This window comes from Carettochelys insculpta, chromosome 8 (genome assembly GCF_033958435.1).
Source record: "Carettochelys insculpta isolate YL-2023 chromosome 8, ASM3395843v1, whole genome shotgun sequence".
NCBI classification, from domain to species: domain Eukaryota; kingdom Metazoa; phylum Chordata; order Testudines; family Carettochelyidae; genus Carettochelys; species Carettochelys insculpta.
The window spans coordinates 3,245,968-4,390,490 of record NC_134144.1 but is presented as its reverse complement, the minus strand read 5'-3'; the positions used below and the strand labels follow the sequence as shown (position 1 = coordinate 4,390,490).

Genomic DNA, 1,144,523 nt, shown 5'->3' with positions numbered 1-1,144,523 from the left:
GCAGGGAGTTCCTGAAATGAACTGGTCAGGGGAAGGGAATTTAAGCAAATGATCTCACTGCCTCTGTGCAGCTCTTGGCTGTTGGGATAGCACATCTCTTCACTCATCACACGCAACCCACAGAGGCATGGCAAACTTAGGGCAGTGGGAACACCCTGTGATACACCCACTGAGGAGATGGATGAACTGCTGCCCAACTGTTCTCTGGCTGAGATCAAATTTTTTTGAGAGAGCTGACTGTTCCTCACCGCTAATTTCCAAGGAAGATTTATTTTCCATATGGGTGGCAGTCTTGCAACATTGTTTGTGTCAAGGGCTGAGGAAGTCATCCCAGCACCACCACTGAACTCTCAGCCTGCTTTCGGTGATAGCTCCTTCACATTTCTTCCCGGGCTGAAATGGAGAGAAACTGTCTGTGGAGAGAAACTTGCTCCCACATAAGACAGTTGAGGATGAACAGGACAACTGAATCTCACAATTGTCATTCCTGTGTGGTACCTGAGCTAGATATAGTCTAGCACCAAAAGCATGTAATGTTAGTCAATGACTCTTCCCCCCTTGTGTAGGCTGACCTCACAGCAATAACAGCCAGCTATTTAAATATGTCAATATGTTAATTAACATGGCTGTTTATGTAAAAAACAAAATGGAGGAGGTATGAACAAACTGGCGTGAACATATCATGTTAACTCCAAGCAAAGAGGAGGGGGATCGCCTCAGAGTGGTAAACTAGAATCAGCTCTAACCAGAATTTCCCACATCGTGTGCTAGCTCCTGAGAATCACCTCAGGAGTTTATATCCCTTGCTGCTGTCTTCTGAGTGGCAGTGTTTGCTGGGGGTCACCAGCTTGGAAGAGGACATCCCATCCTGTCTGTCATCTGCCTGCAGTCCTCTCCAGGGTTCCAGCGCCATCAAAATGGGACTCCACAGCATTTCTCCCTGCCAATCCGCCCAAAGGCAGAAGGTCCTGAGCAACGTCCCTACAACCCCGCCAACTCCAGCCCAAGATGTGGTGATGTAACCGTAATTTGGGGTTATAACTTACCAGTTTATTTTCACGTGTAAATCCAGTTGGGAATTTTAAGAGTTTGTACTGTTCACTTCCACTGATTAGTTAAGAGTCATTAGTTTGCAATGGGTTTTCCCCTCACATTTCCATTTTATTGTACCAAATTCCTTAACACAATTTACCTTGTTTTCAGCTCAATCTGAGTCTGTCGTCTTTCCCTTTTGGGCCTAATTCATGGGTGATAGATACCGAGGGAGGGTTCAGAATTGTGCTTCTGACTGGGGGGGTTACACGCACCTTGTTATCCTAGCCCCAGAGGTAACACTTGAAACATAAACCAGCTTCTTTCACCCCACAGCCTGTGAAGATCACTGACCCAATTAGAGAGAGCTGCCAGGGGCACTCAGTCCTGCTAGACAGAGCCAGAAAAAACAGGGGCAAAAAAGGATATAGACTGTTGGACATAGGGCCAGGTACTAGGAGAGGTGGGTCCATCCTGGAGGCCAGGCATGGAGGATAGATAAGGGTTGGGTCAGGTCAGTCCCATCCCCATGTGAGAGAGGCGGGTGGGTATGTGTGTGTGCCACACTCCATCTAATTAGAGTTTCCTTTCAACAAGGGCTCAGTCAGCTAGATGTTAATTTGAACACTGGCACTGTGTAGTTCTGAATGATTGCCACTGAACTCACTCGAATATGAGTGAATACATATTCAGCATTGGGGAATACAGTCACCCTAGTTAGGTCTGAAGGGTTCACAACTAGCCATCTAACCGTCTGGAATGTCCAGAACATTTTGTTACCTCTTCTCCCACTGTAATTCCTTAGGACAGTAGAGCCCAGATGTTCCACTTGTGTTTGGTAACTCAGATGCCTTCACTTCAATGGAGCTCCTGCTGGATCATACCAACTGAGCACCTGGGCCTATTTGTCTGTGAAAATGCTTTTGAGATCCTTGTATTTTGGGTACATATTGAAGGCCAGATCTTCAGCTGGTGCAAATTGGTGTAATTCATTGACATCAACAGCTGAGGAAAATAGAGAATAACAATGAAGATCCTGGGGTGGAAGAGACTGTCTTTTGTTTTACTGACAAATGAAATGTATCCGGTGTCCAGCTGTTTTCCAGAAAGGACAGTACATCTGGGAGGCTTGGATGGTATCCCTGGCACTGATTAGAACGACATAGGTCAGCAGTTACCTTGCCAAAGTTTCAACGTAATGAGTCCAGTTGCTTTTCCTTTTAGTGTTTGTTTGTCATGCATCACTTCTGACTCATAGGTGTGCGCTAGCTTTTGGCTTGATCCAATGATCCTGGAAGCCTACGGCTGTCTTCTATTTTCGGTTTTAGCTCCAGGTGTAAAATTTAGGGATGATCAGATCCCCGCTGATGTTTGTTGCAACAATTGGAGGCAAATTTCCCCGCTGTTTGGGGATGTCTGTATCTGGGGGGTTGCTTAGACCCTTCCCCAGCTTTAATGGTTGGGGTTTATGTAGGATGAAGGTGAGAATATGCCCTCTATTAACTCTGCATGCTGAGTGTAGGAGTTATATGGGCCCTCTGTGACCTGCCAGGGAAGCCTGAGAGGTCAGGTTGCTCCATTCCAAGATTTTGTGTAGCAGACGTGGCCTAAAGGAATGGCAGAGGAGGTACTCGCTGACAGGAATGGTGCCAGGATGCTGGTGACTCTCTGGGAAAATCCACACTACTGTTTCTTTACGGGCTTGGGATCAGAAACCTTCTATTGCAAGACGAGACTAGGGTGCTTGTTCACACCACTGCCCAAAACGAATTGGGAATAAGGGACTTTCGAAGTCTGGGGCTTATTTTGAAGTTCCTGCATCTACGGGCCCAGTTTGCATTTTGAAAGCAGCACTTTCAAAGCACGGCTGACTGCCATTATGCTTATGAGTCCCTGAATATTCATATCAGCACCTCATTAAACAGTTCCAATCCGTGTCATTTACGTGCCCCTTCCGAAAGGGAGGGCCATGCGTAGACATGGCCAAACTGCATTTCAAAACATCGCTGAGCTATTTCAAAATATAGTGTCTACACACTTAGGCCTCATCTGTGCTATAGCCATCTTTTGAAAGATAATGCTTCAGAGGATCTCTTCCAGAAGATCTCCTTTCAAAAGAGCGCGTTCACACACAAAGAAGTGAATTGAAAGATTCATCCACTCTTTCCACAGAAAGCGTCCACACAGCCTATGATCTTTTGAAAGAATGGGGCAGGGATCAAAAATTCCAGTGCCATTAGGACTGCTCTCAAAAAAAAGGGCCCACAGAGCATCTACACATGCTTTTTTTTTTTTTTTTTCAAAAGAAGCTTTTGAAAGGAGGCGCTCATCCTGATCTGGGAGCGGAAGAGGGCTTCTGGAGAATGAGCCATATCCTTTCGATGTTGGATCGAAAGAGCTCATTTTGTGTGTGGATGCTTCTTGTGTTTTTCAAAAAAAGCCTGGTTTTCCAAAAGATCTTACTATTATAGATGTGGCCATAGAGCCTATTTTGAAACAGAGACATGAGACACACTATGGCTTATTTTGAAATAGGCTCTTTTCCCTGTCTACACAGCCCCTATTTTGAAATAGATATTCCAAAATAGGTCAAAATAGGCACTATTCGTCTTGGAATGAGGTTTACCTATTTCAAAATAAGCCAAATACTATTTTGAAATTATTTCAAAATAGCAGTTGCTCTGGGTAGATGCTAGCAAAGCTATTTTGAAATCAGGGCTGTTATTTCAAAATAATTTTGCTGTGTAGACATACCCAAAATCAAAAGCCAAGCTCCCATTGACTTGAATGGATCCAGGATTTCATCTCTGATCCATAATGCTTGTCAGGCACTTTTAGATAAGATGTAGAAATATTTTATATGATAATTCTATTCCTATTAAGAGCTGAGATAGTCACCATGTGAGAATCTTACAAACTCATTTATGCCATACATGTATTACATTTGATTATAAGAACAGAAATGAAATTTACCACTGCACTAGTGAACAAAGAAGGCATCCAGCTTTTTGTTTTCCAAGTCATATCAAACCATTGTTCTTGGGAAAGATTCGTGGGGCGTGGGGACGGAAGGTGCTCTGATTTAGTATGCTGTCCAGGATTTTAATTTATTTTCCAGAAAGCTGATTACAAAAAGTTTCTCACTTTCCACTCTTTCATAAGGGAATGAAAATCAACTACACAGAGGAATAAAGATTTTGTTCCACGATAACGGTGGGGAAGTTAACATAAAAATTAAACAGATTGTTGATTTTAAGCCAAGGTTAAATCGTACCCCTCCCTGCCCTATCTCCTTGCTATCCTGGTTTATATTTGTTGTGTCTGTGTCTGTGTCTCAAGGGTTGAACTACATAATTTCCTTCCACAACATCAAAGCTTGTTTTACATAAGCCACGGTAATCAAAGTGGAACAATGCCCATTTTTTTTATTGCTTGTATACAACAGAAACAAAATGATGTGAATCTAACATGTATGTAGCACAAGCAAAACAAAGAAAAACAACTGTCTTCCTGCCTATCCTTTCCCAAGGGTTTGAAGTAAGCTGTGGAATGTAACGGGTTTCCTTTGCCAGTACTGTTGTGATATTACACAAAAATCTAAAGTTCATCAGTCAACCTCTCGATGTTCAAATCGACATGACTTGGGCCTGGGATTCAGCAGTGTACTTAACTATGAGACTAACATAGCAAGCATGTGAGTTCTCCAATTTACTACACTATAAAGTGACTCCTGTGCTTAAAATTAAGCACATGCTCAGTATCTTGTCTGCCCTTATATCTGCCCTATAGAAACACACGAGAGACTTAGAAATTTGAGATGAGCAGTAGCTTATCTGTTGTGAAAAATGAATGTTTTTTTCCATGGAAATATTTCTCTGGATTTTTTTTTCTTTTTTTTTTTTTTTTTTTTAAATAAAGCCACAAACCAGAACTTTAGTTTGATACTTTTTCCAATAAAAAACCCAAACATTTTCAACAGGTAAAAATTTTCCCCAGGAAACACACCCCTCGGTTTTGTCAAAGTTTGCTGCAACTGAAAAAAGCCCTTGGCTGTACACTTTGAACAGCTCTGTGAGGCCGTGAGGGAAAGCCTGGCTGTGCAGAGGCTAACAAGGCTGTTTTGCCCTATTAGCCCCACCTCTTTGCACCTGCAGCCAATGCCAGGCCTGGAGAGAGAATAAAAGGCAGGAACCTGACTCATTTAGGGGCTGACCAGTGAAGGGGTAGGAGTTGGTTCTGCTGTCTGTAGGATGTGAGCCAGAGCTGTCTGCTGAGTTGGTTGCAGGAAGATGCAACCTCCAAACCCTCTTCCAGGTGCCAAGGGGGAGAACTCCAAATAAAATCTTACTAAGGAGGTGGGAATTGGACTCTTGGGGCTGTGCCCCAAGCTGAAGGAACAGATTTTTGGTAAGTGGCTGGAAGTCTCACCCCTGCTTTCCTGGCCCTTCAGCTAACACTGGGACCTAACTACTAGGCCACCCTGCTGCCTGGGGGACCCAGCTACAAGCTCTTCTGAAAAATGTGTTTGAAACACAGTGGATTGTATTGTAAAAGTAATGGGCATTCAGATAGTGCTGTTCAGTAAGGGTCCGAAAGCCCTGTACAGCTATGCTGCAGACTGCTGCTTTTTCTGGGCACTGCGGGGCCTTCTGCTGCCAGCAAAGAAGCAGGGCTCGGCAGGCTGGAAAGGCACAGCAGAGTACCGCATGGTGAGTATTTGAGGGCAGGGGAATTAAAGAGGCTGGAGAGAGGCAACCCTCTGGGGCTGCTGCTGTCTGCTGTCCGCTCCCTACCCCAGGTAATCCCTGCCCGAGGAGGGGCCAGGGTGTGGGCTGAGCAGGAAAGAGGTGGGGCATATGATGGGGGGGAGGAGAGTTTGCCCCAGGCCCTGCCACACTTCTTGCGACAGCCCTGGGGAGGGGTTATGTGTTTGGATAGGAAGAAAAGTAGAACCCAAGGGAGAGCCCCTGTTAAGGCTGCAGTGAAGACAGATCTTAGCAGAATTTGGCAATCAGTTCAGCTGTGCAGATGAGCCAAAATGGCTGTCACTATTGAACCTGTAAGAGATGCTGTCCATCTGCTTTCATTCCCTGGAGGCAGGTAGATAGGCCCTGAACGGAGCAGGTGGCTGAGACTGCGTCTCTGTCAGCACCTGGCTGGGCGTAATCCTCCTCTCACTTGGTTCAACAGACTGCATCCTGGGATAGCCCTGGCTTCAGCCTGCGTCTGTCTCTGTGCTAGCCAGCCCCTACTGCAGCCCATGTCTGCTCCAGCCTCAGGCGCTGCCCACTGTCTCTGCCCAGTCCTCTCTTCCTGTGACCTTGGATGAGTTACTTCACCTCCCATGGCCCTGTGTTCTTCCAACCCATCTTTTGTCTTGCCCTAGAACATTAGCTCTTTGGAGGCACAGGCTTCTCTCTACATATCTGTACATCACACTGCACAATGGACTTCCAAGTACAGCTGGGCTCCGTAGGTGCTACTGTCCTATCAATAAAGGTAATAGGGCTATCGGCCCAAGCACTGCAAAAGAAGGAGCAGCTTATTTGTCCCAAAGTGGAAGGTCTTCATGAAGAAGCTTCTTTTCCCAGGCAGGAACATACCAGTCCCTAACAGGCGTATCATACATAGCCCATGTCTAGGGACTCATTTTAAAATCTGTTTAGCTAGTGTAATTACATGCATGTTATAAACACCTGTCCAGCCAACCGAGCCACAAGAAAATGATGTGCATAGGTGATTGTAACACTTGATGGAATCAGAAAGCCATGGTTCGCTCCACAGATGTGAAGAGACTCGGCCAGCTGCATGTAAACCTCTCATACACGTTTAAACGTAAAAACACCCTCGGGTAACATCAGAACAGTGAAGACTTTATATTTGTATCATCTTGATACAGAATTCTCTGCCATCGCCTCCTGTCGGCCACATAGCTGGCACTGTCTTGAGTTACTAGTAACTGTCGCATCACTACCACTGGTGTGGGAGAGTTGCATTTCACACCTCTGACACTTTCTGACTGCTGTTTGGCTTTATTCTCAATTACTTGACATCTTGGGAGCAATGGCTCCTTTGTCCTTGCACTTTCTCCTGCAGACAGCTGGCTTTTCCATTCAGCTTTGTTTCGGAAAAGCAGCTCTTTGCTTTTTCAGGTGGTGTGCTGTACGGAAGACACTATTTCCTTCTAGGGACGGGATAATCCAGGGCCTATGATAAAGAAGAACTTGCTCAAAGAAACAGGAGCCGGAGTCTTACCTGGTGTACATAGCTGCAGGCCTCTTCATTTGTACTGTGGTAGCAGCAAGGGATCTCAGCGACACAAAAAGTGCAGTCCAGGCCCTTCTGAATAGGGCCCTACTAAACTGATCATCCATTCTGGTCAATTTCACAGTCATAAGATTTTTCAAAATTGTAAATTTCATGATCTCAGTTATTTAAATCTGCTGTTTCATGTGTTGTGATTATAGAGCACCTGACCCAAAGAGGAGCTGAGGGAGGGGCAGGGGTAGCCAGGTGACTATAATGGGAGGTAGTGCCACTACCAGAAACAGCACAGAATTAGGGACGACCTGGTCTTGTACTGTCACTGTTACTTCTGCATGGCAGCCTGCAGAGCTGCGCTCTCCCTCAGCACCCACTACTCTCCATCTGCCCAGCTCTGAAGGCAGCAGAGCAGAGGTAAGGATGGTGCTGTGTAGGGTATTGCCACCCTTCCTTCTGTGCTGCTGCTGGCAGGGCAGCCTCTTCAAAGCTGGATGCCTAGCCAACAGCTGCTGCGCTCTAGCTGCCTTGCTCTGAAGACACCACAGAAGTGAGGAGGGTAAGACTGACACCTCTGCCCCCGAAATAAACTTGGGTCCCTCCCTGTGAATCCCTTTATGGATCAGGACTTCCAGTCCGAGCCACGCCAGTCTCCACCTTGAAATGTCTCTTGCTGAAAGCACGCAAAGGACCAGATTTCACAGTCTGTGATGTGCTTTGAATGGCCCTGAATTTGGTGGGATCCCACTTACAAATGCACAGTCTAGAATACAAGTACCCCAGTGAAGGACCTGGCCCTTGGATGTTCTAAAACTCAGGCCTCTTTATACCAAGCTGAGTTGTGTGTTCTATTTGCAAATAGAAGGAAACGTTTTCAGTGAGCTCAAAGCCCCATGGGCATTCTTTTTTTTAAGTTAGTGATTTCGCCACTCACTGAGGTTGGGCCTGACTGTCCCCATCAAAACCAGGCTAAACCTGAATGCATAGGGCTGTGACCTGGCACGTGGCCCTTGCAACTTGGACCATAACCGCTGAGCAGAAGATGCCATGCTCCTCAGAAGGTCTGATAAGCCACCTCCCCAAGGGGGTATCTCTCTCCTTCCTCGCTGGAGAAGCTCTGTTCTAAGGGAGGCTGGAGCAGCGCTGTCACACAGAAGCTGTGCCAAGTGCAACAGATTGTCTTGAGGGGCCTCTACATCAACCAATCATTGCAGGCTAATGAAAGCAGCTGTACCCAATGTTCACTTGAGTCAATGAGTCCGTCCATCCACTTCTGTAGGCACGGATCAAATGAGGGCAAGAAGGCGCCCTTGGCTGTTTCGTACAATCAGCAATTGATGCCTCTGTCCAAGCTCTCATGAGTTTTCACCCCTTCCTGTAATCCCTGTGTTCATTAAAGCACCACTGCATTCCTTCCCTGTGTAGAGGCAGGCACTTCTAAATAAGTCCCAGACTTTGGAATTCCCTTATTCCCAATTTTTTTGGGCAGTGGTTTGAATTAGCTTCATGTGTGAGTGGGATCACATCCTGACAGCTGCAGGGCCTGCGTGCTCAGCCCCGGCACGGAGAGCAGGACCTGCCATGGGTCTGGAACACTCTCTCCATTCAAAGGAAGACTGGAGCTTGGGGGAGAGTCTGGGTATGTCTAAACCACGCGGAAGATCAACCCAATCAGGATCGATCTTCCAGGGTTTGATTACATGTGCCTGTAGGAGATGTGCAAAACTGAATGATCTGTGGTGGACGGTTGACCCCTGTACTCCTCAATATCATGAGGAATACGGAAGGTCAATGGGAGAGTTTCCTTTGTTAACCTTCCTCTGTGAGGAAGGCCACATAAGTCAATTCTAGCTACGCAGTCGCGATAGCTATAACTGTGCATCTACAATTGATTTACCTCCCTAGTGTCGACTTGCCCTCTGAGGGCAATCACTGCTTTACAATGCAGGTGTTTCAGGGAGGCTCAGTGCTAGTCAGATGTATTGACAGAGGGGGGAAGGAGGAAAGGATATCTAAGGAGCCTCCCCGCTCCTCCCCTTCTCCTTCAGACATCTGTTGTTATGGAATTAGGCAGCTTTTAGCTAGTTCAAAGAACAGTACTTGAAAGGCGCCTGTCTTCTCTGAATCACAAAACTAGCCAAGTCATAACTTCAGTGGTGGTGGCCAGTTTTTGTCATGTCAGTTCAGAGCTGTGTGCAGAGTCTAATGACATGTGAGGTAAATATTTGGACTAACTTCTGGCCTGAGATCATGTGCTTCCTTCCTTGGCTGTCCACCAGGGGCTGAGGGCAGCTTAGAACCCATGGCAGTGGAAACGAGCTGAAACAAAGAAAATAGGAAACATGAAGAAAGCCCTGAACTCTGATCATGGGGGAAAAGGGGAGATCCTGCTTATGGCGGTAGATTGTGGCAGATGGAGCCATGACAACTTCCTTGGCATTGATTTCAATGGGGCTCTGACAATTCACACCAGTTGAAGATCTGCTCATGTCATTAGAGACCAGCCACTGAAGTTCCTCCATAATTATTTATTATTTGTGTTGCCTACAGGCCCCATTCAAGGATCAAGGCCCCACTACAATAGCTGCTATACACAGGGTACAGCTACGCCACAGGGAAGATCAACGCTACCGGGTTCGGTCTTTGGGAGATTTGGTGCCCCTAGTGGGGATGTACTAAATTGAATTACAGGCACCCCTGTCGACTGCGGTACTTCTACTGTTCCGTTAGGAGTAACGGAAGTCAACCTCCCTTAGTGGAGACGGTGCAGAAGCCCGAATTAAGATATGTCAGTTTTAGCTATGTAATTAAAGTAGCTGAAATTGCATACCTTAATTTAATCTTCCCCTGTAGCATAGACCTGCCCTCCCATGTTGTCGGACTAACAGTTCACATGCTAATCTGTTAATTAAACATAGTGGATTGCTAGGGAGAACCTGAGTCTCCAGCTAGAACTCAAATTAAATGAGACAAGGGTCTAGCTGGAGGCTCATATGTTTGGCTAACATTAAAATATTCACACCCCTTTTTGCTTTCTGGTATTTAACGAGCAGTGGAAGAACAAAAATATCCCATGATATGTCTGTTTGTGTCTAGGAAGCCTTGCAGTCTTCTGTGAAGCTCTTCTGATTGGAGCAAATGTCTAGGCAAGAGTTTATGGACAGCCACAATACCAGTTCAACTTGTGATACAGGTTGAACCTCTCTAATCTGGAACTCTCTCATCTGGCAACTTCCATAATCCAGCATGATTTTCGTGAGCCAGATGACCACTAATGTGGACAAGTTTCTTGTGGCCCTATAAAGTTTGTTTCCAGCCACTAGTCCTGGCTCTGTGTTCTGTGCTGTTAACTGTAATTTACCCACAAATGTCATCCAGGAACCTAATCAACAGTGGAAGTGTTGGTAATGTGCTAGAAAATATTGACCTACCATGGTCAGACAAATTCTCTCCTCCAGTACCACTCAGGACCTGAGGATACCGGACGAGAGGTGTTCAACCTGTACATGTTCTTGGTGGGCATTGAAGTCTCTGGGCCAGAGCATCAGCAGGTGTAAATTAACAAAGCTCTATTGATTGTGGGTCTACAGAGATGAGGACTTGATCTGCTGTGTTTTGTGAACTTGGCAGAAGTTTGTTCATGTAGCACCAGATGGCTGGATGGCCAATCTCCCCACCCACTGATGGCCATCCTTTGATTTTTTTTCCCCTCTGCTGCCTCCTGAAGCCAGGCCAGATTAAGGAAGGGGCTTTAAGGGCTGTAGCCTGGGGTCATGGGCTGCCGTCAGTAAAGCCACTGCATTCTGGCTCTGCCTGGCAAGGACGCGGTAAGTAGCTCTGTGCCATTCCTCCACCTCCCAGTCCAAGCCATGAGCACTGGAAAGCTCTTTCCACACTGCGCCCCCCTCCCACCTGCAGGCTCTGCCCCCATTGCTCCCATTGGCTGCAAATCACAGCCCATGGGAGCTGTGGGGTGGGCAGTGCCTGCAGGCAAGTGAAGGGCTGCACCGAGCCACGTGTTGGCAGCTGTTGGGGGAGCAGTGGTGGGACCCCAGCGTTGCTGACTGGGCTACACTGAGGGTGGACCACCCTCGGCTCTGCCCCTCCCACTCTTGGCCCCGCCTCTTCTGGGACAAAGAGCTAGAGTCCCCTTCCCCCTTGCGCCAGGGCCTGTGGCAATTGTTGGCTCCACTGTGTACAGCCTGTGCCCCACGTAACTTGCGCTCTTGGCCTATGACAAGGAGGAACAGGGAGAGGGAACAAAGAGCAAGAAGTATAGGCCCCTCTGTCTGTAGGAGCCTTTGACTTTTTCTGGGAGGATTTTTTCGTGCTGCAATCTGCTGCCAGAGACTACAACTGCCATGATGCCTTGGGAAGAAAAAGGAAAGGTGGCTTTTTGGCCAGGCTGGGGAAGAAGATGGTGGTCTCATTGTTTTGGGGAGTTAGGGCTGCTGCAGCTGTGATCAAACAGAGCACTACAGGGCAGATGCGGAGCTTTTTAACCAGCCAAGGAACTGCTTTGGGAAGCTAGAACCTGCTGATAACGGACTGTAATGATCAGTGCTTGTTAGTGCCAGTGGGGGACAGCTCCAGTGTCAAGGGGGACAGGTCAGCTTGCTGCCGTGCCTGGGCGGACACACAAACACCACTGAGCTGTAATCCAGTGGAACACCTGTTCGCGCACCAATGCAAGCGAGTATCTGCTGCTCTGGTAACGCAGGAGTGTGTACGCTCTGGGGCGGTGTAACTGAGGCCAGTGTGCGTACTAGTTAAGTTTAATTTATCTCTGTGTACGTCATTAATTGACTTTGTTCATGTTTAGTCTGTAACCGTGGTTCCTTACGTTGTTAAGCAAAGGTGTGTGTTAATTCTAATTGGATCCATTAGATACTATTTATAATTGCTGTTTGGGAGTAAAACCCAGATTATAACGGGAGTAAATAGTGCTGGAGGTTCCCAAGACACAGCATGAAGTGTGCACAGGGGCTAGCCAGGTGGAGGCACAGCCATTTTAAAGAGCTTTAGAAATAAGGGACTGCAGCAAAGAAGGGGTATTTCTGACCATCCACGATCACCACGGGGACACCCAGGATCTCCTTTAATATTAACCCCGTCAGGCATCAAGCACGTGAGTGAGTGTTACCTGCTCTTGAGTAATCCAGGGAGCAAAGAAAGGGGGGTTACATAAGTGCTGGTGTTTGGATGTCACTTGTCGTCTCTGCCAACTGTTCTACCAGAGAGGAGTTGGGCAAGGATTCTACTCTGGATTTACACCTGTGCAAATGACAGCAGGACTTAGGCCTATGTAAGGGTCCTGCATGCTTTACCCACACCTCTTCAGCCCCATTTTGGCCCCTTTGCGACACTGACTGATTCTGGGGGACCAGCACGCTCAGAAGGATATGCATCACCCCATGTAGATGTCTCCACACACAGACTGCTGTTTGTGACTGCTGCTTCCTGGTAACTCAGTCCAACCTCATTCCTGAGGCCAGGTTTTTGATCAGGTCCAGAAGGAACATGCATCTAAAAAGCAGCGTCTGTACCTCCGTGTAAACAGTGCTGCTTTTCACTCGTGAAGTTTGGTTCCATAAACTTGGAACAGCTTGTCTGGAACAGCTGTGTATTGGAGCAGGTAGAAGTGGGAGAGCCAAAGCCCTTGAGATTACTTTGTAGAGGAAAATCTTGTTTTGTTGGGGCCAGGGAAAATAAGCAATGGGTCCTTTCCATCTCTGATTTCCATGGGTCATGGAGACAGGGCTCTGAAAGGAAGCATCATTTTTAAAATAGCTTCTGGTCTCTTGCTTCATAGTCTTCCTGAGTGTTAGAATAAAGTGTGTCTGAAAAGGAAGCAAGATGGTCATGAAACAAGAGAAACTTCCATAGAGAAACTTCACCCAGCCAAGCAAACCACATGGAATAAATATTCCAGACAGAAGTCGGACACCACCCATCACGTTCTATTAAATATCCCTGATAACTGGTCAGCCTTTACCTCCTATTTCTTGATCATTTCCTGTGTTAAGACATAGGAGGTCCCACGCACACTCTTCCCATCATAATCAGGACTTGGCCTGGGCCACCAGGACTTCATAGGTTGACCATCGGTGAAATATTGACTCCTCCAAAGACAGAGGATTCAAAGTTCAGAGGAAACACCTTACAGCAGCTGGCTCAGGGTCAATTTTCCACTGAGAAGCAGGATTTTAAAAACCCTGACATTGCATATCCCTTAGGGAAGCCCGCCTTTCAGAGCAGGGTTAAAGCAACAGGCAGCCTGATTCCCTGCACTTTGCATGGTCAATTTCACTCCTGCAAAAGAGATGCAACACTCGATGAATATTCGAGCGGTGGAGTCTCACATCTCCTTTGCACAGCTGTCAGTGACTGTAGAAAGCGCAGGGCTGTGAAGAATCAAGCCCGTGACATTTAGAACAGCAAGAGGCCACTGCAACTTGATGATTTTTTAATCTCGCTGAACTTTCATAATGGTAAATCCAGGTAAACAAACCCACAGGAAGCCAATGCAGAGTTTTATTGTTTGTTAATACAATTGAAATGCTTTCCCTTAGGTACAGTTCATTTTCCCCCCTGGGGCTGATTGAGCTGTCGTCTGCTTAGCCATGCAAAAGCTTTCCACGCCACTGTGTGCAATTTCTTTTCTTAGCTTGTTTGCAACATGCCGGATCCCACATCCAGAATTTAAAAAAAGCCATGTCTGAGCCTCAGACTTTACCCACAAATAGGAAAATGTGCAAGGTCTCAAAAGTCCCATGCTGATGGTGAGGATATAATGACTGAGCTGTCTGCTGGCCTCTTTGGCTGTAAGGTACAGCTGAGCACAAGAGGACTCGATAGTGAGCCTTGGTTCTATTCCTGCCTTACCGTGACCACAAAAAAGTCACAACCCCCCTCTGTCTCATTTCTCTTTGTTTGTTGATAGCGGTAATGGGTGGAGCAGGGTCAAACTTTTTTGTCAGAAAACACTTGTCAATGGATTTTTTTAGTCTATTTTTTAATTGAAAAAGTAAGGATTTTTGTTCTGGGGTCATTCTTTGTACTCTCCATCATGGAAAAAGTGAGGAAGTCACTTGGTTGCGGTGTGCTCCTGTGACAGCAGACGATGCTCCTCAGAGGGGTTTAGCTGTGGAACGTGAAATCCTGTTGTTTAAAAGGAGTCTGTAAAAGACCCAGAGCTGGGAAAAGGGCACTATTTCCAGGAGGCTGTTGTGAGCAGAGCTGGTTGGAAATATAGGTGAAAGAAAAGAAAATCATTGGCAGTGGAAAATTTTGAATTTTCATTGAAAAAGTTGTTAGCTTTTTGGAAAAAAAAATCATTTTTTTTTCCAGGAAAAGAGAGACTTTCTACAAAATTCACTTAGACTACCCAATTTTCCATCAAACCCAAGAAATAATTAAATTGGAAAATTTTTAACCAGCTATTTGGTGCTGGAGCTGCCCCAGAAGGTCACAGGTGAGGAGCACAGACACTCTCAAGTTGTCTGTCCTTCTCCCTCTGTCCTCTTTGAGATTGAGCTTCCCTTCACTGCCTCTTTTGCTCTTTGAATCTGTATATTGTTAAAAAAACTTTCTGTGGAACAGTGAGAAATTAATAAGGGCTCCACCTGTTCAATGAAATGTCCCGCTTTATTCCTTTTAAATATACTTTGCTTTATTCTCCCGCTAATCTTCCATGCGAGCAGTGGATCTAGACACTCAACTGAAAGGACTATTCTGGCACTTCTTACATGCAACACAATCTTCTTTCTCCTTTCTTCTGGGAGACTTCTCCTGGGAGGATTAGGCCAGCTAGCTCCTCCTATCCAGGGTGCTGGATAAGATCATAGAATCATAGAACACTAGAACTGGAAGGGACCTCGAGAGGTCATCAGATCCAGTCCCCTGCCCTCAAGGCAGGACCAAGCGCCATCTATACCATTCTTAATAGAGATCACTCTAACTTGCTCTTAAATATTTCCAGTGATGGAGATTCCACAGCCTCTCGTCGAAATTTATTCCAGTGTTAAACCACCCTGACAGGAAGTTTTTTCCTAATGTCCATGCTAAACTTCCTTTGCTGCCGTTTAAGCCCATTGCTTCTTGTCCTATCCTCAGAGGCCAAGGAGAGCAATTTTTCTCTCTCCTGCTTGTAGCACTCTTTGAGGTTCTTGTAAACTGCTACCAGCTCCCCTCTCCATTTTCTCTTTTCTAAACTAAACAAGCCCAGTTCTTTCAGTCTTCCCTCATAGCTCATGTTCTCTGGACCTTTAATCATTCTTGTTGCTCTTCTCTGGGGCTCTTCCAATTTCTCCATCTTTTTCTTGAAATGTGGTGCCTAAACCTCCACACAATACTCCAGTTGAGGCCTTATCAGCACAGAGTAGATCAGAAGAATGACTTCTTGTGTCTTGCTCGCAACATGCCTGTTAATGCATCCCAGAATCATGTTTGTTTGTTTGTTTTTTTTTTTTGAAACAGCATCACACTGACTCTGTGTAAAGGAGAATTCTATCGAGCAGATTCCAGTTTAGACCTTGTACTGAATGCCCTCAACTGCCACAGGAATCTGGCATTTTAAAACCATCTTCAAATTGACTTGGAAATGTGGTACAGAGATTCACCCTTGGAAAATATCCCTAACCTATTTTGCCTCAAATTTGTGAGTCTTTACTCATGGATTTGTGCTTCAGAGCCCTAGTGAGCGGGTCTGGTTAGATCAGTGAGTCGGGAGACACTGAGGAGTGTTGGAGAGAAGTCTCAGCTGGCCCCAGAGTTCATTTCTCTTGTAAGGTATACAAGGTCTGGCATCCTCACTTCTAGAGGTGAGAGGAGGCCAGCTAAATGAATCCACTGTGATGCTCAGCCAGCACAGATTAGATTAGATTAGAGTTTAAATACCAAGATAACTAACCTCTTAGAAATACCATAGAAATGTAAATGTCACAGAATAAAGGCCTAATTCCATATTTAGACAAAAGCCTGGCTTTTTCACAGCTACTGAGCACCCACAATTCCCACTGAAATCTGTCGATTCTCTCCACCTGTACAATGGTGTACATGGGAACTAAATCTAACAACATATTTGCAGGTATTTATTGCACATGAGCAGGTTCTATCTATTTAAGAGTCTCAAATTTGGCCTTAAAAGGACCAGACACTTTCTGGTTCTTTATTTTATATGTGACCAAGCTATTGAATGCACGAAACTGAGGAAAAAGCAAATACAGGAAGAATGGCAGAGAGACCCATAAGTTTTTACAAGCCTTCAGGATAGTTTCCCGGTTTAGCCATTTGGAATCCGCCAGTGTAGAAAACAATAGCGTGTATGAAGTAAGAAACAGTTCCTCACTGTCCAGCGTTGGCCAGATGACCTAATAGGTCCTTTTAATCTATATGATATAGCAGGTCACATAAACTGTAGCATGAGAACCAGCCAAAATAACGGAGTAGGTCTGACTCCTGCAGATAGATAAGCAGCTATTCCTGGGAGGAAATGTTTGCAGAATTGGGGCCATATTAAACAGGTTTCATGATAAAGGCTGGGAAGCCAGGAATCCAAAGCGAGCTAACTCTTAAATTTCTGTATTGGTTTTATAAACTTTGGCTTGGCATCTTGCGAGTCCATCACTCTGTGCTAATTATTATTCCAGCTACAGCTGTTCACGGAGTTAATTATTGTTTCCCTGAGATAATGAAATACTAGCATGGCAAGGTGTTGCAGCCAAAACAATTATTCACAATAGAGTAACTATCCCTCTGAGAAGATATTACTGCCTTGGACTGGGTGAAGCAAAGGACAAGCATGATGACAGCCAGTATCAGGGATAGAAGGCCTTGTCGACACTGGAAAGAATTTGCTGACATAGCTATAAGCAATGTAGCCTCTGACCTCACATTGGCTACGTGAATTCTGGTTGCAAGATTTTTCTTGATTTAATACTACTCACTGGTTTACTACTCTTGAATATACTATGGGAGCTGGTAGACAAGAATATAGAAAGAAGGTTTGGTTTTGTTTAATTTAACATTTTTGGGACGGGGAAAAAACAGATCTTAAGCTACCTCTTTGCTTTTCATCTCTGATGGGAGGACATAGCTTAGCTTATTTGGTAAACTCTCCTAGTAGATGTAGCTTATATCGGCAAGAGTTTCCTGAGCAAAATAAGCTACACTGCCAGTATAACTGGGTTTGTTAGGGATTCTGCCAGCCCAGCTATGCCGGTGAGGTAGCTGGCTATGACCACAGGGAACAAATGTTCTCTAAATGTGATCCTTAAAATTCTTTGGGGCTCCCCACATCCCCCATCTGCACACAAATCAGGCAGATAACTCACTACTTCATTTACTTCTGTAAATCCTTTTTTTTCCCCCCACCCCCATGTCCAAGTCATTGTATTAGGAAACTGAGGATATAAAAGCCACTGAGTCACTGGGGAAACGTTGGTTTTCAACAGCTCAAAATGTGACCCCATAGAAACAGGCAATAGTGGCTGAGATTTAACCCTGACAAAATTCTCAGCAACCAATCATATACTGTGGCACACATGGATATTATTTTTCATCTCTGAACATATAAGTACAGGTGGAACCTCTGTAGTCTGGCACTCTTATTTGGCAACATGCATAATCTGGCATGACTGGGTGCAGCCAACTTTTCCAGGGTCCCATAAAGTTTGTTTACAACCATCAGTCCTGGCTCTGTGTTCTGTGCTGTTATTTAGCTCTAATTTACCCCTAAATGTCTAAGAGCCCAGTAAGCAGTGGAAGTGTTGATAATACTGCTAGACAATACTGACCTCCTGTGGTCTGGCAAATTCTCTTGTCTGGCACCAGTCAGGTCCTGAGGGTGCCAGATGAGAGAGGTTCAACCTGTACAAGCCTCTGTGACTGTTTAGATTAGGAGCCTCATGGGTTGTTTCTGGAGCTGATGTCAGACAGGCAAATTTGGGCGGTGTAAAGCCTTTATAGGTTTTGACAGCTGTGCATTTAAAATGACTTATGTGTTTTATTTAGTCCATGTACTATTCCTGTAAGAACCTGTTCCTTTCACAGCGGTTTATTTATGGGGACTGAGCTACTCCCATAAACATGCATACTCATAAACATGGAAGGAAGGTAATTATAATGGAGCTTAGTGCACTGTGAAGTCCAAGATGCACTACCTGCAGCTCAAGGGCCTATAAAGAGATTGGCGCATCTGATGAACTAGTGCTATAGTTAAGGCTATGACGACACTTCTGTTATAACTCACTCTTTGTGGATTCTCCCCGCTCCCGCCCATAAAAGTTCACTCTTGGATGGAACTTGGCCCAAGAGGGAATAGTCTGGGAGCAAGTTGGAGCTTTTCCTGTTAAGTGCACAAACGAAAACATGTTTATTAGACGTAATGGGTTTTGTGTGTGCGTTAACACAGCATTGTTTCATGAAGGAGGTTTCACAAGCCATTAGTTTTCAACTGAACTAGGTCTCTCTGTATCCATAAATCAATCCAGGCGGCTCCTTTTAAAAAGTAGCTGCGGAACCTTCTCCCCTTGGGAGCTCAATCTTCACTACAGATCATAGGTAGGTAGAACCTCTCAGGAACACAGATGGTTTGTAATGCTGAACAAAACAATAGCTGTTCTTAAGCTTGCAGCTGAACGCTGCCTTAATACAGCTTTGAAGCTCTACCATGCAGAAGGAAAATGCTGCTTTCCCTTCATTTTTAGTAGTTTGTTTAGCACAGTGCTGTTCTGTATTTGCACTTTTTGGTGTGTCTGACTCAATGCCGGGAAACTCAACAGACTCACCAGGCCCCTGGGCAAATGGTGTGTGTGGGAGGGAAAGGGGGTCTGGCTCCAGGCTCCTGGAAGGGGAGGGGCCTGAGGTGGAAGGGGTGGGGCCAGGGCCTGACATGCACCCACTGCCAGCCCTCAGCCCTACCCAGAGCATACCGCCGAGGACTCTTGAGGAAATTTAAAGGACCAGCTGCGGTCTGTTGCAGTAGAAGCAGCTGGGAGCCCTGGGCCCTTTTGACTTGTCAGGCCCTGGGCCAGTCGCCTCTTTTGGCCCCTCCCTCACTCCACTGGCAGTCCCGCCAATCGCTGCCTCCTCTTTGTGGCGTTACAAGCAAAGTGCTGCTTTAACCCATTCTGGCTGCTTTCTACATTTCCAGAGCTGTAGCTCTGGTGCTCCATTCTTCCACCCAGCTTTTTTAGTTTGCCCTCCTCCCCAGTACCCATTCAGTGCAGCGGGACCGTTCAGCATCTAGGCATTGGTGTTTGCTAAAGCTCTGCTGCACTGGAGTTCTCCTTCCAAGTGACTGTGCGTAATAACTCCGGTGTCCTACCCAGACTCTGACCGGGAAGCGCAGCCCTTAAAGACACAATCCACAATAACCACACTCTGTGATCCCCGACCGCAGCTACGCAGGCTATTTGATGGGCACTGAACTAGTTCTCATGAGACCTGAGTTCTTTTACTGGCCTTTGTTGGCTATATTCATCTTGGCCAACTCACACCCCCACCCGGTGCCTCAGTTTCCCCCCATAGAATGGCAGCAACGATGCTTAGTCTCTTTTGTACAGTGCTTTCAGATCTGTAGATGAGACATTGTTGTCAGAGCAGGGAGTTGCCCACACTGAGCCTTCAGCTGGAAACGTTCTCTCTACTGAGGGCTCATGTTTTACCCCATTTCCAAACAACTCTGTTTTGCATCTAATGAGGAAAAGAGTTAGACTTAATAATTGCAGTGAAAGATTCATTTGTTGGTGTGGCACCATTTACAGACCTTAGGGAATCCTGAAATACAAAGCAGCTGGTTACAATAGGAAATAATAAAAAACAATAGGGTTTTCACTGCTTTGCGTGCTTTTATAGCCTGTCCAAGGATTTTAAAATCTGGATTTAAAAAAAAGAGGAAAATTCCAAACCACAAACTCCATTCACTCTTGCATACCGATAACAACAACATTTAGTACAACAGGGACAGGGAAGTTAATGAAATTCCTGCCTGAATGAGACTTTTATTGTGCTGCCTGTAAAACGTCCAACACCCTATAGAAAAGACACTGTTCGTGCTATCAAAACATGTCTCATGTAGATTAAAGTAAGGATCAGGAGCAGGAAGAGTGGCATTTTAAAAACATAAATAACTGAAAGAGGTAAAAATGTCTTGTTTAAACATCTCATTATTGCGTTATTGGAGGACATGAATTTTCAAACTTCAAGGGATTAACCCTGGATGCATTACAAAATAATAGAAATGGGCTCAGGATCAAAACCTCATGCCTAGTGCCACTGACATTTGCTGTGCTCAGAATGCGCGTTTTACAGCTTGATTTAGTCTCGACAAAAATGTCTGATTTTTAACTTTTAGGTTACAGTTAGAGGGGATTGGAAAAAAACTGTTGGCATTTTTCCAGAGAGATTTCAAAAGATCAAAATGAAACTTCTAGATGGTGCTTGGCCCTGCTGTGAGGGCAGGGGACTGGATTTGATGACCCCTCGAGGGCCCGTGCAGCTGTAGTGTTCTAAGGTCTGTTTGGTAAAGCAGTTTGCAGTAAAAATTTGGTTTTAAAAACCAAAAAATGGAAGAGGCTTACCCAAACTTTAGAGACTGGGGTGAGCGGACGCGGTAGATGGCTAATATTTTTTTTTATCAGGGCCAACTTCTATTGTTGGGAGAGATGAACTTTCAGGTCTTGTGTAGTTCTTCAGATCTGGGAAAAGTACTCCCAGAGTCACAGCAAAATGCAAGGTAGATTGGTTAGCACAATATTATAAGGGGTCTATTCAAGGAGAGGACAGTAGCTCATTACAGTTGCTGTACTCATTAAACCTGACTTACTGTACTAAGTGCTTTTGAAAATTCTGTATCTTTTACCAGCTGTGTTTACTGCCGCTTCTCCACTTCCAAACAGTCTTTCGAGAGGAGAGGTGGGGTAAACACCCTAACTGGTTTTAAACTGGAGCTCGATAAGTTTGTGAAATCAGTTATATGATGGTGTTGCAAGTGCTGGCAGGAAACTGGATTCAAGCCAGAAATTTCCTTCTAGCCTTAATACTTGTTTAATGGAAGACATGCACCATGTATTTCTAATTTTCTTGTGACTCAGGCAAGTTTGAGGCTGAGAGAGCAGGAAGTATAAATTTTTAGGTTCAGGTATTTCCACTCTCCTCACATCATTCACTTTCTAATGCTTTAAAGCCTTTATTTGGGATTTATTTTAAGTTCGTTTGCAAACTTAATGCATTTCCTGCGCAGTGACTGTGAATCAGGCTCTTTTTTTGTGGTGTGGATGGAAGAACAGGCTTTGTTTGTGTGGGTTTTTTTAACAGGTTTGCAACTTAGACATGAAAGACAACAGGCTGAAGCCTGTAGCGGCATTAGTGGCGCTGCCCCAGTTTAAGTGAGGTGTGGGCTGATTGCACACACGATTGACTGTGAGAGCTGTGTGCTCCTTCCACATCCAGCTGAAGTGTGGCTATAATTCAGTCGGCACACCCCGTAAAGTGTAGGCACCCACGTGCAGTGAGCAAAACTGCCCTGTCCAGGGAGACCATTTTGACTATGACAATCTTGTAGTCCCCTGAGATGAAGTGGGGGCCACTCAAATGGCCCATTCGCTAGCCTAGGCTGCCCATTGCTTGGTTAAGCAACTTGCCCAAGGTCTGGTTAGACCAAGAGTAGAGCCTAGACTCCTTGACACCTGCTGCTATGGCTGAGCTACTACACCAGTGTCCTCCAACAGAGTCAAAGGTGGCCTTTTTATACCCCCTAGATAGTGCTGTAGAGCTCATGGCAACCTCCCAAAGAATCTCTGCTGTATTGTGCTGCACGAGTGCATTGCATGCCCTGTTGAAGTCTTAGTCAAACCAGACCTTGAGCAAATCACTTAACCCAGTGAGAAAACAAAAAACCAGTCCAGTAGCACTTTAACAAAATAATTTTAGGTGATCAGCTTTCGTGGGACAGACCCACCTCTTCAGCCCATAGCTACACCAGAACAGACTCAATATTTAAGGCACAGAGAACCAAAAATAGTAATCAAGGTTGACAAATCAGAAAAAATATTACCAAGGTGAGCAAATCAGAGTAGAGGGGCAGAAGGCGGGGGTGGAGTCAAGCATTAGATCAAGCTTTTGCATACTTGGCTTAATCTAATTCTTGACTCTTCCTGCCCCCGCCCCCCCCCCCCCCGGCCTTCTGCCCCTACTCTCTGATTTGCTCACCTTGGTAATATTTTTTCTGATTTGTCAACCTTGATTACTATTTTTGGTCCTCTGTGCCTTAAATATTGAGTCTGTTCTGGTCTGGCTACGGTCTGAAGAAGTGGGTCTGTCCCACGAAAGCTCATCACCTAAGAAATTATTGTGTTAGTCTTTAAAGTGCTACTGGACCGCTTTTTTTGTTTTGATAGTCTATAGATTAGCACAGCTTTTGCTCTGTTAACCCAGTGACGGGCAGCCTAGGTGAGTGGCTCATTTGGTGTGCATTGCATGTTCTGTTATAGCAGGGTGAACCCTTATTACATCTTGAAAAATGAGGTCTTGGGGCCCAGACACAGAGTACCAACAGGCAGCTGATCAGTAAACTCCCTTAGCACGTCTCCAGGAGGGATTCTGGCATTTGCATGGAGGACTCTGCTTTGGAGACAGCCACAGGAACTAACATGTAGAGGGGCAGTGCCGTGGAAGTGGGGAAATGTGGTCTGTCTAAGGCAATGTAGTTGTCATCTCTTTGGAAATACTACAGCAAGCACAGGAACGCTAGTCACAGGTGTCTCTGCAACACCTCATATTTCTTCCTGCTGGCTGCTTAAACTGCTGGGAAGACTTTCCCAGACTTCTCTGTCACCTCTCAAACTACCTGCGTGTGAGCCTGAGCAGCACTCTTTATTAACGAGCCGCAGTCCCTTCGCATCAGAGGAAGGTTCCTCCTGACGATTGGCACGTTTGCGCAACAAAAAGGACAGGCCTACACATCTTCTATTGTCTCATCAATAGCCCCATCAGCCTCTATCCTTAGCTCTTCCAAACTTTACCACATGACTTGGTGAAGGAGTTGTAAGGAAAAGAAATGGGCAGCTCTGTCCACAAAGTGCAGGGTTCATACCTTGGGAGAACAGACCCTTGTATTCTGGGACAGGACTTGCTGTGATCAGGTGAGATTCCAACTCTTGTAAGGATGCAACAAACCTGCGCCTCAGTGAGGACATGTGACAGTGACAGGTGGGACTCCTGAGGTCCATTCTTAGCTCAGTCACGTCTGTCCAGCATGGCCTCCGCCAAGGTGTTTCAGCCTAAACTTGCAATGATGGACACTGAAAGTTGTGTGCCCAAAATTTAACTTCTTGCCTCAGACTAGTATTCCTCAACCTTTTTAATAAAGTACCCCTTTATAGAGACCAGCCTTCTCTGCACACCCCCAAGGGCACGTGTACCCCTTGTTGAGAAGGGTCCTAAAGTAATCTGAAGTCTTTAAACAAGTGACACTCAACCTTTCCAGATTACTGTACCCTCTTCAGGAGTCAGATGGGTTTTGCATACCACCAAGTTACACCTCACTTCAAAACTACTTACTGACACAAACATGCAAAAATACCTCAGAAGACTATTACTGAAAACTTTTGACTTTCTACCATCTTACTATCAAATAAATGAACTGTAAGAAAAATACTGTACTCAGCATTTCAGTGCAAGGCATATGAAGCAGCAGAGATAAGTGCCTGAATGAACTTTCAGCTTGTACTGACCTTACTAGTGTTTTTATATAGCCTGTTATAAGCCTAAGCACATATCTAGTTGAGTTGATGTACCCCCTAAGGGTATTTATATCCCTGGTTGAGAAACACTGCCTTAGACCTTTTATGCCTCAGACATTCAGCTGGTATAGTAGCAGTTCTTGTGTGGGAGAGTTAATGAATATGTGTAAACCCCTTGAGTCCTTGGTAAAAGCAGCTGAAGATGTACGAAATATTGTGGTGGTGTTAGCATATTTTATGTCGGTCCGGAATCTCCAAGAGGCTGGGGGTAAGGGAGAGGAGGGAAGGCGTTTTAAATGAAGCTGGTTTTCATTCTGTTTCTCCTTATTGGTCTGAATTATCCATGTCTTTCCTACTACCTCACATCAAGTCCAAATCATGACAGGAATGCTTCTGCTTGCACTGGCCAGAGGATGTTCGGATACTGATGTCAGCCCAGTTCTGCTGGCAGGAATCAGTGGCGTCTCCAGTGTAAACACAGAATTCTTCTTTGCCGCCAAGCTGATGTGCATTTTTGTTAACTGGAAATGGAGCAGCAAAACAAAGGCCTAATTCTCCACCTTTGCAGGTGACAGAACTGTTTATAAGTGAGGATTATCCTGACTGACGCTGATGGCCTTAAACCAGCTGCCACTGGAACTGGCCAGGATCTCTGCCCAAAGCATGTTCTTCATCTTAACAATGGAGCCCTGTCATTACTAAAAAAAAGTTTTGACAGGACAGCCAACGTGAATTTTCTTGTCAGATTTGAACCTGGCACCTTTCTAGTCAAGTTGAGTCTGCATATAAATTCCAGTGGGGCATACTTAAAATGGCAGCCGCCACTTGTTGCTTTCACAGAAAGACTGATTTCCAAATTTCCTCTGCTCTTTCCATTTTTTGTTTCCTTTTGCCCGTGGCACATGGATTTGCAATTTGTGTCCTAGTCACTGTAAGCTCCCCAAATCTGTGCTAGTGCCACAGACCTACGGCTAAATGTTTGCTATCCCACACACATGAAGAATTATTCATTTTGTCATGCAGTGGAAGTCACAACGGCTTTATTCTGCATGTTGCTGTCATGAATTTCAGTGAGGCCAAGCTATGGTGTCCCTCCCCCGTGACCATATGTGCACAATTTTTTGGCAACAGGAGCAGCATACCTTCTGTTCCATTTTTTAGGGACTTCTGATGCAGGTCCGCTGTGGTTGCAGCTGGAACACAACTCTGAAATTGGGTCTCGATAGAATAACACCAGAGGAACTTTCTACTTTAAAAATGTAAGTGGCACTGTAACTTTGTCCACATAACGTGTCCATGAGCCACTCCGCCTGCTGACAGCATATGGATTCAAGGGAAGGGGTCCAATCTTCAGCATCTCCTAGCATCTCTACCCTTAGTAACTAGCTGACAGCAATATGGGTCTAGAGGAGCCTGGGACACCTATAAACGAGGTGACCATGCCTCCAAAGAGCCCTTGAATGTGGTAGCCAGGCCTCCAGCATGCTTCACAGAGCATGCTAAGGAATGTTAAACCCATGGCTTTTTTTCCCGCCCCCAGTACACGTGTGTTTAGGCAAGGCAGAGAGAACTGGTACTTCCTTGTCCCCACAGGTACGTGTGTCCTTTCTTGTTTCTGATGACGCTGCTGAACTCTGTGGGAGTGGTTCCAATATAAGTGAAAGGTCTGAGAGCGTCCTGTCCCCCAACCTGTGTGTTCTTCACATCACAGTGACCATGAGACGGGTCCAGTGTGGATCAAATTGCAGAAGGCAGGCCCTGGAGGTGAGGGACCATTCAGAGAAGAGCTGAACTTATTTCTTCCACATGACTGAAGCTGCAGAATGGTTTTTCTTTGCTAACCGGCAACTGTCCCAAAGTTATTGAAGGCTCACTGACGGCTGTGTTCCTATGAGGTTTTTAAATAACAATCATGAGAAAGTACACAGTCACTTCACTCTGGCTTCTGAAATTCGTGGGATATCTGATCTCATTCCCTAGGCTTGGTGAACCAGTAGCCTTCCCTTGTCTAGCACAGAGTTACATGAGGACTAACAGTGGTGCCTGATTTTAACACCTCAAAGGCCTCCTCGAACAGCTGCCCCTCCTTCTGGTCACCTTGTCTTTCCCCAGGGAAGGGCTGGGGCTTAAAAAGCATTAGGGTCACTGACTCAATCACACTAACACCTCCTGGAAAATTCATTCTAGGAAATTTCTGCAGTGGCACTTGAATCCCCGGCATCTGAATGCACAGGCCACCAGAGCACAATCTTACCTCAGGCTCGTACAAACGTAACTCAATTCCAACAAGCTGCGCTAAGTCTGAGGAAACGACTTCCCCTCTGTTACTCTTCCAATAAAACGATTTACAGTAAAGTGAGCCCATGACAAAGCTCAGTCCAGCTTTTCTTACAAGGGTTGGTGTCTGTGCCTATTTCCACTCCAGAGGCTCCAGCAATACCCATAATCCGGCATGATTTTAGCTAGCCAGATGACCATTTATCCTGGATGTGGCCAAGTTTCCTGTGATCCTATAAAATTTGTTTCCAGCCACCAGGCCTGGCTGTCAGTGTTCTGTGCTGTTATTTAGCTGTAATTTACCCCTAAATGTCTTCTAAGAGCCCAGTAAGCCGTGGCAGTGCTGGTCCTGTGCTAGAATATATTGACCTCCTATCGTCTGGCAAAGTCTCTCGTCCGGCACCAGTCACGTCCCGAGAGAGGTTCAACATTTATGATAGTCCACCATAGGACCTCTGTCCCAGGTAAGAACTGTTACCTAATTAAAGTATCTTAAAGTGGAGGCTTCCACCTCTGCCTTCAGTGGATGGGTATCATTGAAGACAGTGATAGCTGCATCAAAGTTTGAGACATGTTAGTGCTGCAGTAATAAGGGCGAGTTGCGTTCTTCACTTTAAAGCTGGGATGCACCATCTTGGTGTGAAGTCAAACAGCAGGACTTCCCCCAAAGTACAGGACAGTGAATTTTCTGCAGATTTTTCAACTACATTGCTTACTTCACTGGGTTGAAATTCAATTAAAAACCAGGCCCCTGTATTTCCTTTTCTGGACTCCTTTTGTTCACAGTTGTTTTCGTATTATTCAAACTGAACAGTTAATGACACTCTCATCCATGTGTTCACATGAACCTCTTAGCCTGTGTTGACACACAGACACAGGCCATTTGCTGAGGTTGTGATTTAAGTTCTGGACCCATTATGCTGTAAGAGAAATTAACATAATGTTCCTTCTCAATTTCCTTATCACTTGGGAGCAGAAGGAAATTCTCTGAAGATTTTGATTTATTTTTTTTCCAGGCAGAATGGTACTGCATGGTCTTTGTGGTACAGTTCAGAAGAGGCTCATAATTTGGCATTTCCTTGCTCTTAAGGGTCTGTGATTGGTGAATGCTGTAAACTCTTTCATATCTGGCAGCCCCGGGATGGGGAGGTTGCCACATATTCAAATAACCTGGGTAATAGAGAGGTATACCTAGCAATGCATAACACTAATCTTGTTTTTCTTTAGATGTTAAGAAACCAATAAAAATATATGCAGAGTACTTTATTTAACAACAGTAATATTGGACACTGTAAACTTATTTGCTGTATTTATTTGTATTGACTTTCACTGCATTGTACTCATGGAAAATTTAACTTAAATTGACTTGTGGTTAAAATGCCAGTTACTAGAGCTTTCCAGATGAAGAGTGCTGGATATGAAAAAGTTCACTGTATTATACTTTAATCCCTCTCAAAGCAAGGCATCGTCGTGGAATTAAATATAACCCTTAAAGAAACCACCCATAGACACCTAACCATGACCCTCCACTTACAGGTCTGGTTTTGTTAGTTAAAATTATACCCAAGGTTTTATGTAATGTAAAATGGCAGTAATCTGATGTGGGGTCACAATCCCTCACTGGCCAATCATCTGCCTTTGTGGTACAGCCTATTTGATCATATGTAGCATTCCCGTAGCCATGTCTGGTGCAACCTCATGGACTTCAGTGGAGTCACACCAGAAATGAATTTGGGTCCTCACCTTTAGAGCATGCAGCCCTATGGGAATCGTGGAGCAGGCCTTCCATTCACTTCACTTTACTGAGGGGAAAATAGCGGATGGGACTACAGCAGGTTGAAAAGTGAGCATATGATGATATTACTGGCAAAACCTCATACAAAGGCCTTTCCATGTTCACCTTTACTGCATGTAGAGAGCAGGGCAAAGTATTTAGGGTGAATAATTTTGTCTCCAAAATATGGATTTTGAGGCGAACGAAAACTCTATAAATTCAACTCAAATTTCTCAAGTAGTTTTGGTCCAAAATCTTGACACAAATTTGCCAAGCAGGTTCACCCAAACATTTTGGGGGGCTATTTTCCTAAGAGGATTTAGGCATTTTGCCAAAAACAGCTGTAGGAGGAGGTACTAGTGTGGGCCATTGTAATAAAATAGGTATATTTCTCCAATAAAAATAAGTAGCTGACAAAAGAAACTCACCATTTTTTTGATAAAATATATTTGCTGATATCCCTTTGGCAACTTCCCTTCTTAGGAAGCCTTTAGATGCCAGCTAACAATTAACACAACAAGAGACTGCAGGTGCGAATTTAAGGTTGTGGGGTGATATAGCTTTCTTCATATTTAATAAGGATAGCAAATGAATAGCGTGGACCAACTAAACTGAGCGGCAAACTTCCCAAAGCTGGATTGACCCAAGGGGAAGATTTATATTGCTGTTAACTATTCAGTTCCTCACTTTTAAGTTCTTGAGCCTGGGACTAAGACTGGGTGGTGGTGTCACTTAGCAACCTTGGCAAGGGATAAGTGACCCTTCTTCCATTTCCACTGTGGCTTTCCTCCAGAACATTTCTTTGCATGACAATATGTCCTGTCAGCTTTTAGCACTGTAAGATGGCCACATGTCAGTTTGCTAGGGAACTATGTCTTCCGGGATATTTATCTGAGCAAAATCTATTCCCCTTACATTTGGAAGGGAGGGGCGGCACTATGGAGGAACTTGCAAAGACTACAACAACTGAGTTTAAATGCAAGAGAGAGCCAATACCTGGGGCCACGTGGAAATATTTGCACATATGTGAAACAATTTGCACAGACATGAATCACACTCTTGGCTAAATGCTGCTGTAAGAAAAGCAGAGAAGAGATGTAAATTATTCTGAAGACTCTCCTGTGGTGCAGAATTTGCAGACTCACCCCCCACAAAGGATGTCTTACGGTTGTGCAGGAAAAGGGGCATAAGCTGTTGCATGTTGGGGTGAAAGCACTGGTGGGCAGGTCTTAGCCCCGTAAGCCCCCCAATGTCTCTATTAGTGCAATCCTCATGTAATCAGCTGCAAGCAGCCTTGTCTGCTCCTGACAAGCAGAGCCCTAAATGGACACAAAATGTGTATCTGCATCAACATCCGTTTCCACAGATGCAGACACCTGGGGCCTTAAAGCAGATAGCTGCAGATTTGCAGGGCTCTACTGAAAACCACAGACTGGATGTTGAGGAGACCCAGCGATTACTTCTTTGGGCACTTTGCCCCTCTGTCCTTTCGTCTCCTGTTTCCACACATCCTGGGGGTCTCTGATCTTAATTCTCCATACCACACAAAGACAAACAGGCTGTGATCTGTATGGTCCAAATGCTGGGCAGTAATGGTGTGTAAAAGGGCCACACAAGATGGGGAACATAAAAAGGGACTTACAAGGGGACTTTTACAAAGCCCAGACGTGCAGATGGGCACGGGCAGACGGGGTTACTAAGTGGGACCCCAGTACAATAGTTTTGCATAGATGAGTAAAGCAACTTCAGGGTTACGCTGGGTCACATGAGTCACCAACTTTGCCAAGCTGGAGAGCAAGCATAGCGTAAACTGCCAGCAGCTAGGCCTCTTTACACAGAAAACACTAATAAGGGAGGTCAGGAACTGAACATGAGAGCTTGGGAGGGAATGAATTTCCCCTCCCAGGAAAATATTTGGGATTTGGGATTTGGAATAAGTTATTCTGTCCTTAATGAGGATGAAAAGTTGAAATCTCCAAAATGTTCACAAAGCCGAGAAGAAAAGAAAACCAGTTCAAGCCAATGGAAACATTTTGTTTTAATTTTTGCCATTTTTGTTGTATTAAATTTTAATGCTAGTTGGCTTAAAATTCAAAAAGGAAAGTCACTTTGAACCCCCAAACTGGAATTTTCCATGTAAAAAATGTTAAAACAGGCTGTGTGCACAACTTAAACTTTTTTCCAACTTTTTTTCACGCTGAGAAAGTAGTCCAAACACCCTGGTTTCCCCCACAACTTTTGGTTTTGAAGACCTGACAGTCTTTGACCAAATGCAGTTTTATCAACAATTTCTCTGTCCGTTCTACTACAGACAAAAGACAGCTCATACCTCTGTAACCAGAATTCTGCTGGGGTAGCTTTAAAGGGGGTTCAAAAGGCAGCATATTTAGTGTATTTATTAGGTAATGAGCTTCAGTAGGTGAGACCTGTGAAAGCTCATTACCTCATAAATAAATTATTTAGTCTGTTTTGTGCAGCTGCAGACTCTCACAGTTACCCCTCTGAGACGATATACTCAGCGTAGTATATTCCCGAGTATCAATTAGTGCATGGAATCTGGGAGTGAGCTTCAGGAATTTGAGCTTCATGAGCCTTCCTCTGCTTTGCAGTGTGACCCTGTGCAAGTTCTTCCCCCTACCCCATAAAATGTCGATCCTGATCTCAGCTTCTGCCGAGATTTGTGGGTGAAATGACTGACGTAATGGTTTAACTGAATCCATTTGAAACTATACTTCAACAGGTGTAACTCCCAGTTGGCCCTTCCCCTGAGTTCAGAACCTGTCTCCAAAAGTGAATGTAGGGAAGATATGAATAAATTCATTTAAGCAAAATTAAATTAAAGCACCATGTATGAGTAAATCCCTGGCAGGGATGAATTTACCTTTTGAATGTGTCTTTCCCCTCGTGTCTCCTTTCTGGCTTTATTTTAATGTGACATCAATTAAGACCTTTTGAAAATTGAATGGAAACCATTTGGAAGAGGACTAGATTAGATTTTCTCTCATTAACACTGCAGGCTATTTTTCCAGCTGTTAACAGACAGCTGCCTTGCACGTGTAGTGTCAAAACTAGGCTACCCTTTTATAGATGATTTTAACTAGTTTTGCCTAGTGGTACAGGCAAAGGAACGCAGGCAGGTCAAATCCTCAGTTAGTATAAATCAATATTGACTTAGATAGAGAGAGGCAGATTCAAACCAGCTGAGGATCTGGCCCACTTCAAATTTGGAAACTCATTCAGCACCTGTTTAGTTCTTCTGGCTCAGATAGCATAGCATCCTTTTAACGAACAGGCTGGCCAGACCCATTGAGAGTTTGTGCATCCTAAAGGGGGATTCCCAGACAATAAAAGAATTATTGTAGCTTGGATGTCTAACAAATTGCAGCTCCTTGGTCAGGGGCTGGCCAAATCTCTACCCCAGTACTACAGCCAGCAGATAAAGTTTGTTTCAAATTTATGTTATTGTTGGCTGTCTGTGATGCCGTTTCAGGGAGTTTTATTTCAGTGATTGTGTTAATTGTGGCAGCCCCAATCTGCTGGCTGTTGGTAATTGGAATTTCCCAGCTTGGCCTCAGCTGTGACAAGACTGACCTCTGCCTGAAGAGAACAAAGGAGTCAGCAACAGGCAGGGAGTGGGTAGGTGGATTTTGCTGCTCGGAGGCTGACTTGGCAAAGGTACTGCTGTCTCTCCAGTTCTGGAATGAATGAGCTGTTATCTGACTGGCAGCAGGAGAGCCGGCGAGATGGGACTGGGATTTATTGGTGTTGTCCGCACAAAACCAAAAATCTGTTTTCCTTGGATCATAGGCATTGGAGTAAGTGGAGGGGGACGAGTGACTGATAAAGTGGAGATGAGTAGAGGCAGGTTGTGAGATAGGACACAAGTTACTCAATGTGTGTAGGTCCCGATTCAGGAAGAACACTGCAGCTCAAATGTAGATTTAAGTCTCAGAGGGGTAGCCGTGTTAGTCTGTAGTTTCGCCAACAACAAGCAGTCCTGTAGCCACCTTAAAGACTAACGCACTTATCTATTAGGTAAGGAGCTCTTGTGGGTAAGGCTCACTTCTGCAGGTTTTCCGCTGCTACAGAGCTACTTGGTTTAGATTTAAGTGTAAGTGGTATCCAAGGCTTTCCTGAATTAAGGCCGCAGTTCCCTGTAAACTGAGCACTTGGGTGGCCATCCAGGAGAGATCCAGGTGCTTCCCAGCTGATCAGCAGAGGGTCTGCAGCATGTGTTTCTGCTGGTGGTGCACAGCCAAACATGGCTTGGTGCACATAAAATTTATTCCACCCATGGATGGCAAAAATTAGAGGCATCCCGGATCCAGACCATGATGCTTTTCATCTTAAAGGATCCCAAAGCACCTCTAAATGGTATACAAGTAGCGCTGCTGAGAGGCAGCCTCCCCTGAGATGGGAAGTGCACACCAGAAGCATGCCTGCAAGCACAGCACTGGAGTGCAGGCAGGGTAATGTGTTTGCGGAGACTGATACTCCAAGTCTAAGCCTATAGCTTCCAAGGGAAGGAGCTCTCTGCTATTGGTGAACTGGAATTAAAAAACAAGCAGCCAGACTTTTATTTGCATGTTTGTTACTCACCATGCCAGTATGATCATTTGGAAGCTTTGTTACAAAATCTCTTAAGCTTTGGGTGTGAGGGGAGTGAAATGCTTGTTGTCTGTGTTGTGTGACTCCTGGCTAACAGAGAACGGTACTGAATATGCCTTCAGGGGTCACCCCAAACGAGGTGCTGTTGGGTAATGGAGGTTGGTCATGGCTCAGGAGAGCTTCTCGTAAGGGGGATACGCAGGATTTTTATGTGCTGTTTACAGGTCTCTGCTAATGATTCTGTGAAGAAAAACTGACAGGGGAACAACAGAACTGAGTGAACTCTGGGGGAAGCTATCCTGGCCCTCGCAGAGCTGAAATCACTTTATCTTCATCAGGGGGCAGAGCCTCAGGATTGGGCCTGGAGCCTCAGGGGTGGTATCGTGAGAAGATACCGTGCAACAGAGATTTTGCCATCAGGCAGTGTCAAGAACTCTGGTCTGGCTTCTTCTCCCCAGCACCAGCGAAGCTGAAATCACTACAGCTAGGATGGATGCAAGGGCCTCCACGCCACACCAGACCGATGTCCTCTCAAGCTGGAGATGGACCTGCCCGAATGCACTCGCAGGCCTGAGGAGCTGCTAGCTACTGACAGCAAACTGTGAGTGGGGCTCTGGGGAACAGGGTTGTGGAAAGTAAGGGGATAAATGGACACTTGATCATCAGATGTTCACCATGGTAGGTTGAGAACAGCGGTGAGGACACTGCTGGAGATCCTGGGGGGCGGAAGTGTTACCGATAGTGTGAATGAACACATCGGTGCTATGCTCTTCCAAGCTGATGTTTTGTTCCTTGTTCCATTGTTTCATATACTGTGATGGGGTTCTGGGGTCCCCAGTGCTCTGCACCCTGTCTGCAGGCAGGAGAGTCTCTCACTCAGCAGGAAAACAGCGGGTTTATTAGCCGACAGGACACAGCATCGTTCAGAGGAGTCAGTACAGCAGGCAGAGACAGCCAGTCCAATCCATGTTGGGGAGATGAGGCCCCACGGGGCCCCCAGAGCTGGGGCCTGGCCCCCTCCTTTGTCTATCTCTCCCAGCCCAGACTAACTGCTTCCAACTCCCAGTTCCAATTCAAACCCCTCAGGCTCCACCTCCTCCTTTGTCTGCAGTACAAAGGTGTTACCTGGTCATCAAGGTTACCCTCAGCAGGAGCCCCACACCCTCTGTGAGCCACTCACACACACACAGGTATCCCCCACTCCATCACATCTACAAACTCTGTGCTAGCACCAGAGGAGGCATTGTCCGGTAAGGGCGCAATGGAAAGGCAACTTCTGGGGCTTGAGCTGTTGGGTTTGCTACTTGACGTGTCACTTGCCTTGCCTCGACTCTCGAGTTTTAACCATGATTTGCTGAGCCAGTGCTTTGTGTGGATTTCCTATAATTTTGAATAAGCTTTTTGTATTGTGGTTTCACACTGTAAATGTCTTTTTGTCTGACGTAATGGATGGCATCTCTTCATGTGGATGCGGCAATGTACTGTCTGAGAAATAGTTAAGCAATTTCATCATTTGTTGTTAAGTAATTTAGGGAAAAAAAGGAGCCGGGTAAGGTCTGGAATGTGCAGCAGGCAACTGAGAACCTATCCTGCTCACACCATGCTGTGCAAAAATATTAGAGCTTTGGGGCCCAATTGCAGAACCCTCTAAGCAGTACTAGTTGAACTCAATGAACCTGTTCAAAAGCTCCTGGAAACCAGTGGAACGATTTGTACTGACTTTAATGAGCTTTGGATCAGGCTCAGAGAGAATGCTTGTCTCAGTAAAGATCTCACATGTGAGTAAGATTATAGGATCAGGTGTTCAAACTATGCGTTTCTGTGTGTTTGCAGCATTGTCTTGGATACCCAATATTTTAAGGAGACTGTCATCCAAAGTGACCTATAAGCTTATGAGAGCTATTCCTTAGCCATGAGTGAGCAATGCAGCTACAACAGTGTGTCCGAACTGAGCTCTGAGACGTATTAGAACGCGTGGTTCTACCTTGGAGAATTTGTACAGAAATCAGTTTTTGCAGATACTTTGACTATTAGTTGGTCTTCATATAAACTCGCCTCATCATCTGTCACTGGCTAGGAAAAGGCCTCTCGATCAGGCAGGCTGGCTTGGCTCGGCTCCCATCACTGAACAAACACACGTATTGAAACTATGAAGCTACTTCATCACAGCAATTGTTGAGTCACTCCATAGCATCGGTTGTTTTTTTTTTTAAAAAGCCATTTGGTTTTAGAGAGAGAGGTTAGTTCACAGCCACCTACAGAAACATCATCCAGAGAACTGAAGTTGCCCAAAGAATCTAGAGATCTTCCATTCTTGGAGTTCCTGAGAAGTTGTCTCAGCCCACGGCCTGGACAGGAGCATAGTCCCACTGGTGTCCTGGGATCCACTGAACTGCATTTATGCAAAATTGCAGCCTCTGTCCTGACAGAGCTGGTCATACACCTTTGGCTGCCTGACCTGCACTCTAATACAGCTCAGGGTTACACCCCAGAGCCCCACCTGTGGGCTTATTCTGACATTCTACATGCAAGGTATCTTTCAGACAGTGGCAACCTAATAAGAAAATCTCCTAGAGAAATGTTTCTTTCTCTGCTCCCCAATTATCACGTCCCACCTACCAGCCCCAAATGACTCTTGCTCAGAGCCCAGGTAGAACAAGGCTCCGTCCCGCACCGCTGTCTGGTCTGAGGAGTGGCAAAGTGAAAAACAAGTATCACAGAGGTAACCGTGTTAGTCTGTATCTTCCAGAACAAGAAGAAGTCCTGTGGCACCTTAGAGACTAACAGATACCTTGGAGCAAAATATCTGTTAGTCTATAAAGTTAAAAACAGGTACTCTGATAGGTGAGCTCTTGTAAAATTAGAGGTATTTGATTTTAAACAGTTTATATTGTGACACTTGGATAGGAAAAGATTCTAGGTCATTTTTAGAGGATTCTAAAGTGTATTGATTATCTCTTTCCCTGCTTTTGGAGGCTTGTACAGGAGGATGCTTGGTAACTAAGGCATCAGACTTTACAATAAGATGGATTTTTAAAGAGAGATTGTGACACTTTTTTTTGTTAGTCTAAGCTACCGAGGTTTTCAGTAAAATATACGGCATCTGAAGAATTACATGATAACAGGCTGTGGTGTAAAGGTTTTATTGGCACGTGCTTGGACTGGTTTGCATAAATCAATGCTGCCAAGCTGATTATATTTTATAATCTTGGGCTACGTCTACTCTAGGCAAATTAAGTCGACCACAGATACACAATTTTTGCTATGGCAATTGCATAGCTAAAAATTGATGTATCTGCACTCGGCCAACTTGGCTGTCTACGCTGGGGAAGGGTGACTGGAGAGTTTCTCCCATTGACCTCCTTTATGCCTCATATCTCATGAGTAGTATGGGGGTTGACTGTGACCCCTGAGAGGTTGATTTCGCATGTCCATACTAAACAAAGGAAATCGAACCCCAAAAGGTTGAGCCAGAGCAGGTCAATCTTCCAGGTAGTGTAGACATAGCCTTGGTTTGAGTTGCCTGAGAGCAGTTCCTTGCCTTTGTCATTGCTACTTCCATATGTTGTGTAACCCCTCCTGTCCACTAGCCCAGTGTGACCCAAGGACCAGTGCATTTTAGCCCCAGTCCTGGGAACTACAGTTGTTTACAGCAAAGCGTTTTGGGTAAACACTAACAGTACTTTTTTTAATCAGATAGGTGAGGTCACGTCATTTATTCGAGCCGCTGCTGAGGGCGGAATGTACAAGCTTTCCAGCTCCATTGATGTTGTTCAGGTCTGGGGGAGAAAACAAAAAAAAATCACTCGTCCTTCCTACTAAGAGAAGTTGGTGCAATACAAGATACTATGTCACTCTTGTTTCCTCTCTCCTATTCCCCTGCAAACAATCTTCACGTAAAACTTTTACAGGAGAAAGCGTGTTCTGCACTAGCTGGGACAGCAGATTAGACTTAACACATCTCAATTTATGGGCTGCTGTGCTGGGTTTATATTGAATCCCTGACTAAGGCATTCTTCTGCACCTGATTCAGCCTGGGGACAGGGGCCAGATGTATAGATCTCTCTGATGTGTTACCCATCTGCTCAGATAGATTAATTGTCAGCAAGAAGGTGCTCCCTTGGAGCTCATGCATGCCAGGCCTAATTATTCCACTTATTAAAGCTATGCCAGAGCGTGACAAAGTGTGCTTTGAGTTTGAATCCCTTCCAGGCATTCTCTGTACTGCTCCCAGCTCATGGCGTAAAGGCGTGGCTCAGTTTAATCAGGAGGAACTGTGGTGCAGTGGAAAAACTCATCATTATTTCCTGCTCTTAATCAGACTGGGAAAAGCCCAAGAGCAGTTTTTCTTCCAGTACACTGACAGTTTCACCGCTCAGCTGGCCAAGGAAGAGCACAGATAAAATCAGTAACAGAAGAAACAGGGAGAGGGCTTTATGAAAGCGTAAGCAATGCATGGATCATACTGGGTTACAGAGTGGATGGAAGACCTGGATCGGCTTGTTATATGACTCAGCTCCCACATTTCTAACTTTTGCCCCATATTGGATCAGAGCCCATTTGTACCATTCTTCAGGATAAGCAGGAATAACCTTCTCCCATGTAATCAAAACAAAAAGGTAGTCAAGTTGCACTTTAAAGACTAACAAAATAATTTAATTTATTAGGCAATGAGCTTTCGTGGACGGACCCGCTTCTTCAGATGCCAGCCATCCCAGAACAGACTCGATATTTAAGGCACAGAGACCAAAAATAGTAATCAAGGTTGACTGTGCCTTAAATATTGAGTCTGTTCTGGGATGGCTGGCATCTGAAGAAGCGGGTCTGCCCCATGAAAGCTCATCACCGAATAAAATATTTTGTTAGTCTTCAAAGTGCTACTGGACTGCCTTTTTTGTTTTGATAGTGTATAGACTAGCACGGCCATCTCTCTGTTACTTTTCCCATGTAGTGTTTGCTCCGTATCACAAGGAAAGTATTCTTGGGTGGGCATTGGCAGTAATGCACTGCAGGTTCATGGTCTAGTCGGTGAAGCAGAGAGGAAGTGGGTTCTATTCCCACTTGACCTGCTGAGACCTTGCACAAGAAGTCAGTTTGCCTCTTTTAGGCTCCCATCCTAGCCTTTGCGGTTTGCCGATGCCAATGCTTTAGAGCAGTGGCCGTGTTTACATTGTACAGTCCTTGCACAAACAGGGCACAGCCTGGGTTGCACCATAAGATAAATAACAGGCTTGGAATTGCCATCCAATGGGAACTTCCAGGATTTTAATGTTTGGTTTAGTCTCAGAAGGGAACAAGAAGCTGAAATCTCAGAGTGTTGTCACAAAAGGACGTATTTTTGTTTCGACCTAACCTGAAATATTTCCACTACTAAAATCTAGAACATGCCCAAGTCAAAATGTACCATTTGTGACCTTATGGAAATGAAATGTTTTGATCCTTTCCAGTCAAAATGTTTGCCTTAATGGATTGGTTTCTGTGAAATATGTTTGTTTTGGTTGCGCGGGCATTTTCCAAGGGCAAACCATCGTAACTGGGTGTGATGAATAATACCAGTTAGGGTTGTGTTTAGACTGTGCAGTCAGGTAAGTACAAGGTAGCTGTGCTACACAGGCTATGAATTACTGCCCGAATCATCTGGAAAACCCATCCCAGTAAGAAGAGGAGAGAAAGAAGCATACAGAGCAATGAAGACAGAGATGTGCTCACTCTGCACAAAATCCCTGCCATGAGCATTCCCTGACTGACAGACTGTACTTTATCATCTTCTGTTCTCCAAGGAATACGTGTATCACATTGACAACATGCAGATACAGCTGGGTAATCCCATCCACCAGCTGCAGATGTCTGCGTAAGACCCATCCGTCTCTGCCAAAGAGCAAGCACTGGCTGGTAAATGCTCCTGAGTCATCTGAAGGGTCGATCCTCCCAACAGGACAATACCTCCGGAGTGCCTGACTGAGGTCAGCCCCAGTGAGGTTCTTAACCCTGTGTGGGGCATGATAGGCTGTCAAGGAAGCTAGACTGACCTCCAGGATGTGTGAAATTAGCCAGAGACCCCTTCCTGAATTCCCCTGAGTGAGATATCTCCCAGTCATCACTGAATGGGGCTGATCTTTGAGTGTGTCTGCTCTGGAATTTTTCATCAGTGGATCTTAAAACACTTCCCAAGGGAGGTCAGTATCATTCTTGTTCATCTGCAGATGAGGAAACTGAGGCACAGAGAGGGAAGTATCTTGCCTAATCTGACCAGTGGCAGAGCCAGGAACAGAGCCTCCATCCCCTCAGTGACAGTAATGCCTCATCCACTGGGTCACAGTGCCTCTCTTTAAGTTTCTATGGTCACATTACTACATCTTTGCCTTCTCTAGTCTAGTAGTAATAGCTAGCTCTTTTACAGCACTAACCTACTTCTGGTCCCTTTTACTCCATCTGAGTAGTACCTTATCCTACAAGTACAGAAGTCACTGGCACTACTCAAGGAGTATAATACTATTGAATGTGGATATGGGTATGAAAATGTGTATTTTCTTCCCTGGTGCTGGCTTCACCAGGAACTATATTCAGGGCGGTTCTTCACTTCCCACCAAAGCTAACAGCCAAAACAATATGATTTCTTTCTGGCTTTGATCCTGGCCTATTATAGAATTGATGACTTCTTCTTAGAGAAGTTGCGCACATACCAAGACATCCCATCCTCCTGAATCCCCCAAAGACAGAGGGAAAAGAAATTCTTCTTCAAGAACATTATCTGCTGCATCTCAACTAGCTATATCTAGATTTAGGGAAAATGTCTCTCACTGGGTACATCTTCCACAGGGACAGAGAGTGCTCTTAACTTAGGTTACCAACTGTATGGTAATGAACATGAGGTAAAGACAAGGGAGCTTGTTGTTTTAACATGAATTAGCATGACAAGGAGAAAATATGTGGTAGTTGAAGGTTTACCAGCTCAGAACATTTCCCCTCCCCAAATCTAAATTTCTAATTAAATGCATCTTTTGGATTTTATTGTTTTATTTTTGGTCAATCCAAATTTTAATGAAACATTTCTGATCTTGACTTTTTAAAAGTTCTAGCACCATAGTATCTGAATACATTATTACAATGGTAACATAAATACATTTCAAAAAGACTTTGGTCTAAAAAAAAAATCAAAATGCTTTTCAATTTATTTCTAAATCAGTTTTTTTTTTCGAAATCAACACATTGCTGTGGGAAGTTGCCAGTGGAAAACACACCTTTGGAAAAATTTCACTCTCCTCTATTTGTAAACTGTTGAGCTTTTCAGTTTAGGGATTGTTATGGCTACGCATGAGAAATTATATGTAATTTAAGGTAAATGTTCCTATCAAACCAGACCAGGAAAGTGTGACGGTTGGTCATCATCCGAGGGCATTTCTCTTTTGCAAGTCATTGGGGTGAAATACAACAAGATGAGAGGAGGGCTATTGCTCAGTCTGGTAGTGTTGATGAAACCAAACAGCGATGGATTACTGTCCAATGGAACACAATTAAAGGAATTTGCTAAACAGACAATGTGAAAGGGAGGAAGAGGCAGCTTATGTATGAGAGATTGCTGAGAAAAACTGAGGCAGCATAGATGAGGCCTCCAAATGCGCAGCTGTAACAGGGGAGTCCCTGTTAAGCAGAAGACAGTAACAAGTAGGTTGTTACCCATTTCTGCTTTTCCTGCCATCCTACCATTTCCTCTAGAGTTGCTTTCAGTGACTAGACAGAATGTGGACTTGGGTAAAGATCCGGGACATGTGCAGAAGCAACCGGAAGGTAGGACAGCGGTGGCTTGTTTGTGCTCTTGCCTGGCCTTCTCAGAGACCCAGAGAGGCCCAGCCATTTCCAGCTTTTGAGGCCCTGGGCATAATAAAAATAAAAAATGATGACACGCAAAAACAAAATAAGGCACCAACAAAAGAGTGAGACAACATTTGAATATTTTTTTATTTAATTTTTCGAGCTTTTTCCTGCACAACTGCACTAACTACTGAGGGATGCACTAAAAATGAGTTGCAAAACTTCTCAAATACCAAAAAATTAACAAGTGTCTAAATTTGAGGCTTCCTTTGAGCTCAAGACCAACACTTGTCATAACAACCAGCTGCATTCCAGTACTACATTAGTAATATGACTAACATCTGCCATATAGAGTTCATTCACTTTTATCCCCTCTTCTGAGGGAAAATTGTACATGCCGAATGGCATTTTATTCTGGTAGATTCCTTTTTTGCCCCTCTGTGTGTAATCTGCTCTGTATTTTATATTGAAGTAGTCTAGTCAGGGAAGTGCACTTTCTTCTGGGAGCAGAAGATGCTGAGATTTCTGATGGTCTTCATTTTTTTTGAGGTGCTCTTTCCACAGTCTGAAACCAGCTTCCAAGAAAGCTGCACACAAGCTTGTAGACAATTCCGTTGAGCTTGAGATGTGGCATCATCAACCATGAGTATTATCATGGAGTTTTGGCAGATTTTTTTTTCCAAGGTCATTGAGCCCTAGGTAGATAAGCTTGAGACCTTACATTTAATTTAATATTTTATGGGAAGCTAGGAGTTATAGATCATAGAATCATAGGACTGGAAGGAGCCCTGAGAGGTCATGTTGTCCATTTCCCTGCACTCATGGTAGAATTAAAGTATCTGAAGGCTAGGGCAGAAGTGATGTTATTAAGGTAACAATGGATCCCTACATATTTTTATACTGAGGACTTCAGAAAAGGCAAGCTTTGTAAGGAACATGGGTGGCATTGGCTCTGTTAGGTATGAAATGTATGAGTATAAGTTACAGGGTGAGTGGCTGGAACTTGTCAAGCAAGGGCAATAAGTAGAAAACCCTTGTAACTATAACGGCACATCTACATTGGACTGAAAGTCAATACTAGATATGCGAATCCAGCTATGAGAATTGTGTAGCTGGGATCAGCTTATCTAGAGGATCAACTTATCTGGCCGTCCTCACTGAGAAGAGTTGATGGGAGAAATGCATCCGCTGACCTCCCTTATTCGTTGTGATAATGAGGAATACAGGGGCTGACTATCAAACCCTGATAGTTACATTTTGTGTGTCCCCACTAGATGCCCACAATCAGACCCTGAAAGTTTGATCCTAACCATTTCAATGTCCCAGTAAGTGTAGATGTATGCTAAGAATTTTTGCATGGTTCTATGATTGGATTTTCAGAATCTCTCAGCATTGGCCTTGGTTTGTTCCTTTTGAGCTCTGTGACAGTTTTACTACTGTCTTTGTTGAACACTTACGAAAATCTTAACTCATTTTTTATTTTTCTGGCTTCGGTCTGCATGTATAGCCTACTGCATCTGGATAAGTGTATTGTTTTCTAGCAAAGTGTGGAGGATTTCTCACAGGTCTAATATACTCTATTCTGCAGCAGATCACAAAAGTGTCAATGAAACATTACCAAACTTGCTGACCTGTTGAACTCAAATTGTTCCTGGAGACATGACAAAATGCAGGAGGACTCAGCCAAGCAGAAATCTACCTGGTTTCCTGCTAATTTTGCTGCCAAGCTACCTCACTGAGAATTTGGAAATTTGTGGATGGATGAATGAAACCACATTTTCAGGTGTCAAAATCTTCTGCACATCAAAATCACTGTTCTCTGCAGAGTTTTAGTTAATCATTTTTCCAAGGAACCCTGAAACACAGAGGACTCAGATTAGCCTCCACTCACGGTTGCAGTCCTCAGTCTTACAATGTTAGGCCCAGCCCCTAATTCAGGAAAGAATCCTATTCATAAAGATTCCTGTTCATGACATCATTTAAATTAACAGATAAAATCCCAAATGAAGCCAGTAAGATTTAAATATATGCTTAAGTGCTTTCTTGAATCAGGGCTTGAAACTGATAAATGCCATATGAGAGATTGTTCAAGGCCTGTCTTCAGACAATGCCAAGATTTGACATAAAAAATTAAAAAAAAAATTGTCAGAGCTGCAAATTTTTAACTCAATGGTATAGCAATGGAAGGGGGACATTAATTGCCAATAAATGTCTCTAATTCTGTAATATTAGCAAGATTAAGTGGCCCAATGATTATTATATTTTTCCCCAAAGAAATCTTTAAGAAAATGTAAAGGTGGGAATTATAAACACCACCTTCTAAAATGTGAGTCGACTGAGCCAGCTGCTACACAATGTAGTTCTTAGAAATATGATTAATTTACAAAGCGGGGTTAGAAATGCTTCAGATCCATTATTTAAACCATCTTTGCTCAACAGTCTCTTCTATCAATGCTGCTTGTAAATCAGACTGAACAAATTGGACTTTGCCAAAGGACTGCAATCTTTTGTGAGTGATATCTTTCATTTTTGTCCTGGAGTCTCCAGAAATTAAAGAGTAATTTTTAATTAAAGATTATATCAGGTGATGAAACCTCCAGGATTATATGCAACCCAAAACTGGCAACCCTACACTCACATGGGCAAGTGTTCAGTAATTTATCCTGCTTTGATTGAAACCTGATGATACGCATCCCACGGCTTTTCGTGGTAGAGGGCCAATCACAATGCAAATTCAAAGCACCATGCAGGGTAAGGAGGCAAAGGAGCTTAATCATTGTTCATTTTGGATGTCAACTCTTTGTAATAAATAGGTCCAACAAGAAGCATGTGTCTGTACTGAGTCCAGCTCTGGAATACTGAGAAAAATATATGGCTTCAATGTGAAAGGGGAGCTAACTGGCGTTATGATATTGGTTTCATGACAGCCCAATTCCCCTGAGACTGTTCCCATTGAAAAAAATGTGTCACATCAAAACATTCTGCTTGGCCCAGTCTGCATTTCTGATTTTTTGGGCTCATAAAAATGTTCAAGGCTGACTTTTTGTCCTGCTTTACCCTGGGAATTTTGGGGGTTGTTTAAAAAAAAAAATCTGAAGAACGCTCATAGGACAAGAAACCCACATTCAGCACAGCTCTAGTGTTGTGTGAAGTCTGCTTCAATTGCAGGCTCTGACAAAGGAGTTGTCCTGCTTGCCTGCAAAATCTTTGTTCTCTTGAGCAAAGCCAAACATTTTTTGGTTTGTTGGTGCTTCTGTTGTGTCCCAGAATGCCCCTGTTCCCTTCCCAGGTAAGGCAGCAAAATGAATCCACATGGGTTTCGATATGCAACCTTGGGCCTGAAGTCTTCCTGCTAGTCACCAGGAGCTGCAGGAATGTACCATGTGTTCAGGTCAGTAAGGTGCTGGGTGCCCTCAGCTCCTACCAGCTCCACTGGAGGTTGAGAGCTGTCATTCCTATGCTGTGCCATCACCCATGGGCCAGGCCTCTGAAGCCTGCTCCGACTGGGGATAGGTGGCCAAGCCTGGGCCCAGTCCTATGGGGCCCTACTGGGAGCACAGAAGGAGTCATACCTGCGCTGATGAAGTGGGCCTTTGCCCAGAAAAACTTACAATCCAAAATATCTGTTAGCCTATAAGGTGCCACAGGACTTTTTGTTACACCTGCTCTGTGTGATCCTTTGGGAGCAGCTCCTAGCAATGACAGTAAACCACGTCCCTGCTGTGCTGTCATTGGCTACAGGCCCGTCCCAGTGCTCTGTCGCCCCTCCACTGTCATGAATGAGAAAGCTTCCTGATTCCCACTGTAGGTGCCGATAGGTCAATGGAACAATTCTTCTGTTGAACCCAAGCTGCAGCAAGTTGGAGAGGTGGCTGAAAATTATTGATTGGAAAAACCTTTTCCAGCACTTACAGGAAACCTGTGCACGACAGTGAGTCAACATGAGGGTCATCACTGTCCTGTAGCTCTCCTTTGGGAAAACATTCAAAGTTCATTACTTAATAAACAAAATTGCTAATCTTTAAGGCACTACAGAGCGTCACATGTAAGGCATTTCACCATTGGCAAATAAACAGGCCTGCATTGCACCCAGCTGTCAGTCAACTTGTGAGCCTCCCCCTCCCTTAAAGTAACAAAGGTCTAAGAGGGCAGTTACCACAGGGCCTGGCAATTTAAAAGGTCTCCAAGCCACCGTCACTGCTACTGCAGCATCAGGTCCTTTACATCCCTAACGGAGCCTTGCACAGCACAATCCATGTGGTGCTGTGAGCTGCATGGAGGAGGCTAGACACCCCCCCAGCCCCGCCCCTTTCAGCCAAGGCCACACCCCTTCTGGTGCGAGGGGCCCAGAGCCGAGCCATCCAGATGGTGTGTAGGACCTGAAAGTCTGTCACCAGCCCTGAAATAACATGATCGCAGCAAACAAAACAAAGCTTCCATGGGAAAATTCAGAAACAATGGAAGAAAACTTCCAGGACTTCTATCTCTGAGGAATAATCATGAGCCTGAATTTGCCCACCAGACATAACATGGCCCAGAGCCCTCTTATAGTAGATCACCATGGTCAGTAATCTGAGGAATTTTCCTGGCAACAGCAGCCCAGAGTTGTAAAGAAAAACTTTAAAATTTGCTTCATTAACAGGCTCATTTTTCTCTCGCTTGTTCTTTTTAAAAAAAACAAGAAAAACTCTAAGGAAAGGGAAACCAAGGGGGCCAGCTCCTGACTAAATTGCTCCTTCATGCCAAAATCCTCCAGAGACATGAGTTCACCCCTGTCACGAAACAGAAAAAATATTTACCTCAGCTGTGGCCAATAAAAGATTTGTGGCCTCTGTGTCGCATAAATGGATCTTTGGAAGGACTGACACCAAACATGGTGACTCAGAACCAGGATCTAGCGTATGCTGTTGTAACTCATTAATATAGTCTATATCCATAGAGAAGGCAGTGGTCGATCTGTGTGAGTTACAGACTGTATGGTCTGACCCTAGCACAGATTCCCAGCACAAACTAGTTCAAATAGGTCACAGAGAGAAGAATTAATCTGAAATATAATCAAAAGCAACAAATGTGCATCTCTAGGAAGTCTCCCCTCACCCCCAATCATGTGTTCAGCTGAAAATGCCCCTATTTCTTCCTCAAAAGGACTTTGAGAAACAAATATACTGTGCCCCCTCTGACAAGCCTAAGTGATCTTTCCCCTGAAAACTGCAAACAAGAAGAAATGGGCCAATAGTCCTCTAGCTTCTTCACTGTGTTGACACCTTCTGAAGGTGGGATTCTTTGATGGACATTTCACCTTCCTACCAATTTCCTGCCTTCCCTGCAGGGCCTCTAGTGCTCAGCTGGTTTAATGATATACTAAAATGAAGACACTATTAAAGAGCCAAAAGATAATCTTGGAAATATGACCACTGTTGGGTGATCTCTCACCACTTTGATCTGTGCTGCTCATATCTTCCTGGGTTTATAGAAAGTACATTTATCAGTAGCTGAGCCTCTGCTGCCTTAAGTTCTCTAATTTCTCCATTGCAGTTTGGTTCTGTCCTCTTGAGTGTTTGCCACCTGTTCTATTGGTTTGAATTCAGTTGTTACTACAAAGACTCGCCCAAGAACAACAAATCATGAAGCAGCCATGCATACAGGCACTTTTAAAACAATCCATTTAAAATAATTTCTAAAAACCTTAAATATAATTCTGGAGATAGGCTACAAATAGCAGGAAGCTTCATAGCTCCAGGACTGGCAGATATCACTACTGGGATATTCACAGATTTATGGATTCGGAAGTACCCCACAAACCAGCAGTGGTTTATGGGCCACAGACTGAGAAGTATAGAAACAGACCCAAACCATTCTAGGAAAGAGATGGTAGCATTCATATCCAAATGGCTTCCACAAAAGCTATTCTCACTCCCAGTCACATCTCAAATGCTGTCTTGTTTCTGATGTTCTCTGTACGAGGATCTACGTTGCCCTTATTTGTTTCCTATGACAGTGGGACTTCAGCATGTGCTTAGACACATGCTCAAATGTTTGTTGGGACAGGTCTGGACCGCTGAAGGAAACAGATCCATGAGACTCAAACAGGAAAGATTCATTAAGAACAAAATCATACCAAACAGGCCAGTTTGATATTTGAACAGTATTATGAAACTGATCAATAAAGGGAACACAAGATGTAATGCACAAGAGCTCCTTGCACAGTAACCGAGAGAAAGCCGTGCTAGTCTATATACTATCAAAATAAAAAATCAGTCAAGTCTTTAAGGATCTCCTTGGTCATTCATATCAACCATAGGAAGTCCTTGCAAACTGTTAACAACTGTATATCAACAATTAAGCAAAGCTATAAGAACAAAAAAGCAGGGATAATGCATTGCCAACATACTTTCCTCATTGTAGGTTGTGGTTTAGTTTATGACACTTTTTCAGATCAACATAGTGAAATCTTAGTAAGATGAGACACTATAAAGTTCTGCTAGTAATCGTAATCTGCTTGAAATCATAACAAGGTGTCCGCTGGGAAGACATCCGCTTCGGTGGGATGTACAAGAGCTTGCCCACTTTTTTCCAGTGGAATAGTTTTCCATCCAAAACCACCGATTTATCAAAATCAAAATGTTCTGGTAGCACATGTCAATTTTCATAGAGTGTCTCTTCAGTTTCTTCAGTTTTTCATTTGCAGCCTTTGTGTTATATCATGCCTTCAATAACACCTTAAAGTTGAAATTAAAAAAACTATTTTGCTTGACCTGAAAGGATTGCCGGGGAGGCAGGGGGGTGTCACAATTTTTATATACAGGACATTTTGAAATGTGATCTTTTGTTCAGAATTGGAATTAAAGTAAACTCTCAATTGTAGAATTTCCCCGAAAAATGGAAATTCAGGCTTCTGAAGAGCTGTAGTTTCCACTGGTTTAAAACGATTGTTAAGAGATGCTCTGTCAAAGGCTTTGCAACCTTAATTTCAGTTTCCTTGGACATGAACAATGCAAAGTAGTCTGAAAACTAGGGGACTAAGCAAAAAGTCCTGCTAGTCAATGGACTACTGAATTGTTAGAGCTGATATGCTCCACTTGGAGGTCAGTGTTAGGTCAAGTTTTAATGTCTACATTAATGATATGAACATGCAACTTGGGTGTGGCAGCTAGAAAGAGACCAATGCCTTGAGTCTGGGCAGAGAAGCAAGAGTCCCATGATACAGTTTTGAGACGGTGCCATAAATAGTGAGTCCACCTCTGGTCATGTAAGCACCCTAAAGCAGCAGAATGTTAGAGAAGAGCAACAAAAATGAGGGAGATGGAGGAGCTGAAGTAAAGGGTAGAAAGGGCAGTAGTCTCCATTTAAAAAATTCGTAGAGTAATAGAACATTAGACCTGGAAGGGACCTCAAGAGAGGTCATCAAGTCCAGTCACCTGCCCTCACGGCAGGACCAAGCACCACCTAGACCATCCCAAATAGACGTGTCTATGACCTGCTCTTAAATAGCTGGAGATTCTATAACCTCCCTAGGCAATTTATTCCAGTATTTAACCACCCTGATAGGAAGCTTTTCCTAAGGTCCAACCTAAACCTTCCCTGCTGCAGTTTAAGCCCATTGCTTCCCCTCAGAGTCCAAGGAGAGCAATTTTTCTACCTCCTCCCTGTAACACTTTTGATAAACATCAAGGGTGTATCCTGGCCCTATTTAAATCAATGGCAAGACTTTCAGTGACATTAGTGGACCCCAGCATTTAACCTCAGGAGGAAAAGGAGTCATTTAAAGGTGTTTTGGAGCAATGGGATGAAGTTAAAGAAAGCAAAAAGTAGGCTAAATAGCCAAGAAAACTAAGCTCGAGAGTTGAGGCTTGTTTAAAGGCAGTGAGCAAAGAGATGCCAAAGAGAGACCACTGCCCTGTGTGACTCTTTAATTAAAACAGGGATAAATAAAACTACGATGAAAACTGCAGCTCTGAAGAGAGAACAAAATTGTCAGCTAACAGCAGCTTTGCTAAACCCCCTGCAGCCAAACTCCCAACTGTAGCAAGAAACAGATTCTCTCCAGATAAAGCACAGATGGTTTGATACGGAAAATGTAAATAAGACGTCACCATCTGTTTAATAAACTGGCAGCTAGCTGGATTTGGCTACATGTCCCCAGATGTTTAAAAATAGGCTCTATGTAACTAGGATTTAAAAACTTGATCTCTTTCCCACTGAAGTCCACAGAAAGTCTCCCACTGACTTCAAAAGGCCATGAAATGTGTTATGTGCCTACCTTATAGAACAAATATGTGTACGTTCAACCACATTTCATTCAAGCTCCATCCTCTGTGTGCAGAAATAGAACCTGATTTTACTGAGAGGTCACACTTTCCTCCATCTTTGCAAAAGCTTGGGGGGAGTGATGACAGGAGGATGGAACTGGCTCCTGAAATCTTTAGAGCGTGTTAGTAGTGGCTTTGTCTAATAAGCGAGTGGACCCTGATCCTGAAGTGATCTGGTGTTTTGCAGTCCATTAGTCTGTCTGGGTGAGAAGGTGATGAATAGGTTAGACACTAGAGATGAAAGATGGACAAGAATGTCAATAAGACAAATAGAAGCACACCATGGGTTACCTCCAATGCCCTTGAAAGTCAGTGGAAAGGCTTGCATTGACTTGAACAGCAGTTGGATCCAACACAGTGCAGCCAAGCATATATGGTCTTTTTTTTTAACGTCAGAATTTCCTAGACTTTAAGGCCAGCAGGTTCTGTCTCTCCCAACCAAGTCCATAACACAGGCCATCATACCGTGTTAAGAGATGGTTTCTGTGCCTAGTCCAATACTTGTGGTTGAACTACCTCTTCGAGATATTTAAACTTGATTTAAAGGCTCTAAGTGAAAGAGAAATAGAACCTAGGTTGCCAAACTCTGGCCAGTCCGGGGCACTAGCCATTAGACTATGCTACCGGAGTGAATCTTGCAGACAGAATAAGCAAAACACAGCCGGGATGAGGAAAAGTGAGCTGATGTTACTTTTATTTTCCATCTGTAGGTTGCTTAGTTGAAAAATCTTATTCTCCGACTAGATCTGTATGTTCACAAGAGTCATGCACCATTATGTATGCTGGTTTGGTAATCTTTTCGTTTGCAGTGATTGGCAAAGGGGTTAAACAGTAGCAGCTCCTTTTATCCACACAGCTCAATGGACTTTTGCAAGCATCATCAGTCCTGTTTCACAGGTGGAGAGACTGAGGTGCAAAGAGGGACATGATTTGCCCAAGGCCAGCCAACAGTTCACCAGCAGAGCCAAGATTAAGATCGAGGTCTCCTGACCATGGGAACAGGATCTGTTTGCATAAGATGGAGTCACTTGTTAGATAACTGTGGGGACAAGGTTGGGGGAGGTAATATCCTTGATTGGCCTGACTTCTCTTGGTGAGACAGAAGTTTTGGAGCTCCTCTTCAAGTCTGAGAAAGACACTTGGGTGTCACAGCCAAATACAAGATGGACCAGATAGCATAAGCAGTTAGCGCATATTCTAAGGCAGGGGTAAGTAAGCTTTCTCGGCCAGGGCCCCATATTTTGTCCCTGCAAGTAGGAGCCTCCGCAAATCCAGAAGTCCCCTGGAAGTGGCATGCCATGTTCTGTCAGCAGTTGCTGTGGTGGCGGCCACGGGAGCAGGATGGGAGGTGGCAGAGGCCACGGAGGGGGGAGGCCAATCACGCTACATCTCCCCTTATGAAATTTCAGCCCCCCCCCCCAAACGGGTGGCATCTCCCACTTTGCTGCCATTCGAAGGCACCCTTCAGAGCAAGTAACACCCACTATGACCAAGACCTCAGTGTAGCTGACAAGCTTGTCTCTCTGGCCAACAGAAGTTGGGCCAATAAAAGATATTACATCCCCCACCTAGTCTGGTTAATATCCTGGGACTGGCATGGGTACAATGCTGCAGATAACCAAGGAGAGAGAGATTGATCAGGAGGAAAATATACCAAGCCTAGACATTTTCCATATTTGTGAAGCAGAAGGGATTGTTCCTCAAGCAGAAGCTCATTTTTGTTGCTACTGTATTTAGATTAGCCATATTTTAATAGCACACAATCATTCATGCAGCAGCTGCCATTAGCTGCAGACATAACAAGGTCCAAAACAGGTGTCAGAGCCCTCATCAACTAAATGTTTAGAGTTCTTTTGTGCAGAACTTGGAGAGCTCCTCTTATTCCCTGAATTAGGACACGCCCCCTTTTCCCACAATAGGTTCAGTATTTGGTGTTGAATTCACTCCCTGCTTTAGAAATTTTATGTAGACCATCAGAATTCCAGAAGTACATCCAGAATTAATCCATCCTACCCAATAGGCTGGTCATGGTTAGGAAAACAAAGCATAGAATGAAGAGATAACAGTTGGATAATTGGTAATGAAACCAAAGAACAAAACCAAGAAGTTGAGAAGAAGATAAAGACAAGGAAAGAACAAAATAGCACCCAACGTTATGTCGTGAGGTACTCAATAAGGTACTTAACCATGTGCCTAAATTTAAGAAGATGACTTATCCTGTGGAAGTGACCAGGACTACTCTCATGCTTAAAGGTGCATGATACAATATCTGGCAGAATCGGGGCTTTAGAGATGGTTGAAAATGGTTGCAAAACCATTGATTTGCTGAATTTGGGCTTTTGTACCATCTGCAAGTTGACCATGACTTAACTAATTGGACTGTTTTCTTTTTTGTTTGTTTTAAGAATAGCTGCCATTTTTAAACGGTCTGCTTGTTTCTGCAAACCTCATTTCGAACACACAAAACCAGGGTGTATGCACACGTGTTGGCTGGGTGACCCGCTCCCAAACAAACACACCTTTAGAGCCAGACAGCAAGTGTACAGCATGACTTGCTCTCTCAGGAGACCCTAGCTTGTGAACAGGGATGGGCCTCTCCATCAGTGTGCTGACTGGGTGTTGGCATGGAATTAACACAAAGGCCTTCTGAACAGAGATGGGCAAGGGCTGTTGAGTGACCAACCTGCCCCCAGTGACTGGTACTCTGGGAGAACTGTGGCCAGTGCCCTCTGCCTTCCGCCTTCTGTCACCACAGTGGCTCTTTGTACAAGGTGCTGGGCTTACACAGTGATATGCCTGTCCTGGAAACACCAGCATTTCCTGTAAGCTGGGCCTTGGATGGCCACCCAGGAGAGATTCAGGTGCCGCTTAGCTGATTAGCAGAGCACCCACAGCAGGCAGCAGGTGTTTCTATGGTGGTGCACATCCATGCATGTTTCAGTGCACGAAACAAAATTTATTCTGCCCAGGAATGGAAGAAATTAGAGGGAGCCCTAAGCAAGACCATCCTCCCCTGGTAGTTTTGCCTGTATGGGTGCTGCATGAGTGACATCAAAACTGATCCTACATTCACTTGCCTGTGACTCTGTACAGCCGGAAAGCGGGCCTCAGCCGAGTGAGCCTTTTGTAATGTGCGATAAATGCAGTGTGAGCGAGCCGAGTGCGGCATTGGGTGTCTTCAATCTAAATTTTTTGGCTAAATTCAAAACCAACCCCCAAGTGTTGTTTTAAGATAATTTCTTGTGTCTAGCTATTTATAAAATGCTGCTTTTAAATGCCCTTTTCTCAAAAAATCTACTTATTGGAAAATATCTCGTAACCTCTCCTACCTTTAGGAACCTCTGCTAACTGTGCAAAACGGTCTTGCTTGCTGCCATATCCCCCACGCTGTCTCCCTGTGTGGGGAATGGATTTATTTATTTCAGTAGTGGCTAACAGGGAAGTAACATAAGGCTATCGGGGTGTCAAGATTTAGGTGGAGGGGTTGGAAACATTTCAGAGGTTTATGCTTGTTCCAGGCACATCGGGCGAGGTCCCACTCACTGAGGTAAATGGGAGCAGTCTCACAGAGCAAAATTACTTCAGTGGGGTTGCATCATGGGTGGTGATTTGGCTCTCATAAGCTTATAAACCACATTGGAATGCAAAAATTGCTGCCTCCCAGCAAAATTCGAGAGACAGCCATTAATGTAACTCGGTTTCCACAGCCAAGGTATTAGGCACCTGCTTTGAATATGACTGTCAAAAAGTCTGTCTGATCTGTTACGCGCAAAATCATGTGCAGTCACATGGAGACGCGGTCAGAATATTTTTGACCAACACTATTTTAAAGAAAAATGACTTTCTGACCAATAGAAAAGTTGCTTTTTAATTGAAAATTATCACTGTTTGGATGGAAAACCAAAAAGTGCTTGGTTTTGCTTTATGTCCCCTCCCTTATTTTCCCTGCTCTTCGCCCAGCTTTTTGGTAATCGTTGGAGATGGAGATGGAGAAATTAGGACCTAAAATACAGGTTGAACCTCTCTAATCTGGAACTCTCATCTGGCAACATCCATAATCCAGCATGATTTTAGCTAGACGAATAACCTCTTACCATGCATGTGGCCAAGTTTCCCATAGTCTCATAAAGTTTTGTTTTTAGCTACCAGTCCTGGCTCTGTATTCTGTGCTGTTATTTAGCTGTAATTTACCCTAAGTGTCTTCTAAGAGCCCAGTAAGCAGTGGCAGTCTTGGTAATGCTGCTAGACAATTGTAACCTCCTGTGGTTTCATTTAATTAAAATCAGCAAAAATAATTCAACCTAAATGAAAATGAGTAGAAGAAAATGTTTTGACTAGCTCTAATCACATCTGCCTAGAGTGGTGTTTGGGGTGGTGTTGTACCAATTTCTGCCTGTCTGCATTTATTAACCTATTTGCAGTTAATATAATTTAGTTGCCTGTGCAGCAGGAGTCCTAGTCATCATAATGCTTTTGAAGATGTCTTGAGAGAATGACTTCCTGAAAACAGTCCTAAAATATTTTTTACAGATGGGGACAAATACAAATTAGGTATGTTGTGGTGGGAAAAGAAACACTGACCACCCATGTAGCTTCATGGTCAGGAAGGGATATGGTAGAGTGTCTTTCTACCACACATTGCCTTTTCTTGGGACTTCTCTCTGCTACAGCTGGGATCCATGCTGTGGCCCTTGATCCGCCGAGGCTTGATTTCGTGGATCTAGTTAAGACTCACTAAATCAACCACCAATCACTCACATATCGACTCCAGCATTCCACCAAAAAGATACGAGTAAGGGGAGTTGATGGGAGAGTTTCTACCATTGACCTAGCATTGTGTGGTCAATCCAGATCTAATCTAATCTATTTCCCGTGGTAAATAGGTTTAATCTATGTTGACTTGAGTTGCACTACAAGTTGAACCTCTCTCGTCCAGCAACATCTGTAATCTGGCATGATTTTAGTTAGCCAGATGTCCACTTATCGTGGGTGAGGCCAAGTTTCCTGCAGTCCCATAAAGTTTGTTTACTGCTACCAGTCCTGGTTTTCGGTGTTCTGTGCTGCAATTTACCGTACGTGCCTTCTAAGAGCCCAGTAAGCAGTAAAAGTGTTTGTAATGTGCTAGGCAATGTTGATCATCTGTGGTTCAGTGAATTCTCTCATTTGACACCAGCCAGGCCCCAAAGATGCTGGCCTAAAGAGGTTCAACCTGTACTTATGTAACTCAAATCACACTGCTTAGATCAACTTGAACCCGTAGTGTCAACCTGCTCTTATTATCACTTTGCCCGGCCTAACCAAAAAGCAGAGTGTCTTACATAACATGACTCCAAAAGCTGGGACTTTAATAAGATCACAACTGATATGGCAAGACTCTCACTGAAACTGCAGCAGAAGGTAGAACTGCATTTCAGAAGAATGGGTGAAAATCCAGCTCCAAATGTTTGTGGGCTTTAGGTAAGGGGAGATTGCTCTCATTAGGCTGTGCTGGTCATGTTTTAGTGCACTGAAAAAGGCTGTTCATTTCATTGCTCCCTCTGGAGAACAGGTAGAGGAGAAGCTCCTGGGTTCCCGGCGGGGTGGGGGCAGCCTGTGGGAACCCAGGAATCTGTGGGGATCCAGTCTCTTAACAGAGAGCTGCCAGTGGACCTGGGAGATCAGGCTTTCAGCTCCCACATGGCCCCTTTAAGTCAGTGGAAACACCCCTGCTGAGGACACGCACCACCGACAGAAGGTGGGCAGTGTGGGCCTGAGTCACTGGAGTAGTTACTGTGGTGGCTATAAGTCAACTTGATACAGATTGATTTAGGTTTGTAGTGTAGACGTGCCCTAAGGAAGCTGAGGAGGAGGAAGAAACTCCCATGGGTAGAGGGAGTTGGCCTGTAAAGAGAGAAGACGTTGGTGCAGGTTCATCATTTTTTCGATGGGGATGGGGAAGGCTTTCCCGGAGGGTGCAGATGCAGGGCTGTGCACTGGGGTACAGTATGTGGTGGGTGTTTGTGGGGTGCTGGGCTCTTGGGACCGGGCTCTGGGGTTATGGCAAGAGGAGGAGTATTGGGGTTCTGGACTCACAGGGGGCTGGGCTCTGAGGCACACTGTGTGAGGAGCAGTGTTGGGGCATGCTGGGATCATAGAGGTTCACGTTTGGAGTGGGTATAAGAAGTCAAAACGTTCCTCTGTCTTACAGTGGCCTCACTAGCCCGTAAACTCATTTGCCGTAACCCCGACAGCAACTGAACAATGCCTCTCTCCAGTCACACAGGGATCCTTTGGCAGCGGGAAAGGACTGGGTCACCATGTGCCCCGTGGACTGTTTCCTGGCCGGGATGTTCGGGGGAAGGATTTAAGGGCGGATCCCAGTCTAGAGGGGATGGAGACAGACGCGGAGTGTGACAAACTTCTGGGAGGGGGCAGGCGGGGAAGCGCGCGCTGCTTCTCCAACCACTGTCCTAAAAGGAAAAGGCCTGGCTGGGAGCGACACAAAATCACGGGGAGGCCCTTTGTCACACGAGCACCTTCCCTCCATTTCTGGGAGCCTTTTGTCAGAGCTTGGTAACCCTGTGCTCTTAAATGGCTGTACTCTCCTTGCAGACAATGGTGTGCGTGCCCCGTCTTGCTTGGAGCTTCCCGCAAGGAGCGGAGTCACAGGGGTTCAGAAACCAAGTGCTGGGGGGGTTGTTTTTTTAAGAGACCCCTCAAGTGAGGAACAGGCATCAGGCCCCCACTGATCCCTCTGGGCTGGCACTGCTTCATCAGCAAGGGGCTTGGCAAGGTTGGATGTCTTGGAGCCAGCGGCCTCCACAGCACCTGTTGCTGATTCTCTGTGATTCAAGCCCTCTTTATGCCATCAACGTAGTTAGTGCTTGTTCCCATCCTGGCTTTGCTCTTGGCACCTGAATGGTCCATGTAACTGGTCTGCCCTGACCTTGTGTTTTTGTTTCCAGAGCCCTAAGGTCACTCCTGAGGCTACTGAATCTCCCTTCATACTTGGCGCATGTCTCCAGGTGGCCCCCAGTCCTTCACACACTTACCGGATGGTCCCATTTAAATCCACAGGATTACCCACCTGAGTGAAACGAAGCCCATGTGTAAATGTTGGTCAGACTGGGGACTTAGGCTGCTATGCTCTGCATTTCCCCAACAATCGTCAGGACATCCTTTGTCTCTCTTGATGCCTGAGTGGTAGCCTGTCATTCATGTTGCCTTTGATGGCCCTGCCTATCTTCTGCTCTATTGAGTCCTAAATTGAAGTCACTTTTCTCCTCTCCTTGTTGAGAGCTTTCTTTTCAACACTTGCATCAGACTCTTGCTTAGCTAATGCTTCCTCTCGTTCTTGTCGCCTTACAACTTCTCAAGGCCCAAATATCTACTGTCTGTGTCTTTCTTGACTTTGTACAAAAATGTACATGTGATGAAAAACAGCACCCTGACTCTTTTTTTTTTAAAAAAGGTCATGTTAGTAAAAGTCTAATTCAATGAATATCTGTAGACTTTGGACCCTTTTGATCCTAAAAGATCTGGTTAGCAAATCCCAAGATAGAGCTGTCAGTCTTCCCTCAATCATCTCATTCATTATACATGAATGTTGAGTGACTCATGTTGAAGTGTTCCTGGATTAGAATGACCTACTTTTTTTTGGCTGCAGTATAGTTCGTTATGAATTCCTAATGATTTCATTGCAGCGTTAAACTAAGATTGTCTCAAAAACTTCAGAACAAGTTGGACATGAGATGAATATATCTGGCCTCTGATTTCTGCTTTTGTAGGACAAACAGGAAACATTGATGAAGAGCTGTTAGTGTATTTGATGTTGTGACAACTTAGTCATTTGTTTATAATCAGCCAGTTCCAGGACCAAGTGAGCAGTTGATTGGGAAACACATGAACCCTGAGTGGCATGAATAATGTCTCTGAAGTCGATGTGCTTAGGTCTGCATAACATGGCATCTTCACAGCAGTGAGAAGACAGCTGACTCTCCAGTCAATGCCACTTACTCGCTCATTTTGGTGGCATACTGGAGTCAATGGAAGAGCACTCAGTGGTTGATTTATCATGTCTACACTAGACATAATAAATTGACACCTATTGGATAGATCACTGCCCACGAGTTCAGCCCATAGTGAAGACATGCCCTGAGAGATGGTACTTGGTTCTGCCAAGAGGGTAGTGGACTTGACTCGATGACCTTCTGAGGTCTCTTCCAGCTCTGTAAGATGTGAGAGTGGAGAAGGAATCTGAGAGAAACAACATTTCATACATGTTATTCAAGATAGGAAAAAGGTATGGCACAGTTGCAGATAGATGTAGTGAGAAGTTCACAGGTTTAGCCCAAATAATGGTACACCTGCAATGGGAGGCCTCCAAAGTTCCCACCCTTGGTCTACCACAGGTTTTGCATCACCTGTTCAGTATTCTATAACAAGGCAGTAAGAAGATCTGTCAATATATAGCTACGACCAATGGAGCCAGTACTAATGTAAAAAGGCCTCCCTGAATGTATGAGAGAAACTAGGCCCAGAATTTCAAAGGTATTTGGGCACCTAGCTCCCCAGGTTAACAGACTTGTCCCTGAATCACCAAGGTAAGGAAGAACAGACTAATTTGAAGGCCTACTCATCTCACTTTTAGCTTCTTGATCACAAAATTGTTCTATCTGGGATGTGGTGTAGGCCCAGTGTGATGAGTTTTGTGTTTCCTTTGCAGTCTCCTCTCTCTTTTTCCTAGCCTATAAGAACTCCTTTGACTTTGGTAATGAAGAGATGAATTTGCAGTTACCCACCCCCAGGATGAAAATCACTGAATGACTCTTATAGGCCAAATAAATCTAGTGTTGTAAAGAATTCCTGTGTTAAAAGGGCTTATATATGCCCTAAAAATTCAGAACCCTGTGACCATTCAGTGGTCAGACATGTCTGTGAACCAAGACTTTGGCAGCAATGGGAAAAGGTCTGATGATTCTCATGTGATCGTCTCCCAAGCATAGCTTGAAACTCATTAGTGATAATCAGTACACCTATACATGCGCGCTAAATAGTCAAAAAGCATGGCCTTTCAGGACAAACTAGTCCAGTTACCTGGGCAAAGATGCAGACACTGAGTCTTCCATTCAGTGGGAAAGAGAACTAAAGAAGTAGGTAAGACTGTGAACAAAACAGAAACTGACTAAATTCCTCTGAGGCTGTAAAAGCATTTAGGAATTTTAGCAAGAAATTATCACTGGCACCCCTGACAGTTCAGCAGTACCAAGAGCAACACTGGTGGGTCCCAACGTAGACAAGGCTGGGCGCATCTTAGTGCTACAGGTGCCAATCTGAATTAATCCAGCCCTAGACAATAGTTAAAAGAGCTGCAGAAGGTCCACAGCACTGCTCGCAGCCTTGGTAGCACTGGTGCTAATGCAATTGTAGGAGAAGTCCCTAAAAATGTCAGTGTGATTGAGGCATAGGAGAGAAGGTTGGGAGTGGAGGCCTGTCTCCTTTTCAACCAATGCAGAAGTCTACTTGTCCATATGTTGAATAGTAACAGAGAGGAAGCCGTGCTAGTCTATACACTACCAAAACAAAAAGCAGTCAAGTAGCACTTTAAAGACCTAGCAAAATAGTTTATTAGGTGAGCTTTCGTGGGACAGACCCACTTCTTCAGACCATAGCCAGACCAGAACAGACTAGAATACTGAGTCTTTTTAAAGCTGTCTAGCCAGCAGAGCAGGACCTTTTTTCAAATCACATCATCGCTTTCCCTTTCTCTTGTGCGCTGGAGGACATTGCCCAAGGTTAGATAGCAGCCAGTGGTGCAGCAGGTTGTTAACCCTGGGTGTGGCTGTGCTCTTTGGCGCTCCTTGCCAAGTCAGGGGTGCCTTTCTGTCTGTCTTCCTTTTGTGTGTTTTCCCCTGTGTGGAAAAGCTTCTTCTGTCCTTTGCCAGCTGGGAAAAGTTAGATTACAAGTATGCACAGATCTAGGAACGGCAAAAGAGAAGTGTGAAAGGAATGTTGGCTCCCATTTGAGAAAAGCAAATATTGTTTTGCATTGTGGATGGTCACACCAGACGTACCGGAATCTAAAAGGTGGCCAAAGGTCCCTTGACAATTGCTTTGGATAAACTCCTCTGCGGTTGGTCTTGATGAAGCAAATTGCAGGGAGCTGGAACAGCATAGTCCTGACTGATCATCACAGAGAAATTACCAGCTGCAGAAATTCGGGGTGCCCCTCTTCCCTCACTGATCTTTCCCACGGATGCTTCCGTTATAGAAGATCAATGGGGAAATCTGATCCCTAGTTGGATGGGCCTACACCATCTGCTGCAGGAAAACAAATTGTTTTGGTTTGAATTCTGCTAAGTGGCCCTCCAGGTCAAGTCCCAGGTTAGTATGACAGTGGTCTCAAAAATGCAAGAAATTAGCAGGTTTATGGCTGGCGTATTTGGTTGGCTAGTGTGCACAGGATAAAGCAGGAGGAATTCCCTCAGGGGGATGTGGGGCTCAGGGGGATTAGGCAGTGTAACTTTTCCTATGCTGCATATCAAACACATCATTCCTTGGGACCTTCTGGTCCCCCAGTAAGTGGGTGGGACTTCCTCTTTCCAAGCGTGCAAGGCAACCTGACCGGATCAACAGACCCAATCACATCACCTCCTCTGCTGACTTCGGCTAACTCCTGAACAGCCCCTGGATGATAAGGACGGGAGTCTTGCTCTCACCTGCACCATTTGCCTTCTTGTCCCACCCCAGCGCGTTTCTCCTCTTTGCTCTCTGTCCAGCTGCAATCTGGAAGAGCCAGCCAAGAACCGCCGTGAGCCTGTGATGGGAAAAGGCAAGGCCTTATACTCCTCCATGTGATTCTGAGTGTGCTGGGTCTCCAAGCAGTTCATAAGACCATATGCTGGGTCTGGTTTTCTCCAGCAATTCAGGATGCACATGACAATGCTTCACAGAGGAGCTCGATCTCATTATGCCCCTTTAACAGAGGGGAAAACTGAGACTCAGAGCAGGGACCTACATTGTCCAAGGACATCCAGCAGGGCAAAGAGAAATGAGCGCAAACCTCCTGAGTCCCAGACATGCTCTTTCCAATGACGTTGTATATTTGCTGCTCTGTTCCACTGGCATACGCGTACTTCTCTTGTTTTATCTTAACGGAAGCAAAATTTGACCTCAGTAACCCCTTGAGTTCTCTTCCCCCTCCGCCCCCCAAAACAGAGTACCATCTTTAAAACCAGCATCTGTTGAACAAGGGGACTTCCTCACAGAAACTCCACACTTAAAATGAAAAAGGGACATGGTTAAAATGAAAGCTTCACTTAACACTTCACATTTCAAATGCTTCAAGTGTTCCCTTTTTCTGTATCTTTAGTAGGAGGTTTAAAAGCTTTTTCTAATGGTGGTTGTCACCATTAACACAAGTCAGTGATCGCTCACCACAAAGACCTAGACCAGACTTAATGGTTTAATTTTCTAAGTGGGAATGAGTTGGTTGAACCGCTCATCCCTCCTTGGGCCTAGCCACCCTCTCTTCAACACAACAGCATGTGTGGACAGCTGATGCCATTTCAGCTTGGAAACTAAAATAGCACCTGTGTGATATGGTCCGTGTTGCAGGTGCAAGTGCGGCAGAGGTTGATGTTTGTTTGTCATAATGTTGGTGGCTAATAGGGATGTGTAAGCACGGTTTTCAGTGTTTATGGATTTAAATGTTCACAGCTGTGGGAAGCTGGGGGGGGCAGTTGTCAGGTAGTAATTACAGTAGACATTGACATTCAAACATGAACACTTCATACAGCAGCTGTTTTGCAGCGTTCATTACAACACATTTCACACACGTTAAGTTCTCAAGCAGCACTTTTCTTACTTTGCCTGACGGTACACATCAGTTATTCTTGCTGGGTATATTTTGTAAGGCTCAGGGGAGGTAAGGGGTGAAATCAGCATTTATCAATATTAGATTATTTTTAACCCCTCTGAAGCCTACGTGTGCCACCTCTGGTTGGAAGAGATGGATTCAGGACACAGCTGTTGGGCAGGCACCCTGTGAAAACTTTATGTAATCAGGCTTTGAGGGGTGACTTATTTTTGCACCATCATGTAACCAAAGAGAATTGCAATTGGAATGAAAGTACAGGCCAGTCTTTTGAGATCTTCTCTGTCTGAATGTAGCCAGGTGGGTTCATGTGAAACTTTTTGATTTTGGCATCAGAAACAGTGGCTCAGAAATCTCTTCCCACTGTAGCAACAGCCTTCTTAAGTGGTCTTGGCCAAATCCATTTCTCCCTCTATTTCGGTTCCTCAACTGTCAAGGGTGGCATTCTGCTCCCCTCTACCCCAGAACTCAGGGGGAGGGAGGGCCGTCCTTACCCAGACACAGAATATGCAGCAGTGTAGGATACCCCAAAATCTTGGGAACCACCAGGTCTTAATGGCCACCCACCTGACTCATTCTGTCCTAGTTCTGTGGCTGCTGCTGCCTGGGAATCCCTCCTCTGGGAAGAGTCTAGTTAAATTAAAAGTGGAAAGAGACTGCCAGACCTACCAGCAGAATACTGAATTTGTGACAGAGACATTCAAGTGATAATAGAAGCCTTTTAACAGGTGTATGCTCTGTTTCTGAATTCACTGTTAGTCTACAGGACCTTAGTTTAAAATTTGTTTTAACATATTTCATTACCGCATTGCTGACCATTATAAAATTGCATCTCTCAGACTGTCATCCCCTCTTCCCCGGCCTCCCTCCTCCAAGCTACCATTGGGCATAGGATCAGCAAGAGAGGTGAAAAAGTGCCCAAAAGGTTACTTGAGTAAAAATGCAGCTGCTTTGGGCAGAATGTACTTACGTACAAGTCACAGGTGTCCCTCTGGAAAACTACTTGAGGAAAAAGCACACACACACACAAAATCATGTCTAGATTGCCCTCAAGTAGCAGAAGTGAACGCAGCTGCGCATTTACTCAAGTAATTCTTTGGGTACTTTTTTCTTTTCCCACCTCTGGTCACCGGTTTAATAGTACTGCATAGGGCCCCATAATTGCTACAGATGGCCCTGACCAAAGAGATTTCCAAAGGATAGATTTATTAGTATTTGTGAGGGGCTATCAACTAGTACAATGATTGGGGTCAGAGAAAAAAATTGTAAGTATTGCGAAAGAACATAGCTATGGCATGAGTTGAACCTAAGGTCTTCATAAATGATAGCCTGGCCCTCTAACTCCTAAAGAAACTTCAGCCTAACTCCTACCTCTTTCCCTCCCTTTTTAGGGTTCCATTCTAATTTACTAAAGTAATGATTTGAGGTACTTCCCCTTTAATTGAGTATAGTCTTCTCCATCCACTTGCATAACAGTAGCCCTATGAATTACACAGCTGGCTATATGTGCCCAATTTAAACCTGTGCAAAACAAATTGGAGTAAGAGAGGCAGCAATGAAAATGTAATGAAGGAAACCCATTAGTAATGCAACAGCTTGTTGCAAGACCCATCGTGGTTTCAGGTCTTCTCCTGTGCTTTGATCGTCTCACAAGAAATATCCTTTGAGTCTCTGACAGAATCTGGTTTTGAAAAACGAGGTAAGAGAATGAAAAACTGCATCCTCGCACGCTCGTTCTCTGGAGCTCAGAGGCAGAAAGGCACTTTCATGTGTTTGGAGTAGTTAAACGAGGAGATGAAAGGACTTCTCATGGCTGGATCCTTTCAACAGTGGCTGGACTTTTTCCCTGTTTGTTCTATTCTTTCATCAAGTTCCTGCAAGTATGCAGGCAAGCTGGCGTGGCTGATGGTACATGTGATTGGCTGGCACGTGCAAGTAAACACACAGATTCTGAATGGTCTGCTGTGCTTGTACACATGTAAGAGGTGTTATGAAGCAGCAAAGTTCCCTAATTAGTGTGTGCAGAGTCTTTGTCATACTGGGGCCGCAGAAAGCTAGGAGTGAATGACGCATACTGGGGTTGCTACTGTTGTGTTCTTAAAATATATTGAGAGCCTGGGCGATATATTCAAAGGCATGGGACGACTTGCCCACCATCCCTCGAGTGGATAAGATGTTCTTGGTCGTTATAATAGCTATAAATCCCCGTGTGATGGTGTGTATGTACAAACCCTCACGCTGGAAAGAAAAGGGTTAAAGAGTTGCTCTGGGCCCAGCCCTCTGCACCTGCAAAGCACACACAGACTGTGGAAGGAGCTTGTGACAGAGAGGGGGGGTTTCTGTAAATACTTTGCATTACTACTGTGTGCCTCAGTTTCCCTTATACTGCACTGCCACCTAGGGGGTGGGAAAAGGCTCTTTATTCTCAGACGGGTTACCACACTGGTGTGGACAGCACCTTGTAGGTAACACTTTGGGGCCCAGATCCCTAGAGAGACCATGAAAAAGCCAACCCCAGGGACACTTCCTACCAAAAACTAATCAATTTGGCGTCCCCCTCTGCAAGAAGCCAGCTGTTTGACCTGCAGAACAAAAAAGGGCTGAAGAGGTCCCAGGTGGGACTGACCTGGTTAACAGTAGGGGCCACGTGAGGGATCCCACTTGACTGAGACTCTGAGATGACCAGAAGGGACTCTGCTGTAACTTTCTCTTCTCTGGGCAGACCCAGGACTTTCTGCATGGTGCTCCAGAGTCCACTGCTGTCACAGCCCTAGCGGGTAGTCACAGCAGATGCTCAAGGCTGGTTCCCTGGGGATGAACAAGTCTGTCACAGGTGGACACGCTCATGGAGTGAAGTAGGGGCTGAAGGCTCCCCAAGGAGCTGGGAAAGCTGAGTGGCTTTCCCTAGTGCCAGAGCAAACTGGCGCCCTGAAGGGCTCCTCTCAGTGGCTGCTCCAGAGCACCGATCTTGAAGGGCTGAGGCAGAGCTGAGTATTGCAGGGGCAGGCGGCCAGGGGAGCTGAGCTGCCCTCTACCCTGAACTCCTGGGAAGGAGCACCTCAGGAGCAATTCTTGTTCAGAAGGGGTCCAGGCAGGCAGCCCCACTGCACCCCAAGTGCTGGACTTAAGTGCCTGCCACTGGGCCCTAAACAGGAGAGTGGAGGAGAGGGTTGGTCTCCTATCAACTCATACAGAGGGACAAATACCTAAGTCTAGTCCCTGGTTGGGAGTCTAGCTGGGAGGAGACACCCTAAAGATCAAGAATCTGGACCAACGTTCCCTCTAATCTTTTCCAGCCTTTTTCCAGTTTTTTTTTCCACCCATGTGCGGAATAATTGTATCTGTGTGCACGGAGGCATGTGTAAATGTGTACCACCAAACCTAGCAGTGGGCACTTGCTAATCAGCTGGGCAGCCGCTGAATTTCTCCTGAGCGGCTGCACAAGTTCCCAGCTTCCAGGGACCACTGGTCTGGCCCACAAGCCCCTCTGCCAGGGAGGAAGCCCTGAGTCCTTTGCTTAAGCCCAAAGGCATCCCCGTTGTTGGACTCTGTCTGTACCTGGAAAGCGGTGCCTTTGAGCACATGAGCTTGCCCGAGGGCTGAGCCACTGAAAAGACGGACCACTGCAGAATGGAGTAATAATACAGAAGGGGAATATGTTGGAGCAGAACAACCTGCTACGCCCCAGTCTGTCCATTGGGCATTGGTGGTGAGTGTCCCCCTTTCTACCATAAAATACCTGCTTTGTATTGATCCCCACCGGTGCTGTTTTCTTTGTAAAGCTGTATTAGGACAGTTTCCAGCACCCGTTCTCTCCAGACCTCTTCAAAAGCATTATAACTCTGTCCCCGCTGATCACTAAATTGTATTGACGACAAATAGATTTTAAACAGGTTGTTTGTTTGTTTTTTTTTTAAAAAGTTTCTTCCTCTAGTTATCTTTGTAATCCATAGGAACGGCAGATCCGGTCTGGATAAATGTATGCCCTTTCCATTCTGCGCAACCCTCCTTGCAAGACACAAGCTGTCTGATGACGCAAGGTGTGGGCTGAGGTTTAACCCTGTTCAGTTAATTGGCTGGAGAGAATCATTTCCCTTTCCCATGCAGACAGCTTTGTTGCCTTCTTCCAGCTGCTGCCAGCTGTAGAAGGGTCATGTCATATCTCGAGAAAGGCCACTAGCCATCTCCTGTGTTTCCCAGTGTTGTAGCCACAGGGAGACCGAATACAAACTTTGGGTACTTCTGTAAATGACACAACCTCCCGGCCTGTTGCACACTTTTCAACTAAATTTGATCCTGTTGTGGATGTGGGGACCATAATATGCCACCGATTATTATTATTATTGTTATTATTATTATTTGAATTGCCCAGTGTGTCCCATGGGGATTTAAATTGGATGGAATGAGCAGGCTTAGTATTTCTGGGAAATGCACATCAACCAAAGAGCAGCTACAGCAACCCTGTAACATAGCACATTGGTAAGTGTCCACTCCTGTGCAGAGCTCCAATGAATCAGCTTGCTCAGAGCCTGTGCACTAAATGTGACCCAGCACACAGGACGGGTAGAGACCTCATCAGTCACAGAGTGCAGTGTCCCACGATGGTGTGACATAAGGGCCATAAACAGGGTTCTTACTAATTTTTCCCATCCATGGGAAGAATAAATTTTGTTATGTGCACCACGGCATGTGCATCACCAATAGAAACACACGCTGGTGGCTGTGGGTGCTCTGATAATCAGCTGGGTGGCACCTGGTCCTGGGTAGCTGCGCAAGCACTCATCTAACAGGGAACCCTGGTCATGAACCCCAAGTAAGGACCCTGCAAGTCATAAATGGAAGCACTGGAGAACCCAAAGTGTCCTTGGATTTAGGTTTGGTAAACAATGTCCTACAGAATATAATAGGAGTTTGTTCTCCAACCAGTCTGCATGCCTAGTTCCCAATAACCCTGATAGAAGTTACACATCTGCAGGCATCAGCCAAATCCCAGACCTCTGAGTGCACATATTCCGAGCACAATATCTCTGTTATTTTTGGTTGGGAGCTTGGCCATCACTTCATAAATAAACACCCTGCTATCTTGTTTGTTGTGCAGCTGGACAGTTTCATTTGAAACTATACAGTACCAGAGACCAGAGCTTCCTCTCGTTATCTTAGTGCACAGTTCATGTCAAAACCTTGTTTCGGCTCCTTAAAGTTATTATCTCTCTAAGATAGCTTGTCCAGAACTGAAGCAGCCCTGTTCAGATCTTTGAAAGTTAGTTAAAAACAGTACCTTAAAAAAAAAAAGAGGTGCCGATACTCAGCTGGCTCCCTGCCCCCATGGCAGGGGCTGTTGAGGTGCCAGTACTCAGTACCTGCAAGCACCAGCACAAAAAAAAAAGCACTGGTTACAAATATAGTCTACTTTTAGCCTCCAGTATAACGGGAGCTTAAAAAAAGCTTTTAAGCATACTTCCTGGTATCCGAAGTGCTAGAGCTTGAAAAAACAGATGCAAGTACATAACTTTAAGTGTATGTATAGTCCCACCAACTTACTTACGTGCTAAATACATTCCACTCCCAATAAATTGCCAAGGGAGGTTGTGGAATCACCATTGTTGGAGATTTTTTTTTCAGAGCAGGTTAGACAGACATCTGTCAGAAATGATGTACAGATCAGTGTTTGTTAAACTTTTTGAGACTCTCTTTTTTAATGTGGAACGCCTATGAAAATTTTCTTGGAAAAAAAAAATTGTGGTCAGACACAAAAGCAAGCAGCCAACATATACAGCAAAACCAAATGAAGTCATTTAATCAGGTATCATAGCAACGAAGTATAATTGTATCTGGTTTTAATATCAGAAAATATACACTAGCGGTGTGTTTTTTTCCCAAATGCTGGTGGCACACCTGGGGGTCGTTCATGCAACAGCAGTGTTCCGTGGAGCGTAGTTTAAGGAACATTGATCTAGGTCGTGCTTGGGCTTTCTGTGTGGGCCAGGAGCGGACTTGAACTCTCAAGGTTTAGGTCTAGTGTGCTATGATTAAAGTTAAGCACATCCGTCACGTTCTGCAGTTGAGGTGCTAGTCTGTTACCACTTCATTGTTTAGCTGGAAGTTGGATAGCAACAGAACTTCCCTCATATCTGAACTTCTCAAATGTTTCAGCTACTCATTTGCATTCCCGGCAAATTTCTCTCAAGAACCAATTATAACATGGCCTCTTTTTAAGCAGAGAATGTTAATTTCATGTTCTGCAGAAAGCCGGTGCTCTTCAGGGGGCAGAAAATCTTCTGACAATTTTGCCATGACTTTTTCTTGTCCCTGGGCAGAAAGTAAAGATCAGGTGGTTTAATCCCATACTGATTAGCAAAGAAGAAGTAAGAAAATATAAAAGGAAAACTATTCCTTTTAAGAGCCAATGTACTGATGATGAATGAGAGAAGCAATCCTTAAGAAGTGGAAAATAGATGTGATAGTCAAATGGAGGCCAAACAAATTCAGTATGATCCATGTTGCTACAATGACTCCACGCTGCAGATCTTTACAACTGTCCTGTCATGCTCCTTCCCTTGAGGTTTGAGAGCCAGCATTGCTGTTAACAGACTTCTATGTGAAAAAGGCCCCCGCATAAGATTTCTGTTGCTTTTCATTGGAATGCTGCCATTGGGAGACTGGAATATTTTACTTACAGTGCAGCTGGGTTAGTAGCAAAGAGAGATAAAACTTGACAAATTAACATAACATGTGCCAAACAAAAAAGGTGACCTTTGGACTTCCATCTTGCAAATGGACTGTGCACCGCCCAGAATTTAATTCATAGCATTGCTCTGGCCTTTTATTCCACATAGCCTCACATTGTTCAGAGCAACAGGTAGGCCAGAGAGCATTAAATGCAATCTCCATTCTCACACACACTCAGTGCTGTGGAAAAGGCATTTTACAACATGAGCAGGTCTACTTCCTAGTGTAACTCCCAGACTTGCATACAGAGCTGGCGGGGGAGGAATTGTGTCTCTTGACAGAAGTCTTTCCCTCTGTTTTACTGAGAAATTCTATTGACGTATGAAACCAGCGCTATCCACTTTCCAAGTACAGGTTGAACCTCTCCAAGTCTGCACCCTGTCTAGTGCTGAACCAGAGAATTTGCCAGACCATGGGAGGCCAATATGGTCTAACAGCATTACAAACACTGCCATTGCTTACTGGGCTTTTGGATGACATTTAGGGGTAAATTGCAGCTAAATAACACAGAACACAGAGAGCAAGGACTGGTGGCTGGAAACAAACTTTCTGGGACCATGGGAATCCTGGCCACACCCATGATAAGTAGCTGTCCAGCTAATAAAAATCATGCTGGGTTACAGATGTTGCTGAACAAAAGTGTGTCGGACTAGAGACGCTCAAACTGTACTATTTTCCCCTGTGCTTTGGGTTCTCCTGTTGCCTCTTTCATCCATCCTAGAGATATCGGGAAGTCACCTAACCTTCCTCCTTCTGAGAACATAAGAATGGCTGCACTGGGCCAGGCCAAAGGTCCTTCTACCCCAGTAGCCTGTTTTCCGACAGAGGCCAATGCCAGATGTCCTAGAGGGAGTGAACAGAACAGGAAATTACCCAAGCCATCGCTCTCCTGACATCTATTTCCAACCTCTGACAAACAGAGGTGAGGGACACCATTCCTACCCATCCTGGCTAATAGCCACTGATGGACCCAACCTCTGTGAATTTATCTAGTTCTTTTCTGAACCCTATTAAAGTACTAGCCCTCACAATCTGCTCTGGCAAGGAGCTCCACAGGCCTACTATGTGCTGAGGAGTAGTAGATTTCTTCCCTTACTGAATGCAGTGAATATTTTTCCTGAGGGAAGGACAACAGGGTTGTGTTTAAGTGTTGCGGCATCTGTGGGCAGCAGAGAAACAAAACTTGATGGCAGTTAATATCAACAATAACCACTCTGGCAAAAACTTCTGAAGTGGCGTTTCTATCTCTAGAGCACAGAATGGTTCAAGGTGGCTATTTTGGCATAAAGGCATCCCATGGCTTGTTCAACTAGCAAAGCCAGCGCACTGGAGTGTATGGCAGCCAGCCGCATGGCCATCGAGATGCAGATGGGTGATGTGCACGTATTGGGAAATTAACTGAAGCCATCTTCTTCCTGGAGATAGTACAAGAAAAAGACAGTTTCTCTTCCTCCTATGGAAATGCTAATCAAGTTCTTTCAAACAGAAACCAACAGGGCAAGCTTTGTATGCTGCATTCATAAAAATGGAATCTGCCTTTAACTGGCACTGTAAACAAACAAAACGTGAGTCAAATGATTCACAAGTCTTAATTTGAGTTAATTTTGGAATATTTCAGTCGATTTATAATCAGTTGCTCTTTTGCCCCCCCTTTTTCCCCACCCTCAATCATTTCCTTGAAATAAATTGCTTTAGACTCCAACCAAAATTCTAGATTCAAATTTTGTGGTCCAAACTTAGTGGCAGGCCCCACCTCAGTCAGGACAGACACTCCCTCAACCCGATATCTGAAGACCAGCAAATTCTGAAGAAGTTTAGATCGGTAGCAAATTTCAAGGCCAGCCCAAGTGGCAAAATCAACATTTCTATTTTCCATGGTTTGTTAGTATGAGTTTCATGAGGGTAATTCCCTTTACAGGGAGATCTTTTTTTAAGGAGTTCAACTGGAATATTTAGCTTGGTTTCTAGACAGTAAAAATTAAATAAGATTGGGACCCTACTGCGGTGGTGGTGGGTGTTAAATAGATTGCTCATGGCTACTTAGAGACAGTGGTGACTGATTGACTTGGATTTCTCCTGTCAAATATGTCAAAGGGCATGTTAGAAGAATGAGTATCCTGGTTAATTACTGGTGCTAAGTTTGTTCAGGTTGGTCCCATTAACTAACACAAGATAAGAAGAGGTTAGTATTGCAAACAGTTAGAGAAAAAGCAGATGTGCCCCACAAACTGTTTTGTACATATATTCCCAGGTATCCCTGGGAATCTTGACATGAGATATCTAATGTCACGCAATAGAGCTAAGGACACTTAATTTTCCTGGCAAGTCTATGGACTTTCCCCTCTATTCTGTATGTGTAATGATTCTACAGCCTGCTAAGAGAAGACCCCCATTATGTGTCTGGGGAATCTGAAATGCACCCACCTGCTGTTTGCTTGCCAGTTAGAGCTGGGGAAAGAGCTCTCCTCCAGACAGGTGGATCTCCTTGGCAGTCCTTTGCATGGGTGCCATAAAGATGCAGTGTTATGAAATGGGAGAACAGGACGTGTCTGAGGTGTGCTAAGACCAGAGCAACCTGTTGAATAAAGTAGAAGCAATGTTGCTGCACCTTTTATTTCAGTGAAGTACGCTTCCCAACTCCTTCCCTCTTCTAGCGCAGCTGGAGAGCTGAATTCTTGCCAGGGCAGGGCTGGGGTTGAATTTGCTGCTGTGCAAAAGCCAAGCCAAAAGCTTCTACACTGCACAAATCCACAACATAGGGGGCTGAACTAGCAGAAAGACCTTTTGCGGACTTCTTAGGTGGGGCAGATTTCACCCCTAAGTTGCCTAGCACCACGCCCCCTCTGTCATAAACTAGACAAGTGACTACATTTGCCAACAATTCAGTTACAAGACAGTCTTGTATTGTTTGTGCCATGGGCTGCGAGAGGCTATGAAGGAAGTGCAGGAGAGGGCAGACACAATGGAAGCCTCCTCCCAGGGTAGCTGCATAAAAGCTCTGAACATCTCTGGTGCTATTAACTCTAAAAATAGAACAAACTGCAGGCGCCTCTTTCAATGCTCCTTTTGTTGTGATTCTTCTTTTCACAAGCCATAAATAAACAGGAAGCGATGGCCACACAGCAGGGATCTGAAAACGTTCGTAGCCCAAGCCACCGATTATCTTCTAAGGTGTGCTGATAAAAAAATACCAAGCCATATTGACAGCCTTTGTTTAGTCCATGCTTTGTGAACCCTGGCTTATCCTGCAAAGTTTGGACAGTGTCTTGGTCTGTTTTTGTTTGTTTTTTTAAAAGTTCAAGTTCATTTGATAGCTTGTTTGTCTTCCACTGAGCATTGTCATTTCAGGGTTGTTTAAGAATTAAGTGAAGACCCTTCTTTCCTCCTCAGCAACTGCTGGTTTTAAAGAAAAGCTTTCCTAAAAACATTTCAAATGACAGTGGAACTTCTATCACGTTGCAAAATGCAGCCACAGGAATAGTAGTGGAATGTATTCGGGGGGTGAATTTATAAGTCAGCCCTGTGGAGATGGGACCTTCCCTGGGTTCAGAGGCAGATGTTTGCAATAGCGTTTTCCTTATGAAATATTAGGAACATAATGTGGGAGTCATTACGGTCCAATTTTTGCATTTACCTTGCATTTCTATCAATGGGACTCCGTGGGACTCTGATATCACTGTGTGGCACTTAATAATCACAGTTCTCTCCTCAATATGGTACAGTGTATATGTCCTAATGGCATATCATTTCAGAGAAATAATCCCATTCCAATTTTGTGACCCTGAACCCTTTCAAAAATAGGGTCTGCTCCTGACTATTTGGGCAGTAATGATACTGCCAATGAAGCCACAAGGAAATAACACCATGTGATTCAGTTGGGTCACATTAATCTTGACTGACCTCAGTGCAGTTATCCCAGGGACAGAAAGAAGAAATGATAAACTTGATCAGAACCATAGTCTTAGTCTAGTATTTTTTCTCCACTGGTGGTCTATACCAGCTGCTTCAGAAGAAGTAGTAAGAACCCCTGCAGTAGGTATTTATGGGACGACTGGACCCCTGGGAAAGTTTCCTCCTGACCTTCATTGTCTAGAATTGGTTTATGTTCAGAAGCATGAGGGTTCCTCTGTATTATAAGACTTTTTCGTCTGTTGTTTTAGTGTATGGGTAGCAAGAATATCCACGAATAGTAACAGAGAGGTAGCTGTGTTAGTCTGTACTACAGCAAAACAAAGCAGCAGAAATGTAGCACTTTTAAAAACTAACAAAATGATTTATTCGGTGATGAGTTTTCATGGGACAGACCCGTTTCATCAGATCAATATCCAGTGTTACCATAAATAACTGACCAATCAATTTTTTTAAATCCTTGCAAAAGTCTTGTCCTCAACAGTATCGTATAACAATTAGTTATGTGGAAATTATCTTGTGCAAAATAGTCTGGGGGTGATCTTGGCTTGTGGTTTTTCTCTAAAATCTCTCCCTTGTCATTTGTTCAAACCATGAATTAATCTCAGCGGAATGAGGTGCTGAGAGTTTAAAAGTTTCTTTCCATTTTCTTAACTCCAATGTATGTGAGATAGAAAACTTGATCTAATTTATCAACAATGATTGGTATTTTCTTTCCTCCAATCACATCTGTTCATAACATTTTCCTTTCCAAACACACTGTAGCACCAGAATTTAGATTTTTAGTCATAGCTTCATTCTATTGTTCTCATTTCTAGTGCTGAAGCCTTCCTACCATCCTATTTTTGATGCAACATCCTTTTGTGCGCTATGAATCCCCTCAAGAAAGCCCCTTTCAGCACTTTTTCAGTTTTATGGGGTTCTTTCAGGCCCCACAATAGGTCACAGGATTCTGCTAGCTACTTTCATTCCTTCTTTCACATGCTATTTGGCTTGAAGAAGAAGAAATACCATGTGTGACAGCCAAAGCTTCACTAAGGCTATTGAAAATCACTTGAGCCAGACCCTAGTGGGGCGAATTGTCATTGTCCCATTGTCATAGCTTCAGTAACTTCAATGGAGCTAGGGAGTGTACACCAGCTAAAAATCTGTCCCCTTGTTACCACTGCATTAGGCTAACATTTATTCTGCACCAACCCTGCAATATAGGCTGGTTTTGATGTTGAGCAGTCTCTCTCTAATGGGAGTCTTTATTAAACACACCACAAGGGTGATTTCCCCCTGCCCCCTCTTTTTGCTGCAGTTTGGCTGCAAATGTCCTTTATAATCTGCCATGGCTTTACTCATGCCCACTTTCAACAGTAAGGTAGCTCAGCTCTGATTTCCCACACACATACCTTCTCTGGGAAAGACTGGGGCAACAGGTCAGTTGTTCTTCATTAGTAGACTGTTGCCCTGGACTTTAAAGGGACTCTGCAAACACAGAAATCCACTTTACAGAACAAATTGCAGGATCAAGGCCAGGGTCTGTCACAGGTTAGCCCAAAGGCTAAGAACTTGGAGACAAATTAACCCAGAACATTTGGTGATACACACTGAACCTCTCTCATGCGGCACACTTGTGACCTGACCATTGCCTGATGAGAGAATTTTCCGGACTACAGGAGGTCAATATTGTCTAGCAGCATTACCAACACTTCCACTACTTACTGGACTCTTAGAAGACACTTAGGGATAAATCACAGCTAAATAACAGCACAGAACACAGAGAGTCAGAACTGTTGACAGTAAACAAACCTTATGGGACCATAGGAAATTGACCACACCCATGATAAGTGGCTGTCTAGCTACCTAAAATAATCCTGTATTACAGATGTTGCCAGATGAGAGTGTTCCAGATTAGAGAGGTTCAACCTGTAGCTGTTTTTGTTTTGAATTGGTGTTCAGGCAGTCTGGGACAAGGACATTTTTGATACCAATGACTATGTTCTGTTCTTGAGACAGTTTGGTATTCAGAACCCTTTGGCCTTTGTGGGCTTTGAAAAATTCAACCCAAGGTAATATAAAGAAAAGCTCACCAGAGCCTGCCTGCCAGAAGAATATTTTCTCAATCAATAAAGTTAATGCAGATTCTAACTCCAGCCAGGGATGGAGCAGCCTCCTTCAAATTCTGCATGACAATTAGACATGCAAAAATATTTCTGGTGGTCAAACAAATAAAAGTTGTCAACAGTGGCCTTGCTAGGCATATTCTATAAGGAAACTGGGCCTGGAGAGATGTCCTTAAAAGGTGCTGGCATAGATATGTCCTGGTTTTTATTTTCATTGCTTGTTGTGGTACTGGCAAGATTTACTTTGCTGATGCCGAGAAATTCCAAGGCTGTCCCCAGCCCCCTGGCGTCACCCACTGTAAAGAGGATTCTAACAAACTCATGACATACACTTGAAATAGACTTGCCCAACTATGGTTTTATCATCCCCGGATAGAAGTTGTGTTATTACAGAGCAGAAGTTCATCTTGCCCAATATTGGCCTGTGGGATCCAAATGGAATTTTTTCCTCTTTCTCAGCCAGGTGGGAAAACACTTGCTGTTGTTTATACTGGAGGAATTCTACATTTCAGTGTTTTATATTTAGACTTTTTTTTTCTCCCTCTCTCTCTCTGCCCAGATAACTCAAAAAAGGGTGCTTGCAACCTTCGTTTTGTTTATCCCTTTAAGAGTTTCTGTTCTTTTCCTCAGTTTTATTTTTCTATGCCCTTCAAATTTAGGCTTTCTTTTTGTCTCCCTCCCTAGGAACCAATATGCTTCGTGCAGAATTCCTAATCTCACCCTGTCTCCACACATGAACCAGGGGCTCCAAAGCCAGTTGAGTGACAGCAGCGTGAAGCAAATTTAAATCACAGCATGGCTCAACTTCTTCTCCCCCCACCACACCCAGCATGGGCTGGGAGAGAATCACTGAACTTTATTCACAGCATCCTTGATGGTGGGAAAACCAAACAACCCCATTGGCAATCAGAGCTGAACGAACTTGCAGCAAACCATTTTTGAACCAGGCTATGTCTACACTAGCCCAGAAGATGGACCTGCTCAGGGTCGGTTGTCTGGGGTTCAATTTCGTGCATCAAAATCAACACAACATCAACCTCTAAGGGGTTGCAGTTGACCTCTGTAGTTTTCATGAGATGCAAGGAATAAGGGAGGTTGACTGGAGAAACTCGGTATGGACAGTCAAGTAAGCTGAGCACAAATAGGTCAGTTGTAGCTACACAATTGCCATAGCTAGAGTTGCGTATCTGCAGCCAATAATAACAAGTAGTCCTGTGGCACCTTGTAGACTAACAGATATTTTGGAGCATAAGCTTTCCTGGGAAAAGACTTATGTATCTGACGAAGCGGGTCTTTGCCCAGGAAAGCTTATGCTCCAAAATATCTGTTAGTCTATAAGATGCCACAGGACTTCTTGTTCTCGAAGATACAGACTAACTCTGCTACCTTGCTGATACATATCTGCAGTCGACTTACTTTGCCTAATGTAGACAGAGAGAGAGTGGAATATGGTCACATAAAGCATTAGTGGAAGTACCTCAATGTTGAGCAGATTGATGACCTCTTCAGTCACAATTAGAGTCTGGGAGTTAGGGGACTTATTAAACCTTGAACTAAAACTTCTTTCTATCCAGCAATCACCCTAGTAAGCCGAGAGTCTCTTTTTGAGCATTGTACTTCTGATCTAGCAGCCTGAGGTAAATACATGCTTTGAGGCGCTGTTTATGGGTCTTCTTACTTTGCCCCTGCCCAGTGCCAGATAGAGCTAATGATATCTGTTCTTTCTATTAAGAGACACAGCTTGGTACTAGTGCAGTGAATGGGAGATAGTTCCTAATGTGAAACTGCTCTGATTTATTCTCTTGTGCAAGGAGAGTTTGACCTCCAGTGTCTGGCTCCAAGTCCATTAGAGCTGAGGGTTTTCTCATGCCCTGTTATCAGTTGTCTGGTGGGACTGATTCTGGGCCCTGTCCTCTCAATAGGGTGCCTATCTATATTCACTATAAAGGGAGCTACAGGTGGGTGGGGGTAATCTCTTAACTTCATGGGCAGCATTGGTTTTGTGCACTGCTGTTTGCCCATCCAGGTCTTAATTTGTTTGTTAGCACCATGGGCTCCGACCTGGCATGTGAGTATCTCACTGACATCCAGTTAAGCATGCACATGCTCACCTTGAGGTCAGTGAATGTACTTACAGGCTTACATTTGAGCATGTGCAGGACCAGGGCTCTAAAAAAGGAATTTTACTGCAGTCCTGCCTCCCCTTCCCAGAACGCTTTGCTAAAAGAAGATTTGGTATGCTTTCTGTTCTCTACTCTTTCAGTAGTGAAGCCTGATATGAATGTAAGAGCTGTCAGACCCTGGTCCGTATTGCCCACAATCCTGTCTCCAACGCCTACCAGAGCTTTCAGGGGAGCATACAAAACTCAGTAATTATATACTCCTGGTTTCTGATAGTCAGAGACATGGGTTGTCCTGACCATGAAGTTGCATCCCTGACCATCTTGGCCAACAGCCGTAGCTAGACCTATCCTATGTACGTATCTAGTTTGTTTTTCTTTTAACACACTTTTAGTTTTGACCATGGAAATAGCCCAGAGCAATGAGTTCCATGGGTTAATTGTGCATTGTGTGGAAAAAGTATTTCCTCCTGTTGATATTTTGGTGCCAATTAATTTTATTATGTGAGTCCCAATATTTGAATTGCATGAAGGGTAAATACAGATCTCCATTCACTTTTCCAAACTATTCATGATTTTATAGACTTCTATCATGTCCCCCTCCCCCTTAGTCACAGCTCTGATTGGTTTTCTCCTCTTTTGGTAGCTATGGCATACTCTTGATCATCTTTATTGCCCTCCTTTAATTTTTCTGTTCTGATGTATCTCCTTTCCTCTCCATGGTTTGACGAGAACTAGCCACACTGTACAAGCATGGGTAACCCATGGATTTATATAGCATTATGATACTTTACTGTCTTGTTATACAGCACTTGTATAGTAGTTGCTAACATGTTAGCCTTTTTGACTACCACTATTCATTGAGCAGAAGTTTTCAGAGTTTTCAGGAACTCAGCAAACATGTGGATAAAGTGATTCACACCATACCATGTACTTGGATTTTCAGAAAGCCTTTGACAAGGTCCCTCAGCAAAAGCTCTTAAGGAAATCAAGTAGCTGGGGGCAAGAGAGAAGGCCAATCACTGAGGGGTAGGAATAAATGATCAGTTTTCACAATGGAGAGGGGTGAACAGTGGGGTGCTAGGATCTTTACAGGGACCTGTGCTGTTCAACATGCTCATTAAAGATCTGGAAGAGAAAGTGAATGGAGAAGTGGAAAAGTCTACAGATGACACAATATTAGTCAACATAATTACATCCAAAGCAGTCTGCAAGGAGTTATAACATGATCTCACAGGAGTAGGCCACAAAAATGGCATATGAAATTGGTAAATGCAAAGTGTCCACATGTTTGCTGAGTTCCTGAAAAACTCCCACAGCTCTCTTACAAAACTGATATGGACTCCTCCCCCAACCAATGATGCTGACCATGTCTCTGATAATGTTGCTCTTTACTGGAATATTGTTTTTCCCCACTTGCCCATATGGAAGTTACATTCACTGGCCTGCAATGGCTAGGATCCCCTCAGGAACCATTTTAAAAATTAGAGTTACATTAGCTACTTTCTCGTCACCTGGTACAGAGGCTGGTTTCAAAAAAATTACATTCTACGCTTAGTAGTTCTGTGATTCCATAAGTGAGTTTCTTCAGAACTCTTGGGTGAATGCCAGCACCTTAGGGCTGTCCTACAGGTAAGTCTTGTCTACACTTCCAGGAACATTGACTTGGTCAGGGTCAATCTTCCATAGTTTGACTTCATGCATGTGGTAAACATGCATGAAATCAATCTGTCTGGAGTTGGCAGTCATCCCCTGTACTCGCTATCATGAGGTAAGGGAGGTCAATGAGAGGTATGCTTCCGTTGACCTTCCTTCGTGAAGACAGTCACAAGTCGATTTCCAATACATCGATTTTAGCTACGCACTTGCTGTAGCTAGAATTGTGTGTCTGAAACTGACTTTCAGGTCTACTGTAGACCTGGCCTCACTTGTGGGTCTGTTTTTCAAGAGCTACCTGGATATAAGGAGAGGTTAGATCCCACCTTTGTCCCAGAGTTCCAGCTCTGGATCTGTAACAAACAAAAGGAAGGCGTGAATCCAGCTTACTAAAAAAACCCACTTTTTTTAAATCTTCCCAAAGGATCCTTCTGAGTGGCAGCTCATTTGGTCAAAGATGCAAATACAACAGCAGAGGAGAATCTAAAACAAAAGGCACCCACTGGTGAATAAATGGAATTGTCTTGGTAAAGACTGTCAGATTGTCTCCAGCCATGATGTAATTCTTACATTAGAATTACCTGCGAACATAGACTCCAAATTACTTTTCCAGGGTGTGGCTTACATTTCTGGAAGTTTGGAGGCAGCCAAGTTTCACTAACTCTGAAAGCCAAATTCTTTCACACCACTAAATTGCCCCCCACCCACCCAAAGACCAGAATGACCCAGAATGTATTGTGAAATCATATGTCTGTGTTTGGTTAGGATGTATTCTTGATCACTGGAACCAGGCCAGCAATGTTAGAGGTTTCAGCTGTCAGATGCAAAGATTAATGCCTTTCTGAGCCTGAGGAACAACTACTTGGAATGATGTGCACTTTCCACATCTCTTGGCTTGAATCAGAGTTCCTGTGTTGCTACAGGTGTGCTTTAACCTTGAGCAGCCCTGCTTGATCTGAACCTTCCTTTCCTATGGTCAGTGAAGCTGTTTAAATTTGATCACTTAGATTCTTGTGGGTTTATTTAGGGCAGAATTTGCTAACACTGGAGAAGGTGCAGTAAATAGGATCTTGAAAAGCATGTAACCTTCTGAAAATCTGCTTTGTGGAAGAATTTGTGATGGGCTTCGATCTGAGCAAATAGGTCAAAAAACTACTTATGAACACTCACTTGGATTTGTAAGTGCATCGAGTATATTTGAGTCCCTTTTGCTATCATTTTCCATGGATCTCCTAGTAAATCAGGTCAATCACAGGAATTTTTACCAAAAAGTGAAGTTTAAGGAAATATTGCAAGTATTCAAAGAAAATAAACCTTAAATCCACATTTGCACTGGAAACCTACACTACCTGGAAGATCAACCTGGTCAGGGTCAATTTCCAAGGTTCAATTTTGCACTCCTAGTGGAGACATGCAAAACCAACTATCAGGCATCAACAGTCAACCCCGTACTCCTCAATCTGTTGAGGAGCAAGGGAGGTCACAGGAAAGTTTCTCCCGTCGACTTTTCTTGGTGAGGATGGCCAGCTAAGTCGATCATAGATAAGTCAATTCCAGATACACAATTGTCATAGATGGAATTGTGAATCTACAATCAACTTTAGGTTCCAGTGTAGACCTGGCCTATGAGTTCATCTAAAGCAATCAGGGAGCCGTAGTATACCAAGTGACATGTATGTAGTCGAAACAGTTCAAATTTCCGCCTGCAAATACTGACTAGTACGCTGTATAGTTTAGGAATAAGCTTGATTTCTAAATATGTTTTGCCACATCATATCTGTGTGTAGTTTTCCCTCCATTCTACAACAACGTTAGTAATAAGTCTTCTTTCAAGCTCACTTTTAAGTGAGTTAAGAGCACACATCTCATTGATTTTAATTAATTATCTATTGCGAGAGCTTGTCCGGCATGATTCTGGCTTAGGTGTGTTAGATAGAGAACATGTAGGCTGGAGGTACAGCTAGAAAGGTGGGAAAGGCCAGTGATGTAACACTTCCTCCTCCCTTCTCCCAATCTCATAGAATTCTGTTTGCGAAGGCTGGGTGGAGATTAAGCTTTGTGTACAGGAAGGGACAGGGAACAGGGCAGGGACATCTACTCTCTTCAGCTCCAGGGAGATTCCCGTGTAACATCATCTTATGCTGATTCCCACACTCAAAGCAAGTCCCTTTTCATGCCTAACAAAGGGGGTTTGTTGCTGGCATTTGTGGGAAGCAGCATCCTTGTTCACTCATTTGCAGAGGAAGGCCAAAATTACAGTTGGTCAAGAGGGTGGTGATAAAATGTCAGTTCTGATAAAGTTTTGAACTTGAAAATATGATAGAAAAGTTTAAACTTGTCAGGGGTTCATATTGACGTGTTCCAAAAGAAACATTCCAGGGTTTGGTTCAAAATGGTTCTTTTATTTTAGAACTGAAGCTCATTGGGGGTTTTAACCTTTTTTCTTGTTAAACAGTCACCATTGAAACAAAATATTGTGATATTATTGAAGTGAAAAATTTGAGCTGAGTCAAAAATGAACTTACATTTTTAGAGTTTTCATTTCCTGGAAAATGTTGAGATTTTTGACTTTTTTTCACCTTGGCTCAGGTTGGGAACCCTCTGAGGTTTCAAATGCTTCTGGGCTGCTCTCTGCCCAATTCTAGGGAAAACATCATCTATTCATTGCTGCCCCTCAACCGAGAAGGTCTGTGAATTGAAGTTCTGATGTTTCTTCTCCCACCTCCATGTTAGACGTCTGAGGTCCAGAAAGGGATGGTTCCATTAGCTTTGCCCTGGGGGATTGGACATTTTCAATATGTATTTTTTTTCAAACCAAGGAAGTCAGACACACACTGGGCAACGCACAGGAGCAGGCCAGTACCTGGCTGAGCCCCCTCTTCTTCAGGAAGGTTCTGAGTTCTGTGCCGTTCTCAGCTCCTTTTGTCACTACTCCCACTGTATCCTACTGTCATCCAGATGGGCACCATGGCCTATGTGCGGCACAACTAAAGCTCACCTGACTGTGTGAACCAGGGACGTGAAGATGAAACCATCCTGCCTGATAGCCAAGAGACAGGAAAATATGGAGGGATCCTTTCCTCTGTCTGCTCCACTCCGAAAGTTCACCTAATAAATTGTTAGTCTTTAAAGTGCTACTTTACTGCTTTTTTATTTTGATAGTGTATAGACTAGCCCGGCTTTCTCTGTTACTGATCAACACGCAAGGCACTACATTTAGCCGTTTGGGGTGGAGATCCATCAACTACATGAAACAACTCACCCAGCTCCAGACACACATCATCTTCCTCTCCTACTAGTGTTCATTGTGGCCTTTTAATACTACTAGGCTCTACCTACCCAAGGCAACCTCTCAGGCCCGGCCTTAGAGCAAGGCAGTTGCCTTGGGCCCTGTGTCTTTAGGGTACCACATTCCAATTGACTGTAGCATCCACCACTCACCAGCTGGGCCCTCCGGTCAATGTGCAGCGCTGGGCCCCAGTCACCAGCTGGGCCCCGCTGTCAGCATGCCACCTTGGGCCTGACTGCAAGGGCTGGTTTATGTTCAGACTGAAAGAATTAAATCTGTTTCAGTTCTCCCCTTTTGTTATTTCGGTCACGTGACGTACTAGAAATGGTTGGAATACAAAGTGACAGCTGTAATATTACGCGGTCTCCTGCTCTGCATTACTTGTGGAGTCTGTGTGATCTGATGTGTGTTTGCAACAGGCCAGCCTGAAACCAGATGGGTGGAGTAGCAGGTATGCCATGAACATGAGAGCTAGAAGTGCATCTTACTTTAGAATAACAGTGTCCTGTTTCAGTCTAGCATAAGTCACTAGCAAAACTGAAACAAATCACTTCTCTTCTGAAGAGACACTGAACACAGACCTGCACCAAAATACTGAGAGGTGTGGAAGAAAAACTGTTGCTCCTTTAGTGCAAATTTGTGTATAAACAAGGAGACACAGTCCTTGCACTGATGTGAACCCTGATCTACAACTCTAAATTATACCAAAATAACCATCTAACAGGGAATGATTTTTGTTTTGTCAGTATTATTAGCCTGGTATAATTAATTCCATCTTTATATCAACACAACTTGATCCACATTTTAACTCTCCCTATGATAAAATAGGACAATTATCTAGTGTAGCCAAGTCTTAGTTCCTTAGTTAGGAGATTCCTATTTTTTTTAAACCCCACTTGGTTCCAAAGTAATTCTTCACATACAATGTACAAAACAAGTTCATTGGCCATTTAATCCCACTTATTCCTTGCCATCAATTCTGACTTCACTGCCAAAATAAGCAAACTGCCTAGCATTGCATTATGTTTCATTTCTACCTTTCTGGTTGTCCCTAATCACCCTTACCAGCACTACAGTCCAAAGTGACTGAATACAAATAAATCAGCCTTTGCCACTTGGTGAGCTTTTAATCAAAGGATTTGCCAGGCTGCTACAGTACAGGACACCTTACTAATAAGCTCTCACCTTCAGAAAAGGTGTCACCCTTTTAATCATAGCTTCGCTTAATGTCAACAGATTGTCTGCTGCCCCCAGAGCTGGGGTGCACCTTTCTGAGACAAGTTTTATTTTAGTGGGAACAAAAAAGTGTAACTTGACTTGAAAGGGTTTAGAAATCCGCAGGAGGAGATTTGTCAAAGAAGGAACTGCCTATTGGAGATTAGAGCCTAATTAAATTTGTCTGTGTGTGTGTGTGTGTGAGAGAGAGTGAGTGAGTGAGTGAGTGAGTGTCTTTCTTGCTCTTTGTAAAAAGGCAAGCTTATTAAAATTCAGGGAGAGCCCAACACAAAGGACGTGTCTTAGGGTCCAAAGACTTGCGTATTAATGCAGATGGTTTTGATTCAAATGGTGCAGAGCGTGTCACTTTCAGAAGATTTTCTTTATTGTTTGGGGGAAAAGAGACATGCGGATCACTTTCTTTTTCCAGTTTTAATCACAGCAGCTGAAGCAAGCAGGTGCCAGGATACAGAACCACTCCCAAAATTGGTTGGGCAATGGAACAAGGGAAACGCCCCCAGCAAAGGCTTGTCGCCTGACAGATATTATCATTTGGGGCCACCAAACTGTAACACAATAGTCATCAATGTGCACATGGCAGTCAACCTGGAAGCTTGAAACAAATCCAAGAGGGCCACACTATCACAACAAGGTTTAATTTCACACACGCTGCAAGACAATTACAGTGGTATAACCAGAGTGGACACCGATGCGTGGCCAGTAAGTTTAACAAGGGGCCGTGACAAATACTTTCTATCACATATGTGACGTAATCCAGCTCCCTCTGTTGAAGGGAGGGGGAAATCTGACAGAATGAAATGGAAAGACTGGGCAATACGGTTTGTCTTTCTCATTTATAGAAGGGGTCTGCTAACCAATAACCACCCTGACCAAGGTGGTTGATGGATTGTGTCATCTGATCATTATGACAGAAGGTAGAAATATAAAATGTGGTAACAGATTTGCTGATGAAGATCTTGCAACTGTTCAGCATTTGTGATTGAACCAGGACAGAATAGATTTTTTAAAAACTATGTACCAACAAAATACCTTTCTTTGCCCAGAGAGAGAGCACAGTTTTTGAGCACAATTTGTCTCCATCACTGCTGACCAGCCCATCCACGTTAGGCCTAGAGCTGAGAAGGAAATGATTTTTGCACGTGAAATCTTGAGGCTTTGTTAAAATGGACAAAAGGAAATACATTTTTCACAATCCATGGTTAGTCTGTGGCACTGATTTTCTAGAGATATCATTGGTGCCAAGAGAAAAAGGTAGGCCACATATATGGATGTGATCATCTAGAACAGGGGTCAGCAAACTTGCCAAAGCAGAGTGCTGAAGTTTGACCTTTTGACCTGTCTGTACCGTCCTAGTGCTGGGGATACTTTTTAAAGTCCCTGATAGTCCTACGTACAACAGCTTCATTCATAAATAAATGAAGATACAGAGCTTTGCCGTTTAGGTGACAGTTGTAGCATTAGCTGGTCTTTTGTTAATCCACAGGTGGTCTGGCATTGAGCAAGCTCCCACTGCATAGAGTAGGAGGGGCTGAGCTTCTGTCTCACATGCTGATGCAAATCGGCTCACGTACCACTCTCGTCGCCCATTCCGGGGGTTGCCAACACCTGATCTAGAGTGAGATGCATTACAAACCAGTATCTAGTGACGAGGAGGAAGGAAGACGTTTTATTTCACCACTGTCCATTTGAGAATTACAAGCAACTCGGTCAGCTAGGGCTGGCTGCTGTTGGGGAGAAAAGTCAGTGGCCTAGGGGGACCACAGGTCTAAGCTAGCATGGCAGGTCCCATCTCCCTACCACATTGGCAGCCCAGACACACGAAAAATATCATTGACTCTCAAAGATGAAGTCCAATGCTAGATATTCCTACGGGCCAGCAGATGGTGCTCCCTGTATTAACTAACAGTCTGCATACACGGCCTATATTGCTTTGGTATTGACATTTTGAAAGAGGTGGGATTTCTGGACTTGTTGTGAATAGGTGTAGGTCCTTGTGTTTCCAGAATCCTCCTTTCTGGGTATCCATTGCTGTGGAAATAAGTTGTGCTTTACTCCTTATTAAAACTGGGAAAAGATTTGGGACATGGAGGGCTCTAGTGGGGATGGAGAGAGGCTGTTCTCCGAAGTGATGAATGGCAGAACAAGGAGCAATGGTCTCAGGTTACAATGGGGGAGGTCTAGGTGGAATATTAGGAAAAAGTTTCACTAGGAGAGTGGTGAAGCACTGGAATGTGTTACCTAGAGAGATGGTGGAACCTCCATCCTTTAGAGGTTTTTAAGTCCTGGCTTCACAAAGCCCTGGCTGGAATGATTTAGTTGAGGTTGGTCGGGCTGGACTTGATGACCTCCTGAGGTCCCTTCCAGCTCCAGGAGTCTATGATTCTATGTAAAATAAAATAGCCTGTAGCCTGGCAGTTGTGACATGTTGGCTGACTGTCAAAAGAGGCTTGTGCTGTTTTTAATAGACCTCCATAAGACATGAGAATGACGGAATCAGAGAAATGGCAGGCTGGGAAGGACCACAAAGCATCCTGGGTGCCAAGGCAAGATCAAGTAACCCTAGACCATCCCTGCTCCAGGTGTTCATCTCATAGCCCATACTTTAAACGCTCCAGTGCAGCAACTCCTTAACCTTCCCTTGGCCGCCTGTTCAAGTGCTTAAGTCCCCTTTATCATGGGAAAGTATTTTCCAGTATCTAACCTGATATCCCTTGCTGAAAACTCAGCTGCTTATTTCTCGTTCCACCCTGAGGGGACAATTGATCAGCATCCTCTTTATAACCAGTCTTTATATGTTTGAAGACTGCTGTCAGATCCCCCATAAGCCTTCTCTTTTCTGGGCTAAACATGTCCAGTTCTTTCAGTATTTGCTCACAGAGGTTACTAAGGCTTTTTCTGTGTTGTCGGTTTCATGCTCTCTCTCCCCAGTTTGTACATATCACTATATATTCTATTGCTAGGCTTGGTGTAGTACTTGATTTTTTTTTTTAAATTTTGTTAATTATTTGTACAGAGGCTGAGACTTAAAGGAAGGAGAAGGACTGGGGTTAGGTAGGACTGATGTTGAGGTGGCAGGCGATGCCTAGCACTGACAGAGGGACCCAAGGCATCAGGGTGTCAGGTGTAGGTGAGGCTGTGGTCCTGGCCCAGTGAAGCAACGAGCCTTAGCCAGGACTGTGAGGCAGGGTGGAGCTCCAAGCCACAAGGGTGGTGACTCCTGGCTCTGGCAGGATGTGAGGGAGCAGTTCTATGCCAGCGGAGCTGCTGGGTGCTCCTAGTTCTCTGGCAGGGCGGGCGACTCCCACTCCCTGCATGTGCACAGTGCCAGGAGGTCTGCAAACCTGCCAGTCCTTACTGATCAACGTCCTTTTCGTCAATTTTGGCTTGTCGGCTGAAGTCAACACTGACCAACGTTTACTGAATTAAATCCAGTCCTACCAAGTCTATTTCCTAGAATTCAAGCCCGGATCTCAAACCACTAGACAGCAAACCCTGTGCCTGTCGGTTTTCGTGGTTGGGTATTTGTCCTTCCAGGCGAAGGAGAAGCGGCAGGCGTAGCATAAACAGCATCACGAGAGGTGTAACTTCCTTCTCCAGGACACATACCGTTCCAAGCTCAGCATCCATTACCCCCTCCACTTGCATCTCCAGGACTGCCCTGTTTACATTCTGACCAAGACAGTTTTCTTCTAACACATAATTCTGAATTATGCAATCAGCTTGCGGTTTGCATTCCCAGTGTCAGAAAGTTAACAGAAGCTTTGCCAAAGGAGTGTGACCAAACCAGTCTTGCTGTTTTGAGATCACTGCTTGCTTTGTTTCAGCAGCATGCAGACAATATTTACACACAGCCGAGTCTTCTTTCATTTAAACTGGTGTAAATCAGGAGCTGAGCCACTGGAGATAATAGGGTTAAATCCAAGTAAAACTAGCATAAGTGAGAGGAGACTCTGTTGCAACAGATTTACCTTGACTCTAAGACATTTGCATTTGTGAGAAGGAACTCGCCTGGTTTGCCACTGTGTCTGGTTTACCATAGTTTTTGCTGGTTACACATAAGGAAAAAGCCCCTTTTGTTAGAGTCAATGAGTCGCAATTCACCCCAATGCTTGCACCTGCTTTTCGCATTGCCATCTCTTCTGTCTAACCCTCCCTCTGAGTACAGGGTTGCCAACTTTCTAATTTTTGAAAACTAGACACCCGGGCCTCCACTATTCCATGCATGGGCTCACCTCTGCTCTGCCTCTTCTGTTGAGATCCCACCCTCACTTCCTTTCCCCTCCCCTACACACACACACACACACACACACACACACACACACACACACTTTGGAGGCAGGTGCAAGCTGAGTTTTGTGACTCTTTTTCTCCCATGCAGGAATGGAGTACCTGTTTGTCAGCAGCTGGGAATGGATGACAGGGGATGGATGGCTTGTTCTTTTCATTCCCTCTGGGCATCTGGCCTAGGCCACTGTCAGAAGACTGGACACCGGGCTAGATGGACCTTTGGTCCAACCCCGTATGGCTGTTCTTCTGTTCATGCTGTTTGCCAGGTTCCCCTGCTGGCAGGTGAGAGGTTCTGCGGACACAGGCTGAGGAAGAGGTCTGTGCAGCTCTGAAGTTTCTTTACTTCTCCTGCTGAAGCTGGTCCAAAAATACCTTCTCGGAATTGCTCTGAGTTTAGAAAGAGTGATTTGCTCTGCTCAAGCTTGGATTTCTTCCCTGGGTTTAGCATGGCTGTGGCTGGAAAGCAACAGAGGATGAACATTATAAACTCATTGGGCTTCTCTCTTTTGGGATTTGCAACAGCCATGGGCCCAGCAGTCCAAGATCAGGCACTCAGCAGTGTTATTGCAGCTTTCACAGAGGTTCCTGCCAAGGGAGAGATGCATGGGGCCTAGGGTGGGGGTTCTCAAACTTATGTGGTCACCCCCCCCACACACACTTTTTTTTGTCTGTACTCATTTGTACCTATCCCCCACCATACGTCAAGATACCAATTTAACAAAATCAACATGCAACTCTGCCTAACTGTTAAAAACAGTAGAGTATTGATTCAGACAGAGCCCTTTAAGCATACAGAAATGGGCATTTTAAGTGAGGCGGTGCTGATCGACATCACGCTGTCGTTACTAACGGGAGCAGTGCACCTGGTTTTTGGAACAGAGCAATTCCATGAACTGCATAAATGCATCAGATTCCTTGTGAGAGGAGCAACGGCAGAATTTGAGTTGTCAATGCTCACCATGAAACGTGCAAGCCGCATCGCCGCAAACCAATTCTCGTGCAGATGGCAATGACTGGGATTAACATTGGGTTGGCAGAACAGAAATTTGTCAAAGTGCACAGCACCATCTAGAGTCGAATGCACAGTGCCGTCTGAGTGAGGAGCTGACTTGTCTGGAGGAATCGGCATTATTGTAGGTAGTATGTGCACCCTAAGGGTGAGAACTCTGGACTAAGGGCCAGAGCCGTATGAAAAGAATGTGTACAGCTAACATATTGCCTACTGTGCTTCATTTGATAACAACGAGCCCATTGTTGCACACTCACTGTCCCTGTTCAATGATGGTTGTAAGAGCAGGTCCACCTTCAGCAGACTATGGTACACTACTTCAACTACATGAATACCATAGCTGGAGTTGATGAACATGAGGCTGAGCTGCCACAGGGCCTCCATTGCAGAAGTCAATGGGAGAAACTCTCCCATCCACTTCCCTTAAACTTCTTGTTCTGGTGGAGTCCCAGAAGTGATCAGTGGTCAATTTAGTATGTCTTCACTAGATCCACTAAATCAACCCCTGATGAATTGATTGCCACAGTGCCAGGCTCACAGTAAGTATAGCTATCCCCTAAGAGAAAACAGAAATAAAGTTGGTGGCTTACGTACAACTGCTGCTTCTGGTGAGATTGTCCTGCAGCAAGTGTGGAAGATACTTCCCTGGTGGCTGAGCCTCAGTGCAGTTCTTCTTCTGAATTAGTAAGGCTGTATAGCCTCAGAGCACAGCCACAGACTTTTGCTGGATAGGTGCCTGCTGAAATGCAGCGGAGACGCCAGGGGAAGTTTGCAAGGGATGCTGAGATTTAGTGGCATGTTTATGTTTCAGAATGTTGCACATTGTTTAAAAAGAATGCATTGATGTCAATAACAGTCCTGATGGTGCTACAGGCTTGTGCATGGTCTTCCCATCTGCTGTTGTCTTTTGTCATAGATTGCAAGCTCTTTTTGTGGCGATTCAAAGCAGACTTTCATTTTGCACTGCTTCTAGGGCAGGACAACAATGCCTTGACTCAGGACTGTGGAACTGGACAAATCTGCTTTTTAGTTCTTAATTTGCCCAACCCATTATGCTTTGAGCATCTGTAATCCAGCTACAGCTCTCCCCAGGGTCAAACATTTCATCCATCCAATCTTCTGACTTCTTAAGGGACCCGCCCTGACGGTTAGCATCCATAAACACAAGCTTGAACAGAACCGGCTGTTCCAGTAAAGACACTCACAACGATTTCATCACTTTGCAATGCTGAGGTTCATTCATTCTTTGTATTTTGGAATGTAAATGAACCTGGAAGGGGTTATGGGGCTTCTCATGGTAGCTTTCAGCTCCCTGGAACTCAGCCATGTAAGAACGAGAGTCACGTTTTCCGGGGTTGTAAAATAGTGGAGCTGCACTGACTTTATGTAAGTTGAGCCAGTTTCCATGAACAGAGTATTTGGCCCTGAGACCCAGAGAGGGAGTTGATCAGACCCCAAACCTGTGTGAGCTGCCACAGAGCATTGAAGTGACATACAGATACGACAGACTCAGGTCAGCTAGACCTGGTGCTAAAGCCAGAACTGGAGAGATGGTTTCTTGCACCGTACAAACAGGTGGTGGAGCAGCCAAATTTTGTAAGTCAGACTCTCAGTCCTGTTGGCAGCTAAGCCTGCTGCGTGACATGGGCAAGCTGAAACACAGGCTCTTGAGTCAAGCAGGTGAAACCTAAGGGCCCAGAGCCATTCTCCATATCAACAGAAACATGTTAACTGACTCCGGTGTTGCCACATCAGCGTGTAAGAGTGGAGGCTTAGCCCCTGACCCATCTCAGAGGGGGAGCTATGTTAGTCTGTAACTTCACACCCAAAAACCCAAGCAGCCCTGTAGCACCTTGCAGACTAACAGTTTTATTGATTAGGTAATGAGCTTCCATGGGACAGACCCACTTCCTCAGATTTGGAAGGAAAAATGAGAATACAGGCGGGAGAGAGGGCAAGAGATGTCACCAATCGCTACTAAGACCCATGGAAAGAGTCAGTCTGAGTTAAGTGGATGGGTGCCATTGCTGAGAGTATCAAAGTGGGGAATCGTCCTTCTAATATCAGAGATCTCAATTATCCTACACGTTACAAGGACACTTAATTTTCTCTTTCCACAGGTGCTATTAATCACTGGTGACTTCCCCCCACCCTCCCTGCTACACACATACTCTGTGTTCTCATTTTTGCTCCAGAAGCTGGGGAGAGAGTCCCACTCGCAAGAGCTCATTGCCTAATAAATAAAATGGTTAGTCTTTAAGATGCTATAGGGCTGCTTGTTTTTTTCCCTGAACAGTGTTCCCTGAAGGGCTTGGGTGGCCACGCAGGAGAGATTCAGGCAGAGAGCAGCAGGCAGAGTGTGTTTCTGTTGGTGGTGCACATCCTGACATGCCTTGGTGCACATAACAAAATTTATTCTGCCCACGGATGGAAAAAATTAGAGGGAACCCTAGGTTCTGCTACCGGAGGTGTGTCGTCATCTCCTCCCCATCCCCCAGTCCAGCACCCTGCCTCGGACACAGGCCAGCAGAGCTGATGTTTATGGCAATGCACAGGGGAGCAGGAGGTGAGGAAGACTTCCTCCCACTCTCCTCATGCAGGCCTGATGCCCGGGAGTGCCTCTGGGTGCAGTCCTGTGCTTGGACTGCCTGTGGGCTGGGAGACAAGACTCCACCCTCCCTTGCACAGACTTTACCCTGGAACAGGGTAACTCCGCTGGGCTGTGCCGAGTGCACGCAATTTACTCGTGGGGGAGGTGGTTTTTCCAAAGGACTAGATGCCTCTGAAAAATCCCACCCTGGGATGCTGCTTAGTAGCAGTGATAGGTGCCCGCTCAATGTAAGCCAAAATCACTGGAAAGGAAGCGGGGTGGTGGGGGGAGTCATTGAGAGCCCATGAACTCAAGCAGGTACCTTGATAACCCCTTGCTCATCAAACCTGAAGTTCTCCATCCCTGCAGGAAGAGGGCTGCAGCCACTGTTTGAGATCACAGTAGCAGCTTTGTATGTCAATGGGGTCGGGTCTGGATCTTACCTTTCCAATCTGGCTGTAGTCAACCCCCAAACACCTGATACCTCTTGGCTGAGGTGAATTTCATCCTATGTGGGTGACTCAGGCCACGTGTATACCAGCGAGCTTCCAGTCACACAGCTCTGCCAATGCAGTTGCACTGCTGGAAGATTGCTCTGTAATCAGTCTATGCCTATGGGTGGGAGATCTCCCATCAACAGAACTAAACCACCCCAATGAGCAGCAGTAGCTACATCAGTGGGAGAAATTCTCCTGCCAGCGAAACATGTACATAAGGGGGGAGAGAGAGAGAGAGACAGAGAGAGAGAGAGTGTGTGTGTGTGTGTGTGTTTCCATACCCCTCAGCAACATAGGTTTTGTCAACAATAGCAATAGGGGAGAGATGGTCTAATTTAGCTCCAGTTAAAATTAACAAATGCCGGGTTAACCTAAGATTAGTGACTCTTGAGGTTGCAATAATTGTCTCTGTTCCTGAGGACGGACACACGCACGCACGCGCACACACACACACACACACACACACACACACACAAAAAATTGGCTGGATAGCTGGTGCAAGCACGCACTGCACCCATTAATGTCTGGCCATGCTCAGCGAGAGCTGGGAGTGTTGGCTGCTCTCTGACAATCAAGTCGTTAATCTACAGTAAAGGTCGTCTTGTCTTGCCCCGAGCTCCCTCCAGGCCTGAGCCTGTTTTTGAACACGTTAAATCCAATGTGCTGCTTAAATTTGATTTAAACCCCCGTGAGAAATGAGGTGGTACGTCTGTGTTCCAGCCGAGAGCGTGATTTACAGCGTGCATAGACACACCCCTGCTGGCTTCGCTCTCTCTTGGTGTTGCCCAACCCGTGTGCCGTCAGGCCCAGCCAGGTGTGCGGTGGAATTTTTTGAAAAACTACATGTGAGAACAAAAGCCCCTTCCTGTGTACTGTAATTAGTGTCAGTGCTGGATCACAGCCTGTGGTTTTGCTCTGGGGGATGAGGCCCCCTTCAGATGCTATGCATGTGTCACATTCCATTCACCACAGAGAGGTTAAGATGGTAAAACGTGTCCAGAAGGGTGGGTTCAGGCAAGCTCGGGTGGACGAGGTCACCATCCGCTTCTTGTCTGTCTTGTTGTCCCACCTCCTCCAGGGCACAGCAACCAATCAGAGCTCAGTCCCCCTCTCTTCCCCACTCCCACCCTGTGAACAGCGGATCGTCCCCTTCCCTCCCGCAAGCGCTAGCCTGGGGGTGGTGGGAAGAGATCCTGGAGCCACCCCTCAGCTTGGAAGGGGAATGGGGACCCCCTGTTGCAGGCCTTTGGGGAGGAACTGAAGAAGAAGCGGAAGTGAGGTTGGGGGGTGCTGAATTAGGGAGTGAGGGCTGACTGTGGAGGTGGAGAGACAGAAGTCCTGGAGGTGGAGGGGCCGAGCTGGTGTGAGGTGGGGTTGGGAGAGCTGAGGAGCAGGTGGGGCAGAATTGGGGTGAGGTGGGGGCTGAACTGGTGGAGGGTGAGCACAGAACTGATGGGGGCTGGGAGGCAGAACTAATCTGGAGACTTGGGCACATTTGCCACTGATATCTCATAAGCTCTTAAGCTCACTTCCAGTGTCATTTTGGCACTTCGATCCTTCAGGCACCTTTAACCATCCCAATTTCTACCCCTGCCGTAGGCTTGTATATTGGGCCTTCTTTGCACATGAACTATTGAGTGGGTCACCTCTAGCCACGATGAGAAAGAAAGAGGAGCATGGAGCTATTAAACCAAAAGCTAGGACATCTGTTGCTGCTTTAAGAAGTCCTTTTCAATGCATGCACCTTATTATTGCCAGTGCTCATTTAGCCATTTATAGCATTGGAACAAACCACTCAAGGATTCCTTTTAAGCCCAGATGGACAGCTGGCCCCTGTGTCTAAAGCCACACTTTTAAAAAAAGTGTAGGCGGAGGAGAAGCCATCAGACCCACTGGATGGTCGCATCTGGATCCCATGTGGAAGTCCATGTTCATGGAAAGCTTTCTGACAAAGACAAGCTGAACAATATGGTTCCAGGCAAGTTTTTAAATTTAACTGAATCAGCCTTCAATTTGTTTTTTCTTAGCATTGATGCAATATACACACCATATGCAGAAGATTAAGGAGATGCCGCTATATTTTTATAATAATGGCGGGATTTCTTTGTGTAGTCATTAGATGGTAAAGGTTGCTATGAGATTCCACCAGAGGAGCTAACCTCTGAATAGCTCCAGGCTGCTGGGGCCAAGGCTCCGCATCCAGAGTTCAGATGTGACTGTTTTAACTTGCTCAACATTTTTTTAATGCTGGGTGCAGACTAATTTTATAAACAAATCCCCATCGCCAGAGGTGCGACAAGTACCCCAAAAGTTACCTGAGTAAAAGTGACACTGCTTTCACTTCTGGGTACTGGAGTGCAATCGAGATGTGGTGTGTGCACTTTTACTCATGTAGTTTTCCTGAGGGGATACCAGTGACTTGTACTTAGGTATATTTCCCCCTGCCCTCAAAGCAGCGGCACTTTTACTCAAGTAGCTTTTTGGGTACTTTTTCCACCTCTCCCCATGGCAGTTCTGGCCAGTCTCCTGCCATGGCTATCTGCTTGGACTGGTGGTAGCCAGTCAACTGAATGCATTAACACTGACCTAAACTGTGCTCTATAAGATGGAGGCACCTTCTCAAAGAACGCATAAAACCCAGTTCAAATACTCCTTTGCTAAACATAAGATTCTTTCTTTACCACTCAATCTGTGTTAATTAATACACTCTTAACTGCAGTAGGGGGTAGAGATTAATCCTGGTGCTGTTAAGTAAACCTTGTTCCATACCTCCAGCTGGCATTCACTGGGGAAAATCCCTCTTCCATAACTTCAGTGCAGCTCTGTTTTATCAACACCTGCCTCCTTAATCTACTGTCTGTAGCTCCTACAGACTTCCTGAGGGACCTTCTGGTTTACTGTTCTCAGCCAGGGCTAAGACTCATCTCACAGTGACATCACTCCCTGAGGTCCTGAATTCCTGCAGAGCTGCTACAAATACTTGGGAGAGCAAGAACGTTCAGAATTTTGGTTTTGGATTTTGGTTAGGGTATCGAGGCACAAGAAGTGTTATCGCTAACTCGTTCCTACCCCAGGGCAGGGCCATGGAAATGGGAAGGGAATGGGTGGAGACCTGGTCTCACTCATCTCCCCTTCCCAGGCCAGAGTAGCCCAAGCAGTGCAAAATGGCTTGTAATCCGGAGAATTAGTAAATCTCCCTTCTGAGGTAGGGACCGGCTTTTGTTCTGTGTTTGTGTCATGCTTGCAATAAGGTCACCATCCACACCCAGTATCCATGACAACACCAAGAGAATGGTGAAGTTGAATCCTGTCCTTCCCAGAAGCCTTTGCACAACTAACAAGTGGACAAGAGGACAACCACTTTTCATCTTGCCAAACCCACCAGCTTTTTTTTTTTTTTTTGATGGCAGCATTAGCAAAACTGGTGCCATTATTTGTTTAAAAAAATCCAGCCTGCTCTGCTCCATATAAGAGGAAATTACCTGATAAGTCTTTGATTACCACTAAATATACCAGCACTAGCTTCTGCCTATATTTCTTTAAACTATTGCTTTTCACTCTTGTAACTTTCATGGAGTTTTTTTTCACTCACTCTAACACAGCTTGCAAATATGTAAGAGGCAGGAAATTTAATCTTCCCATCTCTTTTCTTAGACTGCATTATCTTTCTTAGATCAAAAGCTCTTTTTTTGTTAATTCTTTAGGGCAGAAATCATATCTTCTTTTCCTAACACAGTATCACAGTTGAAATAAATACCTCAGACAGTGCTATTTTGACTAATGACAAGATTTTTGGGAGCTTGATCTGAGATACTGTAATGGGGCTTTATTTGCAAAAAGCGTTAAGCCCAAATGCTATGGGGCTATGACAAGGTGTCTCAAATTGGGCACCAAAGTCAGTTGTTTCTGAACGTTTTTATTATTAAAAATAAAAATGTGTTAAAGTGCCTGGACGTTCCCAAAGCTTTTGAGTAAATCTCCAATATGTTCCTATAACATGCACAAAGCATTTCATTTAAACTTTAACAAGTCATTTCCTTCACAAAGTAAAATATGGTTTCATGCGTTTTTGTGGGATCTATTCAGATTTAATATATGCTGTTTAAATAAACCCAGTCCTGCTTGTAACTGTGCAACATATATTAATCATTGCAGACTCTTTTCTGGGACAAGAGACATGATGCCATATAAGCTAGCACAAAAGCATTTAATTAATCATTCTGAGTATTTGCACTTTTATAATACAAAATATGAAATATATTTTAAAAATCTGTTATTGATAAGTTACAGAAGTATGACCTTTTCCTTTCTTTAGGTCACAATGTAACTAATAAAAGGAAGAAATTTCTGTGACTAATAACAACAATTGAAACCAGGCCTGGATCAAGGGTACTCATGTTCTTCTTATGTATGTTTGCAGCAGTCTCCGAGCAATCTGCTCAAGAATTAGATACATGCATTGCCAGCTGGTGGGAGGAGACAAGTTTGCAGGAGATAGGACTTAATTTGCAGGCTGCTTGCTTGTATTTGTAAGAACACATTCGTCTTTGTCTACATTTGGCTGGTGGTAAATTTGACCCAGCTGAAAGCTGGATGAATTGGTCTATGCAAAACATATAACTGTTTAGAAGATTTAATTCATTTTCTCTTTTTACTGCTATCCATGTTTCTAAAGATCTAAGTTTTCCAAGGCAGAAAGATGTCTGGTGAGAGTGCAACGTGAAAACCATTTTCTTATTACTGATGGACCACAACCTGAACTGCAAATCCAAGCTCTTCTAATATTTTGAGCTGGGGACTTGGATTTAAGTCTCTACATCTGAATCATTTCCTACTGTTTCACTTCCAAATTGGTCTAAATCCAGAGTGTTGGTTTTTTTTTTCTAGTTTCAGTTTAAGTGTGGTTGAAATCTTAGGAGAACAACAGACCTCAAGATATTTCCACCATGTGAGATAGCACAAATTCCATTACGAACTAAAAGCCCATGAGTACTACTAGCAAACTCTGGCACTGTTGTATCTAAATAACATTTAAGTCTGATACAGCCATGAACCCACACCCTTGCTGACATCTAACCTGTATCCAAACCTCACCATGTTCTTGTAAGTGTCTTCCTTTTATGGCTGCATCAAACATAACACCTATGGGTTGTTTTGGAAGAGTGATAGTTTGAGACAATGCATTTTCTTTTATTTCCTATTATTTTCCAAACTATCACGAGAAATTAAAATTAACAGAAGTTATAGTAAATAGACAAATGGTTCCATCTGGCAATTTGAGTCACTCTGATGCACTTTGCTTAGTTGGATGCAAATTTCTTCCTTAAAGGAAGATGCAGCTACATTAATGCTCAGATTGCAGTTGTTCCAAATCCATTCACATGGGTGTCACAATCATTTTAATAAGGAGTTGAGTTATGCTGATTGGACTGCTCCTCCCTTCAATTTGCCTATAGAACTTAGATTGGGTCGGGGCAAAAATTCCCACTGAAATATCTGAGGGAAAAAAAATCCAATAGTTCTAGATTTTGTCAAACAAAATTGCAACTTTTGGAGAGGTTTAATCAATGTTAACCCTGTAAGCTGAGTGCGTGGGCAGCTGCCCAGGAGAAACTCAAATGATGCCCAGCTGATAAGCAGAGTACCCACAGCGGGCAGCGTGTGTTTCTATTGGTGGTACACATCCACACGTGCCTTGCAGCACATAATAAAATTTATTCTGTCCATGAACAGAAAAATGTTAACAAGAACACTCAGCAAGGCCAGAAGGTGGGGGTGGGGCAGGCTTTGTGACCTTGGAAGGGGTGGAGCCAAGGGTGAAAGGGGCAGGGCCTAGCACCCCTATGCACCTGCCCTCTTCCCCTAACTCTCCCGTCAGTGTGCCTGGGAACACAGGTGTTAATAGAAAAACTTGAAAACTACACATATATTTTTTAAAATTCAAACCAACAGATCTCAGTTTGGTTGGGCTTTTGTTTGCATGGTTTGTGTTTGAACCAACTTCCTTCTCCATAAGATCTTAAAGAAAATTGGCATTTTGGTCACAGCAACTGTTTTCTTCTCAAGAAAACTTGACGTTTCAGTTGTATATTAGTCATCCAGTTCTAACTCAGATTTCAAGTAGATATGTCGGGACTTTCAAGGCTGCTAAGGCCACAGGTTTAAAGATATTTAGGCACTTTAGATGCAGAGGGGCAACTATATGCCTGCAAACATCCCTCTTAGTTGCTGAACTCCCATTGATTTCAACAGGAGTTAAGTGTCTAAGTGCTTTTAAAACTGCCTCTGGTGTCTATCTGCTTCTTAATCAATTAAGCACCTTAAAAATCTGGCCCGTACTGCCCGAAGGTAATGATGTTCGCCCGTTGTCTATAGTGGCTTTTCCTCAGTGGAGCTCAAAGTGCTTTACAAAAGTGGACAGTATCATTATCTTCATGTTACATATGGGGAAACTGAGGCACAAAGCAGTGACAAGACTTGGCCAAGGATATCAACAGATCAGTAGCAAAGCCAAGAATAAAACCCTGGCCTCCTGAGCCCTACTCTGTTGTAGTGTTATGGTGGGTGTCAAAACTAGAGCTCAATGCATTTTTCCCCTCTCTTGCTTTTTTGACGAGTATGAGACAAATTCTTCTACATCTATTAGGCTGTGTCTGCACTAGAAGCATCTGTCTACAGAAGTTACTGTCAGAAGAGATGTTCCGACAAAACTTCTGTCGACAGACTGCATCTACACATGAAAGTGGATCGATCTTTTGATCCCCTCTGTCGACAAAAGGGTCTCTGGGAATGTCTACGCAGCTTTTGTGTCAACAATTTCTGTTGGCAAAACATGTTTCGTGCGTAAAAGCTCTGTGAGTTTTGTTGACAAACTGTACAAAACTCTCAAGTGTAGACATAGCCTAATTTCTGATGTCTGGCACCAAACTCTGCCCACACAGGCACCCTCATAGGACTAAATTCAATATATTTATGATTTCAGGGGGAGTGAAGGGGGCACAAGTATGGCTTTAATAGGGAGAAATTATCCACATTCCCTTCGATTTTTTGGTATGAATTGATACTCCTGGCAGGATTATGTTTAATATTATGAGCTGTGATTTCTTTATTAAGTATAATAGCGGCCATGGGACATACATTCCCTTACAGCAGTTAAAATCCATCTGACCAGCAAAGTACAGAAGGTTAAGTGGCTGAAATGTGCTAAATACAGTAGCTTGGAACAAACAGTTCCTTCTTATCTGCCGTGTTCCCTGAGTTGAGCCAAACTGCCAGAGAATGTAAAACCAAAATGAAAGATGGGAATTGATTTAAAAGTGCCTTTTGCTGTAAAGAAACACTTGGGAAATATTTGGAAGGGACACTCGTTCCTTTACAGTGATGAAAACTGGCCTCAGCCTAATCTGCTGCAGGGCAAAGAGAAATCCCAGCCTGATATCTGTGGAAATTTGTGAAGCAGAACTCTTGGGAGAAATAAACTGTGTGTCAGCATTTTCTTTCAGTGACTGTTTGATCAGGTGATGAAGGACACGAATTAAGCAGAGTCTTAGCTAAACTGCATTCTCTCTCCAGTTCTGAATGCTCGCAAACACACAGTGTGCATGAAGCTCTGGTACGGCTCTCCAAATTGCTGGGCTGATTTTTGTTAACAAATAAAAAGTTTCTGTTAGCTCGGTTTTGGATACAACACAAAATCGTTAGCAGCAAATGGGGTGGCAGCTGCGCAATTTTGTAAAGGATGGGGCTGGCGTCAAATAGAATTATTTACTACTTTCATTAGATTAAATGAACTCCTGGAAAGTAGACCTAGGTGGATGGCTTGGGGATAGCAAAGGTGTATTATTTAGTAGTATGCATGTTGTACACGCTATTGTTATTGTAACTCAGTCGCCATTGTCATGGATAGTCTGGTCACCTCTGTGTTCTATATCTCAAAGTTTTTTTGTACTAGTATGGTATTTAGACTTCTAGCTATGCTGACCAGATAGCAAGGGTGAAAAATTGGGACTTTTCTTGGGGCAAGCTATATTTGCATATATAAGACAAAGCCCCTAATATTGGGACATCTGGTCACCCTACTTCTAGCATGTGTACATTTGGCATTACACAGTCTGCCTTCATGTGACATGATTGAATGGGATTCCTTTACACGTCATTATTTCTTTGTAGTTTCTACCTGTACTTTATCAGCCTCTATCCTCTGTTCTTTACTAGGATATGGGCTCTCCCCTTTCATAAATCCTCCTGTAAGAGATGGTGTCATCTGTGCACCTCTGTCTCCCTTAGCTCCTCCAGTTCAGCCGCTCTGTCTCAAGAGCACCACACACAGTCCCCCACCACACCACACTATAAATTTCAATTGAGCAGGTACACAGCAGACAAGCAACCCTCAAATACAAAGGGCACACCTGCACTACTCAGTAGATCAACCTGGTCAGGGTCAATCTTCCGGGGTTTGATTTCACATGCCTAGTGGAGAGGTGTGACATCGAATTACCTAGGGTTGACAGTCGACCCTTGTACTCTGTCTCACGAGGAGTAAGGGAGAGTTGCTCCCGGGGACCTCACTCAGTGAGGACAGTCAGATAAGTCAATCATAGATATGTCAATTCCAGCTACTCGGTTGCCCTTGCTGGAAATGCATATCTACGATTGACTTTAAGGTCTAGTACAGACCTGGTTTAAGTGCACACATGTGCCACCTGCCCACAAAAGAGGTAATCAGACATGCTCCTTTGACTGCAGTGAACTGGATAGCCTCCTCCCACACACACACTCTCGGTTGCTGGACATCTGCCCACATTCTTTGTACTTCTGCAGGCTGTGTGTGTGTGTGTGTGTGTGTGTGTGTGTGTTGGGTTTTTAAGGGGTAGGAGCAAGACATTTTAATGACCTCAGTTTTGAGTATGTTTTTTGGTATACCTGGTTCCCATGTTCCCTTGCCAAACTCATTGATTTGCTAGCTCCATTAACCACTTAGGAGTTGGCTTTCTCACCCCATTGTTCTCCCTGAGGTAGCCTGGCCCTCTGGCCAAGGAACACTAATGGAATTAGGGTTGAATGGCCAAAAGGCTGAAACCTCATTAGGAAGCACTAAGAGTTGCCTAGGAAGCTGCTAGCCTCTGTACACAGTCCCCCAAACAGATCACACTATAAATTTCAGTCAAGCAGGCACACGGCAAGCAAGCAGGCAACCAACTCACCCCAAGAGTCATGTGGCTGCTTCTCCTCCAGCTGCTGCACTTCCTTGCAAAACTCCCCTGGCTGTTGCACAAAAGGAAAAATCCCATCTGATAACATGAAGGAAGCAGCACATGGCATCGTAGTACTTGGCTTTGTAAGAAGAAGAATGCCAGGTGAGGTGCATGTATCAGCATTGGTCCTGATTACAACTGCAGTGAAGGCAAGTGAAGGTACAGGTTGAACTTCTCTTGTCCAGCTTCCTTGGGACCTGACTGATGCTGAATCTGAGAATTTGCCAAACCACTGGAGGTCAGTATGGTCTACCAGCATTACCAACACTGCCACTGCTCACTGGGCCCTCAGATAGACATTTAGGGGTAAATTACAGCTAAACAACAGCACAGAACCCTGAGAGCCAGGACTGGTGGCTGGAAACAAACTTTATGGGACCGCAGGAAAATTGGCCACACCCATGATTGGTGGACATCCAGCTAACTAAAATTATGCTGGATTATGGATGTTGCCAGACCAGTGAGTGCTGGACTAGAGAGGTTCAACCTGGACGACAATAGTGGTAATGCAGACGTGAGGAGGAGCTCACGGTGTAGCATTAGGGCCAATATGCACTAGTACTGCATTTGATTTTACAGTAACGGTTAGCATAGTGCAGTTGTGCTTCAGTCTGTGTTGACTAACCGTACCCAGTGATCAAAGGAATTCTTCCCTTTGGCCCCTCTTGAGAAGAGGCTAGGTACTGTGTCTGCACATTAAACCCTCTCAGGAGGAGAATGGATGAAATGAGGATGAAAAGTCAGTTTACAAGCCTCTAGAGGGCCCTGGGAAGAGATTCCTCCAGGGAATAATCACTGTACATTAAAGTGAATTTGACAAAGGGTTAAGGGAGCATTATTTAGTCCAGAGAATGCTATTAGTGACATGGTTGTAAAGCCAGAGAGGTTTTAACACCCATTCACCAGGCAGACATGTAAATATTAACCCTATTTATCAGTTGTTTGTCTGTTCAGTGGGAGCAACAGAAAAGCTATAAAACGAGTTAAAGTGTTTTACAAGTTACCTGTATCTCCTTTTGAGAGGACGCTGCTAGAATTTAAGCTGTTCATAATTAGCTATGCAGACACGATTAAACTTGCATTTTAGCATCTGGGATTTTCTGATTTGTTTTGTTTTAAGACAGTGGTGCTAGATTTGAAAATAATTGGGTGAGCTTTAGTGTTACTGCACCTTTCTCCTTCAGGATAAGGACTTACATTACAGGTGCTCAGAACCTCAGCCTTAGCTCCCAGCAGTAACACATCTAATAAATAGGTGTCAGTTCAAACATCCCATATCTGGGTAATAAAGGTGCTCAGGTCTGTGCTGTCTGAGAAATGTTTCATTGTAAAAGAAACAACAGAACAAAATAAGATGAAGCACAAGCAGGTTTATATCCCTTCCTGTCTACTGTAACTGTAGATGATGGTGTTAAATAATACCTAGCTGTTCTCTTGAACTTTTCATCCAAGCATTTTAACTGGTCTTTTTGGTGATCTTGAGCCAGACACTTCCCTGCCCCATGCCTCTGTTTCTCCATCTATTCAATGGGTCATTAAGTTCTTTTGCAAAGCACTTTAAGATTTAAAGATAAAAAGTACCAGCAAAAAGCTAGGTATTATGTACAAAACATGCCCTTTCATGTACTAAGTCAGGGATCAGCAACCAGTTTTTAATGGCATGCAAAGCAGGAGCCCACCTCTGCCCCTCTTCTCCCTTGCAGCCAGATGCTTGCTCAAAACCGTGCTGCCTGTGGATTAACAAAAGACCAGCTAACGCTACCAACCACCACCTGCATGGTAAAGCTCTGCATCATCATTTATTTATGGATGAAGCTGTTGTAAGTAGGCCTATTAGTGACTTTAAAAAGTATCACTGGCACCCAGCCCATACATAGAGATCAAAAAGTCAAATTTTGGCACTCTGACTTGGTAAGGTCACAGACCCCTATACTAAGGGCTTGACTTCCATAACTTCTGCAGTGGTGAAAGTGTTTACAAAGCTCTTGAGTGTATTGGACAAGAATTTCCTGTTACTCGTTGCAAGTATGTCCCCATTCAGTATCACTGGCATATGGTAGAATCTATGAACAGGTCAGTAGGCATGGGTTGAGTGACCTTCTCTGTACCAGTCACTATTTTGTGTACTTCCATCCTGTCACCTCCTAGTCATTTCCTCTCCAAATCAAACAGCTGTAATCCTTTTAATCACTCCTCCTATGGAAATCCTTCCAGACACCTAATCATTTTAGTTGCCCTTTTCTGGCCCTCTTCTGTTTCTTCTCGGGCCATTTTAAGATGGGCTGAACAGAAACATGTTGAGTGTATGTAAGGTGAGGACATTCCATAAGTTTATAGCATGATATAATATTCTCACATTGTTCTCTCTCCCTTTCCTAGAACAGATGACCATCTTTGTTCCTTTTGCCCTCTTCCGTACATTTTGCCCACACTGGCTGTAGAAGCATTTTAACACATTTTACAAAGGTTTCCTTCAAAGAGAGTGCAAGCTCGGTTTGCTTCATCTGTAAAATCAGCCTAGGGTATTTTAAAACCCATCTACCTACCAGCACTCTCAGGGTATGTCCTGCTCTTTGATTTTGGAGACTGGAAGCATGTGTAGCCTAGCCTCGTTTGTAAAGTTCTGGTACTTGGAAGAGTTCTATCTTTATTTTTCATGTAACCGTATCTGACTTTTATGCCTTGATACTTGTACTCAATATCTCTTCGTACTTAAATCGTCCTTTTTTTAATCAAAATCAATCCGGCATTGTGAGCTGTGTGGGTAACTCCAGTTAAGGTGTCAAGGTATTATATATTACTGCCTCACAGGGACAAAAGACCTAAAACTCTCCACGAGAGAGCTGGAGAACACTGAACGCACATTGGTTTTGGGAGGGAAAACAGGACTGGGAGTGTGTTGGGATAGTGTCCAAGTCCAGTAGGAGCCAGAGTGTGGTAGTGTTAGCTGACACGCTTCTGGGGCAAGGCTGTGTCTACACACAGCTACTCCGGGCATGACCTGCATGCTGTTTGACTGTTTGCAAGCCCCAGCAGCAAAGCATTAGGAGGCAATCCATGTTGCAGGTTAGGCAGCAACACAGCTATTCCTTAGTCAGGATTGAGCCCCAGCATGTTGCAAAACTGCCCAGCCCATGGGCCCCGATGAAGTCTGAACTTTCAGGCACTGTTCTAAGCTGGATTACAGCTGGTTTGTGTTAAACAGCTGGAAGCTAGGGTGGTGGGGGGGAGAGGATTTACCATCCTTCAGAAGGGACCTGATGCCTCTAGGGCTGGATACTGTGATGGTGAGAGTGACGTTCGTTACCATCTGACAGCTGGTCAGTGGTCTGTGGGACTGAGTGAGTGGTTTCAGGCCAATCAGTAGTGGGCAAACATCCACATTGCAAAATCAGCTGCCACAAACTGACAGCTGTTGTTAAGACTTCCAGGAATGGGCATGGAGCCTGAACCCCAGAAGGATGCCCTCTGGGACAAAGCTGAACCACAGTGGTGGGGTGGCATGCAGAGACCGTGCACTGCCAATATCTGGGATGATCTGTAAGTAAACAGCAGCAGTCTTTGACACAGATGTCCCAGCCAGCCACATACGCAATTCCGTATCTTTAATTGGTAATGTACATCCTTAAGAAAGTAAGCCAAGTGAATGACAGAGTGATTCCAAGCCCACACCCGATCCAAATACTCTTGTTTAAATCCTAACGTCACATCCATTCAGGCACAAGCTTAGACGTGGAAGCAGCAGAAGAGCAAGTTAACACGCCACATGACAGTTTGGTGTGCCAGGATGTACTGTCATATAGAACAACATCTCCGCTGATGCAGACCATTTACAGCCAAGTTGAATTTCTAGTGGCAGATAGCCACTAAGTCCATAGGAAAACAGATCACGTACTCTTCAGTGGTCAAGCATGGCAGCTCACTGGCTAATGGCTGGAAATTTCTTACAGCTGTTCCAGTGGTTTCTTGGTCTACAGGGAATTACACGACACTGGATGTACTGAAATTTTGTTTGAGCAGTTTTTGAAATTACATGTATTGTTAATTGCCGTACTAGCTGATTTGCTGGAGAAATGAAACAATGACGTATCATCACCACTTACTTCCTTAATAGGATGTTGGGAAACTTAGTCAGTTGTTTGTAAAGCACTTTGAGCACTGGGCAAAAGTATCGGTGTCTTCCTGAACATAATTTTCAACCCATTTATCTCTAGACCAGAACTTCATGAATTATTTCACAATGTGGTATATCGTGAATTTGTATGCCAGCATTATGATGTTTACTCTTATAATTAATGGTTCCTAACATTCTGTTAGTTTTTTGATGGCCACCTCCGACTGAGCAGATGTTTTCAGAGAACTAACCTCAGTGTCCTCAAGATCTCTTTCTTGAGTGGTAAGAGCTAAGGGAGAGCCCATCTTTTTATAAGAATTATTGGGCTTATATTTTGCAATGGGCATTGCTTTGAATTTTATCAACATTAAATTTCATCTGCCTCTTTGTGGGACAGTCACTCAAGTCTGTGAAATCCCTTTGTAACTCTTCACACTCAGCTTTGGACTTAACTGCCTTGAGTCATTTTGAACTTTGCCACTTTAATGTTTAACGCCTTTTCTAGCTCATTTATGAATACACTGAGCAGCACTCGTTCCAGTAGAGATTCCTGGGCAGCACCACTATTTACCCCTCTCTACTGTGCTGAAATGGAATATTTATTCCTACCCCTTAATCTGGGACAGTTCATCAGTTTTGCTACCTAAAACAAATGGATCAGGCATGGCAAGCTCCTTCACAACCTCTGGGTGAAGACCAATGCAAAGAATCCGTTTAACTTCTCCACAATGGTCTTGTGATCTCTGAGCTCTTCTTTAGCAACTCAATCATCTACCGGCCTCACCTAGGTCAAGTCTACACTAGGAAAATAAGTTGTTTTCAGATACACAATTCTAGCTACGACAATTGCGAAGCTCGTATCGACTTATCTGAAATCGACTGACTTGGCAGTCCTCACTGAAGAAGAGTTTCTCCAGTTGATCTCCCTTACTCCTCATGATAATGAGGAGTACAGGGGTCAACTGCTGACCCTGATAGATCAATTTTTGCATGTTTCTACCAGCCTCGCAAAATCGAACCTCAGAAGATTGACCCAGAGCAGGTTGATCTTCTGGGTAATGTAGACTTGGCCTGAGTGTTTGATAGCTCTTCTGTTTCTGATATACTTTTTTGTTGTGTTTGTTTTGAGTCTTTTGCTGGTTGCTGTTCAGATTCTTTTTTGGCCTGCCTGATTATACTTTTGCACTTCACTTGCCTGACTTTATTCTCCTTTCTGTTTTTCTCAGTAGGATTTGACTTTGTTTTGAAAAGATGCCCTTTTGCCCACCTCTTTGCTGCTTAGCCATGGCAGCATTTTGGTCCTGTTGCTATTTTCATATGTGCTGTGCATTTCATTTGAGCTTCTATAATGATGCTTTTTAAAAGCTTCCGAGCAGCTTGCAGGCATTTTCTCTTGTAATTCTTTTAATTTCCATATAATTAGCTCTCTCATTTTTGTTCCCTTTTTTTAAAGTTACGTGGCACTGTGTCCAAGTTTTTTGGTATTCCTCCACCCATTCCCCTCCTCCACAAGAAGGATGTTAAATTTAATTACATTGTGCTTGCTGTTACTGAGAGGGTTAGCTATATCTACCTTTTGTACTAGCTCCTGTGCTCCACTTAGGACTAAATCAAGAATCTCCTCTCCTATTGTTCATTCCAAGACTGACGCAGTCATTTTTGGTATAAAGAAAAATCATCTCATCCCATCCACAGTAATGTGTGCCCAGTCAGTGTGAGGATAGTTGAAAACCCCTATTATTACTGAGTTTGCTATTTTTATAGTCTATCTAATCTCCCTGAGTATTTTACAATCCTCTTGAGAAGCACCATCCTTGTCAAGCAGTCAGAAGTATATTCCTTTTGCTAGACGCTTATTATTTAAGCATAGAATTTCTATCCAGTTAGCACTATAATTGGTACAGAATATGAAAGCAGTGTTTTGTAAAGGAAAATTGAATGCTTCCTCCAATTGCAGGTGAAAATATTTTGTGTAATAAAACCATGGAATGTCCCACAGACATTGAAGGAGTTCCCAGTGGAGATTAAATACCTTCAGACATGAAAAATGGATCACCAATTGTATGTTCGATGCTGCTTCCAATGATTGCGACATAGATTTTAAGGCCAAAAAGGACCACTAGATGTTCTGTTCTGACATCCTGTCTAGCATAGGCCACCAAGCCTTCCCAGTACCTGCATGCCAAACCCAACATCTGAAATGAAACCAGAGTACAACAGCCCACGGGAGACTAGAAAATATGTGCCACAGGCAGAGAATAGCAGAGATCACGGTGCACCAGTGCCTGAGGTCATAGTGTAGGAAACTGGTCTGAAGGGCCCGTTTTGTTATTTCCAGCGGTGCTGGCTGTATCAGAAGTAATACTTCAAGAATGACAGCATTGAGCGTGTCTGGACAGCTGAAGACAATGGCTATCAAGACATCATCTCTAGTTCACCTCCTATGAATCATTTGAGAAAAATGTTGCATGGCCTTGCATTGTCCATGATCTCCATCTCTAAGTAGCATCCAAGAAATTAGATTGCCTCATGTTTTCACTTGTACCCCTATCCCAGTTCTCCCCAGGCAGTTTACAATTGTATAGGGTGTCTTTCAGACCACCCAGTTTGATCCATAAAACATTCACAGATGGATTAAAAACAACAGTTGTGTCTTAGAGGCTGAATCCCAGGCCAAAAGATTAGTGCTGAGAAAATACTTTCCTAATAAGCTTTGTACTCAAACCGGGCTCTTAGAGTTCATGACCACCAGAATATCCTTATTTACATAAAAACCCTATGTATAAAAACAGAAGAACTATAGGTATTACAACTTCCATGAAATCTTGGCTTTATCCTCATTACTAAAGAGGGTTTGCAGTTAAAGCCGGTGATCCTAGCATGGTCTGAGTCAAACAGCGGAGAGATTAATATATCAAAGTGCTCATGGTAGCTCCTGGTTGCAACAGAGGAGGGAACAAATCTCTTCCTAGTTGCAGCATGGATTTCTATTGTACCTTCTTAACTCAGGGCATTGTCTACACTTTTTCCTTCAGAAAACCCCCTTTTTCTGGAAACCTCCCTTGCATCCACTCCGCAAAGCTTGTTGTTTTGGAATAATGGGGCATTTAACTCGAAATCGTAACTGCACCAAAACGAATGATTTTCACCAATCCCCTCTCTTGCAATTGACTCTGTGTATACTAAGCAGAGGTAATAAGGGTTTAACTGGCCTCCAGGGAGGCATCTCATCATTGCTCTTATTTCGAAATTGGGCTCTGTAGCATGAAATGCTCCATTTCAAAATGCTCTTGCCGTGCGAACGCTCTTTTTCAGACATAACTTATTGTAACGTTAGAACGTCACAATAAGTTGTTTCTGAAAAACCCTTTAGTGTAGATATAGCATCAGTGTCTCATTGAATTCAGAGACAGTTCCATGCCTGTTGTAAACGTGGAGTGTTTAATGGAGACCCACAGACTGCCTTGGAGCCCTGCACAATGGGTTAGTTAGGATTTTTTTTTTTTTTTCCCTTATGGGCTACGTCTACACGTGAAGCCTACATCGAAGTAGCCTATTTCGATGTGGCGACATCGAAATAGGCTATTTCGATGAATAGCATCTACACGCCCTCCAGGGCTGGCAACGTCGATGTTCAACTTCGACGTTGCGCAGCCCAACATCGAAATAGGCGCAGCGAGGGAATGTCTACACGCCAAAGTAGCACACATCGAAATAGGGATGCCAGGCACAGGTGCAGATAGGGTCAACGGGCGGACTAGCGCTTCCGGGGCAACAGCTAGCCGCTCCCTTAAAGGGCCCCTCCCAGATACACTCAGCCTGCACAGCACGCGGTCTGAGGAGCCATAGGCACACAGACCCCGGGCGCCGCAGTCATGGACCCCCAGCAGCAGCAGCAGCAGCAGCAGCAGCAGCTAGAGGTCCACCCAGCCCTCCCGGCAGGAGCAGGGCTTGCCCTGCTCCGTGCCATGCGGGAGGCAGCTGAGCACCTCCTTGCCCCAGAGGAGGAGATGCCCCCAGGGCAGCAGGGCTCAACCCCTACCCCTGCAGCACCCCGCCTCACACGCCGGCGGCTGTGGAGCTACCCCACCAGCACCGACTGGTGGGAGCGGCTGGTGCTTGGGGAGTGGGACGACGACCGCTGGCTCAGGAACTTCAGGATGAGCCGGCAGACATTCCTGGAGCTGTGCCAGTGGCTCACCCCCGCACTCAGGCACCAGGACACCGCCATGCGGCGTGCCCTCACAGTACAGAAACGGGTCGGCATCGCTGTGTGGAAGCTGGCCACTCCGGACAGCTACCGATCCGTGGGGCAGCAGTTTGGTGTCGGCAAGGCCACCGTCGGGGCTGTCTTCATGGAGGTAAGCGAACCCACGCGGGGAGGGCAGGGCAGGGGGGCCAGAGCAGGGCGGCCAGGGCAGGGCAGGGGGGCCAGGGCAGGGCCGGGCAGAGCAGGGCAGGGCCACGCACACCCTGCTCACCCCTCATTGGTGCTGTCCCATGTGCTTTCCCTGCAGGTCGTGCGTGCCATCAACGCCATGCTCCTGCACAGGCTCGTGAGGCTGGGGGACCCAGATGCCACCATAGCCGCCTTTGCCACCCTGGGCTTCCCCAACTGCTTCGGGGCTCTGGATGGGACTCACATCCCCATCCGCGCCCCGCATCACAGTGGAGGATGATACCTCAATCGAAAGGGCTACCATTCTGTCGTCCTCCAGGCCTTGGTGGACAGCCGGGGACGTTTCCAGGACATTTACGTGGGCTGGCCTGGCAGCACCCACGACGCCCGGGTTTTCTGGAACTCGGGCCTGTGCCACCGGCTGGAGGCGGGGACCTACATCCCCCAGCGGGAGATCCCTCTGGGGGACACCACCATGCCCTTCTGCGTTATCGCAGATGCGGCGTACCCCCTCCGGCCGTGGCTCATGCAACCCTACACGGGCCACCTCTCCGCTAGCCAGGAGCGCTTCAACGAGCGCCTGAACCACGCGCGCCAGGTGGTGGAGCGTTCATTTGGCCGCCTGAAGGGACGCTGGAGATGTCTCCTCACCCGCCTGGATGCGGGCCCCAACAACATCCCCCAGATTGTGGATGCCTGCTGCGCCCTGCACAATTTGGTCGAGAGCAAGGGGGAGACCTTTTTCCAGGGCTGGGCTGCGGAGGCCGCCAGGGCACACGTCCAGCCACCTGCTGCCCCCAGTCGGCAGGTGGACCCAGAGGGGACCCGGGTCCGGGAGGCCCTGCGGGCCCACTTCGACGAACAGGCCGCGGGGTGAACTCTGCCCAGGCCCCCTACTGCCCGCCCCTTCCTCCCCCACACTCCTGCCCCAACGCCCACACCATGGAGCACCCCACCGCCCGCCCTCCCACTTGTCCTGGACAAATGACAGCACGCACTTGTGGCTGAACGTAAACTTTTTTTTGTCTTTCAGAACCTTTTTTTTTGTTTATGTAAATAAATATGTGAAACACAAACCAAAAAGTAGGGACAAACGTTCAACAAAAGCAATATGTACAAAAATAAAACAATACAACAAAAGAAACAACAGTGCGCCATAAAAAAAAGAAAACCAGGGAGGATAAAGGGGAGAACTATGTACATGGGGGGGACGGGGCAAACGGGGGGCCGAAAAAAACAGGGTCCAACTATATACAAGGGGGGGGGGGCTCGTCCCGGGCCCCTCGCCCCTATAGCCCGGCACTGGGTGTGGCCGGCCGGGAGCCCCACCGCGGTCGCAGCCTGGTCCGTGGCTGGGTGGGAGCGGGCTGGACCGGAAGGTATGGTGGCCGGCGAGTGTCAGGTGGCTCCAGGGGTCCCTCGGCGCGCCGGCCCTCGCCGGTGGGTGGTGGGGCGACGGCGGACAGGACGGCGACGGGCGGAGCAGCTGGTGCTGGGGCTGCAGGAGCAGGCAGGGCGGGCGGTGTTGCGGCCGGCGCAGCATGGGGGGCCAGGTAGTCCACCAGACGGTTAAATGTGTCCATGAAGGCCCCCCATGCCTCCTGTCGCCAGGCCAGCGCCCGCTCCTGCAGCTGGAGGTCGCGGAGCAGCACCTCCAGCTGCCGACGGTGGATGGCCAGCAGCTGGGGGTCTGTCGCCGTCGGCGGTTGGAGGCGCGGGGTCCGCCGTCTAGCCCGCCGTGGGGCCGGTCGGTCCTCGGCCGAGGGGCTGCCCTGGAGCGATGGTCCCGGAGGGCTCTCCGGGACGACTGACGCCTCGCCGGCGCTCTCTTCCGGTCCTTCTGATGGTGCAGGTGCAGGACACAGGAGAGGAGGGGGGAAGAAGAATGGAGACAGGCGTTAGTGTGGGCCCCGAGCCGTGGCCTTTGTCCCCCCAGCCCTGTGCTGCAGGTTGCCCATCCCCGTCCCCGGGAGATGCTGCTGTGATGGATGGGGTTCGGGGTCCCCCTGCCCTGCACCCCGTCCCCTGGTGGAAGCGACTCTCACTTCACCCTGCAGGGTCTGAGAGCAGGAGAGGTTTCTTAGGCCACAGATGCCCAGTTTCTGCCAGGAGTGACAGCACCAGCTGTCAGAAGAGACAGTCCTTCCAACCCGTCGTGGGGAGAAGACCCCAAGGGGTGCCCCTCGGGGATGCAGCTTTCCCCCCTCCTCAGGCTGGCTGCCTTCCAGCTCTCCCTTCCCCTAGCCTCTAGCTGTGGGCCCCGCCCTCGCCCCCCAATTCCAAGCCAGCTCGGCTCCTCCCTCCTGTTTGTTCAGGGCAGAGGTGTCACCTGCCAGCTGTAGCCCCAGGATCCTCCTTTGCCCCTGGGAGCTATTCGGCTCTGGTTGCTCATATGTAGCCTGAGTCTCCCTTTGGCACTCCCCCCACTCCATCACATGCTGCTGCTGCGGGGTGTCCCACACCCTCCTCCCGGGGGCCCCTCGAGGTTCCACTCCCCTCTGGCCCGGGGATGGGGCATGGCACCGTCATGCGGGGTGGGCGGGGGCAGGGGCTGATGGATGCAGTGCTGTGGTGAGGGCCATGGCCCTGGTGTCCTTGGGGCCATGGCCATGTGAGCATGTGGGGGGCCCTGGACACATATCTCTTACCCCCGCCCCTCAAGCCCAGGGGTGACCACCAGAGGGGGGTACCTACCTGTCGGTCCGCTCCCACGGTCTGGAGATCCCCGGGGGGCGGAGGCCCTGCTGCTGCTCCGGGATGGCAGGAGGAGGATCTGTAGGCTGGATTCTGCGGAGGAGGAGCCCCCCTCCTCCTCCTCCTCCTGCCGCGATGTCCCGGGGGTGGCCTCCAGGGGGGGCCTCCGGGGCGGACTCCGTCTGCAGGGCCTGCTGGGGCTCGTCGGCCGAAGTGTCAAGGGTGGCCGGAGGGGAGGAGGTGTGCCGGGAGCCCAGGATGTCCCTGAGCTCCCTGTAAAAGGGGCAAGTGACGGGGGCGGCCCCAGATCGGCTGGCCGCATCCCGGGCCCGGGGGTAACCCTGCCGCAGCTCCTTGACCTTACTCCTGACGTGGTCAGGAGTGCGGGCAGGGTGACCCCGGGCAGCCAGCCGAGCGAACGCATCTGCGTTCCGCCTCTTGCTCCCCATTACCTGGAGCACCTCCTCCTCGCTCCAGAGCCCCAGCAGGTCCCGCAGCTCGGCCTCCGTCCAGGAGGGGCCCCGCTGCCACTTCCCAGCCTGGCTGCCCTTCTGGCTGGGCTGGCTGCCCTGGCTCTCCTTGGGGGGGGTCCCCTGGGGGCACTGGGGGGGCTGCCGGGCAGCCATCGCAGCTCTGTGGGGCTGAGGGTGGTGCAGGCTGGCCGCGTGTGCAGGCTGCAGCCTGCACGTTCCCTCAGCTTCCTGCAGAGGAGGGGAGGGGGAGGGGACCTTTAAGGGGCCGCTCCACGCGGCCACCAGTGAGCTGAGGGGCTGGAGAGAGCATCTCTCAACCCCCCAGCTGATGGCCGCCATGGAGGACCCGGCAATTTCGACATTGCGGGACGCGGATCATCTACATGGTCCCTACTTCGACGTTGAACGTCGAAGTAGGGCGCTATTCCGATCCCCTCATGAGGTTAGTGACTTCGATGTCTCTCTGCCTAACGTCGAAGTTAACTTCAAAATAGCGCCCGATGCGTGTAGCCGCGACGGGCGCTATTTCGAAGTTAGTGCCGCTACTTCGAAGTAGCGTGCACGTGTAGACACAGCTATGGTGAGAAATGAAGGAGTTTCACGTTTGTCATTTCTTCTTTCCTCAAACCTTCACCGGAACATCCGGGAGGCAGAGATGGCAGTGGGATTTTGAAATGATTTCTTTGACAGGAGTTTGCCACCACAAGATTCCACTGGCAAGCTTGGAGTGTGTGCTAAATTTGCTTTCTCTGCTCTTCAGAAGAAAAAGAATCCAGCTTCCAATGAAAACAATGGAAGGGCTGCCACGGGTTTCAGTGGAGGCTGGATCAGTCCCAACAGTGAGCCTGTTAGGACAGGTTAAAGCTTTTGGTCTCTATGATAGGATAAAACTGGTCCCAAATAAATCATAGAACACTAGGGACCTCGAGAGGTCATTGAGTCCAGTCTCCTGCCCTCATGACAGGACCAAGTAGCATCTAGACCATCCCTGATAGATGTCAATCTTACCTGATTTTAAATATCTCCAGTGATGGAGATTCCCCAACCTCCAGAGGCAATTTATTCCAGTGTTTAGCCACCCTGACAGGAAGTTTTCCCTAATGTCCGAGCTAAACCTTCCTAGCTGCAGTTTAAACCCATTGATTCTTGTCCTATCCTCAGAAGCTCAGAAAAGCAATTTTTCTCCCTCCTCTTTGCAACACTCTTTTAGGTACTTGTAAACCACTATCATGTCCCCTCTGTCTTGTCTTTTCCAGTCTTTCCTCATAGCTCATGGTCTACAGACTTTTAATCATTCTTGTTGCTCTTCTCTCAACCTTCTCCAATGTCTCCACATCCCTCTTGAAATGTGGTGCCCAAAACTGGACACAAAACTCCAACTGAGCCCTAATTAGCACAGAGCAGAGTGGAAGAATGACTTCTCAGGTCTTGTTCTCAAAACTCCTGTTAATGCATCCCAGAATCATGTTTCGTTTTTTTATGGGTTGATGGACTACACTTGCAGTTCATCGTGGAAAGTGCTCAAGACCAAATGAACTGTATAAAGAAAAAAGAGTACAATTTAAAAAAGGAGCTATCCATAGTCCTTCTAAGAAGCAATTCTTATCCTGAGGCATATTCCCAGAAGGTGTGCTCCAGCCATACACCTGCAAATCTAGACCCATGTGATTGGAAAGGATCGCAAGGGTCATTTAATATGACTTCTGCCAAGTTGCTGGATTCATGGCTGTGTACAAGTATCAAGGCACTTCTTCTATCACCCAAGATCACCCACCAGCTCATTGTTCTGCGTCTTTCCTTATCTCGGTTTTGGATAACCCATTCTAAGCCACTTGAGCAGATGCAGCCCAGCCTGTGCTAAACCTCAACATTCACGTACCTTGGCTTTTACAGGCTTCATGTTTTCTAATGCCAAAGCTGACCGCAGTTGTGCAACGTGTTGTGTGATACTTGAGGTGAATGAATAGAACAGTGGGAAAGCCATAGCTTGGTCCCTTATCATAATTTCCCAGCACTTATGAACATGGTGTTCATATAATCTATCTTCTATAATACATATTCATATGATCGATACGGTATTGAATACATATGTGGGCTGACGTTTGCCTGTGACTCCTTTAAATCAGTTTGGGGTTTATAGGTTTGTATATGCAGAGGCAGATGCCCCAAATGGCCTTTTGCCCATTCAGCTTCAACTAGTTGTAATCACCCTCACTTGTATCACTTTAGGCTTAGTTTCGTTGAGGGCTTTTCACACTGATTTAGCTCAGCAAAGATCTGCGTGTAGACAGGCCCATGGAAATGCTTTTTTTGTCTGTGTGGTGAATTACACTGGCCAGAGATGGGGAAAGGGAAGTGATTTTTCTTCCGCCTCCCAAAGTAAGTAGAAACTCTGGTTTAGTGGCTCTGGTAAAGTCATGTGAAAGCTGATGCTGCGGTTTGTAAGAATTCCTGAGTCTTACACTTAAACCTGCCAAGTCTGTGATATTCACCAGCATGCTTTTTCATATTTAATGGGTTTTGTGACTCTATAAATGTCCCCAACAACAACTGTAGACCCATATTCAATACAGTTTGGGCTTTAATTTAACAAAGAGAAATTATGCTGGAAAAAAAAAACCTCCATAGTAATCTATATTGTTGTTGATAGTCCAGTGGTACCCAATTAAGAATCAGGGCTCCTTGTGGACATAAAAAAAGCCACACTGGGTCAGACCATAGGCCCCTCAAGCCCAGTATCCTGTCTAAGAAAAAACAGTACAATTTAAAAAAGGAGATATACATAGTCCTTCCAAGAAGACAAAAAGCATTTCCATGGGCCTGTCTACAGGCAGAGCTTTTCTGAGCTAAATCAGTGTGAAAGGCTCTCAACCAAAATAAGCCTGAAGTGATACAAGTGAGGGTGATTCCAACGAGTTGAAGCTGAATGGGTAAAAGCCACTCAAAGCAAAATAAGACTCCATAGGGATTGGCATTGATGGGAATTTGGGAGCAGACAAATGTCTTTGACTAAAGAACATCCCAAGTTTCTTTCCAAAAAAAGAAAAAAAGACCCTAGAGCTTCAGCCTGAGGATTCTGTCTGACACTTTTATGATATAAATATGTTACTTATATGACACTTTTATAATATAAGTATTTTACTTATATGATACTTTTATGATATAAGTATGTTACTTCTCACAGAATTTTTATCACCTGGCATGTACCATGAATGAATGGGGCTGTCATACTGTAGACATTCGACTTCCTCTGGATTTTGCATTTGAGATTTGCAGCTTGTGCCTCCCAGTGACCAGATGTTTGCAGGTTTTGACACAGAAATGCCACTTTTTTAACTGGAAGCTGTGGGAAAGGACCCCTTTGGAATATCAAGGGTGTGTAGTGAGAGGTGTATGCCTTCCCTCTTTAAAAAACCTATCCCGTACAATTCTGTCCTCGCAGAGGATTATATCCGTGTGTAGAACTTATCGATTTCAGAGGAGCTACTCCTGCATTATACCAAACTAAGTGAGAGGAGTGGGGGGTTGAGGGGGAACTAGGTTGCCCATCTAGTCACTGAATCCCATTTAAAGCATTAGAACACACAGATATCACAGTATTTAGACTGTGAGCAGTAGACGTGCTTCAATAGCCACGAAAGCAAAACCAGAATTCCACAATGAGGGCTGTACACAGGCTAGTCCATTCAGTTCTACACACAGGTTCCCTCACATGGCCTTTGAATGTCTTGATTTTTGCAGGTTTGCCCGGATCTGCATTGTTAAACCAGTTTCATGTATTTAATTTTCTTTATTACAATAACATGGCTACATCCGGGGGACTTTTACACTCCCGCTAATGAAGCTACTCTCTCACTGAGAATTCCCTGCTACCTTTCATTCCCTTATCTGGCTTTTCCATTAATTCACACTTTTAGCCGTCCCTTGGGAACCAATCAAGACAGATTCCTGAGCTATATTTCCTAGTGCAATAATATCTCTGCCTCTATCCCCCCTTTTTCCCCTGCTGCCAAACACTACCACCGAAACGTGACTTGCAGCATCTACCATGCTATACACAAGGGCTAAACATGGGTCCTTACTGAACAGTCTTCAGCTGGTGCTTTTGTTGCCTTACATATAACTGTAGCTATTTGAGTCAAACATATAATGGAGCAGGAGAAGAAGGATTTATTCATATGTGTACAGAGCAGAATTATGAAAAGGTTGAGCAATCAAGCCAGAAGAGGGATGGAATAGCCTGGGATGCTTCCATGCACAACTTTGGACCCAGACTACTGTGGATATCATCATGTGAGACCAACAGAGAGTGGATGCAGCAGGGGATCTGGGCCACTGCGTGTTTCTGACATACCAAAGGTACGAGCCAGAATATGAGTAGCTGTGTCCCCTGGTCCTCCAACTTGGGGTGCCCTTTATGCTGCTTTTCTGCTGGAGCCTCTGTCTGGACTGTGGCACCTTGTAGACTAACAGGATTTTTTGAGCATAAACATCTGATGAAGCAGATCTTTGCCCACAAAAGCTTATGCTCTGAATACTTCTGCTTGTCTATAAGGTGCCACAGGACTTCTTGTTGTCTTTGCGGATACAGACTAACACAGCCACCACCCTGATACTTGTTTGGACTGCTTAGAAGTAGCCTTCCCTAGGCAAGTGCCTCCAAGCTATGTCTGTGTGCTGCAGCCAGCCAGCCAGACCTGGGCTCTTACCAGCCTTAGCTATACTGTAAGTGACCAAAATACACACCCCATCTTCGATTTTCCTCCCCCACAAATGTCTGCACTGCACTGCCCAGCCCACTCTTGAACACAAATTGACAGTCTGTTATTGCTCTAAGAGAAACAATATCCACTTAATTTGGCACCAAAATGGAGCATCCCATGCACTTCAGTTCAAACACATTGGAAGTTTATCAACTACAGAGAGAGAGAGATGTTGAGAGCAAGTCATGAGCCGTAGCAGCCAGAAATGGTTACAAGAAAAATAAAGGTTAAATTTTAATGGTGCCTAACTTACCAGACTATGTTACACTCAAAGCAAGGTTTTCTTACCACACGCTTCCAGCTGTCTTACTGACTGAACTTCTCGGTTCAGGAGCCCTTCTCCAGCTCAGTGGTTGCTTCCTTTGTCCCTTCTGGTGCAGCATATTGATAGGCACAGAGAGAAAGAAGAGGGATGGCTTGGGGTTTCTGCATCTTCTTTTTATAGTCCTGTCCCCGCTTCCAGAAGCATTTCTAGCTGTCAGCAAGGCAACAGGTTGCTGCGTAGAGGAGAACTCCATGTAATTTCTTTGCGAGGCTGGAGATTTTTGCCCTGTCCCCTTTTCTGCAAAAGAATGGCCAATGAACTGGTAATGGTCCCTCAACCTTGTTTGTGTAGCTGAGGCATCAGCTCAGTTTTTGTGTCTGAGGAACTGGTTTGACCACTTCACAGATTGTTCTGGAAAGTGTATAACTTCTCAGATAAGGCTGCTAGTGCATTAGTGATCAGCAAATTATGGCATACTAGAACTAGAAGGGATCTTGAGAGGTCATCAAGTCCAGTCCCCTGCCCGCATGGCAAAACTAAGCACTATCTCTGTCATCCCTGTTAAATATTTATCTAACTTGTTCTTAAATACCTCTAATGGTGGAGATTCTACAACCACTTAAGGCTATTTATTCCATTATTTAACCACCCTGTCAGGAAATTTTTTTCCTAATGTCCTAATTTCCTAATCTCCAATCCTTGTATGATTATGACAGTGTGTAGAGTGTGAACACAGTGGTACATTCTACAACAGCACAAAAGCTGGTTGGAAAACTAGAACATCTCGTGGGAAAACTTGAGACAATTCAGTTTTGACTGGTGTATATTTTGGCCGAAAGCAGGCCCGCATAAAAAGCATCAACTGGAATTTTGTTGAGGTGAGTGTAGAAACTAATGGACCAGAGATCTCAATTGGCATTTTGTTTTGTTCATGGCCTGCAGATAAGCATTTGAGTATTTTATGGTTTTCTCTTTCTGGAAGTCCGCATGTTAGCACTGTTGTTTTATAAAATCCAGAACCCTACCCACACAAGAACCAAAACCAGAGAGGAAAAGAAGCAGATTCTTTCCTTAAGATGAGAGGCACAACTCACTCCACCTGGAGCTTTACCGATTAGTTGCAGAAGAACCAGCTAGCATGATTCCCTATGTAGCCTGCAAAGAGGATAGGAAACCCCTTAAAATTTATAGTGAGAGCTTGTGATTTTAAACAGTTTTCAATACCCCATTCATTTTACAACCACTTTGCACAGAGGCACTTTACGATGCAGAATGCAAGGCAAAAAAAAAAAAATCAAGCCCTCAGGGACTGACTGTACATGAGTAACTTTACCAAATACATCAGTACTCACATTGAAGTTAAAGGGGCTACTCTTCTGAATAAAATTACTTGCCCAAGATCAGGCCCTTACTCAGGAAACTGCCTTAAAAATGAGGCTTTGTCCTCTGTCGTGCTCACAGCTACCACTCCTGAACCTGTTAACAATTTCCTGGTTTCCTGTTTCCTGGAACTAGTGAAGGATTCAATCTTTTTGATGACTATCCAAGGAAATCCTAAAACCTTGTACAACTCAATACCGAAAGATTTTTTTTTTGCAGTCAGTTTTTCCTGCCAGACACTCGAAACTCGTCTGGAATGGCTAGTCAGTTCCGCTTTTACTGAGCCAACGGATTTCAAGTTCCGGATGCTTTTGTTCTCAATGACAGAGAGACTCACTATTAAGGATAAGAAGTCCTTTGGCAACTTATAGTCTAACAGATCGTTTGGAGCATAAGCCCACGAAAGCTTATGCTCCAAATGATCTGTTAGTCTATACGGTGCCAGAGGGCTTCTTGTTCTCGAAGATACAGACTGACACAGCTACCTCTCTGATACTTGTCGTCATGAATCACCCCTGAGACAAGTGGGGTAGGGCTCATGCCCCCCAAAAGCCATAAGCAAGAGGGGCAAAGCCAGCCAGCCGGCAGCTAGTGGGGCCAGAGCCTCTGTGCATCTGGAGTGATTAGTGGAGGGGGGCCTGGCACCTGCAGCATGGGTCCAGCCTCCCTGCATTCACCACCAGCAGCAGGAGAAGCAGAACCAAATGGCACCCTCACAGTCAGGAAGTTGAACAACACAGCTGAGGGAGCAGAGCTAGCTGGGGCTGCCTGGCTGTGCTTCCCCCCACTGCTGCTGGTGGGGGAAGGGGCTGGACCCCCAACCCTGTTTCTTCCCCAGGCCACAATTCTCGTGGGAGGCAGTCGGGGAAGAGGTGGGTGCAGGAACAGGGAGAGACAGGGCCTGGGGCAGAGAGGGGGTGTCCCAGCCCTTCCCTGGGCTGGGGGGTGGTCATGTGGCCAGTGTCACCTGTCGCTAGTTGCCTCTCTTCCGCCTGCTCTCAGTAAGTAGCCAATGAGCTTTCAAAACAAGCCGTGGGATATCAGAACAATGTGTTCACAGTGACATCTGCAGGGGTGCTAAAAAAACATAGACTGTACCTCCCACCTTGAGAGGGGGTTTCCGTTTGGGTGGAAATTATTGCATAACTATGGCTGCTCTCACTTTTCCAGTTATTTATCACTTAGACGTTTGCACAATTAGTAGCTGTTCCTTGTTTATATTCCACTGGTACCTGGAAGCATTGGGTAGGGATCAGGGCCTCATTACACTAGAAACTGACTTTAAACACAGACAGATACAGTTCCTGAAGAATTTGAAATCCAAGTAGACAAAAGGCGGCAGAAAGGAAATATTGTTCCCAGTTCACGGGTGGGTACTGAGGCACAGAGAGATTAAAAGACTTGTCCGAGATATCACAGGCAGTCTGTGGCTGAGCTGGAAATGATTCTGTCTCAGTCACCAGGTCAGGACTCTTTCAGAGCATCTGACGAGGTGGATCTTTGCCCACGAAAGCTTATGCTCCAAAACATCTGTTAGTCTATAAGCTGCCACAGGAGTTCTTGTTGTTTTTGAAGATACAGACTAACTTGGCTACCCCCTGATACTTTTCAGAGTGTGGTTGTTCATCCTTTTCCTGTCTGCAGCAGAATACTCACTACTTTGTCCGTCTTGCTTAGGTACCCATGTATGGCCTGAGAACCCTACATTGTACACACCCATATTTGAGCATCTCAGCCATAAGTTGGTGTATTCCATTTCTACCATTGGAGAGCAGTCAACAGCACTCAGACTTACAGCACTACAGTTTCTTCTCCTCAGGGCTGACTGCCACACTGCACAGTGGCAAAAGATTGCTATTAAACCTCTTTCCCAGCTGTGAGCTATCCCTGCATGAAGACATTACTGAGCCACAAGGAACTGTATTGTTCTGTTGTGTCTAACCATGCCTGACACTCACCAGTGCAGCTAGGACTGTTGATGGTTCTCTGTGGGCTCATGAACCTATGAATTCTACCTAGGAAACTGTAAAATGGCTGCCATTTACAAGCCTTTATTGGCCCTGCATACAGCAGAAAACACACAGATTCGTTCAAGCTACTTTCCCTGCAGCGCACACCCAGCCTTTCTGCTCTCTCAACCCAGAAGTTACTCATTTAGCACGTATTTTTTGCCAGACATTATCCCATGCAAAGGCCCCAGTGTACCATTCCAGGAGTATGAAGGAAACTGAAAGCACAGCTACAGTACCTTGCCCAAGTCAATTATGTTACTGTAAATCTCCTGTATGTATTTATTTACTGTAACTCTCTATTATTCAGATACGATGCCACCATTACAACACTTGGCAAACATAAGAGAAATAAAGAGAAACAGAACTATTGGGTGGCCTGTGTCTCTGGTGGCTGAGAGGCAGGGTTCCCTATAAATTGTGCTCTTGGACAGCTGCCCAAGAGAGAGTCAAATGCTGGCTGGTTGATTAGCAGAGCACCCACAGCTAGTTTTGTCTTTCTGTGGTGGTGGTGCACATTTGCACGTGCCTTGGTGGATGTAAAAAAAATATTCTGCACATTAATGGCAAGAAATTAGCCCACGGCTGGGAAAGATTAGAGGGAACATTGATCAGAGGTTGGATTTTCAAAAGCCCCATTTCTTGACCAGCTTGAGCTGAAGTGTAGTTTGTCCATCTAGGGACACTCCCACAGCTGATCAAGGTGAACAGTACCAAGACAGTATGCTGTAAAGTTTCTAAGGCTATGTCTACACTACCCTGGAAGATTGACCCACTTAGGGCTGTTCTGCCAGGTTTGGATTTTGCACGTCTGGTAGGGATGTGCGAAATTGACCTCTCAGCGGTCAGCAGTCACCCACTATACTCCTTGTGTCTTGCGAGGACTAAGGGAGGTCAAGGGGACAAACTCTCCCAGCAACCTTCTTCAGTGAGGATGGCCAGGTAAGCCTAGGGCAGATATGTTGAGTGTAGCTACACAGTTGCTGTCGATAGAAATGTGTGCCTGCATCCAACTTATTTTCCCTAGTGTAGACATAGCCTAAATCTAAACCCAGCTTCACTTTCAAGAGAAATAAGAACTAAATGAGTGGGGAGAGAGGAGGTGATTTCTTTTTAACAGGGCAGGTGATCAATCAAGGGCACAAGCTGTGAAGGCAAATGGTGGATTCTTCCTCCCTTGATGCCTTCAAATGAAGACCGGATGTCTTTCCAGAGGCTGTGCTTTAGTCAAGCACAACTTATTGTGCTTGGTGTCAGGGTAATAGATGAAATTCTCTGGCCTGTTAAGACCAGATGATCCATGGTCCCTTCCAATGGGTCCAACGGACACTGTGTGCCTCAGCGCAAGGTGGGAAGGGAGCTGGCTCCACTCCCTAGAAGGAGTGGGGGCAAGGGTGGAAGGGGTGGGGCTTAGGGCAATTAACCTTACAGCTTCTCAGACCATGGTGCTGGTCTCCTCCCTGCTTTGTTCCTCAGACCAGTCATGGTAGCCGCGGAGACAGCCAGAGTAATCGAGTTCCTTCCAAAGGCCAGGCCCCAGGTAACGGCCCCCTGTTTTGCTCCACCTTCTGGTCCCTTCTGATCTTGCAATCCATGAAAAAATTACAAGAGTCATAGATAAAGAGAAGAGAATAGGAGGAAAAAAAGAGAAGGGGTGGTTGTTTTCCTGTGATAATGTATTGATAGCATGAGTCATGTAACTTTGAGGTACAACAGGTGATTTAAGGTTCACGTGATTTAAGGTCTTTTTGGTATATAGATCTGAGAACCTCTACCGTTCAAGTTCATGTGTGACATACAACTTCATTATACTTTTAATTTTAAAATTCCAATGCTTTACTTTAACAGGACAGTCTTTTTTCCAAACAACCCAACCCAAAGTTGGCCTACCATAGGTTTACATTTGAACTTGTAATCATGTGAGTTCACCCAATGCTAATATATGGCTACAAGTTCTAGTGTTGACATGACTGAAGCATTAATTTCCTGTCCCTAGTAAAGTTTACAACCACGTTACTCAACACAAAGAAGTCAAATGTCAGTCTGTCCATAATTAATACGGGCTATGATGTTCCTTTTCATCACAGCCAAGAGCCACTCATAACTGTCAGTATTAAAGTGGTGGGTTGGGGTGGGGGAGGTTAACCAGGCAGGGGTTGGGGATGGGGGTTGTTTTAACTGATCGTTGGTGAAGAATTGAGCGAGTAACCACAAGAGCCGTGTGTGTTTTATTAGTCAATGGGATGGAAAATTGTTCCTCTTGTAATGAATACGTTTGCATACACACACTTGGCGTGGAGCTACAAAACAAAACGTGCATATTCTTTGTAGCTGGCAGCCTGCTGTAGAACCCCCTTGAAAGGAGATATTTCAGAATGCACAAGCGCCAAAAGCTGCTGTGTATTTGCACAAAGGCACCCTACCGAAGTACCAAGCCACAGTTCCATGGACCAGGACTCAGCACTAATTTAACTCCCTTGAAGACTAGGGCATGAGGTCAACGATGAATGTGGTTCAGCTAATTTGGGTCACTTCTACAGCAAGTGACCTGTTGACCTGATTTGGTAAGTGCTCCCATTAGAGCCAAAGGAAATTTGGCTCTTGATTCTGAAGGGGTAAGTTTGATGGCAAGGGATCTCTTCATCTAGGCAGCCATCACTGTAGCATAGCTGATGGAGAACTGGGAATCAAGAGAGCTGATGTAATACCGACAGGCGGAACTGAACCTATCCATCATGGAGAAGCCACCGAAACCTCTGGTAAATTGTTCCAGTGGCTAGTTACTCTCATGGTAAGAATTTGTGCTATAGGCCTAGTCTCAATTTATCTGGTTGGAACTTCCAGCCATTGGATCGTGTTGTACCTTTCTGCTCTGTACTGCAAAGCTCATTGCTCCCACGTAGATGTTCACAGACGATAGTCAAGAAGGCCTTCTAGGTTTGTTAGTAAGCACAGTGATTTGGAACTTGCTGATGGGGGTGGGGGAGCACAGTTGCCCAGGGCCTCACCACTCAGGCAGTTTAAAAGGGCCTGGGGACCCCAGCCACCATGGCCAGCTGCACAGTGGGGCTAAGTCAGGCTCCCTGCCTGGCGCACACATGATTCACAGCACTCCAGCAGTGGCAGGCACTATATTCCTCTAGCTCCAGGGAGTATCTGTGCACTGCCCCCACCATGAATGCCGACTCTGCAGCTCTCATTGGCCAGGAACTGCAGGCTGTGGGAGTGTTGTCTGTGGGCAGCAGTGCTTGGATAACCCTAACCCCACAGCCTAGGAGCTACTGCGAGAGGGATGTACCCAAGGTAAGCACGGGGGTCCTCAGTCCCCCCCACAACCTGCCCGCAGGCCCTGCCCCAGCCCAAGGCCTGCACCCCCTCCTACACCCTAAACCTCTGTTCCAGGCCCTTAGCCCTGCCCCTTCCACCTGAGGCTCCACACCTTCTGGGTGTGTGGAGCCAGGACCTGCACACACACGCCTTGCCCCCAGGCAAGAGGTAGCTGTCAGCCCCACTGCCTACGTTCTTCATATATTGGTGTGGGTTAAATTTAAAGGTCTCCCAGAGAAGCACTATATCTTTTAGCTTATTTGTAAAGATCCGTGTATAGCCATGGTGCTCTATAATACCATTTTATTGCTATTTATTTAATATTAAAAACACCTTACAACAGTTCTCTCAGGCACCAGATATTTTTCTTTTGTTTATAATCTAAACGCTTTCTCCTATGATTCTGATTGTTTATGTCTGGAGGGAACCATAAAACGGTCATTGTTATTGGCAGAAGGCAATAACTTTTAAAACTCTTGCTGTGGCTAAGAAGCTACCCAGACAACAGCTCATTTATTGTTTATTTTCTAGTTTAAGTCTGTAAGAAATCTTGATGTTAAGTGGCCCATTGTGAGTCAGTCAATTGTTTCCACAATGCTTATGGAAGCGCATTCAATATGTAAAGCTGGTGGACCCGAGTCATTTGTAGAAGGGAATGAACATGCGACCTGAGGGGCTTTACCCCATGGGCTAAAAGCCAGCTGGCTCAGCCAAGGCTGTAGAACAGAGACTTCACTCTACCTTCTCAGTGGGCTCTGGGTTTACAAATAGATCATCAGTTTTTCTAATAGGAACAATATGGCTTCCCCTGTGATTCTGGCATGGAGGGGTTAACAGTGCTGGCATAATACAGGTCAGGGCAGACAGGTGCCATGCATCCTTTCCTTCGGCAGCAAGTTTGACTGCTAAGCTGATGGTGCATTTGCTAGTCTTAGGGTTTGTCTGCAGAACAGTCCGAAGTCTGATTGTGGCATAGTCCCGAGCTGGCTTTGATCTTCTCCGTTGAACAGCACCAGCAGTGAAGCGGCAGCAGCATGGGTGGCTTGTGACCTTTGCTGCACAGTTGAGCATCTTGTCCCCTGGTATGCAACCACTTCTGAAGCAGTAGCCGCCCTAATGGCTGTTGCTATAGCAAATAAACCACGTTACTCTGAAAATGTAAATAGTGTTGTGAGACTCTCTGAGCATACCAATTCTTATCTCTTAATCCCAACAGAACACGTTAACATGGGCTTTAATCAACAGAAATCATCACATGTCGTAGAAATTCAATCAGTGGGATGCTAGCCAATATTTTAAAGAACATAAGAATGTAAGAATGGCCACAGTGGGTCAGACCAAAGGTCCATCTAGCCCAGTGGCCTGTCTTCCCACCATGGCCAGTGCCGGGTGCCCCAGAGGGAGTGAACAGAACAGGTGATTACCTCTCCTGTCATCTATTTCCAGCCTCTGACAAACAGAGGCTAGGGACACCATTCCCACCCATCCTGGCTAGTATCCACTGATGGAGCTAGCCTCCATGAATTTATCTAGCTCTTTTTAGAATCCTGCTAAAGTCCTGGACTTCACAACCTCCTCTAGCAAGGAGTTCCACAGGCCCCCCATGTGCTGTGTGGAGAAAGACTTCCTTTTGTTAGTTTTAAACCCGCTGCCCACTAATTTCATCTGGTGCCCCCTAGTTCTTTTGTTATGGGAACAAGTAAACAATGTTTCCTTACTCACTTTTTCCAAACCAGTCATGAGTTTGTATACCTCTGTCATAGCCCCACTGAGCCTCCCTTTTTCTGCCGAACCTCTGAAGTCAGGCAAAAACTTTTCACTGACAGCATACCTCAACTGAGCCTCCATATTTTCGTCCAGTAATCATGACCGATACTTTGACTGGATGTAGGTCATGACAGAAAATGATGCTTCACACAGCTGCGTTGAACCAAACATGAAAAAAATGTATAGCACCTGCCATTTTCAAAACAGCAAACTGATTGTCGTAAAAATGCAGCCCACAGGGTCAAAACCGATGCACTTTTTGACTGATGGAGCTGGGTTTGAAGTGTGAGCATATTGAAGCTATTCCATGAACTGGCTGAAGTCTGCTTCCAACAGATGGGTCAAATTAACAGAAAGTGGCTTTAGAATTCAGAAAGTTTTTGTGGACTTTTTTTGCTTTAATTCACTGGAAATTTTTCGTGTTTTTCAAGAAACTCTCCACTGGTCCAAATAGTCATGTTGTGGCTACTGTGTTGGACACACGAGTCTATCCCATGCTGTTGCAGCTGTGCTGGCTTGCTCTATCTGTCTGAGCTGGGCTGCAGTCACAGCTCTGCGCCTTTAGAGTGAAATTCTGCCCTTGGAGGTGTTTGCACAGCTCTCACTAGGAACTCGGCACACAGAGGACAGATGCGAACATTGACCCTTTGCAGAGAGTTAATAAATAAGCTTTCCCCTAAGGAGACGTGTAATGGGGTGGCCGTGCTCCATCTTGGCCACACCCCATAAGTACAATTTCTTTGTGTTCTCATCGGAAGGTTTTAACATCATCCATTTGAATGTCAAGCCAAGCACCCAGGAGAAAGGTGGAAAGCTTCACCCATGTTGGAGCGATCTGACGGAGAATTCAAGAAAATTGGCTGAAATGGGAAATTACCATACAAAAAAAATTATGCTGATCTCAGGGCTGAGCGTTCGCAAAAGCTGCCTATGGTCTGGGCTTCTCTGCATTTTGTGTCACTGCTGAAGACACGGGCATGGCGCATGTTCCCTGAAATTAATCTGAATTATGGCACAAAACAGATGTGCTCCCTGGTGCACAAACAACTTTCTTGTTTTAATTTCAAAGCAGCTGCCGCCGCATCAGATCCAATCCCATTAATAAACACAGTGTTGGCTGACATGACATAATGAGTTAAGACACGATCATATATCATCCAGGGTCACGGTAGTAACTCTAATCAAGTTAGGAAGCACAATACCGCTGCTCTACCCAGGAGCAGGCTTGATGGGGAATTAGGGATATTGTCTTGACAATACAAAGCGTTCTTTAAGGGTGAGATTCCCTCCCAGCACAGAGGGCCAGCAGGAGGCCGAGGCACCACTTAAGACCTGGAAATTAAGAGGTGCACAGGAAGGGGAGTGGAATTAATCGGTGCACAGCGAGGAATTTTCCCTTTGGGACAGATTCCCAGCTTGGATAAAACAGCGTGGATTTATTCATAGAGTCTGAAGCCAGAGGGGACCATTGTGGTGGTCAACTTGTCTGGCTTCCTATGTAACACAAGCTGTAGATTTCACCCACTAATTCCTGCATCAAATCCAATAACTTGTGGTCTAGTTCAATGACATCTTTTACAGTCAGAAGTCGAATCTTGATGTAGAGGCCCCCAGCTTACCACATCCCCTGGTTATCCGTTCCAATGGTTTGTCTGTTCAAAATTTGCACATGAAATCCATTTGAATTTTTTTCTGACAAACTTTTCACCATCAGCAGTTGTCATGCCCTTTTCTGCTAGCTTAAAGAGCCTCTTTGATCAACTCCTTTCTCCCTGGGTCAGTATTTATAGACTGATCGACATCACAGATGACCTTTCTTTCAAGTTAAGGGGGCATCTACATAGGCAAATGTTTCCATGAAAGAGTCAGCTTTCTACATGAGAGGGAAGGTCTTCTGGAGTTTGATTTTGCACATGATCCTGTTGACCTTCCTTAGTGGAGAAGGCGCGGAAGCCTGAATTAAGGTACGTCGATTTTAGAGAAGTAATTAAGGTAGGGGAAATTGTGCTCTTAATTCAGCCTTTCCCTGTAGCATAGACCTGACCTAAGCTAGCACAAATAGAGCTCCGACAGTGTTCTCATAAGCTGTGCCATCCAAATATGAACCATTCGTACACTTCTCTCTGAGCCCTTCTCAATTTTGAGAGACCCTTTTAGAAATGCAAATACCAGACCTGAGCACAGTCTTCCAATACTGGCTTCACCTGTGCTGCACATGAATATTAATATTAGCTCCCTCCCAGATCCATCCTGAGGATTTATGGGCCCCTGCGCAGTAGTATTAAACTGGTGCCCCTAGGCCTGATGGCAGCAGGGTGGGGAGGGAATGATGATTTTTTTAGAGATGTGATTTTTTTTTTTTTTAAATTTTCAGCCACACTAATGAAATATTTTTCAAGCAAATTTTCAACTAGGGTCCTGTTGACTAACACGGTAAATTCAGAAACGGACAAGGGCTGGCAAATGCCTTTTAGACGGCGTAATTGCCACTTGACCAGCTCTTTCACAGGTTCAGTGTTCTGCTAATAGGTGTGTCAGGCTTTTTTTCACTTTCAAATAAGCTAGATCCTCCCCGAAGGAAGCAGAGCCACTGAAGAGGGATTGGAAGAGGCAGGTGGGTGGACGTTAAGATGCAGCGGTGCCCCAAACTTTCAGGTGCCCTACAGGCTTTATTACCTCCTGGCACACTTCAGCACTCATTATAAGTTCACAGCGCATCCAATATATATAGCACAAATCCCTCCCTCGCACCCCAATCCGGGCAACCTCAGGTCCCCACTCTAACCCAATCTTCCATCCCTCCCCCAGAGCCCACCACCTGCTCTAACTCAATGCTGGCGACTCACCAAATCCATTCACACCACTGCTGCCATGCACTTCTCCCACCAAGTAGTGAGGCACGAGTGCAGAGTGGCGGACAGCATTCGTGGTGTGTGGCTCTGAAGCGTACCAAGTGCCACTTTGTGGCATACCAGTGTCACAGCGCACAGATTGAGGAGCACTGCCCTACAAGTTACATATTCTGCATACGGGTAAGGACAGCCCTGCTCCCTCCCTATTCCTCTCCCAAGCTACTCTGATTTTACCCTCGCTGAATATCTGCTTTTTTATAGTGTTGCACTGGGGTACTCATTGTGTCATATACCCCCCAAAAAAACTTTTTATGGGAGCCCTAATTATGGGGAAACAGTTTGACCATATAGTAAAAACTTTTTATTTAAGACAAAATATATAATAGATTAAATCATGAAACTAGTGTCATGAAAAGTTTTCATCCCCACCCTCCATGGAACAGACTTAGCGTGTAGTACCTCTTATATCCGTTTGTTTGTTTCTCTTTTCCTTGCATTCAGAAGTTCTCTCTTCCTTTCTAGGAAATTGTGTTGATGTCTAGCATAAAGTTTTTATTAGTTTATTAAAGCAGGTAGAATTAAACCTGGTATCTTTACTGGCAAAAATATTCACAAATTGTTGTGTTTTCCCCCCGTTTACTATGAATGTCAAGTTCTCATTACTTATTGTTTGACTGTTCAGCCAGGCTTCTGTTCAGCTACGCATGAATCGCAGAAGTTCCATGAATTTTAATGCAGATCATTATTCAGGTGAAATATTGTATTTGAAGTGCCTTTTCTGTCCGTTTATAATGTTTTACCCAGGCAAGGCACAGAAAAAGCCATATGAATTAGCAGATTAACCCTACAATATGACTAACGAACATCAACAACTGACGAAAATGATGTTAGCTTTTCAGATGAAGTATTTGGCAAATGTTTACAAGTACTGAAGGCAGTAAAGGAAAATCAGGATGGGCAGAATGAATAATTAATATTAGTCCTGAGCAGATAAGGCAGCCCCCGATAATTGATTATTGGAGGGATCTAGGCACAATCAACATAAACATACAGAAGACAGAAAGTCTCAGAGAAGTAGCTGTGTTAGTTTGCAACTTTAAAAATAATAAGCAGTCTCACGGCACCTTAGAGACTATCAAATTTATTAGGCATGAATGGTTAAAACCCACTTTATCAGATGAGTTGGAGTGCAAAGTATAGAATCCAGGGTATATATTGCAGCAAAATACAAAAGAAGTTACCTGTCATTAGCAGGGCCACTTGTTAATGAAGCAAATTAGGTCTGGCTGGATGCATCTCATTCATAGCATGTGATGTAGAGATGCAAATATCAAAGGCAGGAAATTGCCTTTGTAATGCGTTAACCAGTTACAAGCTTTATTCAGCCCTAAGTCGGTGTCAAATTTGCTTGTGAATTCCCTCTGTAAACTGGAAAAAATCCAGCATAACACCCTGCCGACAAAGTGGTGACTTCACCGGCAGAACCACATTTACACGGCATTCTTTTGTGCCGCCAGCAGCGTCTGCCAGTGAGCAAATATGCAAATAAGCATCCATTTGCCTTTTTGAGACTGCTCATTTACATACTGCTGTTATCGGTTTGGGTCAGTGTAACGATTGCCTTAGTGTACACCAATAAAGAAACATGAATGACAAAACCAGAACTGAGCCAGGTTCTTGGGAACTGAGGTGCAACAATCTCCAGAGAAAATCCCAATACTGGAACTTGGACATCTAACAATTACAGTGCACCAGTGAGTCTTGGGCATGACGGGTCACCTTGCAAGCTTAGAACCAGCAGGCAACATTGTCAAAGGCACTTGCTACATAGGTGGGATTTTCCAAAATTGGCTTCCACCAAAGTCCATGGCAATTATCTTTCATTTCAGTGGAAGCAGCACTGGGCCCGCCTTGAGCAGTTGTGAGCACTATTGACAGTCCTAGCCTGTACTTCCACATTGAGGGCAAATCACACTCAGGTTTTGAAAAGAAAGAAAGAAAGAGAAACTCACCAACAGTATCTTCTGTCCTTTCTTCCTCTCCCTTAAATATACTCTATATTCCCCACAATTTAACTAGCTTGATCATTCACAAATGTTCTACAGCCAATGAAAATAGTTCAGCTGCTTTGGTTACGAGAGCCAAAATTTTATATGGCATTGTGTGTGCTTCACATTACATTTTGTGGAATGGTGGTTTCTGGAGTCACTTAGCATTTCATTTCCTTTATAGGAAATATTAAGAACAATACAGACCCCACCTCTTTTGGAAAAGCGAATGTTGCAAAAGTGGTCTCAAACCAGCACAGTCCAATGCACTTCTTCTATTAATGCTTCAATATAATCAATCAATCAATCAATCAATCACCCTGCCTAGAGCAAAACATGAAGGTTGTCGTCTCAATTGTGCCCTTATATATTGTGTTGGCTAAGCCAATGAAAATTAGCATATCATCTCCATGTAGCAATTTGATGGCTGGGTGATCTTATCCACACCTCACAGGCCTGTAACTCAGTACATTTCCTAGAAACTGTGCAGATTAAAAGGCTGGTAGAAAAGCATGAAGCAGGGGCATGTAACACAAACTCATGTGGCTTAGGTGCATTTGATTTGGCTCAGCATTTTCAGCCAGTGGCTGCACACAGAGATATAAAAACTGGATTGTTTCACCAACATCATAAGTGGGTTTACTTGCAGGAAGCCCCCTTCTGAATCTATTTCTCAGTCCATCTGCTTGCTCATAGACAGCGTTACCAAGAGAAATGTACGCATTAATGCTTTTAATGGGCGAGCCAGGAAAATCAGCTGGGAGCTCATTTCAAAGAAACGTCCAATTATCCCCTAAAAGCATTTTAATTTGCAGCCATTTTTTGTTCGTCAGTACCTGGCGTCTAATTTAGGGGGGAATGTTTCTTTAAGATGGCCATTAAAGAAACAATTTAAGGTTAAGAAGGTTAGGCATTACAGCCTGATTAGTATTATCAGATGACCTGAAGCAGAGGTTACATTAAAAAATGCCTTCATTAAAACAGGTCAGAACCAGTCTAAACTTTCAACCCCCAGTGCTGTTCACTAATTGGAAGGCTGATGCATGCCAGAAGAGACAGATGATTTTTATCTGTATCATAACATCACATGAAGAGTTGTTACTTTGTCAGCACTGCTGCTAATGCTGTGCCTGAGGAATGAGCATATGTCACTCAAGATTTCACTCTTGTCATCCATGTTTTAAGCCACCTCTAGTTATTCTAAAAAATATTAACAGCCTGTAGGGCATTAAAAAGAGCCTATATTCTTCCATGCTAATCCAAATTCTTCTGTCCCTGGCTGGCTCTGTGTTGTGAGGGTCGCAAAAAATGTTAGACACACCAAAGCCAAAGATTTGTCCTGAACTTGATCCAGTATGCTAGGAAGGAATGAACCTATCTCTCTGAAGCCAGTTTAATTGTCTTCTGCATTTCTGTTGAGTCTGTGTAGCTTGGATTCAGTTTGGTCTTCCAAAGGCTCTTCCAATTTACAGGCTCAGTCCAGCATGGCACTCAACTGCGAGTTTTAACTTTCAGCAAGTGCAGAATTCCATCGCCTTGGAGAGATCAGACGTGCTTCCAGTGTGGCACTGTGGCCAAATGGGCTCGTGCGACTCTGGGATGAGTACAGGGGGAAATGCTGAGCAGGAGTAGAGCGATTAGGTTATCTCTGCATTTGGCAGGGGTGTGACTGAGCCTGGAATGCTGCCTGTCATCCTGGCGCTCACAAGAGACAATGGACTTAAACTGCAGCAAGGGAGGTTTAGGCTGGACATTAGGAAAAAGTTCCTAACTGTCCGGGTGGCCAAACAGTGGAATAAATTGCCAAGGGAGGTTGTGGAATCTCCATCACTGGAGAGATTTGGGATGGTCTAGACAGTACTTGATCCTGCCATTGTGGCAGGGGGCTGGACTCGACGGCCTCTCGAGGTCCCTTCCAGTCCTGGTATTCTATGATTAAATGGTGACGAGACTGAGGAGGGTCCAGCAAAGAGCCATGATGAAAAGACGGGAAAACCTGCCTTTCCATGACAGAATTGAGGCACTCGATCTTCTTCATTTAACCATGCGATGGCTGAGAGGTGACTTGCCTGCAGTGTAGAAGTATCTGACTGGGGATACAGATGTAATAATGAGCCCTTCAGTCTAGAAGAGGAAGGTCTCACATGACACAGTGGCTGGAAGGTGGAGCTAGACAACTTCTGCACGGAAGTAAGGTGCAAGCTCTGCACAGGGAGAGTAATTAACCATTGCAACAACCAGGGCTGCAGGGGGTGGGGAGGCAGAAGGTGCAGCTGCCCCAGCGCTTGGTGATTCCATGGGAGGAAGACTTGTGCCACTCAGGCGAGGGCCTTTTCTTGCAAAACAGTTTACCAGACTGTTCTGTTCTGCAAACGGCATGAGCTGGGCTGTGGGTCATTCAGTGCCACAACAACCGGTCACAAAAGCAATCGATGTGTATTAGTTCCATTGTTCGCCATCCCCACATTTCTTAATTAAACAGCAGTAACGCTACCGTCGTGTTTCGTAACATCAGGAGAACGTGGCTCTTCCCTACTAAGCTTCTGACTTCCACCTCTCCTGAGTGCCCAGCACTGCAGTCACCTTGCAGAGCTGAAATAGAGGCTGAAGAAGAAAGCTGGAGGATCCCTTAGCAAAGACTAAGTCCATGTTAGCAGCAGGGGGGTGCCTATGTCTTCCCTTTAATCTCCCTTTGTAAAGGTTGCTGTGTCCAGGGGGATTCCAATGCCTCAGTGTAAAAGCTGTCAGCCAGTACATCCCTCTCCTGCCCTGCAACCCCTCTGGACGAGTAGCCGGGAGAGATGCTCCTCCCTCTGGTCATTCCTTTGTGCTTGAGTGTGGTCAAGGCAGTTCTGGGCACCACATTTTAGGAAAGATGTGGAGAAATTGGAGAAGAGCAACTAGAATGATTAAAGGTCTGGAAAATAGGACCTATGAGAGGAGGTTAAAGGAATTGGGCTTGTTTAGTTTAGAAAAGAGAATTTGAGAGAGGACTGGATAGCAACTTTCAGGTACCTAAAAGGATGTTACAAGGAGGAAGGAGAAAAATTGTTCTCCTTCACCTCTGAGGATAGAACAAAGAGCAATGGGCTTAAATTGCCGCAAGAGAGGTTTAGGTTGGACACTAAGAAACATTTCCTAACCGTCAGGGTGGTTAAGAACTGGAATAAATTGGCTGTAGAATCTCTGTCACTGGAGATATTTAAGAACAGGTTGCTTGGTCCTGCCATGAGGGCAGGGGCCTGGACTTGATAACCTCTTGAGGTCCCTTCCAGTTCTAGTACTCTAGCATTCTAGTATCCAGTTCAGCAGGGGCTCTCAGGCACTATTGTAACATACCGTGTACCATATGAGAATGAAATCCTTCCCTAATCCCCAATTTCTGAGGCAGAAATCTCAAGTCTATCCAAGGACATTACACATGTAAGTGTCCACCACACAGTAAGCTGAGAATACACCACTGGCAAGACAGCCCCTTTACTAATGTGCATACAACAGTCATTAAATGCTTCATTTGCTGAGAGCCTGTCAAGGCAATAACATCTTTTTGCAAGGATGTCTGTGGAAGTAAAACCTTTCAAGGAGTTTCCAAGAAAAATATTTATAGGCAAATCTTTTAAAATACCATTTGTGCAGATGTTCAGTTCATTTTCCATTTAAAGGGTGGCACGCAAAGGCATAAAAGAGAGAGCGGCACATGCATTCCTCTGCTAGATTTATTAGTAGACAGCAGCCCTCTTGGCAAGCCCGAGGGATTTCTGTTCCCGCCACCATCTCCAAGCTGCCTGTTTTCACACATTGTGTAAATCCACACCCATGGCAACAAGACGAAAGCATCAGGGTATTAGAGGAATTAGAGATCCTCTGACACTCAGTCTGAGCAACCCCCATTAATCTGTGTACCAGGGCAGACTCCAGCCCTTAGGGCACAGGTTTCATTCATAGAGGTGTCAAATACAGATAACCCTGTGGATCTGATCTTCAGGAGGTGTAAATCCATATAGCTCCTTTGAAGACAATGGGAGCAGTTACATTTGCCCCAGCTGAGATCTTTGAGTCTGATCTGACAAGGATTATCCACATTTAACACAGAGTAGGCACAAGCCACCTTAAAACTGAGCGCGTGTAACAGATGGGTGCAATTCAAGTGGTAAGAAGGAACTCGGGCAGGACTCAGCGGTAACTGCAGAAGGAAATGAGCCTTAACAACTGCAGAGAAATCCCACCTGCCCTTGACTTTTGTTTGAGCAAATGCTGATACTCTGGAGGACAGCATGGCAGCCACAAGAAAGTAAATCAGAGACAACATAAGCAAAGATGTTCAGGCTCAGGAGGGGTCTTCCACAGAGAATGTTGATGTGTGGTGATAATTCAGCTACTAAAAGGAGATGATTTGGAAATGCTGGTTAGTGCATCATGGAATTTCCATTCTCCTATGCAGAGCAGGCTGTCCTACAGGGAAGCAATTCATCATGGGAGATGTAGTTCAGCCAGGGCTCCCAGTCCATACAGAAGAGTGGGGACCTGTTAAGTGAAGCTACAATGCCCATGCAGCACAGCAGCAGCCTATCCAATTTGAAGTATTTCTGGTTTCAGCCAAAGGTTGTTGGGGGTTTTTATCTTATCAAAATCTTTTTTTTTCCTTTTTGCAGAAACCAGACACCGTTCATGAAATAGCTTTGATGGAAAAAAATCTGGAGATGTCCTGGACACAAACAAAGCCAACTCAATCTCAGAGCAAAATAGCTCCAGCAATTGGATACACAGAAAAGAAGTAGACTTATGTTTTGGAGCCTTGAGTTTGATCTCGTCACAGATAATCTGTCGTTTGATCCCCTAGACTTTCATCTTAATTTAGAATTTCCCAGTTTTCACATATACATCTCATTAATTGCCACAATCTAAACGTTTGTTCTGATAAATCTATCTGGTGCATCAGATATGAATACTTAAGTAGAAAGAAAAACCTCAAATACTTTGCTTCCAGAGGCCTCAGTCCACCAACATCTTTAGCGGGCGCTTATCTTTAAGCATGTGAACAAGTTCCACTGAGGTCAATGGAACTACTCATATGCTTACAGTTAAGCACATGCTTAAAGTGCTTGGTTGGATCAGGATCTCTCACAAAAGAAACCATCCCCATGAGAAAACAGTCAACCTTTCTGCAAGCCAACTTGACTCTGAAAAGGTAATAGTGTCAGAGACTTGAAGGGCTCCTCCGCCGAAGGTTGAACTATTGATTTTCTGTGGTTGGTGCCCGGATACTAAAGTGATAGGAAAGCAGTAAAATATCCTAAGGTATGTATCATGCTGCACAAAATTTGCATAAAACTGAAAAGCACTGATTTGCAGAAGTACACCACCACTCATTATCCAAACTCTCATACCTACCACACCTTTCCGACAGCTCACCATCTCTCTTAGAAAGTAATCCTCCAGACAAGACTACCCAGGATGACTTTCACATAAAGGTTTAGTCCAGACAGAGTTAGAAGAGGATTGAAATTAGTCTTATAGAGGAAAGCTGGCTACAGCATAAACTATGAGTTCAGTACAGCTGCTCACAAAATTTGGAGACACTAGAGAGTTTCAAACTTTGCAATGCTTCTCAGTTTCCCAAATAGAATAAGTGACACTAAAAATAGTCCAACGTAACAGCTCAGTCCATGATCTAATGTACAAGAATTTCTTAGACTCAGTGCTAAGCCAATCTTTTTCTAAAATATCTTCAGACCCCCTAAATGCCCCAACATTTCCAGCTCAGAACCTGAAGTAGATGTGGTGAAACTGGGCAACTTTGTGCAACTGAAAACAAACAGTCTGTAGCACCTTAAAGACTAACCATTTTATTTATTGGATACAGGTTGAACCTCTCTAATCCACAACTCTCTTGTCTGGCAAACTCTGTAATCCAGTATGATTTCAGTTAGCCGGACGACCACTTACCATGGGTGGGGCCAAGTTTCCTGTGGTCCCAAAAAGTTTGTTTCCAGCCACCAGTCCTGGCTCTCAGTGTTCTGTGCTGTTATTTAGCTGTAATTTATCCCTAAATGTCTTGTAAGAGCCCAGTAAGCAGTGGGAGTGTTGGTAATGCTGCTAGACAATATTGGCCTCCCATCTACTGGAAAATTCTCTTGTTTGGCACCAGTCAGGTGCCAAGGGTGCCAGATGAGAGAGGTTCAACCTGTAATGAGCTTTTATGGGTAAAGATCCACTTTAAGGTGCTATAGGACTGCTTGTTTTTGGTGAAGCTATAGACTAACAGCACTACCCCTCTGAAACTATGTGTGGAACTAAGAAAACATTTATTCTGGTGTTACTGGAGTGCAAAAATTTGTTTCAAAACCCATTAGTGAGAATGGGAGTCTTTCCACAGACTTTCATTCATTTCTGGATTATGTCCTAAATATTTATTTACAAAGCCTGTGACAAGGCAAAATAAAGTCACCTTTTGCCTGATGCACTCTTGCAAATCTTCTGGTCAGAAAAGCAAAATAAAACTCATGTGTCACAGCTGTGGGGGAGCCTATGAAGAGGTGAAAGGCTAAATTCCATTTGCTGCTGTGTGTTTTCATCATCTGCATCTTCCTGTATTGAAGGGAAACACTGAAAGAGATCAGTTCAATCCTCAGAATTTGATTCTAAAAAATGCAAAGGTCCCCCCAAAGTATCAGAATCTTTGGGGGTTTTTACCTACAGTGCTGAAAGTTTCAGAGATGCAGATGCTGGTGTGTCTTGCTCCATCTTGCTGTGATACAGTACAAGTGCACCTGGTGTCAGAAGCTAGACAAAATCGCTTCTTTTCTTAGAGTCTCTAATGTCACTGGTTAGACCCCCAAAGTGGGGAAGATAGGAAGGGAAATAATAAACATGTTACTGCTTTTAGAACCTGCTCAGCTGAGGTTTCTCTAAAATTCTGGGTTTGAGGTTTAGCCGGTTTATCCAGCCCCGAGTTTTCTCGTCTGTGGTGAGTCCATCAGGTGTACTGGGGGTACCACAGGTGGCTTCTCTCTCCCACAGCAAAAACTTGCATCGTAAGCTGTGGGGTGAGGAGCACAAGGCCCCGAGTCCCTCTGCACTCAGTATTCCTTGGGTTAGAACTCAGTATCCTGGAAGTCACATTGTTTTTTCCTGAGAAGTGGGTAGGTTTTTCGCCCTTAATCGGGGGCTGCTTCACAATTCTTGTCTTCCAAAACATCCCTACTATGGCGTTATATCACTCATGGGGACGCAGCATCCTATAACAGATCTCTGCCCTCTTGCCCCTTGGTGGAGAGCACACAGCAGGGACCCTCATCATTGCGACGGTCTTGGACTGCTGTCAGAGGCAAGCCAGGACTCTGGGTTAGCGTGCCTCCTCTTTCTCATCAGGGCAAGAAGCTCACGCAATCTTGACCTTCCTGGATCTGATCTCAATGCATGCAGCATCCCTTTCTACACTGGGCACTCCCCACAGTGAGTTTGCCTGGATGGGATTCCAAGGTGGGTTTATTTAGTCAACAGATCTTGTTAGCATAGAAAACAGGAACAGTCAGTAAAATCCATCTGAGGGGAGGAAGCCCAGAGCCTTGGCCTTCCCTGGCTGCTCCAAGCCAGCCGAGACTGACCCACTTCCAGCTGCCTCATCCCTGACAGGCACATTGCCTCTCCTTTGGCCTTTTTCTCACTTCACAGGCCGAATCACCTGGCCACATCCCCTTCCTGGGGTTCAGGGTGTGAAAGGCTGGCGACCGAATACATACAAGCAGCTGGAGCAGCCTGTACAAAGCACACCTTTATTCCCACTATTAGCCATTGGTGCAGTGCACAGGGAAACTGAGGCACATACCGTATTCATTCAAATCAGTAAGACTCTCATGGAAAATCCCACTTTGTCACACATGCAGTTAAACAGCCTGTCATTCTCCCATTAAAAAGCACAGGCTAATTCCTCGTCGAGCTGCAGATGGAAAGCTTGCTGAATATAGCTGAAAGTTCACTGCTCTTGCATAATGCTGTGGAGTGACTCAGCTTGGCAGTTGCAACAACTAATATCTTGGAATGTTCCTATTAAAAACAGTTAGCAGCACAAAGCAGCGGTAGCACAATGCGAGCAAATGGGAGGATTAATCTGAACTCGTTCCAGCACATACCTCATGAGTCCTGCACAATGGCGTTTTATTGAAACAGAAAAGGAACAGACTCCAAAGAATACCCATACTTAAAATGCACCTAAGCTAGCTTTCTAAAACCCTGATACCTTTTGTCAGTCAGATAAAGGAACACAGTGTATTACTAAAGGAAATAACCTAACAACAATTCTGTTTGTTGCTCTGGGGAATAAACTCTAGTGCAGGTTGAACCTCTCTCATCCGGCATCCTCGGGACCTGACTGCTGCCAGATGAGAGAATTTACCAATATTGTCTAGCACATTACCAAAACTTCCACTGCTTTTTGGGCTCTTAGAAGACATTTAGGGGTAAATTACAGCTAAAGAACAGCACAGAACGCTAAAAGCCAGGACTGGTGGCTAAAGACAAAATATACAGGACTGCAGGAAACTTGGTCACACCCATGATAATCAGTCATCTGGCTAATTAAAATCATGTTGGATTATGGAGTTTGCCAGATGAGAGAGTTCCTGATTAGAGAGGTTCACCCTGTATTTGAAAAATAGGCTTTTCAATCAGACTGTGCTAAGCCATTGGCTAGTCCAGTAGGTCTTTCTAGCAGAATTATTTTGGTGAAAGATGGGCCACCTTGAACCTTCTAAATGTTTCTGGATGGGAGATTATGCAATAGCCTGGACTTTATTTCCCATATTTAATCTGGGTAACCTAGTGGGCAGCCCGACGCATAGAATGTCAGTGTGGTCTGGCAGTGGGCTACAGGTGTTTCAGATTCAGAGCCTCTCAAATATTCCTATCCTGATTGAGCTCTGAAGGCTAAATCTTGTCAAAACTTGACAGACAACTCAAAGCGCCATTGTGCTCTGATTGGTGTTCTCCCCAACAGGCATTCCTTACCAGTGCTTTTGGATGCAGGGCTATTAAAACTCAACCATTTCACATGAAGGGAAGCAAAATTAGTCTGAGACATTTTGCTGAGTATCATTTTTCCACAGGAAAGGCATGAAGAATGCTCATTGATGTAGGTGCCTGGGTGACTGATCTTATAAACAGCATTCCTGTCACTAGATACAGCCACTTTGTACTCACCTTTCCACTAGACGTCAACCTCTGTAGCTTTTCATGCTGCCTCCTTACATTGAATGATCTATGTCAGAGATTGACCTCGAAGTATATTACTTTGTAGCCCTTCATATTTTATCCCAGGATGGGGAACTGGGCTCAGACAGGCTCACCAGTGGGTGGGGGAGGGAAAGGGACAACTGCATAGGGGCCTGGCGTTTCAAAGGGGCACAGAAATCCAGGCCCCTTTGAAACACCGTGGGAGCATCATTTTGCGCAGTTTCTGAAGGCTGGAGAGGACTCAGTGCCATACTCTGGACAGCGCTAAGGGCTGTCTGCACTTGGCCCTGCCCCTTCCTCTCAAGGCTTCACCCGTTCCAAGGCTTCCCAGCTTTTTTCCCTGGGACGCTGGTGGCTGGTGGCCCTGCTGGGTTCAGATCTTCAAAGATATTTGGGCTCCTAGCATGGGGCCAATTGACTTGCTGGCCTGTGGGCAAGGCGGGATGGTGGGGGTGGCTTCATGCTCCCAGAAGGTGTGGGGCCATGGGTGGAAGTGGCACAGCTTGGGAGCTAACCTCCCCCGGGCAGCCCTCAGCACTACCTAGGACTCCAGTGGTTCTTTAAAGGGCCCTGGGCTCTGCCTGCCTCCATTGCTGTAGTAGCAGCAGCGGTGGCTGGGTGGGGGAGAGGAAATGATTCGGAATCACCAGGTCAGTTGCCCCCTTTGCTCTCCTTTCCCTCCTCCCTCAGCCGCTTTCGTAGATTTCAATTTCCCCTCCCAGCCTTGGTTGGTTTTGACTTCTTTGGAAGTTCAGAGCCTAAACCCCTTGGTCCTTATGACAGCTAAAGCCAAGCCAAGTATGAGAGAACCAACAATACAATTTAAGACCTTGATACTGCAAAGCCCTCATAGCGTGGAACTCCCATTAAGAGGATAGCATCAACATGACAGCCAATCAGGAGGGAGTTTCAGATTCTAGCCTGACCCCGCTAATGATTTTCATAGTTTTACAATCACCTTGTCCGGCTTTTAAAAGAGATTTCTTGGCTGCTTCTGGGGGAAAAAAAGCCATGAATAAAGAACTGAGACTAGATACAGGGAAATTTGAAACAACCTACAACCAATATGCTGTCTTATGCTATCAACAAAGTAAGCAAGAGAGAGAAGAACGCTTCGTTGAAATTGTTTAATTTTAGGAGTCTTATATATTGTGACTTGTCAGCAGATTAAAATTAAAAAAAAAAAAAATTCAGAAAGGCAGCCCAGTCCAGTATCCAGGATTTCTGGGGTTCCTGGTTTAGCCACAAACCTACCAGGTAACTTATTGCCAGTCTTGTTCCTTTAGATTGTAAACTCTTTGGGGGCGAGGACTGCCTTAGTGGGTTTGTACAGCACAGAGCATGCTGGGATGCTAATTTCAGCCCAGGGCTTTTAAAACTTTGTAATATATACAACCATCACTAAGTAGCAATGAGGTTTTTAAAGGAATGATTTCCACAAGCAGAGAATGTGCAGAATTGGCCACTTTAACTGTAAGCTCCTTCAGCTAAGGACTTGTCTTCCAAGGTGTTTTCAACAGCAGTGAAGGCACTTAAACAACATACATAATAAATGACCAGATCATTTTTCTCCCCTAGGGTCTCATCTGCTCCCATCCACAGGTGTTCACAAAAGCATAAAGAGCTTCTGACAGGTCTGTAGGAAGAAGAAGGATTACATTATTAGGAAACGTTTCAAAGCAGTGTGTCTAGATTTAGTCACACTTCTGGTAATGACAGCTGTCTGACAAATCCTCACACTTCAAGATTTTTTCTGAGTGCAGAGGCCTGTAAGTAGGACAGAGCTCCCTAAGTATTTTTCCTTCTGAGTTGCCTCCGTGAGAGTGGAACACACTAACAGAAGTTTATGTTTGCACTGAGAGGAGACCAGGGACCATTTAATTGTTGCAGAGGACGACAAATAAGTTCAGGAGAAACAATGAGGAGAGCATCATTTCGTCAAGTTAAAAGCATAATTGGTCATTTTTTTCAGATGTTACGTTCGTTTGCTGGTGATACAATCTTATGCACAAATATAAAAACCTGACATTGACCCAAATTCTCTGTTCAGTTCTTTTACATCACTTGGGTAATAAGAACAGTGCCACAGAAGTCCTGGTTGGAACCACTGAGACCATTACAACCCCTCTGAGAAAAGCTCTAACATACGTAGCCTATTGTCGCACTTCACCCATTCTCTTTTACCACGGCAAGGCACAGTGACTTGACTTACACCCTTGTACTCCAGGTGGAGCATAGGTCATCTACAAGTGTCCTCCACTTCACTCTGTCTGGTGACAAAATTTCTAGCTGACTGCAGGAGCACCCCAGTTGCTGTTCTTTGATCTCAGTAGACCTTCTCCATGTTGTCCAAAGTCTTCCCCTTTTGCATTTTCTTTGAGGTTTCCATGTGAGACCTTGACGGACTCTGCTGGATGATGCTTTTCTGAGAGTGTGGCCCAGCCATCCCCACTTTCTGCTCTTGATTTGAAGATCAAGTGGTTCTTGTTCTGCTCTGTTCCAAAGCTCCTCTTTTGTGACCAAGTCTTGTCATTTGATGTGAAGGATGTTCTTCAAGCTACTTTTTATCTGTGGCTGGTGACTTGAAGACTTTTTAGTATGCCAAGTCTTGCATCCATACAAGAGCACACTTTTTACATTTGTGTTGAAGATCCGCACTTTCATCTTCACAGATACTATTTGCGATCTCTATGTGGGACGAATAGTCTTGAATGCAGCGGTTGCTTTGATTTCTGGCATTGATATCTTTGTCTGTTCCTCTGTCTCTGCCCATAATACTCCCCAAGTAGGTGAACTGCTCCACAAGGTATACTACACACTTATTAATTCTTTGACCAGGCCAGGAACATAGAACAGCTGCTCAACATTTCTCCTTTTGTAAAAATTTCCCTTAAGCAATTTTCCTGACCAGACCAGACCAAAAGAAGGAACCCAGATGACATTACCATCTCTACTGGCTGTAGCTGAATCCCAGCTACCACCTGAGATGAAACTGGGTCAGACTTTAACAAAAGCAGTAACAGCTCCCATGCGTCTCAACTGACTTCTTCTCTTTTCCCTAAAAAGGAACTTATTGGCTATCTTCAGTACCATGTAAGAGACTGTCAAATGAGGGATTTTTACTTCTAAAAATGTTCTCCATCTAAAGAGAAAAGGAAAAAAGGGTTTTACAGTTCAAATCTTGCTCCATCCTTGCATTGCAAATACACTATCTTTAAAGAGAGGTGGCAAGGATTTTTGATGGTTGGTTTGTTATGCTACTAAGCAGGCTGAGGTTTCTGTCTGCAAACCCTGGACCTTGTTTAAAATGGTTTAATGTTGGACAGCGGCTGGATTATGTTAACAGCTTTAGCCCACAGGCTCCATCTGGCTCAATACACTGGCTAGTTCATTGGCGCTACATCTGCACTAGGCAAAGTAAGTCGACCACTGATACACAATTCTAGCTACAGCAACTGTGTAGCTAGAATTGATGTTTCTACGCTCAGCTAACTTGGCTGTCTCTACTTGAGTATGATGTTGGGAGAGTTTCTCCTGGCAACATCCCTTACTCCTCGTATCTTGTGAGGAGTCCTGGGGTCATCTGCATCCCCTGAGAGATCAATTTCCCACATCCATAATAGACACAAGAAATTGAACACTGGAAGATCGACCCCGAGTGGGTCAATCTTCTGGGATAGTGTAGACACAGCCTTAGGCTTTCCAAAGCTTTCACTTGAGAAAGTAATCCTATTTTGAGAGGCACAGCACAATCTGCCACAAACCGGCTAAGAGACAAAGAGGGGGAATAGAACGTATATTCAAGACTCAAAAATATTTTAAATACACAGTGTATAATTAGTTTGAGGAACTCATTACTGCAAGATATTGAACCAGGCACTTTAAAAGGGATGATACAGAGAAGAAGACTATCCTTCGAAAGTAAATGTTTTAAAAAATAGAGCTTTTTTTTTCATGGACATAAACCCCCAAAATTCAAGGTTTAAGTCAATCTCTCTACTTACTGGGAATTGGAAGGACTCTTTTGTTGGTGGAAAAAACTTGTCCCACAACTGCGAAGAGCAGTTAATATTTCCATGTTGTGTCACAGGTAGATTGTTTTACCATTGCTTCGTAGGAGGCGTCTCTGCATGTGCTTAAACTGAAAGTGCATTAAGTGGCCCTGACTCACTGAGAGGTCACGGCTTCCCCACAAAATACGAAGATGGAAATCACAGTGCTACGAAAGAGCAAAGCAATACAGTGTCACTTCCCCCATTCAAGTATTGCTGAAGCTTTTGGCTTCTGGCAGGAATCCTGGGGTCAGGGTGGTGAACTTTACAATGAGTGCAGCACAGGGGGGAGTTATTTATATTTTAAAAGCCAAGTGACTCTCCAGCTGTGATTGAGACTGAAGGCCTAGCCTAAACAGAGCTGGTGGGGGAAAGGGCATAAGATACCAAAACAGATAGCTAGGTTTCCGATATCAGCTGATGTTTGTTAAAACACAGGCCTCACCCTGGAGACATTTTACTGGATGACTGGTCCACACTGGTAGAGAGCATAAGGAAAAATTGCTGTTAAGGGGCCTGCTTCCCAGCTGATGTAGCACCAGCATAGCTCTGTGTAAGTCTACACTAGCTGAGGAACTAGGCCTTGATGGTCACACATTTTGTAGCATTGTCAGTGTTCTAGGCCCTCTAAGGTAACTTGAATCTTGGCAAAGAGTCTTGCTCCTATTTAGGTAGAACATTCAGGCTACATCTGCATTCCAGAGTTATTTCAAAATAAGATATCTCAAAGCAGCTATTTTGAAATATCTTATTTTGAAATAACACAGCGACAATGAAAAATGTATTTCAAAATAGCATGTCCAGATGCATAGTGCCTGTTTGGAAATAGTGCCACTGGACTCCAGAATGGCTTATTTCAAAACAGTGCTATTCCATGTCTTAACAGCGCCTAGTTCGACCTATTTCAAAATAGGTGCTGTTCCTCCTGACATGAGGTTTACCAATTTTGAAATAACGTGCCCACTATTTCAAATTTATTTCAAAATATCGTGTGTTTAGCGTAGGTACTCGCAAAGTTATGTCAAAATAACTCTGTAGTGTAGACATAGCCTCAGATGTGAGTTTCCATCTCCATTTGATAAAGGATTAAATGCGTCCATCGGGACTCGTAGCAAATGCCCCTTTGGAATCTCTGCTTGGGCTGAATGGTGTGTTTTTCTTGGAGCAGAGGAAACGCAGAGGTTGAAAGGAATATTTAAACAAAGCATTGGTTTTCTTTTTGGAATCTGCTGTGAGTAATACAGAAGATTGTCTAAATTCTTCTATATGTCCCTTGGACAAGAACCAAGGCCTGTCAATACAGCCTCATGTCTGTGGTTGAAATTAAAGCCATGCGCTGCTGCAGGGGTGTGGGTAGTCTCCACTCAGCCTTGCGCAACTTGTTAGCTTCATTTTGAACAACTAGGGCAGATCCTCAGCTGCTGTAAGTCAGCCTAGCAGCCTCTTGAAGGTTTGCCCCATTTCCTCTGCATCCCCATCCTGCCAAAAAAAGCTCCTGCCAGCCTGATAACAGTGTATTTAACAAGGAATTTTCATCACAGAAAAGCCTTGACTTCAATAAATCCAACTGGTGCATGAATCCATTTACACTTCATATGGTTTTTTTTCCATTAGTTCTGCATGCAATAATTTCCAGAGTTATTTGCACAGCCTGCTCCACTTAATGGCATTGCATTTAATCAGGACAGGCCCTTTACTGGGATGTCTCTCTGGGAACACATTTAGACAGATGATAGCGAGTGGTAATTTCGGCTGCTTCATTTGGGTAGAGTTAGCATATAGTCTTCCTTTTAAATAGTCTGCTGAACAGGAATACCATGTTGCAGATGCCAAGAGGTTTCATGGCCTTTAGACAGGTTTTCATAGGAATTAAATTTTAAGCTTCAGTCTCTTGATACAGATGTTACCCTACCTGCTAATGAATGAGAGACAAGGTGAGCCGAAGGGTATATCTACACTGCCTGGTAGATCAGCCTCGTCAGGTTTGATCTTCCAGGGTTCAATTTCATGCACCGAGTGGGGATGCACAAAATCAAACTATCTGGGCTTGACGGTCGACACCTGTACTCCTCAATCATGTGAGGAGTAAGGGAGGTCAATGGAAGAGTTTCTCCCATCGATTTCCCTCCATGAGGACAGACAGGTAAGTCGATCACAGATAACTCGATTCCAGCTATGCAATTGCCATAGAAGAATTCAGCCCCCAGTCCTACAGTAGGGGACCACAACATGTTTTCAGGCTAAGTCAGTCTAACTCCATTGACTTTAGAGGAGTGGCGTGAATTTACAGCAGCTGGAGATCTCCATTGTAGCATATCATTGCTATTGTGCAGCCATTGGGTGATTTCCATTCACCTCTTTGAGCAGCCTCTTGCAGGAGGGGTGGTGCTACCACCTTTTCAGTTCTCAGCTCCCCTGCAGGCTGTCAACTTATCTCTTCGGCTTTTCTGTAGCCTCTGCCTCAGTCATGGCCCCAAACCCGTTCTCAGGAGCAGCAAGCTCCAAGTGGAAGGAGCTCTTTGCCCTTTGGGGCTAGTCAACAAAACAGTTGTTTAGCTTATTAGACTATATGCCCTCTCCAGGTCTGGGTGAGCAGGGTTCTTCATGAACTCCTGCCACTAATTATGGCCAGCAATGGGCCCAGCCTAGTTCGTTTAGCTGTAGCATCCCTCCTTGCATGTCTGGATCCAGCCAAGGACCACTGTGGTGACAGCAGGCATCTCCTTTTATTTCAGCCTGCCAGACCTTGACAGCTTGTTGTTGGTCCTAGCCCTTCTGCACACTGGCTGACCTGATCTCATTGGTTCCCAAATTGGCTGCCCCACTGAGAACTGTCTCCTCAGGAGTGGTGCAGCAGAGCCTTCAGCGAGGAATGGAGGAAAAGATGACAGCCCAGTTTCCAGAAATCACTAACTAAAATTGCTCCCAAGTATCCATTTCCTCAAAGAGCAAAAAGTCTTGAAGCCCAAACTGGGCAGCTAAAATATCAGCCACGTGTCTGACTTGCAGCACTCAGTCTGAGGTTTGGGCAAGACTTCAAGACCTTCCCATAGGAGTTCGTTCAAATCCTTCTCGCTTCTGAGGTGGAGTAATTTGGAAGAGTCTTTTATGCTTCTGTCTGGGATAAGCCAAGAACTATTGTAAATAAATCTGCGGCCAGTCAGACTCAGAGGCACACGGATGCACACGTGTAAATAACCAAAGGCATTTCTCTGTTAGTTTTATTTTTTAAGAAAAACAAATAATGGGATTTTAATATTCAAACAGAATAAGTAACTGAGCTGGTTAAAAAAAAAACAAGCAAACAGGAAATTGGGTGTCCATGACTTTTCAAAGTTTGTGGAAAGAGTTAGACGCTGCAGCCTCTTCTAATAAGTTGTATTCTAGAAAAATGGGAGAAATTCCTTCTACAGGGCCACAGCAGATTAATGGATAGACATGTGACTGTGGCTTTGGTTCTTGGAGTTACGCAATCACACAATTCCTGTTTTCATTAAAAGGTAAGCTGGGCTGGTAGCCTGTATCGTTGAAAAGAAACATGTGTCTATGTTTGCAGAGTCTGAAGCTACAGCCAAGGGATGTTACTTGCCCCATTCATCTTCATGGAGTGTGAATTCTGTAGCCACCACTGTGCTGAGCTTTCCTGCCAACACTACTGCAGCAGGGGATTGTGGGGCAGAGCCCTCGCTGCTGCCCTGACATCATTCCTTTGCTTGGGTGGTGTTGGTAGGAGTTCCTGCTCTCTGCTCAGGTTAATGGTAGGGGCCGACTGCCAATTGCCTGAAGAGACCGATGATCTGGGGCAAAGGAGTAGCTCAGTCCGCCCAGAAGAGGGCTAGTGGGACTCCACCAGCCTGGCGGATGGGTAGCCTCTGCTATCCTGGGATGGGCACAATTTGGGGGTAGGCCTGTGTTATGGGGTAGGGCCTGTGCATGGAGTTCTGCAAGCATGGCTCTTCCCTTGCTACTTTGCCTACCTCAAAGGTCCTGTTTGCCAGCCTGACCTAGACAAGCCAGCAAAGTGTCTGTTGGAGCTGGTGGGCAATTGACCTGCTGAAGGAACACAGACCCTCACTACAGGGAAAAGGTCCCACTCCTTGCTGGCTAGGCCTTCTCAGCTCCTACTCCCACAAGTGGGCAGTTGCTGTCAGCATAGCTAAGCCTCCCTATCCTGTCATGGAGATACACACATCTTGTGGAGCTGGAAGGGACCTTGAGAGGTCATTGAGTCCAGTCACCTGCCCTCACAGCTGGACCTATCACCATCCTTGGCAGATTTTTCTAATCTGCCCCTGACCCTTGGAAGGCCCCCAAAAGGCTCGAACTCACAACCCTGGGGTTAATAGGGCAGTGCTCTAACCACTACACTATCCCTCCCTGTCCACCTGCTGCTGCTGCTTCGCCCAGGAAGGGGTGGAGCTACCATGCTTCTTAATACCTGCAGCAAACAGCTAACTAAACCCCCTCACACTTGCCATCCATTTCTGTGTCTAGGCTCCACACCGAGGTGCCACGTTGGCACCTTCTGCTCAGCACTGTCTTGATTAGAGAACTGATGCAAAGTCTGGGGAAGCTCCTGGAAAAATTCACTGACTTTAACGGGGTGCAGATGAGGCACTATAGGAAATTCTTTCCTTTCCCCCTGTGTGTTGTGGGGCTGAGAGAACAATGCTATTAGTCGTAGTACTGAGTGGTGCTCAGAGGAGGCAGCCAGGCCCCATTTTGCTGGGTATTATGTAGATGTGGGGTGGAGTCCCCAGAGCAAATTGACGTTCTACCTTAAGGGGAGATGCTAGAGTGTGACAAATGAGCAGAGGCAGGGTAAGGTTGACAGTGTTAGGAACATGGACTTACACAGACTCGTTATGGGCGCAAATTAAGAGGCCATAAGAATGGCCGCACTGCATCAGACCAAAGGTCCATCTAGCCCAGTCTCCTGTCTGCTGAGAGTGGCCAATGCCAAGTGCAGCAGAGGGAATGACCAGACCAGGGCAATTTATTGATCAATCGATTCCCTGTCCTCCCGGCCCCGCTTCTGGCAGTCAGGATCACCCAGAACATAGTGCCACGTCCCTGCCCATCCTAGCTAGTAGCTGTGATTGGACCTATCCTCCATGGACTCACCTAATTCTTTTGTGAACCCAGCTATGCATTTGGCCTTCACAACAACACCTGGCAAGTTTATTTAAGAGCTAAAGAAGCATCCATTGGCCCTGCTCCCGGGACACCCTCCACAACCCTGCCAGCACGGACCTCACCTTACAAGCCTCCTCTGGCCATCAGTACTACAGGCTCGTAGCCTATTCAGTAATCTCCAGAAAGCTATTTGGTTGAGGTGTGAGGCTTAGAGGTGAAAGAAGAGGTAGGACGTGCCCAAGACACGGGGCAAAGTGGAGAACTGCAGAGCCATGTAGCTCTCTTCTCTCTTGGCACTCACTTGATGAATAGGATGTCTTCATGTTGCCGCTCCCCAGTTTGTGAGTCCGTTGATGGCCGACCAGCCCGATTCTGGAGCCACAGGTCGTATCTCAGAAGGGGCAGGTGTTGGTAGCTGCTGGAGGGGAGTAGGGCAGTTTTTCCTGCTCTTTTCTCATTCTCTGCCTCTCCTTATCTGCACTGTGGAGGGACCTCTCAAATTCCACCACCCCCTCATGAATTACCACTTTCAACTGGGGATGGTCTGGGCCAGGTTCTCCCAAGTGTCAGCAATGATGCTGCTCTTTTCTGTGAGTGCCTTCAGCACATTCAGCAAGAACAGAGAGAGCCCCCTTCAGTGGGGACTATATCTAGACCTCAGAGTCCAAAAGCATTAGAGCAGACAATCACTGTACTTGGAGGTTCCAGAGTAATAGAATTTGAACTCTCTTTATGGTCCATCCGCCACAGGGTGATGAATGAACCACTCTGGTATCCAGGTAGGTTACGGGTCATTTGATACAAGTTGTACTCAGCTATGAGATGTATGAGCAGCAGTATGACCCTCTCTGCGTGTTTAGTGGTGGGAAACCTCTCCAGTATGCTAAATAGTTCTGGCATCTTGAGAGGTCTTCAGCAGCAGCAGGAGGTAGCATCTTGAGCCATATACCCAGTTTTATCCAGGATGAAGTCAGTATTGAGAAAACCCTCCTAACTGGTGTCTCTGGGACAGGGAGGTGCCAGAATAGTTTTGTCTTGGTGACTTTAATTACTAGCTAACCCTAGTCAAAGTTCCAGCTCCTGATTTTGGAACAGCTGAGAAGCCAGTAGTGTATAGTCATGAGGTTTTTGTTTCAGTTGTACTTTGCATAGTTTGCAGAGCTGTTTATAATGCACATGCTCTCGGGGGGGGGAACCGGTCAGGACAGGGCATGGACACCCAAGAACTACAGCCTTTAAATGATGATTTTCAGAGTGATGTGACAGCTGCTGTAGACAAAGAGAGCGCAAACCTAAAAGAGAAGCTGATGTATATCCAGCAGGTTAAGGAGAAGCAACTGGAGGTAATTACTTCAGCACATTGTATCAGGTTTCCTAATGCAAGTAAAATGTGTGTGTTTTGGGGAGGTGTGAGAATTAATGACAAAATCTCTGATTTTGAGATTGGAAACACTTGTAACGTACAAAGAGCCTATTGAACCATTATCACTTACCAAGGAAAGATAGGGCTCTCATTCAAGGCTCATAAAAGATGGATAAACTTTACAATGATTTACCCAATCCCCATTTTAGGATTAAAAAGGGAAAGAGACTTAGCTCAGGGCTCATGGTTTCTTTCTAGTTGGCAAAGCTGCCCCAAAACAACCTCATGGACTGGAACAAATTAAGGATATTTATTTTCTTGAGGATAACCAAGATTTTCCATAGCTTTGGCACTTCATAGGCAAAGGTATTTTGTGATACAGACACCCCGCGAAAAGCAAGATTGCATCAGGGTTCATGCATATTAGAGGTCAAAGAATTCCACAGAGTTCAGCAACATCATGTTATAATCAGCTATGACCATTATAATCAAAGGTCACACACACTATAAAAAAACCACAGCTAGCTCAGTCCTGTTGGTGGCTTGACTGTGATGAAAAGAACTGTGGCAACAATTTCGTATGCGATCTGTAGTACTTAATTATGTCATCAGCACAGTGTACGTGTCAGAGCATGGTGCTACAGACGTACACTTCAGTAGATCAAAGCAGCTCTTCATTAGGCTGGCCCGCCAAACCTCCTCTAAACCAGGACATCATAGAATCAGAGTCCTAGGGCTGGAAGAGACCTGAGGAAGTCATCGAGTTCAGCCCCCTAACACTGTGTTGTGAGAATGCTAGCAAACACTTTGACACCACACTTCTTGTCTTAGCTGAAGCAGGTTAGCTCGCCACACTTCCTTAAAACACCCAAGTTCAGTCCCACAAAGCAGGAATTCACTGTGGGCTAATGGCGTCACAGTCCCACAACCTCTTTGGCTAACAGGCTCCAAAGAAAGTCCTATTCCACCCTTCTTAAGAAGGGCACTTCAGAACAGTAAGACCCACCTCAGCTGATTGTCAATTTGTTCAGTACCCAGTAGTTACCAGAATAGCAATTTATAATTGACTCTAGAGCTGAGGCTGGGAGATGCAGAGTGATGCTGTTTTGATCCCCAGGGCCTGCAATGAGAGAGCCCAATTTTGATTTCGTCCTCAATTTTTTGGATCAAAATACAGAAGATGCTTGGATTAGGGGTCCGCGGATCTTTCTGAAACCAAACCCATGTGGAACAAATATGCTAGGAACACTGGTAGATGACTCAGAGCAGGCCTATACTTACAGAAAGAGCAACACTCCGAAGGTCGATCTTCTTGGGTTCGATTTAGCACGTTTAGTAGGGACTCGTTAAATCGAACATTCAGGGCATTCCTGTTGACCCCAGGACTATGAAGAGTAAGGGAAGTTGACAGGAGAGTTTTTCCCACTGTGGATGCAGCAGGGAAAGTTGACCTAAGGTCATATTCATGAAATTCTCATAGCTTGTGTTGCATATGTTACGCTGACTTTCTCCCCTGGTATAGACCTGCCCTCAGTTCTCAACTTGTTTACAGACTTCAGAGTTATCTGGTATAGCAGCAACAACTTAGTTTGGGTCTTGGAAGACCAGGGGTCCAATTCCCTGCTCTACCACAGACTTTCTGTATGCCTTGAGCAAGTCACTTAGTCATGCTTCAGTTCACCATTGAAAAGCTGGAGATTATAGCACTTCTCTGCCTCACAGGGCTGTTGTGGGACTGACTCTGCTGAAAGGTTGTGGGGCGTCATACAAGGACCTGAGACACTCATAGATATGGCACATTATTTTTGTGTATAGTTATACTAGTCCAGAGATGTGGAAAATCAAACCCAACATCTCAAAGAAAGATAATAGAAGAGAATAACAGCAGGTTACTTTCCTTGCTACCCTGCACTGGCCAATGCATTTGGGCAAATATAATGAGACTCTTTATAAGTCTCATTCTCAATTCTTCAATGGATTCTGAGAGCTCATTCTCTGCCAATACCCAATAGTGACCTTTACTAACATTCCATATTAGCTGCTGTGATGCCAGTCGATGGATAGGTTAGAAGAATCACCCCTGCCAGGGTTTAAGGTTTATAGGATTACGGAAGGTCAAAGTGACTCATAAGAAGGCAGGAACTAGCCCATTGGGGAACCTGACAAGGAACACACTTTGGATGGATCTGAGAAAGGGATATTTTTGTGTCTGAATCTGTCAGTCTGTTTGATATCCTCAACTCAGAGGAGAAATGCTTTAATGGTGCTGGCAAAAAATAACATCCTTGACCTTTCCAGAAACAGGCTAATTGAATGTGTCATCACCTTAGGAAAGCTGGTCCAGGGGGAACACTCCCTGTAGCTATTCTCCTTTTATTTTAGGGCTGCAATAGCAAGCTGCGTAGGAGAGTCATAATGTGATATTGGTGCGTCCGTCGCAGGTGATATAGTGGGAGCCCATACAGACAACTGGCTCTGGAGTCTAACAAGAAACTTGTCAAGGTGGAACACAGTGGTTCTTTACAAATTAGATGGAGATGTGATTGGAAATACTGATCTTTGGCAATAATCTCATAACTGATTACAACGAATAAGATGATTACTTATATGTATTCTTTATGAGCTATTTAAAGGCAATCAAGCTTAAAGGCAAGTCCTTCTATGACGTTACTTCCCAGACTCACTGCAACAAAGATGGTGATTGTATTGTTCCTATGGTGAAAAGAGAAGAAAAACTGAAGATCACAGCTGTTTTCCAAGAGAATGAGCTGTGGAATATGGTGTGTTATCTTAGAACCTGACTGAAAATTGGAGTTTCCATGCTGCTGAAAATATCTATATATCAACAATTGGTTTTGTCTTGCTTTGAGACTTCCATGATGCAATGCAGCAGTTCAGTCAGAAAGGACTCTGCAGTGCATCCTGGGGCATGTTGTCCAGGCAGTCCACAGAGCCTATAGAAGAAATTGGGACACGTTCCTATGGGGTACTGTGGCAGCTGATAAAAGTAAAAATGAGACAAAGAAAAACACTGTGATTCAGTACAACAAACCCAGATGTGTCAGTTTGGGATGCCACAAAACAATATCAATTTTCAGTTGATTTTTCGGGATGGAAAACCTGAAAAGTTTGGTTTTGTGAAAGCCATATTTTCTGTCAAAGACGTTAACAGAAAATTCTTCACTAGCTCAAGCTGTTTTTAATCCATTCACTAGAGGTCCACTTCAGACCTTCTTAAAGCCAATGAAAAGGGTCTGATTCTGCTTGACCTTAAGTTAATAGGAGTTTTTTCCTTTAACTTCAAGAGGCTTGGGCTCTGAACACCATTGGCCATCTGAAGATTTTGAGTCCTGACCTTACTGCCAGCTCCTATGGGAAAAAGTGGAGGAAATTCTGCACGTACAAAGTTATCTCAAACTCCCAGGTTGGCAAAAATCTGCAGAAAGAGAAGCACTTGGTCTAGCAATATGAAAATAGAATGCACCCGTGTCAGTATCTCATGACATATTGTTCAGTGCCAGTCCTTAGTTGCGAAGTAAAACTGGCATCCTCTGAACCAAGAAGCCAGAGCCATGGTCAAAATCATTTTACCCAGATACACTCTGAAAAGAAGATCTTCAGTTTTGTCATGGAGGGTACATTCCTTCCACTTCCAGATGGGAACACTATCACATGAGGAGACTGCAATGCTGATTTATCCTGCTAAACATATGGATCGAAAATCTCAGCCTAGGTTCTTTAGAGATGAAGCATCCGATTGAAGTGGTATTTGCTCACAAAAGCTTATGCCCAAATAAATCTCTAAGCCTTTAAGGTATGTCAGGTCTCCTCATTGTTTCTTCAGGACAGGTTACCTCAAGGGAATGAATTTACATGGGACTTCCAAGTGGAGTGAGGAGAGCTGGATTTAGCCTTTAAGTCATATGAGAAACAAACATGCTATAGTGATTGTTCAGCTCGGTATGTGCTACAGCCAAATCAAGGGATGGTCCTGCTCCCATGGAAATCCCCAAGAGCCCCACACGTGGTGCTAGCAACAGGGGACAGTTCAAGCAAGGGAGCAGTCTCTCAACTCCTCCAAGCCAAGATCTGTGTCAAGGGTCTGTTTCCCATATGAGCTTCAGCGGGACAATCTGGCACAGGATTGGAGCAAGATTCTGCAGCCCATGCGTGTTAGCTCTACCGACGCCTCAGAGTCTTAGAACTCTAACGAGTGAGGGTTTGAAGGATCAGTCTTTAAATGGAGGGGGAAAAGAGCTCACCTAAAAAGAGACCAGGTGTCCAGGCAGCTCTCTGTTCCCTTTGCTTGTATTGGACCAGCTCTATTCCATGGAATGAACGCTAATAATAAGCAATGATGTAGCAACAAGGGACTCAGTCACTAGCAGTGAAAGTGAATGCCTTGAATACCACAAAGCTGCACTATTCTTCAGAATGCTGCTTCACCAAATACAGTGAGGTCAGCTCACGGCGCCCTCCGGCTCAGCAGTCTGACCCTTCAGCGTCGATAAGAGTTGTCAGACACTCGCTGCTTTTGTCAGACGTTCAGCTCATCCCTCAGGGACTCCTTGACTTCCTGCAAATCCGGCAAAACAAGTCCGACTGCACGTAGATCTGTATGGAAACGCGTCAAGTTCTTTCGCCTGTCACAGATTCACACAAAAGATTCCAGTTCACAAGCATGTAGAATACATTCTGAATGAAGAGTCACAAAATGAAATCCATTCTTTGCTGGAGGCGCTTACCACAGGAGGTTGAGCTGGGTCTAAGTTGTAGAATTATATAGGAATGCAAACAAATTCAGTGTTACCAACTCTTGCAGTACCTGGTGTTTTTCCTTAAAGCCACAGTTCCTGAAACTGTGCAAGAATATGAGAGTCTACGCTGATGAGTCTCTATCCTCAAGTTTGCAGAAAAGCCGTTCTTGAAGATGGCCTGACACCTAAAGGTTCAAAAACTAGAAGACAGAAAATAAAAGAAATAAAACCACATGACTTTTAGCCAGAGTCAAGATTTTGAATGCTTGGGATCCCTAATACAGGTTTAAACCTCTCAGATCTGGAAGGTTCTCATCTGGCAACATCCATAATCCAGCATGATTTTAGTTAGCCAGACAACCATTTATCTTGGGTGTGGCCACGTTTCCCGTGATCCCATAACATTTGTTTATGGCCACCAGTCCTGGCTCTCAGTGTTTGGTGCTGTTATTTGCTGTAATTTACCCCTAAAGGTCTTGAAAGAGCCCAGTACATAGTGGAAGTGTTGGTAATGCTTCTAGACAATATTGACCTCCCGTGGTCTGGCAAATTCTCTCGTCCAGCACCGATTAGGTTCTGAGGGTGCTGGAGTAGAGAGCTTCAACCTCTATTGACAATTTAATGAAAGGAGATACGGCTCCCTTTTTGCTGTCCAGATCTTAGTCTTATACGTCTGAGTAAGAACTGGTACACTGTCACTGTGCCAATGAATAAAGAAGTCTAGAGAGGGCTCACTTTGAGTTTATGGGTTAGCTGAGTTCTTACAAAGATTAATCCCACATTCCCATTTAAAAGTGATACCTCAAGCAGGCTATGTCACCTCTCAGAAGAGCCCTGGGACCTTACGCTAGCTAGAAAGCGTCTCATGATGATCAATGAGATCAATTCAATGCTTAGACTGAAGGCGCATCACCCAAGATGTGGAAAAATTATACAAGTGTACAAAGAGACACCAAAGATCTCCGTACTGATGATGCGTGACTAGAAGAACAGCAATGGAAGAAGAAGGATAATAGGAGAAATAAATCTTAATACACTTGCCATAGTTTAATGAGGTAGAGGGGCAAGAATGTGGCAAGTTAATTGACCTGTCTCATTTACACTGTGGCATCAGATTTCTGTGGTGGGTAGGATACAGCAGGACTGTTATACAAAGGTTTACATTTAAGAAGGCTGTTTAAGATCTCTAGCTTTTATTGCATATTAGTGGCAAACATTTGCATTTTTCAAGTATGATGGAAGCAAGTGATGTGACAGTTCAGGATGGATAACAGGCTGAGAAGCCTTTTGCCCTTAGGAAGCTTGTTTGTTCAAATCTGGCCCAGGTTCAATGAGGACTGGAAATGGGTGTTACCTCACTGCTGTTTTTAACTCTTTGACATTTTAAAGCCAAAAAGCCTAAACATTTCATATTGACTTAAAGCCAGTTTGCTTCTATATCAAAACACCTAAACCGACCGTGCAAGTGGTTTTAATAAGTATACTTACTTGCATATTTAGGTCCTCGTCCTGCAAACTGTTAAGCACATGCTTTAAGTGTGTAGCGTTGGGGCAGTACAATTCTCTCTCAACATATTCCATCTGTCTTCTTCCTTGTAAGGTAAATGGATGAAATATATACCCCAAGCAAGCAAACTAGGTGCCACAGTCAAAGGGAGTGCTAACTAGGAAAGAATTACAGGATACAAAGATTTAAGGCCAAGGCTTTTGGTCTGGAAATTGTCCTTCTACAGATTTTCCATAAAATATTGTTCTCCTGTACTCGTTCTTTGCACAAATTTTTACTGGCTGGGCCCTTCACAGCTCCCTCTAGTTCTCTTGTTGACTTTTCACAGTGCCTTTTCACAGAGCCGGTGCCATCTGGACCTTCAGAACCACTTGAAGTATGTGGACTCTCACTCACTCTCTCTCTCTCTCTCTGTCCTATTAGGCATTTCTATCGCTCCTAGTGCAATGAGGTCCTGATCTCTGTTGGAGCTTCTAAGCCCGTCAAGGCTGTGATGGAAATGTGAACTGCCCCACTCCAGACTTTCCAGCCCCTGCTCTTAATACCCTTAACCAATGTATTTTCTTACTGCTAAAATCCACAGGGCTTTTTTAGAAGTCCAGCTATGTGACTGAAGTAGCACACAAGTGTCTGTCAAACAGTAAACAAAGCAAGGAAAGAAGGCAGAAACAGTGAGTTGTAGACCACCATTTGTGGGTCCTTGAATAGAAGCTCTGTGCTTGACTCAGCTGTAACTTTGAACAAAACTGGAGTCATACAGCTATTTGTCAAGTGTAAAAATGCACAAAAGTTGTGAGAACATGGCCCTTCTGTATAAATGTGTCAAGGACTTTCTGTGGGGCTGAGCTGAGACCCCCTGATAGATTGTTGTACTATGAGTGCGCCATTGTCCAAGGCAATAAAGAGACATCTGGTCAGTTCTCTTTCTGAAAGAATATTCTGGCTCAAGTAGAATCACATGATCCTTTCCATGTATTCTGCACAGGCTAGACAGCCTTTATGTCCCCAGGATTTCCAGTCGTGATCTGTTATTCACTGGTTGTAACTTAGAGCTACCGTTCTTTCCAACTCCAATGTGCCCTCAAAGCATTTTTATTCAGACATTCGGTTTAATAATACTTCAATACCCGCAACATTCAGCCAGTACTGTCGGTTGCCCCACTGATTTTTTTTTTTTTATTGTGGGTTTCTTAAAGACAGTAGTTTCCCTTTTTAAAAGAGTGTTTGTATTTTTACAGCACACATACTGCCTTGTTGGGAGAAGAGGTCATAGACTAAGGTCAGATACTTGTGCGTAAGACGCTTCCCCAGATTAAGTGCATAACAGCTAACCAAGCCGTTCAGAGAAACAGCCGAAAAGTGATAAAAACATTGCAAAAGCTGAAGGATTGGGCTGCTGGAGAAGTCTGTTAACCATTTCAGGACTGAATTTTTTGCTACCACACGCAGAGTTCGGCAGCCTGGGTTTATGAGTAGAACATGGAGGAAGCCATGTATTTGTAAGGTGGAGGGGCAGTATGGGAACAATTTCTCTCTTCAGTCTTTATATGGTCTCCATTGCTAGAGCTTCTGCATGTTTCAAACTCTGAAGGATTTAGCCACGCAATGCCCCCCATGGACTCAAGAAATGCCCTTAGTTCCATTTGACAGACGGGGCACTGAGCACTGATTGAAATTAGTGCAATTAGTAGGGCACAGGTTTAAAACACACAGGAGGAAGCATTTCTTCACACTATGCACAATGAACCTGTGGAATTCCTTGCCAGAGGATACTTGGAGTACTTGGAGACCAGGACTTTAACAAGGTACAAAAATAACTAGATAAGTTCATGGAGGGTAGGTCCCTGAATGACAGGGATCACTTTGATGATTCTGTTCTGTTCACAACTTCTGCAGCATCTGGCATTGGTCACTTTTGGAAGACAGGATACTGGGCTAGATGGACCTTTCCTATGGCCATTCTTATGTTCTTATATGGTGCAGCAGGGTCTTATACCCAGGCCTCTGGCTAGTGGACTAGTTACTGGTTACACATACTAGTGGACTAGTTACATGTCTAATTCAGCCTGAAATTATGATTTAGGTGCCTTACAGTCAAGAACGTAAAATAATTCTAATTTATAACAGCTCATTGACAGGAGCAAGGAATATTTGTTATAGCAGATTTTGACCTGTAAACCATCTGAAGAAATCACGGGCTTGGCCCTCCAGATGGTGTCCTACACCAGGAACAGCCCATGTTCACGGCTTCAGCTTCATGTTCAAAGCTGGCAGAAGCTAGAATTGTTGCCCCACTCAGGGGTGGGAAGTGCAGTTCTCCGAGCTTTAGTTACTTCTGTTTCTGACTCTAGGATTGTACATATGAGCTCATGTCTCTGCCAGGCACCTGTTCTAACCCTCCTGAGTTAGGGACAGCATCATGGATTTGGGGTCACAGTATTCAGGGAACATCCCTGAGGAGGGGAAAGGGGTAGGACAGGAAAAGCTGTATGAGCATTTTAGCCAGCTGCTATATTCCGCAATGGCCAGTAAAACAAGCAGCTCTTTGCAAGCTATCCACCTTCCCGCCCTGTGAAGAGCAGAGGACTGGCTGAGGCATCCAGCCTCCCTAGTACTTACTTTGCTGTCAGAGCAATGAGCTCAGCTGTAAAGGCGCAAGCAGCCTGCACTCTAGAGCCATTTCATGGACCTTCCATGGTATTCCCAGGGAGGAGAGCAAGAGGGGAGGGGAGGCCATCGGTGGAGTAGGGGATGGGGAAGCAAACAAAACAGAAGGAGCAAAAAATACCAATAAAATTAAAAATTACATAGAAGACAAAATTAGTAAATAGAGGAAGAATAGATAGGGGATAAAATACACTGGGGATTGCCAAAAATGCCCATTTTTTGTGGAAAATGTTTTTAAAAATTGAAAGTTTCCAGAATTTCCAGTGAAAAGTTAGTTTTTGGTAAATGTTGTGTCTTTCTATTTTATTACTGAAGTCCCCACCCTCGTGTAATATACTTGTCAGCTCTGGGCTTCCAGCTCTGACAAGTTGTCAAATTGCATCATTCTGTTGGCGGTCCCATGAGGCGTAGAGTAATTAAGAGGCGATACAAGCTGTACGTCAGTTGCCTGTTTGAACCTCTCCTTTTCTGTTTCTTTTATGGAAGGTTACTTAAGAGAAAATCAGAATCCCCCTCTTCCACATGAAGATTTTTCCTAAAAAGGTTTAAACCAGAAAATGATGTTCTGTGTGTATTTCTTTGGATCAAAAAGATATTTTTACTTAAATTCTTGCAAAAGATTTTTCAAACTACTCTAAATCAGACACCATGTGCCACAAGATGGCATGGGAGGTTAAGGGTAAGAAATTGTCCATCCACTAATACACAGGCTCTGTCTACACTAGGGAAAGTAAGTCAATTGCAAATATATAATTCTGGCTATGGCACAGAATCACGTAACTAGAATTGACTTATCTGCAATCAACTTACCTGGCTGTCCTCTGTCCTCACTGAAGGTCGACAGGAGAGTTTCGCCTGTCAACCTCCCTTATTCCTCACATCTCGCAAGGAGTACAGGGGTCGATGCTGAACCCTGATAGGTCGATTTTGCATGTCTTTACCAGACATGCAAAATCGAACCTTGGAAGTTCGGTCCACAGTGGGTCAGTCTTCTGGGCTAGTGTAGACATAGCCACAGGTCTGCTCTACTTTGGGGGGAGTTTTCTGGCCTGTGTTTATAGATGATCACAGTGGTCTCTTCTGGGCTTGAATCTGTGGAAACAGTAAATTAGAAGGGCTACAAGGTAGTGTGCAAACAACAGAGGTAAGGGAAAGACAAGAAAATTATTGCAATCCCCAATGCTCCAGGGGCTGCCCTGAGCAAGCAGGGAAAGTGTTTTAGCCACTAATCACTGTTCAAAAGACTCTCCTGTGCAGGGAGCCATCTGTCATACTGAAGTTGGCAAGGCAAGGTGGGTGAGATATTTTACTGGATAAACATCTGTTGGTGAAATACACCAGCTTTCAAGCTGCACAGAGCTCTTCTTCAGGTCTGGGAACATAGTCCCAGCTCCGTGCAACATGGAACAGATGGTTTAACATAAGGAGTTAACACATGTTCTAAGGGACCATTCAAGGTGCAGGGGCCCATTAACACCTCTGTGGTCACAAGACAAAAAAGAGCGCTAGTGGATAATAGACTGTTATAATAAGCTATAAATCCAGTGTCTTTGTTCAGCCCATAGTTTTCAGTGTCTTGCAGAGTTGTGAATTTAAACTCCCAGGCTCCTCTTTGGGAAGAGATGTGCACTCTTCTTTGGAGAACAACAAGAAGTCCTGTGACACCTTATAGACTAACAGATATTTTGGAGCATAAGCTTTCCTGGGCAAAGACCTTCTATGGAGTGAGCACTTTTGAAAAGAGTTCACCTGCGGGTGAGAGAGTGCTTTTGTCTTTTATCATTTTCCTGCTTGAGTTTGTTCAAGAGTGCATTGTCTGGTCCCATCAACATGGTTGTTTTTGGAGTCTTTAGTGCACCAGACAAGGCACACTTGTTTTACTGCTCATAGGTATGTGTAGGATCCCTGGATCTTGAATGGCGCATTGTGGAGGCGACTGGTTATTCATTATTGCAGCAATGGAGATATGTCTCCAAGATTTTGCATCTCTTCTGGCAGGTTCTGGTGCTGCTTTGAGTTGGTGTGTCTCGGCCTGTGAGGAGCTTGCATCTAATGATGAACTTTGAGAGGCTGGGGAGTTGTTTGAAGGGCCAGAAGTGGGGATTTAGGAAGAATTAGGGGTTCTAGTTATGTGAAGGCACCCTGTACGGATTTGGGGCAGTAGGTAGCAACTAGGAGTGTGTGATTGGAGGGGGCTTTCTGTATTGAAGCTGGTTCTCTCAGGATATCTGAGTGTCCCATTCCATGATCCGCTTCTCTTGTAGCACGTCCTTGTTTGGTGAAGGCGATTTTGGGCATGTTATACCCTGTGCTTTCTCCTGGGAGCATAGTCTGTGGTATTCAGATAATGAGATTTCCTGTTGGATTTTGGGTGGTTACTGAATATCAGGTTTCCTGGCATTCAGACAGGAGCTTTCCTGGTGTATTTTGGGTGGTCGCTAGGTCTATAAAATTAGGTGTGGTGGTCTGTGGGATTTTTGTACATGGTTATTTATGGGGTTCCATTATTGAAGCCAATTGTGGTGTCTAGGAAATTGATGTTAGTGTGGGAGCATGCCAGAAAGAATTTAATGGTGGTTGTTGAAGCTGTGGTGGAAATCACTGAGGGAGTTTAAGCTGTCTACCTGAGGGATGAAAATATCGTCTATTAATCTCACATATATCATTGGGTTTCTGGTGCATTTGTCAAGAAAATCTTCAACAGTAGCCCACAAAGAAGCTGCCGTAAGGGGGACCCATCTGAGTACCCACAGCTGTCCCCTTAGCAGGGGGAAAGCTTTTGTCCTTGAGTGTAAAACTGTTAAAGCTCAGGATGAAGTGAGTGAGTTTGCCCCATGGATTTGGGTTGGTATCTCAGGTTTGAACATTGACTGGTAAATATTTTAGCTGGGCAGCTCTGCCTTTCTTGTGAGAGAGGTGTTGGTGTGCGGGGAAGTGACATCCATGGTGGCCAGGATAGTGTTCTGAGGGAGGTTGCTGATGCTGCAAAGTCTGGGGAGGAAGTCAGTTGTGTGGTGGAGGGGCTCTTGTGTTTGACAGTGAACAGATGTTTCTGATACTTGTGTTACATGAATTCCAGGGGAATTTCCCAAGGGCTTTTTCCTTCAGTGTATGGGAGCCTGTAATGATTTCCTGTTTGAGGTGGGACCATGGGCAGCAGGTACGGTAGGCAGGGGAAAGGCAATGTCTTCCCAAACTGGCTCCCCGGCCCTGATCATGCAGTGTCAGACACCGGGGTGGGCAGGCTGGGGGGTTGTACTGTGCCCCCTGTCCCCTTGGCACTGGGACCAATGGCGTGGCTGTGGGGGTGGGAGGTGTGTTCCTGATCTGGACAGCAGACATGGCCCAAGGAAGCTGGGACCATGTTCCTGCCTCTTCTGTCTAGCACATCAGGGCCAGCTGGGGCAGGATGCAGTTGTACCACCCCGGCTCCTCTCTGGAGCTGGGACAGACTCACTGGGGCCAGGATGGGTTGCAGACAATCCATCCCTCTGGCTCTCTGGGGCTCCAGGGTCAGCTGGGGCAAGCTATGGCTGTACCACCTGCTGGGTTTCTGGAGTCCTGAGGGCTGGGGCTGCACTATCCCTGGCCGGGGGCATGATTCTGGGGCAAAAGGCAAGGTGGGGGGCTGAGCAGGGACCAGCAGTGGCCCCAGATGTGGGGGGCTGGGCTCTGGTGGGCAAGAAGGGAAGGAGCTTTGGCCAGAAGGGCAGGGTTGGTGGAACTTGCTTCCCCAAGCCATGGGGTCACCCACTACTCTTTGGTGGGAAATTCTGCGAGGCCCAGTAAATGGTCCCTCAGTCCTCTGAGGTCAATGTACTGAGCCATATGTCACATTTACGGTTACACGTAGTGGTCAGAGTTCCATATCGTGGTCGACAAAAGAGCTGTGTGGCTGCGCCAGGGGGCCCTCTGTTAACAGACAAGCCTTTCGGCTCAGCAGGCAGCCAAGTCTGCTGTGCTTCCAGTTGGCCATTCTGTCAAGAGAGCGGCTGCGCAGCCCAGCTGCGATCTGTCAGCAGAGCAGCTCGCTTTTTCGACCCCTTGGCTGTCTGACTGCAATCTACAGCGCCACGGCTGGGGGTGTCCTGGAATACGAAGATAGTGACAGATAACCTGGGACTATGTTTAGTCTGCAATCTTCTGTTGGGAGCCTGGAGGTCTCTTGACACAAGTCTGCCACCCCTCTGCCAACATCCCGGTCCTCCTCGTTCCACAGGGAAGAAGGGATGTGTCAGAAAAGGGGGTTTTCTTGACATTTGGCCCTATGCAGACTTCCCAATGAAATGTCGGGAAAGCCCCTTGTGACAGAGCTGTCGGTAGGAGATATGCAAACGTATTGAGCCAATTTGCATGTATTTTGCCAACAGTTCTCGGCAGTTCAGACCCAGCCTGGGTGTTTTAATGTTGACGGCAAGAAGGATCCATCCCACGTCAGGTCATGTCAGCACCCTGGGAACATCTGAATTTGAAAGGGAACTGTCGTCCCCTCCCCGCCCCGACAGAGCAAGTCGAGGAGGTGATAGCTTCTGTTGCTGAGCACTGAATAAGTTAGTAGCTATCTGAGACTCCACTGTCATCGCTTTGCTGTACACCACGGCTGAAGCCTCACAACCTCAAGGAGGCCCGAACTTGAACCTTCCTGTGGTGGAGCCTGAGGGAGTGGGAGGGGCAGAGTAAAGGACATATGCACATTCTAGATAGCTGAAGCAGGCAGATAACAGCTGGGGACGCTCCTAGAACCAGTGAGCAGAGGGGGTTTGTGCAGAGCTGATTGGCACCTAGCTCTGCAAACCTCCCCCGCTCTCCTCAGACCTTTCCTAAGGGGGCCTTTGGTGGCAACTGCTGAGACTGCAGCTACCGTAGGAATGGAGAGCTTTCTTTGCAGCTGCCAGGCTTATTGGTGGGATCTTTCAGAATGACGCACAGAGTTATGGTGGTGATTTAAAGGGCCCGGGACGCCTGCCCCTCTGCCCACTGCCCTGGTTGGCAGCCCTGAGCGCTTCTTTCCCCCTTCACTCCTACACCTTCCCATCAATTTTAAAGAGTTCCAGTGTTCTCCTTTCATTGCACACATCTGGTTCCAGGCAGCACAATGCCAGTGACGCAACTGTAGCGCAGGAGCAAGCGGGCCAGGCCCAATTCTGCATCACCTCACACCTTGTGTAATCCCTGTCCCAGGGCAAAGTCAGTGGGAGACGGGTGCCGCTCTGATGGGCCAGGTTTCTGCACGGATAAAGGCATGGAGCAGTTCCCCAGCTCTCAGCTTCTTTGGAGGAGATTTCTGTGTTAGTCCTGTCAGTTCCTCCCTTTCATTTTCACAGTCATTCCTTCCAATGCTTACATCTTTTTCTTCTCAGGCCGGTCCCACTCAGTCCCTTCCCCAGGGCCCCAGTGCTGAAATCCCCCACAGGCCTGTGCTAGCAGTTGCACTGGCCTCACCAGTGGGAATGAATTTGCTTTCTGTCCCCTGGAGGAAGGAAAACTATCATAGACTTCTCAGGAATCTTCAGGAAGCTCTTTTCCTTCTACCCTACTGCCTGGGCCACACCAGGACAGGAAGGCTCTGTGAGCTTCCACCTCCACACTGGGTCGGTCTGAGCATTTGCTGCCCCCTTCGCACACTGACAGGATCCCCTATCTGTTAGGTGTAAATGTCCCATCGGTGAGAGATTGGTGCATGCATTGGAGAGCATGGACTTCAGGCTGGACATTGGACCTGTCCTGAGGGCACTGTGCTGCAAACTGACCCACCCACCCCTGGTCCAATAACTTACACCCTACAGACCTCCAGCCACCCAGAACACCTGGAGCAGAAGTTCTCGGGGGGCGAGGAGGTAAGAAATAGAGCTGGTCTGAGGATGCCCACCCCAATTTCACTTCAACTTGGGAATCTTTTGAAATTGTTTTTGTTCCTCATTGAAACAAAGCCAGCTGCTTTCCAAAATGTTAGTGACGCAGAGTTATGTCAACCTGGGTCCGTGCCTGGATCTGGACCAGAACTCCTCAGCACAGGAAGGCTAGTGTGTGTATGTATTGCTGATTCAAACACAGCCCTGGGAGGTGGCAGCCTCAGGTTCAAACCCCTGCTCTGCCAGATTCAGAGCAGAATTCCTCCTTTCAGATCAGACTCAAACCTGAGCCTCATGCTCCAGGGCTCAAACTAATTCAGTGTTGCTTTGTAGGATGTAAGGATCTGGAAAATGTCCTGGTGGTTACCAGGGCCAGTGACCCACATCCTTTTAATCATATTAGGTAGGAAACTGGCCCCAGTATGATGAGCTAAAGTTACAGTTTCACTGGACCGAGCCTGTGACTTAGAGTGTAATAAAACAAACCCCAAAGAGAAGCTGGCTTGCTGTCATTAAAGTGAATGGTAGCAGAGGCTACCCTTCACCCCAGGCATGGCTCCTCCCTCCCACTCTGGAAACATCCTCCCAGGGCTCACAGATGGCATTTCATAAACACAGCAGCAGCTCAGCAACCTCCTTGCAATGTAAAATGCAGTAGGGCCCCGTTGTAAGGTTCAGGGCTTCTATAACTCTACTAGAGCTCAAAGAAAGCGGCTACAGAAAGGCACTTAGACAAAGGCAAGGGGAAGTCATCAGCTGCTGTTTGTTCTAAGCTCTAAGGGCAGACAAGAATAGAGGTGCACCAAGCCACAGATTTGGATCAGATTTGGATCCAGATTTCCAGCATCCCAGAGTTAAGATCGCAAGTTCTGCTTTGGGCTTACCCCAATCATTAGAGACAAACATGTTCCTTGCATAAACTATCCATATACAGGAAGCAACAGACTCCATCAGAAGGCACTTGTGGGACTCACAGCTGAGTGGATTGTCTCCCCACAACCAGAGTTTTCCCCTAGTAGGGTAAGAAAAAATTTCAAGCCATGGAGGATGACAGCCACCAGCCAGCCCCGAAAGCCTCACTGTACAGACCAGTGCAGTAGCTGTGCCTTGCCAAACGCTACTGCCAGCCACAGCAGAGAGGCAGGATGAAGGAGCAGAATACAGAGGAACTGAGATGAAGCTGCTCTATTTAAAAAATAGGTTAGTTATTATTTCTGTAGACACGGGACTGCTCATAACTAGCTCCCACAAAGTACCCGGTAATCACACCCCTAAAGCCAGTCTACTTACAGCTAGAGTTTCCTTCCTACCAGAGTGCCCCCTTTCAGGACTTGCTGCTTAGCATTTTCCCCAGCACAGCACCCATCCTGTCCTACCTCAGCAACATCTCGCCTGTCAGTGACAGGAGATGTGGGCCTGCCTTATAAAGAGCCCCAGGCTCCTCCCGTTCTCATCATGCTTTGCTAAAGAAGGTAGACAACTACCATCTCTCCCTTGGCTCTTTCCCTGGGCTGTCGCCACACCCTGAGTCTACTTCCAGAGGCTGATCAACGTCCCAGCACCTAGCTTTAGCCTGAGACCAAACAGTCCCAGTCTGGCAAGGCTGGGGCCTAAAGGGTGCCCTGACACTGCATCTCAGAGGGCTCCATGTCTGGGGCTCTGAAACAAACAAACGCCTTTTTCCTCAGCCTTGCTAATCTCTCCACCATCACAGGCTACCACACTAGCTTGCCTTCCAAACAGCCTGCTCTAGCTCAGTGTCTTCATTAAAATTTGCCCTCCGACACACTTCATGGTACCACAGTGGAACCAGGCTAAGCAGCTGCTGACAGTTTCCCTTGGGTGTTTGTTTATTTGGGGCTAAGGCTGGTGCTGTCACCTCCAGCTCCTACCCGTGGGGCCTCATGGAACCCATGCAGAGACCCATCCATTAAATCCATGTCTGATTGCAGAGCCATCTGACAGCATTTGGCTGAAGGTGACCACTGGAAGTAACGTGCACGGCATTATGGGTCACAAACCAGTAGCATGGTAAAACCACTCATATTTCCCTTTCAGTAATAAAGTCTGCACATAGTACAGCTAAAACTAGCCCTGTTACATTTACTGGTGTGTTTCAGTTCCAGAGTGGCACGCTATTGCGTAAACCAAGTTCACTAGGAGAATGAGGTCTGAGCCACGTGCAGGCAAGATGAAAAACGCCTCCAGCATGCTTTCAGACATTACCACACGGCGACCACAAACAGTGCAGTAATTCATCCCCGTCTGCCGCACAACCTCTGGGCACACTGTGCATTTTACACCATGTTTATTTTTCAGTGCTGGATAATTCAGTGTAAGGGGATCTGGCAGTTCTGGCGAGTAAACAAGAAGGAAAGACGGGCTGAGTGGAGTTGACGCACACAGGAGGTATTCCTGGGGATAGCTCGTTGAAATATTGTCTATTTCAGTTCTCTTTCATCATGCTCACAAGCTGGGCTCTGCTTGGGGAGCGATGACATTATGCTGCCATCTTTCAAGAAAGCAGGGGGAAAAAAACCTGAAGGAAGGAAAAAAGATGAGTTCCTGAATAATGAAGCATTAGTTTACTGAACTGTAACTTGTTTCATGGCCTTCTGAAAGCCCTTGAGCCAGTACTGGTACTCAGCAAATACTAACTTCAGCGGGTTTCTTTATTATTCTGTTTTTTTCTGGAGGGTGGACACTGAGCCTCTAGAGCTCCTGCTCCCTTGGCTTCTGGAGCCCATCCAGTCTGCATGCTCCCAAACCCTGTCTCTGCCACATAATGGTTGACCCTGGAATTTGCCACATCCAGGCAAACAGGGAAGTTAGAGCTGTGGACTGGGGGTCGGGAGACCTTGGCTCATTCCCTAGTGTTACGACAGGCACAGCAATCCATCTCTCCTGTGCCTTCTCTCTGGCCATCCTCTCTCTGGCCTAACTATTTAAATTGTAAGTTCTTTGGAGCACCGTGTTCTTGTACTTTGTATTTGTACGGCAGCCAGACTATGGAGCCCTGATTGCAACAATAAATGGGCTAAAACAAGGGCGACTTCCAGCAGATTTAATTTTTTTCAGCCTCTCCCTTTCCTATTACCCATTCTGCATGCCTGCTGCCCTTGCCTGTTTCCACAGGACCCAGCAAGGCTTTCTGCCACGTTAGAACACCTCTGTCATTGTGTAGCCTTCTAACGTTATCTGGTAGCAAAGGTACATCAAGGTCACAATGTCTTTATGAGTAACACATTACTCCTTCTTGGTCCAACTCTTGGAAGCTGTCTAGAAGATCAGAGGTTTCTCTAATGACCTAAGGAATCATAATGAATCAGCACAAAGTTCAGATCACTTTTTGCAGAACGTGAACGTGGAACTCACCAAGGTCTGCACCCTGAGTCAGACTGGATTGACATTGTGGTTTTCATCATGTCAGACTGCATGTAAATATGACATGAAAGCTAATTGCCGTCAATAATAGCTGAACAGAGCTCACAACCAGGCTGGATGGATTTTTGATTTTATCTCTGTGAGACTTCTGATTTTCCTCTAGGTACCAATACAATCCAATTACCACAGCACCTCACAATCTTCAGTAGATGTATTCTCATCACACCCTTTATTATCCCCATTTTACAGATGGAGAACTGAGGCACAGAACCCTAAGCTGTTCGCCCAAGGTGAGACAAAGTCTGTGAGGAAGCAAGGCATTGAATGCAGATCTCTAGCTAGTGACCTAACCACCAGACCATCCGTCCTCTATGGGGCGCTGCTTCTACCATAGAGACAGAATTGAGTCCTGGTTGGAAAAAGCAGACTGTCTTGCAGGGAAAGGGGGAGCCAGGAAGAAGGGGTGGCAGAAGGAAAACCCCCAACTGTACAATTTTCAGTTTTCATTAGAAGAACATCAGAAAAAATCATCCAAAACTTGAAGCACAGAATACCATTTTCCAGCCAGCTTCAGTGACAACCCTCTATCTCGTTGTCTAGGCAGGCATACTCTTCAGCCATCACTTTGCTCTAATCATTGCTGTTATTTAGATCATACTTTGAACAGGTTTGGAGGAATGTCACCTCCACTTCTCTGCTGTGCATTTGAGAGCTGATGACTGTGCTGTTTGAAACAATCTGTCAGGTTTTGCAGCAGACCAAACGCCTGGCACTGGTCTGAGGGAGATCAGTGATATGAACTGTTGCCTTTCATGAAGCTATCCTCGCAAACACCATAGCCAATAAATAACTTGGAGACTGAGGCCTAGCCATATTCTAATACATCCTCACGCTCTAAAATGGAGTTTTGCTCTTTGACTGGCTAACCCAACAAGTTGAAATATCATCATTCTACCAAATCAGCAAGAGCCAAATGCTTTTGTGCAAAATGAATGCCAAAGCTTCTCTTGGTCCCCCTAATCAGTTTGCAAAACCATAACAAGGTAACAAAGTTAACAATCACATAAGAATGCCAAGGGCAGATCTCAAATCCTGCTATGCAGATTTCCCATCTGGTATTTATTAGAAATTAATTGTACTAAGGCATAAGGGTTAGGAAAGGACATAGCCACTGGAGGCATGAAGGGATTAAAATACCTGCTACCTGTATCCACCATCAGGAGACTGCCATTCTAGAATGGAACATAGCTGCACCAGAAGAGCCATATGGCAGGAGAGGAAAGATCATTCACATGTCTGCTAGAAATACTACTTTACAAACTGCCTTTGCAAATACAGAGGAGTTTTCAAATTTCAAGTTGCAGATAGAGAGCAGCCTTCAACCTCCCTGGAAATGTTTGCTTCTCAGCAGCAGATTCCTAACCCATCCTTTCACGCTCACTGAAAACGCCTCCATTTTGCTGCAAATTGCAAGGTACCAAGTTCACTCTGCATATGTCTCCACTGAAGTTGGTGGAGTTAGCCCCAGGGAGACATTTGCCTTGAGATGTTTGGTTTTCAAGGTACTTGGGTCTCCTGGTAATTGCCTTCGCGCTAATAGTAAAGAAGTCAAGCTTGCTGACACCATGAAGGTTTCCCAAATTTTCTGGAGGGAATACAGCATACAAATGTAAGGGCATTTGGCTTGCGTTTTGTACCATTATCATTTCCAGCTGCTAATGTTCTCACACAATGTCCATGGGGAAATCAGCTTTAGTTTTCTTAATTAAACTCAGTAATCTAAACTGTCGTAGTGATGCTCAGATCTTTTTGAGATCTCTCTAGCGATAGCCTAGAGTCTGGTGGAAAAGATGGGACTTCATTTCCATGTCCCAATTAATTGGTACCACATTTACCACATGAAGTGTGTGTGTCTGTGTCTGTGTGTGTGTGTGTGTGTGGTCACATGAGAACTCAGTGGTTTTGTTTCATGTACGGGGTGCTGACCTGGCAAGGTGGGAGAGAGGCTCTGTGCCTCAGAAGGGACGGGCCAAGGGCAAAAGGGCAGGGCCAAGGGCAGACAGCTTTCATTGCCATCCAGACCACAGCACTGGGTCCCCCACCACACACACTCCCTCACAGCCATGCGCAGCTGGAGCCATGCTCTTGGGGCACTTCAAAGGGGCCCACAGCTCCACCCGCCACTGCTGCAGCTTTGAAACATGCGGCCCAGGGCAACTGTCCCCTTACCTGTGCTCCCTCCAGCTGGCCCGTTCATATATGTATTGGGCATTCAAGTGGTTTCGTTCCTCTCACCCCTCTGAAAAGGAGCAGATAGGCCGCCTGACTGCATCCCCTGTCAGCTCTTTGCTAAGATCAGTGATGGTCACAAGGGGACGGATGGAGCAAAACAAAAAATAAAACAAAACCAGAAAGGAGCCCATGAGCAAAAATCCAAGCGGCCTTTGCAAACCACTCAGTGAAACTGTTGGTAACTCTCCGCTAAGCGGCAAACTCCAAGGACAGGGTTTCAGTCGTGAATGCTGTATGAGTGGATGACACACATTAAGGCTGAGAGGGAAAACGTGTAAGGATGGCCACGGAAGTCTTGGGGCAAGTAAATTACTGTTAATTGTGAAATCTTTGATTGTAAGAGGGCCCAGGTGACCAGCCATACGGTTCTGATTATAAAATTAAACACAATGAATAAAAGCAGCATTTACCCAGCATTCTCCCAGCACCAGCTCAGAAACACTGTCTTAACACCTTACGGGGCTACATTACAGTTTCAGTTTGATGAGCTATTCCCTCCTTCTCTATACTGCCTGGGACAAATGCTGTGCTGACTGACACCCTGCATGTCGATGGGTGGAACAATTTTCAACCAAGGGGAGACTGAAAAGCTTAGAATAAGAGAAGATCATTACAGAGAGACCACTTCAAAGGGATACAAATAATGCATGCAAAAGACAAGGGTTTTCCTATTTCATATCTTACTCCCTAGAAAAAGGGAATTATTTACTGAAATTAAAAGGCAGCTATCTGCAAACTGGCACAGGAAAATATTTTTATAAATCCATTATTAACTCTTGGAACTCACTGCCACATGATGACACTGAGAGCAAGTGTTTGACAGGATTTTAAAAAGGACTCCTCCTCCTCCCCGAGGTGGTGCTATTTCCCCACTTGGTGATATATTTATTAATTAATAATGACTGCAGTTCAAAAGGACACTGTACAGTAGGGAGGTAGAAATACCAAGTTTCTAGAGAAGTGAGCTGGGCCTGAAGACACCTGGATATTATTTTGGCTCTGCCCTGGCCTGCTAAGCAGTGTGCGCTCTAATTTTTTCCATGCATGGACAGAATAAATTTTGTTATGTGCATGTGTGGATATGCACCACCAATAGATGCACACGGTGCCGGCTGTGAGCACTCTGCTAATCAGCTGGGCAGCTCCTGAACTGCTCCTGGGTGGCCAGTGGCCACCCAAGCACTCAGCTTACTGGGAACGCTGCTGCAGAGTGACCTTAGAAAACTCACTTCCTAGCTCTGCACCTAAGGGACTTTGTGTGCCGAAGGGGGGCCCTGACACTGTTCTCCTGGGACAAGTGCTTTCAAGAGCCCCCACTAAAAAAGAGCTGAGGGAGTTTGGTCCTTCTTTGTATGAAGTAAACGTCTAATTTTAAACCCGTCAGTGGTGTCATGGAGTTCAGTGCTGCAATTGAGGCGTGTGCGGCTGTATGTTGCAGGACAAGGTTCTAAGGAGCTTTCTGAATGAAAAGCACCAGGGGCAGAGGGTGACCCCATGGCATATGGAAGCAAGACTCCCCACCAGCCATGCCCTTTCTGCCCCCCCACCACAGCCCAATCTCCTCCCCTGACACACACCCAGGCTGGGGCTGCTGGCCCTCCACCCACACAGCTCTGGGGAACTGGCGGGCAGCACGGCTATCCGGCCTGCAGGCCTGTTTGCCTCGGCCTCTGCCACCCACAAGAGCAAGCTGGGGAAGGGAGCCTGGGAGTCTCCAGTACAGCATGGGTGGTACCAGGTGAGGCGGTTTGGTGAGGCCTTGCCTTCCCCCACCTCCGATACCCTCCCCCCATGAAAAGCACATCTACAAATACATGTCAGTCCTTTTAAACTGTGCTCCTTCCATGATTCTTTACATGTATGGTCGTCTGTCCTTCGTAGCTGAAGTAGTATTTCAGGTTATATTATCGCTCATGGGGGGGTTGCCAGTCACCACAAGCACACCGATGTTACCCTTACACAACGTTCAGTTTGTGCTGTCAAGCGTGCTGCATCCTTCGAAGCCGATCGCCCCTTCCAGCCCCTAGGTAGACAGCACTGCTTGGCCTCACAGGATGAGCACCCACAAACATTCAGCTCTTGGGGTCTGTTCCTGTAGGGTGCTGAGCACCCTCCTCGTCAGTTGGCTCGTCACTGTTGCTAGACTGGGCCTGTGGCTCCCACCTACAAGAGTTCTGCGCCTGTGGAATTGGCTCAGAGTGGGAGTCCTGCCTCTTTTTAAGGAGTGCAGGGTTGAGCCAAATAATTGTAGGGCTTTTATGTTCAGTATTCAGCTGCTACTTCATGTTTTACCTGCCGGCTGGAGTGCAGTCAGACCGACTCCACTGGGGGCCCTGCTGTGATCATAGGCACATACACATTATCAGATCATAACACAGAGCTGAAACTAGACACTTGTCTAGTTCCAAGTCTGTCTCGTGCAGATTACTCAGTTATTTAAAGCCGATGAATTATAAATTGACAATAAATACCTATTATGCTACCATAATTCCCACAGCACGGGCTTTCAACTGCGTTCTGAATGTATCAATAACTATCCCACTGCAGCCTGCCTTTCTTATTGTACCTGGCCAGAGCTGGCAGTTGCAAACAATGGACCAGATCTGCTGGTCATGTAAACTAGAGTAGTCGTTTTGTTTTAGCCTTCAATGTCTTTGCTTGCTGGATTCGTTTAGACTGATAAATACCTTGGTCTTCCGCCGGAGTGTCTCCTCATTGGCCTGTGTCCCAAATCACGGGGTTTCCTGGCTTGTTTTTTAATATTTATTGGCAGCAGAGTGACCTAGGGTAGAAGCCAGAGCTAGAAATGGGAGCTGAGAGGCGGTAAGAATGGGGGTAGGGTAAAGGAAAACAGAGACGAAAGGAAAGGATCTGTTCCCATTAACGAGCACTCCTTTGCAGAGATTGGAGTTAAACCCAGATTCCTGAGTTCCAACGTTCCTCTGTTGGCAGCACATAACTGTGATGCCCATTAGCAAAGTATCATCTGTCTGCAGGTCCTTCACCTGTGGGTTAACAGCTTGCTACTGCTACCTGCCCCTCTGTTACCTCAGCTGATGGAAGGCTGCATTACAGATCTGAAGGTTTTAACCCTTCTGCTGATGGAGGTTAGCATGTGTTAGATTTGTTTTTCAATTTACTTTTTTTTTTTTTAAATTTAGGAAATTACATCCAATGTGAAACAACTGTTGAAGTTGCAAAGTCAAGCGATACAAAAGTAGGAACGCCCAGAATTAACATTGCTCGCTCAACCTTCACTGTGACTCCTTGTGAGTATTCCATATGATAGCGGCTTCAACAACATGACAGCACCCTAATTTTTCTCCACAGGGACCCTGCCTCCAAACACAGCACTCTAACAGAGCCTGATTCTCCTTTCACGTTGATTTTATTACTCATTTAGCTTCACCAGACTGGCTCTGGATTTACACTGGCATGAACAAAGAAGCTGCCCCTGGAATAGCTAACACCGTGACTTCCAACATCCATTCCTTTTATCTTCAGGATCAGGGAGCTGACAGACTCCTGGGTCCCTGGACAAGGGGTATGGGTGGGAGGCATTGGCACTGTGCTCCCAGAAAGGGTGTAGCCTCTTGCAAAAGAGGCAGGGCTAAAGGCAGCAACCCTCAGCACTGCCTGGACCCGCTCCATGTTCCCCAGTCCCAGGCCTCAGTGCTGTCCGAAGCATGCAGCACAGGGGTCTAGAGTCTACTGAGAGCTCTAGCATTGATTTGCTGTGTGTCAAGCTATTCAGCACCCCTGCAGCTCAGTTGTCTCCCCTGTAAAATGGGGATAAAGTAACACCCACTCCCGGGACATGTGGTGAAGCAGGTTTCACTCCTCCTTGTAACGTTCTTTGTGATCATCCAGTAAAAAGCATTATTATTGCTACCAGCAGCAACGAGTCTTTGTGAGCAGGGGTGCAAAATTCTTATGGCAGCCTCTGAGCTGAATAGCATGACTTACAGTGGTTGGGGTGAGTTGCTCAACTAGGGCCCACTTGAGTTAGTGTGAGCTTTTCCTTTGGTTTCAAAGGGTCACACCTCAGCCTCAGTAGAGCAGCCATCCGAAGTGGAGGATCCACCCTAGCGTCGTAGTCTAGCTGCTCACCAGCGTTCTGGAGACCAGCTTTCAGCAGACTGACATGCATCAAATGCCTTCTGTCGTGTTTTGCAGAGTTACCCGGAAAACAGCTCTCAGGAGGACATGGAAGGAGGCTGAGCTCAGCCCCTTCATCACTGACCCCCCATCTCTCTGTGGGCAGCGACTGGCAGAGGAAGGATTTTCTGCCACCCCCAACCAACTGGAATGAGAGCCCACCTCATGGGCAGAGAGGAAGAGAGGAAAGATTATCCAGAGTTTCTGGTCCTAATTTTTATCTCTCTTTTTCCTCTTTGAGAATCATTTCCAGCTGGGATTCAGCAGACAGCAAGTCTGGGAGATGTGAACTTCCAGCTGTTTCTTTTGCGACTTGTAAATTTCTCACTCAGACACTTTTTCCTGCCAAAGAATGGTGACTGTTCAATTTCCAGGTCTGAAGCAATTTCCCTTGATTTAGAACATGTCTTATAGTGTAGGATTTTACAACATCACAGACACTGTTGCCACACAGATTTTACCAGGATGTGATGTTCCTCATATTATGAGTTTTCCAGTGGTATCTCATGAGGCATACTTTGCACAGAATTTACCACAGTCTTGTAAAAATGGTGAACATAATAGTACAGACTGCACAGCCAATATCTAAACTAATGGTTCAGATACTCTCAGAGGGCCTTTGTGGCTATATCTATACTACAGAGATCCTTCAAAAGAAGTTCTTCCGAAAGATCTCTTCTGAAAAAAATTATTTTGAAAGAGTGCATCCACAGACAAAAAAATGGATCGAAAGACCAATTCGCTCTTTTGATAGGGAATGGCCACACAGCCCCCACCAATTTTAAAAGGATAGGCCAGGGATCAAAAAATCCAGCACCATGTGGAGTACTCTTTTGAAAAAAGGCCCCTAGGATGTCTACACATTTTTTTTTCCTGAAAGAATCTTTTGGAAAAAGGTGCTCTGCCCCATCTGGAAGGAAAAACGTGGTCTTTCAGTTTCAGATCGAAAAAGCACATTTTGTGTGTAGACGCTCTGCAGGTTTTTTCCAAAAAGGCCTGGCTTTTCCGAAAAAACTGGCTAGTGTAGACATGGCCTGTGTAAATATACGTTGTGCTTTAAAGGAATACACACATTAGGTGGAGCTCCGGCCCTCAAAAGCAGCCACATTATGCGCATGGACAAGTTGAGTGTTGAGGATTTTGCACTCAATTATTTCCTCTCTACCATACAGACTTATGGAGCAAGACCCTTAGATAGAGCACAGCCCCACTGACTTACATGATGTTATGCCAAATGGGGGACAAAGGCTATGATATATAAGCAAAAGAGTTAAGAAGAAGAAAAAAAAATGCTTTTAAAGCATGATTTATCTGTGCAGGATATTCCACTATCCGTCCAGATGTTTCCAAAAGTCAGACACTGAAGCAAAACCTGTAATTTTATCCGAATGATATATTGCTAACCTACTTTGAATTTGCATGGTTTCAACCACAGCTGCAGTAGACAGAACAAAAATTTAAAGACCTGTGAGTTATGTATTAAAACAGGAGAGACGTGGACCATCTCTGGTACACCTCCAGGGAGATGAACAAAGAAGAGGGCTTTGCAGTGTTGGACACAAGGATATATGTATTGTGGCTAGGAGGTCCTATGCAGCCACGGTTTTTGGCCACATTATTTTGAAGCTGTATAGCTAAAGGTCCTTTATAGCCGGCAGAGGAGGCCCTACATGTCTTTTTTGTAACCGGCTAAGGAACGACACCCTAAATATGCACTCCAGTACCCAAGATATACAATCCTTCCTCAGTCATCTTCCACTGATGCTGGTTTGAGTCTTGTCCATGCATGGGTTAGGGTCTGTTTGAACATAGGGTTATTACTGGATGGCACTGTGAGTTTAATCGTACATAGCAGCAGGTTGTGACACCTGGCATGGCTATCCCATCGGGGAGAAACGTTGATCTGAGATGTCCTGTTTTATCAAACGTCACCTTCATGAGATGTCAGTGCAACAAAAATCAGAGCTTATGTTCATTGAAGCCTTTATAATATAGTCTATTTGGAAACTATTGGGTATGAGCTAATATGAGGAATGCTTTCAAAGTTGGGCCACAAACTTAATCCAAACTCCCACTGAAGTCAATGGGGTTTGCATCAAGCCCTTTTCACATAATGACAGCGATATCCTACAGTGTTAGGGAGTTTGTTAACAAAAGGTTATTGTTACTATTTTACCCTCATCCTTTGACTACATGCAATGCACTGAGTAGGAAACTGAGTTAGCTTGAAACACGTGTAGCTCTTGTTGCTCCTTTTTCAAGCTAACAAACTGCTTGTTCCAAGGCTAACCATTGGTGTCACTTGTGCATTTGCTCAGACAAGCACAGAACTGACTCTTTACAAACAGGTAATGGTGTGACCCAGAAGCAGTGGCTGTGAATACAATTCCCTAATAAAGGAACCTATTGCTCGGGGTGGGGGAAGGAAGGAGCTGCCTCTATCAAGTTTCTTCAAAATGCAGCCATGTTTCTTCCAGGCTGATTTTTCTTCCGTAGTTAAGGGTTTCCCCTGTGGATCAGGAAATGAAATTCTCTGATTCCAGCCAGAGAACATCGTTAACGACAGAACTTTCAAGCGGCGACTGAGGTTACACAGATGAGAGTAACCAGGAACCATGACTCTGCTTCTCCTTCACCTAAGGCGGAAGCCAGCCAGTCTCACACAGTGACCTGTAATTCAGCATAATTTAACCTCCTACCACCCTGGCCAACTACTTCAGGCGGAGGCTCCACGCTTAAAACCAATTGGCTCTACCTTTCTCTGAGTCATGCACTTCAACAACAGCAGAAAATGGTTTCACATTAAATGAGCGCCTGAGGGCACTTAGTACAAAAGATGGCCGGGGACCAGGTCACTGAGTGCTGGGGTGGTACAAATCAAAGGCAATAATAATGGAAATCCGCATGCTTTTCATTCCCTTGTTTTCAGCTCACTGCCAGGCGCACTGCACACCAGAGGGCAATGTGGTCCTTGTACTGAGTGGGGCGGGAGGGGGATCAACTTCCTGAACCCTGGTGGACCATCTAGCCCCGCCCCCTCACCTGGCCAGAGGGCAGGGGGCGGGACTACCTGTATAATAGCCCAGTCGGCACCCAGCTGCTGGAGGAGCTGGATGTCAATTCTGAGCTCCCAGACCCCATTCTACCCAAACCCAGAAGAATATGGCCAGCGACAGAGCCAAGTATGAGCCAGAGGGGGAGGATGTCTGGAAGTGGCCCAGGGAGAGCTGGGTCAGCGTGTTGCGGTGTGGATCGCTGCTAACCCTAGAGCAGACAGGGCCCTGGGCTGGGGCACAGTGGAGCGGATGGGCCTGCACCCCCACGTCACCCCAAATTTGTGGGTGGCAGCCTCCCCCACTCACCGTTCTGGGCACAGGCCTGGGTCCTGCAGCCCTCTGCCTGGTGAGGACCTTGCACTAAACAATTGCTGGTTGCCTCGCCCAGAACCAGGGCGCGGACCTAGTGATGCCCGAGAACTGTCCTGTGCTTCAGGACTAAGCCTGGTGGCTGACAATTCTCCAGAGAGACTAGCTGCTTAACCAGGATGGGACTAAGTGGGCAGCTAAAGACAGTGACCCGTTTCTCCCTTGACTACTTGGTGTAAATCAAGTCACTGGCGTAACTCAGAAAACAAAGGCATTGTTCTGAGGTAAGCAAGCGGCCAGTCAGGCCCTGCGTCCTCCAAGGGCTGGCATTGAGAGGAGAAGGTGGAAATAAATGCGGCGTGGCACTGAGCCACGCAGACGGAGAGTTAAACCAGAGGCTGTGGCTGAGCTGAAATAAACCTGGGCACGGCTGGTAATCGGCGGCTGTGAGCGCGTGTGAGTAGAAAACATGAGAAAACAGCCGCATTTTAACGCCGCGTTTTAGCACCAGCCGGAACACAAACCCTTTGTCTAGCAAGCTGAAGTCACAGCTCAGCTGTCTCACGGCAGGGGCTGACAGATGCGGTTGGCAGGTAGCACAGGCAGGGGTTCCCAGGCTGTCTGCTGAGGTCTGCCCAGCTTCTGTCCTAATGACCCCCTCCTGACGGCTCCCACGGGCAGGGGCAGGCAGGTGGACCCGGGGGGCACTGTGCACCTCAGGCTGTGCTGCCAGCTCAGTGCTGGGGCTGGGGGAGCTTCAGCAGGTACCAGAGGCAGCTGGAGACGCTCTGCCCATCCACTGTCCAGCACTCTGGGACTGGAACAGTCAGGGAAGGGGTCTGAGGGGGTCAGGGCCAGCTCCCACAATGGGGAAGGGGCTGGGGACACAAGAATAGTGGCCATAATGGGGGATCTAGGGACTCAAGGGCCAGAAGCCACAATGGGACGGGCTGGGGTGGGATTAGGCAGAAGGGGCACAGCAGGGGGCTAGCCAGAGCCTGCCTCCCCAAGCTGGGGTTCACCCATCACCCGTGTTGATAGAGTCCCTTTAAAGTCATTGGGAGCAGGACTAGGCCCTTAGGGTACATCTACGTGGCACTCAGACAGCTGCAGCTGGCCCATACCAGCTGACTCAGGCTCCAAAGGCTCAGCCCGTGGGGCTAATTCAGGTGTGAAGGTTTGGGGTCAGGCCGCAGCCAGCTCTGGGACCCTCCTACTTCACAGGGTCGCAGAGCCTGAGCTTCAGCTCCCGTCACAATGTCCATGCCGCAGTTAAACAGCCCCACACCGCAAGCTCTGGGAGGTGGGTCAGCTGGTGCAGGCCAGCTGCAGGCGTCTAATTGCGGTGTAGACAGGCCCTTTGTAAAGAGAATTGTTATTTATGGGCAGGTCCCTCTGACACCCGTAAAGGGCCTTGTTACACATAAACACCATCTGTGTGAATTACCATGGCAGAGGTGGCACTCAGTGGCTGACTAATTTGTTGTTGTTGCTCTTATTTATCACATTCTCCGTCCTTTTTCTAGCAGACCCTTCATTAGCTTAGTGACTAGTTTTTGTCAGTCAGAGGCCAGCTGGCTTTCCCCAGTTTAGATTGGTAACATTGCCTCTGGAAGGGGGATTTTTAAATCACGTTGGCAAAACCCACCTTTGGCATGCACTAATGTAACTGGAGTTTCATAACGGGCAGCTCACTGCCAGTTCCTTCTGTGTTGTAAATGATGCGCATCAGCCAATGCCTCATAAAACGTTAGGGCTTAGGTTCACCTGAGGAAGGTAGAAGTGCTTTGTTACCAGCCATGTCGCACTTCCTGTGCTTTATGTGTGAGACGGTTGTTTCCTTCCGCCATGATAGCACTGCCTTGTTATTCTTCTAATAACAAACAATCTGCCTGTATCTGCGGCTCCTTCTTGTTGTTCTTCGCATATTGCTTGTAAGAGCCCTCGTCATGGGCCATTGTTCTAGGACCGTACTGCATGAACACAGGACAAAAAGGCACCCCCCCCCATCTCCCACTGTCAGAATCCTACTCCTCCTTGTGTCCAGGCACCACGGTATGTTAAAAGCTGGAGGGAAACCAGGATTTTTTTTCATATTCTGGGGACTGCAGAATTTGTGTCAATGGGACTACTCACATAAATGAGGACTGGGCATGTAAGCAGCATTACCTGTAAGCTGAGCACTTGGGCAGCCCCCCAGTAGAGAGTCAGGTGCTGCCCAGCTGATTTGGAGAGTGCCCACATCCAGCAGTGTGTGTTAGTATTGGTGGTGCACGTATGCACATGCATATAACAAAATTTATTCCACCCCAGCTGGAAAAAATTCGAGGGAGGGCTGCATGTAGGGTGTGCATGATAGGGCCATAACATGCATATTCACAGCTAGAGGTCACACACATGCACTGAGAGGATAACGCACCTCTTAGCAGTCAACAAGTTGAGCTGTAAAAAGCTAGTAAGTGAATGGTGGAAGGTTCAAACATGCAGCCAATTGGCCTAATTCCGCTCCCGGCAGTAAACCTTCACCCCCGCACAAATTCAACAGGAACAAAGTCTGGCGAAATGCTGAGAGTGAAATAAGGTGCTCCTCAGCATATGTAGCTGGCTAAGGATGATGGATATCATCATGCGTCGTCATGCAGCTGTGGGTCCCTCCCTTCTACTACTTAGTTAGCAGCAAAATTCCCTCTATGAAGTCTCTTAAATGCCCCAAATGACAGTTCTCCCAGTGGCAGAGGGAATGAAAGCCAGAGGGCTGGCTTTTCTGAACTTTAAGTCAATCCCTAAGGCCATGTTTGCCACGCTCTGGCCCACAGAGTGAATTAGGAGAGATGTGAGGCTGCTCTAAATTCTGCCATCTTGTCATGGTTCCCTTGAGGCCATCACACCAGCAACGACTGCCAGATGATGACATGCCCCTGATGACAGAGTGGGTGACATGGAACTGGCTATATCAGCTCGCAGGGAATTTCCCTACTTCTGGGGTTTCCCCATTGGCCTGTTTAGGGCAGTATATGAGGCCGGAGCTGTGGGCAGGGCTGGAGCCACAGTCAGGGTCGGTACCCACAGTATGGGGACCACAACGAGAACTCATGACTGCGGGACCAGAGCCATGGCCAGGGCTGGGGCTGGAGCCTGGAGCCAATGGCAGCAAGACTGTGGCCACAGGGCCGGATTAGCAGCTGGGACGAGAGACTGCAATAGCCAGGCCAGGGCTGGCACTGGTGGGGCTAGACGGGGCTGGAATTGAAGCAGCAGCAGGCTTGGGAGCTGGTAGCAGGGAACCTCCCCTATTCCAGCAAATCATCTCCTTCAGGACCAATTGGGTCCAAAAGATGCTGGACCAGGGAGGTCCAACCTCTAGCAAGGGAGGAACTCTTGACTGTATGGATCACAATGGCTGAATCACATTCAGAAATCACAGACCATCACAGACCAAGCATGTTCAGCTATGCCCACACATTAGCAGCATTAACTTAAATTGAGCTACTTAAGCCAGAGACTCTGTTAGTGTAAATTAGCACCGTGCTACTGACATCAACAGAGTTACAATGGTTTACACCAGTACAGGACCAGGACCAGGGTTCCCTGTAAGTTGAGCGCTTGGGTAGCCACCCAGCAGAGATTCAGGTGCCCCCCCCCACCAGCTGATTAGCAGAGTACCAGCTGGCCAGCCGCATGTGTTTCTCCTTGTGGTGGATATCCATGCATGTCCTGGGACACACAACAAAATTTATTCCACCCACAAACATAAAAAAAAAAGATGGACCACTAATCAGGGCCCTGGAGCATGAAGGGCTAGCGGGATCTGGCATGCATGTTTCATCCCCAGGTGGGCAGACTGACTGAGATAAAACAAGAGTCTTCTCCCAGGCTCCAAGAGAGTTGGTCTGAAATTCCACTTTGATCGTGGAAAGGAACCTTTCTCGAAGTCTGCTTTTATTCTTCATTAATCATTCTCCCAGGCCTCTTCACTTCTGGATTTCAATTGGACATGAAGCAGCAAGGATCAGCAGCCTCACAAGATGTCCTGCCTCATTTCAAAGCCCCCGAGGGTTTTACATCACCTCCGAGCTTTCTGATGATGAGACAGACTCCCAGGTGTTCACAGCCTTTCGGAGATTGCAGCCAGAAATGCAGGGGAATGCAAATAAATGGTAACAAGGGAATTTCATCCATTTACACCCATTTACACCCCACAAGTCTGGAGAGAAGGTTACACTTTGCCCAGTTCAAGGCATGTAAATGGGAGCAGACGCTGGCATGTGGCCTTGAGAGCAAGTTTTTTTTAAACAATGATTTCTCCTTCTGTAACATCTTCTTACAAAATGTTCTCTTCTTATACGCGCTTTTCAAGCTTGGGACATTCGTTTCCCAGGAATCTCCTCTGGATCTCTGCATCCATCTCTGTAAGTTGTACGAATAGTGACTGGCATTTGGGTTCACAATGGAAAATAATTATCGTGCAAGTTTGAGACAGTAACACACAGAGCCCAGAGTCAAAGACTGTTGAGACCTGCAATGCTGAAGAAGCCTTTCTTAGCCCAGCAATAGACAGTGAGTTAAAAAAGAGTCTAGCTAATATTTTACTATACAAATGTACAATGAGGAGCATTCTCTTCTGGAACAAGGAATCTGAAACATTTCCCTATTAATGTCAGAGCAAGAGGTATAAATTCTAATATTCCAAACAATCTGCTCATTAAAGCAAAATCTTCAGGCTCATGACGAACCAGTCAAGTTGAAAGGCAGCAGCAGACAGTGATCCTGAAAGTTTGCAGAATCAACATTTCCAAGTGACTGCCTTCCCAGCTGTGCAGAACTTTGCAACCCTAAATGTCACATTCACCAGGCTAGAGAGGCGGAGTTAGAGGAGAGGAAATTTCTTCCCTCCTGCTCTTTCTATGCCAAACTGGGAACAGCCTTGGACTTCAAGGCATTGTTCAACACATCCCAAGAGGGCCAGATTGTGAAAGAGTTCAGGGCCCAGTTTCCAGTGGCTCAGCAGCTATAACTGGGGCCAGAGTGTCACACTTTTCATCTCTTTTGTAGTTTTGTACCCTGCATTTTTTGTTCAGCTTTAAAAGCACACTCACGGCAAAGAGTCAGTCCTGGCCCCAAAGAGTGGACCAGCCAGGACTGCTGGTTATCGTGATCCTGTCAAACACAGCAGTATTGTGGGCTAAGTTTTTTGGCTCTTTCAATAGACATCTTTCACATACAGCAGGGAAGGGAAATGAAACACTCACCAGCCCGACGTAATTGTCTGGCCCTCACAGACATCTCGGAAGGGTGACCGTGTAAGTCTGTAGCTTCACAAATAATAAGCAGGCCTGTGGCACCTTAGAGACTAACACATTTATTAGGTTATGAGCTTTTGTGGGAAGGGCGGGAAGGAAGGAAACCAGCCAACCAACCAGGCATGATTTGAAATTTACGCAAGTTGAGTGGGGGCAGGGCCACCAGCTCAGCCCCAGCTGCCATCGTCACAGCGGGGAGCAGGCGAGCCCCCTGTTAAAGGGCTGGTAACCAGCTCAGCCCCATCTCCCCCTATAGAGTGCTTTGCTCTGCCCTCTTACTGGCCCTTTAATGGGGGGGATCTCCCTTAACAGGGGGATCTCCTCCCCCTGCCATGGCAGCGGCGGCTGGGGCTGAGCTGGCAAAGCTCCTTGTTCCTCCTGCTTACCAGCCCTTTAACAGGGGGATGCCCTCCTGCCCCCCTGGCAGCGGCTCCTGGGCCCTGGACCTTCTGCTGGGGTCCCCCTCTACTCGCGCTAACACGAGATACGCGCGGGTCGAATGCGCATATCTCGGGGGTCTACTGCACTTGTTTTGTAAGCTCTTTGCGGCAGGAACTGTTTCTTACAATGTGACTATACTGTATGTTGCACAGCAAGGCTCTGATCTTGGTGAAATTATCTTTGTGTTACTGCAATACAAATGAAGAAGTAATAGTATCTGAGAGGAGGGCAGAAGGATGCCTCCTCAATGAAAAGCCAAATTCTCTGCTGGGGGAAACTCTTATTAAGTTAATGGAGCTGTATCGACTTAACCCAGCAGCCTCCACAAGCTGCATAGAGTACGCCCTTTGGGGAAAAAACTTAAGCTGGTGTGCCTGAGAAGAGGCTGGTGGAGCAGAATTACTAATCACCCTTAGCCAAAGACACAGACCTGTCACTCACTGGTGCACCAAATGAGCAGCACTACATAAACATGGAACACAGGCCAGATCCTTGCAGGTGGGTGTAAATGGGAGCGTCTCAATTAATTTATTTTGATTCACACCAGGTGAGGATTGGGGTCATTATCTAGACAGATTTCCTGCTGCACCAGCCATCAACGTGCCTGTAGGAGGTCCCAAAAATGCTGACTTGGAAAAGGTCTGAATGCAGCCTCTGTGACCCTTTTGCAGAATTTGCAACTTTTTTGTTTGTGTTTGTTTCCTGGGATTTACTTTTTCTCTTTGTAAGTGATGCCTGCTTTTCATGCATTTGGAGGCCTTTCAGTTTGAAATTCAAAACCCTTGTCAGTCACGTCAATCCTTCCCCACATAATGTAGCCGCCAGTTGGATGAGTAAAAAACAAAACAAACAAACAAACAAAGAAAAACCCCAGCTTTGATCAAGCTTTGACTTGAGAAGAAGCAAAATAGAAAGATCTGAGTTTTCATACTTCGCAGTGGAACTAAATTGATTAAGGTCATTGCCTAGGTAGGTTTGAAATCCTCTATAGTAATTTTTTAAAAGAGAAAAGAAAAACCCCTCCGCAAAAAAGAAAGAAAAAATCATTGCTGCAAAAGCATTACATCTGCTTGGATAACTCAGAATATATGTTGGCAAGGCAACATATCACAGCTTGAACAGTAATATGTCAGTGGCTCTGGTATGTATGAAAGAAACTTGGGTTTCAATATATCACACTGAATTTGCTTCTTTTCGGTCTTTCATGGTAAAGTATTTGATGTTAATCCTTTTGCTGCTGCAATCGATAAGGTGACCTTACTCATAAGTTCCCTGACCTTTGCTGTTGTCAGGATTGTGCAGTTAGAAAAGCAATTTAATTCTTTTGCTGTATTCTGGATATAGTACAGTACATGAGGTTAGTGTTTTCTTTTCCTACCTTGAAAGGTAAAGGTAAAAATCATCGTCAGCTTTGAAGGACTGGGTAAGAGAGCCAATGTGATAGAGAACATTACAGAGAGGATTTTCAGCTCATGTGAACAAGTTTAGTTCTGTGGATTTCACGCTTTGCAAAGGCACTATGCTTATTTACATCGCCGAACGAGCTAACCCATTGGTTGGTTTTCTATTTATATATTAATAAGGTGATAACCCTAAAAGGCCTGATCCTGGGTCCCTTACGCAGATTGAACAGCATCTTCCAACAGGTCCACATCCCAACCATGGAAGCGTCCAAGTTAAGCTTCAGCAGTGGATCAATGGGTAAAATGGAATGAGCGGGTGCTGAGGCTGAATGACTAAAATTCCAAACAAAAGGAATTAATGGTAATCATTGAAAGAGGAGTCCATAAAAATGAGGCAGGCAGGCAGGCAGGCACCCATTGCCAAAGATAAAGATTCTTTTTTTCCTTTTCTTGTATGTGTATTTTTGTGATTATTTTTGTAGGTTAAAGCAAATTGTGACCTCTCCTTATTCCAGTCTACCCATCTGGCCCCGGGGGAGGGCAAAGGGGGCAGTTGCCCCAATGCTTGGCATTTCAAAGGGGCTTGGAGGTCTGGCCGCCGTCACTTATACTTTGGCTCTGCACTGCTGTGAGGGTAGTTCAGGTAGTGTTGAGGGCTGACTATCCTAAGCCCCACCCTTTCTGCTCTTAGCCCTACCCCTTCCAGGGCATGGAGCTGACCCCCCCATCTCACCTTGCCCAGGGACCCGTGGGGGCTGTCAGCCCCTCTGCTGCCTATAGACACACTATCCACTCAATGCAGAGTGTTAGCCAAGCGAGAAATCGCCCTTCAGCCCTTAGTCACGGAACTGACTCCCAGAAATAGTTTCACTATTGGCCATACGTGTAAGAGAGACTAATGTGAGTAATGTTTGCAGGAACTGGCTCTTAAGTGAGGACTTCAGGGTCTGTTCCTGCTGCAGCTGACCAGCACGTGTATGTTTGGTAACCCTTGGAAATGTAAAACCCTTTTGAACATAAGCTAGCAGAAAACAAAAACAGGCTTCCTCACCAAACAGCAAATGCTGAAAGGAAGAGAGAGAGGCTCGCCACAGCTCTAATGATCACAGTGGGAAGCAATATGTACTATAAAGATTACTCATACAGCTGAGCTATTCCATGACAAATATTTTAAAACATTCTGCAACCCTGGGACACACACATAGAACTTTAGTTTGCAAAAGCCAAACTCTCAAACAAATGCAGACACCAGCCCTTCAGAATCAGTCCCAGGAGTGCAGAAGTTAACACTGTTCTGTAAGATCAGTGGCGATCCCAGATAAGCTCCCATAAAATCAGGGAAGTGACTCCTGATGTACTTTAGCGGGCAACGGAGAGCAGATCCTTGTACGTATCACGCCACCTCTGCACTCCCACCCACACAAGCCAACCCATCTGCCCATACCAAACCACACAGCTGTCACAGAGGCTCCCTGAAGGTAGAGAATCTCTCCGCAAGGTCCAAGTAGTAATATGCCATTACACACCCCAACAAGTAGCTCTTATACATGGATTAAGCATTGCCTCTCGCAGAACAGCCATGGACCCAGGCATAAAACTTCCTTCACAGTTGTGTCATTTCTTACTGCAAAGGAACTTTAAATGGGTTTTATGCCCAGTGACTTCATCCCAGATGGGAGCCTAAAGTCAGCATCATGAAGCCAAAGGAGAAACGGGCAGTTACTCAGGCCCCTTCCTACAACCTTGCTGGAAGGCTGCCAGAGGAGCTGCTTTAAAATCACTGTGCTACACCTGAACATCAGCCATGGCTCATTTAAAAAAAAAAAATCTGTGTTTGAATAATAATAAAACAGGCCTGCATGCAAAAGAAAAATCTTTTCTCATCCAGCAGCTGGTTTTATTTGGTGAGTCCCTGCCTTAAAGGCATGTAGGTTCCTGCTGCGCTGGAATTCTTTTGGCCGCAAAGGAAACCAGCGAAGCAGAACCACAGGTTCCAAACGGAGGCTGACAGGTCCTGTTGGAGTTTTATATGTTTCACCAGTCCGAGCTTTTGTACGTGAGTCCAGGGATGGACCACATGCACCTCTCAGGGAAGCCAGCAGGACACCTGGGTGCTCTGCACATCCAGGAAGCTGGGCATGAGTAACCTGTTTCCTCATCCGAGGTGGGCCCCCTCCAACTCCCCTTTGTGGACTGGTGGTGATGTGGCTTGGCTCACTGGCCAGGCCACTAAACAAATGTAACCCTTCCTAGGATAATGAGAGTCCAGCTGAGAGTCCAAACAGTTTCTCTGCTCCTTTTCAGCCTGCTTTCTGGGCTCCATTCTCAGCCACATGAAGGTCTATCCCTGCCCTGTTAGGGAGCACTGCCCCTGGAGTCGGTTTCTTAGTCTGGCAGTCCCCTGCTCTTCACCCCACCTCCCCGGCCCTGTGGAGTGCTTCCTTGATTTCCTTAGCAGAGTGCTGCCTCCTAGGACTTGCTCCATGGAGAGCCTAGTGGGTTCCCTTTCAGAAACTGGTCTCACACAGGCTCCTAAACTGCGCTCAGACATTTCTAGGAGGTCCATCTGTCTTACACCCAACCTCATTAGGCCAGTCTGGGAGGCAACTAATTATGACATTGGCAGGCCTGGCCCCTTTTCCCCTTCAAAGGGTCAGTCCAAGAGAGGTGGTGTTGCCATGCTGGAGTCCATCATGGGGAAGGCTGCGTAGGGAACTGTAGTTGAATTTCTCTTGATTGGGTGGCAGGGAGGAATCAATGTAAGGGTACCAGCAGCACAATGGAGGATAGCCCTCATCTTTAGGGCACGGCAGCAGCCTGTACCACTCCTGGAGCACATCTGTTACCACTAGCCATCACCTGCCCGTGAGCAGAGCTGAGCTACTGATCGCCAAAAAATAGAGTCATGTGACATGCAAAGAAACCAACCTGCTCTACGGCAGCAACACTGAATTATGACAGTGTCCCAGGCCGGCCCTGGGGCTACCCACCTGAGCTGGTGCAGATACTGTAACCTTGTCAACAGAGGAAAAGTTAAGCTACGGTGTAAACTTCTGCTGATACGGTAACACGTGTATAAAACCGCAGGGGGCGGGGGGCGTCTTTTATTCCGGGCTAACACTGCTTTTTTGCAGTTCCTTTTGTATTTTTGGCAGCCTTTTAGTCTAAATCATTAAAAGCCATTCTTATGCTGGAGTAAGAGTGCATCCCCATGAGACGTTACATATTGTTTACTATTGGTATAACTATACTGATCTATGGGTAAAACATTCACAAGTACATAAGTCCTTATGTAAGAGAGTCTAGTAAATTAAAGAGGCTTATATTTAATCACCTGGTTACTCTTTTGTGTTTTTCTTACAAAGGGAAAAGAAGGCCATGTTTTCACTACGAAGTCTTACCGGTTTCAAAATTATGACCAGCTCAGTCATCATTGCGAGAGAGAGAGAGAGAGAGAGAGAGGCATGGTTGGATTGCTCCTGGAGGACTGTTCCAATCAATAATGGTAAGAGAGTGTCCAATATGGCATGGTGTTGATGAAAGAGAGGCAGTAGAGGATGTCTGTACTTTGCAGAGGAGATTTAGTTTGGACAAACGATCAAGGGTTTTGAGGACTCACTTCTGAGAGCGGGTGGATGCAAAGAGGAGCCAAAATTGGGTTTGGAATGGAAGCTCATCAGCCACCTTGACTGGGAAATAACTGCTAGAACCCTGCAACCAAAGAGGCATGCAAAACCAACTAAAGTAACGTGGTCTGAAGAGAAAGAGGCTACTCACATGATCAGGTATTACCTGCAACGGAGTAAAGAAACTTTGTAGTACCATGAGCTTCAGTAGCTCTCTTTGGCTGGCTGAATTTGGCACAATGATACTTAAATTAGAAGCTGCTTGGGGCAGGGAGCACCCTTATGTGCTGTGTATGTACAGCCCCTTGCACAATGAGGTACTGTTCCACACCTAGGGTTCCTTCTGGCTATGGTGATACAAATAAAGGAAGCCATAAAGTGAGTTGAAAAATAGTTGGACAGGAAGCTTGCGAACCTTTGAATTGCAGACCAATGAAATAGCAAGGAACAAAGCTTGTTTATGTCAGATCCTAGTGTTTTATTACACTTCTCCAAGTTTGGCTGTGCGTGTCTATTTATGTTCAAGAGCTTGTCTCAAAGAAAGCAAAAGGGTTAGTTTAAAAAAAACGGTAGATAGAAGAAGAAGTTAAACCACTGTTGTGTATTTTTCAAAGATCTTTATTTAAAAAAATAACTTACAAATAGAGAAGTTTCTTGGAAATAAGGTCATACCTTTTGTGCATAAGGATATTGCTTGGTGAAACATGGAAACAGGCATTAACCCTTCTCTTATATTAATGTTAATTTTAATATGATGTCAAGCTATACCACAAGACAGACAGTTTACTTCCATCCAAACATACAGATTTAAATCACAGCATAAAGCTATTGTAAATAAAATGTGCCTGCCAACACACACACACATATAGAATACATAATCTCCATACAGCTATTAATGTTATCCTTTTTCATTCATTTTGACTATAAGTGGACTATCTAGCACTCTGGATACAATTGTCAGCAATATACTTCAAATACATGATAAAAATATATTTAAACTTTCAAATACATTTGCATAAGGTACACCAACAGCCAAAAAATAGTCTTGGATTTTTAAATACAACACACACACACACACACACACAGAGTTATCTGTGTAACACACATACAATGAAACCAAGAGAGGATCTCCTTTACACATGGGAAAAAAATACATATCTTCAGGATAGGAATATCCAGGGTACACCAATGGCTTTGTTTGGTACAAATTCTCTACCATTTGCATAGAATTTGCACTCTGGTCTTGATCCAGAAAGTCAGATTAGCTAGCAGTAGATTAAAAACAAAAACACATTAAAATAAATGCATGATTTTGGTAATAACTTCCCATTTTGCTCCAAATTTCAGATTTAAATGACGGTTCTTTACTTCTCTTCCAAAGAATGAATTCATGCCCCCATCACAGACAAGTACAAAAAGGTCCAAGAGGAATCTTTATGCAGTGACAATCATTTGGCATTTTGCTCCAGAGCAGAGTACTCAGCTTCCGATACTCTGGAAGCATCAATCAGTTTAGTGAGGCCTGTTTTGGCCGAATACTTGAAAATAAAGGCTTTCATGAGTTCATATCTGTAATTTCGGTTGATGAAGCTGTAGAGTATGGGGTTGACACAGCAATGGATGAGGGAGAAACACTGGGTGACGTGAAGGGCCGCATAGAGAAAGTTTTCCATTTGACAGCTGAAGGGTATAAAATGAAGGACCGAGAAGATGTCAAGCAAGACGACTGCATGGTAAGGCAGCCAGCAGACAAGAAACACAACAACGTAGGAGAAAATTATCTTCCCATTGCTCTTCCTTTCTTGGTCACTGGAGGCAGAGATGGTCCTTGCAAGGAGAAAGTAAAAAAGAGCAATGACAGGAAAAGGAATGGCAAAGCCCAGCACAACGGAGATGAGCTCCATGCCAACCAGCCATTCTTTGAAGCTCTCCTCTGGGTAGAGAGGGCGGCAATAAGTTTCATTGTTTGAAGAGACGGTCTTCAGGTAATAGGTGTCTGGGAGAGAGACACAGAAGGCAAGAAGCCACACAAAGATGCAGATGACGCGTCGGATGATCTTCTTCTTGCGGTTACTGGAGTTGGTGAAGTAGGCAACCGAGAGGTAGCGATCCACACTCATACATGCCAGGAAGAAGATGCTCCCGTACAAATTGATGGAAAATATGAGGTGAGTGATCTTGCATGTGATTTCTCCCATGTGCCATTGGTTATGCTGGACAAGGGAGACTACCCAGACTGGAAGGGTGATGACAACACACAGGTCAGCGATGGCTAAATTGAAGATGTAGAGGTGGGTTTCATAGCCAGTCGTTTTGGCCTGAAGATTGACCCAGACCACCACTGAGTTGGCTACCAGCCCTATCACAAAGATAAAGATGTAGAAGATAGAGAGGGTGTACAGTAAGACACTTTTATGAAGTGTGCTAGGGCATGAGATTGTGTCCACAATGATGCAGTCACCATTATTGCACGTCCAGTTGCTATCAGAGAGATTCCCCACTTCCAGAAGATCAAGGATGGAAGGCAAGTCAATTGCACTCATGGCCGTTCAGCTTGGAATCCAAAACCAGTGCCACCTACAAACATAATAAGAGAATACTTTGGTTAGTAAGGGAAGGAGTTCTCTGCTACTATCCTTGTATCGAAACACTTGCACTGCCACCCTGTGAACATTTTGTCCACAGGATGCTTTGTTTAAATGGTATCGTGTCTTCACAAAGTTCTTTGAGTTAAAATGGAGAGGCGAGAAAACTGGGAGTGAGGAACACAAAACAAACTCATCTGGTCTGTAAAACAGAAACAACATTAGCTTTTGTGTGCTTTTTTATTAGTCTGCGTATGACATCATCAGGTTGGCTGAAGTCCCTGGGTGTGAAATCCACAAAGTGCCTCAGGGCCAAACAACTGTCACACGACTGACATCTTCTACCACGTACAAGATGATGCTATTGCTTTCAGCGGGGAAATCTTGAAGCCATTTTATCTGCACTCCCTCAAGCAGAGGGGAGTTGATTTGGCTGATCGAGTGCTGTAAGACATTTACCATAGGGTCTGTTAAGCATCAAATCAAGTACAGACCCAGATGCATTCAAGACACCTAAGACCTTTGTACTTGCCTCCTCATTGCAAATTTCAGTCCAGGTTCTTGAGCTTCCCCCTCAATTGTATGTAGTGGAACATCCCTGTGTGTTTGACAATCATGATGCAGCATTGAGGGAACGGGTGCCTGGCTGCTGTGTAGCTTCGAGCTGCAGGACTCATTTTTCTTTTCTGGGGAAGATTTTTGATTTAAGAATACGCCCTCACCTCAGCTGCTTACGTGCTGCCTCTCTCAGCTGCAAACACCTTCTATTTACGTCATTATTATCGGTGCCTCTACAGAGAACGGATAGAGAGCTGAGCTCCTTGTTACCTGAGCAGCCAGCAGAAGGATGAGCTATCAGAATATCTTAGCCTCCTACAAAATCCATTGCATATTGCCATGCATTGGGAGCGCCCAGCACCTATCCCAGCCCTGTAGAAGGTACACAACCATCCATCACAGCAAGTCAGCCTTTCTTAGAGCTTGTCTTTGTGACAGCAGCCAACTTGGCTGACAATATCAGGAACCAAACCAGGGATCTCAGAAGCTAAAAGTACAAGTATCTATAGAGCATGGGCTAAAGGGCCAGGCACTGAAGTTGGGGACTGATTCACAGCCATTGTGGGTCAGGCAAAGACATGTGAAATGACACTGATCTATATGTTACATCTACACTACACTAAGGACAGGTCTACACTAGACCTGAAAGTCAACCCTAGATACACAATTCCAGTTAAGATCATTGCATAAATCAATTTATCTGGGATTGATTTATCTGGCCAACCTCACTGAGGGAGGTCAATGGCATCGAACTCCCTTGCTCCTTGCAATAACGAGGAGTACAGGGGTCAGCTGTCCACCCATGACAGTCTGAATTTGTTCCTCCCCAACAGGCACACAATCGAATCCTGGAAGATCGACGCTACTCGGGTTCCCAGTAAGTATAAATGTTCCCTGTGATTTAGCCCCAGCTTCAGTCAGGTACCAGTTTTACTGCACCAGTACAAACCCTGAGTGCAGACAGTCAAAGCCATAAATTCCACCACAACCCCTAATGCTGTTACAGGGAGTAAATCTACTTGTAACTCTCCAATTCTCCACTAGGGGTCTGCACTGGCACACGAGTACCAAGAGCAGAAACTGGGGCTAATTCCAAGGATGGAGAAGGCCTTTGTGAGGCTGATTTAGCCATACATCACTATCCAGGAAGGACATCAATGTGCAGCCAGGGAATGAGTAGGGAAGAGTCGCACAAGGAGAAGTGAATAGGGTTGTAATGAGACACCTGACATATTTTACGAGCCCGACTGCATAGGCTCGCCTTCCTCCACCGTTGTGCACATGCAGTCACAGGAGAAGACGACTGCAGGACAAGCTCCTTGGAAGCAGAGGCTGATGCGGTACAATTCTGAGCGCTTCAAAGTGATTACAGATTCTTGCCCTGAGCTCTAGTTTTTATTCGGGGCTATCAAAACACAACCGTTCCAGTTCATTGCAGTGAGTGTGACGCCAAGACCAGGAGCAGCAGCTGTTCCTGGGATCAGCCAAAAGGACTGAGGGATTAAGGGCTCCGACTCCCCTCTCACTCACTGTACCCCCACTGGGCCTGCCTCCCCATTGTCTGCAGTTGTTTATAGCAAGACAAAACTAGCACTGGTGAGAGCGAGCGAGTCCTAGAGGGGAACATCATATATGCACTTAGCACCAACGTTCCCTTTATTATTTTCGATCTGTGTGCAGGATAAATTTTGTGATGTGTGCTGAGGCATGCGCAGACAGGCATCACTAATAGAAATGCAGGCTGCTGGCTCTGGAGGCTCTGCTAATCAGCTGGGCGGCTGCCCAAGAACTCAACTTAGAGGGTATACTGCTTAGCACCCTGGTAAATGGCAATGCAAGGCGCAGGGGGGTGGAGGATGAGGCCGTATGGCTGCAGTGGAGTTAGCCCTCCTTTATAAACTGGTGTAAGAGAACAGAACATGTGTATTCTGCCCACTGTGCCAGGCTGTACAGACAGGAGAGGCCGTCGCAAGAGTCAGCTGGACCAGGAATTCCTCAGTCTTTACTTCACTTCATGGTTTTATGTGTTTCCCTTTCCTCTCCCCACCCTTAGGTTCTGACATTTAGACAGCTTGGATTGCTGCCAAGCCCAAGGAAATTTTTTAAACACATACACAGGCCAGCCTGTTAAAAGACAAGGGTGTAACTATCATCCATTCCTGCTTTCTGCGGCTGCATATGGGACAACGTTAACTTGATTTAATAAACTGTTAACGCCAAAGAAAAATGTATGTGGCAGCTTGTATTTCTGAACAGCCCTAACTTCTCTCTCTCCACATTGAAGCATCTTGGTGTCACAAACGACACTCCAGTGGGGTTTGCACAGCTAGCTGCATCGCAAGCGCTAACAAGGAAAGTCAGCTACACATGAGAGCACATTAGGCTGCTCAAAATGCTACTCTGCCAGGGCATGAAATTGCAAGGAGTACATGATGACCTCCTGGCTGTGCAGCGAGGCAGTTGCTTACGTAGAAAGCACTGTTGAAGTGGCATGCTCCATCTTACACAATAGTCCTGTCCATGCCCAATCCCAGGTACTGCTGTTGATAAGGCCTCCAGGAACTAGGGGCCCCCAGAAGAAATCAATAGGCAGCAGGTTTAAAACCAAAAAAGGACGTTGTTCTTCATGCAATGCACAGCCAACCTGCGGAACTCCTCGCCACAGGATGCTGAGAAGGCCAGGACTTTAACAGGGTTCAAAAAAGAACTAGGTAAGTTCATGGAGGTTAGGTCCATCAATGGCTACGAGCCAGGATGGGTGGGAATGGTGTCCCTTGCCTCTGTTTGTTAAAAGCTGGAAATGAATAACGGGATGGATCACAATGATTCCCTGTTCCATTCACGCGCTCTGGGGCATCTGGCATTGGCCACTGTTGGAAGACAGGACCCTGGTTGAGATGGAACTTTGGTCTGACCCCGTCTGGCCGTTCCGACAAGATGAGGGATTGAGGATTGGTGATAAGGGGAATCAGTAGCAGGACACCAGGGTCCATTTTCCCTTGGCTGGACATGGAGTGGCAATAACAACAGGAGTGGCACACACGTCAAGGAGAGATTAGACCTCTTACGGGTGAACAGCCGTCCTGAGATGTGACTTTTTGATCATCGCTTTACATGCACTTAGACCATCGTCCTGCTGAATGCACTGCATGGGGAGCAGAGTGGGCATTGTTGAATAAAACAGTAACCCGTTGTTTTAATAAGGACAACCTTGGTGCAGTAAAACAAAGCTGCCCAGCGTAGGAGGAGCAGCTCTCGCGGCTAGTTACAGAAAGGAGGGTCTTATCTGAAGAGCTGTATTCCTTGCTGTTATGGTAACACCTAACCACTTAACCTAAATGGATGAGGTTTACCAGTTGCAGTTAAGCAGTAGGGGCTAGTGCAGCCCCCGCCTGGCATAGGGGTGCAGCCAGAGGCGCCCCCATGTGAGGCAGCCTGGGGGAGTAGGGCAGTGCAGAGGAACCCTCCCCAGCCCAGCCAGGTTGGTGCAGCCCCACAGACAGGGGCTGTCTGGACAGGCTGATGCGTCCTCCACCCATACCACACCCAGGACCACTGCACTAGAAGCATAGTGGTCCGTGTGCACCCAGAACCACCGTGGACCAGGGCTGTCCAGTCAGGCTGGCACGTCCCACCTGTGGCACTGCTGGACCAGGCCGATGAGGTTGGGAGCTGCTCCGGCTGTACTGAAGCGCCCCCCACCCACAGCCTCTGCAGTCTCCTGCCCACACCCATTTCACGGTTAACCGGTTAAACCGAACATTTAACTGGTTAACTCCTCAAATGAGAATTACATCTACGGCACTAGGAAAACCTGCCCGCTGTGGAAATCAGCTGGCTCAGGTACCCCTGCAGCATCACAGAGTATGAAGACAAGTTAGCGCACGTCAGAGAATCATACTCCATTGGTTAGGCATTAGGGTGGCTTTGATCCCCTGCATTGCCTCTGATTGCCAGTGTGTCAGGGGCAAGTCTCCCAAGGCCTCAGTTCCCCATCTGTACAATGGGGAGAATAGGCCTCCCCGACCTCAGAGCAGTGTTCTGGGGATAAATGCACTGAATACTGCGAGGCGCTGTGATGTGGGGAGAGGCACAGATAAGTACCCTAGACGTGAGTTTGAGTAATCCCAGGTGCTGGGTATTGTAGCTTCAGCGGGCTGTTCGGCTGCTCAGCAAATCTCAGAACAAGCCACCGGAGTTTTGTAATCAGCACTGCTCCTGGGGCAAGGGACAAGCAGAGAGTGAGTTCATGCTGACCTCTTGATTTATTCAGACATGGAAGTCAGAGGACACAAGACAGAGCTTTCCCTGCACTTTTGCTGTTAGGACATCTCAGGAGACACTAGACTCGGCTGGAATACATCAATCATTCTGACCCTCATCTGCCTCCGAGATTTTGCTGAGGAATTCTCATCCACATCTGCCAAAACAATCCACCTGCCTGCTGTGTGTTTAGGTGCCAGCTGTCAAGAATGGGCCAAAACCCTCTCTGGTGTTAGGCGGTCGAGATCAGAGGAGTTACAACAGCAATGAGTTTGGTCAACGGAGACGAGAAAATTTAAAACACAGGGCTTGAAGGTGTGTGCCCTAGTGTGTCCTATGTGAGTGAAAAAAAAAAATCAGCCTCTCTATTAGTAGGTTTATATGCTATTTTGTCATCAGCAGAGGGCTGTGAATGGCATTAGGTTTGCTTAGGAAATAAAGTCACCAACAATATCTTAGCCAAGGAACATCTTGGGAAAGGGCTATAAATAAAAAAGCCATTTGCCTTCTCCTCTCCAGCCTTTCAAGTTAAAATCTTAAAGAACGACTGTCTACTTTCCTTTTATTTATTCTAAAAAATAAAAAAGGCCTCGAAGTTGTAGAGAAAAGTTTGAAAAAGTAACCCCTGTGTGCCCTCACAACTCCAAACCCCAAAAGCAAACAGCACCCTGACTTTTATTTATTGAAAAAAAAAACAAAACCTCACGATTGCTAAGCCAGTCATGTCATTGGGGAGGTGGCTTACTCGTTAGTTTTGAAGAGTTAGGATTGGCAATACTGCCCCAATTCAAAAGTATTTGCCTTTGGGCCTACACATTTACCCCTTTTGTAAAACTAACCCTCTCCCTCTTTCTGCATCCCCACCCTTTGGACGTCTACCATGATGCTAATGCAAATCAAAAAGGCGTGATCTAGCCTTACAGCGAAGGAACCATTGGTTCCAAAAACAAAGACAGTGATCCAAGTTAACTCTCCAGGTGAAGACATTTATCCTTGTACCAGGAAGGCTCTAATGTGACTTGTGAGCAAATGTAATGGAAGACAACCCAAGGCAATGCATGGCGTTGGGTCATCGGGGTCACAAAGAACACACAGCTTAGCTACCTCCTAGTGAAATGCATGTAAAAAATGGGAGCATAATATCCCTTGCCAGCAAAGAGCTTAAGATCTCAGATCTATGGCCACCTGCCTGTGCTAAGCCTAGAATAGGGAGGCAGTCTGGTAAGCCAGATAAGCCAAAAACAATGCTCTCTTGACCACTCATTAATTAATGACTCTCGTGATCTAACTGCATGCAAATTAGGGCTGCCCTGTACATCTGGGGCATTTTAGCAGGCCACTGTCCCAGAGACAGGGAGTGTGTGTATGCACACATGCTCACACTTAGCAATCCAAGAGCTCCATCCAGAAAGCTGATATGGCCCACTGTGCTCAACTCCCCAGCTGGGGAGGAGCTGCTGGAATTGAAGACCCTGATAGTTACATTCAGGGATTACACCAGGCAAAGGACGGTCTGTCTGTAGTTGGCTGTGTAACCAGAGCTCAGATTCTCACCCAGATTAGTTTCTGGGAAGGGCAGGAGGTGTATGTGCAAACCTATCAGCCCCAGTCTGTGAGGTTCAGCTCTGGGTGGAGACAGAATGGTAATGCAGCCTGATAAAAGGAACAATCTCTTTTAAATTAGGCAGGTTGGCTCAGGACAGGAGCAGCTTCCGGACTCACAAATATACCTCAGACCCCAGCAAAGAAAAGCAGCAAGATTTCACCCAGCTGGCTCTGGTCTGCAACTCTGCCATCATTCCCACTATCTCCATCTCAGCCAACCAATCCTGCACCACGCTGCGCTCAGCTCCCTGGCCTCCCCACTTCTTTCCCTTCTTCCTTTGGGCTGATAAGAACAAAAACCACTTAGGAAAGGTAACTACTTCTTGCCACCCCTCTTGATAGGGCAATCTCTCACTGGGTGTTATTTGGACAGTGAGCTCCATTGGTACTGAAAATCCTCCACCAGTTACTGTTTGTGTGTAATAGAATTGCGTTAATCCTTCTTGTGGCTTCCCAGGATCTTTTCTGATTTGATTAGAGCCCCACTCTGGGCACACTGACTGAGTCTGAAGAACTACTGGATTGTTGAGAGAGATGCTGGGGCACGTACGAGAATCTTAGCTATCCTTACACTGCTCGCTTTGCCTGTTCGCCTCTACTAAAGCCTCTTTCTGCGTTCTGTGCGGTTTAACTCAAGCGACAACCTCATTCCCTCTATAGAAGAAAACAGCTGGACTTTATTTATGCCCCAAACAACTCTACAAAAAGTTACTGTTCACCATTCAAAGGCATTTCAAATCCAGAAAGTTGCTGGTGGCCCATTAGGAGATATTTATAGACCCACTGAGGGTTGGGGTAATGGGGCTGCTCTCTCTGGACCCTGTGAAAGGTTTCATAGACCAAGTCATTTATCTTTGGGCATGATCAGTCTGATGGCGGGGGGGATTGTTTTTCATCCCAGAGGATTTTTTTAGGGGCTCCCTCACACAAACACAGGGGAAGGGAGGGATGAGTTTGCCAATAGCATTTTAAAATTGTGCATCCTCTGGCTGGTGGCTGTATAACTCACACACCACTGTGTGGTTAATGGTCCCATGCAGTGGTAGCTAGACCACACCACAGACACAGAATTAGTGTCCTTGATAGCCTGAGCTAAGGAGCACCTGGCCTTTAGCTCAGGCTGTAGCGGCGCCTGCCTGGTGCTCCACAAGTCCTAGGTTTGAGTCCCCCTGTGGGCAGTGACAGCTGCATGACCCCAAAACGGTGTTTAACATCCCCCAAGAGCAGAGCAGAGCCAACCTGAGGCGTAAGCCTGGGGGATGATTCCGCCGCCCCGTGCCTCGACTGCGAAAAAGACTTTCTGAGCTCCCGGGGAAGCTTTGCCCGCGCAGGTGAACGGGAGGTGACCCCCCCCCCCCAGGGGTGCCGGCCAGGGGGGGTTCTCTTGGCAACTCCCCGCAAAGCGCCCCCCGGCCCGGGCTGCGCGCAGGGCCCGGGCTCACGGGGCGGCAGAGTTCACGGGCTCGCTCGGCGCCGGTGGCCCTCGCCCGGGGGGAGAGGGGCGGAGACCCGGCGGGGAGATCTGCAGCGCGCCGCGCCCAGCCCGCCAGGCCAGAGGTTGGCCCCCGTCCGGCGGCCAAGCGGTGCCGAGCCCGTGGCGGAGGAGGACCGGGCTGGAGGAAGGCGCCCAACGGAGCCGCTCGCCGGGGGGGTCCAGCCGCGCAGCCGGGCTAGCGGAGGGCGGCAGCGGCCCCTGCGTCCTCCCCCGCTCCAAACAAAGGCGCTGGGGGGTTGTCTCCTCCTGGGCGCCGGGTCCGGGGCCAGCCGCTGCTGGCAGCGCCTTTGCAAGGCCGCTCTCCCGTGCCCCTGGCCGGGCTCGGCGGCTTTCCCACGCCGGGCCGGCGCGCGTGGGGCGCCGCTTTCCCACGCTGGGCAGCGACCCGTTCCTTACCTCGCGGCTGGGCTCCCCCCGCTGCTGCCGCCAGAGCCGGAGCGCAGACTGAGTGCGCCGGGGCAGCGGCCTCGCTGTTATATACAGCGCAGGAAAGCTCCTCTAGGTGGCAGCTTTGTAAGCAGGTTCCTGTCCAAACTCCTGGGGCGGGGAGGTGGAAAGTTGTGGCTGGGCTGCTGTTTCCTTCCTGCCGGGGCAGTGCGTGCAGGGTGACTTCCCTGGGAGAGACGAGGCGGCTGAGCCTCTCTAGCACCTGCCTCCTGCGAAAAGCGCCGCAGCCAACCTTCTGCCCTGGCTCCTTCGGTTATCGAATATTGATCCTGTCCCGGCTGGCTGCAGAGCCCTGGTCCCTTCGGCAAACAGGTGCCCACAAAGTGTGTTTCCTGGACTTTGATCTGCAGGCCAGTTTCTCGACAATCCCGAAAGCCCACTGGGATGTGGGGCTTTTCAATGGCTTTTTTTTGGGTTGTTGGGTTCACATGTTTGGCAGAAGAAGTGATCACTGCTTTTGTAAGGTCCAAAGCACATTTACAATTTCAATACAGCTCCAAACATCCCTGACAACATCTGAAAGACATTGTGTATTCTCTCCTCTGTGAAAAAGCCCACATTTTAATGTCTAATTCTGACTCGTAATACTCATGTTCTTTCCCCTGGCTGGGCTAAGATAAAGACTTCTCTGATTGTTGGTGTATTTGTTTTTTTTTTCTTATCCAGAAAATGTTTGTGTCACAGATTATTCCAAGATTCTACAACTTTAAAAAAAAACACCTTTTCTTTTGTAGGAGGCAACAAATTTGGGGACTGGAGTCATAATTTCAAGAACAGGTTCCAAAAAGTCATTTTTTTTTTGTACTTCCAATTTTGAATGCCCAGTTGGAGATAGCTGATTTTCTGAAGATATTCAGCACCCATCCTATGAAATTCAGGCCCCTCTGTGATATCCCCAGTTTGGCAACAAAAATAATTAGTCACTTAAAAATCTGTAATTTAGCATTTAAAAAAAAAAGAACAGGCCCTGGATCTTTTCAGAAAAAATTAATTTTTTTCTACTGAAAGTAAAAATAAAAGCCAAAGCAGTCATTACCGAGATAACACACAGGGCTTTTCTAAGATAAACTGCCATCCAATTCTATTTTGGATCCTAAAAGAAAACACGCAGCACACACATGCGCGCGTGCCAAAAAGTTATTTTTCCTCATGCAATAAAATTAACAGACCCTTAGCGCTTTAAAGACTAACAAATTATTTTGTTAGTCTTTAAAGTGATACTGGACTGCTTTTTTGTTTTGATACTAAATAAAATTGACAGCAGAGGTTGCAAGATGAAGGTGTTAGGTGACTAGAGAGCCTCCGACCAGAGGTGCTGGGACAAACTGGAGGAGCTGACAACAAATTGTAAGTCCTTTTACATGATAGATACCACTCTAAGCCAGGGGTGCGGGGGTATCTTTAGTTCCTGCATCTGTGCCTCTGATGTCAGAAAGCAGCAAGGTAGAGGGGAAAAAAATGTTTTGGCAGAAAAAAAAATTATCTTGACAGCAGAAAATTATGAACTGAAAATAGGCGCCAGTCAACACCAACCCATTCTGCTCCCCCGCCCCCACCCCGTAAGAAAAGATAACGCCAGAGTATGATGACAAAATATAAGGCTTGCCAAGTAAAGACATCTCATCACTCTGTCGGTTACTAACCTGAAACCACATAACGAAAATATTCCATCAGGCGCCAAAGGCTGCAGTTTGCAGTCTCCAAGCACACTATAAAAAGACCTCCATAGGGGTGAGTTCAGCAAGTGAAGTTGAAAACACTGCACCACAGCTGGCTGTTTTTCCTTCCTGGGGATAGATGCTAGGGCTAGACTGTAATCTACCTGCCCACACAACAGTAATTCCCTTGAGCGGAAATACAAATGGTGCTGTGTGAGTCTACAGAACTGCTGAAGCTTGAAAATAGCAGGGCAGGCTAAATGCGGTGTGACTTAGGTATTCACACAGGGTAGTCCTAAAATAGTCATAGAAAATTATGTACAGGCTGGCCTCAAAATAAGTCATAGAATCATAGAAATTAGAACTGGATGGGACTGTGAGAGGTCATTGAGTCCAGTCCTGTGCCCTCAGAACGGGACCAAGCAGAGGAAAAGGAGCGGGAACGGCTCGATGATTTGAGCGTTGGCCTGCTAAGTCCACAGGTTGGGAGCCCAATCCTTAAGGGGGTTGCTTAGGAGGGGGAGGTGTGGTGCTTGGCCTTGTTAAGAGGGTAGGGTACTGGCTTCAAGATTCCCTTCCAGCTTTGTGAGAGGTACGTATCTCCATTTTATATATATGTGTGATCTGCTCTAAAATATTGCCAGTGCTAGTTACGCTGATCTACAGCAAAACTGTGAGGAACCTGACTTAAAAACTCCTCATACTTAAGTCATTCTGTCATTTAGAAAATAGAACGTGACTGTACCCTACCAGCAGCTGCTGTGATTTCACACAAGCTAAAAATGGTATAAAAAGATAGTTTGGATTAGGCTCATTTCTTTACACGTGTGGATGGTAATGACAAGTACAACCATTGCACATGGGCTAAAGCTGGTTTAACAATGCACTTTGGGTTAGGGGCCTTTCTTTACATGCTGCTTTAAATGTTGGCTACGGTCAGTAAGTGGTACATTAGGGTTTAAATGGTCACATAGGCAAAATTTGCCCTCTCATCGTCCTTGTCCCCTGCTGCTTATGTTACTTCTTTTGGGAGGAAATTCCTCTTTCTCCATCTTTTGTGTTGTCACAATGTTATGGTCCCTCTCCCCAACATATATTGAGGCTCCTCTGTATTTGTAACCCCCCCGCCCAAAAAAAGCACCACACAGAAGTGAGGAAAGAGCAGTAAAGTTCAAAAATTCAGGGCCAGCTTCTCCTCTGTTTTTCCAGTGGTTCTGACCTTGAGGCCTCATCTAGGATAGCGAAAAAGGGTCACTAACACTTTGCAGTTTTTTGAAAAGGTTTTTCCACAGATTGTTCCTACTTCACTAAACGCTAAGGTGCCCTCCCCCCCGCCTCCCCGCCAGCAAGTGTAGCTTGAGAACATTAGTGATTAAAGAACATAAACTAACAAGCTGTTTGGTCTCAGCAGCTTAAAATCCAGACACCATTTTGCTGCTTGGGAAACAGCCTAAATGACGCCCTCTGCCTTAAGAGTGTCTCTGGGGCTAGCAGCTACTCCTTCAGTTTACACCAAGTGAGAAAGGGCCTCTGTTAAGTTCTCATGGCAGAGAGAGCTTTTAAGAAGGGTTCCCTAAACAAAAGTCCATGGGAAAGAAAGTATGTTTACTGGTTTATATACAGGGCCTCGGGTTAAAAACACGCCTAGTAACCACCAGGACATCTTCATTCACCTTAAAAAGCCTTTCTAGGATTGGTACTGCCTCGTTCTTTCCCAGCAATCAGGCAAGCACAGGGTCATATTGCCCTCTCAGCAAGCAGAGTTACTCCAACTTTATTGCAACAAGTGTGACAATTTCCCCCCCACCCCCAACGACCCGTGCAATTAACCCCCCCACCACACACACACACGCTGCTTAGTGGTTAGGGTGGTCAGTGCATGTGGTGCTGGGGTGCAGCCATAGGAAGCAATGCTAACCACACAGCGGCCTTGTAAGGGCTGCCAGGTCTCAACCTGCAGCAAACAGAACTGATGGCTCCAGCCTGGCACCCACTTCTGCATCCCAGCCCCTCCTCTCCCCCGCCCCCCCCCCCCCCGCCCTGCCCCAGGCAGAGCTCTGGCCTCCTCCTGCAGAGTCAACCCCCACCCGCCCATCTTTGAGACCTGCCCAACACATGCCACACCCACCTTCCCTTGCCCCCGCCCCCAATTGCTCATTTTCACTGGGCTGGAACAGGGCTTTGGGGTACAGAGGGGTGAAGGCGCCATTCACAGCTGTGGGTGCTGGGTTCGGGGGGGGGTTTAGGGTTGCAGGATGGAGCTCTGGTCTGGGGCCGGATATGGGGGTTTGGGGTGCAGGATGGAGCTCTGGGTTGGAGATGGGATTTTGGGTGCAGGATGGAGCTCTGGGCTATGGCCAGAGATGGGGTTTGGGGTGCAGGATGGAGCTCTGGGTTGGAGATGGGATTTTGGGTGCAGGATGGAGCTCTGGGCTGTGGCCAGAGATGGGGTTTGGGGTGCAGGATGGAGCTCTGGGTTGGAGATGGGATTTTGGGTGCAGGATGGAGCTCTGGGCTGTGGCCAGAAATGGGGTTTGGGGTGAAGGATGGAGCTCTGGGTTGGAGATGGGATTTTGGGTGCAGGATGGAGCTCTGGGCTATGGCCAGAGATGGGGTTTGGGGTGCAGGATGGAGCTCTGGGTTGGAGATGGGATTTTGGGTGCAGGATGGAGCTCTGGGCTGTGGCCAGAAATGGGGTTTGGGGTGAAGGATGGAGCTCTGGGTTGGAGAAGGGGATTTTGGGTGCAGGATGGAGCTCTGGGCTGGGGGTGGCGGGTGGGACATGGCCAGGGAGTCATAGTGCACACTCCAGACTCTGCTGCCCTCATGTGGCTCCCAGGATGCGGTGCCATGGCCCTCCAACTCCCAGGTGGGTTTTGGCCGTGTTTCTCCGCATTGTGCCCCCCCCACCCCCAGGTGCCATTCTGCAGGTCCCATTTCCTGAGAGTCCCAGCCAATGGGAACTGCAGAGCCGGCAGCCGGGTGTCACCTGTGGCCAGAGGTTGCACTTGGAGCTGCCTAGTCCCCCGCTTCAGCCGAGCTGCCCACAATGCCATTGCTGCTTCCCCGAAGCCCCAAGGCGCTGGACGGGGCGCATGCCTGACGCACCATCGCCTGTGTGTAAATGGGATGATGCAGTGACCGGTGCTGTAGTCCTGGAAGTCGCTCTCACGCTGGCCGTTTACGTGCACCCGCCAGACCCTGCCTGTGGGGTGTCGCCCAGGCCCAGTGCTGTGCGGGGAACCAGCCCCCATTTGGCAGGCTCCTCTCGCCAGCGCCCGACAGGCTCCTTCCTCCTGCCACTGCCATGGGGAGGGCTCATGCCCCAGGAGAGCCCCGGCCCCTCCCACCCACCACATGTCCAGTCTCTGCGATTGTGGCAAAGCCCCACCTATGGCGTGAGGCAGCCGCTCTGCCCTCGGCTAAGTGCTGGCGTGACGGTGCAGAAAGGACATCACTACCAACCTGGCCACAACCTGTACCTGCAGGTTTCACAGCAGTGCCCGCCCCGCCCCCCACATTTCCAGTCAGGGTAAAACAACAAAGTGCTTTCAGAAATAGCTCCTGCTTCTCAGCCACTGTAAACCAACACAGCTCCACTGAAGTCAATGGAGCTAGAGCATTTCCAGAAGCTGAGAATGGCGTTCTTAATGCTCTGTGTGTGTCTTACTGACAGTATAATTCAAGCATATGGGTGCATTTCAGTCCAGCGAAAGGGTGCTGGGCCTGTGTGGGGGTCTGGGCTACCGCTTGAATCAGCAGAACTCATCACACAATTGGTGGCTTTCTGCAATATTTGCTAAACCCTAAGAGTATCAGTTTTTTTAAATAAAGGCCCTAATTCCAGACTCAGGATGTGCACCCACAGTGTGTGCACAAGAAAGTCCTCCTAATGTCAATGAAAGTAGTTGCAAAAATAAAATCGCCCACATGCAGAAGGGATTATCAGATTGGAACTTTTCCTTGCTAATCGCCTCATCGGCCACGTCAGTCCTCACAGCAAACAATCCTCCCTTTAGCCCAATTAGGAGTGAAATTCAATCTCAGTAATCACTATCATTTATTAAATGCAGATTTTGTTAAACAAGAGGTTAACTGCACAAAATGTGTCTGTCGTGCACAGCCAAAATAACAAAAGCAACAAATGCAAAGTTCATGCAGCAAAATGAAGTCAGTCCCACTGCACATCTTGCATATGAGGCTATGTTCTTATCTGAAATATATTTAGCTGTACATTTAACAAGAAAAAATAGCAGTAGAAAAAAGCCCACAGGGACCAGATTCTCAGCTGATGTACATTCTCAGAGCTCCAAAGCTGTGACAGTTTATCCAGGCTGGTTTATGCACAACAAAACCAAGTAAATTGTTTCTGCATTCCAACTTCTTGACTCTGCTGTGTTAACTGGGCAGCTTTTAATGGTTTTGTACTTTTTTGGCATTTAATAAAAAACACACCCAATCTTTTTACACCAAAGAGAGAGCTGCCCATGTTTTAGAAGTTTTGTCGTCCAGAATAAATTCACAAAGCTAAAAATTTTGTGATGTCTGGGTTCTTATTCTGTGAGGTGGTATTGGTGCCTCATGATACAACCTCACTCCATAATCTCATTGTGTGAGACAGGCAGTATCACCAGGATTTCCCAGTTTTCTCCGTTTTAAAAAAAAAGAGCATGCCAATAAAGATCATGTCAGTTGCTTTAAGCACTTACATAGAGACTCATAAATTGGTCACACTAGAGCTCAGTCTAATATTTTCTAGATACACTAAACTTTTTCATATCCAGCATTTTATCATCCAGAACTCTCAAATAACCGGCATTTTACCCATAAGTAAATTTTAGTTATGCTTTCCATAAGTAGTGAAAGTAAATACAAATAAATACAGCAAATACGGTACAAGTTTAGAAGGTTCAATACTACTGTTGTTGGTAAATAAAGTACTCTGGCTACATTTTTGTTTGTTTTTTAATATCTCATCTTGTTTTTCTTTAGTGTTATGCATTCCTCGATATACCTCTCTATTACCCAGAATATTTGAATATCCAGCAACCTCCTGCTCCCGGGGCTGACGGTTATGAAAGAGTTTATTGTACATATGCAGGAAGAAACCATCAGCCTCTTCACTTTAGACAGCAAAATACAAGGAATGCGACTGATGATGCCTTTATATGAAAACAAGTCACTGGGAGGTACAGGAACCTGTCCTTGAGTTTCCCCAAGTGAGAGGGTCCTGCCACAGAAGCAAAGGAAGCCCTGTTCAATTCACCAGGGACTCCATCTTAACTGAACTGAATCCAGGAGCTCATTATAGCTGTCATTCTGCGTCAAACCCAATATCCTGTGGGGAATCTTTGAGGAATGTGATTTAGTTCGGCCTTGGGTTGAGGAGAGTTGACCCAACCGTCAACCAAGTCGAGGCAATCTCAACTGACAGCCTACACACTAGTGTTTGTACTACCAGAAAGTAAGGGGTCTAGCTTAGTTACACCCAGTAATAGCACACAAGCAAGAAGGGCCACAAGAGTATTCAAACACTACACGACAACGAGGACATTCCTCGTTACCAAAGAGTTCAGCAAAAGGCACTTGATAAGTAGCATTCTCAGCATGCCATGTGGTAAAACGTCAACATCAACATCCTGTTTAATCCCACTGATGGCAATACGAGGTATGGGCTTGTATAGGTTCGTGAAGGCTTTTTGTGACAGGTGCTGGACAGAGTTCCTTTGTTTGCCTACTGGGCGGCCTTCATGAGAGGTATTTTATATGGATTATTTTTATCAGTGGAAAACTCTCGGAGGACATGCCGTAGATGCTGTTCTGCCTGTGAAAGCAATCACTCTCCAAGCACTATTTGTGGTTATGGTTAAGGGACGTGCAAGTTTCACTACTGGTAATTGCAGGATGAAATCCTGCCTGTGCTGAAGTGAATGGGAGTTGTACTGTCATCAGTGGAGCCAGGGTTTCCCCTCCTTTATGGTACTTTTGCTTTTGCTGGATAAAGTAAGTTGTAAATTATCCCACCCTAATTAGAGCCACGTTGCAGAGGAGGAAGGGGATGCATGCAGAGACATAATGAAACATTAAGAAATAGGATTTTTTCCCTCCTTCATTTGCAAGACCTCAGAAAAGCGATGTCTCAGAGCCCCATTTTTTGCCTTCTGTCTGCTGGGCGGGATGTTTGAGCTCACTGCAAGGTCTCACCTTCTATGCATGTGACAGAATTCTAAGGAGTCATTTAGCTCATGATCCAAAACAGCATGATATAAAAACTTTTTCTTACATGGGTGTAAGTCAGGAGACAAACTGCTGAGTCAGTAACATTACACTGGTGCAAAACTGTCATAAATTGTAAAAGACTCACGCCACAGATGTACAAGGAAAAACTGCCAAGATTCCTGAGGGTATGTCTTCACAGCAGCATTAATGTGGGTTCTTATCAGGATGTTGCACCTACTCCATCTCTACCCCACCACCATCAAAGTACATCATCTTCTCATTGGACTTTAGTAGCACTTTCAACATGGCCTGGTGACTCAGGGTACAGCCTCACTACCTGGCAGATCGACTCGATCAGGGTCAATCTTTTGGGGTTCAATTTTGTGCACCTACTGGGGACATGCAAAATTGAACTATCAGGGTCAACAGTTAACCCCTGTAATCCTCAGCATCATAAGGTGTAAGGGAGATTGATGGGAGAGTTACTCCCTCTGATCTTTTTCAATGAGGCCAGCCAGATAAGTCGATTGCAGATACGTTGACTCCAGCTATGCAATTGCCATAACTGGAATTGCATATCTACAGTAGACTTTAAGGTCTACAGTAGACCTGCCCTAAGGAAGACTGCATCTACGGTAGCCTATCCTTGGGAATCTGCCACCAATGCACTACTACTGCTGTAGCTGCATCAGTGCGAATGCAAATGGGGCCCAAATGTTTTCATTGCTGTCTCATCTAACTCTCCTCAAGGTAGAATTGATTATTCCACTGTTTTCCCCCACTGTAGTCCATTACATGATTTCTAGTAATACAGATCAGTGCTTGATCCTGAAATCTATAAAGTAAGCTGAACATTGAGTTGAGCGTTAAGTCAGATTTTACTTGTGAAAAGCGAAAAAGTGGCATTGCCTAAGTAATATCTCACAGACTCTTGGAATCTTGCAGGTGAGAAAACATTTACAAGGGATGCAATATTAAAACTCAGCATTTCACAGGTCTGCATATTTTAAGCAGTTGATAACTTCGCTCCTGAATCTAGCTAAAACTCAGTTAATTAGGATTCTTTTACTATCACTGGGGAAACTGTGTGAGAATTGACACATTAAGGTGCAATTAACAGAGTTATGCGGTTTATACTTCCTTCCAGATGTACACTGTACATGCATATTCACAGCCAACAGTGCACTTTAACAAAAGCTTCTCAGTCAAGAAATTCACAAAACAAATCTGTCCCCTGGGACTGGAGGGAGGCTACTACCATCCTTCCTACAGCCTCACGAGGCGTTCAATGGGCATTATTTATTTATAGGGAAGTTTGGTGCAAAAAGTTATTTTAGACCCCACACTAGAACTCTGGTTAGCTAGAGCTGAGCTCTGTCTGTCACACCAGGCTCACAAGGAATTGCCAGCTCAGCTCAGACCTATAATCTATCTAGGTTGGGATCTGGTCTCTGGCAGTATCCATTTCCAGTTGCTTCATGGGAAGGTGCAAGAAACCTGCAGGAGGCAATTACAGGCTAACTTGCCCTGAGGGAATGTTATTTCCCCAGCTTTCATGAGCTAGAGGGTTACTTTATCCCTTGAAGTTACAGCTACATCACAGGCATCTTTTTCGGGGTCAGTGATAGGGGGACAAAACTTGGGTGGGGGAGCTGCTCTGTGTATAGTTTGCAGGGATGTTCTTCCAAAATTAAAATCTGCAGTAATTCCAGCCAAGTCTAGGAAGTTACAACCATGTGCATCAGGATCAGGCCCATTTAAGATATTTGCTCAAAAGTTAAAGCCAGCTATTTGTGCTTTGGATAATGTTGGAAAGGAGCTAGCCATATTTTAAACAATGGAAGGTAAGGTCAAAATTATGGAGTTGCAAGGTTAATTTAAGAGCGCTCTTTTCAAATAAATTCTTCACTGATTAGGTGTCCAAAATGAAATCACAAAGCAGTTTATTAACTCCTATTTTGGTCAGTCAAACAAACATAGATAGGTAAAAGCAGCTACTAACAGCTCTGGAAATGCCTCCTCACTTTGCAGCGAATTTTACAGGCAAGAATCAGTGTGTGAAGTTCTAGGAGTTTTTTTGCTTGGCTGGTTCACAAAATAACTTTACACAGCTAAATGAAAACTCCATGGCCCAGAAAATAGAACATGCTTGGGAATTTTCCAGCAAAACATTTCTTCAGCAAAAAAATGCTGTTTCTCAACATCAAAATTTACCATGGGAAAATGTTGATTTTACTGAAATGTTTTTATTTTGCCTCAAGCAAATCACAGTCTGCCCTCTGGCTGAGCTGCCACAGCACACCATGGGAAATGAAGTGCAGCTGAGGAAAGTGCTTGAGAAGGGCAGCAGAAAGCACCAGAACTACAACTCCCAGAAGGCATTGCAGCAGCTCCAGTAGATGCCAAATGGACTTGAAATGAAATGTTCGTGGCAATGGAACTCTTTGCTATGAAAGATCAGACTGAGCTCAAGCCTCAGAGAGTTCAGCTCATAGCATGAAACACAACTCTTCAACTGGTACCCAGTGAGTGGGATTGCTTGGTAAGCTGGCCCCCAAGCAGTCAATATGAGTTTTAATACAATCTGCTGGAAAGCCGTACATCCAGGAACAAGGGGTGGAGGCCATGTTTAGAGGATGAGGGATTCTACCTTGGGAAGCTATGACTCATTTGTGGGTTATGAAGGAGAAGCAGCTGAACATGAGGTCCCAGTGAAACTCTGTATTATCTTTGTATTTGGCACTGATGTGACCACTACTGGAATATGGTGTCCTGTTTTGGTGTCCACAGCTCAAGAGGGATGTTGATAAGCTAGGGAGGGTTCAGGATTGATGGGTTGGAATACATACCTTAAAGTAGTTGAGCTTTTTGAATCTGTTTGGTTTAGCAAAGAGAAGGTTAAGGGTGATGATCTCTCAGTACCTATATGGGGAACAGAAAGATGCTAGCTGAGGGCTTTTCAGCCTAGCATACAAAGTTATAACAAGCTCCACTGAGCAGAAGGTAGACAAGCACAGACTAACCATAAGGAGCATATTTTTTAACCATAAAGGCAATTAACCACTGGAACAGTCTACCCACTTTTTAAATCAGGTCTCTAGGTATTCCTGAAAGATCTGCTCTGGTTGAAATGGGAAATGAATTCAGGGAAGTCCTACGGCCTGTGTTTTACAGGTGGTCAGGCTAGAGGATCACAGTTGTCGGGGGGTTGGCTTTATAATCGCTGAGTAAAGCCATCCCTAACACACCGTTACACTCCTCTGCCCAGGAGAAATGAAAAGAAAACCACAACGGCACCTGCACCGACCTTTCGTATTCCCCTGTTTAGTTACTGCAGGGATAGATGCTACATCAAAACAACTCTTCTAAGCAGAGGGATGGCACAGGCTTCTACTGCTCTCCCAAATTCAGTGAAGCTCTTGGAAAGCCCCAGATTCTGGAGTCATCACTGTGGAGTCCTGGTACCTCCATACTAGTTAGATGTCTGCTCACTACCACCCCACCCCACACGCAGCCCCATTGCACCTTCAAAGCCATTATTCCCTAGTACCCCACCAGCCATCAGCTCTCCCATTTTAGGAGAGGGTGGAAGGTTCCTTATTTAGCAAGAGAACCAAGCTGGCCCAGCACAGAATAAATTTACCTGGATATTCTCTGTTGGACTAAGGGTGGGAATGGTGTTGCAGACAGTGGGTGGCTTTTCTCATGGTCCTGCCCCAACTGATACTAGGCTGCTCGATCTAAGGAGCCCAAAGCCAGTGCAGTACCCATGGACTATCTTGTACAGGTTGAACCTCTCTAGTCCAGCAGTCTTTCGTCCGGCAACAACCATGACCCAGCATGATTTAAGTTAGCTGCACAACTGCTTATCATGGGTGTGGCCAAGTTTCCCGTGGTCCCGTGACGGTTGTTCATAGCCACCACTCCTGGGTTTCAGTGTCCTGGGCTGTTATTTAGCCGTAATTTACCTCTAAGTGTCTTCTAAGGACCCAGTACACAGCAGACGTGTTAGCAGTGCTGCCAGACAGTATCAGGTCAGGTGCAGACTAGAGAGGTTCAACCTGTACAAGGCAAACGTATGCCATGACTGGTACCTTCTCCCCATAGCTCTGCCTTGATCTGATGCTCTTTGTTTATAGAAGCAGAGGGAGCACTAAGTTCTCTGGCCAAATGCACAAGCACAGAGTTTATAAGCAGACTGCAAAGCCCTAAAGACAGGGGTTTATAACATTGCAATGCTGACATTAATTGTAGTGGTGGAACTGGCATACACCCACAGAAAGTTCCCCAAGCCATCTGGGCTTAGTTATCAATGTTTACATAAAACTGAGGGACATCAAAGCTGCAAGCACTAGCAGTGGAATATACAATAAGGCCAACTGTCACTTAGGCTGTTTATCCTAAAGCACTGTTGTGCCCCATTAGGATTCTGCATCACACAATTAAGGGCCAGATGGATGAGTTCCAGGGCAAAAGTCAAATCCAAGTGGACTGAAAGAGATCCACTGAGTAATTAAGGGACCACTACAGAGCTTTGCCCCTCAACTATTATTTACAACTGTTAAACAAGCGGGGGAAATGCTTTTTTAAAATGAGGAGTATTTTTTACATTTTTTAATTCTTTGAGGTCTGTGAACAAAACTGTTTGCTGCCACTGACTTGTGTTTGGCTTACAGCAGCAGTCTTCCCCAGACAAGAATTAGCCATGGTTGGATAAGCATCTGGAGCCAATGGCCAGTCATTTCACTACAACCTGTTCTACCAGTTAAGCCCACTTGGGGACATCAGAAACAAAACCAGAGGGAATTTAGGGCGGTGAAAGGGACAAACCCTGTAATTATTATTGAAAGTGTGAGCCGTGTGTTTATACAGAATCAAGGTACCACTTATTGGGTTTGTGCTGTATCATGAAAAATCAGCTAAACTATCAATAATGCATTTCGATTTACTGCAAGTTCAGGGCAGGTCAATGTGCCATGAGCAATTCTTACGTGAAGAAGATTAATGTTCCTCCGTGGCTGGTATTTGCTTTGTGCCACGAGCAATATAACCTCTGCCAATTCTACATGACCTAACATAAGCAGACGGTGGTATGCTGAGGATATCGCAATCCCAAAAGATCCGTGTTGTCAAAAGACCATCAGGCCATGCATTGCTACAAAAAAATTCTTGGCATTCAGCACGTGCATCTGAAGGAGAAATTAACTCGAAGTCCCAGTGCCAAGTAAGAGGAAAAAAAATGCCACGGACATGCAGCAATTCCTGGGCCTTGCCCTTCAGAAAAACAGTGTGCTCATACGAAATCACTATAGATTGCTGATCCCTGTAAGCTGAGCATATTTGAAGCCTCTTGGGAGAAATTCAAATGCTGTCCAGCTGCTTAGCTGGGCGCCCACTGCTAGGTTTTGTGTTTTTATGAGCGGTGCACATTCACATGTGCCTTCATGCATGCAAAAAATTATTCCACACATGATTGGAAAGTATCAGCATGTAAATGGAAAAGATTAGAGGGAATGTTGACACAAACTGCTCCACATTTCTAAAGAGGGGAGTCAGCCAGATGAAGCAGTCACAAGGCCTCTACAGGCCACCATGGTTCGAACCGTCTAATAGGGATTGTGAACAGGAGAGAGGGAAGAGTTGCATCTTACAAGCCTAGAGCTGGATATGAAACAGTGTGTTATATGCCAGCTTCCCTTAGGGTACGTGGTATCAATAATTTATGGAATATTTACCCAGGAATCTTCCATACTAGGGTCACACAAGTTCCCATTTATTTCAAGTAAATTTCACATTTCTGGTCAATTAATCAGGGCGTGCATTTGGTACATACTGGAGCGCTCAGCCAGGCATTCTAAAAGAGGAAAGGGAACCAAGCAGCAGTAAAGCCCCTGACTTGACATGAATGCTGATGGTAGATCTCACCTTGAGAGCTCTGGACAATGGAGTCCTTTAGTTAGTCATAGAACTGGTACCGTATGGGCAGCATTGGTATGTGCATCTCCACACCCACAAATGTGCATCAGGTGTGCTGTGGAGGGACACAGATTGTGCCCTCACCATGTACATTTGGTCTCGGACCTCTTTGTCGAGCTTGCCTGAAAAACGTATTAGTTGGACTAACCATTTCAGTGATGCATCAGCATGTTCACACGAAACTGAACTGAGACCATGAGCTCACATCAAATACTCCCCCGGATGCTGTTTAGTAAACAATGTGTGTGATGTTATTGGGAATCACCAGCTGGAGGTTGTTACAGCTAGTGACACAAGGTCTGTGTATCTGAATGTATAGGAATTAGATCTCGGCAAAATGCTTATGGATAGTCATAAGGCAAATCTTTTTTGAGGACACTGGGTGTATCGCCTCAGTGCCGTATGGTCTCCTGGCTGAACCTACTCTGCCCTCAATGGCTTCATCAACTCGTCCGACTAGTGGCAGGTCAATTTTTTTTTCCTTTTCCTTTCCCTCATCCCTCCCCTGCTATTTAAAACCTGGATTCTATTTTTAACTACTCACGTCATCTGAGGAAGTGGGTCTTACTAAATGTGTTCGTCTCTATGTTGCTACATGACTGCTTGTTATTTGTGAAGTTACAGACTAACCCGATAACCTACAGACTAACCCTCTGAGCCTGTTCTCCTCTTGTCTTCCTTCCTCTTGTGAAACCATTCTTCCATGCAGCACATGCCTAGCGATTGTAAGCAGACAACTAAACGCCACATTTACATGCTGGTGGTGGCAAAAGTTCATAACTGCTTCGGGCCTCTGGCTACCTCCCTGAGTAACTAGAAGAGGAGTTAATCGCTAAGGCTACCGAACTATCCCAAAATAGGAACTCCATGTCTATGATATGCACCAGGTATTTCGAAATATTTTTCGACCTAGCGGGCATGCTATTTTGGCATCCCTCTACGCCGCATTGCAGGTGGTGTAAGGGATGCCACAAAAGAGCGCAGTATTACGTCACGCAGCGCCAAATTCCAAAATAGCCTATTTTGAAATTAACTCAAAATAGGATACACATTTTCTGTAGTGCAAATTGAGTATCTTGTTTTGAGTTAAGGGCACAGTGTAAACATAGCCTAATGTACCCACAGAGGGTAAGCCTTCTATCTTGGTCTGCCACCAGAGTCCCCCGAGAAAGGAAGCACTAGCATTGTGGGAGGGTCCTTTCCACAGTGCTATCTGGCCTCTCTCTCTTGTCTTCCTGCGGGCGCTGTGTTGTCAGCGGCTTCTCTTCCCAAAGTGCGCGGCCTCCCCCTGACTGGGGAGGATGGACACACACAAAGGATACTGATCTGCCTCAAGAATATTAGCTCATACATGGCTATCTCCGTGGCTAGCCATTGGATTGCCAGGGAATCATACCACACAGCAGCAGAGTCATGACCCCAGGCTACTGAGGTCCCATGCAGCAAAATCATTACCCCTGCCTCCATTTTAACCTGCGTTAACTCCACATTGCTGGAATGGTCTCACCACTGCTAGCCTGTCCCCTAGTTCCTGGAAGCATTTCAGATGAGCCCTGCGGGTGTCAATGACATCTTTAGGGACCCACACCTGGATATTTACCAATGTTTTAGTGCCCTGTTAAAACAAGAGAAGCAGTAAATTATGAACTGTCCTAAGCCACTGTGCATTCCCACGATGCACTTAAGGCATTTATGAGAATAATTTACGACTCTATTAACAAATCCCTTGTACCTTTAAAAGAATTACTACCTCTGCAGAGGAATAGAAGAACATGTAAATCAATGCAAGAGAGCTGTTTCAGAGCTGCTGGCACCTTGGGTTGATGAGTAGGTTATGATCATCAGTCAAACCCCTGGGGCACACCGTATCAACTGGAATGCATTCTTCAGTTCCGCTGGCTTTATGTTGTCATGTCAAATACAGAAAACAGCCTGCAAAGGGAGAAACCAGAGCCTGAGAATGTGTACAGACTCCCACACACACTCCTCAACTTCCATGGAAGGAACAGGAAGCTTTGAAGAGAGCCTCCCAACTTCTGATGACACTGAGGTCTTGGCACCAGCCAAAAGTTTTTATCCCAGCTCATCCTTTAAGGCTAAAGGTTTCTGAAGTGGAAGTCAATAGCCACCACACTCAAAGTCCAGCACGGGGGCTCATGGCATTACTGTCATGAATAAGTGAAGAACATGGGGACATTTTTGCAGGCACAGGTGGTGTGTTTATCACTGATGTACAGGAAGATGCATACGCAGGACATGTGGTGATAGGTTTATTCCTAATTATCAGAAGAAAGGAAAGGGAGCTGAAGGGAACTGGCAATGCAATAGAGAGGTTTTTACTTGTAGGAAGATGTTTCAGCCTGCCCCTTCCCTCCACCACCAGAGAGGCCAAGAGTGCTCATGGAGACTGGTGGTCCCTCCACTATAGAAACGAGATGGACTAGTGTAGCTGAGAGAGCTATCCTTGCTGATGGATTTGTGTGGACCAGCAGTTGACGTGTCTGGTCAGTCCAATACCTTTTGCAAGCACTAAACTCTCTTCAAAAATTAGTCAAGAAACATACCTTGTAGTGATGATGTTTAACAACACAGCCCCAGCAAGCTTCTAGAGAAATGTACCCCCCTAAGGAAACTGTTTTAATACTGATTGAGCTGCGAAGTCCATGCTGGACAACAGTGCAAAACCACTGAGAACTATAACTATGCCTGGTAACATTCCTCCGCTATTAACAACCTCCAGAAACCACTCTCTATTGCTCCCTGACTCTAGACAAGACAATACCACGGTCTGCTGAGCTGCACCACTGGCTACTGGAGACTGGAGGACCCGGACCTGTCTCAAGTGCTCTTTTTTCTTGCAGCCTCTATCATCATCGCAGGAGACCTGGCAATACACACGTCTCCCCCCATCGAAAAGCAGGCATGATCCTTGCTGAGTCTGCTTCAGCAAGGATACCAACGCTTTTGTCTTCAGTGAGAAAGAGTGTGTTTTTTTACACTGAGGCAGCCAACTCAAGAGAGCTTGTTCAATGTAAAATCCTACTCTATGTCTAGACTAGAGGGTTTTGGCAACAAAACCGCGGAGTATCCAGGTTCCCAAGGCATTCTGTCAACAGTAAGTTGACAGACCACAGCACTTTGTCAACAGCTGTATCCTTCTCCTCATGAGGCAGAATGCCTCTGTCGGCAGAGATCTGTCAACAGAAAACCAGTCTGGACACTTTGTGTGGGGCCTCTGTCAACAGACAGGGCTTCCGGGACAGCAGGCAGTCATGTCTGCTGTGCTTCTGGTCAGCCGTTTTGAGATCTGCTGGCAGTCTGGCTGCAATCTGTCGACAGTTTTGTTGGAAGATATCTTCCAACAAAAACTTCTGTTGACAAATCCCTGTAATCTAGACATAGCCCTAGTGAGGACAAGACCCTAAAATTTTGGAGGGCTGTTCTGGAGGTTTTTTTAACCTCAGTGGCATGAGTCAAAGTAAACGCTAGTGGGTAATATAGGAATTAACCTTAATGTAGCTAGTCAAGGACTACCAGTCCCTTGTCCCCGCACCCCACAACTCAAAAGTCAGCTCTCTCATGTTAGTGATTCAGTGTAAAAAACACCTTTTTTCACAGTGAAAATAAAGACACTAACACTTGTAGTGCTGCCATTTATAATCAACACAGAGAAACGTAACAGCCTTTTCCAACTCAGCACACTCACTTGGTACAATCCGCCCCATCCCAGCTGAAACATATAGAGCGTTGGTTACATAGATACAGGTAAGAATATAAGAATAGCTATCCAAGGTCGGGCCAAGGATCCATCTAGCCCAGTATCCTGTCTTCTGACAGTGGCCAATGCCAGATGGCCCAGAGCGAGTGAACAGAACAGGTAGTCATCAAGAGATCCCTTCCCTGTCATCCATTTCCAGCCTCTGACAAACAGGCTAGGGACACCATTCCTACCCATCCTGACTAATAAGAATCAATAGACCTATCATCCATGTATTTACCTAGGGTTTTTTGGGCGGGGGGGCTGGGAGGGGAGGGTTGACTCTGTTAAAGTCCTGGTCTTTGCAACATCCTCTGGCAAGGAGTTCCACAGGTTGACTGTGTGTTGCATTGAGAAATACTTCCTTATGTTGGTTTTAAATGTGCTACTTATTGATTTCATTTGGTGACCCCTGGTTCTTGTGTTGTGGGAACAAGTAAATAACTTCTTCTTATTTACTTTCTCAACACCTATCATGATTTTACAGACTTCTATCATATTCCCTTCTTAGTCTCCTCTTTCACAGGATGAAAAGTCCCAGTGTTTTAACCTCTCTTCATATGGCATGTGTTCCAAACCCCTAATCATCTTTGTTGCACTTTTCTGAGCCCTTTCCAATGCCAAAATATCTTTGAGATGAGACAATCACATCTGTACACAGTATTCAAAACGTGGGCTAGCTAAACAATCTTGATTTGGACTAGATGGCATTTCTGTAATCATGTGATCTGATTATCCATACAACAGAGTGCATAAGACTTCCCTAAATTAACCCCAATTTAAACTACAGCTTTTCTGTGATTCCTGGCACAAGGAAAGAATTTTTTTTAAATGTTAATTGCAAACTATAGGTGAGGCATGTGCTCTTCCTGCATTTAAGGTTCAGTTTATAACTTCTGATTTCACATTATGTGGACAAAATGTGGACAAGATAACATTTGTATGAAATGCCTGTTTTTCCTGCATGCATTTAGACCAGCTGCACAAGCAGCTGGAGAAGGAGAAGACCCTTTGATGGAGCACAGCTCTGCACTACCAGGGCAGGATGTCCACTGGAGAAGGGAGGAGGGATACCAGAAGAATGCATTTGAATGGGGCTGTGGAATCTGGACGCTTCTCTTTTTCCAGGCTTATTTCATGTCTGAATGCTGTGACCCATGGGGTACCCAGCTGACCTCCTCTCAGCGCTGTTTGTGGCTGATCCAAGACTACAGCCATAAAAAAAGGGAGCCGTGCTCCAGTTGGTGCTTCACTCTACAGAGACCCAAGTTAGTGCTTTGGCAAGGTCTGGTGTCTGACTCCAGATGCATTCATTTAACGGCTGGTGTCTTTTCCATAGCTAGCATTTAAAACCAGGAACATTAACAGAAAGAGATGGCAGATCAGCCTGCAACAAATGACACCACTTACCCCCATCTTCTCCCACAGGCCTGCCACATTGCCAAAGCAGTGCAATGGGTCTTGACAGATTTGTACAGTTGAGTGTATAGACCCAGATCTTCAATGGGAAAGCAAACGGACTAGTTTAGTCTGGGCGAAATCATGATGAGCCAGTAGGGGCTTTGGAGGTAGAGGTTATTACATTTCTTTGTGTGGTTGACCACAAACTCAGTGGTTTGAGCATTGGCCTGCTAAACCCAGGGTTGTGAGCTCAACCCCTGAGGAGGCCATTTAGGGATCTGGGGCAAATAGACTCAAAAAAGGGATGGTGTTTGGTCCTGCCAAGAAGGCAGGGGACTGGACTCAATGACCTCCCCAGGTCTCTTCCAGCTCTATGAGATGTGTATCTCCATTTATTATTACACACAAACTATAGTAAAATGATATCCCCATCAGGCGGGACAGCAGCATGTATTTTATTTCTTTTGGTGGTAACTCTTTATATTATTTTCCTGTGGCAGCGTGTCATTCATATGTCTTGCAATGGGGAATGCAGTGCTGGAATAAATGGACATTGTACATGGCAGTGAAAATATAAAGGTCTTAATAAATCACTTTGCTGTTGCAGAGAAATAGTGCCTCTGACCTGCAAGCCGGATGCATGTGGAACCCCCATTTAAACTATATGGGTCTAGTTCATTATATGGAATCAACTGCAGTTGCTAATATAGGTCCAAACCTTAGTGGGACTGATCACCCTCAATTCCCAGTGAAGTCAACAGAAGTAAAGAGTTTCTTCCAGATGGATGCCTGACGGATGACACATGAACTTCTCTGTCCAAGTTGGTGCACAGCATCACCAAGCAACAGGCTGCAGCTGCATTCTGTGAGCAGTATTATGTTGGATCCAATGGGAGCTTTGCCTAAGGGCTCCCGGTGATGGCTTGGACATACATATAAAAAGCATCAACACCTGCAAATAATCCAAATGTTTCTAGCGAAGGATAAAGTTCAAGAAGCTTTAAGATTGAGCCTGTGCTCCTTAGTCAGGAAAACTACCCCTGAATTCAAAGGGAATGGGAATTGGGCCTCAACAAGGATTACAATTGTAAACCCCTTGTCAGGTTAAGAGTTCAGTGGCTGATTCTTCACCCTATTTTCACGTGGTGCACACCAATTAATTTCAGTGGCGCCACTCCTGACTTACACTGGAGTGAATGAAAAGAATCAGATTCCATCACTGAATTCACAGCCCCACTGAAATCAATAGCAAAATTCCCAATTACTTCAGCGAGGCCAGGACTTTATTTCCTGGGTGTATCCAAAGCTTCACTGAAAGATCTAAACATCTTCTCCAGGCAAAACTGCCATGAAAAATTTGCAATAGGTTTTTCCTAAAACATTTCTGGATCGATCGATCCTGGATATCCCTGGCAAACATGCCTGTGGAGGCTTCAGTGTTGCCACTTCTGGGCCTAACAGGAAGCAAAAGGTGCAAAGACAGGTTTTTTTTTTTTAAATTAACTATACTGTTGTAAGTGTCTGAGCAAGTCTGGTTTACTTGAAAGCAAAGGTGTTCATTGCAGAGTGTTCGGTTAACCCAAGCAGTATAAAATCCTGTCCTTAACTACCAGCTTTTCTGTTCTGTTGTAGTTTTAGTTCTGTATTTTCCAAGATTTCAGATTTTGATAGGCAAGTTTTCAGGTTTAGAAATGGTTTGGTCAGCTCCAGTCTCTGCCATTTTGGTGTCATTATACAGCGGGAAAAATCAGGACACAAGATGGACAATGAGAGATTGCTTAAGAGGGAGAAAACTGCTTTCCCCTTTTCTACCGCATGTGTTGTTCTCTGTTCCTTGGCAAGTGCTGGTGACGGGGACAGATGTTCACATGTGTTGGGGCAGAGGGCATTTTGAGGTTTTTGGAAGTGGGTGGTCGCAGTTATTTGCTGCGGAAAAAAGAGCAGACTAGATTCCATTGATTCCACCAGGACCATAGTCTCCTAGTGATCCATGCTGCAAGATTTACTGTGTTGTACTACAAATTGACTCTATCACAGGAACACTGGTCACACAACTGATCACAATCACAGAACTAGAAAATGTAGAGCCAGAAGCTGCTAATATTCCTGGAAAACAGGAAGCTGCGATATCCGTCAGACCCAAGTCAGAGCTTGATTCTTCAAGGTGCTGAGCACTTTGGCCTTGATCCAGCAAAACTCATAAACAAGTGCTTATAGCTTTAATCCCAGATCTAGTCCCATTAAAGTCAAACATTGCTTTAAATGCTTTGCTGGATCAGGACCAGCCCATGTCAGGATCAAGCTCTCCATGACTATTCATCCCTGAAACTGCAGAAGGGCGTACAAAAGCCTATAACTGAACCGTCTGGCGATAATGCTCAGGACTCCAGAAAAATTTCTTGGTAATTGTTTATGGAGATATAAGTGATATGTGGACCCTCCACCACTGCAGAAGGAAGAAAGAAAGAAAGAAAGGAAGACGCAAGCATTGGAAGTTAAATCATGTATGACCTTGTGTATAGATGGAGAGAGAAACTCTGGTATTGGTTCCATCAGCTGATAATAAGTGTAAGGTTAGAAACTATAGTGCTGGAGACTGCTAATATTTGTGGCAAATGGGAAGCCTGTGATCTCTGCCGGACCCAGATTTGGGCTTGAACCAAATCCCTGGCCTGACAGCCAGTGGAACACACCTACCCTAGCTCAGTTTCCCCGCTCCAAGTCCCACACTGGGAACATCTCCCAAATCAGAACTTTCAAAAGGAACCCCAGTAAGCTGCCCAATGGCTCTTTCCACACTCCCTGCTGTCGGAAACCCGCCTCAGGGCAGATTCAAGGCTTTTAAGACCCCTTTCGCAGCACACTGCACCTCTGAACTGGTGGAAAGGGCCAACGGGAGTGAGGATTTCACTGCTGAATCTTAAACTCTTGAATTCTGAGGGACTAAGAGCTGGATTTGGATTCTTATTTTATAGCCTAGGCCATGCATTACTTGTTAAAGAAACTGTACTAAAATATTGCATTGGAAGCACAAAAACCACATTTCTGCCATTGCTGCAGATGTGCTTATTTTTAACTTTAATGTCTGACTTGGAAGCAGCCAAAGACATCTGGAATGCAAATTAATGAGAAGGACATGGGAATGATTAAGCATAAACAAACAATTAAAAGCTGTAGCTCTTAGCTTTAGACAACTAATAAATGGCATGCCCCTTTTAATTTTTATACACGAAAACGCAGCAGATTGCAAAAAATGCTCCTATGTTATTCGTTATTTCTTTCCAATACATTAAAATAATGCTGTACTCCATCTTCACGAAACACTGAATTAAGAAAGGTCAGTGAAATCCCTTTACTTAAGCGAACACCAGATTTAAATGTCCTGTTGACACGCTAAAGGCCTCCTCTGGAACGCAGTGCTTGTTTAGTACCCTAGTAAGCAGTTCCAGAGTTTGCCATGTTGGTTTTGTCTGATAGAACATGACTCTTTAATCTAGCAGAAAAAACAGAATAAGATCCAATTGATCTAAAGCTACGTAGATTCAGGCTAGAAATAAGGTGGACATTACTAACAGTGAGGGTAATTAACCATTCAAACAATTTACCCAAAGATGCAGAGGATTTCCTATCATGTCAATCCTTTAAATCGAGACTGGCCACTTTCTAAAGGATATGCTAAAAGAAGGTACGGGCTTGAAGGAAAAATCACAGGAGAGGGTCAGTCTAGGTCAGGAGTCAGCAACCTTCCCAAGGTGGAGTGCCAAAATTTAACCTGTTGACCATAGTGTATGGTCCGAGTACCGGTGGTACCTTTTAAAGGCATTAATAGTCCTACTTAACAACAGCTTCACTAATAAATGAATGCAGATGCAGAGCTTTGCCGATTAGGTGGTGTTTGGTAGCATTATCTGGTCTTCTGTTAATCCACAGGTGGCCTGGCTTTGAGCAAGCTCTCAACTGCATTGGCGAGTAGGGGTGGGGCTGAATTCCCATCTCATGTGCCAATGAAAATCAGCTCATCTGCCACTGTTGGCACCCGGGCCAGGGGCTCCTGACCCCTGATCTAGATCATCTGAATGTTGCCTTCCAGCACTACTGGCTATGCATCAAGGTGTATTGGGCGCAACTTGCACCTGGAAGTTTTACCCACACAAGTGAAAATGCTCTGATCCAGGCTTAATATGATTTAAGACCCTCCAAACACACAGCTGTACTTGTTCAACAAAACCATTATAAAAATCAGCCCTTTGATTAAACCACTGCAATTCCATGTAGACGAGGCCTGAGAATGAAGCAGCAGTAAAGAGTGGCCACACCCAGACCCTCAGCTGATGGAAACTGATGTAAAAACACTGACAACAAAAGAGCTACACTGAGGCAGTTTTAACCTGAGCTGCAAAAATGTTTGATTGCACAGTTCACACCTTGGCAGCAAATAACCTGAATACATTGGCATAGCTGATGTATGAGAGCATCTCTAAAGAAGTAATTCTAACTTAAGATGGCTATCTGATATGTAAAATGGTCAAGGAGACGTGCTTAGCACCAACAAGTTCTCAAATATTACTGATAAGCGTATGAGGAAAGAACTGCACAGCGTCAACGAGTTGTTGCCAAAGAGCTCAGACATACGTCAAGGTTTGGTGCCAAGACAGAATGCTGCAAGGAGTGGGGAATTCAAGTTTCCATTTAAATGTACCTAGCAACAAGTCCAACCATCAGAATCATTACAAACCAAAGAGGATTAAAAAAATGAATTGCATCCATTGATGATGATAATAGCCTTGCAGCGCCTATGATGACAGAAGTCACTCTCATGGCTCTGAACGCGGCGCATGCTGTCGCCTCTTACTGGCATGGCTTAGCGCAGGCTGTATGTCACTACCTTTTCATTTGTGCCGTTCTTTCATGAAAACTGATCGCTTTCTTTCCAAAATTTAGTGATTCAATTTGTGAAAAACCAGGCTTAGTCAGATTTCACTCAGCTAACGTCCAGTCACACCCTATGAAACTTTCTCATTCCAGTGAGGCACATTAGGTAGGCTTGAGTTAGGAAGGAAATGAACATTTCCTATAACAAGAGAAGGGGCCAGAGGGAAGGGGCATTCAGGAGTCCACTCAACAGCTAGCAACAGCTGGTTCCAAATGTAAGGTAGTTTAAACAAATGCAGGACTGGGTTCTTGATGTTTTTACTCGGAGTGGGAAGCAACGTATGTCCTGATTCTGCAAACACTTCAGCATGAGAGCAATGCCCATTGAGCTTTCAGAAATAAAGTCACTCATGACTTTTCACACAGTTTTCAAGTATCTAAACTGGTGTCACAAAGAGAAGGGAGAAAAATTGGTCTCCTTGGCCTCTGGAGATACGACAAGAAGAAGTTGACTTAAACTGCGGCAAGGGAGGTTTAGACTGGCCATTAGGAAAAACTTCCTAACTGTCAGGGTAGTTAAACACTGGAATAAATTGCCTAGGGAGGTTGTGGAATCTCCATCACTGAAGATATTTAAGAGCAGGTTAGACAGACATCTATCGGGGATGGTCTAGACAGTGCCTGGTCTTGCCATGAGGGCAGGGGACTCGACTCAATAACCTCTCAAGGTGCCTTCCAGTCCTAGTGTTCAATGGTTCTACGTGCGTAAATTAGTGTCAGGCCAATCTGTTAATCTCCCCCTAGAAAGATGATGAGGTTTGATATTCCAAGGTTCTGCAATCTTTCTATCCACTCCAGAGAGCTGAGTCCAGCTCCACAGGAACTGAACTGGGTTTTGTATCATAGTTATTCAGAGAAGCCCAAAGATGGTAGCCAACCTGGTATTAACAACATGCCTGTGATCAGAACAGACCAACATGAAAAATTGGCCCAGAATTGCACAGGCCAGTTTTGAAAGTGGATTCTTAAGATAAATGGAAGAAGTCAAGTAAGACAATTGGGCAAGAGTTAGTCCTGGTGTAACTGATGCCATTTCAATGCTGGTTGCATTGGTGTGCCACATGGTTGAATGTGGTCCTGTGTCTCTCTCCCCACTTCTTCAAAAAGAGTGAGATTTGGGTTTAACATTTGAGATTCTAATAACAGTGTAACGCATTATAGCTGGTCAGAAAATGACAAATAATGTTAAAAAATGCAAAGGCAATTGGTTTACGTTAATATTTGTTTTATTTTTTCATAGGAATTTTCTTTTGTTTAGTTAAAAAGTGCTGAAAACTGCTTGGTTTGATTCTTCAAGAAAAAGGGAAACATTTTGGAACTAAGATTTTTGAAAAAATGTTTTTACTTCCTAAAACAAAGATGTTTTTCATTCCTTCCTAAACATAAATAAAAATAAGAAGAAGTTCTGTAGTACTATGTAAGACAGTTTTACCAGTCTCATACAAACAGTAGCAAGTGGGCGGGAGGGGGGGAACAAGTCATTTTTATTTTTTCATAAAAAATGGCCTCTTGTTCCTTTACCCCATGGTCTCAGAGCACTTTGCAAAGGTGGATGGAATGCTGCTATGCCCATTTTACAGCTTGGCAAACTGAGCCACAGAACAGTTTCTCTGATTTGCCACTGCAGGACAACGATCCCAGGTGTAGCTTATGTTACTATATTCCAAATTAATCTAGCCAGAGGAAATCATGGTTCATTGCAATGGAAGCTTTTGGGGGGAAGTAGCATTTATTATTTGTATGTACAGCACCTGGTTGCGTGGGGTGGTACTACAACATAAATATTTAAAAGCCATCATGATCATTTAACTATTTTTCATTGGTATCATTATTTAATTTTGTAATTAATATTATTAAAAACTAGTCACCACAGTACATGCAGTGATGACCACTTGGATAGAATACACTGATTGAACTATACGATTGAAACACAGAGACCAATAAATAAGGGATGCTTGACCAGTGTCAGTGCAGTTTCATGCATGACCACGACCAATCCAGTACCTGAAAGCCAAACAGTCACCCTTGTTCTACTGAAAAACCAGTATGAACAGGAATTTAAGTGAGGGAATTTCTCTCCCCAATACAATATTGTTTGCCCTCCTCAAGCAGGACAGAAGAGGGCTCTCTGAAGCTAAGGACATTTCTACAAATTTGTGGTGAGTTCTTCACACTTATTTTAGGATTTGTCTTTCAGGCCCCATCCTGCTGCCATTCAGTGCCTATTAAATATTTGCCCTTATTTTTGCTGAGTATTTTTCATAAACACTGTATCCCAAATTGTTCCACAGAGCTAAATTATTATATTAAACCATGAGAAAAAATGATATTCAACTAGCGTCAAAGGTCGGACTTAAGGCCACATGAGTCAGGAAATTCAGAATTAAGGCTGAAAAAAATCAATCCTAACTCAATATATTGGATCAAATTCAACCCTGGTATGAGCCCACGTAAACAGCTACTTGTTCCAGGGATGGTTTTGACTCATTTTTGGCCAGGTATTGAAGCCCTTATCACATATAAGGTCACCCATTGTTTGAACACTCCAAAAATTAACCTTATTTTAAGGTGGAGAAAGAATAGCGTATCAGACTTACCTTGGAATTTCCTGGCTTGATGGGATTTTGTGAGACTCTTTAGTATTATTTTAATGTCATTTTCTGAGGTTTAATTTCTTAAGCTTTCTTTAAACCCATCTTTTAAAGGAAAAAGAAAAACAAAATATGAATAAAATTTAGGCCTATTTCACTCCACCGTACTCGCCTATTAAGCTACCAGAATGAGGAGAATTGGACCAACAGAAGGCATGTATACTTTGGTTTATTTGCCTTTCTTTGAAACAAAGGGGCGCCCTCAGAGTAAAAAACAATAGTATTGAAAGTTTCAGGGGAATCAAATAGAGAAGCCAACTCAGTTTCTTGTTGAAGGAGGGGAGACGGGATTTGCAGTTTTCTGGGGCAACTCTGTGATAACAGAGATACATCCTTCATGCTACCGAAAGACAACTCTTTCCTGAAGAAGGTTACAATGAGGAATGGAAGAGTTTAGATTTGGGCTCTGAGCTGCCTGATTATTTGAAAAGCCCAAATCCTGGCATGGTTTCAGCAGGTGCTGTTAGGACAAACTAGTGATGCTTTTCTGCTGCTCCAGTGCGAGGGTCTCTGTACCGCCACGTGGAACGTGGCTGTTAGCTTTATGTGAGTAATCCATAGGAGAATTTGATGATCGTGCAGAGGTCTTGCCCACAAACATTGGAAGTGCAGAGATGAGCTGGGGCGGGGGACCAGTCAACGGAACACTCATTAAGTCTCCAGATTAAACCACAATACCAGCAGTTGGCTGCATTCACATTAGCCATCATAAGCAATTAAGCAGCTCTGGCCTCATTCTGACCACCGTGTTGTGGCTGGAGTTCCATTGCACTTGCAGTTTCACGAGAGCATCCGCCCTTTTACCTTGGCCCTGCTCGCTTTTTCAGACTTGGGCCTGGTCCTGCCATCCCATCTGCTACCCATGAGTAGCAATACAACCCGGTTCCCCCTCTGCTGAGCCGGCTGGTGCAACCACAGCACGCTCCCTTTTGCAGAGGCACGCTGCTGTGTCTGAGTGAGCTGAAAGCTGGCAGACTATAACTTAAACAAATCAGAGCCAATTGGCCTTCTTAGAAGAATCTGCAGAGCTGAGCCAGCTCAGAAACAGCACAAATAGATATCCGGCGATCGGGAAGGAGGGCCACTACTTTGGAAGAGATCCTGTTCCAGATGGATTCCAGCCCTGAGAAAACATTAAGATGTTATCATGGACCCTTGTTTATACACTATTATTTTCCTTCTTCCACAGGCTCGTCTGTATGTCATCACTGCCTGTATTTTACTTCTGGAAGAAAAAAAACTCCAGACTGTGGCCTCCATTCTGGCTGCTCTGTGCTGGGCTGGAAGTGCAAAGTAGCCACAAAACCACCTGAGCTGGATCCCTGAGAACTCCCCACCAGGGTCATAGCCCCCCTGGAAAATGTGAGTGTAACCCACACACCTATGTGTGGTTAACCGTCCCATGTAGTGGTACCTAGACCACTTCACAGAGAGAAAGAATAAGTGTCCTCCACAGCTTAAGCTAGGTGCCAACTGGCCTTTAGCTCAAGCTGTAGGGGCACCTGCCCTACACTCCAGAGGTTCCAGGTTCAAGCTTACCAGCTTCAAGCCAAGTTTAGAGGACCACCGCTAGAAGGCAATGATGGCTAGGGACAGGAAAGGTTTAACATTGTTGTTTAGCACGTTTGAGAGCAGATTCTTATTTTGTTAGAGAAGAAGGTAAGAGGCCACCGTGACCTTCACCAGAGCTTTGCAATGCAAAGATGCATGGGTGGCTTTAAAAGCTTCATAATAATCAAGCTGCTGTTTCAGTCCTTGTTCTCACCACCAGGGACCAGGCACATCCTCAGCTCTGAGCAGCTGCTGGTTCTCTGCCACTTAATGGAAGCCTTCTTCGGTATGGGAGAACGGGTGGGAGCTGCGACCTCTGGTGAGCAGTTAATGAAAACCTCCTGTGATCTGGAGAGCAACTCCATTTCTAACTTTCCGTAACTGGTCAGAAGAGGCCAACATCCACTAGCTTGTGGCTGTGCGGGAACAGACGTGTATGTTCTTATTGCAACTTCATTTGGCTATTGAGCAGCTTTTTGTTAGGCTCCAAATCTAAGATAAGTCAGTTTCATGTCATGGTTCATTCTCACAAAGGCAACTGTACCCTCTCTGCTCTGCTCCTGATTTATAGCTAGGCATGTAGTCCAGATGGGGGAGGAAAGTGGGGGGTGAGGAGCCAGTCATGTTGGTGGTGGACGTCAGCCTCACAGAGGAAGTCACTTACCACCTCTTCACAGTAAGAGAGGATGATGCAGCAGCCTGCTCACACTGTGTGACTCACCTTCCCATTGCGTACGTGCTTGAAAAGGAGTTCAGGAAACAGCCTCCAGAGGAAGAGTGCTAGGTTAAGTTAGTAAACACATGAATACTGAATTTCCTAAAGCTTGTCTTTATTGTATCATCACCCTGGGTTAGTCACTGCAGCTGCTGAAGCCTCAATCTCCTCTCACGTGAGCTGAAATTTAACATATACTAGATTAGCAGCCAATGCACCACCAATGTCAAGCAGTTTGTAAAAGATGGGGACAGTGGCCCCGCCAGCCGCCAGGGGCCCCAGGAGAAGACAGAGGGGTGTGGCTCCACACCCAGAAGGGGAGGGGCCAAGGACAGAAGTGGGGATTGGACAGTGAGCTCTGTCTTCCCTCCTCCTGCTCCCTCAGAGCCACCCATGGAGTGACGGCATAGTACTCTGTGACATTTCAAAGGGCCCCGGGGGAGGGGGCAACTGCCACCTTTCCCCCACCCCCATTGGTGGACCTGGATGGGGTGTGTGGCAGTGGCACACCTCACACGTAACTGCCCAATGCAGCATCAGACTGGGTCTTCTCAGGTCTTGCTTCTTTTCTCGTGACTTGAAAGCTAAAAGGCCTCTCCCTGCTCCAGGACGATACAAAACCTGCCAGGGTGCGTGGACCCTCTCTGCCAGGAAGGGCAGTGCCCCAGCACGTCTGGCTAGGACACATGATAGAGACATGGCATTTCTACCGGTGAATCGATTTAATGAGACCATCTGTCCATTAATATGTAAGGTAGGTAGAATTGCAATTCTTTTCAACACAGGAGCCCAGAAGAGGAGGCCAATGCCAAACTAAACAAACATGTCCCCTTTAAGGAGGTCTCCAAACTGAATCCCTAGCTTCCTTAATGTTCTAAGAGGTAAGCTGTCTCCTTTCCCCTTAGGCAACAGGCTGGGGGGAGTGGATGCTTGACCCAGTTCATAAGGCCCTTCCTACTTGAGAGCACCCAAACTTACTCAGATAAAGTCCGGAGGGCCTCAGTCAGGCTATTGGCCAGGAACCTGCAACCATAGCAATCTCTTTCACGCCTCCAACCTTTATACGACCCACCCGAGTGTAGGGCATGTCTTCTTAATTGTACCAGGCTTTCGTAAGCTTCAAATTGTCCCTGCCACACACAGGAAGAGATTCTATTTCTTAGTGCAGTGGTAATCTAAGCAACTACTTTTTCCCTAACAGAGAATGTTGCCAACCTTGCAGGGCTGTCCTGGAGTCTCCAGGAATTAAAGATTATGTCATGTGATGAAAGCTCCAGGAACACATCCAACCAAACCTGGCAACCCCACTAACAAGAACTAGTCTGAGAATAGTCCCAAGGAAAGAAATGCTAGACGCTTGGGTGCAATGGGTGAGAACAGTTCATAGGGCATGAGTGACGAATGCAGTGGCATTTTAACGTAACGGATGCATGTTTCTTTGCACAGATCCCATTAAATAGAATTTCTGTGAGTGCCACCTGTGCAGCACATTGACAATTCAACCCACAGCACCCAGTTTTCTACAGCTAATGTGTGCACAAGGAAGGAAGGAACATTAAATGGCATTTCTGCCTGTTTCGAGGCTCCATTACGCTGCCAGAGAAGTAGTAAGTCATGTAAGTATGTAAAGTAAGTAAGGAGTGTAAAGGGCCCATCGTATAAACCAGGCCTGTGGGCTTTTTTTTTTTTTTTTAAAGAACAAACCATGGGACACAATAGGGCTGATCGTCAAAGTGACAAATCAGACCCAGCTTTGCAATGTGGGTAGAATACAAATCCTGCACAAACCACGCTACCCCACAATTTCCATCAGTCCTCCAAAGGCCCTTTCCCTCACTGCTTCCAAACGTTTCCCCCTTTGTCTGCCCTTGCAGGTGCTCCTCAATAGCCTCCAAGCAGCTACTACTTCGGTTGTGCTAAATTGATTTACATATCCCCAAAGGCCCATCATTAGCCCAGGGCAGCCAAGCAAGTTACATTCAATAATATCACTCAACAACTAACTATTCGTAACATTCCGCACTGACAGATCTGAAAGCACAGACAAGAGTTCATGAGGAGTGGGGGGTGCTAAACAAAAGGAATCCATTCAGGGTATAATTAGGACAAGAGAAGCAAGAGTCAGAAAAGACCAATCTCCCCTCTTGCCAATACAGGATCCCTGGGCACAGTCCACCCTTAATTAGTCAGCAACAGTGAACTATATAAGTGATTCTTTCCTGCAATAAATAGTGGAGAAAATACAATGAATAAACATGCAGCTGTCTGAGCCCGGGTGTGAGTGGCCTACAATGCAACATGGAGGATAGGCTGATGGTCCAGTGTTTAAGAAGTAATTGTCAAGAACCAGGCTGGGTGGAAATACCAGGACATTGGAATCAAGAGACAAACCAAAGGGACGCAGCTACCGGGACGCAGCTACCAATACCCAGCCCTATTCAGGATACTATAAGGCCAAGATCAGTGAACAGGGCCAGATAAGCATCAGACCAGGAGTCCGGGGACGGTTGAAGCTCAGATATACAACTTTCTGTTTCCTATTCTGGCTTAAATAGGGGCCATGGAGCTTGCCTAATCACAGCATGGGCAGGGCTTGTCCCCAAGCTGGGCTTCATGGACTCCAGCCCCAGGGGCTTCCTGTGAGCTGTTTGGTGAAGGATTGGAGTGTGATGGTTCACAGGAGCCCCATGTACCTGGTTTCAAGACCTTGCAGGGCCTGGCAGCAGCAGAGAGAAAAGAGAAGAGAAATAACATACAATCAGTTTGGCCCCGATTCAGGAAAGCATTTCAGTACATGCTTAGGCCCCCTGCTTTCCTGAATCCAGACCCTAATGAAGAAAAGATTGCTAAAGCAGTTAAAATTGTATTCCTCCCCAGCTACTCACCAGAGTCCTGAGGCTATGTCTACACCACAGAATTCACACTCACGTAGTCCCCTAGCGTAAAAGGAGTTTTTCTACCAGTGTAGACACAGCACTTCCTCAAACAATACAGCCTAAGGCTTTGTCTGTACTAGGCACGTAAGTCCATTGCACATACTCAATTCTAACTTCTGAAATTGCATTGCTAGAATCAACTTATCTGCAATTGACTTACCTGGTTGTCCTCACAGAGACGTACCAGATACGCAAAACTGAACTGTGGAAGTTCAGCCCTGAACAGCTCGATCTCCCCCCTAGTGTAGACAAGCCCTCAGCCAACTGAAGCACTCCATGCTAAGAGATTTGCCCACCTATCTATGCCAGTCGTGGACGTGTTTTCACTCCCCTGTTCAAAATAGTTGTAGGCTTTAAGTGTAGACCTGCTCTTCATGCATATTACTATAAAACAGCTGAGAATTTGGTTATGTGAAATTAAACTGGCACACTCACAGGTGGGCATTTATTCGTGTGAGTAGCCCCAATGAAATCATGTGAATCAATGCTTGCCAGTGGGAATGATGGTTTACACTGTGGCCCACAATGAACATTGTGTAGGCTGGTGACACGTTTCCAATTGAAAAAGGCTCATGGAAAAGAAGAGCTCAAATTTTGGAACATGACCATGAAAAGACCAGGGTGGAGCATCCAGGGATCGATGACACGTTTGCGATTTATCCTCCAGACCTAGATCTGCCTCCGATGTCTTTCTCAGGTCTCAGAGCACAGATGGTCTTTTTTGCATTGAGTTGGTGCAGCACCTGGCCCAGAGACTGGTCATCACAAGCACCACCTCAGCACAAACACCGAACAATAACTGAGGTCCAGGGCAGCTTGCCATGGTCTTCGAGGGCCTTTGGATAAGACCTCACTCCAGGAGGCATCAGAAACCTAGGTAAGGAATGGAACTTGATGCTGAATGGTGCTTTTAGGTCACATAGTTACAATGCTATTTAAGCTCCTTGTTGAAGTTCCTGCACAGGCCTAAATCCCAGACCGAAAAAGAGAGAACAGCAGTAAAGAGCTCATTTTAAAGCAGCGGACACTGAGTAATTCCCAGGTTTAATTATTCTAGTGGAGGTGAAGACCCCAATGAGCATTTCAAAAAGCATGGGTGCAGTCATGCTTGTTCTGTGCAGCGCCCTGGAGATCCCTTCGCAAGAATCCACCATTTCCCCTGGAAGGATGCAGGCAGGCCCCGGCCAGCAGGTTGCATAGAAGCAGGTCTGAGAGGTCTCCCTCTTAGCACAGTCGTATATTACATAAATTACTCTCACTAGACTTCTGTAGCTCCAGGGCAAGTCCTGCCAAACCAAGAACCATACTCCAAATGTTTTCCCTGCAGGCCCAGGCCTATTTCTGAATCATTTGTGCAAAAAAATGACTCCTCTACTGTTAGGTTTTCAGTTCCTCTCTTTGCAGCTTCATGAAAGAAAGGAGTCATTAGCAGTGGTATCACTCTTTTGGAGAAAAGGTTAATTACTTGCAAAACTTAACTTGGAAACATGAGAGTGTTTTCCATTTAATAAACACCAAAATGTTTTAAAATAGCCCTACCTCTTCTTGGTTTCTTTCCATATTTAACCCTCAGAATTAGCTTAGCGGTTTTACATGTTGCCTTGTTGATAGACAGATGGACAGCAGTGCTCTAACTGAAAACAGCCTTCTGTTCACAAGACAAGCATTTCAGCAAGGCAGCAATGTCTTTAACAGGCTACAATCAGAAAAGTATGAAATCCAGATTAATCGCTTCTAATTTATAACCCAAACCAGCGACTTTGTTCTATTTTATCATCAAGTGCCATTACCCAGGACCATCCTGTGGCGGGGGATGGTGCCAGGGCAGTACTGTCCCCCATGCCGCAGGTACCGTCCCTCCCCTGCTCAGCAAAACACACACACACACACACACACACACACACACACTGCTGCTGCTGCCATCATCACACACTATCCCCAGACCCAGGTAACCACTCCATCCAGCCCCCAACCCCAAGTAATCAACCCCACCCTCCCATCCTGGGGTGCCCACCAGTACCAGACCTGAAGAAGAGCTCTGCGTAGCTCACACGTTTGTCTTTCACCAACAGACAGTGGCCCAATAAAGGATATTACTTCATCCAGCTTGTGTCTCTAATTACCAGCGCCAGCATTTTATTGTGTGCTTGTACGGTACCCCAGAGAGGCAAGGGTGTTTCTGTCTAGTGTAGGTTGCAGAGAGTTTCCATTAAGACACATTTTCCAAAGAGTGCTGTGTCAGATTTCTGTGCACCTGGCACCAGATTTCTAAAAGATCTCAAATTTTATTTAGAGCCCTAAATCACGGTCAGATTTTTGAAAAGAGCTTATTGCCCAGACTCTTGAATTGTGCTACCTTTGTCTAGATTGTTCAACCACTCAGCATATGCTATAGGAATCACTCTGTAAATAGTTTGTGGGCCCTCTAGTGGCACTTGCTGTGTTCCAGGTTTTAGAAGCAGAGCATTCGCACATCCGCATTGCTACACTTCAATATAAACTTTGTGGCACCAAGCATCAGAGCCCAGGTGCAACGACGTGGGCTTGGAGGGCTCAGGCTGTGGGGCTAGCAGGGTGTTGAGGTCTAGCTAGCAGGGGCTGCAGAGCCCATGGCAGAGCCTGTGGGGCCAGCAGGTAATGAGGTCTTGAGGGCCAACGGGACCTTGGGGGACCAGTAAAGCCTATGGAGGCAGGCTCCATGACTGAAGGAGCCGGCAGCGGGGTCATCCCCAGGCATGGGAAAGCCAGGTTCAAACCTGGGTATGCTGCAGCGCGCGCGCGCCACACACACACACACACACACACACACACACGCTACACCTATGTGTCTCTGTGTATTCAGTAAAATCCTATGATGTGGACCTAACTGGGCCAGTGTCACTTTTTCACATTAGTTTTGTTATGTACAGAGCAAACGAAACACCATGCAGCAAACTGACTTTTTTGGAAATTAATTTAACTGCTTGCTAGCAACCTCCGCTTTGCTCTCCTTCACTGACAGAGCCAGAAATGGAATAAAATCATAGCATCATAGAACACTAGAACTGGAAGGGACCTCAAGAGGTCATCAAATCCAGTTCCCTGCCCTCATGGCATGGCCAAGCACTGTCTAGACCATCCCTGATGGATGTCTACTTAACCTGCTCTTAAATATCTCCAGTGGTGGAGATTCCACAACCTCCCCAGGCAACTTAATCCATTGTTTGACCACCCTGACAGTTAGGAACTTTTTCCTAATGTCCAGCCTAAACCTCCCTTGCTGCAGTTTAAGGCCATTGCTTCTTGTTCTATCCTCAGAGGCCAAGGAGAACAATTGCCCTCCCTTGTAGCCCTCTTTTAGGTACTTGAAAACTGCTGTCATGTCCCGTCAGTCTTCTCTTTTCTAAACTAAACAAGCCCAGTTCTTTCAGTCTTCCTTCATAGTCCATGTTCTCTAGACCTTTAACCATTTCAGGCAAAATCTTTAGGGCCAAAACACTTTCAGCCCAATCACACATTTTAAGGCCAGTGCTCATTCAGACTTCAGGTGAGTGCAGCAAAATACTGATTTTTTTAAGTGTGGGAAAAAGGAACAGAAACAAGACGACAGAAGGTCATATAACATGGTTCCCTCATTTGATTTAGTCCAACTCAGAATCCTTTGAGGCAAATCACATCACAATTAGGCAAAAAGGGCTCAGATTGCCCTAACTGTCCATCAATCAAGTAAAATAGCTTCAGATTCTCAGCTGATGTAAACTGGCACAGCTCTGAAGACTTCAGTGGAGCTGGGCAGCACACACAACCTCCCGGTGGGTCTGAGAGTGACCACACTGACAGGCAGAATCAAACCTGCGACCACTGGAGCTTAGAGCATAAGCCACTACCAGATGTGCTGAAAAACCAAGTGGTTATTAACTAAGGCTATAGAGTAGACTCTCTAGTCTGTCTGTATGTGGTCTCACTGTGGGACACTATGCCACACTCAGAAGGTATGTGGGTTACACACTGCTTGGAATTCTGGTACAGGCTGAACCTCTCTAATCTGGCCCTCTCAGGACTTGACCAGTGTTGCACAAGAGAATTTGCTGGATTACGGGAGGGCAATGGTGTCTAGCAAATTACCAAAACTTCCACTGCTTACTTGTCTCTATGTAGGGGTAAATTAGAGCTACCTAACAGCACAGAACACTGGGAGCCAGGACTAGTGGCAGGAAACAAACTTCATGGGACCACACCCATGATAAATGGTCATCCAGCTAACTAAAATCATGTTGGATTACAGATGTTGCCAGATGAGAGAGTTCCAGACTAGAAAGGTTCAACCTGTAGGAGTGCAAGAATTGCAATTGTACCTGGCTGCCCTATGCAAGGGACAACAGCTGCTTGGACCTGCTCCTCAGTTACACTCTCATCTGTACCGCAGATGCACTGGTACAAATGCCAAATGTAGACAAGGAAAGCTGTGATTTACACAGGTTGAACTAACTCCTGCAGAGGAAAGCACTGCTGCTCAGATGGGTATATTTGTGGTATGCGCTGCAATAGTTACACTAGTTATCCACTGCCAGTTGCTGAATCCCAAGAACAGACAAAACTTTGGCCACTTACACAGAGTTGCAAGTAATGTGGATCATTATTAAACAGGGATTCTCAGTTTCCGTGTCTATTTTTACTGGGTTTTGGTGTTTATTTGTGACTGTTTTAATAGTTACTAAAAATCAGTTTGTATTTGAGCTGTAATTGCATTCAGTTAAGCAGAAATTAGCTTAATTAGCAGCATACTAAATAAAGATTATTTTTAAAACTTTTCATTTTTTGTTTGCCTGCTAATGTCCCACACGGCTTATAATCACATAGAGAACGGCTAGCTGTGCCCATGAATTGAGCCAGTGAGAGCAGGAACAGGAAGTAAAACACGTTGTAATTTATAGCAAGAACTCGAACAAGACGCCAGTTCTGCTAAGAATCCCTTGAAAGAAAATTTGCTTTTTTTCTGGTGTTTATTTTTCTAAGCAGTTCTTGGACAACAACAGTCCAAATGGAATTTTAACAGACACTTAATTTCTAGAATCATGGATATAGAGTATAAAAGGCAATGCAACTCCTCAAGATCATATTAGATACTCTGTGAATATACTCAGCCACTTAAGCCACCTCCCAGAAATAATCTATAGCTTTTAAGGAACAAACAGAACACAGCCAGTGCACATGCCTCATAATCTATGTAGAAGATGATATAAATTGCATCTGGCTAAAAAGAGCTGAAGAGAGCATTTGCCTCCTGTATCAGGCAAACATCTCAGACCTAGCCCATTGTTATTGCTGTTAGTTCTTAAATTACTCTCATGGAGCTGAAATCACTTGGGGCTGGCTTGTGCTTCTGACCAGCGTTAAGATCACTAGGCCACATCTACATCAGCAAGTCCTTTCAGAAAATCAGACCCTCTTCCGAAAGAACAAGTGGCACGTCCACACACAAAATGCGCTCTTTCAAATTCCTGTCAGAAGAATGTGGCGCTTCTTCCAGGGGCCAAATGAGGGAAAGCACCTTTTTCCAAAAGGTTCTTTCAGAAAAAAAACATGTGTAGATGCTCCGAGGACCGCTTGTTCGAAAGCACGGTCCTTATGGCACCGGATTTTTCCATCTCTGGCCTGTTCTTTCGAAAGAGCGGGGGCTGTGTGGATGCTCTCTTTCAAAAGAGCAGATTACTCGTTTGATTCCCTTTTTTTGTCATGTGGATGTGCTTTTGTGAAACAAGATCTTCGTGAAGAGATTCTCCAGAAGACCATCTTTCAGAAGATCCCTGTAGTGTAGACATGGCCTAAGGGTATGGCTACACTACAGAGTTATTCTGGCATAGCTTCTTCCAGAGTTGTTATTCCAAAATAAGCTATTCTGGAATAACACATCTACACTACAGAGAAGCCCTGGAAAAAGCTAAACTTATTCTGAAATAGTGTGCCCACGGACAGTGGAGCCTATTTCGGATTACAGCCTCTGGAAGCACTGCATCTAGGGGCTCTAATCTGAAATACTGTCTGTACAGCAGTGTTATTTCAGAATAAACTATTCCAGAATAGTTTATTTCAAAATAGCCCCCTCTTTCCTGTCTACACAGCCCCAATTACAAAAATATCTATTTTGGAATAGGCGCTATTCCTCATAGTGGCTATTTCGAAGTTTCCGCTACCCCTCATATGAAATAGTGCAGCTAATTCAAGCGCGGTGTTTGGCCACAGAATTGCTTTTTTGGGATACATTTGTAGCCATAGCCTAAGAGGCTGCCTGGTAGGGGGTGGCTGATGGGGGTGTGTTGTGCGGGCCCGCAGGCAGGTGGCAGCAGAGAGGTACAGCCAAGCAAGGCGGTGGTGGAAAGGCATGGTGAGCAGGCAGGAGGGCAAGTAAGAGGGCTTTTTACCTCTCCACGAACTCTGGGTCTGCACTGGGGCAGCAACTGAGTGGGGTGCAGAAAAAGGCTGGATATGTGAAGGGGACTTTTGAGTTGCTGGACTTGAGAACCTGAGAAGACAATGACATGGCCCAACTTCCTTAGGACTTTTCCACACAGTTAATACCATGTTTGCCTCCCTTTTATTAAAAGTTTCTTTTTCACACACAGACTCTGTGCTTGCGAGGGGGGAAAGCATTGCCCCTCAGAGGCGCTCAGGGGGTGGGATGTGAATTGACAATGTTAGCAAGGCTGTCCCTGAGGCAGTTGCAATGAAGTAAACTATTAGCCCATTTTTACACCAGTGGGGGTATCACTTGAGGGGAGAATTTTGTAAAATATTTAAAATGCATTTATCACACCACTGGAAATCAAATTTTCATTTTGTCTCAGCAACAGGGCCAGGCCTGGAAAAAAAAAACTGCAAGTGGTGGCTTCATTCATAAAGTTGGCTGAAACCTTGCCTTGTAAATACAGCAATTGCTTTTATTTCTCACAGTTTACCACCTTGAAGCCTTGAAAGTATTGTTTGGCTAACTATTGTGAGAACAAGGGAAGACCAAAATAGGTTTCCCTTTTCCCTCCCAGCACCCTGAAGAAAAGTGGGCGGATGTTAGTTTCTTAAGGGTTTTATCAAATTATCCATGATAGCTCCGTCTGTATTGTAGGTTTCTGCATCAGAATTTTATCAATGGTTTATGGAAATCAGGTCCATTTGAAAGGACAGCAGGTGTTAAAACAATGAGCAGCAGCCTCCTTCGCATCTGGGCTACAAAAGCTGTCTCACAGTGTTTACAAGAAACAGGATAATCAAAAAAACATCCTGTCAGTGGCAAATAGAAAGCCCAGTTCCTTGGTATTCTTTTTTTTCTCACACTGAACAGTTTTATTTATAGAACATAAAGTTAAACCAGGAGGAAGAAAAAAATTCATACTCACTTCCAAGTGGAAGTGACGCACATGCAAGGTACAGGGGGCCATTTCATTGGGTGGTTAGTTTGTATTGTTTTTCCAGCTCTAGTTAAGTTGTTAACCCTTTTGCTTGTTATTTGAAATATTTAACAAGTCGAGCGTTGGGCTTTTTCATCATTGCCACCCAAAGAAATCTCACTTCCTTTAACCAGTGTTCCCTGTAAAAGCCGAGTATTTGTGTGGCCATCCTGCAGGGATTCAGGCGCTGTCCAGCTGACTACCAGAGTGCCCACAGCTGGCAGTGTGTATTTCTGTAGGTGGTGCACATCCACACATGCCTTGGTGCACACAACAAAATTTATTACTCCCAATGATGGGGGAAAAAAACATAGGGAACCCTGTGCAAAACCATCCTTGTGCCTGCAGTTGCTGTCTCTGCAGTTCCCATTGGTTGCAGTTTCTGGCCAATGAGAGCTGCAGAGCCAGCAATTGAAAGGGGGACAGCCTACAGCACCTCCCTGCTCCTCGAGGTGGCAGTGACCTGGCAGCTGCTTCCAGGCGCCACTTCTCATGCTCCCCACAGCGAAGCATTCACGTTGAGTACAATGGGAGCTGCACACACATCTAAGGACAGAAATAGGTTATTTGCATGCAACACCTCACAGGGCATTTGAACAGCTTCAAGGAATGGCAGACTATGCAGCCCACAGAGCTCCCGAATCTGGATCTCACCTCAGGCAACTCACAGCATGCACCCTCCAAACTGGAAAAATTGACTTTTATTGGCAGCAATGCTTTTGTAAGGTTGCTTCTCATCCTCTGCTAATGTGAAATATATTGGCCCAAGTACTACTGCCAGTAACACCAGAGCAACTGGAGACAATGGAGTTACACTAGGCAGCCTTTCGCTCATTGAGTCTTGTTTCAACTTTCACAAATCCCAACACAATGTAAATAACTTTCCTTCCTTTACTCACACCTCGCCCCCTCAGAAAAAATGGAAATAATATTTGCAAAAATCCAGAAAACAATTAATGTGAGCTAGTAACCCAAAAAGAGCAGGACTTTAAAACAATTTTTCCAAGGAGCAAGATTATAACGTGACATATGTTGAAATTTCAAATGATATTTTAGCTGATAATAAATCTCTCTTTAGAGCAGTTCTTAATAAATACCATCAAACCGTACTTTTTGTAATCCCTAGTTTAAGAACAGCATGCACACAATGATTTTATTGCTGGAGGTTCATAATCTTTTTACGTATTCTATTTCCTCACACTTTCTGGGTGTGTTTGTACCACTGTCTTCCTGACTTTCACTACTGCACCTTCTCTCTCTCTCTGGAGGACGGCAGGGGGGAGTTATCCAATGCTTTGCAATCACATATCATTTGCTGTTTAGATATTAGTTCACTGTTGGGCTTTTAGATGTTCACCATTTATCAAAAATAATCAGCAGGAGGTTTTTTTTTGTGGGTCTTTTTTTTTTTTAAACTTTTCAATTATAGTGTCAGGAACCACAAAGAAGTCTTTAAACAGCCGCATGCAGCTCCAGACCCCTGTGCCAGGAGAATCTGAAGTGCCTCCTGTCCTCAGCTCCCTACACTCCAAAGCCCTGCCCTGCCTCCTGCAACCATCCCCCACCCCCACCTCTGCAAGCCCCCTGCCCCAAAGGACCCAGCCAATGCCAGGTAAGTCTTGGCATGAACACTGGGGGGGAGCTATGAACATTGCAGGGGAGCTGAAATGGCCTTCTGGTACCATGACTTCCATGGACGTGTGTATACCCACACAGACCTCTCTTCACTTCTCTCGCAGTTTGCGATACCTGCAAGTGCTGTGATTGTTCTAGCTCACAAAAGGTAACGTGGAAATTTGCTGGAAGTTTGTGGCATTTGTTATTGAAAAGTGCAAAACCAGAATCAGAAACACCTGCCATTGAAAGAAGGTACCAACCATGCCATACATTTGCCTTGTACAGGTTAAACCTCTCTGTTCCGCACCTGACCTGACATTGTCTGGCAGCACTGCTAACACTTCTACTGTGTACTGGGCCCTTAGAAGACATACAGGGAATTAGAGCTAAATAACAGCACACAACACTCTGAGAGCCAGGACTGCTGGCTGGAAACAAACTTTATGGGACCATGGGAAACTTTGCCACACCCATGACAAGTGGACATCCAGCTAACTAAAATCATACCAGACTGCAGATGTTGCTGGATGAGGCAGGTTCAATCTGTAGTTTCTATTAACGTGAAAAGGACAGTTTCTGAAAGTGCTATTTCATGGATTGTATGAAATAAATCTTTTGCACTGTCCATATTGCGCTACTGTGATTTAGTTTCTGATTCTCTGATATTTCTTTTCCACTATACTAAGAAATGCCCTTTGGCCTCCTAATTGATTAAGCCCTGACACATACTGGTGTTGATTTATTATGAATTGACTGGTTGAAGCTAAATGTTAAAACCCAACAGTTTTCTAAAACCTCATCTAACAGATTACTTGGATAATAGCCAGAAGCCTGGAATCAGCCCCTCATTCTATTTATTTCTCACTGAAAACATCTGGTACATGTTAATCACAATCTGTATTGACTGTAGAATTTAGGACTTAACTATCTTTCAAAGCAGTGTCGTAGATGATGAAATAAATGAATACTGATAAGTAATGGTCCATACTGAATAAAAATGAACAGATCTTCCACTACCCACTGTTCCTAATGATAGGGAACAGACCATATATAGATAATGAACGACAGCTTTTAGACTCTTTAATTTTATTGAGCAAATTATTTCAGAAGGGGGTTTAGTTTTTTTTAACAAAAAGTAGTAGAGTGTAGGCTGGTATTTAATATGTAGCTGAGATATAAAACTCACACTCCTTGTGAAGCGTGACATTTTATACTGGAAGCCACAGGAAGAGTTTCCTACATTTAAGTGAAGAGGAAAATTCTTCAAATTAAATTTGAACTTTATACCTTTTAACTCTCCTCCAATCCTCCTCCTCCATGTACTGGGTCTGACGAACATGCTGGTACTGTATCAAAGGCAAATAGACCTGGCTACTGCCCTGCATTTAGCCTTGAACTAAGCATCAATCCTACTGCAGATGACAGAAGCTCATGCTCACCAGCAGCCAGTCCCTCTCATAGACAACTGGCTGAGGACAAAATAAGCTGGTCATGACAGCTTCTCTGGCAGCAAGATTGTGCCTGGATTTAAGTAAACAGACACACCAATACCTGAACTCTAAGACAGCTGATAATGCTTAGAAGTTAATCGTCCAATGAACACCTACCCAGAGCTCAATCACTGACCCCTTAGGGACTACCTACATAAGTGTGTTTGGGGCATGGGCGGATCTGTCTGCAGGGAGCCCATTACAGGATGGAGGCCATAGGGATAAACTGTGCTGCTAATAGGTGGTGTCATTCCAATAAGCTGTTCTAGAAAAGTCCCCCTGCCCGGAGTCCATCCCTTGTGTTCTGCTCAACACACCCAGTGCGGTTCTTTACAATGCAATGTAGCTGTTCTGTTTGGCCATGGCTGCTATTCAAGGACCTGATTCTGCCACTATGGCACCTGCTGCCTAGTAATTTACACCATGAGTTGGCTTGTTGATTTCCATAGGGATACCTGCTAAGGTATTATATAGCATGAGTAAGGGTAGAAGAATCAGACCTAATCTAAATCATTACATTGGGCGAGATTTTGACTCGGACTGGCATTATGGTAGGTAGAAAAGATCCTTCTTCACCATCCTGCATGAACTGGCACACTTTAGGTCCAGGCTCACAAGAATAAAGCTGCTTACTTCCCTTGTGTGAAGTAAGGCCATACTAATATTGCCAGATAGGGAATGAAGACACAGAGACTCAGGCTCAGATCTTTAAAGTACTTTGGGGTTGCTCTGCTAAGCATTGCGTCGCCTAAACTCTAGGTGCCCTGCTATCCAGGAATTTTCAGCCTGAAGTTAGGTGGCCACGCTCCCATGCAGTGAATGAAGAGTTAGACGTTTATGGAAAAAATTTTCAAAAGCCAGCCATCTGACCAGGTGCACTTCGCTAACATGCCAGGGACAGATGTCTCTTCTCGTTCATGATCCTCCGCTATGAGCTCTGTCCTGTAACAAGGCTTCATCACTTTCATATTCAGTGTCCCCACTTCGATGTCTTACAGGATCTGAGCCAAATTTTATATCACAGGAAGTCTGCGGCAGAGCAAAGAAATTGAACCTACCAGTCTCATAAGTCCCAGGCTAGTATCCTAATTGCTGGAGGGCACATGCAGGAAGGGAGAGAAAGGTCTCAGAGGCACACCAGCTTGTAGGATTCCCCTGGGATGGTACAATTTACAAATCACCCCTTGCTTAGGGCTGGGCTTAAAGGCAAAATCCAGACTTTCAAAAATTATTTGAAATCTGAGCTCCAACAGCACAGTTATTTCTGTGATATTCCTTGCTTTACCTTCAGCACCTTTACTCCCCACGCCACTGCTTTTAGGACCGGTGCACTGAGCTGCTTGCCAGATGTTTGAATTCAGAGGGACAAGCCCCTCTATTTTCATAAGCAATCCCCTTGCAAGATTTCCAGGAGCCTATTCATCTTCCAACAAAGACCAATTTGAAAAGGGCGGCAACTAGTTTTACAGCCACAATTTTTAAACTTTTTCTTGCAAGAACCTAATGAATGACATACACCCGAAGCAGTGCCTTTGCTGTTTAAAAAAAGAAAAAAAAAAAGAGGAGCCACTACCATGGTAGTATGTAGCAACTTCATGTCCCCTTGTGCTAGCCTTTACATACATGGGCCCTGATCCTAGATAGACTTACACACATGCTTAACTTTACACGTTATGAGAAGCTGACGTCCAATAAAATTATGTACACGGGTCTATCTAAGAACAAGACCACAGAATATAAATTACTCCTTCCACCAAAGGGTTTACAGTCTAAATAAATATAGCAGAAAAAAGGTGGGGAGAAAGGGGCTAGAATCAGAGCTTTCCCATCTATAGGATGAGGTGGAGTGGCCACCCCACACATGTGGGGGGGTCTCAGAGTGGCCACCCCACACATGTGGGGAGGTCTCACAGTGGCCACCCCAGCCATCCTATGGATGGGAGTGAGGAGAGTTACCTGGGGAAGGGTGGGGGTGGTTGGGGCAGGGGGCAGCCCCCATCCTTCTCCAGGTAACTGAGCCCAGCTTCTCTGCAGACTGGGAGGGCATGGTGGAGTGCTCCATGGTGAGTGCAGGAGGGGGTGGGAAGTGCAGGAGGAGGTGACCTCCTGCTATGCCAGCTTCTTTCCACTGCCTGTCCCTTGTCCAAGGTAAACACCAGCAAGGCTGGTCAAGGAGGGGGCCAGGGGTTAGGGTGAGGATGGAGTCAACATGTAGAATTCTGTGCCAGAAGATGCTGTAAAGTCCAAGACTACAACAGTGTTCTAGAAAGAGCTAGATAAATTCATGGAGGATGAGCCCATCAAGTCCTATTAGCCAACACTGTGTCCCCAGCCTCTGTTTGTCAGAAGCTGGGAATGGGTGACCAGGGATGAATCACTCGGTGATTACCCATTCTGTGCATTCCCTCCGGGCACCTGGCATTGGCTACTGTCAGCAGTCAGGATATCAGGCTAGATGGACCTTTGGTCTTTTCTCATGTCTAAAAGAGTTGGAGGTTTAAGAAAACTACCAAATATTATGAGACTCATGATAAAATTGCCAGAGTTGTCAATGCTGCCCCAGCCTTCTATTTAGCCGTTCATCTTTTCTACTCCAAGAGAGGTCTGGAAATCTATTTTTTTCCAGAATGATGTTTCATAACCCTTCCTCAGTATTGGAAAGAAAGTTCATTCTTTTAATGTACTTTCCCTTTCTGTTTCCCTGCCATGTCCTCCTTAATTACTGATTGAGATGCTTAAAAATGTGTGAAGATCAGTATGAATGACTGATGGGTAAGTGTAGCACTGTTAGAATTAAAGGCAGGAAAATGTCTCCGAATTCTAACCAGACTTCCTGACCACTCTGAAACGAATCAATTATAAGTATACTTAAGTAGGAATGATGCTGGAAAAATATATGAAAATGCCTTTTGCTTCATGTTGAAAAAAGTTTAATTTTCTGTACAAGAATTGAACAGAAAACTGCCAAAAACATTTGTCTGGATATTTGTTCTGGCACTGATGCAGAAAAAAAATTGGACACAAATAAAATAGCTCCCTTCAAATAACCTTCCTTCCCTGTACTGCAACCGTTTAGCAATTACTCTAATTGCTCTGCCAGTATAGAGACATATGCACATACCATACACTCCTACCAGCCACATCAAACACACAGAATGCCTTCTGGGCATTCCCTCCCCGCAACACACAGCAAAACCACACACACCTTACAAAAAGTCCCTCCAACTCTTCCTCTCTCCTTACACATATCTCCTGTCTCACACACAAACTCCCCCCCCTTTCCTTTCTCACACACCCCAGCTTGCTCACAAACACACACACTTCACTGACCATGACCACACACTGTTACACACTTCCTTTCTTTGCATGCTTCGTCCGCATCTCTCTCCACACACATACCTCCCAGCTGCCTGCCTCAGGGACAAAGATCCAGGCTAGCCAGAGGACAAGGCTGTAGTGCAGAAGGGTTGCCACCAATCCTATATTACAGGAGACATCCTTTATTTAAATGGAAAATTGCCATACTAAATCAGTATGGGACGCCTTTTCTCCTGTATTTCAGCATATTGGAAAGATGATCCCTATAAAAAGCCAGTCCATTTTCCTTCCCACGATCTAAAGTCTGTAAAATTAGACAGCACAGTTATGCAGAATAGGTCCCACTGTTACTGAACTGATGTAACTACAGCTCAGAGGTTCCCCAGCTATGGGGCAAGCTCGCTAAGGTTATCAGAGGGGTAAGAAAGGCTGGAGTCAGAAGCGGGCTTCGCCCAGCTGGGAACGCAGACAGAACTTTATGCAGGTGGTCTAAGCTTCCAGGACCAGCTCCCTTTCCACCTTGCTCCCCATGGCCACAGCAGCCTCCAGCCAGCAATTATGCCCCTCCGTTGGCAGTGCAGAGTGGCTGCCCTCCCCCCCCCCACACGAGTACTCACCCCACTGCCAGACAGAGACCCTTCCTGGCCCTGACTCTTTAGCACAGCTCCAGGGCACGCAACTCAAGGGCTGGACTCAGTGGGAGGCCTCATCCAGCAGGCCACAAGTGCATCTTTCCATGCCCCCCAGCTGAGCGTGCCTGACTGCTGCAGGGAGGGAAAGCATTGTCCAGCTACGGCCTGGTTAGCACCCTTACAAGGTTGAGCAGCCCATGCCTGGCCTCCAGTGACACACGACCCCCATAGAAACCCCCCGTATTTTGGAAACGCAATGCTGGCGACTCTGATCTGCGGCACCAGGGCAACACACAGCTCAGGCAGCAGCAGCAGCAGCAGGCCCAGCGGCTTCCATAGCAACGGGGAGCGGGGGAGGAGCCGGGAGCCTTGGCGTCCAGTTGCTACGGGAGCCTGACAACCGCTGTAACTAGGTGTGCTGGGCACAACAAGCAGGCCTGGGCCGAGCCAAGCTGACCTGCAAGGAGCGAAACAAAAAGCCGCAGTTGTGGGTGCGAGGATGGGCCTCGGCCACAACCTCAGGCTGGCCCGATAGCGCAGGGTCAGTCTGCCCCACGAAGGGGCTCAACATCATGGTGGTTTGGGCCTCCCAATTGACTTCTGATCAGGGCCACTCGAGAGGGGTCGCCGCACCAGCTTTTGTATTTTTTACTAAGGGGTAGGCAGCCTCTTCAGCCCCCCCAGGTACCCGTCTCCAGCCATTAGCCCAGCAGCGGTGTTTTGGATGGGAAAGCAGTGAGGGGACAACAAAGAGGCAAAGCCAAAAAGGATGTCGCATAGGTAAGGAAACATCTCACCTGGGGATTTGGGGACCTGGCAGGGGATGGCTTGTTTGAAAGGCAGATTTGGAAAGAACCAGGCTTGGATAGTTTAGTGCTGTGGAAGAAAACTGGATGCCCTGTTTGTGTTTGTGTGAATTAACCCACTGGAAAAAACCTGGCTGTGTTGTGTGTGTGTCTAAATTAACCCATTTGCACTTCCTGTTATGCACAGATCCAGGAAGATGTTTGTGCCCTCTTTCTAGGTTTCCTTTATGTCTACCTTGCAGTATTGCCAATATGATGTGCTAGCGAGGACATTTGCTGCACTGAAGTAACGTAATGCTGCTGATTTGCAAATCAGACTCAGGTCTTGTTTAAAAAGCATATCACTGCTAAAAGTAACTCCTACAATTACCCTGAGAGGAGTTAGAAGGGAAAAAGAACTCTCTCTGAAGTTCTCTCCTCCCCATTTGTTTACTTGGTTCACTTTGTGTATGGTCAGTTTGACTGTTTGTCTTCTGTTCGTCACTTTCCCCTCCTGTTCGTGTGAGCTGTCAACCAGCAAGAGAGAAGAGAAAATCGTTTTTAAGAATATAAACCCAGAAAATGAGACTCACAAAGGACTAGCTTTCACACTGGTGCACCTCTTTAAAGGAAAATATTGTGTAGCATTTTGTAAAAGCACCACGGCTAATGTGTTACATAGTATGGGCTGAATTTCCAAGCATGGTTGGTGATTTACAACGTATGCCCAGCCTTGAAACTTGGGGTGTTGATTGCCAGCTCCAGGAGATATAGTTGCTTTAGCTCCACTGGCACTAGCATGCTAATAATAAGAGCAGCAGTTCTCAAAATGTGGACTGAGAACCCAAAGTGGACCACAACCCAGTTTTAATGGGGCCGCCAGGGCCGATGTTAGACTTGCTGGGGCCTGGAACTGAAGCTGGAGTTCCTCTGCCCATGGCTGAAGCTGAAACCCCTCCACTGTCTGTGGCAGGATTCAGGTTACCAGCCCCCTATATAGGGCTGAAGCCCTTGGGCTTCATATGTGGTCCCCCAGCTGGAGCAGTGGATCTTGGGCAGCCTCAGGCTTTGATCCCGTCTCTTGGGGTCATGAAGTAATTTTTGTGGTTGGAAGGGAGTCATGCAATGAAGTTTGAGAACTGCAGTAAGAGAGCGTAGCCGTGACAGCACAAGCTGCAGAAGGGGTAGCCCCAGAGTACTGTTTAACATCTGTGACAGACAGCTAACCCCTCCTGCCTGTGTTGCCACAGCTACCTTCTACTTTTAGCTCTGTGGGTCTCCCTAAAAGTTTCCAGGTTGTAACTTTTAAAATAATTAACAGCCATAGTAAAGAACTATATTAAAACCCTTTTAAGAAGTAATCTTAAGACTCACCTTTGCAGCAGTTAATTTGAAATTTCACACAAACATTGCATCTAACACAAATCCCTTCAACCCACAGAAACCATCAAACTTGGGGCGAGGGTGCTTTACCTGCCATTTAAAAAAAAAAGTTTCAAGTCCTGGTGGCTGCAGAGCAAATGTGATTCCTAAATCCTCCAACACTAGGAAATAAATAGAAAGAACTTTTTAAAAGTTTGTTTAAAAATAGAAAAAAGCTTTTAAAGCTTACGCTTTTAAAGCCAGTCTTATCATTTTTCATTACTCATGTTTGGCAAAACTGGTAAATTTACATAATGTACAATCCCTTTGTACACTGTCTAAGCATTTTGGTGACATCTCTATAGCGCTTTTCTGGCTGTGCATGATTGCAGAAGTCATTGGATGTGAGCATGCTTTACCTTTGCCCTAGGTTTAGAAGTTTGGCACCACATATCTGAACTGATTCTCAGTGGCTCAGTGTGGATGCTCTGATATGGTTCAGGAAATGGATGGAACTTAATGTAGTCATATAGGCCATGTCTACATTACAGGGTTTTTGTCGACAAAACTCAGGCAGCACCTACACACAAAGGCGTTTTGTCAACAGAGTCACAACAAAACAGAGCAGTTTGCCTGACAGTGTTATCCCTCTCTGCACTGAGGAAAACACTTCTGTCGAAAGAGTTCAGTCAACAAAAGAGCAGTGTAGAAGCTTCAGGACCCTTCTGTCGACTGGCAGGGCTTCTGGTTCACCTTTGTTGAGAGAAGGCCAGGCAGTCTGGCTGCTCTCTGTCACAGAGTGGACTGTTTGTTCAATCTGCTTTTGTGTGTACACGCAATTGTCGCAAGCAGTTTTGCTAGTAGATCTCATCCAAGAGCAACTTCTGTTGACAGATTGCTATAGTGTAGACGTTGCCGTAGGGTAAACCATGTTGAAGTTAAAATCATTTCAAAATGAGCTTGACCTTGGTACTTGTATTGTGAAAAGGGTCTTAAATGTTAAAGAACCAGTGTCACTATCTGAAGGCAGTTGAGGGGCCATTTAGTTAATTAAAAGGGTGCCCCTCCTGGATAGCATAGACTATCATTGAAAGAGATCAAATTTATTTGCGGGGAGCAGCACAGGGAGCATGTCAGATTATATTGGTTGTCCCTACTATAGGGGGATATTTGGCCTCTGTAGACATGTCCTAGGGATTGTGGGCCCAATCCTGAGAAGTGCTGAACCCATTCTGAGAGATTCTGACCATCCTCGGTACTGGCTGATTTCAACAGAGGCCTGATCCAAAGCCCACTACAGCTGATTATTTCACTGATTTCAGTTGGGTGCTGCAAGCTGAGGGTGCCTTCTGTAGACTTTCACTACTTTGCCAGTTCCAACCATTTTCTTCTAATGGGAAACAGAGATGGCATGTCTGGATAGTTTTGACAACTGACACACTCTATAAAGAGTGCCAGGTGTTGTTTCACACAGGTTCAAACAAGACGTCTGGAAACTGTCTGCAAATATTAGCCTGTAGAACAGTTTAGAAAATGTGATACCTTGAGTATTTCTTAAGCAGTGCTAGATGAGTACAACACCATGCACCCTTCATAGAGTATCCCAATTACGATCATCCTTGAAAACTTCAAAACTTTCCAGACATGCCATCTCTGTTTCCCATTAGAAGAAAATGGCCAGAACTGGCAAGGTAATAAATGCCTACAGAGTGCACCCTCAGCCCACAGGACCTGATTGAAATCAATGAAATAATCAACATCAGTGGTTCCCAACCTGTGCTCTGCAGACTCCTGTGGGTCTGTGAAGATATTGCAGGGGGTCCATGAAAAAAAGAGAGAAAAAATAAAAATGATCATAGAGAATACGTTTTAAATAAACTGCAAAGTTACAGTCAATAATTATTTTTAAATTAACTATCTATCACTAATGTTATTAATGGCAGTCCAAAAATCTATGCTGTGGTTTCTTTTTCATTTAATGAAGCATACAAAGCAGCTAGAATTGGCTTTGCAGCGGGTTGGTGAACAGTTTGGTGGGGTGATTGAACGTCCGCCCTATCAAAAAGGGTGGGAACCACTGGCTTAGTATAAACTGATGATAGTTGTCTTGAGTTTTCATGCTGCTTATTTCTTCATGCTTAGTCTTTGCGCTTGCCACATATAATGCACATTAAGACGAAATGAGGAACTGAATTAGTGAGGTCACATTCTAGCTGCTAAAGCTACAGCTGGCTGAGTGATTAGATTGTTTTATAACTACACATGTTCCTTGAGCACTTGTAGCAAATGACTTTTTAGTCAAGGCTATTTCTTTCAAGAAAGATCAAGTGTACCTTATCAGATAAAATACTGTCACGCTGCAGTTCATTCTGTTATCATGGAAACCATTTTATTGCCATCCTTCATGGATTCTAAGCCTATCCTGCATAACTATTAGACCTCCAGAGTTTGGTACAGTTTGTAGGTTCCATTTATGAGAGGGTGACTGGGTGGGTGAAGGGCCATGGTCTTTTGCTTTGGAAGAAAAAATACAGGGAGGAGACTGTCTGGAAAGGAGTTACTTCTGTAATAAGTCTTATCGCCGCACACAGTACAGTTGTGAGACCTCCTGGAGCTCGAGCATTTAGTGGAGAACAGCTGCTCCCTTGCTCTGGACTCTTTCAGGCTAGCCATATCCCATCCATCCCCTAACAGGTATAATGCAACACATGACTGGGAGTAGCTATGGGTAGTTATGTGCTGGGGATGCAATACCACTGTCATACTGCTGGGCTGTCTTTACACACTTCTCCAGCCAGAGCCAATATAGGAATATTCTGATTTTGCCAGGGAAAGCATGTGTTTGCTCTCCTCCTTGTCTCAAAGCAGAGGGCATCATATTGTCCTTAAGCTGGATAAGATTTAGTGGTTAGATAAAAGGCTGCTCCTTGGACCATGGTAAAATAAAAAATTCAGCATATGGTAATCTCTTCCCGCACCTAAATTACTTGAGTTTCTATTCTGTTGTATTAAAATTCACCACCATAATACCCCTCTTTGACCAAAAAAGGTATCTTTTCAATTCAGCCTTCTGAGTTTGGGCAAGAGCAGGTGCTTGAAAATTACTGAGGTGCAGAGTTACAGCTGGTGTTTACTGAAGCAGGCTTCCTTGCCTTTGCTGTGGTTTCCCATTACGTTTGTGCCACACACTCTTTTATCCTGTATTCGCTCTCTGTTACACTATTGAAGAATGACATTGCAGAAGGTAGACATGCAAGGCTGTTCATGTTAACAGTGCCACTGCCCATGTGCAGTATTTACTTGTTCCAATAACTAGAATCTGTTGAGCATTAGCCTCCTTGATTTTGTCTCTTTGCCATTGAATCTACAGAAAGTCATGGGCTGGCCTAGAAAGAGTAAAGCACATAGTACCACTGTACATGCCCTCATCCAGGAATAGTAGGGGAAGAATTTTAAAACCAACCTTAATTTTAGGGATACAGTGAGTACGTTTGACCCAAAATGTTGTCCAAAACGGGAATTGAAAGTTTTAAACAGAACAGGTTTGGATTTTTTTTTTTTGGAAGTCAGCTAACCTTTTACCTCTTGTGAGCCTCACAAATTAGTAGTTCTTTCTGGGATCAAAAGCAAAAATATCACAAGAAACAGATTAGCATCTTTAAGGTATTCCTATGAAAGGCGCAGCCATGTTAGTCGGTATCCGCAAAAACAGTAAGCCCTGTAGCTCCTTTTAGATTAACAGATATTTTAGGCCATAAGCTTTCTTGGGCAAAGACCTGCTTCATCAAAGCAGATCTTTGCCCATGAGAGCTTATGTCCCAAAATATCTGTTAATCTAAAAGGTGCCACAGGACTTCTCATTTTTAAGGTATTTCTAGGTCATTCAGTACCTGTGCATCCAGCCCTGTGCAGACATTCAAAGTGAAGTTAGCATGCTCAGGGGCGCTTTTCTCCCTTCACCCTGAGATAGAAGTCGCCACACTTTTGTCAGAATGCACCAACCAGCTGAAGGCCACTGCACAGGGTGTGAATGGCATTTGCTCCCTACAGTGGAGTAACAACCTGGCTGTTGCAGTTTGCACTCCTCTCTGCCAGCCAAAGCATCGTCTCTGACTTCCGCCAGAGCGTAGCTCCTCCGACCTCCCCATCCTCACAGAAGGGGTTGCAGCTTCCCATGAACGTCAGGAATTTTCACACTACTTTGGAAAGAGAGGCTACTGAACTCTCTTTTACATTCAAATTCGACACATTAACACATGGTTTGAACCGGGATGCGAATTTTCTGGGTCATTATAGGGGCTCTTTTGCAAACTTGACTTAATCTAATTCTTGACTCCCCCTCCGCCCACCCCTCTACTCTCTAATTTGCTCACCTTGATAATTTTTTTTCTGATTTGTCAACCTTGATTACTATTTTTGGTTCTCTGTGCCTTAAATATTGAGTCTGTTCTGGTATGGGTATGATCTGAAGAAGTGGGTCTGTCCCACGAAAGCTCATGGCCTAATAAATTATTTTGTGAGTCTTTAAAGTGCTACTTTGCTGCTTTTTTGTTCTGTGAACCACAGTGTGGCCCAAAGTATTTTGAGCTCCCTCTGCTGGTTCTGCCGCAGAAATTAAATAATTGCTGCTGCAAAACCAACCAGCAGTCCTGCGGCATCTTAGGCTCTGTCTACAGTTTGTTTCTATTTCGGGATACAAATGTGTCCCGAAACAGCAACTCTGCGGCTACTCACGGCTGCACTATTCTGAGTGCAGTATTCCATGTCTGCTATCCTTTGTCGTGAGAGAGGCAGTGGAAACCTCAAAATAGCATCTTATTTTGAACTTCGGCGCCATTTGGATGGCACCAAGTTCGAAATAAGTTAACTCGAAATAATTTACACAATGTGCACAATGCAAATTGCACAAATTATTTTGAGTTACAGCTACAGTCTAGGTGTAGCCTTAGAGACTGAAAAAAGTATTAGGTCATCAGCTTTCAGGGGTCAAACCACTTAATCATTCATTGTTGCTGGTTCACAAAAATTTGTTGACATAAGTCACTAAGACCCCAGTCCTGTAATAGAAAAACTCACATGCTTAATGTTAATTCAGTAACACTTTGGCATAAACGTGGAATTGATGCAGCAAAAATAACCAGATTAATTTCAAGTCTGTTGAATACATAAGTTATTTTTTCCAAATTGAAGAAGAAATGTCTGCCAGAAACGTTTTGTCAGGCTTCAGAGGCTATAGTAATATTAAAGATGGGTAAGTAATAAGTTGACAGTGTTTAAAACAATTCTGCTGTCAGCTTAACCATAAAAAAATGTATCTTTATGCTTCACTTTTAAATGAGTAGGTGTAATTTAATTCTGAGTAATAAAAGTGAAGCTTAATTGAGAAAAAAACTATACCATGACATAAAGACACGACAATTAGTAAAGTATTCTTGACTGACTACTAGCATCCGGACTTTGCTTACACTCTCCAGGAGCACAGAGCAGCAATGGGCAACCAAGGCTAGTGAGTGGGCCGCATGAACGGTCCTCCATCTCCATGGACCGTGAGAGCGTTGTAACCAAGATGGTCCCTCGAGATAGGGCAGTTTTGCTCACTGCACTTGCATATCTAGAAGGTGCAGGGTGTGCTGACTGAACTGTAGCAGCGTATTGAGTGGCTGCAGAGGGAGTGCACAGCTCTCACACCCAATGCTGTGTGCAGTCACACACCCCTGCTTTACCTGCATCTTACTTGAGCAATACAGTAGTAAAAAACTACATGGGTGGAATCTGGCAACCCTGCACATGGGCAACAGTAAACAAAATGTCTCATGGGCCACACGTAGCACCCCCATGAGACGCATATGACCACTGGTCACAGGTTGCCCACCACTGGCATAGAAAGTTGGAGGATTCTGAAAGGAATCAGAGAGACAGGACTGTCTTTTACCCCAAAGCTATTAGAGCTGCCAGAATGCATGTTCGGGCCTCTGGAATTAAGTGAATGTATGTCTTTCTCATCCTATTGCTCAGCATTGCTTATTTTTGCCCAAAACATTCCCTGCACTTGAAATGTTCCAGCAATGTGCAGTACTGCTTATATCCCGTGTGCATAGTGTACAGCAGCGCACAGGCAGAGGTAAAGTTTAAAAACCTGGGCTCTTGCCCTGTCCAGAACTTCATCCTCTAATGTTCAAAGTATGAAAATTACACTCAGTTGCATTAGTTCCCCCACACTTAATGTAGCACAGGTTACGCCTTGAAATACTCATCCTTCCTGCATCTCCTCATCTCTTGAATCACCCTTACAGGATTTGAATGCAGTCATTTACAGGCTTTATAGTTAACAGAAACTGCTACTGTTCCTGTTGCTGATTCCTACCACCACAGAGTACGCATGTTGGATGCTACAGGTACAATCATAGACCCTCATTCTGAGAAGACTCATGTACCTATTTAATTTTACTACCACGCATAGCCCTATTGGATTCAGTGGGACTCCCCGTGATAGTGTGAAGCATATGCATGAGTATTAGCAAGATCAGGGTCATAATTATGATCTTCAACCAAATGAGTTAAATCCACTTTGGATGCAACTTCACACACAAGCGCATATGACCCTAGTGACCACTCTCACATAACGAGGGAAAGAGAGATCATCTTCATGTCTTGATGACAGCGTCTCATGTACATCACAACAAGCAGAGATTTTCCTTTAAGATTAAAAGAGAAGTCAGGAGTCATGATTTTGTTTTACTCTTTCCTTGGTGGCTGGAAGCTGGTTTTGTTCACAGGTCTTTCTTCCTACAAAACACAGGGGTGAGGTGCCCTTTCAAGCTTGTGGAAGGAAAACTCCTTTTTCCCTTTTGCCCATTTGCCAGGTTAAGCGCCATTAGTGGCTTGGGTAGTAGGCTGGGGAGAGCGCAAGGGCCTCCCTCCTCTCCAATGGTCCCTGGGCTGTGGCCAGGTACTCTCCCCACAGAGATTGCTCCCTTTAGCACACAAGGAGCATTAGCCTCTCTGACAGAGGAACAGAGACTGCAGAAACTAAGGGGGACTGCACTGGGTGTGTTCTATTTGTGCCCCCATGAGCTCAGGAGGATACTGTGTCTCCTGATGCACAATTGCTCCCAAAGTTGCCCTTGTGGTGTAGCAGCCCACTCAGGGTTACACATTCAGGCACATCTGAGCACTTACTGTATGTATGGACCAGGCTGGCCTTAGTCACTGAATAGTTATGTGAGAATTTGCACAGCTATCACCAGGTCTGACATCATCTGGCTGCGTGTTTACTTGTTAGCTTTATCAGACTAATATGAGACACTCAATCCACACATCCTCCATCATGACGCGAACAACTAGTGCCCACCTGGTTATGGGGCAGCTGGCTCTCTATTTTAAGCACTGGGGGCTAGACCCTTAACTAGTATATGCTGTCTTACACCATTTGAACATCTGTCCCTAATGTCTCTTTTCCCCTCCTTTTTCTCTTCCTTAGCGGTTTATGTTTTCCTCCTTTTATTTAGATTTTGTGTTAATGCTACAAAAACCGACAAACGCATCATGACCGCCACAGACATGAAACTGATCCCTAACAATGTGCTTGCAGGAATTAATGAGTCTCTCACACTTATCTGATATTTAATGCTTTACAGTTTATATATTTTCCAGCATGTTTTGCCTAACATTAACACGTTTTAAAAATTATTCAAAAATATGAAAAGAAACTGTGAATATTAGCTGGAGCAGTGGGAATACACTTGGCATTCTCCCCAGACTGAAGACAGAAAAGCAAATTATTGTAAAATAGACTGGGCAGTTATAAGGGTAGCTTTGGTTGCATTAATTCCTATTGTCAGCTCTGAAACAACCTGCATTTGAAATATTGTAGTCTGAGGATACCCACTGTTCATAAATCAAGCCTGTAGTTGGGGTACAGCCTACAGGGCAGACATCCTCAAAGATTTATACCCTCCCCACTGCAGAATTGGTTCTGGATGCACACCACTAGGAAAGTACAATGGTTTATTGTGTTGGTCTGTGCTGGAGTACCCCCTGAGCCTCTTTGGTTTCCGTTCGGAGTCCCCCAGTCTAAGAAAATGCACAAACTCCCATTGATCGATTGGCTGAGCTGTCGGGGCACAGCTAATGGTGTTCTTGTTTGTGCCAGTCTTTCCCACTCCAGCGGTTTTATTTTGTTTATCTCTTGCACCTGGGTTAATTGCTCTAATCTACTGCATCAGTTAGTGCAATGGGATGTAAATGAAATAGGAAGAAAGAGGAAAGGTCTGGGTGGGCTGTAAATACATTAAGAAGAGCAGGACCAGCTGCATCCTGCTGAAAAGTATAGTATATACTTCATAAAAAACAAAGAATGTAAATTCAATAGCAGGTTCAGATTGTTAATATTTTTTCTGAGTATCGCCATCAATATCCTGAAGACATAAACAAATACAGAAAGCTCAAACCACTATGTCCAAGCTGAGAAACCTTAATGCAATATGATCCTGTCATTTCCATAGCCTCCTTACAGTACCTCATTCAATACAATAAAAAGCTTAGGCAGAAGGGAACAAGGTGATTGGCTTACAAAGGTTCCAGTCCATACGCCACTGGATGACAGTCTTGCAGCTGGAGGCTGATTTACCTTTTGCTATCACAATAGAAAATTAATGCACAACTGTATTCTCAGTCTCAGTGAGACCAGCAAGATAACTATTCAAAGATGGCTCTATAAAAGGTAACAGACATAATTCAAGGGTATCCCTGTCCTGCTTCTTTACTCTTGCATATGGTGGCGTAATCTTTCTGCCAGGTGTCAGTGACATCAACAGGGACCAGTTCAAGTATATAAAGGTTGTGATCTAAGATAAACAGATTATGGCTAAAACCTCACCCAGAGCAGTACTCTTATTTCTAGCTCTTGGAAATAAAAATAAAGCTTTGCTCTTCACTGAGACGAACTTTTTTCACCCATTCACAAGCACTCCAAAGTCATTCAGAAATATCTAATCCTTAATGTGGGGAGAGAGACAAACATAACTACCAGAAATATGAAGCAAACCAATTATGTATATTTACATTTGAGAAACAGAAAACCCCAACTTAATACACGAAGAGTTTGGTCATCTCCCAGTCTAGCTCATAGAGCTCCAGAACCCTGTGTCACCAGGTTTACTGCCCCCAACTGAGCAGGCTATAATGCTGTGAAGTCAGCTCACCATTACCATCACTGTTCTGGTCAGGTCTTACTGCAGAGCCAACTCCGTTCCTTTGCAGACAATGAGGCCCTATTACTTTGTTGCGGCCAAGCTTTGTTACCAAACAAAGTCAGTTTCTTGTTCAGTCAGAGTGATTTCTCACCCAGGGCATCTCTTGCACTGTTCTACGTCCTTGCAACTGCACAGGACTGGCAACAATGTATTATCACCTTTGTGCATTGAAACAAACAGTTTCAACCCAAAAAACAAAAACAACAGGTGGAATTATGGGTGAACAACAAAACAATGTATGCAAATGAAGTTAGCCAGAGCTGGGTTTATTGCTTCTTCCAAACAGAGGGAGCAGAGAGCTGTGCCCCTCTAGGTTTTCTAGCCAGGGTACTATGGTAACAACTATATTTTGTGATGAACTCCAATGATTTCTAACTTTATGTTATTAAAGCACAATTTTAAAACTATTTCTAAAACTTCTTTATTAATTTGGACAATGCAAAAGAGCTCTGGTTTAATAAACTCTGCTAAAATACATAAACTCTGCCTTAAAATTCATGTTGGCTCAGTTTTTTAAATCTTTTTCTTGCATGGTGACAAGCATCAGAGGGGTAGCAGTGTTAGTGTGCAGCTGATGAAGTGGGCCTTGGCGCACGAAAGCTTATGCTCCAATAAGTCTGTTAGTCTATAAAGTGCCACAGGACTTCATGTTGTTTTTATTCTTTTTGGAATTAAAATGCACGTCAGTGCTTGTGTTTGTGAAACAGCCACACTTCCGGAGTTCTGGCAACCTCATTAATTGTGTGTCCAATCATGTGCTAATCAATGCTTATATCTTTAACTAACATATTCTTTTGTCCTTTCAATTAGCACTTATAATAAGATGTGGGCAGAAGCCCAAGAAGCCCTCAACAGTCTGCTCCAGAGGGAGACACAAGATACGCCTGTAAAGCCACAGAAAGATCGTATAATTGTGTTCCAGACTTTAGCCACCTTCTACATCAAATATGTGCAGATTTTCCGTAACTTGGAGACTGCTTACGACCAAATCGTTCACCCACAAAAACGGTTAGTGATTCGGCAAGTGCTGGAGGGAGTGATGGGCCGTATCCTGGAACTGAAGAATGAAATGGTGATGCTGGACAACTCCGAGTTTCATTACTTTGATGATATTCTGCAAGATCTCAAGCTTTCTCCTGTAGGTATACTTTTATCATAAGTTAGGAAAATATTCTGTATAGTCTATAGTCTCATATAAATTAGATGAGGTCAATGAAGGTGTGCTGATTTACACTATTCAAGGATCTAGCCTAGTATGTGCAGGGCTGCCAACAGAATTGCTGGGGTCCTGGGCAAGGTGAAGGAGTGGCTTTGAGTTCCCAGAGGCATTGGGCTGGGGGCTAGCCTCCACCCTCATCAGCAGCATTGAGTATGCACCAGAAACTGCTCCACTTTACATCAGCAGAGAACTTGGCCTGCTATATGCTCAGCTGTTTACTGCACAGTCACTATTTATGGTATTGCTGTTAAAAATAAATATACAGCACTAGCACATTTACCTGGCATGCTTGGGTCCCTAACTAAATTAAATGTGTACACTTTTTCCGTGCTCTCTGACAGTGATGAAGGGAAACTGACCACAACATCCCCATATGAAGCCCCCTTCCCCTGCCCTTCCTCAAAGGTGGGAATCTCAGGACTGAAGTGGTAGGGCACCCCCTGCCCCAGCCTTTCACCTTCCTGGTGATTGTCTCTTTTGTATATGGTTTTATGAGACACAATCCTATTTGAGGCACATTCTGTTTTCCAGGCACAACCAAAAACTTACGTTGCTTTAACTTATGATGAGAGGAAGGGGTACACCAAATTTGGTGGCTTGAGCTCTTACCGTTTAGGAGGAATTCTTGAACACACAGACTAGCAAACAGACAGACAGACAAACTTTCTAAACTATTTAGTAGATATATTCACTTTACAGTGAGCTTTTCACAGGGGAGCAAGCTTTTTTTGAAAAAATGAGGGGTGAAACTGAGATAGCTACTCAGATCTGGTAAAATGTTGATGTACATGAACTGTTTCCTTCAGTACTCGAGTCTTCCATCACACTCCCCAGTTTGGAATTTAGAAAGCACAGAAGCATGAGGTATATCCCAGAGTCTTTAACTGGACATTGGTACTGTTTTTGTCCTCATCCACTAACTGCCCAGGCACCATACTCTTGTCCATCTCTGAAGTGATAGCCAGGGTTCTGCAGAAATAAAAGCAAAAGTTCATTTGCTTGAGTAAATCTTTTAGCTCTTTTCTTTAATAAAATCTTTATGAATGGCACCATTATGTTCCAGGTCAATCAGGAAACCAAAGTAGAGACAATTGTCATGTGTTTTCATGTTTGAAATGGCATAGTTAGTAGTTGTAGTTAGTCCCAGGATATTAGAGGGACGGTATGGATGTGGTCTCATCTTTTATTGGACCAACTTCTGCTGATGAAAGATAGGCTTTCAAACTTACACAGAGCTCTTCTTCAGTGGTGTGTAAGCTTGAAACTCTGTCTCTGCACCAAAAGCAGTTGGTCCAATGAAAGATATTATCTCACCCACCTTGTCTTTCTAATGCCTTTTCGTTAAATTTGTACTTGCCATTAAGAACGGCTAGCGATCACATACATTTTCTCTGCATGTCTCTAAAAAAGCCCTCTTGTTTGACTTCTTAGCATCAGTGAGTAATGGTGTAGGAAAACAATCAATAAAAATGTGAGACAGTTCTAATGTGTATGATACAAGTAAGTACAGGCAGACTCTTGGGCAGGTCTTTCCATTCATTCTTGATTGGAAATACCGCAGGAATAAGACACCTTAGAAATCATGAAGGGTTAGATAATTAATCAGATATTAATTCCTTGTAATAAAAACAATGTGCACATCTGATTTGTTTTTCAATATGTTAATTAAATAATGAGGGAGGATCTTGCTAATGAGTTTATTAAATTCAGTGGAAGTCACTATCTCTACATTTTTAAATACCTACCAGCACACCCTAAAATGTTCAAAATAGTTGCTAAAAAGTAACTGAACAATTTTAAAAAATGCTGTGGAAACCTGTATGAAACTGGGTTTTCCTGATTCAGAAACTGGATGACTATGTTATTGTTGAACTAGGCCTTGAACAATTGCAAAGTAGTAGCACAACAGCTGTTACATAGGTCAAGTCACACAATACTCCTAGAAATTCAAGAATCTTTAGGGCAACTTAATAAGTCTGTGAAGGAAAGATGTTAAAGTAATAAGCAACATGGTTTTTAAACCCAGCTCTAACAGTGTCCCATGAATATTTCTCTCCCCTAGGAACACATAGAGATCCCTATCCCAAGGTATTTTATTAAGGAGAAGTTGAAGGTGCTCAGAGAAAGGGAAAAAATCCTGGCTCAGATTTTAATGAATGCTGGATTACAAGACATCAAACCGGTTAGTACACGATGGGGACTGTATTTATCCATTCATCTGCCTACCCTTTTCCTTTGTGACTGAACATGTTTTCAAACATACAAGTGAAGTAGCCATATTTCCTCCATAACCTATTCATAATAAATCACTGCTGTGAGAAATATCTTTGTATTATATATTTAATTAAAGTGCATTACTAGGTAAATCACAACTGGAAAGAAACATAACATGCATTTCATTCCACCACCAGGAAAGAATGCCCTCCATCTGAGAAATATTAACAATCTGCAAAATAATGTGGCTAAGTTTTATGCTGGGAAGGTAATAGAAGAGCAGCTCTTTAGCCCCAGTTCATCAAGCATGGGCTATCTTTTACTGCATGAGTAGTCCACCAGCTTAGGTACAAACTTCAGTATTATCTGAGCCAGGGCTCATAACCAGCACAGGAATCACAGTTAAGGCTGCATAACTATTAGTATCTTAGCCTTCCGTTTTCAATTGTTTAAAACATTCTGAAAAATTCCTGTGATCTTCTCCTGCAATACCTAGGAGAAAAGAACTGAAATGTGACAACATGATAATCCTTGGAGAGGAGAAGTGTCTTTGAACAATCCGGTGAAAACGGTTTTTGATCTGATGAAGTTAAGACTCTTTGAAAACAGAGTGGTGCATGTGAGCAGTACTCTTTGGAAGCTTTCTTCTCCTCTAACTCCTAAAGCGCACAGCTGTGCATGCATGTCTGGCTAAGACTTTATAGCCAGAAGAGAACACTATGACACTGTAACTTGACTTCCTCCAACACACAGGCCATAGCATTTCACCCACAAATTCCAGCAGTGAAGGGGATTAATCTTCCCTACTATATACATGAGACTATCAGCACCAACAACTTGTGGCTGAAGTAATCTGGTCAGTGAAAATAAAGAGTTGAGGGCTTCTGCAAATTTCATAATGAGCTAGCAAAAATGTTCCTATGACAATCCCTAGTCTCAATCCCTGCCCTCCTTCAAGTGTGTTTGCCTACTTACACTCTTCCTGCCTGCCTCACCAGGAGTGACCTATTAAGGATGAACCTGCCTGGTGTGGATTACATGCAAGTGAGGAGTTAATACATGTACTCTAGTGTGACTGTAGGGCAGTACTCTCTTGACATGCCACCATGCCGAGACATGTAAAGCTGAATAAAATAACCTTTATTCGCACAGTTTGTATGTACTGCTATGTGCACTACTTCATATTAATTCTGTCCACTGATTTCCTATGCTCAAATACTACCATCGAAATTAATGTTGAGTATTCTGTACTTTCGTTTGCCGTATAGTGAATCAGGAACTTCTGGCAGTCTGCTTACATTCATATGCTTATATGACTTCATTAAAGCTATTACGGAATCTGCGTTAAAAATTAAACAGTTTAGCAGGGGACATTTATGATTTAATTTTTATGTATTCATGGAGCATATATATTTTTCCATGTAGGAAAAACCAAGTTTCACATTCAATGCAATGAATGCAACTCATTATTTGTATACAGAATTGTATCCAATAGAGGGTGCCAATAACATGAGAGGAAAAATAGTCTGCCTGTCTGGCAAGTGACATCTAGGCCTTGGAGGCATATTCAGAAACCCTTATCTTCAGATTTTTGTAGAAAAGTAACAGGAAGTCAATATACAGACAGAGAGGACTATTAGTTTAATAGAATTTAACCATACTGATACTTAGGCTTATTTCTCAAAACAAACTAAAAGCTATAAGTGTTTTGTTACAGTGACAATGATTTTACTTGGTACCCCTATGATAGCAGGAAATCCCTGCCCCTCTAAAACCCTACCTTACCAAAGAGTATGATGGTTAGAGAAGTGATATGTCTGGTACACTTACTCCTTACATGCTTCTCTGGTTAAAACTAAGATCCTGGAATAATTATCAAGATGCCAAACTGTCAGAACTAAAATTAAATGGTCCCGAGGTATAGGTTTCAACCCCCACTGTACTGAGCTACTTAGTCTGGGATGGATTTCAGTAAGCTATCATTAGCTATTCAATTTGCCAACTAAAGTAGAATTAGCAAAAGACATGTCTGATTTTTCAAAAGGATTCGAGAAAATGACTTAGCATCTACATGGTCTGGTAACAGGCCTATCTGTTTTTCACTGTGCCATAGACGAAATATGTAAAGCCCTTGCCTCTTGAAGAAGTCATTAGGGTAATCCAGATTTCAGAGAGGGCTCGTCAAGGTCGCCTACGGGCTAAATTCATGAAGCAAATCTACCTGGAAGAAAAGAGAGAAAGACAAGCCAGGCTTCAGGGAGGAAAAGCTTCAAATCAGGAGTCTGCTGCCCTTCGTATTCAAAAGGTGAGTCTTGGTTCTGTCAGGAAAACACTGGCAGAACTGACAGTGGGTTTTTATTCTCAAGAGAAGCAAAGAGAGAAACTAAGCTCATGACACTAAATGCTCTGAAATGGCACCCACCTAATTGTGTAGCTGGTTGGAACCCCATCATGTGGGCCATTCCAAGTAAAAACTGAACAAAGAAATAGAAATGACACAGAAAAGAACCATCCTGCAGTGGTGAGGGGCTCAACTAGGTGATAAAATCAGCCTTTCATCTCTGATTTCTGTGGCTCAGACTGTCCTCTCTGAGCCTTACACCAAAATCCAAATTATGGTAGGTGATTCATTTATTAGAGGCATAACACTTGCTACTCTCTCTCTGGGGAAAAAGTGAGTTTTTCCCAAAACAGAAAGAAGCAAGGTGTAGTCAGTGCACAGTTGAGAGGAAGGCAGGTCCACATGGTGAATCCTCACAATGTGTTTGCAGGATCGCAGAGCACACTGAGAGCAGGACTGGACTCTAGCTCTAAACAGGCTTTCAACGGTTATGCTTTTAACATGCCAGGAGGAGGGGGAAGAGCAAACTTCAGAATGTGTTTAAAATAATACTGCAGATGGCAACCTGTTCAGGAGTAATTGCTTCAATTGTATATTCTGTTTTTCCTTCCTCTATTTGTTTTTTCCTGTGCCTGCTGCAGTACAGGAAGCTGTAACAAGGCCCATTTATCTCATTAGAGTTGTGTTTACAATGCAGGTTTGGCGGGGATTTACCCAGTGGAAGAAAACAGTGAAAATGAGAGAAGACGAAATGATATTTCTGGGGATGGTAAGTGTTGCTTCCCAAAGAACATACCATATGTTCAAGATTGTCTTCTGTCTTCCCTTTGGATATCTGTAGCCCTTAACTCTAGCAAGATGAATGGGAAATTCCTTTCTTATGGAGTCTCTTCTAACATTTCTCCTGTGTAGTCCCAAAGCACACTCACTGTGGAAGATGAGGGATGAGCACTGAGTTTGTCTTCTGTTGAAATTAATGAGAAAACTCCCCTAGACTTCAGCAGGTGCAGGACTAAAATGCCTGCAGGTTGGGATTTAGTGACCATAAATGTTTTAGCATTTGCACCTTTCAGAAACCACAGGATGATTCACTGTTAAATTCGATATTGACTATTTTAAAGTCTCAGGCCATGTCTACACTCCAGCCAACTTTTGAAAGGTCTGATCCAGAAGATCTTCTTTTGAAAGAGGATGTCCACACACAAAAGAGTGCATCAGAAGATTGATCTGCTCTTTCGATAGAGAGCATCCACACAGCCCCTGCTCTTTCAAAAGAACAGGCCAGGGATTGAACAATCTGGTGCCATGAGGACTGCTCTTTCAGAAAAAGGTCTCACAGAGCATCTACAGATTATGTTTTTTCCAAAAGAAACTTTCGAAAGGAGGCACTCTTCCTGATTCGGGAACAGAAGAGGGCTTCCAGAAGAAGAGCCACATTCTTTCTAGTTTGGATTGCAAAAATGCATTTTCTGTGTGGACGCTCCATGTGTTCTTTCGAAGAAGGGCCTGTTTTTCCGAAAAAACTTGATAGTTTAGACGCAGTCTTAGAGAGGACTCTAATCTCTAGAAGATGAACAGAGGTAATTGGATATACAGCTACATCCTCTTTCCACTATCACCTACACACTGCTAATGGATTGTGAGCCGGGTTACAGACACAGGGGCTAGTAATTCAAAAACATCCAGGAGCAGCAGTGGTTAGAGCCCTGAGCCCTTTAAATTGCCACCCAAGTGCTGTGCTTTGTACTCTTTGCTAGGGGCTGGTCTGAAGGATGGCAAGGTCGGGGAGGGGTCTCTGCAGCGCACTCCAGGCGGCACTGAGGGCTGGCTGCCCCAGCCACACCTTTTCTACCAAGACCCTGCCCCTTCTGAGGTTGCACAGCTGCCCCCCACTGCACCTTGCCCAGAGGCCTGGCAAGTCTGTCGACACCCCTGGGTGTGAGGACAGCCATGTCTTGTACCCTATGGGAAAAACCTGCCCCTGTGGGGATAAGACAGCTTACAACCTAACACAACATCCAGTTTCCTCACTTTCTGATGAGTTTGAGGAGAAATAAAGTTAATGTTGGCAATTCTGTGCTCAGCAGAGCTGTTAATTGATATCAAATATCTAATTGAAGGCTATGGGGAAAATAACAAGCACTTTGTCTTCCAACACTCTAACTCACCCAATTTGGTTTTTTTCCTTTATTTTTAATGACACGTTCTCATCTATGGCCTCTAAAAGAAACAAGGGGCAAACAGGAAGCAATTCACACTGATGGATCAGCAGAGACCTCCAAGGTCAAGCCCTTTGATGTATGAGCATGCCAGCTCTCTAAAAATGATCACAGCTTTTCATCTGTAAACACATTGAACTTGCTTTTCTAATACTTTAAGATTTAGTTAAATTGGAAGACATGGCTACTCATTATTTTAAGATCGTCACAAGTGTGTCAGAACTTGTACTGCAAGAAATACAAATTCGCTTTAAATTATTTTAAATTCTAAAGAAGTATAATTTAAATGGGACTTTGAAGAAGTAGAAACACTTTAAATTATGAATGATGACTTATTGAGCCATTCAGCTATATGAACCTAACAAGAATGTATGCAAAGAGAGTGACCTCTGAATTAACAGTGCTCATACAATTTTGCTTTCAGTGCTTAGGGCGCCTCCCTGAAAAATACTTTCTGTCCATTTTCTGGTGGTGAAGTTTATTTCTTATTTTATCTGATGACAGAGTAGAAGTCTGTATTGTAGAGATTTGTTTTACCATAGTAGAAACTCTCATTATTATTTATTAGAGCCTATTTAAAGAAACAATATGATTTCCTCAGCTCATTTTTCTAATCTTAGATAAATCATGATCTGGAAAAAAAAAACACAACTGACAAGGAACACATATATCTTTATAACTGTCTCCTGACCTGCTTCCCGGTCTTCCTCAGATTCTTGCTCCACAACTGGTTCAGTAGTCAACGTTCCATTCCACATTTGGTATTTAACCCACTTTGACTCTGGCATGACAAACATGACAGACTATCCTGAGAATGTGAGTGCCCTGTGCAGAAGAAACTGGTTTTTTTTCTTTTTTTTTTACTCCAAACATGATAAAGTTATAGGCCAGCCATATGATGTTTCTGGTTTTTTTAAAGCTAGTATCTAACTTCTCTTGTTCACCTATAACTCAAGAATAGCTTAGTGCTAAGACTTGAGACATCAGAGGACAGGTTCACCAGTGTGCCATAGTTGGTTTGTGTTGGTCTAGTGATCCAAAGCAGCTGTAAACCAAGCTTAGCTGGCTGGCTAACCCCTGTTTATAGCTGCTTTGCTTCAGTGAAGTGGTGGAAAGCAGCTGGAGCTCAATTCCTTTGGTAACACAGGTGCACCTTTCATTTGAAATCAATGGGAGGGGTGCTCAGAATAGATCCCAATCCTGTGAAGCTCTACATGCCTCTTAAAGTCATTGACAGTTGAGGGTCTACATCTGTGGAGATTCTCAGCATTTAACAGGACTGGTCTGTAAGTGAGGACATATTGGGCTCCCACTGTGCTTAACAGTCTCAAAACACAGGTTAGCTTAGAGGAAAATCTGTTAACATAGTAAATTCTTAAAGATTATTTGTAAATTGACTGATTCTACATAAATCTATTCCATGGGAACAGAGGAGAAGTCAGAAAAGGAGAAAGCAGGAAGGAAAGTCAAAGTACTTCACACCCTGGAAACTCAACAAACTTCCATTCTGTGAATTTGATCTGTTCTTGGTACAGGTTGAACCTCTCTAGTCTGGCACTTTCGCATCCAGCAATATCCATAATCGGCATGATTTTAATCAGCCAGACCATCACTTATCATGGGTGTGCCCAAATTTCCTGAGATCCCATAAAGTTTGTTTACAGCCTCCAGTCCTGGCTCTCAATGTTCTGTGCTGTTATTTAGCTATAGTTTACTCCCAAGCATCTTCTAAGAGCCCAGTAAGCAGTGGAAGTGTTGTTAATGTGCTACAAAATATTGACCTCCCATGGTGCAGCTCAGCCTACAGCAGCAACTGGTGCTCAATGGCCTCTGCATCTTGCCAGTAGCGAATATAAGTGAGGAGAAGCTGTAAAGGCACCCAGTGACTTTTGAAACTAGTGATGATGTGTGGGTTTCATTTTGGTTTGCAAGAGGTGCCAGGCTCAATCCAGCAGACTGCTGAATGTGCTGGCCCCGATCTGGCAAAACTCTTCAACACATTTTTAGCTTTAAATATGAGAAGGCCGACCCTTGAAGTTAAACACTTCACATGCTCAAGTGATTTACACACTGAGGCCTTTTTTGTTGGACATGTACACATTGATATATATTGTTGTGTGCACTGCTAGGCAACTTTTACACTATGTTTTTATACAGTGATTTATGGTCCTACCTAGAGAGAGTCTACAGCAAAATATAAGCTAATACACAACTTTGCATATAGTTTGAGAGGCTTTTCCTCCTTTTCATGTGGATTTTCAAGTGAAAGACATCATGTGCTCTTAAATAACTATGTTCTCGCCTCCTTACCTCTTCTGTACACACCCTAATTTAGGCATGTTGGCTTGGGCAAGAGTTGTAGTCCTATCTGAGGAAACAGTCTGGATTTGCCAAACTTTTTTTGTACTCTTTGAATTCCTAATAAATGTATTACATTTCAGCCAGTCAAACAAAATCAGCATTCCTCAGAACAGCCTTCCAAGTAAACATTGGAGGTTGTCGCTAAATAAATAATTAGATTGGATATAACAAACTGCAAGTTCTATAAATAAGTAGAGCATAAAATAAGTCTATGGCTCATGAAGTGGATAAACAGAATAGCTGAAGGGTGCCCCAAAGTCTGTTTTTATTAAACATAAATCTAAAATGCTATTTTGGCTTAATTTATAGCCCATGTTATGTTTGAGAAGTCAGCACAAAGGGGGTTTTGTATTATTTCCTCAGAGGTACATGTTTGCAAAATCTGAATAGTGTTATCCTACATTTAATGAAAATTTTAAATGTGTTTAGTATCAAACTTGTAAGATACTAGAAGACAACACAGACACATTTCAGTTATTTTCTGCAATTGCACATTCCTGCTTGTGTAAATGTGTTGATATTTAAACAACTGGATTTTATAATCAAAGCCATGAATTACTATTTTAGTAAAAAGTCTGGCAGCATGCCCAGGATTAATAGCTAAAATAAATTCAACCATGATTATACAAAATAATGTCATTATGAATGATTTTTTTAAATTCCACACCAAATATAATATTTCTTTTATCTTTTTAATAAATACTATAAGTTTCATAAGGATATAAACTGAGCAATTTTCAGTATTTTTCTATCAAGGCCTCCTACTACAAATAAATGCCATTATTTGAATGCATGTGACAATGACTTTAATTGGCAAAGCTATTGGAGTGAATCATATAGTGTGTAGCTTTAATGAATGTAATACATTTCGCTTTGCGATTCTGTGTTGTACCTAATTTGGGACTTCAGTCATATAAATTCATATGCTGCTTCAAGGCTACCACTATTTGTGTTGTATTAAAGTGAAAGATATATGAATAAATACTAAGTAAAATAAGAGACTTGGTTTAAAATCTATTCTTAATTCCTGCAAACAAAATATATTGAGAAATACAGAAAAGCTCAAAATAATAAATGTCTCTAAGTTTGTTAAAAGAATGTCCAGACCAGGGGTCTGCAACCAAAATAGCAAGAAGAGCCATTTTTTAAAAATTCAATTACAAAAATCAATACTGCGAGAGCCACAATGCATGTGAATACGAGACGGTTCTTAATAAATGTTGTCAAACTGTACGTTTTGTAACCCCTATTTTAAGAACAGTGCACAACAATGATTTGTACCAGTTAGAAAGTTTAAGTTACTTTCACCCCTGGATTAGATAGCAAATGAGGACAAGGAAAACGCTGCAGCAGGGGATACAGGAAGGAGCAATGTTCACATCAACCCTCCATGTCTCCTGCATTCCCAGGCTCTACCCCATCAGCCCCCAAACCCGCCACCCATCACCAGGCTTTACCTGCCTCAGTCCCCAAATCTGCCCCCTATTGCCAAGCTTCAACGCATCCCACAAACACACCTGCCCCCACATCTCCAGGCTTAACCTGTCCCAGACCCAAACCAGCCCCCCAGACTAATCCATCTGTGGTGCTGGCTGGGGAGCCTACATCAAGCAGCCATGTACACCCAGCAGAAGAAAGGCTGGGATGGAGATGTCCCCTTGGCAGGGGTGAGCTGAGCCACAACCACCGGAGGGGTGTGGACACTTGGATAGGGAGGAAAGTGAGGGGCTCGCTGCAGCCCCCTGCTCTGCCACCGCTGAAATAATGGAACTAAATGCAGTTGTTTTAATGGCCAGATCCCTCCCGACACTATATTTTGCTGAGAAATATGTCTTCTGCAATAGAGGTGTATTATCAAACACATGAAACAGACTTACTAGTTTAATGGATATTTGTTGTACACAGCTCTGTTTAGAGAACAAAATTTGGGGGAAAATTATCCAAAAGAGAATCTCCACAGTAGAAATCGCACGAAAAGGTGGGATTTGGGTTGAAGGTCTGCAAAATGAGTTCAAGATACTCTATCCAAAGTAAAATACCTGATAATAAAAACATGGTAAATTTACCATTCAGGCACCAGAGTTCTGAAATACGAAATAAAATAGAATGTACTTATTTACTGAAATTAAGGCTATTTCGCCCTTAAATGTAATCTTAATGGAACAATTGAAGAGCACTTAGTTCCACAGCATGGGGCATCCTCTATGCAGAACTATAGCCTTAAGCATGTCTAGCCCGCCCGCACACCTCTGATGCTTTATAATGAACAATAAAGCACACTATGTTGGTGAGAGCTGTTGAGCTGACTAAGCATAAAGAGTGAGACTTTTCCACCTTGAGAGGGTGGTCTGTACAAACAAGTTCCTAAGCAAAAACCATAACACGGGTGAGCTTTCATCATGTGAGCTTACCTTGAAAAATGCAGGGACCTTCTACCGCCAGGTCTTTTTTCATTTCACAGAACCTAAATTCTCTTTTCAAAAACACAAAACACAACAGCAAGCAGTTCTCTCAGTGTACTTGTGACTGATGAGTTGGAAAAACATTCTTTTGGACAAATGTCCATTTTGCCTTATTAATTTAAACAAGGATTTTAAAGACAAAGCCCATCAAACATTAGATAAGCATTTTAAGTTAATGGGCCGTGCAGTCCTATTTTCCCACAAACTCAAGAAGCTCCATATTATGTCCTATTTTTACAACAACATCCATTATTAATATGTATACTTTTGCTGACAGAGGACCTTGCTAAAAATGTGAGTTTCGTTATCCAGTTCTGGGTCATTAACTATGGAAAGCTTGTAAATATAATGGTTTATTCACATGGGAAGCCTTCATTAAGATGCATTACTCTATAGCTGATGTGGCTATAGTGCATTATTGAGTTCACTGTCTCCATCTAATATTTGTAATTTGTTTTTAAATGAGTTGCTGTTTATAAGGCGAGTTAACAAATTTGAATTTTGCCTGACCAGAGAAATTTCTTTAAGAGGAAAAATGCTTCTGCCCCAAGGAAAAGCTATTTATTAGTGTCTGACTGCAGAGTGCCGCCCTAGGAGTCAAATGCAGCCACATTAAAAGCATTCAGGAAAACAACATAGCAAAGACTTTTGTTTTTAACATGTGCATAAAGTGTACAGATGATAACTCTGAAAACTTTAAGGATTCTGGGAACCGTCCATGGAATATTGATTGGGAATATTTTGTGGGGGTATTCAAAGACTTGTCATCTGGATGCTGTAGTAGCTGGGGTTATTTGAAACTATGTTGTCATGGGGACAGTCACCATGAGAGAGAGGAAACCCCTCCACTAGGTTAGCATTTCCTTTTCTCCGCATCCTTGGATACTCTAGCTGCGTAAGTCATACCTCGTGTCTCTTTTATAGGCCGCTGAACACCTCTCTCTTTGAAAGGAGCATGTGAAGAAAACACACCATGTTGGGTTCTGTGCTGTGGCATCTCTGAGGTCATGGAGGCCTTTAGGGTAGTATTTAGGAACCTTATATAGGCCCCAAAGTTTGAAACCGGGTTTCTTGATACTACCTCAAACAGGTGACCTAAAAAATGAAACTTTGAATACAAAGAGAACAGCCTGAAGTCCACAGAAACAGAGCTCCAGTAATGTATGGTGTAATTGGAGTTGTTCCTTTGTAAAGCAAGAGAACAGAAAAATAATTCTCTGATTCACAACTGTACTATCCTTGGCAATGTCCAACCCATTTTTCCTTACATTTACTTTCAAGTTGGGAATGCTGGAGATCCTATTACTAGAGTAGATTACATTTTCTGTAACTAACATATAAAACAACATGCTTTGAACACCCTGTATGTTGTTTCTGTGTATACTCTGTCATTTTCCTTGGTTAGGCTATGCCTACACTGGGCAAAGTAAGTCAACCACATGTATGCGATTCTTGCTACGGCAATTGCATAGCTAGAACTGACATATCTACGCTTGGCTAACTTGGCCATTTCTACTGAGGAAAGTCAACAGGAGAGTTTCTCTTGTCAACCACCCTTACTCCTTACGTCTCATGAAGAGTACAGGGGTTGGCTACGACCCCTTGAGAGGCTGATTTCACATGTCCGTACTAGAAGCACAAAATCGACCCCTGGAAGATTGACCCTGAGTCAATCTGCTCACACTGGGGTAGTGTAGACATAGCCTTAATTGCCTCAGTCAAGGTGAACATAATAAGAAGCTCTTTCCACCCCTTTCCTTATATGTCAGTTCCTTACCCTGCCAGTCCTTGACCTCAGTAGTTATAGTGTTCTGTCTGAATATTGTTTGTTTTCCATATTTAAACTATTTTATTTTTTCATTTTGAAAAATCCTGAGACATACCACTGGCCTAATTCACCATTTCCTTTCCCACGCTGCCCTTTGTTTTTGTCAGCATGATTCCATTGGTTTCAACAGGAGTAACCAAATGGTTATGCAGGTCTGTTTTATACATGTAACATTTCACTAAACGCCAAATACACGTTACGTGATTTTTAAAATGCAGTTCATCACTCTCCTAATTGTCTTAGAAAACAGAAGTCAGCTTATATTTGTTACATGTGCATACCTCGTGGTCTTCAACTCACATGCGGATTTGTAACACGTTCCACATCAGAGTGCCACTTATCATAGCCATTCGTGCCCCTGATTTCAGAATCATTCTCCCACTCCTCTTCTGTAATTCTTCCTCATTGGACCTTTCATATTTGAGTTAGCTCCATCTTCTCCAGGGTGGAGACAATTAAATACCAACATTTCATAGCAGCAGCTGCCTCTTCCCCATTCAAATGTACCATTTCCACATGAGTAACTTCTGTAATCTAATTTAGAAAATGTGAAGAAAGAAAAGAATCTGGATGGATGAGCAGAGTATATCATAAATTCCAAACAACGTAAATGTTATCATTTTCCCCTTTTCTTTTTCACTTGTTATTAAGACATTCAGAGGGTGCTCACATTCTCCATGGTATAAGTGGCACATATAAAATAGTACCCTAATAATTAACAAAAGATAACACAGAACAGTTCCTGCAACTAGCAGCCAGAATAAATCTCCCTGCCACTGGTTGCCCTTTGTATTAGTGAAATAGGAGATTTCCCACTGCCCTCCACCTCTTGCTCCTATTCCAGTTAATGGGCTAATTTGGTGACTGGGGCTACACAAGTTCTGGCCAGCTGATGTAAACTATCCGCTAACACACATTCCTACACTGAATTGCCCCGGTCAGAAAAAATGCATGTGTGGTGGTCGTGCTTGTCCTCTCTCTCCGCCCTCCCTATTTCTTTTGCTCAGAAGGATCAGAGGAGCACTCCTCTCAGCTCATTGGGAAACATCCAGCTCTTGCCCCAGATCCTTCCATTCAAGGGGTTCCCAGCCCCACATCTTTTCTGCTTAGATTCACAGTTCCCTCTTCGTCCACCTTCCTTCTCATCACTCATGGATGGAGAGGATTTTGAGGAATAAGAAATGATGCCAAATACAATTACCTGTAGTGAAGATCCAACCAGATTTCCTTTTCAAAAGGCACTCTCCACGGTGTGTACCACAGCAGTACCTGTAAGCAGTCTAGTCACAGAAAAAAATATGGTAATATATAAAAGCAGAGTGCAGGGGGGTAAGAGTTTTGCAGGCATATCTACACAACCCAAGGCCTCATGTAATTTCTTTGACCAATACCTCTACTCAAGTCAGTTTTCTTTGAGAGCAGCATAGGGAACTGATCTGACGGGAGCATCTAAGAAAGAATCTCTTCATAGATGTCTTTGAATTCAAGCAGAGAGAAAAATTCTGACACTGTTTAAGAGGGAATGGTGTCTATGTCAGAGGAAGAGTGGAGCAATAGGACTTCTGGTTTCTCCTTTTGGTCCTGTAAGTAGGCCAGTACTGAGAAAGTGGCAAAATACTTTCTGTAAAGGGGTACTCTCGTGTTTAATGTCTGTGAGGGCATGGAGATTCTTAAATAAAAAGATACCTGTGTAAATAATTATTGGCATTGATATTTATTGCAGAGCATTTTAGGAGACTTGCTGAATGTACAAAAGGAAGGGTTTGGCTTCTATGGAAACTCTGAGGATTAACCCAAGGCAATATCTCCTGGTAACACTGTCAGACAAAATATATAGAACTTTACCCCAGAAGACATGGCTGCTCTGGTTTTCTTGTATTTGCTCTATGACTGATTTTGTCTATTTAATTTGTGTATCACTTTGTTGTAAGTCACTTGAGTTTTGTTCAGATACAAAAAAAAGGTTAACTGCTATCCTGAATCAGAGCCTGATGAGGATGACATCTCTAATATAGCATAAAGCCCATTTTATATATGCTGAAACTGAAGTTTACTTAGTACTTGCTGGACATCTTTTCTGTCTACATGTGTTAGGAAGCACTGGAATCAGGTCCAAATCTGAAGAGAAACATCTAAAAGAAACTAAACAGAAGCTGGCCAGTGCTTGGGTAGAGGCCTTGCTCTTTTTTTCTCGTAGATACTCTCTGGGACTGGGACTTTCTGTGACATCATATACAGTGGTAGACCAAACAGAACATACAGCCTGATGCTAAATCTCCTCTATGTCACTGGAAAAGATTCCCATTCATTTCAGGTCACATTGGGATAGAGTGGCCATCCGTCCTATATTGAGCGGGATAGCCCGAACTTATTTTTTAAAAGGGATGAATTGTCCCATATTTGGGCTCCCCTTTTCCACCAGCAGCTGCACAGGCACAGCTGCTGGCAGGAGTCACTTCCCTGAGCCTCCAGGAAGCATGGGTAAGCATGGGGCTCCAGGGGAGGACTGGCAGCTGCCGCTTCCCTGGGGTTCCAGAGGAAGGCCGGCAGCTGCCACCTCCTTCCCTGCTCCCCGGTGCTTGGAGGAGACACCCCTCATATTTGGGACAGGGAGATATGGTCGCCCTCCTTTGGGAGAGATGCTGCGGGGTTTTCACCTTCCTCTGCAGGGTTTGAACAAGAGAAAATGGTGGATTCTCTGTGACTCAAGGCTTTAGATCATGATTAGAGGACATCAGTAACTCTGCCAGCACTAATGTACCTGTTACAGGAGGGAGTGGATGAGGTTCTGTGGCCTGTGATGTGCAGGAGGTCAGGCTGGATGATCATGATGGCCCTTTTGACCTTAAAGTCTATGAGTCAATGGCCTTTGGCTCCGGCCATTGAAGAAAGTCTGGAGTTGGGAAGGAGTTGGATATAGTTACAAATTATGTCAGGGGAAAGTATATGATTTGTATTTTACTCTGCATGATATAGTCACAGAGCTAGCTGTCCATATGCTTTGCATAAGGCAGCCACCTTAACTTGGGAGATACAATTTCTTGTGTCCCAATAAATGATCTAACCTTCCTTTCCACCATACCGTACCCCCAGTTTGCATTTATTCTTCTCTTCATCCTTGGCACACGGTGTGCTAAATACCTCAAAAAATGTGACAAACTCACAATTTTTGTTTAAATTAGAAGATAAATGTAATTAATTCAATGAATCCATTCTAAATCTATTATTTTTACTCTCGGCCTTGGAAAATACTTACTGACCTAGGAGGAACACATTTTAAGTTTATAAATGATCACCAAATGGAGAATACAGCCTAGTAAAGACCTAACTCAACTCCATAGCTGATGTTTTTCATACTTCTTTGAGTGAACAAATGAAAGTCTTTCATTTGTCTATATCCTAAAAGGTATACATAAAATCAGAGAGCTGAACTTATTAATTTTTGTAATACTTTATTCTGCACTCTATGTACTTAAAGTTCTTCTTGGCAGGGCTATCCAATCATGGGAAATTTGGGGAGCTTCTTTTTTATTTACAGCATTTGGATTTGTATGTATTAATTTATGTCTCACTCAAGGGAAGTGCATTTCCTAAAGGATTTTTACCAGCTGCCACAGAATACCAGGAAGCAACTGGTCAAACAGCACATATAAAAAATTTAACTCAACAAATTAAAAACAATGCTGTCTAATTAAAAAGAACCACTAGGAAATCCAAACATTTGAGAATTCAATTAAAAAATATCTGGCACCCTCCTGACATGGATAAAGTTGGCATTTGGTGCACAGCAGTCTTCTCACCTGTCTCATTGAGATCCCAGGATCCCACGCTGGAAGGACTGTTTTTGTACATAGCAATTTTATTAATTAAGATTGAAGCACTAACAATAGGCCATTGTGTGCATCCAGGCACTTTTTACGATGAGGAGTTCCCCCCTCTATTTTTTGTTTTTAATTTTTCACTCATAAAACAGGGCTTAGAGAACATGAATATCAGCCCAACACTTCCAACGCACATTAAGTTTCTTCAGTTTCTAGCTTCTATTTTGAACCTCATTTTCGCTCTCCACTTTCAGAACCCACCTCCTCAATTCCACAGGATTAGTGCTTCAGTAGCACGTGCCCAGAATGTGGAAGCCAAGAGGTGTGAGCTCCAGGGGAAGCACGAGACTGAGTATGAGAAAGCGCTAGTGTCCATCAAGACCTACCTGAGAGAAATGGAAGGTCCTGACATCAAGGAAAGTCTTCAGGAGCAGATCCGCCAGTGGTTCATTGAGTGTCGGTAAGAAGAAAGAAAATGCTTGCACTGCAGAAACTGCATTTGCATTAGAAGGCCTAATTCTGTCAACATTATTCTGAGTAGCGCTTTACTTCCACCTGGACTAGTATGGTGGGTTAGCAGTGGTTCCTTCCCCTTCTTGGTCAGTGGGAGGTCACTCTGCCTCACTATATCACTAGGTTTTGCCCATATTCTGGGAATTAGCAACAAACAGCCTGTGGCTCTAGACAGTCATCCAGTCAGAATGGTAGTCAGTTGGGGTCTCTGGCCTGCAACCAGAGACAGGCACAAAGAGTTATGGGTTCAGGCCCACAGCCAGGGTGGGGTAGTAAGAAATCTGTGGCCCAGGCTTGCACTCAGGGCTGAGTAGCAAACACACACTTATTATGCCAACCCATTGGCCAAGGCAGGGCAGTAGAGAGGCTGTGGTCAAGCCCGTATTCAGGACCAAGCAGCAAAAGGGTTGGGGATCCTAGGTCTGGCAGATGGCTGACAATGCAGGTGCACTGGCCTAGAGAGGGGGGACTGCCACCCCTGGAGTAGGATGGCAGAAGTGTGGGGACATAGGCCTTCCTGTCTTCACCGTGTCCCTGCTGAGGTCCGTAACAGTGGCCAAGTATTCTACCACTCGGTCAGTGGGGGTTCCAGCCACAACACACTGATCAGGTCTCCAGCAGCAACATAGCCAGACTCTGGTCAGCTGCCCCTGGGCCACTTCCTATCTTCCCCTTGGGTTGCCCCCGGATAAATAAGGGATCACCAGTTCATCTGGGTAGAAGGCCACCGGCAGATCCACCACCTCTTTGATGCCTTTGTCAGCAACTGGCTCCAGCAGCTCTGGCCAGTCCTCAGCTCAGTGGGAGTCCGTTACATTCTCCCAATTCAGGAGCAGGCAGTAGGCGTCTGTCTCCTGTAGTGGATAAGCTCCACCCTTTACACTTCCTGCTGTGTCCCCTTGGAGGAGCAAGCACTCCCTGGCTCCAACCACCAGGGTTCACAGAACGATCCCTCACCTTCTGACTCAGTGGGAGGCCATCCCACCTCACTACAACCACTCAGAGAAGAATGACTATTTGGATGAGTAAGGATCACAGAACCAGGCAAAGAGATTAAAATTCAGGGTGTGTTTATACTACACTTCAGCTTGTGTCCTCACTTTGTGTTTACATCTGAATGCTTACAAGCCGAGAGGTAATGCTTCCTGTATAATGGAGAGAGTTTGAAAGGAATTGTCAAGCTTCCCATCAGACAAAGGAACATGGATTTGCCAGAGTGAGTCAAATAACTGGTATTTAGGCTGCTTTTCCTGATACTGGCAGCATCCAGCAGCAAGTGTGAAAATCCCACCCAGGACCTGGTCCCCCAAACACTTAGGCATGTATAAAAGTTTACTGTGTGTACTGCTATTGACTTCAGTGGAACTTAGCGCACAAGTAAAGTTAAGCATCCTCGAAAGTGTGTGCAAGCTCAGATCACTGTTTCCTATGGCAAGCACTCTTTATTTCATGAAATTCTAGATGTTCAGTTCTAACATAGTATTATTGTTGTGAAGTAGCAAAATAAGGAATTAAAGATTGCTTGCAAAATACTTCTCATCTCCTGTACCAATCTGTGAGATCTGCTAACTAACCACCTTTGGTACCTTCAACAAGGAGGCCTTTGGTACCTTAAAGGCCAATAAATGTTTTAGGTCACAAGTTTTTCAGGGCTGAAATTCACTTTGTCAGATACCCAAATAAATGTGTTAGTCTTTAAGTGCTGCGGGATTTCTTGTTGTTTCACTGACACAAACTGACGTGGCCACCTGTCAAGATGTGTCTACACTAGCCCCCTTCTTTGAAGGGGGCATGGTAATCAGCCCAAGTGGGGAATGGCAACAAGGTGCTACAATGAATATGCAGCACTTCATTAAGCTAAGTCTTGCTGTGGCCACTTCAAAGTTAGCAACTTTGAAGTGCCGGCAAGCCAAGTAGCCGGAGGCCCTTTGAAGTGCCCTTACTCCCAAACTTTTTTAGCAAGGTGAACACATGCAGTGACCTACAAACATTTTATAAATTCTAAACAAAGAGATCATATTACTCCATCTTTTTTAACAGAATACATAGGCAAGCCAGAGTGGTGAACTTTTTGGGAGTAAGGGAACTTTGAAGTTGTACGGGTACTTTGAAGTGGCCGTGGCTACACAGCATGCCAGTGCTTCGAAGTTGCTAACTTCAAAGTTCCTGCGACGAGAATTAGGCTAATGAGGTGCTGCATAATGGCCCACTGGGGCTCATTACCATGGCCCCTTCAAAGGAGGAGGCTATTGTAGACACAGCCTAAAACAAAATTGAGGTAGAGACAACAAATCCAGGGATTTATTGGTCAAGTTTTGATTGCTTTGCACATCTGTCCATGATTACTGTGTGTTTTATTGTTTTGACCATTAACATGACAGATGATAGTTTGACTTCAGGAACAGTGTCGCCTACATTCATTCTTCAAGTTGGTTGTACCTCCCTACAGTGTGCCTCTGTGTACTCCTTACATATATATTGACCTCCCCAATGAGTCTTAATGTGTTTCTAAGACACACATTCTAATTAATCCTGCTCTGTTTGTGTCTCCATGTTCCATGACTTCTTTTAGGTGCTATTTGGCACATACCAGTAAGTGTGCATATGAACTGTTGAAAGCTGGAAGTTGTAAATAACCAATGTCAATGATCATTGCATTATGGAGTTGAGCAATTCTGCCACTCTTAACTCACAGTGAGTAGTACCTTTGAGAACAGTGAGGTTGCTGGTGCATTACTCACTGGCAGCAAGAATGGCAGAGTCTGCTCATAAGAATGTGCAAAAGTGAAGGCAACAAAATTCAAATGACAGTATTCAAAAAGGCAGACCTAAAAAACTTGAGGAAGAGGATATGTAGAATATGAGAAGTGAAACTAAATGGAAAGCCTGGAAGAGCTTAAAGGTTAAAGGATCGTTATCTCAACAAAACAAAGTGAAAAGAGCCTGGTGTAAAGCCCGTTGTGGCTATGGTGAGATTGTACTTTGACTTCAGTGGGCACTGAAGCAGGCCCTGAAACACCTGTGTATGTGTGTGTACCTGCTGCATTTTACAGTTCTGAAAACGAAAAGGGAATAACATTAAATATAAGAAATTATAGGAGTCATTAAGTGGTTCCATCACCACACCAGGCTTGAGATGCACAAATGCTCAAAAAATCAGACTCTGTAGATGCAATGGGTGACATCCTGGCCCCATTCAATCAAATAAGAATTTTGCCATAGATGTCAATGGGATCAGAATGTCACCCAATATTTTAGTTAATGTCAACCTGGTTTGGTGATATGGGTAGTGACTGTGACGCTGGCCCCTGAGCCTCATTGAACACTTACAAAGACATAGGTGGGGACCACTCTGGCTTGTCTATATGTTTGTAGTCTTAAAACAGAGAGAGTTACACACTCTCTTTGTTTAGAATTTATAAAATGTTTGTAGGTCTCTGCATGTATTCACCTTGGTAATGTCTGCACCTCAGGTTACAAGGCAGGGGTGGCCAAAAGTGCACCTTGCAGAGTCCCCCACCCCATCCCTCACCCCTTCACTCCATTCTCCATATACCAGACAGTGAGAAGGGGGGCTCATGGCTTCTGCCCTCCAGCAGGGTGGCAGAGCAGGGGCTTCTGCCCTGTGGGGAGAGAGAGCTGGGAGGAGGCCTTCAGTGCTACAGAAAGAGAATAAAATCCATTTTTAAGGCAAATCATATCCTTATGCTGCTTGAAGTTTGAAGGGCAAAGACTTCTAAATGTAGGCAAGAGCTCCCTAACTGTTTAGTTTGGGTTAGCCCTAAAGCAGCATATTTCAACCCATGGGTCATGACCCCAAAGTGAATGTGTCATAACTGCCTGTGCCCTGCCATCCGGGACTGAACCTGAAGTCCTGTCACTTGGGACTAAAGTAACACAAGTCATGCAAAAGCATGGACTCCCTGACTTCCATGACCCATTCAACGTGTTACTGATCCACCCATTGAATGCAATATGCGTAAAGTTAAGAGGACAGAGTGTGTTCTGTAAAACTTTGAGTGACGAGTTTGTGTATTGATCACAAAGTGAAACTTTAATTGGTGAAATGGATATATTTTTAAACTCTCCTGTTACAACTGCAAGTACTAGTGAAGGTAGGAATTTGTGACAACCTAAGAAGAAAAGGTGGCATAGGTATGATGCTGCTTATGTGAAGTTTGGGTTTTCATTTGGTGAAGACTGAAATGGTGAACACAAGTCACAGTATACGATTTGCAATGAAAGCCTAAAACCATCAAAGGAAAATAGGCATTTGGCGACAAAGCACTCTGGTTAAAAAGACAAGGTTCTTGATTTTAAACAACAAAAGCTTTGGAATCATAAATAATACTTTGATGCATATCTATTGCCCAGCAGCAAGGGTTGCACGCCTCTTGTCTTGCATACCGCATTGCAAAATGTTAAAAAGCTCACGCCAGCACTACAGAGTTAATTTTACTTTCTGCACTGAAGAGTTGGGTGACTCAGCTGCAAAAAAATTAAAATGATCCCTCTTTCCAATGATATAAGATAGAGAAGAATTTGTGAAACTGTAGAAGACAAACAGCAAATAACTGATCCTTTCTCAGTAAGCAGCTGTTTAGTTTGACAATTAAATGAATCTACAAATATATCAGACTGTGCTTTCCTGGTGGTTTTTGTGAGGCATGTATGGGAAAGCGATGTTCAAGAACAGTACTTGTTTAGTGTGCATTTTCCTGTATCTATTACAGCTGCTGATATATTTGTTATAAAAGATAATTACTTAGAGTCAGTGGGAGAGAGCTGGTGATCAGTGTTACAACTGATGCTTCAGTGACAGGGAAACATTCAGAAGCCATTCAAAGAATTCTCTTGAAAGCATCCGTTACAACTTGGAATCGCTGTTTCCTGCACAGAAAAGCATGAGCTACTAAAGACAGTATCTGTGTCTCCGGCCTCTTAAAGATGTTGTCAAAATTCTGAATTACATCAGCCATAATACCAAGAATACATGATGCTTGCAAGTTTTGGGTCAGGAAATGGGCAGTGCTCCTGAACATCTGCTTTTCCATACTGAGGATCATTGGCTGTTCTGTGGAAAAGTGTTGTTTCATGTATACCAACTTAAACCTGAGTTGGCAGCTTTTCTTGAAGAAACAAAGCCTCCCCTACGAGAGCACTTCAATAACAACATATTACTCTCTCATACTGCATGCCTGGAAGAGACATTCTATCAGCAAAATTGTCTGAATCTTTCTTTCCGTACAAGGCTGAGGTCACAATTGCGTTGAGCAAATTGCTACATAATAATTTTAAAAAAAAAATCTTATCTGTGGAACAAACATGCTTCAAATGATAAGATGGATACATTTCTTAATATGTCTCTAAAAACAATAAAATAGGAAATATTCCACTACCCAGTTAACTCAGTTGCCCCCAAGATTTCGTGACTGCTATCCAGGTGAACTGCTGAAGGGTGCAGAAAGGATACAGGATGCGTTTGGAGTTGTGCTGGAAAACATGAGTCTACCTGTGGAACAAGAATCTCAGTTGTTTGAGTTATCTTGCAATCACAGTCTACAGAAAAATAAAATACACTGAAATGAGCCTTCCCCAATTTTGCTGCAGTTCTGCTGGAGAATATTCTTCTCTTACTATTAGAATCATTTGTCCTTTCAGTACAACATACTTCTGTGAAACTGCCTTGAGTCCCCTGAAGAATAAAAAAAGGAACATCCTGGACGTGGAATACAACCTTCACATTGTGCTGACTACAATTACACCAAACATGGATAAACTCATCAAAGAGAAATGAGCTCAGGCATCTCATGCTGTAAAGTGGAACCTAGGATTTATTATACTGTTAATGTGTTCCTTTTGATGTCAAGTTCTGCTTTTAATTGGCTGACTATTGAGCTGCTTTAGCTTTATTATTATTAATCCTACTGTATGTAGTGGGTAATAAGAATTTTGGGGCCGAAGTACTTGTGTGTTTTCTACATAACTTATTTAATGAGTCAGGACTAGCCATCACTGTTTATAAAGCGGTCCTGATCAGTATTCCCTTAAGATGTACATGGGGGCAGCTGCTCAGGAGAAGTTCAGGTGCTGCCCAGCTCATAAGCAGAATGCCCATAGCTAGGTTTTTTGTTTGTACTAGTGGTGTACATCTGCATATGCCTCAGTGCACATAAAATATTTATTCTGCACATGGATGGAAAAGATTAGAGGGAATATTGGTCTTGGTCCAAAAAAGATTGGGAACCAGTGCCCTAAAAATATATATAAAGTTTGCATATTATAGCGGCTACCATTAACTTTTTGAACCAAAGACTGTATCTCATTTGTGTGTGTGTTGACCTGCTTTAACCTTGTGAATAAGTCTCATTTCTTTTTCACAGTTAATACACTTTGAGTTAGTTTACTATAGGATTGGCTACAAGTATTTGGTGAGATCTAGGGAGCACTTGAGCTGGGGTGAGTGATGGTCCTTTGGGACTGGGAATAAGCTAAGTATTGATATGATTTATGGTGCACAGTTTGCCTGGGTGGGAAGGTAGACCCAACGAGACACTCTGTGACTCCATGTTAATGCTGTTCTAGAACTTGAAGAGTTCACACTTGATGATTGCTTAATGAAATCTTAGTATAGAATATACAACCAGTTTGGGGATCGTGACTTGTTTCATGACATTTGCTCTGAGAACCACTACAATGGCTTGACAGTGACATAAGTTATAGCAAGTTAGCTGCCCTCCTTTTTGCTCTCTGTGGAGGCTTCCATGCAACTGACGAAAACAAGATTCTCAAACATATTTATTTCCATCTGAAAAGGAAAGAAGAGAAGCTGCAGATTTCTAAACATGGCAGGGATGTATAACATGTAGAGTAAACTGTCAACATGATGCATAAGGAACCATCTTATTTTTGGAAGACATTCTGTGTCCTGTTCCTTGCATGCATCACTGAACAGAGGCTGAAAAAACTAAGTGTCAAGATTTACATTTCTTATTATATGCCAAGATGTATTTTAATTACCTTAAAACTAAGAAACCAGATAAACTTAAATATTGCATATATATTGTCCTTTAACTAGCACTTTTAATTAATAAACAATGGAAGGTCAAAAATCAAATAACTCAAAGTTTACAAAGATCCTTTTCTTTCTGATAGATTATGTTATGTATATTAAGAAAAATAAAACCAAAGGTTATTCATTCCTCCCGTTCCTTATAATCAAATGAAAACGGGTGTGACAGCAAATACAATTAACAGGTGCTGTCTTTCAAGGCAGCTGTTATGGCATTACAAAAACAATGGGCAGATATTGAATTTCCCAACTTGTAAAAGGCAGTACTGCTATAAATATTTACTCCCTTTCTTGGCAGAAATGACTGAGCATAACATTAGTCATTCTATAATCCAAGAGTGTTTTTATGGAGATAGAGGCCCTCAAAAACTTTCCCAAGAGAATAAATTAAATGAAAAGGTCTATTCTGTTGTAGCACGACCACTGGAGTCCTACTGGAGAATTCTCAATTTTTCATAATTTCTTCCCTTTTATGATCCTGATTACAGCTCTGTTATGCAACGTCTGCTTACCTATCTGTGTTGCTTATTTCCCTGAATCTTTATCTATCTGCCTGGTGAATCGTTTACCTGAAAATCTCCAAGCTTCTGTTTTTTGTAATTCGTTGGGTAACTGTTGAAAGCTTAAAATCATTTAAAGAATATAAACATTATAGACATTCAGTGTGCATAGCAGTCTCTTATCAGAAGTGCTTCTACAAACTGTGAAACAAGGACACAAACATTCCAATCTTAATAGCATCTATAATTAAATACTTTCCAGTTGTTCCAGGTGTCAACCACTCAACTCCAAAGGAAGCCCCCACACGTCACATTGACAATGCAGAGGTTTATGTTGGTGTTGAAGTTAGAAGTTACATAACTGGAGCTTTGGTTTGATTCAAGATGGAGGAGGCTTTTTTTTTCCTCGCAAATTGAGTCAATCTGGGGTTTCACATATATATGTGCACCATTCCACTTTTCTCTCTCCCTTGAAAAACTTGCAAAAGAGTGAGGAGAGCAGAAACAGCACAAAAATAGTGTTTCTAATATGCTTTTTTATTTCTGGTTTAAACCTAAAACCAAAACTCTGAACACAGTGGCAGCACTTGCTTGTAATTCTTCCAAATAGCCAGCTCTTCGTACATGATAACTGCAAACCCAAGCTATAGTCAGTACTAAACAGCCTATGAAAGATCTCCAGTGTACCTTGAATAAAAAAGCACCACCTTTGTCACATGTCTTCGGATAATGAGTTTAGATACATTGTGGAAAGAAATCAAGATGAAAAAATCAGAAATCAAGATGAACTTTTTATGGCTTGAGATGGCCTCAAGAGTCACAGGGAGAGCCTAAGATACAGGAGTTGTCGTAATGTATCTTATGCCCTCTAGCTGTGACAAATTAGTTGCTGAATTTCTTGGAGAATTTGTGTGTCTTTGCTCAGTGATCTAGGGAACACTTCATCAGTGGCATTGCTGACCTAATAACGGGAGAGCTAAGTCATAGCAGCTTTTATGTATATGTTACGTGTTGTTTCCACAGATTTGGGGACTGCTTTTCTGGAGGAAGGAGGCAGCAAGGGATAAATGTGCTCTCGTAATAGGCTTATACTTTACTGATTAGCTTTGAAAGATCCTCCTGCTGACTTCAATACTGTCAAAATGAACCATCTGAGCTTTGCTGCGAATGAAAGAGACTCGTTTTAAAGCAGGGGGTTCCTGAGCTTTACTGATTCATTTTCAAGCATTCCTGACTGACAGCTCAACCTTTGATCAAGAGGGAAACAGCAAAGAAATAGGAGGTGATCACATTATATTTTCCTTTTTCACAAGACTGTTTTGTAGAGCTAAGATTAATGCCAATATGCTTGTTCTCAGGACTCCATGGGAAGCTGAGAGGGAGGCAGTGAAAAAGGCTGGAGGAAGACGAATGGAGGAAGAAGGTTTTGGTGGGTTTTTTTCATAGTGAAAGTCAACAGACTAGCTGAAAGCATTTATTTGTGTAAGGCTGGGGCTGCCCTATTACATTTCACATTCTGCATTCATTTCTCTTTCTAAAGGTAATTTTTGCTACTTGTGAAAAGAGCTGGATGACAACTTCAGCAACAGAACTCTGCCCACAGGACAGATATAGCTGAGCACTGTACCTCAGCCCTGATTTGGAGAAACTGCTCCTGGGGGTCCAAGAAGATGTACATGTTCTTCCAAGCACAATCTTTTAAAAAATAAATAAATAAATAAATAAATAAAGGCCTGACTTCTTGGTAACCACATACTTGAAAAACCAAAGCAAATGGAGAGCAAATGCATTATTTTCGCCACGGAAGAGTCCAAAATGAATAGCCCGACTTCCAATGTAGCGTTCCTTAGAGCAGAAGAAAATTAATATTATGATAAATAGAAGCATTATTTTTCTGAAGCCAAAAAAAAAAAAGAAGCAAGATAGCAAGATGGAAATTACCCAGGATGATGATTCTGAAGGAGATTGAGGAGACCCAATCTATAGCCAGGATTCTACATGCCATTTCCCACTGCTCAGAGTCAACACTGGAGATTTGATAGCAATTTAAACAGTGACAAATTTCATTGTCTTTTCTGATCGCTTGGACACCCCACTCCACCCTGTCCAATTTAAAATTGTGAACCCCTCTATTTCCTAAAGTGTCATGTGTAATTAAGTCCATGTGCAGTTAACCTGTTTTATAGAGTGTTGCTGGATTTACAGGGGGCAAGGGAAACTTTGGAAGCTTCTGTTCAGTGGCAAAAGTTGCCTACTCCAGTGCATTCTGGAAATTTACGAGCATGCTGATATTAATGGAGGAGGCTTGATGGCTTTTCGGGGGGGATCAGCTGCATGCCCCGTGGTTCATATATTTTTCATACTTGGTGAAACACAGATAAATCTTTGTGGCATGGTCGGAACCCCAGTGTCAGCCCTCCAGAGAAAAATGGATATCTCACGAGCTCGGCTTTCTAAATCATTGCCAACTGCGAGGTATGTCACTTCACATTCGCATACGGCTCCTGAGTTTACACTTCAAATTAAAATGACTGCCAGTTCTACCAAGTGATTTAAAACATATGCAAAGGACTCTGATACGATTCCTTAATTTTCTATTTTGTTTATTTCAAAAATTTGAAGTATCCAAGAAGCATAAAATACGTCTGAGGTGCAAATCAAAATTCCTACAGGCTTTCTGTATAACAAATGGTCCCTATAAAAAAAAATCCAACATTATGCATCACTCTGCAGTCACATAAGGGTTTGCTTGTAGATAATTTCATGTTTGAACACTCGCAGATCGTACACATACACTTTGCAAGCTCTACTGTGCTCCCCATACTCCACTCAAAACAGACATTTAAATATCTTGAGTCACAAAGTTATTTGTGATCGTCCCTGTTGCAAACTTGATCCTATCAACACCTTCAGTGCACATAAGGGTATTCCCTTTCAAGTCAGCAGAATTTCTCATAGACACTACTTGCAGTAAAGATAACAGAATCAGACTCAGATCATGCAAAAATTGCACTTCCCTGTCTGTAAAGCACCGAAAAGACAGGCTGCTACTTCAGAGAGCTGACAGTCTCAGGAGGTCACTCCCAAAGGACAGACAGCCCAGGGGAGAGAGAAAAATGTCTTGTGCTACATATCTTTGTGACGTCTATCTGAGGGCCTGCTCTTGCAGGGTAGTTTCAGTTGGAGTTGAGAGCTCAGCAACTTGCTGGAAGTGCTCAAACTCTTGGGCCCTTAGACTGAAAGCTTCCCGAGGAACTCACCAGTTCTCTGAGGTCTCAACAATTCAGTAGGCTTCTTCCCCTGCAAGCCAGGAAACATTCTGCAAAGGAACTAATTCTTCCTCTTCTGCATTTGCCACAACAGGTTGAAGAGGCGGGGAGCAAGGTATAATGGGAAGGTGGGAATGAGAGATCAGGGGCTTGACAGTAGGCAGAGAGGAAGAAAGGATTAGGGCTGTCTAAGGGCTTGTCTATATCGTAGTTTCTAAAGCATAGTAATGTGCTACACATTAACTGATTTGTGCAAACCCAGCTGGTGTGCCTCACAAATTGCTTAATGTATTAGTGTAACACTGCTACATAGCTATGCTGTAGAAATAACATTCTGTACTATGCATTCTGTACCATTAATCGTCATTTGTAATACGAGAAAAAGGAGACACCGCTTGGGCATTGGATGGAGGAATTATTTTTAAGTATATTTAATTCTCTTCCTGTTTTCTCCAAAGTCTGTTGCTCTTTCGGATTGGCTAGAGACGTTTCAGAATGCATCAGTGTCAGATGTCACTGATGTCGCCTTGGGGAGGCTGCAAGTCAGGGAGGACTCAGGAGAGGGGGGTGGATAGTAACGGAGAGTTAAGTCGGAGTATGCTTGGGTGGAAAGAAGAGATGGTTCCTCTGAAGTAGGGAGAGGGAGAAAAAGTCCATACTCATGAGAAACAGGAATGGCATATCTCAAACTATGAACTATTGTTCACAGAGTTAAATGTCCTGAAAAGCAAGCAATGCAGATAAGAGCGTGTTGGGAGGGACACAGTACTCTTGCATTATAGTCTATGGAATGAAAAGATTAGAAAAGGCTAGGGCAAGAAGGTAAAAGAAGCGTGGCAAAGATTAATAAGAGAACCCGAGTGCAGGATTAAGAGAAACAGCCAGTGAGGAGAAACAGAGGCAGAATTAGAAAAGAGGGATGAAAAAAGAACGTGTTGAGGGACAAAATGCATATTTTAGAAATAGTAAGGAGGAAAAGTAGGCTAATGGTTGTAAAAAAGACTTATGTCTGTGCCCACATCTCAAAGAATGGAGATGATCCTTGGAGTACAGGCACATGAGTTCCACTCCAGAGTGTGTGTGCCCAACACACCAAAGCCAGAGATCCTTGCTTAGCAGTACCCATCAGGGAAGCACTTCTGTAACCCTTCCCAGGGACTTGGCTGCCTGACCCCCATCAGTTCCTTCACACCAAAATCCAGGGCTGAAGATGCCAGTGCAGAGGGAATGGACTGTTGGTTGTGGAAAACACAGCTGCACCCACACTTCAAAAAACTACAATTACAACAGAGGCCAGTAACAATCTTTTTCAAGTGGTATTGTATCTGTATTCCATATAGTCGATTCATAACAATGGGGCTTAGAGCCTACGTAAACAACAATTGCAGAACTGTCTTCCAGCTGTTTGCATCTGACCTAGGTGCTGCAGCACTAGTAAAATGTTTGGTAAATATACCTGCTATGGCTACACTAGTGAGCTCAGTTTGTCAAAAAAATTCACTGCATGTTCACACACAAGATGTGTTTTGTTGACAGAGTGGAGCGCTCGTTCAGCTTGTTTTAGTGTACGGATGCTCTCTGTCAACAGACAATTTGTCAGAAAATCTCTTCCAACTGAAACATCTGTCGACATGCTTCTAGTGTAGCTGTAGCCATGCACAGAAGAACATGGCTGCTATTAGCTTACATAGGTTGAATTCCCTCAGATATTGACCAAACCAAAAACCACTTCTGTTTTGCCAGATACATAAAGCATCCTCATTCCTCCCTCGGAGCAAATACCTCAGCAGTAGCCCTGCCACCTTTTGTACTGCATATATGTTTGCCCATCACCAGCTCTGCCCTGTAGGCTGGGGCAAAAGGGGCAGGACCTAACCTGACTCTCACCTCGCCCCCTTCTTGGGAGTCCAGCATCGCTAACAATTTTAGACATGTGAGGTTTGAAATGGTGAGTGTCCTCAGTCGGGGAGAGGGTAGAAAGTTCATTCCCATGCACACCTACACTGGTGATGTTTTCCTAGTCTGATCCTTATATTTTGCTCCCAGTCAGGCCTGCTGACAGGACCCGGCATTTCAAAGGGACCTGAATTTCTGGCCACTACCACTTTGGAGTGCCCTGGCACCACTGCTCCACCGCTGTGCACTGCTTTGAGGGAGTGGGGGGTCCAGTGCCATGGTCCAGGCGGCGCTAAAGGCCGACTGCCATAGGCCCCACCTCTTACGCCATTGGCCCTGCCCCTTCCAGAGCTCCCCACACACACACACCTTGCCCCAGGGCTCATAGAGGCTGTCAGCCCTGCAGCTCCCAGGAAAGTGTGTCATGTTTCTGCTTCCCTATAAGGAGGATGCTCTAAAGAAATGATCCACCATGGGTGCTGAGTGTAGATCTTGCCAAGTTCTAAGCAAGCCTGAAGTAAATGTATTATGAATTGAGACACTAAAAAGCGAGAACTGATTCCAGTGACATAGGAAATTTCCCCTACACAGTCTCAGTTTAGCAGGCGAATATGCCTGTTCCTTCAAATACCATGGTTCCCTGGCTGCTGTAAAGAATCCTCTTCCACAGCTACACTGCAGAGTCTGCAGCCAAAAGCCCCACCTCCCAATGGTCTCCTCATTTTCTTTAAAACAAGCAATAAGTCTGCAGCGTTGTTCAGCCGCCTAACAAACAATGAACTGATGGTGCCTTCATTCAGGTGGCTGACTGTTGGAAGTGCAAGCCAGGTTGCAGAAGTTCTGGTATTCAGCCCTGCCCCAGCAACATCTAAGCATTTTTACAGAATTCGGATTCTGTGGAGCAGATTTTAAACACAGAGACAGTCTGAGGCAAATTAGCCTAGTATTAGGCTAGCTGCATTTGAACCACAGCGGGCCGTTTGCAATGCAGATTGGAAGATAACATCCAAGGCTCAGACTGCACTAATCTCCATCCACTAATCTCCAGGAAGGGATTTCTCCGCTCACAAATCTTGTTGCGGGAGATTAGGAGTGCACGCCTCGCCTCCCACAAGAACTGACCACAGGTGCATTCCCAAATCACAAACAGAGCCAGCCCCACAGAAACATAATGCCTCCACCAGATCCTCACTGCTAGTGACTTCACCTGGCCACAGCTGCCCCCAGTGTAAGAGGAAACCCCTAGAGTGGAGTTCTCCACTGCAGAGTTGCCTCCACAGAAAGTAATACCACACAAGTTCTTGGGTAGGCTTGCTGGAAAAGAAGGGTGTCTTCCCTAGCTCTAACTCTCATCCACTGTAGGAATCCAACCCCCAACCCCAGAGGTCTTTAATTGAGATCCTGGGAAAGTGGGGACACACATCATTAATTTTCTGTGAAGAGGAGGAAGATCTTTATGCAGAGATTCCCAGGGGCTAGTATGCAGGTAGGAATAAACGTCAGATCTACTGTTGCTTAATTTCTCTTTCTGATAAGGAGAACAGCACTGAACTAAAAGCTTTAACAGTCTCTCCATCTTAAACATAACTTTGAAAGGCATTTGATTAAACCATAGCATGGAGAAGTCAAACTCAACTCGTTTTCTGCATTTCATAGGAATGAAATCACTCTGAATTCAACAAATAGTAACACAGAGTAAGCCGTGCTAGTCTATACACTATTAAAACAAAAAGCAGTCAAGTAGCACTCTAAAGACTAGCAAAATACTCACCTAATAAACTATTTTGCTAGTCTTTAAAGTGCTACTTGACTGCTTTTTGTTTTGAATTCAGCAAAGTTACAATGCAAGCATCATGTGCAGGAGAGTTAGAGCCCACCTATACCAATACTCAGATTGCTGTAAGCCAGGGTTTAAATCCTCCCCACACTAACTAGACAAGCACAAAGGATATTTTGAAATAATTTCAAAATAGCGGTTGGCTTATTTTGAAATAGGTAAAGCTCATTCCACAAGGGGTAGCACCTGTTTCAAAATAGTTTACTGCCCACCCCGTTTGTCTTCTTACAATGGTCAGCCAGTGTAAGAAGAATGCATAGCAGTATACCCTGGATGTGTCAGATAAATGAGAATCTGGCACTCTGTTTCCCTGTCACACACAGGAGGAGAGTGGGTTAATGAACTTGGCATGACAGAACTGTTATGTATTTTTTGGACTGCAAAGACAACTGAGTTTTTCAATTAGCAAAGTTGATAAATTGGTTCACTTAGCACTGCTCTGCAACTGGCTTTTAATTTAACTCAATTCCTATCTTTTTCACACTTTACAAATTACAGGAAACAAAATAGAGGTTTCCGACAATTTACATTGCCGAAGGTCACATTAGTCAGTTTCAACTACAAAGCTCGGTATTTTACAATTAGCACTGACCAACAGTCTCTGTACCACTCTAATCCACTGTTTCTATAGCCTCTCTTTAAAGATTATCACCCTCAGTCTAGGGATTTTCCCCTTTTCTATATTCTGTTTAATCTGATTATGATATATTCAAAGAGGGGTCCAAAAACCAATTGCAATGAACACTGGAATTCAGTCACTGTCTGTTTTCATATGCATGAAATTGCTTCAGATTTATGATATAATAGTTCATTTAAAAACTCAAGAAGACCACACAGTGAACTGGATATCTGCAAGTGAAGTGAATGAGAATGTTAGTAATAGTAAAATATGGAGCATCATACCTTGATGGATTGTTTAAAAATTAACAATAACATGCTGTTCTTCTGCACTCTGATGTTTTAAATAGCTATAATTCTCATTCCCCAATCAAATATTTTCTTGCATGTCACAAATAGAAGTGCCTTCTTAACCAAAAATATAGTGTCATTAGCACAACATTCTGATAGCAGTCTAAAAATATAGCAATAAACCACTCTCCAGAGCTGTAGTGCTGTGTTTGACAGATGTTGACTGCAGTTAGTCTTTTATAAAAGTTTTGGACCAGATCCTGGGCACACGAGGGCTACTTCTACACTGGCCCATCCCCATCAAAAGGGGCATGCAAACACAGCAGATTAAAATGCAAATGAGACAGTAATTTGCATATTCCGCATCTCATTTGCATAATAGTGGTCCATTGTCATTGTGGAAGAGCTGCTTTTAAAATGCAAAACAGATGTGTAAATGAGGTCCCTTTGAAAGGAAGCCCTGCTTTCAAAAGCACCCTTCTTCCTGGAAAAAAAATCAGAAAGGGTACTTCAAAAGAGGAGCTTCCTTTCAAAGGAACCCTGTCTACATGGCTATGTTGGTTTTCAAAAACTTCTGGAACAGTGAGTGGACATTGCTATGCAAATGAGGTGCTGAATATGCAAATCACTGCCTAATTTGCATTTTCGATCTGCCACATTTGCATGCCCCTTTTGAAAGCGAAGGGCAGTGTAGACATGGCCAAGGAGTGAGAGGCCTAGTAAGTCACACCTGAGGCAGACATAATTTGGTTACTGATGTAGACAGGAGAAGTCCTCATCTTGTTTTTAACATCAAGGAGCCAGAAGATGATCTGTGGCATAGAAAAACCAATATAGACCAGCTTTCCTATTGGTAAGTGAGCTGCACTAGGTCTACAAGAGCCTACTATTATATTGGGGTCTAGTAGTGAAATAGGATGGGTGTCTATCAACACCTTATGCATCATCTGTGATTTCATCTTGGGAGACCTTCCCCACACAGACCAACTTTCAAACAATGCTAACCATAAAAATCAAAGTCATCTCACTGTAGAGTTTCTTTTGGTGATTTTATATTGCCTACACCAAATGTTTACACTGGTATCCTCAAATCAGTTCTAGTGAATTAAATTACCAGTGTAAATCTGATCTCACATTATTTACCTAAGACATTTGGAAATGTTTTAAAGATGATCCCTCTATTTACAGTCATTCTTACAGTAATGTAAATTATTCCATTGACATGTTCATACGACAAGTTTTTATCCCGAAGCCATTGACAAATTTGTCCAATTCCAAGTACTCCCCGCTTACCTTTCTCATCAGCATTTTTTTCCTTCAGTGATGTAAGGGGCTATAAGCCCATTATGACATAGGGCCTTGCCTTCACTAGGGACCAAATGGCTGCTACGCCAATTACGCAGTGGGCATCAATTTAGCAGGTCTGCTGAAAAGACAATAGGACACGAGGAGAACACTCTCCTGTCCACTTAATTAAGCACCTAAATGAGAGGTGGAAGCTATGTTAATGTGAGAGCCTCTCTTGTCTACATAGTGTAAACAATGACCCTGGCATATGCTTTTTTTGTGGGTCTTAGAGAGGCAACCAAATAAGGGTCTTGTGCCTCAACAGATACTTGCAAGGGAGTCCTCCAAAACTTGCTTTCACGCAACCCTGAGTCTGACGAGTGCCTCGCTGTCAAGGCAGTTACTGATTGGCTGTCAATGAAACCACTGGAAACTACAATGGGATTACATCTCTTGCTCTCTTCCCACAGACCCTCACCCAGAAACAAAGTAGGTGTAGGCTATCCTGCTGGTACTGACCAGTGCTGGAGTCCTGACTGCATGTTTTCATTCCATGTGGAATAGAGTGAAGGTTACAAAGTGTGCCTGGAGAAAACCACATACTGTGCAGAACCTTGTACAGTGCTTGATTGCACCAAGACTAAGGACTGCCTTGTATGACTGAGCACAGGGAGATATAACACCCTGCCAGGGAACAGGGAAACATTTTCTCACTCATTCTATTTCTATTCTCTTGTTAGTAAAGTTGATATCGTTTTCTCTGGTTTTAGCTGAATTTGCCAGTGGGCTGGACTTTTTAGATGTTGAAAAGGGTTTGTGTCATCTAGCCTATTTAAGGCTTTGCAGGGTACAGGAAAACATTGTTTCTTAACTCTGGCCTGATTGGGGGAGGGTGGGGGTAAGGTCAAGGGAACTCCTGGCAGGGGAAAGACAGGCTGGGAAATAAGACCATCACTAGGGTATTGACAAGGGATTGCCTGAAAGTGGGATGCAATGGGCCTTCTTATCTCTGATGTCCAAACATCCGAGCCTTAAAAAGGCCAGAAGAAACAAACTGGACCTAGAGCTACCCTTCAATAGCGAGTTCACACTGCAGTGGGAGAGAATCCATATTTCACTGCGAAATTTGCAGACGTAGAGATGTCTACACTTAATCTTGGAGATGTACCTGCACTAGCTCTGATCAAGCTAGTGCACTGAAATTAGAGGGTAGCCTCTGCAGTGTGAGTAGCAAACTGCCCCATTTATATGCCTAGAGTCTGAGGTAGGGGTACACACAGGGCAGCTGGCTCATCCGACTACTGCAGCTACCCTGCATTTTTCGTACACTAACTCAATCAGTGCTAGCGTCAATAGGTCTCCTTGAGCTGGAATTTCTGCCTCCAGCTCAAAGCACAGACATACTCTAAAGGAGTGTGATTATACATCAACAAAAATCCACCTTTCTAGCTGGCAGAACTTTCTTGTGGGACTGAGGAAAGGGACCCAGTGGGACTGGTCAAATAGGCGGGGCCACAAAAAATTCCTTAGATTTTTCTTGCAAGAACTATCTTCTTGAGCACTTCTGAGAAGAATGCGTCTAATAAAATAATGACGGCTCATCGCCACACAATCCATTTGTGTCCATAGCCCCGCTTCCTCGTGACACTACTTTATCTTTTTCCTCCTGTTATGCAGCCTGATAACACTTCATTTGACATTCCTTAAAGCTTCACATTAAAATTCCATAGTAAGTACGGGCCCAGTGCTCCAAATGCGTATGTGAATACTCCCATTGCAATCAGCTGAACTACTCATATGCATAAAGTTTACTCATGTAAGCATTTGGGGGATCAGGGCCTTGCACCATAAATGGTGATGCTATTGCCATCACACTCCTGAACATAAAAAACAATAAAAGAAAAACAAGGAGTGTGGTAGCACCTTAAAGACCAACAATTTAATGGCATAACTGCTTGTTGTTTTTGCTGAAACAGACTAACATGGCTACCCCGATTCCTGTCGTATTACAAATGGCAAGTAGTGTTGGAAAATTAAGCATTCTAAGTGACATTTGGATACGTGAATTATTTTAGAAGCAGCTTCCAAAATGGTTTTTAAAAATGAAAAACAAGAAAATACCATGTACTACCATATAAACTGTTATAAGGAGCCCATAGCAGCTGGGATTTCAGAAATGGGCAGGAATTATAACAAACAGGGTTTTGTTTCTTAAAAGGGATTTTTATTTGCATTCCGTCCTTTATTTGCCGTAGTATGTACTGAACTTCTGTTTAGAGCGCACAGCAATTATTCATGTCCTTTCTTTTGTGCAATCCCACATGCTTTGCTACCCTGAAAAGAATTAAATATTCTTTTTCCTCAAAAGAGCCATCTCTTTTTTTACATTTTTCTGACAGGGCCTTTTATGCAATTAGACAGAGAAGTCCTTGCCGCGACAAAAGAGCAATACGCGTAAAACCATGCCAGAGTGAGGCGAATAGGTACTAAGTTGTAAAGCCTATTACTAGGAAATACTTAGGTTAATTTTGGCTTCTTATAAAATCAAAGTCCTTCTTGGGCTTTTATGATTATCATCCTTGAAAAACAGAGAGGAAAATATTGAAGTCATGTATGAATTGTAGCACTCAGAAAAGGGAGTGACTGACAGCATCGGCTTGAGCCCAGAAGAGCAAAGGTATGACGGTGCACCTTCCTGCTTCCTCACCCACACTCGGTAGGAGCTTGATGTAATCAGAACAGGAGTGTGCTGACTGACATTCAGCTCTTGGGCCTATCCTGAATGCAAACTTCCAGGCACGCTGACTTGTGCCACTCCCATGATAATGACAAAGACTCATTCAGACCTGGTTAAAACCAAAAGCACATTTCAGTTTGGGCCCCAAAACAAAACTGAATCCAGTGGTAAAATCCTGGCCCTGCTGAAGCCACTTCCATGACATAAATAGATGGCTGCCCTAGGTGTCCATAGATGAAAAGCTAATGTATTTGGCCTGTGAAGGACATTCTTTTGCATTTATAGAATGTCAGAGCTAAGTAGTAAGAGGAACCACTTTTGGAGCAGGAGGAGTAACAACAGAGAAGCCGGCACATGAGCACAAAAATACATGGAGATATCTACAGTAATGCTGGAGGAATTTCACAAGGTCTTTTTTCAAGTGGCTTAACACAGAAAGAGACCCCTCATTTTCCCATCCTGGCCTAACTTTAACCTTCTCACTGTGCTATTTTAATTTAATCATTGATTAACAATGCTTAATGTTTGTTTGTACATAGAGCATGTGTCTCTACATCTGTTCATGGAAGTAAGGATTGGCAAGCACACTATGCTCCTGCCGGAAGCATTTCACTGCTTTGCAGAAAGGCAATGAATTTATCAGGTGTTTTCAGTTACTTACAGCACACCACACTATGCTGTTTCATTTTCCAAGATCTCCTATCTCCACAGTCCCTTTTGCTGCAGAAGCTCACAGAACCTTGGGCAAGACTCACTAGTTTAAGGGAAGGATATTTTCCCGTGGTGGTCTCTAGACACATCAGTTTGATCAGAAGCAGTCTATTTATGAACAATCCTAATAAGCTGAGGCTTGGTTTTGCCCAGCCCTGTGCAAGTGCAAAACGTAAAGGGGAGACCACAAGGTACCTTGCCTGTGTCCCTGTACAACCTCTGGAGAGTGGTAATCCTTATTCTCCTGCAGGCAGCAGGATTCTGTAGGTTACTGCCACGGTTGGAGCTAATTTCCTCAGATGGGGCGACATGTGATTCCCTCCTAAATACGATCTGCAGCATGTTCCATGAAGCATCTGCTGCAGCCACTGAACCTAATCGCACCCACTGACTTTTCTTTACAAGCCAATGTCACTCACTCACACTCATTTTAAACAGTTTTATGGATACACTGTATGCTGCATAGGAACATCTAATTGTACACAGTGCCACTTGAGTCTGCGTTAATTTCCTTGAACTTTCTTTGTTTCTCCCCCGCTTCCCCCCTCCCCAATCTGATCATCGAGTTAAAAATGAGAGTTGGATGTTTTACATTTCTATGAGATGCTGAAAAGCCAGATTGTATTTTTGTGCAATGCAGAGAAAACAAAAATAGTGCCAGATTCATTAAGTTTTGTCAGTCTGTCTCCTGAGTACATTACACACTCCAGTACAAGCAGAATTTTATTCTTCTTACCCTACTATAAGCTTTCTGTCCCAGCCCCAGTATGCAACTGGTTACTTTAAGAGTAACCTGTATACAGTGTTATATTTTGGACACTACTCCTCTTTCCTGGACAAACAAACACAAAAAGGTCACAGGGTCCATGCATTTTGCTAGTGATCTGTCATCCAAATGTAGAGACCAATATGGATGCAGAGAAAACATTCAGGTGATGTTGAACAGACTGGAGGGATATAAGAACCAGTTACTTTTATAAAAAATCCTGAATAAACTAGACAGTTTCTGAGCCAAAGGATTAATGGACATAAATCTGAGAACAGGAATGGGAACACACATAAGCCAGAAGGGGAACACTTTAACCTTTCTGGATATTCATTAATGGATTTAAAAGTAGCCGTTCTTCTACAAAAGAATGTTACCACAAGATTACAGAGGGAGAGATCTGAATTCACATTCCTTTACAAATTTAACACCTTTAACCTTGGCCTGAATAGAGATCTTAACTAGCTTATGCATTATCCCTCTCCACTATATAAATGGATTCTGGTTTCCTCTTCATTTTTATCTGTCAAAGTAGGTTTTACCCACAAAAGCTCATGACCTTATAGATTTATTAGGCTCGAAGGTGCCACAAGACCACTTGTTACTTGCTGACAGCAAATAGTTCGATGTTCTTAATTAATGGGCTGCGGCCTGCAATAAATGCTGTTGCACTCCAGCTCTTCAAGATAGAATCACAGTGGGAGTCAGAATAATTTTCTTTTAGGCACCCTTCTGATTATCACAGCTATTGCTTATTAGGTTTCTCCTGCTATATGACCTGAAATACTTGTCTTAGAACATAACCATGCCATTTGAAATTGGAACAGAGGAGTCTCATAGTAAACCTTGTCATGGCAAAATTCATAATACGCAGAAAGTACATCATCATCCTGGGCTGAAATTTGACACAGTATTCAGTATTCCAGTTGATTTGCCTTTAGCTCCCATTTCATGCCCTGTCTGTTACTTCTCTCATTGTGAGAAAAAAACAAGACGACCTCCTGGAAAGCTTATCAGCAACACCCTCAGTTTCTAACCCCTTTATCCAAGGTTCCCTAGACCCAGAGGAGGTGAAAAGTGCAGAAGAGTTTATTTAGAAGATGTACGGCATACCAGAGCTCCACAGTTCTGATAAAGCATGTCTTATTTTGTTCATATATAGATTCACTCGTCAGAAGATCTACCCCCAACAAGGGAAGGTCTTTCCTCCACATACAGAGAGCTCAGTCACTAGTATGGAGACAGTCTCGCTATGCAAAACCCTGTATTTCTTCTGCCAAACGCAGTAGGCTGAAAACAGGAGGACAGGTCACATAATAGCCACCATTGCCAGCAAACTGCTATTCTGTGGCTGTGCAAACAGGGTGCAGAAGCCAGTGATGCAGGTGCTGGACAATGCCAGTTGTTTGCACAGGAGCATGCAAATGTGGAACACTGGAATGGGGTCATGTCAATGTATGTGACAGTTCACCAGGACAGTGCTAGCAAATAAGTATGTGTGTCATAATATGTGCTTCAGCCTGCCACTGCACAGCAAAGTTTATTGAAATAGTACATTTACTTAAGAGTTAGCCATGATTTTCACTTGTTTTAAAAAACAAGTGTTTTCAGATGATAAGTATCACACATAAACTTGAATGCTTTTGTTTTCAAAGTGAAAATGCTCAAGTTATAGCAGCTATGCAAGCACTCTCTTTCATGGCTGTGTAACATACTTATCTATTTCTCACTGCCTCCTGACAATAAGAAAGTGAAAACCAAAAAGGTTGTGTATATCATTTGATCACTTTCATTACATCCTATGGTTCATTAAGAGCCAACTGAAGTATGCTAATCCAAAACAAAAAGGCTATGTCTACACGAGAGTGATCTTTCAACAGAAGTTAATGTTGGAAGATATCTTCTGACAAACCTTCTGTTGACACATCATAGCCAGACTGCCAAGCAGATCAAAAGACTGATCCACTCTGTCACCAGACCACCTGGCTACTCTTTCAACAGAATCGTCAACTGGAAGCACAGCAGATAGGGCCACTGGTGCCCTGGAAACCGAGTCTGTCGACAAAGCGCCCCCCTCCTCCCCCCCACGAAACGTCGAGACCAAATTTCTGTCAACAGAATCTGTCGACAGAGGTGTTCTGCCTCATGGGGGAGCAGAAGAATGCTGACGACAGAAGTGCCACGTTCTGTTGATTTACTGTCGACAGAACGCCGTGGGAATGTGGCTGCTCTGCGTTTTGTCGACAAAACTCTCTAGTGTAGACATCGCCAAAGGGAATAAAGATTTACACTCCAGCAATTTCTGTAGTACATGTGAGGCCTTTATACACAGTGTAATAGATTGGCAGCAATCATAGTTGGATTCAGCACATCCTACTCATCTTCAAAAGACATATGAACTTTTAAAAAAAAGATGCCTCTCACAGTTAACTTTTTTGCAAACTCCACAAGTCTATTGCTCAAGATACAGAAGTTTCGTTTCTCAGGGAAGTAGCATCCACCTTTATCTATGAATTATTCTTAAATAAAAAGTAAACAAATGCCACATTAAAACACATTTGTAATACATTTATAATAATTTAAAGGAGTTGAGTTCAGGCTGGTTCCTCACCTTTAGTTCACATTGTCATTTTTTTCCTTCAAGTTTCATTCCTAATAAATCAGTTAAACACCTTAGTGTCAAATGAACTGGCTTTTGTCAGCCTTAAATCAAACTCAGCACTATTTAAACTTGGGAGCTGCATCTAATACAATATTAAACTATTTCACCGAGTCAAGAATTTGAATGAGTTCTTACTTATCTTAGCAATAAAACATGTTTGTAAAATCAAATGTGGCTGAACATTAAACAGAACAGAGGATGTATGCCTCTCTTTTGGTTTTAAGGGCCATTTTTCAACTGTCTCTAAAAATAGTTTGGAGTATAAGTGAACAGGATTTTTTTTGTTGTTGTTTTCACGTGTATGTTGATTTATTGCAAACGCAGGGACCCAGTTTTTTCATTTGATGCTATTTATGCCCGTGCGAAGAGAAATTATTCAGCATGCAAACCAAATTGCCTGCAATTACAATGGATGTGGTTTTTCTTCTTATAGTATGAGAAGGGTGGCTGTGCTAGTCTGTAGCTTCACAAAAAACAAGCAGTCTTGTAGCACCTTAAAGACTAACAATTTTATTTATTAGGTAACGAAAGCTCATTACTTAATAAATATAACTGTTAGTCTTGAAGGCACTAAAGGACCACTTTTTTAACTTGTATGTTTATTGTAGTAGTAATTAACTCCAATCACAGACAATGTACTGTACACACCCATCAAAAAGACAATGATTTTTTGAATAACTATCTGCTTTAGAAGGTGAGGGTATTCCCTCTATCTTGAGCATGACACAAAGGGATGTCTCTCCATAACACACTGCTGTCATCAGATTAATAATCAGATTGGCAGGTGTAGTATTTTAATTGATTCTTCTTTTCTTTTGTGTGCAGGCATATTACAGGCAAGTTTCCAGACTATCCTAAGGAAGAGGAGGGAGGTTCAACTGCTATTTTTTCTCTGAAAACCCCAGATCAGGTATTTTAATGACTTTCCCCGCTCAAAAAGGGATGAAATGCTTAGAGATTGAAACTATGAAAAATAAACATGTCTACACCAAGAGAAATTTTATAGCAGCTGCTTCCATTGGTCTAAATTTTTGGTTAAACTTGTTATTAGGATGACGATGGCTGTGTATGCAAAGTTAACCATACAGAAAACAAGGCACCCAAAGATTCAAGTGTTTACTGGTGAGCAGACAAAGGACTGAGATAGTTGTACTTGTGAGTTAAACCAGATGTGAACCATGTCTGCAAAACTGAAGACTACTGTATTCATCTGCCATTGATCATGAAGTGTGGCAGACCCTCAAACAAACTAAGATTTTGCAAGTTCCAGGGGGATCCACAAAATCCCACTTATCATCTTGGATCCATTCCTGCAAGGTACAAATCCGTGTGTTGGCTTTTAAAGGTTTAAAAGCTTCAGTTCTGTTTGTAAAGGCAGGCTGGAGTGTAAACAGTATTCACGCATGCCTTACCACAAGAAAACGAAGGTTTTCTAAGGGAATTCATTTCCCAAATGGAAGGAATCCAAAGTTTTAACTGCGAGTGGTATGATGGGTTTTTGAGGCTTCCAGTTCTGGTACACTTAAAGGAGATACAGTAAACTTTTACATATCTGGCATTCTATCATCTGGAACTTTCAGATAACTGGCATTTTAACCATAAGCAAATTTTAGTTATGTTTTACAGTGGTACAGTATAGTGGAAGTAAATACAAATAAATACAGCAAATACAATATAAGTTTACAGTGTACAGTACTACTGTTGGTAAATAAAGTACTCTGCATACATTTTTTGTTTGTTTCTTAATATCTAACCTTATTGTTCTTTAGTGTTATGCATTGCTAGGTATACCTCTCTCTGATCCAGAATATATGAATATCTGGCAACCTCCCAGTCCTGAGGCTGCTGGATATGAAAGAGTTTACTGTATGATTTACCTAAGTATCATGAATAGCTGACATAGCCCTCCTTAACAGGGATATTCAGCATATAAAAGGACCTATAAATTAGTTTATTATTAGTTTATTTAAGCAAAAGATGCATTAGTGGGGTTCTGTATGTTACGTACAACAAATACAAGAGAAAGAATGGATTACCCAGTGGCAGGTCGCTCACTGGGGAGTGAGGCAGCCTGGGTTCAGTGCGTGCATATCACAGGCTTCCTGGATGAACTTGGGCAAGTCTCTGAGGGTGGAATTCACAAGGAGTTAGGCACTGCAACAGCGTCCTGTTAGGCACCCTGCCATGAGGGGAACTCACAACGCTGAGTTCAGGCCCAGGTCCCTGTACAATGCTTGCAGACAGTCACAAAACACAGTATGGGGAGCCACCTAAATGAGCCAGTGGGAGATGGGCTATGGAGTAATCTGGGGCAGGTACCTCTCCTGTTGGAGTCAGAGAAGGGGGTGGAGTTGGCTGTAGTAGTTTGGACTTCTGGCACCATAGTACCACTTCAGTTAGGAAGAAGCCTTGAGTACCTCTGCTAATTTTGGATACAACAGCCTTGCTGGGACAGTAAAAACCCATTTTAAACTTCAGTCATTCTATTAATCAAGTCAGGAGAATGGAATGCTTCACTGCTTATCAACATTAGATATAACTGAATAGTGCTTGGGGTGGAAATTACCATATTTAATTAAATGAAAGATACTGACATCCTCGGGGAAATCCACTAATGAGATTCTGCTGACTGCACTGTGTAGCCATGTCTGTTTCCCTCCCTTTCTTTCCACTATGAGATCTTTAATGCAGCTTTAAAAGGCATTCTTCCACAGATGTATCTTCCTGCTACTGGATGTTTGTTTTAGTCTTAGAAATTATCAGTCTTTATTTTATTTTTTCTTATGTTGTGGGCATTTTTAAAATGTATTTTCATACTTAAATATGACTTGTATTTCATGTGGCTTGTATTTCATCACTGCCACTGCTTAACTAACACAAGAATTAAACCTCCAACATTCCCTGTAAATATTGTTCTAACTTTCTATGCAGTTCTATCCACCTAGCACACTACCATTCATGATGGAGCCTTCATCTCCTGCCTTTGAGTTTCAAGCTAGCTCTGTTCTGCATTACTGGATAGCAAATGTGAAAAATCAGAACATTTTTTTTTAAATGTTAGGCCTATATAAGGAAATGTGCCTTATTTCAAGATGTACGGTTGCCCTAGTCCTGTTACAAAGGACTAGTTTACACAGCCTGTGTTGCAACACAAAAACAGCAAGACCACTGCAAATAAATGCTCAATTGCCATGACTCACTTGACTGGTCGCTTTGAAGTAACCGGCATTTCCTTGGTAAATTTGAGCCTTAATACCTTCTTGTACCTTTTTGTATGCACCTGTCTTTGGGGCTTCCTCTCGGCATTCCTCCTTTTCCTTGCTTTTCCCTTAGAATCATAGATTCAGAGTTAGAAGAGACTGCAGGTGGCATCTAGTCTAATCCTCTGCCAAGATGCAGGATTTGTTGTCTAGCCCATCCTAGACAGCTAACTATCCAGCCTCCTTTTGAAAGCCACCAGTGAAGGAGCTCCCATGACTTCCCTACAAAGCTTGTCTATTGTCCTTCTGTCCGTACAGTCAGAAAGCCTTTTTCCCCTCCAAGATTTAATCTAAATCTGACGTGCTATTGTTTGAACCCATTGCCTCTGGTCCTGCCCTCTGGGGTGGGAATACTTTTTCTCCATCTCCTTATGGCATGATGAAATACTTCAAGAGTACCATCATGTTCCCCCCCCGCCTTAATCTCCTCTTTTCCAAACTAAAACCTACCCAATTCCTGCAGCCTTTGTTCCAATGGCTGCTGTTCTATCCCTTTGGTCATCTCTCTTATTTGCTTCCAGATCCTTTCCAGCTTTCCCACATCCTTTCTAGACATTGGTTCCCCCAAGGGGATGCAGAACTCTAGTCAAGGCCTCACCAGCACTGAGTAAAGCGGTTCTCCCGCCTCCCATGATTTGCGCGTCATGCCTCTGAGAATGCAACGCCAATTTTATTGTTGACTCATGTTGAGGTTGTGATCCTCCTGCAACTCCCCAATCCTTCCCAGCAGCACTGCTGCCAATCCTACTTTCCCCCCAATTCTGTGTGAGGAATAGGGTTGCAGAGATGCTCACACAACCCAACACCCTTGTCCTGCCCCTCTTCTGAGGCCCCACTCATGCCCTGCCCATCTCCTAGGCTTCACCCCCATTCACTAACTTCTACTCTCCATCACTCAGTCTCCCCAACCTCACTTACTAGGCTAGTTCAAGAGACTGGGACACAGGAGGGGACTTTGAATGGGGTGCAGACTCTGGGCTGGAGCTGGATATAAGTGGGTCTGGGTGCAAGAGGGCGCTCTGTGATGGGACTGAGGGGTTCAGGGCTGGGGCAGGGAGCTGGGGCACAATGGTAAGTGAAGGCTTTGGTTGGGGGTGCAGACACTGGTGTGTGGCTGGGGTGGAAGGGTTTGGGTGTAGGAGGCAGCTCCTGGCTGGGACTGAAGGGTTCGGAAGGCAGGAGTGGGCTCTGAAAGGGAGTCAGAGTGGAGGGATCTGAGGGCTCTGGTTGGGAGTGCAGGCTGCAGTGGAGATGAGCAATTTGAGGTGTAGGAGGGTGCTCTGGCCTGGTACCAAGGGGGTTGGAGGGCAGGAGGAGGAAGATCAGGGATAGGACAGGGGAGGCACAAGGGCTCCTGTATCTAGGGTAGGAGAGGGGCTCAAGCTGGGGCACAGGGATGAGGCCCGGAGGCATCAGGGATCCAGACTCCAAGCAGAATGTTGCAAACATTTAAGAGGATGGAACTAAAATTCAAAGTGATTTTGATAAACTGGAGAGCTGGACTAGGTACAACACAGTGAAATTCAGCAGAGACCAGTGTAAGGTGTTATACTTTGTACATGTGCCTTTTCTTTCCTAATTCTGATGACCAGGTGTGTGTCTTTTTACTGGCATGCCTGGTTGAGAAGTGTTCCTGGTGATGCTGTTGTCTGGTTGGGAACCATGGGCAATGAGAGCTGTTTGGGTGGCACTTGTGAACAAGGCAGTGTGCAGAGCCACCTGGCCATGCCTTCATGGAGGAGTCAGAAGACCTCAAAAAGCTCCCAGAAGCATCCGACACATCTGTCTTCTGACTCCTCCATGAAGGCATGGCCAGGTGGCTCTGCACACTGCCTTGTTCACAAGTGCCACCCAAACAGCTCTCATTGCCCATGGTTCCCAACCAGACAACAGCATCACCAGGAACACTTCTCAACCAGGCATGCCAGTAAAAAGACACACACCTGGTCATCAGAATTAGGAAAGAAAAGGCACATGTACAAAGTATAACACCTTACATTGGTCTCTGCTGAATTTCACTGTGTTGTACCTAGTCCAGCTCTCCAGTTTATCAAAATCACTTTGAATTTTAGTTCCATCCTCTTAAATGTTTGCAACATTCTGCCTCCCACATCCCCACTCAGCTCTGTGTCTGTAAATTTGATTCCTACATCCAGGTCGTTAATAAAACATTAAATAATTCCAGACTCAAGACAGATCCCTGTAGGATCCCGCTTGAGACCTCCTTCCCATCTGACAGCATTCCATTAACAGTTACTCTTTGTGGTTGCACTTTCCTTACCACATCCTACTCCTACTGCACATGTAAGGCTGTACCAAAATTTGACTTTGCAAGTATTTGGTTGAATTGTGAGTGAAAAAAAAGGAGTCTATCTATAGCAAGTCAGGTTTTCAGTACCTATGTGGAGCCAAAAAGTACTGCAGCTGACAGAAGTCTAGGGTTACACGATGCAAAATGCCTTGTTAGACACATTGGAACAACATATTTTTGGAATGAGCAGCAGTGCTAGATTTCAGCACACTGCAGAGGAGTTGTAACAGCCAGATTAGCGGTGGGTAACTTTTTGAAAACACAGATCAAATAATGAAAAGACCATAAAAAGGTGAAATTAAAGAAGGGAGAAAATACCAAGTCATGATCCATTCTGAAAGTGAAAATGTATTTCAAGTTGCTAGATACATCCCTTATTCTCATTCCCAAACTTTTAATATTCCTTACGTTTAAAAACATCAAGATAATGGTGTATGTTACTTTGATTCCTTCCCAGGTTGCCGCTGAGCTGGCTGCTAAAGAGGAAGAAAAAGCTCTAAAGAAAAAGTCCAAAGAAAAGGGAAAGAAAGAAAAAGGGAAAAAGAAAAAGAAAGCAAAAGAAAATGGAAAAGAGAAAAAAGAAAACAAGGATATTGTAAGGCATTTTAAAATGTGAATTTGATTAGTAAGGTGATTGCTTTGCATCCCTCAGTGGATAAACAGCAATACCAAAAATGTGTCCCTGTCCTGTCACACCTTGGGTTGAGTCTGGATATGAAATTTTGAAGATCTGATGAAGAAACAACAGTGCAGAACTATGATGGTTTTATCTTTTTTCCTCTTCTGATGCCCCAGTCTCTGTGAGGTAATAATCAAGACCATTCTCTCAGGTGTTCTGTGGCTCACTAAGAAAATATTATTCCCTCTGTGTAGTACTGAAAAAAATTATCCGGGAATGCTTCAGAAATATTCTGAAAAGTCCTAACAAAAGGACCTTATTAAAATAAGTGTGGGCTATGAGTCATAGCAGTGCAGTCAAATGAGTCCTTGTTCCTAACTTCAGTTTTTTAAGAAAACAAGATTATGATCCCAGGAGAAGATTTAAATATTCCTTAAGTCTGATAAAGATCTTTATAAATATGCATTTCATATCAAAGTGACTTCATTTTTTCCTTGGTATGTGTTGATTTGATTTCCCACTGGGCACTAACAAAAAAATAACAGAAACCCGGCACAGTATAATCCCTCTTCACAAATGTTTTGTTTCTATGACGTTTCAAGACATTTGTTAAGTCATTAGAAACTATTCAACATAGTAATATACCATGTACTGACCTGCTCATAAGACAAGAATATGGCAGTGGTCTCTACAAATTTCATCCAACCATGTTGATCTTAACGTAACATTCTTTCATCAAGTTGATCCACAGGCAAAATCTCCTTACCAGGACCAGGAATCTGTAGCCAAAGAACACTGTGGAAATCAATTCAGATTCTTTGTAACCTTGCAGTGTGGATTCCTCCATGTAGATGAGTCTGTGGAAAGATTCAAGCATGGGCTCAGCGTTCATCCAGTCGTTACCCCCTGTTTGTGGCTGCATTGAAACTGGTGTTATTGGAGCAAGTTGCCCACACCACACTTAACACAACATTGATTCAACTATCATCTGAGTGTCGAAGGAAAAAAAAAAGAAAAGAATTCTTTGTGCTTCCAACACAGTGTAAAAACACTGACTGGTAATAGATTTCAGAGAAGTCGCTGGGTTGGTCTGTTTCAGCAAAAACAAGGAGTCCAATGGCACATTAAAGACTAACAACTTAATTAGGGCATAAACTTTCATGAGTAGCAACTCACTTTATCAGATGCATCAACTGAAAGATCTTTTACTGAGTGCTTCTCACAAAGTGAGTGGCTGCTCACAAAAGCTTGTTGCGTAATAAAATTGTTGGTCTTTAAGGTGCCACAGACTCCTTGTACTTACCTACTAATGTAGAATTTAGGCTTAGATTCATTGTAGCTGCCCTCTAGATCCTGAATTATTTTAAAAAAATCTACTTAAGTATGTTGGATATTAATATTTGAAATGTACTGACATAGAAATTTTCTTTACTTCCAAGTATAAAAATCAATGAACTTAGACATCAAAATAATTGCTTTACCTATTCATAAGGGTAAAAGAAATAATGAATAGATGTGCACAATGATGTTTAGTGGCCAAAAATATTAATGGGAGACAACTGACTTTTCAGGCTTCATGCCAATATTTCTGTCATTAACAAAACATAAATGTATGTTTCTTATAAATGCAACAACTAATAATCTAAATGCCATTTTACTTAAAAAACGTTTGGGTTTCATAAATTAAAAGCAATGCAAGAGGTCTAGCCTGGGAGTCTGAATGCAGTAGTACATTGCATGCTGCAGGAGATACTGACATGGGTCCCAAAAATCTCAGACCCTGCAGAAGGTAGGATTGCAGCAGAAGCAGCAGAGAACTGAGTTTCAGTCTTGAACCCTTTTGCTTGCGTTACCCTTCAGCATACACCTCTAGCCAAACCTCACTGCCTCCCTTTAAAGTCATGCACTCTGCTGATTAAAGTTCATTCGGGCCACCTTCCTTCTTTTTCCCCAAAATCACCTCCATGCCATCTCCCAGGCGGTTTCCTGTATCCTGTGACGTCCTTCCTGAGCCTTCACATCACACTTCTCTTTTTAAACCCCATCTTTTTCCCCAAACAATAGTCCTCTAATTGCCTAAAAAGAACATTGATTTCATGACATCAAATCAGTTAGCACATTATGGCTACAATAGGAAGAAAAAAAAAAGGATGTTTGGAAGGTAAATAGATTGCCATGCTCAAAGGCCCAAACTATACTGCAAAAATATGTGAGTTTAACAACTTTTAAATTCATGTAACTCAACTGGGTTTGAACATGAACTGCCCCAATCTCTGTGGGTAATGTTAAACCATATGGTCAGTTTGGAAAATATGTTTTAATTCAGGTCTCTTCCAACAATTTTCACCAAATAACTTTTTGGCAATGGTTTGTGAATTAAAACTACACTTGATCCCATTTTTCATTATACCCTATGACCCTGTCTGTTTGGTGATATTCTACATTTTGTACACACAGGAAGAAGATGAGGGCTGGAAAATGGCACCTAGTAATTTCCTCCCTATAATGGAAGATGGAAACAACCAATATAAAGGTCAGTATAGGGAGCTGCTGATCATAGTTGAAGTGTTCTTCTAATAAAACAAATTGGATGCCATTCATGTGACATCAAAAGCTCGTATGGAGCATCACAGAAGCACAAGCTTTTCTTTTCTTCCTTTTAGACAAAGTAAAATTAGGAAAGAGATTCCCCCTTCTCCTGTAATTTATTTTCGACCTTTTTGGCCCCATCAGACAGCCGCCAATATGCAGTCATAGGAGTTGCTCTCACTGTAGGTGCAAGATCAGAGCCTTACTCCGTAACCCTACCACAGCAATGCACAACTATTTTTGTCAGTAAATTCAGAAACTGACAATATATACCTCTGGACTGGCACATCCTGTTAACTGGCTCTTTCACAGGTTCAATGTTATGCTAATTGATTCAGCAAGATGCAAGGCTTTTCACTTTTATGTTAATAGATCCTCTCTAGGGGAAAAATGAGACATCTTGCAGCACCTTGTAGACTGACAGATTTTTTGGAGCATCAGCTTTTGTGGGTAAAGACCCACTTCGTCAGATGCAACATGAAGAAGCGGGTCTTTGCCCACAAAAGCTTATGCTCCAATAAATCTGTTAGTCTATAAAGGTGCCACGGAACTTCTTGTTGGTTTTGCAGATACAGACTAACACAGATATCCCTCTGATGCTCTGGGGGAAGACTCTGAAAGCTGCAACAGCCTGTTGGAAGGCAACAGGAACTGTCAGAATAGGGATCAGAAGAGGGGTGTGGTAACACAAAGACCGAAGGAAGGCAATGGCTTCCAGTGTCTCTGACATCAGCCCAAAACCAGAAGTATAACAGCAATGAAACAGCCCTGCAGCTCAAGCCCTATGGCCCCAAGTCAAGTAGCATGGACCAGCTGCAGGTTTTTCTCTGCTGTGCAGACATACCCCCAGACTCCCCCTACTGGGAAGATCAAGAATCTCTTGAAGTAAGAGTCTGAATAGGCAATCAGGTTCCTGAGCAACATTATAGGCCTCAAACATGCAAACAAGCTACAAGTCCCTGACCTCAGAACACTTGAAACCAACCTCGGACATACAGGTTTTGCGTTTTGCTGTCACTACTTCTGTGCATGCATTCCTCATGAGAAAGTTATACTTTAAATCTTTTCTTCTTAACACTCTGCAGTGGCTTTAAAAGTAACTTAGAAACATTTTTGACCTAGGAAAAAAACCCACAGAGTCTAACACCTACAAACAATTGATCTATCTTCTAAAATTAGAGACCTCTAATTTAGTCACTTTTTTAGTCCTTAGCAAGCCAGTTGCCAAGAAATATCAATAGAACCTAATGGCTAAGGTGAGGGAAGGAGGCTGGTGCTGATAGAGCCTATTACTCACTAATTGATAACAAACATTCATGAAAAATAAAATAAAAAGTGTGGCTCAGTCTATGAAAAATAAATATCTCAAGCTTAATGCTCCTGTCAAAACATAGCACTTGCAACCTGTTGACCCAGCCAAGAAAGTGTTTAAAAATTCATCTCTTTTCCATGTAATATCCCCTTTCCCCAAGGCTGAAATTCCAAACGAGGGTAATCCTGGAGGACATACCATCTAACTAGGGTAAGTCAACCTTTCCTGTTGAAATATTATGTGGCATCTGTCATGATATTTGAGAGGCCTGGAGTCATTTAAAAGGAATTGATGTCTATTCCTTTCTTCATTAACAAAAGTCCACTGTCCTCCTTAATCTTTAATTTTCATAACTAAAAATGGTATGACTCCTCACCTGCAAAAATGATTCCATTTAGATAAAACCACACCAGGTTTTCACATAGTCAGAATTCAAGAGAATTCTCAGAAGGGAAAATAGCAACCTACATTATATTAACTAGACTAAACCTTGCATGGCCTCCTGTGGGTACTCTGAATATCTTTCTAAATTGATAGTGTCTTAGAGACTGCAGAGGGCAGTGAAAAGAGTGGTCCATGAAAAACAGTTTAATAGAGGAGTCTGTATTTTACAGGTAGAAAACTGTAATTTTAAATCATCATGATTGCGTACTTCTGGAGCTCAGCTGTCATTATAAAGATCCTATCAGGGTTTGGAATGTAGGGAAACTCGAGATACGGAGTTATCCTTTTACAGTTAATTCAGTCTATCAAAAGAGGAGATCATTTCCCTTGTTAAATTTGTTTTCTTTGTTAACAGGACAAAATTCAAACACATACAGGGTTGTCCAACTTTCAGTTTACTTTTCTGGAAAACCAAAGACAATTTTCACGAAAATTAAAAATATCTGCAAAGTAAAACCATTAGGAACTTTATCATAAACAGCAATTTTGCCATAGACTTGCACGTCTTACTTTTCCTCCCTGAAATGTCGTCTGCTTATTCCTTGTGCAGGGCCCATGCAACATTAAAAAGTTACGTCATATCAGTTGGACTATGCGACTCTCTTTTAAAATCCATCCTCTGCCTTCCTTGACTACTAGATAAAGTTTAAACTTTCTGGCCTCCCCTTCGAAGTGATGCACAGGCCTGCTGCACCTGCATGTGCTCAATCCTATTTCTGCCTTGTTCCCCTTTGCTACCCAAGCGATGCCAGGCTCACTGCCCCCTTCTGCCTCACATTCCCACCTTTATGCCTTTGTCTGTGCTGTCCTGTGTGTGCGTGATGACTTTCCAAGCTGGTGGCCCAGGCCCACCCCCATCTTCATTCAGAAATACTCCCAACACTGACTTCTTCTATGAAGCACAGACGTTATCCAATAGCACTCAACTGCCCTCTCCATCTCATTCTATTGTCTAGAATACAGGGCTGTATTACATAACTATGCAAGGGTCAGTGAGGATGATGAGACATTGATGGTCTAAGTTAACCTGTGCCTCTGGTCCCCCTGTTGGCCTTATCTTTTCTACATCAGTCTTTCAGACTATTTTCCTTCAGTAGGAGCCATTTTTATGACTTCCCCATGGCTACAGTTTAAAACTTGACACAGTAAGCAAGAGAGACAGTCAGTGGAGAAATTCCAGAGAACAGTGGCAAGGTCTAACTCACTTAATATTATTACTCCTTAATGTTGCAAAGTGCCAAACACAGGATTGATGCTCTGGAGATTAGGACTTCCTGCCTATAAGCAATCTCCTCAATATCCATTTATCATCTCCCTGAAATCCAATATCAAACCATACAAAAGACAAAGACGGCTAACCTTGAGTTCCACAGAGCTTAGCCATTGTGCTCTGATCTTGCTTGGAGTCGCTAGGATCTGTTATTTGCATCCAATTAACAATAATTTCAACTACCCTATTTTTTTCCAACAATATCTAGGAAACCAACCTCTGCCGTAACTTTTTGCTCTCTTTCTTTGCTTGTGGATACCAGACGTTTGGCAGAACAGAGATGAGCAATGGAATTTCCCGCAGGAGCATGACCCAGAATTGATCAAAGAGGAGAAGCGGAAAGAAGTGGAGGAGGAGGTCAGAGTGCAGGTGTGCACACAATAATAACAGGGCATATATCAGAATGGTTCTTGCCAGCATAGGTTTTTCTATGGTTATAAGAACTGGCCCTGACATCTAGACCTTGTTTCCATTCAGACCTCCCCTACCCATTCTTCTCCTTAAACGTTTGGCTGAACATTTCTCTGCGGAGTGATTTAGGGTGCATGGCTGCAGCATGGGAAAACTCAGAAAAAAATTCAATTGTGTGCCTGTTTGAATAGGTTGATGAGTTGATGCGACAGGAACTGAAGAATCTGAAACTGGCAGTGGACAGAGAGAAGGACAAAAAACAGAAAAAAGGGAAAAAAAGTGGAAAGGTGAGTGCAGTAAGGGGTGGGAAACCAGCATGAATTACAATTCTCTACCCCTAAATACTGAGAGACAGAGCCTACTGCCATCAAAGTCAATAACTAATTTCCCTCAGAGAGTCTGGTGAATCTTATGTCACCAGCAGCCAAAACCACCTCACATGTAAAGCTGATTTCTTAGGTAATTTTGCCTGGTTCATTTTACTGGGGTTTTTGTTTTTTTAAAGCTTAATTGTCAATGAAACCATACACTGTTATTTTATGTTTCAGGGCCAGTCAAACTGTTCTGAAGGAACAACCCCAAAATCTCAGACTGATTTTCAAGAGTACCCTGAAACCACAGCTCCAGCTGAAGCCAGTGGCAGTGGACAGTGCTAGGTGCTTTTGAAAATCAGGCTCTATGTTCTGAACCCGCTTGATTCAGATTAATATGATGGTCTTGCAATTAAAGCATGGGACTTGGAGCTAATAGATTTTCCATGAAGTGAGTGCCCTCCATTCCAAAAGCAGGTCTCTTTAAATTGTCCTAAATGAACACCCAAAAACCAAGACAACCAAACTCTCTGGTCAATTCTGAAAATCTTGGTCTAATCAGTCACGGATCAGAATGGGCACGCAAATGGGTGCATTCTAGTAAATACAAGTTAAATGTGCTCTGCTCACCCCTGAAGAACTTAATGCAATTTAAATCAGAATTATTTAGGAAAAGGAAATAATTTTGCAGCATTGATTAATTTAGTATATTTGACCCACTGAAACACAGCAAATATAGCAGTGCTGGAGTCCTAAAAAACACAGGTGCTGGAATGCAAGGAGGCTCCAGAAGGGAGCACGGGGAGCTAGCAGGAAGACTGGGGCAGTGGTGGAGCTGGGAGAAGTCCAGTGGAGCAGCAGATTGATTCCCAGATTTCACTCTATTCCTATGTCTCCAACCTGTGCCTGACTCCTCCTCCCTCTCCCCATGGGGGTTCTGCTGTCTGAGCAGCCCTGATACTCAACTCCCATCATCTCCCATCTCACCACAACCCTCCCTTGCCCTCTCCTGGCTGAGGTGTCCCCATCTACCTCCACTGCCCCACTATTGAACACCCCCTGTCTGGCCTTACCACTGGCACCTGGTGGCCTGACATCCTGCAGCTGAGGAGGGAAAGGTGCTGCCCAGCCCAGTTCCAAGGGAAGAACCAGAGCACCATTCCAGCAACTAAAAAAGTAAACGAGCAGCATCCTGCAGTTTTTCGGCACAACTTTGAGTGCTGACATTTAGCGTTTACTTCTAGTTTTGCAATAGAACAGCATGCAGAGTACTTCACACTGCCACACTTCTTTGAGTTGCATGTGCACAATTTATTTTACCCAAAGATTTAAATTCCTGATAACATGTGTAGAACAGCCATTTAGCAGTTCCTGGTGGAATCAGCATTTCAATTTAAAGCACTAAAAGCAAACAGCAAAATTCATTCTTGTTGCTTAAGTTTCACTCTTGCAATTGTTTGTGCATCCTAATACCTTCACCTGCAGTACTTCTAATTAGACACTTCTAATTTCCTTTCAGAAATGTAGAATGCTCTTTGCATCCAACAAAAAAATTACATGGGCAATTTAATAAAGCTAGCTTGAGGGATCTTTGAAAATTAATATATGAATATTATATGGCTCCAATTCAAAAACGTCAGGGCAAATTTGAAGAGAAGAAAGGCAACAAGTGCTGTTATAGTGACTGCACAGAAATTGGATGTTTTCGTGGACACGTGGCAGGTTAGACGCCTTCGTTCTCATTTGTATGCACAATATTCCCCTAGTTCATACAAACTCGGTCACAGTAGTAAGGCCTATAGTCCTTAGGCTGCATTTTTAAGAATTTCAGTGGTGGAATGAGCATAATATACGTAGACTAGGAGCACTCAGGATGCAGCTTGCCAAATCACTGATGAAGAATACTGAGTTATTCAATAGTAACCCTTCTGTCTGATGAAGGATCAGCGCTGGCAGCCCCATCCAGCCCTTCCCTAGAGGAGCCGGGGCCTCTGAAGCAGGCAATATGAAGCAGGAAATGTTTGTAGATTTTATGGTGCCAGGGAAGACTCAGTGATGCCAGATGTAAAATAAAAATTTCCAGGAGTTAACCTGTCTTGCAACAGCATTCTCAATTCGACTCCTGTAGAGCCAAACCCTTGTTTTCATGTCCAGTTAGCGGTGAGTATAATATGTCAGACTGAATACTGAAAAGCCAAGTTCATGTTCTTTTGTTGGGGCATTTTCCCTTTTTTGTGAGGACTCTTACCGCAGCTTTTAGAACATTTAAGTCTGTGACTACTTATAGTAGAGTTCCATTATCGAAACTGCAATGTCTCTTTCGTCCTGTGTACTAAAATCTGCTAGCCTGCTGTGAATGCTAGCTGCAAAGAGAGAGTTAAAAGCAGATTTATTATACAGTAAAGGATATGTGAGTGGAAAATAGCCATGAATAAATGGGACACCTACAAAGTGGTTAGGGGATAGAACAGACTGAGATATTTAAAGGTAAAATAGGTTTTCATAACTGATTAGCCTCTTTACATTTAATAGACAGTAAAAGCTGCTGTCAGTTAGATATTTTCTAGGAAAGCCACAGTCTAAAATTCGCATTTCTTCTTATCTCAGTACTTGCCAAATTTCCCAGAAACTCTAAGGTTAATTAGGAAAACACATTTTGTCTATATGATAATTTTTGAGCTTTTGAGTTTACTGGTAAAAATGCCCTGAAGAAGCACCCAACTGACAAATGAATTCAGCATATATGTTTAGTGTCTTTAGAAAAAATAAAATCCTCTTTTCTTCCCAATAATTTCTCATGATGTTATAATTTCTTCCAACTTCCTAAAAAAAAAGATAAAGAAAGAATGCTAGAGAACCACTGGCTTGAGTTGGTATCTCTACGATCTCCCAATGGCTATTATAGAGCAATACATACTTTTCTGACAACATCCCTAAAGATGTTTGTGTAATCTACAGAATACGTTCCTTGTTTTATAAAAAACCACACCCTGCTAGGCCTATCTACATAAACAGCAACGAAGGGTCCTGTGGCACCTTATAGACTAACAGAAAAGTTTTGAGCATGAGCTTTCATGAGCACAGGAGCATCTGACGAAGTGAGTCTGTGCTCACGAAAGCTCATGCTCAGAACTTTTCTGTTAGTCTATAAGGTGCCACAGGACCCTTCGTTGCTGTTACAGATCCAGACTGACACGGCTACCCCTCCGATACTATCTACATAAAGTCATCTGTGGTATAGTTCTGCATATTTGGACATGTTTGTATTATTCTAACACAGGACCATTAAAAATATTAGCTTTCTCCAACAGTCTCTACAATGTATAGCTCTGGTTTTGTCCAGATTATTTATACAGTGGCATGAACACTAACAGATTATTTGAGGAGCAGTTTGTCTACAGTATGACCCCGTCTTTGGAGAGTTATAATTGGTTTATTTTTAATTATTGCTGATTTACTTCAGGAACAATAGAATTTTCTAGCTAGCTAGACAGGTTTTTTAAAAACGAAATGTGCAACCCCTGAAGCTCTGCAAAGGGGTTTATGAATAATTCAATAAAATAAATAAATGCATGAGTAGGAAGTTATATAGTAACTTGCTGAATCTCCATCCCTAGAGGTCTTTAAGTCCCAGCTTGACAAAGCCATGGCTCGGATAATTTATTTGGGATTGGTCCTGCTTTCAGCAGGGGGTTGGACTCAATGACCTCCAGAAGTCTCCTCCAACCCTGTGATTCTGGGATTCTTTCCAGTGGTTGAGGAAGCAAACTGTTTGAGCTCATACCTGCCTTTAAATGTGTGGAGTAGTCCCACGGATGTCAGCATGACTAATCATAGGAGCTCATGCTCAAGTGCTTTGCTAATACACCAAGTTTTAACTTCACTATGTTACACACACGAATTAACAAAATGCTGTCCTAGTTAACTATTGTATTGAACTGTGCAAATGTATTTGTGTCTACTGACTTCTACTGACTGAGGAAAGTGCGAACACATGATTCCCATACTTGTATTTATTTGTTTTCCATGGGATTTTGCAATGTGTGAGGAAGCCATTTAAACAACACGTAGTATTCTAGTAATGCTTCCATTACTGCGGTGAAAATTCCCAGAGAAGACCTGCTCTAGTCATCTTGACCTCGTTCTACCTCTCTCCTGAGGTATTATGAAGAGTAAGTAGCAAGGAATTTAATGGTTAGAGCATTCAGGGGACTTGGATTCAATTCCTGGCTCTCACACAGGCATCCTCTGGGATCTCAGACAAGTCACTTGTCTTCCTTGTGCTTCCATTTCTTGTCTGTAAACGGGAATTATACTTTCCTGCCTCACAGAGTGCTGCAAGGATACAGTCTATTCCCCAGATACTACAGTGGCAGGGGACACAAAAAATACATAAAGAGTGGAAAAACAAATACAAATATCAAAATAGTTAGGTTTATTATAGATCAGCAAATTTTGGCTTTCATATTCCACTAGCACGGAGATATACCATTCATATGTATATATACAGCCCAACTATTTATGTCATCAATTACTGTCTATGTTTTTGGTCCTCAGAAAAAGAAAAAAGGAAAGAAAAGTGGAAAGAAGAAAAAGAAGGAGAAGGACTTAACTCCTGACAGGTAAGAATGTGTCTGCTCATCCTGAGAGTCACATCATGACAAAGTTATACATCCTTGATATTGGCCACACTATTTTTGTGTTCTTCAATTACAAAAGGACAGTATCAGAACTGGTAGGTTTACATTTCAACCTTCCTGAGCCAGCGGCCTCATCCTCCTGAAAAACCCACCAGTAATTTAATAATAGTATTAATGTCTGTAGACATATGGAAAATAAAACAAACCCATCATGAATTTGCCAAACGTTCATTTTAGTCCGAAATATTTCAAAGTAAAAACTGTTTTTGCATTGTTAGTAAATGCTATATCCCCTTTTCACTGATGTAATGAGCAGTGCGACAAACGAACACAAATGCTGCTTTGATATATACAAAAATGACCCATACCGTATGTGTTCTTCTTTATTCACATTGTTTTCAGTACAGGTTGAAACTCTCTACTCTAGCACCCTCGGGACCTGACTGGTGCTGGATGAGAGACTTTGGCAGACCACAGAAGTTCAATATCATCTAATAGCATTACCAACACTTCCACTGCTCACTGGGCTCTTAGAAGACATTTAGGTGTAAACGACACCTAACCAACAGCAGAGAACTCTGAGAGCCAGGGCTAGTGGCTGGGAAGAAAACTGACCAACCTAAGTTCTTGAGGGCACCTTACAAAAGTAAAGGAATTGGGATTGTTTAATTGGGAAAGAGAGCAAATAACAGATGAGACAAAAAAGTCACTAATGACTAAATATTGACAGAGATAATCATTTTTAATTCCCAGTAAAAAATTACATATCTTAAAGCTAAGGATTCATAAACGTTTCCATTTAGTTTAGTTACTGAAAGACTGGGCTGTTTTTGCAGATCTTTACAATTTTCTGCCATAATGCATTTTGTCTGTAGGACCATTGATTCTCTGTACAAGGAACTAGTGGAAGAAGGATTACTAATAAAACCCAAGACAGTGAAACTCTCTGATTACGTTGGTAATGTATACATTTTAACTGTCTTGCATTTCAGAGCTAATATATACCTTTAATATTATGATACCACTTATTCCACAGTGCATGCTAGTTACAGTAGTTTGGCTGCTTATTGAAGATCAATGAAATGGATAAATTACATGAAATAGCTGACAAAAACTCAGGTCAGAATAACTTCAGACCTTTAAGATTTGAAACGTGGATTTGTTTTCTGCATTTTTAAACATGTTTGCAAAGCACCCCTTTACCACTCATGAATTTGCCAGGCACCAGAAAGAGAAATAAAGCAATCTGAAAGGTTGCATGATGACTGGATACATTCCCTGAGATTGTTTTGGGACAGTCACTAAAACTGAACAAGCTGCAATATATCAGGGGAAAAAAAACATTAAATTAAAGAGTGTACGGTGCATCTGGCCATTAATATGATATGTATGTAAGTAAGAAAAACAGGAGTCTTTCAAGTCAGTGGTAAGTACCATGGTTTTACAAACTGTTAAAAGCAGCATTTATAGCCAACAGAGTCCTTGCCCACCCTACGGAAGGCTAAATTAGTTGGTATTGAAATTCTATTCATTGCACACTCGAGTCCTATGAGTAGCAATGGAAGCTTTTCCTTATTATTGCACTTGCCCAGCCACTACCAGCTGTTCTCCCTCAGGTCATTTATGACTGGCAGTTGTTTCAACCAGAGACACTTTGAAAGATGACATCGGCCACTATGATAGTTAGTGGCTGGTAACATTTTAGAATGTTGTTAAAAAAAAAATCACAATCTTCTTGCAATTAAAAAAAGGAAAAAAAATGCACTTATCACCAAATCTTCAAGTGCACTGACTGGAAAGATGGCTAGTGAGACAATTACGACTTTGAGCCATCTTTGTACTCCATGGATCCTGAATCTTTCTGGGGTCTGCTTGGCACCTGTAATAGCTTTTGTGGTGGCGGGCCCTCAGGACTGCTCTAAGACACACAAAAGATGTATTGGCCTCCTAGGAGCCATTACACCAGATGGGAAATCACTGGCATACAGAGCGAGCTGGCCATGTGCTCATACCCGGGATTCCCCTACACAGCACCTACCCTGGGTGGGAGGGAGGCAGAGAGCTGTCAGACCAGCTTTGCCCCAGAAAAGGATTCTCTTGCATTCAGGCAGTTCTCAGCTGCCCACATAGCTTAAAGTCCCACTTGCGCTGCCAGAGTGATGCAAACAGTACTTAGTATGGCCCAGAAGCAGGGCCTCACATTGTTGGCTTGCTAGTAAGCCAAGAGCAACATTTAAAGTTGCAAGTTTCCAGATTCGGCCCACAGAAAAATAAATCAGTGCTCTTCAGCCCTGAGTTCTGTCGTCCTAGAAAGGTCACTTGCCCACGCACAGTTCTGGGGGGGAAAGATAAAGGGTGGAACTGTGCAAAAAACCACACAGTGAGTAAAGGGACTGAAACCTCTGTCCTTATGACAAACTGACATTGCTGAACTAATTTTCATGGTGACCTTATCTAAATTAGTCAGAGACTATCCATCATGATTTATGGCCATTTGCAATTAAACCCTTTGATACCTTCTAATTAAATCTCTGAAGATTAATTTCTTTCAGTTCTTTTGATTTGTCCTTAAATAAAAGATAAAACCTGAAATTAATTTTACCCTCAAAGAGGGGGAGGGGAGGCTGTGCCCATGCATGTCCCCCTCCCTTGCCCAAACTGTGACTATACTGTGTATCTCAAATGTCTCATTTTAAACCTAACCTAACATCCATCCCTGATAAGCTGGATGTTCTGCCTTTCTATTTATATGTTATCATCAAAATGCAAAATAGTTTCCATTGCAGAACGTATTTATGCTAAAGAAATTAATTTGTCTTAAATGTCTCTTTCCTGCACTGTTATTGTATGTCTAGCCTGGAACTGGAGGTGGAAATTGCAGCTTGCAGTATACAGGCTATGTCTACACCAGTGGTTTTCAATCAGTGTGCAGCAGCACACCAATGTGTCATGAGAGCTGTTGAAGTGTGTTATGGAAATTTCATCAATTTACCCTCCCACATCTCTTTGCAGAGCTGGGGCGGGGGTGACAGGACTGATGAAATTTTATGGCACACTGAGATGATTCCCAGCTGGCACAGGGTTGGTCAATTTCCCCACACAAAGGCTTTGCAAAGTGGACGTGGGAGGGAAATTGATGACTCTGCATCAGCTGGGACTCAGGCAACCTTGCTGCTTGAGCCCCCAGCTGGCATAGGGTCATCAATTCCTCTTCCCCGACGCTGTGGTTCTGCATTTATGAGCAATCAATTCAGCCAGTAAAAGTGGGGGTGGTGTGGAATTGTTTATCTTACTGAAGCACACCACAATACTGAAAAGGTTAGGAACCACCGGTCTACACTACCATACAGTAGAGATGTGTGAAATCAAACTATCAGGGTCAGAATCGACCCCTGTACTTCTTGCAAGATGCAAAGAGTAAGAGAGGTTGATGGGAAAAACTCTCCTGTCGACCTGCTTCAGAGAAGATGGCCAAGTAAGCCAATTGCAGATACATTGATTCTAACCAGACAATTGAGATAGCTAGAATAGCATATCTGCAATCAACTCTCTTTCCCTAGTATAGAGATAGCCTTAGCTTCATGACTATATGCTAGGTATGTAGGGTGTATCTAACACATCCCACTGCTATACTGCTATTTTTAGTGAACTAACATGCATCTACTCAACCTAGAAATTACCCCTCCACACCCAGTGTAGACATAGCCTTTGTTTTCATGCTTGTGTCTGGCTCTTTGTCTCATTAAATCCTATATGTGATTACAGCTCTCCAACGAGATGAGGCAGAACTCTGGTTGTAGACTGCTTCAGCCTGTAGCAATGCATTTCACTCATCTTTTTTTAGTTTAAAAAAAGGTGAATTGCAATGCAAAATACAAACACTGACCTAAACAAAGCCTGCTGTGCAGAGGGACCCCACTAAGATGTGGTGGGAGTTATGGGAGGGAGGCAGCATTCAGTGGGAAAAAAACTACGTAACCTTTTAAACAGTATATTTTCTCTTTTTGAAATCCCTTAGATACATCATAGTTCATTCGTGATTCCAAAAATATGACACTTCAACTCCCCAAATTCTTTGCTATTGGTGTGATTTATGATGTCAGTAATGATTCTTTTGTGAACAGCAAAATTTCCTTAAGAGGTTATTTAAGACTTACTTTGCTGCTGAATGCCTTCTACAACCTGCTTAGCAGGTAGAGTAGCAAAGGAATGTGAGTTTAACCTCATTGCCTGTTTAGGCCTGTGCTCCACAGAAACAGTCCCCTACTTGAGTCCCCTTCCCCTGACAGAACTGGGTTTGCACAGAGCATGCTAAATTTGTATTCCATGGTGGTTTTTCACTATTTGAATTAAGCATTTTATAACAATACAGTGTTACATTTATTAAGACCCTGCTTCCTTCCTACAGGTGAGTACAGCTATCTGGGGACCACACTTCGTCAGGCAGATATAGAGCCAATGCCCTCGCTCACCGATGTCAGACAGCTGATAGCACTGTATGGAATATTGCCATTAGGTAAGAGCACAGCAACAACAAAAAAAATTACTGAAGGGCAGACTATGATGCTTAGTTTCCTGTCAGGAACATACGTTCTCACTAACTTTGACAGCGATTGATTGATTGTAGTCTAAAGTAGTTTGTGATATAATTGTTTATCAATTAAGGATTCCCAGTGAAGGGCATACATTTTAATAGTGCACAAAAGAGCAGGCATATGCTATGTTATTGGTAGGTATTGCATTTCTTTGCTATCTCTGTTTGCATTGCAACCTTTTGTGAATGGAAATCACATGGGAATGATAATAGCTAAAACAAGCTCCAGTGATTAATATCATTTAAGTTTTTAAGGGAAGGGATAAGGTTACAATTTGCCTTTTACAGTTGGGCTAACGTTACTTGGAACTAAACAAGGTGAGAGTTTAAGGAATTACTCTGAGAAGATTTCAGATTGCTGGAAGAGAGCCATTTTAAATGCCCTTGTAGTTTCAAATGCCAGCCACTATTAATATGAAACAAGACTTAGGGTTTTTAAAAGATACTGTCTGCCCTAATATTTTTCTCAAGACTGCCTGAGTGACTGTTGGCCAACCTTGGGGAATACAAGCACTTTCTAGAGAATGGGGCTTATTTCCTTTAATAATGCTTTCACTTTTGGGAGACCTCTGAGAGAGGACAAGCAAGTCCTCAGCCAGCCAACTCAGTCCTAAGAAACCTCGGGCCACTTGTTCCACCTCAAGCCGGATTGTCCTTAGCTCTTATCATGGTCTTGGGACAGAGGGGAGCAAGGAGCCTTCCGTTCCCGCCCCCACCCTTTGTGCACCTTTAACAAAAACCAGATAAATGCCGCGCTTTGGCTGTTCTCTCTGTACACACTGGCACACGCCAGGTGCGCTCCATGGTGCCAGCCCCCTCTGCACAGAACCCCAGTGTGGGCCCAGTGCGTTAAAGGGAGCAGGCTGCACCATGCAGAAGGCTCTCCCATCCTATAGGTATATGCCTTTGCAACAGAGAGCTTTCCCTCACGCTAGGTTGTATTCATTAACTTGACTCCTCAAGGCTGAGTTCTAACATTGTAACATAGGACATTGCAATCGACATAAACAGTGACTTTCATGTTTCAGACCATGTCAGCTGGTCATTGATTAACTCTACCAGAACCACAGCTTTAACCACATAAGTTGTTACCAAGATAAAGATGACAGCACTGTCCACGTTCCAAAGTCATGTTGTAACCCAATTTCCTAGCGTGATTAAAGACTGGTTCTGCTGAGAGAAGCCCAAGAACTTCCTCCCATTAATTGGAGAGAAATTGTAGGAGAGGCAAATACCCTCAACTTGTAAAACAAACAGACTATATTTGCAACACCAGTTTGAGACATGCCTGTGTGCAGAAAAAATTCTTGCCTGAAGCCAAAAAAAGTCTCAGGAAGGATTTCACCTTGAGGTGATATTTTACTTAGCTGGCTTCAGAACACATTCGCATGTGTGTGTTTGTATAAAAAAGTTTTCCCAAAAATATTCACCCAACAGAGAAACTAAAGCCTGAAGGGAAGATTGCTAGAAGTTGAAAGGAGACTTCAGGAGACTGCAGATGTGGTCTCCTCACCTCAAAAAAAATATTTTGGCATTAGAAAAGGTACAGAAAAGGGCAACTAAGATGATTAGGGGTTTGGAACGGGTCCCATATGGGGAGAGGCTAGAGAGACTGGGACTTTTCAGTCTGGAAAAGAGGCGATTGAGGGGTGATATGATAGAGGTATATAAAATCATGAATGGTGTGGAGAAAGTGAACATAGAAAAATTATTTACCTTTTCCCATAATACAAGAACTAGGGGACACCAAATGAAATTGATGGGTAGTAGGTTCAAAACTAATAAAAGGAAATTTTTCTTCACACAGAGCACAGTCAATCTGTGGAACTCCTTGCCAGAGGAGGCTGTGAAGGCCAGGACTCTATTAGGGTTTAAAAAAGAGCTTGATAAATTTTTGCAGGTTAGGTCCATAAATGGCTATTAGCCAGGGGTAAAGTATGGTGCCCTAGCCTTCAGTACAAGGGCAGGAGATGGATGGCAGGAGATAAATCACTTGATCATTGTCTTCTGTTCTTCTCTGGGGCACCTGGCATTGGCCACTGTCGGCAGACGGGATACTGGGCTGGATGGACCTTTGGTCTGACCCAGTATGGCCATTCTTACGTTCTTATGTTCTTATGAGACTTTCCCTTGGAAGTTACATTTCCCAACACAGGTTTCTAATGTTCCATTGTAATCAAATTATAATCACAGTAAATTGTTATGAAATAACCAAAAATATTCATATAACCGGAGAGGCTGGTATCTTCACTACATGGTTCATCGTTCTGGAATAAAGGCTTACGATGGCATTCATCTCAATACTTTGTTAATTGTCACATTTTTGGCTACTTTATGTAATTAACACATTGATGGATAGGTTTGTTTTCATTTTCAACAGCTAAACAATTGCCTAAGTCAGACTTTCTCTTGTCCTCAGTCCCTGGAACAGACCTTTTCCAGAACTGGCAATTCTCTCCCAAAGAGTTCTCACCTGCTGGTCTTTTTTCCCTACCAGTTAGTTGGCAGACAGAAAGTTCTGAAAGGCATAACTGTTCAAGTTACTTTGCAGTGGTAATCGATCGCTACAGCAGGGTAAGGTCACATTTTTATGTGACAAGTAAAAGGCATTGATTACACTGGACCATCAAGGGAGAGGCTATATGTATATTTGCTTTTAAGTTTCCTGTCTAGATTCTATTATATTTCAACATCCCTCAGAGTAACAAATATTTTTGTTGCTCTGGCCATGACAGCACAGATGCTGAGTCCTGTCTCTTCACTGGAAAGCACAATGGCAGCATTTTACAGCTCTCTATAGGTTCCTTTCTCCCATCGTGCCCTCTCTATGAGCAATAGGCAATGCAGAGGATGAAAACCTAGGTACCACTGCATCTTGAGCCATTTGGCTTTCAACAAGGGAAGAAATCTCACCAGCCCCTATTTCAGCAGCACTTTACCATTGGAGTAGTAAGCACTGAAGAAATCTTTGGTTTGTCGGTGGAGCAAATCCGTGACTGAAACAATGTCCAGAAGTGCAGCAGAAAACAGCTTCTCAGCTTATTTAGAAGGGAGACACACACACCCCCAGGGACAGAAATTCTCCTGAAGTGTCTGGGTTAGCAATCGATCCTTGAAGAGTTTGTGCTTCTTGGCCATTCCAAGCCCAGACTCTGACAAGAATCACTGATCCAACTAACAAAACAAGCCCATTTATTTCCATTCTGAAGAGTTTAAATGGGAGAAGCAAAGGCAAGAGCCACAGAGAGCAGTGAAATCTTGGATGCTGATTGGTCCCCGTCCTCCCTGTCAGAGCAAGGCAGCAGCTGTACTGTCTCAACCAAAAAAAGCCAAGAACAGAAGCAAAGGAGGTTAGTCACGTAAATGGGTACGTAACATGCCTGTACTCATAAATGAAGTTCTAGAGAGGGCTGAATTGTCACTTTTTGGTGGATGATTTGATAACACTCCCAGCATTCCCAGTCCGGGGTGCTGTCATCACCTAGCTCAGTCCGAGAAATTCCATGCCTACAGTCCCGGGATCAGACTCTCTCACACACTTACTAAAAGCAGAAATAGCAATAAGAGAAAATCCTCCTAAGAAAGGGTTGTGAGGGAGGAAAGGGGCAAAAGGAAGACTGATGATATCTGGTGTTAAATTACTGAAGAATGTTCATCAGGAAAATATTCCAATTATTTTGTTTTCTTATGGAAGTTGGAAAGTGTCACTTCTGGAACAGATAAGGGGTTCTGCTATTTTATCGTATGAAAGGAATTTCCTCCCCTTGTCCAATTATAAAATGGGGAACAGCTCTGAGGTAGAAAGTTAGTCTCCTCTTTTAAATTAGATCATAGGAATAGCTACACCCAGGCATCTGCCTAACAGCCACCAGGGAGTCAGTTAACAGTTCAGGTATAATTGAAGACAGATGTGTACTGTGCATAGTGGCAGGCTTGTCTTTTGCCTGTAACTATAGTCCTCATTTTCATTTCAATGCTCCTTAGCCTTTTACAGTCCTTGTCTGCTATTAAGCAAAGTTAAACAATCACCCTGGCCCTCAGAAGAATTTTGCTGAGAGTCACAATTAAAATAAGTTCAGTACTATTGGTTTTCCTGCCATGAACAAAGGCCAACATATTCAACAGCTCTAACGTGAATTCCACATTCCTTGCACTCTGTTAGTGAGATGAAGAGTTCACATTATGAAATATTTATCAGGCAGAAAAACTGAAGACTCATTCACCATTACAATGATGGCAGACTTAAATGAAAGCAATAATCGTGCCGTATTTCTTTTGATAGGTTCGCAAGCAGTGCATGAGAAGGCTCCTTTGGTGAAAGCTCTGTTGCTAGCTGGGCCCGCACGGGTAGGAAAGAAAATGCTGGTGCATGCCCTCTGCACAGAAACAGGAGCCAATCTCTTCAACTTGTCTGCCTCTAACATTTCTGGGAAATACCCAGGCAAAAGTGGTCTACAAATGATGCTCCACATGGTGTTCAAGGTATTGTATTTTGGCAGCTGATTCTCACTAGCCTATTGCGTTGTGTGTGTTTTGTATTTCTTCTGTAAAACTCCTGTGGTATCATACAGTTTCTTTGAAATAAGTTCCACTTTTATGATACTGGGCTCAACACAGGGGTAACTCAGTGAAATTAGATGGCTTGCATTTTATATTAGGACCAGCTAGGAGATCCATCGCTCCCTTCTGGCCTTTCCGTCCATGAATCAATAAGAGTTAAGAGTGCATGGTGCCCTTAAAATGGCCACATTTCATTCCATTCCCTCTTGTGGATGATAAATGGCCTTATGCTCATTTTCTCAACTTCAAAAAGTAGATCTTCAAAAAAACAGTTGCTCTAGAGTAAAGTAAATCCAAGAACCCAAGGTGGAGAACACCGAAAAGAAGGCACAACTGTCCAAGGTCAAAATGGCTGCGTCTATACTAGCAAGGTCTTTTGAAAGATTTTTCAAAAGAAGGGGGCTCTTTTGAAAGAGTCCGTGGAGCATCTGCACACAAAAAGCATTCTTTCAAAAGTAAATGAAAAGAATGCCGTGCACCTTTCAAAATCGGTCTTCCTTTCCCGTTTCTGGAAGAGCGCCCCCTTTTGAAAGAGAACCTGTAGATGCTCCACAGCCTCCCCCACCCCCCCCTTTTTTTTTTTTTTTTTTAAGAGCAGTCCTCATGGGGCCTGATTTTTTTGATCCCTGATCCATTCTTTTAAAAGAGCAGGTGCTGTGGGGATGCTCTCTTTCCAAAGAGCAGATTGCTCTTTTGATATGCTTTTTTGTGTGTTTGAATGATCTTTGAGTTCCCTTCAGTATTCTGTTCTGTGTTTCTGTTTATTTCAATTAGGAGTATTTCTTTAAGATGCAAAGTTTAGTCAAATAATGCTGGCTATCACTGAGTGTATATTCCTTGCACAGGCACCTCTACATTACATAACTGTCTGGTCAGATGTAGACATCATTTTGAAAAAGGAATTCAATCTTAGAATTACAGAAACAAAAATATCAGCGTACATGGCAGCCTTGGAAATGAAACAATGTGGTTTAAATATGGACGTATACAGAGCCCTTCCTTACAGGCATAGTCAGGGCACTATTTCTTCCTTATTCCATGATCTTCACATTTCCAATGAGAGAGGGTGCTGGCCTACAGAGAAAAGGAAAAAAAACCCTAACCAGACTTGCCCTATATTTTACAAAACCAAAGACAGGTATGATAAATTTCTAGCAAGCCTTGAGATAGGCAGCTCCATCACCAAGAAAAAGGCTCCAAGTTTAAAGTGGAACAGCCCCCAAGGATCCAGTTGTTCCAGTCATAGAACGGCACCTGAGTACAGATTGAGATGCTTTGGCTTTGCTCTCTCTACTGACATATCTAACATCTAGAGCTTTTACGTCATGAGTTGATGAGCCCTTGGCATTAGATAAGGCTAAAAGCCAGGGAGTTAAGACCTCCCTGTCTTCTTTATGCATATTGCATCGTGTGAGAAAACACACTTCTCCTCTCATTCTGATGCTCACTGATAAGGAGGCACAACAACATCTGGCTCCAAGCATAGTGCATGTATCATTTGGGTTTCATCTGATTCATTTGAGGGCATTAAGACTTTAAATTTCAATGTAATGGAAGCCATCAGTCTTGGAAAAATTCAGATCTCTAAAGTAAGTTCAGATCCCAGTAGGGAGGGTGAAGCTGAGGATAAAGCCCCTGTCCATATAGGACTTCTTAGGTCTTCTTTTCCCCCAGGACAAATGAATACAGATTGGACCTCGCTGGTTTGGCACTTTGGGACCTGACCAGTCCTGAAGAAGGGAGTTTGCCAGACCAGGGGAAGTCAATTCTGGCCTTTCTGCAGATGGACACTGGGCACTCCCAGGGTCTGTCAGCAGACCTGCACAGGCTCTCCTCCTGGCTGCAGGGCCCCTGGCCCCCAGCTCCATGGCCAGCCCTAATCATCACTGGCACCAAGCTCCACAGCCAGCCTTGGGCACTGCTGCTGCCAGGCACTGCTGCCCCTGGGCTCTGCCAGGCTCCCGCCTCCATATCCCTAGGTGCATACTCAAGACAGTAGGATTCCAGCTCCGCATCCTGCTGCAGACTCTTGGGTCTCTCTGGTCCAGAAACTTCTGTGGTCCTGCCAGACCATGGATGTTGCCAGACCAGAGAGGTTCAGTCTGTACTACAATACCTTCACTAGACAGCAGAAGTGACCCAAGTCTACTGTCCCTGCTGTAGCCCCCAGAAAAGTCATGTTCACACCTCAGTGGCCTTCATGGATTACAGTTATATAGGGAAGAGAAGGTTGCTCATGGTGATCACCACTGCAGCCCTGAGGAACACTCACTATCGAGACAATTTCTCCTCAGAGGAGGCTTGCTCCTGATGGCATAAAAGCATTGGAGCCATACCACTGCAGTAGGTGGGGACCCACCTACAGGATCAAATGGAGCATTTCTCTCTTCCTAGGGCTCATTTTCCCTGTCGGCCACAGCACTTCATTCGGACAATGGGTAGGAATTTCAATAGTGCCTAAGTAACCTCTGAGTGCAATTCCCAAAGACTGTAACATGGATTTGTGCTCCTAATTCCCCTTAGGCACTTTTGAAAATTCCTTCCACCACCAATGCTCCATGATCCAGGGAAACAGGCAGCCCAGTCTGCTGTGGACTCCGTATCTCCACCGTGTAGTGCTTCCATTTCCTAAGCCTCAAGCTTGCGGCATAGACACCGACCAGTGGATGATCCAGCATACTCCCCACTTTTCTGCTTTCCGTGTGGGACCACAGGGAGTATTTTGGAATGTGTTACTGTTTTCTTGATTGCTGCTCTCGTACGCTTTACATGATTAAATATGGAGCATGAAATTGATTGACTGAAAAAGAGAGGGGTTGACTTTTATTTGCAACGACTGCATGCCTCTGCATTCCCCTGTTGTGTGGCAATCTGGGAGAGGAGTGTATTTAAATACTGGGGAGTCAGAGCTATGCCCAGAGAGGCCAAGCAGCTGAGCGGCAGTTCCAGTAGTCAGTCAGGGGGTGCTGCATAGAAGATCTGTGTCTTGAGTATGCACCTGGGGACCCCAAATTTGGGCAGTAGACAGACTCCAGTCAGGTTTCAGGAGCTGGAAACACCCCTGGGAATCCAGAGCATAGAGGTGCAGGTTCCTCTCACAGCTGTACTAGTAGCTGGCCAGGAAGGGGTGCTTGACAGAATCCATGATAAAATGTTTCCTCTTTTAGTTGCCATAAGTTAGGGCCATTAATCTACACTACATGGTTCTCGCCCCACATAAAAAAAGCATGACAGAAATCTCAATTTTAAAATACTCCAAAAGAGGCACAGCTAAGAGCTCTGACTCACAGATCCAGAGTAGAGAGAAAGAGGCCAGGAAAAAAAAAACTTTTTAAACCTAATTTCATACGTGGGTTCTGTATCATCCCAAGCCAATGCTAAAGCAAGAAGCACAAACACCATGTAATGAATTCCCAATACATGAGGAGGGAAGCTGATTTGTTCCCTCCAAAGGTTTCTTCCTCTCCATGATAGATTAATATCTGATCACTGCATGTGTGGGCACAGGCTATGTATCTGATCCCTGCAAGAGTATAATTCTTGACATAAAAGACTAGAGTATTTATAGTCCCAGCTCTTGGAATCTCACTGTCTGACTCATAATAGTTCACTTTGTTACCATTTTTCCTTGAGCATAAATTCAAAGGTCTCAGTAACAGACAGAATCAACTATAAATTTTGTACATCCTTATTTGTAGTTACCATTGTGACAACATTGCAGAGTGCAGCAATCAGATTGATCACTAACACAAACACTCCTCACCTGACATCTTTCCCAGGGCAGCAGCAACAGACAGAAAAGGCCTCGTACCAGGAGCCACAAATGGGAAAGGACTATTGACACAGTACTGATTAGGCTAAAGGGTTGGGAAAGTCAGATCAGAACATACAGATTGAATGTGTCTTTGATTAGTGGCAATGGACAAAAGGAGCAAGAGTTACAGCAACAGGGCAGTTTTGTCAAAAATGTTCATCGGATTAGTAGCCATAAAGACAGTGAAGATCATTTTTTTCCAAAACGTTGTTGCTAACAGTGCAGTATTAGAAGGGTTAAGGAGCCATCTGCTGGTGACTCCATCAAATTGTCAAATGCTAATAAAATTTCAATTATAAATTAATTATGTGCAGTGCATTTAATTATCCATGGATTCAAACCACCCAGGGATAATTCAAATAAAGCACTTTCAGGGGGACATACAGTCTGCTCCAGATCTGCCAATAATTTAAATTAGATACCAATGGATTATGGGTGTCTGACTTTTTTTTTTAATTAGCACAAAAGCAGTGTGTTGGATTGTGTCATATTAGCATATATGTGGAATTCTGCTGCTCCCTGCTACCCTCCTCCATTCATTCACAGTTCATTGCTGTGAAGTAGAAAGCAGAGAGCATTAAAGTATCTGCTTTATTCAAGAGTGGGTAGAAAGTGGGATCAACCACCCCAACAACCCCACTGTGGATACCATACTGAGCTGCTCTGGAGGGAGCCATCTTTGCTAGGGGGAAAGGCCCGAGTGGGGTCCCAGAAAATACCCCACAAACACAGGGTGTTGTAGATCGCTTAAACAAGTGTGTCCATCCTCAATAAGCAACACTTAGCACAGGATAGTCAGAAAAGCTTAGTATTAGCCTCACTCTGTTCCCAAGGAAGTAAGTGGGAGCTCATAACTGACTTCAAAGCAAACAGACAACCACCACCAGTTACCTTTTGAAATCCCCACCCCTGCTCTTCACACGTCAAATTGCAGAGCATCGTCTGGTTTGTCGGGTAAGAGGGGTGGATCACATTTTCCCATAACCTTCCCTGAGCATCAGGAAGACTGAACTGCAACTCATTTACCTTAGAAAACAAACACACCTGGGAGGCACGAGTCCCTTTTCAATGTTCTCCTGCAGCTCCTCTTCACACAGGCAATAGCAATTAGTGTAAGCAGTGAGGAGGTCTTACAGCATGGGACTGAACAACATACATTCAGCGCCCTCCACCGCAAATTTGTTCCAGTGCTGTTGCCCCTCATGCTCAGATTGGCGCTAACAGAATCAATCAGCTAGTGGGACGCAGTAATAGTTACATTGCAGGGATCAAACCCCTGATAACTAGATGATTAGCAGAAGAGCCCTGCATGCCCACATCTCCTGTTCAGCTACAACGCAATAAAGACACACATGTGCTGTTCTACTACAAAAAGAAAGAGACCAAATTTTCGAGAAGGGCTGCTAAATTTGTGCCGGCTGTATTGTTTGCACGTTCCGGGGTGCCCAAAATATAAATAGAAATGTAGACACCAGATAATTTGAAATCTAAGACCACATGGCCTGGTTATTGAATGATTTTATGTGTTTAGCCATTCATCCATGTTATTTCCTCCATATGCTATTTGATCACTTGTCACGCTTCATTTATCTCATTATACATAAAGGTAAATAGATATGTGGATCCCTGCCTTGCTGTATGCATGACATTTTGGCATAGTTTACATATAGTCATTTATCATCCAGTCCCTTTATTCTAAATAAATCTTCAGTATTCTAACTGAACATTTTAGCTCATGCCTTCCTGAGTGAGCGAAGTTTCATTTTCTCGGTTAAAACTGCACTCTCCAAGTAACAAACTGAGAGATGTTACTTGGATGTTTTCCAGAACTGACAGATAATTTCCACTTAAGAATTGCTCATCTAAAATTGCATCACTTCCTCCTGGAACCATGGGCAATGATTATGAGCAAACATACATTTAGAAATCCACTTGTAATGGCTACTTCCAAGAGGGTTCCACTAATTTTTTCCATGCCCAAGTGGAATAAATTTTGTTATGTGCACCAAGGTATGTGCACCACCAATAAAAACACATGCTGCAGCTGTGATCTCTGTGCCAATCAGCTGAGTGGGGAGCGGCACCTAAATCTCTCCTGGACAGCCATCCGTGCATTCAGCTTTCAAGGAATACTGCTTCCAACTCAGCAAACAGTACTTTCAAAAGAACGTTTATTACAGGGCTGACTGGAAAACAATTCCATGTCACAAAAAATGTTCCTGGTTTTGAAGTGTGTTTTGTTCCAGTGCCGAATGAAAATAAGACCTTCCAAAAAATTGTATATGAAAGAGAAATGAGAGTGGTCCTGATGAGAGGTAGGATATCCCTGGTTCAAATTCCTCCTCTGCCTACTTTGGAAGAGGGACTAGAACCTCCCACATACCAAGTGAGCATACACAGGCTGCAGTTCCTGGAAAGGTCATGAATCATACATTACCATGATGCATACAAGCTTATGCTATTTACGTCCCCTTTCTGGTAATAACAGCTTCAGCTGAATAAGTAGAATGGAACAAGACAACAGCACGGCAGAAAAACTAATCCCAGTTACAATTTACTCAAACAGCCAGCACTTCTGTCACTGAGCAATCTACCACAGCTAGGACAGCAGCAACTGCAATGTGATTAATACTTGGCAGCGGAATTCCTAAACCGCTGGGGTTACTATAGCAATAGGGAGTTCAGTTATGAAAAAGCCTGTAGCATTGCTGCCATCCTGCTGCGAGACAGAGTTATAGTGCATGCAACTGTTGATGTAGAAAGCACATAAATACATGCACCAAAACTTAATATATTGTCTCAGTTCTTAGCCTAGCTGCTAATTGTGCAATGCCTTGTGAATGCCTACATTTCACACAATCCCATTTTGCTTCAGCTTATCATTTAACACCGTGGTACAGAGCTTTTGTTGCAGGGATAAAATGCATAGCATGTCACCACAATGTACTAGGGGTATGGTAGCAAATTTAAACCAGGAGATTGTAGAGAGATAAACACATTGGCAAAAATTTTCAAGTCACAGCTGAGTCCATTAAATTAGATTCCTAAATCAAAGATGCATAATTGGCCAAAAAGTGCTCACTGAGAAATCCAAGGGCACCAGCAAGCATTCGGCACTTCCAGGGAGGCAGGCACAGAATGGTGTGCTTGAGTTTAATTGCTAAAATGTGGATGTAGAATCAGATTTTGTCTATGACTAGAAGTCATCTTTTCTGATTTCCCACACATCACCAGGTAACCTGCCCCTGCATTAGTTCTGGATTAGACAAAAGTCATACAGCCCACAGAAAAGTAAGCTACTGCATGCCACAGGCAGAAACTAGGAAGGCGCAAGGTTCTCCCATGTCCAAGGCTCCTGCAGTGGCAGGGAATTGATTTGCTGAGATGTAGTCCCTATAGGTGTGTCTACACAGAAAAAGTTATTTCAGAAGAATGCCGCTACTTCAAAATCATTTCAAAATAACAGACGGCATATTTCAATTTGGTAAACCTCGTTCCAGAAGGAACAGTGCCTATTTCACAATAGGTATTTTGAAACAGGAGCCGTGCAGACATGGAATAGGGGCTATTTTAATTAGCCACTTTAATTAACTTCATCTTTTTCCTCTCATTTTCCCTAGGTGGCTAAGCAGCTGCAGCCTTCAGTCATCTGGATTGGAGATACAGAAAAAACATTCTACAAAAAAGTGCCAAAGTCTGAAAAGGAGGTGAAATACTCCTGTTTGATTTCCAATCCTAGTGTAATTTCACATCCTGTAGCAGACCCAGCCCCAAAGGACCAGGGGCATTTCCCATCTTAAAGTGTACCACGACCACCAGACCTACCAATGCTCACTTGATAATAGCTTGTCTCACTTTTTCTTGATTCAAGCCAATCTCCTGACCTCTCACAATATCTTGAAGAGCTCGCTTCTCTCTGTACACCGATTGGCCTTATTTAAAGTAATTTGGCCTTATTTAAAAACAATTTGCCCAGTGTTCATGAGCGCTGATGATCTGAGGAAGCTGGGATGCATAATAAAGGAACAAGGATAAGTCTGTGCCAGTGTTCCCTATAAGCTGAGCACTTAGGCAGCCACCCAGGAGAGATTCAGGAGCTGTCCAGCTGATTAGCAGAGCGCCCACAGCTGCCTGGAGCTGGCAGCCTGTGTTTCTATCGGTGGTGCACATTTGCACATGCTTCAGTGCGAACAACAAAATTAATGCCACACATGGATGGAAAAACTGTTCTGCACTATAAAGCCCAAAAGTCTAGGTTCAACTGTTGAGTTTAGAGATTTATTTGCTTGCTGGGATTCCCGCTTTACTTCCTTCCTTTTCTTTGCCTAATCAGCAATTTCACACTGAAAAGAAAAGTAAATCAAAGCTGTGCTTCACACAGAGCAACTAATACCAAAGCAAAACAGGGTCCTACATGGGAAGCTCATTCAGTTCGCAAAACTCTCAGGTTGATGCTTTTGATTCCGTGTCAAACAGAACCATCATTTTTAAAACAATAGTTTATATTTTTGTCATGACACAAGTACAGTATTTTTGGCATACTGACGACGCGCGGTCTGTCATAGATTAGCCTGTCATTTCAGAAGCTGCTAAGGTTGTTGTTTTATGGCCTTATGCGTGTTGTGACCGATGCCCTCTGGTGGCTGACATGCCATACTGAAAGCAAATATTTCCCTACGACAGATCAGGAGAGGGATCTTGGAGTTATAGTGGATAGTTCTCTGAAGACATCCACGCAGTGTGCAGCGGCAGTTAGTAAGGCAAATAGGATGTTAGGAATTATTAAAAAAGGGATCGATAATAAGACAAAAGATATCATACTTCCCCTATATAAAACTATGGTACGCCCACATCTTGAGTACTGCGTGCAGATGTGGTCTCCTCACCTCAAAAAAGATATATTGGCATTAGAAAAGGTTCAGAAAAGGGCGACTAAGATGATTAGGGGCTTGGAACGGGTCCCATATGGGGAGAGGCTAGAGAGACTGGGACTTTTCAGTTTGGAAAAGAGGCGATTGAGGGGTGATATGATAGAGGTATATAAAATCATGAATGGTGTGGAGAAAGTGAATACAGAAAAATTATTTACCTTTTCCCATAATACAAGAACTAGGGGACACCAAATGAAATTGATGGGTAGTAGGTTCAAAACTAATAAAAGGAAATTTTTCTTCACACAGCGCACAGTCAACCTGTGGAACTCCTTGCCCGAGGAGGCTGTGAAGGCCAGGACTCTATTAGGGTTTAAAAAAGAGCTTGATAAATTTTTGCAGGTTAGGTCCATAAATGGCTATTAGCCAGGGATAAAGTATGGTGCCCTAGCCTTCAGAACAAGAGCAGGAGATGGATGGCAGGAGATAAATCACTTGATCATTGTCTTCTGTTCTCCTTCTCCGGGGCACCTGGCATTGGCCACCGTCGGCAGATGGGATGCTGGGCTGGATGGACCTTTGGTCTGACCCAGTATGGCCATTCTTATGTTCTTATGTTCTTATGTTCCTACTCAAACCTTGGTTGCAACTACTATTGTAAAGACGACTGTGGGACTAACACTGCCTTGAATGTTAATAGTCGTCATCTAGTGGCTTCATTAGCAGCAGCATGCGTGCACCTGAGGGCAGAATTTTGCCCAGATACTAATGCCAAAAGGCAATGCTAGGGACAGTTGTGTAACTTGCACTCAGATCTGTTCACATTTAGGGCAAATGTACGTATTTCCTTGATGGAAATAGACGGGCTCCATAGCCGAGCTCACTTAACTCTTGCCTAGTATCCAACGCTCTGAACCAGCTAAAGGAGTCTATGTTCTTCCTATTAGCATTAGCCAACAGTTGGAGCAGGCTTCAGTAAGAGCCCCCACCAAGGCTCACAGCATAGGGAAAGAGGAATCAAGGAAAGGAGGTAACAGACGGCAGGAAAGTAGCTGAGGTGGTAAGCTCAGCTCTGCCTTTGGATAAACAGTCACTGAGAGTCAAATTGTACATCTTGCCAGGCAGTGGTTTGGGCACAATGGCTTACGCTCTGAGCACAGAAAATCTTATATTTGTGGAAGAGGCATTACAAAACTGGGCTCCATCGCCCTTCCCCTTTCCGGCACAGCCCTTCCCCATCTTCCCAGAATCAACAGCCTCAGAGTGAAGCACAGGTTGAACCTCTCTTGGCCGCCAACCTCAGGACCTGACTGGTGCTGAACCAGAGAATTTGCCAGACCCCAGGAGGTCAATATTGTCTAGCACATTACCGACACTTCCACTGCTTCCTGGGCTCTTTGAAGACATTTGGGGGTAAACTAGGCTAAATAACAGCACAGAACACAGAGCCAGGACTGGTGGCTGGAAACAAACTTTATTGTACCGCAGAAACTTGGCCATCCCCATGACAAGTGGTCATCTGGCTAACTAAAATCATGCCGGATTACAGATGTTGCCATACGAGTTGCCGAGGGTGCTGTGCAAACTATCCAGATGGCATCTTTCTTTGGGAACATGGGGCACCATCACAATGCACCCCACATCCTCCAATCCAGATTTGGAAGAGAGCCAAACCCCTAGATTCCCTAGTCAGTGGCTTTTCATGCTACAGACATTTTTCTTTTAAAGTGAATGCGAGTATTACTAGCATTCAGTATATGACCTAACGAGCTGTTGACACACTAACACCAATATGGCATTCTAGGCTTCACCTTGGAATGGATGTGAAGAGGGAAGATAGCACTAGTATGGTCATTTAAAAGTCAGATTCTTACGTTACACCATGAGCACTTGCTGCCGTGGACTCTAGATCAGTGGAAGTACAGAAAGCAACTACCGCTAACAAAAAAAAAAATGGGTTGCTCAAAATGTAATGTCTGAATTTGGACTTACCACAAGACCTAGAGGGAAGAGAAAAGAAGAATGTTTTCATTGATTCTCTGACCATGCCTATTGCCAAGATCCCCTTCCCAGTAGAAGGAACGTGCTAGTGGCTTATGAACCAGGATCTCTTACCAGCAGCAATAGCTTATCCTCCATTGTTCCCTCTAGTCATTTTCATCCATGTGAGGAATATCTTTATGTGCACCCAGGCATTTGTGAATGTGCACCACCCAGAAAAACAAAAGCCTAGCAGTGGGCACTCTGCTAATCAGCTGCGCCACGCAGTTGCCCAGCTTACAAGGAACATGGCTACCCTCTACCATTTATTTCAGAGAGACGCTAATTGCAGAGCCTAATTAGGGCCATTTAGTAATGATAATTCTCTCAAATAACAGTATTCATCTTCAAAAGACTTTACTCACATTAGCAACTCTTTCCAGTCTCCTTACAAGAGAAGCAAGTAAAAATCCAATTGTCTCTACTAGTGGTAAAAGCTTCCTAAATACTGGGCAGTTGTACAGCCAGTATGAATTGGCTACAAACCATCTTTAACACAACTGTGTGTGGCCAAGTCTCACTGGCAGTGCAGACCTTTATTTTAAATTGTGCTTTCAATACACTCTGGCTAGCATGAACGGGGCAGAGAAGCGAAATCTCTCTCCGAAGGCTATCTGACTAACCAGTGGCAAAGCTGGGACAAAGAACTCAGGAGGTTGCTGTTTGCAGTCCTTATTTCAGATACTAACCCATGTTCTTAATGACACTTCAGTTCTAATATTTTTAAGCAATTCGCAGTCTAACAACTAGACAGACTCTCATTGTGACCTCAAAGAACAGCTCTTAGAGAACAGACGTGCATAGATACATACATAGACACACTAGAAGAAAATGAAATTTCCTCTGTCCCTTGATTGTTCAGATCTTTTTTTTTTCTTAATTTCTCCTCCTTTGTAGTCTTTAACCCAAACAATAAGCACTTCCCTCCTTTCAGCAGCTGCAGGCACAAACAGATGAGAAACCTTTGCCCAGTTAGGCCATTCACAAGGCAGTCCGCCCTGGATACTCTGATACCGCCGAGCGTGCACCTCCACGTTTGCACTAGGGAAGCGGCAGCATCCTTAGGCGCATACAGCACCAATGGTGTTCCAAATTTAGTCGTGCCCTATGGCGTGTATTCCTTGGGCTGCCACCAGCCAGCGGCAGCACCGGTTCTGGTGGCCCTATTGCCCCAGGTCCAGCCACCTGCTCTGCCTCCAGACCCCATCGGGCCCAGTCCTGTAGCCCCTAGCTCCGCCTCCCAGACCTGGTGGCCCCAGTCCCCCAGCCTCCTCATGCCAACGCCCCCATATATGCCAACCCAGTACTCCAGTCAGCTGTGCCACCCAGTCTGCCTCCTCTCCCAGGGGCCTCCCTGCCCTCCTCCTCCTCCTCCTTTACAGCTTCTGCCCACACAGCCCAATGGGTTGCATAGGGCACCCAAAATCTTAAGGATGGCCCTGCATGCCAGGCTGAATCCAGCCCTAAGAGGTCTCCTATGGTGCTGCCTGACATAGAGCAAGAACAAGGAAGCCTAGAGGAAAATTTTCAAAAGAGCCACAAGTGACTTGGGAGCCTAAGAACCATTGACTTTCAATGAGATTTAGGCTCCTAACTACCCTTTGTGTGCTTTAAACACCTTTAAATAGGTGACCCTATGTGCCTTTTGAAAATAGAACTCAGGCTCTCAAATCACATAGGCCTTTTCAAATTTTTGCCCCAACCCATGGCTTTGCAGAGCTGATTATTTTTTTATCTACACTTTTATGAATTTTAAAGATACAGGAACTCCCAAGCAGCTAATAAACTCTGAAGGGCCCTGCTAATTAGAGATAGAATACCAATAATGAAATTTGACTGCAAACTATTGCAAGTAACTAAGCGCTGAGTTCACGCAGCCAAGTGTTTACGTTTATGAACTTAGAGCCTTGCTAAGCTAAAACCTTGGCGAGGCACCCACTCATCTCATTAAAAGCACCACTGCTTGTTTGTAAATCTAGAGCAAGCATTACATTGCCTAGCAGTTTTCCTGGTATTGAAATTGGCCAAGTACACACAACTGCAGTTGATATTAAATGGATTTTTAAAAATATATAAATAAAATAAAATAAAATAAAATAAAATAGAGCTAGCTTCCTTCTTTCCTGCTTTTCCATTAGTCAGGGACTGCAAATGAAACAGAGAAACTGGCTGTCAAAAATCACCAGTTCATAAGAGAAGTTAAGTGCTGACTCAAACTGCATGAGCCAGACTTGACCCAGGAGGCAAAAGCTGCTTAGTCCCACTTATGCTGAGTATCTCTTCTCTTTACACTGTGTAAATATAAGTACCTCTGACAGCATTGCTCCAGAACGCCTTCCTTACATAGAGCTTAGGACAGTTCTTCTACTTGCTTACCTCTAAAAGATAATACTGTACTAATGTTTCACTTGTTTCCCACATATCTACTTCTGAAGATGGAACCCAAACGTCTGAAAAAGAATCTCCCCAAAATCCTGAAGAGTTTGAAAGCAGAGGACAGAGTCCTGGTTGTGGGGACTACACAACGGCCCTTTGATGCTGACCTGCGACCCTTCTGCAAATTCTACCAAAAAATCATTTTAATTCCCAGGCCAGACTACGCTTCAAGATTTGGCAAGTATATTAAATCATCATGGCAGTTACTATTTAACAAGGTTGAAATCAGCTGTTCATAGAAAAACATGCTAAAGAAATAAGATGCCACAGGAGTGACGCCTTTATCTGGCTATTGTCAAATCCTGATTTAAACTGAACTCATACACTGCATATATCTAGGTGCCTGAAATTTTAAGTTAACTTTATTGCAGAATACAAAGTTTAAACAAATCAGTGTCATCGATATGAAAAGAAAGGGTTGCTCTCCTGTGGCTGTACTTTGGTGTATGTGTTTAGTTTTAAGATACATTGTATCTTGACTTTGACTGTTATTTTTGACTCTCATCTGGGTGCACCTTTTTATTTTTAACCTAATTCTTTACAGAAAGTAAAGTCTGACCCAGTATTTCTAACTGGATTCCACATTGTAAAGAACATAATTTAGGGACTATTCATCTACTTACATTTTCGGAAGGCTTTGTTTTATCATTATGAAAAACACCTTTTTATGTGTATAGATCAACTTTAAGATTTCCAAGGCAAGAAGTCCCAATTAAGATTTAAGCCCTGCAGTCCGACCCCTCTACCCTACATTCATTCATCTTAGGCTTTTCACATCCCAGACCCTTCCCCTTGCTGCACAGATATCCAAAACAAAGCAGCATCTCTAACAGTGAATGTCCTAGCAAGAACTATTAAGGTTTCAAGGAGCAAAAATGCTATTTTCCTATCCACAGTCAGACATTCTGGCTATCAATTCTGTGGGCTCTCACACTGTTTAAAACCACAAACCAGAACCAAACATTCCAACACACATTTTCTAAAACTTCCCTAAAAAGACTTGCCCAACTCCAACTGAGGCACATAAGCTGGTAACAGCCTGACTGAAATGGGAAGAAAATGGTAGCAGAGCCTTCAGAGGAACCCAGACTTACTGTCTTTCAAAACGATAAAAGCTGCTTACGTTAATTTAGATAAATTTGCGTTGAGTTATAGACACCAGAGAACAACATCAGCCAGCCAGTCCCCCTTCGCACTTCTGAAAACATCTGGAAAGAGGTGCTGGGCTGAACTAGAGTTCTAAAACTCAGGGTCTCTCACCAGACTCTTCACTGAGGATCTTCTCCATCAGTCCCCTCCTATGTGTGCCCGAAGCTGTTAGCATAAGCACCTCAGCTGATCACAACTGCTAAGACAACAGACTTTCCTCGTACTATTTTAACTCTTGCGACTGAAGTCCCAAGCAGAAAATAAAATTAAAATGAACCACTTTGACCCTAGCTCTACCACACTGAGTCATTTTGGGGCACTCATTTACGACGTGCTTGTGCCCCAAACAAACCACACAGGATTACATCATACATTTGCCATGTTACCAGCTCATACTACAGCTCTGTGAAGTCCACTGTTCCTCTTAGCAGTTTGGTACAAGAAACAGCAAGTTTTTAACTGTGTTAAGGGGCTGGTGTGTTGCAACTCTATCCCACACACCAGCAGTACCATACTGCTGATGGAACACTAACCTCTAGTCAGGAGCAGGTGACATAACAGTAGGGCAACCATGCCGGAGCCCTGACAAGTTGATAAATAAGTGAGGGGACTGGGATGTAGCTAGTATGTGCAGAAGGGAGGTGGAAGAAAGTTAAATAGTTCACATAAACTGCTGGGGGATTAACCATGATTTTATGGATTTTACTCATCATTAATTTACAATCCAAAGGGGAGTTACAACTAAAAGGGATTAAATCCTTAATCTTAGCATGCAAAGAAAAGTCACCACAGCTTAAATTTTAGGGTAGATAGAAGTTTGGCCTTAATTATTTGACACAGACCCTTTAAACGACCACACAAGTTTTTGCTTATATTTATTCTTGAGATTAGACCTACAGTCGGTAGGAAATCTTGCAACATGCTAGAGCGTGTTCTGGTGCCAAGCGCACTTACCTCTCCATTAACTCTCTCATATGCAGAATTCAGCATATATCATGGACGGTCCCCCAGTTTCAAAGCTCAGATCAAATTTTTAGAGCTGGTCTCTAACAGCCTTAAAACACCACACATTCATAACTACAGCTGCACAAATTGCACGTGCAGACTTCAACTTTTCGACCACACCAGATCTTCTCTTTATACCCAGGATGGGTACAGCCGTCACTACAGCCACAGATCTGCTATTAGTCACGATGTGTGTCAGTTTCACTTATTACCCATGTTCCTTACCTGCAGCAGAAGCCGCGATGCAGAACACACAGACACACAAAATAAATGTTCGCTGCTGCATGTTTCAATTTCCTTATCATGAAGCAGAGACTCAGTCAAGAGTTACTGAGGCGAGGTATAAATCAAGCTGAAGAACACTGTTTTTTAGAATGAAAAACCACGTCAGTGGTTAGAGAAAAAGTTCATAATATCTGCCTTGCAACAGAAGGAAAAGTGAAGCCATTTCTCTCTTACACAAAGTCTATTTTTAAGTGCCACAACAGTCTCATAATTGTAACTCTCCCCATGCATATTCTTATGCCACGTACCGTGTGTTTTCAAACGCACATCATTCATGAGGCAGGAACTGCACTGCCATACTGCACTGCTGCAATTTCAGTCTTCAGTTGGCAATTTTTCTCAGTCACTCTTTTCATGTCAAAACGAAAAAGCAGTCAAGTAGCACTTTAAAGACTAACAATAATTTATTAGGTGAGCTTTTGTGGGATTCCCACTTCTTCAGACCATAGCAATACCAGCACAGTCTGTTCTGGTCTGGCTATGGTCTGATGAAGTGGGTCTGTCCCAGGAAAGCTCACCTAATAAATTATTTTGTTAGTCTTTAAAGTGCTGCTTGACTGCTTTTTTGTTTTGATAGCATATAGACTAGCATGGCTTTCTCTCTGTTACTCTTTTCATGTGTTTTACTTTTCAGGCAAAGAAAACATTTGCAAAATGACTTTCTAGCGATACAAGTTTAAGACTCTATGGAATCTATAGTGGTATAATGATTATAATCAAGCATGACTTTAGGACACATGCAATATTTTTGTGGCAAATATGAAAAAATACATTCCCTGTCCTCCAGAGTTTGCATGCTAAAAGACACAGGCATGAGAGCAGTGCAGCACAGTATTTGCAGATATATCCTCGAGCCTGCAAAGATGCACACATTTTATTTTAAGCATGTGCTCAAGTCTTTGGAGGATCAGGGCCCTAGAAACCTAAAGCATAATAGTGAGCCCTTGTACCTCTCATTGACTGTAGTGGAATCTGCACTCTTAGCACCTGTTCAACTCAAAACATAGATGTAGCTGTCTAACTTTAATCACCCTGGTTTAAAACTCTGGCCACGTTATGTGTATGCATATGTAACAATAGCAAATTAAAATATTCTCATTTTATTGTGTATTTCCCCCATGTGTACTGAGTGCATACATAAATATCTATGGATATCAAATCAAATCTTTGGGGTTTTGTTGATTTTACTGACGTTCTAGATTTTCATGTTCTTTCTCAGCAATGATTTTAGGTTCAAAGGATTGTCCAGATCAAAGTTTATTATTCCAGCTCCTTAACATGTTTTTTTCATTTTTTTCCCTTCTCTCTCCTGCTGCTGATGAACAGTACTATGGAAACACATCATCCTGCAGCACGGCGGGGCTATCACCAAATCATTGAACATAAGCTGCCTAGCAAAAGTTTCTGATGGTTTCACCCAGGGACACATCGTTTATGCTGTGCAAACTGTCCTCAGTGAACGACGCCTCCAGCAGATGAATAACAAGCCGCTGGCAGCTGCAGAGTTCCTGACTTCCCTGGCCAGGCAGGACCCAGTGTACAAAGAGGAAGAAGAAACATATAAGGTGAAATTAAGATTTATGCTAACAGTGCTCCTTTCACTTTCCCTTCCAGTGTTCTCCCACACCTCCTTTAACTCCAACCAAAATGTGACATCCTATGAGCTGCATCTTAGAATGTGTCGGAGGCAGAATGGGATGGGTACTGAGCATCTCACTGGATTAAGTCTTTGGTGTTCATTCATTGCTCATGCTGCCCCCTCCACTGTACAAGAAGCTCAGCCCCATCCTGTACTGAGTTCAGGTGAAGTCAGTGGGTGTTGAAAGGACCTCGTACCTTTCCAGACAGGGCCCTGCCCTGCAGCTAATAGCAGAGTGTAGGTACCCTGGCTCTGTCTCTCATTTTTCCTATATGCATACAACAAAGGCTGGAGGGGGAACCTTTTAACAGTTGTCAGTGCTGCACTCTGCTTTTCTTTCGTTTCCATTAACAGGCAGCACAGATTTCTCAGCAACTTTGACACACAAAAATTAGTGGGGAAAAAAAACCAAGTAGTCTTGCAGCACCTTAAAGACTAACAATTTTATTTATTAGATGATGAGTTTTCAGCGGTAAGACCCACTTCATCAGATGCCAGTTCATCAGTGAATCTGAGTAAGTGGGTCTTAGCCATGAAAACTTATCACCTAATAAATAAAATCCTTAGTCTTTAAGGTGCTACAGGACTGCTTGAGGGTTGTTTTTTTTTTTGGTGAAGCTACAAACTAACACAGCTGCACCTCTGAAAAATGACTGAGTCGCTGATCACCAATCACCTGAGTCTAAACTGGCTGACTGGATTGCTCTCCTGAGCCCTTTGCATCTCTCTCCAACCTCTAATCTCATTTTGTTGCACGTGCTCCCCCAGGGCAGATAAATAGTCAGAAACATTTGGTGCAGCATTTGTATTATTTGGCCTTTTGTACTCTTAGCTGGCCTTCCCTATCTGTCCAGGATCTTGTCTACAGGTGTGGTTAATATTCCATTGTTGCAGCATCGGCACAAAAATCCATTCCCAACTCCAACTAGCAATCCACTTATGTCCAGTAACCTGAGGCCTGAGCTACGCTGTTCCTTTTTAACTGAGCTAGTGAAAGAGCAAATGTTATTCCTATGAACACGGATGTACACATGCTGCACAGCACAGGGTGCACCAACAGCAATCAGCTAAGTCTGACTCTACTCAAATATTTCCCTCAATGTCCTGTGGCAATGATTTCTTAGCATTAACTGTAGCTTTCTTTAAAAACAACAAGCAGTCCTGCGGCACTTCAAAGACTAATACATTTATTAGAGCTTGAGGTTGTTGTTTTTGAAGTTACAGAACTCCTCTAAGGCTGGGTCCACACTTGCCCCCAACTGTGAAGGGGGCTCCTTAATCAGGGCGATGGGAGATTACTAATGAAGTGCTGCGGTGAATATACAGCACTTCGTTAGGCCAATTCTCCCCCTGCGGCAACTTTGAAGTGCCAGCGTGCGTGTAGCTGCGGGCGCTTTGGAGTAGTGCAGGCACTTCCAAGTGCCTTTACTCCTCAAAGGCACTTAGAAGCGCCTGCGGCTACACGCACGCTGGCACTTCCAAGTTTGACACTTCAAAGTTGCCGCAGGGGGAGAATTAGCCGAATGAAGTGCTGTTTATTCACCGCAGCACTTCATCAGTCATCTCCCATCGCCCTGATTCACACGCCCCCTTTGAAGTTGGGGGCAAGTGTAGACAAGCCCTAAAACTTTATTTTAAAATGTATTTCCTTCTACCTGTTTTATGTTTGCTTCCTTTAAATGTCATGTAGTGTAAGCTCCAGCTCTTGTGTCATGGCATAGGGAAAATGATTGCCAAAATGGCCTTCCCATTACATTCAGCTTTCATTCTCAGCTTTCTTTCTCACATTAATTAATTCAAGTCTTTTAATCGCTCTTCATGTGGAGGCAACCATCTCCTGAGCTTCTAATCATTTTCATTGCTCTTTGCTGGACCTTTTGTATTGCTTTGTCCTTTTTGAAGTGACTAAAACTTAAAACAGTATTCATGGTGAGGGTCAGTATGCTGATGAAGCTTTGATTTCTATTCACTCTGAACAAGAATCTCCCCATTTGACGTGTAGTTATCTTCTGCCACTGTTCCCAGAATGAATACAAATAATGGAAAATCATGATATGATTTCTTAAATTCGGTTACATATACCCTTTTAAAAAGTGACCTACTTACTACACCTGTGTGATACAAACTATTTAAGTAGAAACATGAGACCTCCTTACTGGATCAACCTTAATGGATTTTTTTTTTTGCTTAATTTTGCTGGCTTATCATCTGAAAGTTGGGGGTTCAGATCTCTTATAAACAGAGCCTAACTGTGTGTCTCATTATGCAGTAGAGAAAATCTAACCTGATTTTGAAAGCAGGTGGCTTTTGTAATATCTTGCAGCTGCTCCACTAGTTCCAGAATGAGTGAAGAAACTATCATGGGGACATGCCAGTAAATAGGGTAATTATTTAATTAAACTGAATAGATTAAAGTAAGGGAAAGGCTTTTTCTGGGGGTCAGGGGTCCAAGTAGGTCTCAATACTCCCTCTTGTTTACCACATGCTGCCACATTGTTTAATTACCAATAAGCAGAGAAGTCTAAAAGCCCAATGGCCACCTCTCAAATGCTTGTACCTAGCTCACTACATATGTGGACCACCACCAGACCCTCCCTACTAATTACAGTGCAGCCTAGTTACTCATGCCTACCTAGATTTGGGTCAGATTTTGTAGAAGAAGGTGCAGCAGGGGTCAAACAGATTGGTTTGAAGGCTAGCAGTCCACTGAACCTGAATCAATAGATTGTAGAGCGCATCATTATGATGGTTGCCCATTTTCCAACAGGTACGTTTTGCTTACCTATTTAAAGCTTTGAACCCACAAAACACCACAAGCCCCACCAGGGTGAACCTTGTGAATGGAGATAGTGAAGGTGTAAGTGTAGATGGAGAAGAGCAGAGAGCTGACCTAAGCAGGAGTCTGAGATGAGAGGCAGAAGTCAAGGCACCTGTTCTTTGAGAGGGAAAAAGCCAAATTCATTCCTGGCATAACACAAGAGATGAACATAATTATGAGCTTTTTCATCATACCCATCAACATCTAGTCCCATCTTCAGGTGTGGAAGGGACCTTGACATTTTTAATAAGATACACACACTTCAAGGTTGGGGAAATGTTATTTCATGAGCCCAACTGATTTTCAAATGTCACCCATTCACCACGCCGTTCTCCCAGTCATCACAAATCCAGCTGTCTGTGTTTCTAATCATTAACTCCCCCATTACTAACTCCTGTCTTTTCCTAATGACTGGAGTTCCTTCCCCCAGCAAAGTATCCTCAGTGTGAGGGGGCACCATAGCATCAGCTGGAGGGAGCACCAAACCATGGGATCATTTCCCTCTGCTCCAGCTGAGTGTTCTCCTTCCCTGAGCCTTTCATCCTCCTCAACAGTGCAGGGACTGTAAGCCCCTGGGGTGGAACCGTTCTACAGTGTCCCAGAAAGCCTCATCTCTGCCTCCCTTAGTTCCTCCAGTTGAGCCAAACTGTACACGTTCTCTGAGGGCCAGGAGCTCCTTGCACCACATGCACACATATGCCACCTGTCCATAGGGCAGGTAATCATACAAGCTACACTGGGTGCAACAAACAGGATAACCACTCTGCAGCTGGGCTTCTGCATTCTCTCCTATAGATAATTAGATTTGTGATGGGTTTTTTTATATAAATCAGGTGGCTCAGGTTTTAGTTTGATTTAAAAGTTTACAAGACACAGGACTAAGAATAAGCACAAGAAACCAATAAACAGCTTTCTTTTTTCAAATTTGTGTTTAACTTTCCCACTGAAATTAAAATCAACTGAACAGATTTGAAGAACTACCAACAAAATATGCTCTTTATAGTGCCAAGTTTTGGATTAGAGGCAATTCTGACAAGAGCTACATACCCATCGTAGAAGTTCTAACACTCCCATAACTATAGCAACACAAGTGGCACTGCTAAGTATTCAGGTTCATGAAGGACTTTGCAAGCAGATGATTATGATGTTTCTTGTTATAATAGTGTTCTCAGGATCTCATCTCAGCTTCTCCACAAGACAACCACGTTTGTAAGGTTTTCTAGGATCACTCCATCATATATCCAAAAGTTACTTAAATGTTCTTTCATGTTTTTTTCCTCTCTTCTAACCACTTATTTGATGGTCCAGATTTGGTATTCCAAGACACCTCTGGGGAAAGCCCGGGCCAGAGAACTGATGGAAGGTGAGGATGTGGGAAAAGGAAAAGGAAAAGGAAAAGGAAAGGATAAAGGGAAAAAGAAGGGAGGAAAGAAAGGGAAAAAGAAGAAGTAATTTATTTCCATGAGGAGATCTCATCTGGGAATATATCACAGGAAGTTGACTGAGCCATTTCTCTTAAGAGGGATGAGGACAGTCAAGACAACATATACAAATGAGGAAGAATATATTTCGACATGTGCACCTTGGAAAAAAGCTGCAAATACAACGACACCAGTGTGAGGCTTAATTCCCATGGGATTACAAGCTAATGACAACTGACTTTCTCAAACTTCATTTATTCTAAAGAGTTTTTTTAAAAGTTACTTAGGACTATATCATACCATCAATTTTTAGGCAAAACTACTTATTGATTGCAATGAGGAATTTTGCTTAAAAACAGATGTTAAGAGCCTTCAAGTAGTTATTTTTATTTTACTAACCTGTATGTTTTATTGGCTTCCATAACTGTATGTCTAGTGTATTATAATTCCCAATAAACCCGTTATAAAGGCTCCTTTTCATTTTTGTCTGACCATGGCCTATTACCAAGTCTTACTGTAGTCTACCGCAGGCTGAGCAATATTTAGTTACAGGAGCATATATGTATTCACAGGGGGATCAGTGCAGTACTTTATCTTTCTACAAATATCACCAGACCCAAACAGTCACACATACAAATGCTGCGGAAAACATAAAAAAAAGTCATATGCGGGACATTCCCTTTGGTGGTATTTGCTTCAAAGAGTGCAAATACAGGTTTGTGACATTTGACTTGCTCAAACCACAGTGCTGCACTAATTCAGGCTGCTAACACTGTAAGAGCACTTTTTTTTACCTTTAAAAAAAAGTTTGGATCTTTAAGAAGCCATAGACATACTTCCATTGGTCCTGGATTTTAAAGCAACTCATGACTAACTTGTTCAGGGAAGGGACAGGAATAAAATACTTAAATGTATCATGCACTGAATATGACTTGATCAACAGAGAATGCAGTTGCTGGTTCAATTTATTCAAAGTAGTTTACCCAAGGAAATTTACTGGAGTTATACATAACGGGACCAGCTCAAAAGGCTTAGGAGATGATCAGGAGCCAGAGATACTATGAGGTATTGTATCATCAGTAAGCCACTGATACCTCAGCAGGCTTCTTACCTGATACTTCATGGAGACTGGAACCTGTAGGATAATTTGCCATCCTCCAGTCCTGGTGCTTGTTGGTAGGGATAAACATTGAGGAACTGAAAAATGTTACACTGCACCTCAATAAGGGAAAATGGCTGCTTCCTAGCCAAGTAGCTCACAACTAATAGGAATCACGTGTGCCTAAATTTCCAGCTAATACTTGCTTTCATCTCAAATGAGGCAAGAGATGGCAGCCGTTCCTCTCAGTGTGGCCTTCATCGTGTGTATTCCGTCATTGGTTATTTAAGTTTGTATATAATGTTTGTCATCACCATTGTTCCACAGTGCCTCTGCAGACCTGTCTTTTCTCAAAGCTAGAATGAACGCTAGAGCACATGCTACATGGGATTACTCTAGAACATTTACCCTGGGGTTCCACCTGCTGCCTGTGAACCCCTTGTCTGCCACCTACCCCCACATCCCTCTCACATAGTACTACAATCCATCAACAGTAACCCAAGTCCCACCTTAGTTAGCCAGTACCTTGTGCGACTGAGATAGATGCCTGCCCCTCTCCACACAAAAGGTCTGGAGGAAAAGGTGGTGGTGCCACTGCCAGCCTAGTAACTTTGATCCCACACATCTGAGTGTTCACCCATGATGGGAGAACACCCATCTTCCTAGCACACAGGGAAGGAGGGGCTGAACAAGGTCCCCTGCCTCTGAGGCATGTGTGTTAACCACTGAGCTACAGGGCAGCCCAAGGTCTCTCAGTCTCTCTCATGTGGAAGCTGTTCCAGTGCAGAGAAGTAAAGATGGAGTGACTGGGCAGAGACAGAATAACTCTCTAGTGATTAGAGCTCTCTCTCCTGAGAGGGACTTACAGGGGTCTGTGGGAGTTCTGTGGGCTGCAGTAGGGAATTAGGTGCCTGAAAAATAGGATTTAATGCAGGGTTTAGGCAAAGTAGCTCCATGGATTCCATCCAATACTACTGGTATAGTATAACTTGGCCCCATCAGCCCCCGGAATACTGCTCCAGTCCTGACCATGTATGTGGAGGTACAGAATATCTCATGCCCACTCAATGCCTGCACAGGCATGCATGAGGGGACAGGATTTGGCCTCCAATTTTTTCCATGTGTTCTTCCATATTATAGAAGTAATTAAATGTTTCCATTTCTTCCCAATTTAGCCTTCACCTGAACATCAGTGATGCTCTACTGGCTTGGCCTGTGCAACCCATTAAGCTGGACTGCATGTGGAGATTACTAGGCCTGGGACTTGGAAGCCACAACTGGCATATCTATGTAGCAAGAAGGAACATTAGGGGACAGTTTCACAGGCTGATTAAGCTAGGTTTCCAGCAGGTGTTGCCAGAATGGCACGAAGCAACCAGATTGCTTTGGGGCACCAAGCGGGATATCTATACCACCTCTAAAAAACATCAGTCTTTTCAAAGGAGCAGGGAGCAATATTACTGCTAGATCTGTATGAGATGTGATTGCTAGCAGGGAAAGTGTAGCGATCTGAAAACAGAACAGTTGCATCAAATAGAAGCAACATGCACTGTCGTTTCAGTGTCAGTGACTGAACTATGCAATTAAGCGGCCACAGTTGATTCTCTAATATTAGGTCCCCCAGTGAGGCTAATAACACTCGCGAAAATAGCGCTACAAAGGGTGCTCTGTCTTTTTGCAACAATTACAGGGTGGATCAGTTCTAAATTGAATACCAGATACAGCACAATTACCCTCCAACCTGTTTTTAAGTCCTGCCATGTGATAGTAAAGTTAGTTGTAGTAGCACTTAAAAGGGATGCTCAGAACTCTATGGATCTCTAGAGCTCAGGGAACCTGGGTGGTTGGCCCCTGGCTCTGAGCATGCAGGTTAGCCTGCCCTGGGTGGAAGTGTTCCAGTCAGAAAGCCACACTCACATTTTTGTGCCTTGTTTCTACCTCATCTGGGTGTGGCCGGGAGCACAGCCAAGGGTTCTTTATGCTGAGATGCATTCGGATTCTTTCCCAGGCAACTTGCCTGCGACTTTGGGAGAAGTGTGGGAAGGCATTGGAGGACTATCAGCCTTGGCGTGATTTTTGCCTGCATCCTCACTGTACAGGGTTGTCCTAGTAACAGTAACAGCCAGGCCTAACCTGGACCAACAGCCAGGGTGGCTGGCCCAAGGTTATAGCACCTTCGATCGGGCATCAGCCTTTTCTTAGCTGGTGGGGAGGGAGGGTGGCTAAAACTTACATCAGAGCCTGGATGAACTGCATGGTGAAGACTTACCTGCAGTATGGCTTCTGCTGAAATGGATTTTGCTACTCATTGAGAGTACAGGAAAGCCCTCAGGCCTGCCAGTGATCCTGCAGTACTTGCTGATGCACAGCAGACCAATAAATACAATGGCCAATGTTCACAACACACAGGGTCTGAGCTAGTGGTCATTAAAATACTGTCATTAAAAATACAGTGGGTTGGTTGATTCCCTAAACCATAGCTTCTTATTGCTTGCATTGCCATAGCACCAAGGATCCTATTGGTGTGACCAGGACATGGCAGGGCTTGCCTGCAGGAAAAGGCTGCTGATAGCACTTGCCGCAGTTTGCAATACAGCAAATATTTACAACGGACAGCCTAATAGCTGGGCTGTCCATGGCACTCTGACACACCAGTAGCGATTCTAATGACATTTTGCACTTAAGACAAATGGAACCATCGCTTCAAAAAAAGAGTTTCAGTTGGCGTGGGGGTGAAAATTCCCAGCAGAATGGGTGCATTTCTTACAGCAACACTACACAGGAAATCCACAAAGAGCCTTGGGAAGGGGCACAGTAACAACCTCTCATGCATTTCACTAGTTTACTGCAGGTTGAACCTCTCTAATCAAGAGCTCTCTCGTCCAGCAACATCCGTAATCCGTCAAGATTTTAGTTAGCCGGACGACCACTTATCATGGGTGTGGCCAAGTTTCCCGCAGTCCCATAAAGTTTGTTCACAGCCACCTGTCCTGGCTCTCAGCGTTCTGTGCTGTTATTTAGCTGTAATTTAACCCTAAATGTCTTCTAAGAGCCCAGGAAGCAGTGCAAGTGTTTGGAAATGTGCCAGACAATATTGACCTCCCATGGTCCAGCAATTTCTCTTGTTCAGCACCAGTCAGGTCCTTAGGGTGCCAGACGAGAGAGGTTCTACCTGTAGTTCCAATGGAATCCCAGTGAAAACATGTGGCCCTGTTCAGCTGCCAGAACTGTTCATTCTGTGTTGCCAGGAAGTGAATCCAGCAAAGCAGAGAAACGAAGCTGTCATGCTCATTTATAGATGTGAGTGATCTACAGAATTATTGGTTAAATTATTTAAGTGTCCCATTATTATTAAATTACTGGGCATTCATTGTAAGAACAGTCATAATACAGTTACTAATTTGGTATTAATGTGACTGTCAGAGTTTCATTGCAGTTATTCTGTAATTCATCATAAGATAATTTACCAATAAATTAATTGGCTTAATTGCTTGCTACAAACCCAGGAGAACTACATATGATGTGACTTTTTTTCCAATGTTCCCATTTCCTTCCTATTTCTTTTTTGCTGGTCAACCTCAGGTGAAAAATTTGCTCTGAGATTGTCTGGATACCTTGATGCCATTAAGGTTCCACTGTGAGTAAGGAGAAGAATTGTCGGCACAGGTCTGGATGCTGCTGCATAGCTGGAGCCAGTGGTTGTTGGCACAGCGCCTGGCTGTCTGCTGTACTGTTCTTCTGGCCGCTCTAAGTGCTTGCTGGGTACTCTGGCTCGGTGAGCGTTTGTACTCCAGGAGTGCAGCATGCTTCTTTTCAATGACTGGAATCATCTCATCGGAGTTAGCTTCGAACCAGTCGTTCGTGTTTCTAGCTCTTCTTCCAAACACCGACAAGGCCGTGTTGTAAACTGTATCCCTCAGATGTTGCCATTTGGATGCCGCATCAGCGCCCCCAGGGCCGCTGCGCAGATTTTCCTGGAGGGTCTCTCTGAACTTTTCAGCTATCTCCGAGTTTGCCATCTTTCTGGCGTCAATGCGGGGCCTTCCAGCAGGTTTAGAGCGGCACAGCTTCTTGGGTCTCAACTTGAGCTTGGAGCAAACTAGCGAGTGATCTGTATCACAGTCAGCACTATGATAGCTGCGTGTCAGAAGGACATTTTTGAGGTTATTACGCCTAGTGATGACCACATCTAGTTGATGCCAGTGCTTCGAGCGTGGGTGTCTCCACAACACTCTGTGCTGTGGCTTCGTTTGGAAGAATGTGTTTGTGATGCACAGATTGTGGTACATGCACCGTTCAAGGAGATGCTGTCCATTGTCATTCATTTTTCCCACACCGAAGTGTCCTAAGCAGGAAGGCCATGAGGCCCAATCAGCTCCAACTCTTGCATTGAAGTCACACAAGATGTACAGTTGTTCACGAGCAGGTATTTGCGCTACAGCAGCACTAAGCACATCACAGAACTTGTCTTTTACTTCTGGTGTGGTGTACAGGGTTGGAGCATAAGCGCTGAATGTACGAGGAATGTACGAGGGTATGAGGAAGGCATTAGGACCCACCCAGAACAAGACAGCACCTCTGAAATCCAAATCTGGTGAAGTCATTGCTGACAAAGCCAAACAGATGGAGCGCTGGGTTGAGCACTACTCCGAGCTGTACTCATGCGAGAACGTTGTGGTTGACGCATCCCTCGATGCCGTCGAGCTACTACCAGTAATGGACGAACTGGATCAAGAACCGACTGTGGATGAACTGAAGAGAGCCATCGACAGCATTGCAGCAGGAAAGGCCCCTGGTCAGGATGGTATACCACCAGAGGTGATCAAGTGTGCCACGGACACACTCCTGGAACCCCTACATGAGCCACTGTGCCTGTGCTGGAAAGAGGGTGAGGTTCCACAGGATATGCGCAATGCTAACACTGTAACGTTGTATAAGAACAAAGGAGACAGAAGCGACTGCAACAACTACCGTGGAATCTCCCTCCTAAGCGTCACTGGTAAACTGTTCGCTCGCGTCATCCTTGGCAGACTCTAGAAGATTGCTGAGAGGGTGTACCCCCAATCACAGTGCAGATTCTGCGCAGAGAGGTCTACCGTTGACATGGTCTTCTCTCTAAGGCAGCTGCAGAAGAAGTGCAGGGAGCAGAGAAAGCCACTCTACATAGCCTTCATTGACCTGACCAAGGCCTTTGACTTGGTCAGCAGGGATGGTCTGTTCAAACTGCTCCACAAGATAGGCTGCCCTCCACGGTTATTCAAGATGATCCAGTCATTCCACGAAGACATGAGAGGAACCATCCAATATGACGGCACACTATCGGATGCTTTCAGAATCAGGAGTGGCGTCAAACAAGGATGCGTGCTTGCTCCAACATTGTTCGGGATCTTCTTCGCACTCCTCCTGAAGCATGCCTTTGGATCTTCAACAGAGGGCATCTTGCTGCACACAAGATCTGATGGGAAACTGTTTAACCTTGCAAGGCTGAAAGCTAAGTCTAAGGTGTGAGAAGTCCTCATCAGAGACATGCTGTTCGCAGACGATGCTGCTGTAGTCTCACACAGAAGACCAGCTTCAAAAACTGCTGGATCAGTTCTCCAAAGCGTGCAAGGACTTTGGGCTTACCATCAGCCTAAAGAACACAAACGTATTCGGTCAGGATGTTGCTGAATCCCCATCAATCAGCATTGACAACTATACGTTAGAGGTCGTCCACGAGTTCGTTTACCTCGGGTCCACCATCACTGACACCCTGTCATTGGACACTGAGCTAAATAGGAGGATCAGAAAAGCAGCCACAACTCTGTCCAGACTCAGCAAGAGAGTGTGGAATAACAACAAGCTGTACACTCACACCAAAATGCAAGTCTACAGAGCCTGCACCCTCAGCACCCTCCTTTATGGCAGCGAGACTTGGACCCTATATGACCAACACTGCCGTCCTCGAGCAAGCTGGAATCCCAACCATGCACACCCTCCTCAGGCAGCGTCAACTCCGCTGGCTTGGCCATGTCCACAGGATGAATGATGGAAGGATTCCAAAAGACATCCTGTATGGTGAGCTAGCCTCTGGCAAAAGACCTCTCGGACACCCACAGTTGCGCTACAAAGATGTCTGCAAGAGAGACCTCAGAGAGGTAGACATCGAGCTGGACAACTGGGAAGAACTAGCAGATGACCGCAGCAGATGGAGGCAGGGGTTACACAAGGGCCTTCAGAAGGGCGAGATGAAGATCAGACAGCTAACAGAGGAGAAGCGAGCGCACAGAAAGCACAATAAGGACTTGCCAGACACCCACTACATCTGCAAGAGATGCAGCAAGGACTGTCACTCTCGTGTGGGTCTTCATAGTCACAATAGACGCTGTAAATGAAGTCCTCAATTGAAACTTTAAAGGGCGCAATCCATAGTCTATGCAGACTGAAGGATGCCTACTACTACTACTACTAAGGAGAAGAATTGGACTGTTCTACCCTAATGGGCAAAAGGCACCTGGAGAGGCCCTTCGTGTTTTTCCAGTGTTTAAAGCTAATATGCAATTTCAGTGCATTGAAGATGGAAGGAAATAGTGAGGGAGGCATCGGACACCAACAGGTGCTGAGCCCATGGTTGTTGATGATGATGATGAGTGCGTTGAAGTGGAAGCACAGCTTTCAGTGTGGATATTTCAGGCTAGTAACACACCTACGCATTTTGTATAGTTGAGTATTGCCTAGTGGTTAGAGCAGAGGTCCCAGCATCGAAGCCCTGAGTTGTATACTTCACAACTAATTGTATGACTTTGGCATATCACTTAGCTTCAATTTTCAAAGGAGCCCATTAATTTGGGTGTCCAAGCAGAGGCTCCTAACTCATAGAATACGAGAACGAAAAGGGACCTCGAGAGGTCATCCAGTCCAGTCCCCCACACTCTCAGCAGGACCAAGCACCATCTAGATCATCCCATACAGATGTTTATCTAACTTGCTCTTAAATATCTCCAGTGATGGAGATCCCACAATCTTCCTAGACAATTTATTCCAGTGCTTAGCCACCCACGACTTTTAGGAAGTTTTTCCTAATGTCCAACCTAAACCTCCCTTGCTGCAATTTAAGCCCGTTGCTTCTTGTCTTACCCTTAGAGATCAGAAAGGTTTTCTCCCTCCTCCTTGTAACAAACCTTTAGGTATTTGAAAGCTGTTATCACGGCTGCTCTCAGTCTTCTCTTTTCTAAACTAAACAAACCTAATTCTTTCAATCGTCATTCATAGGTCAGTTTTCTACATCGTTAATAATTTGTGTTGCTCTTCTCTGGACCTTCTCCAGTTTCTCCACATCTTTCTTGAAATGGAGGACCCAGAACTGGACACAATATTCCGGTTGAGGCCTAATCAGTGCAGAGTAGACCAGAACAATTACTATTGTCTTGCTCACAACACTCCTCTTCATGCATCCCAAAATGATGGGTTGTTTGGTGGGTTTTTTGTGCATCAGTATTGCATTATAGACTCATATTTAGCCTGTGGTCTACTATGGCCCCCTTTCTACAGCCCTCCTTCCTACACCATTTTTTCCCATTTTATACATGTGAAACTGATTGTTCTGTTCTCAGTGGAGTACGTTTTGCATTTGTCCTTATTGACCTTCATCCTATTTTCCTCAGACCATTTCTCCAGTTTCTCTAGATCATTTTGAATTCTGATCCTATCTTCCAAAGCACTTGCAACCTTTCCAGCTTGGTACGATCCACAAACTTGAAAAGTGTACTCTCTCTGACATTAGCTAAACCATTGATGAAGATATTGAATAGAACTGGCCCCAGAACTCACCCCTGTGGAACCTGACCTGTTGTTCCATTCCAGCATGTTTAAACTGTGCACCAAAAACTAAGCCATCCAAAACTAATGGCCTATAGGACTTAAGTATATGTGCTTCAACTTTTCAGTGTATGAAATAGCTCTACTTATAAATCTCTCTCACACAGGTACTTTGAGGCTTATATTGCGTTTGTACAGAATTTTGGACATCTCTGGATAAAAGATGCCAATACAAACTACAAAATATTTTAGATGTGTTTCTGTATAATACAATGTGGTTTTATTTATGCTGAGGCACTTACAAACTAGTTTATACACACTTTGTTGTTAAGCCAAAAGTGACATGTTATTTATCAGTGATATTTAGGGAAAGGGTGGATAGCTGAAACTATTTTGTGCTTGCACTGAAAGTTTTAGGCAATCAACCTCAATATAAACAAAAAAAGAAAAAAAACAATGTCACCTTAAAGCATAAGAAAAGGCCTCAGTTAACAAATGCAGGAGCTCATTCTCCTGGCTGGTAAATTCATGGTTTGTATTTTAGAAACGAAATTGCTACAAAGGATTACAATTTCATAATTGATTAGATTAGATAATTAGATTACAATTAGATAACAGTAAATTACATCAATTGTTCACAGCCAGGAAGGCAAAAGGCATGTATTATTGCGCTCCGGAGCTAGAAATAAGTCATTTATATTCACTAATTAATTTCCATGCAACATTTATTAATCTAGAACAAAATATTGGGGGCAAATTAAAACACTGAAAAGGTGACTGTGGCCTTTGCAGTACGAGCTAAACCTAATGGAATCTTTTAGCACTTTCAGACCCCGATAAGATTTTTCCACTGTTTACTAGAAACATGTATTGTTTGTAAATACTCTCAGATATGGAAAATATTTTTGACCTATTAAATGCAAGAGGAACATGGCAGGTTTTTATTTGACGTATTTATTCACAAGCTTTACTGTTTTAACTCTGACCGGATTTTGCTGTTGCACTGACATTTTGGACAACTAACATGGATACCAAATAAAAGAGTATTGTTAAAATAAAATAAAATTTAAAAAAAAAAATCTGAGCACTTCCAGCCAGTAAAAGCTCTATGTCACCAGTACTCGGCTGAACCACAACTCTTTATATAAACAGTTACAATTTCACTGTCAGTCCCATATGCTCATTTACAGGAGGGTGGGCAAGGGATGAGCGTGTGCGTGCGCACACACACACACTTCCCATTTCTCTCCCTTCCTCCCTGAATCCTGGGAGCTGTAGTTCCTTGGACAACTCCCTACCTGGAGAGCTGGCCATGGAGCAGCAAAAGGATTATATCACCCAGCATGCCCTTGGCCGCTAGCAACAGAAAAGGACAGGGGGTTGTTTTTCACCTACAATATTACAGTAGATCCCAGAAGGTAATTTCTATAAAACTTTCATTACTGCATAATTTTTAGTATGTTATAACAAAATCATTTTACCAATCTCTAATTGTTCATTACCCTGTCTTTTGCACACTCACTACATGGCTTTATGACCTCCTTTATATTTAAATAAATTGCAGTCTACATTTAAAAAAAAAGTCCCTCCCACCCTAACAAGAAATTCCTGCTTTCAGGCCTGCACCAGTTCCCCACTTCTCGGATGGGTTCAATAATGTCAGACTAATTTTTTTCCCCCATAGGGAAATCAGCTACACTGGTATGAGCGCATTCATAACTGTAGCTACCTGTAATAAATCACACCACTACCTAAAACAGTAATACCATCATAAGCTGGGTAGACGAGACCTTCCAAGCTCAACCAAAAAAGGATGTGTAATCGAGGGTCAAGCATAATAAGTGGTGCCGCTCTTTGCAAAGACCATGAGCAGCTATGTAAATACCACTCTGGTGGATGGACCGTCAATGTACAAAGACCAGAACAGAGAGTAACAGGATTCCTGATGTCAAGTGTCCGGGAATGGCAAACATGGAATCAAAGCACTTTGATTTCCAAGAGCAACAATTGCTCCCAAAGGTCAACAGGGGAATTCTTGTTCAGCCCATCCCTAAGCATGGATGTAGGCTGTGGTTATGTGGGTCAAGCAATACATATTACACAGCAAGAAACTGGAATCACTTATGAAAAAGGCACCTCTAGGAAAGGAATGAATAAAAATATCCTGCAAGCTAAAGATGTTTAAATATGTTATTCTTGAACTGCCCTCAGTTGTGTGCCCTCAACAGAGGGTCATGGAGTGAGGGACTGCTGGTCTACCTTTGCTTCTACTGAAGTTGGTAAAAGACTCCCTTTGGATTAAAGGAGAGAGCAGTTAGGCCTACACAGAGTGTCTGAGAAGTCCACCCTGACAGTATGGTGATGGGTGCTTCCTTGACATAATCTAATGTGACATGGGGAGGGGGAAATTGAGAACTTATGGGAAGGGACCAGTGGGGCATATATCAGGAGAAAAATTAGCTGCGGCCAGCTGCATGTGGACTTTTCAGCTCCATACTTTAAGCTAGAATCCTAATTGCTCTTTTGAGCAAGAGCTGCTTTTTGAAGAAAATGCAACGATGCAGCCAAAATACACCACCTGCCCCTAACCAACGTTAGGCTTTAGACTCAGCTTACAGGATCGAATGAGACCTTTGATCCAACGATGGAAGAAACCCATACGACACCTGTGAACAGTGCCTATAGCAGACTGTATTAGCAAAGCAGGGACATCAAAGTGCTTGAGTTTCAAGCAGTGGTCTCAGCCAAGTACACGACATTTATGAAAAAAGGAGAATGCCAAAAGCACTGTGAAGTCATCTTTCTGCAATATACCCTTGTGATATTATTAGAGAACTGGTTTATGGCATGTTCTCAGGTTACATCTTTAGTGCCAAGGCCCTTTAATTGGAAAAGGCAAGTCCTGTTATAACCAGAGCCAACGTTCACCTCTGATCAAGGTCAGCTTCCAATGAAATGTTTTTTCTAGGTACTCTTCACTGACTGAGGTACAGATGATGTATCTGTGACTGCAACGGCTTTTTATAAAGAGTTGGATGTGGCTCTCACAGACAGCTCCTCTGGTCATATTACAGCAAGACTCCAATATTTCCTGCTTCCTTGCAAAACTCCCTTCTCTGAGGGGTTCAATACAAATATATTGTCTCAAGGCAAAAGACAGTAAGTGCTGAGAGGAAGGAAGCAGGCTGGGGTGAGGGATACAAATACTCTTGTCTTTTCTAGACATTGCTCTCCTCTGAACAGAAATTGAACTGTCTGTTACTAAGTACCCTGTAACAAATGGTACAGGGTTCTGCAAAGATCACCAATAAGCCAGACTGGTCTAGCATGAACATTACTGGCATAGGGTGAAATTTACCCCACAAGCGAAGTTCTCACAAGTCCCTATTCAGGGCTTAAGCCTCACCTTGGAGGCTAAAACGAGACGTAAGCGTGCACGGGGAGTCAGGCACAGGTTCCCTTAGGCTGGATCTTAACACAGTGCAACCCCTCTTCTGCTCGCTCAGCTTTGTGCGTGTGGGTAAGCCTTTTCACATCAGTGGAAACATTAGATAAGCTCCCAGGTAAACATCTGTGTGTATTTTCAAGGCCAGAGCCTCCATGCACCTTACCTGCAGCGTGAGTTCTCATTCCTCTGCTATTTCTCATAAGCCTCTCTCTCATTCCTTCTGTTGTTTACTTATTACGGTATTTACCTCAGGAGCTGGGTAACACTGCCAACACTGGGCCTGATACTGCAAGCTCTTGGCTTGTCGAACTCTCACTCAAGGCAAGGGAAGAGGCAGTGTGTTCAGTAGTTAGGGCACTAGCCCAGGACATGGCAGACCAGGATTCTAGCTCCTGCTCTGTCACAGACTCCCTGAGTGACTTTGGGTAGGTCACCTCAGGCCAGAGCTGGAAAGATGTTTAGCGGCGTAGGGTACACAGCAGGGAGGCTGGGTCCCAGCTCCTGCTTTGACAGGCTCTTTGCCACTCTGTGCCCCAGCTCACCATCCACATTTCCCTGCTCCTGTGAGGAGATGCTATGGGAACATGGGTGACGCAGCTGCCTGAGAGTTCTGCACCTTGTGCTGACAGAGCTGATCCCTGGGTAACCAACTTGAATATGACCATTAGACCCCTAAATAGCTGCCTCTTCAGAGAGGATGGATGGAGTGGGAGGGAGAGAGACAGCAATGGCAGAGCAAACTGCTTTACCAATATGGGTACTCAATGGAGTGTGTGTTTCCGCTTCCTATCCATCCTGGACTATGGTTTCTACTGGAAGAATGCTGCACTCAGTCTCAGCTGGCTGGCAAAAAACTGACATGTTAAACTCTGGAATCCGTTTCTCAGTAATGAGAACCAACCTATGCCCTCCAGCCTCAAAATTAAAGCACCAGACTACAACTCAGGACTCCTCTATTCTATTCCCATCTCTGCCACTGGCCTGCTGGCTGATCACGGGCAAGTCCTTCCCCTCTGGCTATCTTCACTCCCACCCTTGTGCTGGTTGGAGTAGAGGCTCAGTGGGACATGAGCTGCCTCTTCCTCATGCAGGTACAGCACTTAGCACCAAGAGGCCCAGATCAGAGCAGGGTCTCCTAAGCCCTGCCACTGTAAATAAATCTTACCCCATTCTCCCAGCAGGCACTGGGCTCCCATTCATGCACAGCTGGTTGCAGCTGATTGTTTAAGTGGCCATTAAAAATAGAACATGTTTCTCCCTGGCAAAAACAAAATCCTACCATGCAAAGTGAAACTGACTGTTCTATTAACTCCCATCTTGCATCAGCAAGTTTCTAAAGTGTTGAAATGTTATAATTGACTTTTCTGCTAGTAGCAAAATGTCACTTTTTCTTAATACCTCATAAGTCAGTAATACATTTCAAAAGCCTCTAATGCTACTCCCACAACAGGACTTACAAATTAGCACATTTTTAGCTTTTTCATTAAACACCATACAAAAGCCTTCTCATATTAGGGTTTCGCTTCTCATTATTGAAAGTACTGGCACTTTGGAACTTCTGGTAGCAAATTATAATGCACTCAGCCAGGGCCTATTGTAATTCAGCACTTCAAAAAGTGTCACAGACTCGCTCCTCTTTAAGCACTGAAAATATTGGAGTCTATTTGAAAAAGCCTTATGGAGTCTCTGTCTAGCCTTGCAAATCATCACAGCACTATGTGGGGCTTCCTTTTATTTTTCTCGTGGCATCAAGCCATTTTCATTCTGACAAAAAGGAGGATTATTTCTTGCTGGGATTAAAAAAATATGTAAGATAACAAGCTAGATAAAACCCCAAATCATTTAGGCTCTATTCTCTTCCACGTTTGTTTTATGTGCTCCTGGTAGGGCTGCATCCGTGGGGCTGACCTAGCTAAGCTCCCGAGGAGAGGAGTCCAAATCTGAAATTCTAGACCTGTCCCCTAGTTCAAAATCTGGGCTTGGACAGCACTCCAGGCCTGCTGCCCTGACATGCTCACAGCACATATAGCTGGTGGCCTACGTTGATGACATCAGGCTGAGGAAGCCTTTTACAGGCAGACTGACAGCGCCACTGCCGCAGAGCAATCAAAGGCAACAGTGTTCTTGGTTTTGTCTCATTTCCCACTCTTCTGCCAAGAGAAGCTATTGACGAGGCTCTGCTTTGAAAAGCCTGTGCCCCGGGAGGACGGCGTTCTGCTTTGCACTGCAAAAGTGGGGCAGCTTCTCCTGCCGGCCAAGCCATGGCTGGTTCCTTTTCGTGTGACCGCCTCACGAAAGGCCACGGCGTGCCCTCGCCTTGGCCATCCAGCTTTCTGACCCCTGTGCTGGGGAATCACTCGATTTGTAGCGTCAGGAATGAGCCTTCCTGGCCCACAGCACCGCAGACGGTGCCGTTGCTGGTGACCCTCTCTGCTTAGACGCAGCTGTCTCCGGCTAACCCTGTGCCACCATTCTGCCTGAGCCTCCTCCATGTAACTACTTAAAAATGGCTCTGACAGGGTGGCTCCCCCACACTGGTTTAGACAGGGTTAAAAATAGCCCTGGGAGAGGGATGTCCCAGGCAGCCAATCAGAGCCCTGGAGAGCTGTATAAAAAAAGACAGCTGCCCAGGGTGAGGCCACACTTGCTCCACCCCTGGAAGGAGAGGGACCTAGCTGCCTGGGTACCACGGACAGAGCAGTGTTGGACAAAGGCCGGGCAAACAAGGGGAGAGCTCTGGCTTAAGTAAGCTCAGGCTGAGGCCTAGCAACAGGATTCTGCGCGGCCACTGGGGCTGTAGGGAGGTGGCCGCGGCAGAAGAAGGCGGCAGGTCCACAACCCCTTGCTAAATGATGAGTGGCCATTTCGGAGTGCAGTGCGCCCCTGAGGTCAGGGGAAGACTGGCAGTGGGTCATTGAGATAAAGGTGGGTATAGGTGGCTTGGAGGTTCCCTGGAAGGGGAGGACCCCCAGAGTGTGGGGCACTGGGGCAGGTTAGTTGCCTTAGGACAGGGCTCCACAATCAGGGAAGGTCCTGAGACTCAAAGGAGAACAGATAAGTAGCAGCAGGTGAGCCAGCGGCCTGAAGAAGGCACTTGGAAGGCTGAAATGAGCCTATTCCCAGATAGACCAGCATGAGGCAGCACAGTGGTGAGCCCTGCCCCGTTACAGGCTTGCCTTAGCCCCCAGAATGAAGCAGCTGGGGAAGCTGGCTATGTGAAACGTCTCCCAGCACAACACCCAGAAGAGACACAAGGGGGAGACAGCATAAAGCTTAGCCCAGAATTGTGATGTAACAGCTGAAATTCACCGATAAACCTCTGATCGATTCAGCCAAGCAAATGGCAGAGCAACGAGACAATGGCCTCAAGATGGACATTGATCCAGAGAATTCAAGCAACCTCAACAAGAAGAGGGAAGCATTTAATGGGGTGAAGTGGAACATCAGGAGAACTGGTGGTCTCAAATATCCTGATTTGGTGAATTCAACTCAGTTCTTTGGGGCTCGGTGTGAAGCACTACCATCCATAGAAAAAAATGCACCAAGCTGACTAAAACCAATGAATGTCTCAATTAAAACCCGTCAAACTGTACTTTTTAAAGGATGGCTCTTTGTTTTTCTCAGTAAAATGTGAGCCTGATCCAAAACCCAGTAGGTGTCCTTTGACTTCAATAGAGACTGGATCAAGGCACTAAGTCTACAAGGCTGTTCAGCATGTTTTACCAATGAGCTAGAACTGTAATATACTAAGTATTTAATATATTAACCCTACAATATCCATCTCACTTGTAGCATATACACTGTACAATTGCTGTACAAGGTTAAGTGTATGAATCCTTGCTTCGTTCTTTAAATGTTAGTTTTATTAAAGTGCAAATATACTGTCTTTCATTAGGACATCCTAGTTTAAAAATAAGAGTGCATGTATCAGCTTTGATTCTCATAGCTGCTCATCAGTCCTCAAAAGTGCCTAAGGGACTTAAGTTCTAGCTTCAAAAGCAAATTAAGCACCAATGAACCTAAATCCCATGGACCTTCATTGAGACTTAGGGTCCCAAGTCAAACAGATTCTTTGAAAATTTCATCCCATGACTTTAACTTTTATTCCACATGCATACATTTCCAGAAAAGCATGTCATGAACAGTTTTATGCTAAATACACAAACCAGCATTTCTCCAGTGATGTACGTTTTCAGAAACTTGGGGAAAAAAAAAAAGCTTACTGTTTGTCAAAGATTGGCATCCAGTTTTAACATGACAATTCTTGGTGGTCTGTTAATTCACTTGAAACAGTCTCTCTCTTGTAAAGGATAAATTAAGAAATGTTCAATAGTTGACAAACACCCACGGCATACAAAGTTAGTTGAAAGTGGCTTTTGGCAAGGACAGCCAAGCTCCTCTAGAGAAAATAGGGGGTATTCAGTGGTTCAGGGACCTTTAAAACAGAAAGAAGGTACAGCAAGTATGTCTTTGTTAACATCTTATTAAAAAGTACTCAGGTAGTCCGGGTATCTGATGACACTTAACACAACAAAACTCTCAGCAAACCAGAAAGATTCCACCAACTTGGCACCCTGCTACAGCTCATCCAAATAAGTAGTACTCCTCCTATCAAGCTTCCATCTCCATGCTCCATCCCTTCCACATCTCCCATTTAGTCCCAACCTTACTCGAAGCTCAGGAATCGGACTCACAGAAAATTAAGGTTGGGAGACACCTCCGGAAGCTGTCTAGCCCAGTCCCCTGCTTGAAGCAGGACCAACCCCAACTAAATCATCCCATCCAGGGGTTTGTCAACCCTGCTTTAAAACTAAGAAAGAAGATTCCACCACTTCTCTAGGAAACCATTCCAGTAGTTCACCACGCTCCCAGTGAAATAGTTTTTCTTCTTATCTCACCTAGACCTCCCACACTTCAACATGAGACCACTGCTCCTTGTTCTGTCATCTGCCACCACTGAGAATAGCTCTTCTCCATCCTCTTTGGAACCAGCCTTCTGGTAGCAGAAGGCTGCTTTCAAATCGCCCTCACTGTTCTCTTCTGCAGACAAAATAACCCGATTCCTTCAGCTTCTCCTTATAAGTCACGTCCTCAATTCCCCTAATCATCTTCATTGCCCCCCACTGGACGCTATATAATTTGTTCAGAACCTTTCTGTTGTGGGGGGCCCCAGAATTGGACACAATACTCCAGAGGTGGCCTTGCCAGTGCTGAATAGAGTGGAATAATCATTTCCCTCTATCTGTGGGCAATGCTTCTTCTAATACAGCCCAGAAGGCCATTAGCCACCTTGGCATCAAGAGCACACTGTTGACTCATATCCAGCTTCTCAGTCACTGTAATTCCCAGGACCTCTTGAAGAACTGCTGCTTAGCTAATCAGTCCCCATCCTATAGCAGTGCTTGGGATTCTTCTGTCCTCATGCAGGACTCTGATGTCCTTGCTGAACCTCCGATTCCTTTTGGCCCAAGCCTCCAATTTGCCTAGGTCACTCTGGACCTATCCCTACCCTACAGCGTATGTACCTCTCTCTGCAGCAGTGTCATCCAGGAACTTGCTGAAGGTGCAATCCTTTTCATCACCCAGATTTTTAAAGAAGATGTTGAACAAAACCGGCCCCTGGACCCACCCCCAGGCACTCCGCTTGATACCAGCTGCCAACTAAATAGCAAGACATTGAGCCCAACAATCTATCCAGCTTCTTATCCGCCTTATAGTGCATTCAGTCAATTTATACTTCTTTAACTTGCTGGCAAGAATACATGGGAGACCATATTAAAAGCTTTGCTAAAGTCAAGATATACCATGTCCAACGATTTCCCCCATATCCATAGCCAGTTATGTCAAACAAGTTGATCAGGTTGGCCAGGCGTGACTCGTCCTTGGTGAATCCATGTTTAATGTTCCTTATCACCTTCCTCGCTTCCAAGTTTTTCAGAATTGATCTCCCGAGGACCTGCTCCATGATTTCTCCCCTAAACAATCTATTTCACACAAAGGCAAAAGCTTGTGCCTTCACTGAGACGCTCACGTAGAGAACGTTTTATAGCCCAACGCCTCACCCCACTAAAACTCCCAGGAATCCAGCCCTAGTGAGCACAGCTGACACAGAGGCATGCTCTGATGATAACATTTTAGCTTTGCACTACTGGGAGTGGATTAGAAATTGTGACATTAGAAAGAAAAATAAGAATAGAAAACCCACCCAGCCAGCCAGCCAGAAGATAGCCGAGGACACTTATCCAAAGCCACCCTCTGCCACTGATTTGTTATGTGGCTTCAGGCAAGGCACCTCATCTCTGCCTCAGTTTCCCAATCTAGAAAAATTATGTTTCTCAGGAGAGGAGCCCACCTTCTGAACACCTCAGTCACTATGACCAGATTTTGCTGCCCTTAATAAACAGCACCTTACTCCATGGGTAATCCCATTTAAACACACTAAAGGTATTTCTCCATATGTACAATGAGGTCAAAATCAGGCCTTAAAAGTACTCAGATCACAGGCTGAGATACTGGTTTGTCTCACTCATTTGTTCCCCTAGTTCCAGGGAGAGGCTGGTATGACGGTTTTTGTTTTTCAAAGCAGAATTCCACGGCATGAGCCACTGTCACATGCTCCAGCAAGCAGTTTCAGCACTTCAAGCTATTCGACTTTCCACACCAGGCCTAGCTATTTCCATCCGCTTCGCCTAACGTGATCTGATGACAGCAGCCGCATTCTCTGCAAATTATGTCACCCATTTGCTGTCTCGCATAGTTCCAGTTAGACATGAGATCTCCCCTTGGAAAAGAGGGGGGACTTGAAATCCTACAATGTCAGCAACTGACTCCTAAGTGCATTGGAAAAACCACACTGATACCTCCATAAATTGTGGTAGTTTTCATTCCAAGTGGCACAGCACACACAGCCTCTTACCAGAGCCGCTGGAACTGCAATGCTGGGTAAAGCTGGGTTAATTTTAACTGTTCTTGAGGGTAAAAAAGTCCTGTGCCAAGTATGCAGTTCTGGAGATTATAAAGGGCTCCCCCGTTGACCTACAACCACCTCTCAGAGCACCTGAAAGCAAGATAGAGATTTGCTCTCTGTGCGCTACTCGCTCGACCCTGCTACGGAAATGAAAATGCCCCGATGGGGTCGGTTCCTGTGGGAGCACTTGTTCAACAGCCAATTCCTCACATGGATATTGGTCAGGCATGAAAGAGTTACGGTGCTCTGATTCACATCCTATTTCAAAATAAGCCACAGTGCGCCCAATGCCCCTCTTTCAAAGCTGGTTCTATGCAGCTAGATGATGTAATGTGAAACAGCGAAGCGCTATTTCACAAGGCATTTAGGTGCATGTAGCAGCGTTATTTCAAAGTGAACTACTTGAGAAGCGCTATTCCGGAATAGCTAGTTTTGGAATAAGGCTGCTGTATAGACGTCCCTTGTGTGTCCTTGCCACACGAGGCAGATCCATTGGACGTTCCCACCACCAGCCACCCTGACAATCTCAGGGAAGTTTGGAGGAGATCTGCAGCATAGCACACTGTAAGGACAGGTTTGCACAGGGCAGAGGCTGTAAAGCAAGGTGGGGCATGTGCAGGTAAGCCACAGCTTTGGTTGCTTACTTAAATCAAATGAAAAAAGACATACAACATTTCCCCACCCCCAACATCACCCTCCTTTGCTTAAGTTTTCCCAACAGTGCAGCTGCTTTTTACCATTCTGGTGTTTTGCACAGTGACACTGACTCACCGCGCCCTTCTACGCAATGCGGAGTTCACATGCGCAATTAGAAAAATCAAGGTCCCAGAAGCAAGACAAGAACTCAAAAGGGAAACCGGAGCTTTAGCAGCAGGGTATAAAATAATCATATTCCTACACGACTGTAAATCCCCAACTGAAACAAAGGGGGCAGGTTTACACTTGTAAAACTAAACCCGCCGCTGGCATTTTCCACTTCTGCAAGTCCCTGACAAATTGAAACATCTCTTAGGACAGAAACCAAATATTATATTGAGGGGGAAATTAAACATGGTAGAGTACATTTTTCCAACCTGGAGTTTGTTCAATTTGTCAGGGCTAACACCAGGCTCTTCTGAAAAGCTCCATGAGAGTTTTAATTACAAGGGGTCAAGCCCTTAATTATACATCACGTCCAAAAGATGGTCGTTAGAATCTCCATCACCAATGGCTGCTCCAGTCCTCCCAATGTACGTTACTGTACAACACATTCTGATTTCTTTCTCTGGACCTTGTGTCTTATCACTACAGTCTGACACACGCTCTAATAGAAGACGAAGTCTCAGATGGTTTTTGAAATCCAGAAGCCTCACTAGGAAAGGGAGAACTGCCCCCACTCTATACTATTAGTGAACTCTGTCACCTCTACCACCACCTGCAGCTTTGCCTAGAATAGATGCGATCATTATGACAACTGAAACATGCAAAGAAGCAAAAGGTGCAAACTGTTAGACACCTTAGATGAGTAGGTTCATCTAGGAAGACAGTGTGACTTGCTATTAACACCAGCATGTCTATATGGCAAACAATATGCTGCGAAGTGTATTCATTGTGAATATTGTAAAACTGTGCTCATGAGAACGTTCATCCGTTATTCTGTGAAAAAAGTTAAAGGCTTTATGTAATTTTTTTCAATCTGCTTCCAACCAAGGTTATAGAGAACCCCTGGCCAAAGCTGCTCAATGTGGCTGGCAACTCCCTTCTTAAAAGACAGGTGTGGTCCACAGGGGGAACAGATGCTCCTCACCATGACTGTTGGGTAGCATGAACAAAAGGCACGCGCTAGGGACTGAAGCTGATACGGAGTGCAATCTTCTCTGTTTTATGCAAGTAAAAAGTAAATCAGATGTTAATTACCTTGGCATCAGAATCAAACTAATTTAAAAACAAGCCATAAAGATACAATCAGGTATATTTTTTCTTAAACAGACCAGGCTATGGAAAAAGCTAGACTGCATCTGCTTGACAAGTATATTCCTCATGTCCTGGAAGGGAAATCAAATGGCATAGCTCTGCTCTCTGATAAACCTGTATAAGTGATCAGGCGATTTACACAAATCTAACAGCTAAATTGGACCCAAAGTCCCTGACAGTCTTTCTTGAAAGGCCCCTTAGTTATAGCACATTTCTTTAGCTGGGGAACTCAGTACTTGTCAGTGGTTTGGTTTTGTTTAATTTTGGAGTCATTTGTTCACCTTGTTTTAGGCTTTTTAAATAAAGCTTGCTAACTGGCGGAACCCTTTATGAGCACAGCTATGCCCATCAATGAGGAGGCCATGCTCGGTGTCCGAGTTAGCCCAGAGCCTCGCCTGTTAGAAGCCTGATGGCCAGTTTCACCTTTGCCTGGTCCAGATGGCTGGGATGAGTCATAACAGGAAACGGAGCCTGTGCTGGTTCATGAAGCCTCGACCGTCGCACGAGTGCCTCCACCGCACTCCATTAAGGGCGTCACGGGCTCGGTTCCCCCCAGGCCATGTGGGATATGCAGATGCAGAAGTTCCCACTTGATCCCACTGTGCTCTATTCCAGAAGGTTCCAGTTTTCTGCTCCGAGCTGGTCAGCTGTGGCCAGTCAGGTGTGGCCTGGAGGTTCAGTGATCCTTGGGTGTCAGCAGCACAGTACATGTCAGTTCCATTCCCTTTTCAGGTAGGACAAGCCAAGGAGGAGATGGAAGCAGTCTGAGCAACCTGTAGAGCCCAATGGCAGTCCAGAGCAATGGTCAGAAATGTGCATGGTTGGTCAGGTGCTGGGAGGCCAACTGGAACCAGAGGCAGCCAAGGTCAATGGTTGGACTTCTCACAGGGGTCAGAAGATCCAAATCAAGGGTCCAAGTTAGTGGGTTGGGAAGTGAGGTCAGATAAGGGAAAGGCAGGGTCAACCGAGGCAGCAGGGCAAGACAATATAGGCAACAACCAGAGGCGAACAGCTTCCTCTTTCCTTAGCGGTCTTTATATAGATCAGTGACTTCCATAACTTCCAGAGACCCTCATAGCATGTTCCTTCTTATCCACTTCTTCGTAGGTCCAGGCTCAACAGGCTACTCTCTGGCTCAGCCAAAGTCACCTCCATGATGCACCAGGGTGGCCTGGTTTCCTCATTGGTTGTGGCTGTGGAGCAGCACTGACTTCACAAATAATTTTGGTAACCCTGAAACTGCATTCTCCTAATAAACTCAGATAATTGTACTGAAAGGTGAATATAATAAAATAACAGCTAAGGAATGTTTATCTATAATCTTGGGGAAAAACAATGAGGAGCTCTGTGGCATTTTAAAGACTAAGACACTGATTTGGGCATAAGTGTTTTTTTCCCCCTGGGCTGGGTTCCACTGTATTGGATGCATGATCTTGGGAAGTTGTGATTAACAGAGCACGCAGGATAAATGTAAACACTGTATTTTAATGGGTGACTAAAGAATACTGGAGGGTGAGAGAATCTAGAAAATATTATGGAAGTAGATTTTGAAACAGATGGTAAATGGTAACTTTACGGTGTTGCAGAGTGATAATTATTCTTCCTCAGTACGTTTCCCTTTGTCCATGAAATGTGGCCTGTGATGTCTAGGTTACTCGGGGACTATATCTGAAAGAAGCCAGTAGATTTTGGATCTTTTTAGTTCAGGCTTACCAATTGCACTGATGACTAGAGCTGGGTGAAATTTTTGGGCAGGGTTAGGGAGAGGGTGTTGCCCTCTGCCTGCAGTGTTTGCATACACTGAGCTAGTTGGGATTCAACATTACTTGCAATCAGTCCAAACTCTCACTTGCCCAAGCCCATACTGAAGATTCAGCACCAATGGAGCTGCACTCATTGGTGGCCAATTTGTGACCATTTGCAAACGTCCAGTTCCATCGGCCGCTTCAGTTCCAGAGCTAAAGCACCTCCTACTGCTTGGGGTGGGAGGGAGATTCCCATCTGCATCTCCCAGCATCCAGCCCAGCTGTTCAGTCCACACCAGATTTTAGTCTGGAGACACTGCAAAAATCACGAACCAGCTCCCCTCACTAATGAAAACACTGGTCCATTCTCCCAAGCATTTCTCCATTCCGCCAATCCCAGAGTATACAAAATCCTTGCATAAATCCATCCCCCCAGTTCAAACGCTCCAGAGTGTGAGGCGTTGTTTTAATGGCAGACTTCCTTTTGGGCATGTCCTTTTTCTGTCTGTCTCTCTTTCTTCAGATGATTATTGTCTTTTCAGCAAACAAAGGGAAACTGTACATTGAAACAAAGTTCTGGTCAAAATTAGACCAATCTGAAGAGAGTAGCTGAAGCTGGAATTCATCTTTCGAGCCAAAGAAATATCAAAAGAGGCTTTGAATCTCTTCTCAGCAAACTATTATTTACAGATTATTATCCAGAAAGGGTTTTTTGGTTTGGTTTGGTTTGGTTCTTTGGGTGTGTTTTGGGAAGTTTGTTTGTTTGTTTCCTGTGTGACAGTTCCGAGTGCAATAGCTTTTCCTCGGGAAGTCCTTCAGGAACGCCAGTCACAGTTTCTCCCATTACACTTACTGTGCACACACAAAGTTAACAAACAAACAAACAAAAATCACCTCCAACTTTCGCAAGTTAATTTATTACGTAGGGCTCTTTTCAGTGACTCCCTTACGTCTGGCTCCTTCTCTCACAATTTCCAACTGGTGTAATATGAGCCAAGCTCTGTCTTTTTATAGCAAGACACCCACTTCTCATTTACAGCTGGCTGACTTTGTACACTGTATGAAAAATAATCAAACCTGCTCCCCAAGTGCAAAGAACTGAAAATGTCCAGCTTTGACTGTATTCCGGATCACCCCTTGAGCTCTGATTTGGTGAAGAGATTAAAGGCTGCCCTGGAAGTTAGGGATGAGAACACGGTGATGAATCTGATCTGTACAGAGGTTAAACATGTGAATGCCACCATAGAACTATCTAATGATGACTGGATGAAGGACCCAGAAGCTCCGCTGCACCCATTAGTGCTAGTAGGTAACTACAATTTTTTTTTAAAATGGCAAAAAGAGATACTTAAACGGTCATTAGCAGGTTAATTCTGTGAAGAATGATTATTCATGAAAGGGAAGAAATTGACAGATTAAATGTTGTTTACCTGCAAATTAGTTTAACAGACACTGGTTTTCCATGTTTGTGTTTTAGGCTCACTCCAAGCTTGATTATTACCACAAGTCTCTCCTCTGTCCTGTATTCCACTCTCTGCTCAGTGTTTGCCACGTTTAAAACAATTGAATACATTATTCCGGCAGACAGGCCTCCATAAGTGCAGCAATCAGGTCAGGATCAAAGATCAATTTGCTCTCCACGGCAAAGTGTTTCTCAACCCTACCTTGCATTAGAACAATTTCCAGGCGGGAGACGTTCATCAATTGAACTCTGTTGGTGTCTGCCTTTCTCTGTATATTAGGGTTTGGACAAAAGCCTAACAGAGCTAAGCACTCCATCCACTCCTAACTGCAACAATGACAGGAATCCCTAAGGGTCACTGTCAGCTTCCAAGCACTCACTCGTGGCTGCATGTGGCTCTTTTGTGCCCTGCCTCAGTTTCCCCTATAACAAGGTAACAATTAGTTCACTCTAACAGCCCTGTTGAGGAGAACCCAAACTTTTTTGCCTAACTTCAGCCTAGCTCCATCTAATAAACCATTCAGAAAGAAGCACTTGCACAATGGTTTACAGGCACTTAGCTTGGAGCCCAGTCAAAACATTAAGTCCCAAAGCAACAGTTTCTGAACATGTTCAGAATACGCTTCAGGGAGTCAGGACTGGATGAATCTCTCCCTAGTTTGACGGCTTCTGGAGTAGTCAGTCTCAGGTTTCTCTAGCAACAGCTGCTGCTGCTGCTACTGTAGGCTCCAGGCATCTCTGCTGCCTCTCTCGGCTTGTCAGAGTCTCCTTCCGGCCTCCATAGTTGTACATCTTTCCAGTCCTTTCTGTTGGTTTCGTTTCTGTTTGAGGCTTCCCTGATGCCATCTGTAAGACCCCACCTTAGCTTCCTTTTGCTTGTCAGCTAGGTAATATCCACCACCCCTCGCAGCAGGGGTGGGCAGACTAATTAGCCCAGCCTAGTTGTTTCTAGCTCTCTCACCATAGAGGGGCAAGCCATGCTATGACATGGTACTGACCCAACCTTCCCCATCTTCTCTGTTAGACAACCAGCTACAACACAGCTTTTACAACTACATCTCCTCATCCCTAGGGGTCAGTGTTCGACCACCACAACCTATTTAGCCTTCCAGTTCAGCTGAATATTAGGGTACATCTGCACTAGCCGGTAGATTGACCCAGGGTTTGATTTCACACACCTATTGGGAATGCGCAAAATCAAACTATCAGGGTTCAACAGTGGACCCCGTACTCAATGTTTTGAGGAGTAAGGGAAGAGTTTCTCCCAGCCACCTCCCTCAGTGAGGACAGACAAGTAAGTCAATCGTAGATAAGATGATTCCCACTAATTGCTGTAGCTGGAATTGCATATCTACAATCGCCTTTAATGTCTAGTGTAGACCTGGCCTTTCATTCGAGAAGTAACAGAGAGGTAGCCATGTCAGTCTGTATCCTAATAAAACAGGAGTCCTGGAGCCCCTTAAAGACTAACAAAAGAATTTATTAGGTGATGAGGTTTCGTGGGGCAGATCCACTTCTTCAGATCTGAAGAAGTGGGTCTTCCCCACAAAACTTCATCACCTTCTATCAGAGTGTAACCATTGCTTCATTTCTTAAAATTAAAGCAACCAGAAGTTATCGTTGCATCAGATGTATGCGGACATGGTGCAAACAACAGTGTTATGCCTCAGCATAGGAGCCTCTCTTCCATGGACACAGTGAGAAAAACGCAATGGGCCAAAATTTCACGAATCACAACCTCTTCGTCCAGCTGGGAAACAGAATAAAGTGCCATACAGAGCTAGCGCCAAACTGTGGCCTATACTCTTTGGTCAGGGGAAGGTAGAGACATGGGCTCAGGAGACAGTGCATGAGAGGAGCTGTCACTGACTCTCAGGGTGGCTTCCAGAGATTGAGGACTTTTGGCCATACTGGAGGCACCACAGCTTCTGCAACTGTCGTAGCCATGCAGAAGAAGCAAAAGGAAGTTGTGGGAGAAGGGAGCAAAGAGAGCAAGTCATGCCATTGTCTAATCCACTCAGGCATACATGATTTTCCTGGTTCTTCCGTTTTTAAACAGTTTTTCCAAATACCAAAAAAGTGGCAGGGAGGGAGGGACTACAAGAGCAACGTCCAGAACTCAGCCCAGAGAACAACTGGGCTAATTGCCCCTTTTAGGTGAGTTTTCCCCCACACAGTGCGGCATTCAGAGGAGCCGCCATGAGCAGGAACCCAGACAGATGCTAAAGAGAAGAGACAATGCTGTCAGAGGTCTGGGAGGACTGTAATTAGGCCCAGTTGCTAGGCCTAGAGAATCTGCTATTTAAATGTCCTGTGCTGAATTAGCCTTTTGAGCCAGAGTGCAGAGATTGTGGACAACAGATACAGGTCAGGGTAGACCACTGGTTGGGGCACTGGCCTAGATTGGGTGGAATTCCCAACACTGCTACCAGTGTAAACTTGGCAAGTCCCTCAGGGCCTGACTTTCAAAGGTGCCACACACCCACAACACCTATTGACCTAGGTACTCAGTAGTCCAAGACATCTGGGTACCATTCAGCTTTGCAAAATGGGAGTAGAAATACTGCCTGTCTCATGGGCTGCTGCAGGGATAAAGTCACTTATAACTGTGAGGCACATAGCAATAAGACATATAAAAGCAGCAAGAGAGGCAGAGGGAGCAAACTGGGAGTTGTTAGGATAGAGGGGTTCAAGCCCCTACTCCCCTCATATTAAAAGTCAACTGTGTGCAATATTGATGATTCAGCTTTGCCCTCGTGGTCATGCTCCCTCTTTGAGCACTGCAATAAAACCTTGAAAATTCACATGAATGACTGGAACTAGTCCCCACACGTTATGGATCAGCAATGAAGAAAACACGCAGCTTAGGAGGGCAAAGACAACGCACTGCGGCATACTTGGGCGTTGATTTTGGCAAGTGGCATCCACTGCCAATCATTTAGATTACTTTGTGGTCTACAAGCATCATCCAGCACGAGTTATGAAAGGAATGAAGTCTTGGGAACAGGAGCCATCACAGCTGGACTTAGCTGTCGTTGAGAAAAGGGGAAAGACCGTGGTATGTGTGAGAGCACTACGAGGGGTGCTAAAACACAGTTCTTCAAAAGCTCCTGCCAGCACTTGAACTTACTAGCACATTCACTGACCACAGGTATTGGTGCTCAGATCACCATCAAACAGCGTCTACCTCTTTAAAGAACTTGAAGGAACGTTGACTAGGTGTGTCTGGTTGTGGGGAGGGAGGCAGTTATTTGTTTTGCTGTGTTTACACAGTGGTGAATTGAAACATATCTCAGGTTACAATTATGCACTTTCAAATCTGTTAATACACACACATTAGAAATACCGCACTGGGGACGATCATGTGTTTCATGCTCACTTAGAATTTTTTTGAAATTATGTAAGAATCTTAAATTTCACCGCAAAAGTGTTTTAGTTTTCAGAACTGTGAAGCAAGGCTTCCATACTTACCCAGAATACCCAAAAATCAGAGGAAATCTAAAAACCTCAAAAGGTAGATATAAAAATCTCCGGATTTTTAAGCCAATCTCATTATTTTGAATACTTGGGACTGACAAAATTGGAAGGTATGATTTGAAGCCTATATAATGTCATAAATTAACTAAGCTGTTATGTAGCAGCTTCAGGAAATAAATCAGTAAACATCTCTCAATTTACCCTTTTTGGTTTTGCATATTGTGCTCCTTCACGTGACAATAATGAGTTTTCCTAATAATATGAAATCAGCTCAGACAATCTGAGTCATTATTAATAGACACACTTGATCTAAAGAAGTAAAATTGCTTAATGTTTTGTTAAATGAGGTGTACTCTACAAACACTCATATTCAGAAAGAAGGGTAAGAGACTACAGCATATTAAAGATTAATGGTCCTAACGCTTTGTTAATGGAGCACACATGTTTGCATGCTGTACCTGCATGGGCCCTATCCTGCAAACACAGACATGAGTAATTTACAGATTTGAGTAAGTCCATTACACAGAGTTATTCATATTCATAATTATTGTCAGGATCAGGACCTTAAACTAAAACCTGTTTGCTAGGCTGCCCAGCCAAAATAATAAGGTGAAAGTATATACCATTAACTTTCTCTTGAGGATTAAAAAAGGAAGAATGACCAACACTGAAACTAGGAAGATCACATTGGAATGGACTGAGATGCCCTTAGTGGGGTGGGAAAGCATTTTACTCACAATTAGTGTGACGCATTTCAATGGAATGAGAGAGAACCAATTGATTTCAATGGGGTGACTTTTTTTTACTCGTTTTGTAAGAAAAAGGCATTTTGGAGGGCCCAAGAGTATTTGACAAATTTGGGTGGAATTCAAAGAATAGTCCCAGTTGGGTAAAATTTCAGAAGAGTCAAAATGTTTGTTTTGTTTTTCCTCATTTTCTTGTTTTGAAACATTTTGGTTTTGATATTTGCTTCGAAGTGTCATTTTGATTTCAATTAAAAAAAGCCACACAGGCACACCAAAAAAAGATGAAAAACATCCAAACCAGACACATCAAAATGCAAAGTTTGAAAAACATTTTCGGCTATTCAAAACCAAAATTTCACTGTAAAAAAAAAAAATTCAGTGTTTTGGATGGGGGGATTTTTAGTATTTCAGCTTAGCCCACAAATCCTTAAAATGTATTATTCACTCTGCCCATCATCCTCATCTACTAATTAGAAACTGACCTGCTGTCAACAGCAGTTCCTATGCTGCATGCAAATTGTCTGATGCAGAAAAGAGCAGCCAAAACATAACATAAAAAGGCAACCAAAAACGAAGCTTTGTTCAGAATCATGGAGTAATACTTCATCATCACCAGTGTAATTTCTGACCAAGATATAACAGATTAATTTTCCCATATAAATGGAGCAAGACATCGGTTTCCACTTGTGAGTTATTTATTTTTTGTCAAGAAAAAAAAGAAAAAAAAACCCACAGAAACAAAGTCTCCATGAGTGAAACATCATTTTCACTAGCATTCTGCACATTGACCTGAAACACAAAGTAATAGCTGTGTCATGGTTTCCTATGTGGCAGGCAGAAAGAAACTCTTGTAGACATTCCATGTACTTCATCATTAAAAGTACATCTTTTCCAAGTTCTACGGCACATGTATGGATGGTCTTCTGTAGGGGAGGCAGCCTGGGCTAGTTGCCAGGGTAGCAAATTGGGACTTGCGTGTAATTCTGAGTCCTGCCTGGTTTGCTGGGTGACCTGGGGAAAGTCACTGCTTCATTCTGTGCCTCAATTTCCCCGTCAGTACAAAGAGATCACTGATACTGGCCTCCTTTGCAAAGCATTCTGAGATTAGGAAATGGCACAAGGGTATTAAAAAAAAAAGACATTTTAAGTGGCATAGGAGAACATCTACTGCAGTTTTGATCAGAATTATTTTACTTCATAAAATTCATTTTTATTTTAAAACCATGGTTGTTTTAGCCATAGAACATCACCCCTTGAAAACAAAAGAAATCCAGTAACAACTAATGCCAATAGGGGATATATAGGGACAGGACCATCAGATTCCCAGGGAAGAGAATACCAATATGGTGCACAGGCCAGACACAAGCAACTGGAAGTGTCCAGAAGTAGGTACATGGGGCAAAATTCTGCCTCTGCTGAAATCAGTGGTGCAGTTCCCATTCACCCACAGTGTCTCCCTGAAATTCCCTTACTCTAAAACCTATCGACTATACACCCACTTTCTGCCACAAATAGGAAGCTTCTTTGTTACATCGAACACATTATGGCAATGCTCAATCCAAAGCTGCTGGTTAGTGTCTGTTTTTGCTCTCAAGGAGTCATCAGATTTAGATCCTGGCCTTTTTTAGCAATCCAGCTGAGGAGTCTTCCTGACTCCTTCCTGTTTGTTAGCCAGCAGTATTTCCACCTTCCAAGAATTCTCTCCGAAGGACACAGACTTTTGAAAGTGACCAAACAACCCACAGTACTGCCACCTGCCATGAATCAGTGCTACTGTTATGACCCCTCAGATTAACTAAAAACTTGAAAATGTGGTTCCATCCTGAACAATACACAGTACCTTCTAATCAGCAGGAAACAGCTTGCCTTAGCTAGCGAGTGAGCAAAGCAACCTAGACAAACTGGTGTTTGTTACATGTCCCACTTAGGGATAATATAGGATTTGTAAAATCCTCCCAGTTGCAGCTAATTTTAGCCTCACGTTAGTAATGCTGCTATTCTTATAACTGTGCTTTGCACTGACCAGAATGTATAAAAAGCTGGGGTGCAAATGAAGGTTCATAGGGAGGGAGAGGGATGAAACATAAATCTGAACAGTGTAACACGGTCAGGCTACGTGTACACTACAAGATAAATTCCCCTTTATTCAGCACTGGTAAGGCTGCACCTGGAGTACTGCACTCAGTTCTGCCCCCCACCATCCCCACCCATTACAAAAATGATTGGCAAGAGTCTAACAGAGAGCAACAAAAATTATTAGGGGCCTGGAGCACATGACATATGTGGAGGAGGAGAGACTGAGGGATTTGAGCTTATTTAGTCTGCAGAAGAGAAGAGTGAGAGGGATTTGACAGCAGCCTTCGGCTACGTCTACACTAGCCAAAAACTTTGATTCGAAGTTTACTAATGAAGTGTTGAAATACATATTCAGCACCTCATTAGCATGCAGGCAGCTGCGGCACATCGAAATTGACGCGGCTTGCCGCCGCGCGGCTCATCCAGATGGGGCTCCTTTTCGAAAGGACCCCAGCTACTTCCAAGTCTCCTTATTCCTATGAGCAGATGTATTTCAGCACTTCATCAGTAAACTTCGAAATGGCCATTTTGGCTAGTGTAGACACGGCCTTCAGCTGCCTGAAGGGAGGTTCCAAAGAGGATGGAAGGAGGCTCTTTTCAGTGGGTGAGGTCTAGGTTGGATATTACAAAAAGCTGTTTCACTAAGAGGGTGGTAAACCACTGGAAATGGATGGTGGTGGAATCTCCATTGTGACAGAGCCCTGGCTGGGATGATTTTAGTTGGGGTTGGGGTTGGTCTTGCTTTTAGCAGGGCAGTGGACCTGACCTGCTGAGGTCTCTTCCAAACTTATGATTCTATTATTTTAAAGTACATGCCCTAGAGAAATGCAAAACTCACTGCCACCCTCACCTTTGTAATCAAATATTCCATCCAATTAATGACTCTGTTCAGTTTGGAAGATGTAACAGAACATCAATACAACTCCATAACTCCTACATTTTTGTATATTGTTTGCTGGCTTCACTTGGTTGCAGTTTCTTGAGGTCATTTTGTTTCCTCAAGACTTCCTTGAATATTTCCATGGAGGGCATTTAGAACATGGGTGTTCATGTTTTAGATTACATAAAACCTATTAGTCGAGAGGGATGGTCTTGTACTTAAGGCATCAATCAGACTGGGAGTCAGGAGATCCATAATCTATTTTTGTCTCTGCATAATCACTCCGTTTGCGCCTGGGTACATTGGTCAGGACTTGATCCTGCTTCCCTTGTCAAATTCCCGGTGACTTCACTGACAGCAATAGATTTGACCCTTGTATCCTTGCAATCCCTATGTCTGTGGGATTTTTGCCATTAATATGAAAGGTAATAGCATTAGGGTCTAAGTATCAGAGGGGTGGCCATGTTAGTCTGTATCCACAAAAACAACAAGAAGTCCTGTGGCACCTTACAGACTAACAGATTTATTGGCTCATAAGCTTTTGGGGGCAAAGACCCACTTTGTCTGACTAGGAAGTGTCTTTGCCCCTGAAAGCTTATGCTCCAATAAATCTGTCAGTATACAAGATGCCACAGGACTTCTCGCTGTTTTAGGTTCTGTCTGTTTATTACACGGAATGCAAGGGTATTAATCCTTAGATCAAAGGTGCTGTGGATTTTTAATTCATTCATGTTTATAAAGTGCTTTTGTGATACTCAGAAGACACTCTTCCGAGCATGTTTCCTACAGCACAGTATTATTACTTACTGCAAAACCCAGTCACCACTAATGGCTCTTTTGTACACAAAAGCATATAACAGTGGATAGCACTGGAAATATGGATCAGAGTCCTGAAAAATATCAGCCTCCCAGATAAACCACTTGAAAATGTATTTGTACACAGACTCCAGAAGACTGCAAGTGATATGAATTCACTCAGCTAGGGATAAAACCAGAAGTTAAAGACCTTTCTTTTATTATGGGAAAATTTTCCTCCCAGACTAAACTGGTCTTTTTTCCTGCCAACCTGCTGTCTGGAATTAACACAGGAGTTTAATCACAGAGGTGCGGACACAAAGCTGCATTGTGAACATTTGACCTTAGCTACCACTTTGTGATTACACACAGACATACAGATGTATATATAACTAGAAACTTGCTGTTGCTGTATCTAGAAGTCCATATGACTATCACTATATCAAGTAACCATTATCATCTGACCTTCCTGGAGTTATAAATACAACAACAATAGAGCCCTAACTGGATTATAATTGGACAATGGTAACAGGACAATGGAAATAACTAACTATAAAAGTCCATCTATCCACACAGCTGGGTCTTACACTAAAATAAGTTACAGCCCATTGTAATGGACGAGCTGCCAGGACCCGTTACAGAGAAGCTGCAGATTCTCTCAACGGTGGAATCAGAGCACCCAGTAACGGCTCACATGCCTGCGGACAAATACTATTCAGCACTGGTCACAGGAGACCTGAGAAACCTCAAGGTCCTGACTGATAAATATTATGAAGACGTCAATCTCATATTTGAGATCTGTAAAAATGAGCTGGAATGGCAAGTGAACAGCCAGGGTTCTTATGGACTGTCAGGTACTGTCACTTCCCAGAGTCAGTTTTAAAAGTAAATAGGTGCTTACTAACACCAATTCAGACAAAGGTGCGGTGCATTCACATCGAATGAATTGCACTCTGTTTTTCAATAGCCTGCTAATATGTTACAGGAGAGTCTGATTTCTTCTGAGCTTGATTATGCCATAAGCTCAGCGGATGCAGCTTTTGTGTGTAATGTTTGTGTTGCCTCACAGCAAGTAAGTTTCTTAAATTTTTTGAGAACATCAAACAGTAACATTTTTTTATGCAGAACACCTATTGAAATTTTCTTTAACAAAATGCCACCAGACAGCAAAAAAAAAAGAAAAGAAAAGAAAACCACCAGAAGTAATTTTATCAGGTATCATAGCAATGAAGAAGTGGCATTGTATCTGGTTTTAACAACATTATCAGTGTATGATATCAAAAAAGTGTCAGCCACTTGTGACGCACATACAAGTTGTTCATTGAACACCAGGGTTCTACAGAACATAGGTTAAGTAACACTGATCTAGGAGTCCTGGCTTGGGCAGTGGCATCAGAAACAGGGTGTGATCCTAGAGGCTCAAGAGGAGACCTTTGTGTGAGCAGTTCTTTAAACACTGTGTCTGTACTGCATGGGGTGAGTAGCACTCGGCTGTATTTCGCACCGCCTGCACAGCGCCTCCTTTGGTTCAAGAGATGGCAAAAGCTGGGAAGCGGTCAGGCAACAATCAAAAAAATTTCCCATCCAAAACTATGGTCTGAAACTATAGCCTCCAGCCTGCCTGCACTGGCAGGGTTTGGAGGAACAGCTCCAGCCTACGTGCAGACAGTGCTGGCTTCTGCGTTTTAATATCTCAAGGTGATTGTTGAAGAGAAAGGGATAAAATAACTGGCAGGATTTACACCTATGCATAGGGAGGAAGGAGGGTTACATGGCATTAGACCAAGGGTGGGGAACCCCTGGCCCATGGGCCAGATGTGGTTCGCCAGAATTAGCCCCTGGTGAGCTCTCAGACATTTGTTTCCCTGAGTGTCTGGGTTGTCCCATTGGCCAGGAACTTTGAACCGCAGCTATGGAGAGCCACAGGCCTCCAAGCCTGCAGACACTCGTGTAAACAGAGCGCCCAGCAGCGTACCACAGACTTCCCACCCCGCACTAGATGCCTAGAGGAAAGCACCGGACTGAGACTTGGGAGACCTGGGTTCATTTCCCAGCCACACCACTGTCTCCCTCTTCAGCTTGGAATTTCCTCACTCCACAGTCCAGTTCCCTGCCTCAGCGGCCCCGTGTCTCAAATGAGGACAGGACATCCCTGGCCACTGCCTCGCCAGCCTGCTGGGGAAATGAACTGCTTTCTTTCACTGGCACATGGGTAGAGAGCAATAGGAGTCCCCAAAGGAAGGGTGTACCTGCACCCCACGGAGCTCATAACTTTCAGAAACCAGCCAGCCAGGTGTGACCTGCTGGATTTGACAGCATATTGACCTTTGATGATGGTGTGTACAGAAAGGAAGCCAGGGCAGGGGAACAGAACAGCCTACACATTTCTGAGGGCTAGCTTCACCCCAGAACTACAAGGCAGGGAAGCCAGCCCCGGGAATGGAATGCAAGCAGACAGTTCTTTGCAAATCCAAACTCCAGCATTGCCAAGGCAGTTGGCAAATCCAGGGCCACTGGAGTATTAAACTCCCATTTGGTCCTGCTACTTCAGGCCCACTACGTGTCCAGCCAGCAGAGGCTTTTCCCCTGGCTGAACAGAAAGCTACATCCCCGGGCGCAGCTTTCAACAGGTTAGAAATCTGTATGAGATGCAGGTGGGTAATTAATGAGCTGTCTTTTAAAACTTCCCAGCATGGGCTCAGGGGAAGAAGTTAACTCTGTGAATAAGGTCCCCTTTGCGGCTCATTACAGCCACAATATCGATTCTTCCATCATTATAAGATGGTATTCCTACCATGTGAAATCCTGCCCATTGATGTGCATTCACCAGGGAATTTTCTTTTCCCCTATAACCACCACGACTCAGAGTGGCTAACAACCTTAAATAGGCCTTTTGAAAGCCCCAAAGTTTTCAGAGAGCGGAAAAATGTACAGAGTGCTGCTCTGTTTTGTTGAGCAAAAGGGCAACAGCTACACACAGAGAGGACTAAAAAGGGGGAAAGAAATAAACCAGAATGGTGTTGAATGAGGAGCGAGTAATCCTTTTCGAGAGCAATGTGCATTAAAGAGGAGCAAATGCTCAGGCATTTTCTGCAGGTCAAAACTTTCTCAAATTCCTTTTCCTGACCACTGTGAGGCAAGGAGAGAAGAGACTCGGCAGGTGGCACAAACTCATTGTTGTGCTTTGTGTTTTAATTGCTCCCACTCTCAGGCCAGGTCAACACGCCATGCTTAGGTCAACGTGAGCTGCCACAGGTTGTCATAGCTGTGGAAGTAGCTTCACTTAAGTTTGGCTCCTGATTTGGTCACACCACCTCCCTGAGTGGTGGAGAGTCATTGATAACGTATGTAGGTCAACGCAATGTCGTTATAGACACTGAGTTGCTTATGTCTTTCAGGAGCTGCTCCACTATGTCCCATGTTGACAATACTATTGATACAAATGCTCCCGGACAGGATGTGCACCACTGCAGCAGGGCCGACAGCCACTGTGGGCCCCAAAGCAAGCGGGAAGGGAGGGCCAGCTCCATGCCCCAGGAAGGGGTGAGGTCAAGCGTTGAGGGGGCGTGGCCTAGTGCTATCAGCCCTTAGCACCTCACAGCCACATGGAATGGCAGAGCAGCACTGCTGCTGCACTTCAAAGTGGCCCAGAGCTCTGGGCACCCTTGAAATGCCAGACCTTGGGGCAGCTGGCCCCTTGGCCCCACCACCACCATCGGTGGGCCTGCACCACCAACACCAGGAGCTAAGTGTGCAGACATGAGTGATTATATAACGAGGTGACTGCATGCCAACGTAAGTCAGGCTGACAGTTCATAGTGAGATACAGCCTCAGTCTGTGCAACAGAAAAGTACAACATTGACTGTACACCTTGAATAAAATTAGAGGCCACTCTACCTTGACTGATCCCTTAGCTTAGCATAAGTCGTGAACTCCTATTCTATCTGTTCAATCTTGTGTTTAGCTGTGAGAAACTGAGTACATTTCTCAGACCCCACGAAGAGCTCTGTGTAGCTTGAAAGCTCATCTCTCTCCCCAACAGAAGTTAGTCCAATAAAAGATATCGCCTCCCCGACCTTGTCTGTCTAGTGTAAAAGGAAAATTTTCGGACAACTGTGTCTGCTACTGACCCCGCTGCAATGATCACAGTAGGGAAGCTGCTAACAAAGTTATTCTCACCCCTGGCAGGAAGGGAAGCGTGGCTACCACTTTGCAGATGGGAAACAGACACTTAAAATCAAGGGACTTGCCCAAGGCCATCCAGGAAACCTGTGGCAGAACTTGGATCTCAGGAGTTCCTGGCCTCGGCCCGAACAAGTCAAACCTTCTCATGTTGTTCTCTCTCTGCCCTACAGGCCTGTGGTCCCTAGAATACAAAAGGGAACTGACCACCCCACTGTGCATCACTGCCAGCCATGGACACACCACCTGCCTGCGTCACCTGCTGTTCTGGCGGGCAGACCCCAACATGGCTCCAGGAGGCCAGAGTGCTCTGCACGAGGCCTGCCTGGGGGGCCACACGGACTGTGTGGAGCTGCTCCTGGAGCACAGAGCCAACCCCAACCTCCTGAGCGACCAAGGCTTGGCACCACTCCACCTGTGCACCAACCCAAACACACTGGGGTAAGAAGAGAGCAGCATGGACCCTTCCCCACCCCCAGTTAATCACCACCACGGCCCTTGTAATGGAAGTGTTCATTTAACCATCTTAGAATCACAGAGCATGAGAACTGGAAGGCACCTTGAGAGGTCAAGTCCAGTCCCTGCCCTCTCAGCAGGACCAAGCACTATCCATATCATCCCCATTAGATGTTTATCCAACCTCTTCTTAAATATCTCCAAGGATAGAGATACTACAACCACCCTTGGCAATTTATTCCAGTACTTAACCACCCTGGCAGAAGTTTTTCCTAATGTCCAACCTAAACCTCCCTTGCTGCAGCTTAAGCCCGTTGCTTCTTTTCCTGTCCTCAGAGACCAAGGAGAACAATTTTTCCTCCTCCTCCTTGTAACCCTTTTGTAAGTACTTGAAAACTGCTATCATGTCCCCTCTCAGCCTTCTCTTTTCTAAACTAAGCAAGCCCAATTATTTCAGTCTTCCCTCCCAGCTCACATTCTCTAAACCTTCACGGTGTAGGTCTTCTCTCCATCCATCCATCAATTCTTCTCTACATGGGCCTGATCCAGAGCCCACTGGAGCCTACAGAAAGCGTCCTACAGAGCCTATAGTATCTTAGCAATTGTTCAGTACTAGCCTAGAGCAAGAAAAGGGCCAGTCCCTATAACACTGAGTTTAAGGGGAACTTACATAAAATTGACTCTTTCCTATATGCCAGATGTACTTTCCACATGTAACGCTGACAGACCTGGGTCACCAGCACCCGGGATTAAACTTGTGATCATAGGGGCTAAAGCCCTGTGCTCTACTGCATGAGCTAAAGGCAAGCTGGCTCTCAGCCAAGGCTGTAGAGCAGAGACTTCACTCACCCTAGTGTGAGGTCTCAGTGCCTCTGGATACTTCACGTGGCTAGTCAGTACCTCCTCTCCTGTTAGCAACAGCAACACATTTTTACTATTTGTTAGCCCTGTGGTGCCAATACAGCAACAGGGAGATGGATTTAAGCTCCAGACAGAGAATCTTCAAGTCAAATGCACAGATGGGTACACTGCATTTACACAGTTACTACATCTAATCAAACCCCTCTGCTGTAAATGCCACAGCTGATTATCTGAGTGCTCACAGCTGTCCACACGCCAATTGGACTCTAATATCAGTACCCCCATCTTCTCCCATAACACCTTCAACAAAAACTTATCCATTAATAAAATAGGTGATAGGACACTTGGCTACAGAAGGGGCATTTAAATATGTTCATTGTACATACTATGATTGTCTCTCTCTTCCCCCACAGTTTATATCAGTTCTGTCTCAGGCACCAATCCTGCAAAGATTTACACGGGTGTTACACTTCAGTAGGACTATTCAGGGCACTAGGGTAAGCCATACAGTAAAGCCATAAAGTAAGGTTAGGGCCTTACAATCTGTGCCCTAAAGGGTTTAGCTTGTCAACTGTGGCCAGTAGCCAAACCTAGGATGCTAGTGGGATTCAATTAGGGCAGGGCAACATTTTTCAGACTCAGATGTTTTTGACCATGTTTCCATTAATTGTGAATTTCAAACAGGGAAACAAAGCCCACAACAAAGTACAAAAATTAATCTTTTTGACCCCATTTCCAGTTATTTTTATTCATAAAAATACTGTCAAAGTTTAAATACAGTAACTTTTTTTTTTATTATTGTGATTAATAATTGTGATTTTTTTTACTGGCTCTAGAAAAAAATAAGTTATAATAATCTGAAAAAAAAAAAAAAAGCCAGGTGTGAAACTCTTTGCCAGAGCAGAAACACGTCAGAAGGGGATGGCATAACCACACTTTATGCAAGCACAGCTTAATTGATCATTTGGAAAGAATCCTGTTTTGTGATGAACAACTCAGGGACTCTCCACACATGCAACACAGACAGCCCCGTGACACAGGGTGGCTGGTGAAGACAAGCACACGTCTTGGTCCCAGGTACAGCCACGCCATGACGGACATTGCACAAATTCACACAAAACCATGTATATTGGGAGTAAAATACTTGCTGTTTCTGCATCACTTCTCAAAAAAAGCACAGCCCTAGGCTACATTCACCCACTGCCTTCCCTTCCCTTCCCTTCCCTTCCCTTCCTACAGGACCCCCGCAGAGAGGGGATGGGTGAGGAAAGGTGCGCTGGCCGCTTTTTTCTGCCATCCCAGCTTGTAAAGGGCTCCCTGCTCCTGCCCCTCCTTGCGGCTGGGTCTGGGAATTTAGCTCTTACCCTGCCTGGCACCTTCTTCTGTTAGTTATTTGCGGCACAGACCCCTCTGTGCCCCCTGCAGTCCTCTTCCGTTGCTAACGGCCGTCTGTCCCGCTCGCGTGTGGTGCCCCGTGTTTGGGGTAACGAAGTTCCCCCAGATGAGCTCTCCAGACTCTGTCTCAGGCAATCTCCTTTCCAACACAGGACCCACCCAGCACCCCCAGTTCCAGACCGGGGGGCTGCTCACCGGCAACCCAGGCTCCCCAGTCTCCAACCTGACTGCCGTCCCCCAGACTCCTTCCTGCCTCACCTCTCTGTCCTCTCGTCTGTCTCTGGGTTTACCTCAGGAACTTCCTCCCCTCCCTGGGGCTACTGCTCCCCTCCAGTTCTCCCTTCAGGCTCTGTACTCCTCCCACCCTGGCCAACTCTCTTCCCGTTAGGCCAAGGGTTTTCCAAGGGTGGGGCACGCGCCCAAGGAGATATGTTTGGGGGCAGCAAGTGGCAGTGCCAAGCAGCTCATTCGAGCCCCACCCAGCAAGGCCTGGGGCAGCCTCTATGGGGAATGGGGAGGGAGCAGCATCTTCCCCCCACCCCCCTGCAACTTACCTCAGTGGGCCACCCAGCCTGCAGGCCACCATCGACATCTGCCACGTCTGCACCCATGGCCACTGGCCGCCAAGAGAGGGGCACATGTGCCTCCCCGCACCCTCAAAACCTGAGAGGGGAAGGGCAGGTAGCAGCCTTGCCCCAGCAGAGCCACCTGGCTGAGAAGCAGCTGCTGCTGAGGGAGCCTTGGCTGTGCCAGTGGCCAGTAGCTGTGCCTCTGAAGCTGACAGGAGCAGGTAACCGCTGCAGCTCTGCTGAGGTCCTCTGCTTGGTTTAGGGGCAGGCTATAATGGCCAGCCCACTTTTGCACTCGTTAATTTTTGTCCAGGTTGTGGGCTGGGGGGACAACCAAAAACTCTAGCTGGAGGGAGAGGGCTCAGCCCAGAAATTGTAGGCCCTGGTTCCCTTCCCGGTGCAGCAATCTTAGGTTAATGGGCCCCTGCTGGCCCCCCCCACCTCAGAGCTTGTGTGGGGCAGACACCGGCTCCACAGCTTCTACTCCAGGGCCCCCAGAGGCAGAAAGTCCAGAGAGGAAAGGTTGTGACTGTGGAAAGCTGCCTGCCTGCCTCCCTCCCTCTGTCCGTCCCTCCCTCACACCCACCTGCTGCAGAGGATCAGCAGAAGTGATGGGGCAGGTGATGCCCAGGATATCACAGGACAAGCTAATGAATCAGTGTGTCTCCAAAGCAGGCCCATTGGCAGAGGGGAATGGGAAAGGGGGCCGCTGCCCCCAGGCCCAGCGTTTCAAAGGGGTATGGAGCGTCACCCATTGCTGCAACTTTGGCCAGAGCGCCGAGCCCTTTTCAAGTGCCAGAGCAGCCGCGCTCTGCCACTCCACGCCGCTCTCGGTGGGAGGGGGCCAGTGCAGCGGTCTGTGTGGCGCTAAGGGCTGACTGCCTTAAGCCCCACCTCTTCCACCCTTAGCCCTGCCCCTTCTGGGAGCCTGGAGCTAGCCCCTGCCCACCTTGTGCAAGGGCTCATGGAGGCTGTCAGCCCCACTGTCCCAGGACAGCCTCTGCAAGCAGTGCACCTAGGGGTCTGGGCAGGTTTCAAATCAGCCCTCTGCTGGACTATCGGGGTGTGGGGATGGAAATACTGCAACCCTTTTTGCAGAAGCAAATTCCCTGATCTACTGTGTACATGGAAGGAGATACCCATCTCACCAGGGCTGCAGCCCTTTCTGTCTTGCAACACACACTGTTCTGATCTTGTCCGACATGGCAATAAAGTAACATCTGAAATCTCAGGAAGCCTACACATGCCCTGAGATAGAGCAGAACAGATTAAGGCATTTAAAAAAAAACACTCATCCTGGCTGTGATCTGTGTCCTGTTTCAGCTCAGTATGTATCATTAAAACTTGGACAGCATTTTTTTTTCTGAAGTTTGGCTGCCTTGATATCTTGGCAAAGCTGCTTACAAGTGTAGGGAACTTCACTGCCTGCCAGTTTCAATTAAGGGCCACCCTGGTGTCAAAGCCATCCCCTTTAGACAGGCAGAGACGCTAAACAAAACTAGGTTGTGAGTCTTGGATAACACTACAGAACACAAATAGGATGGGACAGCTGCGGGAGTAAAGCTCCTAAGAACAGAAGGTATCTGCTCAGGGGAGGTAGTTTTCACACATCTCTGAGGTTTCCCAAACCACCAAAAGGGAGTCATGCTCCAACCACAATAGAGGGGTGGATCAAAGAACAACATGATGATGCAGAATAGCTCTGGCATGATGCAAACAAAGCAAAAACAATTTTTCAAGAGGGTCACTAGACAAATACTGCGCCTTGGCTCAAAAAGGGCCTGATTATTTTCCTCATTCATCTCCACGGCTAGGTCTACACAGCAGCATTATTTTGAAATAAGCTATTCCGGAAGAGATTTTCCAGAATAGCTTTTTTCAACATACTGCATCTACACACAAAACAATGCTCAGCTATTTCAAAATAGAGCCTCCACGTGCAATAGGGCTATTCCAGATTAGAGCCTTTGGGTGCACTACAGCCGATTTCGAAACAGCCTCTATTCCCTGTCTATGCAGCCCCTCTTCTGAAATATCTACTTCTAAATAGGCATTATTCCTCAGAGACTGAGGTTTACCAAATTCGAAATAAGCCATCAGCTATTTCAAAATCATTTCAAAATAGCGGTTTCATTGCGTAGACGCTTGCAAAGTTATTGTGGAATAGTGTCCATTATTCTGAAATAACTTCGCTATGTAGACACGCCCTATCAGGCCAGGACTGGCCCCTAAATTTCCCTTTAATACTTTCTCTCTTTAAAGAGAAAACTTGGTTCACAAGCCTACAGGCTAAAATAATTGTTACACACAGCCTTGCAATCGTAACTATTTATTTGCCCAGATGCTCCCATACCATAAAAATGATGGGAAGGAGGGTGACAGATTTACTTGCTGATATAAAACATAAAAGTCCCCTGAATAAGATTTTTTGCCCAGTTCTTTCAGTTGCTCTCCAAGCACAGCTGATTTACATGATTTTACTGGAGCAGGGAGGCAGGGGTGGAATGGCATTTGAACTGCCAACCTGTAATCCAAGTTACAGACAGCGGCAACATGGAAACAGCCGACTTATAAGCCCTTGAATATTGGGGCTTTATAATGGAAATGTTGGCAGACCCTTAACTACAGCAGCGCTACTGGAGACCTCTACAATGACTAAGCCAACTACCTTGAAGGATCAAAAATTAATAGACATTTCAGACAGGTTTTGAGGTTCCGACCACTGCTTTTCAATTGCAAAGACTTTTGCTAAAGTTAGCCCCTGAAGAGGTCAAGCTTCTGCTAACATAAACATTTGTGTCTGATTAAGAGAGACTACTTTCCCTGATTTTGAGGAGTAGATTTTAGGTCATCCTTAATTTTTTACTGCCAGCAAAGAGCAGGTCATTGACCTACATACCGAGCTATTTTATTTTTCTCCCTCTTGATAACAATGGCCAGGACACCTATGTGTCGGGTTCTTCTGTATTCCCATATAGTCGGCAATTCACCATGGGGGCAGGACTTAAAACCTTTGAGCCTCTGAGTGACTGGGATAAAAAAAAATTATCTGGGCTTCCTTCCAGCCATTTGAGCTTCAGAATCCATGAGAATTTGACAAAAAAAAGGATATCAGAGCTTTAATCTAGGAGCTTTTTGAAGAGATTTAAAAAAAAAAAAGTTCCAGTAAAGTTCACTCTTACCTTCTTCGCGTTAGGAGCCATGCATGCCAACTTCGCCCTATTTAGCAGAGAGTTCCTTTCCTTGACCTCCTTTTTGCAGGAGAGATAATTAACATGGCGGGGTAAGCCGAGTCTGTAAATTTACTGCACTCGGTCTTTTTTTCCCCCCTCTTTTGCTAAAGGTGGGATGATTAAAAAGAAGAGAATTGAGTTGATTTTTCCTTTTTCTCTTTGAAAGAGACTAAAATTGAAGGGGAGCAAAAGCCTTTGCTTCTCAACTTTGTCAGTGGTGCCAAGAGACAATAAAAACGGAAGCCTGAAAAGAGTCAGGTGCATGTAAGAAGGCTGGTGCTGAACTATTGGGACCTGGGGGAAATTTCTCTCTGCTTCAGACAGAGACGGGGAGACCTTTGAGTGAAACGGCAAAACCCATTGTTTTCCATGCATTAGCATGACCATTAGCAATGGGCTGGAGGTAATGAGGCTAGGGCCCTCCATTCCCACATCTCCTGCTTTCCACATGGACAGGAGAAGAGAGATTCTGCTGTGGCGATGCCTCAGACCACCCTATTGCACCCTAACAATGATGCTCTGCAGAAGCGGGTTCAGCAAACCACTGAACTGCAGCATTAATATGGGCAGGTGTCCACCAGCGAGATGCAGAAAAGCCTCATCTCTGCCAGAGATCTTGGAACGTTTACCCTCATCTTCCATCCTAGATGTCTCCATATGTATTACATTAGTTAGCTGGACTGGCTTGCAGCTACTTTTGGCTGATTTTATTTACATAACTTTTCTTTAAAGGCAAGATATGACAGTAACCACTGGAAAAATAGAATGCTGAGCTCTAATATATAGAAAATATGTTATCTAACATGGAACAGGATTACAATGGGTTCAATAGGAGCAGGAGGGGAAAAATTTTACTCTTACCAAATGAAGCTGGTCAAAAATCCATTTTCCCCTGAAACAGAATTATAGACAAAAAATGTGTCATTCAGATTTTTGATTTTCTGATACATATTTTTGGAAAACTTTTGAATTTTTATTTATGTTTTCAAATAACTAGTTTTTGATGTGTTTGCCTTTGCTTTTTTGCCACAGAACAAATGATGTCACAGAGCTTTTCCACTTTTTCTTTGAGTTTCTTTCCCAGCCTTTTCCATCTCTGACTTTTCCAAAGTTGGAGAAGTTGTAAAAAGTTAGTTTGACCAAAAGGGGCAAAGGAGAGAAAGAGTGTGTTGAGGGAAAGAAAACTTGGGTATGCTAAATTTCAAATATGTTTTGATTTTTAAAAACCTAAGCAAAATATTCAAAAAGAAACAAAATGAAAATTCTCCTTGAATCCAATAAGAGAGACAAGGAAGATTACACAATAACTGTTATTGGACTAACTTCTGTTGGTGAGAAAGACAAGATTTTGAGCTGACCCGTCAGCTCTTTCATCAGTTGACTTCAGGAATTGGTCCAATTGAAGATATTACTCACACCTCGTCCTTCTAATATCGGGAGACCAGCATGGCCACAACAGCACTTCATACATTGCATCAATATCATTTTCCCACAAAAATCTTCCTTTTGATTTAAATCTTATTTTTAAAGTGGAAGATATTTTCAACCAAAAAATGTTGACTGGCTCTTCTTCCCGCCATCTTATGTCTCTCTCACCTTAATTGCCAAATTAGTTACTAAAGGAGTGACAAGGAGAACCAGGACAGGAAGTATCAGAGAGGTGGCCGTGTTAGTGTTTATCTTCGAGAACAACAAGAAGTCCTGTGGCACCTTATAGACTAACAGATATTTTGGAGCATAAGCTTTTGTGGGCAAAGACCCACTTCATCAGATGCATCTGATGAAGCGGGTCTTTGTCCACGAAAGCTTATGCTCCAAAATATCAGTAGAGAAAGGAGTCACAAAAGCCAAAAGAGCACAAGAAGCCAAGGAGTGTGTAATCAAGTGGGTCAAAAGCACAGCAAGGTCATGAGAGTCATAGTGTTGAGGCCAGAAGGGACTACCAGACAATCTGCTCTGATCCCCTGCCCATGTCAGGCCATCAACTTCAACCTGCACCAATAACTTAAATGTCAAAGAGGAGAATCATAGAACCACAGAACACTAAAACTGGCAGGGACCTTGAGAAGTCATCAAGTCCAGTCCGCTGCCCTCATGGCAGGAGCAAGCACCATCTAGACCATCCTTGTTAGATATTTATCCAACCTGTTCTTATATATCTCCAATGATGGAGATTCCACAACCTCCCTACCCAATTTATTCCAGTAATTAGACACCCTGACAGTAAGGAAATGTTCCCTGATGGCATACAGGACCTGTCACCAAGCTGTAACATGAGCCAAACACCACACATTTCCGTGGCAAGAGACTGATGCCATGAAGGCTCATGTCCTGACCAGCTTGCTAAGCTTAAAGTGAGTGAACAGGCCTACTTGCTTTAATGGGAGGAATGGTCTTGTGATCCAGGTGCTGGTCCAAGACTTCGGCCCGCCATTCCTGACTGTGCTACAAACCCTCTAATTCACTGCAGGCAAGTCATTTAATTTATGTGTGAAATGGGTACACATTAACACTGCCTTTGTCTTGCCTTTTTAGATTGTTAACTCCTAAGCCCAGACTGTCTAACTCTTCCTATCCTCAGTGTTTACCACTAAGGGGCCTTGATTTGGGTTGGGTCCTCTACCATGATACAAGGATAGTACAACCTGGATGTAATGAACCCATCAGGATCCAAGCCATTTTTCATTATAACCAGAGGTGCATTATGGTAAAAGAACAATCAAAATGAACAATAAACTACTGGAGTAGGTTAATGAAGTTACCTTGGTTAAAATCATTAGCTATATTAATTAATTGTTATAAGGTTAAGATTTTCTGTCTTTTTTTAAGTAGAAGTCATGGACTGGTCATGAGTAATAAACAAAATGTCACAGAAGTCTGGGATCTGTCCATGGGAAGGCAGAAACTAACAGTTCAGTGGCAAGACTTAAGTGTCAGCTTCCACACTCTCCACAGACAGATGGCAGGCTTCCATAAACTTTTTTTCACTGCCCACAACCTGTCTGCGACTTTTATGAAAAATATCAGTGAGAAAATCTTCACCTTACACATGTGCAGCGTTCTTTCTTTAATATAAATTACAAAGAGGTAGCCATGTTAGTCTGTATCTTCACAAAGTAAAAATTAAAAAAGCAGTCATGTAGCACTTTAAAGACTAACAAAATAATTTATTAGCTGATGAGCTTTCATGGGGCAGACCCACATGTATTTCCAGTACAGCACTATCTCCTGATCTGAAGAAGTGGTCTGCCCATGAAAGCTCATCACCTAACACATTGGCTGTGTCTACACGTGCCCCAAACTTCGAAATGGCCATGCAAATGGCCATTTCGAAGTTTACTAATGAAGCGCTGAAATGCATATTCAGCGCTTCATCAGCATGCGGGTGGCAGCGGCGCTTCGAAATTGACGAGCCTTGCCGCCGTGCGGCGCGTCCAGACGGGGCTACTTTTCGAAAGCACGCCACCTACTTCGAAGTCCCCTTACTTCCGTGAGCTCATGGGAATAAGGGGACTTCGAAGACGGTGGCGTCCTTTCGAAAAGGAGCCCCGTCTGGACGCGCCGCGCGGCGGCAAGACTCATCAATTTCGAAGCGCCGCTGCCGCCCGCATGCTGATGAAGCGCTGAATATGCATTTCAGCGCTTCATTAGTAAACTTCGAAATGGCCATTTGCATGGCCATTTCGAAGTTTGGGGCACGTGTAGACGTAGCCATTATGTTTAGTCTTTAAAGTGCTCCATAACTGCTCTTTTGTTTTACATAAATTACAGTAAGTTGAGATCTAGAGACCGGGTTCATTCTAGCCAAAGGTTTGTGATTATGATGGCTGTTATAGCAAGAGTGTGCTGGAGTAACATTAAGCACTTCTTTATGTGCTAGCAGTAGGAGCAGATGGATTTTAAGAGTGACCTGTAAAGGAGAAATTAATCGTGTTTGCTTCTGCCACTGACCAGGCTGCAGGGAGATATTTCACATACGTATAAACAAACTTTTCTCCATTATTCCCCACAGGTTTGTTCAGTCAGCCAGCTGTTTGTGTGTTCACTGTAAATGTCCCAGAATATATCATTCTGGGATGTCGCAGCAACTCAAAAATACCAGAATAGCAGTAAGCCAACCAATAGGGTCACTACATCATTATGTTTTTAATTATTAGAGCGGGCAATGTGCATAGCCTCTCAGCAGACCCGACAAACACCACGAGCCCTGGGTCAAGGTGGGAGGGCGGTCCAGCTCTACACCCCCGGAAGGGGCACGGCAAAAGGCGGAAGGGGCAGGTCCAATGGCAAAGAGCCCTTTGTGCCACTCGTTTCGTGGCACTGCACCTCCAGGCATTCTTCCAGAGCTGCGCAGAGAGGCACACAAGCTCTGTTGTGGCATTTCAAAGGAGCCTGGAGCTCCAGCCACTGCCAAAGTAGTGGTGGCCAGAGCTCCAGGTCCCTTTGAAGTGCCGGAGCCAGGGACAACTGAGCCCTTTGCTCCCACCCCCGTCGATGGCCTGTAGCTCCTAAGGTTATGGCTACCGAGCTATTTGGACAATAAAAATAAGCCGTGGCTATGAAACTGACCACCTATTTGGTCAGGGTGGGTTCTCCATCACTGCCAAATTTTAAACCAAGACGGCTCTTGGAATTATTTTGGGGGTGTTTTCTGGCCTATGTTACACCAAAAGGCAGATGATGACCGAAGTGGTGCCTTCTAGCCTTGCAATGGATAAACTCATACAACAATCGGTCACCTCCGATCACCATTGTACCCAGGACTAGGTTTCCTTTTTTGAACAATACCAGCAGGAGCTCCAAGAGGTGACAGGGCCACGCAGAAATGCATCTCTTGCCTGAGTCAGTGGACATAAATCTGATCGGCCAACCTCCACAGTGCATTGTGGTGTTTACTCAATGGTTGCACCATTTGCTCTACTATCTCCTCAGACCTTTGCATTTGTTTTCAAATCTACTTGCATGTTATGTAGGGGAGGCAACATGATTTACCTAAGTCCTTGGGAGGTGGCTCCATGCCCAGAATTTTTAGCTAGTTCTTCAGCCCCAGCACAACACATTCTCCAGCATCACCGAGCAACAGAGCCGGCCCCCTGACTCTGGGAGGCCTATGCAGAACAGTTATTTTAGAGGCTAGTTGACATGACACTTATTTAAGTCCTGAATGTCCCCCTCGGAGAGTCAGCAGAAAAACTGAATTCATCACCCACAACCCAAGAAGGCATTTAAGGCACACAGAAACATCCCTGTCTTAACCAGCCAGAGGAACTGAACGTGGAACCCCCCAGAGCTGAAAGCACACATCCCTACCCTTGAGTGAAAAGGCCACAAGCTGAGAGCTTCAGCTGCTCTGTATGCTCTGTGGATCAGGCCCAGAGTCCGGGGCACAACAAATTAACCAGTAGGTTACATGCTTCCCCAGGAGGGAAGCCACTCACCACCAGGCCCCGGCTGAATTCCACGTGAGCCCCGGCTCTGTGATACAGGCCATCATGACTAACAATGGAGACTGGAGCAGGGATCTCTGAAATTAAATATGTGAGTCTCTATAGCCAGTGTTCCCTGTAAGCTGAGTGGAGAAGCAACCACCCAGTAGAGATTCAGGTGCCACTCAGCTGATTAGCTGAGCACCCACAGCCAGCAGCATGTATTTCTATTGGTGGTGCACATGGGCCTATGCCTTGGTGCACATGATAAAACTTATTCCACCTATGGATGGAAAAAAAATTAGCAGGAACACTGCCCATGGCCTGTAGCAGACATGCATCCTCTGAAAACAAGTTACATGGTTATAATCTGCACCAAACAGTGGGTTACACATATGCATAAGGGCTTGCCTAAACCAAGGCTACAGTGCTGAGGTTAGTTTGAGTTTCATTTGTCTTTGGCAGGTCACTTTCAAGGGCCAAATGGTGCTTTGTCAATTTACACAAGTTGAGGATTGAGCCCTTACATCTACTTTCCATGACAATGTAAACCCTTGAGTGAAAGAAAAATGAGAGACGAGAGCAAGGTTTATTTCAGTTAAGTACCACCACTGAACATCACTGAACACTGCAGAAATGTACTTGAGCAAAATAGTAGGTGCACAGTGCATATAAGAAGAAAGTTTAGATGGGTGTTCACTGGCCAAGCAACAAAGGAGTGTAAGTTTCTCCAGACGACCAAAGACGTGAGAAGCAGGCAACGCAGGAGGACACCAGAATGGGCCCATCTGTCTCTATTATGAAACCTACATCCCAGACTATTTTCAAGATCTTGCCTTATTGCCTATAAGTCTGCCCTTCTCCCTGCTACCCTCCCCTTTTTACCTAACAGAAACCCTAATCGCAGCAGGGTTAGTTGTAGTGGCATTGGCACCAGCTGCCCTTTGCACGTACTGAAGAATTTGACATTGGTTTTTGCCACCATGTCACCATTACAATGGTTACGTCAACTTCTAGCAGAAAAAGTAGCAGTAATTTTGATTCATCTTGACTGGCTTATCACATTCACTTACTTGCACTCAAAAGCCATTGCTGTGGACTGTTTATCTTTAACCCCCTTCTGTTTGTCAGAAGGAATTCTGGGCTGTAAATAGAATATCGTAGCAGGCAGGGGTGGGGGCATTTTAATGGCCAATGGTTCATGATAGCCTCCCCCTGTTCTTGGATCATTGTTTTGCAAATTGCCCAGATGACAAGAGGGTGTTTGTTTAAACACAAACCCTTGAATTCGCAGGTGCTGCTGCATGGGATGGGTCCCCAAGTTGGGTGGCAAGCAATTCTGTACATTGCTTACAACATACATCCCTTTCAGTGGGTTTAAACCAGGGCAAAAAGTGTTCCCTTGCAGCATGCACAAGGGGTAAAATCCTGCAGTCCTTACTCAGGCAAAACTTCCAGAAACACTAGTGGGATTTCTGTCTGAATAAGGAGAAATGGACAAGTTTGGCCAAGGCCATGATCTCCATGATGCAAGGCTATTATGATATAGTGTCTTTCCCTTGCAACAATTTAGAAGCAGGTCATTCTAGTGTGAGCAATGCTAAGCTACATTTGGAGAGCCAGGGAATATGTATCAGCACCCAACTAGTTTCTGAAACTAGGAGAAGCCATGAGTGGGACTTTTCTGCTTAGGTCAAGTGTACAATAGACCTTAAAGTGGATCACAGGTACGCAGTTCCAGCTATGGCAACTGCTTAGCTGGAATTGATGTATCTATGCTCAACTTACCTGGCCATCCTCACTGAGGATGGTTAATGGGATACACTCTACCGCCAACCTCCCTTACTCCTCGTGAGATTAAGAAGTACAGTAGTTGACCGTCGACTCCTGATAGCTCGATTTTGCACGTCTCCACTCAGCATGAGAAACCGAACCCCAGAAGATGGACCCAGTTCTATCTGCTGAGTAATGTAGATGAACCCTTAGAAAAGAGGAGACTAAGGAGGGATATGATAGGGGTCTACAAAATCGTGACTGGTGTTGAGAAAGTAAATAAGGATACATTATTTACTTGTTCCCATAACACAAGAATTAGTGGTCACCAAATGAAACAAATAGGTAGCAGGTTTAAAACCAGCCAAAGGAAGTATTTCTTAATGCAATGCACAGTCAACCTGCGGAACTCCTTGTCAGAGGGCATTGTGAAGACCAGGTCTTCAACAGAGTTCAAAAAAGAACTAGATAAATACATGGAGGATAGCTCCGCCGATGGCTATTAGCCAACATGGGCAGAAACAATGTCCCTCACCTCTCTCAGAAGTTGGGAGGGGCAACAGTGGGAAGGTCACTTGACTACCTGTTCTGTTCACTCCCTGCCTTTTTTAAGTCCTTGTTTCGATCACTTAAATGGTGGACTCAGAAATGAGTGGAGAAAGCGTTTTAATGCCAAACCTGTTCTTGTACAGCACTCCCCGTGTGTCTCAGAACAGCCCAAGATAATGCATTAGGGAGCTTTAGCTTTCTTCCCCCCTTTTACTTATTCCGGGTCAATACTAGCGTGAAAAGCCTTGACCACCAGCCAGCCCCAGACAGCGGGTTTGGTGTTTTCAACTCAGACTCATTGCCTGCTTCACTACAGCTGACATCTGACTAAAGAGCTTTGCCTTTCCAGGCTGCCTCCCACCTACTGCCTACACGCAGACCCTTGCCCTAAGGCATGCATGTCAGACAAGAGCTGGGTTACATGAGCAGTCTGCATAACACTCCAGGGATGTTATCTACACCAAGAGATGAAACAACTGCAGACACACTGATTGCATCAATGGGCTGGTTGTTCCCTGTGTCCTTGCAATGGTTTAGTGTCTCCAGAGCAACACTGATTTTGTCAAAAGCTTGCTGGCACATCCAACCACCTCTTAACCTTGCCGATACCAGTGGATGCTGGGTCTCCAGGAGCACCTACTATGTAGGGCCCAGAGCTCATCCCACATGTGAAGGGAAGGACTGGCTGAAGCACTGTAGTTTGATGGCATGTGGTGCTCCATCCATAGGGAGAAGACACGGCAGCAGGCTACATTGAGGCAGCCAGGCTCCTTCCAGGCCCGGGCAAGTTAAACAGACACTTAAACGCAATTGCAAAGTGCCAACCACTGCCCTTCCTTTTTTCTTCATGTCAACAAGGACCATGACCTTAACCCTGTGTCGGCACTTGCAGCAGTCAGCCTGAGTCAGCCTCAACCACTGGGGATAGAAGGCTCTTTGACCTAAGCCAAAGAAAAACCATCTTTCTCCCCTGTGCCTGGAAAGCACTTGGGAGTGGGTCTGCAATCCCCACAGCTGGTAGATGAGCTAATGGCAGTGCTTTTTTGTGCTGGTGCTTGCAGGTACTGAGTACTGGCGCCTGGGCAGCCCCAGCCATGGGATTGGCTGTAGGGGAGGGGCGGGGAGCTGGATGAATACTGGCTCCTCTTTTTTTTAACAAAAAAAGGCCCTGGTGAACAGCAAGGAGCAGCCTGGTTTGCAGGGCATGGGCTGCACTCACCTTGCTCTGGCATTAATAAGATTTGTAGACCTGGAGGCTTATGAAAACAGTAATTCCTCAATATGCATATCAGTGCATACGCATGAGCTCACTTCCACAATCTTCTTTATCCCCCTCATCCTCCTGCTCCTGCTTCCTCCTCCATCGTCACCTTCCCTCTCTTACCCTGATTTTCCTGTCTTGCCTGGAGCAATGAGACCTTTTCCCTTCAGCTCTGGCAGGGCCAGAGACTCACATCCCTCCCTTCTCCCAGTGGAGTGTTCTCTGGGGAGAGGAAGCCAGAGTCCTGCTCCCTCCCCAGTTGGACGGCAAGCTTCCTGCCTGCTCCCTTCTCCGCACTGCTGCCCGCTGCTCCCCCGGCTGACCAGCTGGCTCTGCAGAGCCACTGCAGCTGCTGTGTCGCTCTGCCAGGCAGATCCAGGTTCAATGTTTTACTGGGGGAACTGCAGCAAGGAGAGGCTCCCTATGGGATCAGAGCTGTGGGGAGGGTATACGCTTTAGACGCTGAGGTGATGGATGTCATGTAAGTACCGAGGGTAGATAAGGGAAAGGGAAGCAAGCAAGCCATCCCTGCCAGGGTGCAGTCTAGACTCATTTCAGGCTCCCGAGAGGTCACCTGAAAAGCCTGGCAGAGGGGGCTGGAATGGGAGTCTCCTGAGGAGACTTATCAGGCCTGATGACTCACAGCCAGAGGACGTTCCACCTCAGATCCAGGTGTGCGTGCCTCAAAGTCAATGGCATGCTGCCTGCCGGCTCCAGGATCACTCCTGGCACATCACCGTGGGGGTGTATTGTGAGCAGGCACACCTGGCAGCTCCCTCCCCTGGGTGGGATGGTCCCACAACGGCGATCCTGACCACCGCCCCTTTCAAAACACAGGTGTCTCACCCACTGATTTGACCGCAGTGCCTGCACCCTTTCAATGCCTCCATTCTCCGTCTTTCCCTCACCACAGTAAGTTTAACCTTCTCATCCCTTTCCAGGCCCTACGTACCTCTCTGTCTCGGGCTCCCTCTCGTGGCACAGCCCAGGACGCCTGCTCATTCCTCTTTTGCAGTTTCCTCTTCAGCTCCTTCACACCACCCTCAAGACACAGGATGTCCACACAGCTGCAGCTTGCCAGCTTCCTCCAGAACCTGCCACAAGACTCCCTTCTTCTGCACTGGCCTGACATAGCGAGTTAAGACTGTTTCCTAAGAAAGCACACCCCATTTTTCCCCTTCTGGTTACCCAGCATGCAGTGGCATCAACAGCCATCGCAGGCCCCAGGGCAAGGTTGCGGGGGGCTGGTTCTATGCCCCCCCCCAGAAGAGGCAGGGCCAAAGGTGGAAGGGGTATGGCTTCGGGCAGACAGCCCTTTGCACCACTGAGATAATGGCGGTGGGCCCCTCCTTCTGCCTCAGAGCCACACAGAGCAGAGCAGCAACACGACCGCTGCATTTCAAAGGGGCTGGGAGCTACGCCGCAACCATCTCAGGCAGATGCTGCGGATTGTTCTGTGCGTTGCTCTGAAAGAAAACGCCATTCACGGTACCTTGCTGGTCATTTTTAAACAACGACTGCACGCTAGTTTGGACTGAGCATTGGCATCAACTTTCCACCCATGTTTTCCATCCGCCGGCAGAAAACATTTTCTCACGTGCCCCAGGGTACATGCAGATGTGCTCTGCCCATGGAAGCACACGCCGCCGGCGGTGGGCAGCCATGGGTGCTCTGCTCATCAGCTGGGCAGCATTTGAATCCCTCCAGGGCGGCGACCCCAGTGCTCAGCTTACAGGGAACACCAGTTGGCACCCCACCATGGTGAGACACTTCAGCCTTAAGCACATTGTTTCCATGCCTTCTGTCTTGTGTTCCATCATTCTAGCAGTACTTAAGCGAATATGGAGCACAAATTCCATCCACAATCTTTGGAGGTCATACAAGAGCTTACAGACTCGTAGATCGGCTCTCTCTAGAGTTAGGGATAGTCTTTGTGGTCTTGCAAATAGAATGTGACAAAGACAGCCCAATACAGGTTGAACCTCCCTAATCCACAACTCTCTCATCCGGCAAGCTCTGTAATTTGGCACGATTTCAGTTAGCCAGATGACCACTTATTATGGATGCGGACAAATTTCCCGCAGCCCCATAAAGTTTGTTTCCAACCACCAGTCTTGGCGTTCAGTGTTCTGTGCTGCTATTTAGCTGTAATTTACACCTAAATGTCTCCTAAGAGCCCAATAAACCGTGGCAGTGTTGGCAACTCGCTTGATTACATTGACCTCCATGGTCCGGCAAATTCTCTTGTTCAGTTCCCAAGCATGCCGGATGAGAGAGGTTCAACCTGTAGTAACCCAATATCCAAGTCAGACAAGTCACTGCCCATTTCTCATTCAGTAAATGGACGTGTCACTTCCTTACAGATGTGCCAAACTCCTGGTAAAGTATGGAGCGATGGTTGATCTGCCAAGCGAAGAGAGACAGGAGACACCGCTTCACATAGCAGCTAAGCATGGGCTCTACGATCACGCTCTCCTGTACTTGAGGTACGGTGCTAGCGTGGATAGGAAGAACAGCCAGAAAGAAACGGCACTCAGTGTGTCTTGTGGACAGGCAAAAGAACAAGCGACACAAGAAAGCTACTTGCGGGTGTGCCAGTTGCTGGTGATGTACGGAGCAGATGTCAACACCACCGATGAAGAGGAAAAGAGTCCACTCCACAAGGCCTGCAAGAATGCCAGTCACAGCTTGGTCCAGTTTTTGCTGCAGAATAAAGCAGATGTCAATGCCATCGATTACAACGGAGCCTCCCCAATGTCCTGTATCCTACAGACCGCAGCCTTCAAGCAGCAGCTGAGGCCACATCTCACAGTGCAGACGTTGCTAAATCATGGCTCCCAAAAAATCTGGCCAATGGCCTTTGGGAAGGTACTGTCTCATAAGCAGGCTACCGGCACATTCAATTAGCCAGCTGACAGCCTGGAGAAGCTTTCCCAAAGGGAACAGTGAAGGGCTATGGGAAAGTTGGCCAGTTGGTGGTTCTTTCCAATCCAGGCCAGTTATTGCTGAGAGCAGGTGGCATTCCAGGGCTGCGCAGTGGCCTAAGTGAAAAGGATTTCAGGCAAGTTCCCACCAGATAGAAGTTCACCTCACGGCCCTGGCCTCTTTTTGGCCATGTCCAGAGAGACCGACCTGCTCTTTTCACCCCCTTACAAGGGCCTTTTTGGTCATGGTGGGAGGGTGACAGCTGCTATAATTAAGCAGAGGAATTAACCCTATAAGGCAAAACACAACACTAAATTCACTCACTTGTTTCTTTTAAAGAAGGGTGGGCAAAGCCTACTTCAAAAGGGTGCTGTCGGTATTCAACTGTCTTCTGACTGAATGAGCAACAATTAAATACAGGAACTAGACCAAAAAGCTAACAGCTCTCCACTCACATAGCGGGTAATGTCAGTGGGTAACATTTTCAATAATCCCCTAAATGACGTAGGCTCTGACATCCCATTTTCAGAAGTGACTTAGGAACCTACACCTCCCTGCAAGGCCAAGGAGCTTTGCAAAATGGACTTAGCAACCTGAGCTTCATGGCTTTGCAAGGAGAGGTAAGTCACTTTTGAAACTAGGCATGAAGACCCTCAGAGTGTCAGCTTCCATTGAGAGCTAGGAACACTTCTTGCAGTAGGTTTGCATTCTTTTCCTAAGAGGCTCATAATTTCACTATGGCACCCACAGCAGGATACAAACGTGAAATAAACTGCCAATATGTATTCAACTGACCTACATGTTGAGGCCAAAATACTTCCTCTGAGTAATTCCAGTGAAGAATACCGAGTCACACTAGATAGTAGCCTGGCCTGAGAAGGCTCCTGTGTTCTGAACTCTGCTTTGTGCACACAGGCCTCTCTGTGCTCACCTGTGTCTAAAGCAGAGGCAACAGAGCAGGCTCTAAGCACTGGCAGACCACCACCATGCAGGAGCAAACTCAGAGCCAAGGAGCAAATTCATCAGACCTGGGGGCCTTGTGCAGGTGTCTGCCTACTCCTTGCAAGAGCTCTGTCCCCACTTAGCTGCTTGTTGGCCTTTGTTCTAAGGACCAGGTGACCTGCAGCTAGGACCTGAACCCTGGGAGGCAGCAAATTAGCTCCACTGGCGACATAAAAGGCCATTGCATCCTTTCACATAAACAAATAGGTCTGTGTTTGGGAAGAAGGCAAGATTAGGCTGGTCTATTTTAACAACTATAGGAAAACCTGTGATGTTCCTCCAAGAGGTAATGTCACTGAAGTCAGTGAAGTTACACTAAGGAACACTATGTACAATGAAGTTTTATTATGTGCCAGTTCAGCCCCAAGTCACACAGGGGTGACTCACATGCCAAGTATTTTTTGTCTTCTCATTTGTGGCCTAACCTTGTGAGGTGCTAAGCACCTCTCAGGATCAGGCCTTTAAAGTCACACAACATTTTGCATAAAAGGTTAGTGTTGGCTTTAAATCACATGTTAACGAGCAATGCTGGGCATGTGCAGGCTCCTTGCAGACACAAGGTAACTTTTCCTAACTTGCATGAGGCTTTCCTCCAGGTATGTTAAAGACATTTTGGAAACTTACTGCAGAGCTCACAGAGGTTTCTAGCCCACTGAGAATGTTCCATTGGCCTTAGATTCTTAGGCCATTTGGACACATCTTAAAATGTTACCCAGAGTGCTTTGCTTTGTAAAGGGATGACTTTGTGATGTCCTGTGAAAGGGCTCAAATTCAGTCTGACTTGAGCGGCTGGAATCTTTCACTGCAACTTTGCTGCCTCGAGTAATGAACATTAAAATGGAAATTAAATGTCTCATGAGGACGTATATGAAGTGCTAGGAGGGTAAGGAGGAAAGTGGTAGGAGAGGCTGAAACTAGCTTTGGTTTGGAGGGTAACACTAACAGAGACTGTCCTGTCTGTATGTCTCTCTACCACAGAGCCCTGGCATGTCAGCTCGGCATTTTTGTCACTGAAGGTAGTCTTGTTATTTTGCATTTCATTGATTTGTACCTCAAACCATAAAGAAAACATCACCCTGGCTTCTCATGTACAGCAGAGTGTGTAAACAAAAAGCAATCAGTGCATCCAACGAAAAGAGCATCATAATAACAGCAAGACCTCCAATGGTTTTTGCATATGAAGGACTTGCTACAGAGCAGAATTCCTTTAATATTGTTTGGCCCCAATCCCTAGTACTGCCTTGGTTAAGTGGCTTACAGCATGGGGCTGTTATTTGTAGGACCTCTGATCCTTTCACCTGGTGACGTGATGAAAAAGGAAACCTCCAGTCACCCAAGTTTGGGCTTTGAAGAATCTCAGCTCTGAGGAGTGCACAGAATTCCCACTGGAATCTCACATCATTATCTCTGTGCTCGTTCTTCTAGGTCCTGAGGTCTTGTGCATCTGTGCCTGAGATCATTGAAATCCTCTTCAATTCCTACTCTCAAGCCCCCATCTCTGAGCAGTGGCAGGAGGCTATTCCAGAGGAGACATTTCAGGTAGGAAAGCTGAGGGCTGGTTTCTTCCCTGTGTAAAGCCAGTGGCACAGAAGTTTTGCCTTGCAAGACACAGGCTGATATCTCAAAGTGCCTGGGCTGCACCACGATGAGACTTTGAGCAATGGAAGTTCCTTCCTGCACCACTCTAACAACCAGAATGGCTGACACTTACATCTACCCTGAACATCTGTAAACAGCCAGAATAGGCGTAAGGGAAGGAAAAATAGCAGCCCATTTGCACACAATAGCTTAGGATCTTGCTCCTCAAAATGAAAACAGCCAAATGACATCAAAGGCAACTACGGTTTCCAACTGATGGTGCAAATGAAAAAGGGGGAGATTCAAAATGACTATTAAAATGTGTTAAAATTAACCTTAGAAAGATTGCTTTACTCTCGCATCTTAGTGTACATATAACAGACCTCATTTGGATCACTACAGTTTTACCTTGGATTAACACCATCAACTGAAAAGGTGTTACACCTGATTTACACCAGTAGCGCGACAATCAACACAAATCCAGCCCTATAAAGTTAGACTCAAAAGGGCCAACTGGACATGGGTTTTGAATGTTCTTTCCAGTGTTCTCCACATTGACTGTCATGCAAACACCGTTTTACAACGGTACATGTTAGTGATAAAAGAAAGGGGCAGACTAGCTTTCATTTTCTTTCCTTCCTTTAGTGTTGGAAAGTACAAAAAATGCTGGTGGGGCAATGAGTGGCTGAGAGAATCAGTAAAAGGAAATACAGCCTGAGCATTCTAGATTAGCTCTATATCCAGTCCAAGCTGAAGGCAGCATGGTATCTGGATTTGGCCCTTACTTAGGACTCAGGCGACTAGCTGGTTCTGAAAATGAGGCTATGTCCCTGCCTTGGGAGAGAATCCTGGACAGAGGAAGTCCTGAAGAACAAAGACTGCAAAAGCAGTGTTAGACTGTGAGGTGCCTGTTGCACTTTTACTGCATTGACATAAGAAACTCATGATCCCCAAATAACAACGGCCATACTGGGTTAGACCAAAGGTCCCTTCTAGCCCAGTATCCTGTCTGCTGACAGAAGCCAATGCCAGGTGCCCCAGAGGGAGTGCACAGAACAGGTAACCATCAAGCGATCTCTCTCCTGTCACCCGTTCCCAGCACCTGATACACAGAGGCTAGGGACACCATTCCTACCCATCGTAGCTAATAGCCATTGATGGACCCAACCTCCGTGCCTTTGTCTAGTTCTTTTTTCTGTTCTAGCTCTAGACAGTTTGAACAAGCAATCTCTGGTACGCACCGGTGGGATGATATCTCCTTCTCAGTAGCTATTACAGCATCTGAGCAGCACACAAAGCAACCAGCCACATGACAGAGTGGGGTCTAAGCCAAGGAGATATTAAGGAATTACCCCAAGTCCCACAAGAAGTCCACAGCAGAGCTGGGAACACAACCTGGTCTCCAAGCTGCAGCCTTAACCACAAGGTCACCCTCCCTCCTGCTCTGTCTCCGCAGGGAAGGTTTACACTGCAGTCTAAAATGATGTTGTCGCTTAACTAGGCACAGCCAGATTTGATCTAGCTAGCTAGGATAAAAACAGCAGTGCAAATGCAAGAGGGTGGGCTGTACGTGCCTGTTGTGCCATGCTAGCTAGATTACAGCTTACCCAAATATGCCTCCCCATGCTAGACTCAAACCTCCCCTTTACCCTGAGATGCACTCTTACCCCCACTCCCTGCAACTGTGAGTCAAGTCTCACCTATTCAGAGTTCACCCTTGGCACAGGCCAGGGAAGGCAGGTCAGAGGAGTCTGAAGCCACCTTTCCACCCTGCCCAGTGCCAGGAAGCCACAGCGAGGCCCAGAATGGTTCCCTAGGGACTGCCCATTCGGCCAGAGCTCAATGAAGCATGCTGCATGCTGGCTCCTCTCTCTCTGGTCCTCATCACGCTTGCTACTGCCCAGAACAGTGTTCCCTGTAAGCTGAGTGCTTGGGCAGCCCAGCTGATTGGCAGAGCACCCACTGCTCCCACTGCCAGCAGCAGATGCATCCACTAATGGTGTACATCCACACGTCTCAGTGCACATAACAAACTTTATTCCACACTCGGATAGAAAAAAATTAGAGGGAGCATTACCTGGAAACTCTCCCTACTCCTAGAGAGCCCCAGTAGGGCTGGCATAATGTCCCATACTCGGGCAATCATCAGCTGCCCCTTTATGGCAGCGTTTGATCACTTCGCTCTGTTCCTGTAACCACAGCGGAGCTCAATCATCTGTCAGTTGGTATATTCGTGAAGCGGTTTGAATGGATGCAGAACATCACCCCTATGTCTGTTGCTCCCTTCCACTCAAGTTCAGGCCAATGTTTTTCGTGCCCTTGGGTCATAAGAACCAACCTAGCCAGGGTTTACAAAGCACAGTCCTTGCCTTTGTCATCCCCTGGAAAAACCCCAGATTTGCCCTATAAAGTCAGTGGGGTCTGGGCACCAAACTCCTTGGAAGACCCAAAGCTACAACATTTAAAATCTCCACCTTTCCTTTTCTGGGTGCACAGCCAAGTGTTAGACAGAGAGGCCAGGCCTCAGCCCAGCTAAAATCTGACCCTGGTATGTTTACAGCTGACAGACAGCAGCCATGGGCATTACAACACAGTCATGATCACTGCTACGTCCTTTGAACCCTGTAGTAGATCTACTGCAGCCATCCTTGGAAGTACAAAGAAAACTGTCACATCATATAAGGGCTGTTCTCTGTGCCTTATGTAGTCAATTAAGCAGCCATCTCCAAAATTCCATGTCTCCTATGCTTGGAGTTACCAGGCTAAGGGTTTCTGAGGAATTCTGCTGTCAAGTATATTTTAACATCACAAAAAATAAAACTGTTTTCCACAGGGAGGTGTGATACCTGCCAAAACGTTGTGTGTTGTCCCCCCGATGGGAGTTACTTTTTTAGTTGCATTTCATTTCAAAAAGTTCTGCCAGCACCTAGACTTCTTAGCGTGTGAATTAGCTTTGGTAATGATGTTACCTTCTTTAATCTAATTGTGTAATTGATTTTCCATTGAAAAAGTCCCTGTTTCCTCTAGCTTCTCCAAAACCTGAATTCAAGGTTTTCTCTCTTTTGCTTTACAGATGCACCTGCCCTTTTATGAATCCTTTTTCATGCTGTCATGCACCCCTCGGTGTCTGCAACATTTGTGCCGTTGTGCCATTCGGAAAAAGTTTGGCAGCAAATGCCACTGCCTTATCCCCTTATTACCTGTTCCCAAACCTCTAAAAAACTACTTGCTGTTGGAACCTGAAGGAATACTGCTTTGAAGTGCTGTGCTTTCGCTAACTGAGCCCAAGCAGGATATTACAGTAGCTTTTGTCTGTGCTTTTAAAATTAAGAATCTGGCATGTCTCTTATAAATAATTGTTTTTCAGGGACTTAACCCTGCAATTTAAAAATTTGCTTTCAGTTGAAAAGTTGTATAGAATTTTTTAATTGCATTATATATTAATGCTGCACTTCTCTATAGGGTTAACAAATGAGTAACAGCTATTATAAGCGTATTACAGACATGAGTAGTACATGTTATAAAAACTTAATTGAAGTCAATGAGACGACACATATGCATAATACTGAACATGCGTAAGCAACAGCAGACTCTAACCCATGTGCAATCTTAATTATTTCAGTAGGATTACTCCCATGAGTAAAGAGAGCTAAATTTGGTCCTTGATAGAGGCACTGCTGTAACCTCTGACAATATTTGAATTGGTAAGGATAATCTATAATATAGAAAGAAAGGCTTGGCAGAATTAGATTTTCAGTTATTTATTTATAATTTTGACGAATATCCATACTTATTTTAAGCACCTTTTTTAGATTTTTGGTCTATGTAAATTTTCATGGCTAACCAGGTTATGTACTTTAAGCAGTTTTTCCATCTATTCAAATTTTCAAACTGGCAGGAAATTATGAGAGGGCAGACAATTAGTTGATAACAGTGGCTTTTCAGATTCAAAGAGCTAAAGCCAAACTAGAGTACAAATTGTCAACGTCACCTGTTGAAATAGACAAATACATAAATCAGAAACTCATCCCTGGGTTTTTTTAAACTATTTTTTCACTAATCTATTTGTAACAAGCCTAAATCAAAACTCTAAGTCACTGGATTTTTGACTCTAAGAAGTCCTCGAGCAATATTTGTCCTCTTTTGCTTCTCTCTAAATTTTGCTTAGCAATGGAAATATTTTTTCATCAGTTTGTGGGAATATGGTGAAATCAACATTTACTGGCACTTGCCAATAAAAATCTAATTCTTCCAAGCCTAAACAGAGACAATTCCTGTTACCCATTACTATTTTAACTGTCCTTCAATGACCAGGCTGCTGGCTGAAAGCTGGCTACTTTACACACTGAAAGTTTCTCTTTGATTCATAAATTAAGGTGGTTCCATCCTACCACTGGCAGTTCACAGCATCTCCAAAGATGTTCTAAGGAGCTCTTGGGTTTTGAGTAGCTCTGCTCTGAGTATGTGGCATAGTGCACTGAAAATAGTCACCTACTGGGGCTCCTGAAATCACCCTTGTTATATTCTAACACAGAACAGCTGGGGAGAGTTTATATGAAAATTAAGGGGAAGAGTTTGGGAACCTTTCAAAGGTTTAAAATAATATTAGTAGCTGGTGTCAACGGGAGAGCAGCCCCTCTTGACCTTATCACATACAAGACACTGCAGTGAGTATGCCAATTTCAGTGATGCTATTTGCAGAACTGAAGGAGCTCGACGGTGCCAGTAAGTGTGGACAAAATCTATAGCAATACTGAACTCTTTGGTGGATTTTACAGAGCCTCTGGCATCTTATTAAAGGTAAAAATTCTGTCTGGTGGAAAATATTTGTTTTCACTTTGTAAGATTTCATTAACCTTCTTTAAAGGCTGATTATATGGGTCGGGGGTTGTTTTGTTTGGGGGGCTGTTTGTTTTGTTTTGGGCTGTGTTTATCTGGTGGCTGGATGTAAGGGATGTCAAAGTTTGGTTCCACTGCAGCCAAGCCAATGCAGATAGGTCTAGTCTTCATCCCTGTCTCATTTTCCATAGTTGATTTGCACAGTTGCCTATACAAAGAAACATTTTCACTGCAGCATTCACATACTCTATTGGCACTTTTATGTGTCACATGTATTAGCATGGCAGCTTCTCAGAGGGGCGTACTCAATACAAGAGGACAGATTTAAGTGTAGCATTGAAAACATATTTCAGAATGAAAGCATGGAACACAGTAGTAAATTGGCAGCACAATGTGTAAGCCAACAGACCTTAAAATTAGACAGTAAACTGGCCTTCATATATAAGAAACATGGCCTTCTTAACTTGTGCTTAGCAAGGTTAAAAGGAGATGTGCATGGCCGATTGGAAGAGCTATTCTGAAATAGCTTATTTTGAAATAATGCTGCTGCACATAAAATGCATATTGAAATAGCATCCAGCTATTTCAAAAAAGAGCATCCACTTGCAATAGAGCTATTTCAGATTGGAGCTCTTGGATAGCTTATTTTGAAATAATGCCTCTTCCCTGTCTACACAGCCCCTATTCTGAAATATCTATTTCGGAATAGGCACTCACTATTCCTCTTAGAATGAAGTTTACCAAGTTAGAAATGAGCCGTACCCTTTTTCAAAATAATTTGTATAGATGCTCATAAAGTTATTTTGAAATAGTGGCCATTATTCCAAATTAACTTTGCTGTGTAGACATAGCCTAACTTATTCTAATATATTTCAAGCCTTCCCATCTTACTGCTTTCAAGTACCTAAAAGGTTGTTACAAGGAGGAGTGAGAAAAATTATCCTCCATAACCTTTTAGGATAGGACAAGAAGCAATGGGCTTAAATTGTAGCAGGGGAGGTTTAGGTTGGACATTAGGAAAAACTTCCTAGCTGTCTGGGTGGTTAAGCACTGGAAGGGAGGTTGTGGAAACTCCATTCTTGGAGATATTTAAAAGCAGGTTAGATAGACATCTATCAAGAATGACCTAGATGGTGTTGTGAGGGCAGGGGACTGGACTTGATGTCCTCTCAAGATCCCTTCCAGTTCTAGCGCTCTATGATCCTATAATACTATGAAAGTTCTGTCCTGATTGAGCAGCAGTTAATAGGTTCCCACCTCAGTCTCTTTAAATATTTCTTCCTGTGTCATCATTGCCAATCCAGATATAGAACAGGAAACCTGTGTCAGCTTCAGAGCTGCACGCATCATCAACCACCGCAAAATAGCTAAGAGAAGGAGACTTACAGAATTGCATAGTTCAGCTTTCTAAGCCAAGTGAAATAGTAAATTGCTGTATTGTTTAAAAGGCATCTTCCCTACATCCTCCAGGTGGCACCATGTGCACAACAGTCATACCATTAGCCTCACTAGTGGCAGTTACCTACTTATCACAGGAATTGAGTAGTTGAGTCTGGGGAGTGAATTGTTTTCTGTGGGAGCAAAAAGCAGCAGGGGGTGTTGGAACAATTTTATAGTGAGGGGTGCTGAGACCCATTGAAGCAAACTGTAAATGCTGTATATAACAAAGAATTTTGTGTGAGGCGGGTGCTACAGCACCCTTGCGCCTCTGTTTCCAGCGTCTATGGATAGCAGTCTTGCTTAACTATACTATAATATAATACTGTTCCCAGCCCCCCAAAAAAGAGAAATTCATTAATTAAAATATTGATTATTGGATTGTGTTGATGCCTTCTCTGAATTAATCGTGAACATTTTATAGGTTATGGGGCTGGTACATAAATGCAGGGCTAAGCTGCCTCTTTTTATCATGATCCTATAATGACAGCATCATTCCCCACCATGTATTCACAGAGTTCTTTAGTAGTATTATACACTTAACCCTGGGGTGTGAGTACATCCATTTTTCAGGAGTCATCTTTGACAAACTGGCATTTCAGTACTACTGCAATACTAACAGTCTTTGCTTAAGCACGCCAATAAAAAAAAGGAGTCGATTTCTTTTGTAAAGTAATTTGTAAGCAATAAACATGATTGAAAATGCAGTATCTGCTGCTGCCTATGCTAAATGCAGTGGTTTTTAACTCTCTGGATAATTATTCATGTGGTAGGCAGTTTTCTGTACGTATTTTGTGCCCCATCTCTGAGCAAAGTTAGCAAGTTTCTGAGGAACATTTTGAATGCACATCTCAGTATTTTCCTGCCAGACCCTGGTTTTGATGCAGATGTTACGGGAAGGGATCATTTTTTTCATCAGCTAAAGACAGGAGGTCACATTAACTTATAATACAGAGACACATAAAAATGCGATTATGACTGCTAAACAGAACACAGTAGGCTGCTAGTTAACACAATGAGATTTCTAGGAAGTGATGCATAAATTCTTCAAAAATGACACATTTTTCACGTTTCATTCCAATTAAATTACTGAGGCAGCTAACAGCAATGAGCACACAATGGATTTGGGTAAAATGAGGGTTTTTCTGGTGGTGGATTTTTGTGTTGTGGAAGGCTTTTTTTTTTTTTATCTTTTATCTGATGTGCGTGTGCTTTATGAAATGCAGTTAATATTACCCTGCTATTATGGATGATTTTAGCAAGTATCTCTTTCTCTTTGCATGAGATATTTACCCAGTTTGTCCCTGGCAACAATAAAACTACGAAAATACCCTGCACTGAGTGTTGGTGAGCTGGCTTCTAACAATATACCACTTTGGACTGAATAAACAGCAGTGTTAAGGGAGTGTTAAAGGTTGTCACACAAAGTAAATGTCAATAGTTAGATGCTTCCAGGAAACGAACAATATCTTTTAAATAAGAGCTATTCAGTGACATAGGAGCCTAACGGTGGGGTCAGCTTCTTCACTTCTAACCCAGCATATTTAGGACGAACAGTGAGTAACTCGGGTTTTTAACCTGCTAGGATCAAAGTCTGGCATATTCCCAGCGACTGGCTCTAGACATAGCAATCACCCAGCTGACCTTATTGACACAACAACAAAACTCGCCTTGTCCCAGGCGGGACCTCTGTGCTGTAATGCAGTTTCCGAAGGCACGGAAATGCAAGGTTCCCCTCCACCCGTGGGTGTGCGTGTGTGAGAGAGAGAAGTTTACTTTACTTAAGCTATTGTTAGCCTTCAGGGATGTCGCTGCTGAGCAGGGGCCCGATCCAGCTGCCAGGGAAGGCAATAGCAAAACCCCCTCTGAGTCCAGGAGTTTGGGATCAGGTCCCTCACTGGGGAGAAAAATATATTGTGACGACTCACCAGATTATCTGGGGCTGAGTGGGTAAAGGGCTAACAACTCCACTCCCACCCGCCCGTCGCTTTTCATCCCCTCCCGACCCCAAAACTGGGCATTGTAAGGAAATAGCATCTGATTTTCAAAGCAGAGGCTTAACACAAGCTGCACTGAGGCATGTGATCCACAAAGCAATACAAATCAGAAATGAGATTTCAGAGTCCTAATGAACCTGATTGCATGAACATTTATAATCCCCCATGGCTTTAAATGAAATCAGATATAATCAGGAGCTATGGGGAAAAGGGAGTGTTTACAGGCAGAGATTGTGAAGTGCTGCAGTATTAGTAAAGATGCTGTTCCTTCTATTGATGTCTAAAATGATGGATAATGTGAGAATGGCAAATATACTATTTGTCTAATGGCTCTGCAATTAAATTCCCCTGTAAATGACCCATGCCTCATTTCATCCTAATCTATGGAATTTTGATTGAATTCGTCAGCTCTAATTGAAAAATACTGCACTTTAATGTCTGCATTGCAGTTTCAGGACCATGGTGGTTTTAATGAGACAGTGCCCCTCTGACCTGGGAATATTTTAGATTTTTATTCGGGATTTTAAACCAGCAGATTCTTCCACTTTATTTCATCCAGAAGTGAATGTGTATGCGTATGTTTTTATAGGTATATCTAGATGTAGAGAAAGAAAAAATTGCAGACCACAGTATTATTAGCATCTGCTTTACTTTTCTTACAGTATTTTTACTTCTGCTACGTTCCAAAAATTTCCTGAAATACATTTCCACATTTGTGTTGCCAAATCATCTGAATGAATTAATTTAAGAACATAAACCAAGATTATTCATGTTTTGGCCATCCTCTGATTTTTTTTTTTAAATCTTTTTCACTAAGAGCAGCATCTAAGGTTTTCTTTTATGGGAGCAAGTATAAATTAAATAACAAAGCAAGTGTCTACAACAGCTAGGAATCATGTAAAGAAGGAAATCCATACCCCCCCTCCCCTCCACCAAAAGACACAACACTGGGCACAGAATTCGTAGATATGCTTTCTATGCAAATAGGGAAAATGATCCGGGAGAAATTAGCTAGTTGTTGAAGCATAGTCTCAAGATTGAAATGAGTTAAAGAGAATCGTGCAAAGGGGCTAATTGGATTAAGCAGCGAATGCTTCCTCTTTTCCTGAGAAACATAAAGAGAGAAATTTCAATCAAAGAGGCTGACAAGCAGATTGATGGGGAGCTGATTATAGGGGTGCAGCTGTACCCCCTAGCTTGAAGTGGTTTCCATTGTATGCAGGATGGAAACAAAACAGGCCACTTGCTCTCCAACCCTACTTGGGAAGGGTAAGTTGGATTTGTCACACCGGTTGGGAGTTTTCCAGGGATCCTGCTGATGGGGTCACATGCTGCCGTGAGTCTCCCAATGTCAAAGAACAGACGCCTGATTGCACTTGACGTGGGAGAATAATTAGCTGGCCTGTCACAGTAACTGTGATTTGGTCACAATCAGCCCTGCAGAAACCAGTACAGAGCAGCCTTCTGCAGCCGCCACTGCGCCAGGTCCAGTTCTGCCTCTCTGGTGCAGGCAAAACTGGTGGGAGGGAGGCCTGCAAGATTTACACAAAAGAGAAGTGACTAACGAGAGAGAAGGAAGTTCGGGCAGGAATTCTGCCACATGCTAAACACCAAAAACATGGCTCCAAACTCAGGTGAGCATAGCAAGCCTCAGAAGAGCCATATGAGGAGTAAATATCTATCCAATGAGTAGCCAGTGTCGTTAGGGTGAGGTGCTGAAAATGCAGCTATCCTCCGACAGTCTTCAGCCAGGCCAAATTCCTAATGAACTCCTACTGACTGGAGGGTACTATCTGCATCTCCTTCCCATTTTGAAATCGTCGATGATCACACGTAAACTACATATCATTAAACACGGCGCTGGCACATTATGTTATTTTCCCCCCTAAAATTGATTTAATGGCATGTAGTTTGCATATTAGTGTGAGGAGCTTTAAAATGCATGTACTGTGTAATTACAATTTCAGCCCATCTCCCAGCTGATGGCAGGGCTTGTTTGAAATGATGGCCTTGTTAGGGCCTTTGTACGTTAGTTTTGCTTTATAATTTGTTAATTTATTTTTGCAGTATTTGGCTAGTTTTTTAAACTCTACCAAATGCCAGAAATTAACTGTACCAGAAAGCTGCTGTTACACAAATCCTAGACTGTACAGACCTGCACAAGGCTGCAAGATTAGAGGGGGCTGTTTAACCCCACAACCATTAAACAAAACTTTCCAGGTGGGAGCCCCTGAGGCCTCAAAGCTTCAGTTGGAGTCATCAGAACTGCCTGATCCAAACTCCTTAACTCTAATGCAAGTCCTTCCATTAGCCTCCATGGGTTTTGAATCACACCCATAGTCTGGAAGAATGACTTCCTGACTACAGACCACATGCTTGTGCCATACAAATCCTCCCATAGCATAGTCTTGTTCTTCATATAGCAAAAAGGTGAATTTATTTTTGCAGTTGGGCTTTAAATTGTTTAAGACTGAACATACATAAGAACAGGGGCTTGACCAAAGGTCCATCCAGCCCAATATTCTGTTTTCCAACAGTGACCAGTGCCGGATTTCCCAGGGGAATGAATGCAACAGGTAATCATCAAGTGATCCTTCCCCTGTCACCCATTCTCAGCTTCTGACAAACAGGGGGTAGTGACACCATTCCTGTCCATCTTGGTTAATAGCCATTGATGGACCTATCCTCCATGAATGTATCTAGCTCTTATCTGAACTCTGTTTAAGTCCTGGTCTTCACAACAGCCTCTGACGAGGAGTTCCCCAGCTGCCTCTGTGCTGCATGAAGAAACATTTCCTTTTCTTGGTTTCAAAGCTGCTACTTATTCATGTGGTGACTCCTAGTTCTTGTGAGCATGTTCCTGCTTGAACTGGGCCTTGCATGGTCAAGCAATGCTCTTGCACCCCCATCCAGTGTGAAAGGGCCTTGTCTACAAAAGGAAAATGAGAACATGCAGTGCACTGTAAAGGTGACAGCTGCAGTGCAGACAGCGCTCAGGTCTTCTAAACGCTGGCTCATCTAACCCTACAAAGAGACTGCCTCTTCCCACACTTTATGACCATCCCTTCCTGCACAGTAGAGGCAGTGTTGGGTTGAAGAGAAGGCACACTGGAAGCCAATACCATCCTTCCAGAGGTGCCCTGAAGTCAGGGACTGTCATGCTGCTGGACAGCTGGAGACGGCAAAACACAGAGCTCAGTGTTCCTCTCACATCAGCGTGATTCCCTGGATTTGAATGGGGTTACACCACCTTGACACCCACGTGAGCATGGGGCACAAAGGCAAAGAGCCAAATGCAGCACAGTTCCAGACTTGACAGCACCTACCACCTTGCAGCACTGAGTTTTGTCTACATTTAAAGGGGACATGGGCCACTCTCCTTGGCTTTTAGTTCTTGTGAATTATAAGTTGCCCTTCTATCTAGTTTCTTCCAGCACCATTTGCCAACTTTCCCCCTCCAGCTCTTGCGAGGGGAAATGGCTAAAATCTTAATCAACCACTGACTAATGCCATGGCCTATCCCCAGGAAATCCTGCTCCTGCACTTCAGCTGAGCACTGGGAAAAATGGCAGCCAGTGTCCCCTGGAAGCTGAGCACTTGGGTGGCTGCCCAGAAAAGATTCAACTGCTGCCCGGATGATTAGCACAGTGCCCACAGCTATCAGCCTGTGTCGCGCCTGGGGGCGCACGTCTGCAGATGTCTTAGTGCACATAACAAAATTTATTCCTTCCAAGCATAGAAGGAACAGCATTGGCAGCAATGGAAAGCCTATATGAAACAGTATGCCCCATGATTTTCAGAGTGAGCAGGATCCACCCCCAGGAAAGGAAGTTGGGATTCACTATTGGAGTGTGTTGTTATTTAATATTAATGGGCTCAGATAGTCCAGCTGTCTCGGTCACTTATCATGAAGTGCTCTCTTTCATGTAATTTTTCCTGCCTTTTCAGGTTCCTCTCAAATTAAATCTCCCCCTCTAAACTGTGTGCTAACGAAACAAGTTTATTTTTCCTCTTTACCTTACATTTGCATTGATGGAGGGATGACTTGACCAAATATTTCCAAAGTGCCTAAATGACGTAGGAGCCTGAATTAACATTCTGTGCGAATGGCGCACCAGACCTGGATGGGACTTTGGCTCCTAGGTCATTTAGATGAATTTGAAAATTTTACCCTCTGCCATTTGTATGCACTCCTTAAAGGAGTTTACAAGGATACGTGGCTATTTTGACGCTCCTGTGACATCCCAGTGCTGTGCTTCTGGCCTTAGAGTCACTTTCTGGACAAGAATCTTTGAAGTTGTAGGGCCATTGTCACTTCACAGCAGCTCTAAGGGCAGGCAAAAGGAGAAGCCAGATTGTATCAGAATAAGAGACTTTTCCCTTACAAGTATCATTCGTGACTGAGGGCCAGCTAATCCCTTGGGTGGCTTAATTCCATGCTATGGCCTGATTCAAAGCCCCAGTTATGCTAATGGGAGACTTCTGAGATGCATGAGAATATCTGCAGGTACGTCTATGCTTATATGAAGATCGACACTGCGGTTGTCGATCTTCTGGGGTTCAATTTCTCACGCCCATTGAGGCCAGGCTAAATTGAACCATCAGGGCTCCACCATTGACGCTGGTATTCCTCGCTGTCATGGGAAATAAGGGAAACCAGCGGGACAGTATCTCCCGTCAACCTCCTGCCATGAGATTGGCAGGACAATCGATTTCCAATATGTCGAATCCAGCTATGCAATTCATGAAGCTGGTGTTGAACATCTTAAAATCGATTTTTTTCTTCCCCTGTAGTGCGGACCTGGCCTTAGTGAGGCCTGAGGGAATACTGGAATAAGGACTTGCAGAGTTCCCACAAGGTTATTAGGCCAGGGTGTAGCACTGACACCAGCTCCTGTTTCACACCACGTAGAGAAACCACGAGCCATGAGATCCACCAGACACTAGAACGAACCACAGAGCCTCCACTTCTCTCACTGCACCCTTGCAGAGGAGCCAGGCTGCCAACCGCTGCAGACATCCCTACCCATTAAGACCAGCTGACCTGATGCAGCAGAAACACCCATGCGGGTGAGGGAGGGGATAATACCAAGGAAAGCCTGGCCATTCGCGCAGCCTTTCTGGGAAGTTCCATTCACACAATGTTAATTCAGGCCTACCTGGCACCATCCCAAAGGAAATAAAACCCATGGAAAGAGGTCACAGTTCCATGCATGGGACTTGCTGCCACTCAGGGAGGACCCCAGGAGGGACTTACTGTCTCACAGAGGAGAGAGAGGAGCAAGGGCTGTACCTCCTGTGGATCAAGAGACTCAAGACCAAATGCTGCAGAACCTGAGATCCCTGTGGAAGGGACACAGCACTGTGCTGCTCAGGGGCTGGGTCAGCATGGCTGTCTGAGGAGCTCCCCTGATGCCATACTCACCTTCAGCCCACCAGCCCCTGGAAGCGTCAGCTCATGTGTATACAGTGAGTAGATATTTTCTTGCAGGAATCCGCCATGTTGGTCCCCTGAATAGCCTTAACACCACTGGCCAGGAGTGCGGTGATGGAGCTGCAGTAGGAAAGCACACCTGGGCCTTGGCCCCTTCTGCAGATCACACCACGGAGGGAGATGCCTCAGCACCACAGCTGAGGCTGCTCCAACACTTGAGCATGCTAGAGCTGCAGGGAGCTGTGGCGGACCCAGCCTTTCCAAAGGCAGAACACAGGCAGCACAAAATGCCAACTTAGATGGTGTAAACCTAGCCCAGATCTTCCCCCACCCCGTCCCAGCAAAGAGCTCATCTGAGTGCTGTGAGCGTGGGAGTGATGGTGTGAAGGCAGCACTTTGGTGAGTGACACTCTCTCCTCCCCACCCCCTATGCACTAGGCTTTTCCTTGGGATGGAGGGTGTAGAAGACATGGATGGAAATTAAGGTTGGTTCCCTACTGGGGCCCACAGCACTGCAGTTGCTACCCAGGTCTGCTTCCTTCCTAACTCCCCGCCACACACATCTTGCCTCAGCCCCACCACCCGACATCAGCAGAGCCCTACCATACGCTCAAGATTAAGCGTAACTCCCCCACATCCCCCAAGTTTAGGTGACAGCAATTTGCATTACATTTAATGGGCACCCTCACACTTGGCTCACATCCTTGACAAGCAAAAAGCACAGCCGTTCACTAGAGAGGAATCGGCGAAGTTATGTGGTGCGCAACAGCCTGAGCTCACGCTCCTGTCAGACAAGGGCATTTTGCGGGGGGCACATTCTGAAGGGGATGGACAAAAAAACCAACTGGAGTGTTGGGGCACAGGGCCAGGTGGGGATAGATTGCCAGGGCTTGTCAGATCCCGACAGGCCAACAAGCCAATGGCACTTCCTTGAAGTTTTTGTAACCAGTTACATATTCATAAATGTTTACTGTTCTACCCTTCTCAGCATAATGCTGTCCATGGTGCTTTTGATTTCCTCACTGGGTCACCTGCTTAAGGAGGAAGGACACTCTGAGCTAGCTGTAGCACAGCACCTCCTGAGATGCGCCAGGTCTACACTAGATCTTAAAGTCGATCCTAGATACACAATTCCAGCTAGGGCAATGGTGTAGCTGGAATCAACTTATCTACAGTCGACTTATCTGGTCTTCCTCACTGAGGGAGGTTGACAGGACAAACTCTCCCTTCCTCCTTGCGAGATTAACGAGTACAGGGGTCTCCGCAGACCCCAATAGCTCAATTTCACATGTCCTAATTTGGTGCATGAAATCAAACCCTGGAAGATTGACTCTGACCAGGGCAATCTACCAGATAATACAGATGTAGCCACAGACAGAGCAGCCTAGGGAGAAGAGACATCAAAGATGGTGTTATGCTACTTTTGGGCTGATTCCGGGCTTCTGCAGGAACCAAAGGGCTGCTCTGAGTTCCAGCAACCGCCTCAAAGTTATCTACAGCCTGCACCACCACCCGGAATCCTTCATAGTGCCTATCAACACAAACTGCTTCACTCCCCAGCACATCCCCACACTGGCCTGTAACGCCACACATGGCCACTTGCCCCAGGCTGGGGAATTGTTTCCCTGTACCTCTGCAAACCTCCACGGAGGCCTGTGTGGCAGGCAGAACTGATTCCTCTTAATTCAGGCGACAGTGATGCTTTTGGATTCATCGGACCATCGCTGCTACGGACAAGCTTTTTTGCATGCACAGCCTGAAAGCTGCCCCCTAACTCTGTGCTTTGGCACCTGAATTACAGCTTGGTTTTCCAGAGGGCTGAGATCCCCATGGCTCCAATGAGACACATTCTGCAACCCCAATGACTTCAATGGGGCAACACGGGATGGAAGCCAGGAGAGAGTGTAGCTAAAGATTTATGAGGTTATGATGGCGCTATTAATTAAAATGGGCCATATACTCCTCTTTGTTGTCCAGAGGCATAGAAAGAGCTGAAGTCAGCAAACAAGCACACAAAATTAACATGGAGAGCTGATGCAGTCACACGAGAAAAAGGTAACATCTGAGGGAACCAGCAGTGGGCACGACTAGCAAACACTCACCGGGGAGATCAAAAAGCTACAGACCCCACCATGTGGTACCTGCAAAGCCCTGAAGTAATACACAGAAGGTAGCATCTGTCATGTGAGGCCAGAGTGTATGGAAATAAGTAGTTAAAAAAAAACACTTTTCCAAGCCTCTGGATGAGTGAAGTTAAGGCTCTTAGGTGCAAATTTTTAAAGGCATTTAGAGGTTGTTCTACTTTGGAAGCAGTGTAACTCTACAGTAAGCATGTCACTTTGGAATGGAATAGGGTTGCATCAGCATAGCAGGTCTTTGCCCATGAAAGCTTATGCTCCAAAATATCTGATAGACCATAAGGTGCCACAGGACTTCTTGTTGTTTATGCTACTAGAGCAATGCCTTTTGCTTTCCGCCCTGTAACCAAACCCTGACTCCCCCTCCACCTCACTTCCCCATCTGTGAAATGGGACAGGAATTCTTCCTTTCTCGCCACCTTCTGAACTGTTTTGCTTAGACTGTCTGGGACTGTGATGGCTTCTTACTGTGTTTGTGCAGCACAATGGGACTTGGCGGAAATACCGTAGATAATTGTAAATCACGTGGCACTGGACTCCCTAAAGTTGAATGCTTATGGGAATGATCAAGGTGGATTTTGTTATATGCTGCCTGGCTATAAAAATCAACAAGCCAAGATACAACTTTGTAGGTTACAAGTGCAAAGGACAGACCAGTGAGGGGACCATCCAACCCTGGATCTTATGGTCATGAAATCAGCCCCCTTGTGCACTTGTATGGGAGGTCACAAACAAAACCTTTTTTATGGAGAAGCTGCAATAACCTTGGGCAAAGTCACTTTAGTATAAGCAAGGGACAGTCTTCCCTAATGGCAGATCCAGGAAAGACAGGGCCCTACATGTGTTTCCTCAGGAATGAGAATAACTCTCAGTATAGCTCAACATTGACTTGTCAGTTTGGTGGAATAGCTGAGGACCAAAATCTTCCATTTCCAGGTTTTGCTCTCATGATTATGGCCACTGATTGAAATGGATTCGGACAACGTTATTCTACAGTGCCATCCCATTCACCCTTGTAATGAGCAAAATAGGTGGCTTTTAAATTGTTTTTCCAGTGTAGCAGTAACAGTACATGTCCCCAGCTCCTCCGGCAGCTCTTCAAACCATGCGCCCTTTTCCAGGGGTTGCAGTTTCACTGTGCCTCCTGTGTAGTAACTTACAGAGCAGCTTCCCAAGGAAAAGCTCATGTGGCCAGTGCATACAACGTGATGGCAGATGTCTAGCAAGCTGCTGTGCTTTGCAGCTTACAAGCCATGGATCATATGGCCCAGATCCTTAAGTCTTAAGAGGGTCCCACCATGTCTGCCTCCCTTGTGCATTCAGAACTCCTACTGAAATCATGGCTGGAGGGAGAGGGGAGAGGAGGACCCTGCCCTACACTAGGTGATGGTAAAGGGATATGCTGATGCAATTAAGGCAACACAGCTTCACACGGGAAAGATATCCTACTATATCTCAAAACTCTGTTCATCTTGGCCCAGCTTCACATAGTTATCCACAGAGTAATCGGTGGAAGCCAGGAGCCTTTGTAACCCTGTTTGTTTAGTTCCACTTTGCGGGTTCCCTTCTCCCCCTATCTTGTCTCTTTAGATGGCAAAGTTTCTGGTACCAGGACAGTTGGTTTACAGGGAAACTCGGAGCCTGTGTTTGCACAGCACCTGCCATGGTGGAGCCCTGATCTCTCCTGAAGCCTCTAAGGGCAGCTGCATTACAAATACAACAGTAATAGAAGGATGGGAAAGGAGTGAACGCAGAGCTCCTCTTGGAAAACTTGAATTGCTTTCCTGACACGTCGCTGGTCCTGAGGAGGTTCTCCAGCTGAGCTCTGGCCTGCTTTGTAAGCTCCTGCAGGAGCGATGCCTCAGCCTGGGCTCTACCTTTGAGGAGGCTGCGACAATACCAGAAGTTAGGCTTCTACTTTTCATTTGGAAAATCTCAATAAGCAATGCATATATGCCACTTATTCCTCCTTCCAGTCCCGGCTGCCTAGCTCCCATCAGTGAACCCTGATTTACTGTCATTTTGCTCACCTTTTCCCCACCCGGCCCCCACCTTCCTTGCTTCCTATTTGTAGCCAGGTGCCAAACATCCTTCTGGCTTTTTCTTTCATTTCCCCAGAAAATATTTGGTCCGTTTATTTATAAATGGCTGTCATGTAAGTAAGACCTGTATGGGCACAGGGGACAATGTTTTTCTTTCTTAGGACCAACAACTCAACAAGGTTGGTTTCACTCTCTCTTCTCCCCTGCACCCACCTCCCCAAAGAGTAATTGCAAAGCACTTTGACCCAACTGGGCCATTTTGATTGCAAAGGCTGAGACCTGTTTATTAAGCATTTGATCTTAGGAGATCCATTAGCTGGTGAGGAATATTAAGAAGAGTTGAAGGATTACTAAATAGCCAACCACTCTCAAAGGCAGCCACTGGGAGTCATAAGAACATAAGAACAGCCAGACTGAGTCAGACCAAAGGTCCATTTAGCCCAGTATCCTGTCTTCTGACAGTGGCCAATGCCAGATACCTCAGAGGGAGTGAACAGAACAGGTGGTCATTGTGATCCCTCTCCTGTCATCTATTTCCAGCCTCTGACAAACATAGGCAAGGGACACCACTTCCAACCCTCCTGGCTGATGGCCATTGATGGACCTAATTTCCAGGAACTTACCTAGTTATTGTTTGAATTCTGTTAAAAGTCCTGCTCTTCACAACATCCTCTGGCGAGGAGTTCCACAGGCCCACCATGTGCTCCGTGAAGAAAAACTTCCTTTCGTTAGTTTTAAACCTGCAGCCTATTAATTTCATTTGGTGACCCCTAGTTCTTATGGGAACAAATAAATAACTATTCTTTATTTACCTTCTCCACATCAGTCATGATTGTATAGACCTTTATCATATCCACCCCAAATCTCCTCTTTTCTAAGCTGGAAGCTCCCTGTCTTTTTAACTGCTCTTCATGAAACACCCATTCCAAACCCCTCATAATTTTTGTTGCGCTTTTCTGAACCTTTTCCAATGCCAAGATATCTGTTTTGGGATGAGGCAACCACACGTATACACAGTAATCAAGCCAGATATTCTCTGTCTGATTCTCTGTCCCTTTTGTGATGAGACCTAGCATTCTGTTGTTGTTTTTTTTTTGTTTGTTTTGTTTTGTTTTGTTTTGTTTTTTGACTGCTGCAGCACATGGGGTGGAGGTTTTCAGAGAACTATCCACAAGGACTCCAAGATCTCGCTCTTCACTGGTCACAAATCCACAAACACAAGCACACAATGGAGGGCTTCAGTCCCCTCTGTCACCCTTCGCCTCTGCCCGCCCTCTGTTTACAGGTGCTAGGGATTTGCATATCTATGCTTTCCCAAACAATGCCCCCTGGAAGGCAGATAAAAAAGGGAAGCTACTGTTCTAAGAGGGGGAGAGACACCGCCCCTTTGAAGTTTCCAGGGGATCAGGAGCTTTGTTCACAAACTGGAGGCAGCAAAACAAATCTCTAGTGGCCTAGGAGATAAGTCCTCACCTGGCCACTGGCAGCCCCGCAGGGTAAGCATCCCAAGACTTCCTCCTGCTCTAGACCGCTGTGTAACACCAGGCCCAGGTGTCACTGTCCTGAGGGCAGCCCTACCATGCTCGGGTGTGGGAGGTTCTGGAAATTCAGTGCCCCCGGGGATTGCAATAGCTGTCTCCCCCCGGGCGTAGGTGGGCCTCCCCCTTCAGACGCTGAGCTCTGATGGGTCAGCTGGGCCCTCTGCCTTTCTTTTCAGTTCTTTCCAGTAAGGCCTCGGCCTGCAGCCTCCAACCCCTGTGGCTGGCGAGAGAGGGTCCTGGCAGCCAGGGTGAGGACTTGGGTGTTTACAATGCAACCCACAAGGATCAAACCAGGCCCCCGCCAAATCTGACCCCAGCCAGACACTGTCTCTAAAGGAGAAGAGTAAATGCCTTCGCTGCTGGGGCAGCTGGTTCCCTGCTCCGGAAGAGGACCCCTGCGGGACTGAATGGAAACAGGGAACAGTTAAGAGGCAGGTATAAGGGGGAGAGGCAAAGAGGGGCCGGACAAGCTCTCTCCTTACCGGAGCGGTGACTCTGGAAGAGGCGCCGCTGGCTCCACCCCAGCCATTAGCGGAACTGGGCCTCGCGTGCGGCGGGGGTCGAGGAGCAGCGCGCACCAGCCTGGGCCGCAGCCGAACGCGTTTAACCCTTTTCCCAGCTGCCCCGAGGCCGGCGCGGCTGCTTTCCGGTTACCGCCCGGGGGAGGCGAGGCGAGGGCGGCGCTGACCCGGGGCCGGGGAGAGAAGACGGGCCTTTCCCGGGCGCTGAGCCTGGCGCGGGGGTCTCTCCCGGCCCCTCTGCTCCCTTGCGGGGCCGCTCCAAGGCTGGGGCCTCGGGGGCGGCCTTAGTCCCGCGCTGAGACGCAGCCAGCAGCGCCCGGCCGCTGCCCAGGGAGCGGGGCCGCCCGTCTTCGCTGCGCCGGGCAGTGGCTCCGCGGCCGCGGGTTCGAGCCCCCCGTGGGGCTCGCGGGAGCGGCCGGGAGCCGGCGCGGGAATCGCGGCGTTGCTGAGGAGGCGACTGGGCAGCGTGCACGTCGGAGGGGCGAGCTGGAGCCCGAGGCGCTCGCCCGGCCCCCGGGGAAGCGCAGGGAGGGGGGTCCCCGCAAGCGGCCGGCAGGAAGGTGTCTGGCCACGGGCGGGCGTCTCCCTGCCCCAAGTTACAGGCAGAAGCGGTCAGTTCCCACGGCCCCCAGCCAAGCGCCCGGCGCTGCACAGGTGGCAGATGGGTCATTGGCGGTCGCGGGACGGGACGAGCGCCGGGCTTGCACCGCGCTTGGCTGCAGGGCAGAGCGATCGCTTGGCCGGCACCGGCACGGCTAAACACCCGGCCGGCTGGCGGGGGAGCCCCCGGGCCGCCATTGAACTGGGTTTGGCTCCCCCTCCGCTAAGCCGGGCCGCAAAGGGCGACAGGCCAAGTGACCGCATGCGGCGCGGGAGAAAAAGAGACCTGAGGCCCTGGGCGGGACTAGCCAGCCAGAGGGGGTGGGGATAGACGGACGGACAAATGAGGTGGCTGGGGATGGACGGGGGGGACGGACAGACAGACGGGGGGGGGGGGGGATGGATGGACAGACAGTATTCAGCTCTACAAGGAGTCGTCCGAAAGCTGCGCAGCTTTCGTGCTCTGCAGCGACTTTGCGGTGTCTTTAATCGCGACAAAACTCCGGCCCCTCGTCTGACGCGCGGGGCCTTTTCTGAGCAGCTCAGCGCTGAAGGGGAGAACGGGGCTTGGGCGCCCTCGGAAGCCCGCGCCAGTACATAGCTGCCCCCCTCCGCCGGGAGCGCTCCGATCGCCCTGTATCGATGCAGAGAATAGGCCGGCGAGTTGCTCTGCAGGGGCGGCAGCTCGAGGGGGAACCCGGCCCGCGGGGTGCCCACATGCCCTCGCCCCAGAGGTTTTAGTTCCTGACTGATGGGGAACATTTGCTGGCGGGGCCATTTACACCTCACCTGCTGGGCACGCGTGGGCCAAGGAGCAGAGCGGGGTAAATAAACCGACCCTCCTTCGGCTGGGCCGGGGGTGTTTAACGCCCGCAGAGAAGGAGGCCGCGCCGGGGTGCGTAACGCCCGCAGAGAACGGGAGCGCGCCAGGGGAGTGTAACGCCCGCAGAGAACGGGAGCGCGCCGGGGGGGGTGTAACGCGCGCGGGGGGGGTGTAACGCCCGCAGAGGAGGGGGCCGCGCCGGGGGCTGTAACGCCCGCAGAGAACGGGAGCGCGCCGGGGGGGTGTAACGCCCGCAGAGAACGGGAGCGCGCCAGGGGGCTGTAACGCCCGCAGAGAACGGGAGCGCGCCGGGGGGGTGTAACGCCCGCAGAGAACGGGAGCGCGCCAGGGGGCTGTAACGCCCGCAGAGAACGGGAGCGCGCCGGGGGGGGCTGTAACGCCCGCAGAGAACGGGAGCGCGCCGGGGGGGTGTAACGCCCGCAGAGAACGGGAGCGCGCCGGGGGGGTGTAACGCCCGCAGATAAGTGCATTGCGCCCAGCGGGTGATTTCACCTCCTCCGGGCACCGGTGGCAATTTGCCCATTGTCTCCGGTGACATCGGGCGAGCCTGAAGCCGGTGCTCGGTGGGGAGATGCGCTCGTCCGCTGCCTCCTGCCCCTCGCCGCTCACGCGTGGGGGCGCGTTCCCCTCCGCACACGCCGCGCGGGGAGTCAGACTGGCCCGGGGTGGGCGGGGTTGTTTGCCCCGCCGGGGGAGAAAGCGCAGGGAGGAGCCGCGCATCCCCGACGGGCCGCTGTGCTGCGCTGCCTGCGTCCCGTAATGACACGCACCGCCGCGGAGGCTCCCACCGGGGGCAAAGCACCCACCAGCCCCCGCCCCTTCGTTACCGTAATTACCCGCGCGGGCGGGCAGGTGACGGGTCTCGCGGGGTTTCCGAGGGCCGGGACGGTCTCGGGGCCCCAGGGCAGATGGAGGCGGGGTGACAGCCCAGCTCCCGGCGGGGGGGGGGGCAGCAAAGGGGCATCCCAGGGTGCTGGGCGTGGCCGGGCGCTGTCCCGCTGCGCGCGGCGCTCCCGGCTGGGCAGGCCAGGGGGCGGGGCTAAGGCGGCGCCCCGCCCCCTCCCTTCGCTCTCGGCCAATGGGGCGCCGGGCGGGCGGCCACGTGAGGCGGGGCCGGGCCGGGCAGCGGGCAAAACGTGAATGAGCGCGGCGAGCGCGATTCAAAGGGGCTGGCGGTACCCGGCCGGAGCCCCGCGCGCCCAGCCCGGCCCGGCCCCGCCCCTCCCCGCTCGGCTCGGCCCGGCTCGGCCCGGCCCGGCCCCGGCCGCCCCATGCGCGCCGCCTGCCAGCCCCCGCTCGGGATGATGCAGCGCCCCTTGGGCAGCGGCGCGGCCTTCAGCATCGACGCGCTGATCGGCAGCCCGCCCCAGCCCAGCCCGGGCCACTTCGTCTACACCGGCTACCCCATGTTCGTGCCCTACCGGCCCGTGGTGCTGCCGCCGCCCCCGCCGCCGCCGCCGCCCGCGCCGCCGCTGCCCGGCTTCTGCTCCAGCCTGGCCCAGGGCATGGCGCTCATGGCCACGCTGCCCGGGGGCTTCGCCGCCGCCCCGCAGCCCCCGGAGGCCGCCCGCAAGTTCGCCCCGCACGGCCTGCCCGGCGGCTTCGAGAAGGGCGACGGGGCCCGGCCCGAGGGCCAGGAGGGGAAGGGCTTCGCGGGCAAGGAGAGCGGCGCCCTGCTGGCCTACGCCGCCGCCGACGCCGTGCAGGCTTCGCTAGGTGAGCGAGTGAGTGGGAGGGAGGCGGCCCAGCTGCAGGGCCGGCGAAGGGGACAGGACCCTGGGGTGTGTCGTCCCCCCCGGGGGGTCGCTGGGGCTGCGCGCGCCCCGAGAGCCGTCCTGGCGCGCCTCACGCTGGTTATTAGGTAAGGGGCTTCGCAGGGGCAGCCCCGCCCCTTACCTGGGACCTAGGCTGGCAGGGGCGAAGGGCCGCTGGGTGGCGGGCAGGTCGCCGTGTCCACGTCCCAAACTTGGCCATTGCCCGCCCCGCGGAGAGCGGCTGTTTCTGCTCGGAAACGCGCCTCTCCCCCAGCTCAGGTGGTGGTGGGGGGTCCCAGGGCCTGCGCGCCCCAGGCCGGCGGAGAAGACCCCCCTGCAAAGCGCAGCCTGGCAAACTTCAATCGCTGCCATATGCCACGGCCGCCTACTCGCCGTGTACAGCCGCGCCGGCGGGAGGCCCGGAGGGGGAGGGATCCTGCACCTGGTTTGAAGCGGGTTTTTGTTTTTGGGGGGTAGGGGGAGAAATAAAAAGCTCCCAGCCAGGAAAGCGTCTCGGCTGGGAAATGTTCCGCTCCCAGGCGCTTTCCAGCCGCCCCTTGGCTTAAGCGCGTCCTGCCGCGCTCCCTGCCAGCCCAGCAGAAGTTCAGCCCTTCCCCGCGGGCTGGGGGTAAAGGGCTCGTCCTCCGCCCCCCATCCCACCGGGCAGACACCGGCAAGGGAAGCAGACCCGCCTGCGTGCGGAGACGCGTTCTCCGGCTCGGCCCGGGAGGGAGCCGCGCCCAGAGCGGGGTGAGCTGAGCTTGCGGGGGGACAAACGGCTGCCGGTCCCACAAACCTCTCTCGCTGGGAGAAATCAGCCCGCGGAGAAGTGTCGGAAGGGGCCGTGAGAAATCCAGGCGAGAGGGAACCGCTGGGTGTCCCGCGGTGGTGGGGCGCGCCTGGTTTCTCTGCCCGCCCCGCTTGCCTCCTTCCCGGCTATCCCGAGCCCGAGGAGGGTTGAATTCCGCAGAACGGGCCGCTGGGCCGAGCCAGGCGTGCGCCCGGTAACGACGTGCCTGTGCCTTGCTTCCCTAGGGGCTGCCCGGGGCCAAGCCAAAGAGGATGCCAAAGCGGAGGAGGACTCGAAGAGCAAAGAGGAAAGTTTCTCCATGGACAGCGACCTGGAGTACAGCTCGGATGACAATATCACGGGCCAAGCCGCGCACAAGGAAGAGGACTCTGGCCACGGGCTGGAAGAAAACCCGCAGAGCGCAAATAACTCCAACACCACCACCTCCACGGGCAAGAACCGGCGGCGGCGGACGGCCTTCACCAGCGAGCAGCTGCTGGAGCTGGAGAAGGAATTCCACTGCAAAAAGTACCTGTCCCTGACCGAGCGGTCCCAGATCGCTCACGCCCTCAAACTCAGCGAGGTGCAGGTCAAAATCTGGTTCCAGAACAGGCGCGCCAAGTGGAAACGGGTGAAAGCCGGCAACGCCAACTCCAAAACGGGGGAGCCCTCCAGGAACCCCAAAATCGTGGTCCCCATCCCCGTCCACGTCAGCAGATTTGCCATCAGAAGTCAGCACCAGCAGCTGGAGCAAGGCAGGCCCTGAGAAACCTCCGTTCCCCGCCCCGCGCTCCAGAAGCTGAGCCCCCTTTCCGAACTGGGTTTAACACGCGCGCCGGCTCCCGTGTGAACCTGTGCGCAGCGCCGGGGGGGCAGGCTGGAAACGGCGGTCGCTTTTGGAGCGGGAATAGCGACCCCTGGAAGAGACAGAATACATATTTATTAGACTGTCCCACGGTGTGTATAAACGTGCGGGATCTGCGCTGCGCTGTCTTGTCTCCTATGGGACCCATTCCCGGTCACCTGAATTCTTCTTACATTCCCACGGCGACCACGCAAACAAACGGCAAAGCCTGGGTCAGCCAGCTTTGGGGTTTTGTTTCTTCTTCTTTCGCAAGGTAAAAAGGAAACAAAACTGCGAGGTTTGTTTTCCCTGTCTTGGGTTGGCTGAGTGGCAGACGTTGGGGTGAATTATTTTAATAGATATATCTCTATTTTTGGGTTTGCCTGGCTTTTGTCCATTTTGGTTGCTGTTCTACTAAGCCCTGTCGGAAAAGCACGCTCCTCTCTGTTGTGTTTAATTTATTTCAGTGTAGCCTCCCCACACTCCCCCGGTAAGTTATGAAATTTTTAAAAAAAAAAAAACAAAACCTCCGTCTTGTGAATAAACAAAATCAAAAACGAAAAAGCAAGACCGAGCCGAGTTCTGTGCAGAGTTCCTGGGGGGCGAGCGCCCTTTCCCTGCTGGGACAGGGTACCTCTAGGTCTGGTCCTCCGCTTCTGAAAGGAAGGTTTATTGGCCGGGCGAAATACGTAGGAAAAATACTGAGTTTCGCCTCCTGGCGCGGGGGTGAGTTTTTTCCAGCACGCGGAGGTCAGGGGACCGAGTTTCTTTCCACTAACCTGCACAGCAGCCCCTGCAGGAACGGGCGTGGCAGAAGCTGGCCCCGCAGCGAGCTAACCACTAGGGCCCACCCCCGCCTTGCGGGGATTACAAAGGAGCAGCCAGGCTTGAATATGAGCCCAGCCGCCCCGAGCTCCCCAGTGCGGGGCGAAGTCTGCAGACGGCTTAGGCTGGTTTTACTGCGGCCAGGGGATAAATCAAACAGGCGGGAGAGGGGGCACTACCAGCCCGGGGACCGACGTGGCAGCCTTGGAGCTGAGGCGCTTCCCCGGGACTCGCTCGAGGGCGGCTCGGGGACTTGCCCAGCGGCTGCCGCGGCCCTGGCTGAGCGGGGCGAACGGGAACCGAGAGCCGGGAGCGGTCTCCGGTGCCCTGTAAAAGCCAAGCGCCCGGTCCCGCTCGGCCTGTGGTCGCGATGCCTCGCGGGCAGTGCTCTGTCGCGACAGAAACGTGACAAGGCTCCGGGCCGTGGGCGCAGCGCAGCCTGGGGTTCGGCCGTGTGCCCCATTCCCCTGCACGGGGAAGCCGAGCGGCTCTTTCGCCTTCCCCTCCCTCAGCTCTGGGCCGGGCCGGGCCCCATCGCGCCCTACCGGGGAGATCCGCCTTGCAGCCCGCGGGGGGCTGAGGGGCCCGAGCGGGGCCGGGGCTGCAGCAGGCCAGGTAAGTCGCCGGATCAGCAGCACCGCCCCCCCGCCCGCAACCCCAGCCCTGGACGGAGACGGCCAGGGGCTCGGTGGGGGCCCGTGGCAAGTGAAGGCCGCCCCCGGCCAGGGAGTTACGGCCGCGGAGGCGCCGGAGCGCCAGGGGATCACGGGGGGGTGCGGTCCGCCAGCCGGGCTCAACCCCCCCCACATCACCGGAAAGCGGGGGGCACCCCGGCCAAGCGGGGCCAGGCGGCAGGGGCACAGCCCTGCGGCCCCACGCAGGCTCCCCGCCCCGCCCGGCTGCGAAGCCCCCCAAGAGTTCGCCTGAGCTGGAGGGGGGCAGGGGGCAGGACAATGCAACAGCCGCCGAGTTACCGCCCGACCGCGTCCCGCCCCGCGCTGCCCGCAGGACGAGCGCTGCCTGGGGGCGCCCCACGCGGAGCGCCCCCCCCTCCCCCGGCCAGGGCCCGATGCAAGGGAGATAAACAAGCGAGCGGGCTGACGGCTGTCCTCATCACGGCTCTCATTTGGCTGCCTAATGAGTCAGATCACAGGCAGGCAGCGAAATTGTCAATCGCCCGGGCGCTAATGAATTTTTTTGCAAATTGTAATCAAGCCGGGCCGTCTCAGCTCGCTGATTAACGAGCCCCAGGAGGCTTGGCCAGCACCTCAGCTTTTTATTCCAGCCCGGCCTCCCCGCACTAAATTAACAGCAACTTGTCTGAGCTTCAAATTAACTCCCAATGATTAATTCTGATGGGGGGGCCTGAAGAATAGCGCAGCCTAATAGGCACTGGCCTGTGATGCTGTTTGAAATTAATACACTTCCCCCTCGGCTGCCGGCTTTCATCCCCGGCTGGGCTTTGACATGGCTGTTTGTTGTTACAAAGCATTCCGCCTCCATCTGCGGGGCGCAGCGGGCCGCCGCCCCAGGAAGAGGGCAGAAAGTTGGGCGCGCTCCTGTCCCCTCGCATTAGATCCCCCAGAAAAGGAGATTTTTCCCCCCAAAAAGTAAATTTACTACTAATTCCCGTACAAATAACGCCCCCACCCCGGCAGGCGGTTCGCTGGGAGCCGGTCCTGGGGAACACCCTCCTGGTATTTATAACCACCTCCCTGGGAAAATGGGGAGGGGGGCGGATATTCCCCGCCGGCTCCAGCCCCGCTCTGGCTTTTGTGGCCACACCAGCTGCGCGTAACTGACCAGGCGGCTGCGTTTCAACTTAGCAACTTTCTTGGCACAGCTGTTGGGCGCATCCTTTCCACGGAGACCGAGCGAGCTGGGCTGGGCCTGGCCCCGGCCCCACTTCCCAAGGTGACACCTCCCTGCACCGGGACCCAGCCGCGCTATTTCGCAAACTCCCCAGCCCGCAGGTTTGCAGCTGTGTTAAATATTAGTCCTAGGAACACCACCGCCCTCTACTCTCCGGGCTCGCCGCCGCCTCCCCCCTGTGTTTTTATAGCTTTGATGATCCTCATTACATGTTGTATTGTTGTAAAGTCATCAGGCTGGTCCCGCTGCTGCACGCAATTTACCACCACACATATGTCTCTGGGGTAAACACATCTGTTGGAAGGAACCGAGACGCCCCCCCCCCCCCCCGAGAAGGGCCAGTCCTCTCTCCCCTCTTGTTTCTGTTTGTATTGACTTAATTGGTTTAATTATTTCAGCTGTGATTGGCAACACTCAGCACCGGACCGTTTTAACTGCCCCAGGGGTCTGGCAGCGAGTGATCTCTGGCAGATCGCTTCGCCGTCCTGCCCTTTGCGCTGAAGAATTGAGCTAAAAGGCGAGGTGGGCGCTTTCCCTGGGGGAAGGCTGGCTCGTGTGCGCGCGTAAAACCGGGCGGTTCAGCCAGGTCCAAGCGACGGCACAGAGGCGGCGAACCCGAAGTAAAGCGGAACCCAGCGTGAGATACTGACGTGGTTTTCTACCCCCGGAAAAAGAACCAAGCCAGCCCCTCCTGGAAGTATCCCAGCCCCTGCCCGAGGGACAGGAGCCAGGGAGAAAGTTTGGGGCTCTCGGGCGATGCATGGCCGAATCAGAGCCGGTGCTTTGCGCTCCGACAGCAGCGGCCGCGCTCGCGTGTGTCTAGACCAGCCAGATCAATCTTCCTAATCCGGCCCGTATGGTGTAAAGGCGAGAAATATGAGCCGGGTAAGTGAACGTGAATGCAAATCACACCGCCGCCGTAATCAAGCACCCGAAACACTGACACGCAAAGCGACGCCATATGCGCGAAGACAACCTGTCTGAATTATGAACTGCCGCGTAAAAACGGATTGCCTGCTGCAGCGCTTCGCAAACGCGCACCCGGCTCCCCAAACGCGGGCTCTGGGCAGAGGGGAGCGCCCGCCACCGCCCCCTGCGGGCCGTTTTGAGAGGCCTTGGACACAGCTGCCCACACGCCCTGCAGCTTGGGGGCGCGGGGCCCCCGCTGGCTGCGGCAGGGAGGGGACAAAGCCACACCCCGAAGCTTATCTCTGTTGCCTGCCTGCCTACCAGGCCAGCTCCCCTGGAAGTTAGAGACACCCCCGTTGTGAATTGTGGGGGGGGGGGGCCTGAGCAAGGACAAGAATGTGTGTCCCCCTAGTGTGCAAAGGGGGGGTGGAGGATGCATGCGTGTGTGTGTGTGTAAACAGTAACACCATCAGAAGAGAGGCACACGTTTGCCTTTTGAAGGGTGTTGCAAGGAGGAGGGAGAAAAAATATTGTCCTCAGCCTCTGAGGATAGGACAAGAACCAATGGGCTTAAATTACAGCAAGGGAGGTTTAGGTTGAACATTAGGGAAAAATTCCTAATGGTCAGGGTGGTGAAGCACCAGAATAAATTGCCTAGGGAGGTTGTGGAATCTCCATCACTGGAGATATTCAAGAGCAGGCTAGACAAACATCTGTCCAGGATGGTCTAGAGCAGTGTTCTTAAACTTTTTGAGACCATGGAACACCAAACAATAATACTTTTTATGCAGAACAGCTATGAAAATTTTCTTCAAAAAATTGTCAGACCCGAAAAAAAAAAAAAAACTGAACAAGCAGCAATGTTAACATAGGCAGATGGTATTGGTTCCTCAGCAGTCGTATTTTCATTCACTTCCAGCTTTTTCAAAAAGAAACATAACTTACTCTGTTTACTCTGATCAGGGGAAATAAGAAATTCACTAAATCATCACACACCACACACGCGCATTGGCTGACATCAAGCCGCTGAGTGACAGCGTAGCCAGCGCGCTGGCACAGAGCATGCGCTGCACATCATTGCTAGCTGGGCTGTGGAGACAGGAGAAGATGATTAGAGGAGAAGGGATGGTGGCACAATGTTAGTCAGCCTTGTTGCGTCACCAGACTACTACCGCTCTCGTTGAGGTGTAGAAACAAAATGTTGTTTCGGTATTTTCCATGACTGTTACAGTAATATGGTTATCGATCGTAAAACTTCGAACGATTTTTCCAAATGCTTGCGGCACACCTGTGAATTGTTCACGGAACACCAGTGTTCCACGGAACCTAGTTTAAGAAACACCGACTGCTCCAGACGGTGCTTGGACCTGCAGTGCAGGCAGGGGACTGGACTCAGTGACCTCTTGAGGTCTTGTCCAGTTCTAACGTTCTATGATTCTTCTGATCCAGCCATTCAAAATGCTTCCCTCTGATCTTCCTTCATTAAATTGTTCTCTCTGCTCTCTGGCTTGCTTTCCCAATCAATATTACTTGTATTCCTGGTGTCTGTTGGAGAGGGACACAATCCTGCCCCTCCCCCTCAGAAAATTACTGGGCTTTGACAAGTGCAACCCGGCCCTGGGAAAGGAGGAAGGGCCATGCAAAGGCAAACAGGGCATTAGAGAACAGAGTTCGCATGAGCCACGGTTGCTCTTTTTTTCCTGCTGAGCCTCAGCCATAGAAAGAGCTCTAATCTATTTATTTCAAGCCACTTCATCCACTCTCTTGCTTTTGTCATGGCCCCAGCCCCTGGCTTTGTGGTGTGACCGCTGATCTTTTAAAAGCCCTTTCCCCTCTAGTTTGGGGTCTCCTTGGCTGCCTGAATTACAATAGATAAAACAGGATTACACTGACCTGATCCTATTAAACTCTGCCAATCCATCTGCAGAGAACTCCCTTCAGCTTGCTCTGCAAACTTATTTAACTTTTCGCTGGCAATTTACACTTGCGCATACGCACACAGAGACCAGGCCTGGGGCTGATCTTAGCCAAAACATCAGTAGGAAAAGGTTTATTTTCCAGCTGGGTCTCTCATGGAGTTTTGACTGTTCTAAGGCAGATCTGAGCCACGTGTATCTTAATTCTCTCCCCCTTCAGCCTCCCACTTTCCACTAATTCTATAGCACAGGAGAAGTAGCACTGTTTAACTTTACCAGCACTGCTCCGTTGACATCAGTGGAGGTAACCCAGGTAACAGTGTACCTAGAATAGGGGAGAGCCATAAAAAGAGAATGGAATTTGTTCAGTAATCTTGCATACGTGCTAGCTAAAGATTCACAGAGTTTTGCACATTTCTTCAGGACCACAGGATCGAACAGCTAAAAACAACAAAAAGCTCAACAAAACAACCAAAACATAGTTCCCAGGACCCATGGAGGTGCTGCCATATTTATCTTTAAACCTGGAGCTGTGTACGACAGAGATGGCAGCCTTGGCCAGGTCTACACTAGAAGATAAAAATCAAATTTTAGATATGTAAATTCAGCCAAGAGAATTGCATAGCTGGATCAATGTTTGCCATCCCCAAAGTGGGAGGTCTTCCCTTAATACTCATGCTTGCACTGAAGTCGATGGCAGCGCCATGACAGTTTGATTTAGTGCGGCCTGACTAGGCATGCTAAATCAAACCCCAGAAAGATGGGCTGCCAGCACAATGATCTTCTGATAAGTGTAGATATTCCCTTGATGTCATGCTCATCAAAGTGAGGGACAAAACTCCCACTGATTTAAATGAGAATAGGTTCTGCCTTAATTATTATTGTTTGTGTCACAGGAGCAACCCAGCTCAGGGCCATGTTGTGCTAGGTTTTACACACACATTGCAAATTCTGTGGGACCAGAACACTCTTACTATCTTAGCAGACAGGACAGGTAAAACATAGGGGGAAATACACAACATCATCCCTGATTAACTGATGGAAAACTGAGGCAGAGATGGGCGAAGTGTCTTCACCAAGGTCATACAATAGGTGGCAGAGCTGAGAACCGAACTCACAGCAAAAGCCTCAAGAAATCAAGGGAAAGACTCCCACTGACATGCAATCAGCCTTCTTTGTCTAAAGGAAATGTCCGAAGTACAAAATGTATTTGTATCAAACTTTAATGAATTTTTTAGATTTGGATAAACAGACTAAAGGTCATTGAATCACAGTACCCATTGCCAGTGGAGGCTTCACATTTCATTGGTGACAGGACACACCACCACCACTTGTGGGAAAATGGCCACAAGTCAAGAAAATATTCTAGAACTTGGGGTGGGGAGTGAATATGGGAAACGGAATTAGTGAAATCAATGGGAGTTGGCACCTAAATCTCCTTGAGGATCTGGGCCCAAAAGACCTTAGCTTTGTCCCAGTGGCAGTAATGGCAGTTTTGCCATTGGCTTTCATGTGCACCATTTCAACTCTCCAACAGCATAATTAAGACACTTGAAAAGACAAAATGAGGGTTCCCATAAACTCCCTAGGACCAGTGTAATAAACAAGAGGTAAATGGACTGAAGGATATAAATACATATTTCTAAGCATCTGTAGTCACCCCCCTTCCAAAGAAAGGCAACAGAGAGAAAAAGGAATAAGAAAATGAAACTTTGGCGTTTCATACACCGATACACGCAGAAGTTAAGCAGACATTTTGAACAAATGGACACCATGAGCTTCAGAGAATCAAATACAGCTTATTTGCAGTCACCCGAGTAAAGTTATTATGAACCTCCTCCAAAATCAGCTGAAGGTTGTTGGCTCAAAAATGGGCTTTTCCTTTCATTATTTTTAAAGATGATTTTTCTTGATGCTTTGAGCGAGAAAGCCCTCATAATAGATCATAGGTGGAAAGGCTTACACGCTTTCACTCCTAAACACCATAGCTTGCTATTGTACTTTCCAATATGCTTTTCTGGACAGCTGCTACTGCTATTTAAGCATTTAGAATTGAGAAAGAGAACAGTGAAAAAATGATAGTTACAACACACCCATAAGCGTTTTCAGGGACAGCATACTTAAATCATATCCTCAGAACAGGAACAATTCAAATAAAAAACAGGGATAGCAAAGTAAATGTAATTATGTAAATTAAATAATTGTTTACCCACTGGCTGATTCAGCTCCTCACCAAAAGGAGAAGCTGGCGGGGTTTGTGACATGTGACAAACAGGATTCCTCCCCATTGTTTGACTTCGAAACACTAGAACATTGAGGTCACAGCTTCTCGATGGGTCTAATTCCCACAGTCCTTACACAGGCAAAATCCCCAATTGAGTCAAGATGAATGTCAATGGGACTTCAGCCTGTGAAAGCTGCATAAGCTGTGACACAAAACATAATAGTGCAATCTAGTAAAACAAGAATGTCTGAGAGCTGTGCCTGAAAAAAAAAAAAAAAAAAAGAATCACAAATCTTTCAAATAAAATGGGCTGGAAATGGAACTGAGGCATTCCAGGAAAGCCCTGGTTATCTGAACCTCCGCGCATCTCTTCACAATAACTCACTCACTCCACAGGCTCCTCAGCCAAATGTCCTTGATGCATCCAATGGATGCTGGGTAAACAAAGTTTTACAGTATAAGTCAGAGACTGAATTATGAAATATCCCTGGTGGCTAAGCAACAATAAAATGCTACCTAAACATACAGGGAACATTAACAACAATTGGCAAAGATAACTCTCAGATCCAGCAACAATGGGTTCTTAGACCCATGTAGTGCATCCTCACCTTATTTTTGGAAGAGCAGAAACCAAACACTTCAAAGGGATTTAGGTACAGAACTTACCTTAAAATCAACAGAGTTACCTTCAAAGACTGGGGCCTGAATATACAATATAAAATAACTCTGAAAGCTATTAGCAGTTGTATGGTGACAGGGTGTACTAGGCTATTACAAATAAACTCTTTGCTGCTAAAACACACTTTTCCTTTGTGAAGCTCATTATATTCTTAGTTTTTGTAATATCTAGCAGGCTAAAATTGCTGTATTTTCCCTTTTTCACCCCCCCAATCATTTTCATATTTCAACATTTCCAAAGCTGTGATAAGTTGCCATGAAAGAAGGATAATAGCAAATCTCTCTAAGAGAAATGGTTAATTTGGGATTTATAAAGGACTTTCCTTAATGAATAATAGTTGAGATGGATCTGTCTTCCTGACTCATTTTGCAAAGTAACATTTGTAAAGTAAGGTGATCCCAATTACTCCTGCTAATAACTCTCAATTCTGAAGGGTTCACTGTTACTCTGAGGAAACCAGGTGGGGGAAAAAGCAGGTCTTTTAATACCCCAAACCAATCTCAGCATCAACAGGCAACTGCTTTAGTGTGACCCAAACACACTATCCACATAACCAATAGAGTATTCCGTTATGTAACCATTTTTGTTTTCTGCGCACTGCACCTTTAAATCCCCAAGGTCTGTTCTGGCCAGAGAGACTGGCAGCCAATTTTTGCTGCGATCAATGCAGTTCGTGCTCTCAACCATCTTGTGGCCCTTCCAGGCCTGAGCCTCTCGGACTTTTGGTCTTTTTTGCAACTGTCGTTCCTTAAGTCAAAATTAAATGATCTTCAAACCAGAATTTTCAGGTTGCTGTTCACACATGCAAAACAATGCTAGCAAACCTCTAATTTCACACACACACGTTCTAAAGTGCTTTGCCCCCCACCTTTTACTCACCAACCTTACAGTCTTTATACCAACTGTGTCGGTAAATTCCCTCGTGTGCAGTTGCTTTCCGTGCAACAGTGCATAGTGCAAATACATTCTTGTGTGCAAATACATTCTAGTGTGATTAATGTATTCTACACAACCACACGAACCTGCTTCTCTATTACAACTTCTTCTGTTCCCCTAATATTGCACCTGGACTTGCTTCCATTGTACTTGCCTGTTGTGCGGAAAACTCTTCGATTAAAATGAAGCTGTGGTGCTTTGATTTTCCTTTATTAGCGGCACTGGGTGGTGGAGGAGGTTGGAGATGGAAGAGAAAGATTTTCGCGTCTGAGCCACCGGTCTGAATACAGCCCAGCGAGCCAGTTGCTAAACGAGGGAACTGCCTGCAGGAAACAAGGTGGTGGTCTCAGCACACAGCATGGAAGTTATCCTTGGAGAAAACAAAACAAAATATCCTCGTGGGCAGCCATGGCCGAGGCTGCAGACTGCTGGGCCGCACGTCAGGGACTCAGGAGAGCTGGACCCTGCGTCCAGCTCTGCCATTGACATGCCAGCAAGCCGGGCAGTCTCTTTGCATTTGTTTACACTTGAGCCCTTTGTCTATTTAGACTCCAGACTATTTGGGGAAGGGACTGGCTTGTACTACAGGCACAAACAGCAACTAGAACAGTGGCACCTTGGTCTAAGGGCCTCACACCTGAATGGCCCCACTAATCAGATATTCTTGTTTGTAGCCAGGGCAACCCCCCACCAGTGCCACAGATGGAGGGTCGGGGCAACCCCTCCTCTGTGTCCCAGGCCCCGCCATGCCCAATCTCCTTTCCCAGCAATGGGGCCAGAGCATTACCTGGGCCTCGGGCAGTAGCAGCAGCTGCCGGGGTGGCCTCCCAGGCCCCACTCACCCCGTGGGCGTGCTCTGCCACCCTCTCGGACCGCAGTGGCGAAACTCAGGCTGGGAAGGCAGTGGTGCAGAGCAGGCTGCCGCTCCCGCTGCCCCTGGGGTGAGTGCGGGGGAGGGGAAGGTGACGACCCCCCCCGCCCCCGCCACTGCTGCTGGAACTGCCACCATCACACACAACCCCCCAGCCCTGGGTAACCCTCCCCCATCCAGTGCAAAGCACAGACAGCAGGGCCCCACCTCACCCTGTGGCTAGGCCAGCTCTGCTTAGGGCCTGCAAGAGCCCTGGGCGGCCAGCTCCTCCCTGCACACATCCGCCCCTCGGCTGCTGCCCACAGCTGTGGAGCCGTTTTGCCGCAGGACTCGCTGGGGCAGACGCCTGCAGATGTCAATGGCCTTTGCCCGGGCTCCCGCGGAGCGTGTCCTCAGAGACAGAGGGCAGGAGGCGCGCAGGGAAAGGCGACGAGGCGAGGAGGGGAAGAAGGGGACAGTTCAGGCGCTGCGGTTGTGGTGGCAGAATCCCGCGGGGTGGACCCCACGCCCCTCCATGGCAGGGTTTTGCCATGGTGCAGGAAGCCCGGCCCCCAAAAGATGGCCGCTGGGCCAGCGGAAGCACTAGGCTGCCAGCGGAGCTGTGTCTACACGGAGGATGAGGCCCACGTGGCGCTGGCGGTCGCCTTTGTCCCCTCCCTCGGGAACGTAACGCGGCCGATCGAACGCTGGAGTGGAGCCCCAGCCTGAGTTCGGAGGCGGCGGGAGCAGGGGAGAGGGAGGAAGGAAGGAGTAAATTCTGACGTTTCCATGGGTCAGATCTCAGCTGCAAGTCCTCTCCCAGGGTTTTGGTCTGTGCCACCTGACACACGACTGCTGGTTGCTGCAGGCCCAGGGCTCCCCACATCCAATAGCTCTGCCTGACCCACCCAATTCCCTCCCCTGTGTATTAGCTCCGCCTAATCCCTGCCCCACCCACAGGATTTCCACACCCACTGGCTCTGCCTCACCCTCCCACCTGCAGGCCCAGCACTGCTCCCCACCCAGTGGTGCTACCTTCCTCCCCTCCCATCCACTGGCCCAGAGTTCTCCCCACCCAGTGGTTCCACGTGCTGTCCCACACCAGTTTCATGGCTCCCTGCACCCAGCTGTTCGACCCCGCCAAGACCTATGGATCTCTGCACCCAGCTGTTCCACCCCCCCAAAGACCTATGGATCTCTGCACCCAGCTGTTCCACCTGGCTTCCCTTCTGGCTCAGGGCTCCCCTGCCTCACATCCTGGGTCTAGACTGTATTTCTTTAAAGGCTTTTTGAGACTCCCTTCTCCTGCTCCCTGTAGTAACCCTTACCAGGATGAATGTCAGAGGCTCAGAAAACCTCAGGAAAACATAATCCCTCTTGTAAAGCACAAAAAGTGTGTGTCAGCAGCGGAGATTAAACCACAGTCACTGTAGGTACTCTGGCTGAGCGTGGGCTGGAGCCTAGATCTCCTGAGTTCCAACCCGGTGCCTTAACAGTGCCAACCTGCCTTTCAGTTTACTAGGCCTCACCTTCCAGGGTCTGTTCGTCTCTAGCATCCCTTCCCTGAGATGTCCCTGCTCCCCAGAGGCTCTCACTGTCCCCATCCTCTCTTCCCCCTCACTTCTCTTTCTTTGCTCTCTCTTTTCTGGATGCTTATTGCTTCCTTCCCTCCCCTCCAGAAAGGAGCATAGAATGTACCTAATACTGTGTTAGGTAGGAGCTTTCCCCTCTGATACTTGTCCCTCCCATATCATCAGCACCTTTTACCCCCTCTTAGTGCTCCTCTAGGCCCCCCCGTGATGTCTCTATGTTGCCAACACCCCCCCAATACCTCTGAGATCTCCCCAGCTCCCCCTGCTGCTCCACCCCTTGCCCCAAGCCCTCTGTGCATTCTCCTCAGCTACATTCCTCCTTCCTGCCCTCATCACCTCCTCCATTTTGTCTCATTTGCTTGGCGCTGGGTGGAGGGATGCAATGGAGCCTGAGCAGATATGGGCAGTTGGAATACTGCATATCGTTCTCGTGCGTACAGCGTGACATGGGTTTTGAAGCTCTAGAGAGGGTGCAGGAAAAAAAGCCATAAAAATGACTCAAAGAGCAGAGAAAATGCCATACAGTGACTTCAGGTGCTCAACCAGCTTAGCCTGGGGCTGCCACATTCTTCTTGCTCAGTCCTTCTCCCACTGTGCTGGCTCCCCCTTTGGAAGGTTTGGTCTTTCTGCCTAGCTACCAGGCCTGGCTGGGAAGGAGACAGGCACTCTTGATGGCTGCTCTGTGCTGTGGAGCAGCTGCTGGCAAGAGCACGGCTGGGGACGAGAGGTGGCAGCCATAGATGCTTGAACACGGAGGGGTGGGGTGGGGCACCTCAGCCCCCCCCCCCCCCCCCCCCAGTCTGAAGTGGTTTCCATTATGTACAGAGTTTGCAGTTTGGTTTAGTGGCTCTCAGCACCCCCCGCTATAAAATTGCTACCGCAGCGGCTGGGGTCAGCTTCCAGGGATAGTGGCTGAGCACGGTGGAGGAGAGGGAGAGGGTCTGTTTGCTTGGCTCCTGTACCCAGAAGACTTGCCTGGTCGGGGGCCAGCACACCACCACCACAACCAGGCTGTTTCACAGGCAGCTCTACACAGCAGGGTCCCAATGTCCGGTGTGAGAAGAGAGACTGGTTCTGGCCTGGACCGGCTGTTGGGGAGGCCATATGCCTGCCCCTACATGTCAATTTGCTAAAGGGTTCTTTAACTCATCAAACCAGGGCAGGACCAGAGCCAATGACTGGAAGTTGAGACCAGGCAGAACAGTGAGGGTGATTAACCACTGGAACCAATTATCAAGGGAAATGCTGGATTCTCCTGGTGATGTCTTTAGCCAAACAACATATGCTTTAGTTAAACGCTGGTAGCTGGGCTCAACACAGGGGAACTGGCTTAAACATAACGGCAATCATGAGCCAGTAGGTTTCATCACACTATCTTCAGCACAAGCTAGACCTCTCCTGAGCTCTGCCTTTGATATGGCTGATCACTTTAGAGACTCAGCCAGAGATTTAAAGGGAGTGCAATGAAAAAGAAATTGACTGTACCTTTTTTATTTCTTTGCAATGGATAAAGTAGGCCCGAAAGTCTCTCCTTCCCCTTATTTCCACGAGGTCCTGTTTCAGGCTGCTAAATGCCTGGTGGTCTAATGAAGACATGACCTCAGAAGAGCTGAAAAATGAATACTGGAGCAATTGAGGGGGCAAAGGAATTTTAAGGCAGACTTTAACAAAGCCATCCTTTCTCTGACATGTTCATTAGCCATTGATGTAAAATTTGCTAACAAAACCAGTGCATTAAAGATTCAGATAACTCGCCTGTTAAAATTACAACAACATTAGCAATGCATGTAGTCACTAGCTGCTTCCAGGAGAACCAGAGGTCCGGAATGCCACCTCTGCTCCTACGTTCCCTTCTTTCCTTTTTAAAGCGGGGGGGGGGGTGGAATCCCCTACTTCTCCTGTCATCTTTATCCAAGACAAACAAATTGAAAAGGATACAAAATCAGGGAAGGAAAAAAAATGTGTTATAGGTGACCGTTCAGAGAGTTGACAAGAAGGTTATAGAAATCAGGAAAGAAGGGTATTATTGCCTGATGTGTCTTCTGCATAATAAAGATATTCTGTAATTTTTATTGGGTTTGCTAAGTATTATGCACAACGAGAAAAACAAAACCCTTACAACTGGATGGACTTTTACTTCTGAGTCAGGAAAACCACTTCCAAAGAAAGAACAAACACAAAGTCTCCACAAAAGAGATCACAGTAATATAGTCGTGTTTCTGAACTGAAAAACATTGTGGTAACATCCTTAAGTTTCCTCTGCCCAAACAGAGCACTTTCATTACATTGAAAGGTGAAGTACACAGAAAACAATGCCATCATCTTCCTTCAGTTACCTAACGAACATTACCCACCTCATCAGTGAACTTTCACATTCAGCTCAGCATCACAGGAGACCTTAGCTCTGTTCAGGTTCACCAAACAGTCATGGTAACTTTGGGTATGTCTACAGTGCAGAGTTATTCTGGAATAGCTTACTCTAGAGTTATAATTCCAAAATAAACTAGTCTGGAATAACATGCCAACAATACAGGGAAGCAAAACTTATTCTGAAATACCATGTATACACCTAATAGAGCCCCTGGAAGTATATAAAGATAAGCACTTGCAACCAGAGTATGTCTACATAGCAGCATTACTTCAGAATAAGCTATTTGGGAACAGTTTATTTCAAAATAGCCCCATTTTCCTGTCTATGCAGCCTCTATTCCGAAATACCTATTTTGAAATAGGTGCTATTCCCCCTAGAATGCAGTTTACAGAATTCAAAATAAGCCATCTGCTATTTTGAAATTATTTCAAAATAGCGGTTTTGCAGTGTAGATGCTCAGGTTTTTTAGAATAGTGCCCATTATTTTGAAATAAGTTTGCTGTGCAGACACACCCTTCATGTGTCTGTAGGTGAGTTTCTGAATTCTCCTTGTGAGGCTGAATGTTGCTTCACAGCTGGTAAAGTTCAGGCATCTTTATTCCTAACTGACCACAGAGAAATGGTGGGATTTTTTCTTTTATTTTTTTTTAAACCAAGCCCTCCTTGTGATGCTGTGTTACTGTTTGTCACTAGAAGAGTTTTTTTTTGTGATTTGCAGCTATTGTGCAGCATCCAGCCCACCACTTTGTACCATGTAAAGGCAGAAGCTTGAAAGGAGCTTGCCGCTTCTGTTCGAGTTACCACATGGCCGAATGGGTAAATCTTGCTTTATTTGTTCACTTGGCACAAAACCTCAACTTTGTGGATATCCACTGGCCAGGCCAATTTGTGGGATGCCATCAGCCAATAAATAAATTGAAACCATCTCCAGAGCGGAATGGCTTGCTAATTAAGTTCAGTTACAGGGAAATCTGCAGTCAATCAGCCCAGCCGTTACCGGTTGGAACTGTGCACTCTTGGCAGTGAGTAGACTGGTGTTGTGATAGCTTTGTTTTGGAGGGTGGGGCTCACACTGAGGCTAGGCAGGCACAGTGTCCCCAAGTCCTCTTCATCTGTCAGTAGATAATCAATGGAAGGGTGGGGGGATGTCATTAAATAACAGGGAAAGTCAACAGCCCAAAGACAGCAGCGGCACTGCTTTGCTTGTGACCCAAACCATCTGGCAACACATCCACTCTCCAGTCCACAAAGTCTGAGAAATCAAGGGCTAGTATCAGGAAATTCTGCATATTTGGAAGGGTAAACACAGCCCTTATTTCTACTTTTTTGGCCCATTTAATCTTTTCCACCTCTCCCCAAGCCCCTCAAGTGTCACTCAGTTTTCTCTGCCTGACTCCAAAATTCTTTGGTACCTTATCTCCTTCATCCAACTTAAAGCCTTTGGGCACAGGAGGTCTTAGTAACAGCTGCCAACAATGGCAGAGTCTTGATATATGGCTTAGTGACAGCACAACATTGAAGAGCTATAAGTAAAAGAGATTTTGTCTGATTTCATCACGTTGGATTTGTAGTGTCTCCTAGATGCAGTGTCCATAGACAGAAGCATGGCAACTTTACTAATGTACACGTACAACATAGTAGAGTAGAGATCTGTGAGTATCAGATGGGCGGCACCATAAAGAACAGCAACGTATTATAATTAACATGCAGATATAGATCATAGATTACACGTTAAGAGTAATGAAAATCACGTGACACATTATCTCCATATTCACATTTTCTCTGATATATTCTACAGCAGGGGTCAGCAGCCCATGGTACAGGTGCCAAGAGCCACACACAAGCCAACTTTCATTGGCAGGCGAGGTGGGAGCTCAGACCTGCCCCACTCCCCCACATGTAGCCAGGAGCTTGCTCAAAGCCCGGCTGCCTGTGGATTAACAAAAGACCAGCTAATGCTACTAATCACCACCTAAACCATAAAGATCTGCATCTTAATTTATTACCAAAGCGGTTGTAAGTAGGACTATTAGTGACTTTAAAAAGTATCACCGGCACTCGGCCCGTACACAGTGGTCAAAAGGTCAAATTTTGGCACTCCGCCTTGGAAAGGTTGCTGGCTCTTGTTCTAGCATTTATGATAGGGAAGCTGCTGACATGCTGTGAGGTCTGGGGGAAGTGGAATGCCCAAGGTAATCACCTTTATTTGCAAGGTGCAGAGGACCACACAAGTTGCACAGCTGTCAATGAAAATGGAAGGCATTCAGCATCTTACAGGAAATGTCTGACATCTCCAGAGAGGAAGACCTAAGAGAAGGAGTAAGGCAGACTACCAAAGAAACAAAGAGAAAAAATAAATCAGCACGGGAGAGAGAGAGAGAGAAAGTTGAATTCGTTGCCCTAACAGAGCTTTGCCATTTAAAAGCTCAGCCATGGCTCTCTCTGCCTGGATGAAGCCTATTCAGCATTGAGTTGCTGTTCAGCTCTTGATGAATTTGTCACAAACCTGAGTTTGGGTAATGAGGTAGAATGCATGACAGCTGGCAATGGCAGCTGAGCTAACTGCTCAGCCAGCTTTCCTCCCTGCTCAAAAAGGGATTGCACCCCACAAGACAAGGAACTCTTTCATTGACAGAAAAAGTTTGGACTGCACCTGGGCTGCCAGAGAAAAGTAGGAGAGCGAAACCCTCAAGAGGTCCTGCCTCAGTGAGGATTGCTCGATTACAAGGCATTTCACACAAGCAGCATGTTTTAAAGCAACAGGCCTATGTTGACCCAGCAAGGTTCTTCTGAGGTGTTGTCAACTGCAGTGAAAAGACACAGTCATTTTGATCAGGCTAATTTTTAGTGTCTTATTTAATCCACATGCCTATTTGCCTTCCTTGTAGTGGAAGAATTCAGAATCTCAGCAGCAATTAGTAACCTTTTTTTTATTTTTTGGAAGTCATTGCATTCAGAGCCAGTGTAAAATTAATTACAGAAATGCTGCTGTAACATGCCCAACAGCTAGCTTTGCAGGGCCAGACTCCTTTATCACTCCTACTTGCTGGTTTGGTTTCAGCTTTTACGCATTAGCTGTTTTCATTTCTGTTGCCTTTGTGGCAAACGAGATGTTTCCTGGCTTCAAAACAAACAGATCTTGAAAACGAGCGGAGCTGGAGATCGGTCAATATCATATGCAAATAAATAAGGGCTAATTGCAGGCAGTGTCACTGTGTGTCAAGTGCAGTTATTGCAAGCACATTTATTGGCCAATTAAGAGCTTTACTGGACTTCAGAAGAGATAAATTACCGCTTAGTGGGCTTGCACATCATGTCACAGAGTGAATGTGGTTTGTGGTTTTTAGTACAATACATTTAGTGGTTTCACCACAAGGAAATGTATTATCTTAATAAATTCCACAGCCTTTTCCTAGTAACTCATGCAACTGAAGGCTTTTGGCCAGTCCTGTGGGAATAGGAGAGACCCTGGAGCTTGGGCTGTCATCTACACAGCAATGAGACAATCCCATTCCCCGAGCTCCACGAGCCTGAGTTGGTTGGCATGGGCTGGCCAGCGACTTTTTTTGTGTTTTTGCTGTGTAGACACACCCATTGCGATTCTCCACATGTAGAGAGGATCTGCTCCATTTGCTGATGGGACAAACCACACTCTCCCCAAACAATGATGTGGCGGAGTCTTGGTGAACATCTCTTCTCCAGCAGACTCCTCCCATGTTTCGTAACAAGGGAAGTAGGCTTGATGTAAAAAACGTCTCTTTTGGCATCTGCGCTGTAGATTCACCAAGTTAAGGGGTCTTAGGATGACTTTAAGGCAGAGGACGTGGTGCTTGCCTCATTCTCACGATGCTTTTGCCTGTGTTCTCTAACTGAGTAAAGTCACTTATGGTAACACAGGGCTCTCTATAGTGGGTCAGACTCATGATCCCTTGCGATGGAGGTGGGGAGTGCGTGTGAGAGTGTCAGGTTGGATGTGTGTGGGTGTGACAGGCATAGCAGCTCACAGCAGCTAAGGATGACCCCTGAGGCTGTAACCAAAGCTGTCAGGTAACACCTCTGACCTGAACAAAGAGCAGGGAGGATCCGAGATGGGGTTTGAATTGGAGGCAGCAGTTAGAAGCTGGGAGAGAGAGTGGGAAGACAGCCAGTCTGTGCTTAGGGGGAAGCTACACCCCAGAGGGGCACCTCTTGGGCTCCTCTCCCCAGGATGGATTGGAATGGCTGTCTGCCTGCTGCACTGACACCTCTGTGCTGAGCTGTGCCTCTGTCGACTAATGAAATTCCCATTCTACCTGCTGAGCGTCACTCCTGCCTGCAGACAGGGTGAAGTGCTTGGGGACCCCTGAACCCCATCACATCCCTCTAGTTCAGTATCCAGTGTCCAACAGTGGCCACTTCCAAAGGATTCAGAGGAAGATGCAAGAAAGCCTGCAGACTGGGAAAAGGGATAGCGTACCCCCACCCCCTCTCAAACAACACACTGACCTAACTCCAGGAATGGTTAGGGATCAGTGTAAGCCCCAGAGCATAACATTTTATACCCATTTTAAAGCTTGTTTTTAGTCTTTAGTTACAATAATTCTGGATATTCTTAATGTCCATACAAATATTCAACCTTTTTGAATCTTGCTAAAATTTTGGGTTCATTAATATCATGTGACAATGAGTTCCACAGCTTAACTTAGTGCTGCGTGAAAATGCATTTCTGCTTATCTGTTTTGAATTTGAGGGCTTTCAATTTTATTGCATGTCCACTTACTCTTTTGTTGTGTCCTTGGGAGACAAGAAATCCACCTTACAATCATAGTTTATGACAACATCACCTAGCCTGAACTTTTGCACATTACAGACCAACACAATTGAGCACTCACACACACACCAAGCGTATGCCTATACTTATGGTGGGTTTGACGCACTGCAATCAACCTGCCAGAGTTCAATTTTGATGCCGCGTGGAGTAAGGGATGTTGGCGAGAGCCTGAAGAGCCCTGATCTACACCAGGGAACAAAGTCGAACCTGATACATCAATTCTAGCTACGCTAATGGCATGGCTAGAATTGTGTATCTGGCATCAACTTTGATCACTAATATAGATCAAGCCTCAGTCCAACAACTGAAATCAGACCAATGGATAACAACCCACAGCAGACACAGGTACTATATGGCATCTTCTTCATATCAGTCATTATTTGCAATAATTTTATCATGTCTCTTTTTTTTCAGTGCTACCAAAGTAAACAATCCCAATCTTGTCAATCTCCATTCACACGAGAGTTTCTCCATGTCCCTAATAATTTCCTTCCTTATCACTGGGCCCCCTCTCTTTCTGCAATATCCTTTTTAAGATGGCATAAGTGGCAATGGACAAAGTATTCCAGATAAGGGATTATAATACTTCTAGTCATTTCTTTATGCAGCCTAATATTTTATTGTCTTTTATTGCCTAATATTTTCCACCACAGTATTGCATCTGCCTTGACCTGAATACAGTGACAACCAGGTCTCTTTCCTGAGTTGATAGTTAAAGTATTGCCCAGCAAGATGCATGAGTAGTTCCAGAGTTTCCTTCCAATTTGCACTATTTTGCATTCATCAATGTTGAATTTAATCTGGTTTGGTGTAACCTCAGGCACCTGGTTTGATTAGGTCCTCTTAGTCACCCATTGACTTGACTAACCAAGTAATTGCGTGTCATCTGCAAGTTTTGCTGCCTCATTGCCTGCCTGCTGTGTCATGATGAAAACTCACCACTTATTACTACTCTTAGACTTTTATGACTGCCTCTGTAATTTCCACTCTGTGCATCTGATGAAGTGGGTTTTTGTCCATGAAAGCTTATGCCCAAACAAATCTGTTAGTCTTGAAGGTACCACAGGGCTCTTGTTTTTACTGAAACTATTTTTGAGACATGCCTTCCCCCCATGCCTAGTTAGCTTCTTCAATAGCTGTTGCAAGGAAATTTGTCAAAGGACTTTTAAACATAAAATTAATATGAACCGGTTGCATCTTGCTGTGTTACTTTAGCCGACCTATTTTTTTTTTTCCTTTCAGAGGTCGTGGCCAACAGATGCAATCACATCATGATCTTGTAGGCTTTTTTTCAATGATTCTTTCAAAGATTTTACGAGTTACCGATGTAACAACTATCAGTCTAATTCACTGGATCACTTTTAAAGCAAAGTAGACACACAACATTTGGTAATTGCAATTCCTCCAGGAAAGCAGCCGTTATTGAAAGAATGAATATCATTTTAGTCATTTCATTCATAAGCTCCTTCACAACTCTTGGATGTACACCATTCAGGCCTGGTGATTTATTTTTTAATTTAGCAATTTGCTCCATCACCAGCTCTTCTAACATCTCAGGTCTCTGATAGCACCTCAGCTATGTTCCCAGAACAGAGCAATAAGTACCTTGGATCATTCACAACAAAGACGAGTAGAACCATAGACATGTTTGGCTGAGAAGGGCCCTCAAGAGATCACCTACTTCAGCTCCTGTTGTGAAGGGAGAACTGAATATATCTGGACCATCCCAGTGAGGTGTTCCAAGTAGCTATCTCCCAACATCCTTTGTGTGGAAGACAAAGGCAAAGAATCAAAGTCTTGATAGATTTGTTTGTGTGTCTTTATTAGAAAGAGACCTATACAGTATGGTAGTCCCTCTCCGCATTACTTTACATTTGTTTTTTAAAACTCAGAATACTGTACAGCTGACACAAAAATCTCAAGGTGGAGCAAGGGGGGAGGGGAAACATAATACAAACCAGCGTATTTAATCAAAACAAGATCATATGAAACAACAAGCAAAGTGAAATGTCTGTCAATTGTTTTAATTACAGTACAAACAATATAAATAAAGCATCATCGCATCATCGTAAAACAAAACTTGCTGAATGAGGTAATATAAAAAACAACAACAGAAGAGACTTTCTTTTAATAATTTCCACACTGCTTTGTCATCATTTATACATTACTATTTACAGAAACAAAAAAAAAACACACTAGAAAGTCTGCTGTGTGCTAGGCATTTCCTGCCTCTACCCAAGAAATAGTCCTCAGGCATCGTCATTCACCTGTTCCCTCCCCTACCCGAGCCCCACTTTAAGAAACATGCCAATGTGACAATGCAGGGAAACGAAAAGGGTTGATGGCTGAATGGGACAGAACAGCAAAACAGCTTAAACCTCTAAGGTTTGCATTCAGGCAGGGTGTAAAACACAAAATTAAACCAGCACAAACCGGCGGTAAAGGGCCTTCCAAAATAAAGGGATTTATAAGCCATGCTGGCTGGCCCAAGTGCCAAATTCTGACCTCACAGGCAAACTCCCCCTTGACTTCCATGAGTCCAGAATTGAGCGCTTTGTGGTTTTCAGTCTGACCCTGTCGACTGTATGCACGCTCTGATTCCGTGAAGTAGCTCAGGTCGTGGTTCCATCCCACTGGAGCCAATGGGAGGTTTACCATACTAAAGGCTGTAGGATTGGGCTCCCGGCCAACAATAAACCTAGAAGAGATGAAGTAAGGAACTACTAAGAGCTATCAAATGTTTTCTACACAGCACAACTCCCTAACAAGTGTTTAAAAGACCAGCAGGCCACACATTCCTTTTCACTTTGTGCATCTGTCTGTACAAACTGTGTAACAATTAAAAACTATCTGGAAATGTTCTTTCACTAAAAAAAAATAAAGTCGATTGGACCAATTTGTGTCCCTCATTCTGTTGCTCAGGAATCCTGGCCTTTTCACAGAGGAGAGGGCTGTGCTTTAGAGGACATGTTAGTTAGACTTTATCAATGGCTTGGCCAAATGAGTCCCGGTGGACACAGTGCAGAGCTGCAAACATACATCTCAAATCCAATCCAAGCCTGGGATAGATCAGTCATATTAAAGAAGAACGATCCTGTGCCAGATCATTTGCAGGTACAAGTAGGGAAAAAAAATATTATGCCCTCCCCATAGCTGGGTTTTCCAACATACCTCCCTTCACTGCAGAGAACTGGGATCCTTATCAAGTTTGAGCTCCTGTTAACTTCTTCTTTCCCTTACCAGCATTATAAACTGCAGTTATCACTGCTGATCTGAATTTTGGGAGTATTATGGAGGACCTTAACATACTCGAGAGTCAAAGCTCATAATTGTTTCAAGAACTAATATATTGCCACACTTTAGCTAATGAACATGTGACGGGTAGGGCAGGGAGGTGTCTGAGGGGACAACCTGGACAGTGTTCTTTTAAACATCTTCCTCATGGCGTACTCCTTAATTATCCTACACGTACACACTATGTAAGTGGCACTAAGAATTCAATGTCATTTATTTAAAACACCTGCACAGCTGCAGGAGGTCAGACAGTCATTCTCCGAACTTGGTTCAGCCACTCAGCTGAAGTTCTCAGCACTTTCCACATAATTACATCAACTATACATCAAAATGGGCCTCCAGCTAGTGAGTCCTCTGTCCTGCTCACCTTTTCCCTCCTCTTTCCCACCTTGAATGTTACTTATCTATCACAGAAGACAAACACCGCTATGGCTGCTCAGTGTGATTGATGACTACGCCATTTTTAATCATGGTAGAGTTGGCATATCCAGAGCTTTGGGCTTTGTTGCTAAAGACACCATTTGTACCCTTCAGTGGGAGGAGTTTTCTGAGGGAGCTAAACTGATGCCCAGAACCAGTTCCCTTCTTCACCATCATCCGAACTAAGAATCTCACACATTCAATGGGTACCAAAAGTACCACCATCTAGATCTCTTTCCACATACTCAGTGTATACTGTTGAGCGGGCATGCACAGTTCTGTGCATCTACCTGTGCATGCCTTTAGCCTTGCGAACACCTGCTTTGTACATTCCCATACTGATCCACATAAATTAGACATGTGAAAATGTGCACAGTTATGTACATCTAACTGAAAACCTGCTATCTATAGAATACAGCATGTGTTTATATATAGCACATATGTATCTACTAACATATGCATGTGCACATTGCAAAATATTTTCAAAACATACATTTAGCAGTATCCATCCATTGCCTTTATCTTGCAACTTTGCCACTTTCTCTGCCCAGCAGTAATCCATCTCTACTTGATTTCATTCTAAGATTCCAGATCTCTAAGCTGTTTGCCAAACAATCACCTTTACAATTGTATAATGAAACGAACCCCACAATTAACTTGCCACACATTCCCCCCATCTGTGGAATTAGCCTGGCCTTATCTACAGATTGGGCAATATTAAGTCCTCCACCAGTGCAGGTTTAAGGTCTTGTGGTCCATCAGAACTAGAAAAATATTTCATGCTACTGGAGAGGAGCTGGGATAAAGCATCTATTTACAGCTGTGACAGAACATGAGATTTCAGATTTTAAAGCTGCAATAATAGAAGAAGTTTTAAATAACTTTAACAGGTTTCTAAAACATATTAATTTTCCCCACCCTCCACCTATACAGCCAGACTTGATAATTTTGTGTTAAAGGTGGATTGTACCATTGATATTTGTAGAAACTGGAAATCACTGATCAGGCTATATGTAAATTATGTGGCACACAAGGTAGCTGATGGTGTAAACACTGCTGGCCAATACTACAGTCAAAACACATGCCAATAAAACCTTTAAAACATCCCTCACCATTTCCTCCCACACATTTTAATCCAACATACACACTAACCTGAAAAGGACTAGCTCTGGAGCACTGGCGAAACCTCAGTGGATAGAACTTTAAGCACCGTTTTTCGTACCACACCCAGAGGTTGGTGTCCAGAAGAGGTGAGAGAAGACTGCAGTTTTGAGAATCTGTGACTCCCACCATTAACATGCGGATATGCCAGAAATAGTAGATGTAAATAAAGCTAAATATGTTAAAATGTTTAAAGACATTTATTATCTTCCCTTTAAACAGAACTCCCTAAAACACTCAGAGGACAACTCCAGGAAATGAATTAATGCACTGATTGGTGTCGCCTGAAACAAAACAACAAAAGCTATGATTTCCCAAAAAGCAACTAGAGGTTTTTGGAATCCAGACTGAGGGCCTTATCTTCAGTATGTGTTAAGCACCCAGCCCTCTGAAAGTCTCAATTTAAACATCCAAAATTGGTAATTATTACTGAAATCCCTTATCTTCTCTAAGATCAGAGCACCAAAGTTTTTTTCTTTTTTCAAACTGGCTCATGATAACCAAACAGAACATGGTCATATAACAAATCTACATACCTCTAGCTTTTTAAAATTTGCTCTGCAATCTGTATGTTTTCCAGCAAAGAGATCCCTTCAGACTAAAACTACAAAACCAAATCTTCTTGCAGTTCAGTATAAAAGAGGTAAATGCCCATCTTAAAAACACAACTTCAAACTTGAGATTTATCTTAGTGTTATTTTACACTTCCTTCCAAAAGAATTGTGACCTGGAGTGCTTTCATGATGGTGTAAACAGATAAAATGCCAAAGATTACCTTGTTAAATGAAAAATCTACAAAAATGTAGTAAGTTAAAATAAATCAGGGGTCTGAGACTAATGAAGCAAAGGTCAGCTGGTAACAGCCCATGTTGGGAAAATAAAGGTGTTTTATTATAAAACATTAACAGGGAGAATCACGAGCATTTTCCCAAGCAAGGTCTAGCTGCCCAAAATTTGGTCCCCTATAATTAATTTCTCAAAGTAGAGTAGCAACAGCTTGAATGAAGACCCATTCCCTCTTGGGGTGCAAACATGGATCCCACGACAGATGTGAAGGAATCCACTTGTATAGAAATTATTTGTGAAATGTTTGTCTTAGATACTGCTACTTTATTAGACCCACACGTTGCTTCATTTTTCCTGATCACTTTACAAATATAAGAGATGAAAATAGCAACAAATTGGCCCCTCAATGCAGACCCAAGAACAATGTTACATTCTTATACTAGTTACGCTCCTCTAAACATTGTATTTAACATGTATTCACAATTTCTAATTTCTTTCCTATTTTACCCAATTTCCCCCTTCCATGCGCAAATCTCATATGAAGTGAAGCAAAAGCTCTTTGGTCCCTACAAAATATAATTTAAAGAGGTGCGGGAAAGAGACAGCAAAATAATCAGTATAAATGTTTATACAGCAGTTATACACTGTACATAAATAGCAATGGCAATGCCTAATTTTTTTTCTCCCTTTCCCAATAAATAAACTTTGTAAATGGCACCTAAACCAGGATGAACCAACACTTTCAGCATAAATTTGATTTATACTTCTGCCCCTACTTAGTAATAAAACTGAAATATGGAGGAGCCCTAACCAAACCCTTTCTTCTAGAAAATACTCAACTTTCCAGAAGTTTGGCTGTAGCTGCCTATGTCTACAAGGCATGGCACAACCTTCTGAACTGTGGAAATGCCAAGAGCCTAGTGTTCACATCAGGTTCAACAGCAATTCAGTTAAATAAATAAAATGGAAATGACGATGGTAATAGCAAAGGTGGGGTTAGTATTAGTGTCTTCTACTTGTGGGTGCACTGCAGAGGAGAAAGGAAAGGAGGGAACTGGAGCAGGAAAAGGATTAAATGGGTCACCTTATGGAACTCCATTATTGAGAAAACAAATAGATATAGCCTCCTGCATGGTTCTGGGATTTATTATTCCCCAGCTTTCAAATTTGTTAAGTTGCTCCTAATATGCTCAAAGTGGTAAGTGGATTCCAGAACAGCAAGAAGAGGGGCCAAAAGCAAAAGTGAGGAACTGAAGTGGACAGGTGAAAAGGGCAGAATCAGGGTAGAAAATCTCTGTGGAGTCTGGAAGTCTCACTGCACTCCTTTGTGTTTCAGTGCCCTGGGGAAAGTGGGGTTCAGGATCACTTTCTACAAAATGCTACCACATTGCCTACAAGCACTTAGTGTAAATGAATCCCAGGTTCTGAAGCAAATCAGAGCCAAAGTACTTGGCTGGGTATCTGGGAGATGACTTACAGTTGCTTATATTTGGTAAGCATCAGCTCTGGGCACCTTGTTCCCTAGTGTGTTCAGGAGGCAAAATAAGGTCTATATTACAAAGGAAAACATGAGGTTTTTTAGTTTTAAACTTTGGAGACAAACGAACAGCAGGTGAGAAGATTTCTGTTGATTAAGTACAGCACAAGACAGAGATCTAGCCACAAGCAGGGCTTGTATTTACACTGGCCTGCTCTTGTCACATTGCCCCTCCTGGTGTGACTTGTCCTTCAGACCAATGGGCCGTAGTAAGCAGGTCTTACTACTCACCAGCCATTTCTGACCAACTTTCCTTGAACGTGTATGTGAGGACGAAAGCTCCTTGGGAGACCAATGTACCTGAATCAGCCCACTTTATGGTTGCTTCACCTTTGCTGCTGCTCACACAATGGGAGGCGAGGGGGAATTGGTGACAGATATGAATATTAAGTAGCACAAAAACCATAGGTTTGTCATGGCCTAAACCACATCCAAGGTTAGGTCCATCAATGGCTATTAGCCATAATGGGTAGGAATAGTGTCCTTGGCCTCTGTCTGCCAGAGGCTGGAAATGGATGACAGAAGAGGGATCACATAATGATTACCTGTTCTGTTCACTGCCTCTGGGGCATCTGGCATTAGCCACTGTAGGAAGACAGGATACTGGGCTAGATGGGCCTTTGGTCTGACCCAGTGTGGCCATTTTTGTGTTCTTATCAAAGCAATGCCAACCCTTCCACATCTAGCGTGCACTTCATTGTCTCCAGAGACAATGCATGGGAGGCCTTCTCACCAAGTGGATGAGCTATATACTGTCCCTGCAGACATCCCTGGGCTTTTGGGATGTGCAATCATACAGAGCTAAGCTACCTCATATTCTACAAAAGCATTTGTTCACACTATCATCACCCCTTACTAATACGGCTAAGATGAGTTAACTGAAACAACCGTTACCGCTTTAGAGAACGTAACTGTATGAACATTCTCTTTGTCTGGATAAACCATCCTCCCTATGATATAAATGTTCACTTTGCTAAAGACTCCTTCGCCACAGTTTCTGAATGTCCTCTTTTACCACAGAAGGACACAACAGACCTCTATCATGTCATAAACTTGCTACAAGTTAGCCTGGTTCCTCTTATTTTTCATTGCCCTTGTGTGCTTCATGCTAGGAAGGCTGGTTTACAAGATCATTGCAAGGCAAATGGAAAAGCATTTTAAACTTTGAAGACCATCTCTTTGAAAGACAACGCATATCATAGGCTTAAAAATGGCAGCTTGTTTTAAAACAAAGTATTTTAAACAGAGGGGAGATGGTTAGCACTTTCTGAAAATCAGACTCGCAATTCCTACTTCACCTGCTTGCAAGAGACTCACCATCAGCTTCCTATGTCCCCTGACACAGAAGGTAAGATCACCAACACGCAGCAGCAGAATGCTGAGTGAGCAGTTCCATGTTCATTTGGAGATGTTAGTGAAATCATCCAAGGTTGGAGGAAGACACCTGTGATTACCTAAGGGTACATCTACACTTGCCAGTAGATTGACTCAGTCAGGGTTGATCTTCTGGGGTTCGAATCTGCACACCTAGTGGGGATGTGCAAAATCAAACTCTCAGGGCTCAAGAGTTGAGCCCTGTACTCCTCATTATCGTGTGGAGTAAGACAGGTCAATGAGAGTTTCTCTCATTGACCTCCCTCTGTGAGGATGGCCAGATAAGTTGATCCTAGATAAATAGATTCCAGCTACCCAATTGTCGTAGCGGGAACTGCTTATCTAGGATAGACTTTCAGGTCTAGTGTAGACGTGGCCTAAGTCTAGGTAGCAGCATGTGAGTGAAAAAGGCACTATTATGCAACAATGGAATAATTAAAAATAAAAACAAACCAAAAACTAGGTTTATCATTTGGAACGCAAATGTGCATGCATGAAGCTGCTGATTTAGGCTGGTGAAACAAACACAAAGCTTGTTCTGTTCACCTTTAAATGCCCCTATTGCAACAAAGTATAAAGACAGAATTTTAAAGGACCAGGAATGCCCATCAATGCTTGCATCCTTGGGACTTCTCCCATCTGACCACCTGTGGACTGAGGCTTTCAGGCCACAGCTGCCTCTTCTGGATTGTTTGGCCACCCATAAGCCATTACTTTTTCTTCCAGTTTTGTTCACATAAATGTTATTTTTTCTTCCCATTCTGACCTGAATAGACAACCAGAGTCCCAAGAAGTGCAGAAACTCATGTAAAACATGAAGATCAGGTAGATTTTGCAAATTAGTATGCTGTGTGCACCTGATCAGCTTCATATACTTCTGCCACCTGAGCAGATCAGACCTCAACTTTCTCCAAAATATTCCCTTCTTCCACTTTCATAATACCACATCACTTCAGAATCACTTCTCTTTTTGCCAGAAACATCTTTCTGTATGCCACAATTCCAGGTTTTAGAAGGCTTCTGAAACCAGCTTCAGTCTAGTGCTACCAAAATATTGATTCCAGTATTAAAACTGGTAGATGAATGAACTGTCCAGACTCCCTCCACAAATTACTGTCACTCCACAAAGCAGCCAAGTTCAGCGTCCAAGTAGCCAGGCCATGCCCATCACAGAGAATGAGATAAATTTAGCTCAGAAGGGCAGCTGTGTTAGCCTGTAGCTTCACAAAAGACCCCCAGCAGTCCTGTAGCACCTTGAAGACTAACGATTTATAAATAAAAGTGTCAGTCTTCAAGGTGATACAGGACTGCGTGTTTTTATTAATTGAGCTATTAGGTAAATCTGATCTCCCCTCATGCCCTCAGACTTTATTATCTCAGTATGTGAAAGCATCACAGTGTCTAATGTAAAATATGTTTATGCCACTGGGAGACACCCTCGTTTCCTTCCTAATAGATACAGTACACCATTTTTTGTAAGCCAACTATTCCATCATCTCATTCCGATGTGTTCTTCAAAGGTTTGCATCAAACAAATGGAAACACAGTTCACTGCTGGGAGTATTTTCAATGTGCAATTATCTGTAAACATCAGATCCTAACTACTTGCACATTATTTAGTTCACATCCATTACAGTTTATAAATTAACAGAGGTGTCATTTGTCTGTACAAAAATCAATGCATATTTATGAACTTGTTTATTCAAATGGATTTTACATACATATAATCTAAAGACACAATACAAAATCTGTATAATTTAGGCAATGCATCACAGGAGTGACCAAAAACTCAACACATTTACTTGGCAAAATGACATATTTCTTGCAACTGAAAAAAATAATAGCTTTGAATGCATTTATTTATTTTACTAAACGTACTTGAAATGTTTTTCCTTAGACGTATTCATTATTTCTTTTTGTGTTTCACAGTTATTCTTATTTATTTTTTCTATTTTGTTTTTACACCGAGGAGACTGCAGTCAAATAACACTCAGCAACTGATTTCCTCTCTTTGGACTGAAAAATTAAACAGATACTAAATTATGACAGTGAATTTAGAAAGGAGGACTCCAAGGGCTTGAAAGAACATGTCTGAGATAATATGATGCTTCTAAGAATATTGCAATCACATCCAAGCAATCACCGAAGCGTGCCATGTAACTACCTCCTCAGCTAATATGCTTTTTTCTCCGTGATGACTAATCATGTTCTATTAAACAGCGGTAATGCTGGAAGAACTCAACTATACAAGTGTAATGAAGCCAGTATTCTCCCTGGACAGATTAGCTACAACTGATTTGACACATACCATCATAGGAGCTTCAAACCTGACAAACTCTGTGCTTGCTTCTGATTTATGCCGTCAAGCTCTTTGGAGAAGAGAATGAAATCCAAGTGTTCCGTTTGGTAGAGGTGAAATGTACTGATGTGCTTAACTGTCATTTAAGGAAAGTTACATTTCTTCTTTCTTCTCCTCTTCCTGCTCCTGTCTTCTCCTCCCTCCACCTGCTCCGTCACCACTTGTAGAACCTCTGTCTAAAGACAACTGGTAAAATGGTCCCTTGTCATGTGCTATAACTGGGGACTTCCCAACCACTCTCTCTCACACAGCCTCCATTTTTCCCGAGACCTTTTTCAAGACCCTTTCCTCCTTCTCTCCCTCTCACAGTGTCCAGATGTGAAATTTCTGGAAAGGACAGAGGGTGAGGGGAAAAGGGAAATAGGGAGGTATGAGACTCACAGGTCAGAGCTGTGAAGAAAATGGAGCAATATCAGGCTACAGATGTTACTCAGGTCAATGAATACATGAGCAGATCCCTCAGATGATGGTGGGCATTCTTCCACTGCTGTTGTTCCTATTATTGTTCTTCCTGGACAAATTGGGAGTAGCCATCAGGACAAAGCGCTCATCAGGGCAGCCATACTGAAGTAGAACATCAATGCATTCCTGGCTCGTGGCTTGCCTGGCATAGGCTAATGCCGTGTTCCCCTGGGCATCGCGGGCCATAACATCTACGCCATACTGTGGAGGGGGAAAAAACACACACACAAAAAAACAGGTGCCAATTGAGACCCTGCTCCTAACTCAGCACAGAAATGGAGTGAAAGAAAACAGGCCAGCTAGGGCTGAGTTTAAGGGATGGGGTGTGATGGATAGAGAGAGACCCACAGACAGGAACTCCTTATTTTAAGGGCTTCTAATCTGAACATGACAAATGTGTCCTATACATCCACCTTTCTACTGGAAAACCCTCACCTGTCCGCTGGTCATGCAAATAAGCTCTTCCCTTTGCATTTCATTTACATTTTCCAGAGCGTATGCACCTATCCCTTGTCCTAACTCCCATGCCTCATTCCACTTTCTACCATATTCAAACAGCCATGGAGTTCTCTAGCTAGGTTTAAGTGCCATCATTTGCATACAAGGAATAGGAGCATTTAGACTAAGGAGAAAAGGGAGCTTCCTTGAGCACCTTCCCTGGAATATGCTCATAGCGATATTCTGAAAGGCCATACTGAAACAAGGTTTGCTACACAAATAGGGAGGAGTGAACTGTTACTCAGCCCTGCATACCCAACACCTCAAGACAAGTACTCACCCAAATTAAGAGCTGAACTAACACTACACTTCCTTTCCTACATGCTAAGTGAAGGGCTGTGCGTCCATCCCCATCTCCGCAGGTCTCATTCACTTCTTCCCGTGTACCGTGGGCTAGGAGCAGGATGACAGTCCGCAAGTCCTCTTCAGCTGTAGCTCGTAGCAGGTGCTGGCCTAAAGAAACTTCCAGCCACTGCAGCGGGGCAAGGAAGAGCTTCTGTTCATATTTAGCACGTATCCAGCGCTCTTTTTCCTCCCTACACAAACAAACAAAGAAATATTCCAGTCAAAAACCAGTTCCGTTGCCTTTGTGTGAGGATACAGGTTCACCTTTGGGAATAAACAACCTAGAAAACACTGCCTTGCAGAAGGGTTGATTAGCAAGAAAATATTTTCTTCTTGCAAATTTTTAGCAAAAAAGCTTCTTGAAAATATTTCCTTTACACCTTTTACTTGTGACAAACTGTATGAGAGCCACACATTGCTCAGCCATTGTACCTAGCCAGAGAGTTATACTACAGACTGGATTCACACACTAGCCTTTCAAGCGTGCCTTGCACCACAACAGAACAAGTCTGATGCCATGGAGTTTGGCACAGGTCAGCATAGTCAAGAGAGGCCCAAGGCTGCAGCTGCTGAGCGGGGCTCCAAATCAGGATTGAGACAGGCTGGTAAAACTAACCAGGGGAAGCATGCACAAAGTTTGCTGCATCGACCATCTATGTAGCCAGTGGCAGCACCCCACTTTCCATAATTCACTCTCCGAAAAAAACTGACTCCTGATTGCAGAACTTAGTGTGCTGTGTGGCTTGCAGAAAAGAGTAGGGAAATTAATAAAAGCTACTGAGTTGGTTGCAGGGTGATTTTTCTTTCTGTGAGAGTGAGCCACTGAACAACAACACACCAGTTTATGTTTCACAGCAGGACAGAGGTTCAAGAGCTTTCTTTTTTCTCTCTCTCTTTTTTTTTTTTTTTAAAGGAAAAGGTCAATATTTTGAAGCATCATTTCTTCTCACTGTATCTAGTAAGCAACAAAAGCTTCCACGATGCATTTATACTGTAGGATAATGCCACATTTTACCAGTAACTCTCCAATCTCTATTAAAAACATTTTGAAACACTCTAATGAGCTTTGAAGGACCTGGTCATAGGAAGCATCCTATTTATAAGTGCCTTTTGCCCAATACTTCAGGTAATCTGTTTACCCTGTGAAAACCACATACAAGCACCTAGTAAGAGAACTTGTTACTGGTGACATTTTTTCTCTTTCAAGTACAGAAAGAAACACTCTGTTTACACCTTTCAGCAGTGTTTACGCTCCTCCCGGTAATCCAGTGTCAGGTTAGCCCTAATCTGTTTTTAAATGCTTATGTAAACAGATAGTTCCAAGAGTAAATCTGGATTAGTTTTGGATCAGTTCCTGGTACATGTGGAGTGACCTTACATTGACCCCTCTGGATGCTTTCATGCAAAGCATTTCAAAACATACACTCTTCTACACAATGACAATTCAACCTATACAGGCAATATACTGTCATTTCTCCCCATAAAGAAGAGTGAAACCTTTCAATTTATTTAAAAAATTAAGGCTGGACAAAACTTTTCATGGCCACCGCACTCTGAATAATACTGAAACTGCCCTGGGTGCTGAAAAATAGCCAGTGATGTTGATCCTTGAAAATACAATTTTGAAATATTCAATATGAGGGAAAAACTTCCAAATAATATTTAAGTTGTGAAGCGAACAATGGTTAACAGGGAAAGCTGATACTCCACTTCTCTGTGCTGTGGTATACAAATAAAATCAAACCCTCCAAGTCACTATGCTGCAAGAAGGATGGAATGGTACTGCACCAGCTGCCTAAAACATCACGAACTTTGTGGAGTTTTCACATGATGGTTTTTCATATTCTATGCACTCTTACAAAATAACCAGAGAAAATTGTAAAACTATTGTGTTTCCCTGTTGTGTATATAATAAGCAGATACAATGCTTGGTAAACTTTCACAATTTTTTAATATTTGTTAAAAATGAAAGTGTCTCTCATGCACATATTTCAGAAATATATAATTAACCCTTATGAAATGGGCAGGACTCCCAAATGAAAAGCATGTAATGGCATTACTGGGGGAGGACTGCAGAGGTCAAGGGACAGTCACTTAATTTCTCTTGGAATCATGGAAGTGTGAAGAGGAGAAATTTTTTCCAAAAGCTGCTTCTTTCTCTCTGCTCCACAACTAACTTAAAAACCTTAAATTAGATATTTAAAGGGCATTGGAGACCATCAACAACAGCCACCTCCAGTTCTTTCTGCACTTGGCAGTCATGGCTGCGAACCCAACCATGACATCAGTTGTGGGAACCATGATGTGACCAAAAAATTGCTCTCTGTTCAGAGAAACAAGCTGTTTTAAACAGACCTTCTGCTCTACTCAGAAGCCAGCTTGTAGGAAAAGGATTTTTGTTTTGTTTTTACTAAAGATGAGCATTACTTTAGCAAGGGCTATGATTGCTGATGCCTCAATGTTTACAGAAACAGCAACTAAAACTGCCAGGATCAGCTGGAAGATTTCAGATCCTTCGGCTGCCAGCGTCTTACAAATTCATGAGAATGTATGTTATGTTTACAGTATTTAACAGTTTATCTATTTTTCCTCCACAGTATTTACATATGCTTCAAAATCTTTTTTTTTTTTTTTTTACTGGAGAAACCCTAAGTCTTCTAAAAATGTGTTTCTCATGCAAAGGGGAAAAAGCGACATGAGAGCCATGCAGAGGCTTAGCAGACAAAGCGGTGCTGTCATTTTTAGAAAGGCTAGGGGAACAAAGAGTGAGCCACTAAGCTCTACACTGGGATACCTTCACCATGCTGTCTTGAAAATGGTAAGGAGAACAGACTACAAACTTGTTAGGTTATGGTCTGTTTGTGGTGGTGGGAACAGGCCATCCACCAGTGTGTCCTGTAAGCTGAGCGATTGGGCGCCCACACAGGAGAGATTCAGGTGCCGCCTGGCCAATTATCAGAATGTCCACAGCCGCTTACAGCAGGCAGCAAGTGTTTGTATTGGTGGTGAACATCCACACATGCCTCAGTGCATGTAATAATATTTATTCCACCTCTGGATGGAATAAAGAGAGGGAACACTGCCACCCTCCCCCGCTGTCCTGTTGCCTTAGAGGACAGGGAGGGAAGACAAGTGCAGGGTGCCACTATTCCTCTCAAAGATTTCTACTGCTGCACACCCTGGTAACACAAACCAGTCTCTCTCTCTCACTGTATGCTGTGATCAGAATTCCGTACAACCACCAGTAACATGTTGCAGATCTGGGCAATGGTGAGAGTTACTGGTAATCCACGATACTCAGGAAATGGTGTAGTCTATTTGCAAGAGCAGGATTCTGCATTCTGTATTAGATTGCTACTGTGTCACGTCACTGGCCTGCTGTGTGACCTTGAGCAGGTTACTTAATGTAACTTCACTTCAATCTCCTCAGGTGTCAAATGGGCTTACCGCCTATGGGCATGGAGAGTTCTAACTAATTAGGGCCAGATTCTGCCACCTTTGCTCACATTGAGTAGAGCCTTACTCTGTAAGTAGTCCCACTAAAGTCAGTGGGAGTATTTGTAGAGTAAGCTACAATTTAGCGTGTGATCTTGTTCTTACTGTCTGTAAAACACCTTGAGCTCCTCAGATAGAAGATATTTCAATATCAATAATTGTTTCCAGTTTTCAAGATTATTCAGAAACTCTTCCAGACAATCATCATTGAGGAATATACTAGGTAGCAAGTGTCAGCCTGTTATATACCTAGATAGACAATAGTTATTTAAGTACATGCCTGATGAGTAACATGGCAATTTTTACCTTCATACCACATGGTGCTGACTGGCCTGGTTAAGGATTTCCAAAATTCCACGTGAAGGGTCTTGTGGAAAGCCGTGGGAAGAACAATCAATGTGCACGTGCACACACACACACACAGGCTTCAAACGCTTAGCAGCTCCTTTGACAGCTCCTTTCTGAACTCTGATGGCCAGTAAGGTTCTAAACTTAACCAATGTTCAAAATGGGACATAAGTGAGATATTCTATTTGGGTATTCCTATAGGAAACTATCTTTGATTAGCTGATCCTAAACAGTATAGAGCTGGCAATCCCCTGGGTTGGTATATTCAAACTCAGAATTATTACTCTTCCGAGTGAAAATCCAAAAAGCTTAAAAAAAATAAGCATCACAGACATTTCTCTGCTGTGTTTCCCCTAAAACAGACTCTCTCACCTTTGATGTGATTTAATTTAAAATGGAAAGTTCTCAGGATTCTCCTGTAAGACTATTTTGGCTCATCTGTATGCTCACTAAAGAAATTATGACACTAAGACATAAATACTGTTTCTCTGATGTCACAATTTCAATTCTGGGATCCATGGCTTGCCTTGGTCGAGCTTTCGTTTTCCCAAAGGAAGGCCAGTCCAAGAGCACGGTTGTCAGCAGTAGATCACTTAACCTCATTTCAATCCCCTGGAGAACCACTGTTCACAGCCCCCCGTTAGCTAATGAGCTAAAAAATGAATGATTGGAACGGTCAGCAATAAGCAGAAAGAGGAGGCATAGCACTTCATTTCAGCCTGTGCTGACATACCTTTAAATAAATCAACCGCATAAAGTGAGAGGAAATGAGAGAAAGAGCAACTAATCAGGTGACAGACACTCAACCAATCCCTAACAATAAAGGAAAAGGGCAACTGAACATCTGCTAGTAAATATTTTTTCTTTTTTTCACTTGCAACCATGTTAACCCCTTTTCTGGGTAACCTCACGTATGTCAGGGACCCCAACTATAGCCGCAGCTTGACAAATCCTAAACAAAATTAGCTTGCTTGTTTGTTGAGACTTCCAAAATTCATTAACACACTCTTCTCAGGATCAGAGGGCAGATCAAGGCCTGCTCACAGGAGAAGTTACAGTGGGATATGTCCGGCTCTTCTCTAGCTTGCCTGACCCAGAAGAACATGTGCCACCTCTCCCAGTTTGCACTGACTGAGGAGGACACAACTTTTCTGTAATGACCTTGCCAGTTCAATATATAGCCTACTTGCACTGTACTGTTTTTTTTTTTTTTTTGAACACCCATGGCAAGGATGGATTAGTAATTTACTAAAAACTAGTGGATAAACAAGTAACAAGCAGAAATAAAGTAAATTAGATAAGGCAATGTTGCACTTTTTATCCAATCCATACCAATTCATTTGGACCTAGCTTACCAATAAAAATGTAAAGCCTTGTTATATATATAAATGTCCAATACAATGGCATAATCATTACCATGTTGCCTTCTCTGTGGCAAGGAAGTGATGATGCATTGTCTTAACCAAAAAGCACCATCAATTTTCTTATTTTAGTACGTATCTCCATCCTCACTGAACTCTCAGCCACCATAATGTGACTAATGAAAACTATGGCAGGTTTCTGATACTGTGTATATGAGAAAGTTTATGAGAAATGGAACAAACCTCAACCCTCCATTTATCTGCTCTAATTAGGTGCTTGCTTCTCAAGAGAATGTCCAATTATTTAAATTACTCTGCCAGCCACATCAGATCTCTATTATGGAAATATAAACACTAGGGATTGTTGGAGGGGTGGGCAGAGAAGGTAGGATGAGAGGTCAGAAACAGCAAACTTGTTTAAGACACAATTATTTTGCTTCATGAGCTTAATTGTGTTGCGTGCTTGAATACTGGAGCATGAAATACTCATTTAAGAGTTCAAGTCCTATGTAACTCACACTCATTTTTACATCATCATCATCATCTTTTTTTCCCCATCAGGAATGCAAGTTATATACCTGATTCAGATCCAGGTAAAAGCTTAATATTTCTGGCATCATTCCTACCCACCCTCTATACCACTCACTTCTACCCCAACCTCATTCTCCTTCCTCAAGTGTACTAAGTAGAGCAATCGGAAAGCAAGATAAGGAAATGGCATGCACACTGGAAACAGAAATAGTGTTAGTGTGCAAATGTACTATTTATCATCTAGTCACTACAACATATGAAGGAAAAGCCTTGAGAACTTGTCATGAGAATTCGCCAATCAAGGCATAAAATCCACTAGCTCGGTCTTATTAAACTGATAAGAAAAAATATTATATTCTAGCCACCCATTATCTAAAATTAGTAAGCAGCTGAACAGAATGTTGCAAGGTTGTATTAGAAATGCTATCAAGGTGGTTTATTGCGTCAGAAAAATCTCTGTCATGCCTACTTCATGTGCCAGCCAAAATACAGAGTGAGTCTGCGGAGTCAACATTTTAAAATGTATTTTTTTCCCAAACCTGTATCTAAGTGCCCATATAAAATACTTAAAACAATAACACTCCATTGTCATAGATAATGCGTTATCTGAGAAAATCTTGCAGCTCTCACCCCCTTTTACACATCTGACAATAACTAAACCTTAGTACACTGTTTCTGGTATATTTATTTTGCCATTTATGACCATTTAAAGCAACTAGTTCACTTTGTTTAACTTGTAAGCTGGTTATCTTGGCATGAGAGGTTGGCAAGGTGAACCAGCTGGTACCAAGAATGTCAAGTAAACCTCCCACCCTGTCAACAACCCTTAGAACTAATTTTACATGCATCTCCTGTAGCATCCCAAGATGTCGCATTAACTTAATAATTCAGTACATAGGGAACATGCATAACACAAACAAAACTGCAAGCTCATCACAACCTCATCACATCAGCATTCGATTATGATGGATGTTTTCTCAAGAAAGCTACTCATGATGATACGTTTCAGTGTTCAGTACTTTACCTCTGGGTTTTGTTGGCATTTGCAATACAGTGTTTTGATAGGGAAAAGCAATGGAACGAAGACATTTGGTTGGAAGAGTGAGGAAGTAGGAGGCAATTACAATTTCTGAAAAATTGTGAGAGAGTGGGGGGGGGGGGGGAGAGGCCAAGAAGAATGGGCTAGCTGCAAGGAATTTCCAAGTGTCTTCCTGCCTCTAGCAAAGCAGGAACTGGGAGGAGAGGCATGGAAGAGGAGCTAGGAACAATACGCTGAGAAAACAGAGGGGGCTTCCTCTCTCTGCAGGAGAAGACCCCACTCTATTGCAAAGTAAGTGCTTAGCAGTTGACTGCTTCCTCACATGCATGCCTTCTCTCCTAGGCTGCGTTGCTAAGGGGGAAGAAGCACAGGCCCACTAGGGATGTAGGCCTGACTAACAAGGAGGCCGCAGACAGCAAACAAAGACCGATGGATATTTATTCCTTAATTACCAAAAGCCTTTAAGAAACTGGGCACTGTAAATCCCACATGCCGAGAAAGGGAGGCGAAGGACAAGGATTTATGTGCACTAGGGCAAAGAGGAAATAAATATCCCTGTGGCTCTTGATCAATATTATGAGTGTTTTTGCCAAGCTGCAAGGTGTTTTATGAACTTTAAGGACAGAGGATAATTAATTAACTAACGTCAACCTATTGAGCTTATTACATCTTACAAATTACAATTAGACACAACAGGCAGATGAAATAGGGACATGCAGAAAAGTTGTGGACAGGAGAACGTCCAAAGAGTCTTGAGGCCGTGAGCAGACAAGCACAGCCTACAACACCTGGCCAGTGACCTCAGGGCCAGTCAATGCAGGGAATTTTGCTGAGAAAGGCTTTTATTCTCTGTTGTGGGCAGAGAAGCTATCTGGATGAGGATGCTTGTGTTCAATTTCCATCTGCCAGCAATGGTGTTTACTACAAAGGAAAGGTGTAACATTCAAAATGCAGTGTATTAAAATTACTCCACATTCAAATTAATTCCCATTTCATAATGCATATGAATACAGCTCTTATTTCTCATCATGACTATTTTTCAGATGGAAATACCTCCTACCTGACATTATCTTCCCCTCAATCAAAAGGGGCCTTACACCAAAAGGATACAACACATACATTGCCTGAGACCTTGGAAGTTAAACGTGACAGTTAACAAAATAAAATAACATTCATGAGCGATTAAGTATCCTGCAAATCAAAAAATTTCCCATCAGTAACTGCACTTCTGTAATTAGTTCTTCAGTCACACAATAACAAACTGGTATTAAAGGAACTCCTAAAAGCAGATTTCTTTTACAAGCATTCTGACTTCAATCAGTCTATCAAATTAATTAGTTATGGAAAGTTACCTATAATTTAATAATCATACTTTTGAGACCCCTCCAAGATCGTTCTTATCTTTTCTGTTTCTGACACTCTGATGCCTGGGTCTTTCAAATAGCTTAATTTCATGTATTTTCAAGCTAGTTTTTTCAGTGATGACGTAAGAATAACCTGAGCTGCCCCTCAGGTGCTAGATACCTGCTGATGTAATTACTGGATAGGATTAATTACCAGCCCGGCCCAGAAAGCCAGGCTTACTGACATGAAGTGAACTGGATAAAAATACTGTAATTGTGGACTCTGCTATATCATATAAATTAGCTGTCAATTTAATGTTTTCATTGGAGCATACACCACTAAACCTAATGATTTGAAGGTATGTTTGATAAAATATATCCAATCTGAGGATTACTCTGTGTGTAATTAAATAAAAGTCACACAACACAGTATAGGGACTACTGAAGCTCTTCAGGAAAGCTTTCTTACGTTGTCAAAGACAAATGACAAAGTTGTTACTGTGATAACTACAAACCCTACAAGTACGTTAAGTCTCTTCCTATTTCAAATCTAACCATGTGAAGAAAAAAGAACAGACTTCAGAGAAAGCATGATGCCCTTCCAGAGCTTCTAGCTTCTCACTGAAATCAGAACTAATAATTTTTAGACAGTACTACCAACAGCTCTAAAGAAAGGAAAAATAATACCGTCAACTGTAAGACTTGTCAACAAAAAACTATAATAAAAAGAAATGAAGCATGGGGTGTGTGTGAGAGAGAAGATGGGCAGCTTGTGGACTTCTACTAGGCCACAGATTCATTCACGAATTTGAATCCAGCCCACAAGATAAGCGAAGTTATCTTCCAATAGCTGTTTGAGGCATACAGACACTGAAAAGGACTCTTAGGAGACAGATGTCTCCACCCACTACACATTCCTGAGCCAAACTCCTTCCCCCACTGTATTTGTTTTTCTTGCAGGCATCATTAGGAGGCAAGGATGTATTCAAGGGACACAGAACCCCCTCCGCCCGCACAAGAACATGGCTGAGGCACGCTATCAGAGCAGCATGGGGAAATTTACATTGTAACTAGATATCAGCTCACAGAAGATGGACAAGCATGAATGGGAGTGCTCTATCTGGCAACTTTTATGTACACTATAAATTAAACTTAAGAAAAAGAAAGTTAAGAAATTACTAGTAATATGTAAATTAAGAGAATATTGAATGCAACAATATGCCAATGCATTTCATCATACATAAATAAAGCAGAGCTATCTATTAATTATGCAAATAATGAATTTCCATTGTGCTTTTCTGTAGATGCAGACTGACTGTAAATGTCAGTTTCAATTTAATATATATCACTTAGGGTGCGTCTACTCTAGGAACTAACTTTGAAGTTAGGCACTACTTCGAAGTAGCCAGCAGAGAGTCTACACACATTTTTCCTTACTCTGAAGTTAACTTCGGAGCCCAACTTCGAAGTCCTTAGCCCCTTCCTGAGAATGGAGTAGTGCCCTACTTTGAAGTTTATCTTCAAAGTGTCCGTGTGGACACTCAGCTTCAAAGTTGCTTACTTTGAAGTCGTACTTTGAAGTAAGCAACTTGGAAGTTATTTTTGTAGTGTAGACACAGCCATAGTGTTGGAGCATTCCATTAATTTGCCAGTTGTTCAGGGTATCTATCACTCAGATGGAGACCATACGTCAGCAAAGTGGAGAAATATTTTAGGTTCTCTCTCTCTCTCTCCCCACCCCTACCCCTCCAGTCCCTTTCTCTCTCTCTTTCTTCCTCATACCAATTTCTATTATTATGCTGAATTTGTCACACCAAAGAGAAGCCCAAAACTGGAGGCTTGTTTTGAATGGACATTTCAATTCAAAATGAACATGACAACATGTGCAAAGGTAGTCTTTTATCCTGTTTATTTATGGAAAAGTGTATTTTAATTATATCACCAGGCATCTGCTTTCATATTCCTATAATTGCTAAGTTTTTGTACAGTATTTAAGAAGTAGAAAAAATGCGACATACAAGTATTTCAATGCATAAATCTCAATAAATTTGTGCCAGGTGAGAAGCAGACCGAGGTAGTCAAGTGAGCTTCTCAGAGATCCAGTGTAATGTGGCATGTAACAGAGATGTACATCAGCAATGTACTTTACAGCACTTCTTTCTTTGATGCGACTATCACACTGCATTAGGGATATCATAACAGTCGCTGATGTGATCTGCTTTGGAACATATCGCATCATAAACAGATGAAAGAAGAGAAATGGAGCTTTGCCTCTGCTCATAATGCTACAAAGTGGATAAGTATCACAGCTCAGAGTACACCAATGCTTTACAAATAACGAAAGGGAAAAATCAAGGTGCCACCCAAGATCATAAATTTCTGTGATTTTTACACTAAAAAGTGTCTCAGACAGGCTTGCCTACAACCAAATGGATTGCACAAGAGTGATTGGGTTGAGTTGGGATGGACAGGCTTGAGAAGACCTGAGCTACCAAATCTTTTGTTTGAAGACCAGGAAACAGAGGAGGGTGTTCATGTTGTGTACATGCCGGCACTTACATAGAAAGGTTAAAATCACTGGAGAAGCCAAAAGTCTGTTAATGTTATTTTCTAAAATAACCTATTATATAACCATTTGGGCTATAAAAAAGACATATCCTATTAACTGTTAGAGAGCCAAGGGGATGAGGTAACATCTTTTATTGGACCAACTTGTGAGCTCTTCTTCCGGTCTGGGAAAGGCACTCCCACCCATGTCACAGCAAAATGCAAGATGAAACAGATTGTTTAATACAAGTAGGTAGCACATACTGTAAGGGATTACTCAAGGTGGAGTGGCCCATAAAGACCTCTGCACTCATTGAACAAATGGAGGGGTTAGTGGGTTACAGATTGCTGTAATCAGCCATAAATCTAGTGTCTTTGTTTAGCCTGTGAGTTTTAATGTCCAGCACAAAAAAGAAGTTAAGCTCCCAGGCTCATCTTTAGAAAGTGTTTGTAGGTTTCTTTTCAGGCTGAGGACTGATATGGAGTGTCTGAACTGCGAAAAGTGTTCAGCCACAGGCAATAGGGCTTTCTGTGTTACTTTTCTGTATAAATTCATTCAAGAGCCTCGTGACTGTCCAGTTTCACCTCACATAGTTGTTACTGTGGCATTTAGTGCACTGGATGTGGTACATCACATGTTGCACAATGGGCCATTCTATCTTTTAGGACCCCAATAATATGCGCTATCTACTTGTGCTAAACTATCTGTTTGTTCCACCTTAGGCTGCACTGTTGGACGGGACATACCTTTTCCAGACTTGAAGACAAGCTCTGTTGAGCTTGGAAGCCCACTCCCCCCGCCCGACACATCCAATAAAATATGTTACCTCACCTAACTTGTATGTCTAAAATTGTGGGTCTGAGACAACAATAGCTACATTGCACGCTGTTCCCTGTGTAATAACATCACACTTTAATAAGACGCCTATCAGTGAAACCATCACTGCAGATACATTTGTTACATCTCCGCAGAAAATAAATCCACTCTTTGGGAATAAATAAAAGATTATATTGGTTGATACACATAAAATTATAGCTAAGCAAACTACTTCAGTAATGTATGAGCATAAGCTTTCGTGGGCAAAGACCCACTTCAACAGATGCAGGTCACCTGCATCTGACGGAGCGGGTCATGCCCATGAAAGCTTATGCTCATACATTTCTATTAGTCTTTAAGGTGCCACAGACCCCTTGTTGCTTTTGTAGGTCCAGACTAACATGGTTACCCCTCTGATACTTCAGTAATAAAACTCAGTACTCGAGCACAGATTAGGCAGAAAAACTTGCACTCAGAACACCAAGCGAAAAACTAATGCAAAACACATTTTGATGTTGTCACTGTCAGCAGCAAAGAACAGGCATAATTTCATCTGAAATTTTAGCAGGTGTAAACCAAAGAATACACCACAAAAATATCCAAATTTCAGATGAGAATCAAAGCTTTAATGCAGAAAGTTTTGCTTGCTTTGATGCAGCTGACCTCTATTGTCTTTACCTCCCTTTTCAGTAACTCCATTTGAGACCCTTCAATCATCACTGCTTCCCTCTCCAAACCTGTACCACTCTGAGCTTCTCTCATCTCCTCTCTCATACACCGTAGTCTTTCGTATCTCTCCTCCACCCCCAAATACCCCTTTCTCTTGTCTGCCAGATCGTCTTTAATCTCCACTTCTTCATCCACTTTGGGTCTCTCTTACCTCCATTGTAATTTATCCCAAAGTTCTGGAGCCAAACCTCAATTATGTCTACTCGCAAATTAATGTTTAAAATGTCATTTCAGTGACTGCCACACTATTTTGTGATAAAGCTCCTCTATTGAAGTGGTAGGTCAGCTAAAAGAATTCCTCCTTTTCATCAACAGATCACATTCCCCAATAGCTTACGAGCTAAATGAGCAGCTAATGGAGTACAGATGCTCAGCACCTTGGAAAAATCAGGCCAGAAGTAACATTTAAAATTGGTGTTGGGAAAGTGTATCATCTGACATTTTCTGAAAGCGTACAGCACCTCAAGAAATGTCTCTAGAAACAAAAGTCAAACAATAATATGAAAAGCAAAGGAATCTTGGACTTCTATCAACACAACACTCATGAATGAGTTAATGACAGAGAGGAAATTAAAAGGCGTGCAACTGCCTGTTTAGCTCAGACTGCTCAATACTCCTACCTCAGACAGGCTACTTCTGCACTAGCATTCCTCTTTTGCAAGAGGCATGCAAATGAAGGAATTTGAAAATGCAAATGAGGCACAGATTTAGATATCTGGCATCTCATTTGCATATTCTTTCAAATGAAGTTATTTCGAAAAAAGAAAAGTGGTGTATATGCAGCTGTTTCGAAAGTAATACCCATCCTCGAAAGAACTCTTCTTCCTGTTTTTTTTCTTTTTTATGGAAGAAGGGTTTTTTTGAAGATGGGGATTACTTTGAAAGAGCTGCATTTACACTGCTTTTCTTCTCTGGAATAAAGAATATGCAAATGAAATGCCAGATATATAAATATGTGCCTCATTTGCATTTTCAATTTCCTTCATTTGCATGCTTCTTTCAGAAGAGAAATGCTAGTGTAGATGTAGCCACAGTTTCCAGAAAGTGCCATGGAAATAGAATTCAACTGAGTTCCAGTGTAGAGGGTTCACAGTAAGTTAACAGATGTTGTCATGTTTGTGGGAACTAGAAGAAGGGGAATTGAAGGGGTTTCATTCTGAATTAGTTACATGGGATTTAAGTCGTGCAATTCTAGTTTAGTTTAATGGGAATAATACACCTAAAAAACCTTGTAGAAGTCTTTGAAAATGCTCTCATAGATGCCGTATAAGGAACCACTACAGTTTTAAAGGCTCTCTGCTGCTCTGCTAGCCCAACAGCAATGCGAAATTGCCAGGAACATGGCCTTTGGTGAATACCATCCTCAATCCACTTTGCAGAAATACGTTTGGACATTCTTACAGCATACACTCAGCGATCAATGTAATCATGCTGGCAGGAAGAATGGGAGGAGGGAGATGAGATTGAGATGCAGGGAGAAAAGGTAAGAGGAGAGAGAGAGAAAATATGCTTAATGTTAAAAAGTTAGAATAGTCCCTTGGCCAAATGTTTTGATGTCCAACTGAAGATACTGGATTTTCGTCGAGCAGGGGTCCAGGATCTTCTGAAAGCAGGTCTTTCACAGCTGACTGAAGTGGGGCACACAAAATCACTAAGGTCACACCAGAAACTTCAAAGCTTTTATAGGCTCAAAACATTCAACGGTGAAATATGAAAAACTCACAAAAATCTGACAAGTATCGGCAGGGTAGCTGTGTTAGTCTGGATCTGTAACAGCAACAAAGGGTCCTGTGGCACCTTATAGACTAACAGAAAAGTTTTGAGCATGAGCTTTCGTGAGCACAGACTCACTTCATCAGAGGCATCTGATGAAGTGAGTCTGTGCTCACGAAAGCTCATGCTCAAAACTTTTCTGTTAGTCTATAAGGTTCCACAGGACCCTTTGTTGCTGTTAAAAATCTGACAGTCTGTAAGCAAAAGAAAAAATGTGCAGTGACACACATCAACTATCAGCCCAAGAAATTCCCACAGAACAGAGAATCTACAAGGAATTTCAGATGTGCGTCACAATGGATTGTTCTGTTCCATTGCCACAATGGTACTTGCTCAAAAGACCTCTTTTTTTGTTTTTGTTGTTGCCACTTTCCTGCATGGTCTCTTCAGGGCACATTTGGAAATTATTTAAGAAACAATAAAATGCTTCTAATCTGTTACCAATTAGAAGAAACATGTGAATATTATTTTCTAATTTGTGACCCTTGAGTGTGTCTCTCAAAACCAGAGAGAAGTAATTGAAATAATTATGTTTGCTCCTGAATATTTCTATTATGCTCTTGAATTAAGAAGGTAGGTATGTCTTCTGTTGCTTGATGTGCCCCAGGGCCGAATGTATCAATAAGTACATCAAAGTCCTGAACATGAACTGCCACAAAATGGTAATTTCTACGACGTGCACACATGGGTTCATTGCAGCTGCAGCCCAAGGGCTGCCAAAATTGATTAGTTAGCTTCTAATGCTCTTTGTGCAAAACTTGGATGGGGAACGGTAATAATAAGAAGGGAAAGAAAGTTGAACAGTAAACACAACCTTCCCTACTGTTCAAGAAGTCAACTACCAAAATGGCTATTTTCAAAAGACTACTGATGTATAAGCTATAACTCCGTGATTTATAATAGAAGCAAAGTAGATATTTTTTTTAAAAAACCCAGATGCAGTATGACTTGAGCGACTAACTCCTGAAAATTGGTAATTTCCTGGTGGTTAGCAATAGCGGGCCTACCAATGAGAAAGCAGAGCATGCTAATAAATTTATAGTGCGTTATATGCCAATTAGACCTTTCCAGCCATTCAAGAGGCAGTGCTACCAATCAGGCTATCATTCCATAAATGTACTCTTCAGAGCTGATCTCATCACAAATCAATCCTGCATTCAGCTTTCCAAAGCATAATTCTTATTAGTCTTAACCCAGAAATGTACTAGTGACACACCACCTTGGGCTATTTTTCCCTTCTAAGTGCCCACTCCACACAGTACACAGTTGTTCTTCTTACGTAATAGTCATGTCTGTACTTCAAAGGGTAAATAATAATTTGGAATACCACATTAATTCTGCACATGACCCAGATTTATTACAGACTTCATACTTGGGAGTTTCACCATTATTCACAAGAGATCCATGAATCTCTTGGTTAAATTACATCCTTGTAGTTAATCATGCACCATGTATTACTCTATCAATACAGTGACTCAGATTAGATTCATCATTCCCCTCACTTTTTTCTCACTATGGCTGTGTCTACAGTACAAAAATAACTTCGAAGTTGCTTACATAGAAGCACAACTTTGAAGTAACAGACATCGAAGTTGAGCATCTAACGCACCCTACCTTGAAGTTAAGCTTCGAAGTCGGGCATTACTCCATTCCCAGGAATGGAGTAAGGACTTTGAAGTTGGGCCCCCTTACTTCAAGGTTAACTTCGAAGTAAAAGAAAATGAGTGTAGACTCTCTGCTGGCTACTTCAAAGTAGTGCTTACTTTCATAGTTCATTCCTAGTGTACGTGCACCCTATGACACCCAAAAGTGCCAGATACCTAATAATGGCTTAGTTAGGCATCAGTTAGCAAGGAAAAAAAATTTAGAAAACAAAAACAAAGGCAAAAAACAGGTCTTTGGTTTCAACCTCCTCAATACATTTTCTACTCTGGACATTGTTTTTGATACCTCCTGGTGCTTATATTTATACAAGAAACAGCATTTGGATTACTTAACGTATTTCTTTTCTTCCTTCTCTACTAAATAAGGCCATATAAGGGTTTTGGTTTTAACTCTAATTCAGCGTGATATAAGATGCTCCCAAGTCAGCATTCTAATGTCCAAAGCCATGTCAGGCGCCTCAGTTTATGATCATAAAGGTGCTAACAAGGTGTTGTACAGGCAGTACAAAGGGCCTCAGATTAATAAATCAGAGCACATTTTTCTGGAACTTCCTTTTCTTTCAGCAGTCTTTGAGATCTGACTCTGACAAAGGAATCATGTCAACATGCTGTTATATCACTACGTGGGTCTTTACCTACTTCATTTCAAAACCACTTGCCATTTGTGCTAGCAGCTAATCAAATCTGATCTGATTGTACTAAATGTTAAGTGGTTTGCTCTAGTTCGCTGCTGCAGTAAGTGTAGCTGTAGCAGACAAAAAACTATCACTGTTATTGGATCTCATTAGTTCTCACAGCCATGACAAGTACACTTATGTGGGCTTGGAGCAAAGTCTGTTGAACCTCGGCAGCCCGCTGACTGAGCTGCTACCAAGGGGAGGAGTAATGAGCAAATGGAAACTATCACCGTCTTCTATAACTTGCAGTAATATGAGCAAGCTGTGAGATATTGGCAGAACCCACAAAGGGCATTAATCTCCTGCACAGACCTGGGAAGGAAATGCAGAGAAAAGACATTTTGAAACAGTTTCCTTTTACCTAAAATATTTAGAAAATGGTAGCAGAATTCAGAGTTTAGCCATTTCCCCAACTTGTTTTTTATTTGGTTGAAACTATTTGCCAAATTTGACTAGACCTCTCAAATAGTTTTGGCCTGATTTTTTCAGGAAATTTGTTATTTGCTGAAAAAAAGTTGCCCAGTTCTATTCCAGTGGAGAACTGCTGTAGAATTACAGAATTTCTATCACATAGGCAAAAGAGAGTGCACTTTAGCAGGGACCAGATGGCTCGGTGGTTTAGTGATGGGTGAAGCTCTCACTGATTCAGGCTAGTACTGAATTTATGTCACTGCATTGTGTGCAATCTACTTTTTGCCTCTGAATTATTCTCCAAAATCCACAGTCTCATGAAACAAACTAACAAACAAACATTTTCCAGAACTTATGGTTATGAAAGCTTGAAAACACAGGAAGTGTGCATCAATTCAGGGTTCTTTTTTAGCAGACACGCTAAAACAAATACCTATATGAAATGTAACCTGTGCCATTCCTTGTGTTTACTCTCAAACCTACAGATGGCCATTTAAATGCTAATATTAACTAATTCACTGTTGATAACTTTAGCAGAAGCATTACACTCAGATGCTTATCCCATGATTCCACACTATCTTCCCCAATCCACCTGCTTACAAAAGCTCACGCAGTCTCCTCTAACCAAGTTTCCCAACAATGTTCACAATGCAGTTATGCATTGCCAATACTGAGCTCTGTGGGTATCAAAAAAGGAAAGTGTGCGGACAGCATGAAATACATTAAATTTCTTGTCATTGTAGATAACACTGGGCCAATGTGGAATGTACTTATTTCTAAACTTAATTATAACAGTGTTAAAGTTTAAATAAAGCTGCAGCAGATGTGCCATTCTGCCATTGCAAAGGTCTTGGCTCCAGCTTGCAGCATTGCACAATGGGGTTAGGTCACCACATCTCACGTTCTCTTGCTTGTGTGAGATAAGGTAGTATTTTTAATCTGGTTCCTAGGGGACAAAGATGACATTAAAACACCCTTAACATGAGACCCATATGATATCCTTATTTGCAATCAAAGACCATGGGCTGAATGGCACAGAAGACCAAATTAGCCTGCTATCCTTACGCTAGACAGTCAAAGTGAGGATTGGAACTCATTAGTGGGCAATGTGAAGATGCTCACATTTCTCACAACCTGTGTTGCAGATAGAGAACTTCAGCGACTGCCATGCTGGTACCTTTCACGAAGACCAACTCTGAACATACAACTCATTGAAATGTCCAATCCGAAGGAACAAAATGGACTTTCTTTCTTGCTCTCTTGGTTTGGGGCTGGGTGTACTAAATTTCAGTCATGATACATTCTCTTTTACTTGTTATAGAAAAGCTGCCCCTGCCCTCACCCACTTAAACTTTTGCAGAGACTTGTCATATAAACACATGAACAGTGTCACAAGATGCCTCAGCCTTGGGCTGTCACCTGCATTTTATTTCTACTTAACCTCTTAAATAACTTTGGAATGCACTTTGTCCCCTGATGGGCACCGTAATGAGATCCAACTGTCAATCACAGCTCCATTAGCGTGGACAGACTTTCACTTCCTGAAACAATTTATTGGATTCCCAGAAGCAAATGGGCCTTCTTCCTTTTCAGCTCTATTTTTAGGGGAGCTATTCAGAGGGAGTGGGTATCCCTTCTGTTCCCGCTGAGCTGCCTTTGTTTCCTTCGTTTACTCATGAAAACAGTTTCCTGAGTTTACCCACCTCTTCTGTCCTGGGTAGGCCAAGTGTTTGCCAACTTTTTTTTTCTGTACTGCTCAGTTCACCAGCGCTATACAAAAAGCACTGGCTGTTTCCAGCTCCTGACTCAGGGAAAAAGTGAATTTTACTGTTAACCCCTTCCCAACAAAAAGTTACTTCCAGAATAGGAACTTGTTTGGGTAGCGGTTTAATATCCATACAAAGAATTATAAAAAGAAATTGACAGAAGTGGGAGTCTAAAGTGCATATTTTTAATTTGCACCTGCATCAAACAATTTTATTTTGATTGTTACTTTCCTTTTCCCTATCATCTGTTGGTTAAATTCAAATTGCAGCTCAAAAGATAATTTTATGGAAGAAGGTTAAAACCACTCCACTTGAAACACTAGCCCTCTATTTCACTAACTGTGTGCTGTTCTTATGGGTGTCGTGTGCAAATTGAAAAAAATATTTTGATGAGATAATAAAAACTTATTTTAAAACATTCCAATTTTGCCTCAAAGGATTTTAAACAGTTAGTTAATATTTCCACTTCAAGAACAACTCACTGAGTAAATAGGAGGCTCAAGATCATATTAAGCAATGTTTTTTCTTCTACTACTGGTCTTGAAGAATACTACACAACTGCAGTTCAGTGTTAGCAGTGTGCTATTTTAGTATAAATCAGTTTAACTTTTAGTCTGGGAAAAAAATTGAAACAGGAGGATAGTTATCTCCAGCCTTCTGTGATTCTCAAGTCAATAGTAAATTGGGGGACTCGTTAGTGCCATAGAGATCCAATCAGGATGAAATTATGCAGTCATGTAAGAAATAATATCTATTAGGCTAATTTAATCAACGAATACTTTACAGATGAATTAGAATGCAGAATCCAATTATTTCAAACATTTGGACTGTCAGCCACTGTGGTTTTTAAGCAGAAGGGTACAGGAGGGAGGTTTAGGGAACCTTTTAAAAAGGCACTGAATGAGGTGCACTTATAACCGGAGAGCTTATAACAGCAGAAAACTGACAACTACAATCAGCACCTTACACTCATCAGACCCAAGCAGGCCTAATCTAACCATTCTATGCAGCCTCTGCCATACATTTCTCCTCTATATTGGCTCAGACAGCTTGATTTGCTGTCTCAGTGACTGATAATTACTGTCTGAAGTCTTCATAATTTCCCCTTGCCACTCACCCTTTACAAAAAGGCGTACATTCTTTTGCTGTGGTATTTCTTCTTTGGTTTGCTTTAAAGGTACTGTGCATGCACGAAGGATGCTTCTGTTCCACACCTCCTAATGGCTGTGAAGGGACATGCTGCTTGGCAATGCCAGCTAGAGGAAAATGATGTACAGACACTTACTTCTAAGGAAGGAAAGGTGGAATTATTTCAGAAGAAAACCTGAGTCAAATGGGGTTCTGCAACATAGTTTGGTTCATACCACACTAGATAGCATGAAGCCTTATTCAAAATTGTTACTAGGACTATATAAAAATAATCCATATTTGAGGTCTAATATTTGTACCCCAAAGAGAATCTTTTTTTTTTATAATACTATACCTATCAAAAGACACTTTTCTCCCTCATTTTCTTTTCTCTGAGATGAGACCTTTGAGTCCTTTACCATAGAATATAAAAACAGGAATTGCCATAATGGATTTGACTTAGGGTTAATCTGGTGCAGTATTCTGTTTCCAAAGGTGTCTGGCATCATGTTTCAGAGGAAAGTGCAAGAAACCTTGCAGGCAAAGATGCGGAAGAATATATTCCCTAAAATAATCTTCTTGTGACCCTTAATAGCAAGATATTGATGTAAGCCCCAAGACAAGAGGTTTCAGATTGCTTCTAAAACTGAGCTTGGGACTACTGAAAAAAGTCACAGACTTGTCTCATAGGGGTGTTCTTATCTGGAAGGACTATCCATTGTATTAACAGAAAAAGTTCTTCCAAAGCTAACAGACTAGTAACTATGCTCACGACAAATTATGCATAAATGTTGCCGAATCCTCACTACAAATATGGGCCATAAATCTGACTTCTTTTGGAGAAAGGATTTCATTAGTGGACAAGCTTCTCTTGAAAGCATAGGTCCACTAATTAATAGTTGTTACAATTGCTTTTGCCACCCTTGTTCTTGTAGACAGTAACGATGTTAGCATACCTCATACCTTGCGGTACGCTGCCTTCTCTTCAGCACTAGCAAAGTATTCCATGCAGCTCTGAAACTAGGGTACCGTTGGCGCATTTGAGGATTTCTGAGGGAACACCGTCTTTCCCTGGGGCTTTTCCAGAAGAAAGTGCTTTTAGTGTGTCACTGACTTCCTCCAAGGTGGGCTCTGCATCGAGTTCAGTCATGGTGGGCAGAGGCTCGATGGCATTCAGGACTCTCTCGCGGCATCTCCCTTCTCAGTACCGTGGGGAAGCTATTTGCACGTGTTGTTCTGAAGAGGCTCAATGTTCTTGTGGAGAGACTCTACCCTGAGTCTCAGTGTGGGTTCAGGGCTGAACGGTCCACCATAGACACGGTTTTCTCTGTTAGGCAACTACATGAGAAGTTCAGGGAGCAGAACAAACCTCTGTATATTGCCTTCATCGACCTGACCAAGGCATTTGACCTCGTCAGCAGAAAAGGTCTGTTCGCAATTCTGGCTAAGATCGGCTGTCCCCCAACTCTGCTCAGCATTATTAGGGCCTTCCATGAAGGCATGAAGGGGACCGTCGTATATGATGGATCCACATCTGAACCCTTTGAGATTCTCAGCGGAGTGAAGCAGGGGTGTGTGCTGGCTCCAACACTGTTCAGCATCTTCTTTGCAGTTTTGCTCAAATATGCCTTTGCAACTGCTACAGAGGGCATCTCTCTCCGCAAAAGAATGGACGGCAACCTCTTCAAACTGTCAAGGCTTAGAGCGAAGACCAGGGTGCTTATGAAGCATCTAAGGGAGTTCCTTTTTGCTGACGATGCAGTTATTGTTGCTCACACTCATCCGGAACTGCAGTCACTCATAACTCGCTTTCCGGATGCATGCATGGAATCTGACCTCACAATCAGCTTAAAGAAGACCCAGGTGATAGGGCAAAACATGGGTAACGAGCCATCTATCAGCATGCTAGACTATGAACTGGAAGTCGTCCATCAGTTCGTGTGCCTAGGCTCGATGATCTCGGACAACTTGTCACTTGATAGCGAGATCAACAAGTGCATTGGAAAAGCCGCCACAACGTTCTCCAGGCTGACGAAGAGAGTATGGGCTAACAATAAGCTCACTGTACACACCACGGTGCACATCTACACAGCCTGTGTTTTGAGCACACTGCTGTACGCTAGTGAAACATGGACTATGCACTCAAAACAAGAGCAGCGGCTCAACACATTCCACATGCGCTGCCTTAGGCGCATACTCGGTATCTCATGGCAGGACAAGGTCCCCAATGGCGCAGTGCTTGAGAGGACAGGCACCGCCTCCATGTTCACCCTTCTCAAACAGAGGCGTACGCACTGGCTGGGCCATGTCTCACGCACGACGGATGGCCGAATACCAAAGGACCTCATCTTCGGCGAACTGGCGTCTGGAAAGAGACCGAAAGGGCGACCTAAATTGTACTACAAGGACACGTGCAAGCGTGACCTCAGCGCGCTCTCTATCAGTGTGAACACCTGGCATTCGCTCGCCTCAGACAGGCATGCCTGGAAACAGGGAGTGAAGGAAGCTCTTGCTATGTATGAAACTACTTTGGTGAAGGAAGCGGAAGACAAGGGAGCCCTCAGGAACATCCGTGCCCATGATACCAGAGCGACATCTGCCTACTGCTGCTCACAGTGCGGAAAGGACTGCCACTTCCAGATTGGACTGCACAGCCACAGAAGACGCTGCTCGAATCAGTCTAACTGGGGCGTAAACCCATGATCCCTCGGGATCGAAAGATGCCTACTACTACTATTAATCTAATGCTTTTGAGAAGTATTAAAATGTTAGCAAAGAGAAAAAAAAAAAATAAGATGAGGCAAAAATACTTGTAAATCTGACCTCCCAACTGTCTGAACAAACTTTGGGTAGTGGAAACCTCATCTTGTGGCACTCCCCTTTCAAAGGATTTTCAAGTGAATACCGAAAGCTGAATTTGTGCTCTGTGAAGACACATATTGGATGATACCACTGGTTTACATATTTCTTCTACTGGGATGTTCAACTTTTCCAGCCAATGGCAGAGATACAGCTGCTATGAAAAACTTTTATTCCTGTAGCTGGAGATGTATATCCTGTTACTTAGTATATTTCTATATTGCAATTTTTGAGTTATGGAGCTGGAGTTTTGAATATTTTTTTGCTCTGACATCTGGAGCAGTTAGCAGATTCACTTATGGAATGACTTGCTCATTTAAATCTTTAATGCACTGCTATACAAATTATGCCTGTTCATATGATGAATTAGCACATAATGTGGGAGGGACAACTCTCTGCAATCTGTGGAATAGCAAATGTTGATTACTTTGGGAAGTCAAAGAAAAGAGTTAAGTAAACTGTTTTGATTGGTAAGAAGCAGAAGGCTACTTTATGCAGTGGCTCAGCGTAAGCTTTAACAAATAACTTTAAGGACTATGGTGAGTCTTCACTGAAGCCATTCAATGGCATGGGAAAGATTTAAGATACCTATTGCTCAATGAAAACAACAGATGTGTGGATGAACTGCAATGATTTACTTATTTAGTGGGTGCATAGTCATCCAGCCAGGTGATAGCATCTTCAGTGGAGTGATGCAATTCTTCTAGCTCACTGGTGGACCTAGTCAGCCGACAGTTATTGACAATATGCATTATCCTCTGTGTTGCACCACACCTGCACAAAGGGCTGCCACATCGATACTGGCTGGCTGTCCAGAGACCTTGCCAATCCAGAATCTATTCAACAGGGACCATTGGTAATGAGGTATTTCAAAATCAGAATACTCCAGATGTTGGTTCTCTCCTTGTCCATCTCCAATTACAGAAACTCATTCCAGAATAAATTCTTTGCAACAGATGTTTTTCTAGATGACATCAACATTTCTTCTACAGTACTTTGGGAGCATAGATTACATTCTATCATTTCCATTTTAGTATCAATCCTGATGCCTAAATAAACCTGAAAAGGAAGACTGAAAGAGCCCTCTAGTGAAACTTAAACCAGTTCTGAGAATCAGATCTCGTGGGCTAAGAGGAGGACTATTAAACTCTTCTGATTTTTCTGCATCTACTGTGTGAGGAGGAACTGGGGAGAGGCACATATAAATTGACTGATTTTATTATAGCAAAATTAATGCCTTAGCTTTGAGACTTTATCTGAGGAAATGTGCACCTTACTTTCTTCTCTGCTAAGGCACAGGCACTTACGACTACATTTTGTAATGCTAGGATGATCTGCTGCAACTTGGAATAGCTCAGATTCTGCTCTTCCTAACAGACAGTGTGGAGACTGTGTCAGTCCATGTTTATTGTTGCACCTTCTTTTACGTGAACAGACGTAAGATTCACCTGCTGAGCTGAAGGAAAATATTGTTTCCTGGTCTGTCCTTTGCACTTCCTGGCACATTGCTAACTTGTGACCCAAGGCCATTAGACATTTTGGATAATCAGTGAGAATCAGACTCTAATGTTCTCATGTTTTATCGTTCTAATGGCAGAATTTACAGGTCATAAACCCTTCAAGGCTGTAGAAAGATTTCACAATGGATTGTTTTTGAGTTAGTAATTTAGTAATTGTCTGCTGGAGTTTGCAGAAACTCACCATAAAAAAGCGACTCGTTCTTACGTCATTGCTCCGAAGGCCTGAAAGTGTAGAACTTGCTGGGAGGAACTCATCTGATTTGGGATATACCAATTAAAACCTATTCCACCCAGGTGTTTCTTAATTCTTTTGGGTGCTGGGCTCAGTAAGAATATAGAATATGTGCACTCTCCATGACTTCAGTTGAGTTATAACTATTAATGGCACCTTTGAAAAAAGGCTTTCTGTGACCAGACAAAGAAAAGCCTGGGACCTGGGAGCTGTCTGGTACAATGTTCTTATGCAAGTGTGCACACAGGCCTCTGAGAGACCCAGCAATGTAAGGCAGTCATCAGGGAAAGTACTGATATGATTGAACTGAGCTTTTATCAGAAATGTCATCTTGTTCCAGAAACAGAATGTTCACTCAGTTACTCTTCTGTTGAAACTGGCTCAATTACACTTATTTAATTGATGGGAGACAACCGATCTCTTTTATGCTAAGTTTGAGTGTGTCTGTTTTTTTTTAATTTTGTTTTTTGTTTTGTTTTTGCAAAGATTCTGAATGGAAGAAAGCACTATGAAGTGCTTGCTAGTAGTTCTATAGCAAATTATTCCCAAGATACAATTATTTTGAGTCCCGTCTGTCTGTTCTAGATGGAAATGGGATAATTGCCAACTACAGTCATATCCCGAGATACGCCCATTTGAGTTACGAGAATTCAACTTTAAGAGGAGTTTCATTTAATACCCCTACTTCAGCTTATGAGGCATTTCTCGCATTTACGAGGACTGATTTGGAGGCTGGCGGCTCTGGTCGGCAAGCAGCGAGAGGATGGAGTCGGCTGCGTTGGTCTTGACGAAGAAGCTGTGCAGGGGGGCAGCGGCGCCCCGCGAGAGGACGGCAGTCTGGTGTGGGGAGGTGGACTTTCCGAATCCCTGCAGTAGATCACGCCGCTCTGAGAGACATGGATGCTGGGCACGCAGCCCATCCCAGCCCTGCTGCTGCCGCTCGCCCCTGGGTGGCTAGAGGCCGCTGCCGCCTGCCCTGAGCAGCTGTGCCTCGGGTGCCACTTGCTGTCTGTGGTGCTCCCTCCCATTTAGCGCCTGGCTTGCCCACCGCTGCTGCCTCGGCAGCCGCCGGTGGGGCCTCTCCGCTGTGCAGCCCCGCAAGAGAGAGGCATCTCCCCTCGCCAGCTGGGGGCCCCCTGTGCCTGCCTGGCTCCCCACGTGGCCAGCCCCTGGCAGCACCCCCTCTCCACTTAACCTAAGCTGCACTCAGGCCGGGCTGCCTCCTCATGCCCTGCTCTGCCCTGCCCGCCCCCTTGCACCGGATTTAATGGGATTTGTTGTTGTTTTAGCATAAATGGGTGTACATTTTGGGGCTCAGGAATGCATAACATTTTTTCCCATTGAAATTAATGGTAATTACATTTTCGACTTATGAGAATTCGCCCTAAGAGGGGTTTTTCAGGAACAAATTACCCTCGTAAGGCGGGGGAAGACTGTAGTTAAATGGTGACCTATATATGGCGGATACATACGTTGTCTAGAAATACCAGTCATTGCGGCGGGCTGAACTTCTGATTTCAACTTTATTAAAACTCTTTACAAGTTATTTGCTGTGGTCACTGGCTACTGCCAAAGAGTTGCAATTAGCTTTACCTATTTTTGATTTTTCTGTCAAACTTGCTTCACCAGCCCAGGCCGACACAATAATACACTGAATTAAGGGAACAATGGGGATTTCTTCTCTTCCCAGCAGGGACAGGAAGAACTCACATAGAAACTGGGGTGTTTTATAATAATGGTTTCAGGGCCGGCCACTATGATGTTTTAGAGCTTGAGCTGGAAATTCAAAGCAGCTTCAGGATACAAGACAAAACCTGGTGGAAAGATATATAGTTGGTGTATATTCTAATATATGATCCCAATGGAGGGAACTAAGATTATTCATTTATTATTTTAAAAGGTCTTTTGAGCCTGAGGCTTTATAGCCGATCAGACCAGGATACTGCGTATCACATAACTGGCCTTTCCTGTTTACATTCAGCACATGATTCTTAACGTGAATACAAAGTGATTGATACAGATTAGTTTGCACAATGTCATGTAAAAATAAAAAAAACAGGCTTTTGCTGATCATTTTCAGCTCAGGACAAGACACAGACCTAGTGGGTTATTACCATGCTTGTTTTAATCCAACAGACAAAACTACAACTGTACTTCTTACCTGCGATCATTTGTTTTGCCTTTCTGAAATAAGAAATTTAAGATGTACTTGCTGAAATCTGATCTGCTCCTAAAATTAGTTTTGCAGAGAGGTTTTTAGCATTCAGGCTCTGCTTTTTGGGTGGGTGGCAGGGGGTCCTACATATGGAATGTTGATGATGGAATCTTTGAACACTTGGGCAGGGCAGTAGGCAGTCTCCACACCTACCCAGTGTGCACTCATCATGTCTATCAAGAACATGATTTAAAAAAAACCCCTAAAATACTGCATGAAATAAACCCCCCTCCTTCTCTTCACCATGACAATGAACTAAGCCAGTAGTCACAGAAATCATGTTGTTTACTCCTACATCATCTTCTGGGAATAGCCCTTCTTTCTAGATGGGATACGATAATGTGTCAACCACCTCTAATCCTGCCTGGATGCTTAGAAAAAGCTATCACTCCTTTAGCGATCAAGTGGGCAGCAGCCCACTAACAGGAACTGGTCTATGAGCTACCGCCACATGCCTAATTAATGACCCTGCCGGTCGCAGCTGGAAGAGCTGAGCTGGGGGTGATTAATTAAATTAGCTGGCAGAGGAAATTACAGTGGAAAAGCCAAAGTTTGATTGCTCCATAATTAACCGCAGTGCAAATAATATCTGCATCTATAACTTCCAGCTATGAGATCAGAAGCCAATTGAATTTGGCACTGATTGAAGCTGTAAATATCCTGTGGTGAAAAATGATAGGTTTGTTCTGAAGGGAAAACTTACAGAAATGGACATCTAGCGGATGCAGTCAGGGGAGAGGGCACACAAGAGGAAACGGCATTAGAATTAGACCTTTATTTCAGTGGTATCTCTCCTTCCCACGCCTTTCAGCTGCAGGCTTATGTTTTGTACTTCATTGCTTTTGTTTGCTAGCTCAAGGATATGGCACAAGGCAAATCAAAATTTGAAAGAATGAAATGTGTTAGTCTAACTGGTCAGTTTCTAAAATTCCCCATCACAGAATTAATAGTATAGAAACAGAAAAAGACCTATTGAATCATTCCATTTCTTTCCTTGCTAGCACAGGATTGTTGCCTACTGTACATTTACTGGGTGGTGATAGTGATTCCATCATTTCCCACAGGAGGCAACTCCATAGCCTAATAGATTTAGCTGCCAGGAGGATTTTATTGATAATCAGCCTAAATATTTTCTCTCTCTGAATATCATCAAGAGCAATACTTTTTTACTGTGTCAGTTTATTCTTTGTTGGTGTGCACACCCTTCAAATATTAGCAAACTGTTCTGTCCCCACATTTCCTTGCTGTAATCACTTAGCCAAGATATACACAGTTAACTCTTTACTTCCTCATAAAGCAGTTAATGCTCTTTAATTTTTCTCCTGTCTGTTAATGATGGCTCTAAAAGGGAATAAAATGTAAGTTTGGTTTCCCCTTAAAGTGTCTTCTCCTTACAGAGCTCACACCTACATTTGGCTCCACGGCTAGGACACACAGGCTGGTCTCCAATCCCTCCACCAGTCTATTTAGGTTCCTATTCAATAGCCATTGTAGTGGTAGCTTTAGCTCCAAGTTAGCGCAGGCTGGGAAGGATTGATGCCAAGATACCCACACCCACAAATGAGTTGAAGTTTTATTTACCTATTTCAAATAGCAAAGTTCAAATTATAAATTATTTTGCCCCCTCTTTCCTTGCATAAAAGAAATATGGATTCTGAAAAATATATATATAACCTGTGCTTGGTTTTTAAGTGTTGATTCATTTTCATGAACATATATACCACATATGAAGGAAAACCCAATGGGAAAAGGAAATGGCCAAAAATAACTATGGATTTCCAATCTTGTGACGTTTGGCTTAAGAAATGAATATAAACTTTAGGTTCTTCTGATGTCAAAACCTAATAGCAAGATGTTTTCAACCCTAAAACTTCCTTTATGTGGCAAGTGAGACATAGCTCGACATGTTCTGGTAGAAGGTCCCATTCTTGTGCTATTGTAGAGATGGGCAGCACAATGAATTGGCTCAGCAATACATTGATGTGCTGTGTTGGAGAGTGTGGAATTCAGAACTGAAAAATAAAGTGGTAATTCAAGACAATATCTTAGGATTTTTAACACAGGCCTCAAAATGGAGGAAACATAAGATGGACCTATTTAAGAGCCAGCTATATATGTTAAGAATTCCTGAAAGGAACGAGAACCTGGATCCTCCACTGTTAATGCGGTGGGTAAGGGTTTTTTTTTGGTGTGGGGAAAGTAGACTTAAGAAATGACATAAAAGACACAATCTAATTGTGACTGATGACCATCTAAACACTGTGAAACAAATAACTAAAACCATAGTTGTTCAGCTACAATGACTAATTATAGATGCTCATAATGGATGACTACCAAGATAAAGGAAAAAAGTGCTACTTTCAGATCATAAGAAGAAAGGGACTACTAAAAAATAGGTAGATTAATATTTTTTTCCAAATTTGGGACAAACAACTGAAGCTAAATGAATGCATTTCTTTTTTAATCAGTGAAAGTATCATTCACTAACCATGATACAGCCAAGACAGGGAGTCATGTAACACAACAAACAACATTACCTGTTGGGTGGGGGCCTTGGCTGACACACAGAGCTTGGGTAGACTAGAGTTTCCAGCCCAGTAGGACCAGAAGCTCTGGAGAGCTCCAGAGGGCAAGAAGGCAGGTTCAGAGGCTAGAACAATCCCAAGAGGACTTCTGTGATCCAAATGGTCACAACAGTAACTGCAGCAACTACATTTAAGAGTGAGGTTTTCAAAGACAGAAGCAAGTCAAATCCCTACCTGCCACCAAATATCAAAAGGAGCTGAGCACCTAGCTCTCCTCTGCACTTAGGAGAATCTCCCTCTAAATCCAGACAGCACTATTTCTCAGCCACAGTATAAACAATTACATATTAAAACTCACAAACTGTGTGAAGAACATACAAATTATGACTTTTTAAAAACAGAGCAAATAATAATGGAGACTGGATGTTTCATGTAATTCAAAAGGAACATGAAACAGAGTTTATATAGCCTCCAAAACTCTTGATCACTAGATCATGCTAAGCAAAATGACAGACGCACAGCTGTAGTGCCCCAATGCTGATCTATACAGGATGCCACATCAGAGGAGATGCTACATAGAGGGAGAAATTTCACAGAATAATTAAGAAAAATGTTTTTTTCCTTGTTCCCCTTCCCTATTTTTAAATTCTTGGATGACTTTAATTAAATCTACCCTTGAGCAATGAGTCTAGTGAGGCTGGAGAACTCTGAAAAGTAAAAATGTAGTTGGCTCAACAGTAAGAACATTCATAGCTCTTGCCCAGATCCTATCTGAAACTGAAAGAGATGCTCTTTTCCTTGATGTTGTTCCATGACCTTTAAAATAAGCTTAATTTTTACAGTATATGTTAATGGAAAAAAATCCATGGTGGTTATGATCAGATCCACAAAGTTATAGCTCCACGGGATTTCTGATTTAAGTTAAAGAAAGAAAAGAAAAGATATTAAATTATAATCCAACAAATTCATGAGGTATATTATACCATATCAAAACAGTGCCCCATATTTCCAAAAGTGCTGGTAAATTTAATGGGGTGTTCAACAGGGGCCTGATTCTCAGAGAGAGTGCTTAGTATTTTGACTACTCAGAATTGCTCATCCCTTTGACAAGCTTGGTTTACATTTGTTCAAACTCTAGGCATCATCTGTTTGTTGTCATTAGCTACAATACAACACTAACTGCAAAATAGTAATCAAGGTTTTTTTAAGAGTTAAAATGAAACGAATCCAAAGTTGTACACAATTTAATTGTAAAATTTTAGATTGGTTGATATCACTTGTTCTTGGGTTTCCTTACAAAACTAAAATTCAAGCTAGGTTTGAGGAGGCAGTGAATCTTTAAGCAAAGCCAAGTTTTGAGGACCATAGGCCAATTTATGGTTTCTGCCCATCAATTACATGAAGTTGTCGGTTTTTGTAAGGTTTTGATTGACAGCTATACAAAAGGCAGTACTGTTGGCTTTGTGGTTTTGGTTTCATTCAAAGCCAAAGCTCAAAACCAAACTGAGGAAGGTGTGAATCTCAACAAAAATTAAAAAAAATGTAAGAACCCCCTGCCAACTGAAGCCATTCAGTTTTTCACACTTTTACTGCCTATAAAAGTTTCAGTACAGAGGCAAAACAGAAGTTATGGGGAGCAAAAAAAACACGTGCACTGCAATTAATTGTTTAAAAGCTAATCTTAGGTGTGTCAATAGCTTGTTTAAAAACAATTTGGTTAAAGAAAACTTCAGAAATGCTTAAAAATTACAACCCAACTGATACGTCACGTCTACAAAATGAAGTCTTAGGCTACTTTTCATGTTTGGGACTCACTGCGTGCAAGACCCCAGCTCTAAGCCAGCTGCTGAATCACCTTGTCGTAGGGAATTACCTGCAGAGTCATCTATGTTGCGTTTCTGGCTACTTTGTAATGCAAGAATGGCACAACACACCCAAAAGGCACACATAGAGTTTGGTCCTTGCATATATGTGCATGTGTGTGTGTGTATGTATATATTTGTCCTTGAATGTATCGCTGAATAGTCTTGCTCTGTGCATTGAAAAAGTAACCAACCATGATCTCAGCAGTATCTAACAACATTGGCTGAAAGCATTAATTGGAGGTCACACTTCCAGTTCAAACAATAGGCTCTTCTTTTGTTTTAATTTTGTATGCATCTATGCTCATGGAACTGGAACTGAACAAAAAAAATTCTCAATGAGAATTTCTGACCTTGCTTAAGCCAGAATGTACTTGAAATCTCTTGAGAAAAATCTGTACTGAGAGATTTCTAGACTGTGGAATAATAAATTGTTAAATATTTACGCTTTTCTAAGCATAGCCCACTGTAATTTTTAAGGTGTGCCCATCAGAGATGGCTTCTTCCTGCTTTGTCACTCTGTAGGCTCAAAGGCAAAAATGCTGGGAGTCTAATATTTACCAATGAATACACTGTCTAATTAATGGGCAATAGAGATTTAGGGAAATCGAGACTTCATTTCAATACATTCCCAAATCCAAAGCGAGTCCAAAGACTATAGTATGCTATACCTACTTTCCTTAAGCAATTTTAGTTTGCAATTTTAAAAGTTTTGTTTTTTTTAAACATTGACATAATAGTTATCATACATTGTAGTTGTAGCTGTACCTTTCCTAGACCTGAAAAAGAGCTCTATGTGGCTCAAAAGTTGGTTTCTCTCACCAAAAGAAGTTGGTCAAATAAAAGATAGCACCTCACCCTCCTTGTCTCTAGAATAATGGTCATATTTTTCTGGTTATTACTCTTTGTAAGGGTTCAACTCTAGGTCCTTAACAGCACTCTAGGTGTTGCACATGCAAGTACCATCTGCATTGTACAAAATGAGAAATTACTGTCTTAGGAAAGAGTACTGCAGAAAGGGATTTGGGGGTCTCAAGGGATCTCAAACTAAACGTGAGTTAAAAATGTTGCAAACAGTTCAGGGATATATCTGTATCTATATATATAAATAAAAGCAGGAGGGTTTTAAGCAAAGAAATTATTCTTCTGCTCTTTTCCATGCTGGATTAAACCTCCACTGGAGTATTGTGTCCAATTCTGGGCATCCCATTTCAGAAACGATGTGGACAAATTGGAGGAAGTCTACAGGGAGAGCAACAAAAATGATTAAAGGTCTAGAAAACAGGACCTATGAGGGAAGATGGAACAAAAATTGAGTTTGTTTGGTCTGGAAAAGAGAAGACTGAGAGAACATGATAGCATTTTTCAATACATAAAAGGTTGTTACAAGGAAGAGGGAGAAAAATTGTTCTAGCTAATCTCGGAGGCTAGGACAAGAAGCTGTGAGCAATTTAGCTTGGACATTAGAAAAAGATTCCTGTCAGGGTAGCTAAGCACTGGAATAAGCTGCCTCGGGAGACTGAGGAAACACTGTTGTCAGAGATTTTTAAGTATAGGCCGGACAAACTCCCATCAGAGATAGTTTAGATAACAGTCCTGCCTTGAGTGGAGGAGACTGGATTAGAAAGACCTCTTGAGGCTCCTTCTAGTTGTGTGATTCTAAGATTAGATGTTATAAAATTACAATGTTCTACACCTGCAAGAAAATGACATTTGGGATGACAACTCATACAAAAGTTTCAGTCCGTTGAAAAGCCAGCACCATCATTTCATTGCAATATGCTAACCTTTTCATTTAGTTCTCTCTCATTAAAGCCTCACATCCTCAGTCTTTTGCCATAGGCTCCTAGCTGCTTGCAGAGCCAAAAACAAAGCTCAGTCTTAAACAAAGAAAAAACAGAAAAAAGTCACAAGAGAGAGGAAAGTTGGTCACAGTCACTATTACAGAGCCCTGCAGATTGTATAACTAGAATATACTGTTGCTGCTACTTCGATGCCCAGTGTCAATGTGGTATTGACCAGCAAAGCAGTGAATATGACGTGCAAGGTCCAGAAGCTGCAGTTCCACCCCTCCCCCCCAAAATAAGTGTTTTTACCATTGCCACTAATAGCGCTCTCTTTTGGACATCTTCCTATTTTCAGTATGGCACAAGTTTACCCAAAGCTTCTTACTATCTTGACACCTACTGAATGTCATACAAGCTGATGAAGAACAATCTTTAACAATTCTTGGCTCTTGAAACAAAAAATGCTGATGAACCAACATCAGGACTAACAAACTTCAAGCGAGGGTCATATATAAGAGCACTCATTGTCTTATCTTACTCCAGCCAAAACAGTGTATTACGGGGGCCTTGCCTATGCCCAAAGTTGCATAGATTCATTTAAGAACAAAAAGGCAGTCCAGTAGCACTTTAAAGACTAACAAAATAAATTATTAGGTGGTGAGCTTTCGTGGGACAAACCCACTTCTTCAGACCATAGCCATACCAGAACAGTGGGTCTGTCCCACAAAAGCTCACCACCTAATAAGTTATTTTGTTAGTCTTTAAAGTGCTACTGGACTGCCTTTTTGTTTTGATAGAACATAGACTAACACAGCTATCTCTCTGTTACCATTTAAGAACAGATTAAGTTAGCTGTGCAACTCTGTTACGTGGATACACTTACATCAATTTAGAATCATACATCACTAGATATGGAAGGGACCTTGAAAGGTCATCGACTCCAGTTCCCTGTCCTCTTGGCGGCACCAAACACCATCTAGACCATCCCCAACAGGCATCTGTCTAACCTGCTCTTAAGTATTTGCAGCAATAGAGATTCCACAACCTTCCTAGTTAACTTATTCCAGTGTGTAATCACCCTGACAGGAAGTTTTTCCTAATGTCTAATCGAAGCCTCCCTTGCTGCATTTTAAGCCCACTGCTCCTTGTCTTAATCTCAGAGGTGGAGGAAAACAATATTTTCCCTCCTCCTTGTAACCCTCTTTGAGGTACTTGAAAACCACTATCATGTCCTCTCTAAGTCTTTCTAAACTAAACAGGCCCAGATCTTTCAGTCTTCCGTCACGTTCTCTAGATCTTTAATCATTCTTGTTGCTCTTTTCTGGACCTTCTCCAATTTCTCCACATCTTTCTTGAAATGTGGTGCCCAGACACTCCAACTGAGGACTAGTGTGTGCTGAATAGAGTGGAAGAATGACCTCTCGTGTCTTGCTTGCATCACTCCTGTTAATGCATCCCAGAATCATGTTTGCTTTTTTTTGCAACTGCATCACACTGTTGACTCATATTTAGCTTGCAGTCCACTATGACCCCTAATTCCTTTTCCACAGCCCTCCTTCCTAGACAGTTGCTTCCCATTCTATATGTATGAAGCTGATTGTTTCTTCCTAAGTGGAGTACTTTGCATTTGTCCTTATTAAACTTCATCCTGTTTACCTCAGACCATTTCTCCAGTTTGTCCAGGTAATTTTGAATTATGAGCCTATCCTTCAAAGCAGTTGCAACACTTCCCAGCATTTAGCTGAAGTCAATTCATTAACCAGATAAGCTCACAATATATAACTCTATGGTTCTGTGGCAGTTTAACAAACTCCTTCAAGTAAACTGGCACAACTTTGCATTTAAACAAGACCTGAGATACAGAAAGAAGATCTTGTGATCTTCAATCAAGGGCAGTGAAATGTAGTGGCTTCAGTACTGAATAGATGGAAGAGATTTAATAGATTTTTCCCATTCAGAGTATTCTGATGAGCTGTACTGACTCATTAAAAGTAACCATTGCTATCAATTACCTGTCTCTGATACATAAGGTTGTATGTTCAGCAACACCAGTTGCTGCAATTTGGTGTCTAAAGGCAAACCCCCACCCCGCCCAAAACCCTCAAATATCACATTTGGACTGTGATTCTAAGGGTGTCAAAATAGCTGTGGTTTGGCACTAAGGCTTGTCTAAATAACTAGTTAGTGTACAGCAAGCTGGGGTCTTACCTGACAGCACCCGATCTTGCTGTATAGCAAAGACTCTGGCATGTTCTTTTTCTGATCACTACTGGGTTTTTTCCCTCTTGTTGCAAGCTTAAGTCTATATAATGGTTACAATTTAGTACAGATAGTGCTGGTAACCCAAATTCTTTTTCTTTCAAGAATTCTTAATAAAGTAACTGAGGTATTGACAGATGAGCTGGCAGAAACACCAACAATTAAGGATGACCAGCAATTTATATTATAAATACTCTTTTCAGTTGCCTTTTACTTTGTGAGACATTAACTGTTCAAGCTGAAATTTTCCACGCATGTTCCATACTGTATGCTCATTTTTTCTTAACATTTCAGCAAAAATCATTACGTTGTTTATAAGAATGAGATTATGAATATACAGCTATTTTTGTCACATTGGAAACATTTTTCCCCAACTGTTTCTTTGAAGAGTTCTAGCATCTTTAAGATTTGCTGCAGCAACTTGAAATTTGGCCAGTAAATGATCCTGGAGCCAGGAAGGTGTCTTTTGTGGTCCTTGTTAATATCCATCCAGATTTGGCATTGTCATAATCCTCCGAAAGCCATCATTTTTCATATGGTCAGTAAAAATTTTGTTGAGAAAACCTCAGAAGACTTTTTGTGCATTGATCAGGCTGTAGGCCCACAGAGCCTCTTTCTGTCAGCAGGCTTAAAATGTGTTCCTAGGTCCAACATACCTAACACTCTATGGTTCACTTTGGATTACTGGATTCTAAAAATTACAGGTTGGACGTGTGAATAACACTGGATTGCACTGATGAGGATATTTTTAGTTGAAAGACTCACTAGCTCATCATCTGGCCTATAACAATGCTTGTGCTTTATTCTTCACTAAAGCTTATCTACACAAACATTTAGTTTGTGGCAAACTGGGATATGAATCTACCAGCATCTACTCCATGTGAACTCTGCAGATGCCCATTAACTGATTGCTCACATGAATTTATTTACTCCTATTTCAAAAAGGACTAGCTCAAGGTGTACTAATAAGCAGTTCACATACCTTGGCAGGGTCCATCCAGGCAATTAATCTACAGTAGACTAGTGAAAGGGAGGTTCATATCCAAACTTGCCACCAACAAACGGCCGCCAACTGAGACCAGTGCTTAGTTAATTCATCCATTAATCTTGCTTCAGAGTTTGGATACCGTGAACCCTATATTCACACAGCAAATTTCAACCTTGTCATGATGTCAGCAATTTCCTGATTACTATACAGCAAACATATTCTGTCTGCTCTCAGTTACTACCCATCTCAAAGTCAGACATCACTGACGCACCTATATCTTGATTAGAACCGTAAATATTAGAGAAGATGTATCAAGTTATTTGTAAGCTTCCGGTTCTTACTGAAATTCTACGGAAAGAAGTTACCTTACAGCTTCATTTTGTACTTCCACATGAGATTTAACTAATAAACATGGCCAGGAATCATAAGAACATATAAGAACATAAGAATGGCCATACTGGGTCAGACCAAAGGTCCACCCAGCCCAGCATCTCATCTGCCGACGGTGGCCAATGCCAGGTGCCCCAGAGAAGGAGAACAGAAGACAATGATCAAGTGATTTATCTCCTGCCATCCATCTCCTGCCCTTGTTCTGAAGGCTAGGGCACCATACTTTATCCCTGGCTAGTAGCCATTTATGGACCTAACCTGCAAAAATTTATCAAGCTCTTTTTTAAACCCTAATAGAGTCCTGGCCTTCACAGCCTCCTCAGGCAAGGAGTTCCACAGGTTGACTGTGCGCTGTGTGAAGAAAAATTTCCTTTTATTAGTTTTGAACCTACTACCCATCAATTTCATTTGGTGTCCCCTAGTTCTTGTATTATGGGAAAAGGTAAATAATTTTTCTATATTCACTTTCTCCATACCATTCATGATTTTATATACCTCTATCATATCGCCCCTCAATCGCCTCTTTTCCAAACTGAAAAGTCCCAGTCTCTCTAGCCTCTCCCCATATGGGACCCTTTCCAAGCCCCTAATCATCTTAGTCGCCCTTTTCTGAACCTTTTCTAATGCCAATATATCTTTTTTGAGGTGAGGAGACCACATCTGCACGCAGTACTCAAGATGTGGGCGTACCATAGTTTTATATAGGGGAAGTATGATATCTTTTGTCTTATTATCGATCCCTTTTTTAATAATTCCTAACATCCTATTTGCCTTACTAACTGCCGCTGCACACTGCGTGGATGTCTTCAGAGAACTATCCACTATAACTCCAAGATCCCTTTCCTGATCTGTCGTAGCTAAATTTGACCCCATCATGTAGTACGTGTAATTTGGGTTATTTTTTCCAACATGCATTACCTTACACTTACCCACATTAAATTTCATTTGCCATTTTGCTGCCCAATCACTCAGTTTGCTGAGATCTTTTTGTAGTTCTTCTATTTTGTAGTTCTTGTTCCTTTCTATTTTCCTCACTAGGATTTGACTTCCCCTTTTTAAAAGCTGCCCTTTTCTCTCTCACTGCCTTTTTAACATGGCTGTTTAGCCATGGTGGTTCTTTGTTAGGTCTCTTACTGTGTTTTTTTATTTGGGGTATACAGGATGGTGATTGTAAAATGCTCTTATGAAAGCTGAGCCACATGGTGAGCAAGATAATTATCTGTTATTATACTAACATCTTATAAAAGTTTGCAAATGAAACAACTCAAAGATATGCTGTGCAGGAATGCTCTCTGATCCCTCTTCAGCCTTCTATGCTTTTTGGACCTGGCCATCATTTGTAACATGTAAAGCAGCTGGCAGGGCAATTAAGAACTACTCTCTTATAGGTCATTGCCAGTTCGTTTATGCATTCCATATCTCTAAGCATTTTTCCATGGTGGGGAAATCTGAAAGATTCAATTTTAGGATGATAATTTTATTATCTATATGACTTCTATTACTTCTTATAGTCATCGATGTGGTCCGAATAGACGTTGCACTGGTAATATGAATTTCTATCTTCTTCTGTGGTCATAACCAAAGTAAATTTTTGTATGGATACTGACGACAGGCTCTGATTCATTCATGTTTTTCAAAACTGAGTTAGTGGAGATCAGATTTTCAGAGTTCATAAATATTACTTTATGATGACTGGTTCCTAACTTATTTAAGGTGGTACTGGCATTCTAGACATCAGTCTGAGAGAAACCACATTTTTTTTCAATTACCACTAAAATACTCACAATACAATTTCTCTCAGCTAAAGCTCACATTATTTCTCCACCACAGGTAAGATATGGTATAGGACAAAAATGAGACTCTGGTAACCAGAGTCCGAGACCACTTAGGGCTTTAAAAGTCCACAAACATCAATTTAAATTGCACCTGGAAGTGAAACATGAGTCACTGTTGACTTAACACAGCTGTTGAATATTCATTACGGTCCACACTGCTCAGAATTCTGGCAGGTGAAACTGTACATTATTGGGAGTTTCTGAAGAGACTTCAAAGACTAAGCCCAAGGTAGAGCATATTGCAGACATCTAGCCAGAAGCTAAATGTTTGCATGACAGCTGAAAGCTGAACAGTTGAGGCGAACTGCGTTCTGATCAATTACAGAGGGCAAGAGATATTACATGACAAACATGCCAGTTCTGAATCCTATTCCAAACAGGGATCAAGTATGATTAAGCCCACAAACCACTATTGGTGGATGTTCAGTATAACTGTTCAGCAGATGGAGCAGGCACCTCTTTCACCTCTGAAAATCACTCCTTGCCTACTGTCATATTGGGTCACAGCTCATTCATTTTCAACCAGATCTTCATCCCCAGTAAGGAAGAGTAATATTATAGAATTTAGATTTGATGAAGTGAAGGATGGGGAGTGGTGCATCATTAACTAACTGGTGACACTGCAGTGTGGAAACATCTCAGTCTCCCCTGGTGGCTGCATATGAACATCACGCAAGAGGAGTGACAGATGGCACCACGGGGGTCCTGCATATGAAAGACTTAAAAAGGACATGCAATTACTCAGCAATACCCCTAATATGCAGAAAACCACCACTGAAAAGCTGTTTGGCTTTTTCCTGGGAGATCAATAATCAACTCAAATACCAGCTTGTCAATCACATCAAGTGCTACTGGGAGTCAAACAGTAAAACTAGGCGTGCATAACACTGCAGTCACACACTTAGGACAACTGGAAATTTCTGTGCAAGGAAGGCAAGTTAATCTATCAATTGGCCCCACAATTTCTCATATTGATCTAACCTCCCCACACAGAGGATGTGTCATATATGTGTGTACTGCACATGTACATGTTAGAGATATCAAAGTGACACACACTACGATGTTAAAAGACAAGTGATTTACAAAACAAGTAAACAAGGCTTAGAAAGTTTTAAGATTTTTAAAAATATTTTTCTACATTTCTTGCCTTTTAGGTTCTTGTTAGAAAAACCATTCCTTTGATGGCTATTCATTTTTATATACACTTCAATGGAGGAACATCAAGTGTATACACACAGTTTGACAGATTGTATAGGGTTTCTAGTGGATTTAACGGAAACTATTTTGGTGCTCTGCATTGGCTTTTTTGGAGTTTTGACTCCTAAAGGTGAATTTTTTGTTATGTAAATATATATATTTCTACTGGGAAGCATCATATCTATCTAAATCAGTCATTAGCATATGCGTGGACTATCGTTTTCTTTATTATCCACCAACCAGTGGCATCCAGGCACCAATATTTTGCTGGCTCAGATGCTGAAAAGAATGAAACATTTTGTGGCACTTAGTTTGTCTCGTGAATTGCAGGACTTCTGAAGGTGGAAGATGAGCCATAACAATTTTTTGATGAATTATTCTCAGTAGGTGCATTTGCTGAGCATCACTGAGAAGTGACAATAGTTTCACCTGAAATCACTGCATTCATTCACGTCAGAATTGGTTCATTCCTGCAGAGTGATGTGGATTGAAAAGCACTTGGTTTACAGACAGTAATAGATTAGTGTTTTTTTTTATTTACATGTATAGCTTTTAAAAACAGTATTCATGCATTTCTAATTTATGCAATTGTTTAATAGTTTGAATGCTTACAATGAAATATTTGCAGCCTAATGTACAAATGAAGTAAAGTGTAGCATTCTTAGAGATATGTTAATATGTGTTAATGTGTTCAGTCACCAGAGAGACAACGAATGAGCTCCAATTCAGAGTTTGACTCAGAAAGTCTCCTGGCTAACAGAACTTGCTAAAATATCTTAAGTAAAATCTTAAGTCCCCAAAGCAGCTCTTTGGTCCAGAGAAGCACAGCTGTCCAAAATTTATTGGCAGTAAATGTCATTCTTGCACACAGACTGTGTGCCTGGAAAACCCAAAGGCACATCTTGGTCCGTTAGTGCTATCACATACGATCACGCTCCCCAATGAGATGTGAAAACTGCAATGGGAAATGTCAACAAACTCTGGCCGCAGTGCGGACCAGGGCATGCCCGCTGACAAGCGTGCTACAATGACAGAAATGTACTTTGAGTTGCAATTAGTAGCACCGTCATTTTTGGGCGCTCCTGCCAATTAATTAAGCCTGTCAAATGGAAAAACAGCAGCATTCACATGATAATTTATATAGGGAGAGACGAGGCTAACAATGCTGCTGCTTCAGCCAACAGAATTCCCTCGGAGCACTTCAACAAAATAAAACAGAATATAAAGAAGCAGCAAAGGGTTGGGAGAAGAAAGTTAAACTGTCCTTGTTATAATTGTTAACTCTGATCGCTCAAGTAGAAGATGGGCTGATTAAAACTCCAAACGAGCCCCTAGCTCGCTTAAATCTCAGAGTCCGGAATGATAGAATCAGAGGAGTTTATTCATACCATTAAGCCCCAGAGAACTTAATTGAAAGAAGAGCATAGCCCGGACCTTGACAAGCGGGAGGTCACAGTAATTGCTGCCGGACATATTTAACATTAAGATAATCAGGCCATTAATTACCCTTTGGATCATTAAATCAGCCAGTTGCAAAATGAAATTTCTGCCTCTATTACTCACTTGAGAGACCACAGGGGTGGCTTTTAATTTATCAGTGAGCTTGAGATACAAAGGACCAGGCTTAGAGGGGGGAGGAAGGGGGGAGAAAAGGAGGCTTGCTTCAGCAGAGGCTGGAATATCAATCCGCCATGCTTGGTGATCGTGGCAAATTAACTAGGTAAGATAACCTCAGCTTCTAAAGGCAGAAGCTGGGGGTATGTAAATAGATGAGGGCAGACAGGGAGATCAGAGCCTGCACACCACTTAGCAGGATAATAAAGGAAATCATCCTTGATTATCAGTGCTAATTTGGACACTGCCGGTAGCTTGTTATGCGTGTTCTGAGTAGCATTTAATTAATTCAATTGCTTGTTAATGAGGGAAGTGACATGTGGGGAGCAGATGCCACCCAACTGCAGATGGGCTCTGGTCAGCCCATCACAATAAAATCTTTTTTAAAAATACCCCTTCCCTTCCTCCTTCCAGAAAATGGGAAAGGTGTCAAGTATGAAACAACATTCAAAAGGAACAAAACACTGACCTCATCAGGCCAGAAACTGGGAAGAAATAATAAGACCTGACAATTTTGGATATATGGGTACTAATGTTCCCTGAGGCTGCATTTGTAATTGTGCATTTTTATGCCAGAAATTTGAGACCAACACAGCTTTCCTGTGATCTTGTGAACACAACAAAGAAAGGTTGATACAGAGTATCTTTACAAACTCAATCAGCAACAGGGCTCCAACTGTATACAGGTTTGATATATTTGCCCTTCATCAGTTCACTGTGTGCATAAGTAGGAATCAACTAATAGTCTAAGAAAAAAGGAGGATATACTTATTTAACTAATAAATCAAGTTCTGATTAACCCGAAGGAGCCTTCAGTACCTGGAGACCAACACATCCTCAACAGTGGCCATTATCTTTGTATAACAGAGCTAGTTTAGACTTTAGACTGGAGTTTGCACAAATATACCAAGCTGTACAATGTTTTCTCTGAGGCCATCTAACTCAGTTCTTTTGTGGTGGCAGGGCGGGGTCAAATTAGATTTCACATTTGAAGGTACAAGATAATTTCCAAAACTCTCAACTCCTAATTCAAAAGTTCTCAGTCCAAAATAAGAAACTTCTCATGTTTCCTTTGAGCTTTGCCAAATAGAAAAGAAAGCCCAGGATGTAAGTGGACTACATGAGTGGAAGAGAATCAACACTGTGGGCAGTAATTCATGGTGTTCATTTTAAAGCTGAATTGTATTTCTAGAATGCTTGTAGGTTAAGAGGAGGCACATACGGTGTACCATATAAAGTTAGCTCTCTTTTCTTCCACCTTCCCCAAAGAATTTCAGCTAGGACAGACTGGACTAAAGGAAAGGCTGTGAATTTTTAACAAATTCCTCCTCACTCTTACATCTGCAGACCATTTTTCACATTCAGCTGAGTCCAGCACATTTGTACCCAAGTTCTGAAGTGTGCCTTATGCCAAATCATGCAATATGAAACTCTCAAAGGTGCTGGATTTCTGCTTATTACTGCATCAGGTGAACTTAGCTACCTTTGTGTGCCAGCTGAGATGTATAACAATTTAGTGTTCACTCTCTCTACAGACCTCAATTTTGGGGTAACTTTCCATGTAGAAGTCGAGAATTCTCAGCATCTCTGAAAATCCCCAACAAGGCAATTCAAAAGTTGGTCACTAAATACTTGAGGTATCAATTAATGAATGTTTCTGAAAATATTTGCCTTCATGAAAATATGTGCACAGAAAGCATGATGGCCAGTATACACTGCTGCTGAAGAAAGCTTACACTGATATTGCACTATTCTGATGTAGCTTCAAAACAACACTAACAAAGCCACAAACACAATGTGTAAGATATTTTGATGGTGATTCGAAAGACCCCCTTCCATCATTTGCCTCAAACAATAACTTCAGTCCTTTGTGAGGTAAATTCTGTCCACCTACCCCACTGCTCCTGTCCTACCCACAAACCACTTCAGTATCACACCATTCAAAATCAATTTACGTGTGTGCTTAAATAGTATCAATAGCAATTAGAGAGGAAAATCCTGATTTCATCCTCAGATCCGGTTAATTGTTGCAACATTGATCTAATCTAATTTGACTTCTCTCTCCAAATTAAAGCCACATTACAGGAGGAGGGATTGAGGGCAAATCCCCCCCGACAATAAATTTAATATTGAATACAATTGAAAAAATGGAAGTTGTCACAGGATCCATACCAAAAACATTTTTTTCCTTTTTTTCTCTTCCTGGGAGTAATTAAAAGATGCTTTTCTTGACTAATGATCCCCCTGTTTAGAAATGGGAAGTCGATACTCCTTCAGCAGCAGTCCACTTCAATTTGTCACAATGCTCCAGAAGTTTGAACGGCAGTTCTCAGGGCTGCTGATAATTGCAGCAATGAATTACAAGCTTTCTAAAACTGACCTAATCAGAGGCCCATGGACAACAACCAGAAATCCAGCTGTTCACATTTTCTTCCTAATTCACAAATTCTGCCATGTTTCCCCCTGCCCCTCCTCTCTTTATCATGTTTCCCTGCTTACCAGTAGCTCACATTTCTTCCTTGTCTCATCTTTTTAAGTCAACTGTCCTCAATCCAAACTTCAGCTTGTACAGACCAGACAGTCACCTGAAGGAAGTAAGGGTACCAGTTTTGTCTGATACCCAGAACACTGTGGTAAGTCATTCAAATGGGGAAGGGGGGAATATATCAGCTGTTTGTCAAGTCTGTGGGCTCAAGGGAGGTGAATGGTGAGAAAAAAAGACTGCGTTTTTCAGCCGCAGGAAAGGGGAAGCCTCCTGTGAGTAGCCCTGGTGCGGTGTCTCTGACATAGGTGAAACAGGTGCCACAAGCAGAGGTGATATTAGCTTCGGGGAAACCCGCAAGTCCCTATGATGAGTATGAGCCTGCGGGGGTGACCAGTTGCCAGGAGTGACCATAAGGGTGGCTGCATTAGCATCGGTACTGTTGCTGTGTGCAGGAATGGGACGCACTGTGCCTGAGATGTCCGGCATGCTGACAGTGCTCACCATTGGAGCAGCCTGTGGCAGTGGCAGAGGTCTCATTGGACAGCTTTCTCTCCTCTTTTGTGCTCTCTGCAGTGAAGTTCTCTGACACTTTTTTGCTGCTTCCAGAAGCTTCATGGACCTTGTGAGTGTTCTTGTTGGGGAGCCTGTTGCTGAACATTCCCCTTGTCCCACATCAGTGGCTCACTGAACAGACTTCTCCGCTGGGGGAGTTTCAGTCTCAGGTCCCTGCGTCCTCATGCCACAGACTTCATTTGGCACAATGGGCACATTTTGGGGGGACATGCCTAGTGGACACACTGGCTGCGTCCGTCTGAAAAGGGTATAGCATGTGCCACCCAGAGGGATACTGCTGCAAAAATCTCCATGAGAAGGCACAGAAATGCACCAATGCATAGTGTGGAGTACCCATGAGGACATCACTCAATGAAGAACCAGCCTTGCCACTGGCATGCCAAGTGAGTTTGATGGCCCAGGTTCCTCAAGTCTTGAGTGAGAGGTGAGAGACTGCGAAGAAGCTTGAGCTACAGGCTACGGAAAGTCCACAGAAGTTAGCAGAGTTTACTTAGAACTAACAATGAGATACCAACAGATACTACTCAGGCCTGAATGGTAGTGCCCTACTTCCAGGTCCAAACATAACTTCCTTAAACACAAATAGGTTAAGGAACACTTTCTCTAGAGGCTGGCATGTTTGTGTGGATTAATTATATAGTTGTAAGTATTAGTGACCATTAGTTCATCCTCATCTTTGGTATTTCTGTCCTAACTGGTTGCTTCCATGTTCTTTGTGATGGAATTGGATAAGTCTGAACAAAGCCATAAACTTGGATGGCTTTCCCTACCAACCTGCTCTAACATTTCCAGGTATGTTTTAGTTCACCCACCTATCTAGGAAAAGTCTCAAACATGTGTAAGTCAACTTGCCTTAGTTTTAACACACAGGGTGTGACCTATAGGTTCCTTGCATTCCTGCCAAAATATTCTAATACAAATAAACCCATTATAACAACAAGGAACAATCTTACAATATAACAAATGATTAAACTCATAAGAAAAGGTATATAAGCAAGCAAGGTAGCAAGCAAATAGGCTAATCTATAGGTTGCACACTGCTGTCCCATTTAGTTCCACAGTCATGAGCTGACACCCCAGAAAACCCTGTCTCTAGAACAAATGAGTTTTACAAATATATAAAAAGTTCCTTTTGTGTTAGGAGTGGCATTGTCAGCCACAGTCCTCATCTCTTACTTCTCCCCTGCCAATCTACTTCCCATTTGTTTTCTAAATGAAACCCGGGACATAGAATCATATAATTCTAGGGCTGGAAGGGACCTCAGGAGGTCATCTAGTCCAGGCCCTTGAGTAAAGCAGGATCAATCCCAACTAAATCATCCCAGCCAGGACTATGTCAAGCCGGGACTTAAAAACCGCTAGAGATGGACTTTCCACCACCTCTTTTGGTAACGCATTCCAGGGCTTCACCACCCTCCTAGTGAAATAGTTTATCGTGAAATGTTACCATGAAGGGTGAAAAACAATACTTAGCCCTCTGATTCTTTCCTACTGTTTGTTCCCAGTCATACTCTCTTAGCATGTGTCTGCAGGTCTTGCTTGGAGGCTGGTGTGTGTATGTGGCAAGCAAGAGGTGGTGCAGGACAGTGATTGGAGTGGGAAATATGAGAAATTACACAAATCTGGGAGAGAGAGGGAGCCAGTGGGATGCGGGAGGAGGCAACACTGGTTGGGCTTGAAACATGAGTGACCATGTTGGGGTGGAAGTTGAGCAGGTAAGCGTAGGAGGCTGAGGAAGCAGGGAGGCGCCAGTGATTCCAACCCTCTTTCTCCAAGGAAGTTTCTATGGCTCACCAGGATGGAAAGCCACGAAGCTGTGGGAATATGCATTGCTGGCTTTTCATAGGCCAGCCAGCAGACTTCAGGTTCTGAATGGCCGTTGAGTTGTGTGAAGGACCAGTCAGCCTTACTCCGAGGAGGGGAGCTCACGAGCACTTCTGCTATGATTCAGAGCAGACTGAGCTCCCTTCTTCAACCCCAGACCACAGCTTTGTACGACATCATGCCAGTGGTTTTGCTTTTTCTCTCACTCTCCAAGCCACAGGATAAAGATACCAAGCAACTATACTCACTACATTCAGTTCTCTATCTATATTTCTGCACAGACCTCCAGCCCTATTACTGATCATATGCCCCATCACAGCACCTTTTCCTGAAGGCTCCACATCCACAGCAGAGTGTCCGACCGCTGGCTTTCTTTTGCGAAACTCATTTCAGAAGAACAAAACTACTAGGTGAATAATTTGTTGAATTTAAAATTCTAGCACCTACCTTATGTCCAAGCAATGGTGAGTAAACATTATGGTTAGTTTATGCCAGACACCCAATTAAATGCCACAGAACAGGACTTTGAAAATAGAATGTTTAAAAAGTGTTTCTTTTGCAAAAGTTTTTCAATGTTTTATTAAAGCCCACCAAAATGCAAATGAACTTGATGAGGAGTTGTTCCAAATTTTGATAAAAATCATTCATTAAGGTATGGACAAGAAAGAAGTTAGTCTTGCTTTAAGCTACAATTTCAGCATAACCTTAACTATGCTCTTGCTATCAGTGCTTATGTTATAAATATTCACATACACACAGCCAGAAATGAGCATTTATAAATGTGCATAAAATCACTGTGTTCAAAAGCATTTACTTTTTAAAAGGGTAATCAAGTTATCAATAATTAAGTTATTGACAATTTAAAATAAATTCTAAGCACAGAATATAAAAAGAAAATGCCATCATCCAACAAAGCCTTAATTCAAACATTGTCAGAGACACGAATTATTTGACTTCAACACCAGTGTTCTCCTTCATCTGAGCTCTGTTTTGTAGCATGGGTTTACAAAGACACTTTCATTTATTATGTCTAGTCATGCAGCAATCTTTAAAAATATTGCAAATTGACATATTGAATGTAGTCTCTCTTTAATATTCAGATTCAATACACATTTCCAATGCCTTATTAAAAAGTGACAGTTAAAATGTCTTCAGTTTACAGTTTTTAGATACTGCTGCTGATTAAATCACTAGTTTATATTAGATCTAGTTTAGTTTGTGAAATTCTTAATTTTATCTGTGTAACAAATATATGCACATATATATAGGGTACACAGGCTCTGTGCATATGAACTTCATGAATATATCTGAGTGTGCACATATTTACATGGACAGTTATGTATATAAATAGACTGATGAATACACTGCCTTCATTCTCTAAGATGAACCAAAGGTGGCACCACAAATTCATTTTTCAGTGCTAACTAAATAATGCAATAAGATATGGTTGATTTTATTACAGTCAACAGAACAAATAATTTATCTTCTGTAGTAAGAGGCCCAGATATAGATTTAGTTATCGTTTCAACAAATCTGGCCTTGGAGAGAATAAAGTCCAGAAATGAAGCATATGTATTTTAAAAAAAAATGCAAAGTACCCTTTTGTTTTATTCTTTTACATCCAAGAGGCAAACACTGAGAAGAAGTGCTAAATCTACATCATCATATCTGATACCTGGGGACTGAACGGTGCTCAGATGCAGTTAGCTTTATGTGCTAGCGCTCTGGAGTGTCGTACTGTGACAAATGCAACACCTACTTCCGAAGGCAACTTAAAAGTCTGAACTGTCTGGGCATGGTAGTGCATGCGCCTCCTCATGGCTGAAATTTGCTCTACTGATATAGAGACTTTCCCAAAGCCAGTATTTCTTAATTCTTCAGTGTGAATATAAGCTCCTCCATTTAACTCCCATCACAGTTAACTTATTTTTCAAAATCATTTAAACTTTTTGCTAAGCTATTTGCCCCTCATAATAGGAATGCAATATAAAACAACTTTAGTTTTCTTTTAGGATAACAAACCACAGCGAGAGGATCTTCTCTATGCTGACGTAGGATTGTAGATAAAATATTGTATTAATTATGGAAAACACACACACTTACCGAACAGATTGACTCTTTTACATACATAGCATAAGGAAATTAAGCAGTCTAATTCTGAACAGAACTCTCAAAATAATAATCATGTAGAGCCCCAAGAATTCAGTTAAGTTTAAAGGATGACAGCAATTTGCTAGGCTAGCTTATTACTGTTGAAAGCACATTGCTAATTACAGTAAAGTATTCAGAAGGTCAGACTTATTGGTTCATCAAAAGATAAACACTCAATATAGTTTAATGAAAATGAAGGAAAAGAAGTCCAGGAGGCTGAAATTTCCCACTGTTCCAAGATTTTTAAATTGCTGAGGCAGCCTTGGAAAGTACAAAAGGTCCCATGTTCATTCAATGTTTAGCACTTTCTGGGGAGATTTTGTTTTCCCGACATATGTGAAACCTGTACATCAAAAAGCATTGCCTGAAATTTGACTTGCAGAAGTCCACATATAGTAAAAAGGGCTGAGACCTAGCATGCTCCCCTTGAAGTCAGTAGCCTTAAAAAAATCAGAACACAAATTTAGATGCCTAAATATGCATTTATGTGCCTGTGATTCTCATTTTTAAAAAAGTCACAACAACAATTCTGACATAGAGACGCTTGTACACATTTGTTCAAAGGAATAAATTAACATACCTCGTGGAGTCTGAAGAGGGTTTCATATGTCCTTGGCTACTCTCCTCCCAGACGCTGTTTGCTAACTCGTTCCCAATGGATGACATCACCTTGATGAGTTCTATAGGCCAATCATCCAGGTCAAGTGACCGGACACGTGACAAGTGGGTGCCAAGGTTCCGGTGTATACCTGAGCATTCGATACACATGAGAGCTCCCAGATTCAGACTGGCCCAGTCAGGATCTACAGAAAGGGGACACACAAGCAATCACCAAAAAATACCAAAACTCCTTGTGACCCATTCTAAACATTTCTGAGAGCTGAAGAACTTGCGGATAATTTTGGCTGGGAGTAGCAAGAGGAGTAATATTCAGGTCTCTTGGTCTCACAGTATGGTTAGCAACCTGACAGGAAGTGGAGGCAAAAGATTGTTTCTAGCTCTGCCCCTCCTCATGTGCCACGTCCCACAAATTCTAAATGAGTTCACAGGAAATAGTGGTGGTTTCAAAGAAAGGCATATCCAACACTCCAAGGCCACTTCTGCACATGTCCTTAATGAGCAGCCCAGAAAATGCTAATGAGGCTTGGATGTAAATTTCCCATGCCTCATTAGCACATGACCACATGATTTGGAGTCCAGAAGAAGCTCTTCCAGAGTCCAAAAGAGCCCAAATAACAAAGCAATGACAAACCTGGCAAAAGGCAGGAAATTCAGTAATTTCCCAAGATGTTTCAGTTTTGTCACTATGTTACATTATTTAAATATAAGTTGTCCGCATCCTTCTTGTGCAAACATTCATTTAAATATGTGAAATGAAGCACGTCCAACATAGTATATTTTGCAGGTGCTTTTTTGGATATCAGATGATGTACGCCTTTCTTTGCACAGGAGACTTTATGGAGATCTGAAGAGCTAGTATGATATCACAATATCAAGCAAGAAAAACCTTGTTCAAAGGGGAGGAGATTTTATTCAAAATATGAAAAGTTTAACACTGGTCAGAAAATGAAATTTTTTCCACCCATGTAGAAAATTTCAATTTCAATAAGAATTTTCTGCATCAGAAACTGATTTTTTTTCCTGCAAATAAAAGCTGCCAAAACTTGAACATATTTCTTGGTTTTCGGCCAAAAATTCAAACATTTTCAAGGAAGGAAGACACTTCCCATAAAAATTGGACTAAACACCAATTTTGCATTAAAAAACCTGAACATGTTTTGAACAACCCCAATAAAGTATTTTAAAAATTAACTCAAATAGAAGAACAGAACTCCTCGTTAACAGTTCATAATTATTCCTAGTCCCTTGACTAAGTGTTGAGAAAGCTCAGTACAAAGCTCAGATTTTCAATGAGTCCTGTGAAAATCAGACAGATGAGACAAGTAAATCCTCTGATGCACTCTTTGTACATATTACCAGACCTACAGAAAGTACAAATTATTTCCATTCCCTTTCCCCCCAGTCATCTCTAAAAGGCAACGTTCATTTCACAAATAGTTCATTGGGGGACTTGTGTGGCATTGAAAACTAGCTGAAAAGATTTAAAAAGTAATTGTTTAAGGTCTAAATTAGTAACAGAATGTGTGGTAAGTTACAGTTTGCAAACAACTGCAACTTGGAATAAAATTCCAGTGCTTAACCACCTTAGTAGCGAGGGTGACATGTATCAGAATAAATTGCCCAGGGATGTTGGAGATTTTTAACAGCATGTTAGATACACATCTGTCAGGGATGGTCTAGGTACTTGGACCAGTCATGAGTGCAGGGTGCTGGACGTGATGACCTCATGAGGTTCCCTCCAGCTCTAGTATTCTGTGAAAATCTCCTTCACTGACATGGCAAAGCCCAAGTTCGGGTTCGGTGTTTCTCCACCAACACTGATGACACCCGAAGGGGAAACTGCAGCTCCCTACTTGGTTGCAGGACTTTTGATACTCAGAAGTGAGAGTATATAAAATTTCTTTTCTCACTACATGAGGAAGCAGAGTGGGAATGTGGATTTATATAGGCAATCACCTCAAAAAAACCAAAGCTCTTCAGATGCGTTTGCAGTGGAAGACTATCAAGTAGTAGTACCTTATAAAGGAGGTTGTTTTGAGGATTATTTTTGTGAATAATGGTGGAAAAAAGCTGAAGAGAATCCTAAATATCAGCATTATATATTTCTGTGACATAGTCATCCCTCAAGCATGTGGTAAAATTTACTGGAGGCATAACAGAACATGGCTCAGCATCCTCAATGTTTTGGAAGAAGTTCACAGAAAGACTTACTCTCAGTCTCAACTATTTAGAGATGCTTTCTGAGTACAGGTGAACTTTCCTTAGATCTATCCCCACAAGCTACAGACTGTACCAAACATAGGCAAATATGTGTACTACCAATGTACTCTTTCATTACCTAAACAATGTAATCTAGCCTCCCTTAAGAGTATGTCAGATTTACAAAAAAACTACTAGCAAGTTTGTAGAGTGTTGTAAATGAACATATGACACCATCGCACGCCTTGATTCAGCAAAGCACTTAAATATGAGTTTAACCCTAAGTGAAGTAAATGAGTTGTAAGTTTTACTATGTAAAGTCCTCAGTGAAGAATTTACAGTATTTTCTTATGAAACACTACGAGTCAGTCCTCAGAGGTCTTGTATTTCTTGTACTTTGCTTTGTAGGAGCAATTGCCAGCAAAAATGTCTTCAGGCTCAGGGGGAAAGGAGAACATTCTGTGAGAAACTCAAAGAGTGGCTTCATCAGATTTACCTGCACAAAAATTAAAAAGAGAGACAGCTCAAGAATGAGATAGCTCATGGTTAGAAAATATTTAGCTTAGTCTTCTCAGCGATCTTTTAAAACTTGCACATGCCAGGAATGCAGAGCTTGCTGTTGGATTCCTGATGGAAGGAGATTTAGACTGTCTTTGAGCATTGTTAAGTTCATCCTCCCCACCCTTTGTTGAAGAAAGATTTATCTTTTTCCATGGACAATGGTAGTGACAGCAAAGTGGAGTACCAAATTAATACAATCAAGAAATCACTACAAACCTTTTCAGAATGGTATCCAGATCTCAACAACTAGAAAATATGGCCATGTATGAAGATTACAAATCTGACATAAGTAGATGTAGAGAGACTTAAGAATGAGATGTGTGAGGTCGTGGAAACGATCCCCAGAAAACTAAGGCTGTTGACCTCAGTTACCAACAGGAAAAGAAAGACCTAGAACTGAAGAGAGAGCAGATCTACATTAACAGGGAAGATGAAATTAAAGTATGCAACTCCAGCTTTGTTAATTATGAGACACCCTCAACTTCCCTTAGTCCTTGCGAGGAGCAGGAGTACTGGCACCAATGGGAGAACCCTCTGAGCTTGATTTAATATGTCCCTACCAAATGTGCTAAATCAAACTCTGAAAGATCAACTACAGAAATGTTGATCTTCCACTTAGTGAAGATGTTCCCGAAATAATCAAGCCATTCCTCAAAACCAAGTTTTTCAAGCTTCAAACAAAACTGTCTGATTCTTTTGATTCTATGGGAAAAAAATAAGAGTGGAACAAATGTAATCAACAACAAAGTTCTCTTCAGAACAATTGTTCTCACATAAATTTAAAGGCAGACCTCGGGAACTGATTTGTAAATGATATGCAATTCATCATGTGAGGGCTATAATATACAAAGTAGGGCAGAGAACAGCTTTCTTTTTTAATTTAACATGGCAGAAGTGCCACTGACATCCACACCTCCAGCATGCTACAGAAAACTGAATATTTCTTGTGTAATTTCATGCGATGTGTTGCAAAAAATGTTCACTGCTGACACACGGTGAAAAACTTATCAAGTAGTGCTTGGTAACTGACAATACACTTGCTGTCTGTCTCAGAAAGTAACAATCAAAAAGATTTTTTGCATGAACATGGTCCACTCCCTGTTGATACAAGGAATAATGCTGGCGTTGGAGTATTATAAATCTTCTCAAAATCATGTGTATGGACACAGTTGCTTCTCATCTCTTTTTTTTTTTTTTGGATAAAGCAAGACAACACCAAAATGAGACAGATGTCTCTTACGGTTCAAGCAGAGCTATCTTTATTGGACGAGCCATTCTTCCCTTTTGTTTTTCTTCCAGTATGACAAACAGCAATTGTGACATCTGTAAAACTACTGATATTCCAAATTAAAAGATTCAGCACCTGCATAAGTAGTTCTGAAAACTTTGGAAATCCACAAGATATAGTGGTGCTAAAAATACTTTTGCATGAAAGGAAGGAGATCCTCTGAGTCATCATCCCAGCCAAGAAGAGCCTCCTTCTCTTTACAGCCTGATTGGTCATCATCTAGCAAAGGGCTGAGGGGAGAAAGCTTTTTTGTTTCTGTGTCGTGTAAGTCTCTTGGGAGAAGAGCTCTCTCTCTCTGAACACTTGTTTGATGAAGGACCTTGATACAGTGGTTCCCAGCAAGTTCACCAAGGTCACTGAGCGTAAGATGACTTTAGGCCAGAGGAAGAATTCTTCAATGAAGAAGCCTCACAGACAGAGGGAAGAAGGAGACAGAAAAAAAGAAGACATCTTCTCAGTGGGGAATCATGCTTTGAAGTTACTCCCCCTCTCCTCTATTCATACAAATGAACTCATTACAAAGCACTCATCTGACTAGCTTGCAAGTACCAAATATATTGATACTACAACCGTGGTTCCTGTCAGGTCCAAAACATATAGTATCAAGATATTAACTACACCTTTGGATTAGATGATTTGTCATGTGCTGAACTGGTACCACATCTATTCTCTTTTCTCCATAATGATCTTGGAGACCCTAGGCTCACTGGACCCATGGCTCTTGGGAGCTTTTCTGAAGCTGCCAAACATTGACTCAGATCTATCTTTTAAGGCCCGTTTCAGACTTTTCATGGAAAGATCCAAACCACACTGGGGCTTAGACTCAGCTGGGTTTCCCTCAGCCACACAGTAGTCTAACTGGTTCCCCCAGAAGGAAGTCAAAGCAAGGATTCTAAATCCGTTCATACCTTGTAGGAGAAGGCAACACAAGCTGTGCACTGCCACAATAGCAATTACTCTGGTCTGGCAAGGACCTGTAAGTCTTGCAAAGATGCAGTGTTTTAGCAAACTTGAAAAACACCTTTTCAAAATACAAGTTTCACATTTATTTGTCCCTCCCAAAGAACTTCTGAGCTAAGCTGTGGAGTACACTAATAACTGTCTGGTTGAACCGTAGCAGCAGGGGCTAAGCGAGAACCTGTGAAGGTATTATATACACCTTTCTAGCCTGTTCTGGGTAAATGGGCTGAGGTTCAATCCTATAACATAAAAGACAGGAGCAGAAAAACAGAATTTCACAATCTAGTTTACTGACACACCACCATACTTTGCAAAAGCAAAATGCATATTTAAGGCAGTTCTATAGCAGTCTCAAAAATGAGCCATTTTAATGTATATTTTATGCATTTCACTGGAGCTCTACCAGTCCCTGAGTAACTTACTGTTGATACCACAATGACAGGAAAGATGCTTTAATAAACAATTGTTTTAGTCTGTGATAGAATATATCTTAAGACACACACATATAGTTTATCATATACATTCTTCTTTGTAGGAAGAATACAATACAAAGTACCAGAGAAAAATTCCAGGAAAATTTTCATCAAAGATCTGTGCAGAACATGTCAAGGCACTGCCTTGATGGTATCTGAATTAGGGTCCCAGAGCTCTAGTACTCAATGTCCAAGCCAACTAGGATAACACTACAGAACCAGAATGCTCAGCTCCTCGGAGATGGAGCAACTAGCACTGCTCTTCACCCAGCCTCAACAACCTATAGATTTCAGTGCAAGTAACATCAAACTTTCCTTACTTGCAAGAGTGGATTGGCATGAACTGGGCTCTCTGACAGGGCAACAGACCTTACTGAATTCTACTCACATTTTAAAAAAAGTAAAACATTTCTGGATGTGACGCAAAATAACAGGGACATTTAAATGTCCTCTTTACAAACTGTCTTTCTCCATTTGAAATGCCTAGTAGTCTTTTGACTCACCCACCCCATCCAAACCATGTGAGGAAGATGCAAGTTGATGGGATAGGGTTATGGTTGATTACTGAGGCCATTTTTATTGTTCATTATATGGATAGTGAATAAAGTGTGTGTATGGATAGTGAATAAAGTGTGTGTAAACTGTTGCATTTCTGTATGCATTATTTTAAGTCTAAGTAGTATGGTAAAATAATTTAAATATATAACTACACAGACAAATATATAAAACAATGGGTATATAAAATATGAGTTAAGATAAAAGCACAAAAAAGCAACAATCACTATATTTTCATTTTTAATCCTTGTACAATTAAAATAAATGAGTACAATCTTCACATTTTGAAAAAAATAAGAATTTTCAAAGACCCTTTCATCCAACTTTTCCAACTGGTTGCCTGTACCTTGCACGTTTAATTTTAGCCCTCAGCTATTTTTACAGTTGACTTTCAAACCGCTAGAAGAATAGGTAACAGAGGGGTAAGACAAGCACCTCTGAAGTTAAAATGGTAAATCCTTTGCTGTTAGTCCATCTATTTAAAAAGAATTCAAAATACAAAAACCACAAAAATATAAAATCAATTTTGTACCTCTTCACTACTAGCAACATGTTTTATTTTTCTTTGTAATATGAAAAAAGAAGAGTGTTCAGGCAAATCTTTACACACCTAACAACACTGCTAGGACAACATAGTTTTTTCCTTATTGGAGGACAAAGGTAGTTACTTATTTTGAAATAAGAAACAAAATCATTTTTTCTTCAAGTTCAAAAGACAAAATGTACAAACTCATGTTTAATGTAATGGATGAAATATGGGGCTTATTATAACACAGCATGTATTAATAACAAATTAATGTAGAATAAACCTGACTAATCAGCCTTCATAATGAACACCAAGCTTACAAATGGATGTGGAATATAATACCAAGAGGGCAAGGATGAGAAGAGGTGTTCACATAACCCTGGACCAAAGAGAATGTGTAAGCTTTATAAAGCCAAGGGTAACAGTTCTTCTACACAAATGGTTGTACTCACCTTGTGCCTCACAGTCCACACAGTGAGAATTGCCTCTGATGTTTCTTATCGACTGGAGGGCCATGGCCTCATTCTGACTTGTCAGTCGCGACTGTGGATAATATTTAAAGAAACAAACACACAAGCAATAAGAACCCAGATGAAAAGGTTTAAACAACACCATTGTCAGGCACGTGAAAAGAAAAAAAAATGTTCAGAGCAGGGTAGCAGGATTGAATGAATAAGATCAGGGAATTTGACATCTTTAGTTTGCTTCTCAAAGAACTGATCCTTTGGCATCTTTAAGTATTGCAGCTCAGTGTTCAACAAGCACAGCTACCCGTTTTCATCCATAATTCTGAGAGCTCAACCTTTATTTAAGCTCCCTGCACAGAACACAGGAAGTCTGTGCATTTATAAGATATTGGTCTTTATGGACCTTGACCAACAGTGGGACTGCACAGAGCAAAGCAGAGCTGAAAAATGAAGCACCCCATGCATGATCACATGTAAGATGCTTTTTGGAGATAACTTATATATCATTATTTATACAACCCATATTGTTTACTGATATGTATACTTGTGCAAGTGAAGACTAAAAGGATGACTTGCAAAGTAAACTGAACTGAAAGTCTTATTATCAAAAGGTCAGATTTATTAAGATGGCTGCAATGGATGTTTTTGTCTACCATGGCCTGCCCACAAGCTCTATTTTGACTTGGAGAGACAACTGCATATGTAGAAGTAGTCAGCCTCTATATCAGCTAAAACTTGCAATCACTCCTAGGCAAAAAGTGCTAATTCAGGAAATTATTGCCACTGATATAAATGAGAGATGAACTGGGTCTTATATATGGCTATTAGCCAAGATCAACAGGAATGGCATCCCTCGCCTCTGTTTGTCATGCCAACAGTGCATGGATCACTTGATGATTACCTGTTTCCTTTATTTCATCTAGGGAACCTGGCATTGGCTGTTGTGAGAAGCTAGGACTCTGCACTAGATGGATGTTCGGTCTGATCCAGTGGGACCGATGTTATGTAGTTTCAGATGCATACTGTTGAGCGTGTGTGCGCGCGCACGCGCACACACACACACACACACACACACAGAATCTTGGCACTACCTATTGAATTTCATATACTACTTAAACCCCTCGTTCCAGAGGTGAATGATAAAAACTTCTCCCAAAAAACCTGCTATAAAACCTCCCCACTTTGAAGTGGTTTCTTTTCTTTTCTTTTTTTTTTTTTTGTTAAAGACTCTTGCCTTATATAACTAAAATATAATTCTCTCTTCAGTTTTTGTTATGTTAAATATTCAAACCAGCATTCTATACCTCCTATTATAGTAACATTTTGTATCAGTGTTTGCAGTCTAATTTCCATTACCATCTTGTTGTAATGTGTGTTATGGAGTATGTGACTTGAAGACGGGCCACAGAGAAATAAATGGGCAGTGATTTTTCTCCACCTGAGATATAAAAAGTCAGTTTTAAAAAAAATGGAAAGTAAATTACTTTATGACGATAATTACTGTGGTCTGCTTTACCCTGATTATGGTTGTAATAAAAGAAGTAAATCATTTCAAAATATAGGCCCCCTTCTTAATGACAACACAGAACATAAATCATTACAGAAGTTTCTTTACATGGATAGCAAAAGCATCCACAGGTCTGTGAAGAGTATCTCCCTATTCACCTCTTGTTCTCTAGGTATGAAAAATCAAGGGGCTCAAAACCAACGAACTGTTGGACCTATATAGAAAGAGATTGTTTGGGCTGGGGAAGTATCAGAGTTTACAATACATTGGTTGGTAGAGAAAGAAGAACCTGCTGTGCCATAACATGAATATGATGGGGGAAGCCTATCCTCTGGACACTCAAAAAACAAACATACTTTTGCTTCCTGATTGGTTCCCACTGAAACTGGTCTATCAGCAAAACTATAAAGATTGAATTAAATTTAATTAGAGAGAAGAAAAACTACACAGTAGTTTCACAAAAACAGTATTTGGACACACAAATGATGGTGGCTTCTGAAATGTGTACCAGCTTATACATAGGCCAGCTCCTCCTTAAAGAAATAGCAGTGCACATTACTCTTAAGTAATCCAGAGCACTTAATGGAACACTGTCATACAGAAGCCCAGTAGGGATTTAGCTTGTACACATGCTATTCTTTTCACAGCCTTTAAAGACTTTCCTATAAATCCCCCCAAAGGAAAATACAATTTGCATTGTTAGACCAAATGGTCCAACCAAAATGATTAATATCCTATATCTGAAATGAGGAGAGCTGGAAAAGGCAGAAAAAAAATCATTTTAATTATTTAAATATAGCATCAGAATGTGTAAAAGGATAAAATGTGTCTCCCACTGAATAATTTTGGAGGCATATAAATTTTATTTTCCTTAGCTGTATCTAATGAGCAAACGGGTCTTGCTGAATATGTTTACTTTTCACAGTACCCTAGATCCTGAATTCTCCTTAACGATCAGTGGCCCTTGATTGCTTTTAGTGTCATGTTATGCATCTCACCTTATTCTTACTGCTTTCACACGACTGTAAACTGGCCAGGATCTGACTCTCTATGGCTTGTACCCACGCATCTCTTTCCTCATATGTGGTTGCTTCAAAGTGCCAAGTCTGACCAGTGAGGGAAACGATGATAAACTCAAAGTTTTCTTCTTGTTCTGAAAAACAGCAGCAGAATGAACAGTTTGCATTTAATGAAACCATCCACCAGCTCTAAAAATTGTCTTTTATTTGAACAGAATCTCTATGGTGTCACGGGCAAATGTAGATTTGAACATCTGAGTCTAATGCAAACACACCCAGACTCTCAAGAAACATCATGCTTTGTCAGAAAATGCTTCCAAGATTTCTGAGCTTTTTATTGGTTGTTTCCTGGCTTCATAAATTTACTTCATAAGGATGAAATACCAACTATATCAGGGAGCTTTGCAAATTTGAGTTAAAAACAAAACAGAAAGAACAATCTACACCCTGTCCCAGCCTTAGAGCAAGATGAGCAAGGCTGTTGCCTTGGGCACCGACCTTCAGGGACTTGCGCTCCAATTGACTATAGCATCCATCGCCCACCAGCTAGGCCCTCCTGCCAGTGTGCCGCTTTGCCCACCAGCCAGCCCCACTGAGCCAGCCTGCCTATATTCCACCTAACCTCAGAGGTGGCCATGAACCCATATTCGAAATAAAATCCACCTGCTGTAAGATCAGCTGAAACACGTAGCAAAATTACATTAAAATGGATATTTTACTCAATAAAAAGAAGTTTTAATACAAATCCTCTGGCATGATTTTCTCTCCCATGTAAATGTTATATGCACTACATACAATATAGTTAATACATTTTAAGTGTATGCACACATGCGTGTACACAGCTAATAACTCTAATGAATAATATCTTTTCCCTACAGCTCAAGTAAACTGCAATGCAGGATTAATATTAGTTCCATATTTTCTTCTCAGCAGTCCAGGAAAACTAAATGAGCAGTGCAAGTGATTTGAGGACCTAACAGATTATCTGGAATACATAAGATAACAGTTGCATAAGAAAAACAGTTTAGGGCCAGAGAAACAAAGAATAAGGAAGTATCAGAAAGATTGTCGGGATTGACACACAAATTCCAAACACACTTGGGACACCCAAAAACAAATGACAAAAGTTCAAGGCAATTGAAAAAGAGCTCCAGGAAGCATGGAAAAAATAAAATAAAAGAGCACAATGTACCAGGAAACAAAGTAGAGTGGGTTTGCTTTGGAGAGGGAGTTTATGTTCATTTACCAGGTAATGACTTATACTTTTATAAGAAAAAGCCAAGAAATTTTTGCATTATTTTGTCATTCATAAACATTTACAGGTAAACCATTTACCCATTTTAATATAGCTCTAACGGTTACAGAATTTCTCCTGTTGAAACAGTTTTCCTCCAATAAACAAACTCCAGTTTGAGGTGGTCACTGGTATAAATTGGTGGAGCGCCACTAACTTGCTTACAGCTTTGCTAATTATAAATGATTAGATAATTTGGCCCCAAATGGGTTGACTTTAAATAAAATGCACTGTCTAGGATGGGTTGGGCCCAGCCTGGCTCAAAGATGGCATCTATCAGAAGGGTGACCATCCACCCTGTATTGGGTGGAATGGTCCCATATTTGGGATGCCAAAAAGACGTCTGAATTTTTTTTTAAAAAAGGGACAAATTGTCCCGTATTTGCCCCAGCCTCAAGAAAGCAGGGGAAGCATAGGTAGCTGCCACTTCCCCAGGGCTCCCAGGGAGGCTGGCAGCTGCTGCTTCCCCAGGACTCCAGAGCAGAGCCAATGACTGCTGGTTCCCCGGGGCTCTGGGGCAGGGCCGGCAGCTTCCGCTTCCCCAGGGCTCCGGGGCAGGGCCGGCAGCTGTTGCTTCCCCAGGGCTCCGGGGCAGGCCAGCAGCTTCCGCTTCCCCAGGGCTCCGGGGGAGGACCAGTGGCTGCCGCTTTCCTGGGCTCCCGGGGAGGGCCAGTGGCTGCCGCTTTCCTGGGCTCCCGGGGAGGGCCAGTGGCTGCCACTTTCCTGGCCTCCCAGGGAGTGTCGACAGTTGCTGCCTGCTTCCTGGCTCCCCAGGGCTTGGAGAAGCTGCCTCTCCCACCCATACCTCCCTGTCCCGTATTAGGGACAGGGAGATATGGTCGCCCTATCTGTCAAAGGCAGGACCAAAGGTTCCCTCTGGCACAAGTCAGCTTTGAGATAAGACCTTTGGCTGCATGGGGAAGAGAATGCAAATATGACTTTGTGGTAAATCAGGAAACTGCAGTTGGCTTTTAATATCAAAATGTAAGAGGGGAACATCCCCTCTCCCAGCAAAGGCTTATGAAACCCAAGGCTGTTTGGCAGGCTCATTTGGGTAAGCAGCTGCAGCTTTTAGAAGTAGTCCCTTGGGCCTGGCCCACAGTTTGAATTATAAGTTGCAATTATTGATAGTGATGGCACATTTGTGAGTTAAAGGAGTCCCAACTTTGAGATTCATTGATTTGGCATCAAAATATTGTGAATTACAATTTTAAAAACCAGGATTAACAAAAAAGAGAAATACAGCCTCACCTAGTCACACAAAATAATGACATACTGTTTAACCAACAGGCAAAGCACGAGGGAGTACTACTTTAGTACGTACATAATAATAAACTACGTGTTTCCACCTACACCCCAAAACAGTGTAGTGGGAGACTACCACCCAGGAACTTCAGGACCCATGTGACACTATGTCCCCTGTTGTCATGTGAGCACCAGGAAAATAAAATATTCTAAGGCACAGTCCGCTCGAGCCGAGACTCAGACGGAATGAGCAGACAGCAGCAGTGAAAAAGGCTTCACAGAATGCCATCTACTGTTTTTACTCTGAACATTCTCTGCCCCTTAGTGATTGGCTGCCTGTAAGCAATTTGGGGCAGGGATTGTCTCACTCTATGGTTATGTCTTAATTACCAAGCAAATTAGTTTTTTTACAGCAAGATAACTAACGTGTATTAGCTACACTACTGAAACACCCTAGCATAGACAAGACACCTGGAGTTTTGACCACAGGGTGGTTAGGTGAAGTCAACATTTTGACTGTGGCTGAGCTCACATCTACAGATACCCTTTCTCCCATAGGGTTTGACAGCAGCACAGACAAAGCACATTACTTATTCTGTGGTAACCCCCCCGACACACACCTTTTTTTTTTTGAGCAGCAAAGACACGCTCTGTATTTGTACAGTGTCTACCATACAGGGTTGCAGTTTCAGAGAGGACCCATAGGCTCTACCATCATAACAAATAATTAATTTACTTTAATACTGGATGGAAGATTTCATAATCTACACATGCAACTTGAACAGGAATTTGTCCAATAAATGAGTAGGAATGGAAAATGAGCTCAAGAACTGACCCGAGAACTTTCAGGGATAATAATAATAGTTTTTGCACTTATTTAAGCCCTGGATCCAGTAAACATTTGGGTATGTAAGTAATTTCACTAATACAGAGTAGTCTTATTGACTTCAGTGGAACTATTCAAACAAGTGAAGTTATGCATGAATGAAAACATGCAGAGAGTCTGAAATCCAGTCACATTAAACAGTAGCTCTCATCAAGGTTGATTCATTTCAACTTTCTGTAAGAAAATTTAATTTGGCAGCCTCCTAAGTTGGACATCTATTATAAGACTACTACTCTTACACCAAAACAAAATGTGTTATGCCAAAATATACAGCCAGACTCACGTTACTAGAGCTAAACCATGAAGAAATCTGTATTTACTTCTCATGGGTCTCAGAGACATCAAAATCTACTCGTGATTATGTCAAACAGCTTTTTTGAATGACCAGGTTGTTGTTCACAGAAATGATGCATTAGCTCTATCAAAACTAAAGTTACATTAACAAATGACCTTAAAAGTGCTGTTGAGGGGGAAGAGGGACAAACCAGTGAATGTGAAAGGGAGAGATTTGGGCAGGCTCAGGTTCCTCTCTTCACTTGTGGAGTTGTGTAGTAATTTTTGTTCTCAGAAGAGGGTCACAATGCAATGCAGTTTGGGAACCTCTGCATTAATGACTTCACAACATTTCTGTTCTATTCTGGGAAGGCATTCTTGGCATCCAAGGTATTGCAGGCAGACTCAACAGCATCCCTTTCCAGACTACCAGAAGTTAGTCTCATTTAATCTATGCGATTTTCCATAAACATTTGTCACAAGTGCCAGTTTTGCTTTCAGAAACATTTCCATCAAATTATACATTTTTCCTTGTTTACAGACATGTCTACAAAATAATCTACTAACAGTATTACAGTATCATACAAAAGCTTATTTTGAAACATCCCATTTTTACATACAAACTATCTTTTCCCAAAACTTGTTTAATCTCCGGACCCTCTTGGCTGTGACCAGATGACACCGTGACAGCTACCAGGCTCGCTGACACATGGGGGTAAGAGCTGGTAACCTCTAAAGCTGAGCACAGAAGTCTCCACCTAAACTCCATCCTCTGGGCTGTAAAAAGACTCACACAGAGGACACAGATAACATACATATCCAGGGGGTTATTACATGTATTCCCATTTTGGGGAAAGGGACTATATAATCTGTTGGGCCCCATGCCTCAAAAATGTGGGAAAAAGCTAAAACAAGAGACAGAAATCACTGCACCAGCTTTCTTTTTAAACTATTCTAAATGTGCCAGACTACCAGTTTAAAGCCTGTGACCCTAAAATAACAAATAATACAGCATATTAGTTACTATGATTACGCAAAGTGATGCACAGAGAGCAAATGCATGCACTGCTGGATGCTGTATGCTTAAAATTTTTCAGTAGTACGTATTCAGACACAGGAAAAACCCATGTAACAAAATAAAATGAAATTGTTTAGTTTGTTTTTAACCCAGCAATATTATACGTTGAGCTGTTCAAACCCCTCTGAGCACAATCACAAAATTTTATGAAACAGTTTTCCATGTTTAACAGTTATTCATAGAAAGGTCCACTATAATAGTATTTTAGCACCATCAACCTGTCGAAATCAACCTGCCCAATTACTCCAAACTACATTAATAACACCGGATATTACACTAATTGTGTCCAGTTTCTATGCAGACGAGGTCCCATGGGGCTAATTTTGCATCCTCAGGGGCTAGCAACTCAGCCATCAAACTGATTTCATAAGGAATCCCTCCTCATTACACAAGTCCATGCTGTCAAACATTTTTTTTAAAAAGGTTAATGGGCCAATCAGTCATCAATTATTTCCTGGAAGCCTAGCCGACAAAGGGTTAAAGTGCTAAAAACAGCTGCCATTGTTTTACATTTGGAAGTTGTTATCAACAGGAGATGTCTGACCAGAATACTTTCTTTTGGATGTGGAAACAGGAATTGAACAGGGAAAGAGATAGAGGGAGACACAAATATATGGATTCCACTGCATCATAATTAAGAAGTAATGCATCACTGTGATACATTTTCATAGAAGCAATGAGAACTGCTATCCAAGACAATACATGTTTGGAAAATTGGAGAGCACTTAAGATTCAGTGCAACAGCTGCTCCGTTCCAAGTTAGAATATCACCTCTTATATTGAAGATCTGGCTTTTATTACTTTCCTATACCATCATGTCGGGTTTTAATTTTGTCCAACACATCTGGAGTTATAGATCATTATTAGTTACTTTCCTTGTGGCAACAGGAATGTTACTGCATCAACAACCTACTCACCCGCCCTAGGAAAGAAAGAAATATTCCTCCTCTACCAAACACAGGACAAGTGAAAAGAAACAGTGGTATAACACATATAAATGGATAATACAGCCTATGGAGTCACTGAAATAAAGCTTACATCGGGTTATAAAATATTATTTCAAGATACCCCACTGAATGGATTCCTTGACATTTGCCTTTTTTTGGGGTGGAAGGGGGGGATAAACTTTATTCTTTTTTAAGAGATCTCTCTGATATCCCTTCTGTGAGAGACCATAAATGCTAAGGGAGGAAGCATCTCTACAGAAAACAGAAAGAGGAAGTTGGCCCACAATAAATGTTATTAAGTGTTTTACCTCTGCTAACATTCTGATCAAAAGTTGAGAGGTGTAATTTCTTAAATTCTGTTGGATCTCACCAAGACACAAGATTGACTCAAATCACTTTACGTTCAAAAAGGCTTTACCTCTTCCCAGAAAACTTTTCAAATGTCAGTTGGCTTTTTATCTGAAACATTGATCCTGAAATTGTGCATAGATCAATTAGGGTTTGTTGGTACCACTTCCAGCACTGTCTAATCTAAATGATCTCAGAGGGGTAGCTCTGTTAGTCTTTATCTTCTTGAAAAAGAAGCAGTCCTGTAACACCTTAAAGGCTAACAAATTTATTTATTAGGTAATGAGCTTTCATGGGTAGAATCCACTTCTTCAAATTTAAATGATGTGGGTTACATCAAATATATGATGAACTCTGCATCCATTGGTGATGGTAGCAGCTCCTAGAGCCTTCACCTAAGATTAGTATTTCATTGAATTAGGCATCATGCAAACAACAGGGGGCCAGAAGAATGCAAGGGAGAGAGAAATTTTGCAGGTCTATAATTAAGACACAGTGAGAGTAAGTGGCATTTCATGATCATGTGCGAACCTTGTGGAAGAAGTACTAAGTGAAACCAGATCTCTCGAGTTCCAGTCCAGTACCTTAATCATTAATCTTCTTTTCACTGGTTACCAGGTTTTATATTTTTGGGACACTTGTCTTACTATACGGTAGTCATTATCACAAATACATCAGGCCATCTGCTTACTTGGTAATTAATAACAACACTGCACATTTAGATTGGATAAGTCCACTGACTTTGCAACAGGGACCATGCACTTCTCCTTTAAATACAGCAACAAGTGATGTGTAGAACTAAAGATACTGGCATACTTTGGATGATCCAAAGACAGCTTCACCTGTTGGGACTGAAGCATGAAACCCAGCATGTTATGCCTGAAAGGGCATATTGCAAGTTTAGTTTCATAACAACGTCACAGCAGAGACTAAATTCCCCCACTTGCCCCTCCACTCTGAAATTCCAAGCAACCCACACTTTCATATCGCTCATTCGATAAGACTTAGGGTTGCAGCAAAAAAACTACTCATGCCCCAAAAATGGCCAAAGATATTTGCATCCTACCCCTGTAGTCATGAAAGATATTTGTTTTAATTTGTTTGGGTGCTTCATAATCTTCGTTATCATTACCATTTGTCACTCAGCGTAATTTATCTTCATATCTTGGAAGATTGTAAGTATGTTTATTAGCAGCCCCAATTAAGGAAATATATTTGTGCCATATCCCACTGGGCAAGACTATGCTAATAAGTCTCTCCCTTCTCCAAATCCAGTGGTCTAAATCTAATTAGTTTTGAAATTCAACCCTTTCAGGACAACGTGGCTTTGCCATTAGTCACCCATAGGTATTCTGGCCCACAGCTCTTGATAAAGATTGTGATGTACTGAATTCTATCACCACCCTTAACTGATAAACTGGAGAAAAAAACTGTTTTTAAGCTCAGTGGAGTGGATTATTTTACTGTAGCCATTCATTCTTTGGCTAGGACACATGGGTTCCAAGAAATCAAGGAGATCATTTTCAGTCAGTTTCTGCAGGCTGTCTGTCACGACTAGTCTGGTAATCTACCTAATACTTTAAAAACAATTTTACATTTCAGTTTGAAGTACTATAGCTTACATTCAGGGGTGAAAGTAATCAAAAATACCTTCCCAGTACAGGGGCCTGGGCTATGGGCCTCTGGAAGGGGCAGAGCCTCAGGAGTTAGGAGAAGGATGGGGCTGGGGGACAGCCTCTCCAGCCAGTCCTTCACTGCTGCATGGAACATGTCACCCGGGGCTCTGGTGGCAATTTAAAGGGCCCAGAGCTCCAGCTGCTGCAGCAGCAGTTCCAACAGTGGGTGGGAGCCCACTGGGCCCTTTTAAAATTACTAGGCCCAGGGCAGCTGCCCATTCTCCCTTCTTTTGCCCTGCCAAGGCAGTGCTTTAACATCAACTGTGCACGGGTTGCTACTGGCGGCCACTGCTTACCAGTACACTGAATGGGCCCACTTTCACCTCTGTTTACATTTTAAAGTGCACATGTAATTCAAATGCAAAGAGCTGTCTTAATACTACAGTACATTTAAATGAGTCAACACTGTCAAGGCAACAAAGCCCTTTTTACAGCTGAAATGTTACCTCTGTATTACTTTTTTTAAAGTGATAATTTCATAAAAACTTGTCAGGCACTGAACTTCATGAATATGGACAACACTTTTCACATGCTATTTTAAAACTTGGTAACTCTGATCCAAGCTGGGTTTAACACTTGAAATGGATCATGCATGCAGTCCTGAACGAAAACGAGGAGCAATATCATTTTGATTTAATTATGGATATTTCTATATCGAATACTGAGCAAATACAGTGTCAGTTTTGTTTTTTTTTAAAATAATTACACTTGAACCTCTTTAATCCAGCGACCCTGGGAAACAGGGTATGCTGGATTAAAGAATTTTCCAAGCCAGGGAGGGTGCTGTGGGGTCTGGGAATGAAAGTGAGGCACTTACGTGGTGCCCCACTTTGAAGGGCACCCTTCTGCATTCCTCACCGCTGCTCCCAAGCACTGACCCCTGCCAGTATTGGAATGGCATGGAAAAAAGCCTTGGTAGCAGCTAGTGGAGAGGGGAAGCTGTAGCATGCACAACTGCTTCCTGTTAGGGCCTGTACCAGGGCTGTTCCTGGATTAGGGACACCTGGAGTACAGAGGTTTAAGTTTTAGAATTTTACACCAGTGTACAATGCTCCAAAGGTGCTGATCTCCAAATAATAAATCTATTTTCAAACAGCTACGACAATTGAAGTCAAATGGTGAATGGAGGAAGGTGTCTTTTATAAACCAAGTTTATATTCTATACCCTCTCAGCTAAACATAATGGCTCTTTCATGCAGTGCGATCTTTGCCTATAAGAATTTAAACTTGTCACTGTCTTATAGCAGAATATAATCTTAAAACTAGTGTTTGAAGCAAACCCTTATAGTGCAGCAAACGTAGAACTAAATCAGTGAATGAATATCCAATAGGAGACACATTATATTGCAGATAATAGGGAGGAAGTAATGCCTTGAAGACAGATGACCTTATTGATCTAAACAGCTTTGTTCTTTTCTGATTATGGAAGTCACACAAATTAATTCCATTTTATTACTTAGAATGGTATCTATGCTCAAATTTGGCCTTCAGTTAAATCCCCACAACTCCCAGTGAAATCGGCATGCTGGGTGAAGTCTAAAGCAGAATGGAATTTGGGTGCTGGGTTGTAAGCCCGTTGAATTGCTGGGAGTCCACCGGTCACTTTTGGCAAATATTTTAATGGTAACAAGCTAGGGAATTAGCTCTGGTTTTGCTCCAGCTTTTGTTAGCTCTCTGTCTCTATGGGACTTCTCTGCATGCCAAAAAAATCAATAGTCTAAAGCAATTGTTTTTACCTGTGTTCCATTGTCACAGATTACATCTAAAGTTTCCAAAGAGGCTCACACCTACATTTGAAATCTGCAGGGGTCTGCAAATGAAAAGAAAGGTTGACAACAACTGGTTCACAGCCAGGATGTCATGGACTAGGATACTGTCAAGATCAGTTAAGAAATGCTGAATCTGGTCAGTTGATTTAAGAGTTCCAACAGAACATGTATAATTTTTATGTTCGAAAATATACCTATAAACATGACCTATGAAGAAAGATGGAAAAAAATGGGGCACGATAAGAGTCTTCAAGTACATGAAAGGTTGCTACAAGGAGGAGGGGATAAAATTGTTCTTCTTAACCTCAGAGGATAGGACAAGAAGCAATGGGCTTAAATTGCAGCAAGGGAGGTTTATATTGGACATTAGGAAAAACGTCCTGTCAGAGTGATTAAACACTGGAACAAATTGCCTAGGGAGGTTGTGCAATCTCCATCTCTGGAGATTTTAAAGAGCACATTAGAGAGGATGTTCTACTTAATACTTAGTCCTTCTCTGAGTACAAGTGACTGGATGAGATGACCTTTTGCAGTCTCTTCCAGTTCTATGATTCTATACACAGCAACATGGATTAGCCCAGCGATGGGTAACCAAGACTAGTGAGTGGTCTGCACGAACGGGCTTCCTTCATCTCAGCGGGCTGCATGACTGAAATCAAGCGGTGGGCACCCTACCCCTTTGTTCCCCAACTGCATGCCTCTCATGCACTGGGGCAATGGAGCCTTGCATTTCCTACTCAACCCCCGCCTTTCCAGCCTTTTTGAAGCACCAGGAATCCACTCATATGTGCTCCATCCCAGCTCCTTTCCCTCCCTCCCAAACAGCTGATTCGTGGTGATCAAGCTCTGGGAGGAAGAGGGAACAGCAGGATGGAGCATGAATCAGCAGATTTACGGCACTCCAAAAGTGCTGGGAGGGAAGGGTGGAGTAGGAGGTGTTGATCCCCAGTGCACAAGATGAGTGTAGCGAGGGGAAGCAGACGGGGTGCATGGGCCAACCACTGGACTACCCATTTCAGTATATACTTAAGGATATGGTCAGTGTTATACACCCTATTTTACCATGACTTCACTACTATTGTCATTCAAGCTAGTTAGCTCAACTCTGCCTACATGTACTCCAGTCACATCTCTGATTGCAGTGCAGACACACATGACATTTGAATGAGCCTGGAACAAGCTGGGGAAATGGTGAGATGGTAAAGGTTTAAACACAACTGACCAGGCATAGTCCAGAATAACAAATATTCTTTAGACTGTTATTTCCTAACACCATTCCCTTTTTCAAAATCAGTTATCTTAATATGGGGTCTTTGACGATATATAATTAAAAGATGACCATGTATATCATTGTTGCTACCACTGTTGTACAATTACAACAAATTTATATGAAAGATGTCATATAAGGAATCAATGGAAAAGTTACAATCTATCAAATACGATTATCCTATTTGTATGCATGTATCACTGTTGCATCTGACGAAGTCGGTCTTTGACCACGAAAGCTTATGTTCCAAAATACCTGTTAGTCTATAAGGTGCCACAGGATTTCTTGTTGTATCTAAGGTTACGAATACTGACCATGTAATAGTATTTCAAGCATGCCTGCTTCTGGGAGAACACCTACAAGATAATATATACATCCAGTCTGATCAGCAGATTGTGAATGGACTGTTCTAACTGATGGCCCATGAAAGGACACTTAGCTGGAGCAACAAGTGAAGAAGCCTGTCCTCATCTGATGGGCCTCCCAGGGATGTTTTAAGCCAGAATGCGAGTAATGACTGTTCCTATGACTCATCAAAGCATGCATGAGCATGTGACTAGCTCAGGACCCCAGAGTCCTTTTTGTGCCTGTAATCTTCCAGAAACTAAGACACATCAATCCTTCCCACACGACAGAAGGGATAAAGAAACCCTAGAAGCATATACATATTGATTCTTTCCTGCTATGATCACTGGACTATGGAATTATACTAACAAGAGCATGCTACTAATGAACTGAGTGCCTTCTAATCTTTTGGAAGTTACTAGAGACACAACGAGGTATAATCAGTAGTTCATAATATCTACTGTTTCAAGCCTGATACAAGAATTCTGAATGATTGTATGCTTTGTTTACCTCGACCATACTAGCCTTCTCCTTTCTTTCTCTTATAAGTAAACCTTTACATATTAGATACTAATGGACTGGCATCATCATGATTATTCGGTAAGATCCAAGTTATATATTGACCTGGACATGCAGCTGATCTCTTAAGATGAGAAGACCCCATTGTTTGATTAAATTTGCTGAAATAACCACTCATCATTAAGTCCAGCGTCCGGATGGTGAAACGGGGGCTGGGATACGCAGAGACTGCATTTCTGACTTATTAACCGGCATGGTAAGAAAGTTTACTTTTGTTAGTGGCTTAATTAATCTAACTGAGGAATAAACTACCTTTTTGAGGAGGGGAGGGAAGTCTGACCCATTTCTAAGCAGTTTGTCCTGAATCTGATATTCTCAAATGTGACCCACGAAGGCATGGTGGCAGACTATCAGTTTTCTGCTAATTTTTTCCATCCATGGTTGGAATAAATTGGTATGTGCACCGCCAATAGACACCCTCTGCTAATCAGCTGGGCAGCACATGAACCTCTCCTGGGTAGCTGCCCAAGCGCTTAGCTGTAAGGGAACACTGCTAACTAGGTATAATCCTGATTAACTGCATTCCCCAGTTTTGCAATGCCAGCTATTACCCACAGACTTCTAGTCGCACAAAAATACAAGATTACCCAATTTTCCTTGACACACTTTCTCATGTAGTGAGTACTTTCAAGAAAGACCATCACCTTCCCCAGACAGAGAAAATTTCATTGGTGCTGCTAGTCACAAGTCTTAGGAGTTCACTTTTTACAGTCATGTTCACCCACAGATGAAGACACCTCTAGCATATCTTTCACATCAATACATACATATCAGTATGTTAAAGGGCATATAAGACTAAAAAGGCCTCCAAGTGTGAAGCCACTTTCTGTGAAATATATACAACTATTTCTGTTTATTTTATTATTAAAGGTTTAGTACAAATAGAATAATAAATCAAGGGGGTCTCAAGAAACACCCTACAAGAAGAAAAGTCTAAAATATTAACAATGAAAAAAAGTAATAAAATATTTTGAAAATTACAAAAAAAAGCACCTTGAAAGTTTTCTTCTAAACAGCAAAAAGCATATTTATTCATTACCAGTAACTAATATTTTGTCTCTCCAACTAATTTAATAGTTTGTACTTAAGCCCTTTAAAAAGTAACACAAAAGGGTTACAATGGTTTAGCTCTGTTGTTGTCACTTAGAAAGTGAGAATTTGAAGTTTTCAATGGAGAATAAAACACAATTATACTAAAAATGTTTCCTTAACAAGCTGCCATAAAAACACACTTTTGCTTCCCAGACACATTTCATCTGTTGGTGAGAGCAAGGCATCCAACGGGAATATGGTGGTAATTGCGTAAAAAAAGGATGGTGATATAAATCACCAAAGGTTAATGATCGGGATGTGAACAGAGGGACTTGTTTACAGAAATAGCATGCAATTTAAAATTTACAAGAAATTTAATGCCACTACTTGGCAATCGCTAAAATCAACAGCCCAGAAAACAGTGACATTAAGAAAAATATTACACTTATAATCATTCCAAAATAAGTCAATTAGTGTTAGGGCATGCGCTTGCGATTACTTGACCCATTTGGTTTGCACTTAAGTGAAAAAAGATTTCCCCCTATTATACCAAGATTACTGAGATGTGACCTATTTTGCATTCCGTATTTCATATACCAACCCCTCTTACTCGCTCTCTGAGATGGCGGCCGAGGGTTTTTCTCCTTGCTCAGCTTCCAAGTAATTCTGACCTCTGACATTTGTAATAATAAAAAAAAATAAGACAGTTTATAATTGTGTTGTTCAAATGAAGGTGGGGAAAAATTCAATCTGCTATTATACAAAAGGCATGACGGCTGTCTTCAGCGAAAAAAGCAATGCAAGTCAATTTGTGAACTTTGGCACCAGGCGACCTTTAGAAATACAACAATATACAGAATTTACAAGCAAGAGTAGCACATGCAAATGACCTGGCTCTGTCTCGCCTTTGGATTAGAGCTGCAAAGAGCATTATGGAGAATGCTTTCACAAAACAAATTAAGACTGTTACTTAAATGTCACGGCACACCATTGTATTTGGCTACAGATCATTACACCTGATACTAACACTTTTAAAAACTGTAATAACTTGGGAAATATTACATTGAGTGCCCACATGTATAAAGGGGGGGGGGGGGGCACAAAATAAATAAATAAGAGAAAATGGGCTCCTGAAGTAATTTAAACATCAACACTCCACGACTAGAGGGAAAGGTCAGAATTTAAGTAAGCTGAAAGGAACATGAATGGCAAAATAAAATGCACAAACAAAAAGATGAAAAGACCATGGGAATGACTCTGCAAACAAAAGATGAAAGCACGCATGCTTTGGGCAAATCTGATTTCTATTCCTGCGTTTGGAAAGTGAGAGGAAATGGAAAGAAGTCTAGAAGGGCAGGTAAAAAGAGGAGAGAGAGTAAGGTGATCATCTAAAATGGGCTGTTTTAATTTGTTACCTTCAGTGTTGGTACTGCTGCTGCTGTATATATTTCGCAGGCTACCAACACGGTTTAGTTTCCATGCTTTGCGTTTGGCTGCATCCAGAGAGCAGAAGGGGAAGAGAGAGAGAGAGAGAGAGAGAGAGAGAAAGATAAAAATAAAAAAAAGAAAAGAAAAAATATGAAAAAGGGGAGAAAAGAAACGTCAAAGTAGCATGTGAAATAAAATACCAGCACAAGCCTTTTATTTGTAAACTATCTGCACAGACAGACACAAAAAATACACACAGCACAACACAGCTTCTCAGAACCACCAGCAGCATGGGAGGCCTTGCTCCCATTTTTGTCATCGAAAAAGATACTTCCAAGATTTTACAACATGACATGACTTGTCAATAGTAATTGAATCTAAATAGCAAGGAACGGTAGAAGTTCACTACTTCTTGTATACATGATACACTATTGGGGACAAGACAACTATCGAGGTATAGTGCTGATTAATTTCCAGAAAAAAATGCCAAACAAAGGATTTCCCCTTTCACTAAGAGGGTGCACTAGGATGCCTGTAGCTGTAAAACCTTTAATTCCAGATGACGATGTAATGGGTTCAAATCTAAATGACCATAAACATTATTTTTTAGTGTTATGCTTAGTTGTTCTACTTCATTATTATTATAAATGTCAAGTAGACACAGTTATGCACATTTTGTTTTTTCCAGAGGCAGGTTACTGGCAAAATATAAATTCATGTTTGGAAGGTAAACTGTGTATTCTCTTTACTACAAAGATGTCCTCATTGCTTTATAAGAATCACATCAAACTTTTAAATCTCTCTCAGTTTCAAGCTCCTGTTTCAAACATTAATTGGCAGAACTGTATAAAAAGCACTTAAATCCATTGCTCATTACAGGAAGTTAATTCTCTCACTGTCTTGTGGCAGAACCTATTTATTCTTCCCAAAAATGAATTCAAAGCATTAAAAATATTTTTAGAGTGAATTTCATAGGGGCAAGGACCACATCTTTCTTTTCAAAGCACCAGCAGGCACAGGAATACACAATAACCAATGTTAACACACTAGAAAATCCTATCTGCTATTTATCCACCAAACGTATATGTTATGGCCAGCAAGAGGGCAAGTTCACCCACACCTATCCGAAAACATGTCTGAAATGTAACTTAGTGGGGCCACTTCTCAGGATGAGGTGATAAAGTAACAATTCATGGCTACACCACTTAGCAGGCGAGGTGGTTGTCAGCTAATAGTATGCATGCAGCATGGAGAACACGACAGTGGTAAAAGCTACCCTCTATCAACTGTCAGCAGTATTAGCCCTCGTGCCTTTCTTCAGGCCAGACAAATGAGAATGAGACACGTGCCAACTGAAAAACACTTCAGCAGGCCTTATAATCCACCATACTCTCTTCCCTTACCCAAAGCTTTCCTAAAGGCTGTCAAATACTGCAAGGTTGATGGTGCATTGCAGTGCACACCTTAGAACTGCTTAGTCTACAATCTCAGCCAAGATGGGATCTGCCGGTAACAAATCCGTCATAAATAGATGAATATGTCGCATCTCTCACTTGTGCCCACTATTCTCCTTCAACCTTTCAGACAATATTTGCACACAAAATAAAATACACAAACTCTGAAAAAGTGTTTTTCTTGTTTTCTAGATGTGTAGTTTATAATGCCAAGTAGCACTTCAGCCAAACAATTATTTATATGGAAAAATTATCATTAAAATTAACTTGGTCAAACGAGTAACAAAAAGCTGTATCTTCAGTCTAACGGCTAAGAATGGAAGAATACCACTCTTTAGAAAGGAGACGCAGCTCAATCAGATGCTTTAGCATGCAGCCGGATTTGTACGCTAATCCAGTTTAGTGCTGAAAGGAGAAATCCTGTCTTACTACCTATATCATAAAGTTACCTATTTGGAGCAATTCTCCAGGTACAGCACTGAGAATGATGATTACTATCTGCATGCAACCAGTAACTCTATTATAAAATGGTAATTCACTGTAACTGAAGAGCAGGGTCCAAACACCCTGGAACATTATCTTACACATTCTTTCACTGCAGTGGCATTAAGTTTTTAAAACTATGCACTGATAAGGAGGGAAAATGGAAAACTGGACACTTGACTGTCACCCATCCCGTTTATTTTATATACGCGCACACACACACACACACACACACACACACACACACACAAAATATTATCCAGGAGACCAACTGATTCACTCAAAATTTATCTATACACTTAAGTTGGTCAAATGTTTACAGCTACAATTACCTTTCATAATTACAAACCTTTAGTTTTAAGAGAAATTTAGCAAGTCACACCAGAAATTGACTAAACAGGCTCCATCTCTTGGCGGAAAACTTACATTTTCTGAAAAAAATTTACATATAAATAAGCAAAATCTAGACTTAGCACCCTGTGAAAGGTGAGGCTTTCTCCAGTCCGTAAAGCCCCTTTCCCAGTACGCTTTCTGTCTTTCATTTTTCACACACCGATTGCACATTAGAGAACAGATGTAGAAGTAGAAAGTGAACTTGCAGCCTGATTTTCTATTAACCTATTGATGAAATAATCAATTTTAAGCGTGTTAAATGTCATGTCGTTTTCTTCCTTTAAACAAATGGGCACTTTCCGGCTCAAGCTGAGGTCCTGATGCATCCTGGTGTGTCGAAGTATGAATTGGACTCCAGTTTACTTTTTGTGGTGCCTCAGGCAATACAATACTGTTCTCCACAGCAGGCTTTGGATGATGCCAAATGCAGCCTCCATGACTCTGACTGATGTGTGTGAAAACACCAAGGCCCACCTTGGACAGCCTACCCTGACTGCCTTCACAATTACACATGGGAGTATAAATGTTTGCACATTCTAAACAAGACCATAAAGGGCACTGAAAGTAGCTTTGTGCCTGATATGTCACTGTCAGACATCCTAGCGCATTCACTCTATCCAGTCTGGATTCTCTCTCTAATTCAAAAGCCAGATCAACACAAGATGATTATATCTCGAACCTCTGATTTGCACTGGCTTATCACTTCTAATAATGAGCTTTCTAAATAAAGAATTTAAAATGTTTTTCTTTTGTTTTCAGTGTAACTCAGCTTCCTATTCTGAAAGAATCTTCAAATAGTTTGATTTGCTGAAGTCTATCGCTAGACTGCTCCTCCACTTAAAACAATTAGTCTCCTTTTTTTAGTTTCCTAATTTTGCAAAAAATGCAGTTTTAGCTCTTCAACGTGCCTTGACATATTTTCTTTTCTGTCTACAATGTTGAAATACCATAACCTGTGTTACTAATATAATATATTAAGGGTATCGACAAAGCCTTTTATGAAAGTATTTGAACTTGCTTTGATTTTGACTTCATTGTCTATCAAAACAAACCTAAAAATCCAAAAATATTACAAGTATAATTTGGATGTCATCTGAACTAATTAACATCTAGAATTTAGACAGCTGAGATTATATTTCTATCCCCTTAGTCAGGAAAATCAATTTGTACTGACTTCCAATCCGGACTGCCACAACAAGTCATTATATGGAGCCCAGTAATTCTGAGCAATGTTATTAACCACAGAGCTCTATCTTGCATTACGATGCCACACTGTGAAACAATAACAGATTATCATATTTTTACTTCAGTAGAAAACATAGCCCAGTTATTCCTTTTATAATTAATATACAATGAAAAGCCATAAAGACTTTGAACCCTTGTTTCTGAAGCACGTTTCATAAGATCAAGGCCTCAGAAAGATTTCTTGAAAGCCAGCCACTTTTAATTCACTCATTTCATTCTGTGATTTAATTTATTGTTTCCACGTGGTACAAACTTACTTGATTACATAGGTCAAGTACACTGTCCAAGACAGTCCAATCCAGAAGCATGACTGATTCATAAGGAGGGAAGACTGATCAATTTTCATAAAGAGTAGTTTTACATACAGTCTGAAGCTCTCTAATCTGGAAATCTCTCATTTAGCAACATCCATAATCCGGCATGATTTTAGTTAACTGGAAGACTACTTATCATAGGTGTGGCCAAGTTTACCATGGTCTCTTAAAATTTGTTTCCAGTCACCTGTCCTGGCTCTCAGTGTTCTATGCTGTTGTGTGGCTGTAATTTACCCTTCCATGTTTTCTCAGAGTCCAGTAAGCAGCAGAGGTGTTGGTAATGCTGTTAGACAATACCAACCTACTGGACCACAGGACCACCAGTTAGTTTCTGAGGGCGCTGGTCTAGAGAGGTTCAACCTGTTGATGTTTTCATGTCCAAAAGTGTTTGTGAGCGGAAACTCAAATATTTTCCTAGCTAAATTCAGCAACTATTTTAACCTGCAACCTATGTGAACAACAGGTTCTGAGGAAAAAGATTAAGAACATTAATATGCCCTGTTGTAGCACTCCATATACCTCATGCAAACACATGGGTCTTCCCTCTTCACAGACTGTACAATAGTCTATCCCTCGTCTAATGCACAAATTAAGAACCTGTTCTTCTCGTTCCCCAAAATGTCTGTTGCAACTTTCAAGGCTTAGCAGTGGCCGAAGCACACTGGTAATTTCCACACTGCAGCCATTGGCATTAATTCCTGGCTCAGGTAGATCTGCACCTACTAACTTTGACCAAGCTGGCATATTAAAAACAGGAGCCTTTTCATGTCTGCAGGTGCAAAGTGCCTAAATACATACCCAGGAGAAATCGTTGTGTGAAACCCTACTTGGGGGCCTCCAGCCCATGGACATGATTTTTTTTAACGTGTAAGCTTGATTAAAGTGCATGGCTACATCTATCGAAAGTGAAATACTCATGGCAGCACATCTTGGGGGGCGGGGGAGGAGACAGTGTTATGCTTGCATATATTCAGTACCTGACAGCTATGCAATAGTACACACCTTTTATCAAGGGTGAAGCTAGCGACTTCTCTGGTCATTTCTGCACAGCTTTAAGACCTCTTCCCTATCTTTAAGAAGGATCAATGTAAAACACTGCAATGATAGCCGTTCTTACATGCAGTAATGTTAACTGTGGCTAAAGTGCCCCAATTTCTTTTATATTTCTTGGTGGAGAACACTATACCCAGCAAATGGGACCATATGATTCTCTTTAAGATATACAGCAGGGTCTTGACATTTGCAAGTGCCACATTTGCGAATTCAATTATTTGTGAGTGGCCTTGCTTCTCCAGGGCTGGGAGCACCAGCAGGTGCCACTGCTTCTGCGGGACTCCAGGAGGGGAGCACTTGAAGCCGCCACGGCTTTCCTAGGGCTGTGAGTGCCGGCAGCTGCCACGGTTTCCCGGAGCTCTGGGTGGGGGGCGCTGGCAGCTGCTGAAGTTTCCCTGGGGCTCCAGAGCTGGAAGCATCAGCAGCTGCTACTGCTTCCCTGGGGCTGGGAGTGCCGGCAGCTACTGCTCCTCCAGGGCTGGAGCACCAGCAGCTGCTGCTTCCCCGGGGCTCTGAGCACGCTCCCCCCACCATTTGCGAAAATCAGCATTCGCAAGGGTCTTTAACACAGAACCCTCACAAATGTCGAGACCCTACTGTAGTTATTACAGAAAGAGAATCAGCAATGTTGAAATTTGGCATCAGGGAGGCACCCTTCTTTTGGCATCCCCAATTAAATTCCATCAGAGGTGAGCTGTTGAAAATCACCATAGCTGGGTTATTTCACAAAGCCCAGCTCACTTTTGATGTGCTGCCAGAAACCCTCAGGATTTTCTTTGCACTGCATCTCATTTCAACAGTCCACATTGCATGGAACGTCTGGCCAACACACTGAGAAAATGGATCCTCCTCATCTTCTGGCTAATCAAAATGTGACCCCGGGGGGATAACATTGGACCGGCAACCAGACAGCATACATTCTGGACACATCACTTTTACCACGCGCTGTTAAGAACGTTGTGTCTTTCCCAGCGTTTATTCATATGTGAACTACAGGATATGCTTTTATTAGTAAGCATGTCTAACCCACATGTGGCATGTGATGTCCTCTACATACCTGTCAAGTTTTATTCATTCCATTGGTAACATTTTATGGGAATTTCAAGTACTTCAACTAGTTTTTAATGTAACTCTAAACTTGTGCCTCAGAAATACTGTGTGGATTTATAGCAGCAACGAAGGGTCCTGTGGCACCTTATAGACTAACAGAAAAGTTTAGAGCATGAGCTTTCGTGAGTTAACTCACTTCTTCAGATGCTGGTCAGATGTGTGGATTTAGTGCTAGTGCAATCTTGGAGAATGAAGCCTTCCACTTATCTACAGGAGAGCAGGGAGGTGAGCTTTCCACACTCACTCTTCTTCACACCTGCTGGAGTGGTGGGGGCCTTCCTCAAGGGGTAACTGGGATAAGCTCAAGTTCCAGGCTCCATGAAATTCCTAGTTTCTCTAGTGAGTCTGGGGGTGGTTGTGTGATTAGGGAGTTGGAACTGAGATTCCCTCAAACTCTTCCCATGTAGAGCTGCCAAACATCCATTAGACAGAAACCAGTTTTAAACCTTACTGAGAGGGGTCGGATTCACACTGGCAACCAAACAGGCAAAAGATTCTGAGGCCCATTATTAGCACATGTACTCAGGCATCCAAGTCCCCACTAAATGTTAGTGTTACACCTTCAAAAGCGAAGCCTGTTTTCTGGAAGATGAATTAAATCAAGTTCTGGCCTTTTCTGTAGTTTACATAGGCCAGGTCTTACTGACTCTGCAGCTTCACAAGCAGCTTCTTCCTCCCTTCCCCACCGTGCTCAATCTTGCTCATACAGAATCACAGGGCTGGAAGGGACCTCAGCAGGTCATGTAGTCCAGCCCCCTGCTTCAAGCAGGATCAACCCCAACTAAGTCATCCCAGCCAGGACTTAAAAACCTCAAGGGATGGAGAATCCACCACCTCTCTAGGCAACACATTCCAATCTTCACCACCCGCCTGGTGAAGGAGTTTTTCCTAATATCTAACCTACACCTCTCCCTCTTCAACTTCTGACTATTACTCCTTGTTCTGCCATCTGACACCACTGAGAACAGTTTCTCACCCTCCTTTTTAGAGCGCCCCTTCAGGAAGTTGAAGACTGCTATTAAATCACCTCTAAGTCTCCTCTTCTGTAAACTAAACAAGCCCAAATCCCTCAGCCTATCCTCATAGGTCTTGTGCTCCAGACCCTTAATCATTTTTGATGCCCTTTGCTGAACCTGCTCCAGCAAATCCACATCCTTTTTATACTGGGGGCCCAAAACTGGACACAATATTCCAGATGTGGCCTCACCAGTGCCGAATAAAGAGGAATAACTACTTCTCTAGATCTGCTTGAAATGCTCCTCCTAATGCACCCTAGTATGCCATTAGCCTTCTCGGCTACAAGGGCACACTGTTTACTCATATCCAGCTTTTCATCCACCATAACCCCTAGGTCCCTTTCCATCGTACTGCTGATGAGCCAGTCGGTCCCCAGCCTGTAACAATGTTTGGGATTCTTCTGCCCCAGGTGCAGGACTCTACACTTCTCCTTATTGAACCGCATCAGATTTCTTTTAGCCCAGTCCTCCAATTTATCTAGGTCCCTCTGGATTCTCTCTCTACCCTCCAACGTATCTACCTCTCCCCCTAGTTTTGTCTCATCTGCAAACTTGCTGAGGGTGCAATCCAGTCCCTCATCCAGGCCATTAATAAAAATGTTGAACAACACCAGCCCCAGAACCGAGCCTTGTGGCACTCCGCTTGAAACATGCCCTGCGCTTTTTTAAATGGATTTGGTTCATTAGCCAAAACACACACCACATATAAAACAAACCAAATTTAAACAAAACCGCTACATTTGCTTCGCTTTGCTCTGCAGCATAAAATTATTTCAATCACTAGTCCTGGAATTTCACACTAACCTACATACAATTATCTCTCCGATGAGGCATCAATGGCATCTGAACTGATCACCTTCAGCAACAAAGGCAAGACCTCTGTTGCTACTTTGGCAGGTGAATGCCAGGAAAGTTCAGTTCTGTTCCCACCTGTGTCAGAGGCTTCTGGGGAAATTCTAGGAGTTCTGCTCATTTTCTAAATTCTTCACTGGAGAGAGGCGGGGCCTGATGCACACAAGTGCTAAACACACAGCTGCCACCAGAATTAATGGGGCTTGTGCACCTTTGGCCATTCTACCAGTTTGACAGTGTAGTCTGGAGAATGAGCACAAGACACTGGAGTTCTTATCCTAACTCTGCAACTGATTCACTGTGCGGCCTTTGGCAAGTCACTTTTGTCTCTCTGTAAAGTGGAGATAACTCTTCCATGGGTATCTTGTCAGCACCAATTAGTAAATACCCACACAGAACTTTGAATATTAAATGCTATACAAATACTAAGTATTGAGGATTTCTCTAGTTTGGTTGTAATGTTTTCTTCTGCATCAGGTTCCGCTCTATAAAATGTGGGTAATGATTCTCTGCTCTTTCACAAGAGTGTTACAAAGATAAATTCCTAAGCGTCTGCCAGGCAAAGGCCACCAAAAATCTGCCATTCACTTATTTTCAAGTATTTGATTTTGCAAACTGAACACAGGTATATTTTACAAGTAGCAGACGATTCTATATTTTAAAATGTACATGCATATAGTTAAATATTTCAGACAGGGACTGTGTCTATAAGAGAGAAATGCTTCTTTTGCTAGGATACGGAGTAACTGTGAATCATTTAAATTTAATTACTTCCAATTACTGCACATCTTTGTATTTGTTCAGCCAATGGCTTTACATCTGTGACCATCCCAGGGCAGACAGGATTTGTGTGTGTTTTCTTAAATAGAGATGCCAGGTATTTTGCTTTTATGAATCTATTTTCTTCATGCTTTTTAATCTAAATATTACAGAAAGTATGTTTACCACCATTACTAGTGCTATATGATTTTCAAACCTCTGTACCACCCAGGTTCTTGTACATAAATTCATTTAGTACCTGGTACACACCCTAGTGGAGCCTCAGAATATAAACTCCTGCAAGTCTTTATAAAACATCCCTCATTGAAACGCATTGGGTTTTTTTGGTGGGGTCAGGGGAAGTGAATTAAAAACCACACACCTTTTCTTAGGAACGTTCTAGTATCTATAGTTTGATTTTAAAAGCTTCTTCCATCACTGTACTCAGAAACTACGGACTTGTTAATGTCACCTCTGGTCTCCATCTGACAGAGCTCTTTGTTGATTAGATAAATAGTCCTCAGATAGCTGATTAAAAAATGATGTAGCTGTTAGGTTGTGTGCCCAAGCCTTGTCAGCCATGTTGGATGTTAAAGTGTGCATGAATTACATCCCTGGAGTGTGCTGAACAGTGCTGATTAAATGAGGCACGCCACAGCCCTCAGCATCAATTATCAGAAATAATAGGATCTTTTCACCTACACAGGAGGAAGGGGGATGGGGATGGAGTTGGCATGCCACTCATTTTGGAGAATCTCTCATCATCACTAGCACAAAATAAATAACCCTGTCCATTCAGTAAAGAAGTTTTTAATTTTTATGGAACACCAGGCAAAGCAAGAGAAAACTGCAAGATAACCTTTCCAGAGAACACACACTGGCCTATTTTTAATATCTATGCTAGACTTCTATAAATATGGATTTTGCAGAAAGGCAGGCCTGAATTACTGAGAGGTATTTTAGGGTGACCCATGCTTCAGGATAATCTGCATAATGCTAACACCACACGACGGGGACCAGATTTTCCCGTTTTGTTCTCCTCTTGTGCTTTTTAATGTGCTTTGCATCTCATGATCTTTTATCAGTTGTCACTTCATTGTGAAGCTGCAGTTTGGGGATCTCTTTTATGCTGGTCATCTGAACATTCATTTGCTCAAACAGACTGTGTAAATGTTCTGTTCTCTCGTAACAGGAGTAGAACTATGTCATAAAATGCAACCCAGAAGATTCTTACACTACACGAACTCCCTACTACAACTATAAAAGGGACACAATGTTCTTCTCCTACAGGATTCCATACCGGGAGGTAGTAATGCTGAAACGTCCATTAAAGAACTTTTAAAGGATTAAAAATGAAGACCAAGCAACTACAACATAGGACATACCTTCAGAAAATAAAATAATCCATCTGAACTGAGTTTCTGACCCCAAGAAACATTACAATAACTATAAGTTCTAAAAAAATCTGTCCCAATTCAAACAAATTGAAAAAACAGTGAAAACATGTTGTAACACACCAAGTATTATTGTCATTTTTCTGCATTTCCCAAGAAATGCTCAGAGTTGCATAGAGTGTAGTTTATAGTAGTTTCCAAAGTAAAATTGCTTTAAACACTTGAAAGAGATTTGAAAGCTTCAAAAGCTTTCCATTTAGTGGGTTAATGTGGGCTCTAACATCTGTCCCACCAGACCAAGACAAGAGCTAAAATAAAACCAAAAGTAAAGACAACTGGATAATTCATTAAATCAGAAACCCAAGCTTGAAGGATGATGTAGTCTTTTCAAAGTCTGGTCCCACTTTTAAAATAAGCTGGTTCTGAATATTTTTGGATGGCTGGTGATGGCAAAGGGAAATTGGTTGGAATACTGAAATCTGGATTTGAAGATCACCTACACTCTACAATAAAATTTTCGTATCTGATAAGAAAATGGCAATTGACTATCCATGTTCCATTTTAAAGCCACGAAACAATCTAAGGATAGTATTTGTATCAATACTAGCATTTTAATTAAATTTAATTGCAGCTTTTTCATCTTTGTATATTTCAAAGAGAAAAAATGAAAATTGGGAAAAGTTCATCTCAACTATTTAACATCAATTTAAATTGTTACAGTTATTCATTTACAAAAAAGTTAATCTGTCTAATATTAATGAAGAATGGTGGTTTACATACACTGATTAATTCTTCTTTCCATCTAATGTTTTTTCCTCACTGAAACTTCTGCAGAAGGTAAATATTTGGCACAACTATTCGTGTGTTAATAACATACTATAAACATTCTAGATTCACAGACTGAAAGAGATGTTAATTGGAAACTTTTATTTTTTCTTCGCTTTTTCATTTCCTGCAGCTGAAAATTACAGGCCTTTTATATACACACAAATCTTCTTCAGCCACCTAGAAAAATTGTCTTTTAATAAAAGCTTTAATTTGTGCTATCATATTTCAAAGGCAACGAACAGCTAAAGCAGCTAATCAAAGGTATAATTATTTAATGACTAGTACTCATGCTATCTAACAGGGACATAATTGCTTGGCTGAGATCACTAGACCACCAGCTTCTGTACTGGAAAACAACTACTTTGCATACAGCATTTGATTGACCAATTTTTAAGGTTAGTTTCGACAACAGGGTCAGCTTCACCAGGCTAGCTCGGTTATTGAGAGATTAGCTAATCAGTTTATAACTCTACCCCCTTTTTTTGCATATATATTTTACCTAGAGAAAACTGGTGGGGAAAAGAAAACACACCATCAGGGCATAGTGCCCAAAATGGACTTAAAGGAGAGGAATCCTAGAAGAACAAGCACGAAACACAGATAACTATATTTTTAGTAAGTCGATTTTATTTCCTCTGTTTGATTCATAGCAAGAGAAAATGCTTACTTACTTACCCACAAAGACCCACTATTTTTATGGCATGATGGATTTATTCTTGGTTTGGACTACCAGTTTCACCTATCGAGAGGCAGACTGCAGTCTCACCTGTTATAGGCTGATAAACAAGCAGCGTTTAAATCCATTAGTCAAAGATGCATTTTTCTCCACTTTCTTTGAGCAAAACACAGCCAACGTTTTGTTGACCATGCAAGCAATTACTGTCAAGAAAAGAGTTACAAAACGGCATAAGGATGTTTCTGCTTAGAGGAGTTTTGTGCTCAAAGCAGGAATCCTGTAATTTCTGCCACTTAGTGCATTTTTCCCAATGTACACTAGGTGTCAATTTGAAAAACAAACAAACAAAACCTCACAAGCCAGTAAATTACTTCACTGGGCTACCACGCTGCAAAGCCATGAAAGTTGGAGCCAAGCCTCCAGAGTACCCCGTTCTCTGAGCTAGTATGAACATAATGTGCCATTCGAAGACTGACTATTATTTGTGTACAATGGGAGTTAGGGATGTGTTCTCTGAACTGATCCGTGAAGTTTTCCTTTAGATTCTCTGCTCATGACCAACTCCTGTTCTGTTTTGTAGGCAGCTACAAGAACTAAGGCAACCTTTAATGTTATTGCTGAGGTCCTATTCGGGCAGGCAGTTGCACAGAAAGTAATACATGTAAAATGGAAGGTTATTATACATCTCACTTCAGCCCAGTTTTGAAATCTAAAGTGAAAATTAAGTGGTGGAAAAAAGGGCCTTGTGTTGGCCCTCTTTGTAGCAGACAATTTCATCCTAAGATATATGAGGAATTTGATGGTTCCTAGTAGACATACATGTTGCAAGATCTACTGTATGATACAGCACCACAAGTTTGCTCTTGAGGTGCAGGGCTGGCGTTTCTCTTGCAATGCAGGTGAGGACTGAGGTGCACTGGAAAGCTTTGTGGGAAAGCTTGCACAAAACTAGTTTGCACAATTGCTGATAAAAAAGTCATACCCATACTGTTGTGTGGTCTTATTAACAGCTTCCACCGGATCTGTATTAATTTTTAAGTTTCTGACGATCATTGCTTTCATTTGTCAGGTGAACATAAAAATAGCTACCCCTCACTTGAAAAGTGCTTTGAACTTTAAGGATCAGAAACACCATAAGAACCACTACTAAACTGTAACTCTTAACTAAGATCATGGATTTGTCACTCATAGTAAAGATCTATTTTGAATTACTGGCATTTGTAACAACTACTTTTGTGTGTGGGTATAGTCAACAGCAAGTTTAAAGGTAGGTGTGAATTGTTATGGGTTGCTTATATAGCCTGATAACTAGACCTTCTACTTTTATGATAATTCCCTAATTACGACATGGTACAAATTATATTCTGTTTCCACTATACAGTACATGAAGTCAAGCTACCACCTATTCATGTAGTTAGGATAGCAGACAAACACGGCACATTCAACCACAGGAGTAAGGCTGAAGTTTATGTTAACCCACTTGGAAAAGGTACTAAATGGAAATCAGTCTCTCGGAGGTAAATCATTGGTTTCGTGGTGCATTTGTCCAGAACTACTTCCTCAAGGTAACCGGGAAAGAGGGAGAGACATTAGGAATGACTGGAGTACTTAGGCAATAGACATGTGAACTAGACACTTTAGAAGCAGGAATTATGATTTATCATAAGGCTCCGTAACCCACTAACCCTCCCTTTTGGTCCTGTGATTGCAGGGGCCATTCGTGCTTGAATGGCCTCTGTGTGTTGACTGGTTATACTAACAACCTCTTTTCCCCTCAATCAATGGTGTGGAAAAGACGACCCCTCCAGGTGATCTAAGTGCTGGGGTGGAAAGTGCTAGCTCAGGCGGAGAACCTCTCCCATTGACATAACTACTGCTACTCGGGGAGCGGAGTAATGATGACAACAGGACAGCCCTCTTCTATTGGCATAAAGCAACTACAGTGCCGTGAGCTAGATCCATAGGCACAGGGTGCTGCAGATTGAGTACAGGGGATGCTGCAGGTTTTTCACAGGGGCCTGCTCCTGGTGCCAGCACAATATAAAAAGATTTCCAATGGCACTGGCTACATTGGAACAGCTGCGCCGCAGTAGCAACTCTTCTGTAGACTAGCCTTAAGTACCTTTCTCAGACCTGAAGAGTACAGAAAACTTTCTCAGATCCAGCAGCCCTGGGATCGGTAAGTTGACAGATTTTCAAATATTCTGGTTAATACAGAGCTAAACCTGGAAATGCATAACACTAAAGAAAAACAAGATTGGATATTAAGAAACGAACAAAAATGTATGCAGAGTCCTTTATTTACCAACAACAATAGCATTGTACACTGTAAACTTATATTCCCTGTATTTATTTGTATTTACTTTCACTGTACTGTACTTATGGAAAATGTAATTAACATTTACTTATGGTTAAAATGCCGGTTATCTGAGAGCTCTGGATGATAGAATACAGGACAGGAAAGCATTTACAACTTTCTTTGTAGCTGGTCGAATACAGGATATTGACCACCTTTTTCCTCCAATATCCTGGGACCAATATGCCAACAAGACCATTGTGAACAACATCATCCAATGAGTATTCGGTAACATAATTCTTACTAGTGAATGTCCAAAAAGCCAAGGTGCTCTACAGTGAGGGAAAAATGGCAGTTTCGTTGCTCCTTTGTAACTGCTAGGAGTTTTCCAATATAATGTTGTATAAGAGTGGGAAAATTTTCTTGCTATTAATAAAATAAATTCAAATGGGTTTTCCATTAATTATGCTTGTTATAGTAAATTTCACACTGTTTGTGTGTATTATTTAGGGCTCATCGTGGATAGGACTCCTCAGCTTTACTGATGATCGATCTATTGTTGGTTCTCTCTTCTGACGACAAATTATAATGAAGAGGGATTATGGGTGAAGTATAGCCACACAACAGCCAAGCACATACTGAACTCTGAGTAATGTTTGAGATAATCCGGCTGGCATCAAGGTTGCTCTTTTCTATCTACTCAGTACTTTTTACATTCGTGTAATAATAGCAGTGTTAGAACCTGACTTATATAGAAAGATAACCACAATAGTTGAAAAAACTGTCCATGAAAAACAATAAGTAGCCTTTTGAAGAGTTAAGTTAAAAAAAGGAAAAATTACAAGGTCAATTTTATATGCACATATTTTTAACATATTTTGTCAGAACATTTGCATGAAACAGGATGTTTGCAATTGAATTCAAAATATCTGCTTGACAAAGCGCAACCATCATAAAATTAAGAGTCTTTAATCTGTCAAAGAGCATTAAATAATTGACCAGCAAGTCCAACTGCATTTCACCTGTATATTAAAAGTTCCTTTAAATCAGATGCTAGTGTCAACCAGTTCTCTTACTAGCCAGAAATCTAAGTTAACTACTAAACAGCTAAATGACAATGGCTGTTACTAATCACTTATTGAATAATGAAACTGACACAACTGATGAAAGGTTTCAATCGTGGAAAAAAATGATTTATAGTATTTCACTCTACTGGCACTGTTATTTGTATGACAAATGGTTGGACAGACACCAGTTAATCTCTGCACACCTCCAACTCCGATGTGGCAGCATCTACTGGAGCATCCAAATAATCAAGAACAGCTAACAATACAGCTATGATGTTGTGAGGGGCTGAATGCTGGTATTTTATCAAGGCTGAGCCCCAAATCAATTTATGCAATGGATTTTTTTTTTTTTTTTGTTATGGGGGAGGGAGTGCATGGAGAGAAAGAGGATCATAAAAACAATAAGATGCAGCTTGCAGCTAGGTATCTAGGCCACACTCCTGTAACAGAGAAATGAAATCATCAATACAACTAAGCCATTAATGATTTCAGAAAGCTCAGTATAGTTTATATATTTTCTTGATGGCAAAATCTGAACTGCAGCATCATACAGACCTGTCAAGGCTGTTTGTTATGTTGCAGTGTAATATTACATTTCCCGCTGTGTGCAGCAAATCCCATTTTCCCTCAGCTGGAGGAGAGGGATCTGGCTTCTTTTGAAGATGTTACAGTAGGTGATTTTTTCTTTCTTTGAAAAATGAATGAACCGTTACATTTACAAGCAGCACACCAATACAAACTTTCTCTGGTTGGTACTACAGCCTCAGCCCACTTCCTGAAGAAATCAAACGTATTCTATCATTCTTTTCTTTCTTTCGAAGGACTGGCAAATACCTTGGACAGTTACTGTGCTTTTTCTAGTATTAGAAGCACCCCTAAGAACATAAGAACGCATACATCTGGCTAGACAACTGGTCAGTTAGCTCAGCACCCTCTCTTTCAATTGTGTTCAGTGCCAGACGCTTTGCAGGGAATGAACAGAATGGGTCACTCATCAAGTGATGCTGTTGAAGATGGCTGAGAGGTCAAGAAGGATGTGGGTGGAATAACACTGCTGAGCTTTGCATAGGAACAGGTTATTAACAATATTGGTGAGACCAGTTTTGGTGGAGTGCATGCAGAGGAAGCTAGATTGGCAAGAGTTCAGAATAGAATTGGACAGGAAATCCAGAAAGCAACTATACAGAGGATAGTCAATGAGCTTAGAGGAAAAAGTGATGGAAATTGGAGGGGAATGGATATTTGTAGTTTTCTTAAATATGGGAGAGATTAAAGCACACTGGCATTGTGAGAGGTTAAGGAAGAGAGTAAGTAAGGGGATGAAAGTAAGTAGGAGAGAGATCAGGGACAGGACACAATGGGTGTGTCCACACTTGCATTCCTCTTTCGAAAGAGGTATGCAAATGAGGTAAATCAAAACTGCAAACAAGGTATAAATGTGCCTATTTGGCACCTCATTTGCATATTCTAATTTTGAAAGAGCTTCTTTCAAAAGAAAGCCAGTGTAGACGCTGCTCTTTTGAGAGTAAACCCATCTTTGAAAGAATCCTTCTTCCCTTTATTTAATGGGAAGAAGGATTCTTTCAAAGATGGGTTTACTTTCACAAGAGCAGCGTCTATACTGGCTTTCTTCTTTCAGAAGAAGCTCTTTTGAAATTAGAATATGCATATGAGGTGCCAAATATGCAAATTTATACCTCATTTGCATACCTCTTTTGAAAGAGGAATGCATGTGTAGACGCACCCAATGGGATCACGGAGGTAAGCTGGGATCAGTTTGAGGAGAGCAGAGTAGAACTTTTCTCCATTGGTGACAGAAGTGTAGGAGAAGGGAACAGATTACACAGTATTTTGTTAATTTTCTCTGTGAAGAAATTGGTGAGATCCTGCACAAAGAGAGAAAAGGGGGCAAGATGTTGCAAGGGCTTGAGGAGTTGGACAAAGCTGGGGAAAAGAGAGCTAGGAATACAGGAATAAGATTCAGTGAAGCTAGAGAAGTATGCGTTTAGCTTGGAAGAGGGTAGAACTGAAAGAGGAGAGAATGTTTGTAAGAGAGGAAGTCAGCCTCATAGGCTTCCTGCCAGACACACACTGAAGTGCAAGAGTAGGAATGGAGCAAATGGATGTTGGGGTGAATCGGGACTGAAGAATGGCAGGGTAGAACTAGAGATTGGTGACTATGCAAAACAGTCACAGGCAGATGAGAGCAAACCATGGAGAGAACCAACAACGTTATCAATGGGAGACGGGAGAACAGTACAGGTCACTCCGTATAACGGACCTATCCCAATCATTATCTACTACTCTGTTTTGTCTACTTTACAGACCTTACCAACAATGATTTTTGCAGATCACTGTCAAAGAAAGTGAATAGCAGAGGGCTAAGAGCAGCTCTCAAAAACAGCCTCATTGGATGACAGTTACCAGTTTATAATTACCTTTTGATCTACAGACCACCCAGTTTTTCATGCCTTTAGCATGGGCTATGCTGATTTTGTACAGTAATCCCTTGAAATGTGCGATTTTGTCTTGTGCTTAACTCACATTAATGCAACTCAAAATCCCTTTCCCCACCAGCACTGGCTCAACCCCCACCCGGGCCCACGCAGCCCTGGTTCAAACCCCCCATGGCCCAGCTTGCTCACCACCCCGCACAGCTCTGGCTCACTCCTCCCTAACTGGGGCATGGCTCCAGCTCAACCCCCACAGGGCCACGCAGCCCAGGCTTAGCTCTACCCCCTCCCCTGCTGCAGCCCTAACCCACCCCAGGCTTAACCCCCCTGCCCCCCTCCCACAGCCAGGCTTAACCCTCCCCAACTGCCCCCCACCCCCAGGACTTACCTTTCTAAAGGAGCTCCAGGTGCTTCTGCTGGTTCCCCAGCTGCAGAACGTGCGTTCTGCCAGGGAAGAAATCACCCCCCCAACTTAAGTGAAATTCAAGTTATGTGAGGGTGCATGGGAATGCAACTCTCGCATAACCTGATGGACTACTGTATAGTGTTACATAAGAACAGCCAGACTGGGTCCATCTAGACCAGTATGCTGTCTTCTGACAGGTGCCCCAGATGGAATCAACAGAAAAGATAATCACCAAGTGATCCCATCCCCTGTTGCCCATTCTCAGATTCTGACAAACAGAGGCTGGGGACACCATTCCTACCAATCCTGGTTAACAGCCATTGATAGATCTATCCTCCACCTATTTATCTAGCTCTTTTTAGAACCTTGTTAAAGTCCTGATCTTCAAAACATCCTCTGGCGAGGAACTCCACAGGTTGGTTGTGTATTGTGTAAAGAAATACTTCCTTTTGTTGGTTGTTACCTGCAACCTATTAATTTCATTCGGTAGCCCCTAGTTCTTATGTTATGGGACCAAGTAAATAACTCCCCCTTCTTTGTTTTCTGAACACCAGTCATGATTTTATAGCTCTCTTATCATATCCCCACCCCCAGTCTCCTCTTTTCTAAGCTGAAAAGTCCCAGTCTTTTTAATCTCTCCTCATGTGGCACAGACTCACAGTTACTCAGCTAACTCTTCTAATGCTCTTGAGTAAAAGTTATCAGATATGTTCTATATATTAAAAATTACTCACTTTAATAAAGGGTGTTTACCATCCTTCCTAGTTACTTATGGCTTACTTATCTTACCTAAGATTGAAACACCTCATTCTGCTTCTTTCTGAACGCAGAACAGAAATATGATAAAATACTTCTGACTTTTCTGCATCTTTATTAATACTCTTACCACTGATGTACCGTATATGATCTATAACAATTACATTTATTAGTGGGTTATTTTAAAAACTCCTTAATATTTTCCTCAATATGATTGCCCACAGATTTTTTTAACTGATACATTCAGCATCTTCTCAATTGTCTATACCCTCTAACTGCTGATGTGTAGTTAATGCTGTCACCTTCCCCATTTTTCAAATCCATATTTTATATAATATTTGGTTCTCACTTCCCTTCCTAACAGTGGTGTTTTAAACTAAAAAAACCTCCTTTGGAGAACGTAGAATTGTGGGTTATTTGAACATCTAAAAAAGGATTCCCAAAAAATTACTATTTACATTTTTATGTTTAAAGTCTTTCTTCCCACACAAGCTTACTCATGATTGTTTTAAACATTTTAAAGTTCTCAGTGCATATATACATTACTGAGACCGTATTTTGTTTGCACATAACACATGACTTTAAGCACTTAGCTAAAACAAGGCCTTATTTAGTAATTGCTAGAAATCAGGGAGATTCTACTGTATTCTAGCCCATCAATCTTCCATTTTGAGTGCAAAGTGTGGTGTTTTTTCCATACTGAGTCAATAAAGATGCAGACAGTGGTGCTAAACAACTGTAGTACATAAAAACCCAAAGACAGTTAATACTACAAGATCAATGTCAAAAGATATTAAAATCAAATATCTATTAAAAATGCACTTACAAACTGGGAAATGTCTATTATTTTTATAAACGTGCCTACTTCTGTGTGTTGGTGGATGACTGATTACTTGCTAAGGGTTGAAATCAACAAGGAGTTGTTAAAGGAATCAAGCAGGAAAGGAAAAACAATGGAAAACAAAGAACCGTCACAAAGAATACAAAGGCTCCTTATGGGAACAATGGGGGTAGCTCTTAACTGGAGAAAATAAACTCTGTTTCATCATCATCAAAGTATGAGCCCAGTGCTCATTGGCGTTTGACGCCTCCCTCACCATTTCCTTCCATCTTTCCCTGTCCAGTGCAGAGTGGCTTAGTTTCTGCAGACTAGCTCCGCACCAATCTACTATATCATCTATCCATTCTCTGTGGGGTCTGCCTCTCCTAGTCAAACCGTCCATTATGCCAAATACCAGGGTCTTGATTTTTTTCCTTTGTCATTCATTCTGCAAGTATGCCCGAACAGCTGTAACTTCCATTGTATAACCTCCAGTAGGTTCTCTTTCGGCTGTACCTTCCTATGGGGTGTATGGGGTGTCCAGGGAGGGGTAGCACCTCTGAGGCCACTCGCCTCTTTGGTTTGACCATCAGCCTAGGAAAGACCGAGGTAGTGTTTCAACCTGCTCCAGGATCTGCTGCTCTCCCCGCTTCAATCTTTATTGAAGGAACAGAGTTAAAAACAGTAGAGAAGTTCAAGTACCTTGGCAGTGTGATAGGCAACGATGGCTCCCTTGACAAAGAAATCAATGCCAGAATCTGCCAGGCCAGCCAGGCACTAGGACGTCTGAGAGTGTGAGTGTTGAATCAGCACAATATCTGACAGTCCACTAAACTGAAAGTGTACAAGGCTGTAGTCCTGACCAGTCTCCTGTATGGCTGTGAAACCTGGACCTTGTACAGAAAACATATAAAACTGCTGGAGCGCTTCCACACGCACAGCCTGAGGTCAATACTGCACATTCGATGGCAGGACAGAGTTACGAACCTGGACAGAGCAGGAACCACGAGCATTGAAGCCATGATTCTGAAAGCCCAGCTTCACTGGACAGGGCATGTCATATGAATGGAGGAGTCAAGAATCCCTAAGCAACTCCTCTACGGTGAACTCTCCCAGGGCAAAAGGAATCGAGGTCGGCCTCGCAAGAGGTATAAAGACTGCGTGAAGGCCAACATTGCTCATGCTGGTTTAAAACCAGTTCAGCTAGAGCAACATGCAAAAGACCGAACAGGCTGGCGTGCTCTCGTACAACAGACGTATGACAACTTTGAAGAGCCGCGATGCGTACGCCTCATTGATGCTCATGAGAGGGAGAAAGCAACAGCAGCAGCCACTCCAACAGAGCCAGGACAATTCCCTTGCCCCCACTGTGAATACCCATGCCGTTCAAAGCTTGGACTCCTCAGCCACATGCGATTCCACCACCGATGAGCCTGTGCAAGCTCAAGATGTCATCAGACACGACGGAATACCTACATACATATCTTCCTATATAATTCCTCACTGGTGACCTTCTCCATCCATCCTATTCTCAGGATCTTTCTATTTTATCCAGTAGTCTTACAACTAGAACCCTCAAAGAACTGGCACAAACTTGGGAGTGCTTGAGCAATGCCGCCGCTCAGAGGCCAGCCTGCTTGGTGCTTGCCCTGCCTCGCACCAAGCTGCCAGAGGGGCTCGCAGCCCTAGGGCTGCTGGGGTCCCGGTCCCCCACCTGGGTCCCCAGGGCTGGAGTTGCCAGTGGAACTCTTCCCTAGGCTGGATCCCAGACCCAGGACTGCTGGGGTTCCCCGTTTCCAGGGATGGAGTAGCCAGTGGGGCTCTGCGCCTTGCTAGCTCTCGGCCCTAGAGTTCTCAGCCCCAGAGCTACAGTGGAGCTCTGTGCCCTGGGGGAGTTCCCCTGTCTCCAGGGCTTCCGCGGTTCCCCCAGTCTTCCCAGGGCTGGAGATGCTGGTGGAACTGTGTACCTGGCTGGCTCCAAGTGGAGTTTCCCCCGCGCAGCCCCAGCAGGCTCCCTGGTCCCAGGGCTGCCAGTGGGGCTCCATGCCTCAGCCTGCTCCCAACTGTGGGGCTGGCAGGGTCCCCTGCCCCTCACAGGAATCCTGCAGCTGCTCTTGATTATCTGGAATATTTTAACATCCAGCAACCTCCCAGTCCCGGGGCTGCTGGCTATGAAAGGGTTTACTGTATGTGTATGCTGAACTCTCCATACAGTAGTTTGTGTAGTGCATCCTAGCATGGCATATATTACTGTAGCTGGTCAGGCAAGATACACACCCTACATAGCGCTGTCAGGCACACGTCTTCCCTTTTTACACTGCTGTTTTTAGCAGCATAGTATCCTGCTGCCTCCCTGCTGCGAGCGCCTTCCCCCATTGCAGGGGATAGGATCTGGCAAAGGAAAGGCAGCTCCCCACTGCGGGAGCCTCTCCCTGCTGTCCCACCTCTGCCAAAGCTTTTCACTGCCCTGGAAAGCTACACATTGCAGAGAGGAAACAGCCTGTACTGCCTTGTGGGTGTGCTTGTGCTTAACTTACATGCCACTGCCAGTGATGTGCAACATAGACAAGCCCTGTGTGTACAGACTGGGTGGTTCCATCTGGCAGGAAAGGCGGCAATATCTATTCCCAGGGAGGTGTAAGGCATAGTTTCTGCATTAACCATAGCTAGCACACAGTGCACTGCCTTCTTATTTCAGTCAGGCTGTTCCTATCACCTTGACGCAAAAGTGACCGACTCCCTTACCCATATTGCCCCCAGGACACGTAGCTCTGCTTGCACTGCATTTTACTGTACTTTTCATTATAGCTGGGCCAACCTGGAATCTTTCCAGCCCCCCTGAAACTTTAGTAATATAGACAGAATGGAATCTGGACCTCAACTATTTGTAAAACCAGTCTGTATATAAAGATAGGAGGCTTAAAGTCACTGGGGTTTGCCTGTCATAGGGACTGGACAAACTATTAATATTATTCTTGGGGGGAACTCAGTACCAGCGCTCAGAATTAATGCTCCTCTCCCATTTTTTGTTCTCCCTACTGAAGAGAGGGATGAGGCAGTGGCAGCCTTCCTCACAGTCCCTTACCAGTGGTGTCAGGTGAGGAGGCACAGGATATGGGGTGGGAACCTATGGAGTGGGGTACTCATGGCTGGTCGGCAGGTCAGACACACTGGGATTCAGATGGCCTATGGTGGGCATGGACTGGGGTGGAGGCACAGGAAGAAGTGGGGTAACCTCATTGAGACGGGGAGTGCAACACATGGTAGGGGGGCAGATGTGCCTGATGAAATGGGAGAGGTTAGGGGTTAAGCTGGGATCTGCATGAGGGAAACTCCCTAAAGCTCCAGCAAGTGAACCCTCCCTCAAAAAAAGAGAGTTCCGTGTACTTCTCCCATCCACACTCAACAACCTCCCAGATTCACCAACGCTCCTTCCCAGCAGTTACTGCCTTCTGCCTCAGCTCTCCATTAAACTGACTCTCCCACAGGTTTGCACTGCTTCTGAGGCATGTCAGAAATACATTTCTATATTGAAGTTTAAATAAGTTATTGCTCAAGAGTTCTGTATTAATATGCCCAGTAAAGAATTTGTCTGTCAAAATGCATTTCCTGAATCTTTGTTGTTGTCTGTACTGTTATAAATAACCATAACAGCAGCACTTGGTGAGATTATATTATTTTAACTAAATTTGCAAAACTTTGCAGAATTTTAAAATATTATGTACAGAACTTTTTATCTTTTTGTGCACAGAAAAATCATCCTATGGGCAAATATTTTTTTAAATAAACAGATGAAAAGTACTATAAAAAAGCTAGAGATCATAATTCTTAAAAATTTGACCAACCAATTGTCCTTCAAGGCTGCAAATGCATGCACACGGAGTTCTTTCTCCAACCCACTCCACTCAAGTGGATAAAGGATGGTATTTGACAAATACAGGAATCCCATTATCTAACTACACTATAGCATAAGGATTTTTTTTTTTTTGGTTTAATCTCCTCTTAATAATAGTGGTGACAGGCAGTGACAAAGTAAAGAACAATTTGAATACGCATATTCTTGAAGAAAACAATATTCTGACTTTGTGAGTTGACTTTGGATTTTTACCTAGGCTGCAGCTTTAATTTTAGAAGTGGTTAGATTTTTTTTCCCAGGCTCTGGGGGGTGGTTCAAGTTAGCCTTTTTTTTTTTTCAAAGACACTTCAGACCTAACAACCTTAACAGTATTCCTTTACATTTTTGAGATGAGCCATTGAACAGTATTATGACAAATTATGGGACCCGATGACATGTAAAAAGAACATCTTCCGAAGTCAAAAATCGATGGAGGAAATAAAAAAAGCTTAAAAGAAATATTTCTGGCAAAAAGAAACTTTCTTCCTCATCATCAGTATAAAGAATTGTAGACCGTGAAATACCTTAATTAACCTTGAAGCAGGGTATGTGCGCAGTGATTGCATTCACTTAAAAATTGTTGGCCACTAGGAAAACTGATATATGAACAATTCATATGCACTCTGCCCTGTTCTTAAAGAACTACGAACAACTCATGAAAACCTTGAAAAATCATCCTAGTTAGAAACAAAACTGTCCTTACATCCTATTCTCTATATTTCTTATCTTTCCTTATTTCAGAAATAGTTCACATGAAAACAAGGCTCTGCTTGATTTCAGCTGCTCTTGCTGCCCTTTGCTCACAGAAAACACCAGTGGCTGATGTCACAAACAGAGGCTAATGTTCCCAGGTTGAGGAGTCCACAGAAACAGAAGCCAAAATCCTAAATGTTGAAATAAAGACCTGAAAATATAACAAATATAAGCAGAGTTCATCCTAAACAGAAGTATTTCCTGTTGGTCTTCAACTGTTTACTGAGCAATATAGTCTTCAATAGCAGCAAAAATCATGCTGAGTCTATAAAAAGCCTATCAGTTTTATTCCAGCTACACGAAACGTGGATCATTTGTGCCTCTAAAGCTGGTGAATTTGCAAGGTTCCATGTTGAGAACTCTCTTGAATGTTAAATTTCACAAATAATGCAGCCACTCCCACCTGGAGCTCTGCTTCCAGTGCTCCTGCCCGGAGCGCCAGCAGAAATGGCGGCTGCTGGCGCGCCTGCCCGGAGCCCCGGGGGAAGTGGCCACTTGCGAATACTTTAATTTGCAAACATTAAGTTCACAAATTGAGAGACCCTACTGTACTATGGCAAGGGCAGGCTTAATTTTCTCAACTTTTATATATTTTTCTTATGTCCCTGTTGATAAAACTTGTACACAGATTTTGACCAGGGTTTTGCAAAATATCTAAGTGTGCAACAGGCCTAAATCTGAACCCTGAATCTGAACCCTCCAACCCTGAATTTTGGCCATGTTCCAGTTTGGAAAAGCACATCTGGAACTGGTCTACCAGCAGGAGTCTGGATCCAGATCTATAGCTGAGAATCAAACATTTGGAAGAAGGGGAAGTTAGGTATTTTGATTGGGTGGTTCATTATAATTCAACACACATCATTTTTCCTGGTAATTAGACTAAGTATGTCAGTAAGTATTCTATAAAATTACCTGCTGATGAAATTAGCAAACATTTTTACCACCTACAGGTGACTGTTAGACTACTACTTTATTAAGCATGTGTTTTAAACCATGTATACAGATCAGGCTTCTTACTCTGGTAAAGGAAGAGCTCTCAGACCTTCTAAATCACTCTAAATGCAGCTGAAATCCCATAGTCACTAAATATCTTGTATTCTGCATTGTTGAACCTGTGCTTCTATTTTCTGGTATTAGGAAATTCAAATCATCTCACATAAACACTAAAAATCTAGTTACTAACAGGAATTTTTGCTTGGTGCATGAAGGATACTAATGCACAGGAATCCACCAGACACACGGTTTACTACTTTTGGAATTTACCAAGGAGGGGAGGAAATTAAAATCAAGCCAAGTATCTGCTGCACAAAAGATCTGTTGAACCCTCCTCTAGTAATTATTTTGGAAAATCACACCACATATGTACATAATTTTTATTTGTAAGTCATCAAACCAACCATAGAAGCCGAAACAAGTGAAAGTGAGACATACGAACATGCATGTGGGAAAACATGTTTCACACATTATTTGCAAATGCCTCTGTAGGTTTTATATTTCATGCAATAAAATGACATTAACTGTGGCAGGCCATAGTAGCTCAAGAAGTCCCCAGCTGGAGGCCTCAAGGTCCTAAACCATCCTGCCACAGAACTGAACAGTGAGAAGTCCTCCAGGCAACCTAGAGAAGAAGCAGAGGATGGCCAATTAGAGTGGCTGCTGGATCGACCAATAAGGAGCCAGAAGGGCCACATAAAAGACAAGCAGCAGAGCAGAGTCTTCATTTGCTGTGCAGAGGTTGATAAGGGAGGCCTGGGTGTCTAGCTATGCAAACAGCAGGACTTTGGACAGCTCACTACAGATTGCTCAGGATACAGAACCAAACTCAGGAAAGGCTGTCAAAGACCACGTGCCTGACTGGCTGGGCAGAAGAGCAAGACCATGGAAAGGTCAAAGCAGGCAGGCTGAGCCTGGGGGACTGTACACAGAAGCTCGCCACACCAGAGGCAGTACTGAGGCAGGCCCTGCTGGTCTGGTGGCAGACTAAGCCCAGAGAGGGCTGCTCAAAAGCTTATTGTCTGAGGGTACCGAGATAGACCCAGGCTGGGCATCTGAAGGCAGAGCCTCTGGGAAGAAACTGAAGAGCTATGACCCCATACCAGGGCAATAATAAAAATTTGGGACTACACAGACCAGATGGGGGGACAGTGTATACAGCTTGGCTAGAGGACTAGCACTGATGAGCCACTGAGTACCATTTACTGGGGGAGGGGGGTGCAATCACTTATGCTACCCTATCGAAAGAACAAAAAAAACCAAAGCAGGCTCATATGCAACCAAGTGGAGGGGGCTGCCCAAGAAAGGTGGGTGCCACCCAGTTGAAAAGACTGATTGCAGGCATATTGGCCACAGAAAGGGAGTGCTCATGGGAGGCATACGCCAACACCATTACATCAATATTCTGGTATCTGTCAGATTCTAATCAGATAACATTGCTCGACTCTTTGTGTAATTTGCAGAAATATACTATTACCTCTCCCAACGCAGTTCTGAATACATTCTCATTGTAATAACATTTTAAGCATGTGTTAAATTCTAACCATTCCCAATAAAGACTCTTGTTCATTAATCTCAGATATTACCCTCGATATATTATGTCCAAAATCTCACTCTGTGAACCCCTGTACTCAATTAACAATATAGAGAATAATTTTACTCCTGCTGTAAGTAGAATCATAATGCAAATACAGAGTCAAATAATGATGTCTGTCCAGTATGTATATACACACACGGCAATGGAGCAGAAAGAAACAGACTCTCTGCATGATAGTGTGTGGAAGTTAAGAGACCCTGGGCCGGACTTTCTCCAAGAATTCTGAAAACACACTGACAATAGTGAATACTGAAAAGAGGTAACATTTATGGAGAAGCTGGCAAATTTCACAAGATCACTGTAGCAGCTGGGTTCTTGTAGATACAGCAGATAATAATCAGCATCTTGAATTTCATCTACAAGGTGAAATTCTCTAGTTTGGCACCCTCAGGACCTGACTAGAGCCAAATGAGAAATTCTGCTAAACCACAGGAGGTTAATATTATCTAGCAGCATTACCAACACATCAACTGCCTAGTGGGCTCTTAGAAGACATTTAGGGGTAAGTTGTAGGTAGTCTGTCGTGTCCAATGATGATATAAATTTTTCCGCTATCGCTGCAGGACTTTGAGGTAGACAGAAGTGATGGGAATGAGCAAAGAACCTGTGCGGGAGAACGTTTAAAGTGGAAAAGCTGTTGCACCGGGGCAGTCCCACTCTCTCCACCTCAGAAGCCTAGTTCCAGTGGTACGAAAAGTCATCACGGCTGGGACTTCCTAGGCTGCAGTGCATGGCCATGCCATCTTTGGTGCCTTGTCATGCTCTTCACTCTCCACAGAGTGCTGCAGAACTGCCTTCCTGGTCGTTGGATCTTGCTGTTGATCTCATCCGTCCAATCTGCCGGAGCCAACTTTGCATTCTGGGATAGGCAATTCCCTATTTCACCACAGGTTTCAGACCTGCTGGCTACCTTAACGTGGTTCAGCCTGCCTGTCGAAGCAGTTTATCGGGGTATGGCTGCTGCATGCTACAGCTTCTTGGAGCCACAGGAGAGAGCTGGGTGCCAGGTGGGGACCAAAGGTACACGAACTGCTCCCGAAGAGACACAACAACTCCCCACACCAGAGGTGCTACCCCTCCCTGGACACCCCACACACCCCTACGAGTAAGTTACAGCTAAATACACCCCTAGGGATAAGTTACAGCTAAATAAAAGCACAGAACACAGAGCCAGGACTGGTGACTGTAAACAAACTTTAAGGGACTTTAGGAAATTTGGTCATCAGCGGACATCTGGCTGACTAAAATCATGCTGGATTATGGATGTTGCTGGATGAGAGGCTGCTGGACAAGAGGTTCAGCCTGTAGCAGCTTATTGTCAACTTCTGCAAAGTCCAGATACATACGTACGTGGTCCAAAGGGACAAGTGTAATCATCTCATCAGATTTCCCATATAACAGACCCCACATAATAATTCTCAGAACAGACATTTTACGAAAAATCCAATATTGATTTAAAAATTGTTACTGACAAGGAACCACCAGAGCCCTGGGTAAATTGTTCCAACAATTAACACTCTTATTACTAAAAAGCTGAGGCAATGCCACCATCATCACTTTCTCTCCTATCTGACCTGGCAGGCCAACCAGCAATATTCAGGTGGCAGGCCGGCACATTCTGCAACAAGAGGAATGTGCACAGTTGCCATTGCAGTCAGTCATATCAAGTGCATTGTGTTGTGGTAGCTGTTTTGGATAGCGGAAGTGTGTGGATGAACAAAGTGAGATTTTCACGAAAAAATATCTGGCTTGCCAAAAACAGCATTAAGTGTTTTGGGGCACTGATATCTGTCAGTCTAGGAGGGGATGTCAAGTGCGATTTCAAGAACATAAGCAAATAGGAAGAAGATGGGAACTTGCTCTGAACAGGTGGAATGGTATTAGACTGCACAATTGCTCAATATGCTGCTGCTTCCTCATCAGTATTATTCTGATTCTGGTCCAAACAGAACTTCATCCAAGCCTCTACTCTGACCAATAACTGATACAGAACAGAAACAACTGCTTAGGGATGAGAAAAAAGGAGAAGGAACCAAATATCTCAGATACTGACAGATGACGACAGTTCATACCCACAACATTACAGCACACACACAGTGCACTCACATGAATCTGGCTTGTCACAATTTGTGAGACGTAAATATTTTTATTACATTTCTGAAAATTTCATTTCCTGGAGAAACTAAAATCAGTGGATTACAGACCAGAGTGCAAAAAGAATGGAAATGTGTACATCTTTCCCCCACATGGTAGCTGTGTTGTTGATTAATTCAAATGCGTTAAAACACCTTCCCCTTCCAGAAAAACATACTTATCGATTAGTCACAGAGAGGTAGCAGTGTTGATCTGTATCATTACAAAACAAAAAAGCAGTCATGTAGCACCTTAAAGACTAACAAAATAATTTATTAAGTGATGTGATGAGCTTTTGTGGGGCAGACCCACTTCTTCAGATCTGAAAGCGGCTGGAAGTATCAGGGGCAGGGCTCATTCAAAGACTGGCCTCTGACCAGGGCAGAGGCCACTAACCGGGCTCCCCGGAGCTGGAGCCGGGGGACCTGGGCCAGACTGCCAGGCCAGCGAGAGCCACTGGCCAGCTGACCTGACCAACCCAGAGGGGGGCAGCCAACCCTGCCATTAGCCAGGTACCCAGACTTTCCTGATTTACTGGGGCCCTTGGGCCTGTGGCGAACCCCGTGTCCCAAGGCCCTGCCGGAGCTGGAAAGCCTGCCTGTGGCCATCTATCTCAAGGATGCAGATGGGCATGATCCTGGAGTTCTGCCTGCCACCTGCAATGTCAAGGCCTTGGATCTGCCAGAGCCCATGGTCCAGCCCCCTGCATACTACCCAAACATCCTGGATATGCCTGAATGGCTGCACCTGCCCACTGCTACTTACCAGGATGAGACCCACCTTCCGGAGCTAGCCGAACACTCTGAGTGGGACCAAACACTGATGGAGATGGAGGTAGGAAGTGGCCTGGGGAATGCTCCACCTAAGCCCATGGTAGTGTGCTGCGGCCTGGACCCCCACTACCCAGCTCACGGTGAGAGCTGTCACTAGGGCCCCCAGCAGGGATGCAGTGAAGTGGGAGGTCCTGCATCCCCCTACCCTACCCCTGGAAAGGCAGCCCCACAAACCCTCCCAAGACACACTGCTTTGGCGGCTAACTGTTTGTCTGCTACTGCCCTGAACTAAGGTCCGGGCTCCCTGTTTGCCTAATGCCCACCTTGAACTAACAGCCAGGCTCCCTAACTGTTTGCCTCCTGTCCAGGCCAACCAGGGCCTGGGTGCATACCCTGCTGGCTGGCAGCCCTGGAGAAGGGGACAAGATTCCCAGGGAGACAGCTGTCAGCCCCAAGGTTGGCTGTATGCAAACCGGGGCAAAGTGTAGAGGCCTGCACTGCCCAGAGGGGGTGCCTGCCTGCCACTGGGCAAGACTGCTTCAGTACTACATGACCACCGTTTTGTTTTATACTTTTCCAAGTTCCTCAGAAGGTCAAGAAGAAAGTGAGAAATGTGAGCTTGAGTCTAAGTTGATGGTCAGGCCTCAGGGTGTAAATTTGCATTTATTTTATGATTCTTTGATGGATTCTGAACAATGCAGTAAGAATTTGCAAAAAATCACTGCAGTAGTGAACCTACCAATATTTTGCACTCATAAGATTCATCCGAAGCAGCAACCTTTTCCAGGTAATAATGTTTGGAAAAGATCCATTGACTTCTGGATGAGACCTCCACATACCTTTCTGTCCATTCTGCTGCAATCTGTTAGTAAGCTCACATTAAACACGTCTCACCATAAATTTGAATTGGTTTTTGAGAAACAAGTTATTTATAACTGACCAGTAACAGCCTACTCATTGCCAGCCATCCAAGCAAAAAGTAATTATGTGCGTGACAATGACAATATTAAAACCCTATGCAATAGGATAGCTTCCAACCAATTTCATTGCAGGTTAAATAAACCGTGAACTGAACTTTTCTATATAAACCTGTACTTTTTAAAAAAATGCTTGTTAAACCGTAAGAAAATTGGTTGGAAAATGGTTAGCAGTCTTCTCATTCATCTTTATGATGTCACAAATGCCACCAATTTCAGAAGTCAAGACACCACCAAAGATAGCTAATTTATGTTTAAAATAAAATACTTGGACGTGTTTCCAAAACAACAGAATATTAGACGAGAGCTTACATTACACGTGCCATGCACTATGTACAAACATAGGAGGAGGAGAACACAGTGCAGGTAATAAAGGAACTGGGGAATAGTTTTAGGGGCAGAACTGCAAATTCAAAGTAAACTGAAGCATAATTGAATCACAAAGCTGAGCTGAATGATTTCTAGTTGCCTGTGAATTGCAGTAATTCCACCCCAATGCTGCCAAGGAGTGAACTGAAAGGCTTAGAGGAGGCAAAGTGAGAAGGAAAACATACCCCGTTTTGAGAACACTAATGAGGAAGATGAATATGGGCTAGTGAAGCAGTTCTCTGCCCAAAATGCTTTTTATACCACTTGGCTGCTGCTTCTGTCGTTACAGAAACTGCCTTCTCTGGAACTGATACTGGAAGCCAGAGGATGTTGGGTAAGATCTACAGTGTTATAAGGAAGAGGACATGGATGCCATTCACTTCTGTACTGGCACAGAAGTATCTTAGTGCCTTTCATTCCCCCCCTCTCACCCATCTTGAGGTCAAACACACTCTCCTGGCCAAATGGGAGGCCTTCCATACGGGCCTGAGCTCCACAGAAACCTCTGATGCCATAACATGAGCCAGAACATACATCTGAAACATCATAAGATAGAAATAAGACAACAAACGGTATCTGTTCCACTGTTGCATTTTTCTTTAGCTGATTAAAGGAAGCACCTGTTCCCAAATATTAAACTCACGCTACATTGACAGTTCAGAGACACTCAAAGTAGTTGAGTTTGCTCACTTAAAAGTCCATGTTTTCAGAATGTTAGAATTTCTCAATCTTGCACTGTTTGCAACCGCTGCCAACAGTCTGGGAAATAAAGAGCTCCTTCCAATTCCACTTGAGAAAAATGGAGCATGGAGAATGATGCATGATGCTTAAATTCATCACTCCTTCAAGGTCCTTGGATATCTGATTAGCAATGACCGAAAGTCTTGGGTTCCTATGTCCAGAAAAAAAACCAAATATGAAAGTAGACCAATACTTATCACCTAGATAGAAATTAATGGATTTTTGTCAAATCCCCCAGAAATTGTTTGCTTGGGGGAGAAGATCCATAACACCACCTATAGGTGGCCACACAAGGTAAGCAAATGAGGAGAAAGGATACTGTTCTCTATAACCTGGGCTTGAATGTTTGGAGTCACAAAAGGGTATTAAGTTGGTTTCAGTGGACTTTGCTATTCAGAAGGCTGCTGAAACTCCATGACACCAAGGTATGTATTCCACATGTAGGAATACACAGAGGCCACCTAGAAGAACAGATCTTAGTTTTTGTTCAAAAGAAAGATTTTGGGAAAAGATTTTTCTTTCAAAGAAAAATGAACTATGATCCACCCTGGCCTCCATAGGAGCAGTAAAATGTTAACAAGGGTCTTAAGTTAAGAAACAAAACCAAATCCTAGCCTTCAATGACTCAGTCAAACCTCAAAAACTTTGGAGGAAGACTAAAAGGCTCTGTTTTGAAAAGCTTGAAGAAAGGAAGCAACTTTGATGACCCTGCTTAGACTTGACTGGATTGTTCTCTAAGCAGGAACCAAGTCACAACTGGTCTTGAAAAAGAATAGTGGAAATGTACAGAAGTCAAAGATGTTTGTAAGAGGTAGGTTGGTCAATGAATACTCCATTTTACAATGATCTTTATAAGAGCCACAAAAGTCTGATAAAAAAGGAAACAATATGTAGTGCTACGTTCCAAAAGGAAGGTTTGTTTTGTTTACATCCTGTCAGTTTCAGAAGTCCCGGAGGTTGTGATCTTCCATCTCTTTTTAGTGAAGCAGTCCCATAATGGCAGGCACTAAGAGGCACAGAACACTTCATTTATTTGCATTATGGTCACTTTTCTGTTGTAGGGTTGTTTTATTTCACAACTATGTCCTTTAAGCTGTTGAAAAGTGGAACAATTCGACTGAAGAACAGAGATTGAAAATGTTGGTACTTTTAAATTACTCTGATCCCACATTCTAAGCGACAGTCACTCCTTGAATGGCAAATTCAGAGGATGGGAAACCTCACTGTAGATTTGATACACTGATGCAAAAGCATTTTATTCCAGTTTATTATGAAGTTCCACCCTCTCTCTCACACACACTTTGTAGACATTATATGTCCACACTGGCAGCGGATTTATTTCTTCCTCTGTTCCAGCATATATTTGTTTCTCTATTTCCTAAACCACAGATCAGAGTTTTTAGGATATTCAAATATAAAATGCCAGCTTTTCAGTGTTGGAAAAGTAGCATTCTGACACAGACAATGGCTCAGTCAGACAGAGTAAATATTTCAAGTATGACATCCAGGCTCCTGACATAAAATGATCAGTGATCTTCTGATTTTAGGAGTCATCTGTACGAGATAGTTTTACTTGTGACAAATTAACAAATGTTATGTAACTCTCTACTGTACAAGGATCCTAACCAAGAACAAAGCAAATCAAAGCAAACAATATTTTCCTCGAGCTTTTAAAACAATTTACACAGCTTACCCTTACTGTAAGATTAGAGTGTGTTAACTCTAAATCAGTGTTTCCCAAAACGTGGCACATGCGTCACTGGTGGTAGGCAAAAGGATTTCAAGGGGTACATGGAAGAAAATAAATTGCTAAAAATCAGGAGATAAGCACTAGAACAGCACTGGGAGAAGGCGTATGCTGATAAGGCTGAAGTCCCAAAAGGGGGATGCGAATGTTTCAAGTTTGGGAAACACTGCTCTAAATAATCAAGTACACTTTGCCACATCTGTGGCTAACCCTGGTACCCATTCATGCAGGTAACCAACACACATTCACTTGCAGTTTGAGTGTTGAACTGGACTTACCTGGAAAGCCTGAAAATTGATACACTGTAATTTAACATGCACTCAACATGTGGGCTTAGCGGCAACCAAAATGAAATATTTCAAATGTTATCAAATGTTACATCATTAAACATAAATTAGACGGAAACAGTGGAAAGCTAAAAATTGACTAGGAGTTCAGATTCTCTAAATGGCTAATATGTCCATTTTTCACCTGAAGCCCTCTCCAATGCAGTTTTGCTATTAACCAAAACCCAAAGAAAGGTAATCAATTCCAACTAAAAAGCACTTATCCTGGAATGACTGCGCGTAAGGCACTTCAAACCCCTGGCTTCCTGCCAAAACCCAGACAACAGCTATCAATGTTTCTGACTATCACAGGAGCACAAGGGGCCATGCATAATTGACTAGAAGATGGGCTAAAACTGTGCCCAATCAGTGTGTGATCAAAAACGCGTGGAATATTCAGAGCCACTTGATTACACGGAGGCACGTCCTTTCACTCTCCTCATGAAATCTCTTCAAGGTCCAGAGTACTGTAATAAGATCATTACTGTCAAGCGGTACGAATCGCAGGCAATGAGTCTTGGGATAGGAAGTCATACTTCACAAGCTCCTCTGGTCTTTTTTTTTTTTTTTTTTATTTTACTGCGTGTTGAGGCAGCAAGGCGACGAGGTGACAGATAATGATCATATCAATGTGTGGCAACTAGAAAGGCACTTTTAAGAAAAAGCAGAGAGAAATCAGCTTAAGAGAAACTTTTTTCTTTGCTTTTTTTCCATAAAAATTAAATAGAATTAAATGGTGTGCTATATTCTCTTTTCATGAGCTCTGATATAATGCCACTGAATTTAATCATTTGATGGATTTTCATATTACAGCAAAGCCTATTACCTCACACAAAAATGGCCAATATTCTTTATTTCTCACTTACAAAAGAAGCCTTTATTAATTTTTTTTGGGGGGTGGGTAAAATGGCAGAGACCGTTGAAGTTTTCTTTTTACTTACTTTTATGGAGCTACACTGTGCATTTAATGCCTGGCGTCAATTATAAGCTATCCAGATCTATGAGAGAGGACAGGGTGCAGAGGTGGTAAAGTAAGACAAGCAGATTGGTGAAAAGATTGCTAACCAAACATGCGGCAGGGTAACTGAAACCACACACAGCCATGGGATGAAAGGTAGACTGCAAATAACAGAAACAGATTTCTGCTGATTGAATGTGACAACCAATTTAAGGGAAGTAGTTGATTAAACCTTAGAACAACAGTGTAGTTTTGAAATGACTGAACAATCATGAGTTTGAAACAAACAGTGATGTGTGTGTGGGTGTTTTAAACAAGGTTCTCTTGTGAATGCCTCCAGAAATGACAACAATACCACAAGAGCTTCAAAACAAAAAGCTCTTGTGCTGCATTTATCAAAGGGGGAGGCTGTCTAAAGAAGCACCTATTGCTTCCCAGGGAGGCACCAGTCAGAACAAGGAATGTTTAAAAAACAAACAAACAAACAACCACAAAATATTGTTTTTAACAACACAAGAGACAACACAGAGAACTTGTCAAACTCCACCATGTTTCTACCTCTTGGTGTATGTAGCTTTATAACTATACAGTGTAAACATCTACATGTATTCCTTTGTGGTTACAACACCATAAAGTGTCTAGAACTAGCCTTGTTATTTTGTTGGGGTTTGACACCTTTGAAAACACAATTCTTTAAGCCAACTGTGTTCTCTCAGAGAGTGAGTGAGAGACTGTGTGTGTGTGTGTGTGTGTGTGTGTGTTTATGCACACACAACATATATTATGTCTGAACAGTGAAAAATATCAGGGTAAAATTTGCTACACTAAATTCCATACCTCAGTCTGTACATTGGATGTTACCCTATCTCAAAACTTACTAATGTAGTACATAATTAATAAGTCATATTCAGGCTCTTCCTTCTTAGGGCAAAATGTGCTTAGCATTTCCCACATTTTAGAACGTGCCAAACCCCAACAAAATAACCAGGCTAGTTCTCGGCACTTTTAGGGTGTTGCAACCACAAAGCAATACAGAGACGTTTACACCATATAGTTATCAAGCTACATACACAACTCTGAAAATGACACTTGTGGCCTATGGACACTTGTTAGTCCTTTTGGCTGATGCATCAATTATTGTACACCCAAGTTTACCCCTCCCTAGACTCGCTACAAACTGATTCACACAATCAGGAGGTAGAATGAAATAGTTAATAGATGCAGAGAATTTAAGTGATCAGTGAAGAACCATCAATGTGGATGCATCAGAACTACAAATTTGAGGGGGTAGAGACTCAGAAGTGGAAAGGGAAGAAGCTTGTCTGACCAACAGAAAGGAAGATTTTCATTCTGAAGGCCCAATAAACTTAAGTAAATTGCCCACACAACTGTCTTAAACTGATAGAACTGGAATCATACATAGAGAAAAAAAATGTAAGTCAAAACTTTTGTGTATACTGGTACTTATGGTAACTGTGGTCTCCAGAATGCCTCTTCCACAATCAACAAAATGAGTTTCAGATGAACTCCAGAGGTGACAAGAGACTGTACTGCTGTGATATTTATTTTTGTTTAATAACCTTATTTGGATACGGACTCATTTTGCTCAATTTAGTATTTGATCTATCTTCCAAAAGAAATTACATAACAACTGAATGGAAAGAAGGGCTGAAAAGAAGTGAACACCTTGGATCTGAAGGCTATTGTTGATTTGCGGAACCTAGGAGAGAGATGCTCAAAGTAAGCCCAGTTAGAAATACCCTACTGGAAGAAAATCTGTCTGGAACTGTTGAAAACTGAAGAGGGCATCAACATGCCATGCAACCCAATTCCTACTCCAAAGATTGCAAATGCCTATGGGATGGTACTAAACAAGATGTTAGATCTGAGGGCTGTGTCACTACTGAGAACATATCTTCTACGTAGATTTTTGAATCGGAACTTCTTGAAAACATATTCACGGTCACCCCACTAGAATATAGGTGGCTCCTCCTCTGTAGAAGTTGCATAAGTAAAAAGTAAAGAGCTGACTTGCTCACAAGACATGCTTGAAATGATTTTAGTTTAAAAGCAGGAGAAAGAGTGACTGAAGTGTTCTGGCATCTAGTATACAGAAAAGACATATCCAAGTATAAAACTGTAAGAGAGTTGCATGTGGCTCATAAGCTGCAGCTTGGCCACTCTGTTCTATGCAGATGGGACAGAGCTCTCCTATTGGCACAATTACTCCACACCCAGTGAAAGGCAGAAGCTTTGTCAAGGGAGAGAAGCAGCTCTCCTGCCAACACAGTGCCAGTGTAAACAGCACTTATGTCGCTGTAACTTACATTCTTCATGGGCTGTGAAAAAGCCACCTCCAAACCAATGCAATTTACAGCAACATAAGCCATAGCATAGACCCACTGTTACTATAACCAAGATATATCGGGACCACTGCTTCCTTCCCCACCCACTAACTCTGTGAAAGAAGGAAATCAGGTTTATTTAGTGTGAATTGTTCTTGACAAATACATGCCACCTATTCCTTCAGGTACTTACAAACTGAGTTTTTAATAAGTTGTAATTGTAATTGCTAGTGATTACAATGAAACATGAAACCAATTAGGCAAATATATAAATTATAAATATAAATTGGAAAAATACTCACCCATTACTGACACTAAAACAAAGCTTTTTAACACATATCACTCTGTAGGAATGAACAAATTCTCAAATGCTAAACTGTACTACTGTCATCTCCAAATAGTTACAATAAAATACACACAGTGAGAATAACTGAGCAAAAAAAAGGTGACAATTGCTTATCTTTCACTTTAGGAGGCCTGCAACTCAAGACAAAACTAAGCAGTACAAAATATTTTATTCTTACCAGCATCTAATCCCATTCAAATGTATGTGCTCAAGTAATACAATTCACATTTAATAAAGAGGGAAGGTTGCATGAAACCATACTATAGCTCACCCAGTAGACTCAGCTAACACCACTAGATACAATCTTTGTCAAACTGTGTATACAAGATCAATGGTTTTCTCCGTTGCAACGTTTATACAAAAACGAGAAACCTACAAAAGTTTTGGTGCCACTGAGATTTACAATAAAGTTACTGAAAGAAATTATTTTTTTTTTAAAAACCACATTCCTAAGGTTTAAAAGCAGTGTAAATCGCTTGCCTGCTAACACCATGGGTTTCTTTGTTTTCGCTTTTAATTTTCTTGTGTGTGTTTTATATATGTAGCATGTTCAAATGCATGCCCTGTGTAAGTGTTGGTTAGAGTTCCAGTTGTGCTAAGTGGACAATTGCAGTGTTACATACTCTTGATACCACTAACAAGCTTGTATTTCAGTTGAATAGGGACCTATCAGGAAAGGGCCAACAAGCAGCTCTTTACTGGTGTCTTTCTGCATATAGTGATATTGCTGAGCAATTGCATGTCCTTTTTAAGTCTTTCACATGCAAGAGATCCCAGAAGTCCATCTGTCACTCCTTTTGTGTGATGCTCATATGCAGCCGCCATGGGAGACATGTTTCCATAGTGCAGTGTCACCAGTTAGCTAATGATATCCAGCTATCTCCTCTGCATCAAATCCAAATTCCATGTCATTCCTTTCCCAGTTTCTAACAGAGATAAAAATCTGGTTGAAAATTAACTCCTGTAACCAATGTTCCCTCTAATTTTTTCCCTCTGTATGCAGAATAAATTTTGTTATGTTCACTGAGACATGTGGGCAATCAGCTGAGCAGCATCTGAATCTCTCCTGGATGGCCACCCAATTGCTCAGATTACAGGGAACTCTGGCTGTAAGGTAAAATTGTTCATAGGCAGACAGTAATTTTCAGAAGTAAAAGAGGTATATACTAAACTTCTAGCTCATATGGTTTGTGGCTTTAATTCTGCTTGACTCATTCCAAGAACAGGGTTTCCAGCTAGCAGTGGTATTACATAATATCTTGCTATCTGTAACTGATCAGAAGACAAACAACAAACAGTCCTGTGGCACTTTAGAGACTGACAAATTTATTAGTTCATTAGCTTTCATGGGTAAAATACCCATTTCCTCAGATGACTAGAGGGGAAAAACAGAATTCAGGGTTTCTACAGCAGGGAGAGGTCAGGAGTGGGGGGAAAAAGGGTTACCTTTAACCCATGAAAGCTCATGACCTAATAAATGTATTAGTCTCTGAAGTGCCACAGGATAGTTTGTTATTTGTGAAGCTACAGACTAAAACTCAGACTGATCAGAAGACAATTCCTCTCCATTGTCCAGCTTTCTTCTGTGATGCAGACCTTTGTCTCGTGGCTAGCCTTGCTGTCAATTGTTGTAATTTTTATGTCAAGTTTCTTAAAGCTCCAGCCATGTGAGAATCTCAGATTTTTTTAAAAAGAATCTCTCCCTCACATTTGCATAGAAAACTTGAAAACAAGAACTGAATGCACCTCTCAAACTCAAAAATTGTAGAAGAAAAAAAAAAAGACCCAAATGTTTTAAGTTTAAAATACATGAGATTTTTCTTAAAAAAATTCTCAGTTTGGGAGCTGTAACATGTCATGGCTTTCAATGGTTGAGGATGGCAAGAGTGAACAGAGGTACTCCTCTGGCAATCTGGTAGCGACAGAGCCCAAAATACTTTGATTCTTTTTTGTTTTTGACAGTGTTTTTGTTCTTTTAACCACAGAATTTGCCAGATCATGCGAAGTTAATATTGTCTAGCAGCACTACCAACACTTCCACTGCTTAGTGGGCTCTTAGAAGACATTTAGGGGTAAATTATAGTTAAACAACAGCACAGAACACTGAGAACCAGGACTGGTAGCTGTAAATAAACTTTATGGGACCACAGGAAACTTGGCCACACCCATGATAAGTGGACATCTGGCTAACTAAAATCATCCTGTGGTAGATGAATCTATGTATGAGGCACAGACTGCTCTGCTCGGAAGTTCACTCAGATGCAGAAGTTATGCTTGAAACCTAACTTTGAATTTAGAAACAGACTAGCATCTCTGACCTAAAGGATCAGCATGAATACTAAACAGAGTGATCTTCTGATGCCACAATATCATATGTGAAGTGTTTCATTTCCTGGTTTACAAGTTAAAAAAAAATTTCAGCTGAGATGTTACCAAAGAACCAAAACCTAATGCTGTGCCTAGTAGCAGCTACAGAGGACAATGCTGAGTAACATTCCAGTGGCCTTTGTACAATAGCAGTTGGATTATGTTTTTAACAATGGTTGAAAAACAGAATGTGATTTCCCTCATGCTGACGTTGAGAAGTGAAAAGGCCACCTTAAATAAAACAGGGCCCAACGATCATGACTTAATATCCCCCTGAATCAACTCTGTTTTTAACTTCAGACACTGCTCTGCAAGCATGGACATGGAACACACAGTCTGAATCAGAGTTCTGGGGTCTTGTCAAGTATTTGCACATTCATCATAGTGAACACCTGTCAGTTAGCCAGTTTAACATGGTTCAGTACCAGAACAAGTCTTTTTATAAGAATTTCACTGGAGCTATGACCAGAGGTTAATCATCATCACACGTTCATCTTCAAAAATTCCTCAGGCCATAATTGGAGTCTGAAAGCCATTCGTGTTCCCCCATCTTGCCTCCTACTTCCTATTTTGCAGAAAATTAGTAAACAATTGTGATCTTTGAAGACTAAGGTAAGAAAGAGAATTTTTAAGTACCAGTGTACCAACTGAGGTAGATTGCAAATTATGTTAATAACCTCCTACCTCCAAACCATCAACAGAGAGGACAATCAGTTATGTGGCATCCTTCATCAGAATCATCTGAAACCAAACAGGTTCCATTAGCCTTAGAAGGCAAAGCAATAAACTAACCGTTTCTCAAACCACACATCAAAGGAGTCAATAATTTTGACGAAGGTGTAACCTCCATTTCCTGTGTTAAATCAACAGAGCCAACCACTCTTGGGATCCCAGTGCCACCAAGAAGAGGGTCTATCAGCTCAAAAACAACAAATTCTTACGAGCTGGTGGGTAATCTGTAGGCCAACATCAGCCCCTATTAAATGACTGGAAACACGCATTAGATGATGCATTATTATATTAGGACTGGAGAAAGAGACCTCAGTTTGAGGACAAGATATCCATAACACCTCCTCGATTCTCCCTTGACTCATGAAGAAGAGAGTCTATGAAAGGTAGTATCTAATTTAACAAAGGTCCTAATGTAGTGAGTATTCAGAAACACATGAAGAAATCACAGGTCACATTCCCCATCAGGTCATTATTAGGCAACATACTTGCCTTATATGGCATAAATCAAAGTGCAAGGTTCTCGTCAGCTGACATCTTCTGTCCACAAGAGAGGCCACTGTGCGACTTCAGGGGCAAGTCTGCATTTAACAAATTGCTGGATACAGTCAATTCCCAGCAATGTTAGCAGCTTGCAATCTGCACTGAGTACCTGTGTGGTTCTGTGCATAGATGAAGGCATTGCATTTTGACCTATAAAACTACCTTGAGAGCTGAGTACTTTAAAAACTGCCTATTTCCCATGCCACACTGACACAGCAAGTTTGTGCAGATATAGAACAGAGGAAGTTGCTGGAACTAGTTCCTTTCCTTAGTCAAACATCCTGTTCATTTGAGTTCATACATGAAAATCCATCTCTCTGGGGGATGGGTACCACAGGTCTTATGCATCGGAGGGGTAGCTGTGTTAGTCTGGATCTGTAACAGCAACAAAGGGTCCTGTGGCACCTTATAGACTAACAGAAAAGTTTTGAGCATGAGCTTTCATGAGCACAGACTCACTTCATCAGATGCAGCAACTGATGAAGTGAGTCTGTGCTCACGAAAGCTCATGCTCAAAACTTTTCTGTTAGTCTATGAGGTGCCACAGGACCCTTCATTGCTGTTACGGGTCTTATGGTTACCAGGAACTGCTAGGAGATGTAAGATTCCCCCCAATGGGGTTCTTCTTCAGGCTCAACAAAACCAGCTAGGTAGAATATTTACTCAAATAACTGACATATTGCAAAGTTCTAGATTTACCCAGATTATAAAGGTGATGAGCAGTAGAATCATGTTCTAAATTCATTTTATACTGCTTGTGACTCTTTAGTTATCCCCTGAAAGTAAAAGCAAAAGACTGAAAGCAAAAATGGTATGCAGTGAACCCTTGTAGACAGCAAAGTTTATGTAGTTACATACTGGCCTGTCACATGTAATCTTATTTTCCACAAGGGAAGCCATTTTATTTATCATCTTTAGTTACATCTATAATTGTACAACCATAGCTAGCCACTGCTGCACACAGAAACACCGCATCAAGAGTCTCAGTCTCTGCTGGAAGTTCAGTGTAGAGAGGTTTACCTGGGACAACATCCATAATTGCCTTGTGTTCTTTTCCTACCTGAGAAACTGGCAAGGAACATTGTGTTTTTCAAGACAGGGCACAACAAGGTACACCGTGGGAAATACTCTGATCCCTCTCCAACAGTAAAGTTAAAATTGGTAATATTTTCAATTCCCATTTAAAATGTGTTCCCCCTTCTTTTCCCCAGCCACCCACATTGTGAACAACGAGCAGCAAAGCACTTCCTGATCAGGTCTGCTGCCTCTGACTGACAGAATAGTTTTAAGACTACGGCAGTGCCTGACATTAGGAGGGCTTCCAATGTGTCATTGATCCATAAAGAGATCTTTTAACCTATAAAAACCCTAACTAGCTTGAGAGATTATTTTATTGAGGTTACTTTGACCTTTACTCATTTAAAAAAAACAAAAAAGACTGCTCCAAACATAATATCACAGCAGCACTGAGAGCCCTACCCCATTCCCCATACATCAGGTGCTGTACACCAAATTGTTGCATAGCTCCTAATATACAAAAGGGATTTTGGGATCACTTCTCTGAGACAGAGAAGTATTTGCAGTTACCACCAATTCATACTAGTGCTCACCCTTCCCAGAATTCCCTTTTCTGATGACCAGCACTGTGGCAAGTTTCCCTCCAGTCAGGGAGGTGGAACGTGTAGCCCCCTTCTGACCCTGAAGTTAACTTTCCAAGACCAGGAGGAACCTTTCAACTCGTCTGGTCTGCAATGAAGTAGGTTAAAACAATACATGAGTTTCACTTCCCTGGTCTCCCACTCCTTAGCATCAACATAACGGCCTTTCAGCCGCAAAACTTTCATGTCAGATAGACTCTGATAACTAAGGCTGAAGGTTTCCCAAATAGTGACCTTAGCCCCTTGGTTAAAAGTGAATCACTGCAGTCAGTCTAAATTTCTGTCCTGTTTCACAGGTATGCAGTGATATTTCAATGATGTATCTTCAACAAGGCAGTGAATGAAGCCTTTGCTGATCAGTTGAATTATAGCTAACACTGAATACTGAAGAGATGGAAACTGTTGGAAATAGTTGCAGTACCCTTAAAGGTACCTGAACATTTAATATCACAGATTACAATTATAGTCAAATTCAGTTTATATTTCTTAAGTGTCTGTGCAGGCATAGAAGGAAAACAGTTAAATCCCATGCTACCACCATTTTTTCTCAAATGGAGAATGAAAGCCCCACTCATATCTCAAGGCATCATACTTCCTGCACAACTGCAGAGCAAAACATCTGACTCAGAAAAGAACTGAAAATGTTCTTATGCAATCTGTTTGGAAATTAAACGAATCTGCCGTACTACATGGATTTCATGGCGTATAACCAGTGTTTCCCAAATTAGAGGTCCTGGCCCAAAAAGGAGTCGTGTGCATAGGGGGTGTGTGTTGCAAAGTTATTTTATGGGAATTGGGTCATTGACATGCTTTCTTCTGTATTGCCTTCAGACCTGGGCAGCTAGAGAATGGCAGCTGTTGGCTTGGTGCTCAGCTCCGAAGGCAGCCCCTCACTAACAGCGTGGAGAAGTATAGGTGGCAATACCATTCTATGCCACCCTTACATCTGTGCTTCTGCCTTCAGAAATGAGTGGTAGCTGCTGATTGGGGGCCCAGCTCTGCAGATAGCAGCACAGAAGTAATGGGTGGCAATGCCATACTTGTGCCATCCTTATTTGTGTGCTGCTGCTGGTGCTGGCTCTGCCTTCAGAACTGGGACCTGGCCAGGAGCTGCCACTCTCCAGCTGTCCAGCTCTGAAGGCAGTGCAGCTATTAGCAGCAGTGCACAAGTAAGGATAGCAGTGCTGCAAGTCCCCCACTCACACACAATAACCTTGCGATCTCCCACACGACTCCCTTTTGGGTCAGGAGCCCTATAATTACAGCACCATGGCACCTCAGATTTATATAGATGAAATAATGAAATTTACCATTTTTACAATCCCACGACCATGAAATTGACAAAAATGGACTGCGAACTTGGCAGACTCAGTTTCCAGATTGCAAAATTCAAGATTGAATGAGGTTACATATATATCTCATCTGCTTTCTTTTACTTTGGAAACCAAGATACTACTGTATATTTACGTATGCCAGGTCAATGTGTTAAGTACTTACCTCAAATTACACTGCTTATCTTGATAAGATACCAATTACCACACATCCTATAATGTGTAATCAGTTCAAGAAAAAAATTTGCTCCTCTCTATGAGAAGGTGAATCAACAGTTTGGAACTTCCCACTTACTTATCCACCCCTTGAACTCTGGTATTATATAGGTTTTCAGCAAACCAATCAGAACATCTAAGAAATTCACTAGCAATCATGGCCTTCAATGAATTTTAACCGATTTACCTAATTCACCATGGTTGTAAAACTATAAAACAAGGCTTGGTCCCTTTACTAAAGTAAGAGAAGTTCTTCAGTAATGTCCCAGCATCTGCTTCTCCTAGCCAGTGAAATTAAAATTATTGATACTTAACTATATGGAAATTTTCACAAATAATATGAAATGACTATGAGAAATAGCTTTTTATTGTCTGGAAAATGATTATTTACCTATACAAATTACAGTAATATTCCTCATTTGGATACAATTAACTTGGAAGATGTTTAAATTTTAAACGTTAATAATTCTTCTGAATTTTAGGTAGGCACTACTGTTTTCAGCAGCATAATCCACCTCAACACCTAAGAGAACTGAACCAAAGGTTATAAATCCTTTACTAAGTGAGCAGTTTTTCCCCTTATATAGCAACAGGTCAAGTCATATTTCACATCTTTACCATGAAAAGGGAGTGATAATGCAGTGACTTTTTGTGCTGAAGAGATTTCTGAGCAGGATATCATGCTGTCCACCAACAATGTTACAGATGATGTTCTGCCATGGAAGTTGAGATGACTCCTCCACCCTGAGAAGGAATCAGCATACTGCTCTTTCCTCACCAGTTTTAACCCAAGATCTTTAAACTCTACAGCCTGAATTTTAACCCTCTCGTGTCAGATTTTCTGAGGCTAGTTGCTAGTGCAATAGAACAAGCTTTAGCTGTCAATCATTAAGTAGCACTGCATCTACTATAAAGATGCTGAATTGTGAAAGGAGACAAGTGGGGTGAAAAGTATTTGTTCACCAATTTCTGTTGATCCAACAAAAGATACTGCCTCACCTACCTTGTCTGTCTCACACACTAGGATCGACACAGCTATAACAACTCTACAAGCACGCGTGACATAGGAAGGTATGCTATAAGCACTTTCAGTTACACAGTCTTCCCTTCTTTCAAATGAAGAATGCATTCTTCTCCAAACACACAAACCTAATATTGCTCCTATTAGAAAACTGCAGTCGAAGAGGTCTCACTGAGTTCATTCATATAGAATTTCACTGTATGCCTCATGCCAGTAGCAGTTGTTTTGTTTAGTTACAACCTACTCCAGCTTATTAGTATTGTGTATCTCCTGGCAAATGTGCTACCTTTATATTTATTGTATGATTTCCTGTATGAGGGAATGTCTGCATTTTGCAGCTTGTACAGAGCTAAGTATTCTTAGTATGTAAATAAAGAGCAGCACTACTGAATAAATATGAATAGAAACAGAGAGGGAGCCGTGCTAGTCTATACACTATCAAAACAAAAAGCAGTCAAGCAGCACTTTAAAGACTAGAAAAATAATTTATGAGGTGAGCTTTCGTGGGACAGACCTGTTCTGGTCTGGCTATGGTCTGAAGAGGTGGGTCTGTCCCACGAAAGCTCACCTCATAAATTATTTTGCTAGTCTTTAAAGTGCTACTTGACTGCCTTTTGTTTTGATTTTGAATGAATATAGTGTGAGAAACACCTGGAATCATGTGGGGCACGGAAAGGAAAGTTTAGGATCAGAAATATTTGGTCCTGTTAGCAACAGGTGGTCCCACCCTGCTATATACACCCTGGATTCTAACTGCCTACTCCAATCTGAAAATCAGAAGTGGGTCTTACCTGCTCAAGCTCATTACCCAATAAATAAATGTGTTAGTCTTTCAGGTTCCACAGGACTGCTTGTTTTTTATGTAATATTTGTATTTGTTTTCTACACCCCTCCTCGTGTATCATCTTTTGTATATGTGAATAAATGCAGCTGTGCTAGTTTTTTGTGTCAGCACCACATTGAACAGTATTCAATATCTGAATAGAGTCTGAGGAGAGCAATTCACTATTCCCCTTTCTCTGTGAAGCATTTTGGCTTGAGGGCATGTGTGGGGATGAGGGGGAAATAAGGTTGAAATATATGGATCAACACATATTGAAAATATGAAATCTAGGTTCTTATCAGTAACCAGCGATCCCTCTAATTTTTCCCATCTGTTGGCAGAATAAATATTGTTATGTGCACCAAGGCACGCGCAGAGATGTACCATCAGTAGAAACACAGGCTGTGGGCGCTTTACTAATCAGCTGGGCAGCATGTGAATCTCTCCTGGGAGGCCACCCAACTGCTCAGCTTACAAAGAACACTCCTGGTAAGGGAGGTTCTCTATATTGCCTCTGCTCTCTATTTTGCTATGCATCTTGAGCCCATGACCAGGCTGCACAGATGTTACAACCATTGAATCAGTTAGCTCTACGAGGGGGCTTCTCGTCACAGTGCATCTTAATGTCAAATAAAGGCTCTGAAGAGAAGCACTGAAAGGTCTGGGTCCTCACTTTCTGCTTGGGAAACAGAAGTTCTAAATACTGATTAGTAACTGTCCCCTCTCCCAGAAGCAGGCAATTTCTAACACTCACTCTTAACATGGACTTCATCAAATTTGACAGCCAACAAGTCCAAGTATCTCAGGTGAATTCCCCTATCAAAGGTTTTAAATCAATCCTTATAAAGATGGTGGGTGAGAGATAAACAAAAGGACTCCCCACCCTGACCACTCTAGGGTACTGGATAGGAGAAATTTCTAGACAAATACTGGAAAATTAGACCTTCACTGAGGCTACTGAAACCGGGAATATATTGAGTTTCAAGTAAGGCCTTAACAGGGTACATCCTGAAGCTAGCAGAAAAGTGCATGACACACCAGTTGACTGTGAAGAACAATAAAATAACCACAGTTGGTGACTGAGAAATTAAATAGGTTGTTCCAAATCTACAAAGTTGTCCAAGAGCACACTTCTACAAAGATAAACAAAATGAAGAATCATCTTCATCTTCGTGAGATGAAGCCTAAGGGACAAAAACACAAGTCGGATCAACTGCTACTGATATCAAGCCATGACCTGGATTCACATCAACTCAATCTGGACACTTGACAGTAAAAATCTGCCACTATGAGCACATACCAATAGACAGACACACCAAATGTTGCAGCACATCTCAATACTATGTTAGAACAAGGCTTCTTTTGTATCTGGCATTGCAACTATCATCTGTGAGATGTCCTTTACAAGTGAACAGTTCAAGTGGACCAACTTCCTCCTTCTTCATCTACTTCTGACTCTGGCAAACAGGTTGAGCAAACAAATACCACACATTATCTGACTTTTAGAGGTTCATTGGTTTGCCCTTTAACATGCTGAATATACAGAGCGTCAAAAGGGCAGGTGCTGGGATGAAGGATATGGAGAGTACCCTATGTGACGAATGAGCAGGGTTCTACAGGGAGCTGACCCACTTTTTAGTTGATGTTGAAGGACAAGTTTATGCTTTGTTCTGAAGATGGGTAAATGGTGTCAGGTCCTAGATAGCTGAAAGTGCTACGTGTCAAAACCAAAAAGAGTGCCCATCTGGAACCTAGACTACAGACCTTAAGTAGAAGTGGCATGAAAACACAAAATGTGTTGATACTTCATGGTCAAGGGATGTAAAAGTGTCTTGTCTGTGCTGACTGCTACTTTTATGGGAAACTGTCTCAGACACTGTAGCATCTTCTAATTCTGGATAATCACTTCCTCTCCTTTCAAATATACTTTAAGGCCTTGCAACTAGCCTCAAAAGGTTGCAGGCTAGGTATCCTCCCATGGAAAATTTTGAGGTATTTCTCTGAGACCCTGTAAACCTGAAGGTAAATCAGACACCCCTTTTGTGATACGTGAGTGAAACATGTTCCTAGATCAGACTTGCTTTCAGTCATAATGAACCACTACCAACAAACAGAGGAAAACTCAAGCTCCCCAATCTCCTAAATAAGAAAACAATTATGACTAAGATCTGAAAAACAATATCAGAAAAGAAAAAATATTCAAAATTTGGAGTTGATGTGAAACCCGCCCCACTTCCCCCCACAACAGTTGAGCTTTGTGGATACGAAATGGACAGGGAATGAAGATGAAGGAGTGATTTCAACACTGATCCCCTCACCAATACACATGGCTCAGGTGGTTCTTGGAACTCCAGGGATCTGTGGAGATAATATTTAACCTTTTGTCCTTCCCTGGAGAAAGGAAGTGTGAGATTTTCAAACGCCTTTGGAACTGGCTAATCTCAATTCCCATTGAAGGCAATGGTAAACCCCTATTAACCTTAGTGAGATCTGACTTTGAGCACTTCTGAAAAAGCCCATCCTTAATCATCTTCTGGGCATGCAAATGTGTCAAGTGGAGCAGAAAAAGGACTAAAGTAAAAAATGAAAAGTCTAAAATAAAATTTGGCTTTCCATAGCCATAAGCTAAGGGGAATCCAACAGTAAGGATGCCACTACATGGAGAGAAAAGCAAAACGATCTATGATGGGCAAAACCAAGGTTTTCACCAAAGAATTCACACCTTCAGCTACAGAAACAAAAAATAATGGAGGTGACAGCAACACAACTGAGAAATTAGAGTACATGGCAAATAAGGATGACTTAAGTACTATTTAACATGTCTCTTCCCAGTAGTATGCTGTTAGTCAATCTCTGTTGTAATCCCCCCTCAGAGGCCTGCAATTGTCATACCTCTTCCAGAACTTGCCATCTTGTTCTTGGATATTGAATTAGCTGGTTTTACCCTTAACATTCTTCTTCCACATTGTTATTCTACCCTCTTCCTTTTAACTCTCCAGTTTTCATGTTTCCCCACAACCCTCATTCATTCTTTTTCTGGAGCTCATTTAATTGAATTATAAAATGTTTCTTTATTCTTCTATTCTACATGTAAGTATGTTTTCATATATTTAGTTACCCTGTATGTGCGCGCGCACGTGCACGTGTGTGCGTGTATGAGCGCATGCATTCTCTTCAGTGGACATTGAATAACTAGCAGCAATAGCATTTGAGAAATTAAGATAAACTGAGGGAACAAAATAGCTCTTTTGGCTTTTTCTGTCTAGTTCTCACAAATAATAGCAAGCATGAAAAGCATTGATGACTGGCTCTGGAACATGGACTGTGCTAAATGAGCAAGGATAATATAGTATTTAAGACATGATTATTGGAAATGTTTACTTGTTAATACCATGCACTTGCTACTGAATATATGCTAATTCATTTTTGGTCTTATAAAAAGGCCCATACCTCATCTGTGGTACCCATGATACCAGACACACATGCACATGACTAAGTAACAGGTTGTGTACATTCTAAAAGTAAACACTCATTTGATGAAACAAGTCTCTAAGATAACAGAAATGTGACTCTTATGATGTCTATACCTATTCAGCTTTTCAAGGAAATGTTGGATTTCTGGATTTCTCTTTACACACATTTCTGTTCACCTTTAAAGATATAAATCTAGCAATCAAGTCAAAGTAGTATCCAACAATGGAGATTCAAAACAACATTTGGAAGCTTGCAGGACAATGAAAGAACACTGCGATTCAGACCTCCTGCCAGCACAGAAAGCTTACCTTCAGCAGTGCCTGAGATACCATCAGCTTTAAAATTGCTAGTGCTTTTCTTCCTACGATGTTTCTTTCTGTTGGCATGAGGGGAGGGAGGAGGATCCAGCTTGGGACTTGTGGTACTGGATATACTTGGACTTGAACACACAGAATCTCCAAAACCAGTATCTGCAATTTGACACAAAGCAAACGAAAGGTGAAAAAGGATATAAACAATGTATAATTTTAAATAAATTTATATTACATTCATGTTAGGACATAGTCAGACTCTTTACACCTCAGCCAAAGATCACAGGAAAATCCAGTACTTGTTGCAAAAACATATTCACTAGCAAATTGGTTATGGACTGATCCAACTCCCGCTAAATCAGTGGGATTCCTTCCACTGACTTTAATAGAAATTCAAATGAGAAAAAGGCAGAAGATGAAACTAATAGTTCAAGATACTGTCTTTGCCAGAGAGATCTTAACTCCTATCCAAAACATGCAGTTCACACTAGGAAACTGGAAAATATACAGGAAAAGTCACTGCATGCTTTCACTGAGGACTGTTCATTTGTTTTGAAACATGCTCATCCAAAGAGCTACATGGCGGGCTTGGTCCAAAATAGAATAATTTTCCTTTTAAATAGTAACAGAGAGATAGCCGTATTAGTCTATATTCTATCAAAACAAAAAGGCAGTCCAACAGCACTTTAAAGACTAACACAATAATTTATTAGGTGGTGAGCTTTCATGGGACAGACCCACATCTTCTGTTATGTTATGGATATGGTCTGAAGAAGTGGGTCTGTCCCACGAAAGCTCACTACCTAATAAATTATTGTGTTAGTCTTTAAAGTGTTACTGGACTGCCTTTTTGTTTTCCGTTTAAATGTGTAGAATTATTAAAACTCTAAACGTATTTGGTTTGTGTACACGTTTGTAATGTGTCGGTTATCTGTAATACTTTTGCACAAATTTTCCCAGTACTGTCATATTCTAGGGCATGGGTGTCCAACGTTTTGGCTTGCCTGGGCTGCACTGAGTGAAGAGGAATTGTCTTGGGCCACATATAAAATATATAATATAGTTAATGTATATAAATCACATAATAATGTTAAAAGTTTACGATCTTGTGGGGCCACATTACTAGCTGTCCAGGGCCGCATGCGGCCCACGGGCTGTGGGTTGGACACGCGTGTTATAGGGTAATATACAAAGTTTTCTGAGCAATAATCATTGCAAGAAGTGTTTCCCTCTATAAATTAAATAAATCACGAGTCACAAAGTAGGTGAGGTAGAGTCTTTTACTGGAGCAAGTTTTGTTAAAATAGAAATCGATCCAATTAAATGTATTTCCTCACTTCCCTTGTCTTTCCTGTCCCAAGACAAAGCAGCTACAACATGACAAACATAAATCAAATAATCTCTTCTGTATTCAGCCAAACAACGATAAGATTACTTAAACAGCAGATATTTCTATTCCTGCATGCCTATACTGTAGCCCAAGCTAAGATTCTGAGCTGTAATGATATGAAACAACGATTCATCTAAAATTTCTATCCTTCTTAAAGCACGTGCTGTTGCTGGGTTACTTTATAGTACCCAACCTCTTCAGGCCCAATTTCTCTAACAGGAGCTGGCAAATACAGAGAAAGGGAGAAGGGCCTTCGATTTGCTGGTTTTGCAACTTAGTACATATATGCGATACAGTATAAAAATTACATCAGCATGACCATATATTAGATGCAATTCAGAAAAATTAACACTGCAACTCTGATTCAAGTCAAAAAGCCCAAGAACCTCACCAGTCACAAACAGTAGGGATTCATACTACTACCTAGATTTGACATATTGGTCAAGCCATGCCATTCTGGATTTTTAACTGAGAGCAGATTTACACAGGTAACCTTAATTTTGGTATTTCTTAACTTTTGAGTAGTAGATTTGCAGCTTTAATCTTCTTTTAACATATGTTTGTAATGGAATATATAAATATGTCAGAAGAAATAATTCTTTACAGTAATATCCCATCAATTGAAATGGATTTTAAAATTCCTCTCTCTTGAATAGAGCAAAATAATATAATCCGTGATTCATTATTACTGGGCCATAGTCTCATGTGACAAACTTGCAATTGGATCTGTTAATGAGGACTTCTCAATCATGCACCATTTCACTGAAGTCCAAATTAATGCCCTCCATAAAGTCATGGGACACTACACAGGCACGGTGGACTGCACTAGAAAACCCATTAAAGAACTGGGCTCCTCTTACTGAATGGAGCAACACCATCAACAACTGACGTGAAATGTACAAGGCACAAAAAAGACAGACTATATATTTGTTATATCTAATGTATGGAACTCACTGTTCCATTACTTTGCCAGTCTGCTGACAAAATGCAAAAATAAAATTGAAAAAAAGTATATTGGAAATTAGCCAGTAAGCATGAACATAGTAATTTAGAATATATCCCCCTTGATAAAATCTCTACAAATAAGTCAAGTCAAATATGAACCCCCCCAAAGTACTTTTGAAAGTTCCAATTAAAATATCTGCTAGCTTCCTCCCACCTGCACACCAGTCTTAAAAAATAACACAGGAATATCATTTAACCACAGTTTTGATTACGTGATGGGATGCTGTAATGAAAGAAATTCTTCTACTGTGCCTTTCCTGTGAATCTGTAGCTTTTTTTTTTTTTTTTTTTTTTTTTAAACCGAGGATATACTTGTTAAGACTCCTTCATACAGTCTCTGAACAGCAGTAGATATGACTTCAGATTAATACCCATTCAAGCCTTGGCAAAGAACAGTGCTAAGTTCAATTATTTTTATTTACTCGATGTAACACCCCATACTTTTTAAAAATACTCTAAAAGATTAAAGAAAATTGAACCACTGGAATTTCTCTGTGTTCAGGAAAAAAGAATTCCTTTCAGCTCAGTGTTTAAAACTTAATTTGGTTTGAGAGAGACAAGGTGAGTGAGGTAAAATCTTTTACTGGATCAGCTTCAGTGAGTAAAAAGGACAAGCTTTCGATCTCCACAGACCTTTGTGGATCTCAAAAGCTTGTCTATTTCACCAAGAGACGTTGGTCCAATAAAAGGTCTCACCCACCTTCTCTCTCCAATAAATCAAGGACAGCCACAGCCACAACAACACTGCAATACTCCTGATTTCATACAAATATCAAACCAGTTTCTTAATGTTTAAAAATGTGCATGAAACACCTTATAAGAGAACATTTCATTTAACTGTTGAGTAAATGGTTAGTTATTAATGGTAGGCCTAGTTTGAAAAAAACTGACAGAGCTGAGGTAGAACCTCTCTAGTCCAGTGCTCTCTCCTTCTCATCTGACAGCATCTGTGATACGGTATAATTTTAGTTAGCTGGGTATCTACTTATCATGGGTGCGTTGGTCAGATGGTCCCATAAAGTTTGTATGTTTACAGTATTCCGTGCTATCATTTAGCTCTAATTTACCCTAAATGACTTTCAAGAGCCCAGGAAGCAGTGGAAGCATTGATAATGCTGATAGACCAGGGGTCTGCACCCTGCAGCTCTTTAAAGGATTTCTTCATGGCTCTTGATGCTATAATTGCAAAGCAAAAAAAAAAAGAAAACACCTTCCTGATTATTTTTGATAAACAAGCAACATCGAAAAGCCCAACAATAAACAACTCATATCTTAATAGCAAATGATACGTGATCTCAAAAAGTTGGATAACACTCTCATGAATATAGGCAGTGCTTTGTGGGCTAGGATACCGTATCTGTTTTTTGGTCATGTTGATAATAAAGACTTGATTTTGAAAAGGAAGCTTGAGGAAGAAGGGCAGGATGCATATTAAAAAAGGAAACAAATTACACAAGAAATAAAACTGGCATAAAGTGGGATTGGAATGGCTTCCTAGAAGAGGAAAATCAAAGAAGAAAACAGAGAATTTCAAACTGAATGAACCAATCCTTTGCATTTATATTGAATTCAGCTGGGCTCCCTTTGTGTCTCACTTACAATAAGAAATTCGCCAAACACAAGAAATGCAACCTTCAGAGACATTTCCTCAAAAAACACACTACTTTTGCCAAACAGTATCCAGCTGGAGATATCAGAAAAACAAAGCTGTACTTGTAGCAGGACCTACCCACCACCCCTGAAATTTTTTTTTTTTTTTTTTTTTTTTAAATCTAACCCTTGAAAGACCCCTCAATGATTAAGCTCTCAACCCTGGGTTTACAAGCACAATGCTCTAATGACTGAGCTATCCAAACCACCCCCCCCCATAACAGACTGATATGGGGAAATGGAAGCCAGGATTCCAGGCTCCCAACCCCCTGCTCTAACCACTAGGATAGACTCCCACCTGAAAGTTCTCCAGAGTTGCAGCTTTCATTCTAAAAATAAGCATCTAGTTCTAATTACAAAAACAAATGTTTAAAAGGTAACCTGAGTGTAACAGATTGACAGTTTGCCTGCTTGAGTTTGCAGAGCGACTGAATCAATAATGTTAAAGTGTGAACTGCTAGATCCTTCTTGATGGGTTGTAGCTCAGATGACAGTGATGATATTTGATAAAGTGACATTTAATATGTTAATGGAACCATACGAGGAGATAAAATGGTACATGAAGTTCAAAAATACTTTAATGCAGAGTATAATCCTACCTTGACTAGCACTTTGTAAATAAGGACTAAATCCTACCTAGCCTGCAAAATTAATCCAGTCAAATAAAATTTTGATTGAAAATATAACCCCTCCCTGTAATAAACAAAAAGGAGTACAGTAGTTCCTCGAGTTCCATTCCCACGCACATGCGCGTAACTCAAATTTTGTGTAAGTTGGGGGGACAGCTTTTTTTCCCCAGCAGAATGCACGTTCTGCAGGTGGGGAAGCAGCAGGAGCACTTGTAGCTCCTCTCGACAGATAAGTCCTGGGGTTGCCGGGAAGGGGGGGGCAGTTGGGGAGAATCAAGCCTGGCGGTGGGATGGGGCCATGGGAGGAGGGCAGGGGGGTTAAGCCTGGGGTGGGTTAGGGCTGCAGGGGGGCGGTGGGTGGAGTTGGGCCAGAGCCGCATGGGAGGGGGGTTGAACTGGGGCCACATGGGGGCGGGGGTTGAACCAGGGTCTTGGGGGTTGAGCTGGAGCTGTGTGTGGGTGGTGAGCCAGGCCACAAGGGGGTTGAACCGGGGCCGAGGCAGAGGAGTGGTTGAACCAGGGCAGTGGGGTTAAGCTGGAGTTGCATAGGGCCAGGGCAGATCTAGCCAGGGATTTTGAGTTGTGTTTAACTTGTGGTAATGCAAGTTAAGTGTAACTTGAAATCGTGCATTTCAAGGATATACTGTATTTCATTCAGGTATTTAATTTTAAATGTAATTCTATATACTTGCTTCGCCTTAGTTTAATTTCTTGAAGACAGGTGAATTACACAGAAGGAATTTGTGGTCAGATGTAAAGACTATTTTCCCCTGAAATATGCATAATCTAACTTCCTTATATATGAGGCCTGGAGAATTAGCCTACTGTGGTAAACCCTTACACTCTAACAATCCTTTTCAGATAATAACCTACAATCCTTGAGTCCAACAGCTCTGAAGTGGAGTCTGAGGTATTCCCTCCTCCTCAACCAGAAAAAAATGTGAATCTTTGGAAAATGGATGCCGAGCTTTGACTGTTAGTGTATTAAAGCCCTGTATTCTGGTTTCAGAGACCACCTTTTGAAGATGGAAGTTATTTAACATTCTACAGGTTTAAAATATGAGCAATCAAAATGTACTAGGCTTCCATGCTGTGCTTTCCATCTCCAACTACTTCTCTTGCCTGACAAGGTATTCTTCAAATTGAAAAGAGGGCTCCTGAAAACCCAGCTTCGGAAACTGTAAATGAGTTCAAGCTTCAGCCCACTGAATGCAATTTCATACTCCTGACTGAATACAAATAATGCATTTTATTTTGTATCAATTACCACGCGTGAGAACAGACGACCACTGCCGATGCTATTAAATATGAAAAAAGGAAAAGAAAAAGGCACGCCAAATTAAAAAAAGCAAGCGCCTCATTACTCCACATCTAAACCAGGTTTGACAGAGGCACTAGAACTCATAAGATGCGTTTCACTGATTTGGGATGGGCAGTTTTGTAGCCATCCGATATAGTCAATGTCAGCCATTAGTTCTTCCCAATCGGGCATCAATGTTCAACGCACACCCAAAAATATATATAATACTAGTAATAATAATAACAATCTGCAGACTCTCTGAGCTTCAATACTTGAAGTATGAGTCAAAGAAGCAGTTTCACTTTTCACTCGGGAAGCTGACAAGCATGACTAGAGGGGGAATAAAATAACATTCCGTTCGCATAAATATCAAGCAGGCTGCTTGAGACTGATGGGCCAGGAATGTATTCTTAGCCATCATTCTGGCAGACAGGCCCAAGGACACTCATAACTTATTTTACAATCATTTAGTTTCAGCTCAAGTGGAAAACGTGACAACTTATCTCTACTGACAAGATGCCATATCGAACCTTACAATTAACTTGCCCACGATTATCTGCCCAGCCCATCATTAGTGCTGCAGTTTTTTGATGGACTGCACAGGCAGCTTTGCTTGATGATGGTCATCATTTTCGGGAGTGTATATCTATATTAAATAATACTAAGGGCAAAATCAAGTCTTGCTCATGTTACTAAGGAACCTGATATGCTGGCCAGTGAATCCTTTGCTCTAGAACTCCTACAACAACTCTGTAAATAGCATGAGGGGGTGAAAAAAGACCACCATATACCCCTGACTAGCATTTGCTGCTAGCCACAACATACACTAGCTGGTTGTGGATGGAACTGCGCCTGTATCCACGCTCCCTTGGAAATCTGATACATGAGATGGTGCAGCTCTAATCAAGCAGTAGTTTGAGATTTGAGACAAAAGAGACTCCTTACAGCTTCTTCTCCCTAACATCCCATGAAGCAGAAGGCAGGGTCTATGCTGTACCACAGGTACGTGTCTGGGAACTGCCCCTTAACAAAGGTACACAACTTCCATTTCTAGCACTACAGTCATGAAATAGGAGCATTATTACTAAAGAAATGGGCAGAGTCATCTTCCTATAGGGCACACAGTAAACACGTCATGCCCCCCAAGTCCTAAGGCACAGAACTTTCTTTCTAAAACTGTCAGTTATTTTAGGTCATTTTTAGAATTTTTATGGCTGCCCCTCAGACTTGTACAATTGAAACTTGATAACCAAAGCCCAACTTACCATGCAGAGAGAAAAATAATGGCAAAGATTTTTATAAAAGTTCTTTTCAATAAGCAATGGGTTATTACATTTCAATTGGCCTAAATTTGACAAACAGCATGACTCGGATGTTAGGAAATCAAGATCAAACCCAAACTCACGTGAATAACACCTTTCTGGTATCCAAACTTACATCCTATCTTTCATTAGGGGTGTGTGTGTGTGTGTGTACAACAAACCACATCCCGTATATACATTTAATAACCATTAATCATCTAGGTGACGCAGAAGGAAGTGAACAGCTCACTCAAAAGCACAGAATAGCACTAAGACACACGAATTATATCAACAATCACCAGATCCTCCAAAAACTAATCAGTTGCATAGGGGACAACTGTGGATATCCCATCAGACTTTCAATGTTGAGTTGCACTCCAAGGTTATCCGCCATGTTTAACGATTTCTGAGACCCTCTCTCAGTACAGTAGAGTTGTGAAATAGAAAATTAAAAATAAGTCCTCTGTATTACATTTTTATGTATTCTATTATTCAGAATGGTATGAGCTGCAGAATGAAGGGGAAAAAAAGACATTTCAATTTTTACCAGTCAAGGACAATGCAAAAGCCTTCCTACTGGATTTGTGGAGGGTGAAGAAGTTTGTTCAAAGCCATCCCCCACATATTGTCCTCTGGTGCAGGTGTTTGTAGCATAGTGAAATTGACTTGAATCCCAATCTCTGAAGTGCCAGCATAAAGCATGTTAAGGATTAGTATGCCAGTCATTTTAACTGTGCTGCTAGCAATGCTCACAGAGTGGAGCAGCACAAGATGCTAACGCAAAAATGTTGGAGGAAGAAGAAAATTAGAGATATTAGGCATGTGAGGGTGCGGGGGGGAGGAGGGGATTGCTACCATGGGTAGACAGGCAACATGGGATGCACAAGAGGTATGCAACACAAAAGATGATCTAAGAGATAAAACAGGAGACTAGAATTTCTCTCTCACACCATTGTTCCATTCACACACAATCCTGTGTCAATTGTAACAATTTAAAATGGAAACAAGGACATTCTGACCTTTGCTATCCAGTTTTCTTTTGATTTATTTTATATTTTTGTAAAATCACCTATTTACAAAACTTGAAAAAAAAACCTCAACAGGTGATGCCATTCTCTACAGACCAAAGTCTGGCTTGATCTGGTTTACATTTTTCTTGCATCTTCTTGTTAAAATTTTCCAACAGGTTTTCAAAGTGAAATTAGACTTTCTGTCAAGCCTAGCTCCCTAACGCGGCCTTATTCTCTAGAGGCAGGAGATTGATTAATTTGGTTTTTGATTTTCCAAAGTGGCAAGAAGTCAGATATTACAAAAGCAGAAACTGTGAATGGGATCAATTAAAGAGCAGAAACGGCAACACAATTAACACCACAAGGGTCAACAGGAAAAGAAAGAACCGATGACAAAAACAACAGCAACAGCTTTGACTGCAGCAGGAATCTTCACCATGAACCAAGGAAGGCTGAATCCAACGAGCATTTCAGAACTTTCACTATGCTATTAGTGTTGAAGACCAAAGACATCTGTAGCTGTTGGACGGAATAATAATAAAAAAAAGCTAGACACTTTCATCTACTGTATGTGTGTTTTAAATAAAGAGGTGAAAACAGCAACCTTTTTATTTAAAGAGGGAAGAACTAGAGTAAAACCATCTATAGTTATATTTCAGACCCATTTTCCTGAGCTGCAGTTTTCTGACAGTGAAATCCAATGCTCTATAATGTCCCTTCAGCGCAATTATCATAAATGTTCTATCAAGCACTTTATATTCCCATTCTGCCTCAAACTTGAGTTAAATTTAATAGATTTGTTAGTCACTAAGGTTCCACAGGACTGCTTGTTGTTTTTGACTTCAAGGGATACTGCAACGATACAAAGATAGTGCTCAAAGCAGCTGCTGAAGTCAGGCAGAAACATATGCATGTCAGTACTTGAAGAAAGAAACCTAAAAATAATTGTCCCTTGGTAAAAATCGTAGTAGCTATTTAGTTATAGTTTTATTGCAAGGTGTGTGTGTGGGGGGTGGGGATTATGAGAGGAGGAGACGACAAAGAAATAAGGCAAAACATTTTTAAGGTGGACGCAGGTTAAATCTGTAAGGGAATTATGTGCTGGTCATTGTTTAGCTGAATATGGTTCCATGTTCAGACTTTACGTGGTTTAAATTAACCTGCTGCACTGAAGAAATTAAAGGAGAGCTCTGAGCTTGACGGAGATGAAAAAGCCTCAGGAGTATTCTCTTTCTATTGCATCTCCCCTTTTTTCCAGACTCATGCCTAGAGCTGATAAATCACAAAGCTATCTTGTCATGTACGGAATGCCCAAGTTACTGACGGTCTTTCCTTCCTCCAATGGCAAATTCAATTAAATAATAAAAACAAGGATTTTTCTCTGACAACACAAATCTCCCTTTTGTGGCTGTAGCTTTGGAGATACTCTCGCATGCCTCAAGTGAAAGACCCAGAGCCAAGCTGAGAACACCTAGGATCGTTTACTTACAGAAGTAGAATGGTACTTATTTGGAAATGTGTGAGAGGAAAAGTAGTCTTGTAATTAAAGTACAAATAGGAGACTGGCTGTCTTCAGTGATTTTTGTGGCTGAGGACCCCTGTGCAAACTATTTCGTATATAGAAAACACTAAGCTACTTTTAAGATCTCATTTCCAATTGGACTTCAATTTCTGGAGGTCTGAAAGGCCTCATGGAAATAAACATCCGGCGTGCTAATTTTTATCTTAGTATGTTAGTCTCCTTCCCAAAAGATAATCTTCTACATCAACCACTGCGCTCCTGGAAATCGGACTATTGGCAGGAGATGGAGATAAAAGACTATCAGTTAAACTAGTTTAAAAACTCACTGACCATAAAAGTAAATTCACTGTATTATTCAGGAAATAATGATCCTTTCTTCACCAATAGCAGACAACTTCATCCCTAACTTACTCTGCTGTGCTGAGATATTGCAACAAGCCTGAGCAGTGACAATCAGCCACAATTTGGAGAGCTTGTGATATTTAATATCACAGAGATGAATAAGGACAGAATTCTAGCCGTTCACTCTGAATTACTATCATGTATATGATTTAGTTTCAGATCCTTAATGTCATACAAATCAACTCAGAGTTGAGTTTGGAGACTTGTCGTATTCTATATCACATTTAAGCGTTTTTATGTTTGCCTTGTTTGCCATTACATGTTGAATGCTCCACGTGGTAAGATCAAGTGTGACAAGTGATTTGGGTAGAAGATTAAAATGAGCAAGTAGCATGATTCTCTAAGGAGAGGTAAGTCTCAGATGTTCTGAGGATATGCCTACACTGCAATTAGACACCCACAGCTGGTCCATGCCAGCTGACTCAGATTTGGGCTTAAGCTAAGGGGCTGTTTAATTGTGGTATTAAACCTATGCTCTGGAACCCTCCCCACCTTGTAATTAAAAAACCCACTAGCCTGAGCCCCAACAGGGCAAGTCAAATGTCATGGACCAACTGCAAGTTTTTAATTGCAGTGCAGACATATCCTAAGATACCACTGCATCCCAAGGTAAATTCCATGGCACCCCACTTAAATTGTTAAGGAAAACTCAGTTTCCTCTTGTGTGATGTTGTGATTGGTCAGCATCAGATCTGTGGTGAATTTGTCCACCAGCACTAGTCATGATTCCAATGCAGTGGGTTGCCTTGAACGTCTGAGGTGTGTCTACAGTAGGAACTAACTTTGGTACCAAATGACTGGAAGACGGCCAATATAACACCAATATTTAAAAAAGGCTCTAGAGGAGACCCTGGCAATTATAGACCGATAAGTTTAACATCAGTACCAGGCAAATTAGTAGAAACACTAGCAAAGAATAAAATTGCAAGGCACGTAGAAGAGCACGAATTCTTGGGCAAAAGTCACCATGGTTTCTGCACAGGGAAGTCGTGTCTAACTAATCTATTAGAATTCTTTGAAGGGGTTAATAAACATGCGGACAAGGGGCACCCAGTGGACATAATATACCTAGATTTCCAGAAAGCCTTTGACACGGTCCCACACCAAAGGCTTTTATGTAACTTAGGTGGTCATGGGATAGGAGGAAAGATCCTTTCATGGATCGGGAATTGGTTAAAAGACAGAAAACAAAGGGTGGGAATAAATGGTAAATTTTCACAATGGAGGAGGGTAACTAGTGGTGTTTCCCAGGGGTCAGTCCTGGGACAGATCCTGTTCAACTTCTTCATCAATGATCTAGAAAATGAGGTAAGCAGTGAGGTGGCAAAGTTTGCAGATGACACCAAGTTGTTCAGGACAGTCAAAACCAAAAGGGATTGTGAAGAACTACAAAAAGATCTCAGCAAACTGAGTGATTGGGCAGCAAAATGGCAAATGAAATTTAATGTGGGTAAGTGTAAGGTAATGCATGTTGGAAAAAATAACCCAAATTACACGTACTACATGATGGGGTCAAATTTAGCTACGACAGATCAGGAAAGGGATCTTGGAGTTATAGTGGATAGTTCTCTGAAGACATCCACGCAGTGTGCAGCGGCAGTTAGTAAGGCAAATAGGATGTTAGGAATTATTAAAAAAGGGATCGATAATAAGACAAAAGATATCATACTTCCCCTATATAAAACTATGGTACGCCCACATCTCGAGTACTGCGTGCAGATGTGGTCTCCTCACCTCAAAAAAGATATATTGGCATTAGAAAAGGTTCAGAAAAGGGCGACTAAGATGATTAGGGGCTTGGAAAGGGTCCCATATGGGGAGAGGCTAGAGAGACTGGGACTTTTCAGTTTGGAAAAAAGGCAATTGAGGGGCGATATGATAGAGGTATATAAAATCATAAATGGTGTGGAGAAAGTGAATATAGAAAAATTATTTACCATTTCCCATAATACAAGAACTAGGGGACACCAAATGAAATTGATGGGTAGTAGGTTCAAAACTAATAAAAGGAAATTTTTCTTCACACAGCGCACAGTCAACCTGTGGAACTCCTTGCCCGAGGAGGCTGTGAAGGCCAGGACTCTATTAGGGTTTAAAAAAGAGCTTGATCAATTTTTGCAGGTTAGGTCCATAAATGGCTATTAGCCAGGGATAAAGTAAGGTGCCCTAGCCTTCATAACAAGGGCAGGAGATGGATGGCAGGAGATAAATCACTTGATCATTGTCTTCTGTTCTCCTTCTCTGGGGCACCTGGCATTGGCCACCGTCGGCAGATGGGATGCTGGGCTTGATGGACCTTTGGTCTGACCCAGTATGGCCATTCTTATGTTCTTATGTTCTTACTGTACTACTGACTTCCTACAATATTTATTTTAAACAGAACAAGCTGTGTGCTATTTTCTCTAAAGACAATTCTAGAGCATTGGTTACCTTTAAGCCCTGCAAAGTCATATGTTTTACCTGCCTTTAATATTATAAGTATCTGAATATAGGGGAAAATTTTTGAGTGGAAACCTTAGTTACCAAATTTCCATGCAAAGCACATTTTGACTGCTAAGTTTCAACCTTTTAAAAAGATGGTGTTTATAATGGCAACAGTGGCAGACTCCTAATCAAACCAAGTCTTATGGAAAGAAAAAAGCAGTAAAGTAGCATTTTAAAGACTAACAACATAATTTATTAGGTGAGATTTTGTGGGAGAGACCCACTTCTTCAGACCATAAACATACCAGAACATGGCTGTGGTCTGAAGAAGTGGGTCTGTCCCACAAAGTCTCACATAATAAATTATTTTGTTCGTCCTTAAAGTGCTACTTTACTGATTTTTTGTTTTGATATTATATAGACTAGCATGGCTTTCTCTGTTACTATTCAACAAGTCTTCCGGGGCATTCTTTTGTAATATAACAACTGCAGTCACTGCAAGTGCTTTAACAACAGCAACAATCATTCAAAACACTTAAAAATGTTCAACAATTGCTTAGTAAAACATTATCCTTATCTTACAGGATAGGCAAGTAAAGCAGAAAAAGATGAAGTCACCTTCTTTAAGTGATAGAGAAAATCAGAGAGCTAGGAACAGAACACAGGTATCTGGACTCTAGAGCAGGCATGTCCAACCCGCGGCCCGCATGCGGCCCTGGACAGCTAGTAATGCGGCTCCACAAGATCGTAAACTTTTAACATTATTATGTGATTTATATACATTAACTATATTATATATTTTATATGCAGCCCAAGACAATTCCTCTTCACTCAATGCGGCCCAGGCAAGCCAAAAGGTTGGACACCCATGCTCTAGAGCTATTTCTTAATCACAAAATTATCCTACCCTCTTTATAACCTATGGATAACCTCCAGCATCACAAAATATGCTGGTGACTGAGAAGAGGTTCGGACAATCTTAACTGTCAGCCCACAGGACTTGAATGAGAAACCCTTGATGCTAGTATTTCAAAATCAAGAGACATTTACTATTAACATGCTACAATTAAAGCTGAGCAACTGCTACATAACGAACAGACAGCTAATTGCCTCATGCTAGGTAGAAAAAGGTTAAGATCCTTCTGGTAATGCACGTCAAGAACATAAGCATCAGAAAATAAAGGAAATATGGGAAGAGACACCAACTGTACTCTTTTCAAAGTAGAAAATAAACCCTGCTTCTGTGCCACTGTACACGCTCCTAAACAGCTGAGCAAAGTCGGATTCAAATAAATTACATTTTAATTAAATACATTTAATTGATTTAAATTAGCTGAACTTTGTATTTTACTTTTCAATTCTAGTATCTTGCTCTTAGTAAAAGATGTTGAATTTTACTGATATGACATCCTTGTTCTCTTTCTATAAATGTCAGATGCTATATGAGTGTACATAAATGTCACTGGCAAACAGGTTTGTTTGGGCTGGATCAGTTATTTATTCTACATTTGCAGAAATGACTACCTCTTTCGAATGTTTAAGATGGAAAAAAAGTGCTAGCCCTGAATTTCCAGTCCTCAGGAGTTCCCTCCTTGCTCTCATGAAAACCTGGCACCAGGAAAAACAGATGCACAGTATCTCTGCAGAGAATACTGAAATTGGATATCTTCTCCCTCACACCAGCCCGGATAGTGGATAGCACACCATGATCATTGAGTTAAGTGATGGTATCAATTGCAACAAATGAAGGGTCCAGCAACTTGAAAAGAGATGCTCTTCCATCTGCAGAAAATCCCAATCTCTGTGCTTCCCCTGTGCCCTAACAATCACAAGGTTGTGAAGGAGCAGTGTATCAGATTTAGCACACAGGTCTCTTTCGTTCCTTGAACTGTACACAATATGAAGAAGCTTTGAAGTGTTGGATTCCATAGGTAAAGTATACATGGTGACCTTCCACCTAAAACTCTGTGATCTACACTGGAAAGAAACTAAGCCTGCAAAGAGACATGCCTGATGAAACAACCACCCTCCCATTATTAACTGGAACAGAAACTTCATTAAGCCTGGGAGGAAAGAAATGCATCAAATATATTTGTAACATGCTTTACCCAGAAACTAACCAAAGGAAGTGTTGCACTAACAAAACCACATTACTATACTAACCAAATGAAATGTTGCACTGTACTATGTTATTAGGACACTAATCAGTCTACTACTTAAAGAATACCGATAATTTTTACCAAGATGCAAACCTATACATTAAAATACAGAAAAAAATCTTACATTTTATAATATTAAGGTAGGATTTGCATACTATCAGAACTATAAACCTTTTGCTCCCTGACTGTATGTTGAAAGGTAAACTTTAACAGATGAACAAAATTCAGTATTTCCTTTCTCCATATTTATTTCAAATGTAACTGATGAAAAATTCAAACCTACTGAGCTGGAAAGCTTATTCATTTCACTAGCAAACATGAAGGCAAGGTCATTGAACCCAAAGTGTTGATTTTATAGAGTTCATAAACTCTGCTGAAATTAGCAGCAGCCCCAGATTTTCTTCTGATAATGATTTGCTCAGCAGGGGGATGTGAAATTTTGGCCTTTGGCATACATAACTGACAACTACTACGAATACCTTCTTATTTAAAAAGCTCTCTACAACTTCCATATTCTAAAAGAAGTTTCTCATACTTACCACACCTGATTATGATTCACAAAGAGAAATCCATTCAGAATACAATAGCATACCCCAAAACAAAAATATGAGCAGCTAAATTTTAACAGCTATTGCCAAAAAAGGTCTTTTTGACTGTTAATGTATTTAAACATCACAAGGAAGTATCTGCTATAGTATGTATATTGTAGAGAATTCTAGGACATAGTTAATGTTTACGGGTGGGGAAAACCCCATCATAGCTGAAACTATAGTTTAAGACTAGGTGGTGGCTGACGCAAGGGAGACATTATAATAAAACCTTATCACAAGCTATGGTCATATCTGTAAAAATTAAATTAAAAAGTTAAACCATCTTTTTACACAAATGAGACTAAATTTTTCCCTTATTGATAAAAATGCTTTAATAAGGTAGCACTATCACTTTCAATACTGACTTTTAACTTGACAGATATTAATGTTGAAATTGAAAACTGAAGATATTTTGTAATCTGCTAAGTACTGTATCTGTCTAACGTCAAGTGTATGAGCTACAAAGACCAATCCTCTAGTTGAAGTCAGACAAGCAGACAGCTGCTTTTACAGAACTTGAAGTTAAAAGTGTTCTTTCTTTCTAGGGATATCACTTTCCTTACTTTATAAGTACTAAGTTTGGTGGTGTTTAAATTGCATGCACAGTGTACTGCAGCACTAACCTTTTACCTGAAAGGTCAGAATCCTATGATCTCTCTGGGATATAAACTTGAAGGCCTGATACAGAGAACACTTTTCTGACTAAGTCTTGGGAAGCAATATTCTCCATTATAAAAGGAGTAATTCTTCTGAGGAAGCAGGAAAAAAACAAATGTACCTATGTTCAGAAGAGCAACTGATTTATTGAGCAGATCTAGATAACCAACTCACATTAAAATCCGTATTAATTAGTAATCCTTGGAAAAATAAACAGGAAACATTTCTAGTCAAACGGCTATGCCACACCCAATTCTATCATTTCCATTTGAATCTTGAGAGAAATTAAAGGAAAAAAACAATTCTGAAAGGCCACAGGGGAGACCTAAACATTAAAATGCCACACACCTATTCAAACTTTTCAACGTTAAGGACAGTTTAAACTTAGTTCATATGACTGGCAGGTGGCTCACTATTGAAGGACAGGTAGTTAGAGCTATGATTGTTATCACGGAGGTCTTGGAACCACAGAATCCATGAGACTTTTGTGACATTAGGGCACCGCACTGGCCCAGCCAACAGGATGATGGAGAATATAAGGACAGCCATACTGGGTCAGACCAAAGATCCATTTAGCCCAGTATCCTGTCTTCTGACATCAGACAATGCCAGGTGCCCCAATGGTGAGGTGACCATCTGCCCCGTTTTAGCCGGGACTGTCTTTTCTTTAGCTCCCAGGAGAGCGTCCTGACTTAAAAAAAAAAAAACAGGCTAATTGTCCCCTGTGCTGCAAAGCAGGGACCTGAATACTGAACAGACAGCTCCTTAAGAAGCAGGGGCTGTCTGTTTAAAGAGGTGTCTGCAGGAGGCAGGTGGGCTCTTTAAACACGCTGTTGCCAGAAGCCCCAGGGCTCTGGGAGTGGAGTTGTGGGAGGGGCAAGGGGCTCAGGCTGCTGTAGACTCTTTGCTCACACTGCCTGAGAAAGACAGAGGAGGCTGTGTCTCAGATATCCTTCCCACTCCCCAAACATGGCTGTTAGGTAACAGGATTGGGGTAGGGTGGGCAGGGCCCTATGGTGGGGAATAGGAAGCAGCCACTTGGGGGAAAAGAAGGGACAGCTGATAGGGGGTTGCACTTAGCTTAGTATCCCATAGGCAGCAGCAAACAGGCAAGTGCCTGGAGTAAAGGGCAGCTTGAGCCAGGCCAGGGGTTAGATGGGGGATCCTGGGTTTGGAGGAGTCCCATGGAGGATGAGGAACAGGACTCAGGAGGGAGCAGAGACAGGAAGAGGGGAACAAGGAAGGTGAATCATGGAGGAGGCCTGGTCGGGCTGGACTAGCTCTTCAGAAGGCCAGGGCTATTAGATTTTGAGAGGCCTCCTAGGATCTGCTGTGAGCACAAAAACAATGGGTTCAGAATATGGGCGGGGGGGCTCCAGGCTGGGCCGTCAGATGGGTGAGGGCACTCCAGTTAGGAGTGCATGCTCTGAGGCAGAGCTTGGGATGAAGAGTTTGGGGTTCAGCATGCGGGGGGCTCCAGGCTGGGGCCTAGGGGTTTGGAGTGTGGGAGGGGACTCAGTCTGGCCCAGTGATAGATGCAGGGGCAAATGGGGCAAGTGCCCATGAGCCCAGGCAATTTAAAGGGGTCTGAGAGCCCTTGAGCCTTTAAAATTGTTCAGGCAGGTGTGGCAGGTGGAATTTTGCCTCCGCCCCTGAGTCCAGTGAAATTTAAATGGGGGTGGTGGTGGTGGTGGTAAACTGGCCTAGCAAGTTTCATTCTTTTTCTATAGTGCTGCAAAAGCACCAAATGGTTTACATTGTTCCAGAACCCAGCCCCAGGGCTCCTCCCTGCTCCCAGCCTTCAGCCCCCTACCCCTAACTCCTGCCCTCCTGCACACACGCCCAGCCCTGATTTCCAGCAGCTCACTCACATACCCCAGCCATCCTCCACATTCCCCCAGCACCCTGCTCTGGCTCCCCCCCCCTCTCTCTCACTACCAGCCCACACTTCAGAGGACAGCAAATGAGGACAAGACAGGCACTTTTGTAGAGCAATAATCGCTCAATTGGATGTATATATTTTTAATTGTTACGATAATGTAGCATATTGTTGAAATGGGTGTGCAGTCAAATTAATGTTATATTGAATGCTTATACCGCACAGTTCTCATGGATTGCCATTGAACTCGCTTGACTCCAAGCAATTTTACCAGGTACCCCATACTTCATACAGGAAAATATGATCACCCTACCAATGGGAACAAACGAAACAGGTAATAAGCATGTGATCTGTCCCCTTTCACCCATTCCAAACTTCTGGCAAACAGTGGTTAAGGACACCACTCACGCCCATCCTGGTTAAGAGCCACTGATGGGTCTAACTTCCATGAATTTATCTAGTTCTTTTTGTGAACCTCGTTATATTCTTGGGCTTCACAACCTCCCGTGGCAAGGAGTCTCACAGGTTGACTGTGCATTGTGTGAAGCAGTGCTTCCTTTTGTTTGTTTTAAATCTGCTATGTATTAATTTCATTTGGTGGCCCCCTAATTTTTGTATTATGGGAAGGAGTAATAACTCTTCTTTCTTCACTTTCTCCACACCAGTCATGATTTCACATCTTCCTTTAATTATCTCTCTTCCAAGCTGAAAGTCCCAGTTTTATTAATCTTTCCTCATATAGCAGCCATTCCAAACCTCTAGTCATTTTTGTTGGCCTTTTCTGAATTTAAGGTAGGGGAGTTGCAGTACTGTTACTAGGGATGTACAATCCCGTTTAATTGGTTAATCACTTAAATTCTAGGTTTAACCAGTTAACTGATTAAACAGGTGTGGCGGGGAGGGAGGGCGAGGAGAGGGACTGCTCAGGCCAGGCTGAAGCATCCCTCCCCACAGCGCTGGTGTGGGTGGTGTGTGTGCACAAGCACATGCTCCACCCAGGCTGGATCACCCCTTGTCTGCGGCGGCGAATGTGTGTACTCCAGCCCCACCTCCCTCGCCATGCCCCCCATGCCACAGAGGGTGGAGGGAGGACCTGCTTCAGCCTCCACCAGTTAACCATAACCAGTACGTCTGGTCCATTTAGGGTGAGGCTTACTTGTTAAACCTTAACACGTCTAACTTCTACCTTTACTTTGTCACTGCTGCTGCTGGAGGTGGCACAGGGCAGCAGAAGTCTGGTGGCTGCTGGCTGGGATCACAGCTCTGAAATACAGAAGACATACTATGGAGTGGCACTGTCAGCCTTACGTCAGCGCTGCTCCCCTCAGTCAGCAGCTGCCACTCTGAAGGCAGCAGTGCAGAAATAAGGCTGGCATGGTGTGGTATTGCCATTCTTATTTCTGCACTGCTGCTGGTAGGGCCACGTCTACAGAGCTATGTGCTTGGCCAACAGCTGCTCCTCTACAGCCACCCAGTGCTGACGACAGTGGAGAACTGAGGGTAGAAATATGGCAACCCCCCTAAAACAACCCTTCAACCTCCTTGCAACTCTCTTTTTGGGTCAGGACTCCCAATGTACAAAATGTTGATCTCCTCCATGAAATCTGCATAGCATAGTGTAGGGAAAAAGCAGATAAGATCAGATTTAATGGGAGGAGACCAGATTTCATAGTCCGTGATGTATTTTTCATGACTGTAATTTTGGTAGGCCCTACTTTTTCAGATTAGCCAGAGAATGTCCAAGAAGTTCTTCCAAATATTTGACAGATGGAGCCCCACCCAATACAGTAATCCTCTTTCCTGGAACATCAACTCATTGTTGAAGAAGCTAAAGCAATCTCCCCGATACCATCTGAAAAGACAGGCATTTTCTTCCAGGATCTGATGGACTCAGCCTGGGATTTTCCACAGGCGGAGAGTACAAATACATTGATTACACTGAGTGAAACTGGCACAGACTCTTGAATGAGACTCTAGCATTACTCTAGGAGCTTAGCATTCAACCTGGCAGTTGGATCAATGGGCTTGTAAAAAGCAACTGGGAAGCCTGCATTTCCTGATGGCTGAGATTATTAACCTCTTCCTAGAGGCAGACAGACAGAGACAAGTGAATCTGGAGGCCCATATTCAGGCACTCAGTGGGAGCTGGTTTTCAGAATGTGCTCAGCACCTATCTTGTAACTAAGTCCTTTGATGGTATCTTGCTAATCAATATGGAAAATTTAGCCCAAGGCTTCATGATGTTCTTAGTGGAGGGCTCTAGACTGTAGAATTTGTTTTCCCAGACCCTGGGATATACCACCATATGCATTGTGGGACATGATACCGCATCTGTACTTTGATCGTGTTCCTAATAAAATCTTGAGTTTGAAAAGGAAAAGGAAGCTTCTGGCATGCCTGCTGTGACGGGCAATACACAATTTAAGAAAGAAAACAAATTAAATGTGAAGTAAAATTGGCATAATTAAAGTGAGTTCAGGAGTGAAAGTCAGGAAGACAGTGGCACAAACACACACAAAGTGTGAGGAAATAGAATATATAAAAAGTTTGTGAACATCCTGCAGTAAACATGTATCACATTACAAATCATTGTGTGTGTGCTGTTCTTAAAATAGAGGTTACAAAAAGTATGGTTTGATGTTACTTATTAAGGACAGTCTTGTATTCACATGCATCAGGGCTCTTGAATTACAGATTTTTCTACAGAATTTGAAAAAAAATGACTCTTCTTGCTATTTGGTTGCTGACTCCTGGAGATGGGCAATCCAGTAGGTCATTGCTCAAACTGAAATCTTTTGTTTGTTTGTTTGTTTTGTCATCATGATCTGAAAATGTATCATCAAAATACCATATTGCAGCCTTGCAGATCTCATCTGGTGGGATGAACCAAAGCTTGTGTTGTTGATGCTACATGATTGATTGAGTTGTGACATGCCCCTTCAAATTTCAATGCTGTTACTATGGTGCAAAAGTGACAGTTACACACAGATAGGCTATTAGAAAGGGTTCTTTCGGACACAGGCTTGCTTTATGTTCCACTCTTACGGAAAAACAAAAATGACGGATTAAGTCTTTAATGGCTTTCCCCATTTTTCAAAGAGACTTTGTTGGATGCAACTTATTTGCAGAACAAAGCTTCTCCAGGTTGAATACTAGAAAGGATTAGAGAATAGTGGAACTACAATACTTGTTTGAAAAGCAAAATATAAACATTTAATCTGAAAATCAGAAAGTAGTAACCTGGGCTATATGTATGAAAGCAAAAAAAAAAAATACTTTTTAAAAGAGAACATTTGAAAATTCATTTTTCATTTGCTTACTACTTGAGACTTGAGTTCAGGATTCTGTTCATGCTCTGCGATTGCTGATGACATTAACACCTGCAACAGGTATCCCAGCATTATTTTAGAGTTTTGTCTTGGTACCAATTATTTAGAAAAACTGGACATGCACAAATCCATGAGGCTGGATCTAATGCATCCAAGGGAGCTGTGGGAGCTGGCTGATGTGACAGGAGAGCCACAGCTCATTATCTTTGAAAACTACTGGCAACAGGGAGAGGTCCCAGATGATTGGAAAAAGGCAAATGTAGTGCCCATCCTTAAAAAAAAGGGAAGGCAGCGAATCCAGGGAACTACTTGTTAGCCTCACTCACTTCAGTCTCTGGGAAAATCATGGAGGGAAACCTCAAGAAATCCATCTTGAAGCATTCGGAAGAAAGGGATGTGATCAGGAATAGTCAGCATGGATTCACCAAAAGCAAATAGTGCCTGACCAACCTGATTACCTTCTATGATGAAGTAACTGGCTCTGAGAAATGGGAAAGGTGGTGGATGCGATATATATGGACTATAGCAAACCTTTTGATATGGTCCCTCACAACATTCTTGCAGAAAGTTAAAGTAGTATGGATTGGTTGGATATTAGGAAAAGCTATTACACCAGGAGGGTGGTGAAACACTGGAATGGGTTACCTGGAGAAGTGGTGGAACTTCCATCCCTAGAGGTTTTGAAGTCCCAGCTTGACAAAGCCCTGGCTGGGATGATTTAGTTGGGATTAGTCCTTTGAGCAGGGGGTTGGACCTGATGACTTCCTGAGGTCTCTTCTACTCTATGATTCTATGTAGAAGGTGCCAAATCTTATATGCAGGACACAAGACAAATGAAGAGGGAACTAATTTGGAAACACTGTGATTATATGAAAAATACAACAGTTTGCCTTAACCAAGAACTTTGTTATTGATTTGGGATTATAAGTGATTCTTTCAAGTGAGGAGCCTTCTAATTTGCCTTCAAGACTGGGTTTTGACACCAGTGTTCCTGTAAGTTGAGTGCTTAGGTGATAGCCCAGGAGAGACTCAGGTTCTGCCCAGCTGATTAGCAGAGTACACAGAGAAGGCATCATCTGTTTCTATTGGTGGTGCACTTCTGCACATGACTTGGTGAACAAAATAAAATTTATTCTGCCCATGGGTAGAAAAAATTAGAGGGAGTACGATTTTACAACTGTCAGAAGAAACTTGCTGAGTGCACACACAAAATCAAACCTCTCTATTCAAAGGTACTGCAGGTCATTGGAGCTCATAACTCACTAACTGCATGAGACAATGTGATTGTCATCAGAAAAATAACCAGAGTACAGTGTGCATGAATGCAGAAGCTCAAAATGCCACTTATATCCCCAGCACAGCAGGCTCTTAATTTGAGGTTGATAAACCCTGATAACACCAAACTGCTGGAGACTGAACAGAAACCAGGTGGTGTTCTTTTACAAGTTACTGAAGTGACGACACTGTAAGCACAATAAATCATCTTTCAGAGATAAAATACATGCAAATGGCATTCAGGAAGATTCCATGAGATAATAAGATAATCATTTCTACTAGAAAAATACACTGTGCTTTGTAAAAGCAGAGTGTATATATACCCTGAAGCAGGTGAAAATCTAGTTTGAGGCACTAAAAGTTATGCAAGAGCTAGATATTATCATTACTACTGTTTTTTTTATAAAACTTTTGTTATGCTTGAAACAGAAAGACTATCTAAAATATTATTTTGGGGACATACTGCAGCAAATTAATTCTTAAGTTCTAACTTCTCAGAACAGATGATGAATGAACTTCTGAGAAGAGAGAATAAGTGAGCTGCACTTCATTTCCTCAGCTGGAGGAGAACATTCAGCCTTTTGTTAACAAGGTAGGGAAAATTTAGTTTCCTGATCTTATACGATCGGCTATGGGTACCTTTTATCAAAAGAGATGGTCCTTTTAAGATCATGGAATTACTCTCTCTGGAGCTCTCTTAAGATCTATAAATTGTATGTAATAGAGAAAAGACATGACCAATAGTCCCCAGTGATCATATCAAGTGCTAGTAATATCAACTGATATTTTCCTCTGGAAGACCAAATTTCCTACACAACCTTGAAATGCTTCGTAATTTGAGCAACTGCTCATGAGTGGCCAACAACATGTATGCCAAGCAAACAAAGCTACTTCCACTTCTTAATACAGAAAATAATAAAAACAGAAATAACAAGAACTCTCGAGTCTAAATACGGACAAAGAGAATAAAATGAAATTTGCAGAAGAAAATGGAAGCTGTACTTCCTTGCTTTCCCAAGAACAAGATGGAACCAATGGTCAGATGAACAGAGGCAGTATTTAACTTCACTAAAAACATGTGTGAAGCACACACAAAGGATCTTGTCTTAAAGTAAAATTTAAGAACTAAACAATTAGGAATAGCTCCCCAGAGATCATAGGACCCTTCTGTCCCCTAGGACTGTTAAGCCACAGATTATCCCTTTCAAGAAAATGATTAATCAAAGAAAAAAAAATCACAGGCTTCCAATCACATTCAAGAAAACCCATCAGCCAATAGTTGTTGCAGAGGTAATTGTTCTAAATATATCAATAAACCTAAGATGCTCCTTCATTGACTGCAAACAGCAATTTCTTTCACAGAGGATTATGAGTTGATGTTCATGGTCTTACTTCTGCCATTAGGATGACAAACAGTTTAAGCTACATCAGGATCTGACATGTAGATCAATTCTAGGTCCATAAAAAATCTATACAAGAGGTTTCCAGACAGGGATTTACTGCCATCAGTTTTTATTCTCTTGCTGCTAAAATTACTTCTGTCAAACAAGAGTATGAAAAAAATGTAAAAAAAAAAATTTTTTTTCACGTAGTCCTAGAACAGTCTTTTTAAATTCAGAAACTTAAAGATGAACATGCTACTGCAGTTAAAATTATGTTGAGCAGCATGTGGTATTCAGCTAAATAGCGATCCAAACCTATGATTCGCTCACTATCAGGCAGACAGCAATTTGAAACATTGAACTAAGCTGTCTAGATTTTCTCTAAGGGCAGTCACAGGCTTCATGTTACCAGTGCCAAATTATATTAGACATTTAATTTTAAACCTCAGGTACTTAAATGTAAAACCTTACAACAGTAATAGTCATAAAGCAGTGGGGCATTCCATTTCAGAGAATGGATTTTTCTATTTTTTCCCCTTTAATTTAACCAGCACCTCCTGTTTTGTGGCTCTGCCCACTACAAAGTAATTTATCTAATTAGGAGATGTTCACAGCTGCTTAAAAGACAGAAGCCCCAGGAAACCAAAAGGTCTGGATAGGAAGACTTTGAAAAGTTCTCCAGAGCCACACAAAGTATTAATTTAATATGAAAAAAGGTGCAGAGAAAAATTGAATCCCAATATGTTATTTTGTCTACAATAAAACCATGTGACAATAAGCAGGCATATTCTCCAGTACATTGGCATTTGAATTCCAAAAGATGCTTAGCTTCTCCCTATCCCTGCTGCTTTCACAGTGCTATCTTTTTATGATTCTAAAATTCAAAACCTTTTATTGGGGCAAAAAAGCTGAAATTAAAAGGGTTTTTCATGTGTCAACTGCCAGCATAGAGGAGAAGTTCTATAAGCTAAGTGAAAGAAGATACACTGATGGAGATGAATCATGTTTGAGTTTTTGTAATAGTTTTATCTACCACAACAGATGTTTATGTTGACATTTGTTTGTCTAACACTGTCCAGTAGCGTTGACCTAGTGAAAAGAAGTTCTTCAGTATTTTCCAGATGTAAAAGCAAGTAGGACATGATGCAAGTATCACTTTTCTACCATTATTTACTTCTCAATCTTCCTATACTCTTTCAGTAAAGGTATCACAGCTGACCCTGGCTATTGTCTGTTATGATCCAGAAGTAATTACATATGATTGCCAAGTCATAAACAGAATTAGATCTTCTTAATGTAAGAAGAATAAAATGTAGCTAGATGGAGGTAAAAAAGAAGGCCTCTTTTTCATGCCAGCATAAATTACACACTCGTGAATACTGTAGGGCTTGCCAACATAAGGGACAAAAAAGCTAAGATCAGCAGATACACCCAAAGCAGGAACAACTGTGTCCTGAGATCCTTATAATCATCACTATTTAAAATAAAAATTTAAAAAAAAAGCCTGAAAAACCACAGCTTCTTTTGCTCTAATTCTCCTTCCTAGTCACTACATCCTATGTTGCTCATCCTCTTCCCCCATTTCCTCTGTTCTATGTACCCTTTTGCTTTCCACATTCCTATTCTACATTTCATTGCTTCTACCTGTATTCCGTGGGCCCTCCACAGTGCATCACTTGCCTCTCTTTGAAATATCACAAATTTAGTACTTGTCTAGTGCTTTACAAACATTAAGGAAATCCTCAACTCTCCACGTGAGGTAGGCATCATAACCCCAGTTTACAGATGGAACTACTAAAGCAGAAAAGTGAGGGCAGAGACAAATTGTGTTATACCTAAGATTGAAATAAAGTACTCTCTCGCATTCAATCCCATATGTAGTCCATGGGCTCACAGCACCTTTCATGCAATTCAGACAGTCCCCCTTGAGGCTAAAGCCCAAACTGTGAGCTTAACAGAGGAACGGCCTCACCTTCAAACAGTTTGTTGCAAGTCTGTAGGGAATGTGTAGCAGTTCAGGCAACACCTTTGATACAACATCAGATTGGTCTGGGATCCTTTCAAAGATTAAGCAACCAAACACAACTGATTTGTTGGCACCACAGACTATCGTTAGGTGGCTATATGAAAATAATGGATATACCCTTTGATTCTGTGGGACAAATCACTATGAAAACTTGCAAATCTTGTGACTGGTCCACATTTTCAAGTCTCTCTTCACAACAGAGACGACTAGAAATGTCTTTTAAAAATCAAACAGAATAGCCCTGACATTTGGCAATTCTTCCAGTCCATGTTATGGAGACAGAATTCACACATCTGAAAGGCTGACTCTGCCTACAGATAACCAATACAATTATGAGAATAAAATATAATAATAAATAGTTCAAAACTTATGTCCACAAACACAGGGAATAAGGGGATGAGAACTACATGTCTCCATTTACAGTTGCAGTGACAATATCTAGGAAGCTATGCACTTAGGGCTTGTCTATACTTACTGGAAGATTGACCCACTTGCAGTTGATCTTCCAGAGTTCATCTTTGCCTGTCAAGTGAAGACATGGCAAAGATCGGTCTCTCTGGGCTTGGCCCTTGACCCCTGTACTCCATGCTACTGCATGGAGTAACGGACATGATGTGAGACGAGAAAAGCTTGGATTTCACTCGGGAAGTAAGTCAATTCCAATACGTCAATTCTAGCTACACGAATGTCATAGCTAGAATTGCGCATCTGAAATTGATTTATTTTCTTAGTGTAGATTTACCTTGAGAAAGCAACACTGGCTTTGCTATGCTTTTAATAATTTTGGGCCTGTGTGTTGTCAACTACTTGAGGCCTGAAGTTGAACAAGTTATGCCCTTCCTGATGAAGTTATGCTTGGTGCTGCCACAGCCCTTCTAACCTTTCCATGCCACAGGAAGAGATGTTTTGTCAGTTTAAGTTCTCTCTCCGTCCTACCGTTTTTGTTCTTTTTAAATGGTTCCAGCTTTGGTTATGGCAATGTACCCACATGAGTGACATCAGTCCTCAAAGAAGCACCCTAGCAAAAAAACCCAATGGCCGTGTCTACACTAGCCAAAAATTTCGAAATGCATTTCGAAGTTTACTAATGAAGTGCTGAAATACATATTCAGCGCTTCATTAGCATGTGGGTGGCCACGACACTTCGAAATTGACATGGCTCACCGCCGCGCGGCTTGTCCAGGCAGGGCTCCTTTTTGAAGGACCCCAGCAACTTCCAAGTCCCCTTATTCCTATCTGCTCATAGGAATAAAGGGACTTCGAAGCAGCTGAGGTCCTTTCGAAAAGGAGCCCCGTCTGGATGAGCTGCGTCAATTTCAAAGTGCTGCGTCCGCCTGCATGCTAATGAGGTGCTGAATATGTATTTCAGCACTTCATTAGTAAACTTCGAAATGGCCATTTGCATGGCCATTTTGAAGTTTTTGGCTAGTGTAGACGTAGCCAATGTGTCTCTTACCACTGCTGATGCCAGAGTTTGCAATGACTGTCGCCTCATTCCACTGGTCAGCACTGGAAACTGAGTAGGAACGCTGATGCATGCCATCGGGGCGACTGTTGAAGGAGACCAGACTGATCCCGCTTGCCATCTGAGACACAGATGTACTAGTAGTCACATTTCCTAGAAACAGCAAAAAGATACGTTACTAGACAAGCCACTGGTGATTTACATTAAGGAGAATAAATCTGATATTACAATCAAGCAGAGACCATGCTAATTTCATTCATGTGCAGAACAGCAGCACTGAATGCAGTGCTTCCTAAACTTTTGGAAGCTGAGCTCCCCCTGCCTTTTCCTAGAAGAGGTAAATATGTGCAAGCCCCCCAGTGCATCCCTGATATATACAATTAAATGCTAATACATCTTAGCTTATATATCCTCTGCATTGTGCTAGCTAGTGCTTTATACTTGTGTAGCAGGCATGTGTGCTAAATTAGTGCATAAAAGACATGCTGGAAAAAACTCCAATGTTTAAAACTAAGAAAGCATAAGCAAACCATCCCCTAGTAACTTTTACAAAAGCAAGTCCTGAAAATATATCATGATCCTCTAAGTATAAGCATGTAATATACATATTTCGATTCCTATTCCATTTCAGTGCTTTTGGCTTTGTTCAGTGGTGGATATGCTATGTGTATTATATATATCAAGAAGAAGTAGAAGTATATAATATACATAGCATATCCACCACTGAATAAAGCCAAAATTGTGAGATCGAGGGTGTCGGTAAATAAACCATATCATAAAATCAACTGTAAGTCCATCTTCTGCAGTCTTCTCAGTATCACCAACATGGAGGCCAAACCCAGGGGCAAACACCATGCGTGGATGGTATATTGTTTGTTACAAAAAGTCACTTCTTGATAAGCAACAGCCTACTCTTTATTCCTAAAGTGGTTGGCTGTTTAAAGTTAATACACAATAAGAACAATAACCTGAAACATTGTATTTTAATTAACAATGGACTTAGTTTTCATGATCCATAAAGACCATGACACATGATAATTCAGTATCTGAACAGCGACCTAGTTGAGTCAAGTTTAGACAATCTAAATAAAACCATCTTCATGAACTTAGCTTCTGCTGGTCTCAGTCTACCTTTTCCGCTCTTGTTTGACACGTTAAAAATTTCACTGTACAAGTTAGTTTTTAAACACATACTCCAATACTGACATAAAATTTTCTGTTTAAACAAATATAAAATATTTTTCAAGTGTTAGTTTCATTTTTTTAAGACTGTTGTAATAGCTGCAATCTCTTCCTTGCAGACTTTATCAAAAGACAATGTGGATCCATTGTCATGACCATATTACAGCAGGGTTAAATAGGTTTAAGAACACTCTAAAAAATCAGATTTCAAGCATTTAATATTTTCACCCAAAACAAAATAGCTGGTAATGGTTTGCATCTATTACACTGGTCACAAGTTAAATCCAGAACAGGTGAACACTTATTTTGAGCCTGTTTGAACATCCAATTTAAAGCATTTTACTAAGTTTCGTATCACAATATCATGTGACAGTACTTTCTGAAGAGGCATTTGGAACACGTGTGACATTCAGCAACAAAGTTCTGCCTACAGAACAACATGCGTTACGGGGAAAAAATGCCCTGCAAGTGGTTGTGGGTGTACAATGTCATCTTCCCAGACTGCTTTGCCCTAATGCCCCCTTGCCACTGAAAACAGCCATTTTTCAGAAGTCTCTTTCCCCGATGAGAGAAATTGTTTGAGTTGCCTGCATTACAGAAAGAGGCAGCCTTTTTTTATTTTTATTTTTTACGCTAAATCATATTTATGGAAAGAGGTAGCTGTTACAAAAGAGATTTTTCAAGAGACTTCAAACTGACCTTAAATACAAGCGAACAGAGAAAGAGGCAGAAGGAGCCAGGTTTGAAAGAGAGAGAGAGAGAAATTTGTGAGCCATCACCACAGAAGTGAAGAGTGGCCATTTTTCCCCTGGTGAAAATATGAACAGTTATTAAGAAGTTAAAACCCATGATGCTCAAATGGAACAAAGTGGATCTATGCAAGCAGTGAAAACCTTCATATTATTCTCCAGGAAAGAAGGAAAAGGCATAGAATCCCAGAGGGCATTGGTGTTTAGTGGTTAGTGTGACTCAAAAGAAGAAGAGAGAAAAGACAGAGGGTGTTGGTTTCTAGTGGTTAGTGTCTTCTTCCCCGGTGAAAATACACCAAACAGGAACCATGAGACTAGGGAAAGGCTTCATATTATTCTTAAGGAAGGAAGACACACTACCACTTTTTCATTGCATCTGGCTGAAGGTGTCAGGTTTGAAGTAGAGAGAGAGAGAGAGAGAGAAATCTGAGTTGTCACCACACTGAAGTGAAGATGCTTTAGGGAGGCCAGTGCACTGACGTCTTCAACATGAGACAAGGAGACTGTTAGAAGTATTAGCTCCAGACTCATTATGAACCCCCAAGATTAAATAGAATAGAAGGGAAGAATCCCAGAGGGCAGAGCCACGACCCCATCAGAAGTAGTAGTGGCTCAAGAAGAGAAGGCAATGTTAAGGAAGCATTAGAAGATAGAAAAGTTGAAGACTGAAGGGATTTCCTTGCATCTTTTGATAAAGAAGCCTCAGCCCTAGCAACTGCCTGTGTGTGAGAGGGAAAGGAGAGAGACAACCCACTAGTTCCATTCCATCATAGGAAATCCTTCCCTGAGCCACATGATTTGGGAAGGGAGAATACGGTGTGTATGTCCCCTAGTCGCATTCTGCTTCCGTCCCAGTGAGGATAAGCCCTCTCAAGCAGTAAAGCCCTATGCAGGACAAAACATGGCGCTGTCTGGAAGCATGGTCAAGCACAGCCCAGCCGCCACATGGTGTGGTGGGAGGGGGCTAGTCCGCTAACTGCATGGCACTTTGGGGTGGGGGAGCTGCCCAGTACAAATGGGCAGGACAGAAAACAAGTTGAGCAACCTGTTGAAATGGTTCAGCCTGCTGGGTGCTCCCAGAACTCATTTAGTAACAAGGTTATTGTGCTTCTTTAAAAAAGCAAGCTACACTCCTTCCTCTGAAATCCTCCCCATGCCACACGTACTCTGTATGCCCCTGAAGTCACGTTCTCCTGCTGTCCCAATGATTCTTGAGCCACGCTATATGACTGGCTGTATGGCAACAGCAGGGTGCTCCCAGAACTGACCATAGGAGGGGAAATACATTTGGTAACAGAGTTAATCTTTAACATCACTATTCTTTAAAAAGGGAGAGAATGAAATACAGTCCCCCGAATGACTGCTTGGGGGAGCCCTGTAAAATGTGAAGGGGAAAAAAAAATGTTTCTTGGCCTCTGCTGCTAACTCCTATGCAGGGAAGCAGCTCCCTCAAAAGACAGGGCATGCTGCTGTCTGCAGGCATGGTCTGCACAGCCCAGCAGCCACGTGGGTGTTGGGGGGAGCTTGATTTTCACCCAGCACCAATGAGTGTCCCTGGTGTTTACTCAGCACAGATTCATCCACCCACACAGAAATGAGATCCTGGCTCTCTGGATGGCTCCATGTTGGGGCTCTTTTACAACCTTGAGAAATCATGATTATATATGATTGCCACACTGTCCAGAAAGAAAATTAATTTAAAATGCCAGGCTTTTCATTTCCTACTTTTTGCACACCTGGAGAGCAGCAGAGGTGGAAGTGGACAGAACGAACGCATTCAAGGCATTGTGGGATACCTCTGGAGACCAATAAAATCGATTTAAAGTAACGCTGTTCCCACATGAGCATTAATTCAACCTTGTAAATTAGAACTTGGCATTATACTGCATGAAAAGGGCAGGGCAAGAAAGTCAACTTTAGTGTCCCATAAAATTGACTTAATGGTATTTGCAGTGAAGATAGTCACATTGTAAAGCTGAGTTAAGTGCCTTAAAATTGACTTTATGCTGTAGTGTAGACATAGCCTGGGATAATTTAGCTGGGATTGGTCCCGCTTTCAGTGGGGGAGAGGTTGGACTTGATAACCCTCCGAGATCTCTTGCAACCCCATGATTCTATGCGGATCAGACACACATGGACACACGTACCAGAGAGCCCAGAAATTACCACTCGTGAATCACTTAGCTCATCATCACCTTACCATGCTATTATTTTGCAGATGTGTATAAGCTGTGGGAAGGCTAAGCTGTATTGCTTTGTGTTTCTGATGAGGTCCCCTGGAAATCTGTCCTTGCCACAGTTTTATTCTATAAAATAATTGCTGGTAAAGTATGCAGATGCAAAATTAAATGAGTGGTAAAGAAGAAAAAAATCAGTGCTATGGCATTAAAGTAGGAAAGATCAGGGCTCTTAGCAAACACAATCCTTTGTAATCTCTTCTTCAGAGCAAATTATAGCACAGGTGATCTCGTGGTCCAGCTGAAAACAAACAAACTCACAAGAAGGCCTACAGATCAGGGTGTGAATCAAAAGCAAAATGTTGCAGCCAATCTGGTCACACTATGTTACCCAACAGTCTTAACAGCTGTCCTGCACTGCTTTAATGTTCCAGTAAGGCTTATTGTTGCCCAGAATGGTGGTTGACTTGTGTATTCTACACATGGCTCTCTTGCCCGCCTTCTGACCTGTTCTGTCTTTAGGCCACAGCGAGGACATGAATGAGGGCACACATTTCAAAGAATAGACTGTCATTACATTAAAGATACTTAATACACATGGATTAAATAGCCCACCTGCCTGTGGAAGTATGTGCTGTTCTCATGCCTCCTACTTGCTGAATTTGGGGCATTAGATGTTGCACGCTAGAAATTCTCCTCTATTGTTTCGGAATCACATAAATTCTGTCACGATGTACCAATTTAGAAGCAGCTGGATGAATATATGTTAGGCCTTTTCACTTTTTCTTTCATCTGGAAACAAAACACTATTTGCACTTCCTGGATCTCAAAAACCAATTTCGTATCCCATTAAACTCCAACTCCCTTAACTTTGTGCACTGCATTGAAGTCCTCTCACAAACAATTGGTATCCTCTCCCTATACACGTATTTTGAGTTCCCTCACTTTTAAGTTTGGGCTATTAAGGAGAGTAAAGAAGTTTACATGTATTCTATTTTACTTATTTTAGACCTTGTTTGCAATGTTTTTCTAGGCTTGTCCTTAAATTTCTACATTAGTCTTAACTTACTAATTAGCTTAGTTGAGCAAATCCACTATTCAGGCTGACAGATATGCACCGCAATAACCTGATCTCACATTCCTGTTCACCATGGCATCTATTTTAGCAGCTTTAGAATATGATAGGTAAGCAACTCTAGAAATGCGTTAGCGGAATTAGGCCCCATTGAGAAACTCCTTGGAAGGCATCTCAAAACACATTACAAACAGCACCCCATATGATGGTCTGAAGAATGATGTTATGTAAATCCATTTTTAGCCTTTAACTACTTCTCACTTCACGCCTACTAAAATGGAAAGAATATTTTTGATGTATTCTTGCGAGATAATCTTCACAGCAGAGACTGAGAAGGAGAAAACTGGCATTCGAAAGACAAGATGGAATGTTTTTGCCAGATCATGGAACAATGGAAAACAACTTTTAAGCATCTTTGCTTGAATGACATATTGCCATCCACCTGAACTGGGTGGCTGAGTGAAAGTGAGGGTTGGTATTTGAATGCCAACAATTCTGTCCTTTTATCTAGGTTTAAAATGAAAAGGCCCAAACAGTCACATTCTAAACCTTGATAGGACACAACAGCAAAAATTTTATGGTGAATATCTATCACATGTTGACCATTACATTTTAATTGCAGCGTTCAAAATTTAATATATTGCTTAATCTTATTTTGAAATAGTTATTTTGCCTGTGAATTTAGTTTCTCTACAGAGAAAATTAATTGCTTGGCAGAATCATATACTGTCTATTCAAATTCTTGACGAATTTTTTATAGTTAGGAGCAAATATGGCATGACCTGGCAAGTTTACTTCTTGGTGATCCATAACGCTACCTAAGCCAGCTTTGTTTTGTGTCCAGTGATGCAATTTATCAGTTTTTTGATGGACCTTGCAACTGAATAGCTCCTCAATCAATCACAGGCAGGTGTACAATTTTCAACCTTGTTTGAGGTCTTTTCTTTATAAATAAACCACAACTGCATAGAAGTCCCCATGTGGTCACTGACATATCAAAAAGGCGGATCAGCCTCAAACTAAATTAGAAATAGAGTTTTCTTGAACTTACTCTGAACAGACACAGGCCCAATCTTGTGAGTGACGACCTTATTTATCTAAATTGAAATATTCTCCCAATCTATTGCTCGTTTTCCACCTCCTTTTGGCAAATTATTATATGCCTGGACACTTCTATCTGGTTGTGTCAAGTTGACAACAATACTATTATACTCGCATCCCAATAGAGCCTTGTCAATGGCAACTGTTGTTCTTATGGACTTGTTCTGCCACACGAAGTGTCGGGAAACACTCCTACTCACTTTCCTCCTCCAGGAGGCAAACTCTTCTTCCCACCTTCAAGAAGCAATAGTACTTTAATTTCACATGTCAAAATACAGAGTCAGTGGCAAGGAATCACTGCAGTCTCTAAAACAGGACAGCCATCTCAAAATATGAACCCAGCTATGTTCACTGAGAAGTAGATTATGCACGTTATGGTAACATATATCTTACAAAGTGGGTTTAAAAAGCCTTCATAACTAAAAACTTTAGAAGCAAGGGCTCGTTATACTATTACATCTGTCCCTCCCTCTGACTCTCTCAGTGTATCAATGTTAACATGAAATACATGGTCAACTACACAGTCCATTCCATGTTATGAAAAAGCGCTTTTTCAAATGCATCATATATGCATCAGCTGGTTGCTTAAGTCGATTAGCAGGGGGCAGTTAAATTACTATGCTAATCCATGTATTCTCAGCACTATTTCCTTGATATGGATATGTGTATATGCTTACTGGGAAGCCTTGATTAGTTCAAGCTTCACTGTGTCAAAGGCTCCAGTTTCTTTCCAAAGAATAATTTTAGCTATACTCACAACTCTAAAGTGTAGCAGCTGATTTGAAAAGGTACTTACCTCTACCATATGCTAGTTTTCTTTAAACAATTTGCATTTCAAAGTGAACGTGGCATTTATATTTGAATGAATATCAGTATGTTGCCAGAACCGATCTCAAATGAGCAAAAAACGATGCTGGTTTTCTATAGAACAAAAATGTTTTTATCTACCAAAGCAGCATCAAAAGAAGAATTCCTCTTTCTAGCTATAGAACATTTAATACTATCTTTTTCCAATATTATAGCATATTCTGTTATGATACAGTTATAGATCAGTCAATTACACTTTCAAAAACAATCTTTTCAAAGACAAATCACAATTAGGCTCCAAGGCACAGTCCCACTTTTAGTTAATGCTTAAAAATATCAACTTTGGACAAAAGAAACCAAACAGTCCTGTACCACCTTAAAGACAATTTTATTTATTAGGTAATGAGCTTTTGTGGGTAAGACCCACTTCATCAGATTTATAGACAGAGATTTTTAATATGTGGCACTAGAATATGCAAGAGGAATGAAACTTATGCTTTATTTACTAATTAAGCAAGTGTGGACAGCATCGAACTGCAAAGGGAGTTCTAAAGGTTTATTTGCCCTTATAATACGCCCAATGTAGATGGATGAAAATAGGGTAGCTTTGTTCCCATCAATGCCTATATGAACAAATCATTAATGGGAAATAAGCAGCTGGATTCTGGGGAGAATAATCCTGCATTCACATGGTATACACTGCCTGAGTAACAGTCTTCACAAATGTCAAAATCGCTAGACATGAAGGAACTCAAGTGCATGATATTTAGAAACACTTTTTCTATTCACTAATTTTCTATTTTTCTAATCACTATTGAAGATTTAGCCAAACTCATGATTTCATGCAAGCCAGTCAATGGCCTATCTGGTACCACCTAATCAATTATAACCACAGACAACAAAAATTGTACTTTATGAAAATTTTCAATAAAGATAATCGTGTGTAGAGTGAAAGTTCTTATTCCAAAGCAGGAATTAGCTCAGCAGAAATCCATATTTTGTTTGCACAATTTTAGACTCTGATGAAACGCTAATGGTAAGTGCATCTGTAACTCCTGTCTTTGTTCAATGTATTTCATCTTTGCAAAAAAAAAAGCGGGGGGGGGGGGGGCAAAAATGTTATTGTGAACCATCATTGGGCAGCATGGGTCATTTTAATGGACACATCACTTCAACTAAGCCTTCACCATCTGGTCCACTCCCTAATTACAAACGCAAAAAGAATATAATTCACAACTGTACCATAAAAAAATTGAGCGACAGATCATTTAAATGCAGGAAGCGACCTTCATTCATGGCAGCCTGTGCACTTGGGATTTCCCACCCTCCCCAAGGCAAACAACTGAGCTGTAGGAGGTTTTTATTCAGGGTGCATCCACTGCACTGTTTTCAAAGTAAGAGGTAACTATCTGATTCCAGAGGTTGGCAATCTACCATTATACATTTCCACAAGAAATGGTGCCTGTATGAGATCAGGAGAGAGATTACACTAGAACACAGGAAGGTAGGGCACAGGGTGAACTCTAGCAGATCACTCTGCCTTCGCTACATTCACAGTTTATTTGTGCTATGCACTTCATGATAGCGATGAGTTTCTCTTCCAAAAGGAAATAAACCTCTGAAGGCCAGAGGGCTCAGCTCCCCAGCAGTTAACACTAATGAAAAATACATTAGAGCAGTGGGTCAGGAAATCCTGACTCCTGCTATCAGAGGGTTAATTGTACCAAATCATCTTGGGCGAATTTATGTCACAAGCTACTGCATATTCCTGAAACGCCCTCTAATTCATTAAATTGCACTGTCAAGTAGATTAGACCAGAATTTGGCCTGCCATTACAATATCCTGGACAAAAAGCATCTGTCCTTGGAGTTATTTTGGGGATGAGGACATAGAAGAGGAGAGGGAAAATAAACTTGTTTTGTGAGAAGGGCTTTATGTTCCCCCCCTTCTTTTAGTATTACATTACTCCCAATGAATCCAAGTAGGCTGAAAGCACCTTTGGCAGACTAACCCTTGGCTGGGAGACAAGTCATCTTCCAGCCCCTTCTCATTTGCCTCACACCCTCTTTAGTGTCTGCAAACACACATGCTGTGATGACCTTCCGCACGGCGACTGGAAAAAGCCCCTTGGGAATCTGACAATTTGTCACCTAGGAGCCCATCATAATTCTCTCAAAGATAAACAGTACTAACTTCCCTCCTCTTGCTGGTCCAGGGGCAGAATTTGTGCCCACTGCTGTAATCGAGATGCACCACTCCTTGCTAACTGGCCTGCATCTTGACAAAGCCATTCAGAATGAGTCAGCATGGCACCCAAGCTTTTTCACTGGGCCTCACAAGGGGCCCAAATAATCCTGAACTCCTTCATCAAAATTCCTGGAACTCAATTTCAATAATTCTTCCAAAAAATGTTTTTTGGTGTATTTTGATGCCTAATGCCATTTTCGTAAGTGCATTACTTTGTGCAATTTCAATCCGGTTCTTTCACAGTCAAGTAATCACACCAAATATCAGAATAAAAGTCTGAATCCCTGCAACCAATATTCCCTCTAATTTCTTCCACCCATGTGCAGAATAAATTTTGTTATGTGCATTGAAGCATATGCAGATGTGCACCACCAATCGAGACACATGCTGCCGGATCTGGGAGCTGTGGGCATTCTGCTAATCAGGTGCACAGCACCTGAATCTCTCCTGCACTGATGCCCAAGCACTCAGCTTACAGGGAACCTACTGGTCTTGTAGGTAGCCACAAGCTAAGGGCAGGTCTAAACTACAGCAGAAGGTCGAATTAAGGTACAAAATTCTGGCTGTCTCAATTAGACGATAACCTTCCCTACTGTGACTGGAAAAAGCCCTGTGGGAATTTGACAACGCCACCAAGGAGCCCACAGTAATTCTCTCAAACAAGACAAAAGATGCTACCTTCCCTTCTTCTGCTAGCCCAGTGGAGGAATAAATTATGTAAGTAGAACAGTGACAGAGATAGCCGCATTAGTCTGTATACTATCAAAACGAAAAAGCAGTCCAGTAGCACTTTAAAGACTAACAAAATAATGTATTAGGTGGTGAGCTTTCATATCCCACAAAAGCTCGTCACCTAATAAATTATTTTGTTAGTCTTTAAAGTGCTTCTGGACCGCTTTTTTGCTTTTATGTAGAGTCTGATATACTTTAATTCAGGCTTCCACATTATCTCCACTAAGGGAGGTCAACAGGCATGTTTGCACCTATCGACTTCTCTTACTCCTAATGGGGAGCAGGAGTACTGGTTCTGTTGCAGGCGCTCCGTAAGTTCAATTTAGCACATCCCTACTAGGTGGGCCAAATCGACCTTCAGAAGATTGACCGTGGCAGCATCCATCTTTCATGTAATGAAGATGTACCCTAAACAGCGTTGAGTTTAATGAACAGATGGGAGGACTCCAAGAAAATACTCAGGTGCTGCAGGAAGTGGGATTAATGAGTCAATAGGAGGGAATGTGTTTTCTTGCACTCCTAAATATGAGGCATGAAATTATGTTTTCACATGTGCCACTTTTGGAAGCAAAGTAAAAAAAAAAAAACCACCTACTTAGCCAACTGATTTAGTTCAAAATCCCCTGGAACTTTTCAAAGTAAGGACATTTGAAGCTAAATCATCCTGAACAAACTTTAGTTTGCTCGTATTATATTTCCTTTGCACTGTTTCTAGAGGCCAACTAGTCATTTTTTGAGCAAGTTCTGTTTAATATTACTGTTTGCAGTAACATCCTATCCGTGGCTAGGCTGCATTCTTTGCGGGTTATTTTTGCGTGGTAAGTATTTGGACCCAAATCATGCCAAAAGTTATACATAAGCTTAACATTAGACACGGGAGTAGTCTCACTAAGTTCAATAATGTACAGGACCGCCAACAGCAGGGCGGGAGAGCAAAGGGGGGGCAGTCATCCAAGGGTCCAGCCCCTCTGGGCATGAAGCCCCTTTGAAGGGTCACAGCAGTGCTATGCTGTCACAGCATGAGTGGCTCTAAGGGACCATGGTGGGGGGTGGTACCAAGTGTTGACTGACCTTAGCTCCACCCCTTCTACGGGTGGCAGAGCCGTGCCCCCCTGCCACCTTGCCCAAGGGCCCATCATGGCTGTTAGCACTGCTGCTAACATAACATCAGTAAATTCAGAGAGTACTGCTCCCCTGTGTAAAGCTAAAGAGACTCAGACACGGGTGCAGGTTCAAATGCTTTGGGATCTCCACGCAGACTTATAAAAACTATTCAATAATAACTGCAGTGGAAAGAAACATCAGCTGTGCATTAAATAAATCACCTCTAAATGGGATACAAATACCATAGGACTTGAGAAATGGGACAAAAACTAAGTTCATACTTACTGTATCCATAAAACAGACTTCCCCAAATTCCCACCCATGATTGCTGTCCTACAATTACTCATGCTTAGTGCACAGAGAATATCATTATTAAAATATCTTCTGGACCACTTTAAATTAAAACAAAGAAACTTTCTTTCAAAAAGAAAACAGCTACGATTTTGATGTTACTTTTTTTATAGCTATTACCACTGTAACAGCAGCTTAGCGAATGCATGTCTGCAGTGTGAGCAGTTTTGATAAACAGCCTCTGCGGGCCACACAACGGGGATAATGTATCCTTAAGTACTGCCAATGAGCTGCCATTCTGCACAGCCAATTACTTCTGTGCGTCTGTCACTCAAAGGAAAAATGACTGAGCCCATTAGATCAAACCTTTGTCACTGTTCCTAATGCACTCTTAGGCCTCATTAATCTGAGGGAGCAGCAACACAGCCGCCGGTGCCTCATTGCCTCCCCCACAACAGGACCACGTGAATCCTCTCATCTCTCCCCCAAGTGCACCACGTTAATCAAGCTCTCCTTATTACCCCAGTCCCTGTCACGGCGGAGAGCGCTCTCTCTCTTAAATGCTCTCATTATGGCCCATCTTTAGAGTCGGCTGAGTGGAAAAAAAAAAAAAAGAGAGAGCAAGAGAGAAGGAGAAGGGGAAAAAGCAAGTCCGATCACATTAATATTCATGACAATAATTAGTATTCTAGGTCACTGAATATTCATGCTATTAGTTTGGTTTTTTATGGGTTTGCTGGATGTCCTGATTGCTGGAGTGTGGAGGAAAACAGCATGGCTAGGACTTTAGATGTCAACGGCACCTCAATACTCCATACACATTTGTGCATTTTTTCTCCTTTTGATAGATCAGCTTCAACCCCCTTGATGGCTTTAATATTTTAAAATCACTGGGGGGAAAAAAGAGCTAGCAGTTTTGCAACGGTATGAACAGCCAACTAGTTAGTATTGCAATATGTAACAGTCCAAACTTGACAAGATCATATTAGTGGGACTGTGCAAATCTGTGATTTTATGCAGGATACAGTGCAAGAATACAGTGAGGCATAAAAATCACTCCGCATGGAACGAATGCAGTCTGATCAGCAAAGGAACTCATCTATTCTGACACCGACATTCAGGTCCGTGAAAGTTCAGACAGTATTTCTAATGTTTGTCTTGCTAATTGTTATTACACTTCAGCCCTGTTTATGAACTGAAAGGAGAAGGAAGCCCAAAGTAAACAGAGCACTTACTGACCCAATAAAACCTTCTGCACACTCAACATCTAAGCAAGACATTTCTAAATGAACATCATGCTGATTTAAAATGAAAACCCCAAAACATTTGCTCAAGAAGCCCTGACATTTCCCTCCCTCTTCTTTGACACGCACAATATTGAGAATAAGTGCATGTTTATTTCTATCTACTGCTGGTGAGGAACAAACAGTGTCATGAAGGAACTGCAAAAATGACCTTGAGGGATCACCCTCCAGCAAGAGGAAAGGGTAATCTCCAAGATATTTATTACGTTTTTTGTGTGTCAAGTGACCAAAGTAACAATTTTTTTAATTTGGAGGATGCCTGCATGTTGCTGGACTATCAGCAACAGAATTAGCAAGAGAAATAAAATGATTTATGTGAGAGTCTTTTGTAGAAACCCAATCAAAGGAAAAGAGACTTTGGTGATTAATGGTAAAATCTGAACAAAAGTCACTGAGTTTCCCATCTGCAGTATAATCATTTAATGTGTGCAAGTGAAAAAGGAGAGAAAACAGTTCAGGTTAACTGCATAATGTTGTCTGGAGCAGTGTTTCTTAAACTATGTTCCACAGAAACCTGATGTTCCATGAACAACTTGCAGATGTGCAATGCACATTAGGAAAAACACATTGGTGGTATATATTTTCTGTTATTGAAACCAGATACAATGTTACTTCTTCATTGCTACAATACCTGATTAAATTACTTTTTTGTTTTTGCTGTATATGTTGCTGTTTGTGTCTTTTTGGTCTGACACTTATTTTCTGAAGAAAATTTTCATAGGTGTTCTGCATAAAAAATACTATTGTTTGGTGACCTGTGGTCTCAAAAAGTTTAAGAAACCCTAGTCTAGACTACTGGACTAGGCTAAAATGACCCACACCCCTAATGCTAACATAGCATATTGTTAAACTATTCTCCAGATCTGAAGAAGTGGGTCTTGTCCTGCGAAAGCTCATCACCTAATAAATAATATTGTTAGTCTTTAAGGTGCTACAGGACTGCTTTTTTTGTTTTGTGAAGATACAGACTAACGTGGCTACCTCTCTGAGATTACAGTAACACAAAAATTAGGTCTTGCTTTAGAAAACATTTTTTCTTGCTTCTTTTTCGAATACTCTCCATGCAGCCAACTCCATTCAAAATATATTTTAAAATGAAAATATTCAATGTTAGGACAATAATCCAGCATTCTGGGCCATGTAATTTCATTGCCGATCATATATATCCAGAACAGATTAAATAATTTAGGGATTTATCGAAAGAATATTTTCTTACTAGCTTTGGTACAAGTGCCTGATTATAAAAGCTAAAACCAGACAATACTGCCAACTTAAAACCTGACCACAGATAAAAGTCAATTACAATCATTTAAAAGAGTCATTGATGCCAGTTGGCTTTGGATCAGTCCAAAAATTAACAATACATATCTAAGACAGATAAAACTTTATAATACATGGATAAAATAATTATTTTATGTTTCTTCTGCCCCAACTCCCTTTTTTGAAACAATTTTAAAATGTTTTTAGAAATGACTGTCACTAATCTTCAGGTTTACTGAAACAAGGTATTTGTGGAAACTGTATGGTGCAAGAGACAAGGCTGTAGATTTCATTCCAGTTTAAAAGGAAAAAACTTTTATTTGTAAGGAAAAACTACCACTATTAGAACCTAATGATACCATATTGGATATTTCAAAACTATATTAGTCCAACTTAAAAATAAATTCTGTACTTAACATTTTTTAAATAATGTCTGGAAGGCAGTTCATTACAACTTAATCTGATTCTAAGCACTTCAGTGTAAAATAAGATTACTTAATGGCCAATGGACAGCTTTGATAGATGATCAGGATTAACAACATATGACGTTCACATTTATGAGAACAGCATATTTACATTTTTGCAACACAGCTGAAGCATCCAACACTGGTAGAAGATAATGGTGTTTAACAAACAATGAAAATTGTGCCACTAACAAACATTTTTGAATATTTCAGCATTATTAAATTTACATAGCATGGTGAATATAAAATATGAAATCTTCTGTAGTTAACAGCATTGAACATTCAACAATTTATTGATACTGTAAACTTTTCCACATGTGACCTTTCTACATTGGTGGTTCTAAATATGATGTGGGTTTGTTTGTAAGTAAAAGTTGACAGTTCCTGGAACAAATGATCAGAAGCACAGATCACCAATATCTGTTTAACCACGGACATTAGTAATAGAAAACTGGACCTGTGAGCCTGCTCGATTTGAATCCACTAACAGCTGCGCTAATATTTTACAGAAAGAGGGCCATGCAGTCAAAGATGTAGCAGGGGGACACGTCTACATCTTGTAATATTACCCCAGAACTGGGCCTTGTTTGGCAATATCTCTGGATACAGCAGGAGCTGAAGGAATCTGGAAATTACCCCTCATGGAGGCAGCCCCAGGTCAAGATTGAGGCACACTGACTGGGCAGCATGTTGAAGTTTGTCTCTTTTGTGACAGTCACAAAATCTAAGTAGAATGTCACTTCTTCTTTAAAATTAAAGAAATCAAGGGGGTGTTCCCTTAAGTTATATCCCACAGCTTTGACTTGGGGTTCATACCACCAGTGCAACTATTAAACAGTGTGACCCAAAGGATATGAGCCTTGCTAATGCTAAGTGACATGAAAAATTGTACTATCTTCCTCTCTGGTCCACCTGGTGTGCGAGGAGCCTCACTTGTGGATCAGCCTATGCAAACCCAATTCCCAAATGAAAACCTGCGGTTTGGATCACAAGACTTGCAACTGTAGAGCTTGCAACTATGTAGAGCTTGAACCTCTAAAGCCAGGGCCAGCAAGCAAAACAGCAAGAAGAGACTTGTTTTTATTTTTTTAAAATTTGGTAAAAACTCAACTTAAGAGGCGCAATGCATGTGAATACGAGGCGGTCCTCAATAAATAACATCAAACCATACTTTTGGTAACCACTATTTTAAGAACAACGCAGACACAATGATTTGTAATGCGATATGTTTTACTGCAGGATGTTCACAAACTTTTTACATATTTGATTTCCTCATGCTTTACATGAGTGTGTTTGTACCTTTGTGTTCCAGATTTTTACTCCTGAACCCACTTTAATCATGCCAATTTCACTTCACATTTAATTTCAGTTTTCTTTCTTAAAATGCATATTGCCCCTCATAGCAGAAATTCCACAAACTTCCTTTTCAAAATCAAGACTTTATTAGGAACACGATGAAAACACAGACACAGTACCATACCCCACAATGCACTGCACATATTAAAGGGGGAGTTATCCGACATTTTGAGATCACATATAGTTTGCTATTTATATATGACTTGCTCATTGTTGCACTTCTAGACGTTCACCATTTATCGAAAAAATAGTTTTTTTTTCCACCTTTGAAATTATAATGTTGGGAGCCATAAAGAAGTCCTTAAAGAGATGCATGCAGCTCTGGAGCTGCAGGTTGCAGACCCCTGCTCTAAAGAAATCTTCCCACAAACGGCAGTTCAATAAAAAACTGCCTTCCCCTACATCTTACCTTAGGGCTTGCCTATATGGTGCATTAGACCACTGTAGGGGGGTGTAAATCCTAGGCATGCTAACATGTTATGTACTAACTGTCCTGTGGGGATCCTCTTGGCATATATAAAAAGTTCCCTGGCATGCATTAATGTAGTATTGTTTGGATTGGGACTATACTAATGTGTTCTAGGGAACTTTTAGTAGGCCCAGCATGATCCACACTGGCCCCGTAGTGTGTGCTAGAACTTAGGCTCAGACCAAGTGTAGACAAGCCCATAGATGTCTTCAGGTAGGGTTCCAGGACTTGTTAGGGAGGGACAGGGGAAAGGAAACTATAATTTTTCTTGGACTCCACCAGGTTAGTTGTCTGTCCTATTTAGAGATACATTGCAGGGTAGGGAGAAAAGCTTTTTCTTCACTCAGTTTCTGTAAGGCCCTTTTGCACTAGAAGTTTCAAGCAAGCAGAAATATTCTAGCAGACATCTTTGAAATATATCTTCACTGGACTTTGGTAGGTGAAGAAAGAGAGATTGCACGTGTAATTAATGCACGTATATGGGAAGTCTGAGATGAAAGGTGAGTGGCCAGGAAAGAGCTGGGCTGTAACACAATCAGAAAAGAACAGTGAAAGCAAACACGTTACATCCTGAGACTGACCAGTTGTGGGAGGAACACTATTGCCCTGTGTATAGAGTGCAATATCCCCACCTCTATCTTATCTCATACTTGGATAATGATTCATATAAACTCACAGGTGCCAAGAGGCACTTATTAAAAAAAGCAAGGTTAGATGCTGGTTACGCGAGACTAGCTCAGATTGCTGACCAGTAAGGTATTGTAGCAGAGCTGTCTCATGACTGAAGTAGGTGAAAACGGCTGCAAGGTGGTTGTGGCCCAGAAGGCAAAAGCACAGCCCATGATAATTACTGGTGGGGCTTTGCACCCTTTCTTTTGGCTCAATCTCACCATCTGACAAACAAGGGAATTCAAAGCACACAAGGTAAGTTCTGGCAGCGCTCTGAAGAGGACCCAGTGCTACTAACTTCGCTGCATTGTTATTCAAAACAAGTCAAACCACATGCTGTGCTGTCAGCAACCACCAGATGACACTCCACTCCCTAGAGAGCCCAAAACAGAATCAAGGACTCCCGATTCTTATATTCTTTTGCTGTTGAGAAAACAGCTGCATAAGGAACAGTAAAAAAAATATGTAGCACTCCCGTCTTTTGGTTGGTTATCACAGAAGACAGCAGCCTATTACTGCTGTTTACTTCTTTAGCTCAAGCAGCAGAATCTGTGTTGTGGATGTGATGGCCCTGGATTAAAATTCTGATGACCTATGGAAGAGGTACTATGGTTCTCTTTTTTGTTATTTTAGTTTGCTTGAAAAACACCCAGGATATTTCATACTAAAAAGTTTAAAGGAATGTTACAGTTGCAAAGTCAAGCACTCAAGGGTCAGAAAACCTCCAAATTAAGGTGCAAAGAGAAGTTACTCACCTGTAGTAACGATGGTTCTTCGAGATGTGTCCCCGTGGGTGCTCCACAATAGGTGTCGGGCTCGCCCGGCGCCGCAGATCGGAAATCTTCCAGCAGTTTCTCCTGGATCGCGCATGCGCCGGTGTGCACCGCCCACCTGCGCACCCCTGGCCGCGTGCACAATCCGGTCCCTGCCAGTTCCTTGACCAACCACCTCGGATGCTCCTGAAAAACACTAGACAGAGATCCAAAGCGGGGAGGATGGGCGGGTGGTGGAGCACCCACGGGGACACATCTCGAAGAACCATCGTTACTACAGGTGAGTAACTTCTCTTTCTTCTTCGAGTGGTCCCTGTGGGTGCTCCACAATAGGTGACTACCCAGCAGTAACCCAAGTAAGGAGGCGGGTAATCGGTTTATGTGCAGCTTGCCCCCGAGAGGACTGCTGTCGACAGACGGGTATCCTCTCAGAATACCCAAGGCAGGGCATAATGCTTGGCGAAGGTGTCATAGGATGACCAGGTCGCCGCTCTACAGATGTCTGTTAATGCGATGCCCTTGTATAAGGCTGTTGACGCCGCCACCGCCCTGGTGGAGTGAGCCCTGGGCGGGGCCAGCAAAGGAGTCTTTCAAAGTTCGAAGCACATTGTTATACAGGGCACAACGTGCTTTGAGATTCTCCGGGAAGAGAGACCTTCTCCTTTTGACCCAGGAGCGAGAGAGACTAGACGCCTGTCCGTTTTCCAGAAGGACTTAGCTCTGTCTGTGTAGAAGGCCAACGCCCTCCTCACATTTAGGAGATGCAGGCGTGCCTCCTTGCCGGAGCTGTGAGGCTTTGGGTAAAACGAGGGTAAAACTATTGGCTCGTTAAGATTGGACTCCGGAGAGACTTTTGGAACAAAGGCTGGGTGCAGCCTTAAGATTACCGCCTCCATTGAGAATACTGTGCAGTGCGGCGTTGCCATCACTGCTGCAAGCTCACTCACCCTGCTGGCTGACATAGTTGCAAGGAGGAAGGTTGTTTTTATCGTAAGGAGACGTATGGAAACTGTGGCTAATGGTTCAAAAGATGGACCCGATAGCGTGCTGAGCACCAAGCCCAAATTCCACGATGGTGGAAGCGGTTTCTGAGGGGGTACAGGTTTACCAGCCCCTTCAAGAACCTGGTAACAATAGGATGGGCGAATACCGTGGGCCCTTCCTCTGTATGCCGAAAAGGCTGATATAGCGGCGAGGTGGACCTTTAGCGAGGATAGAGAAAGCCCGCGTCTCTTGAGGTCCAATAAGTATTCTAATATTACAGGTATAGGAACGTCAAGGGGAGCTAAATAATTGGCGGAACACCAGGCTGTGAAACGAGTCCATTTGTGCTTGTAAGTCCTCCTGGTGGAGGTCCTTCGGCTACATTCCAGGACTTGTTGTGCTCCCTCCGTACATGTGCTCTTTAAGGAGCTGAGCCATGGATTAGCCATGTTTGTAGGTGCAGACCTTAAGGGTGCAGGTGCACTATGGACCCTTGAGCTCGTGGGAGTAAGTCCGGCGCCACGGGTAGAGGGAGCGGTGGGCGGTCCGACATGCGCAGAAGCAAGGGAAACCACTGCTGCCGATCCCAAGCGGGACTATGAGTATCGTGCGAGCTGTCTCCCTTCTGGCTTCGTGCAAGACCTTGCGGATAAGCACTGCAGGGGAAACGCGTAAAGTAGGGAGCCCTTCCATGAAAAACATGAATGCGTCCCCCAGGGACCCTGGCCCCACTCCTGCTCTGGAGCAGTGCTGGGGACACTTTTTTTTTTTTTTTTTTTTGCTGGTATTCTCTTTGTCTTTGCTTTCTCTCTTTTTTTTTTTGTTTAATAACCGAAAAACAACAAATTACACGTGGAAAAAAACCACTAAGTAATCTGACTCTGGCCTTAGCCTGCGTGGATTCTGTCTGCAGCCGATGGCGGTTGAGAAGGAACTGGCGGGGACCGGATCATGCACGCGGCCAGGGGCGCAGAGGGGGGCGGCGCGCGCCGGCGCATGTGCGATCCAGGAGAAACTGCTGGAAGATTTCCGATCTGCGGCGCCGGGCGAGCCCGACACCTATTGTGGAGCACCCACGGGGACCACTCGAAGAAGAAGCTTCATTCTGCCCTCTTGTGGAAATGCATAATATTACAGGTTTATTTATGTTATCCTGTTTTACAAGTTCTATCCCTTACATAGTGCACCAAGGGACACAGACTGAAACACCAAATTGTTAAAGAAGAAGGTATGTTTTCTTGTGTTTAAGACATTGAACTGTGCAGACCTGCTGGGTTACGTTAGAAAGATCTTGCCTAAGACTATCACAATGCATAAGTAAAAGGGAGCTGAATGAAAACTGGATGGGTGACCCAAACCAGTTGATCTTTTTTGATTTTCTGAAATATCACAGAACTGAATTATCTAAAAGTTAGGTGCTATAATACTTTTAATCAGAAAATGTTACACCATTTGAGCATTAGTCTTGGTAATCTTCATATTCTTTTAGCATAGGTTTTTTTAATGTATGTAGTTATGTCACATAAAACTGAAAGCTAGCCAGGCATGCTTTTTTGGCATGAGGAGATCTATCCTGCACCAGAGATATTATGTCTACAATGACAGAAGCGTGCACACACACAACTGCTCTTCTAAGGAAAGAGTGAACTATGAAGCAATAAACAAACATAAGGCAATATCAAACATAGCAAATTACAACAATTCCTTGCCTGTATAGAATGGGGAGGAGGGAATTTAAAAAGGTAACAGCCGAAGGGAGTGCAGAGCAGATCTAATGGCTTTCTCAGAACGCAGTTTATGTTTTTGTATTAAAATCATAAATAAAATTCAAACTCAATGTAGGGCTAATGGCCTCTCAAAAATTTTAACCAGAATCTAGTTCCCAGATATACTTTTGACCTCGCTGAGCTGTTTATTTTTGATAGTTAAAAAATGGGGAAAACGTAATTATTTTCTGTCCAGCTTTTTAGAAGGAATGGAGGAACTCAACAGAATGGAGTTTAAATATTACTATAAATGGATACATAAATACCCGTGAGTGAAAACAATACCTGCTTATCCCTCCTGAGGATACAGAATAGACCACCCAATTGGGGAACGGTACTGGCTGATATCTAATTATCACTCAACCTGAAGCCAAGTTTTGAGTTGCATTATCCTTTTTATACACAGATCTAGTTAACTCTGGGCAACCCCCCCGCTTTTCTGTGAAAACACCATAAACATAAAGTGTTAAATTACACATGTTTTGCTATGGTCTGAAGAAATGGGTGTCCCACGAAAGCTCATCACCTAATAAATTATGTTAGTCTTTAAAGTGCTACTGGACTGCTTTTTTGTTTTAATAGTATATAGACTAGCACGGCTCTCCCTCTGTTACTATGTTTTCAGTTGCATGACAAATATTTTGCACACTTCTAGAGCAGGCCATGCACTTTCCCATTCCATCACTACCTCAGAAAAAGACTCTCTTCGGTGAATCCACATCCTACATCTCCAACTCTTATCAGCTACACACTAGCATTCCTTTCACACACTATTTCCAATGCAAAATCAGAAATGTTTTCAATTTTTCATTGCTGCATTGTATAAAGTGTTCAAACTTCCCCACTATTATGAGTTTTATGAGTTCTCAAATGTGAAATACAGACCTCTGATCAAAGAAATACACTGCATCTAGGCTTCCTATATGTCAGACATTTAGTCATTTTATACTCAAATGTAGGAAGTCATAATGAGAAAGCATTTGAAAAAACATTTTCAGCACAACTTATAAAAAAGCCTAACCAAAACTTTCATTCAATTGTTTAATTTAAATATGTACAGGATTCAGACTGTAGAGTACTGTGCATGGAAGTTGAACTGAACCTGCCTATATTTCCTCTTTAGCTGAACCGAAGCTGTGATCCTCTATCTGTGTGAAGCTTTCCAGCATCCTTAACCATTATGGGGGTCAGAAGAGCAAACCAATTTATAGACTGCAACGTAATCTTCTAATACACTAACATTTCCATAGTATTATTTAAAGCCATTGCTTGGTATGTAACCCCTCCATTTTATCTAAGCTGAATGCTAGAATGTTTTGGGCATGGAACTCGGCTTTACATTTGTACAACCAGCCCAAGCAGGTACCATTTTCCTTTTTAAATGCTATCTTGTTTTTATTATTCAATAATTCTGACTAAGACCAAGAAAAAGAGAGCTGATTTTAAAGCCTTGAAGCCATAATTTTTGCCCATGGAAGAAATAAATAAAGCTTCTCTTTCCCTTACAGACATCGTTCTGTCCCGGTAATTTAATAGTCTGACACATGTAGGCTGCATCCACACTACATTCCTCTTTTGAAAGAGGAATACAAATGAAAGAAATCGAAAATGCAAATGTAACACTAATTTACAAATCCCACGCTTCATGTAATCATCCCATCACTTTTTCAGAAGAGATTTTTTTCTTTTTTTGTAACAGAGAGAAAGCCATGCTAGTCTATATATTATCAAAACAAAAAAGCAGCAAAGCAGCACTTTAAAGACTAGCAAAATAATTTATTAGGTGAGCTTTCGCGGGACAGACCCTTTCTTTTGACCATAGCCATAACCAGAACAGACTCAATATTTAAGGCATAGAGAACCAAAAATAGTTATCGAGGTTGACAAATCAGAAAAAAATTATCAAGGTGAGCAAATCAGAGAGCAGAGTGGTGGGGGTGTGTGCGTGTCAAGAATTAGATTAAGCCAAGTATGCAAAAGAGCCCCTACAGTGTCCCAGAAAATTTGCATCCTGGTTCAAACCAGGTGTTAATGTGTCAAATTTGAATATGAAAGAGAGTTCAGCAGCCTCTCTTTCCAAAGTAGATTGAAGAAGAATTTTCACTAAGACGCAAACTCTTAAGTCATTAACAGAATGGCCCACTCCTTTAAAATGTAGACTAACTGTTTTGTGGATCAGGAGTGTTTTGATGTCTGTTTTGTGCTCATTAACTCTGTCTGAGAGAGTATGAAGTCTGTCCAATATACAAAGCATCTGGGCATTGTTGGCACATGATGGCATATATGATGTTGAGTAACATGAGAATGTGCCCAAGATTCTGTGACTAACCTGGTTATTTTTGGAAGAACACTGTAACGCGTCCCCCGCCTTTTTTTCCCTTCTTCTTCCCAGGAATAAGGGTTCTTAAAGAAAAGGTTATGTTTTTTTAAACAAATCTACACTTTATTTTTTTGAAAAAATCTCTTCCAAAAAAGTGATCAGATGAGATTATGTAAATGAAGCTTCCGGCAATACATACACCAAAGGTGACTAATGTAGCTAGATGTATCAGTAAGCAAGGTGCTGAGGGTCACACCTTCAACAAATCCACAGAAAATAAAGGCAGATTGTAGCATTTGAAGATGTGCTAGACATGATAGTTGGCCTTGGATGCAGAATCTTTCTATACTGTCGGAAGACCTCAACTAACTGTTTAGCATATCCAGAGTCTTCAAAAGATTTGTTCTCTCAAAATCCAGCCAATCAGTTTGAACATGACAGGGTCCTGGCAACACTCATCCTGCATATCTCTGGAGAGAGGTTATTTCCATGGATAACAGGTTCATACTGACACCAGTAAAAAAAAAAAAAAAAAAGTCAAGCCTGTGGATCTACTAGGATGACACTGGTCCCATCTCTCCTCTTGTATATACATCGTGAGGGTTGGCACTTATTCACCTTTCATTACCTGCCACCAGTGCTGACTGTTTGGGTGACTAAGGAAACAGGTGTCTGATCAGCAACAGTAGCAACTTTTCTTCTTTTAAAGCACATCAGAAGCAGGAAGCCCATCAAACCATCAAAGTGGCCACTGGACAACTGAGGTGCTAAAGAAACACTCTGAAAAGACTAAATGAATTCTTTGCACAAGTCTTCACAGCAGATGACATGAGGGTAAGTCCCACAGTGAACCATTCTTTTTAGTCGACAAATTTAAGGTGTTAATTTGAGGTGATTCTTGAATAAACTGATAAATCAAACAGTAGTAAGTTACCAGGACCAGATGTATCAATACAAGAGTTATGAAGGAACTCAAATACAGTAGACCCTCACTTTGTGAGGACTCAACTTGCATTTTTTCATATTAATGCGAATTGAGGCCGGGGGACCCTAATCTCCTGTATCCTGCTTCTCTGCTTATCCCTGCACTGGCAGATGGCTCAAGGTCTCCGTCGGGGGAGGCTCCTGCCTTGCAGCTGCCTGGCACTGCAGCGCCAGGGGCAGAGGGGCAGGCATGGCTGTACCTGCCCAGGGCCAAGCCGTGGCATGGCCAGAGCAGCCCTGGGTTCCAGCATCACCGCTAGAGCTGCTGTCACTTGAGCAACCCCAGGCCCACGCTGTGGCATGGCCAGAGCAGCCCTGGGCTCCAGCGCCGTGGCTGGAGCTGCTGCCACTTGAGCAGCCCCAGGGCCAATACACAGCACAGCTAGAGAAGCCCAGGGCTCCAGCGCTGTGGCCAGAGCTGCTCTTGCCCAAGCAGCCCCAAGGCCAAGCTGCAGCACGGCTGGGGCAACCCCAGGCTCCACTACTGCCACTGGAGCTGCTGCCACCTGAGCAACCCCAGGGCCAAGCTGTGCCATGGCTGGGGCACTGCAGGGGCACCATGGCTGCTCTGCATGGCCGGCAGCTGGGGCAGGAGGTGCTTGCCCTACCCCTAACCTGGCCCCTGCCCACCAGCAGAGGGAGCTGGCAGCTGGAGCAGAGCCTCCAGCCGGCTGCTTCCCCCAGCAAGGGGAATTCCGAGGATCTTGCCAACACTGCCCCCCCATTTACGTGAAATTCGATTTACGCGGAGGTTGCCCAGGACACAACCTCCGCATAAATTGAGGGTTTACTGCATGCCATGTAAACTACTACTAAAAACAGCCTCTGTAGCAGATGACTGGTGTACAGCTAATTTAACAGGGATTTTTAAAAAAGGCTTTGGAAGCAAACCTGGCAATTACAGGCTGGCAAGCCTAACTTCAATACCAAGCAGCTGATTGAAACTATAGCAAAGAGCATTAGATCCATTCAGATGAACATGACTTGTTGTGAAAGAGCAAACATAGCTTGCAGAAGCTATAATAACGATTCACCAATTCATCAGAATTCGTGGAGACCGTCACCAAGCATATAGGCAAGGGTGATCCCCTGGATTTGCCATACCTGTACTTTCCAAATGCCTTAGACTGTATGCACCCTCTGGCTGCCCAACAGAGGGACTATGTAAAAGGATCTGATCAGCAACAGATTGCTCTGATCAAAATTGCCTGTTCTGTTCATCTCATCTGAAGCATCTGGCACTGGCTACTGTCAGAGACAAGATACATGGTCAAACAGACTATTGGTATGACCCAGAATGACCATTTTCATGTTATTAAAGGTCCCTCATCCAAAGGCTCTTAAGTGAAGTAAGCAGTCAATGGGTAAGAGGGAAGATTCTCATCACCCAGTAACTGGTTAAAAGCCAGGAAACAACAGGTAGGTATAATGTGTAGGTCATGGTGCATCCGACAAAGAGGGTTCCAGTCCAGGAAAGTTTATGCCAAAATAAATTTGTTAATCTTTAAGGTGCTGCAGGACTCCTTGTTGTTTCTAATAAACAGTCATTCTTCACAGTGGAGAAGTTAAAAGAGCAGAACCTACACGGGGATAAGTGGAGTTCAATATAGTCATAAGTGACCTGGAAAAAGTGATAAACAGTGAGGTGCCCAAGTTTGCAGATGGTGCAAAATTACTCAGGATAGCTAAGCCCAAAGCAGATGGCAAAGGGTTATAAAAGAATCTCACAAAACTGGGTGACTGAGCAGCAAACTATCATACTAAATTCAGTGTTGATAAATGCACAGTGGAAAACATAATCCCAACTATATATAGGCAATGACGGAATCTAAATTGTCTGTTACCCTGAAAAAAAAAAGTGTGTGTCTTGGACTACTGTGGAAAGCACTCTGAAAACATTTTCTCAACGTGCAGCAGTGCTCCAAAAAACAAAAACAGAATGTAAGGAACCAGCAGAAAAGGTATAGATAATAACTGAACATATTATGACACTATGTAATCCATGGTCTATTCACACACTGAATATTCCATGCCGTTCTGTTTCTCCCATCTCCCGAAAGAAATTAGAATTGGAAAAATTACACAGAAGAGTAACAAAAAAAGATGGGATGGGGGGTCCTAGAATGGGTTCCATATGAGGAGAGATTTAAAAAACTGGGAATGCTAGTCTTAGAAAAGAGATGATGAAGGAGAGGGTTATCACTGAGGTTTATAAAGTCAAGAATGTCATGGAGAAAAGTGAATAAGGAAGTTTTATTCATCCCTTCACATAACAAAAACATGGGGCCACGCAAATGAAATCAATAGATAGCAGTCTGAAAACAAAGGAAGTACTTTTATGAACAATGTACAGTTAATCTGTGACATCTGGAGACCTTATGAAGTCCAAAACTATACCTGGATTCAAAAAAAAAACCATTAGGTAAGTTCATGGAGGACAGGCCCATCCAGGGCTACCAGTGAATATGGCCAGGAACACAAGCCCATGCTTTGGTTGCTCCTAAATGTCCCACTGTCAAAAGCTGGGACTGACCAACAGAGGATGGATTACTCAGTTACCCAGTTCTGTTCCTTGCTTCCTCTGAAATCTCTGGCACTGGCCACTGTCAGAAGACAGAAAAAACTGGTTTAAATGGATTCGTAATCTGACCCAATATGGCCATTCTTTTGTTCTCTAAGTTAAAAAAAAAAAAGTGTCCACCCTCACCCACTGTTTCCTGCTTTTAGCTGGAAGGCGCATTGTACATTTTTAAAAGGAAGCAGCTCTTTCACTTTCTGTAGCATAGCATAAGGGAGGATTCTACAAATGAAGATTTTGCTCTTCTGAACCTGTTTCCAGCTGATTATAACACGAAGAGAGAAGAGACAACTGCTAGACATGGGTGCTGTGAAACCCACTGGCAAACTGGAAATGTTTTTTTTTTCCCCAGTGGTATAAATCTTGCTTCTAGCCTAGCAGTGCTACAAGATATTGCTCTTGGACAGGACACACTATTTCGCAGAAACCTTTGAGAAATTTAGATGAGAAATAAGGAAATATTCCATTGGCTAGGATACAAATAAAAAGATGCAGTTCAAAGGTGCTCAGAGATTTGAGATCTCTTGTAGGAAATGGAACAGTAGACCAAGGGAAGGTGATAGTCACTGATGTTATTTGTCAAACAAATTTCTAATTAGTTTCCCAGCTATCGCTCTCACAAAAGCGGTATACATGTGTGAACATGTTCATGCATTCACACACACAAACGTATGTGACTGGAAGAGAACGCAAGTCTTTTTGTTTTGCTAAATATTCTCATCTCTTACCTGAATTAGGAGAGATGTGTAAACTGCTCATGTCTTTGGACATGCCATTGGTTTTTGGACTGGAGATGGGTGCACAAGCGGACGTTGCTCGAGGTGGCCTTTTTCCTGGCACTTTAACAGTTGTTCTCAAAAGGTCAATTTCTTTTCCATGAACATTCTGCATATAGTCCTGCAGAGAAACAAAGAAAATTTCAGAAAGATGCAAAGAAACCTAGAAATTAGAACAGCATATTAAAGACCTAGAGACTAAGAATGGGAAAAAGCGTTTCATACTACTTTATTAAACACAAATTCACTGAGATACATCCTAATGCAAAAGGAGGTTGGGTCAGTTGCTTGTATCAAACCAATCACCTGTTTACCAGGATTCTGCAGCACAGCAAATTACAGTTATCTTCTTTATGCACATAAAGAATCTCCAGAAGAAGAGGCTTTTGGATCTGTTCTCCAAAGGGGATTTATTTAGAGACTTCTCCAGAAGCATGCAGGATGACCAGTGTAAAAGCCCTGTCACACAGAGATTTAGCGAGCCCAGGAGCTACTATAACTGGAGCGTCAGACATTTAATTAATAGGGCCAAGAATTAGGTGGTTAGTATGCAGTTGTACAAAATGGCATGCACAAAAACCAGAGTTGCATATTTTTGGGTTCCTCAACACCAGAGGTAACTATGCAAATAAAATGGATCAAAACTAATCTATATTTTCTTTTGTGGAAACAATCATGTAGTTCCTAACTGAAAGGTTAACATTTATTTTTTGTAGTAATGACAATGGTCTTTTCAGGGTTGCTTCCCTTAATGATCTCTTGAGGTACCTTCCAGTTCTATGAGATATGCATGCATGTACTCCATAATGTTGGCAGTTAGGAAGGCTAAATTGAAGGGTTGAAGAATTAAAATGGTTTGGCACACATGCATGTTAAATGTCCTAATAATGGCAACTCTTACATGGCTACAAGTTGGTAGATTATTTTCCATAAGTGCCACTTCTCCTTTGACTTAGCAACACAAATTTTACAATATGGAATACAAATTCTATTTAAACAAATTGAACTCTGCTACAGGCCGCTAAAGTACTTATTTTATGGTAGAACTGGCCAATGGGATAAAGAAAGTATATCAGCCTTCTTTAGATTGTTTCTGAATACAATGAATACTTACATGGTATAAAGGGTCAGACAGAACAATTCAATGGGGGTATTAAAGTGCAAAGCAACACCAAAAAATATAATAAACATGCGTTCACTGGTTTCTAGATACAAAAATGAAAAAGAGTGGCTCCCCTTATAAAACATCAACTTGGTATAAAACTTTCCGGTGCAATGCCAATTCTTCACAAATTAAAATACAATAAAAGGAACATAATTGAGCATTTATTGCTTATGGGCTCTAAAATGAGGCTAATCAGATAGTGACTAAACCTCAGCATGGGCTCTTTTAATAGACACATTTTATTTAACATACAATAACTGATGTATTCAATTTAAATTTGCAAATGGAGAATTTTTAACTGTTCTCTACAAATTCTAGACCTGGAGAGAGTACACAAATCACCTTTAACCTTCAGCTTGGGAAATGACTCAGTAGCAGATTAAGCTGCCTTAAATAGAGAGGGAAACAGGTTTGAGAATGAGGTATTAACTTAATGAAGGAAGAGTAAATGAATGAAGGGAAGCAGGGAATACATATACTGTAATTATTTCACTAAGGAAAAAAGACGTGCAAACAAAACAGAAGCCTCACAAGCACTAAATGAGAGATTGCACTATTGCTTTCTATGGACATTTTCAATGAACATGACAAAGACCTTTTCATTCTGTGCTATGTGTCCAACAATAATCCTGTACATTTCCTCCTAGAGGAAGAAAGGAAAGCACTGAGCTTCCTTCCCGTAGAATGTCAACTCCCCCCACCCCCTGCCGAGACCTACATCTAACCCCTTTAGAGCTGTACGCGAGGAATTAAAGCTGCAACTACAAAATAATCCCACACGTTCAGAAGAGCGACGTGTGGTTTGATCGGATTAGAGCAGATGAGGGTCTCGTTGTCATCTGGAATATGCTGTGTTAAAAAGATGACAGCAAGTCTGATTTTGATATGCAAATGTTACCAATATATCTCCCCTAGATGTTAGTTGTAGAAAATGCTGATCTGAGAAAAAAGGGGAAAAAACCCTTTAACAAGGCATGAGGATAATTCAAAGCCAAGTACTTTTAAACAGCACTTAACAAGTCCCTAGAGTCCACTCAACATCGGGCCACCCCAGAAGTGCCATCTTCTGCCCCTCAACAGCTTGAAAAACTAGTAATTGCAAATCCATTTGCATTTTTCTTCTCAAGTTCTCCATGTTCATCATTCAGCACCGTGAAAAAAACAAGCACCAGAGCAAAGGGAACCCTCCCCAAACGTGTCAATAACAAGATAACAGAGTGCCCAAGTTCCCCCACCCCCCGCCTCCCCTCTCCCCGCTCTCCTGCTCTTGCACCTTTGCCATCGCTTGTTTTTCACATTTCACTCCTAATTATGTTGCATCTATTGCCATACACTTAATTAGCTGCATTAATGTGATTTCTTTTCACATAGTCAAGCAATTAAGAGCTATGATTGAGTTTCATTCAATTAGCCTCAACAAACATGCTAATTGATGTCCCAGATGCAAATGAGGTGCAATGAGAGAAACCTGCTAGCAATCGAGAGTTGTATAACGGAGAAACACAGCTCTCAGTTGCTGACGGAAGCACAGCTTAACATGGCTACCACCTTCTGTGGAACTGCCTTTAGAGGCAGGGAGATAAGCCATTAGTGCCTCAGTGTACCAAACAGATCTCCACAGGGATACTGTACAGCACTGAATCAAATCAATGTTGTCTCCAATTCCCGAACCAGTGGCTGGTAGCAGCACAGTAAATGGGAAAATGCATGGCTCTTTATTAGAATTTAGTAGGTGTTACACATAGCATACACCATACATCCTCTGTATCTTAAAAATTGTTTAAAAAGTCTCTAACCTTCAAGCTTGTGAAATACTATACAGGTAATGGCCTACAGTTATTAGTAAGTGGCGACTCCATCTTAGTCAGCTGTGGGGAACAGTAGTACTTCAAGTTAAGCCTAGAACACATCAATCAATCAATAATCCCTAAAAATACACTCACTATATTGATTCTCATTGCTCTGCATCCTTAGGTAACACCTTTAGCAGTTTGCTCAAATATAGCACCACTGACTGTTAATTTGACTACTCAAGGCAAGTGACTATTATCTGTAAGACTAAATTAACTGCTAAAATATCAGGGATTGCCATCAAAACAACATATACTTGTGGAAGCTGCAAAATGTTATTTGATAACACCTCAAAATGAACTGTCCTTAGTGAAAAGACAGGCTATCCAATACAGCTTTCTTTTCGGGGGTGTGTGTGAAAACCCTTTAAATGGAAATAAAATTAATTTAAACAATGAAATTGATGGAAGCTTGTTTAGGTAAGCACACTGACTGACCAGAGAGAGAGTGATGACTGTTTTCTAAATAGGCCTTGTCTTGAGAATATTTAATACTGCTATTCAAGAATGTTCCTTACTGACTAGAACAAATAACTGCAATGAAAACATTACCCAACTGCTGGTATGCATTCATGTGGACTCCAGTTTTCTAATTCATGCTCACACACACTAAATTCAGTGAAGTCAGGTGTCCAGTTGTCATACATTAATTCCCTAAACAATTAGAATCCTCTTTTATAAAAGTAATCTAATAACTGTTATGAAGAATTCTTCAGTAGAACTATTCATGTCAATGGATTGCTCAATCTGATCTAGAGGGGGAAAAAATCTAACTTTAATTTTCAAAACTTAAAGGAACCACAAAAATGTCCTTCTATATCACACAACATTGGGCACAGTAGTTTTATTTCTTCTCTATACTACTTTCTGCACATAAGAATATGCTTTTATTTCAACTTTGCTTCCCCTAAGAAAAATCAGAACATAGCTCCACCAAGTTGAAGAATCTAGAATGCCACTTAAAACATGGACACACAGTTCATTTTAAAGGCAGAAATATAGGACCATGCCTATCTGGACTATACGCTCCTTGGCACAGGTACTTTATTTTTAATATGATTTAAGTGCAATACACATTAAATTGTGAATGAAATACAGATAAGTTACCAGAGTATCAGCTGCATTTCACCTTTTTAGATTCCAAACCTAATTTTTAATGCAAAAGCACTCTCCATGTGTTTGTCACTACATCATATTTAAACAGTTAACCCTGCCATTGATCAACACCTGCAAGCAATCACTTGGCTAAAATTCTAACTGTAGCTAGTGAAATGTTACCAACAAAATCCATGGGCTGAATTTTAGACACAAAATATAATAAACTTACTTCAACTTCAAAATCCACTATCCTCAAGGGCCTTAATTTGAAGGACATTAATCCTTGTGATTAACACCATTTGTGTAAAGTAGTAACAGAGAGAAAGCTGTGCTAGTCTATAGACTATCAAAACAAAAAAGCAGTCCAGTAGCACTTTAAAGACTAACAAAATAATTTATTAGATGATGAGCTTTCGTGGGACAGACCCACTTCTTCAGATCATAGCCATACCAGAACAGACTCAATATTTAAGGCACAGAGAACCAAAAATAGTAATCAAGGTTGACAAATCAGAATAATATTATCAAAGGGAGCAAATCAGAGACTAGAGGGGCAGAAGGAGTGTGGGGGGGGGGGGGGGTCAAGAATTAGATTAAGCCAAGTATGCAAAAGAGCCCCTATAATGACCTAGAGAATTTGCATCCCGGTTCAAACCACGTTAATGTGTCGAATCTGAATATAAGAGTTCAGCAGCTTCTTTTTCCAACTGTTGTGAAAATTTCTCTTCAGTAAGACGCAAACTTTCAGGTCATTAACAGAATGGCCCACTCCATTAAATTGTTGACTGACCGGTTTGTGAATCAGGAGTGTTTTTATGTCTGCGTTATGCCCATTAATTCTTTGTCTAAGAGAGTTTGAAGTCTGTCCGATATACAAAGCATCTGGGCATTGTTGGCACGTGATGGCATATATGATGTTAGCTGAGGAACATGAGAATACGCCTGTGATTCCGTGAATAACCTGGTCAGGTCCAGTGATGATATCTCCAGAATAGATATGTGTAAAGTAGGTGTAAAATACTACCATTCTGATTTATTTGCACAACGGCAACTATACAAAGAACAAGGAAGTAGAGTGTGAGCCTGAGCATTGCAAACACAATGAGACCTTTAAAAGGGCATGATATTATTAAGTAGGTAGCTACAGATCTTGGGAGCCTAAGCAGGGGAGTTCTGCACTGTTTTGTGAGACATAAAAAAAAGAGTGACTCAGACTCTTGCTGCTAGAGCAGACCAGCGCTGGGGGATGCTGTATCTTGTATTGTTCCTGCTGGACAATTTGGACCTAAAATGAGATGTTTGCTATTCCAGTCTGGTGATCCTTGCATATAAAACTATATATACACAAGCTCTTTCCTTGTGAGGCCTCAGTGTGGGGAATACTCAGGACTCTCTTTGGTTGTGCTTAAATGGACTACTGTGGATAGGAGACCTTACTTGTCTCTTATGCGGAGATGTTTGTGAGGCTCACTCCAATAAGGCTGGGATACCTCTCTGTGATCCGCAGGTTAAAAACGCTGCAGAAGTATTAAAACAGGTAGCCTGTGTTTGTAACTCAGAATAGCGTTTTGGAGAGAAGGAGCTAAGATAAAACTGGTATATTTTAAAGAACAATACAGATTTACGGAGCCAGGAATGGTAACCTGCAAAGCTATTGTTCATCATCATCAGCAACTGCTTTGTCAGAAGCAGGCGCGAGAGGCGGCCTGGTAAATGCTGAAGCCGTACGTTTGTGTGTACACGGCAGTCAGACATTTTTATTGCAAAATGCCGTCTGGAAAAGATGCAAAACAAAATTGCTAAACTGCGGAGGAAAAAAATAAGGGGGAAAAACAAAAGGCCCCCTTCCCCTTGCTTATTGAGTTCAAAGGCATAACATGCAGCACCCTGCAGCAAATGGGAAGCTACACTAATTTTAAAGCCATAAAATGCTATAAAGTGCCCTGCGGGGCAGGACTACACTGAAGCTAGTTGCACCTAAATAAGACATGGTTCATTTACTTCACAGCTTAGCCTAATGTAATCATCAGCGGATTTCTAGCCTAGAGTTGTAACAGGCAAATAGCCGATACTGCGGAGGCGACACTCCCAGCCATAGAGGGGCTTCAGCTAGATTGCTGTTGATTAGAAAATTTTTCAGTTTTGACAAGCACTTAATGAACATAAATCGCACCTTGATTGGTTTCCATTTGGGGCCACAGGCACACCTGAGAAGAAAAAACAATCTGCAACTCCACTTCCCCGCTCTTTGCAGAGATCTCAGCAACAAAGCTACTTTCCTGTTTTAAGCCCCATAAGAAAATATTTATCACGAGTCCATGCAAGCAGCAGTGAAATAATGTTTTCCTTGAATGCCTTCCTATACAGAGAGATGCACAATACGTCCCTTAACATCTTAAAGAATTGTAGTCTCTTAAAAGGCACAGCCCAGGCACCACTCCAGAAAACAACACTGGGTAACAATTAGTCATTTTAGAATGCGTCAGTCCGTCCTGAGAACACCCTGATCAAGCTAAAGCCGCTTCTGGAGCTTGGTAACAAGGTCATCTGGTTGCTTTACTGTTAACATTGGGAACTGAGATCATGAAGTTAAAGTAATAGATTCACTGGATCTTGGCTGCATTAATCAGATAAACTGGTTCCTGGAAGAAGGGGACTGGAAAGTCTGTCAATGTATAAAACCAGATCTCAAACATATGGAATACAGGTTGCACCTCCCTTGTCCAGCACTATCAGGACCTGACTGGTTCCACATGAGAGAATTTGCCAGACCAGGGGAGGTCCCCTACCACCAACTTCCAGGCACCTTGCTTTGGCTCCTCCCACTCTGCTGGACTCCTTGCCAAGTTGCCCTTGGTGTTCTGGTTCTGGCATCTTACCCAGAGCTGCCAGTCTGACCTCGCACTATCCCAGGGGGTTGCCCCTCCTACCCTTAGGCACCTGTGCTCTCTGTGGAAGGAGCATCTGTGGTCCTGCTGGAGGAGGGATGTTGCCATGCCAGAGAGTGCCAAATTTTGGAGGTGAAACCTGAATTTAATTTTTCATAATTTGCAATTTTCTTTGAAATCTCAGCAGGTCATTCTGTCTTTGCCCCTCACTCCCTCCTGCTCTCACTAGATTACTAAATCTTACATCTGTTCCTGTTATGTAAACATTGGATCATAATTTGTCTATCACAAATTACTTATGGAACATTTATATCTATAATGGTTAGCTATTGCTATTTAAATTGAAACTTGTTCAAGTAACCCACACTTTTAGACTTTTTTTTTCGACAATGAGCTTCAGTTTTTGCTGATCTCAATTACACATTATGCATTTTGCATTGTTCAGCAAGTAGTAGTTCCACGTGTCCTGCAGTACAGTACACTAATTACATGTGATAGATCTTATGTCATATGCTCAGAAACAAAGGGATTCCAAGCTAAATATGCTTTATATATTCACAGGTCACTTAATGCACAAACAAGGAGAATTTCTACCCGGTCATGAGACTAGTTATATGGAAACAGAAGGAATAATCAGTCTTCATTACCTTAGGTACAGGTTGCCTTTAAGTGGGAGTCTTTTATGGTACAGCTTACTGACCATTATACAGGATGCTGAGAACTCCACATTTCATTATGCCCATGACTTGCCATGATTTTTCACTTGGCACAGCTGGTACAGTGATGATTTCATTGAGGGCTAAGCTCTGAAGGGACACTGTTAAGGCCATTAGGACTTAAAATATACTTAGCTTGACAATTTTCCCACATTGTAAGACTTACCTTAAGGATGGCAGCTGCAGTTTTAGTTGTTTTTATACCCCAGGCCCCACCCCCAACTAATCCTTCCTACAGCACAATCTCAAGAAAACCAAGCAGCCTCTCTCCCAGCAAACAACAAATTACATGGGAGATCTCCCCTCTAGCGCTCTTCCAGTCCCTTTGTTTCCTATACAGGGGCACAGTCTATCCCACACAATATCCCACATTAACATGGCAGAAGTGGGACAAGAAGCAAAGCCTCTAATTACCATTGTTTCTGTAGAGGTTACCATTAGCTTCTAGAAAAATAACAGGAGCAATGAATCAAAGTATGACAGAATTAAGAAACATAGCCCAGAGAAATTTTAACAAATGACATCACAAAGCAGTGCTCTATTCTGGGCAAGGTGTTAGGAGATAAGCTATTAACTGGCCCACAGTTATGCTGAAGATGTATGGTATCAACCAATGTTACCTGTAATTTTTGACATGAATGTGTGGAATAAATTTTGTTATGTGCACCCAGGCATATGCAGACATGCATCATCATAGAAACACAGGCTGCTGGCTGTGAGAGTCTGTGGGCAGTCTGCTAAATGGTTGGGCAGTATCTGAATCTCTCCTCAGAAGCCTCAACTTACAGGGAACATTGGTGTCAACCCCTCAAAGACGCAAAGCCAAGATTAGACAATGTCGCATATCTTCCATACCTTTCTGTTCGTCCACTTTGTCCGGCATTTCATAAATATTAACGGGAAAAAATAACTAACGCCAATTTGAGCATTGATAATTTTGTCACACACATTTCCCCTCCTTACCCCTAAAATCACCCTATGGACTTCCCTTTCCCAGGGTCAGCCCTGACTGCAAAAACTTTCCAAGGGAACACCTGCATCTTATTTGAAACACAGCAGTATGGAGTTATAAACAAAAGGCATCTTTGGGTCCACTCACAGACCTATTCCACAAGACTGGATTTTATGATTTCTTCTGCCCTTCTGAGAAAGGCATTCAAGTAATTTCAGACTTTACAAATACCTTGAGTTGTCTTTTCATTGGAAACAAACTATTCTGTATTGACTATGATCACCAGAGAGCCTGTGGGTGTTTGTTAATCCAACATCAGGACAGCGAACCAGGTCAAGGGCAAACATTTTTCAGAGCAAGACAAGAATCATATGTATCTGCACAAAGTCATTAATATACTCAGTTGTTCAATACAGCATTTAAATACCTCAATAGGCCAACTGCAAGAACCCAGTGTCACCTACAAAATTTATTTGTTATGTCCAGCACAGAGACTGTCTGGTTCACCCAGTGTCCATGGCAGAGACGGCCTCCCTACCTCAAGAAAATTCTCATTAGCAGTAACATGTCATATCCTGGAAACTAACTCAAGAACCCATCCCTGCAACAAACCCCCTTGCCAACTCTATCCACACAGCTATACAAGCAACACCATCAGAGCACCTAACCACACAAGCCACTCACCATCCGGGGCTCATATGCCGGCACATCCACTAATGTGGTATATGCCATTCAGGGATATAAAATCCCATTTAATTGGTTAACTGGTTAAATGGTAGGCTCAACTACTGGTTAACCGGTTAAAAGGGGGAAAGCTAGGGAGGCCGTTCTAGCCAAGCTGGGCTGGAGCAAGCTCCCAGCCACCCCACTCCTGTGGCATGCTGGGGACCCTGGTTACTCCAGCCTAGCTGGAGTGTCTCTGCCCCTGTTGGGGATGGGAAAAATCCAGCATTGCTGGAGCAGTTCCAGTGGTCCCCAGCATGATGTGGGTGGGGACACTCCAGCCTGACTGGAGCAGCCGCAGACCGGCTTGAGCAGACTTTGGCCCCACCCCTTGGCTGCTACAGATGTGGGGAGTGCTGTGGCCATTGAAGTATTCCACACACACACTTGTGGCCGCCCTTACCAGTTAACTGTAACTGGTAAAGGTAAACCTCTTGTGTTGAGGATGAGGCTTATCGGTTAACCATTAACATCCCTAATGTCATCATGTGCCAGCAGTGCCCCTCTGCCACATACACTGCACAAACCAGACAATCTCTGCACCAAAGGGTGAATGTAATCAGGACATAAGGAACTGGAATATAGATATACCTGTAGGGGAACACTTTCTCCTCCCTGGACATTCAATAATCAATTTAAAAGTAGCCGTTCTTCTACAAAAGAATTTTACCACAAGATTACAGAGGGAGAGATCTGAATTGGAATTCACTTGCAGATTTGACATGATTAACCTTGGCCTGAACAGAGAGCTTAACTATCTTATGCCATAACCTGGATTCTGTTTTTCTACTCCATTCATCAGAGGAAGTCGGTTTAACCACAAAAGCTCAAGCCCTACTAAATTTGTTGCTAAGATGACACAGGATTGCTTGTTATTTGTGAAGCTACAGACTAGCACGGTTACCCTTCTGAGACTGTTTCTGTGTATGATGGAATGAGGTCACTTCCCCTTCAGCTAGCACTGTTCATAAGAAAAAGGATTTCCAGAGTTCTGAACACCACCTAGTGATTTCCTAGGCCAAACTCATTCAGATGAATCTCATCTGGATACAATATAACATTTTTAAGTAAGTCCTGCAATACCCACTTACCTTTGTGAAGGTCATTTGAACAGGGTCTAGCCCAAATGGGAGAGAGATGAAATAGAAGCATTCCTCTTCTTCCTCAGAACATTACAATAAAACACCCCGCTTTCCCATAGGGCTTATCATCTGTAGATCGCAAAGCGCTTTAGAAAGGAGGAAGGTATCAGCACCCCCATTTTACAGAAGGGGAAATGGAAACAGAGAGAACAGATGATTTGCAATAGGTCACCAATGGCTAAGCCAGGAACAGAGCACGTCACATCTCCACAGTCCCAGTCCAGTGCACTGACTCTATATAATGCTGCTACACTGTATATAGTCAAACAATTCTCTTGGCTATGTATCCAAGACACGTAAGTGCTAGATGGCCAGTAGGGCTATATAAGGATAGTAAAAGCATTTTCCTTCTAATTCTTGGTTGTTGTGTAATAGTAAGAGTAAAGCTACATGAACTTTTCCCTAGAAGACAATTATTAAATGGTTTCAGTTTCCCCACAGACCTCACAAGGAGGAGGAAGCCCATCCTTCACCAAGATGTTGGAACTTCCCACCTTTTGTAAGGTGGAAGATACAAGCTGCGTCTTGAAATACCAGACAATTCTGAGCTTTGATGAAAGGCACTTTCCATAGAACTAGGATAATGATGCCACGTGTTTGCAAAATCCTCCCTTCCCTGAAATCTACCAAAGGTCTGTGTATGGATATAAAACACAAATACAGAAACAAACCGACTCCAATACAAAACTAATACCACTTCAGGAAAAAATTACATGTTCATTTCCCTTTTTGGAACTGGAGAAGCAAACAAGAAAGTGGATCCAGGGCAGAACATTTTACACTGAGGACAACTACAGCTAAGGCTGTGTCATTTGCTGACCTGTGGCATTCTGGCAAAAAAAAAAAAAAAAATCTTAAAAGGTAGATAGGTGTCAAAACAGGTATTCCTCAGAATGACACTCAGATAAAGAGGTTTCAAACACAAACTTGTCCTTCACTACTAAAATAGCACTATCTAGCAAGTATCCTCAAGAACATACACAAGGAGCCCTGATGCATGCCACTATGCCATTAGGAACCAAGAGATGCCTAGACAAACTCTCATGGGTCCCTTTGTGAAGGCAAGACAGACATGTGAGATGAATAGGTAGACAAGGTGAACTGTGAAACCTACAGGTCAAAATTCTCTCTCATTATCCCCTCCATTTTTATATCAAGGTAATCCCTTAGGCACACTAAGGGAAGGGAAGGTTTAAGGTTCTTGAGAAAAACTGGCAGCAACAAATTCTGAAAATGTAGGTTGCTTATGTAAATATTTCTACCTCTTTAAGAAAATGCAGTGACCTGGGAACAGCGTCAAGCAGACACTAGAAACTGAAGTTATTTATTTGGCCAGCTAAATATAGCTTGAGCTTCCCCATGCTGCCCTGCCACTGTCTTTCAGCTCTTCAGGAGGCACCAACTCTAAGAATTCAGATTTCATTTCACTTTCCATGCCCCTGTGTTATTTTGTTTTTCTGTCTAGACTGTCTCCAAGGGCCCCAGTTTTGATACCAACTTGTGTAACAGACTTTTTGGTTGGAAAAGGTCCAGGACCACTGAATCATTTTTCATAGGCTGCTGAACGTATTGGATAGTAAGAACTTGTGATCATCATGATCTTTGACCTGGTATGACACAATGTTGCCAAACACATCAAAGCTTAAAGACTAGATTAAGCGCTTAATGAGTTCTGCCTCTGCAACTTCAGCATCAACCTGAAATGCAATAGAGAGGAATTGAAACTGCCTTTTTATTTATTTCTCCTCCATACACCTTGTCTATCCCACTATTCCTGAAAGGGCTGCCAAGTGCTACACATTAGGGAACCACAACTTCAGAGCTTTGAAGAAGAGGTGATTCACCCTATTGCAGTAAACAACGTTCTTCGGGGCGTGCCCCATTTTATGTATTGTGGCAGCCCTGCTTGGACAGTTTTTGTAGTACTGCTCATATGGGTCACACATGCATAATACCTATTCTTGAGGCACCACTGATGCCTCTTCTAGCATTTGTGTGACGTATGCCCCATATTTCCTTCTGTACTGTAAAGATCTATTGGGAACTCTGAATAGAGGGGAAGCAGGTTGGTAGTGAAACATACACAGGGGAACATGTCTTGAAGAACCTCAGTTACTGCACAAGGTAAGTAACCTTCTCGTCTTCTTCAAGGAATATCCCTGTGGATGCTTCACTTCAGGTGACTAGAGGACAGTTTGTCCTTTAGAGGGTGGAAGGGGCTTTAAAGTTGGTTGGTTGATGGAGGATAACATTGCTAGTCTGAGCCACATACCTGATTCTGGACTTCGTGTAATTGCATAGTATTTTGCAAATGTGGATTGTACTCAGGAAGGACTGGACTGGCGGCCCCAATAGCTATTACATTCTAAAATGATGCCCAGCATGCTGATCTATGAACATCACAGTATTTCTGCAAATGATGCATCCCTTTAGAGAAAAAGATTTACGTTCTCTAATGCTTTAGAGTTCACAATTTAAATTTTCAAAGACAGATGAGACTGCTGGAATGCTAGATTTATAGATTTGATCGACCTTTGTGATTGTACAACACAAAAATATACATCCACTCCATCTCTGTTAATCTAGTTGAATTCAGAAACATAAGCTTAGATTGTGGTTTTAAGTCACAGATCATGCTGTACAATATGTTAAAGAGCCTGAGTATATTGAGATCCCACACTGCAGAAGTAGTTTTGGCTCCACCGCTTCAAAGGGAGACAGAATATTCTCCCCCTTCTTCCTACCCAATCAGTTTTGATTAATGGAACAGACCCTTCTCTGCTCTTTTCAGTTAGATAGTGCTCAAAGGAGTGCTAGTACTGAGCAGCAACCAAGTTTCCCCAGAATCATGATTGTGGCTGTGGACTGTGTTGGGAGGAAAGTGGCTAAAGGCAGGAGAGGTTCCTCATGCTTTCACCCCCTTCTTCAGCAAACAATGTAAAGATGGTGCAGTAGTGCCTTCAACATTTTAATAGAGTATGCATAAATTCCACAATTATTTAAAACCTAAAAGGTGCTAAAACATTTATTTTTAAAATGCAACCATCACTGTTACAGAGGAAACTGGCTTAGACTCATATTTAATGCATTCAGATCACCCTTCCCAAGTCAAAAAGTTTCATCTTAAAATTCTTGTACTTATTCATTCCTAAAAGCCTAGAAAAGCCCAAGAAAAATAAACTTCTCACATCTATTGAACAACTAGTAAAATGCATACAAGAAAGCTACCTAGATTGTACATGTAATCACACTATGGACTTTTAGCTCCATAGTGTGCCCAGAGGTTCATAGCTTCAGGGTTTTCTTTCCAGCAGAGACAGGATATTTTTGTCAAACCGTGTCCAGATGAGCCTGCTTACAGTATTTTATCTGTGGTCTGACACCTGCTGACTGCCGAGCATGTAGTATACTTACATGTAAACTGGGATGATAGGTCAGTACACCATTGTCACACAATGTAACATATTTCTTCTTCCACTCTTTATTCAATGACTTGCCACTTCGCTTTAGCAGCACACCCTGGTAGAGAGGAAGAGGGGGGGAAAGGAAGAGAAGAGAATTAAACATGCTCTTTTGCAAATGCATATCTATACAAAGGCAAGGGCAGAAAAGACTTATCACACTTTAACTAAAACTCTAGACCTGTGTGTCTCTGCAAGCTTCTCCATCTCTTCACTCGCACACAACCATAGAAAATTACAGTTGCAAGAGACCTCAGGAACTCATCTAGTCCAACACCCTGCTAGAAGCAGGACCACTCCCAACTATACCATCCCACCCAGGGCTTTGTCAAGGCAGGTTTTCAAACTCCCTAAGGCTGGAAAATTAATCACCTCCCCAGGCAACCCAGTCCAGTGCTTCACCACCCACCCCATGAAACAGTTCTTCCTAATATCCAATCTGGACCTCGACCCCACTGCAACTTGAGACCACTGCTTTCGTTCTGACTTCTGTCACCGAAAATAGCCTTACTCCATCCCCTCTGGAACACTACTTCATGTAGCTGAAGGCTGCTATCAAATTTACCCTCACTTATTTCTTCTGCAGACTAAATAAGCCCAGTTCCCACAGCCTTTGCTCATAAGACATATGTCCCAACACAGCTCCCTATCATTTCCACTGCACTCTGTCTGACTCTCTCCAATTTGTCCACATCCTTTCTGTGGGGGGGGTGGGGGAAAGGGGTATGGAGCCCAACACAGGACACAGTGCTCCAGATGTGTCCTCACCAGTGTTGAACAGAGGCGAATAATCACTTCCTCAAATCTGGTGGCAATGATCCTACTACAGGCTCAACGTCTCTAACATGACATCCTTTGGACTTGACCGGGGCTGGACAAGAGAATTTGCCAGGCCACAGGAGGTCATATTGTCTACCAGAATTGCCAACACTTCTATTGCTTACTGGGCTCTGAGAAGACATTTAGGGGTAAATTACAGCTAAATAAAAGGCACAGAACACTGACAGCTGGACACAAACTTTATGGGACCATGGGAAACATGGCCACGCCCATGATAAGGGGTCATCCCGCTAACTAAAATCATGCTGGATGAGTGTGTTCTGGATTAGAGAGGTTCAATCTGTAATGTAGCTCAACAAGCCATTAGCTTTCTTGGTAACAAGGGCACAGAGTCAACTCAGATTCAACTTCTTGTGTACTGTAATCCCCAGGTCCTTTTCTGAAGAATTGCCTCACACCCAGACAGTCCCCAGCCTGTAGCAGAGCATGAGATTCTTCTGTCCTATGTTCAGGATCCTGCATATCTGTTTGTTGAACCACATAAAATTTTGTTTGGCCCATTTCTCCAGTTTTTCTAGGTAACTATTCCTTCTCTCCAGTATATCTACTGATCCCCACAGCTTAATGTCATCTTCTGGTCCTAAAGGTGCAATCCATCCCATCATCTAGATAATTAATGAAGACGCTGAACAAAACTGGTTCTAGGTCCAACTTCTGGGGCACCCTGTTTGATACTAGCTGCCAAGTGGAAACTCTGTTTCTCTATTCTCTTTCTGCAAAAATATATTGATCGGTGGCTACCAGTAGCACCACCAACTAGTAGCTCTTCAACTCATTTTTAATAAAGGAAGTCAGATCAACAAAATATGACCCATATCAACATTTGTTCTGTCCACTCTGCCTACCACAAGAAGCTTTTCAACTGAATTATATCTCCCTCAGAATTAAATTTTTACAGTGGTGCTCAATCAAATGTATAGCCATAAAAATCAACTCTTGATCTTTGCTCAACTTAAGCACCTAGTACACTTGTGGGCACTATTAAATAAATGATAAATAATACATTTCTTTCTAAATGGATTTTCTATGCAACTATGGATTCTAGTGATTTTAGCGTGTGGCTCCTGGATTCATTTAAGTCAACTGCTATTTGTCGATAACTCTGTTTCTGAGCTCCATCACAGCATAGACAGGGAAATGCAGCAGTTAGCATTTGATTGTTTCTGCTTCAACATTCATTCCACTAATTTGTGCAGCTTTTTCCTCCCTTTTTCAAGTGATGGCACAGCACAGAAATTTTTCTAGCTACTTTTAATTCCACCAAGGGGAAGCACTACTAATGCAGGTGACAGTAGGAGAGAACCTTACAAGGAAATACAAGTAAAACAGGTTGTGGAAGGGAAATCTTTCATTAAGAGTTAAAACAACAAACACTATGAATATCACCACTTTAACAAGGGATTTAATCTAAACCAGTTCTCAGCTGAAATTTAGTGTTTTGTAAACCATAAATTATATTTTTGAAAATCATTACCATAGGTAGATTGCGTACAACTTCTATGCCATTTCAGTCTATCCTGAACTAAACGTGTAGCTAAGCACATTGAAAGGCATTAAATGAATTGCCACAGCATGCTAATCAATGCTATAAGACCAGATTTGTCCAGGAAATTCTGATACAAAACACAAATACAAGGCATTTCTTAATGAATTCTGCAGAGTATAATTTGGTTTAAACTGCTCTTACTCTGGCAAATATCGAACTTCTATTATCACACTCAAGTACCATCTTGAGGATCCACAATTAGGCCTGACCATTTTGTACTGAGAAGTATCTATTAATTCTTCATCTTCTATGGTGTCACGGGTGCTCAATAGTATGGACCAGTTCAAACCAAATTCCGGTGCTGGCATTTGTTATTTTAAAGCTCATCATAATTAGTAATTTGAACTAAAACATGTGCTGGTTTTACCTTATGCCTGAGTGTAACAAAAATGTTTCACTAAATAAAATTAAATATTGAAGACACAGTATTCAATATTAGCACACAGAAAATACAACAGAAAAAGAAGTTAAAATGTATAGTATTTACAATTACGATACTGTGTTTAATATTTCACACTGAGTAACCCTAAAAAGATATGGTGCATATTTACTTTAACAGCTTGCTTTATAAAATTATGTCATTCCAGACTGAATCCCAACAATACACGGGGACAGGGGGTCAGTCCTGTGCCAATGCTCAATTAGGACTGCTCCGTTGCTTCAAAAAACCATTTCCCTCCCCCAGATACGGACAGACAATCTTCATCTAAATCCCTCATGCCACAACCCAGATGGATTCAGAATATTTCTTTAGCAACCATGGAGATGGTTCCACAGGAGATTCCTGAGGTCATAACTGTCCTTTACTGGACATACTCCTTAAACAAAGGCCGCAACAGTGACCTTTCAGAATTCATACTAGCTAAGAAAGACATGGTACCCAAAAGCACACTTTACATTAGGTACAAATGTGTTCTAGTGACTTTTTGATAGTTTGGGGATCAGATTTCTCTTTGTGCTGTTGGATGAAACTTCCCAGGACTGGAGATCTCAAACTTGTGAAAATAGAACACTATTCTGAAGCTTCTTTCTTCATGATTCTGCAAGTTTGAGGTTTATATGCCAATTATTGTCTTCTCATGTAATAGCAGTTGTTCTCTTCTATTAAAAATTAAAGCTTACAGCTGCCTTTGACTTCTATGTTTTTCTATGAGAGGTGATATGTAATTTCACCTGTCCAGGTTTTTGTACTGCACCTAACTAAAACTGAATTCACCTAAAATAAAAAATTGCACTGTTATCACTGTGCTATACAGATTAAAAAAAAATCTTTCCCAAACTATTTTCTGAATGGTGCTTATATGTTTGTTTTAATACTGTGCTCCACATGGATAATTTTCTTCCTTTCCACTTCCTTCGAATTTTTCAAGAGGTGGAAATGCATTTTCACCCTTTCTGATGACCACTCAGTTACAGGTAAAACATGTTATTATTTTGGAAGTCCCTGTTCATGGCAATTATAAGCTCAATTAAGTGCTGGGTTGCTAATTTTGGTTGGATGTATTCCTGGAAGTTTCGTCACATGGGAATCTTTAATTCCTGGATGCTGTAAGACAATCCTGGAAGGCTGACAATCCCACAACTGGGATGATGTTAAAATGTCTAAAATGCACTTGGCTCTTGTACAAAGAAGGTTTTACTACTATGAATGGGAGGGTTAGGAAGTCCCATTTCATGGACCTGGATGAAGTCACCACTCTGCCAATCAAAATGCAAGCTGCATATTTCAAAAACAAGGTTGCCGCTGTATTTTTATATATAATAATGTCTACTAAACATAATGCACAATTAACAGGGAGGAACAAGATGTATCAATTGTTTGTCACTCTATGTTTTTAAAAATAAGCAGATTTTACAATATATTTACTTAATCTGTTATAGCAAGTGAAATCCTAAAGTTAGAATTACATATTTCAAAATTTAAACCATATAGCATAGAAAAGAACCACAACCTAACCCAGAAAAAAATTTAACACACAAAAATGTAATGTAAAACTATTTGAACTGGTAAGTATCACAAAATCCAGGAAACAGAGTGAAAACTGAAACTGCCATTGGATCAAACCCTTTAAAGCCTTAGCTCTGTGACTTGGCAGTATATAAATGGCTTTTTAAGGGAGGATGACAAACTACAGGAAGATTTTGGCATTCTGATGTCTTCCTGGTGGATATATGATTCCTCTCAATAGCACTCAAAAAACAGCAGAACAATTAATAGAGCTTCATTTAAGGAAGAAAAGTGAATCTCCATCTCTACTCCAGATCAGAACATTCCCAAAGTCTGAGGTAGAAGAGATCTGGGGATCCAGCTCAGACTCACATCTAGTACAGCTGTAATAACTTCAGAAGTAATTCGTATCACCATATTATATGCAGTATTCTCTTCTTCAAGTATAGTGAGTTCCAGGGCACAATTACCCTCTGGGAAAAGCTAAATTGTAAAGATTTTAATAGTCAGTGTACACACAAAGTAAGTTAATTAAAACACAAGGTTAATATCCCCACAAAATACAGGATTCTCAACATTAAAAACAGCAGTTGAAAATAACAGATTTAATCTCATCACTGACACCTAGCCGTTGTTAAGGAGAATTTGGCTTTACTGAGAAAGGGCTTGTTCTCTTCCTGTCCAACCTTTTCAGCCTGCGGGTTAGCAGTATGTGCTGTTTTTGAAAGATCAAGGGGATGTAATTAATACTTTGGGGAAGATTTTCTCTCGTTTTCCCTGTTTTAATCTATTCACACGTTTCAAGTGGTACATCAGGGGTGGAAACAACCCATAATTCCCCTGTAAGCAATTGGCACAGCACATACAGCAACAATACCTACTCCTTCCTCCCTCAGTCCAGGGGGGAAAGGCATTCAGTGGGCCAGGAGGGAGAGTGGTTGTAGCATTGCTTATACACAGTCCTCTGGAGATCTGAGTTAGACAGCACAATCTGAAATAATTCTAAAGTTTATTTAAGTCTACGCTATACCAGACAACTGGGGAACTGATTTTCAGCTTCTCCTCTGTCCCCAAGGCTGTTGTACGTGGTTGAGTGGCAGAAGCCATCTTTTGCTAACCATTCCTTTCCTCTCAGACAGACCCTGTTGAGTTCCTGGGCTCTCTTGGTGCTCTCTCAGCCAGGAGGAAAGCAGGCAACCGTGCAGCTAGTGAGTATTCTTCCCTCTCTGCAGGCACGCATCAGTGGGAATGCGCTCAGCTGCAGAAGATATAAATCTCCAATATGTGACCTAGCAAGCCTCTATACAAATCCATGGTACGCCTGCATCTCGAATATTGTGTATAGATGTGGTCACCTCATCTCACAAAAAGATACGTTGGCATTGGAAAAGCTTCAGAAAAGGGTAATAAAAATTATTAGAGGTTTGTAAAGGGTGCCATATGAAGAGGGATTAAAAAGACTGGGACTTTTCATCTTAGAAAAGAGGAGACTAAGGAGGGATACAAGAGAGGTCAATAGAATCATGACTGGTGTGGAAAAAGTAAATAAGGAAAAGTTATTTATTTGTTTCTATAACGTAAGAACTCAAAATCATCAAATGAAATTAAAGGAGAGGTTTAAAACTAACAAAGAAGTTTTTCTTCATACAGTGCATGGCAGGCCTGTGGAACTCTCTGCCAGAGGACGTTGTGAAGACCAAGACCTTAACAGGGTCACAAAAAAGAACTAGACAAATTCATGGAGGATAGGTCCATCAGTGGTTATTAGCCAGGATGTGTGGGAATGGTGTCTCTAGCCTCTGTCTATCAGATGCTGGAAATGGAGGACAGAAGAGGAACCATTTGATGGCTACCTGTTCTGTTCACTCTCTCTGGGTATCTGACACTGGCCATTATTGGACGACAGGATAATGGGCTAGACTGGTCTGGCCCAGTATGGTTGGTCTTATGTTCTTAAGAGAAGGGTCAGAGTAACTGCTCAAAGTGTTCCTGAGGGTGTGACAAAATGGGGATAAAAACGCACAGCTGGCCTGGGTCAGCAGACTCGCTCTGGTGGGGTACAAGCTTGCGTGCTGAAAAATGTCTGTATAAATGTTTGGGCTTGACCTGGAGGGTCCCAGGTCTCAGGCTCCAGCCTGAACCTGAACATTTAACACTGCAATGTTTAGCACCGTAGTCCAAGCCCTGTAAGTCCGAATCAGCTGATCCAGGCCAGCTGTGGGCTATTTATCCCCATGAGGGCCTATCTTGAGATAGCAGGAGACCCCTAATTGCTCCCCATAGTGCCAGGGCTGATTCAGACCATTCAGGTTAAAAGTGACAGGCTGATATACAAGAAAAACATCTCTGTTCTTAATATATACATAAAACTACTATTTTTTCTTAACTCAGTTGTCGTCAAGAGCCACATTTAGAATCTTGAGTCAGGGACTGTATACCTCTGCTGCAGCCCCCATGCAAGTGCATGTTAGACAGTAGATATTGGAAGGAGGAGAGAGACTACATTATACCTCCCCTTCATCATCTCCTCTAATGCAGTGTTTCTCAATGGCCAGCCTGTGGACCAGCACCAGTCCCCGAGATCTCCTTGACCTCATTTTCCACATCAGAGCAAGACATAAAAAAAATTATTTTCATTTCTTCCATACTCCTCAGATGCATAACAGAAGTGGTTCCCCCTTGCAGAGAGGCAAAAAAGAGACTGGATGAATCGCTTCCATTCGCTCTTTGCTATGAAATGTCTAGAAACATCAGGCAGGAAAACAATGGGAAAAATGGAAGGGAGGTATTTTAATTGTTGAATACAGGGGATATCTGCCCAGGAAATCAGAGACTAAGCAGGGGAAGCAGGAGCATGTATACAAACCTACCTCCTGCTCCACTGAGTTAAAAGCACTGTTCAAAATTAACATTATGTTGATCAAAAGGCAATCATATGCAGTCATAATTTTAACAAAATATTTGATCAAGCAAAAGCGGTAACATATCTGTCTTTCTAACATAAGAGAGCCGCCGACTTTTGCAACCCTGGGGAACAGCCTTGAGAAATGTTCCTTGCCTATGAGTTAAAAACAGTTTTAAATGTACATAAGCATACACTAGATCTGAAATATAGATACAGTATATAAAGAAAGACACTTAATTTTTTGAAAAAATCCTTCAGCTCACTTCACTTTCAAGTGGTGCTTACCACTAAATCTACCTGTGTTCATGCAGTTCATTGTAAGCCATGTTTCATCTCAGGCCATTCAATTAAGGGGCACACCTTATTCTAAACAAATAACAATTTCCACCCCAAAATCTCTCCAAGAGAGATCTTCCTGTTCATTAAAAAAGTCTGTTCCAAAAACCCTCATTGACCAGATACTATCATTTGATCTGAAAAATGATCTACATAAATCAGTTCTGTACTTTATCTTCCTAATTTTAACAGTACAGTTAAGGCATGGATGACCCAAGCTTCAAGACTCAATACTCCCAAGATTTTAACACCTACAATTTGCTCACAAACTATGAAAAGAATTTAACACTTCAAATTAAATTTTATCACCTTCCCCAAAAACTGTAGTTGTGGATTTAATAGTGGACTACTTCGTATCTACATTATTTAATGCCAGATCATTTTTGTGTGGTTTTAATGAGCTACAATATTTTGATTTGAACACAGACAACTTCATTGCTTAGTTTTTGCTCAGGAAATTCTCTGATTGTGCAGAAAACAGGGGAACTGTCTGTGTTGCAATCTCTTTATTAGTAATGTCTATTCTGCATCTAGTCCCAGGAGGTCATTGCAAGCCAAAAGCAATGTTAAGTGTACAAGCTTTAAATAACTTACAAAGTTAATGTAATGAATGTAAGTGTTATCTGAAATCTATCACTCAGTGGCTTGCTGTAGCCCCAAGCTGTGATAAAACACTGCTCATAAATTTATATTAAAACTCCGTTCAGTAGCAATTATTTACCAACAAAGATTTATTGATTGCATTTGCTGTTAGAGATCGAGGCCCTAACGGCGCCAATCAGCTGGTGTTGTTGAGCTTCAAGGCACTGAGAGATGCTACGGACCACTGTCAGGTTTGGCATCCTGATCATTACAGCAACACTAGGAACAGTTAATGACAAGACTCCCATGTGGAATCGATTGCACATAAGGTGGTGGGCTGAAGCTCTATTATTCCTCCAGCTCAGTATGAATATCTAGTTTACAATTAAATCTAGAAATTATGAATCCTTCGCCATGGGCAACAATCCTTACCTGCTTAAGCAGTTTTAAATGAAAGTGACTGAAGAAACCACCATGAATTTGTTTTAGGTTAATGTTTGAAGTTAATGTTTGAAGTTCTATATGTACTATACACTAACTCTCCAGTTCTTCCACTTTTCATTCTTACATGAAGAAACCATTTTAAAAACTGTAGTTTTTTCAAAAAATGTTTAAGGTTGCCTTTGTATGTTTGTTTTACAGAAACCCAAACTGTTCCTTTTGGGTATGGAGGCAGGCAGAGGCAGACCCACTCATTTTCAGTCTTCCAGGGTTCAATTTCACACATCTGTTAGGAATGTGCAAAACTGAACTATCAGCAGTTGGCAGTCTGTCCCTGTGTCACACGGAGTAAGGGAGGTCAGTGGAAAAGTTTCTGTCATTGACCTTCCTCTGAGGATGACCAGAGAAGCCGATTTCAGATAAGTCGATTCTAGCTACACAATTGCCATAGCTAGAATTGTGTATCTGAAATAGACTTATTTAGTGTAGACTGGCCTTAGTGAGGCTGACAGGTCTAAAATTAACATACCCGCAAAAATACATCACATTTTTTGGTTACACATGAAAACAAAGGTGCTAGTCTTACTATACTTTTCAGCTGATCTCTGATACAGCATGTTTTTAAATAAAGAGAACTTTCAGAAATCATTGATTTTTTCTTACAGTGGTGTACTGAAATCAAGGGGAGAAATCCCGACCACACTGTAGTCAGTGGCAAAACTCACACTGGCTTCTGGGGAGTTGGATTTCACCCCAGGTGTGTGTGTCTTGGGAAGAGTGTTTTTTAAATATGTATATTTCCGTTTTAATTTTGTTCTGAAAGAATGAAACACAACCTTTCACTTCATCATGAATTCTTAATTTCCCAAAGAACTTCCCAGTTTGTCAGTAGCTATTGCAGTTAGCAGGTAACAGTGCTATGAACTCCTATGCCCATGTAATCTGCACATTATTTAGAAAGAAAACCACACTTGTTTAAAAAAATCCCAAGTCAGATCAGTCACCATGCCAACAATTTTCAGAGAGAAGTTCACGAACATCTGCTATATATGAATTTTGGTCAATAAAGCATACAACTACCTTCTGAATCCATTAGTGCTGTAAACACAGTCTGACAAACTCTGCAGTTCCCACAATAGATCACATAAGATGGCCTGTGAAGTCCTGTGATCTCTTATACTAGCGGTAGTGCAAACGCCTGTTCTTTCCAACTCAGCAAGAGATAATGTCTTAAGCTATAATTCTTGCTCTCAGAAGCTCTAATGATAATAGATCTCCATTTCTCCACAGGCTTCCAGCTTGCTACTGGCAGCAACTACCGCTCTATAGATATTAAACCAGCTCATCAGCAAGCACTGTGTGTGCACCTCCTAAGGTGATGGTTGTGGCCCCTACTAGCTCTTTTTCAAGTGTCAGATCAGCTGAGGAAAAAGGTGAAAAATGTTCAAATGTATCCCAGACTTAGAGGGGGAAAAAAGTTGTGCATAGAGATCTCATCACTGCAATCTATAGTGCTATGTGCCAGGTACCTGCTATGTACAATGATGACAAGGAAGCGTCTTTCTATACTCCAGAATTTTAAAATAATTAAATTCTTTCCTAGAAGCTGATACACTATTAGTGTGGAATTTGGAGCACTATCCAAGAAGCAGCCACAGAGCAGGGAAACAAAACAAGCTTCCAAGGAACAGAATGGTGTGGTTGCCAGTGCTATAACAATTAATGAAAATGGAGAGAGGCAAAATGAGAAAAAAATGAATTAGAGCACAGGCCTTGCCTGAAGAGAATGGGGAAGTTGGGGTGGGTTCTCAACTCAGAATTTGTGTAACACTATAAATGTACACTTATACTATGCCTACACCATGGACCTTGCAGAAACACAATTATACCATTACAGCTTTGTGGCTGTAAGGCCTCCTGGGCAACCACTCTATGCCAGTGGGAAAGAGCTCTCCTGCTGGTCTAACTAAATTGCTTACAATGAATGGTGGCAGTATGTCAGCAGTAGAGCATCTCCCACTGGCACAGCACGGTCCATTCTGGTGCTTTTGTTGTCTGGGGGTGTGGCTTTTCTCCAGAAATAATTTCTTCCACTGAAATGAAAACACTTGAGCTCAGAGAAATAAAGTGGTTCACGGGAGGCTTCGTCATAGTTGAAAGAACAGCATTAAGCTCCAAGGACTGATGATAGTTTTTTTAAAGCAATAAGAGCCCAGGGACTCTGATAATTATGGGTCTGAACAGAAGATGGCCTACCTATACCATGTTATGAAAAGTCACACCAAGGAATGAACTAGGGAGTTCATGTGTTGGTTAGTGGAAGCTGACCTTTTACAACAGTACCTCTTACAGTAACTATTCAGTTGGAGACTTGAAATGATCCACTACAGGCCCATTAAACACCACCACACAATATGTCCCATTTATAAAGTGACAGATCTTGGTTCCAGGATCTACACCTCAGACACATTCAAGTGCAGGGGAACAGACAAACCATCTTCCACTGCTTCCAATCACAGGACTGGCCCCAAGTAACTTAGAGCCAGTCTTATCAGCTGGTAATAGCCCAACAGTGGACCATCAAGCATCATTCAATTTCTTTTGCATCAGGTCCCACAGCCCCCAAATGTCACTTCCTCTGGCAGGACCACAACAAATAAGTAGGAGTGGCTATGGCATTTTATGCTATCCAAGGATTCCATCATGAAATGAGAGTGACTGAAGATGAAAATCTGGCCTAAATCCAGGCCTGTAATGAGTAATAAAGTTCATGGAACATTCTTCTTTTGGTGAGGACCGTTGCTATCAGAGACGATGTTGAAAATGGATATGAGAGGTCTCAGAGAATTCCTCAAGGAGGACATTAGGTAAACCCAAAATTTGGTGGCCTATTCAACAGCAAAATCAGTGCCTACCTGAATCCTGATACTTGACATCAAGCTGAACTGTCAACTTGCTAGCTTCACCTGTTGTAATAAACATCTTCACTAAACTAGAGGAAGGAGAGTGACAAGAAATCACCGTACACAGAACCTAAAGTATCAGATGTACAAATAACTCCTTCAGCTGACTGAGAGGCTGCTTCCTTATTTTTAAGGCAAAAAGGCTTCTATGCAACAGCAGAAAAAAAAGCAACTCCTCAACTGTCATCAGTGAAATAGGAACTGATAGCTAAATGCAGTATGTAACGTTTGAACTCCACCATAGGTGCACACCTGGTGAGGTGACAAACAACAGTTTTATAACTCTAAAACTACAGCAGTTCTCATCAGCCACATGCTGGTGGTACGGCAGTCAATGAACAGAGTAATAATATTGAATGTACCTTCTGAAGGAAGTGAAAATACTATTAATTTAATTTTTAGTCTGTAAGGTGAAACAGGATTACTTGTTTTTTGTGAAGCTACAGACTAAGCTGGCTACCCCTCTGACACTCATGTGATGACAGCATTATAAAAATTGAGTACCTAAATAATACACTATTGCTGCTCATCATTACTTCCACTATTGATTTTTGATTTACTTTATTATTACAGCTTCATTCATTTTAAAAAGGGAACAGCGCATCCTTTGGTAAGAACTCCATTAGCTATTCTAGCTCAGGTATATTACCAAGCAAGTCAAACCTTGTTACTCTGCCTTACTGGACCCAGACCTCTGTTGTCTTTTAATGTTTATTCACCTCTATCCTGAACTGTAGGAAGTTATAGCCTTTAGTAATTTCAAGAGTATTAACACTTTGCAGTTACAGTTTCCCAGGGACCACTTTCAGTTCTCATGCAAAAGGCACTGCAACACAAATCATTAACTTAGTGTTGGGGAAACCAGACAGCTGACACCAAGCATTTGAAGACAAAAGTATAGAAGCCAGTAGCTATTGGCTTTGTTTGAACTTGGCTTTTTGCTGTGGCTCCTGTTCCATGCACTAACATATAACTGTGTTGGGGCAGATGCTGCTGCCATACAACACAATGTCAATGAAAATACTGTAACTTAGAAGTAAAAACAAATATCAAGAACTAACAGAATAAAACAAATGTTACACACTGAACATAAGAACGGCCCTACTGTGACAGTAACAGCTGCAAAGTAGGCTGTACAGTCAAGACAACAGATCATTTTTTTCTTCAAGACATTAAGGCAATATGTGTAAAATAAAAAGTGATCATTGCGCAGACATCGCAACATGATGGTGGGCACTATAGTCACTGTAATTCAATTCCCTGCACCATGAAATTCTTTTTATTGTATTTGTATAAGGAAAGGATATGGGAAAAGGAGTAGGTTGATGGAAGGAAGATGTGTTGGGCTTAAAAACAGAATTTAACTTTCCATCCTGATCTAAAGTGTTTCTATAGAAACATTTAGGAAGAGCACTTAACAGAAGGTGGTTTTTTTTTTTTTTTTTTTTTTGAGGTAGACATGTTTGGTACCATACCCCTCCCCTGGACAGCCTATTATTTCACAAACGGATGCTTTTTGCCGCTTGGTCTGTGCAAGCTTCGATAAAGGGGGCAAGCAAAAGAATACTGGATTTTTAACCAGTTCCCTTGTGGCCCCCTCCTTTTTCTGTTGGTAATATTTCTGTCATTCTGCCAGGGTGTATGGTACAAAGGGTTACACTTTAATTGAGCTGTCAGCATCTCCAACAATCCTATAAAACTCCGATTATGCACGGCAGGGTTAGTGACACACTTGTTATTGTGGATGCCCTATTTGCTAAACCCAAACCCTCCCCTCACAGGTCACATAACCCAAGCGACCTTCCTGTCATTAGCCGCGTCTATTCCTACCTCACTGCTGTGAAAATCACACAAGCGAAGGCTTCAAAGCCCTTGCCAGGACTGAATTCGACCAGGAGCTAATCACCCACAAATCCAGCTCAAATGGCAATAATTGGCTAAACTGCTCACCTCTCCAGAGCTCAGCAGTAATTTGGGATAATAAAGAAAAGAATTATTCAGCTAACTGCCCTGAAATGTATGCTTTGTGACCGACACACTTCACATTTTAATAATGATGGACACAAAATCCAATTTAATACAGCATCTACTGAATAACAAAACCAAGAACATTGATGGAGAAAAGGAAGATTTTTTTTTTTTTTTTAAAATTATGGTCCATGTTATTGAAAAGAAAAGGTTCACACTTCACGTTGTAAAGTTTTGGGACCAAGAAGGTCTCCATAAGCAACCCTCAGAAACTGTGAACTATGATGAGATTTTTTAAAAAGAATAAGTATCCCAAGTTGAAAAAAAAATTCAATGAGCTGCTATACATTGGCCTTTAAACCTCTGCAAGAGAAGTGGAGAATTTCTCTCCTACGGCTGACAGGTACTTTCTTGATTGTTCTAGTTAATATGATCTCTGATTGCCTCATTTTTCTTTCCTTTCACTTTGTCTTCTCTTATCACAGGATCCTCAGCACCAATGACTACAGTGTCTATGCTCAATAACTGGGCAGTGACACTAGGTTTGGCTATTTCATGATGCTGACCATCACCCAGGGACTTATTGAACTGGCTCGGTGGTGCAAACATGCTCAATCACTCTCCCTTCTTTCCATCACCAGCTCTCACATCAAACCACCCCTAAGGCCAGCAATTAAAAAACCAACAATTCCATATTCTGACCAACAATGGTGTAGAAATATAAGGTCTCCCATGTCTGCATGAGAATTCCAGTTTAGCCAGGGGAACAAGGGTTGAAACAGCAATTTTTGGTAGATGCTGTTTACACTTAGCAATAAGAATTGCATTTCAGATACTTAGGATTATTTTAGGGCGTAAGTGCTACAGATTCTTTAATTACTGAAATTCATCACATTTACATACACCAATTTTATCTTCCCTAAATGTGGGTAATGTTGTTGCACTGATTTAATAAATGGGGGATGGTAAATATAGAACCCAGAAGACAAGTCAATACCCAATTGCCAAAAAGAATGAGAATCAAGTTTTAGTAACTCAGCAAAACCTATGTCCTGAAACCCAAGCATTTGTCTTAAAGGTAGCTTTTTTAGTAATACTAATATAACATATGTATTTGAGTAGCACCAGTGGAAATGTAATACAGAATGTTTGTGTGTGCATTGCACAAGCTTGCACATGCACACACACTGAAAACATTTTCCAAATATAAAAAAGCACATCTACATCAATGCAAAAAGAGATGTGTGTTAGCAACGCATTCAAAATGGGTGAGCCATTAAAATGGTCAAGTTGTAATTATAACCAACCTAGACCCCTGCTTCTTAAAAGTCATAAAAAAAAATTCTGAACTGAAAAGGGCACAGAAAGGGAGAACCCTCTGAGCAATAATTGTATCTAGTTTAACTTGCCCATTTAAAAAAATGGAACTTCTCTAATGAGGATGATTTTCACAGAGGACACATGTCTGCTGTATGGTTGACTCATTTTTTAACATGAATTTTTCCATAGTGAATATTTTTGGGGGTGGAATTGCAATAGATATTTTATTTGTGCTTTAAACAAGAAGAAAGGCTTTAGTTTATAAATGCAACAGAGAGAAAAATTTGAAATCTAAAATGATACTATCAATAAAAAGGGCAAGAAATTATGAAACCAGTTACCAGAGAGAACACATTCTGCTCCATGAGAACAACAGTGAGACAGCCAAAGAATGTAACAAAGTAGTACATAGGTCAAATAACACGTGAAGTACACATGTTCAGCTCTGGGCATTGACAGGTTTAACATGCCAGTTTGCACCTTCTTAGGGTCAATCACAAGGATGAGAGTTGGCAAGTTATGGAAAATGCTCCTGGATTTCCATCCTCTCTCTCACCAAACCTGGCATCCCTTCAAATGGGCCAGCCACAATGCACCTGAGAAGGGCACACAATGCGTATGGGGAAGTTAGTTCTCATATTAGAATTAAAGACAGAAATGACAGCAATGGTTGTCCAATCTAACCCCTGCCCTAGCATCAGGATGTACTGTGTCTAAATGGTCCAAGACACAGGGCTATTCAGGAACCTTTTTAAAATTTCCAGTGAATGACCTTCTATGTCCTCCCTAGGCATCTGTTCCATTGTCCTACTGTTCTTACAGTTAGGAACTTTTTCCTGAGATTTAATCTAAATCCATTTTTCTTATTTTTGGCAGCCCTTCACATAACACCTCCCCACACCCAATCTCCTTTTCCCAAGCTGAATACCTCGTTCCTTTAGCCTTTGTTCAGATGAAGGGCCCTCCAAAATTTAAGGTCCATTTTGGTCAACTACTTGGTCATAGGATTTTAAAAATAATAAATTTCATTATTTCAGCTACAGGCTAGACCTGTCTGGTCCAGCACCTGTGGGACTGGACTGGTCTCAAATGACGGAATTTACCAGACCAAGGAAGGTCCTCTGTCCCTGGCCCCTAAGCCAATCACTGACCATGTTTCCGCCCCAGCTGGCCCCCTATCACCAGCTCCAGCTGGTCTTCCTACTGCAATGCACTGCTGACTCATGTTGAGGTTGTGATCCCCCACTTCTCCCAGATCCTTCTCAGCAGTGCGTCTGCCTGCCACCCAGACAGTTGTCCTCCATTCTATACATGCACATTTGGTTTTTCTTCCCTTAGTGTCACAAGTTACATTTGTCTTTGTTGAACTTCATTTTGCTGGTTATAGCCAGTTGTCCATTTTAGCACCATCTCTCTGAATTTTAGCTCTATCCTACAAATATTGGCAAACCTTCCTTGCTTTGTGTCATATGCAGATTTGATCAGTGTGTGCTCTATTCACGCATCCAGATCAAGAGAGATGTTTCTTCTGCAAATATCAACACCCTTTGATGAATAGCATGAGCTCCTATTGACTTGAACTCATTCAAATTGGTCAGAAGACCTGACGTGTTCTTTACATATCCTGATCTGCACGCCTTCCCCTTTTTCATGTATGGTATCTAGTCATCCAGCCACTTTTTTTTTTTTAATGAGAAGACTAAGGCAAATAGGCATTGAGCAGCTCTGTCTTCATATCATCTGATGTCATAGTTCAACTTTGCTGTTGAGTAGCAGGACCAAACACCATCCCTTCTCTTTCTTTTTTGTCTGACTTAATTGAAGAACCCCTTTATTCTGTCTCTGACATTTCTTGCCAGCTCCAACTGGCAACTGGCAACTCTTTGCTTTGGCTTTCCTGAATTTGTCCCTATACAAATTTTGCTATTCCCATGTACAAGTTGTCAGTGAAACGTTACCACTTCTACTTCCTGCAAGTATCCCTTTTGGTTTTTAGATACCTCAAAAGCTCCTTGTACAGCTAAGTTGGCCTCCTGTGGGTCTTATCTTTCCTTTGTATCAGAATATCTTGATGTTAAGCATCTAGTAGTACATCTTTTAGGAACTGCCAGCCCACTTCAACTCCTTTTCTTCCTAACTGGTCTTTCCATGGGACCTCTCCTAGTAGTTTTCTGAGATGGCTGAATTCTGCCTTTCTGAAGTCCAATGTCCTTACGTTGTTAATCTCTTGTCCTCCTTTCCTTATGATCTTGAAATCTATTAGATCATGATCATTTTCTATCTAGCATCCACCATCCACCACGTCTGCAATTAACTCATCTCCATTCCTCAAAATCAGATCCAGGAAGCTGATCCACTAGTTGTTTCCTTAAATTTCTGAATCAGAAAGTTGTCCCCTAGACATGTTAAGAATTTGCAGTACTACTTATATCTTGCTGTAACAGCCATCCAAAAGATATTGGGAAAATTAAAATTCCTCAGTGCTAACGCATGAGTTGACTAATCTTGTTACCTGCTCAGAGAGTGACTCAGCAGTTCCTCTTTCAGATTTGGTGGTCTACAATAGACCACCACCATAACATTTTTACTGTTCTTTACCCTTTTTACTCTCACCCAAAAATTCTCTTCAGGTCAGCTGCTCACTTCCCCTTGGACCCCGAGCAAGTGTATACATTCTTGATATACAACACAACACCCACTTCCTTTTTGCCATTCCAGAACCATCATATCCCTCAATGCTGGTATTCTATTCATGGGAGTTGTCCCACCAAGTCTCTGTAATGCCAATTAAGTCACAACTTTCTTGATATATTATGATTCCCATTTCACCCTGCTTGTCTCCCATACTCCTAGCATTTATATACTGACATCCAAGATACTTTGCAGACTGCCTTGTTTCTCCTCTCTTTGCCTTTTTGATGAAGTTGTGGTTTCAAGTCCCTTCTGCAGAATTAGTCCCTTGTCTTTGACTTCATTACTTGAGTGCACTGGCTGGATTTCTGTCACCATTCTGTATAAGGCCTACTTAAAGCTCTCTTTATAAGGTTAGCAAGATGATATTCAAAGATGCCCCTTAACAACTCAGCATTAATCAATGAAATTAAAAGGAACCCACAGGATTCTGAATATGATGTCAGCAAGTTAAATACTATTACTGCTTTAATATTAAAATCATTTGAGATTGACTACATTCTACTTAGTATACCTTTTGCCACCATACACAGTAAAATTCATTCAACAATTAACAAGTCATACAGCCTTGTAAGCATAAAAGTTTATTAGGGAAGGGCTGGGATAGTGGTTAGATTTATTGTACCTACAATGATTCTATAGTCTCAGTTTATTTTCTTTTTAAAAATGCCCATTCTCAAGAATGAAAATGACAAACTTACATTTCAGTTTATTGAAATTTAGACTTGATCCATAAAACATTTACTTTAATCAAAAGAACTACCATCAGTGCAACTATTTAAAATACAATTTAATCAGTTAATTGTTTTTCACTCAGCATACAAAACGCATAAATGAAGCCATTTAAGTGACAACTGAAGTGGTATTTCTATACAGCACTTATATTATTTATGCTGGGATAAAAATGGTGTCCCTAAGACATTGTCTGAACACTTATTTGCTAGTTTTCATAAAAGGTACTCATTCAATCTATCACACACACAAAGAGCAACAAATGACCACTTCACAACTAATTGAAAAAAACGGTATGCATTTTCATTCCTGGACATGATGTGACATACTACATGCATTGTACTTTGAAATACTGAATTAAGTTTAAAGAGGCATTTTTAGTGCCATATCAGTAACAAACTCAACATTTTACATCCATACCCATGCCCAAAAAATGAACAATGAATTTGATCATTCTAAAACATGGACAATCCCTACTTTTAAATCCACGTCTTATGACAGACCAGCTGTCTCATAAGAACAACCATACTGGATCAGACCAAAGGTCCATCTAGCCCAGAGTCCTGTCTTCTAAAAGAGGAAAATGCCAGATGCCCCAGAGGGAGTAAACAGAACAGGTAATCAAAGTGTTCCCTCTGCTGCCATCCAGTTCCAGCCTTTGACAAACAGAGGTGAGGGACACCATTCCCCCCATCTTGGCTAACAGTCATTGATGGACCTATCCTCCATGAATTTATCTAGCTTATTTTTGAACCCTGTTAAAAACCTGGTCTTCACAATACCCTCTGGCAAGAAGTTCCATGTGCTGCGTGAAGAAAAACTTCCTTTTGTTAGTTTTAAACATGCTACCCATTAATTTCATTTGGTGAACCCTAGTTCTTATGTTATGGGAACAAATAAATAACTTTTCCTTATTCACTTTTTCCACACCCTCTACAGTCCTCTATCATACTCCCGCTTACTCTACTCCTTTCTAAGCTGAAAAGTCACAGTCTTTTTAATCTTTTTTCCATCTGGCACTTGTTTCAAACCCCTAATCATTTTTGTTGACCTTTTCTGAATCTTTTAGGCTCACTAGTAACTGGCTTTCCACCTTTAGATCACTAGTACAAGAAGCTCAGCTCACATCAGAAAAATAAATTAAATTTCAGCAGTTTGCTTTAAATGAATTAGTATCCTTTCTAGCAAGTTTCTCGCTATCACACACAGCACTACATTCAGAAATCTTGTTAGCAACATCAACAAAGGTGGCAATGACTAAACTTTATTTAATTTGTCCAGAAAATAAAATATCATTAAGTTCTTGACACTCCAATTCAACATTTTATTACATCTGAAAGTCTCTCAACTTTTTGACAACCTCACTGCAAATAACAGTCACATTTCTAAAGGGATCACACCTTGGTCTCCAGTGAAATGCGGTACAAACCCTACATGAGACTACCTAGCTACCTCATGTGAGTCCAACTGGCTAGTTAGATAATCCCGCCATTGTGCATGCAAATCTGGAAGCATTTTAAAAGTAATTGTTTCAGAAAGTTTAATTCACCCAAATAAGGGTCTCAGAGACATAAGACAGGTGCCTTTTCCTATAAAAGCAGATGCATGTAACTTACTTTAATTTGTCACTCTTCCTGTAAGCAGAGAGGTGTCACCATTAATGATAGATTGGCAAGTGATGCAATGTAAGAGGCCCTTGATTTTCTTCATAGGACATTACTCCTTTATAAAGGAATATCTGGAAGACTCAAGGCATTTGCAGTTTGTATAGAAAAACACTGCACGAGAGAATTTTAAAAAGGGACTTATATGGAATTTTGTGCAGGGTTACTTACTTAACCACAGAAAGGGTGTAATGTATACGTTAGAAAACCTAAATTCTTTTTTTAATTAAGTAGCCGGCCCCGGACAAAGTGAAAGGCCATTTTTAAAACCATGTCCTCCAACTTTTTTATGGATGAAGAATGTGTTAATAAAGAAATAATATATAAATAAAAATGCAAGGTACCCTGAGTGCAGCTAATGGGATTTGATGCGGGCTTTAATTTTAATGAAGAAAGTTGCCAGTAGCAACAAAACTGTCAGCAGCAGCCAAGCACCATTAATAAAGACCCAGACAACATTAGTGGCACGGCAACAGTACAAAAGGTTCCCCCCGCCGGTTCATGCTGTGCTAAATTGGCTGCCCAATTTTTCTTAAGTGTCCATACTATTTAGAAGACAATTTATTAATTTTTGTCATCCATTGTCAGTTGACAGGCCATCGTTTTGCATCCCGATTTTACATGAAAACTAATTGAAAAGAGTGGCAGTATTTATGAGGGGTATTATTTGTCAATTATGGCTGCTGATAATACTTGGTCCCACCAACTTTAAAACCCCTATGCTCAGGCGTGTCAGAAAGACACTTTTGTCACAGCCGTGTCAGACTTTTTTGACATTTAAATATTAATTCTATGAAAATAACAAAACAAACAAAAGCCCCACAACTACCTAATTAATTTACGAGGCTCATCAAGGAAGAGGAACAACTGTCTCCTCAGCTTCGACTCTAAGATTCAGCATGATACATGAAGAGAAAGGCACTAATGTTGTCTAATAGAAACACAATTTTTCTCAAAACTCTTAATTATCTGAAATAAAAGTTTTACTATTCACAGAAAAACATTAAAAAAGGAAATCCTTGATGATTAAATTCTCCCTCCCCCACAATAATTTAGATTTAATGGACTTTGCTTGTTTTTCTGAAGCAGCACTAGTCTATACAGCTTTCCGCAAAGATGGAACTTTTTTCTTTCCAACCACATGGTCCAATTCTTGAAAAAGTTTCTGGTTCTGAAGGCATTTTCAATGCTTCAAGCATAACCATTGAAGTTGATGGCTCTTGAGAACTGCTCAATATTACATAGACATACATACTACAGATATACTGCAGTGTTATGTAGATTACTGCTTTATAGCATCTAAAATTTTCATTATAATGACTCTTAGTTCTAAATTTTTACAATAAAGTAGACAGCCAACTCCCCTATCAGCTGCACAGCTTCCTTCCCATTAAAGCCCTCTAACATCAGTTCTCTGTCCCAGCCCTGAACCCCTTCACCACAAGCCTCCTTCCTAAGCCTGAGCTGCTGCCCACACAGAGGCCCTTCACCCCACCAAAAGAATTTTGTTACGGGCACTAATATGAAAGCAATTAGTCACACTTATCAAAATTCATTCTGCTCAAGTGGTGGGAAATATTAGAGGGAACACTGACAGTCAGCGATATGTCACAGCGTGGGGGGAAAAACTGCAAAAAAGTATACTGTGATTTTAAAGACATCTTGGGTGGTACGGAAAGGAATACTTTATACCGCTGGAAATCAGAGATTTCAACTTTAAAAGTTGACGCAACATCCCTCTCTAGGAAAGGAGGCACACTAGTAAGCACATCTTCAAATTACAACTTGAAACTCGGTCTAATGGTGCTGATTTTGACACCGATCCACAATCCCAGACAAGCATTACCTGCAATCTTTGAGGGGTTTCACACTTCTTTCCATCTATAATGTTGGTGTTTCCGCAGACCTATTAATTTACCTAGTTCATTCCCCTGCCATAATAAGATTATTACATTTATTGTACGGCCTAAAAACCAGCCTCCTAATTAGTCACAAATGAGCAGTGAACAACAGTTCTGAAATTTATTCGGTCTTCTTTTGTTTATCCAAAGTTTCTTCTAAGGCACTCATCACCAAAGTATCTTGGCACCTAACCACCCTATGACTGCAGCCTCAAACATTCTTGTGAGTTAAACTATTATTTCCATATCATAAGAGGAGAAGCAAGTCCAAGAGATTTAGTGACTTGGATAAAGTAACTCAAACAGCCTATGCTAGAGTCATGACAGAACATCTCAAGAGTCCCAGTCCAGTGCTTTAACCCATACATCACTGTTTTTCCTCTCAGCCTTGTAGCTATCCTGCACATCCTACCCTATCCTAATTTTCGTAATGGCAACAAAATTATTAGAATAGTTATTTAACTTAAAATCTGTTTTAGTAAGTGATTCACTAACATTCTGCTTATTTTCTGAGGCAGCACTGAAATGGCATCTAAACACAACTTGGTCACATATTTTGGTTACTACAGGAAATTAATTTTTCAACCAAAATATGGATTTCACTTCTCTACAAGAAAACTTATAGTCTCCTCTGCCACCACCATGACTAAGATGAGATTTGTACAGGACTGTTTCATGGTTGAAATTATACCCTATTTGAACTCACAGAATTTTAAAACACTACAGATGTTAAATGGCAATTTATTAAAACGGCAAGTACTAAGAAATAATGTTGCACTACTATCATCTGTTGATAACTAAATTATGGCAGCACAATCAAGTCTGAAACTCTAATATGTTTCCATAAAGATTTTCCAGAAAGACATTTTACCAGTATCATTTTTCTTTTCATACCATTATAGTGTCCCATGCACTCATACGGTTAAGGACAAGAATACTACTATTCTACACCTTCTTTTTTGGGGGGATGGGGGGTAATTAGCAGTTTGTTAATAGTTTAGATAGTTTAGATTCCTGACCCATAATTTTATTATGGAGAACCTATTCTTCATACCTTCCGAAAAGTGCAGTGTTGTTTAAAAACAACAAGAATTCCTGTGGCACCTTACAGACTAACAGATATTTTGGAGCATAAGCTTTCGTGGGCAAAGACCCCTTTCATCACTTGCATGAGTGGAGGGGTTCCAGAGGAGGGTTTAAATATATGGGCTTATGAAAAGGAGGGAGTCCCAGTCAACAGGAGGGCCAGAGTTGACAAGGTCAGTTCAGTCACGGAGGATGTGGCCCATTATCAGCAGTTAAAGCAGAGTTGTGATCATCATCAAGAGAGGAGAAATCAGATCAATTCAGTAAGGGAGGATGCGGTCCATTATCAGTAGCTAATGTGGAGGTGTGAACATCAAGAGCAGATAAACTGCTTTTGTAATTGGCCAACCACTCCCAGTCTCTGTTCAATCCTTGGTTGATGATGTCAAATTTGTATGTTATGTTTCTGGCACAAGACGGCTCCAGGTTCTTCAGGATTATTAAAAGTCTGTTTTGTGCTTGGTACGTTGCTCATGACCATTTCATATTAGGTGTGTGTGCATGCCACATGTACTGGTACTGTAAGGCCTTCCCTCAGCATTAGCTGTAGGAGAGTGACTCTAGTGACCCAAAGGATGGCACCCTCACAGCACAGTACTCTCTCAAATTCAGTTCCTTCTTGACAGAAGCTCCAACAGTGGGGGAGGAGGGCAGGTTGTGCAATGGACATGAGCAACTCATCTTAAAGAACACAGATTATGGAACAGGTAACAGCTGTCTTCTTTGAGTGCTTGCTTACATTCATTCCACATTAGATGACTTCCAGCAGTACCCATGGAGCCAGGCAGGCATGCATGGCTGTGCAGACTGTAGCATAGTTTGGCCAAACACAGCGTCATCTCTGGACAGCTGAGTTATGGTGAAGTGAAATGTGAACGTGTGAATCAAGGATCACACTGTGGCTTTACAAAGGTCCTGGATGGGCATCTGCATCAGGAAGGCTGCCAATGATACCTCAGACAAATCGGTAGCGACAGGACCTTAAGAAACCTTGGAGGTTTTTTTTCATGAGATAATCCAGTCAGAAATTTGCAGGGACCGCTGTGAAGCCTGGCATGGCAGACCATGTATATGCACACTGTCACATGACCCATGGGTGTGCATGCTCTGGCCATCATCAGGGGAAATGCAGAGATTTCTGCAATGAGATCTGATAGGGCATGAAACCTGTCCATTGTCAGAAATGCTATTGCTTGGAGCTGCCTGCGAGTAACCAGTAAGCAAAGTACAGGAAGATGAGGGTACTCCAGTGCCTGAGGCTGACCAGCAACATGAAATTGGTAAACACCTTGCGGGCCACAGCCACGTCAAATGGGAGGACCATAACTGGTACTGGGCAGGATCTACTGTATTAGAGTTGGCCCCATGGAGACAACTGAGGGAACATCTCTAGCAACAGTGCGTACAGCATGTGCACAACTAATGTGAAATGTACATGATCAAGCACTTGAAGAACTGAATTTGCCTTATTGAAGCTAGCCAAGCTAATGATTCAGAACAATTCTGCAGCCAAACAAAAGGATGAGAACCCCACCATGAACGAATAACTAACACTTGTTCCAAACAGCTTCAATCCCCTTTGGAAAAGATCCCCCCCATCTCCCTCCACACACTATTAATTTTTTCTTCCCCAAAGTAACACACCTATGAAATACATATATTTGTTAACTCACAGACATTAAACAAATGCAACAGGACCTGGACAAAGTTCCTCTCTTCAGTGATAAAAATTAAGGAGCAAACACCACAAGAAGATGTTTCTACTGATCCACTCAGAAAGAAAATCAGGAAACTCCAACTAGAGGTAGGCAGAACATTCATGGGTAAAAGAAAACACCGAGGTTTAGTACAGGTTGAACTTCTCTGGTCTGGAGCCATCGAGACATGACTGGTGCCAAATGAGAGAATTTGCCAAATCACAGGAGGTCAATATTGTCAAGTAGCATTACCAACACTTCCACTGCTGACTGGGCTCTTAGATTATTGAGGGGTAAATTAGAGCTAAATAACAACATCACAGAACACCGAGAGCCAGGACTAGTGACTTTAAACAAACTTTATGGGACCACGGGAAACTTGGCCACACCCATGATAAGTGGACATCTGGCTAAATAAAATTGTGCTGGATGATGGATGTTGCTGTACAAGAGCGTGCTGAACTAGACACATTTACTACAGGTTGAACCTCTGATGTTGATCCTTCTCTAGAATGATGCAGTAGTAACTCATATCGTATAGTTTCCACTGACTTAACCAGAAAAATAAACTAACAGCCTTTAAGCCAAAAAAGACAGTACTAGATACACACAGTAAATGCAGTTTAGTGCAGGTGAATGTTCCTTATATGTTTCTATGTTTTGCTATAAATGCTGAACTCCTATTTCAAAAAACAAATCTATATTCTGCTTATCACACTGATAGAGACCCAGATTTAAAGCTACAAGTGGAATTCCTTTTTTTAGACTGAACTCTACAAACATTCTTTCATGACTGAGGAAGTTCAACAACAAAAATACTGGTAAAATTCAGAAAAGTTAATTCTGTTCCTTAAGCATTTTGGTTATCTGGAGTGTAACACACACAACATAAGAAATAGTAACAGAGAGGAAGCCGTGCTAGTCTATATACTATCAAAACAAAAAGCAGTCAAGTAGCACTTTAAAGACTAGCAAAATAGTTTATTAGGTGAGCTTTCGTGGGACAGACCCACTTCTTCAGACCATAGCCAGACCAGAACAGACTCAATATTTGAGACACAGAGAACCAAAAACAGTAAGCAAGGAGGACAAATCAGAAAAAGATAATCAAGGTGAGCAAATCAGAAAGTGGAGGGGTGGGGGGAAGGTCAAGAATTAGAGTGAGCCAAGTATGCAGATGAGACCCTACAGTGAACTTTCTGAGTCACTATAGGGGCTCGTCTGCATACTTGGCTCAGTCTAATTCCTGACCTTTCCCCCCACCCCCCCACTCTCTGATTTGCTCACCTTGATTATCTTTTTCTGATTTGTCCTCCTTGCTTACTGTTTTTGGTTCTCTGTGCCTTACATATTGAGTCTGTTCTGGTCTGGCTATGGTCTGAAGAAGTGGGTCTGTCCCACGACAGCTCACCTAATAAATTATTTTGCTAGTCTTTAAAGTGCTACTTGACTGCTTTTTGTTTTGAACATAAGAAATACAATGACTGCTACAGCAAAATAGCTCTAGTGTTAACAAGACTTATTTGGGCAACTTGTAGCATATTGGTCGCTTACTCTTATCACCAAATGCAATTCATTGTTGCGTCATCAATAATCTCCCACACAAACTAGCGTCTTAAAGAAAGTTCAGTACGTACGACAGTACCGTTTAAACATTCAATAAAATTCTAGTGTGGAACGCACACAAATATTGATTCTACAATGGATTGTGAAAGTCTAAATTATACATAAACATTACAGCTAACACTGCAAGAAGAAGAAAAAAATTACCAAACTACTTAAAAATGAATGGCCACCATAGCGGAGCAGTGCTCTACAGAATTTTAGAGGAATCCACTTCCCTCCCCACTCAGGAGATGCAACTAAATTATTGTCATGCTCCCACCCAGAGTAAGAACCAATGGCTCTGATCACAAGCTGGAAAGTCAATATTACAAGACATGGGAGTCTTTTCTTCTCTCATCTCTAATTCAGAAATGCTAAATGAACAGAAACCCCCAGCGTTGTTTCTGAAAGCAACTCTTTTCCAGCAGGTAAACCTGTCTAAAACAACTCAATGACATGAACCTACTGTAATCACAGCATGAAAGTGCCTTTTCTTCAACACATCTGTAGAAGGCCGGTGCTTTGATAGCGGAAGCCATTTGATATATAAGTCCCCTTAATCAGGTCCAACAAGCAGACACTACTCACCCTTATATGTTTTGAAAAATGTATGTCCAAAGTTTGTACCCCTGTAAGCAAACTAGTCTGACCTGCAATATAAGGAAGATAAGGTCACCAAAAGAAATGGTGTAAAATCTCATTTATTTTCTCTGTATTGTTATAATGAATTGTATGGCAGAAGGAATTAAGGGTTCTTTGTAAGTAGCCTAACTTTCTGAAAGAATGCACCACTACTACATCTACCTTTTTAACCTCTTTGTTGCAAAGTGTCAGCAGTGTATCAGAGCTGTAGAAAGAGGCTAACAAACAGAAGCTGCTCTGCAAGCTATCGGTGGTCCAATCTGAAGTTCACTTATACGTAAACTCCTACTGCTAATTCATCATCCGAGCACCCGACAGCTAGGCTGATTGTGAGCCTTATAGTACAATAAGGGTCTCAGCTGACCACCAAAATCTGCAAAAGGGGGGAGGGTTGATAGGCACAGTCCTGGAGAAGGCCTAAGATAAGTGCTGGCTGTCAGTGCAAGGACAAAGAAGGGCAGGCCCTGGGGAGAGAAAGGAGATAAAAAAAAAATCTCGACAACTGCTTTATCTGATGAGGGTTATGGCTAATTAATTATAAACTCAATTACCTAACCCTTACTTCAGCAGTCTCTATCCATTAAGAGATAAAACTTGACTGACTGCTAACTTCCTCTTGCACACATGCACACACAGCATGCTTACTTCAAATTTGCACATTTTAACACACACTCTCTTAAAGAAGATCACCAAAAGCACTCATACCTATTAACTTTCTCCTCACAGGAGAGAACATTTTTCTTTTTTTTTTTTTTTCCCGTTACCACCCAAAGCACCCTCTATTGCACAAAAGGAGGGCAATGCCCCCATGCTGTGCACTGCCATTTAAAAGTAAAAACCAGACATTAAACAATAGACATTATGTACATCAAAGTCCCCTTTCACAGCCAAGTTTCTCTGCTTTCATGGGCTTCTGATCTAGGCCACGTTTTAAACCAAGCTTTTAATTTTGGGAGCTTAAAAGTTTGGCAGTCTAGTTCACAGGTACCCAACTTAACCTTATTCCCTCAAAGTTTTAAGTTAACTGGCCAAAGTAAGTGCAACTAAAAAATGAACACTTAAATCCTTAACCAAGTTAACATTCACTAATATTCCAAACTGGATTTTTCCTGTAACATGTTGATAGTTTCTGTTCTATTGCTGCCTAAATTCCTGGGGTACTTGGCTGTTCCTTAGCCTAAGTTCCTGCCCCCTTGTCTTGTACTTGACATCAGCTCGAACAGCCTTGTAGCATCAATCCACTCTATTTGGCAAAGGCTCTGCTTAATACCTTTTCCAAAGACTACAGACCCGGTTTTTCTGTGCTTTGAGTAAATGAGATCCTCAAGTCTTTGCGTCATTATGGTTGCCCTCTTCTGCAGCTTTTCCATTTCTACAGTATATGTTTTATGATAAGGTGATCAGTTCCATAAGGTATTTCATATTGTTTCTCTGTTGCCTGTTACAGCAGAAGAATTTCTTGCAATTGGTACAGGTTGAAACTTTCTTGTCCAACACACTCAGGTCCCAACTGGTGCCAGATGAGAGAATTTTCTGGACTATGGGAGGTCAATATTGTCTAACACATTACCAACACTTCCACTGCTTACTGGGCCCTTTGAAGACATGTGGAGTAAATTACAGCTAAATAACAGCACAGAACACCAATAGCCAGGACTAGTGGGTGGAAACAAACTTTATGGGACCACAGGAAACTTGACCACACACAGGATGAGTGGTCATGCAGCTAACTAAAATCATGCCAGATTATGGAGTTTGCCAGATGAGTGTTCTGGATTAGAGAGGTTCAACCTGCAGTATATATGGAAACTTACTTGTACACCCAAGCATTTTTATTCGCTATTTAAATTGCAGTTAAATCACTATTTGGATTGTAGTAACTTATCTACAAAGCAATCAATTCACGATTACCTGTATTAAACCAGATTTATTAAAATTACATTCACTATTCGTGTTTTGGCCATAGTTTTTTTTTCCCATGACTGTATACACTCATCTGCAGCAACCACCTTTCTTGCCACAATCCTTCATATCCTTGTGCAATATAATATACACAAGCAATATTTCAAAAACTTGGAGATTAAGTGTTTTGAATTTGGAAATCTCTCTCCTTACTCAGTGTTGCATTAATACAACTGAAAAAACAACCCATCATTTTGCTTCATTGAAATGCAAGTGTCAAGTTAAAACATTTTTTAACCTGTTACAAAGATTTCAGAATCTTAAAACAAATTAAAAAAAATCAAAACTACTTTTAACAATTAACACAGAATATTTGGGTTTCTTTATCTGGATACTGAATTCATATTTGGTCAGTTTAAGTGCAATTTTAGTGCTATCATGCACAAGGCAATACTACAATGGTGAATGACAAGGTTGCAAACATGTGACAAAGGTGAAATCCAAGACATACAATTCATGGAGATATTTCTATCAATCCTAAACTTTCTAACGCTTGATTTTTATATAAATGTATAAATATACATAAATATCTCTCTCAAAATCATTGCTCTTGAGTATTCCCCTCTGAAAATTCAGTTCTGGATCAGTTTCTCCTTGGTAGAGTACATATTCAGAAGCAAAGTTTTCTGGATTCTCCCTATATTTCATACACCTCCCATTTGGTTTGCCAGGATTTTAAATTTGTTGTCCTAACTTTAAACAAGGTTCTCCTGTTTCCAGAGAAGGGGATGAAGACAGCCAGGTAGTGGGAAGGTTTTCCAGAGATTAAATTTTAAAATAAATTTTACATATTTGTTTAAAACTTGGTACAAGTTGAACCTCTCTAACCAGAATCAAGTATCAGAGAGGTAGCCGTGTTACTCTGTAGCTTCGAGAACAGCATGAAGTGCTCTGGCACCTTATAGATTAACAGATAATTTGGAGCATAAGCCTTCCTGGGCAAAGACCCTCTTCATCAGATGCACACACTCTCGTCTGGTAATATCCAAAGTCCGGCATGATTTTAGTTGGCCAGATATTAACATTTCTCAGGTGTGGCCAAGCTTCCCATGAACACAAAGTTTGTTTACAGCCACCAGTTCTGCCTCTCAGTGTTCTGTGCCGTCTGTTAGCTTTAATTTAATTTACCTTAAATATCTTCTAAGAGCCCAGTAAGCAGTGGAAGCGCTGGTAGTGCTGCTAGACAATACTGACCTTCCCATCACTTAGCAAATTCTCTCATTCACCACTGGTCAGGTCCTGAGGGTGCAAGAATAGAGAAGTTCAACCTGTATTTTTTAGGTGTTTCTATTGTGCAGACAGCACACAATATAGATAAATTAAACTTCAAAACAAAACAAGGATTTCTTTATTTGCTTCAGCCTTTAGAAGTGTGAGGAGGAAATCTCTTGGTTTGAGCATACTTTTATTTTGGCCTTCCCATCTATTTTGATTTTTTTTTTATTTCTAAATTGTACATGATTACTAAGCCTCAGATACTCTTTCATGTTTCATTTTCCACACGATATTATACTTCAAAAAATAGAAAAAAGGTACAATACTGCACTATTTTCCTTCAACTATATTACTGTTTACTTCCATCAGTCGCTGTATCATCCTACCATGTTTACGTTGACCTTTTTTTTTTTTTTTGGTTTAAAAGTTCTGTACATCCTGTTGCTCCTCCATATCACAAACCAGTTTTCCAAGTGCCCTTAGATAGACAAAGGAGATTTTGATGGAAAAGCACATTTTTTAGGGTTTTTGACCTCAATATAGATCACTAATTTAATACATTGAAAAGAATCTGTTCCTCTTTCCTGACCTTTAACAATGCAATAAAAAGTCCAATAGTTAAGAGTAATCCCTTGCAAAGATAAAATATATTTCTCTTTAGTCTTTCAAGTCTCTCCGCCAGATTTTATTCTCTCTTTGACTACCAAAGTCTCTCCTTCCTGACATACATGGATCTCCATAATTTTCACTGCACTCCAGCAGTGTTCTGACCTCAGGTTAGTAGGTTCACCAATGGTTACAGAGAAGTTCATAGCCAGAATTCAACATTGAAAGCTTTGTAAGTTGTTTGGGAGACATGATTTCTTTTAAGCCTGCAAAATATTAAGTTCCTTACCTCAACAGAAAACAAAGTATTTAATGAAGGGCAGGAATAGAAAGAGAGAGGCAGAGGACTGGTCAAAACCAAGCAATGTTCCATTCAAAATTGAACTGGTGGACATTTACATTAGTTACAAAATAGAAACAGAGGGAGAGTGAACACTGTATATGTAATAGCACTGCTACTTACAGTGTGCCCCTCCCCACCTCACTGACAATACTAGGTTAAAAAAAAAGACATCGCATTCATCAATACAGAAGTTATTCACACAAAGTTTATCATCTCAGGTGATTTGATCAATACACTTCACCTTTACAGTATACTGTCCTTGTGAACAAAGCATTTTGCATTTTATAGTAAGATGGTCATTATGGAGGCTATTCATAGAGAAATTCGCTGCAGTTAAAGTTTTTCCAATTAACGACATTTGCCGTCACTTAAACCATAAAAAGTGTGTTAAATTCCACAGTGTTTTGTCCAAAAGTGGCAATAGCAACTGCTCAGAAGTCATGTAGTACAGATTTGGCTTAAGAAACCATTACATTTTTAAAAATTGAAACTGAAGATAAGGTTGCTATCAGTGTGAGTAAGATACGTAACCTACCAGTTACAAATACATACAAAATGTATGAGCCAGAAGAAACACTTCAAAGAGACGTGTTAAAGACTGCACACACAGGACTGCTTACCTCAAACAATCTCTCTCAATCCCGAAATTTTAGCACTCTTCAACCACTCTTCCATTTGTGAGTTTTCACGTTTCTGTTAAGGGTCAGAAACATGCAGTCTAGCTCAGCTATGAATGCCCACCCTTTATCCCTCTATTTTCCAGTATGAAATGTATTTATGAAATGAGAACACCAGGAAGAAGTCACCCAATGGTTGATTTTTGAAATCTGTTTCTCATGCTAATGCACATACACTAAAGATCTCCCAAATAAACTTAGTAGTATAGACCCTTAGACTGCTACCCCATGCTGTTAATTTTAAAATTATTATAAACAGCTTGTCTGCTATTCAAAATCTTCAACGTTTAAGTATTTGCAAAAACTAAGGGACTTATAAGCACATCTAGAGACATGGGATGGTGTAGGTAGACTGACTTTGGGCAAGCTTCCCCTCATAGCTCAGTCATGAACACCTGGCTCTCTGTCACATAACCTAGCAAGCATCCTTTCCAACAGCTGTGCTAGTGGGTGGCTTTGCTAAGGTCTGTTAAAACCTTACATGACTTTGAAACCCTGGGCACTACTTTAAATGGCAATGATGCCAAACTATGATAAATTAAGAAGCCTCCACTGAGAACTATACATTCAGAGAGAGCAATAGACTATTTTCACTGATCATCATCAGCTTTTGAACACAGAATTTAAACGGCAAGAGAATAGCGTAGTAGCAACAAGTTACTGCAAAAAGAATGTTTTATTGGAAATGTAATCACAATAAGTAAATTTGCAGGATAGTTATCACCGAGTGAATGAACTTCTTTAAAAATTGATTTAAAAATAACGATTCCTTGTGAGAGATCCTCAGAACAAACCAGTTCACTAAAGTCACATCAGCACTTTTAATTGGCCCTCATTGGCCAATAGAAGGAGACGACATTTGCAACTTTTCCCAGGAAATTACATTCTAAATCCTTCACGAGGTGGACCTTGTCCTTTTCACAGGAAACTTGATAGCAGTCTTTAGTATTCACTGGCATAATTAGGACTGCAGTTAATTTCATTAAATTCTCTTGCTGCTAAATGAAGCAGATTATGAGACATCTTTTATTGCAAGGCGTGAAATTACAGCCTGTCAGCTGCCAATGGTAGAGTAAAACTAATGAATTACAGGGTAAATAACACCAGAATTAACCAGCCAATTTAACATAGCACAGAACAAAGTCATTTTTACTTTGAGCTCTAACGAACAACACTGACACTATATCTGCTTAGCTCAGATGAAAACGGAAAGCGCTTCAAGGTTCTTCTGGAAACTAAGTAACTAGGACAAAGTTACAGTTACTACTGGTTAAATATCTTAAAATAAAGCTAACACCACTATGATCCATTATATTTCTAACATCTGAACATTACGGGAAGTAGTACACACCCACAAGTCACTATTAAAATATTTAGAAGGCTGCCTTGGTTTTGTTATGTAGCATTTCTCGCCCGTGGCATAGGAAATAAAGAAATAAATTAGGAAATAAATTAACTGTAATTTTAACGAGTTTAATGATGACAAGCAAATGGGGCACATGAAATCCTGAACAAAATATCTGTTAGCTAACAAACAGTTGTTGAGAAATGGAACATCAAATTAAGAATTTAAAAGAAATGAAAGTCTCAAGCTATCATTCTGTACACACTGGCACCCAATTTTGCGGATCATTCATTAACATGAACTTAGAAATAACAGAGGGGTTGCCGTATTAGTCTGTATTCTAACAAAACAAACCAGCAGTCATGTAGCACTTAAAAGACTAACAAAATAATTTATTAGTTGATCTGAAAAAATGGTCTGTCCCACAAAAGCTCATCACCTAAAATTATTTTGATGGTCTTTAAAGTGCTACACAACTGTTGTCTTGTTTTATGAACTTACAAATCACACATTTCAGAGCAACAACACAGCTATCTTTATTCAGCTCCTGTAATGGTGTCAGACTCCAACTTTCATTCTTTGTTCCCATCACACAGTGGGAATATTTACCCTGAATTCAAACACCCATAACAGGCCCTCATCAGCTGGGCTGGGCTTGTGGGCCTCCAGCTGCTAGACTATAAACGTAAGCGTAGGAATTTGGGATGAGTATGGAGTCTGCGCTCTGGGGCCCTCGTTCCCCATGCATGGCCTTCAAAGTTTTAAACTGCCACTGTATTGGTACAGTTACACCTATCACTGCCATCCTTCTTTCTTTGATCATAACTGGCCGCAGATATAATAGCAACGTTTGACAATATTTCTAAAATTTGTACAATTAAGCTAATGCTCAGATAGCAGGGTGACAGGTTTGCAATCCTGTGCGTAGTCTTTTTGGTGCGTATACTGTTAAGGAGGATAAAATAAACAGTCCAGAGAAAACATGAAATGGCAACAAAACCACACCACACTCACCGTCTCATAGCAAAGTCAGTTTGTGCCACTAAGCACTAACTTTATATTAGATAAGTGATCCTCTGGGAAAAAAAGATATACTAGCAATATTGTGAAGGGGATTATTCAGAAAGTTAGAAGTGTTCAAATTTGAATTTATAAAATGCAAACAATTCAACAACCTCAATAGGGACAAACAGACTCTTTATTCAACAGATGTGCAAAAGCTAAAATGCCAGTTCTCATGGCAAAAAGACAGGAGTTCTGGTAAACTACCTTTCAGCATCAAACTGAAGTTTTTCTCAGCTGTGACTGTGGGCATCTTTCCATTTAAACTAACAGAAAAGAATTCCACCCAGCTTGGTTAGGTGAGTTGATTAATAAATTCAAAATAGTAAAAGAGACCAGAAATCATTGCTATACAGTATGTAGAAATAGATATCCGTGAAAGTATAATACAAGCTGATGGGCAACCTAGCAAGTAGACCCTGTGAGTGGCCATGTCAGTGAGCCACAAGAATGGCATAACCAAGACAATCTTCTGGGAGAAGGAAGTTTTGCTAACTGTGCTTGTGTACCTAGAATTTGGACTGTGCCCACTGAACCATAGCTGTGCTTTGATTGAATGAATATATGAAATGACTCTCAATGTTGTGCGCAATCAACACACACCTCACTTCACTCACCCTTGCTGTTTGTGTGTATGTCATATTCATAATACTGGCAGGAAAAACACTACACAGATGGAAACCAGTAACATCTGGCAACACTGCACATGGGCAACAGCAAATAAAATGTCTCACAGGCCACACACAGAACCCTGGTGGGTTACAAGTTGCCCACAACTTGTATAGAAAGTAATGCCTTTATCAGCAGAAGACTTTTTAAAATATCTTAATTCATGTGGCTTCATTTCATAGCACCATGAGAGAAAAACCTGAATGATTTCAAGGCAAACAAACAGACAGAGGCAGATGCATAATCACTGCACCTCAAATAGATTTACAATTAACCCTGCTATTTCTCTTTCCTATATTACAGCTAAGCATTCTTAAGAGGATCAAAAAAGTATCTGTATATTAAAAAACAAGCCAATACTTCCCAGGCAATACATGCAACAAAGCCTAATGTCAACAGTCCCATGTAACTAAACACATACTACCAGAAAGCAAGAGTTGCAGCAGATGGTCCAGTTGACCTGCCCACCAACAAGGAAAACATATTTTTGCCAAGATCTTTAATTTATGAATTGTTGCTTCTTTTCATACAAATCTGACTTATTTTAGAAAGTGCCTGTAGTTACGGAAGTCACCAGGATGTCAGATCAAAACGATCTTGCAAAACTGGGTGACTGGGCAACAAAATGGCAGATGAAATTCAGTAGTGTTATCATCCAAGAAAAAGATCTCAGCCTGGTCTTGTTAAATCCCTGAAAATATCCTCTCACTGTTGAGCAGCTGCAAAAAAGGAACATTAAGAACCATTAGGAAAGAGAGAGATAAGAAAGAGTGCCATAATGCTACTATGTAAATTCATACTCCTCCCACATCTAGCACATTGTGTGCCGTTTTGGTTGTCCCATTTAAAAAAAAAAAAAAGATACACCAGATCTGAACAAGTACAGAGAATGCCAAAACACTGATGGCACAGAATAGTTTCCATATGAACAGAATGAGGAATGGTGTAAAAAAGTGAACAGAAAGCGTTAGTACCCCAACCACAACCCAAGAACTAGGTGTCACACAAAAAATTAACAGGCAGCAGATTTAAAAAAACAAAACAAAAAAAACCCTAAAACATCCATCTATAATACTTCTACCAGCATTCAGTCAACATGCAGAACTCCTTGTAAGAGGATGTTGTGAAGGCAACAAATATAACTGTGTTAGAAAAAGAATAAGCTAAATTGGAAGATAGATCCAACCAGGACAAATAGCCACAATGGTCAGGGACACAGCCACAAACTCCAGATACCCTAAACATCCCACTGTGAGAAACTGACACCGGATGACAGGGGACGGATCACTCACTAAATGGCTATGCCCTGTTCTTTCCCTCTCAAGCCCCTGGTACTGGACACTGTCAGAAGACAGGATACTGGACTAGATGGACCTCTGCTCTCACTCAGCATGGACATTTTTTGCACTCTAATAATCATGCCTGTGCAAATTCAACCGCTGCTACTCTAGTAGCAACATACTCTCAGGACTGATGAGTAATGGTGGACGTGTACTGTACAGAACTAAAAGGACCAGACCCTTTGATGCAATCATGGCAGTTCTTTGTCACACACTGATATTTTGATTACATTTTCAGCAGATCCACAGCTGTTATTCTAATACTAGAAGATGTGCACGTGACTAAGTCTAGTGGATGTGGAACTGAAAAGCCAATCCTCAATATTTCTAATTTTCCAATACATTTTATTTGAGAAACTGTCTCAACAATATAGTCATGAAAGTCATACTAAATCCATATTTTCTTACTTTTATGTTTCTTAAATTCACATCCTTGGAACTATTTTTCTAATCTGTTCACGGTGAAATTCACAGAGCCTGCTTGCATTCTGGGATTCCTGACGTATACCATTTGCTGGAAGATATGAACACTTATGTGGCTGGACATGGAATGATGTTATACTTTTGGCTTATGTTTCCTAGAAAACTGGTGCTCCAAGCACTTCTTTTTGTTCTTTGATTTTGCTGCACTAAATACTGGGTTTGTATTTTTAACCATTCATTTTACATAAGGAAGCCTTTTGTGTTTACTGTAACTGTATTTTGAGTCAAATATTCTTATATTAGAGGAACTTTTTTCTTTTATCTGCAAATACATGTTAAATACAACATAAAAACGGGAGCCTTTGTCACTAAGTGAACTCCATAGTGTTAGCCCATACCTCTGCAGGTATGCCTCAAAATTAATTACAAATAGTTCTCCTCTTCTTTAGTGTTTGCACCTTTCAGATCCCTGTAAGCTTACCACTGCCTCAACAGTGGCCTACCTAAGCTAAACATAATTAGCCCCTTTGCTCTTTTAATGTGTAATGTAAGTATGACTGATCACGTTGCCTCCAATAAAGATGCCCAAAGTGTTTATTACTATTGCTGGGGTAAAACGATCTTCTAACTAAAGAAGCATCAAAGATCTGTTTCTGGACTCAAAACCTTAGGTTCACTCTCAGGCTTCACCCACTAACAGCCAATGAGCCCATTTATTCAGCTCACGGATTCTTCACAATATACTAAATTTCTCCAACTGCCAGTCTTTCATTATTCTTGTTTTAACTCCCTCAAATTTAACAGCATTGCTAATAATGAAACAAAATGAAACTCAGGTGTAGCTGGCCCACAGCCAGAGCTCCTTCTTTTGACATGATGGGTTCTTGTACACAGTCCCAAACACCACAGATCTCTGTTGCACCCACCTTGACACTGCGCACTCAGGCCTAACATGGTACTCACTGACACTACTGAATCTTTCATCCATACAGCTTTCCAGGTTTCTCTTCCCTAATTAAATACTTAGCCTTCTCCTCTAAAATCTTCCACAGCTTGGCTAGCACCAGTGTAGAGGCAATGTACAGCTCAGCAACTTTTCACCAGAGAAAATCTAGTCAACATAGATTGATTTTTTTTTATCATTTTTTTCTGATTTGTCCTCCTTGCTTACTGTTTTTGGTTCTCTGTGTCTTAAATATTGAGTCTGTTCTGGTCTGGCTATGGTCTGAAGTAGTGGGTCTGTCCCACAAAAGCTCACCTAATAAATTATTTTGCTAGTCTTTAAAGTGCTACTTGACTGCTTTTTGTTTTGATAGTCAACATAGTGTTTGGGATACTGGCAACTACCACTGCCTTGGCCACGGTAGTTTTCTCTCATCATTTCTACTGTACATGAAATTACATTACAGTAAACCATTGCACTCTCTGGTCTGGCAATATCTGTAGTCCAGCATGATTTTAGTTAGCAGAACAACCACTTATCATGCGTGTGACCAAGTTTCCTGTGGGCCAGTAAAGTTTGTCTACAGCCATCAGTCCTGGCTCTCAGTGTACTGTGCTGTTATTTAGTTCTAATTTACCCCACGTGACTTTTAAGAGCTCTGCAAAAGCAGTGGTAGCGCTGGTAATGCTGCTAGACAATATTGACCTCCAATGTTCAGCACCAGTCAAGTTGTGAGGGTGCCAGAATAGACAGGTTCAACTTGTAGTGGAAGCAACAGTGAAAAATATCAAGAAAATAAGATTTAACTGAGTAGAGTTGGTTAGGATTAGAATTGCCTAGATATTTTAATTTTTTTTAAACAAGCTGACCCTCATTTTATTTTAACACTGTTTTCAGACTTTGTGCCTTTTCACAATATTGCTGTCCCAACTGCTGTTCAGAGCTCTTCCTAATTTAGCAGAATCTGTTAATCTCATTTGTTGGTTTGCTCCCTCTTTCAGATCATGAAGGACAATGTGAAATAGAAAAAAATACATAATACTAATCTCTGCTCAAACTACATAATTTACATCAGTTCAAATCCTAGTTTACCTTTTAGATGGCTTCCACTCCACATAACTTTTAGCCAAGCTAATCTGAATTAATTTTTCAATTACAATTTAGTGAGACAGTAGCAAACACTTTGCTAAAATCAAATATTGATTCACATCTGTCGTGTTCCCTTCATCCACTAATCCTGAAACAGCAATCAAAATTCCCTGGCGAGATTTATTCTCTATAAAGCTTGCTGCCATGGCTTTATTATACTGTTCAGGGTATGTCTGTACTGTTTTATTCCTTAAACCTGAAGTTGGATACGGGTTAAACCTCTCTAATCCAGCACACTCTGGTCTGCAGTCCAGCGTGATTTTATTTAACTTGATGTTCACTTATCAAGGATGTGGCCAAGTTCCCATTGTCCCATAAAGTCTGTTTATAGCCACCAGCCCTGGCTCTCAGTGTTCTGTGCTTTTCTGTAGCTTTAATTTACTCCTAAGTGTCTTCTAATTGCCCAATAAGCAGTGGAAGCATTGGTAATGTTGTTAGACCACACTGACCTCCAGTGGCTTGGTAAATTCTCTTGTTCAGCACTGGTCGGGTCCCAAGGGTGCTGGACTAGAGAGGTTCAACCTGTATAACATTCATAATAGCCTAAGTATTTGTTACCAACTTTATTTTTTGGTCAGCAGCCAAGGAAGTACATTAATATCATGCTATAAACATAACAGCCATACTAGAGCAGAGCGATGGTCCATCTAACTTACCATTCTCTCTACCACCAGTGGTCAAAGCCAAAGATGCTTCAGAAATAAGGAACAGAACTGGGTAATTTATTGAGCAATCCACCCGTCATCCAGGTCAAACTTCTGAGAGTCAGGAGTTTAGAGAAACCCAGAGTATAGCGCTGTGTCCGCAACTAGCTTGGCTAAAAGCTGTCCTCCATGAGTACATTCAATTCTGTTTTGAATCTAGGTACAATTTTGGCCTTCACTATTACCCTCCCCCCAGCTACAAATTCCATCGCTTGAATGTGCACTGTGTGAAGAATTTCCTGTTTCTTTTAAACTTGATGATCCCTGTTTCTTACGTTAGTGGTAAATAACACATCCCTGTTTGCTTTCTCCATATCATTCCTTTCTATAGAACTCTGTTGTAATTCCCCCTCTCCCCAGCTAATCATCTCTCTTCTGAACTAAACAGTCCTTGTCTTTTTTTAATCTGTCCACATGTCAGCTGTAGCATACCTCATGCCATTTGTTGCCCTTTCCACGCCCTTTCCTTCACTTAACTTTTTTATCCCCGCCCCACCCCAAATAGTTTGGATGATCAGAACTACAAACTACACTGAAGCTGTGGGAGTACCATGGATTGATATAATGGCATTAAGATATTTGTCTTATTATCTATGACCTTGTTGTTCACATTAGGGATGCAAAATACCACTTAATTAGTTAGCAGGTTAAATCCCGCCCCCCCCCCCCCCCGCCAAGTGTAACCAGTTAACCATTTAAGGGGAGGGCGGGGAGGAATGGCCAGGAAGGTCACTCCAGCCCAACTGCTGCAGAAGGGGCTGCTCCAGTTGCACTGTAGGGCCCCTGGCTGAAGCAGGCCCTGCAGGGCTGAAACAACCTCCTGCCCATGGAGGGCTGCTCCAGCCTCCACCCTTTAATGGTAACTGATAAACTTCATTCATTTAGGGTGAAGCTTACTGATTAACTGGTTAAAAGGTTGAAATGTAGCACTTTAACAAAATGAAGTGCTACATTTCTGCTGCTTTGTTTTGTTGGAGTACAGACTGACACAGCTACCTCTCTGTTACTGGTTAAAAGGTTAACATCCCTAATTCCAATTAGAATGCTGGAGCTCTCATCTTTGGATACCTTAAGTAGAACAGCCAGTATTTACAGCTTCATCTCTTCTTAAACTAAGTTGTGTAAAATAACTTTTAATTACTTCAAAAAAAGAGCCTTGCTGGATTATTCCCTCTAAACTTTGAAGATTAATTTTAAGCGTCAACATCTGGCACATCTGCTGAGGCAGCTTTATAGGTATACTGCTAATTAGTGTAGTTGGAAGATTTTGGAAAATAGAGGTTGCAAATGAAAGCCAATTCTGTGCCTATTATTTAGAGTGAAAACAGGCCAAAGACTTTATTTTGTATAATAAATAACATTTCAAAGGAAGAGATTTTAACCCTCGGTTACTCTTCTGAAACCCCTACTCGAAGGAAGTCATTCAACACAGCACAGACACAATGCAAAAGCTTTTTCGAGGGCGATTAGCGCTCCTTCACCCTCCTTTAGCTTCTTTTAATATGCCATTGTTACTTGCACCCTATACACACTCTCCTCACACATTCACACATTACTTCAGTGGGACCACTGATTTTATTTATGTACTATTGCTACAGAATTAAAGGTAGCAGAAGATTTATGGAAATATTTGTAATGTGAAAAGTTCGCTTCATTCAAAAATCTGGCTAAAGGGCTTTAAATGCTTGCTGTTCAGTTTACTCCTTTGATTGCTTTACCACTATGTAAATCAATTTGTTAATGTTCCTTACAAAATGCACAAGCCAGTTATACTGACAAACACACAAAGCTCATTCGTAATTAGCAGTTAATTAGTAAGAAGGAACAGATGCTGTTAGAGTTTCAGCAGGCGAACAGGTTCTGTAAACAATGCTTATAAATCTAAATGAATTTATTAACCACAATGCAACTGTCAACATTTTGTTGGCAACCACACAAATATAGTGAATCCCCAAAACATCTTTACAACATATTAATAATCATTGTGTCAACCAAACTATCAGTCAATTTGACTTGCTAACAGTCATCACCATTCTACTTAATCTTGTGTGTGTCATTGATCCTCATTCTATACCACACAAAGACAAGATTCTGGCTCCCAGAATTTTATTATATTATATAATATCTCTCTCTCTCACTCTCTCTCTAAAGGCATCCCCTGAAACAACGGAATTTTTGCAGGACATCATAGTGTATGTTATACTGATGGTATGAATGAACTTCCACACACAGAGCCAATATGTACTACACATCTTCAGAACAGTCTCAATCCTGAGGCGTTTGCTATATACCCTTTCTAACAATTCTCTCTTAAAAAGGGCACACCACTAGGAAGTCCCTACAGATCTCACCAATTTCCACCTGGCATTGGTGGGGTGTGTTAACTTAGTCCTGTGCTGGAATGAAGAATAATGAGATTATCCCTAAGCAGTGAAGATCTCCCATGTCTGCATTCATTGGAGAAACTGCTTCATTCTTTTAATGACAGTTTCCAGCTAGGAGTAGGGCCCCATCAAGAAGATAAGCAGTTTTCAGGAAGGTAGTCTGGTAGCACTAGGAACAGGGAGGCGGTGAGTGGACAATAGGCAGCATCTCCTGAACCGCCCTAAGACCATGGCATCCAACCAGTTCTGAAGCAGTAGCCTCAAGCAAACAAGCCACATTATTCTGAAAATACATTTATTGTTCAATCCAACTGGCCATACTCAATCTGCCAAATAGCCATACGCAGCTAGCATGCTGGACACCATAGTCCTAAGAGCCAGAGAGAGATCCAGACTGTAGCAGCTCAAATCCTCAATACTCCACCTGCTGATTTACACCTGCTTGTTTCTCACTTCTAAGAGATCTTCAGTAGTCTTGGAAAGCAAGTTAACCTACCCTGAAGAGCAGCAACTATTTTAATCCAGGTTAGTGATTTTATATAAACTTTAACCTCCCCCCACTTTTCCAGGTATGCAGGTAGCTCCTCACAGCAACCTCCTTATACTCTCCTTAGTCTTCTCACATCTAGTCTCCACTCTTCTCATGGCTCTTCCCTGACTCTGTAAGCACTGCTTGATCTCATCAATATTCTACTCCCAAGCACAAACCTGATTATTTCCCCTGAAAATGTCGTGATGTGCATGAGCTGTTCTCACCCTTGCTTTGCCAACCAAGAATCATTACCAGATGCAATTCAGTGATTCTTTCCTAGCTACTTTGGAGAGAAAGAAAAGTTTAAATTGTTAAATGTGGGAAGAGGAAAAAAGCTCAATTTCACAGTTAGTCACAAAGTTATATGAATTTAACATTTACGTGAATTTTCAAACATTTGACACATACTAAGAAAACAGACCCAATTCACAATTTTCCTCTTATTGTCAGATTCTTAGTGTATTTTTCTTCATATTCTCCTTGAACAATATGCATTTTCCAACACTGTATCTTGGCAACCGGGTTATTATTTTCTAAAGGAAGCCTATAGAGAAGTTAATCAGTAAATCAGCATTTACAACAGCATTTCCAGGTTCTGGATTAAACGAAAGGAAGTAGAGTGAAGGAATTAAAATATGCAAAAAGAATCCAAGTGGAGGAATATGGCTCAGCTGAAGATACTGATTCACAGAAGGAAAGAAAACTCTTGTTATTATGGGTGTGAGGTATGCCGGTTAATCTGTGGGTTCATGGCAGCAATGATGTAATTAGCCTCTTTACCTGCCAACAGATGAGCAATCTGCCTGCTTTTTGCCAAAATTCCAGCGTATCTGGTGCTGATACCCTATGAGAAGTTGGTTTACTGTACTGTGCCTGTGCGGTTTTTGGAATAGGGATGGAAAGACCAAGGGACCATGTATTTCTGTTCATCTGTCCAGATAGTTCATTCATCTGAACCCTTCTCTTTTCCTTGGATTTAAATGAAATAATCTCGTCATGCAGTATAGTCTTCAGAGACTTACAGAACTGTCTTGGAAAGGGCTGTCAAAGTTAAACTTCTTACTGTAGATATAAGGAGAATAGAAATAGAGGAGATCCTGAAATGTTAGATACTGAGGGAAAATATACATGTAGATGGAACATCCACCATCCAATACATTTATAGTGTAACAATAGCAGTATTAAGAGGCAGCTTTAACAGATCTATAATGAATGGAAACGTGGACAGGGCCAACGAAGGTGTGCCATGGGGATTGGCAACTACCAGATAACCACCAATTCTGGAGTTCTAGCAGCTCATTCCTCAGGGAGGACACAGATCCCTGGCAAGCTCAGAACTGGCCCAACACAGGTCAGTTGTGACAATGAAGCACCTTTCAATGATGACAAAGTCTGCCTTTAAAGCAGCAGTTTGAGTCAAGAATGTGAAACCGCTCTGTTTTAAAGAGGCCTCTTGGAAACCACAAACGTTACCTATTAGTATCCCTCTATTTCCAAACACATCTAATGCACATGGAACCTCCACTTCCCTATGCGAGGAGTGCAGCTGCCTTAGCCTGAGAGAACAAAAGCTGGAGAGACTAGCACTAACACAGTTCCCCTGTAGGTGTTGATGTACGTCTGCCCAATGACTTTGCCTTCCGTAAAACCGTTTGAGGCTTTGTACTGGATTATTCTTTGAGAGACAAGACTAAACATGAAGTCCAAGAAAGGGGGAAAGCAGGGACTAACGCTGGATTCTGTTCATTCGCAATTCCAGTACAGTGTACACAGCACAAATGTTCAACGGAAGAAAAATGGGAATGACTAAAGGTAGCAGGCCACAAACTTCATGGTTGAATATAGACCACTCTATGCAATCTGTTTAAGATTTAAACATGACAACAAGAGTAAAAGATTCCAAATAGTCTCACAATTGTATGTCTCACACACACATTTGCTTTTTCCATATGTGGTACTTTTGCTGGGTTATTTCTTCTGAATTAAAAAACAAGAGAGTTATCTATTTCATTGTATTTGTTTTACTACTTAGAATAATAAAGAACTAAGCTAAAGGAAACTTCCTATTGAACATTAGGACAATATGTTTAATTAAAATTAAATTAATTAAATTTTGATAAATTTTGATCTGGAACACGTTTTTGCACGGAATTTCAGTGCCAATAATTAGGAATACTGGGTGTCTAAATATGAAAACATTGTTAAGAACACACACAAAATTGCCTTCACCCTGACATTTTGAATTATTCTAAGCAGGTACACATAGCTACAGTCACTCCTCTGATGTAAGGGCACATTTGAGCTAATTGGAAAAAAATATTTTGAGTGCTCTGGGAATAGTGACTGTTAACTGAACGCAACAACAAAAAAGGGAAATAAAAGAGCATGCAGACCTGAGGGAATTACCAAATCAATTAACAACTAATTCAGGAACTAATTTCTGTATTGCCTCTTAGCACAAAACTGTATCTTTAATTTCTCTTGCAATAAGCATCACCATGATAGTCCTAACACACAGTGATGCTTTAAATGAGTTTACAAGTATCTCTTTTTGATTGGCTATATAATATTATTTCTTCACAGTTGAATGGAACTGCAGCCAAATACTCTGAAACATTTAATTGTACTGGTAGCTACCAGTTAACAGTTTACAGAACCGCAGTGAGTACAGAACATTTTATAACTAGTAATCTACTAAAGAAAAACAGCAAACTGTGGGTGCGCTGATGATAAACGATTACTGAAGAATTATACAGAAGATTTCAGAATTAAGAATATTTGGATATGAAGGATAGCTGTATTTTTACAAGCATATTCTGCTATGCATCACTGTGCTCTGGGAAGGAAAAAAGATTGAATCAAAGTACCAATCAAGACTACATCTCAGATCAGATATACACAACAGAAACAACATCTCCTCGCTGGCCACATTACAACTGAGTTTTGGTGAAATATTCACCACAGACATGATTTTGAACAAAGTACAACTTCTTGGATGCTTTCATTAAAAATGTTGGCTCAACTCCGTTGTTTGCTAGGGCAACTTGTCCAACCTGACTTTTTTCCTTCCTTTAGGGTTGATCTGACAGCATCAGTCAGGGGCAACAGACCATGCTGAAATTCTCATTGACCACACCTGTTGTGAAGTGGTCAGTATTGAAGAAATCAGCAAAGGCAGAAGTTAGATTTTTCTTATGAATAATTTTCGTGGGCAGGGCAAGAAAAACAAGTGCATTACTAATCTATTTATAGGGATCAAGGGACACAAAGATGGGACAGGAATTTACAGATGAAAGGAGAAGTGCAGAAGACACAAATAACGGAGTGAGTGGGAAATAAAGGAAGAGATGACAACTTAAGTATGTTATCTAAGGTGCAAAAACTGTGCATGCTGAAAAGTGTGACACCAAACAGACAGCCACAACAGTTACATTCATTGAAGCAGGGCTCAGTTTAGGATGTGGCATGGGATTCTGCAGAACGGGATGAGAGGCAGAGAAATTTTTGCTATCTTGAGTTCATCAGAATTCCAGACCCAAAGAAGTGGGTCTGTCCCACAAAAGCTCATCACCTAATAAATTATTCTGTTAGTCTTTGAAGTGCTACTGGACTGCTTCTTTGTTTTGTGAAGATGCAGACTAACATGGCTACCTCCCTATGGCTTGTCAGTTGGTCACATAATTCTCAAGAACAAGCCCACGCAGTATTGTTATAGACCTGTCTGTCTCATTTCACCTATCCCAATTCCTTTCTCCCTTTCACCCCCCAAGTGTCGGTCTGAAATGCAGAAGTTCGTCTTCCCTAGAATGGATGAATACAAGTCGGCATAATGGATTTGTTCTTCATAAACACTCCATTCTTTGTAGGATTACTATCCAGCAGTCCCGGTGATCTCCTTCAGAGCTGTTCTCCCTCTTTAGTATCAGATGTGAAGTCTGCTTGTAATTACGACCAGTTTAATCTGATGCCATGGCTTTTTCTATTTTAGCATTTTTACTGATGGACTCACATTCTTGGTATGTCTATACTGACTACTGTGTCAAAGTCTGTGAGACAGTCCCACAAAACTTCATGCCAGGGCCACCAGTTACCAAAAAAGCTAGAAGAATGCAGATTACTTTTCTTTTTCCCCCACCCTAGAAGGGAAGATGTCTCAGTTAAGGGACTCTGAGTGGATCCTTTGTTTAGAATGAAAGCAAAACCCCAGACTTATCCAATGAGATGGCTAAGGGTCTGAACGTTTAGACATAAGTCTTGAATGTCCTTTCCAGGGAGTACACAACTAGTCAACTAATTGTTTGAAAAATGATGACGCTACAGATTTAAGGATAAGAGAAAAGTGGCTTGTACAGTTTGATATAAACAGTTAACTTTTATAAACCAATCTACATTTGTTAAATTTGGATTTACCTGAGACAGGTGGGAGAATTAACATCTACTGAATTAAATTCTGTTGGTCATAAAGACAAGCTTTTAAGGTACATTGGAATCTTCTTCCAACATGTTAATTCCTGTAATAATTTCCCTGTATATTGTTGCAACCTTTTATTTATTGCAATAGTCCCCCCAGTTAATGTTGCTGTCTACAAGTAAATCCTAGCATTTTATATGCCTCCCAATGCCTGGTTAAGTCTATTTTACTTGAGTTACCAGTAGGAATATATAGAACGTTGTGTAAGAGTAAAAACACCTTACACAATTATTTTCAAAGTTCACAATACTATAATGAAATCTGCAGTGGAATGCTGAATCAACATTGATAGTATTTGGCATTTTTCAGTTAAAGATTTCACTTCATTTCAAAGTCACTATATTTTACTTTCTTTTGCCTTCCGATTGAGATTCAAAATTTTTGCTGTGCTGTATTTTTAATAATCTGATGATAATTTTCAACTTTATGCTCTAATTTTTAACTTTTTTCCCCCAAGTCCCTAACACATACCTATTCCTCTCCTTGACATCTGTGTGCTATAAAGAAGATGCTTCATTCTGAAATCTCATTTTCTTGAGGTTTAACGGCTGATATTTTTCTTTCTAAACTTTGGGCTTGACATTCAGGACAACAAACCCTTTAACATGCTTACTCTTTCTGATAGCATAGTGAACCAATTTTGCTCCTGCAGTACCAATGCCTTCCCTTTGTCAGACTGAATGAATTAAACTGCAACAGTTACTGCTAAGATGGTTGCCTGTTTGGTTTCTTTGACATAGGTTTGATATAAGCACTTGCATCCATGAAACCTGCTAAGAAAACATTTGTTATTTATGGTGATAGTGGGTTTCAGGTCTGACAACTGCCTGAAGCACTACAGTGCTCTTTTGCTAGTGAAGAGAACTAATGAAATCAGTTTGACTGACTATGTGTAGCTCTGGATCTCTTTTCAAAACCTATTTCAAAGATATTTCCATTGAACCTTGCTGAAATTTTGAAACAGTTGTCTACAGAGGCCTCAATATTTTAAAAAGGAAAGTTTATTTCAGATGATAAAACAGTGATACTGCTTGGTTCAGTGGAAGGGTCAGATTAAAAAAATTAGTTTATTATTCAGCAGTAGACAGTTAAGTTGGTACATACTGCCATAAAATATTGCACAGAAAATTCAGCAGCAAGAGTCAAACATAGGCTAAAAAAGGGAAGATCAGTTAAGATGAGGAAAGAAGTCATGGCAAATAAGGTAGTACAAGATGAAGAATAACCCCCTATTTGCAGGAATTTGGAGGGAGAGAGAGAAACAGAGTGGCAGGAAAGTAAGTGGAACGTGCGGTCAGAGAAATAAGGCTGGGTGTGACAATCCAAAGGGCAGTTTTGAGTCAGCTACAAAGGCGAATGTAGAGAAGCAGTGATGATGCTGGAACATGGATAATATATGGTCCCACTGTTTGGAACAAGCCAGTAGGATGGAATACTGCTAGATGAGACAACTTTGAAGTTTAAAGGCTGGAAATTCACGAAGACCATACAAAAAGAACTGCATGAGTCAGGCACAGGATTTCATGGTCCACATGCGAACAAAATTCTAGTTAATGTGGCAAACTTAGGAGTTTTTCTGGGAATGGTTATATGCGTTTACTTAATTCGAGCTCACAGTAAAGTCAACAGAATACTGACCAAAAGGCAACAGCTTTTGCATGAAAAGAGAAAAATTCCTTGCATGATTGAATCCCCTTGTAATCTTGAGATGGTTCACAGATCATAAAAATATATTTAGGAATCTGTTCAGTGCTAAATAGGCTAACATTTTGTCACCAGTAATTTTAGTAATAGTCATGGACAGGATGCACAAAAAAACAATAGGCCACGGACACTTGGGCTGTGCCATCCAGGACTAACAACAGCCCAAGGTCCTCTGTCTAGGGCTGAAGCAGCAGAAATGATGTTAAAGCCACCGATGCCATGATCTCCATAACCCTATTGATAAGGAATTAAACAACTCATTGTGTTCCCTTTACTAGGCATGTTATTTTGGGCCTATCAGGCGACATTAAGAAGGAAGAATTCAAAACATTTTTGCATCTATACAAAATCATGAATTGTTTTTTTAATGTTAAATAAGTGGCTGGTCACTTCTTACCAGTGAAATAAAATAGGAACAGATTCCTATTTCCCTCTTGCAGTCCACCCATCCCATCTTATTGCAGCTGTCTTCAGAATGGTGTCTATTCTGGTTTCCTCAGAAGATGAACTTTCCTGCCGGAGATTAGGCCAGTCATCAGTTTATGGCACTGATCCTTACCTGGAACCTTCTCAAAATATCTATTGTTTTTGTTTATTAATAAGCTTCACACCATCTCATTTTCCGCTAAGGCACCAGCCAGCTGAAGTCAGCAAGCTACAGGAGGTCGGAGGAATCAGCTCTCACATTTCCTTCAGATTTAAGCAAAGGGAAAAAAACAAACAATACGACTTGATAGTCTAAAGCCTGAACTTTTGTTTTTCTACATTGTAAAATTTTTAAAGGTACTCTCCCTTCCTCCTGAAATAACAGTAATATCAAGCCTTGTCTTGCCTGTTTTAACTGATGGACCCTCTGGAAAACTAGAACAAGAAATCTCTGGCTACAATTTAAGGAGCTGGACTTCTGGAGTTTTTAAAAAGACTCTCTACTTGTCACAGAAAAGAGAAAGCAAAGTTTTAAATAGACTACCATTTTTTCCTCCATATAAATTGTTGCATGTCAGTTGCTCATTGCAGCAGTGTCCCAACACGCTTGAGTTCTGAGCACCACTATGATAGGCGGTGTGCAAACATACGTCAGAAACAATTCCTGACATGAAAATTTATAATCTAAATAAACACAAAGTACACAGAGTAGGGTGGAATAAGGAACGAAGCAGCAAAGCAAACTCACGAATTCTCCAGGGAGTCTTCCAGTACAAGCAGCATAGAAAAGATCCAGTATTTCTAATTTAAGAAGCAATCAAATAACTAAAACAAACTTGTTTTGATTTCCTGTATGTGTTTTAAAATCAGAGTCGTTTTTCCTTATGTCTTTAGTCATTTTTATTTTACTTGTCTGTTTTCATATGTCTAGGTGATGGATTCAAAACAGACAACCTAGAATGAAGATCCCAAATATGCCAGTATTTCACACAGGAAAAGAGACGGTTTTGTGACAGTATTTCACAAGGTATGAATAAAAGTCAATGGTACTATTCCTTTGGCGTTTTATGACAAAGCAGTTCCACAACTTTTTTGGGAGGTTGGAAAATATGATATGAAATACTTTTTACTTTCCTTCTTGCTTTTGCCAGTGAGGAAAAAAGCAAATTAAAACAGGTTTTCAAAATAAAACATAACTTTTTAAAAAGTTTCCAAATTATTTCTTTACCCAAACAATGAGAAGTTGACTCCAAGTAAAATATTTTCACGAAAAAATCTGTTTGTTGAAACAATATTTTCAATTTTCCACTGGCTCTAACAGAATATTTTTCCTTACTGAAGTCAGATTTAGACATTACAAGTGTAAATTTACTGAGACCTATTATTTCAGAAGTGATAATGCATGTTTCAAAAAAAAAAAAAAAAAAAAAGATTAATATTAAACAGAAAAAATGCTTAACCAATGCAGTTACTTCATGTAATTTATGGTACATCTACACAGAAGCCTTATTTTGATATAATATATTCTGCAAGACTTTTGAAACAACACTGCTACACACAAAAATGCATTTCAAAATAACACTTGGCTATTTTGAAATACAGCATCTACACACACAGAGACTATTTCAAAACAGAGCCACTGGACATACTATGGCTCGTTTCAAAATAGGTTCTGTTAAGACAGGAAATGAAGCCTAATTGAAATACATATTTTGAGATAGTCACTATTCTTTGTAGAATGAGGTTTATCTATTTTGAAATAAGCCAACCACAATTTCAAAATTATTTCATAATAGCAGTTGCATTGTATAGACGTTAGGATATTTTTTTTTTGAAAAGCAGCTGTTATTTTGAAATAATTTTGCTGTTTAGACCTACCTTCACTAACAAAGGTCCACACGGATATTGGCACAGACAAATATTTAAAATTATGTTTCGTTTTCAATGGGAGCAACTACACTGGCAAAGCACCAAATTCAAATAATATGTCTAATATGTGTTGAATGCCCCAGATTTCTAGAGGAAAAGGACCATTCTGTTCATTGCCTAAAAGCCTTACAAGACTTAGGTTCTAGAAGCTCCCTTAATATGGCTCTTTACAAAAAAGACTAAAAATCTTACTGGATTCTGGTACCTCATCTTCACAGGTCATCTTTTTATCTTAGGACCATGAAGATACTGTTATTCCCCCACTTCACTACCTGAAAGTAGCTTTTCCATAAACATGATTTGTGATTTGTAGTGTTGCAAGGAAATATTTACATTTAAACAAAATTTGGTATTTGTTATTCTAAAAGATGCATCTTTTCTTTTTAATTGCTTAATTTTGGGACAAAAATATCATGCTGACAAATGTGACTGAACAGCTCAAGTGTCACGTCAAAAGTCATTTCCAACAAAGCCGTGCCTTTCAATTTTGGGTAAAAGCAGAGTCAAGGTTATATAGTTCAGTTACACAATAATATGAGCATCTGTGATTAAGAGCAAATGCCAAACTGAACAATCTATGAAATCAGAAAGCCAGGCCAACTCTTATGTATTTATTTACACTCAAATCTGGGGGGGGGGAAAACGGGGGGTGAATGAAAAGAAAGAGCACACAGCTGCCATCCCAAAAACAGACCTCCCATCTGCCACCCACGATTTGCATGTCACCTTCTCCAGGCTCATTTGTACTTCATTAACTGCCATTGACTTAACAAGATTTATGCAAATGACACCATAGGAGCTCGCTAACTCCCACTGCAATCAAGTGATTATGTATGTACAATTCTCCACAGCAATGAAAAATTAATACATGACAAGCCCACTCACCGCTGAGCTGCGCTCCTTGCTTTTATTTTTCTTGTTGTGATTTTTTATTTGAATATGTCCTACTAATGGAGGTTTAGCAAGACCACAAAAATAAACAACATAAACCTTCCCAAAGCATTCCAACTAGAAAAGCATAGTAGGAAGCATATGAATCTAAAAAAATGGCTTGACTGATACAGCTTTTTCGAATATTCACTCACTGCAGGAAACAAAGCTTAAATCTTACAAAATTTTTTTAAATAAAGAATAGAATAGGATATTTTTCTTATTTCATCTTGCATTAATGATTTATCTTAATCTTATTACAGTAGCAAAGCCAGCAAAAGCTACAGTAAAGTCTATCCAGTTGAACCTCTTATTTTTATAAGTTGTTCATAATCTGCGAGAAATTTCAACTTTTAGGCTGACATTTTTCTGGCTTTTATATAAATAATTTTCCTGAACTCTGCTTGATGGGCATACAGAGTGGAATACAGTATTATGAGATGTTACATATGTATCACTAAGGCTGAAACAACAGATTTTTCCTGCATCAGTATATGTTCATGTAATTAAAGCATGTATCATGCATGCACACAGAGGAAAAAATTCTTAATTTTTGAGGTAACATCTGTGCAATCATCTTTTATTATAGTTTTTTTTTGGGGGTAGGGTTCTTTGTTTTTAATGGAAAATCGGGGAACACAAATATTCGAGCCAGCTAAAGTTACTCTTCAGTTAAGTTTAAAGCTATCTTCCCATCTTAAATCTTGATTTTCAGCTCCCCTAAATTGCCAAAAAGAAACTGAGCTTCCTGAAATTTGACATGCTAGTTCTCATACTAGAGTAAATTTGGTGAAAATCAGCACACAAATTTTCAAATAATTTTTTGAAAAGTCACCTGGTTGATATTTTGGGTGGGGAGGTTTTTCACAATAGCTTCAAAATGGCTCATGTAAAGCATTCCAAATGGTTGTTTTATTGAAACTGTTTTTTTATTTTTTTGTGGGAGGGCTTCGTATTTTTGGAGAGGAATGGATATTCACTGCAGAAATAATGAAGATACATTTTAAAATTATTGAGATAATGTGTGATATCTCACATGAGAATAAGCAGAAGAGAGCTTAGTTCCAGGTCATGAAAAGAAAAAAAAAAAATTCTCCACCAATATACTAGAATTCTTTGAGGGGACTACAATCATGTGGATAAGGGGAAATACCATACTTAGGTGTCCAGAAAGCTTCTGACAAGGTGCCTCAACAAAGGCTCTTAAGCAAAGTAAGTTGTCATGGAGTAAGAGAGAAGGTCCTCCCTCTCATTGGCCGGTAACTGGTTAAAACCACAGTGTCCAATAAGTTCACCACTATCCACATGTGGCAAACAGGACACCATGGTGTGACAATTCTGGGCTTTGGAGCTGCATGCGGCTCCTCAAAGCCACAAACGTGGAGTGTCCTCCATCCGCTCCACACATACGCCCCACCACTTGGTGGGACAAGCGCACGGTGTTGATGGCAGTGGCCTTGGTGTGGCTCCAGCAGCCACCCTGGAGAGTCCTAGCTCAGGCCCTGGAGCAGCTTGGGCCCCAGAGGCAGCTCTAGTGAGTCTGTTTGCATGTGTGTTGGGGGGGTGTGCACCTGGCTCTGAGGGCAGGAGAGGGCATTCAATTAAAGCAGGGGGAGCCTGGGGGGTGCCTGGCTCTGGGGGGAGGTCATTTATTTAGAGTGGGTATGGGGGGCAGTGGCGAATATGGAAGGATAACAACCACAGGTGTGGAGATTCTTCAATTATCATTGGGCACCATTGGATTAAAAGGTTAAAACAAAGGGTAAGAATAAATGGCCCGTTTTCAGACTGGAGAGAAGTGTATATTGGTATTCTCTGGGAATCTGTACTGGGACCAGTTCTAGTCAATGTATTCATAAAGGAGCTGAAAAAGGAAAGTATGAGGTAGCAAAATTTGCAGATACAAAATTTCTCAAAATAGTTAAGTCCCAAGCACACTGCGATGAAAGATCTTACATAAGTGGATGACTGGGCAACAATATGGCAGATAAATTTATCAATGTTGATAAATGCAAAGTAATGCACATTGGGGAATATAATCCCAAAGGAAACGGAAAGATAAGATAAAATATACTGCCTCCATATAAATCCATGGTATACCCATATCTTGAATACTGCATGCAGGGGTGCCACTGGGGCATCTGGCTTTGGCCACTGTTAGGAGACAGACCTTTGGTCTGACCCAGTATGGCCACTCTATGTTATGTAGCCACAGGCATACCCTGACCATTGAATTGAAAAGCAATGAGAAACTGGAAAGTTTATGATTATATACTGCTTTAAAAGGACTTAGTAGATGAAGAGCTGTTTATTTTCTTCCTGGCAGAAGGTTGAGTTTTTCTGGAAAACGCTGAAGCAAGCCCTGGTTCTGAAACTCTACACATCAGACTAGAGAAGATACACGTTCTCTGGCGCATAACACACCTTAAACAGAAAGCTGCAACCTTCTGAGCTTTTCCTTCCCTTAGTTTTCCCCTGCTTATTCAGAATATTGGTCAGACCAAGACCTGTGGAGCACATACCCAATCAGGTTTATACATGGTGTTCATTTAAAAGACTGGAAAACCTACAAACAAAAAGTGTAAGCCAGATCTACACTATATACGTTTGCCAGCATAGCCAGGCAGATCAGTGATGCAGTATAACTGACTTTATGCGAGCAGAACATCAAGATTGAGAGCAGGTTTCCATGCAGTCTAACACCCAAAACAAGATTATATTTCCTGCAGCAAAAATCTAGATCTTTTAAAAAAGTTAGAACATAATATTAACATGAACCTTTAAGGGATCTTGTCTGTTCCTCTCCCACATGGAATCCTTCACCCACTGATTCACACTGCCCACCCAACCTTAATGTTGTCCTCTAAACCAGAGAGGATAATACCTGATTTCTTACTCAGGGGATCCATTTCTAAGCACCTAGAGTGTGATGAAGGACCATCTAGAAGCAGCACAGGAACGGGGTCCACTAACCCTTCCCTTCAAAATGTGAACTTTTTTTTTTTTTTTTTTCCAAACATGGTTTAGAGACTAATCTTTTGCCATAGAATGGGGGAGTCAGAATCTACTGTAACATAATTTCAATTGTAATTTTATAGCACAGGGTTTTTTTTTTGTTTGTTTGTTCTTTACAGAGTAAGTACTACTGCAAACACCACCATGAATTCTCCCCGTTCTTGCCCATAATGATGAACTTAGACTCCCAGGGGAAAGGCTTTTTTCTGCCTTGCTCCTAGAGTACTCGCTTGCTAGCCCATCTTCACAATATTATAGTAATGACTGACCTATAAGAATCCACATAGAGTTAAAAAATCACATTGACAACAGATCTGAAAAAGGTACAACAGCTACAGTCTTTTGAAGAAGGCCCAATGGCATAGTGGAAAACTGTGTGTGCACATATAAAGATAGCAAAGCTTTTACTTACAAGAGCAGCTTAAGGAATAATCCTGCAGTCACAGGAACTTTTAGCATAGCTGGAGTCACTGATAGACAATAACCTCTAGTATGAGGCAGTGCAACAAGGTCACAACTGGACTACTAGGAGGGTAAATAAGGCAAATATGGAATGAAATAGACTAACGATGCACAATGATATTTTTGCAATATTAAAGACATTAACATTGCAATCTGTACTGTACTTCCCAGTAAAACGGAAGCATCTTTCTACTTCCCTATGATTTCCTTTTCACTGAAATAAATTAGTGCTATCTTGGGAATTTTTTACACCACAGCATGTAAAAGTAAACATGAAGTTTTACTCAAATTTTGTAATCTCATTCACAGCTGTGAAACTTGAATATAATAGTGTTAGCAGTTTACCTAGATGTAGCTGTAATCAAAGATTCAGGACTGATGAGAGATGATACCGTAAACAATTAGCCAAGTGTAACAGACATCTCCTATTTAGACATCTTCTCTGTGTGTCATTTATGTGAGGGGGGATAAATGTGTGGGAGTAGTTACCTGAATGACTTAAAGTAGACTTAAAGTTGACTTAATAGAACTATTCACCGCCTTCAGGGTTTTAAGTGCTGAAGCACTTTTACAACTTATAACTGATGACATAAGCTTTGAAAAGGAAGCATATGGAGCAAATTAACTTTGAATAAACTGTTACATTTTTAATAAACTGACAGCTTCAAACTAATCTCTTTATTTTAACGATTGCTGAAAAATTAGTTTGTATGCCTAGTTTTTCCAATACTTAAACAAACTAAGATGCAGACTGAAAGATTGTTTACATCATATGAAGAAAAATAACACAAAGAACGTGTTCAGGCAACATCTATGGAGAAGGAAAAAAAATAGATGAAAATCTGCCAGTCAATTCAACAATCTGTTGTAAAGGAGAGAAGGAATATAGGGTGTAGATTCCCTTGACGTTTCTCCCCCACATAAAACTCAAGAATTACAGCAAAAATTGCAGACCCTACACAAGGACTTACTGCAATTCACTGTACTTTGGAATTACTATACCCCTTAGTACTCAAGTAATGCCCATAACATGGTGAGCATCAGTGATGCTAAAGCTTCTCCCAACTCTCACTAGTCTGTAAGTGGCACTGGGTAGCAAAGGAAGAATTTTTGCATTGACACAGCTACATCTACAGTGGGGGTTACGTTGGCCTATGGCTCACAGGGCATGATATTTTTCACAGCCCTAATCAATGTAACAAGGTCAGCATAAGCTTTAGGTCTAAGACCAGCCCATAAAACCCTGTGATGGGTCTAACTACTATAAAATGAAAGACCAGCATCTCAATTTTGAATAAATGTGCCACAACTATATTTCTTTGTTTCCCCCATTTCTCCTCTCACATCAAGAGCAGCAGCCACATTTCACTACATGGTGCTGAAATTTAATACTCTGTATCAATTTCAAAATATTACAGTGCTTATCAAATCAAGTACCATGCCAAGTTCTAGATTTTTTTCTTTTCTTCCCCGTGGGAGGAAGGGGTTGGTAGAAAAAGCTCTCGCCCTCTCTCTGACTCCTCAAATTCTGGAATTTCCTCCCCTACTTGCAATGCCAAAGCTTGTATGTTGGAATCATAGCAACATGCTTAATTACATTGCTCTATTAAAATCTGTAGTGATAATAGCACACAACGTCACGACTTGATGTGCCAGATATTTTTAAACTGCTTTTCAGAAAACAAAAAGCCAGACACAACTAGAGGTCAAAAGCAAAGCAGGAGAACATAGCCTTGCCAGCAAGCTAATGCAGGAAGGAGAGGAGTCCCTGCCCAAGCAAAGAGGGGGAAAGCAACAAAAGAAAATAAGTGGTGGCTGTGAAAGAAGGGAAGAATCTTTTTGCCTTTTGCTTGGCACCTTTTCTACTAACATAATGACAGCTCACATTTGAGAAGCAGAATTTGCAACTAGTGCTGACAAGACTGTTTGCAAACTATCCCACACAAATGCTCAGCTCTGGCAGCTGCATGATTTCATATTACATTGTACTGAACAAGGGAATTATTTCATTCTGCATTGCAGATTCCAGTATTACTGGAAGTAGTATGCATAGTAACAATTTAACATCCAGTTTCTGGGCTAATGAACGTGCGTCTAGGCTAGTAAAAACAGGCCAAAACAAATCCTTGAGTTCAATCCTGTTGTGTAATGAGGAAGTTTAATTAAGGCCACAGATTACAGCTGTAAATGTTCTCTTATATAATAAGGTCTAAATGAAACCGAACCTAATCAAAGTTACAATTCCTTCATTAGCAAATTACAAACAAGAGCACACAGCTGACGCACCAGCTATGATTATCACAACTAATTGCCTCGTTGTTACAAACCAGCCTGAAACAGTGTTCAGATGTCCGTCTGCAATAGCAAATTAGGGCCACATCAGGCTATTTCTGCTATCACAAGGGGCTCTTGTACAGCGATCTGATTTACCCCTGTCGACTGGCAGCAAACGGCCCAATCAAAGCATCCTGTACAAAGGCAGGCTTTGAAGCCAGCTCAGCCTAGAAACATGCTCCATATGCAGGCCGGCAGACTGCACTTCATTAGGCCTGTTGTCACATTTTCCCTCTTCTTATTCTAATGATCCTATTTTAATACACACAGGAACCTCTCCTAATTGATGTCAAGTGAGTGACTTCCACATTCATCACCAGAGCACATCAAACAAATCTTGGCACGCAGGCCCAGCATCATAGTGTTTAAGACCTGAGGTGTGTGTCTAACTACAGGAAAGCAAAAAAGCATACCTGTTTAATTGGGATTGCACGGCCACTTCCAATGCTATCTGTTCTGCTCTCCAGGACTTTCTTCTCTTTGTCTGGATCACTCCCCTTCCGAGACTGCAGAGCAAAGTGACAGTTCACACTCCGTTAAACATTTTGGTTGACACATAGGGGATGCCCTGTTTAAACCATATTTCTGGAATATGTATTTTGAAATAACAGAATATTTCAAAATGGTGTGACAGCATCATCTTGTATATTTTATTTCTAAAATGTCTTCATGATACTTTCCTCCACCATCCACTTCTGAAAATTTGCTAGGATCTGAAGCTTTCAAATTTCAGAGACAGGAAATCAAGAGGTAAGCTAGGAAAATAAGGCACACCAGGGAACACATTTTAAAAGCTGTGTGTAACAGCTCAAAGGAAGAAAGGTTTTAGCTATCTACTGAAAAACCCTACAAAATATATACATTTATGTACCAATGTCTGAATGTTTCAGAAGAGTATTAGCTACCTGGCTATATAATTTTATGATGCACCTTTGATGGCATCAAGTTGTGAATCGTTAGAATACAGTAACTTTGTAACCAACCTGACCACTGATGCCAGAAAAATCCAAACACTTTCGGCAGAGCACTGAGAAGCAAGATCTGGAGTGTGCCAGGAGGGGTTTAAAAAATTCTGTAAATTGCTTTATTATGTTCTGTAAATGAAATATGAGCTCCACCTAGTCAAGAATTGTTTTAGGTGCTGGGGATTTGCAGTGTAATTTTTGTCTCGCCATTAAGTAAATATAATGAAATTTAAGAAGTACTCTGGATCCTTGTCCTTTACATTGTGAGATGTGCAAGCATGATGATTTTCTGACAGATTTATTTTATTAAGAGAGAAGGATCTGAGAGTCGTCCTCCTTAATAACCGTGCTGACAAGTGACAACTTCACTCCATTACTTTCCAATGGGAACATTACTCACATAAAATTGAAAATGGGGAAACATTTTCATGTGGTTTTCAAATTGCCAATGATATATGAAATGAATATACTTGTGGTGTCCAGCAACAGAATGGAGAGCTAATGAAAATCAGAGCGATGTAATATACTGCTTTGGATTTTCAATACAGTGGAAAAGAGATGTCATAACAGACATTGGAAATAGGGGCATAGGTTGGATTCATGTGTAGAATCCAACCACATGATTTTCCACATTAGCTCATCCAGTAAGGGAAAGGATATAAGGAAGAAGATCACAGTATGTGCTAGCTTTGCCAGGGAAGAGAGAAATAGTCCAAGAAACACTATGCTACTAAGCATATTTACCCAGCAGGGGACCTGTGCTATTCCAGGCTTGGTGTGGATCAGCTCCTACTACTAGGTACTATAGCTTAGAGCTGTGGAATTATGTGCCAGGGAATTACATAAAAAAATAACAGAGAGAAAGCAAAACTAGCTGGATGTCTGAGATCCAATTTCCAGGGCAACTAACCATTGCTCCTCTTCCCTAAAACATATTGCAGGGAACTGAAGGTAGCTAGCCCAGCATTTAAAAGGGACGTGATTAACTTGATATATTGTAAAACTATACAATTTTTAAAAAGAAAAAAAAATCAAATGGTACACACTTTAGTAGTGTGTTCCAACTAAAAAAAAAAAAAAAATCAATAAATACTGATGCAGGGAGGAGGCTTTTGCCCTGGGCCCCTTTGAAGTGATGTGGCAGTGCTGCTCAGCTACTGCACGTGGCTCTGAGGGAAAGGGCGGGGTGGGGGGGCAAGACACTGTGATTTGAACAGTGTTGAGAGCCAAGTGCCAGAGGCCCCACTCCTTCCACTATTGACCCCGCACTGGCTGTCGGCCCTGCTGACTGGGGTTTTCTGCTCCCTTTTACATCTTTATCAGGGTCTTTTCAGCAGGTAAGCAATTAAGTGAATAGAGAAAGGGAGTAATGAAAGCAACTCTACGCTAGGTGCTGCCAAATGCACAAGGTAAAAATAATAGGTATTTTTGCTACTCTAATAGCTAGTTATAGTGAACAGCTATTATTGTTATGTATGGTAAATACCAAATTTTCAGATTTCAGTTTGGCAATGTTTCTTTAATTCAGCATGATGTACCAACGTGATACTGAGGTCCCTAAATGATGGTGTGTCTTAGATGCTGCAGTAAACATAAAGACGTTGACAACCACTGGGCAGCATTCAGAATGAACAAACACTGTTTAGTAGTTCCCATATTCTACGTAGTAGTGCTACAAAATTTCATTAAATACAAAAAACAAACAGCACACAAATGACTAAGCCATCAGCACTATGCACTGCCATTCTATGCAGTCCATAGCTCCTTTGGACCAGGCACTGTCTGAACAGAATTATAGTAGAATCCTAATATCTAAACTGCATATCCTATGACAATCCATTATTTGGAATATACTTTATTTGGTGTGTAAAGACTTTTATTATGTATATGTACAGCACCTCTCACAATGAAGATCCAACCTGGATTGAGGAGTCTGGATATTAAAAATGAAGAAAAGTTCTCGGTAGCACAATGGTTACATATACTAATCTTTTAGTACTGACAGTGATCAAAGTATCGATTTTAATTCAGAATCAATATAAAGTCACACAAAATTGTTCAGTAACATTACCTAATGTAATGATAGTTTAGTTCACATGGGAAACAGATGCTTTGACTTATCCCTATTGGCTGGAGGCTCACTCAAATCAGAGAAATAGTTGCTATGACTATCTAAAATCTGTCTTTGGACATTATCAGTCATATCTGCAGAAGTACACCCTAGGGAAGACTTATGCAGATCTTAAATCCTAATATGAACTCTACAAACAGGTGAATTTCATTCATTTACAGTAAGTTTGTCAAAACTCTTGCAGAAATGCAGCATTTATTGATCTGTTATGCTGCCAATGGGAAAAAATAAATACTGCAACAACTCCGATATAGAAAGTTGATGTCTAGTGAAGATGTAAGACCAGTTGCTGTGTATACTACACAGTGACTTGACTATTTTTAAAACTCTTCAAACCCTCCCTCACTATAAGCACATAAATAGGCAAAAGGACACTTTGTCCATTTACTATTTAAAACAATGTGGTAGAGGGGTTCACTGCCAATGAGAACTGAAAAGTGCATGTTGGGTGGGGGTGGAAAGGAACGTATTGTGGCACACGACCAGTGTCAATTAAATTGAAATGACTAAGATCCAGCCAAGCAAGTAACACTTGCACCACCTTCTCAAACATCCCCAAACTATAACTAAGGCAGAATTTACTTATGTTACAAAACAGCAGTAAAAACTGAATCCCTGTTCCTCACGACAGTACTAATGGAAAAGTATGTGCCATTTATTCACTCAATAATATTATGCCAATTTGTTGTACAGTTGCCTTTATTTCTAAGACGTGTGGTTTTACACAAAGATATTGTAAAACACAATATTATGTGGCACTACATAATTAAACTACTTACCATGACTCACCCAAGTAGATCACTTCAAAAAGGCCATGGTAATGTCTAAAACTTGCCTTTAAAGATTATTTATACAAACCTATAAGTCAATTACCTACTACTGGACTGCAAAGAACTTTAACACTTATAAGGGGTGTTTCAATCAGAACTAAAATTTTATGCAGGGTCAATAATTAAACAATGTTAAATATTATTTAATATCAATAGTGTAATAATTAATCCAGGGATGTAATTAATGAAAACTGAGGGGATTTGCTTATTATAACTATAAAATATTTACCCTTTTCAAATAAAATAAACTGTTTTTAGTGTGGCTTAAAAAACTAAAAGTGCCCTTTCAATAGTTAAAACAATTTTGTTTCTCTCCTCCCCCTTAAAGGAACAGACAAATAGTATAAAGACAACCTGCTTTTGTAAGGCAAACATAGTTTGATTCAGTTGGCTTTGGAAGACAGAGTTAACTTTACATATTCTTTTATAACCCTCTCCTTGAAGATGGGAAATGAAGAAAAAGCCATTTATGCATCTCTTCTGCCTATTCCAGTGTTAGGCCACCCCTGGTTTTCTACATCACAAGTACATATAACCAGCCCACTGTATCCTATCCATATTAGAACAAGAGCAAGTTGGCAGACTTTTCTAAATGGAGCTGTAAGAATTTTCAGTTGAGTGTACTTTAAAATTTGTTAACCTGCATTCAGTTCCTAGGATGACACTGACATCTAGTGGAGTTAATAATTCACAAGATTTAAATTTAAAAATAAAAACAGACCACTTTATAAAAGGTCAGAGCACAATTATCTGAGCCTTCAGAGACAACAAAATCACTAAGGTAATAGCTAGGTATTAATTATACTTTAAGTGCTTGTATGATGCTCTAAGATAATTTATATATATATAAAATATTATATTTAATGTTATATAAAACATATTGGACATCTCATTTAATTGCAACTTGGCACACAATCAGTATAAGGTTATATACAACAACTTTTTACAGGTTGCTTAACAGGTTGCAATTAATATGATTTGTGTCGAATGTGGTTTATTCTCAGTAACCATGACAGGTAACAGTGTTTTGCGCTCACCCAAGGTCTAGGCTGCCACATGGTTCCCTTCTTATAAAATACTTCAGCACACTGTTTTCTAAAGACACTCCTCACCCACATTCCCTCCAGCTGTATGCACACCCATTCTGGGCCCTTCTTCCCAAGCACAGTCCACCTTCCAACACACTGCTAGTGGTGCTCTGGGTATGTTCCTCAGGCACTCTATCCCTTGATGAAGCAGTATGGAACTTTTCCCGAGAAGGAATGCAAAATTCTCAGTTGGGGGCCTTGCAAAGTGAAATATACATGGTACCAGAAAATTGAACAGTTACATACCAGTTTAAAAACACAATATCAATTCAGATTTCTTCATCTTATTGTTTTACTTGACAGAGAGATCATAACTATGTGTATTTTGGTAGGTGGTAGGTGTAGATGTATGAACTGTATGACAAATGGCTGGGATGAGAAAATAATTTGTATCAACACAAATCAACTCTGCTTGTTATAACCCTGTGAGAATAGAGCACTTCGAAGTTGAGTACAAAAACACAAACTGTTTTGTAAAAATGGCCCATGATGGAATACTCTTAATATAACCACTACACTAAAAACATCACATTCTTAAATTATTTAGTTTTTTCTGAATATTTATGTGAGAATATAAGAATACCATACTAGATCAGATTAATGTTCCACTTACTCCAGTATCATGTCTTTTACGGTGGCCAACATCAAATGCTTCAGGAGAAAATACACATAATTATGATCTCTCTCAGAATTAAAACAATAAGATGAAGATATCTGAATTGAGATATTGTGCTTTTAAACCAGTATGTAATTGTTCAATTTTCGGGTACCATGTATATTTCACTTTGCAAGGCCCCCAACTGAGAATTTTCTCTCACTACATACTTGATATTTCCACAGTTGAATCAGTATTTTTAACCCTGAGCAGTTCTTTTGCAGTAGAGCTCCAGATTTCTCACCGCTAACTCAGAAGGTGACAAAACTGGAGAACTTAGGCTTGAACTGAGAGGCCTGGGAAAGAGAAGTTACTCACCTGTAGTAACGATGGTTCTTCGAGATGTGTCCCCGTGGGTGCTCCACAATAGGTGTCAGGCTTGCCCGGCGCCGCAGATCGGAAATCTTCCAGCAGTTTCTCCTGGATTGCGCATGCGCCAGCGCGCGCCACCCCCCTGCACACCCCCGGCCGCGTGCACGATCCGGTCCCCGCCAGTTCCTTGACCAACCGCCTCGGATGCTCCTGAAAAACACTAGACAGAGATCCAAAGCGGGGAGGATGGGCGGGTGGTGGAGCACCCACGGGGACACATCTCAAAGAACCATCGTTACTACAGGTGAGTAACTTCTCTTTCTTCTTCGAGTGGTCTCCGTGGGTGCTCCACAATAGATGACTACCCAGCAGTAACCCAAGTAAGGAGGTGGGTAATCGGTTTATGTGCAGCTTGCCCCCGAGAGGACTGCTGTCGACAGACGGGTATCCTCTCAGAATACCCAAGGCAGGGCATAATGCTTGGCGAAGGCGTCATAGGATGACCAGGTCGCTGCTCTACAGATGTCTGTTAACGCGATGCCCTTGAATAAGGCTGTTGACGCCGCCACCGCCCTGGTGGAGTGAGCCCTGGGCGGGGCCAGCAAAGGAGTCTTTCGAAGTTCGAAGCACATTGTTATACAGGGCACAATGTGCTTTGAGATTCTCCGGGAAGAGAGACCTTCTCCTTTTGACCCAGGAGCGAGAGAGACTAGACGCCTGTCCGTTTTCCAGAAGGACTTAGCTCTGTCTGTGTAGAAGGCCAACGCCCTCCTCACATTTAGGAGATGCAGGCGTGCCTCCCTTGCCAGAGCTGTGAGGCTTTGGGTAAAACGAGGGTAAAACTATTGGCTCGTTAAGATTGGACTCTGGAGAGACTTTTTGGAACAAAGGCTGGGTGCAGCCTTAAGGTTACCGCCTCCTTTGAGAATACTGTGCAGTGCGGTGTTGCCATCACTGCCGCGAGCTCACTCACCCTGTGGGCTGACATAGTTGCAAGGAGGAAGGTTGTTTTTTGTTTTTTTTTATCGTAAGGAGACGTATGGGAACTGTGGCTAATGGTTCAAAAGGTGGACCCGATAGCATGCTGAGCACCAAGTCCAAATTCCATGATAGTGGAAGCGGTTTCCGAGGGTGGGTACAGGTTTACCAGCCCCTTCAAGAACCTGGTAACAATAGGATGGGCGAATACTGTGGGCCCTTCCTCTGTATGCCGAAAGGCTGATATAGCAGCGAGGGGGTCCTTTAGCGAGGATAGAGAAAGCCCGCCTCTCGAGGTCCAGTAAGTATTCTAGTATTACGGGTATAGGAACGTCAAGGGGAGCTAACTGCTTGGCGGAACACCAGGCTGTGAAATGAGTCCATTTCTGCTTGTTAGTCCTCCTGGTGGAGGTCCTTCAGCTACATTCCAGGACTTGTTGTGCTCCCTCTGTACATGTGCTCTTTAAAGAGCTGAGCCATGGATTAGCCATGTTTGTAGGTGCAGACCCTGAGGGTGCGGGTGCACTATGGAGCCTTGAGCCCGCGGGAGTAAGTCTGGCGCCACCGGTAGAGGGAGCGGTGGGCAGTCCGACATGCGCAGAAGCAAGGGAAACCATTGCTGCCGATCCCAAGCGGGACTATGAGTATCATGCGAGCTCTCTCCCTTCTGGCTTTGTGCAAGACCTTGCGGATAAGCGCTGCAGGGGAAATGCGTAAAGCAGGGAGCCCTTCCATGAAAACATGAATGCGTCCCCCAGGGACCCCCGCCCCACTCCTGCCCTGGAGCAGTACTGGGGACATTTTTTTTTTTTTTTTTTTTTACTGGGTGGCAAACAGATGGATCTGGGGAAAAACCCCCATGTACGAAAAATGTGCTGTAGCAGATCGGAGCAGATCTGCCATTTGTGCGTGATTGCGAAGCGCCTGCTCAGCTGATCTGCATTCACGTTGTGAGCGCCCGGCAAGTACAAGGCTTTCCATGTTATGTTGTTGGCGATGCACCGATTCCACAATCGGAGTGCTTCTGCACATAGGGCACAGGATCGTGCTCCTCCTTGTCGATTGATGTAGAAACATAGTGGAGATATTGTCAGTATTGAATCCCGACTACTTTGCCATGTAGGTAATCTCGAAAATGTTTGCAGGTGTTGAACACTGCTCTGAGCTCCAGTATGGATACGTGCAGTGTCTGTTCCGCAGGGGACCACAGCCCTTGCGTTACCTTGTCGCCAATGTGTGCTCCCCATCCCATGTGGGAGGCATCGTTAGTAAGAAAATAGAAATTTGTGGTTGGTGAAAAGGCACCCCCACTAGCAGATTCTCAGGGTTTTCCCACCACGCCAGGGATCTGCGCACCTCTGTTGTGGGCGACACCACCCTGTGGACAGTGTGGGATGCCGGTTTGTAAACGCTCGCCAGCCAATGCTGCAGGCTTGACATGTGCAACCTGGAACTCTGTACCACAAACGTCGCTGCCGCCATGTGGCCCAGCAGCCGTAGGCACGTTAAGAGCGGCACCGTGGGGCTGTATGTAATGACTTGCACCAGCGAACTGATTGCGTGGAAGCAGGCGTCGGGTAGGTACACCCTTGCTGCGATAGAGTTTATGCGTGCCCCTATGAACTCTATATGTTGTGTGGGTTCGGACTTTGACTTTGCGAGGTTGATGACTAGGCCCAGCGAAGAAACGTGTCCACTGTGACACGTATCATGCGTGAGACCTCTGCCTTCGAGGCCCCTTTTAGCAGGCAGTCGCCCAGATATGGGAAAAATAAAACACCCCCTGTCTGTGCAGGTAGGCTGACACCACTGCCAGGATTTGGTAAAGACTCTGGGGGCCAAGGAGAGGCCAAACGGAAGAACCCTGTGCTGGAAGCGCTCCTGGCCGACCGCGAAGCGGAGGAAGCGTCTGTGTGCCGGGTGGATTGTTATATGAAAGTAAGCATCTTGTAAGTCGAGTGCTGCAACCCAGTCTCCATCGTCCAGTGCCGCGGGTACCAAGGCAACTGTGATCATCCGAAACCGTTGCTTGCGCAAGTAACGGTTGAGGCCCCGAAGATCTAAGATGGGCCTCCAGTGTCCTGTTTTCTTCCCTGGTAGGAAGTAGCATGAATAAATATCTTCCCCTGGAATTATTCCGGCACTCTTTCCACCGCCCTTATGAACATAAGGTGAGTCACCTTCTGCTTGAGCCTCGCCTCGTGGCAGCGTCCCTGAGGTGAGGCCTGGTGGGAGGCTTCGTCGGTGGAAGCGACTGGGAGGGGATCGCGTAACGCGTGGCTATGATCTCTAGCACCCATATGTCTGTGGTGATCTTTTGACATTGGGAGTGGAACGGTCTGAGGCAATGATGGAACATGAGATGAGAGTGGCATTGAGCGAGGGTATTGATAGTGCAGCCCCCAACATACCCATCAAACTTGTTGCCTTTGGGCCTGACTCGAGGGTGTACGGCTTTGTTGAGAACGTCGCGTAGGAGCTCTGTACTGTTGCCGCTATTGATAGTGCCCTTGGCCGTAGTCCTGTTGATATTGAGCATGCTGTGGTTGTAAGCGTAGTGTCTTTGCTGAGGATAAAATTTTTCCCTCCTGTATGGGGAAGTATAAATGCCCGAGGTTCTAAGTGTAGCTCTCGAGTCCTTACTGGAGTGAGGGACTGAGTCGGCTGAGTCTGCAAACAGTTTTTGTGTATCAAAGGGAAGGTCCACGATCTTCGCCTGTAGGTCCCTCGAGATACCCGACGTCTGGGGCCAGGATTCTCTACCACTGCTGTAGCCGTTGAATGTGCCACCGTGTCCGCCACGTCCAGGGCAATCTGGACTCCCGTCCGCGATGCTGCGTAGCCCTCTTGAATAATGGCCTTTAACACCGGGTTTTTACCTTCCGGAAGTGGATCCATGAGGGGAATAAGCCCAGAGTAATTATCAAAATTATGGTTTGCTAGGTGTGCCCATAACTTGCCACTCTCAATAGCAAGATCGGAGAGGAATATACCTTCCTGCCAAACAGCTCTAGCTTCTTAGCATCTTTGTCCGATCCCCCGATTTGTACTGAGAAGCCTTTGACCTCTGCTGGGACGACCCGACCACCAAAGAATTTGGTTGTGGGTGACTGAAGAGGAACGCCATGCCCTTTGCCGGGACGAAGTACTTCTTATTCGCTCTCTTGTTCGTAGGCGGAACAGAGGACAGAGCCTGCCATATAGTAGTGGCTGACTCCAGAATGGCTTCGTCCAGCAGAATAGCAATTTTGGATGAAGCCGGGGGTCTCAAATTTTTCAGGAGTTTGTGATGTTTCTCCTGCACCCTTTTAAACAGCTCCTGAAACTGTTTAAGGTCATCCGGGGGAGACATATCCCCGGGCGCCATGGCCTCATCTGGGGAGGATGAGGAGGAACCACTGAGGTAAACCTCCCTCGAACCCTCGGGTTCCTGCGGTCAATGATACACTTGCTCGCTGGAGGATCGTGAAGGAAAGTCTCGGGGTTCTAAAATTAACTCCCTTGAGACAACTGTGTTTCCGTCCCTGATCGGGAGTGCCCACGGGGGTATTGAGCGGCCAGGGGGGGACCTGCCCCTGGGTGTAGGCCTGTGGTTTGTCTGTGTCCAGCATGATAAGGACGACCATGGCAGCGTGGGCAAGGGTCCGGGGATGGAGACCTGGACCACTCACAGGGTGTGTACCCCCAATGTCTGGGAGAGCGAGACCTCCGCGACGACACAGATAGAGGTGAAACTGGCTTGTGACAGTACTCCAGGTGATCCAATCCCAGAAATGGTGAAGGTGGCCCAAGCCATGGTGACATTGGTTAGAGGAACAGAGAAGGAGGGTTTTTTTGTTTTTTTTTTTGTTTCTTTTTTCCAGATGGGCCGGTGGAGACACAGGCCTTCGGTGCGGCGTGTGTATCACAGGGGAAGGGCTTGGTGCTAACAGCAGCGCAGCCCTGTCCAGAGATGGACTGCGGTGCCTGGTTTTTGATGTTGCCTTGCCCCTCCACTGCGGGGCCGGCACCGCCCCCTCCCGTGCCTGGGATCTCAGCCCCCACTGTCAGCGCCGCGCGGGTATCCCCCTCCGGTGCCTGCAGGCTCCATGCCTGGCACCCCTGCACCGCTGGTGCTGTGGGGGGGTCTGTGCCGCCTGTGGCGATGCCGCCGGTTCCGGCGCTTGCCTGGCTGACGCTCTCGGCACCGCGCGTGCCGGCTGTCGTATAACCGGAGGCTCAGCCTCTGCCACGTGCGCTGCCGCTTGCCTGAATATGCGTCTGGTGGCTGTGTGCTCCGCTCATCCTGCTTGCTGCAAACGCACGGCAAGGATCGAGCCAGGGAGAGTTTCCTCCGTTTCTGCACTGAGGGAGTCAGAGAAAAACTACCCTCCTCCTATGCAACCCAGAGGGCCCTTCTGGGTGAGGCTTCTCTGGCAAGTCCGGCTGGAGAGCCTTATCAACAAGAGCATTTTACGCCTCATCGCTCTGTCCTTCCTGGCCCTGGCTGTGAGCTTAGCACAGTGAGAACGCGTCTGGGTAGCCTGTAATTCCCCCAGGCATCGATGCCTTCGCTATGCCCCACGGAGGCCGGCATAGCTTCACAGCATGACTCCCGCTTTGTAAAACCTGAAGAGGCCACTGCGGTGAGTCCTTTATTGTTAATAGGGTACTTAGCACTTAATCCGTGCCTTTCCACCCCAAATAGTGATCACCGGCCTGTGGCAGCGGGCGGCCTAAATGGCCTTCACGTCCGCTCTTCTCTTCTCCGCTCCTCTCTTTTTCCTTTTTTTTTTTTTTTTCGCTGATATTCTCTTTGTCTTTGCTTTCTCTGTTTTTTTTTTGTTTAATAACCGAAAACAACAAATTACACGTGGAAAAAAACCACTAAGTAATCTGACTCTGGCCTTAGCCTGAGTGGATTCCGTCTGCAGCCGATGGCGGTTGAGAAGGAACTGGTGGGGACTGGATCGTGCACGCGGCCGGGGGCGCACAGGGGGGCGGCGCGTGCTGGCGCATGCGTGATCCAGGAGAAACTGCTGGAAGATTTCCGATCTGCGGCACCGGGCGAGCCCGACACCTATTGTGGAGCACCCATGGGGACCACTCGAAGAAGAATGAAAGTTTCATATCTATGATATGGAATGTTTAATTTCCTGGGGCTTTATTACATATTGCAGAAGCTTCAGAACAGCCTGAACAGAAACTGTTCTACTCATAAAGAGGTTACTCACCTTGTCCAGTAACTGAGGTTCTCTCAGATGTGTGTTCCCATGGGTGCTCCACTCCATGTGATGGAGCATACAAGCACCACTGATCAGCGATCTTTGGTAGCAATGCCTAGTCAGGATGTACATGCACAGTTGTCGTCTCATGGCATCACCAGAGTCTGTTTGGCGCACACACGTCCCAACCCCGTCAGTTCTTTTTCTATCACAGAGTCCCCTTATTCAAGTTCCAAAGGGCCACACATTCGTTTCTGAATAAGGTAAATGACTGTCTCTTTTACTGAATAGTAATACCTTTGACTTGCTCCACAGAGGCTAGCTCACTTGGAACCATGAAGAAGCCATGGTTTCAGATGGAGCCTCTCCAGTTATGGATGGACTATGCATCAACGGCTCTGGGAGAAATCTGATCGCTCTGGAGGGCAGAGTGACATGAGCAGCAAGTAAAGATACCTACACCATGTCTGTCTGGGCCATGGTGGAGCAATAAATATGACCTTGGCACTGTTGTCCCTGTTTTTGTAGACTCCATGCATAAGTGGAATTGGCAGGAATGCATATGACCACCTTGTTCCATGAGATTAGGAATACAGGTTCTAGGGATGTGATCCCAACTCCCATGTTGGAACAGAATAGATAGCATTTGCTGTTCTTTGCTGTGGCAAATATGTCTATCAATGGAAAACACCATATGGAAAATACTTGAAGACAGACTTGTGTTTAGTTCATATTCGGGGTCTTCTGGAAGATTCTGGTGAGTGTGTTGGGGGTAGCCTTCTGACACCCAGACAGCTAGGAAGCCGTGATGTTTTTGTGACATGTGCACCAGTTCCACAGTTTGATGGCTTCCATGCAAAGGGAGTGTGATAATGCTCACCCTGATCTGTAGAATGTGCATGCTACACTACCTGTCAAGAGTCAAACTGGTTTCCTATGAGCGGGAGAAAGTGAAGACATGCATACCAGCCCGCTCTGAATTCTAGGAGGTTCATGTGCAGACAGGTGAGTTTGTATACTAAGCTCAGCCAGCCCTGAAGACATATCCTATGTTGTCTGGTGTATTTTATCATGCAGTCCAGAGGCTGTGGGCATATTCTTGCTTTAACCATTGGACAGATGGACGCTGTGCCTATGAGACATTTGATGGACAGAAATCTGGTATGTGGAAGTGAGACTCTGCCTCTACTTCCTCATGTCAGCTGAAGCTCTAAATCTGGATAGGATTAAGGAGACCGATCACTGCTAGAGTGTGAATCTGTACTCTGAGTGGTGAGGTGTGGGAGTATGGGCTTCATAAGCTGCTCATAGGTCCAAAGCTGGCCACTGCCTAAGGTATCGCATGTGATGTCCCATAAACAGGGGACTGAACCACAGGAATTGGGATTGATTCTTATGGGCCATAGCCTAGAGGGATATGTGTATTTGTGGTGCTGGTAGAGAGTCAGGTAGTGAAAAGACTGCATCTTATCATCATTGTCCCGCTCAGTGAATTTTGTGTTCCATAGGAGAGGTTGGCTGAATTAAAACTGAGCCCTCCAAACTTTATCAGGGACAATTCTAGCACTGAGGCAACAGAGATGTCTTGGTATGTCAGAAATTGCTGCTATACCAAAGGACGCGGCACCAAAGGTTTGTGGATAGAGACGATTGGGGTACATGTCTTGTATTTAGTCTTCAGGGAGGTCAGCAGACACGTGGTGGTGCCATCAGCCAGTGCTGGGTTGTGCATCCAGTGTTGTCGTCTGCACCAGACATGAGTGTTGGCACCTTTGTTGCTGAGGAGACCCATCCATTTTCTGGGCTTGACCCCTTACTCTTCTGCAATGTGTCCCTGGCACCCAAGGTGCCAGGCAAGTCATGGGGCTGTTGGCCAAATGGCAATGACCTTGCTAGAGACCATTTCTTTGACAGTGTGGGTAGGTTGAAGCTCTCTCTCTCTCTTCTGGAGAGAGAGAGAGTAGAGCCATGCTCTTGATCAGCTCTGAACTCAATGAAGAGCACATAAGAAAGGGGTTTTTTTATGCCTGTCTCTGGTACTCACTGGAGAGATTTTTCAATGAGCATAATTTTTAAATGCAGGTCTCAGTTGTGGAGAGCCCTGGCTTTTAAACCATTTCCATGGACACACTTTGCTGAGACATGCATTTCATCAAGACATTTCACCTACAGGAAATGTCTGTCACACCATGGCATGAAGTCCTTGCAGGAACTACATTTTTTTAATACCAGGGTACCCTGATATCTTGAGAGTTTGCTTGAAAAGAAAGTCCAAGAACAGGTACCTATGCAGGTTTTGCTGCTGAGCAAGGCTGAGCAGCAACCGAGGTGGTTGGGACATGTTCGTGCCAAGCAGACTCCAACAGCGCTGCAGGATAGCAGCTGCACATGTATTTCCCAAATAGGCACAGCTACTGAGGACCTCCAATCAATGGTGCTGGGAAACACTATCACCTGGAGTGCAGCACCCACAGGGACTGCACTCGTGATGAGTTTCAGAGCAATGAAACACCTGGACTCCGTTTAAAAAAAACCCCTCATCGTATCTAGATGAGAGTTTTAACACAAAGGAATTCCTTAAAAATATTCAGACTTTTGCCTTGAAACAAGTGAACCTTCCTAGAATTTCTATTTAAATTCAATTAGTTTGGCTATGGAGGATATACATTTTGTTGTCAAACTTGATAAACAGTAAAATTTTCTTCCCTGACCTACTCACCGTGAAGAGGTTGGAGCGGCGCTTGGACTGTTTACGAACAGGTGTTGGAGTGTTGGCAGTGGGAGGAACATCAATCCGTAGCTCCTTCTGGCTGGTGCTTGGAGTTGATGGAACAGAGGAGGAATAATCACTTAAACTCCCTCCTCCATTACTGGTCTGCAATGATTAAGGTTAGTTTTAACAGTGTTATGCTGCTATCAAGCAACTGGCAAGTCACAGTATTATCTACTTTATCCTCAAATACAAGAATGGAGCACAGGCTTACAAAATTAGTGAAACCTACCCTAGGACGCTTGATAGCACTGTTAACCTTTTTTAAAAATTCCACTTCCATTCACACAAGAGAAAAATGAAACATTTCTGCTGCTGAGGTAGACACATTTTCAACTACCACAATATGACAAATTAATTTATACTTATTTGTTTCAGGATACCATAAAGTAATATATTTTTCAAGACATTAAAAATAAAAGTTTAATTTTCCTACTTCATTTGGTACTCACTCAGAGTCACACTCACCCCTGGTTATATGCAGAAACACTCCTAGGTCTTGCCTTCAGCCATAGAGTAATACAGATTTCAAGTTCAGCTTAGAGACCTCTAGAGAGGCATTCTATGCTCACCTCACTCTTACTCCTATACTCTGCCTTGAATATTAAAATTAGTTCTTTCAAAAGTGAACAGCAATCCAACCAAGAAAGACTGAAATGTAAAATTTATATGTAGCAAAATGTTACAGAAACCACCAAACTCAGCAAAGGAAGCTGAGTTCTAATCTGCGAAGATATGACTCTTCAGACAACAAGAACAATGAGTAATTTATTTTTTTCCCCAAAGGTAACTAATCCCATTGGATTTCCACTCTTGAAGACAAAAACTGACTTTAAAATAAAACACAGAACAAAAGCTAAAATAATCTAATCAGCTAAATGGTGAAATGGCTTGAAGTTTCAATGTTGTCCTTTAATTTTAAGAGGACTCAATGACAACACAAGCAGCAATGGTAAGATTACAGTATCATCTGCAAAGGACAAAATGATGCATCCATTTCAATAGACAAAGGACATAGTGAACAGAATTTCAGAAGGCTGGAAACTGTTGGGACCCCAACTTGCCGGGTAGCTAATTTAAACATGGATTCTTGCCTAGATTCTAACACGTGTAAGTGTGTGCAAGCCAGCGTGAGTACTTTGGGAGTCTACTCCACAGTTCAGTGGCTACTATGTAAAACGGGCTTTCCCAGAACAGAATGAGCCTTGATGTGACTTTCAAGTTGTGGGCCTTCTAAACCGTAAAAATGAAAAAAATGCAATCAGATATACTTTGAAATGGTATGCTTGGTTACATAAGACCCCTAATGCACTGTCAAATGGAACAAAAAGCTAGGTAGCATTTTAGGGCCTCTGTTTGCTCCAAAACACAAACAGATCTTTTTGTATCAGACTGCTGGTATGATCAGGTAGGCATAAGTATCTGGAAAGATAACAGTTTTACTGAAATGAACTGTAATCACCAACTATGCAATATCTGTATGAATGGATATTCTTTTCAGAATAAAAAGTGTGTGTCACCAAAGTCAGTAGCTCTCTCCTATCATAAAATGAACTCATGCATCTGGAATATAATCTTCCACATGATACCTACTGGCTCAGCTTTATTAAGTGGCCCAAACCCAACTGGTTAGAATTTAAATGACCCCTCTGCGGTAGGTGGTTAATGAAGTGCCTCATGTCCTGAGCAAACCCAACAGAAAAACAGATTTGACATGTTCATTGCAGCCAAACATAGTTATCAAATGAACAATTAAATTAGTCTTTAAACTACTGAAATGAATAGATCGTCCCTTAGTTTCCACAGGGGCCTTTACACACTGGAATGTTAACCTTTTCAACTTTTAATCTGCTTCTTTAGGATCCTTTCAAGAAGCCAGATGGCCCTGAACCACCATTTATCTGGGATCACTATCCTCTCACAGACAGATGCAGACAGGGAAACAGTAGTTCTGTTATTCCGGAGTGCCCTATTTGGAGTATGATTTTAAGCCAGCCCCCAAAGATGACAAATTTCCTTGTAGCCATCTTTAACAAAAATAAGAATTGCTTCTGCCTTGGCCAAGATGAGGCTAATAAGATCAACTGATTGTCTGCCTCCCATAAGGCTGGTTAGGAACTGCTGAAGCTGGAGATACCGATAGGAAGGCACAGGCAGTTTTACTTCCTGGTGGATGAAGATGGCATCTCTAGTGCATGCACAAGGTGATCTTTTCCTGATGCCTTGAATAGCTACTAGTAGCTGTTTGCTGAGGTCTATAATGAAATACATGATAAAAGATTTAGTACACTACAGGTTGAACCTCTCTAATCTGGAACTCTCTAATCTAGCAATACCCATAATCCAGAATGATTTTAGTTAGCCAGACAACCACTAATCATGGGGGTGTCCAAGTTTCCTGTGGTCCCATAAAATTAGTTTACAGCCACCAGTTCTGGCTCTCAGCGTTCTGTGCTGTTATTTAGCTCTAATTTACTCCAAATGTCTTCTCAGAGCCCAGTAAGCAGTGGAAGTGTTAGCAATGTGATAGGCAATATTGACCTCCCATGGTCTGGCAAATTCTCTTCTTCAGCACCTGTCAGTTCCCAAAGGTGCTGGACAAGAGGGGTTCAACCTGTATTTAATCCCACTGCCACAGTTTACAGCCTGAAAATACCACACTAACATAAGTCCCTGCTAATTTCATACAGAGACAGTGACTACCACACGTGTAAGTATTCTCAGGGAAAATGGGTTTTACTCTGCTGTCTCTGGCAGAACCAGGCTGCAGTCAGGATGCTAGCCAACCTTCAGTAATTAATCCAAAAGACAGTTTAAGGGCACTATAAACGTATTTGACAATGGACTTTAAGCCAAGTACTTACCGAGCTCAGTCCTAGACATTTTCTAGATAAACACCACATTAAATCAGGTTCAACCCTCACTTAAGATCCACATGCCTGTTCCTCTCAATATACCTTGCAGGCAGCCTTTGGTGTGCCGCAAGACTTCTCCCTTTGCCAGGGAGTTGGCTTTACTATTTCTTCGCCAGCTGCAGGTAGTGGGGAAAGGCAGCTGGGTTGAAAGCTGCCATGGGCCTGCGACCTGGCTCCCAGCTCCCAGAAGGGGTGGAGGTTAGGGAAGTCAGCCCTGGTTTCTCCCCATTTTCCACCCCCACTCTCTCAGAGGCACACACGGAGCTATGGCACAGCAAGGCCAGAGTTCCGGCTACAGCTACTGCCACCTTTCCCTTCACCCATCAGTAGGCCTGGAGAAAGGAGAACAGTAGACTTATACCCTGTTACTGGCATATGGTGAAGCCCCACAAAAACCGAGAGAGTCTGGAAATATCCTGGTGAAAAGACAGCTGTTGTATCCAACCAAACTGAAAAATATTTATTCACAACACTTTTTAATGGGGATTGAAGAAAAGCTCTACGAACAACTACAGTAGTAGAAAACATGTTATAAACTGAATGGCATCACTGAGACAGTGCACTATCTGACACTACTAAAGGCAGCAGGAAAGAAAGTGACAAGGCTGCATAGATACCTGACTGCAGGGGGGTGAAGAGAGAACGAGACAGAGGTACAGCTGTGAGGCCGTAACAAACCTCAAAACATGAGCCCAATGACAGCGGTCACCTTGTACATTAGGTAGCTCGATAAGAGTGGAAATCCAATAAAGCAGATACCTTTTGAGAAGTATTTATTCTCCATGTTTTAAAATGGTTAGAAAAAAGGAAAAAAACAAACCCAAAAACAAAATAACAAAGGTACAGAAACACTACAGTAAGACTGTAGAAGCATGATGCATGTTATATTATTCTTAAATATCTCTAACGGTAATTAATTTTCTCTTGCCTTTAATATTTGGATTCACATTAAATTAAGGAAACAAACTTGCCTAATCCTAATGTTCCTAAATATTTTAACAGAATAGAAACTTCTATTCAAAATGAAAAAAGACCAAACAAGATATTATAATAAACATTGAGAGACAATGTTGCACTATGTTCACACTTAAACTATTCTAAGATCTTTTACAACATCACACACAGTCAATGCAAGAAAGCTTATCAAGTGCTCTTTTCAGGAAATTCAATTTAGATTCTGAGGAAGATTCATAGCATACAAACTATGGGACTCTTGAGCTTAACTGTTATGCAGGTATCAACATTGTACATATTAAAACACTGATTGCAAATTAGTAATGTATTCAGCATAGAAGGTAGCAGTTTAATTTTTTACTTAGTATTTGCTAGCTGTCAAACAATTTGAATAATTCAGCAAACATACACAGTAATGACACTAAAGGTGTATGATCTCAATTGAGCATAGGGGAGAGGGATAATAAAATTTAATAGTGGTGCCAAATTTGAAACTCAAGTGTATTAACCATTGAGATGTACCAACTACCGTTCAGCATATGATTAAACCACAGTGAGGACTAAAGCACTTTAAGCTAATTAAAAAAGTAAAACAGCAAATCTTGTGACTATAACAATCCCTCCACTTATATCAGCAGGCTGCAGAACATAACCAGCATGACCAAGGATTGTTTTAAAACCAGTTCCCAACAAAAATGTTTTGCCACAGCAGTTACTTAAAGCAAAATCGAGCCAATTATGAACACACTGTTTTATACTGGAGATCACAGTAAGCTTTTTACAAAAATCTAACTGCTGACAAAGCAACAACAACAACAACAACAACAACAACAAAAAGAAGTCGTAGGCTTTAAATGCACTCTAATGTTCCATCATTTTCTTCCCAAAGCAAAGATTCCTTACCGTACCTGGCTGATATGAACAGCAGAAACTTGTGCAGAACACACGGAGGAGTGACTTGGAGAGTTTGGTAAAGATTTGCAGGGACCTATTGAAAGCTGCTGTTTCTTTCTTGTTGCTACAATCTTCTGGGCAACTAGAACAAGAGATAAGCATGTAAATCATTAAGCCAAAGTGTAGACTGAAAGGAGTCACAATTCACAGGGCACAGAACTCAGACAAGTACACAGGCAGGAACCAATTCTACACCACTGATCTTCAAGGTTGGGGTCCTAAAATCGAAGCTGTTACTTCCAAAAGTCTGAGCTGGCAGATACTGTTTTGTTCTCCTGTGGCGTGCTTGCCACTTCATTTCATTGCATTCATTTCAGTCAATGGATATATTTGAAAGTCAGCTTCATTAAGAAAACTAGAATTTCTTGCCCATTACTGTCAATGGGAATTGCTTCAATGGTTCTTATAACAAAAGAAATAATTGTGCATGCTCGCTGCACTGAGTATGGCTTTGGCTTGTCTACACAGACAAAGGTAAGGCATAAATTTAAAGTGCAGGAGCTGTTCTTGAATAACTCCATGAATGTAAACTCTTACTCTGAAACAAGGCTGCTCTACTCCACTCTGCTAAACACAAACTAGGCAATATTACTTCGTAATGACACAGGAATCCCTCCGTGTGGAAGGAAACCAGTGATGGGCTCATCCATATGCTTTATGAAAATATGCGGATTAATATGAATCTGACATAACTGGAATATGCTTCATGCAAAGTACCTCATGTAAGGTATCATTAGACAAGTTATAATTTACTGAATGTGTTTTTCCAATTTGTATGAATGTACCATCTTTGTAGCTTAAAGTAGGAATATGGAGTATAAACCTGTGCTATAAAACAGCCATGCCGCGTGATGGCCGTTAAAGGTACTTTAGGGCATGAATGACCCATTAGCAAAGAGACAAGTTTAGCCTTACTTCAGACAAGTGGGTCAGCCCCTGAAGTACGGAGACGGGTTTTGCAGGGACATGTAGGCATGACACCTGATACTGGAATATATCTTAAGACGTGTACTTTTCCATGAGTACCTGGGAGAGGGTCAAAGTGAAACAATGGATTCCCATCTTATGCAAATCCTATGATGGGGGTCCAGGGATTGGCTTTACAGTTCTGACAAATGTTGTCTCCAACTGGGAGATCAGTGGTGTTCTGGAGACAGTTGTTAGGAGGTGAGAGAGTGGTGGTTAGGTTCTGGTGTCTGGAGTCAACAACTGAATATTGGGACTAGGATGACTGACACCTGTGAATTGGTGACTGGTGTTAGCCAGCCAGCCAGCCAGCGAATGCCGTTGTCATGGCAACCATCATGGGCAGTAAGAAGGAACTGAGATTGTGCAGACCCAATGGTGCCAAAGGATGCCAGAACCAGCCACACAAACATTACTGGGGAAAATTCTCTGGCAGCATTGCATACACACATACACAGTCCTCAGAAGACTAGTGCTTCAAATTATGTTACCTTTCAAGCAAGGCTACTGATAAAAGGTATCTAAATTACTTATGGACTGAGGGTAGTTTATGTGTAATTAAAACGGCAAACAATATAACACATTCTTATTTTTAGTATCCTATTTCTTCAGTTTGGAACATTAATATGTCTTGAAGAATGACAAACTCATTCTGAAGATTCAGCAGAAATTTTCAGCAACACAAACAAAATTGTTTGAATGGAGTTAAGTGATCATTAGAATTTCATTGACTATAAATCCTTTCTGTAGCAATTTTACAGTTGAGTATTAGAAGAGTTTGGTTAGCCACACCCACCACATAACTTTGTGGACATACAGCATTTGTGGGTTTACTTCCAGGATACATTTGAGTATTTTTGAAAGCTAGGGCTTTGGGAATACTACTTTTAAACTTTGGATACTTTAAAATTTTGAAACTTTTATGCAAATTCTCTAATTTTTGAGTCACTAGCTGAAAATAGAATGATGGTAACGCTCCAGATTTATAGAATAAGCTCTAAAACAATAACTAGTCAAAGACCCGGTTTTTGAAAACGAGCTTTGTATTTTTCAGCCCTTTGCACTTCAGGAAGCCTACATGGCCTACTAGGTGCCTCATGCAGCTAGCTATACAAGCTACAAAAGGGTGTGCTATTGAACAGAGTGAGGCTCCACAGGGCAGAAAGCCAGGACCTGGGAAACAATGTGCTAGAAAATGTTGCAGGACAAAGTACCAGGGATCCTGGGGAGTGGTAACAATGTTTGGAGAACCCATGGGATGTTCTACAAAGATTTGGCATTTCTGAAAGCAAACAAACAATCTTTAACCATAACTTAGAGTTATTTCCAGGTATGTGGAATGAGAGATTGTTTATTTATTTTATAAAAGTAAGACTAACAGTTACAGAAAGGTAAAAAAGTATTCAAGCAACACACAGGTGTAAAAATAGCACATAACCCACATGGCAGCACTTGCTGTTGATCAGAGTTACACAAAACACCAGTTTTGTACTCTCTTGAAATAAACTGCAAATGAAAATGCAGTACATCCTAAGAGACATGTTGACGCCTTTTTCTCCTCTGTGGTTTGATGTATAGTCTACCCTCAAGGTTTGCAGATTTGCGGAAAGGTAAAATATACTGTCTGGAATAGTGGGATTTCTAGCTCACACACTGAGGTCAGAAACAGTAGATTAGATTTTCCTCCCTCCTTGTGAAATTATGGGTTGGGGAAAGGTATTATTGAACCATATCTGAAGAAGAGGATGAGATTTGTTGGTATCTCTTAACCACAGAAAGCATTATTCTGAATGGGGAAGCAGTTGGACTATTTTTGCTTTGATTTCTCATGCAAATAAAGTATGTGGAAAATAGTGGATTGCCTGTGGGCCATATGTATTTGCTGGTTCACTGTTTGAGGGGGTTCTGTTTGTTTTTTAATGGCCATAACAAGGTAATGAGTATTGAAATACTGAACGATGCATGTGGCAGTGTGGATGAATAAAACAAAATTAGTGCTCTACAGGTTAAGGTAAGGCAGGAATACAAGGACAAACAAATTTATTTTGTTTAATATACAGTGCAATGTTATCTACACATTTATTTTAAAAAGACTGCATTTTATATAAAAGTTTAATTTGTTTATTTCCATATGGTGGGTCTTCTGTTTTTAATCATAACAGCCCTTGTCATACTTAGTTACCACTATAACTAAGTTTTTTTGTCTGTTAGTACAAAAGTAAATACCACACGATGTTCACATATTTGGAAAGATGATCAGGCCAAGAACTAAATTAATTTCTTTGAAGAAAAACAGGAAACTTGTTTTGTGATTCTTTGTCCTACAATTAGCAGCAATTCTGGAAGAAAACTTGCAAAGGCGTCTGCAGCCCAGTAGCTCTCTCCACACCAGCACCTACCTATACCGATATTACTACAACCATTGTTGCTGCTGATATAAGAAATTAGAAGACTGATTTAATTAAATTCAACAGTATTCAATCTCCGTTTTGTTCAAATGGTATAAAAAGGTATATGTAAATGAGCAGATGATTTTTCTGAGTACACTATAAGGTAGACAGGGATATTGTTAAGTTGCACACGCATACCACTTCATTTCACATGAATGTAATTTTAATAAGGAACTGGTCTACAGCTTATGTTTTTCATGTAAATGAATGAGGCATAACCATGATTTAGTGAGAATACATTGTAAAAAAAATTGCTCATATAAATGAAGAAGCAGCTTCATTAGTTACAACCCACCTGCAATAGGCCTCTTATCATCCTGAAAGGATAATCAATTAATTTATCTCCTTCTACCATATTGATCATAATCTTCGTCAGCTAATCATGTTTAAATTACAGAGGAATATGGCAATACTCTGTCATTTCAGAACTATTGGTTTATTGATCTGGTGTCATGGAAGCCATATATTAGAATATTTTAAAAATCATTATGTGAATGTAGAGAGCAAAGTTAAGATCAGATCTTCACTATACATGTTAAAGGTCAATATTAAGACTAATATGGAATTAAAAATCACACAGCTAAATAAAGGCCACCTTCCTTGCATAAAAGTTCCTTTTTCTCTCTCACAGTAGACATACTCCTAATTAGGGAAAATATATGCTTCTTTCCTTAAGCTGGCATGATGGGTTACTAATTACAGCATAAACATAGGTACCACCTTTTAAAATGTTGCCCCTGTGCTCTTTCCGCTTCACCATTGAAGGAAACTACAAAACTGTCAACAGTAGGTTGCTGATTATTTCAACTATCACAGGGAACAGTTTCACTCTCTTCTTACAAACTGCTATTTGAACCAGTAACCACTTGATCTCAATCACATTATCAAGTACATCTGTCCTCTTTTTCCTTAAGGGCTGACATGGCCGTAAATATTTTCCACAATAGGTAAAATATTCTCACCCAAGAGTAACAGCCACACTAGGTAGTAGAGCAGCAGAGATAAACAATTATTGCAAGAGCTATTTTTTCCCCCTTACCACATCTACACTAGCAAGTCCTTCTGAAAAATCAAGTCCTCATCTCAAAGAGCACGTGGAGCATTACACACAAAATTCACTCTTTCAATCAGAAATCAAAAGGAGGCGGCTCTTCTTCTGGAAGCCATCTTCCATTCTCAGATCAGGAACAGCACCGTTTCCCAAAAAGGTTCTTTTGGAAAACATCGTGTGTAGATGCTCTGAGGGCCCTTCTCTCAAAAGGACAGTCCTCATGGTGCCTGATCTTTTGATCTCTAGTCCGTTCTTTCATAAGAGCGGGGGCTATGTAGATGCTCTCTTTCAAAGGAGCAGAACATTCTTTCGAGCTGCTTTTTTATGCATAGACATGATCTTCCAGAAGATTACTGTAGTGTAGACACGGCCCCTATGTTTACCTACTGACACAGAACACGCTGTCTCTCACACACACTTCAAAACATCAGCCAGACCTAGAAGTCAGTCTTTTTCTTAGAAGCTTGCAATTTTTGAGGCATCAGCCTAAACAAGGACACAAAAAGTGCCAGGAGTCAGAAGAAACTTTTCTGGACTTTCAAAGAGAAATATTTCCTCCAAGTTCTGTCTGAACATTTCCTACATTTCCTCTGACAGGAGCAGCATGGGTGCTTTTCCTTTATCTGATTACAACACTCACTTGGGGTCACAATCCTCTGCTAGGATTTATGCTTTCCCCTGTCTTTCCCCACAGCCGCTCTGAGGAAAATGCTTGCAAAAAAGAAGGCTGTGTTTCAAACCAGCTAAGTGAATAAAAGCAAGACAGAAGAGGAGACAGGCTTCTTTCAGTGTACAATGTACATTTGGGATTGAAACAGTCCACCCTACCTTTTGAAACTTGTATCCTAGAAAAAGTGGGGGTGGCAGTATCCCTGTCCACCAGCATCCTGGTCTATATCCATGGATGTGGATATCTGAGGGACTGTGTTTGTGAATCCCATATCGATACAAACTTCACATCCACACAGGACTAACCACAAAACCTTGCCTTCACACCATAATGCATGGCAGCATCTGAAGAGTGAAAATCCAAGCAAAGACTATACAATGAAAATAAATGTTTTAGGAACACTCAGATTGGTAGGTCACCACAAAAAGCAAAGTATCTGCATAGTGCCTGTAGAGTATAATCAAACAAGCATATACTAAAAAGAATGTCCAGTTGCCTAAAGTACTTCATTGTTCAATTGAACTAAAGCAGTGCTCTTGAGGAAACCCTATCATAACAATTTTCTATGTATATCTACAAATTTAGAAACAGTGTACTTTCAAACACCGAATTTCTTAGTTTTATCCTTTGTTAGAGGGAGGAAATGATCAGCTCATAATGGAGACCCCTCTTCCAGCCAGACAACCTTACTGTTCCCTCCCACATTCCAGCAACAAGTCCGGTATCTCCCAAGGTTACCAATTTCTTCCTGGAACAACTCACCTCCATTCAAAATTATACAACCTGAACTCATCTCAGAGAGCAAACACTGTCTACAGGCTTCTTTCATTACACTTATGTAGCTGTCACTCTTTAATTAGATCAAATATTCAGTATTCAATTAGCATTTTGGATGGTCTGGACTACCTGCCCTGGTATACTGTGGTGCTAGAAACCTCTTAGAAGGATGTAAGGAATCACCATGACCCTCCAAAATTTGAGACACATCAAACAAATGACAGTTAATCTGCAGGCTAATAGCTGAACTGCCAACTCCTTCAAAAGCTACTGTGCAGGAAGAGAATTGAATCCAAGTCTTCTCTATCAGAAGAATTGAAAAGGTAATTAAAATTTAAATTGACAGGAACTTAAAAATGCCAGAGATCAGCTGAACTCTTCCTCTTGCCATCTTTAGTTGAGGGGCAGTGGGTTAAAGGTTAGGAAGTGAAAAACTAAAGTTAGCTGGGTACAAGGCAACTAGGGGAGTTAAAAACAGTTAATCTGTTAAACACTAGCATTTAAATTGGGGGCTGCTACCCAACCCTGCTGCAGCCACAACTGTGGGGTTCTGCCATAGCCATGAGGTCCTGCCTCCTGGCCTGCTGCTTCCTCTGCATCTGGGGTCATTCTGGCAAGGCGTGGCTGGTTACCACTGGAGTACGCCAGCAAGGGCCAGGTAAATGGTAAGGCTCATGCTTACTGGTTAACACCTCTAGTGGGAAAGGTGAAATCTGTTTAGGTTATAATTTAAATACAACAGTATCTTAACTGAACAGTATCTCAGTACTCTACGCTGGTGCACTCCACAGATGTTCTATTTTTTTTTATTAGATTTTCTTCATGACTGAGTAAAGTGACCATATGAGTACCAAATTCACAGTACAGTTCATCAATTTCATGGTCAGACAATTTTAAAAAACTGTAAAATTTCATGATTTCAGCTATTTGAATCTGAAAGTTCAAAGTGGTGTAACTGTAGGGATCCTAACCCAAAGTAAGAATTGTGGGGGGTTCACAAAGTTACACAAATTCACACACAGGTATATGTAACTAATCACTTGGGTTAAACCATTGGGCTAAAAGGCGAAAGCCCAGTTCACAAAACTAAATCAATCAGGATATGTCTCTAAACATGAAAAATTCACCGAAAAAGTGCATCTAAATATCAATGACTGAAAATAGGGGGTTAAGAGTACTGAATGGCCTTAAACACGTCACTATCATGACATCAACATACATTTTTTGCTTTAGTCATACCTAGGAAGGCTTTAGTTATATCTAGAACTTATGATTTGTGCAAGGGACCTATCTTATTTTCTGTCTCTAAGGTAAAACCAAGCTCTCTTTGCCGGAAAGCTCAATTATAAAATGGAGTCAAGTATCAGAGGGGTACCCGTGTTAGTCTGTATCTGCAAAAACAACAAGGCGGCCTGTGGCATTTATAGACAAATAGATTTTTTGGAGCGTAAGCTTTTGTGGGTAAAGACCCACTTTGTCAGATGCATGTAGTCAGCCCATGAAAGCTTATGTTCCAAAAATAGTTAGTCTATAGGGGGGCCACAGGACTTCTCATTTTTTAAACTGGAGTCTCTCTCTCATTTGCAACACAAGACTAATCAAAACAAAAAAGACTAAATCCAAACACTAATCCTGAATTCTTAATTAATATGAATTGTGTATACGATAAACACACAAGGGGAAGATGCTCAATGGTTAGAACATTGGACTTGTAAACCCAGGGTTGTGAGTTCAATCCTTGTGGGGACCTTTCAAGGGTCTGGGGCAAGTGAAAGGAGTCAAGGAGACTGGGCTTGATGATCTCTCAAGGTCCCTTCCAGTTCTATGACATAAATCTATCACCATGTTTCAAAATGTGTTTATTTTGTACTAGAAGGAAAACACAGTTAATGGTATATTTCCAGGTTCTGCTCCACCAACAAATTTAATCTTGCTACATGTGAATTTGAAGAAGAGCTCTGCTGATGGATTTTTGCCAACATTGAAAACCAAAGCTGATAATATTGGCATACTCTTTATAAATTTCCAAAGTAGGCCAGACATTGAGAGGTTAATTAGATAGTTTAAAGACAATTACATTCTCACTGCTTAGGTACCAGACTGTATCAACTTCAGTTATATGAACCTAAAAATCTAACTGCAAATTTAAAATAGATTGTTTTACTTAAAAAACAAAAAATAGCCATAGAACTATAGTATAAAATGAATACCCCACACAGTTAAATATTTAACAGCATTCAAAAGAGATGATTCATATGAACCCCTTCTAAAAGAAGATGTTACTTTGATAAATGGGCACACAACAGATTTACTTCTAAGGTCTTGCTAAATTAAGGCACACAAAGATTTTAGTCTGTAATAAGTGACCGCATTTTTACAAAAAAAGTCCTCATTCAAATGCCTCTTTTTTTCCATGCTTGACCTAAGTTACAAATTTAACCTTCCTACCCCTCAGAACTTTCATGTTAACAGTACTGTTTTGTTAGCGAAATAATTCCTTTGGTAAGCAGCCCCTGTTAACTAGAGATTCCTGTAAGATAGTAGTATTTTGCCTTTTAAAATTTTTTGAACAGTTGAACCAGAATATCTACCCTACAGAAAAAAAATGTAGGAGTCTGAAATTTGGACAAAGGAAAAAAAAGACACTTTGCAACATGAAAATTGTTTTAAATACAAGACAGCATGTTTGTCATGCTTATTTAAGCAAACTTTTCTTTTTCCACTCCCACCCTCATAAATATGCAACACAGAAGAGTTAATCATCATTGATGCAAAAGTTACACCAGTTTTAAAAACAAAAACAGTCCTGCTTCCCTCTCAAGGGTGAAGACATACGAAAGGAAGGCCGGCTGACTAACGGTGGTCTGAATTCACATTAGGGAGGAACACCGGGTCAGCTATTCTCCCCGAAACGAATGACTATGCCTCCATAATGAACCAAGTCCTCATTGTGCTCAATATTTGAGCTAATTGCCATTAGAAACCCTGTTGCTAGAGTAACTGGATAGAGGGAGCAGTCTTTTGTTGGTTCAAAAGGCTGTTCTTGTGTCAGCTTCTTCTGCAGTATTAAACTTCTTTGGCAGAAGCAGCTATGACTCTAAAATCTCATTAGTACAGCTTCATTCAAATAGAGGAAGTCAGGTTCCTGAGGGAAACATTCTTGCAAAAAGACCAAAACACAAGGTAAGCGAGAGATCTAACTCTCGCTCTAAAAACTGGGAACACAAGGATATTTTTTCTAAACTACAGAACAGACCAGCAAAGTGAAGTCTTGCCTAATCTGGGCGATCAAAACTTACTCTGTACCCATAATTTTGTTAAACAGTAAAGGTACATTCTCAGCTAGGCTTACAAATGTCAGCATGGTCCCTCCCCTCCATTTAAACTATTACGGTTATCTTTGCCAAAATGCACCAATTAGATTCATCATTCCTAGTTTTATTTTTCTAAAGAAAAACTAAGCACAATGGCATATAAGTACTGGTAAATCTCTGTGAGGTGTCTAGCACCATTCCTTTTTTTATGATATAAATTTAATTTGCTATGAGATTGAAAACCAGTGAGGATGTTCTCCATTAATTCCAGTACTGCTAAGAATTGACTCCTTTTAATTATATCTCTGAGTTAGCAATCAAGGTAAATTACATTTTAGTCTGGTGGCCAGAGGAAGTTTTGGGAATACCCCATTTTAGTGTCCAAGCAATATGGTGGGTTCTTTTCCTTCTAGGGAAGGGGAGGGGAGAAGAGGGCTGGGAGATGGAGTCCTAATTTTAAGATGCTAAATCAGCAAAGGACAATCTAAGGCTCATGGATTGGACTGCATAAGTAGTCCAACTTCATCTCAATTGGCCACTACAGCAGTCTCCAGGTATATAGTTTTGTTAACTGCACCTGCATACCCACAATTTGAGGGCAAGGGAGGTTCTGACTGAACCACAGCAGTGCTTTTATTGGATGCAGGGTGGCACATGACTATTGCAGTCTGTTTCGTGCAATCAGCATGCATCTCACTTCATGGGCCTGTGCTTTACATGTGCGTCACATTAGGGATACCGGTAAGAAAAAAAAGACAGATGAAAATCTGCAGAATCTGGCAACCCTGTGCATGAGCACAGGTAAACAAAATGTCTCACAGGCCTTACATAGAGCCCTACTGGGCCACACTGGGCCCTTTGGGTGAAGGTTTCCCACAACTCTCCTAAATTCAAAGCAACTGCCCGATGACAGCTTATCATTGTTGTGCATTCTGGAATATGAGCACTTATTGCCACCCCATTCCTGATTCACCTACACCACCATTATGTTTCCACAGTTCTTTTAGTAGTTGTGACACTAGGAGCTCCTCAAGGTGAGCTGGCAAAGGAACCTCCCCCGCACCACATATTGTTACTCACATCAGCCCTGACTCTCATTACCCTAAGATACTGTTGTCATAATATACATCTCAAAAGGAGTCACGTAAAACAATAAATCATTTCCTATGTTATCAGTGGTTCTTCAAGATGTGATGGAGACATACATCCCACTTAAGGGTGTGTGTGTGTGTGCGCGCGACCAGCACACTGGGGCAGAGACTTTTGCCTAGCGGTACCCATAGAGGGAGTGTGCTCAAGCCTCAGGGCTGTGATTCCTCCCTAGCTATATGAGGCAGCACCACTGTCACCTCCGCTCTGGTTATGATTGAGCACTGCCCCCTCAGGTGCTTTGTACTTGGTCTCTGACCAATGGGAGCTTCCCTTGGGGGAAAAAAAAAAGTATTTCCCCTAGGATCCACCGTGAACACACAATGAGGTTTTTGTAAGTTATAACATACACTTCTACAGTATGTATTCAGACAAATACATTTATACATTAACATCTGATTTTATTTCTCTACAGAAGAAAGCAAAGTAAGACAAATAAAGCATGAAATGACCTCACCACAGTTTGCACATATTTCAGTTTGTCAAAACAGAAGTCCAAATATTTCAGTTTGTCAAAACAGAAGTAGTTATTTCATTTTCAACTTAGTGTTTCTGTAATCTCAGTTTGATTTCTCTTACCACGGAGTTCTGCAAATAACAAGCAGTCTTGCACCATCTTAAAGACTAAAAAATTTATTAGGTAAGGTAAGACCCACTTCCTCACATTTGGTTCTTTTAACTGCTGAAGCCATTGTTGTTGCCCCAATGGGGAAAAACTGGTTTTTGGATACAGGAAAGGAGAAAAAAGTGAAGTCGAAGATAGCATACAAGCTCACTATAAGGAAAAATGGCACAATACAGCAATAAGTAGCCTTACATTTTAAACCAATTCTTGCAGTATCTTCTATACCTAAACAACATACCTAAGCTTAAGAAAAGAAAAAAGTGTGGAAGAAGGAATGTAGCCATGATTACAGTAACACCAGCAAAATGATACTTTAGCAGAGATGAAGTAATGATACACCTACATGCATTATTCCACCACAGACTCATTTCTCCATTCCGCCAACGAACCCTGTTGATGACAATTTGCTTACTAGACTCTCCTGAACAGCCATTATGCAAAACAATATATTGCTATAACTAGAGATGTAGGTTTGGTTTGTATCTTTATTGCAACTGTATTTTGTTTAATATCCCATGTTTACAATAAATAAATGTTCAATAAAAATAAATTTATTCTGCAATTACACATTATGAGCACAGCAGTAATAACTACAAGAATAGGCAGTAAAACTAAAATGTTTGTGAAAAGGGAAACGTTAACGTAAGCATCCACTTTTAAAATCATTCAGCACGCTCTCTTAACTGCAAGTCAATTTCGAGGCCTAACAACTTTGATAAGCACTTTTAAAGGAGAGCCTGCACTTATTTAAATATGTATAGTATACAGACGAATTAGGTAAAACTTAAATAAACGTAAAATTAACTGAATGTGCAAATCATATATCATGATCCTCTTCAAATCAGGTGTTTGATCCAAAAAAGAACCAACATATAACCATTCCTCCAAAGAGCAAGTTAAACATTCTCTCTCTCTCTCTCTCTCTCACACACACACACACACAGTCAATTTCAGGAGGTCTGGAAAACCAATGAAGTTATGTGATCAAGGCTGTTCTTGACATTTTCAACCAGTACAAACCCCCAATTCCAAGAAAAAAATTTATTCTCAAGGGCATTTTAGTCAGGTTTTATATTGCATTTTTGCAGTGACCTGACATTTCAGGGCAGAAGAGGATGTTTTCCTTTACTTGCTGCGAAGAGTTAAGTCGCATGGGTAAGTATCCAAGACATTGAAGTATACTGGAAAGGAGTCAGTCAAATCTATTACCAGCTGAGAGAACCACGTCTTTTTCGGAGCCACACAATCAAGTAGCACCCTCAGTTCACAACAAAACTGCAAAAAGAAATCTCAGTGTCCTTTCCCCTTCTCAACTTATTGATTTCAAAGTGCTAAGCCAGGCTGCCTTGACAGTCAAACTAGCAAACACCTTGTGTGTATAATATATATTTGTATAAAATGGGGCAGATTACATACCATTTAATATATAGATCAGTCAGCGTTATTTTACCATATACAAACTTGGTACATTTTTCTAATGTGTCAAAAGAAAACTCCACTTGAATCCAGTCGTTACAGGCTTTTTTTTTTTTTCTTTTTTATTTACAGGCAGTATTGTTAATCAATGTAGCTGGGTCTAACACGGTGCGGCTTTCCCAGCAGGTCCATGCTAATGAGCAGCCTCGAAATTGCAAATGTCTGTTCATTAGCATGGTCCCACAGCTCAATTGCAAAGCCACATGAGAACTTGGTCTCGGAAGAGGGGGGTGCCTGCAGTAAAGAGGCCGTGTGGATGTGCCCCTGCCAGCAAAAACCACTCTGTTGCCAGGCCCTTACGCTGCACCTTGTGGACCCAGCCTGTGGGTATGTCTACACTACAAAGTTATTTTGAAATAATGGCTGCTATTTCAAAATAACTTTGCAAGTGTCTACACAAACTGATATTTCAAAATGATTTAACAAGAGTGGCCGGCTCACTTCAAAATTGGTAAACCTAATTCCATGAGGAACAGTGCCTATTTTGAAATAGGTATATTTAAAATAGGTACTTTGAAATGAGGGCTATTTCAAAATAAACTATTCCAGAATACCTTTATTTTGAAATAAAGCTGCTGTGTAGGCATAGTATTTCGGATTAGAGCCCTTGGAAACAGTGCTTCCAGGAGCTTTAATTTGAAAGAGGCTCTATTGTGTGTGGACACACTATTTCAGAATAAGTTTTGCTTATTTTGGGGCTTCCATGTACTGTACGCATGTTATTCCAGAAGAGCTTGTTTTGGAATAACAACTCTGGAATCAGCTATTCTGGAATATCTTCATAGCATAGACATACCTTGCATATTTACCATCGAACCTGCACTAAAATCCTCACTTTTGAGCAGAGGGCAGGCATCGCACAAAGCACAGGAAGACTTTAGGTGTATACTAAATAGTCTCTCCCCCTTGCCCTTTTTTCAATACAAATCTGCAAGAAAGTGAAGAGAGGCTTACATGCTATATAATTGATAATTTTACTTTGCAGCTGATTTACATTGGTAAATGTAAAATGTGCCTCTTCTCTGGCCTAAACTGCATGTCAAAGAGAGGACAATCGTCATAAATTTGTCTAATGGTTTAGTCACCTAAAGCATCCTACAGTTCTGACTATCAACAGGAGTTGATAGGGGAACCCTCTCTGGCTGACTCCTGTACAGCTTCCCAAGAAGAGTAAGATAACTGTGCAGAAGAGCATCTCTTCTCCATGCGATGCAGACATTTCTCTAAGTTGACCTAAGTTATGTCTACTCCAGTTATATCATTCACATAACTTAAGTAGCATAACTTGAATTGATTTACCATGGTAGTGTAGATAAGGCCTTAGTGCCTGGTTTCCTGAGTCTAAAAGTGGCTAATGGTCAAAAGCCAATCTATTAACTACTACAATATGAGCCGCAGTATCTGGTGTTACACAATATGCACCTCAGACTAGATAATCAGGGCCAAAATTAATTGGTCATCAAAAGATAAGAAGCTCTGTGTGTTGCAAGATATATACTGGGAAAAATGTCTGGAAATAGGTGGCACAAATAAGAATAGTAACATTTAATCACTGACATCTTGGACTGTGACAACCTAACCAGATGGTCCCACAGAGAAATGACAATATAACATGACCTTTTGTAAATAAAACACAATTTCGTGAGAAGTCCATCTTTGCAAATATATAGTATCTACAGCACTGAGTGCACAGTTTCTACAGCAACTCAAAGAGAGCATCATACAGAAAGAAAACCCCACATAAGATCATGCACAACTCACACATAACTGAAACCCTTTATCTTCATGGCAACATTTTTCATTCTTCTGCTATGCGTCTGACAATGATCTCACTTACCACTCAGCTTATAACTGCCCATTCCCACTCAAGAGCTGTGCTCTCTGCAGTTCCCTTCAATATATATATAAACTGACCCTCTAACCTACTCTTTCTACCACCTATTCACATAATTCCTTTCTGTGAGCTGTAAGTGCCATCAAACCACTGTCAGCAATGACCTGGTCCCTCCATCTAAGCGGTACACTCTTCATGCATCAGCACTGTCTAGAAGACTGTAGCGACTTGGGAGCCTACAACAAGAATTGTAGACTTCTGATTTTGGAGGACATGAACCCTCAATTTGTCTCTCTCTCTTTCTCTCTCTCTCTCTCTCACACACACACACACACAAATCTATGGAGAGACACATCTCATAGAACTGGAAGGGACCTTGGAAGGACATGGAATCCAGTCCCCTGCCCTCTTGGCAGCACCAAGCACCATCCTTTTTTTTAAAAAAAAATAATTTATTTGCCCCAGATCACTAAATGCCCCCATTCAAGGGTTGAACTTTCAACCCTGGGTTTAGCAGGCAAGTGCTCAAACCACTGAGCTATCCCTCCCCTGTCATCTGAAGTTCATACTTCATTATTTAAGTCACAGAAATGCTGAGTGGATTAGGTAATGCCTGCATAGTGTTTTTGTTTTAAATTATGACATCCACTGTTAACATTGAGGGGGAAAAAGAGAAGTTACTCACCGTAGTAACAATGGTTCTTTGAGATGTGTCCCCCTGGGTGCTACACGATAGGTGTCGGGCTCGCCCCGGCGCTGCAGGTCGGATTTTTTCAGCAGTTTCTGCCGGACCACGCATGCGCCGGTGCGCGCCACTCCCTTGCACGCTCCCAGCTGCGTGCGCGATCCGGTCCCCGCCAGTTCCTTCACCAACCGCCTCGGATGCTTCTGAAAAATACTAAACAGAGATCCGAAGCGGGAAGGATGGGCGGGTGGTGGAGCACACACGGGGACACATCTCGAAGAACCATCGTTACTACAGTGAGTAACTTCTCTTTCTTCCTCGAGTGTCCCCGTGGGTGCTCCACCATAGCTGACTACCCAGCAGTAGCCCAAGATAGGAGGTGGGTAATCGGTTTATGTGCAACTTGTCCCCGAGAGGACCGCTGTCGAGAGACAGGTATCCTCTTGGAATACCCTGTGAAGGGCATAATGCTTGGCGAAGGTGTCATAGGATGACCAGGTCGCCGCTCTGCAAATGTCTTTTAGCGCAATGCCCTTGAAAAGGCTGTTGATGCCGCCACCGCCCTAGTGGAGTGAGCCTTGGCGGGGCCAGTAAAGGAGTCTAAGTTCATAGCACATTTTTATGCAGGATACGATGTGCTTCGAGAGTCTCTGCGACGAGAGACCTTCTCCTTTTGATTTGGGAGCGAGAGAGACTAGGAGTCTACCCGTTTTCCGGAAGGACTTAGTCCTGTCTATATAGAAAGCCAGCGCCCTCCTCACGTCCAGGAGGTGTAGGCGTGCCTCTTTGTTGGAGTTATGAGGCTTTGGATAAGCGAGGGTAAAACTATAGGTTCGTTAATATGAAACTCTGAAGAAACTTTGGGAACAAAGGCTGGATGAAGCCGTAAGGTTACCACCTCCGTGGAAATTACTGTGCAGGGTGGCGTTGCCATAACTGCCGCAAGCTCGCTCACCCTGCGAGCTGACGTGATTGCAAGAAGGAAGGTCGTCTTTATCATAAGGAGATGGAGGGAAACCGTGGCTAAGGGTTCAAACAGTGGTCCTGTTAGTGCATTAAGCACCAGCTCCAAGCTCCACGAAGGTGGTAGCAGTTTCCGAGGGGGGTATAGGTTTACCAGCCCTTTGAGGAACCTGGTAACCATGGGATGGGCAAACACCGTGTGCCCTTCCTCTTCATATCTGAAAGCCGATATAGTGGCAAGGTGGACCTTCAACGAGGACAGGCAGAGTCCGCCTCTCTTGAGGTCCAGTAAATACTCTAGTATTACAGGTATAGGCGCAGCAAGGGGGGCTAATTACTTGGTAGAACACCATGCAGTGAATCGAGTCCATTTTTGCTTATAGGGCTTCCTGGTGGAAGTCCTCCTGCTACTTTCTAGGACTCGTTGCACTCCCTTCGTACACGTGCTCTCTAGGGAGCTGAGCCATGGATTAACCATGCTTGCAGTCACAGGCCTCGGGGGTGTGGATGCACTATGGACCCCTGGGCTTGCGTGAGCAGATCCGGTGCCACCGGGAGGGGCATCGGTGGACGGTCCGACATACGCAGGAGTAAGGGGAACCACTGCTGTCGATCCCACTTTGGGACTACTAGGATCATTGGGGCTCTCTCTCTCCTGGCTTTCTGCAAGACTTTGTGGATAAGCATTGTGGGAGTAAAGGAGTAGAGCAGGGGGCCCCTCCACAAGATCGCGAATGCGTCCCCCAGGGACCCCCGTCCCAGTCCTGCCCTGGAGCAGTATTGTGGGCACTTCTTGTTGTGTTGAGTGGCAAACAGGTCTATGTGGGGAAATCCCGATGCGTGAAAAATCGGTCATAGCAGATCGGAACGGATCTGCCACTCGTGTGTGAGTGCAAAGCGCCTGCTCAGCTGGTCTCCTTCGCATTGTGAGCGCCTGGTAAATACGAGGCTTTCAAGGTTATATTGTTGGTGATGCACCAGTTCCACAATCGGACTGTTTCCGCACATAAGGCACGGGACCGAGCTCCTCCTTGCCGATTTATATAAAACATGGTGGAGGTATTGTCTGTACTGATCCCGACTACTTGCCTTGTATATGGTCTCGAAAGTGTTTGCAGGCGTTGAACACTGCTCTGAGCTCCAGTATATTTATGTGCAATGACTGTTCCGTGGAGGACCACAGTCCTTGCGTCACCTTTTCGCCCATGTGTGCTCCCCACCCTATGTGGGAGGCGTCAGTAGTGAGAAAAACAGATATTTGTGGTTGGTGAAAGGGCACCCCTGTCAGCATGTTCTTGGGGTTCACCCACCATTGCAGGGATCTGCGCACCTCTGTCGTGGGCGACACCACCCTGTGGACGGTGTGTGCTGCCGGTTTGTAGATGCTCGCCAGCCAGTGCTGCATGCTGTGCATATGCAATCGGGCGTTCTGTACCACAAACGTTGCTACTGCCATGTGGCCCAGCAGCTGTAAGCACGTCACAACCGGCACCGTAGGGCTGAAGGCGATGACTTGCACGAGGGAACCAATGGCGCGAAAGCGGGCATCTGGCAGATAAACCCTTGCTGTGATGGAATTTATACGTGCCCCTATGAACTCTATGTCCTGTGCGGGGTCTATCTTTGATTTTGCCAGATTGATGACCAGGCCCAGCGAAGAGAACGTGTCTGCTGTGACGCGTATCATGCGAAGCACCTCCTCCTTCGAGGCCCCTTTCAGTAGGCAGTCGTCTTTTTTTTTTTTTTCCTCCAGATATGGGAATATAAACACCCCCTGTCTGTGCAGGTAGGTTGACACCACTGCCAAGGTCTTGGTGAAGACTCTGGGGGCCGAGGAGAGGCCGAACGGCAGAACCTTCTACTGAAAATGTTCTTTGCCTACCATAAACCGGAGAAAACGCCTGTGAGCCGGGTGAATAGTTATGTGGGAATACGCGTCTTGTAAGTCGAGGGCTGCGAACCAATCTTTCCACTGCCCCTATAAGCATAAGATGGTCTACCTCCTGCTTGAGTCTCACTTCGTGGGAGGCGTCCTTTAGGTGGGGTCTGGGTGGAGGTCGTGGCGGCGGGAGCGACTGAAAGGGAATCGTGTAACCCGTGGCTATGATCTCCAGTACCCATTTGTCTGTGGTGATCTTTTGCCACTGGTCGTAGAATGGTTGGAGGCGATGGTGGAAAAGTAGCTTCGGATGACATTGCGCGATGGTAGTGATAGTGCAGCCCTCGATCTGTGTGTCAAAACTTGTGGCCTTTGGCCCTGCCCCGAGGACGCACGGCTCTGTTGAGAACGTCACCTGGGAGTTCTGTACTGTTGGTGCTGTTGATGTCACCCTTGCTTGTAGCCCCTGTGGTACTGGGGACGCTGTGGCTGATACTGCAAACAGCTTCTGCGTGTCAAAGGGGAGATCAACGATCTTCGCCTGCAGATCCCTTGTGATACCTGATGTCTGGAGCCAGGACTCTCCCTGCGCATGACCAATGCCATAGCTGTTGAGCGTGCTGCCGTATCCGCTACGTCTAGGGCGATCTGAACTCCTGTCCTCGAGGCTGCGTAGCCTTCCTGCACGATGGCCTTGAGCACCGGCTTCATGTCCTCTGGAAGCGAGTCCATGAGGGAAGTCAGCCTGGAGTAGTTGTCGAAATTATGGTTCACTAGATGCGCTGCTTAACTCCCCATTCTCAACAGGTGGGTAGAGGAGGAGTAGACCTTTCTGCCGAACAACTCTAGTTTCTTGGCATCTTGTCCGTTCCCCCTGTCTTGTACTGAGAAGTTTTCGACCTCTGTTGAGACGATTCCACCACCAGAGAATTTGGTTGCAGGTGGCTGAACACGAACTCCATGCCCTTCATCGGGACGAAGTACTTCTTATCCGCTCTCTTGTTTATAGGCGGAGGGGACGCAGGGGTCTGCCATATTGTGGTGGCGGACTCCATGATTGCTTCATCAGCGGAATAGCTATTTTGGAAGAGGCCGGAGGTCTCAGGTTTTTAAGGAGCTTATGGTGTTTCTCCTGCACCTCTGCTGTTCGGATGCCTTGCGTGAAGGCCACCCTTTTGAACAGCTCTTGGAACTCTCCGAGATCGTCCAGAGGATGGACGTCCCCTGGGGCCGTGGCCTCGTCAGGGGAAGATAGTGAGGAACCACTAGGGTAAGCCTTTCTGGACCCCTCTGGGTCCTGTTGACGGTGATACATCCTCTCGCGAGATACTTGCGAGGGAAAATCTCGGGGTTCCAGAATCAACTCCCCCTGAGATATCTGCGTTTCCGTCCCCGTCCGCAATTGCCCTCGGGGATATTGAACTGTCTGGGGGGGATCTGTCCCTGGGAGTATGCCTATGGTGTCTATGCCCCGCGTGATAGGGGCGACCATGGCAACACGGGCACTGTTCCGGAGATGGAGACCTGGACCACTCTGGAGGCGCATACCCCCTGCGTCTGGGGGAGCGAGATTGTCTGGGTAATTGAGATAATGGAGACTGATTTGTGGCAGTACTCCAGGGGTTCAAAGCCCAGGAAGGGCGATGGTGGTCCGAGCCATGGTGATGCTGGCTGTAGGAACGGGGATGGGGGCTCAGGGTATACTGGAGGTGACCCCTGCCGCCTCGTTGGAGTCCGCAGCATAAGTGGAGGACTTAGAGCGAGTAGCCCTGCAGCCCTGTCTGGAGAAGGGCTGCGGTGCCGGGTTTTCTGTGCTGCCTTTCCCCTCCCCTGTGGGGCTGGCTCCGCCCCTTTACGTGTCAGGGATCTTGGCCCCGCTGTCTGCGCCACGCTCTGCTGTGGTGCCACATCGGTGGTCTCCCCCGGTGCCTGCAGGCTGCATGCCTGCAAGCTCTGCACCGCCGGTTCCCCGGGGGTCGGTGCCGCCGGTTCCGGCGCTTGCCTGGCCGCCGCCCTGCCCTCAGTGCGCGGCAGCTGTTTGATTATCGGAGGCTCAGCCTCTGCCACATGCGTCTCCGCGCCGCCGCTGCTCAGCTGTGACTGCGGCTGGGGACTATGCACTCCACCCATCCCGCTCGCTGTGGCTGCCGGCAGGGATCGGGTTGGTGGAAGCTTCCTCCGTTTTTGCGCTGATGGGGTTAGGGAAGCAGCTTTCCTTTTATGGGCCCCTGCGGGTCCCTCCTGCTGAGGCCGCTCCGGTGCGTCTGGCTGGAGGGCCTTGTCAAAGAGCAGCATTTTCAGCCGCATCTCTCTGTCCTTCCTTGCTCTGGCTGTGAGCTTTGTGCAGAAGGAGCACTTCTGTGCCCATCGGAGGCCAGCATCGCTTTGCAGCATGACTCACACTTTTTGAATCCTGAAGAGGACATTGTGGTGAGTCTTTGAGTTGTTAATAGGGTACTTAGCACCTTCTCTGTGCCTGTTCCCCTCTCGGACTCAGCCTGCCGCGGCAGGAGGCCTAATGGCCTTATGTCCCCGGGCCTCCACTGCTCTGCTCGCTACTAAGGCTGTAAAACTTTACTTTTTACTCTCTTTTTTTATCTTTTTTTTTTTTTTTGAAAATAATAACAAGCTAACAAGCTAAAGACTGAAAAAGAAGCTTTAAACACTTTAAAAACATTAAATACGCTAACTCTGGCTGTAGCCTGAGCAGATTCCGTCTGCAGCCGATGGCGGTTAAAGAGGAACTGGTGGGGACCGGATCGCGCACAGGAGCGGCGGGCGCCGGCGCATGCACGGTCCAGCAGAAACTGCTGAAAAAATCTGACCTGCGGTGCCGGGGCGAGCCCGACACCTATCGTGGAGCACCCATGGGGACACTCGAGGAAGAACAAAAAGTTTTTCAAAGACAGAGCTGTTCTTTTACACACACAAATCAGATATTAGAAATGGCAATATACAAAAACCCGTAGGAGAGAACTTCAATCTCCCAGACCACACAGTATCAGACTTAAAAGTAGCTATCCTACAGCAAAGAAATTTCAGGACCAGACTCCAAAGAGAAATTTCTCAGCTACAATTCATCTGCAAATTCAACGCCCTCAGCTCAGGCTTAAACAAAGACTGCGAATGGCTGGCTAAATACAGAAGCAGCTTCCCCTCCCTTGGTGTTCACACCTCCAGATCAGCTGCTGGTAGTAAGCCTCACCCTTGCTGACTGAGCTAACCTTGTTATCCCCACCCTTGCTCTGGCTTATTTATACCTGGCCCTGCAGACTTCCAAGACCAGGATCTGATGAAGTGAGTCTGTGCTCACGAAAGCTCATGCTCAAAACTTTTCTGTTAGTCTATAAGGTGCCACAGGACCCTTCATTGCTGTTACAGATCCAGACTAACATGGCTACCCCTCCGATACTATGTACATTTGATGTTTTAATGCATTAATTTTAAAATTTCTCCAATTAAAAAACTTAAAAAGTGGTTCAAACTTTTCAGATTAATATACTGGGATCTGATCATTTGGTCTTCTGTGACTAAGACTCTGGATTATGAACTCCTCCTGCCATACTTAATTGTGAACAAAAGCAAGTTTTATTGTACTGTTCACATCATAAACCCAAGGAAAGGATTTCTAATTTTCCAAAAATAATAGAAGTTACTCAAACCTTCAGTTTCTGGCCTGTTTTCAGGAAAGCTGTTGCATTTTCTGTAAAAAGGGACTATTTTTTAACTCTTTCGTTCCTTTCTTCTAACCTTCCTGATAAAATTATTTATTTTTCATGCATTATTTTACCTTTCCTGGTGCAGATCAAGAACTGCTAGAAATGCGTGGTGCTTCTTTTTCCATACTTTGGTTGGTTTGTTGTTTTCAGGTGCTGTTGTGTTTTTTCCTGGCCTAAGTTTACGTGCAGGGGTAGGAAAGCTGGCCTAGCATTTATACATGAATTCTTCACAGTGCATTCAGTGAATGTGTAAAGGATGTTTGAGCAATAACCTTGGGGACTAAAAGTCCTCTGTTTAAGTACAAACAAGGCAAGGAAGCTTCACCATGGCATCAACTTGAGGTTCCTTCACCCTGTTCCAACAGCCACATCTAAAACAGAGAGGAGCTCATCTACTTGCTTTTCATACTACTAGTTGTGTTAGTTTGTGTTTATGAATGTCTCTGATCTACTTACAAAGTTGAGACCAGCTATTTATTATATATATTGTTGACATCAATCTTTCACATGCTAACAACTTTAAATCACTAGTAATCCACATTTCTAGTAAGTTAGAAATGAAAATTCCTTATCTATTCTATTAATAAAATATCACATGCAAACCAGATCATCCTTCCTCCAATTTACACACACAACTCATGATGTTCTTAAATAATTTAAGTCAAAATCAATTGGGAAGCTTTGAAACGATGCTCCTTTAGCGCCTGCTATTGTATTTCTAATTCACAAAGAGCTTGCATTGCACGTAATAACTTTTACAAGACAGAGCACCAACTTTATTAATAGTTACACATTAGCAATATGTATTCTTGACAGCAACCAGGTGCCTTAGGATGTGTCCCTAAATTTTATCATTCTTAGGAAGAACAATTCTCTCTTGCTCCTAAATGTGTTATTTTATAGTGCTCATATACCAGACACTTCTGTTTGGGTAATTCATACTCGATTGAGGAATCCCTTTCAAACTAGGTGAATTCTGTATTGTAACACACTGTTTCAGCACCATCTTTACTACTAACGAGTTCTCCAGCCACATCTGTAATCAGCTGCAATTCTCCGTGGCTGGTTTTTCATGCACTTACAATTTAAAAAAAAAAAAAAAAGAAAAAAGAAAAAAGAAAAAAAAAGTGTTTTAGTCAGGCATTACATTTTCATTGATATGCCAGTCAAAATACAGATTTTAGTACCTTGCTGTAAAAGAGGTGACTATGGCAAATTCATACTTTACCAGGCATTGAAATCTGGTTACACATGGCTTTGTATTAAAAATACCTCAGCACCACCAAACTAAACCTGTCCCACTACAATACAATCAACACTTCATCACATTTTACCTTAAAGCTGACAAAAAACATCATCTCCCATGACAACAGGTGAATATTCCAATAAACTCCCTCTAAATTCGTCTTAATGACAAATGAGAAAAAGAATGAGCCCATGCTTTCTATTCAACTCATCAAGGCATCATGTGAGCAGAACAAGTTTGCCAAGACAGAAAGGTTTCTGACATTGTGCTTAAGGTGAAAATCTTTGCACTTGAATCCATTTGTAAAATGAGATGTTCAGCTACCATCTTCTATTACATGAGGGGAACAATGTGGAAAGCTGCCATCTTCTTCTTGAGTGAGACTGTTTCAGTTAAAAGAAGAAGACGAAAAAGAAAAAGCTCCTGCACAAGTTTAATGGAAAGTGAGGAATAGAGATATAAAAATTAAATCTCGTCAAAATGTTTCATTTTGTAACCTATCACAGTGTAATATGAAAAGTCTTAGAAACACACACTAGTAACCTTTTCAAAAGTGAAAAATTGAATCCATTTGAGGAACAATGGTATTGGTAAATATTTTACTAGCTGGCATCCTATTTCAGTAAGTAGCAAAATTCTGAAGGGTGTAATGTAGGAGCTGCTGGACAGTAGAATATTGTGCTTTTAAACACAGCTTTAGCAATGTTTACACAGTTCAGCAAATCCCTGACAGGACTGCTGACTGTACATAAGCACCATTCTGAGACATCCATTACCTGCATGTAACTTAATTCAAAAGGAGCACAAAGGGAAGTTTATGCCTTGTCACATTTATTTCATTTGCCTCACTTTGGAAGAAAGCATCTTCAGAGCCTTCTTTGTCTAAATTTCTTTAAAATGATAATGCAGGTTGAACCTCTCTAGTCTGTCTTGCTCTCTTCTGGCAACATCCATACATAATCTGGCATGATTTAATTAGCTAGACAACCACTTATGGGTGTGGCCAAGTTTCTGGTGGTCCCAAAAAGTGTGTTATTGCCACCAGTCTTGGCTCCCAGTGACAAACTCGGAATTTTTAAAGTAAGTTTTTTCCTACTTCTAGTGAGAAATAGTGTTTGCCTTACTATAATCGCTGGAGTATTCTGCTGGTCTCAAGTCACTACCTTGATTTTAACAGTAACAGAGAGAAAGCCGTGTTATACTTACCTACACACTATACTTACCTACACACTTCTAGCTTCCATCCTGCACACATAACTAGATCCATTGTTTACAGTCAAGCCCTTAGGTACAATCGCATTTACTCTGATCCTACTGACAGAGACCAAAAACTACAAGATCTTTACTAAATATTCATAAACCTAAATTACCCACCAGGAGAAATAAAAAAAACAAATTGACAGGTGCAGACAAATACCCAGAGACCAGCTACTCTAAGATAGGCTCAAAGAAGCCAAGAACAGACCATGACTGGTCATTACTTAGAGCCCCCAACTCAAACCACTGCAACACATTAAAGACCTACAACCTTTCCTTAATCAGGATGCCACACTCCAGAAGGCCCTAGGTGACAGGCCTGTTCTCTCCTACAGACAAACTCCCAGCCTTTTGAGAATTCTCACCTACAACCACAGTCTATACCACAAGAACACCAGTCCTGGAACTTTTCCTTGCAACAAAGCCCACTGCCAGCTTTGTCCACATATCTATTCTGGAGATACCATCACTGGACCTAACCAGGTTATTCACAGAATCACAGGGACATTCTCATGTTCATCAACTAACATCATATATGCCATCATGTGCCAACAATGCCCAGATGCTTTGTATACTGGACAGACTTCAAACGCTCTTAGACAAAGAGTTAATGGGCACAGAACAGACATAAAACCACTCCTGATCCACAAACCTGTCAGCCAGCATTTTAATGGAGTGAGCCATTCTGTTAATGACTTAAAAGTTTGTGTCTTACTGAAGAGGAGTTTTCACAACATTCTGGAAAGAGAGGCTCCTGAACTCTCTTTCATATTCAAATTTGACACATTAACACATGGTTTGAACCAGGACAGAAATTTTCTGGGTCATTATAGGGGCTCTTTTGCATACATGGCTTAATCTAATTCTTGACATCCCCTGCTCCTCTACTCTCTGATTTGCTCACCTTGATAATTTTTTTCTGATTTGTCAACCTTGATTACTATTTTTGGTTCTCTGTGCCTTAAATATTGAGTATGTTCTGGTGTAGCTGTGGTCTGAAGAAGTGGGTCTGTCCCACAAAAGCTCATCATCTAATAAATTATTTTGTTAGTCTTTAAAGTGCTACTGGACTGCTTTTTTGTTTTGATAGCTTGATTTTAAGTAATACAAAAAGCTGGGAAACACTTAAGAGCCCTGATTAGTAAAACTTTTGTTACACAGGGAACTATCCACAGCAAAGCATACTGCAAACAGGTCTACGAAATCTGTCCTTGTCTTCTACCCATCAGTTCTGTCAACAAACCTCAGACCTAATCTGCATCCCCCCTACTATTCCAGTCATGAATTTAGAATAGAGAGGTTGCCAGTCATGCCAAATTTATCATACAGTTATAAACTGTGATTAAATGACAGGATATTTTGATCAAAGAGGGTTTTGTGCATTAAAGGTACACCTTACCTGCGTCTCTTACCTAGTAACTTTTTATTATAGTTCTGTCTTTTTAAAAAAAATATTAAATTTGGCCTGTTAAAAATTGTTACCAAAGCTCTATGTAGCTTAGTTATCATGCTTATTTTAAACCTTATTTCTGAACAACCCTGACCAATGATGGGTTACACAATATGTCAAACACTAAACTCTAAATTAAAACCTTAAAACAAAAAACCCTTATGAGCATTCAATCCTGGAAGAACACCATTCATTAAAATTAAGGAAAAATTGTGAACCACAAATGCACACGGGGTCAAGAGGGAGTGATATATTAGTAAAATATTATGTATCCCAAAATGAAATGAAAACTGAACTAGCATTGACGCAGCCAATTTTGCAGATCATTTTTAACATGTACTATTCAAAGGATTTATCAACCCAAGTGAGAGTGAGCATCTAAGTGATCTAAATATTATTGTATTTAGATTTAGAATACTGAGTTCATTACTGATCAAGATGTCATGTTTGTTACTAATCACACCCAGATGTTAATTATTTAAACAATGAAAGCCCATTGATTTTGAATTTTTAATCCGTTGCAGCTCCATATAACTGATAAAGTCATTTAATCCAACTCCTCTTCCATTTAAATTAAGGAATTGATTTTATGGTCATGTGTTGCAACGTGCAGTTTTAGAGGTCTTAAAAAGTTTATTTCATTTTAAAGTGGGATTTACATGATCATGAATGTAATGCACATAATTAAAATGGAATTTTAAAGACACTACATAATTTACATTCCAGTTTTGCCCAAAGGTTTCAGTCTGGATCAACACACCATGGGGCTAGATGTACAAACACACAGAGAAGTATGGATCCTATGTCTAAAAAGCATACTATTTCGCTCATTTAAGAAATACAAACTTTAACCATTGCCTCACTTTATATATTTAGTCTGCTATCACTTTTCCTCTATAAACCAAATTAAATTGACGTTCCCCATGTTTTTATACTACAGGTTGCAACTCTCTAGTCCAGCGCTTTCTGGTTCAGCAATACCCATGGTCCAGCATGATTTTATTTAACCAGATGTCCACTTATCATGGGTGTGGCCAAGTTTCCTGCGGCTTCCTAAATTTATTTACAGCCACCAGTCCTGGCTCTCAGTGTTCTGTGCTGTTATTTAGCTGTAATTTACTCCTAAATGTCTTCTAAGAGACCAGTAAGATGTGGAAGTGTTGGTAATGTTGTTAGAGAATATTGACCTTCCATGGTTCAGGAAATTCTCTAGTTTGGTACCAGTCAGGTCCAGAGGTTGCTGGACTAGAGAAATTCAAACTGTACTGACCAGAGTTAACTCTTTTCATCAGAACCCTTAAGTAAAGGCAAGATAAGGTTCACTTTGCATGCTTAAAGCCCCCGGAGGAAAAATACAATGAAAAATCCGATTCCTTTTGATTTTTGTAAATACCATCCAATTCCGCTTCACCATATGAAATAACAGAATGGAGAACCCTTTAGTGTTAAAATACCTTGAACTTTAGGACAGCTGTTCTAACTCCATAAGCACACTATCTGGCAATCTATGATCCTCCAATGTCCAATTCTCCTTCCTGAAACTAATGGGCAATTGCATAAAACTGCCTTGAATATGAAACAAATTGTTAAAAAATTAAACGTGAGCATAATCACAGCACTGTCCAAAAGATGCACAGGAATGTTGCCTGATCTGCAGTAGATGGTTATGTAAGTACAGTCCACTTTCACCAGGATAAAATAAAATGACAGTTTTGTTTTCCTTTTCTAAAAAAGGACACAAATTATTCCTCACACCAATCCACTAACACACAAATTTAATTGACGAGCTGGGGCTGACCTCATGAGACAAAACCTACTGCAGACATACTAATTTTCCATTAAGGGGAAAAAAACATTAAAAACATTTGCTACTTTAATACTTAATCCTATGAATAAGATTGCTGCTACAGTCAATGGTGAAATGAATCCCTCTTTCCAAAATATTCTCCACAAATAAGAACGTAGATAAAAAGCTACAGAATGCATAATAATGACTAAGTATGATGGAGGGTGGCTGGCAGGGGGGAGTGAAGGATGGAATTTATATGCTTTTAGTTATCACAAAATCAGTAGCCTGGCCAAGCAGAAGCATCAAATAGCATTCAGAATAAATCTTAAAAAACATTTAAAGCCCCCTTGCACTTTAATCATTTGCTAACAGTTACAATAAGATTGTATTAAAAATTTAAACTGCCCTGCTTAATGCAATTTACCTTCGAAGGCCCATTTCCAGAGAATGAATTCAAATGATATAAATGTCGAACACTTGATCAGATTTATTGCACCAAAGAATATTTTTCTTGATACACATCTGATGAGTGAAAGCTAATGGCTTTAGTTTTATTACTTTTTAAGCACCTAATGGGAAAATTTAGACATTTTTACAAGACTAAGGTTCAGCAAGAATGGCACATTTACAAAATGACAAGCACAAAAGAGATTCTAGATTCCTTTAGTGATCGAACAACTGAACAGGATGATTAAGGACAAGATAAATACCAAATATTTATCTGGACAGTTTTTCTACATAAAAATGGAGCACGTGAGAGTGAAAGTGTGTCTTGTCTTCAGAATTTTTCTTTTCACTGAAACAGCTGTGAAACCTCAGATTTCAATTAATGTCTAGACAGTTCTTATTGATCATCACAGGTTATAAATTGCCTATATTTGGCTATGTCAGTGCATAGTTTGAAAGCAAACATACATTTCCACAGGATTAACTATTATGCATAAGATATAAGCAACTATAACTGCTATATGAAGTAGCATAAATGACGCAAGCAAATACAGATGCTGATCTGTAGCTGAATGACTTATCACATTACCTCTTTAAAAAAAAAGGTGCATCACCAATGGACTACAACTCTTGGCGAGTGCCTATTCAACTGGAACTGGGTAACGACCTCAAATAATATTGCTGGCAACTGTCTTACTACAGAAGTGGTATTTGCAACAGTGGGAGTACAAAAGCTCCACTTTAGACTGAATGATGGCTTAAGCTACAAAAAAATTCTGCCAATTTTTTTCTGTTCTCTGCCTATAATGTTCCTTTCAGCCACCTATAAACTTAATTTTTTAAAACTTAGAAGTTTAAATCATTTTCAAAGCTGGAAGGTATTTTTAGACTTTTTTTTTTTTTTTTTTTTTTTTTTTTTAAGAGGAAGAGAATCCATGCATTGAGCAGCAACGCAGAAACAACGCTCTCAGGAAGGCTCTGAGGAAGCAGTATCTTGTGTGTTTAAGAAGTGACAATGAACACTGGCAGCAATGTTGAGGTCTAAGATACTAAAACTGCTGAAAGCAAACACAGTATTAACACAAGTGGAAACTTGCTAACTTCTGAAGTATGAACTTGTCTCATTATGTCTGCTCTACAATAATAGCTCTACTTTCTATTCTCTTCCCTGTGACAAATCCTTACAAAGCTCCCTAAATTATTTTCCAAGAACCTTGACTTCAAATGATAAGAACAGCAAGCTGATCTCTTTGTAACTAATACCATTGCCTGACTGACTGGCTGGCAAAAGGGCACTGGTGTACAAAGGTAGCCAAGTCTCTTCCTCCTAGGAGACAGAATGATCACCCAAATGCAATATATCATCTATGGTTCAACAAGACAAATTAGGGCACCCAGTTTTAGAATCTGAGTCAGAAGAACTCTCACATTCACGCTCCAATTATGAGTGCGTATCGGATATTTTCCCTCCTATTCTGGAGCACAGACAGAAAGCACAAATGATTCCAAAGCAGCATGTTCAGCTGTGAGACTGCAATAGTATGCCAGTTCTCAATAAACAAACTAGCACCCAGCCTTCAGCTTGGCCATCACATGTGCTTTACATCTAGTTACATTAATAGTTTATTTCAAAGAACATGACTGTTTCCCAAGACTAAAACTGAAAACATTGTTCTTGCTTTTGTCCAAAAGGTGAAGCTGAGGAAATTGGTTTTGCATATTTTTATCTGTCTGTGTAACAGGAGCACCACCTGGCGGACAAAAGGCTCACTGACAAGATCATTCTGCATAGGCAGCACTACTTCTTCTGTTTTAAGGATTGGCGAGGGGCCTGTCTCTCTAAATCTCCAAAGCAAAGCAAATATCTTCCTGACCCAAAGTAGACTGAATGGAAAACAAAGAAGAATTTAAATAAAAAACCCCAATTAAGGTCTTGTGCCTACAAAAATACATAATAATATATTCCCACACAGGGCCTGCACTACTCCAGTAAGCGAGGGGGAAAAGCCCCACAAGCAAGAGCTTAGGTCCTTTCAGGACCAGACCTAAATGATTATCCCAAATAGAAGATATTTGTAAAAATAAACTATGGTCATCATTAAAATATCTCAAGGGACACAAAGGTAGTCAAGTTACCGCAGCATCTCCCTACAAGTATGGAGAATTAGTTTGGATCTCAGATTGTGTTGTTCTTATATAGTAACTTTTGGAAAAGTTTGTTTTCTCCTCCAGTGATGCAGAAATTGATGCTTTAAACAATACCTTAAATATGACATGTATGGAAACTTTCACTAAAAAGAGTAAGAATAGCAAAGCTGCATGTCATGAACTAAAAGCAAAATGAGATGCACACCAGCTTCTACTTCACACCAATTAACTACCTACTGGCAGATAACAGACAGTGTCTCATTTATCTATTGATTCACTGACATGCCCTGTATGAAATCTTTTACATGATTATTCCAAATATGCCTGCCTTCAGACTGCCAATCAAATGGATTCTCCTGTATTATCTTTGTTAGCTGTCAGACTTCTATGCTGCACAAAATGGGTGGCAATTGCATTTTACCGTGAACAGCTTTTGTAATACATTGAAAAGTTTAGTTCTATCTCATTATGCTTGGCATTTCCAAGACCCATACTGCTGGTAACTGCCTTACTAAAAAGTGGTATATGCGACAGTGCCAATACAAAAGCTTCACTTCTGACTGAACAAGTGGCTCAAAGTGGTGTAAAAACTATGCAAAGAGGAGGAGTAGATGCTATCAATCTCAGCTTTAACGAAGCTCAAAATAAGTAAAAAGCATCATAGTACCGTTCAAACCAGAAGATCTAAAAATACTTTTAACTTGCAATTTACATAGGGATTCCAAACGGATACCAAACTGTTTTGTTCCACTCATCTGCCAAGTTCTCTCCCTGAAAATTTCCCTAATTCTCAACCATGCAAAATCTTGTGGCAAATTGTGGCTGGAATATTACTTAGATCAAAACAGACAATGTCACAATACCAGCAATACTATATATATCTCAAGGTAGATTTTCTTAAATTGCCACAATTTAAATCACCAATTTTTATAATATTTTAGATCGGACAAAAAGGAAACCTTGATTTAAAATAATTGATTTTAATAATGTTTTTCACTGTACTTTGTTTTCCTAAAGAAAGTTAGTTCTCATTGGTTAGTAACCATTGAAACACACTGATTTATAAATAAACATAGCTTTACACAAAGTGGGGTGTGCTTCTTTTTCCTGTCCAAAATCAACTCTTGTTAATATATTTTTAAGCCTTTAGATTCTTTATGTTAAAATTGAGAATGATCAATTTCTTATTTCTTAGATGATTTTTTTGTGTGTGATGTCTGGAATTTCAATTCAATTAAAACTCCACCAAAGCTAGATTGTATATATTATTATTAAAGCAGAATATCTGAAATGTGCTAAGTAGATTAGAAAGAAGTTGACAAAACAGATTTTACATTTAAAAGTGATGTAAGAAAGGAGATATCTGTAGTCAGGGCACTGCACTGATGGGTTCTGATGACTATATACCTCAAAATTTTAGGATTAGTAGATCTCATCCTCTCAGGCTTTTTTTTTTTTTAAATTAGCAATTGGAATAAGTGAAAAACCTTTTACTCTTTTACAAATCCCAGTAAGTTTCTTAACTTTAAATAAAATCGTTTTTGAACTGAACTAGTCATACAAACAAATTAAGATGATATTCTGCCTGACCTGCAGAAGGAGCTACTGCAGTCAACAAAAAAAATTCTGGTCCCCAGTCATTACCCATTAAACTCTGCCACTTCGTCTGCTTGACTTTATACTTGGCAGCAAAATTTACTGATTTTATTTCTGCAGTTAATCACAATAAATATTAATTGCTTAACGGCCTATTTATAATTAATGACAATCATTTAAATTAAATACAAAATAAATTACTGTGATTAAACACGCAAATAATCATGCTGTTAAACAATAAAGTATGTTTAAATTTTTTAGGATGCAGTAAACCCTCAAGTTACACAGGGATTGTGTTCTTGCAACCACAACCTAACTCGAATTTTCGTGCAAGGTCGGTGGGGAGAGGGAACCAGGCTACCACCTGGTTCTCAGCTCCCCTGGGCTTGCAGGAGTTGGGAAATGGGTCAGTTTCCTGGCTCCCAGAGTGGCGGAAAGCAAGGAACCAGGGGGCAGCTTGGTTCCTGTGTCCCCATGGCTTGCGGGACTCAGGAAGCTGACCAGCTCTTGGCTGGTCAGTTTCCCGGATCCGCCAGTGCAGGACAGCCAGCAACCAGGCTGTTGCTTAGCTCCCAGCTCCCCTCAAGTTTGTGGGACTAGGACACTGGCCAGCCCACCAGTCTGCTTCTCCCTGACAGCTGCACCACTGGGAGAAGGGAGGGAGAAGGTTTTTAGCTTGCCTAGCTGCCTACAGCATGCTAAAAGCCACTTCACCCAGGCACGCAGCTGTCAATTAATCATGATTAATATTACATTTAAGTTGTATTATATTACTTCATTAACTGTTTTAAATTGGGCAAATTTTGTCAAATAATTGTGGCAGTTCCAGCATGGCAGTAGGGTTCACAGGTTACTGGCTCCACAAAGGTGGTAGATCATTCTGCAGCTTTCCGTCCCCTACCCCCCATGGCAGAGACTCAGCAGCGAGGCTGCACCCAACTCTGACACAGTGCAAGTACTAAGACTGCCCCAGAAACACCCCAGGCCCCTGCATGTCCATGCCACGTGCATCTGGGCTGCTGGCTCATTGAAGCTCAAAGTGTGGAAGGACTTAGCGAGGGGTAGGGTAACTATCCACATCATTTTGGCCGCAACAGCCCCCTATTTTGGGAGCCAGGAAGGCATCCAGATTTATTTCAACAAAGCAACTAATTGCCCTGTATTCAGGCCCCCTGCTGAGCTGACCTTTGCCACCGAGGAGCACAGCAGGCTCAGTTGCTGGCTGGAAAGAAAGCCAACAGGGGGCCATGCCATAGGGGTATATTGGGATGTAGCTCCAGCTCAGTTCCCAGCACCCTTCAGCTCAAGTATAACTCCTGAGAGTGCCTGCTTGTTGCCGAGAGTTAATGGAACTATAAAATCAACTCTACAACTATCTCCCAACTATAAAAATCACCACTACCACCTCCCACACACAGTAAGTTATCTCCACTACATTTACAGAAGAAAGTTAATAGTATCTCCTACAAGTTAATCTCCTACAAGCAACTAACACCCAAACTAATTCTCAAGCTTTTCAACTTGCCAGACCTTTCCACTTTTACCTTTTCTCCAAAGTCTCCCGCTTTCCTTCAATTAATTCTGCAATTCAGTATCATCATACACTCCTGCAGTATCATGCAAACTCCAAAGGTAGGAACAGCATATGCTGAAAACACATTCCAGTAGATATTTATATTGAATTTAATATAAAATTACATAACAAGTATATTATACTGAGCATACTCTTTCCTATCTAACTGGCAAAGTGCTCTGATTTTTTTTCTAAACTAGTTCTAGGTAATTTCAATGCACCATAAAATTTAGATGGTAGGCCATTGTCCTGCACAATACATAGAATGGTCCTATAGTCACTCTGGCCTGTTTATGAATAGAAATAATTGATTATGAAGATAGTCCAACATAGTACTACAGTGAATTCAACACAGGACCCTCCAGAATGAAGTCTTCACAATGGAAAAATTAGGGCAGATGCTCAGCACTCCAACAGGCATATGGGAAATGTCATATTTAAATTCTTTTAATGATATAATAGCAAATCAGTCATTTGCTGGATCTTGACCTTTTTCTTTTTGTTTTTAATGAGCAGCAGAAATTCAGAGAGATTCCAGTTTTCTATGCTATTTAATCTTTCTATTCCTTTCCCCTTCATTTTTTCAAGGAATTACTTCCCCCCTTTTTAATTTCTATTTCTGTATACTGCTGATCCAATAAAATCCACATAGTTTATGGAGTGTGTCTTATTGTAGGTCTAAATGATCTCTTAAACCAGTGTGTTAGTTTTATTATGCCTGTATTCTCAACAGTAACTGGGAGGAGGGGAAGTGGCATAAAAACAATCCATGGATACTCTTACACTGCTCCCTAGTGCCACTTCCTAAATTACAAGGGGCTTTATTTTTTCCCCACACTTTTTGATTATTTATCCAAGAAGTTCTGCTGATAGAAAAACATTTTATATCCATATAAACAAAACTAGTTATGCAAATTACATTCACTTGGTGGTAGGTAGTTTCTTTCTTAATTGCTCCAGACTAACCTCAGTAAATAAATTATAACATAATCCAATCATTTGGGGATAAACTTTTACAAAAGCACCAAAGTGATTCAGGAACCTAAACATTTCTGACGGACTCTGGAATATTTAAAAATGCCACAATATATCACCAGGCCAGGAAAATGGAAAAGATGTCTCCTGAGAATGTTACTAAAGTCCTTCACACACAGTGTATTTTGAACACTTGCTTTAAAATCTCAGTAGGGGGATATACTGTAATTTGCTACAACTCCAGGAGTCATTCACTATATCTTATATTTAATTAGCAGAAATGTAGCACTTTGAAGACTAACAAAATGATAGATTTGCTCAGATCCAGAGGGACATCATAACCAAGGGACTGACAGTGAAAAACCCATTACAATCAACGTACTACACTTCCTGCTATTTTGTTTTGTTGGAGTACAGACTAAGGTGGCTACCTCTCTGTTACTTATATTTAAATATGTAAATAGGGAATGAAGAGGACAGAATACATGACACAAAAAGCAGTATTCAAAAAGCCTGTTCTCTAAATCAAGTTAACAAGAGAAGACAATGTTTTTACAACACCCAAACAAACCCATTCTCTATTTTCTATAAATGAAACCAAATATTAAATATTTTTCAATTAATCCTGCACAGAAACAAAGTAGTATTAAAAACAGCCTATCACCTAAAAAGGGTCAAATATTAGCTAGCTAATTCCCCTTCCATGTTGAGTTTTAACAAATATTTTATGGACTACCACATCAAAACCATGATATTTATCCTGTCATATTAGCTACATTCTTACCCTCCATTTAAGACTAAATTGAGATACAAAGCTCAAATGTTGTGCCATAACAATTAGCAACTCATGAATACTGGTCAAATAAACATTCCACATGCTTTATTTCCATGAAAATAAGAATGTTACACTAAAAAGTACCTTCACATGATGCAAACAGAAACTTTAACACAAATGGAAGACATGGGATTTTAGTACTCTGGGCTAGATGTGCACAAAAATAATTGGGTCACTCGTGTGTTTGTTAAGAAAAGGAAAAATACTAATATCTGTGACTAACTAGAGACTAAGGGTTAATGCCCAGTGTTGCTGGGCTGAGTATCAGCCAATTTAAACAGGCTGATACTGTCCACCGTTGACTAGCCTAGCTAATGGATAATCAAGGCTGCATGTCACTTCAGATGCTGTGCTGTAGCCATAAGCATTTTACCGAAAGGTCACAGCTGTACATTACAGAAATCGAAGTAATTACAGAAGCCAGAGGACCTGCTCCCTTGCTCTGCATAGCACTCTGGATCTGCATCGCTCCAGCATATGACTTCCAACCGAGGAACCCTTGGGGCCACAGAGTGAAGATTGCCTCTTCCTAAAATCTGTCAGTGTAAATAGGACTAAGACTTTATTCACTACCCATTAAGCTGATTAACATTTCTTAATGTAAATGCATCTGAAAAAATGTATTCTGTAAAACTGATAGTGAGTGACAGCCTCTCTTCGTAATTATATCTACTGCAGCAATACAAAATCAATGTAACTTTCAATTAGCTTTTCAAGATTTTAACAGCTCCCCTAGATTCCTTCAACCTGACACAGTAAGAGGGACTAACACATATGGTACAAATTATTAACTAGGGTCAATCTTCTCCTGATCCAGCTATGACTTTGTGTCTGTGTTCAAATAGCTCAGGATGTAGTGCATTCAAAGGCATAACCTCATCGCTTCATTAAGACTTTGGCAGTGAATATTAGCAGCAGTGGCTAATATGCAGTTAATTAGAAAAGTAAAAAGGTAAGAGTGAGAAGCAGCAAAACTAGTGTAAGAGGCCAGATCTTGTGCACAGTCATACAAGTATCCCAAAACTTATCCTACTAGATATATAACTCAACAAGCTTTAAAAAAAAGTCAAACACACCAAAGCCTTGTACCTTGGGATAATTAAATCACACTGAAAGACTTTATTCAAGTGATGTTTTATTTCCAGGCCCTGCTTGAATTTGTCTAACAGCACCTTAACAATTAGACAGTAAGTAACACTAAAAATTTCAGGAACATTTTACCTCTCAAGGCTCAATGCTAACATCTCTCTAAACATAAAAGCCAAGCTTGAAATAATGTGTATTACCACTCCCAAAACAAGCCTCTCATATTCTTGAAGCAATTCTTTTAAAAGAGATATACCCCAGAAATTCAGAACGTGAAAACCTGTAAACAATGTAAATGTGTTGCATAGATGTGTTTCATGTACACTATCAAGAATGCATTAGCAAGGAAGAGTAACCTTCCATAATGTTCATTTTTAAGCTGGTCTTAAAAATGTGTAACTATCTTCAATTTCACGCTACTAAGTACAAAACAAAAATTAACTCATTGCTAAATTACAGTATCAGACTGATGAATAAACTCAAATTATAAGCTCAGATTCACCACTTTACATCAGTTTGCACCTGATGCAAACTACCATTTTAACATTCTCTATTGATGTATATTGGGATAGGTATAGAGCTTAGGGTTAAATGGTTCAAAAAACAGAATATCTGAAGATAAGAAAAAGATATATAATTATGAATACATCATGAGAAAAATAAAAGCAATTCTTAAGCATTAATGGTACATCAAGCTAATTAAAGAAGGCTAAGGTAATTAGAGAGACATCCTGGGGCAGGCCACTGTACAATACTGTGCCGACAAGAAATATTAAAATAATCATTTTCAGTTTCACTGATAAAACAGTTTTGATGTGTGGCAAAAGAAAACTGCATCTTAATGAGGAGCTCTTAAAAGACATCGTGTAATTCTACAAAAAAAAAGTCATAATATTTTTGTCCCCCTTAAAAAAAAAAACCTAAACAGCTTATAGCCATTTTCTTTTCATATACAGCAGTAATTTACAGCCTGATTCTGCCACCTGGTTCATGCAAATAGAACCCTAAGCCACAGTCGCCCCATATAAGACATTGCAGAAGAGCAGCAAAACCAGGCTTTTATTTATCACATTTAAAAAAAGTCACAATTTCAACTTAATGAAGTCTGCATAATTAGTAAGAGATGATGACCAAACAAAAGAAACTTCCAATAAAAACACACAGGAGGAAGCATGAACATATACACCTTAGACAGACCTGATTTATGAATCCTAATTAAGAGAATTAGTCACAATAATTACAGCACAAATAAACAATTCTGAAAAATCATGAAACATCACAAGAATACTGAAAACTAAGACTAAGGCTATCTCAAAAATTAAAACTTCTAAAATACAACTTTCAAAGAAAAAAAGTTTAATATTGAAAAGACTCATTAAGTACCCAGTCCTAGAAAAAAAATTATATATTGACGAAAAATTATAAAGAATAGATCGAGAGACAAATGTGATTTAAGAGCAAGACTGCCATTACTTGAACATGCAAGATGCAATATATTTGGATTTTCATAAAGCACAAGATACCATTTCACAAAATTTTACTTGAAAAGAAAATCAATTGGCTTATTGACAAGAACAGCGAAGTAAACTGAAAACTAGCAAAAAGATCATCTACACTTATGGATCAATAGCCAGTGATCGAGCGCGCTCTCTCTCTCTCTCTCTGTGTGTGGTTAAAGCAAAAATCAATATTGTGTCTAGTCTTACTCAACAATATTCGAATGAAGGAACAAATAGCTCTTCACTGAAGTTTGCAGATGAAATTTAATTAGAAGCATACATCAACATCAGTCAAAGCAAAAAATACACAAGACAATAAAGAGCTATTAGAAGTGTGCCTAAATAGTAAAATTAAATTCTAGATAGAAAACAATGAAGAAACCTGGGATTGTTATGGGATAGGAATTTAGAAATTCTGAACTTGTGGTCAAGTGCAGGTTACGTAATAAGAATTTATATTTGCCAAACTTCCTGGTAATGCAAATAATCTGTTAGGTAAGAGACTACATTCCACCACCTATATGCACAAATTTTTGTGGGTGTGAATTATAGGTCATTTTTGAAAATCCTACAGTAATTCTAATATGGGAGTTCCTAAATAATGCTATGCATCTATATTATCAATTCTATATTTCTACCATTTATATAACACTCATTACCATGTTCCATCACTGGAAAATCAGAAACCGAACTACAGGACAGCAATAATGACATGGAAGAAAAAGGGGAATAGGAAAATAGGTGACTGAACAGCACATTCTATGCAGTGCTGATCATAAAAAATATATTGATACAAACCAACCGTTGTGAAAGCTTACACATTTAATAACAAGCATTCCTGTTATTAGTCAATATTCTGAGAAAGTGGGTCTTATCCACGAAAGCTCATTACCTATTAAATTTGTTAGTTTTTAAGATGCTATAGGATTGGCCCTTATTTGTGAAGCTACTGGCTAACGCAGCTACCCCTCTGAGATAATCTCCAACAGAGAGTTACCTACCCTCTATCAGCCCAGCACAAGGTGATAAAAATCTGTATCTAAAACCCAAGAAGGAATATTTATCAAGCTGGCGTGTTACACAATTAATTTTGGAATAGGTAAACTTATCTTATTAACGGCTCCATTAACTAACTTCCTAACATATCTATTGATAACTTCACACATACCTGCATCATACTGCATAGAGTACTTTCTAACAAGTGCTTAATTGTTGAAGATTTTGCCAAGAGAGGACATGTTTTAAAGCCTGTTTGTTCCATAGAGACAGAGAAATTATTCTACTGAAGAGGAAATTTTTGTAGGAATTATCATACTTATTAGGTTATCACCACAAAAGTTAGGTACAACCACCACATCTTTCTTTAAAATTCCATTGTTCTATAGAGGCTGCAGGCATCAGCTCCAAAATATTTAATTAAATAAAGTTTTAAAATGGTAATTGAGCCATGAAATTGCATAGCTATCCTGGGTAAGAGCATATTATTGCCATTATATACCTTCACTCACCTCATCGTGTTTGATCTTCTTTTTTCTTTTAGTTTTTGTGTGTTTTTGTACGCTCTCATCATAGGAGGTCCCTAAAACTAGACTCCAGGCAAGGGATAACGTTTTCCCATTTTGTAAAGTGCCCTGAGCTGTAACTATTAATAAGTACTAATTATAATACTGAAAGCGATCTGGGTGAGGAATGGGAGGCCAGTACGTCCTTGGTTCTAATCCCTGATATGTCACTTAGTTGCCATGTTGTCTTGGGCAAAATACGACAAGTTAAAGTAGATCAGCAGATGCTTAATTTCAAGCATGGGAACAGTTGCTCTGGAGTCACTGGGATGCTTAAAGTTAGGTGGGTGTTTAGGTAACCTGCAGAATTGGGTCCTCAGACTCCTCAAATATAAAACGAGAACAGCCATTTTTACCTCCACCTATTTTCGTATCACCAGCAGGAAACACAAGAGAGGAGATGTAACATGAGTGCTTTGAACATACTAAACACTGTGTGAAAGCTACTAAAACATTAACACCGCATGTTCAAAACAGCTACAAGAAGCTTAAGCATCCCATGTGTGTCATCTTGCCACTGAAAATCTCACATTTCAGGCACCCTCAGAAAAACTGGTCAGAAGTGTACATGCCAAATTACACCGCCCCTAACACTACCAGAAATTAAAATAGGACACGGCATATTTTTAAAAAGGAGCTTTCAAAAATGGTCAATTTGCCCCATTAAATACGGCTTCACAGGAAACTTTTTGTTCTTCAGTCAAAATGTAAGAGGGTCTTGACAAAGACAAAAATAATTAGGTAATCTATTCCTCATTACACACATTGACTGGGTCTACACTTGCACTCAACTTCCAAGGGGCTTGGTAATCGGGGTGATGGGAGATTACTAATGAAGTGCTGCAGTGAATATGCAGCACTTTATTAGGCTAACTCTCCTCTGTGGCAACTTCGAGGAGTCAAAATTTGAAGTGCCCATGCTACTTCAAAGTGCCTTTACTCCCCAAAATCTCAGTTGTTACCTCTCCCTTCCTGTGCATCCTATTGTGATACAAAAATAGGTGCAGGTAAAAATGGCTATTCTCATTTTATATTTGAAGACTCTGAGGCCCCAATCCTGCAGGTTACCTAAACACCCACCTAATTTTAAGCATCCCATTGACTCAGGAACAACAGTTTACATGCTTCTGAGGAGTAAAGGCACTTTGAAGTAGCACAGGCACTTTGAAGTTGCCATGGGGGACTATTTGCCTAATGAAGTGCTGCATATTCACCGCAGCACTTCATCAGTGATCTCCCATCACCCTGATTACCATGTCCCCTTCGAAGGTGGGGGCAAGTGTAGACAAGCCCACTGATTTCCTCAGAGCACTACTGGGAGTTCTTCAGGCATACTCACATAAGAATAAAATCCTAAATTTAAGAAGACTGTCTCCCTGCCTTCTCCTCTTTAATCATCATTACATAAGGCTAAGCACTGATATAGTATCATAAAACCTTTTCACCTTCCAGGAACTGTAATTTTGTTTCTACACCATCTCTATCATTTCTTAGAGATTAAATTGAATCTAGTGTTTCCTACTGCTGTAAAATCATATTTAATCTTGGCAAGCATTTCCTGGAAGATGCGCCAAATCATTTTATCAGCTGGCCATCGACAAGGTCTTGTGTTACCTGACAAACATTTATCTTTTCGCACCAAAGATGTCTCTTCTTTTGTTGAACTCAAAGGCACAAAAGTCACTGACTTCAATGGGAACAGGAGATGCCCTATACCTAGAATCATAGAACACTGGAACTGAAAGGGACCTTGAGAAGGCATTGAGTCCAGTCCCCTGCCCTCACAGCAGGATCAAGCCCTGTCTAGAAAATCCCTGATAACCATCGACCTAACTTTCTCTTAAATTTCAGTGATGGAGATTCCACAACCTCCCTAAGCAATTTATTCCACCGTTTAACCTCTCGGACTGTTAGGAATTTTTTCCTAATATCCAACCTAAACCTCCCTTGTTGCCGTTTAAGTCCATTGCTTCTTGTCCTATCCTCCGAGGTCAGGAGAACAATTCTTCTCCCTCCTCCTTGTAACACTCTTTTAGGTACTTGTAAACTGCTATCATGTTCCCTCTCAATCTTTGCTTTTCTAAACTAAACACACTCAATTCTTTCAGTCTTCCATCATAGCTCATGTTCTCTAAACCTTTAATCATTCTTGTTGCTCTTCTCTGGATCTTCTCCAATTTCTCTATGTCTTTCTTGAGATGTAGTGCCACAGCTGGACACAGTACTACAACTGAGGCCCAATCAATACTGACTAGAGCAGAAGAATGATTTCTAAATGTCTTGCTCACGACACTCCTGTTGATGCACGCAAGAATCACGTTTGCTTCTCCCCCCGCCCCCAACAGCACCACACTGCTAGCTCATTCTACAGTCCTAGTCTGAAAAAACACTCCACTTTTTTTTTTTTAAACATATAAACAATTCTATACCACTCGGTATACTAAACATTTAAAATTTACCACCACTTCACATATTCTCACATTTCTCCCACAGTATATTTACACCCTGTATTCACTGCACAACATCACTGCCATTATAGAAGAAGGCCGAAATATGTAAAAACCAGTTCAACCACTACAGATATGCACAAGAAGCGGAGGAGTTGCATCACTGTATAATTCTGCAAGTTCCGTCTCCCAAGATTTCCCTGAAATATGAGAAGGCATGGAATCAGAAAAGCTGTACAGTCAATAAGGAACAACAATGTTGTCCAGGGTATATGCAATGAAAAATAAACTGCAGCTCTTCACAGACCTGGAAATTGAGCTGTTTTCTTTTTTCACATGCTAAACCTTAAAAATGCATCTTTAACGCAGATTATATGAAGAGAAAGCCAGGGATTTCCTCTCAAAACCCTCTCTAAAAACAATGCGAGAAAACAAATTGTATTAGCTGAAGTAAAACAAAAAAGGCAGCCTTGTACCACTTTAAAGAATAACAAAATGACTTATTAGGTGGAACAGATCTACTTCTTCAGCTGAAGCACTAAGAATAAATTGCACTGAGGCATTATTTTTAAACCAAGAGCCACTCACTTCAGTACTTGCACTTGCAGAGAGTCTGTTTGGTCTGTTTTTCCACACTTCTTTTGCACATGTACCACTTAACACTAGCCTCTGCTACACACCACTTCTAGTGGTATGCAGCATGCAGACCCACGTACCTGCCCTTGCACAGGTATAAATAGAGACTTGCTGAAGCACTGGCTTCCTGTATACATACTTATTTTTAGAGTGAAGTGCTGCTGCTGCCTCCCCACTATGGAGCCTTCCCCCATGGCAGAGGAAGGCTCTAGCACTGTGGAGGTTATGGAGAAAGACTCAGGCAGCTCTCAGGAAACACTTCTGCAAAGGGAAAAGGCTCTAGCAGCCCCCAGGAGTTAAGAGCCTTTCCCCTCCATTGAGAAAGTTTGCACTTTACATTTCCACCTTGCTGAATAGACCTTGTCAGCTCTGGCCCTCCCTTTTTCTGGGACCCCATTCTTTAAATACCCCTCTGAAACCACCACTCCTCACCCATGCATCTGATGAAGCACGTCTTTGCCCAGGAAAGCTTATGCTCCAAAATATCTGTTAGTCTCTAAGGTGCCACAAGACTACTTCTTGTTCTCGCTCTTCCAGAGAGGCAGCTGCCAGGCCCTTTCCCTGACACACACAGCAACACACCAAAGCATGTACTCAGCCTGCTTTTCACTGCAGCATGCACTAACATGTCACTGAAAGTTGCCTGTAGTGTAGATATTGTCTTAGACACTTATTTATGAGATGGGACCTCATGTAAGCACAGCAAGTGTGACTCAGAGGAAAAACCACTCAGACAGGAATGTGTCAGATCTGGAACCTGAGGAAATAGTTTTAACTAATTCATATATTTTCTTTAAAATTATAATAATTTCTTTAGTTGCCCATTTATGTCTATGCAATAAGGTAACATACTGAGTACTAAGAGAGTAAGCTGTGCTAGTCTATACACTATCAAAACAAAAAGCAGTCAAGTAGCACTTTAAAGACTAGCAAAATAGTTTATTAGGTGAGCTTTCGTCGGACAGACCCACTTCTTCAGACCATAGCCAGACCAGACCAGACTCAATATTTAAGACACAGAGAACCAAAAACAGTAAGCAAGGAGGACAAATCAGGAAAAGATAATCAAGGTGAGCAAATCAGAGACTGGAGGGGTAGGGGGGAAGATCAAGAATTAGATTGAGCGAAGTATGCAGACGAGCCCCTATAGTGACTCAGAAAGTTCCCATCACGATTTAAACCATGAGTTAATGTGCCGAATTTGAATATAAAAGTCAGCTCATCCACTTCTCTTTCTAAAATGGTGCGATAATTTCTCTTCAGTAACACACATACCTTGAGGTCATTGACAGGATGGAAACTAGAAGCGTGTAGATAAGTATATACCCTTCTTGTAGTACAGTACTAATCAAGGATGGCCTGACCAGTACCACACTGTACCAAAAACCTACTGATCGCTATACTTATCTACACGCTTCTAGTTTCCATCCTGCACACATGACTAGATCCATTGTTTACAGTTAAGCTCTTAGGTACAATCGCATTTGCTCTGATCCAACTGACAGAGACCAAAAACTACAAGAATTTTACCAAATATTCATAAACCTGAATTAACCACCAGGAGAAGTAAAAAAACAAATCGACAGGGCCAGACGCATACCCAGAGACCAGCTACTCCAAGATCGGCCCAAAAAAGCCAAGAACAGAACACCACTGGTCATCACCTACAGCCCCCAACTCAGACCACTGCAATGAATTATTAAAGACCTACAACCTATTCTTAATCAGGATGCTACACTCCAGAAGGCCCTGGGTGACATGCCTGTTCTCTCCTACAGACAACCTCCCAACCTCATGAGGATCCTTGCTAACAGCCACAGTCTATACCCCAGGAACACCAGTCCTGGAACCTTTCCCTGCAACAAAGCCCGCTGCCAGCTTTGTCCACATATCTTCTCTGGAAATACCATCACTGGACCTAACCAGGTTACTCACAGAATCACGGGCACTTTCTCATGCTCCTCTACTAACATCATATATGCCATCATGTGCCAACAATGCCCAGATGCTTTGTATATTGGACAGACTTCTAACTCCCTTAGACAAAGGGTCAACGGGCACAAAACAGACATCAAAACACTCCAGATCCACAAACCAGTTAGTCAACATTTTAATGGAATGGGGCATTCTGTCAATGACCTCAAGGTATGTGTGTTACTGAAGAGAAATTATCGCACCATTTTAGAAAGAGAAGTGGAATAGCTGACTTTTATATTCAAATTCGGCACATTAACTCATGGTTTAAATCGTGATGGGAACTTTCTGAGTCACTATAGGGGCTCGTCTGCATACTTCGCTCAATCTAATTCTTGATCTTCCCCCCTACCCCTCCAGTCTCTGATTTGCTCACCTTGATTATCTTTTCCTGATTTGTCCTCCTTGCTTACTGTTTTCGGTTCTCTGCGTCTTAAATATTGAGTCTGGTCTCCTGGCTATGGTCTGAAGAAGTGGGTCTGTCCCACGAAAGCTCACCTAATAAACTATTTTGCTAGTCTTTAAAGTGCTACTTGACTGCTTTTTGTTTTGATATTGAGTACTGTGGAAGACAGCAGATGACTCAAATACACACAGTATGTGGAACTACCACTAGAGGGAGCACAGTGACTTATTTCATACACAGAAGACATTTAGGAGTTACATAGGTCTCTCCTCTGCTTTTTTTTTTTTTTTTTTTTTTAAAATCATTGTTTTTCCCCTCCTCTTACACTGTGGAGCCTTTTTTCAAGAATAAGTGTCCAACTAAACAATTTCATTCAAGTTACATACTTAATGCTTTTTCTTCCATGCTGTAGCAGTGATTTGCAACATCTTTCTCAAAGTAGTCTATGAAGTCACTACTCCCTCTCTTTGAAATCCCTCCTTAAAACTTATTTCTTCTCTGACGACTTGGTGAAATTGCCAACAGTTAATGGTTATGTGGACGCCACGAAAGAATTTTAGTCATCGCCTTATGCATTTTATTAAATTCCTCAGATTTCCTATTCTACACTCTAACAGTTAAAAATTGTGCTCAATTATATCTTTCTTAGACAGCTCTATTAAATGAGGTTAATTGCACAAGAGTACCAGCAGTATCTCCATATTTCTCACATTATACCTACATGAAAACATTTTAAGTAAATATAAATACAACACAAAATTATTGTATTCATAATATATTATGGTTCTATGTATTATTTGTTTCCAACCATGACAGGACTGAACACAGCAGCTGGAGGTAAGTGGATAACTGTATAAAAGGCAGTATGTGTGTGCACAGTGTTGAACATGACAAGCAATTCACAAGAGGAATTCTAGTGAATTCTACCAAAATAAAAAAATTCCAGTCGGGATTAAATCTTCTGATACATACAGCAGGCACTGGTCATGAATCTGGAGAATATTAATTAGGTTAACATATGCTGTGAGATACTGAATAAAAATATATCAATCTTTACCATCTTGGAAGACTCTTTCCACGTTCAGCCCGTAAGTAGCACATGTTTCGTAGTAAGTGCATCTCTTCAAATCATTCGATAGCTTCCTTGCTCTGACATCATCAATAACACGTGGATTGTTAGAGCTTATAGCATCTGCAGTAGCAGCATAGAGAGGGGTGGAAAACAGCATTAACAGTGTAATTGTGATAATAAATCCTGTATTCATCAGCAGCATAAGTTAATATTTACAGAGCATCCCACGCCTACTGAGCCCATCACGTGCTTAAACATAATCTTAAAAACACATCCATAAAACAAACTTCATAAAGAGACAAAAGGTTGCAGTAAAAACACACATAATGTCAACTTAAGATTCTATGTACATCTTAAACTCTCTGTTTTTGTACATAATACACATCCAACACAAACTACTTTGTATGTATATTCTGCATCTTCAAAACATGTGCATTTCATGATTTTTCCACCGAATCCATGTTTCCTCTGGAGATATTTCACAAAAGAACTATTGTTCAGCACTGCATCTTGGACTCTTCTGAAGGAAATGAAGGTAAATAAAGCCCTATTATCAGCATTTTAATGATTTCTACTGTATTGCAGTTTAAATTGTGATATAACAAATTGTCTTAGTAAAGACAGGTATTATTTCACCAAAGAAAACTGGCTATACTTTCAAATACTGTTCAACTCTGTAATTAGTGAAAAATTTGTTTTTAAAGTTCTTAGTTCTATACTACAGATCTTCAAGCCACTGATTCAATGCTAACTAGAAAATAACTTTAAAGTTTACCTCCTCCCCTCCTGCCCCCAAGTCAGCACAAAAATGCATACAAGCCTACCAGGTGGAATGTACTTACTTGTATTAAATAGTAATAATATATTTAGGACAAGAGGTAAATGAAACAAAATGAATAGTGCTCTCATCCTTTAAGGAATCAAATTACGTTTAGACTTCGTATTAATGCCAGCACATTAATACTATAGTAAGTAAGATGTCAAAATGACTTTCATGGATGATCTGATAAGCAGAATAGTAAGATGTAGCACATAGGGGCAGGGAAGTGATAAAACATCTCTTACTGTAATACATAAGCACAGTTCTTCACTTGAGCATTTAACCACCAGTGTTAATGGGCTCTTCATATATTTTTATTGGACTCTGTCTTCTATTTTTAGAAAAAAATAGAAAAATTAAGACTTTGCTAACAACCAAATGCAACAAATTTCTTCTGGGTTTCAAAATTTATAGTTTGAGTATCGTAATCCAACTCTCTCACTACAGTCCCTGCAGATACTACAAGGTTCACAGGAACTATTTTTTTCCTTTTAGATTCTGTGGGAGCCTTGTCCCAGCCTCTACACATCGTAGAGACTAAGCATGAAGTTTAGTTTACATTTAGTTTCCTGAGTATAGATCTCCACCTGCCTACCTACTTAAAATTGGCATTTAGCAGGGAAGCCTCACTTGCACACTTCACAAGTCAGCCAGTTACTTTTTCTTGATCACTACACGTACAGCTGCCTTTTCTACAAACTCTGCAACTTGAAGTAGTCCTCAGAAGCCTTTGTGCAGATATGGGCATAGGATTTTTTACAGTAAACTAGTCTATCCAAGCGGCTATGCATACCATGCACGGCTCATGTTTCCTTAGATTCATATTAGGGCCTCACACAAGCCCATTCAAGTCAATAACTTTGTATTGCACTATTAAGGAACTTAAATCAAACCCTATTCTGATGCAATAAGACATGCAGTACACCTCAGTGAGGACTATAGTCCATGAAAGTCTCAATACTAAATTGCCAGGCATTTTAGCTCTAGGGCTGATCTGACTCGGTTGCAATAATTATTTTATTATGGAAAGATGACAACCTGCTTCCTTTTCCATGTGTTCAAAAAGACAAACATTTCTGCTCTAACTTTCAAATCTGCTTATGTTTGCGTAGAGAAAATAGGTGTCATGAAGGAAGGAATTTCACACTTGAGGCCCCAGTACATGACACACAGACTTAAAAGACAAGAGTGGCACTCCTAAGTAGAAGCTAGCTGTAGATACCACTGATGTTCTCCCAGGACTGAGACAGCAACAGACTTTTGCCATTAGCACCCCTGAATATAAACAGGGATTCACTGAGAGGATGAACTCTTGACTGCCCATAGCCATCATAGTACCAATGTTCAACCTTCAGCTTCAAGGATCAGAAACCAAACTGCTGCTATAATACAATCTTCATCATAAACCATCACCCATGTGTCAGGATTTCCCAATATTCTGAAGCGATCTGATAGTATTCACATTGTCACCTTGTTCAACTGACTAGGTAAATAGTTTCTCCTCCTGATAAAACTCCATTACTGAGGAGGGACTTACACTGCAGTTCTCACCTATACCACTTACAAATTGATATTGTGGGAAACAACATAGATTTTAAGAACCGCCTTTTCCTCATGAGCTTTAGGGCCCCAATTCAGGAAAGCACACGTTTAAGTCTTCTTAATTTCATTTACTTATTTATCTTTAAGAATATAAATAAGTAAATATAAATACATATTTAAAGTGTTTTGCTAAACGAGGGACTATACTTTCTACCTCCTATGAAAAAAGAATCCAGAACATTCTAAATCCCTTATAACCTAGATTTTTAGATATACATTAGTGCATTCTGCATAGTGACTTATCCCCTTCATGATGATCATTTCACTCATTTGATAATGGGAATATTCAGTTATCCCACAAAGATAATGAGAAGATATGAAGAGGAGATTTAGTGACTGCAGAATATTGAAATGCATGACTTGAAGGGGTTTTTAAGAGTTTATTCAGAGATCAAGCGAAAGATCAAGGAAACCTAGTCATAACCTTATATATTGTTTGAAACTGCAATCTATTTTCATTAGGATTGTGGCATTAACTTACCCTTTTATCTGGGAATTATAAAAAACTAGTTAATGTTGTAAAATACTTTGAAAACATACATCACTAAACTCCATTAACAACTCAGACCAACACACACAATAAAAAAATTTGCCTATTTCTCATGGCAGCTTATAGTAACAAGGCAAAGAACGGCCACATCACAAAAGTCATCAGAAAATGTACCTAAGTTTCCATTACAATTTATTTAGGAGAAAACAAGGAGGCTCCTGTGAGACAAAAATCTTCTCTGAACTTGAATATAATCTCCAATAACTACAGATCAATACTACACATGGCATTCTTGTCTCAAGTATATTCCTTGGAGTAAAGTTTTAACATTTTAAATCATGCATGTCACATGGTACCAAATGGAGCATATTTTTTTTATATTGCGATCTATTACTCGTTCACAGCTCAAAGGTGAAAAAAAATACATTTGCTTGGAAGAGAGTCTAGGGATTTTTCTTTGTAAAACCACCAGAGGGGGCTGAAGGAATGTGGACAATAAATACACCTAAAATTAGCAGTATCATTTAAATACCTTTTTTGGTTTGTTTCAAATGTTATTTGCGTGTGAAAATATGGTTTTGAATTTCACTAGAAGATGGGGGAAAATACCCTCCTCTATTTTCCATGCATTTTCCTACATAGGAGAAGATTCAACTTTGGCTGCAGGAGCAGAAAGGGGGGCAGACATCTCAGAGATCATTTCATAGCTGCCACTTTAAGAGCTCCAGTTAGCGGGATAAGTAGCAGAAATTAGATATAATCTGCTACCACAGCATTAAAAAGGACACTGTCACTTTGATGCATACCTAAGAGTGGTGCCATGTATTAGCTCAGCGCCCATCTCTTTACCTCCCAGCCCCACTATTGTTAAAATTCTCCACCCCTGCTCTGTAGCGTGCTGGGAAAGACCTATACAAAGCTTCCGATGCCAACCACATCACTATAAGGAAAAACACTGAAAATGACACATGCAGCAAAGGAATCCAGACCAAATATCCTTGCCCTCCAACCTCTCTCACGCAGTAACCTTAGGTGTTAAAAGACTGTGAAACATTTAGGTTGACAGTGTTCCTTTAAGAAATTCACTTCCATTTTTGACAGCAGTATCTTCTGCTCACCCTAGGATTTTTTATGTTGTCTACTTCCCCCTTTCATCCATCACCTGCTTCCGTCTTATGGCCTTGTTTCTATTCTGTCTGCTCCATGTTCCCTCTATTTCCTAAGCTTCACAATGAGCAGCTTTGATTTTAGAGTTTGCAATCAGGCATTGCGCTGTCAAACTGCTGCTGGTCCCCAGGCACTGTCTTAATTGGCAAAAAGACAAGGTGTGGAAGCAATGGAGCCCTACATCAGCATTAAACCATCCCCAACTTCTCACGCTGTTGCAGACTAGAAGAGAAGGGGAGTCTGAAGCCACAGCTGAAAATACTGAGGAAGGGAGGTACTTTGCTGCTACCTTTCATGAGATGATCTTCCAGAGCTTTCCAGCCCAGTGACAGCCTAAGGCTTTTGCTGCTCTAGCATTGTTGTTACAGGATAGGTTTTTCCCTAATGGGTGAAGTAGAATGGTGGGGTTTATTTTCAAGTGACATAACACACAAGTGACCATGCAGTAAATCTAAAAGAAGATTGGGGTCTGGCTTGCATATGGCAACCTTCATTTTTTCAATAAATATTTATAGCAGAATGATTGCCAAGTCTGATTTTTTTCTTGTTTTGTCTGTGATTCAAGGGAGATAAAGGACTGGTCTATTCTGTATGTTTTAAGCACCTGGAGTCCCATCGTAATTTACGTCATGATCCTACAAACGCTTATGGATGTACTCAACTCAGAAAACGAAGAGAGTCTTGTTGCCAGAGCAGACAGACGTGACTGGCCAGAGTCAGGAATACTTTAACCTCCGAAGTTCAGAACTGCAATTTTCTGTTAACAACTGGAATGTTCTACATTTTAGCAGACAAGTAAGTGCCTGGAAATATCAATTATTTTCTGAAAAGGTTGGTATGAAAGGAAATAGATCAAATTAAGTATGTTTGTCTTAGAAAAATGTTTTGGTATATAACTGTCACATTAAAGATACCTTCAGGTAGGTAATCAGCCAAAAGTAACAGAATACGAAGACAGCAACTAGATTAACAGTATATTTATGGAGATATTACAATCAAGAATGCACTTACCCTGGGTTCCAACTAGTACCATTGGGATTTCACTAGTGTTACGATAGTTAGCCATACGACTGTAGTAGTGGTAAACTGTTTGAAAACTAATTTCATCTTCCAAGCTGAAGACAAATATAACAGCATCAACCCACATGGCAAACTACAAGAAAAGAAGCGGGGAAGGGGAAAGAAGACGAGAGTCAGGGGGAAAGAAGTGAGCAGTGTCATAAACATAGCGCACTTATCCTGGTTTGAGGGGAGGGGAGAAAAAGCACTGCATTTGGGAAATCTAACTAGTAACTCTGAGGCTATGTCTACACTAGTCCCTTCCATTCAGAAAGGGCATAGTAATGAGCGAGTTGGGAAGATACTAATGAGGTGCTTCATGAATATGCAATGCATCATTAGCATAATAGCGGCTGCACATGATTCGAAAGTGGCACTTTCAATTCGTGCACTGCCCGTGTAGATGGTGGCCTTTCGAAAAGACACCCCCTGCTGGACTTCGAAAGCGCCTTCTTCCTATTTGATTTTAGGAAGAAGGGGCTTTTGAAGTCCAGGGGGTCCTTTCAAAAGGCCCCTGTCTACACGGACAGCACATGATTTGAAAGCAGCACTTTTGAATCATGCATGGACACCATTATGCTAATGAGGTGCCGCATATTCATGGCAGCACCTCATGAGCATCTTCCCAACTAGCTCATTACCATGCCCCTTCCAAAAGGGAAGGGGCTAGTGTAGACATAGCCCAAGAGCTTGCTTTTTAATTACACAGAAAATTTGGTCCATCTCAAATACCGTTTGTATTTCTTTTGAGTTCTAAAACTGAAAAATTAAGATATTTAAATTTGTCAATGCTCTAGTTATAAGAGTTTAAGTAAAATGACTTTGCCTTAGGTTTTATAGAGGGAAAGTAAACTGGTTTTCCCTGGTGTTGTTAATCCGCTGAAAGAGAGAAACATCTGTGCCCAGGTAAGGCTTAAAATAACTATTCCTGGGGGGAAAATTTCAGACCACTAGTTCATGTCAGATATATTACAATACATGGCAGCAAATTCTTCTTGTTTATAGCTGGCCAGAGGATTTCTTAAGCTAATAAAAAACATGTGTTTAAAATGTGTTCGTTCCAAGACTAAAATTTCCATCAGTAATACAAAGCTAACTAGCTACAACCTTATAAAAGACACATCATCTCTCCATAGCTTTTAGACATAACACTATCATGCATACAGAAACAATCAAAATCAGGGTCTCATTGTGCATATACACAGCAAGAGGCTGCTGCAAAGAGCCGAGAGACCAAATAAATAACGTCACCTTCTCCTTACCTAGCACTTTTCATCAGTAGAACGAGAAGTGATCTACAAAGCACGTCAACATCACTATTGGTGTTTTACAATTGGGCCACGTCTACACTAACCCTCCTTTCGGGAAGGGTATGTAAATGCAGTGGTTCAGAAATGCTAATGAAGTGATTGTATGAATATGCAGTGCCTCGTTTGCATAATGACAGCCACCCAGAGTGTCAAAAGTGCTGCTTTCAAATTGAAAATTAGCCATGGGGGGGGTTCCTTTGAAAGGAAAGCCCAATTTAGAAAGCACCCTTCCCAATTTTTTGGGTGGCTTCCATTATGCAAATGAGGCATTGAATATTCATATCAATGCCTCATTAGCATTTCCTAACCACTGCATTTACATACCCCTTCCAAAAGGGAGGGGTAGTGTTGAAGCAGCCTTGGAGAAATAGAGGAACAGAGACAAGTTGACTTGCCCAAGGTCATAAAGCAGCCCTGTATCTGAGTAAGAATAGTATGCAAATTTCCTAATCTCTCGTCCAACGCCCTGTCCTCTGGGCACAATGCGTCTGTTCTTCATAATTAATGTATTTTATGTTGACATATATAAAATGCATTATTCTTCTCCTATGGTTGTGCCCACTGTTACTTCAGTACTGCTAACTTGCCACAGTTCATAGTGCTTTAAGAGCACCAGTTCCTAGGATCAAGATTATCTGTTTAAATTTAAAAGTTTCATGGTTGTGCAAAATAAGCTGAAATCTTGAGCCCTGAAGGCTAAGTGCACAGTGACAAAATAGGAAACCAAAGAATATTTTTAGAGTACAAGTCTGATTATATCCCTTAAAACAATTTATACAAATGAAATGATTATGAACAGGCTGTTATGTACCATTAGAATACTTCCTCACACATGCATGCCTTTTCACTTAGGATCAAAGTGTAGGGGCTGTGCGGGCAGAGAGGTGATGGAGGAGGAGGAGAAATTTTTGCAGTCCTCAAGAGACACTTAATAAGCCAACCTCCTACACTGTATTTGCTACTGCTATATTGTACTACTACACAATATATGGCAGGAAATGTTCAACACTATCAATGCATGTGAGCTGAATTGTCAGAACTGGAAGCCTAATGAAAAGCATGACAGACAAAAACTATGGTGGAAATGTAGCTGGTGGATTTTAATGTATAATTAATCTCATACCATGGAATCAACCCTATTCTGACTTGAGTTCTTGCGTGCAGCAGGGATATTCCTAAAGAATAATGTATGAGACTAATGATTTTTGAAGAATGTATTAAAAATTCTTGAAACTGGTGTTCAATATGGAACAGTATTCCATCTAATAAAGTTTATGAAATACTGTACACTGAAGGAGACTATTTTTTTTCTGGTACACAGAGGGAGGAAGGGAGAGAAATAATTTAACACTTATTAAATTTAATGTTATAATGGTGCCATGTAACAGCACTGGAAACCAAAGCGCTTAAAAACAGCACAGACAATGACACATTTAAGCTCCCTTTTCACTGCGGCTCACAAATGTGCTTCAAATTGCACTGTGGCAGGGAACACCACTGACAGGACAGTTCAATTTCATACAGAGCCACTGGCTTGAATGGCACCACAGGCATCAATTTTTATTTAAGATGAACCTTTCTTCAAATGAGACCAAAAAAAGAAAAACATCACATCACACCAGTAACCTAGAAATGCAAGGTTCTGGATCCTAGAGCAACTATCATGAACCATCCAAATCCCTCAAAATTATGATGTGGTGTGTTTTATCATAGGAGACTTAACAGCTCTGAGGTAGGTCAGTAAGAACTAAAATCACAGCTGGTGAGCAATGAAAAATGTGATATGGTCACGACTGGTATGCTTTAAAAGATGAGGATGAAAAGAGACTACCACCAACACACCAACAAAATATGTTCCACTCTGATTTTAATTCTTAAAATGAGCTATTCTTAAAAATATTTTTATATTAACTGGTCACAAAAAATGCAAAGCAAAAGCCATTGATTGTCTTTTACTGCACCTTATCATGGATTCTCCCACTTTTGTTCAGTCTAAAATTTTCAGGGCATAAGAAATTATCAATATTAATCTATCTAAAAATAGCAGTTTATTTGGTGAATTACCTATATGAAAATACTTCCAAAATAAGAGCTCTAAAAATTACATGACCAAATTACAATTCAAATCATTTGAGAGAAATTACTTACGCATACATATATTTTGTTCCTAAAAAATACCCAATGGGAAACAGGAAGAAAATATACATGTATGAAGTATTTTGTTAGAAACATAAGTTCTGATCATTTCAGTCTAATATTTTGTATTTATCTGCCAAAGAATAGCTTTGTAGCAGCACTGTATACAATGGAAACACTGCCCAGGGTACTGCCTAGGGTACTATGTCTTAAATTCTGTATCTATAATCAATGTGTGTAGACTCATATTGCCTGAACATGCTATACAAAAGTGGTTTTGGAAGATTAGTAAGTTGACCACATACATATATTGATGTAACACATTTCAATAAATTTTTTATATACACATGTAGGTTGTTGTGAATATGTTTCTCAGCCAAGTTATTTACACTGAGTGTTAAGTAATTCATTTTCTCACCTCAGCACAGGTAGGTTTACCTGACAAGATCCAAGTTGTATTAAGTCAGCTGCACTTTTGTTTGCAACTTCCTTTAAGAGTTTCTTCATTCCTCTGCCTAACCTCTTCTTTTCTCCCTTGTCTGCATTTCTTCCACAGAGCTTTAGTCCACTAACAGTCAAGAGTGGGGCGCTGAAACAGAAGCTACGGATGCTGCCAGCAACACTCTATTCAGCAGCTTGGAAACAAAGCAGCTCTAGATTTCCTGCTGCTGATTCTCAGAAGCTGCTCCATCACTCAATAGCTGAGGGGAGCGAGCCCAGTGCATTCTATGCAGCAACCCTGCTAATAACCAAGTAAGGGAAGGTAAAGGGTGATCTGTCCTTGCTGTTCTGGACACTTTGACTGTAGCCCAAGTTTCACCACATGCACTGATGCCTATACAAGCATACGCTAACAAAACAATAACAATTTCAATTCGTATCATCCCAGAGTATGGTAACCAGAAAAAAATAACCTGCCTCCTCTCTGCAGCTATCAAAAACCTGCGTGCAGGGGAACAGCAGCTTTCTACAGCAGAAAAGAGGGTAAATAAACATTTTATACCCAAATAGGAAACACATAAGAATATGATAGTGTCTTATTGAAGCTGGAGAGCTAGAGTCTCATAGCACTATAAGGAAGAAATTTAGGTGGAAGCAGTAGAGATGAGGTAGAATGAAAAAGGACAAAGATTTAAAAGCTGACACTTGTAATACATTTCAGTGCAAGTTCATCTGCTATAACATTACAAAAGGATCTAGTCACAAATTTCAATCATTTCCTTTGACATAAATTTTTAATAAAAATGTAATGTAGTGTAACTACCTGACCAGTGAAGTAGCTTTGTAGCCCTGAATTGCACATTTGATGGCAGATAACTCCATATATTCTACATTCCTCCAGTTTATTAGAGTGAAATTTTCAACTTAACCATTTTATAAGTACAAAAGAACCATTTTTCATCAGACGTTTATTTTTCCCCAGAAACCATCACTACTAATTAATAAAATATAATTTTAAAAACACACACATTTACACATTCAAGTGCATAGAAATTCTCCCCCCATCTCAAAAGGTGGATGTAAATAACATCTCCATTTTCATCATACTATTGGAAAAAGTGGGGCAATTGGGCAGGTTTGCTTTCAGGATAGGTCATTTGAGCAGACTGTGACATACCAGGTTCACATCAGGAGTAACAGGAAGGCAGTCAGTGCATTCTGTTTTGAGTTACATATGCAAATTTTAATCCATCACATTTATAAAGACATTTAACAAAAACCTCTTAGGAAAACATCACATTTTCTCATCCTAATGGCTTTCTTCTATTTTTTTCTTATATCAAGGGAGATCATTTTGTTAGTGTTACTTGTCTTCACAATCTATAGTCTAGTCCAGGGGTGAGCAAACTTGTTACATCAAGCCCCTATTTTTATCCCTGCAATTAGCAGGAACCCCCCAACCTGCTAATGTAATCCAAACCAACAAAAAATTTGGTTAGGTTCATATAAAAAAAAATTTTTGGCATGTCTAAGAAAATTAGTATGTACAATGTAAAAACTTTATTAACTGGTATATAAATGTGAATAAACATACATAAAATAGTAACATTTCAATATTTTTGATTAGGTGGATGAGCCTGAGACCCAGCAGCTGATCATGCTGTACCCCACTTACAAAATTTCTTGCCCCCCCTCCCACCCACCCAAGGGGATCCACTCCTCTCACTTTGCAAACCCCTGGTCTAGCCTAATAAAGCTCTAAATACAATGCTTACCTGTGCCTCTGGAGGGCCCCCTTCATCTCTAATCAGCAGCAGATAGCTTTGTCCATCAACTACTATCTCTTTCTTGAATCTCCCACCTGTCACACAAAGTAATTCATTACACAAAAGAAACAGTAAAGCACAAACAAAGGCTTCACTTGTGGAAAATATTATTTCTAAGATCTCTCACATGATTGTGTTATGTATTAATTAAATATGTAGCTCAGATCTATAAAGTTTTGTTGATGCAAGATTTATTTAGGAAAACTAACTCAATTACATATTTTAAAGGAATGATTGAGTCTGATTGAGAACTACATTTCAAAGGTTCTATTACATAAGTTGCTTAAGAAAATCCTGCATTAGAGATCATTAAAAGCTTTGGCAAATACAAGTTGTGAATTAGTCTTACTGGCCGTGTCTACACTAGCCCCAAACTTCAAAATGGCCACGCAAACGGCCATTTCAAAGTTTACTAATGAAGTGCTGAAATGCATATTCAGCGCTTCATTAGCATGCGGGCAGCCACGGCACTTCTAAATTGCCGTGCCTCGTCCTGACGGGGCTCCTTTTCGAAAGGACCCCGCCTACTTTGAAGTTCCCTTATTCTCATCAGCTCATGGAAATAAGGGGACTTCGAAATAGGCGGGGTCCTTTCGAAAAGGAGCCCCATCAGGACGAGCCGTGCAGCAGCGAGGCGAGTCAATTTCGAAGTGCTGCAGCCACCCACATGCTAATGAAGCGCTGAATATGCATTTCAGCACTTCATTAGCAAACTTCGAAATGGCCATTTGCGTGGCCATTTCGAAGTTTGGGGCTAGTGTAGACGTAGCCATTTTGTCCACAATCCAGATGTGCTTTAAAGCAGTAATTGTGTGAAATTCAAGTGCGTAGAAAATGGCATTTAATTGACATTACATACACTACTGAATTCTCACATTACCACATACCAAAACTAAAATAATTAAGCTACATACGCCCTTTATTTTCCCTCAAGAGAAGCCAGGTTCTTAAAAGGCAACACTTAACATTGTGAAAATGGTATTTCTCTATTCACGAGTCACAGTTAGGGAAAGGGTGCTGAAACACTAAACATGTTAGACAGGAGAGCTACAATGATAGCACCTCTGAGATGTACTAATCAAGGAGAGAAGTGCTGTACCATATACTAATAAAATGAATTAGAGACTTGCTGTGGGTTAGAGATAAAATGATAGACACTACAAAACAGTATCTGATGCAAGAACTACTTCTGGGTTTCAAACACATTTTTTTGAAACAACCCACAGTATTTAGTGCTTGTCAAGACTGGGGAATTGGCACTACAGAAACTGATCTCTGACAGTCACGGATTCAATGAGACATGAAGCTGCACTGAAAGTTTCCTCCTCACTTCCCTGGGCAAGGACTTCAAGTCTGACCTGCTGGTGAGATGGGGATTACCCTTCCCTGGAGTGAATGGTATTTCAGGCACCATGCTGTTTCTCATGACAGAGTCCAGATAAAAGCAGATTACATTTAGGGTTTTGGAGCCTGACCCAAGATTAGCAAACCTGGTCCACTTAAGGCCTTAGGATGGATTTATACTCTGCTCCTAGAAGTGAAAGCTTACTTATCTTACTGACTAAGCCACACAAGCTCTCAGCCTCTATGCATAATGCCTTCCAATTAACCCATATCTGAGTTCAACAAGCACAGATATGCTAACAGTGTGGTGTTACTGGTTTAAGGCTGTTTAGTTCTTCCTCCTGTTGTATTAAAACTTAGGCTAGCTCCAATTAGAACTTTACCTTATCTTGTTTTTAACTTAATTTCTCAATTACACTTTTTTCTCCATAAATGTGTCAGAGTAGTACAACTGAAAAACTTTAGAAAAATATTTCATGTGAAAGTAAACTACTGACATAAGTGTTCTTATGGAAGAGAATTCTACTCAATTTTTTTTAATGGATCATTCTTAAATCAACAGAGAGAGGCCAGAAGGAGCAGGCAAACATTTCAAAGGATCATTGTTGAAAAGAACTATGTTTGGAATTCAGGGAAATGATACAAAATTAAACACTGGCTATTTCAGATACACCTTCCCCCACGCACCTCTTGATTGCTACAACTCTGTATCAATAGAGAACTGCTTGATTTGCTGAGATTACTCAACCATTCAACAAGGTGCAATGGATTCCATTTTTAAGACAGCTACAGATCACTGAGCAAAAATGGCTTGAACGTAGCTTTTTCTTTGTATTCCTCATTGCACATAAAGTCACTGCACATAGTAAAAGCATGGGAAATGATAATTTGTCTGGTCATCACACTGTACAAACTTGGGATCAACTGCAACTCAGAACTTATTTTGGTTTGCAAGATTGAGCCTTAGGCTCCCAAAATCAAGTCCCAAACAAAACTCCTTTGAAGTCCATCACTAACAGAATTCCAAAAATAAGATTAAACGGATCAAGCAAAGACCATCTTACATCACTAAGTCTGAACGTCCATTAATCTCACTATTTTCCTTCAAAAATAAAAGTTTACCAAAAAAATGGATCTTACCAACTTTGTACATAATTAATAAAACTCAACATTGTAAATACTCCATATACACTTCTCACTGGACCTGTACATTTTTAAGGTCTAACTGAATGATGGTATAATGTAGTTTGATGTAAAATGGAAAATTCTGAGCAAGCAGCTTTGTTTTCATTCTTCTGAGCTCTCAATAGTAAATACTGGAACTCTGAACAGACGAACGAAGATAGTTACTGAACCACCATTTTAGGAAAGAAAAGGATGTCTATCCTACTCATGACTCAAAATTATTCATTCTTGGGGAGCAGCCGGGGGGAGGGAGGGCAGAAGAGAGATGGGAAGACCTGTATGGTTCACATACACATCAGAGGCTAAGCACAAAGGAGACAACTATAGGTGCAAGCAGAGAATTACAACTCAGTACATGTGTACAGCAAGGACATAGTAAGGAGCAAGTCACAGCAACCACCCACTTCTCCGGGAGAAACTAATACCCTTCAAGGTATTTGCTATGTCCAAGATTCATTTGGGGAGGGACCCACACATTGGAAACCAATGTCTGACACAGGTATGTAGGAGATGCCCAAACTTACTGATCCTCCAAGCTGCATACAAGTGTCTCCAGCAGTTTGAGAGCCAGCAAACCCTTGGGCTCCAGGGCTTAAGCCTGCACTCTGTCGAGCATCTCGCATCTCCTGCGGGGCTGACGTTGCAAGATGCAACTCCCCACTGGGCAGAACCCATAAGTGATGCAATCCAACCAACCACCAGTCATTAATGAAGATGCTGAACAAAACTTGCCCAGGACTGACCTTCATGGCATTCTACTTTATACCGGCTGCCAACTGGACATAACTATTGATCACTAAGATGGACAATATAGCCAGTTTTCTAGACACCTTACAGCCTAGTCGTCCAACCCATACTACTTTAACCTGCTGGCAACAATTCTGTGGGTGATCATTATAAAAGTTCTGCTAAAGTCATGGTATATCATGTCTACTGCTTTCTCTGTATCTGCAGAGTTCATTTTCTGATCACAGAAGGCAGTCACATTGGTCAGGCATGACTTGCCCTTGGTGAATCCATGCTGACTCTTCCAGATCATCTTTCTATCCTCCAATTGCTTCAAAATGGAGATCTTGACTCCATGCTTTTCTACGCACAGGGTTTTCTCTGGACTCAGGTGAGGATGACTGGTCCATAGTTGCCTAGATTCCCTTTCTTTCCCTTTTCAAAGATGGGCATTATATTTACCTTTTTCCAACTGCCTGAGACCATGCCCACTTACCACAAGTTTTCAAAGATAATGACCAATGACTCTGCAGTCATGGACCCCATGGATTTATGCATGAACATTAACTCAAAAATTGTTTGTAGTCTTCGTGTAGCTGTGTTGGTCCCAAGATATACAAAAGACAAGGCAGGGGAGTGATACCTATTACTGAACCCTGTTCTGTTGGTGAAAGAGATATGCTTTAAAGCTACACAGACCACTTCTTTGGGATCTGAACAATCTTCACTTTACACAAAACTGTATTGCATTGTCATTCAATCACCCGCAGGATCTGAAGAACTCTGTTAACTCGAAAGCTTGTCTCACCAACAGAAATGGATACAAGAAAAGAGATTACTTCCAGCACCCTTGTCTCAGAAACCAAAAAAGACAGATAAACAATTTTGGTTCTCTGAATGCATTCCTACCTTACACAACATTATCATCAATTTCATTACGTAAATCATGCTAGCATGAATGGATCTACAGTGGATAAATCTAAAACTCCAACACAATGAGTCCAATTCCTTGCCTTTACATTTGAGTATGTTGTTTTCTTGGGAATTTTTAAACTTTCATTCCTTACACTTACATGCTAGTACAAAAATGCCACTTCCTATATTCCTGGGAAGTACAGCAACAACAAATCTCAAAATCAAAAGAAGTTAGTGAAGTAATTCTTAGATTTCTTCTAATTTATTCACAACTTACATAGCTTTTTAAGGCCTGTATAGTAATTTATGAGACTATGACAGCCTGGGTTTACATGTGGAAAGATGTACAAAGGATTTACCTAATTTGTAACTAACTTCCAGAAGTTACCTTGAATGACTTTCACTCTGGGAGATTCTAATGCTGAGTGTGAGATAGGAAGACCTGCCTGAGTATTTTAAGGGTTTCTGGCCTGCAAAGCTTAGAAGACAATATAGACCTTTGAGTATGTCTCATGAACCTATTAGCATAGCCAACTATTGTACCAGAAGCTTGCAGTCACTTTCTGATTGGGAAACAAGAGACCCTTCAAAAATGAAGCCAATTGCAAAATAAATTTGGCTGAAAAGTGAGAAACTCTAACCCTAAAAGGATTTAAGGATGGTGGAGGTTGGGGAGGGAGGAACATTAGCCTAGAAAAACTGACACACCTGAAGTAAATGTTCCTTCCATAACAATTGTTTGTACAGGATTCTAATTTCAGAACATATGGGCCACTTCTACACTAGCAGGTTCTTTTGGAAAATAAGGCCCTTTTTTGAAAGAACAGGTGGGGCGTCCACACACAAAATGCGCTCCTTCAGTCAGAAATTGAAAGAACGTGGCTCTTCTTCAAGAAGCCATCTTCTGCTCCTGGATCAGGAAGGGCACCTCCTTTCGAAAGTTTCTTTCCAAAAAGGTGTAAATGATCTGAAGGCCCTTTTTTCCCACCCAATATCACTCCTTATGGTGCTGGGTTTTTCAATCCCTGGCACGTTCTTTCAGTCTTCCGGAAGACCTCTTTTAAAAAAACTTCTTTTGAAAGAGTGCATCCACACACAAAAAAGTGGATTTGAAAGTTTGATCTGCTCTTTCAAAAGAAGTTTTTTTAAAAGAGGTCTGCCGGAAGAACTTATTTCAAAGGATCACTAGTGTAGACAGAGCCATATAGTTTGAGGTGTTAACACACTCAGGAACGTTTAACAAAAAATATATTGGTATTGGTCTCATTCAAAATACTCCTGTTGGCTGTCTAAGTTATAAAGGACAGATAGGATTCCTTCCAAGACTCTGCCTAATCAATTTAAAATGCTGAATGATGCAGCCAGGAAAAAAACACCTTAAAGTTTGACTAGACCTTAGATATCCTAAGCAGCAACAGCCACCTAAGTGTATAATATAGTCTGAACTCTCCTCTTTCAGACACAGGAAACTCCTCCCTAAACAACAAATCCAAACAATTAGTGCATTGTAAATACATGGAGCCAGGGCTCCATGGCTTTCAACCTCTTCTGCAATGTCCATTAGAAAGATGGCTGTAGAAAGTCCTTTTAAGCATACCGATGAATTCGTAGAGAAATAATCTTTCCGATCGGGTAACCCAATGTAATTAGAAAAAAGATATTACCCATGCACTGTCTTCAAAAGAAGTCACATCAACTTTGTTTTAAAAGGAGTGGAACAGGGTTGAGCCCTGGTGGCCCCCTTCACTGGCCACAGACAAAACCAACAATCCTGGTGGTGGGTGATGTATAAGCACTCAAACCCCTTCATGGAACTAAGTACTTTTTGTCTGCGCTCTTGAAAGTGGGTGGGATGGATGATGGGATTTGCCAGATGGGTCTGGCAATGTTCAGGACCACCTTATGTACCAGGAGTGTAATACAGAAAGGAGTGAATTCTGAGTGCAGATTAAACAATTTGTTGTCCATCTACTCCTCCATCTCTTTTCCATTAAGGTCCAATTTCAAAGCTACCTTGTGGAGCAGTGCCTGAAGTTCCCTGAAATCATCCAGTGGGATAGGGCCCGGGCTGAAGAGATCAGGGCAGGTGTTTTAACCTAATTTCTATTTTTGTCCTATTTCTAGCACTTTGTTTTGAGAATCAACAGGAGGAAATCTGTGTCACTTAGTAAAATAGTTAGTTGAATATGCATATTTTAAATACTAAACATAATTCTGTGCAGTGGCACTGCAGATTAGGGGATCCTTTTTTATCGTCCAGTTGAGCCTGAAAGGCAGTATTTAATCAAATTTGAAAGAGTATCAAATCACTCAGTTTCTTTTGATAATGGCTATTTGTTTCATTGGCTAACTGCTCACTGAAGCCATCACTAATTGCCCCTAGGGTCTACTGCACCCACCATCCTTTTTTACTGCTAATTGCCACTGGGATCAAATTATATGGCACTGGGATATAACCAATAAACATAGGAGAAAGATAAGACGTGGAAGATTATCTAAAGGCTATGTTTGTATACTTCTACATGTTTTATCCCAAAAGTAGCTGAGTTTCCATCCCTTTAGTTCATTGTTAAAATCCTAACAATTCTGCTCCTTCAAACATAACTAGCAAACTTATGCTAGAAACTACAACTAGCATCACACTGTCTCTGATTTTGTTGGTGTGTGTTAAAAAAAAAAACACAGATGTTTTATTTTTAAGAATAACTAATTGCTAACTTGTTTCTGAAAACTTACTTTTTAAAAGTGTGACATTTTAATCAGGTTATGTTTAAAATATTGAGATTAACACCTTGATCATTACTCTTTTTAGGTAATTACACATGGTACTTGTATTGATGTCTGCATTAATATGATATTTTTAGCTAATTCATATCTGCTTTTTCCAGTTTTGAAACTAACTTAAGTACATTCACTTAAAATGCCAAGTATTCCAACAAACAGATTTAAAACAAAAATGGTCAAAAGTTGTCTGAACTGTGTTCACAGCAGCACAATGAGTATCTAAGCAAGAGACTCAAGCAGTGTCAATATTCTTGCAGAACAACTACAAGAATCAGCTCACTTTTGCCAGATACCATTTCCATTATGTTACTGGAAATATTTTATCTTCTGTTTGTGTGCAATTAAACTGACATTTACCAATAAAATTCTAATCCTTCCAAGCCTAATTAGTTAATCACAGCATGCTGGTCATTTCATATTTGTCTGAATTTCCACTACAGACGACTCAAAAAAGTTGTGTTACTGCTTAAGAAAAAATCAAAATGTTTCTGAACAAATGAAACCTCATCTTTCACTTCAGAATGTATTGATTTGCTAAACAGATTACAGCTGTGTCTACACGTGCACGCTACTTCGAAGTAGCGGCACTAACTTCGAAATAGCGCCCATCGCGGCTACATGCGTCGGGCGCTATTTCGAAGTTAACTTCAACGTTAGGCGGCAAGACGTCGAAGTCGCTAACCTCATGAGGGGATCGGAATAGCGCCCTACTTCGACGTTCAACGTCGAAGTAGGGACCATGCAGACGATCCACGTCCCGCAACGTCGAAATTGCTGGGTCCTCCATGGCGGCCATCAGCTGGGGGGTTGAGAGATGCTCTCTCTCCAGCCCCTGCGGGGCTCTATGCTCACCGTGGGCAGCAGCCCTTAGCCCAGGGCTTCTGGCTGCTGCTGCGGCAGCTGGGGATCCATGCTGCAGGCACAGGGTCTGCAACCAGTTGTAGGATCTGTGTATCTTGTGTTGTATAGTGCAACTGTGTCTGGGAGGGGCCCTTTAAGGGAGCGGCTTGCTGTTGAGTCCGCCCTGTGACCCTGTCTGCAGCTGTGCCTGGCACCCTTATTTCGATGTGTGCTACTGTGGCGTGTAGACGTTCCCTCGCAGCGCCTATTTCGATGTGGTGCCGCGCAACGTCGAAGTTGAACATTGACATTGCCAGCCCTGGAGGACGTGTAGACGTTATTCATCGAAATAGCCTATTTCGATGTTGCTACATCGAAATAAGCTATTTCGATGTAGGCTTCACGTGTAGACGTAGCCTACATCAATTAACAGCAAATGTGTTAAACTCTAGGAAAGTCTGCTGATACTTACCAATGTCCTTTCTTCCAGTAAGACAGGGAATAGTCCTACAATAGATCTTAAGCTTGCCTGCATTTTAAGGATCACGATCAGGCCACAACTTGCACTCAGAGGTATTCAAAGAAATGGTCAGTGAGCATTCTGAACTTTTAAGGTTGATTTTTAATAAATCTTGCAATACTTGAGATGCTTCTGAAGACTGGAGAACAGTTAATGTTGTGCTGATATCTAAAATGCGTAATGGGAGTTACCCTGACATCAATATTAGATAATATCAAGCTAAGAGTAACATGAGATGAAATCCATTGAGAACTGCAATTATGTGTACACATGCATCTCCCACCAAGCTAATCTGATCTATTTTGTGATAAAGTGCAAGTTTTGCTGCTAAAAGTAACTGGTGTTTGTATCATATTCTTGGACTTCCCCTCAGGCATTTGACTTGATCCTATATGAAACTCTGTTAAAGATAGGACCGCACAGCAATCAGCATAGTCCATTTAAATGGATTAAAACTGGTTTAATGTGATCTCAAAAGAGTAACTGTAAAATTGTTATGCCAGGTCTGTTTCTACTGGGGTCCCAGAATGTTCTTGGCTCAAAGTTATTCAATATCTTCACTTATTATCTGGAAGTGAATAGGAAATCACTGCTGGTATATATTTAGATGGCAAAAAAAACTGATGGAACACAAAACTACAGGGACAGATCATATATTCAGACTGGCCTGCATAGCTTGGTCAACTAAATTGAACGTACATGTTCACACACACACACACACACACACACACCCCACACACGTATTGTCATATGTCTTGAAACAAACAATGTAAGTCACATGTGAGAAAGTTATTCTTGAATTAAGTGACACTGAAAAGTTCTTAGAAGCTCATCACAGATAATCAATTGAACGTGAATGAGCTCCCAGTGTAGGACTGTAGCTAAGAAGGCAAACATGATCTTAAGATGTATGAGCAAGAGAATATAAAATATGAACGGAGAGGAAGTAATTAGGGAGACCATTACTAGAATACTGTATCCAGTTCTGGGATCCATGCTTCAAAAAGAACATGAGACAAATTGGAAAGGCATGCAGGAAAGAAGTGACCAAAAATATTCTCTTTTGGAAAACATATTTATCAATTTAGCTTCTTTAATCTCACTCTTTAAATTACCTTGATCACAATCTACAAATACCTACAAGGAAAAAATTTCAGACAGCATATGGTTTCTTAGCTAGCAGGAGATAGCTTAACATGATCCTATGACAGGAAGAACACTAGAAACAATCAGCAAATTTAACAGCAAAGGCAATTAACCATTGAACAGATTATATCAAGTGCTTTCCCTGTCACGCGATGTGAAGTAAGCTCTCGGTATCTTTGGGCTTGTGTACACTAGCTCCCTGCTTCGAAGGGAGCATGGTAAGGAGGGTGTTGGGAGTTTATTAATGAAGTGCTGCACTGCACATGCAGCACATCATTAAACTAATTCTCCCCTGCAGCACTTCGATGTACCGGTGAGTTAGCCGCAGCTACACACAAGCCAGCACTTCAAAGTTTAAAACTTCGGAGTTGCCGCAGGGGAGAATTAGCTTAATGAAGTGCTGCATGTGCAGCGCAGCACTTAATTAACAAACTCCCAAAACCCTACTTACCATGCTCCCTTCGAAGTAGGGAGCTAGTGAAGACAAGCCATTTGTCAAAGATACGCTATCACTCATAAGTTATGAGCATGCATAGTGGGGCACATACAACTCCCACAGCCAATGAGTGAAGGCCTTCTGGGGGGAACCAATCACAAAGCAGAGTTCTGGATCAGCCTAGTACATAAGGAGCTGCTCCAGCAGTGCTGGGTCAGTTAGGTCCTAGCTAGGGAAGATGCAGTCCCAGCTCCCAGGCAGAGCAGCACCTCAGTGCAGCAGGGTTGGGCAGGCTAAGGAGGGGGTAGGGACAGGCTAGCCCTGATGCCTGCCAAACTGCTGACCCTGAAATAGAGGCCCAAGTGGTGCAAAGGGGGCCACAGGAGAAGTGGCCCATGGAGCAAGATAGCAAAGGGGAGAGGAGGGCAGAACAAGGCTGCCACCAGAGGGTCCCTGGCCCAGGACTCAGATTAGTAAGCAGGCCTGAGTCCCTCCCCTTCTCCTTTGTACTGCACCTAGCCACACACCAGGGCGGTCCCAATAAACTATAGTCTGCCCTGTCATGAGGGGCTAGACCAATTCTGCAGTGGGCAACAGTGGCAGGTGCCCTGGACTGAACCCGGACTACTGAATCCCCTAGAAGAGGGGCAAGGTACTACTAGAGCAGTCACTGCTGGTGGGCAGTGTCCTGAAGAGTCACACAGGTCCAAAACTGATCGTGCAAAGGAAGAGGTGGCAGACAACCAACCAGCCAGAAGGGGATGCCCTGCTGAGATCAAGCTAATTTCCAGATCAGCCAGCAGGCAGCACTGTAGCAGTGAGTTGACCCCATACAGTGTGATGTAGATAATACTGTGAAGCTTCTTCGGCCTGTACTAGACAGGTGCTCATACTCCCATCTGACATTAACATCTGCTTACATTCTTACATGAGGCAGAATCCTCTCTCTTTGCAGGATATCATCAGTGGTCTCAAAGTTCTCTCACATAGTCACCACTCAGCTGAACACAGACCCTTTCCATTTGTGCAATGTAAGATTACGAAAAAGCTAACTTCAGTCTGTAGATTTAGAGCATCTGACCATATCTAACCTTAAGCCCTAGCCCCTCTGATGGATGTGATGGCCTCAGACAGGGTAACTACTGCACTGTTCCCTGTGTCCTATGGAACAAGAAGTTGAGCTTGGAGAAAAGTTCCACAATGTTTGTCTTCAGTAGGACAAACCATGCTGTTTGGCATTTTAGAACTATATTCCTTCTGCTAAAGGAGAGCCCATCTTTAATTCTAGGACAGATATGATTCAGTCTCATGTTGCTGGAGACAACCCATATTCTTTACAACAGTAGCTTAACCTTGTCCAAATTTTGACTCATTTACATCAGTTGTGTTATCCTCCTGGAGAAAAATCTGGAGTCCTGTATGCAAACAGATGAATATCCAAGTTGTTTAATCTATTTGCAAAGGAGAAGAAAGGGAGCTGCAGATTCCACTCAGCGCCCATTATTACCTACTAATTCCATATGTGAGGATACCAAAATTTCCCTTTTATATGGTATAATGGTTATTGGTATTTTCTCTTGCTCAAACTCTAAAACTCATCGCCTGCTGTAGGTTAGGAGAATCACTTTTCCTTTACCTATTCAGATATGCTACAGCTCTCATGTTATCTACCATAGCTAAAACCTGGAGGGATTCCATTTTTATCAGTAACTACTGATAAACGTCGATCTAACATGCAAACCAATGGGAAAATATTCCACTGACTCAGACAAAAAAAAGTAAACAGGCAACAACAAATGCTGCTTCAGAACATATTACAGCTTGATTTAAGGTTATGTACTTTGTGTATTTTGACATGACAATTTTTGTTTAAACAGTTCTAAAGCAGCAACTTCTTGAACCACAACATCTCATTAAATAAATGCCACCCCCATCGCCTGGTCCCCACAAGTAATTTTCCACAACTGTGAACTTTAATATTGGAAAAAAAAAGTTTTAAAATTAACATTGATAATAGACACCTAAATTAAGTAAAAATAATACCCACCAAATTCTGCTAATCACAGTGTGGATATCCCTCATGATAACAACTGCTTCAAGACCCTTCTACTCTTAACTCGTAGGCTACATCTACAGTAGCATTCCTCTTTTGAAAGAGGCATGCTAATGAGGAAAATCAAAAATGCAAATGAGATGCAGATTTACATATCTGCTGCCTCATTTGCATATTCTTTCAAAAGAAGAAAAGTTCTTAGGAAAGTAAACCCCATTTTCAAAAGAACCCTTATTCCTAAAAAAGGAAGGATTCTTTCGAAAATGGGGTTTACTTTCAAAAGAGCACCGTCTACACTGCTTTTCTTCTTTCAAAAAAAGCTCTTTTGAAAGAATATGCAAATTAGGCACCAGATATGTAAATATGCATCTCATGTGCATTTTAATTTCCCTCAATTGCATGCCTCTTTCAAAAGGGGAATGCTAGTGTAGACAGAGCGTTACTGGTTGATACTATGACTGTTCTTCCCTTGATGAAGCACTTTGCCCTGTTTCCACCAACAGACGCACTAAGATCCAGTCTAGCTAAACTACCATGTGAGCTTTCAGGAACCTACTGTCCCTTGTCCCACTGGTGCTGAATTTGCGATACCTTTTGCCACAAATGTTCATGTTTGGTGGCTCCTCTGCAACAGAAACCAAAGCCCCAGTTAAAACTTTGCTTGCACAGGAATGGACAATTCTTGTCTCATGCGTTTCTAGCAAAGGTGTTTAAACATGTGCTGTACTGCTGATGCATTCAGTATCACCAAAGCCATTTCAAAGTTTCTCTTCAATGTGGAATCTTACCAAGAGTCCCAGTATAGAATAGGCTTTGGTCTTGGCTACAGTAGACTTGGCTAAAATTTTCCCACTGGTGAAGCAGCTGAATAGATATGCTGTCTGGAGTAGCACTCCCACAATAACTAGCACTGGTGGAGTGGAACTGGTGGTTGTGCCAGTGAGAAATTTGACAAAAAGCCTAATTTATGTATCACTTCTTACTCTCCAAAGCAATCATATAAATCAGGCATTACAAACGTTACAGCACCAAGCACAAGCTTGTATTACTCCTGCCATAGATGTACAGGCTAAGAGCTGAACGGACATCTAGAAGGAACGAATGCCAAATATAACAGGTCACAAGAGATTTCTGGACAACAAAAGGTGTAAACCAGTGTAGTCCCACTGATACCAATATAGTAAAACCTTCTTAGATCCTCTGATAACATGGCCCCATAGTCACTTAAATTTAAAAATATCTACAACTGTCCATGATCTGTTCAATGATGTTTAATCTCCCTACTTAATAGCTGACAAACACACACTAAGCTACACAAAGGTACCTGATACTGTTCTCTAGCTGCTTCTGCTGTGATGGATCAAAAAACGAAGCATTAACTGGTATCTTCCTGATCTCACTTCTATTCTCCCGTGAACCTTATTGTTTAGCCCTAACAAAGAGAAAAGGTGTTCATATTTAGAATATTAAATGTATATTTAACATATCTAAAATACAATTTCTATGTCATTTAAACAGATTTCAGCTTTACAAAATTACAGTCGCTCTCTCTCCAAGCATGACACAAAAGAAGCCTGTGACAGGGCTATCTAACTAGTGAACACAGGTTTGAGATTTTCAGTTCTCTTCAGGGTACAACCTTGCATGATAGCATAATTTTTACCAGTTTCTCATGGGGTATTAATTACAAGGCAGTAAAGTCACCTGAGTACTGTGTACACTAGGGAGTACACCTGTGCAACTGGATAATTGAAAGAATATGGGTAACTATTCTAGTACAGAGAGTGCTTGAACAAGTCTAAAATACTAAACTAGCACTGTGAATTAACACATTTCCTTTGGGCAAGCATTTTCAGTTTTGCACATAATTTAAAATGCAGGGGAAACACTTCTTGATTTATGTAAGAAGCATATACCCCAAATCCTGGAAACTACTGAAACAATTATGAAAAAGCCCTGCCAGATCCTGGACAAAACAGTCAATTCTTAATACATTTGGGACCCACTATATAATGAATGCACTTATGAGTTATTATGAGATCATATGTAGCATTTCTAGAAGGAGTATGAGGCATGCTAATGTAATTTCTCTGGTACTGAACCATTTTGAAAGAACCTTGTGGTATGTCAATCCAGATTCCCCAAGTTGGACATATAACTGGTTTTAAAGAGGAGCAGGGCTTTTCTGACCCAGCAAACAGACAAGTACTCCATTCCACAGAGCATCCAATCCTTAGGGAAGGGTTGGAAAGACTGACACCAACTAGAGCCCTTCGGGAGACTGCAAGGAGGGGCAGATGTTCTCTAGGCTTATTCATAGGAGAAGGTTCATTAGTAGTTCTCTCTGTAGCACCTTTACCTTATGCTTGCTTAGAAAAACACAAGTGGATCTTTTGGAAATTAAGTGTATAGGTATAGAGAATAACAATGAAGGCAGAAATTGTTCAACTTGTTCAGGAGGGAGAGGGGCACAGCTATCCACACAAGAAAGACAAAGGCTGGGAGACAGACAGAGCAGCTGTCCTGAACTGTGGCATCTATATTCGGTCTCTACGTGCTTTAAACAAGAGTAAAGGTTTGCTTAATGATTCATGTAATGCCTTTTAACATGAAAAAAGGCTGAACCTCCATCACTGTTTTTTGTTGTTTCTTTAACAAAAAAATAGCTAACTGAACTTCCAGGTGCTTCGACCTTGAGGCTCTTGTAAGTCTCCCACCTTCACAGCACTGTCATAACTCATGGAAACGAAGCACTGACATTTTAACAATGACATCTGCAAAGTACTACGACAGGATGAGAAAAGTGCCCGCAAACATTCTTCATTGACACATCTCACATTGAAAGTGCTGGAGGAACTGCAATGATGGGTGATTTGATAGCAGTCTTCAACTTCCTGAAAGAGGGCTCTGAAGATGATGGAGAGAGACTGTTCTCAATGGCGACAGATGGCAGACCCAGGAGCAATGGTCTGAAGTTACAGAGAGAGAGGTGTAGGTTGGATATTAGGAAAAACTGTTTCACTAGGAGGGTGATGAAGGACTGGAATGCATTGCCAAGAGAGGTGGTGTAATCTCCATCCCTCAAGGTTTTTAAGCCCCAGTTTGACATAGTCATGACTGTGATGATTTAGTTGGCGTTGATCCTGCTTTAGGCAGGGGTCTGGACTAGATGACCTCCTGAGGTCCCTTCTACCCCTAGAATTCTAAGATTCTATGACACATTCAGAGAAAACCCAGTGCAGAAGCAGCCCCATTCAACTCTATACTATACTCAGATGCATTCAGGATGCATGTAAAACTCAGTTAACAGTTAAAATAAAAAAGTGGCTATCAAGCACACCAAGGCAGCTTCCACTCAAAGAATCTTCCAGACTTGCTTTCAACAACCTACATTTCAGGGGACTATATGTTCCTGATCCCAGTTTCCCTCCTCTCATTTTCTTGTATTACTGAAAGCTTATATGAAAATACTGAATCCTGAAACTGACATTTAGGTTGAAGCAGTTTAAAGACATTCTTCCTGTACTGATGTTTTACTTTTGTTCCTGATTTTCAGTACCCTTTACTAGTATCATTTCCTCTTAGTTTTATTTAATTCAGATTGAGCAATACCATGACATTTGTTCAAGCTTCTTTGAACTAGAATTTTGCTTTGATTAACAGGCTAATAAAGCTGTCTGAGGCTAACAAGTAAATCACTATTTTCCTCTGAGCTAAAGCAGGTTAAGTGACACAATAATTGTTTAATGAGATCTTCGAAAAGCTGTTAAAATGTTTAACAACAATTATTCTATTAAGAGTTTAAATATATTCCATAAACATAGTCCATCTTCCCCCACTCCACCTGACTCATGCTGCACAATCAACAACAAACTCCGAATTCAAACTGTTCTCATATAAAAATTTTGAGTACAGCTTAAGATAAAGAATATAAACATTCAAAATGGTTTCTCCACTTGTGTTCACAATTTCTAAATCCTATTCCTCTCCTTGCATGTATTGTTCCTTTCCCAACTCCCATCTAGTACAGCTACACGGTATCTAAATTAACACACTAAGGAATTTTTCCTCGTATTTCCCCCATAATTAGCAGCTACCCAAGCTATTCAAATTGTTCAACCTGTTTTATAACAAGACAATCAGTACGTAGCCACACCTCTCATTATTATATGTTTTTATACATAAAACATGTCAACAATCTGTTTCTACACACATTTTAGTTATTTTCTAGGAGCCAGTACCATGTGAAGGCCTAGATATTACAGATTATGTGATAATCTATTGTTTCAGTACTGGTGCACACAGCTTCCATTCTTTATTGTATTTATTTGTGATGAAACACACTCAAGCTACATCTACACTGGCCCCTCCCTTTCAAGAGTGGCATGCAAATGTGGTGGATCAGAATGCAACTATGATAATTTGCATATTCAGTACCTTATTTGCATAATGACAGCCACTCACCATTCTGAAAGAGCTGCTTTCGAAATGCAAAACAGGTGTGTAGATAGGGTTCCTTCTAAAGAAAGCCCCTAACTCCTGGAATGACCCTTGACTAGTCAGTCATCCAGGTATGCAAACAGTTGCATCTGTTGCCTGCGCAGGTGCACTGCTACAACCACCATGCATTTGGTGAAGACCCTTTGGGCTGCAGACAGACCAAAAGACAGGATTGTAAACTGATAATGGTTCCCATCTTCCATGAAGCTGAGAAACATTCTGTGAGGAGGGTAGCTTGAAATATGTGTCCTGTAAGTCAAGAGCTGCGAACCGATCTCCCTGCTCCAGCATCGGAAGTATGAGACCCAAGGATATCATATGAAATTTTACCTATTTCATGAACTCATTGAGACCTCTTAGGGCCAGTATGGGTCTCAAGCTCCCTCTTTGGTTTTGGAATTAGGAAATACTGTGTATAAAATCCCTGCCCCTGAACCTGGGAGGAACTTCTTGTACGGCCCCAGAGCCCAGGAGGGATTGCAATTCCCACCGTAACAGAATCTCATGAAAGGGGTCCCTGAAGAGGGACAGGGAAGGAGGCTGGGAAAGGGGGGTACGAAGATAACTGAATAGCGTATCCCCTCTCTAGATGAAGCTGCCAGGTCCCCCTCTGTCTATGGAGGACAGGCGGCATAGCACTGAAATGGAGCGATCGAGGCTCATGGATGTGACAGCGGCATCAGCCCCAGGGAGACTCTAGAGGCTTCAGAGCTGCTTCCATTAAGAGGACTTTAAGGCATTGGGCCCTACCTTTTGAAGTTCTGGGCTTAAAGTCCTTACAAATTGGACAGCAATCACGCAAGTGCCCTTTCCCCAAGCAAATCAAACAGGCTGAATGGGGGTCACTTTGAGGCATAGTTTGCCACATTTTGAGCAAGTCTTAAAGCCTGGTAAACCAGGCATTCCCCAGAGCCAAGGCAGCCAGAAAGCCCCATCTCAGCTATTAGTTAAAACACTAACTATCAAGTACTAAAACTATTTACACTTCTTTAAGAACTATTTACACTACAATGGGCTGCTAGCTGAAGATTTGAGCAGAGAAAGCAAGAGCTCCAACCACCGGCAGTATGGCGAAAAGGAATGCGGATGGGGGGGCGGCTCTTGGGAGGTACATATATTGGTTGCCATATTGGCGCCAAGCCAGGGGGCATCGCACCAACCCAATGGCTACTGGAGCGGGCAAAAAGCTTCTGGCTACTGAGCGCGTGTCCACGCACACGCGACTTGGAATTGACATGAGCAATCACTCAAAGAAGAGCCAAGAGTATTTTAAAATGTGTAATTGTGACAGAGCAAGCTACCACACAACTGAAAGTGAGAAACTATACACAGAGTGTTCACCTTTATTTTATATATCCACTAAACACTTTCTATCATATGATATGAAAGATACTTCTAGAAAGGTCAGGTTGTGGTTCCTAAAACAAGTCCAAAAGCCAAATATACAAAACAAAGTGAAGAGGAGCTGCCTTTTCCATCTACAGTTTATCAGGTGAGCCCACCAGTTCATCAAGACTCACCAAGTCAGTCAGTGCATTGTGGGCAGGATATATATTTACCACCAGCAACAGATTTACTTGCAATTGTAGGTATTAATCAGAGTTGACAGTAACTGTCATCTTTGTTGGAAACCTCAAAGGAGTCTGTGATATTTGAGCATCCAAATTGCACTAAGATTAAGTGAGATTCAGCTGTTGAACTCCCTCCCAAACACATCAAACTCATAATAAAGTGGATGATTTTGACTGGATGTATTTCTGGAGATATCACATAATCTTTAATTAAAGATTCATCTTTAATTGCTGGAGATTCCAGACCCCATTTCCCTCTACGCTGTGCAGCTGCCTGTTAAGCCCCATACAGGGGCTCAGGGCCATAGCAGGGAGAAATGCCTCCTCAGAACTTACCTAGCATGGTCAATGGAGAAAGGCATCTCTCCCATCCAACCCAGACACTGCTGTTAAGGGCGGGGAGGGGAAGGACAGGGAGAGGGAAGGCAAGAGAGAGATGTGGCGAGTCCTCTCCCCCCACCATAGCCTTCAGACAGCCTGTACTCCAATCTGCTGGCCCCACCCTTAGAGCCTGATGATTCCACAAACCTACCCTCTGACCCAGCCCTGAGCCCCTCCATTCCACATTCTAAACTGCCTCAGTCCCACCAACCACATAATTTTTTTTTCAGTGCACCCATCACCTCCATATTGGTGCACATTGTGTGGGGAACAATTAGAGAGAACACTGCTCCAGGCAAATCTCAGAGGACTGGCTACCCTATGCCATCATTTTATTTTATTTTATTTTATTTTTGCCTCATGCATACCAGCAAAGTAGTAAATACCTTTCAGGAAACAGATTCTTCAGAAACTTCTCCCCAGTAGCAAAACAAGCAACTATTTCTGCTTTACAATTAACACAACAAACCACAAAGGAACATCTTTTTATTTGTGGGATGCTTATTGCTCCGGGTTTTGGTTGCATTTAGCAAATTCCCTCTGAACTGTCAGTCTCATGAGAGAGTGAGAAAGGGAAGAGTCAAAACAACAGATGAGGTTTTAATTAACCCTTGCAAGGCTATTGTAGACTCTGTGTGTGTGTGTGTGTGTGTAAAAATCATGCAATAAAGTGAGAATTACCAGTCCATATTTGGGCGGCAACAGCAAAAAAAAAATTATCCGCTTGAATCAACATCTCTAAACTGAAGGCAATGCTAAGTGTCTTCAAAAGAGATAATGTAATTCAAACATTAAATCTCAAGACAGCCACAATAATCCATGATACAAGGAGCATTACCAAACTGGAGGCATATATCTAGCGGAGACAAAAAGGCACCAGTCCAGGATCTAGTACTAATTAGTATTTTCCTGAATGACTTGGATAATGGAGTGGAGAATATGCTTAGAATTTTTTTAGATGACACCAAGCTGAGAGGAGTGGCAAGAACTTTGGAGGACAGCATTAGAACTCAAAGCAACCTAGACATATTGGAAAACTGGATGGAAAAAAAAATCAACAAGATGAAATTCAGTAACGACAAGTGCAAGGAATTACACTTAGGCAAAAAAATCAAATGCACAACCACCAAATGGAATATTAACTGGCAAGGTTGTAGTAATGCTGAAAAAGATCTGGGAGCTATAGTGGATCACAAATAGATAGGAATCAACAATATGATGATGTAGGGAAGAGAGCTAATACTCTAGGATGTATTAACATGCATGTTGTGTCCAAGACATGGGCACTAACTGTTCCACTGTGACCACTGGGGAGGACTCAAGTGGAGGACCGCGTCAAAATCTAGCTGTCGTACTGTTTAGGAGAGATGTGGACAAACTGGAGATAGTCTAAAGGAGAGCAACAAAAATGATAAAAGATTAGAGAACACATCTAAAGAAGAAAAAAACAAAACCTGGACATGTTTAATCTTCAGAAGAGATGATTTATGGGGCAGCACTCAACAACTACCCTCAGATTTCTTAAGGGCTAACATAAAGAAGATGGTGATCAGTTCTTCTCAGCTCTGCAGCAAAGCACAGGTAGGTAAGATACTAGGAAAAACTATCCAACAACAAGGACAGTTAAGCACTGAAATGGACTTCCAAGGAAGTTTGGGCAAACTCTGCCATTGGAGGTTTTTAACACATTAGACAAACACCTGAAAGGGACAGTCCAGATATTACTTATAGACCTGCCTCAGCTCAGGGAGCCAGACTAGATGACTTTTCTAGGCCCCTTTGAGCCCTACACTTCTATGACTCTGAGATATTCCACTGCAGAGAAGTATATGTGGATCCTGCACCTCAGCCGCTCCTTCCTTTTTCCTTCTGCTGACGTGCAAAATGTAGAAAGAACAATTTCATGCAACTCAACTTAGCTTAACTCTAGATCTATTTATAAGACCTTTTCAGTTTCCTGCCGACAAAATCCCTATCCCCACATACAGCCTCAGATCACCAGCTGGGCACCCTGCAAAGCTAGAGGAAGTTTTCCAGTTCACTTTAATTAACTTTGGCTTCTTGCAGCTGTTCGAGTTTTATTTTAGTAGGTAGTCTATTCTGTACATGCTGAAGGGATACAGGTCAATTTAATTTTAGTATTTCTACATTAATATACAGCTAGACACTCTCCTTATCACTCACTTATCACTGAAGGTTTGGAAGACTGTTTTAAGTACTAGTGTGACAGCAAATATTGAGAGCATGGTCCACAGACCTGTCCTTAACAACTTCCCAGAAAAGCCAGGGAGGATATGCAAACTTCATAACTGAAGAAAATTTAAAAAATCTTGAGTTTTTTGTAAATCAAAACACATCAGTGCTAGGTATCTATGAAGTAGGAGAACAGGGATGACAAAAGTGCACTGTACGCAAGAAGAGAATCACTGTTTTCTATACAACTGGCTCTTGCTGGCAAATGGAAGGGTCAGACAGTGTGACCCAAAATTGGCTTTGTTTTTAAAGCAAAATATTGAAATAATTTCAACTTTCTTCATATGGATACTACATCTATTACCTTTCTGAAGTACTTCAACTGCCATTTCTACAACATTGATATCAATTCTCCCGAGAACTCTTCCTCACTCCCCAACTTTTCACACTGAATAAACCCATGCAAATCCTAAACAATTTCAGTGGTGCGCAATGGTATCATGAAATATACTATGTGTGAGACAGCTTCAGCCCACTCAAAAGGGACATGGGAAACAGTCAAGAATAAAGCCCTAATAGCGGGTGGACCTCCCTGGCCCAGCACCTCTAGGACCTGACCAGACCCAAAAGGGCAGTTTGCTAGACCCTGGGAGGTCAGGCCGCCAGGCTCTCCAGGGGCTGCCAGTCTACTGGCTGGGCTCCCTGGCCTCAGCCTACCACATGGGCTCCAGTCCCAGCCAGGCTCTGACAACTTCTACCACTGGGGCATTCTGGATGTCAGAAGTTCAGTCCGTACTTAAGTACTTATCTTGGTGCAATCCAAGGTTTTCCTTTTTTTCATTTGTCTAATCAGATCACATAACACCACGTTTCAGCAAGAAAGTCTAGCATTTTAACTTTTTGAATTTTTTTTTCATTTTTCTAGGTACTGCACAGGTGAGCTTATATTATTTAGCATTTATTTTACTCAAATGTTGAAGATTTACTTGCACTGTATAGTACACACAAAAAAATTAACCTTTAGTGATGGCTTCTCCCTTCAACTCAAATATAAAGCTGGTCAGTCTGTAACTGAAATCAAAGATTACATTGCAGATCTCCACAGGAAGTGCCTTACATTAGCCTGTCTGTAATGGATGGAATAGCAAGATCTAGCCCTCATCATCTAAATGTTATACAATCATTTCTTCATTATTTAACAAAACTTATTGCTAGAACGTTGCAAATCTCCAAAGACTTAAAGAACTAGCCATGATTCAAGTTTACCACAGGTCGAAATCTATGCATTTTGCCAAGTCCGGAGACACCTTAAGGAAAGGGACATCTTGCCTAGAAAGGTGCCTGAAACCAAAGCTAATACACTAAGATGAACCACTTCAGTGACCTGTAAAAGGAAACAACAGTGGGGACACAATATCATTAGGAAGCTCAGTAATCTGACCTCACATGCCCTGCCTAGCTGTGGAAACACAAGTGAAAAATCATGCCCCACTCTAAAAGTTTCAAAATAGCCTGCCATTTCTCTTCCATGGAGATTTAAGCAGGAGTAGAAGTATAAGGGGAGGGGGTGAAAGTTGTGCCACAATATTAAGTATGTACCACTTTCTGACTCACGCTGAAGTCCTAGTCCTGCAAACTGTTCCTCATATGGACACTTCTGTGCTCATAAAGAGCCCTGCTGACCTCATTAGGTACTTGTCTAAATGAATCAGTCACAGGAATGGGAGCCACATTTGTTTACTTGATGATTTTTATTGCTCTTGTGGAATTTTTTTCAATCTTTAAAAACATTTGAAATGCTCCTTCCCTTAAGTACCAGAGTGCTGCCACCCCAAATTCTGTATTACTACAGCTGTATATAACTTTATACAATCAAAGTAGAGCAGGAGCTGTTTGAGGGTATCTGATTTTTGTAATGCCTGGTTTTTATGGGTAATTTCAACATCAGCACATATTATAAGAATTTAATATCTGCTCCAGAAGCTGAAGAAGTGGGTCTTACCCACAAAAGCTCATTACTTAATAAATAAAATTGTTAGCTTTTAAAGATGCTACAGCTCTGTTTGCTTCCTTTGTTTTTTGTGAAGCTACAGACTAACATGGCTACCCCCAAGACATGTTTTATATATGTATGTGTATCTTTAAACAAACAATAGCTTTTGAAGTTGTTACTGTGCTTGTGTTTGAATACTATATCCTACTGTACAGCTGACAATCGCCCTTCTATTTGAGGACATTGAAATGCTTTGCACACTTAGATGACTTAAGCTTTGAAACATTGGTGTGTTCATATACTTTTGGTAGCCAGTTAGAAGCCTTGTGCTATCCTCTATCCTGCCCCTAATCCACCCAACGGAAGACATGCTTCCCTCTCAGTGACAGCTCCTGTTTTTTTTTTGGTGTCCCAAGAAATGGAACCAGTTAAAAATTCTCTTTTCTTCCTTCTTTACATCTAGAAAATGCCCTGGGAAGACAGAGCATCTCACATTCCTTGTTTACTTTCTCTCAGCTGCATGGGCAATGGGAGAAACTGCTGTTTGGGGAGGCAAGCTTCCCAGCCTGTGGCCCTGCCCATACTCCAGCCTACTCTGCCCCAGGCCCTATTCCCACCACACTGTCTCCCTCTTCTTTACTCACCCCATTCCAGCCAAATCCCTGAGGCAGCAAATGACATTTGGAAAAAAAAAATCTACAGTTTCGTTCAAAAGAAAATGGTGCATGGTTTTACACTGCATGCTGGATTGTGAAGACTGTACCTGTAGAAGATACCTAATCAAAAGCACTAAAACTGGGAATAAATATATCTGTCACAGGCTTTTTGATATACTATGAAGTTTGTCAGAGATTTATTTGCAAAAACTTGGTAAGAAAGCGCAAATCAGGTGTCCTGCCGAATACAACATTAAACACTATGGAATATATGATGCAGCTCTTCTGTTTTTCATTTTCCTAATCTGTATTTATAAACTGATTTTACATTTTAAATGTACTCATAAGCCTTCATAAAGTAATCATTCCAGATCACTACATATTTAAACTGACTGTAAGAGAGACATTATTTTAAATTAATCAGTCAGAGGTTTAGTGTATTCATAACAAAGTTCATTGCTTTTAGAAAAAAAGGAGTACTAATTTATTTTCTGTGATCTCCATAACAGCCAGGTTCATGAAATTTCACCACAGGCTTATGTTAAAAATAGGTTTCCAAAGATTTTAGACATAACAAAGGATTTTATATCTTATTAAAGTACTGATTTTGATGGAGTGTTCTCTTAAAATTAGTTCATCTGATAGTCAGAAAAAAGGGAAAATCATCTGTGCAGATGTTTGGAAGAAAAGGGGTGTTGTTCCTTTCAGGACTCTCTTGAGCAGGGGGATGAATGGAAAAAAAAAAGATTACAGATTGCAGCAGGGATGGACAAAGGACAGAAATACTTTGGATAAAAGTGTTTTGTACTACAGTATTAAAATTAAATTTGACATAGGGAGGGTCTTCTGAAGAATTTATTTAAAAGACTATTATCTGAAGATACAAGCTCTTAAGCCTAAAGATGAGTTCTCAGCCTGCGCATCTAAAAAAACAAAATCAATTACAGAATTTTTTTGAGTTGTGATTTTACAATCATCAGCAACTAACTAACGAAATACTTAAGGCAAATTTCAAACTAAGGTCCTGTACACATATTACAGCAATGCACAACTATATTTGTCATTAAATTTGGAAACTGATACCACACACACACACCCCTCCAGGTTGGCACTTGATGGCTCTTTCCAGTTCAATGTTATGCTAATAGGTGGAAGACTTTTCACTTTTCCTATGAAGGGTAGTAACTTAAGGGTCACCAGGCAGCAACAACCTGCAGAAATGTTCAGAATAGGGACAGGAAGAGGCAAGAAGTTGGGCACTGAGATTGAAGGAAAGGAATGCCTTCCCTGGTCTCTCATATCTGGCACCTACGCTCAGCCACCTGCTTTACCCTCCTACACTGCAGCAATTAACTGTGTGTACTTGGTTCCTCCCCATGATGCCTCCTGGATGGGAGAAGCATTTTATCATGCTTTTCATTGACTTGTTTGAAGCTTCAAAAGGAGGCTGAAATAGATAAAACCTCTCTAAACTGCCATGACAAGTAAGGGGATTGGATTTTATTCTTGCATGTGACACCTTGGTTAAGTCAAGTTATCTGTCTACTCTGTGCTTCATTTCCCTTTCTATAAAATGGTAATAGTACATGCCTCATTGGTATTTCAAAGCTTAAGTCATTCATGTGTGTGAAACATTTCAGTATTCTCAAATGGAAGGAGACCTTCAGTCACGGGTTTTAAACAGAAGTGTAGACATAGCCACAGATAACATTCAGAGGACAAAGTGTGGTGACAGAGACAGTGTCCAGGTCACCCCTCTCAAGAAGCCAGAATTACTCTTTAAACATAGGTGTGAAGAGAGTCAGTGTGATGTATTCACAGCTTAACTACATGCCTTGCACTCTGAGCGGTGGCTGTTTTTCTAACCACTCCTGTTTTCCTAGGAGAAGACAGACAATTTCACTAGGTCTCCTGTATTTTATCATCTCCCTGTTTCTACTTCAACAGAATGTAAATACATGTCTTTCAGACTACTCTGGCTTTAAGGTTGTTTCAGATATCTATTTTCTCTTAAAAACAAAAAAGCAGTCAAGTTTGTTTTGACAGTATATAGACTAGCACAGCTCCCTCTCTATTACTATTTTCTCTTAAGTTACACACCAAAATGCCTCCCTCCTGAAAGTGTTTGTCCCACCGAGTACGTGTACATGCACAGAGAGAGGATGGTATAATGAATTCAAGCCTGCTATACCTTAATTATTTCTTTGATTGTTACTGAAGGAACTAAATCAGGTTTCAATTTATAATTTTCATTTAGGATTAGAAATGTAAAGCACTGCCAGGTAAGTGATGGGGAAAGGGGTGATGTAGTTCAAGTTTATTTTTTAAGTGGAAGATCCACTTTCTTGGAGCCAAAGTGCAAAGAAAAATTCTCATACTGGTGCTTAAATTTCACTCCTTTGCCCACGAAAGCTTATGCTCCAAAATATCTGTTAGTCTCTAAGGTGCCACAGGACGACTTCTTGTTTTTGAAGATACAGACTAACACGGCCCCCTCCCTGATCATTTCACTAAAGGTGGCTCCTGGCACAGTAAGAAACATTCAAAAACCACAGAGCAGGTCTGGCACTTAGCTAATCCATGCCTGCAGGTGAGGTTCACTGTGGTGAGAGCAGGCTGGTATGCAAATGCTGAATGGCACAAAATTAGAGTGAGGAAAATAATGCCATACACATCCCAAGCACATTATGGTTTAATACTGGTAACAGAGCTACCAAGTAAGCTAACATGCCAACCAACAAACAACACTGACATGAGAACCTCTCTTATCTGGAGAAATAGCATAGGTTGCACTCTCTCAGATATGTTCCACTCTGTCCAATTTACACAACACAATCTCACAGTCATCAGCAACGGCCAAAGGCAACATCTCACATTAGCATCTAATCTGAACGTTACTGCTAACAGTTCAGCTAATCTCTTATATTATTATGCATAGCACTTGACTCTAAATCCCAATGTGGAGCTTGGAGCAACAAGCTTCTATCCTTGCCTAGACTCAGTTGAACTATCATTACAGGCCCAGATTGACAGGGTATATTTTCACATTAGAACACATGAAGGAGATTAAACTATTATGGTCACAAATTAGCTGGGGCTACAGCGGTTCAACTCTTTCCAGAAATGATGTTTGTTAACAACAGATTGTCAGAGTTAATTAAATTCCTCAGATTTCATTAGACAGCCTAAACCTATCTTTTACAAGGTGAATTACAGCTTTTAATTGTTCCAGTCTTACCTGTTAATGAAAATGCATGATGCCATTAGTAAGGCCTGTCAGCTACATTTATGTGCAAAGAAATGATCGGACTCTGCTTTGCAGATCTAATCCTGTCCATGAAAACAGGCTGAATGTCACTTTCAGACACAGTAAATAATGCCCAAAAAACAAAAGGGACAGGTGGGAATACATTTAGAACAGAGATACAAAGAACCAGGAAACAAACTAAATATTCAATGTCTAGGAGAAACAGTGCCATTAAAATTTTACAGAAAAGAAAAAAGTTTCTCCAGAAAGAATTAATCAAATATTTATCATCATCTGCTTAGGAGAGTAAAAATAAAGGAATAAATAACAGTGGAGATACTGATTATGTACCTCTCGCCATTATGAGACTCTCTCAGTTTCAAGATGTATCCACCACTTCTCTATTTGTTTCTTATTACTGGTATCTATGTGGAACGACAGTACAAGGTATTGACTTTCTGAAACCTTTTCCAACATTCCATGAGAGGATTTCTGAGCATCAAATGTACAAATCAACTGCTCCTCTGTTTGTAATGGTCCTTAAATTTACCAACACTAGAGAAGCAACCTAAAACCCTTTCATGTGCAGTAATAAAATCTAGAAAATGTTTGCATCACAACACACAGAAGCCTTCCACTGACTTTAGCGACAAAAACTAGATAAAACCTCAAGAATACTAAGCTCTAACACTAAACTGTATAACTTCCTATAACAAGCATTAATTTGAAACAGATGTTACAGTAGACACATGAAGCTACACGACTACTGCTAAGAAGACATCTAGAGTAAGAGACAAGACAGAGTGTGATGTGCTTAAAATTTAAGAAAATCAAAAGAAAAACAAATTAAGATGATACACAGAACAAGGGGAAAATGCTACAATACAAAAGCTGTGCCTCCTCCCTCTTCAAAACAAAACACGCACTGCCACGAAGAGAAGATATAGTTACCTGCATCCATATCTGCAAAGAATGGAACAGCCAGTAAGGAAAAGAAGGAACCAGAAATTCAGTGTCTCAGAGTTGGATTTAAAGTGCATAAGGAGAATAAATAAAAATCAAGAAAATATTTTAGTGAAAAATATACCTCAGTTATGTGCTACGATGACATACATGATCTCAAACTATAAAACTGACTAAGCTGAAATTAATACAAATACAACAAATGTTTTGCAGTACAAATTAAACTATAGCATAACAAGCTAGAATTAAAAAAAATGTTCTTCTCCAGCCCCCAAAGTTAGTCCTTAAAAATAATGGAGCAATTTCATGCCATAAGTTGCATTTGAAAATCTTTACTGTCTCTGGTATGACAAGGGCCCAATTCTCTACATATCCAGTACCAAGAGGAGTAGTTATTGCCTTCAGCAGCCAAACTGGAAGTAACTGAAGTATTCATAGCACGAAGTGTTATATTGGGTAGTGAGTATTTGCATTTATGAAACTCAGAACATTTTCCATGTGGCAAATGCTTTACAGGGCAGCATTTAAAAATGCTAACTTATTACTAAAATCATTACAATTGTATTCCTTGACTCTATTATCTACTCTATGACAAAAGTTAAAGAGAAGCACTCTATTTTTACCAACATTGCAGAATGACCAATGAAGATGTTCTTTTACTGTGCTCTTTCTATACAATATAAAAAGAGTGGTTAATGGTGCATTGCATGACAGCAAAAGAACTAAAATCAGCATGCTTTTGATCATCCATATAGCCACTTACCTTCAGGTGATTCCTCCTGGACATATGTGCCTGTCAGATACCGGTGCACAAGTGCAGACTTGCCACTGGCTAAATTCCCCACAATTCCCTGGAATGAAAAGATGAAACAAGTTGAGCCGTAATCAAATTGTCTGATATTTTAAAAATATAACCAATAGTAAGATTTGCATATTTTTAAACAAAAAAGCCTCAATTCCCAAAAAGTTTGAATGTTAACATGTATGTTTCAGAAATACCATTTATAAGAAACAAAGCAAGTTATCTCAGAACACACAAATTACTAAACCTCCCCAAAATTTCAATGAGAGATCAATAAGGCTGCTGCACACAGCATGCAGAGAAAAAAAGGAATGCCAGGAGATATGAAGCTATTTATAGTCCTTTCTATCTACTTCTCCACCCTCAGGCACACATTAGCCCACTATTATACACTATATACAATATTACACAGCCACCTTTAGCTCTGCCCCCGTACCTCCCACCCTGGAGGATTCCAGAACACTCTTCATTCAACTACACAACAAGACTGGCTGAAAGATGAAGGAACATTTATTCTATGCTTTATGCCTTTAAAAAAAAAAATCAACGTATCTGAAGCTTCCACACCACATCGAACTAATTAATGATTATGGACAAAATAGTTTAAAGTAACAATTCGGATGTAACTGCTGCTGCAAACTCAGCAGAACACACACTACTGTTGCATGACACAAAAAGTTAATCTTTAAAACAAAACTGCAAGAAAGTGGTAGCTACAATTGCTCCATTCATTTAATCAAATTCTTGCTCTATACCACCCATGGTAGGCCATTTACTTTGCCTTCTGTTATGCTCCCCTCTGAACTTGGAAGAAGCATCTTCTAGCACACGTTGGTCATTCCCTTGTACAGTAAACCCTCGCTTTACGCATCTTCAGTTTGCATGAAACTCGCAGCAGCGGGCAACTAGGCGGGCTAAGAGCACCCTCCCCCTGCCTTCTGAGAGCAGTGCGAGGCATTGCCCTGGGATGGTAGGGAAAAGTCCTTTAGCTCACTTAGCTGTTTGCTGCTGTGGGCAGCCAGGTGGGCTAAAACCCCCCCTCCCAGAGCAGCAGGAAGGATCATCCCCCCCTGCCCCCTCAGCTCAGTCCCAGGCCCCAGCGCACTACAGCCCCACACAGGACTCAGGCTCCAGCCCCCAGCCCACCACCCCTGCAGATCCCATTCCAACCTTCACAGACCTGGCTCCAACCCTGCATGGCCCAGCTCAACTACTACCTCCCATACCCCCGAAGCCCTAACCCATCACGGGTTTAACCCCTCAGCCCCAACCCACCACCCCAGCCCCCACAACTTACCCAAAATTCAGGATATGCAAGGGTTGCATGGAATGTAACTCTCGCGTGTCCCGAGGGACTACTGTATTCAAACTCCTTAAAATACAATTCTGAAAGACTCCTTAAAACACAGTTCTGAAAGCCTATTAAAAAAGGTGTATTACTGCATGTGATTTCAGGACCACACTTCTTCCTGGTTGTCTGCAGTAAGTCTCCACTGTTTTATCATCCATCTAGTTCAGTACATGAGCTCCTACATCAGGTCAGTGACTGGGTCCCACTGTGCACTTCTGATCTTTGAACACAACTGAGGTGTTCAGTGAAAAAATACTACGTTCTACTCATTTCATGGGATCCAACCTTACTGGCATGCTGTACTAAGACAGCCTTTCTATTCAAGTTTGTTCAAAACAGTAGATCAGGAGCCAAACAATCCCAAAGTTACAGTCTGTGGAGCAGTGGTCTTGGAGAAAGAACAATGATCCTGGATCTGTCCCCGCTCCCACCCCTGCTGCAAGAATATGCCAGTAAAGAGTAAGGGAGGACAGCATGTTGAAAGTTGCTCACTCTCCCTCCATACTCCAAAGGAAGCTAATAATACAGCTGTGGAACTATTTAAAAGACATAATATTCAAGCTCATGGAGCCAGTCCTCGCTCAATAGGCCCTATAAGCCTTCACGTGCAAGGGGAGAGGTAGAATACAAGGGGAGTGGGAGGAATCTGTTTTGAAAAATGGTGCCCAGAACTGGACACAATATTACGGCCTAATCAGCACAAAGTAGAGCAGAAGAACTATTTCTCATACCTTGGTTATGACACTCCTGTTAATGCATGCCAGAATGATGCTTGGTTCCCCTCCCAGCAACAGTGGCACACTGTTGATGCATATGTAACTTGTGATTCACGTGCATGACTAGTTTAAGACACTGGAGACTGACTGTGCAAAAGTGCTGAGCACTTTCAGCTGCAATAGACTTCCAGAGGAAAAGCTCACTGCTATACACCATTTTTAAACACTCAAAGGCTTCTGAAATTTCTACTCTAAAATTTCAAGTGTCAAATTGGACACCCAAAATTACTGAACACTCCTCCTTACCTCAGTTCCCATAAGTTAAAAGGAGGTCTTAATATTTCCTTACTTTATAAGGGTGTTGTGAAAATAACCGCATGTTTTAAAACAGCCTACATACTGATGAACGCCATGAACTAGCCTACATACGCAGAGCAATGTTTGAACAAAGTGCAGGTCACATTGAACAATGAGGATAAAACAAAACACTGAACTACTGCTCATTAACTGCAGACTGTCCACCTGGTGCCTAAATGATGCAAGCATCCTGTAAAAAAGATAGTAGGTATAGCACAAGGATGGGCAAAAAGTTTTGATGAGGACCACTCCAAGAATTTGACAAGCACTCAAGGGCCACACTTTCCATGATACTGAGGAGGAGCCGGTTGTGGGATGGAGACTGGGTGTGGAAAAGAGCTTGGGGTAAGGGACTGAGGTGCAGAAGGGGTTTGTGGGACTTGGGCAGGAGCTTGGGTGAAAGAGGGTGTTGCGATTCTCTAATGGGCTATCATGAAGATGGGGGATACCTGACCCTGACATACAACACAAGCAGCCCCAGCAATTCAGAGCAGGCATCCCCTAGTGGCTTGTCCAATGTGGACTTGAAAGAAGGGGTTTCTATTTATAGCCACCCTGGATTTCTGTAAATGGATACAGCCTGATCTGACAAGTGCTCTTTAACCAGGAGCTCTTCTTTCGAACTAGACCTGTGATGTAGATTAGTTTAATTTGGTTAGGTAGGGGAGGGATGAGTTCTGCAATACACTGGGTCTTGACTAAGAGAGGTGGGGTAAGAAGGGAAGGAGAAGAGGGTCAAACTGTTTGAACAGCACAACCAGCAGGACAGAGACTCCCTGTACCCAGAACTTCCCCAGAATCTACAAAACAGAGAAGAGGTGGGGAGGCTGAGCTTCAGTCTACGCTCTGCCCCATCCCGCCCCCAAAGCAGAGGGTGAAAGTCACAGAAGGCAAACAGAAGAGAACAGGCCTCCCAACAAATGGCTACGATCTCACTTCTGCTAACACAGTGGCTGGGTCTGCTCTCCCATAGCAAGGTAGCCTGTGGCTGAGAACATGAACAAGTGCATGCTGATTGTAAGCTTGGCTGTGCTGGCTGTTCAAAACATAGGAGTCAGTCAGAGGACGCAACTCCCTGGAACAATCAAAAAAGCGTGAGCTCAGCTTAGAGACTGACAAAACACAGCTACGAAGAAGAGAAGGTTGGTTTTTTTTGTTTTTTTTTTTAAATTTAATTTACCCAAAGACTAAGTCTTTGAAAAGACACTTTGTTATTTCTCAGTCTTCGCCTCCATTCTCCACTGGATGTATCCACGGGCTTGTCTGGATTTCCATTATTATTTTCCACTGCTTGCACATCTCTGCTGAGGGCCTCACAGTAGGCACAAAGATAAGGTACTTGCCCTGCAAAGCTTACAACCTAATTGAGAGATTATGCTACAACTTGGTGGCAAAGAAAGCAATGAAGCAGCAGGGAAGGACTAGGCAGAAAGGATTGAAGTGTCAAGATTAAGTCGTCATTTTAATGACGTGCAATAACACACACATCAATTCCATCGCCATTTGATGCATACAGTTGACCAAGGGAGGAAAGCATACAGAACGCAGTATCTTTCAGAAGGGTCCCAGTGAAGATATTGAATTATGCTCCAACAGTTCAATAACTGTGGTATATGTTTCCCCACTATATGTTTCAAGTTCCTGAGGGTTGTGGATCAAAAGCATTACACTTCACCAATACCATTCATTGCTATTCATACTGTTAACGTACAATATTTGCCCATTCTTAAAATGTAAAGGAGTACCCACGTGCGTTTATCACAAAGGTCTTCATGGTCCCAACATTGCAATCCACTGGCTAAAAAAAATGGCATTTTGAGTGTAACACATTTGACACCTCAAGTGCATTAACCCAGAACATTTTATCCAACGAGCTAATGATAGTGCATTAAATCACTTTTGTGTTACTGAATATTGACTTGGGGTCATTCGTCCTATGGCAACATTTATTAAACCCAGGAAGCCTTCAAAAACAGTGAAGCTGGTTTCTATCAAGTCTAACAGCTGTAACAGTTCACTTCTTTAGTCTCTGCCATGGACATACTAGCTTTATTGATTTAGACAGCATCCTTTGGCTCTTAGTCACACCCTCCACTCAACTTCAAGGAGAGATCAGATTCCAAAAAATCTCTGCACCTCAGGTGCCTCTCCCCCTTGGTGAAATGTGAGGACATGGCTAGTTGTGTTTCCATGTTCACAGATAAGAAAATAGAAATCAATTTTGCTACCCTCCTCCCTGGGTCAGTACAGTGCTCATTTTTCCACACAACTCAGGGCCACTGCCCAACATTAATCACTGACAACTGATGGCAACAGACAACGCTAGGGAAATCTGATGTCCACAACCAAGGAATTAATCCACTAATCAAGATTACCAATTATGAGGGAGCCACATGGAATCACAAATACATAGCCCAATTTTACCATGTAGTTGTCTCCTTGATGCATTTTTACATCTAAATTTTTGAACCCATAAGGCAGATACTGATGCTGAGAACTAGCATGCACAAACACCACAAAATATGTCTCCCTCCACGTGTATGTACATGTTCTGCAACCTGAGGTGCCTTCATTAACCGGTGCCTATCATGTTTAGGAGAAGCATGCAAATGAGTTTAAAGTGGTTTTGTTTGCAGTGTTCCAGATGGGCTAAACTATAATAAGGATATATCCTAAATTTTAAAAGAGTATGGAACAACTAGGCATTGTTGCTGGGTAACAGATGAGTACAATTTACTATTCAGGCTGATTAAACTCGATTCAAGATACTACATGGATGTAATCCAGTTTAGCAGATAAGTACCGCAGTTCTACAGAACAAAGATGAAATAAACTCCTGACAAAGACAAAGGTTGGGTATTTATTTATTCCTTAACATACTACAGCCTAGAGAGCTTTCCAACAACAAAGATCCTGTTTGCAATTGACTACAGTCTAATTGCTATCCACTGTTCAAGCTGCACCAGGCAGAAGAGAGGTAACTTTCTCAGCAAAAACTATGCCCATATTGGACAAAATGAAAGCCTTATAAGTAAACAAATGCTGTCACAATATACATACAAACCCATCCAAGTAAACCTGCTGGCTGGCTACAATTTTAATATTTGTATCAATGAGGAGTCCTGTGGCACCTTATAGACTGACAGATATTTCGGAGCACAAGCTTTCATGGGTAGAGACCCGCTTCATCAGATGCACCATCTGATGAAGCGGGTCTTTGCCCCTGAAAGCTTATGCTCCAAAATATCTGTTGGTATAAGGTGCCACAGGACTTCTTCTTGTTTTTGAAGATACAGACTAACATGGCTACCTCTCTAATATTTGTAGCAGTTAACTGGACCTGACTGTGATGATTCAAAGGGAACAGCAGTACTGCAGAGTATATTGCATGGGAAGACACTGTTCTGGAGAAAACAATATTACTTGTAAAAGTCTTTTTCCATCCCAGTAAGAACTTAAACACAGCTACTGTGACTTAAGAAAATGATTGTTCCTCCATACAAGAATACTAAAACAGATTGGACTACAGTGGAAATCTCAGCACTATTTTAACTACTTCTCAGGAGACTAGTATCAGTTGCAAAGAAAAACAGATCACAAGTGTGTTCAATTATCAGAAATAGATGTAATTGTGAAAATCTGAAACAAAAAATAGTCAGCAACTCCATAGGAAGAATTTCCCTTTTCAGAAAGCAAGCAATAAAATAATGCCTTTACATTTACAAGTTGATGTGCCAGAAATGCACAAGGAAAACTTACTAGGAGGAAAACTCTCCCATTGAAGAACTTGATAAAAATGAAGCCAGAATTTTACCTATGGTGGTAACCCACAAGCAGGACTCAAATTTTACTGAGCCATGCCAAAAGAGTCATCTCTCATTTTTGAGGGTACTCTGCCAGATATTGCAACCTAATGCAAGAACTTTGGGGACCATGGTATTAAATTTATTAATGTCTTATCTACAATTGTGTTGTACTCTAGAGGAGGGTGGAGCGGAGACAGCTTACAATAGTTCCTCCAGGACTTGAAAGGAGAGGGGAATGACTTAAGACAAATCTATATTAAAGAGCTGCAAAAAGTTGCAGAAGCAAACCCCCAAATTGCAAGTTATAGGTACTGACTAACCTGCATGAACTACTTAGCAACCTAAGGTATCAAGCATATGGTATATACCACAGTAAACATTGCCTCCTGTCTGCTCCATTTATCTTAGCCTGCCAATGTGCTAGTTTGTGACAGGACCAAATGCTCTATGCTGTTAATATTTCTATGACATCCCTAAAACAAAAGAGCCATAAGCAGAAGCACACAATCCAAATTGCTCAAAGTAGGAATGTACATGCTGATAGTTCTATGGCACAAGAGAGATAGGCATAGCGGTAAACACGGCCCTTCACTTCCTCAGGCATATTAGTTGATCATTAGTCTGGTACGTGGCCTATTATAGGGTGATGACAAGTCCCCTCATGATAGCAGATTAATATTTAAGCACGTAGACTTAAGGTGGCCAACCTCCCTGCTGGAGCAAAGTGACACAGGCACAGCTGGTGCTGCTCTTTTCAACAACACTTCAGTAGTATGATCAAATTTGTTTTTATTAAATAATAAAATTGAGCTTTGTCTTTAGCAGGGGTTTCACAAAAATGAAACCAGCAAAAGGACATCCTCAGAAGACCTGTGCTGCCTGACAACCTGAATTTCATTCTCTGTAGCAGCTGCACATCAAAAATGTCCGCCTCAACCTCTTGCAAGACCGCCCCTAAGACTACAGAAACAGAAGGAAAAGAACCATGGTGAAATGGGCTCTCATGTTCAGCCAAGATATGATCACTTGGCAACGCAAGCCTTCCAAAAAGTGTGGTACGTGAAGCAGACAGACAGCAAGGAGACAAGGAAGGGAAAGAGGAGATGTATCGTGTGTGGCTCTAACCACAGTTTAAGCAAAATAATTTATCTGTCAAAGCAAAACAAACTGTACAGCAATACTTCATACACCAGAACTCTCCTAGTATTATCTGAGTTCACAATTAACTTATCTTTGTGTAGTTTTAAACTAAATCTAAGTGTTAGTGAAAGTCAATCTGTTGTGATCACACCAGCACGTCATTCATATCATTCTGCTCTTGGTCTCACTGTCCGTATCACCCTCCATTTAGCATGTACACTTGTGAAATAGGTGGATTTTATAAGTACAAATCTACCACTGTTGCCTCTTGCATACTGGGATAATATAAGAGCTGATGGATCACCAGAGACACTTCAGTATCAGTGTGCGCTGGTCAAGAAACATGCACGACACAAACATCATTAAGAGCACAGGACTATTCAGAAAGCTGCCCAGAGGAATTTTTTTCCACAACCAGAGGCTTACTACTAGCAATGCTGAAATGTCACCAGCAATTGTGGGACACCCAGCCACCCTTTGCTCCCATGGTTCAGGAAGCAGCACACAACTTATCTTGACAGCACCAAGGAGTGCTCAACTACAGGCTGAGTGGGTGCAGAAAGACAGCTGAATGTGTCTTGGGCATTTTAACAGTTACTGACACCGCCTGACTCATGAAAGTGCAACTCAGGGAAAAATATCCCAATGGTTATAGTTGCTGGCTGTGTCCCGATTGCTATCCATGATGCAAAGGGGAAGATTTCACTAGGCTGAAAGTGGAGCTGATTGAGCACACAAATGTCAAGGATATAAGAAGAGCTCCATATGGAGCTATATAGCAACGGCTGGCTATGAAACATCATTTTAACAGTGCGACAGAGTAGAGAGCGGTAGTACAGTTTGCTCCACTTGTCCTTACTCTACAGCAGCCCTGTGGGACCCATTTAGTGTGTAAAGCATCAAACCTTGCCAATGCACTTATTACTACTGTTTGTGAATGTCAGCACCACTTAGCATATGTTGTGAACTAATAAAGAGACATACCGTGTTGAAAAAACACACTTCTTATTCCATAATGATGCAAGCAGCAAACAACATGCTTAACAATTAAGTTTAACAAATGCAGGGAAAAACTTGTAGCCAGCATGGTCAGCTGGACAAGTTGCTTGGTGTGCTCTACAAGCCAGCCAACTAGGTGTCAGGGATTTTTATCCCTTGGGCATTATCGTCCCCGTGGGCCACGGGAAACAAGCCTTTGGCCATTAAACATCAATGCAAGTACAGGTAGAATCTAAAGTTACATAGGCTGCCATTTAGCAGCCCCCTGCAACGGTCACTCTGTCAGTCGGTTTCCCCAGTAACCTGAACTCATGAATAATTCATGATCCAGGTTCAAAATCCAGGCCTCTGATTGGGCACAGGTGGGGGGTTTCTAGTAACTTCCACGGCCCTGAGGACCTGGTTGAGAACTGCAGGTACAGAACTCTCATATGATAATCATGTCATACATATCATAAGACTGCTCTATAAATTCAGGAGCCACCCACCATGCTGGGGCCCTGGGAGTTAGCTATCATAATAGCTGCTGCCGTATAGGGGAGCACTGGTTGCTTTGGCAACGTCCACTGACCCTTAGGCCAGCTTGAGAACAGAGCGAAGAGCTAAAATCACAGCGGCATCTGCCTTTTAGGGGGCGCCGCCCAGAGCTGAAAAATCACTGCGGCACCTGCCCTCAGGCGCCGCCCAGAGCTGAAACCACTACAGCACGCCTGCCCTTTAGGCGGTGCTAACTGGGAGCTGAGGGACACCGGAGCTCCAGGTCACCTCAGGAGCCTATCATGGCAGAAGCGGCGCCAACGCCCCAGCGCGCCCAAGCTGCGCATTGCGTCGGGGAGCGGCAAGCGGGCCCCTCGGCCAAGTCACCGGGTGGCAAACTGGCCCCCACTTTTGTGGGGGTACTGCGTACCCAGTGACACAACTAAGGGCCCGCCACCACTACCATCAGCGCTCCCCGGCGTCGGTGCCTGAATCTACATACACACCAGACATGACTACTACCGGACTGGACAACCTTCAGGACACGTAACTTACCTATAGGCCTGTGGCACAGCCCAGGACCTTTTGACATTTCACTCTAAACTTTTTATTTTAAGACAGACACTTGGGTACTGGGTCCCCTACACCAGGGGGGTTCGGGGTCGCAATCTGGGCCACGCCCTTCCAGGGCCAGGGAAGGGTTACACCCAGGGGCTCAACCCTAAGTCCAGGCCCAATTGCCCATATATAAACACTAACCCAAAAAAGGGAAATAAACAAAAGGCTGTACGCTTGTATTAATGGTTCAGTTTAAATCAGTTACAGTTTAACTTAGTTATTACAGTCAGCCATTAGTATATACTTAATAGTTATATTCGTTAATTTATTGTGCAGGTGGGTCGAAACGGTGGAGGCCCAGCCTCTCGCTTCCCCGAGTCTACCCTGCACTTATCCTATCCCCTCTTTCCTATCCTGATTCTCCAAGCCCCAGCTGGGGAGGCCAAAGATACTCACTCAGCTGGGAGGAGGCCTTAGAAGGCACAGCCCTAAGGTCTCCAATAGGTCAGCTTAGCAACCCGGCCGGAGCGTATAGGTGGAGGAGCAGTGCCCTCCCCCAGCTCGGAGCTAAAATATCAAAGCTCCTTATACCTCTTTCCTAACAGTTTTCCTTTAACCTCACTCTTTTGCATTCCGGTTCAATAAAGACAAAGTTACAGGTCTGACTTCATGGATTTATTAGTAACCACTGTAAGTGTTTAAACAACATATCACTACTATAAACTGTTTCAAGTCTTGTTGTTCTTTGCCAGCTTGTTGCTGACCTTCTCAATAAATAGTTTTATTGAGTTCACACTTAAAGCCTCCCTCTTTTGCCTCGACTTTGCCCTAGTAGCCAGCCACTGCCTGCCAGGGGAAAGTTCCACCATACAGTGGCAAGGGTACGTGCACAACCCCGGGTCTCCCTGCTGGAGGTGGGTGGGGGCAGTCTGACGTCGCCGGGTCTCTGCCATCCCTCCTTACCATCTCAGGCCTAGGCCCTTGAGGATTCGGACAGCTGGTGTCTGGGAGCCTCGCCCCCAGCTGCGCTAGCTGGGGCTGCCCAGAGCGGGTAGAGAGGTTAGCAATTCCCCCTTTTAACACCGACACTAGGAAATGAAATTTCAAAAATGTACAGAGTTTTAAAGGGGAGTGGCAGTTCCCTAACTCTCTGGCTACTGGACAGAGGATGTCACACCTGTGGCCAGAGTGGTGAGGGTGGGGCATTGTGGGATACCTCCTAGAGACAATTAAAGCTTGACGTAAGTTATACCTTGTCTACTCTGGCACTGCAGCAACCTACCTACGTCAACTTTGATTTTACTCCAAGGGAAGGGATTTTATTAAGTTAGCAAAATAAGGCAGTTATGTATGCAGGAGAGAAATTTAAGTGTATACACATACAAAGCTATGTCAACAAAAGCTACCTTAAGTCAAATTAAAGAGTAGGCCAGGCCTAAATCTTTGCACAAACTTACAAAATCATTTGTTGTCTTAGTTTCCAGTTTAAAAGGTAGCTGGAGAGACAGGCTCTGATCTAATCCCACAAGAAAAATATGAAGTTGCAGAAGGATACCTCCACATCCTCAGATGGTGAAGGCAAAAGAAATTAAGACTACCCACCTCACACCTACACACCCCACCAAGCTGACAAAAAATGGGATTGAGAGAAGATAAATTGTCTTCACTGGGGAATAACTAACCCACATTAGTTATCCTGTTGCAAAGGCTTAGTCAAGACAAGGCTCTGGAGTTTTTACTGTGATGTAAACAGGTGAGATCAGCCACAAACAACAGTACAGCATTAACCAGGACATTTCACCCTCTAGTTATAACTACCTCGGTTCCCTGTCTCCACTAAGATTGTACAGAAACGTGAACCTGTTGTGGCTTGTCTTTGAGCGGGAATTATTTGGAGGTCATCTCCAGTAGGGTCCATGGAGTTCATGCTTTGTATCAGTATCTCTGATAACTCCGAAATCTTCCTGGTTACAGCTGAATGTTGGAAGGAAGTTTTTCATCCATCTTCAATGCAAAAGCTCCCTCACTGCTGTGAAGGGGAATGTCTCAGCTATTCTGTCAACCTCATTATTATTCAGAGCCCTCCAGTTCCTGTCTAGTGCTGTTCTTTGCTTTCAAAACAGCAGCTCTGTGAAATTCCCTCATCTGTGCCATGTATTTTTGTCTCCAGATAATCTTTTCATTGACGGCATCTCCCACCTACACACACTTCAAGTTTAGCTAAAGTAATGCAAAAACCAAACAATTTCTAAAATGCTGTTTTCATTCCCATTCTTCTGGAACTGACATTAAGACAACTTGGTATCTTGCTTCCCACTAACACCAGCTCTTCGAGTAAGTCAAATGGAGTCCTGACAAAAAGCATCGCACCTACACAATTCATTTTCAAATTTTTTTTTAAACAAACAAGCAAGCAACAAAAAGGGAGTATAAAGGACTGATCCTACACAGAGACCCTGCAGGAATCTGATAGACACATTCCATTTAAAACTGATCAATTTCAAGCAGTGTGCTAAAACTTGTTCAGGTCTACATATGCTTCCTGCTCTACCTGCCCATTTTTGCATATTAGAATATTTTTTATTTTAATTTCAAATGCTTTTTTCCTCCTCATATACACCTCCCACCCTCTTTAACACAAGAATGCTATAATCCAAAGAAACAGAGCAAATTACATTGGGAACAAAGTTGGGAGCTGGGGGAACTGAGGAAAAAAACATTGTCCCCAATCTCAGTAATAATCTTAGATATTAAAAGTAACAGTAGTCAGTTAAAAGTTTAGACAGCCTTAAACTTACGTCCCATTAATATTTATATTCAAAATTTAAAATCCTCTAATTGCTTTCACACAGGGAAAAATTGGCAGACTTTAAAACAGACCCTTTCAAATGTTCCACTACAGTATAATGCAGTGAGAATGTAATGAAGTAAAGAAAATATATGTAAATATAAAACATTACTTACCACTTTCAGCTCTGGTACAGAACGACTTAGTGTCCACTCCTGGCTATTTACAAAAGCATCTATAAAAAAAAAAAAATCTGTATGTAATTTAGAAAGGTACACTTATATCAAAAAAAGCTGTATCTATTTCATTCCTGTTGCAGCATCCCCAAAAAAGTGCATCTCTTCCAATAAAGGAAAAACCAGAAGCCACATTCAAAGCTCAGTAAAAGACGAGCACGTCAATAAATTTTCAAAAAAAAAAACCAAACAGTAACTTAAAGACTTAGGCCACAACTACACTAGTAATTTTTTTTGAAAAAGCTGGGACTCTTGAAAAATCTCATGGAACACCTACACACACAGAGTGTTCTTTCGATATTAAACTGGAAGAACACAGCACTTTTGCCAGTGGACCTCTTCCTCTCTGAGATGAGGAAAAGTAAGTGTATAGACACCCCAATGAGCCTTTTTTTTTTTTTTTTTTTTTTTTTGAAAGCAGTCCTCATGGTACTGTATTTTTTTGATCCCTGGGCTGTTCTTTCAAAGGAGTTGGGGGCTGTTTGGACGCTTTCTAGCGAAAGAAGTTTTTTCAGAAGACACCTTCTGGAAGAACTTTTTCCAAGGGATCGCTGTAGTGTAGATGTAACCTTACTGTACAAAGCAAGAAAAATAAATGTCTACTGACAATGCAGAGGGCACAGCCACAGCTCATTTCCTTCTGCAAGGCCAACTGACACTTACAGAGCAGTCAAAGTTTCAATTAAATCCACTGTTTACACTAGGTCATGCAAAAAACCCAAAACAAAACCAAAACACCTGTTCTCTCACCCCAAGCTGAACACAGATCATCTGGTTACATGGGATGTATAATGCAATTTCTCTTCCGTACCAAGACGCTCATTAACTGCATTGTTTAGTTGAACATCAAGGACTGAAGTTCTTTGCATCAGTGAGTAAAAATGCTCAAGTTACTAACAGGTCTCCTTCCCAGAGACTTCCTGCACCAGCCTGATAGCTCAATATTTTAACAGTGTTTGAGCTTGTTCTGTAATAATGGAAAAATTCTATTATGTAACCTAATCACTGGGATAGACTACATGTCTCTGAGCACTGGTGCAATGTTTATTATATGCCTATAAAGCCTGAATTAAATGGAGACTTTTAGCTTTCAGTACATGGCTGTGCCGCCACAGCACATCACTAGGGTTACATCGACACTACAGCAATCTGTCAACTAAAAAGTTACTGTTGGAACAAATCTTCCAACAAAACTTCTGTCAAGAGATTGCTGCCACACACAAAAGTGGATCGCTCTGTCACCAGAGCGGCTAGACTGCCCAGCCGCTGCTGCTGACAGATTGTGTCAAGAAAGGCCTTCTGCCTCCTGGGGAAATGGCAGAATACTACCAACAAAAGTGCCATATTCTGCTGATTTACTGTCAAAAGAATGCCTTGGAAATGTGGACACTCCACAAGTTTTGTCAACAAAACTCTCTAGTGCAGAGGTAGCCTAAGTCAAGCAGCATAAATGCCTTCTTAACACTTTGGCCAACAAAAAACTTCCACCTTCTATGAGTGGTGTTTGCTTTATCGGCAGGAATACAGTAGCACAGTTTACACTGGTACCTGCCGCAACAAAACTATTGTCTCTGTCCTGTCGGGAGGGCGGAGGGCACCTGTCACAGTTACTAAGTTTAAATGTAAACAGTGTTTTCTATGTAAATATTAGGGCTTAAATAAAATAAATTAATTTCTCACCAACAGACAGCATCAGCAAGTTTGGGCTCTACAGAACAATTCAGATCAACCTTTTTTTTAAAAACAAAAAAAAATAAAATACCCCCGTCCTCTTCATTGACAAATCTGCATGCCTAAAATCTAGAGACATACAGGTTTTTTTCACAGAAAACTTGAGAAATGTAACAATATGCCCTAAACTCAGTGTACACTAAATCAGCTTTTCACACCCAGAGTCTCTAGTCTTTTCTGTAAGTGGCAGAAATAAAGCTCTAGTTCTGTGATGGTGACAAAATGTGCCAATTCCTACATTTAAGTAAATACTCTGTATCAGCTTTCTTCTCTCCATAGAATTTGTTTAGCATGCTCTAAAAAGAACCCTGTCTCAGGCAGTGAAGTGCAAGTAGCAGTGACCAAAATTACTGCACCATAAAATACAACTACTTTGTAGTGTAATACAATACAAAAAATGCTTTACAGTCCCCATCTACGTTCCCAGCAAGCTAAGCACAAACTACATGCAAGCTTCTTTAGTGACTTATGAATGGTGGGAAGAATCCCACAGCATTCCCTCTATCTTAATATTTCATTACACTATGTACATTTCCCCCTCAGCAGCCCTCAGAGAGAACTACAGTCATTTTAATACACAACTGAGCATCAACAACTACAGGGAAATCAAATCTGGTTACAATTTGCAGGAGATAATGCTGCCTGCTTCTGGTTTACAGTGTCACCTGAAAGTGAAAGCAATGAAGAGTCCCATGACACTTCAAAAATTAACAGACTTATTTGGGCATAAGCTTTCATGGGTAAAACCCACTTTAGCAGATGCATTTGAGTTACCCACTGGATTCCTCATTGTTTTTGCAGATACAGACTAACACAGCTACTCCCTCTGAGACTTGCCACCTGAAAGTGAGAACAGGCATTTGGATGGCACTGGTGTAGCTGGCACTGCAAGATATTTAGTGCTAGATGCACGACAGATTCATGTGTCTCTCCATGCTTCAGCCGCCATTCCAGAGGACATGCATTCATGCTGATAAGATGGCTTGAGAACTATCCAAAGCAATGTAGACTGACACATGGTCATTTTCATCAGCTGCAGCAGGTTGATTTTTTTTTTTTTTGTGGTTCAGGTTCTATACTTTCCATGTTGTAGTGTTGCTCTTTTAGCCTTCTGAAAGCATGCTCCACACCTTATTCCCTCAGGTTTGGAAAGCACTTCAGATTCTGAATTCTTGGGTTGAGTGCTATAACTATTTTAAAAATTTCATATTGATATCTACTTTGCAGGTTTTTTCCCCCAAATGCTCTGTAAAAGCAATCTGAAAACCAACACTGGCTGCCTCATCATCCAAGACTGAAACAACATCAAATACGTCCCAGACTCTGAATAAAACAGAGCAGCAGACATATGATCCTCCCCCAGTGAGTTCAGTCACAAATGTAATTAATGAATTACTTTAACAAGCATCAGCAGCATGGAAGCATGTCCACTGGAATGGTGGCCAAAACATGAAGGGGCATATGAATGTTTAGCACATCAGGCAGTAAATACCTTGCAACAGCAATTATAGAAGTGCCATGAAAACATCTGTTCTCACTTGCTGATCACATTGTAAATAAGAAGCAGGCAGTAGTATCAACATAAAAAATTATTTGCCTTAGCAATTGGCTGAACAAGAAGTAAGACTGGGTGGACCTCTATCAGCTAAAATTTTACATTATTTTGTTTTGAGTGCACTGATACTACAAAATAAAAGCCCCACATTTGTTAGTAACACTGAGAACAAAGAAATTGTTCTACAGAATTTGTATGAGTAAACAAATACTATTTCTTGGCATCATTTTCACAGTGTATGTATTTGTAACCAAAAATATAAGTGAGTGCTGTACACCTTATATTTCTGCGTTGTAACTGAAAACAATATTGAAAATGTAGAAAAGCAATATGTAATCAATATCAGTTGGTAAGCTACTGTTTAACCATGTAATTAGTTACAATTAATTTTCATCATTATTTTGAGTTAATCATATGAGTTAAATGTGTTTAATCAACAGCCCTAAATAAAGCAAAATGCACAGCTATTTATGTCATCCTATATAAATTAAAGGTTTCTAAGAACGAATAATTCTGATTTAATCTACTCAGCAATTACAGCTATAGGTTTCATCCACTGTATTAACAACATCAAAAGCTAAACACTGAAAGGTCATTACTATGTTTTGTCTAGAAGATTCCTGTACAGCCAGTGTAAACCCTGGAGAATCTCCTACCTTTACAAAACCCAAGATATAGGGTCTAGTTTACAGCCATCAAAGGATGGCTAGATCCAAGTCCTTCAATAAACCAGAAGGATGTCTATTACCAATTCAATGCAAGTATCCTCAAAATTCAAGCAGTGTGTCATACAAGACAAGGCAGTGAAAATATTAAACTACTAAGTGAGCTCAGGTATTCTGTGCAGCCAAGTAACTATTTTCTACTCCAGTGATATTCTCAAAGCAGGCAATCACCACAGAATAAAACACAAGAAAGATTAATTCTCCCTTTCCCTCCCACCTCCATCCCACAATCATGCCAGATTTTGAGCAGATGTCATTCAATCATTTCACAAGGGTGGCAAGTCCACCATCACTACCCGCCAGGCAGCCAAGCTCATCAATAAACTGAAGATTTGAGATTGTTTGCCTCCTAGTCCTGACCACATATATATCATCTCTTAAGGCATCAGTCAGCAAGCACTCCAACTATATGTTGAACAGTGTGGGCAAAAGGCGACAACTTTGTCAGACTCCAAGACTGGTGGAAAACCGTTCTCCTACTCTGTCACTGATGAGAACTACACCGCTGGTCTTGGCATAGTTATTTAATGGTAAGAAAAAGCATAGGACCAACACTGTTGACCAATGTTGGCTGCAAAAGTGGCATGTAGGATGTATACACTAAGATGTATTAAAACAAAAAAGAAGTCAAGCAGCACTTTAAAGACTAACAAAAGTAATTTATTAGGTGAGCTTTTGTGGGACAGAATTATTTTGTTAGTCTTTAAAGTGCTACTTGACTGCTTTTTTGTTTTGATAGTATATAGACTGACAGCTTTCTCTCTGTTACTAATTAAGATGTATTAGGACTTCAACACCTCATGATAGACTGGAAAAGAAAATGCAGTAAGGGAAGCTGAGCATACCAGGACTTCAATTTTTCTTGACAGCTCAGTTCTCCACAGTTTTGAAAACACTGGAGGGAGGGATTTGAAGTGAGCAGTATAAGGTTTTTTTTCCCCCAGTTTTGCCACCAACTTGTTTATGATCCCTTGAGAAAGTCACTTCAGTCCTTTGGGTACAATATGTCACATGGGTACTTCTGAAAAATTCCCCCTTCAGCTGGAAAGTTTAGATAATATTTACCTTTTTTTTTCTCTCCAAAAACTGGCTACCAATCTTAGGAAAATGCTGCATAAGTGCCACGTATTGTTAAAAGCATTGGTTTCAACAGCAGCACGCACAAATACTTTAATATCTTTGTTTAGGCACACACATGAATTTAGATTTTGAATGCTTACCCAAGTCAAATAACTCTTGTGAGAAAATATCACACTTGAAACTTATGTTCCTGGTAACCAATTCAACAAGTAATCAAATGGGGAAACAGAATATGTTCCACACCTGGGACAATATCAGTGAAACAATGACCCACTCAAAGTACCACAAGACCACTCTATCAAGTGGTGTGAAAAATGGTTATTTCAGACTACAATGGCATTAATATTTTAAACTTTAAAATTAGCCTTCCAAATGTCCTAATCTACACTTTGCTAAGAACAGATGATAAAATTCAGCTAAGTAATTTGGCAAGGAGTTAACCTTTCAGACACAGGCAGCTACAATCTAAACAACCTTTTTTTTTTTTTTCTGGTCAGACCAAAAGGTTACATACAGTAAAAGGATCCAAGCTCAGTGACACATTGTTATATGACAAAAATTCTAGTGCCATGTGACACACTCATTGTTGGAGTCCTATTCTTGGGCTCTTGAGTACTAAGATGACTGGAACAGAAGCATGAGGACAGAATTAAATACAGTGCACTCAGGGGACTTTCAATGCCAAGGGCCAAATGAACTAGGAGCAGACAAGATATGGCCCACTTGTCAAAACCAGCCCACCAAGCCTTTTAATCAGCCCCCAGCTGTCCCTATGTGGGGGGAGGCTTTGTGTGTTGTCCCCACCTGCAGTAAAATCTCTCTGTACATATTAGCTGGAAACAGGCCAATGAGAAGTGACTCGCTGCCAGATTCTGCCGTGTTCCTATACCCCTCCTGGATCCTGCACCAGGTCGCTACTCAGACCTTCTGCACCCTACTCACAACTTCCTTCTCATACGTTGGCACCTGCTCCAACATCCCTCCCCAAGGTCAGAATCCTCTGCTATACCCCCTTCCTGGACTCTGCCCCCCATACTCAGTCCCGGTCACAACCCCCTCCTTCAACCAAACTCCCTTCTCAGGCCCCCAACTCCCCTACCCCAAGCTTCCTTCTGCATCCACCTCCATGCCAGCCCCCACACCTCCTCCACAGAAAAGTGCAGCCTTTGACCACTTATCAAAATGTTGGAGTGACACAACCCCACCCCCATCCCAGCAGAAGTTATCCCTCTTTCCCCCACACCCCAGTTGTATAAACAGTTGTGCCTGTTTAAATGATTGTGTAAATAGTGTATTCATTTAGAAATGTTTAGAACAAACTCTGTTATGCTTAAGTAGAAAGTAGTTCACTCCATGCCTGGTACATCCCAAGAGTGTATAAATGCACACCATGGAGATAAGGTTTTCGTTTCAACTGGGGAATATTTTTGGTTTTTGTTTGTATGGCATACCACAACAAATCTAATGTCTAAATATTTTTCTCCACTCCCGTCTCCAATCTTGAAGACCCTAGACATTATATTTAAAAAGCTACCACCTACTAAAAGAGTAATGTTACTTTAGGTCAGAAAATTAAGTCTTTGCAAAATTCAAGTTATCGCCATTACACAAAAAATTGTTTTTATTGTTTTGTCTTTTTAACCTAATAGTGTTTTTGATGGAATACTTCCCCACACCCTACTATAAATTAATACAATATTTTAGAGGGCAATTATGAACTAGAATAAAACACACAATATTTCATGAAGCACCATCTGTTCACTGCTCCCTATGACATCAAGTGCATCTAATAATTTCAGCAGAAATGACATATGCAAGAAAAGATGAATAAATTGCTACATAAGTGGAAGTCAAAAGAAAAAATTCACAGCTTATCAATTAGTAATGTAACTCAAACCTTGGAATAACAAATGATTGATTCTGAGTTAACTGTCTGGCATTTGAGAACATAGGTGAGAAAGATCAAAAACTTGCAGGTAAAACAGGACTGGTAAGATTTTTAACGTTCTTTTCCATACAAAGAAAATACTCCCTGAGTTAATGGATGTAATATCACAAATTAGACAGATGAATGTACAATTTTTTTTTTGGTTTTCTACATTTTATTGCACATAGAGGGAAAGTAGGGTTAATACACAATGCAATAAAAGCTAAACCATTAAGTGTGGATTTAAATGTTGTGGAACAAATCTGCATATGAAAAAGAATAATTTATGAAATCTGAACTGTGAAACTTAGGTTTACTTTGACTTTGGAATTCAACTGAATGCAATATACAGTGTTCAAGAAAGGAATGAAATTCAAAAACAACAGTTAGGTATCTTGTTAATTTGGGTTTTACACTGATTAAAAATTTCAATATGCATATTGCCAATCCTTGATTTTTAAAAGGTGAAGTAAAGGACAAGTACTACTATATTCCAACAAGACATTTCCTTATTTGTGTTACTCACAATACATTAAGTGAATCGGGTATATAAACTTTTTCCTTGTTGTCTATTTCCACTTTCATTAACCTTGAAAACAAACACAATTATTTATAGCTTCACTTTCCAGTTCTACACATAAGAATATTGCAGTAGGATAGCTGCAACCTCTGGAAGAGAACTGAAACCCTATATAAGATTATCTTTCAAAAAATGATTAAATGCGATATTAAGTTGGTCCTCCATGCGTTAACAAAACTTAGGGTTTTGATCTAAACTATCAGCACTAACTTCTGTACTGTCGACGAACTGGAAAAATTTACATGTGCCTACCTGAGGATTTCCTTTCTCCAGTAATGATCTCTACAGATCCATAACAATGAATGCTTTTGACTACATCAGGGGTTTCCAACCAGTGTAGTTTCCAATACACACTGGTGCGCCATAGGAACTGTTCAAGTACACCATGAAACTCTGTCAATTTCCCCTCCCTGAAGAGCACAATGGGGGAAACCAATGACCTTGTGCCAGGTGGAGCTCAAGTAGCAAGGCTGCCTGAGTCCCAGCTGTCACGGGGCTCATCAATTTCCTCACGCAGCGGCTAGTGCTGACCCCACAGGACCTTGTTCACACCAGGAGGCAGCTGAATGCAGCTTCCTGACCTGAACAAGCTGGCAGAGAGTATTCCCCCACTCCCTTCTGTGGCAAGGGGGAGAGATGGCGGGACCCTGTTGGACCTGGGATGTGGTTTAAATGCCGCATTCTGGCTCCAATGGGCTGGAGGGAAGGGTAGCTGCTACCAGTGGTTACTCATTTAATTAACATAATTTTGAATTTTAGGATGTCTGTGCTTACTGTGTAAGGCAGTGTATAATGTGGTGGATTTGAAACATTAACGTACTTGATACTTGTTTAGCTTGTTGCGTGCATTACTATGTTGCAAACTTCTCTAGTAAGACTGTAACCATAGGAAATGTATGTAAATCTGATGTTTATAAGCAATCAACTCAGCTGAAAAAGTGGGTGTGCCCTGGCATTGCTTGTCCATTGAAGTGTGCCATGTTAATGAAAAGGTTGGGAACCACCAGTCTACTTAAAATAGAACCAGACACTCGCAGTAGGGAAAGCTGAAGTTTCTTCTGGCAAAGCCAACTTCTGCAGCCAGAATAATTCAGTTCTACATTTCTAAATTAAGAATGGCACTGATCATACTTTGAAGATAAAGCATAATTATTTCTCCAAAGGATTATGTGACATTCTCTTTAACAAAACTAATTTAAATCCATGGATATAAATGTCTACCTCTATTTTGGTAGATCCACTTGGCTCCAAGGCGGGGCTTATTTATGTATTGCAAGAGACAGAGAGAGAGAAAGAAATTTTCAGATAAGCACATGCATTTTCTTATTCTTTCTGCTGTGGTCCAGAAGTCCCACAATGGTGAGTGGGAAGCAAAATCATGCAAAACCACACACGGTGCATAACCTTCCTCTTCCCTGGCAATATATTCAGACTACTAATTATGGGAATGGCTGAACGTATATATTGATAGCTGGGCAGCTGATCAAGAGAGCTAACACTAAAGTTAAAGAGCAGGAAGTTTGTTTTTTAATTTTGTGGCAACCAGAAAAATATTTATTGAGTTTAATCAAGGAATGAATGCACTGACAATTGTGAAGTCTACCCATCCATACAGAAAGAACAATACTGACTCCCATCAGAGAAAACTCATAACGTGACCATTCATCAGACTGGAGTGATTAAAAGGTCTACTTTAACCAACAGGAAGTAGGATGACCTCTAAAGGGAGTCAATCTTGAAAAAAATTTGTTTTGTTTTGTTTTGAATAAACAAACTTACATTCCAGACCTCCTGGAAGAACTCGAGACTGTATTTGAACAGTGTAGCATGACAAGGCAGGCAAAGCATAATCTTTCACTTACTGGAGTAACTTCTGTTCATCAGAAACACAAGAAAAGACTCTTCTTACCAAAAGAAGTTGATCCATTAAAAGATTCTATTTCACCCACTGCTTTGCTCTCATATCCTGGGACTAACATGGCTACAACACTATACACTAGTACGGCAAGGCAGTTCCATTATGAAAATTTGCACAAATTAGTACAATAAGTTTTACTTATGGACTTCTGAGGGTCTATGAGAGCAACAACTATTTTATCTACTATACCTCATCTGATCCCCCAGGGAGGACAGGTCTTGCAACGTTAAACCTCTGAGACAAAGAGAAATCCAAAAATCCAGCATTACATTAATCAAGCCTGAGAACTATAGTTTCTTCAGCAGGAAAGCTTAGCAAGCCACAACGGAAGCTGGGAACAAACAACCTGGGCTTCAGGAGACATGAGCAATCTTCCATCTGGTGTGCTGCCCTTTGCGCTTTGCACCCCTCATGAAGACAGGAAAGGAAGGACTGCCTGCCCCAGAACCAGTGGTATAGGCCAGGGTTAGGATGGGTAAATGCAGTTTACACACTTCGTATTTGGGAAACATGTAATTTAGATTAGACACTACCACCAGAACTAGCTCTTTTCAAACCTGACTCCTTCCCTCCCCCACCTTAGCTCAGGGAAGGGTAGGGAGACCATAATGCTACACACAGTGCCAGCGGAGCTCAAAATTATAACCCACAACTATCAACCCAAGCTATTACGATACATGTAGCATTTATTCACTCATTTCTTATCTGTCAGTTGACTTAATACCCAGGCATTTTATCAAACCTGGATAGCTAGTATACAACCTACACGCAACAGCACATACCCTAAAAATTATTGACAATGTCATTCTGGTTGCTTGACAAGAACACTGTACCATCACAAAAAATTAAACACTAGACAAAATACCAAAGTGTAATTTGAGCACATACAGCCATGACAAACTGGTGCCAAATCAGACAACCATCTATTAAGAAAACACTGCCATCCATCTTAAGTCCACCTTCAGGTACTAATGGCAAAAATAATACAGCTAACCTTAACAGCATAGTTACAGGACAATCAGTCGTCTTCCTAGCCCCAGGACCAACACAATCTGACATGCTTAAAATGCCTTAACTAATTTACTCTGAGGAACATGAGCTACATGGAAGTTCCAATCAAATGGTTTCCTTCCACAGAGCCTTATTAACAAGGCAGCTAGTCAGTCATGCTATTGAGTCAATAGTTGTAGCTGAAAATTCTCAGATATTTCCCCTTCCACCTTTTGTCTCCCTTGCTTAAAAAGCTCAAATCAACCAAACTCTCAGTCTGTATCTTGTCATGCTTTTGACAATGGTAGACAGCTTCCACTGAGGAGACCTGATCAAACTGCCTTTATGCCTTGATTCTATATGCAATCAATTGTCAAACTGACAAAGTTAATATATCTATCTGCTGCTGCACTCACGCCTGTACAGTAAATCAGATGGACTAATCTCTTGCTTCACATATGTCCATTTTCCCTTGTATCACTGCACTATTTGGCCTCAACTATTAATTTAAACTGAACCCCAGGAATTTTACAGATACATTTTAGACATAAACATGGTAAATGCCCCTCCAGGGAGGGAAGAGAAGAAAGGCTTTTCAAGAGACATAAAAGGCTTGAATCTTTAATGATTCTTAGAAAGCCTCTTAAAAGCTTGCCTCTAGGTAACTCAAGGTCCCTTTCCTGTTCTTTTATAGGACAAGGCACTACAAAGAAGGCAGAAGGTTTATTTCAGGGATCTTTTCCCTGCATAACAACGATGGTACCCAAATCGTAAGACAAGAAAAATTCAGGAAGTTGTATGGCACAACAACATTTCCTATGACAGGGATTTGCATGAAAAAAAGCACTTGGAACTACTTTGATTACAAATTATTCAGTTGTCATTATGCACCTCCTGAGGAGATGGGACCAGCACACAAAGTATGTACAATATATGTACAAATTATTACACACAACACAAAAATTCCTTTGATTTTTGGAGATAAGGCATATTTTCAAACAGTTTCTCAACAGTATATTTGCTGTGACTACTTATTTGCACATTCATTGAAAGGCTGAATAAGTAGTATTAGAGATTCACACGAATCAGTGATTTTTGTCTAACCGTTACACGACTATTAGGAGTTTCTGTTTTGAGGCATGTTTATAAATAAAACTAAGATGAAATGCCCCAGTTTTTTCAGAACCCGAGAAGCATTTTTTCAGGACACATTCCCTCTAACCCACGTTCCACGTAATTTGGTGTAGCACTTCAGTATGGTTTTGTACAAGAGCAAAAATTTAACGTAGTATTGAATTACAACATTCGGGTTCAGGACCACAAATCTTTCAGTTCTTACCCTCCTGGCAGAGACACAGGGTGCAGATATCACAAATCTTTTTGAGGTTAGACATACCTGAGAAGTTTGCTTAATTTCTCTCTTGAATGCAGAATACATTTATAGCGAAAAACAATTTAAATCTAAACTAGGCATAATTAGATAAGAAATATTGATGGCATTATTGGTTTTTTTTCCAGTCTGTCTCAGAAACACCACCCTTTACTCTGTGTATTTATAAAGTCATTAAAAGACAGCCAAGAAATAACCTATACAGTTAGAATAAAGAATCACACTGTTGTATTCTCTCTGGATCAGAGCATGTAACCCCCTTAACTCTTTTCTACAGGATCTTTCTTCTGCATAAAACTCAAGTTTCTGCTAGGTCTTCTAGAGCAGTGTTTCTTAATTTTTTTTTTGTGACCACAGAACACCAAACAATAGTATTTTTATGCAGAACACCTCTGAGAATTTTCTTCAAAAAAGCCAGTTGTCAGACCAAAACCAAAATGAAATGATTTAATCAGGTATCATAGCAATGAAGAAATAACTTTGCATCTGGTTTTAATAAGACAAAATACAGACCGGCAGTGAGTGGTATCAAAGTGTCAGACGCTCGCGGCACAACTGAGTTATTCGCGGAACATAGTTTACAAAACACTGGTCTGGAGTTGTCTGACTGGCACCTCTTCTTACCTCTCCCTGCCACTCCAAGCTGTACCTAATTTGCAGCCCCTAGTGTTGCCTTTCACTCATCCGCTACTGTCATCTTATGCCTTTTATACTTGGAATTACCTCCTTTACTCACACCCCTAAAGACATCTCCTGTCTTCCTCCCCAGATCTCCTTAATGCTTACCACTTTCCAATTATGTTCCAATGCTGATCCTCTCTCACTGCCATCTCCTCCCATTCACACTCTAAATATTAAGTCATTTATATTATACTTTTTTAGAGACAGCCTGAGCATATGAATGTACACATCTTGTCTCCTTTGGGCTGTTACTCTCCATATGAATCAATGAAGAAGGTGACAAACAAACAATATGAATAAATATAAGAAATACAATATCCGATAACATTTATACCCAATTATTCGATTTTATTTGGGGAGCAGGAAGGATAGGGATTCACACCACTGTCCTAGTTTTCCTTTTGTTTTCCACAGTACTTGCGTCAATAGTCACTGTATCACTGGTACTGGAAGGAAGGAAGGAAGTTGTGCTACTACAGTGTTGTTCAAATACACTTGTTTTGGTTCTCTCTCCAAGGCACTATAAAATCAGCTCTACTCATTAAACATGTATCCAAAAAAGCCAGAAACCCAAGCCATTCAACTGAGAATTCCTTGGAATACATATTAAATGTTCTTCAGAATGCTAGAACATTCATGGACTGCCTTCTAGTGAACCCCAATATTCTTCAGTCTAATACAAACTCAAAGTACAGGTTGAACCTCCCTAGTCCAGCACCCTCAGGACATGACTGTGCTGAATGAAAGAATTTGCCAGACCATCGGCAGAAGGTCTGGCAGCATTACCAACACTTCCACTGCCTACTGGGTTCTTAGAAGACATTCAAGGGTAAGTAAGAGGTAAATAACCGGAGAGAACACTGAAAGCCAGGACTGGTGGCTATAAACAAATATTATGGGACCATAGGAAACTTGGTCACACCCACAATAAGTGTTATCTGGCTAACTAAAATCATGCCAGGTTATGAATGTGGCCTAAAGAGAGAGGTTCAACCTGTAATTTTTTTCAAGTATGGAAGTGACCACTTACACTGCTAACAATATTTTTACACTTCACTGACAAATTTAGACACAAAATATTGTTAAAAGGAACAGTGAAATGTATTAGCTCTAAGAGAATTGAATTTATAAAATTTTGCGCTAAGTGAACTGAATTTATAAAAAATTGGCTGTAATATGACAACATGTATAGAAGTCATGGAGTTTAGCCTTCTTATACCACACACAAGTATTTTATAGTGCCTAAAAAGGTCCATTTACATTTTCCTCCTCAAAAAGAAAGCACACCTCTTTTAGAAAAAACCTTAATTCCTGTTTGTTTTGCTCTCTTACTTTTGGAAACTGTAATGGAAAATTGAATAAGTGATGAGCTGACAATGTTTATCTGCAACCCAATTAAATTCTAAAAATACAAAACACAAACAGATTTTTATACAGAATGCCAGTTTTCAGTTTTAGGCACATATCTTTTCTGTCAAAATGAAAATGCAGAAACCATAGCTCTAAACACCAAAACTATTTTTAAAAAGCAGAAATAAGTAAATTATGCCATTGTTTTTAGCAATGATATATTTATTTAATCTAATGGTTTCTTTATTCATAACAGTACATTTGTTGTTAGTACAGATTGTTTTACAAATTTATTTTCCACAGTGGAGCAACAAATGAAAAAACTTAACAGCACATATGGTTTTAATTTAAACATTTTTGATTTGTCACATAAGCACTACCCACCCACAAGCCATGTCAGAAAAATGTATAAAAAGAGACAGAAGGTTCTCAATACTTAGTGCTTGTACAAAGCTATATAATTAGCTTAAGTTTAACATGACTGAGGGTCTAAGTCTCTAATTTAGAGAATTTTAAAGGGATAAACCCTCTTTTCTGACATCTATAAAGATGCATAAATGAACACTGAAGTATTTTCCAATAGCCATTCATTGACTTACCTACACAACTGTGCAAGTACTGTACTAATGAGCTAGCAGACTTCTTTCCAAAACTGTTTTATTAATATTTCTATCATTCATAAAACAAGCAAAACAAAGCCCTGCTTATGTTAGTGAATTGGCCAAGGAAACAAAAGGCAATAGCGAACACAGCAAGGCTAAATTTTGCTCTGATATAATAAACATTGGACCTAAATATTTGAAATAATTTCTTTACCAGCATATCAGTTTCTTTTTAAACTTGACATGGACTTCTCTATCAGAAATGTTGGTAAAATGCCATGTATTTTTTTCTACCTGCTATAGCTGTGGTAATTCTGATCTATACAAATAATCTAATCCTATGCTAAATTTTAATAAATTGTCTACCTGAAGAGAATAGAATCTTTGTGAAAAGCCCTAGAGGCATTGCCTCAAAGCCAAAACAAAAGAGCATTTTTCTATTGTTTTTACACTGGTCCTAAAAACCTTTTCTTTAATTCTAGAGAGAGTGTTTTAAAAACAAAATGTAGTAACATATTCCCTTGTACTTCTGCATTACTGCCAGCAGACCGATGAACCAACCCAACTAATTTCGTTTAGGGAAAGGATGATGGCAATATCATAAGGGCTCAAGGGATATAAAATAAGCAAAAGCAATGAGAGAAAGGAAAAGGAGAATTTTCAACAAGCACATAATTAGCCCCCTTTCTTCAATATAAAAGTGGAAAAATTCAAGTAAATTTACTTTGAACAAAGCACTTCATAAAAGAATTTGTCAAAAGTTGCTGTACACAATTTCTGCAACTTGTCACTAGCTTGTCCAAGACATCGCCAATTCTGCCTCATTAAGCAACAATGAAGCAGAAAGAAAAAGGCTAAGATGCTAAAGGGCATCACCCACTTCAAACTTCATCTTCACTAAGCTAAACGTGACACCTATCTTCCCACTTTTTTCTGTCTCCACATAGGGAAACTGACCCCTTATTTGTTGTCATAAATTATCAGCCAGATGCACAGTACGAAGCCCCAATTATACCTGGTTTATGGAGACTTGTAGCTCCGTTAATCTTTCCAGTCCATACTGTCTGGATAGAGAGGCTACAAAGTGTGTTGTACATCCAAATCTGCAGGGAGATTTCAAGTCATCAAAAAAGATCGCACCTCAGTAGCAATAACAGTTTCTTCTTACAAAATTCTTGAAAGGGTATTTTAAGTTGAAGCTAATATTTTTGAACTGTTCCATAAAGATTCTAATATGACAACATTTACAAAATGTAATTTGTAAATATACAAAAATATTAGGCTTTGACAGGCTAATACAATTAGAAGCAGAATTCAGGTTTTTCTACAGAGTTTTAGTAAAGAGCGAAGACGCAACCACAAAAATGTGTTAAGTTTTTAAAGAATAAGATTAACATTTGAAAGACATATAAAGCAGAGGTGTTTTTTAGAGTAGGTTTTTGTTTGTTTGTTTTTTTAAATCAAGACAAAAATCACAAGACACTGTGGTCAGAAAATGTTGGAGGGTAAAATATTAACATATGATTGGACTCCCCATCTAAGGATTTCAGAAAAATTATGACATTTCAGCATTGGCAGAAACTGTTAATTATCAGTGATGCAGAACGCAAATAAAAAGAATAATGTAACGAAATACGGAGTCTACGTAAAGTTAAGAGCCAGACAATACATGAGGCACACAGAATCACTGAAAAGTAAAGCAAAACACTGAACTTAGTTATTGCTCTCCCTAATGAATGCGGGCAGGAATATAGGAAAAATGAGAAGAAAAAGTGATTCTTGGAAACAGAAAATTACTTTTTGCCATTGAAACTACTGGAAAATTTTTTAGACAGGCATACTGTAACTGAATAGAACAAGTGTTATGGGTGAAAAAGGAACATCTTTCTGAACTGAATTTCTTTGCTCTGGCTAACAAAACCTTCTTAAGGAGTTTTTATGTTCATTATAAATTATGCTGTGTTTCTCATTTAAATTAGATTTCATACAATGCCTGTTCAAGGAATAGTAATGTCCAAGGAGAAAAAGACAGTTCCAGACAGCTGTCTTGATTCCTGATACTCAAACTCTTAAGTGAAGCTGGTCATTTATCAAAATAAGAAGCTTTTCAAATCACAGTGTGTGCCTGAGATTATACTGCTGCAATGGATTTGCTGCTGTTTAGCATTAGCCCAATGCAGTTCTTGACTGATACATCAATAAAATACTATATTATCTCACGTGGACATGACTTTAGCACTAAATCCTTTTTTTCTACAAACACCCATCACAGTAAACAGCTTGGGACTTTTCTTGTCATACTACACTTATACTAAAAGGCAAAGGGAGAGTCTTAAAGAATGATGCTATTCAAAGTCAGTTATTTATGTTACTAACCAGTCGATCCGCTCAGCCATTTCCACATCTTCATCAACATCATCATCTTCTCCCAGTAAGAAATTTTCCTTATGTTTCATTTTTGCAACTAAACCCTGGCATCTCCTCCTTGCATTGCTTACACTTGCCACCTTTTCCTTTTTCACCCAGGGAATGAATTTCCTCAAACTATTCCCAGACACAGTCTTTCTTACCAGAAGCCATGGCAATTTTCTGTGGCAAAAGTGAGGGTGAATATAGGAAGCTAGGTGTGCTGAATAATGTCTTTTTTTTTTTTTTTATTTCCAGTCCATTCAACTGGTCTTTTCTATACTTTCTCTGTCCTTTCCCAGCTTCTCTGCCATGTTTGGCCAATGTCCACCAACACATAAGCACAGAAAAAAAAAAAAAAAAGAATCCTATCCAACTTGTGTCTTTCCTTGCGCACCTTATTTTGTGGTCTGCTGAGAAACTAACTGAAAGCCCAGAACTTGGAAGCAGCAAGAGCTGGACAAACTAGAGCCATTTACAGTCTCATTAATTTGAATGTGTAGCATGTTTGTGGTGAAATTTAATTATAACTTATTTTTAAATAAGAAATTTCATATTTTATTGATGATCTAAAAAAATAGAAGCTGATTAAATATTTTTTAAATCATCGATTTTTATCCACTCTGTTTCTACCTACGTGGCCAAACAGGAAGGCTGTATCGTAAAGCTGTTGCACAGAAATTAATTTAGCCATGTTGAGACAGTCAGGATATAAGGACCAAAAGAAGTCTGCATCTGTGAGATGACACCCTAATTATAGACCTGGATCACAGGCAGGGCTACTGATGGTGTCCACACTGATCAAGAAAGGAAGGGAGTTTCAGAGATCTGTTTTAGCCATGTTGCACTTGAAGCACCAGATTGACATCCATAAAATATCAGACATACAAGCCAAGACTTTAACTTGGACAGAAGACAGGTTTGGAACAGAAAAGCAGATCTCTGAGTCATCATCAGCTGTTGAATTTGTGGAGGAAGTTACTCAAATTAGAATTAAGGGAGAAAAATGGGAAAAAGACAGAGCTTCATAGAAATCCACCACAGGTACATAGGAGTGTCTGAGGAGGATCCATCAAAGGACATGTTGAAGTAGTAAATCAAGAGATAGGAGAACAAGAAGACAGAATTACAGAGCCCCAGGGAAGACAAGATTTCAACAAGAGCATGACTAACATGCTGAAAGCATGAGGAATGAAAAGACAATTCTAAAATTTGTTGAGGAGGATGTCAAAAACTATGGTAAGACCAGTTTTAGTGGCCTGCATAGGACAGAAGCATGAACACAGACAGAGAAGACACAAGGGAAAGGGAGCAGTAGCTGCAGACCTCCATGGAGCCAAAGGTGGTAGAGACCGTGATAGTACTATGATGGGAAAGCTAAAAAAGAGTAAGAGGTTAAGGAGAAGAGCAAGGGAGGGGATGAGAATGGGCACAATGGAGATGGGATGGGGTCATTGGAATAAAAGGATAAGTAACCAGAGGAGAAGCAGACCAGAAACTTCTGCATCTGTGACTAGGAGGAGGAGATAGGGGAAAGACAAAATGACAGGTGAATGAAGTCACATCAGATTTTATCTTGGGGAAAAAATGTGAGATCCTGTGCAGAGAGAGAAGGCAGGAAGAGGGGAGGGTTTTGAGAAGCAAGTCAAAGAAGATAAAGGTGGCTGAGACTGTGGGCATGCCATTGAGTTAAGCTGGAGAAGTAGAGTTGTTTAGCAAATAAGAGGGTAGAAGTAAAAGGTGGGGAAAAATAGTGGAGGAAGTCAGGCTGATTTCAAGATTTCTGCCAGGTCAGGAATGCATGGACACAGGAGCAGACGTAGTAGATGCTTGCTGCTCCACTCAAAGGTAGAGTGTAATGAAGCAGGGAGAGAGTTAGAAGTATCAGAGGAAGAGGGAAAAAAACACAGAGGGGAGAGCAATGTTCAGTGACGATGAACTGGCTATCACAGAAAGGCAAAGCATGGGAGTGGGGGACACCTGGGGCTGAAAGAGACCAGGTGTTGGTTGAAGAGAGGAAACTCAGCAACAGAAGAGCAAAAAAGCCAAGCTCAATGAAGTCAACAATCCACATGGTGAGTGGGAGCATCAGACTCAGCAGAATGCAAAGTCACCAAGGAAGGTTTATGCAGAATAAAAACCTCCTTTCATTCTTTACTTTTAATAACAGTAAGAGTGATTCAGTGGAATTGGCCATCACATTCCACTTCAGGAGATGACTGTATTTTAACAGTGGATTTCATTAATATAGATACAGCCAAATTCTGCCTTCAGTTACACCCATGTACCATACAGTCAGTGATTATATGGGTGTGACGGAATCATCTCTCTTACCAGCCAAAGATTTTCTACACAGGCAGTATGAAGACATACTCCCTAATATGGCCTATTTGTGAATGGAATGAAAGGACAGAAGTGTTTGATGAGTTTGCTTTCATCCGTAGCAGCTAGCCTACCACAGCTGGAAACTGATGCAAGCTGATTTTAAAATACAGTTCTTAAACAAAAACAGTCCTGTAGCACCTTATTCATTACGTGATGAGATTTCTTGGGTAGGACCCACTTCTTCAGATCTGGAGAACACAGATAGCTGAGAGGAAGAGAATTTTTAAAAAGTTAGGAAAAAAATGAAAGAAAAAATGATGAATCAGCTACATAGGGCAGAAGGAAGCAGAAGTTAGGTCCACTGATGGTGTCTCCAGTGTAAATTTGTGGACATTTTTTGCTATGGCACATCTGGTGGCTGAGCTATGTAACTTTGTCCTCGCCCATAACTAATACTGATTTAAAGTAAGGTAGGGGTAACGGGATGGGAACTAGAGGAAAAGTTCTATATCAGCCATAAAAATGTTAGCATACTGTGGGGCCATGAGGGTGGCCATAGCAGTGCCCCTGATCTGGAGATATAAATTGTCCCCAAATGTGGGAGATATTGGAGACACCATCACTGGACCTAAGCATGTCATTTACACAATCGGGGCTCATATTCCTGCACTTCCACAAATGTGATATTTGCCATTGTGTGCCAGCAACGTCCCTCTGTCTTGTACATTGGCCAAACTAGACCATCACTTTGCCAAAGAATGAAGGGACACAAATCACACATTAGAAATCTGAATACACAAACTGGTAAGCGAACATCTCAATTTAGCAGGACACAGTATTCAACACTTAATGGCATGCATTTTAAAACAAAGATTTTAACACCACATTACAAAGGGAGACATCTGAATTGGGATTTATTTTCAAATTTGATACCTATCACTATGGACTTAATACAGGTATCAATCATTTTATGCACTACAAGGACAATTTCCCCATCTTTGATATTTGCAGTGACTGCAGCCATCACACGTAAACAGATGATTTTCCTCCTCCCTTTCCTCCTGCCCTATTTAGCTGATTTGTTGGGTTTTTTTCCACTCTTTAAATTTTCTTTTTTCCCCTCTTTTTATAAACTCTCTTCCTCTCAGTTATCACTGTTCTCCAGATCTGAAGAAGTCCCATGAAAGCTCATCACCTAATAAACAATATTTAGTCTTTAAGGTGCTACCAGACTCCTTTTTTTGTTTTGTGAAGATACAGACTAACCCAGCTACCTCTGAGAGGATTCTTAAACAAGCCTGCAAAACAGCACACACTCAACACAAGCAGCCTAAGGACTCTGCAAAATGTAAAAAATATATACACTTTTTAAAATTACTACTACACATTATTTTGTTAAAAGTCACCATTCTTAAAACTCTGCAGTTTATGGACACAAGGTGATGAATCAATGAATTCATTTTAACTCTATAATTCCTTGATCAATTGTGTTTATTTTAATGCTATTTAAATTTGGATTTTTATTAGTAAGTTAAGTTAGCTTTTATGAGCTTTAAACCATAGCAACAAGAATGAGTCCAACACATTAGCATAATAGCACTCATATAAAAACATTCATTTTCTCTACAAGGGAAATGATGACTGGTTTGCAGAAATCTGTTGTATAAACATTTTTTTATTATTCAAGTCATGTCGCAGATACTGCAGTCCTGGTTGTCAAAACAGATTGTCTTTTTTCCTGCTCATCCCATATGTAACAGTAAGCCAGATTTCTCTAAAATTGATATAATTCATGCAATGATTTGGAGACCATTCCTGGAAGACATACAAATGAGAACAGAGAGCAAGCACAGCAGGAAGAATCTTATTCTCTTCTTGCATTTATTGGCCTAACACACAGCTGACTTGTTTAAAAAAAGGCTTTCATCAAATGTCAAAAAATGATAATGCAATCCAAGGCACTCTCTCAAAGAGAATTAATACTGGGTTGGAACAAGTGTGTTGCACTTTATTGTAGCAAAAGACAATTCAAGAAGGGTAAAGGCAGCAATCTGAACAATAAAAGTAGGGAACCAAAATCAGGAGATGCGGGCTCTACTTAAGACTGACAACAGGTGCCAATTTAGGGCAACTGCTAGCCTCCAAGTACATTACATTTTTCTTTTGTAAAATCAGTACCAATTTGCCCAGAGTTCTTAGAGCCTTGGATGACAGACAGTGCATACATTCCAAACACTTTTATAGTCCTAGCATTACACTTTGCATTTGAGTGGAAAGCAGGATCCCAAAGCAGCTGCCCTACTTGCTGAGATGGTGAAAGAGATGCTCAGGAAACTATTGTGTCATGTCGTGCAACTACTTGCAATAATTCAGTGAATCTTGGGATTTGACTGGAGAACTCTGCCAGGAACTGGCTGTAAAAAAGGGAGGTTTGCCTGCATTTCTTTCATCTTTTCATTTGAAGCACAAGCTTGTGGACTTTCTGAAAACATCTTAGAAAAAAAAACAACTATTTACACAAAAATAAAACATCTTAGAAATAACAAAAAGCATTTGTGAGATAAAAGTGCTTCAACAGCTCAATGAGACCATGTAGGCCACGCATTGTATGAAATCATAGAACACTGGAACTAGAAGGGACCTCGAGAGGTCAAGTCCAGTCCTCTGCTCCCATAGCAGGATCATGCACTGTCTAAGACCACCCCCGACAGATATGTATCTAACCTGCTCTTAAGTATTTCCAGTGATAGAGATTCCACAACCTCCCTTGGCAATGTATTCCTGTGTTTAAACTGAATGAAATGCAGCACAATTTGTTTTTATTGCACTTGTTTTCCATATGGACTGATGTAGGCATCCTTCTGTTCTCCTTTGGAAAAAAGAGAAATTTAGAAATTGAACAAATTTAGGAAATTTAAGCTAGGATAGGCAACAGCTACTTAGCTCTAAAACCCTTATTTTACACTTCTCAGCCCCTGTCCCTCAAATCTCATCACTATTTGCACTTGAGGAGGCTGTCACACTGAGTATTCTAGTAGCAAGTATGTCCAAATCTCAAAGACTACTCATTTCCAGCCACTGTGGGCCATGCGAAGCATGAAAACAAACATGCTCCTCTCTCCAGGTTCTGTGAGGTCACATTAGATTGAGGGCAGCAATGGGCGGGAGGAGGAATTAAAGCGCTGAGCAGTCTTACCATTGTTATCCCAGCCTTTCTGGCAATTGGTTTAAGGTGCGAGGGCTGGTTCAGACCTCTTGCCCCCCTTCCTTTTCTCCTCATCCTCTCCTACTTTCATGCTTCAATTCCCTGCCTTGTCAGTGTTCCCCCATCAGTTGTAATGTACTGACTCAGCTGATTTGATCCTTTATTATTGTTAAAATGTTTTTTGTAGATGCACATTGACACTACCCTGCATGTAAAAGTGGTCATGGCAAAATTAGAGTTCTGTTTTGAAATTTCTTTTCTTTTTGGATTTTCTGTGTATTAAAACATCACAATTAACTAAAAAAACAAATTCTACTTTACAAGACCAATGGAATTCACTTCGTCCTAACCAACCCACACCTACAATTTGTCCAGTATGTATGCCCTATTAAAACAACTATTACAAATAAATATGACAAAAATACACATTGCTCATATCTTACTTTAAACTGAATTCCTACTACTTTTCCATTTGAAAGAGGAATTCTGTCTGACTCGTGCTGATCTTTTTTGAAATAGGAAATTTTTCTTTAACACTGAACCACTTTTCCTTGAGCAGAAAACACAAATATGCTTGGAACAAACAGTGCAACAAATAAAAGTACTACCCAACTAACTTTTTCCTTTCCATTTCATGGCTTAATACAATTAAGTACAATGTCAACAGAATTTCATCAAAACACCTACACAAACAATACTTACAACACGGTTCTTAATAAACTGACAGCTAATAAAGTAACTGTGGAATTGGACATCAGAGCTCACCTTTAGCTAAATACATGATTTTTTTTTTTTTTTTTTTTTTTTTTTTTTTACCACCAATGAGTTTCAGATATAGTTAACCTTTTTAGTGAAGACTGCCCCTTGTTAGGAAAATTAAAAAATAAAGGTGTCACTCGTACATTTTTCTTGCCCTCCCTGTTGTCTTAAGTGGATCTCACACGACTACGCAACAAGCCAAAATGTACAATAAACTGATTCCTTTCTAAAAAGACTCCATGCAAACACAGCAGAGATGTAACTGTCTTCCAATTCTGTTTCTTGTTAAAGCCATAGCTACTCTCTTTCCTCTCCTTCCTTTTCTTGTCCCCAAGAGATAAGCTAACAGGGCAGCTATGTTCTACTATATGCTAAACACACTAATGTATCAACAACATTGTGAAAAAATGCTACCAATGATCTGAGAGATCATATTTCAGCAAATATACATACATTTAATTTGAGGCACGAAAAATGATATTTTTTTCTTATGATACATTTTCAGCTTGAACTCCTTTGCAGACAAGTGAACCTGAACACATCTGGTTATTCTTAGAACTAAAATAAACCCCCCAAAATATTTTGTTAGAAATACAATGGACAAAACAAAACAAAACAAATCAGTTCACCAACTGTAGCAGCAGGCAGCTGTGGAGACTTAGTCTACTATATATCCAATGAACACACAGGTGGGAAGCAACCCTGCAACCTGCACCACTGTAACTCATAACAGTTCTAACATATTTTGAAATGGAGGGACCACCCCAGCACTTACTCAGTGTTAAGTTACCCTGAATAGTTCTTGGATAGACTTAGAAAATCCGAGACACACAACAGTTTAATGAACACTATGGTATCTCTGGGTTGTGGTCCATGAGGTGGGACTGCAATTCATCGTCTCCTGACTCCCAGCCCATTGCAGTTTTTCCTAGGCCAAAGCCTGTAACTTAAAAAGTATCCTCAGCAACCATCAGAGAGGTAGCCATGTTAGTCTGTAGCTTCAAGAACAACAAGAAGTCTTGTAGCATCTTATAGACTAACAGATACTTTGGAACATAAGCTTTCATGGGCAAAGACCCACTTCATCAAACACATGAGTGGGGTGGGGTGTTTCAGAGTGGTATTTAAAGAGTGGGGTCCCAGTAAGAGGGAGGGCCAGGGCTAACAAGGTCTATTCAGCAAGGTGGAAATGGCCCAGTATCAACAGCACTTATCAAAAGAGGAAAAAAACAAGTCAGATCAGACAGGGGAATGTGAGCATTTATCAGAGTCTAATGGGGAGATATTAGCACCCAGAGCAGAGAAACTGCCTTTGTAAGCTGCCAGCCACTTCCAGTCTCTGTTTAATCCATGGTTAATGGAATCAAATTTGAAAATAAACTGTAGCTCAGAGATTTCTCTCTCCATTTGATTTTTGAAATTATTTTTTGTTTCAGAACTGTCACCCTTAAATCTGCTATTGAGTGTCCAGGGAGACTGAAGTGTTCCCCCCCACAGGCTTCTGTACATTACCGTTCCTGATGTCTGATTTATGTCCATTTATTCTTTCATGGGAAGACTGTCCAGTTTGGCCAATGTAAATTCCAGTGGAGCATTGCTGGCACATGATGGCATATATTATATTAGTAGATGTGCAGGTAAAGGAGCCCCTGATGGTATGGTTGATGTTAGGTCCTGTGATGATGTCACTGGTGTAGATATGTGAACAGAGTTGGCACCGAGGACTGTAGCAGGGGCTGGTTCCAGGCCTAGAGTAACTGGTTTGTGATTTGTAGTGGCTGGTGAGGATTTGTTTGAGGTTGGCAGGCTGTCTGTAGGCGAGGACAGGCCTGCCTCCCAAGGTCTGTCAGAGTGAAAGATCATTGTTCAGGATAGGTTGCAGATCACTGATGATGCGCTGGAGAGGCCTTAGGTGGGGGCTGTATGTGATGGTCAGTGGTGTTCTCTTGTTTTCTTTGAGAGGCCTGTCTTGAAAAGGTTAGACAAGATCATTTCAGTCCCAACCCACTTCCTTAATCACAGCCCCACTTCTTCTTCTTCTTACTCATTCAGTGGTCTGGGAGAAGAATGAGTCTGTAGGCTGAAAAAAACTAAAAGCAACTCCCAAGAAATCCCCAATAAGTTCGAGGTCCCTTACTTGCAGGAGAGAGACTAGATTTAGCATTATTTAAGACATCTGGAAGATCATGTTTGGATAGAGTTAAAAGAATGTCAGCTCACACCCAAAACCACTGAGCTACGAATGGCAGAAACTTCCAATACAAAAATTTTCATCATGCACATTATGCGATCATTGCTAAAACACAGAACTTCCAAAATCAGCTCCCAAGCAGTCAATTCTGCTGTGATGTATTTGTTTAAAGAAAGAGACCACGGCCATTTTATCCTCAAAAAAACCACACCTATGGGAAGACGGTGAGGAAACTACTTTGGATTTTAATTCAGTAGAAATACTTGATTCTAAATAAACTCCTTTGTATACAAGCAAACTGAAAATTAAAAGGTATCCAGTAATCATTGTAACAAAAACGTCCCCCTCCTAAGTGCAAAATATAAGAACTACCTCCAACAGAAACTGCACTGACCATAAACGTAGTGCCAAAAGCCTCATCATCTTCTGTTTTAAGTCACATCACATTTGGCAGCTCTTCCACTACCAAATTCACAGTTCCTTTTAGCCAATCTTATGATCATATAATATTTGAAATGGTCACTTTCCCTATTTCAGATATTTAAATACGAAATGTCATGGTTTTGTAACTAAGTTTTCTGGCCCAAAATGGTGTATATGTGAGGTCTGGCGGGGTGGGGTGGGGTGGTGGTGGAAGAGTCACAATATTACTAGACCCACAGAGCTTCCTGAAGCCCAAGGAGGTTCCTTGAGTTAGGTATAAGCTGGTCCCAGGAATGGACCTTGGCAGGCATTGGGGGTGAGGAAGTTCCACGCCGCTCTAGCTCATTCAAACCAGCACGTGGAGCCCACGAAGCAGTAAGAGCCCCCAACTCTGACCGTTGCCTACACTAGCCAGAATTCCCAAGGGATATCACATTTCGTGAGCCACGAGGCATTTTTCTCAGCCATGAATTTGGTAATGGTCTAGCTATAAAAATGTGTTCTTTGGAAGGGCAAGGAGACCACACTCGGGACAGCAAATTATTCTATCAACTGTGCACAATGCAACAGCAGCTGAAATAATTTTAGCTTCTCTCAGCATGGCTGTGTCAATATTTAACTACAATACAGGAGCGTTAGCATCCAAAACGAAAACAAACCAAACCAAAAATAGGGTTCTCAGTCTCCCTAATTACAGGGACGCGGCTGTTCAGGAAGGAACAATAAACCATTATTGTAGGAGCTGAGAAATATTTTTAGCACTTTCAGCTGTATCAAAGAGGTTTTGCTGGCAGTTTAAATAGCCAGACCATGCCTTCCTGTGCAGCGTCAAAGAAAACACACAGGGAAGCAGCTCTTCATGAAAATTCATTGGCAATCCCACAGGCCAATTTCTCTGGCCCTTGCTCACTTACACACAAATACACAGCCTTGTAAATGGGGCTTTTTCTTTTCAGCCAGCGAAGTCTTCATCCTTTGTTTTATCACAGTCAGCAGGTTTTGATTGTGATGCCCTTTTCTAGCAAATTCTGGTTTACAGCAGGCTTGCAATTTAATCCGACCAGATCAAATACTGACACCTCATTAGCCTGTTAAGCACAAATGGATTTTACAACTACCCAAAACCAAATACTTTAAATACATGTGTGTCTTGAATGAGCTAATGCCTTGTGTTTTTAAGGTATTTTGTAATCAGGCATTTAGCACTCAGCTAATTAACATTCACTTCATTGTATGCAGCATATAGCAGTGGGAAGAATTTTAAATACCAGTTATATAAACACCCCTAGCTTCCTCCACATCTGAATTATACAGATCATCTTAAATTTACAGAGAGAAAGCCATGCTAGTACTTGTTCCATGAATGGTTTATATTTGCTATTTTTATCACTCACAGATCTATCAAAAGGAGCGTCTATTCAAGTTGCTATTTTTAAAAAATGGAACTTGAATATAAACCAGTAAAAAAATCCTCATTCCTCACTTGCTGTCGGCATAGTTTACTCCAGTAACCTGCATACATACTAGATTTAACTATGCATTAACTTAATAATTATCTGAACTACACATAATTTTAACAATCTGAATTTAAAATGGTGTATAGGGTTGAAATGAGGCTTTTTGTTTTGTTTTGTTTTTAAAGGGTAAGGACAAGACTTACTTGCTAAGGACCAAAAAAAACTATGTGGAGAATATCTGCATTCTTCAAAAATTAATCTACCAGCACGTCTCTTGTCTCTTAAAATTTTGCTTGTTTTTTTTTGGGGGAGGGGGGAAGCACAAAGGCGGTGTCTACACTACACTCTTCGAATGGGGCATGGTAATCAGTCTGATGGGGGAATAATAATGAGGTGCTGCGATGAATATGCAGCAGCTCATTAAGCTGATTCTTGTTACAGCAACTACCAAGTTGCAAACTTCAAAGCCCCGGCATGCTATCTAGCCACAGGCACTTCCAAGTGCGGTATTTCGAAGTGCCTGTGGCTACATGGCATGCTAGCACTTGTTGCTGCAGCAAGAATTAGCTTAATGAGGTGCTGCATATTCATCGCAGCACCTCACTATTGCTACCTGCTTGGGCTGATTACCATGCCCCGGGGGCTAGTGTAGACACAGCCAAAGAGCATACGTGTTACAGGAGCTTCTAGCAGCAATTGCTATGCCTAGGTGGTTTCACAATTCCCATTACGCAAGATTCTTGCAATATTTTCCAGAAGTACTATAAAAAAAATCTGTTTGCAGCAGACATTTAAAATGGAAGGGACGAAGTCCATGGGCTACAAAAGTGCCTCTTTGTCCCATGAAATTCTTCTTTGAATGGGCTGAGATAGGAACTCTTAGAAACATACTAGAAGTTGAACATCTCTAATCCAGAACACTCTCCTCCAGCAACATCCGTGATCCAGCATGATGTTAGTTAGCCAGATGACAACTTACCATGGGCACAGTCAAATTTCCCATGGTCTCAAAGTTTGTTTCCAGCCACCAGTCCTGGTTCTCAGTGTTCTGTGCTGTTGTTTAGCTCTAATTTACCCCAAATGTCTTCTAAGAGCTGACAATGTTGACCTGTGGTTCAGCAAATTCTCTAGTTCAGCACTGGTCACATCCCAAAGATGCCGGACCAGAGAGATTCAACTTGTATTTAAATAAAACTTTCACATCATTTCAAAGCTAATTGTAACTGAAATGTAACGTGAAAAGGCTTATTAGCTTTGTGTATCACTACTCATAATACAAAATTAGAGTTGAAGAGCTGCTCTTTGGCAGACTTCCCAATTGTTCTTAAAAAGATGTGGGTACCCCTTGTGCAGGGTTCATTGATTCAAATTAAGTCCATTTAAAGGCCAGGTAGAAAGCCTTAATTGAAAGGACCAACTTTCACTATCTTTTCCATTTGTAGTTCATACAGAAAGGTGCCACCAAATTGACTGAGATAACCTTTAAACATGCTGACTTCCAACTAAATGGAACCTTCACACTAGATTTGGTACATCTTTTTGCTTCCTTGAAGGGTATACTAAAACTATGTATTTAAGTAATTATACAGCTTACTGTTTTCAGAGACTTATTAATTGCACATTTTAGCATCTTTGAAAATGGTAAATGATATATTGCTTATTTTTAGGTCATTAGCTTTTTGCTCATGATTTTTGCCAAGCTGCAGTAGGATGGTAACCAGAATTTAATAAAATGTATAAAACACATACACTTTATTTTTATTTTCACAAAACCTCATGACTTTGATACATATTTTTCTCTTACTAAAACATATTTCACATTTCAAACTAAATAAGAAAAAAGCTTAACATATTTTGCATTAAATTCAGATTTAATTTTAAAGCAACTTTGAAAAATAATTTAACAATCAAATCCAATTTAAAAAAAACAGGTGTGTTTTTTTGTTTTTTGTTTGTTTGTTTGTTTTAAGTAAGTGATTTTTATCCACTGTTCCTTGGTGTTGTAGAAACACTAGGAAGGCTCTCATATATAATGTCAGATGGAGGATTAACTCCTACATAGGCAACGCCAATGGTAGCGTGAGTAATCTCAGGCCTGTTCTCCGAGACAATGTGTGGATATGCTGATTTTTGTGAGCAGTTCCATTATGGTGCGTACTCAAAAGAATGGACTTATCCTGTCTGCTGCTGAACTACATTTCTAGATGTGATAATGACTGCCAAGAAAAAAGAATGTTAAACCTTATCATGCTTAACTGGTCAAAAACCTGTAGTACTCTATACTGCACATAGGCTTCTTGGGAGACAGCCCAGGATAGCCAGTCTCCAGGTGGAGAGTGGGGATAAATGCCAGTTTTTGCATTTAGTGGGCACCTGCAACTCCCATAGTAAATTTCGCAAGTGTTGCAAAGAGACTAAAGTGTTCTCAGATATGCGCACACAGCCAGCATATGGGCTGATGTGAGCCTTATGTGAATCTTGACCAATATCTGTGACAGCATACTAAAGATGACAAATACACACATCCTGGATATTGACTAGTGCCTCCTCTCCCCGCCCACAGTATCACCAACTAACAGCCACAGCATGATATGGATTTTTACTACAAAGCTGTTGAGTCATTTTAGGCCAATATAGGTCAGTTTCTCTTTTGATCTATTAGGGACCACAAAAAGAAACAATTTACAAATGTGTACTGCTGCCCTTATGGGTAAAATGTGATATGGAAAACTAATTCCCCTCCAAGGTAGAACAGAGACTGATGAAACAGTATCATTAGGAGTACCACTACAAGTATCCATGCTGGTATGAGGCATGAATCCCATGTTTTCTGGGAAAAAAAAAAAAGACAGCATCTCCCAGAGCCACAGAAACACAGCTAGACAGTTTGGGACAAAACAGGCCAGTCTACATGAGAAAGTTTAAACGGTTTAATGCACTGTTTTTAAAGCAAGTTATTGAAGTCTAAGTAGTGACTACTCAAGGATTTGCATCAGTTTATGGTCAGTTTATTTTAGCATTACTCATACAGATTCCTAAAGGGATTTAAACTAAACCATTAGATGCCTGGTGTAAAACTGAAAGCATGTAACATTTTGCACCGTTAATTAAAATTAGTTTGAAAGTCACCCTTTTAAAAATGTGTCCAACCTCCTCATGCAGAGAAAGCTTTAAGTAGTCATCTGTTGACACAAACACTCTACTGCTCTGACTTCCTATATGCCACACGATCTCTTGGACAGCTGGAGTAAGACCAATAGTTTACAGCAACGAAGGGTCCTGTGGCACCTTATAGACTAACAGAAAAGTTTTGAGCATGAGCTTTCGTGAGCACAGACTCACTTCATCAGATGGTGGTCTTGGAAATCTGCAGGGCCAGGTATAAATAAGACAGAGCAAGGGTGGGGATAACACCTGGCTTATTTACACCTGGCCCTGCAGATGTCCAAGACCACCATCTGATGAAGTGAGTCTGTGCTCACGAAAGCTCATACTCAAAACTTTTCCGTTAGTCTATAAGGTGCCACAGGACCCTTCATTGCTGTTACAGATCCAGACTAACATGGTTACCCCTCCACTACTTTACACCAATAGTTTAATCACTTCTGGAAGCCGGTATACTGAACAACAATGTTTTTTAGCTCTAGCATCTCTCAAGTGACTATCTTCCAACACCAAATCAGAAGTAAAATGGGAAAAAAGCTAGATAGCAATTAAACTATGATTAGAATAAGATCTCAATGAAAAATTTCAATGCAATTGAGGGTTTTTTTAATTCAGCTGCAAGAGTCGAAAATTTTGGTGATTTTGGATTCACCTATGGTCCCTTTTTCTTCCAGTGTTTGTGCAACAACTATCAAAATTGAAAATAGCAAGGTCTGGGTCTCAAAACTACACAATGTTCACTCCAGTTCCTCCAGGAGAGGACAACCAAAACTGCCTTGTAGCTACCACAGTCCTGCTGCCCCAGTCTTCAATATCTATAGCTGACTAAACAGCAATAAGCTCACTTTACTTACCTTTAGGTATTTAGTCATATTAGAAATAGGCAAACAAAACACTGGACAAAAGAAACCACAAAATGAGAAGCCAAAGAGCAGGCAGGAGTGGGGGGTGGAGGAAATCAGTGGAAGGACTCCTTCTGCTCCTTCGACTCCTGTGCAGAAGACAAGTAATGATGCTCTTCCATATGGTACACGGAGGTTATGTCTACACTAGCCCCCCTTTTGAAAGGGGGATGCTAATGAGACGCTGCAATGAATATGCAGCACCTCATTGGCATAATGGAGGCTGCGGCACTTCGAAAGTGCCGCTTTCGATCATGCATGGCTCATCTACATGGCATCCTTTTCTAAAGACCCTGCACACTTTAAAATCCCCTTATTCCTATAACCAAATAGGAATAAGGGGATTTTGAAGTGCACAGGGTCCTTTCAAAAAGGACCCCGTATAGACGAGCGACGCGTGATCAAAAGCGGCACTTTCAAAGTGCTGTGGCAGCTATTACACTAATGAGGTGCTGCATGTTCACTGCAGTGCCTCATTAGCATATCCCGAAGTGTCTCATTAGTATCCCCCTTTTGAAAGTGGGGAGGTGCTAGTGTACACATAACCAGAGTACATGGAAATCAATTGACACTAAAATAACAGGGGAAGAATATTGCTATTTCCTGTGTCATGTTACCAGACAAGACACAGCTAAGCCCAGAGAAAGTCTCTTGTACCGTTGACAGGTGGAACCATTAATATTTGCATGAAATAATTAAAAATACCTTACCTTTTCTGATTGACTTGTGTACCAACAGTTTTTGTTAAATGCCATTGGGAGGGAGGAAAGAAAAAAAATCTCTTCCTCCCTGACCTCTAAATCTCTGAGATATGAGATTTTTACAAAAAGGCATTAATTTGGTTTTATGTTAAAAAATATTCACAGTTCCACACTTTTCAAAAACAATACTGCTTCTAAATCTAAGTACTACATACTAAAGTAATATAAGCGGTAAGCAGATCATGAATATGGTCAGTGATGTCTAAATTTCACCAAAACTTAAATCAAATGTGCATAGCTGCTCTGGGAATTCTAGGCAGAGCTGCATAAAGTGACCAGAAGGGATATGAAGTGTCAAATATTCTGTAACTGCATGTGCCCTTTATGTCTGAAAGCAAATACTGTTATGTTTACCTCTTAGCTCCTATTCAGCATAGAATACTGAATGCATCTGAAATTCAAACACTTAAGTTTTCAACCAATCACTTCACAAGTAATCACTGGCTCAATCACCAAAGCGAGAAGTTCACCTGTCCTCCCACTGCAACTGCTGTATATTATCACTCGTACAAGCCAAACACAGCTACAATACTGTAGCTTAATGTAATACTTGCCTCTTACACAGCCCCAACAAACCCAAGCAGAGGTGCAATTCAAAGCTTCAACATGCTGAAACTAACCCCTATTGAAGAACATAATTAAAACATAAAATAATTATCTCCCTCTCAGTGAACACGTTCCAATGTCCAAACCTACAGCTGAGTTACTGCTGAGGATATAATTACTGTCACCTTGCATAGTACCCAGCCCACTCTCATAGGGACTCTCCAAAACAATGTCTTTCTGCCTTGCAGTACCAATCACCATTGTCAATCATTGACTTCTGAAACATAATTCATTACTTGAACCACAACTGGGAACACACTGAGACAAAGCCACAACAGAAAATTGCATGGCATTTAATGTTATCTTGAATAGAGTTAAATTAAAATGTGTTTCATAGAACTTATTTTCACAACACTTCTTAGTATGGATGTACGCTCAAACCTACAGTATCTGTAGATACACTTCAAATAGTAGCCAGAGTGCATTAGGGTAGCACAGTGTTACATGCTTCTGGAAGATACTTGTGACATAGTACTGAAAAGGCTTCATTCCACCCTCTGAAGAGCTATGAATAAAGATGACATCATACAACACCACCCTCTTTTTTCATTTTATGAGGGTGGTAAACTCCTAAAATACTGGATCAGTAAGAGGCAGAACAATAGCTTTTACAGTTGGATCCCTCCATTAAATGCATTAGTGCTTGCCTAGAGTGTCTTAAATCCCCATTGCATTGTACACAATGGGAAGTCAAACAGTGAATTAGATACACTTCAGTAGTTATTGGATATGAAGGCTGGAGATTTGTGAAGTGTAAATAAATGGATCACCTGATCTCAAGCACTGCTCACCCCAGTTTTTTAAAAAAGCTTATTGCAATTAACAAAGTGTCTCGCCCATGAAGAGCACAGAAGCAGGTGGCAAGATATAAAATCAAATACTTCATTATAATATATAAGCAACCCCCTGTGGAAAATACTAATACAAGTTCTGGGTTAGCAAAATAGTTTATTAGGTGAGCTTTCGTGGGACAGACCCACTTCTTCAGACCATAGCCAGACCAGAACAGACTCAATATTTAAGACACAGAGAACCAAAAACAGTAAGCAAGGAGGACAAATCAGAAAAAGATAATCAAGGTGAGCAAATCAGAGAGTGGAGGGGTTGGGGGGGAAGGTCAAGAATTAGATTGAGCCAAGTATGCAGACGAGCCCCTATAGCGACTCAGAAAGTTCCCATCACGATTTAAACCACGTGTTGATGTGCTGAATTTGAATATCAAATTTGAATATGAAATATCAAATTTGGCACATTAACACATGGTTTAAATCGCGATGGGAACTTTGAGTCGCTATAGGGGCTCGTCTGCATACTTGGCTCAATCTAATTCTTGACCTTCCCCCACACCCCTCCACTCTCTGATTTGCTCACCTTGATTATCTTTTTCTGATTTGTCCCCCTTGCGTAGTGTTGTTGGTTCTCTGTGTCTTAAATATTGAGTCTGTTCTGGTCTGGCTATGGTCTGAAGAAGTGGGTCTGTCCCACGAAAGCTCACCTAATAAATTATTTTGCTAGTCTTTAAAGTGCTACTTGACTGCTTTTTTGTTTTGATAGTGTATAGACTAGCACAGCTTCCTCTCTGTTACTAAGTTCTGGTTTGTTTTGTTAGAATACAGACTAACAATGTTACCTCTGTTACTGTAGAAAATAGGAACACATCTTATATTACTTCTACTTTTACTAGTACCAAATAACATACTTTCAAATACAGATTTACTTTGAGGGGAGACTATTATTTTGTGCAATATTCCTAAAATCTGAGACCTGCAAAGACACTAGAAGACTTCTGAAATTGAGGTATTATCTTACCTGATGCCTACACTTAGGAAAAACTTTGAAATGGCCATGTTAATGGCCAAATCGAAGAATACCAATGAGGCACTGAAATGAATATTCAGTGCCTCATTAGCATGCTGCTGGCCACCACGCTTCAAAAGTGCAGCTTTTCGCTCACATACAGCTTGCCTACCGGGGGGGGGCGGGGGGGTCCTTTTCGAAACTGCTGATAGGAATAAGGGGATTTTGATGTTTGCAGGCTCCTTCTGAAAAGGACCCCTGTGTAGAAGAGCCATGCATGAGGGAAACATGGCACTTTCGAAGTGCTATGGCTGGCAGCATGCTAACGAGGTGCTGAATATTCATTTTAGCACCTCATTAGTATTCTTCAATTTGGCCATTAACATGACCATTTCGAAGTTTTTCCTAAGTGTAGACGTAACCGCAGTCAAATATAACCCTCATGCTTTTATTGCTGCAGCACTTGATTTTATTGTAATCTAAATAAAGCAATGGTGATGAGGCACGGAATGGATTGGTTTGAATGCAAGTATGTACAAATTCACTGAAAGTAGCAGGAAAGCACCCAGGCACATCCAGGAAATGGCTATCCTGAATATGTGACAATATGTAACGGAGCTTTGTCTTAATTACTTTAAAAAACAGCTCTAATAAAATATTAACACACTACATTATACACTGAATATTAACCTGATTGTTAATCAGGAAAGAACCTACCTAATGATTCTGGTTTGCTGGCTGGGAAACCCACTTCGATTGAAGCCACAGAAAGTTGCTACTACTCACAGGCAGCTCTTCAGCCTGTACCCATCCTCAGCCTTACAGCTGAGCCACTAAGCACTGGGGATGGGGAACTGAGGAGCTACTGAGAACAGCTCTTTTAAAATAATGTCCTAAAATACAGTCTTTTAAAATAATCACAGCTGAGGTAGGGGTGCCAAAGGCATTGGGGTCAGCTGGGTTGCACGCAGAAGCAGCAGTGGGCTGGGGGAAGGCAACATCCCCAACCAGGCAAATTCCCTCATTTGGGACAGGTAGGTTAAGAGGGTGCCAAACCAGGGAAATCCAATCTGTACAACATTACAACATGCAGAAAGACATTTCAATTCTTTTAATGTGTACATAACAGGCTTTCTTACAGCAGATGGTTTTGAATATTGTTTTAGTAAGCTAATTTTAGTTAGTACGTGATTAAAACATGAAGCGGGTCTTTGCCCATGAAAGCTTAAGCTCCAAAATGTCTGTTAGTCTATAAAGGTGCCGTGGGTCATCTTGTTGCTTCTCAAGATGAATACTGTTTGCCACAGGAACCTTCTGTCATCTTCTCTACACAGGCTAACCTTTTCATTCTCATGTGTATTATATCGACAACTGAATCTTCAGTAATAATTTCAGTTCTTCACTAAGCACAGTTTTCTTCAGCAGAAGAAAAACATGAGTTTTATTTGTAATTACTTTAGCAAAAAAAAAAAAAAGATGGAGAGAGAAACGGAGAGGTGTTCATCGTGCTGACCTTTTTTCTATGAGGTTCCAGTGGATTTTGTTGGTTGCTTTGTATGATTGTTTTTTAAATATGAATCTTTCTAAAGCTCTGCCAGCACGCAGGTTGGTTCAACAATGGTACAGCAAGTGCAAATAAACAAGGAACAGCAAGTGCAAATAAACAAATCTAGCATTCTGTGGACTGAAGACAATGGCAAACTCCTAGAAGTATTCTGCCAAAAAGACGTTAAGCTAGTGAATGAAAGAACGAATTTCTTACAAGTAGTCTGTTTCATTTAAATATTGGGACACTGGGGTGGTTGTGAGCTAGAAACCGAGGCATAATTCCACCTATGCCTGAATGTATCTGTTTGCTCACACCTTTATTATCACAAAGGTAAAACACTTCAGCTGAGGAACAGGCAAGCAGGGAACCTCTCTGGAAGGGCTAGATATGATTGCATCCTTCCATTCAGGACAAGGAGGTAACAATTACATGCTCGTTTATTCAGGGATAGCTGAATCAATGGGAATCCAGCACTCTGGGACTAGACCACATGCCAGTGTGTATTGTAGATGGGCCATGCAGTCCAAGGGGTTTCCTGGGAGGTCTTAGAAGAAGGGTATTGATTTGATTGCAGCTGTGTGTGTGTGAGCAAGAAGCAGCCAGAGAATTAACAAAATCACAGGTGCACACACAGAAAGCAGTAAGGAAGAAGCAAAGCCATCAAGAAAGAAATATTGATAGTGCGACCCTGAGACCATGACTACACTGGGAGTCCTCTATGGCTATAGGAATGCTAGTATGCTGGCGAAGATGCACTTGTTACTTCTAGAACAAACCATTTGCCCAAGCCCGGATTTGCCATTACTTCTATATCTATGCTAGAGACTTCTGCCTGAACAACTGGGGGTGCACAAATGGCTGGATAACTGTACTAAGAGAGTAGTTATTAATGGTTTTCAATCCTGCTGGAAAAGTACAACAAATGGGGTTCCGCAGGGGTCTGTATTGGGACTGGTTCTGTTCAATATCTTCATCAACGATTTAGATATTGGCATAGAAAGTAAGCTTATTTAAGTTTGCAGTTGATACCAAGCTAGGAGGGGTTGCAATTGCTTTGGAGGATGGGATCAAAATTCAAAATGATCTGGATAAATTGGAGAAATGGTCCGAGGTAAACAGGATGAAGTTTAATAAGGACAAATGCAAAGTGCTCCACTTAGGAGGGAATAATCAGTTTCACACACACAGAATGGGAAGCGACTGCCTAGGAAGGAGTATGGCAGAAAGGGATCTAGGGGTTATAGTGGACCACAAGTTAAATATGAGTCAACAGTGTGACGCTGTTGCAAAAAAACCAAACATGATTCTGGGATGCATTAACAGGTGTGTTGCGAACAAGACACGAGAAGTCATACTTCTGCTCTACTCCGCGCTGGTTAGGCCTCAGTGGGAGTATTGTGTCCAGTTCTGGGCGCCGCATTTCAAGAAAGATGTGGAGAAATTGGAAAGGGTCTAGAAAAGAGCAACAAGAATGATCAAACATCTAGAGAACATGACCCGTGAAGAAACGCTGAAACACTTGGGCTCGTTTAGTTTGGAAAAAAGAAGATTGGGGGGGGAGGGGAGACATGATAGTGGTTTTCAAGTGTCTAAAAGGGTGTCATAAGGAGGAGGGAGAAAACTTGTTCTTCTTGGTCTCTGAGGATAGAACAAGAAGCAATGGGCTGAAACTGCAGCAAGGGAGGTTTAGGATGGACATTAGGAAAAAGTTCCTAACTGTCAGGGTGGTCAAACACTGGAATAAATTGCCTAGGGAGGTTGTCGAAGCTCCATCTCTGGAGATATTTAAGAACAGGTTAGATGAATGTCTATCACGGATGGTCTAGACAGTACGTAGTCCTGCCATGAGGGCAGGGGGCTGGACTCGATGACCTCGCAAGGTCCCTTCCAGTCCTAGCATTCTATGATAACTGTCAGTCAGGTATCACACCTCTTTATATCCCTGGCTGAAACAGGTGTGCAGGCACAAATCTGAAGCATAATAGTGTGGACCTTAAAAAAGCTGTTAGCACTTCTGGGCACATTGCTGGCTGGAAAGAGACATGGAATTGAGCAAGGAAACTACCTCCAACTCTATGATTCCTACTGAGTTCTGGCAACAGGAGTGCGTGTACATTAACTGTAATGGAACAGGAGTGCAAACACCTGACTCCATCATCAATGCCTCCCCCTATGGGAAGCTGCTGACAGGGCCTCAAATTTTTATTAACCACTCAGGCCAAAAAGAGTAAGTTTCCCCAAAACAAATACTTTGGGATACATATCTCATAGAACTGGAAGGGACCTTGAAAGGTCATTGAGCCCAGTCCCCTGCACTCCATGCAGGACCTATCACCATCCCTGCCAGATTACTACTTTAAATCTTACCTACCCCAGATCCTTGAAAGGCCCCCTCAAGTACTGATCTCTCAACCCTAGGTCTACAAGGCCAATGTTCTAACCAATGAGCCATCCCTATATGGCTGGAGGCAGTTATCTCTACTAGCCTTTGGGGGCAGTTTCCTGTGCTTGACATTTGAATGGCACCTGCAGGAGAAGGTGTCTGGTGACTAAAAGCACCTTCCCTTGACTTTGCTTGGTCTGTCCCAGACAGACAGCCTTTCTAGCCAAGAACCATGATCACATTATGGGGCTGCAGGGATTCAGAGGTAGATGCCTGAGTGTAATCTTTCAGTATGTTCAAATAAATCATTCAAACTATTTGAAGACTGAAAAGTGTGCATGCTTAGTTACGCTCTCTTGATTTCAACAGGAAAGGGGGCTGTATAAACCACGGGAGGAAAGCAATGATTAGTCTAACCTCTTAAACATGATTATTTCATCCAAAGTTTGAAACTGTACTTTAATATGCCAATTTAGACATACAGGGTGTTGACAAATTCCTGGAGGTCTCTTCCCTTCTTGGCCAGAGCCCCGTGTTCTCCCCATTCTCAGCCAGATTCCAGAAAAATCCTACTTTCTCCTGCTGGGAAAAGTGAAGCTTAAAACAACTTGCAGAAGAGTCTGGAAGCTCTCAGGAGCAGGGACCGCCTTTTTGTTCTGTGTTTGTACAGGCCTAATGTAAAGGGCTTCAGCAGTAAAAGCAACGAACAGTGGTGACCCACCTCACTGTGGGGGGGCAGGAGGACATGGTAACTTCCAGGCTCTGAGACACTGCTTCAAGAAGATCTGTTGGTGGTTATGGTGGGGTTCCTCCATTACGATAGACCTAGCCATAATTCAGGACTGAGGGAGCTTTGTCTAAAAGACATTTATCTCTCACTTCTTTTTAATCAACAACAGCTTTAGAGAGCTCAGAACAAACTTGATTTCTGAAAGGGGACTAGAATCCCTACCACAATCACCTGCGCACTAAAAGTGGTGTGAAGAATGGGCGGAGGACCATGAAGCAAACTGGTCCTCTTGATCTACCCAGTTCAGTGCTGAATTGATCAATAAAGTAAATCTTCCAGGGAGTTCCAGTGAAGGTGAGAGGAAATGGAGCAGTAACTATGGGAGAGGTCAGAGGCATCACAGATCCCAGGAGATCAGCTGTCCACCACCACAAGTTAATTAACACTTTAAAATATGAATTGCCAAGCACACTAAAGATACTTCACTATAAAAACCCAGGACTACATGCAAAAAGGGCAAGTATTTCACAACATGTAAAAATGAACCCTCTGGTACACCCTCCAGATCATATGTTTAGGGTAAAATGCAAGAGGTCTGTTGTCCCAGACCTCCTATATATCAAAATAACATCATAGAGGAAAAAAATGTTATGCTTTCCAACTGAATGAGTTATCCTATCAAACTTAAAATTTTAACTCCTTAAACACTGAACTGGTTTTCTAGTATATTTTGTTATCTTAAAAGTAACTTATTTTTTGGTTTGAACTTACAGGACCCTTGTTCAACGTCTACTGCAGAAATGTTCCTATGTCAATGGCAAAGATGTAAATATTGTAATGTGTTGTGTCTTTGATTGTTTCAGGTTTACTGGTCTCTGAGGGAAAATGAATGACTCAGTTACAGGCACTAAGCGTCTGCAATGCAGTATAATTAGCCCTACATGGGAGATGGACCTTCTGTTCATCTGCCCTACCCCGCACCCCAGTCAAGTCACTTCCTTGCTTCAGCTTAACAACTGAATTGATGAAAGTGTGCTGGCAGCCAACTGCATTAACAGGTTAGTCGAGAGCCAAACTTTCACAGACCACACATGTATGTCTGCTGCTGGATTTCTACATTAACAACCTTACACAGATTTGAAGTATTTAAGTACAAAGGAGGAAACAATTAAACACTGAAATGCTATAGTACGAGCATATTTAAGTTTGAGTGTCCCAATCAAACAATCAATCAATCCCTACTAGATTCTTCTTCAGGAACCACCATCAAATATACGGTCATCTGTCCATAAGACTACATGAGAGAAGAAAACAAGTGAAGAACCCTGAATGGTCAAACATGCAGTCTGGCCTTCAGGAGAGCTAAAGCAGTTTTGAGCTCACAAAAGTACAGACAAAACTAATGCTACTTAAATATTCAAACACCTAACCCAATCTCCAGATCAGATGCTCCAGCATTTAAAAGTGACCTTTATTGTGCCAAAACCTGCAGACACACAGATGCAGCCTAGGGTTCTCAGTAGTTGATCATTCTATTGTCATTTCAGGATACATATTCAAGGTCCAGGTTGCTTCTGTATATCTTTAGTTTTCTCATTTAGCCATTTTAATAGTCCATTCCCCTTTTTGCAGCGTCTACCTCCCTGTTCAGTGGCAGTCTGTGTTTTGACACAAACACAGCAGGATGCATTGATATTAAAACAGCTCCTTCAAGCAGCAGTAGCACTGCTGAGGACAAAAGGCTTAATAAATTTCCCTTCATTCACCTCCCAGAATGGGGTGAAGCAAAGCAGCACAACCAGGAAAGTGAAAACAAGATGGTGTGGGTTGGAAAAGGCCACTAACTGCTAGATAGTTTTGAGCACTATATTTACAAAACACATTCTTCAGAACAAGACTCGTTTAACTTTATCATCTGTGTCTGGCATTGAGCACACAGCCCTAACTTACGTGACTATGCATGGATACAAATTGCTGTCATACTGTGCTATGTAGTCAACTCCTTCATACCAGATTACTAACTTAAAATAGGCTCTCAGGTGGGAGGAAGCAGACAGAGAAGTCCTTTCAGAAATCTTGCACCACGGGGTTTGGGGAAAAAAAATCTCCTTTGGCTAGGTGCATGAAATAATGGATAGTGTATTGCCAAGGGCATGCTCAGTACTCTAAGATGTCTTGGATGGAAGCTCCATGGGCCAAGGAAAGCATGGAAATCTTTTCCACTTTGCCCAGGAGGCTGTCCTAGTGGGAGATTTCTGGCTCTAAAGTAGGACCTGTTGAACAGACTCTAAATGCTTTTTCCTCTTCATTCAGCCAAGCTGCAGCCCTGCCATAAGGTGTTGGAAACTGACTATTGGATTCAGCGTGCCCCTGCAGTCCAGCACAAGGAGGTTAGCAAGGTCGGGAAATACCAGGAGAGGCTAATTGACAGCAAGGAGTTCTAAGAACTGGGCTCTTGCATGGCTCTGGAACAGTCCCTGGGAGGACCTCTTCAAGATGTTAGCCTCCTTAAGTCACACGCTTTCAGTGGAGCAAATCCCTGGGCTTCAGCACTTCCTGATCCCAATCTCTGAGCCTTCAGCAGGCCTGCCTCACTCTTGGGCACCAATCAGCCCTGTGGGGGACACACTCAAAATTCATCATTAGAGACATTAAGCCATAGTCAACCAATTGGGAAAGTCATACTTGGACAGGAAAAGTTGCTGATTTGTGATCCTCCTCCATTATGAGGAGACTGCATATATTGTTCTGTTCTGTTCTTGCTAAACTTGAACCTGCCCTGCTGGGCTCTGCCATTCATCATTCTAACCACCAGGGAGCTCAAGCTGGATGAGAAAACAACCTCTTGTATTCCTGCACAGGAACAAAAACATCACTTCTCTAAGCACTAACTGCTTGTGATACTGTGGCTGGTGTACCCCAAAGGGTTTTCACATGCTTGAAAATGCTCCTCATTAATGGGGAGGGCCACTCTACCACGGACACAGGGTTGGAGAATGTCCCTAAGTTTATGAGTACCCTCCTGTAAGAATTCCACTGGAAAACTGAAGGATATGACCATCCAATGTAAAAAAGGTCCCAGTATGCCTTGTACTCTTCCAAAATTGAGGAGGATGAACCAGGCAGCAATGCATCATCCAGGAATGAAGGCAAGGCTGTTGGCTGAGTGACAGATGTGTCCTGCTACTGAGATAGTGTATCTGGATGGAGAAGTACCAAGAAGGAGAACTGGGGAATCTCAGTTGCAGCTGGGTCCACATCCACCAAAATGACACACAAGCAGGCAATTGACCTTTGATATGTACAACAAGCAAAACCTCTGCATATGAGTAGGTTCCCAATGAGCCAAAGGGGACCGCGTGTTTAGGAAAGGAATTGATGGCCTGCAGACACGAGAACTAGGGCTTCCATCTCATCCTCAGTTCACATAGCATACTTGAAAGCCATACTGGCCTACAGTGACCATCAGATCTCCTCTGTCAAAGCAGAGCAGGAAGACAGGCATCCCAACTTTGAAACTGAGGAGTCTCTAGACCTCAGTGTGGGAGAAGGGGAGGGAACAACAGGCAATCTGACTCATCCATGGTCTAGAAAGAGATTAGAACTGGCGGTGTCAACAGTCAGCATCACCAGTGCCAAGTATGAGAGTCCCACAGGTAAGGTCAGTTCCAGTACCAAGAACAGGATCCAAGTGACTGTGTGGCAACATGAAGGATGGTAACAACCACCCTGGAAGCATCTGCAGCATGGACTATGTCGGTGCCCAGAAAGGACGCAATGCCAAAAATGCCCACTCTGGTACTGTGTCCATACCTAATCACCAAAAAGTGTGCCTCTTGGTACAGTATCAAAAAAGCCTGAGACTTCAGCAGCACACTCCAACATGTGGCAGGGGAGCATCACAGACACTGCCTCACAAAGTCCTGGATCAGCAGCAAAAGCAAATCAAAAGAGAGAGTACCACCACCACAGCATAGTACACCAATGTCAGACACCATTGGTGTCAATACCAGAATCAATGGATGCCCGTAACCAAAGTCAAAGATACCAAGACTGATAATCCTTAACAAGCATTATCAACATCTGTAAATTATCAGAACTTCTAAAAGCTAAAACAAAAGTGTACTAACCTGTATTCCCAGAGTTTCAAAATCACTTTCATATTGGTCATCAGCTACAACTATACTATGTATGCCTGCTTTTCTCACCAAAATGTTCATGTAACAATGCAATTTTTGTCTTACAAAACTTTCACAGCTCATACCTCATCTGCAAAAGGTGGAATACCTGCAGCTCCTCTTGAAATTAAAGGGACTTAGACTGCTTAACTCTCACATGAAAAATTAGATCCTATATGCATGCTTCCCATGATCCAGATATTTTATTCACGGCTACACAAAGCTCCAATAAAATAATAATGAGAAATTCTTGCATACAAATTAATATACCAAGTCACAGTACTAGGTTTGAAAAGAAATTAAGTAAGTGACAATATGAAAGCTAGGGTACACACCATGTGTTATCACAATAACCTTAACTTTGCTGGATAATTTGCTACAAGAAACATTTGGGAGTTATTTTGTACACACTGTGGAATTATTTTGACAACAAACTTGGTAATTGTCCCTGCATTTGAAATATCAAAACAGAGTCAGGTCAATAGTTTATTTTAAGGTTCCTTCAAGTCAGCTTTGTGTTCAAGATTTTCTAAAAAAGAATGGATATGTCTGTTTTCAAGTCAGATTTTAATGCATTTCTTGTAGTTGCACACATTAAAAAAGGGAGAGTCCATTCTGAAGTTTTTGGCATACTGTATGTTTATTGTAGTTGCCTAGAGAAAATCCTACCAGTATTGTAAATAGCAAGACTGATATATTACTCATCTATGAGAGTAAGAACTTTAATACTGATTATTACCCAAGTACCATTACCTAAAAAATTGGGACTGCAAACAAATTACATAAAACAATGATCAGAGTGTTGGTCTCCAACAATGAATGTGAAATGTCCATTAACTACAGAACTGTAGCAATTAAATGGTTTTGAACAACTCCACTTGAAAGGGGGCGGAGGGAGTGAACCAGTTGTCAGTAATGGATCACTTTCCTAATATCAACAAACCTTGAATTCTTTTAAAACTGCAGTAGCCTGCACCACACACATTAAGTTCTCTATTAGCAGTAGCTTTCAACCTTTTAGAACCCTACTGTCTTGCATAAGGAAACAAGGCCAGAGCTGCCCAACCATACCTCTGAAAACCAATACCCTGCTACGGACTTTGAAACCTGCTATAGCTAGGACCCAAGCTGCTGAATTCTAACTCTCCAGTCTCCATTTGTGACCTGAGCACCTCAAGATCAGGGCAAAATGGTCTGGGGATGAGCGAAGAAGTCTTCCAAGAAGTACATCCCACTTAGCTAGAGATGTGCCTAGTTTTACAACAGTCTACATAAAAAGGACTCGTAAAGTTGGTATAAATTAAAATTTTATACAAATACTGATTTGGTTTTAATGCTCTAGATACTATACATTGAAATGAAAGAACATTTATTTTATGGTAAACGTGAGAAGGTATGCAATTTCTTCAATAATAACATACTGTGAGATTTGTATTTTTGTGTGTGATATTGTAAGCAAATAGTTTTTAACTTAAGTGTAACTTGGGGGTACACAGACAGAGACTCCTGAAAGGATTACAGTAGTCTAGAAAGGCTGTGAGCAAATGATTTAGATAAGCTTCAAAATTCTCTTGATCTCCTAAATATTACAATGGGCATGTACATGAGCCAAGACGACGCCTGATTTCAGACAAAAGGTGTACTGATTTAGCTAATAGTGCTTGGCTTGAGGGGGACAGAAGACTGCCAATAAGCAAACATGCAGAATTACCTGCCAGATCTATTACTGCAGTATTCAGTGGTCAGCCAAGACTGCATCCCTGAGTGAAGGTTATACAGCTGATAATGCCATTAATTTAGCTACTGATTTCAGTCAAGTTAGTGTACAGTAACCTTACAAATTAAAAGTTGATTTCTGTCTAAACTGAAAATGCCAAAGCCACTGTTGTTGGTGTCTGGCATATACGTGAATAATGCACAAACATTAATCTTCCCTTTGCTCTCTAATGCAGTCAGTGACCTTAATACCAGTTCAGTTTTTAATCATCTGGCTGTAACAGTACAGCTGGCATCCACTCTGCCTGACACACAACCTCCCCAATAAATAAAAAACAAAACCCCTTAACCATCTCATGACGATGCTTAAGATGATTAAAATCCCTTAGCTCTTGGATTTTATTTCACCATGACAGTGACTGGACAAAGCCCACTCTCGAATTCAAACACAAAGCTAATCCTTACAGACTAGAAAATCACTATGCAAAAAACATTCTTCAAGCATGATCTTTCAGACACTGGCCTAAACAACTGATATGTAAGTACCCCTAACACAAAGCAAGGTTCATTCAACATGAGCTTCTTTGAAAGGAGATTTCTGGGTCGGAGCATGAAAGCAAAAAATTAAGGGTGTAAGCTATGAAGTGCTCTGAAATTCTCCAAGGTCTCTGATTTAAAGAGACATTTCAGGTGAGAGCATATAAGGATAATCAGATCTTGGTATGAAACTGTCATTTGCTTTATCATCAGCTCCAGTACAAAAATCTCTTTGGCCCCACTAAGGCCTTCATGGCTGCTTCTTTAATTCTTGAATCCAATGGTTTTGCTTTAGAACTCAAATATACTAACTTGCTTTAAAACACCCACCCACCCACCCACCCACCCCCAGGAGTGAGGTAATGAAAAGCTCAACATGAAAAACAAGCCATCCCAAAACTTGGGGCACATACCCACCTCCTCAGGGAAGATACAAACAACTATCTAAGTGTCAAGTGTTTAAAATTAAGTTGACATATTTTCTTTTCCAAAAGCACTGATGTGATTTATGAGCCTAAGTCTTAACGCAGAATGGGACTTAGGTGCTTTTGAAAGTGTTATGCTTTAGCTCTATAGCTAAAACAGCTGAAGTGAGAACTTCACCATCCACTTAAAGGGTGCAAATTCTGATGCTGTTGATACTATGAATGCTAACGTTAACTAATTCAGGTTCCTCAAAGCACATAAGACGGGAGCAAAAGTCTCAAATCATGCATTTCCCAAAGCTGGTGGAGGTGGGGAAGAGGACAAGGAAAAGGAATCACCTGGCATGGATGTGGAACCTTCACCATCGCACGGTGGGCTGCAACAAACACAGGTAGCTCTTCTCCTAAAGGAGGCTCAGCGTTTTAAAGTTGGGAGAACACTGATGAAAACTATCATTACTTAAATTTTAGAAAGCAATTTTGCTAAAGAAATTTGATACTGCCAGCCAAACACATTACCTGTAAAAAAAGCAGCCAATTTCAAAACAAAAGCCAAACAAATAAATCATTCAATAAACACTGAAGGATAGGTAACAATTTCCCTGCCACTGATGTGGCAGCTATTTTATTAATCATACACACCTTAGGCATTCCTTGTTTTGGTTCATGTAAAGAAAATATGAACTACAAAAATCTCTGTGTCTACCAAAATTTGAAATAACCCCACAGAGCAAATAAGAATCAGAGAGTTAAAGTAGATACTGACGCTGCTTTAATAGCTTAGGTCCCATCTACAAAAAAGAAAATGAGATGGAAACATTCTTTTCTGCATACGCTGCTTCTCATGATGTTTGTTTCCTGTCATTACTTTAACCTCTGGTTCCCATAACACCTTGATGAATAAAAATATTATTTGGTGTCTAGTAAAAACTGAAAGCAACAAAATGCAAAGGTTACATTAAGGGTCAGAGTTGAACTATGGAGTCAAAGCCAGCAGAGTCAAGGACTGCCACTACCCTCTTATCTTGACAGTCTATTTATATACAGGAAATTATTTCACTTGTCAGCTCCAAAGCACAACCCCCTCCCCAAAAAACCCACTAGGGTGAATAAAGAAGAGCAAATGGAGATAAATTTGAATGTCTTGGCATTATAACAAAGAGCAACAGCCCAAACTGAAGACTAAATTCAAAATGTCTTCTTGGAAAAAAAATATTTTCCTGAGAGTATCAGTAACCCAAAAAAAAATAAAATAAAATAAAAAACCCACCCTAAACCAACAACAACAAACAGTTCTGAAACCAAATACACTTTTCTGGAAGAGAAGAATGAGTTACTGCTGTAGGAGAAACCAAAACATTGTTCCAAATTTAAAAACAAACACACGCATCCGCACCCCCTTGAGAGCTAAATGCAGGCACTCCAACCTACAAAAATGAGACTTACATACTAAGCATTGTTTTTTTAATATATGTTTTCTATATACATAATACAGTAATACTTTTTAACTAGGGTAAGGTTTAACCCATGTTAAGTTTTGCAAATAGTTTAAAAATTTGTGCTAAAAAACTTTACAATACTTGCATTGGGAGAAATCACACTGGATTTTTTTTTATAGGCCTACCCAACACTGCACATGGATGAAAATATCTGTTTCTCCTTACATATTTACCCCCAGTGTAAGAATGCTGTACTATCTCTGCATTTTTCTAACAGCACAAAATATATTCTAAGTATTTTGGCAGAAAGCAAATACCAAAAGCTGTTTAAAAGAAGCTAGTTTCCTTTCTGTGGTTACTTCAAACTTTATGAAGGTCAGACCACAAATTGTAGTAGCATTTGCTGCAATCCCACATGGATGTATTTAATATTTTATTAATGTAGCATTTGTATGTATGAAATAATTAGTTGCACACTGACAACTTTACTACAATGATATTTACAACATAAAGAATGCATTATTTACACCTGACCTGTGCCGGTCCTGGATCTGCAACATTTTGCTAACAATGAAAAGCTACAGTACTGTTCCTTCAAAATAAACACACCTGTTTACACACAGATAACACTGTCTATCTCACGTTAAAAACAAACCAACCTAAAAATCCTGTCAGTGAATGTACTGTAGTTGTATTTTACTATTTATAACTTTTTAACCATTATGAAATATGTTTAGTCTACAGACTGATGCAACCAATATTGTCAAATTAAATTGTATTACCTATTAAAGTTCCAGAAAATGGCATTACTGGAAAGTGCAAAAATATAATTTTTCCACACCAAAGCACCATAACTTACTATCAGGTTGACTTTTAAAGTTCCTCTTTTTGATTACACATCTTACTCCATGCCAGAATTAAAATGACGGTCTTACACACTGCTCTCAGTATGGGTAACAGGCCCCAATTCTATTTATTTTCAAATAATATAATTTTAAAGGTAGTTTATTTTTGTATACCAAAAAAGATTAACAACCCCAGTAGCTGTCCCTGTTATTTTCTAGGTAAGTTTCAACAACTGCTGCAAACTTTACCTTACATGGAATGTGTAAAAGCATTATTTAACATTGCTAATACAGGTTGAACCTCTCTAGTTTGGCACTCTCATTTTGCAGCATCCATAATCTGGCATGATTTGAGTTAGCTGAATATCTATTTATCATGGGTGTAGCCAAATTTCCCATGGTCCCACAAATCTGTTTACAGCCACAATCCTAGCTCTTGGTGTTTTGTGTTATTAGCTCTAATTTAATCTCATGGTCCAGCAAATTCTCTCATTAAGCACCAGTCAAGTCCCCAGGGTGCCAGACTAGAGAGGTTCAACCTGTACTTGCATGTGTTTTTAGCTTCACCAGCCATCTGACAACTGCAGATACTTTGACTATCCTCACTATCAAACTGTTAAAGTAGAGGGAGGGATACTGGACATATTCTAGACCAGATTTAATATGACTTCTCCAATGCTCTGCCTGGTAAAAGGCTTGTCCAGTACAGTACCATCTCAGAGCACTGAGTGACCTAGTGACCTACATAAAAAGCAACACACGCTGGCTCTATCCCCCTCTGCAATGAAGAAGCTGCACTTGTGTCACGTTCATCTACCCTGGCAGTGCCCAAAGCTCCAGGAGGGGAAGCCTGGCTCCGCAGTCAATCAGCGTCCCACTCCTGCACGTGAGGAGTGCTCTCTTGGTCTGCAGCTTCAGGGAAGCCGAACCCGAGAGGCCCCACGAGCTGTAGGAAGCGGGGCCTTAACCCCCAGAGCGCATCACCTGCCAAACAAGCGCGCTGGGCTGCCAGCTGCTCCTGCACTGCCTGCTCGCTTGTCACCGGAGCCCGGGGACACGCCAGCAGAGTGACCAGAGAAGGAGCGCGCCTCGGCACCGCGGTCAAAGGAGCAGCAGGACCTGTAGGGGCCTCCCGCTCCGGAGCCGGAGAGCCGCGATCCCCGCTCCGCTCCCCGTCCCCCAGCCCCCGACCCAGCCGCAGGGCCGCGGTCCCCGCTCCGCTCCCCGTCCCCCAGCCCCCGACCCAGCCGCAGGGCCGCGGTCCCCGCTCAGCTCCCCGGGCACCTTTGCGGGGCGAGCCAGCGATGCTCTCGCTGCTGGACAGCAGGTCCGCCGGGGCTCTGCGCAGGCTGCCGAAGTAGCCCCTGGGCCGGGGGGAGCGGCTGCCACCGGGGGCGGGGGCCCTGCGGGTGAAGATGCCGCTGAAGAAGCGGAGCAGCCGGGGCTCGTGGGCGGAGGCGGCGCCGGCCCGGCCCAGGCGCTCGGAGAACCGCTGCAGGTCACTGTTATCCAGGGTGCGGGTCTTGCCCGGGCCGCGCTCCCAGCGCTGCCGCGGCCCCGCCTGGCTCAGCCCCTCGCCCGCGGCCGGCGGGGCCAGGCAGCCCGAGCTGCGGTGCCGCTTGGCCCGCGCCCGCAGCAGCTCCCCGCCGCTCCAGTGCCGGAAGCTGAAGCTCCGCCGCAGCCGGCCCGGCTCCTCCGGCCCTGGGGGTAAGCGGCGCCCAGCCACCTGCAGCCGGCTCAGCTCCAGCTGCCCGGTGCTGAGGGTCCGGAAGGTGCGGCCGGCGGCCGGCGGCTCCTCGCCCTGCTCATCCTCCGGCAGCAGCCCGGCCCGCGGCGGCTCCAGCGGCTCCCTCTTCACCATAGTCACAGAGATGCGGTAGATGGTCCTGCGCGGCGGGCCGGCGCGCTGCAGCCTCTCGGGGGGCGGCTCGCTGCTGGCCAGGAGGTACATGGCTCCCGCCGCCGCCGCCGCCGCGCCGGATTCAGCTCGCGGGGCCGCTGCTCCGCGCCGCAGCTCGCTCCTCCATGCCGGGCAGCCGCCCCCTAGGCGCGCCGCGAGCCGCGCGGCAGCATCCCCCTGCCGGCCGTCAGCGCCAGCTCATTGTTTACAAGGCGCCGCGCGCTCGGCTCGGGCACGGCTCTCACAGGGCCACGCCCGCCGCCGCCGCCGGGGGCTGAGGGGCCGCGCAGCCCGAGCCCCGGCCAAACATCCCCGCCGAGCGCGAGCTGCGCCCGAGCCCCAGGCAGGCCAGCGTTCGCCGGGCGCCGAGCCGCCAGCCCCAGCGGCGGGACCGAAGCGCCGGACTGGATCGCTGCTCTCCCGCGGACCGATCAGCAGGCTAAACGCAAACACGCCGGTCCTCTCCCTTCGGGCACAGCACTGCTCCCACGTGAAGTTACTCAGCCAAGTGCCCTCCAAACTCTCAGCCCACCTCCGCTCCGGGACAGCAGCAGCGGCAGCCCTGGGCTCAGCCCCTCCTGGTGTCCCATGCCTCCCGCGCGAGCTCCTGCCATCTTTCCCTGTCCAGCACCCACGGGCTGAGTTTCTGGAGCGGTTGATATCAATTCCTTCCCACGTGTAAAGAAAACTGGACTCCACCGTTGCATATGAAGTTTTTCACCTCCTGGTCTCCAGCCCAGTTCTAAAGCACTCAGTCTTAGTGGTAATACACCGTTGTTATCCAAAACCAGCTGACTTTGGAACCTTACTCTCAGCAAGCCGTCAAGAGCACCAGATATCTAGAATGAGCTTTATTCCCATCCTGGTAGATGCTTCCAAGTTAAGGTGGAAAACCATTGGCAGGTCAAAAATTGGGAGAGCTTCAAGCAGCTCTATTCATGGCCTATCTAGTTCATAGATAGTGAATTAATTTTCCAGCACTGTTAAATCTGATATCCTTCACAGGTAACAAATACGGGGTGGCGGGGGAGAAGAGAAGCTAAGGATATGTTATTGCCATCAAAAAAGCAAGCCAAAGCTTTGCAAATGATAGCCCCTATTGTGCCTTCTTTAAGGCAAAAAAAAAAATCAAAGCCTGCTACTTCTGTTTAAGTGCCGGTCACCTTATGCTGGGCAAACCCTCCCTCATCTGCTCAAGTGCCCGTGCACGCACACGCACACACACACTTCAGCTTCGAACAAAGGAATGCTGAATCACACCACTACCTGCGTTGTCAGTGTTCCCATATGCTGTTAGCATCAAATAGTTGGAACCCACTGAAATACTTTCACATGACATGGTGAATTAAGGTCAACCATCCTTGCTTCTCCATTTAACCTTTTTGTAACATTATGATTCACTATGTTTTATGGGTCATTTGGCTGCCAGGATACACTGTTTATACACTTCAGGCATATCAATGCACTATTAAAAATCCAAATATTCACAATTTCTACAATGTCTTCTGCATGGATGTTTCCACCTCTATTACCAGAGTAAGATAAAGTTTCAAAATGCGTATGATGTCTTTCAGGCTATTGAAAATGCCGTTTCATCCCCTAAATGGCCATTTGTTGTCAGTGCAAAAGTTACAACACATTTATCCATTTCACTACATTAACTGCTATTATAAAAACTTCAGTAGCTCCAGACACCAATATTTCTAGTTTTTTTCCCCAAGGCTAATGTAGTCCTGAATCATACAGTATTTACGAAAGCACGCAATACCTTCACTAGACAATACAGTATCACAAAATACTAACCTAAGACTAAGAGACAAGGTGGCAAAGGCAGTAGTATCTTTTACCAAGCAAACTTCTATTGGAAAGAGAGAAAGAGAAGCTTTCAAATTTACACGGCTGAAATATTTCACCCACCTTGTGTCGCTAATGTTTTGGGACCAACAAGGGTACAGCATCACTGCATAAAACTTAACACCAAGACATTGTAACAGAGACAAAGCCGGGCTAGTCTATATACTATTAAAACAAAAAAGCAGTAAAGTAGCACTTCAAAGACCAACACAATAATTTATTAGGTGAGCTTTCGTGGGACAGACCCACTTCAGACCATAGCCATACCAGAAAACTTGCATACTTGCCTTAATCTAATTCTTGACTCCCCAGGCACACACCCCTCTGCTCTCTGATCTGCTCACCTTGATAATTTTTTTTCTGATTTGTCAACCTTGATTACTGTTTTTGTTTCTCTGTGCCTTAAATATTGAGTCTGTTCTGGTATGGCTATGGTCTGAAGATGTGGCTCTGCCCCATGAAAGTTCATCACCTAATAAATAATTTTGTTAGTCTTTAAAGTGCTTCTTCACTGCTTTTTTGTTTTGACAAGACATCATAGAGTTCAGTATCATTGGCTATTGTAAATTCTTCCAAAAAACTCCATGCCACAATTTCAACTGTGCTGTATCATGGAAGTAGGCTTCTTACTACAGAGTGGAACAATTCATTTTTTCTGCTTTAGATCAAGCACAGTATACAAGTGTCCTTTCAACCTCTTTAAACACACTATTCTTTTCAACTAGAACAGTTGTTACATCGCTTGCTGAGTCTATATTCCATCACCTATTCACAAGTCCCACTCCTTCTCCCCACCAGAAAAAAAACAGTAGGTCCCAACACAAATGATGGCACAGGTGAAAAACAACGCAAACATTAATTACACTTGGAAACCTGCAGACAGGTTTTGAATTTTGTTACAATAGAATTTACCCTACTTCACTCAAATACGCTTCATTCTCTCAAAACAAAAAGCAGTCAAGTAGCACTTTAAAGACTAGCAAAATAGTTTATTAGGTGAGCTTTCGTGGGACAGACCCACTTCTTCAGACCATAGCCAGACCAGAACAGACTCAATATTTAAGGCACAGAGAACCAAAAACAGTAAGCAAGGAGGACAAATCAGAAAAAGATAATCAAGGTGAGCAAATCAGAGAGTGGAGGGGCTGCGGGGAAGGTCAAGAATTAGATTGAGCCAAGTATGCAGACAAGCCCATATAGTGACTCAAAGTTCCCATCACGATTTAAACCATGTGTTAATGTGCCAAATTTGAATATAAAAGCCAGCTCGGCTGTTTCCCTTTCCAAAACGGTGCGATAATTCCTTTTCAGTAACACATACCTTCAGGTCACTGACAGAATGCCCCATTCCATTAAAATGTTGACTAACTGGTTTGTGGATCTGGAGTGTTTTGATGTCTGTTTTGTGCCCACTGACCCTTTGTCTAAGGGAGTTAGAAGTCTGTCCAATATACAAAGCATCTGGGCATTGTTGGCACGATGCGAAAGCTCACCTAATAAACCATTTTGCTAGTCTTTAAAGTGCTACTTGACTGCTTTTTGTTTTGATAGTGTATAGACTAGCACGGCTTCCTCTGTTACGCTTCATTCTCTGGGTTTGTTACAACCTGCATCACTTGGGTGGGCAATTCAGATACCCTTCTACACAAACAAACACAACCCCTATTAAAGAGGCCACCAGTGATGGATGGATCATCTGCTTGTCAGACTGACTAGTCTTGCATTATTTACCATTCTGCAGTTAAAATAAGACTTCCTTTAGTGCAACAGAGTTTACTGATATCCAAATATGTGCCATCTGTGTGCTGTCATCACTCCCCACTATACTGAAAAAAAGTCTTCTTCCATATCATTACCCAATTTTCTGGAGCATTTTTGAATATATAGACATTTCACTCTACAATGTACTGTAAGATTATCAAGTTGAGTTCCTGATAATGGTAAATTTCACATTTAGTTGTAGAATACACACAATTAAAAAAAACTTCTGTAGTGTCACTCAACCAAAAAGTAAGATGTTGACTATCCTGTATGTACTAAAAGCAAGAAATACCAGGAAAACACTGTTTGCTAAAGGAGTTATTTTTCCTTGAGGGAATTCTTTCAAATCAAGTAACACTATAAAACAAGGTAACTGTTTCATAAATACTTGTATCTAATAAAAAAAGCATCCCTTCTTTTGGCCTGTTGGCCAAGTTCAAGGGCAGTCCATGAAGAGGCTTCTACAACCTTCAACAATTTAGTGACAGAGCACAACAGAAATGCTTCAAAATTTATCTCCCTATGGGTCAGGAAAGTTTATTCTTATTACACAGGTGGGGAACTACGTCAGAGACTGTTTGTCCAAAGTCACAGAGGAAACCTGGGGCATTGTCCAAGAACTGAAAAACTATCCAAATCCCAGTTTGCTGGCTTCTTCGCATATCTTTGACTCCTCTATCAGAATTATGCTAGATACATGCTTATGATAAAGCAGGCAATCTTTATCTTATACCTGAAGGTGTGCAGACTCAGTGATCCAACAGGTCTCCTTTAGCTTCTCTTCAAGGACAAACAGCTACTAACATTTACTGCAAAGTAAGCTGCAATGATACCTTAAAACATTGCTGCACAATTAGTCACAATACAAACTGTTAAGTGTGTCACAGGAGGCTATTAATGGGCTTTTATTAAATTAATTTACGAATCATTCATTCTATGTTACTGGTCAATTACTCCAATATTACATCTGTTTAAACAGCTATTAAAAAAGACTAACTGCACAATATTTTACTGGGCCTTTTGCCTTCCTCAAACCATGTTACCTTACATGCATCTGATCTTAAGTAAACTCATTACATCTGCCTGAATTCTAACGCACTCAGACCATACTGAACAGGAGAAGCTCAGAACCAGAATGCAGCAGAACAGCTTTTTCACAGTTTATCACACTTTCTGAACATTTAACATTAATATCCACATGAATAAAACACAAATTACTAGTATTGCTAGTGGCCACAAACTGTTTCTAGAGCCATGTTTAATTTCCTCAGCTTCCCACATCACCAAAGGTCAATATTTTAAAATTTTCCACTTTGCCATTAGTCTTTTCTATTTGAGCCTCTGGGGAGGATGTAAAATGCCCATAAAATTCTCTTAATAACAATTAAGACAACTTACTTGTTTAAAGGTTGCCAACGTATTTTTCTATTTAACAGCCCAGAAAGGAAAGAGCAAATATTAACAAATGTATTTCCAGACAGCAGCTGATTGACTGTAGCTTATTTAAGCCTTAATTCTGAAAAGCACTCTGGGAGGGCAGACTCCCACATGCACATGAAGCTCCTACCAGAGAATTTTTCTCTGCACTTGAGTTAAGTCTTAACACCTCTTCCAGAAACCAATCTGGCAAGCTGCAATCATTCTCAAATTCCCATTTGTAAAACACAAGCTAGTTATTGAGACTGTTTCTCAAGATTTGTCATTTGTTTCTGTACCCGTGCAAAAGCCCCACCCTTTCAGTAATACAGCATTATGAAAAATTAGGCTTGTAGCTGCTTTCAGACAAAGGCAAGCAGTCTGTCCTGTTAAACCCACAACTAGAAAGGCCCAGCTGATCTGACAAGATGCTCAAAAATTAGCACCAGTATGGGTTGCAAGTCCAAAACTATTAGGGATGAACACATGAGAGAAGAAAACAAAACTGCCGATGTGCAGCACTTGAGCACTTAATTTCAAATCAAATGAAAAATTACAAGGAAAAAGGTCAGTTGTACTTAAGCAGCTGTTAACTGCCAGACTAACATAACACACTGTTAACATCTCAGACTTTAAGGTCAGATGAAACCATCCCAATCATCCACCTCCTGCATACTGCATGCCTCAGAACTTCCCACACAACTCCTGGAAGAGACCCTAGACCTCTGGCTGAGTTACTCAGTCCTCAAATCATGGTTTAAAGATTTGAAGTTACAGAAAATCCACCATTTAAAACTAGTTTAAACCTGCAATTGACTTGTGTCCCATGCTGCAGCGAAAGGTGAAACACACCCAAGGCCACTGCCCATCTGTCACAAGAAAAAATATTCTTCCCAACACCAAATATGGTGATCAATTAGATTCTGAGCATGCGGGCACTCAATATACTTGGACTGGCAGAGATGCATTGGACGGGATCAGGAGAGATATGCAGTTGTGAAGTCATTGTGTCAGGAAATGAAATGAAACATGAAGCAAGAGTTGGATTCCTTCTTAGCAAAACAGCTAGAAGAGCATTATTAGGATAAGAACTGGTGAATGCAAGAATGACAGTAGCAAGATTCAAAGCAAAACCGCTCAGCATCTCAGTCATTCAGGTGTATGCACCCATGTTGGACAGTACGGAGGAAGAGATTGGGCTATTCTATAAAGATCTGACAAAGACAGTGGAGGAGATACCGAAGAAAGATGTGCTGATCATCAGAGGAGATTGGAATGCAAAGGTTGGAACAGATAACGAAGGTTTGGAGAGAGTCATGGGAAGGTTCGGATATGCAGAAACAAACAAACGAGGTGAGAAACTACTAGAGTTTGCTACAGAGTGTGAGATGGTGATCCGCAACACGAGATTCCAACAAAAGGACTGTAGGAAGTGGACATGGCGATCGAATGACGGGAAGTCCAAGAACATGATAGATACGATTTTGATAAGAAGATGGATAACATCAGTACAGCAGTGCCAAACTTTCCAAGGAGCAGATATAGACTCAGATCACAGTCTAGTGATCGCAAACATCAAGATAAAACTCAAAAGAAAAGGTAAGACACAGTTTAAGAAAAAAAAAGATGTGGCGAGGCTATGTGAGGAAGGAACAGGGAATGCATACAGAGCAGCACTTGGAGAAGATTAAGAATATCGCCACAGAAAAAGACCTAGGTAAGAGCGTCCCAGGGATAGCCATCGCTATAGAAGATGCAATTGAGCAGACTGTTCCAGAAGAAAAGATCAATAAGAAGTGGATTACCCAGGAGAGGAGACACTGAAGCTGTTTCAAGAGAAGAGAGCGTTGAAGATCAGAAGAGATGTCTCTGAGATGGCAGAACAGCAATATAGGTGAAATGCAATGAGGTAAGGAAAGCAGCCAGAAAGGATAAGGAGAAATGGTTAGAAGAGCAATATGGCAATATAGAGAGGTACTACAGCGAATGTAAAACCACAGGAGGTATAGAGAGACAATTAGGAATATTAATAGGAAATGGTGACTGAAGCAGATGGCGATCAAAGATGAAAACAAAGTAGTACTCATGAACAGGGAGAAGATTGTGCAGCGATGGACAAGATAATGCACCGACGTACACAAAGCACAATTGGACCCAAGCGTCTCAGAGAGATTGATTGAAGAACTGAAAGAGATATCTCCACTGAGCATCAAGATCAAGACTGATATTTTGAAGGAGGAGGTAGAAAAAGCAGTGAAGCGACTAAAGAACAAGCGCCCTGGAAAAGATCAAATACGGCAAAGAAAGCATGATTCAAGAAATACACCGACTATGTAATATAGCATGGAAAGAAGGGAAGGTGCCTAAAGAATGGACAAGATCTGTGCTAGTGACAATACCCAAGAAAGGAAGTACACTGGAGTGCAAGAACTACAGAACGATTGCCCTAATGAGTCATCTAGGCAAGGTGCTGATGGCGATTCTGACAGACACTAAGATCGCAGACAGAAGAACATACAGCAGACAAGCAAGCAGGGTTCAGAAAAGATAGAAGTACCATACAGCAGATATTGGCACTAAGACTGATAGTGGAGAAAGCTCGACGAAAGAAAAAACATACACTTGCTTTGTCGATTTTCAAAAGGCATTTGACGGTATAGATCAGAAAGTGACTTGGGCGGTGTTGCAGTCATACGGAGTGGATAGCAGACTGATATGGTTGTTGAAGGATATCGGTGACAATGCGGAGGCAGCAGTGAAAACGTGCGGGGAGTTGGTTTAAAACAAGTAGAGGTACAAGACAAGGAGATCCTATATTGCCAAGTATCTTCATTGCACATCTGGAGAGAGCGATGGACAAGATCAAGGAAGAGGTAGAAGGGGTATCCGTGCACGGGAAAAGAATTAACTTAAGGTTTGCGGATGATATAGTTACCATTGAGGAAGATGAGGAGAAGCTAGCAAAAAAGGTGCAGGTATTAAACGAAGAAGGGAAGCGGTACAGACTGATTATGAACATTGATAAAACAAAAACAATGGTATCTGGAGATAAGGAAATAGGAAGGAAGATTAGAGTCAATGGTATTGAACTAGAAAATGTAGAGAAGTTCACATATCTTGGGAGCAACATAATGTATGATCTAGACTGTAAGAAGGAAATAGCGACTAGAAGAGCGAAAGCAAGAGCAAGTTTGAAGGCGATGGACAAGATCTGGAAAAGAAAAGCAATTAGCTTAAGAACAAAGCTGAGCATCTTGAAAACGTGTGTATTCAGCAGCATGTTGTATGGATGTGAGACATGGGTGATAACGAAAGATTCGAAAAGAAGAAAATTGGCATTCGAAAGGAGCTGTTATAGAAAGATTTGAGAATAGGATGGATGCAGAAGAGCATCAATGAGGAATTATATAGAAAGATACAGCCAAAAGAGAACCTGCTGCAGAAGGTTATAAAACGGAAGCTACAACTATTTGGGCATATTTGCAGAAGGAACAACGAACGAAAAATCAAGACCCTGGTAACTGGCATAATGGATGGTTCGAATAGGAGAGGCAGACTCCACAGAGAACGGATAGATGATATAGTAGATTGGCACGGAGCTAGTCTACAGAAACTAAGCCACTGTGCACTGGACAGGGAAAGATGGAAGGAAATAGTGACAGGCATCAGACACCAACAGAAGCTGAGCCCACAGTTGATGATGATGATGATGATGTGGGCACTAGTGTCCCATCAGCAGCCATTGGAGATATTTGCTGCTTGCAGTTACAGATTGCCCACATGCCAATCTAGACAGTCTTATCCCATCCTTTCCATTAACTTATTAAGCTCAGTCATGAAGTCAGTTACAAGATTTTTGAATCCCATTGCTCCTTGTGGAAGTCTGTTCCAGAACTGTTCTCCTTCAATGGTTAGAGACCGTTGCCGACGCTGAAGCCTAAACTTGTTGGTGTAGACACAAGAACAAGTGGACAAACTGTACATTGGAGCTCCTCTCCATTCTTTTAAAAAAAGAAAAAAAAGAGAGTCATGTAGCACTTTAAACATTAACAAAATAATTTATTGGGTGATGAGCTTTCGTGGGACAGACCCACTTCTTCAGATCATAGCCTTACTAGAACAGACTCAATATATAAAGCACAGAAGTCCAAAAATTGTTAACAAGATTGACAGATCAGAAAAGTTGTTATCGAGGTTGGCAAATCAGAAGAGCAGAGCGACGGTGGGTGGGTTGGCTGAGGGGGTGGGGAAGATAAGAGCTAGCTAAAACACTGAATACATAAACAAGGCCTTATACTGGGTCAGGTAATTGCTGTCCCTGTTCAAACCATGTGTTAATGTGTTGAATTTGAGTATGACTGTTAGTTCCCAGCATTCCTTCTATAGAGGGTTGTTAAAGTCACTTTTCAGTAAAACACAAACTTCCAGGTCTTTAACAGAATGGCCCACTCTGGTGAAGTGCTAGCTGACAGGTTAGTGTACTTGGAGTTTGATGTCTGTTCTGTGTCCATTCATTCTTTGTTGAAGAGTGTTTGCATTCTGTCCTATATACATTGTGTGAGAGCACTGTTGGCATATATGATGTTAGTTGAGGAACAGGAGAATGTGCCCATGATTCTGTAATTAACATGCTTAGGTCCAGTGATAGTGTCTCCAGAATAGATATGTGGACAAAGTTGGGAACAGGGCTTGTTGCAAGGAAAAGTTCCAGGATTAGTATTATTGTGATATAGCCTGTGGTTGCTAGTGAGAATCCTCATAATGTTGGGAGGTTGTCTATAGGAAAGAACAGGCCTGGCACCTAGGACCCTCTGGAGTGTGGCATCATGATTTAGGATAGGTTGTAGGTCTTTACTGATGTACTGCAGTGGTTTGAGCTGGGGGCTGTGGGTAATAAGTGGTGTTCTGTGATTGGCTTTTGGGGCCTATGTTGGAATAGTTGGTTTCTGCGTATTCCTCTGGCCCTGTCACTGTTTTTTCACTTCTCCCAGTACGTAATTAAGATTTATGAATGTTTGGTAGAGATCTTGTAGCTTTCAGCCTCTGTCAGTAGGATGAGAGCAGATATGATTGTATCTCAGGGCTTGACTGTAAATGATGGATTGTGTTGTGTGTGCAGGATGGAAGCTAGAACTATGTAGGTAAGTGTAGCAGTCAGTGGGTTTCCAGTAGAGAGTGGTGTTTATCAGGCCATCAGTGATTTTTACTGTAATGTCCAGGAAATGTCTCTCATATGGGGTGATCAAAGCATAAGGTGCAGATTGTTAAAGTCTCTGTGGAATTCTTCTAGTCTCTTTACCATGGGTCCAAATGATAAAGATGTCATCAATGTATCATAAGTAAAGGAAGGGTAATAGGGGACGAGAGCCAAGGCATCGTTGTTCCAGGTCAGCCATAAATATATTAGCATACTGTGGGGCCATGCAGGTGCCCATAGCAGTGCCACTAATCTGGAGATATAAATTGTTCCCAAATGGGAAATAATTGTGGGTAAGAACAAAGTTACAGAGGTCAGACACCTGATTAGCTGTGGTAACATCAGGGATGGTATTCCTGATCACTTGTAGCCCATCTTCATTAATTGTTTCAAGTTAGTCCCTTTGAAATCAAGAACCCAAGTTTCAGATTTTTATCTTTCCTTTTAGTTTAAGCTGAATTACCTCATTGTCACTCAACCAAAGGTTGTCCTCTACAACCAGATAGTTTATGAAGTGCTCACTACTCAAGAATACCAAACCTAAAATGCCATCACCTCTTGTTGGTTCAGCAACTATATGGTGAAGGGTAACTCTGTATCTAATATTCCCTATAAATCTGTCTTTAATTCTTTTCTGAAAGCTATTAGCACTGAAAGCAGATCCAGACAAATGCACAGCAGGGCAACTGTCAAAGATACGTGCCTTTTATAAAATTTGGATGGTCATCCATGACTTTCCTTTCAATCTTTTGATTACACAGGATTATGGCGAAAAAGTAACTAAAAGTAGTATTTGTAATGATCATGTTCTATCCAGATTAAATTCAAGTAAACACACAGTAGAGCAGTGCATTGGGATATAGCTTTAAGTCCTTTGGCTAATAAGGTATCTTCATTTTTGTCATGATTATGGGATTTTAAAACTAACATTAATAGTATTGAAATTTTAAAATAATCATTGTAGAAATAGCCTATCACAACCTTCCATGATATCCATTTCAAAAGTAATGTAATATTCCATTCTTCCCTTCTTGGCATTTGAAACACTACAAAAAAAAAGCTATACACTGTCTAGTTTTTCCTCCATCGTTACAGTTTGGTTGCACTGTAATTTTAGATGGAAAGTTTTTTAGACAGTGAGTAAAAGTCTTGTACAAGTTGTACCTCAAATCTGGTACTTTCTTGACAGGCAAAATCAGTGATCCTATTCGGGATCAGAAAGTCCCAGAGCTGGGGCCACAGCCCTCTGCCTGCCCTGGGCGGGGCGGAGGGGAGGGGCATGATTGGAGCCCGGGCAGCCCTGAGAGCATGGAGCTGAAGCTGGGAAGGGTTGACAAGTATCAGAGAGGTAGCCATGTTAGTCTGTATCTTCGAGAACAAGAAGGCCTGTGTCACCTTACAGACTAACATATTTTGGAGCATAAGCTTTCGTGGGCAAAGACCCGCTTTACCATGCTGAAGCAGGTCTTTGCCTACGAAAGCTTATGCTCCAAAATATCTGTTAGTCTACAAGGTGCCACAGGACTTCTTGTTGTTCTCTGGGAAGGGCTGGATTCCCAGGGGAACCTGGGGATGCCTGGTAGCAGAAGCCCTGGACTGCCCTTGATCCATCAAATTCTCTTGCTCAGTAGCCATCAGGTCCTGACCGTGCTGGACCAGTGAAGTGCAACCTGTAGTGTACCTTTCTTTACGTGACTGTGCTTTCCTTTAGTGCCAGAAAATATGCAACCATTTTAATGCTCTACAATGAAATTCCTTTGATTTTGTTAGCACATCAGTCTTAATGTTGTATATATTTTGATGCCGTTACTATACTTACAGATTAAACATGAGAAGCAAAGTATCTCCTTTGTGGAATAAAGGGAAATTAGGCCACCAGAACTGTTCAGTTAAATAATGTGAAATGTGATTTTACTTTGTTTTGTTATCTAGAGATACAGAAAGATTGATTTGTAGCGACAAACAGTGGATGGAAAGCAATGTGTAATGAAAGAATAAGAGAATGCATCTGGATAAGACTAATATTTTGCTGGAGGGTAACAGCAATCCAGAATCTAACCCAAACCCTCTCAAGCCACAGGGTTTTGCATAAAGTCACTTATCTGCACTCTTGTGTAACTTATGCAATCATCCAATGACTAAGGCCCAAATTCACTGTAGGCAAATTTTCTTTTGTCAGCTGAAGATTAAATTAAATAAGCTCAACTAAGTTCTACATGCATAGTATAGAAGCTACCAATGAAAAACCATTATTTGCCATGTCACCTCATGAGTTATTTCCTATTGTCTTACATTACAAAGGTCAATTCTCCCCATCTTCACTCTCCTTAAATGCCTAAGAAAACAAATTATTCAGTGCTTTTCTACTACACTATCCATTTTTAAAAAATTTACAAAACGAAAATCTTTCTACAGTGGTACTGGAGTATTCATATATCCCCAGCAAGTCTACACAGCCATGTGATGGGATTTACTGAACCTTCTGAAACCCCCTGCTGGAGGCCTCATGGTCCTACTATACCCTGCCCAGAAAAAGCAGCAGTGAAGTCCTCCAAGACTGACTAGAAACACTGCAGGGAAGTAGCCAACCAGGGCACAGCAGACTTGGTTAAAAGGAGCTGCTGGGCCTGAGCAGTTCAGTAAGTGGCTGGAATCAGACAAATGAAGGACTAAGAGGCTATGGCAACTTCACAGGGAAAGAGATCACTCAAGCACAAAGAGGGCGGGAATATTCCTCCAGCACAGAGACCTAGCAGAGAGAACGCCGATTAAAAAGGAAGCAGACTATTACAAACTCTCCAGACAAAAAGACTTAAGGCAAGATCTTGAGACGTAGGGACAGAAACAGAGAGAGACCCTCTCTGGGAAAGGAGGCCTGGGAGATACCCTGCTCAGACAAACACAATTTAGTATAAGTGATGGGACAGAGGAGGAAGCAGCTCAGAAAATGCAGCAGCAGCAACTATTATAGAAAGCAGCACACGGCTTTGGGACCCAGAATAGGAGGCATGGAGCCCACACCCTGCTGTCACTGGTGAAGTGGCCAAAGCACTAGGAAAGGGCTAAAAGCACTATAAAGCCCAAGAAAGGGGCTGGAATTTAAACAGGCCCAGAGACAAGGCTGAGGTCCTTGCACAGGGTCAACCATTTATTGGATTTTGTTATCCCAGAAGAGTTTGTTCACCTATTAGACTGTGTGTGACTTATTTGGACAGCTGGGCCAATCAAGACCTGCCTAAGAAAGACCAACAGCTGACCGGGGCACTGAGCAAAGTGTGCACAAAGGTTCACAACCAACAGGAGTCACATGGGAGATAAGCATACCCCATGGCAAGGCAGTCATACCACAATGATGGGCACATTAGCACACCCCGAATATAATGCAGATCAAGCGTATTGCTTATCTAGGGCTGTCCAGTAGGGTCAAGACTAACTAATCCATTTCCCCGCCAGATCTATGAATTGTCAAAATTATGTCATGCATTAGCTTAGTTTTATTTTACAGCAGACCACAGCTCAATAGTATTCAAATGTGGATAGCCGAACTGCAAGAGAGACCTCTCACGTGGCATAAATATCAAACTATGTCCTTTTTCTGGACTAGTCTTGTATCAGTTTAAAATCACTATTCTCTCTGGAATGGGAGCACTGACTGATGCTGTAACCACCATACTATGTGAAAACACATCATTACTGTGATGACTTCAGTTTTTGATCACCTGGAAGGCCCCAAAGTTATACCTAAAGCTAAGCCTTCTAAAGTACATGATGGCAGAAAAAGCACTGCACTGATCCACCCTGCTCCAGCCCTAGTCCCTAAAACAACATTTTCCATTTAATTCCGTCAACACAGCAAATGGGATATTTAGCACCATTTTCTTATTTTTTAAAAAAATGATTGGAAAATTCACTTCCTTGCTTTTGCTGTTTTAGTTCCAAGGCTAAGCAATCCCAGCTGTCCAGGAAATACCATTGTAATGAACACATTTAACATGGAAGAATCAATCGGGACGTCTGTCAAAGGTTTCACATACTGTGAACAGGGCAGAAATAAAGCCTCACTCAACCTTCTTTTATGACTTCATCACATTCAAAACTGAAGCACAGAACTAGGTACTGTATGTAGATAAATGAATAAGAATAGGGAAACTGTCAAAGTGAATCAGGCTGTCTTCACAATGTGAGACACAGAAGATTAAAAAACAACCCTGGGTCACTGACTGTTTCCACACTGCTTTCGGTTTAGAACTGCTTATTTTAACCTGTTCTAAGTGGTGGTCAGGAAGAAGTATGGAAATAAGGCTAAGTCTACACAACAGCCCTATTTCGAAATAAGCTATTCTGGAACAGCTATTAAGGAACCGAACTGGAAAAACTGTTTCAGCAAAAAAGCCAGAACTTTAATGGCTGCAGAATTTATAACAACAACTTAAACAAAAAAAAAACCTAACTCCTAGTGGCATGGTTCCAGATTAAAACTGTTAAATACTTCACATAAAATTTATGTTACCAAATTCTAACAGATGTTAGAAACAGACAATATTAAATAAGTAAAATAAACTAACTGGAAAATTGTTTTTTCCAAATGAAAAACAAATTACCAAAATAAAATGCACAGCAAAATTAGTAATATTCCTTTGAGCTGGACATGCCTCCAAAATATTGCAGTTAGACTGCTTCACCCTGTTGCATCCCAAGTGTCTAGATGTTGATTCCCTGCACCTTTCTTGCTTGCCTGATGTTGCTTTAGTTAACAGCAGTCTCAACTGCATAAGAAAATCGCAGCTGCAGCTGCTACAAAGTGTTCATATATAATTCACTATGTTCATTAATTTCCTCAGGACTGCAATATTCCGTACCCAACATTTTAATCATTACAGCAGAGACACCAGAGAGAAAGCCCAGTAGCTTTGCATTCATACAGCCTAACGTAACTCAGCTTTTCTACTTGGGCATTGAGAGAAAGGTCGTATCTGTGGTCTATGCTTCCTCAACAATCCTCAGGTTAGACGTTAAAGTGCATGCTCAGCATTCTCCCCCATCCCTCCAAGCCTGGAGTTTTCAAGATATTTAGATGTTCTGGGGTTCGGTATTACAATTCCTAACTGATCAAGGAGTCTAAATCACATTGTGAAATACTTCAGCACTTAGGAGCCTACAATACTAACGAACAAGCCCTTGGACAAAATTCATGCAAGTCTGCAATTCAAGTGTTTAAATACATGCATTTGTAAGGCCCATGGAGGAAAAAAGACTCCATGTATGATCTTTGTATTTTAGCGAGGGATTAGACTGATGACCCTTGTGGTCCCCATTCTAAATTTACAATTCTATGACAACATTTCTGTTAAGGTTTCCTTTTTTTCCAATTGGTTAATTAGAGTAACTTAAAGCTCCCTTTTTTATTCTGTTTTCCTGTCTTCCACTTTGCTCCCTTAACGTCAAACACACTGAATTATCATTCCTTTCAAGTCAACAATGCCCAGATGCTTTGTATATTGGACAGACTTCCAACTCTTAGACAAAGAGTTAATAGGCACAAAACAAACATAAAAACACTCCTGATCCACAAACTGGTCAGCCAGCATTTTAATGGTGTGGGCCATTCTGTTAATGACTTAAGAGTCTGCGTCTTACTGAAGAGGAACTTTCACACTACTTTGGAAAGAGAGGCTGCTGAACTGTCTTTTATAGTCAAATTCGACACGTTAACACGTGGTTTGAAAGAGGATAGGAATTTTCTGGGTCATTATAGGAGCTCTTTTGCATACTTGGCTTAATCTAATTCTTGACACGCCCACCCCTCTACTCTCTGATTTGCTCACTTTGATCTTTTTTTTCTGATTTGTCAACCTTGATTACTATTTTTGGCTCTCTATGCCTTAAATATTGAGTCTGTTCTGGTATGGCTATGGTCTAAAGAAGTGGGTCTGTCCCATGAAAGCTCATGTAATAAATTATTTTGTTAGTCTTTAAAGTGCTACTTTACTGCTTTTTTGTTTTAATGGCTGCAGAATTTATACTAACAACTTAAAGAAAACCTAAGTCACAGTGGCATGCTTCCAGTTTAAATCTGTCAGATACTTCACATAAAATTTATGTTACCAAATTCTAACAGATGTTTTAAACAGACAACGATATTAATTAAATTAGTAGAGGCACTATAATGAGACCCTGATGTTGACATTTCATTCCAGAATACTCATGGCATCTGCAATTATTGTGTAATCTGATTAAAAACTCTTACAGAGCCACTCTATTTAAGGTAACTGAGCTTTTTTGTTTTGGAGGAATACCCAAACATTATCAGTAAGTATGCATGTAAGAAAACAAAGAATAAAGGAAAAATAGGAAGACATGAATGAGCTTTCTGCTTTCTCATCTCCCCATCCCCCCCACACTCCCCCCAGCAAAAACAAAAACAAAAAGCTTATGTGAGGTCTTGCATAAGACATCAGCAGAATTCTCCAACTATTAACTTGACCTGAACAATGGTATAGCCAACTATAGATTTTTGCTAACTTAAACTCACTAAGCCACCAACAACCCAAACTATGTTTTTAAAAGCAGAGGGTAGCAACAGCATTTTTATTTTTAAGGACAGGGGAATCAAGTGCTAAAGAACACACTTCTAACTTCCAAGCAAGGCAGATTTCTGAACTCTCTGAAATGAACTGTTTCTGGAAACTGACCGAAAAAGAATTTCTTTCAGAGGCGGTCAGAAGGCATCCAAAGCCCTACTGACAGAGCAGATGCGTAAGTCAGACAAACAGACAGGTAGCCATGTTAGTCTGTATCTTAACAAAACAAAAAAAAAGCAGTCATGTAGTACTTCAAAGCCTAACCAAATAATTAGGTGATGCGTTTTTGTGGGATAGACTCACTTCAGATCTGGAGATAGTGCTCTACTGGAAACAGATCAGTATTTCTAGTACAGCATTATCTCCAGATCTGAAGTGAGTTTGTCCCACCAAAGCTCATCACCTAATAAATTATTTTGTTAGGCTTTAAAGTGCTACAGAACTGCTTTTTTGTTTTGGTAAGTCAGACAAGTTAATGTTGTGAGAAAAAGGCAAGGCAAACTTTGTGACACGTCCCTTGGCTGAGGAACTCCAACAGCGCTGGAATTGTGTCATAGTATGCATTAACAGGCAAACAGTGTTCATAGTTCTAAACAGGGGTAAGTACTTGCAAATGTTTAGAATACGAACAGAAACTGGAATGGGAATAAAATGTGAATTCTGATGAGCAAAGAACAAGCCCTGGATACAATAAAAAGAAGAGAACAGACCATATAAATGGGGATTCATATGGCTGGCATGGGACAGTGGCTAAACACATCTGCTCCATTACTATAATAAGGCTGGGGAAATGGTGAGCTGAATTAGGAGACAAAACATGCACACACTCATGGGGTGGGGTGAGGCTTAAGTAACACAGATGTAGCACTAAATTATTCTCAGACTGTCCTAAGCGGAGGGCCAACAGGCTCAGATGAATCCCAACAGTTCACTTAGTTTCAACAGTAAATTTTAACTCAGATGCTGTTGAACACAGCAGCAACTCTAGAGTTGCCCTTTCAGAAGCAGTCCAGCAGAAGGCATCTGAACTCACCAAATCAAAGTTAAAAACTTATTTTGGCGTGCACACTTGCAGTTTTGTCAACTGTGTATTTTCAGATTTGTATGCAGAAGCTCATAGTCCAAGCATAGCAGATGTTCCCAAGATGGTTTATTAATTGACTCACTTACATCTGTGTAATATACATTAAGATTTAACGTTCAAGTTTATTCAGTTATACTTTCCCCTACAAATTCAGTTCTGCAACAGTTCCAACATACGGTAAATGAGAAAGTTGCATATGTTTTCCCATTACCTCATCCCCACGAGGCAATCAACAGCCATCTTACTTTGTCAAGTAGCTTTGGTTTGGTAGCCAACAGCAGTGGAACCTTCCTCCATTTACACAACACACCCAAAAACTTTGTCAGAAATGCCAGTGCAGACTTTCTCCACTTTTCTGCATAATGTCAATTAATCAATTAGACTGCAGATCTCAGGTGGTAAAACCAGTTACAAATCCTGCTTTGCATCTCCACTCCTACATTTAAGTTTACATAATTAATTATAAACCACAATTTGACATGGGATCTTAAAAATGTAATGAATTAGTTTTCTCCAAAGACTACTGGCAACAAAATTATGGTCCTGACTGATACCATTTCTTTGTACAAAATACTGCTTGCTCAGCTCATTTGCCCACTTCATGAAGCAGAGAAAGTTTCATTTTAACCCTCCATTTTTGCCACAAGTTTACTGTCAATAGAAAAGTTCCAAGCTATTTTATGTTTTTGCTGAAATACTAGTGACAGTAAGATGCTTTAGTGCAGACTAACCAAAGTCTGCTGAGTAACAGTAACTAAACCATTTCTTTTCCCTACCAAGGGAAGTTATCTACTCCAAAGGAGAGAGGGGAAAAAAAAAGTATACAAGAGCTGGTAATTCCTGTTGCCACATGCAGAACTCCCTGTTAAAGAATGCCATGCAGTCTGTCTCAAGTACTCATCTCTCCCCACTTCCTTGGACTCAAAAAAAAAAAAAAAAAAAAAAAAAAAAAGCCAAAGTGAACTGTTTTGGTTCCTTCTTTCCCAGAGTTCATCTCCTTGGCCTCTCTAGACCAAAGAGCAGGATCTGGTAAAGTGCAGTTAACAAAAAGATCCAGAAAAGGCAACCTCTGACTGTCAACAAAAGAATCAAGAGGTGTCAAGCTGTCATACTTTCCCAGGAAGGAGATTTACAGATTTCTGCTTTCTCTGATGAGGTTTTATGGGCTTGCACTGAGATCTTGTTTGAAGTTTCCAATGCTGAGCTGACCAATAAGCTTAGAAAGCATTAAACAAGTGACAATAAAAAGAAGCTCTTACCTTACTGATGCATGTCCTTTACCTAGAAACACTGTCACCCAAAATGAAGTAATGGTAGAGCCAGAATTCTTTTTTGGCTTCACACAGAAAGGGAGAAAATACTAAGCACCAAAGCATGCTCGGAACACTTTCTGAAGACAAAGCCCAATCCTCCCATGAGAGAGTTCAAGCAGTGCTTCCTGATAAAGGACACCATCTTTAACTATGAATAATGGCAGGGAAAATTGCCAAGGAGTCCTCAAAATCAAGAGCCATTGTGTAGAAAGTTTTTAATTAACACATGGACAGAGAAAGAACATTTGTAAAACATGCTTAACATTTGACACTTGCTAAAACCAGATGTTTTTGCTTGTGATGAGCTTTCACCTGCAAAGTTTCCCAGCTGTTCTTGTTTCTGCCCTCTACAGAAAACAGCTGCTCACATCCGTGTATTCCGCAAGTTTTGGCCCTTAATAGTAAAAAGCATTCATGGATTTGATACTTAGTGACTGTTTTCCAAGATTGAGAAAGAGAAAAAAATATACACATCTTCACACTTCCTCTCCAAGAGGTTAAGTATAGAAAGTAGGACTAACATCAACCAGTATCTAACAATAATCTATGTCAATCTCTTCTTAGGCACATTTCTCCCTGCTACTCACTGATGACACTTTGAAACTGGTGCTTTCTACATGCACCATTAGACAAACTGCCCTTCTAAATTCTGTGTGTATAAAATGAAATGCCCTTTCGGTTTATGAACATTTCTTTCAAAAGGCACAAATGTGAACAAGTTACTCATTTGTTTTCATAATTTAGCACATATAATGGTTAATGTTGTTCCACGGCAGTGACCTCATTTGAATGGAAGGTTCCTTTCTACATTTTGAAAATGATACATAGTATTTGTTTGATGCAAAATGCCTGACCAAAAGAAGAAAGCTGATGTAAGTTGACAACACTGGACCTGAGTCTGGGTCAGGCTCAGTTAAAGGAGGAGTATCTGGGCCCTGCTAGGTGCAAGAGACAAAAGCAAAGGCTGTTATTGAAGTTCGGGAACAACCGGCTACTTTTTTATATTAAGACCTCCCTTAATGGAGGAAAGAAATGTAACAATTTGTTGCTTGAGGCTTTTGTTCTTAGTGGGGGAAAATCTAAAAGGCTTTGGGCAAACAGGTTTGCCCCTTTATTTAAAAGAGGGGGAAAAAAAAACCAACTTTGTACATTATCTTGTCTACCTTCAAAGACCATGCACACTAAGTGACAGCCACAGTGGGGCCTAAGGGGCAAGGGAGGGCTCACCTCCACACCCCAAAAAGGGGCGGGGTCTAGGGCAGTCAGCCTTTAGCACTACTCAGACTGTGGTGCTGCCTCACCCCCGACCTCCCAGAACCACACAGAGTGGTGGGACAGCACTGCCAAGGGCAGTTCAAAGGTGCCCAAAGCTCCAGGTGCTGCTACTGTAACAGCCAGAACTCTGGGCCCCTGTGCACCTGATCCCTTCCCCCAACCCCCATCAGCAGGCCTTCGTAGGCACATGTCCATCCACTTTCAATGGGACTTGTGCTCCTGGGTGATTAAGGAGTACACGAAAATCCCATTCTAAAGAACTTGTGAAATAACAAAAGCAAGCAACAACTGGACAGCTGAGCAACCTGGTGGAAAGCACACAGATTAATCAGTTTTATTAATTCTTCACTAAAAAACAGATTTTTGATTCAACATATCTGTTTTTTAATTACAATGATAAATTCCAAAGACGTCCTCCATTAAAACTAGAATACCAGCTTGGCATTTCTGGTACTTCAGAAAAAGGCCTCTTCTTTAACAAAAGGTCAGGACCTTTTGGGGGGGGTAGCGAAGCAGGGCACGTATAAAGGGCACAAACCCAGTTTTGAAAACAATCCTTGGCAGGTCACCTTTAACTAGTAAACCTGAAGACAGTGTGCACTTGCCAAGAGCTCAGTGTACTCATATTTCAAAGAAACATATTAGCAAGCCCTCCCAAGAAATCCCACAAGTACCACCACAGTCTCAGTAAACCAAATAATTACAGTGAGGCTACGTCCAAACCAAATATGCAATGCAGGTCAGTCAGCCATAGCTACAACCTATTCCCTTTCCCTATTCCTCAGTTCACACTTTACCAAGCACCTCGACTACAGCAAACTCTCTGATATCTGGCATCCATGGGACAGGAGGTTGCCAGATAATCATATACTCTGGACAACAGAGCCAAGAAGCCTGCCCGCTGCACTCCACACAGCACGGAGGGGCGGGGTGTTGCTTGCGCTCTGTACACAGACCCCAGCTCCCTGTGCTTTTCTTCCTGGCTCTATGCTCAGTTCTCTGCTGAGACACTCCTACTACTTATGTACCCCTGAGCAAGAGTTTTATGACTCCTCTGTTCAGAATGTCTTTAGTTCCACATTAGTATAATCACTGAAATTAGATATCTTATTGGGTAAGGATAATTCCAGGTATAGAAAAAATGTAGAAAATGCCTTTTTAATACTGCAAACTTAGCTATTAATCAGCAGTTTAAATTATTTTAACAGTGTGAAAGTCAAGTTCACTTTTTATGCAAGTTACATTTTTCTCAATTTAGAAAATGAAAGGTAGCATGTAGCTACCCATAACATTTTCTTATATGATGATCCATTACTGGGTTACTTCACATCTTCTATACATGACTTTTTTTTTTCCCCCAACTAACCCCTCTACCTTCCTAATGTAATGATTGCAAACTGAACCGTTCCGAAAAGGGATTATCTTTGAGTATTTCTACACAGCATTGAAGCATTCAGAGGCTGGAATAGGTCAGCTGACTTGGTTCTGTAATGCAACTACAGTAAACCCTCGATTTAAAGGGCTTTGGAAATAACAGATACTGTTGGCCAACCCTATCACCACCAATGCCAGCGACTCCCCGGGGTCACCGCCGCTGCCAAGGCTGGAGAAGCTGTCGTCGCAGCTGGACCCACCACTCACTCCTCCCCCCAGGCGTGGGGCATACGTACCGGCAGGTGGCATGTGCTGTCACCCTCGTAGGTGGCCTACTGGCCAAGGGCGAAGGAGAGTGCTTAAGCTCCTCCCCGCAGGGTGGGTACCCAGACCAAAGAGCTGGCGGGCATCCTGACAGCCAGAGCCCTGGGCAGAGGCACACCCACTCCAGGGAAACAACTTCCACAGCACTGCTCAGCCTTGGATGGCTGATGAGCAGCTCGTAGCAGGCAAACACAGAGGCTCTGCTCTGTAAACAGCACGAAGAGCCCACTGCTGAGCTCCCTCCCTCAAGCCTGCTGCGTTTGCCCCCTGTCTCAGATGGAGCACTCCCTTGCAAGGTGCCTCCAGTCCTGCAGATTTGGATTTAACAGACTTGCAGCATTAACGGGTACCCCTTCCCCTCTTAGTCCATTAAATCGAGGGTTTACTATAAACAGAAATGTAGATTCCCCTCCCCGCCCTCACAGGATCCCAGGCTCCAGCCCAAGCTCAAAAATCTAGGTTGTGATTGGCAGTCTAGGTTAGTGAGTGGGCCGTACAAGTGGCCTCCATTTCAGAGGGCCACGAGGTAGAGAAAGGTACTGGGGGCAGCCCTTTGAAATTTGATTTTGACAAAGGAGAAGGACCTGGTTGAGAATTTGAAAGTGGAAGACAGCTTAAGTAAAAATTATCATGATTCTAAGGAATGGCAAGAAAAAGAAAACAGCAAAGTAGCAATAATGGATTTCAACTAGGCAGATTAATTTGGCAAAGATCCTATGGGAATAAAGTCTAAAGGGGAAAAACCATTCAAGAGAGCTGGCAGTTTTTCAAAGAGACATTATTAAGGGCACACGAGCAAACGATCTCACTGTGTAGGAAAAATGAGAAGTATAGCAAGAGACCACCATAGCTTAAGCAAGACATTTTCAATTATCTGACACTCAAAAAAATAGTACTACAAAAAGAGGCAACAAGGTTGAATATAAACTTATCTGTAGGGTCAAAATTAGAAAGACCAAGGCACAAAATAAGAGAAAGCAAGATACAAAAAAAGATAAAAAGAAAACATTCTGCAAATACACAGAAGCAAAAGGACAACCGATCACAGGGTAGGTCCATTATTAAATTAGGGTGGAAACAATAACATTAAATGTGGAAGTGGCAAAAGTGTAAAAATGACTTATTTCTGATTCAGTTTTCACCAAACAGGTTAGCAATAGTTGGCCATTTAACATACTAAATGCCAATGAAAAGAAGGTAGGATCAGAGACTGAAATAGGAAAACAAGTTAAAAATTACTTTAAAAAATTAGACATCCCTAAGCCTGATGAAATACACATTAAATGTGAGAGAAACTGAAGAGATATTTAAGCCATTAATCATGTAATACAGGAGATATTCCAGAGGACTGGAAAAGAGAAAATATAGTGCCTATAAATAGGAATATAAGGACAATCTGGGCAATTACAGACAAAATCACCTTAACTTCAGTGCCCAGAAAGATAATGGATCAAATAATTAAGCAATCCATTTGCAAACACCTAAAGGATAATAAGGTAAGTAACAGTCAACATGGATTTGTCAAGAAGAAATGGTAACAAAACAATCCAATACCTTTGACAGGCTAACTAGCCTTGTGGACAAGGGTGCGGGGGCAGGGAGGGAAGGAGTGGCAGATATATTGTCTCTTGCTTGACTTTAGTAGGGCTTTTAATGTAGTCTCACATGACAAACTAGGGAAATGCAACCTAGATAGAAGTACTTAAGGTGGGTGGAAAACTGGTTGGAAAACCATTTGCAAATACATAAAACATTGTTACAAGTAGAAAGGTAAAAATTATTCTCCTTAATTTCTGAAGATAGAAGATGCAACAGGATTGCTTTGTATCAAGAGAATTTTAACTCGGACATCCGGAGAAACTTCTGAACTATCAAGGAAGCTGAACTATAAGATCTCCCAAGGTCCTTTCCAGTTCTAAACTTATACGAGGCAACATTTATACTGCAAAACAAAAGGGCTTCAACCCTAGAGCCTGGATTGACTCAGGCTTGGATTCTCCAAACCAGTGAGGTCCTGGGACAGAGTCCAGAGCTACTGTGATTTGTGCAGAGAAAGAACTGGGGTTAGACCTGGGCCTAATTTTGAATCCCAATCTTACACTACAATGCAGACATACTCCAAGAATTCTCACTGTATGTAATTAAAGCTGTTCAGATGGTCAGAAATTGTACCCCAGAATTCTAGTGATAGTCACCCTAAGCAACTGCCTGTAACCAAAATAAAAGCCTAAGCTGTTGAAAAGCAGAGTTTTTTCAAGATTGCTTTCCTCAGTATTTTCATCAAGTCAAGGAAGTTATGCTCCAGAAAAGGGGAAGACGATAAGACAATATGTTCAGTTGCTTTTAGGCTGCTAATAACATTTTTGTTTCTCCAACAGCACCCACAATGTCAAAGTGCTTCCCAAACAGAAAACAGACCACTCCCTGAAAATCTAAGGAAGTCATAAAAGGTTTAGCTGAAGTCACAGCACTAGTTTCTAAGCTCAATCAAGAAAGTGCGTAAATAGCTCACACTAGTAAAATGTGAAGTTTTTTGTTCTACAAATTAAAATTTTAATACAAAATGAACCTCTATAATCTGGAACTCTCTCGTCCAGCAACATCCATGGTCCAGCTTAATTTTAGTTAGCCAGACAACCACTTATGGTATGGCCAAGTCTCCCGTGGTCCCATAAACTTTGTTAATAGCTACCAGCCCTGGCTCTCAGTGTTCTGTGTTCAGCACTGGCAGGTCCCAAGGGTGCCAGACGAGAGAGGTTCAACCTGTACAAAAATGTGCAGAATTTTAGATAAAAAAATTAAATTTTTAATCATGACTATTACCACCATTCATATTTTTCCAACTTAAGACCAATTGAAAAGCTTCTTTCCACTAGCACAAAATTTATATTCTTACATTAAGAGAATTATAATAATATAGCTAATATATTAGTGCCCAACATCCATTAGTTTGTCCCGAGACAGAGTGAAGTGGAGGAGACTTGTATGTGACCTATACCCCTCCCAGGGTAAAAGGCTTTAACTCAGATCAAGTCAATATCTACTATCCTGCTTAGCATCACACCAAATAACCTGAACTGGCACAGAGAAAATATTTTTCAGTACATGTGGGTCCTATCAAAGGCTGATTCAAAGAGAGAAGCTAACTTATTTTCAAGTTTTAATAGTTTGAAGGAAACCTAGATTGTTCTGACTGACCTCCCAAAAACCAGACAGCTTTTAATTTCAGTTTGTCATCAAAGGGCAAAATTACTCCTGTCAACATTAAAACATTTATAATGAGCAGTTTCTATTGCAACTGCTAAATTTGGGAAGTCTGAAAGTGACTCAAAAGGCCACAAGCTTGCAAACAGAGCAGGTCGGCTCTGAAAACAGAAGGCTGAGGGAAAGGAGGGAATTTACAAGACAATCATCTTCTCTGATTTCAACATCTCATTCCCACCTCTTTTAAGGGGATTTCCTGTTGGCCCCCAATCATTCATAAATAAAGTTTCAGGAGATTAGGCAAACAAGAGTTCCCACATGAGCAAAACTGGTGACTGATGCTTGGTTTCTAGTCCAGCTGGCTTTTGGACGAGCACGATAGGTCTACACTGCAAAATACACCCAGGGTTCTAACTCAGACTCAAGCCTAATCCCCTTGCCATCTACACACAAACACCACCAACCCAAGGATCAGACGCAGGATCCCAGGATGCAAGGGCAATGAAAAGGAGCAAGACTGAGTTGGGTCAGGATCCAAGGTGAAGCACTACCGTCCTGCAGTGTAAATGCAGCTTCACGAGACTTGCGCTCTGGGAGTCTGCCAAAGATATGCCATAACCCATAGTCTGACTTTCGTCAAGTTTTTCCACATTGCGCTATGAAAAAAAGAACATGACTGGGGAGGGCGTTAGTATGTCTGGGATATGGGTGGCTGGACTCAGCACCACATAATGCAGTACAGGGACAGCAGGTGCAAGCTGGAATGCAGGGTTCAACAGTTCCTAACCTGGTATTACATATGAGCGCAGACAGTCGTGCTCTAGTTCACCAAACCAATGTCTGTTAAGTTAAGTTCTAGTAACCCCAGGCTTATGTTCCGGTTGTAGAGCAGATGTACCCACTGTCCCTAGCCATAACCTAACATCTCCTAGAAGCAGACATCTTTGTACTCATGTTTGAATGAACGCACCAATTCCAGTGAGCAAAGATAAACGTGACCTAAAGGTGGTGGGAACAGCGGAGGTTAAAATGTACTTTTTGTCACAAGTAACTAAGACAGTACTTGCACAGTTACAGCTTTGACAATGCATGTTTAAAACTAAGGCAAGACTTCCATAATGAAGGCAAAAGTGTCACAAATAGTTGTTTGAAAATAAATCAAGGACATTTGAATTATTAAACAATCAAACTCAAAAACCACATTGCTTTAGGTAACATATGGGCAATAAGGCAGTCTGCAGCATGTCCAGGTTTGGAACTTTCATATGTGGCGGTTATATGTTGTATTTATAACGAACCACAAGGGTGGTTTCAGATCCTTGATTAATGATTACTTGAGAAATAGAAGATTTCTATTTAAAGAAACATTTTCTAACTTAGAGCACTGTTAGCATCACATGCAGCCCAATTTATAGTATGATTGAAAAACACATAGAATTATAATCTTCTATAACCTGGTTGGATAATACCCAAATTTACATTTTTGTTGGAAACATGCACAGAAAATCTACAGTTCAACTACATAGATGTAAGGCAGCCCCATTTTTCCTATGTATAATTTTCCCTATGTATAATTAAGAGTTAACTTTAAAACAAATATAATGTTAAAGGTTAATCTGGAGACAGAGAGAAACAGATGTTTAAGTCAAAAGGAAATTTTCTCAAGAGGAGATACCCAGGAAGTTTGTGTTTCCAGTCTGTTCCAGCCCACAAAATTTCCCACCAAACTGCTCTGCAAGGGGGAAAATTTAGAAGTCTGATTACTCCAGCTTTGTACCTTATGCGCATAACGATAAAATTAAAACTTAACTGCACTTCAGACTTACACTAGCCTTTGCAACTTACATCCAAGTTTTATTACCTCCTGTGACAGGTAACAGAGTATGGACCAATATACACAGTTTAACACAATGTATTACAAAACTGCTTTTTTAATTTAGAAGCTTCAAAACAGACAGCGTATAGATATTAAGTTTTTCAGAGAACTGGTTAGTTTGGCAAAAAATCACAATGAGTAGTGTACTAGATCTTATGAAGGGATGACGTATTTCAGAATAGCCTAAGATTGTTCCTTGGTATCCAATTAATTTAAGATGACCTGTCCAGACAAGGAAAAACAACTTCTTCAAATGGGGATGAGGGCTAGCTCTCCTGTCACCAAGTTGTGTGTTATTGGCATCTGAAAGAACGGAATAGCTGGATTTTTTTTCTTAGAAGCCAATTTATTCACAGCAGCCCTCCTACTGTTTTTGTTTAGGAAGGCAAAAGACACATTTGATGTTTCTCTAGGTACCCAGAATGGTAACTCACCTTTACTCCCCTGCCTCCATCGTGAGGGAGACTTGCTTGTGTTTCACTGGATGTCCACTCACTAACACCACCAGCAAGCAGCCCATTAGCCCATCCAAGTACTCTCCTCTCTGCCACGGCTGCCCTTCATCTTAAGTGGAGTGTTAAAAACAGGCATGCACCAGCCCCGGTGCCCCTTTGAAGCATTTCCCAATAGCGTTCAGACCCTAATCCACCGAACACACACAAATGCCAGGTTTGCTATCCGGAGGAACAGTGCACACACCAGCTTGTCTGAGTTCACTCCTACCCAAACATGACAAGATACATTTATACTGTGAAAACCAGTAAGCTTATTATCAAAAATTGGATATTCACATGATAGGGAGAGAATAACAGAAACAAAAGGTTACATATACAATGGAGTCATAACATTTTCTAGAGACTAAAACTTATCTTAGCAGGTGAACCCCCTGTACAAAGAAGTTAACCCCACCCCATAATGCCCTCTCCTAGGTTTTGGGAGTCCATTTTCCTGAACATAAAATGCAATGCTCATTTACTTTAGAGGGACATTTTGAGACCTTACATAGCTGGTGAACCAGAACATATAACATCAGGATTTTCTTGTAACCTCCTGGCCCGGGTCACATAAAAGGTCTCTTGGGTCAATGTGAAGTGCCCTTTATTGCTTGCAGCCATGAAGGTCATAAGAAGCAGTTTTTTTCTATCATGATGACCCAGACAAGCACAGCACCAATTCAACTTTAGCCCAACATAGGAAACAGATTTTAATCAGGATTTCTTCCATTCATAAATGTAGTAGAAATAAAAAGCATTTTCTTTCACACACAATTTACCAACAGAACTCTGTTTCTATTTCTGATTCAACATGAAGCATGGCTTAGCAAATACAGCATGGAATATTAAGTCATGACATAGGCCATAAACTGCTGAGAACAAGCAACAAAGATTATAAAGCATCATCAACCCACTTTTATTTTTATTAGGGCCAACTACAAGTTGCCGTGGATAAAAGTAATTCAAGTGATTGGTTAATATCCAACTACATTTTGTTTACTCAGATGATTACAGGTTACACAACGAATTATACATGAAGGTGAAACCAATTTGTCAAAGTATATGCATTTGTTTGCAATTACAAGTGCTGAAAGGATAAAGGTCTGAGTACATACATGATTTCAATTTCTCTCCATCTCTACTTCATAGCCCCCTAAACTACATACCACCAGAAGAGACTACAACATGATGTGTGTTGAGGTATGGTGTTTTGACAGCACAAAGCAAGGATGGAGCGCACAGCTAAGCACAGGGAGAAGAGATGGGGGGGCTACACAGAGTTCTCAGTGAAACTTGGCCCTTAACACAAATCATGAATCACAATTAGCCTCAAGAAAATACTGCTTCAGAAGGATGGAAGGCTAAAGCCACAGAATACTTAATGACACAGTCATGTTTTATACAGGAGTTTTTAAAGGACTAATTACCCATTCTATTCGTTTTAGCCACAGTATGGGTAGACAGAACACAATTTGAATTCTTAAATAGCCAATAAATAGGCAAAGGTAATTTGACAAGTAAAATTTTATATTCAATGCATTCTATATACAAGTGTACTCGAATGAATGGGAAACTGTAAAACGTAATTCAACGGGGAAGGCAGCAAACTTCTATTTTTATGATCAAAAGAAGTGTGCCTATCTGAGCCATTTCACATGAGTGAAAACAGAAGGAACAACCTATTGCTCTACTGATTGCATAAATAAGACAGGATGTAATAAAAGTATACAAACGGTATAGCAAAGGTAGATTTTTGGACTTCTATTCTCCAGGAGTCATGAGAGAGAAGGAGATATTCAGTGCAAAATTAAAAAGATGACATTCAAAACTGATAAAAAGAAAAATTCTAACATGTAGATTGCTGACCTAATTCCCACAGGAAGCTACGGCTATGAACTTTCAAGACAAGACTGCAGTTTTATAGTGACACGTATTCAAAGACGCAACAATACGTGGAAGTGATATTAACACAAATGTCAGGGCTTAAACTATCTCCACTGAAGACAAAGATGAGACATAAGATGGGACTATTACCCTCACATCTGCCTTGTGTGGGCTGTTTACACCCACGTATGAAGCCCGTATACTAATCATATAAGAGAAGCATTCAGTTAAAAAAAGGCAAAGACCATTTAAAACACAAACTATTCAATTGTCATTTAGTGAGTTTACTAGGACTATCAGTAGCGACAGCAATTACTATACCTGGATATACCTTTTCCTACAATGCTAGTAATAAATTAGAAAAAAAAATCATTTTACAAGTTGGTAGCACACTGCAGAAACAGCAGTTATGAAATCATCAACTCACATAAAAACTAGAAAGAAAACGAACATGTAATTTGGCTTCCCTTTTGTCTGGATACAGAACATTCACTTGCTGTTGAACCTGCATCTACCTGATATTTTTATGGGAATTTAACAATTTGTGAAAGGACTGAAAAAAAAGATGAATTTGCATAATAAAAAGTAGAGCAGGTACACATTCTGGTAATAAATAATTTAGTTTTTGTACACAACATGAGAAGTGTTCAAGTATGGAATATGAGCCACAAATATTGCACACACAATTCACATTACCAATGAAAAGCTGATGAAAGGAAAAGGCAGATGCACTATATATTTCTTGCCAACATGAAAGGCTGAAACAACAAAAGTAATTTTTTGGTATTAATTCACACATTAAATACTCCAGAAAAGAAAACCTTTGAATCTCTCGTAAATCATCGATCAAATTTGCTCCAAATTTTAACAAAAGCCCTTAAAAATTCTTTAGAAATTTATCAGAAAACCTCCAGGCCTGAACAGCCCTTACAGAAACCACTACTTTATAGAACATCAATGAAAAAGAGAATATTGCAAACATTAATACAGCTGGGTACTTCTAAAATATAACAAGGACAACAGTTCCTCAGCTTCAGCCAGCCTCAGATACAAATTATGTCTTTTAGTCCTTTTGTTGCACTGATTCCTTCCCTGGAGTCTGGGAGGTCACTAAAGTATCCCAAGTCTTATTACCCTGACCCATCAAGTTCCCCAGGATAAAGGACTGCAGCAACCATTTTTCCTCATGAAATGCTGTTTAACTCCTTCCCTCCAAATCAGGGAGCACTCAGACCAGGGAAATAAGTCAGGATTTTGCTGTCCAAAAGGGCAGCCAAAAGTGAAAATGCTGAGCACAGCCCACTGATGCAGAATTATAAGGAGCAACCAGCTACTGAACTTTGCTGTTGTATTCATTACTGATATCCCAACACCCTTAAGTAGCGTCATAGGGTTCTTATCTTGCTTTTTATTAGGAGACAATTAAGATCTGTTTTTCTTTAATTAAACGCTCAAACAGGTAGTATTGGATTCAAGAGGAAACCTATATTCCCAATAGCAACTCTCAGGTGAGAGTGATGTTTTTAATACTATTTATTGAGCATGTTAATTAAGTTGCCATTTAATCTGATGAGACTTTCTGAACCAGCACATATCTTGAACGCAGCTCAATATATCTAGTGAAAGAGAAGCGACCACGAAAAGATAGACATATTTTAGGATGCAGACTGGGCTTCAAGTAGCGAATTAATCAATTTATAAATGAGGAAAAAGTTAAATGTTATACACACTTCTGCTATGCAAAGATGTGTTGGGAAACAAACGTCTAGACACCATTTAATCAATACATGTACACGGCCCTGTGCACTTTTTCTGTTTCATGAACATGCAGTATTTCGAATCTGGACTGTCCATCCACAAATACTAATGAGCATGAGAATCACTTCCGCGGGAATGAAAGGAAAGAAGTAGTTAGCAAATGGAGATGGAAAAGTAGAAATATTATCATTGCTTTATTTAACCACAAAAAGTAAATATCTTAATTGATTAATAATCAAAATTATGCAGAAAGTCTAGCAATATTATGAAGTTCTAGATAGTTTAACTCTGGAAAAAAAGAATAAAAATAATGCCATCGTAATACTTCCATTGAAACAATACCGCTCACATCATGTTATATGTACGAAAAAGAAGTATACTGTAGTTTTCTAACTTCCATCATTTCAGTACTTAAGCTAAAATTCAAAATAAGTACTACAAAGCAGAAAAGAATTACAAGACTATATTGTCGAACTACTTAATGCTGCAATCAACACTGGTATTAATCAGCAGTGGCGGGCAGATAAAATTAACACAAGTCCTGGACAATTAGGAATTTCAATCAATGTGTATGGCCAAAGAAATAAGGAGCAGGCTGCTCCCAGAGTACAATTAACAGTATTTTGTATTGACCTGACCAAGAATGAGACAACATTTTTTTCTGAATATCCAGAATCATTAATACAGAGACTAAGGAACTGTCCTAAACTGCATTTTTAATATTTAGATTTACAGAAATATACGCTTATCCTTAGAGATGCAGGGGGAGGGAGCAGAGATATACCTCCAAGCTCTGTCACAAACTAAGCCTAGTCCATGTAAGATACTGGGACATCAGCTTCAGCAAGTTGTACAGGCTTTGAAAACATGCTTGTGCACTCTACTGTGCTTGGTGAGGTTCAGATGCCCAACTTGGCTATCATTCCATGTGACGTAGCTTGAACCTCTCTAGGCTGGCACTCTCGGGTCCAGTAATCTGTGGTCCAGCATGATTTTAGTTAGCCAGATGTCCACTTAGCATGGCTGTGGCCAAGTTTCCCATGGGCACATAAAGTTTGTTTCCAGCCACCAGCCCTGGCTCAGTGTTCTGTGCTGTTATTTAGTGGTAACTAACCCCTAAATGTCTCCTAAGAGTCCACTAAACAATGGAAGCATTGGTAATGCTGCTAGACAAAAATAACCCCACATGAGTCCGCAAATCCTGTCACTTGGCACCAGTGCGGTCCCAAGGATGCCAGAGTAGAGAGATTCAACCTGTACAAGCAACACAAATGGAATTCTTTACATAGGATGCTGGGCTTACAGACCTTGTAACACCTGGATCTCTCTCTTGCCAACTAAAACAAGTTGTGTTCTTTAGGGTACATCTACACTTACCAGGAGATCAACCTGATCAGGGTCGATTTCTGGGGTTCAATCTCACGTGACTAGGGAGGATGCACAAAACCAAACTAACAGTCAACCCCTTTACTCATCATCGCGAGGAGTAAGGGAGGTCAATAGGAGAGTTTCTCCAGATGACATGCATCAATGAGAACAGAAAGATAAATTGATCCCAGATACAAATGCATATATAGGATTGAATTTCAGGTCTAGTGTAGACTTGCCCTTAGTTTATCACATACATTCGGCCTAACCCTTGTCTTGGATTGAATCAGGAAAATTATTACACTACAGATTTTCTCTTACACAGGGCTCTGTTTAGCTTAATTCCCTCCTGACAGGAAGTTGGATGTCGATCTCAGTGAATAATTCAGATTATTATTTGATTGCTCTTTTCCTTTCTCTTACGTTTTGCTCAGAAAAAAAAAAAACTAGTTAAATAATTGTTAAGCTTTCATGTCAACACCTCAATACAATGAATGGGAAGGCTGCTGTTCCAGGATTTCTGCAGGATCAGAAACATATAATTTAACCAGCTTATTCACAGCTTCTATTTTGGAGTTCTCTTAATTATGAGATAATGGTGAAGTAAACCTTTGGGTCCCAAGCACATGACAGCAGGATACAGAAAAACATTCATGACACTAGCTTCTCATCCTCAGGGAAGGAATACACACTCAGACATTTCTACCTCATTCTAATTACCATGCACTGCAACATTTTATTGGTTAATCACAACATGGAAACAAAAATCTAGTTGGAAACTATGAGCATTAACAGACACACACACACACACATTTTATATACACACACACACACACTACAATTATGAAAAAAATACCATAATGATCTTCAATGATCTTAATCGAAAAGGTTTCTTGCTGTCAGACAAATCCGTTCCAGGGGCCAGCTCATCACCCTATGGGTTTCAGTCACATACACGAGAATGGCACAGGGCCTTGACTTAGTCAGAGCTGGTTTTTTTGCAATAGCCTGATTTATTGTTTGGACACATGGCATCATCCCAGACCTAACCACTGAAGCATAAATGACTTTGAATTAATTTGATGTCTGCCCTGCTTTGTTCTAGTCCCAACATATGCATAGATATGTAGCAATGTTCTCAACATAACCCCTGAATTTGTCACTTTCCTAAAAGACACCCTCAAGGCAGTTCGCTGATTGCCTGTAACTGGATTTTTCTTCCCACCAACAAATCAAATATAAAATACTCCATTTCCAAATCACCTACAAATCAGAGATTATTGCATGACACTGTTTACTCACCTGATAGTTATATTTCTGAACTGTGTGAAGTATTCAAAGCTCCAAACTGCCCTGTTTATTAATGGACTAAGTGACATGACAACACGCTTATGCCATCGCTAACTGAGCTGCATCTTGCCTAATTCCCAGCTGAAGGAGACTACTCCACACTTTGACCGAAAAATGGAATGCGCTATCTACCAAGCGTAAATATTTAGTTTAAGACAATGTTAGTACTGATGCAATGACTCTGAGTGCGACTATGTAGAGGAGGCTTTGATCTCAACAACTTTTAACTGAAATTTGGGAGAGCAAAAAAAATGACAAATTCACGAGCTGTCACCATTCTAGTCTACCAGAAAAACAGCTATGATCAGACCTCATTTTTTCCAATGTCAAAAAATCAGAAACAATTAAGATTTCACTACTGCTTTACGAAACCCTTTTTCTTAACCATTTGCAATACGCTTTCAAAACCTACTGCTTCACTTCAGTTTTCCTCTCATGCCCACACTTCTGTCAGTAGAAAACTACTAGGTGTTTATTCTTGTGCATTTTTGCACGCTGTACCGGACCTATTCTACAGGGAGCTCTTACAAAGCCAGTATAATTGGAGGCAAAAACAGTGAAGAAATCATGTCTGCTGCAGAAATGCTGCAATGGGTATAATTAGCTCAACTCCTCCCTGGAGACAATGACAAGGAAGAAGGTGTAATCCAAGATTAGTCCAATTAGTCTGTCTTCCCCAGAGAAGACTACCACAGATTTTCACATTTGTTTTCACTCCAACGGTGGTTGGCATGCCCTTTAAGAACATATTTACCACAGTATTACTGACCTGTTGGCACTTGAGGCCTTCTACATATTGAATCATAATGCAATTCTAGACTGTCTGACATTTAAGAAAATTGAACGTTAAAAATTGGGCACAAACCTATTTTCAAATTTGGATGCTCAAAATTCTTCTACGTGGACTCAGGTGGTAGGATTGAGGGAAATGCCAATTCCAGGCTGACTTGTCTTCATATTTCAGGATTTAGTATTGGAAGGTCAGTTATTTTAAGTCAAGCACAATTGTAGAGGTGTCTCAAGGGCACTAAAGATGCATTCAAGTTTAACTCTTTATTCCTGTATTATACACCTTAAATAGTATACCACACAGTATTTAAACAATACACTTTTAAAACAAAGCAAACAGCAAATAAGAGCACTCTCTACTGGGCAAAGATGTGCCTAAGAACCAACCTTTGCACCTCCCATGTACAGTTTGTGGGAAAGTCTGCTCAGGCAGTCCACTATAGAATTTTGCACCCCCTGATAAATATGCTGCTGATGGGGTTCCGCAAGGGGTGATGCAACAATTCTAATGCGTGACTAGAGAAATCTTGCTCAACCCTTGCCTGTTTACATAAAATACTACTGACATGTTGCCCAATAATATTCAGCCACATCAGGCTCAGATGACTGGGCAGAAGGCACCTGAAGGTTTGACAGACTGCACTGAGCAGCCTAATGCAAGAGGAAGGCATTTGTAATACTGATTATCTTAACAGTCAATGTGAAGAAAGGATCCCCAATCACTTCTTCTCTGGTTTTGTCCACCAGCTGGAACTCTCATAGTCTGAGGAGAATGGTCATTTATGTTGCCCTTCTCTGATGAGTACACCAAGAAAGAAGGCTTTTAAGCAGCAAAGATGAAACTTGGTGAACACTGAAAATTGACTAGGTGCACGAGGCCATATGACCAAGAAGGGAAAGAATTCAACTCATGGCCAGGGTTTAAGAGTAACCTCATATGAGACCACTCATGAAACCTTAAGAAACAGATGCTCTTGCATAAAATTCTGAACCTGGGGGGTGGGGGCAGCGAGAGGGGTCAGCGAGGATTTCTCATGACTCATTCAGATACCTAGGAATGACTACAAAGCTGAACACAATAATGGTTGCCTGCAGGAACTGAGGGTCTTAAGCAAGTTGTTGAGGTAAGGCAGAACTATAAAAATCCCTTTCTTCTCACCCAAGCTGCCATTAATGAAACCTTTTATAAAAGGCCCTGAACACTGAAGCTGGACAAAGGGAAGGACTCTGAATTGATAATGGTCTTTATTAAATGGGAACCTGAGAAACCACCTGAGGGCTGGACAAATATCTATGTGAAATGTGTTGCTTTCACAAAGTCACAAAACTATGTACCTCCCTGCAATGAGGAAATATGTCAGAAAGAATTGGCCTTTATCCCCCACACTTCTTGGGGAAATCAAGAATTAAGGAGGAGATACCTATACCTATCTCATAGAGCTGAAAGGGACCTTGACATACCATCAAGTCCAGTCCCTTGCATTCACAGCAGGACCTACATCACCACCCCGATGGATTTTTTTTTTATTTGCCCCAGACCCCTAAATGGCCCTCTCAAGGACTGAGCTCACAACCCTGGGTTTACAAGGCCAATACTCAAACCACTGAGCTATGCCTCCCCCACAAAAAAGATCCCTTCACTTTATTCCATGTCTCCCTGAAAATGGTGTCCTCCTCCTGTCATTAAATCTTCTCATAAGAATGGTCCCTCAAAAGGGATCAGAAAGGGTGGCAGTAGGTAGAACTTACCAAACAAACCACAATACGTTCTAATATCCATTTGTCTGTAGTTAAGGCCTTCCAAATTTTGGCAAGTTTGGAAAAGTGGTCTGAATGTCAGAGGACAGGAATGAAGTGGGATCAATAAAGGGATGCAGGTTTCAACCGTCCCATCAAGAAGAACTATTTGCTTGGAAGTTGAGTACCAGAGTGGCTGTGTTCTGGGGACTATAAATACTCCAAATAGTGGCTCCTGAGGACATTAGTAGTAAAAGGAGCAAGGAGATAGTCTTACCCTATACTAGGGTACAGTAAACTTTCATGTCCAGCATTCTATCATCCAGAACTCTCAAATAACTGGCATTTAAACCATAAATAAATTTTAGTTACATTTTCCATAAGTACAGTACAGTGAAAGTAAATAAATACAGCAAATACAGTATATGTTTACAGTGTACAATACTGCTATTTTTGGTAAATAAAATACTCTGTATACATTTGTTTGTTTCATAACAGCTAATCTTGTTTTCTTTAATATTTTGCATTGCTAGATATATCTCTCTGTTATCCAGAATATTTGAATATCTGTCAACCTCCAGGTACCAGGGCTGCCAGATATGAAAGAGTTTACTGGATGATACTTTTCTCTTACGGCTTGTCTATACTTACTCACAATCAATGCGCTGGAGTCGATCTTCCAGTGTTTTTGTGGATTTGGTGAAGACGCGGCAAAATTGACCTCTCTGGGGTCAGCCCCTCTACTCCACGTTATCGCGCTGAGTAAGGGACATTGACACAAGACTTCACTAGGGAAGTAAGTCGATTCTAAATATGCAAATGCCATAGCTAGAACTGTGTATCTCAAATCAACGTACTTCCTAGTATAGACTCAGGTTAGGGTCATGCGTACAGAGCAAGACCACCCTGCCAAGTGAGGAAAGCATTGTCCTTGAGTCTTTGACAGGAGTGGAGAGATTCATTCATTTTCTCTTGGAATAGGTTTATAGTAACAAAATACATACCTTGGTGATGCTCTGAAAATCTCTAGGGAAACCCAGGGACTGCAACCACAAGTGTTTCCCCTGAACATCCATAGCCTTCCTCCTAGATTAAGCATCTACCATTTCACCACAAGTAGGAAAGAAATTTTGGCCACCAATCTGTTCTCATCCACATCTACTAACACGTGGGATTGGAGGAAAAAAAATCTGCATCATTAGGATAGTCTTTTCCTCTGGTGTCACAGCATTCAATAGTCCTGATGAATACAGGTAAGGAAAGTAAAGATGGTGCAGGTCTCAGATTGCTCTGGAGTATGAGGAGAGTCCACTGTAAGAGTAAAGGAACCAGAGCTTCCCAGCCCAACTGTCAGTCAGCTCCCTCTAGGGGCACGTTGCTACCAGTACAGAAACAGGCCTACAAATGAACAGGAGCAGCAGGAGCTCTTTAAACCAAGCCTTCAGAGCCAATGCAGGAACTATGTGATCTATAATGCTGCTCATCTTCCTCTGTCAAGAAGATTCACTCAAGCATAGGTCTTTAGCACCTGTAGGTGCCAGCTCTCTCAACTCTGAAGGGAAGGAATCATCACTTGAGAGAAGTCTTAGAAGATGGTTTTTCCCTAGGTCCATGAGGGTACCCCTTGTATTCATATGAGCCTCTCTTTTTAGGCTTAGGAGCCTCTGCCACTAATCTCAAACCCCTGCTCAGAAGGGCACTGTCCACCAGGAGTGACTGCTGTCTGCATGGATCAGACTGGATCATCATTTCCTTCATCACAAGATGTTTTCAGAGCCTCAGTCCAGGCTTTCACAAGTTCTGGGAGTAAGAGAGAGGCAGCTGCTGCAACTATCTAGTGATATTCTGCTATACTATACTGGAATAACTATTAATACTACAAAAAACTACATACAGTAGGTACCCGACTTACACGGATGTTGCATTCCTGAGCAACCCCTGCATAAGCCAAATTTCGTGTTACTCGGTGGAGCCAGGAAACTGACCAGTGCAGCAGCACTGGACGGTTTTCTGCCTCCTATGAGCATCAGGGAGCTGGGAGCCAGGCTCCAGCTCCCTGCCACTCACAGGAGAGGGGAAACTGACCAGGGCAGCAGTTTTCCTGCTCCTGTCAGTGGCGGAAGCCAGAGCCTGACTCGCTGCTGCCACCAATGACGGAAGTGGCTGCCACCCAACACAAGTGGGGAAACTGCTCCTGTCAGGAACAGCAGCCTGACTGTTGCTGTCCCAGACAGGAGAAGGTTTCCCCACTCCTGTCAGGGATGACGAGAGAGTCAGAGTGCCACTCCTGATAGGAGGTGTGAAACTGCTCCTGTCAGGGGGTGGCAGCCTAACTATCACCCCCTGACAGGAGCATGGAAACCTCTCCTGTCAGGAATAGCAAGAGTAAGGCTGCTGCTCCTGACAAGAGCAGTTTTCCAGCTTCTGTCAGGGGCAGCAGCCGAGCATTAGGCTCTGGCTGCTGCCACTGACAGAAGCAGGGAAACTGACCAGTGCTGCAGCTCTGGTCAGTTTCCTGCTCCAGTGAGTAGTGGGGAGCTGGTGTCTGGCTCCCAGCTGCCTGCCACTCAGGGGAGCCAGAAAACTGACCAGTGCAGCAGTCCTGGTCAGATTCCCTGCTCCCGTGATTGGCAGGGAGCTGATGCCTGGCTGGCAGCCCACCACTCACAAGATCCGGGAAGCTGAGTAGTGCTGCTGTGCTGGTCAGTTTTCCAGCTCCCCGGAGCGGAAGGCAGCCCGGAGCCAGGCTCCAGCTCCCCACAGCTCAGAGTCATGTTAACCTGAGATTCGTGCAACTTCAAAGTGCATATCTCAGGGTTCCACTGTACACTTGCTTACCACAATGATGCAGTAATAAAAAAAGAGCTGAGGAGACTGAAGAGTCCAACTCGGACTATGCAGTGGTAAGAATGAATTGAAAAGACATCAGTCCATGCGACTTTTCATGTCTTCAGTTCTGAGCACATGTGGGCCAACAGATACTGCTTGCAAAAATGCCCGGGTTGGGCATATGCATATCCACATGTGTGGAATACATGTAAACAGCATCCCATGACAAAGATTTCCCGTCATCTTGGTGTGACATCTATCACTTAGTGGAAACGCCAAAATATTTAATGTCATCTAGAGAAACTCAAGTATACCAACACAGTTGACAGAAAAAAAAAGTGCTTGAGATAATAAATTAATGCAGACTCACAGTATATATAATGACAGTTAGCTGAAGATTAGTACCAGTGTTTGGGCAACAGCAGATCAGAAATGCAATATTTTCAACATATTTAATGCAGGATTAATGGATATTCGTAGCACTGCCATTCTTGTTAGTTTGATTGTTTACCAGTTCTCTACTGCTAATGCTATTTACTTATATTTAGGACAAACCACAGGCCCCATGATATGGGTTTTTGGCATTTTGTTAAAAAATGTTAGTTACATCAAATAACTTAACAGAAAGCACACTAGCAATGCTTTAGCAATCTGGCCATCAGTCACTGATTTCCCTTTGTTTGGTCACACTGCTGCTGCTTGTCATTTTTGAGTCATACATAATGCAGCCCCGTCTCAGAACTGGAACAAATACACATGCTTCATTGCAAATAATTAAAGCAACATCTAATGGAGATAGTGGTGTTGGGAGGAGCTGTTGCCATAACAGCACCAACGAAAGGAGGCCTTATACTGATGGAAGAGAAATGTCCTTTCAATGGCTGTGTCATAAGTTGAAAGACGTAGGTGACAGGAAACTTAAAAATCACCATAAAGTGGAAAAATTAAAGAATACTTCACATTACAGTCCTCTGAGCTGCCACTATGTTCTCTGTTTATCAAGCACTGTTAATTGAAATAAAACAATTTGATGTAATATTAGAACAACTGACTTTCTGAGCTTAAAGAAAAATAGATAAAATTGACTGAAAATGAGGAGTCCTTTAATAAAAACCTTTCAGATAAGTTTTTTTTATGAGGAAGTAATTGTCAAAAGTCTCTCAGTGATGTTTTTTTCTGCTTACAATCATAACAAATTTACTGAGGGGATTATTTCTTACTTGAAAATGTAATTTCTTAGAACATCTTGTAATATGCTAAATAGACATTATCTACATGCTGAGCTTACTTCAATACTCTTGAAATATACACAAATCAGCTTTTATGTATACCAACCATGAGCCATGGCAAGTGGAGCTACCATTAAACAACAAAAGGACCACTTACTCTATGGGTCATCATCCTTACACTGCTGAGGGAGCTCTCTTACAGTAACTAAAGCCAAGAGACCCCACCATTGCATGTTTAGCAAAGCTCCACTCAAATAATACCCTCCATTCAAAATAGTTCCTCTTCAATTTGGCATTAAGTCCTTAAAAAATAGCCCTCTAATCAGTTTTTATGTACTGTATGCTGTAACTTTTACACCCTCAGAAGTTTATATTTTCACATTATATATCATTTCACAAAATGATTACCCTTCCAAGCTATCCTCACGAGTTTTGGAACAAATGGCCCGATTTAAGCATTAAACCTCATTGGGAAAGAGTCATGTGTGAGACCATTCCTGGAGGTATCCAAGGCTGAAAGCATGATTATTAATAACTTATTGTGAGGACACCCAGAGTTGTCATCAGCAAAGAAGGCAGAACCTAGGATGACAAGCCCCTCAAATCACTAAAAGACTCAGCTCTGCACCTTGAATTGGAAGAGGCATGAAAAACTGAGTGCAAACTTTCCATTATAATTGGCACAGTGTCCAAAACAGTAAAGAAGTTACTACAACTAAACATTCCTGAACTAGAAACTTGCCAGGAACAGGTGGGCAAGGCAAGTTTCATGCTGCTCAAACCACTGGCATGGAAACAATTGGTGTCAATACTGACTATCAGTTCTAGACAAAGAAGAGGCTACCGGAGTCGGTGGTGGTCTTCACTTGCTCTTAATCTAATTTTCAGCACAGATACAATTTCTTAAATATTATCCAGACATGCATTTACAGTGATGAGAGCTCTGTCCACCAATAAAATGCAATCCCTTCTGGGGTTAAGAACAGCAGATGTTAAGCAGAATACAAAGCAAAGCAGAATGTGTCTAATTGACAGATTCTGTGAGTTAACTTAGGTTAAAAAATATTACTGAAGCCAAGATTTGGCAAGGTCATCAGGGTTAACACTAAGCTTTTGAAAAAGGCACCATGCCTTCAGCACTACCTGCTATTAGCCAGGAAATGGTTTGCACAGAAATCACAAAGGGCACAATCTGAAGTTAATGAGGTACTGCAGATATGGTTTCAGATACAACTTAATCTGTGACAGTAAAAACATTTATGTGCAAGCAAAAGTGGTATTGGAATCAGACAGAAAATATGGAACAAAATCTCATATGAAAGTGTTTAAGTACTTAAACAAAAGCACTCACAAAATAATAAGCAAATGACTGTAGTAATTTTAAAGTCAGCTAGAGGAGTATAAATTTTAAGCAAAAAACGAGTATTATGTTGTAACATCCCCAAATAAAAGCTCAGCAGAAGCTAAATTCAGTCAAAATCTCAAGAAATCATCATTTTCAACAGCAGAAAATGAAGTTATTTTGAATGACCTCTTCCATTAACTCCAAATTATAACTGAATTGATTTAATGTAGTTTTATTCTCCATTCTTACTACATCCATTTTGTATTTAATATCCCATTAACTTTTCTAAAATTGTTTTTACTCGAGTTATTGGTACAGAAATTTCCACATATGTTCAGCTATTTGCAAGAAGGTTGGCAAAATTCAAGTAACGCAAAAAAGTTCTTGCATGTTATCAGACATGGAAACAGATGTTCTTTTTTCAAACCCTTTCTCTGGAGAGGGGAAAGCAGGGTAATTATTGATCACTTTGATAAATTCAAATACTCTGTATTGGACCAAATCATTGAAGATAAGTGCTGGCTTACCTACATAGAAAAGTAAGTACAAGCCATGAAAAGAGACTGCAAAGAAAATGTTGATAAACTAATGAAACATTTACACACTTCCTCAGGAGTAGTCCCATGAATATAAATCTCAAGAGAGTCTATATATCTATACAAAATAGCATTAAATCTTGAATTATGCTAAGTACTCACACAATCAATACCCAAAGCAAGGGAGCATTAATTTCAACTACAGTTAAGGTTTGTTCTCCTCATCCCAAAATACTAAGATCTGCATTATATTGCATATCTAGTGGCTTTTTCACTTATCTTTATATAGAACTAAATGCTTAAGGCAAAAAACAAGTGCTTGAATCTTGAGTAGTAGTAGTTATGGAAACGGTTTTCACCTCAGTCAGCCATACACATCTAATTATTAAATTATCCCTAAGTCCAGTACATTTTAAGTTAAAGAGAAAGTTACACAAAGGCACCGACTGGCTTTTTTGTCCATAAGCACCAAGAAAGGGAGAGAAGAACCAGTCATCCACAATAGCATTTTGAACATACTTCAATCCCACATTACCCTGTTCTGACTTACTCTCAGGAAAATATTGTCGGAACAAGCTCTTTTGCATCCCCAGATATTCAATCTCAAAGATTAAACACCACTAAGAGGCATAAATGCCAAAAAGTAAAAATCAAGGCACTGATTTTATTTTTCTGAAGTGTTTCTGCTTCCTCACAGTCATCACACACAAGCCTCTTTTTTTGTCACAAGTGACATGGCTGACCCCCTTTACTATGTTTGCAGGCAAGAACCTTAATTTAGATACATGCTTGCAGAAATACTAAGCAAAAACAAAAACCTTGTGAAAACCACAAATGCTCACAGAGGAATCTGAGGGTCTAGTAACCAAAATTAAGAAAAGAAAGGACTATGGAACCACCACTGAGGTTCAACTGGATGCCAAAGATGAAGTGTTCTCAAAGATGAAGTGGAAGCACCACAAATATGAAATTGGATATCCCTAAAGAATATTTCAAATATGCCCTTAAGAGTAGGAATCTGACTATGGAACACAAAAATTTCTCATTGGGTGGAACAACAACAAAAGATCAGAAAGACTGTTCCCATTCTTTTGGGGTGGGAGTACAAGGGATTTTTTTTTCACCTCACTGTTCAAATTTTAGTAATGATTTGATCTGGATTCAGAAATACTTAAAAACTGCCAGGTGAATAACGTGATATGGTAAGTACCACAGTCTACCAAAAGATAATTATTCTAAGACTACCATGCCTCTTCCTGAAGATTGTGTAATTAAATATCGTGGTCTTCTGTTCACCCAACACAAAAGTGCTATAGGTTGAACCTCTCTAATCCAGAAACATCCATAGTGTGGGATTATTTTAGTTAGCTAGGTGACCATTTATCATGGGTGTGGTAAAGTTTCCCATGGTCCCTTAAAGTTTGGTTACAGCCACCAGTCCTGGCTCTCAGTGTTCTGTGCTGTTGTCCCCAAATGTCTTCTAAGAACCCAATAAGCAGAAGAAGTATTGGTAATGCTGCTAGACAATTAACCTCCCATGGTCTGGCAAATTTTCTCATTCAACACCAGTGGGGTCCCAAGGGCACTGGACAACAAAAGTTTAACTTATCAAAGTGCATCCTGATTTGACTCAGTCATCCAACATCCAATCTCATGCATATACATTTATAAAGTTACAAAACAAACTACTAAGGTTATTGCCGGTCATTGCTAATTTGAAGAACTACTTTTAAAGTCTGTTAAAGTCAATATACAAAGTTTTAAAAAAACCTCAGCAGTCACTGAGCTAACTAAAAAGCAAAAGGGGATTTTTTTTTCTAGAAAAGAAAGGAAGCAAGCAAGCAAGCAAGCAAGCAAGCATCTAGTTGTACATGCTCTAATGCCCCTGTTAATAGCACCATTAAAACACATCAAGTTAAAAAAGAAAAACCTGAATGGTAAAAAAAGACTCATGGAGTGGTTATACAGAGACACCAGAGGCTAGAAAAGAAATCCTCTGATACGTGAGCAGGGGTTAACTAGAAGAAAGGGGAAGATGTAGGTCTATATGGCAGCCAATCCTACATTTTCAGGGCCACTGTAGTAAACACTGTGTACCATCTGTTCATTGCAAAAGCATTGTTGGAATATATGAACTGGCAGGTTACATGGAGGATTCAGATAGGGCTCACAAAGTTGTACGTAGGCCAAATCTCAGAAAACAAACCAAAATGCCATAATGATGAAGTAAGTAGCTGTCAATGAAATATCAGCAACTAAGCAAGTATATAGTTTATAATTTAACTGAAGACACATGCAATAAAGGCCAAAGATAGCAATAAATCAACTATTTTTTAAAATTTGTTTGATTTATAGTCCAGTTCCTCAGGTAAACCATTTTACTGCTAGGTAACCTTCATACTGGAAACAGAATCAAAGACATAGTGTAAACTATGCTAGATGACAACACTAAAGCTTGTTTAAACTTTTTTACTTGCTATACATTCTGCTATAATATCCTAATTAGTTGAAAAATCATATTTTTACATACATATAAAATTAAAAGGTTTCTTTTTAATGCAAAATGTCTACGTACTGGGATGCCTCTCAGTATAGCTGAAAGCAAGACAAATGTTAGGGAAAAGGAGGTCACTTCCTGCTGTTTGAAAATTATCTGCAGCCCAAAAACATGGTACAGTCAATACGTCATAGAATTGTAGAACACTCGACCTGCAAGGGACCTCGAGAGGTCATTGACTCCAGTTCCCAGCCCCCAAGCCAGAACCAAGGCACGATCTAGACTATCCCCAACAGACGTCTATCTAACCTGCTCTTAAATATCTCCAGTGATGGAGACTCTACAACAACGTTAGGCAATTTATTCCAGTGTTTAACCACTGTGACAGTTACGAAGTTTTTCCTAATGTCTAATCTAAACCGCCCTTGCTGTAGTTTAAGCCCACTGCTCCTTGCCCTATCGTCAGAGGCCACAGAGAACAGTTTTTCCTCCCTCTTCCTTGTAACCCTCTTTTAGGTACTTGAAAATCAACATTATGTCCACTCCCAACCTTCTCTTTCCTAAGCTAAACAAGCCCAGTTATTTCAGACTTCCCTCATAGCTCATGATCATTCTTGTTGCTCTTCTTCGGACCTTCTCCAATTTCTCCACATCTTTCTTGAAATGTGGTGCCCAGAACTGGACATAATAGTCCAACTGAGGCCTCATCAGCACTGAGTAGAGTGGAAGAACGACTTTGTGCATCTGATGAAGTGAGTCTGTGCTCACGAAAGCTCATGCTCAAAACTTTCCTGTTAGTCTATAAGGTGCCACAGGACCCTTCGTTTGTGTGTCTTGTTCTCAACACTTCTGTTAATGTATCCCAGAATCATGTTTGTTTTTTTCTTTTTGCAACAGCCTCACACTGTTGACTCATATTTAGCTTGTGGTCTACTATGACTCCTAAATCCCTTTCCGCGGCACTCCTTCTTAGACTTTCACTCTCTATTCTGTATGTATGAAGCTGACTGTTCCTTCCCAAGGAATACACTGCTTTCGTCCTTATTAAATTTCTATCATTTTAGATAGAACTGCTGAAATTGTGTATTTGAACTATAAGAGAGAGACTAAAACAAAACAGAGCTATGTTAGAGAAGAGAGCAGACAGAAAAATTTCAATTGGGAAGCTATAACAACTTCATTAAAAATCTTGGTTTAGAATCAAAACTGCTGGATTTCCTTTACAATTAAAATAGACTACTTATGTAGAAGTATCATTCAGTTAGTACTAAATTTAGACATACCATTAAAAAAGTGCCTGTATAGAATTTTTCAACTCACTAAATGACTTAGGAGCCTAAAGTCCATTTTCCTAAACGATTTGAGCGTCAGATCTCATTGGCTTTAAGTGGGACATGGTTTTCAAGCCAGTTTTAAAAATATTAACCAAAGTTTTTCTTTAATTTTCTTGGAAGGGTAGAAAGAGGATCTGCTTCACTATAACTAAGGCATGGTTAAAATGAGACCAAGACCAATTACGCAAAGCTATCATGTGGATAAGTTTGCAAAATGCCTACCTACCAGGCCTTATTGTGCAAACCTATCCACACAATAGCTTTGCTTCCTCGGTCTACATTGCCTCTACTGGATTCACTAAAAGGGCATTAGTAGGGTGAAGGCCCCACACCTGATGGCCCAGGATTGCTTTCTGCATCCCAGGTAAAATAATTCAACATGTTAAACTGAATTTCTATACAAACTCAAAACTAGCTGGCAATTTTTTCCACATATGCAAGGTTTTAGAATATACCTAAGTTTTGCACAGCAAAATAGTCTTGATTTTTCATTAAGTTCCGTCAAAGCCAATAATAATAGGAGAACACGCTTGTTTATATTTCTGAATCAACAAGTAGAGGTCATTGTGCAGAAACCACAGAAATCTCAGATGTTTCAGTTAGCTGGCAAAGTGTGCAGCTGTGTTAATAAAACTACTCATGACTATTGGTACGACAGAAGCACAGACCTCAGTGGTTGATCCTGTAATATACTGGCAAAAACAAGAAAGAAAGATAGATAGATATAACAAATACCATTTGTTTGGAATAAGATGTACATTTTGGCTTAGGTATAACCTTTCAAATGTATACAGACCCTACACCATTGTTACCCTTGACACAGTGCAGTGTAGTGTGTAAATAATACCTGTTGCAGAACACAAGACAGATTTATGACTGATGCCTTCCTGAGATTAACCAAAGCAGTTTAAAAGCATGGATTTTCCATAGAGTAAAGAAAATCAAATCATGTGAAAATTAGTCCAACAGAAATCAATGCAAAGAGCCAAATACAATTGTCTGGAGTTACTAAGAATTTATTTCTAAACTAGTCTTCTTGTGAAAAAGCTCTTCACACTTAGGTAGACAATTCACCACACGCTCAAATCAATGGCATTCTGCCTATTTATATCAGTTATGAATTTGACTTCAATTGAGACCCACTCCTCCTTCCCTCTTAATTTACTGGTCCTCTTTTTCCTGCAACTCAGGATTAAGAACAAGGATTTTCTTTATATCAGTTTTCCGATTTACTCAAATATTTATGTTATGCTACTGTAACATACAAGGTGAACTAGTCACAGAAGAAATGGGATTAGAATGTTGACTCTCACTGTCAAAGTAATGCACCTGAATGTTAGTCACTCACGTTCCCAGCCTCAGCTGTCCACGGTCTCCTACTTCTCAGATAGTATTCTAGAATTCTATGCAGGAACATGGTAACACCCGTGTGTGTAATATTAATCTGCATATGTATGCACATATTCAGTAAATTTTTACAAGAAAAGCCTATTAAGTTAACTGAGCAATTAGGAATTGGTCACCAAAAATATATGAAAACTGAATTGTAAACACTGCTTGAGAGCCTAGGAAAAAGTGCAAAGGAAGTGACCCCTGACTCTCACAAAGCTTTCATAAATCTATATTTGGTATGAACACAACTTTTCTGAACTGGACTTGATCCAGGCAATGTTATCTTGCACCTGCCAAACACACTACATTTAAATTTTGGTGCTTAAATTCCAGTTTTATTTCTAATCACTTTCATGTTATATTTCTTGCCCAAGACAGAAAGGAAGGACTGAAAAATCTATTATGGTTTTGCCAACAAAAGAGGCAAACTGGGCTGTCATGGATTGCCTGCAAAGAACTTGAGCATCTGTAGCCTGGCTTTCTGTGTTTTTCTGTTCAACTTGCTGACCGAGATTCATGAAACACACACAGGTGGGAAGGAGGGGTAAATAGAGTGAAAATGTAATGTCACCATCCTGTCAGACTCACTAGAGTAAGGAATAACCTGAGTAGCCACTTGGTTACACTTTTTTTTTTTTTTAAAATAAGAGCAAACTGACTTATTGCTTCCTTGTGTGACAGTTTATTTTTCTGCCTTCTGAGGTGAAAAAGTTATACAAATCAAAACCAGTAACCCTCTTCACTCAATGATTAAGGCAAAGGTATGTCCTATATGCCTACTTTTAAGTCTTTCACCCTAATTTTGGATACTTTGCCTTCCTAGACATTGTTTACCTGTTATTCAGCAAGATTAGTTTAATCCATATACAGAAACCTCCACACGCACGCACAAGTATCAAACGATACTTTTACCTGGAAACAATACCCCTCTGACAGATATCCAACGATAAAAAAAGAATCCAGGTGACAAAGACGTTGGCTTTCTCCCAAGACACATCTGAAATAACTTAAGTCTACGCTTACAGGAAGATCAACCAACGGGCTGGTATTCGATCTTCCCAGGTTCAATTTAATGAACCTAATGGGGATGTGCTAAATCGAACTGCCAAGGTGCTGTCGTCCATCGCAGTACTCCTGGCAGTCATGAGTACAGAGTAGTAAGAGGAGAGTTTCTGCTGTCGACATCCTGATGTTGAGACAGTGGCAAAAATCGATTTTAGGTAAGATGATGCTAGCTATGCAATCCTCATAGCTAGATTGCATCTCTAAAAAATCTATCTTTCACTCCTACTGCAAACCAGGCCCCAATACATGGTGCAATGGCTTTTGGTACAGAAGCCTAAAATAAAGGTTCGTTTCCTGACCAAGCCTGCTGTTCATGCCCTGACATAGCACTCTTTTCCTGTTGGCAATGGTGTTCAATTACCTCTCACCAGCAAAACGAAAAAGCAGCCCTGTAGCATTTTACAAACTAACAGAGACTAACACGCAGGCTGGGTCTACACGTGCCCCTTCCTTTCAAAAGGGGCATGTTAATGAGCACTTATGAAATATGCTAAGGCACTGCAATGAATATGCAGCACCTCATTAGCATAATGGCGGCCATGGCGATTCGAAATTGCAGCTGTTCGAATCACGCGCTGCCCGTGGAGACGGGACCTTCTGAAAGGACACCCCCCCCCCCCCAAGGACCCTCCCCCCCAAGTTTTCGAAAGCCGTTCTTCCAATCACAAGATAGGAAGAAGGGTTTTCAAAAACTGGCGGGGGGGTCCGTTCAGAAGGTCCCGTCTCCACGGGCAGCACGCGATTCAAAAAGCCGCACTTTCGAATCGTTGCAGCCACCATTATGCTAATGAGGCGCTGCATACTCATTGCAGTGCCTCCTTAGCATATTTCGAATCTGCTCATTAACATGCCCCTTTCGAAAGAAAAGGGCACGTGTGGACCCAGCCGTAGAACTGCATTTTTGTTTTGTTAGGATACAGACTAACGTAGCTACTACTTCTCTGTTACTGTCACCAGCAAGTGAAACTGATGCCTGCCAAAAACTGAAGGGCACTATCCACAGTCCACTGCTTCTTTCTTCCCATGCAGATTATATCAGCAAGTCTCTTAACTGAAGGTCAAGAAAGACTGGCATCATCTACCTTTCAATACAATGGAGGATAGACATTGTACATAACTGTAGCAGTTTACTTACTGTCTCCCATATCATCCTACCAATGCTAAGACAGCTATGGGAACCAACAGCAAGGCAGCTGAACTATCAAGAGTATAAAGAGTCCTCTACAAAAAAAATTGTAGTACACGAGCACTTTATGCCTATCACATGCTTTACAACCACAACAACACCTCACACAGCTCTGCAATGCAAGTATTCCTATTTTACAGGTGGGAAATCTGAATCGAAGTATTAGGTAACCCTGAATCGCTGGACCTTGTTACCCTCTTCCCCCATGCTTTGAATCTCTCTAGCTGAACATATGGAGAATAAAAATTCAGTTTGAGTTATGTGAATAGCCTAACCCTCTTTGTTGACTTAAGTTTGGATGCTAGGTGAAGTACAAATCCCACCATATATGAAAGGTCTACTCTCCACAGTACTTACTTACCTACATGATCTCTAAGAGAGTTTAGTACTATTGTATCCTTAGCTCATCAGATTTGGCCTAGTATTGCAGCACATATGGTATGCAAGAACAGACAATATTCTGAGATCATTCCAGTAGCTAAAGACAACAGGATGACAGAAGGATAACATTGGAAGCTTTAATTCAGCATTTTATTGCTTTTAACAGACTAAATTATACTTGATATTTTAACATTTTTTCTTTTTTGTTCACTCATGCAGTGGTCTCACCGTTTTACTTTAAAAAATAGCAAAAACATCAATAAGAAGATTTTGAACATGCTACCACCAGTTAGCCAAGATCAGGTAGCCAAGAAACATGGTTTTCCCCTGGGTTTCAAAATTAATATGGTTAACAAAATACAGAGCCGTACCCAACCCCTAAAGACCTAAAAAAGTTTGTGTTCATATAATTACATTCCAATGTTAAATATAGAACTCCTGGACAGTCAGTGAAGTTTAGAATTAAACCTGTATATTGTTCAATGAATGCTTCAGCATGGCTGAAATAGATATATGAAATCGTCCAGCCTTAGTTAAACTGTCTCAAGACTTGGACTTACTTAGAATGACATATTTTTAGTACTGTTTTAATCATGTTTGCTTCGAGGTGTCCATCTACATTTTCAAATTATGCAAATTTTTAGACAGTGAAAATGTGACTAATGGGGATTTTTTTGAAGATGGGATTCACTTATGTTGAAATAAAAATATTTGGCACGTTTTGCTTGAAAAGCGGGTCTGATTTCTCTCCTCAAGGGCTACAGTCAAAAAGAAAAAATGCATTTGACCATTTCTTCAAAAACACAGAGAACCATTACATGCGAAGCTCCAAGGAAAAAACTAAATACATGCTTATTCTGTGCATAAAGTCTCTGCAGAACAGCTGAATTGACTGTTGTGTTACATTTGACACTAAATCTGCCATACATGCTCTCATAAGAAATTAAAGTGTGACACTTCTCTCAAATATTAAAAAAAGCCATTTTAATTTGAGGTACACAGATAGCTTTTCCTTCCAGTCGGTCTTGACTAGGAATCCAATATATCTTTTTCTGTGAACAAGAAAAACTTTATCAACTTCCTTCCCACAAGGGTCATTTTGCTGAAAGAGCAATAAACTTTTTCAATTTGTGAGTATTGAATACTTCAGCTTCTTCTTTTCTACTTCAGGCTTGAAAGTTCAAGTCAGAACAGCAAACTGATTTAACAAATGGAGACCAAAGACAGTGTTTGAGTGTTAATTTAGCAACATCCCTATGGCTAGGAGCTTTGTGTGGGTGGTATTATATCAAGTGACCATGTAATTATTTGTTATTTCTAATTTAGTAGTATTTATAAAATACTGATGCCCAAACACAGGAAGAAATTTAAGTAAAATATAAGTAACACTGTACCACAGACCTAAACGCTCAACTAATAACCCATTCAAAGTAGCATTTTGTACTCTCAGCACCTGTTATTCAAACGAACAAGTGGCAAAAAAGCGTAAGTTATTTCTTTTTTAAAGTTCATCCTCTGTCTCCTCCACCAGACAAATTGCCAACATCATGATATTCCCCACCACCCCACTACTCCCAAACACATCTAATTACTCCCTCAGCAAATCTGGGAACACCAGCAGCAGTGAACAATAACTGGCCAGAAAAACCCAGCTTGGCTTGTATCTACACTGCAGCTGGGAGTCTTGCTCTGCTAGAGCTACCATGTTAAAAAGAATAGTGTGGACAAGGCAGGCCAGGCTAGCCATGTGAGTTCAAACACAATGAGAAGACCAGCTTGGACTCAAGCAGCTACCTGTACAACATGCACACTACTACTCTTAGCTCAAGTAAAGCTAGCACAAGTCCGCCTATCTGACCTTGATGGGATGCGCTCTCAGCTGCCATGTAGACAGATATTCTCTCCGCCCAAGATTAGAGCGAAGACAGACAACTACAGTTTATGGTAACAGAGAGGAAGCCGTGCTAGTCTATACACTATCAAAACAAAAAGCAGTCAAGTAGCACTTTAAAGACTAGCAAAATAGTTTATTAGGTGAGCTTTCGTGGGACAGACCCACTTCTTCAGACCATAGCCAGACCAGAACAGACTCAATATTTAAGGCACAGAGAACCAAAAACAGTAAGCAAGGAGGACAAATCAGAAAAAGATAATCAAGGTGAGCAAATCGGAGAGTGGAGGGGTGGGGGGGAGGAGGTCAAGAATTAGATTAAGCCTTAATTGGCTCTAATTCTTGACCTCCTCCCCCCCCACCCCTCCACTCTCCGATTTGCTCACCTTGATTATCTTTTTCTGATTTGTCCTCCTTGCTTACTGTTTTTGGTTCTCTGTGCCTTAAATATTGAGTCTGTTCTGGTCTGGCTATGGTCTGAAGAAGTGGGTCTGTCCCACGAAAGCTCACCTAATAAACTATTTTGCTAGTCTTTAAAGCGCTACTTGACTGCTTTTTGTTTTGATAGCTAGTTTATATGCAAGTCAGTTAAATTCACTGAACAGCATTGTAGAGGTGAGTCTTCCTAGAAGACACAAGCGTAGTGAAAATGCACAAACAGATGCATTCAGGGAGGTTGTGCTTAGTGGACAGGGATAGACTGAGCAGAATGAGGCAAAGAATGATTTTACAAGCTGATGTGGTTAGGAACAATGCCAAGCAGAGGAGATGTTTAGAGTCACACCAAGAGAAGGATCTAGTAGCCCACTTCACATCCCCACACCATCCATTAGGGCAGCATGGTACAGGACTTCTCCTCCCACAGGGGCTGGGTTGTTCTGGAATACAAATCTAAACACAATCAAGCATCCACAGGTGGGGTGCTTTTAAACATACTTTGAAAGGCAGGCAAAGAGAAAACATTTACAGCATAACTTACTGATCTGGTGAGCACTGAAAGCCAGGTGTCATGAAGAACAGATGGGCTGAGATACAGTATAAACCACAAAGCATAACCATATGCTAATTTACTATTAATTACCGAGCTTTTCAGGACTGCTACAGTACTACACGCTAGGGAAGTCTGAACCAATTAAATTCATTCACAAAGGAATATTTTAGGGTAATTAATTTATTAATAACTTCATATTTCTTTTTATTCACAATTACAGCTAAATAAAGTAGCCTGCTTAAAATTAGATTGAAACTACAGTTGTGTGCTAATTCAACCTTTTTCATACAAGATTTTGTTAACACCAAATAGCTGAAAATGACATTTTGAGGTTCTTCAGGACACACACAAGAACAGAATCCTTATTGCACAGAAAGTTCACCCAAAGTGAAAGATGTTCCTAATTACAGTAGCTCACTTCCATAAGCTTCATAATTCTAATTAGGAGACTCCCCTGAAACTGAAAGATTTTAACCACAGGACTTTAAGGCCTCTATTTTAAATAAAAAAAAACCCTTACATTAGGCAAAGTCACGTTTCTTAACACTTCTCTCCTACATAATTCAGTAGATGGGGAGGAAACTGCAAGTCAAGAGATGAAAATACAAGCTTATTCTACACTACTGTCAGAGGTAGAAAATACAAGCAAGCAGTTTCAGCTCAAAAACAAATGAATTTATCTTTTCAGAAAACCAGCCTTGTTTGAAATTAGCAATCTCCTCAACAGTTTAACTCGGATATACTTGAAACAAATAAAGCTAAGACCAGAACACTTATTTCTTCGAAGCACCCTCAACCTGACCACATGGACATACGCTTTCTATACATTGATTTTCCAAACAATACCCATTCATACAGGATTGCAGCTCCTTCCTTTTGAGGGTGCGCACATGCAAACATTATGTCACGTGCCAAAAAACGGCCAACATTGGAACAAACCCTTAATCTTCTGTGACAATTTGAATTTAAGTCAGTGGCAGTGGATTGTTGTGCTACAAAACACCCCATATTTTTCACCCACATTTATTTCCCTTCACATCTCATCCTTAAAGAGACAAAGAGGAATGAAAGTAGGCTAGAATGAACTACTAAGGAATTTCCTTTCCCTGTAACACACAAATCCCATTAGTTAACTAAGTATTTGTCAGTTTGAATAACCATAATAGCAAAGCCCGCTTCATAGATGATCTGCAAGGAGCCAAGCGCTGGAGGCTTTGCCCCTGAGAGCTCATTACCAGAACCAAGTGCCCCAGCTGACATGAATTATTTACTGCAATCCTGTGCTTATGATTACGCACATGCATTATACACTGATGGCGCATCTGTGCCCCACTTTAACATCCATGTGGAATCAAAGCCCGGCAATTGAGTAAAAATAAACTTCATACCACAGCAAGGGTAATGTTAGATAGCTAAATGCTCTAGAATTCACCAGAGGGAAGATAAACAGTGAGTTCACACTCAGACTTTATTTCTGCTCTAGTACACACTAATCCTTCCAGTAAAACCGAGAAAGGACAAGGTGAAAGCAAACAGTTAATAAAATAACCATTTCAGAATGTATTGATGCTCGTCATCTGATTTGTCAGAGTTCACTGACAATAAGGCAGTGCTATCCAATTCAAAGGCTGTCACATATTCATCATCAAATGCACACAAATCACCAATGGAAAAAAATAAGGATTCTTACATGGGCATGTGTCTGGACAAGAACACTGTCCTCCAGACAGAATGTTCACATGCACTAACATGCTTATTGGTGTCAGCCTGACCTTCCCCTGAACAATTAAAAAAGAAAATTTAGATATAAAAATATATAGCGCACACTGTGACCCACTGACAAACATTTCACTTTAAAACACCCAGTTTTGATGCAATGTTATTGGAAACCTTGAAACCTTCATTTAATGTGTTCTTGAGGAATTCCACAGTAAAGCCCCCTCGAGACCCACCTCTGGAATTGCTAAATAGAACCTCAGAGCATTTGATTTTAGTATTAAAATCATGTCTCCCTATGATAACATCTACGCTGCATAACAGAGATTTTTTTGTAAGAGCAAGGAAAGAGTTCGTTTGATTCATCCTGACTGCTGTTTCAGCATACCAAGGACAGACATTCCGTAAACGCACTGAATAATCAGCAGCTATGATTGCCATGTGAGTAAATAGGGAGACTAACACCTAATGTTTCAGAAGGACGCTCCAGCACATTCTCTGGATGGCAATTTGCAAAAATTTTCAAAATGCACCCAGTTATTTCTACGTCAACATAAATTCAGACCCATCACTTACAGCATTAACATTAATGGGAGTTGTAATTACCTATTGGTTTTCTTGATAAATGAAAACAAAGATACGTCTTATTCTTAGAGCTTCCAGAGTGTCATCTTAATGCTTCTAGGCCAATAATGTTTTAGCCTCATCAGAATATTTTTTGTCCTAGTCTCCTAATAGCTCATCGTTTCTAGGGAAGACAGAAAATATTTAAGCTTAAGGTCTTTTCTTAAACACATTTACTTCTTCCATGAACTTTGGTCTTTGGGGGAGGATTTTATTACTTATTGGAAGGCACTGAACTAAGCTTGAGAGAAGTCACGTATCTGCAATTCAAATGAAATATGACAAGCAATTTTACAGGTCTTCCTCACACTTCAGTGTTGCCTCACAATGACTCACTCTAAGACCGAGAGGATAGTTTTGACTCCACACCGTACCAAATAAAGGTACTATGAAAAGAAACTTCATCCTTACATGAAACAGGTCAACATAAGCAGCAGTTGTATGTTGCATCAGTTCTCCTCCTCCAAAAATTAGTCAGAAATACTTCACACCACAATACCCAAGGGACCAATTACTAAATAGTCAAGGGATAGAGATCTAAGCTATAGTGGTGGGTAACCTTTCCTTTCCTGCTAAATGGAGTAAACCACAGTAGACCTCGCAGGTGGAATTTTCAAAAGCAAGTTAAGCATCCAATAGTAACTCCCTGAGGCATTTCTGTAAAGCCCATCCCTTCACTCTGAACAGAAGAAAAATTCCTGTTGAATGAGGCACAGCGCCATAAGACAGGCACATGAAAACAGTCTTTACCTCCATGCCTGTGGTATTTTAATGTCTAGGTTAAATAACTTTAGCAGTCATGTCAGTACCTTATACACAATATAAGGAATGTATTAGGGATGGGCACGCACAAACAGCGGATGGGCCGCACAAATGGCCCTCCTTCACCTCTGTAGACTGAAGCCACCTAGGCTCCACCTGCAACCTCCATGGCTACCCTGCTTGCCTCCGCACCAACCTGCCTCTCACGCATCTGAGCACCAGAGCCCTGCTCATCCCCCTCCATCCCAGCACTTTCAGAGACCACATATCCAGTTTTGTGCTCAGTCCCTGCTCTTCCCCCGCCACACGAGAGCTGAATGCCGTGAACAGCTGATTCATGGTGTTCTAGATGTGGACAGGAGGGAGAGGAGTGGGGATGGAGCATAAATCAAGCAATTTGCAACTCCCCTGAAAGTACTGGTCAGGAGGTGTAGGAAGTGCAGGGCTCTGGTGCACTAGTGCACAAGAGGTGCCTGAGAGAGGAGGGCAGCCAAGGGGTCCATGGGCCACAGGTTCCCTACCACTGGAATATATGCATATGTCCATTAAATAAAGCAAGCCCATACATGCAAACACTAGTATTTTAATGTTTTAACATAAATGCAATACCCAGTATTTGTTTACAAAGTAGCATGCCACCAGGTTCTACCACAAAATACATTTCCAAGGGTTTTTAGAGGATTTGCAACCAGGGCCAGCAAACCACTGTTCCCTAAAACAGAATTCCTCCAAAAACCTGGCTTCATCCAGTTCCATTCTCACCATTAACTCCTCTACATCAATGCACACTGCCTTTTTTTAGGATATTTTTCCCCATGATACTTATTTGAAAGCCCTCAGAATAGTCAATATCTGCAGAGCATATAATCGCCAACAGCTATTTTATCTCTCCTGATTAAACCACAATTTTAAGGGTGAGTAATCAGTCTCAAGAAGGCCAGCCTAAGGAACTCCAAGTTCATTCATGAACTGCATTAACTCACTCTCTGCTGTGCATCAGAAATGGTAATGAAAGTTTCTGGACCACTACATTTACCTTTAACAGAAAAATATGATCTCTAATATTGGGCAAAATTAATGTGTGTTATTCTATCCATAAGCAATCAACTTCCACAAGTTGAGTGATTTTGCAGACTAAGAAAAAAATGCAACATAATCACAATGACTAGAAAAAAAGTTGTTTTTTTTTAAAACATAAAGCTGTCATTCTTGAAGCCTTGCTAAGGAAAAAAAGATCTGAAATAGCCAAACAATAGATTATGGATTGTTCTGATTACATCATACTGGTCCCTGAAAATCCCCACCCAACAGGGATTTAGAACCTTGCAATCCTCTTAGCTTCATTCAAGTCCTAAAAATAACTCAGAAATACACAGAATCATGCCAAAAAGTGATGAGAAATGTACTCTGAGTATACATTTAGAAATATAATGCCAGTAATTAAAGTGTGAGCTTGAATGTGTGGTAATTTTATGAATACCCTAAACAATAGGGTGAAAAGTCCGTAAGAGCCAAAACAGGTTAAAATTAGAAGACAAAAAAAAATTAGACTTCCTTTGTCTGTGTAATTTCTCATTGAGAACAAATCTTAGAACTACTTAAAAAAATCACTTTCTTCCAAAAACCACACCTCATATCACTTAAATATACAACTACTAAAAACAGAGAGGGACAACAAAATATCATCTAGAACCAGCCTCACGAACTGAGACAGGCCAAAGTAGACCATCTCTGGCAGATACTTATCAATGCTCTTCTTAAAAACTTCCCAAGACAAGGATTCTACTACCTACCTCAGAAAATCATTCCCAAACTTAACTGTCCTTATAATTAGAAAGCTTTTTGTAGTACACTTGACTCTCCTGACATGGGGTGCCCCAATCAAAAAACTGCCGTCTTATGCAGCCTGGCAGGGGGAGGAAGAAGCCACTCTGTATGTTGCTGCTTCCACTCCTCTCCTACTGAGTGAATGGCAATATAACAATTTGCTTCTCCTTGAGGTTTTTCCACCACCACTCCCATACTGATGCAGGGGGGCAGTGCCTGGGAGCAGTGGGAGGTGTGGAGCTATGCATTTGCCTGGAAGTAGGGTGCCAGGTAAACACCTCACTCCCATTCCCCTCATGCCCTGACCCCACAGCATCCTCCCTGGCCTGGAAAACTTTTTAATTGGCCACACTGTTTCCCAGGGCTGTCAGATTAAATAGGTTGAAGTGATCTCACCTGCATCTCCCTGGCTAGATACATGAGGCATGTCCACACTGCAATATTACATCAACCTATGCTACCATAATAATTATTGTGTGGCCACTTGGCTAGGGAAACAAACAAAGCAGAAATCTGGCTGGAAAGCTGGGCTTTCCTGTCAATTACACAGCTTCAGCTGAGCCATAAAACTGATCAGACAGCTAAAAGCCAATGTAATATACTGTACTACCCCAACCACGCCAACATAAACATCTTGTAGAGGTGGAGTGTATTATCAGTGCACTAGGGCATTTACATTGACATAACAAGTCTGTAATGTGCAAACTGACATAATGAGATTGACATAAGTTGCCATGTATCAACCTACCTATGACATGCTGACCAGGCCTAAATGAATTGGAGTGAAACTCTAGCCTTTAGAAAATTATACTTGACAGACTGGGAGTGATAGAAAAGGCACTGAAATCATCTGATCTAACATAGGATGCTTCTATGTGTAATTTAAATTAGAAGACAATGAAACAAGAGAAAGAGGGCAGGTCACGGTTAAGGCACTACAATGTTCCCAGATTGCATCTTTTTCCAATTCTGTGCCTATGGCTCTCTTCAAAAGTTCTGGGATTCAAAACCTTCCAGGGACTTTTGTTTCTTCTCTTAGCTCTTCTTTCTCCTTGCTTTTGCTAATGTAATTACCATCCAGTGGAGTGATGGTGCACCTGCCTGAAGTTCTCTGTCAGGTCTTTGTTGTCACAGCAAAGGAGAAGAAGCAAAACAGCCTGAAGCTCTTCTGAGACGAAACACCACTACTGCCAACTCATGAAAATACGGCAATAGAAACCAATTAAATTTAATTTTATGCGAGAGAAAGGTAAACTGGAAGTTCTGTTGCATCAGATACAAAGAAATTGAGCTCCCTTATTTTTGGAAGTACAGGCCCAATAATCACACCTACAAAATACATAAAATAGAAAGGTATAACTAAGGACATAGTTTACAGGTAAACACGATGTTAAAATCATCATATAGCTTCTTTGGAAACACCAGAAGAATAAGCTATAATGGAAGGGAGGAGAAACAAAGATAATTATTACATCTAGCAAGCAGAAAACTTAAGCCAAGCTGCTAGTTGGATTCGTTAGTTTTTCATCTGCCTTCTTAGAGCTCTCTGTCATTCCATTTCTTTTTTAGCATTTTAGCTGCAGAAGTGTTCAGGAAGAGGGAGAAGAAAGTGACAAAAGATTTCCTTTAACATTATGTACCCTTTCAACCCTTTCCTTGTTTTCTCAGATTCTATTGCCTCATTCCCTTCTTTTTAAATCCTCTTCACTTGCACAGTTCAAATTTATTTATCCTCCACTGATCAAGACAGAACAGAGAGCAGCAATTTCAATATTCTGTTTTCCAAAGACTTTCTTGAATCACTGCATATGCATCATAGGGTGAAGCAATTCCAAGTACAATATAGTAAACAAGAACTCTAAGACAAATACTCCAAGGACCTCTTATATGAAGTATTCTACATGAGAAGAACATTCCCCAAATGGCTATCCAACCCTTGTGACTAACATCTACAAAGCAAGTTTGGGAAAGAGACATTCCCAGGAACTTATTGTAGTTGCTTTAGAGAATTATCATCAGAAGGAGGTTTCAAATACATATTTTCACTATCAAAAACACTGACAGTATCACTCAATATAAGTGGACTAAACCCAGAAATACAATAATTAAGCATAGGCTTTTTTTGTTCCTAAACCACCATTTTTGTTTACTGTGATAAATATGGCCTTGTTACACATGAATGTCAAATCAGAAATGTATACTTTATGAAAAAGTGTGCTCTAGGAATTATGTTGGAGAAGTTCTCTGTCTAGTGTTACACAGGAGGTCAGATTAGATGATCACAATGACCCCCTTCCAATATTGGAATCTAAAAAACTATTTTTCCAAAGACTTTTATCAGTCAAACCCCAGGAATATCTTACGCCTAACAACCACAAAGTTTCAGAAAATATCCAGTTCTGATTTTGGGGATTTTATTTTAAATACAAATTTATAAATACTTACTGATCACTAGGATATAAATATAAATTGAATTAGCTTTTAGTATACGTCTTTCTGCTCCTCAAATTTCACTTGTGACCAAGCTCAAGACGACACATGATAGAACTATATATCTATGTTCAATTAATTGTTCTTTCTTAAGTGGAGAGCTTTGCATTTGTCCTTAGAAATCTCCTCCTATATACTTCAGGCCATTTCTCTGGTTTCTCAAGATCATTGCTTTCTAATCCTATCCTTCAAAGTGCTTGCAACCCTCCAAGTTTGGCATCATTTGCAAATCTTCAGTATACTCTCTATGCCATTATCAAATCACTTATGAAGTCACTAAGTAGGATTAGATGCAGGACAGATCTCTGAGGGAACCCATTCAATATGTCCTTTCAGCATGACTGAACCACTGATAACTATTCTGAGTATGGTCATCCAAACGGTTGTGCACTGGTTCACCGAGATCAGAGGCTGGCAATAACTTTTGCTAGGGAAGGGGCACTCCAAGATTTTGGAAAGCAGTCAAGGGCTGCACTTTCCTATGGAGGTGGTGCAGGGTCTGGGACAAGAGGTTGCCTGCAGAAGGGAGCTCGGGGTAGAGAGTTTGCCGAGAGTGGGGCCAGTGTAAAAAGTCTCTCCCTCCAACTCTCCACAGCACAGAGCGCCATGGGGAGCTACTGGGCATTATGAGTGGAGCTGCTCCTTATGCACGGGCAAGCTGGATTTGGCCCTCAAGATGTATCTTCCCCACCCCAATCTAGACTACTTTTCACTAGTTATATAGTAACAGAGAGGTAGCTGTGTTGGTCTGTATTCTAACAAAATGAAACAGTAGTCATGTGGCACCTTAGCATTTTGTTAGTCTTTAAAGTGCTATATGACTGCTGTTTTCACTAGTTATGAGACACAAACAAAAGCTAGAAAATCTCCATGAGGCAAAAAGTCATAGAATTTTTAAAATGTTATGCTTACAGATTATGGAAATTCAATTACATAATGTAAGATACAAAATTTATAAGGGTAAGCAAACAATTGACTGATGGGAGTTAGAAATGGTTTCTTTGGGGAGACAACGTAACTGCATCTTCCTCTGTATCATCTATTACCAGTACTGTCAGACACCAGATACTGATAAGAAGGATCTCTGGCCTGATCTGAGATATCAATTCCTATGTTAAACCAACATTGTCACTCTTCCATTATTTAAATCTTAACATTTGTGCCTGTAAGCAGCCTCTGACTTCAAGGAATGAAGTCTGAAAAGCAGAGAATGAAATGTCGGCCAAAATATTAAGTAAAGGGCACAGAGAAAAATTTCTGCTGTAATTATCATCTATCATTCTAAAGTAATCTGTAAAAGTAATTTCAACATGGCTTTAAAAAGTTGGATTTTTTTTTCCCTGTGAGCTATGTCACGAAAGCAGCTCCATGCAAACACACTGAGTTAGTTTGCAACAGTAAAATGTTTTATTAGTAACAAGTATATTTTTTCATTCCTCTGTCGTTTCAATGAAATGTATATGGAGTGAATCTAAACCAGGAACTTACAAATCAATGGTGTATCATCAGTTGACTTTTATTTTACCACATGAGAACTGGCCATTTTAGGCTTGCTTATATATCCCACTACCTCCACCTACTGTTAGTTGTCAAATTCTGCTTACAAAAATGTTTGTTTCATTCCATATTCTATTTTAAAATTTCAATCTTTAAACAGTAGTGTTGATGTACAAAAGCTAATGCATCATGAGATAGATTTGTCTGATGTACACTTACACATCCTCTTTGAACAAACTTCATGAAACCAAACAGAACAAGTGAAATAAAGAATTGCATTAAATCCAACTATGTATCCAAAAGGAAAAGCAGAACAAGTGTGATCCAGCCATTTGAACACTTAGTGGTTAACATTTTCAACACTTTATAATTAGTCAATCCCACAGTTGCTGCAAGTTCACTTTTGTTCACTGCCTGTCATTACAAAATATGGAGAAACACTATAGAAGATACACTTTAAACTCAGTCTGCCAATTCTGAACATCAGTTTAATTCAGCATGAAGCAAGAACTACAGCAAACCCTTGAAACGCACAGCTTCAAGTTGTGTGTAACTGGCTTTAACGCAAGTTAAGTGTCACTTGAAGCTGCTCTGCAGCTGTCAGCCTAACTGGCTGCCCAGAACTGCGGGAAGCTAGGCATGCTAAAAGCCCTTTCTCCCTGCCTCCCCCCAGCTGCTCAGCTGTCAGCCTGACAGCCCCACCTGGTCAGGGCTGGTCAGTTTCCTGACTCCAAAGAGTAGAGGGAAGCCTGGAGCCAGGCTGTCCCTGGTTCCCAGCAACCTTCCACCAGCTGAAGCCAGAAAACTGACCAAGGCTGCTGCTCTGGTCAGTTTCCTGGCTCTGTAATGGAAGGAGAGCCAGGAGCCAGGCTGCTGCTCAGTTCCCAGCTCCCCACAGCTTGGGGCACCCAGGAAACTAACCAGCCACGAGCTTAGTTCCCATCTCTCTGTCCCTTCCTGGACCCAGGAAAATGCCCAGAAAAGTTTCCTGGGTCCCGCAAGTGCTGCAGAGATGGAAACCAGGATGCCTGCCACTTGGAGCCAGAAAACTGACCAGCCCCCACCTACAAGCCCAGAAGAGCCTGTTACCTGTCTCCCCACTAACTTGGGCAAAGATCTGAGAATGCAACCCCCATGTAACTCAAGGGTTCACTGCACCTCACCAGTGCAACAGCAATCTGATCACCTTACTTACTTGGTCACAGCTCGGATTGGAAGCACATCTCGTGAAGCAGTACAATTGGAAACAAACTTTTCAGTACTTTAGACTGCCTACAACAATTTCAATAAAAAATTACAATTTTAATACCAGGAATATCCCACAAACATACAAATACAGAGAGAGTTTTATTATGTTGGCTAGGCAAATGCACGCATTCACATTCAGAATGCTTTATTATTTTAATTTCAGAACCACAAGAGTAAACATCATGAATGCCTAAGAGGCAATGCCTAAAACTTCAAGGCATGGTTACGCATCCCAGATTTAGGAAACATTTTTAGAAAGCAATTCCTAAATTCAGTGTAGTCTATCAGGTGCAATTTTAAATCAATGCTTATTCTCACAATTCATTCCTTAACACTATTACCTAGTGTGTCTTACTCATGAAAGCTGATGACCTAATAACATTCTTAGTATTTAAGATACCACAGGACAGCTTTAGTCTATGAACTCCATTAAGAGACTTCTCAGTCTTCAAAATCAGGGAGGTACTGTTACCCTCTCTTCTCCTCTCTGGGGCATAATGTACACAAATACATTCTAGGAAGGCAGACTAGTCTTCATCTCACATTGTAGTTCTTGCGAAATTGTTTCTAAAATATTCCATTTTTCCCCCACAAGGCAGAAGATACTGGCCCAATTTTTTTCAAAACCAGTCATAGCACGTATCTGTCAGAAAGAACAGTTCTATCATCTGATTCTCTGTAGTTAAAGCAAGATTATCCTTGTGGGAGCCAGCTTCAAGATTAAAATTATTTTTGCTACATATATGTATGTGACTATGTTAATAGTTATGTTCCAAAAGGAATGCAACCCAAGGCAAAACAAAATTGTGTGTTGTATATTCCCCTTTTGCTCACACTTTCTCCTGCTTGGATTTGATTTTCTCCATCTCATTCCAGGTTGGAGAGGTGCAATAGTATTGCTGGAAACCTGACATGAAAGACTGCTTCCAACATACCCTGATTTGGTCATTTCAGGTTCAATTTCTACTAATAAGTTTTCAAAAATATTTTTATGCTTCTTTCCTTTTTAAAAATACAGTTCTTGTTTATCTGTGAATGAACTGAATAACATCAGTTATATTGTACTTTCAGAGAGGTCAAAATTATTTTCTCACTTTGTAGGTTTGTCCCTACTTTGAATACAGTTGTGAAAAAGATAGCATATCTTCGATTTTGCCAGAACAAACATCCTTTTTAAAATAAATTATGCTTGGTGGTTTTCTTCTTCTTATTATTATTTATTATTATTCTTTCCATTTCTCTCAAGGAAGAATTATCCACTCCAGCTACTAGGTAATTAACGACTACATTTCCAAACTCAACCCCTTATTTTTTACTATTCTTGACGTAAAGGTATGGATTTATTTTCTTTAAAAATCACCCCAGGGAGTAGCTAAGCATTCAATGAAGTTCAAGACAGAGTGGAATGTATCACGGTGTAATGTATTTAAACTGAAAATTGGTAATACAGTATCTGGATTCTGTGCACTCACTCTAGAAGGGCTTGCTATATTACCCTATTTCCGAGATTTCCCAAACTTCATTGCACTGCAACCCACTCTGACGACAAAAATCACTTCATGATGCCAGAAAAGGGGACCCAAGCCTGAGTCCACCCAAACACTGCTACAGGAGGCAGAGGGCCTGAACTCATCACGCAGGCTGGGCCCCAGCAAATATAACACAAGTCCTGGAAACCACATGAAAATGGATCATGACCCATTTTGGTGTCCTGACTCTCAGTTTGAGAACTGCTTCCCAATTGTATCTGCTCCCCAAAGATGGGCGCATTGGTGGGATGTTAAATAGGTGCTCCTTGCATGGCTCATCTCGAGAACTGTTTTAAAGATAAAAACATCATCTTGCTCATCATCGTTTATTTTTCCTTTGAAGGCCAACATCAAGCTACAATACCTTCCTGACAATGCATACTGGGCTGAAATAATTACATCTTAAAGTATGTATTGTATTATTTCTGCATTAAATTTTATAAATCCTAGAATTTTGAAAACTTTGTGTTGTGAATGCATCCAATTTTTACACTTAAATTAGTATGCTATCACACCTTATATTATGAAAAAAATCAAGAATAAGATATATGTTTTTCACCATCTAATCACTGTTAGACAAATTTAGACAATGAAAGACAATTGCGCTTATTACTTTCATTTAGTCAGCTATGCTCCAGAGCACTGGACCAATGAATAAACTACAAAATCCATGTTGCAAATGTAGGGAAAGATAAGATATCATTTCATATTTTTAAAGTTATGGTCTCATAAATTTGCCCCTCCCCCCACATTTACTGTACTTTTAACCAATAGCTTAAATTTTAGTTATGAAATATTGCTTCTGGCAGCATCAAGTATTTACGTTCTTCTTCCTGCTTTTCCATCTGTATTATGTGAGAATGGACAGATGTGGCTTTAAGTATTAACCAGTAAGTTGCTATACACAAATGCAGGCCTAGAAGTAAGTAGTCTTTAAAAAAAAAAAAAAAAAAAAAAAAACACACACTACACAATTACTACCACATCTTACCACCTGCCACATTTTAATTGCAGTTGATTTCTAAACCTTATTATTAATTTGTATGATTTAAAAGAAAAATCAAGGGTTTTTCCTCTCAAGAAGCAAAGCAAAATTTTCAGCTACTCTTCAATATGCATCCACTAGACTTAGATCTAGTTACACAGTTCTCTCCTTTTCAGTTTTAACTATTTTTCAAAACACTGTGCAGCATCCTTCGGGCACTACTAAAAATGGTTTATTTATATTACCAGTTAAATCTTAACATTTTACCATACTAATAGACGATATACAAATTCATGAAAAACTGAAGCAGTAGTGAGTCTGGGACTGTTAGGTACAAATACCATGTGAACGTTGAAAGAAGTCACAGGAAAACATTTAAACAAATTATGCCAACATTTCCATTTAAAAGAAGATCCTTTACTTCTCAATTTTAGCTGCAGAGATTTTGAAAAGCTCACTGCAAAAATCTCACATCAAAATAGTACCACTGTAAAACCCTTTAAATGTATCTGCATGCCCTATATACCAATTTTTACCTTCATGCCACTGAAGGAGCTCACGGATACATCAATAACCAGAAGGGGGCAGCATTTTAAAGACTATCTGAAAACTGCTTAGTGTTGTGAAAGAGAAATAAAATGCCAGCATTGAATGAAGAAATGGACACTACTCAATCCTTATTTGAAATACTTTTTTTAAAATTTGTTCTTGAAAGCTGTTCCATTTAGTTTTCTTTATTTTCATGATGTAGCTGAAATTCTCTCATTTTGTTTTTTTACAGTTTGCAGCATCATAATGATCTTGTTCCATTCACACCAGTGTTTTACAGCAAGCACCTTGAAAGAACAGGGGAAAGCCAATCACAAAAGAAATGAAGATTTCACTTTCAAATCTCACCTGCACAGAAATGACAATGTGTTCCTAACGTTCAGTTACAAATAAGCACTTCAGATGCCACAAGCACAAGTCTACTCTTACAATATATAAATCCCAGCGCTATCAAATGAAAGTGACTCTCAGTTGTACCAATTCAGGTGGTGAAGCTTAAGTAGAAACAGATCTTTCCTTCAAAGTGTACTACAAACGTAATTTCCTCCCTTTTAAAGTATGTGTTCCACTTTACGTTGTTTAGCCAAAAATGTACAAAGCCAATCATGTAACTTGTTTATGAAAACTGACAGATTATGATGCAAGGAAAACTCTCAAAAATACTATTCTGAAATTTCCATCTTCTGAGAAATACAGAATTAATCAAAAAACTAACCTAGGCGTTTTAAATTACTGCACCAGGGGATAGACAAGCTTAAACATTAATATGGAACAATACTGATTACTGGTCCACAAGAAGATGCACAAAATAAATCCATGACTAGGCTGCTACTGTTATGACCCCAGAGCAACAAACAGGATTCCCCACAACAGCAGAAAATTTTGATCCGATTGTAGTAGGCATGGCTGGTTCAATTGGATCACACAGGAGGGCAGGTAAAAATGTCACAATATTGGAAATTACAAATTATTTTTCCTGTGTCATTGCATTACTGATGAATTTGTGCAACACCAGTCACCTGTTAATTGGCTTAAAAGAGGCTTATAATTTGCAAACATTTTAGCATGAGAGACAGATGACAATCCAAAAAACTTAGCACTCATATCTAGCAACAATATGTTTGTAAGTCAACAAGAAAACTATAGAGTTCAGGTTGCACCTCCCTTATCAGTCCCAAATGAGGGAATCTGCCAGATGAAGGGAAGACCCCTACCTCCAGCCCCCACAGACTGTTGCCCCTCTCTGCAGCCTCAGTCTCCCTCTCCCCTCCAGCACCAGAGGCACCAGCTCCAGCCAGATGCAACCCCTTTCCCTAAGGGAGAGAGTAAGACGTGAATTCTTTGTGACAAAGGGCTCTCTCTCGGTATCGTCTACCCCACCTATCTACACACATAGTGAGTGGCAGAAAGGACTTGGCTCACTTCTGAATCCTAAGGGTGGGCATAGATAGGTCTCCCATCCCCAAGTTATGATTAGATACCCTGGGGGCCCTGTAACCTCACACAAGACACAGCCAAACACCTGGTTTAGCTGTGGAGAAAGGGCACATATAATGCAACTTCCCAATATTGAATTAACCCAGATGCTGCATCATCCTTCTGCTTGCATATCCTGATCAGTCTCTGTTGCACTGTTAAACTTCGAAGTGCTGGCACGCGTGTAGTCGTGGCTAAGCCGCCAGTACTTCAAAGTGCCTAGCCAACTTCAAAGTCCCTTTACTGCTCAAAAGTTTAACACTTCCAAGTTGCCGTGGGGGAGAACTAGCTTAATGAAGTGCTGCATGTGCAGCACAGCACTTCATTAATAATCTCCCGACACCTTACTTACCATGCTCCCTTCGAAGTGGGGAGCTAGTATAGACAAGCCCAATTTACTCCCCTCCATCACAAAGATTGAACTATAAAAGCAATATGCATCCATCTTAAAAGGAAACTTACTCATCTAAAATTGTAATTTATAGGGCCAGATCAGAGCTGAGAATAAAATGGTTTGGGTGGGCAGACTAGATGCTTGACGTACATGTTCACAGTGGGTGGAGGGAAACTGCTGTGCACAGCTAGAGCTGCCCCCCGTAGCAGCAGCCTGGAGGGACCCCGGAGTCATTGCCACTGGAGCCACTATGGGCTCCACCCACCAGGGGCTCCTCCAGGCTGAGGCAGCTGTAAGTCTCCTAACATACTTTTTTGGGGAATGTGGGGAGAATATAGGATATTTATGGGCCCTGGTTAAGCAGAGTTTGGGAACAAAGTTTGGGGGAAGGGCCTGCCAGATGTCTGTTGTTCTGGAAGTCCGCTACATCAGGGTCTGTAAAATTGAGGGTTTACTGTACAAAGATTTAGCTTTTCTTATAACATAGCACATAAATATAAAGGGAAGCCTAAAAGCTCAGAAGACCGTTCTAATCCAATAATGAGGATCAGCTGATGTCAAACTGCTACAGAGTAAAGTTAAAGCCATTTATTAGCATCCCAAAATACCCTTTGATATGGACGGACTCAGACAACCTCTGTAGTCAGATTTCTTCTTAGCCTCTGATATTCTCTCAGGGGTGCTTTTTTTATTTAAGTGTTGCTAGCTTTGCTAACCTTGGAGAAATGAAACAATGCTGTACTTTGAGATTAAAGAGCTAAAATGGGAGGACAAGGATCTAAGTGGAAAGTAAAGAAAAAAGCCAAGAAGGCATCTGTAAAAGGAGAGTAGTACACACAGAGACAAGCCTGGAGAACATTACTCAAAAAGGATTGATACAAATCTTCATTCCTAAGTCTACAAGGTACACCACACAGATGATCTCCTATACTAATGCAGCTACATTAGCACACAAGTCTTCCAGGGCAGAATCAGGGCATGTTTTGTGTTGTGAGCAGTGAGTTGCTTCACCTGCAATAATCTGTCTTCAGGCTAGGAGATTTTTAGCTATGTCATCAACATTCATCACACTACGCCATGACAGACTTAAGCAACTACATGGAGTACCAAAACTAAGATACAAGTGTGCCAACAGAACACAGTCAAACTCACTTCTGTACAGAAGTGTTAGGCAGTCATTTACATATGAGTAACACATTAAAAAGTGGTTACACTGTCAAGGTAGTGGTGTAAGTCTTAGTCAGTTAAGGTATCGTCCTGTTAACAGTCTTCTGAGCTACTGTTACCACGACAAAGCAGCAAGCACAACCCACACTATTTGCATATTCACAAAGACTAATAATTTCCTCTTACCCTAAGAATGCCATTGGTTATGTCATAATTTGCTTGTTCTTCCTTTCTACATTGCAGAAGCTTATGCAGAATATGCTGTACACTGAATATTTATACTCCACACTTGAGAATTTTCACTATTTGCCTTTTAAAAAATGTTCTAAATTTTTTCAAAATAGCTAATATTTCAACCCTCAGTGACAGCTTGTTACTCTTCCCAACAGCATTATGAACTATGAACAATTTATCTTGCAAATATATAACTGATGTCACAGACACCAGATGGGACCTAATGTGGTTTCCAGAACACACTTTTTCTACCTGTAGCCGAAGTCGTAATAACTTTCAAGTATTGAATAAATTAGTCTCCCACCAGCTGTTTATGTAAATCTAAAAAACAGATATATAGTTAGACCTGACAGTGTCATTTTAAGGCATTCCTTCTGCAGCATTAGATAATAACTGAACAGGCTAATGGCTCTGCCACTACAATAAGAAATCAAGATTAACATAGGAATGTAGATTAATTTCAGTTAACACATAATTAATGCAATTAATCATGATTAATTGCAGTTACCAGACTATTGGTTGAAATTAAATATTTGATGTTTTTCTGTTTTCAATATTGATTTAAATTACAACACAGAACACAACTAGTACAGTACCGACTGCTATTTTTATTACAAATATATGCACTGTAAAAATTACCAAAATAGTATTTCAATTCATGCAAGTACAGTAGTACAATCTATATTTTGAAAGGATAAATTACAAATGTAAAATTTTGTTGGTTATATAACTGCACTCAAAACCAAACCAATATAAAACTTTACAGCATATAAGTCCACCCAGCCCTACCACCTGTTCTCACAACTGCTCAGGCAAACAAGCATGGCTACAATTTCCAGGAGATACTGCTGCATGCTTCTTATTTACAATGCCACTTGAAAGTGAGAACAGGTGTTTGCATGGCACTTTTGTAGTCAATGTCACAAGTTACATCCTGCCAGATATGCTGAACATTTGTATCCCCCTTCGCCCTTAAGCCACCATTCCAGAAGACGTGCTTCCATACTGATATAACTTGTTAAACATATAATGTGTTGAATCTGTGACAATGCCCTGGGGGAGATTTGCTCTATTTTACATGTATTCTGCCGCATATTTCATGTTTTAACAGACGGATGATGACCTAGCATGCATGAGTTTTAAAAGAGTGCTTTAACAGATGCAACAGAATGTAAAGAAGGTTCCAAAGTGAAAATTTCTAAAAATAGCTACAGCATTCAAAACTAAGGTTTCAGGGCTGAAGTGTAATCCAAAAATCTGAGGAGGAGGAGGCATGGCATGTCCTTTCAGAAGTTCTAAAGAGCACCACTCTGATTCAGAGCCTGACCAACCAAAAGAGAAAATGAAGTGCTCGTGCTGTGGCACCTGACTCAGATGATGAAAATGACCTTGCATCAGTCTGCACTGCTTTGGATTATTATCCAGAGCCTATGAGCAGCAGAAGCACACCTGCTCTGGACTTATGGGTGAAGTATGAAAGGACACAGAATCTTTAGTGCATCAAGCAGAAACATTTTCCAATGCCAGCTTCAACAGTGCCATGTGAACATCTACTTTCACTTTTAGTTGAGATTATAAACAAGAAGCAGTAACTTGTAAGTCTCTCCTGAAAATTGCAGACAAATTTGTCTGAACAACTGGCTGAACAAGAAATAGGACTGAGTGAACATCTAAGTGCCAAAGTTTTATATTACTTTTTAATACAGTTACATTTTTCCCACATAATTCTACATTTGCAAATTCAAGAGATTACACTACAGCATGTATAAAAATACCATTTTTACAGTGCAGATAATTTGTAATCAAAAATAAGAAGTGACCACTGTACACTTTGAATGTCATGTTCTAATGACAATCTATAGATTTGAAGACTTCCATACCTATTTCTGAGCCAAAGGAACAGCATTTTCTCAGTAATAGGCAGCACAAATACCCTGGGACATAAATCTCATCTTATACACAATGAGGTCTTTACAGATAAATACTTTTTTATAACCTTAGGTTAATACTGCATTAACTTTAACTGTATTACCAATTAAGTCTCATCCTCTTTACTGAATTATATTGCAGGACTGGCAGCACATGACAACACATTCACACATACTCCAGCTGTTTCCTTTTTGCAACATTTAGCCCTAAGCTTTTTAAAATTGTAAACAGAGGAAACACAAAGAAACCAAAGGATATCAGTATTGTTCTTTATATACTATACAAGTTTGTTCAGATGTCTTTTAAGTAACCATTTGGTGAAACTGGATGGATGTCAGAAAAGTTTTTAATCCTAGGTGTTCTACAAATGTCAGTCTAATTATTTTTTACTACCTTTTTAAGTGGGAAAAAAGTTAAAATTGGTCAACTTTAACACGTTTAGATGTGGGTTCAAAATTACATTCCTGTCAATAATTCCCAATGGTCTATTGGGGGATCTTTGGGTTTGTCTATACTATCACTTAAGTTGATATAATTTATGTTGCTCAGGGGGTGTAAAAATGCCATTTACCCAGTTCCAAAGGCAGCACCCTGCCAGCAGCAGTGCAGAAGAAAGGGTGACAATACCACACACACATTGCCCTTTACATCTGCACAGCTGCTTTTACAGCTGGGAGGCCAATGAGAGCTGGCTGCTGCTCTTGCTAGCAGTTACTCTTTGATCAAGCGTACTATAGTACATAGACTAGCACAGCTCCCTCTCTGTTAGTATTTGATCAAGTAGCAGAAGTCTGTGCACTGAATCTAAAGGGTTCCACCTTGTTTAGAAGCCATATGTTTGTCACCATGTAACCTGATGGAATTACTATTTTTTTCAGTTTTCTAATTTAAAAGCTGGTAAATTACAAAAAAATAAAAACTACATTAAAAGAACATTAAAAGGCTGCAGAGTCAAGCATGCAGACATTAGAAAACATCAGAATCAAGGATACCTGGTGCAACCCTAACCCTAATTCAGCTCCCTAGTGCCCCGACATTATGACAGACTAATTACACACTTCCCCCCACAGCATGCTACCTCACTTTGAGCACAGAAGGAGCATGCCAGGGGATGAGTCATGGTTGTGTAGCAGGAGGTGGCTGTCTAAAGGCACATCTACACCAAGTCAAGGCTCTGATTCAGGTTTAAGCACAAGCATTGTTTTAGTCAACACAGAACTCAGCCTCACTTAGGACAAAAGATGCGCAGGATCCAGTTTCTAAAACAAGTCAAGGGAGAGTGAGAGCTCCAGTCCAACCATGACTCAAGCCCAGACACTTTACAGCATGGACACAGGTACAACTTCAGACAAGTCAGAAGCTCTGCCTTTAGCTGTATGGATATGTTATCTTGGCTGAGAGACCCACATCCAGCAGCTGTAAACGCAGGTTTACAATATGATGTGGATGATCAAGCAGGCGCTTAGAAGCACCAAGTCCACTGAGCCTGACTTAGTGTACTGTGAAGGACTCCTCACTCATCCGCTGAAGCATTTGGAAAGTGCACAGTAAATAAGGAAAAAAGATTGCAGGAAGAGAAAAGATAGTCTTCTCATGTTTAAAGAAGTTGAATGCTGCCCTACAGACCTGCATGCCCTCTCCATCTCAGAGTTTGAGAGACACTAAGGAACTGAACTTTTCACAGATGGTTACTCAGTATCTGTTATCTGATTTGTGAACCTAAGGCCTGACGTACAGCTATGCTGAACACTCATGGCTCAAATGCAAACAATGAGACTTGTATTTTGACCATATTAAGCACTATAAATGCTAAACTACTCAGGAAAACCAGGTCCAAGGTACCTCAGATTGGGCACCTAAGTTAGTGGAGGTTTTTTTAACCAGAATGTCTCAGCTCCTCCTCCACTGAATGGGGTAACAGCATCCCCACAGAGATTCTGGGAAGATTAATATTAATTTAAGAACTGAGATTACTGTAGCCACGAGCATCATGGAAAAACCCATGAGAAAATGAATAATTCTTTATTCAGAGCAGAGCTTGTATAGCATTCAATAAATAAGGCACAGGAGAAAAAATCTGCTCATCAAGTGAGCAAAACCCAGCCTGTCCACTAAATTAGGCTGAAATGCTGTCAGAAAGCATATCATTAGAAACAAACAGTCTCATAATGCATGCCCACAAAGTGGCTTAATTAAGGTTCCAAGGGCCACCTTAAGGCTGGTATTGCCTAACTTCTGAGTTACCAGCTTTGCAACCTTAATGTTTTAATGTAGCTTGTGGAATACAGCTATATTCCCTTTGAACTCCCTGTCCCTTCGCCCCCGCCCCAACATTCAGGAAATATTTTTTTTTTGTAGTTTTCGTGGAATGAAAGTGTGTAGGAATATGTGCACCAGGGCAAAGCCTGGCTTCTATGCAGAGTAAGTTTTACATTTAATTGAACACAGTTAGACCTTTGACAGCAAAAATTTATTCACCTCTATGAACGTGCTGTAGAAAACTTGGGCAACAGTATTTTATGCGAAAAGAAGGGATATATTTTTGAGTTGTTAGAAGACAAGTTTAAGAATTGGGTTCCACCAAATCGAAGTGTCTATAAATAGGGATATATGAGGAGTTTATTGTAGTTTATTCTGAAGTTCTGTCAGTCATGGGGAGGAGAAGAGAACTGGAAGGTTACATGAATTTCTGAATGCTTAGAGCATTTATTCTGTGCCAACAACTCAGCTGCTATGTTTATGAGTTGAAGATAACAGTATTTAAACACATATGTATCACCGTTGTTTCCTTGTAACATAAAAAAAGCATTAGAATTTGTTTTTAATTGTAACTGTTACTGGTAGAACCTAATTTAAATATTCACTGGCTTCACTCCATAATTGGTCTCAAATTATTAAATGTTTCAGAGCACTCTGGAAGCAGAGCACAACTGGAACAATGTACAACTCACACCTCTGGAGATTCCCAAAGCAAAAGCCACAACAGCCTGTTTTTATTGCACCAATATATACTATGTAAAGGGAATGAGCCTTCAGCTGGCAACAAGTACTGGAATTCCCTCCTCATCCCTCTCCTGGAATACTGAGCAGTCTGTCTCCCTACCCCAAGAATGCTTTAGCAAAAAGGGAAACTTACTGCCACATATAGGTTGTCATTGATCTTATCCTTGACTCTAGATGCCACATTGTGTATGTACTCTATTCTGACCTCTTAAAATTAGCCCCTGGAACTTAGAAGCAAAATGGATGAGGTAATAGCTTTTATTGGAGCTATTCTGTCAGAACTTCTGTTGCCGACAGAAAAGTTTTCTATCTTACACGTGCGAAAAGTAATGTTTACATGCTGAAATCCCAAACCCAGAAGCCTACTCTTATTTTTTTCTTCTTATGACAGCTTCAAACAAATTCAAATGACAAGTAAAATTAAAATATTAGAAAAGCATGACAGCTATCGAATATTTGACATGTATCTGTCCTGTAAAAACCTTAGTAAAAAGTGTATCTCTCAAGACAACTAAAATTAGCCTGCTCAGAAAGAATTAAAGACCAAAGAGGCAGCAAACACATATTACACAAGTGCTACTGAAATGTAGTATGGGCATTACACATAGTCTTGGGGGGATTTGAATAATTTGTAAACATTAGTAACTTAATCACACTAACCATAAACAAAATATTTCCATCAAAATCAACATTAACAGATAAGCAAAGAAAAAGTGCATGAGAACTTCAGACAAATTCAACAGATATTTACTCTGACACTGTCAAAATATGCAAACAGTTGTTAAGCAACCTTTGGAATCTCAAAACGTATAATCATTAAATTGCCTGATTTTTCACCCATCATTTCCTGCACCTATGAAAATTTAAGCAGGTAACGACTTGAAAACCATAATTTTGCACAACTTTGAAAAGTTATAAGTGATCTAAAAATGCTTAAATACATTTGATATTATACATTGAAATTACAAAAAAGAAAGTCAGATTCTGCCAAACCTAATTATAGGTAAATATATTCTAATGCTTATGGTATGTTTACAGGAAGTCTTTGCTTATGCTCCAAGAGACATTCTAAGCTGGCAATGATCCTTAAAGTTCAGAATGAAAGTTAAAAAAGTCTATTTCCCTTCTTCTGAAGGCAGTTTGTTGCACTGAGAATTCATTTGCAGTCTAAAAGCATTTTTTCCTACACAGTATCAATTATAACCCATTCACAGTCAATCCACTACATATTGGACATTCATTCCATATCAATGAGATGGGACATTGAAAAATATTCTTCCTTACCTATCCATTAATAGCTCTTGAAATATCACATTGTATCCATTTCATCCTCACCTCACCACAAAACAGTTTGGGGATATTTCTATTTCTGGAACTGTCCTGGGAAGTCTGAGGTAAAAGTGATTGGTAATAGCTTTTCTCAGAACTCAACAGTATTTACAGTAAACTCTTTCATAGCTGGAAGCCCCAGGACTGAGAGGTTGCTGGATATTCAAATATTCTTGATAAGAGAGAGGTACACCTAGTAATGCAGAATAGTAAACAAAAATGATGGTTAGAGATGAAGAAACATGCTGAGTCCTTTATTTACCAACAGTAGTATTTGTACACTGTGGACAAAAGCTGTATTTATTTGCATTTACTTTCACTGTACTGATGGAAAACGTAACTAACATTTACTTGAGATTAAAATGCTGGTTATTTAAGAGTTCTGGATGATAGAATGTAGGATATGAAAGAGTTTACTGTGCATAGTAGCTGTGGAACTGTTATCTTACGAAACTGCTTTAGCCTACACCATGAAATGAGCCAGCTGGATGACTTCATTGGCATCAGACAGTATCTGAAATGGACCCATACTAAACCTCAAATAAATGAATGGACATGCCTTTGCTCTTTAACAAATTCATCTCCATATGTTTGTACAGTTTGAAAATATCTGCATACCTACATGAAAATTCGTTTCTGAACACCTCTTGAAATCTCATACGGGGGGCGGGGGGGCATGTAACAGAGGTCAGTTAGCACAAGCACTCTGTCCATACTGCCAAATTACCATAAACTGATTTACTAATTGTTTAACCACACAACACTAATTAAAAGGAAACAAAAAGTTGTAGTGTTTTAAGAAAAGTATTCTGTGCTTCATTATCTTTTTTTTAAACTCAAAGGGAAATATTTGTTATAAAATACGCATAGGCACTTCATTTTAAAAAGAGAGCATTAGCTAAGTGAAGCACTAAGTAGCCATTGCCAAGGGAAATATGCCATCTAAGTACTTGAATATTTGAGCTCGCAGGCATTTTTATCTGTGATGTGACTGCACATCAATTATGACTGCCCAAGGGCTGCAGAATTTTGCATACCCACAACTCAACATATGGGTAACTGCCCTTAAGCAAAGAGTCTCCTCTCTAGCTAGCTCCATTCTATTCAGGAGTTCTAAATTTTTCAAAATGAGTCAACTGCAAAAGCCTTGCAGGCATAAGGAAAATATATGTCTGTCACTAAATTCTAGAGACTACTATAGCAACAGAACATGTTTTGTCTTATTTACTCAGCTCCAGGTGTTACAACAGGGCCTCTTTTGTAGAGAAAAGGGTGACCACATGGAGCTAGAAAGGGAACTCGGTAAAAAAACCTCTAGTTTATAGTTAGAGGCCTACTCTGATGCACTTGAAGAATGATCTTTAATGTGGAAGTTGAAGCTTGGATTTGATCATTACAATTCAAGAACTGGGTTGTGTATACTTTCAGGAGATGAATGGCAACACCTATCATAAAAAATTGCAGGTGCACTATGTTTCTGAGTGTGGCTTTGGGAGTGATTCAGGGTATGGGAGAAATTTTAGCACTTGCAGTCAGACACATGCACATAATGGCTAGAGCTAGACTAAGTGCAAAAGGGATGCAAAAATAAGCAATGCATTTAGAAATGAGACACACAGGTTTAATTACATCTCGGGGGGGGGGGGGGGGGTGAGATAGTCGTATTAGTTCTAAAATCTTCAAGGACAGACCAGAAGCCAATCACAATTCAGTAGCTACAGACAAGACTTCCCTTTGCTTCAGTTTTCAAATGCAGCACATGTAAGATACTTCAACAAAATATTTGAAAATGTTGGGTTTGTGTATTTTAACTGAATTTCAATTTCCATCCAAATAGATGTTGGCACAAATCTACACAGTCCATCCATTAATTAAGAACTCAATCATTCACCATTTTCAAATGTAATAAAAACAATGTAAAATTAAGAGTTAATAAAAAGTCAATGAAACTGTATAACTACTTAGACATCTAGACAATGTATCCTCCTGGTTCGCAAACACCCAATTAATCCTTCAATCATCATTCCAGAGGGCATGCTTCCATACTGAATTTAAATTGCACTATTATTAACAATGCAATTAAAACTGCGATTCTTTCTGATTATTTTAATCTTGCAGTTAACTGTGGTTTTGTTTGACAGCTGTGTAATACACATGGCAAAAGGCACAATGAATTCACACTACTGTGGACCTTTTGGGCAATGCTATCACTAATTTGACTCCTTTAGCACTGAGGTCTGAATAACGTGGAGCTTGACTACAGAAAATGCAAACTGGTTAATACCAGTACCAAGAAACTTTTGGCAGAGCAATGAAAGGTTGAGCAAAGCACTACTGAAATACGACTATGGTAACTTAAATACTATCCCCAGTTTGGCTGTCAGCTGCTTCCTACATGATATTTACTCAAAATCTGCTCACATGCCACCCCCATGAGCCTTATAAGATTCACTCGGGTCAGTACCCTTCCAACTCCACTGGAAAATGTAAGGGAAGACTGAGCAGTTGCAGGCTGCACTTCTAGAAATCCTTGCTTTTCATTCACATTTATCAAAGAGTCTGACTCCAACATTTGGGAAGCTAAGTATTGTAACTTTAAATGAACTAACATAATTAATCTGGCAATACTTAAGTGAGCCTACCTGATTTTAGTGAGTAGTTCAATTTGTATTGTTTAAATGTGGTTGCAAAACCAGAAAACCAGTTTCACACTTGAGGTTTCCTGTGGGTTTCTGCTTGTGAGCTCTAACAACATTACTGAAAGACCTAAAATTAGAGCGCTATTCTTTTGGCTCACATGGTACATCAAACCCTTCTGTTTACTAGTTTCATTCTCATGGACTGTAGAACAATAGAAGTCTTAAGTTTACAGGTCAGTTGCCTACAGGCTCACAAGAACAAATCAGTGAGCCCAGCACCCTGTGACAATACATTGCATGAATCTGCAACGTTGAAAGAATTCCGCTCTGTGGCGTTACTGTGGATGTGCAGCCCAAGAGAACAACTGAAATGTTAAACATCACACACGGGCCACATGCAGTCCCCTCCCCGCAACCCCCCCCCCCCCCCAAGTGTCGGGGCCTCCCACACTCACCATCTGCATTGTGTTGCTTCCGTTGAGTGAGGGGCAGTCCTATGCCTCTCCCCCAAGAGAGCAGAGAATACACCAGGATAAGCCAACCTAAGCTATGTCTACTCCACTTAAGTTATTCATGTAGCTGGAGAAGTGCAACTTAGGTTGGCTTAGACCTTGCCTATGCTACCTGGAAAAGTCAAATTATCTCCTGAGCCACCACAAAGCCAGTTCAGAGGGATGTACAGCTGTAACTCAAGACTCTGTCTACCCTCTACTCTGTTATTGGTGAAGATGCATATGAACAGAACCCAGCAGGAATAAAGAACAGTTAGAAAATGTCATCACTGGTTCTAAAATGGGCAAATTCAATGCAAAATTTAAACAGCACAAACAGCTATTTAACACTTTCATTTACTGAAGCACAGTCAAAATGCTATTCTTCACCTTTGCCTAGTTTCAATATACTTTTAAGGTAAAGAACAAAAGCAAAATCAAACTAAAATAATTTATGTTAATATGCTAAGTTCTTTCTTTGCTTTGAAAGCAAAAAAGCTAACAGGGTCCATAGTAATGTATGTGACTCTAGCTTGTCTGTTTCTGGTATTTGGTTAAGTGGCTAACTGAAAATAAGCCCTGAGGGAAGGAAAGGACAGTAGAAGGAAGTAGTTAAGTGTGGGTCATCACAGAGAGGGGGGATGATATTGATACTCCTCATTAAGAGCATTATGTAAGTTATTTGTCCTGTTTGATAGGTTAGTCCTCTGCTTGTAAGTGTTTCCATTCACTCCAAAGGTGTCTTGAACTCAGATTTGGAGAGGTTTCTCACTACAAACACTAACAAGGGAATGCTACTGAAGTCCACCTTCCACTGACCATTTCAGGAAAATACTAAAACGTAAATGGCATTTTTGGGATGCCAGAATCCCCCGGGACATGACAGCCTCTTTTCCCCCACTAACAGAAACACCAATTAAGAGCTAAATAAGTACTGCAAATTTCACTACATTTCCTCTAAATACCTCAATATTTTCCTTATACTTTGAAGTATATCAAAAGAAATCTACTTAGCTTCAGCTATGACATTGGAAAAGAGTATATGAAAACTAAAGGAATGCAGAAAACTTCTACTTTTAATGAAGGCTATCTGCTTTTTTTTAAAAAAAAGTTCATATTTATTTCATCAATGAGTAATTTATCATTGTGATCCAACACTGTATATTATACTTAATTTGACATGTAAAGGTAGCAAAAATGCTCAAGAACTACAACTGACAAAAATCCTTCTTATGGCAACATCTTTGGCATGCATAATAGTTTACATCTGGTCTTTCACAATTAAGATGGAGTGTAAGCCTAGCATCTTGACAGCTAGCAATTTTTCCTTAGATCAAGTTAAGTAGTCCATTCCCATTAGAGGGCTAGGCGTTCAATTTTGGATGAGCAAAGATTTAGGACATGGGATAAGGCTCAGACATGCAAAAGTTCACCAGAATTGGCTATAAAGCTAACTTGTAAATTTCTGGTCCCAAGAACCAGTCATCCCTTGGTAGCAATTTACTATGGTGAGTTTGGCCTCTTACCCACAGAATATGCTGCCTATAGGACTTCACATGAGGCCCAATGTTGTATCACAAGGACAGGACAGCTGTCAACTGAGAGGAGCAAACCTGAACAAGGGACCCAGAACTGTTATTTGCTGCTATAACTTCAGGTAACTCTAGTAACTATGTTTCTTCATCAAGGATGTCAAAACGCAAATTACTAAGGATTTTCAAATATTAAATACTTTCATGTTAAATACTGTGACTATTTTTTCAAGCAGTTAAAAGAATCAAATCCTTGTTAAAAAAGGGAAGTGGATATGAGAACGTTTTAAATCATTACAATAAAGTTAACCACTAATAATGATTTTCAAAGTGGAAAGTGATTCTGAGTGCTTAACATAGGTGCATGATTTTCTTTAACTGGAAAAAAACAAACACCTCCTGGAAAAAAAAAATCAAATAATTTAGGACCAATCAAATTGAGCATCCAAAATTTATACAGCTTCAATGTCCCTGGTTTGGCACCCTCAGGACCTGAACAGTGCTGGACCAGGGATTTTGTCTGACTAGGGTGGTCAATTCTGCGCCCCACCCACTCCCCCCAGGCCTCAGCCCCTGCTCCTGGGCTCCCTGCTTGTGGCTTCCTGAATTCCCCTCCCCTCCACAGGCTCCCCACCGCAACTTCCTGCGTAGACCTGGGCACGGCTTCCCCAGGGCCACAGCTTCCCGTGTGGAACAGCAATGAGCCACCACTCCTCTGCCTCAGCTGTCAGCTAACCAGCCTAAGCCACTGCTTCCTGGTTACTGACGCCATGCCCTGCCCCCACCACCTTGCTGCCAGACCAGCTGTAGCTGTCCTGCCCTCAGCTTCTACTGCTGATCTGGCTGGCCCCTCCTTTTCCCAGCCCCAAGACACTCTGGTCCTGCAAGATCTGTGGTCCTGCCAGATGAGAGAATTCCAGATCTGGGAGTTTTAACCTGTAGTAGGTCCTGAAAGTCTTGGGGCTCACTGACATTGCCCCATAGTTGAAACTACAGAGATATAGATTCCAGAGCACATTGAAGTGCTACACTGCAACCCTTACCACCATGGGAATGCTCTGGATGTGAAGTATAAGGTTCCAAATTATTACTGCCGTCCTCCAACAAAAGTGCACACTGCTTCTTACATCCCCACAGTCTCAGCTACGGGGCAGTGTAGACATAACTTTGATCTGGATGTATTAAACAGAGCTGTACATTACAAGATATGCGTTTTCACTTTCAGCATACAGTAAACCCTCACTTTACGCGACTTCACAACGTGCAAAACATGCTGTAACGTGGGTTTCACACAACTTGAAGACACGTGGCTGTCAGCCTGCCTAGCTTCCTGCAGCAGAGGGAAGCTCGGCAGGCTAAGAGCGCCTTCCCCCTGCCTTCCCAGAGCAGTGCTAGGCACCACTCTTGGAAGGTAGGGAGAAGGCTTTTAGCTCGCCTAGCTGCCTGCCCCTGCGGGCAGCCAGGTGAGTTAAAACCCCCTTCCCAAAGCGGTGCTGCTGTCAAGCTCACAGCGGTGCTACCCTGAGAAGGTAGGGAGAAGGGTTTTACCCCTCCTAGCTGTCCACTGCTGCAGGCAGCTAGGGAGGCTAAAAACTTCTTCCTCCCCCACCACCAGGCTCAACGCCCTGTGGCCCCAACTCACCCCCCCTCTCCCTGCACTGGGGGCTCCAGCTCCAACCCCGTACTCACTACCCCCATGGACCTGGCTCCAACCCCCCGTCCAGCTCAACACCGCGCCCAAACCCCTGCACCCCAGTTCCAACCCTCCCACACCCCATCTCAACTCCACTCCTGCCTCCCCTGCAGCCCTAATCCACCTCAGACCCACCTATCCCACCCAAACCCCCTCCTCCCCCTCACATCCCAACCCACCACTCAAATCCCCCTCAATTTATGCAAAATTCGAGGTACACAAGGGATGCTTGGAACACAAACCTTGCATATTTCCAGGGACTACTGTGTAAAGGTATAACAAAACCCAAAAGTTTGGGCCTCATTTTCTTTACTGCATATATACTGCTTTCAGAGTATACAACATTTATTTACTAATATGAACATAAATTAAAACAATGGTTTTATACAAACTGCCGTGTGACATAACTGGTGCTGTCTTATTACTCTGTATGCTAGCAATATGCCTGCACACTCCCTGGAAAAACAAAAACAAAAACAAAAACAAAAAAATCTACCAAATCTTCATGACACAATTCACTGAAAATATCAGAATAATTCATTGCAACAGCATCTCTTCCTTTTTTTATTTCTTTGCTTTAAGAAAACTGAGGTCATTCTCAGCTGTTAACAGTTAAATATTTACATCTAGGTTGAGAACAGAGTATTACTACTGACTCACAACATTGTATTTTTAATTATCTATATCCATATCTTTCAAAAAGCCATTGATAGTCTGACAATGGCATCAATTTAATGTTCTTTTAGAAGCTGGAAGAAAAGCATCTACAAAAATTTCTACAGTAATTTGTTATTAGCCGAAGAGAAGCAAACAAAATTCCTCCTTTAGAAAGATATATCCCAGTCAATTAAGAACAGACTAGTACATAATTCACCTATTAGCAGAACATATCATCCACTAGATAAGAATGACACCAACCAGTTGAGACTACTTCTAGTAGTTTCATATGATTCTGAACTTACCGTCTTGATTTGGCAGGACTGCCTTTTCTTTTCTGATACAGGCCATTATGAACTACTAATATGCTACTGAAGCCAGTACAAATAATTGTGCACAGAGAGGACCAAACAAATGTACAATTAAGAACCAACCTGATATCAGCCAACCAGGGAAGTTTTACTTCTAAGTTAAAAAAAAAAAAAAGACAGTTGCACACAAGACATTCCCACATAGCAGTGACTTAAAAGTGGCTTTAATACAGTTTTGCTCTAACCAGTGGATAGTACACAAATTTCTCCATTTAGACCAGTATCTCGGCTATTTAGAATCACCAATTATCATTGGTGTCTTTTCACATATATGCACACAGAGTACATAGAAATCAGATGTGTGATGGAGATTCATGTGTTAAGACTTAACGCTATACCTTTGACTGCTTCATTTCAACTTCCTCTACTTGCCTAGCCTTCCCAAAACTTATTCTAAATATTTTAAGTTCACTTAGACCCCAACCTCCCCTTCTCAAAAATGTTTACAGTAACTCCTCACTTAACACTGTCCTGGTTAATGTCGTTTTGTTGCTATCTATTAGAGCTTATGCTCTTTTAAAGTTGCACTGTGCCCCCTTCGAAAAGTTATCGGCTGCCTGCTTTGCCCACTACTCACATGATTTTCTGAAAAGCAGCCCATTCTTGTGGGGGCTTGGAACCAGGGTAGGCCAGCAGCCCCACCATCAGCTCCCCTAAGTTCCCCGTAAGGTATGGAGCTGAGCAGCTGCAGTTCGGATGCCCCTTCCTTCACTGCCACGCTGCTTCTGTCTTAGAGCTGTTTCTGGGAGTCTCCTGCTTACTGTGTGAGGAAGTGGGGTGGGGAGGAAAACGGGGGTGCTGATGTCAGGATGCCCCTTCCCACCCCATACCCCTTCTCCATGAAGCAGGATAACACAGCCAGAGATTCTTAAAAGGGCAACCTATTTAAAGTGGGGTCACACACCTAACAGGACAATGTGCATCTGCCACCTCTCTCAAAAACACATGCAGTCTCTCTCTCACACACACATCCCCCCCTTGGCACTATGAATCCATCCATGTATGTGCCATGTGGAGGAGAGAGTGGTACACTCCAGTCAGATAGTGTACATTCTTCATCATATTCAGTTTCTGCAAGGAAGCATTTGCAACTACTGCTGTGTTTCTATTGGGTTTCCTCCATGCTGCCTTGTAGAGTGGTAGGCTACATGAACGACAACATGTTAACCCTCAAGGGATTGGCCAAGTGCTCGTTCATCATTTAGCAGAAAGACATTCCCTGGGAAATATTCCACCCTCTGACTCCACCACCTCAACAAAGCTTAATAAGCACAACTGTAGTGTATGACAGTGGCTCCCAACCTTACCAGTAACACCGTACACGTCAATGAGACAAACAATTCCACAGCACATCTGCTTTTTCAGCTGAACTGATTACTCATAAATGTTGCCCCTCCCTGCGAGCCTGCTGCAGCCAAGATGCAGCATTCAAACCACATCCCAGCTCTAACAGGCTCCCATCTTCCCTCCCTCCCCACTTGCCACATCAGGGAGCAGGCAGCCTTGTTGCTTGAGCACCAGTTGGCACACAGCCATAAATTTCCCCCTACAGGGGCTCTTCAAAGAGCCAGGGTGAGGGGAAATTGATGAAATTTCATGGCACACTTGAACAGTTCTCATAGAACACTGGTTTAAAACTTATAATGTATATGTATATACTGTCTTGTCTGCTGAATAAAGAAACCCTGGAACCCGCACCCCCCCATCACTTACCCCATTTACAATAATTCTTATGGGAAATTGGATTCACTTAACATTATCTCACTTACACTAGCATTTTTCAGAAACAAACATTAAGTGGGGAGTTACTGTATTTCTTGCCCGAATTAGTTCTCCCTCAGCACTGCCCACAAAAGTTGCACAATGGCAAGTCTTAGCTCTGAGCTAGGGACAGGCCTTCTGTCCCTGGAAGCATCTTCACAATTCATCGTCCTGCAGTCCTATAAGGCCAGAAACAGTAGATTTGCTTTTGGAAAGGGGAGACTGCTAGTATTCCAAATAGATACTATGTCCAAACACATGAGAGCCCACTCCCCCACAACCACCACCATGAAGCTGACAGATTTTAGAGACCTTACACTTAGCCTGACAACACTTGTTTGGAGAAGTTTGGTATTTGAAAAGTTTTTGTACATGGATGGGAATGCACATGAAAGACTGCCCGAAATTTTTTTACCCCCAGAAAAAGCTACAGGAGTGTCTCAAAAACATGACATAACCATCATGATTATTTGATATGATATCCAGGGATTTCCTGCCCCTTATTTGGGATGATCTGCAACAAGTGCAATGATCTCGTACCGGCAGAACCTTTGCACTACATACTACATCAACTGGCACTCACCTGCACTGCTTCCTTAAACTACGGCACCGCGTGAATAAGTGTTTATCAGCGCTCTATAAACCTAGACACGTGATCTTTAGACTTCTTATTTAAACAACCCAGCCCCAGCTCAAGATTTGAGAGTATTTTAGTACAAAGTTCCAAGGCTGCAGAAGTGTTTAAAATATTCAGTACAGTATGGTAAGAGGAGAAGCAGCAGCAGCTCAAGTAATGACAGCACTCCAGCCCAAAAATAGAGTGTGGGAGAATGAGCAGCACTGCAGCCAAACTACATTTCATTTGCATATGATTCTTAAATATTATGTATGCTTCAATGCACATGGGTGTTTCTGTCCTAATTAAAGGACTCTTCCTATTATCAATCAACAACCAGAATCTGTATTTGCAACCTCTCTTGCATATCAAGCAATTTTTCAACTATTTTAGTTGCACATTCAATGTGCAATCTAAGAGCCACGGATATTTGGACAAGTTATTCAATAAACCTAGAAAATAGGTACAGTCTTCCACTTCAACAAATTTTGATTCAATTATCTCTGCCATTTAGTTTCTAGATTTCAGTACCTCGGACAATTTCCTTCATAGTAATGGTCACCAAAGAAAGCTCAGAGTTAGAGACAATATTAGGCTGCCTTCTAATGATGTTCTCAATCACAGCAAGATCTTACATTAAAATGGTGTTTTTTTCCAATCTTTTTCATTTACAGACAAAACCCTCTAGGGATAGCCTTAGGGATAGCCTTAATGACTGCTAAATATGTTTACTTCCATAAAATTAAATACAAAGAAATAACAGAAAATCTGAATACCATGGGGTCAAGATATTTCAATAGCACCTGTTCCAGCGGCTGTACTGACATAACCTATTGTACCATATTTAAAAGGTATTAAAAGTTTTAAAAAAATAGTGTCCTAACACCTTTTGAAATTAAAAAATTCTAGTACTTATATTTTTAAGGGATTTGATAGATAAATGATGTTTTCCTCTGTGAGTTCACAGAATGACGATGTATTTTTTAATTCATTAAAATAAGCCTCACTCAGTTATTGGATTTTCAAATTCCAAATCCATCCTAATCTGATTCCCTCAGAAATCCAACAGAAGCGAATATGGTATTTACTCAGGCATCAGAGGCATATTTCTCTCTGCTACCAAATTGGTTCCATCTACTACAGTATAGCTGGCAAAGTTATATTCTATTTTAACCATAATTTATCATGCCAAACAGCTTTCCTGCAACTACATCCCAACACTATACATGACTATTACTTCACTGGACATGATTACTAGTAACCATAGAGTTGTATGCAAACCACAGCAAGGTATACAATATATTCACATACTTGAGTAAGTAAACTAAATATGTCAAACTTGCAAGATAATTTGAAAGTGGAATTTCTTAGGAAAAGTCCTTTGAAGAATATTTTACAAATATCACTGAAATTACATATTTGTTTCTTTTATCACTAAAGTTGACTTCATATAAAAAAATATAACAATCCTACACAGTGTAAGAAATTACTGAGGATCTATCTGGTGAATTCTCCCTGAAGATGTCTCTACCTTTTAAAGCAAAGTGAACATGAATACAGCGTGAGCTTATTGACTTTAACATTATGGTCCAATGATTGGTTCAACAGAGTGCCATCTATCTTATTCTCAAGCTTCTCAGTTACCAGGAAAGCCTTGAGAACATAAAGCAGCATGGTTTTGAAAAGATCTTTTTTTCCCCCCCATCTATATTCCTCATGATTCTGTTCTACTGTTATCCTGACTCACTGTCCAATGAGCTACATAATGTTTTGAGAAATTTTTACTCATCTATTCTTAGACCCAACTTTTGAAGTGCATGCCAAAACCGACACATCAACTTAGTTTTATTAGAAACCTCAGTGATGGTCATATGAAGTGAACCAGATACAGGTAATACAGATACCTGGTAAGAGAATACATACAGAAATCATATGCTGTATGGATAGCTACTCATGCTATTTGATTTCACATTCCCTTCAGCTGGATCAACAGATTAGTGGAAAAACTAATACATTGTGAGAGCCTCTTCTAATCTAAAATTTTGTTGGAGGGATGAATATGCACTTGTTTGCAACAGGACATTTGGGGCACCTTATCTACAGAAGATGATGCATAACTTACATAATGCATGTTACCTACCAATGAAAACATTCTAAATCAGGGCATTTTCTCTCCCTGAGGCAGAAAAATATATGTATATAGTACTCAGATAAAAGCAGATGCTTATGTTACAAATGCACATTACTTTTCATTGAAGATAATGGAAATGTATTAAAGAAAGGGAATCAGAAACAGGAGCAAGCAGATGAATTCAGATAAGTAAAATGCACTTCAAAGCAAACACAGCAGTAAGATGTGTGTATTTGAACCCTTCACATCTTCCCCCTCCCCGCCCCCACCCCATGCATTACTGGATCAAATTATACAACAAGTCCTGTGGCACCTTACAGATGAACCAATTTTTTGGAACATAAGCTTTCATGTTTTTTGCAGATACAGACTAACACAGCTAACCCTCTGATACTTTGGATCAAATTATGTCTCATCAAATTGGTCATCGTTGTCTCTGTGTTTTGCTATTCAGCTCTCTTAGGTCATTCAAATGCTAACGCACTATGTAATATTATATGCACACCTCCACACGAAATGTATTTCATAACATTCAGATGGGTAATTAAGTCCTTCAAATGATTGTACCTCAACAGCAACTATTCCTATAAGGTCTCCATTACAGCGACTTTAAAAAAGGAGATAGTTAAAACCATTCACCTTGGGTCTACCAGTCAATTCCAAATGTTAGTCGGCTAACTTAAATTCTGCTGCAGATTAACGTTAGGACTACCACACAGTAGAACCCTGAGAGCCTGACTCACCCCTGTCACCACTGACAGAAGCACTGGTTAGTTTCCCCTCTCCTATGAGCAGCCAGCAGCCCAGAACCAGGTTCCTGGCTAGCCACCACTCACTGGAGACAGGAAACTGACCTGCGCTGCTGCATTGGTCGGTTTCCCTGGCTCCCAGCTCCCATCCCCTGCTGGAAGATGGGAAACTGACCAGTGATGTGCCTGTCCCCTAGGGCCAGGCTCCTCCTGACTTGCACAAAATTTGAGTTACATGAGGTTGCCCAGGAACACAACCTTTGTGTAACTCAAGGGCTCTACCATATATGGTAAAGCTATAAGTCACAGCAAACCAAGGAGCATGTTCAAAACTACAGTGAAAGTGTCCTAAATTTGGTCCAAGTCATGAATTTTCAACCTCAGTAGCTTCCTTGCATTATATAGTTTTCCCTCCAACGCAGTCTCATACCATTGCATCACCACATCAAAGGGAAAAAACTTTAGCTTAGCTAAGTTTTCAGTACCAATGGATTTTCAATCATATGCATGCATGACAATTCAACAGCCCACTCCCAACTATCCTAAATGAATATTCACATCTATGAAGCAAAACAGATCCTCTGTACTTTGCAGACTTTACACCTGTGTTCCAGCATTGTTGTTACAAACCAGCTGTAGATCTGCTTTACCTTTTAAAAGCTCTAAATCAGAATTCATAGCATAAGGGTTTACAACACAGAGTGCCAAACACCATTTCTTATACCAGAATCGCTCCCAAGATAGGAAGCCTTAACATGACCCAAACAAGCACAAAGTTCTCCTTATCCAGCCAGCAATTTTGCAAGTCCACACGAAACCAGACTCCACTGGGTTCTGCTCCCCCATTCCAAGCTTTAACGGGGGTGGGTAGCCCATGCTTCTCCTCTGTGCAGAAGCAAACCCCCGCTAGCCCATGCAAAGGAAAGGATGGAAAAGAGATGAGCCCTGAGCATCCACTGCACAGGATGGATTCAAGCAGCCCTGGTCTGGAAAGCCACCCGCCCCCAGTGGGGCAGCACCCAGCAAGGGCACTACAGGGCACCTCCACCCCACACCCAGCAGGCAGGACCCCAGAGCAGACCCCCCCTACCCACACAGCAGGCAGGACCCCAGAGCAGCCCCACACACACACACATAGCACAGGACCCCAGAGCACACCCCCCATATACAGCACAGGACCCCAGAGCAGCCGCCTCCACACACCCACACAGCGGGCAGGACCCCAGAGCAGCACCCCCCCACACATAGCACAGGACGCCAGAGCACACCCCCCATACACAGCACAGGACCCCAGAGCAGCCGCCTCCACACACCCACACAGCGGGCAGGACCCCAGAGCAGCACCCCCCCACACATAGCACAGGACCCCAGAGCACACCCCCCATACACAGCACAGGACCCCAGAGCAGCCGCCTCCACACACCCACACAGCGGGCAGGACCCCAGAGCAGCACCCCCCACACATAGCACAGGACCCCAGAGCACACCCCCCATACACAACACAGGACCCCAGAGCAGCCCCCCATCCCCCACGCACACAGCGGCCACCCCTGCGGGCACTGCAGCACGGCCCCGGCGCAGGCGCCCTCCCCGCCGCGGGGCAGCCCCCGGCCCGGCCCGGCCCGTCCCTCACCCTCGATGGCGATGACATGCTCGCGGAGCTGGCCCTGCAGCGCCGGCTCGTCCACCCGCTCCAGCAGCTCGTAGACGGAGTAGATGTTGGGATGCACGGACTCGAAGCGCTGGATCTCGGCGCGGATGGCTGCCGAGTTGGCCAGCTGCTGCTGGTAGCTCATGGCGCGGCCGCTCGCCTCGGCTCCGCGCCGCCCCCTCCCCGCGGGCACAGGGGCCGCCCGCCCGCTGTCACTTCATCGCGGCGGCCCCGGCCGCAGGGGGGCGCGGGGCGGTTACTGGCCACCAACGGCCGGCCGCGCGCTCGCGCTGCTGCCCAGGACCTGGGAGGGCGGGAGGGCACGGCCAGCCCGCGCGCCACACAACCTGCAGCGGCCACACCGCCGTCCAGTCCGCGGCCGCGTCCTTCTCCGCGGCACGCTCACGCCGGCCACGCCCCCCGCCCCTTACCTCACCGCGCTCCCCTGCTTCCCCGCCCCGTGGCCGGGCCTCGCGCTGCTCCCTGGGACTTGTAGTCCCGGCCGGGCGCCTGGACACAACGGCGGGAGGGAGGGGAAAGGGAGAGCGAGGATCGAAGGGAGGGGAAGGATGAAGGATGGGAGGGAGGGGGCAGGAGCAGGGGGTGATAAGGGAGAAGGTGGGGGATGAAGGGTGGCAAGGGGGAGGAGGGGAAGGATGAAGGGTGGGAGGGTGGGAGGGAGGGAGGGAGGGGGCAGGAGCAGGAGCAGGGGTGATAAGGGAGAAGGCGGGGGATGAAGGGTGGCAAGGGGGAGGGAGGGGAAGGATGAAGGGTGGATGGGAGGGAGGTGGCAGGAGCAGGGGGTGATAAGGGAGAAGGCGGGGGATGAAGGGTGGCAAAGGGGAGGGAGGGGAAGGATGAAGGGTGGGAGGGAGAGAGGGGCAGGAGCAGGGGTGATAAGGGAGAAGGTGGGGGATGAAGGGTGGCAAGGGGGAGGAGGGGAAGGATGAAGGGTGGGAGGGAGGGAGGGAGGGAGGGGGCAGGAGCAGGGGGTGATAAGGGAGAAGGCGGGGGGTGAAGGGTGGCAAGGGGGAGGGAGGGGAAGGATGAAGGGTGGGAGGGAGGGAGGGGCAGGAGCAGGGGGTGATAAGGGAGAAGGCGGGGGATGAAGGGTGGCAAGGGGGAGGGAGGGGAAGGATGAAGGGTGGGAGAGAGGGAGGGGCAGGAGCAGGGGGTGATAAGGGAGAAGGTGGGGGATGAAGGGTGGCAAGGGGGAGGGAGGGGAAGGATGAAGGGTGGGAGGGAGAGAGGGGCAGGAGCAGGGGTGATAAGGGAGAAGGCGGGGGATGAAGGGTGGCAAGGGGGAGGTAGGGGAAGGATGAAGGGTGGGAGGGAGAGAGGGGCAGGAGCAGGGGTGATAAGGGAGAAGGCGGGGGATGAAGGGTGGCAAGGGGGAGGGAGGGGAAGGATGAAGGGTGGGAGGGAGGGAGGGGCAGGAGCAGGGGGTGATAAGGAGAAGGCGGGGGATGAAGGGTGGCAAGGGGGAGGGAGGGGAAGGATGAAGGGTGGGAGGGAGGGAGGGGGCAGGAGCAGGGGGTGATAAGGGAGAAGGCGGGGGATGAAGGGTGGCAAGGGGGAGGAGGGGAAGGATGAAGGGAGGGAGAGGGGGCAGGAGCAGGGAGTGGTAAGGGAGAAGGCGGGGGATGAAGGGTGGCAAGGGGGAGGGAGGGGAAGGATGGGGGTGGTGAGGGGGAGGAAGGAGGTGGTAAGGGAGAAGGTGGGATGAAGGGTGCTAAGGGGGAAGGGAGCAGAAGGATGGGGGTGGTAAGGGAGATGGGAGGGGGAGGATCAAGAGCAGAAGGGGGAAGTGGGGAGCATCAAGGGGCAGCAGGAGGGAGCTAAATACCCATGTGGTTTTATTTTCTGGCTATAATAAGTGGCATCTTCTGTGGCTCGCCAGAGTGTGCCTTGTAACCGCTGAGTGGCACATTCTTCGTGCAGAAAGGGGAAACATTATCTGAAACCCTGGGGGAGGCACTCCTCCCGGAAGGCACCTTAAACATTTTCGGCATCCTGGAAAAAATAATAATAAATTGTTACAAATATTGCAAATAGCTCTTCTTGACCAAAGCCAGAGAATTTTAGCCATGGGTGACAGAGATAAGCAGGGGCATTGCTTATAACAAGTGACCATGGAGGAGAGGGAGATTTAGTTGCATGGGCTACTCACATAGAGCCCCAAAACCACAGAAATAGACCCCTATTTCTACCGTGTTAACTCCAGATTTAAAATGTCTGGTATCTAGTCTATCTTTAGTCTCCTGCACTAAGAACAAACCCCATAAATTTATATTACATGCTGAATTGCTGCAGTCTGTGACTGCAGTGCATTCTGGTATATCTCATTTGGGAGTGAAAGCCATTTAGCGATTTTATTTTGTGACTGCAGGCTGTGTTGGCCAGATGCTTTTCCAGTTTTCCTGGGGCTGCAGAAATGCTAGAACCAGAGCTGGTGTCAATCCATAATATAGATCCCTTTGCCCAAAGGTCACTGGTACCAAATGTGCATCCAAAGCTAACACCCTGTCAGCACAGCGCGGAACTGTCATCTGTATTGATGCTTAACAGTACGGATCTATCAGTAAGATCGCTGATGAAAGGGGGAGCCACGCTGAAAAGCAAACTGTCAGGGTGGAGGAAGATAATGAGTGGGGTTCCTTAGGGATTGTCTTGGAACCAATCTTATTTAACATTTTCCCTTATGATTTTGGCACAAAAAGTGAGAGTTTGCTAATCAAATATGTGAATGACACAAAGTTGGGAGGTATTCCCACTACATAGGACTAGAATGTCATACAAGAAGATTTGGAGAACCTTGTAAACTGGAGTAATAAAAATGGGCTGAAATTTAATAGTGCAAAGCACAAGAAGGCCAACCCTGTTGAATTAACCACAAGATTTTTCACTATAAACTGCGGACTCATCAATTGGAAGTGACAGAGGCAGAGAAAGATCTGGGTGTACCAACTGATCACAGGATGACTGAGCCATCAGTGTGATGCAACTATGAAAAATGCTAATGCAAACCTAGCATGCCTCAGGGGAGGTGTTTCCAGTAGAAATCATGAACAGTCAGTATCATTTTACAAGGCACTGGCAAGACCTCACCTGGAATACTGTGTGCAGTTCTTGTCTCCTACATTTAAGGAAGATGAATTCAAATTGAACAAGTGCAGAGAAGGGCTACTTGGATGCTCTGAGGAGTGGAAAGCATACCTCACCAAAAGATACTCTAACTAGAGTTTCGCTTGTTTAGCCCAACAAAAAGAAGGCTGAGGGGTGATATGATTGCTCTCTACAAACACACCCAAGGGATAAATATCAGGCAGGGAAGGGAGTCATTTAAGTTAAGCTCCAGTGCGGACACAAGAACAAATGGGTGCGTAAACTGGGCATCAATAAGATTAGGCTTGAAGTTGGATGACGGTTTCTAGCCATCAAAGGCTAGGATGGTAAGGGGGAGGAGGGGAGATAGGGGGTGGTAAGGGAGAAGGGAGGAGGAAGAGGAGAGGTGGTAAGGGAACAGCCTTCCCAGGGGAGCAGTGGGAATGAAAAACCTAACTGGCTTCATGCTAGAGCTTGATCAGTGTAGGGAGGAGGTGGGATGGTGAGATGGCATACAGTGGCACACTAGGAGCGAATGTCTCCAAAGGGCAGTGATGGGAAACCAGTACGGTTGCCACCTGTCCAGGTTTTAGCTGTACATTCTGGATTTGGGCTTTTGTGTCTGGATGCTACTTAGGCTTGCCAGATGCCTGGTTTTTGACTGAATTACACTCAATCCAAAATGGCCCTAAATGAGAGGAAATCCAAAAGTCCAGTTACCACAGTGCAGTGAGGGGCACTAGGTAATTCACCAGCAGCAACTCCTCCTCATCCAGGGCAGGTTCCTTGAGACAATCCAGTGAGTGATAGGTAGACGGGCAGAGGAGCAATGATGGAAGAAGTGGAACAGCACCAAGGACTTGGAGAAAAGAGTCAGAGACAGGAGATCCAGAAGAAGAGGAGAGAAGAGTTCAGGCCCTTGATGCAGTGGGTAGAGGAGGCGTGAGGGCTGAGTGAAAGGACAAGTCCTTGGGGGAAGAGGTGGAACCGGGGACAAGGCTTTCGTGGGCCAGTTACTGGCCATTAGTAAGGTGGGAACCTTAGACACTAGAGGAGGAGGACTCATGAGTTACTACAGAGAATTCTTTCCTAGGTGTCTGGCTGGTGCATCTTGCTGAAATGCTCAGGGTCTAACTGATTGCTATATTAGGGACCAGGACGAAATTTTCTTCTGGGTTAGAGTGGCGTGGGGGTTTCACCTTCCTCTGCAGCAGAGGGCACATGTCTCTTTAAATCAGTGTGAATGAAGGATTCTCTGTAATGTGAAGATTTTAAATCATGAGTTGACCACTGAGGTTATGGGTCTACCAGAGTTATGGGTCTACTATAGGAGTGGGTGTGGGTAAGGTTCAGGGGGTCAGACTAGATGTTTCTGGTGGATTCTTCTGGCCCTAAGTCTATGACTCTATAGAACGTAACTCAGTGGTTCCTCAGAATCATTTCAGAATTTTTTATCCCCTGTTTGCTTTTGAGCTTTAAAACACTGAAAAAGACAAAAGTCAGAATGTTAACTGGAAGTGCTCTAGACACCTGATGGTGCACAAATAATTGCAGTACTAAAAGTCCAAATATAAACATGTCAGCTATTTGCATTTCTGTCTTTTCCAAAAAATGACAACAGCCGTCCATAACATTTCAGAGGGATGTATTACACAGTATTACTTTGTGAGCCCTATCATGCCCTAAGCAGAAACTGAAGTCCCAGTTTCAAGGTAAATGTTAATGATATTTTAAATTATTTCTCGCAGGATAGAAACACTTCAAAACAGTCTATGAACTAAATACTTTTTATTACCCCCACTAAATTTTAATATTATTACCATAAAATAAATCCTACTAAGAGCACTGTTTACAACAGGTGTGGGTGAGGTTCATCCAGGTGGCTCTATCTGTGTGATTAGACTTCCAAATTTGAATCTGTGGCCCAAATTAAACCATCTAAGAATCTAACATAATATGGACAATCCAGCAAGATCTCCAAAAAGAAAAAAAATGTGCTTTTTAACCTACAAGAATTATTTCATCATCTAAACACCACAGTGGATAAAAGCGTTTATGTGTAACTTATTCAGTCCTAGGACTTTCATGAAATCACTGTCACTTGGTCTACAGATACTATCTTAATTTGGCATGGAAATAGTTAAGCCCTTTTCCTCTGGGAAGAGTCACAACTGTCTCTCATTATCTTAGAGAATCCAGGTAGTGCATAGTGAGCTTTGTGTATGTTGTTGGTTAATATAAAGCTTGCGTTATTTAATATTAAAGTCTGTCGATTGGTACAGAGGTTGGAGAGAAAAAACATTAGTTTATTTTCTTTACAGAACGAAGGGTTCAGTTTATCATTTTCTCAGATGGACTGGAGATTTGGAATTCTTGTATGTAGCTATTCTGTTCATCTGGGTGAAATAAGTCATTTGACCGTGGATGGAAACGATTTTTGTTGTTGTTGTTGTTCATTCCTTAAAGAAATAGGGCTGAGTTGATGTACTATGACTTAGTGATACAGACTGATTCTTTGTAGCCTCATATCTACCTTAAAATGTTATGTCATAAGGAGCTGTTCAGCAGAGCAGAGGACAGTTGGGTCCTGAGCCATGAGAGTGCAGGACTGGATCCCAGCAAAGGAGACACACCTTCAACAGTGCAGTGCTAGGGAAGCTAAAGAGAACTAGAGGGAGGCAGCATTTTATCTCCAAGACAGTGGCTTTGATACAAGGACCAGGACTATGCACAAGGTCATGGAGAAGTGGACCAGGGAGTGAGAGGCCATAGAGGAGCAAGGCAAGAGATGGCTACTGCCAGAGAGTCCCTGGGTTGGGACTCAAAGCAGTAGGTGGGCCTGGATCCCCCCTGCCCTTGCCCTTTGCACAACATCTAGCTGCATTGAATAGCGGCCTTTATAGGCTGTGGCTTGCCCCTGAGGTAAGGGGAAAGACTGGGGCTGCAGATGACCATGGCGGATGATTGCTAATGCCCTGGAATGGGGTGAGAGAGTGGAGTTGTGTGTCCAGAAGAGGCTACTACAGTCCTGGGAGCAATGCAGGTCCAGAGGCAGGGAGTATGGAGAGAGCGCAGTCAGCATCTATAATGCCTTATCCCCCAAACTACTCTCGGCTAGCCAGAGCACAAGCTACAGCAACCCTGCGGCAGCTCTGACTGAGAGGATTAAAACTACACTAAACTTTTGCTGTCATAACAGTTTTTACACTAGCCAAAAGCCCTCCCATGGTCAGTGAAATTTACTTTGCTAAGTCCTTTTGCCTGCAAGGCTGATGTTGTTCAAAGACTGCTTTTAATGGGGAGTAACTGGCTCGCCAGTACTAGTGGATCACAAAGTGAATGAGTCAACCATCAGATGCAGTGGCAAACAGGTAAGAGGTGCATCAACAGGAGTGTTGTATGTCATTGGAGATAATTGTCCTGCTTTATTTAGTGCTGGTGAAGCCTCAGCTGAAGAACTGTATCCAGTGTTGAGTGCCAGGGGCGAGGAAGGATGTGGAGAAGTTGGAGAGAGTCCAGAGGAAAGGAACAAAAATTCTAGGGTTGAGGAACCCTGACTTATGAAGAATGGTTAAGAAAAAAACTGAGCAAGTTTAATCTTGAGACAAGAAGACAGAGGGGAAACGAACAGAGAAAAATATGCGGCATCAGTGATTTCAAGCTTTAAACAAGCATCACCTGGCAGTAGTTCTGTTCATTTCTAACCCGGGCTGTGAACAATGGGTCCTTAAGCATTGATAGCTGGTGTCTATAACAAATAGTTTCATGCAGGCATCAGGCTGGAAAATAAAACAAGACTTTTAAAAGGGACATAGAGGAAAAGACTGTTGAAGTGAAACACTAAATTATTTTTGTACTGATTGGTCTGAGCCTTTTTCCACTTCTGTCCCATTTGCAGAGCAGGATTGGAAAACAATTTATCGGGCAATAGTTTATACAGATTGTGTTTCCTGAGGAAAGCAGATAAATGATGGCAGCTGGGGTGGGTTAGTAGCTGTAAATAAGCATTTAGAGCATTGCTAACAGATAACATTGCTGAAATGGTAGCTGCTAGGTCCAAACACAAAGGGGAAAGGGCAAATAAGTCTCCCTTGTGGGCACAGTGACAGCACAGGCATCCTGTCCAGAAGTCAAGGAGGCCTCTGTATGGTCCAGGATCACTATCAGGGATAAAAAGGAGACCGGGTAGGGTGGAAGAGTGGGTGGCCATTGGTAGGCCTCACAGTCTGGGTACATGTAATATTGGAATTACTTGAAAGACATAGGGTCTACATTTTAAAAGAGGATTGAGTTTGGGGGAGTTGATAAAGACAGACCGGAAGGCTGCAAGAGGATGGTGGGAATATTGGTTGTTGGCTCCTTCATGGGGCCAGGAGCTTGGCAGGTACATGGCATGGTTTACCTTCCTTCTCAACTCTTTCCCTGTCTGTGATGTAAGGGAAACTTTGGCACTTATCTATTTTGAGTGCACCAGGCTGTAGCCCCTTTCTAGCTCCTCCAGAACCTGGTCCTTAGGCCCTGGCTGCACTTTGGCCCCCTTCTCCTGAGCTACAATCAGCCCTTCCATAGCCCAATGAAGTCACGAGACCTCCTCAGCAACCTCTTCCTGGTGCTGGACAAATTGGCCATTCACCATACCTGGAGGAGGATGCTGGACTCTGAGCCAGCTCACTTATCCAGGTAGAGTTCCTGCAGTCCACGTCCACTGTCTCCCTGGACACCTTGAAGGAACAGTGAGTACTCTTCTCTGCTCTGTGTCTTCTTGGACTCTCTGACTGTCTCCCCCATTCCTGTTGAACCATTTGTTGTCCCCTGCCTTTATATGAGTGCTGGGTTTAATGACTCCTCCCTTTAGGCTAAGTGAGGGACCTCAGAAATGGGAGGGTGATTATAGGATTCCAGAAGGTGCAAGAGGGAGATCTCACTGGGTTCTGGGAAGTGGACAGGTGCCCTCCCACCCACAGCTAAAGGCCCTTCCACCAGCATAGGGAAGTCAGCAGCCCCAAACAGGGTGGGAGAGGAGAACGCAAAGGCCACCTCCAGGGAGCCATCAGAAAAAGGAATAAGACAACCATTGGGGGTGGCACAACACGGGAGAGAGAGGGAAGAGGGCTGGGTTCAATAAGAGGGGCTAGAACAGAATCTGAGACAGGGACAGAATAGGAAACAGGAATAGAAACAGGGCCCAGCAGCCAAGCCTTTGGGGTGAAGTGCCCCCATCAAAGGAACAGAGGAGGGTGCTGACAAAAAGAGACACAGAAGTGCCAGTCCAGGCAAGGCAATCATAGGCAACAGTAAATGTCCACCAAATGCCACGTGCCCCTTCTCTGAGTTCTAATATGTATATAAGTACCCATGGATCACTGTCTTTATAAAGAGCTAGAAGCTGGTTTTCAGAATCCCATGGGCTGAACAATTGCTCAGTACTAAATCTGGTAACTGACACATGAATTATGGAATGGATGTCAGTCTCGCAGTGTGATTCCATTGGGATGACTCCCCTGGAGAGTTCCCAGAGCAGGAAACAATACACTTTGTGTTTGTTTCACTCCACTGGAGCCAGTGGAAATGACAGGATCGAAACTGGCACTGAGCTGATTAAAACTTAGCTCGCTGGGCCTATGCAGGCATGACGGCGTGCAGACGTTCTGCAGTCAGGAGGTTTGCTCACTCCAGGCAGGGCGCTGCTTCCTTTCGGACAGACTGAGAGCCTGACTGTAAAACTGCCAATGATCCAAAATCTGCCTGGCTTTGGGACATGGCAGGAAAACCCATGTAAACCCAGTGCTTGTGAGGTGATGTTGGTGCTCCCATCCCCTCAGGGAAAAGTAGGTAGCGCTGCTGCATAAGGCAATGCAGATCCAACTTGCCAATACTTAGGGTGTCCCGGTGACGTACGCTGAACATGGCTTTGCCTTGTGTTGCTCACCCCTGAGCAGCAGAACAGAGCCCACGTGGGCTCACAACATGAGCAGGGGTGGGAAAGGACAAAGCTGTAGAATTCCCATATTGGTTCCAGCACTCAGATCTTCACTCATTTCTGTCCCCTGGAGAGGACCAGGGGACACCCCCCTTTCTGAGAGGGAAGGCGCCAGAGTGGTTGCACACCTTCCCTAGCAGTGCAAGGTCATCTTTTGGGCTCTGGGAGCCGACAGCTGAGAGGTGAGGAGGCTGGGCCTTCCTTTTCTCCTGCAAGGAGCAGACTGGAATGGGTCAGACCTACCCCCTAAAACCTCCCCTGCCTGCACTAAGCTCAGCATCATCCCCTGCTTCCTGCCCCCACTGCTCCTCTGCCACAGGGGAAGGTGTCCCTGTATGGAAAACTGCTCCCGCCAGCTGTCCGATGCACATGCATGCACAGCACCATACCTTGACCCCCATAAAGCCTCATCCTACGCATCCAGAAACCCCCAACCAACTCCCAGACTGTGGAACCATGATCCTGGGAGCACCCTCTGCACCAAGACACATTGCCTCCTAACCCTCACTCCTGTCCAGACCATTCCCCAGTAAGCCCCTGCAGCAGGACCCCTGTGGAGCTCCCCACATCCTGACCCTCATCCCACTGAGCCCTGTCTACACCATGACTCCCACCCAACCAAGACCCCTTCCACAGCACCTGGACCTCCATGCTGAGTCCCTCACACTGAGACCCTCCTGCTGACCCCCAACCACCTCCACCCGGAAGAGTCCTATTGCTCTGCACCTGAGACCCCCACAGCAAGACCCTCCCACTCCTGGACCCCCCACTGAGCAGCCCACACCCAGATTCCCCCACCCAGAACCCTCTCAGTTCACACCTGGATGCCTCCACATCTGGACCTGCCTGACTGAGTCAGCTTGCGCGGAGTAGAGGGACAGAGCCCTGGTGTGTTTCTGCTCAGACCCAGCCCTTGTGCTGTGTCAGGGTTGAGTGCAGCCTTGCTGCCAAGTCCAAGGCTGCAGGGTGATCTCCCACTGCCAAGATGAAGCCTCCATATTTATTTATTGACGGATAAAACCTGCAGAACTTTGCAGAAGTTTAAAGTATTGTGGGAAGAATTTTTAATTTTGGAGAGCTGAATTTCCTTGGGAGTATGTATTGATTGAAGAGAAACTAGTCATAAGGAAAACTTGTCACCTCTAATTAGAAAATGTCTTGCCCAGAAGGACCAAGAAACGCTGACATACACTATAAGTAACACTAGGTTACTTAGTATATTGCCTGTTCTTGGCATGAATCTCTTCGGTTTTTGGCTTTTGCCAGCTAAACTAGATCACTCAAACTTCAACAGCCACAGAAAACTGGTAAGCAGGAACATGCTCATTTCTGACATCCAGATACATCCTGCAGCACTTGTTATCTGAATGGCCCTTCCGGTAATATCTGACTTCTGGTGGATCTTCAAGCCCCTTCCTAGTGAAGGAGGATATTTTAACTGATCTGCTTCAAAGACCTGATGAAACTAAAGTTCAATTCATGGGTACCAGTGATTCACACTGGAGTAGAAGAACTTAAATTGTTATTACAAAGTTGAAGAAATCTTTTGCTTTTACAGCGCAACTCTTCAGAGTAATAATCAAACTATCCTCTTTTGGGAACACCTTAACACTGATCTTTATGGTTGGAAGATGAGATTTTTATCAGTAAATGTCAATTTCATGTACATTCACAAACCACCAAAATATTTCTGTTGATAGCTGACATCTGCAGATAGACAGGAAAGAAAAAAATTGCTGGCTGAGAAAGAATTATAGTTTATGTTAAGGATAGTCATTTTGTATGTTGTGACATGACCCTAACAACTTTTTCTTTTCATGATTATCTAAATATTTAACTCTCTGAATCTTAAATCTACTGTCAGTAAATCATCTGAACCTTCCCCCATAATTTCCCACAACTGTGATAACAGAAATAGATTTTTAAAAAGCCTAAACATAAACATGAACATTGAAATTTATTTATAAATCTGAATCTTGCCAGTCCTACTCATCTAACTAGGGTCAGCTGAAGTTGAGGCTTGTTGGTCTTTGGTTGTTCTGTTGTTTTGTTTAGATTTTATGACTCTCAGGGTAGTTGTTCTCAAACATTTTTTTTCCATGCACCACTTGAAAATTGCTGAGGGTATCAGCTGATCACTGAACGATCTTTCTAAGTGTTGTTTGTACCATTACCTAACTACTGAAAAGTGCTTAGGATAAAAGTGTTATATTAAAAACATGCTTAATAATTAACTATTTTAGTTCTGCAAATAAAAGCACACAACATCAGTAGTCTTACTCTTCTAATGCAATGGATGTTCAGCGAATATGAGAGCAATGTTTGCCTTAAGTCAGATTCAGCATTCATCCTATCTCTGTGTTTGGACTTGCGGGCAGTGGGTGATGAAAACCTTCTCTCATACAGGTAAGTACAGGTTGAACCTCTCTTATGTGGAATTCTCTCGTCCAGCCACATCCATAGTCTGCCATGAATGAGTTAGCTGGACAGCCACTTATCATGGGTTGTGGCCAAGTTTCCCATGGTCCCATAAAGTTTGTTTCTAGCCACCAATCCCGGTGCTCAGTGTTCTGCGCTGTTATTTAGCTGTAATTTACCCCTAAATGCCTTCTAAGAGCCCAGTAAGCAGTGGAAGTGTTGGCAACCTTCTAGATAATATTGACCTCCTCTGGTCTAGCAAATTCTCTTGTTCACCACCAGCCAGGTCCTGAGGGCGCTGGACTAGAGAGATTCAACCAGTTATTAGCTCATGACACCAGAAAATGCTCTGCTTTGACTGCTGTTTCTGGGTACTTTCCAATTCTTTGACTCCAAAATTCAGTTTTGGGCTGTCTTTTAAATCTGACTGTAACATTTTGTCACAAGACAACTTCAACAAGCACTCTTGTGCCTTATTGGACAGACCAAAGCAGCTCACTGATTTCAAAGGGCTACATATTCAGTTGTATGGTACAGTATCTACTGAAAAGTGGTCTTGAAATGGTTGCTTAAGAGTGACAAGATAGTTCTTTGGTTTTTTTTTTGTTTATTTGTTTGGTCATTTTGCAGACAGAAAACCTTCTAGTGTTGAAACCTTAGCAGGAGCTTTGTGCAGATAACTGGAATGGAACTTGCAGGCAGCTGGTGGTCTGCAGCTCATCAATCAAGAACCTCTGTCATAGTGGATGCATTGCTCTAACATACACATAACATCTTGTGGTCACCATTCCCACAAGGACCTAGAATATTTAGCCTTAAGCTTGGGGGAATATAGAGATGGCTTCCCCAGAAGAAGCTGGGAAGTACCAGCCAGCTACACCTATGGAAACACACAAAATTGCTACAGGATCCTTACACAACACTTATGCACAGTAGCTGTCCTTTGGAGGGTAGCACAGCCACACAATTCCCCAATATTCTCATGATTAAATATGCAACCTGATGCTTGAAATCTATGTTGAGGGCCCTCAGAGCTGCTGTTTCTGAAGCATGTCACCCTGTTGAAGCAACTCCTCTACACAAATGATTATCACAACACTGTAGGATACTGCAAAGGCAGCATACATTCTAAAGGGAAAGGAAGAAATGGATTGGCATGAACAAACTGCATTTATTTGTTCCTGTTTGCTCTTGACATCTGACTTTCTAGCAGGCAGGTGGGCAGGAGCGATTTTTCCTTGTTGATCCTACAAAGTGAATAGAAACATGAACAAATAACACGCTGCATAACTGATGGACTGAGGCAGAAGAATAGAAGAACAGCCACGCTGGGTCACACCAAAGCTCCATCTAGCTCAGTACCCTGATTTCTGACAGTGACCAATGCCAGATGCCCCAGAGGGAGTGAAGAGAACAGGTAATCATCAAGTGATCCCTCGTCTGTCACCTGTTTTCAGCTTCTGACAAAGGATGAGCAACTTAACCACAGAACTCAGTGAGTCTGTGCTCACGAAAGCACATGCTTAAAACTTTTCTGTTAGTCTATAAGGTGCCACAGGACCCTTCGTTGCTGTTACAAGAAACTGGTAGGGGTATGGAAATCAAATTAACATACATTGAACCTGCACATTCTGAAACTTTACGAGGAAAGCTTTCTCCATCTTATCTAAGGCCCACTAATTGAGATTTTTTAATTTGGTCTTCATACAGAACATCTGAATCCAGTATAGGTGTCTGCAGTCATGCACGGACAAGTATCCAATTTCCACAAACCAGTGAACTGTCACTTACACCGATGAATAGCAAATGTCACTTTAATAAATTCTGGCATAGTAGAAATAGGCACAAGTGGATCAACCACAGTGCTAGTGAGCTTGAATCATATCTGAAGTGAAATCACTGATTTCAATGATTTATCCAGATCATCTTCATTGGGAATGAGCAGAATTTCACCTGGTATTACCCTGGACCTGCCTGAGGCACTTCTTTGGGCTCTAAAAGGGTCATGGATGGATACTTGGAGCCAAAATGAAATGCAGAGCAACACACTTTGTATTCTACTTCAAGGCTAAACTTGGTTATCAAGAGTGGACCTTAACCTTACCACTCGCTTGGTGTGATCTACTCAAACTCCCAGCAATCTGTAGACTGCCAGACCATGTCTGCTGCGTCCTCTAACAATCTCCATAGCAAGGCCTTCAATTCAAGGCTACTCTTACTGATAGCGCCTCGGAGGAAAGGTTTCTCTTGAAGCAGAATCTATTGATATAGTTCAGAGAAGACACAGCTGATGAATTTATTAACAATACACTAGTCTTTTCTTCCAATAAAACCTTAGTTTTATTGAGGCTTAAAATTGGACCTACATTGGGCCTTGATTTGCTAAGCAGCCAGTGAAAGCAGGGAACTGAAAGGACGAATGAAGTGTAAAGTCAAAAAGGGCTACAGTTGTTTTTTAAAAACCTAGTCTAGTAAGTCTGTCAGAAGTAGCTGGGATAAGACACAATAGAACGTGACGGAAATAAAACCCCTGAAAGATCTAGAAGAGAAGATTGTGCTTTGACACATCATTGAAATTGCTTTAATAGTGTATTGATGCCTTTATCTTATGCAATGTGCAAAATTTATTCTAGGCCACCAACCTCTGCATTAGAAAGGATTAATAAGCTTTCTAGGCTAACAGGGCACGTAAAATTTCCAGCACTGGAGAAAATCACTAACATCAGGAAAAACTTTCTAATGGTCGGGGCAGTTAAACACTGGAATAAATTGCCTAGGGAGGTTGTGGAATCTCCTTTGTTGGAGATATTTAAGAGCAGGTTAGACGAACACTTGTCAGAAATGGTCTAGATGGTGCTTGGTCCTGCCATGAGAGCAGGGGACTGGAGTCAATGACCTCTTGAGGTCCTTTCCAGTTCTAGCACTCTATGATTCCATGATTGTCTAGTCCTTAGTAGGAGACAAGGTTCTTTGAAGTGGCTTCATTTGTGCAAGTCAAACCCAGATTTTAAGCAGCATTTTCTGGAATGTGACTCCACTTCTGTCCCATCCTGCTTATTGTCTGCCACAAACTGGCTGCTTTTATTAGTGAAGTTGCTCAGTCAAGACAAGCAAAGAGGCCGCTCACTGGTGTCAAAATAGTGTGAGGAGAAGCAATGGGAGCCTTGGGGAACAGAACTGATCTCAGTGATAGAAATGACAGCTGTAAAACTGTAGTGTGACTGAGTATTCTTGGCATATTCAGGGAAATACTGGAGGCTGCAAGTCCTAGTTGGAATGTGAGACACAAGAATGTGATAGACCTCAGGAAAATAAATTGAGTGTTAGGAGGTTTGGGGCTAATATAGGTGTCTTTGTAAAAGACTAATTTATGACTGCAGTAATGCTATAGAGAAAAATAGCTGTATCCTCAAAATGATCTATTAACTTAACTCTAGTCTCTGTGTCCCAAGAGTACTCCATGTATGCTACAAAGCTAATGTGTGGGTCAAATGTGCCCTTTATTTGTCGACTGGACAATGGTCCTAATAGTCACTCTCTGCCGAGAGTGGATTAGCTTGAGAAGACATAGGCTACCTATATGATCCTGTGCATATTACTTTGTCTCCGTACCAATGTGTCAAATGTAGATCATCTAATTTCTCCTACTTGTGATCTGACCTACAAATCTTAAAGCCCATTGGGACAGGGGCTGCTTTGCACTGGCTTATGAAACAGCACTCTGAAGGCAGGTCTACAATAGGGGAGAAAGTTGACATAGGAGACTCAACTCCAGCTACAAGAATAGTGTAACTGGAGTCGACATACCCGAGATTGACTTCCTCTGCCATTCCCCGAGCAGGACAACAATGGGAGAAATTCTCGCATCATTTTCACTTACTCCTTGCAACTGGAAGGAGTACTGGGGTCAGTGGGGAGGCCCTTGGCATTCGATTTAGTGCATCCCTGCTAGACGCACTAAATCAAACCCTAGAAGATCAATCTCAGCCACACTGATGCTGTGGTGAGCTTAGACATACCCAAAAGAGCAAAACTTGCTTGGTCCCTCAAAGAACTTTCACATACAGATTGCTAATGTAGGCTATCCCTTGCCCTCTCCAAACAGAGATTCATGTCCAGATTCCAGGATTCTGCCCTAGTTTTCACAATACATATATTACAAACGATGGGACCTCTTACAGTGTATAGCATTAGGACCCTAGGTAATGCTTGGAACTAGTTTGTTAACTTCCCAATTCCAGTTGGATTCCAAAGCACACAAACAGTGAGTTGATGACCAGTCTCCCTATTTATCTCAAACACCTGACCAAGTGTAACCACCCATTGGTGGACTCAAACCTGGGACCTCTGGAGCTTAATGAATGAGGAAGACTGAATCTGCCTGTAAAGTCAGGTCAAATGCAGCAGTTTCAGCCAGAAAATGAGCATATTAAAACACAACATTGGCTTTTTGTCACAAAATGGAGTAGCTTCCATTTAAAATAGAGGTAAAAGGACAAAACAGAAGCAAAATGCCTTATGTTACAAAGTGCCTGCTCCACACAGAGTGGGGTAAGGTAGGGTAGGGTAGGGAGGTGGGATGGGAATAAGGTGGTCTATTAGGCCAATTAACTCCATAGGCAGTTCTTGGAGCAGGAGATTGATTAGGAACAGGCTCAGCAGTGCAAAAACAGGTGGTGCCTGTAAAGCCAGGTAGCAGCCCGCAGAATAGGGTAATTACTGGTTGTGAAGAAGGGCTGTATGTACGTGTGGGTTTGCTTCTGGGGAAGGAAGGCAGCTAGGTATTAGCCTCTCTATGGGAAGAGGATTCTTGGAGCAGAGAGAGAGAGGAATTAGCTTGGTAGGAAGTGACCCAGGGAGGGCAGAGGGAAGATGATCAAAACTGCTGAGTGGAGGGCCCCTGGCATGGAACCTGGAAAAGAGGGCGGGTTGTGGTCCAGGCATGGAGGGTGAGGCAGTGAATGGGTAGACTGCTGAGGACTGCTGATGGACTGAGCCTGGAAGGGGCACACTCAGTGACCTAGCTGGAGGACACTGGCTCCTGGAGTGAGAACTGCAGACCAGAATCTGAGCAATGGTGTACAAACTGCCAGCAGATGTCATCCTAGAGCACTAATCCCCAAAGGCAGCAGGAGGAGGTGCCAGAGAGGGGCTGAGTGGAGAACCCTGTGCTACCCTATCTTAGTATTGTTTAAAAACACGTATTAATCATCTTGGTTCAGCTGCTGCTCTTATGAACATCAGTTACCCATTTGGCCGTGTCCCTGACTTGTGAGTACCTCCTGTAAGGCTTCCAGAATGAAAGCGGTTCCCTATACGGAACTCTGTCTCTATATATCACGGAGGGCTGTTGATTCCAACATCCTGTGATTAACTGCTCTCTTTTGTCACTTCAAAGTACAGGTTTGTTTTCTCCTATTCTGGGAGAAAGTAATTTCACACAACCAATATTGAACTTGCTGGGCAGATGTTGGGCATACCTAGAACAGAGCTTTCAATGCCTGCATGGAAAGCTGCTGATAGCTTCATGGAATCACAGATGTGCAATAGACAGATGTTGGACATGGTGGTCATTCAGTGAAACGTGTTTATCCAGACTTTAGCTGTCTTCTCTGAGCCAACTCCTGATCCTGAGGGACAACTTGTGCCCTGTTATGGGAGTCAGTGAAAAGTTTAGTGGCATTAAGGCTACCTGTGAGTACACAGAGCCACTGGCAGCCAATGGGCAGTGACAACACTCAACAACAGCAGGAATACAGCTTCATAGCAACTAAACACCTGCTGCTGGCCTCAGTTGACTGGCTTAGGTTGTGTAGGCATTTACATTGCTTGTAGGTGTTTGTGTGCAGTTTGGAAACTGGACTCTGGGATGCTTGAACCTGCGCCAGTTGATGTAGGCCAGCTGTGGGTCTTTGGTGTCACTGTAGAAGTACCCTAGATGCCCCCTGGGTAACATGCTCATTTGCCTGTGATTTGTATTGGATTTTAAGATTGGGCCAGAAGCTGTCTCTCTGGGCTACATACAGCCCCTTGCACAATGAGGCCATGGTTGGGGCTATGGGGCTCTTGCTGGGCTCCAAGCCAAATGTTGATTGGTTCAGAATATGGGCTTTGGTAGGGCAATTTTGCAGGGGTTGGAGCAATGATTCATGGGTCTGGGTGGGGGAAACTGGGTGCAAAGTATTCCTGTGCTTTACAAGGCAAACTTTCAGTGTTGGTTTCTTCTGAGTGCTGCTGAGTTGATGGGGGAATTCTTACAGCAAATCCTAAGTGGTTAAGGGCCTTGATCAGACTCAGGAGAGATCAGGTGGTGATAGCATTTCTGCTCCCAAACACTGTCTAAGCTGGTGCTGGGGCAGGGATTCCTGCCCAAGTTGCTTGTAAATATACTGCTTCCTGCAGAAGTATAGGTGATGAGCACGGCAGGAGCCCTGTCTGCCATCAGACACCAGATTGGGTGGCTGATTCCTGTGGGACAAGGAGAATTGGACCATAGTGTGAAGAGGAGACTGGGCATTGCAGGTCTGGCCAGAGAGTTTGCAGGGCTCAAGGCGGTACACTGGCAGTAAGGCCTGGCCAGTGGGTGACGCCAAAGGCAGTATGCTGGCAGCAGGCTTGGCTGGTGGGAGTACGGGGCCTGCAAGACATGGGGCCTAAGACAACCACCTTGCTCATCTTGCCTTAAGGCCGGGCCTGGTGCATAGTCTGTAGGGTTGTAGGAGGGAAGGCCCAGAAGACAGAGGTTAGAGGGCCGATGGAGCATGGGGTGGTGGGAATGGGGGGGAGGGTGGGGAGGTGGGGAGAAGGGGACCACAGAGGCTGGTATTTTTCTGTCATAAAGCATCACAGACCCGCACATCCTGTTTCCCTCCGGCTGCACTCAGCTCTAAAGTAGGTGATACTCTCTTTAGAGCAGGGGCTACATCTGCCGAGGCACACCACTCACTCTGGGCAGGCTGGTGCTGGCTGTCACAGGCCCTGCTTCTGTTCCGCTCTCCTGCACCTGACAGACTGAAACTGTGACACGCACCTGTGTTGTCCCAGGGCTAAACTCCCGTAATGGCCCCGTACACTGGGAGTACACCTGGGTTAAGTTCTAGCACGCCTAGCAAGCTCCAGAAAGGGGACTGGGTGCTCGAAATAATATCTGTCAACACTCTGGAGAGAAGGCAAATAATTCTCCTCTTATGTGTAATAAGTAGGTTTGTTACCTTCAGCCAAAGAGGCCCCTAGCTTAATTCCTTACTGGGTAATGGATTCTTCACAAATAAATCCAATCCGGTGGCTTGCTCCATTTTTGGCTCTGATGTTTATTTCCATTCAGAAACACGAGCGGCTGTTACGTTGTGACTTGCTGCAGCCTTCACAAACTGGCAGCCAAAGGGAGCTCTTAGTCCAGGTTCAGAACTGGTGCCAGAGGCTGCTCTGGGAGTGAACTGTGCCTGTCACATTGTCCCTAGCCTTGGGGCGGAGGAAGGAATTTAGTCCACTCTTGACTGAGTGCTGCCTGTTTTCCATCCTCGCCTGAGTTCAGAGGTTGGCTGCACTGTGGCGCTGAGCTGACTCTCTCCCCTCCACACTCCCTCCCTGCTCACGTGCTTGGGACTCTCTTCCAGCTGAAGTGCAGGCAGTGCAAATGCAGCCGCACATGTGATAGTTCCTCCTTACTGACCTGCCTGGCTGTAGCAGACCGGCCCTCACATACTTAGGACAAAACCAATTTAGAGGCCTCTGAGCTGGTAATGAGATTCATCTCTGTAGACTCCTGACCAAAAGGAGTCTTCAGCACTATCTACACGGTGATCACCATGCAGAATCAAAGATGTAGAAAAACACTCCTTAAGGGCTGAGCAAGTCGCACCTCTTGTGGACTGTCCCAAGGTTTGCTTGGTGCTGAGCTTTCCTTAGGAAAAGGGAATTTTTTCAGGCATCTGCCTATGTGGTCTCCTGTGCCCTAACCTCAATGCCCTGTAAGAATGGAGCTTTTGAAATGTCTGGACTCAGAGTGCAAATCCAGAGATGGTAAGGAGCAAGGGAACAGCTGTTCAGTTTCCTCAGCAAATAGCAGCAGCTCAAGTTCCTCTTGTTAAAAGCTTGTTAAAACCATCCTGTTGTGCAGAAAGAATAACACATTTGGTAAGCAACCAACTTGGCATCACAGAGAACTCTTCAGTGAGATTAAGGAATCTAACAAGAAGTGGAAACTTGGATAGGTATCTAGGGAGGATTATAAAAATATTGCTTGAAAGGGTGTAATCAGCAAGGTCAAAGCTCAGTTGGAGTCACAGCTGGCAAAGGACACGAGAGGCAACACGAAAGATTTCTATGTGTATGTTAGCAACAAGAAGGAGTCAGGGAAAGTGTGGGTCCCTTACTGGACGGGGGAGGCAACCAAATACTAGCTGATGTGGAAAAAGCTGAAGTACTCAAAGCTTTTCTTGCCTTTGGTCTTCACAGTCCAGGTCAGCTCACAGACTGCTGTGTGGGCAGCACAGTAGGGAGCCCTCACTCATGAAAGAATGCGTTAAGGACCATTTAGAAAAGCTGAACATGTACAAGTCCACAGGGCCAGATGCAATGCATCCGCGGATGCTGACAGGGTTGGCTGCGATTGCAGAGCCATTGGCCATTATCTTTGAAAACTCGTGGCTATTAGGGGTAGTTTCTGGACAACTGGAAAAAGACAAATGTATTGTCCATCTTTTAGAAAGGCCAGGGGGAGAATCCAGGGAACTACAGTCCAGTCAGCCTCACCTTGGTCCTTGGAAAAATCCTGGAGCAGGGCCTCAAGGAATCCCTTTTAAAACACTCGGAGAGAGAAAGTGATCAGGAACAGTCAACGTGGATTCCCCAAGGGCAAGTGATGCCTGACCAATCTAATCGCCTTCTATGATGAGATAACTGGCTCTGTGGATGTGGGGAAAGCAGTGGACGTGAGCTACCTTGATTTTAGCAAACCCTTTGAGTTGGTCTCCCGTAATTGCTGGCAAGTTGCAGTAATAAGTACTGGATGCATAGACTGTAAGGTAGATAGTAACAGAGAGGTAGCCACGTTAGTCTGTACTCCAACAAAACAAAGCAGCAGCAGCAACGTAGCACGTTAAAGACTAACAAAATGATTTATTCAGTGATGAGCTTTCGAAGTGAGTCTGTCCCACAAAAGCTCATCACCGCATAAATCATTTTATTAGTCTTTAAAGTGCTACTTTGCTGCTGCTTTGTTTTGTAAGATAGATAGAAAGCTGGATAAATGCATAAAGCATAGGAGCAACCATACTGAGTCAGACCAAAAGTCCACTTAGCCCAGTATCCTGCCTCTCTATGGTGGCCAATGCCAGATGCTCCACAGAGAGCGAACAGGTAATCATGAAGTGATCCCTCTCCTGTCATCCATTTTCAGCCGTCATAAGCAGAGACTACTCTACTAACTTTTGCTTTCATAGCTCTTCATCTGCACCAGTGTTTTGCCACATTTTTGTGGCATTGTTTGAAGTTCACACTAATAAAACAAAGAGATGGAAAAGGCATTTCTAATACATCTTCCCACACAGTATTAAACTGTAAAGTGCCATATCTGCTGGAGGTCTGACTGTCTCTGCCAAAGAGGTTTTCTACCATTTTTCTCATGTAAAGAGGTGGGAGCAAAACAGCTGCCAGTTTCAGCTTAGTAGGATCTCAAATTTAGTTACTGCAACTAAAAGAAAATTTAAATGGGAGTAAAGATTCATTATAACAGTTCAAAGTCATTTCTTTATTCTATTGAGCTTTAACCCCATGTCCCACCATAAACTCCTTTCTGTCTGCACGCCTGTTTAGTTTCTACTTGCATTCCAGCTTTTTAGTCAAACTAGACTTACTTCGCTTGGTATCTGTTTATCTCGGCCCTTTCAGCACCTTTGCTTTTTCTTTGCACTCCAGCCCATTAATGCACTGAACTAATTACTGTATCTGCAGCACAAATATACAGGTCGAACCTTTCTAACTTGGCTCTCTCTCACCTGGCAACATCCATAATCTGGCATGATTTCAGTTCACTGGATGTCCACTTACCATGGCTGTGGCCAAGATTCCTGCAGTACCATAAAGTTTGTTTCCAGCCACCAGTCCTGGCTCTCAGTGTTCTGTGCTGTTATTTAGCTGTAATTTACCTCTAAATGTCTTCTAAGAGCCCACTAAGCAGTGGGAGTGTCGGTAATGCTGCTAGACAACATGGACCTCCTGTGGTTTGGAAAATTCTCTCATTCAGCATCAGCCCTGACTAGAGAGGTTCAACCTGTATAGGCCTGGATGGTGTTCTCACAGACCCCTGCGTATGCAGCGTATGTGCTGTCTAGACAAGTATTTACAATGCTGAAGAGCTGTAGCTAAAAAATATTCATGTAGCAGGATTCCGTAGGTCAGAACACCACAAGTCCTGACCCTGGAACAAGCACCATGGCTGAGAAAGCGGGGGACAAAACCTTGGCTCTGTTGAAGAGCTGATCCAAGGAACAGCTTACTGAAATCTGGGACTTTAGGTTAGGGCAGCCAGGGGTCTGGCTTTTGACCAGGACGTTCCACAAAAAAGGGACCAGAGTGGCTCCAGTCAGTGCTGCTGTTACAAGCCTGATTGATGCAGGGCTGGCAGGCTCCCTACCTGGCTTTGTATGGCTCCCTGGAAGTGCTAACATGTCCTTCACTTCCTAGGTGGAGGAGTGTCCATGGGGTGTCCTGAGCACTCACTTCAGAGATGCTGTGGGCTGGAAATCCTGGCATATGGGAGCTGAAGCATTGTCATCCTCAGGCAGAGGCAGTGCACAGCGTCTCCTGGCTGCGTGTCTGCCGAGGCACCAAGGGACATGTGGCTGCTTGTGGGGAGGAGCTATCAGAGGTAAGTACCTTCCAGAACCCACATCTCACCCTCTCCTTGCCCCAGCCCGGTGAAAATTACTTATGGTGGGGGAAAGTGAGTGACAGTGGGAGGCGAGGTGGAGTGACCTGGGGCAGAGCCTTGGAGAGAGGGAAGGAGCTTTGGACTGGGCAGTGGAGGTGTGAGGAGATGAAGTGACTGAACCCAGGTCACATAGGAAGTCTGTGGCCAAGCTGGACTTAACTCAGCTCTATTGACTTACCCTATGGCTAGTTCCCCTCCCCTGCGGGATGGAACAGGCCCAGCAGAAGGGTATGAGAGGAATACTTGAAAGGTCTAAAATAAACAGGAGGGTAGGATTTGAAAAATGTGACTAAAGTGCAGCAGCACTGATGGACATCACAGCAAGGTGGGGGGCAGCTTTGTGCTGTGGAAGGGGCAGGGCCAAGGGGAAAAGGGGCGGAGCCTAGGGCATTCCACCCTGAGTGCCACCTGGGCCAAGGGTGGAAGGAGTTGAGCAGAGAGCAGTCCAGCCTCAGCGCTGCCCAGATCACGGTGCTGCCACCCCACCCACAGCCACGCACAGAGGCAGAGCCATGCTGCAACGGCAATTCAAAGCAGCTCAAAGCTCCAGCTGCTGCCGCTTCTGCCATTAACAAACTAGCAGCAATGGCCAGAGCTCTGGGCCCCTTTGAAACACCAGGTCAGGGGGCAACTGCCTCCTTCCTTGTCAGGCCTGAAGATGTGTGCAGAGGCAGCATTAAAATCAAACCTCAGTGCAGGGCTAAATCTCTCCCAGTGGACGATCTGTCTTGCATAACAGCAGATTCTGGTACTCAGTGATTTCCATCCCCATAACAGCAGCGTGTGGCCTATTTTTAGCAGCTGACAGGCTTGCTCGTCGTTGAGACAAAAACACTTCAGTACACATGTTTGTGCTTCGACTGCACATCCCAGTAACAATCACGGCGAGTTGGCAATCAAGCGCATTCAGTCTCTTCAATTTTCACTGTTCAAATGAGTTTCATGCGCTTCCAGTAAAACAGCATGATGCAGATAACATGGAATAGCGCTCTATCAAGTGGGACTTGAAATGCAGCATGCTCCCACTTCCAGACACCCTCGCCCAAGTCGCATTGTCTTTCATTTAATTACGTCTCAGATGGTTTCTGTTCTCTCAGCGCAACTGTCACAGCCGACAATGCGGCCTGTTAAATCTCCTCCCTGACTTTCAGATATCTAATTCATTTCCTACTGCCATATGGTTGTCATGGGGACTTAACCTCTGTTCCCAATGGGGCTTACATTTTCAGATTGCAGCCACCGTGTCTGACCACATATAACCTAGGCAAGAACAACCACCACTAACTGGGAAAGCCATTTGTGCCTTTCCTGATCCAAATGCATGCAGACAAGAAAGGTAAATGATGTTGGTTGGGGGCGGGGTATGGGCAGAAGTACGAACTTTCTGGAGGGAGGAATATTCTCACCCTGAACCTCAGAACTGATTTTAGCAATTACCTGCACCCTCTGAAAAGCACACCGTAATTAATCAAGGTCGTAGGCAACTGCAGTTCAAATACAGGAGGTTAAAGACTATACTGTCCCTCGCAGCCATTCATTTCTAGTTCTTTAGATCTACCTTAAATTTCGAGCCTGCATCCTAATTTTGCTCAGGCTGAAATAGCACTGCAGAAGTAACCAACCACCAGCCGTCCAACCAGGGGCATGAACAGGGATTCTGCATTTCACTTTTCCCCTCCTGGGAGATACATGCTCCTGATGTGACCCTCACGGTTGGCAGAACTCCCAGCCTTTGAATTTTGCAGGCTTGTACCTTGACTAGCGGTGAATTGCTCATCCATCTGGGGGAGGGGGAGGGGGAGGGGGAGGGGGAGGTCATGGTGTTACAGCACAGTTATTGCTGTCATGAGTCAACCGACCAAATAGTGCTACCTATTTTTTAATTTTAATTCAGCTGCTGGTCTATTTAAATATTCAGCTTAGAATGCTCGAGAGTGCTCTGGTCCCACGATGTGAAGGGAATGAATGTGCCTCTGGTGGAACTGCCAGTCTATTTGCATAAATCTACTCAAACAAATGCAGTTCTTACACAAGTGTTGAAATAGATTTGGCGCCAGCGGATGGCGCTGAAGAATGCTTTGCATAGTTCCTGCACGTTGGGCCAATAACTGCAAATAGCTTCCTCAGACGGCTCTGAAACAGAGCTCTCAATAGCGGTGCTGTACGGTGGTGCCCCAAAATCCCACTCGGCTTTGCTAGCATTACATCAGTGGTTCACAGTGCTGGAAGCAGTGTGTTGGGCGTGTGTAGCTCCATGCTGCACTGAAAGGCGAGTTGCAGTGTGTAGATACGATGTGCGTAAGCAGAAGGGTCTGGCTGGGGAAGGTTCTGGAAGATTCTACAGTGGGGAACGGCCCTAGCAGAGGGGAGAAATGAGGACAATGAGGCATTGCATAGGTGAATGCTCACCGGATTCAGGTTTCTATAGTCACCTATGCAGGGCCTCGCTGTTTGTACTGCTGTCCCTCTTGTGTCTATACTCTCCAGCTGTGTTAAGATGGGTGCAGTGCCCATGTACCTCAAGGGTAAGTAAGATGCAGCCATGGGAGCAGCCGAAGTACAACACGGTTTCCACGTGCTCACAGCTTTGGGAAAGGTGCTAGGCTCCTCTGGTCGCGGCTGCTGTCACTGGGAACTCTGCCACTGGCAGGGCGGTGCAGGCAGCTGACAGCCCTCACGTCTGGTAGGCGCAGGTGGTCAGTCACAGGCCAGGTGTAGCCGGGACTGTACGTGGTCTCATGGCAGCACATGGAATTGCTGGGGAGAGCAAGGGAAGAACCTTTGTGTGGGCAGCTCTCTGCATTCCGTATACCGGCGACAGCCGCCGCGGGCCCAGGGCAAAGTGAGAGGAGTCCCGGCTCTGTGCCCTGAAAGGGATGAGGCCAAGTGCGGAAGGGGTGGGGCCAAGGGCATTCTGCCCTCAGTGCTGCCTGGACCACAGGGCTGCCCCCCTCCCCAGCCGTGGACAGCTGGAGCAGCGCTGCTGCAGCACTTCAGAGGTGCCTGGAGCTATAGGTGCCAGGCCTGGGGGCAATTGCCTGTTTTGCCCCCGCTTGTCGGTCGACCTAGGCCTTGGTCTCAGTTGTAAGTGCAAGCACATGGCTAATGCAGTTTGAGTGGTCAGACAGACCGACGCATTCAGGGATCACACACTTGGTTCTGTAAGCAGGAGCACCTCCAGCAAGCAGTGTTCCCTGTAAGCTGGGCACTTGGGTGGCCCCCAGGAGAAGTTCAGGTGCTTCCCAGCTGATTAGCAGAGCACTCACAGCCAGCAGCCTGTTTCTGTTGGTGGCGCACACCCATACATCCCTTGGTCCACATAACAAAATTCATTCTGCTCATGGATGGAAAAAAATTAGAGGGACTATTTCCAGCAAGGCTACTTTTAGGAACTGGTGCTCAGTTAACCCCTGTAGCTAATGACAACTGCACAGTCCCCGTGTGTATCATACATTTGAAACCAAGAAGAGATGATAATTATGAGAGTCTCTGTCAGATTTGCGCACCCTGTCTGGCTCACTGTGTTGTTGAATGGGCTTCCTTGCCATTTCCCTTCCACTCTTCTTTGGACTCTCAGAGCACTAAAACAAGTACCCTATGGCTATAATGTCAGTATCTGAATACTCCTCAAGAATTTTTCCTTTGTTGCATTTCAAATTACCTTACCTTCCTTACTAGGCTTCCCTTTCCCCCTTTTCCCAGTGAAGCAGTTAAAAAACCCCTCAAAGGTGGGCTCCTGCTGTCAGACAGTGCCTGGGACTGGATTCCTGTGAGCTCTTGCTGAATTCGAACAGTGTGCTGGTACTCACCACATAGGGCTGCTGTTGATGAAATTCTCAGTACCCAGCAGGATCTTACAATTACAGAAGAGAATCAGAAGCAAGATGTGCACAAAAAGCAACAAAATGAACATGACCCATTGGCTTTCAGCCACACTGATTACTCCGATACACTCTGCTTAAGGGAATTGAACACCTTCCTTGCAAGATCTAGCAGTTTAATCAAATAACTTTCAATAGGCTCCATTAGACCTTGTCAAGCCAAGGTAAACTCAGGCAGCTATGACTTGAATGAAATCATGGCTAATTCACATGAGTCCAATCATTGCAAAACTCTGTTAATAAGGAAAAAGATCCCTCCTCCGTTTTATACCTGCTGGATTTGGTTTTGCCGTCTGCTTATTAGTTACACCAATTACAGGGTACCTGAAATGTCAATCTTAATGAGCACAATTAAGATTCAAATGTGCATGCATATGCAAGAGGTAAAGGAAACAATTATAGATCAATGTAGTTTTACACCCTTTGTTATTTAACTATTACAAAAATGAATTTACCTTGATGACCAAAAGAATGTGATTTTTTTCACCTAAGGACCATGCTAGGTGGCAGCTTTAATCCATGCATTTGTATTTGAGTCACATCTAAACTCCCGTGTGCCAAGCCTAACTGTGTTAGTGTAATAACACAGCTTTATTACTGTTCAGAGAACTGCACCTGATGAAGATCTCTTGCTTTTTCATCTGCAGAGGTGTTCTTTGGAAGAAATCGGCTTTTGTCTTCACACAGTGCCCACAGCAATAGTGTAGTTAGTTGTAGTGTATCTTCACTTGTAAGTTGTATGGCACATGGGTAAAAGAGGCATCAGGAAAGAGAGATGGTCACTTTGGCATAGGGTATAGCTGCGAGTTGAAACGCCCTGGAGGCAGGACAATAAAAGGCATTGCATCCAAGAGATCCTGGACATATAGAGGCTCCATAAGCACAGTAAACTCTTTGTGGGGAGCAGCCTACACCTACTGGTCTATGTGTTGCCTTTGGTGTGAGCTGTTCCATGGGAGGTGAGCTGGCATAGGCTCTGCAATTCTGCAGCTCTATTAGGTCCCTAGATAAGATACTAACAGAGCTGTTTACTCCTTCCTCTTAACACTGCACACCAAGGCAGTGCTGATGTCCATTGTAGCACCAAGCCAAGTGATGCAGTTATGGTTGAAGCGGCACTTTCAGTTCAAGGTCAAAATGCTGTTGACTGAAGAACAGATGCTGTCAATCCCAGGTGATGTCTGCTGTGGACTTGGCTGAGGAGCCAAAGAGCGCAGGTGGTGCAGTTATCTTCAAGCACTGACACAGGATCTCCACGATGAGCCCTAACACTCTGCACCTGTGTGCTTCTACCTTCTAGTTCACACTGGCTGGTGGCTGACCTCACTTGGTACTTACTAGGGTTTCGTCACAGCAGAAGTACATGTGGAGTTGCTGTTGGCTAGGGCAGTAAGCTTGGGAATCAGACCTGGATCCTTGTCCTGGATCTACCCCGACCTGCTGTGTTAGGAGCTGTCATATCTCGTACAAATTACTTGCCCTCTCTATCTGAATCTCCTCTCCCCTAATCTCACATCTATCTACATTGTAAACTGTTTGGGGCAGTGACTGTCTGGCATCTCTACAGGGTCTAGCAGAATGGGGTCTGGATCTGGTCAGGCTCTGAATGTTACCAAGATGTAAGTAAACTGGCTGACCAAGCTCTTTGGTGGTGGATTTCCTGGAACAGCTCAGGGGAAAAAAGCATAGGGAAGTGTTACTATCCTGCATTCCACTTGTCTGGATTCTAACACTGCACGTCCCTGCTAAAATGATTTATTTCTATCATGAAGTTACACCTGGGCTGGCAGTAGTATTCAGAACAAACTGTGCTTGGCTATTTGATGAAGGGCAGTTGGGTGTACAAAGAGTAATCTAAAAGCGGTGCATTTATGGAGCCCATCATTGAAGGCTGCAGTTGCAAACACAGCTAAGCAATATTCAAAGGGGCTATCTGGGGACTAGGCGCCCGTGGTTTGGGTTTCTGCAGTTTTGCTGTTAGCACATCCCAGGTACTGGGCCATGACAGAAAGCCAGCATGTCAATCAGTAACAGACTGGAGCTATGGGAACAGAAGGAATCCAGCACCTCTCAGGAGGGAGGATGCTGGAATTGGGTGTATAATGTGGGCGTTGAGAGACAGTAATCAAATTGTAAATCCTGTTTATGATGGCAGTGACCTCAAACCACCCCTACTTCCTGCTTCAATGTCAGGAGGTACCATGGAGACTTGGCCTCTACTTTATTAGCCTGGTTTCCTTGCTGTAACAAGGATCTCTCAGTCCATAGGCACCATGAAATCCATCCGTACTTGAGCAGTGCAGTGCTGATGCAGCCAGAACACCTGGTGAGTATTAGCTGTCTGATCAGTACCTACTGACACCTGATTTCCCTGCTGTAGCTTTGTGGCTTCACACACAATATTTGATGTTCAATGCGTAAGTCACAGGCTCTGCCCTACTCAGACCATTAGATACATTTCAATAGGACCCATTTCAGGTTGGTGAGGTTTGTCTGCACCCCTTTCTTTCTATTCCGTGGTTTTCAACCTATGTGCCAGGAGAGCTGTCCAAGTGTGCCATGAAACTTCGTCAATTTCCCTTCCCAGCAGCTCTTTGCAGAGCCACCAGAGGGAGAAATTGTTGACCCTCTCTTAGCTGGGGCTCAAGCCGCAAGGCTGCCTGCTCCCTGCTATGTCAAGAGTCGGGGGAGCAAGAGCAGGAGATCGCCGGAGCTGGGTTGCGGTTTAAATGCTGCATCTCGGCTGCAACAAGCTGGCGGGGAGGGGCAACATTTATGAGCACTCGATTCAGCTGAAGAAAGTGGGTGTGCCAGGCAATTGTTTATCTCATTGACGTGTGCTGTGTCACTGAAAAGGTGGGGAACCACTGCTCTAGTCTAAAGGCCAGCAGAGGAGGTCAGTGACATATTTGCTTCACTAGATGCCTTAAATGTATTGAACTGGCTTGAGTTCTTGACCTAGCTTTGGCTCTTGAACAGCTTTGGTACCTCCTGTACTGCTTCCTGTTGTATTAATGTCAACCAGCGTTAAACTGTGAAATGCTTTCTCAGGCCCTTTTTTGGTTAGTAACAGGTGCCTGTTGAACTCAGCAGGAGCAGCATTTGACCTTTCTGGGACCATGAGAACCGCCCATGTTACCGCCGTGCCAGAGCCGTGGATTCAGTTTATGCATGAGTAGGCCCGGCAGTCTCTGCTGCTCCAGGTAAGACGGCTACAGTAAGAGTCGCAACACTAAGGGCATGTTTATACTGATGTGAAGAATGATGCTCTGCAGATAGATCTTTTGGGGTTCAATTTAGTGCATCTTGTAGGGGCCAGTGTTCCCTGTAAGCTGAGCACTTGGGCAGCTGCCCAGGAGAGATTCAGGTGCTGCCCAGCTGACTGGCAGAGCACTCACAGCTGTTAGCATGTAAATGAGATAAACAATCTGAAAGTGGTGGTAACGGCTGTGGGCGCTCTGCCAATCAGCTGGGCAGCATCTGAATCTCTGGGGGTGTACATCCACATATACCATGGTGAACATGCCAGCCTTTATTGTGCATGTGGATGGAAAAAACTAGAATGAACACTGGTAGGGAGGTACTAAATCGAAAGTTGGGGGTACTCCCATCGACTCCGGTACTCCTTGCAGTCACAAGGGGTAAGAGAAGGAGAGGGGAGAGTTTCTCCTGTTGGTCTCCCATGAGGGGGACCATGCCTGGAAATTTGACTTGAGATTCATCACCTTCAGCTCTGCAGTCTCCTAGCTGGAGTTGCATATACCAAGTCGAATGTCTTTTGTAATGTAGTCCTGGCCTGACTGCTAGTGACTTCCAGGCTCTCCTGGCATTGCAGTGTAACACATGAAAGGTAGACTTTTTAGGGTAACCTTGCAGGCTGTCTATTAAATGACAGGATGTAATCTTGATTGTCATCAGAAAGCAGGCCCGCACCTAAAGCCATTGATATCAGAGTAGCATTGGAGTGTGTTTGGTTCTTTAAATGTTATTGTCTGTAGCAGCAACGAAGACAAATCTTATTAGATTCCAACATCCCTGGGAATCAGGGCTACTCATCACTTAATAGCTGTAAAGATGACTTACAATTGCTGTATTCTTGGCATCAATTGCATTATAAAAACCAAACTACTTAATTTTATGTATTGCTGTAACTCAGCTGCACCCACAAAACTGTTTTTATCAAGGCAAGAAACAAGAGGGTCGCAGTGGAAATAAATGGTGCGTATTCCATTGTTTGATCTTCTGACAGCCTCCTTGCTTGGCTCTGGTAAATTACTTAACCTCATTCTTTCCTGTTAACCAAAGGACAACCATTGCTAACTACCTCAAAGGAAGATTGGGACTTATTCAGAGTTCAGTGAGTGAATCAATTTACCCAGGACTGGGACTGCCAAGTTCTGAGAGAGGTATGCAATTCCTTCTATAAAGCTACCAAATGGTTTTTCTAACACTAAGTATACCTTGTGCATAGTTGTATTATTCAGCCAGGTTTAGGCCGAAAGGAGGCTACTGAGCTGGTGGATAGGATAACCTTTTACCTGGTTTTCCATAAATAAACCAAGCAGGCACATGTTATCCACATGATTGAATCTCATGCTTGAGTTTTGTGAGTTAGAAATGTCAGGCTGTTTCTGGCGCCAGACCGATGCTGGCTCTCTGGTGGAAGTACAACTCGCAAAGGCCCATATTCAAGGGTCAGTCAAAATGGTAGCCCCTGTAGTCTGCAGTTAGCCATTCCTACATCCCCTGACTGCAAACTTCCTTAATGTGGGCCAGGCAGATGTAGTAGTATATTCCTGTAGGTGCAGTATATGCCCAACAAGTGGTGCAGTATTGGATAGGGACTAAGACAGAGTGCATCTCAGAGGGACTTATGGACCCACAGAGACCCCAACGTACAGTGGTCTTGGCACAATCTGCACATATACATGATATTTGAGACACTGAATTTTTTTCATTAGCATTTTTGAGCAATAAGACTAGGGAAATTCCTTTGGTTAATTTGCTAATCCCAGGAGAACAGCTAGAACTTTTTTTTTAGGAGCAGAGGTAAACAAATGGTAATTTTCTTGCAAGCCCTGTGGTACAGTTATTCCTCTTCAGTTCCACCCTGCTTGCTGTCTAGAGGCTCTGGGGTTTTTGACACAGGCTCTGTCATGGATCAAACGTGTTCCTTGGGTCAGTGCCCAGGAAGCAGTCTGGCACATCCTGTCTTTTATCTGCACGAAGCAACCGACAGGCTAGCATGGAAAAAAATGTCTTTTAGAGAAGAGACACTGGAATATTCACCTAATACATCTAAAAACAATAGAGCACACTAATGTGTAAATTGCACATGGGCACAATGAAACTCTCAGTTGTTGGCAGGGAGGAGAACGAAATGACAGAAAAGGTGGTTGGTGATTTTGCTTTTACATTTTGGATGCAGTGCTGGAGATGGGCATTCCAGTAGCAGCCATATCAACAAAATATTCCATGAGCACAAGAGCATCTGAGGCATGATGGAAAAACATGAAGCATACTTTTCGGAAACAACTCTCCCTTGTTGCATTTTTTTCTTTGTTTCTTTTTCCTTGTTCTTTGTTCAACCGGCTTTATTTGGAATAGAATTCACTTGTCTCTTAAGACGCCCTCTTCCGGCTGCTTCCTCCCCAAACCCTAATCATAATTCCCTGCTTGGGCAACATAATCTATCCTGCAAAAATCCATGGAGACTGCAGACCACTTGTAATGTCCAGCAGAAAACTCTAGGAGCAGAGGACTTGTTTTTGTGCCTCTCTTTTTAATAAAGAGAAGGCGGGGAAATATAGACAACAAACAAGACTCCTTTAAAGCAAGGGGCCTGTAATAAAATTTCAGTGAGGTTCATCTGATTTAAACTCTCCTGATGCAGGTGAGCCTTACCGTAATTAGCTGCCTTCATCAGAAAATCATCCCCATTTGCAGCCTGATTAGTTGAGTGGAGCCACCTTGCCCAGCTCTGCTCTTTCAGGAGTAATTCAGGGCTCTCACCCTACTCTCTGTCCTTCACTTAGAGCAGTATTCTTGTCCCTTGAGCACGCAAGATACAAAACAGAGCAGAAAGCAAGCAGGGAGGTGAAGTTGTTACTCTTATCAGCTTGGATTACACACACCTTTCTGCACAGTTTTGTTTACTAAGGGCTGAGCTTTGTGGGTGCACCTACACAGCCCATGGCAGCAGCTGTGGCTTGGGCTGGCACTTGAGTTCAGCCCATCCCTTCCCTAGGGATGCAGAAGACCCCAAAGCTCAGACCAACCCACCACACCTGTACTGTTAACTTGGCAGTGCAAGCCACCATTAGTTGATCCCGGCTGGGAGGCTCACCGCCATGGGCTGTGTAGATGTCCTCTGAAGCTGAGTGCAATAGGCTGAAAAATGTAGATGCCCTGGTCACACGAGGTTAGACTCTGACCGCCTTTACCATGCGGTACTGTACTCCAGCAGGTCTCAGTGTGGAGAAAGGTAGGGGTACCATTCCAGGCTCCACCCACAACGAGGGCCCCCTCTACCTTTTTCCATCCAGCAGAGAACATAAGAACTAGGCAGCCATGGACAAAGGGGAAGGAGGTCTGCTTGGATGTGATGGCAGTGGTGAAGCTACCCCTGTACAAACCCCTAATATCGGCGTGAAAAGCTCTTGCACTAGTACCCATCACAGAAAGGACAATAGTGCAAGTCCTTAACCCGGTGCAGCTCACCTCCACTGAGGGTTAGCGCCGTGGAACGACATGCATGCAACAATACACTGCCCCAGGCAGTGGAGCACATCAGCAGAGGTAGGAAGCTCATTTACTGCCTGAGCTGCACGCAGATACAAAAATCTACGGCTGGTGCTCCTGACAATTTCCTTGACTCTCTCTGAACTCGGCTTCTTTTGAACACCTTTTGAAAATAATTACGGGTCCCTACAATAAAACACACTATTCTTTGTCTGAAGCGTTCTGTACACGCACAAGACTTGCAAACAAAGCTTTTAGGAGCTCTGAAAATACTCGAGACGCAGCTCATGCTTCTTGGATTTTTTTTTTACTGGTTTTTTGGCACGGGAATAATACATTTTAGCTTCTTTCTGTCTATTCTGTTTTCTTCCTGTGGAATTCTCAGCAAATAGCCTGGACTGGAAGCAGCACAATTGTCGTCTGTGAAATGAGAAAAGGGTTGGGAGCCACAGTGGCATGATGCAAAACAGGAAAACAACGTCGGCACTGAAAAGATCGCTGTTGATGGATTCAGGCTATTTATAGCATGGCCAGTGGGAGCTCTCTCACAGAGTATCTCCACAGAAAGATATTAGCTCAAAATTGGGCTTAAAGTCACCAGAAGCTTTGAAGGAATCTCTCTATTTATGAGGTTCTTCGTTTTCCCCAGCTTGTGTTATTGTGCAATTTTTTTTCTCTTTGCTGTCTAATTCCGTGTTGCAGGGCAACCTCTATTCCCATTGTATCTTCCCCATTGATATTTTATCACTGCTATGAAAATGACCAGAAAGCAAAATGTCGGAAAGAAACAATTAGCTGATCAATGGCTCCTGTATCAGAGGTTTTTCTGCCGTGAAGGAGGTATGCATGTCAGTGTAGCCGAATGGCTTACTATTTCTGTCCCAGGGCATGAACTGATATTAAGGCTGCTCATGCACGAGGTAACTCATTAAAATAACAGTGCCATTACTTATAGCTGTCGAGGGCTTAGGCAGTGGCATACATTGGCTTCTGTAGGGCTGTCAGACTGCTTTCAGCAAATGCTCTCAAATTTCAGAGGGGTAGCCCTGTTAGTGTGGAGCTTTACACATCCCAAGCAATCCTATGGCACCTTAGAGACTAACAAATTGGTTAGGTCATGAGTTTTTGTGGGTAAGACCCACTTCTTCAGATGAACGGAGTGGAGCTCATGATTTGAGACGCTATCAAGTCTGTTTTCAATTAGTCAGTGACCTAGTGCAGGGGTCAGCATTCTGTAGCTCTGGAGCCACATCCATCTCTATAAAGACTTCTTTGTGGCTCCTGATGCTATAACTGCAAAGTAAAAAAAAAAACCCTCCTGATTATTTTCAATAAATGGTAAAGGTCTAAAAGCCCAACAATGAACATCTCATATCTAAATAACAAAGTATATGTGATCTTGAAATGTTAGTTAACACCCCTAAGCTATGTCTACACATGAAGCCTACATCGAAGTAGCGTATTTTGACGTGGAGACATCGAAATAGGCTATTTTGATGAATAACGTCTACACGTCCTCCAGTGTTGGCAACGTCGATGTTCAACATCGACGTTGCGCAGCACCACATCGAAATAGGTGCAGCGAGGGAACGTCTACACGCCAAAGTAGCACACATCGAAATAAGGGTGCCAGGCACAGCTGCAGACAGGGTCGCAGGGCGGACTCAACAGCCAGCCGCTCCCTTAAAGGGCCCCTCCCAGACACAGTTGCACTAAACAACACAAGATCCACAGAGCCGACAGCTGGTTGCAGACCCTGTGCACGCAGCATGGATCCCCAGCTGCCGCAGCAGCAGCCAGAAGCCCTGGGCTAAGGGCTGCTGCACACGTTGACCATAGAGCCCCGCAGGGGCTGGAGAAAGAGCGTCTCTCAACCCCTCAGCTGATGGCCACCATGGCGGACCCCGCTATTTCGATGTTGCGGGACGCGGATCGTCTACACGTGCCCTACTTCGATGTTCAACGTCGAAGTAGGGCGCTATTCCCATCCCCTCACGGGGTTAGTGACTTCGACGTCTCACCGCCTAACGTCGATTTCAACTTCGAAATAGCGTGCAACATGTGTAGCTGTGACAGGCACTATTTCGAAGTTAGTGCCGCTACTTTGAAGTAGCGTGCACGTGTAGACACAGCTCTAGTGTCCTCCAGAGAGGGAGAGAGGAGGGTTCAGGAGTGAAAGTCGGGAAGACAGTGGTACAAACACATGTAAAGTGTGAGGAAATAGAATGTGCAAAAAGTTTGTGAATGTTGCAGTAAACACGTATCACATTACAAATCATTGTGTGTGCGCTGTTCTTAAAATAGGGGTTATGAAAAGTACGGCTTGAAATTATTTATTAAGGACCATCTCATACTCACATTTGTTGTGGCTCTTGAATTACTGAGTTTTTACCAAATTGGAAAAATGGCTCTTCTTGCTATTTTGGCTGCTGACCCCTGACCTAGGAAAAACAAAAAGAAGCCCTGATCAGCACCAAAGGTTTGAGGCTTGACTTTTGATTTGAATCAAAGCTCTTGTATCTCACCTGCTAAATGATGCTAACCTCTTCAGTAATGCCCCATGGGCCTCCAGCAGCTGAGACACCTTACCTGGGAATCCTAGGAAGGTGTAACTCTTCCCTTTTCCAGGCACAGCAGGCTGACTCACTGCACTTCTCAAACCTACAGAGGGCAGCCAGCTAGCCTGACCAATGTTCTTCAACTCTGAGGGCAAGTCTTTAGGATTGCCCCTCTCCAAAACTGTCATCTTCTGGCTGGGTTAGATGGCCTCTGTACTTAGCAGTGGGAGCCTTACTAGTCCTCTGGGGTCTACACAGGTTGCAGAGAGCTCTTTTCCTAAAGAGTGCAGATGAAGTACTGCAATCAGCAGGATTATTGCAATGGTTGAAATGGCTTCACGGCTTCTGTATCAATACCAAGTTGAACCAGATATGCCATGGGTGTTTCCACGCTGTAACCAAACATCCAGCCAAACTGCCTGTTTAACAATAGAGAGTGTTGATGCAGGCCAGCTTCCTGATGTGGGAACGCACAAAGTACTAGCTACTGTAGTGTGACTACTGCCTCTTGCCTCAGAGGAGCAGCAGGTGTGGCAGGAAGTGTTCACATTTTTTCCATCAATGGATGGTATAAATTTTATTATGTGCACCAAAGCATGTGTGGATTTGCACCACCAACAGAGAGACACACTGCTGACTGTGGGTGCTCTGCTAATCAGCTGGGTAGTACCTGGATCTCTCACAGAATCACAGGGCTGGAAGGGACCTCAGGAGGTCATCTATTCCAGCCCCCTGCTTCAAGCAGGATCAACCCCCACTAAGTCATCCCAGCCAGGACCTTGTCCAGCCAGGACTTAAAAACCTCAAGGGATGGAGATTCCACCACCTCTCTAGGCAACGCATTCCAATGCTTCACCACCTGCCTGGTGAAGTAGTTTTTCCTAATATCTAACCTACACCTCTCCCTCTTCAACTTCTGACCATTACTCCTTGTTCCACCATCTGACACCACTGAGAACAGTTTCTCACCCTCCCTTTTAGAGCTCCCCTTCAGGAAGTTGAAGGCTGCTATTAGATCACCCCCAAGTATTCTCTTCCGTAAACTAAACAAGCCCAAATCCCTCAGCCTATCCTCATAGGTCTTGTGCTCCAGACCCTTGATCATTTTTGTTGCCCTTCGCTGAACCTGCTCCAGCAAATCCACATCCTTTTTATACTGGGGGGCCCAAAACTGGACACAATATTCCAGATGTGGCCTCATCAGTGCCGAATAAAGAGGAATAACTACTTCTCTCCTTGGTGATCACCCAAGTGCTCAGGTTACAGGGAACACTGGACAGGTACCTGGTTAAGATGGACAGTGAGACATTTCAACCTATGTCTAAGATGTGAGACTGACATGTGCAAGTGTGCATAGTATTGTCAGCCCCAAGTGTCAGACAAAATATCAGCCACACTTCCCAAAAAGTGACAAGTGGTTTAACAATGATTCCCCTAAAAGTGTTTAGGTGGTTTTATTTTTTGTTTTTTTTTTGTTTTTTTTCCTGATTGCTTTGAGCAGTCACGGCATTTGGGTAGCAGCTTCTCCACAACCACCAGGACAAGCAACTTTTGCTTAAAGGGAAGTCCATAATTCTCCCAAGTGTCAGATTCCAGGAATGCTAAATATTGGAAGATTTGTGACAAAATCACAGTGTTTGTAACACTGTGGATAGGTGCATTATGTGCAGCTTTTCAAAGGAGAAAGTTTTTCTTCTAGCAATGAAGCAGGCCCTAAATCCTCATGACAGAAAACTAAACTTTCTTTACTCGTTGATCAAGAACAGAGCTGCTCCCTCTTTAAAACCAGGAAACACAATTTCCCTCTCTGTATAGATCTAACCACTAGCAAACCCTACCCGTGGTGCAGCCTGTTCAAATACTTTTATCAGGTTAGCTATTCCTGTTCAGGAGAATGGAAGCATTTCAAAGTGCAACTTAGCAGTCCTGGCTGCTGTCCTTTGCATAGATGCTTATAAATTCTTGTTCTACACCCTGGGAAAGTCAGCATAAGTCATCTTGTGGGATAAGACTGTTTCAGTCTTTGTATTGTAGTCAATGTATCAATGCAAAACCACTATGCTCCAACTTATCCAAAGTAAGTGCTTAAAAAGGAGGATCTGAGAAAATGAGCTAGAAGATGGAAGGGTGAATCTTTTTACGTGCTGGCCATAGCAATGTATTCCTCAGTGTACTCCTGCAGAACTGCAGACACTGTAAGAAAACTGAATGCAGCTTAGTTCTCAAAATGACAAACTAGCCAATATTCATAGCTTGTTAAGACAACTCCAATGAAACCTGACCTGAGAGCTTGGCACAGGTGAAACCCCTCATGACGCTGGGAGAAATTTGATTTGCAAGTAAAAGCTGAAGACTTGAGATGGAAAATAAATTCTGAAGGGGGAACGTAAACCATCTGAACTTTAAAACCAATGAGGAGTCCTGTGGCACCTTAAAGACTAACAGATGGATTTGGGCATCAGCCTTCAGGGGTAAAAACCACTTCATCTGATGGAGTGTGTTTTACCCGCAAAAGCTTGAGCCCAAACCAATCCTAGTCTGTAAGGTGCCACCAGGCCTGTCAATGGGTGGTGGAGGGGCAAAGGGGACAATTGCCCCCTGGGGCCTGTTGTTTCAGAGGGGCCCGGAGCTTTGGCTGCCGCCACTGCTACTTTGAGAGTGGAGGTGGCTGGAGCTCTGGGTCCCTTTGAATTGCTGCTGCGGCTCACGGCTGTGAGGGAGCATTAGAGGGGGAGCTGAGACCCAAATGCCCTGAGCCCTGCCTCTTCTGGGCCATGGAGCCAGGTCCCTCTCCCACCGTGCTCCGGGGCTCATGGTGGCTGTTGGAACTGCTGGGTACCACAGGATTCCTTGCTGCTTTTGAAGATGCAGACTCAGACGGCTGCCACTCTGACATTCGAATGTTGGTTTGTGTTGTGATCAGCAATATCAGCAGTTATTTCCATCACCACGCAAAACTTAAGGACGTGGAAACCCCTCCACTGCGAAGATTTCCTTCCGCTGAGGTGCAAACTTCAAAAGCAGCCCTTGAGTGCTGTGTTTTAACCTGGAGTGCAGCCATTTCCCAGGCTCTCGTTACTGCTTATACTCTAAGTACTGCGGCGTGTACTGGACTGAAAAGAAGATCTGGGCTGCTGAGGTCTTAGCACGTTGGGACTGTAGTGAAAAGGAGCAGTATTCTGTAGTGAGCTGAAATGAGGCACCAAATTCAACTCTGTTCAACAATTTTCAAGTCAGTGCAACCGAGGCTATGTCTATACTAGCCTGGAAGATCGATCTGCTGTGGGTCAGTCTTCCGGGTTCCATTTCCCACGTCTGTCAGGGATGCATGAAACTGACCTCTGAGGGGTCACAGTTGACCCCTGTACTCCTCGTATCTCATGAGGAGTTAGGGAGGTCAACGGGAGAGTTTCTCCCATTGACCTTCCTCAGTAGTGAGAGCCAAGTAAGCTGAGTGTGGATACATTAATTCTAACTAGGCAATCGCTGCAGCTAGAATTGCATATCTGTGGTCGACTTGCCTTGCCTAGTGTAGACGTAGCCTGCTAGGTTGTTTTTGTGGCTATGGAATGTTATTAGTCAGTGCAGAAAACCCATCCTCTGAACTTGAGCCTGCGAGGGAGAGTGATTGAACCTGCAAACCGAGCAATTCAGGGCATTTCCCTGAACTTCACGACCCACCTCCAGTTTGGGATCACATCATAAACGTTCCAGATGCTGGAGGACAGACCTTGTTTGACATTTTCAAAGTCCCGTAACGGTAAACCTCCAATGTTTTAGAGGCACACAGCTCCGTGCAGAAAGCAAAGCATTGTTTAAGCGTAATTTAGTAAAGCCAAGCTGGGGTGTACCTGTTTCACGCCAGAGTTTGCATTCTTTTGATAACCTTTGCATAGCAAGTGACAAAAGACTGCTGCTAGGTAATAGTTCACTGTATGGCTTGAAAATACTCCCTATTACCTCCTTCCTTCAGTCTCCATGATGTTTTTTTAGGCCCATTTGGGTAATTTCTTACGCAAAAATCCCATCTGGAATTGTAGATGAAGAACCACGCTGGCCTACAGATTGGCAGAGCAGTGTCAGAAAGGTGCAGCAAACCTTGCTCATCAGTAGAAGAGCTGAGTGCTACCCATGTGGTTTGGCCCAAACAGTGGCTAAGCTCAAGGCACTGCCTTGTGTACAAAGTAGCAGGGAACTGAGGATTAATTCACTAAACCAGATAAGTGAGAAGGGCTGCTGGGAGGAATCAGCTGGGACTCTGAAGAACTGTCTGTGTGAAGGAACCCAGTCATACAAGTGTGTGTATGCTTTATACTTGGCACAGCCAAGCTGTGTTCATTATACTTTAATAGTAACACCAAAAATAAGCTCTGTCTTGTGGGCATGGGAAAATATCACTTTTCAGGATGCTTTCTTGATTAATTGGTGGTGAATTTTCCCTATGACCGGCTGTGGCTTGAGATAAAACCAGCAGCCGAACAGGCCTGCTTAGCTATTACCTTCTGCTAAACTCCCCGCGGCAGTTACAATAAGCAGGCAATCTCTATTGTCATGTGTACTGGCAGGTCTTTATTTACCTCCCAGTACCGCTGAGAAACACTTAACTGTTTTTGGTAAATTGTCCCTCCCACAAAACCGACCTCTGGCCCTCAAGTGGGCTTCATGAGCAGTGATGGAAGCTTGGTCCAAACTCCTCTGAGGGTATGTCCACATTTCCCAGAATATCGACCTACTCAGGGTCAATCTTCCACGGTTCCATTTTGGGTGCCTACTAGGGCTGTACAAAATTGAACTGTCAGGGGTCAACAAATGACCCCTGTGCCCCTCAATCTCACGAGGCGTAAGGGAGGATGATGGGAGATTTTCTCCTGTTAACCTCCCTCAGTAAGGCTGGTCAGATAAGTCGATTGCAAATATGTCGATTCTAGCTACACAATATCTACAATTGACTTACCCACCTGGAGCAGACCAGGCCTGAGAATGGATCCAGACAGAAACTTGGGCTAGTGGCTACTTTCTAGTGTTAAAAAGTGAGGAAATCACTGAGCCATGAGCTACGCTAGCCGTCTATTTCAAAGTAAGGCTCCTTATTTAGAAGCAACAAGCAGAACGTCTACACTACCATGCCCATTCTTTCGAAATAATGGGCCTTATTTCAACATTGGCTCTCAGTGTAGACCAGGGCCATGAGGAGTAATACTTATTTTGAAATAGTTATTTCGAAATAGTGGTAGTGTGGACATGCTATTTCGTTAACTCAATTTTAGTTATTCTGGTTATGAGCTTTCGTGGGACAGGCCCACTTCATCAGACCATACCCATACCAGAACAGACTCAATATTTAAGGCACAGATATAGACTAACACGGCTATCCCTCTGTTACTCTTCAACATGCAAGGCACTACATTCAGACGTTTGGAACGGAGATCCATCAACTACACGAAAAAGCTCACGCAGATCCAGACAGACATCATCTTTCTCTCCACTGTGCCTTAAATATTGTCTGTTCTGGTCTGGCTGTGGTCTGGAGAAGTGGGTCTGTCCCACGAAAGTTCATCATCTAATAAATTATTTTGTTAGTCTTTAAAGTGCTACTGGACTGCTTCTTTGTTTTGATAGAATATAGACTCACACGGTTATATCTCTGTTAGTTATTCTGGGACAGTTTTCTAGTGTAGACATGCTGTATTTGGACTCAGAAGCATCCAAGTCCAATGCTGAAAGCGGAACTTAGTTTCCAGGATCACTCTGATCCTTTTGAGAAATGTACCTCATAGGGTCTGCTAATGGTATTATCAGCTACCTCTTAGATCAGCTTTGACAGCAGTAAGGATACAGTGCTAGAACTAGGGCCAGGAAGGGAAGCCATACAATCCCATGCTGAGGCCAACAGCTCATGAAGTCTTTGCTGCTGTTTATTGCATTTGTCAGTTACAGTGTCCCTGAGCTCGCATGGAACAGTCTCATGCAAGGTTTGCTCTGCAGGGCAGGGTGAGCTATTCCCACATATCGCGTTAAGAACATTGATCCAATTAGCCGTGTTCAGACAGTGAGTTTATCACTAAGCGCTCTGCCTATCTGTATTAGGCATTGCAGAGTAGAGACACAATAGTGACTGCAGATGCACTTCCAAATCCATTTCATAATAGCCTGTGTCTGCTTTGCTAAAAGCTATTAGTTGAGCTTGAACTTGTGTTTCAGAAACTCTATTACACCACTCATTTGCTGTCATTGATTGTCATTAGCTGATGCTTAGGGCCATGGGGGTGATTTTTTTTCTCGCTAAATATGCCAAGTGGTACTTTGGAAATCTCTGAGGTTATCTTCAGTCACTCTGAGGAAACATTAAAGTTACTTAGACACCATAGCTCTGCAGTGGCAGCATTGTACCTTTTGGTTCCAAAGTCACCATCCTTAGGAGTTCCAGAAAAGAATGAAAATGCTCAAGTCCCAAAGTGTGGTTGGAAGTGACACTTTTAAAAAATGCCTCTGACTTTGCAGACTCAGCAGTGGCATTATGAAAGGATGTGGATGCACTGGAGCAGGTCCAACAGAAGGCAACAAAAATGATTAAGGGGATGGAGCACATGACCAGTGAGGAGAGATTGAGGGATTTGGGCTTATTTAGTTTGCAGAAGAAAAGAGCGAGGGGTCATTTGGTAGCAGCCTTCAACTTCCTGAAGGGGGTCTCTAAAGAAGATGGAGAGATGCTGTTCCCAGTAGTGACAGAACAAGGAGCAATGGTCTGAAGTTACAGTGGGCGAGGTCTAGGTTGGATATTAGGAAAAACTATTTCACCAGGAGAGGGTGAAGCACTGGAATGTGTTACCTAGACAGGTGGTGGAATTTCCATCCTTAAAGGTTTTTAAGTCCTAGCTTGACATAATCATGGCTGGGATATTTTAGTTGGGGTTGATGCTGCTTTAGGCAGGGGGCTGGACTCAATGACCTCCTGAGGTCCCTACCAGCCCTAGGATTCTATGATTCTATGATTTTTGTACTGACATCAGCTCAGCTTTGACGAGAGAGCTGAGAACTTCAATATCTGATCCTACTCATGAAGCGTGACAAACGAGTGAACAAACATGAAAAAGATGATTGTGTGTAGCTTTGGCAGCAACGCAAGAGTAGCACCTAAAGTTGCTTAAAAGTCGGGATTCCTGGGAGAGTTGAGTGTTCCAGTAGTCAGAGCAAGAAAGGAAAAAAACAGGCTTCCTGGATTGTTCTGCGTCTGCCTCTTGAGAGGCTGAGAAAAACTCCTGATGGTCTTTTCTGCAGGAGACTTGTTCTGAACTGTACAGGCAGCCCTCTGCTAGTACTGGTGGAGTTCCACCGAAGATAGCAACAATAGGAGCATGAATTTAAAGAGCACCAGAAGCTTTTGCAGCCATGTTATGCAAACCTGTTCAGACTTGTTTTGGACAGCATTGCTGCTAATACCTCCCAGTGGTGACCTGGCATGGGATTTTTGTCTGAGCTCTCCGTAGAATGCATTAAATACCTAATTGTCTAGCAACTTTTATCCAGCCTTATCAAATGGTGAAGTTGGATATACCGAAACCAAAAAAAGCTTTAGAGTGACTAGGTTTCCTTGGTGTCACCATCAGAAATGATTCTGGTTGCTTATAGCATCCTGAGCCCTGAGCTTCCTTTAGAGTAGTCCTGCAGAAACTAGGTAACATGCACAGACCAGGCACTTCTCCTGTAGTCTCTAAACATTTGGCCTCCAGACTCTGTCTTCTGAAGGCACCAGATAAATGGGTCCTTAATCTTGCTTTGAACCCAGATGAGCATTAGTACTTTTTTTACAACCGAGTTGGCCATAAAAATATTCTGGTTCCCCAGCGATTACCCTATTCCACTAGTCTTCCAAGTGTGAATTTCCTCTACAAGATATGTAACTTAATATGACCTGCATGAGATGACAAATTTCTCCATGCCTATGATCTGATTCAGTAGTGGTACTTTCTTGAGTAGTCTTTTTTTTTTCTCCTCCCTTCTTTACCAAAGAAGTGAGGTGCCAGTACACTAGGCCTGAAGTGTGCATTAAAGACATGGCTGTTCTCTGGAAACTCTCAGAGGCTAACCCCACTCTCAAGCTCTCTGATCCACCACATGAAGGCTGGCTCTCCTGTGAGCCAGCTGAGAACTAAGCTTAAACTTCTTTGTAGAGGCTTTTTCCTGTTCTGGCTGAGAGTTGTGCTGACTTGGCGAGTGAGGATCTGAACTTCGTTTGAACATGAGCATCTAAAACTCAACTGTCTACAGTGAAACCTAAAGCTTCGGGAAGGGCTTTTCAATGTCAAATGAGAGAAGGCTGGTGGGGACTGCAGAAGATGGATCACTAAGGAAATTTTAAAGAGCAAACAACATGGAGTCGTCAGTTGGGAGCAGAAGTTTATTGTGAGTGAGGTTACTTTTATAATTAGCAGCACTGCTGAGAAATGCACAACCCTTCATTGAGGTGCAAGCTGAATGAACAATGGTGCGTATTCACAGCTCATCCAAAACAAGGGAGAACTGCAGCTGTGACAACTCACTGAGCTGCCTCAAGTGTATCATAACGTTCTCAGTCTCCCAACGTCTTCAGTGAGACAGTGCCACAGTGTGTTTGGTTAAGAGGGCACGAAGCCTGACGTTACCATTGTCCCTTTAGGTCACGTTGAGAATGCCAATTCTCCATTACACAGCAAGAGAGAGTGGGAAACAGCTTGAAAAGACTCCTTATTTCCGGTGTGTTTGTTCTGGTGGGACAATGTCCAACTCTTGCTGCTGGAATCCCAGCCAAAGTTCCAACTGCAGAGCCTTTGAGCAGAGCCTGATGGAACAGTCGCATGAAACTGTTCTTTTCTCTCCTGTATTGGGGTAAAACCAGCTTAACGCTGACTTCAGCAGAATTCTGTGTTGCATCTAATGTATGTATCTTACTTAGGATTCAGAGCTCTTTGGAGAGATTAGGATGAATTCAGGCATTGGAATTATAGCTTTGTACAAAGACTAGAATTGCAAATACCTTCAGGCTTCTCTGAATGGAGTAATGCTGCAACAAATAAACCTGTCCCTATGTCTGCATCAATGCTTTAAACTAATGGCTCTCAACCTTCCCAGAACACTGTGCCCCTTTCAGGAGTCCAATTTTTCCTGCATACTCCAAGCTTCACCTCAGTGAAACTACTTGCTTATATGATCAGACATGAAAAACAGGTAACAAGAAGTCCTGTGTCACCTTAGGGACTAACAAATTTATTAGGTCGTGAGCTTTTGAGGGTAAAACCCACATCATCAGATGAAAGAATGGAGGGGAAAAACAGAACCCAGGGTTTATATACTGCAGGGAGAGAGAACAGAAAGAAAAAATGTGTAAAATATCTACCAGGATGTTACTAAGTTTGCCAATAATTGCTAAATCTCACCTACCTTTAAAAACTGTAAAACTCGCTTAAAGCAGGAGTCATCCCCAGTGGCAAGTAAGAATTCCATCTTCTTTGTACCAAGTCCTCTTAAAGTAGCCCCAGAAACCACAGCAGGTGTGTGCATCCATGCACAGTAGCCCAGAAGGCACCTTGAACAATTGACAAAAGAAAAGCTGTGCTCTAGAAAGGCTGCCTAGAAGCACACTGACGGTGAATTGTGCATTACATGTTCACAAAGTTGTCTCTTAGGCTACTAGGTCGTGCTTAAAGTGCATTGTGTAGATGCAATTTGTTGCAGTTCTTTTTACTGCCTTTAGGTAAATGGTGCTTTAATGGAGCAGCCACGTGTGTGATGCTTTGACGCTCCCCTTGCCTTGCCACGAGCAGATTGAGGGCATAGTCACCCAGCTGAAGTGCTTTCTACATGCTACAGACATGTGCAGGCTACCATTACAATTAACTCCCCTCCCCGTAACCAAATATTGCATATGCGCTGATGAAACTGCTGTAAATCGCTTAGGGCTTTTCAGGCTGATTAAGCAGGTATTTCTCTCTGGACACCAAGGTAAAGGGCTCTATCGCATTGTGGGCATGTAGCTCTGCACCCCAATATTAACAGCGTGGAGACTTGTGCCATTGGGATGTGAACGTAGGCTGAGTGGTAGCTGGAACCCTTCCAGAAGCTGTAGCAGACTCTCAGGGCAGGTAATTCCCATGGTCTTTCTTCCTGCTACTCTTATACAGCATGGTTGGTTGTGCTAGCAATTATCACCTGTGCACAGGGTTTGCACTCACAGCAGAAGTGCAACTGCCTCTTAGTTGGAGCCTAGAAAGGGAGGAATCCCAGAACTGCCAAGTTACACTAAATGCTCCATGGAGGATCCTGTAAAAATGAAGTGACCAATGGTGAAGACCAGAATCATTCTCACATTTGCCGAGTATGAAGGCACTCAGTGAACATGCACACAGCTGACTCTGCTCTTGGAACAAAAGAGCTTTTTCTGGTGCACAGGCTGTCTGGACTGGAACCAAACAAGCCATCCAGCCATGAGTAATTGAGGTTAAGGTGACCTGAGAACATAACACTGTCAAAATTGGTAGGCTCCACATCTGACCTATTTTTGTTGCTCATGAGCTGCTGCAAACGGCAGAAAGTCTTCAGCAGCCTCCTATTCATGATGTGTTTTGTTTCTCCTCTTTATATGAGAAGTGCTTTAATTATGAAGGTCCAAATAACTTGGACAGGCTCCTCTGAAGAGCACTGTCCAAGCCAAAGATGAGTTTCAGGAAGCAATTAGCACTGTTCTGCTTGGATTGGCTGGCTAGGTGTGCATATGCCTCTGAGAGAGGCTATTGCTTTTTTTTTTTTTTGTCCTTTGGCGCATCACTTGAAATTATGACCCTCACAAGTAGGCTGGGTAGAGCTTTACGGTGTAAGTGTTCAAAATCAGCATTAGCAGCTCATGTGCAACTGTGATGGCCAAAAGACAGATTCAAACCTGGGATCTCTGGAGCTTGATGCAGGAGCCTCTACAGTTTGAGCTAAAAGCCAGTTGCTATTTAGCTAAGGCAGTAGAGGAGACTTGTTCCCGCTCTCTGTAAGTGGTGGTCTAGGTGCCCCCACATGGGACAGTGAACCACATCCAGTAGGTGTGTGGGTTACACTGTTTCTCACCTTTCATGGGGTAATTCAGTGCAATTTGTACTGTCCCCCCAGAGAACTAATTTAGCTTCCCTGAGAGGAAACCATCTGTCTGCATCCCCTCTTTCCAAGGAAAAGCCCAGGCCTTCCTTCCAGTTTGGTGTGTCACTGGTTAAAACTGAGGAAGGCCACAGCTGCTCCACATGACAGGAGAGACAACAGCCCTCCGCTTAGGCAGATGAGATAGAATGGGGAGGATCTCCAGACAGCTGAGGCCAGAGTGTGTGTTCTTCACTTTGGAGCAACTCATTGCCACTGAGTTATTCAGGGATGAGACCACTCTGAGGTCAGGCTGACCCTTTAAAGCAAAGCCTCTGAGGCTCACTCTTAGTCTAAAAGACAACAGGGGAAAGGAGTCACTTTTCTGTGCCTCGGGAGGGGGAGTCCAAGAACCAGCACAATCCTGGAAAATAAGACAGACCTGCCTGGCAAGGTGCACTGTGCAGGGTTTCAAGGTGTGCTCAGATGTAGGTTGTCTGCTTTGTCAAATCAACCTAACGGGCGGCCCCAGAGGGAGAGCCAGGCTGAAGCGGGAGGGGCTGGGAGAGAACTGTAAGAGCAGCGGAGGCTGAGTGGTTGTAAGACAAAAGCCGGGTGGGGAGAAAGAGGAAGGCAGGAGGGAGCGCGCTGCCCTCCCTGAGGGGGTGTGTTGAGGCGTCTGGCAAGAGGCCCAGGAGAGAGACTCAACGCAGGCAGAGTGGGGATAAGCAGGTCTTTGTCTTGGGGAAGGTGATGCTTAGAGGAGGGAATTGCAGCAGAGAGAAGGGAGTGTGGGGGAGGGCAATCTAGGGAGGAGCTGATCCAGCATACTCCCCCCTCCTCCCTGAGAGCCTGTACTAAGCACAGGGTGCAGGAGGAAGCAGCAGGTGAAAGGGCAGTGTAGCTGGGGGAGACCTACCTGTCTAATGCTGCCTCCCAGGCCTGGAGCTCAGAGTGGAGGATGGGGCTGGGGCTGGGTTCCCTGCCAGCCCCAAGGAGAGGGTGCACAGCCCTATTTAAAAACTGAGCCCAGGGAAGGGCTGAAGCCTGACTGTAAAGACCAGGCTGGAGAACAGCCCCAGTGTCTCTCTCATTACACGGGGAACAGGCATTGTAGTTTGGTGGGTGGGGGAACACCTAATGGAGCAGGTGTTCCCTGCAAGGGAATAAGCAAACAGCAATGAGAGAAAGGGTTTAGTAGCTGGAACTGTCACCTTTGTCCATGCTGCTTATCTTCTGGTGCCCCTTGGTGCCAAGTGGTGGTCTGTGTTGTTGCCCACCCCTGCATTAGTGGTGGGGGGGAGAACCTGCTGTCGGTAGGGTGCCATGCAAATTTCAGACTATGGGAGGAAAGGCAGGTTCTCAAGTCTGCCCTGATGAGCTGCAGACCAGCCAGAGAGTTACCTGAGCTGGAATGCCTCTGTCTTTATGAGGAGAAGCAATGAGGGGCAGAGGAAGGGTCCTAGGTGCTCCAGAGACCACTGCAGATGCCTGCAGATGTCCCAGAGCACTGAGGAACCTCAGGTGAGGAAATGCAGATGGCCTGTTTCTCCTGAAACTTAGTAATGAGTAACAGTGGCTCAGACTCCTCCGTCAAGTTGCTGTGTCCATTGTACACCTTGAAGTTGTCCTGTGTAAACCAGGAATCTTCTCCTGGGGAACATGCAAGAGTTCTGGTGAGACAGTGCTGAATTCAGGGCCTTGAAAGCTGGACTGGGGGGTTCCTGCTGCCAAGGAGTATGCTAGAGAAGAGGCCTGCATGCCTGGAGGCCCAAAGCCAGGGTGAGCCTAACTCCAGCAAGATAAGAGCTCGTGGAATTCAGGGATAGGCACCCAGGGCTGAGATGGAGCTGAGCTGGGCTGGATGCGTGAAAGGCTCACAACGATGGAAGGAGTCTGAGGCTCTGCTGTGTGTGCAGGGGATGGGCGGTGAGGGGGACCTGGATGCCTGTTCAAATGGAAGCGTTCCTCTGTTTCTGGACCTGTAGCCGGCATGAAAAACATTGCACCCAAACAATAGCAGTGTTAAGAGACATTAATGCCAAATCCATGAACAAATCAATTTATTGCACTAAGCTACTTAGGGGGCCCATCTGGTAATCAGTAATTCATGGCTTGAGCCATCTGCCACTAGCTGGCAGGGCAGGGGACCGTTAGCAGCTTAGCTTTGTTGTATGTTTCCTCCACGTTCTTGGATTTCAAAGCAGCAAAACAGTCTCAGCGGTCCAGGCTTTGGTAGCAGCTCCCAGAGGCAATGCCATGTTGCCCTTCCAGACAACTCTTACACAGCAGCTGCAGGGATGGTGTTTGTGGGAAGGCAGCATCAGGCCCTTTGGGGGAGCGCAAAGGGGGAACTTGCTCCAGGGCCTGGCAAGTTGCAGCAATAGAGGATGGAGCTCCAGACCCATTTGAAACACTGCGATTGCGCTATGCTGCTGTTCCATGTGTGGCTCTGATGGAGTGGTGGGGGACAGTGCTAAATGCCCTAAGCCCCCCCCCGCACTGCCCTTAGCCTGGTTCCTTCCATGGCAGGGGTCCAAGCTCCCCCACCCTCCCCACCTTGCTGTTGGGCCCATGGTGGCTGTCAGCCCTGCTGGGCAGTGCCTTGAGCCCGCTGGGCACCCCAATGCGTAGGAGCTGGATGGAGGAGTGAGGCGCTGTGGGCTGGGAGGCTGCCCCTGCTTGTCCTATGGACAAGACGGCTCTGGCCATGACTAGAGCGTTCTGGTTAGTAGATGTGGGCTGGGAAGCGCTCAAGGCTTAATTCAGCACTAACATCAGGGATTGAAGACCCAAACTGGCCTTGACCGAGGATTCTCAGGCCAGAAGGCAGCGCTGTGATAAGCTGGTGTGACTTCCTATTTGACACAGGCCAGAGAATTGCCCCAAGAGAACCCCGGGGCAGCCCTTTCAGGAAAACATCCAATCTGGATTTTAAAGATTACCAGTGATGGAGAGTCAGAGCTGTACCTTCCACAGGACAAACTGGGGCCATGGGTCCTGCACCTGGGCCATTGGGGAGGAGGTTGCCCCATGCCTTACCATCCCCTCAGGACAGCCCTGTTGAGCGTCCACCAGGGCTATTCATAAGGCATTCCAGTGGTTAATCGCACCCTGTGGTAAAAGTTTACCCTTTCTTTTTGGTAGGGATTATTTCTAGGTCCAGTTATCAGCCACTGGATTGTGTTATATTTTTCTCTGCTAAACTATAGAGCCCATGATCAAATATTTATTCCCCATGCCACTGCTTGCACAGTGAAACCAAATTGTCCCTTAAACATGTTTGCTAAGCTAAATAGACTCCGGAGTTCAGTCACTTCAAGGAGTGTTTTCTAACCTCTCAGTAATTCATCTGGCTCTTCTCTGAACTCTTTCCAATTTTTCAACATCCTCCTTGAACTGTGGACTCCAGAACCAGACACAGAATCCAGCTGTGGTTGTACTCACACATAAGATAACCCCTTTGTATTCCTACTCACATTAGCCCTGTTGCCACTGTTTCATGTGCAAGCTCAGTTTCAAGTTTATATGGTTATTCACCATGATGATCAAATCTTTTTCTCAGCCCCTGCTTCCCAGGCTATTTCCCCATCAGAAGTATGTCCTACATCCTTTGTTCCTAGATACATCCATTTATATTTAGGATAATGGAATACCAGATGTATGCAACACACCATGTGCACTTCAGAGCTCATGGTTATAGACTTTAAGGCCAGAAGGGACCATCATGAACATATAGTGTGACCCCCTGTACATCCAAAGCCACAGTGTCTCAGCTACCTTACCTATGGCTGAGTTAAAGTCCTCAAATCATGACATGAAGATGTTAATTTGCAGAGAACCCACTGCGTACACTAGTTTGAATCAGCTAGGTGCCCTATGCTCTGTCTTTGTTAGTCTGACCTGGGGGGAAATTCCTTTCCAGCCACAAGCATGGTGATCAGTTAGATGCCGAGCATGTGGGCAAGACCTTAACCTTAACACAAACAATCCTGTAGTTCCCCTTTCAAAATAAGCGCCCTTGAAATATAAAATTGGAAGTTAACGACTGATTTGGCTCAACTTTAGAAAAAGTTGATTGAAGCTCATAATTTTAGGAGCTGTTTCAGAGTCGGAGAGATGTCTGAAAAGTAGCAGTGGTGGTATCACAATGGAAACTGGGTCTTGAACTTTCCGCTGGACATACGGCAACTACGGAATAAATATGAAAAGCCTCATTTGATTTTACCCTGAGGTTACACCATTGATTTTCCTGTAGTTACTCCTGATTCTTCCTGGAACAAAATGAGAATTCTGCCCCAAAATCATGCAAAAGTTGCCAGGGTTTTTTTAGTCTGCCCTGGGAAAGGCTTTCTCTTCTTCATGAGGTTTAAAATATTCTGGATTGTGGAACAGAGGCAATAGCGTTGAAATCTGCGGCTCTGAAACTGTTCCCTATGGAAAAATCTTAGTTATGGAAAATAAGTTATTCCATGCATTAGATTATTAATTGATTTCCTTACCAGGGTTTATGTTCAGGGCATGGAGGGCCCAGAGTAAGGGTTCTCAGCAGGTGTCTTTACGGCTAAGGTGATGAAAAACTCCTGGAGAGAATTTCATTATTTTCCAAAGTATTGCTCATTCGTGATGAAAGCAATAATGCTAACAACAAGGCTCCTACCCCAGATGGGTCATACATGTTTTATCTGAGCAGTTATAAAAAGAAATCGGCAATAGAGCTAGTCGCAGGAGACTTACTAAAGGCAAGTTATTGCCAGAGTGCAATATAATCTGAAGACTGTCTCTTCAAGTGCTCTTCTAAGAACCCAGGTTTTCATATAAATATAAATGTGTGTGTGTGTGTGTGTGTGTATACACGTATACACACACACACACACACACACACACACACACACACACACACACACACACACAGCCTAGGCAACTGTTTCCATAGTAGCCAATTAGATGTTACAATGATACAATCCTGTGAATTCTACCATGGATGGATGGCCCTCATTACTGGGACAGCTGAGCACCTCAAAATCTGTTTCCTGTGAGACAGGTTTTTGCTATTTTTTAGCTAAGAAACTAATGCATGGGGACTAGGTGACTTGACACAGGTCATACAGAATGTGAACACATTTGAAAGAGCTGAAAGTTAGACCTGGGTCTCCAGTGTCCCTGTCCAGTGCCCTATGCAATAAACATTGCTTGTCTCTTGCCATAAGCCTCCAAACGCCATTGGTTAAACTATGCTGTGCACACCCAACCTAGTGAATTTGAACTACTGTCAGACGTGAGTCTAAATATTTTATCCTTTTACCAATGCCTTGACCCTGTGTGCAGCTCAGCTGCTGACTCTGAATCACCCTCCTGAGATGTTTTTGGTAATAGAAGGATGCATTGGCTTAATGAGAACTCCATAGGAAACAGTCTTAACATCTCTGCATTATGCCAAACACACACAAAAGCTTCTTCAAATCTGAGCAGCAGGTGTGTACATCTCCCTGTATCTGCCCCGGTATGTGAAAGAGCAAAGCCAATAACTGCTACCAAGAGAATAAGGTCTTTCTGATGGTCTTGAAGTGTGTTGATCTCAGCAACTGCATGTTCTGGCAAGTGGACATACACCTAAGGACCATTTCTGTGCCTGAGGACTTAAGTCAATCACTTGCCTCTATTATTGTGGTTTCCTGCATCACTTTTTCATCCTTTGCTAGCTCATGGTAGTTTCTCATGTAAATAGGGCTTATTACCACACTATACTTTCAGCTTTGCAGTAGAGAACCCTGGAAAATGTTGGTCATTCCATAAGTGAAACTGATCTTACTGGAATAATTTCAGTGGTATTTTTTTTTTTTGTGTAAGATCTGAAACATTCTGTAATTAGGACTGGTGCTGTTCTGTCTACACTGACACTTGGCACATACAGACACCACCATTTTTGCTTCAGTAGAAGATATTGTGGCATCTTGATTCTAACATAACTCTCCAGAATATTTCTGACTGCAAAGTCAAAGTTTTAAAGGGACCGGAACAATAAAGCAAGTGGTCTGCTTTTCAGATGTGCTGAGCCTTGTTAACTCATCAGTATTGGCAGCTGCTCTTCCAACCTGATGGTGTTCTGTGAACACCAGATTTGATCTCTCCCTCCCCCACAGAATGGAATCCATGTGTACAGAGCAAGGATGACCCAAGAATTGCCATGCAAATCATTCTGTTGGGCTTCATTCAAGACTGGCTTGGAGCGGTTCCACTGTTTCCCAGTTTCGTAAGGTGAAGATGTCTTCATCTGCGCTTTGATATTTTCATTAGAAATAGCTGCAGGGTACAGTCAGTGCCTTACTCCAGAGCTGAGAGAGGGGAGTCAGTCAAATTACAAGCCAGATGCTCCTGTTGATTTAAATTAATTGAAAAGACCCCACAGCTTTTTATTAGGTGGTATTCTGTAGGCATAATATGGTGGGAAGAGTGAGGTTTTGCCCCCTCTGTAAATTAACTTTAAAATTTCTGGTGGTTTTAACTCCAGAGGCTTTTCCAGTCTGATTTCTGCCGCATCAGAAGAGCCCCTCTAACATGTACTCTGAAACCTATAGTTTAGTTTGTAGATTGGAGGTGCCACTTTTCACAAAAATGGTGCCAAAAACAGGGCCTTTTTCAACTTATTGCACAGCAGCAAACATGCTGTGCAACAAACAAATAACTCTAGGTGGTGCTGCCTAGCATGGAGAATGCTCAACACTTCCCATTATAAGGCGCCTGCTTCGCTTGCTTATAATACTTGTAGACTCTAACAGTTTGAGCCTAAATTCTCCATGTTGGGCATGTGTTTTGGGTTCCACTTATTAGGAAAGTTGCAGCAAAACTGATTCCGGATGAGACCAAGATTAGGGAAACTTTATTTTTTGCCCACAGTTAGGTTCTGTCATTGAGAATCTCTAGTGCCTCGTGTTGGTGCGGGGGGCTTGAAATTGAGCAGGATATTTGTACTAATAGGGATGTGACTTTTGAAAATGTGGCCAAGGTAAAAGCTTCTAAAAATCTCTACTTGCCCATGCTCAGTTAAAGACTTGTTCGAACCTGTGGGCTCAATATGCCAAGAACTGTCTACTTGGGTGTGCTGTAGCAGTTGAGGAGTATGATATGGCCTGTAATTGTATCTGCCCACTAGCAGACATTGCTCTGGTGCTGGGAACCAGAAATGAGCAGGATGTATTCCTAAGCACTCAGTGCTCCTGTTACAGATGCCCCAGGTTGCGGGAAAGAAGTCCCATTGTACTAAGATTGAGAGAAGGTGAGGAGTGAATCAGAGTGCTGGAAGAGTAGAGAAGCAGGAGTCTCATTCAGTGCATCAGTCTACTTGGTCCCACATACGCGGTGAAGGGCTTTTCCCTTTTCAGAGACCTCCCAGATCAACTAAGCCTGGGGCACAACAAATAAAAAAGAGGAAGGGGAGAGATAATCACAGGGTTACAACCAGGATCCCAGAGTGGGCTACAATCTTCCAAACAACACCCATGGGTGTTCAAGAGTCCAGGGAGTGAGTGTCAAGTATCGGAGGGGTAGCTGTGTTAGTCTGGATCTGTAACAGCAACGAAGGGTCCTGTGGCACCTTATGGACTAACAGAAAAGTTTTGAGCATGAGCTTTCGTGAAGTGAGTCTGTGCTCACGAAAGCTCATGCTCAGAACTTTTCTGTTAGTCTATAAGGTGCCACAGGACCCTTTGTTGCTGTTACAGGGAGTGAGTGGATACTATTCATCTGCACGGAGATATGAATGGACAACATGGAACCCACCAGTCACCGATGAAAGGAACTCTGCTCTCCAGCTTTCCCACCTTGACTGACATTAGGCTACTGCCAATTCTTTGAGGTGTGGCAGATGACTTAGCACAACATCAGCAACCCCCAGTACCTGGAGCCTTAGGTGTGGGCTGAATGAGTTCACCAGCCCACCCCAGGGTGACACGAGATGGATGAATTGCACTCCCCTCCCAGTGCTGGTGCAAGGCCTAACAAGAAAAGAGGAATGGAAATATCCCCAGTGGTCTTTGCCCTGGGAGGCGGAGGAGGAGGAAGGGGAACGCATGCCCTGAAAAGTGACTCCTGATAATTGTGTAGGTGCAGTGAAGTTGACAGAAGAATGCATTCATTGATGTAGCCCGCTTCATTTGGGGAGATGTTCTAATGGAGGGGAAAGAACTGCTTGGAGGCTGCATTTATTCCATGGAGGTATGTGGCATAGCTGTGCTGGGATCATAACCACTGCGTAGATTGCAGCCTCAGCTGCAACCACTTAATCCCCGACTCCTGGATTTGCAACCAGTTCTGGACTAACTCCTCATCCTGCCTGGCCTCTGTGCTTGGAATGGTGGCCTTCCATTGTTTGTGACGAAAGAGAGGCTTTCTCTACAGAAAACAACCTGTTGCAAAAATCCAATCCCATACAGGAAGCAAAGAAACTAGACACAAAGGAGAAGTGAGAGACTCTTACTGAAACAATACAGCCATTAAATGTTGAAGCTCAGAGGGAATATAAAAGATAATTATCTGCTGTAGAAGAAGAAAAGAACACTGCTACTGTGCAGCAAGGTGCACTTAAATCTTCTCCAAAGTTTTTTTCAAAGGAGGTATTGAAGGGCTGATGAAATATTAGATTTTTCCAAATTTCAAAGAGTAAGAAATATAATGAGGAGAGGATGAACACTGTTGAACAAAGCTTTTGTGGTACTTCAACAGTGGGGTGAATTATAATCATAGAACACTAGAACTGGAAAGGACCTCAAGAGGTCATTGAGTCCAGTTCCCTGCCCTCATGGCAGGACCAAGCACCATCTAGATCATCCCTGTTAGATATTTATCCAACTTGTTCTAAAATTTCTCCAGTGATGGAGATTCCACAACCTCCCTGAGCAATTTATTCCAATACTTAATCACCCTGACAGTTAGGAATTTTGTCCTAATGTCCAAACTAAGCCTAGAGATGGTGTGCATGTCAGATAAAATTTTCAGGCAGTTTGACTGCTCACAGCTCCTCCTGACCTTGAGTGTGCAGGCGTTCAGTACTTGCAAAAATAAAGCCCTAAGTAACTTAGACTATGCCTAGATTACCTTGGAAGATTGACCTGCTGGCTTCTGGTAGGGACATGCAAAATTGACCTATTGACCATTGCTTCTTGTAAGAGCCTCAAAAGCTAAGGAGAATAATTTTTCACCCTCCTCCTTGTAACACCTTTTTAATGATATAGGTAGAGAAAAAGAATCAAACTTTTCAAGAAAATAACTAGGTGAGGGAAAACAGGAAAGACAACCAGAATAAACATGGACATAGAAAATTGTTAATGGAGCCCCTGGGGAGGATAAAATATTGTTGTATGATCATGGCTAAACAAAGGAGTGAGTGTGTTCATTTTGTTTGGCTAATGGATGAGTTTCCAGACTGATGGAGACACATGAGCACTACGTCCTTGACAAATGAGACATATTTGATCAAAATTACTTGTGCCTGATGTCTGATTTTGAATCTGGTTATGTCCAAGGAAACTGTATATCTCTAAATGCAGCTATAGATGTGTCCGGTTTGGAACACCAGCACACAATCTCTGATGGTAAGAAGAAATGTGATTCTAGGCTTGTCTATATCTAAAATCCAGAAGACTCAATCCAAGTGGCTGGCTCTACACTTGCTCCCAACTTCGAAGGGGGCATGGTAATCAGGGCCACGGGACATTTCTAATGATTATGCTAATTTTTGCCCGTGGCAACTTCAAAGCTTCAAACTTCCAAGTCCTGGCATAAGTGCAGAAGAGTAAAGGGACTCCGAAATAGCTTGGGCACTTGGATGTGCCCATGGCTGCACGGCATGTTGGAACTTGGAAGTTTGAAGCTTTGAAGTTGCTGCAGACAAAAATTAGCCTAATGAAGTACTGCATATTTACCGCAGCACTTCGTTAGTAATCTCCCGTGGCCCTGATTACCGTGCCCCCTTCAAAGATGGGGGTAAGTGTAGAAAAGCCCAGTGTGTGCAAGTGGGAAGCAGATGAAGTTTTGAATTTCTTACGCAGGCCAGTTTCCTCCTAATTTTTAAGCCTTGTGGTTCCAGTAACTTTGTCACCCCGAAGCTAGAATTGCTTGCCAATCACAGCAAAAGAGTCCTTGTTCCAGTCTTCAGTGATATGGGCCTGATCTTTCATGTGCTCCATTGGCTCACAAGAAATGGCCCAGAGATGGTGTGCATGTCAGATAAAATTTTCAGGCAGTCTAACTGCTCACAGCTTCTCCTGACCTTGAGTTTTGCGGGCTTTCAGTACTTCCAAAAATAAAGCCCTAAGTAACTTAGACTATACCTAGACTACCTGGGAAGATTAACCTGCTGGGTCCTGGTAGGGACATGCAAAATTGACCTTTCAGGGGTCCTCCTATCATGAGGAATAAGGGAGGTTGATGGCAAACGCTCTCCTGTTGACCTTCCTCAGGTAAGTCGATTTTTGATAAATCGATCCCAGCTACCCAATTATCATAACTAGAATTGTGTATCTGAAATCAGCTAGTTTTCCTAGTGTAGGCCTGGTCTGAGCTGCATCATGCCTTATGCAAAGGGGCAGCGTATCTGTGATATGAATGGGTGACACAATGTATAACAGACAGTGTTTTACAAGCATAATGTCCTACCTGGTCTTAATGCAAGAGGAGTCTGCATTCAAGTTACTTGTCTAAAGAGATCAGCCTTCCCCAGGCTCACATCTGTGGCCTTTCCCAGGGCTGACACTGTTCCCTTTGTAGTTCTGTATGAAAGGCCGTGGGAAGGCTGCTGAAAGACATGGACTGACTTCCTTCACTTGGTCTGAGCTCATCCTTACAGCTGCTTCCTCAGTCATTCACTGAAATACAAGCACCTCGAAGCAAACAAGGGAAGGGCGAAAGTCTGTGGCTGGCTAGAAGCATTTCTGTCCTGCCAGTAGCTCTTGCTACTGCAGTGCTGCTAGTTCATGGGATTTGCGTTGTCTTGTGATACGTGGTTTTCTTCAGGGCCCAGTTCTTACAGTCATGGTAATTGGCTATGTGGGAATTGCAGGATGTTTCTAAACCTCGTAGTTACAGAGAAGCTTAGCAACAGACTCCCAAAGACTCAAATGGATGTCAAATAAAGCCCCGATTGATTTTCTTTGAAAGTTACTCTTAAGACAATGATGTTGATTTGTGGGGGGACTTGACTCACATATGTACAAGTTGGGGACCGAATGGCTAACTAGCAGTACAGCAGAAAAGGACCTAGGAATGACAGTGGCTGAGAGGCTGGATATGAGTCAACAGTGTGTCCTTGTAGCCAAGAAGGCAAATGGTGTATTGGGGTGCATTAGAAGGGGCATTTCCAGCAGATCTAGTGAAGTTATTATTCCCCTCTGTTGAGCACTGGTGAGGCCACATCTGGAGTATTGCGTCCAGTTCTGGCCCCCTTAGTATGGAAAGGATGTGGATGCACTGGAGAGGGTCCAGCAGAAGGCAACCAAAATGATTAAGGGGCTGGAGCACATGACCTATGAGAAGAGGCTGAAGATTTGGGTTTATTTAGTTTGCAGAAGAGAAGAGTGAGGCGGAATTTGATAGCAGCCTTCACCTTCCTGAAGGGGGGCTCTAAAGGGGATGGAGAGAGGCTGTTCTCAGTGGTGGCAGATGGCAGAACAAGGAGGAATGGTTTGAAGTTACAGAGGGAGGGGTGTAGGTTGGGTATTAGGAAAGCTATTTCCCCAGGAGGGTGGTGAAGCACTGGAATACGTTGCCTGGAGAGGTGGGGGAATCTCCATTCCCAGAGGGTTTTAAGTCCTGGCTGAACAAAGTCGTGGCTGGGATGATTTAATTAGAGTTGATCCTGCTTTGGGCTGGGGGCTGGACTCAAGGACCTCCTGAGGTCTCTTTCAGCCCTTGGACTCTATGATTCTATAATTTTTTTAACAGTATGGCTATCATGCAAAGATTTTTCCTTAACTGAGAGTGTATTCTAAAGTCCTTCTGCTGCATAAAACCAGGTGCTCAGAGCAACCCCTTTCTCCTTATTGCAGCAGAAGGGGAACTCAGATTTCTTGAGCCCACAGGGCTTTCTTGCCCACTACTGCAGTGAAGAATGCATGCCCCATGTTCCCCATAACACTGTTCTGTAGCATTCTCCAGCCTCTGCTTCAAAAAGACAAGCAGCTTCATAGGACCTGCCAAGAACTTGCAACATACCCCGGACAGGGAAGACTAGCCCAGGTAGTATGATGTGTCCCTGTGGCTCCCTGGTCTATTGCATGGAACTGTGTCACTATGGGCTGCGAAGTAACATGTCACTGGCTATGCTGAAGCTGGAGTGGTTCGTTTCTTTGGCACACAGGAAATATTTCCCTTCAGGTTTAATAATCTCGCTCTCAAATGACCTTGCACAGAGACGCAGGTTCTTAAGAACCAGGTCTGTAGATTCCCATGTCTGTGTGGACTCTGTGCCCATCAAAGTTAGCTTTTTCTGGTTTTGCTTCTCTCCCTCACCCCTGAAGGTGCTCTGCACTGGAGTTACCCACCCCAATTGAGTACGAGTCACCCTGTCACCACTCTGCTCCATGGAGATGTATGACTTTACCTGCCTCTATTTAACATGTTGATTGATCTGCTGGTGGATCCGGGAGGATGTTAAAATAGCAGTCCATGCCGAGGACATGGTGCACTGGCATCGTTTTATTTAAAAGTCTTTTATAAATCATTCTAACGGATGGACCTGTCACCACCTGCCCTCTGTGCACCAGCCGTTCTGTTTTCTGTCTGTACCGAGTCTTTCTCTTGTAGGTAGGTATCAAACGTTCCATGGGGGAAATGTGTACCTGAGAACATAGCGTATCTGAATAATCTATCACACTCCTAAGGGATGCGCATAAGCATCTTGTGGCTGGTCGGGTGTTAAAACTTGGCAGGCTGTCTCCTTAGATTGTCAAAACCTATTTTCTTTTCGCATAGGCTTAGTCCTAGGAGGCTCTGGATCAGCTATTGCTAGTTCCCTCTGTATTCTCCCTTGCACTCACTGTTGTTTTTTATCTCGTGTGCGGTTGCTGCAGGTTGTTAAATAGTTGCTGGAGGTGTTCCCAAAAGAGGCTGCACTTCAGGGTCAGTAAAATGATCCTTGGACATGCAGGATGTTCAGGCTCCTATCCTGCAATGTCTCAGGTGCAGAAGGACAAGCTGGTGGATTTTGGGGGGTCTGTGCCATATGCGTTTAAGACCACCCCGCAAAGACAATATCACAGCCTAAGTTTCAAGCATACCTGGGCTCTTTTGGAGGGAATGTGTCGAAACATAAGCAGTAACTCTTTGGAATAAAGCATTGGATGGCGGGGGTTGTGTTTTCCCAAGAAAAATTGGGAAAATGGTTTAAATTTTTCATCTCGGATTCCTACCCTGAGCCTTCACTGCACACACTGGCCAAGCGCTGCCGTCTGCCCCATACGAAAGCGTTGTTGGTTCCTAATGAGAATCTTATGTTTGTTTTTTATTCAGTTTACCTGAGCCAAGTCTTCCTTGCAGTCCACTAAAATGCTCTCACTGACATCAGTGGGAGTTGGCTCGGGCCCCCAGCCACTTGAGCAGCGCATACTCGGAGTACGGCTATGTGCGAATTGAGTCGCGATTATGTATTTGAGGTACTTTGAGAGAGGAGGGACAAACCGCTCACGAGCCTGTTACTTTGGCCACAAAAGATTATCAAAAAGAAGCGGTTCTCAACCTGGGGGATCGTGGCACCATTGAAATGGAGCCACAAGGGCTGTTATGAGACCTGTTGGGCCGCAGAGCTGAAGCCAGAGACAGCCCCACTTCACAGGAGCCTTCCCTCCTTGTCGCAGTTCAAAGCATCAGGGGTTGGGTTGGTTCAGGCTTTGGTCTCCCCACCTGGGGTCTTGCAATCATTTCTATTTTCAAGAGGGAGCTGTGCGCAGGGCTCCCTCAATTTTTTGCCAGCTGGGGAAGAATAAATTTTATGTGCACTGAGGCATGTGCGGACATGCACCACCACTGGAAACACAGGCTACTGGCTGCGGGTGCTCTGCTAATCAGCTGGGCAGCTCCTGGATCTCTCCTGGGTGACTGCCCAAGTGCTCAGCTTAGAGGGAACGCAGGTTGTGTTGCAATGGTGTTTGAGAGACCTCCCTGCTGCCCTGGATTAGATGATATTTGCAGTAAGTAGAAGTGTGACTCAGTTTCCTGACAAGATAAATATTTCAAATCAGCTTCAAGTCTGAGGTCTACAAATATGCTTCAGATCATGTCCTTCTTCCCTGGTATTGTGCCACCTGGTGGAAGCCCATTATATACAGATGGAAAATGTTGGTAAAACTGACTTCTGATTTAGTCAGCCTATTAAGAATGGCTCAGAACTCACAGCATTATCACTGTTCTCCCCTAAGAACTGACATCAACTGAGTTCGACTTGCTGGAATGCATAGGTAGGCCGGTCACATGCCGATGTAAATCAAAATGTTCTCATTGGCATGATATGCAGTTTGGTGGTAGCGATAGTCTCTTAGGCTGGAGGACATATCGTAACTGAGGGGCATGAAAAGGAAATCTAATGTCAATGAACACGATTCAGTGCGCCCTGGGCCTTTGACTACTGCTTTCCCACTCCCGGCTTGAAGGGCTTGGTTTTAGCTCTCCTGCACCGGTCCTCCAGGTGTTCACTGTCAGGGTCCCCTTGCACAGATGCGACATGGATTTGTTTCTGATTGGGTAAGGAATATGAGACCCATTGGTTGGAATTTACCACGCATGACTTTAGCCATGCTTGACCCTGCTGTGAGGGTCCGTGACCTTTAAGAACATGAGGGGTCGGACGAGTCAGACCAAGACTCCATCTAGCCTGATATCCTGTCTTCTGACAGTGGCCAATGCCAGGTGCTTTTCCGCGAACGAGCAGAAAATGGCAACCTATTGAGTGATCCATCCCCCGTGTTCCACTCTCAGCATCTGGCAGTGAGAAGCTGGCAGAGACCCAAAGCATGGGGGTTGGTCCCTGATCATCTTGGCAAATAGCTGCTGATCGACCTGTCCTCCAATTCATTCCGTTCTTCTCAGAACCCATTTATAGTTTTGGCCCAGGCCTTCAAATCTCTCTGGCAACAAATTCCACAGTTTGCCTGTGGATTGTATGAGTGATACAGGTTGGACCTATCTAATCCAGCGCCCTCGGGACCTGACTGGTGCCAGACAAGAGAATTTGCAGGGCTATAGGAGGTCAGTATTGTCTAGCAGCATTGCCAACACTTCCACTGCTGACTGAGCTCTTAGAAGACATTTGGGGGTGAATTACAGCTAAATAACAGCACAGAACACTGAGAGCCAAGACTGGCAGCTGTGAACAAACTTTATGGGACTGCGAGAAACTTGGTGACACCCAGGACAGAGGGTTGTCCGGCTAATGGAAACCATGCTGGATTATGGATGTTGCCAGACGAGAGTGTTGTGGATTAGAGTGTTTCAAACTGTGTTCCCTTGGTTTGTTTCAAACCAGCTACATATTGATGTCATTGAATGACCCCTGCTTTGGAGGTAATTACTCTTCCTCGTTCACTTTCTCCACACCATTCATGATTTTATACAGGGGTAGGGTCCGATAGAGGCCTGAGTAGTCCTGTCGCCTAATCTAAACTTTTTCCTCATAGGGAAGCTGTTCCAGACCCATAATCACTTGTTGCTCTCTGTACCTTTCCCAATTCTAATACATCACAGGATAGATGTGCTTGGTTCTGCTGGGAGGGCAGGGGACTGGCATCGATAACCTGACAAGGCCCCTTCCAGTGCTAGTATTCTATGGTTGTAGAGCTGCCAAGGGCTTCCTGCGCAGAGGGTGAACATCGCCCATGTTGAGAGATGCGAAGTTTAACTTTGTAGACTGTGATCTGCTCTGTGGGCTGGTGTGTAGTCAGTGTCCACCAGTCAGATCTTGCTCCCATATCAACGAACAGAAAGAGCTGTTTCCGTTGGTGGTGCACATCCTCACCTGCCATGGTGCACACAACAAAATTTATTCCAGTCATATATGGGAAAAATGAGAGGGCACGTTGCTGCTAACCCAGCACTGGGGTGGGGGTTATCTGATGAAGTGTGAGAGTCGGTGCATGGTTTGGGGTGTACGGAAGCTGAAGTGGCAAAATCTGTTCCTGCAAGGTAAGGAGTAGAGGGGCGGGTTTGAAGTGGCTTAGTTTCCCACTTCCTTGGTAATGTGGCTTTGTCAGATATGTTGCATGTAGCAAGCTTAGGGGCTTTCCAGCCAACTGCTTTGTGCGTTACGCATCTACAGCCTTTGTTCTGTGTGCTCACACAAAGCTTTGAAGGTAGAATGAACTTGCTCTCAAGTACATGTGGAATGTATTTAGCTGTTACTTTTTGTTACTAGTAACTTCAGCAGGAGAAATTGAGCCTTCGAACTTCAAAGCAGCGGATCGGCGACTAAGGAAGTTCTGCTGCATAAAAGCTCCCTGCACAGCCATCCTCCTCCCACCTGCCCCTGCCTTTCTGCATTGCTACCCAGCAATGGAGGGCAGCTGGCCTTGAAGCAAGTGTAAAGAGGAAAGCGAATCAGCAGAGGCAAGGCGGAGTCGGCAGGCTAAATAGAGCAGCAGTCGGCAGCGTGGGAAGAAGGAGATGTGAATCTGTGGGGGTGAACTCTGCAGACCAGGCTCTCCGTAGAGGGGAGGACAGAAAGCATAAAGACCTAACGCTTATTGAAAAGGAACCCAAAACCAAGCACAAAAGCCTTGTCAGAATAGAAGGAAGTAGGCAAAACAAGTGCCATTGTACAATTAAGAGTTTTGTGCAGTGCCAGCGTACAGTTAAGAGGTTTATAAAAAGAAATGTGCAATAGAAAGAATGTATGAAATCTATACCAGGGAAGAAACAGAGGTTGATGGATACCGGGGAAAAAAAAATATATATATATATGGGAAGCCTTCATGCTGTTCTTGCTGCCGTGTTGTGCTCCAGAAATAAGGCTTTCATTGAAAAATAAAGGGTTTGGCTCTTAGTGTGATCAAAGCAGTGCACTGCCTAGCCTAACTAGAACACGTTTACTGAATTTAGCCAGTAGATGTTATTGCCCTGCCTCCTGGGACAAGTCTATTGACTTTCACCGTTAGGCATTACTGCCCTGCTAACAAGGGAGAGTGTATTAACTTGGGCCAACGGGGCATAGATGTAAGTTATATACCCCCTGCTCTTACACCCTAAGAGATGGGGTGCACCCACTCTGCCCTGGATGGGGTACTCCAAACCTTGTCACCTGGGAGCTGGTCCGTCCTATCATGGCTGGTTCACTTTTAATTGGCTTAGCAGAAAAGTGGCAATCATGGGCTGAGTCCCTGCAGGTGTAACTCCGCTCTTGTCAGTAGACGCAAGAGATGTGCTTTTGACCTGCAGTATCTGTTTAACAAATCCACATTGTATCCCCACTCCAGCTTTTAGGCACCCAGAAGCAGATTAATCAGAGTAAACTCTAACTACGCTGAGGAAAATATGGAATTAGATCAGACCAGAAGCAGAGAGGAATAAAAAGAAAATGCAGTGTAACTGTTCTGAGGTTTCTCTTTTTTCATAAAAACAAACTAAGCAAGAACTAGTGTTACTTACTCTTGATGAGATGTAATGGAATGTGCAACTGTCACTGGGCCTAGCTCACCAAACACAACGTTGGTCCCATCCTCTCGTAATACCCCTTGCCTTGCGGTCAAAAGGATTTTATCCTCCATGTTTCAAAGGAGCGTTCCAGTACCGACTCTCCTTCTGTAAAATGGGTGTAAGATAGTGGTCAAGATCAGTCTGTGGCTGAGCCAAGAACTAAAGTCACGTTTCATTCCAGCATCCTAGAGCCTTTCTTTTGTATGTCCTGGGAGGAGAAGAACAAAAGCCTGCTAACTACTTCTGTTCTGTAGGCAGGCAAAGGTCCTTACTCTGTGTGATTGCTGTACTTCCCTCCCTGTCTACAACAAGAGCTCAGTGATGCCAGTGGAAATATTCCTTGGAGAGAACTTCAGATTTGGGTTTATTTAAAACATTTTACACTAAAATGTTATCATCAAAGCAGAGTGAATCTTCACAGCTGTGTAGTGTATTCTCCCCATCTTGTAGAAGCGGCACACAGAGGCAAGCTCAGAATTTACAAACCTACATGCTTAATTAGCAACCTAACCTGCTGCCTTCTCACTTTCATTTCTGGAGAGCATCTGTACTTCCTTTTAGCAGCCAAACACTCTTTTAGCTGGTTTTGTTTTAGTGTTTCAGAGGCATTTTCATGGAGCTGTGAGTGCAATAAACCTCCCACCCAGCCTGAGTGGGAATGCAGAATTGCAACTCCTGATTTGCAAACAGGCTGGATTACTTAAGGCTGTTGTAAGTACGGGGTATACCTTAGTGTCTTCACACTTAAATGACACGTGACTCCCAAGTCTGTCTCCAGCTTAATTTTCCACATTAATGAAACATCCATATTTAGCACAAACTTAATTTGTACCGTGGTTGCTGTGTGTGGGAAGCTGGTAGACACAACCAGCCCACACATATAGTATTGCAGTGTTGCCTCTCAAAGCCTGCGTACAGTAGTGTCTAGCAAGAGCTCATACAACATGTGCTCTTTCCAGCAGACTTTAATGGCAGAGTGAATTACTTAGCTCTACAGGCTTCACTTCTCTGAGGTTGGCTTAAGAATTTGCACGCCGCCTCCTGGCAGCAAGCCAGGTTCTTACACTGGTCCCCACTGTGGTGTGAGGGGTGTTTAGACTGGCAGAGCACTAAACAAAAGGAGTGGGCTCTGAAATGTGTGCACTCCCAGGCACCCAGAAAAGAGCGAACTGTCTGGGGACAGCCCAGGGGCAGTGCGTGAATGGCTGGCTGGGGAGGCTAGTTCCCAGCCATATCCCTTCCTCCCATGGTCCTGCCCCTTCCTTCCATGGCCCCACTCCTCCTGCATCTACCAGAACCTCCCCATCCACCACGGATGCTGGTGTCCACACTGCTCTGGCTAGTGTCTGCAGCCCCAGAGCATGAGGAGAGAGAGTGCAATGTGGGACCACTCTAGACTCTCCACTAGCCCCAGAGCACCGTGTAGGAGAGTGTTCAGCCACAGGAAGGCCCTGGTCCTTGAACCCAGGGCCAGGTGTGCATGTGAGGGAAGCTGAATGAAGCACCTGCTTTGTCATTAACTGGGCTGTAGGTGTCACCACTCTTTTCTGGCCTTCACTTGCAGCTAACTTATGTGCTGGCTGGTAGCCGGTAAAGCAGACTGAATTCTCCTTCTCCATTTCCCGTCCACTTCACTGGAGCACACGAGCACCCTGCTCCAAAGACCCTTGCTCCAAACTGTTTTCTGTGCTTGTCCCAAAGACCCCAATCCCTCCCCAAACATCCAGTGATACCACATGTGCGGGACTAATTTGTACAGTGGAGGTACAGAGCCACTGAACCACACTGTAAACCCTGTATGTGCTGGGAACCCTGTCAAGCCAGCATCCCTCATTCCAGCCCTTATGGGTGACACCACTTCCTAATGGAATCACTCAAGTTTCTTTATAGGCTTCTAGTTGGTTACTGGTCAAACTCTTTGTTCCCTGGGACTCCCCTTCATGTCCAGGAGCCAAAATGGCTTTCAGGAAAGCTTGTGAATGTTGATTTGGGCCCGACCCAAAGGCAAAGGGTGGTAGCTGACTGAAATCAGCACTTGAGGTTTACCTTTGTAGCAGATTTGGTTGACCTTCAAGTTAAAGGTGGCTGGGAAATGAAGAAAAGCTGAGCTTGTGAAGAATACTGAGGGGGTTCCAAATGACCCATTAGTGTTGCTCTAAACTGGCAGTTGACTTTCTGACCTGCTCTCTTGGCAAGAACTCCTGCCTCTGGGGATATTCCAGGATATGCTGAAGGCTGGGCTAGAGCCATTCTGGATCTGACTTTGAGAAGGCCTTTGTCTGAAGTTCTACCTTGGGGTTAGAGAATCCATGTTCTAAGCAGCCACTCCTACAGCCCCCACCTCAGTGAGGGAAATGTGATTTGACACAGGGCACTGTGTGTTCTCAGAGCTGAATCTCTTGATAGATATACCCTCTGTTTAACAGGGAAGGATAAACACAGCAGCTCAAAGTACGTCTTGGGAAGTGTCACATTAAAAGTCTTAATCTGCATTAATATCTTCTTGGACTGTAGGTACTACCTTTGTATATGGAGTTACGAAGTTTTGTTACATGTATCAAAACAAAAAGTCTGTTCTGGTATGGCTATGATCCAAAGAAGTGGGTCTGTCCCACGAAAACTCATCACCTAATAAATTATTTTCTTCATCTTTAAAGTGCTACTTTACTGCTTTTTTGTTTTGATAGCATATAGATGAGCACAGCTTTCTCTCTGTTACTATGTTACATATATGTTACTGAAATAGGCTGTGAAGTTGGACCACCCACAGCCTGTCTTTCAGGGGCCATGAAGGGGCACTCCAAAACTAATGTCCCATTAATAGGAACACACACACACATGGATCAGCCCAGGAACTGTATCCAATGGAAATCTCTGAGGGAGCAGCTTCACGAGGGAGGCTGCCTGACACATGCCGTAATCCTGAGCTAGAACTTCAAACAAAGGCGTCATCAAAGTAAATTCCCCACCACCCCACTGCCAGACAAGTCTGTCCGCTCGGCTTCGCATCTGGTTCTAAATGTTAAATATTCTCTGAAAGGGCAACATTGCCGATGCCACGAATGGCAAACTAACCATTCTGCTCCCCTTGTTATGGCCTGCAAGGCCTTGGAGTTTACACAGCCGTACACCCTTTTCACTGGGTAGGAGTGTACTGTTTCAGGTAATGAGCTAGTCTAACCTCAGAGGTAGTTCCAAGCAAAAGGGAATTTCCAGTCTGAGTATAGAAGATTGGCAACTTACTTGTGTTGTCTATCAGGATGAGACATGGCTTGGTTCATATTCAGTCTGGTTTATAGAACTCAGGTGGCATTTTTACTTAGGTAACAAAATTTGATCTGTACTCTTGGTACTTAGAATCTATCTTCCCACGTAAAATCTTTTTTATTCTGCTTTTTATTTCTTTTAACCTAACTCAGTGTGTTTGTGTGCTTTGGAAATCTGCTCAGGAGCAAGGGTTGGTGCATTGTCCTCTTCATGCTTACGGACTGGTTGATAAATGTACACTGGTCAAGGTTCTTACCAGTGCAAGATGGTATAGCTCTGGGGTTCCTGGCTGGGAAGCTCAGGGAAATTGGCTGAAACCTCTCTATTGGTTCATGAATAGCTGGCGGAAGCATTCTTATAACTGCAGCTGGGTGTACACCTGCCTGCAAATGGCTGTGTGAGTGCAGGACCTGTTGGGGCTTGCAGCTTGTCACAGCATCACAGTGTATGAAGAAGCTCAGGGTTCCATGGTACCTCAGTTCTACCTCTTTGTACTTAGATTCTGATATAGGCTGAGGTTGTTTAATGGATTGCTTATGTGAGTAAACTGCTCTTCCTCACAAGAATTGGTCCTCAACTCCCTGTTGATAGCTGCTACCAAAGGACAGTTAGCCTAACACTTGTGAAGCCCTTATCCCTACAGTTAACTTGTGAGTATCTGCCATGGCTTTTAACCCCTTCTCTTTCCCTGGCTCCCTGGGCAACAAAATGGAAAATGAGATTCTGTGTTGACAAATGCAAAGTAAAGCACATTAGAAATTCATAGACAGCAGCTTTTAAATAAATATGATGGAGTAGTTTCTCACAACGCAGTCACCCTGTAGAACTCGTTGATGGGGATTGTGGTGAAGGTCAAGTCGGCAAAAGAATTAGAGCCATTCTCCATGAATTTGTCAATGGCTGACATCCAGGACGGGCAGGGCTGCATTGCCATATGGACAACAATTCACTTGTTCTGTTCATTCCCTCTGAAGCACCTGGCACTGGACATGGTCAGAAGACAGGCTATGGGCTAGGTGGACTATCAATTTGTCTGTCCTTACGTTGTTTGCTCAAGGTAGTAATAATTTATTGTCAAAACTACGAGCATGCACTCTGGGGCTCTATAGAACATGCAGAAAGATACGGTTGTTGTTTCGGAGTTGCTGCAAGAGATTTTGGGGATTATTGACTCCAGACTGTCTGGAACTAATGTTTTCCTACAACCCGGACTGATTCCCTTTCTTGATAGCTGAGATTAGTTGAAGGTAGAAACTGGGGTGGCTGCTCAAGAGTTCCGTAACTGACAAATCATCAGGGCGGTTTCATTGTTTTTGATAAACTGTCAAGATCCACATTAAGCCACCAAACAGTAGGTGTGACTACCCTATTGCTCAGTAACTGAATTCAATGAGAGGTCAGAATATGGGGTGGCTTTTGGCATCCCTTGAGTTAGGTCAGCCTTTAATAACTTTGACACACACAAGCTTAAAACAGCTCTGTAACAGAACTCTGCATGAAAGAACTCTCCTTGTACTGCTTAATTATATTTTCTGGGTACAGTCTCTTTCAAAGGAGCTGCATCTGATGGCGTAATGGGTTTCCCTTACATTTTGTTGTATGGATAATTGGTATGTGATTATATTATCATAAATATAAAGTAACTTCAATATTTTTGCTGTGTTGATTTATTGAATTAAAGAGTATTATAAAAGTTCTCCTTCTAACTCCCCCCTCCCTCAGCATTACTAAATCCTTTAATGACAGTAGCCTTTCTGGGCCGCTGTCCAGTATTTTACTTTTCACATGCTTAAGGTTCCCTGTCATAATGTTAATTCATCATGCAATCAATCCTGACAGCACAGTGCCCGGGTCTGGTGAAGTCTAAGTGCCAAATGCGGAAAACAGGAAATGTTGTGTAGCGCTCAAGCAACCCTCCTAACCAATAGTTGTGATACCAGTCGGTAGTGGCAGTGGATACCAATCAGCTGGTATTGGTTGCTGTATTTCAAGGGTAAGATGTACATACATTTGGTTGATGCATCCCGCAAAGCCTGTCCCTCACCTGGTAACTGCAAATTTTTCCCAGCTGCACATTGCTTCAAATTGGAAATCCTTTTTGTGAGCAGGGAGAAATGAAAGCTAAAGCACAGTCCCTTCCGGCAGCCCAGAGCCAAGCTGTAGGGAAGTTCAGGTTCTGTGGTGGTATCTGACCGCCTTAGTCAGCTCCCAAGACAGAGTGCTGCCCACGCTTTATTTCCCCTTCCTCACCCTCATACTGTGCTGTCCCTTGTTCTTGAGCTGGGGTCTTTTCACAGCTTGCCCACTGACAGCAGGGGACATCCAGCTGCCTCTGGGCAGGTCTGCCGACAGCCGGGCACAAAGGGTACAATTGCCTGGAGGCCTGGGGGATTTAAAAGGCTTGGAGCGGGGGGAGGCCCAGCTATTGTGGGCAGGACAGTAGGGATAAAGCAGGGTCCCCTCCATCCTGAGATGCATGGGATGGGGGTTCTATGCACTGCTGCCCAGACTGAGCACTGACTTGACAGCTCCCTTTGGCTGGGAACTGCAGCTGCCAGGAGAGGAACTGTGGACAGGACTACTGGGCAATTTTCGGACTTTCTAAACCTGCCTTTTCTAAACCCCATTCGAAACCTGTCACAGTTACCTCCAAGGCTCCATTTAGCAGGTTACTCACGCCTTCCCCAGAGCCACTAAAATTCACTAGTCAACAAAACCATGTAACTGCGGCCTGGTCTAGATGTCATACTTAAGTATACAGGTTGAACCTCTCCAGTCCGGCACCCTCAGGACCCAACTGGGACTGAACCAGAGAATTTGCCAGAACACAGGAGGACATATTGTCTAGCAGCATTGCCAACACTTCCACTGCTTGATGGGCACTTAGAAGATATTTCGGGGGTATATTCCAGCTAAATAAGAGCACAGAACACTCAGAACCAGGACGGGTGGCTGGACACAAACTTTATGAGACTGCAGGAAACTTGGCCACACTCATGAAAAATGGACATCCAGTTAATGGAAATCATGAGGATTATGGATGCTGCTGGACCAGAGAGTGCTGGATGAGAGACGTTCAACTGTACTTGTGCCACTGATCTCTTGCCCATCAGCTCAACATCTTCGCTAGAGGTGCTGCTGTTGAGCCAACGTAAACCTGGATTTTGTACCTGTCTTAAGGCGACCCCATCACATTGCCAATGTTCACCACTGCACAAGTGCCAGCCACCCCCTCACCATCTCCTGTACACCAGCACTGTGCTCCAGTCCAGAGCCAGCAGCCAAGGTGCCTTCCAGAACCTGCAACCACCCCCAGCATCCTAACCCTCTGCCCCAACCTAGATCCTGCATCTAAACTCCCTCTCAGAGCCTGCCCCAGGGCCGAGCTTGAAAACCTGAACCAAAGCTCCCTCCCAGATCCCAATCCCACACCTGCTGTGCACCCCAACACCCTGCCCCAGCGTGGTGAAAGTGAGTGGTGATGGAGGAAAAAGAGCAATGCAGGGGATGGGCTGAGTGGGGGATGGTCTCAGAGAAGAGGCAGGATGAGGGGTGGCCACAGGGGATGGACAAGCAGGGGCTGGGCAGGAGCCTTTGGGTTTGTGTGATTGGGCAGTTGGCAACCCTGCTGGGTGGGCATGTGGGAGCCCTGGCCAGGCTGGAAGAGCAAGCCTAGCAACAGGCACAGCACCGCTCAAATATCAGGTGGACCGCATTGTACGCCTGTGAGGGCCTACTGACTCTTCAGCTGGGGGCCCAGAATCACTGTCAATGGGACTGCCTCTGGGTCACTGGTTGCTAGAGATCAATGTCATAGGAACTGGCTTTTCTATCATCTTGAATTTTCCATTGTTACGACGTCTGTTGTGGCCACTCTTAAATGACCCCTCCCAGCTCACACAGCTGGGCCACATGCACAGACACCTCTGTGTTTCAGTCTGTCCTGGGAGCAAACGTAGTCGTTTTTCCCCTCCTCTGGGAAGCTGGGCAAGATACGGGGGAAAATGGGGCACATGTAGAGTTCATACAAATCGTACAAAAAATCCCAGCTTATCACACCATGTGATGGCGGTGGGGGGCAAAATGCACTCTTCTGCTAAAGTATCCTTGCTACTTGGTAGCTACTTAGAGATAAACTGCGAGGATGACTGACACCCAGAGTTTGACTTTTATTATTACTGCATTTGGAATAAGCAAAATCACAGAACTGGGGGGGAAGCCCCTCCCAGCAAGATAACAGCAGAATCCGGGTCAGGTATACCCACCTCTCTACAGGGCTGTGGATTCCCCTTAACATGAGGGGAACGTTCAGGTTACCACCATCCTAGTCTCCAAGGTCCCTCTGAGGGTTGGTTGGAGTTTCTTTTGGGCACCTCTTCCTTATCCCCTCTTATTTCCAGGACTGTATTTGATTGTCTTGTCCATATTTTTTATTTCTGCTCTGTCTCCTTGGGGTCCTGAATAATGCCATCAGCATGTGGGCAGGTGGTTCTTCATACAGTGCAGTTTGCTAAGTCTGATGAAAGCCTTTGTAGTCTAATGGTCTATCGCTAAATATTGTAACTCAGAGTTGTTTTCTTGTGCTGACTTTTATTAGGCTTAATGTGACCTTTTGCTGACTAATATTACTAGTAGGCCTCTCGCTAAATACTAGGCCTTAAGCTCACTGCCAAGCTATTTTAATGCAATGGTTAAATTCTTGCTTATGCTGACTTGAACACCTAAGACTTTATCTATATTAACACTTTGTGGGCACAACTTCTGTCAGTCAAAGGTATTGAGGGATAAAAGTTTCACCTCGTGGGAGAAGTGCTATGTCAGTGGAAGAGCATCTCCTGATAATATGATTACTGCCAGTCCTTGGGAATGGTTTAATTCTGCCACCTGGAGAGCTCTCTCCTGCCAGCACAGGGGAGCTATGCAAGATCTTACAGCTGTGCCAATGTAAATTCGATAGTGTAAGACACAGCCTAAGGTATACTTGGTTATTTATCTGACAAACTTTGACCATGACCTGAGCTCAGGTGAACAGCATGGAATCCTGTCAGGTTCCAACCTTGGACATGCACTGGTGAACACCTTTCCCTTCATGAAACGCCCTGATGGGCAGAGAAGTTGGGCAGGTACTTTGCACACGTGTGTCTGTATGGTAGGATATGAAATAGAAGATTAAGTCCCAGAAAAGCAACACAGAACTGAAGCCACAGTAGTAAGCCTTTTCCACTATCCTACATCTTGGATGCTGACCATCTAGGCCATTGACGACCACTGGTCAGCATCCCAAAAAGCAAACCCTCTCATTTCTTCCCCAAAATGTTTGTGCTTTACTTAAAGCTACCTAAAGGTAAGACTGATTTTTTTCATGGGAGAGTGCAGTGAGTAATGATAACTGATCACTATGGTAACTGCAAGATAATACCTCAACAGGTGGAACACGTTGACACACTAACTCATATAGGCATACTTGCCTCTGGCTACTGATTTAATTGGAAGGGAAATCATTGTTTGTTTGTTTTTCAACAGATTACTCTGAATCTGATTGACTTTCTCCTTCTATATTTGGTCAAGCTTGAAGTTTGCATGTCACAGACGAGTAGGATTTCTAATAGGCAAGCTCTCTGTAGGGCCATTGTGTCGCTTTGTGTAGGAGTTCCACAGAATGGCAACTATTTCACAGCTCCATGAATTAGTCCACTTAGTCCTGGTGTCTAATAGTTTGGACCGTAGGCTGTAGTCAATGAGAAGGGGGAATGAGACTGGCCAGAACAATTAGATTTCTGTCTTCCCTCAATATTCCTTGAGGATGGGGTTTTAAAAAGTGCTTCTCCCACAACCTTGCTTCTGTAGAAAATACCACAGTGCTTGATAGAAGTGCTCCAAAATGCTATTGTTTTATGCTAGCATTAGTACGGAGACCACCATAAGCTATCGCTTTGCCTCGTCCTACCCGAAAATAAAGATCGTCGGCTTTTCCTCCCCTTTCATTATGCCTCAGTCCTGAAACTGTGTTTCCAGTATGACCTCAGACTGCTGCCTTGAAATCAGAACATAATAGGAACAGGAGGGAAACAACCATTCAGTGCAATATGTCTGCCCTCTTTTGGTTTAATCTGATCCTGCCTTCCTGCTGTTAATCATTGTCTTGCCATTGCCTCTTGAGACAAATCAAAATTGCCTCAAGTTTGTTTATGTTGTTTGATTCCATTGGGTTTCCAGATACCAGTTGCAAACACTTGCAGGTTTGGGAGTGAAATTACTGTTAGTTCCTCATTTACCCTTAATTCCCTAATCACGGGTTTGTTAATCTTATAACCACATAGGTCTTTTAGTGCTCCTCTCTAATTTTAAGGTCTCAGTAGCTTTCTGATACAGAATTCCCTCTCTCCATTAACTTAGGTTCTTGAGACCTATCCTTTATTGTTGGTTTTTTGTTCTTTTTGGTTTTCTTTTGCATGAGACGGCATTCTTTCATACAGTCTCTTTGGTGATACAAAGAGTAAGAATCCCAGTGCGGGGTCTAAATGCCTTAGTGTCACTTGGTCTACTAACATGCTTTGTTTGCCATTTTGTTAATACCTTGCACTCCTGGAATGCCTTCCAAAGGAAGATATCAGAACTCTGAGCAAGTATGTAATTAAAACGTCACAAAAACATACAATATCATGTTCTCATTATACAGTGTAACTGGAGCACAAGGAGTGTAGCTTGGCTGGGGTGACATGGGAAGTTTTGGGACAGTTGAAACCCCGGACTGGTTCAAATAATGGGCACCAGACTCAACAGGATGATTGATTATTACACCAATGTAATTTCAATAAGTTCTCCAGACTCATACTGCAAACCTCTGCTGGATTCACATCTTGAGTGAATTTCCATATTTGCACATGTTTTTACTTTGCTCCTGGTGATCACAACCATCACAGCCACATAATTATGTCGGCATCCTTCTCCTTCTCTTTTCAGGTCCAGATTTTGGTTTGAGGATTCATTGGGATCAAAGACAGGATGTTCATGTTTGCCTTTGTAGAGTGCATGTGCAGATAGCTTAATGATAAAACAAATGGAGACCTGACAGATTTACCTTTTGAAAATGTCCCCCTGCTATACTTTAGCTGTCTCCAAATATGGCATCTGCTGGGCTAATGGCTAAAATTATGCAAATCCTATTGAATTTGGTTTCATTGGTCTTCATTAATCCAATTTATGATTTCACTATCATCTGTATTTGTAGATATTTTGGACCCTATCTTCTACTTGTGGTAAATGAAGTGACTTAACCATAGATAATGGAGCAATGCTGCAATCACCAGCTAAGAATCTGATCCCTTGTTTCAGATGTTTCTGTGAATGTCTAAGGTCTGTGGTGTCCAACTCTTGTCATGAGCCACACGTGGCTGCATGGCTGGTTGATTGTCACTAGATGGCTTGAACAACAAATATATTTTCAGAATAATGTGGCGAGTTCACTGTGGAAGTATAGTGGCTACTGATTTGGAAGTGGTTGGACACCACAGTTCTAGAAGTTACTTAGTCGCTGCCGCTAGAGCCTTTTGTATGTAGAAATCGAATAAATTTGAATGTGTTCCTTGCAATGATCTCCTCTATCCAAAATTTAAAGGTTTGGACTGGAGGGATTAAAGTATTTAGTAAAGTGAGAATGAAAAGGGTTGCTATGTTATTTAAGCCCAGGGAGGACCATTATGATCCAGCCTTAACCACCTGCATTTCCACCCACTGAGTAACTTCACCATTTACTTATCAAAAACGAGTTATGGAAGTGAGGAGGTAGAGTTCTGTGTCACATTACCAGTCTTCCACTTTAAGTGTGTCTGGTGCCTGGAAGGTTGTAAAAAGCAGGAAGATATGCTTTTGCTAGTATCTCGACAGTTCAATCTTGATGTGGTGGTTCATTCTGTAAACAGACAAGGACAAGTAGTTCAATGCTTTAGCTGTGCTATCCTGTCTTGCTGTCACCTACACAATACAAGTTGCAGGATTATGCTTCTTCCTGCACCCCACCCAATGCTCCCTGCACCGCTGCAAATATTAAGTCCTGAAGTCTTACTAGCCACTTTACCAAGGTCCTGCCGCACATCAGCCTGATGTTGTCTAATGCAGTTGTTCACAACTTTCCAGACCCCTGCACATCTCTTAGGAGTCTGATTTATCTTGTGTATCCCAAGGTTCACCTCATTTTAAAACTACTTTCTCACAAAAATCAGGAATAAGAAAACAGAAGTGCCACAGCATACTCTTCCTGAACAATCGCCAACTTTCTCATTTTAATCATGCACTTACAAAATAAATTCATTGAAATAGTGAGCTTAGCAGGTACTGGACAGAGCAGCATGAGCAAGTCAATGTTTAGATGAAATTTTAGTTAGTATTACATTTGCTAGTGATTTTAACTAGCCGGTGTGAAACTAGGTAACTTCTAGATGTGATGATGCACCCCCGGAAGACTTCTGCATATCCCAGGGGTGCGTATAACATTTGGCTGAGAATCACTGATCTAACATAGGTGTTGGGTACTCTAATGGAATGCCTGCTTGGACCGAGACTGAGCTGAAGGAGGGGTTGAGCCACTGATATGTTCCCATGTAGATTCAGTCTCTACACCTGTTTCTCCTCAGGTAATCTTCCCAGTTATTTTTGTCAGGAAGCCTGTATGCCTTGGGCATATTTCTTCCCTCAAGAGTGCTGATGCTTGAATTCTTGGGCAGCCCCTGTGTGGTGGCTGTTTTCCCCAGAAATGCGAAAGTTAAATGATGACTTGCTAGACAACCCCCTGGTGCATGTGGGAAGGGAGAAATACCGCCTTTGTAGCTTTCTCCCACCCTCTGAATTTGCCTCCGTCAAGATGGAGCATGAGGACCTGTGGATTGGCCCTGGTTATGGAAAGCAGTGTCCCATTCATAGTTCATTGTGCTACTTCACATCTTCTGTACAGAGGTGGTCTTTCTTTTGAGTCCTCTGGCAGCTGGCAGCGAGCAGTTACAGAGGGGCTCTCAGGGCTATCCTACAGCAGGCAACTAAGGAGATATGATAAAACAGCCATTCCTGCAGGAGAGACCCTGGCTCCATGTCAGGGGATGGACTGAACTCAAAGGCATCCTACTGGAGAGCTCAGGATGGGAGGCTGTCCCAACAGGATTGGACTGGAAGAATGCGCTGAGATTGACTGCCCCCCTCGATGATCTGAACCATCCCTGTGTCCTCTGAGGGTAGCACTCACCCTCCCACCCCACAGAGCCAAAATGCAGATTGGCTGAGCCATGAGGCAAAAGCTGTCTGGGCTCTTTCTATTCCAGCAGTTTACCTGACAGCTTAGACAGTTTTACAGGCAGCAGATTGGATTCTCCTGCAGCAACAGGGAGCTCCTGTTGCCAAGAGGAACCTCCTGGTATCTAGGCCTTGATAGCATTTCAGCAGAGCCAAGTGCTTGATGGACAACTGACTACTTACATGGGCTCTTTGCTTTTAAACTAGATCCCACATGCAGCCTGGGTGCAGACCTCCCTGGGAGGGGTCAGGAGCCTTGTTTGCCTACATGAACAAGGGAGCTAGGCTTTTCAGATATACAGTAATTACAGTAGCTTTTCACAATAGCAGCTCCCCCAAGGGTCCCTCTGACTTCTAAGCAATAGCAGTGGGGGCATTGATGGGTCAGGCATTTCTCAGCTTTGCAAAGGAAAGCTTGTACAGATTAATATGTTCTTCTTCCCCAGTAGCCAGAACAAATGGTACTAGTGTCACATCAGGGAGGTGAAGCCTGAGGCAGCTGAGCAGAATGATGGCGAGAGAAGAATGATAGGGAAAATATCACTTAATCACCAGTCAGATCTAGTTAAAATCCCAGGGGACAGCCCACACGGTCAACTCTGTGTTGGAATGAAAAGTATCAGAGAATCCCTTGTGGTGGGAAGTGAAAAAAGTCCAGATCCAAGAGAAATCCCAGGCTCAGCTCCAAAGGGAGGGAAATGTCAAGAGGAAAGAAACGTGTGAAGATAAAACCTTCAGATAACCTTTCTTTGGCAGGCCAGCTACTGAAGCGTCAGACACACTGGCACAAATGACAGTTACGGGTACCTCAGGAGAGAAATGCATGACAACATCACAGAAGTGTTAGCAGGGAAAAGCACAATACTACAGCGACTGAGCGGCCAACAAGCAGATGCAATGTGAACAGACTCAGCGTGGGCATTGTTGGCCTGCTGACCCTCCTGGGAGAGATAGTGAGTTAGAAAAGAGTTGTGCAGAATGTTCTGTGCTTTATAAACTTCTCCTGTTAAAGAAGCGCAGGTTCTCGAGGCAAGTAAATATGGAACAGTAGCATGAAACGGGGAGTTAAATGCTTAGATTGTTAGCATTTAACTAGTGTCACTGTGTCATTGTACCAAATTCAAGTCACACTGGTGAGAAATAGTCTGTAGCTTCACAGATAACAGGTAGTCCAGTAGCACCTTAAAGACTAACATATTTATTAGGTAATGAGCTTTCATGGTAAGACCCACTTCTTCAGATTATTGAACCGACGATTAGAATCCAGGGTTTATATAGCAGGAAGATGGGTGTATATGTGGAAGGAGGCAAAAAAAAAAATGTGGGGAGAGGGACCTGTCACTGACAGGACCAGCAGATGAAGCAAATTAAGTTAAGCAGGATGGGTGCCATTCCAGCAAATATCAAAGGTGGGAAAATTGCCCTGTAATACGTAAGATAATTGAGATCTCTGCTAAGCTGTAATTTGAAAGTGTCAAATTTGCAAATGTATCCAATTTGGATGTCTCCCTCTGCAATCTTTTGGTAAAATCCTTTTGTAAAAGAATGGTTGATTTTAAATCCATTATTGTATGTCCCAGTAGGTTAAATTGTTCTCCTACAGGTTTATGTGTATTCCAGTTCCTGGTGTTAGATTTATGTCCACCCATTCTTTGGTGCAGACACTATCTGGTTTGTCCAATATCCATGGCAGAGGGGCCTTGTGGGCACATGGTGGTGTATCTCACATCAGTGGATGTGCAGGAATATGAGACCCTGATGGTGTGGCTAAGGTGGTTAGGTCTAGTGATGATGTCAGTGATATAGCTATGTGGAGAGAGTTGGCAGTGGGGTTTGTGGCATGGACAGATTCCTGGGTTAGTGTTTCTGTGGCATGGTGTGTGGCTGTTGGTTGGTATTGTCTTGAGGTTGGGTGACTGCCTGTAGGAGAGGACAGGCCTGTCACACAAAGTCTCTGAGAGTGTGAGATCATGTTCCCTTATAGGTTGTATAGATTGTAGGTTGTCATGGATGTGCTGGAGAGCTTTAACCTGAGGGCTACAGGTGACGACAAGTGGTGTTCTGTTATGAAATTGTTAGTCTTTAAGGTGCTAAAGGACTCCTTGTTGGTGGTGAGAAACAGGGCAAGGAAGCCACAATATGCTTCTGGTTATTCTCTGAAAATGTACACCTAACTGTCCACAGAAGTAAACTTTTGTCAGACCATGTTGTCTAACCAACAGTCATAAAAGCACCTTCCTGAGACATTCCAGTCATGGTATCACCCCAAAAACACTGGTTCAAAGATGAGTGGTTCTTTAAAACCACTCTCTACAAATAAGCAGATTCTTCTGATCACAGAGGACCAGCCACTCACCCAGGTCACTATATAATCCAGATCTTATCCAAAATAATCACATGGTTGCCAACCCTTTAATATCTAATATCTAAAGTTTTATTTATAAAAAGGAGGGAAGGAGAGAGTTAAGTGGTTGTAGGGATCAAATGTGTACAATAATTGCAAAGGCTTGTAGCAATGATGGAATAAATGGCTGGCTTAAGTCAAGTCTCAAGCTGCATCCAGAGCACTGGAAGGACCTCAGTCCCTTTGTTTAGGATGCTCCCACACTCCAGAGGTTTGAGCAGAAAAGAGGCTGGATCAGGCAAAAGAGAAAACTGAGGTGTTTCCAGGGCTTTTTTATAGCTTTTGTCATGATGGGGGGTATCTCATTGTTCTTACTGTGGAAAATTACAGTCAGAAGATGGCGCATCACCCATACCACGGATGGAATGTGCACAGGAAAGTCCCCTCCGTGTAGATGGGCATTTCTCATGGTCATTGTCACTAAAGTGTTCCTTGTTGAGCTACTTAATTTGAACAGTCTCTCCAAGCTATGCTGACTAAAAACTTTGTGGGCATTACTCCAGGAGCAAACATTTGAAATACAGGCACAAAGTTAATATTTATGTCTTCAGGTATGAAAATGATACTTGCTTGCAAATGGCATAATTATATTCAGTAAATCATAACCCTTCCATAGACACCCTACCTGACAACCTTTGTAAAAGATTTGTTGTGAATATATAATAGTGGTTGCAACCATGATTTATGTGGTCACATTTTAATCAAGTAGCATCACAGCTAAATATCTCTTGTCTGGCACCCTCAGGACCTGATCGGTGCTGAACAATAGAATTTGCTGGACCATGGGAGGTCAAAATTGTCTTGCAGTATTACCAACACTTCCACTTCTTTCTGGGCTCTTAGAAGACATTTAGAGGTAAATTAGAGCACAGAACACTGAGAGCCAGGACTAGTGGCTGTAAACAAACCTTGAGACCGTGGGAAACTTGGCCACACCCATGGTAAATTGATATCTGGCTAATTAAAACATGCTGGATTACAGATGTTGCTGGATGAGAATGTTCTGGATTACAGAGGTTCAACCTGTAGTTTGAAGTCTGGACTAAAGCTGGAAAGCCTTCTGCTTTGATTTTTTCCCCCTTTCTTTCTGATGCTTGTCATGTGCATAAGGGGTGACTGCTAGAACAGTAATCAAGGCCCTGCAGAACAAAGCCCATGGTCTGGAGTTGCTGTGGAAAATTGTAGCACATCTTGATTTGTCTGGTTTGGTGTAGGCTCTTACACCACTCTTTGCAGCATGATATCAGGGTGCCTGCCAGCTGAGCATAATGCAAGATGACTAACGTCTGTCATGCATAACTTCTCTCTCTCATTCTGTGCCCCCGGGGAGAATAGTGTGTGTACAATGCTCTGTCCTTGATAAGATTTTCTAGTTGGGGAACTGAGTTAGTGTTCATTGCTATTATGTGTTTGTGTCCGAGATGGGATGGAGCCATGCATCTTGTCCTGGGAGTGGTAGGAGGTGATGTGTGTGGTGGCCTTCTGTGCTTCTGTGAATTTGTTTCTATCTGAGACTGGCCCTGGAGAAAGCTCTGTCATTTGTGCAGGAGTTACCCTGTGCTAGGAAGTTGTGTAGCTTGACAAGTGAATGTCTCACAGTGCTCACCCTAGAGCTTTAAGCTCTCTTCAATATCCTGTGTCCAGGCCGTTGAGCACCTTCATGATCAGAACTAAGCCCTTGAACTGGACTCAGTGCTGTGCAGGCAGCCCATTGACAGAGAGGATGGCAGGTTTGCTGCAGTGTTCTGTACTCTGTCCCAGGCAGACAGCTAGCTGAAGGCACACCACAGTGAGTGGGCTGCCTTTAAGTACAAAGCTGGTACTTGGAAGGTGTTGTCAACTTAAAATATCTCAGACTGTTTAAAATGCGTGACTCCAAAATATCTCGCTTCCTGGTGTGAAGCTCTGTGTGTCTTGCTCCTCATGCAAAAGGGTTCAGGGTCAGGTGCTAAATTACTAAGCTGAATGCTTCAAAATAAGAAATCCCACAAAGTAAAGACAATTCCAAAGGACATAGATTCTAATGCACATTAAATGCAAACGCCTGCCAAAAGGCAGATGATATTTCAATAATTGCAATTGTATTTTCCCAGATGGCTGCACAAGGGAAATTCTGGACTCTTTCCAGTTACATTAAAGGTTTTTAAATCAGTTTCAATCCTTTATCTTCCCCCTCTTCCTCTTCTCCCCCAGCCTTGATCTGTCTTGCACACATCGCTCTTTGCCAGAAAAAACCAAAACCCTCTGCTGTCTTCAATGCCCAAACTAACAGATCAGACTGCTCCGCGGGCAATAGAAATGTCAGTTGGACCACAGGCTGGTGCTGCTGACCAAGGTGCTTAATGCCTGCCTGCCTTTGGCTCACATCTATTTGAGGGTAGGAAGCGTCAGACCACAGGCTGTGCCATTGAAGTGAGTACTAATGGAAGCAATGAAGCTCCTGGGAATGTGGCTGTGCTTCATATAAAAGATTCAAAAAGCTTATATGTGAAATGACAAGGAAATAAGCGTCTGAACTTCAGAGCCAGCAATAGGGCATATTAATTGTGCCCTCGACACTCCTGATTTTTAAACTGTAACCAGAAATGCTCTGCGTATGTGTGTGTGGGGAGAGGGGTGTCAAAACACCCCAAGCTAATGAATTAAAAAACCTGCTCTTCCAATGAAAAGAGATGCTTTGACGGTGTATTGAGTAGCCTTTTAACCGCTTACCATCAAGCATGCTGGCAGCTGATATTTACTGGTTGAAGATGCAATTTCTCAACAAGGGCTCATTCGGAATGCTTTGCAAGTTGTGTGTCCCTGCCCTGATGTCTCTGATGGAGCAGCGTGCAGTCCACCTGCCATAGAGATTTTGGGCAGAACCATGCAAATGGATTTTTCGGTCTGTTGGCAATTTGCCAGCGTGTTCTGGGTCTGGGAATAATGCAACAATCAGCAAAGAAGAATACTGGAATTCACATCTAAAAGTAACATTGGGTGGATGTAGCTAAGCAGTTCTTAGAGATGTGGTTTTAAATAATGGGCAGGGGACAACCAACCAACCATGCCTCCTTTTGAATTGTTCTTATCTTTCAAAGTGCAGAGTAACTGGAGAGTATAACAACTAAAGTTCATCAATAATCTCACTCGGCGAACTACAAAAGTGCATAATTTTGTTGTTGTTGTTGTTCTTGCATTAAGTCTTAAGTGGTCCAGGTGGTAATCTGCAATGGACTAACATGCATCAGGTCCAGCGTGTCAAAAGGAAATCTGTTTGGCTTAAGTCACAGGCACATCTCTGTGCAGGACAGCCAAGGAATACAGTTGCCCTCTGTTAATTTGGTGAAGTGTGTTTTCCCTGAGCTGCTGGGTAAGACGTGAATCTCAGTGAATTCTGGCTCATTGGATGAGGATGCAGGTTGTAATCTGTGACCAGAAGGCGATTTCAAACCCTATGGCTGCGTCTACACGTGCACGCTACTTCGAAGTAGCGGCAGTAACTTCGAAATAGCGCCCGTCACGTCTACACGTCTTGGGCGCTATTTCGAAGTTGAAATCGACGTTAGGCGGCGAGACGTCGAAGTCGCTAACCCCATGAGCGGATGGGAATAGCGCCCTACTTCGACGTTCAACATCGAAGTAGGGACGTGTAGACGATCCGCGTCCCGCAACATCGAAATAGAGGGGTCCTCCATGGCGGCCATCAGCTGGGGGGTTGAGAGATACTCTCTCTCCAGCCCTTGCGGGGCTCTGTGGTCACCATGGTCAGCAGCCCTTAGCCCAGGGCTTCTGGCTGCTGCTGCTGCAGCTGGGGGTCCGTGCTGCATATACAGGGTCTGCAACTAGTTGTTGGCTCTGTGTATCTTGCACTGTTTAATGAAAGTGTGTCTGGGAGGGGCCCTTTAAGGGAGCGACTTGCTGTTGAGTCCGCCCCGTGACCCTGTCTGCAGCTGTGCCTGGCTCCCTTATTTCGATGTGTGCTACTTTGGCGTGTAGACGTTCCCTCGCTGTGCCTATTTCGATGTTGGGCTGAGCAACGTCGAAGTTGAACATCGACGTTGCCAGCCCTGGAGGACGTGTAGACGTTATTCATCGAAATAGACTATTTCGATGTCGCAACATCGAAATAAGCTATTTCGAAGTTGGGTGCACGTGTAGACGTAGCCTATTTGTACAAGAGGAACTATTGGCTGTTGGACAGATGGAGGTGTGAGTACCACTCAAGCTGCTGTTGGTTTAATAACAATTCACTCAGCCTTTCTTTAATCCTCCTGTTCAAGCAGCCAGCTGATCCCACCCTTGTGCATATGTGGAAGAAGCAATGCTGGAAGTGTAAACATAGCAGGCAAGCACAGCTGGGGTGCTGTGATCTCTTGGCATTTCTAGCCTGTCATGGGAGCGTTTAAGATATGGGGATCTTTATTGCTCTTTCAAAAGTGATGTGAGTTTTGATACGTTTATTAAGATGGTAGCCACGAGTTCTGTATTGCACTCTGACGTTGGGGGCTCATGGTCTCTTAATCTTTATTCAAGTGCCTAAAGAAGGGTACATCTGCATGCCAAAGACTATATGGGCATAGCTATCTTGCCTTAGCTAAGAAGGCATAACCCTGAAGTATAGACACACCCTGCGCTCATGGAAGGAGTTTCCCCATCTGTGAAGCACCTCCCTGAGTGTGCTGACTGAAGCATTCTTCTGTTGACCTAGCTACTTCAACGTTGGGGCTTAGGTTGACATACCAGTGTTGGGTTTTGCACAGCCTGTCCCTTGTATGCTGATGTAGTTCATGTCTAGACCAGACTTAAATGTGCCTTTTAGGTATTTTTTGGTGGGGCTGAGCACCTGGTAAACCCTTCTGAGCTTGCTGGGCCTGTGGTTCTCAGTATCACCTCAACATCCATGACTGAATATGGATTTTGGAATTTAACTGTAAATAGGCTCTTATTTCCTGGGATTAAATGGAACCTGTGATACAAAACACATTCCTAAAGAGACAACAACAAGGAGTCTGGTGGCACTTTAAAGGCTAACAAACTTATTAGGGTGGTAGGGCATAAGCTTTCATGAGAAACCACTCACCTCCTCAGGTGCTAAAGGGAAAGAAAACGGGGATAGAGACGGGAGTGTGACACTGGAGTAGATGTGGCTCATGTCCAATAGAGATGAGAAGGTGGAAGAACCTGAATGGGAAATTACCTATTGTAATGTGACTACCACTCCAAGGGTCTCTTTAGGCCTTGGTTCAGGGCGTCAGATTTACATATAAATTCCAGCTCAGCAGTTTCTCCTTGATGTCCATTTTTGAAATTTCTTTGCTTGAGAATGGCAACTTGTAAATCAGAAACTGTATGTGTGTAGGAAGGCTGAAGTGCTCTCCCACTGGGTTTTGAATGTTACGGTTCTCAATGGCCGATTTGTGTCCATGTATTGTTTTGTGTAAGACCGTCTGGTCTCTTCAATGTACATGGCAGAGGGGCATTCTTGGCACATTATGGCAGAGATCATGTTAGATGTACACATGAACGAGACTTTGACGGAAAGGCTGATGTGGTTAGGTCCTGTGATGGTGTCACTAGAGTAATTGTGTGGACAGAGCTGGCCGTGGTCTTTGTTGCAGGGATAGGTCCCTGGGTTAGTGTTTCTGTTGAGGGGTGTGAGGTTGGTGATGAGTACGTGTTTCAGGTTGGGGGGCTGTCTGTAAGACTCCCAAGGTCTCCAAGAGAGGGAGGATCACCATCTATGATAGGTTATAGATCCTTGATGATGTGTTGGAGAGGTTTTAATTGGGGGTCTTCCCAGAAGGGACTACAGAGGGAGCTTTATTAACATACTGATTGGTACCACTATAGCATGATTTGTCAAGCCTGCTGCCTCAGACAGTGGTTTGGAACTTGGAAACCATATTGTAGCTTTCCTCATTGTCTTGGCTTCTGTACTTTCTATCTTTTTAAGGTGAGCTGTTTTTATTAGGATGCCAAGCCTGGGGAAATCCAGTCCTCCTAGGATTTCATCAAGGTCTCACATCAGTTAGCCTAACTGACTCCAGGTTTCATTTTCTTAATGAGACTGGCTAGTGTATTGCTAAAAACAAACCCTGAAACTCTTTAGCAGTCTTCTGAGATTTAAAATAGAAAATTAAGTCATAGCTTCCTTCAAAAAGGGGCGACAATATGCCGTATAAATCAATACTGCCCTGAAGACCTTTGTAACCTGCTGTGCAAGAAAATACTGTGCCAAATACTTCCTGCACTATTTCCCATCCTATATCTGACAATCACGTATCGTCGACTAGGCTGTCCTCTCAGGCGCTGAGCAGATTCCTTTAAGGACCAGGAAATGAAACAGACACATTCATAGAGACTGAACAGAAGGTGTTTTCCAGATGCACAGGAACAGATGGCTTTGAGTTGTCTTCCTTTCTAAAGACAGAGGGAAAACATCAGCGCTATAGCTGACCACCAGCCACCACATGCAATAAGAACAGAGGTACATTACGGGCCTGCCTGGAGGAAGTTAAGACTGGATGGCTAAATTTAGTGCAATCTGTGGCTTGCTTTTAGGTTCAATTAACAAGGAGGCTTGTTCTGAACTGGCCCAGTGCTTCCTTATGGCACACAGTGGCCCCGGAACAACCTGCACATTTCTCAGTAGTTAAATACAACTGGATGAGCTGGGCATTTCCGTCTCCAGACAAGCCCACTTATTCTTTCCTGTGATAACAAAAAATGGGTGGGAGAAAGAGCAGCTACCCTACAGGCAAAATCTAATATAAAAAATTCCCTGAGAAACAGGAAGCCCCCTGGCAGGACTGATTAGCTCAGAGAAGACTTCAGAAGGGGAGTTGAGGTTGTAGTAACCAAGGCAGCTAGTTCTTTGTCAATGGAAGCCAATGAATAGCATAGTGCTGCACATGCTGAGGTTTTGGAGGACATTATGAATTCTTAAATTATGTCTCATCTTCCTTTCGAGGGGAGAGTTACTCTCCTTCATGGAATAACATTTTCCAAGACCAGGTCTAGACTAGAGGACAAAATCGAGGTGAGATATGCAACTCCAGCTATGTGCATTGTATAGCTGGAGTCGATGTGCCTTTCGTCAATTTTCTGCACTGCCCCCCAGAGTAGGAGGTCGAGAGAAGAAACTCTCCCATCAACTTCCCTGACTCCTCACAACTGCAAGGAGTACCAGGATCGACAGCAGCGCTCTGAGCGTTTGATTTATCATGGTTGTACTAGGTGCAGAAGGTTGGCCACCAGTGCGTTGACCAGGTGGAAGTATATACAAGCCCTAAGAGACTTACACTGCAGAACTAAAGCCAATGGACAATATGCCCTGGTACGCTACACTTCTAAAGTCATTTTTGTGGACGAGTTTCTTAGTGTCTTCTGGAAGGATAGTTGCAAAGCTCCATCCAGTATACTCAAAAAGCAGCTTCCATCTTTTGTGTTTAAAATTGTCTTTACTCTTGCTGAGCATATTTTGTCTGTCTCCAGTGCTGCATCCTCTTCCATGCACCTCAGAATGGAAATTCTGCTATGTTACATGATGCACAAACTTCACAGAGGCACGGACGGCTTTGATGTAAAGTCAATGGGCTTTAGTTTGGCGTTTAGATGAAATTAATTGCTAGCACCGAGACCCTTAGGCCTTTATTTAAAGTCTACAATGAACTGTAAATGGGGTGACTGTCGTTTTCTGTGTTTACAGCATTTATCAATACCTTGTGTACTACAAAAGCCAGCTCTACTTTTCAGAGTCACCGAAACACAAATTAACCTTTAAATGTAGAAAGCATAGTAAAGTAATAGGACAATTATTATTGGACTAATTACAATATTCTAATTATTGTGGGTTTGGGTCTGGCCTTTAGATTATATCTTTGTCTAAACCTGAATAGAATAACTGCTGAGTCAAACAAGATGCGCTCTGTGTTCTTCTTGGTTGTCACTGCTTAATTATGGTTTTTTTCGCCCACTACAGCAGGATGAGAAAACAGTCTAGAAAACTGGAAACTTTTGATGGCTGTTTTACTAGTTCTTAATAGTCTCACAGTAGAGGTGCAAATCAGTAAAGGAAGGAGAGAACTACCAAAGCAAACACAATACGTCAAATTGAGGCCTTAGGCCCTTCGTGGGTGGCTGAGAAGTTAGCTCGTTAGCACTGCAGGGGGAGTGGGCCAATATTCACAGAGTCTGTACCCCATGCAGGCTACTCTTGGGCAGTGTTGCCTGTAAGCTGAGCACTTGGGCAGCTGCCTGGGAGAGATTCAGGTGCCACTCAGCCAATTGTCAGAGTGGCCATAGCTGGCAGCATGTATATCTATAGGTAGTGCAGATCTGCACATGTCTTGGTGCACAGAATGACATTTATTCCATCCATGGATGGAAAAAAATTAGAGGGACTATACCTCTAGGCTTGGAGCCTCACTCCTGCTCCTTGTCTCCTTCCATGGGGAGCAGATGACCTCAGCAGCTACTAATGGCTTCTAGGAGCAGCTCACAAAAGTAGTCCTGTGCAGTTCCTCTGTGAGTTGCCTCTCTTTCGGCCCAGTACAGTTAAAAGTTTTGGGTGACTCCTTGCATTGCTTGCAATGAAACCGAAGGCTCAGCTCCAAGCTGTCTGTGTTCCATTAGACATTATCACAAGTGTGTGCAGTCTGCGGACACAGACAAAAGCTGCCGTTTGTAGTGGGAGAAAAGCTACCAGTTGGTGCTTGGTGGCAAAAAACTGCAGCTTCCTGTGTGGATGTAGCTTGAGGCCTTAATTTCAGGCTATCTTTGTGGGTGTCCAAAATGCATTCAACAACATGAGGCATGTAGCTTGAAACCCTACATAGCTCTGAAACTTAACAGACAGAAGGGTAATACAAATAAATAGAGCTTAAAATCGTGGATGCTGATGACAAAGAGAGATCCAGGAGTGGGACGAGAGAGATGCTGATGACAATAGAGTTCATGGCAGAGCCGTATGAGCAGCACTCAGATGAACACACAGTAAAATGAAGTAATGTGATGTGTGTGCTTTGATGGGTTGCAGTTTCTTGAGTTCCCAGTCCTGGACAGAGTTCTTCATGGCCGGGTCCCTTTGCCCACGCAGCATCCTTGTGGTTCTTTGCATGCACGTGGGACCCATACCGTGTCCCTTCAGGAATGTGGCCCCGGCCAAATTTAGCATTGACTTAGAGCCTCACCCAAGTCCACCAGAGTTTGTGACAAGACTTCCACTGAGCTCCTTGAGCTTTGACACAGATATCTGACCTGGAAGCAGACAGCAGGATGAAATTAGGATTCCAGTGTGCTCTGCACTGTACATATTCTATGAGCAATAAAATATGGGACAGTTCCTGCTCCAAAGAGCTTGTGGACTAAACTGGTATAGAATCAGAGAGGAACCAAAGTGATAGGTGACTCGACCAAGGTGCCCCCAGCAGAGCCTGGATTAGAACTGGTTTCTTTGGTTCCCAGTTCACTGCCAGTTTAAACCATTTTGCCTCTTCAGTTCTTGTCTCCACCTGTTCCAGCTCATAGTTAAATTCAAGTATCCAGCACAGTTGCTCACCAGAATGAAAATAGGTCTGAGAGACTGAAGGAATATCACAACAAAGAATGTTGAGGTGCTTGAGTTAAAAGTGAAAACTCTCCCGACAATGAGGGACTCCACAATGCGGTGCAGGCCCAGTGCAATAACCCTTTGGTCTTGTGTGGAGTTCTATATAAACCAGCCAACTCTGCTGGTCTTATTGCCACTGGTAGTCCACTGGAAGCTTGGCTTGCTCTTATTTATAAGCCCAGAATAGACATCTGTGTATTTATATGGCATACACATCCAGGGGTAAGCCCGCTGAATGTAATAATGGGGAAATAACAGAAAGTGAGCTGAGTGATTAATAAGACATGGCGAGTTCTCTAATTAAAACCTGAACAAGTACTAATAAACAGCTGAAGATTCTGGGGATCAAAGCCCATGAAAAGGCTTCGAAATGAATGATTTTGGAAAGAACTGCATTTGGCTGTATTCCGGATTGATTCTCAAGAAGAATTTTGGGACGGGGAGTTCGGAGGAGGGAGGATCCATTTTGAAATTAATTATCAGCTCTGTTACTTAAAACTTGCAAGATTCTTAGCTGTGGTGTTTACTAGGCTTTCTTCAGATAGGTCAGCATGAATGTATGAAGTCAAAAACTTCAAATGACTTTATTCCACCTCATATGCTTAAATCGTATGTCTAAGCTTATTCTCAGATCCAGAATTGGAGCGACACATACCTGTCTAGTTCATTCAAGGATGTGATAGGAGGTCACCCAGCCTTGGCCAGGTTCACTGATGGCACGAATAGGGGCATCTCATTGATTTCAGTGGACTTGGATTTTGCTTCATGGATAGTGAATTTAGCCTTTAATCTTGGTATGTGAAGCAGGCCTCAATACTGAGTCCAAACACACTCTTCTCTGTGTGTGTAAAATTTCCCCCCTAGGGCCATAACCTGGCACCCCGATACCTTCTGACATCCAATATTGCCTAAGCTGTAGTCACATCCCTACTGGAATGAAGTATAGTGGGTCAGACTCAGCTGTAGCTCTCTGCAAAGAATGCCGTGCTCTAATCACAGCTTTATTCCAGGGCTTGTCTGATCTCGTGTGCAAATCTGGGCTGCTTCTAATGCAATGTTATAGGATAGAATAAGGAACTGCTTGGGGTCTGGTGGCAGCAGGCTGCAGCAGTCAATATGCCAAAGACTGTTTACAAAGAAGTAGTTCATGTACACAAAAGGCCAAGTCTAGTTTTCTTTGCACTCCAAATGTGTGTGGGGAGGAGACGTGTGGCCTGTTCCCAGCTCTGTCTCTGAGCTGCTGTGAACAGAACTGGTAGGGATACTGTTTGGTGAGAAAATGCCAAGTCATCGAACCCAGAACATTTTGATGATCCTCTGTTGATTCCTCGAGGGTTTGTCAGAGGGGCCACTCCACGAGGGTTAGGCCTGGCTTCCTAGAGGTTCGATAGGGAGCTCAGACCACAAGGATCAGGTGACCTGAACAGTACCTCCCTACAGAGCTTCAGACTTCCTTCCACGTGCTGCGAAACAGCTCTTGAATGGACAAAAATCATGTCCACAGCTGGCCGGCTCCTGGAGCACGGGTCTCATTTTAGGAACCCCACACATCAACGTCTCCACAATGCAACTCTTCTGGCATTATGGCTGGCGGGAAATTTAGAAAAAAGTGGGTTTGCTCTGATTACGGTGAAATCAGCATTCAAGAGGCCAAATTTCTTGTAATCTGGAAATCCCAAGCTTGGCTGGCCTGGGGCAAGTCACTTCTTGCCCCTTGCCTCTCTGTCTGTCTTGTTTACTGAGCCTGTGAACTGTCCAGGGCAGGGGCTGTCTGACTGGCTGAATCCCGGCACCATGGGACTCTCCAGCAAGGCTGACAGCCACTGAGGGCCCGAGGACAAAGTGGGAGGGGGGGCCGTCTCTGTGCCCTGGAAGGGGCGGGGCCAAGGGCAGAAGGGGCGGGGCCAAGGGGCAGTCAGCCCTTAGTGCCACCGAGACCATGGTGCTGGCCACTTTCCTTAACAGCCTCATGGCAAGAAGCAACAGTGAGTCACTGGCACTTCAAAGGGGCCCAAAGCTCCAGCTGTTGGTAGCAGTGGTGGCATCTGGAGCTCTGGGCCCTTTAGAAAGGCTGGGTTCTGAGGCAACTGGCCTATTTGCCCCACCCCGTTGGCAGGCCTGGGACTCCCCTCTTGCTTGGTGTAACTGTCAGACACATAAAGAGATTACAAGGAGCATTCTTCCTTCTCCTGCTTACAGGCCCATTTGTCTCCATGTCAATTATACCCCGCTTGGGAGTTCCTGCAGCTTTAGCACCAGAGTCACTCCCCTACACACGTTCTGGGTGAGGAGACCGATCGGACCAGCTCTTCCTGTAGCCTTGAGATAGGAGAATCATCTTGCAACCGCAGCCATTGGTGATCCAATTTTCCTTCTCCCTGTGGATGGGTCTGTAATGGATGAGGGTGACAGGAGTCATGGTAACCTTCAGAGGTGGAGATCTAATCTTCCAGCCTGATGAGTGACATGCCTGTTTCAGGGATAGTCGGCTTCAAAAGGCAGCCATGCTCGCATCCTCCCTGGCTGAACAACATCCACTCATAGTGCTCAACCCCCTGTTCCTTTTGAAAACGATTTGCAAACACTTAGGCTTTTATGAGCCCGTGTTGTGTCTGAACCATAATGCATACATACTCCCTTCTATGGGTTGCTTGTAAATCATTCACCTTCCCTATTGCTTTGCATATGGACCATTCAAATTGCCATCAACACCAAGATGTGGGGTGGTCTCTTTGTGCTGATCTGGATGAATTCTAAGCCCACACAAAGGTTTTTGAGATATTCATGCAAATGCTCATGGGAAAATACCCACAAAGTCTTCCTGGCCAGCTTACCTTCCAACTCTCTTCCATAGAAAAATTGACTTGTGTAAATATCCAGTGTGAACAAAAGAGAGTCAGGGAAAGAAGCTGCGAGTTCATGTAATTGTTTGTTTGGTCAAATCAGTGTTTGTAAAGTCTTCTTTGCAGTGTTCCCCTAGCTCCTATTGTGACTTTGAGAAAAGCTGGTGGAATAACATTGGTGGACTACTCAAGTTAGGGGGTTTGTTGACCTAATGAATTATATGTACATTAACGAAGGGTCCTGTGTTACCTTATAGACTAACAGAAAAGTTTTGAGCATGAGCTTTCGTGAGCACAGACTCACTTCATCAGATGCTGTGCTCACGAAAGCTCATGCTCAAAACTTTTCTGTTAGTCTATAAGGTGCCACAGGACCCTTCATTGCTGTTACAGATCCAGACTAACACGGCTACCCCTCCGATATATGTACATTGCAACTATTAGAAAATCCATTTGGCTCCATTTTAAACAGAGGCTGACTTCTTGACTAATTTTCTTGCTACCACATTGCCGCATGACAAAGAGCTATAAATATAGACATGTGGGCCCCAGTCCTGGTAGATGGAAAATGCATTCTGTGTTGAATTGCAGGATATATATATATATAATATATATTCTGGATGCATATATTTGAGAGAAACTTTGATTTCTCACTACCAGACTGACTAGGTAAATCTAACTGAAGGCATAGTCATAAAATATTCACAGCGGTATATCTGGGTCATTCTAAGCAGAATTAATTCAATGACATATGCTCATCTTGAGCAGAATGAACATGTGCCTTTGCCATAGTGGAAGAATATTCCAAGTACGTGTGATCACGATTCTGTTGCGTAGGTTGATTTCAGCCTACTGACATACAGGCTGGAAGACTGAATTGCTTGCTAAGGGATCAAGGAAGAAGCTTTCATTTTACGGGCTAAAATACCTCAGGCCTAGGATTGCTTTAGAATGGGCACCTGGGGAAATGTGCCACGTGGTGTAGGTGAAAGGACAAAGGTTTAAACAACTTGCTGAAATTCACAACAATCTTAATGCCAAGCATGACGCTGGGAACAGGGCTTAAAATGCTCCAAGGGAATAAAATGATGAATGCAGCCACTCAAGCGCTCAGAAGCTGAGGAGCTTGGTCTGGTGTCCCAGGCAGTGTAACAAGGGCAAAACTTCCCCTCAGCCAGGGGTGGGGCAAGGGTGTTGTAGCCCTGCAGTTAAGATAACATGACTGTGTTCACCACAGGGAAGTGCAGCCTAATGGCCAGAGTTGGCAGGACTATTCTCTGTGGCAGGGAAGTGCGAACATACAACATAACAGCCTCAGTGGCTCAGACGACAGGTCCGTCTAGCCCAGTATGCCGTCTTCAGACGGAGGCCAATGAATGGCCCAGAGGGAGTGAACAGAACAGGGAAGCACCTGAGCGATCCCTTTCCTGACATCCATTTCCAGCCTCTGACAAACAGAGGCTGGGGACACCATTCCTACCCCTGCCAGCTAAGAGCCATGGATAGACCTAACCTCCATGATTTATCTAGTTCTTTTTTTAACCCTTTTAAAGTCTCGGCCTTCACAACCTTCTCTGGCAAGGAGTTCCACAGGCCTACTGTGCCCTGTGGGAAGAAGATCTTCCTTTTGTTAGTGTTAAACTGGCTACCCAATGGCCAAAGTCCATAGAAGGATGTTAAGTGGGCCACCCCCAAAAGGAGGGCAGCCATGGAGGGGGACCCCAATCCTCCTTGCTCCATCCAATGCCAGCCCAGAGCTCTGTCAGTGGCAAAAGGGTTCACCATGAGGCCAATGGGTAATCCACCTGCACCATGCTGACTGCTGTACAGGGACAATGGCTAGATCCTTCCCAGGCTAGTTTCTGCCATGACTCCTGTAGCTGAAGCTGTGTGTCTCAGGGTCTCAGGGTATTTCAGGCAGTGACTACAATCTCCCTAGGGCATCCGTGGGTGCCTGCCTGGACCTCCGCATCTCCTGCTTCCTCAGTCTGGATACTTGGCTGGAGCCAGCAAAGTGCATCCTTCCTCCTTGGCGGTTAGCCAGAGTAAGCAGGCTGCTTCTTTTATACCACAGCAGCAGCTGGAGCATGCCCAGCTGGGCTGAGGGGCGTGGCTTCTGCTGCTGAAAGCACTTCTCTAACCCTTTCTGTTACTGTGTGGGGGGCCAGAACACCCCATCACAAGGTATCTTAGAACTAGCTTGAGATGGTGCATTACTGGACATGAAAGCTGCGTCTACACGTGCACACTACTTCGAAGTAGCGGCACCAACTTCAAAATAGTGCCCGTCGTGTCTACACGCGTCGGGCGCTATTTCGAAGTTAACTTCGACGTTAGGCGGCGAGACGTCGAAGTCGCTAACCTCATGAGGAGATAGGAATAGCGCCCTACTTCGACGTTCAACGTCGAAGTAGGGACCGTGTAGACGATCCGCGTCCCGCAACGTCGAAATTGCTGGGTCCTCCATGGCGGCCATCAGCTGGGGGGTTGAGAGATGCTCTCTCTCCAGCCCCTGCGGGGCTCTATGGTCACCGTGGGCAGCAGCCCTTAGCCCAGGGCTTCTGGCTGCTTCTGCGGCAGCTGGGGATCTATGCTGCAGGCACAGGGTCTGCAACCAGTTGTAGGCTCTGTGTATCTTGTGTTGTTTAGTGCAACTGTGTCTGGGAGGGGCCCTTTAAGGGAGCGGCTTGCTGTTGAGTCCGCCCTGTGACCCTGTCTGCAGCTGTGCCTGGCATCCCTATTTCGATGTGTGCTACTTTGACGTGTAGACGTTCCCTCACTGCGCCTATTTCGATGTTGGGCTGAGCAACGTCGAAGTTGAACATCGACGTTGCTGGCCCTGGAGGACGTGTAGACGTTATTCATCGAAATAGACTATTTCGATGTTGCAACATCGAAATAAGCTATTTCGATGTTGGCTGCACGTGTAGACGTAGCCGAAAAGAGAAAGTTCGTGGCTCTAACAACAGTCTCTTCTGTGCTAGGCACTTGAGGCAGTGGATCAGTGGGTGGTGCTGGTGGATGCAATCCAACCTTTTGTTTTCCTCCCTTCTGCACTGTGCCCATCGGTAATGGCCGATTACAGAGGCAGTGATATGTTCCAAATTATTCATGTCCTATTTCCCTAGGGTTCAGTGACACCCTCCGGGTTTCCCTTTGGATGTCGTCCCAAGCTCCAAATGCTGCTGACCGACCCTCATGTGCGGAAAACCTGTAAGCGGATTAGTTTTACTGTGAGCTTCGGGGCCTGAGAGGCCTTTCGTGGGTGGGAGTTTGGTGTTCAGTGCTTAGATTGTCTTGACGCTTTGGGAATAGACAGAGTAGTTGCAGCTTCCTCCGTGAGTGCCTTTAACTTAACTAGTTCTAGGGCTCCTTTCCTCTTCTGTCTGAGGAAACATATGGACCTGTGTGTCGGTTTAGAAACGCATTGCTGCATCCAGCAGTCTGTGTGCTTTGGGAATAAAGCAAGCAGGCGAGGTCATGGGAGCGGAGATTGTAAACAGGAGAGAGGGAGTGACTTCGCCTGGTCTCTGGTGGTGTCACATGGTTTCTCTCAGGCAGCCACCACCCCAGCATTCTGCAGCGCACACAAAGAACAGTGGGAGGGGTAGACATCCACCTGCCAGGGTGGCGGACTGCCAAGAATGTGCAGGTGAATAGAACCGTTCAATCATTAATCTGCTTTAAACGGGCTGGCACGTCCTGGGCACTCACCACAGGGTCGAGCCAGTCGGTACCGGCAGGCAAGCAGCTGATCTGGATTTTTGCTATTCTCGTCTGATGCTTCATGATCTCCTCAATGTACTGCACTCTCTCCGCCTGCTTTGCTTGGTCCCTGCTCTGCAAAGCCATGTGCCGTACAGGGCAGTGTTTCTGGAGCCAGCAGAGTTGAAGTTTAGCTGCAGGTTTTCTGCCTGTGAGTAGCTTATGATTAGCTGATCCAGCTGAAAGCTGCTTGCATAAGCCTTTGCCTTTCCAGAAGGCCATGACCGAGGACAGGGCACACCTGTTCTTCTTCAGCGGCTGGTTTCTGAACACCGCCGAGTCACCTCTGAGACCTGGACAGCAGTCTTCAAAAGAGAGCAGCCGTGAATCAGTCAGACATGGTTGTTGGTCATCTCTCTGCTGTTGGTATTCTCAAAAGGCAAGGTCTCAGCTCCTGCTTTCAGTGGCACTCGTGATGGAGTTACTCTACAGCTACATTTGGGCTAACAGAAATCAGGGTCTAGCTTGTGGGGGCTTTAAATCAGATAAATAACCAGGACTTCCTGTAAACACTTCATTTTGGTACCCCCACCCCCTTTTGGGCCCTTTGACTAGCTGGCTTCATGCAAGTTTCCTTTCATTCTCCAATGCCAGTGCCCCAACTAGGCCTGAAGACCAAGCCCCTGACTAAACCTCTTCCCATTTGAATGATGCTCTTCCCTGAGCCTCTTCACCTCAAGGTGTGGTAATGGCTGAACATTTCTGTTCACGTTGTCAATTCTGCTTTCAGAAAAGGGGCAAGAAAATTCCACTGAAGTCCCTGGCAAGTAGGCGCATGTCCGAAGACAGAACTTAGTATCACATGATACAGTGACCCAATGAGTCTCCCACCGTATTCTTGCTCTCATGTTGAAGGGTATGGCCTGGATTACTGGACTATCAGGTGGATAGACAGTGGGCTAGATTATTAAGCTCAATGGGTGGCTGTAGGTCCAGTTGGCAGCCAGTATCAAGCAGAGCATTCCAGAGGTTGGTCCTCTCGATGATTTTGTTTGACACCTTCATTAATGATGGGTTGGATCGCACACTTAGCAAGTTCACAGATGACACAAGTTTGAGGAAGAGGTGGATACACACTGGAGAATAGGGATAAAAGGTTCAGCATGCCCTAGACAAATTGGAGGATTGGGCCAAAAGAAATCCAACGAGATTCAACAAGGACAAGTGCAGAGGCCTGCATTTAGGATGGAAAAATCCCAAGCACTGCTCCAGGCTGGGGACTGACTGGCAGTGGCAGCTCTGCAGAAAAGGACCTGGGGACTAGAGAGGATCAGAAGTCAGCAGTGTTCCTTTGTTGCCAAGAAGGCTAACAGCATATTAGACTGCATCAGTAGGAGTATTGCCAGCAGATCAACAGATGTGATTAATCCCCTCTGTTTGGTGCTGGTGAGGCCACATCTGGAGTGTTGTATCCAGTGTTGGGCTCCCCACTACAGAAAGAGTGTGGACAAGTTGCAGTGTCCAGCGGAGGGCACATGACTTATGAGTAGATGCTGAGTGTTTGGGCTTATTTAGTCTGCAGAAGAGAAGAGTGATGGGGGGTTCTATAGCAGCCTTCAACTTCCTGAAGCAGGGTTCCAAGAAAGATGGAGAGAAGCTGTTCTTGGTGATGGCAAATGACAGAACAAGGAGCAATGGTCTCAAATTGAAGTGGGGGCCTGGGCTGTAGTTTGGATAGTAGAATAAATTGTTTCACTAGGAGAGTGGTGAAGCAGTAAAATAGGCTACCTAGAGAGGTGGTGGAATCTCTACCTAATGAGGTTTTTAAGGCCAGGCTTGACAGAGCTCTGTCTGGGATAATTTAGTTGGAATTGGTCCTGCTTCGAGGATGACCCTCTGAGGTTTCTTCCAACCCCAATCATCTATGATTCTATGCTTCATCACAGGGCTGCACACAATCTTGAGTTTGGCAGCTGAACTGAGCCTCTAACATTGCTTTCAAATAGTGACAGGAGCTTTCCGCTTCTTTGAGCCTCTGATTTTTCAGAGAACGAGGACTGGAGGTAAAAGAATGCAGAAGGAAGCAGCAGCTGACCTAGGGCACGGTGGTAAGTAAAACTGGGTGATGAGGGACAGAATCTGGGCTGGTGAACTGGTGTAGCTGCCCTGAAATCGGTACTCATGTGCTGCACAACATCAATTGATGAACAGGCTCTGTGTTAATAAGGAGCACCAGAGGGACCATACTAGGTCAGGCCAGTGGTCCAGCTCGCCCAGTATCCTGCTTCCAACAGTGACCAGTGTCAGGTACTTCAGAGGGTGTGAACAGAACAGGGAATCACCGCAGGATCCCCCCACTGGTCTCCCTCCTGTGAATTTCTGTACGTGTAGTTACACTGCAGATAGGTGAACTGAGGTGAGTGTCACTGTTTACATGGCCAGCACCCGACACTACGTCCCGCATAAAGCAACAGTGCAAATCAGGCAGCCTGGCCTGATGCTGTTCGGAAAGCAGCCTGGCTGGGGGCTCTGTGCGGTTTGCTGTGGCTTTGGGGTATGACACATTGGGGGAAGACATGGGTGAAACAACCTCTGGGTACTAAAGTCACTGTATTGTTTCTCTGATGGCTTGTGGGTCTGAGCACGAAGAGACGAGATACCATTTAAAATTTGGGAGATGGGACTTCAGCAGGGGCTCTAAGAACCATTCTAGGAATAAGAAGATTATTCTAAATATCTCAGGGCCCCGCATAAAGCGCAATTAAACCCTGAGCTGTCCTTGTGGGCAGAGAGTGGAACTGAAGGCAGGGACAGACACAGCCGTACATCTAGTACATGAATTCTGTGCCATCTGACTATTCCGTCAGCCACAGCAGCACTTTGAAACAGAGGCCATAAGCCTTCTCTTGTTGTGCTGTTTTGAAGATGCTGATGAAATATCTGTTTAAGAGCCTGACTGGCAGCCTGTCAAAGGCAATAGGAGCCTTTCCGGGGACTGCTGTGAGCTTTGGAACATGCTCTAAGTTCACATGAAAGGGATTTTTGAATAACTTGCAGAACGCTCTCTGTCCTCAGCAGGCCTGTCATTGCTGGTGTTCCAGTAGCAGATACTTCTGAAGTCAGTCCTGACTTGGAGAGCGAGACAGACTTTGTGCAAGTGAATTACAGTAATAGAATTAGCCAGCATACTCTTCAGTCTGCGTCCCCAATCACCCTAGTGCCCTGTGTTACAAACAAAACACTTAACTTTCCCATCTGCCCTGGGGAAAGGTAGCACTGGGGCGGTTCTGAAACCATGGCACCATAGGTGACACTGCAAATGCAGAGGGTTGATTCTGTGGCATCTCAGCTCTTGGGAATTTCAAAGTGAGACCAAACCAAGGCACAGGGGGATGGCATTCGAAGGACAGAGCGCAGCCACAAGCCTCACTGCTGTGTATAGGCAGGGTGTGGTTCCTCGCTTCTGAAGGTGTTTAATTACACAGGGGTAGCAAAGCAACAAGCTTTTCCCCACCTTCAGCTGCTCGCCTAAAGAAAACTTTGTATTTCACATATTTTGACACATTTGCCCACCTTGTTTAGTTCTGTGACTCCGGTTTGAACTGCAGCATAAATCACTCCTCAGCATTTTTTTTTTTTGCAAGTACTAAAGCAAACAGCAACAAGCACAGTTTATTTCCGCAGGGAGACCCATCTAATTATAACCCTTCCCCGCAAGAGCCCTGGTATACTTCCCAGCTCCAGTCTCTCTCTTAATGGAACAGTGGCAGCAACCTGAATACAGAATTGATGTCAAATCCAGCACCAGTGAAATCACTGGTATAACTGTCATTAATATTGAGGGTCTCAATGTGTGTTTGTTTCTTATATTTCCCTATCTCACAAAATTGGAATTTGCTAGGACAGCAGACAAAACTTGGTTACAGAACAAAACAACCCCACTTTCCTATTTTAAATTACTTAACTGCCCATCTTGTTGTATTACAGCTGAAATATCAGCCTGATGTTACACCTGAAATGCACCACATAACCCATGTACCACATGCAAAATAGTTATTCATTCAGAACAGAGGCAAAATAGTCCTGCTTTGGGTTGTAGCTTGAGATGCCACACATAGAAATGTCTTTATAAGGATGTGCCATTGATTTGAAAGGTTACTTTGATACCCTCTCTGCCAAGGTGTTTGTGCTAATTTCCGCAACAATCATTTCAGATCAGATATTCAGAACATTTGCTGTTGCTACAATTCCCACTGCGGTATCTGAACCACCGAGGAGCCCAGTAATGCAAATAGAGAAGCAAGCTCTTTTGCATGGTTATTGTTGCTATAGAAACCATTTGCTTAGGATCCATGTAAACAGCAGTGGTTCCACTGATGTTTTTTAAAAGTCAAACTCTTACTCGAGCGACCTCTGGTGGCAATGGAAATCAGGGACAGAAGGCAGAGGAAGTAATTTCTTTCTGTCTTGGCGGTCACTCGATAATGAGTAGGATGTCTTCATGCCACCCTCCTATTTGTGAGTATGTTGATGGCTGATCAGCCTGATTCTGGAGCTGTAGGTCTTATCACAGAAGCAGCAGGTGTTGGTAGCTGTTGGAGGGGCATGGGGCAGTTTTTGACACTCTTTCCTTCTTCTCCACCTCTTCTCATCTGCACTATGGCAAGACTTCTCAAATGTCTTTTAGTGGACCACCAGAATCAAGAACGATGTAAAACCGAAAAGAAGTTCTTTGTGTCAAGGAGAGAGGATCAAAATCTGATTCGCCTCCTTATTCTGGGGACATAAACCCCATAAGTTGTGTGTACGTTTTGTGAAAAGGTAGAAACAAAGAAATAACACTGGGTTGACCAACGACTGTGTACACAGTGAGTGAAAGAGAAGGAGGGACAGGTTACCACTTACTTTCATTAGATGCTGCAGTCTGGCAGCTGCACAGGTATAACTGATTTTTTTGTGATATTTTCTTCCCCGGAGAAGCCATGCCAGGGTCCCAGTGCGCTGGTTGAGAGCTCCATTTGAAAAGATGTATGGGCAAGTAGCTTTATGGCTCCCACAAAACCAATGTTGTTGAGGGACATCTATTGGAAGTTTATCTAGTAACTATCATGAGGTTGTTCTTTCCTTCGTTGGGGGCAGTTGGGGGGGGGGGGGGGCTTCAAGGAGGTGGAGCTGATAGAACAGAAGCACTGTGGTCTGAATGGCGCTTGGTCCTGCCATGAATGTAGGGACTGGACTCGATGACCTCTCGACGTTCCTTCCAGTTCTATAATTCTTTGATTCTATGATTTCCCTTCAGTGTGTCCGTTTGGGAAAGAGCAACCCCAGTAATTGCCTCCATTACTGGGACTGAAAGGGGCAACCTGATCTTTATTACTCATGCAACCCCAGGGCTACGTCTACACGAGAAGCCTCTATCGACAGTAGTCACTGTTGGCAGGGATTTCCCAGCAAAACTTCTGTTGACAGATTGCTCTTTCAATCTGCTTTTGTGTGTGGATGCAATCCGCTCTGTCTACAGAGAGCATCCGGACTGCCCAGCCCTCTTTCGATAGAACAGCTGATCGGAAGCTCTGCAGACAGTGAACCGGAAGCCCTGTCTGTCAACAATAGTGCCCTGGAGCATCTACACAGCTGCTTTGTTGACTGAATACTGTCAAGAGAGGTGCTACCCCTGAACGGGGAGAAATATAACACTGCCACCGGATGTGCTGGGTTTTGTCGACAAATTGTCGACTAAGTGCATTTGTGTGTAGGCATGCTGCAGTTTTTCCCAGCACAAGCCCAGTTTTGCCAGGAGAAGCTTCTCACCTAGACGTAGTCCAAGTGTTTAAATATTGACTTAAGCTTCTCAATATCATGTAATGAGATAAAAAGGAATTGGGCAATTGTCTGTATTCGCCTTCTGGTCCTTGAGCTCTTAGGGTCCCTGCATTTCACACCATTCTCCACTGCGGCATGCTGCCCACACAGGTTGAAATGTGTGCAATCATACAAAGAGGACAGTTTCTGCTGTTGTTGCCGTGTGGCTGTACACATTACAACCCCAGCAAGCCGCCAGATGGCACTGTTAAACAGAGCTGGAGATTCACCCAGACCTAGACCTGGCTTCTGCAGTCTCATAGGTGACAGAGATCCTTGCAAGCGCCTGGGATTCAACTCTGCAGAGATGCTATGTAGCTTTCTGGTAATGACTTTGAATTTATAGCAGAGCTGTAGGCATGGCTTGTTCCTCACCTGCAGAAGCAATGAATGAGTGCCAAAGCATAAGGCTAAGGGGCTAAGAGCTACGGTGATGTAATTATCCAGAGGATGAAGGACACTTGCCTTATAAGAAAAATTAGCACAGTGATTTGCTTTGTTTGATCATATCGCTTGGTTCTGTCGTCCTTTGAGTACTTGGGGTGGAAGAGTGGCCATCCTGGATCAATGCATGGGCAAGGCCTTCTCATCCTCCAGCCTTTCAACGTGGCTGTGGACTTTTTTCCTTTCCTGCACTCCCAGTCACGTAGGATTTAAGGAACCAGAGTTTCTCAGTTTACAGAAGGGTGCATTTACAGCAAGGTCACGACATTCGCTAGTGCGACGTTTGTGAATTTGGTTATTCACGCATGCTGCCTCCCAGCAGCTCCTGGCAGGGAACGCCAGCAGCTGCTGTTGCTTCCCCAGGGCTGTGGGTGGGGAGTTCTGGCAGCTGACACTTATTTGGGGCTCTGAGCCCCCTGTATTCACAAAAATCAACATTTGCGAGTGTTCTGAACACTGAACCCCCGTGAATGTTGCAACCCTACTGTAATTATATTAGTGTTTCACCCTCTGTCTCAAAGCACCTCTGAACTCTGTGTTGAGCCTACTTCATGTTAGGCACCTATAGGGTCAAAAGGCAGGTGTTACTCACCTCAGCATAAGTCTGGACTGTCCTAAAATCGGTGCATCTCTGATGACCCCAGTTTGGCAAAGCACATGAGTGAGGTGCTTCACGCCTGCCTTTGGATGGGTACAGCAAGGAGGTAAAGATGAGGAGCAGGGTTGACTGAGAGTTCTGGGGGCCCAAGAGGAAGGGGAGCAAAACACAAGGCTGGGGAGGGTAGGAGGTGACTCAAGAGGAGAGGAATATGAGGCAAGTTTCAAAGAGTGGGAAAAGGGAGGAAAGACCACCTCAGGCTCATTCTAAAGGCTTGTTTGGCCTGGCAGAAACTCCCAGTTCCAAGCGGTATAACACAACTAGTATAGTTGTGGCAGTATAACACCCATGAAGGAATAAAAATGTCCACACAGGGAGCTGAACCAGTGTAACCGTATAACACTTTAAATTTGCACCCTACATTATACCGATAGAACTTCCTGTGTAGACAAGCCCCTAATAGTAGGGATGTGAATAGCAAACTACTGTAGCTGAGATACAGGCAGGTCTCCAAATGCCCCTCGTCGGGCATTTGGCACCTAACAAACCAGCTGGTCTTGTCTATGCATGTTATAGAGCTACTTACCCAAATTTTCTCTCCCTCTAGAAAACTACCTCTCATGTTGGCACAACCCGGGGTACACAATCTTCTAATCAACTTATATAGTTGTACAGCCCCTGGGTGCTCTATGTGTCAGCCACTAAGGCTTAGTCCTGGGACTCAGGACCATGCTTGGGCCTCACTTGGCCCAGGCCCTGGTTCAGGATGTGGCAACAAATGAAGGCAGTTCCAACAGGAGTCACTAGGTCCAGGTCCTGCTTCAGGGCAGGGCAACAAACAAACAGCAGTTCACAGAGGTCAGGCCTCCTCACAAGGCAGAGGGCTAACAAAGCCAGGTGTGTACCTAAAATAGTGAGGGGGGAGGCTGCCACCCACAGGGTAGGGGTGACAGGGGTCGCAGGCCAGCCCACTCCACTGTGCCCCAGCCCAAGGCCCTACCAATGGTAGAGCTGTTTGTCGCTGGGGTCAGCTGAGCCACTTCCAGACATCCTCTCGCTCTGGCTCAGACCTCCCAGGGCCGCAGGGTAGTTTGCTCCATGTGTGTGTAGAGTGGAACCACTGCCCCAGTTTCTAGCTTTTCTTTGGAGAGGCCTGGCAGTCTGGGCCAGTGCTTGGCCTCCTGCAGAGCTGTACTGGCTTCCCAGCCTGGGAGCTTATGACTGGCATCCACCTTGTCCGGTGGCTGGGCCCCGACTGGGCTTCTGGGCAGGGCTTTTATACAGATAGTCCTGCCCCTTGACTTCTGGTCAGGTGAGGGAGTGGGGCTAGGGCTCAGGGGGCGGTTCTTACCCCTTCTGGTCAGTGAGTGCCCCCCCCCCCCACTCACTACAACCCCTTGCTCCCGCCCTGTCCAGCTCCCAGTCTCCATGGCTGGGCCCTTGAGCCTCCCCTGTGTGGGACAGACAGTTTGCATTTGCATTTCCTCTCCTTGGCTGATGCTGGATTGTGAACACATATGGCTACAGGGCGAGGTACCACCACCCTGCATGGGTGCCTCTCATGGTGTGCAGCCAGCCCAGAGGTGTATGGTCAGTGACCAGCCCAAAGGTATTTCCAAGAAAGGAATAACGCAGGGCCTCAATCACCTACTGGATGGCAAGGGCCTCCTTCTCAATGACAGAGTCATTGAGCTCCTGAGGAAGAGCTTTTGGCTAATCAGGACAACGGGGTGTTCCCACCGCCATCCACATCTTGCGAGAGCACAGCCCCCAGCCCAGCTTCCGAGGCATCTGTCTGTACAATGAGAGAGCTGTCAGGCTGAACAGGATGGGCCCCATGCAGAAAGCATCCGTTAGCATCTGGAGGGCCCTCTCACACTTGGGTGACCACCTCACTTGCTGTGGGCTATTCTTGGTCTGCAGCATGGAGAGGGGAGTAGCAATAGCTGCAAATGGGGGCACAAAGTGGAGGTAGTAGCCGGCCAGTCCTAGAAACTGCTCCACCTTTCACTTTGTAGAGCGAGTGGGGTACCGCTGTATGGCCTCCAACTTACCTATGAGGGGGTGCACAGGCCTTGCCCCAAGTGGTACCCCAACTAGGTAGTTTTTAGCCACCTGACCTGGCATTTCTTTGAGTTGGCCATGAGGCCCACGTCCTGGAGGGTCTGAAGGATGGCAGCTACTCACAGCAGGAGTTTTTCCCGATGTTGGCTATACAGGACGATGTAGGCTGTGGCATAAGCCATGTGGGTGCTCAGGAGATGGTCCATTATCTGCTGAAAGGTACCAGGAGCCCCAGGGAGGCTGAAGAACATACAGACAAAGTGGAATAGGCTGCATGGGGTGGTAAATGAAGTCTTTTCCTGGGAACTCAGCCCCAGGGGGATCTGCTAATACCCCTTTGGCAGATTGAGGGTGGTGATCTAGTTCGCAGTGCCAAGGTGATCTAGGAGCTCCCCCGTTTGGGGCATTGTGTGAGCATCAAATTTCAAAATTGCATTTACGTTCTGGAAATTGATGCACAACTGGACTCTTCCACTGGGCTTTGGAACAAGGACCAGTGGGCTCTATCACTCACTTCTGGACCGCTTGATGGCACCTAGTTCCAACATAGTTTGGACCTCTTGCTCCGTGGCTTCCATCATCCGTTGTGTGTGGGGGTTGTTATGCTCTCAGACTACCTGGCCAGACGACATCTGAATAGTGCAGGATATGACCATAGTCTGGCCTGGGCATGCCATGAAGGTTTTCTTAAAAGCCTCTAAGAGCTTTTTTGGCTTGCTTTTGCTGGCCCTTGAACACCATGTCACCTTGTTGAGGTTCTTTCTACGCTGCTGGCTCAGGCACCTGGAAACGTAGCACTGGCTCAGGAGGATATGGGTGATTAGCAGGCTTTCTTGTTCCCACCATGGCTTTAAGAGGTTGATGTGATGAATTTGCTTCTTTTTCCTTTGGTCGGGCTGGAGTATCTCATAATTTACTAGTCCCACCTGACAGGTGGCCTCATAAGGGCCCTGCCAGCATGCAAGGAGCTTTGACTCTTCCAATGGGAGCCTCAAAGGTTCTCTCCTAGGCCCCCCAGTTGTAATACTTCTCCTGGGCCATGTGGGCAGTCTGGAGATTTTCCTGAGCCAGGGCCCCCACCTGGGTAAGGTGCTCCTGCAGTTGGAGTACACACTGGAACAGACCCTGTGAGGGTGAGGGAGTGTGCTCCCAGGTCTCCCTCATTAAGTCAAGCACTCTGCAAGGTCAGCATCCACACAGGAGCTCAAAGGGAGAAAACCGGGCTGATGCTTGGGAGACTTCTCAGATTGCTAGTAGCAAGGCACATGTCTCGTGAAGTGGCTGGGAAGTAAACTGAGCCCCTTGGTTGGTAAGTAGTTCCCAGGGGAGCCCTGCCTGGGCAAAAATTTTCAGCATCTCGGAGGCAATTGTGCACGTGACAGTGTTTTACAAAAGGATGGCCTCGGAAATGTGGGTCACATACTTGACTAGGGCAAAGACATAGCAAACCCCTGCTTTGCTCTGGGGTAGTGGTCCCACCAGGTCAAGGGCGACATGCCCAACCACCAGCAAGAGGAGCAGTGGAGCTTTGTGGAACCCTGGTTCAGCATCCAGCTGGCACTCAGGACAGGAGCAGCAGTAGTCCCTTACCTCTGGGTGGATCCCTGACCAATAAAACCAGGCGAGAACCTGGGCCATGGTTTTATCTTGCCCCATATGGCTGACCACAGGAATGTCATAGGCAAGTCTTAAGACAGTTCACTGTTGGCAGTGTGGAACCAATACCTGGGACCAGATTTCCTGGGTCCATGGATTTCTGGTTACTTAGTAAAGATGGTCTGATATGAGCTCAAAGTGGGGCCCCGGCTCTGTTCTCTGCTGCTTTGTGGCTGCCCCATTAATATGGGACTCTTGGTCATAGGCAAATCTGAGGGTTGGGTCTTCCTGCTGGTCTAGTGGGAAGTCAACCAGGCTTGCTGTGCCTGGGTCCTCCACTGGGGTACCAGTAGACTGTTTTGGGGTGTCCATCAGGCTGGGTCCCCCTCTGCTTCCCCAGCAGGTTCCTTGACCCGTGGGTCAGCTTGGACTTTTCTAACAGGTTCCCCTTCCAGGATAATCCAGGAAGGTGTACCTCTAAGACTGGCTTCTCAGAGGAGACCATTAAACCTGGACCAGTCCTGGCTAAGGATGATGGTGTAAGCTAGTGTGGGGCCCAGCCCCGCTACCTTGTCCTCCATGACCCCATGTATCGTTAGGAGGATCCTAACACAGGGATAGGCCTTTATATCTCCATGGGTGCAGTCTAATTGTAGCTCTCCTTGTCACTATGGGGTCGGTGATAACCTACCTGTACCTCCTTGTGTATCAGGGTTTGTCCACCTCCTCAGTCAAGAAGGACCACGACTTCTTGTGGCCCCACCGCTGTGGGGGTTGTCAGCTTGGGTGGAGCTGGTCAGTGATCATGGGCTTCTGCAGAGCACAGCCGGCCAAAGCTACAGTCCGTCTCAGGACAGTCCCCCTGCAAATGTCCCATGTGGCTGCAGGCAAAGCAGGGCCCCAGCTCGGGACTAGCAGATCAGGCAGGTTCAGCAGGCTGAGGGGCTACAATGCTCTTCCTGGCCCCCTGGGAGAGCGGCGAGTGGCGGTTCCTGTACTCTCAGACCCACTAGCTGGTTGGCATCATGGACCTGATCCTCTTCCATTGTGTCCCCTCCTTCTACTGCTGGTTCCTGCCTGCGCGGTTGTGTTGGGAGCCCGTGGAGGGAGAGGGCAGCCTCAGGGCCAGGCGTTCTCTAGCATGGAGCCTAGCGTGCCTCTGTGTAGGAGGTGAAGTTGGTAGGTGTGAGGAGGAAGATGGGGCTGCGGGGAGGGCGAAGCTGACACTTACAGGGAGGCAAAATGGCATCTTCATTGTTGAGGGCGGGGAGGAGGTGAGATGGATCTGAGCTGCGATGGGGAGGAAAGCACGGGACAGGGCAGTGCTGTATGGCAGGTGGAAGAGAGAGAAGCCGCTTTTACCACCTTAGAATCTGAAGAGTTGTACAAGGCCTTCATCAGTGTTCCCTGTAAGCCCAGAGCTTGGGCAGCTGCCTAGGAGAGATTCAGCTGCTGCCCAGCTGATTAGCAGAGAGCTCACAGCCACTCACAGCTGTCAGCATGTGCGTCTATTGGGGGTGCCCATCCGCACAGGCCTCGGTGCACATAACAAAAGTTATTCTGCCCATGGATGGAAAAAAATAGAGGGAACATTGGCCTTCATATGTGAAGTATTCAGTTCTCCGCAGTGCCCTTTACAGCCACCGTTTAGGTGATGGAAAGTTATTGCCTTTCTGTTCCCTCTTTGCTGGGCTATGCTACGAACACTTTCACAAAGGTGCTTATCCACACTCTTAATGTGTAGTAATGGGATGACCATTTAAAAAAATCAATACAACCATCACATTAAAAACAGGGTTTATAGCTTTGTCTGCCAGGAGCTGTTTTGAATAGCTCTGTTTTCTGACATCTGTGAGACCTTTTTCCCCAAAGTAACCTTCCACTGGAGAGCCTCTTGTTATTCTTAAATATTTCACTTGGTTCCAGACTGGTAGATGGAAATAGGATGTAACATGCTCTTAATAGAAGTGGACAAAGTTAGCATTCCAGTAACTCTGAAAAATTAACTGAGAAATCAGAAGTATATTTCCATTACTTAATTTTCTGGACTGAAAGAAAGGTGGTCACGTAAGCTAAGGTGTGCTTGAATGCCAATTACCTCCTGCAATACTCTGTCATTCGGTTGACTCGTAACTTCTGGAACGTATAACTGGAGAGCTGCGGAGGTGATGGAATGATGAGTGCAGTTTTCTCCAGCTTGGCTCAACGCTGTTCAAAAGTTGGTGGCAACAACTTTTCAGCCTGGAGAGCTGAAAGTGCGGTGCTGATTCTACAGAGAAGTCAGGCTGACACAGCGAGTCCTGCTCACTGCCCACCACCACGGCGGGGTGAGAGGGGTGGAGCAGATCATGAAAGCCTAAAATGATTATTTGATTTAATCCAAGTCTTTATTCTTTCCTTATGTCCAGTCTGACATTTTCTAGGGAAGAAAAGGCACAGTCTACCTGAACACCCCCCAGGTTTCCACTTCACTACTCCTTCTCCCCAGACGCCGGGGGGAGAGAAGCCTGCTTGGCAAAAAGACTTGAGACCATATCCCTTTCTGACATACTTGGAGAAAAGAAGGCTGACAGTCAAGTTTCTCCTCCCTTGTTATCTAAGGAGTCCCTGTTCTGGACAAGTGTCCATGGGACAGCTTCCTAGCTTTTTCCTGTCCTGAAATCAGATTACCTTGGTTGAGTAACACTGGTGGAAACTAGAGCCCGATTTCTGCCTCAGTCCTGACAAAAAGAGAGAAAAACATTGGGCTTTGTATTTCCATGAGGTGCTTTGCAAAATTCTAGTCTCAGTTTGATTGGTCACAGGTTCAGACAAAGATCCTGGGGTTGAACATCCTCAAACATTTATTGGAGAGGCAAAACCCAAACTATGATCTTCTTCTTTGCAGATTCTAATTCCCTCCGATCTCTTGTTCTGAACTGCTGAAATAATGATTACCTAAGGTGGGGGGCGTAGTTTTGGTCAGAAGTTTGGCATACACACACTGTTCTATTGTATCCAAGACAATTGTGCTGGTCAAAAGCTTCACCTGAACTCAAACTCTTAACTTTTTTGAGGCTTGGGAAAAGCTCACTTAACTAGGTGCTTTTTCTAGTTAAACAAGCCACGTTTTTGGTTTTGGCTTTTGGAAACTTATTTAAGCCAAGCAGAAACCTCATCTTTTCATCTCCCCATACTCCACCGGCACAGAAGCAGATACAGAGACATTCCCGCCCCCTGAGAGTAAACAGCAATGTGTAACTCTATTGATTACTTTGTGTGTGTGTGTGTGTGTGTGTGTGAGAGAGAGAGAGCGAGAGAGAGAGAGAGAGACAGAGAGAGAGAGAGAGAGAATTAGGCTCAAATTATTTCATTGCTGTGCCTTAAAAAAATGTGGTGTCTCAGTATATTCATAGTATTTTGACCTGATCCTAATGACATTATTGAAACCTGCAGCCTTCTCTGAAGGTTTAACATGAAAAGGAGGATAATTTTATCTCCACATCTGGTGCTGTTTACACAAAGATCCAGTGTAAGGGGGAAAGGACTACTTTTACTGAATAAGCTGTTTGTTATAGTTCTTCTATCTCTGATTAGAAAGGTTTATATCAAGTATTACAGAATGAGTTAGATAACACCCAAGTCCTCATAGACACATTCATCCAAAACTGATTCTGCAGTGGCGAAAAGGATTACTCATGATTAAATATTGATCATCCAAGCTGATGACACTCAAATTCGACAGTGTTTCTGCTTTCAATGAATAATGGCTTGGAAGCATTCATGAATATATGGAGTGTTGCTAATTAATTTTTGAACGAGACTGGCTTAGAACAATATCATTTTCATCACAATCAAAAGCTGCCAGCTGCTTCAATTTTTAAAAGCTTTCAGGGGCAAAAGACATTTTTTCAAAATGAAAATTCTCCCAGTGGAAGCCTTTGGCTAGCACTAGTACTGCGTGTTTCAGGACTCTCTGGCCAGTGCACAGGGCCTGCCCCTTGTAATACAGATATGGCAAGTGTGAGAACAGAGCAAGGAATGCTTCTTAATTCTTAGCTGCTGTCATCAGAGATGGGCTTGGACTATAGGAAGTTACACCCATATCCCATGTCAGGGGCCAGCCTACTGACACCAGGGTTGTGAAAATTGAAGCAGCTGGAAGCTTGGCCTCTCATCCAAAATGTGAGCACATCAGGTGCCCCCTGCTCATTACTTTTGACAAAATTGACCAAGCATCTTCTCTCTGAGAATAGTCTAGCCAGGCTTTCCTTTGGAAAAAGTCACTGTGGAGACCTGTATACTGTTCTGAGTCTGTACAGTATATGATGGGTTCCCTAGCAGATGTACAGTATGGATGGGGTTCCCTCACACTTAGATAATGCACATTTACTATAGAATCTTCTACAACAATTGTGTATAACACAATGGGCCAAATTTTAATGTCTTGCCATTTTTATGGCAGTGTAAAAAAATGGTAGGGGTGGGATAGCGTGACCAGTCTGGCCTGGCCTGGGAGGGAAACCATTTCCTTCCTTTTCCCTGGGAAGGGCTGCCTTCATTACTGCAGAGACACTGGGACAGGGCAGCAGACCGCTAAGAAAAGAGGAAGGACCACTTCTACCATGTGCCCACTCTCCATAGGAGCTCCTATTGGAGGCATCATGATGTACAGCTGGTATGGATGACAAACACCAGAGTAGTGCCACAGGGTGGCAAATAGGGAGCATGCAGCAGGTTTGCATTTCTGTTTTCCTTTTGGGAGCTGGAAGAGGGAGTGAACATCATCTTGTACTTCAGCTGGAAAAAATGTTTCCTTTAAAGGAAGAGGGCCCTTTTTAGTCTCCTCTTGTATTATTTATTTTGCAGTGTCACCAAGAGACCTTTTGAACTTGGCCATGTGCATTCACATGTTGAGACTGTTTGTGTGTTTTCTTTTCCCCAAAGAATTTACGTTCTAAATTGAAGACCAAGGGTGGGAGAGAGGTACAGAGAGCTGGACAGCTTGATCCCAATGTCACAGCAGGCTAGTGGTGGACTGGGGAAAAGAACCAGCTCTCTTGAGTCAGAGGCTTCAATGTCTTAGCCTGTAGAAAGATCTTCGTTATGAAATCAAAGCCCACTTATCTCTAATTTTGTGTGTGGGTTGGCTTAATGCTCTGAGAGGAAAAATATCAGTTCCTGAAACCTAGGTGTTCCAACTTCTTCTGACTTATGGAAATAGTGTCTTGTCTCAAGGGATCTAATCAAGATTTGAGCCCAAATCCTCAATGGAAAGAGTATGAAGCATTACTTTACCAAATGAGTTTGGCTTTGCACCGAACACTAGTGGACATTTGTTCTCAGAAGACCTCTGCATAGTGTACTGGGAGGTGTTGCCACAGTAGGTAATCTGATCAGGATAGGTCAGGAACTGGTGTGTTCCAAACTCTTTGATGAATTTTTGCAAAGCAAAATATTTAGTTGAGTGGATCAGAGTGATGAAGTGCATGTTCTACTTTTAGGCCAGTTACTTTTCAACTGTATGCCCATCATGTATTATCATAAAGTAAAATGTGGAAACTGCCCCTTTAAAGAACATAGTGAACTGTAGTTTAGTGTTTTGGGGCACATAGGTTTTGACAGCAGCACTTGATTAATAATTAATATAAATTAATGGCCAATGAAAGAACATCTCAGCTAATTTATAATTACTGGAAGCTTTCTCATGTATTTTTCATGAGTGTCTTTTCCTCGTAGGATTTTTAAAAAGAAAGTATATTCATTGTGTGTGTGTTGCTTTTAGCACTGGATTTCTACAGCCATTGACTGAAATACCCTATTGATCCCTAACCAAAAGACCTCTCCATCTGAAAGACTTTGTTCCTTTTGAATGTTTCTCTTCCTCCCTCATTCCCAGTTGTCACATCACAGGTGGTAAGGCAGAGCTGGCTGTTCAGATGGCCCGACCTTTCTAATCACAAGATTGTATTTTCAGTTGTGAATAACTTTGCCAAACTTAATCCCTGCAGGATAAAACACCATGCCAGGTGTCTGCTTCAAGTTGCATTTTCTTGGAGAAATTCCCTTACTATGGGTTTTTGCACTTTGAGAATGAGGTTAGGGAAAAATATGCTGGTTAGCTGTGTGTGTGTCAGGGTTTTTTGGCTTTGTTGTTTTGTAGCACTAGGGAGATTGTCTGTCTGTTTTGTTATGTCCTAACTTCTGAGCATTGGTATTGCAACAATAATTTTCTTTTAACATCGCAAGGGCTGTGTGTGAGGGTGTGACCAACCCCTGCCCTCATCCAGTTTCTCTCCCTTCCTTCCTGCTCTGCTGTGGTAGGGGGAATCTACAGGCCATGATGAGGGAACCCAAGGCACCCTGGGATCTGTAGTTCCTTGGCCAGCTCCCTGCCTAGAGAGCTGGCCCTGGAGCAGAGAAGGAACTATATGCCCTTGAGCGCTAGCAACAGGGTTTGCTGTTACCTAAAATCTCTCTCATTGCTACCAGGCTATATATAGTCTTAACTGAAAATTGTTGAAGACAAAGACAGGACTATTTTGGAATATTGTTTTTCACTTATGATATTACTGCAAGATTCTAAAAGGTAATTTCTATAAAGCCTTAATTACGGTATACATTTTTAATATGTTATAACAAAATCATTTTTATCAATTACTGTTTCCACTCAGGTTGAACAGTAACAGAGAGGTAGCTGTGTTAATCTCTACTCCAACAAAACAAAGCAGCAGAAATGTAGCACTTTAAAGACTAATAAAACAATTTATTCAGTGATGAGCTTTGTGGGACACCCAATACATCATTTTTGTTAGTTTTTAAAGTGCTACATTGCTGCTGTTTTGCTTTGTTTCCACTCACATTTTTCATTAACCTCTCTTATGCACACTCATTGCACAACTGTTCCGAACTCCTTTATATTCACAGTCCACATGTACAAGAAAAGCACCTCCGGCACAGACATTCCTGTGTACGGGCCTGGTTTGGCACACCCTGGAGGGGGAATGTTTAATATAAAACTCAGCTGCTCTTTACTGTCAGTTGTTGGGTAACAGAACTGTGCTGGAGTTCCAGATGAACTGCTAGTGAATGCTGAAGCAAATTTCCAGTGTAGATTATTGAGGGACCAGAAAAGAAAGGGTCAGAAATGCCCACAATATTTTGGGCACCTTGGATGTGTCAGGCACTGCGATGAGAAAGGAGTGGATAGGCAGAATCAGAGTGTGAGATGGGACCTATCCGAATGCAGGCTGTTGCTGAACTCTTTCTGTGCCACTTCTCAGGCGGCTCACACCCTAAAAGGAGAATCCACCTCTCATGGCTATTTATTTTTACAGCAGTACAGCAACACAGCACAGCACTTCTGCACTACTGCCAAGGATTGCCAGATTCCAGCACTGCACAACAGATTCGCAGCACAGCAAGGTTTAATACTTTGAACCTCCAGCATCACCTTCCAAAGCACTTTGCAGTCAGTAACTTTTCACAACAGCCCCGTGAAAGAGAGTGAAGGGTGACTATGGTTAGTTTACACGTGGGAAGAGAGGCACAGGAGGGCAGTTGGCTAATGATCCCAGGAGGCTGTAGCAGAATCCAGAGAAGAACAATGGCTCCTGACACCTAGCACTTTACTATAGCTGCTGGAGTTTCTCCGCCTCTGGATTTGCTCGTTTCTTTTAGTTAAGATTTTGCATTCCCACTCCATACTACAGGTTGAATCTCTCTAATCTGGCACTTTCTCATCTGGCAACATCCATCTTCCAGCATGATTTAGTTAGCTGGACAACCACTTATCATAGGGGTGGTCAAGTTTCCTGTGGTTCCAAAAAGTTTGTTTCCAGCCACCAAACCTGGCTCTCAATGTTTTGTGCTGTTGTTTAGCTCTAATTTAACCCTAAATGTCTTCTGAGAGCCCAGTAAGCAGTGGAAGTGTTGGTAATGGCTTGGCAAATTCTCCTGTTCAGCACTGGTCAGGGTGCTGGACTAGAGAGGTTCAACCTGTACAACCTAATATTAAATGCACATAACCAGGCATGTTGCAAAGAACGCACAATGCATAATATATATTACAATTCATTTTTCAAGAATTTCCTGGTATTTCCTTTTTAACATACTGTCTCTTTCTCTCGGATGCGCTGAGTGGGTGCTGTGCTTGAGGGCAGTGCCAACAGAAAGAGCTGTTGTCTCCTGATTCCCTAATTTCTCACCTTGGAACAGTCGAAAGCTGCGTATCACTTGTGACAGAGCATGTGTTTCTGGAAGGGAGCCACTCATTAGGCAGCAGAGCCAACAACAGAAAACAGAAGACACCAATGACTGAAATAATCAAAACTCTGAGAATTCCCAGATCTGAAAGTTGGAATGAATTCTGATCAGGATTGTGGATAGTGGGAACACGTTGGAAAAGCATGGAAAAAACAGGTAAGTCACCTCTCCCCCTCCTGCCCTTGTCGAGGGACAGACATGGGTTATATCTGGCTGTGATCTGAGACAGAGTTATTGGCTGGGAAACAGCTCTCTTTTTTGGTTCTGTTTCTGCTGGTGACCCCGTGAGGTGAGTGAAGCTACCCCGGCATGTGGTGCTGGAACGTGGAGCTTGAATGCCTGGTGCTCCATGAGGAGTGGACCACGTATGATTACAGCATGTAGCCCAAATCACAGGAGTCCTCTGAGTTGGTTCGCTTGATTCAGAGAAACTGAATGCTGAGGGGCAGTTTAAATGAAAGAACCAGGGAGGTCTGCGTGTTCCTCTTACTAATGATCAGTGCAGTTCGAGGTGCCATGTCATCCCCCTTCCTTTACACCAATGACTGAATGCAAAGGTATATTTGATCTGTTAGGGTTTCCACAAAGGAGATCCTGATTGTTTTCACGGGGAAAGAGAATCCACAGATGTGGCTTTTGATGCCAGTGGTGTTAAATTCCTCCTGTGGTGTTGTGTTGGGATGGTGACAGACAGAGGGTGTGTTTCCCCTGTTCCTCGTGAAAGACAGCTGTAGGGTAAAGAAGCAAGAATCTGAACCAAATGTTTACTTGAGGCAAAGTATTGCCGTTGTTCAGGAGTCTGATCTGCTTCTCCCAATAACAATTATGGCATGGCCCCAGGAAGAAAAGGGGGTGGGGGGATTGAAGTCACAGCCTGACCACACCCTGCCTTCCCTGGTGAGAAAGGGACTGAAGCCAAAGTTCAAAGGCTTCATCCCCAGGCAGTCTTCCAACCTGACCATTGCCACCCAGGGTTGAAACCCTTGGGGGCTTCAGCTTTTGTCTTTGACAGTGGGGCTCTGGCTCTTTCTTCTGGTATGGGCCCAGGAGCCTAATGGGAACCTTGCTGACCCCATGAAAACAGGGTCACAACCCTTTTTTGGGTCCCAAACCGCAGTTTGAGAACAGCTCCATAGACACACAATGGAAGACAATATTCTGTACCATTGGAGTTTAGGGGTTTAGATTAATACCGTATCAGAATGATGTTATAGTGAGTGGTTATGTTAGCTACTTACAAGACGCTGGCTCTTGTAACAAGGTCCTTATAATGAATTCCGCTTTAAAAGTATGAATTTAAGGCTAATTTTGGATGTTTGCACCAGACATTGTCATCAGTGGAATTAATGTGTATAAAATGAGTTAGGGTAAGTGTGTAACTTCCGTTGTTTGATTTAGTCATCATCTTTGAGATCTAAATATCAATTATAACACATAGACATGCCTAAGAGCATCCTTTGATGACTGTATGTGCTCTACAGTTTGCTGCATAGAAACTGGAGAGTTGAGCATAGGGGAGTCTCTGGAAAGGGATGTTAGGAACTGCCTTTCCCTAGGTTGCTAAAAGACATGCAGGTCGAACCTCTCTAGTCACCCTTGGCACCTGACCTGTGCCTAACTAGAGAATTTTCCAGACCATGGGAGGTTAGTACGATCTAGCAGCATTACCAGCACTGCCACTGCTTGGTTGGCTTTCAGAAGACATTTAGGAGCAAATTACAGCTAAAGAACAGCACAGAACACTGAGAGCCAGGACTGGTGGCTGGAAACAAACTTATATGGGACCACAAGAAACTTGGCCACCCCTGTGACCAGTGGTCGTCCCGCTAACTAAAATCATATTTCTGGATCAGAGAGTGCTGGACTAGAGGGGTACAACCTGTACCAATGGGCCTCCACACCCCACTCACAATCAGTGTGGCTCCACAGGGCCTAAACTTCATTTTGACCTTTGGTGTCTTTCACGCTGTGACACTCTTAAACATCTTTCCTGGGGCGCCTTTTTGGCACAACTCGGAAATATGGATTGCACCACTGAGAACCTCAGAAGTGAGCTAGGACCAGAGGTTGAAATGAGTTGGAATGGAAATGGGGGTGGGGAGGGAAAAACAGTAATGACCTATCTTGCAGGTCTGTTGTGAGTATCACCTCAGTAATGTCTGCAATGTACGTGGTGTTTGAATAGTACTTTGATAAGTGCTACATACTTCCCCATGCTTCTCCACCTGTAATCCTTTGTCATCCTAATATTTGTGTGTGGTTTTCTCCCTCCGTGCAACAGAGAAACAGTGTCTGAGCTGGAGACAAGACGAATCACATATATTGTCCCCAGAGGTTACGAAAAGATTGTTTTTCCTCTTCACTGTTACCACACAAGTGGCGAGAAGTCACGCAAGTTGTTACCTCTTAAACTGAATTACAGTTTGGGTAAAAAGGGAAGAAACGCGTCATTAATGCTTCTAGCTATAAAAGCAGACACACGAGGCAGGTCATAGATGGCAAATTAGATGGAATGTGAATTTTTTATGAACTAAACTGGCTGTTTTCTTCCCGGGTTCTGAGCTGAAGAGCTAGCAGACTGGAGTGAGAGCAGAGGCAATGTAGAAAAACTCACAGTTAGATTTCTGTTACTAATAAGGTTCCTGAAAAATTGCTTCTGGAAGAGTCTTTCATAGTGGGTTTATTTAAATCACTGTAATGAGCCTTGTATTACAGAGCATCTTGGTTACTGAATATTAGTAATCTGAGTAGTAAGGATATAAATATATTTTATATATGTATGCCATATAATCTATCAGGGTTATGAAGGTAGTGCATCGGGCCAATGGAGAATGGGTTACATTGTTGTGGGTGCTATACAACAAGAATAAATTAGATTTCCTGCCTGGAAGAGCTTTCTCTCAAACTTGAGAAGCCAAAGAATAAGGCGAAGGACTATCCCATTCAGTGCGATGGCAGCTGATGTCAAGAGAGCTCCAAGGCCTGTGCTTTTGTTTTGATTTGTTTAAACCCTTTCAGAAGGTGGTTTTTTGGAGGAGGTTGTTGTAGAACAGGAGAGACAAAGGGAGGGGATGGGAGAGGTTAGAGCTAACAGCCGGTGGATCCAAGGGAGGGGCTGGCTAGAGTAAAGAGGCAAAAGCGGGCCTCAGATGATCATTGCTCAGTTTAAGTTGCTTTCTGAAGTTGCTAGGGAGGGCAGTGAAGGAGGCTGTTTGTCGGGCCCCGACATTGTAGTGATTGGTGTGTAGGCAGATGTTCTTCATGTGCTCCTCATTCAGTTGATGGCTCTCCCCGCTTCCCTGGGTCCATGTCCCAGTCTCTGCCTACCCAGACCCAGACTTCTTCCGTCCCCCTCCATCAGGTTCTTGCCCCTCTACATTTAAGTCAAGCAGCTGTTACCAGTCTCTTCAAACTGCCTGGATCTCTGAAGGGGGGTAGGTGAAATCTTATTGGTCAGTTCCACTGCTTGTCATTACTCCAGCTCTCCACAAATGAAGGTAGGGAACCTGCACCTAGATGGAGCGGCAGGACAGGGTCCTAGGCCATCTTTGGTGCTAGCTAGATGGAAGCTAGGTAAGATCCAGCTGCATGTGTTCCAATAATACTTCTGTGAGGCGGGCAGGCTGGAGGCCAGCTCTTGCCCAGGCTTTAGGCATTAGCTAGGGACTGACAATTTCCCATCTGGAGATCAAACCATGTCCCCAGTATGTTAGTTTTGCTCAGAACAGGTATTGGTGTTACCAGAGCATATGTAGTATTTAAACCCTGTGACGGGTGTGCATGTTGCCGGTGCTTTAGTCTCACCTGCAGGACTGCTGTCCCATGTTACTAGGTAATACTTAAGTGTTTGCCCTGAAACTGCCTTGCATGGTGAATAGTCACAGAGGGGTTGCCGTGTTAGTCTGCACTCACACATAACAAAACAACCAGTCCTGTAGCACTTGAAAGACTAACAAAATAATTTATTAGATGATGAACTTTTGTGGGCAGACCCACTTCTTCAGATCTGATGAAGTGGGTCTTTGCCCATGAAAGGTTATGCTTCAATATCTCTGTTAGTCTATAAGGTGCCACAGGACGTCTTGTTATAGCTGAGATTGTGAGATGCTCAGAGAACATAGTACAGGTTGAACCTCTCTAGTCTGGCACCCTCAGGACTTGACTGGTGCCAAATGAGGGAATTTGCCAGACCACAGGAGGTCAATATTGTCTAGCACATTACCAACACTCCCACTGCTCACTGGGCTCTTAGAAGACATTTGGGTTAAATGACAGCTAAACACAGCCCAGAACACTGAGAGCTAGAATTCATGGCTGGAAACAAACTTTCTGGGACCATGGGAAACTTGGCCATACCCATGATCAGTGATTGTCCAGCTAACTAAAACCATGCCAGACTATGGATGTTGCTGGATGAGAAAGTGCTGAACTAGAGAGGTTCAACCTGCAATGAAGATGAGGGATAGCAAGGAAACTATGCAATCTTTGCCTTTGTCTTCCGTAGGATCTGGCAGCACACTGCAGTGGTGTAGCAGAAAATCAACGGAAAGTAAAGTTGTGTTAAATCAAACATTTATCTCATACCTGATACACTCCACAACCAGTATTGCCTGAGCTATGTACTTTTATTGCTTTCAGATCTGTAATGGTTTATCTACTTCTGTTTAACATTAGTAGAGCAAATAACTATGCTTCCCGTGACATTCACGTCCAGTTCATTCTGTAGTGTCCCAGTACACAAGGCCAAGAAGATTATAACTCCAACTGTACATAGGCCTACCTGGAGCTCTTTTCAGAAATTTCACAGCATGCAATCCGTACAAATACAGTTTCATAAAGTGAGGTAGATAGCTGAGCCTTCATAAATCAGTGCAGTGGAATAGTCAGAGTCTTTCTGAGACAGAAAAATTTTGCAGTTGAAGAAAAAAAGTTATGAAATAAGGAATAAATTCTCTTTTGAGATCTCAGTCCTGGGCAATAAAATTCCACTAACATTCTCCTCTGGGTTCTTATCCAATTTAGTTTAAAAATAAAATCATTGTGTTGTCAACATAAAGATATTAGTTAACACAGATTATTGGTTTTCATAATGAGCTTTTTCTGTTGCTTTTGTGGTTTTCTAATAGTGCTGGTAATTGTCGAAATTAAAATGCCAACTAAATTTCTTCCATTCTACCAATAAAACTGATAACCATGCTGGAGAGTGAAAACCAGTTTTTTTAGAGTGTTTGTATGTGTCTTGCTGCAATTATTCATTTCCTACCCATTACCAGTCACTAAATAATCTCGTTCTTGCTTTCTGTATCCTGACCTTTTCATCCACCCACCATCCCCCTTAAAAGGTAGTACGACTCCTGAGATGCAAAAAAGGTGGGGCTTTGAATGCTGAAATGTATCAAATCGTTCCTCTTGAAAAGTATTGTATACAGTAAGATTACTGGGGGCAAACATTCTGGAGATATTGGCTGAGCACTCTACACTGGTATGTTGTTAGGGGTTGATTTTCACAACTGTTGTATGTGCCTTTTGACGTATGAAAAAGAGATGGTGGTGGCTGAGGAAATGTACTTAGCAATAATTTTCTTTTCCGGGGGTAAGCTTTGCTTTTTAAGCTAAATGGCATAATTAGGCTGATGCAAATAGGCATGAGAAGCATACATTGAACTCAGAGAAAGTTTTTCTTGTTTAAGTTGGGACCAAGTGCAGCTCAGTTTAGAAAATAATTTGAAAAGCTGGCATTAAGAAATGGAGGCTTCATACATAATGCCATTTAGATGTAGTTACCATATTTTGTTCCTTCATTTAGCTCCAAGTACAAAGATTTCACTTGACTGTACTCATTTCTGAAACAGTACAGAACTCATGGTAACATTCTTATACTTAAGAGGATTATGCTGCTGTTTAGCTGGTGGTATAATACCTTTAAAACATTCTGATTAAGAAAATTGTACTGTAAAGGAGTGCTATAAAAGCTAGCGTTTTTCCATAAAAATATTGCAACAACTGGTATAAAAATAGAGGGAATGTTTTGCTTTAGGTAGTTGACCAAAATACGTTTACAGAAACTTAAATTATTAATTTTTTACTATTCTACATAATGTAAATATGTGTAATACTTTTATTTCTAACCAAAGCATGATTATAGTGATGGAACACTTTATATGAACTATCCGCAATGAATAGCTGCTATATTTTTTTTTCTCACAAGCTCTATGGAAGTGATGGAAATCAGAACTTTAAAAAACCTAAATTAAAGATGGGGCACAGGATTTGAAATGATTTTATATCCTCTCAAATTTTGTTTAATTTTGCTGCTGCAGAGCGAATCTTTTAAATTATGCAAAAAGGCAGGGAGAGAGAGAATTGATCCTTTCGAGTGCTGAATGAATAATTTAAAGCTTTCATTTCCATTTAATTTCTTTTTTTTTTTAAATTCAGTTTTGTCCATGGTCACTTCTCTGGGTGTTAGATTTATTGCCTGAATTTTATATATTGGATTGCTTAATAAATATATTGCATAAATACAGATGAAAATGCATGTCTCCCTATGGAGTTTTTACCTTGAAATGTAGTTTTAAAGGAAGGAAGCTTTACCCAGAGGGGAAATTCTTGAAAGTTAAAAGCATTTGCTTTATGGAGTAGAGAGCTGGAAATGAGTGTGCCAAATACCATCAACTTTACTCAAATAAAAGTTCAGCCCTGGTAGAACTATATGCCAAATACACAGATTTTGGTAGTCACGATTTTTGACACAACTTGCCTCAAATAATTATTTTACCAAAATATTTCATATAGTTCTTCTGTGTTCTGAAACTGTAAAAAATTTTGGCATAGCGGTACCTCTCATCTGATTAATGACGGCTACTACATCAGAAAGCCGCCCTGCAAAAGTAGGACCTACAGAGTTATGGTTGCCTGTTTTTTATTCTGCTTTTTCATTTTTAAGGTTCAACTTTGATGTGGTCTCAGAGTCCAGTTTTGGCCTCTTGATATACCAGCATAAATGCTGGGTTGTTACTTTCATAGAGTTAACTCTGGATCTTACATGGGTAACTGGGGGGCAGAATTTGACCATTGTAGTTCATGTCTGTGGCTTGAAAGAGATTTTTCTCACTAAGACCCTTAAAGGATCTTGGTGAAATGTGACACAAAGCTATGTGAAAGGGTTTGTGTACATCATATGCAATAAATCCATTATAACAGCATTCAGGCTGCAGAAATGAGCACACAACAGTTAGGAAATGCCAATATTTATCTGTCACCTTAATTTGGCCCCAACATGCACATGAACTACAGTCGTCTAATTGCATGACAACATCTTATTTTTTCCACAGGACCCCTGCTGAACTTGATGCATGGGATGGACAATGCTTGATGAGTTGATAGCTGTTAAATATTTGTTGTATATGAAATGTATCAAACCCTTCTTCTTGAAAAATAACATATCCAACAAAATTGCTGGGGCAAACGTTCTGGAAATTAATAAGAAGTCCTGTGGCACTATATAGACTAACAGATATTTTGGAGCATAAGCTTTCGTGGGCAAAGACCGTCTTCATCAGCTGCATGAGCTTATGCCAAAAAGTATCTGTTAGTCTGTAAGTTGCCACAGGACTTCCTGTTGTTCTCGAAGATACAGACTAACACAGCTATCTCTCTGATTCTGGAGATTGTGGCTGAGAGCTCTACATTATTAGGTCATCACGGGTTGATTTTCAACCAATGCAGTATGTGCCTTTTGAAGTCTGAAGAAGAGATGGCAGAATACCCTGGCTTAGTCCTCTGACAGAGTGCCAGTTCCATGTGCTAGTATTAGTTAGAGGTATCTTTGAAACTATTTTTAAAAAACAAAACCTGGAAATTTTCCCCTTTTTTTGCTTCATAGTTTTTCCTGATTTTGTTTTTACCCTGAAAGTAACCAGAAGGTGAAGTCAGGTCTCTTGCACCTGCAGGAGGATTTTCTAGGGCAGGTGCCTGCAACCTGCGACTCCAGAGCCACATGCAGCTCTTTAAGGTCTTCTTTGTGGCTCCCAATACTTTAATTGCAAAATAAAGAGAAAACCCTCCTGATTATTTTTGATAATCAGTAAACATCTAAAAGCCCCCAAATGAACACCTTTTGTCTAAATAGCGAGCGCTTTGTGGTCTCAAAATGTTGGATAACTCCCACTAGTGTCCTCCAGAGAAAGAGAAGGTTTGGGAGTGAAAGTCAGGAAGACAGTGGTGCATGTAAAGCGTGAGGAAATAGAATATGCAAAAAGTTTGTGAATGTCCTGCCATGAACATGTGTCATATTACAAATCATTGTGTGTGCACTGGTCTTAAAATAGGGGTTACAAAAAGTCCGGTTTGATGTTATTTGTTAAGGACCATCTTGTATTCACAAGCATTGTGGCTCTTGAATTATTGAGCTTTTTAATGAATTGAAAAAAAATGCTCTTCTTGCTATTTTGGTTATTTACCGCTGTCCAGATATGTGATGTGAGCTGAAAGCTTCCTTAAAAGCAAGGGGTGAGGGACATTCTCGCAAGCACTCATTGCTTTAAGTAGGTGTTAACCAATTAATTTTAAACCGATTAAAAAATCTGCTTAAAAATCACATCGCATCTTAATTGTTCAGTGTTCACTCTTGAGATACAATACTTTAAATGAACTGGTCTTACCCAAAATAGACACCTATATTAGTTAATTTTATGTTAAAGCTTTGTTATCTGGCACATAAATATCCAGAAATCTTGGTTAATTTGCATCTGCCATAGGTGGTAATATAATTCCTCCTTCAGTTAAGGGAAAAATTCTGATATCTATCCAGCATCATTTTGCAATGTTTGTGGAAGTTTTGTTTGTTTGATGGCCCTGAGGCAGTAGAGGAGCAGTAAATTACAGCAGTGAATACGGTAGTTGTGTTAAAAGTTGTAGTGTTAAGTAAGGTCATTTCATTTCAGACATATTTTTGAGTTTGGTGGGAAAGGTTGAGTAACCAGCACATTTGATTAACTGGCAACTCCCATTCCCTATTCATGCTGAAAAATGAAGCTTTTATTGTGTATGAAATATTACAAGAGTTCTCGCTCTCTCAAATCTCAGAAAACACCTCAATTCTTGACATTTTAATCCCACCTTCCCCATACATAATGGACACCTAACTCCAGCACCCTGCCCTATACTTTTGCAGGTCACCTTTGAAATATTCCTACTTTATGACACACACAGCAAGCCAGGCTTCTCCATTTGCTGCCACTGATGTGCCATAATCCAACTGGCAAAAACTCAGCAATACTCAAACATTCCTGGAATACTTCCACTGGGAGTGGGAACTAAAATCCCTTTCCAGCCATTCTTGAAATGACAAAAGCCTTTGTGGGACAAGGGCAGAAGGACTGTTATATTTTGGGCCTGCTTTAAGACTCCATTAATTCGGTAATGCTGAATGGAAATGGAGCGCCTACGGAACACATGGGACAGGCAGCCAAGTGATTATACACAGTTTATTTCTTCTAATCTGTGCTGCTACAGAGTATATGAAGTTTATTTGCAATGATGAGACACAATGGTATCATTACTTTTGATAATAGCTGGTTGATGGAAAATTTCTGGGAACCGAGACTGGTTTAAAAACATCTAACGGCAAGCGATAGAATTCTCTTGGGATGACAATAAGGAATGCGTGCTGCAGATGCAGGCCCAGATTCTGATCTTGGTTATGCTGGTGAAGTCATGGAGTGATACTGTGGAGTTCCACCAATGTGAATGGGATCTGAATCTGGCCTACAGTGAAGAATGGCATTCAATATTTGAACGGAAAAGGTTTCTAGCCTAGGAATATATTAAGCATTTGTGAAACATTCATTAGAGAAAGGCTCAGAGGAGTAGCTGTCTTAGTCTATAGCTTCACAAATAACAAGCAGTCCTGTGGCACCTTAAAGACTAACAAATTTATTGGATCATGAGCTTTATTGGATAAAACTAACTTCATCAGATGAAAATAGAGTGGAAAAAAGAAATTCAGGAGATATGTAGTGGGGAAGAGGGGAAAAGTTACTTGTCTTGTATAGGACCAGTTAATGAGGCAAATTAAGTTGTGTGTTTCTGATTCCTGTAAATATCAAAGGTGGGGAAATTGTCCTTGTAATGCATAGAGAAGTACAATATAAATAACTTCTGACGGCACATTTCTGGAGCTAGCTGATTTATGGTTACTTGCATTAAGTTCTGAAATGGAATTTCCAGGCAATCTTACTGTTTTTGCTCTCCAAAGTAAAGCAGAAGCACTTGTCAGTTTCCAATCACCAGAAGTCAAATGCCTTATCACACAGAAATGATTATTTATGATAGAGTTCAGGGACTTCATGACGTTTTCCACACACACACAGGAGAGTGTGGTCCCTGCCCCAAATATCTTACACTCTTAATACTCCCAGGGTGGGAAAGGAAGTCATGTTAGCCCCATTTTATGGATGGGGACTGAAGAGCATTACGGTCACACTTGACATTTGTGTCTGAGCTTGTATTTGAACTTGCTCTCCTGGGCTCCAACCCAGATTAATTCCCAGGGAGAAGGGAGAAGTGGCTTGGGTCATTACAAGACACTAGATTCGTCATGAGTAGTATAGATATTTGCAGGCAGGGTTCTCTCTAATTTTTTGAATCTATGAGCGGAATATATTTTGTTACGCGCACCGAAGCGTGTGTGGATGTGCACCACCAATAGAAATACAGGCTGCCCGGCTGTGGGTGCTCCGATAATCAGCTGGGCAGCACCCGAATCTCTCCTGGGTGGGCACCCAAGCAGGGAATGCTGCGTGCAAGTTAAATTTATATTAAGGCTTCTATTTTCTGAGCTTCCTAATCTGTCTCAGATGTTCTCAGTGGTATTGCGTTCTCGCTCCTGAAGGCAGCTTAGTGAGCTCAGAGCTAGAGCTCTGTTCTGGGCAGTCTGGGGCACATCCCCTCCCTTCATTTCCACTTCCTCAATCCAGCAGTGTGCTGCCGTGCCTTGATACTAGCTGCAAAGCCGCTTTCCACTGCACCGCTAGGTCCTCCTGTTTAGATTGCGAATTGTGCTTAAATGTGCCATATTAATACAGTCATTTTATAACGAAGATGAGCTGGAGTGAAGCTATGAAATAACATTTGACTGCTGAGCTTAGAGAGGACTGTCAGAAAACCCAGCTGAGGAAGGGTTACATAGCTGGATTAGGATCTCGTTTCAGTTTCTGCTTCTATGAGCTGCCTCTGTGATACTGGGGAAACTCCTTGATCTTCCTATGCCTTAAAATGCTTTATGTGGGAAGACTTTGGCTTGGTTAGACGGTAAACTCTTCAGTGCAGCTATTCTGCTTCCGTTTGCCCATACAGTGCCTGCTGCAGGGGTGGGCAATCATATTCACAAAGCAGCCACTCCACAAATTTTGGTACTGGTTGTGGGCTGGCTGTGGGACCCCTAAAAGGGGCAGGGCCTTGGGCTACAGAGAGGGACAGAGATGGGGCACAGGGGCAGGGGAACACCCTGACCTCAGCACTGCCCTCTCCCCTTCCTGCTTCCCCTCTGCGCAGCTGGCAGGGGAATCCCAGGAGCAGCTGGGCTGCAGACGGAACAAGGTGTGGGGAGGGGCAGCTGGACACAAGCTGCTGGCTTCAGCACGCACGCCCTGCTCTTCCGCTGGGAGGGCCGGAGAGAAATGCTTGGTAGGCCAAATCGAGCCCTTACGGCTTATTTTGCCCAATCCTGGCCAAGTGGCACAATGAGGGTTCTCTGGGACCTCTTGTTACCATTGGTGACAAAAAGTGCCCACATACTGAAATTGCAGCGTCTCTGCTTCTCTCTACTTTGGAAATGTTACACACCCTCTTTGCCTAAAGGTGTCCCGTCAGTCCTGGGAGGAAAAACAGGTTATTTCAATACTCTGGTGTGAAGGACTTTTTGGGACTTAAATATTGTATTTCCTTTTCCAAAACCCAACTAGAATAACAAAGCCACTAACACAGGATTTGAATGGAACCTAAAGTGCCAGGTGTGATAGTGATTTTTTTTTTTTTTAAATGAATGGTGAGGGAAGAAAAGGCCAACACCAGTGTTGATCCCCACCATTTTTTCTCCCGCCGCAGGCTGGTGGCTGCTGTGTTAGGTTTGCGTGGGAACCATGAGAAACAGAAGAGATGGCGCTTTGGAAGGTTCAAAAATTCTTCCCTCGACGATCTCCCGCAGCACAGATATATCGTGCAGTGACAGGGTAAGCGACTGGCACAATTCATTTCCGTGGCCCAGGAGTGGGTGTGCTCTCGTTTGGAACGAGGCCTCTGTGCCTGTTAGGAATTAGGAAGAAGAAGTGTATTGCGCTTGCAGCCCTTTTTCTTTCGAGAAAAGCGATGTTCTAGTCTGCAGCCAGTGGTCTCTTAAGCTGCGGTTAGGTGCAGAAGGTGGGCCAGGGTCACAGAATGCTGGACTGTTTTTGGAAGGACTTTGCCATGGCTCTGGCCCTTCTGTGAGCCATAGAATGGTGCCAAATTGCGCGGGTAGGTTTCCTTTACAGACAAGCAGGCCCGCCAGTGGGGTGGGGCAAAGGGCACAGTTGCCCCAGGGCCCAGCATTTCAAAGGGACCGGCAGCTTCGGCCACCACTGCCTCTTTGGCAGTGGTTGTAGCTGCAGACGCCTTTGATGTGCATTGGCTGCACTACTCCGCCACAGGGTGTGGCTCTGAGATCGTGGGGGGGGGGCCATCTTCATGGTCTGGGTGGTGCTGGGGGGCTGACTGCCCTAGGTCTCACCCCTCCCATGCTTCACCCTGCCCCTTGTGGGCATGGAGCCAGGCTCTCCTCCCACCTTGCCCTGGGTCTCACGGCGGCTGCCCACAAGTTACATTTAAATGAATTGTGATCTAATTCATAGCTTGAAGCTTGCTGTCCGGAAATGAGAATTTAAAGCACTACCCCTCCATCCTGGATTCCTGGTTTTCTTCCTTCATACCAGTCAAGGCTCTTTGGTCCTGACCCTTGCCTGCCTTGAGCTTTGTGGAATTACCAGATCAGAGTCTCTCTATGTTACGCCCACTTTTCCTGCATGTGAAAAAACCCTGCAAGGCAATGTACTTGAAACCCACATGGTGGGGGCAGCTGCAAATGGGCTGCAAGTGTGAACTTGGTGTCTCCCAGAAACAGGTGTTCGTACCACCAAAATTAGGAATTATTTATGTAAAATCTTATTGGCTTTGTGCTCTGGGTATTGTCAGTGGATGAATGTTGTACTCCAGAGTGTAAGTAATTGAACTCCCGTATTTTTCAGATGTTCTTTAAATTTCTGTATCAACAGAGACCAGGAGTGTGTAAAACTAAGAGAATGGACATGCCCCATGAAATGGGTGGTTGCCTGAAACTGAACAGTGCCAATGAAGTAACCGTAGAGACGGGGCCAAGCTGTCACTGTTCGGTCCCTGTCTGGGCTCAGAACGTTCCAAAATGAAACATGTTCAGAACCAGGGGATCGGTCTGGCTCATTGCTGGGAGATAGCAGCAAAATGTAGTATGGGGTCTGTGTTAGGATTCTATCCCTCCTCCTGTCATAGCCTAGGGATCTTCAGCCTTTAGTAGAGTTGGGCCCACTTTTAAATAAACACTGGACATTTTTAACGAAGTGGACTTAAATTTATCTGTCGATCACTCAGCTTGAAACACCTCTCAGACTCGCTGTACTGCCACGTGCTGAGCAAAGTGAGTTTTTATTGCCAATCGAATTCTTATCCCGGCTTCTTTCCTGGGCTAGATTGCACTCCACCGCTTGCAGAACTTGCACAAGGAAGCCCCAAACAGGCTGTGCTTTTGAGAACTCTCTGGCAGGTGAGGAGAGCCCCACTGTGTTGAAAGGGTTCTTCTCACCAGACTCCTGTGGGTTCCTGGTCCTATGTGAGGGCCACATGGCCACAGCATTGTGCAGGAGCAGTGCAAGGGAAGAAATTGCACTTTAGCGGGTTGTGAGACCCCTCATCTTGTTCTGTGCAGGGAGTTAACTTAGCTGCTCATGCCTAGTGGTAGCAGCCTAGTACAATGTCCCTCTGCCTGGCTGCTGTGTGTGGGATGAGGGCAGGGACTTGAGCCAGCTTCTGCTAACTCCCCGCCCACTTGTTCATGTGGTTAGTAGCAGGTATGCCTGCCTGCACCCAGGAGGGTCTGAACAGCAGCACAATAACCAAGGTGCAGTCAGTCTCTCCTTCCGTGTCCAGCACCAACCCAGTCTGCCCCATGTTCTAGCCTTAAATAAATACGAGTTATTAAGAGTAAAATAAAAGCGTTTAAGGATCAGATAGGATGCTCCCATTTTGTTCCTCTCTGGAGGCAAATTAGGTGCAAAGGAATTAACATCTCCATAGAAACGGCTGCATAATGGAGAGCTCCCAATCATTCCAAGCCAGGCCTAGTGCAGTGTTAAACATTCGGTGTGTTTAATTTAGCAGGGTTTGATTAGTAAATTAGAATTGGAAATTACCTTAAAACAATTGGAATTCTACCGAGGCTTGACTTGAGAGACCTAATCTACTTCTGGGACATGTTGGGCTATATTAAAATAGACAGCGGCACTGGCATTTTTTTTTTCCGGCAGGAGCTAAGAGGAAAAAAACTTTGGCCCAGAGTTTGGTGATTTAAACACCATTTGGCTAGAGCTAACTGTGAGCCCATAACATTCCTAGAGGGGTTAAACCACAGGTACATGAGGGGCTGAGTGGTGTTTAAAATTGAGGAGTTCTGTGATTTCTGGCTTAGTCCTTCTGATGTTTGCTGTATGAAAGTGCTGGGTGAAATCCACAGGGCTCTTGGAGAGCACATAGAAAGAAGAAGCCATGTGAGACTCTCCCCAAGTCATGCGTATGGGACAATGCAAGAACTGTTTGCTTTGATGGTTGTCACATTATTAAAACACTTTTTTCCTGCTCCAGATAAAGCATAATGGGACATGTTGTTAGCTGTTCACTTAATTTTTCTGAAAGTTTCTTGTTTAATATTTCCATTACTGTTTGAGGCTTTAGCTACCAGCTGCCACGCTCCTGCAATGCCGTGTCTGCACAGGCCCTGAAGCTACATTGTGAACAAAAGAAGGACAATGAATGGCTGCCGTTTTCATTTAAATGCTGGTGTGTGGCACTGGAGTGGCCTTTAAAAGATTTGCAGTATTGGGATTCACTTTTCCCTCTAATCTTCTACACAAAGGATTTGGCCAACTTCGTTCAAGAACATTTTAAGAAGAGGGAATGTGTCGTCTTCACGAGAGATGCCAAGTCAGTGTAAGCAAACAGGCTGACCTTTGTTTTTAACAGGAGCGGGAGGTAACACGGCTTCAGAGCAACGTAATGACGGACCTGTCAATGGCAGCTTTGGGTTTTGGGGAGCTGCTAATGGAATCCTTCCCTGTGCACGTTTGTCTCCTGAGTCTCACGGATGCCATCTACAAATGCGTTCAATCTTTCTCTGTCCTCCTCTTCTCTAACCATCCTCCTCATGTGCCAGTCATGGTCCAGGGGGAGGTTTGATGCAGCTGGGGATATGCTTAAGGGGGTGGAATGGCAGATTTCCCTCCTTCCTCCAATGCTCTGTCCACTAATCTACTCTGGGAAGTGAGTTTGACGAGTGCCCTCCCAGAGCAGGCCACACAATCCCACCTCGGAGTTGGGATTATTATGCAAACGGGGGCACTCCACCAGCAGGCATCTTCCCTCCCCACCCACAGATCCCACTGCTCCTGCATGCAGTTTTGCACCCAACTAGCTGGATAGCATAGAGGTGGGAACAGAATGTCTCCTGGCCAGCACAGTAGCTTCTCCTTGGAATACCCACGGATGCAACAAGAAACAGGGATCAAGGGGCAAGGCATATCTGGGGAACTGCTGATTGGCTGGGGCGTTGCGGAATGTCCTGACACACCAAGTCCCCTGGGAAATAATAAATTCAGTTTTAATGCTCAGTTTTGTTCCAAAATAAAACGTTAAGTTCCCACTGAGAAGGATACTGTTTATTCAAGCATAAGTTACAATCTTCTACTTGCACAGTATGCAGCCAACCTGTTTGTCAAATACATGTGGACAAGCTCCTGCTTATGAGCATTAGTTGTCATTACGCTATCAGTCGCTGAAAAGAAAGAGTATTCGTTTTCTGGGGAAAAAAATGTTCATCTTTTTTTTCTATTCACTCTTCTCGGCAGGGACAACTTGTGTAAGTGCGGGTATTCCAAAAGCCAACATATAGAGGGGACGCAGGTGAATACCACTGAGAAATGGAATTATAGGAAACACACCAAGGAACTTCCCACTGATGCTTTTGGTGATGTTCAGTTTGAAAATCTTGGGAAAAGAGGAAAGGTGAGTGAGAAATGAGCCATCCCCATGTATTTTACCTGTACCCTGTCCATAAGCAGCTTTTGCCCTGGGACTTATCTTATGAGACTTTATAAAATAAATTCAAAATAATTAAAAAGAAGTTAAAATAATCAAAGGGTAAAAAGATGCTTATATTTTTTGACCATAGCTACCTAAATATGGAATCTAATTTTTTTTCAAGCCTTCTAAGCCCACAGTGTCTTTCGACCAACTCAGCGAGAACTGCTGGGTGCTAAGCATTTTGGAATATGATCACTTACTTAGGGATTAATAGACCTGTTAAAAATGACACATTTTAATGTGGGAAAATAGGATTTAATAATCTTTTTGGAATAAAAATGTTTTTATTGAAATTATTTGAACTGAAACCATTTTGGGGACGAAATATTGGATTTGAAATTGTTTGTTTTTTTCCAGTAGGAGAAAGTTGGGGAGACAGTCAAAAAATAAATTTCCCCTCTCCCCCTGTACTTTACTAGATTTTTTAGCTACTCCCTGCCACAGGCACACATTTTCTAGTGAGTAAAAACCTTAAAAACCCCAAAACATTTCAAAAATTGAAACAAAATAAAATTAATTTCAAAACATGGTTTTGAAACAAACATTTTCATTTAGTATTAAATGCAAAGGTTTGGTTAAAGATTGAAACAAAATTGGTTGAAGCATTTCAATTCTGACTGTTGTTTTTCTTGCAATGTTTCTTGCAGGGAATATTCCCATTTTCCACCCTGCCCTCATTATGGGTTTAGGAGACTTTTTGATGATCTTGTCCCCAGTTTTAAATTTCAGATGGCCGTAGCTGAAGACCTTCAAGCAAGAAAGAAAGAAACTTTTTCTTGCTTTGAGATGTTAAGGAACATTGCATGGGCTGTTAACTGAGATCACCGAATCCCAAATGTAGGCTGAACCTCTCTGTTCTGGAAGCCTTGGAACTTGACCAGTGCCAGACGAAGGAATTTGCTGGACCATGGGAGTTCAATATTGCCTAGCAACATCACCAATACTTCCTTTGTTTACTGGGCTCTTAGAAGACATTCAGGGTAAATTAGAGCTAAATAACAGCACAGAACCCTGAGAGCCAGGATTGGTGGCTGGAAACAAACTTTATGGGACTGTGGGAAACTTGGCCACACCCATGATAAGTGGTCATCTGGCTAATTGAAATCAGTCTGAATTAGGGATGTTGCCGGATGAGAGAGTTCCAGATTAGAGAGGTTCAGCTTGTAAAACACAATAAGTCTTTAGCTTTATGTACAACTGAAAACAAAAGAATTGCAAGTGAGGGCAGAAGGCCTGTTTTGGGTAATAGCCAGCAATGTAGTATTGCAAAGAACCAGTTTATGTTACTTAGAAGAAGTGTTTAAAGAGGGCCCTGAGGCTAAATGAGGAAGTGGACATGCTCAAAATACTCACTGTTGAAACGGATCTCTGGGCACCTCAGATCAGTTATTTTAAGCATGTCATCTAACAGTCAGGGCAGCTGGAGAGGAGCAGGTTCTGCATTTTCTCTCCAGCTTCCCATGATCTGTAATATACATGTGATCCAGCCCTTGTAAAGCCAGGTGCTTACATTTCACTCTTCAGGTTCTGGTTCTCTTGTTAATCAATAAAATGCACGATCCCTGGTGCACATGTGCAGGAGACCCTTGGCTTGCAGATCTGTGTGTGAGAGGGCACCTGCCTCTGACAGCTTCCCCCATCACAAGTTCAACACTTTGTATTGTTCAGAGGTGGGTGGATGCGGTGCGGTACTGGGTGAGCAATGGCTGAAGTCTTGGGAGAAAGGCTGGGTCAGGCCAGAGCTGGGAAAATAGTGGTTGGGGCAGGACAATAATACATCCCTCAGTAGCATTGGTCTCTCAGTAGCATAGACGCTATGGTTCCCCTCTAGCTGCTGAAGCTATCATAATAACATATGCGTGGGTACGCAGGGAGCTAAATACACTCTCTGCATGTGGATCATCAGATGTTGGCTCAAACTGACTTTTTTGGCAAATACATGGTTTGAAAAACTTAGCCAATCTCTGTTCACATGCCCTAAGGGTAGGGAAAATACAGGCCATAAAATAAGCTTTTAGCAAATGCACATGGGGACTGATTTTCCATTACTTTGCACTTCAGGCATTGAAGCATTTTGCCACTGGCTTTGTACTTTATCTAGACATAACCGACTGTCTTGCAGGCAAGGGAGAAGGGAAACAGCCCATTGCAATGAGACCAAATGGAATTACTCTGTTCCCATTGATCGCTGCTAACCCTGCATTGTGTCTTCTCTCATTGAAGTACATCCGGCTGTCATGTGACACGGACCCCGAAATGCTCTACGATCTGATGACTCAACACTGGCACCTGAAAACTCCCAACCTGGTCATCTCGGTCACGGGGGGAGCGAAAAACTTTGCTCTAAAGCCACGGATGCGCAAGATATTCAGCAGGCTGATCTACATTGCCCAGTCCAAAGGTGAAAGGGGTGTCTGGACGTCCTTGGAGCTCCTAATATTTATGGTTTCCTCCACAGGGCTAACCTGATATCTCTTGGGTTGTCAGTATAGTGGATGAAGTGTGGTGTTAGACCCTAATATAGGGAAAAGGAAATAGTTTATATAGGAATATACATCCAAAGACAAATCCTGGTCCCACTGAAATCCATGCAAGTCTTTTAATTGATTTGGCCCCAGAATGAATGTGGTCTTATTTGGGGGGAAAAAAGAGGCCTGTGTCTTGGGCAACATCTATCTTTTTGACGCTACTGAGTGTCCCTAGGCCTTTGACAATCATTTATGTAATTAACACCTGTGAATTCAATTGTAGCCATTGGCACATAGAATAGGATAATACAGGTTGAAATTCTAATCTGGCACCCTTGGGACCAGTCTGGAGCTGGACAAGAAAATTTACCAGACCTGGGAGGTCAATGTTGCGTAGCACATTACCAACACTTCCATAGCTCACTGGGCTCTTAGAAGACATTTAGGGGTAAATTAGAGCTAAGTAACAGTGCAGAACATTGAAAACCAGGACTAGTGACTGGAAGCAAACTTTATGGTACCACGGGAAGCTTGACAACACCCATGATAAGTGGTCATCTGGCTAACTAAAATCATGCCAGGTTCTGAATGTTGCCGGACGAGAGAATTCTGGATTAGAGAGAAACCTGTAGAAAAAGCTAATGTAATGGTTTATATTAAAAACAAACACAAACAAACAAACATGGGCTAAGTCCACCCCCTTTTTAAAGGGCCAACCAAGTGAAGAACTTGGTTCAGTGAGTACAGTTGTGATTTAGCTGAAGTGGGAGGTGATTATTTCAATGGGTTGTTGTAGCTGGTGGAGGAGAAAAAGAAGCTGTGAATAGTCAGCAGAAAGTCAGGTGTTTCTTTTAGAGGTTTCCTGTTTAGTCCACTGCAGACTAGTACGGCCTAATGATGCAGGGACTGGCTGGAGAGCCATTCTTGGCTTTGATAAGGGTATCCTATGTAGCTCTGGGTAAATCTCATAATGTTTCTTCCTGGATCATATGGGATTTAACCAATCTCCAGTGATCCTCTAGTGTATTGAAGGCAAACAACCCAAACTCCCCACTGCCTTACCCCTTGTGTTGTCACTAGTATCAGTCCACAGTATTGCCCCATCAGAGCAGTAGCCTCTTGTGCCTTTCATGACTACACCAGGGTCAGGGCAGTGGAGAATTGAGGACAACACATGCACACATCTACAGAGACACAAACTTTTTGTGCGCTATGGCAGGTCTGGGGCTAAATTCCATCTGGTCCCTCCTGTCGGCAGGGGCCTGGATTTTCACAGGAGGCACTCACTATGGACTGATGAAATACATTGGAGAGGTGGTGAGAGACAACACCATCAGCAGGAGCTCCGAGGAGAATGTGGTGGCTATCGGCATAGCAGCCTGGGGCATGATTTCCAACCGGGACAGTCTGATCAGAAGCAGCACTGCTGAGGTGAGGAACATGTCGGGCTATCAGGGGACTTATGAGAAGCCAGAGAAAACCCTACAGAGCAGAGAGACATTCCCACTAAATGCAGCTTCCTCCATAGGTGCTGCAACTAGGGATTCTGGGGGTGAAGTGGTTTCCATCATAGGCAGGGTTTAGAGTTTAGTTCAGTGGCTCTCAGCACCTCACTATACAGCATCTCTGATTTCTGCAAATGCCTCCCTGCTCTTACATCCACACCACTCTCCGCATGGAGCTTGATGCCATTGGCCAGTGAGATTTCCTGCTACAGAGCTCGTGCTGTGCTGTGTTGTAAAATAAATGGTGCCCTTAAGGATGATAGTTAAACAACAAGTGAGAGATATTGCACTGGTGCATTGGCTTTTAGAAAAGATCCTCCACTGGGGCTCAGCCAGGAGGATTTATTAAAGGAGAAGGGGGCAACAGAGTGTCTCTTCTCCAAGTCAGCTGCAAGCGCGAGATGCATAGTCAAAGATATCTTTAGGCGACTTTCTATTGTCCCATTTCTGGTGATGGTCTTGCCTGCTCTAACTCATGCATCTGTGGCAAGAGAAGGGAGGGCTTTGTGTGAACACTAGCGGCAGGAGGGAATGCAGAGATGCTTGGGTTGAACTGTGGCATCTGCTGCACATATCTGTAATTCAATAGTATATGTAAATTGCAGAAGAGAAGGAGCAAATCAGATGCCTTATCCAACATCCACTCTGCTAGATTTCTTAGAGCAAGTCAGCAAAGTCAACAAAGGAGACAATAGATTTGTGAATCAGTTTTCAAAAAAAAGTGTCCCAGACCCTCACTTAATAACATTAAGGAAACAAAGTCTTGGCCTTTGGTGCCCCACTTCAAGTATTGTATGCACCGTGCCCTTCCCGTCTCAATGGAAACCCTTTGCTGATGTTTTTAGGGGTACTATTCAGCCCACTACATAATGGATGACCTTAAGAGAGACCCATTGTATTGCCTCGACAATAACCACACCCACTTATTGCTGGTTGATAACGGCACCCATGGACATCCAGAAACGGAGGCAAAGCTACGGACTCAGTTAGAAAAATACATTTCGGAACGTGTCATCCCAGGTTGGTGCAATTTTCTGACTTCCGACCATTCTGCGTAGGTGCTACTGGGCTTGCTGCTGCAAATGTTTTGCTCATGTGCCTAATAACAAAAGGGTTCTGATGGTAAACCACCGATGTGGCCCTTAGAGACTTGTGCCTATTTCAAGGAGAACATGCTCCTTATAGGTGCAGAGGAGTAGAGTTTACATACTCGTGCAATAATCTATTTGAGGATTACCACCAAGTACAATTTACTGGTGTGGCTGGTTTCCAGTGCCGCATGGGATAAACATTCCTTTCAGTTCACGAATCAAAGCCACTTCACCTTCCTATGTCAGAGGCAATCACCAGGTGCCCCTGCGCTGCTTTCTACCCTTCGTACACTGTTCATTGGGAATTCAGTCCTTTTGACAGATGCTGGTTTGTTTAGGGGCGGGCGGGTCAGGTTGGGTTATCTGAGGCATCACACCTCTGGATTCAGCTGGCTGTATGTTTTAGGTCAACTGTTGCTTCTTGTTTATTGTGAATTTATGGTCTTTATTACGCAGTGCTTTGGACAGCTGGTGGCACGGTGGGATCTTGGGTCAAAAGTAGGGCTCCTAGCCACTAGGCTAACAACAATTATCATAGAATACTTAGAACTGGAAGGGATCTGAAGAAGTGATTGAGTCCCAGCAGAATAACAACAGGTGCTGATGATTAGTTGCTGCATGAATAATTTTGGAATAAATAAAATCAGTATTAGACATAAGTGAAAGTTGCATAACAATGGAGTAGATAACTTTAAAAATAGTTTGCTCAAAACCAGCAGTACGTGCATTTGTGTGTAAAATATTATCAGAGCTAAATCCAACATAAAAACTCCCCATCAAAACATAATGCACACATAAGAGTTTATTGTGAAGGATGAGAATTGTTCAAAAACACTGACATTGAAAGTGAGACCCTTTTTTGGTACATTTCAGATTCTAATTATGGTGGGAAGATTCCGATTGTGTGTTTCACCCAAGGAGGAGGGAAAGAAACTTTGAAGGTAAATCTGAAAATGTCAGAAAAAATTAAGTGTCCATTGGTGTCTTATCCCAATCTTAAATGTATCCTTCATGGGGCTGGGTAGCAAAGTATCAAGGTTGCCTGCCAATTTCCACTATTAGACCCTATTTTCTGTTGTATTTCACTTTTTTGGACTTGGACTGTTTGGGCTAAAATTGTCCATGCCACATGTGGTGCTTCAGCCTGAAATGTTGTGCGGTACAAGCTTTCAAAACAAAAAGCAGTCAAGTAGCACTTTAAAGACTAGCAAAATAGTTTATTAGGTGAGCTTTCGTGGGACAGACCCACTTCTTCAGACCATAGCCAGACCAGAACTGCTATGGTCTGAAGAAGTGGGTCTGTCCCATGAAAGCTCACCTAATAAACTATTTTGCTAGTCTTTAAAGTGCTACTTGACTGCTTTTTGTTTTGATAGTGTATAGACTAGCACGGCTTCCTCTCTGGTACAAGCTTTGTTATCCAGCATGCATGGGGAATGGGGATTACCAGTTAATCAAAGGTACCAGTTTCTCAAGCATCTTCACCAAACTCAAAAAGTATTTAAGAAATGAAATAACCTCACTTAACACTACACCTTTGAACACATTTACAGTATGCAGTGCTGCAATTTGCTGCTTTTTTTACTGCCTCAGGGCCGTCAAACAAGCAAAACTTCCAAAAACACTGGAAGTTTTCCAGTTAACTAAAGGGGAATTGTATTGCCATCTATGGCAGATGTTGGTTAACCAAGTTTTGTGAATAGTAAAGAGCCGGAAAATAGCTTTTACTGTAGTCATTTTCAGCCAACATAGATAAGGTATTTCTGAGATAAAGGCTAGCGAAAAAACATTTTGCAATGTTAAAAAACAAAAGCCTGGTGACCTTTAAATTGAGAATCTGCAGTGCCCCATGCTTTAGCGCAGGGATTTATGATCGAGAGGTGCCTTTTGCTGTTCCTGCGAATATCCACTAACATTTGAAAAAAGCTTAGTTCGCCCTTTAACAGAGGAGTCTGTCTAGACTTTAGCAATGCTTCTCCAATGTATCTTCCATACAAGAGTTGCCCCCAGTGTATTGCAAGCAGTGTTTGCATGCCTTGGTTGGAAGAAGAATGGGTTGAACCAGAATAGCCTGCCATACTTTCTCCTCGAGGTGGGGAAAATGCAGGAGGAGTGGTGATATGGGTGTAGCTGCAGTGCTACCAGCTCTGACTCTTTGCCCTCTTGCTGCAGATGCAGATTGCTCATATTTCCCAATGAACGTCCTGTATCAAAGGTCCCCCAGTTTCTTGGGTCAGGCATACCATGGGCAGGCTTGCTACTAGAAGGTCCATTTGCAGTGTAGATTGCATGATGGTTGTAGCAGGTGATATGATGTGTCCCCAAGGGGGCTACCCAGCTTTCACAGGGAGAGGAACTCTTGTTTTTTATAATACAGTGACTGCACCCAGGCAATCCTTTTGAGCAGAGGATTGGCTGGAGGCTGCTGTGGTGAGCCCTAGAGGAGCTCACATGGCCTATTTGTGGTCAGCAGGCTATCCCAGTTGTTGCAGTACAGGGTAGTTGCACTCATATTTCCCCATTTGGCCCACCAAGGGCACCCACTCTGAGGTCTGTTGGCAGTCACCTCTCTTGGGCAGAGATCAGCACCCCTCTCCCTCTGAACTGGGTTTTTTTCAGGTTGCACAGTTTCCTGCCTCGGCTGGCCTATCCCGAGCAAGCCAGACTGCATGATCAGGCCAACACCCACACGTGGCTTTTTCTCCTTAGCCTAGGAACAGCTGTATTGCCAGCAGTCACAAGATACCACACAACTCTTTTTGAGCAAACCTTATTTTTAAGGTGAAAGTAGTCAGGGAGAAAACTTATTGAAAAGAATAAAAGAACCTACACATGTGTTAATCAGCATATTATAGCTCGCTCCTCATCCCCACTCCAGCAAGGGCTCTGGTGGGAGTCAGGCCCCTTCCCTCATGAGAGAGTTCTTCTGTGGTTAGAAGTTCAGCTCAAATCCAGCCTTCCTGGAAATAGCTTAGTCTTTTCTTTATAGCATTTGGGGGGTTTGATAATGAACAGGATATCACTGTATTATAGACCTCTTCTCGGGGTGTAGCTTCAAAAGGCTGGGATTTTGCATATCTGGAGATGGGGAAGTGAACGCAAACTCCTCTTAGAAACTCTCCAGGCAAACCACTTGACAGATTGTCCAAAATTCCATTTTTGTTTCCAACACACTCAGTCCAGTCCAATGATGTTCATCACACGTACCAGGAGTCTCATCACCTCTCCCCCAGCATATGATCCCAGCCCATAATAATACATTACCTTTGCATTTAGTGCGGTGGACTCCGAAGATACTAAATACAATAAGGCTTTCAAGGCTATGTTAAGACATGGCCGTATCTGTGTCACCAATGTGTCTCAGAGGCTCTTCAAGTACAGGGCATTGTGGACAGTGCTATGCAGTTCCAGGAGAGGCTACCAAGGACACAAGCTGGGTTGGTAACATCTTGTAGAGTATTGCGGCTTGTGTGGTAGGAATTTGTGCTGAGGTTGTGGGGTTCAAAGCTGGATAGGGGAGCGGTGAATTGCTGCAGTCACACATAACAGAATTGATTCTAAATGCCTTACAATGTGTGAGGCTATAAATGAGCTGAGTGGTGTTCCAGAGAAGTTTCATCGGTAGGTGAAATGAGTTATTGGCACGCTTGTCAGGGCCAGCTTCAATCCAAACTTTTCAAGGCGTGTTATACAAAATGATACATCCAATCCAAGCAGAGTAACTCATTAAAACTGATTACTGCTCATCTCCTCAGAAGAGGATTGGAAGTGATTGTGAATCTTGTTCCTGCCAGTGCTCACTGAAATAGATGACTTTAATATATAAACTTATGCCAATTAAACTTCTGTTTTACTGGTGATGAGACCCCCATCAAAAATCTGCTAAAATTCATCAGTATAATTTCTTAGCCGATTTTAATGAATCCATTTGTCAATGCCATACACAGATTGTGAAATGGCCAAATATGTCTCCAGAGTCACTGATTGAAGAATGGTCTCATATGACAGCATTAGGTAGGCCTTGCCCACAGGCATCTCTCCATCGCTACCCTCCTTCCATCTGAACAGAGCCCTTAAAGCATGGGTGTCCAACCTTTTGGCTTGCCTGGGCCGCATTGAGTGAAGAGGAATTGTCTTGGGCCGCATATAAAATATATAATATAGTTAATGTATATAAATCACATAATAATGTTAAAAGTTTATGATCTTGTGGGGCTGCATTACTAGCTGTCCAGGGCTGCACGCGGCCCGCGGCCCGCGGGTTGGACACGCCTGCCTTAAAGTGACAATATTCCTTTTCTTCCAGATAGCCGGGCAAAGGAGTTTCCCTCTTACTTGTGACTATCTGATGAACTAATTTAAGAGAACTCTCCAATCAAAATCAGCACCTTAATAAGATAGAAATCCCTTTGCTATGCCTAAAATCTTTGGAAGCATATTTTTAACATAAACATAGTGAAATTTCATGAGCATGTCTTATTATGAACATCACACAAAATAAATTCGTGTTCCCTTTTTCTAAAAGCAGTGATCTTTGTTATGAACACACTAAACTGCTCTGGCTGATAGATTTAAAAATGTCTTTGTTTTAGTGAATTTAAATATATAGTAATCTGGACTGATTACTTTATGAAAGCTTAAGAGTATATTTAAAGTATAAAATCATCTTAGAAATACTGATAAAGAAAATGTGAAACAGAGAGGGCTGAATTATATAGTCCATACTATTTAATGTTGTATTCAGCAGTACAACTGACTTGCCCTAACTAAAAAATTTTTTGCAACTAATGGTGGACAAAGTTCTCAGTATATAAAAACATCCTGGACTGGCTTTTTTGTTTCCAAATTTAGTGCTTTTAACTGAGTACCTTTTGCCTGCCCTGTCTTCACAATCCATCAGGCAGTGGTAAACATGCTCAGAAAGACATTTGAGAAGAGTGGATTTTTTCCCAAATGTCATTTGCTACATTTGTGTCCAGGGATTTGATAGGTGAGAAGAGGAAGACAGTGGGAAGGGAGTGGGGCCTGGGAGGAGCAGTGGTGGGGTATGCGGGGCCACAGGGTGGGGGGTTTCTCTCCCCAAGCAGCAGTTTCATCCACTGCCCATAGGCATAGCAAGCTGCCAACTTCTCTTGCTAAACAGCTAAAAGAGAACACTGCTGAATGGGTTCAGAGGGGTAACTGTGCTATTTTGTTTCAGCAAAAACAATAAAGCCTCCCCTAGGTGTCCTAAGACTCCTCATTGTTTCTACTGAACAGTTATGCCTGATAGTCTTATTGAGGTCAGCCATTGGCAGAATCTGAGACGGGGTGGGGTGGGGTGCAGGCATGGACATCTGCCAGGCTTGTGTGTAGCTTTTCTGATCATTGGCTTTCTGTGAAGCAGATGAGAAGTGGAAATGTTTCAGGCTCCTTCCTTATTTTAATATTAGCTGGGCACCACCCAGAGAAAGATCTTTGGTCCCACTGGCATAGAAAGCACACTGCTCATGTCACATATCCATTGTCCAATTGGAAGGCGTACTAGGTGCTTATGTTGGACGGCTCAAGATTAATTTCTGCCCAAGAAATCTGTTTTTTTTCCCAAATATTTTCAGACCACTGATGAACATTTTGTCTGTGCTGTGGTCATGGTGTTTATTTCTCCTGTCTCATTTGCTGTCATTCGAATATGGCTCCTCTGGATAAACTTCTGTTGCTAATGGAAACTAAACTAAAGCCACCCGCTGAGTATTAATTGATAGCTGTATATATGCTCTTTACAACGTAGGACAGACTCAAAATCAAGCATATAAAGTTCTCATGTTAACGTCTGGTTCGGTAAAAGTGTCTTTTGCCAGCTCAGTTGAGCAACTATCTGAGCATCTGCGATATGGAATACAAATCACTAGATGTATTGTGTGCAATTAGTAGTCACACAGTCTTTATACTGTTGTGCTCTGACATTTACAGTAATTGTGTGGATGTAAGTGTCTAGTTCCCAGGCCTTCAGCAAATGGACTGTAGCTCATGACACTAGCGGTATTTCACTTGGGCAAGACTGATACCATAAAGCTTTCATGTTGCTCATCTGGAGGCAGCATTGTCTGATCTTGGGACATTGTCCTTCTCCACTGCACAATTTCTTCCTACCACTCTATTTACTCCAACATTTGCCCCACTATTATGTTTGTCCCTAAATACCCATGGCCCTTTGCTCTGACTGAATCAAAGACCATTATAATGGCATTGTAACATTCCTTGCTGTGAAAAAATTGGCAGGAGCCTGGGAATTCTACAGCACCTGCACACAGCCCATCCCAAATTGTTCACTTGGTTACTGCCTGGTGGGCTTCAAGAGCCTGAACCTTTATTAATCACTGTTGTTTCTGTCCCTCTCCGTTGTGTTTTCCTAGGCTATCAATGTTGCCATCAAAAGTAAAATTCCCTGCATAGTAGTGGAGGGCTCAGGTCAGATTGCTGATGTCATAGCCAGCTTAGTGGAAGCAGAGGGCAGTCTAGCCTCTTCATCTGTCCAGGAGAGGCTGCTCCGATACCTGCCTCACACTGTTTCAAGACTCACAGAAGAGGAGACTGAAAGCTGGATCAGATGGGTAGGTGTTTGCTTTGCCATAGTCTTAGGGAGACAGAGAGGAGAGGGGCCCAGTGGGGAAAGGGCTGGAGGTAGGCACCAAAGTATTTAAAACGTTTAAAGAGCTTTCCAGCAGTAAATATCAAGACGCTTTCTCTCACTGTGCTCAGGTGAGCTGGGCAACCCTTGCCACAAGATACCTTTGAGGCCAAGAACTTGGAAGGAGTTTTAAAAGATGAGGTGCTTACGTGGGTGACAAGAACATTACAAGGGTTACTATAAAGAGGGTTAACATTTAAGATACCCAGCTGCTTAAAGAAGGATGTAAACTAGTGTTCCCTGAAAGTTGAGCACGTGGGCGGCTGCCCAGCTGATTAGCAGAGCCCTCACATCCAGCAGTGTGGGTTTCTATTGGTGGCATAACAAAAGTTATTCCATCCATGAGTGGAAAAGCTTAGCGTGAACACTGACGTTAACCTGCCTGCTTCCGGGTGCAAGCCAAACTCTCATCAATGGAGGTTAGGAAGAAACTTCAACTCAGGGCATAACTACTTACTACCTGATTCCTTATGCTTTCATCTGAAGTGCCAGCTGCTAGCTCCCTATCCTGGTAGGATACTGGACTAGAGGACTCCTGACAAACTCACTGATGAGTCTAAAAATACAATGGTCAAAAGGGAATTGTCATCAGGTAGGTTTGTTTCTGGTACGGTCCCGCAGGGACCGGTAGTTGTTCCTGCCCTTGCTATTTTTATCAATGTCACGGAGGAAAAAAATAAAATCATCATTAATAAAGTTTGCAGATGATACAAATTGGGGGAGTGATAATCAATTGGATTGGTTGGTGATTCTGAGTTATGTGGATTGCTTGGTAAACTGAGCACAATCAAGCAATATATGTTTTAATGCCACAAAACATATGTATATGGGACTAGAAGCAAAGCATGGAGGCTGTATTTAGAGGATAGGGGACTCTATCCTGGGAAGCAGAGACTCTGAAATAATTTGGGGAGGGGATGTATAATCAGCTGAATGTGAGATTTTTATATGGTCCTATGGCCAATATGAGCTAATGTGATCCTAGGATGTATCAGCAGGGGAATCTTGAGTAGGAGTAGAGAAGCTATTCTGTATTTGGCACTGCTGTGACCACTGCTAGATACTCTGTCTGGTTTTGGGGCCCACAATTCAAGGAGGATATGGATACACTGGAGAACAACAAAGAAAAAACATGGGAATGATTAAATGGGTTAGAAACTAGCCACAGAATGATCACTTCAAAGAGCTCAATCTATGTAGTTGAATAAAGTGAAGGTTAAGGGGTGAGTTGATCCCAGCTGTTAAGTGTCTACATGGGGAACAAACGTCTGGCATTGTTTAGCAATCTAGCAGAGAAAGTAGTTTGAAGCTGGACAAATTCAGACTGGAAATAAGATGTGTTTTTAACAACTAGGTCAAGTCTACATTACAAAAGAAATTCAACTTAAGATACACAACTCCAGCCAAAGGATGGTACAGATGGAATCAATGTACCTTAAGTTGAATTTACAGTGAGGCCCAACTGTGGGAGGTTGATGGGAGAAATTCTCCCATCAATTTCCCTTACTGTTCATGTCTCCTCGCGAGTATCAGAGTCGATGGGAGTGCCCTCAACATTCAATTTAGCGTGTCCTCACTGGACACGCTAAATTGAACCCCGCACTAGATCAACAACCTCTGGACTGTCAGTCTTCACATAGGTATAGATGTGCCCTGACATCCTCCATTACCAACAACTTTTATATCAGGGTGAGATGTTTTTTCTGAATGAGCTGGTCTAGGAACTATTCTGGGGGCTGTTGTCTGGCTTGTGTTGCACTGAGGATCAGACTAGATCACATTCTCCCTTCTGGCCAATGATCTGATGGGCGTAGCAGCTCCTATGTAAGCTCCGTGAAGAAGAAAAATGGTGAGAAGTGGGTTGACTGACACGACCGTTTACTAAACAACTACTGTAACTGCTAAACGTCCTCCAGCTGACAATATCATTTGTTTTTTTTTTCCCCCATAGGTTTTCTTATTGCAACAAGCTACTATGTTCAGTTTATGACATTGCTTGAGTTTCTTCACTTACTTTCACCTCCTTTTCTGGCTTAACTACACCATGGACAAGTTCATCCATCCCATTCTAGACTTGGCTGCAGCTAGCAATCCTACATTTGTAGGCACACAGGCCAATCTTCCATCAGACCAGTGCACTGCAGACACTCTACATGAAGTATGAGTTCATTAATGATGATCATTGAGTGCGGATAAAGATTTAAAGAGTTAACATTGTCATCTACCAACAAGCTTGCTACTTGCTACTTCAACACGAGAAAGAGAGTGAGAGCCTCAAGACACTAGACGTGACTATGGGGTGGTTTACATCTCCCTGTTTTCAGCTGCTTTTCTGTACTTGTTAAGAGTGGTAGGAAAAACAGATTTGATGAAAACCTTAATGATTAGTTATTTTTAGAAATGCAGGGTGTAATAGCACTCAGGCAAGGAACCATTATCCTGGGGTAATTGGCTTTCTAAATTTCTTTTCCCGGTGTTTCATCCCAGGGTGTCCTTATCTCTCTGATGGTCAATTACCTTATGGCCACCATCATCTTGTCATGGAATGATTGGTAGTCAGGACGTATTAAAATTCCCCATGTTAAGTTCATGGAATGTGCCATTACTTTTGCTACTCTTTTTGATTACTTTTTGTTTTGTAGCTTCATTTTCATCATGATTTTATTTTATTTTTTAATGAATGCCCTGTAACATAGTCGTTACTAATCGGGGCAGCAGAGTCAAGCCACAGAACTTCTCAACTGAGCTCTTCCAATGACTATTGTGCACCATTTACAATTCTGGGCCCTTCAGGGAATAAATCTCTCTCTTTAGGCTGCAACACAAGGTGGCTGTTCTGCCTAGGATGTATCCCATGGCTTATGCATTTCATAAGATGCTGGAGCAAACCAACTGCCCATTGTGAGCAGTGTTTTTAAAACCTCATCTCTTGCTTGATGTTCAAGGAATGTTTAAACCTTTTATTATGCACCAAATTACACAATGCCATCCCAGAGATCGTTGAACATATAGTTTTTAATGTGTGCTACGGTGACTTTATTAGAAGTAGATTGCTAGAATTCTCATTTTATAGGGTTTGTTTTAACTGTATGTAGGGAGATCACTTGAGATAAACAGCTCTGTGAATAACACGGTGTGATGGGACATTTCCCAAAGCAACATGGTCAGTTCAACCACAAAGCCCTAAGATAGCTTTAGACCTGCACTTCTCTCTCTTTGCAGATCAAAGAAATCCTTGAAAACCCTCATCTGCTAACAGTTATTAAAATAGAAGAAGCTGGAGATGAAATTGTGAGCAATGCCATTTCATTTGCGCTCTATAAAGGTGAGCACCAGGCTCTCAGCCACTGGCTTTAATTTCACCTTGCTGTTAGACAGGTACAAGGATGGCCCCATGGCTGGGGTGATAACCTAGGAAGCTGGCTGGTTTAGTTCCCAGGATGAGTCTGTCTGTCCCTTAGCTATCCATCTGTGTTGTGAGGATAAATCCATGCTCAGATGTATGACAATGGCAAGGAGGGATTGGTATCTTGGGCATTGCTAGCTGGGCTTTTGTTTGTAAAGTAGATCATGAGTGCAAACACAAAGCAATTCGATGCACGTGCAGGCAAGCTGCTGTGTTGCCAGGCTTCAGATGCCAGCAGTACTAAGCTGTAGTTCTGAGCTAGGAGAACCTTCTGGCTGGTAAAGACTTAGTCATTCCCATAGAGCTGCTCCATTTCTTAGTCTGTTGTCCAAGCTGCAGTTGCGGCAGAGGTTCCTGTCACGAATCCTATCTGCTGGATGGCCTCCAGGGAGGCTGAGATTTTCAAAGGCACTGAAAGGAAGCCCCAGTTTGGGCTGCCATTGATGTTAATGGGAGGTGAAGTCGTGGAAAGAGGGTGAAAACACCCTGCATGTGAGAAACAAACCTTGAGAACATTCCAGTGTGGAGAGGAAAGCCTACACCAAATACTCAGTCTGGAGAAGTTTCCCAGCTGCTTTCTGATAGCTGATGTTTTCTATAGTGCAGGTTGTTCTGTCCTGCACCTGCTGATATGCCAGTGAATGTCCACTTGACTATGACTGCCAGTTATCCGTGATTGCCTGTGGATAGAGGCATTGGCCTTTCCTTTTCCTTGTTGCCCGCTCCCCAGAATAGTCAGGTTCAAGCTCATTTTGTCCCTTATTTCCCTCACATTCATACAGTCCTTTGGGAGTTTACTGCCTGCAGACAACACAAAAATATTAATGCTCAGTGTGTGTGTGTCATTGGCTTTCCAACGATACCTTACATGATACCAATTGGATACTGATTCACGTAAGTGAATTGGGGCACATTGGACTGCTCAGGCCCTCTGAAATTCAGGACCTGGTCCTAGGAAGCCACATGTTCTTAGGGTCACAGGTTGCCACGGGAGAGTTACCTGGGTAATCTGCCATCAGGTAGTGCAATCCATGTTGTTCAGTCCATATATATCATGTGGATATGAGTGTTTTTAAATGTGCTTGGTCTCTGAGGCCCTGTTAAAGCTGTAAGTGAGCCTCAAAAAAGCCTTCACTTCACAGAGGCTTTTTATGCGGTTGGGATGGAGAGAGAGTTTGGGACAGCAGACCATAAGCTGAGACTCTCTCCCATTCACAGTCCTTACTCAGCTGACTCTTCCTCCTCCTGTAGCCTTTGGCACCAATGAACAGGATAAAGACAACTGGAATGGGCAGCTGAAGCTGCTGCTGGAGTGGAACCAACTGGGCCTAGCCAGCGATGAGATCTTCACCAATGACCGCCATTGGGAGGTAGTCAAAGATGGCACCATGGCGCAAGTAGTGGGCCTGGGGGAGGCAAGGGTGAAAATCTTACTCATCTTATTTATGTAGGTGTCACTGTTCGTAAATAACTATTCTGTTCCACCTCGTTCTGACGTGAGCGGACTGCATTAGGTATGCCCGCCACTTGCAGCGATCAGATAGGGGTATTCTAACATGGCAAAGCAATTGTCATAATGGCATTGCAGTATCACCACTTGCCTTGGTATTAAATATCCATGCTGCCAGGCAGGTGACTCAGCTTCCTGGAAGCTGATGGTCTCATGCCAAATTTATGCCAATGACTGATGTATTTTTTGCTCTCTGAGCTGAGGTGAAGGCTTGGAAAAGGACAGAGACAGAATCACCCTTCCCAGAAATAAACCCTCTAGAGTCAGATTTGGGCATGATGGAGGCAGAGGGCAGAAGCCAGAAGGTACCACTGATGCTGTCAGTGTTATCAGAACCTACTCTGTAGCCAAACAGCAGGCTTTTGCTTCAGTGTGTGTCTGTCCCGCAGCTTTCAAGAGTGTAAATGCAGTCAAAAGACAGAAGAAAAATATCCACTGAGTAGAAGGGCTTGCTAGAGTAGGCTTACACAGGAACGTTATTTTGAAGTAACAGCTGTTATTTCGAAATAACCATCCTAGTGTCTACACGATGCTACTGCTATTCCAAAATAAATTTGAAATAGTAGATGAAGTCTTTTGAAATTAGTAAACCTCATTTCACGAGGAATAGCACCTATTTCAAAATAGATGTTTCAAAATAGGTGCTGTTAAGATGGGGAATAGAGCCTCTCTCGAAATAAGCCCTCGTGTGTCCTAATGGTTCTATTTTGAATAGTCTCTATATACGTAGACAATGTATTTTGAAATAGCTAAGTGTTCTTTTGAAATGCATTTTTGTGTGTGGCAGCATTATTTTGAAATAAGATATTTTGGAATAGCTATTCCGGAGTAGCTTATTTCAGAAGAAGGTTGCTGTGTAGACATCCCCTGAATCAAATCATGTGTTAATCTAAAACATATTAAAGCTCTGTAATAACAGGTGCTGTTCTGGTTCTGCCTTCCCAGGGCCAGTGTTCATGGGGTGGGAGCAATGCGTAAAGCAGAACCTTACTGGGGTGGGGGGGTAGCAGTGAGTGTTTGTTTTTAGACTAACACATTTTAATGTGGAAATTCTTGATGAAGCCTATACGTGGAATCCCAAGGCTTACATGTTTCAGTCACTTTCCAAATGATAGCCAGTGATGGATTCTGATGGACATATGGATCAAAGGCAAAGAGGGACCTATATTAGTCCATTACAAAACTTATGAGCAACAGCAGGTTGGGGTGGGGGTGGGGACACAACAGGTGACCTAAGAACTCTGCTCAGCCATGAACATCTGGCCTGGTGATAATCGCTGGGCTTTCTCTTGGCTTCTCCCCAGTCTGCAGACCTTCAGGATGTCATGTTTACAGCTCTCATCAAGGACCGGCCCAAATTTGTTCGCCTCTTTCTGGAGAATGGTTTGAACCTGAGGAAGTTTCTCAGCAATGAGGTTCTTACAGAGCTCTTCACCAACAACTTTAGCAGCCTGGTGTTTAAGAACCTGCAGATTGCTAAGAACTCCTACAACGATGCACTCCTCACATTTGTCTGGAAGGTGGTTGAGGACTTCCGAAGAGGCATCAGAAAAGAGGATAAGAACAGCAAGGATGAGACAGAAATACAGCTCTTGGTAAGTAACCAACTAGTTGGTCTAACCATGTGTCCTTAGTAGGAAAAGAATTACCTTCCCAATCATCTGGGCATATCTCTCCGAAAAAACTGCAGCATGCCTGAGATTTCTGATGGCTTCTCACATCGTCCTTTTTGCCCCTGCCCATGCCATGCCAGATTCTTAGTCTCCAGGGGTCTGAATTGCTTTCTTTTATTGAGTTTAATGTAGGGGAAATGGGGTGAAACTTAATCCCAGGGAGATGATATAATGGTCCCTTGTGGCCTTGTGATCTGTTTAACTATAAACCCCAATGCTGAGACTTTCCAAACCAGTTAGGGAATTAAGACACACGTCTTCCTTTCACATTAATGTGAGTAGTCTGTTTAAATCCCCTAGTTGGCACTGAAATTTTCAACCAACACTTTGTTCCCTGTTTTTCTGCTGAGTTAATCTCTTGCTGTGTGGCAATAGCAGTCCAGTAATAAATTTTATTGGAGGGCTATTCCCTTTGAGGGTCATGACTGGATGCATGCTATAAATAAAATAACAGAAGGTGCTGCTATTAGACTATTTTCAAGTTTACGGTCAGAGGTCTGGATTAACACTATAAAGGGCCTATCTAAAATTTGTCTTATGGGATTGTCCCTACCTGTCGTTCATTTCCTTGTAAGATTGGCATTTAGCTCTGGTGTATATCCTTGAGGCTGGCTGAGCTATGCACTGTGCATGGGCTCCGTGGAAGCAAATATAATATCCTGTTGCTGTTCCATTGTTTTCCATTGCGGGAGCAGCTGGAAGCCAGTTCATTCTCCAGCACAAATTATCTCAGCCTTAAGGTAGCTGGAGAACAGTGCGGAGAGGACAAAGCAGGCAGACAAGTTTAATCACCTAATACGTACTGGGTTTGAAACATAAAGCCAGTGCCACTGAACATAGAGTGCCTTTATTTCCTGCCAGGATGACTCTCCTATTACAAGGCACCCTTTGCAAGCTCTATTTATCTGGTCAATTCTTCAGAACAAGAAGGAGTTATCCAAAGTCATCTGGGAGCAGGTAGGGTAGACCATCCTTCCCCACTCCCTGGGCCCTGTTGCGTTTATTGTGGCACTTTCAGCCTTTGTATGCATTTGCCCCTTTCTCCCCAGGGTAATCATCTGGGAACGGGAATGCCTGATAGAGACACTAGCGATTTAAACTGTTTAATATTCTTTCCTCTCTCGATATTCTAACTAAATGGGCCTGAGCCAGGACGTTTGGATCTGGATCCATACATGGATTTCAAAACGCTTTTCTTGCCTCGAATTTGAGGGAGGAGTTAATTCAGCCTTTGGCTAATGAAGAAGGTGCTGGCTGTGAACTCCAGAGCTGGACGTAGGTTTCTGTGCAATTCACAGCTGGCTGCTCCTCATGGTAGGAAGCAAAGAGTGTGGTGTGAATTCCTGCTTCTCTGTCCCTTTGCAGACCAGGGGCTGCACTCTAGCAGCGCTGGGGGCCAGTAAACTCTTGAAAAGTCTGGCAAAAGTGAAGAATGACATTAATGCAGCGGGGGAGTCCGAGGAGCTGGCAAATGAATATGAGACGAGAGCAGTAGGTAAGCAACGGTGTTAACAGACTGGGAAGCATGAATCGTGCTAAGCTGGTGAGCAGCAGCTTGTGACAATAGCTGCACAGCTGCAAGATTTTTCACTAAAGTATTATGGGATGTCCTGTTGTAGGAACAGCCTCTGTCTTGGCCAATGAGCCGACAGGGTAATTGGAGTGCTCTGGGTGGTGCAATGGGCTGACGGCTCTTAGCTCCGCCCCTTCTGCAGAGGCTCCACCCCTTCCAGTGGTGAGGCATCCAGCCCCCTCCCACACCTTGCCATTGGCCGAGCTGGATTTTGGCCCCACTGTGCATAGGTAATATGGGATGGAGAGAGGAGGGGAAGCATACGTGGGCTGTGGGTTGAACTCATAGGGAGGGTTATGTGGGGATGTTACGTGCCCCAGCCCCTTAGGTGGTGGGCACCCCCCCACACCAATTCAAGAAGAAATTACTTTTGCTTTCACCCTTGCCAGGAGCTCAGTCCTGAGCCTATGAAATTAATGGCGACCCTGCGACTGACGTCTTTGTCTACATTTAAAAGTTTAAAGTGCAGCTGCAGCAGTGCCTTACCTCAGCAGCCTGGCCTTGCAGGAGCACTGGTAAACCACCTCCGTGAGGGGAGGGGCAGACAGTGCTGGGATTGTGTGTGTATGTTCACACCCCGAGCCAGAAAGTTACAGTGCTGTGAAACACCTCACTTTTATCACTGCAGCCAGTAGCTGGGCACACACACAGGGAGCCCCATGTGTTAAGTAGGTGCCATTTTTCCCGGACCACTTCTCAGAGGGTATATAGTGTACAACACATTAGCACGAGAACAACAAGAGTCCTGTGGCACCTTACAGACTAACAGATATTTTGGAGCATAAACTTTCATGGGCAAAGACCTGCTTCATCAGATGCATGAGTCGGGGGGTGGGGGGGAGGTTTCAGAGGGGTATGTAAAGAGTGGGGTCCCAGTAAGAGGGAGGGCCAGAGCTGACAAGGTCTATTCAGTCAGGGTGGAAAAGGCCCATTATCAGCAGTATGTATGAAAAGAGGAAAACACAAGTCAGGTAAGATGGGCGGGGTATGGCCCATTGTCAGTCTAATGTGGAGATGTTAACACCTAGGGCAGAGACGCTCCTTTTGAAAGGTGCGAGCCACTCCCAGTCTCTGTTTAATCCTTGGTTAATGGAGTCAAATTTGCAAATAAATGGCAGCTCAGAGATTTCTCTCTCCATTTGATTTTTGAAATGTCTTTGTTTTAGGACTGCTACTTTTAAACCTGTTACTGAGTGTCCAGGGAGACTGAAGTGCTTTCCCACAGGCTTCTGTACATTACTGTTCCTGATGTCTGATTTATGTCCATTTATTCTTAGAGAGAATATTGAGTCTGTTCTGGTATGGCTGTGACCTGAAGAAGTGGGTCTGTCCCACAAAAGCTCATCACCTAATAAATTATTCTGTTAGTCTTTAAAGTGCTACTGGACTGCTTTTTTGTTTTGATAGTATATAGACTAGCGCGGCTTTCTCTCTGTTACTATCCAAAATATCTGTTAGTCTATAAGGTGCCACAGGACTTCTTGTTGTTCTCGAAGATACAGACTAACACGGCTACCTCTCTGATCATTAGGACAAGGTGAGCTGGCAGAGAGTGATACAGATACACTCCATCTCAGAGGGGTCCTCTTTTGTGGATGGTCAGATATGACAGGTGTAACTTTTCAGAACTGAATCACAACCTAGTTTTGATATTGATATGGGGAGTGAGCAGCAAGGTGGAATTTCAGCTCACACTTTTCTATGCAGACGTGAGATGTGGACAGTTGGCTCCTCTATCTACAGTGGTGGAAATGGGGAAGGAGCTCTAGCATTACACATTAATGGCTAAAAACCGTGTTAAAGAAATTTGAAGATTGTACAAGCAAATATATCAGTCAGCAAAAAAACGAGTTGACTTCTGTAGCTACAATTAGTTCAGTCATGCGGAACAAACATAGCCCGTGCAATTCCTATTAAGTATTGAGCTTCGCATGTCACTGGTTATGTTATAATACATACAGGTTGTGCAAAATGGTAGAGTTAATATTGCTGTGCAAACCTTAGTCTCAAGATTTCCAGTCGCCTGGGCTGTGCTGCTGTGTGTAAAGTGGGGCCAGGGCTCTGGAGAGAGCGAAGAGGCACGTATGTGACACTCAAGCTTTCCGTGTGCCCTTCTCTCCTGTAGAGCTCTTCTCTGAGTGTTACAGCAGTGACGAAGAGCTGGCTGAGCAGCTGCTGGCCTATTCCTGTGAAGCCTGGGGTGGCAGCAACTGCTTGGAAATGGCTGTGGAAGCTAAAGATCAGCAGTTTATTGCCCAGCCTGGAGTGCAGGTAGCAAAACTAGTTTTGATTCCTCCCCATCCCCAACAAAGCCCCAAACCAGCTCCCTTGCTGCCTGAGCGCTGCGCTCGCTCCCTTCTCCAAGGCTCTGTAGTCTTTCTCTCAACCCCTTCATCTGGCTTAAAGAAATGCAGTGGCAGAGACACTGCTTGTTTGGAAGTCGGGAGGTGCAGAGAAGGATCCTGCAGCAGCCTGAATTCTGCCCCCTTTGCATTTGTCAGGTCCTTTCTCCAGGATGTTTGCAGCTAAAGTGGTTGTTGTACTGCTGAAAGGAATCTGCAGTAGAACTCGTTCTCTGATACACTGGGGAAGGAGGCAGGAGCCAGTAGCCTCGCTGGGGAAGCTGTGCAGGACCCAGCAGCAGTCACGGAGTGGCTGGACAGAAGTGGGCACGAAAGGGGAGGTGCTTCATGCGGAAGGGGCAGGGCCTCAAACAGAAGTGGGGGATGGGGAGCTTGTCTTCCCAAGCTGTGGGTTCACCCATGGCCCATGCCCTCACCATAAGTAGAGAGTTGCATGTGCAAAGTATGCATTGAGTGATGCCAGGTATGCAGGTATGAGAATGGTGATTTGCCCCTGGATGTTACACCAGGAGAAGAGAGTCCTAATATATTGTGGGTGAGGTCATAGAAGATCTATTGATGGAGTCTGACTGAGAGTTTTACACCTAGTGCATCTCTTCCCTCTGCTCATGTTCTTGGGCTAGCATCAAATTGAACGGTGTCCTTACCTAAGACTCCAGCAAGTAAATCAAGCCCATCTGCTTTTCCTACTTCCAAAGCTCTTCAAGTTATTGCCACTCAATCCCCTTCCTCTTCCCATCTTCTGGAGGTGCTAGCCTAGGGGACAAGATGGAGCAGTGGGCTTATGCAATGGCCTTTCCTTTCTCTTGACCTGGATAGCTCAGTGTTTTTTCAGCTCCCAGGGCCCCCCATACTAAAGAAATTCAATAGCTTAGTATCTTTCAGTAGAAGTCATGGCTGGGTTTTTCTGCATTAAACGTCAAACACATTTTGCAGTGCTGCTTTCTCCACCCAACTTCAGTAAAAGCTGGATGAATCTTTCTCCTCTTTGCTTTAGAATTTCCTTTCCAAACAATGGTATGGAGAAATCTCAAGGGACACCAAGAACTGGAAGATTCTGTTGTGTCTGTTCCTTTTCCCTCTAATTGGCTGTGGTTTCATCTCCTTCAGGTAACAGTTCTCAGTGACAGAAATCGGGAAGGAAACATGTTTATGTAACCCATGTAGGTGCTAATATCTGGCACAAATCATTACAGTGCCTTATTGCCTCAAACAATGAACGTACTCTAACCAGCCTTTTTAAGAAGGAAGCATTGTTCTTGTACTGGCACAGGATCAATGAAATATAGGGCTGTCAATTAATCACAGTTAACTTACGTGACGAACTCAAAAATCATGATTAATAATAATCATGATTAATTTCCATTTTAGTCATACTGTTAAACAATAAAAACAAAAAAGCAGTCCAGTAGCACTTTAAAGACTAACAAAATAATTTATTAGGTGATGAGCTTTCGTGGGACAGACCCACTTCTTCAGATCATAGCCTTACTGTCCCACAAAAGCTCATCACCTAATAAATTATTTTGTTAGGCTTTAAAGTGCTATTGGACTGCTTTTTTGCTTTGATAGTATATAGACTAGCACGGCTTTCTCTCTGTTACTGTTAAACAATAGAATACCAATGGAAATGTGTCAAATATTTTTGGTTTCTTTTTTTTATTTGACACTGACACACCGCGTTCAGTGGTCATGTAAGATTATTCTTTTTATTACCAGTATTTGCACTGGAAGAGATTGCCTAGGAAGGCTGAAGAATCTCCATCATGGGAGATTTTTAAGAGCAGGTTAGACAAACAGCTGTCAGGAATAGTCTCGATCAGGCATGTCCAACCCGTGGCCTGCGGGCCACACGCAGCCCTGGACAGCTAGTAATGCAGTCCCACAAGATCGTAAACTTTTAACATTATTATGTGATTTATATACATTAACTATATTATATATTTTATATGCGGCCCAAGACAATTCCTCTTCACTCAGTGCGGCCAGGCAAGCCAAAAGGTTGGACACCCATGGTCTAGATAAGACTTTGTCCTGCCATGAGTCCAGGGGACTGGACAAAATGGCTTCTCAAGGTCCCTTCCAGTCCTACAATTCTATGTCAGCACTTTTGTATGTTTGCATGGTGGCTACTTTAATTTCACCTGGAATGTTTTTTTGGAAGTTTTCGGGGATGTGTGTTTGAGACAATCCTTTATTAATCTAGGAAAAAGCCCATGGAGCAGAGCAAGAAACTCCTGATGTATTACGCCTCATTTTTCACATCCCCATTCGTGGTCTTTTCCTGGAACGTCATCTTCTACATCATTTTCCTGCTTCTGTTTGCCTATGTCCTGCTCATGGATTTCCAGAAAGAACCCACCATGCTGGAGCTCATCCTCTACGTTCTGGTCTTCATCCTGCTTTGTGATGAAGTGAGACAAGTATGCAGTCTTTGAGAAGCAAAGTGACCTATTTCCTGGCAGTTTGTTTCCCCCTCAACCCAGGTGCAGAAAGAAAAGGAGATCTTCTTGAGGTTGTGTGCAAAATGCCGTGCAAAAATCAGTCCTAGAACCTCTAGGAAGGAAGTGGTTGTGTTTGTCACAACTGATGCGTGCAACTCCAGCTGATATTGGCAGTCGCCGTGCGTGTGTGGTGAGGGGAACACGCTGACCCAGTGCTGTATGTATTAGCCCATGGCCCAGCTCCTCAGAGATATTTAGGTGCTGTTCAATGGGATTTAGGCACCTACACACATTGAGGCTCTTGCCCTTAGATCTCTCAGAACCACGTGGTATAAATGGCCCAAGAACGCTGAGCCGTTTTGCTCAAATTTTAAATGGAAAATGTGTCGTTGTGCTCTAGAATGCTTTGGCAAACTTGCACAGCTATCACATGTATTTGTCATTTCATGAGTGAGAGGGACCCAGGGGGCTGACAGACTCAGTGGGCCCCTGGGCAGGGCAGGGCAGGGGGCAGCTCTGTCTTTTCCTTACTGATTCAGCCAGTCACCATCTCTTCATTACCATTGTACTTCTACTTCTGCTAAGCAAGCATTCTTCAGGGAGGACTAGCTACAGGGTCAGCCTGTAGTTTTAAAATTAAGATTTTTGTTTTAGTTGTTTGTGCACAAAAACCAGGAAAAGCTTCATTAAAGCCTAACAAATCCTTTTTTCCTATGCTTTTAAAATTAACACACGTCCCAAAATCTCTCTGTCACGATACCAAAATAATGTCCTTTTGTGCTGCAAACTGGAGAGATCTCAGTCCAAAATATTCTTTTATTCAAAGGGCAAAATACAGGTTGAATCTCTCTAATCTGGAACGCTCTTGTCCTGCAAGCTCTGTAATCTGGCATGATTTTAGTTAGCCGCACAACCACTTATCGTGGGTGTGGCCAAGTTTCCTGTGGACCCATAAAGTTTGTTTACAGCCACCAGTCCTGGCTCTCAGTGTTCTGTGCTCTGTGTAGCAGTAATTTACCCCTGAATGTCTTCTCAGAGCCCAGTGAGCAGTGAAAGTGTTGGTAAAGTGCTAGACAATTTTGACCTTCTTCGTTCTGGCAAATTCTCTCATCTGGCACCAGTCAGATCCTGAGGGTGCTGAAGAAGAGATATTCAACCTGTATTAGCATCTGATTTTAAAGGTTTGTAGTCCTGCTAGAAGCGTGACTATCAACACAACCCTAAGAATGGAGGCACTGATTGGCATTTCTGCAGTAACTTCTTGTTACTGGTTGGACCAAAAACTTTTAGTGTATTCTGGAAAGTTGGCTCCTGGCCACGTGCAGTTCCAGAAGCAAATGATAAGGTTAAGATCTAACATTTCACTGAAACTTGGTGATGGGACAAGGGTTTGTTGGGAGATTTGAGCCAGGGTCAAATAAAGTGTTAAAATAAAATGTTCACTCCTGGTCAGTTCTGGCCATTTTTGATCCATAAAAAGTAAGGGGTTCTTTGTTTCATTTGGAAAGCCATTAATGAGAGGAGAACCGTGACAGTGTGGTCAACTTGCATTCACTGTCCCTTGAGCACCCGTCTTTTCCACCAGCTAATGTTCAAATGAGGCATGAGCTGCAGAGGTGCAGAAATAGAAATATGTTGAATCTGACAACTCTAGAGAGACAAGGCGGGTGTGGAAATATCTTTTATTGGACCATTTTGTGCTGCCAAGAGAGACCAACTTTCCAGCTACCTAGAGCAGCTGCTCTTCAGCTCTGTGTAGTTTGAAATCTGGCTCTCTCACCTACAAAATGTGGGAGGCATAGTGGTTGAACCAGCTGACTGGAAGCTGTTTGGCTATACAGCCATAAGGCTGGTTTGACTAGTTTTCTCCTCACTGTTCAAAGGTAGACCTGAACATGGGTCTATAGCTATTCTGTAAGAATCCATTTTGGTGGATACTGATGGTCCTGTGGTTAATCACAGAGCTCAATTTTTTTATTTTTTGAGGGAGGAGGGATGGTTCAGTGGCTTGAGCATTGGTCTGCTAAACCCAGGGTTGTGAGCTCAATCCTTGAGGAGGCCTCTTAGGGATTGGGGCAAATAGACGTCAGTGTTGGTGCCTGGTCCTACCAAGAAGGCAGGGAACTGGACTTGATGACCTCCTGAGGTCCCTTCCAGCTCTAGGAGATGTGTATCTCCACTAGAAAATGCTGCTCCAATTAGAGATATTTCCTCACCCATCTTGTGTTTCTAATGACCTGGGACCTCCCTGCCTACAGTAGCAGTGGAAATTCCAGTCTAAACATCTGTCACCATGGTGCATTGTCAACCATTTTCCCCATCCTATGGGAAATGCCCACTACCGCTGCATGGTCAGAGTGGCACCTGCTAACAAGTCACCTGCACCTGGCACTCTGCTCCTTTGTCATTGTGTGAAAAGGTGAACATGCTGAGGCTTGCTTTAATAATGCCTTGGGAGTTGAGTAGCTAACCCCTGCTCCCTAGCAGCAGAGATTCAACTGAGCAAACAATATTTGAAATCTTGATATTGAATTGCAAGTTGAAAAATGAGTCTGTTTGTGGAAGATATTACTACAGAATGGGCTATCTGACATGGGATACAGAGGGGAAAATCCAAGCCTGAAATTAATTTCATTGGCCACTAGATGTCACCATTCCACTTCAGAAATACAGCCAAGTACTTGTATCAGAATGAGAAATCTGGGTCTTCAACAGACTGGCTATTAAACATGTTTAAAGGGTTATTAAATCTGTGATTAGCTCTCAGTACCTGACAATTCCTAATAATGATTTAATATGCATTTGGACCACATCTGTGTGTGATGTTTGAAAACAACCAAAGCTTATATAGCATTTTCTCTTTGATTGGCACAGACTAGAATAAAGCAAAGAAGGTGATACAGGTTTATCCTCTCTAGTCCAGCAACTTCGGGACTTGGCTGGTGCCAAATGAGAGTTTGCCAGATCATGGGAGATCAATATTTTCTAGCACGTTACCAATACTTCCACGGCTTACTGGGCTCTTAGAAGACATTTAGGGGTAAATTACAGCTAGATAATAGCACAGAACACTGAGAGCCAGGGCTGGTGACTGTAAACAAACTTTATGGGACCAATGGAAACTCGGCTACACTCATGGTAAAGGGTCACAGGGCAGACTAAAATCATGCTGGATTACAGTGTTTGCTGGCTGAGAGTTCCAGACTAGAGAGGTTTCAACCTGTACCTGCTTGGAACATTAAGGAAATGACATTTGAGAACTGGCTGTGCTGGGGAACTCTCTTTGAGTGACCCAAGGAGGGGCAGGGAAACTGTTGTTTAGCTGTATATAGAAGAGATGTTGGAGTGACCTTGTGTAAGAGCTCAGAGTGCAGATATGGGGCAAAACAGACGGTGCAAAAGTCTAGATTTTTGGTACCAAATGCTGGAACTTCCTTCTGATGAATGGAGGAAATATCGTACCTGAGCTGGTCTTGTCAGACTGACACCAAAAAGATAAGTGACAAAACTCAGTGGTGCTCCTTTCTCTCCAAGGGGCACTGTGCTAGCAACCCAACCTGAGAAACTCGGATGGAATGAGAGGGAAAATGCAGGCTTGAGATTCAGGGTCTGGCACTTCTGTGAGAGGCAGCCTCATGCCACTGGATGTAACCTGCTGCAGACTTCTCCCTGCTCAGCATGCACAGAGGGAGAGCCAGAGGAACATTCCATGTCACTCTAGAATGGACACTGAAGGTCCATAAAGCACTTATGGAAAGTGAAGTGCAAAGGTTAGGGCTAAAAGGCCAAAGCCGGACTTTCTTTTGGCCCATCTGATGGAGCAGCTGACTGCATTCTACAAGTAACTCAGTGTCTCTGCTGCATGATGCATAGGCTGCATCGTGTTAACGCACTGCAAAACTCCAGACTTTTTTGGAGGCTGGCTCAGTACAAGATTTGGGTCCACTCCAAGAGTTATTAGCTATCACTCTATAGTTAAGCAGAAGAGATGCAGTGTTTTAGGTTGAAAGGGCCAAGGTTCAGTTTTTGCTGACAAGACACAGCAAACCCAACCATCTGATGGAACACAAATTGGTCAACCTGCCATAAGGTTTGTCTGCACGGCGGCCCACATGTGCAATTCCCCATTTGAATACACACTGGCTCTGATGGTGCTAGTGCATGGAAAATTCACAATGTGGGGCTATTGGCGCATTGGTGCCTCAGGCCAGCTGTTGGGCCACATGCCTAGGACCTATGGGACTGTACATAACCCTGCCATCATCCATCCTGCCATGGCCGTGTTGCTATTTTTAGCACACTAGCATGACCATAGTTAGTAGGTGGCAATTACACCACCTAGCTGTGTACCCATCATTCTGCAGACTTAGCTTTCAAGGCCAGATTGGGTACCCCTCATTTCCATTCTCACCTGTGCCTTCCAATTGAAGGTGACAGTGCAACTCCCATAAGTGACCAGTTGCAGCTCCAGAAAATCAGTCTAATGCTCAGACTGAAACAGCAATAACCATTTTTAAGTGACGCTTTTGGTCTAGAAGACCTCGGCCCATGTCTCCCTTTTAGAGGTGAGCAATGAAACACACCAATATTGAGTGACTTTTTAGGCAAAAACTAGTGATTTGGGCTTTGCAGTGGCCAATAAACATCTTCAACGGAGATTAAAAATAAGAGTCAAACCAATGGCTGTGAATGTGGCCAGGCTCAGCCCTTTGCTTAGTGTGAATCGTGCCTTATTCCAGGTGTGTGCTTAATAGGAAGAATGCCTTACTCCACGTGCAGCTCCAGTGAAATCCATGAGGGTGCTTGTGGAATAAGGTGCCCACGGCGGGTAATGGTGGTGGAACTGGGCCCCAATGGGAGTAATGAGTGCTGATAGCACACTGTTGTGATGATTTTCTACTCTCTTCTCTTCCCAGTGGTACATGAATGGGAATAAATATTTCTTAGACCTGTGGAACATCATGGACACTCTTGGAATCTTTTATTTCATAGCAGGCATTGTGTTTAGGTGAGTAGTGTTCAGTCGAAGGGCATGTGATCATGGTTTCCTCAGTGCCAGGGACTGGTACAGCATGTGTCTGACTGTGAGAAGGTGAACAGGGTCACTTGTGCTCACTAGAAAACTTGTTGTGTTCCCTAAGGCCATAGGAGGTTGTGGATTTTGCTTCCAAGGGACAAGGAGTAGTTCTGCAGGACATCTTGAGGGCTGAGGAGAACTTGTTCTAAGGAACTTTTCTCCTGTTCAGATAATGATTAACTAACCCAAAGAGTTTGATTTGGGTGCTGCTCTAGTCAGAGTTCAACAGCCCCCCCTTCTCTGGAATCAGGCAGGGTGGTTTCCTGGATTTCCGGACCCTTCTAGGTCAGCAACTCATTTTTTGTGATCCACAATTTATAAGGAATACAGGGTCTGGTTTAGCAGAGTTGCGCAGAGCTGGATGAGGAGTTTAGAAGGTGACTCAAGCCCGTTGTCTGGCCCTAGTGTCTCTTCCAGATTCACCAAGTATCTATTTTAGCTCCTTGGATGTCAGTCTGTCTCTTAGAACCTTCCCCAAAACCCTCATGACACCTGCAGGCATTTCTGCTACAGGGGAGTGTGCAAACACTGCTGTGAGTCATACCAGGCTGAGTCCGGTGTCACTATGCTGAAGTCAGTGCGGTAACTCTGAATTTACACTGGTGCAGCTAAGGTCAGAACTGGGTCCAACAAAGCCTGAAGTCTGCTCAGCGGACATATCTCTGGTGCCCTGAGTGCAATGGAAGGGACAGGTGGCAGAGGCAGCTGATGTAACCAGCTACAGTCTTGTAGGCTTTGTTTACACTGGCAATTGACTGGCAAAGCTTTTGTCTTTCCCTGGTACTTTACCGCTCCCAAACACTCCCCCCTCCAGCTTTGCCCAGAGCATACGAATCCATACACCATGCAAGATGCCTTGCTCATGTATGTGGTCAGTTGTAGTGCCGTTAGTGATGCTACTTTGTCTCCAGCCTTGTGCCTCCTCTGAGGGCTTACACCCATGGTCAGGCCCTGTGGCCTGATCAGTACAATGGGCAGGCCTCTATGGCCTGGTCAACATCAGCAGCCAGGCCCGGCAGCCTAGTCAATAGTAGCAGCTCATGCTCCCATGTCCTTGGGATCACAGGGGTGGGGTAGGAGAGCCTGGGCCCTCCCTCTCCACTGGGCTTAGCTCAGGGCTCTGTCGGTGGTGGGCGTACCCCCAACCACCAGCTCAGCAGGAAATCCCTCTGCAACATCACCATGCAGCCTCGTGGCTCCTTGCCTTGGGCTGCTTCCTACTGCTGCCCAGACAGGAAGCACTGCTCAGGCTCTGGCTGCTCCTCCTCTGGCGGGTGTTGCTCCCAAGTTGGAGCAGGGGCTCCTTCTCCCGCGGTGGCCAGCCCCAGCTGGCTGGCCTTTATACTCCGGCTGCAGTTGGAGCATGCCCAGCAGGGCCCTGGGGACGGAGCCTTTTCCACCCAGCAAGCCTGGCCTCCACCCCCGGCCAGTGCAGGGTCGGTACACACCGTCACAGGGGGAAAGAAAGGAAAGGAATGAAACCGCCCTACGCCATGCGCTGTCACACTTTCACAAAGAGGATAGAAGAGACTGCCAACCTTTTTTGCAAGGTCTATAAAGGGTGCAAATAAGTAAGCATGGCCTCAACCATGTTCAGCTGAACTTAACCCATTCAGCTAAGCTGCTTCCACATATTTTTTGTATAACTTTAATCAAGATTTCACTGCACTTATTTTTCTTCCCCAGGCTCCACTCCTCCAACGAAAGCTCCTGGTACTCTGGGCGAGTCATTTTTTGCCTGGACTACATCATTTTCACTCTCCGGCTGATCCACATTTTCACAGTGAGCAGGAATCTAGGACCAAAAATTATCATGCTGCAGAGGATGGTAAGACACGGGCAATTGTTCATAACATGATAAATAAATGATGTGTCAAGCTTTTCCTTGTGTGCGGAGGGCCAGCACAAGGCCCAAGCCCCATGCAGGTCCTCCAAACAGGGTGTAACTGAGATTGAAGAGGGACATGCCTTGGACACAACTTTCACGGCGCTTTTCAGAAGGGGTACTAGTTTTGCTGTTTTGAATATTGCACATGTAAAACCTACATTTGTGAATCAGGTCCATGGTTTAGCTTGGACCCGTGTGCAGAACTTGCATGTGTAGATTTTGGGATCTGATCCAAAACTCATGAAAGTCAATGGGATTTTTTCCACTGATCTCCATAGGATTTGGATCAGGCTCTCGTCTTATAACCCCTTAAGCTCGAGAGTAACTTCTGAGGCTGGATGGAGGCCCTCTGGAAATGAGGCTGTACTGGCTTGATTTTCACTTCAGTTCCCAACCTTCTGTTTAAGTGATGGGGAACAAGCTCCTGAGCCCGGCTTGACAAAGCCCTGGCTGGGATGATTTAGTTGGGGTTGATCCTGCTTTGGGCAAGGGGCTGGACTTGATGGCCTCTTGAGGTCTCCTCCAGCCCTAGGATTCTATGGTTCTATGAGCCCCCGCAGTGTGACTTGCTGCAGGAATGTGGATCGTACACTGATTTGTTCTTTTCACTCTCTTCCAGCTGATTGATGTCTTCTTCTTCCTGTTCCTCTTCGGTGTGTGGATGGTGGCCTTTGGTGTGGCCAGGCAGGGCATCCTGCGGAAGAATGAGCACCGCTGGGAATGGATCTTCCGATCGGTTATCTATGAGCCTTACCTGGCCATGTTTGGGCAGTATCCTGATGACATTGATGGTAGCCATCTTCTGTGTGTACCTCCCTGGGCAAGAGAGGGGCAGTCCTTCTTTCTCTCAGCTGGAGAGCCCACACTGTCGCTCAGGACCAGATCCTGCATTGGACCCATGTCTGTACCAAGCCCAACTGACCTGAGTGGGGCTCTGCAGGAACATGAGTCTGCCCAGGGTGGTTGCTTGCTGAGTTTGACCCATCATGACTGCCCAAGCCAGTGTGAAAGCAGGATAGAGTATTAGTGGCTGGAGCCAAGTCACTGCATGACTGAGGAGGACTGGAGCTGTTAGAGGGATGTGGTTTGTCTGCCCTCTGAAAATCGGGCCCCATTACTGGACCCCTCATTCCCCTCCCATCCAGCACCCTGCTCTTCACCAGACCTGGGCCGCTCCCCTTGTCTGCGGGCAGCTGGCCTAGCCCCTTCATACTCACTTCATTGAGCTCCCCTCGCAGGTAGACTCCCCTTCCAGCCTTCCTGACCCCCTTCTTCCAAGCAGCAGGGAGGTGGGTTTTCACATGAACCTTCAGCCTGTGCAATCCATTCTGGTATTTCAGTGCAGGCAGGAGGTGGCTGCAGCCTCTCTCTGCCTTACCGGACTTTTAAGTGGACAATGGCAGCTCTTGGGAGCCTTTCTCTTCCTCCCGGATGTGTGTTGGGCTCTAATGGAATAGCCTTACCATATGCACATCTCTAGCTCACCAGCTGCCCTTCGCAACACCAATCTCCATATAAACTGGAGATACACGGTCTGCACTTCCCTGTGCATTTCAGTGACTGCACAAGTGCAGTTGCACTGATTGCTGGCCAGCCATAACTGCGGCCCAGTGCACTCTTGTAAATCCCTAGTACAGACAGGTAACGCTACTCCTGGTGGTGCTAGCTCTGCTTTCAAGCAGTGGTGGCCTTCTCCCAGGCAAATTGCAGTTCATCTGTTTACACTAACCAGTAGCATCAATGGGGGGCCCTGGAGTAGATCATAAGAACATAGGAATGGCCATAGTGGATCAGACCAAAGTTCCACCTAGCCCAGTATCCTGTCTTCCAACAGTGGCCAGTGCCAGGTGCCCCAGATGAATGAACAGAACAGGAACCATCAAGCGACCCATCTCCTGTTGCTCATTCGCTGCTTCTGACAGACAGAGGATAGCAACGCCATCCCTGCCCATCCTGGCTAGCAGCCATTGATGGACCTATCCTCCATGAATTTATCTATCTAGCTCTTTTGCTGAACCCTGTTACAGTCCTGGCCTTCCCAACATCCTCTGGCGAGGAGTTCCACAGGTTGGCCGTGTTGCATGAAAGAATACTTCCATTTGTTCGTTTTAAACCTGCTGCCTATTAATCTCATTTGGTGGCCCTAGGTCTTCTAGGTCCCTGGTGTTACAGACACACTGGTGAGTGCCAGGCTTCCTTCCCACATCTCTCCTGCTCTCACTCTCGCCTCCTACTGCTTTAGGTACCACGTACAATTTTGACCGCTGCACCTTCTCTGGGAATGAGTCCAAACCTCTGTGTGTAGAACTGGATTCTAACAACCACCCCCGCTTCCCCGAGTGGATCACCATCCCCCTGGTGTGCATCTACATGCTCTCCACCAACATCCTCCTGGTTAACCTGCTGGTGGCCATGTTCGGGTATGTACGAGATGGGGAGGTCTCTGACGGTGGCCCTTGCAGTCTGCAGGATGGCCACACGGAGAGGAGAGCGATCTGTGAGGGAGCCTTCCGCTTAGGAAGTCCACTAAGGAGTGAAAAAGCTGGAGAAAGCCTTGTGTTAGGCGCCACAAATTTAACCCTCACCAGAAAACATCAGAGAACTGGGGGTGAGGGGAGCGTGGCTGTGTGCTGTTTAAAGGGACAGTACCAAGGTTTTCAAGCAATGGTGGGGTGGGTAGCAGAGACTGGGGTAGAAACCAGACTCTCCTGCCTGGGCAGTGGGTTAAGTGAAGTAGAGATTGGCGGGGGAGGGAGAGAATTGGCCAGGTGCAGGTGTTATGTTCCCCTTTTATGTGTGTGCTTGTCATTTCACTTCGTATTTATTTGTGTAATTTCAAAGCGACAAACTGCAAAACCCCTGAGCATCTGTCACCATGCTGTAGACTGCAATTACATGGACAGGTGCCACAAAATACATTAGAAGGTGCAGGCAAGGAACCAACACACGTCCACCATAATCTTTAGCAGCAGCCTCTGCCAGCAGCAATTCAAGAGAAGCGTGGCAAACTCGACCCTGAGGAGGTACAGTTTGCTGTACAATTGGCATTTCAGGAGGTAGCTAAATCTAGTTTAGCCCATTGTAAGGGGACAGGCTGTGGCTGCTTCACCTAAGAACTTCCCAGGGAAAAGAACTATATCCACAGTTCTTTCCCTGTTCCCCTATTTGCAGCTTCTGGAGGCTTTTCATGCTCAGCCACCAACATGCAGCCTAAGTCAAGATCAGGCAGGAAGGGCCTTTCCTCTCCAAAAGAACAGGAACATTTGTTGCTGTTCAATATCCTGTCCACACATGCTTTTCATTTGAAATTGGAAGCCTTTACGGTTTGCTAAGCACATAGCAGAAGGCCCACAGAGTTCCCTGAGAGATGTATGCACCAGTGACTTTAAAGGGATTTGCACATCCATACTGGAAAGCATGACCAAATCTAAAATGATTGTTGGATGTAATTGATATGCTGGAAAGTTCACATCTTGTGAGCAGAAGTTCTGCGCTTGGCACTTCAAAGCCGACTGGTTAGTTCTTACATCTGGTGCAAACACCACTCACAGGTTCCAACCAAATGATAGTTTGGCTTTAAAATAGAAAGTAGAGTCTTGGTAAACCATCCCATAGTCACATCTCCATGGACCCACTGTCACCCCTCCTCCTTGTCCCTGCATAGGCTGGCTGGCTGGCTGTTGTCCAGAAGGGCTGGATGTGAGACCTCAGTTTGCAGCACCACTGGGTATTGCAGTGGCTTAACACTGGGCAACTTTTAGAGATGTTAAAATGCGATCAAGTTACACTCACAATGTGTGTGTTCAAATCTCCTCCATGTGGGGTGTTCATGGCTCCACCTTGCTGTTTGCTTGGAGAAACAGTGCGATGGCTCCTATGTTTCACATTCAGGGCTGAGCAGTGTGGAATCAGAAAATTTGCCGAACTATGGGAGGCCAATATCATCTAGCAGCATTACTCACACTTGGATGGCTTGCTGGGCTCTGGGAAGCGCACCTAGCCATTTACTGTGCCCTTAAAGCCAAGAAGGCTGATGGCACATCGGGGTGCATTCACTGGAACATTTCCAGCAGAACAAGGGAGATGATTGTTTCCCTCTATTTGCCACTGGTTAGGCCACATGTGGAGTATTGCATCCAGTTTTGGGCCCCCTGCTACGGAAAGGATGTGGATGCATTGGAGAGTGTCTAGCAGGGGGCAGCAAAAACTATTCAGGGGCTGGGTACATGATATATGAACAAAGGCCAAGGGAACTGGGCTGACTGAGTCTTCAGAAGAGAAGAGTGAGGCAGGATTTGATAGCAGTGTTCAGCTACCTGAGCGGGGGTTCCAGAGGGGAAGGAGCCAGGCTGTTCTCAGTGGTGGCAGGGTGACAGAACAAGGAACAATGGGCTCAAGTTTCACTGGAGGATGTGTTAAGGGACCTGTAGTTTAGCTTAACCTTCTGAAGATCCTATTAAGAGCTCTTGAAAGAGCCATTTTGAAATATCTCATCTGTCCTTTAACAATGATAGGGGAAAGTTGGGGACAGGTACCTTTGCTTTGTTCGTACAACAGCTAACTCTAGCCCATGACTTGGGCTTCCGAAATACTTCTCCTAGTAATAAACCCTGGCGTGTGTCTGGTTTGCAGACAGCCCATTTTTCACCTTTGCATGAAGGTGTAAGGGTTGGCCAATATTATTCATGCCGCACAGTCTCTAGCTGTACGGCAGCCATTTTGTGTGGTAAAACTAGCACATCCTCTAATACTAGACTTGCACTGGTAGGTAAAGCTGCAGACATTTAATCTTTCATTAGTCCTTACTGGTGGTGCCTTTTCCACAATCTGTTTGTGTTTTCCCTTGTCTCTGCTCCATTTCTTCCTCTGGTTTCCAAAGCAGGGTCAAGCTTTTCAACGTAGGATGTTTGTGTGACATTGAAATTATGCAAAGCTAATTTCTCACTCTTAATATGAAAATGTCGGTTAGTTGGATCTCATGAAAACCTTTACTGGATAATAAGCAGCTAAACAGAGGTTTGTCTTTTTGTCTGTCTGTTAGTTACACTGTTGGATCTGTACAAGAAAACAATGACCAGGTGTGGAAATTCCAGCGCTATTTCTTGGTGCAGGAGTATGGCAGCCGGCTGAGTGTCCCATTTCCCTTTGTCATCTTTGCCTACATCTACATGATACTGAAGAAATGTTTTAAATGCTGCTGTGGAAAAGAATGCCAAGAAATCTCCATGTGTTGTAAGTAGGATTGTGTGTTGTTTCTACCCCTTGTCAGGTTTTAGGGTGAGCTGTAGGTACCACTTCTCAGTACTGTACTTCTCTCAGGGCAGAATCCCACAACTCGATGCTGCTCCTAGAATGAGTCACTAGTTACAGCAACCCTGTTTACCCTCAGTGTCCTTTGCAAAGCTAAGTGAGTTTTGGCTCAGAAGGCCTTAGAGGATCCTACAGTCTATGAGAGTTCAGCGACAGAACAGTATGTTCAGTACAAAGTATGTGTTTATTCATAGGAACACAACACACAGAGGAAGACTTTCAAAACAACTTACGTCCACCAACCTAACCTTACGCTTGCCTTCCAAATGGACCCTTGTCCCAGGCAGTCTGCCCCCAGTCTGTCTCCATCCTGAGTCCACAGGCCATCTCTTCCCTATTTCAAAGTCTCTTTCCTTGTCCTGGTACCCCTCAACCTGGTCAGTCTGGCCTAGGCATCTCCCCAGGTGGGATGGAGGCAGACTGGTAGGAGTGGAGTTGCCATATTGTCCATTTGAGCAGTGGGAACTGAACTAGTCATTGCCTGATTGCCGGGGTCTGTGCAGGGAGATGCCACTGGCTTTACTCTGAGGCCTTGTCTACACTGGCAGCTTCTGTCAACAAAACGGGGATTTTGTCAACAAAACTCATTGAGCGTCTGCATGGTTAAAGAGCCCTGTTGAGAGTCTGTCGACAAAACTCAGCTGATCAGTCGGCAGAGTTATCCCTGTTCCCGATCAGGTATAACACCTCTGTCGACAGTGTTTTGTTGACAGAGTGCCCATATAAACATGTAAGTTGACAGAGAGGTCTCCTGGTTCCCCGGGCAGCCCTGGTTGCAGAGCTTCTGCTCAGCCGTTCTGCAGAGAGAAGGCAGGGCAGTCTGGCTGCTCTCTGTCAACACAGTGGCTTGCTTTTTCGATCTATTTTTGTGTGTTGACGCTACAAGTGGACAGAGGTATTCTGAGGTTTCTCTGTTGACAGTGACCTCTGTCTACAGAGGCTGCCTGTATAAACATGTCCTGAGTGTTCCACAGAGTCAGCCATATTGTAGTGCTCAAAGACACCATGTCCATATAACCTTTATACATAACACTCACATTCTTCACTCTCCCCAAGGAGCCGATTCTGTGGTAAATTGCCTGCAGTCATGCTACTCTGTGCTGGGATCCTGTCAGATCTTGAAAGCCAAGCAACAGTTGGATTGGGTTGGTATTTAAGCGGGAGGCCTTCCAGGGGAAACCAGATGCTGTAGGTCATTCAGTGGGTAGTCAAGTGTGCTACTGGTAGCACCATGGTTCAGGGTAGAGGTAAAACAGAGCCCCTGATTTCTTGGGATGAATAAACTTCTCACTGTGTTAAAGGCCAAGAGTGTATCTTCACTACCTGGAAGATTGACTCGGCCCAGGGCTCGATAGTTGACCCCTGTACTCCTCAGTCTCAGAAGGAATAAAGGAGATCAGTGGGAGAGTTTCTCTGGTCGAACTGCCTCAGTGAGGATGGCCAGGTAAGTCGACGGTAAATACCTCGATTCCAGCTTTGCAATTGCCATAGCTGGAATTGCTTATCTACAGTCGACTTTAAGGTCTGGCGTAGACCTGGCCTAAGGCTTTGTCTATGCTTCCAAAGTTAAAATGCCATTGCAGGAGTGCTGTGAAATGAAAGTGTGACCATGGCGGAAGCTCTGGGAGAGAGCTCTCCCAGTGTTCCAGGTAAACCACCTCCACGAGGTGAGTAGCTGGCACTGCTGGGAGCTGTTCTGTAGCCCAGTTTACACTGGTGGTTGAAGTGTTGTAACTTGCTGTTGCTTCAGGGTTGTGTTTTTTGCACCCAGATAATTGCAGAGCAGTAAAGTGCCAACACAAATTTAGCCCAAGTTACAACTTTTGCTGGCTCTTGGGGCTGATACCTTTCTACCTACCTACGTACCTACCTACATCTGACTGCCTTTGAAATCTGCAATTGGGCATCACACAATTATCCATCTTCAGCTCTACATTGCTCAGAATTTTAGCCCAGCAAAACAGCTCCTGATTCCACCCCAAAGGCCAAAGCAGTTCAGAGGTGATCCCTGTACGTTCGTCATCCAGGAGGCATTTAGGTGTAATTAATTGTATTTGTAAAGATTTTTTTCAAATAATGAAGTTAATGTGCAAATGGCAAAGTCTATCTGGTGCTTAGTGGATTTCAGAGACTTTCTCCAGTAGAGTACTGATTCAGTTCTCACCAAGGCTGGTAGTGGCCCAAAAATCACTCTTTGATGGCCTATGGAGCCTGAGAGGAGCCCAGTCCCTATGCGCACTCTTGGGATACGGATCCATCTGTCTAGCACCCCTTCCTCTCAGCTGGAGCCTGCTGCTCAGCTGCTGAGCCCTAGCTCACAGTACTGGCCCCTTTAACTCCCCTGTAGCTTAAAAGCCCCATTTCCCAGAGCTCCACCACAAGGTGTGAGCCTTCTGGGTTAGTTTAACTCCCTCAGAAGGCATGGGGTAGTGGTGAGGCATAGAACGCCTGCGTACACCTTGCTACTCTCACCCGTGCTCTTCTACTTTGCATGCAACACAAGGGAGGAGGGCTTGCATAGAAGGTAACACAGACCCTAAGAGCAGTTACCCCTCATCTCTTTGGAATGTTTAGGGGACTGTCTGGATTCAGGTTAGCAGGCTGGGTCCCCAGCCTCACAAGGCATCTACATTTTGGATTGCTTCTTCCTTGTGAGCTTGGGGGAAAAAGCCCCCTGGAGATCAGCTCCTCCATTTTTATAACCTTCCAGGCTTCTCCATCAGATGACCAGAGACTCCTTCCAGATGACTTCATTACCAAAGTGACATCCCTCCCCATGAGCAAATGTGAAACTTTAGTAAGAGGATTGGCCTGAGTAGCAACTATCTCTTTGTCGTTTGGTTAGCCAGTCACTGAAGCTTACTGACTCTTTTGTTAGGCCTGTGCAAGCGTCAGTCTGCTATTCTAGTTGAAAATGGAAGACCCAAGATGGTAGAAAGGGAAAGGCCTGCCTTACAATCGCAATGGAGTTTGCAGCCTGACACAGAGAACTCATAATCACACACAGAATGACCACATTGTAAGGGTCCTCAAACTGTCACACAACGTTACGCCCACATTTGACTGAAGTAAAGCCCAACTTCAGTTAAAACCACTCCAAAGCTGAATGTTTCTAATCCTCAAACACTGAGTCCATTATGAGTGGAAATGTGGCCATTTCCTCTTTCTAATACAAACTCAATGAGCCTGTCCCTTGCTGTGACCAAGCAATAAAACACATGAACATTCTATTTATACTATAGCTGCTAATTTTCTATTGGCAGAGAAATGAATTCCACGATGTCTGATGAACTGAATCACTGGCAGGCACTGTCACATTGAAAAGCAGCAGAGGCATATTAAGTTAGTTTAATGCCTTTTTATGTTTCTCAGGTTCAAAAAATGAGGACAATGAGACGCTCGCATGGGAAGCTGTCATGAAAGAAAATTACCTTGTCAAAATCAATTCTAAGGCAAATGACTCATCAGAGGAGTATGTTTCTTTTTTATCTCTGTTCTATTCCTCAGCTAAACTTCACTTCTGCAAACTTTTTCTTTTTATCAAGAAAGCCTATTTAGAAAGTCAGCTTATACACTAATACATTAAGAAAATCAGCTGAAAACAGCTTACTAATTCTGCCTCAAAGTGTTGGAGATTTTTATAATCCTATACGATGAACAGCTGTATTTATGTACAGTTGCATCTGAAAAATGTCTTCCACTAATGTGCTTGAGTGAATTTGGGCACATTGCCTCTTTGCCTCAGTACTGCTGTCAAGTGGGGATAATCAGGCTTTCCTTCTTTTTCCAAATGCTTTCAAATTCATTGATGAAATGTGCCATCCAAGAACTAAGAGAATTTCACTAGATCTAGGGCAGAGATCAGCGAGCCCTGTCCTTCCTTCCCCATTCAGCCAGAAACTTGCTGAAAGCCTGTGGATTAACAAAAGACCAGCTAATGCTACCAACCTTCACCTAAACAGTACAGCTCTTCATCTTCATATATTTATGAATGAAACTGTTGTAAGTAGGACTATTAGTGACTTTAAAAAGTATCACCAGCACTTATACCATACATAGAGGTCATAAGGTCCAATTTCAGCACTCCACCTTGGAAAGTTTGCTGACATTCATTTCGTCCTTAAGTGCATAAGTAAGACTTCCCATTTACTGGTTGGCATTAAGTTCCAAGCTAGATATATTCACATAAAAGTGGCCAAACGTTAAGACAAAAGAGCAGCACTGCCGGTAATTTATACACCAAACTACATTTCTTGTAATCAAAACCAGGTGCATGAGACCATGCTCATAGAACACTAGAACTGGAAGGGAGGTCATCAAGTCCAGTCTCCTGCTGTCATGGACTTGTCTGTTATTGGAAAGATAAGTAACATCTATGTAAGTTCTCAGGTGATAACACCTGCAGTCAATATCAGCTGTGTCATTAACCTTCAACTTGGTGCGTACAGAGCAGAAGATCATTTTAGGATCCAAGAGCCAAAGTACTCCTCTGTCCACATTTTGGGTGCTGCTACATGATTAGATGTTCTGCCTTAAATTCACTCAATGTTCGGCTGCACAGTTTGACATTGATTCAGGAGGAAGATGCCAATCACTCATTCAATTTTCAGTCCCACCAGACTCATTTGGGTGTTTTGTTCATCTCTTCGCAGGCTGGCACATCGATTTAGACAACTGGATGTGAAGGTACTTTGGTTTTGATTGGTCTGGGGATTATGTGTCAATCTGATATGACAGCTAGTGGCATTATAGAAACTGGGCCCCTTTATGTGCTGTTTGTATTTAACTCTATTCAGATATAGTTTTCTTGGGGTTGTATTTTTAAGTCGCCGTCCTGTAGTGGGAAGAGCATGGAGGTACATTGCCCAAATGGAGAAAGCTTCATGTGTGACACACTTGACTTAAACCCTTGTACTCAGGGTGGAGCATAGGTCATTTACAAGTCTCCTGCACTTCACTCTATCTCAGAACAAAACTTCTAGCTGACCCCAGGATTAACCTAGTTGTTTTCCTTCAATCTCAGTAGCTCTTCTCCATGTTGTCCAAGGCCTTCCTCTTTTGCGTTTTCCTTGCGGGTTCCAATTGAGAGTTTGGCAGAATATGCTGGATGATGGTTTTCTCAGAGTCTGGCCTAGCCATCCCCACTTCCTTCTCTTGATTTGAACATCAAGTGTGTGACACAAACATATGATAAGACTCACATGAAGTCACTCTGACATTGGGCTGAAGAATGAAGCAGATATTTTCTAAAATCTGAAAATGCGGAGAGAAATCAAGCTGTGCAGCTGCTCCTAAGAGCTTCTGAAGCTTGATTAGGTAGGATTTAATTTTAAAATAAGCCCTTAAACGTGCTTCAGTTTAGGAGCTGCCTGAGAGCCAAGTACATGTCAGACCTGTTGCTTGGTTACCAGAAGTCCGCTAGATAGGTCTACAGCAGAAAGGAAAGTTGGTGTGCTCAGTAGATGAGCAAGGCAGAGCCCCCACTGTCAACAAATTTGGAAAGAAGTAACACCACACTGCAATGTGCACCATGACCTGTCCACTTAATTCCATCGAACTAGCAGATGACTTTTTTCAAATTCTGTAAACCTCATTCTACAAGGAATAGTGCCTATTCCAAAATAAATATTTTGGAATAGGAGCTGTATAGAAGGGAATAAGGGCTATTTCGAAATGAAATATTCCAGCATAGCTTATTCCAAAATAATACTGCAGTGTAGACATAGCCCCAGGGTGCTTCCAAGGGCTCTGAACTGAAATAGGCTCTATTAAGTGTGGATGTACTATTTGGAAATAAGTTTCACTTCTTCTTGGGCTTCCCTGTAGGGTGGACACATTATTCTGGAATATTTTATTTCAGAATAATTAGTCTGGAATAAGGTATTCTGGAATAATTTGGTAGAGTAGACATACCCCTCCTCCCCAGGGTGAGTCACATTTCAGTCAGGGTAAAGGTATCTCTCTGGCCTCAGAGTTTGCTGAGTGTGCATTGAAGTGAAAGAAGGAACCAGGTGTAAAAACGTAACAGCCCTTACAGTAGACTGGTTTCCAGAAAACTCCGGTCTCCAACTCTGTGGTTCCATCACAGAAGCAAAGGCAGATTGTCAGTAATTAGGAGTCGGTTGGTTTCATGCTGCCTGCTTGTTAAACACGGGAACGGTGAATGGATTAGGACTTGTTACACTGATAGCATGGATGAAAATTGTAATTGGTGGTGTCCTCCCAAATGGATTGTACTCAGGCAATGTTTGAAGAGGCACTTCTGTTGCTCATGAGGGCTAGTTCCCTGTGAAAAATAAACATGAGAGCTGCATAGTTTATCAGCTCAGCTGCGTTTGTCTAGTCAATGCAAATAGCAGTTGGATAACGTCCAGTCACTCACTAACAGCTGGCATTCAGAGGGTAGCCAAAGGCACAGGTGCTTAACTTCGGGATGCCGTGGGAGTTATGGTCACTGTTTTACACCCACTCCAAGGCATTTTAAAGGACTCACCACTTATTTGCCCCAGACCTCTCCCTGTTTGTTATCTAAGCTGCGAAAGTGCCTTGGAACAAGCTAGGCTGATTTTAAAGGAACGTGAAACTTAATTATTTTTGTTTTGTTTTGTTTTTAGCTTAATGACCTGAAAAGCCTTCTGAAGGAGATTGCTAACAAAATGAAATAAAGGCAGCTTGACAGCTGAGGAGGCAAGCCTCAGCCATGTAAGTGCGCTTTATCGACTGATGAAGGGGTTTAATCAGCATCTATAGTGTTTAAAATCATCTGTCTCCTAGAAAGGAAGGGTTTCATTGGACATTGATTACTGAAGCTACTGTCAGCATTATAAAGGGACCACTAGACTCTAGATTTCTATCTCACGTAATTTAGTCTATTCTGGATTAAATCCAACAATATACCATCTTTAACTTCCAGATGGTAATTAAAAAAAAATCTATTAACCCCAATTAAAATGATCTTCTTTTGGCCCCTGGTTTTCTTCAAAGTATGAAGCTGTACCAATTTATGTGTTATTTATACTAGAGGTCCCAGCTGGGAGCCAAGGGTCCACTGTGGTCATAGTTTCAAAACACAGCAAAAGTTCTTCTCCTGAATAGTTAAATCAAAAAGACAGACCGAAGGAAAAGAGAGCCTGGAATACTTATTTCCTGGGACTGCAGCATAGATTGTAATTTATCCAGAATGACATGAGAAGTCTATAACAGAGCTAGGACCAGCCAAAATCTGCCCGTACATAAGCTAGTACACTCACAACGAGGCCATCCTTTCTCTTTGCTAGTTTTCCTTATTCTTTTTCAGTTTGTCATTGACTGGTGTTACCGACTGATGTGAGAGATTCAGCACCTTTTGGATAGCAAAAAGAATTTGAGATCCCTTGACACTAGAGTGATGTAGAACAACATACAAACTAGCAAAGACTGGCATCTGCCTTTGGAAAGAAAATGGAAGAAGAAATGTGACTGTCTAGAAGTGAGGCCTCTCTGGAATTACTGTGTCAGACTAAACTTTCAAGCTCAGAGCTCTCTTTCAGGGAGTGGGAAGATTTGTTCCTTGTAGAGAGAATCATTTTCACTGGTGCAAAACAAGCATAAAATGCAACCAACTCAATTTTCCACATGTTCACGGGGGGGGGTGTATTTTATACCTACTTTGCACAGATGCAAATGTCCCTATAAGGCACAATGCTAGAGACCCCCAATGGGATAATCTGCACATTGAGAGGAAAGGAGTTAGTTTCTCTAGATCTTAGGCTCATCCTTAGGCATGGGACGCAACTCCAGCTATATGAATACCACAGCTGAAGTCAATGTACCTTAGATCAAGTTGCTGTGGGTTCTCCACTGTGTCAACTCCCGTCAGCTTCTGTTAAACATCTTCTCCTGGTGGAATACCAGAGTCAATGAGAGAGTGATCATTGGTCAATTTGTCGTGTCTTTGCTAGACCCACTAAATCAACATCCCAGACAGCGTACACTTGCCTGTAGTAAATCCTAGTTTCAGAGGGGTAGCTGTGTTACTCTGTGGCATCTTTAAGACTAGCAAATTTATTTGGATATAAGCTTTCACTGGCAAAAACCCACTTCCTCAGATGCTCCTGAAAGAAGAAGGGGGGTGGTCTTTGCCCATGAACGATTATGCCCAAATAAATCGTTTAGTCTTTCAGGTGCCACAGGACACCTCATTGTTAACTGCAGGTTGTTCAGTTTGTACGTTAGCTCAAGTTGGGCAAAAGATCTGAACTCTAGTCTGGTGACTTGAGGACTACTTTGGTTCCTAAATGATGAGGTGTAATGGAAAAGTCTGAAAAGAAGGGTGGGTCTGGTTCTAGAAGGACTTCAATCCCCTTGAAGCAACTGGCAGCTTCTAGAGGCTGAACCTCAGGTTGGAGGCTGTGGGCGGTGTTCCATCACCATACACTGCAGTGGGTACACCTAATGTGGTCTACAGGAGACCAGCCTGGCAAAACAATATATTTCAATACATTACTGTGCTGCTACCAACATACAGGGCTGGTAGGGGCCATCTGCAAAATGGCTGACCACTTGCTGGCAGCTCAGAGTCTGTGAACTCTTCCTGGAAGCTGTGAATGCTTTCTTGCCTGTGAGCTGTCCAAGTTCTGAAGTTTCCCATAGAAAATGACGCAATGTACTAATTTAGATCACTGCCGCGGCAGAGAAGCTGCTGCCTCCCTCGAAGCTGAAGCTGTACCTTTGTAGTGCTGTGTCCAAGCAGTGTAGCCAATCAGAATGGCAATGTGCGCATCCACATAGCTCTCCTTCGGTACGGGAGACACGACTGCACACAATGCATCGCATTAGATGCTCGGGTCCAACGCCCACAGAAGATGCTGAATTGACAGGCCCAAACTTCCCAACTCTGCTGCTGCTCTTTCTTCATCTGATAGACATCAGCACTCCCACTGATTCCTCGTTTCTTGGCACAGCAGCAAGTACGTTTTCTCCCTGCGGGTGTGTTAGGATCAGGCCCCCGGGTTGCACATGGACAGATACTGGAATGAAAATAAAATGTGTCGACACGCTCTAGTGGGAGAGTCACTCTAGAATTCTTTGTCTTTCCTTTGCTTATGCAGGTACTGTATTGGTCACACTACTTGCTAGGATATGTTTCAGAGGGAAATGCAGCTTGGCACATTGCTGGCAGCATCTGGATATACATGGGGGGGAGGCGTAGTGTCTTCAAAGTGACATTTCTGCTCTTTGTGTTTTAGAGCTGTGCGCTCTGGTCTCTTTTATTTCCACCCTCATCCTATATGATGATGATAACAATTACCCTTCTATTTGAGCTCTAGATTCTAAAAGCCAGTCTTGTTGCTTTTCTTCTCAGTCCTTAGTTCTTGGCTGTGAGGAGGTAGCTCTTGCCAGCTGCTCTAAGGTCATTTTCCTAATTCCAAAAATTCTGCTGCCAAACCACACTGGTTTGAGTCTCATGAATAGCTCTTCACCTAGTTGTCAATTGAAGCGCAGATCCTCAGATGTATCCAGGCTGCTAGCTCAAAGAAAGTTAGGAGTGTAAATACCTTTGCTTCTTGTAATGACCGCCAGTGATATCCTCTCCTGCCTCCCTTGCTACTCAGATAGTGTAGGCACACCCCTGCCTAGGTTTTACATTCTGGTGTGTGCGGATGAAAGGTCTTCTGGCTTCCCTAATGGGAAATGTTGCACTCAGCCTCCACAACTAACCTGCCACTGGATTTCTGGTCAAACAATAAAGCCTTCTTCAGATTAAGCTACGAGACTATTTTGTTGTCTAGACAGAGTGCCTGTACTACAGTGCTGAAAGCATGCTGTTCATGGATAACTAACACTTTCATATCTGGCAGTCCCGGGACTGGGAGGTTGCTGGATGTTCAAATATTCTGGATAATAGGGAGGTATACCTTTCAATGAAGAACACTAAACTAAAACAATATTAGATATTAAGAAACAAACAAAAACGTATGATGAGTACTTCATGTACCAACACCAGTAGTATTGTACACTAAACTTATTCTGTATTTTTTGTGTTTATTTATATTTGCATTCACTATAGTGTGCTTACAGAAAAAGTAACTAAAATTTACTTGATCTTTATTGCCACTTACTTGAGAATGCTGGATGATAGAACACCTGTTAAAACAGAAAAGCAGTCCAGTAGCACCAATTTTGTTAGTCTTTAAAGTGCTACTGGACTGCTTTTTTTCGATAGTATATAGGCTAGTACGGCTATCTCTCTGTTACTGTTAAAACAGAGTTTACTGTCGATCTCCACTTGATGCCTCAGTGATGTTTTGCAAGGCCCTGATATTGCATTTCACTTGTTCAAGTTTCCATGTGGCCTGGTGATGTTCCAATTCCCTAACGAGCCAGCAATTTTGGCAAGTTTTAGCCTGAAATAGTCTGAGCATGCTCAGACCTGTGCGCCTTCTCGTTCCAGGAGAGCCAGTGAGTCCTGCAGGTAAAGACTTGTTTTAGTTTAAGAGACGGCAAGGGAGTGGATTGAGTAGGCCGCATATGAAATGGCATTAGTTCTTTTGGCAGAATCACTGGGTTCTTAACGTTCAATCCATGCC

General features: G+C 43.1%; 6 protein-coding genes and 2 long non-coding RNA genes across 21 annotated transcripts; 5 read left to right on the top strand and 3 right to left on the bottom strand.

Annotated features, from left to right (window-relative positions):
* Positions 1 to 188,592: 188,592 nt before the first annotated feature.
* ACKR3 (atypical chemokine receptor 3) lies at positions 188,593 to 198,998 on the bottom strand. Of its 2 annotated transcripts, none has more exons than XM_075001715.1 (2): positions 198,887 to 198,998; positions 188,593 to 190,561 (listed from the first exon to the last, which is right to left on the bottom strand). In XM_075001715.1, exon 2 carries the CDS (start codon positions 190,525 to 190,527, stop codon positions 189,433 to 189,435), a length of 1,095 nt encoding a protein of 364 aa, XP_074857816.1. In that variant the 5' UTR covers positions 190,528 to 190,561; positions 198,887 to 198,998; the 3' UTR covers positions 188,593 to 189,432. The 2 variants fall into 2 exon arrangements, with proteins under 2 accessions (XP_074857816.1, XP_074857817.1); XM_075001716.1 differs by lacking the exon at positions 198,887 to 198,998 and adding an exon at positions 191,102 to 191,255.
* A 46,661-nt stretch (positions 198,999 to 245,659) lies between these two features.
* DRC11 (dynein regulatory complex subunit 11) lies at positions 245,660 to 347,500 on the top strand. 3 transcript variants are annotated; one of them, XM_075001435.1, is made up of 19 exons: positions 245,660 to 245,991; positions 257,423 to 257,750; positions 259,894 to 260,013; positions 262,159 to 262,350; positions 263,084 to 263,155; positions 275,332 to 275,537; positions 300,062 to 300,146; positions 305,265 to 305,402; positions 307,884 to 307,959; positions 311,304 to 311,410; positions 311,644 to 311,739; positions 316,321 to 316,385; positions 317,279 to 317,361; positions 320,812 to 320,919; positions 325,280 to 325,479; positions 332,992 to 333,078; positions 338,718 to 338,895; positions 342,484 to 342,722; positions 346,923 to 347,500. In XM_075001435.1, the coding sequence occupies exons 1-19, from the start codon at positions 245,981 to 245,983 to the stop codon at positions 347,064 to 347,066; spliced, it is 2,535 nt and encodes an 844-aa protein (XP_074857536.1). In that variant the 5' UTR covers positions 245,660 to 245,980; the 3' UTR covers positions 347,067 to 347,500. The 3 variants fall into 3 exon arrangements, with proteins under 3 accessions (XP_074857536.1, XP_074857539.1, XP_074857538.1); XM_075001437.1 differs by lacking the exons at positions 245,660 to 245,991; positions 257,423 to 257,750 and having other exon boundaries at positions 259,961 to 260,013; positions 262,132 to 262,350; XM_075001438.1 differs by lacking the exons at positions 332,992 to 333,078; positions 338,718 to 338,895; positions 342,484 to 342,722; positions 346,923 to 347,500 and adding an exon at positions 328,081 to 328,351.
* Positions 258,312 to 271,765, bottom strand: LOC142016945 (uncharacterized). The gene is made up of 4 exons (XR_012646415.1): positions 271,538 to 271,765; positions 269,378 to 269,439; positions 268,844 to 269,005; positions 258,312 to 258,800 (listed from the first exon to the last, which is right to left on the bottom strand). It is a non-coding gene; the product is annotated as an uncharacterized LOC142016945 (long non-coding RNA).
* LOC142017187 (uncharacterized) lies at positions 284,362 to 284,801 on the top strand. The gene is made up of 3 exons (XR_012646477.1): positions 284,362 to 284,444; positions 284,521 to 284,591; positions 284,703 to 284,801. It is a non-coding gene; the product is annotated as an uncharacterized LOC142017187 (long non-coding RNA).
* A 23,514-nt stretch (positions 347,501 to 371,014) lies between the features above and the next one.
* On the top strand, positions 371,015 to 412,279 carry ASB18 (ankyrin repeat and SOCS box containing 18). Of its 3 annotated transcripts, XM_075001441.1 has the most exons (6): positions 371,015 to 371,353; positions 380,212 to 380,334; positions 383,837 to 384,104; positions 401,550 to 402,054; positions 404,539 to 404,652; positions 407,765 to 412,279. In XM_075001441.1, exons 1-6 carry the CDS (start codon positions 371,149 to 371,151, stop codon positions 407,948 to 407,950), a joined length of 1,401 nt encoding a protein of 466 aa, XP_074857542.1. In that variant the 5' UTR covers positions 371,015 to 371,148; the 3' UTR covers positions 407,951 to 412,279. The 3 variants fall into 3 exon arrangements, with proteins under 3 accessions (XP_074857542.1, XP_074857541.1, XP_074857540.1); XM_075001440.1 differs by lacking the exon at positions 380,212 to 380,334; XM_075001439.1 differs by lacking the exon at positions 371,015 to 371,353 and having other exon boundaries at positions 380,094 to 380,334.
* A 15,063-nt stretch (positions 412,280 to 427,342) lies between these two features.
* On the top strand, positions 427,343 to 429,955 carry GBX2 (gastrulation brain homeobox 2). The gene is made up of 2 exons (XM_075001468.1): positions 427,343 to 427,800; positions 428,874 to 429,955. The coding sequence occupies exons 1-2, from the start codon at positions 427,356 to 427,358 to the stop codon at positions 429,392 to 429,394; spliced, it is 966 nt and encodes a 321-aa protein (XP_074857569.1). The 5' UTR covers positions 427,343 to 427,355; the 3' UTR covers positions 429,395 to 429,955.
* Positions 429,956 to 458,707: 28,752 nt separating this feature from the next.
* On the bottom strand, positions 458,708 to 966,621 carry AGAP1 (ArfGAP with GTPase domain, ankyrin repeat and PH domain 1). Of its 6 annotated transcripts, none has more exons than XM_075000598.1 (19): positions 966,254 to 966,621; positions 825,619 to 825,677; positions 813,212 to 813,299; positions 784,945 to 785,030; positions 779,235 to 779,376; positions 774,130 to 774,264; positions 728,543 to 728,670; positions 723,715 to 723,870; positions 709,246 to 709,338; positions 651,294 to 651,398; positions 637,298 to 637,466; positions 610,168 to 610,329; positions 582,779 to 582,940; positions 532,968 to 533,045; positions 518,793 to 518,947; positions 516,273 to 516,363; positions 509,218 to 509,440; positions 460,628 to 460,883; positions 458,708 to 460,050 (listed from the first exon to the last, which is right to left on the bottom strand). In XM_075000598.1, exons 1-19 carry the CDS (start codon positions 966,414 to 966,416, stop codon positions 459,847 to 459,849), a joined length of 2,655 nt encoding a protein of 884 aa, XP_074856699.1. In that variant the 5' UTR covers positions 966,417 to 966,621; the 3' UTR covers positions 458,708 to 459,846. The 6 variants fall into 6 exon arrangements, with proteins under 6 accessions (XP_074856699.1, XP_074856698.1, XP_074856696.1 ...); XM_075000597.1 differs by lacking the exon at positions 966,254 to 966,621 and adding an exon at positions 875,291 to 876,229 and having other exon boundaries at positions 460,735 to 460,883; XM_075000595.1 differs by lacking the exon at positions 966,254 to 966,621 and adding an exon at positions 875,291 to 876,226.
* A 113,956-nt stretch (positions 966,622 to 1,080,577) lies between these two features.
* On the top strand, positions 1,080,578 to 1,144,091 carry TRPM8 (transient receptor potential cation channel subfamily M member 8). Of its 4 annotated transcripts, XM_075001392.1 has the most exons (22): positions 1,080,578 to 1,080,711; positions 1,092,664 to 1,092,788; positions 1,095,755 to 1,095,828; positions 1,096,743 to 1,096,899; positions 1,099,201 to 1,099,378; positions 1,100,704 to 1,100,876; positions 1,101,796 to 1,101,970; positions 1,102,915 to 1,102,982; positions 1,108,437 to 1,108,634; positions 1,111,934 to 1,112,036; positions 1,113,369 to 1,113,487; positions 1,114,932 to 1,115,222; positions 1,116,162 to 1,116,257; positions 1,116,666 to 1,116,795; positions 1,118,999 to 1,119,144; positions 1,120,234 to 1,120,346; positions 1,121,443 to 1,121,659; positions 1,126,597 to 1,126,688; positions 1,128,444 to 1,128,585; positions 1,129,265 to 1,129,436; positions 1,130,888 to 1,131,065; positions 1,133,687 to 1,133,885. In XM_075001392.1, the coding sequence occupies exons 2-22, from the start codon at positions 1,092,699 to 1,092,701 to the stop codon at positions 1,133,883 to 1,133,885; spliced, it is 3,111 nt and encodes a 1,036-aa protein (XP_074857493.1). In that variant the 5' UTR covers positions 1,080,578 to 1,080,711; positions 1,092,664 to 1,092,698. The 4 variants fall into 4 exon arrangements, with proteins under 4 accessions (XP_074857493.1, XP_074857492.1, XP_074857491.1 ...); XM_075001389.1 differs by lacking the exons at positions 1,080,578 to 1,080,711; positions 1,092,664 to 1,092,788; positions 1,095,755 to 1,095,828; ... (5 more) ...; positions 1,108,437 to 1,108,634; positions 1,111,934 to 1,112,036 and adding exons at positions 1,137,328 to 1,137,427; positions 1,138,608 to 1,138,641; positions 1,140,570 to 1,140,657; positions 1,141,253 to 1,144,091 and having other exon boundaries at positions 1,113,384 to 1,113,487; positions 1,133,687 to 1,133,877; XM_075001391.1 differs by lacking the exons at positions 1,108,437 to 1,108,634; positions 1,111,934 to 1,112,036; positions 1,113,369 to 1,113,487; ... (9 more) ...; positions 1,130,888 to 1,131,065; positions 1,133,687 to 1,133,885 and adding an exon at positions 1,106,352 to 1,106,521.
* The last annotated feature ends 432 nt before the right edge of the window (positions 1,144,092 to 1,144,523 follow it).

Bases quoted from the DNA above. Each gene is read 5' to 3' on its own strand.
- DRC11 (XM_075001435.1), top strand. The intron at 275,538-300,061 runs GTAAGAAGAAAG...TTTTGTGTGCAG, and splicing joins CAGTGGTTCATTGAGTGTCG to GCATATTACAGGCAAGTTTC. The intron at 311,740-316,320 runs GTGAGTGCAGTA...TTTGGTCCTCAG, and splicing joins AAGGGAAAAAAAGTGGAAAG to AAAAAGAAAAAAGGAAAGAA.
- GBX2 (XM_075001468.1), top strand. From the start codon at position 427,356: ATGCGCGCCGCCTGCCAGCCCCCGCTCGGGATGATGCAGCGCCCCTTG. The intron at 427,801-428,873 runs GTGAGCGAGTGA...TTGCTTCCCTAG, and splicing joins CGCCGTGCAGGCTTCGCTAG to GGGCTGCCCGGGGCCAAGCC.
- TRPM8 (XM_075001392.1), top strand. From the start codon at position 1,092,699: ATGAGAAACAGAAGAGATGGCGCTTTGGAAGGTTCAAAAATTCTTCCC. The intron at 1,099,379-1,100,703 runs GTGAAAGGGGTG...TCCTGTCGGCAG, and splicing joins CTACATTGCCCAGTCCAAAG to GGGCCTGGATTTTCACAGGA. The intron at 1,108,635-1,111,933 runs GTAGGTGTTTGC...CTCTCTTTGCAG, and splicing joins CTGAAAGCTGGATCAGATGG to ATCAAAGAAATCCTTGAAAA.
- ASB18 (XM_075001441.1), top strand. From the start codon at position 371,149: ATGTCCAGCTTTGACTGTATTCCGGATCACCCCTTGAGCTCTGATTTG. The intron at 402,055-404,538 runs GTACTGTCTCAT...TCGTTCTTCTAG, and splicing joins GGCCAATGGCCTTTGGGAAG to GTCCTGAGGTCTTGTGCATC. The intron at 404,653-407,764 runs GTAGGAAAGCTG...TTTGCTTTACAG, and splicing joins TTCCAGAGGAGACATTTCAG to ATGCACCTGCCCTTTTATGA.
- ACKR3 (XM_075001715.1), bottom strand. From the start codon at position 190,527: ATGAGTGCAATTGACTTGCCTTCCATCCTTGATCTTCTGGAAGTGGGG.
- AGAP1 (XM_075000595.1), bottom strand. From the start codon at position 875,957: ATGTACCTCCTGGCCAGCAGCGAGCCGCCCCCCGAGAGGCTGCAGCGC. The intron at 610,330-637,297 runs GTAAGAGATGAG...TGCTGTTTCTAG, and splicing joins ACACATCTCTCCTAATTCAG to GAAATGTGACTACTAGTACA. The intron at 533,046-582,778 runs GTAAGCTTTCTG...CTCTGGATGCAG, and splicing joins TATCTCAGGCACTGCTGAAG to CCAAACGCAAAGCATGGAAA.